Source organism: Anser cygnoides, chromosome 5, assembly GCF_040182565.1.
Source record: "Anser cygnoides isolate HZ-2024a breed goose chromosome 5, Taihu_goose_T2T_genome, whole genome shotgun sequence".
NCBI classification, from domain to species: Eukaryota; Metazoa; Chordata; class Aves; order Anseriformes; family Anatidae; genus Anser; species Anser cygnoides.
The window spans coordinates 30444972-31312317 of NC_089877.1; the positions used below are offsets into that span (position 1 = coordinate 30444972).

Genomic DNA, 867346 nt, shown 5'->3' on the forward strand with positions numbered 1-867346 from the left:
CTGGGAGGGTGTGTTGTACAGTGACCATGATACAGGTGGGTGCAGGCTGTATCCTGGCACGCAGCTGGGACTGCACTTTGTGATGTGAATAATAACCTACCAGCACAGCAGGGAGAGGAGGTCTCCTGGTACGTAACCTTCCTGCTGGTAAATCCTGCCTGATCTGCACCGAAATGCTAGAGAATGTGCGTGCTTCTCCTGGTGTCTCTGAAGGGGCTATGTTCCAGTTGGGAGCTGGAGTAGCGTACAGGACTGATTGCAATGTGATCCCTTTGTAAGGCTGAATCCGGTGTGACTTCTCACAAAAGGTTTTGTTGAACTGGGGAACAGAGCTGCTCGGGAGGGAGTATGGTCTGTGAAAGGATCTGGCTCTTGCTTAAAGTTTAAAAATTGTGAAAATAGCAGATAAGCTGCTATTAGATGTAAACATAATGGCAATGTGCCCCGTGAAGCCTTGCAGTTGGTGAAAACTATTCTACTATAAATAAGAACAAATCTAGAAAAAAAACTCCTGACAGATTTTATAAGAAAACTATCTTACAGTGAAACCAGCTTAACAAATAGTATTGTAGAATGACTTTGTGCTTTCTATCACCCTTGTAAATAAGCCTACTTCTTATTTCTCATATGAGAGGATAAAACACTTTTATTGCCATTTATGATGGTACTCTGGGTTCAGATAAACCCAGTTCTAACCAGGTCGCAATTTCAGGCAAATGGTGGAAATAAAGTCAGGACATAAAATTGTGCAAAGACAGCTAATGACCAAGAAGCAAATAAATATTTTTAACTATTGCTTTTTAAGAAATCAAAAGTTAGATGTCCTTCTCTCCTAGGCTGATGAATTACATGGTGAATTGAGTTTTGTCTTCTTTCATTTTTTTTTTTTTTTTTGTCAGAATTGTAGCTTTGGATACTGTGTCTGATCAACAGAAAGACATACGTGTCGGCAAGATCTGAAAGTCGGGGTTGTAATATTGCTGTCTAGCTATAGATCCTGAGACAAGGAATCAATAGGGAGAAGTAAATAAAAGTTGGTGATGAGCCACAAAGGCCTAGTTTGTCAATCTTCATCTGAAAATAAACACTGTGCCCAACATGGAGACTAGAAGTACCAACTGTCGTAATTGCAAAGTGAGTAAATCAGTGTTTTTCTTATTTTCTGCTGATTGTTTGATTAGCTACTTACAGCTTGGTATCAAACTGTGATGATGACTTCAATGAAAATTACAAGGAAGTGCCAATCATAAGCTTGTTTCTGGACATAAAAAAAACTACACCCAATTTAGGTAAAATTTTAACTTGGTTTCACCTCTTCTCCTAATTATCTAAGCTACCTTGTCATAAAACTTATGAATTGTCTTGATAACTAATTTTAAAGTTATAATTTGGGGTATTCCACATAAGATGTCTGGTGGTGGGAAAGTGTAAAGCTTAACTTCCTTGAATGCAAAGGTAAAAGAGACTAAAGTACTACTAATGGTCCACAGCATGCTGCGATATTATTCTTAGAAATGGTAACACGTCAAAGTATTTCTGTGGCAGGTTTCAGTGTTTTGTTAGTCTTGATTAACTTCCCATTCTAGTAATATCACACATTAAAAGAAAAAAAGTGTATTTATAAGATTGGTCAAGAAATTGTCATCACCTCATCTGAGTATTTGGTATAATCTACGTTCTACTGTGCACCACATATTGCACTGACCTGACATTGCAAATGCCCTTTCAATCCACTGGGGTGTGGCCTGAAGTAAAGAAAAACATTGCTGCAAATGATTAATGATTAATATAATTAATATGATCATTCTTCCTTGGCCAAATCTGAACAGCCACATCTGTATCATGATGGCATATGAAAAGAGAACCAATAATATCCATTTGCTCCAGAAGTCTTTGAAATAGGCTGCATTTGTTAGGAGGGCACTTGACTGTGTACATATACTGAGAATGTGAGGAAACTGGATTATTATCTGGCCAAAATAACAGTTGCAGTTTTGAGTCATCCTCCTCCTGTGTAACGCTGGCTTATGCAGCAAAATGACTTCTTTACCTCAGTCTTGGCATACTAAATTATAAAAGAAATGCTCGAGAAAAAATAGGTTGCTCTCCAGTCATCTGACTTAATGCCCCCTTTTAAATATTTTATCTAAAACTCACGCGCTCTTCACCAACGTTGAGTTCTAATTTTCCTAGAGTACATTCTTTTTCTTGTACAGGGAGTAATATCCATCGTCCTAAAGTATTGTAAGGCTAAAGCAGAGTACAGAAGACAAGCCAGTTATTTACTGGATTGCAGAGATTCAATGCATAGACTGAGTCTACTGCTGTTGCAAGATACAGTTTGTTTGTTTGTTTCTCTTAAAAGCTAGTCATGATTTTTTTCTTACTTTGTTAATGATGCCTACATCTGGCCTCATTATCAGTTTTACCTTCAGGCATGGATGGATTCCAATAATATTATTTCCCATCCTGTGTCTTAATGTTTTCAGCCTGCCCGCATTTAAGTGGCTAAACAATGAAATTTAATTGTCCTCTCAAGCATGTCAGATTCTCTTGCTTATTTTACTGGACTCAGACTAAATATTCCCAGGATCCAGTTCTCTTGAACAGGGCTGTCTGTATTAAACTAGGTTATGCTGCTGTGGATCAGGGTAGAACCAGTAATATTCTAGGAGCGGGGTTAGGGAATTCCATCTTCTCACACAGGAATACTGTTTAACGCGAATCATTACTGTAAGGCTGAGGCTAGTCTCTCCAGATTCAATCAATGGCTCCTAAAGAGAAGCATAAAGGTTTTTACAGCATTTAGCGCAGCCTTCAGACACATTATTAATGAACGTTATCCCTCTTTCCTCCTTTCTGTGGAGAAGGTGAACAGCTTTTATGTAACGTTACTGAAACAGCAGCTGGAAGAACTAACGCCTCGTAATCCTGATGGTTACATTATCGCAGTGTATTTATGGGTAACACATCCTAAGAACTTCATCTTCCAACAGCTGTGTTTGTGATTCTAAAAGGTATTTTGGCAAATGATGTCATTGAAATATAGGCTTCATAGTTCTGTTTTCTTCTGAGTCTACTGTAAATGATGTTTGTCACAATTGGCTTTATTCCCAACAGAGGGAATACCTTCTCCTCACCCATGACAGTCCTCTGTGGGTTTTTCTGGTTCTTGTTTTTTCATCCCCCTTTATATCCTTTTTTCCTTTCAGATTTCCACACCATTTGACAGAGTTTAAAAAAAAAAAAAAGTTCCTTTGCAAAATACCATGAGCAGTCACTTATTCAGAAATACAATGTTTGAATAAAAAAGATCAAAATTGTTTGTTTATAACGGGGAAGAGAACCGATATGGTTGGGGGTTTTGCGTCCACCCCTTCTGCCTACTTTCCTGCTGGGGAGACAAACAAACAAACAAAAAAATAGATCAACTACATCTGTTTTGAGTCAGTCACTTCTATCTTCTGGTTTTCCAAGAATAGCCAGATGCTGCCATTGGTTAGCTAACTGTTGGGGAGGAAAACACGGGCTGTGCCAGTAGCACAGTCTCCTGAAAACACAGGTCCAAATGTGTGCTCACGGTGAGTCATGACTGGGTGTTTGGGTGTTTTCGCACTGCAATTCCTCCTCAGCACAAGCCCAGAAGGTGATGAGCTCCCGGCCTTATACCTGTTGGAGGGGAGAGAGGCTGAGTGGGGTATGGGACAGAACCTGGGTGGGCTCCTTCTGCCACAGCAGTGACGGTATAATGATGTACCCTCAAAGCTAGTTTTCCCAAAATATGACTGGAATCAAGTCGTTTAATGAAGGATCTTCAGCATTATGTATCTGTAGGTTGTAAGGTGCTTGACAGTGCTCTCAAAACCTCTTCCCTTATCTGTCTTTCCACCTGATGCAGGGCTTTGGGGATGTGCTTGTTTAGGGGGAAAGCTTCAGGAGCTGGGACGCAGTGACCATTGAGGGCCCAACTCTGATTTTGTGTGTGTTGGAAACAGTAAAAGGAGCCCTGGGGCTGGGACAAGGCACTCAAGGTGCTTGGTAAGGTCTGGTATTGACAGGAAATGGAAGTGCTCTGAGAAGGGAGAGGTGGTTATCTTCCTGTAATTCTAGAGAACCAACTGTCCGCCGTCGGACACGGCGATCCCGAAGGCCTTTTCCAGCCGGCCTCGTTCCACACCGTCCCCCCGCCTGCTGACAGCGGCCGCGCCGCCTCCCGCCCCGCTCCCCCCCCTCCCCTCCGCGCCGCCGGGGGGCGCTGTGTGAGGCTCCGCGCAGGCGCGGTGCGCCCCCCGCCGCAAGGGCTGCCGGGCTGCCGGCGGCGCGGGGGCGGGCGGGCGGCCCGGGGCCCGGACATAAGATGGCGGCGGCGTTGCTGGGGAGGCGGCGGCGGCGCTTGCGGCCGTGCGGGCTGTCGCGGAGCGCGGGCGGTGCGCGGCTCTGCCCGGGCTCGCAGGGCGGATAGAGCGGGGCCGGCCGGGCGGAGCGGGGCCGCCATGGGCTCGCAGGTGCTGCAGATCCTGCGCCAGGGCGTGTGGGCGGCGCTGAGCGGCGGCTGGTACCAGGACCCGCACCAGGGCGCCGGGGTCAACGCGCTGCACCTCTACCTGTGGCTCTTCCTGCTCGGCTTCCCCTTCACCCTCTACATGGTGAGCGCCGCCTCACGCCCGCACCGACCGGCCCGCGGGGGGCCTCGGGCAGGGCCGCACGGGGGGGTGGCAGCGGGCAGCGGGCTTCTGCCGTGGCACCTCGCCTCCGCCTGCGTCCCGGCCTCTGGGGGTGGCATGGGTGCAGGCAGCCCAAGAAAACACCGCTTCTGTGCGAGCTGGCAGATAGCACCAGCGTTTTGGGCTGGCAGCTACCCCCTGCTCTTTATCCCCCCGGCTTCGATGCCCGGCAGGGATCTGCTTTAGGGGCCGTAACCCGAAAGTTTATTTGGCCGTAACGTAGCGTGCTGGCGCTGGGCCGTGTATTATTGATGAGATGGTACTTTGGCGTTTTGCTTGCCTCTGGGCTTTACTGTGCCCGTTTGGGAGATTTTGCATTGAATGTACCTGGCGCTTGGATCGCAGCAATTAAAAATGCTGACCTTTAAACCTAGGAGTTCTCTTGGTGTTTGGACTTAGCTTCAGGAAGGGTACAGTCAGCTGTGACAGAAGGAGGCTCTTTTCTGCTGCCCATTCTGTGTTGTACGTAATTTACGAAGTACTAATATTTCACTTCAGGTTTCTCAGTAGAACAATGTGATCATTCTAGGTGTGATGTGACCCGTCCTGGGCGTGACACAGAATGCAGTTTGCAAGTCGGCCAGGTCCAGATGCTCTGAGAACATAAAGTAGAAACTGCCTTGTAAAAGGAAAAACTCTGCATGAGTGCAGTTGTGAAGATTTAGAGCTCTTGGGTCTTGTATTTGCTTTGTGAAAAAGCAATATTTAAAACTGGAATATGAAATGCTGAGAATTAGCTCCTGTGGAAGGGGAGGTTACAGCCCTGTGCAGTTCTTAATTCATATTGCTGTGTCTTGGAAAAGGTAGCTCCAAGGCTTTTTGTTTGAAAACTTCAGACTGCTGGCAAGGAAACCACAGGCTGAGACAAACTGCTTTTAAAACCAAAGTTGATGTGACAACAGCTAGATAAAACTTTCCACTAAGCAGATCCACCCGCAATAAAAACTGAGAGTCTATATCTGCTCAGAGTTCCGCTGAAGATGGGAAGAAGAGAGACCTTTTGGTCTCAAATGCAGCTTTTTCAGAAGTAGTGCTCTTCCATTTCGGCAGAATAGTTGGTTTAATTAGCACTACCTTGCTGTGAAGGCTGCTTATAAAGGTGAAGTGAACTATGTGCTGCATGCACGGGAGACTTTTGAAGAGGGTCTGATTTATATAACATGTCAGTCTGCTATCAGCTGATAAATCTGGACCAGTGTTTGGATCTCCTGCTGCTCTTGAAGCAGCAGTTAGGTTTCGCTTGCTCGTACTATGGGGTAAACTTCAGTGTTTGCTTAAACTTGTTTCTTTCCCTGTGTACAGGGAAAAGATGAGCAAAAGCAAGCTGCTTCAGGTTTTGTTGAGGTCAGAGAAATTCTCTTGCTTCATAGCTCTGGACAAGTTAAAGATGCAACAACAAGTGCCAACTTCCCTGAGAAAAAGTAGGGAGATTAGTCACAAGTTGAAGCAGATTGAATCATATTTGGCTGTTTTCCCTCTTTCCACCCTCTGCAGTTTAAGTGTTGTCTAGACATAAACTAAACAGGCAGAACAGTGATGGTCATCTTAGTCCTTCAGCATCTCTTAACTTCTTGTCAGAATAAAATGGGGTAAATGTTGCACTGCTGTAGGACATACGTAAATAAGCAGAACTCGCTAAAAAGTCTTAGGTAATCGTAATCTGAATTCTGAGTGTGGCTCACTGCTGTGTAGGAGGGAGTTTCTAAGCTAGCTTCAAATGACTTGTTGCTGGCAGACAACCCCGTGTGTTTGAAAAATAAAGTGTATATAAAGACTTAAAATGCTGGCAGGTCTTACATTCCGTGTAAAACTACCTCATGTAAGGAATTCCAAGATCATAGTGCTGCTGTGATGCGTGAGGGCAGCGGTAAGTGTAGTTAGTTTGAAGTTGTTTAAGTAGCAACAAAGGCAGTAGAATCCCTTCAGAATTTTGCCCGTAACTGGTTCTCAAGACTGAACGCACCTTACGCGAAGCTAATCACTTCTTCCAGATATTATTTAATGCCAAACAGGAACGGAACGTGATCTTTTTTGACTGTGGTAATTCAGATGCGCTTGTTGCTTAAAGATTTGGTTTATTGTACCAAACGTTGGTAATCTTTCATCTGTGCATTCAATCGGTTGGTCCCCTATCTTCAGGATAGAATTTGGTAGTGGTTGTGGTTACCAAGTTGTCGTGTATCTGTGTGTCTTTTGGCTTGTATATGCCAGTGCTCATAGGGCTGATGGGTTTAATGCGTGGTGCTAACCAGTTGAAGGAATTAGCAGTTAAATTCAGCTAGCCTATTTTCCTTGCTCTGTGATCAGTCTGTCTTCTGAGCTTGGACACATGGAAGTCTGTGGTCTGTGCCCTCAGTGAAGGAGAGCAGACACATAGATGCATATTACAGATCAGGATGCTCTTCTTTTCCATGTGTGTCTATACCTGCTTTGGGAAGACTGTAGATAATGAAGGAATCAGGGTGTAGAGGAGAAGTGTCTGCCCGAGTGAAGCTGCTCAAGTGGGTACTCTTGGATCTGTGGCTTGGCAGCATGCGTACAGTAATATTGCTTTCTAGACTAGTTGAATGTATCCTGCTTTGGTAGTTGCGTTCAGTAACAGGCTCAGCTACACTTGTTCTGCATTTCTGTCATAAAAGCCAATCCCTGGTTTTAGATGAATCCAAAGCTCAGGCTGGGAGGAGAAAATATGCCACAACATGAGGAAACTGCACAACTGGGTTGCAAAATACAGCGGTAGCGCTGGAAAAAGATGCCCTAAATCCAGAGGCTGATGTTGTGCACCGGTGTTGCAAGGGGGAGGAGAGGGGAGGAGGCTGCCAGAGGCTTCCCCGGTTGGAATGCTGTTTCCAGCCCCACCACGTGTGCAGGAGGGGGCGAAGTCTTGGCTCCCGCACCCAGGGAACTTCGCCAGTGGCTGATGATGAGCCAGGAGTGTACCTTGCTTGGGGTGATGGGCTCGTACCTACAGAGCTTGTCTCTCAGTCAGGCACATTTAGACACGAGTTCACTTAATAGACTTCTGATTTCCTGACTTGTGTACATAGCTATAGCAGTAGGTCATGCAAATGTAGCTTCATGTGAAGGTCTTCTCTAGAGGAGTTCCTGAGATAAGTGTTGTTTCTTAAATGAAGAGTTCAAGTACTTGTGTGTATGATGAGAACCCCTGGTATCTCGTGTTGTTCTAAGCTACATCTACTGTCTTGGCTATTACAAGTCTTGTTTGTACATTCCAAGTTTCAGTCAAAAACTGGATAACTTGTAAGTGAATGTGCTTCCAGATACCAGCAGTTCTTAAGGGTTCTGGCCGTTCATAAACAAACGGTGACAGATCCAGATCTGCTCTTTCTGGAATATCTTTCGTCTTCTCCAGTATGATTGTGTCTGTAAAATACTGGCCTTAAAATGCTGGAACTTCAGAGCATTTCACAAGGTAACTATTATTGTTAAATGAATACTTGATTGATGTCATTTATATAAGGACTCCCAATCTGATTTGGACTGAGAGAGATTCCTATGAATGTTCTTAACAGCTAACACTTACACCTCTACTCTGAAAGTAATTGGGAAACTTCATTGTGTCTGTAGTGTCTAGCTAAAGCTAGATGTCTCTTGAGAAGATCCATAAAGTTGTCTGTGATTCTTCATAAGTGTGCAGCACAACCTGCGATAAAGTGGAACTTCCTCTGTGTCCTGGCATTTCTGTGTTTGAAACGGTGACTCAAGATATGGACACCTTTGCGGTTTAAATGGGAGTGTTTTTAAAGTCCTGTGACTGGTGGTCTGAGGCTTCTCTTCTAGTCTAGGTTGATGACTGAAATCTAGGAGTGCTCAGGTGTTTGCCACCCACTCTGCCACAAAGGGTGTGCTGTGGTACAGCTGAGATGGCTTTGCAGCCCGCTGTTTCCAGAAAGGACAGCCCTGCTCCTCATAACTGTGCATTGCTGCATCTTAACTTTGTTCATTGCTGCTTATTTATCTGATCAACTAATTTTACCACCCTTGCATTAAACCTCAGGTGTTTCAGAAAGCTGCAGCAGTAGACCACTGGTTGCCAGTTACAGCCAGCTAGAAAGAAACCTGTAGGAGTGAGTAGCCTGCTGCAGAGAGTGGGACCGTGCTTTTCATTGACAATGAGGTGATAGTACAGCAGGCTTGTAGTTTTAGTTCAAGATCACACCCAAATAATGCCTTGTAATGTGTGCGTTAGAAAAGGACAGTAAAAATGGAGTGCAGTTCTCTGCTTTCTGTATATAGTTTTTTATAGGGGAAAGATGAAGGCAAAGTAACCAGTCTTGAAATAACTGATTATTTTTTTTTGAGATAAGAATCCACATATATTAGTATGCATTTCATAAGTTGTCTTGAAAGGTATAAATTTTGAAAGTGAATGCTGAGGGAAAGGTGTTAGAAAGTTGATGTCTTCCCTGCTGCTTTCTTCCCCACCCCATGTTCTTGACAGAACTTGACTTCACTTTAAGGTACAGGGAAATACTTTTAGCTTAGAGTTTATCTAATTTTTTACTTGACTTGTTCAAACACAGGATGGCTGATGTTTTCAACAGAATGTAATTAAAGCAGGCAGTTTTTGTATGGTCATGTCTAGCTCTCTTTTCTCCTGTAACAGCTTCAGTTGAGACTGGTGCTGTTTGCTGTCTGTTTTTTTCCTGGTGCCAATGAAAGTGTCCTTAGTGATGTGCAGTAAAATGAGAGTTTCTGTGAAATACTGTTGCAGGTACAGACCTAGAGCTTGTTAGCAGGCACTCACTAGTTATAACCTGAGGATTTTAGTGTGTTGGGCCCAGTAAAAATGCTTGTGAAATTTCTCATGAAAACAACTGCAATGAGAGCTAGCTGGAGACTTGTAGGACTTAAGCATTCCTATTATAATCTTGACGATCCTGTTGTATAGGATACTCAGTTACACTGGTCTCATCAAATGTGGTAAAATGTCACACACAGCTTAAATTATACTACAGTTATATTAGGTTGGAAAGGATCTTCAGGATCCTCAGGGCCGACTGTCAACTGACTGTCACTACCAAGTGCCATCACTAAATCACCTCCCGTAGTGCCACATCCACACGTCTCTTAAATACCACCAGGGATGGGGCCTCCACCACTTCCCTGGGCAGCCTGTGCCAGTGCTTGGCCACCCTCTCCATGAAGAAATTCTTCCTAATGTCTGATCTAAACCTCCCCTGGTGCAATAATGTCACTTTAAGTCGCATTGGCTTGTGGAGGAAAGACCCCAAATGGAAGCTGGATGTTTATAAGTTTGGCAAAGAAGAACAGGGAAGGCACCAGTGGTTTAGGCTGAGGTGAGGTAACGCTACCTCTTGAGGCTGGGATGCAGAGAAGTTGCTGGTACCATGGGTACTGCTGCTGTACCACAGTGCGAGACTTAACTAAGCCATGATCAGATAGCATGTCCAGCGTACTTCACTCAAATTTCTTCTATTCCCAGTATATACATTCTATCCAGAGAGGAGTAAGTCCCAATAAATACAAAGAATGAAAAATATTGAGTTGTTATATTGTTTTATTTTTAGCTCTCTGCAGTCCTGTGGAAATGGGATGTGAGGAAAAAAGCACCCTTTAATTCTTTGTTGGGTTTGATGCAAGTTGGGTTCATTTTCCACACTTTGTATATTGTTCTCAAAGCTTTCCTTTGCAGAACAGGATGGGAGATTTGACATTTCACAGGATAAACTGGATATAGTGTGTGACCTTGCCGCTGATGGATAGGAGGAAAGAAATTTAAGAGCTCCCCAGATAGTTAGAAAGTATAGGCTTGTCTCTTACAGACTAACTTTGGTCATCTAGTGTTAAGCTGATTGCAGAAATGGCTTCTGAACAGTGGGCACTTGTAAAGGAGAGGCCAATTGAACTTGTGTTTGTGATTTGGTAGAGGACGGCTTAGCAGGTACAGGAAGATTAAACATTTTGCCAGAGTTAATGGGCTTGCCCGTGCTTGCAGAAAGCTAGCTGCCTCTGAAGCTCTCTGAAGCGTTGCATTTCTGGAGGAAACCCTTGTTGTGTTGCTCCAGGGGTTATGGAAGCCGTTAGCATCGTTGCGGCTCCTGGTTGCTTATTGATGCCTTTTTTATGTGTCTTTGTTTCCTCTTTCTTCTCCTGAGGTGGTGTTTGGTAAGTGAATGTTTCCCTATCCATAGGGTCTTGTCCAGCTCAGCATGAACTATGGCAGGCAAAACCTAAGTTAGCATGCCCCAGCTTAGTTTGCCTGTCCCCTTTCAAATGCTGTATTAGGTGTTGACTTGTTTTAGAGGATGGGATGTGGGTTAAACTTGATCTCCTTAAGAAAAGAAATCGTAATAAGTAACCTCCTTCCTGATAGATTCTAGACTCAATTATTTATACTTGCTTGGTTTGAGAAATGTTGTGTTGATTGATTGGTTTTGCTTCCTGCCAGAAAGTCAGCGGCCAGATTAGGGTTTGGTTTTGTTCTGAAGTCAACAGTAGATGCAGTATTTAGAAATATTTATTCCTTTATCCCTTTTGTTACTACAGTATTTTGTATTTAGAAATCTTTTCAAACAGTGTTTTTGCTAAACTCCCAGCTCAAATTACTTCCAGTTCTTTCAGGACATTCTCCTGAATATGTAGAAATATTAATGTTTTAATCACATCTCTGTTAAAAGTGACGAAAACTGGCTCAAGGTGCAAGATGTAGAGGGCTTTCTGTCTTACATTCTGGTCATGTTCCCTTTCTGCAGGATGTGCATGGACCTTTGATCACCATAAAGGCCCCTCAATTGCTGAGGGTTATATAGGGAGGGTGAAGAGATGTATGAAACAAGCTGGACTTAACCTTAGAATAGGAGTCTAAAAAGGCAGTTTACTCATTCTTCTTGTCTGCTGAGTTCATGTTCATGCTGGGTAACAAATGCCGTTCAATTCCTATTGTCATTTGTCTGTATATAGACTTAATGTTCAGAATGTGATGTGAAACTGTACTAGCAGCAGGGTAAAGGACAGTGATGTAGCAGAATATTTAAGTACCCAGCCTCGTGTTGCCTTTGTGAGGAAAATGGTGTGTTTGTGGATGGTGTCTGAGAATTAATACTTCATTTCTTTTAGTGACTGGGCAAATGAAGTGGCAAAAGTATAAATACAAATAAAAGGTAAATTAGAAAGGTAAAAGCCTTGAAGTAAAAACTGGAGTTTGACTAGTATTCTGAACGCTTTTTGAAAAGCTCTCAGGCTGCGCTTAGTATCTGCTGCTGAAGTGACTGATCTGTAAAAGCCTTGTGGGTCTCAGCAAAAGCTGTATGAGAAGTCTTAATTTTAAGTGGAATTTCCTAAGTTGAATTTAGGACTGAGGTTATTTGTATGGCTTTTGGCCACCTCTGACACAGCTGAAAAGTTCTCTTCAGAAAATCTGCATTGGCTGCCTTTCCTTGGGCATGTAATGGTCTAGTACAAATGTGCCTTGTAGCATGTGGTCTTGCAGGCTGATGTGGGCTTCTGCTTCAAAGCACGAGCCATGAATGTAAACAGACCTCTTTTGTATGCAGGTAGGGGAAAGTTAGCATTTTGTGACTGATCCATATCTCGTCATGCAAGAGTAGCTGTTGGAAGCTGACAAGCTAAGTCAAAACATCTAGTTTGGGTAGTTGAGCAATTTACTCCTATCCACCATGCTGTCACTCACTTCTTTATTTCTCCAAAAAATGGAATTGATGTTATGTGCTAGCCCTAAAACAAAGTCTCGCTCTGAGCTTAGCTTAGTCTTGAAGATGCTTAAAATCTCTCCGTCTTACTTGCTCATAAAAAGTAATTGAAAATATGGTGACATAAAAATCATGCTGGCTGTAGATCGCCTAGTCTTGGTCCCACGCTCCAATAGTCTCCGGAGAAGGAGAATGAGACTTAAATTTGGCTCTCAAACATGAGTGGTTGGTCTACTTAGCAAGCTATTCTGGTGCTTTGGTATCTTGTAGTCCAGTGTTTTTTAAAATCTTGCTGGACTTCTAATAATCTCAATGCAGGGTTTGACTTTATAGTGTGTGTATGGCTTTTTAACTTTAATTTTTAGTAAGTTCAGTATCTTCCGGATGAAGGAAACTGTTAAACTCTAGGTAGCTGTATGTATTCATATGGACATTCGACCTCGTATTCACTAACTCTTCTTCTGCTCTTCTTTTGAAAGGCCCTTCCTTCTTCCATGATGATAGTAGCTGTCTACTGCCCGGTAATAGCAGCACTCTTTATCGTTTTGAAGATGGTGAATTACCGCTTGCACAGGGCGCTGGATGAGGGAGAAATTGTGGAGAGGAATGCCACTGAGCGTATGGACAGAGGTGCAAAAACAGAACAAAGCAGTGTTTCAGCCAAGAGGAAAGACAGCAATGGGCCCAGGTAAGGTGTCTGCCAATGCTTGTGTACTGCTGGAAATGATAAACAGTTACACTTTCATCAGGTGTGTAACTGGAATGGTGATTGAGATAAACAGGCTTTCAGAACCACAGAGGTCTGCATCTGTATTTCTCAGTGCTTAAGTGCAATCTTAAAAACCAGACTTTTTTACGTATTGGGTTTGAAATGATGGCTTCGTGTTAATTTCCTGGTTCTTCCCCCAGAGGAGTTCTAGAACAGCATTGAAACAACAGCATGGAAAATATGTGCTGATTAGGTTGCTAAATACTTAATGAACACAACCAGAACAAGTAATCTTATTTCAGCATTAGACTTGTTTTTAAAAATTGTGCTGTCAAAGACTACATGCTAATCATTTTATCACCAAAATTAATGTCTGATCTGGATTTAGTTTACTTAGTTTTACAAAAGCAAGATCAGATGCAATGCTTGATTCCAGTTGTAGGCTTTCTTCAGGAGAACACTGTCCTCTCTACTTAGAAATTCTGGAATTGCTCAGCTCAGTAATGAAGGTGATGATTCTGAAGTACTGTCAGAAGGAGGTGATTCCTTTCAACAGATCTTTGCTGTTGCCAGCATTAAAAAAGAGGCTTCCCTCTGACCAGTCTATGTGAAGAGCAAAAGATGACTCATCAGGTTGCAAGGGCAACCTAACCAGTCTGATCAGACTCCGGATGTGTTGTGAGCTCTGTTATCCAGGCCTCTGCTTGGCTGAAGTTGTTTGAGGGCATCCTAAGAGTTAGACTATATGAAATAAATCAATCTTGAATTCTCAGCTTCTTAAAGACCTTTCTCCTTTATTCAAGTTTCAGGTACTAGTAGCTATGAATTGTTTTCAGAGTGAGGGATTTGATAGACTGTCCTGGCTCTTAAAATAGTTGTATTTCTTAATTTAAAAAAAACACCAACACACCTCAAAACCATGAAACTTTTAAATAGAGGCACTATGCTGTAAGGAAACGTAATTAAAAGAAGCCTCTTATCCTGTGTATGAGGAGGCTTAACGAAAGGAAGTGTTCGTGTGGTGTTCTTCAAAATCTTCAGCATAGAAAGGAAAGGATTTCACTGTGCATGTGGATAGCTTCTCTGGGGATGGGTCTTAAGTTCTTCTGTATCTGCTCTCAGCTTAGTATTGCTTGCAAAAAACATGTCTTCGATTCCTTTAAAGCTGGTATACGGTAACTTGTATCAATCTTTTATAACCTGACCTTTTTTCCATTGTGTGTTTGGTAACTGAACCTGCTGACTTCAATTGTGACTCCATTGAGGTTACCATACACCCTACTAAAACTGAATTAAGTTGTTTTGGCAGAATGCTTGCCTAAATGTATACTAATGTTGATTCTGCTTAATAAAATTCATGGAAGTAAACTAGCGGTCTGTTCTGTGTGAATGTAACCTTGCTAATGTGTGTTTTAGATGTGATCCTTGGATTTTATTTTTTATAAGCCATGTAGGTTTTGCTTCCAAAACAGTTGCCAGGACTTGGCAAAGGACTTTTTTGTACTAGTATTGTGAATTACGTTTTGGATATTTCAGAAGCTCTGTGTTTTCTGAGGAGCAGTGATTGTGGGCCAAGTTACTACACTAAAGCATTTGTGAGCTCAGACGTAGAGGTTAGTTTTCTGTGTGTCCTGCTTGCCAGCTAAAGTTTCATTAACTTTATATGATCCTTGTTCCCACTTTCAGGTCTCTTAACTAGAACTGGGAACAAGGTCAATGCAGAAATTACGGAGTTACTTTTTGGTAAGTGGGATGTGCAGTATATACTAATCTTTGCCTGGAAGCTCACAAGAACACTGGGGTAACATTCAAACCAGTAGAGGAGATATAGGGTGAGTTTTGAATGTTGAGCTATTAGCTTACTATTAAGTTAAATCAGAACAGTAATGGGAGAAACTTTTTTTGAAGAACTGTGTATAGGGTTTTGTTGTTGTTTTTTTCTTTAATTCTGCTTTCCTAGCATAGGAGGGGTATAAGGGAGACAGGTAATACAGTCAGCAAAGATGTACTAGATTTTTCACCCCACACAGACCCTCGTAGGGACCACTTCAGATATTCCTATTGATATTTTTGGAGAATTAAGTGATAGACTAGTTTCTACGCAAAAAATGCGTTGAGGATTCTGTTTAGCTTCTAAGAACTGCTCTTTTTTCTTTCTGAAGTTTCACTTAGTTTACCTGTGAAATAGTGCTTTCAGGTATCTGACAAAAATGGTGTGCTGTCATTTGTAGGCTTACGTGGGCTGCTTGTTTATCATCTGTTCACGTTGGTGTCTGAATAGGATCAAACTCAGGAGAGTTTCTAATCTTTCAGAAAAAACTTTAGCTTAGTTAAGCAAAGAACAACTTGCTGTGTCTTAAGAGGTGATTCTTTACCCTTTCTCATACTCATACTCCTTACGAATTTGAAATTCTCTAGTTAATATCTCTGAAAGAAGGTTGTTTGTTTCAAAGATAGGACTGAGTTGTTGTCTTGGTTCTGTAACTTCTAGTGCGATTGTTGACTTCATACTTACTTGACAGGGTGGTGTTAATTACACTTCAGCTTGTGTGAGGTTTCATTAAAGCAAATAAATATTGGGAATACAGGCTCCTAATCTTGCGTAGAAGAAACAGTGCAAGTGTAATCCGTTAGATAGTATCAGTGGACCCAAATAGATGTCTTAAAACATTTAACTTGTAGTCTTGCATTTGGGCTTCTTGTGTCAGTGACTACTATGACTTACAGCAGGATAAAGAAAGCATTAACTTGGAGACATTGCTGTCCTTGACATCAGCCAGTGTGGGAGAGCTGAATTTCACATATACTTCCCTATAAGAAAACTGGCAGCTGGAGCGTGTGGTTTCTTAATTCATTGCCTTGACGTTGCATACACTGCTTAAACAAGTAGAGCAAGGAAAAAAAAATAAAAACTGTAATCTCTATAACTCTTGCTTATATCTCTGCTATTTCTATCTCCTTGCAGTTTTCTGTGCCTGGCAGACCTCTTCTTGATCTTGGAGTTGTTTTGCTTTTTTCAAGTTTAAAATTACTACTTCAGGCTTTAAAGAAAAAGTCTCTTGATACTTGAAATTGTTGTGATCTAGCATATTCAGTACATGCTGTGATTCTTCTCACATAATAGCAACTTTACCTTTAGTCTGACCTCATTTTTCTAGTCGAGTCTGGTCCATCTCAGTCTTTAACTGGGCCCATTATGGGGCTATTTAAGTGCCTGCAGAAAACAGTAAGGTGAGGAGGATATTTTTAACAGTGAGGGTTTTTAACTCCCCTCACCCAGCTTTCCAGACGATGACGGAGAATACTTTCTTAAAGGCAGTATCTTCCTAAATCATATGTATTTCAGGTATGATTTCATGGGTCTGCAGGATGGAAGGAAAGGAGCTCTATGGGCACAGGAAAGTGTTCAAAAGAAAAGAATGAAGCCCTTCCTCTGCTTTGTTCTGAGATCAAAATTGTTCGTTCTAAATTCTCTCTGAAAGTTGTAGTATGAGCATCAGATCTCTTTAGCTAATCAGCCTAAGTCAGGTATTAAACTGAATTGATTTAGGCTGGCAGCTTCTTAAGGCTTTCAGTTCGACACACTAATAAAATAGCTGCATATAGTAAACGTGCAGGCTTTGGATGCCTCCTCTGTAGCAGTCTTGATTGCAGGTAGCTGGACATGATTTATTCGCTCTTCTCAGTTTGTGTAGTAACTTCACTTCTGTTTCTTTGCTATTCTTTTCAGTTTGCAAGCAACCATTTGCTCTAAGGTATGAAGTTAGCAAACTGTTAGAAATTGGTTATAGGACTTGATAGCAGGAACAAATAGCAACTATGCTGGCAGTGAAATGACTCTTAAGGATGTGGGCTACAATGGCATTTGGAATCTTCTGGGCGTACAATAGTTAATCCTGGAAATCTGTACTTCCTGCTTGTTCCTGCAGACATTTTTGTTTTGTTTGTTACTAACTTTTGTTAATCCTTTAGTTTCTGTGTGCTGTCACAGAACACAGCAGCTGTGCATAGACTCCTCTTGCGTTGTATTGTTGCTTATGCTGATATCTGGAGGTTCACTCTTAAACAAAATTGCCTCCTTCCCTCACCCCTAACTATCCTCCTTAGTTCTGTGCATGAAAGCTGATTCATGTTGCCTTATTTTGCTATTTCAGAGGATGACCTTTATTCATTTGGAGTGTTTCTGAATAAATTATTCAAACGAGGAAGAAACTTCATCTTTTTGTGAAAGGCATTATATGTTATTTCTGTAGAGGTCATAACATATGCTGAACTTACACATTAAGAAAGAAGGTTTTAGTTAAAACTAAACTTTTTATTATGCCCTTAAATGTTCTTAAAATATTTACTTAAGGCATACTCTGTTTGGCTACAGCTGACGGAAATTGAAGAAGCTGAATTCTGCATCTTGTTTTTTTTACCTGATTCTCCTTTAGCATTATTGATAAGATTAGGTCAGAAAGGGCTTGGTAAACAACCAGCAATAAGAGCATGCTTATGTCATGCTGCTGAGCTGTACCAAAATGGGAATTTTTTTTGATTTGCTGGAGTTGGACCAGGACCATATTGTTCTGCTGACTCATGGCTGGTTGTCTCTTAAGCTGGCTTATTTTTTACTAATGTAATATATTCCTAACTTCAGACATTATTTTTGTTATCCCTTTGATGCAGGAACATTCAGGTTGTAGAGTTAGGTATTGAGTGGCGTCTGTATGATCTGGAATGGTTTCCAGGGTTGTGCCCCAACATTGTGCTCTTTTCTCTGAGATTATAACAGCTTGAAATATCATACTATGGTATAAATAGTGTTTCAGGTCCTTTAGTATCCTGACGTTGTTTGTAATATCCTAGCTTGATGTTCTTGCATTTAAAAAAAGTTATTACATGTCAGATTTATTACACCTGTGAGATGAGCTGTATATTAAGTAAGGCCTGCTGTGCTTCCTGTCTGTTTCCCATTCTCCAGAGGTAACACAGGGTTACATCTTTAGCTTCATTTTTCCAAATTGAGAAGGATTAGACATGGATTATTTCTCCAGCACAATGCTGGAGTAGACTTGTCACAGGCCCAGCTTGCTCTTGTCAAAGGCAGGTATTTACAAAACAAACTGAATTATGGTGAATTATAATTTGGTGATGTTCGTCTAGAAAATACTTCAAAATCAATATTCATTAATCTTGAAATGGTTAAATCACTAGGACAGTATAATATATGTACTGCAACTTAAAATGCTCCTTGGTAGGGCATGCCAACTTTCTGAAGGAGAATTCTTCCTGGTAGGAAGAAGTGGCTTGTGCCCTTAGGCCCTCTATCTTTGTGCCTTTCCAGTAACTTTCACTGATAGTGTGTGGCTACTTGGTTAACCCATCCTTACTTTTGCAGGTCCTGTCTGAGGTAAACTTTTTGATCTGGGTAATGGCAAATCCCTTCAATTTGAGTCTTTCCCCTGCTTTTAAAAAGTGTTATTTAGGACTCTTTCTGACTTCTGGATATTCACTTTTGGATAGATGATCCAAAAGTTATGTGTGTCTGTGTGTAGACAGAGAATTTCATATGCCAGCATTTCCAAATACCTATGAGTTCCTAATTCTTCCCACTTTTGTGCTCGCCAGTGACAGTGAAGCTGCATGAAAGCAAGCAGTTTCTGTACTAGGAAATGAGGTGTTCCAGCTCTCCTGGAGGTTTCTGCATCACATTGGCAGTATTTATCTAAGGAACTGGGATTTATTTGAGCTCCTGACTTTTGAAAAGTAAAAACAACAAAAAAAAAAGTTTTGAATTGCTACTCAGTGTAGACAGACTTTTTCTATGTTTAACTGGTAGGTTAATTATTTTTAATCTTTCTCTCAGTGACCCTGGTGGAGGGATTGAGATGTCAGAGTTCATACGAGAAGCCACTCCTCCTGTTGGCTGTAGCTCACGCAATTCTTATGCTGGAATAGATCCAAACAACCAGGTAAGAATTAATGCTCTTGCAGTTGTTGCTTTAGTACTGCTGGCTTTGCAACCTGTAGTGTAATCTTTGCTGATATTTTTCTAATGTAGTTTTACTTTCTTTTTTGATTGTACTAGGATCAGCAACTCTACCTTTCTGTATTTCTTAACTGCCTTATTGGGATGGCACTCCATTCTCCCAGCTGCATAGTTCTTGCTCATTTCCATTTTGTGTTTGTTCTAGGAACAGCTGGATTTTATGTGGCAACATAGCAGAAAGTATTCTTTTTGCTCTGTTAGCTTTCTTCTGATTTAGTAGATCAAAATGGCTCAGAGCATGGTCAGATATAAATACCAAGACCTGCTGTCATGGGATCCTGTCATCGTTTTGGTATCAGTGAGTCGCTGCATAGCTCAGACTGTAACTTCATCCGTGTGTTCTTTGTTTTCCCTCCCTTACTTCTGTTTGATCTGTCATTTAGATACTTTATTGGCAAACTTCAGTTCCTCTGGTTTCTGAGGAGGCTTCTGTTAAGTCTTAGAATGTTTCCACTATTGATTATCTCTTGTCATGCTAAATTGCTTTTTGAAAGTCATTATTCCTGGCAGTTCAGACTCTGCAATTTAAAAACGCTGATTTGATAGAGGATGAAGCAAGATGTATTGGTGGAAATAAAAAGACTAAAACTGCTAACTTCTTGATAGCCCTAGCAAAATCTTCACTATTTTGATAACTCAGGGTCAGGTAGAAAGCAATAAATAGGGGCTGCTGTATACCAGATGGAGGGGCTGGAACTTGGCCTTTTTAGGTTGCAATGCAGCTTCATTATGCTCTATTTGTCTTCAGTTTCACTGGGGAGGCTGATCTGCTTCCTTATTACGTCTGCTAGATGTATGCGTTTGACTTGTACAGTGCTTCCTGTGCTGTTCCTTTTATTTGGCTTGTGATGTTTAGCCAGTTGTAGCGTCTTTCTTCTACCAACTCCTCAAGAGGATGAGTTGATTTGACTGGCCAGACAGTAACATTATGTTGACAGTGAGCAGTGCAGTGTTGTATTAAAGATATAGAAGCTATTTTTGGATGAAGTGGAAATCCTTGGCTTGGTATTACAACATTGAGTCCATCTAATTAGCTCTGTGCTCAAGCAGCATATAGCGTAGTGTTATGCTGATGTTGGTGTTTTGGCTGCATAAGGCTTTGTTATGCAGCATAGGTAGGCTCTAAGAGATTTTTCTCATTTGAAGTGAGTGTTTTGTAGTGTTCAAAGGAATAGGAGGTGATGATCCATGTGGGCTGAGATGAGTAGGCTGAGGTTCATGTTTCTTTGGCTGGGCTTTGTTTGGAATAGCTTTTTCAACGCTCAACGGTTTTGATGTTAAAGTGTATTGAGAAGATCCATGTTCTTGCTGTGTGCTTTAATGCTGATGCTAGAACACAGTTAAAGCTACTGATAAAAATTAGTGCTTGCTAGTCCCCTGTGACTGAATTTGCAGCATCAAAAGGGTATGTGAACACTAAGCAGCTGAATTCTGTTCAGCCTTCATGTGCTGATGCATTGCATTCATCTGTAGCATCTGAAAGCAAGGCATATTAGTGAAGGGGAAAAAAGTTGAAATATGGCAAAATGACTAACTAAAAATGTGCATGACAGTGTAGTAAAGAAAATGAATTAAGCTTCTGCTTCTCTACTGTATTACACATAGCAAAGCTGTTCTGCTGTAGTATGGCTGAATAAAATCTGCACACGTGCTCAGATTTCTCTAAGTACAGCAAATTTAAGGCAGAACTAGATGTATGCTTTTTTTCCCTGAGTCACTTGAATTAAGGACTTCTGAAAAACAGCATCCTAAAAAGTATACAATCAAGATGAATTGCCATTTATTATTTTGAATTTCTCAGGGGTTCATTGCCTGCCTTTGAATGCCCTTTGCTTATCCGCTTTCTGAGTGATTTAATTATCTGACAGTTATGCTGTTTTTCATGCCAATCAAAGCTCTTTGAGAGAGGTGATACTGGAAATACTATTAAAGGAGAGATGAAGTTCTCTGGAGTGCCCTACAAAATACTTGCTAGAGATTATAGCAGGTATGTAGAAAGGCAGATTGTAATCCTAAATGGCTAGTTAGTGCTTAAATAAGGAGATATATGCCTGCTGATTGGCCTTTGAACATGGCTAAAAATCAGATGATAGTCTTTCACTAAGCAGTTTACTTGCCTTGAAGTGGCTGTAGTCTGTGTACTCAAACGGCTTTCAAAAGAAAAAACTGCAATTTCAGGAACAAGAGGGAGGAACAAGATACCAGAAAAATGATTAGGTTAAAATGATCTAATTTACTAATGTTTAGTATTCTAAATAGATGGTATTTACTAATTTGAACAGAAGTTTTATATTCAGGTGATATTTCCCTTGAGTGTTTTAGGCAACCGTGGATGCTGCATCGAACGTTCAGCTTCACAACAGCAGTTATTAGTTTATCACCACACTAGTAATTTTTTTCCCCATACAGGGTATTTTCAAGGAAAACTCCAGATTACAAATTGTGGTTTTTAAAATCAACATAGTAAAATCCCTAAGCAAGTTCGTCATAAAACAAAGTAATGGTGAGGTAGCTGGATGCATAATTAGATGTCTTGCCATGTCTGTTTGCAGCGGAAACATCCTGAGGCAGAAACAACCCTGCAATACTGTGCTATTGTTGGAAGCTTTTTGTGCCTTCGAAAATCTCCCTTAGGTGTATAGACAAATGCATGCATAATAGGAAACAGTTGGGTAATTCCTGTAAGCTTACAGCTTTCTACGTAATTCCCTGTTTCTAGGTTGGATCTGGGTTCTCTCGTCTGGGAACAGCAGCAACAATCAAAGGTGAGACTTTTGGCTGCTACTTAAAATTGCTTTGTGGTAGCATTTCAAACCAATAATGTTGTTTACTTTGTTTCCAAATACTGACTACCTTGTTTACCCTCAAAACTCTTTCTGGGGAGGTAAGTACAGCATTTAGTAAGTGGAAGAAATCTACCTGGAAGCTAGAAATAATGTGCCTAAAACACTAGGAGAGAATATCCTAGGATATGTGCTGTTTTCCTAGCAAAGTTTTATTTTTCTCGTAAATGCTGAGCCAAGGGGGTGATTTGAGTGGAGTTCTTCCTACAGTTTCGAGTTCTGTTTAACCAGTGATCCTTCTGGTATTGAGGTTTCAATGACTTGATTATTTCTGATTACTTGGCATCAAGCAAAAGTATTGTCCAGGACAGACATTATAAACTCCTCTGAGAGGAAAAGATGAATTGTTTCTGACATGGAAAGTTGCTCTTCTGTAAACTTGCTAAGCTGATAATAAGACAAAAGAAAACAAGATGGTTTTTTTTCCACCTTCCTGATTTTTTTCCTTTACTTTTTTATCTTTACAAATTTCATCACATTCTACCCCTCATTTTTATTGCCGACAAAAAAAGGAGTATTCAAATAGATAAATGTTTAAAGAAAAAGTACTTATTTCCATTGGGTTTTAAGATGCTTTTCCAGTCTTTCCATTGGAGTTCAAGTAGCTGAATGGAAACAATTCTTATACACAAAAAAAAAATATGTATGCAATATTTACTTCTATAAGATGAGAGCTTGTGACTCCTAACTACTGTCATTTACCTTCACGTGAAGATGTAAAGGTAAAAAGCTGACAGGTGAGGAACTTGCAGTGCATGTAGATGTGTGTGTCAATATTTTGAGCACTAGTACTCTTCTTTCTTAAAATTTACAGGAGACACTGACACTGCCAAGACCTCTGATGATATCAGTTTAAGTCTTGGACAAAGTTCTAGCCTATGTAAAGAAGGGAGTGAAGAACAAGGTAAAATTTCTTCTTCCTGCATATTAAACGTGGTGTTTTGTTACAATTGACCCTTAGCTTAACATGCTAAATATATTCATGCAATTTCTTGATAGAATCTAAGAAAGACTATCTTGAAGCTCTCTGTTTCTTCTCTTAATTACTTTTGGTTCCTGGGATACATAGCTTAAATCCTTCAAACTTTATTCTTTGGCTACAAGTTTCTTGTTCTGGCATTTTCTAGGAGATGATAAATATTTTGTCTCGTTTCTGATGAAAGATAGCTATCTTATATGTCACTTGCCTCTCTCTCTTACTGAAAGTGGCCTGGGATTCATGGACTTCACTGTAGACTAATTGCTTTGCTTTCCAGTACAGCCAAAGGATATTTTCCAAATAAGATATGCTTTTTCAGTGAAGCAAATAAGCCTGCACAGAGTTCTGTTGCTGGCGCTCTAGACTGCTTCTAATATGCAAGCTAACAGAGTTTAGTAATTGTGTTCTCCTGATCTGTAAGAAAACTGCTAGCTTGCATTCTTTAGTTGTCCGGTTTTGTTTCAGACCTCATTTTCTATTTAGCTTTATTGCCAGGAAAAAGTCTACCCATACTAAAATAGAACATAAAGCCATAGGGAAATCTTTTGTTTGCTGATTTTCAAGTACCTGTTGATTAGCAGGAAGTTAACTCTGGAAATACTGTAGTTCATTTTTGGCCAGCCTGGTTGGACTGCTAGGTTCCTTAGGCGTATCCAGTGATGTCTGTGTGATCCAGTGCAGAAAGTATGTTTAAGATAGAATATTACAGGTGGCAGTGCTATTGTAATAGGTAGCTTCTTTTAGCTCAGTAATGGAACTGTTCGCGAAGTCTTTCAAGTCACACATGTGGTAGTACACCCTATGAAAAAGTTTAAGAATTATAGTAACTTAACCTGGCCTCCAGATCTTTCTTTGGTACCACTATTAAAAAGGAAAACACAGCCTGACTCGACGTTCCCTCCAGGCGGACATTTAAACAGGAGACATCTTGTGATGGGTAACAGAAACAATGATTCTGAGCAAGAACTGACTGCAAATACTCAGGATTTGCTTTAATAGAGCCAGTGTTAGAAGCAGGATATCAGTTTTGAAAGAGCAGCCAATACTTGTTCTTTTCAAAACTAGAATTTATCACTGTTCAGAGAAATCTCAGTAACTCCCTAGAGTTTTGTTATAGTCCAGATGAACTTTACGAATTGTGAGTTTACTTGGTATCTGTTAAGAAAGGTGGTATTCTTTTGTGGGTTTTTTTGACTCCAGAGTTGATGGGGATTATTTTATTTAATCGTTAATGTTTGTGAAACAAACAGTTCACTGCATGTAGGAGGTGAAACAAAATGCAAGGTTTAGAGCCTCTTGTAACTTAAATGACAAAACAATAAACAACTCCAGGATACATAAAAACAAGGTCTGAGGCACATAAGCAAGAGAAGTAGTAGGGAACTAATCAGAATTTGTTTTTCAGTAGCTGTTGAGATTAAGCAGGTGTTATGGGTTCTTAAATTTAGTCACTTGTCAGGTTTGCCCAGGTGCTGGGGAGTTATTTTTTTTATGGTTATGTAATGTGTAGTACTTGCAAAGGGATTTTTCAATTTACTTTGTCTGATATGAACAAGCAGTTGTAAAATAAATTGTGTAACTTAAATGAACATTCTACATGAATATTTCTAAATGTATACTCCAACAGATTTGGCAACTGATCGGAAGCTTTTTCGTCTGGTGTCGAATGACTCGTTTGTCTCCATCCAGCCTTCACTGTCCTCTGGACAGGATTTGCCAAGAGACAACAGTGATAAAGTGTGCCTCTCGAACAACCAGCTTGTGGACCAGTCTAAAACTAGTGCATGTGATACAGAAGTAGCTTCGCTTATAACTCTGCATTCTCACTCCTATAGAAAGGATCACAGGCCACGAGGCGTACCAAGGACTTCTAGCTCTGCTGTCGCTTTTCCAGATGCTTCATTGAATGACTTCCCTCTCTATCAACAAAGACGAGGACTAGATCCCGTCAGTGAGTTAGAAGCTTCCAAGCCTCCTTCTGGATCCAGAGAGTCCTTGGCTGAGAACTCTTGTATTTCAGGAGTTTTTCAGTTAGATGACATTCTGAAAAGTAGCAGCCCTCAACCACTGGCTAAGAGTGGGAAGGGTAAATCATTGAAAGCAGACAAAAGCGTGGACAGTCTGAGAAGCCTGAGTACTAGAAGCAGTGGTTCAACGGAAAGCTACTGCAGTGGGACTGATCGTGACACTAACAGTACCATCAGTAGCTATAAAAGTGAACATACTAGCTCAACGCACATAGAAAGTGTGCTGTCGGAGCACGAGGAAGAGTCTCCCAGAGAAGAAGAAAAGGATGGTAAGAAAAAGGACTGTGGTGTTGACTCAGAGGATGACAGTAGTTCTACTACTGACAAAAGGACTAGTAGCGAAAGGACTGCTGTGGAACTGAGCTCTAACAGTGGTGTTCAAGAGGTAAAAGGTTCTAATGGATCTGATGAGCTGCACGGTCAGAAAGGTCTTAGTGCCTCTGCTTCAGAAGAGGCCAATAAGAACCCACACGCCAATGAACTGACTACACAAGCTGACAGGACACCTGGGAAGGCTGCCGAACAAAGAGATGAGCAGAGTGAGAAACTAGCTGTGCTAGTAGACTCAAGAGCTTGTAAAGAAACTAGTGGGAAGCAAAAAGAAGGAGATGTTCGACCAAAGTCTTCTAGCTTAATACATCGAACGGCCTCTACCCACAAGTCCAGTCGGAGACGGACAGGAAAAAAACGGGCTAGTAGTTTTGATTCAAGTCGGCACAGGGAATATGTTTCCTTCCGAGGTGTATCTGGTACTAAACCCCACAGTGCTGTGTTTTGTCATGATGAGGACTCCAGTGATCAAAGTGACTTAAGCAGGACATCAAGTATGCAGTCAGCTCACCAGTTCAGCAGTGATAGCTCTTCCAGCACCACATCCCATTCATGCCAGTCTCCTGAGGGAAAGTACAGTGCTCTAAAGACCAAATACGTTGCTAAAGAACGTGGGGGCACAGACGCTGAAAATATTCACAAAGCCCACGTAAGCTCTGAAGGAATTAGCAAAAAACGATCTACACGTCGGACTTCTAGCACAAACAGTGCCAAGAATCGTGCCAGAGTATTGAGCCTGGACAGTGGTACTGTAGCTTGCTTAAATGACCCAAATAGTCTAATGGCACCAGGTAACATAAAACAGTTAACCACTTCAAAATCTGATTTGGAAGCCAAAGAGGGAGAGGTGCTAGATGAGCTATCTCTGCTGGGAAGGGCTTCACACTTAGAGTCAGTCACTCGTTCTAGGAATAGCTTACCAAGCCAGGCTACGTTTCCTGAAGGGGAAGAGCAAGAATCAGCAAGTGGAGGTAAGTAAATGGCCTACCAGGAGTAACCTTGCTGCTCTTTGTTAATGAATTTAAGTTACAACTCTATTTAAATGTCTTTCTGTTTCTCTATTCTTGCTCAGTAAAACTGACAAAGCATTTCCATCATCCCCTCCTGGAAGATCTACAGAAATGTGTTGAATTCAAACAACTGTTATGAAATATATAGAGAGGTGTTACAGATTTGTTACTGGTGGTCTTTGTTAAACCAGAGCTATATTTTACAGTTACTATTTGCCATTACATCAGACCTGCTCCACTGTATTAGTCAAAATTTTCGATTTGTGTACTACTTCAAAAGCTAACAATAAAATTGAGACTATTTTTGTTTAAAAGATTGTTCAGGTTAGAAAACCGAGAACATAGAACTGCTTGTTTGAAGTGACTGTTGCCTCTTAGAGGGACTCTAGCAGGTGAATGAACTCTGTAGAGGTGGTATCAAAAAGCCCTTACAATGCTGTGTCTTGAATTGTGCTTTCTTATGATGGTCTGATTACAAAACTGAATTCTCCTAGGGGTTTGGTTTTCCTTAGCTTTGCTATTGTTCAAGTTGGCTATACAATGCTGTTTACTTTGAGATTATTTTTTTTTGTCCTCATTATGAGAACACACTTGCCTTCCTGCCTCAGAGAGAGGAGTGTAGCTTCCTCCTACTCTCTGTAACTATTGCTTTGCTTGGTGCAACGTGAGGACTGAAGTTACTTGTAGTAACTAGTATTAATATAGATTAATAAGGGCTCTTTAAAAATTTTACTGGAGCTCAGTAGTTTTTGTTTATCACTTGTAATGTTTCAGTCTCCTTTCTTGATTAGTCAGATTGACTGCCTTAACTGGAAAGGTCTTCATGTGTCTGTGTCACGGAAGATAGGAAGATCTAAATAAGTTTAGAGTGATACGGGTTTGCTAACTACCTCAGTCTGTCTTTAGGGATTGTTTGTTGAGGGAAATACCTTTCAGAAAATCTAGATCTTGTTAGCTAAGGATACAAATGCTTCATAAAATGGTTTTGCATGAAGACATAAATATTCCTATGAAATTGTAGCAAAGTTATTGTCCTTGCTGCTTAGGCTGTCTATAAGTATAGCGACTCTTGTGTCTTAAGAGACTTCAAGCCTTCAGCCAAGGAGGTAAGACCGATGGTTCTTTTATTCCCACACTGGCTGAAGAGCAAACTGTAATCAATACAATTACTTTATGGGGGGGGGGGGAACTGTGATGTTGGAGTCCTTCTGTGTGTATTGATTACTGATCAAATTTGACTGGTTTATGGTTACCTCAGACCTATTTGGATGCCTTCACTTCAAACAAAACCCTTCACGTAGGAATACTTTCTGACTTTCTGTTATTGCTAGTAAGAGTTTTGTGGTAGCTTTAAGAAAAAAATCCAGGTTGCTAGTTTAGTGCTAACTCTGAGCTAAACACTTAGCACATGTTTTTATCACACCTTGTTTAAAATTACAGGTCTTTGACTATGTTTACTAGGAGTAGTTTAACTAATAAAAAGTCTGTTTTATGTATTTTACTGTTTTGACTGTATGCTTTCCTCAGCACAAAATTAAATTTCATATTATTAGTTTATTACATCTTAAAACTGTTAAGGTTCTTTCCTGATATGCAGAGGAGGAATAATATACCCTATTTTACAGAACATGGCAACATCATTCAGTCATCTGTAGTCTGAAAGCATCAGTGCTTGGTTGATTGAGGTATATTGCCAAATACTTTGCTTGGTCTTGTAAAGAGTGAAATAACAGGGAAGAACAAACTGAAACCATCTAATGGTAATCTTACAAATATATAATCTGTAGCAGCCTAAGCAGGGAAGCTTTGCTGTCATTCACATCAGTATATTTAGATTGCCCTTTGAATAGATTCCCCTTTGAACTTTGTTTATGTATTGGTTATTGTGAAGTTGCTAGTATTTTTCATTGAAAGCACCCAACTATTACCTGCCCATGGGTTTCAAGGTGTCTTTTGAGAAGCCATCTGGGCTCAGGTTCTCCAGACCTCATGACATCAAATAACTAATAACACTTGCTTATCATAAGCTTCCCATTACCAATAGAATAGGGAACATTTCCTTTATGATTGTAAGCAATTCTGTTTTTTTCTCTGAAAGCAGAAAACCACCATTATTCTTTTTTAGCATTACTTAATATTTATGCGATCACATCTAGCATCAAGACAGTAATTACTTTGAGTTTATCTCTTCCTAGTCTATCTGAACAATTTTTTCCTGTTGTCCTTTGTTTCTACTGGTTTGTTTTGGGACTGTTCTTTTGTTCTAACAAGTTCTTGATTTGGAAGGGAGGAAAAAATGTTCTGTAATGGCTATATCTTAAGTTGCTTTCATCTGTAGTCTTACCTGTGGTTACTATTAATCAAAGAAAATGCTTTAACTTTTTATTCAGTATTTCCCACTACTGAGTTGTCTTCATCTTTTGAGAGTGTTTTTAAAGACATGTGATGTAAATATATATCAGATATGTGTGTTTATATAAAAGCTATTTGAGAAAATTAAGAAATTATTTTATTTACGTGTAGTGGGTGAATTGCAGAATAAACTTGCTTCAGATTTTCATAAGATTAAAGGATATTGGTTGGATCAGATTCTTAGAAGTTCTCTGGTTCCACCTCCTGCTGAATGGTTTATTTAATTATTTTATATAAATTTTTGAATTTCTATGGGTTGCTTATCATAGCTTTCTGAAACAAAGTGGTTACAGATGTACACTGGGTAACCAAAAGACTGATACGGATATTCTTTTCCCTTTTTCAGTCAGTGAATTTGTTCCTGTTTTTCAGATATGACTTAAGTGAAATTATAGTTAGTGATTTTACATTTAAGTCTTCAGGGAAGTAACTAAAGTACATTCTTGCTTATATAACTGCTAAAATGTGTTTAGTAATGGGTATGGCCTTTAATCTTTTACTAAGCAGGGTGCTTTATGAACCTGTACATGTGTTCCTTCAGCAGATAGAACTTAGCAGTTTCATTTTTATCTTATTATTATGCCAGGAAGTGGTGGTTGACTCATTTCTTAAACGATGATAACTTGTGCATTTGAAAAGGAATTACAGTTCATTAAAATGCAGAGAAACAGCATTTGAAAATTTTGTACTTAAATTCATTAAATGTGGCTGATGTATAACAAAAAATGAAACGGAAGATGTTTTAAAACAGGTGCTTATTTTTATTTAGCTACTCCTACAGGTTATTTAGTGAATTGATGGGTAGATAGATGATGTGTAGATGTCTAAAAGTTTGGTTAAATGTCTGTTTTGAAAATATCACCTTGGTGCTCTTCTATGTCTGGCTTCTGTGAGATGTGTGCTACTTCTGGGTTGCTGTCTGTAAACATTTAAAGAACCAATGTAATGCTGTATATGGCACGGTGATGTTTTGTGAAACTTGAGCTGCTCTGAAGTCGTGCTCTCCTCCAGTCCTTTAACTGTAAAAGATGCACCCTTTACGTTGCCGCTTTCTTTTACAGCTTGCTGTAATTTGACAGATTTATTTACTTACTTAAGTACTTGAGTTACATACCTTTTGGAAATAAAATTGCATGTAATAACTTTTCTTTCTGTACATTGCATATTGCCATTGAAGTAACAGCTTGTCCTGTTTCATATTTTGTGGCCTACAATACGTCCCTATAAACAAGTGAAATAGGTTTGTGTGAGCTTGGATTAGAATCTTGAATTTTATATGGCAAATGGAAACCTGTTCAGCTTCTCAGTCTGCATGTATTTGTACATAGATGCTTCACGTATCTGCTTGTAATCACTAGATAATATCTTCTCGAAAGCAAAAAAATGTTATTTGAGATCAGTGCTTTGCAGCCCATGATCATGTCAGCTGTTACCAAAATATCCTTTTTCCTACTACGCTTATGTTGCGTCAAGTTTCAGTGATCTGGAGTCATTACTTGTGTCGTACAGCTTTTCCATGCTTCTGATGGGGTTTGGCTGATGGGTTTTCTGTGTGTGGAATTAATGCAGTTACACAGGCTGCGGCTTCTGGTCTGTCTTCTGGATTATCAGTCCACTACTAAACCAAACAGTTTTCCATGGGAAAAATCAAGCTGAAGAGTTTAGAAATGGTAGTGAATGAAAAATGTGCAGTGTTAATATAATCTAGTGGTGTGTGTGAGCTATTCGTGTGTTCAGCAGGGCCCTCCTGTAACTGGATCAAACTAAGCAGATTAGCCAGCAGATAGGGTTCTTCTGCATGTGAGGTTCTCTGATTTTTTTAAGATGTCAACTAGCAGTGTGCTAGAATGTACCCAGCATTTGGATCAAGAATGAAAAAGAAGAAAATTGTGCATAGGAAGCCAAATATTGGGAGGTACTACCATTAACGTTTCTATCATTGCTTCTGTGTGCAATGAAGTAAATGCTGGGTCTTACAGAAGTAACTCTGAGGTTTTTTTGGATCTTAAGTCCCAGTAGGGCTGAGATGTAACCCTTCAACGTTTAAAGATGAGAACAGCATTAGGAGTGATGCACAAGGCTGAAATGAAACTCTGCAGTCTGCAGGTTTGCCACTTGTCAATGAAATGGCACATAGATGAATCTTGCATCTACTAATTAGTCCATCACTAATGACCAAAGTGAAATGCAATGTTAGTACATTGTGTATGGGATTTTGTACTGCCTGTTTTGTTTCCTCTGTGGTGTTTATACATAGCATGAGGGCTTTCATTAGAAGACTTCTGACCACAATAACTATGATCTTTCCTGATATTTTGTCCTTCCATAGGAGGGCGGGGTAAAAAAACCAAAACAAACAAAAAAAACCAAGGTTTTGTCCAGCTTGTAGCAGTGGCTGCTGAGAGCAGTGTAGCTGCTTGCCAAAAGCCCTGAATACTGCTGGTAAGAGTCTGCCTGTTACTTGATGGAAGTGTGCTCCTTCAGTGTATCATGCACAGAATAGCAGATATTCCACTTAAAGTCTGTGGGGCTGCGTAAGGGAAATTCAAAATACTTGACAAAAATGCATGCTGCAGCATTAGAGCATATACTAAAAAAAAAAAAAAGAAAGGGAAAAATAAACTTTATCTTTTTGTTTGGTTTCTTCGTTTGTTTTCCCTTGGGAATAGCACTCACAAAATTTGACCTTGGTTAAATTCTCTCAGACCTCCCAAAGAAACCATAAGTAGTGGTTCTTTCAAAATGCTTTGCATTGCTGTGGGAGCGAGTTATTTAAACGTCTTAGGTTGGTGGTGTTTGTGCATCTACTTCTCACAATTTTAAACTTCATTTGGAAAGAATAGCTGGATTTTATTGATAAACAGCATCTGTTGTTGATATATTTTCTGAGTATTCGTCTCAAACAAGTTGCATAAGAATTTCTGATAAAGTTAATAAAAAACAAACTGCATCTACATTGAAGTAATCCACTGTTTTTCTGCCCTTTCATAGATGTACCTGGATTTATTGCTAGGCATACAGCCAGGAACAGTTTGGAGAGCTCACTGTACTGGAATGAAGTGCTACACGCTTCTGCCAAACATAGCTCTGAGGTGTAATTTGATGGTGTAGTTAATAGAAGCCCATTCAAAGCAAACATGCTTTTCTGTATATGATACACTAATGAATACCACTTAATCTGGAAAAGCTGTGTGTTCTAAAGATTTAAAGCATCTTTTCCTTAAGATGAATAAATCCAAATGGAAAGAATCAAAAGCTTCATAAAGATTAATGTAGGATAAGAACACTTGTCTGCTGCCTGAATATACTGCTACCTATTGATACCTGGATGTAGGGGTTATATTGGGCAGGGGATCAGACTAGGAGATCACTTTAGGCCTTTGACCCCTACTACATCAACACTAGAGTCAAGAATGCTGTGTGAATAATACCAACTGTGATTAATAATGAAATAATGCAAGTGAGGAGTACGGTGAAATAGAAGAACTGAGACTCCTGGTTCTATCTTTGGTATTGGTATGGAAATTTGTCTATCAAACATTTTTATAGACCAGCTTGGTTCAGTATTCAAACCAGATGGTTTCATTGTTGTGGTTATTCTCTGCTTGACAGTGTGTTGTTGCTTTTTGGATTGTTGTAGTGACTGACTTGACATAATTGAGATAAGGCTGGAAGAATATTTACCAACTTTCTTCATACATTTCAGCCACAACACTGAAGTCTTGGACTTCACTTCCTTTGCTTCTCTTTAACTTTTCCACTTTTCTTTAATTTTGTGACTCTTTCCTTTCTAAATAGTATGCTGTTTTCCTCTGCCCTGTTTTCCAGCAGAACTTTGTATTTGAGGTGTCCCTCTACTCTTTAGTGTTTCTCCTTTGCTGCCCACGTCTACACTTTTGTCTTTCTTCAGAAATTGGTATAAGGTGTATCTTTTGTTAAATGTCCAAAGTAAGTGGTAATACTATAAACCAGTACTCTGCTTTTTATTGGATAGGTTTAAGAAATCCTTTTAAGTTTAATTGTAGATTTAATAATGGTGTATAATCCATCGTGACTATTAACTATACACGGAAGTGTATAGACTGAATTAATTCCTTTTGTCTACTTAGGCTTTTAAAATTGTATTAAGGCATATGAGAATAAATTTGGCAAGAGCATCAACTGTGAGAAAAATGTTAGCTAATAAATGCATGTGTGTAGGAAACCAAGCTGTGTTACTGCTGACAGACACAGAATGTGTTAATCTTACGTACCTCTAACTTTTCTGAAGAGAAGTATGGCTTTTTTTTTTTTAGGTTTCCAACACAAATGAGGTAGAGGTGCTTGATACAGAAGGACAAAATTTCAGCCATTGGGTTTGGCAAAGCGTGTTCAGGGTTAGAGAACAGATTTCATTCCTTATGTGAATGCGTAAGCTGTAAACTGTTGATTTCAGAACTTGTTGCAAGTTCTGTAGGGTTGGTCAATGCAAGTAGTTGAAAAAGGTTAGATCACAACTTCCAATTGGATAGAGAGAAATGAAATGAGCAAATATCACTTGGGTTCCATGCACAAGTCTAACCATGTTTAATTGGAATAATGTTGAAAACAATCTAGATTTCAAGTGATGTATTTTTTCTTTTGAGAAAAGCGAGTAATATTGCTTCCATTATGTTTGTTTTTTGCAAACTTTGGTCTCATTGGAAAACAAACCCAATTGTTATCCATAGAACTCTATGGCTTTCCATACCAGTATTTTACTTCTTTCTTACCTTCACATCATATCTTTCCAGGAATTTTCTTACATGGGAAGAATTTATCTGAGCCACTGGGTTTGGCATTTTTTATTAGCCCAAATGAAATGAGCCTTGTTAGTGCAGTAAAACTTGGAAGTTCTGCTTTTTCATCTCATGCCTCATCAGTTCCTATCTTTAAGTTTAGATTAAGAGTAGTTATATATAAACTCAGGGAGATGTAAATGTCTGTTTCGGATGTATGCATAAATGTTCCTCTGCAAAAGAAAATATTTGCATGTTGGTTTCTTAAAGCTAGTTGTACATCATGGTGTGAAACTGAGTCTTCCCTCTAAAACTGAGGAATTAAAGGTTTACATCAAAAACACGTGTAGTATAGAAGGAAATTTTGGAAAGGTATAGCCCGCAAACAGGGTAGTTCAACCTGTATTCAGATATTCCCAGCTACTTGGCAGAGGGATGCGAATAATTTGTTGTTCTAGAGTTTTCTCCACAATACATTTCTGTCTTTTTGTTGGGAAAGTATCACTCCAAATGTATAATGATGAAGGGATGTCCTCATGTCTTTAAGTGTGGGAAAAAGCCAACCCAGCAGTTACACATACAATCAGAATTGAAGTGAAAGAGCAAGTGTTGATTTTAATAAGTCTTTGTGTACACAGTTGTATTATCACAAAAGTCAAAACAAGATCTTGCTTGATATTTATTGGGAATAAACATGGGAGGGTTAAATTTTGTTACCAAGCTGTCATTAGGCCCCCACCTTTTATCTTACTGATCTCTGGGAAGCAGGTTTGTGTTTCCAATGTGCGTTTTGTGAACTTCACATCTGATTTATTTTTTTTCCTAGTTTGGAGGACAGCTAATGTTTAGGGCTCAAATACAGATGGTGACATGCAGAAGAAATTCATACTTTACACTTCAGTGAAGTCAAGAAATTTTTTTCAACAAAAAAAACAACACTAGAATAAAGCAGAAAAATAAACCTCAGAAACATTCTGTAAGCTGAAAGGCTTAACTTTTTTTTTTTACACTAGAAAAGTAAAACCTATGTTATCTCTCCCTATTAGATCTAAGTGTTCTATGTGATATAGATGCTAGGTCTTATCTTCTCGGAATCTAGAATAAATGGCCGTAAGTGGTAACATCAGAGAAGCATCAGAGAAGCATGAGCTGTAGCCTAGAGATATATTTAAAAAGCTACTGTCCTACTGAGATGCACTATTTAGTTGTTTTAAACATCAAAACATGTTACTTTATTATAGGAAGATTGCTTATGTTAAAACAAAGCAATTTCCCTAATGATTAAACAGCCCTTAGAGCATGTTAGTGGCTATTTTAGGAGACTTGTATTGAATCCGTCGGAGCTCAGGAGCAGCTGTACTGCTTGTTCCTTCTCCTTAAAGACAAGTAGAAACACAAATAATCTGTATTAACATGGGATAAAAAAATTACACATGTAAACTGTGTTCTTTAGAATTAGTTTACCCCCAAAAAAGCTGTTTGCTTAGTTTAGTGGCTTTCCACGCTTTAAACAAACCGTAATCCTTTCTGCTCAGCAAGCTTCTTTTGGTTTTTAAGTCATGGCTTCAACATGGAGCTTCTTGAGGTGTTGCATACTGTTAGGAGACTCAGAGCTCCTGGGCTGAAAAGCTCTCCGGTCTTCTGAAAAGAAAAAATAAACTTGCTTAGTGATCTGGGATGTCACCAGCTACATTCATGAGTTGTGTATGTAGAAGATGTGTATTGAACAGAACCTTTTAAGATAAATCCAAAATTCGTTGGCAGATTATGTAGAAAGCTACACCAAAACCTATTTTTAAAAGCTTAAAGTCAAAAAATAAAAATGCTAGTGAATGCCAGAGTTGTTTGCCTGTGCAGGTTTAAATTTAATCTCCTAGTGGATACAAATTTTGATTTTTTTGTTTGTTTTTTTAAATCTTCTGTTATGCTTAATTTTTTTCCTTCTTCCTCCCACCCCCAAGAGCATTGCCTCAGTTAGGTTAATGTCTACCTCTCTTCAGGAGGAAAATTTTAGTGATGAATTGGAGCTGTGTAGGAAGGACCCCCGGTGCTTCTATAATCTATGCTTGAGTTGTTGCAGAAGCTGATGTGTTTACTGACTAAAGGATATCAAAAGAAAAACAGATGTCAATGTTAAGTATGCTGCCTTGAAGAATTGCAGTTGAATCCTGCTTTTGCTAAGGAGCTGCAAATGGTAATTGAGATGTAATGGAGATGGTTACCATCTTAATGGTAATTGAGATGTTTACAGTTCAGTTAAGATCAGTCACTGTTCTTTATTCTGTGGTGCTTAACCATGGCTGATTTGTGTAAATGCATGGACTTGCTTTTGGATCAGTAGAAACTGTTTTCAGTATATGAGTTTTTATCTCCTGATGTATGCTCTGGAAAAACTGAGCTTTACAAATTGGCATCTGAAATTAGGGGGCAGTTCTGGCCTCTTGTGCATTGCTTTAATCCACCAGGAAGAAAAGTTATGTTTCATCCTGTTTTGTTTAGTGTTTCATTTTTCCAGTACTTCAAATGTAAGAGCCATGAAGCAATTAGGCTGGATATTAAAATAAAGTGTAAAGGTTAATGCTTTGTTTTTATTGAATTCGTGCTGAAATACCCTGAAAAGTAATTACCTATCCATACTTGGAATGGAAGACCAGTTGTGGAGGTGCGAAGAGAAGTTGATCGATCCCATGGTTTTTCTGAAAATCCAGGAAAGGATTGAATTAAGGGTGTTTTGGTAATGAAATGCTTGTAACTTTAATACTGGTCTTAAGGTAATCCTTTCATGTAGCTTCTTTGCTTTTAAAGCAAGTTACAGATTGAAGTTTCATATGCAATATTCACTTGATAACCTGTGGTTTGTGTATAGGAGCAAACTCTTATTTCATGCAGTCTATATTGCTTGAGCTGTGGCAGTAGTACATAGCAGTAATAGGTTGCTATTCCCTGTAGACTAGTGTTAGATTCTTTACTAGTAAATTTTGGAAGTTTAATGACAGGTATATATTGTAACTTGAAGTGTGCTTAAGTGAACATGGAATAGTCTGCCTGTGATTTTTCTGGTCTCCTTCCACAAAAAGTTCTTTGTTCCCTGTGTTTTCTCTTTTTGTTTTGGCCTGACATAATCATTGTTTTTCCTAAGTCTAGTAACAGGCTTTTTGTCTACCAAGTTATGATTTTCCTCTTAAAGACTTTAATTTTCCCTTGGAATTCAGTTCATGTGAGGTTGTTTTCCTCCTCCAGTTGCCTGCCAAAACCTTTGTGACCCGTCCCTCTGAGCTCTCTACTAACCAACTCGAATGCAGAGCATTAGCTTCCTTGGTTCAGGAGGAAGACTTTGAGACTGTAGGCACACTGTGAAGCAGTCCAAATCCAGAACTGGAAAGATGATCCTGTTTAGCCTGAAATTTAACGATCCTAAGCGGGTCGGGAGTGTGTGTGTGAATTTGCCAAAACAAACAAAAAATTACTCCCTTGCATACGTAAAAACTCTTCTTTTTATAGTGTAACTTTACTGCTGGACCAAATCTTCCTTTTTTTTTTTTTGGGCGGAGAGGTGTTGGAAAAACAAACCCACCAGTCCTTAAATGGGTGATACTCTTGCTCATTCTTACACACCTGCTCCTCCAAACTGTAGTGTGACTGCTGTAAAAGGAACACACATCTCTTCATGCTTTTGGGGGGAGGATGGGGGGGGACGACCGCCGTTTTGTCAAATTGTCCCCTGAAGAGATGTGATAAAGTAAACCTCAGCCCTTCCTGTTTGGCAGAAGTGATAAAACTGAGATGAGAATTTTGTAGCGAGGGGTAATAGACATCATTACTAGGTTGTCCTTTAAGTTTCTCCTTTAATTGTGTTAAATGAAGGAAATGGTGAGATCAGTCTCTCTTCCTGCCCTGTGTAAATAGAACAGACTTGGGATATCGGACTTTTTTTTGAAATCTGGTTGTTTGGGTTTGGGAAAAACAAAACAGCTAGCTGTATTTTTACAGAACCCTACATGCATGCACCCACCAAATTTTTACTAACAGTTGTTTGGTGATCCTGTCTTCAGGCACTTTATTTGAACAGTCGGTGCATAAGCTACTTTTCTTATTGTGAGTCAATTCTTTAACTTGGGGAGGGTCAGTGGGGAGAAAGGAGTCTTAAGTTACTTTGTACATAACTAGGATGGGTTCTTCTTTGACCTAAAGTCTGTCTTGATGCAGCAGCACAAGCCAGCGAGGAGACTGTCACATTTCGCCGTGAACGCAGCACATTTAGGCGTCAGGCAGTACGACGCCGGCACAATGCAGGGAGTAACCCTACCCCTCCTACATTGCTCATCGGATCACCCCTCAGGTAGGGTATCTAAATGTTCCACCATATTTAGCATGCATGCAGCAGACCACTTCTCCTCACACCCACCAGTGTTGCCAGAAAAGCACTTCTTACTTCCTTCCCCACCATAATCTCCTTGAGCTGTCACTGCATGTCACTGTGGGCTGTTGAATTGTGCATGTATATGTGGCACTATTTTCAAAATGATCAGGATAGCCAGTCTCTAACATGTCATAGTTGATTTCAGATAAATAACAAAGTGAACTAATGCTAACAAACTCCATGTTTTTATCAGAAGCATTAGAAGCTTTCAAGCAAGAAAAAAAAAAGATTATTCACCACTCTTCATTTTGCTTTTCTTTCGTTTAAGAGAGTAGGCCTTAGGGACTAGCATCACTTTTCATGTATATAGATAGTGAGAGATAAGCACTTCAATGAAGATAAATAATAAACAACAACAAAGAACTAAATTGTATATGCAAAGCCTCCAAATTTAAAGTAAATGCAAACCATTATGTGAACATCCTGCAACTTTTTCCCAAAAAAGAAAAATAATAAATACCAATGCCTTTGTTAGAGAACGCACAGTATTGCTCAGTATTAAATCTAGTTGTGTGGCGCTGCATGCCGCTGCGATGCTTACAACGTAGTGTACACATACATCTCGGGAGTCCATAACCTTCACTGGCCCATCTGGTAACAATACTGAGCCCACTGGTATGTTACCCACAGCAGCTCTTTGTTCAGCCTGTGAGCTTGAGTAGTAGAAACGGCAACCTCAAGCTGTTTTCAAACTTACTTTCTCAGTCTTGCAGTCCTGGGGTTGCCTAGATGCTGGAGAATCTGGCAAGCAGAATGTTGCCTGTAGAGGAAAGAAGCATTTAGCCATACATATAGAGTAATTCTTAGGGTTATTCCTGCATATTTATCATGTATATGCTCTATGTTCTTAATAATGCTACTTTGAATGCTGAACTAACTTTTAACAATAGGAGCAGTCTGCTTTTATGTTTGAGGAATATTTGTGTAATTTTCCTAGCTGAAAGAAGCTATAGAAACTCTTCAGATAGAAGGAAATACTTTAAAATAGAGGATGGGAAGGAATCTTAGTGTCTTCATGATACAACTGTTGTAGTCGAAGACGCGTTTTTAGATTTTCCTCGGGCAAGAGGTTTACAAGAATGGTTCCTAAAATCTGATAAATAAAGGCTTGGCTTCTTCCACATCAAGCGTTGAGCTAAATGTGTTTTTGCTGGCGAGTGCAGAGTGTGGTGGAAGTTAATCGTGTAATTTCAGATAAATTAGTTAAGCTTCTAGTCTTGCTGAACGTAGCTTGTTCAACACTTGTGAATTACTTCATAGTGAGGGATTTTTGGACTTCTTACTAGATCACTTCTGTTCTCTTGCATTCTTTTTCTCTTGATATACTTTTACTTGTTTTGTCTCTCTGTAAGAGGAGGGTGTTACAGCTTTGTATGTTGGTCAAATGAGAGGCTATGCAGACTAATGTGAGCTACAGAACTGTACGTTAGCAAGAAGACAGCAAGTTTTTTTTTCCTCCTAGACAGGTAGAAAGTAAGTAAAGGATTTGGCTTTAAACTGGGCTTTAGAGCTGCCTCCTGTTTGTGTGGTAGCACAGTCATTGAGGCTCCCATCCTTGAGGTGGATGTCGGTGTGAGACCGTGAGAAAAATGACTTTGACAAAAACTTCTTATTCAGACAAGATACTCGCTGAAAAAGCAAAACAAATATTCTAGCCTTGTGTTTCTGCTATGCATATTCCAGTTATCTATGTTGGCTCTTTTTTTCTAAATAAAGAAACTCTGTGCTTTGGCTGTCTGGCAAAAAGATGCACGTTTATCAAAAATACTTAAACATATGTCCAGAATCTACTACTGAGAGAGGTTGCTTTTTGTGCAGAGTGTTGTTTGTGATACCAAATGACTGTCCTGTGGCGTAGACCAGACCAGATTGTCTTAGGCCGACCAGACACTGAAGTGCTTCCAGATTTGACGTGTTCTATTTGAACTGCAAGCTGTGAAATGTATCTGGAAACTTGCATTTTTTTTTTTTACAGTTGTGATTTCTAGATGAGTAATCTGAAAAAAACTTTCCTTTATATGGGTAACTTAGTGGGAATTTTGTGTTGCTGGAAGAAGAAAAATGCGCACAGATTTTTTTACTCTAAATCCTTTCAAAATACTACAACAACTTTACTGGCATATACCCTAGTGGTGAGCTGCCTGTCTAGTTTCTAATATTGCTAACCACATGACTTCCTATATTAAACTTCTAACGATATTAGGTTTACTAACCTATAGTTGCCCTGATTATTTCTTCCTTCATTATCGCCAGCAAAACTTTGATCATCTAATCTCCTAGCTCCTGGCGTCAAACTGGGTGTCATGGAGATGGCCCCTTAGAGACTGATTTGCATCTGATATTTTTTCGTCCCCTGTTACTGCAAATGCTTCCTCTGTGGAAAGAGAGTCTTTTTAGTAAAAGAGACATAGGTATATAATGCCATTGTGATTGGCAATGATGGACACTTAAATAAAACCTGTTCTGGTAAATTCTGCTGGTTCAGTGCTAAATTAGATGTGTACCTTGCCTAGTTACTTAAGCAAACAAAAACGGCAGAAACAAAACAACCAAGTACCCTAAACATCAATAGTGTTGTGGCCACTTCAAATGTGTGTATGGATTGGCCTCCTGTGTAGTTAATGGTGTATGCATGTGTGTCTGCTAAGAGAACTTAAGCAGCTGTATCAAGTACAATTTTATTTTAAAAATAACTTTAATTAGGCAGAGAATGTCTCTCTGCATATTTATGCCATCTTAATGCCAATGTTTTGCCTTGTTTTTATTGTGACAGCTATGGATAACCACTGAAAGGACAACTTACATACCTTTTGGTACTTAGCTACTGTTTAACGGGAGGAAGTATTGGTTAGCATTGTTTTGGTGTTGCTGATAATGCTTAAGGGAGACAATGAAGGCTGGCAAGGCTGTGAGCTTCCTTAAGGCTTCTGTTACCATGTAGTTCACTTGGAGCCTTGTCTGCAGCAGTGAAGCACTGAATTAAGCTTCAGATTCAGATATGTTATGATGATAATAACTTGCAACTTTTTTACCTCATCAGCTGTGTGCATGTCTGCTTTACTTTGCATGAGCTTTTCTTAACACCTATTCTTATAATTATTTTCTTGTTTTGCAGTGATGCTCTAACAAAAGAATTGAAAAGTAGACATACTTGCTTATAATAATTTCTAGAACATCAGATTATAGAATCACAGAATGGTTTGGGTTGGAAGGGACCTTAAAGATCACCCAATTTTACACCCCCCACCCCTGCCATGGGCAGGACACCTCCCCCCAGACCAGGTTGCCCAGAGCCCCACCCAGCCTGGCCTTGAACGCTGCCCGGGATGGGGCATCCACAGCTTCTCTGGGCAACCTGCTCCAGGGCCTCACCACTCTGAGTAAAGAACTTCTTCCTAACATCTGATCTAAATCTTGTTTCTTTTAGTCTAAAACTCTTCCCCCTTGTCATATTGCTATTACATGCTTTTACACTGCCAATGTAAAAAAAAAAAAAAAAAAAAATGTTGCTCTCTTTTTTTTTTTTTACAAGCCCCTCTTTGAGTACTGAAAGGCTGCTGTGAGGTCTGCCTGGCGCATTCTCTTCTCCAGGCAGGTACACCCCCTGAACCGAGCAAAGTCTTGCTTTTTAGGCTTCCTTGCCAACTGTGGCATCACACTGTAATCAGTGACATGTTAAAAGCAATTGGTGGTAAAGACGGTATTTCAAAAGGGAATAGTCTAATACATTCTCTATAGATTGTTAACATTTCTTTATCTTCTTCTTTTATAAAAGGTTTTCTTAATCTGATCAAGTGTCCTCCAGCTAATGACTGATGTAACTTCTTTAAATGTAGAAAATGGAGGATGATAAAAAACACTAATGTTGCAAAGCATATATATATTTGAGATATATATATATAACATTTGCATTCAGGGACTTTCCCCACGTTTAATATTAAGCAGTTTAAAAAAAAAAAAACACACAAAAACTATTTAACTTAGTTAAATGGGTTTATAAAATAGTTTTCCTGTGTGAAGGTTATGTAGAGGATTAACATTTTCAGGCATTGTCTACTTCTGTCTGTAAGCTTACACGTTTCTGTGAAGAACAAGTTGAATTTTAAACCCTGTTTGTTTGGTGTAGGTATGAGTCTGGGTATAGAAGAATTTCTTTGTAGTAGGTGTACTGAGTAATAAAACTGCTGTCAGGCTGGTACTGCCAAAATAACTTTAAAATAGACCTAAAACTCTTGCCAATTAGTAAATTGGTATGCATATTCTAAATACTTAAATATAAATAAATATAAATCTGGATCTCCTGGTTTAGCTGTGGTTATCCATGAGGTCTGTGCCATTGTCTGGTAGCAAGAAAGGTGGTGTTTTGACACAAACAACAAACACAACAGCTGATGCAGTCACACCTCAATGAGCAAAAAGGACCCAGGTATTGAGAGATGACGGGAATAACCACTTGTGTGCAGAGGTGAGATCTCAGGCTGCAGTTAGGCCAATCACTGGCAGCTTGCTTTTGCACCCACAAATTAAGACTTGTAAGAATAACATCTTCCTAGCTCACCCTTAAGTACAGAGATCAATAACACTTCCAAGAAGTAGAAAAGGAACCGCGTCTCTGTAGCTACTGGTGTAACTCGTGTCCAAATGTGTTGTATGGGATTCGTGGGTTATCTTAACCCTAATAAATGGCTACTCAATGCTATACTTTTAACTTTTCCTCTTCAAAATTAAAAAAGACTTGTTTTTCTTCACTTCCAGCTATTTCTCTTTCCTTCCCGGTAATGTCTCCCCCATCCGTGTTCTCTCGTAGCCTTCAAGATGGTCAGCAAGGCCAGCAGCCCTCCTCGCAGGCCAAAGGGCAGTCCCGCCCCCCCTCCCAGGCAGCTGTGCTCAGCGCTAGCACCTCCTTGCTGGTGAGAAATGGGAGTGTCCACTTAGAAGCATCACATGCCACTGCATCTGCTGTAGGCGGTAGCAGTTTGCACGATGGACTTGGTATGCAGGCCTTATGTAACCTTGGTGACATGGAAGTTTTTAATACGGCAGCTATCTCGGTAATAACGCGGGGAAAAAGTTAACCTTAGCTTTGTTTCTGAATCCTGTAGGTGTGCTTCGTAGAAGGCAGCGTTGCTCACAAATTCCTTGCCTATCATAATCACGTTTCCAGGCACTTTAACAAATGCACGACGGGAACCATTCTAAGGATGCACAAGTAGCGATGCTGTGAGATCTCTCATGATTTGAACAGTATAATGTGTAATACATAAGTTTTCCTGCATTATCACTGATAGTTGGGCAGAGTGATACCAACTTCTGGTTACTGAAAGGATGCTCGTTGCGGTAGCTAGGAATCATTATTCTTCCATCTTTTAAATGAGTCTGTCTTAGTTGTTCTTCAGACAAGAAATTGCCATGTCAAGGAGGGATGTGCACCTTAAACTCGGAGATTGAGGTGGGAAGAAAACCTGGACTTTCTTGTATCAAATGCTATTGTTTTATGGAGCCTTATAGTGCCCCTTAATTCTTCATGGTCCACTTTATGTAATATTCTTAACTGTTTATTAGCTTCTCTGCAGTTAATAAAATGGCTAGGGAGAGGGAGGGTCAGGTGGCTATGGTTAGTGACTGATTGGACACACGCTGATGCAGGGGCTGATATGGAAAATTCCTGGCAGGAATCTTTGCATTTACCTGTAAGTAGCCTGAATTGATTATGACTTCAGCATTAATAGGGAATTCCTGCTCAGATTGCCATATTGGCCATCTTTATAGCTGATGATCACTAGTGACAGTACTTTAAACAGCTGTCAGTTGTGATACCATAAAAGGGAAGGTTAGATCACAAAACTGATGAGAAACGATTGTTACAGACCTTACTGTAACCCGATACTAAAAGATAATTGATTTGCCGTCATCTTTAATGGGGAAGATTTCAAGAGTTTCAAGGCTGTTACCCCTTTAAACAAGAGTTTGGTTAGCAAGTTGCCATTCTTCTTTTATATTGTAGCTAGGAGGTATAGAATTTTAATATAAGCAAAAACAACCCTGAAGTCCTCTGAGAGGTTATAAAATTTAGCTGCAGATGTGGCAAATGCACACAACCTACTTATCTGATAATCAGGTTTTCTGTTTGTTTGTTTTGTGGCTGTAGTGCTTCTAGATAGAAAAATCAAGGCTTAGTGTGCATTTTTGAACTATGAAAGCTTACTACATAAAACTCCATGTTTCTTTATTTGATTTGGAGACACTTCTTGTATGAAAGATTCATTGGAATACAACTGAAATTCAGCAATACTGGTTATATCCGTTCAAAGTTAATGTTAAGACTTGCTCTTAAAGCTGCCAATGTTGTATTTGAAGGATATGGTCCATGTTATCCAAAATATAATGAAGTTTTATAGAGTTAAAAATTCAATGTGCAATCTGGTTCTTCAGTCTGAATTATTTAAGTGTTTATCTTACTATGTTTTGGTGAAAATTGAAGTGAATTCTCTAAGAAATTCGCCGTTGTATTTAGGCTCTCAGGAAAGCCCTGTGTACACTTGGAATAGAGTGCAGTGGCATTGTTGGAAACCTGCATAGCTGAATTTTTCTGAAATCTTGTGTGCACTGTATTATAGGGCAGCATATCGTCATTGTGAGGCACAAAACTGGCAGGGTCTGCTCGGTTAAAATCTGATGTGTAATAGGGATTTATTCTTGTTTTGGAGCTCTAAGCATCTCTAGAAACGTTCACTGAGCGAAGGCAGTTTTTGTAGCCAAGATTTGCTTTTGTTTTAGAAAAATCAAATACTTCAGTTTCTACAACAGTATTTAAAAATTCAGTACTATGAACTAATGTCCTCAGACTGTATGTTTTGTGTGAAGGATGCTTTCGTTAGAGCAGAGTAGCTGACAAAATGGGGCAAATTCTCACATGCTGAATTATTCCCTCAGGATTGCCAAGGTGGGAGGATATCTTTCTTTATAGCTGGTACATGGCTTTTATCCTTAATCAGGGGTGAAATAAAACTACTGCTCTATTTCCCTCAAGTCTACAGACTATTGTTTTTTCTCTGTTGTACCAAGTTAGCTCACAATGATGACCCTGTTACTTCTCTTTAAAGAGTTCGTATGTATGGTTGGGTAGCAGGAAGGTGGGGGGTGGAAACTTGTTCTGTTTTTTAAATTATATGTTGATGCTAATCAAAGCAATGCAGACAATAGGACCAATTTCTTTTTCCACTGGAAATCATTGGAACTGTCCAGGGCAGAAAAATATTGAAAATGGAGGCTGGGAAAGGAGATGGAAAACAAACGTGATTTGCAGCAACTGGAAATATAAGTGCCAAATACAGTAAATGCGGAAATACATCTCTCTATTGCATGTACAATAATTTATTTTATTACAGCTCATCTGGAAGACAGGTCACGTAAACACAGCTGCTTTTTTCCACAAATGCAGTATCTGCTTCTATGTTTTTCCATTTATGTGCTGATGTAAAGCTGCATCTCTTAAGACATACATTTCTGTTTTGTTTTAAAGATGAATGTCTTCTAATTTGATTCTCTTGGCTTATTTTAGGGAGGATGAACCTTACTGGGTTATACTCAGTCTGGTAGTGACTGTACATTCTTTAAAAGTTGCTGAGTACTGTGCTGAGTGAGGAAAGATGCTTTGAGTTTTAGTCTTCTAAGTTTGAAGTAGAAAGATTTTTTCCAAATTATGCTGTTGCTTCATGAGTGGAAGGAACTAGAAAGAGTGGAGAAGAAAGCTTGATGTGGAGCAGTGAATATAAAGTGAACTGTAAGAGGAATGCAGGACAGAAAGGAGAGGTGTTAAATGAAATGTGATGATTATAGGCATGATTAATGTAGTATGAGTACAGTACACAAAATGTATAAAATGACTTAAATGACAGTCTTCAGCGCATAGAGTGGCAATACAAATATCCAAGTCTTGAGACATGTGGGTGTTGGGTGGGATTTTGAGTCCTTGCAGTGAAGGCAGAGTTTGTGAAGTACTTTGTAATCCAAGTACTGAACTACTAGAACAGGTGCTCAGTTCTTGAAGCTGGGATGAAATAACAGGTTATTTCTCTTAGGTCTTATATTAGGTATTATTCTTAGGTCTTCTCTTTTTCTTTGCTGGGTATATTGCTTCTGTGATTAGAGATCTAATCATCTGGAACTCTAGAATAGCACTGTGATGTTTGGCTCTTCTGGTTGTATCACATACATGCAGGTGATAGTACCTCAGATTTATTGAAGTATTTGAAGTAATAAAGGCAGTTGGATGGTCTTGTTGAAGATCAAAGCTTCCCATGCTGCCTCTAACAATATATATATGCTGATCAATTATTTGATTGAAGCAGTTTAAAAGTATTGAGAAACTGATTCTGTAATTAAGTAGACTTAATTTATTTGGGATGGATGGGGGAATATTTTCAAAGGTATGAGTAGAAGGCAAACGCTCATTTCCCATTGCTCCTGTTGAAAATATCCCTGTTGTAGTTTGTGGAGTTGTGCATAATAGACAAGTTACCCTTTTAACAAACTTCATATAGAATAAAAAGAACTGCTTTGAAGTGTCCAAACTGAAAACTCCTAAGTTTCAAAGGTCAAAATTTACCTTCAGCTGCAGTACTGAAAATGTTACTTCCTTGCATGCTACAGAGTAATCAGATTCTGATGGCTTTGTTGGTCGTCAGGAATAGGATTTAAAAAACATTTGCATGCTATCTATTACAATATTTTAATGATTCTGATGTAGACTTCAACATGTGCAAATACTGTTAGCAACATTCAGAAGTTGTTTGAGAGGTTTGAAACAGCAGTATTTATTAGCTGGAAAACCAGGAAACGTTGAAAACAAACAGACTACCACGTCAGGCAGACGCTGAGCCACTTAAGTCTTCCACGTTTCATCTTTTGTCCATACGCTCACCAGCCTGTTGCTTTCAGTGAGTCCCGTAAGTGTGGGAACGTCAGTCTGTGCAGTGTGTGAACTGTTATGTGGTTGTCTGTGGACTCGGAGGTGAGACACCTTTGTCCTCTGAAACAAGCAAGCTTGCTTCAAAGGAAGTGCAATCACCTCTTCTTCACCTCGTGTCAAAACGAACGTGTATTTCGGGGTCGTGTGCCTGAGTGTCGGTGACTGGGGTTTGTTAGTTTTGTAAGGTGCTCCAAGCAGAGCATTGTTTGGGTGGCTTAGGCTGGGAAGAATTCACAGCTCTCCTTTCAAGGGGGGTGAAAAGTTACGAGCACTTCTGTTTAGCATACAAACCTTAGCTGTATTTCTTTATTTGTAAAATATGGCTTTGTCTGCCTCTGTTCACAGCTTGATAAAACTACAGTCCTTAGAAAAAGAGAACTTTAAGCTGCATCAGTGTGATGCTATCAAAAATATTTCAGAGAATGCTGTGGGAGAGAAATCACTAGGGTGACTGACAAATGCTGGTATATCCGTGCATGGTGAACTTTGTGAGCATTGGGATCCCGCGGAAGAGTTTGAGATTGCTGTGAGGAAACTGCTGTTACCTCACAACATGATAGCTATTCCACCGATGGGACTTGGAGTTCAGTCACAGTCTGCTGTCACACCTTATGGCTTGGTAGGGCTTGCTTCCTCAGCACCACTGAGTAGTTCTGTGATCTCGTCTGCTTTGGGTCAGTTCAGTTTTTCTGGAGTGTCTTTTGATTTTAAAAAAGGTGGGAGGCATCTTTGTTTTGTTGAGGAGCCGCGCTTTCCGTGACAGTAAGCCAACTTTCATTAGGACGTCTGTTTTAGTAGAGGGGTGAGTTGCAAGTGTGGCCAAACCTGAGTCCGTTTTGTAGTTTGTAATGCAAGCTATCAGAACTGAGTTGTTTGTCTGTCTGGAATCACCTGCTACATCTCTATTAACCAGTTTTGTTTTATCCTACCACAGCCCTGCAGTGTTTGTATCAGCAACATAAATGCAGTAAACTTTGATAGACCCAAATGAATTGGGTCTGAGGGAACTATAGATACTTCCTGATGTGGATTTTTTTATGCTAAACTTTTCAAGTTTTGAAGCCTTTCTCAAGCCTTTGATGTGTATGAGTTCAGTAAACTTCTTTTGAAACAAATATACCTGATGTAGTATCTCAGCTCAAGAGAATGGGAAGTTCTGTCTTGAAACTAATACAGTCTAGTTTCTGTGACCAGCACTTCATTACTGTAGAAATCAATTTCATTTCCAGGCTCTCAATTCAGTAGTGCAGGAACATGAAGAATGTAATGTAACCCAGACAATTGTTTTTTTTAGGGACTTTTCCCTCATAGTTTATGTATAACTTTGTCCTGACTAGAATCTGAAGTGTGTTTCCTAAAGTCTTTGTTTGCTGTTGAATGTTTTTTGTTTGGTTGTTTTTTAAGCTGATACAGTTTCAAAAACCTCCTGTATTTTTGAGGCTTTTAGTTGTGGGGAGGAAGGTTCCTAATGTATTCTACTAGATTAATTGTAGAACTTCAGTATCAACTGTAAAAACCAAAGGATACTTAACTAGTCAAAAATAGAACCCCCCCCAAATACCCTAACAAATGAATTTTCTGCTTTGTGTTTCCTCACAAATATCTGTAGCAGATGTAGCTAAATACTGGGGGAGAGCTGTTGTGTTACTGCGTTCTGTACATGACTGCTGAACTGGGTAGCTCTCTGGTCAGAAGGGTCTTTTCTTTCTTCTTTTCTTTCTTAGCACAGCTGCAGTATGTGTCTAGCTGGTCTACAGTGCCCCCCTCTGAGGGGAAAAAAACTCTGTGCAGGTGTTTTCGATATGCCAGTATTTTTCCTTAGTTTCACCTATATATGGAACTTAATTGTCTGTGGGGATCTGAAGAGAATCTGGAGTAGGAAGCAGTGTTTTTTCTTTTTTATAAAGAAAACAACACTGAACAGAAGCAGGCTGTGTTCTTACAGACAGTGGAAAGATTGGAAGCTCCTAGCTTGTTAGTGTTTCTCCTAGGACTACGTGTTATCCCATATCAGCAAGGGAAAGGGCTGCAGGACATGCAGCTGAGAGATGTACACAGTTTTCGCTTCAGATGCTCCGCAGTGGGATTTCTTTTTTTGTGTTGTGTAAGCAGTTCTTAAAATATTGCACACTCTGCATTGTGAGTTGAGTGAAGAAGGCTTTTGAGCTGGAAGAGATGGAGAAGTTGGCAGGGCACCACGTATGAGGTGATTACAACTTCAGAATCAGCTTCCTGCATTCGGAGCTGGAATGTATTAAACTGACCTTCAGGGGAAATTGCAGTGCTTATCTCTATGATCAGACTGTTGTGGAGAGAAGGGCACTGTAAAAACATCATATTGTGAGTAAGGTTTGAGTTATAATCACAGGGTACTACTTTGTTATTTGTATATTTAGGAATAGACTTGATATGGTTCCTTCAAAAAGCTTTTAATGACTTGAGGAAACTTACAGTTTCTGGAACTCCATTAGCCATGATGGTTTATCTCTGAAGTTAGTTCACAGTCTTCTGATCTCACACTAAAGTGTTTGCTTCTGGTTTTCAGAATAAATCTCTGCCTGTCATTCCTTTTTTTAAAATCTTTTTCTAGAGGTATAACTAATGAAGCATGCCTGGTCACTTTTTTTCCACCCTTTGTGTTTCTTTCCGAATAGACATGTACCTCAAAAGAATTTTAATTTGAACACTTGAGGAATCTCTGCTGCAGTTAAATGCCATGATCCCTAAATGCTGATTCACTGATTGTTCTCCTGGGGTGGGGTGGGGGGGTGGGGTGAAGGCGGCGATCATGGCAAGTTGTTTTTCTGCTTATCCTCTAAGGAGGGGTGGAGAGGAGGAGCTTACATTGCATTTCTGATGCATTAATGGTGACATCTTGTAAATATGAACTCTTAGTTGAATTCAACTATTGCAGTTTACTGTGTATATGTCATGTAAAATTGTGTGAAAAAAGGCTGAGTAGCTAACGTCTGCACTGGTGACACATTCATGTGTTACCACATTTTATATTCTGACATTGACATAAATTTAAATATCTAAATTGATCTCTAGTAAGCTAATGTGTAGAAACATACTGCTAGTGGGATTAAACGCCATGAAATTTTGACCTGTTCTTGACCTTTTCTTTAATAGGTAAGTTCAGTTCTACGCTCTACGAGACAGGGGGCTGCGACATGTCACTTGTGAACTTTGAGCCAGCTGCAAGAAGAGCATCTAACATCTGGTGTGTGTGAAGCCAGTCAAGAGTGGTGATTCTTGTCTTACTGTAACAAAATCTTTTTTTAATTTTAAAAGGTTATTTAGTACGAACTACCAGGAAAAAATAGTTTTCCATGTATTTTTCCTTTTGAAACCTAAGTGATTTTTAGTAGAAGGTGACAGTAATTGCAGAAATAATCTTTTCCACTTAAGCAAATCCTGGAAAATGAAGATTAATATTAGTTTCAGCAGTAAACGTCCAAACCGAGAATTTGACAAATGCAGTTTTGATTGGCTTAATGGGAGTCTTCCTTAAAGAATTTATCCCAGGTTTGTGGAAAGTAGGGAGCTATTAACTTATTTAAAAGTGAACTTCCAATTGTGAAGCAAATGTAAACTGATAAATTTGTTCTTGAGTTCATAGATGGCATGAAACAATACAGGGAAGTCTTAACATGCCTGTGGTTAAAATTTGATTTACAGTTGAAATAGCCAGCTACGTACTGGAAAGTTCATCTGCTCTTGGAAAGATACGCTTCCTTTCTCTGTAGGGACAGGAGGCAGAAGAAGGAAAAAACAAGCCAAAGTGTTCCCTTCAAAATCTGCTTTACTATCTAGAACTACTCTGAAACTATTGCATCATGCTGAATGTTTAAAAACTCTACCATATGTAGGTGGAATAGCTATCAGATTTAAGGAGTAATGGATTTCAAAGCTCCTGTCTTCAAATCTTTCCTGTGAAAGTGTGCAAGCGCTTCCTGTGGAGTGGAACTTTGAGGAAAAAGTTCTGTATTCCTTGCACAAAGCTGCCAATGCCTGCCTCTGCTGCTTGCATGTTCCAGATGCAATGGCTTTGCTGATGGCTGCTGTTATGAAGCTGTACATGCTAATGGAAGGAACAAACTGTTCACATCCAAATAATCAGATTTCTTTTTTAGGGAGTAGTTGAGTTTGAGTAAAATAAAATTATTAACAAAGACTCTTTATCTTATGTTAAGGTAAGGAACTGAAGGAAGCTTGCATAAGTTTGATACCAGTCTTACAGCCATGTAATTTATATGTAAAACATACAGCCAAAAGCTATACAAAACTGGGGAAAAAAGCAGTGGTTGGATATGGACTATTACACAACAAGAAAAATTTCTTCTCATTAACAAATGGAAGTTGTAAAGTAATTTTATTCTTCTTTTGCTTAAAGTTCTTTTTTCTAAAGCTATTTAAGTTTAAGTAACTTGGTATGCTTGTGTTAAATATGTATTATTTTTGGCAGTTTTAGGACTTGGTAAAAAGAGCATAATTAACAAACTGTCTGTGAATATACAGCAGACACCTCACTCCTTTAGAGGTACGTGATGCGTGTTTGCACATGAGTAGCTAACATTATAAAACATATTTGTTTCTTTAAAGTGGAGTAATTTCCATCATGATAATCCGTGTAGACAACTAATGGACTACCTGGTCAAATCACGTGTTCAGTAAGTTATACCAAGCATAAAAGTATTCTGATCTATAGCTACAAACTTTATCCCAGTACACAAGACCGTTGTCAAGGTTTATTTTCTTTCTTGGTTGTGTGTTAGGCCTTTACAAACTGGATACGTGTATTTAAAATACATGTGTTCTAAGGAAAAAGAGGAACACGTTTTGCTAAAATTTGCAAGTGGTCAAAATTAGTTTAGGAGACTTTTGAAATCAAATGTAGTTTTATAATATGAAGTCTTTCCCCCTGTTCTTATAGTGACACGGACTCTCACGTATCGAGTTCTACCTCAGTTCGCTTTTACCCACATGATCTAGTAAGTTTTTCTTATCTATTTTTAAGCATGCCAAAAATCAGAAGACTTTCCAGTTCTATATATCACTGATTAATCATTGTATGTAGTAGCTCTTTGTTCTTAAGAAGGGTTTTTGCCTGGATTTCAATGAGATAAACTGTTACTGTTTTGCTGTCTTCGTATATACATGCAAATTTATCATTCTGGATGGTAGTTTAAAATTTAAACGAAGATTGTTTCTTGTGATCTAAAGCATGGTAATTTGAATCTAAATCACATGGAAACTGGATGTTCTGAGATACTTTATCATGGTTTCCAGAGATTGCTGGACAACGTGGATGGAGTTGTATTTCTGTGCACTGCTAAGATACGCAGGTCGTGGAAAGAATGAACTTTGTGTTTGTGTTCTGAACGAAGGAAATGTTAGCAATTTCCCTGAATGGATTTTTAGACATTTACCACTGGAATCTGTGGTACAAAGCTTAATTCTAATAGAAGGAGTGATCAGGAGAAAAAAGGCAGAGGCTTACACTGTTTCATACCGCAAGTAGCTTTAGAAAGTCATTAGTTTGGTGATGTCAACCTTTTATATTGTTGCTGAGTCCAGATGTATATGTGCTTGAAGTGTGCTATTGCTCTGTCACGAAAACATTGCAAATGGTCATGATTCTTAAGGTTGTGATTCTTAGATTAGGAAGTTAAAGTGAAGTATGTGGAAGTATCTAATAACCTAGTCAAGAGGGAAGATGAAATTTTTTAGTATTTCTCAGAAGAATGAGAAACTTCCATTTGCCTGACCATGCTTTTGATCAAGGATGTCTTCACCTAGTGCCTGCCAGAACTTTGATTTCCAGCCCCCAATGTGTGCCTGTTGTTTTGGCAATGTGGTTCCATTTGGGGAGGGAAGATGGGGGGGGTGATTCTGTATAAGGTAAATTCATGATACTTTAAAAATCTTAGCCCACATGCTTACAGGGGAACTTCCTAAATTTATTACTAGTGTGAGAAATGTCCTGTTACAGTGATTCTACCATTTAAGAAATGAGGCTTTTACAATTAAAAAGTTGTGAAAAAAGCACCTGCTTTTTGACACAGCTCATCTTAAATGGTGTGGCTTGTATTTTTTTAAATGCCTGTAGAAAGTGAGTGTTCCTGCTTGTTTTTTATTTAGTGTTTTTCTAGGGAAGAAATCAGGGTGAGCATAGTTATAGTACATTGCTTTAAGGAGTTATGAAAAAAGCTTCAAAAATGAAAATGTTTATGATGATCATAAAATATGGTATAATTTTGACACTTAAAATATGACATGAGTATTTAAATTTTACTCTGCTTTAAAAATCATGACAATTTTTCATTGTGATGTTTTAATTATAGTACTCTTTAAGAATAAAGGTCAGTGCATTAAGAAGTTTCTTGGCCTGTTAATGAGATCTATAAAATGGTTAGACAGCACATACATGCACACCATACTAATTTTTTTTAACGGAGTACTCTCCTTAAATGTCCTGTATGGTGGTTAGTATTACTGTGAATTTCAGAGAACTCTGGAGTAACAGACTACAGAATACCTGAGAAACTGTAGTCAATCATAAATAGTACTGGACTAGTTAGGGAAAAACTTCTGGGTGTTTCAGTATATTCTAAATCAATGAGTTGAAGTTCGTCTACCAATGCATGCATATTGTGGCTTTGTCATGCAAAACCAACCATTCAGCATGGATGTGCATGCAGATTAGGTGACTATAAGAAATAGGCAATAATTTATTTTAATTCAGATTTTTGTTCTTATGAATTATTCCTGCTTCTGTATCAGTTTACTTGTCTTCAGATTTGGAGTTTTTAGAGTAAATGCGATCATGTGCTTAGTCCTTACTTCACTTGAAATAAGGCATATGCAAATGCCACTGTTGTGTTGTATGCAAACTATTATTGCTGCTATTGCTATTCACTTGCCATAATGAGGACAGGAAAAGTAAGTAGAAACCACAGATTTGATAGTGTTTAACATAACTTCTTAAAACTGAGGCTAAATAATTCTAGAAATTTCTTCAAAGCAATATTTAGTAGAATACAGTTATACAGTAAAAACGAGATTTTGTTAATCCTGACTTTCTTTTAGCTTTCTCTTCCCCAGATCAGGTTGAACAGGCTGCTAACCATAGATACAGATCTGCTGGAGCAGCAAGATATTGACTTGAGCCCTGACCTTCAGGACCACATGCAACCTCAAGAGGAAGCAGCTCAAAAAGTCAAGCAGTACTATCGCTTTTGGATACTGCCTAAACTTTGGATTAGCATAAATTTTGATAGATTAACTCTTCTGGCTTTATTTGATAGGTGAGATCCTTGTATGTTACTAGTCTTGAGAAAGTAAAGATTAAAAAATGGTAACTGAACTGTGAGCTCTCATTAGAGAATCATACTTCGCTGTACTCTGAAAGATGGAAGAACAATACAAAATACATTTTTTCTGAAATAACAAAAGCTATTCTCCCTCTTTCTCCAGCAATGCTAAAAAGAAAGGAAAAAAAAAGCCCCATCACTTTGTGTGAGTTGGACAATGACATTTTTAGTAACATATAATTCATTTTTTGACCGATGTTTAATGCTGGAGGATGTTTCTCCAAAAACTAACTGAAAGGTGCTAGAAACTGGCATTCACTTGTATTGTTTCAGCAAGTAGATGAAAACTTATTTGCTGTTTCAAAGCATTTTTCCAGAGGGTCATATAATACTGTAACCTATTATCCCTGCCCTGTTTACCTAGTGGAATAAAATCAACATGGCCCTCCAGTTATCAGCTTTTGGAGTATATTGAATATTCAAATTTTGGAAACGACCTTCCTTGAGGTGATCAATACAGTAGTAATTCTGTCCCAGCAGAAATAATTAATTTTTTTATTCAGTACTATCAATGCTGTATGGAATTCTTTTTTTCCCCCACTTCATATAGCTTATATATATAGTTTGTTATTCATGACTTCATAATGTAGGAACTAAAAATACTGTAACTTTGCTAAGGTATCATGTATGTATTTTTGCTGTCTATGTATTTGAGGGATGGGCTAGTAGTTATCCTTTGTGGGGCTTGAATGCAGAATTATTACAGACCATGCTTCTTCTGATTGTTTAAATTATTTCTAAAGTAATCTGCTAAAGTTATATTCTGCTTTTTAAAGGTTAATTCTGTAAGGAAGTAATTGCTGTCAGATACCATTGGAAATCCTGGTACCTCCTAGCTTTGCCTAAAAGTGTGCTCATGTAGTCTATGTTCAAACCTACTCTTAACTACTTTGCTGACAGCAGCGTTATCACTTCTTAAATTCTGACCTTAGCTGTTCTCTTGCACCTTTTTCTAAACATAGTTAGGTTTTAATGCTTCTTTTTTTTTTTCTTCCCTCCTTCTAATACAGGAATCGTGAGATCCTTGAAAACGTGTTAGCTGTCATCCTAGCTATTCTAGTTGCGTTTCTGGGCTCTGTACTTCTTATTGAGGGCTTTTTCAAGGATATTTGGGTCTTCCAGTTCTGCCTGGTAATAGCCAGTTGTCAGTACTCACTGTTGAAGGTATTTTAATTTCTATCTTCACTTTCTAAAAACAGTAGAAATAATCTAGGTTGGGTGTTGCAGGCTAGCTGGAGCATTAAGTAAAAACCTATTTGTTTATTGTTTAAAAAACAAATGAGCAAATTTCAGCTACATGGACAGTTTGATGGATGGTCACACAGTCATTTTACTAGAATAGTTCTGCATGTGTTTGTTAAACAGCCTTTTATTTGTTGTTCTCATGCACTTTTTGTTCTGCCAAGGAAGAACAGAGTCTATTGGTTAAAAACAGCCTGCAAGCTGAACTTGAAGCTTCAGTGTGTACATTCTTCTTTTTAGTGGGTACACCTCAATGCATTCACATTAAGCAATTGCATCTAAGCATGTTTTTAATCAGAATTTTAGTTATTTGGCATTTTTATTAAGTACTGTTAAGAGTTGCATAAGTAAGTTAGAAAGAAAGTCCAATCACAGCTTAAGAAAGATCGTTTCTATTAAGGTGGAAAAGAAGTGGTGGGAGAAGGGGGTAAATGCACTCACTATAGAGTGGATAACTTTCCTCTTTCTTGTTTCAGAGTGTTCAGCCAGATTCTTCTTCCCCTCGACATGTAAGTCATAGGCATGTGCTACTTTTACTAATCCTGCAGATATAAAACTTCTGAAGAGAATTTGATCTTTTTGGTTTGTTTTGGCATTTTTGTCTTCTCATAAGACAAGAAGTTTGTTGTCTTTCTCTTGATTCCTTTCTCGCACGCTATATTTTTCACTTATATGCTTTGTTTGTATTTAGCAAATCCTGGCCTTTCTGTTTTATCATGGAATGGTTTGAGTTGAAAGGGACATTAAAGATCACCCAGTTCCAACTCCCCTGTCGTGACACCTCCCTCTAGACCAAGTTGCTCCAAGCCCCATCCAACCTGGCCTTGAACACTTCCAGGAATGGGGCATCCACAATTTATCTGGGCAGCTTGTTCCAGTACCTCACCACCTGCACAATAAATAATTTCTTCTGAATATTTAATCTAAATCTCCCTTCTTCTAGTTTAAAGCCGTTGTCCCTTGTGCTATCACACACTCCCTGACAAAGAGTCCATCTCCAGCTTTAAACTTAGCTTGTGCTGTAGAGCCGTATCATGCTAGGTTTTTGGATGAATCTTTAGTATTCAAGCAATTATTCTGAAAGGTATTCCTAATGTTGTAATTTCCTGTGGTAGCATGAACTGACACAACTTTGCAGATGTTTCATTCTGGTCTTTTGTAAATCACTCAGTTGTACTAGTTTGCACACAGCCTTATTTTTTCAGTTCTATTAGGCTGAGTATGCAATGCTCTAGTGAGCATTAACATTTCAGCATGGAAATGTTAATGTGCCACTGTTGAATAATATGTTTATGTTCTATTGTGTATCTGCTAGATTGCCAAAACAATATCTTTGTAAAGTCTTAAGGTACGAAAAAGTTTTATTTCTCTGAAGCCTGTCATTCAAAATATAGGTATTAAGGATGTATGCTTTAATGGACACATAAATATAGATTGGTTTTCAGCAGGAGCAGTATCTGAGTAATAAACTCAATTGATTTTTTTCAAAATTAATATATTTTCTGTTGCTTATGAAGCCTAGGCAGAGGTTTGATGACATTTGGTATTGTAAGAAGCATTCTTTGAAACTCAGGGGGGAAATAAGGGTAAAAATAACTTAGTTTAACTATTGTGTACTCATCATATATATCAGAGCCACAAAAAAATGTTGCTTTATATCCTGGCAAGGCTTTTGGGATTTTTTGTGCTGTTACCTCACCAACTTCTGTTCAACGTACAAGTACTTCATGAATAGAAGTTAATTTTGATTCTGAAACTACTTGTAACAGAAGGGCAACAATTACTTTTCTGCTAATAATGAAACAAATGTGTGTTTTGTTTTTTTTAACAGGGTCATAATCGTATCATAGCCTATAGTAGGCCTGTATATTTCTGTTTATGTTGTGGTCTTATTTGGCTGTTGGATTATGGCAGCAGAAACATATCTACAACAAGATTCAGGTTGTATGGAATGGCTTTCACCAATCCATTGCTGCTGCTGTCAGCCAGAGACTTAGTTATAGGTGAGTGACTTTCATTGATTTGAATTGTTTGCTTCTCTGCAGTAGAGTATGTTTTTTTACACTTTGCGCTTTGTGACACTGTTGCATCATCATTTTCTAACAGCCCTTCATTTAGTTTTCTTTGGAAAGAGTAACTTTAGTGTTTTTTTAAAAGCTAAAATAGGAGATTGATTTCTTCCTGTATATAAAATATATTCATCCTCAGCCCTGAACCTGGTGTTCCTTGTTCTTAACTTGGACCAGGATATGCTACCCTGTGCCTGGAGCTACCTGCTCAGTAATCAAATATTTTGATTTGGACTCCCCTCTACAAGAGAAGGGGCTATGGGCTTGTCACAAATAAGCGGGAGCTCTCTTAAAAGCAGGTTATTTGCATTTTAACAGTTGGGTAGGACAGTATGGACGCATTTCTTAAATACCTTAGACAGATTAAATCTTAATGGGTAACTTTGAACACACCTGCTTTTCCATTGCAGCTCTTCAACTGTATGAAAATATCAGTGCATGAAAGAATATAGTAGTTAACTGTTTCAACTGCTTGCTTCTAGTTTTGGACAGTCTTCTGTCCAAGTAAAAGAAAATCTTGGTCTTAATTTGGATTTTTATTTTATTTTTAACTCTTAGTTGATGAACAAAACTTATTAATTCTCAGAATGCTAGGGTCAATATATATCATTCTGAATTTCATGCCTCATGCAGTTTTTACTTTGTTAGTAAATCTATATTTAAATGGCCAGAGGGGAAAGGTCTAAGTCTTTTATTTAGGAACAGCACTGTCTAGATATTTCCAAAGGTGCTTTTCTATAGCTTTTGTGGAGCTACTCATGCACTGCCATTCTTCATTTTGTATCTGTTACAGAAAAAGAATTTAAGCTAGCAGACTTTTTTTTTTGGTCATTCAGTATATGAAAACCGTCCTCACTTTTCCTATGTTTATGCTCTGACTTCAGAAGTTGTCTTTCTCATCACCTTGAGTCATTACCATAGTGTAGACCTGCATCTCCATATATATTTTTTTGCATTTATTTGTAGGTGATGTGTTGTATTGTGAAAGCAAGCTATATCTAAAAAGAGCTTAGTCTTTTCCAGTTTTAAGAAGATGTGCTGGCATCGTCACCAGACTGTGTTCATCTTGATTAGTTTTTAATAATACTTGGCTGAAGTGTTGAAATGCTTTTTAATCTTTGTTTTGCTTTTTGCTCTTCTTCGGTACCTTGCACCAGAACAGCTCTCCTTTTTTATTAAAAAAGAAAAAAAAAATAAAAGAAAAAAAAGCTGTTAACCCTGCCCAACAGCCACGTGCAGACTTTTGAAGCAAATCTTTTAAGTTGCTGAAGCAGTGTTTCAGAAATCTTTGTGTGTATTGCAAAGAATTCTGGCTGGTAGCATACACACTTTGTTGGCACAAAGGAAAAATTCAGCTGCTTTTTTCCCAGTTCTCAGGTACAGCAGTTAGAACAACACAAGTGCAGGGCAAGGCAAGCTTTTTGTTTGGATAACGTTGCTGTGTCCTTACCAGTTGACAAGTGAGGACTGGTATCAATTATTTTGACATATTCCACAAATTAGACTTAATGAATTTATCAAAATCTGCTCCACATTTAAAACAACAGGTGTTTTCTGTTCTCTTATGTGGTCCCCTTTAGAGAGCAGTTCTACTAAAAACTTGAAAAGCTATGAGAAATGTTGGATTTTTGCTGGGCTGTTCAAATGTGTATTCCCAGATTAATCTTATTTTCTTCACCATGGATCCAAGACAGTTCAACTTGCAAGCCTTCACAAAACAGCTTTTTAACCAGTCAGATATCACTGTACTGTTTGTCTTCTGTATAGATTTCCTCGAGTCATTATTTGAGATAGGGGTGTGACTTGAGAATTCTGAAAAATATTTTGTTCAGATCTAGGACTGATCATACACTTCTTAATTTGGATCAGTAAAAAAAAAAAGCAGAACTTATTTTTTCTTCCAAGCCTTGAACCTACATGCTTTAAAACAGCTTTTAGTTATTTAACTTTACAAAGTAGGACTAGGAAAAGAAGATCAGTTCCTTGGTACTCATCTCACTGCAGATTTTTCTAATTGGATGGCCTTTATTATACAACCATTCTATGGATATAAAGTTAGAAACATAAAATTGAGACTTGTGATTCTCTATAACATTGCTGTAAGTCAGTTTCTTCCTTTGGTCACTGAAGCTACAAGTCTGATTTTCATGGTATGATCGTTCTATCCTTTTGCTTCAGGACTAAGCTTACTACATGTGGATCTAAACATTAACAGTTGTCAGATGATTATTCATGCATCTTTTATTCCTTAAGGTGGAAAGCAAGGGATATGTACAGGTTGGGACAGATGATTCTGTGTTTTAAAATTGCATCATTTGTTTATCTTTACTGTTTTAAATCCTGTAATTTACAGAGATTTTAATGGTTCATACCAATTTGCTCACCTGCATTTTAAAAGGTGTCATTTAGGATCGGAACAACACGGATTATTTTTCCGCACGAATTCTGAAAAAACAAGTAAAATTGTCAGATGATATTAGTGGCAGAAAACCTAGAGGTGAAATGGTTGGCTTGTCTTAAATCGGTGGCTGTTGGTTGCTTGTGTAATTAAAAACAGGCAGCTATGCTCATGGAAACCTATCATACAATGAATGAAAATTTACTGGTTTTGTAATCTGTAAGCATACTTGTCTGATCTTTGCTAAACTAAAACCAAAAGCTTGAATTGGCCTGTATGAGTTATTGTAGTGGTTAAAGCTGATGTTTAAAACAAAACAAATTCTGAATATTGGTTAATGTAACCTCTGTATTCAGTCACTTTTGTGAGTTGTTGAAGTAGAGATTTACGTAATGGATGTTTTCCTTTAAAATTATGGTAGGAACACTTCAGTGATGTTGAGTTGAATGGTGTGTGGTACCATAGAACTTAAACTGAAGAGTACGTTAACATGCTATGTTTTTCATATTCACGACTTTTTCAACTATCTTTTTCTTCCACAGTGTTTACACTATGTTTCCCCATAGTATTCTTCATTGGTCTCCTGCCTCAGGTGAATACATTTGTAATGTATCTCTGTGAACAGCTGGATATTCATGTCTTTGGTGGCAATGGTGAGTGTGTTTTATCACGTTAGCAGCAAAAGCATTACATTAGGAACTGCCATCAGGTTAAAGAGCTAGTTAAAAAAAGCTTAGTGATTGTACCATCTGTATTCCTGTCCTATATGTACGGAATACTACTGTATTTTTTTTAAAAGGCTAAAGTTCTTCTGATTGATTACTGAGAGAGAATTACTATCCTCGTTAGTCTGTTGAAAATTATACTTCCTTTATTGGCTTCTTTTGCAGCTGTTAACCTTTCCCATGATAACGCTGTTGAATAAATGAGGAGATAAATGAAGCTGTATAAATCATTCTTTTAAAAATATTTTCCCGTGTTGTATGTATATAGATACTTATGAATACATGCTATGATTTGGGTGCTTTATTTCAGAGGAGAGCTAGAACTAGAGGGCTGACCTCTTTTATATTCTAACCTGATTACATTCTTATTGATATTTTTATATTCAGCTACCACAAGCCTGCTTGCAGCACTTTACAGTTTTATCTGTAGTATTGTGGCAGTAGCGTTGTTGTATGGACTGTGCTATGGTGCCCTGAAGGTGAGTGATATTACAAAAACAACATAGGTTAAAGTCTTGGATTTTGTTTTCTGCTTCCTTTTTTCTTATATATGCAGAAAGTGAATTAGAAATATTAGTCTGACTTGGTAGGATTTTATGCTTAGTTCTGGTGTCAGTGAAAAGATGGAAAGTAGGAACAAAGCAGGTTTGCTATGAAAAGACGTGACTTGTTTGTGTGCTAACAGGCTAGGTTTTTGCCGAAAACTCCTCATATTCTGTGTTGATTCTTGAAGAACAGCCACGTAACTGGCTTGTTTCTTGTAGACTCTACATGTATTGATGTGTTAACCTCTCAAGAGGGCTCACTTATATTTTTTTTCCAGTGGTGTAAACCATAAACAGTATTTTCAAATTAATGTTTACTTGAAAGGAAGCCAGGAAATGGTTTGTAGTGTCAAAGAAAAGATGTATGCCTACCTAAAAAACAAAACAAAAAAATAGCCTTTCCTTCCTTAATGACATTGTTTGAAACAGTATGGTGTTGGTTCTATGTTAGTTTCGGGTCTTTCAGTGATCAAATGATCTCAGTTCACAATTAACTGTAGCATGTGCTCCTTCAAATTAGCCATGGCCTCGTTCCTTTCCACTCTGCAGGTAGTAAAAAGTTGTTAGAGGAAATACTCCGGTGATACTATCACCCACAGATCATTAGCTTTCTGTGAATTTGTCCGTTTGTCTCATTAGCCATTTGTAAACACATCTGTTAAAGACAAACTTCAGCAAAGAATTGCTCTCTCCTCTTTGCAGATCCAGTGCAGATTATGAAAATAAAATATGAACACTGGTTTCATTTTCATTCAGCCCATTAGAAAAAAATAACTTTAGAAACAGCACTGGGATTTTTCAGAATAATTGATGAAAATGTAGTTCTAAGGACTTATGCTCTCAAGGAATGCATGAACTTCTTCATGAGGTTTATGAAAACTCAGGACTATTAAATGATTGAGATGGTGTGGGCTTAAGGAGCGTATACTATGTTAGTTTCTGATCTATAGTTAGGCAGAGGTAAATACTGAATATTTTTTGACTGAAATTTCTGTTTCGTATTTGTGGAATTGTAGTTATTTTTTTCCGTTCTCTTTTTGTGATATATATCTCTTGTATGGCAGATAAGTGTTAAATACCTTATCTCATTTTTATTAATATTTCATTTGTCTCCAGGATTCTTGGGATGGGCAGCATATTCCAGTTCTCTTCTCCATATTTTGTGGTTTGTTAGTGGCAATATCATATCATCTCAGCAGACAAAGTAGTGACCCTTCTGTGCTTTTGTAAGTAACTGTTTGTGCCCTTTCCATAAGGAAGAAGCAATTATCAAAGAGATACTAGTTATGATGATAAATACCAATCTGATAATCATCAGCATTATCAAAAGTGGCGTATTGGTTCAGTAACTGAATAAAAATTCTCAGTTTGCACATGGTTCCTCCTTTGAAGTACAGCCTTTCTTTGTCACTTCTGGTGAGTTACTTATATGCCAAAGTCCGATTTTCTTTAATCGCCAGTCAGCTGCCATCTTTCTGCTGCTGCATTGGTGCTGAACAACCTGTAACCATTCTGTAATTAAAGAGGTGCTGAAAGCACTAGCTTAGGCTGAAGCCCACATGTGGACTTTTTGAACTGTGCTTTTCTCACTTAATTCACTGCTGTGTTCTTCCATTGAATGTGTGCTCAAAGCACTAATTCATATTTGATCTCGGATACAAAACAGTAAGAATCTGTTTTGGTGATTAGTGTTCCAATCTAAGGTGGGAAAACGGTCATATTGCTCTTCTGAGTTGGAGTATTGATGAGAGTACTTCTGATTGGATTACTAATTATGTATGTAAAACAAAGTAGTTCTAGTAGGAAAAGCACCTCCCATAGAACAACCAGTAGAGGCTCAGTTGTCACGTATTTGGAACAGGCAGAGCTTGAACTTGGATTTAAATTTAGCCATAATGCTGGATGAAATAGAAAAGTAGCAGTCTGGAGCAGATAGTCAGGGGCTTTTTCTGTGGATGGGGAGATCAGGTTGTTATCTGAATGTTCATACAGAAAGGAGATGGGGGGGATCAAATAAATAATTATTTGCAAAAATAATTGCAAGGGACTCTGAAGCATATAGGTATGGCTAGCAGTGCTGCATATGGTCTTCTGAAAACTTAGGTACAAGTTTTTGGGGTTTTTAGTACCAGCAAGGTCTGCTAAGAATGTAATGGTTTGGTCAGCATGGCTAATTCCTGAATTAATCAGACTAACACAGATAATGCTTTTTTTCCCTGTTGGAGTTAAATCAGGGAATTCTTTGTTCCAATTGGTGTTGACAAATAGGCTCAAACTTTGGAGTATGTTGGTTTTTTTTGTCAGTTGCATGCTGAAGTTTAGTTTCATGAGCAGTGTGATGTCAGCTTATGAATTAAGTATTTGTCCAGTCACCCCTGTTGGTACTGGAGAAACTGCTGTTTGAATAAGATCTGGCTACTCATCTAAGTTCTATCTCTGGGGCCATTGTGCAACCAGAGAACTGATTTCTTTATAAAACTGAGATCTCATCTTTGTGAATTAGCTCAGCCATGTGAAAGCACTAATATGCTAGGATTGCTTTTTATTGCAATAAAGCAAAGTCAGAAGTTCTGTTAAAGGTTTATGTATTTTTAAAAGAGTAACAATGCTTTCTTTTCAATGGGTTCTTTTTTGCTTTTTTAAGCTCTTTAGTGCAATCAAAATTTTTTCCTAATTCTGAAGACAAAAACCCTGAGGATCCTCTGTCTGAAGTGAAAGATCCTTTACCTGAAAAGCTTAGAAACTCTGTGGTAAGTAGACTTTTATTTTGTTGTCTAAGCCTTTACTTATGTTGATCAGTATAGCATTAGTCTGGATCTTACTTGGCTTACATTTGTCAGTTATCATGGTGTTGGTTAGGATTGGATATCAGAGCACAAATAAAATATTCAAGTCTCAGTAGTTTTAAGAGTTTTAAGTGCAGTATATATCTTTCTCACATAACCCACAACCCATTAATAATAATTTCTTGAAAATATTAGTTATTTCTAGATAAAATATTAGATATTTCTGGAAGATATCAGATAATCTGTATCAAGGGAAAGAAACCCATTTTATATTATGGGAGGGGTTCACCCTCCTTGGTAGGGAGGGTGGTGCTCCCACATCAAAGAAGTTGCTATTGCACATAAAAGAAAAACAGAAAAGGGACTCCTAGTCCATGCTGTGCTAGGGGGTCAAGTTCCTTCTGTATTACTTCTACGTGAATTCATGCATGTACAAGCCTGCACTCCTGAGCTGAGATTTTAGAAGGGCAACCCATGAACTTTATGCAAGAAAATGCAGTATACTCTACTGGAGGGAAAATCTTCAAGAATGGAATCAGTTGTAATGTTTTTTTAATAAAAATTTAGCATTTGAGAGAGAAACTGCAACTGTATGCCTGCTTTGACAGGCAGCAGCTCACCCAGCCTAAGGAATTGTACTGGGTCGATTTCATAGTCTAAAAATGCATGCATCTAGTTATTAAACCTTGTTCACTTCAAAGGTAAACCTCCGTAAGCAGAACTTCTTGTGCACTGTTGTGCAATTTTAGTGCTATCTATAAAAGCGACACTTCTTTTAAATCTGCAAATGAACCAATATACTATACTAAGAATATGTTTATAGTGCAATTTAAGTTATTAAGATGGAGACATGGAACAACTGGAATTCCTTAGTATTACATTCAGTGAAGGATCACTGAATTTTCTTCTAGCTCATGTCAATAACAAGAGGTACTCGCTTTTTTTTTGTGGTAGTGCCCTGGGAAAGATTAACGGGAGTAATAGTATAGTACCTCAGTATTTCTAGTAATTGTGAGCAAAAGCTGTGTGTTTGTGTTCCAGAAGGGCAAAAACATAAAATGGTGGAAAGGCTTTTAAAGAGCAGATGTAACCTCTTCCATTTACTTCAGCACATTATTCTTTTTCATGCAATGGGATAGTAAGTAAAAGATATAGGAAATTCAATTATACAAAGAAATGTCAAATGGTTGTTTAACCTTGCATGGATCCTGTCTCTAGGGGAGTAACTGCATAGACAGGCTTCTCCTCATACAGCAGGCAAGCACAACAGGATCTAATGTATAGCAACTGCAAGTAGACATTTAAAGTAGAGAAACTGCAGTCTTTTTACCGTTACTCGGAGAGATAGACCTTAGGAGCTCTAACTCTCAAACTATATCTTAGTTGCTTGGAGAGTGTGAGGGCTGAAGGATGATCATGATGTATTCTTTCTTTCAGTGTTTTTAAAAATCAGGACTTCTTGTCTTTGGAAAAATAAGCTATGTGCCAAGAATTTGGATCTTGAAGCAGTAACTGCTGCATGTAACTTATTTTGCCAGTTTTAGAGCAGTTAATCCCGTAATGCTTTCCTGGTATGAAAATATTAATGCTGTGTTTAGAGGGGGAACAGGTCTAAACTAGGAAGATTCTGACTTCAAGTGACCCTGAGTATGTATCGCCCTCTTGTGACTCAGTCTGGCACTAATCGGTTTGTTGTTTTCTTCCCATTCCCAACAAACAGTTTCCTCTCTTAAGGACAACAGAAAATTCAAACTCATTCCTCAGGGTCATTTTAAAGCTATCCTTCCTCCTTCTGTAGAGGAGAGGTGGGAAAAGAGAGAGAGCATTATCGTTTTTCCACCAGATACTTGGCTTTGTCTAGGCAGCTGTCTTCCAGAGTTCTTAATTGCTCCGTAGCAATTCATAGATCATAAATGGGAAATTTGGTTAGCACTTCCAGCTCTTTCTTTAGTGCTGTAGAGGGGATCCTTACACCCCTTCATGGTCCAGAATGAGAGGGAGAGAAGATACTGTGTATATTAACTTCTCTTGTCCTACTTTGAGTAGGTGTCTTTGTGGTTATTAACTTCCTTGAACTAATGCGCTTGGCCATAAGATTTACCTTGTGAAATTTCTGATAACTTCAGTGGAAGTAATTAACACTGGCACCATTTGAAAATCCGTTAATCGGTTTCACTGCTGTTGCTGGTGAGGATTAAGATTCTGAAGAGAAAAACCAAAGTTGGTGTTCTCTAAAATTTTGTTTTCACTTTCCAGAGTGAAAGATTGCAGTCTGACCTGATTGTGTGTATAGTCATCGGTGTACTCTATTTTGCAATTCATGTCAGTACAGTATTTACAGTTTTACAGGTAAGGTGTTTCATCAAATCTGCCAGTGTTTTCTGCATACAAATGTTCTAATGCTATATAATACTCGTGTGCATCATTCTCCTGACTAGTTTTAGATGGTCTTTAAATATGTAGTGTGACAAGTACCAAGTACATGACAGGAGATCGTCACATTTCACTTTTGTGTGTTTGAAATCTTCCTGCCTTTCTCAGGTGTGTGGGTTTTTTTTCCTTCTGTATTTTTGAGTCTCTAACATACAAAATGCCCTCTTTCTTAATCTGTCTCAGATAAGTTAGTGTCAGAATCATTTTGGAATGAGAAAAAAATGCTCAAAGCTCTTATGTTATTAATGTAAGATTTTTATTTTTTTTATAAAACACAAACCTAAATTTTGTTCAATTCTTCTCTTGTTTAGCCTATATTAAGTTATGTTCTCTATGCATTGGTGGGTACGGTAGGCTTTGTGACCCATTATGTTCTGCCTCAACTCCGAAAGCAACTTCCTTGGCATTGCTTTTCTCACCCACTGCTGAAAACCAAGGAATACTATCAGTTTGAAGTCCGAAGTAAGTATCATTAATGATACTATTCTTGAATTTTCAGTTATAGCTGATTTAACTTGTATTAGCGGTTTATATACTTCATATTTTTGCTTTATTATTTGATATACTCTAGTGGAGTATTTCATGGCATATGATATAGTTATGTCTAAGTTTCTCAGATCGTCATCAGTTCAAAGATATATAAAATATCATGTAATATATTTTCCTCATGCTTTGATGCACTTTGATACAGTGCTTACAGTATTTCAGAGTAGTTCCACACAGTCTTCAAAATCTTAAGTTTCAAAGTTTGTGATAACGATTGCCTTAAATAATTTTTAGCTAAGTTGGAGTGTTTGTTCACTAGGTATTTCTTTAAGATACTGAGTTTTCAAGTGCTTTAGAGGATTAGATATGGCTAATGCTGTTGGAGACTTGAGCTTGACATAGCCCTGATTATTATTGATACTGTTCACAGGTTGAGCAGTAAAGTTGTACTCTATCTAAATGAATAGGTTTTTTCTTCATAGTTTAATCATAAATGACTTGGATCAAGAGTTTTGATTCTGTTACTTGAGTTTGATTTGACAATCTGATTTCTTCTTTTTAATTTCCTGATAGATGCTGCACATGTTATGTGGTTTGAGAAACTTCACATTTGGCTCCTTTTTGTAGAGAAAAATGTTATCTATCCACTGATAGTCCTCAATGAGCTTAGTAGCAGCGCTAAGAATATTGCTAGTCCAAAGAAACTGGATACTGAGTAAGTAGAAAAGGCTGTCAAGTAGTCCGAGTATGTTTACTGTGGTGGGAAATAGTGAGTTGTGGACTCCGTAGCAAGATAGTAATGCTATTGCCTTAAATACAGCAATGAATAAGTACAATTTTTCTTTATATGAGAGCTTATGTAGAACAGAGTCACCTTGCTGGCTTAAACTGAATGGAGTATTATAGTTTTAAATTAGGAATCAATGCAAAGAAATTATTCAAATCATAGTGTGTACAATAAAGATTGCAAATTGCAGAACTATCTAGAGATGCGATATCAGAATTTCCGTGTTGATCTTGAGAGTCTGCAATATAACTACACAGACTGCAAATTCAAGATAGTGACAATACATTTAGGTATTTTGTCCAGTGTAAACACAAGACTTGTCTAACATCCCATCAGTTGGTGTGCCAGCTTGCCGTCCCTGTGCAGCTTTCTACACTCATCATGAAATTCCCAAGACCTTCCAGCCCCTTAATGCAATTTCTAGCCAGATGGAACTGCACACTGCCTCTTAAATTGAGACTTGATTATAATTCCTCAAGCAGTGTATCTGACTGTCTCAGCAAAGTGAGTTCAATAATAGGCCCTGTGGTTTTTGTATCCAAGAACAGTGACCAGGTGGCCTCTTTTGATTTGAAGTTCTGTTGATTTAAAATGGAAGTACTGTAGGGGAAAAAAAACACACCTTAAAACTAAACCAATTTTTTTAGGTATGTGTGGCGGTGGTGGTCTTTATTGCTTTGTTTTTAGTTTAATCCCTGGTCTATTAAGTTCTTGCATTAGGTTAATTACTTTTGTCACTCTACAGGGCTTTGGTAAGAATATTGCCATTTACATAATGTTGTTTTTATAACCATCTGATCTGTCAGTAGCTCTGGGAGGTGGAGGAGGAATCACTGTTGTGTTTCTCCCAGTATAAGTTAAATCAGTATAGTTGTGTTGGAAATAATCCAGTATTCAGTAACATTCTCTTGCTGATTAATCTAGAGCAATTCCAGCATTTTTGCATCTTTATATTGATGACCTAAATTTAAGGCCTTATGTTCAGAGTACAGGGATATTTCACCTTTGATTTTCTTTAGCAGGACTTTTTCAAATGATGTTAATCATCTGAACCTAAATTGGCTTGAGAATGCTGATAAAGAGGCTTGGATAGTAACTTCAAAAAAAGTCTGAAATTGTCTATAAAGAATAAATAAAACAAATACAGGCACCACCATGCAAGACAAATGAACAAAAGCAAATCCAAGTCTAAACCTTGAAAGCCTAAACCTTGAGTTTGAAGAGATTGGCATTGTAAGACAGCAACAATTTAGGTGGTCTATAAACCCCTTCAGACAGCAGATAAATAAATGTTTCTTGTGAATTTCCTTTACAGGTTGGGTGCTTTAATGATCACAATAGCTGGCTTGAAGTTACTGCGTTCATCATTCAGTAGCCCAACGTGCCAGTATGTCACTGTTATTTTCACAGTGCTCTTCTTTACTTTTGATTACAAAAGTTTTACTGAGACTATGCTGCTAGATCTCTTCTTCATGTCCATACTCTTCAGCAAGGTAACTAACTCTGTTTCTGATCATCCTAAAGGGAAAACTGGCTATGCTCTTAACTGATAACTGATCCAATCCAGATCCATAGTCCTGTTGGCACTTTAATCAACATGCTATAAGATCTTTAAGACTTCTCAAAGCATTTATGTTGGCTTGATACAGCATATGCATCTTTCTAAAAATCTCACGAGTTTCTGTTAGTAGAACAATGTAGCGCATATTGTGTCACTTGCTTTCTCATTGCATCCTTTTTGTAAGTAGGATAGACCTGGTAGACCTAGACCAGAAACAACTCTAGGGGAACAAGTAAACTCAGGATATATTGCTGTACTACAAAGCACGTTGATTTTTAGCAAAATTACTTACTTTTCTTCTATTTCTTTTCCACAGCTTTGGGAACTCTTTTATAAGTTGAGATTTGTATATACCTACATTGCTCCCTGGCAGATCACATGGGGATCTGCCTTCCATGCTTTTGCCCAGCCCTTTGCTGTGCCACGTATCCTTTAAAAATGCTGACTTTTTGTGAAGTCATGTCTTACAAATTCTGAATGTTGCATTATAATGGCTATGTATTATGGGCTATATCTACTGAATGAGCAGGCTTATCCGATGAGCATTAATGAGAAACTGTACATGCTTTCTACCTTGCTGCAATGATGAGAGTTTTACACTAGCAGATAAAGCAGGAACAGAATTCTAACATAAAAGAAATGTAAAGCAGGAGTTATTTCATTCTGAAAGTGACAGCTTTTCTTCTGACAGTCATTTCCCTTTTTCAAGAGTCACTAGCTATATGATTTGGGATTTTGAGTATTGCTTGCGTAGACTGGTTTGAATGGAATATTAAGTTAGTATTGTTTGTAGTATTTTCAGAAAATTACCAGCATGTCCAATGCCAAACTGTCATCTATTTCTGTTTGTAAAAGCAAGAATAATGCCATCTATAGCTGGAGATTGTAAAAATGTTGCTGCACAAAAATTTTTGGAGATTGTTTTGCTTTTACTTGGTGTTGCTGTATACTTAATGTACTATTATAGAAGCTTGAAAAAAGTTTTTGCTCCTTTGCCTTCCTTAATCTTTATTCTACAGATTCTGCAATGTTGTTTGTCCAAGCAGCTGTGTCAGCTTTCTTCTCTACTCCACTGAATCCTTTCCTGGGAAGTGCAATATTTATCACTTCTTATGCCAGACCTGTCAAATTCTGGGAGAGAGACTACAAGTAGGTGAAATAAGACCTTTAAAGTTTGTGTCCTTTGTTTTTAAACCTGGAACTGTGTCAAAATAAGTGTTCATCTTCAAGAGCTGCTATTTTCCCCAAAGAAAATTGTTTTAGAGCACTGAATGTTTTGAATGAACTTGTTTCTGAAATAGTGTAGAAGCTGATCAGTATCTACTTTAGCTTCGTAGGTAACTTGTGCTCAGAGAGACGCAATTTTAAGTTTTTTTTAAACATCAAAATTACAGTATTGTAAAGCGCAATTTTCATTTTATTTCAGCACAAAGCGTGTGGATCATTCAAATACAAGGCTGGCTTCACAGCTTGATCGAAATCCAGGTAACCTTCCTAGTCATTTTTTTATTTAATTATTATATATATACACCACACAGTTTCTCTCTCTTGTTCATGAGGAACGAAGATATAGATGACTTTTATAGGAATTAGGTTCGATTTGCCACGTGATTCTTCTCCAAAACCATTCTGTTGTCTCCTGTTACTTTCTCCTCCATCATCTCTCCTTGCTTTATTCTTTACTTTCCTGTACACTTTCCCTGTTTCCCCACTACCTTTGTGTGTCTCTGCTTTACTTCTCCTTCATTTATAATCATGGTGTGCATTAACTTTTTTATTCTTAAGTAACTAAAAAGCCAAACATTATTTGAGAGTGTCTCAATGTCATGGTGATGGATCTCTACAAAAGTCATTATGGAGCAGCTTCTGTGCTCATTTGCTTTTGAACATTATTATATGGAATAGATTGATGGATGGAAAATGCATGAGTGAAACAAATAATAATTTGGAAAATGGAGGAGTAAGAAGGAAAAAATGTTGGTCAAAAATCTTAAGCTTCACTTGATGTTAATTTGAAGTAGTTGTCACGCAAAAATTGGGGCAGGGTGAGGAGGAACAGGAAGTTGATGACTTGTGTTAAGAAAAACGTAGCACGTGAAGTGAATTGATAATTGACCACCAAACTTGAGATTTTTCTGAACATTTAAATGATAACTCCAATGAATCTTTCTGCAGGCTCAGATGATAACAACCTGAATTCAATCTTCTATGAACACTTAACCCGTTCCCTTCAGCACAGCCTATGTGGAGACTTGTTATTGGGTCGGTGGGGAAACTACAGTACTGGGGACTGCTTCATCCTAGCCTCTGACTACCTCAATGCACTAGTACACCTTATAGAGATAGGAAATGGCTTGGTCACCTTCCAGCTCAGAGGGCTTGAATTCAGAGGTGAGTGTGTTACACATACTTAACTGTCTATGCCACAAAGTAGCCTTCTGCTCTGGAAACTTTAGTTATTTTTTGTTCCATCCTGTGAATTAATGGCTTTGAAAATGATCTTCAGGGTCTCTTCATGCCTCCCACCACTTGTGAGGAAAACTAGCTCCCTCTAACAGAGTTGAAGCTACATCTTCAATTTTAGTGCAGTGGCGATGATAATTCATTCATTGTGCGACCTAAATAGAATATGCTATTCCACCTCTTGTTCATTGGCAGGGAGTTGACCTGTTGTTACAGAAACATAATTGGAGACTGTTTTGGTTCTAAACACTTTTAAATAGAAGTCAACATTAAAACAATTGTATAAAGTTTTTAACTTTCTTTCATTTTTTTTCTGGTTTCTCCTAAGGAACTTATTGTCAGCAAAGAGAAGTAGAGGCTATCACTGAAGGTGTAGAAGAAGACGAAGGTTTCTGTTGCTGTGAACCTGGCCACCTTCCTCATATGCTTTCCTTTAATGCTGCCTTTGGGCAACGTTGGCTGGCTTGGGAAGTGCTTGTGACAAAGTATGTTCTGGAGGGTTATAGTATCACTGACAACAGTGCAGCTTCCATGCTTCAAGTCTTTGATCTCCGGAAAATTCTCACCACTTACTACGTGAAGGTATAATTCAGTTTAGTACAAACTTGGGGGGAGGTAGCCAGCATTACAGCTAGGAGCTCTTTAATGCCTTGAACTTCTAATAGTTTTTGTGAGAGGATCATAGAATCTGATACAAGTTATAGTAGTATAAACAGCTTAATCAAAGGACAGAGCGTACTGTTCTGATAATCACTTGATATTTGGGTGTATGAGTAGGAAAATGACCATGTAGTCTTGGACAAAGAAGATGCTATTTCTAGCTGAGGCTCGAGTAGAAACTGAAAGGCTATTACTCAAATGCAATAGCTGTGGTGTAAATGAAAAGATAAGTAACTGGTATGTTTCTCTTAGAGAAAGCCAAGCAACTTCAGTGTTCAAAAGCTGCCCATAGCCATCTTTGTGGGTTTTCTGTTTAAAAAAAGTCCTATTACATCCACAGATTTTTTTCTGTAGACCTCACATAATCTGTTTACCTACTACTTATGATCTGTTGTAAGCTACTCTTTCAGAGCTGAAAAAATTCATGTTGGAATATTTCCAAGGCACATACACACAAGTGCTTTTTTCCTCCACATAGAAATGTATTGACCTGTCTTGTCTTTAATATGAGTTATTTTGAAATTTACTATTTAAGCGTCAATGTTCACTAAATAAAAACACCAGTTTACTTGTTTTTCTCCAAAATTAGTGAGCCCTGTCCAATCCACTTTTCCTTATTGCCTTGTGCATGTTTTTGAACTCTTGATAGTCTCTGAAAAATAAGCATGTATACAAACGTGTATTGTGTTTTCTGTGCCACCAAATTTGTTGTATCCGTGAGCTAAATAAACGCTATTACGTCATTTTTGTTTGTTATCAAGGAAATACATGAATGAGTTGAAAAAATTTGAGATTAATTTTTTTATTGCAACACTTTCTCATGTATTTTTTTTATTACTGTTTCAGGGAATCATCTATTATGTCACAACTTCCCCCAAGTTAGAGGAATGGTTAGCTAATGAGACAATGCAGGAAGGACTGCGGTTGTGCACAGACCGCAATTACGTTGACGTAGACCCAACATTTAACCCCAATATTGATGAGGATTATGACCATCGTCTAGCAGGGATCTCAAGAGAGAGTTTCTGTATGATTTATTTGAACTGGATAGAATACTGCTGCTCTCGAAGAGAAAAGGTAGGTATGAATATGTGAGGAAAGGTGTTTGCTATTTGAAGATTCTCATTTTTTTTCCTTGTTGGTTTGACTTACGGTTTTATATATACGCAAAATTGAAGTAATGAATATATCATTGAAACATCAGTATATGGGTTATTGTTTTTGATCATCTGCTCTTGAGATTTGAATTTAAACTACACCGTATACTGCTTACAGAAGTTATGTCCACTAATGCCATTTATAGTTACTAGGTCAACTGAATCAGTTGAAACTTGCTCAGCCATTTATCTGAATAGAGAAAGGTGTGTTTGTAGAAATGATGTTGGGTGTTTAGATGCCAATGTTTCTAAAATAACCCTAAAATAGAAACCTGTCACCAGATTATAAGATGAACTACTACTTTATTAGCATTCATATTATACCTCTACTTTGACCCACTGGAACTGTTGGCTTGTGAACGATCATCCCATATCCAATTCTTTTCCTCTCTCCAAATCTTCCCACCTTTTAAATAAGGACACTAGTATGTCAGTAGAAGAACTCTTTGACTCTACAAAAAGCTGTATGTAACGTTTTTTAAGTAGCATTGCATTTGAGAATGAGCAAGAATTGCTTGAGATTAAAGGACAGGAATGTAATTTGATTTCACTTGTTGAATGATCTGCCAGAGGTTTCAGAGTTGAGCTTTACTTTTGAAGTGAGCAGATTAAGTAGCCCATTTTAAAGAAAGCCAAAGGAAGTCTTTTCCTTCTATTAAGCGATTATCTTGTGAAGCATTTTGTGTAGGTATTGAAAATCAGGTTTAATCTTTTAGATGCAGGCTACTGTTTTGTAGGTCAGTATATACCTTACAGAGCTACAAATAAATGGCTTTGGGCTGAGGGTGAGTGTCTCCCTGAATAACGTGTAGTCTGGGGAAACTTTCGATTAACTCAGAATCGTATACTCGCAACCACTAAATGAGAATCCACGTTATTCACTAAAAATATTTTGTCTTAATGCCATAATCACACTAATCAACAGGTTTTCATACAACGTACACAGTATCCATGAGAAAAGTTGCTTACATCTGTTCAGCTTACTGTTTCTTTTTTCAGATATAGTATGGGTGTCTGCCTTTGCAAATATGCAGAGTATTTGCAACTTTTTTAAAAAGAATTCCTAATTAAAATCTGAGTAAGAGTGATCGGTGGGGTAGGTACATGTACATAGATAAATTTCTGTGTGGCTTTCTATTCCGTCAGGCAGAACAGTTCTATGGCAATTCTTTCACTCCATTCACCCTCTTTTTTTTTCCCCTCCTTACTGCAAGCCACTGGATTCAAGTAAAGATTCACCCCTTGTTACGCTCTGTTACGGACTGTGTGTTCTGGGGCGGAGAGCACTGGGAACAGCTTCGCATCATATGTCTAGGTAATAAAATCTTTTTCTAAACTTGCCTTTCTCAAAATCACTCTGGATTCCTAGGTTAGATTTGGATAAATACTTCTTCATGAAAGAAAATAAAATATAATTTCATCCTTCCTTAAGCTGGACAGATACGCTACATAGACTGTCTTCATTCTAACAGCCAGCAAAACATAATCGAAGAACTGCAAAAGGGGGAACTTGAATTCAAGCATTTTGTTCTATAGAACTGATGAAAGGTGAGAGTTCTGGTGTGGGCAAGCACCAGTAATATCTGATGGAAAAACTCAAACCAATTGAGTTCTGAAAGTATGCTCCTTTTTGCCACTCCAAGTGTGTACCCTATTTGTAAATAAGGAGAAGAGGATGGCTTGTTAAAATGAAGAACACACACATCTTGATGGAACTTAAAGCAGACTACTGTGATAAGCTTCATGTTTTAGGTGGCTCTGTAGTGAACAATTTTGTACAAATCTCCTTCAGCTCAGCTCTCTAATCTCATCATCTCATGTGGAAACCTCTGTCTTGTAGAATGACAGTTTCAACTTGCTTTAGAAAGCCAATGTAAATATAGCTGTGTGTTTCATGAAACTGCAAGGTGATGGTTTTAAAACAAAATAAATAGGCACAATCAGATGTGGAAGCTACTGGTTAGCTGGATACTGACTTCAAACAAACAAAAATAACCACTATTTTACTTCACTTTCATGGAAATAGTTTACTGTTTCTTTTAAGTACCAGCGAATTGCCTCATGAAGGTCTTGCAGGTACAGTCACAAGGATTTTTGGAGCATTTGATTTTTCACTGTTAGCTTCATAAAAGGAAATGATCTCACTGAGTATGAAGAAGCTACCGAAACTTGTATTCAGTGCTAAAACCATCCACAAGTGAAGCTACATCTCCATGTCCTCTTTGATTGGTTCACTATGGTATACTCCCTGAAAAGTTTTATCTTTTAATGATCTCCAGAATAAAATCAGACATTTTTCAGAGTTTGTTTACTTTAGTTCATATAAATACAGTCTGCATATACGGTTTCATCACGTTTAGTGTACATAGACACCTCATGTCCAGGCTTTGTTTACACATATGTTTATGCATATGTTCCATCTTCCTCCGGTCTTCTCTTTTCTCTATAGAGAAGAATTGTGTGTCTTTCTGTACAGCTTAGAATTTTGTGCTCTTGTCAATGATAATTGTGGAAATGTTAGTATTTGTGCTAATATTTGGGCTGGTTTTTCTCTTTCTCTCAACAGTAATCTGGAATCCTTCTTGTATGGCCTACATGCCCTATTTAAGGGCGACTTTCGTATATCATCAATTAGAGATGAATGGATCTTTGCTGACATGGAATTGCTGAGGAAAGTAGTAGTTCCTGGAATACGAATGTCACTTAAACTACATCAGGTGAGAGATTTGCCAGGAAACTTTCTCCAGCTCTTTTTTATTTCTGTATATTCTCTCTTTTAAAGGTAAAATGTTGAGAGAGATGCTCACGGCACTCAGCTCTTATTGATGGGCTTGGATGACCATTTTCCCCAAAAAATTGTCTAAAGATATGTAGGTGGAGGTAGTGCTGTATATAAAGACAGCCAGCACACTTAGTCTTGTATCATCACACCTTACCACTGAGACATCAGATTAAAGTTTCCAGGGAAAGTAAAGGGAAAAAAATAAAAATCTGAAAAAAAAAAAAAAAAAAAGGAAAATAGAAGTGCATGTTACAGAAGCAGACAATTGAAAATGAGTAAACATCCCATATTGTCCTTTGTTTTATTACAGCTCATCCGGAAAGTGATATAGAGAAAAAGGGAATGCAGTTTATGCTCAGAGCTTGAAAATTACGTCAAATGTAGATCAGAGAATATTTCATACCTTGCTTCATATCTGTCTAGAGATAATTCTGTTATGAACAATCTATCTATTTTCCCTCCCTCTTCCCCTCCCCACAAATATGTATCTGGCTTACAAGGTTATCATGCTATTCAAAGCTGCATAGCCCTCTTTAGCTGTCCAATGAGAGTTGTGCTTTTAATTCTTCTTTTGAAGTGTTATAATAACAGGCTCTTTAGTGTTATTCATTCATTCTGTAAGTGAAGTTTCAGGTGAGAAGAAACAGCTTGCATTTCAATAAGCTGAAATTGGGGTTGGTCTTTTAGTAAGTGAGAGTGAAGTTGAACAGTCCTGAATTCAATCTAGTAAGTCTGTTAACTAAGGTTAACAAGTACAAGAAACTTGAGCAAAAAGTTCTTGGAGGTGTGTGTGTGGGGAAGCGTTGGTACTCTAGAAGAACAATGCTTGAAAGTTATAGCAACCAGGTAAATATTAACTGTGCTTTTTAAATAGTAATTGGAGTTGGAGTTTTTGCCTTAATTGCACATTCTCAAAGTCTCCCAAAGTTAGCAGTGATTGATTCAACTCCTTCACATAACACAAGGAACCCCTTGAATTTAACAGAGCGCATATAAGTGTTGAAACTACATGCAGCAAAATGGAATAATTACAAAATCTTGGTCGAAGGCTGCAGAAGTACACCTGGAACAATTCAGAAATGTTCTCAGTATATTTGGGCTACTGTTCAGAACGGGCTTAGGTCACAAAATAAAATGAGAAATATACAAACATTGAAGAATAAAAACGACTCTTCTGAATATCATTTTATTAATCTATGATGGGATTTTGTTCACTTGCAGTGTAATACCATATTGAGGCTTCGGGCAGGGTTGGGAATTTAGCTATTAGCCCCTCCATTTTTATCTGAGTAACATGACTGAATACTGAATTGAACTTGCAAATTTTGTGGTTTTACTTGACTGTCAGTAATACAAGTTGTGTGATAGTATCTGTTGCTGAAATAGTCTGTCATTAAGAATTAGTATGAACTTTTTAATAGAAAATACAGATAAAACTTCACCGTGTTTCTTCCTGTAGCTATTTTCATATAAGTCTTAATAGTGCTTTACCTTGGTGAGTTTTGCAGTTGAATACTTATGAGTAAGCAAAAAGGCTGCCTGCAAAACCATTTTGGTTTCAATATGAATATATGTAATATAAAATAGAATAGGTTGTCCAGAGAATTTGTGGATGTCCGGTGTCTGGATGTTAAAAGGCCATACTGGGTAGACCTTTGAGCAACCTGGTCTAGTGGGAGGTGTCCCTGCCCATGGCAGGCGGGTTGGAACTGGGTGATCTTTAAGGTCCCTTCTACCCCCAAATCATTCTGTGAGTCTATAAATCCAGTGTAAAACTGAACTTAAAAAAAAAAAAAAAAATTACTTGAGTAAGTAATAGGCAGCTCTTTTCAATCACTGTTTTTAAGTTATAGGAAACAAACCTTTGAGGTGTGAGATGTTTTCTTTTTATACGTAGTTACATCTGAAATGTCAATCATACTTTACCAAACATGTTCTTGGAAACAGGATCACTTCACTTCTCCAGATGAATATGATGATCCTTCTGTCCTCTATGAAGCCATAACAACCCATGAAGAAAATCTAGTTATAGCACATGAAGGGGACCCTGCTTGGCGGAGTGCCGTTCTTTCCAATTCTCCCTCCCTACTTGCCCTGCGTCACGTGATGGATGATGGCACCAACGAATATAAAATCATTATGCTGAATAAGCGCTATCTCAGTTTCAGGGTCATTAAGGTAAGCTCTGTGTACATTCCTCAAAATGGCAGTATGTCGTGGTATATCTTGATTATACTAAACTGTTATGTTAACTCAGATCATTACCTTACTTTTACTGGCTTGTCATTGCTGGGACAGCTTCGTCTCATATAGAAGTATTTCATCAGGAAATCAGTTCCTGACTTGAAATCTGTCTGTCAGTTCAGCCTTTTAGTGAATATGAATGGTTGTAGTTCTGTAGTGTAGTTTTTCTACATGCACACTTGTAGAAGCCTGTAAAAGGCAGAGCAGTCTGCTCATGCTGTCCCTGTTTCACTTTGACACAGCCTTTTCACTTGGCTTCTGTCATTTTTCTTTTGCAGGTGAATAAGGAGTGTGTGCGTGGCCTGTGGGCAGGACAACAGCAGGAACTTGTCTTCCTGCGCAATCGTAATCCAGAAAGAGGAAGTATCCAAAATGCAAAACAAGCTCTGAGGAATATGATCAACTCTTCTTGTGACCAGCCAATTGGATACCCCATCTATGTCTCACCTTTGACTACTTCCTATTCAGATAGTCATGAACAGCTTAAGGAGATTCTTGGGGGAGCAATCAGCTTAGGAAATATAAGAAACTTCATAGTGTCTACATGGCACAGGTGAGTTGAGGAAAAATGGTGAGTTCTCATTACGTATTCACGATGCCATATGTCATTCACTAGTCTCATACATGCCAGCAGGGCACAATTTATAGTATTCAGTTGCATAAAAGCAAGCTTTGACTTTTATTTCGAGTACATCTGTAGAATATGATAAGTGGAGATTAACCTGAAGATTAACCCTGGCAGAAGGAGTTGATCTTCAAGGCATACAAGAATTAAGCTACAAACTGAGTGACAGCTTGGAACAAAACAGAGGACTAAGTCTGGGTGCAAGAATTACAACTACAGTTCTAATGTCAGATCTGATAATGAGACAATGCAACTCACGTTAATTTTGTTTTGGTACTGTTAATTTTACTGTCTAATCAGAAAAGCAGAGTTTCTGCCTGGTAAACATGCAGTGTGCAAGTGTCAATATTAATGGTGTTAGAGTATGCCTATACGTAGTAATTCAAGCCTTAGTTACTGTTCAAAATTGTGTGAATGCTTATAAATATCCTGTGTCAGAGCTAGAACAAGTAACTAGTAATAATGTAATTTACTTCCCATTCACCTCCTGGTAGCCCAATACAAACTCTTGCTGTGATGCGTTTCATAGGCCATAAGAAATTTTACTTGACTTCTGGCCCCCTACGACAGTGGCTGCAAAAGCAACAGTGGCAACAGTCCTGATGCTGTTCTGATGGTCATATTTACACTTAGACATCTACAGCACATCAAAACAGAACATGCTCCTTCACCCTGGAATGTGCCATATTTCTTACAGTCTGAGGTGTATGTCTTCTATCACCATCTGCTTCTCTCTCTGTGGATAGAGCAACAGGTGAAAGAGTAACACAGAACAGTGTTTGGATCCAAGCTTTTCTGGATCGCAGGGGCAAATAAAATTGGAAGTGATTTCTTGGTGTATTTTGAGTGGGACAGAAAGAAAGTAAAAGTAAAAAGTAGCAATTGAAAGGAAGAAGGAATATGCTGTGTTCTGTGTCCATCAGAGGTTTACTAGTGCAAACAACATGGTGAAAAGCCATATACATCGAAGATGTTGGCTAACCTGTCATCTGAATGTTCAAAAGTCACACAAGACTTCATGATTCAAATAATTGCAATATGTGTTTCAGGGACATTCTCACAGTTGTTTGAAAGTAACAAGAAACCAAATAAACTAAAACAAAAATCAGCAACAATAAACGTTGTTTTCCTGCTCATCTAAATAGACAAAAGACTTTTGCAGTGTAAGACTGCATGTATGAGTGGTATGTTAAAGAGCATAAATTTACTAAACTAATATAAAATAACCAAGATGTTCTTCCAGCACTTTATATTTAGAATTTTATCACTTCAGAGTTGGCTTTTTTAAAAAGCTATTTTATCTAAACTCTTGGCTTATCATAACTGTTACTTGAATGGCTGTCATGAAGAAAATGGCAATCTCCTAGAAAGCAACGCTTATACTTACAAAGCCTATTCTGAGAAAATAATATTCCCTAAAATCAGATAAAATTGTCTCTACAGATTGTGCTGAGTAAAGCCTTTTGCTTGTCATCATAAAGCACTTTTTTTTCTTTTAGAATCCTGATGTTCAGGTGGCCTGACTTAATGTCAATTGCATTATGTTTTCAGACTAAGGAAAGGTTGTGGAGCTGGCTGTAACAGCGGTGGAAATATTGAAGATTCAGATGCTGGAGGTGGGGCTTCTTGCACAAGTAACAATGCCACCATCAACGAGTCGCAGAGCAGCATGTCACAAGGAGGAGGGAATGCAACTACGGGGCAGGGACCTGGAGCAGTACAGCACCCTCCTGTTGCACCTCATCCCACAGCTCTTCCTGCAGCTCATCCACCAACTCATCCATCTACTCTGGGTAACGTTAAAATAAAACAAGATAACTTTCTACAAGTACAATTCTATAGCCAGAACTGGCTTTTCTGCTCTTTGAATCAGGCCTAGGCTAAAAGAAAAGACAACCAGCCAAACAAACTAACCTTGATTATGTATTATTAACACCTGCTGGATTCATCTCAAACTACAGTGCTGTTTTGTGCAATGGAAGGTTCCCAAATAGAGACTTAACCAAGAGGAGTTTATTTACACTGCCAAAATAGTTCAAGTAACTTTTTGCAACACATCTCCACAGCTTGATTGAGCTCTTAACTCCTGTCATACTGTCTGCTAAGGTTAAACTTGAGACTTTTTGTGACTCTTTGTAGTTCTCATTTACACAGTAGACTGGATTGTCTATTTCCATAGTCTTTTAGCTAATTTTAGCTGAATCTGTACTGATCTGAAGTTAGTGAGATGATAAGCAATAAAACTGAGAAGAAAGTTTGCAAATGCTGCCTTTGCTTAAAGAATAGAACTGTGTATGGAGCTGAATGTACTGGAATTTTTTGATTTTTACACAACGTAATACAGGTCTGCAGCTGTCAAGAGGTATATACAGTTGCTTAATATAGGAATAACACTAATACTCAAACTATTTTTTTCCATGTAAAGTGCTTTAAAGTTTTCTTCATGTTTAAAAACAGTTTTTTGCATTAAATTCTGATCCAGTTTTTGAATGTCCATTTGAGCATCTTAAAGATGCTCTTCGTATTTTGAAACATGAACCTGCTATACTATCTTCAGTATTGGGAACTTTAATGCTAACACTAAGAAAAAGTTCTTAATGTGGAAAGAGCAAGGCAGAAGCATTTTTTGAGCTATTTGTCTTGCAGGGATTGTGAGTAGAACAGAATATGGGATTCCAAGATGTGATGAATGGAATGTACTCAAATAGTCTGCTCTATAAGTGCAGCAGGTACCCTTTCATGCAGTACCACTGTTTCAGCTATTGATGCAATCCATCAATTTCGTACCTAAGTGCTAAAACTTGTGTGTATCATAAATCTAATGTGTGTGGGAGGCTTTATCAAGCCCTGCTGATTCTGTATCTCTTTATTTTTAGGCACCAGTCACAGTTCTCACTCTGTGCAGTCAAGCCTTGTCAGACATTCCCCTGCCCGTGCCTCAGTAGCTAGCCATTCCTCTTATTGCTACGGCAGTCGTCATTCATCTCTTCGCACGTCCACAACAGGCTTTGTGCCTTGTCGGCGCTCTTCCACCAGCCAGATATCCCTTCGTAACCTCCCGTCGTCCATCCAGTCCCGCCTGTCTATGGTCAACCAAATGGAACCTACTGGCCAGACTGGGGTCAGCACACAGCATGGCCTGCCCTCTTCTAGCAGCTCCAGCCAAAGCATCCCAGCCTGTAAACAGCATGCCCTTGTGGGCTTTCTAGGGACAGAAGGAGGAAGTAATGCTACTGAAACTCAGTCAGGTGGTAATGCAAGCCCTGCAAATCAAATGCAAGCCAAAAAGGATGACGTTATTTACAGAATCCAGGTGAATAGCCCGGAGGAACAAGTTAATCTATGCTTCCTTAGCTGTGTGATTTTGTTAGTGTTATCTTGTATGGTGTTGAAATCAGTGTTTTTAAATACATACAGTCTGGAATGTCTTAATATGCAACTGTTGTGTAGTTACAACTGGAGAACGAATGTAAGGAAAAGCTTTCCTGGACAAGCAGCCTTCCTGCATGCTTAGACATCCCTGTTGACATTACCTTTTTGTTTTCCTGTAGTACAGCTTTAAGAATATTAGCTGAACTCACTTTTGTTCCATGCTTAGTCTGTTTTTATTCATGAGAATATCTAAAGCTAAAGACCTTCATCTTCAGGGCTGAAAGCAACTAGCTTTTTTCTTTCAAACCAAGTAGGTTTTCCACAAAAGTGTAAAAATGCTGTCACTTTCATTTTACATACATGTGTATTCTTTGGTTATTACCACAAGTCTAGATTACTGAGCAGCAAACAGTACTCCAATGACTAAGGTAATTATTGACAGCCTTACTATTTCTTTGAAAATCCAGAAGTGTGTACTTGTCCTTCTAGCTTCTATTAGCCCCACATACATGCCTTTGGCAGTATATTTAGCAGGGAAACACCAAGTAGTAGTATTTAATAAGACAGATTGTGACAAAGTTGACTTCCTTGCTGACATACTTCATTTTAAATTAAGCTGCATCCTTAGGCATAGTTAACTAAGTTAATTACCTTAGACTAAGTTAACTGATTCTACAGGTCTCTGCTTAGTAGTTTTTGTTTGTAGGCAAGGGCCCTTTTATGAAACTGCGTCTTCCTCAAACAGAGGAACTAAACCAAGTTGACATATGCCCTTGTATAGTGGATGTTAAGCAGTTCTTTCTGTTCTTACTTTCTGTCCTTAAACAGGAAGAAGTTTTCAGGAGTTGTCTCCTGCTGCTCCTGTGGAAATGCTCATTTACTTTAAAACAATGTGTGGGTCTCAGCAAACCATGCTAGCAGATAAATAGCTTCTCAGCCTACCAGTGAATTCTCCAAGCCCATGTTTAGGATACCATTCTCTTAGAAGTAATGAGCCAGTCCTAACAGCTTGCTGTCACTAAACTCTTTGCTGCTGCTGGACCACATACTGCTGATGGTTATTTTGTGACAGTTTAGACTCTTTCATGGGCCAGTGTGACTGAAAGAAGGGGTGAGGAGGGGTGCCAGGCAGCAGTGAACCAATATATTGTCACCTCTGTCTGAAACCATAGCCTAACTCCCAAAGTCTCTGTTGCTCGAGTTTATTTTTTCATAGTCTGGAGCTTGAGTTTGCAACGTTGGAATCAGAAATTCATTTTTGTGGGGTTAAATCAGTTGTCTGGAAGTATGCAAAACATTACAGTTAATCCGTTTCTTTTAAATTTTGGCTGAACTAACAGTCAAAACTCAATTCCTACTTATAGTTAATGGATCCCAGTCAAGTACTGGAAGGGATCAACGTGTCAAAAAGGAAAGAGCTGCAGTGGCCAGATGAGGTGATACGGCTAAAAGCTGGAAGAAACAGCTGGAAAGATTGGAGTCCTCAGGAAGGCATGGAAGGCCATGTAAGTTTTTTGTTTAGAAGTTGACAAGCTAATTTTAAAAAAAAAAAAAAGGCAGTGTCTTGGTTATATGGCAGTCTGCCTAGATGTCAAGGCCAATGACGCATGTAGTAGTAAGCTGGATCAGCGGCTGTCTTCTAAGTCAATGTTGCTGGAAGAGCAAGTCTAGAATTCTAATTTGGAGCAGAGGAATATTTCTGCAACCGTATACAAAAGATACAAGATGATTCAAATTTTCAGCCACCTCTCCTTCCTTGCCTTCTTCCAGCTCTTGTCATGAACTGTTACCTCAGGCATTGTGTTTACTCATCCAGCCTTCATTTTGCTTTCCTTAAACTGTTAATCCCTGAGCAAATACTGAGGGTCAATTTACCAACCAGTCCTTAATTGAATGGTTAACAGTATTTGGTTTTGAAATTATTCTGATGAAAATCGAGCCAAGTAGATTAACTTGAAATGTCTTTGTTATATAATGAGTACATAATAGGTGTTTACTTTCCTTCAAGAAGGAAATACTCTATAACTAAAACTTGCAAAAGCATATTACTCGACACCTTTTCCCTAGGGAAGCTACATCTGCACAGAGAAATAAAAATTCACTGTTCAGTCTGTCTTTAAGTTTAAAAAAAAAAAGGCAGCTCTCGGGGGATTTTTTTTTACTGAGGCATACTGCTTTTAGACACCCCCTCCATAAGACTAGGATTTACTTGTATGTAACATCTAGGAGTAGAATGCTATTGTGAACATTCATAGTTAAGTTAGGTTTAGACCAGGCTTCTGGGATTTCCTTTTTAGCTATTGCAGATAAAGAATGTCCTGAAGATGATGAATGTAAAAGGTCATACTGAAACGTGTCCTGGAATCATGAATCATGTTGCCTAGTACTGGACAACTGTTGTATGTTTTTTTAAGAGCTCGGTAGCATGTTTTGCAAACTGCAGCATGTTGACATGTACAGTGATAGTTACTGAAAGATTAAGCTACTGTTCTGGATGTTTCTTACCTATTTTTGGTGCAGTATGCTGGCAGGATTTTAGAAAAACTTCTTTTAACCTAAGAAGAAAGGGGAAAAGCACTGGATTATCCTATGTGTGATTAGGAGGAGCGGATTTAACTTGACACAGTTTCCATTGCCTGCTTCAGCTGCCTGTAGTAAATGTCGTATCAGTAAAGCTATTAGTTGTTAAGATGGTCTTTCCTTTCTGATCCTGCACCTTATGCAAACAGGCAGAACTGATTGCTACCTGTTGGAATGCTGCTTATCAAGCAGTTTACCAGCCAGAGCATTATTATATCAGCATTCTTCATATGAAGCTCGGATGCAGAAAAACACATTTTCTGGTATTACCTATGTAACAATAATGGCCACATTCTGAGTGGCATATAGATTTTCCTGCTGCATAAAAAAGAAAAAGAAGCAGGAGTCGAAAGCAGAAGTAAGCAAAAGAGGAAGGGGAAGAGAATGATAAAAGGAATAAAAGGAAAATGGTTGAGAAGAGACAGCCACATTGTTTTTTTTCATGGGGACATAGGATAGGGATTCAGTAGTTGAATTATGACAAAAGGTTGGGAGTCACAGCAGTGAGTTGTGTGTGTTCTGTATCTGGTTTCTTGAACTGTATTAAGTGTCAAAATGTGTTTTAACTATTGTGAGGAGTAGGCTGTGTTAGTGCTGACGGTGACGGTAAGGCCCTTATTTAATACTCATCTATATCTATGGGTGATAATACAGGGGAAGCTGTAAATTTGTGAACAGTATGTAGTCTTAAGTTATTTAAAACTTCTCTACATAGTAGAGAAAGCACTTCTCTTAACTTCAATTCTTATTTTGCTGAGCATACAATCTAGTATATATATGCTACACAAAGATACAAGGTTTCTTCAAGGAAATTAAATTTAGCAGATGTCTTTGGATTGGAGCTACTTCTTTTTCCAGGATTTTGGGGTATATTCTGATTTATATTTGAGCTAGAGAGCCTTTTTTTTCCTGACACTAGCATGCAACCCTCAGGAGATTCTTGTCCCATCTTCACTATCTGGTGACATCATTTTGCATGTTATCAGTCATAGAAAATATTAAAAATGTAATCTTCTTACTAATGTCAGAGTTGCACCTTTTATCAGCATTAAATAAATGCTAATCATGATAGAACAGATGGTAAAACTGAGTGTGGAGGGGGATGGTTGTAGGGAGTTATAATTTATGTACAACTTGTGCATATATGCACTTAATTTTTAAGGAGTTTTTTTATATTCAAGCTTTTGGAGTCATGCCCTGACTATCTCAAAGGCACCAGTTTTAAGTTGAACAACAAGGATGTAGTACTTGGACTTTACTGGGAAATGATTTATGTGTCTGGGGATGGAATATTACTTTATAGGACAGCATATAAAGCTCATATGAACAGAATTTGATGAAGTCAGACTCAAATAGACTGCTTAAATACCATGCTGTTGCATCAAACAAGGGGCAACTAAAGATGCTGTGCTTCCCTGTCTGAAATGTTCTCCCTGTGGATGCAGTGCAGATCACATGCCAAGGACAAAGCTGTATCTCCTTACTCACTGTCAGAAATCTGCAGCTGTCAGCTGGGTTTAGGGAGGACTGGGAGGGAGAGGGGGGTTCTTTTAGATTTTTATCTTGGAAGATGTAGGTTACTTGTATTTTTGTCTTTTTTCCCCACCTGTATCATTAGAACTTCTGCGAATTGTGTTGTCCTGAATTTTGTTTTATTTAATATATATTTTTTGCTTTTTTTACGTTATCTTGGCTTGAATTTAGGGTTCATCCCCCACAGCTGACAAACTCAGTGTTTCTATAGAGGTGGAAATACTGAAAGTCATGATACTGGAACATACTTCTGGTTTCTTTAGGACATCCAGACTTTAAGGATGTAAAAGAGCTGAGCGGGGAGTTGGTCATACAAGAATCTGTATGGAGAAGAAACCTTCTGATGGTCAGTATCAGGCAGGATCCTTGGAAGGAGCAGATCACAATACCTGAATTCTTTTGGTCCAAGGAATTACATGATAGTAGTTTGAGGCAGTGTTTCTGAAACCTTACCCCTTTGTAATACATAAGCCACTTGAAGATATTTTAAAATTAAAAAAATATATATTTAAAACATCAATCTAAAATTCACAGTAAGGAACAAAATTAGACCAAGGGATTTGACTTAGAGAAGATAGATTTTACACCTAACTACAGATAAACTAGTTCTGTGCCATTATGTTTTGCCAGACACTGAGATGATGATATTAGCTGTGAGATTATTACTTCAAAATATCATGACTCTGTATGTGTGCAGTTTTTCCAGTTGTTATTCACTTTGACCTGTTTCGCTCTGATTTGGGCCAAGTTGTTTGTGTTGAAATTCAAATCCAAGGCTAGCTGTCCTCAGGTAAGCTGCAGATTTCCAGCCAGACTTAGATGAGTAGCTTATCGGTGGGTATGTGGTTATTGAAAAATGAGTGGCTAAGTCAGTACAGGGGTTGTATTATTGCTCCCTGTGCCCTGCAAGGGCCCTGTATTATTAGTCACAACTTTGAAATGGCAGCTTTGCCTATGGAACTCATGTTTTGCTTTATTTGATTTTTTCCAGGTGATTCACCGCTGGGTGCCTTGCAGCAGAGATCCAAGTAGTCGGTCCCACATAGATAAGACCATCCTGCTGGTTCAGATTGAAGATAAATACGTTGCTGTTGTTGAAACTGGAGTCCTTGAACTTGGGGCTGAAGTGTAAATCTCCGAGACTTAAACTTCCCCTTCTCTAGTGGTTCAGAAAAGAGAAGGGTCCAGAAGCAGCAGCTCCCAGGACATAAAACTTCGGTCCAGTTGTAGGAAAGGACTTGAAACACAGATTTGTCTAAGTCCCTTTCCCCAAATAAACAAGTGTAAGAAATTTTTAAGTTGTTAGCTGCTGAAGAAACATTTGCATGAAGGATAGATTTGTTGAGACATATCTTTTTGTTTATAAGTTTTGTTTATGCATTGCGTAATGCTTTAAATCAACAAACTTTTCGGTTCTAAGATCAGAGCACCTCATATTTTTCTAATTGTTTTGCCAAAAATTGCCATGTCTTGTCACAGAGTGCGTGGAATTCATCCACCTTATTTTAAAGAAATTGACTACAAACCTTCAGTTTGGTGAAACACAGTGTAAAGGTTTCAGGAGTGGCAAGAAGAGACTGAACAGATGTATAGATTCTTATTCCTTATGAGCTAAAACATTAATGAGAACTGCACTAATTTTTTTACAGCAATGCACTAAAAACAACCCTGAGATTGCTGAGAACATTTATTTATATATATAAATATAAGTATATAAAATACCATTATTTAAATTGCCTTTGGGATTAATCCCCTCCCTCTCCATATACATGTTGATGGTAAGGGCTGTGCCATGGGTTTGGTTCTATGTTCTGTATTTCGTACAAGTGCATTTGCTGCATTCTCTTCACAATAAATGGTAAAATAACAAATATATAGAAATGTACCTGAGTATCCCTGTACTACATCAGAATCTATTGTGGTGGCAGTGGTACCTCCGATCTATACAACACGTCCAGCTTTAAAGTGGGGCCCAGTACACTATCTTTCATCTGTCCTCCCTTAGCTGGCTTTGGCTACCTTGCTTCTTTACACCCGGAGCTGGCTATGTTCTTTCACCGGCTCTTCTCTGGCAGAGAGTTGTCTGAGTTTTGTAGGGGAGGTGCAGGTCCATGACGACCTTCATGGATACTTGAAAGTTTTTTGATTCTGTTCAATTAAAATAAAATCTTTTAAAAGGCTTTTATAGAAGGCACAGCCCTAAACTTGTATCACTTTTACCACCTTGCCTTTTCTTTCCCTTTAGTCTTCATTCTTTTCTATGACTTGAATTTTATTTTCTGTGATTATATATTCTATGTAAGTGTAATTTGAGTATTTATAACTGTGAAGTTGAATTATTCATGTTACATATCCTAGGTTTTATTGTATTTTTTTAAATGTGTGTATTCAGGGAAACACGTAACTCAGAACTATCATGGGAGTGTGAGAGGGAAACTAGTTTGGTTTTGACTTGCAGTTCCTATGACTCACTTCTCTTAATCCATAAGAAAAAAATGTACCTGTTGTGATTGTTTCCTGTTTCTGATCGGTAATTATGTAGGATTCTGTGCAGAATCTGCACACAGTCCTAACTAGCTTTTGGGAGCAGCCATCTTCTTCCCAGTCACCTTCGCTTCTTTCTGAGTAATGTAACCAGAAGAGACTTCTGATGTACCACAGAGGTTATTGGAATTATTTCTCTGACATCAGAGAAACCACGTCCATTAAGTACCTACTGTAAGAGTGAAATTATATGGCATGAGGAGGGGAAAAAAAAAAAACAGCTACCTAGAAATTACTGGTGTTCTAACTTGAGTCACTGTATGCTTTGTAGCCATGAAAGGGTAATGATGTGTGCCTGGTAGCTGGTCCATTGTTAAACCTTCCCAGTGAATTATACTGGGGCCTTGCTTACATCGTACTCTATGCAAATTTATACTGCAAGTACTGTGCATTTTCCAATTGCATACTACTATTTGGCTTATGTATGTTCAGTCATATTTAACCCTGGTAAAAATGCGCAGTTCTGGGTCTGCCACCACTGAAATAATCTTGCTGTTCCACATAGTTTATCATATGTGCACATGATAGTGTAGTTAAATTCACCTCCTGTGTATCTGAAAGTGTAGTACTGTAAATGAACCTTGGTCAGCAGTCCGGTAATTTTGCTGTCAGGAACAAAGAATATGTGTATGTCTTAAATTGAGGATGTTTTACTTAAGGTTTTATTGTGTGTCCTTTCCCACAGGTAAATTACAGGGTTTCCCGTATCATTAGGAATATTGCTTCATAAAGGTTCTTTAGAAATAAGAGGTTGTTTGGAAATAGGCCCCCACTTGATACTAGTTGCAGAAAAGTTTTTTTCCTGTACTGAAGCCTTGAGGTAAACAAATGACTGGAAAACAAAATAGACACTTGTTTTATCTCTTATAAACTTGACTGAAGCAACTTTCAGTATGTTAACCCTGACACTGAACAACCTGTTTCATGAACAACCTATTTCACAGTCTTCAGTGTGAGATGATGGCAATGTCCACTGTCCTGCTGGTGATAGACGAGAAGGGAATTAATGACTTGGTAACATAACAATTCTAGAGAATATGTAACTGCCTGGAATTAGATTAGCAAACAGCAGATGGGAAAAAGGCTTTTCCTAAGGGACGAAGAGAATTGATAGGTCTTTCTATTTTTTTTAATTCTTTAAGGCTTTTAGTGTGTTGCCTTCAGGAGATGTATTTTAATGTGGCCAGTTACGAGGTTAATAGGTTATTTCAGATATTCAGCAAACACCTGTTGTGAAGCAGTTTACGCAGTGCTCCTACCTGTTCAGGATCTGCTCAACAGAAGTTACCTACTTGCGATTTCACTCTTCTGTAAGGCTTTGGAAAATTAACTTCTTTTTTCCTAAGTTTTTCTGCATTCTGAACTCTCAAGATTGATATGATTGTATGTTGGTTTGTGCAAGGTTTGCATCTTGGTTCCATTGTGAGAGTGACAAAAGCATTTGTTTTCTTCTACCTCCCCCCAGGATAGATCTGTCTGTGGAAAACTGTTCTAGATGGAGATAATATTTTTGTTGTCTTTTTCTGTTCTGTTTTTTGTCTTCACACGGTATTTTTCTCCTGTTGTGGGTGTAGAAAGGACGACTATTTTCAAAGTAGTCCTGTCAGTCCAGATTGAGCTCAGCATAGAATGGGTTTGTTTTTTCATAAGTTTTCATGAAAACCTCTTATGGATGGATGAGTGCTTTAACTCTGTCCACTTTCATTGTGTGATAATCTCGTGCCATAAGAACATTCCAGTTAAGTCCTGTAGTATTAGCTTTCAGATAGATCCCCATCTGTTTTTTCTCATTTTTCCTTAAAGGTGGCATCTATGTATACATACATACTTACTGCTTCCTACAACAAATACTCAATTGCAGGAAAGTGCTTAAAAGCCCCACTAATTGGTTTGTGTCCATCAGTTTTTTTAAAAAAAAAGCTGTTTAAGCCTTTTCATACTTCACTTGTCTGTGAAATCCTTTTTAAAAATGGTGTGAAATTTAGAACAAAACAAAAAAAACTGAAATGTGTATGTGACACTATGGATACCTATAATTGTGCCACTTAAGCTGTATGTGATAATTGTGCTGAATTCTCTTGTGATTCAGCATCTCTGAAGTTATTTCAGAGTAGGCAGGAGAACAAGGAGAAACATATATTTAGTTCCATCTAGATTGAATGGTTCCTATAGCCACTTTGCTGGGACATCTGGCATGTTTCTGAGTGGTGACCTCAGTTTTCCCACCAGCTGTGTAACTTATCCCCAAGGCACTCCTTAGCACTGCATTCACAGCCCTTGTGGGAACTGAAGAACTCTTCTGAGAAGCCTAGATGACTGGTGAGGTGAAAGATGAAAACTGCTGTGGCACAGATCCATGCCCTTGGCTATTTGGCAAGCAGCCATAAAGCTTTGCCTGGAATAGGGTGGGGGGGGTAGAAGAGATGCCTTACAATCGGATCCAACTTCAGATCATTTCTCTGATAATACACAACATCATACAACCTAGGAGTGTAGATAGATCTTTAAAGCAGTGTTTTTCTCAATTACAGGACTCTCCATTAACAAAAATGGAGCAGGATAGATTTCATTTCTTACAATTAATATTACTCAAATATTATTCTACTTGTATTGGATTTGGGGTTATACCACCACAGGTTTTATGTACTTAATTTTATTAAGGAGTTTTATACCTATTATATAGGCATCTATTCTTTTCTTGTCTGGCTTAGTATTTGATAACCTAATGCAGTACATTCAGTGAAGCTGGACTCTTTCGGAAGTTACACTGGTAATTACTGGTGCCTTAGTAAAAAAGTGGGTACATAACACCTTGGTGGAAAGTAAAGCATGTGGCTTGTTTCACCCCAGCATGATGTGCATATTTCCAAAAGGTGAGTAAGATGGCTGCTCCAAAAGAGTTCGGGAGTATACATACATCACTCGCAGTCACAAACACCTGAATATGAGTAGTTTGTATGACTTCTGGTATGTACAGGTTCAAAAGATAATCCCCATACACTTAATCCACAATGCTGAATGATGGCGATCAAATAGCTGGATATGTTAATGACTTACATAAAGATCCCCCCACACCAACCCCCAAAAAAGTGACAACAAGCTGCTGAATAGAAAGGAGTAAGAGGAGAGCAGTGTGTAAATGAGAGGATGGCTTTGGTTTTAATGGACAATGAAAATATATGTATTGCCTCTACCAGCAAATGGATACCTTGCCAGGGATAGGGATATATGTACCTGCGTGTCTGTGAGTGTGTGTATGTGCCTGCGTGTGTTACTGGAAACAGCCTGTAAATATTGTAGCTGTTGAAAACGGTAAAGGCAGAGAGCTTTTTGCAACATGTTGCAGCAAAAGGACAGTATTGACAGTGGAGAAACACTGAGAAATAAAAGACTTTTTTCACGTGTTGTCATTTATTGCATATTACATTTTCCTAAGATGTCATTCTCACAGATGCCCTATAAGATCTACTGAGTTTATTCAAACCACCCTTTAATGAAAGATGCTCTTCTGAAATTCTTTTGTAGCTGAAAGGAAAATCTTGGTTTGTAGGTTTTTTTCAGATGTTCCTTTTCTACTGCACCATCCCTGTTCTTATGCTCTTACATAAGTATTGAGTACCATGTGCACCCGTTCCTACAGTTAAAGTGTTTTTCTTGTCTCTGTTCAAGTGCAGCTTCTGTATTTACCATAATTTCCCTTCTCTTGTTTCTTTTTTTTCAAGTCACAGAACACTTAGTACTGGCTTTATGCTTAGTTTCTATTCTTCATACATCCCAGGAAAATATTTTCCCTAGTGTGTTCTAAGGGGTGACTTCAGACTTTCTGCAGTCCTTGATCTGATAGCCAAGTGCAGCATTGTGTGAAGTCCTGCGAATGCTATGGTTGCATAAAGCACTTGTTGATACAGTGATACTAATTTAAAAATACTCAGCTGCCATCTGTACATTGTATGGTCTCAGACATCTCAAATTGCTTCATGCTAGCGCAGAGAATTACAATATCATCTTCCTGCAAGTTAGAAGTGAATCTTTCAAAGACAACAGTAATTTATTTATTAGACAGGTCCAGGTGTTACAGAAAAATAATAATAATGTTGCTTTTTTTTTCTTTCTCTTTTCCTGAAACAAAACATCTTCAACTGCCTGGAACTTGCTTCTGTTTGCCTGTAGTAGATGAGGTAGTCTGACCAACAACAGCATTAGGCTTCCAGGTTATCGGTAAAAGGGGAGAGTACGAATGTAACAAGTGGTGTCCCACATGCTCTTAAGGAAACATGAGCCCTTTCTAATAAAAGCTAGCAAGTGTAATGAAAACTTCAAAAGATCTGTAACTGATACGCTTGCAAAACAGCACCTGAGGTTTCAGCTGTATTTTTAACAGTGACAATATCAAAAGGAAGAAAAAGATGTGAGAAGCACTTTTTCCTTTCTGAGGTAGGTTCCAGAATGATTTAGGGGTGGCAAACAAGAAGACAGATTTATGCTGTGGCCTGGTGTTTCTTGCTGTCTATGTCAGCCTAAAGAATGCAGCTGTTTAGATAATAATTGGTGGACTGGATCCCAGTTAGAGGTTGGAGCCTATGTCCCAGTTTAGTTTTGCATGAGAAGAGCCTGATTCATGTGCTCCAAGACTGCATCTCTGTGGGAGCCAAGGTACTGGGAAGAGGGGGAACACTGCTTCAAAAACATCCTCCTGGGCAGTGCTAGCGTGACCCCTATCACATGCCTTCCTTGTGGTGCCAAAGGTCATCCTGTAGTTTGTGTGCAATCAGCCTTCCTATGAAGAATAACTCTTGTATAGAAAGGAGTAGGTGACATTTTTTAGCAGAACATTATCACGCATACTTTTAGTATTTATTAAGAGCTTTTGCTTTAGGATGAATTAGCTTAAATGTATTCTGACTTGCCAGCAGTGTTTTGTTTTTATTTTTTGTAATTTTTTTCTCCTAAACAGTGGTACGGAACACCTTGTCAACAGTGTATGGCATTGATGAGGGCAGGTCCCCAACTGCTGTTGGATGGAAACTCAAGTTACTGGCCTGCAGGAAACGAGCTCACACAGCTCAACCCCTCGTGCAACAGATCTCTCTTAACTTCTTCCTGGCGAGTCAGCCTGCTGGGCTTTGCTGCGTAGACGGTGCACCGAGTTACGCTGCGACTGTGAGTACGGGCAAGCCTTGCACGGATGTGTTTTGGTCCCTTTTGTCTGCCTTTGCAGTTCTATCAGGGCAAAGCCAGGTTATTTATCATTACCCAGCCGAGGTGCGCGCTGCGGCTCCTATCGAAACAGCGGTGAGAGCCCATCTGCCCGTCAGAAACATGCCGGGCGCGGTGGGCCGGCCGGCCCTAAGATGGCGCCGGGCCGGGGGGCTCCGGCCGCGTCGCCCGCCCGGGCCCTGGTCCCGTTCTCCCGCGGGGCCGCGCAGCCGCCGCCAGGGGGCGGCCGGGGCCCGGTGCGGCCGGGCTTGGGGGGCCGGGGCCCGGTGCAGCCGCTGCGCCGTCCCCGGCCGTGCCTGTGACCGGGGAGTTCCCACCTGCCTTTGTGCTTGCTTATCCGTCTGATGGTTGTTATATATTTTTAACGGCGCTGTTTTAATCCGCCCCCCCCCCGCGCCACCCAGGCCTCCAGATGTTCCTGCTAAGCCCCGCAGCCAAGCTGCCGGCCGCGTTCGCACGCGAGCGGCTGGTACAGAGCGTCCCTGCTAAGCCGGGGGAGAGGAGCCCGTGGGGCTGAGCCCCTCGTCCCCATAAGCTCTCGAGCTGGCCAGCCTCGCTTGCTGCCGTGTCCTCCCCCAGCAGGCCTGTGGTGGATGAGTGCTTGGCGAGGGCAGGGTGAGGACTCTTCCCTCGCTCCGTCAGGCCATGCCTTGCAGCCTCAGAGGCCCTGAGGTGCTGCAGAGCCCAGCCATGCTGGCAGCCCTGAGGCGTGTGGTCCTGACTGAAGCTCTCCGAGAGGCAGAGTGAAGCTAAGTATCCCCCTGCGTCTGGCATCGCTGTGCCTGTAAGTTCCTGGGCAGGTCCGAAGTCCCGAAAAGGGGCTTCTGCCATGGGCTGCATTCCTGGGCCGTTCTCTGTCCGTTCTCTGTGGCTGGGGCGCATTGGCTCTCTTCTGTGATGGAAGAGATCTGGCTGGGGGGCACCAGGCGTGTGGGGAAGGGTGGCAGGTGGTCCTCTGCCAGTTAGCTCAGTTCTCCTTGGAGCCAGAGCAGGACCAGGTCTCTGACTGGCACTGATCCCGTGGCCAGGGAAGACAATAAAGGAGAGGAACAGCCAGCAAGAATAAGGAAGACAAATCTACTGGGGAAAGGGGACACGAAAGACGAGGGAGAACCGCCTTCATCTTTCTGGCAGCAGCAAGCAATAAAGTGAGGGGCTCCCCTGTTGCTTCTCAGCCTCTTTACAGTAACTCCCCTAAGTTTCAGAGAACTAGAGGTGCATTCTTCAAATGGGCCAATTAATTTTGAATACAATCCTGGTTTAGCAAACACCGGTCTTGGAAACTGCTGAAAAGGTCACAATAAGCCACTTTCTTCACTGTAATGCTTCCTATATTTCAGGGCGCATCATCATTCTCCTCCAACATACTTTGTTAATACTACTCCAACACTTTGGCAGCAGTGCATGTGACACCTACAGGCAGGGATGTTCCCCAGTGACAGGGACAATTCCCGTTCTCCTCTTCTCGCCCTGGGAACATCAGGGCTTTGGAGCAAAGCAGCTCTCCCTCCCCTGCGATGTAACTGCCATGGTACGTTAACTTCTCCTCGCGCACTTCGTATTTGCCAGCGCTCTGAGTGATTAGCCCTTATTGTTCCCTGACACCCACGGAGGGAGGAAGCCGACTCCATCCAAAATGTCTCTCGTTGCCAGCACAGTTGCGAGCACATTAGTACAGACGTGAGGAAAGCAAAATTCTTCGCAGCTTGTCCCTCTGTGCATTGCAAGGCGACAGCTTTCCCTGGAAGAACAAGCGCTCTGAGGTATATTAGGAGCAATTACAGGCTGCAGCTTCCCCTCTTGCTGTCCTCCTTAGCTCAGCGTTGTTCACTGTTAAAGGAGCGTTTTGTTCTGGAAAACACCTTCAAGACCATCAAGATCCAAGCTGACATCCATGCCCCGTGCCTGGCTGCAGGGCAGAGCCTGGCACTTAGTGCTTAGCTGCAGCATCTGCCACGAGCCTCCCCACATGCCGCTGCCTCCCCTGCCAGCCTGGGCTGAGCCTCCAGCACTGGCCTTGCTTTCCCCTCGTTTTGTTTTGACTGAAGACCAATGCTAAGCCACCAGGTGGGATCAAGCCAAATGGTGATCGGGTGAAATCCCTGCAACTTTCTGCCCAGGACTTGGCACTGCCTGTGGCACTTTGTGTTGTGAAACCCCTCTCGAGCATGATAGCAAATGGAAGCAACTCGTGCAATGAATAATTGCCTCCAAACGCAGCATTGGCTGCGATTCTAAGTTCATCTGTATGTTATGCTATGCTGCGTGACTCCGTAACTATCTTTGACACACCTGCTTTTCATTACAGAAAACAGGTCCCCTGGATACGAACTGCAGCCCGTGCCTCATCACAGGCTCTGCACGTGTGGGAGCAGCAGAGGCAGCCCAGGAAAGCCAGGCTGGCGCAGGGGCCATGGCACAAGGACCATGGCATGGGGCTCCCGGCTGGGCACCCACCCAGGGCTGCCTGCTCGCCGGGGCATGCTGAGAAGCTGAGCTTTGTTTTCCTGCCCCAGTGCCGAGCGGCGGCTGTGCCAGCGATCAGCGGTAGGGGAAAAAACACAGCTGACTTTTGCAGTTCAGCGTAGTGTACCAGCACGCCCACACCGATGTTTCTCTCCCGACAGGAGCCAAATTGCACAGCTTTATGTAACCAGCTAAATAAAGCGAGCCTTGGAGGAAGGTGGTAACGCGGCCCGCTTCCCCACGCCCGCTGCCAGCCCCCTGCCCACCCCTGGGCTGCTGCTGTCCCCTTGTCCCCCATGTGGGCAGGCGTCCCCATTGCTGGTGGCCATTCTGCTGGTGGCACTGGCCACTTGCAGCCAACACCTGGGGATGAGCATGGCTTCGCTACCTCTCGTGTTCTCATTCAGAAACATGCACCTGCCCATCTGCTTCTCTCAATGGTTTTCCTTGACAGCCTTGAAGGTGCAGAGGATACAAATGTTGGCAGCGAAGGGAGCCTACCTACAGCTGGGCAGGGGACAGGCAGGTGCAGAGAGCTGCTGGAAGGCCAGCTGTGACTGAGCTGCTGCACCCGGGGCTGCTCTGCCGGGGAGAGCGGCTGTGCAATGGCTGGAGCGAGCAGCCAAGCACCAGGGCCTGGACTGCAGCCGGCGCTCCCCTGCCCTGCTGCCTTTTGGATCATTTTGGCTCTTGGCACCTCCGTTTTCATACCTCCTCATAGGTGAAAACAGCTTTATCCACCTCATGGGAGAGGAGCGCAGTGGGAAGCAATTTCTATGTGTATTTGTCATGCTGTAAGGCTTTTCACAGTAGTGCTGCAAATGGGAGCTTCAGAGCATCTCATCCGGGAGGCAGGAAGGGTTTCTGAGCAACCCCGGCCCCTCAGCACAGAGCGTGTGTGTAAAGGGACACAAGCCTCACCACAGCTGCTTTCTGGGGGTGCTTCTCCCCACCCCTGCCAGGCGTGCCCCTCTGCCTCCCCTCTTAGTGCTTTTGAAGTGTGCCCAGGGTTGCCTTAGTTCTCCTTACAGCGTGCTCTGTTTTCTAACCAACGGCTTGCAAATAAGCTGTGACAAGGCTGAGGGAGAACGATGACAAGAGACACCCGTCAGTCTGCCCCTGGATGCGCGCGCCCTCTGTTAACTAACCTCTGTCAGCTGTGCTGCGAGGTGGGGCACGTGCAGGTACGTGTGCATGTCCGTACTGGCTGCATAAGATGCAGATCTTGCAAGGCAGAGATTGGAAAAAATGTTCTTCTTCTGCGTGAGACCGCTCATACCGTTCTGCTAATGGAAAAGGTGGTTTTGCGTGAGTTCGGACATGCCATTGTATGACGATGTGTAAACAACTTATGCGTGTTTTGTGAACAACTTAGATTAAGTACTGTATATAATGCCTTATAACTGAAGGCAGGAGGATTTCTAAGGTTAACTCACAACGTAAGCATCATGCAAACTGCGCAATGAAATAATACAGACTCTTCTTCCCCCAGATTGCACTGTAAATGGGACTTAGGCAAGCATGCATGTTTTACCTGATGGAAAGATTTAAAGTAATTCAGATGTCTTTGGTCCAGGTAAGAGGGGGAAAAGCTATTTTATCCTTGGTGTGGTGCTTTGTAACACAACAGCACACTGCCGGGCTGCTTTGCCATGTCAGGTGTGGGTATCTGTAGGAGCACCTCTGGGCATCTTTTAGTCCGCGTGTGCAGGCTTCTGCCTTCCCTTGCCCCAAGGCGAGCGGCGGCGAGCAGAGCTCCACGTGGGCGCATGCTGACGGCAGTACCTCACAGCTGCTCCCTCCTGAGGTATGCAGATATTTCCACCTGTGAAACCCCTGGCCGTGGCACCTGAGACCCGGCTTTTTCTCACCAGCTCCTGAAGAAGTTACGTGGGTGAGATGGTGATGAAAACAAAGCAGCAGGAAGGAACAGAAATTGCTCTGTTCTCCCTGCAAAGAGCAATGCTTTGCTCCTTGAGGGGAGGCTCTAATGAGCTTTTATCACGAGCTTTTCATCTCTCCTCCTACCCAGTTGAAGGTTCTCCCACGGGATGACAAATTTGTGAATGGTCGGGGATGCTCACCAGAGTTTTTCCAAAGTAGCAGCTGAAATTTAGAGAGTGTTGCTCCTCTGGCCAGGCTGACGCTATTAAGACGTGTTGACCTTCACGAAAATCGCTGATTAGCTGAAACGGGCAGAAAGCAGGCAGGAACGCAGCTTCCCCAGTGCTGTTGGCCAGTTTTTGTGTCAGATGTACTTCCTTTATTGCTCCCAAGCGATGCAAAGAAATTGATTTTTTTTTTAACGCTTTAGCTATCCCTCACCACCTGCATTTCTCTTGACATCACCGCGCTGCTCCGAGGGCACCTGGCGTCTGTTCGCTCGCGTGCTGAGAGCTCGCCTAGACAAAGTGCTGATGGAGGCACCGGGCAGCTCTGCTCATCAGAGCTGCCTTGTTTCTTCAATCAGCAGCTCGCTGTGCCCTGCGCTGAGGGAGGATGACGTTGCAGTTCAGCCTGAGCCTTCCCTTCAGCATGCGGCTACGCTCACTTTCTGGTCGGCGTTAGGCCAGAGCATCACCTTGCAGCCGAGCTGGCGGCCACCACCAAGGTGACGGCTCCCAGCTGAGGCCATGCAGCGATAGAGGGGCAAGCCGTGGTGGCCACACCAGCGCTCGAAGGAGCAACGTGGGCGCCTCTCCCTGTGCCTCCCAGCGCTGCTCGGGGTAAGCGCCTCTCCCTGGAAGTTTATTTCTGTTGTGCCACAAAGTTGGATGAGTGCTTCCGAGAGATTTGCTGCCCAGCATTGCCTGCTTGTTGTGTTCTTCAGAAGTGGTAGTGGGGGTGATGAGGAAGAGGAGTGTTCAGACAGGAGGAAGAAAGGGACTGCCGGTTACTGTTACTGCCAGCGAGGGTGTGCGTCTCAGCGAGCCTCAGTTCTAACAGGTCTTAAAAGATAAGACAGCGCTTGCTGCTCATTGTAGAAAAATACTTCCATGAGGGATTAAACTGAAGGCTTTATCAAGGTCCAGAAGGGCATTTCAGAGGGAATGATTATTCCATGTAACCATAACAAATACACTTTCCTAGACACAAAACAAATTCATTGTGCTTCATTATCAGTTCTCATACGTGATGTCTGAGTGTTTGTGCCGATGGTTTCGCTCAGGCTTTTTGCTCCTGGTGGAGGCTTGCTGTTATCCTCCTGGCAGGGCAGGGAAACGATGAGACTGACAGAGCGATCCACTGGGTTTTCTGTATTCATGAGGCTCCGTGCCCGTCACGGGGAGATGGAAATCCTTGTCACCAGGGAAGGACGCGGGAGGCTCGGGGCAGATCAGTTTGCGTGCTCTTCCTAATAAGCGCCACTTTTTCTCCTGTGGCCGTGCAGCCTCCCAGAGCTAGAGCTGCCTGAAGGGCCAGGTATGATGAGCAGAGCTGCCAAAACCTTTCTGTGTCAGTGGAAAGCCCCTGGTTATCACAAGAGGCTCTAAACGTAAAGGTGACATTCAAAGGATCATTAAGATAACAGCCAGGATGAATTCCTTTCCAACTTCACTTAGTAGGTGCTTTAGTTTGAAATCATCTTTCCTGGTGACTTCACCAGGAAAGAAGGAAGGAACGGCCAGCACGTGAGACCTGAAATACGCAGCCTACTCTTTAATTAGGTACAGGCAGCTGCTTAAGAAAGCAATAGCTTAGCCAGGAGAGGTAATGAGATTAATGGCAGAAGTAACAAGAATGCTAATATATGTGACAAATAAGTATTTTTTTTTTATCTTTCACCGTGAAAGCCCACCGGAGAACACAGCACCAGCCCCTGCTGGATGGTTTTCCAGGACAGCAGGTACAGACACAACACAGACAGAACCACCTCCACCAGGAGAGCCAGCTCCCCATGCATGTGGCTCTGTGGAATCATGGGGATCTGATTTTTTTTTATTTTTTTTTTTTACTGCTAATTTTTCAGTTGTTGTCTGCTTGTTGGACGGGCTTCCTGCAGCACGCTCTCCAGTGCTCTCAGCAGGTGGGGTTTGAATGAGGTACGAGCACGGACTGTGTCCTTTCTGTCTGGAAACTGTCCCACACCACAGCTTAACAGTCTGCCCTGGTTGGCCAAGCTGTAGTCAAGGAACGTTTTGTTTTTCCTATTTTTTCCTGTTATAACCTTGTGACTTTTCCCAGAAAGATATATAGATGTGTGTGCATGTGTGACAGGTTCCCCGTCCTGAACGTTAACCACATTTTGCTAAGCCCTCTTTGCTGACGTCCCTGTTCCTGTGCATACCACTAATATTTACTGATAGCTGGGAGAGCATCGTTGGCAGTCCAGAGGTGTGCATTCTAGTTGGGATGCTCCATGACTGTCTATTGTACAGTAAGTTAGTTATTTCACAATACATTCATATAAATGCCCTTCCATGTTCTTTTCCACCTACTTCTAAGCCTGCCCTGACACACTATTTTAGAATTTCATTTTGTGTTGGATTTTCCTTGGTTTAGAATTGAGTGGAAATGCGGTCTTGGCATTTTTGGTTCTTCCTCTTCTTCATAAGATCTGTCTGAAAAAAGGCCTTAAAATTGCTGGACTTCGTGGTAGAGGCTGGCAGAAACAGCCCTGCTAACAGTCAGCTGCGAGGAGCAGCCGATGAAAACAACCTGAGCCTGTCTGCCTGCTGAAGCAGAGCTGTTATCTTACACACATTCATATTGCTTTGTCCAACTTAATTCTGAGCGTACCAAGTAGTGGAGCTTCTGCCACTTCACTCTTGAGAGATACTTTTGCATATCTCTTCCTCATACTTCACATTTTCCCCTCCTATCTTTAACCTTGAATGCTAATTCCACCCTGGTCCATTCTGCTAATGGGCTCCTTGCTCTTCATAACATTTAAACCCTCTTAGGTCTTCCCTGTCATCAGCTAACTGTGCTACAAGCAGTAACTCTTTGCACCTTGGTCTTTTCCTGTTTGCAGCAAATTAAGGTTTTGCCACAGCCTTTAGGAAGCAACGCTACAAGTCTTTAAACCCACCTCATACGAAGAGTGACGGAAGTTGTTCAACTCACTCTTTGGAGAGGAAAAAAAAGAAGTGCAACAAAAAAAGTCAAGGAGAAAAATAATTTCAGCATGAATAGAGCAGTTTGCTTCCTTCTGAGGAATAATATTTTTAATTATACATGCATAAAGATCTGATCTAAATGTTGGGTCTAAGCAAAAAATAGAACCGCTTTGTTTATAGCAGTTTGCCTTGATCTTCTTTGCAGTCATTCGTTGCTTACTGTTCACTTTGTTCGTCTCTCTCCACCGACTTGTCACTACACGAGCCGAGGAAAGGCTGCTCGGCCAGGCGGACCTCTAAATGCTGGCGGTGTCCGCAAGTAGCCAGGCTAATGGCCCGGATGATTTTGCATTGGCAGCTGCCTACAGCACGCAGCTTTTTTTCTGCACTGTTTTCTCCCAAGAAGCCACGATAGCTCAATGTAAGTACTGTACGGAGGTGCAAGTGGAAGGAGGACAGGTCCCTCCGTGGGTTTCTGGCAGTGTCCGTGGGGCCGGGAGCTGGCAGCCGCATCGGTCCTGCCGAGCGAGCAGGAGGCGGGCATCTCTGCCAAGCCCCTGACCCATCAGGAGGCAGTGGGACGCCTGCGGCCAGCAGACGGAGATGAAATTTCTCTTAATGAGTGAACCGCTAAGCTCTTCTTGACTCGGGGCTTTCGGCTTCCCGGAGACAGAAGCTGGCCTGAAAGGCCTCAGCGTATGGGCTGAGCACTCTGACAAATGTGCGTTTGCCCCAGCAGAATGGATTTTAAATGAATCTACCAGCTAGAACTGCAAGCTTAGGAGATTCAGCGAGCATGTGATGAGGTGGAATATATTTGGGCCTCGGTAAAATGAGGTATAAAAAGGGTTCTGCAAAAATCATTCAATCTAACAAAGACTTACCATTTTAAAGGCTGCCCAAAGCACTACTAATAAGGGATAGCTGCTGGCAAAATGCTGCTGGAGAGCACAGGAGGTGCTGTGATGTGCGGTGTGAAATAGCCAGTAGCCTGCATTCAGCAACATCCCCATGCAGGAGCTGGGTAAGGGAATGACCCTTAACCGATTGCTGTCCCTGGAGCGCTGAACAGGGAGCAGTGGGCTCCCGTGAGCTCAGAGAAATGAAATAGGGCTGGGAATAACGTGGGGAAATTCGAGCCAAATGCAGCATGATCCCGAAGCATGGCAACTCAGTGGACAGGCCTGGTGGCAGGAGCACTGGCTTAGGCTTGGCAGCAAGCAGCAACTGATGCATAAATCTGCAGAGCGACAGACTCCCCCAAGATATTATTCTTTACTTATTTCCATGGTATCTGAGCACCGCAGAGATTATATAAATAGATGCTTTCTGGAGAAACTCTTCTCTCTGCTAGGGTATGTTAGGAATGTTAGTTACAAGCTTTTTTACTCCACAGTGGATGGGTGGGCTACATTGAGAAGACCAGGGCTTGCTTTTAGGCTGAGTTACAGCAAGATCATCCCATTCCAGGGCAAGGCAAAAAGAAGCTGTGTTTCCCAGGGATAGCAGGAGCCAGCAGGGAGTTGCGATGTGATTCAGTGCCCCAGGCAGCACTGGCTTCGGAGGGTCAGGGTCTACATTTGGGGCAGGAAGAGCTGCACAAGCCCTGTGCCTCGCACAGACCTAACTGGTGCCTGTGAATCGTAAACCCTAAACTGGTCTGCTGAGCCCTGTCCTGAGTGCGTGCCGAGGAGGACTGCCCGGAGCACAGCGTGCCTTCCCTGAGTGTTGGAGGGCAATTAATGCCAAGGGGTGTTGCATCCCCAAAGGGCCTCGAACTTACGAACAGAGGAAAAGAGAAACTGGCCGAATTCACTGCAGCATCAATGATCTGTAGATGATAAACGATGAGCAATGGCAGAGTCGTCAGCTCGATCCATGCCCAGCACTGACTGTTCCTGTGAGTGCCAATAAGTGAAAAAAACCCGACGATTTCATGCTGCCCTGGGATGTTCTGCTTGTGCTGGAAGAACACTGAATTGCATCTGACTGCAAAGGGATGCTTAAACCTCGGGAGCTGCTGTTTGTATGCAGCCTTCACTCTTGGTTTTGTTCCAGTGCTTACATGAAAATATGCTTTTCAGAATTGCCCAGGAAATGGAAATCACAGGAAATTCATACTGCAGATGTAGCTCTTTTTTCTTTTTCTTTTCTTTTTTTTTCTTTTTGATGAAGTATGCTTCACAGCCCTAGGATAGCTACTGCAAGGTGACACAGTCTCATCAGTTAGTGGTGAGGATTCACTGCAGGTATTCAGCTGCAGGGAGCTGTGGAAACAACACGGACCATGCCAGTCCATGTCTCCTAAGGAACACTTTGCCAGAGTGCGCAGAGCCCTGCATTCCCAGCTGGCTGATCTCTTTCATGGACAGGCTGTGGAAGGATGACAAATGGTGGTGGCTTCCCAGGGAGCAAGCAGACTTGCAGGAAAATCCTTGCATTGTACTCATGCAATGCTGCTTGCCAAGAAACTTTGGAAACCTTCCTTCACGTTGTTTGAAAATGCATGGAAAATAAGTGTGTTTTTATTTATTTTTTTTTTCTTCTGGGAAATATTAGCAATATACTATTTTCCTAACTAGGGAATGTTTTCTTGCAAATTTTTTTGCTGTTTCTCCTCATGTTGGTAGGACTTTTATTCAGTTCTGATAGGAGGAAGAGGAACAGAAAACCAGATCCTTGCCAGTGTTAATTCCATGTGGAGCCGAATGAAACACGGAGGTGCCATCTCCACGTGAGCTGAGGCTGAAGCCCTGGGTGGCTGCGGGTGCAGGCCAGGACGAGGCCTCACACACGGCGGTGCTTGCAGATGGAGCTGATGCCAGTTCTAGGGCCGGACAGCAGCACGGAGGCGAGAGTTACCCTTCTGCTTTGCTGCCTGACCTGCTGTCTGACTGAGCACCTGCCTGCAGCCGAGCTTGGCTCTGCTCCGCAGACTTTTGCTCATAAACTCAAGTCTCTGCCAGACTGCTCCCTCCAGAAGGGCTGACGTGACATCACTGCTGAGTAAACAGAAACCAATATCGAGTGGATTTGCTGGAGAGCACATTCAAGACCACAGCTATAATGCCAGATATCTGAGTCAACTGAAATCCCATAGATCTCCCGTGGTTAATAACCATTGGGATATCTAATCCATGCTTTAAAGCAGTTATGGGCAGGCAAGGAAAGCAAGGGTTACTCCCCAACAGTGATACTTACCTATGAGAAAAGAAAGAAAACAAAATGAGGCAGCACACCAGCCTGGAAGGAATGTGGAGCCCTGGTACAACTCATGATACCTGTCTGAAATTAGATGCAGTGCACCCCGAGGCTTGTGGGGCCGGTGGGGATACTTGTATCTGCTTGGGCTGCCTGGTCCAGGGAGTGACCGTGGTGGTGCTGCTGTAAAACCACCGGGGAGAAGACCCAAGGGGCTACACCAGCATCTTAGTGGTACTTACATGAGCAGGACGCAGCCAGTTGTTGTTTTAGTGCTTCTAGGCTTTCCTTAGGCATGGGGGAAAAGTTAATTGCTGTCTGAAAGAGGAAGCTGCATTTTGTGGTTGAAACATTATTTCCCAACCTCGCGGTTAGCAGAGGAGTCCCAAAGGGGCCACACAGGCCAAAGGAGAAGTGCATGGCAAGTGCAGATGAATAGGGGAAGTTGTGTTTGATAAATGCGTTCTGCTGCTGCTGCTGCCTCATGGAGCCAGAGATGCTCCAACATGGTTAAAAGACGGATGGGTGCTCTAGGGCCGGTGTGGATGTCTGGGGACACAGCTGAGGTTTAGGCTCTGGGGCTAGTATGTGCTGGAGCTGTACAAAGAGAGGAGCTTCAATGTACTGTTGCTGTCTGGGCAGCCCCGAGTGAGCCACCGTGCACACCGGGACTGCCGGCAGCTCTGGCAAGGGGCAGCGTGGCTCCGGCCTCACTCATCTCAAGCTTGCCGCAGGTGCCCTCATGGCATTGCCTCCGCCAGCACCAGGAGCTTGTTCCAGCCCAGGAGCACCTGAGCACTGCAAGGCTTTTTGCTCTGGCGAAGCAGAAAAGAGTTAACTCCCCCTCAGTTCTCCTCCAGAAGAGAGAAGATGGAAATGTTTCATACCGTGCTATTTTTAAATCGTTCAAGAAATGTATTGCTAACAGAAGAACAGCATAACTGACGTTTCCCAGAATCAGCTGGTGAAAGTGCACAACACAGCTCCTCTTGGCCAGCCCAGGCAAGGTAAAATGACTCAAAATAGATTGCAAATAGAAAGAAAAAGCAGAAAACCATTACAGAGCTCTGTAGGCAACACCCTGAAGTCCATTTTAGCTGTTAGCCATTGTACTTAAGGCAATAGAGAGCAATTAAACAAGGAGACCACTGGAAGGTTTGTTTCCCCATTGTACCCCCGAAATAGCTCCAGCTCATTGCCCGTGCAAGGTATCACACTGACAGGGGCAGAGATCAAAGGCATCTGCCCAGCTGCCACAAAAAGCTCTGTAATGAGGGTCTTCATTATAGTGAGAGGGCCCCCAGCCACTCCTGTGGGGTGGACTTTTGGGTGATGCTGACCTCTCTCCACCATGAACAGGGCTGAGAGCCACCAACTCGCTTCACGGAGTCCACCAATTGACTCACATAGTTCCCCTAGGGAGGCAGCATGCAGTGTTAATTAATGGACATAAAGCTTGCTCGGAAGCAGGCACAGGTATGACAGCTCCTAATAGCTGTACATGAAGGGCTCTGATATGCCCGTGTAACCAAACAGCGACTGTTACGCTTCGACAGCAGACTTAGAAGATCATTCTGAGGGCTTATTATTTCAGAGGGCTGCTAAGTATAAATTTTGCAGTGGTTCTCCCAGACTAATTTTCATGTAGAATAAATTCAAGCGTGAATGAATGTGGGCTGTTGCGTGGCCTGCATTAGCCAGGAGATCAAGCGAGGAAATTAGCCCGGTCTCTAGTGACCTTGCAACATGGGAAGGAAAGCAGCCCCTTGTCCAGGCACACCAAGAAGTGATGGAGCAGGCTCTGCCAGGGGCATGCTGCAGCAAGTGTCGTGAGGAGCCTGTCACAAAACACCCTTCTTGGTGGAGTGGATGGTGACATTTCTACCCAGACCTTAAATGTGGCTTCCCCGTTTCACCTGCCTCCAGCACTGCTGAGGTGAGGGATGGCTGGAGAAAGGGTCTCCCCTTTCTCTATGGGCTGTCAGAAGAGCAAGCTGATGGGTGTGTGAGCAATACGGGCACATCTAGCGTGTGACTTGTGGGGCCTTCCGCACTTACAAACTGTTGTTTGCAAATATTTGTGGTGACAGCTAGCAGCAGGCAGGCAAAATGCATGGAGGTGGGGACATTTCCAGTCACAAAGAAGCAGTGTCAGCAGGTACCGGTGATAGCATAGATGTGCCCTTGGCCAAAATACAGCTGTTAGGAACTGCCTGGGGACCTGTCATGGGTTATACAGTGAGCAGCTGCCGTGCAGAATGCAGCAGGTATGTTTTGATTCAGCCTTTCCCTGCAGGGCAGCTTTTAGGTATAAGGAGTCTACTGACTACAGGACAAGTACCACAAGTTAGGTAGAAATGGTTGTTAGAAGATCACTAACACGCTTTATTCTCTGGTAGAAACTTTGTGTTCATCCCTTGAAAGGGATCCAGAAGCCCAGTGGTGACGTTTTTGGTATAACGGTGATGTTACTGCGTCTGCAGCACTCTTGCCAGAGGGCGTGAGATTTGATGCTCCCCATTCAGGAGGCTCGTCCGTACAAAACCAAAGTTTTCTCTTGTGATGAGGTTGCCTAAACATCTGATATGATTCTATCTATTCTGTTATATAATTCTGTAGCATACGATTCTATAATCTGGCAGGCTTCTGCAGAACAATCGGGCCTATCTTCCTGTCTGCTTCTGTCCCACACGGATTCCGCAGGTGCAGGCCGCCGTGGCTCCCTGGTCTGGTCACACACCAGTGGTGGCGTGACGCTGGCTGCAGTTCCCCAGAGGCAGGGCTTTTTCTCCTGTGCCCGCAGCCGAGCAATGTCCTCTCCAGGGAGCCAGCCTGGACAAACACTTCGTGTTCTTCTCTTTGGTCTAACACCGCCAGCCAAGGGAGGCCGCAGCTGCTCTGAGGGCACTAGGCCGAGGAGCAGAGCGGTGAGGTGGGAGGACGCTGCTCACCTCCGTGTAAATGCAGAAGCTGTTGCAAAGAAGGGTTAAGAAATTTGTCCAGGGCCCCAAAACACGTGGGTGGCAGAGCCACGAGCTCTTGCTCCCGCTTTGATCTCATCACTGAAGTAATCTCTGTCCTGTGGAAGTAGCAGTGGGAGGGACAGCTGAGAAGGACTGGCGTGGGAAATGCCATGTGTAGGAAAAGAGTGGGTAAGTCCAATTTCAGTCTACATCTTGTGTGTGCAAAGGGGGAAGTGGTGGTGCAATTTGCGTAAAGGGTGGTTTCCACAATTGGAAATATTTAATTAAGTGAATTATTTTCCTAGTAGTACTTTAAAAGGTTATATACCCAATTAACTGTGCATTAGACTTAGGCTGAGCCCCATTTTGATATGCTCAGTGGACTGTGAGGAATGTACTGTCAGCTTAAGAGAGACAAAAAAAGGTAGAAGTCAAATTGGTGGCAAATGAAGTTTCTGGCTCCTTGTCAAAGCACCCGCATGCCTCATTACCTTGGTTTAAAGCCAACAGGCCAGCTTAACGGGGCTGTTTATTACTCCCTCCCCTTCCATCTCTGCTGAAAAGGAAGTTGTAGCTGCAAATCCTCTCTCCTACTTTCACGGGCACGTACCCTTCCTCAGCCCGCCGTGCCCATGTGGCGCTCGCACCCTGCTGACAGAGCCATTTCGCACCATGCCCAGTCTCGGTGCCGGCTGTTTCTGCTGGTAACACCATGACGTGGTGCCACTGGATGTGCAGCCAAATGATCCTGGGGAGAGGGAGGGGGTGTTAACGAGATAATAAAAGTGTATGCCCGCTATTTTCTGCCCCAGAGTAAATGTGGCTTTCCCTTGGCTGTGAAGCCTGTGTATCTGTTGGAAAGTGGCTCTGTCAAAGAGAAGAGTTGCCTTCTTTTTTGCTCCAGCCCTCACCACATGGATTGTCACCCTTTCGTCCCCTGTTTTCTCCATGCCCCATGCAGCACAGCCCCCTGGCAGGGTGTTCAGCTCCCCATTGTGCTCTGGCCCCTAGCAGCGACCAAGGCCATGAAGACACCCCAGGAGATGGAGGCAAATGGGGGGTACATGCCCTGTCTGTTGCAGTACCTCCTGCTGCTTGTGCCTGTGTAGGGGGTGGCAACAGTTGAATGGCAGAAGAGCTTAGATTTAGGAAGGGAATTAATTGCAATGTGTCTTAAAATTGTCTACCCATCTTGTGTACGGCAAATTTTCGGTGGGTAGAAAAAGAGCAGACAACAGTCTGTTATATGGACAGATACAACCTCAACATTTAATTGTGGTCTCTTGCTTATCTTTCCTTACTTCTTATCTCGGCCTTGTGTCAGCTGTTTGCAGCAGAAGCTTACCTTGTACGTGCCAGCCATGGTGGAGCCCAAACCACAAAGTACTGAGAGGTAGTAATAAGGGAAAAGTCACCCTAGAGCAGCACTGTTTACAAAAAGCCAGAACTAGGGGTGAATATGCAGATGATTTTGTACTTGGGGAAGTGAGGCCTGTAGGAATCGGAGGACTGTTCAGACATAAGCTTTGCTGAAGTTCACTGTAGCTGAATACAAAATTGCTTGGGCACCTTGACTCGGCATTGCTGACAGACGGGGCAGGACAAAGGTGGCTTTGCCTTCCTCACCTATTTCCCTTCGGTTTCAACAGGGACTCATCACAGCTGCAGGCACCACTTTGCTTCTCCTGAAGCATTGTGAAAGAATGCGATGATGTAGCTTTATTATTTTTAGCCTGTTTTGCTAAGGGAGTTACGCTTACGCAACTACGTCCCTGCAGCCCTACCCTCCCTGCCCCTCACACACATGCACTGGTACCTTCTACATCTGTCAGATGATTTTAAACAAATTTGAGAGGGAGCAGAGGTCTCAGAGCTCGTGATTCGGGTGTGTGGGTAGACAAGAGACTCACATGCTGGTGGGACCGCAGCAAAATCTTGGCCCCAGCTGCTCTGGGAGGCTGTTCCCGGCTGTATCCTCCGAGCTCCCGTGCTGGGACTTGCCCTCGTAGGCGCGAAGGTGGATGGGTGTGTAAGGGTCAGGAATGGGACAGCGGCGAAGGCTGCAGGGCAGAGGGTGCGAATCCGTGGCAGATCAGACTTGAGCAGTGCTGGCGCTGAAGGAGCTTTGTGCTTTGTCTGAGGGCGATCGGCGCCTTTAGTACAGGTCTAAAGCGGTTTGGCTTGGAACAGTTCTCGATAGGAATCGAGTCTGCTTGACTGGATCAAGGAAACGCTGGTGGAACTTGCTCTGGCATGTTTGCAGTCCCTGTTTCTAGCACAGGCAGGACAAAGGACAACCTGAGCTGAGGGAACAGCGAGTGTGTGTGTCAGCCATTCTTTCTGTGGAAAGTGAGCCTGGAAGCATAAAAGAAAATCTGAAAGCTTAGAGTCCCAGGCTGCATCCTCCCAGGTGAGGTTGGTTCTCTCCTAATGTGCAGAGAATGCTAAAGCTGTGAGACATTTGTTAAAACACGCGCAAAGCCCCAGCGGGGTGAGAAGTAATTTGCACAGTAATTGCAGAAGGGGACGAGCAAGTGTGCGTGTGCCTGCTGCCCTGCTGGGACTTGTGCAACGTGGCATGATAATGTCCTGGAGCTGCCTTCCTGCTTCTGTCGGGAATGACCCTAAAACCCAAGGACAGGACAGGTGGCAGGTGCCAGCAACCGCCGTCAATAAGGAGCCCAAGCTGAAACTCATCTCAGCCACCTCAGCTCTCCCACAAATGAGAACGACTGGTCTCCAGGGTTTGCAGAAGGCTGGTGGTGTCTAGGTTTCACTGCACACAAAAACGTGCATCAAACAGCCAAGCAAATAGGAAAAAAATGAAGAAAAAGCTTTTATAGCAGTGGAACACGGTAGAAACAGCCCCTGGAGAACTGGGATCATGAGAGATTTCACAGAGAAAAGAGAGAACCCCCTTGAGAGCTTATCTCGGACTTGGGTTATTTGAGAGGAAGAGCAGAGACTCGGTAGGTGGAGGTGGGAGCTTCCCTGCCCTTCACACGCCCCAAGCCCTCCCCAGTATTAGGCCAGCCTGGTAAAGCTGAGACATTGCTGCATGTGAGGTGCCTCCCAGGGGCACCCACAACCTATCTCTGGTTTCTGAGGATTCACAAGCAAGGACGAATGAGTGCTGGGGCTTTCTGGATGCAAAAGCAGGGTACATGGGCACCTTTGTTATTGTCCTTCATGGCCTAGGCACTTGATACTTAACATCTGTCAGACGAGTGATGGTCATTAGACATAAGATTCGTTGTGAACAAAGGATGAAGAGAGAACTAGGTTCAGAAGCATGTGGTGAGTTTGTGACTTAAATCATTCAGTATGCCTACACACAGTAAGCAACATTTGTTTATTAACCCAAGTAACAAATAAGTGTCATAATTTTCTCTAGAAATGAACCAAATTAGGTATTTGTCCTGACTGAAATAAGGTATACAACATATTGTGTCTTAGTGAATGTGATCACCACTGTAAGCTGTTATACCGGGCAGCTGATGGCAGAATTACACCTTGTCTTTTCCTCCTGCTATCAGTATGGTATCAGCTGTCTGAGCAGTCCAGGGCAGTCCTTGTTCTTTCAGCGTGGGCTTCTATTTCTCAATCCGTGCAACCACAGCAGTTCAGCTTCTCATTTTTGCCTGAATGCTTGTTTCAGCATTTTTCCCAGCACAGTGGTCCTGCTGGAGAACGGGGCTCTTTGAGGGGGAATATTTCTTTGACAGTGTTGGATACAAGGTGATTTTTTAAAGGCAGAGCCACAGCTAATACTATGTCTGCTTGGATGGTGGCATTAAAGCCAGCCTAAGTGTTTTTGTCAATTTTATAACTCAGCCTCTTTTTTATTTTTTCAAGTTACTATGGCCAATAGCCAGTCTTTCAACAATCACAACATTATTTTGCTCCACCAAGCATAAAGCTCAGAGGAAACTCGATTCCATTTGAAGCACCATAGTGTAAGAGAAAGAGACTCCTACCTTGAAACCGGAGCACTGCTGATTGTCTGGAGACCCGAGCTGCCGTGGGGTCAGTATGCACGTGCCCTTGAGAACAGCACTTGGATCAAGCTCTTTACGAGTAACCTCTCATTTTGGAAGCCTTGGTATTGGCATGCCTCTCTTGAAGGCTCTGATCTCTGTTGTCAAGGTTGCTGACAATTTTCAGCTTCTATTATTCTTGGCTGCTTCCTAAAGTGTGGCGTGTGTATAATCCTCTTTTTCTTTTAATTTTTGGCTGCACCAGCTTTGTGTAATTGTGCTCCCATGAATATATTAGTTGACTTTTATAATCCTGAGAAGCTCATAATCAAAGACTAATGTAAACTTACTCAAATATCAGCTTAACTATTACTTTTAAAGTAAGGCAAGCAACTATGTGAGAAATGTACTTAAAAACATTCAACTCATTCTGACATCGAGATTTCACAGTGGGTCAGATCAAAACTTATTAGAAATCTATTTAAGATGACACCTCAGTAGCATGAAGTGTAAGTGCCATTTCTCAGTAGCTAAGTGGAGTTCAAAGGCAGCCCTTTATGCATTGAAATGCCAAAATCTGATACAAAAATATTTAGACTACTGATCAAAATAAATCAAATCCTCTTTCCTCACTGTGACTGCAAAATATAATGACTCTTTTATAAAATTTAGCCAATTTTGATGGCAAACTGCAGCTACTGGGCAATGCCATTTCAAGGAAGACAAAATAGAAGCCACTTAAAACAATCAGGTAACCAATGACTCAGGCAGATAAAATCAAGGCATTAACTGAAAGCACAATAGCTTCTAAAGCCATAAACCACCACGAAGATCAGTCTCAAACCACTGTAGAAGACATTACAGGCTGATAATTGAGGTACAGAGGTACGTGCCTCTTGCTATCAATGCTTTGCAAGAGGGGCAGTTCCTGAAGCAGCCCAGGAAGGGCTGACCTGTGCAAATGGGATCTGCTGGGATCTCTTCAGGCGAGGGGAACGGTGGGAGGTGAGGGGAGCTGTGGAGGAACAGACCCTTGGCTGGAGCTTCGTCCTGCTGTACTGAACCTCAGAAGCCACCCGTGCCAGCTGAGTGGTGTCCAGGCATGAACAAAAGGCAAGCTGTGACTGCTGGATTGGGAGCATTTCTGGGCTATGCCTCTAAAAATCAATCTTTTAACGTGTAGGGAAAACATGACAGAAAATACATGTTCCTCTTGCCCTCGTCGGTCCAGCTGCTCCCACACGCTGTTGAGGTGGCACGGCCGGATCCACAGACACCGTTCATTTCAATGAAACATCACCTCTGAGAGCCCCCGTGGCAAGTCCTTCGAGACAGAGTTCAGCTTCCTCTTGATGAGGCAAAAGGATGTATTTCTTACTAATGGGGTAACTGCACCGGAGTGATATGTACTCTAACTGTGATTGAATGCAAAATGAGAAATGAGAATGCAAAATGAGAAAATCCCCTTACGGTCCTACCCCCGAGTCCTGTATAACAAGTTTGTCTCCCTTTCCCCTCGCAATTACAATCCCGCTGGTAAAGGAGATAGATGTAGGCTCATTACCTAGCTGCATAATGAAGTGCATTAGCAGGACAGATGGACAGCTGGCAGTAGAGGCTGAAACAGGCTGAAATCCAAAGTGCTCTGAAATATGCCCTTGGGCTTTCTCCAAAGCCTATTTATTTTCATAAGACGATTTGAACATTCGCAGGGCACTTGCCTGCTTCCAGGTGTCATCGCTCACGGCGTAGCAGCCCCAACTGCGAGAGAGCATCACCATCAGTGCCCTTGCCTGGACACTTCAGTTGTGTTCTCTGTGCTACCAGTGGCCCTGCGGACAGGTGGCAGGGAGCCCCGCAGAGCCCAGCCACCCCCTGAAGAGAGCCTCCTCAAAACGTCCTGTGGCCCTCAGACCTCCAAGAAGTAGTTAGTTTTTTCTTTTTCCTTCTTTTCTATGGCAGTTTTGGCAGTCATGTCTGTGTCTTTGTCAGGGGGAGAGGAACGTGAGCACTGACAGGCAGCACAGGGCTGTGTACAGACCAGCCAGGGGAGCTGAGTCCTATCATCCTACAGACAGCCTACGCAGCCTACAGTCTCTTTCTTGCACTGATTTTTTTGTTTTCCCATAGCGCGCAGTGATTTACTTGTAGCCCTCAAGGTGCACGAAGCATCCTTTCCAGTCTCTTTAATCATTAGGTAGCGATGTTTCTCACCACACTGCTGTTACACTGTACAGAAGGTGCCTTGTACAGAGATGTGTGAGGCACCCTTCCGCTGCTGGCAGGGGCAAGATGTGCTGCCTCAGCACGGGCAGCTTTCTGCACTGTGTGTGGCAGGCTGCTGTGTTTTTGCCAGAAAAAAGGTGTAGCTTGCTCCACCAGTGGCAGTTTCTGCTGTCCTGAATACAAACGCCCTGCTGAACCCCGTGAAGTTCAGAGGCTACAGACCATCAGGAAAGTAAAGGGTCTGGCAGGTAGCAAAGACAAGCTGGTAGCAAAATGAGTGCTATCCAGCTGTGGAAGAGAGAAGGTAGGGATGAGCACTGTTGCGGAACCTGAGGTCGTACATACAACTGTAAGGCCCCACCTTCTCCTTCCAGTCTCCCATGCTACAGAAGGTGGTGTCCTGGGGTGCGGTTCCATCTTCTGGACTCACACAGCTCCGTGTCCGAGACAGCGTGAGGGACCGGAGGCAATGGACTGTCTGCCTCTCATGCTGGAGGCTCCCTCACCACGCTGCGGTGCGTGGGCTGGGAGGTGTTTTTGTGCTGCTGGTGGTGCCAGCACCTTGCGCTGAGGAAGTGCAACCAACATTTACCATTGCAGGGGAAGCAGAAAGCACCGTCAATTAAGGCTGCTCATGAGTATGTGCTGGCAATATTGAGAACAAAAGCAAGCACTGCACGTGCGCCATTCCACCCAAAGGCTTCAAAAAGGTTTGCAAATCCTGCATTGCTGAATTATCCTTCCCTAATTCCTTTGCAAGACAGGCAAATGTTACAGCACCGTTCTGCAGACCACTACAGTAAGCACGTCCCATTGGGGGCTGGTGGAGGACAATCCCAAAGCCATCGCCTAGATCTTTTGTCATCACTTGACCATACGGTTTCTCAAATATAAATTTATTTATCTATTACTTGAAAACTATATTTTAATTTTCAATTTTTTAAAAAATTTTTTCAACATTAACTTGAGCTAGAGCACAGGTGTTGCCCTACTTTAGCCACCGTCTGCACACACAACCCTTCTGTAGCTCGAATTGGTTGGCTTATGGGGTCGAGCGGGCACCCTGCACTGCTTTACAGAGCGGCTGCAGGCTGCTGTGAGAGACCACCTGTGGTCCTCCACGGCCATCCCAGTGTTCCCTGCCATGTTTCTAGAACGGAGAAGTTCTCCTGCAGCACTATGAGAAGCCCTTATTGTGCCTTTCAGCCTGCTACACAGCTGAGGTTTGTGCTAGCTGCAGTCCTGGTATTGCACAAAAGGGAGCACGGGGCTGGTACAGGCCATTGTGCTGTCAAGGGTGCTGGGCTTGCTCCAGTGCTGTGACCACCAGAAACTCCAGGGACCTCTGCTGGGAGGACTTCACAAAGATACGACAGCCAAGAACAGGAATATCTGTATCTCCAGGAAAGGTTTGTGTTACATAACTGATTTGAAAAAGAATAAGAAAAAGGGAAAAAAAAAAAAAAAAAAGAAACAGGATTTCTTGAAAACATTGCTCTGTAAAGCACTTTATTTGTTAACCTGAGCCTACAAAAGTATTAAATAAAATGGGGTGCTTGACCTTGGAATTTGAAGGTGTGTCTGGGGCACTTGCCTTCTGCCAAGTGTTTGGATGAAGTCCCTGAAATAACATAACCAGAAATAAATGAGAAACTGGGTTTTAGTTGGGGAGTGAGGGGGGAAATCAGAGCAATTAGCCTGCCAGAGGCAATCCTCTTCGTTACAATGAGTAAGTGTTTGCTGTTCCCGAGTGAGGTATAGGTGACGTGCACTTTGCAGAAGACAAAGATGAATTATCTGGAATAAACAACAGACATTTGAGCTTATTAGGGAGCAGAGGGGCCTAGTAGTTTTATCTGCAGCTGACTGTCTGTGAGTCAGCTGGCTAACAATCCAGTGCCACGCTACCTACTCCAAAAACAGATTAGCTACATTTCCCCCTTACTGAGGCAGCAGTGCATAACATCGGATTCAAACCTTGTCAGGAGGACAAGGGGATGACTCAGGGTGTTTTTCCCCCCCTTTCTTTGTTTTGATTTGTTTATGAAGTAGGTGTCCATGTTCCAGTCTGCTTGTAATGAACATGCTGATAGCAAGCTAAAAATAATTTCGGAGGAGGATTTTACAGAAGTCTCTGTAACAAAAAAAACCATACAGATATGTCACTGTAAACCAGCACTAGCTGAGTAGTGCTTTATTAGCTAGAAAGGGATAGGCAGTAATGAAGTGACTATAGTCCATATATTTTTTAAAACATTATTTGTTTATAAGATAGAGGACGTACTGATTCTTCTTTCTGACTTTGATCCAGAAGTTCACATTTTTCACTTTTTCCATTAAAGCTGCCCCTCAATACCATTCGATAATAATACCTTTCATGACTGCTTTTTTTTTTTTTTCATCCAAGCTCTTCAGTATCACTAAAGGATTGATGTGACTTGCAACATAGATCTTGCTTCAGGAATAAGCTGAAGTTGTCTTGCTTTTCCTTAGGGGACAAAAAAAAAAATCAGTCTTTTGAAATATCGCCAACAAATAATACTTTCAGAAGCTCTCACATAGTTTGGATGCCAAAGTTATACTGAAAGTCAGTGAGGTTCAGGTTTCTAAATCACGCTGTAAATGTGATTTAAAGGCTTTAAGGGTGAAGCCTGTGTCCCTGCAGAGGATCTGGACAAGACTCTTTTACCCTCCAAGATCTGGGCAGGTTTTTAGCACCGAGAGGTAGGAAAGAAGTCACAGAGGGATGAAGAGGAGGCTCCTACCAGCTACAAGTGGGCTGCTCATAAGTTTTGGAGGGGATGGCTGAATCTGTGCTTACAAGGATGGTTTCTCTTGTTAAGATACGTCTGAAGATGCACAGTGCTTGGCGGTGTTCCTTACCAGTACGGCTCTGCGGAGAACTGCTTGGTGAGCCCATTAGCTCGTGTGCTTGTTTCCAAGTTTGTCTGAGTGTGGAGAAGAGTGAAGACGGAGCTCAACGGCTTAGAAAGAAAAGAACACAATGCTTCTCATCTGAAGGTTCTGATAATTAAGCCATTAAAGATTGCTGGGATTAACAATACCATGTCTACAGGGAACTAATTACTCATACAACTGGGAAAATACCATGACAACAACAAAGAAGGACATTTTATAGCCAAGTAGCAATGATAAGCTCCTGCCCCGAAGCATGCAGCTGGAAGGCCCAGCCTCTGCCCTCCCAACTCATTGGGATATCTCCAGTGAATAAGAGCAACATGTAACCCACACTTCTGCTGTCAAGGTGATTAGAAAGGATGCAGTAAACACTAATAAAATGTACAGACTAGAGACGTGTCAGCCGGTGAAGACAGGCCGCAGCCGCACAGCCTGCATGGCTCGATACTGCTCCAGCAGCAGAGCACTGGGCCCAGGGGCTTGCTGATTCACTCCTTCCTGTTTTTCATTTTGCTCCTTCATGGAGATCGTGGTTTTGTCTACAAGTCTCTCCAAGGGCATCTGCTTTGGTGTTCTTTTTTTTTTCTTTCTTCTTACCAATACCCCCAAAGGACTTCCACTTATTTCCCTTTCTGAGCAGCAACAGCAGCAGAGAGGCTCTGATTTGTTTGCTGGAAGCATATTTTCATGGTGAGAATGGCATGTGTTCCTCTGAGACCTTTCAAAAGAGCCCCACCTTGCATAATTGCAGGATTTCAGATAAGCTCTGAATGGTAGAAGATCTCTTTTTACTCAGTAACCTAATATCAATTACATCTTCCCCTAACTATAAAAGCCTTGATTTTTAATTCATGTAATTTTCCCACTGAGGACAGAGACTATTTAAGGCATCTGCTAAAATCTATAAATGTAATTATTTGTTGCAAAAGAATTCAAAATGAATTTCTGTGAGGTGGAAGCTTAAAAGCCTTGAGGAGACCGGCGGTAAGGCATCCAACTTCATTACCTCTGTCCCTTCTGGTGGCAGCGTCAGGGGGCTGGGGAGCAGGGAGAGCCTGTGATACCAGCACGTACCAGCGGTTGCACCTCCAGAGAGATGAAGGACGGGAGAAATGTTCCCCCGGTCAGATGTTTGCTGTCGTATTCAGGGTGCTGGAGGGTGTCTACAGCCACGGGTGCTGCAGTGCCCGTGTATGAACCTGTTGTCCACAAATTTGTCTCGTGCCTTCTTGAACCTGCTGACACTCTCTGGCTCCACACCCCACTGTGGCAGGGAGGTCCAGAAGGTCACCGCCCTGTCTGTAAGGGATGACTTTCTAAAATGTGCTTTAAATGGGCCTCCTGCTGGATTCATTGGATTTTCTGACCCTCGGCTTCTTGTACTGTGAGGTTTTACGAACATCATGTTTTATCTGCTGTCTTGATAGTTTTATAAACCTGGATGAAATTCAGCCTCAGTCTTCTCCTCTCCAAACAGGAGAGTGCAAGCTTTTTAGTCTCATTTCAGAAGGCTCCATCCCCTCAGCTGTTTTATCTGCCCATCCCCAGTTCTGCTCTGTCCTTCAGACCTGAGCTGCATGTGGTGGCTATACTGCTGTGGGGGCACCGGGATGTTATATCACAGCAAAACCTCACCGTCAGCATTGATCTCAGCCCTTTTCCCGGTGAGACAGAAGCATCTTCGTGGTTTATGGAGGGTGTCTGTACCTCTGTGTACGTGCCGGGACTAATAGCATGGATCTGCAGCTATCAAACAGCACAAAACTTCCTGAAAAGCCTACCAGGGGATATGTGGATATGACCACTTATTCTGGTGGCTGTTGTTTTTCAAATGGGCTAAATAATAATAATAATAAAAAGGAGCTTGAAAACCTCCCTGAAGCTCTTTATTTTCATTTTTTTCATCACTGTGGAAAAATTACACTCACCAGGAAAGGGACAAACTCCAAATGGATGCAAGACTGCTAGGCATAATTTGTAATGAGGAATTTTAAGTCTCTGAGAGCTGGACTTCAGCCACTCTCTGCAGCTCTCCCTCCTCTTCTGTGCCCCTCCGGGCAGCATAAGGGATCCAGAGACAGGCAGACTGCGGTGACTGGGGACCCGGCGACGAGCTCCTGTTTGTGGACACCAGCTGGGAATCTGCTTCAAATTAATACCAACTTATTTGTCCTCTTAAAATGCTCCTCCAAAAAGGTAGCAGCCAGAAGCAGAACTCGTGGCAATCCCGCTTGGCTGAAAACCTGCCTTGTAGGCCTCGGGAGAGGGAGAGAGGCTCAGGGCTGCCAGACAGAAAGCTATTGCAGAAGCCACGCGGTTTTCCTGGCCCTCTCCGATGGATTTTTCCACCAGAAAAAAAAAAGGAGGTTTTGGCCTGCGCTCTGCCTGGCAATCTGCTAGGGACTGGTGAGCGTGATACCCCATATGTGAGTAGTCCTTCACAACGAGAATGTGCACTAGTGTTATGAAACCCCTTTGGCTTCGGAGGGTGACATTTATGCTGCGTAAGGACAGCAGGAATTCATTATTATTTGTTTAATTTTGCAGAGTTATCTGTGTCTCAAAGCTTCTCCTATATCACATTCCTGGTAGGTCCCCATAAAGGACTGGATGCAATAATTAAAGCAGGGCTATTTTTTTGTGGAGCTCTTTGTTTTCCTGTTGGCCAGGAAGGATCAGCACTAGCTATTTAACCTCTGTTCAATGACTGTGCTGTGTTTCCATACGCAGACCTGTATCTTGGTGCTTTTCCACCTCTTGGTGGTTGGCTGGCCAAACGCATTCCCATCTTTCTCTTAGACGTTTATAAATATGCAGATACACTTCACACCAAGCCTCTCAAGATGCTCACCAAGCATCACACTCTTCTTCTCTTCTTTCTGTGGTTGCCCAAAGAGACTGATGCAGGACTGCAGTATCATTTCCTGGGACATATGCGAGTCTTCCACCATCCGCGGGGCTGTGAGAACCAGGGTGAGCAGCTTCGGGGCTCACAGGCAGCTGAGGGAAGAGAGCCATATGAAAAAGAAATCATATGGAAGAGCATAAAGGAAAAGGTAACCAGTCGTGCTGGAGCTAAAGACTGGAAATTAACTTTCCAGAAAAAACAGTGGAGAGAATCAAAGAGAAATTGAACTCAAACCTCACTTTTTCATAATTAAAATCAACTCTCCTTTACTTTTTCAACCAGCACTTAATCAAAGGAGGAGCCTTTGTGCATCCCCTCTCTCTTTTTTTTTTTTTTTTTTAATTCAAGTTGCGCACTGCATCTTGACCAAAAACTATTCCCGTCACAGTGATTTACCTTTCTGGCATTAGTTATGGCCTTTGCATCCATTTCCAGCTCGCTGGGCGGTGAGTTTAGCCTTCCGGCATTTAGGGAAGAGTCCAGTGAACACAAGTCTCACGGGTGGCAAACCCAAATGTTTAAAGAAGACAAAACTGGAGAGATTTTGAAAAGGGAGGGAAATTCTCTGCATTTAGTTTCTGGGCATGAGCTTTTAGGAGTCATGTTATCCAGTCTATCCTCTCAACTTTGAGGGCAAAGAGTGCAGGTTTTATGTTCAACCCCAATAAAATTGTGTGGCTCCAGAGCTCACCGTAACGTGACGATGGTTAGCAAATCCCAAACAAAACACCAGCGCCTACCTTCTCTCCAGTCCTCAGCAATTGTCTGCATGGGCAATTTCATTTACTCACAATCCCTTCTGTGCCTGTATGTTATTGAATCCATATTTTTAAAAGCACTTGAAACTTGAGCTCTGTCCTGGTGGCGCGTGGGGGCAGTGCTCCTGCTTCCTCAGTCCTCTGGTGGACTTCGCAGTCCATCTCTCTCTAGCTCCTTCCTTTTCATTACAGACTTCTCTTATTTGTCCCTAGCCTTGCTTTTGTCATCTGCTGTTTTCACCTATTCTACATTTTGAAAAAGCAAATGCCGTCTGCCTTCAAAAGCTTCATCACACGGACAGACTCCTGATGACAGAGAAGCTCCTTGCTCATTCCTGTAATCGTGGCATGAAAATCCACAGAGGAAAACAGGGAGTTTGCCTGCTGAGGGTGTTGTGTGTGCTGCAGCATGTAGGTGTTTTCTGTGACCTTGAAAGACACAATATGCATAATAAGCAAAGAGCAAGCAATAGGAAGGATAATGTAGTTTCTGTAGATTTAGTCAAAAATGTTCTGCAGAATTAACTACTTCAAATGGTTAGAAAAGCTGACACAATTTAACATCTGTGGATTTTTTTTTCCCCCTGCATATTAACAGAGATAGCAGCAATTGGCCAGGCTTAGCCCAGCCATGTGTGTGTCAACTAAATGCAGAATAGTTGTTATCTCTAGATATTTGCTGAGGATAGGTGTTCCTGAACTACAGCAAAAGGATGCTGACACAAATGTAGCATGCATGATAGCAAGATGCGAGTTCAAAGGAGAGGACATTGTGCCCAAGTACGCATATCCAGGGACTTACCATTGACTTGTTTTTTAACTTGGCAATTTGGATTGCTAGTCTTTTGCTCCTTTTGGTAAAGAGCTTTGAGATCTCTGCTTTCCACCCTTAAAGTGCATTATTATGAAACAGTTCCCTTAATTGCCCTTTCCACAGGCAGACGATGGCCTTTTTCCAAAGGTATATTGTATTTGCATTGATCACACTGCTGGCTAATATGACCTTGTCATTAGGAAAACTTGAAACGTAAAATATGAGTTACTTGGACTCTAGCATTATTCATTGTTTTATTTTCTGATCTCTGAAAGATGTTGCAGAGCCAGCAGGAGGTCTGTGTGAGACCTGCTGACACCGTGGAATTCGTGGTACTTTAATTATCCAAATGATCTAAACAAAAGAAGTTGACAGCAGAGTAGCGCATGATTGATCGTTAGCTGCAAACTGCAAAAATGAATTCGGCAGCTGGGGTGTTTACACGAAACTCTCGTGGTGGCTGCTGCAACCTCCAAACACCGCCGTCCTGGACAGGACATCAGATAGGATGTGCTGGATGGAAATAGGGCTGGAAGCATCCACAGAAGATTGTTTCTGTGGTCACAAGCACCTTTTTTTCTCTGTAGCTTTGTTGTAATGAACAACTCAGTCATTATGGTGGGCATCCTCATGGTTTTTTTTAGGCCAGTGTCCATCCAGTAACTGGAATACTTGTGGGACCAGGAGAGGAAGACCAATATAAGATTACAGGGAAATCAGTGCGGAGGGAGACCTGGAGACTGCACAGAGCCATGGGCCACAGACTGGAAACACAGCCACAGAACTAGTAACTCCCAGCAAAATGGTGACAGACCTGGGAATGCCCGTCCGGTGGTAGCAGAACCTCAGTGACTATGCGGGACAGCCAGGTGAGATTGAGATCCCTGCACCCCTCTTCCCCCAGTCCCCCCCGAGTCCTTACAGTTTTGCATTCACACTGAAGGATCAAGCCCAGCCACACTGGAAATGTACAGAGCGCAGTGCTTTCTCCTGTAACACATTAATTCGTGGCTTTGAGTTCTGGTTTGCCTTGGATGCTAGAAGAATACACTTATTAAAACAGACGAAGAAGAAGAAAACAAAAAAACTTCTTGGCTACATTTGCGGTAGAAAGGTCTGTCAGGGGCCAGTAAGTAGATGCAGATACAGCAGAGCTCCAGAAGTCCTTAAGCTGCAGCTTGCTGAAGAGTATTGTGGGGACAGCATAACCCCGTGCCTGCCCTTTCTGAAGCACCCTCAGCATGCCTTAGTGGCCGTGAGAGACTGGATTTTTCTGGCACCCTGCCTGGCCACTCTCACCTCCTTAGGTCTTTGTCCTGAAGGTGGAAAGCAGGCTCGGGTCACAAGGACACTTTTTCCCCTCTCACTCCGCTACCGGGACTGCTCCTGGGAGGCAGGTCAGGAAGAGTTAGTTTATCTTTGTCAGGGAACATAAAAACAAACATGCCTATGCTGTTAACAGTTTTAGCGAAGCACTCTTCTTTTCTTTCTGGAAATCGTGTTTAAGGAAAGCCACACAGAGCTAATGACTTGAGTGCCTGCGGTGATTGTCCTCATACTCAAACTATGCGAAGTGTTCTACCAAAAATCTCAGAAAACTGCCATAATACAGCACTCACAACAACACCCTGTGACAGGGGTTGATCTCAGGACTTATTTGTGTATCTTTAGCACATGAAAAATACAATTGTCCAAGTCTGCAGCGTTGCCAGTACATGTGACCTTTAGCTCATCTTGCAATACCGAGTATTTTCATTAGCCAGAATTGCTACAATTGGCTTCTTGGGAGAAGCTCCATTTCCTGAAAATAGAAACTAATGGGTGGTCATGAAAACTGAACCAGGGGAGGGGATGGGGAAGAGGAGTCTGAAGCTGACTTGGCAAAGATAGTAAGTACTGGGAGCTGGGAAAACAGAGCTTACAAAAGGCCAGGATTCAGAGGCGGAGTTCACTTGTTTAGGAGAGGCAACTAAGAAATTGGCTGGGATGGCTAACAAAATTGTACGCGGTGCCCTAGATAGGAAATGGGGCATTGGCCAGAACATGGTGGGAAGCTGACCGCAGGAACACAGATAAGGTCGGGAGAAGTCTGGTCCAGGAGGTGGAGAGGAGGAAGAGAAAAGCAAGGACAATCTAGAAAGAAGGGGCAGAGAAAAGCAAAACCAGGTAGAAGTAGGGCAGGAGACTTTTCCTGTAAGCCACTACCTTCCCCAGAAGCTGCACGTAAAGCCAGGATGTCTGAACCTTCCCAGTGCTCCACACTTCAAAGATGAAGGATTGTTAGTGCAGTCGGTTGCTCCCTTGGCCCAAGTTGACAGAGGTGTGTGTAGGGGACCTTAGTGACTCGGCTGACGTGTGTCAGTTTGATGCCACGATGCGGAATTTCTGTTTTTCTAACCTGGATAATTACACACTGCACCCTCTCTGTCCTCCTGCAAAAGATCTGAGAGCCAAGCCTTCCAAAGTTGGTGATGCCAGGGTTAAGACCGCCTGCGTGCACGTGCTGAGGGGCCGCTGTTAATTTAATGATCACACACCACTCCACGGGACCCGGGCCTCACCCGGTGCACAAGATGGATGGCGTGCACTTAATGAGCAGCTGCTCAGTATTTTTTGCTCCATTGTTCGGAGCGTGTCTCCACGCTTTATTGACTGCATACTATCCGTGCTGAAGGCAATTACTTTCCTCATGAGTTTTCCTGTGCTGCTTATCACTATAGTAACTGCCTGCTTTACAGATACTACCTAATCTGTTTTCTCACTTCCCCTCCGAGGTGGCAGGACCCCACCTGTATTTCACGAACGCGAAGCTGAGGAGTCGAGAGCAGAAGCTGATGAGAAGTCACCAAGTTCAAGTGCCCAGACTGCAGAGGGACTTCACGTCCCACAGCGCCCAGCGAGTGGACGTGTGGTGGCACCGGCCTGTCCCTGCTCTCGCCCACTGCGTGGCACGTGTCCCAGATGCACTGCCACAGGCTCAAGGAAAGTATCAGCTAATGCAGCAGCACAGTGAACTTAAAGAAAAATAAATTGCCAAATAAATGGTGCAAACCACAGAACAAGCCAGTTCGGTATGTGTTAACAATGTGACTGCTCTGCTTGCCTGCAGATTTGTCTTTTTTCTCTTCCCTGTTACATTTTTTTACTTCTTTCTATATTGCACCCCCTGGGGTCAAGACCGTTGGTTTCTGTATTTGCAAAGCACCCTGCATATGCTCTGAGTGATTCAAACAGCCTGTGAGATAGGTAAATACCTATCTCCCTTTAGGAGAAGGGAAAATTAAATACAAGGCCTAATTTTCCTTTTTTTTTTTTTTTTCAAAAAAAAAAAAAGTTGCACATATCTTTTTGTACAAGAAAACAAGCCATTCAAAAGCAGACAATCCTGCTTCTGTGGCAGGCTGGACACACAGCTGAACATAGGAGTGGGCTTCTTGGGCACTGATGTGCAGAAGTTGTAAGTAACTCAGCACAAGCCTGTTTTGGAGGATATAGGTGTATGTGATTCACTCAAAGTAACATAGGAAGCCAATCAATCTTGTCACTTAATCAGTATAACAAAAGAAAAAATATGTTTCCCTAAAATAGAAACAAATCAGTCATGTGAAAGATAATGCCTTAAATTTTGCTGAGAGTCTGTAAGTTCCAATAAGCACCAATCTTTCTCACTTAATTAGTCTCCTTAGGGAGCTACATTGCAGGTGTTTTTCATTATTTCCAGCAGAAGTTTAGCAATTTCTCTTCACATTGCCTCTTTTTGGGACAGATCTCTGCTTTCCAGCTGGGGATCGTTTTGTTTCTAAATTGTTTCTCTCTTTATCTCTCCCAGATCATTGGAGCGAAGGGCACTTCTTCCTGTCTGATCCTCCTCATGCATCTTCCTGGAGAAGAAAAGGCAAATGTGGGCTGAGGAAACAGTGCCACTGCCTGAAATCTCATCTATTTGGATGCATTCCACAAGAACAAAACAGCGACGGAAGGTTTTTGTTATTTTTTTTTATCATTAGTAAGAGCACAGTCCTGGACAGATGTAAGGAGAAATAAGAGTCCCCCATTACAAGGCTTGATGGAACCCCCGAAAGATTATATTAAGCTGTTTTCAAGGGCTTATGTCTTATTTTAGCAAGTCGCAATGCACGTGCCCAGCTGTCCCCTACTCACGCAACGTAAGGTGGGTCAGATTACTTCATGTGCCAAAATGGGAGTGACCTACTTGCTACAAAAAATATTTGGGGATGTAGTTACCCAGAGCACGGTCACAAGCTTTCTGTGGGGTAGATCTTTAGTTTCTGGACCACTCAGATGCTATAGTTAGCTTTGACTTTTGTTATTATACTCTTGCCTTTAGAGTAGGCCTTGGACACCTGTGTTGTACGTCCATTCCTCTCCTTCCAGGATATTTGGGATTTGAACTTTTACTGCAAGATTTGTTGTAGGAAATGAGTGGTAAGAAAGAGTGGGTTATAAGAAATGAGTGCTTTCCGCTGATGCAGCTGGAAGCTACGTGCCTCTGAGGATGTTACTGCATGCCCTGTGTTTCCAGCTATCCAAGCTCCTTTGATGAAGTGACGTCCAGAAATTGTGGGGCCTGAGGCTGCAAAAAGATTCACAGTGAATTCAAAACGTGAACACGACCGCAGCTCTGCAGCCTGGGAAATTCTCTAAGATCCTTCCCCAGGCAGGTGACATTGCTGTGAGGCTGGAAGTGGATGAGTGTGAAACCGATGCAATAATTGTAGCCTTGCTGCTGGCAGTGTTAGTTTTCCTTCCTGGCAAGGACAAAGGAAGAAGGTCAGCTCGGTTAGCTCCTCCGGGCTCTGTGGCGGGAGGAAGTTTGGAAGGGGGCTTAGCAGCTTTGTCTGTAGCACGCTGACATTCTGGACGGAAGAGGGATGGAAGACATCAACACCTAACTGTGGCCTCCGAGCAAATTTTTGCATTTAAAATCCTTTCCTAGCTGGAAAATTCTCTGAGCCATTGACTAATTAGGTTGTATTAATTTACAGAAACGTTAGGCCTTGTTTTTTGAGCCAGACACTGACATGCTGCCATTGAAATGTTCTCGCCTCCACCGCTGGCTTTGCTTCTGTCAACGTTAAGGGTGGCATAAGTTTGGACTACCTGCAGACTGGAGCATGGGGAAAACCCTAAAGAACGCACGTCTCTGTCAGGAAGGCCTGACAGAACTGGGAATTAAACTCTGGGCTTAATTTTGTAGCTTTTCTGGTCTTGGTCTGACCCTTGGTTTTGTCACTTACATTTTTTGTCCCCACTATTACAGTACATTTCTTGCTAAAGACCATTCTGGATATAAAGATCTCTTAAAAACCATGTAGGCGATGTTCAGGAAATTTCTATATGGTGTTTTCCAGGTTGTCTTATGATATTGTAAACACAGTGGGAAAACACTGGTTCATTCTGTGGCACTCTTCTTGCACATTGCGCAGGCAATTTGAAGACTGAATACGATACAGGGAGTGTATGTATGTTCACGTGTGTATAAATGCTCTTATGTACATGTTAAATAGATTAAATTGATTAGTAACAGAGTGGCAAGATTCTCTTTATTTTTCAAGACCTATTTTATGGGATTTATTTAGGACTGTACCAGCAGCCAGTCTATAGCAGCTAGCTTCCAGTGCAGCCAAATGAGTCATTTCCACCTACACTAACACATGTCAAAATGGTTCCTACTGTGTGTCTACCTGTTAGAAATAAACAGAAAAAAGTTATATTCGTCTCAACTTCTGCAGCTTCTTCTACCTGAGCATCTTAAAGAAGCATACCAAGGTAGATCTCCCAGCCCTGCTATGGTGGTAAGGTGTATTATATGCACTGAGATATCCCACGTATATTTTTAGGTGGGGAAAGCAAGGTACAAAATACTTCATTTGCTTCACGTCACAAAGCAAGCCTGCAGAAAGAGTAAAACCAGACACCCACTGCTCCCATAGCTAAGCTGTCTACCCACTGGACAATACTGCCACGAAATCCCAGCAACTTATTTTTCTTGCTTTATTTCCAGCTGGAAGTAACACAATGGAGGATTTTTCCTTTCTGTTGCTTAGCTACCTCGTGACCTTTGGATAGTCTCTCTTATTGGCTGGGCAAATGCATTTCCCTCCAGCCGCCGCTGTGGAGTGTCTCAGACCTCCCCCTCGGGCAGGATTTCACCAGCTGCCCTGCCTAGACCATGTGTTTCTCTTCCCATCTTGCTGAAAGAAATTTTGTTATTTTGCCTCTAGCGTGTATGGAACGGCGCTAGAAAGAATGCAGGAAAAGCCTTCAAGAATGACATATACTGTATCGATTCATTGTATTACTGAACGGCTCATCGTTAATTAAAGCTAGCCTGCTAATTACTGTGATGCTGCTTCTCTGGACCTCCACAGCCTGCAGATCAGTGGGCTTGCCTGTTCAAAACAGCTAAAACTAGAATGGTTCAAACTCTGAACAGAGGGATCTGAACTTGGCAACGTGAACGTGTGTCTGCTTGATCCATGACCTCATTGCTACTAAAGACGTCCTGCTCACAAAAACTTGCACAAGGAGCCTACTTGATGCAGGGGCTTTCAACCTTTGATTAAGGCATTTGGCAGTGAAACTTTCAGTCCAGTGGTGTCATGGCATTTCACCACTATAAGGATTTGAGTGCTAAATCTCTGCTCGGTTTTGACTCCTGAAACAAAGGCAGCTAGAACAATCAGAGGTGACATTTTTTAACCTATCAGCTTTTACTGGTCATTTTGATTAGAATAAAAGCATCCCTTTGTGTTAATTTTTCCTGTCTTGAATTATTCTGCCAATAATCACTTTTGCTGGAGGTGAAGCAGTCACTGAAATAAAAGACACAAAAGAAAGAGGAGAGACATGCCTTCCCAGGCCATCCTGTAACTTTTATTGAATTATTTAATTACGGAGAATGAGATCAAATGGACTGCATAAAATCTAAAGCCTTGCATTAGGCATCAGGGTTTTACATACAGTGTAAGGGTGGAGTTTACTTTCCTTTGTCGTAGGACCTGACCAAACCTGAGGATGGAGCTCCCTATGCTCAGCCTACAGTGAACCAGCTGGGAAGCACTGTGGGTAGGTAAACCTTAAACCCAGCTCCGTGGGTGTCTTCCAGAAGGCATGTTCATCTGCCTGGGATCCACTGCCTATGGCTTCCTCTGAAACAACTGCAAAGAGGTCACCTTTTTCTTTTCTGAACTACCACAGGGTAGTGGTGGGAGCACCTCCTCTCCCCCTTTAGTGCACACTGCTGAAGGGAGGGCTTCCCCAGAATGGTGGGCACCTGGCTTCAGTTCTCATCCCAAACACAAGTCCTTAAAATTCAGTCTCTGAGCTCTGGGGAAGGTGTTGTTGCTGCCAGGGTATTTGGTGTTTATCACAAATAGTTCACTTGTGAGTGACGGAGCTTAATTCACAGGCATCTGTACAAATAAGAGAGATCTTCAGATGGCAGGTACTACAGAACTGCGAGTTATATTTAATCACAGAGCTCTCGAGACTCTGCCCTTTGCAGCCTAGAGGCATTCATTAACAACATCCTCGTGTAATATTGAGCTCTTAGTAGAGCATAATGAAGATATCCTCAGGATGAGGGGAAAAAAGAAGCACTGTATTTTTTCTCATGGGAGAGCACATAGGAACTAGATGTGCCGTTCTAACAGATGCTTTCCTTCAAGGAGAGGTGGGTTTGTGTATTTTTTTCTGTTGCCAAAATGAATTTACCAGAAATTTTAAGAGAGCCTTGTGTTCCTCCTGTTTGGGCTCTCAGGATGTTTTCCCTTCTGTAAGAACGTGCATCCTGCCCCCCAGCCAGCCAGGCCAAGGTCCCACAGACCAGCATCCCTCAGCTCCAGGGAAGCTCAGGTTACATTTAAATCCAGCTCCTGTGCGAGCATCCAGCCCAGGAATGCAATGTTAGAAAGCCTTCTTCATGAAGATCTTCCCAGCTTTGAATTTGGGGTCTCCTGTGACTCTATGCTTACAAATCTGTCTGGTGGCCAAAAAGGTCTCCATATGGCACCTGAATCTGATACCTGCGTGTGGTGCACCTGGGGACAAAGGGGACGTGCAGCCCCTGGCTGTGCTCTAACCTCCCTGGGCCAGAAGCCAGGCAGAAGGACAGGGAGCTGGAAGCAATCAGCAACAGAGGAGCGAGAACTAGGCTCCCTTCTCTGTGTGCGCAATGAAAAACATGGATTTGAAATCAATTTACAGCAAAGTGATTAAATAAAGGACAGATCTACGCTGCTGCTAGAAGCACAGGCACACCATAGGCAAACACTGCAAGCGCCAGTAGCAGAGCAGCAGTGACAGCAAGGACTTCAGCTGCGAACAAAAACCTGCAAGTTATTTTCTTTTTCCTTAATATTCCTCATCCACCCCCTCATCCAAACAAAAGATAAAGGCCGGAAAAGACTGTCGGTTGTAGCATGTTTGCAAATTCTCTTGCTATCACTCATCTTTTCTTCTGTAAACAATTTCTGTGCATTATTAACATTTAAAATACTGTAAACATGGAAAATCACAACTGAAATGTACTGCTCAGGGAACGGGGCCCAAGGACACGTAAATGCCAGCAACTCCTTTGAAGCTGTAGGATCAGCTGGATCAAAAGTTACTGGAGCGAGCTTTCCCCTGGAAGGGATGCGGCCAGCAGCAGGCAGCGAGGGAGGCTCTGGGAAGTTCTTGACCTTGAGGGGGCTCTGGAAAGCAGTGTTATTTACTTGGGCCTTTTCGAGGGGCTCAGTGAACTGAACAGTCGGGATCTTAGTCATCTCTGCGTGGGACTGGCACGTGCTCGCTCTGCAGCAGCCTCCAAAGGCAAAGTCTGCCTGTCTGTCTGCGGAGCAGCGGGGCTGGGAGAGGGTGCAAGATGGAGGCACCGCTGCTTCTGCTCCAGATTCGTGTTTCATTTCTCTCATCCTTGTTTCTTTTTTGCTAGCCTGCAATAAATCATCCTGTCTGGAAGTACGCGTTTCTCCCTTTGCGTTTGGAAGCTGCTCCTCTAGTCTTACCTTCAGTGCTGAGCCGTGTGAAGTGATGTGCATGCGAGCGTTACGGATTATTAACGTTCAGGAGATTATTCATGGCGTTATGGGATACCTGTAGGCACGTTGTCTAAATAGAGACCTGATCTGGCAGTGGATTTAACTGATCATTCTGGATAGGGATGTGGCGAGCTCGGTGGTGACTGCTTCCCAGGGCGCGGTAAGGCCTGCCAGCCTCCTGCTCGCCTCGATTCCCCTACCACTGCACAGCTTCGGACACCCTGCTTTGAGCCTTGGGGAAATATTTTTTTGGACAACTGCAGGAAAGTTATTTCAATGGCAATACGGTGTGCATGCAAGGCTGTATGTCTGACTTAAGCTCCGGTTTGTCTCATGTTTTCTTTCACACTTCTCTAGAGATTTTTGGTTTTTGTTTTTGAGTTAACAACACAGAATAAATCCCTTTATTTTTTATTCCTTAAGTCAAAATACCTTAGTTATATAGTTAGTAGTATGGAGAGGGAGTGTGCTTCTTAATCCATCACATCCTGCTTATGCACCTCCTGTACCTGCCAGGATACACCTTTCTGGAATGCAAAAAAGAAAGGAGATCTGTGCCTACCTTCAATGGCTGTTTTAACTTCTGTTTTTTATTTTGTAAGTTGGTAAAAGTGAAGTAGTGCCCCCGTGATGCCTGTGACACAGGATGATTTATGATAGCTGTGCGGGGATTAGCTGAATGGGTGGGTTCAGGTGTTATAGATGGGATGTGAACATCTCAAATCCTGGCTGTAAGCTTGGCAGGGTTACCTGGCTCAGCCCTTTGTTCTCGTTAGGCAAACAAAATGAGTTTGCTCCGAGTGGGTGGTAGGAGGGTGTATTTGGGATGAAGGCTCAACCATGAGGTTCTGCATGGCTGTCTCAGTGCTCCCTGGCATGCCGTGAGAGGAGGGCTGGGCTCGGGGGGGAGCTGAGCATGGCGGCTGCAGGGAGCAGACTAGCCCTGCTGCCAGAGACAGCTTTGGAGCCAGCCCACCAGCCACATACTTGACTGCTGAGAAGCCCAGGCCAGCGTGTGATGTCCTTGTGCAGTGAAAACAGAGCCGATTCCTTCCATGGGCTACATCCTGCCTCTCCGTGTGCGTGTAGGGAGGTTAGGGAGAGGACAGCTGGAACTTTCCATGCTCTGCAGCCCACCCGCAGCCAGGCTGGATGAGGCCGGGATGGACCCTCCTGCTGTTTGCTCAGGAGGGGCTGTCCAGCCTCCTGCTCATCCCGCTGGCAGGCAGCAACATGTCTGTGTAGGGCTCCATCCTGGGCCAGGCCCGAGGAGGGCCTCCAAACCACCTGGGGCACCAAGAAAATCTCTAGAAACCTCTGCTCGACCACCACGGCCCTGCTGTCCCCAGTGCTCAGGGCAGTGGCAGTGGCATTAGGGTGATGGAAACAATCATCTGGGAGAAAGAACCAGAGCTTAGACTGGTCACCTTGTGAGATGGCTTCTGGAAAACAAAATTATTTTTAAAATGAGAACAAGGAGAAGTGTGGTAAAAATAATATTAACAATATGCAAATCCTTCTGCAATGCAAGAAAAATGAGGGGGGAGGGGGAGCACACCCACAGAAGGAAGAAAATATGACTTGGAGAACTGAAGAGGATAGACTATAAAAGCAATGCAGGCAATAGCTAATAATGAAGAATAAGGAGAAACAGAGTAAGGATTAACTCCTCAGTGGTATGGGATTTGAGACTGCTGCTTCAAGCGAGGGGAAGGCAGAGCAGAATGCAACTTTCTAGCCTTCATAAGTAGGAACTGGAGCCAGAGCTACAACAGTAATTTCTGATTTTTTTTCCTCTAAAGATTCTTTATTTATTTATTTATTTTTAAAAAGGGGCATTCTGAAATCTTTAAATGTTTTGTAAAGGCTATGGTGCTTTTACAGCCCTCATAAAGCTTCCTCCAGCTCTCTGTTCCCAGGTGTTTATCTGAAGGAATGGGTGACCTCTGCAATCCTGCCAAGGTCATGGACGCCACCACAGCCTGCTTGCGAGGAGCCTTAGCGAAAACCCAGCCCCACAGAATTTAGGCAGGTCCTTATCCTGTTCCCAGAGGGTCTGAATCTTGCCTCAGTGCTCTGCTCTCTCCTCTGAACAAAGGGGCTTGAATCTGCTCATTTTGCTCAAGAGTTAGCGGTTGAGTCAAGCTCAGCAGGATGATCTGTATGAATCACCGCGTCGCCAAGTGAGCTACAGTCACAAGTGTTTTATCCAAATTACAAATGAAAGAGCGAGAACTGCTTCCATTACTCTTCATCCTTAACAGCCTGCTACATTTCATTACAGAGCACATATGGGAAGAAGAGATACACAGGTGAAAAAGCAGCCTAATGATCACAGCAACTAACTGCGGGTCTGATCTTTCAGACCCATTACCAGGCACGGTGCTGAGCTTTGCGCTGTTGAGATGTCCTCTCGCAATGGCAACAAGCACATGGAGAGTCAAGCGTTTCCCATGGCATTTCTAAAAAGTGCATCTGTATCTATTGAATCTTTAGAGTGTTTAAAAAAATCAATGCTAAGCCAACTTCCACAGCCTTTCCCAGCAACAACAAATTAAAGGGAGGCATGGTGCCATAATTTCCCATAGCTGTGAATAATGTGTTACAAATAGAAAGTCTACTTGTTATTCATACCCAACCAAATTATAAAATATCTGAATCTCTCACACTTTTTTTTTTTTTTTTACATGTAGGTTACCTCTTTTGACTTAGTCCTTTTAATAGCTATTTAAAGCAAGGCCATACTGTAAGATGAATGATGATCACTCCTCACTGTACTAGCAATTACTTCACCAATTCCTCTCCAAATGTGTAATATACTAATATGTGAAGATTATATTCAGCCGCAAGATGGACTGAATGCTGCAAGGGAAGTAATTACTTTTGAATATCATTTTGCAGTCATTACGAAGTCTCTGTTAAATGAATTTCTGAATGTTATCAGAGCTGATGTAAGCACATCTGTTACCAACTATGTCTAACTACATGCAAACTGCTTAGTGACACCACTTACACTGACAAATATTTAAAATCTCTGCAATTTTACTAGTTTGGCCATGAAGAGGTATCAGCATAGCAACAAACATTTCCAATAAAAGGCAAAACTTAAGCTACTTTTTTTTTTTTTTTTGGTCCCAATTATTATTGCTCTGTGTGGAAGAGAGCAAAATAAAGGGAGTTAATATGCCTTAATAGAAAATGTCTGGATAGAATAAACATAATTATAATTTGCTTGACTGGAAATCTAATTTTAATCAGGGGCTTGGGTTTGGCTAAATTTCTTAGAAAATATGGTATGCTAAGTTAATTGTTTCCACAAAATTAAAAGCCAGATGAGAGACTGTTGTTCTGTTGGAATAGAAGCTCTTACACAAGAGATTCATGGAAAAAATGTAATAAGGTAAACGATCTTTTGTCTGTGTATAGTTAGGTGCAGTCATACAAAAATGCTGGTATTTACAATTCAATTCTTACACTACAGAAATAACGAAAAATATCTGGCAACAATATGTAGAATTTTCAGCCATGTCAGTCTGGGTTCTCATTGCCCTAAGCTTTAACAAACTAGGAAGGCTGCGGCACGTCTCGGACTCTGCCTAAAGCAGGGACCCTTTGAAGAGTTTGAAATTCATGAATGAGTTGCTCACGTGCGGCACCGAGGGAACCACAGGTGTGACAATTCCTCATCTAATCTCTGCAGGAAGGGAATTGAGTAATGAGGTGCATGTCTCTGAAACCAGAGTGCCAGGCTCTTCCAGCAGCCCCTTCCAGCCTGATGTTCCTGGCTTGTTTTTTGCCAGCAATGCCCTGCTTAACAGGGAAGGAGGCTTATGAAAAGCCTACTCTTTCTTTGCCCTTGTGAAGGAATGAGGCAGTCATAGTCCCAATATTCTCCCAAGTACCTTCTCCTTGGTCTCCTGAGGGCAAATTCTGGCTCACATTGGTACCAGAGGCTGCAAACCAATGCTCCTGGTAAGCTTTTTCTATGCTAGTTTGCAAAGATGAATGTTTATTGCAACTAATAATTACAGCACATTGACCAAAACTGCAGCAACTCATGCTTTTATTTCTGGAGGTGTCTGGATCAGCTGTTCTGTACATCTGTCAAGTGTCCTTATGTGTCTCCACTGTTTTATAAGTAATCAAAACAAGTCTGGCCTGTAAGGTTGTTACCTGAGCACTCCAGATTTCTGCAAAGACTGCATTTGCAGCATTAAGTTTCATTTTTAGATGATGCTAAATCCCTACTTGCTGTGCTTTCTCTGAACAAAAGGATGTTGCTGAAAATAATAGCAGAGTTTTCTGGTGCTCCTGATATTCCTAAAGGCAGAAGAAAGGGACTCTTCTGCCAAGCAGCTGCTTTGGTGGTAGCATTTGTGCTGCAGTCCAAAAGACTTGAACTCGGATTCTGTGAGTCATCTGTAATTTGTTGCATGTTGAGGTATATATATCTCGCTTTTGGGCTTTGGGATGAAATGTGAGCTTTCTAATATAAATAAGCATGCAGGGATCGGCTTTATAACTCACAGGTCTTAGACTGTCACTGACTTTGGATTATGTCCAAGTGTGACATACTGTCGGGAACTGAATGCTTTTGATAGTGGATGCAGTGGTGTACCAGCTCCATAACGCTAACAGCCTTCTAAACGCCCGCAGTAGTGGATTTGCTACCAAAGCTAAGAGGATATTCTGTCAAAATATCCACAGCAATAGTACTAGGTCCTCGCTGGTCTACCTGTAGTGATGCTGCTTGGCTTCATTTCGCTCTTGCCATTACTCCCCTTCTTCACTCTCTTCTATAGCATTTGTGTGTTGTTGTATCCATGGTGTGCTCGCCCCATCAATGGGGAGAGAATGGGGCAGACCGAAGCTGCTGGTGTATCGGGTTAACACAGGTCTGTAGGTCCTTGGGGAGGCAGCTCCCATAGCCCAGGAAGGTCTAGGAGGAAACCCCCATCCTGCTGCAGCCTTCTCCAAGGGATTAAGTTCTCCCAAGCTTCTGATCAGCTGCAAAGTGATAACTAGGGAGAGGTAGGGGGAAATTCCCTACCCACGTGTACCACCTGTGGAAAGCTCACCGTTTCTGCCTGAAAGAGCTAATAGCACTGAGGCAGACAGTGGTATCACGATGCTGGGTTTTGGCGTTGTTACTGGGAAAGAATCAAATGTTACTGCCTGCCATTAATTCTCAGTCCCTGGCAGGCAGCACTCAGCACATGACAGGAAAAAGACCAGAGATTCCAGCATGGAAAATCTCCAGGACCAATCTTTCCCATACAAGAAATAGAAATCTTAGTTTGAATGCCTAAGATTACAGCTCCTGAAAAATATCTCTAGACATTACAAAAGTCAAGAGGCTGACAGAAAACATTCTTCTGTGCGAGACATGCCGTTTTCCATGTGGCAAGGAACAGAATCTTTTCTCACCAATCACTGGGACATCTTGAGGTATACCCATTGATACTGTTCACAGAAAATAAAGTGATGCTAAAGCAGCAGACTCATGCATACATTCAGCAGTGGATTTTTTGGGTTATTGCAGCTGCTATGGTTACCAGTCACGCGGCTGGCCACCTTCTGTAGTGGAGGTACAGAGTGATTATACTGTACATTGTGTGAAGAAGTCAGATAGACCGTGGGGGTGTGTGGTGGGTGTGAGTTCCCTACCCACTGCAGAAGGAGCTGGAATGAAAGTTCTCTGAAAGAAATGTATTTCAGTGCTAATGCTGCCTAAGTGACTTCTCTATTAATTCTTCTAAGGAGGGAAAGAAGTTGCAAACCGGCTATCCACTGCTAACCAATTACTCTTGTAATAAATGAAAATTAATGTTGATGTTTTTGTGTTCATATGGAAATTGTCCCTTGGAGAAAGGATGGAGTGAATTTCTTCACAACTCTGTTGCATTTACAGTAAGATTAGGAAATCCATCTGTACTCCTGGAGGCTCTAGGGTTCCTGCAAAGAGCTCCGGATCTCGGTCCCCAGGCAGCCCCAGCTGTGGCAACACTGCATCTTCATCAAAGAGAGACGCTAGCACAAGTTTCTTTCGACCAGTCATGCAACAACTTCCCTTCTTTCCTTCACTTTTTCTCGGCCTAACAGTCCCAAGGCTGCTGGAATATGCTCTCACTTCTTTGTTGGTTCTCCATGTCATAAATGAACTGCCGACCCTCTGCTCTGCTGACAAAGGTCTCTATAAGATCAACTATCTCTATAAGATCAACTACATGTTCAGCTTCAGGAAGGAACCACGGGCTTTCTGTTCAGACATCATAGTTTAACTGACTGTGTTAATTAAGGAGGTTTTCATTTTGCCTGCCCCTGGATATTTTTTTGACTTTAAGCTGGCAGTTGCTGATAGAAACTTGAATTTCTTCTTCTTGATGACATTGCAGTGATTTACAAGATAGGCTATTTCCAGATAGCTCAACATCCTGCCTTTTGTTGCTATGAACAAAAGGTGCTGACACTTGTGCAGCTTTGATTGAACTTTCACAAAAGCTGTCACTTTGGATGAGGCAGCCTCTGACTTTTCTCTTTGTTTGTCAGTGATGCCTCTGCTTGTGGTTTTGCCTCTGGCCCATAGAATTTCCTTGGGTTTCAGTGGCCTCTACCCAAATCTTACACCTGCCATGACTTAAGTTCAACTGCTGGTGATGGCTCCTGTGAGCCTTGCTGCCAGCAAGCCCTCCAAGCCTTCCCGTGTTCTTTCCAACTCACTCTTGCATTTTCCGTTCCTTTACTGAGACGTCAGCTGGGTTAAAATGGCCATATTTATTAGACTTCATGACATGTAAGGTGTCTAGCATTAATGGCTAGAAGTCTTCTGAAAGGTTCCTTGCTTTCCTACCCTGCACAGGATTTTCTCTCTGCATGCACACACACAAAGGGATGATTATGTTAGCACTTGTATAGCTGCCTGATAATTAAGTTAGTCCATGGAAACTTAAGGTATCCTTGCTAGTAAGCACATTATAGAGGCAGTAGGGGTCCTCTATGCTAAAGAGGATAAAGGCAAAAACATCAAGTTATGTCAATTAGAAAATTGCCAGGCAAATTACATCAAGTATTGAGAGGGAAATGGTAATAAATCCAGAATATATATATATATATATTTCATTTGTAAAATATTCTCTCATATTCATTTTGTCAGTTCTTCCCCTCCATGAGGATGAGGAAAAATCCTTCTTTTAAAAAATTTCATTCTGCAAGTTTATTTTCAAAAAGGCTGCTGGCAGGTTGTCACAGAAGGGGAAGATTATGATTAACTGAAATGTCATCAGCCTGTTATTCTCCACAGAGGCGATATGAATGGGAATTAAGCAATGAACTTCTGCAAACAGATGATAGGAGAAGGAGCTGCAAGTAAAAGGCTGATTTCTCAGTTAATGCAGGGCTTTGCAGAAGGAATGGAAACACCGAGATTTTCTTTTTCTCTTCTTACACCTCATCAACTCTTATTACCCAAAAAAGACAAACCTCTTGCTCGTCAAAAAGAAATCGCCAAGATCATATGGAAAGGGGGGAAAGGTGAATTCATTATTTAACCAGATATCTAGCATTTCTCAGCTTTGGGTTTCCTGTTGATGTTGCTGCGTTTTACATGCTGCTGTTCCTTTTTCAAATGCTGCGTGATTAAATCATTGCAGCGGTACCTGATGCATTTTCCTTCATGGCACGAGCAGAAAGCTGTTTAATTTTATCCCGTGGGAAGCTCGTGCCTGATTCAATCAGGCATTCTTTAATTTTTCTGTTGTTCTATCAGAGGAAAGACAGCACGTTACATGTTAAACTGTTAGGTTACAAGTTACAAGAAGACGTGAGTTCAAGCCATGGAATTTGGGTATGAACTTCAAATGTCCAGTACAGTGAGAAAGGCCATTTCCATTATGCTGATCTGGGCATAAGCCTGGTGTCTGAAGTGCTGGGGTTCAAACCACTTCCACGTGGCATCAGAACCACTGCGTGATCATCACTGCTCTTGTTTTGGCAGCTTGGATAGCCCCAGCCCACTGCTGGGCGGCGTTGGAGCTGCTCCGGAAAGTAGGCAGTGGTGGGGCTTGTGAGGAGTTCCCATCTCCAGCATACTGCTGAAGTGGCAGGGCTGCTCAAATCGCTCATCTCAATACCTTCGGCACAATGCCAAAGGACACGTTGCAGTCCTGTGTTAAGAATGTAATATTTCTTCCCTCTGGTTGCAAGTGCGGATTTTTTTTCGAGATCACAAGTGGCCCTGTAGGTGAGAGGCAGGTCAGTGGTGACACGCCTTGGCACAGCTAAGAGAATTTTTCTCTATTTATTTAATATGAAGTGTTACAAAGATTATTTTATATAATAAACTCTTACAATAACGTTTTTAAACGTTCCCAGATTTAAGTGCCAAGCTTCCATAAAAGGTCATTTTTCCTCTGTTAGTTGCTTTCTTTTCTTCTAAGCTGTGGTAATTAGAATCTAAAGAAACTCCGAGCTGAATAGGGGAATTGAAGTCTTGCAATTTCTCACAATCACATATCTTAGTGCTTTGAATAAGCCAAATCAATTTTTGACAATGTTGTCTTTGTGATCTCTCCAAAATGCCTTCCCATCCCGCCACCAAGCCTGGCGTAACTCTCTTCAAATATTTTTTTTTTTTTTTGTCTGATAAGTAATTTTACATTCATTGGCATTGCTTGCTTGTAATCAGAGAGCTGTTCCAGCAGCCAGCAGATGTTTAGAGACAGCGTCTGCCATCATAATTTAAACTGGGGAGGGTTTGATCCCAGGAGATGTCCTAACAAAATCAATGGGTCTGTCTGCTATAAAAGAAACGCTCAGTGCTAAGATAGGTAGAACCGAGCTGCAGAGCTTGCAGGGGAATGGAGCAGGTATAGAGAAAGAATTGGCACAGACTGATTTCACAACAGTAATTCACTCAGTGGTATTGATGTGGGAAAGCATTTTAGATGTATCTTGGAATAAACTGAGATACTGGCAACATTCATTTCTGCCTCCTTCCTGTATGCTGCAAAGAGAGTAAGATTGCTTTTGGACAAAGAGCTTCAGTTTTCTATTTCTGTTTCAGTTCTTGTAATATGACAAATGAGGGTATATTGTAAAATAGTCTGAAGCAAGGCCAGGTGTAGAGATTGTGGTAAATGGGGCTGCAGTTTTGAAGAAGAGCACGGAGCTTGGACGCTGTACTTTTGTACCCCTACGTGATGGCGCGTTCTGTAATGGGGCTCCCAGCTCGCAGGCAGCCAAATAACTTCATACCTGTGGCTGAAGTCTGTAATGTGCACCACATTGCAAAGCGGTGCTTGTGTACTTCAGCTCTTGTTGAAATGCATGATGCATTGCGAGATTTTAAAGATGGCCTACATAAACATGTAACAAGGGATTTTCATCCATCCTGATCATGCACATTCAACCAGCAGAGGAAATGAAATACTATCTCCTCTAGAGAAACTGCTGAGATATATTTAAAGCTTTAAATATATATAATATGTTACGCAGATGTCTGTTCCAACAGTTAGTAATAGTCTCCCGTGGCTGATGGCACCACCCTTCAGGAATGTGGTGCCCAAGAGGTTTTCTTTAGATGAACAGGATTTCTGTTAATCCAAATTTATATTAAAGAATATCTCCTTTGCTGAGGGCATAATACATTACAAAGACACCAAACGAATAATCACTAAGTAATGTTTGCTGTCACCAGGTTGTAATATAAAGTTGCAGAAACCTGTTCATTCTGTTTTACTACTTCTTTATTTGCTTGTTGACATCTTTTGTTGTGATAACCAGTCACCTGCTGGTCTTGCTTTTCCCTTCTAAGGTATTATTTGTCTGATTAGGTCATATAAAATTTCCATACCCCGCTGCTACCTTTCCTACTTTTGCATATTGTTTTAAGCTTGGGCATCAGATGCATGTTACAGACATGACTTCTGTATACACTGAACTGTTCCTTCCACAGCAGTCTGGTAATGCCATTTATTCCCACCTCAAAGGCTGTCAGGACCACACAGCCATCTTTGTGTAAACAACAGTCAGGCCCTGTAAATTGTAGCATGAGATCCTCCTGGCTATGGCTCTGTTTTTAGGAGTATGGTAACAGAAATATCATTAGACAAAACCAGCAACTCTTGGCTCATCCAGTGTCACATAGCAGCTCCCTGGCTGCCAGGCGGGAAAGCAGGATGCTGGGGAGACTGGGTGTCAGCGCAGTGGGAAGCCAGGCTCATCGGGGAAGAAAAGTGATTCAGCATGGCCCTTCATGGAAAGTGCCTGCAGTTAACTGATCACTAAAGCAGCATAAAGGGTATCCTGTAGGGGAGCTTACGCCATCAACCAGGCTAGCTGGCAAAAGAGTTGCTGTGGTGGCAATAGCTGCAGCAGTTTCCATTGGAAAAGAGTCCAATTCCTGAAAGTAGCACTCTTAGGCCCCTCACCTAGTGTAAGCACTACTTGATTTACCTTGTTTATAAGCTTTTCTGGTTTGTTTTTCTGTCAGTCCAAAGAAAGCAGGTTGTGTGAACAGTTGCTCCTTTGCATATCTCTCCCACCAGTCCTCAAGATAAGCCTTCATATTTCATCTTCATGCAGTGCCTTGAACCCTGAGCACATGAGTTGCAGTACCAAGATTGAAATCTGGGGGACAACTTGTGATTAAAGTGAAGCATGCATTATGTTCACTGGGGAAAGAGATGGGAGAGGATACCCTACAGACAGCCACAGGACTTGATGCTTGATCAGCCAACAGAGGTAGCTGCAGAGCAGCTGTTCTTCAGGTAGCATTCCTAAAATCAAATAACCATAAATGAATTTTGTGGTAGCTGCACAAAATGCTATCAGCAGACCATGAGGCCAATCCATAAACACACAGTTAATGACAATATTTGATTATTTTTTTTTTTCAAATATGATTTTTCAAATCACCAGACATAAAAGATGATAACAGTCTCGAAAATAGCAGACAGAATTTCTTGTTCTTGCCCAGTCCCAAGCTTTGATGTTGGAGGGACTGGCAAGGAGTGCTTCAAGGTTGCATATAATTTTTAAAAATAACCTGACAGAGTCGAGATTGGTTTCTTGGTAAGTTCAACAGCAAGGTTACTTGCATCATAAAGCTCTACCACTTCACCTAGAAATCCTACTACTGCCAAAAAGAAATTACTGTAAATGGTAAAGGTGTGCCAAGAGCCACAAAGCACTTTACAAACCTGATGCCATTCCTGTCAGGGCTCAGATGAGTAGTGACTCCCACTGAATTGAGCTATACTGTGCATTAAGCAGTGACAGTATGTGCATATTGACACAAAAAGGGCCTAGATCAATATAGCCACTTGCAAAATGAAGGGTGTAGGCTGATAAAGAACTAATATTATACAGTGTGAGAGAGGAAATTTGAGCCAAAGATGTTAGTGCAAATACTGAAGACAGTCAGAAGAGTTATGGGAAGTTTAATAACCACACAGAACACAGCACTACAGCTCTAAAGGTCTCACCTGGAAGATAACACCAGGAATATTTCACTATATGTGCTTGCATTAATTGCATGTTTACATTTTTAAAAGGGCAGCAGGGACCCATCTAAAAGCAGACATAAAAGAATCCTCCACTGGCAACCGTATCTTACTTCTAACCAAATGTGTTTCTCTGATGTTAGAACAGGAATCTGATTTCTATTAAACCAGCATAAGTCACAAAACCCCCTGTCAATCACATTTTATGCTGGTGATGGATTTCACTGAATAACTTTTTTCCCCGCATTTCTTCAAAGTAATAAAGATAGATGGAAAAAAAGTACTGGAGGATTTTCAGGAAAAAGTCTGCAAAATTATTGTACCATCATCATGTGCAACCATAAACTATTTGATTACTTGCAAAAATATTTGCAATGTTATTTGTTCCTTACATAATTGTTATATTTGTTTCATCAAGGCTTAGAATTATTAATAGAAGTGAATTTTCAAACAGTGACTGCCACTCCCAGTAGAAAAATCATTTTTTTAGGCTACGTGTCAACAAATTATAATGAAGTTGTCTTAAGGAGATAGAGGGGAAAGCAAACTAGAAAAGGGGACAACAAGTATTTGTACACAAACTGATTTCCTGTCATTTTGAAAGTCCAGCCTAAGTAAAGGCCATCTGAGTATTTAGGCAAGAAATACAAGTTAGGAAAAATGCACTACTGCTCTTACAACTATCCTGTTCCGTTTGGAGGGCATTGCCAGCAACACCACTTACAAGAAACTTTAATCTGCTTAACTATAGATTTTTCTAATGACTACCCCAGGGCAGCTACCAAAGAGAATGGCCAGATATAGGATGTCTAGACTTCTAACACCTACCTCATTTTTACACCATGGTTACATTTCTGTTGAGTCTAGAGATCACAGGAGGCCAAAACATAGAGGTTACTAATCCATTAATGTTCCCTATTTGTTTCGTGCAAGGGTTATGAATTGTTGCAGTGCTGAAATACAGTGACTTCAGGGGTTATCAACAGATGTCTCAGATTAATGAGTCATAGTTATTGTGATTCAACTAAGTTATGTTTTGTTACAGAAACGGAATTAACTCCACCAGGCGATATCGCAGAAAAACAGTCACTTTACTGCAAATTTAACTAAGATATCTGGAAGCTCTATATGTATTCCAAGTACAGAAATGAACCATAAAAAGTAAATTTGTGAAAAAAAAATTATAAAATCTTAAAACTTGTAAGGAAAATGTCAAGACAGGAAGTCCTGCAATCCATGTGCCTCATAATTAGATCAGCAGATCTACCTATGTCATTAGATGACTAGAGGGGACAAAGCAACTGCAAGAACTTATATTATTCTGCTAGATGGCATTTGAAGTCACATTTGTTTGTTTTTTAAACATAAAAGCTTAAAAATTTGAAAAGAACTATATATTTTTTTTTTAAAGACGCAATACTTATGGAGCTGGTGTGGGGAATATCGGGTGTTTCAGGCCATTCAAAGTGGGGGAAAACATAAAACAAGTCTGGAGGAAGGGAGGTGCAGTGATGTCATTAGGATGTCTCATTAAGGCACACAGGCTGAGATTTTAATCCCAGGAGGGGATTTCAGAAAACTGAGAAGGAAACCTAAGGATTTATTCACCAGAAACTGGGACAGGGAATTCCACAGTTACAACAGTCTGAAATACGAGTGTGTTGGTTACTCTAGACCAGAACTGCTAAGAATATCATGAACTCTTCCTTCCAGTTTTAACTGGGGGAAATACATACACACATGTAAAATAGCTCCATTAATTTCTGAATAGGTTTTAGTGTCCAAAGGAGGGCTACAAAGATGGGGAAGGGTCTGGAGGAGAAGACGTATGAGGAGCATCTGAGGTCCCATGCTTTGTTCAGCCCAGAGCAGAGCAGACTGAGGGGAGGCCTCATGGCGGCCTGCAGCTTCCTCATGAGGGGAGCGGAGGGGCAGGCGCTGAGCTCTGCTCTCTGGGGACAATGATAGGACCCAAGGGAATGACTTGAAGCTGCGATGGGGGCAGTTCAGGCTGGATATTAGGAAAAGGTTCTTCACCAAGGGAGTGGTGGGGCACTGGAACAGGCTCCCCAGGGCAGTGGTCATGGAACTGAGCCTGCTGGAGTTCAAGTTGGACTTGATGATCCTTGTAGGTCTCTTCCAACCCTTCCATAGAATCACAGAATATTCATAGAATATCCATTTGTGGGTATTCTATGGCATTATGGGCATTATGTAGGGTTTTTAACTTTTCTTGAATGAAAATTGCAGATAACTTTTTTTTTTTTTTAGTTTAAAAAACTTTTGATGACTCTTAAAATCATTTTCCATTTTTGAAGATGGAAAAGATTGAAATACATTTCTTCCTTGCTTTCACTGAAATGAAATGCACATTTTGGCAGTAGGGCTTTGGCTGGCATTCTGAGATATAGTTCATTAGTCCCTTGGCAATTGAAGAAGATTTTATTCTTAAAACAGTGTCTCCAGGCAATTTTTTTCTGAGCTCCTTCCCCTAGATAATTGCCAGAGGCCCCATTTTACAAGCCCCTGTGTATTCTTTTCTGAGGTCCTAACATCACTAGGATTTGATAGTCTTAAAATGTTGTCAGTACCTCAGGCTTTCAAAGCCCCAGCCTGGTATTCGCGCTTAACAAGCTCTGTAGCCACATCCATCTAAGGTTTACACAAATACACTTTGGCTTCCGCCTGTAAATAATTTCTGGATGATTTTATAAGCTAATTTAAAAACCATTCAGCGTTCAATGAACATTTGTATCAACAAAACAGACTTCTGTACTCTGAAACCACAATATACAACAGACATTTTTATTTTATTGCTTCTGCTTGTGAAACTTCTGTGAACCTTGAATAACAAAGGATAGGCCAGACTGAATATTTGACCTTTGAGAAGAAAAGGTTTATTAAGCAGCAAGAGGATATCCCCAGAGAATATAGTTTTCAGGCCATGGGATACTTTCAAAGCCTCCATGATTCAGCAGACCTGGAGGAGCTACATGCTGGGCCAGACCCTCCTGTTTTCTTCCTTAGCAGCAAAAATAAATCTATATTGGTGCACTTGTATTGCTGAAAAGTAATACATCATACATATGCTTATTGATTTACTTTAAATAACTCCATAGTTTGTGCAGTTACTCTGGCTGCACAATATAATATAGGTGTTATTACGACATAAGGAGTTAATAAAAAGCTTGCAACACTTATTTGTAATCTTACAGCATGTTGAAGAGTCTTATGGTGAAGAAGTTCCACAGCAAAAGACAAAGCTGCAATATCATGTATTTCATATGAAACATAAACTGCAAAGGAAAAAAGTGCTGTGTCTCTACCTGGCACTCTTCCTTTACAGATCCCTGCATTTGTCCTTTAGGGATTCCTTAAAAGATTCCTTACAGCAGTTTCCTGCTTGCTCTTTGGTTGAAATCTAATTGCAGTTCTAGGCTGAATTGAAGTGCTAACCTTCTCCTTTTTTCAGTGAAGGCTTCTTTGATGAAAATAGCTGGAAGATGACTTCAAAGCAACTGAAGCCTGATGTACAGCAAGTGAGAAGAACAGTGGATACTGAGTGAAAAGTGATCTTAAGATATCTTAATTTAGCAATCTCTTCCTGCAATAAGATTTCAAGACCTCGTGGAGGCAGAAAGGCTAACTAATGGACCCTAATGATGCAAGGGTGTTGGCTGGAAGCTAAATCACTCCTGTTACAGAAACCTTGTGGTATGGATATTGAGGGAGAAGAGATCCTGATTTTTTTTCCCCATGTCTTTGTGTTGAAAGAGTTGATGTGAGATAAGAAGCGCTTTTCACAACAGAAAAGGTGGCATTCGAGCCTGAGATGTAATGAAAAATCTGGTGAACCAGACTTTTAATCTAGGTAATCTAGGATGAGCCACGTGCAGCTCCTATAATAACTGAAGCAGTTATACCAAAATAGAAGTGTATAGCTACTCAGCACAACTGACTTTGTTGACTTCATGTACTCTGTGAGTATAAATATACTTTTACAGTACACGTAGTAATGACAGGTGGGTTAACTCTTTCAAAAAATTGTGGAAAGTGTTTTGCATTTTAGCCACACTCCAGAATCCTTTTGTCAGTTTTTGGATTTCAAGAATTGCAAAATGTTTTTCCCTTTTCCTCTTACTATATGAAATACTCAGACAAACAACAGAATGACTAACACCCTTTGCTATGGAAAGAATGAAATTGAGTATTCAGAGAGTTGCCAAATGCAGAATAAACAAACTGATATAACAATTTCCCTCTCTCTATCTATTATGGTGATCTCAGTTTGAGTTTCAACATCAGTAGAGAAATCCTCAGACAGAACAGATTTCCAAACAGATAACATCTCTTTAAATGTCATATTAGAAGAAGAAACTTACTCTGCTGAAAAGTCAAAGCCACCGATACCACAACATTACCCTCCCTCGGAAACAGTACCATCTCCTTCTCTAAGTAATTGTTTCTTCCATAACAGCTTCAGCCACGGAAGCCTGTGACTGCAATTTGTGATTCTAAGTGAGTTCTCGGAATATATCCCAGAACTCAGGGTGATTGGCAGGTCTGTAAAAAGTGAGAGCTAGCCCAACTATCCATCAAACAAATGAGTGGTAAGTCATTTGGAATTTCTCCCAACGTTATTCAGTTTTTTCTGTAGAATTTAATTCTGTTGTGTGTAGGAGAAATTTCCCAAAGGTTAATAACTGTGTCATTTTATATTTTGTTCAGAAAACTGAGAGCTAAAAAAACATATTTCAGACTAATTGCATATAAAATAGCTTAGAAAATAGTCACCTTGAGTTATGGACATACAAAAATGAAATGTATCTGAAGGCTTTTTGTTTGATATTTTCTTCAGAATGAATCATTCAAGTTTGAGAGTTCTGCTTAAACTTACCAGGCATTGCTAAGGGTACTGTTTATTTGTTTTCCTCTCTCTTTAAATGATTTGACTATTAAAATCCAAGATAATATTAGGAGATACTTCTGTTCCTTAGTATTCACAGCCTGCATTTTTTTTTTTGCTGAAGATGTATATTACAAGTAGAAAGGAGAGGTTGCTTTCATTTGGAGGTGTTGCCAGCAGAAAGGGAGCCGCTCCTTTCTGCCATAGAGGACAAAACTTGCCCAGGATACAGGACACTTGGGTCACATTTCTCTTAGGACCAGATGAATCTCCAGTGACACCTCCCACTTACCAGTGCCTTAAGCATACTGTTGTGCGCTGTTCTTGGTGGGAGCATTCTCTACCACTTATGATGAAATTCTGATATTTCCTAGAAAGAAAGAGAGGAATTCTTGTGCCAGTGAAAGAGTATAATATCATCCCCGAGATACTGGCTTTGGACTGTTTCTGTGTATCTTTCAGAATGTGTTCTTCATAATAGACAGAAACAACCCAAAACACACTTTCTCCTTTCAGCTGACTTGTCTTAAACAGTACAGTCATTTACAGAATAAAATGTCATATTCTTTTGCAGATATAAGCTGCTTAGGAAATCCGTGAAGAGGAATGCCAATTTACATGTTATGTTTGAACACAATGTACAAGTCCCAACAGTGAAGAGCAGTCCCACAGAAGCACAGAGAGTTCGGTAGTTTTAAGGTAAGAGGGCAGCTGAGCCAGAACTGTGAGCTCTTCTATCCCCTCTATTCCTGCTGCTGTCTCTCTTTGAGTCTAGCTTTGAGCCAAACAACTTAACTAAAGTGCTTGTGGCCCTCATGCTAAAGTTTGACAAACACTTTTATCCGAAGAAAAGTGGCACCACCACTGAAAAAGGGAATCCTACCTGCCTGCCCTCCTGGCTGTCTGTTCCTGTATCTTGTCTATCTTGTCCCTTCTTGTACCGAGAGAGGCATTTATGAGACCACAATGTTAACTGCATCAGGAAGCTCATCTGGCTCAAAGCTAGTGGTAGTTTTCCTGCTGGGTTAGTTTCTAGCTGGATCAGTCCTCTGAGTCAGTTTGCTGTAGAGTCACATGAACATCTGTGAAGGACAAAGGTTGGGGCAGGAACAAGCAGACAGCAGGGAGAAGCAGCAGGGTGTGGAGTGAACAGATCTGCTTCTTTGGTTAGCAGTACCTGTGTATGCAGTCCTAAAGTGTCTCCTAAGCTACAGCCTTCCTCCAGGGCCTGGGACTTGATTTGCAGAGGCATTCACAGTTAAAAGGGAATTCCTGGGGAGCTGTGCTTCCTTGAAAAGAGCTATCCAGTGCTAAATGTATGGGAAAACCAGGTGCTAGCCACTTAATCTGTGAAATGGGGATAATAATATCACCTTACAGGAAAGGGGTAAAAATGCATTAGTTACTGTTTGTGAAACATTCTGCTCTGATGAACACTCTAGATCAACCTTGTGGGCAACGCATCCTCCTGTCTTCAGAGTCGGTTGACAAGAGCGTGCAGAAAAGAAGGTGTGGAGCTGCACTCCAAATCCCCTGGCTTCAGAGGAGCTGTGGAGAAAGCTGTGTAATCATAGAATTACAATTTATATTACGGAGTGTATGTGCCCAAGAAATCTGAAATAATGGTATAAGCAGATGGCAATTGGCATTTATTACTTCTGAGTGTTTGACTTTTCACCATTAATCTTTTAATGCATGGGAGGGGAGCTTGGTGTTAAATACTCTACAAAAGCACTTTGGAGTTCTTCTGGATTGTGCTTGCTGCTTATGCTACTTTAAAATATTTGTATAGTATGATTTGATGGCTGATGCTGCATCACATCACTTGAAAATTTGAAACAAAAGAACCCCCTCTTTGCCAAAGTCCCTTTTGCATTACCTTCTTCTCAGGCAAAGAAAGTCTCTAACTCTGCTTCTCTTATCTTTCATTTTCTTCTAAGCCTATAGTAAGTACTATGACTATTTGACATATAATGCTGAACTAGTGGGCTTTTGTCTAACTAGGTATGTCTTTGTTCCAGGTGCTGAATTAAAAGCAAATGGCAACACCAAAATAATATTCTTAAGTATTCTACTGTGCATCCAAATAAAATTTATATTCTCTCTCTCCCTATCTCTCTCTCTCTCTCTTTTTTTTAATCAGTCAAGGTTATTAACTGTGTCTTTACCACTGAAAAGCCTTCTTGATTCATAAAGTTAACGTCTGTGTGCACTGGTGCCTCTGTAAATGCAGACTTGTTCTGCCATGTGTATATTTTGCAATTTCTTTTCTGAGGATTATATATGTACCTGCCTATGAACTAAGTGGCTCCCCTTAGTACAGTTTCTGGGTTTCTCTTCTCTATTCCAGTGGCTTGGCAGTTCCCTGAAATGCCAGAGGATGATGCAGATCCTTGCAAATTATGAGAAAGAGCCTACTGATCACAACCCAGGACAGACAGGCTTGGCAGGAGGAAACTGAAATTGCATGTGTGCCTCCGTGATCCCACTGACAGCTGATAGGTCACAATTCTGGCCTGTCAGCCTTGACACTGATCATTTAATTTTGTTCTTCCTACTTACTGATCCCTTTCCACCAGCCTACATGCTCACCCTCACACTTTCTTCCATGCTGCAGTTTTGTTGCAAATGCTGCAGTCTTTTCTTTCTTTTCAAATCCTTTTTCCAATCAATTCTTCAATATTTCTACCAAGTTAAATGCACCAAAGTCAGAAATATTTCGTTGCTTTTATTAACAAATATATGTATTTTTAATTCTAACTAATGTGTATTTCTAATTCTGAGTTTTAATGGCTTCAAATACTTTATGCCCAATTAGTAATTACCCATGCAAATTAAATGGAACAGATGTACTTCAGGGTGAATTTTTGTAAGCTGCAGAGAGGGTTGCTTTTAAATGTCAGTCTCTTTCCCTTGGAGAGTTCAGAGTTGATAGTACAGGTTGCACAGTGAAGTCAGGAACTGGTGAAGTCAGCGAGTGTTTATACCTACTTCTTGTCAGAAAAGGCCAGTTAGTAAGTGAAAAGAGAACAGAGAAGCTACACTTCACAAGATACTGCTGTTTCTGCCAAAGCTGGCCAAAGAAGTTGCCTCTTATTCCTGTCCCCAGTGCCCCCAAAGGAAAATTGTCCTTTGCTATGGCAGCGTATCTGTTTATGTACTGTAAACTGGATCTCCGAAATGATCCGTATTAGAGAGAATCCTCTAAAAGCCCCAAGCCAATACTGCTAGAAAATACTCTAAAACCTTCCCAACATACACTGACTTCCTGAGACTATGAATGAGAATGTGGACCTTTTCCATATCCTGAAACTCACTGGTCTTGAGCTCTTGTGAATGATCTACATTTGAATTACCTCATCTGTTTTTCTGGTGCATTGTATATCCAAATTGTAATGCTTTCCTTCTTGGAAGAGTGCACTGTATACAAATTTTCACATGTTCATTGTTCATCAATGAATAAATAATGCATTTTGTTTCAGGGTGGTTCAGATTCTTAGTCAAATTTTCCCTGTGCTTGCAGGAACTCTGACCAGCCCTAATCAGAAACAGTCCTACTACTTACCCTTTCATAACACTAAACCTTCAGAGAGCAACATAAATGTTAATTAATTTACTCGCACCTCACTCCTCTGAGGTAAATAACTATCATTTTCCCTTTCCGTTTAAATGAGAATATGAAAATAGAAATGGAGTGACTTGCCTAAGGTTACACACACATTAGTGGCAGAAGAAGGATTAGCATTCAGAAACTCTTAAGGCTCTTAGGGCTTGTCTACACAGGGAAACTGAAACGACGACTGTGCCTTATTCATTCTGCAACAGCTATTCAAGCAGAGGCCTATGTGTAAGTGCTCTATCAAAGGGAAGAGAGTCCTTTTATTCTAGAATTAATTGTGCATTATTGAGGCATGGGAATTATTTTGGAATAAACCCCTTCTTATTCCATGATAAGTATCCACACAGTCAGCTGTTCCAGACTTGCCATTCTGACTGTGTCCTTACATGGGGAAGAGCCAAACTCTGAATTCTTCATCCCTCTCCCCGCTAAAAAACAAGTTAGTATTACTTAATTACAAAGGCACAAAAATGTTTTTATTTCCACATAAAGAAAATAAACCAGCTCAGGCTATCCCGAGACCTGTGAGAGCACGTGTTGCTCGCGAGCATTGCCGCTCCCCTAACTGCAGATCTAGGCACCACGCATAGGCAGAACATGGCGAGGAGAGCAGCTTGGCTGAGCCTCGCACCAGCAGCCCCCATGCCAGGATGCCCTGCGTGGCTGGATGTCGACCTTTTAGGCTTGGGACTCAGGGAGAGCCTGCGGGGGCCCCAGAGCTGGACCCAGCCCTAGCCCTGCGCTTCAGCCAAGGGCGTGGGCCTCCACCGGGGACGAGTCTCAGATAGTGTGTGAGCTGGGCTGGTGCCTTCTGTCAGAGCCTCTCCCTCCCTCTGTGGCCCTGGTGAGCATCTCCCACGTCTTATGATCTGACACGTCAGAAGTGTGTGGAGGAAGTTCATCGAAAAGGATCTGTGAATGCAGTAGCCTCATTAAACAGCTTGCACTGTTGTGACGGCTTCGCTATCTGAATTTTTCTGATAAGGACAAATTGAGTAATCATGCACCATGATGCTGTAGTCACATCCAGCTCTGTTGTACTTCTATACCTGAAGACTGAAATCCTGTTTGGAGTTCCCTTTGTAAGAACTGCCTTTAAGAAACTATTTCATTTCTGTAAAATACACTTAGCTTTTCAGCTGGGTGGTACATGATAAATGCGGTTAAATACCTAAAATGTTCCTATTCATGATTCTAGACAGCTAACTCTCCTATTCTTCCATGCCAGAGCTGCACTGGGATCATCTCCTCATCCCTCTAGAACATTCCTTCTACTATGCAAGATGAGATAGGGAGTATTTTTGTGACCCCATAACACCTGCTGGAGTCACAGCCTCAAACTGAAGAACCCGTAAGATAGCGATTGCTCTTTGGAAATCCAGCCAGATACTTTTAGAGCACCTCACCCTGTGGTATTTAGACACCAGTACTGAAGATCCATTAGAAACATCTTCCGAAAGCTCTGAAATCCTTTGGATCCGTGCATAAATCCTGTTGGTCGTGACGGTCCAAACGTTCCTGGAAAGTGACCGTGGGTGAAGCTCCAGCTCGGCGGTGGAGCAGCTGCTTGCCACAGCGTGCTCGCTATCGCTATCGCCGTGTTGCATGCTGCTGGAAGGCAGCCAGCCCCAATCTGAGATGTTTTCTGGAGCGTCCTAATTTCAGAGACAGCTCAGGGAAAGCTTCGGTTACATTAGTTTAGCTGTGATTGTCAATGTTCTGTCCAGCCAAGGACGGTAATGACAACCAGCGGAGTATCCAGAAAGCGTTACCCCCCAGCTGATTTTGTTTAAAATTTTGGCCACTGCGGCAGGAGAAAAAGGGGTGATGTACGAAAAAAGGGGGTGATGGAGATGTAAAAAGGGGGTGATGGAGGTGTATGCTCATTTTTTTTCGTGCCACTAATTTGTTGGATATCTAGAGAGGGAATTCAGTTTAATTAGTCAGTAAAAGAGCTTGATGTAATGCTATCTGCATCGCGCTGGGAGGTTCTTCCTTTGCATCAGTAACCCTCCTTCCTACACGTTTCCAGGAGGCTGGAATTTGATGTAACGACACAAACTGGAACCACGATTCAAACGCAGAAAGTTCCGAGAGGTGCTGCACCAGGGCGTCACACCCTGAGGAGCCTGGTCACCAGGAGTTAAGGAACCTCATGCGCATACAGGTCACTACAAGCAGTGTGTGTGTGGGGCAATAAGCGGGCACGGTGCTTAAGTTTTGTACGTGTTTAGGTTTCCACCTAAGGAAAGGAGGACCCGGGGGGGGGGTCACCCCCACCACACAGGCCCGGCGCTTGGGCCGTTGCCGCAGCAACGCGCGGGGGCCTCTCGCCCCCGCCCCGCCTCTCCGGAGCGCGCAGGGGCGGGCGGCGGGGCAGCCCCTCTCCTCCTCTCCGCTCCTCTCCCTCCTCTCCCTCCCTCTCCGCCTCTCGCGAGAGCTGCGGCGGGCGGGCGGAGCGGGGCGGCGGGCGGCGTGCGGCGGGCTGAGCTCATCCCGGGCGCGGGCGGGGAGCGCCGCGCGGAGCCGAGCCCGAGCCGAGCCGAGCCCGGCCGCGGCAACTTCGGGGTGAGCAGCGGGACGGGACGGGACGGGACGGAACGGGACGGGACGGGACGGGACAAGAGGGCAGAGGGGGGGAGCCGCGGGACCCCCCGCCGCCCCGCTCCCTGGCTGCACGCAGGACTTGGCCAGTAACTTGCCTCGGCGCGGGGAGTTGTACTTTTAATTTTTTTTTTTCACTTTTTTTTTTTTTTAATTATGATTTTTTTTTTAATAGCCGGCGAGGGGGGTGCAGCCGCCTCGGCGTCGCTTGGAGCCGGTGCCGAGCCGCCCGGTCCCGCTGGCAGTTAGGTAATGCGGCGGGGGCGTGCTGGGTGCGCGGCCACGGGGGCTGGAGGTGCTTCGGGGGGGGGGGGGGGGGGCTGGGGGATTTGGGGGTCTCGGGGGAGCTCCAAGAGTCCAACGCGGGGTCCCCCCGGCAGAACTGCTGCAGGAGAGGCGGAGGAGAAGGGGGCAGCCGTCCCCTGCCGAGTTTGTGCGCTCTCCCCCCCCGTTTTATGGCTCGCCGAGCGCCGGTGCTGGCGTGCGGGGGGGCAGCCGCACACCTGCGGTACCGGTGCCGGGTCCGGTAGGTGCGGGGCTGGCTGCGTGGGGAGCGCGCCCGGCCGCGCCTGGCGAGGCAGCGCTGCAAGATGGGAACCGCTCAACTTCAATGAGGATCTCCTTGTGTAACCTTGGCTACAGCAGCAGCGTGCCTCGGAGGGAGGAGGCATGCTTGCACCCAAGGAGAAACGCGGAGGTATTTTGGGGGAGGGGGGGGGGAGACGATGTTTCCTACAAATCTGCTCCTAAAGACGTCGCCGGCGTGTAATATCTTAGCGGTGCAGTTTTAACGAAGCCTCGGGTGCACGCCGAGGAGCGCGTCGCCGAGCGGGGAGCCGGAGTTGGTAGCACAATGCCAATTTGTTTGCGGGGTCGGGGAGTCACATTGCGTTCGGTTCCGGATCCCCGCGGGCGAACCGAGGCTGGCATGTGCTTCAGGGAGCAGACCTTGCCTGCTGGAGTTCTGATCGAGGCTCTCCTTTTGTCAGTAACTGTAGGAATTAAGCATCACTTTCCTTAAATTTAAGGTGTAAGCTGGTTTTGTGGAAGGGAAAACAGCCTTTTTTCTGTTTAAACAACAGGTTTTGTTGTCCCCGTTGTCACTGTAAGTACTAGCTGGTTGATGTGCATCTGTATTTTGGATGATGTGCATCTGTATTTTCTCTGATGTGGACTCTGGTCGTTATTTATTTGGAAGGAATCTCTAAACTAGCCTCTGTACCCCTTCTGCTGGAGAGCTGGGAGAGAAAGGTGAAAGGACTGAGGTAGAAGTTGGTGACAATTGTAATGGTAGGGAGAGATTTATGGGTTGTTTCACTGTCACGGCTTTCGTGCCGTAGGCCGTCAGACGTCATAGCAGTTATTAATTCAGAAACAGTGTGGGAACTTGAGAATTTTTTTCTTGCTTATAAAAACACGTGTGCTCAGTTCAGGTGAAGTTGAAGTTTCGTCATTGAATGTCTTATGTAAATATGATCTCTCCTTTTAATTGATTTTTATTTATTTCTAACTGGGAACAGAAGATCCCCCCCCCCCAGTTTTAACAGGGTTTATTTATGGACAGTTGAATAAAAGCTGTGCGCTTAGTTGCTCAACAGTGTATTATGAAGGTGTTAGTGATGCTAATATAATGCTTAGTTTTAGAATTACTGCTTGGGATAGGCATACTTAGCTCTCAGTTGTGGTTCAGAGAGCCTCTTAGATCATGAAGGCAGAAGCGAAATGGGACGTCAGCTCCAATTGTGTTGTCGGACTGCAAAACGTGGGCTGACTAAAAAGGCCGGCAGGTGTAGTGGTAGGCACTGGCACGCAGCTGGGCAAGGGTGGAGCTGCAATGAGGAATAAAAATTCAGCACGGGAACGTGTAATCCACGATCTGCTTTTTCTGTAATCAAGTGTATGACTGCCACTTCGCTCATGCATACTTGGTTCTATGTTTGAAGAGTTTTTTTTTTTCTCGGAAATGTTATTTTAAGGTTTGGGATTAACTTCTGGATAGCTGTTGTTTTAAAAACCGTGTCCAAATGTGGCTTCTCTTGTGTTTCCTCCCCCCCTTCAGGTTTTCAAGGAGATTTGTTTTATCATGCTCAGAGCATTCTGCTGCTGCCTTTAGAGCTTATCATTCTTACTTAGCTCTTATTGCCCTCTCAGTTTTGTAAATGTATCTCGAAGGTATCCCTTACTTTTTCTGTTTATTTCAGAACTTCAGTTCTGCCATGAACATGTTATCCTCCTAAGAAAGGAGGACAAAACTGAAATTAACCAATGTTAAGAACATAAAATACTCCTATTAGTTATTTTGTTTTTTAGTAAGATCACATTCCTTTTGGTAAGGAAAACAGGTTTGGAAATATGTTGGGAGAATGAGAGGTAGGCTAGTAAGAGAAAGGGCTGAAGCCCATTTGAGTTTCTTTTCTATTCCTCTATTTTGTCCTGTGGCATGTCCATTGTAGAGAAGAAAAAGCAAGACTTTTCTCCATAGCAGTAGTTTAATCCCTTCAGCAAGGGGTAGCTGCAAGCTATGCAGTTCTTACTGCTGCCGGGTGGAAATCCTGGATACCCCATGGGGTAAACCAGCAGAGCTTCTGCCCTCATCCAAGTTTCAGTCGCACACGTTGGTTTCCCTAATGTTGATGTTTTCAGAGTTTTTTAAACTCACTCACATTGACCCTATGTGTTGGCTCGTTGGCAAACCGGTTGGATCTGTTGTTTCCTCGGCTTTCTTAGCTTCGTTTAGATTGCTTTTATTCCTCAGCAGCTCCTTTATTTAGATATTAAGAAGTCAGTAAGGCATGATTTCACTGTCTCTTCATATCCTTTTGTATCTCTGCTTTTAGTTTGTTATTCATCTCTCAGATTTTTGTTTCACTCACTGTTGTAGGAGTGTCTTGTCTCCCAGTCCAAGAGAGATGGCAAGGTTTGTTCTGGTGCGGGCTGAGCTTCTGCTGTTCCCGTGCCTCAGTTGAAGTGAAGTTGCTTTCTGCTGCTCTCGTTGGTATTGGGGTGGGATTAGTTTACATCATCTCTAGAAAATCTTTTCCCTTTTTTTTTTCTTTTTGAGAGAATTCTGTAACCTATTGGTTTAACTTCTTGTTAATCAGTTACAACAGAAATGCAGCACTAGTAAGTGCGGTCACTTATTTATCAGTGTGTACAAGGGAATTCTAAAATGGGCTAGGTCAGGCTTTTAAGCATTCTAGCACATAAAATTAATCATGTGTTAAGTATCTTTCTGTGAGTTAGGGCAAAAATTGTTATATTCTGTGTTTTCTGTTGCCAGGGAGATGCGACTTCAGTGGCATGATTTGAAGCGCATTCCTCTAAATAGCAACTTCTAAATAGTCTGAGCTTTATATTTCACTGAGTTCAGTTTAATGTTTGAATGAGGGCCACCAGGCTGGATGGTTTTTAAAGTGGGATTTTGTGGCTGTGTGAGAGTCGAGAGATTATTTAATGGAAAACAATCGGCATTGTCTGGGATTGGAGCCTTACCAGCAATGGTTAACTGAGGGCACGGTTGTAAAGCTACAGAGTATGGCCACTGGGGAGACAAGTGACAATAATCTTGTGGTTTTGACTAGCTCTGATTCTTGATCCCCGAGCAGCCGGCAGTGCGAGGTGAACACGATCTGCAGCAGTTTGTGTTCGCTCTGGTGGTAGTTCTGCGCTCCGAACTTCGGGAAACCCTCTAGGAGTTGCAGAGGCACTGAAACTGCTCGATTATTTTACTGGTTTTGAACATGAAACCGCAGATAAAGTGGCTTTAGAAGTCCATCTTCTTAGATGTAAACTTAAATTACGGCAGTGCCGCAGTCTATTTATTTTAAATCCCGTGGCACCAGTTTGCTGGGTGGGTTGCTTGATTTAGATTCTACCGCATGCCTTTTATGTGAAGTGCAAAGTGAGACTAAGCATTTACAAGTCTTTGTTTTCTTTATGGAAGCATGCTTTAAAGAGCACTTCATTTGAGCGTGGCAACATAACGCTTTTCCTGAGCTTGATAGCTGCTGAATTGTGTGATCACTGAGTGTTTTCAGACCTCTGAATCCATACGTGGATCCTCTCTTGCAAGCCCATGTTTGATTAGTGGGATCAAAACCAGTCACGGCTTCATCTCTCTACACGACTTAATCATAGCAGCTCGTTCCTTGCGCAGCACGTGGATGTCTATGTTGGAGAGAGATGTCAGGTTTCTGAAAAACGTGTGGCTGCATAGAACAACTTCACTGAACGTGGGTTTTGTGAAAATATAATACAGAAGGAAGAGTTACTGAGAACAGTGGTTGATGCTTAGGCCTGAGAGGTGGTTTGAGTCTTTATGATGTTAACGCTCCCTTGCCTTTGGCTTCGGATCCTGTGGAAAGGGAGGAATGCTTTCTTCAGGTGGACGTTATTAAAAATTTGTCAAGTGTCTTTGAAGACCAATTTTTAGTTCACAAGTTTGTCAAAATTTACATAAACTGTGGGCATATATGATGTAGTTGTTTTTAAAGTTAGCTAGTTGGGGATTCCTTATGGTTTACCTTTACTGCTGAGAAACCTCTTGGTGGTGTTTATTTCAGTTTTGTTGTTGTTTGTTTATCTTTTGAGGTAACAACTCCTGAACTCGAAATACTAATTTTCAGCTGTCTTTTACCGCTGCTGTGAGACAAATGTGCTGATGTTGAACTTACGCCTTTGTCTTAGGGAAATCATTTCGTCTGTCCTTAATTGATGGTGTTCCCAGTGGATTAAAATCTTCAACTAGCCAAAATCAACAGAAAACAATCTTACTCCAGGCTGCTGTACAGCGTGGGTCAGAAGTTGAGCACAATTGAGAGAAAAGCTGCCCTGTCACCTGCTTGATAGACACCAGGTACCTGTAAGGCGCTTGGCTGGTGTCATTTCACCAGCTGTGGTGCTTGCTCTCCTCTCTCAGAGCATCACAGTTTTCCTGGGAGCTTTGAGCCTGAACGACAGGCTTACTGTATGCTGAAGAGATGTGGAATAGCATTAAGGCAGAACTTTTGAAAGCAGTGGCAGATAATATCTGTGAGACTGCTGTGGTAGCAGAACTTTGTGCGTGCCGGTGGCTCTGATAGTTATCTCAGGTGTTCTTGGTGGCAGTGCAAGCAGTTCTCTGTAAGGAGTTAACAGATATTCTCAAACATCTGCATTTGCTGACTTAACCAAAAGTTGCATAGTCTCCAGAACGTTTTTATGTTACTCTTGAGACTTCCTGAAATAATGGAAATTACATTTTCGTATTGCCTTTTTTGGCTTTATTATAGCCAAATATACTAAATATACTGGTCTTACTTTGTGCTGAAAATCATCATTGTACCTCACACAGTCACGCGAAGTATTCCATGCACATCCGTGATGAATGGTGTTTTACAAGAGATTATAGTTTTCAGCTTTAAAACTTTTCCCCCTTTCTTTCTGGTTGAAGGAGTGCTTTTTTCCGTCTGCTGGTTTCAAAAGTGGCATCTTTATTGCTCAGTCTTCTTTAAAGTAGCAAATAATTTGGCATGGTAGAAGCAGCTCTCTGGAGGAAGGTGGTGTTGAGTACTCCAGATCTGTGGTGTTAGTACTTCCTTAATTATGCTTAAGGCACAACTTGGCTGGTCCCCTAAACTGAACGTCTCTGCCACAGATGCAGTTGGTTTGTTGCTTACAACTGCTGAGGGTTAGGCCAAAGCTTTAGTGAACTTTAGGGTGGTGGGATGGGATTGCTAGTTTGGCATCTTCTAGAAGAAACCTAATTTATGCACACCAAAACAACCATTAAAAAAAATAGAAAAGAGAAATTCAGGGAATAGTTAAGCATTGACCAAGCTGTCCCAGAGAGACTTCGGTGAATCTCCATCCTTGGAGACTCAAAAACTTGCCAGGACACATCTGTGAGCGACTCGTGTGGTGTGGGGTCAGCCCCGTCAAGGCACGAGCTGGGCCCCCACCTTGGGCCCTGCCGTGGTTCTGTGCTGCCAAGTGGTGGTGGCCGAGGCCTCCAGCAGCTCTTAGAGGTGCTCATGTAGATGCAGTTTAAACTGTTCTGAAAACTTGACAAAATCCTCACAGCAAATTTTTATTTGACTAATGTGAAGCAGTTTTACTTTGGTATCCAGCACATTTCGTATCTCCTGCTCGGGCCGCAGCACTGCATTGGTGTGGGTTGATCACACTTACTGGTGTTGGCTATCAGGTTGCAAACCTGTGGCAGGAAACCTGACTTCCTTTATCTGTGAGCACTTGAGAAAGGGAGCTCATTTATTTATTTCCCTGCAAGAAGGCAGTGTAAGAGGAAACGTACGCATCTTCAGCGTTTCTCTTCTGGCAGGACCATAGCACAAACTTACTCTTGCAGATGAATTTTTCTGGCAAAATTCTGACTTTCTGATCACATTATTCAAGTGTAACATGGCTTAGTCTACACTTTGTGGGGTGGTGGTACAGAAAAAGAATGGAAGATGAAAAACTGCTGGCTTAAACACATTGCTGTCACTCAAAAGCCGTTGCAGTTCTTATCTCTGAACTCCTTTAAAAATCTTTTCGTCTTTGTAGTCAGCACTTTTGCTTTCTGAATTACCAACATTATTATTCTTAAGAACTAAAATGTTTGACGCTATTTTGGGTGGGGGGAGTACTGTTGCATGTGCCAAATAAAAGACAATGCTAGACCCCACCAGGTGAGCCTTGGAGGGCCTTCCCTGTGTCTGCTGGATGCAGTTGAGATTTCCACCAATCTGTCGATCCTTTGCAAATTGGAAAGGGTGAATTTGCATTTTGTGCCTTCGGTCCATGCTGAAGGAATGTGCGGCTCTGCAGAAGGAAGTTATTCTTGAACATTCCTGTGTCTTTAAAAATAATCTTATCTTTATGAATGATGTGACACTGGCAATGATCTTTTACTTTGCAAATGTATTTAACAGCTTGTTGCATGAATCATAATAAAGCAGTTCAATAAACTCCACTGTATTGATCTGACAGCAGCCTGAATAAAGAGGGAAACCTGATGCTTTCCCTCAACTTTTGCTAACGCAAATATTTAGAAGTGAGAACAGAAAGGCGATACTTATGTAAAAGCTATTTACTTAGTTGGGCTTCCCTTGGATGTGTTTTTCTTCACCCTTTCCCTTCCTTTGCAGTTGTTGAGGAAGGCTGTGTGGACAGGAAGCCGGGCTGTTTTAACATTCGCCCCCCCAGTTGACTTCTGCAGCATCCTATAGGGTAGTCGCTGCCTTGTACTTGACTTAACTCTGGAAATTCCCATCATGTCCTGAATTTTGTACTGTTTGTCGCATTGCCATACAGAAAGATTGTGAGGGGAATCCTCGTTAGGATGCCTTTGGTAAATACAAACAAACGGCAAATGGCAGTATAATCTCAAAACATGCCATTCTTGCTGAATTGGAAGGGCCTTTCTGGGATTTTGAGTTCTGTGGGTTTTTAGAGCATGTGTGTACAGGGAAATGAATGGCTGTTGATCTTCTGGAGAACTTCCCAAGACAGACACTTTCACTCTGCAATTATAACTATGTGAGAAGCTCCATGGAATAATTTGGGAGCTATAAATTAATTCTTGCCTTGCTATACAGTTCCTGCCCTATCTAGGCAAAGCCAGGAGATCTGTAGAGCTATATACAGTATATAAATACGGTAAAAATGTCAGGACTTTTTTATTTCAAATAAACTATTATTGTAGTTTACTTCTACTTTCACCCAGGAAAAAAACCACAAGGTTAATTGATATGCTAAATACATTCAGAAACCGGAGAGTAGGTTATTCTGACTCCAAACAACAGCATTAAAATTGGGTATAAACGTGCAACAGTGTGCTGTATGTTTCAGATTTAATCACTTGTATATGTACTGTTGATGTAGTAAAGACTTTCAAATTTGTTAGTAATTTGAAGAACATCTTGAGTGAGACAAAGGTATGGTAATAAGTAGTAATTAAATGCTGCAGAGGGTACTCATCACTGTTATTTTAACACAAGTTAGTCATTATCTGCTGATGGCTGGCTTCATTAAATCTTAGTTTTTTAGTTTGTAAGTCAGAGCTTACATACATACCTCAGCAGCTGAACTGAGGCTTTCCATTCTTGCATAGTTGAAGTATCTTTTCTTCTTGGATTTTAAGAGTAATGACTTACCTCAAACTGCCAACAACTTTACGCCTGCCATGGGGCAAGATTGCAAATGTTGTGAACGTGCTCTTTAACTAGAGATAATGCATCTCTTCTGAAAATCAGGGGGGAAATATGTCAGTCTTACTGAGAACAACTACTTACCTGTTGTGCAAAACCAGCCACATGAAAAAAATAAATCATAAACAAGGTAAATGCTGCCTCCTGTAAAAGTACAAAATGTGCAGAGAGAGGAAATACCTGAAGTGTTGGGTGAGGGAGACTTTTGCTCTTCCTCATTTTTCTTGAAAACTTGTGCTTTATATATATCAAAAAAAAAAAAAAAAGAAGCTATATATAGTAGTTGCCAAGTATTCCCAGCTATGATGTAGTCTTACTTTAGGTGACAAGTTTCTTCAGGGTCTTGGGGCAAGTGATTAAGTGACATTGGGCTAAAAAAAGACTGGCCTCACAAATGGGTATAGGGAGAGAAATTATGGAGAGGATGAAGAATGAATTTGAAGATGAAATCCTTATTTCGTCTTTCATTTTCTCTTAATAGGAAGAGGTAATAAGAATTAACAAGGGTAAAACTTGAATAAATAGTTGATAGAATGGAGAGCTAACAGATTTAAGGTAAATCGCATTTTGATTATTTACTCGTTTGGAACAGGTTGTAGGGTAGTGATGTGAATGTTAAGGTAGCTGGGGCGGAGGATACTTGTTAGACCAGTGACTATTTAGATGTAAGAAGCTGGTTTCAGAGTTGGAGGAACTGTAAATGTTGTAATGTTGCTTGGCTTAGGATTGTCGGTTGTTCTGATGTGGAGAACGAAAAGACTTTTGGCAGAATGATGAGCTTCCTTTAAGGTGGCATCAAAGCATCCAGAATAAGCATAGTTGGTACGTACTTTTTGGTAGATAGCAATACCGAAAAAGGAAAATTTTGTAATTGTGTTTAAATACTGTAGCTGAAGCTGTGTGAACAGTGAAACATATCTTACGTTTTTCCATCGCTCTTCTTTTTCCTGGGTGTTATAATTTAGAAAAAGAAGGGCTCAAAGGTGTCTGATTCTAGCTTAAAATGAGGTAAGAATTGAAGATCTGTTTGAAAGGAGGGGGGAGAGGAATCTGCATAGCTCAGTATAGAGGAAGCTAACTGCTTAAAATTGTCGAGTTTGTTAAATTTGAATCACGCTTTCCTCCAGAATGACTAGCTTCCTTTACAGCATCATTGGAAAACGTGGCTAGAGCACTGTCTTTGTAGTGCAGCTATTTGCTTGCAGCAGCAAGGTGAGGTTTCCTGTGGAAACTGTTAGTAAACATGCCAGCATATTGACCCGAGCACAGCTTAAGAGTTTTAATTAATTCTTACTTAAAACTTAGCTATGTTAGCTATGAATTCAATCCGATAAGAATGCTAGGATAGCATAGGCAGTGTACCTGGTTGTGTGGTCTTTCATGTTCAGTTTTTTACATGGAGAAAGACGAGGACTTGTGGAACAGTGCTGCAGTATTTCAGTAATGTTTTACAGGTGGCAATAAAAGCTTTTGGCTCTGCTGTAGTACGTGGGTGTTATGTGCTTGCAGCTAAAGTCATTTAATGTTGGCTTTTAATAGTACTTCTGAAAATGAAGTAATTGTGTGCACAGTATAATGCAAAATACCCTTAAATAGTGGTTGGTTTCTGCATTACACTATTTTCTTGTTGCTGATAAAGGAGGTACAAAAACCTTTCAGTGGCTGAAATTCAAAGCAATTTTGCCAGGTAGAAGAACGAGCTTTCTAAAGGTGGTGGGTTTTTTCTTTCTGAATCTTGTGCTAGCGCTGGGTGACTGTTCTATTTGCACCGCCAGCGTTTCTGATTTTCAAAGAGTAATAGCAGTATCCATCTTGTTTGCCATAACCATTCAGTGTTTTCCTCCTAATAGTTAGCCGAGATGCCAAAAGCTCTTGAAATGCACGGAAGCTCCAGGTAGGTTAGTCATTTGTGAACTGGCACCCCGGGACGCAGGCAATGTGTTTTGCTGTCCCTGTGCTCAAAGCTCAGAACCAAAGGCGTAGGATACTGCTGGAGTGCTACTGCTGTTCGGTTTATAACCATGGTAATTAGTGCTGAATGTCATTAAGATGAGTGTATGTAATATTAATAAAACTTCTTGTGAAGTTGAGCTGTCGTCATTATCTTGTTGAATAGCTGTGCTGAAAAGCTGTTTGACTCTTCCCTGGAAGCAGAGCAAGTGAGGAGGGCTTACAGTGGGGCCCGTGAGGTCGCAGTCCCTCTTCTCCGAGACACCAGGTGTGAGGAGAGACTACTTTAATAGCAGCCTACAGCTTAAGTGTGCTCTCCCTCAGGTTTTTTCTTGTCTTGTGAGCAGAAAACAGTTGTCCCAGTCTCAAGAGTGTATGGGAAGAGGGAAAAAATGAGGAGCAGGCTGTTGCTCCCACTGGAGTTAATGTGGTCTGATCCTTTCTGCATCTGAAAGGCTCCTGGGAAGGGTGTGCAGGGTGGGGTGGGGTTATGTAAATTGTTTCTGCCAGTGGCAGAAACTGATTACTTTTGGGGTGGAACTCGATTTCCTTTTCTCCTCCCAGCCCCAGCTGGTGCGGTGCGGTGCAGTTGCATGATAATTAGGCTGCTCTGTGTTGAGTGCACTCAGCGTCACTCATTTATGGGAGCTAATGAGATTGTAGTTTGATGTGACATTACTGTAATATCAGTGCTTCGTATTCATTCATTAGTTTACCTCGGTGACTTTGTGAAATAAGGAAGTGCAGATGCCCTTGAGCAAGTCGTTTTAACACCGCGCATGAAAAATCTGTAATAGTGTTCAGAACATAAATTGTCTTGAGCTTTAGATTTCATCTCACTGTGGAGGGATTTATTCATAACCGGCTGTGGAGATGTGCTGGAGTTCTAGAGCCAGCCCTGGTGGCTGCATCCCCCTTGCCTGCAGCTCACTGCCCTCGCTGTCCCTTGGGAGCGGTCCCCAGCCCCCAGATCTCCTCTACCATGCCCAGCCAGAGCTAAGGGAGCGGCTGAACAAAACCATGCTGGGGCTGTGCTGGCAGTTCCCTAGCAGGGCTTAGTGCTCCAGCCTGTGCCCTGGCCTTGTTTTAGGTGCTGTTACAGTGCTGCGCTGACTTGGTAGCTCACGTGTGGATGGCACGTAGCAGCAGTAGCGCAGCGCTGCGTACCAGCTAACCCGCCTCTCCGCCCAGCAGCACTTACTGAGCTCGGGGACAGCGCTGTGCCGATGTGGCTCTAGTGGTTCTGGTGCTTGTCCAGTGGCTTTAGCTCAAAGGTCAGCATGATAGCTGGCACGCTGCAAAATAAAGTAATACATGAATAAGTTTGATTTTAGTTCCCTGCTAGATATCCCTGTCTCAGCAAGCTCTTATACATCGTGATCTGTAGTAATAAAATGAGAGATCGTCTGTAATATTGCAAAAAGAATAAAACAAGTGACTAAAATAAAATGTGTTGAGAATGTCAAACCTAAGGCTGTTAGAAATGTATTTTAAAGTGTTCCTTTAAATCTGGATTAATATCCAGTGTGGGGTCTGAAGCTGTGTTTGGGAAGGATTGTGTTCAGGAGTTGCAGGGGAAGTGCTGCCTGGCTGTGCCCAAGTGTGCCACTTCTAGGATCTCTCTGCTGATGCTGTGCCCTGCTGCCACCAGCGAAGGTGCCTCACGTTGTTACTCCAGCTTTTTTTCCTGTTTTAGTTTAATCTGGTTCCAGGGAACATGTAGACACCGTTCTTTAGCTTAGAGCTAGCTTGCATATGCCTGCGTTGCATGGCAGCCGCTGCTGGGGCAGCACTGTAGCTGTATCCCAGATATCTAGTGATGGGTTTGAGGAGAGTGTGCCCTCAACGTTTCTGTTTTCCTATGGAAACCAGTTTGTGTGATCATGCTCTCTGTGCCTGCATCTTTGCTCTAACTCTTCTTCTTTCTCCCCATCCTCCTCTATTTTTTTTAATTCAGGGGCTGTTGTTCTAGCCCCTTCCCTCATATTTCTCTGAGATTTATCTGGAGTACAGCAACCCTTGTAAAAACAGGCTGTGGAGGGGGAAGGAAGTCTCAGTGGTGGCAAAGGTGCAGGGGGCACAGCGATGCTGACAGTCACCAGAGCTGTGGGATCCGCACAACTGCATGGCAGAAGCTTTAGCTGGAGCATGTGAGTTCTGACGTACCAGCTCTGGTCAAGCATGAGGAGAGCTTTGAAGGTACTGGGCTCTGGCAGTTCATGCAGCTACTTGTTCTGTACAGCCTTCCTTCATGGAAAAAAAATGCGCAAGACCAAATGCAACAGGAGCGTGTAGCAGTATCGGTATTTAGGTTGCTTAATAGTTTCTGCTCTCAAGTGTCCTGTCAGCTTGCTTTTTTCCCTCCCTCCATAATTGTTCACACAACAGAACAGCAGGTTTTCTTGGCGGAAGAGATCCCTCTGTACTGGGGAGATGTCTTTCGTCCTGAGGTCTAACAATATTACTGTGGAAAGGTGCGATGCTGGTTACCAGTAGCTTTCTCACGCTAGCTTTTCCCACGGAAAGTCTCGTCCCAGTGCCGTAGCAGTGAGATGTGTGCGCATTTCAGGCTGGTCGCGTGGGGTCTGCTGGAGGCGTGCCGGTGGGCTCCTGTGCTTGCTACCAAGTGTGGTGGCATAGGGCTTGGGTGAAGGAGGTGATGCGATGAGGGTGAGAGATGCTCTTGCCTTTGCTTGACTGGCTGGTTAAAACTTCAGCTTTTTTCTGGCACATTCTCTTGCTAATCTACCTGAAAAGCCAAGCAGATGTGGTTCGTTAGTCAAGGGGTGCAGGAGCTAGTTTTTCTGAGTCTCACTGGACAGGCAGTAGGGGACACCGTCAGAAGAAGACATCCTGACGTTGAGAAGAGGTTTGATCTTCTGCACGGCATGTTTTTAAATGTTGGACAACAAGGCAGTTAAGGTAAAGCAGTATTGTAATGATTTAAACTTTGGATTGATTACAAGGTAGGCTAGTAAGATGAGATCCCTCTCTTTTTAGAGAGGCAAAACGAAGTGTTCATATCCATCTGAGAGGGGAAAGTCTTGCATAAGCTGTGTGCTGACCTCGGTCCCTTGCAGCAGAGGCACCGCGTGCAGCGGTAACTGGGGCAGCCTCCTCTTCCTCCCCTTCCATCTCTCCACTGCATCCTCTCAGTCTCAGCAGCTGCCATAGGATGTGCAGCCTGCGCTCCGTAAGCTGTTGCCTCCTGTCCCATGACCTCTCCGAATGGGGATCTACGACCCCTTTTCTGTTGAAGAGTTGAGGAGGGTACAGCTCTCACCATAGTGACCATTTGCAAGGCCTGGTACTGGGCTGTAAGGCTTCGTGAATCCTCCAGGCGAGTAACTGGGGTTGTGGCTGCCATGGCAATGCAGCTTTGCGGTTCGGGTGGCAGTAGTCTGTCATAAAGTCTGAAGCTGCGTTGGCTGCTCTGCATCAGGCAGCACCGCAGTGCTGGGCTGCAGGCCTGCTCTGACACACAGTGCTTTCTTCTGGGTGGAAGAGGGGAGGAAAATTGAAGAGGAAGCTGCGTTAGTGGTGGGAGCAGAATCTCACAACATATCCAAACTTACATGAAGGTTACAAAATGGGAACACTGGTTCGATGATGCTCCAAGCAGGGCTTTAGGATTCCCAGTACTGGGTCAAAAGTACAGTGGTCACATCATGGAAAGTATTGATCTTGTAAATTATTCTGTTTTGTTTTAAATAAATAAATAAATAAAATATATGTATACCAGGTACCATAATGTGTTGTTTGCAGTAGGAATTATTTATTCAGACCACTACAATTTTGTACTCGTTTAAGTATTAGGCACTTTCCTGCCACTGGTGGCAACTTGTATCATGTTCTGGCACACTTGAATTTGATCATGTGCCTAAGTCTCATTTGAATTTAACTTACCTTGGTCCGTGATGTGGTAATGGAGAGACTTGCTATTAGCTGTGAAACCATCATTTTAATGTCTTCTGTGACAAAGTTACAGATGTTTGAAAAAGTTTACTTTTCCGTTTTGCTTGCAACTTGTAAACAATTTAAAATACAATTTGTCTTTTTTCAGCATTTGAGTGATAAAGAAAAGGATGTACACGTTGTACAACCACAGTTGTCTAAAGTTACAGAAGGATGCTTTTAGATATGATAAACACTAGTGTTCATTACCATATCTTAATTTTGGACATCATTCATGCTTAATGTTATGCCAAAACCAAAGTCTATTACTAATTTTGTAAAAATATAAAAACCTCAGCCCTAGCCTAGTGAAAAAAATTATTGAATTCTCTTCAAGCTTCTTGATATAGATAAAAAGGCTTGTGTTTTTTTTTATCTGGAGAATGCTTAAAAGTAATGGGGCCATTAGAGGAAAAGATTTTAATGGGATCATAAATGTTCTATTTGGATCTGTCTTATTAGACATGGTTTAAAAATTGAATCTCCTTCTGAAGCCATTTACATATTCAAAGTTCAGTAATTGACCTGATTCTACCACAAGCTGCTATTTATCTTTCAAGACATGAATTGGTCTTATCTTTAAAAGTCTTTTGACCTTTCTTTAAAATCATTTGGAAAAGGGAGAAACGTACTTGTCTAGGGTTGTGACTAGATGCTGTCTTTTTGTCTGGTTTTGCTCTACTCAAAATTTTCTCTCAGCATCTGAGGATTGTTTCCAGCAGAATAGGAGACGCTGAGCTTCATGATAGTGTCATGGGTGCTAAAGAAAGGCTCCAAGGACAGTGTCAAAAAGTTCTGGGTGAGGAGTTTCAAATGTTTTCACAACACTGGCAAATTTCTCACCAAGTGTTTGTTAAGGACACGGCTTTTAAACTTTCCAATTGCTTTCTTGGGAATTCTGTTTAGATTTTCATGTTTTCTATATGGCATTTATCAGCTAGGTTTGGGAAGAGGGAGAGATTTTTCTAGTGTTTTTTTTTCTTCCATGTGCAATGAAACAGGAGTGTCTTCTGTTGAGTTTCTACAAGCTGAAGAGCCTTACCTTGGTGTGATTGTTGGATGTCAGTAGCTTCACTTACATTTATGCTGTGATCATGTCTAGAGGCATCGTACAAATGAGCGAAACGCTGTGCAGATACAGCTCAGATTCTGCAGGTGGATGTGAGTATACAAACCCTCACGTTCCTCTGGAGGCCTACCTCCCCTGACCCTGCAGGTGCAGTTACCCAGCAGTTCTGTTCTCTTGGTTCTTGGGAACCTCTGGACATCCTCAGTCACAGCTGGCTGCTCCAAGCAGGGTCGGGACGCTGTCTGGTTGGGTTTTGAACATCTCTGAGGATGGAAACTCCGCAGTCGCTCTGGGTGACCCGTTTCAGTGTTCAGTCACCCTTACAGCTTTTTTAACGTTGACAAGATGTTTCTAATATCTAACGTGTTGCGGTTGTACTTCCGAACACTGAGCACAGTGCTTGCCAGAAGCCAAGAGAAAAGAATCTCCAGGATGCTGCTAAGAAATTGTTTCATTGTTCGATTTCTGTTCTGTGTGTGGGCCACATAACGACTGTAAGCTAGAGCTATTCAGTGGATCTCTGTTAGGTATTTAAAGAACAGCAGGACAAATTCACTTTCTGGCCTAGCGGTCTGATATCATGCTTAGCTAGTGTGTTACGTTTTCTGAAAGCTTTCAGAGAACATCGTTCCTATCAGTGGTGTTTTGCTGGCGTGCAGGAAGTGGTGGCATTGTCCTTCTGCAGGCGGGCACAGAAGCATCCCGTCTCTGCAGAAGGTTGACACATGTGCACCTTAGATGTGAAACTTACTTTTGACAAACTAGTTTTCCTGCATATGTGTGAGTCAGAGTCTGCTGGAGGTCTGTTCTTCTCTTTTCTGGAAATGCAGTATGTTTTCCTATGGCAATGAGGGGGAGGAATGCACAGAAGGCAGCGTACTGCTGCATCACCACACCTCCAGAAAAGCTCAGTGCCACAGCCTGAACTGGACTTCAGGGAAACTGATGTTTTGTGGGCCTTGCTGTGTATTCCTCTCTTTACCACACTTCTAATGGTAGCTTAAGCACTCAGAATTACTGCAAAATTTACTATTTATTTTTATGTGATGGTTGCTTTGTATCAAGTATGATAACGTGAATGCAGGTGGTTCTGGAAACCTCACTCATTCCACACACAGCAAGGATTTGGCAGATCTGTGTCTCTTGCACTGTAGTCATGTGGATGGTACAGAATCGCAGAATGGCCTCGGTTGGAAGGCACCTCTGGAGCAAGGACGGGGGTCCAGCTGAGCCTTCTCCAGAGCAACAGCCCCAGGTGCCCCAGCCCGCCCGTGTTCATCGCCTGCTTCAGCCCCCGTCCTCTTTCTGGTGTCTGCTGGATTGCATCAGGGTGTCTTCCTGCTGCTGTCTGGCGAAAACTGGGCGTGCTGGTTCAGCTGAGGTCTCAGGAACGCTGAATAAAGGTGAATGTCACTTCTTAGGCTCAGACGGCACTGATGAGTGCTGCAAGGCTAATGTTGTGACTTAATCTTACCTACAGTTTGAGATGTGCTTTCAGAAATTTCTATTTTTATTCCTCGATGCATGAGGAACCTTTGATTGAATCAGTTTTACCTTATCGCTGTTTCCAGAAAGGATTATTTATGTTGTCTAGCTTGAAGGAGACTTTCTAATTTGTAGCCAGACTTGTTTCACACAGCTGCAGACTTAATCAATATGTTTCACTGCTCTTTGAATTTTTTTCCTTCTAAATTGAACTGGGTAGTTGCACATCATTTTAGTTATTCTACTGATGTATTTTGCTTTATGTGGCATATTATGTTGGTTCGTATTGTTGTTTCTTCAACCCAACCATGAAACAAACCATTGTGGTTGTCTGACTTTCAGTGGAAAACGTGATTTTCTGCCCGCTTTATTCTTAGTATCTTAATATCAGCTTTCAATTTATAAATTACCATTTGTTTGAGCTGCATGCAAGGATCCATATTTTAATGTGTAGCCATTAGAAATCAATAAAACTCGTACAAGAATGAATGCTTGTGGAAGAAATATGAAAGCAGCCATTCTCAGAAATCGTGAATAGGGGCGTGAAGTGGTGGTGGGGGCAGCGGAGAAGAGACAGGGAGTGTATGTTTGTCCTGGGTGGCTCGATATTCCATGTGAGCCAGCGAGAAAAGACGCTTTGTCCTTGCTGCTCGTGTCTCTTGCCACGCTGTGTGTGACGTTTGGCAGGCAACGGGCGCAAGCCTCAGAGCAGGAGCTAGAAGTAATGGAAGCTGTCTTGGTGCGGACACAAGCTGGTGCAGAATGCAGACCCTGGGCTTAGGCTCTGATTCAGACCTCTCCTATGGTAAGGTTTCCAATTATCCAACCTTGCTTTTTTGCTGAAGACTAACTTCTTTTGCAAAAACTTGCTGGGGTCCACACAACATTGCTTGTGCCATGGTTGGACCCATCGGGACCTTCCTTTCTAAGATGATGTGCAGTGTTTCAGGACACGAGGACAAACCAGCGTGTAGCCCATGCTTGTCACAGCAGTTTTGCCTTCCACATCATAGGGAAAGTTTTATCTGGGGGTAATTTTGTCTAATTGAGCCACTCTTGCTATCTTGCTAACGTTACCTTTTTCCGCTAAATACATCAGCAGACACAGAGGAGATAAAAATGTAAACGGCGTGTATTTGAGTGGCTTCATGCTTCTTCGATTATTTAAATTATTCTTTTTGTCTGTCATGAAATTAAGTGGGTTGTCATGTGGAATTTCAACTAACTCCTGTTTTCTACCTTTGGCCGTTTATTTCATTTCCATCACGAAGTTCTTCTTAACAACCTGTACAGAAGAAAATTATTTTCTGTGCACCTGCAGCTTACTCTGTAATTACAGATGTGAACTTTCTAAACTGTGATTTATTCTTTTAGAGCAACTTGTGTAAGTGTGCACTGTTCATGAGACTGTCTGTGTTAAAACTGCACTTAAAGCTTTGTTCAGGTTTTTTTTAAATGTTGTGCATGTCTGCTTTATTCTCCCAGTTCATTTCCATACATGGGCACTGTTTTTCCTTTGCCATTTTCATGTCATCTGAAGAAAAAAAGATCACTCAGTGTATTCGTGATTACAAACTTTTAAAAGAAATTTGAAACTATTAAATGTTTTTTTTTTTATGGAAACTTCTAAAAGAACACTGCTTGTAAACAAAGATTATCAGTTAAGATATTGGTTTGGCAAATGGTGGCGTCTTTTGATTTTTTTTAAATGGGTTACATCTTTGCTCAGATTCCTAACCTTACTGTTGAAATAATATTATCATAGATGTGGATCAACGAAAAAAAAACCTCACTAAACTTGCAGCAGCTTACTTTTTGATTTATGTATGTAATTTGTGAGCATTTCTGGAGAAAGCAATGGAGCATTTTAGAGTGGGAATTCTTTGTTAATTTATGTGAAATGTGAAGCTTTTATATTGGAAGCTGCATTATTTGAGGCATTATTCTTTCTTGGTGAAGATCTGGTGTGCTGGACTTCAGAATGGTCTTTGTGTTTTGAGGGCTGAGGGATTGGAAGATGAAAATCAGAGGATAGGAAATAAAAAGATGTTCTCATTTCAGACTTGAGGAGTTTCCTCTGTGTGAACTCTCCTACATATGGGATGTCTAGTAAGACAGATAAGAAGCTGAAGAAAATTGCAGTGTGGTAAACCTGAATTAATTTTTCTTTCCTCACCACTAAGTGCATTATTAAACTTTTTTTTTGTTAAAACTGGATATTCTTAGTGGCAAAATATTAGAACGGACAGAAATATTTGAGATTTGTATCCTAAGCCAGCCCCTGGGCTGGGAGGCAGGCTTGCATATGTGCAGGAATTACTGTGAAAGAGCTTTCTGCAGCTCTCTTCTAGGACAGTGGCCTGCACTACATAAACATTTGGTATGTGCCTTGACTGGAATATGTGGGTTAGTAAGTTGGCTTGTTTTTGCTTTAGCTGCGAAGGTTGGATCTGGAGATTTCACTGGCTGTACTTGCATTTCAGTATGTACCCAGTTCAGGTTTAATTATGGAAACTAAAGCTGCTGTAAAGCAACTGCAGCCAAGGCGAATATTTCTTTGAATTTGCTAAGGACTAAGAAGAAACAGAGCTATGATCTAGCAAATGTGAACTCTCAGGGCTGCAGGAGCATTGGAAAAGCTCTGCTTTTTCTCCCCCAAAAAGGGATGTCTCAGCCCAGACTGAACTGAATGTCTTCCCTGGACGCCATGTATGAAACTGATTGGTCTGGCTTTTTGTGTTTTTTTAGTACATAACATGGAGGCTGCTGGTAAAAGCTTAATTCTGTGTTGTGAATGTGAGTCCACAGTAAGGCAGTAAATCAAGCAGAATTAACTGAGCCATCGGCTGATGGCCACTGGAAGAAGAGAAACATGAATGGGCAGCGGGGATGTGCTGCTGTTGAAGCCCAGACCTGTACCTGGTTGTCTTTGGGTTGAGACCCATCCTTATTAAGGAAAAAGGCTACCAAAGGCATGCAGTTTTGTAGGGTGGCTGCATTGCTCAGCACATCAACTGAGAGGTAAACCGTAACTCCAACCCGCAAGAGGGCAAAGCAAAAACTGACACTGCAATATCTATTTTATGCAACCCACTGGTTATTTCTGGTAATAATCATACGGATCCATCAAGTTCTTCTACAGCCACCTTAAGATATCTGCTGCTTTAGCAGAACCGAGCGGTGCAGAGCCGTGTTGTTCGGTGCGTGTTGAACGTGCCGCTCCCGTTGCGGATATGAATGGCTGATGTTTTCGGCAGGCAGGTGTTCAGACTGATTGTTCAGCTAACGGATGATCTTGCCAAAAGGGCTGTTTGTGTTTTAAGCAAATTGCACAAATTGATTCCTTTTGTATACCTAAAGGAATATTGAAGCATACGATGCATCCATAATTGAACTTGCCATGTCGGCACATTCAGTTTCACGGTTCACTCTGTGGTACGCGGGGTGAATTGCTTATATCCGTACAGCTGTGACTGAAACATTCTTGATAAGGTTTATTACAAAAGAAGAGAACGTGTTTAGATTATTTTTGTCATGCCGTTGTTGCAACACATCCCCAAAAATCAAATCTCTATCTTTTTGATATATTTTAGGTGAAAAACTTTTCTTTGGACTTGACCAGATGTTGACTGACAGGAATGAAACGGAATATTTCTGTGAGCCTGCATCTGTCTGGAAGAATTGATGAGCGCGATAAGAATTCATGTAACTTGCATAAACCTTTCTTTTGTGAATATTTTGGTACTGTAATAGTGAATGTGTGACCTCCTGGTGCGCAAGTGGAAGGAACAAAGGAAATGATGAAGGGTAAAGCCAGCAGGCAAATCCAGTCTTTCTCCCTTCCAGCATAAGGTGAAGTGTCATTGTTCTGAATGCTTCAGTCTGGGCAGCGCTGGTGGGCACGCTGAAGTGCTTCCCACAGTACAGGTCTATGGTGGCGGAATACAAAGTTAGGTGAGGGAAAATAGAAGTATATTTGAATTTGAAAAGCTTTTTTTTCCTGTCAGGTAATAAAGTTTTGGCTGATAAATTTTGTGGCATCCAGCAATAGCTCACATTGTGAAGAAGCTTGAACAGCAGAAGTGGGTTGCGAAAGAAGCCGTCTGTTGCTTTTGAAGATGGCTTCTGCAGAGTACAGTTAGACCATGTCTGGATATTCTGTGTTATTTCTTGTGATTTCTTTTACTGCAAAGCCGTAGGTGTTTCCTGTTACAGTTTCTGACCTTTTGTTCTTGAGAGCTCTATGTTGTTCATGGACTAAAAGGTAGAGTGACTTGTTAAAAAATCCATCGTAGGTATGTGGAAGGGTCTTGGTGGTCAGGAGGGATCATCCTGTGGCAAAATTGACTCAGTACAGTGACTTTAGACGTTAAAGCTCTTCTGTTTCTACTCAGGGAATAGTAATTCTTTCAGTGGAATTCTGGATTGGCCTTGGCTCAAATCTAATGGATTTGGCTTAATTTCTTTTAAACAGGAAGAATTTCTGTGCTTGACACGATGGAGCAGGGGAAAGGAATTTGCCTGAGTGCAGGTGCATTTTTGTGTGTTTCCTACGAGGACGGCTGAGAAGAGATGGTTATAGATATACTGTGGAGCTGCAGATAAGTTAGCAAGAGTTTGTCCCCTTTACTCTCATTGCTTAGAATCTAGAAGACTGTTTCAGAGTTTTCATAACTTTTTTTCTTAGAGCCTTGTCTGGAGGAGTACTTAGGCTTTTTAGTGCGTTGAATTGTGTCAAAATTGTGTCATTCTTCTCAAATAATTTGCACTTCGTCTTTAATTGCAATTTGAGCTGGTTTTGATAGAAGTTTTGTGCATTTTCAACACTTCTTAGGTAATTGTCACCTATCCTAAACTATACAGAGATAATCTGCATTAATATACTGCATGATAGGTCATCTTTTTTGAATGGCAGCAAGCAAGTTTTGTATGTTCAAAGTAGCAGATGTGTAGTTGGATAGTAAACTTTTTTTTCATTTTTGTGAGCCTTAACCTCATGTAAGTACCTAAGATTATTTGTGGTTTTGATCAGGGGAGACATCTCCCAAATCGATTTGTGAAACAGCCTTGGACAGGGACTCACAACTTACATAGTACTCTCAATAAGGAACAAAGGTGCCTCGTTTGTCAGATCTACACCTAAATTTGCATGATGACCATCATTTTTCACTGATGGTGACTACTGAAGGAGCTCTGGCTTTCCACTCTCTGATAGTTTTTGCTTCTGGGCCGACCTCAGGTACGTCACCGCGGCACAAGTCCTTGAGTCATTTTGCTGGCGCTCTGCCCTCCACCCTCGTACGGGCTTGCTCAATTGAGAAGGCAGCAGAGAGGCAAGAAGCTGCAAGATGGTTGCTCATCAAACCACATCCTAAAAATAGTGTGGCAACTTTAGGTGTTTCTGGGTCTTTGTACATTGTCTTCTCTGAAAGACCAGAGAAGCTGGTAAACATATCTTTGAAGAGCAGTGAATCAAACTGGAAAAGGAAGGCAATTAGTTGAAAGCTGCTCTTTGTGAAACAGAATATAGGTTGTAGCAAGTACAGCACTGCAAGTATAGTGAAGCAGCTGTCACATATTTGGAGAGAATTTGCAGTCACAATAATTCTTCTGTAATTCTTTTATTTTCTTATACCCTCCTCTGTCTTCAGTTGGGGATGTTGACTGAGGCTGCTGTGATCACTTTGGACGCTAGAAACTGGGATGAGGCAAACAGCCTCTTTCTTTACACAGTGTGCAGCTGTTGGATGAGAATGAGCTAGTTATATTTTAAGCTGTATTTGAAATCTCTAGATGACCTCTTCGGTGCTCTTCCTTTTTTTTTTATTTTCCCCCTTTTTGGGATGCATCATACCTTTCGTTTTTTAGTGCAATTCTGAGAAGGAAAAAAAAGCCTCAACATCAATGGTCTGACGTATATATGAATTTTCTGTGTTGTAATGAAACTTAGTGTTCTGCTTTTTTTCCTCTCTCATCTTTCCAAACTATATTACAGTGACATGGCTGTCGCTGCCAGCTCTGTGCAGGGCAGATTGTTTCTGTGAATGCATTCCAACAGGTGTGTTGTTTTTGTTTTCCTGGCATTTATTTTGCAACTTAGTATGAACATAATGCATCACATCTGTATTTCAGTCCAGTTTGAACAAGTTGAGCTCAAGTAGTGGTTAAGTTGTGGTTTTAATGGAATGGTTGTTTGGCAGGCTACGTTCGTAAACACTCCGGTGCTTTCAGCACGTAATATTTTGGGGCAGTCATAGTGCAATTGCATAATCTTAAATTATCTACTTTACAAATAAGAGGTGATTGTAGCGACTGAATGCAAGCATTGAGCAGTTGAAAATCTGATGCATGAAAAAGGATCTAACTTCTTGTCAGTACCTCGAGCTTTATTCTAAAAACAATTTCTTTTTGAGGGCACATTGAGTTCAACCTAATATGAATCTCCTGATGATACAGGAGTGTGAGAGAGTTGTTTCAGATTTTGTAGGGGCTCCTTAATGAAGTGTGTGATTCACCTCTGGTCACTAGTCAGTACCTTCAGGTGACTCATTTGTGACCCTTGTGATGCTCCACGCTTCCCCAGCCCCAAATGATGGCTAGAAAGCTTTGATTTATTATAAGAAAGATGAATAAGAGAGAGGTCTAGTAGCATTCAGTACATGCTGAGTAGCATATAAACCAAAAAATGAGAGAAGAAAGCTCCTTTTGAGAATCTGAGAGTTGTTTAGATTCTTGTTAATGAAAGCTGTTTTCCATGTATCAGTTTTGGGGATTGTTCAGTTTAAGCCTTAAGTGCTGCTAAAACCCTGACTAACAATTCTCCTCCTCCTTTTTTTTTTCTATTTGAGAAGAAAATGTAAGAATGGGTGTATTACAAGCAGTTCTTTTTATAGTGTTTTATTAGCTTCAGAACTGCCAGAGTTGGAGATAACAGATTTGGGGTGTTATATTAAAAACTGCCTGATTTTCCTTGTATTTGTGCTATCACTTCTTGAATCAAACCGTAATTTTGGCCTAGATGTTGTCCAGTGGTCATTATTATTATATATTATATATTGTGGGGAAAAGATACTCTTAAATTTCTTTTTTAACACTGATTATCTTTCTGAGGTTTCTCCAATCCTTTCATTATGTGATACCATGGATAACTTTTTTCCCTTGTGTTCTTCACATTGTTTGTGATTTTAGCTCTCTTTATCCCTCCAAGGCCATGAGTTCCCAGCGTTTTTTCTCCGTATGAAAGCCATACCATACCTTCTGATCGTTAGTCACTTTTTCTCTAGTTCCTCTATGCCTGGGCAATATGAGTAGAGTTACGAGCAGTAATGACTGTGGTACTTTATATGTGGTGGTGATTTCTGATTAATTTTCCTTTCTAAAATATCCCAGTTCCTTTCACTTCCCTTTTGATGGTGTAAAGTTGGTACATTTCAGTGAATACTGACTGCGAGCCTTTTCTTGAAGGTTAACAAACATACCCTTAATATTGTAAAGAGACACTTCAGATAAGTTTTCCCGCTCTGTGGTGTTTCAGTGTGTTTATTGACACTGGATTTCATGTAACATTGTACTTCCCAATCAGTCCATTCCTGTGAAAACCTTCTGTAGCTGCCCACAGTGACTTACAGAAAAGATTCTTTTCTAATACAGAATCTGAATCTCTTTTTTTAAAGCTTTGATAAATTTAAATGTTTATGTATCTGTCAATTCCTTCCATTTTACATTTTACCTCCAGTGATGCATGCATTTACCAGTATGGGTCCAAGCGTAGATCCTTGGTATCAGTGCACCGTCCTCTTCCCTTCTTTTCTTCTCACCTGCTCACTATTTAGGAAATCTTATTGCTTCTGCTTGTTTCCCACTTAATATTATTTTTTTCTATCTCATTCTATGATGATTTGGTTTCTTTTAGACCCTTTGGTGAGGGATCTTGCTGAAAGGGGGTTGGACTGGAAGATCTCCAGAGGTTCCTTCCAGCCTTAACCGTTCTGTGATTCTGTGAAAGTTTCTCTTAAAGCTCCATGTGCATTCTTGAACTTTTGGGGTGTGTGATATTGACCACTTTTGGATGCTCATCATCTTCTTTAGCGAATCCTGAATGGTTGGACATCTCCTCATGAAAATCTGAGTGCTTTGCTGTATACCTCCTTGTGCAGAAGTGATGATGCTCATCTTTGAAGAGGCAAGTAAAACACGATGAATAATAAAGAGTATCTCTAGCAGAGCCAAAAGGCACACCTTGTAGTTATGGCAATAGCATGAGATAACTCTGAATGCGTTTTAACCTGTTGTATTATGCTGCCTTAAACCCAGGCTGTGGCACAGTAGAACTGGAAATATTTGAAAGACACATGTTCCCTGCCAATTGCGAGGCAACCACACCCTGACTTGTGTTTGCTACACCTATGAAGGTGCGTTTCTAATATACTGTAAACAGTTCCTCATGGTTACTGCATAATAAGCTGATTTAACAAAGCTTTGAAACGAATAAATACTGCAAATGCTCAGAATAATTCTAGTCTGTTTGCCTCTAGAAGCATTTCTCTGAGGCTTCTAGGTTACATTAAAAAAACAGACTCCGTTGACTGGGCCCTGGGGTTTTAAAATGCCAAATACAATACTTGTGAAGCAGTACAGGAACAGAGTGGCTTCTGATACTGTCTCGCATTGCTGTCTGTTAATTCTAGAATGGTATTCTGAAAAATCACATGACAATCATAATGTAATTAGTGTTTCATGGATGATAATGTTAGGTGCAAGTTCATTTGGCTTTTGAACAGTAATTGCGAATACAGCATGAAGCTGATGAAGTGATCCTGACTTCTGAGATAAGTCTCTTCTGTATTGCAGAAGAAAAATTGCAGGACTGCGAGATAAACCAAGCATATTTTCTAGAGCTTCACAGTGGAATCCACAGAGAGAAAATCCTCTCTTTCTGACCTGTTCTTGGGCATCAAATCATGGGAGTAACAAGGACACTTATTGCTTTTTAATACCAAAGATTATGGTATTTTTTGTGGTCAATAGCTACAGTGCTTTCTATCAAAGCATCTAGTCTTTATTTCTAGGTGCTTTTATAGAGTTACAAGAGAATGCTTGATGGAGAAAATACACAAGTGTTCTCTCTGGTTGTGCTCCCAAACGTAATTATTGATCGGTAATAGCATAAGGATGTATTTGTGATACAATAATAAACTGCAGGCTGACAATAAGGAACTGCAAATAATCTCTGAATTAACTACCATAACCTGTAAGTTGCTTCGAGGTAAAATGGGTTTTGAGGAAAGCCCTGTTAGTATTTTAGTATGTAACCTACACCTTTAGTAAAAAGCTACACTACTTTCTGCTGTTCATTTCTTGTTAGGTGTTGGAGGAGGAAGTCAAAAGAGTCTGATATGACTAACCTACATTAAAAATAATTAAAACTGTGGTTTTTGTAGTGCCTCTTTCCTGATAAAAGAACAACTTAAATGTATTTCTTTTTGTTGTAATTAGCTTAATGTAAGTAGGTAATTACATTTCCATTAAGCTTCTACAGAGTTTTAAAAACAGAGAAGCAGGATTATCTCAGTACACCATGTTACTGCGTGTAATGAGCTGTAATAAAGCAAAATTCTATTTTTGAAATTATATTCAAAAAGATCTTTTGTAGCATGTGAAATGTTGTGTGCCAATAAATAAATTTAAGCAAGCTTTTTGGAGATGAAGAGATTAATTAGGGGATTTGGCAATAAAAATAATTTGAAATCGATTCTGGTAATCTGAGGCATCCCTGACATGGTCAAGAAATAAATAAGCATAATGTATGCATGTTTTTAACTATGAATGAGATTAATCCTCATTAGGTATATGAACTTGGTGGGTGAGACTATATGGGGTTTCACGCTGGAATTTAGTTTCTTTGGGCTGCCTGGTGTAGAACAGTGTATTTTTTGACCAGTTGTAAGTTAAACGAATCATTCTCTTTCTGAACTTTCTTCTGTAAGTTGTGGTTTGCTAGTGAAGTTGAAAGATCAAAAGATCAAGTATCATACATTTAGAGCTTGTCAGAGGATTTTTATTTTCCAAAACTACATTAAATTTTAGGGATAGCTTGTAAGAATCTGAAATTGGGAATTTGATAAGACAAAAAATACTGGTTCTTCCTAAAATATTTTCAAAATAGCTGTCATATAAAAATCTAAACACTTACATAGAAGTCACAGAAATGTAAGCATGCTAGACATACGTGACTCTTTTCCACTGATAATCAGAAGCAGTTCTGTTTAATATTTCAGTGTTATCTGTATAACACTTAATAATCTGGATACTAAGGGCTCCTGACTTCTTAAGAAAAACAACATAGTATTTTCAGAAAACTTGTAACTTTTGGAAAGATTTCATTATCAGATGGATTTAAAAGCAAAATTTTGCCATGAACAACTAATGTAGAATAGCGATATATAGTACCAAATATTTCTGTTCTTTGTTCTCTCTAAGAAACTTGAAATCAGTACAGGCAATCAGAATTTTGGTCTGAGTTATTTCAGTTTTAAGACTTATCTGGAATTTTATTATTATTATTTGAAACTTTAAAATGGCTATAACAGCTTCACAACAATTTTACAAACATTTTATTCTTGTGTGCAAACAGCTGGATGATGTTAGTGATTTTTATTTTCAATTGTACAATGGCTTTCATTAGTCTTGTATATACATTGCTGATGCTACAAAAAAGAATGCTCTGATAGCACCTGTACATGACAGTAGTCTTGCTGAACTGTTGGGGGAAAAAAAAACACCCAAGGGTTTGACTTCTGTCCCACCTCTTTTACAGTGTACACATACAGGAGACATCAGGTCATTTGTGTGTCTTGCAAAACTCCATTCTTCCTTTCCGGAGGCTAAGAGCCTACCTCTGAGCAACTGCCATTGCACTGACAAATATCTGCTTATGATTCAAAAAAAACCTCTTTTCTGATACTAGCAAAACTAAAACTGAGTTGTGAGGACCTTTTAGGTCCTTGTTGCCGCAGCATAATTGCATGGAGATGGGCATGCTTGCAGAAGGAAGTTTTAAATTCACAAGCACTCTGTGTGGATAATGAGCAGAAGGCAGCATTCTTACTAAAAGGGACATTTTTTGCATGAGTACCAGTGGAAGACCTTGTTTAGCATCTGGGAACAAACATGAGGCGAAAGCAGCTTCCGTGTGGCTGTGGAAGGTCAGAGCTGAGTACCGCGTGCTGCTTTGCCTGCACAGGGCGTGATGCTGAGACACTGCGGCTAGGCAGGAGGCTCTCAGGCTGGATCGGTGGTGACTGTGGTGACTATGAATTAATGCTTGGGGCGTTTATTTATTGCCTTGCTTTCCTCTGCCTGCCTTCTCTTTGTGGGAAACGCACAAGTGGGACACAGCCCTGTATTTTGTGTGGCAAACATATTTTTACTTCGCAGTGCAGAGCAGGGGTAGAAGATCTTTTGGAACCGAATGCTTTGATTCAAATTCGTGTAGCTGATAGGTGTCTAAAAACAGGTGGGAATTTCAAGGGGTGCAGTTCGATTAAGGAAGACTATGCCCTTTGTTTTGGCTGGTTTTGGAAAATGACAACAGGAATGAGAAGTAATGCAAGATAGCACGAGAACTTGGGTAATGTGCTGACCAGCTCCTACTTCATTACTACTGCATAACCATTTATTTTTCGTGTGTGTCTGTGCGTATTTCCAAGTGCTTGTTGTATTGATGCTCCAGAGTGGAGTTGCTGCATGCTGTGCCTATAAAAGTTACGTACTCTGCTTAATGAGTCTACTCAATCAAACAAGTCCATTAGTTCCTGAAAATAATATCTGGTCATGCAAATCTAAGCCCAGGTGCCCGGCTGAACAGCTTGAGCTGTGAGTTTGGCTTGGAGCTGCGTGGAAGGACCAGGTTTCAGGTTGTTGACTTTTATCACTTGCTATGTCTCTGTAAGGGAAATGCATACAAGGTTAAAGCACAGGCCTCCAGTGCTGTTTTTTCCTTTCTTAAGAACCAATCTCTCTTTCAGACCAAGAAACAATTCCTCATCTGTTTCCAATGTCAAAGGATAGACAAAGAGCTCTGAAAGCAGTAATTACATAAAGGCATGTGAGAGAAATATCTGGCGTTGGAATCTTCAGTCTACTTTTACTCTCCACGAGTGGTTTTTGTATTTTCTCCATTCCTTAGTGTTATTTTCCAGTTAAAATTGAAGTGTGAGGCTATACAAACTCTGTACATTTCTTTTTCTTTTGGGTTGCAAGCTCTTTGAAGACTTAAGTTACTCATCAAATAAAATTCATTTTTCGTAGCGTGGGTTCTGATGCTTGCAGACATTTTCTGTCCTGGGCTTCACTTTGGGGTAATATTTTACTGGCATCAGTCACTGTGCAGCACAGAGCTGCCTAGTGAAGAGCACCAATTTCCTTGCAGCCTGCCAAAAAGTATATGTGGGTTGGCGGCATGAATGCACCCATTTGGATGAAATTTTTTGATGCCGGGATTTAGCCACAAAAAGTGGAAGGAAAAAAAACTATACTGAGCCTGTGACTTAAAATGAATAAATAAGTAATTTAGTCTTGCAGTATAGAAATGCTGAAATATTATGAAAAGCAACGGAGATTGCTTAATGTTTTTTCACATTTAAACAATTCAGCCTTTTTCAAAACATTTCAAAATTTGTGGGTAAACTTTTTTCAAAAAAAAAATGAGATTAGGCATTTCAGTAGTGTGTGGAAGAAGCGATAGATTTTTCGAAGTGAATATTGTCTGGTGGGTTTATGTTAAGTTCTTTGGCTACTGTCTTTAAGTGGAATTTTAGAGTTACCAGATACTTTGCAGTTCAGTGTTTGATCTGCTGCCTCAAGAGGGAATAATACTAAAATTCTTTTGTTCCTTCACGCAAAGCTTTGTGGTGGTTGTGCCAGGCACTCATGGCTTGTGAGCGCAAAATGTGGAGAGAAGAGCAAATTGAGTAAGTTCCTGCACTAATGCAGTGGGATTTGTGAGATCTGAGACTATGATATTTTATTAAATACCCTATTTCCTACTACGTAGTTTGTGATGTAAATTCTCATTTTCCTAGTGGAAATACATGGTTCTGAAACAGAGCAAAAAACGTATTTGGCAGAGTGTCCTAAAATGAAGTTCAAAACCAGTATTGAAAATGAGATTTTGATCTCTGTGGTAGGTTGCAGAACTGACACATTCCAGACCTTCTCCAAACATGCACGTGTCCAAGAGACAGCTACGGCAGCATGTGCAATTGGTGTTGTTTCTCTATGGTTTCAACTGAGGGTAAAAAACAGGATCCTCCCATTCATGAGGTGAGGCTTCACGTTGGAGGCAACCTAACATTGCACTTTTTCTACCGGATCATTCCGTGTACCTTTTTTGCGGCAGTATTGTTAAAAGATTTATCTCATAGACAGCTAAATGGATCAGCTTGTGGATCTGCACAGACTTTTTTTTTGACATTTAGGATTTTTTTGGCTTTTCAACCAGAGCAGCAGGCTGATCCAGTTTTGCCAGTCGCCATGTACTAGTGTGGGCCCAGGGGAAGACTGGGATTGTGTGGTTGAGGTACAGCATCGTATGGCACAGATGTGGCGTTGGGCCACGTCCCACTAAACTAGTGAAATTTCATTATTTTACTGCACACGGTGTCAGAGAACGTTGCTTTTGAATATCTTCTTAGTATAATAATCTAACTATACGACAATTAAGCCTAATTAGTTTAATTGTTCTGAAATCTTTATAGAAAAGCTTCTAAACTGTGAATAACTCCCTTCCTTCCTTCCATTTTCTCCTTTAAAAACAAAAACAAAACAAAAAACTTCACTGTTTTCTGCAGTGCTGTTGAATGAATTTCCTTTCAGTACCTGATCGTTATTGGCAGAAACTGGAGAGCTACGATAGGTCAGTGCATTTTTTATTTAAAAACAACAACAAAAATTGTAAGACCTAAAGACCTGTATTGGCTGATAGGGCCTGCATAATTAAAGTAAAAAAGTTAAAAGTTTTTCATCCTGCACTAGTGACAAGTACAGTAGCATATCAGCATGAAGGAGAGCTGTAATTTGGTGCTGATGGCAGTGTATTTGAGTAAGTATGTTCAAGTAGAAGTCATGTAAAGGAATTGTATCCAAGTCATAACACCCTTTGAAAGGCAGACAGCTTTTTCTGTGCATTCAGTTCTTTATTTCCTTCATATTCCTGCGTGGTATTTTGTTTTGCTTGTTACTCCTTCATAAAAGGTGACTGTATTACGCATTCACTAAACGCTAAACGTTGCTTTTTATAAAATGCATTGTGTAACTTGTTTGTTCCTGGGCTTCCTTATGGAAAGGATGTCCTGTGTTTGTTTACATTTGTGGATTGTCTTGTAATTTTTGTGAATGCCGTTGCATTTAATATGCTTATGCACAGACACCGGATAGAAAGATTCGATGATGGTTAGTGAGTTATCAGGCAGCTCCTTATTGCAGTCGGTTTGAAAGAAGAACCGGCCTAAAACTAGAAGCAAGCAAGAGGTGAAGTCAGCAAATATTTCTGAAATCTTGCAAGTATTGCTCAGCGAGGGAGGCTGCTGCCCAGGGGCCCTGGGCGAGGAGGTGCAGCAGTGCTGTGGCAGTGCTGCGTGTGTATCCTTCTCTGTTCCAACCTTTTTTCTTTATTTTAAAGTTGGGTGATCAGGCTGCTTGGTAGGGTTTCTTTTAGGCAGCGAGGGTGCCGATTTGGCAAGTAAGAACGAAAGACTGTCCTGGGTCTTGTGCCAGTTTCTCTATCCCGCGCGTGGAAGTGGGTGGCTAGCAAGAAGTCTCGCAGTCCTGTCTGGGAGGAGAGGAAAGCACGAGTGCTGGGAAACAGCTCGCTGAAGTAACTTACGTGAAAATTTCAGTTTCTGCTTTAGAAGTAATGGCCATATGCTGGAAAATGTCAGCACATGTTCATAGAAATGACTAATTATGAAGTGGAACTTGACTTAATCTCCCTCAATGTTCTTTTTTTTTTTTAAGTTACATTTCTCAAACTGCCGAAGTTGGTTTGTCCAGCCTTTCAGATAACCAAATCCTGTGGCTGATACAGAATAGCACGTTCACAGGCTGTGGAACAGACAAGATAAGGATGACTTCTAGATAAAAATGACAAAAATCATTTTCCAGGGTGTGGACATGAGTGTTACTGCAAAGATCGTGCAGATGTTCATAATCAGTTTATTGAACATGAAGTGTTTTTACTCTGTTTCAAAAAAGCCACCAACGGTGGAACGTGCTCAGCCACCAGTGTGGAATGCGCTGTTGCATTAGGAGTTCACAGTTCGGTGCCCCAGATTAGGCTTTAGCATGGTCACTTGGTCACTGGGCCTGTTCAGCCTGGAGAAGAGGAGGCTGAGGGGGGACCTCATCGCAGTCTACAACTTCCTCGCGAGGGGGAGCGGAGAGGCAGGTGACCTATTCTCCGTTATCACCAGTGACAGGACCCGTGGGAACGGTGTCAAGCTGAGGCACGGGAAGTTTAGGCTAGACATCAGGAAGAGGTTCTTCACCGAAAGGGTGGTCGCACACTGGAACAGGCTCCCCAGTGAAGCAGTCACTGCACCAAGCCTGTCTGAATTTAAGAAGAGATTGGACTGTGCGCTTAGTCACATGGTCTGAACTTTTGGGCAGACCTGTGCGGTGCCAGAGTTGGACTTGATGATCATTGTGGGTCCCTTCCAACTCGGATATTCTATGATTCTATGGCATATAGCTGCAGAGATTAAAGTGTCTTTTGAATGGTGTGGGACAGACAAGGCTCTATCCAGTGTAATCCCGACTCTGTGTTAGTGGGGAGGGGCAGTGGCCGCCTTACTTTATCCCCAGATATTCATAACAGTGTGTTTGGGAACTGGAAGCAAGAGGTTTGCCTCTGTGTAGGAGCCCACTCATAGCTGAGTGTTTGGAACTTGTATGGTAGGGTCACTCTCTACCTGGGAGTAGATAAGGAGCAGTGAGGAATGAAATAGGGATACGATGCTCAGGCTCGTTCTGAGATGCTTGTATGCATAAGCATTTCTTGTTCCCTTGTGTGCTTCTCAGGTTTTAACTGCATTTTGGTTTATTGTAAAATATTTCTAAACTCTCAGTTTGGTGTATTGCATCTTCAGCTGCAGAGCTAACTTTTAATAACTCGGGCTTAACTAACGTATAACAAATGTTGTAAACTTTATTACGTGTTTTTTGAAGTTTTATTAATGCGCTCACCCTCTTTGTCAGGTCACCATAAAGAAAAGGGTGTTGCCTTTTAATTTTAAGTTTAATATCTGGTAAATTAATTCTAGGCATGCGGTTCTTCTTAAAGCATAAAACATTATAAAATGGCAAAAACGAGAGTTTGTACAAAACTTCATTAGAGACTACTTTCTGCCTGTCTTGAGAAGTTTTTTATGAAGCTGGGAAGGACGATGTGAAGTGGTTTACGGTGCTGGATACTTTCATTAGCTCTGTGCTGTAGTTCTTCATCTGAGGTGTTTGTGCAGGTGAGGAAGATGTCCGTACCTGTTGATGCATGCCATCGCAGCGTTCCTCAAACCCTCTGGAGAAAGCACTTGTATGTACAGAGGTGTCATTGGAAATGGCCCCCTGCTTTCCCCACTGCCAGATAGTTTCCCCCTCCTCATTTCCCCAGTTTTAGCAGGAAGGGGAGCACAAGTGCTGTGTGTCTAAGATGCTGGGTTAGCTCGTGCTTGGCCCATCTGGTTGCTTTTGCCCCAGTACGTTAAATAAGATCTCACTTGAGGGATCCTTGGTTGCGAGCAAGTGGTTTGGGATATTAATACCTCCAGCTAAGCTCAGCATGCCCAAAACAAGTCTTGCCTGTGATCTGAATTTGTGCAGTGAGATTTGGTTAGGTTTTTCCTCTCCTCTTCTGCCTTAAGCAGGTTCTCCCATAAATTCCTGCCGTAGCTCTGTAGGGCACAGCAGGACAACCTCGGTCACCTCATCTTACTAATGCAGAGGTGACAAGAGCTTTTCTCAGGAAGACTGCAAAGTGCCTTGTTCTCAAGATACACCATTTGTCTTCTACTGGTTTCACATGCAGGGAGGGGTTTGATACTTCCAATTATTCATTTTATGTAGTGTTAATTGATAAATATTCATCAGAATATTGCTGAGATGAAGCCTGGTTTTATGTTTTTGGAGGCATATTTGCATTGTTGTGTGTTTTCAGGGAAAGAATGGGAATGAAACGTTAACTTCGTTTTCAAGTGAAGTTAATATGCTTTTTAGCGCGTTCAGCTCCTACAAACTTTGTGTTACTGGGCTTAAGAGCTTGTTTTAGCCTGACTGTTTTTTAGTGCTGCTCTTTGCCTGTAGTTAGAGTGCTCTGTGTATTACTGTGCTTTGGTCCTAATACAAAGAAAGCCCTGCAGCTTATTTTAAGAGCAGTTTCTCTCCAGTCAAATTGCTCTGCTAAATAGTTTTCAAGTGGCATAACTGCACCTAGCACTGTGTTTATACAGTAAAGGTTTTGGAGCTGTCTGAGGGAGGCCAGGAGCATCCAGCCCGGTCCCGGCATGTGGCAGAGCAACGAGGTGCAGACATTTGGGTTCTGGTAGAGACAGGAGGGTTGTCTGGGTCAGGTGCCTGTCTGCCAGTCGGCTTTGTCTGCAAGGATGGAAAACGACCACTTCTTTTATAAGGCCTAACGAGATGTTTGTGAAAAGCTTTGAGACGCTTTTGATTAACGACTGTGTGTAATATGTGATTATATCACACAGAATAATAGAGGGTAGGAGGAGAAAAACTGGCAATGTAATTCTCACAGCATTGTGGAAACTTAAGGCTTTGTTCTTTTTTCAAATGCCGTCTTTACATTTAAACATGATTTTTCTTTGCCACTTCCCCCTAATCTTTAGAGCTTCCAAATCAATAACAAAACTAGAAAGAAGCGTATCTGCCTTCTAAAGAAAAAAAAAAAAGAAAAAGAGGGGGGAGATAAAGTATAGGGCATCTCTATGTAGTTTTGGCCAGCTTGGTTTTATGATACTTATTTGTTCCCTTCTGCTGTTCTGTGCCAGATTATTCGTGCCGTTCTGCTTTTACCAGCCTTTCCATTTGGTGGATAACAACTCAGCCCATGAAAACTTGGTGGGTTTTTATTGTTACTTGTATTTTTTTATTTTTTAAATTGGTACCAGTAGCTGGTGAAATTGCTTGCAGACTTTTCAGTCCTGGTTGTTTAACTTCATACAGTCGTAGAGCCACGCTCTACCCCGCTAAGCCTGAGATGGATTGGGTGTTGGTTTCGAGCCTCAGACACCGGCAGGACTAGGCCTGTGGCCTAGAAATTTGCCTTCATTTTGAGAAACACAGTATGAAAAGCGATATTACTGTGCACATTTAGTGGGGGAAGAAAAGCAACGTAAGTATATGAGCCTCTTTTAAAAAAAAAAAACAAACACGAACTGACCCCAAACCAGCACCCCCCCCCCCCCCATCTTTTTCCTGAGCACACGAAGACCTGCTTTGCCAGAAGAGGAGTGCGTTCTGGTTTTGTGTCCAACCGCTCAGCTTCAGCGCAGCGGCACATGTTCACAGACCGATTTGCAGAGGGGTTTGGGTACGAGCCGAAATCCTGTAATCTACGGATGTGCTGTGGTTGAAGTGGAGGCCAGTAGGCAGTTGTAAACTATATTTTGGCCACGTGACTTGCTTCAAAAAAATCTAAATTACAGGATCTATCTTATGGGCCTGTGTGAAAACCCTTTTCTTTTCAGGCCTTTTAGGTTTGCCCATGTTCCTTCTTCAGACGGCGAATAGTGCTTAAAATTGTATAAAAAAATAATTCAGCATGTAAGAGAAATTAAACTGCAGGCAATACCAGTATGCTTTTTTCAGAGGATACAACTCCATTTTACATATCTGGCAATACTTCTGCAGGGCTTTATAGTAAGTAAAAAAAAGACATTTTTCCACTTGTTAGGTATATATAAAGTCCCAAACATAGCAAGTGGAATAAATATTTCACTTAGGGAGAATACGAGCAGCAAATCAAGAATTTTCAAGTAACTGCAGAAAATAAATGTCAAATGTAACAAAGGAGGGGAGGCTGAAAGGAGAGGTAAGCCAGAGCATAAAGGTACGGCTTGAACTGCTCTAAAGCAAGCTTTATGTTCACAATCATCTTCTTTCAGGTTGTGAAACCTGAAATCTGTGAAAGCTTTCATGGCAGCAACAACAGGGATTTTTTTCTTGAATGAACTCCAAGCCTCCCTTAAAACCTGTCCATTTTATTAGTGCTGAGACCTGCTGTTTCTGCTCCTCTATCATTCTTACTGCTTGCATGGTTAACAGACTGAAAAAGGGTTGGTTGTACATTTCTTTGAATGTAGGTGAAAAAAGATTCCAGATGCACATTTGAACTCATTTAAAATTTATCTGTAATTGCAGTAGGACGTTGACTGCTTTTTCTTAACAATCAATACATTCAGCTGTAATGGATTTGGTCTATTCATGGCAGAATAGAAAAGCAGAGAATACTCTGTTGTGAAAATATATAGGGTTTTCTATAGTAAGGAAATTTTGGTTGTGACAGGACAATGTTTATAGTAATTACAGAAAATGAAAGGCATCCATTCTCGATGAAAGATTTGGTGATGGATTGGAATTGTTGTGTACAGAGACCAATGGTAATTACCCCACTCTTATTTCAAGTCATTGTACAGTTTCGGTGATGCCAAAGTTTAGAGGCTGGTGGCCAAGAGGCAATTAGAAGTTTATCACTAACCATTTTAATGGGTTAGCTTTCCACTTACTTCCTGACTCTTGTTATTTCCTAAACTGTACCAGTATTAAGCTCTGTGGAATTAAAATATTTTTTCAAGCTGTTCATTTGCATTGTAATTTTTGGCTTCTTTGCTCCATGCTTATTTGTTTTTCTTAAAAACAAAACCAAGAAAAAGTTTTCAGATGAGCCATTTTTAATTAACTGAGATAATGCTGTGACTTAAGTGTTGAGTTCCATTAATTAACACAGTTGTTCTTGCTCAAGTCTAGCTGATGTTAATGTAATAGGGTGATTATGTACCACACTAAATACAAGTCACAGTTGTTTTCTGAAGGGATAACTGCAGGTTACACAGAAGTAAGACAATAGACAGAAAATACAATATCACATGAAAATCATTCACAGTGGTAGGAACCTTAAGATATAATCAGCTTTTGAACATTTACTCTCTCATCCCTTCCTGGAGTTCAATATAAGCAATGTATGTGATAAAATGGTAGCAGAAACTGAACGCTGTGCGCACCAGCTACTTGATAAACATGCCAAACTTCCGTTTGGCCACTGGTAATGTGGTGGGGCGATGTCATACCAAACAAGTTTTATAAAAATAAAGCACTTCTTACATGTGAGAAAGATTGGCTGCTTTTCCTCACAAGCAACCTGGGTAGTGGTGGTGGTATAGTCTTACATGCCAGTTTTTCTGTTTGCTGCTAGAAAATTTCTTGGGCCCACTTGGAGAATAAATTACTTTTTGATATGTTTTGTAGTTGAAAGGTAATACTAACATTGTCCTATATTGTCATCTTTTTAAAAGTTTATTTATTTTTTACTTAGACTCCTGAATGCTACTCTGTTGAAGCATGTGTCAAAACAAACACCCGTGATGTAATGGAGACTTGGAAACACTGCATTTGTGTACTTCGAAAGTAAGTAACAAGTTTTCCAATTTTAAAGATGACCTATTAAAAAAATTGAAAGCAACAAAGAACCTTGATAGTTAGGCTTTTGCGATTTTAACTTTCTGCTTTGAAACCCTTTGCAGCTTTCTCTTTTATAAAGCTTTTAAAAATTATTTTTAGAATCTTATGCATATCAGCACCATATCTATTGGTTCCCTTTTAATTTACAGGTTATGCACTTTGTGTAGTCTGTCAGGTTTAACCTGTATGTGATACCAGAGAGGCCAATACCTATAAAGTATTTTCTGGGAAAAAGATCTGTGAGTTTCCAGTACTAGAAAGCAATGAATTCTTAGGAAAGAATTTGAAAATCCCTCTATAACTGCTTCTCCAATACTTTATCTTTCCTCATTCCTCCCTTGTCACAGCTTTAGCATATATCTGGCTACACTGCACAGGTCATCAGCTAAACCAGTACAAATGTAACCCAGAAAGAGGGAATGGGGAGGGGAAATAAATTGTCATGTTACCAAATTACAGCTTGTGGCAATAGTGAACTAATAGGTAATGTGGCTTGAATTAATCTAACTTCATCCATTTAGGAGGGTTAATGGATTTACCTAATTAAATTTCATTCAAAGTGGTTTTTGAAAGTCTACTGCAAGAGAAGAGGGTGGTAAAATTGAGTGCTGAAGCCACTGCTAAGGGAGGGAATTGCACTCTGTCATTACAAGTGTTTGAAAACTCAGAAGCGTGGTGTTACCCTTATTTGCATAAGCTGTTACGATTTGATACCACAAACCTCTGAATATTGCTATATCTTGCTAGTTCCATAATTTCAAGGAAACGCCACCTGCCTTTGTGGCACCAGGGCCAGAAGAGTGTTTTGCATAACTCTGAGATTGGGTGTGAAAACTGCATTGCAGCAGTGTAACTATTAAACCATTTCACTATTACTCTGCCTGTTGTTTCATGTGATATCACTTGGCCAAATGACTGCCATCTGTGCATTATTTTGTCTTATTTGCCAGGCAATGAAGCCTTACAGAGGGGTGTGTGTGTGAGATGGCGATGGGGAAGTCTTTGTAGAGGTGAAATACGTATTTAAAAGTTCAAAGAATTACTTTTTGTAAGCGTAGGCTAATCTGTGATTTTCCCAGAGGGTAACCTGGCTTTCCCTAGTTAAATGGAATTAGCCAACAGTGTTTATAGGGATAGGCTTAAAACAATAATGAGTTATATGGTTCTTCTTAAAGGTTGTTTTCTGATGCTTATCTTAAAGTATTGAAGCACAGCCTTTTTTTTTCTTTTTGGGGGGGGGGGGGGGGTAGAGGGAGTGGGGAGAGCTCTTAAAAATATTCTCCTTCTTCTGTCAAAGTTTATATACAAACAGTCACAGTGTGGAGTAAAAAGCCTGAAAGATAAATAGGACAGCTGCTACTTAAAGCAGAGGGAAAAATGTGCTTTATAATTCTTGCATATGTTTAAAAATTGGTTCACTGGGATTTTTCACTAATTAATACTATAAAGTAATTTGGCCCTTGGGATAATTTTAGGGGGTTGTAAATACTCAGTCTTTGAGTCGGAAGAGCATTTTTCATGTGTTTGCAGAGCTAATTCAATAAATGTTCTCCTGACAGTTAATTTTTCTCATCGTGAATGGTGGTCATAATCACTATCTTGCTTTTTAGAGCTACTTTGCTGCACTGGTTTTGGGGAAGAGGAAAAAACAAGTCTGAATAATACAGTTGAACTGAGGAGGCATTGCAGAGAAATTGTACATTAGTTGTTGGGAAATAATCTCATTTCTTTACCTTTCTAGGGAAAAGGTATAGTCCTGTTATTTGGCTGGATGTTGAAAGAACAGCTTCCTTTTTTTCCTGAAAAAGGGCTCAAATTTTGAAAATTAGAACACATCTTAATTAGAATATCTGTTGTAACCCATTAAAGATGAGATATTTGCATAAAAAAAACTTAGTGACATCTGTTTTGCTGGGGAGTTTAGAAGGATTTGTAATACTTGAGTGCGATGCTTCCCAACAAAGCAGAATCTTCTAAGCTTTGTGTTTTTTTCCCCCATTCTTTTTTTTAAACTACGTATGTATATAAACTGTGTGTGTATTGTGTGTGTGTGTGTATATATATATATATATATATATATAGTAGTAATCCAATCCTGTTGTGATTTGAAAATAGCTCTGGCTTGGTTTTTACTGTCATCAGGCAAAGATGGGTGGTGTTAGCTTGACTGACTCAGGCTGGCAGAAAACACTTCTGGTCATTGCTGGAGCAGAGGGTGCTTAAAAGCCCGTGGGTGTGAGTTCAGTTGTTCGGAGCAGATTTCCTTCACTGGTGGGAATGGTCATTTTTAGTCACTTCCAGAAATTCCTGTCATCTGCCTGCGATGCCTTGCCTGAGCCTGAGTCTTTTCTAGCCCAGGTGCATGTTACTAGGGAGACGCTGAATTCTGGTGCTCTCACTGCAGCAGCTGGAACCAGCTGAAGTGCAGGGATTTGCACACTGTGTGCTTAAATGATAACTTTCCAGAGTTCATGCAGATCAGATAGAGACGAGCAATCCAAACAAGGCATTGCACAATAGAAAATGTACTTCCTTAACTATATGAGATCTTTCCCTCAGGCTGAGACAACGCAGTTTCAATATTAATTGCCTAATGCTCACAGTACACCAAGTAGTTCAGGCAATTATCTCAGGAGCTGGCTTTGTTTTGCTGCACCTAATGAACTAGACTCTATCCGCGGTTTAATTTCTTATGCACTATTACTATGGTAATAGAAATATTTAAAAGTGTTTAATTCTTAGAATGTATGCTTTAAAATCACAATCAAGGGTAACTTTTTGCCCCTTAAGGAAAATTTTAGTACTCTTAATTCCTGAAATTTAATAACTGTTTCACAATAAAATCACAAATAACCTTTTACCCTACATCCCATATTTCATGTAGCTGTTGCTACGGAGTATGGTGTTCATGGTTCATAATTGTTCTGTTACTATTCAGATATAACTGATCTTTTTGTAAATCTATATGGCATGCCATGTCAAAGCATTAATTTATCATCTGACTGTCTAACAGACTGCCTTTAGACAGACAGGTGGCAAAAATCTCATCTACATGCGATTTTGTAGCTCACTAGGAGAGGGAACTGCAAGGCACTGTACATTGTCCACATCCTCCTTTTAGTATTTGCCAGTATGATTATATAAAAAAAACCCAAACCTTTAGTTTCAGCTGCACATTGTGGGGGAGTTGGGCACTTCATTGCAACTGGATGGATCTGAATAATAGCATTTGGAGGGACCTGCAATCTAAGCCGCTCAAAGTTGAAAGCAAATCTTTCCTCTTCTTTCTGAACTGACATGTGAAAGAAATAAGATTAGCTGGAACTTCAGCCTCGTTTCATGGATTTTAAAAATAGAATGAATGAAGGAAATCCCTCCTTGAACCACAGCTGCATAAAAAGGTTCTTCTCAAATAACACATTATCCTTGCTCTTTCTGTTCTGTGCATTAATGGTCAATGTGAAGGTAGAAATGCTGAATGAAACAGTCACGTAATGCATTTTTCTGCCATACCTAGGGGAACAAGAATTTATATAGTAAAATTAATTTCACTTTTTTCAAATAAGATATTCATTGGTTTCACTAATTCGTTTGGAGTAGGAAAATACATATATAAATGTTTAAAAAGGGGAACCAGTCATATTAATTCAGTGCTCAAAGGAAGCAATATCACACTTGAAGGCATAGTATAAACTTTTTCCCGTGAGCCTTCACCACAAGTGCCTTTTAAGTAAGTACATGCCCATCTTTCAGACCAGAAATGGTTATGCTGTGGAAAGGGGGAGAGGTAATTAGTAGGCACTGGAAACTGATGATACATGAAATGGAAGGTGAAATCTATTGCAGCTCCTGATGGCTGCATCAATTATGCTATGAATTTTGTGCTTTAGGGTGGCTATGCCATTCTCCGCCGATACAGGAGGACCCCTAGTAGAGTGCTCTTTATTTGTTTTTCTAAAGAACTGGGCTCTCCAGGCTATCTGTTGTGGAGAGACGCTAGAAACAAAAAGGCATGCCACAAGCTAATGTGTTGGGAATCACAGCTGGGGAGCATTGCTTTTCAGAGAGTCTCCAAAATCCCACATGTGCCTTTGCACTTCTGACACCATTGTTATTTCTGAATCTTTATTTTGTCAATCCTGACTCACTTCTGGTCTTTCCTTCCTTCTTAAGAGAAAGAACATCATAGCTGTCCTGTCAGGAGTCTGAGCTGATACTCTTCAAAATCTCACGACTTCTTTGTTGCCCTCTTTTTAGAGGTTTAAGATAATTCTGTCTACTTTAAAAGCCTTGTATAACCATCCCTGGGTGCGTTTGCTGTTCTAGTGTGTATAGCTGTGATTCTGAGGGTAGGAGAGGAAAACGACATAAGTATGCATATATATGTGTGTATATTCATATATATGAATACATATTTCAGGTATATATTTCATATATTCAGATGTGAAAACGCAGAATATATATTTGGTGTGTGTATATATTTAAAAAATCAGAAATAAAAACTTTCCATAAAGCATGCAGCTAGTTAGATAGAAGTGTTACGTTAGTACAGGTTTCATTAATGCCATGATTGTTCAAAAGGCTAGATGCTCCTTGATTTATGAGCATCTATCTGTGCTTGCTTTTAAATATAAAACTTAAGGTAGTGATGTAGCTCTTGTGCAACAACACATGGACCTTCTCTGTAGTACGACAGAATTGAAGTTTTAATTGCTTGGAAGAGACTCAGGCAAGCTGGAATGTGCACGCTGTTTCTTCCTGTTGCTGGAGTAAGGAAATAAACTGGTCAGTTCTCTTCTGCTCTAAGACTGACGTTTGACAGCAGCTAAATTGATCCAATCTAAGAGGAAGAGGAAGTACTTGCAGAACACCTTTTCCTTTAGGAATGGACTGTTCCCATGGATTTGCAATTTGAATGTAACTTCGTATGGCTTAAAGCTGAAGCGTATCTTCACAGTAAATGTGACACTTCAAGTTTTATTCGTAGTTGCATCTTGAAATAGTATTGTGATTTGACACTAAAGGAAAGTACACAAATTTAGCATATAACGTAATTGCATAATTCATATTTCCACAGTTGCTTTGGTCTTTCCTTTTTTGCGTGTTAGAAAATTCATGCTTTATTGATGACAAAAAACAATGCTGTGAACATGAAGAAATTCAATTAGAAATGTTGCTTTTCTGATTAGCCATGATAAAAATCAAGACTTGAGCATGAAAGTGAGAGATCTTGTATCTAGATTTTCTTCTTGTCTGTTCATTTCTTGTCCAACATTTTATATTAAATCAAAACTAAAGTTGCCCTGACCTTTCTGATGTATACTGGTGCTGTCTAATGAAGACAATGTCTGTTTGTAAGGTGTTAAGTGTAAGCTAGGAAAATCCGCTGTGAACACTGAGACTCCTAGCTAATTATTGTAGTGATAAGCTTAGGACTGTTTTGGTCTTAGTGGTCTAATTTGATTCATTTTTAAAGCGTTGAGTGGCAAAATCTAGTAGATGAAGTGCAGGTACATGGGAGCTTACTACTAGTCTGGCTAATACAAAGAAACACGTGGGTGGTTGGAAATGTCTATTGTGCACATTCAACGCAGGGAATGTTAAATGGTTTGAAGGGACCACTAGAGGTCACGTAGTCAGTACCACACGTGAAGCAGGAAGAACTTTTAGGTTAGACGAAGTTGCTCAGGACCCTTTCCAGATGACCACTGACTATTTTTAGGATGGAGCTGGCTCTCTAGGAAGCCTGTCGCAGTGTGTGCCAGGTGTTTCTGTGCTGCCCAGCGAACAAGCTGCTCTGTATTTGTTTTGGCCCTTGTTCTGTGTGAGTAACAGAGGCTTCTGAATTCTTGGGTCTGGATGAGCTGCCTGGCAGGGGTCTCTGTGGTGTTTGTTGTTGGAACCTGGCTTTGGAAGATCTCATAATCTGCTGTAGTTGCAGAGAAAGTAGCTGGGACACAACATCAAAGTTCATTGCTTTATTCAGCGCTGGAAAGAAAGTTGCAGCAAATATTTTATCAGTGAAGCAATGCAAAGATGAAAAGACCTGATGGAGAATTGAGAGAAGTTTAGTTGACTTTTGATTACCTGTGGAATGACTTATCAAGGTTAAGGATTATTTGTGCTTAGCACTTTTCCCACTTCCCCTGAACCACACCTTTCATTCTTATGATCTCATATTGTCCTTACTTTTGATAAAGTGAGATATATGCGATGCTTATGATACGAAAATGTAGGCTACTTGTTTTGTATTATAGTTATCCAGTTTACTATTCTTCTTCCCTTTATTACCTTGACAATTAACACTTGACTGTATCTAGAAACTTCCCTGTGTGCTTGGCTCTCCTCTTATCAAGAGTAAAAATGAAGAGTCGTGTCAAAAATCATGTCTAATTATTCACTAAGTAAAGGTTCCTCAACTTTGATCTAAACCTACTTACTGGGAAAGCAGCAGCTTCCTAATATGCAGCTACTCCCAGCGTTTGGTGATCTAGATACTTCTGGAGGGTAGGAGTGCCTACTATTTAATGTAATAAATGTAAAGAAGAAAATCTATTTCTGTCTTGATTTAGTGGTGGTATGCTTTCATTTACATGAAAAATAAAAGTATCTGGTTAGCAACAGTAAGCTGCTAAGTTTGTGTTCCAGATTGTTGCTCTGACCACGCTTGTAAAAAGCATGAGAACTTGGATGTGGAAAACCATCCACAGTCTGGGTGTGAACGGGCTTTCTTCTTTGTGTCCCAGCAAAGGTGCTCCACTGAGACCAATTTCAGTGATGTGCTCCTTTCTTTGAGGGGTACTTTGTGGTTGAACGGGTCCTCTCCATCTCGGATTGTTTGTTGGTTAGAATAAATTGCGGAATCCTTCCAGTACTTGACATGCACCCAACTGTGTGACTTGTCCAAAACTCAGGTTGAGACTGCCCCACCAAAAAGCTGTTCGTAACCTTACGGTGAGCTTCCCATCTGAATCTGTTCAAGGTGCTACATCCAGTACATACACTGAAGCTCTTGCTCCTGTTTCTACTTGCAGCAGAGGGGAGTAGTGAAGTCTGCCCAGCTTTCAGAGCAGTCTAAATGTGAAGGTGTCAACTGTAACTGCTGAGGTGAGTTCCAAGGGAAAGGAGGCTGCTAAGCTTGAGAACAATATTTAATTTGGTAGTAAATTTCATGTTGGTATTCCTAGGGAGCTATTAGCCAGTATTATGGGGGGGAGGAAATCACAGTCCTGGAAACATGTGGAGCTTTAAGGCTCCAGGTAATAAGGAAGAGCAGATCGCCCCTGTGACCAGAGGTGGGTGTCTAGGCCCAGGTTTAAAGCTTAGTTACAAGATGAAAGGAACTGTCTGCTAGTGACTGAGAAGGTTTAATCATTCCTGTAAATTGCTTCTGGAGCCTGTCTGTAACAGTTGACTGAGCTAAAAGCTCTGAAGGGTTCTGTTTAAAACAAGTATTGCCAAAATGTATCAGTAACCTAGATTTTATAGGTTCGCAGATACATGTTAAACTTGCAATACTGGGCATTGCGTTCCCATCTGTTGGGGTAATTTTGTAAACCTAAGATGTAGACAATTTAAAGAGTTTTGGCTTGTAATTAAATCTTTAAATGTTAATTCATCATGCAGTAGTAAAATGATTGATATGCTTTTTTTCCATAAAAACAGGATGTCTGTTATTTAAAAATAGTCCTCGTGATCCCCCACCCCCGCCACCCCCCAGGTGCTTTCTGTCACTGTCTAAATGTGGCAACTCTTAAATAGCCAATTCTGCCTTCTTTTTAGTGGGGTTCTTGCTGTCAGGCTTCTTGCAGGCTGCCTTGTTAGCGGCAAATATGCCATTGAAACCACAATGTGTAATTTTTTCTCATTATGAAAATATGCCCTAGTTCCAGGGTGGTTTAGTTTTTAGATTAAAATGCACCTTGCAATAAAGACACTGCATTGAATTTCCTACGTTGGCTTTTTTCTGATGGGTGGGTGGGGGAAGTGGCTTGGATGCATTCAGAAATCTTCAGGTTCTGAAATGAAAATGAAAGCAACTGCAAATCAAAAGTTTAGGCCTCATGTGAGGGGCTGCCCCATAGTGCAATGTGTCCCTGTGGGTCATGGAAGCCTATCTTTGTACACTTTTGCATTTCCAAATATTTTGGCTTCTTTTTGTTAAGGAGCAGGTTCTGTATTTGGTCTGCAGATTATTTATTTTGGGCTGAAGTTTGGTAATATTATTTAAACACCCCAAAATTTGGACCTAGGATTGGGCTCTAAGCTGCCCAACTGCCCTGTTGGCTAGCTGACAATTTTGTGAGCCATCTGGTTCGAACGGCTAAAGCTGTGTCATGTTTAAGTTCGTCAAGATCAAGACACCTTTTTTTTAGTATCTTCTAATCCAGTTTGTTTGTATGCCTTAGAAGCTGGTCTTATTGGAGATCCTTTTGTGCATTAGTTCAGTCACTTCTATGCATTTTTTAAAATTCTTATTGGTGAAAGGCATACCTTGTTGCCATTTAGTCTGCAGTCTGTGTTTTTTTTTCCTCCAGGTGTGTGTTCTTATTTAACATTTTTTATAAGGAAGATAACAGTGCAGTAATATAGGTGGGAATAGAGACTGCTTTGGAGGGCTTCTTCAGAGGGATACAGAAATGCACATGGAAGGAAATCTGTAATAGTGCAGTAGAATGACCATAAGAATACAGGTATGAGCAAAGTTAGGTCATGTTTTAGGTTGCTCCTACTGAATAGAGAAGAGCAAGATTTCTTAAAACTTGGGCCGAAATCCAAAGTGATACCAGTGTTAAAAATCATCTGTAGTGTTAATGGAAAGGATCTGAAACTGGTGGAGATTTTAAGCCAGTTTTCTGTACTAACTAGTCTACTGTTTGGGGCACCACAATCCAGATCTGTTGGGTTATTCCCATTACCTGTGTTTTTGTATTTTGTAGTTTGATCATTAGAATTGTTATGTAGATTTACGTATTTTTGATATAAAAGATACTAGAAGGGCCACAGCAGTCATCTTCTGACATGTATTTGCATCTCCATTTTGAAAGGTACCTGTTTTCCTTTTAAAGTGATACTGAAATACTAGTATGCAGGCACTTGATATCCAGCACTTGGGTTCATTTATGGTCAAACACTTGTATTTATTTGTCTGTCTGACCTGTTTGCTTTTTCTCATGAACAGGAAGGGAATTGGAAATGCAAGACAATCTCAAGGAACATGATGATTTCAGTGACTCATTTGTTTAATCTAAAACTTACTGTGAATAGGTTCCACGCTGACTGACAGGGTATGACTTCATTGAAGTTCTGGCTATTTGAAAATCAAGGCCAAAAATGATTAATATGAGCTCTGTTTCTCAGTTTGCCTTGTATGTTCCACCTGTGGAATGCACCAGAGGTAACTACCCCAGTGCTGTTAGGAGCACTCGTGCACCACTTCTGCATCTCCTTCTCACTGCTCCAAGATGTTCTCAGGGTGAGGCTATAAAAAGGGTTATGGCAATGAGGAATATGAGGAAATGTTGCCTCGTTTCTGTCCAACCACAACAATTTTGCTCTTGAATTTCAGATCAGAACTGCAACCGTAGGGAGTGTCAGGCTTGAGTGATTTGATGGACACACCCAGGGCGTATGCTAAGGGAGTATCAGGAGTTTTTAACTCCTACTCAGGAAATTTCATTGGTTTATCTTAGAATAGAGGAATATCTCCTAGCTCATCTGTTTTTACCCTTAGCTGCCTGAAAAGAAAACCGCAAAAAATCTTCTAGAAATGCAAAATCTGGAATTACCAATTAAAAAAATACTAGAAGTATTAACTGCAGTGTGGCACTTAGCTGAATCTTATTTATACAGGGCATCTAGGAGAGAAGATGGGATAAGGGAGAGAGATGCAGTTGTGCTTAGGTGAGACAGGGCAAAGAGTTGTCCTGGTGATCCTGGGGGGTTGCATTAGCCCTTCTTATACCATGCTAGTGGACCTCTGCTTACCTCTGAGTGTACACCTGGGACTGGTAGCAGTATGACGGTATCACTGAAAATGAGCTTTTTGTTGATAGAGGTAATCATATTTAGGAGGCATGCAAGACAATTTTTTTTTCTTAAAGCAAAGAAGTATTTTGCTCATTGGGTCTGGTATAGCTCACAGAGATCCACTAGAAATTTTTCTGAGCTATACCAGAAGAGGTCTGGGTGGGTAAGTGAAGAGATGTTCCTTGCTATGTTTGTCAGTTAATGGTTGTTATAAAAGGACTCAATTGGCAAAATGAGTTAGAAGGTTTCAGCCGCTCGTGAAAAACCTACCTTTCACTAATGTGTTTTTTTACAGGGTGGTATTTTCCATGGGCTTCACTGTAAATTTTTAATTTTCAATTTGTTTACTTATCTTTTTTCCCCGAGCCTCATGTTTATAAATGAAAAGCTAGGCAACATGCCTGAGATGACTTAGAAAAACAAACAACCCCCCCCCATGCACAACCAAAAAGCCTGTCTGTCAGCCTGTTTTATTTGGTTAGGACAGTTGAACAACATGAGCCTGAGAAACTTCAAGGTTCTTTTTTCTGTGTCCTGTCCTATCCTGTCCCCGCCCCTGCACCCAAATCAAAACCTAGTTTGGATTTAGTCTGCCTTTACAGCATCTCTATACATCAGTTGGAACATGCGTAAGGTATCATGCTTGAATGCTTTATAGGAGTTGCAAAGGATTGGCATATACTTTTACATAGCCTTGGACTTGTGACCTGATACCTAGTTTATCTAACCTAGATGCCCAGGTTGGTATAGTAAAGAACAACCCAACATGTTTCAAAATTTTTCTGGTTTGTAGAACAGCATACAGAGCTATCGAGCTGCAAAAATTCAAATCTCTTCCACATGAAAGCGACAGATTTAAGTGAATCTGTAGCTTCTTAACACCAAACATGCCCTTCAAATTCTCCCTTAACTCTTTGAGGTGTAACTATCCACTTCACTGTCCAACAAGTAAGTAACAATCTTCTGCTGATTGTTTGCAAGAGATTGCTATACTCTGAAAATTACACAGTGGGATATTTGGGACAGGGTTCTCCACCAATGCTTTAACCAAAGTAACTGAGAATGGTGTATTGCATTTCTCCTTTAGTATTGCAAATTTGGAGGGAGACTGTGCTGAAGATAAATCTTCAGTCAAAACAGATTTGCATTCCTTGTCTAGGTTTAGTGAAACAAAGCGTATAAAGAACCCTGAAAGGTAGGCTTTATGCTCTTCATCTTGTCTTAAAGATAGTGACTTCTGGTAAATTCCCTGATTTGAATACTACTGAATACAGAGTTGGGACTTCCTGGGAATATTTTTTCTATATTATATATAGTACATTGCTACTGAGGAATGAGTGATTGTGTATTCAATGGTAGTGATAATGCAGAAACACCATTGCAATACAGTTGCTGATAAGTATCCTTTTTTTATTCGTTGCATGCCCCTGTTCAGGTATTGCTGTCTATGTGAAATAGCTAACTTTGTGTGACTTTCCCTCACCTGCCAATAACTGTTGTAAATTGTGTTAATACAATGTAAGCAATATTGGACAAAAGAGAAAAGTACCTTTTGGTCTCACCCTATAAAATGGTATGTAAAATGGCTATAAAGTAACCTAGTTTTTCTTTGAGTACAGGCAAAATTCCATGAGCAGAGTACCTGGATGTTGTTACCTATTACTAGTATTCTATTAGGGTTTTTTTGGTATGTATTATTGCAAATTATCTAGGGCTGACCCAAAACAGAAGTGCTTTCCTTTGATCAAACAGGAAAAATAAATTGTTCTGTTTTAAAATGTTAGTTCCTGAAATTAACAACATTAGGGTGTGTATTCTAGATTTGTAAACAGCGTAGCTAGCTTCAGAAATAATATTCCCACAAGTAAAATTATTTATGAGCATTAAAGACCTGTTTTTCAAATGGATACTTTAGTAGTAGTTTGTCAAAGGTTAAGTAGCGTTATTACTTATCATAGGTAGGAAATAAACTGAATTAGTTTTGTTGCTGGAAGCCAAAGTTTGAGAACTGTTAACGCTTTCTGTGTTCTATTCTGGATTTGAGACAGTAGTAGAACCATGAAGCTCAAGTGGCAAGCCTCTCTGGGCCACTGGCTTCCCTAATTGTGAAGGAGGGAGATATTTGTACCTGAAGTTTTTATTTAATTTTAATCTGACATAAGCTGAGTGAGCAGTTCTTCCAGCCACAAAAGCCAAAATCCTGCAACAGCCTTTAAGGCATATTCACATGTGAAAGCTGTGTAATTCTTGTTTTTGTTTGCCTGTGTCAGAAATTTGGTTCAAAGCTTCCTGCCGTATCCTTTTCTGATGAGATATGCAAATCCAACTCTTTATGAAGGTCAAGTCTTAAAAAACTATGATTGCTTCTTTGGTTGTACCTTTTATGAACGCTTTCTTAAAAGCCAGAGGGCTTATCTGTGATTTAGTCTTCACACAAGTAACAAGTATCTGTCCCTATGTACTGTTTCACAACTTGATCCAATTTAACCTGCTATTTTCTGGCTTGTCCTCTTTTCTCTGAGCTACAAGCATCTTTTAAGAAGCATCTTTTAAGGTGACTGCATGTAGCGTGCTATGACTTGGAGGAAAAGAAAAATTCAACACCTTGTTGAAAAGAAAATATTAGAAATACTGTAGTATACAAATATTTCATCTCTATTCTCCACCATTCACCTTAAGACTATATCAGATTATTTTCTTGAGCTTGGTTTTCAAGTTTTTTTCCTCTTTTTCTCTATTATATGCATAAGTTGAAGTGTTGCCAAAATCTTGCTTAGCTTACTGTGCATTATTCCCATCAGTGGATTGGCTGATAATGGGAAGATCAGTGTGTGTGGTAGGCATGGGTCTTCAGAGGCATTGATGTCTGACTTGTACAACTGTAGGTAATTTTGGTAAACACCTCTGCCTTGCTGCAGGTGTGCATAGCCAGGTAGAGGTGTCATGCTGTGTAGCATAGGATTCTCATTACACTGAGTAAGTATATGTAAAGTTGCGGGTAACTTTATTTTTTAACTACTGCTGCTACAGGAGCTCCCTAATTATCTCTGCATTAATGGAAAACAATACTTTGGTTTGTTTTCTCTGTACAAACAAGCTTTGATATATTCTTACCTTATATTGTCAGTTATTGTAATCTTTCTAGACCTGACATGAACCTACGCTGCTTGCTAAGTCAACCAAATCCAGCATTTGCTGCTCTGACTTTATTTTGTTTTAGGTCTACAATTTTTCTGCTTAGCTTGTGGAGTAAAAGAGATGTGGAAAACCACGATCAGCTACTGTAAAGCCTTTTTGTTTAGAGTTTGGGATTAGTGAAATTATCCATGTGTTGTTCTCTGCACAGCAAAAGGGTGCATTTTGAATAGACATAATCTTTAGATTATCCTGATTAAATGCTAGTGAAACAATTGGCCTGATGCTGAAAGCATCTTGTGTGATTTCACTTTCTGTTGATATCTAGCCTTTTCCCTACTGTGACAGTAATGCCTGTATTAATGAACATATTTGAGTGAAATTGATCAGATTGCATGAGAATTCAGATAATTGCATTCTCCTTCTTTCCCCTCTGCAAAAGAGGAAAGAGTCAATACAAGTGAGCTACTGCAGTGTCCTGTAGTGCCTTCCAAAGCCCAGTCATTTATTATTGAATGTTTTTATTTTATTCTGTAGGTAAAAAAATAAGGCAGCATTGTGTTTCTTATTTATATTTTAAGGAACTTGCTGAAACTAGAAATAAGTGTGGATTAAAGTCAATGTAATGTAGATTTGGTTATAAGAAAAAAAATGAAAAAAGACCCTTTATTTATAAATAATTTATTTGGATATGAGAAACTAGAATAATGCAGAAAAATCTTGCTTTTTTAAGTGGTGAACCGATAGGCAACCAACTCATAGTTTGTATTAAATGAGTGTGACCCAAGTTGGGAGGTGTTTTCACTTCTATAATCAAAGATCTGCAAGCATGGCTGAGCCCCTTCGATACTGCAGTTGTGCCCAGTGCTCTGGAGTAGTCAGACTCGCATTGTGGTGGGAGTTGCAAGGAGAGGAGTCTTTGGAACACCTGCAAAAGTAGTATGAGAATACTGAGGTTTAGCTGCTGATGTCTTCATTTGAGAAAGTAATGTTTCAATTGGCTGCCTTAAGTCTGTAAGTGCCAGCTTTCAACCGCTTTTGAGGGAGGTCTTCTGAGATTCAGAAAGTTTTTGTCAAACAGGCTTTTAGCAGTTAGTCTTTGTATTCCTCATTTGAATTCTCTTCCATCTCTTTCATTAAATATTGATAAATGTAGAGATGTATATAGTAAACAGCAGACTGCAGTTTAAACTACCACATATGAAGAAATCACTTTTCCTAGGAAAATCAATATCTAACGCATAGGAACACACCCCATCGTTTTGGATAATATACTGCTTACTCCAAATGGTGACTCTGCTAAGAAAAGGACCATATAATCGTGTCCTAACTGCTGCTATAGAGACATGAATATCTTCCAGTGGAAGTCCTCATCCCTAAATGCCTTTAGGGAAGGGTTTTGAGAATAGCTTAGATACTGTAGATGACTCAGGCAGCAGTGACCATATGAAGTATAGCCAAGTGCAAATGAGATGTCTAGTGTATCTGAAATGCGAACTAACATCCACCACTTCCGGACTGACAAGCCAGCATCGTGTGCTTGAATATTTTTATATGTGGGTTTAGGAACCTTAGTGCAAGGTATTTGAAAGAAACATCATTGTTCCAGAACCGTAAAATTGGATAATTCACATTCCTAAAAGGTGTATTAAGTGCTTCATCTCCAGCAAGGAATGAGACCACAGCTGAAGCTACAGCTTCCATATCACTGTGAAGGCCAAACTTCCATTTTGCCTAACAGCATGCCAGAGGATCGCACATGCATCTCTTTGGCAAAGTTTGCAGCGAATTTCCAAAGTTTATCTGGTATTTTCTTGTGCTCTGTGCATGTCGTTACTGCTAACTCCCTCAATTTGTTACCATTAAAACAGAGCAAATGCTGTTTCATTCATTGCTGGATATGAAACATTTGGGAACAGGTGTTAAAAGTGTAAACAGTGAGATAGGAAAAGCTTGAAGATATGATGGGCAATATATCTATTTTATATAAACTGTAGTCTTTGCACCTAAAAGAAACCAATTTTTTTCTTTACCACTGGATTTTTTTTTAGACTTATACCACAGTGATGAGGCTTTTAATATCTTTAATGCCCTGTTTCTACGTAGATCACTTCTTTAAAGTAGCTTTTTTCCTCTATATGCCTCAAAGTACTCTTTCTATCCAAATTAATTACAGTCCCTGCCTGTCTCCTGGAATCTAGCCAGATCTGCTGGAAAGAGATGCTCTGCACACCAACATTAGAATAAGGGAATGCAAGAGTCTGAAGGGTTTTTGCTGAGATCTGGTACCTGTAATGAAACTTATTCTTTGGGAAGCTCTTTTCCATGTAAGCTATGTTTCCAGGTCGTACCATTTGACTGCATCTAGTTAAGAAATACGAGGTTTTATTCATTTGCGTAGTGTTTGTGGTGTTCCGGTATGTCTCTTGTCCTTCCAAAGCACCAGTAATTCACTTGACTGAACTTGTCATGTTCTGTTTTGGTACACATGACAGTCAAGTATTTTCAAATGTGTTATTTCTCCATTTAAGTAATGTTTCTTGCTGAGGTAAACCCTCATTTAAGTATACCTGCAGAAATGCTTTCAAATGCTCATTGAACTTTCTTTTATTGCTTTAACTTTGAAATATCAAAACAATGATTTTTTGCCATTTTTTTTTTCAATTTTGCTTTCTGCGTATCTGATTTTCTACATCTTTTCTTTAGGTACGTAGATGAGGACTGAACTGTGTATATGTCTGTATGTATGTTGATATGTGGAATAAATTTGGGAGTTCTGGTTCGCTAATAAAGTGCATCTGCTGCTTAGGTGGCCTTCCATACTTTTGCTATTGCAGCAGCTATGCTCTTAATAGTTTATAATGCAAGGCCTAAAATTAATATTAATTTGCTTCCCTTTGTAAAGTTAATTAACTCTTAAAGATGTAACTTGCTTTTGATAACTTTGAGACCTAGTGATGTCTTGATAGGGTGGCACTGACATCTGACTTAGGTGGAAAATTTCTCTTTTTTCAAGAGCATGTCACATACCTGTTTGATCTATCTGTTGGTGGTGAAATCAGTAACATATTGAATTGTTCAGAAGCGAAGTCATTGACATCATATGTATTCCTTTCCATCACACACCTCCCCCCCCCCCCCCCCCCCCCCCCCCCCAAAAGAAAACAAAACACGGTATCAAGTCACTGCATACCATTATTAATTTATGGCCTCTTCAGGGCATAGTTGTCATTTGATAAGATCTGCTTTGGTCCGCAGGGAAATTAATGGTATTTCAATCAGTAAGAATTATACCCAGTGAGAAGTATGCTAGTTATCCTTGCTAGGTCACAGACAATTAAAAATCCTTAATACTAGTTAGATTTCCCTTGTTTTAAAAACATTAATTTGTTCCCTAGAGCAAAGTATATCAGATACTTACAGTTAGCATGCCTTGTACATGTGACAATTATGCTTATAATCCAAATGAAGTCCCTTTTGGGACAGTGTCTAAAGTAGACTCTTAAAACTGGAAACATAATAAAAAATGGAACTGAAAAATACCTTGAGAGTTGCTGAATGTATCACCTATGTAATTATTTCATGGCTTTCTTTATAAGGTGTTATTTTTCCAAAATTTCTTTTTGGATGTGTACTAATAAAATAATACAACAATGAAGAAAAATATTTTATAATGTTGATTTTTTTTAAGGGGAGTTTAACATCTCTCAAAAGTGAGAGTCTTTGCTAACAAGGCTGTCAAATACTTTGTGAATGATCAGCTCAAAGAATAGGAAGTCTCAGTTCACATATTATAGGACTTGGATTTAGTATTAAAAAGAAAAAAGTAGGAAAAAAAATTATTTTTACTCTCAAATCTGATAAGTGTATACTTAGCCTTTATAACCAGTGCTTCCACCTCCTGAAGTTTTGACTAGCAGTATCTGTGTTAGTTGTTTCATGTAGGTCTTAGTCCTTGTCATTTGTGCTAGATGCACTTTTATTAGACTCTGGTTTAGTGACTGTGTTGGATGTTTTGTATTAGACCGTGGTGTACATGGTGGTATGATGGAAGAAGATCTTGTTTGAAAACCCAAATTTGATTTCCTTGTTTAGGTGTTGTGGACATAATTCTCAGCAGGAACAGAGGCTTGGGAAAATGACTTCTTGAAATGTAGGTGATGAATATTGTAGTTCTCTGTGCAATTTTAATCCAGCATGAATTGACTCAGTTACTGCATAAAATTGTGGCGTTGTACTCCCCTGCACTTTCCCATCTAACTTTCTGCTTGCAGAGGCATTCTAGTAGCTATTCAGTGAACTGGCTGGAAATTGCTTTTCATGGATGCTAACCTGCCAAAGAAATTTCAGCCTCCAGTTGCCTTGGCTCCCTTGATCTGGTTCACCACATCACCAACTGACTCTTGTTGCCAGCACATGAAAGGGTTGAGAGAGTGGGAAAAGACAGGACTGCTTTCCTCTGCAACTCGCTCTTGCTCCAGACTGTAAAGTATGCATGGAATTAAGCTGGAACAGACGGTTGAACCCTGAAGGCCAAAGCTAGGGTTTTGTGTGTCTCTTGGATGTACATTTCCAAGTGCTTTTTCAGACAAAGTGTATCCTTTAAGGCTTTCAGGTCTTTTTCTTTATTTTTTTAAGATGGTCCTATTTCAGTAGTGAGTAATTGGAGAGCTAGATGAAATCTTGTTAAAATACAGTGAAACAAAATAGAGGTGGAATCCCTAACAATGACTTTTAACTTGCATTTATATAAGTGTATAGTGCTGAGCTGTGGGGTGTCTGCCATTGGGGTGCTTGCAGAGGCTGAGCTATACCTGGTGAGCCCTTTGACACTTGACTTGTCAACCTCCTTCTTTCTTTAAAATCCAGTAATTGTTTTTGTTTCACAGAAGTGTGTGAAGAGGAATGCTTGGAGACTCCAATAAGGAAGTTATATGTAGAATATAGATTAGTCCTGGACTTTAATGTTGAGCAATGCCTTCCATAACCCATGCAAAACCAATATGCTATTATGTCTTTCTTTTTCTTCCTGTGGTTAGAGTAGTAAAGCTTATGCGAGTCTGACTGTGACCCAGTTAATGAGTGTACCAAACTTTCACTTTCTGTCTTGAAAGGAAAAAGAATAATTAATCAAAATCACAATATGAAGACAGCCAGTAATCAGTAAATATTTCATTTTTCAAACCTGCAAATCATTGGAGATTGTTTACTCCCAGAGTGTTGTTGAGATTTACTCAGAATTAAAATAAGGTTAAATACATTTTTACTTGATCTCTTGTATTTTGGGAACTTAGACACAGAATTAAGAAGGCAAATTCTCAAATGTGAGCGCAGGGTCAGTAAGTATTTTCTATGTATTTTCTGATAGCATTATCTGAATGCAGTACAAGTTCTGAACTTTTACTGCTAAAAGGCATTGTCTTGTGTTCTTATTAAGGCACCAGCATCTCTAACCTATGAAGATTGGTTGATAAACATCCTTTATTATTGTAAACATCCTCTTGACCATCTGCCAGCTAAGGCCAGAGAGGAAGGTGGAGGAAGGTAGAACCTTTTACTTGAGAGCTTGTTTTAAGGCCTATGTCTCGTCATGTATGTGTTTTATTGAGAAACAGATGGTTTGTGAAATCAGCTTAAAAAATATAACAGAAAAAAAAAATCCTTTTGTGACTTCTGCAGCATGGTATTTGTGCTGTGAATATAAGCATGTTAAAAATGTTAACAACTATAGTTAAAGGTAAACTGCTTGAAAACCTTAATTTTTTTTTCCAATTTAAGATCATACTCATAAACTTTCTGAAGTCCACAGAAAAATCTGAAAAAAGAGTAGGCTTCAGACAGCAATTTCAAGTAAGACGTTTTGCTGTTCTCCTGCTTTTTCCCCTTTCATTCCAGATGATACCAGTCATTCCACACAGCGGTTGGTAAATTAGTGAATATGAATCATAATTTGAATTGGTGGAAAATTAAATGTAAACACAGCATGCACGTTTATATGCAGACAGTTTCTAAGAGTAGTGTTCTTGTAATATTCTCTTAATATCTGTATGTATTTTGTGTTCATTATTACACTGCCAAATTAGCACAGTATTTGTTAGGCTTTGCTGACCTGAGCGCGGTCTGTGGTGTGCTCAGGTGGTGATGGCGCCTAGGCCTCATGGGTGCCTCTGGCGCTGCCTTCTGTCTTCAGCAGAAAGGAAAGGTTTCAAGATGGGCTGTGTTCAGGACTCGTGTTTGGTGTTGGCATCGCTCATCCGAAGGGCTTTGTTGTTGTTAAGTTACCTTTATTTTGGAGGGGTGTTTTGGATTAGTGATACTGACATTCATTGTTTACCTCTGATGTTCTTAGTTACAGCTATGGCTTCGTCCTGAAGTGATCATTTCTTAAAGGCACTAATAGTTTTCCTATAATGACCATACCTGGTCAGTTAAGAATTGATTGGTGAGGCGTTGGGGTTTATTTTCCATAACTCACGCAACCAAGAGCAAAGTGACATGCGTGACCGAGCACACTGGGCCTGTAGGGCTGCGCTCCCCTGGCTGCATCCTGTGGGGCTGTGTTGGGTGCAGGCGAACACTGTCCTTCTGAGGTGTGCGCTGCCAACAGTTGGGTTTCAGGGCAGGCTTCAGGTGATAGGAGGGGTTTTCGTGTGCTTAGTGTAGATATGAGGAAATGAGCCCTTCCTTGTGCCTCTGTGTGCTTTGTGCTGGTTTTTGTGCTGTTTTTTTTTTCGCACTTCTGCTCTGTGTGTGACTGTGGTGGTTGAGATGCTGCTGATGGGGAAACCCTTTTAGGTCAGTATCTTCCAAAGTAAGTGCTACCCTCAGAAATGTAGTAGACGTGTATCTTTAGACTTGGAGCTGTTCTCTTGGCAAGAAAAGACCTTTCAGTTTATTCACCAAATCAAAGCTACAAATAGCAATTATTCCATACCCAAAGGCTGAGGTGATATGTGGGATGATGGATTTTTTTTCTGGGTTTCAAACACCCTTCAATGGAACATGCCAATAATGCTCATTATGTTTGAAACTGGGCAGTAAATTATACTTGTATGTAATTGCTAGATAATTCTTTGTTACTGACCTTTCTAAAAACTAGTTTAATCAGAGCAGTTTTGCATACGAATTATGAGATGATTTGCCACAGGTCAGGGTACGATCCCTTAACAGAGCACGCCAGTCTAGACTTGCTTGTCTCCCATCTCTGGGACACAAGGACTGTGACGGCTTGTCTTCGACTCCCGTTACATCAGTCGTTCTAAAAAGGGAAACTGCAATATGTGGTAACTAGATCTGTGGTGTTTCTTTCAAATGCTTCTGACGAATCTCTTGGAATAAGTAAAACTATACTGGAACCTAACTTCAGAGTGTATTGATGGGTTTCAAGTTTGCTTGTACCTGATAAAATTAGTTTTTTATTTTTTTCACCTCAAAAATGATGAATAGTTGTTTGAGGTAACTAATAAAGCCCCTGGGATGAGATTTTTTTTATTTGGGTGTCTCATAGCTCCAGCCCTCTCTCTTGGCAGTTATCATTTCAGCAATATTAAACTGGATTTGCATTTTCCTAGCAAAATTGAGCATTTTCCCCTGGGAAGCTCAGGGTGTGGTGGTGTGGCCACGCCAGCCTGGCACAAGCCCATAGAGCCCCTGGAAGGGCGCATCTTGCTTCTGTCCTCTCCATTGCTGGCATGCTGCTCCTTCCTACGTCCTCCGCCTCCAGATGATGCCTTGTGCAGAGCTGGGAGTTGATCCTGCTGAAAGCCAGCAATGCAAAGACGTGCAAAGGCAAGAGCTCCCACAGCAGCACGCACATGCTTTATAATGGGCTTGAGTAGTCCTGTGCAACCTTAATAGGATGTTTCCAAAATTAGCTGCCACTTATGGTATGTCTGTTTTTTTATAAACAGAATTTGTTAAAGTTCTGCTTGTACCCCAAGTTCCTGCTCTAAATTGTTTGAATTCCATGTGATTCATTACTAATGTTTTCTTCCCCATGCTTTTCCTAATCCCAGCTGAAGATAACCATTGTGGAGTTGCAGTGGCACTGTCATGTTGTTACAATTGGACAAAATCCTTTAAGACCTGTCTTAGGCTCTTCATGGGCATTATCTGTGGAAATTAAGGATTGCATAATAATCCTATAGTTTTTCAAAATAGGCGTCCAAACATATGGAAAGAAAATCTGCTGTTAGTTAATTCAAATGACCACAATAAAACTGAGAATGTCTTTTCTGTGAAGTATTTTCCTATTTCTGAAACAGGTTGAAGCTCTGTGTGTTCTCAAGACAATGTGTTTTAAAGCTAGTGTTAAAATGGTCTAAGAATTTTAAATAAAACTTGCTGGTTTTCACAGCAGGTACACAGGTAAGCTTTTGTAGATAGGAATAATATGGACAGTATTTAAGAATAATTACTTGTCACCAGGATTGTTTGTGTTCAGTGTAAGAGAATAACCGATTTTTTTTAAAGATGTACCTATGTCTATATCTAGATATTCAAAGATGACATGTCATGTGGAGTCTATAACTTCTATCTAATAGCATTCCTTTCTAGCTCTTGCTATGCAAAATTTTGGCTGCATGATACGAATGGAGAAATATTTCTATGAAAAACTGAACAGCAATGTGTTAATTTTTTCTCAAGATTGATAGTCTTTTTTTTTTTTACATTCAACTGGGGGAATGTAAACCTTTGCTGACATGTTTATTTAAATGAATCACTGGAACAGGTTCTTCTCAAGGCTTTTATTTAGAAGAGAAGTCATGTTCTGCCCCAGAAGGGTATGGGGAAGCAGATGAATTGATTTGTTCCTGTGTATTCTTGACTCTGATAGAAAATAACTCAAATGGATTAGAGACAAAGATGTAATTTGGATTGTTAAACTGCTTAAAAAGAAGTGTTGTTTTTTTAATGGCTACAGTTTTTGTGCATTTGTTACTGATTCTCCTTATACATTTGAACTTTTTAGCCTGGCATGAGATTAGAGAATTTTACCTAAAGGAAATCTCTAGTTTACAGAGTTCACTTGATTCAGAAATGGAGATGCGTAGGGTGCAAAGACAGAGTGATTCTCCTGTTACTGCAGTGGGGATGAGCTGCTGAGAGCACTTTGCTCCCTTCTGGTGGGCCACTGCTGCAGGCAGGGGTGGCCAGCATCTGTCAAGGTAGAATATGGCTTGGAGAGGCCAGATGGTGGTGGATTCTTCTCTGTCAGTATTATACCTTTCTGTGCCCACATCAATTTTAGTATTCTGTGCTGTAACGGCTGCATTTTTTTTAGAACTGCTATTTGGCTACTTTTGCTTGGTGCTGCGTGTTTGCAGTTACTAAACTTTGTGGCCGTTTTCTTGGAAGAGTGTTTTTATAAAGTAAACTAAGTTTCCTTTAAAGAGGCAAATAGTTTATTTTTATTAGTTATGTTATCTTCTTATATGCTGCAGCTTTATATTAAGACATTTTTTTAGCTCTTGTGCTTGTAGGTTGTTTTTTTTCCCTTTAGTTCCCCGGTACTAATGAAGGAGTACTTACTGAAGTGTAGAATCTCAATTGGTGGCAACATGGGAATATTTCACATGCTTCATTAAGATTGGATAACCTTGATGTTTTGTTGGTACTTTATTTTTCTTCGTAATTTATTTTCCCATATTAACTATTTCCTTATCTCAATTTCTTTCCTAGAATTGCAGTTTCCTTAGAAGTGAGGATGTCTATATCTTGGTATCCTTGTTAAAAATCATGAAGTAGTGTATCTTTCCTTCTTTCCTTGTATTCAAGAGTGTTAGCTGTAAAGTGTTTTAAGAGCAGCATTTGTAGATAAATACACTATTTTAGCCCTAGGTTTGGACCAGATTTTCGGCTATACGTGGTCAGTCTGGGCATAAATGGTTCTGTAATAGTGAGACCACCTTAAGAATAGTATTTGAATAATTATGTAGTACATTGAAGGGAACTGGGTAATTTTTCTAGCCTTGTGTTCAACAGTTGAAGCTGGTAATAGACTTTCATGAATCCTTAATAGTTAGCTACATTAATAGTCTCTGGATTCATGAAGTACTTTCTTACATTTCTCTTTTGGTTTGGGTTTATTAAAAGTAATATGTTCAGAGTGTTCTGTAACTCTCTTCCCTGTCTTCCCACGCATAAATGAGCACAGAGTTCTCAAAATGTTACATCTCATTTTATTAGTGAAACTCCTGCAACCTTGGGATGGACAAGAATTGAGACAGATTCAAAAAGTTGTCTGTTCAGATAAAAATCTAGCATGGAAGAGTCTGCTGCTGTTCGCGGCTTGGCATGCAGTTTGAGAGAAATTATATTAGCATTGCATTTTCTTTATTGTGAGTAATTTTGCTAACATTCTTGGGAATGTGAAAGTAGCTGGTTCTGCTGCAACTCAAATATTTTCTCATTTGGGAATGAATATAAAATCTAGATTGGTTTTCCTTCACCCTCTCCTCAGATGTATCAAATTATTGTGTGTTTTAGGTTCAGGCTCTTCATGGAAATTAATCGTTTGACCCCTGTGAAGTAAATATTATCTTCATTAATGGGAAAATTGCAGATCTGACAAGTAAAATTATTTGTTTGAATTATGCAGAGCTCTGAGATGTGGTTGCATTGATAGAATGTCTATTTTCAATAACTTCTTCACAAAACTTAATGTAAGCTATAATAATGTTGTCTAAGCAGGCCTACAAATGCTTTTATGTTTTCTGAACTACATATATGACCAAGAGCATAACTGCGAAATATTGTTTACAGAACAGTTTATCTTGAAATGCAGATAAAAGAGCTATCCGCTGAGAAAAGTATGAAATAGTTTGTAATTTTCCTGAGGAAAACAGGACAGAAAAGAACTTTCTTTGATTTCATCTTAACCTGGCAAAGAGCTTGAAGGCCCTTAACTGGACGGAGAAAACCCCACACTAATTGAAACTGCCAAGTCTGCAGAGCAATTCAAAAGGGTATGAAAACATACAGTACCAATGAGTTAGGAAATAACAGTTGATTAATTTTCATGAAATATGTATGAAAGATGGCTCCCTATTGAAAATGGAAGCCTTGGGTGTGGCAGGAGAGAATATCTTGATTGTTGTTTTTTTTGTCTCTTTCAGTGGGATAGAAATAGTGTATTCTGCTTTATCACAAAGAAGGTGTGGATGAGTTTTCTTTCGTGGAAGGCTTGTAATAGGGTAGAGAAGTTTGGTTTACGTATGCAGGAAACTTTCTAGCTAAAAAAAAATTGACTTTATAGCCTAATTTTGAATGAAGGGTAGAAAAAGATATGGTTTATGGAGTGTGACAATTACAGGTTAAGATTTTCAGTTTGAAATATGTCAGTGCTTTTGAAGACTGAATAAGTTGTGCTCAATTAAATGGACTGCTTCGTATCCTTTTGGATATTTTGAAACAATAGCGAGGTAGTTAATGTTTGTTTCACTGAATTTTACGGGCATTTTACATCTACTCAGCTTTTATTGTGAAGTGTGCTCTTGTAGCAGATACATGGTATGCACTCCTGGAGTGCTATGAAGGGGTCTAGAGCCTTATAGGAATGCTGCTCACAGGACACATACATACAGTTAAAATCTAATGAAATCTGTTCTATGATATTAGAATCACAGAATGGTTTGGGTTGGAAGGGACCTTAAAGATCATCTAATTCCAACCCTCTGCCATTGGCAGGAACATCTCCCACTAGACCAGGTTCCACTATGCTTGGTTTAAACTCCTTTTTGTGGTAAAGGGTACAATAACAGAATTTCTGCAATTTGCCAAGGTATTGTGAAGGACAGGGGAAATCTGATACTGTGTTTTGGTTGTCAAAAGATGTCACTACATCTCAGCGGAAGCAGCACACCAGTTACCAGTACACTGATGCTGTTCAGCAAAGATGCTTCAAAGCTTCTGATTTGTTCACTGTTAGGCAGCTCTCTGCGTTCTTGTTTTGGGTGTTTAATTTGCATAGCTAATGTATTGTTCCTTAAAATATGTATACAGTTAGTTTGTCACAGTGCTGATAAGAGCCTTCATAAAAAGAGAAGCCGTTCTGGTCCTTTGCCATAGGTGTTAAAAGTTGGAAGACTCATATTTCTAATTGCCAATTGGCTGCTGAGTCACTTTGAGGAGATCCTGTTCTTTCTCTTGCCTTGGTTTCCCTTTTTTTTTGTATTTGGTTTAAGGATATTTACCTTGTCTGCAAAGCACTTTGAATCCTTATCAGTAGGAAGCTTCCTAACAGTGGCCTATTTTCTATTGTGCTTCCTCTGTTTTCATTGACCAATAGTTTTAAAACTCCAAAAGTGGAATTACAGAAGTCAGTTGAGATGCCAGCTCAGTTTTTCTTTTCTTTTAATGGCAGTTGGATGGCCTCAAATCACACGTGAAAGAAGAAAACAAACGAACAAAAAGAACCCCAACAAAATAGAAAAGGAGTGAGCTTTCAAATTATGAACTTGCAGATTATTTGCTGAATTTGCCCTTTATCCTTGTTCCGCCAATATTTTCTCCAACAGATGATATTGGTGCTTTGCTTGACAGCAGTAACTCCTGATACAGTGGAAAATCCTGTGCTTTTCTTACAGTTTAGCTGTGACGGGCTGAAAAAACAAACAATAGGACAATATTTTTTTCAGATATAAACTAACTTGTGAAGAGGGAATATTGGACAGCAAAAAAGGAAAGGTGACTACTTCACTCAAAAAATAAATGAGTAAGTGAACTCTGTTTGCATTTACTGTTTGTTTTCTCCATTTCAAACTTAACTACTTGCTTTTCTTACTTTACAGTGCTTCCTGTTGTCATTAATAACACCAGAGGTCACTTTTCCATGATTGTGTTCTGTGAATTCCTTGATGTTCTATTTCAGTTGGTTCAGCCCTGGGCAAAAGTATTAGCTCATAGGTGAGAAGCTCTTCAAGTCAGCAGTATCTTCTTGGGACAGGTATTTTATTTGTAGGATGTGCAGTTTTATTCAAGGTAAATGAAGTGCCATTTATACACTATTACAGTCATGCTGTGTGGCTAGAAAAACTGGCCTCTCAAAATGTGTAAGCCACGGTGATTGTGCATAATCAGGAGAGGTTATGGCTTACAGCACTAAAATGATGTTGTGAACATGAGAAGAAGCCTTTTCAAGTATAATGAAATTAAAGGAAACTTATTCTATGACCCCTTTAGAGGAAAAAATGTTAAGAATTACAGTAACTGACTTATGTTGACAGGGCAGCAAAGTAGGTAATGAATTAAATGCAATGTTACTAATTTTGATTGATAGTGTATAATTATGCTGTCAAACGTATTTGAATTTATATTAGACTGTAAATCTGTATTGGACTTCATTCTTCCCTTGGTAAAAGGAAAAAAACACACAACGAGAACCTAAAACTACCCCCCATATACACCTGAGATGAATCATTTAAAAATTGAAGCATGATTCAGTTTCCAATCTTTTTCTGTACTGCTATTTTACAAAAAGTAAAAGAGATGGTAAAAAGGTTTCACTAGTTCAGCTTTCCTCCTTGTTGGCAGTATCGCACTGAGAAATTCCTTAAGTTCTTAGTGTCTGAGAAGCGAGAGGTAAATATCTTCTCTGAATTTTGATGTTATTGGCAGCAGTGAATCCTCTGACAGCCCTCCATGCTCTTAGGGCTTTTTTCATTCTTAATAGGCTTGGTCTCATTGGAGATTTTAGCACCCGAAGGCAAAAGGCAGCCTTCCACATTACCTTGAGCTGTTCTGAAGAATGCAAAGAGGAACTAAAATATCATTTTACCTAAAAATGACATTTATGGAAGAATACAGGAGATCAGATTATTCTGGCAGTAGCTCTCATAGCAAATGTTATTTAGCTTGACAAGCTAAGCATGAAGGGATACGCTTTATTAGGATGCAAATTCTGTGTATGTGATTGATTTGTTGTGTAATATTTTCATGCATTATTTGGTTTATCAGAATCGTACATGTATTACTATATAAAGAGGCTTTACTAAAGTCTCAGAAATAGTATTTCACTATTCATGAGGATGAAAGTCAAGATGGCTGTAATTTCAAAGTTTAATAGGAGTCTATATATCTCCTTTACAATAGATGACTCCAGTTTTCCTAAAACAAGGGGTTTTGCTTCTTGCTGCTTTGTACATCCCTTTATTTTTGTCTTTGTTCCCTGTGTTGCCTTATTTCTTCTCTGTGCTGCTTCATAGTCACTGTTTCAGATCCTGTTTTCTTGAGGTGGTAATGCTGACAAATTTTACACTGCCCTTTGATACTTCATCCCTGTCTACCTTCCTTTGCCCCAAGAATTTGTGCCTCAGTGACCTCCAGGAGCAACTGTCTTGTGTTTTAAGAGTAATTTAAAGAGTTTAACTATGACTTCTAAGCTTTTGCTTGCCAAGTATGTTTGTGTAAGTCAACTGGCTTTGTACTTTCTAAGATGCTGAATTTACCCGTCTTTCTGATCTGTATGAGTAACAGCCATTAGTGCTTAACAATCACATAGTTGAAAAAGGTGCATAAAAGTGGAATTTACTTTGTAGTAATGTTATTTATCAGTTCTTGACATTCAGCATATTTAGTTGCAACATATGTTTGGCTGGAGATGAAACTTTGAGCACTGTAAAAGCTTTAGTTGGAGGTGGCCTTTCAGGAACACTGCTGTGTGGGCTTTTCTCTCTTGTGGTACTGTGGGTGCAGCAATTCAGTCATCTGCTAGCTACAGGGCTTTCAAAATACCAGCCTGAGCATCCAAGGCAATTGGGTGCTGAACTCCTGTTTCCTTTGACTGGAATCCTCACGCTGGGTTGCAAGCTGGTATCCAAAGCCATGGGAGCAACGTGCAATGCATCATCTTATTTTTATTGACGTCTGTTGGTGAAACTTGTCCCAGCTGTCTTCGTTCCTGTGATAGTAATTACAGTAATAATCAGCTAACACGCTAATGTCAACAGCCTTTTGTTTTTATTATGAAGAGAGAGACAGACCTATTAAAAATATTTTCATAGCTGTATGATGACGCAAGAGCACTATGTGTAGAGTTCTTTGTTTAGAAATTATAATGCATAGATGTTGCTTCCCTAAAGAAAAAGGGGGAGGATATTTTCCACTGATGCTTGTTCCTTGTTTCTTTTGAAAACCTGGATTAGGTAACAGGCCTTTTGGGATCTCCTATTAAATTTTCTTGTGAGATGAATCAACTTGGAGGCTGCTGAGGCTATGGAGGAAAATATTTTTTAAAATGTTTTTGAGAAACATCTGAACTTCTTGCAGCTGTTTTTCAGAAGTTCTGAATACTGTTTGATTCTGCTGAGAAAAATTCTACTTATTCTTAGCGTTTCTAGAAATTAATTTTTTTGTATCAGTTGAAGCATTCTCCCCCCCCCCCCCCTTTTTTGAAAAGGCTTTGGATGTAATTTCAATACATCCTTATGTTATTAATTATGTAAGGCTTCTAGAGCTTTGAACTGTTGTTCTGCAGGTGAATTGCTGCTCTGAGAATAGCTGTTGTGGGATGCAGCAGAAAGGTGGGGGAAGCGAAGCAGTCCTTGTTTGAGATGCAGGATGCTGGAATCAGGGAGATGAGTCTGCAAGGATTCCGCATTGCTTGTAGCGCTGGATATTGACATCTGGAAAGTAGAAAACAATCTTTCGAATGCTCTACAAGTAACACATTTTAGTTCTTTCAAGGGTGATGTAAGAAAATAGCCTTTTTCAGTAGAACCAAGTTCTTTCTTCCCTCCCCCCTTATGTACGCCTACACCAATGTTTTTTCAGCTCTGCAAGTGTGTTTTTTCTCACTCTCTCTGGTGTGTAGGCGGCCTTCCCCATCACAATTGAGCTTTGCAGGCAATCTTTTTTTTTTAGAAAAAAAAATCGTCTTTACACAGCAGGTCTATAATTTAACACCAAAGAAAATGGAGAGCTCTAGTTTAGAATTATGATGCATCTCAGTAATGGGTGAAGAATTTCACCTTAAAGAAAATAAGGAAAATTTTTCTTCACCAGAAGACCACCTGCAGAAATGTATTCACCTGCTGCCCAAATGACTTGCCAAAATATCAGTAGTGCAGTTTCAGGCTGATAGATTTTAAACCTTTTACTCGCTTCATTAGACTGAGTTGAAAATGAGCTTTTCTATCCCCAAATTAGAATGTGATTCTACTTGAGAGACGGGCTGAGTTTGTTGATAATGTCAAAGTTTAAATGTAATTCTTCCTGGAATGTTACTGTTAAAATGTGTTCAGTTTATAATTATGATTTTAGGCTGTAATTACTTCAGCGAGCTCTGATGGTGCTGTCTGGCTCATTTTAAAGAGGTTTGGTTAATACTAATTTTCTCGCCACCAAGTATTCCAACTTCACTTGACCTGTCTGGAAATACTGTCGGGAGAGTAGAAATGGATGGCTTAAATTTATTTGCTTTAGCGATCTATGAAATTTCAGAGATTGTTGTAATAAAGTAACTAACACTTGTGGCATCGTGTTATGTGCAGTTCAAGCTGGCGTTGCAGCTGAAAGCAGCCATCCTTGACTGCTTATTCTGTCCCGTGTTGTCTCTGCCTTACGTCAGCACAAGTGCTTAGGTAGCCTGACAGTGAACTGGACTGGAGAAAGCCAGGTTGGAGACATGATCTAAGCCTTCTCAGTTCTCCTTACTTAGATCTGGATTTGAATCATTCTCTTTGACAAGATTCCCTGCACATCTCCTCTAGCACATGAGCTTGGTGGGAGTAGAGGAGGACAAAAATTGAGCAGCAGTTCGTGCTCCAGCTTGTGCCTCTGTGGAGTTCCTGAGGCTGCATCGTAAGTCTCCACAGTTAGATCTGCTCGCCCAGTCTAATTTTAGAGGGCTCCCATCATCTGTGGGTGCAAGCCTTTTGTAGCAATAGTCAGAGGTCAGACGGTAAGGCTGAAATGATACAGATTTTATTACAGGACCCTTTATATAGGAAGGACCAGCTTTGAAACTTTCCTTCCTACTCTTGGAGGCTTCTTAGAAGGCTGCAATTGATGATAGATAACTTCACTCCTGCTGTTCCCTTGTGCTTGACGTGTGTGATTTAGGTTTATGCTGAATAGTGAGGAAAAAGTGGGCCACAGCACTGAGAAGTATCCTGGTTTTTTTTAGGTATAACCAAATGTTTGTTTGATCCCCCAAATGTCTGGCAGAATGTGTTCCAGGAGAAAACCACTTGATTCAGAGAGAGGGTGATAAAGAAGGTTGTTATTGTTACAGTGAGAAACTTCTCATCTAGGCACTCTGAGATGAGTGCATCTGAGCTGCAGAAACTTAATAGGTTTATGGTTTCATAAATCTTTGTAAGAAGCCAGAAGGAACAACAAGCAGAATTTCCACAATATCCCTTTATGTTTTGAAAAAGATTCCACCCTTTGATTTCCCATTCAAATTTTGTTCCCACCTATGGTCTTTCTGCTTTTAGGATTTGCTGTGCTATGATTCATCTGAACCTCTTAGCAACAGCCACCAGCAGTTTTTGCTAAAGCTTCCCTTGCCAGCCTCCTCAGGAATTTGGGTAGGTAAGAGTGCATGCTCTGCTCTATACTGTCTGGTGGTCGTCCTTTGCAGTAATGCTAGTTGCCCTGAAATTGGTGTTGGCTTTGGGACTACCACTAATGTGTAGTGTTTCAAGCAGTACAGAAGGGGCGTTCTCCAGCAGAACAGTTTAGGCTGGCGTCCTCCGAGTGCCAGCCCATACCTGAGTCTGTGGCTGAACGCATCCTCTCCATGTGAGAGCTTTTTCAGGAAGCAGATGTGAGGGAGCTAGATGGCTATTCCCCCCCGGCTTCATGCTAGGTATTTGTAGAAGCGTTCCTAAAAGCAGGTTGGACTCTGTTCAGACTGTTACAGAATGTATGGTTTTGTCACATTTTCAAAAGCACAGTAGTTCTTGTAGGTGGTTTCTTTTAATCTACTTGTGAAACTAAACTTGTTTTGTAAGGAAGAAAGGGATGATTACTCTGAATGTGCCTGACTGATTCTTGGTAAAGACTGGCTTTTAGTATGTGGTCCATTTTTTTCACTGACCCTATAATGTACTTTCAGGGAGTTTATGAAAAGATAAAGAGGATGTTGCAAGCATGAGATATTGCAGTTCTGTCCATACAGCCTTGCCCTCCGCCTTGTATCAGTGCAAGCCCTTTGCAGGTGTGTAATGCTCTAGCTCAAGAAGGCATAGCAGGAAGACTGGAGAATTGCAGTGCGTGGTTTTGCCAGGGGGATGGGGAGTGGTGGTGTTGCTTTTACAAAGAGGCAGGGGTGGATTAGCTTTCAGAGGGATCAGCATCCTGATCTAACACAACATGTTGCACAAGGTGTAGCGCTGCCTGAAGGGAGAAGACCAGAATATTTGCTAGGGACCACAGGGAGAACAGCACTGAGATCTGGACGTAGATCAGCTAAAGCTGATTTGCAACCAGACACTAGCACTCTTCGTCAGAAGTGCAGGTACAGCCCCTTCCACTGAAATCCTTGTGATGCTCTGTTTATTGACAAATGTTGAAAATTACAGACGTAGGATATGCAAAGGGAGTCCAGATTTAGAAATGACAAGCACTGTAATAAGCATTGCTACTAAAGAAGAAATCCTTCCTTGAAACATGGTTTCATCAGCCTGTGGGATGTTTAAAGAAACAAATAGGTTTCTTATTTGAGAGAATTAGGTGCATGCAACTTTTGTTCACTAGTTGAAACTGTTTCCCAGGGTTATTTTTAAAATAGCTTAATTTCAGCTTTAATTATACAGATTTGCATTTACAACTGAATATATTTTAACTAGTAACTGTTCAGTTGGCTTGTGAGCTCATAAGCTCATATTTCTGTAGACCCAGTCTCATTGAAATCAGGAGGTTTTACGGATGCGAGTTAAGCTTATCTGTAAAGCATAACCACATTAACAGGTGACTCTTCTAAAAATAGCGATGTGCTCAATAAAGCCAATTTTTGCTTGTTTCAGATACCTTTACATATCTACTTAGATTCTGTATTTAGGGGCAAGGCTCTCAGCAGCATTAATTTCAAGTTCTGTTAGATTCTCCACGTCCTTATATTAGTAGCGACAGAATAAAAGTTGAGAGATTCTGCATGCAGAGTAGTCAGAGACTGCCGCCTTCTCCTTGACCTGCACTTAAAATTACAAAAGGACTGGGAGAGGGAAGAGGAAGGGATGGTCAATGTGACTAAGTGGCTAATACTGACCTGAAGTTATATTTGGTAGGCTGTTTTTAAAGCTCCTGGCTTTATCTCTGCTATTCCTGTTGACAGGTCAAAGCCCTGTGGCATTTATCACTGTGGCAGTAAGGCGTGGTTGCATGGGGTGGACTTGAGGTGGGAAAGGATTTGCATCAGTGATTATTGCTCTTCCACAGGGGCATATTTAAGAATATGTAGTGCTGTGTTCCCTGTCATGGGAGACAGCAACTGGATGGGAAGCATTTCTCTGAGAACGGCCAACAGGAGACGGACAGAGCTGCGTAGCATTTTTACGTTTCGCAGGTTTTCTTTTTTTCCCCCCAGAAACTTCCTGAAGGTTTAGTTGGTGTTTGTACAAAGTGAGTTTGTCTTCAAGTCCAAACAAAGATAGGAGTAAGCCCTACAAATACTATTTAGAAGTAGCCTCATTATGAATAAAGGAAGGATGTTGCTTGGGGAGTGAGTGTGTGTTTTCCTGTGTGCATGCAGGTATCTGAGAAAGGGAGTAGGGACATTAGATGCTCTCATTGAGGCGTAAGTGTTCCCGAGTTAGTGATTGCCTTCCACTCTGGTTTTGTACTGCAATACTGCAGTGGTAAGTGCAGCTACTATCTGTAAATGGAGAAGAAATGGTAAGTGCTTAGTGTATTTTTACCTTCTTTTATGTCTAAAAACAGTGCAGTGAATTAATAGAAGTTGGTAGTGCTGTAGTTGGGAGATGAAATAATGTACTCTAGAACTGGAGAACAATTGCAATTGTACCCTGCAGTTGAACAACCTTCAGTTGAACAAAACTGGTTAATGTTCTTAATAGCTAAATATGCCCTTTATAATAGGAAACGGTTGTTCTTGAGAAAAGTCTAACCTTTATTTCACTTTGTATGAGACTGAAAGAATTGCATATTCTTTCATTTAAGGCATAAGAGGGAATGAAAAGAACCTTGGATTGCTTAATGTTATGACTATCTGTAAGGTGGAAAGGTCATTGTGCTTTGATCACTGTTCTCTGTTAGTCTGGAATCACCGAGTGCCTGAGGCTGGTAGGGCCCCCTGGAGCCCGCCTGGTCCAAGCTCAGGCGGAGCCACCCAGAGCAGGGTGCCCAGGCCCACACCCAGGTGGCTTTTAAAGATCTCCAAGGAGGAGACAGACTCCTGGAGCACCCCTCTGGGCAGCCTGTGCCAGTGCTCAGCCACCCTCACAGTAAAGAAGTGCTTCGTGATGTTCAAATGGAGCCTCCTGTGCTCCAGTGTGTGCCCATTGCCTCTTGTCCTGTCATTGAGCACCACTGAAAAGAGCCTGGCTCTGTCCTCTTGGCACCCTCCGTTCAGGTATTTACAGACATCGATACCTAAACTACTGAAGATTTAGTGGGATGGACAGTAATAATTAATTTTCTTTGCTGTTATGGGCACCTGTTGACTAGGCAGGCTAGGAATGACAATGCACATGCAATGTCTGCAAACTTCCCAATTTCAAAATGGTTAGGCACACCCAAGTTAACTTTAATCTAGCTAGCCTGGATTAAAGAAGATTGTGAGGATTTAACAGTGTGGATTTTAGTACAGCCTGATCGAGACTGTCAAGGAGTCTGGGCACTTAATCACTGCAATCCTGTGCCCTGGAAAATGAGTGGGTTTTGTAAAATGCTTATGTTACTGAATTCTGTAGTTTGCATAGATGTGGAGAGCTTCTGGTGGATGAGATGCATGTATCATACTGCATGTGAATTTTTCCTGGTTTTCTCTTTAAAATGTGGAACGCGGTATAACTTCAAATCATTAACTCTGTACTTACTACTGTGTATGATTATAGCTGTACAGTGATTAATAAACAAGGTGTTTTCTGTAATAGATGCCTTGTGGGAATGGCTGGTGAAGCATGAGCAACCCTGGTGTTTTGAGCTTCTGCATGGTTTAGCTTGCATATTGCTAAATTATAATATGCTGTGCTTCTTAAGCTTCAATAGCAACAGATTTCTGCAGTTAAAATATTTTTTCATTTTTGCAGGTTAGTAATGAGAGTCTGCTATTAAATCTGAGACTGAACAGAAGTGGAATCTGTGAAGCAGGGAAAAAAGTAAGCTGGTGGACTGAATTTTATTTTACCTTTTTAAAATCAGAAGGGACCATGGAATAGCATAATTGGAATTGGGAACTGTGAACTTCATGTGCTGCCCTTGACTAGTAGCATTATTTCTCTGCTTCATTTTTTTCTGTAAAAGGAAAATACTTGTTTCCTTTGAAGTGTTTTGAGAACATATGCAACTGCTACTACTTCAGCTGCATTGACCATTAGATTTCCTAAATTCATGCTTCAGAATAGACACCCCAAGTTGAAATACAGCATTTATTTGGAAAGCATCCAGTTTTCATTGAAGCATTTCTGGGAATTTAGAAATAAGCAATCCTTAAAGGATTCCATCTCTCTGAAAACAAAAGAAGCATCATTTCTAGCCTGAATTTGTTTAGGTGTAGTTTCCATTCATTGGTGTTTTTTAATATCTTTGCTAGATGGAAGATCAAATTCCTTCTGTCTCTTACTCCCCATATTCTTTCTGTAGGCATTTTTTTCCTTCAGTTTTTCAGCATCATTCTGAAACTGTAAAAGCAAGAACTAATTGCAGTTTCTTTGTGCCGAACAAAGTAACAACTGCTTTGCTCTCTTACTTGATATTCTTGCTTGTTTAAACATTAGTGGATTGCATAAGATTAGCCACAGCTATGTGTTTTGAGTTTTCTGTAGCATACACAGATTCAAGGAAGCTAACTAGTAAATGGGAGTAATGCACAAAGCTGTCACCTGTGCAGATCAGAGTTCACACTTTCCACTTGAGATCAGAGAAGATGAGCTCGCTTTTCAGTCTAATTGCGTTCACTGCTTATGCATAATGCAGGACCGCAACTTAACTCTGCGCCGTTTGATGAAAGATAAAGATCAGAGTCTGTGAGACAATGTGATGTTAGCTTTACAGATCCCAGCAGCATGAGGCATTAGTCATGTCTTTTTATGTATATAACATAGCATATGTGTACATACATATCGTTATGTGAATGCTGTATAGCTTGAGTGTTAGCAGCAATGCAATTAATAAACAGCATTTCCTGTTACTCTTAATTTGTATAGGCTTTTTAGCACATTAGTATTTTTATTCATGCTTCTATATGTTGTTAGATGACAATTCCTTCAATTATTTCCATATTTGAAGGCTTAGTACTAGGATACAGTTTTGTTACCTCAAAGCCATGCTGTTTATTGTATTGACCTTTATTAGTGCTAATTTTTTCACTGTTTTTTTTAAGTACATGTACATAGCCATTTTTTTTAACAAAGGAAGCTTATAATTTGCAGAAGTTGCAAACAAATTTTTTAACTCATCAGGGTAGTCGAAAACTCAGCTTTGGTTTTATGCGTGGTATTTTTACAGAAGCAAGCTGAATGTCTTAACACTTGGCTGAACTGCAAGCTCTCCCATGCCCCTACATCTCCAGTAGGAATAGAGGGAGAAGGGAGCAAGATGTCTCATTACATCTCAATGAACTTTTACACCCAGGTATATTAGAAAATATAGCTTCTGGTTGGGTAGCTGTGGTACAAGAAATTTCGGAGAAGATGACAGTTTTTGCTTTTTTTAAACTTTTTTTTTTCAACCAGTCTTGTGTGTGAGCATGGGTCTTTTTAAAGACCTTGAGCTCTTAGTATGAGAGTCATACATTGGGGGTAAGAGCCACTGCCGTTCTCGCTTCCTGACACTTCCGTGCAGTCAGAGATGTGTAATTACAGTAATTGTAAAGACCACAGCCCAGAGGCGCAGTAAATGTGCGCACATATAGTAGGATAGATAGGATTTTTAGAGTATGAGGAAGCACTGGATAATCATTGTTTCAACTCAAGTTTAATTTTGATTTTTCTTCTTGCTCTTATTCTTTTCTTTTTCCCCTTTATTTTGTCTAAGGCATGTTATTTCAGCATAACTTCCCCCTTTTTATTTGTCTTTTACTCTCTTCTAGCACCTTTGATAGGGGTCTTTGCAGAGGGAAGAGAAGTCGATGTTGAGAACCAGCACGCCATTCCTTTTTCAGAGAAGGAATAACTCCTGCTGTAGCCTCTCTACTTTGAAAACAATTGGTGTTGGGAGGAGGTTGTTTGGAAAGAGGATGAGCTGCAAAATAACTGGGGGCTGAGTGCCTTTCCAGCTGGGATTAATTTAGTATCAAAAGTTTATAGCATTCTTTAAACATTTACATGCTAGGCCATGAGGGAGTGAAGGGGGACAGACATGCATTCCTTGCAAATCTTTGCTCTTTGCCTCTGTCTTTGACTATAAAAGGGAAGCAGGGATAGATTTGATAAGGTTTCAGAGAAAAGTACAGGTAAAGCCAGTGGCTATTTAATATCTTTGCTGTGAAATGAAATTGTGGGCCAAGCATTCCCTCTTGGATTGTTCTTCCAAGAAGTCATTGTTTCTTCATTACTAAAGGCTAATCCAGGTTTTTCAGCTTTGTTTTTATTAAAATGAATTGGATGTAGAGAGGAACGTTGAGACTTGCGACCACGTCAAAAGAGCAGGTTAAATATTTGGACAAGTTGGATGGGTTTTCTCATACATTAAAATCTTAGCTCTTGTCTTTCATCCAGAAATCATGTTATAGTTAGCTTAGCTGTATTTGGTTAAATCAAATGTCCCTCTAGTCTAGTGGTGCTGCCTCTGACAGAGACAAGCAACAGATGTGGAAACATAGAGGAAAGGTTTGTAGCTGTAGGCTCACTTGGTGACTTCTGGCTCAGGACTTGCTGAATCAGGATGTCCAGAACCTTTTACTCCTTGTTGTCCTCCTTTTTTTTTCTTCTTTCTTTTACTTGAGAAGAGCAGTGTTGCGTTTGGTACTCAATGTAGGAATTCTGTGAAGTAGCATGATAAAGAACTTCTCAGAATAATTTACAGCACTGTGTACAGGTATCTTTGCCATTGGTTGTAGTAGTGGTTTTTTTTTTTAGTTTGTGTTTATCCTATGGTGAGAGTTGGTGCATCAATAAAGGAATACAGGTATCTCCATACTATTCAGTTTCACGAATTCTGCAAGGAATTTAGAAATGCCAGGTAGTATTGGTAATGGGTCTACTTTCCATACTTTATTATCTGTTACCAGTATGGCACCTAATGGTACGTGCCTCAGAGCTGTGAATCATCGCAGCGTGTAATATTTTTCCAGGATTTGGGCTCCCGTATTCATGATTTGGGCCCCTGTATTCATGGTTAGTGCTTAAACTTTTCTGGTTTTACTGCAGGTGAATAATTGCATGTGTGAAGTCATACCTACAGCATTTTTATTACCTGTTTTGAGTGTTACCCAAGTTAACAAAATAATTCGCTTGTGCATTTTTCTGGGATAGCTGTGCAGTTGCATACCTCTAGGCCATAGAAGTCCCCAAACAGTGACCAAAAGTGGTCTGTAAGGTCACTTATTGAATCTATAGAGCTGAATGAATTGTGACTGACCTTCTGAAGTTTTACGTAATTGGGATCTATAAGCTGTTTTCTAATTTTGTCTACTTTTTTCTAATTTTGCCTATTTAATGAAAACAGAGGTTTAGCCTGTCCCCTTAGATGAGTGAATTCTGAAGGAAAAACAGCATAAGAAACCTTTTAGAGACTCTCAGAGCTTGACCATGCATGTGGGAAATTGAGAGGCTGTTAGTAAATACTTTGAAATTCTGGTACTGGAGGTGTCAACAAACATCACCATTAAACAAAATTGTAAAGTCCTGGAAAAACTGATGGTCCTGCAAAAACTGCTTAGTCTTTTATAACCAAAGAACTGGTGTTAATTGTTTTGTTGTTTCATGTCAGACTTGGATTCCATTATATGGCAAAAATACTTGAAGTTTTCTTCCTTTTCTTTTGGTAAGCTGTAGAGAACTGACACCTTTCTTTTCCCTTTTTCAGGTAGAACCAACTCTTGAGGCAGGGATTTGGTTTTGGTGATCCAGTTATGAGTCTTGTAGAGGCTGGTGCTTGTAATGTTGTCTCAACTGTAAATACAATTTGCCAATAAAACAACTTTATTTTAGGACCTATGCGGTGATGATACTCCATTCTAAATTGACTGATGGGGTATTGAAATAGTACCTCTTGCTTGGCATTCACATTGCCAGTATGTCATGCTAATCTTGGCACGTATGAATTTAAAACATCTTTCTTGCCTTCCCCCCTACCGGAGTTAATCTGTTCAGGCATAAAACATAGTTTTCATCTTTTTCTTATTTAATCCATATTTGGTTACTTTCATACGGTTTGGGTTTGTCGCTTATGGTATCAGATTTTTAGTTCATCAGACCTGTAATTTCAGATTTAGCATTTGAAAAATTGTACAGTACGTACTTCTGACAAGGAATTGCAGAACTATAGTTGAAGTTCTTTTGGTAACGAACATTATCAAAAATCAGACACAGCTATTTCAAAATGCTTTTGCACTTTGTGGTAGAGGAGCGTACGTGGTACATAAAGTTCCTTCTCAGTTTCATAGTACCAAACTGTAAAGTCTATTAAAGCATAGAGGGCACAGAGATGTTATCTTGTATAGTGTTATACTTTGTTTCTTTGTATTAGAGAGGAAGGAGGTGTTTGGAGAAATCTTGTTCCTGGATTGAGCAGCTGATAAGCTTACCCCCTAACACTCACTTCCAATTCCCCCCTTCCCCTCTAAACTTTTCTGTAGTAAGAAAGGGGAATCTGCCTTTATGAAATGATGATGAAATTATTGCCGACAATGTGCTCTTAGGTAAGTTTAAGCTTGTTTAGTTAAAAGTATTTATCGCAGATTTTGAGGCTGGAACTTTTATTCCTGTGGTTCATTTTTGTTCTGAATCAACATTTTTTTTTTTAGTAGTGAAGAATTCCTTTTGACAAAGCAGCCTTTCTGAAAGAGGAGAAAAGAGCATCTACTGAAATGGGAAAAGGCAGTCCGAGAGACCTGTTTTATGAGGTGCTGTTTAGAAAGCAGTGTGGCAGGTGTAATGCTTGGTGGTGGTAATGTCTTTTAAGTGTTCAGGAAAACAGCAAACTTGTGTTGCATTTTTCCACGTGGGTCTTTATCGTGAAAGTATTCAGCTTACCATGTTACTAGCTTTTACATATATCTAATTCAACTATTATAGCTGATTAAGAATTTGAGAAAATAATCCTGTAAAATGTATGTTGTAAAAAAAAAAAAAAAAGTACAAAAATGTATCTGAATTTGGTGTATATTCAGGAGGTATATACATGGTGTATGTTCAGTACACGTTATTTGAGAAGTTGGAAGATGCTTTGGAGCACAGGGCACAAATCAGTATGAACTTGAGTTTAGCCAGTTTTTGTTAGTCGTTATATACCTGTCTTTATTATCCTAGTTTTGCTTTTACTCCACGTTCACCAAATAATGTGTCTCTGTAATCTAGTATTGCTCTAGGATAGCTGTGCAGTCATTATTTTTATTAATGGCAAATGTGCATCTGGATGATCTTGTAAATGATTTGGTCGTATAGGATATTGTAACAACAGGGAAATAACGTTCTATAGGAATTCTGGGGACAAGAGTAAGTTGGTATGTTCATTGGAGGGAAAAAAATACAAAAAAAAATGCAAATTGTGATGAAGATGCAGAATCTACAGATTAGCCAAGTAATGGAAATATTTAGAGTGTATTTAGAAAGATTTATTCCTCGACCATCTTGCCATGTTGTGTGGATCCGTGCTCCTGATATCTGATGCTTTTTAAACAAAGGCAACAGTTTTACTTGTACTCTTTTGCTGTAACACGATATGTTGGGAATTCACATGAATCAAAAATGACCCCGAGTGTGAGATAGTGCTGTAAATTCTCTGCTAGTCAGGGAAAGTATTTTGTGTTATCAGTTAGATTTAGTAACTATTTCATTGAGTCCTTTTTGTTAGTCTTGAGAATTTTTATGGTGTGTGTTTTAGTGCATGAATTATATTGCTAAGTGTGTATAATGTAATGATAGAACAGGAGGTACCTCAGCATAGTTTCCCTTTATAATAACAATAGGATCAATATAAAACATAACACATTTCAGACCAGTATGTTGTGGTTTTTATGTAAACCAGATGGTGCTTTCCTGTATTTTGATAGGTACTGACTTATAAATCCAATCAAAAACTGGCTTTTGTCTGTCAGAATGAGGCCGAATGTATAAGCATCTTTATTCTGACAAAAGAAAAAAAAAAAACACACACACACAAAATATGAAAAAGTAATGTAACTATCTGTCTTCCCTACCCCCAAAACCAAAAGCAAACCCTGATCCAAGGGAGTTTTACTGATGATACTGAGACACCTCTGGCTAACCTATTCAAGACTGAAATCCCTCACAGTGATGTAGGATTTCTTTTCTGGACTTCAGTAGATGTTTAGACAGCTGTTAATTCCCTAGTGCAATTTTTTTTATTTTATTTTGGTGCTCAGTGGATAAGAGGGTAGATTCTTAAAGATTTACTTGATATTTAGATAAAACCTTTGTCTAAAAATGGACGTGCTGGACCAGGAGCAATGAGCTTAGAATTATATTGCAGACTGCCACAGATTAATAACACCACTGTCTCTTTTGATCATCAGTCTCTCCATATAAACTGCTTTCTAGCCTTTTAAAGGCATTGAGTCCTCAATGAATTTTTCACACAACACTGTGCAACTTGGAAGCTGGTGGTTGTGAAGTCCTGTTGGTGAATGAGATCGGTGTTGCAGTACTGAAGAGCTCACTGCTGTTTGTGCAGGCTTGTAAGTTTCCAAAATGTAGGAGAGAAATACTTTGAGAAATGTTTTCAGATGGAAAACAGTATGTTAAGAGAGCTCAATCTCCTCTAGGATGATGATAACATTATCGCTATTCCCTGGTTTACATAGCACTTTTTCTCAGGTGTAATGGTGCTGCCCTGTTCAGGTCGATACTGGTAACTTGTTCTCTTTCACTGTGCTGTTTTAAGTTTATCTCCAACTTATTTGCCAGATTCCTGACATTTTTCTTCTGATAATGCAGATGTAAAGAAATAGAGATGTTAAAAAGAAATCCTCTTAAAACTTTACATCTATTCTACTTTCAAAATAGTTAACAGGGGTGTTCTGAATGCTGTTTCTGAAAATGGATGCTAGTAGGTAACTGAAAACACTGCGTACTGTCCACGGCGTCAGAGAAAAGAGTGCTTTTCTGTCCATATGTCAGTGGTTACTTTCTCTCCTCTGGCAGCACTGCAAGTACTTTTCCTGGAAGTGGGCTGCTTTTGCATTCCTTCAGGTGCGTGCCTCTTGGACCCAGAAGTCGTGTTCTAGTTCACAGATAATTTAGTATAGTCCTGGAGATGTAATCAAACTCTTTCTCTGTACTTCAGCAAATATTTTCATGATATATAAAAAGTCTTGGATTTTCAAACTGCTTTGCATGTTATTCCAGCTTTTAGATCTCTGAACTAGTGAAAATGCATGCATATTATTCTTAAAGGAAAGGGGGAATAGTGTCTGATTCTAGTTTTTTTGGCCTTTGCAAGTGTGTGTTAGCCACTGTTTCCATCTACCCGATCACAGAAGCTAACTTGTTTATGTGAATAACTTACTATTATCCACATGCCTTGCTGGTAGAAATTTAATGAACGAATTGGGGGTAAAATCTAAACAAAAGTTCCTGAAAGTCTGAATTCTTTGGAGGACTGAACGATGGTGTCAGACTTCGGTATGTGCTGTTAACACTTCAGCTCTGATACGTGCTCTGGGTGTCTCTGTACTGATGTAAATACATGTCGGATTTGGTGAAGTATGAGTTGTAATATTAATGCTGTTTCCTAGGGAAGTTGAAAAATAAAATGGGAGCTAAAATACTTGTGTGTGCAGAGCTAAAATATGTGTCCATGCACATCTGTACGTAAAGTCTAATCCTGTAATATTAAAGGTATAAACATGGCATATGACAAGTTTAGCCTTCTGGTAGGCTTTGATGGCCTGGGTGAGATCCAGAATTGATGTGAGCTGCCTGAGCCGGCACGCTATAGAAAAGCTACCAATAACACTAACTTTTTGAATTTGAGAACGGCGTTGGTATTTTTCAAAATTAAAAAGGCAATGCTCCTCATTTTTTGTTGTATGTGAATGTGATTTGTAGCCCACCAACAAATTGGAAGATCTCTGCTGCTGCTGTAATTTCACCCAGGAAGACTTGGAGGGAATTCTTGATAATGTATTCCGTGTTGGTATGGCTAACCACCTACGTGCATGTGTGCTGTTTTTGTGCTGTTCCTATCTGGGCAAGACTAGGACTGACTTAAAGGTCTTCTTTCCTGAGTCAGAACAATATAAAAACGCAGAGAAGGAGGTTCTTGGCTTGCAGAGATGTAAAATGCCAGACAAATGGGTGGCCTGTGTGAATATTTTTGTTGTATTACATCTGTCATTTCAGCAGACTTTCTGGTACTTCAGAAGCATACAGTATTGATGGGTACCTTATAACTGTATGATGCAATACCCATCTTGGGACCGCCTGCTTGCCGGGTCTCCCTGTGGTTACTGGAACCACCCACTAAAGGGTGGTCACACAGGTCAAAAATGCAATTCAAGTACTATGGCACAGCAACGTGTGCTGAAAGCTGAAACCATTGCGACTGGAAACTGTCCACAAACCTCTAGTGCCTCTTTTCCTAAATGTTTGCTGCTTGACGAGTTTCTGGTGAAATACTGAACTAGCATTGAACGTCCATTACTGGTCTTCCAATTACATGACTCAAGGCTGAAAACCCCTACTCCGTGAAGATACCATCTCTTTCTTACTTTATTTGGTTCTGTGAAATAGATCTAAATCTACCTAAACAATAAGATCAAAGCATTGAAGAGCAACGCGAGACAAACAGATGCAGATTGTCTGGTTTAGTAGACTTTTCTGTGTATGTTTTCTGCTAACATCTGCTTCAAGAATGGGCTTCTGTTTAATCTGTCAGGTCTGGGAAAGCATTTTAAGTGCAAAACAAGTAGAAAATAATTTCAGATAGCTGAAGGTCTGAAAATGTAGTTGCGTAGCAGAGTTTAATATTAGCTTGCCTTTTGTGACCTGAAGGAAAATTCAGGACTATTTGCTAAAAGTAAAAAATTGCAAGGCCTAAACCAATTGAATTATGTTACTGACAGTAGGAATATGATACACCACTGAGCAAAGATTGGTTTTCTTTTCCATCTCTGCTCTTCTTCCCGTTGTTAGTGTCTTAATCTCAATTGTGAGCAGTTGTTGAAATAACAAACGTTGCTGCTTAAGTGGTAGTTACAGGTATTCTGTTTTCTTGAGAGCCCCAAACATATTTGAAAAGCAAAACCAAAAAGCTCAGCTGGTAAAGCCATCACAGGATAAGGCAGGAAGTCTGCATGACAGAAGTCGTAAATGGAGAAATTCATTAGGTTGGATGCAGCATCCTGGAGTTGGGCGTACACAGGATTTTGCTGAGCCCGTTTAAGCTGGTGCTGCCTTTGAAAGGGGTGGCCAGGTGCCCCCATCTGCTGATTTGAGTTGTTTGAGAGATCTTGTAACCAGGAGTGAGAGAGAATGGGCATGTGTACTCCAGTTTTGTATACTACTTCAAATGATCTTTTTCTGAGCATCTCTCAGAGATGAATGAAGGTAGCGTATTTCCAGGTAGCTGACTGCAGCTGTGCCTTGGCCCCCCTTGCCGAGGGGGAGTCGGTGCTGCTCGTCAGTCAGCCCTTCATCTGCCGAGGTTCACGGCCTTGCGTTGTAAGGCAAGTCCACGCTGGTGGTGATCTGCCTTAAACACACAGTTCTGTGAATGTTAGGGTTATTGTGACTCATCAGTCGGAGCTCTAGGACTTGCAGTGGAGGAAAAAAAAATAGGCTTAATACACAGCTACTTAGGTAAGTAGCTCCAGCAGTAACTTAAAGGGGACTCTTGTACTGTGAGAAAACCTGTCCCAATTTAAGCTGTTTTTGATGAAGACGTTTAGCTTGGGCAGATGTCCCACACGTGGTTTAGGTATACTGTCCTGGCTGCTAAGTTTTCTGAATAATGCTGATTTTGCTTCAATGCCTCGTGGTTTGCAAGCTTGGCCAGACTTGGCACGCGTTCGGGGGGCAGCTGAGCCTGCCCTGGTGTGGGACTGCAGTGTCTAGGTTGGTCTTCTCCTCTGCTTGCTTTTCTTGGAAATAGCGGGCTCCTTTAGTGGCATGTCTCAGAAATGAGCGTGCAGAGACAATCTGTTCTGTACTCGTGGTGCTTTCTCTGTTGGCATCAGTATGGAGTGGAGGGAGGAAATGATTGTGATTCAAATACCGAAGAGCTGAAGAGCAGAAAGAAGGGAAAAGATGCTAGGCTGGGAGACAGAGGGCCAAGAACTGGGAGGGAAGAAAGAAGAGGATGTAAGAGCAGGAAACTGTTGACAAAAAAAAAAGGGGGGGGGGGGGGGGGGGGGGGGGGGAAGGGAGGCGGGAAAAAGAGGGAGTGGAGTGAACAAAAAAAAAAGGGAAGAAAGGAATCATGAGCACCAGGCAGGAACAAGCAGCAAAAGGAGGTTCTGGGGACAAGGGGGAGTGCAGATCACTGTCTTTAAAGTCTTGGATGTTTGTACTGTACTGCTGTTTGATATCACTGCAGATGCAAAAATCTGAAATTTTGTGGCAGGTGCTCTCAGTAGAAGATTCCTTTTTCGAGAATTTAATTCTCCAACTCTTTGGCTACCTAGATTTTAAATTAGTTAAATCTGATCAAGAGTTTTATCTGTATATTTTATTTTTTTCTCTATTTTACCAGCTGGTACATCTTTGAAGAGAGATTTCCTGTGCCCTTCCTCAGATGTCTGTGATATTTCCAAGAGGAACTGTCTTTCTGTAAGTGGAACTCTTCTGTGAATATCAAATTCATGATCTGAATTAGTTGAACACATTCACAGGAATGTGTGTATGCAGAGAAGTCTGAACAGTTTTAAAAATGAAATTTTTAGTACTTAAAATCATTTGCTTGATATTCCTGTTGTCTTAACCACAAATTAAATAAGATTTTTCATGATTCATAGTTGTGAATAATGATGGATGCTCAGGGGAAGCTCCTTTTTTGGCTTTGGACATTTGAAATGAATAGTAGACTTCTATTCTCTAGCTTAGACAGTGATAATAAAAGCAGTACACATCTCTGTCAACATTTGTGAAAAATAAGTCTCTGGGGATTTCTGAATGTTTTATTTAATGATGAGAACAGTAAATCTGTCCTGTGTGGTGTCTGAGTGAGCTGTCTTTTATCAAAACATTATTAATTGATTTTTATACTTTACAGCTGTGTTTTGGGAATATGTGTTGGAATGAAAGCCAAAAGCTCCCCTCTGGATTGCAAGTCATATTGTAGAAGAGTTTTTTTTTAAAGCAATTTTGATCAGGAGGAAGAGGGAGGCCCTTGAGCTGCCTACTTAGCATGGTTTGCCAGCAATCTTAGAACTAGTTGAGTCATGGGAGCACAGCTCATCAGACCTGTGTATGTATGTAGGTGTTTGAAGATGAAGATGGGTACCCTGTCAGATCTTCATTTACACTTAAATGCATTATTACCATCAAATTGTGAAATTAAGGATTTACTGGGATTGCTGAAGAACTGTGTATTTGTTTCTTTAGATATGAGCACCATGGAGATCAGCCTTCAAAGCTGCTGTTCTCTAGAAATACTGTGGTTTTTTTTTTTTGTTAGTAGGTAGTTTTCTACTGGTTTGGAAACTGAATGTGTTTGTCACATGAGGAGGTGAATGTAGCCTGGGGAAGGGAGGAGTGGAGCAGGGGAAGGGAGGATCCGGCCTCCCTGCCCTGGCAGGGGCAGGCCTTCAGCTTGCCTCATGCTGTAACATTAAGTTGAAGCCTCAGGCTCCATGAGGGGTCCCAGTGCAATCCTTGTGGGCCTCCTGGATGGTAATACCTGTTTTGTCCCTAATCTGGACTGAATAGATCAACACGGTGGCACTTAGGAAGCCCTGGACCACAGAGTATGCTCATGCGGTCTGCACTGTTCTGCAGCACAGAAGAATACAAAACCGTAGGAGAAATACAGCTGCATATTTGGCCATGGTAAAATAATTCACAGAAGTATTATGCAGCATCTCATTTTAGGAGATAGTTGAGAATTGAAACATTGAATCCTCTGGGATCATCATAGCTATTTAAAGTTAAGAATGCATATAGTACCACAGTTATTTCCTTTGGTGTGCACGTGTTGTCTCCTCTCTAAAAATTACAGTCATTCTGTAGACTACTCAAAACAGGAAAAAAATGGACTGCCTGTACTAGCTACTCTGGGCTGTGGTTATGAAAGCAAGTGTAGGAATTTAGTAGTCATAGTAGTTGTACCGTAAAAATAACAGTTGTGAAAGTTATTGCTTTTTACATAATGATAATTTTAAAATTATCATCAGCTGTTTTTATACAGAATGAATGTCAAATATAGATGGCTTACCACATAAACCTCTCAATGGCAAAAAACAAAAGACAAAAGCCACAAATAATGAGATCACTGAATCCTACAGCACAAACCATTGACCTTATTGTCTCAAAAAATAAAAAATAAACAACCAACCCACCCCCTCTAATAATTTCTTGTTTATAACTAAATTTCTTATTAGTGTCAAAAAAGTTGAAGCTTCAGTTATTGGCTTAATTGGTCATTTAACACAAAAGGATTTCATAGTATTAGAACATCTAAGTGTTCTGGTTTTAAATGTAAAATTGTAGAGTATATTTTATGTGAAGTAATGTGACCAAGAAGAGGCTTTGGCAAAAGGTTCAATTTCAGTGAATCCAGCAAAAATTGCAGAGCTCGCTTTTTCTTGCACCTGCTTTACGTAAACATACTGCGCTTGTACCGAAACTGTATTTTTTTTTTGTGAGTATGATAGTCTTACCAGCAATTTCATTTAATCATCCACTGCTAGTTTTTTTTAAAAGCACTAAATTTAATTTTTAAAGTTCAGGCTCTTATGAATGGGAAGACATCAAAGGAGAAGGCCAGTAACTGGGGAAAGAGCCATACACAGTGTAAAATATGGAATAACGAGAGAGAGGCTAAGAGCCTGTTCTGTCACATTTCAGTTTAAAATAGCTGGGGACATAAGGAAATAAGCAAATTATTTGATGAGTTAGCAATGAACTTAGCTGCAGCAGTTTGAAGAGAAGCAAGGACAGCCAACAGCTTGTCAATTTGATGGATTGACCCCAAAGTTCACTTAAAAAAGAAATCACTCAAGAAAATTTATTGCTTTCATATGCTTTTACCAATGTGTCTGTTCTCAGCTTCTAGCCTGTGAACCACCAGTGGAATTCAGAGCCTGTCCATCATCTGCAAACAAAAGTATTTTTGATAACCGTGCAATTGAGCAATAGAAGACGAAATAATTCAATGTGTCTTACAAATGTGCCTGTCCATCATGTGTAAACAAAAGTGTTTTTGATAACCGTGCAATTGAGCAATAGAAGATGAATGATTCAATGTGTCTCACAAAAAGCTGAAGAAAATAATTAGAAAGAAAGACAAAAGCATACTTGGCTGTCAATGTAGAAGCACCTTCCTGGTGGTCCCCAGACTTAGGCAGCATGACAATTGATCTCCTCAGCTTTTCATCAGTGGGGCTGCCGCTGTTTAATTTCGGTCACCACCCTTGTCTATGCAGTTGCACCACACTGCATAGAACTAGCGTTGCCTGTGCTCATGGTGGTGTTGCTGGAGGTGAGCGGGGTTGTGCAAGTTCCCCTCCCTCTACAACCACTTAAGTATCTGTGATGCTTTTCACTATTCTGTCCTTAGTTTGTGTATAATTTGATGAAGCTAGGGAAGTTGCATCAGGGCTTCGTGGAGAAGTTGTCTTGAAAGAAGGCAGGTAGTTTTTCATGAGCTGCTGCTAACTACCTGTTTCCTCCCAGAATTTTCCTGGGGAAGAGGCGCATCACCTTCTGAAGTCAGCCCGTAAGAGTTTTTCATAAACTGAGCGGCTGAGTTGGGAATCTTTTAAGTACCCTGAAGAGACCTTTCTTTTTGTTAAGCTCATGTACATGTTAATGGAAGTTGTTTTGCATAGGAAGATACAGGAGAGCTATTTTAAATATTGGTATGAATCCGTAGATATTGGTAATTCTGTTTTCCAGTTACTATTAGCTGAGACATCAAATATATGTTAAGGATACTTCACATTGCTGTGTTTAAGAATCTGCAAAAAATTGTGACAGTCAGGCTTACATTAATTCCAAGTATAAGGAGGTATAACCAAGTACTCTTGTTCTGAGGGTGTTCTCATTCTTTTATCACCGTAAAATATTTTCTTTATAACAATCTCCTGGTTATCAGCACTTTTCAGATGCCTCTCAAGGTATCACCATAGCTCTTTACATATATGCCTGTTAAAAGTTATTGAATTTAATATATTTTTTCCAACAGAGTATTTGCAAATTTCCATTCAGGTGCATACTATCTGAAGCGTTCTTTTTACCAGTAAATCTTGAAAACAAATTCTTGAAGGAGGAGGCGAATTATTCACCTAAAGAAAATAAGGGTACTTCTTGGACAGATTAATGTATTTCAAGCTGTGTTCTCCATCTATAATCAGATTTGGGAATGCAGTTTTCTGCAGTGCGCCTGCACTTTTTTGACTTGCATTTAAAATATACAGGCAAAAGCTATACCTAACAGAAGTGATGCTCTCTTACCTCCCATGTGATGATAAAAATGTGACATGATGTATGCTGTCACTGAGTCAAGAGAGCTGGGTGGTTCACAGAGTAAACAGATCACAAGTCCATTTTTCTGTGTCTGTATGGGAAGGGAGGGAAGAAAAGTGGGAGACTTCTTTCAGGTTTTGCACTTCATTTTGGGTAAAGTCAGTGTTTTACATCTGTTAATGGGGGAAAAAATCGGTTCATGAAATCGTATTAATTTAGTAAAGCCTTTAAATCCTTGATTTTTCTTCCAGTACAGAATGTTGTTGCAAGAATCCTTTCCTTAAACTTTTCAACAAAGGAGAGGTAATTACCAGTAACATGGTCATATTTTTGTATAAAGTATGGCTGTTCATAAATACACAGTGTATTTTCCTATGTGACTTAAATTCTATGGACTTCCATTAAAACACTCTGAATAGAATAATTTCCAAAATACCAGTGAATGTGTCTGAGTTAGCTTTCTATATGGTAGTTGGTTAAGAAGGCCATAATAACAAACATAGTGGGACAGGCCATGCATCCATCTACCTTAGCAATCTTTTTGACATGGTGCTCGCTTAGTATCAGAAGTTTAGAGAAGAATATGAGAGCAGGGCAAGCACACAATGATCTTTACACACTTATTTCCTCTAGCGTTTAGTAGCTTTTGACTCTCGCATCAGGGGAGACATCATGTGCAAAGTGTGCTTTAATAGATATTTATTTCATTGAAGCATGAAATAAGTAAGCTTTGTGGAGTCTAGTAGTATTTTCTGACAGAGATCCGTTGTTTATGTGATTTGTAAGGTATTGTCATTATTCTAAATAGGGTATCTAACTATTTTATTTGCTGCCCAATTTTAATATTTGGAGAGAAATCAAATGATGATTTCCTGTTCCTCTTTTCCGTGTTTTCCATGATTTTATTGACCTTCTGTTTCCTCTCAACTGTCTGTTCCAGAACGAAGGGCTCTTAAACCCAGGCAGCCACTGAAAGAACTTCCTTCTTGCATGTTCCTGCTTCTGTTGCTGGCATAAGTGTTCCTATAGTCACACAAAGACTCAGAGCAAGGGACTGATCTGCCTAAAAATTTACTCTTCACCATCCCTAGATACTTTGAATAGTTAAGCTCAGCCAGCCCATCCCTCTGTGTGGGTGCATGGCCATAGGATGGCAGGAACGGTAATAAGCAGATGGACACCTTCTCGGGTCTGTGGACTTCAACTCTCTGCTCTATGAACACTTCTTACCTGGTGTTAAATGGAAATTTGTTGCTTTATCTCTGGCTGTGCTCTAAATACACGCATACAAAGAAATGGTTTCAAACCAGAGACTTGAGAGCTTTTTGTTCTGGGGCGGTTAATGTCAAAGTGTACAGGTAACTCTTAACACCCAACAATAAATGAGTGATGGTGAACCCACTGCCTAAGCAAGCCTTCCAGGGGAGGAGTGAACGCACAGCCAGCGAGTCTCTGTGTGCAGGCTCCCCAGCCATCCGTGCTGCATGCGTGGGCCTCTGTCGCCTCTGCAGCTGGTCTGATGGGGACGTGTGCGTGGATCTGGGCTAGTGGCCAGCTCTGGCCCAGCTCCCGAGGCGGGTCTCTGTGCCGCAGCTTTTAGAGCAGAGCTGGTAAGACGAGAAGACAGTAGAGACAGTCTTGTGGAGGTGGGGAGGGAGGCATGCTGTAGAGGCAGCGTTTGGAGAATACAGGAGTGAGAGGGAGGAATTTGAGCACTGGTATTTGAGGGGTATGCAAATGTTGCTGCTTTTTGTTCAAGTGGGGTTTGACTTAAAAACCCAAAACACCTACATCCCAGCTGTCAGGTAACGGCCTGACAGACTTCATGCTGACAAACTTGTCTGTGGGAAGTTGATGGGAGTTACCTTTGGGAGGTACACATGGTCTTGTGTGGTCAGTCAGCCATGCACCCCGGCATTGCACTTTCATACTTCTGTCAGTAGAAGAAATACAGCACTGTGTCCAGGAACATGAGTAGCTTACAAGTTGACAATGGGATCATCATCCATTTGAACCTTTTGGTTCCTGCCTGCTCCCTCACCACACCCCTCCACTTACTTTCTTTACCATCTTTAATGGCTCCAGCACAGGGCATGAGTAGCTTCATTTTCCCCAAAGTTGACCTTTTGGCAATGAGTTTGCCATTTTTTTGCAGGCCTGGTTTTCCATCATGGCTGTATCTAGAGTATGAGGATATTTCCCTTTATACTGTAGGTAACAGAACCTGGCTTGTTGAGACTTAATTCTCTACCACCTCCTCGCCATGCAGTGATCTGTCCATGTCCTGTGTAATGCCCGTGATCCACTAGGATCTTCAGTTTTCTTTTGGTTCCCTCTTACCTCCATTCCCTCCTATATTTCTGAGTTATCAGATGGTAAGATGAACCTGCTGTGGCTGCTTCCAAGATGTACGTGCTGACTGGCTACTTTAGTGGCGACACTAGTTTGGTCTCTTACCTATCAAACTGCCTACTTTTGTATTTTAGGCCTACATCGTTTCTGAGACTTCACAGCCTTGTCAGACTTAGTAAAAGCTTATGTATGTATAATTGGGGTAATTTATTAAGAAAGGAAGGATAGCAATGGTGACTGCAGAAGTCTGACTTGTTTAGGAAACCAGGGAAGGGGGGAGAGATGAATTCTTTATTCAAAGTCAGCTAAGTTTTGCAACGTTCTTATGCTTTTTATTTCCTTTCCCCGTCTGTGTTGTTTTAATGTGGTTTACCAGTATGATGACCCCTTCAGGAGTTCTCACTGAGAATGGCCTCTAACTTTCATCTGAACATGCTGATTTCTTCTGCTTCTATAAATTTCACTGTACAGCTGGAATAGCCGTGCTTCACTAGTTTAACACAAAACAGAGATGCATTTATTAGCTGGATAATGTCTGTGCTTCTGGAGTCAAGTCATATTTGCATTTGGTAGAGTTTATAGAAGGCTGTTTTCTCAGTAGAGAGATTGTGGAAAATGCATCATGCAAAATCCTCAGGAATATTATTTTCAGCAAGTGTCATGTACCAGATGGCTTTGCAACCTATTTAGCTATCTGTTTTTGTTAATCTTGCTTTGCTTGCTTGAGACCTCAAAACTTAATTTCCCCACCTGCTGATAAATATAGGGTCATAGGAATCGCCACGTTGGGTCAGACCATCTGTTCTTTAATTAGGACTAGTAGCAGATGCTTGGGATGATGATGCACAAAAATCTACAATAGGCAGTTATGTTAATAATATGCTCCAGGGAATCTCTCTCTGGGATCCTGTTAGTTCAGCTTGCGTTGTAAAGCTATTTATTTTTAAATATTTTCTATTGTGATGCCATTTTATCTTTTGTTCTCCCCTTTAATGTTGCTAAGCTTTTGGCTTGGCAGTCCTGCATCCCTCACAGTGAGTTCCCTGGGTAGATAAATGAAGTCTCTTTGGGTGGGGAACTTGTCAACTTTCAATTTAGTTGAATGCCTTCCCTGTCTCTTGTGTTATTCAGGGAAGGAAATCCTTGGTCTGCCTTTCCTCTGCCATTTTAAAAATCTTTTTCTTGGGGGGAAAAAAATTGTATTCTTCCTGATGCTTCTTCATGCTTTTTGTTATTCTTGATTCCTGTCTCCAAAAGGAGAGAAAAACACAACTGTGGTAACTGGATGATTCAAATTTCCCACCGTGCTTCAGTTGAAAAAACACCAGTGATGCCTATAAAAGAAAATTTTTTCTTACTCTACCGAAGAAGTATAATTTATACAAAGTACCTTCAGTATTTTAGTTTTTATTTGAGGAAGATGAGCTTTGTTGTGATAGTGAAGGTGCCTTTGCAATGGGCATGTTGACTAAACCTGCTACAGTGCTGCAGCAAAGTGATGGTTTTTTTCCAACTGTTTTCAAAGCCGCCTTGAGCAGAGCATGGCACAGAACTAAAAGGTGGGGAGAGTTCCTTCTCAGGGCCATGGGTGTGCCTGTATTTCCCTTGGCAGTCCTAGATCTGAAATGAGAAACAGCACTTCTTTTCGTACTGCAACTGGAGTGGTGCTTAAAGAATTGCTGATCTGGGGGACAAACATCCCTTGCTGATAGTAACAGCAATGCTACTAGCTATACAGCAGCTCCCAAACTAGGGGTTGTGGCAGAACAAATGGGCATGGACACAAGAAACTAGTTACTGTTTGGGGGGGTGGGTTGTTATACTGTGCTGATCTGAAATAAATTTAAGAGCAATTGATAGAGAAATGGTTTGATATAGATTATGACAATAATTTTAAATATCTGTGTAAAAGGGATCTCAGTTGTCTCTGTTCTTGCTTTTTTATTTCTGTGGGGCCTTATTTCTCTGTGGAGTATTACTCATGAATTGCTAGCCTCCCTATATCACTTACATTTTTGTATATAGCTTCTTAGGTAACTCATTAAACTTCGAGGTCAGTGTAAGTTAGTAGTTGAAGGAATCAATAGGATTTGAGTGAACGGAAGTAAGAAAATTATGGGGAGGAGAGATAGGTTTAGGTTAGATACATTAATAGAGAAATGAGATGTTGAACCCTATCCTCCTAGCCAGCAAAGGAATGCAGTTTTTTCTAACCTGCTTCTAAGCATTAGAGCCAGAAGCCTCTGTTGTGTTGTGCTCAGGTTTCCAAGGAGATGTGAGATATTTTTGCAAAACTGAGAAATTGAGAAATCATGGAAAGAGGAATTTTAAATTGCATGTCAAACCACAAAATGCAGTGGCACGGAAGATTTGTAATACAAAGTATTTTAAGGGTAGAACTTAAATGCTGTACAGCTGAAATCCTTTTGCACCGATGGTAATGATTAGCATTTAACTGAGAGCTATTTTAGGATGATAAACAACATTCTTTTCATTTTCAACTGCTTGGAGAGAAAACTAGGTGCCCAGATAAATAGATGCTATTTATCACCAAGTCTGCAAGAATTCTTTACCCAGAATTAAAAATCCTAAAGTGTTACTAAGAAATTAAGATGGTTTAAAAATGCTGGAGATATAGTTCTTGAAATGCTGTTTGGCTTGAGAGTGTTGAATAGGTAGTACAGATTGAGCAGCCCAGGAATGTTCTGTGTCTAGGATGTTAAAAGCTGCTTAAGATTATATGAAGTATTTGTCAACTTCTTGAGGAAACTGGAAATTTTCAGTTGACGACAGCATGTGTGTAGCATCCAACTTTTTTGCATTCAAGAGTAAAGGCAAAATGTAGTAAAACCTGCTTAGATGCCGGCTTATGCTTTGGAGTACTGGGTAGCTGCAGGACACCCCATGAAGCCAGAAGAGTGGACTGATTTTGCTAATCATGGACATGTGTCATGCTTTGTGAGAGAACTTGTAAATTAATAATCAAGAGATGGACTTCTTTGTAGTGGTATGACAATTTTCATGGCCTAGAATGTCTCGGTGTGCAGCATTGCTAGGATCCGTGAGTCTACAGCAGACTGTCCGGCACAAAGAGAGTAGCATCTGAGCTGACGTGGTACAAAGTGTGTACTTTCTGCTGTATGGCATATATAACCTTAAGCTTTCTTCTAGCCATACCTTACTGTACATACTTCATGGTTCTACTTGCCTGTATTTGTTTCATCTGTTAATTTTAATCATGGCTTTGCTTCTGCACCTGTGCTATCACTAACATGCTGGTCAGCATCTTTATCCCTCTGGTTGTGATACTATTTCTGTACCCCAGGCGTGGCTGGCAGGTGGAGCAGATAGGTAGGGTGTGTAGCAGGAAATCACAGGGAGGGGTTCTGTGAATCCCCGTGAAAACTCAGTAGGAGAAGGGTAGGTGGAAACAATACTGTTGTCAGTTTGAGCTGGAAGCCAAGGGGGGATTGCAGGAGGGACTCTAGTTAGTATCGGTGGGAAAAGACCAGGGGTTTTAATGAACATGGATAAAACTTTGGCTCCAATGTAAGCATAACTGAGATGGTAAATCATTCAGCAACGAACTATGTCTGCTGGGAATTGGTCTCCCTCAATACTACTTGTCTGGGGTGAGCCAGCACTGGCATTGCTGGCTCCCTAGCTGTCCATAGTTCTGCTTCCTGTTTATTCCATAAATTAATGAAGGTATTCTTCTCAAGCAGGTAATAATGTGACTTTTAAAGATAGAGATGCATGTTAAAAACATTTTTTGTTTGTATTTTTAGAACGTCACTATGTAAGAAAAAAACAAAATGCAAAGCACAGTGTTAAGCTTTCTGGTAAAAGCAAAATGTTGTATCCTGTACTTTTATATGCTTAAAATCTCTGTTCTATAAAACAATTTTTTGCTGGCGTATATCTTCATGTTGGCTTCATACTGGTTTTGGTTTTAAGACTTGGGATTTGTTTAACTGAATATTCTAGGACGAAGCATTCAGCTGTATTTACTTTGTCATGTGTCAAACCTTAATTTCATTGTATCACCCACTAAGATCTTTGGACATTGATATAAACAAGTGAACAAAGTGAAGTATTTGTTTGTATCAGTGAACGTATTTGTAATGTTGTATTTGAAAACACCGCTGTTTTGGGAAAATAATACAAAGGTCCACAAAATAGTAAAACCTACAAAATAGTAAAATTGCAGAAGTTTTGAAGATTATGAAATAGTTAAAGGATATGTTGCTGATGCAAAAAAGACATCTTGACCAGCTATATATGACTGCATTCCTTGCTTATGCATACTGCTTTTTTGAAGTATTGGGCCTCTGAACTACAAAAATGATGCAAGTTTTACCTTTGCTTGAAAAACAGGATGTGTTTGATACTAAAGTAATAGAAAAATGTGAGAGGAATGATTTAGGAGATGTAGCTTGAATAAGGTGGAAAAAAAGGACTGAAAATGCAAAAACTTTAGGAAATAATAAAATTAAATATTAGGGAAGTTGAAATTGCCTACTCCGTAGGGGCAGTTATTCAGTTGTTCACAACCGCACTTCCTATTTCTGCTCATGAATGAGTTCATGATTTTAGCTTAGTAATATGTATAAGTAGTGAAAGCAGAGGAAACTATATAGGGGCCAACTGGTGAGATGAATATATATATATATAATGTATGTATATGTATATTATATATATATATTTTTTTCCTGCTGGTTTTGGTACCTGGGTTACTTGGGGGCAGAGTGAGCTCTAACGCCGCAGTCAGCGCTTCAGTTGTGTAGGCATGCATTCAGGACTTCCCCGAAGACAGCAAAGTGAAGATTTTTTTGGTGAGGGAGGTTCCAGTGAAACCTCAAAGATGAGAGGAATTTCAAAAGGAAACTAAAATGATCATCTGTCATGAGAGATTCATTGGCTGCTATTCAGAACATAAAACTGTGCAAAATGCTTGTGGCCAGCTAAATGAATATGAATGTGTTACATTTTTCCACCCCCCTTTGCATGCATAACAGAACATGTCTGAATCAAAACGGTTTAGGCAGATCATAGTTGGTTAATGCCCACTTGGTATTTAAAACTTTCCTGGAAGAAAATACGTTTGTTTGGTTTAAATCAATTTTATGCTGAAGGACTTCCAAACTTCTTGTGAAGCTTTTACATCGATGGTGAGTTGTCCATTCAGTTACCTTCCTTACAGAACTGACATCGGGTTTCGTTAGAAATATGGTTTGCTGCTGTTAACATTTAGTTTGTTAAAGTACACAGGAATAAATAATTCCTAAATATAGGTTTTTTTAGTAATTTTATTCTCAAGGACCAATGAGTAGGGTATCCCAAACTGCGCATATCTTGCTCAAGGAAGGGTCTTGATTGTGGTGTGTCTTTGGATGTAAAGTCAGAGCAATTACTGTCTGCATTAGATTTAGCAAAGAAAATAATAAATACAGGTCTGAGAAAGCTTTTATTCACTGTGGAAATCAGCGTGGTGAACTAGGCAGAGGTTTTGTAGGAAGAGGAGGCCATCTAAAGAACTGAGGATTTGTATAGTAATTATGTAGACAAAAGTTGTCTAAATAGCAGTGCATCAGCTTTTCTGGATTTCTTCTGCTTGTGATGTTTAGAAGTTTTACTTTGTCATTTGCTTTAGAGAAAACATGGATTGCAGTTTTAATCCCTAGGTGACAGCACAGTGCCCTGTTCTTTACAGCAGGCAGGTGCCACCAAACCGTGTGATGCCGTTGTTCCCCGTGGGAGAGCCGAGCCACCTCTGCTCTTCCTGCCTCCCCCGGGGCGTGGAAGTGGGTACGGTGAGCAGCGGGTGCTGCTTGTGCCCCAGCGTGCCCGCTGCCCCCCAGCCTGCCAATCCCCGCAGCTTGCGATGTCTCAAAGCTGCACGCCTGTGCGCACGCATGCCCTCTGGTGACAGTGGAGCATCTTTGGAAGTTCAGGGAAACGCAACAAAATACTGAAAGTAAAAAGCTCTCAGCTCAGGAGGGCTCTTCTGTTCTCCCCCCCCCAAAACAGAGTGGGACAGAGATCCGAGTGGTGCGATAATTTGTGTGGCAACTGTAAAAGCTTTCAAACTGTGTAGGCTTAACACTTTTACCATCGCTTCGTCATCAAAGGTACCAAGAACCTCTGTACAAGCTTTCATCTTTGTTTCTAGATGAGAGGTGGGGGCAGGCCATGGCTTTCAACTTAATGCACGCTACAGTTCACACAGCGACATTCTCTTCAGGTCATGTTTCCAGCAGTCCTGCAGAGCTATGCTGCAGCTCTTGCTCTCGTGCATCCATTTGTGCTCACCCCCTTTTCTCTGTTCTCCCCTCAGTTGCTGCCAGTGTTGAGTTAGATCAGAAGTCCCATTCGTCCTAATGAAGCCATCAGTTAAATGCGTGCTTTAAATCCAGATCAGTTCTTCAGTCCTGCTGCCCTCCTGCAGCAGGAGTTTGGCTTGGCCAGGTGGGATCACTGGCACTGAAGTCCAGCCCAGGCACTGGGAAACTTAGAGCTGTTCTGAATTTGTCAATGTTTGGTTAACTTGCAGAGCCTTTGTAGATACAACTTAAAAAAATAAATAAATAAAGGAGGAGAGAGTTCTTTTTTTTGGTAAGGATTTGAGGAAAAAATTGCTTTCCTTTTTGTTTCATCTCAGTTTAATGAAATTGGGCGTTACAGTTCTGCATGTGGATATCATTCTCTGTGTCAATGAAATCCTCCTTTTCCTTCCTAGCTGCTGTAAATTTACTGCTGCAGTGTCCTGCTCTTTCCTTCAGATCAGCGGCTCAGTCTGAATTCTCACCAGCTGTAGAAATACGATTGAATAATGTTCTTTTTATGAAAAACGCTAGCGGTGTTGTGTTGTTGGTTTCTTCCTCCTTTCTGCTAGTTCTTCTCTGCTGCTGAACTTTCCATGTGAACCCACTTATTTATACTTACTTGTGTTATTTGAAGGAGCAACTATAAGAAAAGTGGAAGGACAGACTAAGAACAAAATATCGGTCCTTTTTTGTGATCCCGATGTGTTGTGAACACAGAAAAGTCCCACCAGCAGAGATGTAGCCCTGGTCTGATGGCTCTGAGCCACGTGCATCTCAGGGCCTGGCTGACACGTCTCGGAGCAAATTGGTTTTGCTCTTGGAGAAGTCTGTTTTGAAAGGGCTGTGAAGTGGGATGGTGGATCCCTGTTATCACGCACAAGTCATAGTGGAAGAGAAATAGTTAGGGAACTTCATAAGCTTTCCTGCTTAGAGTAAGATCTTTAAGGCTGGACTTTACTAGATACCAGCTTTAAAAAGCAAATGCCAGTGGATTATGAGGAAAGAGGAGGGAAACATACCTGCCTGTACAAAAACGTGTCGTATGAAGTAATAGGATACCATCATACAAAATAAATGGAATACGCAGTGGTGTGAGTTCAGGTGTATAAAAATAGTGGTAAAGCAGCATTACTTTCTTTGTTAACAGAGCATTGTCCCTCGGAGATCTTAAAGGTGGACCTGACTGTGGTGAGACAGCCCCTCTGCCTACCTTTTCTCCTTGCCGCTCTCCTTGAGGCTCTTCATTAGCCGGCAGTTAAGAAGTCACCTTTATGGTGCTCCGTGTATCGCATTACCTGTAGCGTTTGAATCATTATTCAGTTTGTGAAATGAGTACCTCGTGGAGGTCTTTGGAGCTAATTAGATGTCTTCCTCCCAGGAGCCATCCCTCTGTAAGCAGAAACAGCAGAAGCACGGTACTGTGCCGAGTCCCAGGGAGGCTGAAACGTTTCCCCAGCTGCTGCTTCTGCCTGGGCTGGCAAGTCGTGTCCATTTCATCGCTCACATTTACATGTCGCAGCCCTAAGCAGAAACCTCAGGGCATAGTACCACTTAACGTATAGTAAATACTGTTTGCCTTTCACAAAATGGCTAAATGAAACATGCGTTCTAAGCTTTAACAAGTGTCTTTATAACCATTTTATACAGCTTTAGAACTCATCTAATCTTTAATGGGTTTTTAAGAGGTCTGGTAAATAAAAGGTATTTTCTTACTAATGCTGTCACCCACAGATTTAAGAAAAAAATGGCTGTGGCTGAAAGCCATTTAACAATTTCTTAATGGAGTGGTGTTGAGAATAAAACAAAAGTGTTCTAACAGCACCGGTCTTTGACAGCTGGGGAGGCAAAGGGAAACTCACCAGTGGTGCCAAATCCGGAAGGTGACTGTATGCAGATCAGCACTGAGACGAGAGCCTTGTGCTACTTGCGCGCTTGTTCCAGCAGTCTGTTTCCTGTTAAGTTAAGCTGATGCTTATGACTTTTTACAGCTGTTTGACCTGCAGAAGCTAATTTTAGCTGCATTATGGTATACCAACAAGTATGCTACACATTAATCTCACTCTTTTTTCTTGTCTTTTCAGCAGATTTAGGGAAGCATTTAACTGGGTCTTAACTAATTCCTCAAAACAAATCTTTCAAACAAATACTACAGAACAAAAAGAAAGCATTTTTTTCTGAAAACTTTTCCCTTGGCTATTTGCTTTCACCATCATTGTTTGACATCAGTCCTCCATTTGATATGATGTCTTTTGGTTACTAATATGAATACACTGTGGAAAAGACATCTCCATTTCTCTATATCTATTCCTTTCTCTACCTGAAGTGTTAAAATCTATCTGTGTATTTCATGAAGGTTTGAAAAAGTGACTGAGACTGTTGTTTCTCTGTAGGGAAGTGACATTTTCATTTTCTGCTTTTACCTCTGTGTCCTGCTGCTATAATGACTGCTCACTGTTATTCTGTGGATAGCTCTGGTGAAAGTGTGTTTGTGGAACAGACCCATGAACTTTGTAGTGTGTCTTAAAGAAGTTGCTGAGAGCGTCTTTCAGGTCTATTTCAAAGATACAACATGCTTCATCCACAAACTTTGTTTGAAACCGTAGATGGAAGCAAGCAAAATGCTGTCTATAAAGTGAGTAATGTCCGTAATGGACGGCACGTGTAATGTCACGGTGCTGAGGAGATCGATTCCACCAGATGCTCAGCTGTCTCCTAGCCTCCAGCTGCTGCTTCACACCCAGATTGCTTGGAAAGTATTTGTAGTAATAGGAAAGGTGGACTTTGGTGTATTTTAGGCATCTTGGACTAAAAAAAGATTTTGTTTCTTGTTGGGCTCTATTGCTTTAGAATTGTTTGGTCTGAGTCCATTTTGAAATTCAATTGTAATATTGAAAGAGAGTAGTAATAATCAGAAAGTCCATCTACTTTTTTGATCTACTACGGAGTTTCTTCTGGTATAACTTCTTATAGGTTGTTGTTTGTGTTTTTTTTAAACACAGTTCCTTTGTATCCTACAAACAAATGACAAAAGAACATATTGTCCTGAAGGCTATATATGTGCACAATTTCTGTGTGGATCGTGGAGCTTCAGAAAAGTTTTATGCAAATTAAAATCTCCCTTTTTTCTTTTGCTCAATGAAATTTATGCTTACCATATTCTGTTGCAAAGCTGTCACTGAAATTCTGTTGTGAAGTGGTGTGTTTGTGCTTTCTTTGACCTCAGTTTTTTGATACCTAGTGAGCTATTTGTTTAGTACGAAGGTGTCTTTGAAAAGAGAAAATACACACCTGTGTGCTGATTCTCTGTTGCTGCTGTCTTCATTTGTTGTCATGAGGAGTAGTGGAGTGAATAGTTGAATCCCTGGAGGTATGTAGATTAGTAATAGATGCAGTGATGGCTTTAATGATAATGCTGCATAAGCAGTCTTTTTGCAAGGAAATTTAGTTCAGTAGTGCCAGTACTATGACTTGGTCTTTTGTAGCAGTCTTTCTGCACAGTGCAATTCACAGCACAGTTGAAAAATGAGAAGTGACAGTTCCTTGTTCCACTGTAAATGGCTTAATAAAAAATTATGATCCATGCCAGAACTTTTAATTGATCTTTTTATTCATAAGTGTTAATAATCATCCTGAAATACTGGCAAAATGAAGGGGAATATGAACGCAATTATTTCAATTTTTAGTTAAATGCCTGGATTTTTCTCATAACCTTCTAATTGAAACACTTTCACAGAATGCTGAAATTAAAGCTGCTTACAGATTTTTGGGATTCTCCTTTTCAGTATCTAAACTAGTATTGTAAATACATGCATACAGTGTATGTTTACAAAGCTGTGTATTTTTATATGGTATTTAGAGAGAGGTTCTTAAATTGTTTTGATGCATATGATGATATATTTGGTGAAATCTGCCACCGTTTTTTCTTCCCCATTGGAAATATCTTATTACTTATTTTTCATGGAGTTTTTGCTATAATACTATACTGACATTGCTGTTGAACTGTTGCTGCCCAGTGATGTTTGTCTATGTCCTTCTTGGCCAAGATTTTCTTGTAGGTGTCCAGTGAGCTAAGTAGGATATCTAACAGCATGTGGATAGTTCCACTCTCTTATGTATGTGTGTATGTATAGTATCTATGTGGATATATCTGCAGAAGTATAATTGTACAGATTATGTATTTCAAAGGTATAATATAAATACCTTTAAAAAATGATTCTGAAGCTTCTCAAATTGTCATCTTCAGTTATTAGGTGCTTCTCCACTACCCAGCATTTTCCCAGCAGCTACAGTAAGTGTCAGGAATCTGGTGTGCAGGAAGATGGGGAAATTACAAGAAAAAGATACAGAGAACAATTTTTAACTGCTACCATGTTCCTTTAAGGAACTAGAGTTTACAAATACTTCCGCTCAATTTGAAAGTTGTAATCAACTAAAATGAGATTCTATAATAACAAGTATTTGACAGCATTAATGACAGATGATACTGATATCCCAGCTTTTACTACTGAAATGTGTTCTTAAGAGTGCCTTTCATGCTGAGTTATCCTTAAGTGGATTTATCCTTGATGAAAATATTGATATGCTTGGCAGGCAGTTCATAACGCTGGAGGGGCATTCCAATGTTTCATGCTCTTGGAATTTAAACCTACAGTTCTTCAGAAGGTGGAGTGTGTCAGAAGTTCAGATGAGCCTAAGAGTTTTGGTAACTTCAGACTGTGAGCTTTCGTGATTAAATTCTTAATTTTTTAGGTTCATCTACTGAATGTAACTATACTTTGTTGGATCTACGTAATTTTCTCTTCTATTGCTATGCTAATCCCTTGTGGAACTCCACAGGTAAACTGCAGGAAAGCCTCTATTCCAGGTTCCTCTTGCTACTGTTACTCTAAGACATAAGGATTTTTTTCAGGGTAGCTCTTACTGCATGGAAAAGTCCTGGAAGGCAGCTATGGACAGGGTGAAGTATTTCATATTGGGGTGCAAGTAATGTGGTATCTCCTAAATGAATAGCCACCCAGCTCACTTATTTTCTGCTGTGTTTTAATACTGGCCAGGACAGAGCAAGTATCCTGGGTTAAGTCTGCTGCTTGGTTGCAGTTCTCCCCTGATCAGTGTTGCTGTGTCAGTCTCATGTTCCCTTTACCATTGCTTTCTGGATTTCTCTTTGAAGTGCCCTGCTTGTTTCTCGTCTTTTTGCATGTCATCTCTTGCCACTGCTCAGTACTTTAGCAGGGTGTAGAGTTACTCACCCCGACATGTACTCACTGTTTAAACAAATTCAGCTGCTTGCTTGAACCATCAGCTGTTGGAGCTGGTGTGTGATGAGTTTTCCAAAAGGGCTTCTTCCATACTCTGTTTGTCTGTACATTTTTTTGAAAGTCGGTAAACAAGTATGGTATGGCATGCTCTGTTATATTTCAGGTGAGGGTTGTGTAGTTTTCACTTGTGTTCAGATGTTTTGTTTGAAATGGAGTTAATTTTTCTGTTGATGGAAACTGTTGGTAATTTGGCATCTGTTAAAACAAACATTCGCACTGCTAGATTTAAAAGCAATTCCTATTCCTGCCTTGCTGTGCTAAACTTGAGCATTGTTCTAAAAATATGGATCATCTTTTCTGAACATTAAAGATTATGCAGTTGTCTGTACATAATTGCTTGCCGAAAAAGAAGATGCCATTGATTTTTGGAGTAAGCAAAGTTACTTGCTCAGAGCTGTAATATGATTTTCAAACTGTGATATGTAATTGGCATCCAAAAATGACCTTTTGGGGTCCCATTGGGAACCTGGATCTACCATGAAAGCAGTGGCCTAATACAGGTAAATTGACCTGGGCTTTGTGCTTAACTGTCTAGGGCATGTATGTGTGCACGGCCAGGAAGGAGGAGGGGAGGGAAGATGCCAGCCACCTGCTTCTCAGCTGGAGTGTGCAGTTACCCTCAGCATCGTCACTTTGTGCTGCCATTGTGATTAACAGAACAAGTGGTCTGCCTAAATATACACGTGTACGCACCCCGTTGGTAATGGTGCTCTTCAAACCAGAGCACAGGTAGATCTAGTGAACCACTAAAAGCTTGAAAATGTGTCTCCGGTATACAACGTTTTCTGGGTTTCCTGGTATATCATTTAACAACAGAAAAGAAGAGCAGACTCGAGTAGTGCATAATACTGTAAATGCCTATACCAAATGTCTAAAGTGCTTAGGAGAAGAAAGAACGTGTGAAAGGTCTGATCTAATTTCATTGCTTAGGTCTTTTTTTGGTGGAAATGTCTGTATGTTTTAGGGCTTGCTTAATTCACCTGGGTAGTATCTGTTACTTTCTCTTTCACTGTCAGTGAATTTGCCCATTCCTGTCAAACACTGTATCAGGTAAAAATATTCCCAAAGGAAACATTTTGTTGCAGGAACACGGTGTGATCTGAGTGTTGGATCTTCCAGACGTCCAAAAGGGTGCAGAGCGTAGTATGGATTGTGTCTTCTGGAAGGACTGTTAGTACTCTTAATGTCTCTGAAAGGGATTCATTACGAATATTTTTACATGCCTCAAGTTGACGATTTTTTTGCGTCTGGAGTTTCAGGGTCCTCTGAGTTGAGAGTTCATTTGAAGTTTGTTTCTTGATCTGGTATTCCAGTAATGAGACTTAGGAAATTTCCTGTGATTGCTGTGGAGCCAGCAGTCACAGCTCCACTCTCCCTTTGCCCCTTTTCCCCAGGACTTTATTTCTGCAGGGTAGGAGCTGTTATAACTTCTCTGATACCTCACAGGATGACAGCATAATTCCACAACACTTGCTTAAAACATCCATCTAATTCTGTTTACTTTCTGGTTGGACTGAAGCTTTTGCCTCGGGACTGTTGGATTAAGGAGCCTGTCTGTTCTTAATTTAGAAGGATGACTTCAAGTTTACAGAGGCTCATTGACTCTTCTTTTGTCATTTGAAGAAATTTCCTTTCCCTCAAGTGAGTCAGAGGATATTTCACTTCCTTTCTATCTCCCCAGGATTTCTCTCTCATCTATTTGATATGCTCTAAGCCTCGTTGAATCCTACATTTCTGCTCCAATGTGGCCAAGTCAGTTATGCAACTATGGCTTTATTAATACAGCATGAGAAGATCTGTTTGTTGATCTTCTTAAAGCATGTGACGCGTTAATGTTCTTGGAAATATATCTTTAATTGATCATCATAGGTAGTAAACCTCCCAGTGATTCATGAACAAATTAAATGACATGCCTGGATGAGAGTTGTCTGCCTCAGAAAGTCAGCTTGTTGTGTAATTCAGCAGTGACTTCATTTCCATATCCAAGGTTTGGCTTTTTTTTTTTTTTTTTTGGAGAAGGCCCTCCTTATCTGTTCTGCTAGGGAAGTAAATCACAGCCAGGCTGTTCCATAGGTTTGAATTAAAATAAAACACTGTTCTTTGTGATCGCTGGGAAAACTTCAGAAGTTGATTTAAAGTAAGTAATTTTTAAAGAAGAGGTGATTGAGCTTTATATTTTTGAAAGAAGAAGAAAAAATTCTTGCTGATTTATTTTAGCAAATTCAGTGCTCGTATTTGACAAGCAAGTATGTCTGAACATTGTGATCTTTCCCAGCTTCAATTGCGTTAGGGCGTTAGGCAATGGACAGCACTTTTCAAATTTGTATGAAGGTATTTCAACAAATTACGGAATTTCAGGAGTCACCTGCGAGTTCCGGTTCCAGTGACTCTCCCAGTCTGATACACGAGCCCATTGTGGTTTTATTGTGTATGCTTTTCCTAGATAAATTCTGCCTATTACCTATGAGTGTTCTGTTTCTCATTTCATGATGTTTTTTTTAGAGACATCTTGGTTTATTTCTCACTTAATGGGACAAAATAAGGTTCACTGAGACTAGCAGTGTTTCAGTTTTCAACCCGCTCCGGTTGTGTGGGGAAAGCTATGTGGCGTGGTTCAGTTTAAATGGCTTAATCCTACTTTGCTTATGGTTGTTTGTATCAAGAAGTAGCTAATAGGGTTAAAACTGTTAAAGACCATCTTCCAAAAGATTAGTGATGTACCATAAACGTTTTGCTGAAGAAAAAGATTAAATGGACAGAGTAAAGTTCTTGTGCTTGAAGAGTGCTAGAATAAAAAATCCTATTACTTCCCAAAGGGTAGGGGCAGCAGTGAAATGTCTTAATTGTGATACGGAACTGAACTGATGGAGAGCGGGTGATTAGGATGGAATCTTTCATAATCTGAGCGATAGGCAGAAACCACTTTATTGCTTGGTATTGTGTTTCTGTATATTGACTTTTCCTCTTCAGAGCTTTGAGAACCACTTTAGTTCTTTGGAAAATAATTGTTTTCTAAGATGGTGCCTTTAGGGAGCTTGGATGAGTTAGCTGTAATGTGAGAGAATATTAAAATTACCAAATAACGATTTAATAGATTGAGTTAAATCTTGAATAGTCAGTGGGCTTTGCTTAATTTACTCAGTGTGATTTTGTGTGTATAATTGCCTGGACCACCAAAGAGGTGGGTGTCAAGCTGAACTCCATCTTATACTTAATACACGTTTTGAAATACAGCTGGGCTCAAAAATAAATAAATAAAAAATGAAGTGGCCTATTTAGGAGATCTATAAGGCTTTCCAGAACTCTGCCTAATTTGTGTTTTTTAATACAATTTGAGGCAAATGCGGACAATGAAAAGGTATCTATCAATTGTCAAAAATACCTCTGGCCTTACAGCTGATGCAATGTTTGTAATTTTGTGAGGTCTGGTGATGGAAAATATCTATATGATGTTTTCTGCTCGGTTTTGGGTCCACTAACATAGTATCTTGGGCAAACATTTAACCTCACAGATGAAAATATGTATAAACATGTTGATAAACCATGCTCTCTGCAGCTCTGCTATTATGAGTCGTCTTTTTTTCCTGAGGTATCGCCATGCAAAACAAATTGCAGCAAAAAGAATGCAAAGTGAGAGTGTATTTGTAATCTCAGTGAGTTTTACAAAATGGCTGTTCCCTAAAATTCACAAGTTTTGATTAGGATTTGAGACGGGTGTTGTTTTGTTGTAAAGATGCAAATTCTACATTTTCACTGTAATCTCCGTGAAGAGACAAGAAAGGGCAAACTGTAGCAGTAGCACGAACGGTCAGGAGAAATTTCCTTTTGGTAATGTCAAATCACCAATTAAATGCTTTCAAGGTCCTGAAGAATAAACTCTTCTAGATATAAAATGCTTTAAAAATGCAGAGGTTTTTTTGTGCTTATCATCATCAGCATAGATAAAGCTCTGAAGTACATTGTTGATGTTAGTGAACCCTGACTTTACTGCAATTTTGTGTATTATGTAAAGTGAGATTTTAGATTAGTTTTCTATTAATAGTTGTCTCTTATTCTTGTGTTTCAAGGTTATATTTGACATTAGCATTTTTCTGTCTGAGTTCTAATTGCTAAAATATCTTAAGGGTCACATTTAGGGATGCTATCTTTTTTTTTAATTATTATTATTCCTTCTTAAATATACTTTTTATGGCACACAAAACCTACAGCGTATGATGTTATAGTAAGTATTTTGGAAGAAGCTGTCTGAAGTTGTATTAAAAGTGATGGCTCTGTAGTCGGTTCATTGAATGACAGTAAGAAAAGTGCAAGTTCTAAATATGTCAAAACCTTCCTAAAATCCTGGGCAGGTTGGATGACAATTACTGGGAATATTAAAAATAACTTTTTCCATACTGATGAATTTTTTCACACAGGTGAATTTTTTGCACACAGGTTAAACAGTTCTTACTTGGACTTCTTAGACAGTACGAAGCTTTAACTCTGCATTTTTTGACAGGAGTAGTTAACGTTGCTTCTTGTAATGAAGCTGTACATGCTTCATTGCAGTACCTTAAATGTTTCACCAGACTTCAGGTATGACAGGAAAGTTCTAGTAAAAAACGGATCCGGTCACTTCGATGAATGAACCCCCCCCTTTTTTTCCCTATGTGTTTTCCTACTACCTGATAAACCAACCGCACTGTGAACCTCATCTCCCCTCTGCAGGAAATTGAGCAGCTTTCCTCATGTGTAGCCACATGGGTATATTTACTAATTATTCTGTAATGAAAAACTTTCTGAAACTTAATTTAGAGATACAAACCTTAAAACCTGAGGTGTCTAATAGCCAAAAAGGACACCCCCTCAACCCTGTCAAAGCCTGGCGATGATTCTGGGGTGGCTAAAACAAATATTTGGGTCTGTGGTTGTTGTTTAACTCTGTAAGCTCCTGTCCCCATCCATAATTGTTGACAAATATACACTCAAATAGATCTCCTGGACTCTTAGTCTCAGTTCTTGCAAAACAAACTCCTGCTTTGTTTGGCTTTGCATTTTGTTTACTGGTTTTTCTGCCTGAACCATTAGGATACCTTCCCCAAAACTTTTGGAAGCCAGGACATGCAGGGTGGGAAGAGAGCTCTTGGCTTTGTCTCTCTCTTCCTTCTGAGTAGTACAGAGAATAGTTATGCCCCAGTATAGCTGTGTTGAGCTCTTTTGTCATTTTCCAGCTTTGGGCTCTACAGAAACTGCATGAGGAAGAGGAGATTCCTTGGGAGTCTCTCAGAGGACACTGGTATTTGAAATTCATGGGTCTCATAGAACAGTTGTTTTGAGCAGCCATTGTCCTTGCAGAGGAATCAAATTTTACTTCAGCTTCATGCTTCGGTATCTCCATCAGCATTTTAAAATGCTTATCTTCATCTCTGAGGGGTTGTGATGCTTATTGCGATATTTCCCTACATTCACTTGAATGTACAGTGGAGGAAAATGTTTATTATCTACAGAACTGAGGATTTGTGAGGATTTTGCAGTGTTTTTTCCCCTTTTGTTCTTGCTTCTTCAGAGATATTTAGTTACCATAACAACACAAGGTAATGGTTAAACACATGCTGAGGCATTTTTTTAGTTTCTTTGCGGCTCATGTTTGAAAGTCTATGTATATGTAGACTAAAACTCCTCAGTCATGTAGGAGCAATATGATAACTTTGTTAATGGCTTTTATTCTGGGACTAAAACATTGAATTGATAAACAGGGTGAAATATTTAGGAGTAGCACCTTGTTTCTTCATACTGTGAAGTTAACCTCTGATGTAGTGCTTATCAATATGCTAATGTGTATTGAAGCCAGAAACCATTGGCATACCATGTCTGGTTCTAAAAAGTAAAGCTGTAAGCCAGCTGAGATGTTACTGGATTTATGTAACCGTAGAATTGTGATATGTTGCAGCTTGAATACTTTGCTCCCTGAGTGTGCTTTTCAACAGTGAGAACTACTGGTCTAAAATGCATACCCGAGGAAAGTGATGAAATGGGCTTCCAAATGTATTTTGGCTTCCAGTGCACATTATCTGAAGTTCATAAAGGACTGGCATAGACTCAGAGAGAAGGTGACTCTGTGGTTGTTTAGACACAAACTGTAAATAATTCTTTAACAACAGTAAACATATTGTTGCTGGTGAGCAAACACTTGTGTTTATGTGCTGAACTCTTGTCTTTGGCACTGGCTTGTGAAAGTGAGGGAAGCACAAACGTTTACCAAACTTAACAGTAGTTAAAACAATCCCCTACTTAGTCAAGTGGAGCAGAATATGATGGTAGGAAATGCATCTGTTCTTCTTTGTGTGACTTTGTAGTGGATAGAGTGCTGTATTGGCTTAACTTCAAACTCCAGAAAGGACATAACTATTTAGAATTCAAGCCAAAATGCTAAGTTATTTCTGTATGAAAGAAAGCAAACATTGCACTTCAATTTATGCGGGGTGCTGAGGCTGAGGAGCTGACATTTCAGCAGCAGAGTGATGTCTTCATAGAGATGATGAATATAGGCTGAGTCATGTAATCTTCAGCTTCAAAAATTAAAATTAATCTGCTGTACATAAAGTTTTTCATTGCTGCCAGCCCACTCTGAAAACTTAGTTATGCCATATTTGCCAGTGCAATTGCAACAATTTCAGCTGGGTTTTCTGGTTTTGTTTGGGTTCTGTTTCTCTCCCCCTCTCTCAGAGTGCATGTAGTTTTTTCTAGCAATTTGCCAACAGTTTGTGTCTAAACAACCACAATGTCACCTTCTCTCCACGTTACTGTCTATGCCGGTCTTTTAGGGACATCAGGTTTTTCCTATTAGGAAGCTTGATTGATGTCTGAATCTAGCTCATCCAAGTCCAAATGAACATTATGTCTTTGTGGGTCACTTACAGTAACTTCAAGGTTAAACAGTAATGTGGATTTTTTTTTCTTTCAATTCTGGGACTTTTACTCAGATTTTTAAACAAATAAAGCTTTGTTCAACATGTCATGTCTTGTTACAGGTCAGTAATGTAAAGCGGACTGAAATTCTAGTTTGTTCAATTTTTGCCTGAAATAAGGTCCACCCATGTCTATAAATGACTCACTAATCAATTTAGGAGGGGAAAACATGATTATCAGTCTTATTCTACAAAGCATAATATCTGTTACCTTCACTTGGAGGATTGCGTAGTGTCTGTATATCAGTGTAGTGTACATCAGAGTCTGTTAGAAGAACATTTACAGCATTATGCAGAGCTGTCAGGAATACTCTTAAAATCTGGATGGCAGAGGGAAATAAGGAAAAAATAATTCAGTGGTTTGAGATTTGGAATCTCCAGTTTAGCGAGTTGCTTGTTGAGTTTCCATCATTGGCTTTTAAGGGAGGGGAAAAAAAGTGGGGGAAAAACCAACAATGGAGGAAATACTAGTGATAAAGATCAATATATAAGCTTGCTTCTGAATTCTGTTAAATTAAACTGGCTCGGTCAGCATTTTAGTTTATTTGCTATTCCACTTGCTAATGTGATTCTGTTTTCATATCATGGTGTTTAGATGCCTTAAATGTAGAATTTGCATGTATCACTGCTTCTACGAGTAATCTTAAAACTCTACAGGTCAGGCATATGGGTTACCACCACCATGTGGTACCAGTATTAATTTAAGAAACTTGTGCCAATCTGATGATTTTGCCAGGGAACAAAGAGAGGGTGACTAGCCTGTAGTTGCCTGGGTTGACCTTTTGGCGTTTTTGAAGATGACTGCGACATTTGCTGTTCTTTAGCTGTCCAGGACTTCCCCTCATCTCCACAGCCCTTCAATAATGATAGATAGCAGCGTTGCAAGGGCACTGGCCAGCTCTCTCTGTACTCTTTGATGCTGGCCTTCAGGGCTTGTGGTCAAGGTCAAGTTCTCTGAAGTAATCCCTTGATCCTTACTCACTGCTGTTCATTTTCCTCCTTGATCCCTTTCATTATGTACAGAGGCTAGGGAGACTTTGGTGAAGACTGAAGCAAAGAAAGAGTACGTCAACAGTATCTGTGTCTGCTGCCACTGCGTGCTCACCCCCTTCGGCAGCAGGCCTACGTTGTGCTTGTTCAGCCTCTTACTGCTGGCGCAGGTGGAGAAAGATCTTGTTGCTCTTGACATCTCTTACAGTTCTTGTCTCGTTGGGCTTTGACTTTCCTGGCACTATCACTCTCCCTACTGCCTGGGCAATGTTTCTAAATTCTTCCATGGTTGTGTGTCCGTCTCCTACATACTGTTTTTCTTTCTGCAGTTAAGGACTTTCCTAGTCCTTTTCCTCGACTGACATTTGCTGGTTTGGTTTTAAATTACTTCTTCCTCCCTGCTACAACGTAGTTTGTCCCAATAGCAATCACATGGTTATTCTATAGCGGATCTTTTTAGCCTTGCAGATCATTTAAGTCATGTTTCTCCTGTTCTGGTTTGTTCATTTCCCCCCGTTCTGCTGTCCTTTTAATGGAAAGGATTTGAAGAGGAAAATCATGAAATAAAGAACGTAGCTTTAAAACTTGATTATTTTACCACTTGAGTCCTGTAGTTTACGTAAGAATTGTGTGTAATCTGTGGCATATATTTTGAACAGTAGCTCCCTCAATGATGTGTTAATCAAGGCTGAAGAGATCAATAAACAGTTCTCTGCCAAGAGGCATTAGCATGATACTAACGCAGTTTATTTGGTTGTTCTTGCCTAAGTGTAAATCCTCAGTTATAAATAAATAACCTAATAGTTTCTGTGGGATTGAAACCTACACAGGATAAATATCCCTACTGTGTGATATCTTCACCTTGAGGCTTGCCCATAGTGAAAGAACCTCTCTCCATGATACATTAATGTTAAATAGTAATTATCTCGGGTTTGATCATTTTTGAACAATTTTCTCTTATATTGGAGATACAGTTAAAATGTTTGCTAGCTGTGAGACAAATGCTGAGAGAAAATGCAGCTTGAAAAAGGATGGATTTTTTTCACAGGCAATGATTTTTGAGTCAGGTAGGGATATTGTATCATGAGGAAAGCTCCTTCAGTCTGCTTGATGTGGAGCACCACATCTCAAGGCTGGTAGAAGATCTGTGGGATGCTGTGGTTTATGTCTCGTTTAGCCCACACATCAGGTGTGGGAGGTGCATGTGGGGCAGAAGCGAGCCTGAGCTGCCGAAGGCAACAGCTCTGGGGCTTGCAGCCCTGTGAACTCTGTTGCTGCCCCCTGAGAGCTGAGTGCCAGGGTGCTCTGCCATCCTGCTGAGGAGCAGGATCCCTCTCTGGGCATGGCAGTGAGGAAGGAGCTCTCTGAGGAGAGCTGAAGGTGAGTTTGCAGCGCGCTTCAGTGTATGGTCATCTGCTGCTGCTCAAGCCCAGGAGAGCTTCCTCTGAAGCCTCTAGCAGGCAGGTAGGCCTCTACAGTATTTTAATGTTTCTTTCCACTTACTGGCTAAAAATGTACATGGAGATGTGTGAAAAGCAAAACAATAGTGAATTCTAAAATGCACAGTTAATACTGTATTCAGTATTAATTTCATGCATAGGGTGTGTTTTGTAAAAAGTCCTTAATTTTTACGTGGTTTTGAAATGAGTTATTTCTTTTGCTGAGGAAACTTTTCCTGGTCTATTCTGTTACCAGTGTAATGGAATAGAGCCCTGGCAGCACTGAAATAAGCAGTAAAATTTCTATTTTTAGTTGGGAGGCATTACAAATCTTACTGCTTGTCCTTTGAAACCCCCAAACTTCTGTACCAACACTGGTTAGTACTGAATAAGTACTACATAAGTACGAGCATTATTACTACACGCTAGGATACAGGCTGTAGAGAATAATGAAATGAACAAAAAATAAACCTGCGTGCTACCAATTCATCTGGCCTTCTAAATCTCTAGATGAAAACCTTTGAAATAAAGCCTGGACATCGGCACGCCACAAGGTTGATTAATATCGCTTTCTGTCAGAGTGCATCTCGCAGGCAGCTCGCTGTAGACGCTAATCTCTGTTTTATTTTTAGCAAACCATTAGTCTCTCACAGGGGAGTGTGGGAGTAATTGTCAAAGCTGGTAAAGGACTGCTATTAAACCGAATTGCTGCAGCAGGTGTTGGGTGGGATCTCCTTTGCTCTTATCAGTTAGCAACTGGTGGCCTCACGTTTTAAAGACATGTGAAAAGCTGTCCTGTCATGATAAGATTTCCTAGGCTTCCTTTCAGTGGTGTTAGATTGTCTTTCGACAAGTATTTCTTTCTAGGATTTTGCTCTTGTCAACTTGCGTGAATGTGTACCGTTCAAATCCTTTCCATAGTTTTCCAGTTCATTTCTGAGGGGATATTTTGCTGGGGTTTTAGCCTTTGCTTCCTGAGGAAGCAAGACTTTTGCGACCAGACTTGCCCATCTGTATGTCCCTTCCATTTACCTCTCCTCCTTTGGCTTTGTCAGTTTTGACAGAAGGATAAAGTTTTCTGGACTGAGTAAATATTTTGTGAAATAGGGAACATGAGTCCAAAAGCTTACTAAGAAACATCTAGGCAAAATGTAGACCTTACGTATCGTGAGTGATCACACAAGCTGCTGCCCCTTGCTTGGCCAAGCAGTGTGCACCTACAGACTTGGCAATAGCTGTAGTGTTTCGTGTTACAGAAGGGATATATGGACATCTGACCTGGGGAGAGGAGGGTGCTAGGTCTGTACAAACAAATTGGGCCTTCTTGGCCTTGGCAACTGTTGGTGATGTGAATTGGGTCTGTAGGGATAGTTTATTTCCATCCTACAAGTTCTCCTCTTACCGACATGCCTGCTTCCTTTGCCCATCTTTCTTTTCATCCCACTTCATTCTTCTGAAGCCAGTAGTGTTTGAGGAGTTTGTTATTTTGGAAGCTATTTTGGAAGTTGAAATCTACAGCTCTGTTAAAACAAACCTGTGGTTTTCTAACTCCTAAGTTGTCTATGGTCTCTCATTGTTAGAATTCAATTTTAAAAAAAAAAATACACCTACAAAAAAATAAAAAACAGGAGAGGAAAAGAACACGTGAAGCAGAATGCAGGCTCCTTAATTTGCCTACATCTATGCCTAGCCCATAGTTTACCCAAACTGCTGTTACTTCTGTGGGTGGTAAAATCATGACCAATTATATCTGACAGGAGACTTCTGTAACTTTATCAATTCCTTTATTCCGTGCCTACTTGGAGGAGCTTCACGCACACACGTGGATATTCAGCGAGCTTATAGCAGCACAAGACAACTCAAACCAAGCTCAGTACTGAGCAGGGGAACTCTTAACCAGATGCGAAGCTGAGAAATTTGACTGGAGACCACGGTGTGATGATCCAGCTCTTATTGGCAATGGTATCAGAGGTAATTAGGATTAATGCTCTCCTACAGATCATAGCTGTCTCAACTTCTGTAACTGTAAAGCAGCTGCTACGGCACCATAAACATTTGTTAAATAGTTGTTCTCCAGAGCCAGCTCTGGGACCTTCCAAATTATGGAATTCTGTAAGTTTTTAGTTTGTAAGAGATTGTAGAAACAGAATTCAGTTCATAGAAGTCTGGAATTACAGATAAATAATGCTAGTGCATCTTTTTTCTGTCTGTCAGAACTATGGATATTAGATATAAATGTGGTTGATAAAGTTGTTTGTATATTGTTAATTGGATGACAGCCCCAAGTTCTGTCCATTACTTAAATTTCACATGTGAATTCCCTGAGTGCAGTTTTAGCAGGGCATAGGACTTGTGCTTGAATCTTTTAAAACTCTGTAGCAAATTCTTTCTTGGTTACTAAGCTGTGGCAAATAATATACTACTTCAAAAGGCAGAGGAAAAATCATTTTCATTTTGATCTTCCCCAATTCCATTATCTTTTTTCCCCTCTTACTACAAATTCTTCATCCACAAAGCTGTGAATATTTAAAATACCACTACAGTTTAAAAACTTTCTTCTCTCCTGTCACGTATAGCAGATACACACTGATGAAAACATAGTACAGGGGTACTGGAAAGCAAACCTAAAAATGAGGGTGGCATGATATGTTGGAGTAGTAATGCCCCTATTGCTGTAATAGGATTTTTATATAATTTTGGTTAAGTTTTAATAACACAGTATGGTTGGAAATCTACATTTCATTGGGATATTTGTTTTTGAAACAGGTTCCAGGTTGTTTTTTGAATCTTGTCAGGTTAGTTAAATAACATGAGTAATCATCAAGAGATGTGTGTTTACTGCCATATATCAAAAAGAAACCACGATTTTGCATCGTAAGACAGATAACTGATTCTTGAGATTCTTTAAATGCTTTATTGGAGGTTACTGGACAAGCTGATGTTTTCTGTTTTAATTCCTAGTGCATTCTAACGTATTTAGTAGAATAAAAAAGAAAAACTCATAATTTGGAAGTAATAGAGGAGGTTACATTTGCAATTAATTGCTTCATCTTTCATCAAATACATGTTTGTCATGTTTCTATTTTGATTTTTGACTTGATAAATGAATCAGAGTAGTTCTGCAGTCCATTGCAAAAAGCTCTGCTATATTCCTATGTGCATTCTTGAGAAGGAGCGTGGAAAGAAAGAATAGCAGTCACTGTGCAGATCATCAGAGCCACTGGCTAAAGTTTCCATCGCAACTTCACTAGAAATCTCCAAGGTATTCTTGGTTTATTAATGCTGTGCGTGCACTTGTGTATGCTAATTGCATTTCTAGGGCTTGGTTATCTTGTTTTTTCTACTAAGGAGTCCGACTAGCTCAATAAAATAGTTCATGGATTTAAAGATCAACTTTGGGCTGTGATTTTGGAGAAAAAAGAAATACACTGTGGCTTTGAGGTAATAGGAAGACTATTGAAAATAAACATATGCAATTGAATGCACCTGTATGTTTGTTTCTTAGATGGACAGTGAACTTGTGAATCATTTCACACTAGATTTTCTCAGTTTTGCATTAATGGTTGCCTTACTTTCTTCCTATTTATGAAGTAAAAAGATACTGAAGGGACACCTCTCTGAAAGAGAAATCCATACTGCTGAGAAGTCTATTTTTATTTTGCCTAATGATTTCATCAGAGAAGCAATGCATATGCTGCATACCATGGTAGTGTGTTCTCTGTCCAAAAATGTAGCCTCTTGATAACATGAGCTCCTTAGTTGTGAATATTTTGGGTTTGTTTAAAAAATTTAATGCCTATCACTCTTCTTTTGTGGCACAGCAATATTTACTGTTTGGTTTGCTTGTGTAGGAGTGATTATTTCAGGTAATTACTTGACTTAGAAGTTATCTTGCTCTTAATAATAACTTAGGATGAAGAGGACAGGTCTTCTATTGTTTATCTCCACACTTATATTTTAAGGGTTTAGCAATTTAGAGGCTGAATTATATTCATTCAAATTTTACCAGTGAGGCTTTTTTCATGAAGAAAAATGGGCTTAGTACGGGTTGAAAGCAAATCAATTCACTTCTTTTTTTTTAAGCCAAGTGCTTATGTGCATAAAGCTCACTTTGGACTTCTTAACCCATTAATTCCTAGACACTTTAACGATGATCGGCACTCAGACATTCCTGCTTATTGGCGGTATGTGATAAATAAGGTTGCTGAAAAGGGTCACCAAGTCATAATGCAGTTATGACTACAACCAGAAGGAAATTAAAAAAAAAAAAAATAGTTCTTTGCATCTTTACTTACTCCTACCCAAATTAAGGCTTTCAAAACCATCTCTGCGTTTATGTAGTGCTGGCCAGTTTTGAAGTTATAACCCTTTTACTTGGAAGTATGGGAGCATTTGGGGAAAAATAAGTCTTAAATCATTTCTCAAAGTTTGTAATAGTGCAGTGGAGTTTTTTCAAAAGTTTCCACTCAATGTGAATTGATTTTAACTGCAGAATATTGTAGTAGTATACTGTTAGTTTACATGTGTTCTGGTTTAAATAATGTTATAGATGGCGGTGATAAATTATTTACACCTCCAGTTCATGCAGGAAAACGCTATTTTTTTCTAACATGTTTTTTCTCCTCCACTCTTATTTCATGCCAAGATGTTTCATTATGCACAAGTATTTCAAAATATCTGGAACTTCTCTGTATGCCCCAAAGCCGCCTCTCTGCACATTTTCTCCTCTGCTTATTAACTATTGATCATTAGCTGCAGGAATTATGTGCTAATACTGCCTCTCTGCTGGAAGTTAGCTTGTTGATCTAAAATAATATTTGTTAGGATCGATATCCTAAAAATACAGCACTCCACTGCTGTCACTTCTCATTATCAGTCAGCATCTGTTCAGACTACGAACCAGATTGTTACACCATTGCATATCACTAACAACTCAAAAAGTATTTTATCACCCACTGATTCTGTTTTTCACAAATGTGAATGTAATTTTTTTTGGCCCATCTACATAGGAATTCCTATATAGGAATTACGATAAAGGTATGTTTTTATATTTTAACATACTTTTCAGTTGCTGAGATGATATATAACTCAGTTAAAAGAAAAAATGTAAAATACCAGCCTTTTCTATTTAGGGACTTTTCATGCCAGATTTCAATACAGGTACCTAATCTTTCTGGATGTAATCACAATCCTAGAATTGATCAATAGGTTTTGAAATGTTAGAGGGAAAAGCAAAAAATAAAAAAAATTTCAAATTCTGAAACTGCAGTTAACTTGCTCTTCTGATTTTTTTTTTTTCTTTTACAGTGTTTATACGGTATGATACTCATTTATATGCTAGTATGGTGAATAATTGTCTGTATGCTTTAATAGTCCTGTGCTGAGATAGAGTATATTGCTGCAAGTCCCTCTTATGAAATATTCTTACAGTCCTGAGATTTTTTTTAAATCTTCACCAGGAGCATGAATATTTTTCATAAAAAATTTCAGATGTAACCAAGCTGAGTAAAATCGAATTCTCATTGTAACATTTAGTCTATAAAATCTAGTGAACTGGAAAATTTTAGTGACATGTAAGTTTTTCATTGAAGTTAAGTAAAATAGTGGCATGTGTGTTAACACAAGGACTTCTAAGAGTGGGAGATTATGCCAATTCTAAAACAACCTGGTTTGCAAAGTGGCAGCATCAGTGTCTCCTTATAGCACTGTTCATACAGTTCATTTATAATATGTCAACATCGCTGTGTTTTATAAATTAAACAGCACCATGATATAGTAACATCTAGCTTATGCTGATTTTTGATGTAAGATAGCTACTGTTGATGGTACAGCTTGTTATGCAACATTTTTTAATTAGAAATAAAACTTTGTTTTAAAAAAAAATTGTAGTAATTCACTTGCAGCTGTGATGAGGGAAATGAGTGGCTAAATAATTAAAGTAAAACAGCTGTTATGTTTTTGTCTTCCTCCAGCACATCTGTTTTGTTCTTTTTTTCATTTTCTTAGTATTGAGATCCTCTCAGACTAAGTAATCTTGTACCTTCCCACTCTTCTGTTTGATTTACATCTTACTGTTGTTTTGCATGGCTTTGCCAAAAGGTCGTCATCTGGGGAACCGCAGGCAAAGGATGCCATTTGTAATAGCTGCTATTGCCCTTATGAGTATGGTTTCTGTTGGTTTTGTCTATAATAAATGAGGAGATTCAAAGTCTCCTTTAGCGGGCAATTCAGAGATGATCCAAGATAGATGCTCATTTTTTAAATTAAGTAGGGTAAAGACAGACAAGGTTTTCAGGGAAAGATCTTATTATTAGACACTTGCTCGGATAGGAAGGGTCCTCAAAAGAGCTTTTAAAATACCATTAGATATGCTCCTCTTAGTCTGATTGCATACATTTGCAAATTGCAAAAATATGAAAATCCATGTTTTTGTCATTTGACAGACAGCCTTGCCAATAGTGACATCTAAGCAATAGGTCTTAAATGAGTATTTTGAAATCAGATTAGTTCTGAAAGTAAATTAATTTCCAGAAGCTGCATTAGTCTGTACCTTCCCAAGCCTGCTGTTGGCATACTTTTCTAATACACTCTACCTTGTTTTCTTTCTTGGGTGTTTTTTTTTTTCCCCCCTCTTAAGCCTCTTTAGGAGGGTAGCATGTTGATTAGGGAGATTAATTTATAAGACAGCAGTAATTGCCAAGTTTTTATTTCAATCTTATAGACATTGCAAATGTAACAATCTTTAAGGGCTTTACTACTGCTTTTTATCTGAGATGCTGATATAAATAACGTGCTCCTTTAACGTAATTTCTCATATTAATGAATAGTTTAATACATCATAGGTAAGAACATAACAGCAGTTCTGAATCGGACAACTGGTATCTCTTTATATGGAAGAGAAAGCTGGGAGTGAGCGTATATATACACCTTATACGTCTCATGGTAGGTTTTCCTAGTTTCTAGAAGTCTGTGAGTGAAGAGCTTCAGCTTCACCCTGAACTATTTGCACTTGAAGACCCTGCTGTGTTTTTTCTTGCATTAATTTGTCGGCTGCTTTTTCATTTCTCTAAATTTTGGCATCCAAAAGTCATGGGTATGAGATTCATTGTTGAATTATGCATACTTGTTGATTGCTTTGTAGAAATCTTCTGTTTCTAGGGTAACAACTGCTAATATTTCAGAAAGACGCAGCATGACTTCATAGCACATACCTTCCTTCCATCCTGCCCCTTTCATCTGAAGATCCCTGAGGAGGTTCTTGCTTTTTGGGTGCACTGGAGCATTGAACTAAGGTTTTCAGCAATTTCTCTGCAGCCTTACAGATTTTTTTCTTAAGTTAAATAAAACTTGCCATTCCCCGCGTATAGGTACAGGTTGTCTCTTTCTCCTATGTGCTTTAATTAATATTGAACAAAGTGATTTATGCACTTCATGTGTTATCAAGAGACCTCTCTGAAACTCATTGTGTTCCAGCTGTTGTATAATTTCTTCACTGTTGAATCTTCTGTTACCAGCTCAAATAATCTGGTATCATCAGCAGACTTTGATATCAGTCTATATACAACAGTGTTGATCTGCATGTTCCCCAGTGTTGGTAACCCCTCTCCTCTGTGAAAGTCCTTTCCTTTATATCCTGTGTTTATCCATGTAGTCATTCTGGGTTACTTCTTTCATCTTTTGATAATCCTTTCTTCTTTTACGGTCTCTGGCAAGTTACCTTAGTAGATGATTTAGAAAATCATATTAAATGGATGTCTCATACTGGATGATTCCTTTAAAGAATTGTAATAGTTCTGCAGAGTGGGACTTCTCTCCTTATATTTTGGTCTACTAATTTTTACAAAATGAATTATTGTATTTATTTTTCTGATGTTTACATCAGTGGTCACATAACAGACTTGCAACAATTTTTGACTAGAATAAAAATATCAAGCTTGTTGAGAACATAGTGGACAATATAAACGTCTTGTGAGAAATTCTATACTGTGTATTACGTTCTGAAATTATAATACTTTCGGTTGCTTTCTTGATCAATCTGATCTTCACAGTATATAATAATAAAAAAAATTATTAGCAGTTGAATTGTCTTAGGACTGTAAATTCTTTTTAAACTACTATTCATTCCTATTAGCCAGTAAGAAGAGGTGACTTCCAGTTGTTGGCCTATGAACCATATACAGTAGGGTGAGTTGTCCAGAACAGTTTTTAATCTTTATTAAAGATGCAACATTAATCAGAAACATTTTGTCTGGCTGAAAGAATTCTCAAAGTATTCTTTACAGCAACAGTTTACAAGGAATAGACATACATATGCAAAACAGAACAATTATACACAAATTCTAAAGACTCAAACTAAGAGCAAAACAACAGCAGAATTTCTGCCTTCCAGTAATTGTATTTTTTCTTGTATTAAGGAAAAAATATTAAATTTGACTCTGCTTCCTCTTCTGAGGTAACGAACTTCTCAAGTATCAGCAATGTGCTCAGTCTGAGAGATTCTTTATTCGTCACTCATAGGTAAACTGTTTGTAACTCACAACTAGAGTAAAAGCTCAGCCTCCATTGCACTTCTGGCAAGGCTGTATTAAAGCACAGGTGAGCAAGAATTTCTGTAATAGCTTTGCTTGTAAGAAAACAAATAATTTAGTTGTATTTGTGTTTTGAAGGACTTCTGTGATCCTAGAAATCTGTGCTCACCAGGCAGTTTTAAAACCATTTTTTTTTTTTGAGCCATCTCTCACTACTCAGAAATCAATTTTTTGCCTCACTGAATTTGGTAAAGGATGACTGGATGGTTAGGATGAAAGACAATGTTTAAAAAAAAAGTAGAGCTAGCAATGCTTTTTTTTTTTAAAGACGTTACAGCTTTTTTTGCTGCACATGACCTTCTCCAAATAGATACAACTGCTATCATCTCATTGCTGTGTTCATGGTAGGCTTGAGGATTAGAGGAAGTTGAGTGAGGGTTGCTACCCAAAAGGAACTGACAGGGCCTGATTTCCATCCCTCTCTCCCCAAGGAGAAAAAAAAACAAACACATATGTACGCATAAATCAAAGTAGTTGCACTGGTATCTTTGTATAAAATCCCAGAGACTTAAACTTCTGTAGGTATTGAAGAGGATTTCCTTCACTGACAGGATAAATTATGCTTTAAGAGTTCTGATTTCCCTGTCTGCTTGGGTTCTGTGTCTTGGAAATCTTCCTTTTCACCACGCCTGTGGAAATTCAGAAATTTATTTGGTCTCATGCCATGAGAGGCATTTTCATGTTTCTGATTAGATTCAAAGGCTGTAGCTTGACGCTCTGTGGCTCATTAATGAAATAGCAGTAACAGAAGAGAGTTCTTAAAAGTGTGCAGAAACAGAATTGCGGGAGTCTGCCGGTGTTCTCCTCATCTCTGCTCTTGCAAAGCACTGATTTATGTGGGACTCTCCTGCGTTTGTCTGTGTTCAAAAACCCCCTGTGTTGGGGGTAAGTTTTGCCAAAGGATGCTTGTCAAAACAAGCTCTACCCTGCTGCTGTCTTAACCAAGGGAAAATTTTGCTTTTTGATGGACACTTAACAGTGCTAACATCACATGATGTACTGAGTCAGCTACTAAAATTGTTATGATAGACATGCATTTTTCTTAAAGATTGTCACCAGGAGAAACTGTTCGCAGCCGTGTTCCCCTGCAGACAGATGAGCTGATTTCAACATTGATGCACGAAGCAAAGCGTGCTTGATGTAAGGAGATGTAAAACCATTTTTAAAGGGTGAAATCAAGCAGATTATGGTACAATGGCTTTCCTAGCAGAAATTCTACTAAGAAATTACCTGTGATGCTACACAACTGCTGACATTATCAAGTAATTTTCAGATACTGATTTGCTTAACGGATGATGTGTGGTGTTGATAAAATTTCAGTTTCATAGTGATACAAAAACACATAAATACCTGACATAAGTGTGGATTTTTAAGAAAGCAGGGCCATGTGAATTGAAGAAGACGTACTTGGCTTCAAAGGCCTGGGAATCCTAGCAAGGCCTTTGGATCAAGAACATTTCCAGCTAGTGCAGCGGGACTCAGGTCAGCCAGGTGCTGGTGGAGGAGATGTGTGAGCCTTCAAAGTTGTCTTTCCATGGAGGCTCTGCAAGGAGCTGTGAGCTGCAGTGTAGCACCGTCAGCGTAGGGATGAGCCACAGCCTTTGTGTTGATGCATGGTTCAAGCCGATGCCTGTGGCTTAAAATTGACTGCGGAGCCTTTTGCAAAGTCACGCGTGCTGGTGGAAGTCACCTCCTACGTGTGTACCTCGAGGGTAAAAGCTAGCGCAATACTTCTATTTCCATTTTTCGGAAGGGGTTAAGAAACACTCCTACTAAACTGTTATCAGCGTGATTTTATATAATGAACCATAATCAGAAATAGTACGCGAGGCTGATTAAGGCTGTTGATGCAGTGAAACAGGAATACACCCACACAAGTACTTTCAGTAGGTAATTTGCTTTTGAAGGTTTAGTATTGGAATCTGAATGATTTCAAATCTGTTTTCATTTTATAAAATGTTTTGCATGCATGTAAACTAGCAGCAGATGTAGGTACTTCCTTTTACTGACCATAGCTGGAAAAAATCGCATAACACCAAAGGCTTTTGCGTGGTACTTGCAAGGGTTTTAATGCAAGAAAACTCAAGATGACATGCTGGACTGTGTTCGGGTTTCAGTTAGAAAGTGGTAGGGAGATTTTTCTTGTTTCTGTCAGAGACCGTAGCCCAGTTTAGCGGGGCTACAGAGACAAAGCTCCTAAATAAAAAATGCGCTGGTCTTGAGCTGAAATGGCAGTTTGTAAAAGAAACCTAGTATGAAACCCCAGGTGTATCTGCGTGCACAGGTGGGCTGGTCAAACAGACACAAGCTTGCTTATGCCTCAAGATAACTAGCAGCTGCCAACCATCCACTTCAAATTTGCCTTTTATGTTTAAAGATGTCTGGGTGAAGTGCCAGTACTGTTGGCATATGTGCACTTGTAATAGACTGATTCTTATTTAAATTGCAAAGTGTGTTTTTTAGGTGTCAGTGCCACCTTGCTTGCTCTTTTCAGTTTGTAGCCTGCTTTGCCAGCTTGGCTGTCTGGCTTCGTGACCAGAATTGCTTATGCTGCTTCTCCCTGATATTGCAGTTTGATTTAGGTAGCTTTACACAACGGCTTCTGCACGAACTCTCACACTCGCCCTTTAGCAGTTACTGTGTATGGCCAGCTAGGAATATTTTCCCTTTGTAGTTACGGGTGGTAACTGTAGATGACGTGGTAACTCCAGCAGATGATTCATGTAGGTACTGTAGAAAATCAAGTGCTGCCTACTTGCCAGTTGTCAGTCGTCCTGACAGGCACCTATATAATAAAAGCTGCAGACAGGGTAACGTACCTATGGGAACAAATGGAAGGCTGGCATCTACCTGTTGGTCACTGTGGAGATATCTATGCAGTGGAGTATTTCTAATTAATGGAAAACCCTTTTTCAGTTTGCCTTATGTAAGGAGTTCTTACTCTATTTAAGTCTTCTGAAACCCAACCTGAACGCCCACTCCTAGCGCAGTGCTCACAAGAAATGAATCAACTAAAACATTTTTATCTAGCTTTATTATTTTCTAAACCATAAATGTTGCTGTCATGCAGCATGCAGATTTCTGCTGAGTAACTGTATATTTTGAAACATTTTTTCCTTTTTGCATTTTTTCACCCTTATTAGGACTTGAAATATTTTTGATGTAGAATAATAATTCAATACATATAACCACTCTTATACTTGTCTCGTGTTCCTGTGGATGTTCCCACATGTGAAAAGAGTGCAGTTGGAATATGCATTCATTTAGCAAAGTTCAGGGCTTGTATGGTTGTACTCTGTTCCCTGATAGCTTTTTAGAGCTATTGACTGCTTTATCCATCTGTCTTTTGCAGTTTACATCAAAAGTTTCAATCATCACATTCAGTTTTTAGGTTGATACCATTAATATATGTAGCACATTCAACTTGACTACCAGGTCCCTAGTGCTCAGAAATTCATTCTAGTTGTTTGCAGATCCCATCCATGTTTTGTCAATAGATTTGCATAACCCCCAATTTGGTGTATGTTTGTTTAAAATATTATTTAAATTACAATTTTAAAGGATGTTGGAAACATTCACAAGAAAATTAACAATAAAATCTAGTTAGTCCTGTTTAGAGGTTGAGTTGTTTATTCCTCTCTAGCCAAAAGATGGTATTTTGGAAAATAAATGTGCAGTACATGTGGTTGTCAAAGGACAAAAAGCTCTTTGCTATTTTTGAGAAAATACATAGAAACTGAATTATCCCCAGGGATCTTTGATGTCATGCTTGTTTATCTTATATAAAAGAAGCCTAAATGCTTTTTTTCTGGTGGATTTATGGTACCTCATAAGTTTAGATATGTACAGCATGTATATCAAATTGTAGCCTGAGATTATTTTCCTTTTTGGTCTGTGGGGTGATCCCTGTGGTTTGTTCTGAATGGAACCAAACGTGGCGAATAAATACATGTACTCCTTGAACAAAGATCACAGGCTTGTTGCTTTAGGAGTAGCCGTTGCATTGGAGGACTGAGAGGGTTTGCCACAAGCACCAGTCGAAGATGAAGCAGCGACTTTCTGAATCGGTTGCCATGCCTTCTTCATGAATCTTCATGAACAATGTAGTTGTTGGTAGAAGAATGTTATGCCATCTTCAAAAAACACAAAACATGGTTTCAGAAAGAAGACTGCGTGCAATGTTCACTTTCTCCAGCATACTCCACCCCAAATAAGGAAATCTTACCAAAAAAAAAAAAAGCACGCTGTAATCCAGCAGCAGCAGTAAAATACTGGGTTAGGTATTGCTAGTGGTAGTGATTTAGAGTCCTTTGCAAATTAATACCTAACTAATTTGGCAGCCTGATGCAGTGTTCCAGTGAAAGGACAAGAGAGGATGGCTTGTAAATAGGATTGCACGTCAATGCAGTAAATGATTGCAGGCAAAGTATGAAGCTGAAGGTCTAAGAGAAGAATGGAAAGAACAGAAAACATGAGAAAGCGAAAAGCTGGTGGAAACTATTCTTGCTTTCATGTAAAATCTGTTGCTTAGTAAGGTTTATTTTTCTTCCAAGTTCAGTATCTAAATAAGAATATGATGATCTATGATATGATTTTCTAGTTGTCCAAACAAGAAAAAATCCTTTCCAAAACATCGTAAAGTTCTTGCAGTCTGTATCTTCCTACAGAGTTTTAATTGACTTCCTTTCTCAGTGTTGCACACTTGGCCATATGTGGCAACCTCTTAAAAAAGAAGCTGTTCTTCTTGCAAGGATTATTGAGGATTACATGCTTATGTATCTGCTGGAACATGTGAACTGTAAAAAAAAAAAAAAAAAAAAAAAAAAAGGTCTGTCTACCACTCTGTAACCCTTGTATTACCTTGTAGCTTGGACTATCATTTTTTGGTATTGGTATTTCTGAGCTGTTTTCACTTGACCAAAATTTGAATAATATTAACACCTAATACATTTCCATGTAATGTCCATCCGAGGTTATTAGGTTCTGTAACAGTAGCAATTCAGTGGTGTTTACTTCAAATTTGTGTGCTTTTCTTGTAACGATAGTGATAGTGGATTCATTAAGGAAGTAAACCTTTAGTAGTTGCAGTAATAATTGTTTGTGACATCAGGATTAACTACAGTGGTTGCTTATGTTATATACTTCTGTATATAGTATTCTCAAACTTGCTTTTGAGAGAGAGCATTAACAGCTTGTGTGTAAATATACACACATATATATACACAAACATGTACATAGAATATATACCTACACACAAATGTAAAATGAGTTTTTAAAGCAAAATACTTTGTGTTATTATAAAAGCATACCACTTATATTGATTAAAAACAAAAAAGTCTTTTTTGTCATCTGCTTTCAAAATACTGCATTTTAATAATAGCTTGAGTTTGTTGTTCATTTTGCACATGTGGTGCTTTGTTTTATCTGTGTAACTGCTAATGGCTTTCTATTGTTTTTTCTAATGTGCAGGAACTGTAATAGACTCAAGTAATAGTATACATTGTATTTTCAGACCACTAGTTAAGGAAGCAAATTTATTGAACACGAGTTACTTAGAAGCTTGAAAAAATGATCTTTTGTTCAGTGAGATGCTCAGTTGTCTTTTGAGTAGCTTTTGGTGAGCGAGGTCTGAAGTAAAAGCTGGAGGCATTTGTTTTATGCTGCATGGTGAGAGGTCTGTAGGTGCAGAAGGAAGGACTGCAGGGGGGTGGCTGGAGTGCCAGCAGCTGGCTTTGGAGCACCGAGACAGTGCGTGAAGGGGAGGTGTGGACTCTGGGAGAATCACGTCCACTTGGGGCATGCTAGGGATGAGGAGTGGTGGAACACTTTACGTGGGAACCTAGGGGTGTGCAGGTGGGAGAGCAAAATCTAGGCAGGTGGTTTGAATAGAGTTAAAGAATCACCAGTGATACCAGAGAGAGAGCATGAGGGGTGACGGGAGATGTACATGTGGGATAGGACACTGTTCAAACACACAAGTCCTGATGTGGGAGGATCATTGGGAAAGAATGCTTTGGAATTTGTATTGGCAGAAAAGAGGAAAGTGTGGTGACGAGGTAGTTTTGGGGAAGGAAGAAGTCCCTCTGTTCTTCCCACCTAGGTAGAACAAGCATGGGTCATAGAAGCCTTTTTCCTTTTGAGTAAGTTGCTTTTCCCTCTATCTTTTCCCTCTATTATTCATGGCCTTATTGCTGTGTGGGAAGAGAGTGAAAATCGTATCAACAGTGTTCGATATAGAAAGAATTAGCTAAGAAAAGGGGAGCTTCTTTGAGGTAAGGTGATGTGCTTGTCGTAAGAGATGTCATTTTTCTATCTTATCGTTAAAAAAAACAGCAACAACTAGTGGCTAACAAAATTGCTCTTAAAAATAAGAACATTTACAAACTAGCGTTGAAGCATTTTTGTACAAAAAGAAGTATTATATGTGGGTATAAGGATTTGGAGACATTTCCTTCATATGAGCTATATAAATGATAGGTAAAATTTGGGAATTATTCCGAAGTTGCATATTATGAACTACTCCAGATGTGGAAGTACCTGTTATCGAGCTTGCAGTTGCAGTTTTTAAGGCTTCAAAGTAGGCCAGTTAAATCAGAGCCTTGAAAAAAGCATGGAGGCAGGTGGCAGAAAGAAGAAAGCAGGTTTATTTCTGGTGTGGAAAGGTCTTTAATTTTGAGCTGAGAGGCTGCCAGCCCCATGTGGATGAATGTGTTTGGACACGGCGGCCAGATGCAGGAGCCAACCTGTTGTGTCTTGAGGAAGCTGCAGAGTGCAAGGGCAACAGGTTGTCAGCCAGCGTGGCAGCCTGGATGTGCAGCCAGGAGTCACCTGTCTCTAATGCAGGAGTAAGTAAACCACTGGGAGTTCCTGCTCTTTTGTTACAGTCTCAAAGCCGGTTGTTTTATAGAAATGTAAATAAATAAGATCATTAAACACTACTGTGAATTTAGTATGTGAACAGTGGAATACTTGATAGTAGATTTAACTTCTAGCATAGCTGGAGAAAGTGATTCAGGTTTTGGTTTGTGAGAAACTTACAGTGCTTTTTTTTTTTTGACATTTCTTTGATCAGAAACTGAAGCATGCTTGCTAGGCTCATGTGATCTAGAAGGGTAACTTGCCTGCATTGTAACATGCTTAGAGCAAAAAATGACTCTGCTACACTTATTTCATTGATAAAATTTAAATGTTGCAACTAAATTTATAAGTCAGGGTAAAAACAATTTTTAAGGTACTAAATTTGTGCAATAAAGGGAATTTTCTTTGATTATGGACATAACATCAGGGATTTCTTGTAAATTCTACAAAATCTACAAGAATGGATAAATTATAATAAATGTGTCCAAAAGACACGGCAGTTCATCACTGAAAATACTTAAAAAAAAAAAAAAAAAAAAAAAAAAAGCTTAAAACCAAACTTTAAAAAACTTTAAACCAAAACTTTACTGAAACAAGCTCTGAGCAACTGTGACAAATTTTGAGGTTGGCCCTCCCTTCACACAGGGAATTAGAGCAGAAAGCCTCTGGAGGTCCCTGCCCACGTAACTGCGTTTGGGATCCTCGGCTGGGAATGGAGGACAGCCCCCCCTTCTCCTTCTGCCCCTCTGCCCCCAAACCAAAGCCTTCAGTGGGGTTGAATGTAGCCCTGAATGAGTCAGGAAATGAGATGGTGATATTAAATAGATGGCATCCAATTTTATTTCACTCCCATAACCTTCTCTTGCCCTGATCTCAACACGTCTCACTCCTGCCTTTTACATTCTTGTTTTTGAATTGCTCTGCTTCCTCCTCCTGCTGCACTGGCAGGGGGTAGCAGGGGGCCCAGGATTAAATCCTCTGCTTCTGGGTTCTGCAGCAGCACCTCGAAATCAGGAGCAAAAATCCAGGAAGATGTTCAGGAATGTGTCTGAGTATGAAATGCTCTCGAGATGCTTATTAGGGAGGTTGTTGGAAATAAGGCCTGTTAATTTGAGGTAAAACTTACTTTCACTTCTGAAAACTTTCACTTCTGAAAAGTTGCTTTTGTTTCTCCCTTAAAAACATGACTAAAATCAATCAACCTGAAGAGAAAGAGCAGTCCATGGAGATTTGGGAGCTTGACAACTTCTCATGAAGACAGCAGAACAGTTCCCCGAGGTTCGGTTGCCAAATTGTGGGTTTGGGGAGAAGCAACTGCAGTGATAAAGGAATAAAACAGTGGTGAGGAAAAATAAAAAACTGTAAACACTAGTGAAATTATACATATATATATATATATATTTAAATGCTATACTAAGTTAGTGATAGACTCAGTCTAGCACCTGCCATAGAAAAATACAGCTGTAAGGGTTATGCTCAGAGCTGCTGGGAAGCTTTGAGGCAGTAGGTTAGCAGCATCTTTCCCCTTATTCCCAGCTGAGGTCTTTTACTCAGCTCTGATGCCTGTGGGATGTCTCAGGGTTGTTGTGCAGGGGCGGCTGGCTTCCAGCGCTAGCAAGCCAAGGTTGCCCCGCAGGAATGCAGCCAGTGGTGCAGCTCAGAGACCACAGGCTAAGCTGCAGCTTTATTTTGGTAATGAAGTTATGCCGGAAACAAACTTGCGGCTGGGCTGGAGGAGGAGAGAGTCATTGCTGCTTCTGTAGTGGGTCTGTATGAGCAAGGATGCAAACCTCAGGGAAGTGCATCCGCAGTGCTTACCGTAATGTGGAGCTATTACAGTGAACCGGCCTTACGAAATGCAGCACTGATGCAAGTATCAGCCCCTTTCCTTTTGGGGTTTGGTTCTTGTTCTTTCTGGTTTTGCTGGTTTTGGTCTGTGACTACTCGTAGGTCACACTCTTGCAGTACTGCAAGTTAGTCATTAACCTGAGTACTTTACAGATAAGTAACTTTTACACGAGTCCACACACCAGAGAGTGGGTTTTTTTCTTTGCTTTGTCTTTCCTTTGGAACCACTATCAAAGGATGCAATACATCCAACATCAAGAAGCTGAAAGAGAAACACAGAAGAGAAACATCTATTTAAAAAAGAAAGTGTGGGGGAGGATTGGGGGTGTTAGTGGAACCCTCCTTTATCATCGCTAAAAATTCTCTTTCTTAAGAGGTTGGTATGTGGGAGCTAGAATATTTTGCTATCGTGTTTTGGCTATGGTTTAGAGTTGTTTCCTAGAGAGCAAGCAATGGTGTCAAAAATAAACTGTTGCTGTTAACTATCTCATTCCAGGAATAGAATACAGTAAGACTTGTCAGCATCTATTTTTTCAGCTCTCGTAAATTAGTATCTAGTAAAGAGATTCTGCATTTACTTAACTACGTGAGCGACACTGGTACCGAAATGGAACACGAGTGTTGCAAGAAGAATGACTGCATGCCGTGTGTGTTTTCTCTCTCTTTCGGTCTCAATGAAAAGGATGTTTTGAAGGGCGTGCTTAAGTAACAGTTATTTGTATTCTTGAGTTTTGTGATATCCTCTTGATAAATGATTACAAAATGAAAACAGAGGACACAATTCTGGCTAGAGATATTCTGGTGTTTACATGGAGAATCATGGAAGAATGGGTGGGAGATCGTAACTGAGCAAAATGGGCTGAAATGTGCAGGTATGGGTTTACTATCCTGCATTCCTATGCTTGTCTCAGTTTGATAGCTTTTGTTATGTCTCATTTACCATCCTGTTATGTCATGAGCACTTTACCACTGACTGAAAGTGAGTGTGATTATTGAGAGCAGCTTCCTCGTCTCCTGCAGAGAGGCAAGCTGGCTCTGTGTGCTCTGGGCTGACCAGTGGTTTGTGACCATGGTTTGTATGGCCTGAAATCTGAGCTAGCAAACTCTACTGAGTGTCACAGCATTTTTAGCTCAGCCTCGGCACAGCATGTCCTCCAGCTGTTTCACAGCGTGGCAGAGAAAGCTTGCGTTTGCCTGAAGAAGGCATCCTGTAAGGCTGCAGAAACTGGCAGTAGGGCATGCTCAGTAATTTCAGATGAATTACTGTTACATCTTAAAATCAATGTAACCTTGTGTAAATTCATGTATTTTAGCGTGAACTACTTCAGTGGAGAACGGGGTTAAGAATAAAGCACTGCTGAAGCTCGGCAGATCAGGAAGCTCGGCAGTTCAGTGCAGGTGATCCTTCTTTATATGGCAACAGATGGCACTCAATCTCCTGAGAACAGAGGTGTTCTTCCTAGGGTCACGGAACAATGGGACGTTCAGAGAAAAGGGCAGAAATATAGATTTGTTTGCATGTAGATCAGTGGCAAATTTTATAGATAACATAAATGCAGGGCTGGGGGGAGGTTACCTTGTTTTGGAGGGGAATGAAAAGCTAGAAGGACTTATCATTCTGAGCAAATCTGACAATTGTCACAAATTCAGTTAACACAAAATCAACAGCTTCTCCCAGTGTAACAAAAATAAAACTGGTAAGCTAATAAAGTACCAAATGCTTTTCTTCAAATAGCCTTTCAGTTAGTAAAAACAGCCTCTGAAAGATGAACCTTTTAACTTTGCTTTAGTTATAATGATGAAGGTAATTCTGAGAAGAAAAGGATCAGGTTAATTATAGCCAACCACATAAAGCCAAATGTTTTTAAAGATTAAATTGAGTTTTTCTCCTCTGAGAAATTCATTTTATGAAATTAGATGTTATTTTGTACATATAATAACTTAATTGGCTGATAAATGAATATTTTCCTCCTAGGATTTGATCTGTGTTATAATTCAGGTAAGAATTTGTGACGCAAATAGATAAAGCTTTCGTATATAAAATACTTCTCACTGTTCTCAGTTATTTTTTCTGATTTCAAAGGAGCTGCTACTTTTAATCTTTTATGGCTATGCCAGTTCTTTTCCCAGTAGACGTTAACAAGGGTTACTGCCAGTAACTCATCTGTGTTGCACTGAGTTTCCTAGGCTGGCTAAATTTCAGTAAACCTGGTGGAATAGAGATGATTTCATTTACATTTTCCAAAGCTGGTTGCTGCAAAATGCTATTCTGGGCTCTACATCCTACAGTTTTCAATATTTTAGAATAATCCTGACAGTGCTGCATTTACCATCATCCATTATATTTTACTATTTTGATGGGGTGTGTGTGTGTGTGTGTACGTTGAGAGAGGTGGTGGAGCCTTGGCAAAAGCGAGACTTTTCTAGGGGCTGAAAACTGATGCCCTCATTTCCAAATTTTTAATTATAAAATGACACATCTTAATGAGGGCTGATGGTGAAATATGAAGTCTTTCCTCTGGAACATTACGAATCATAAGTAACTGGGTGCCCGCAAATCAATCTCTGTCAGCGTCAGAGTATTACAGTCATTAGCATCCGTGATCCAATGATCTAAAGTCCCAGCAGGTACCAGAGTTACTATGAGATTGCTTCAAGTAAGGCTTGGTTGTGGGTAAAGTCACTACTTTCTTTGTAAGGAAAAAGACCTTGGTCCCACATAAATTAAATCTAGGAAATACCATGGTAGAAGGTCTCTGAATTGATGCATCAGGCTTGATCTCCGTTTTTCTATTCGTTTTAGCAAGTACGTTTTGGATTATTGTATTTTGTTGCCTGAATCCAAGATACTGATTAGAGTGCTGTATTTATGTATGTTTGTGTTTTTACTATCCTAGGCTAATTTCACTTTCTTCTTAATGAAGTGCTTATATCTGTTTCTTCGTAATTCAGAGGCCTTTGAATGAAATCTTGCCTGGTATGTCATCTTCATTTTCCTGGTCACTAATTTCAGTCATGAAGAAAAGCAAACCAGGATCTCTTGATTACCTGCCTTTTAAAAATGATGTAGGATTGAAAAACTGCCTTGGGATTCATCTCCAAACTCTTAAGTTGATCAGAATGGGCTGCTGTTGTACAGCTAGAACCTCAGTTTTGGAGAAGGGAACAAAATAACAAAAGAGGTGTAAACAGAAAGGGAAAGAATGAAAACATATTTCTTTGCAGCTCATTGGGAGTTGAAAATAGATGTAAAATACTCTATTTTTCCTTAAAAGTGCTGACTATATTTTGTCCTAAGGATTTGAGATCCATTTTGAACAGATCCTTGGCCTGCTTTAATAAATGCAATCTGTTAAGCAGATTATTGGTTTTCCAGGGTTGTTCTCATAAGTGTTTTTCTTAATTTATATAATCAGTAATAAATTTTACTGTACCTCTTTATGTATTTTTTGCATATGGTTTTCATTTGTCTTTTAATATTTAGCTGATCATCTCAGTATTTTGTTGGCTCCCTCACTATAAGTTCAGATGAATTGTAGAGGCACGTATATTTTCATGGTTATGTTAGCTTGCCCTTACCATAGCCTGTGTGAGTAGATATTCATAGCTCTACCTTGAATTATAATTTTTTCATCTTCAATAGTAAGAGAATAGGAATTGTTACTTTTCACAATTATGGCTGTGGTCTGTAGAAGTAGATATCATACTGCCTATCTTGCAGCTGTAACGAATTTTAATAGACCATGTATTTTGTTAGCACTTCTACTGTTTAACTTCCTGCAAGTTTTCTAGTGCATAATATCATCTAGCTACTGGTAACTAGTGGTCATTTAAGTCAAACATGATTCATACGATCTTTGATGCTGTTCTGTTTTGCCAGTAGTGAATATGAGAAAATGGCAAAGTACAGATTGCCATTATTCTTCATTTCCATTTAATCTGTTGTGCGGTGTATCATTCTTCATTTCCATTTAATCTGTTGTGCGGTGTATCTAAGACCTACACTTTTTGAGTCATTGATGTTAAATACAGTTGTCTCACTTTGTTTTGGTTGGGGCTAATCAAACCTTCTAGGTCACACTGTTAGGTCTCAAATTAGACACCAGTAACAAGATGATCTAGGGAGACAACGAGGCAGGTAGTTAGTCTCCAAAAAAACTTGATTTAGATAATTTAATTCGTATCAAAATAGATACAGGTGGAATTCAGTTCTTCAATGTGTGCTATTAACTAACTGACCTTAATCATTTATTATGCACCTGTATTCCAGCTGCTATAGCAGATGAAGTAGGACAGTTAGGACAAGGAGTAATGGCTTTAAACTGGAACGGGGTAGGTTTACATTAGATGTAAGGAAGTAGCTCTTTACTCAGAGGGTGCTGAGGCACTGGAGCAGGTTGTCCAAAGAAGCTGTGGATGCCCCATCCCTGGAAGCATTCAAGACCAGGCTGGATGGGACTTGGAGCAACCTGGTCTGGTGGGAGGTGTCCCTGCCCATGGCAGGGGGTTGGAATTAGTTGATCTTTAAGGTCTCTTCCAACCCAAACCATTCTGTGATTCTATGAAATGAAGTTGCTGCTCCCAGAGAAGGCAGCTTGAATGCTGAGTCCGGAATAGAGGAAGTATTTCCACTGGAAAATGCACTGTGTGGTCGTGTAATTAGTGACTGCAACATATATGCAACAGGTCAAGAATAAGTTTCACAGAACACATGTATTTATATATATATACACACATATATATATATAAATACTTCCTTAATTATTTAGAATAGTTGTCCCTGAAGTTTTTAAAGAAATAAAAATCAGGTTGGGAGGAACACCAAAGCTAGTAGCATTTTTGATGTTTCTTGGTTAACACCAAGCTCGGGAATTTTTAGAGCTATTGCATGAATTTCTGCTCTTGAGTTAATGAGAAACTTGTACCGGTGGTAGGTTATCAGTTTCTGTGAGGACCAGGATTGGAGGGGAGATGTATACCTTGCTTTCACAGCCATCGGTGATTGAAGAGGAATGGTGGGGGCAGAAATCATTTCATCACAGGCAATGGAGAGGAGCGTGTGATGGCTGACAGTTTTTGCCTGTTCTGTGTTCTGCCCTCAGTTTGGTTCTTCCTTCACTTTTTCTCGTAGCCTGTCTTTTTCCTGTCCTATGTTTTCATTCTAGTTTCCTTCTGTTCTCCCTGTACAGGCAAGTCTATGCGGCCCTTTAGGAAGGACTACACAGTGTTCCCTTTTCATAGAGCTTATTGCATAAACATTATTTGCTATAGTGTAGGCAGAGCCCTGGGTTATGTGCAGGTGTGCAGTGTTTGCATTTTTTTGTCCTTGATCTGATTTGTGCATGAAGTTTCATCAGCTTGATTACTTCTGAGGCTGAATAGTGTTTGAAATTTGGAAGAAGTTTAAAATTGCTGTAGTTTAAAATTCAGTAGTGTTGCAATGGCTACATGGATAGGCAGCCTTTCTAAAGTTATTCAAATTATTTGGGTAGAAGAAAAAACTGTTGTTTCATCAGTCATTGCAGGATTACAAGGAGAGTAACTGCATTTATGTAAATGGCTGTACAAACACAATAATACCACAGATCACTTGCACTGTTCTTATGTGTGATGCAGTCAGCTTGCATTTTAAGTATTCCTTATGTGTTCAGCTTTATATAAATAGCAGCTGCTATTTCAAAGCAGTGCAGTTTATGGCAAGTGAAGTTAAAACATGCTGCCTTTGGAGGCAGAAAGTGCCCTGGCTTGATATTTTCATTGCTGTGGAGCACAGTACAGTAGTTTTGAGAAGAGACTGCAGAAAACAGTAGTTTCCGTAGAAACATCAGCAAGCCTTGATTTGTAGACAATACCATACTGTCAATGCGCTGCTGGTTCAGCAGCATCTCTACACGTTTGGCAAATATTGAAAGGCCACATTTTGTGAAATTGGTTTAGCCTTTGAAAATTATTAACTTCCTTGTGTTAAAGGATGTGCACAGCGATGCAAGATTTTATCTTGACAATATCATGCTGTTGTCTTCTACTGGCAAGGGCATATTTGTGGATTTTCTATTTTCTATTTTTAGCTTCTCAAAGGATAGTATAATGCTTTGTAATCACTTTTGTACAGATGAGGTATGGGAAAGCATTTAACTTCAACAGCCTTGTGAAGCTGGATTGATTATATGGGATCTGTGGCAAACACTATTTTGTTAGCTGGGGAAATAAAAGAAGCTTTTCATATCAAGTTATTTAAAAGTATGTGTTTCTATTTAGCTTTAGTCATTATATACATTGTGAAATCTGGGCAGAGAATACATGCTTTCTGGACTATCCAGATAATCTGCAAATAAGGCTGTGCAAAATGCAGAATAAATGTTGACAGCCATTCTTTCTATTGTCACTTTCTAATCTTGGTAATTAGCTTCCTTCCTGTTCTTTGTTAGCATATCATAGTTATTTACATTAATGAAAAAGTTGAATAGGCTTTGTTACTACCTAACTGCAGCCAAGGATGTATGACTTGCAAATGGTAATTTTGTGTATAAACTCAAAGGATTCTGGATTCCTCATCTGGCTCACCTATAGATTCTACAGGAAATGGATGCTGTATGTGTTCTTCAGCTGAGGAAATTAGCTCTCTCCTTGGCTTTGTACAACTCTCTCCTAACCCAACTAAAATATCACTAATCAGTTCATAAGGAAAAGTTTGTATTTGTGTTTTTTTTTTTGTTTGCTTCAGAAGGCAAACCAGGAATATCTAGGTAACTTTTTACCACCGTATAACACAAGTCTGTATTTTTGAGATGACGATCAATGAGAATTAAACATGTCTGTTAGAAGGCTTAATTCTGTTTAATAATTACTCTGATAGCTTCAGTTATGAAAAAAGTTATATATAAAATGATTAATTCTTTTATCTCCCTTTTGCTCTGTTCTAGGCTTAAAAGAAGCATAAACGATTGGGTTACCACTCTGATGTTTTGGAGCACAAGGGATGTTGAAACAATTCGAATGTATTGGAGCATGGCTATTTCTTAAGATGCAAAAGTTAAAGGAAGTCACTGCTTTTCGAAACCTACTGAATATCTGCATTTTCTAGACACTTTGCATTCAACTGTGTCCTTAAATGTCCGTGGTTAAGATCTCATGCAACCATTTTATATTTTGGAGACTATTTTCCAAAAGAGAACTGTGCATTTAAAAAGCAGAAATGACTGTATTTTCTTTTGGAACTTACTAAAGTTGAACATACTACAAGATCATGACCAGCTTGAAGCGGTCCCAGACCGAAAGGGCTGTTGCCACTGGAGTGTCAGTTGGAACAGATGGCACCTCAAAAGTCCACTCGGATGACTTTTACATGAGGCGCTTTAGGTCACAGAATGGCAGCTTAGGATCTGCAGTCATGGCTCCAGTTGGACCTCCTCGCAATGAAAGTTCCCATCATATTACCTCTACTCCTGGAGTCCCTAAAATGGGGGTCAGGGCAAGGATTGCCGATTGGCCCCCAAGGAAGGAGAACATCAAGGAAACAAGCAGATCTAGTCAAGATATTGAAACAGCAAGTTGTCTTGACAGCATGTCTTCTAAAAGCAGTCCTGGGAGTCAGGGAAGCTCTGTTAACCTGAATGCTAGTGATTCTGTCATGTTAAAGAGCATCCAGAACACGCTTAAAAGCAAGACCAGACAATCTGAGAATCTAGACTCCAGGTTTCTTACACCTGATGGCTATCCCAGTTCCCCAAGGAAAGCTCTTCGCAGAATAAGACAGCGCAGCAACAGTGACATTACCATAAGTGAGCTTGATGTAGATAGTTTTGATGAATGTATTTCACCCACTTTTAAATCCGGACCATCTCTGCACAGGGAGTATGGCAGCACATCTTCAATAGATAAGCAGGGAACTTCAGGGGAAAGCTTTTTTGACTTACTAAAGGGCTATAAAGATGAAAAGTCTGATCAGAGAAGCCCAGGCACAACTAAGCTCAGTGAACTCCTGATTGCCAGTGGAAGCAAGGGTTCAGGTTTCTCTCTAGATGTGATAGATGGTCCTATTACTCAAAGGGAGAACCTGAGACTCTTTAAGGAAAGAGAGAAACCACTCAAGAGACGCTCAAAATCAGAGACAGGAGATTCATCCATTTTTCGTAAGCTGCGTAATGCCAAAGGTGAAGGGGAGCTTGGGAAGTCTTCAGATCTTGAAGATAACAGGTCGGAAGATAGTGTCAAGCCTTGGACTTGTCCAAAGTGCTTTGCTCATTATGATGTACAGAGTATTTTATTTGATTTAAATGAAGCAGCAATCAACAGGCATAATGTTATTAAAAGAAGGAACACAACAACAGGAGCATCTGCTGCTGCTGTAGCATCACTCGTCTCTGGACCCTTGTCCCATTCTGCGAGTTTCAATTCTCCAATGGGCAGCACTGAAGACCTGAATTCAAAAGGAAGTCTCAATATGGACCAGGGGGATGATAAAAGCAATGAACTTGTGATGAGTTGTCCTTATTTTCGTAATGAGATTGGTGGGGAAGGGGAAAGGAAGATCAGCCTTTCCAAATCTAATTCAGGTTCCTTCAGTGGATGTGAAAGTGCCTCGTTTGAGTCAACTCTGAGTTCTCATTGCACGAATGCTGGAGTAGCAGTTCTAGAAGTTCCCAAGGAGAATCTGATTTTACATCTAGACAGAGTGAAAAGATACATTGTTGAACACGTAGACCTTGGTGCATATTATTATCGAAAATTCTTCTATCAGAAAGGTGAGTAAATTATGGTTCTCCTTGTGTTGTGTTAATGATGATGTTTAAACTGATGTTAATGACAATGTAGTGTTAACCAACATATTAAGTTCAGCTGATGTATAAGAGTAATACTTGCATAAAGGATATTTTTTAATCATCACTGCTTAAATATGGTGTATTTTATCAATTTGCTCCTTTAATCTGTACACGCTATGTCTAATCAAATTTATGTATCTGAAAATACAGAATACCACTATCTGGTTGCATCATTCTATTGAAACCAGGGAATATCATTTCTGTTGGACATATGCAGGAAAGTTTTTGTTCTATAGAAATGAGCAAAACCCAAACATGATCTAGATACACCCCTCACCAAATGGTTCTGGCACTGTGAGTTGCAGATCTTGCCATCTGTTTGTTTTGCTCCTGAAAAAGATCAAAACCACTTGCAGAGCAAATTCCCATGAATTTGAAAAAGAGTTCTGCTTTGCTGCCTCGTTAATTGTGTCTTCTGATGGACAGAGCTGGTTCAGTGAGTGACGTGACAAATGCCTGTCCCTCAGGTACCAGTGTCCAGGATTGGGTTTCATCTGCTTAGTGAAAGCAGCTCAGCAGAGCTTGTTTCCTGCAGATTAAAGCAACAGGGATGCCTGGTTAAAATAAGTAGATGGTCAGCCCAGAGAAACTTCAGCTCGTTAACTGTGGATTACAGCTAATAATCTCATCTCCCCTTTTTCCCTTGCCTCGGAGTATGATCATCTCCTGTCTCTTCTTTCTGGCGTTGTCCCTTGGCTGAGTAGCTCTTGTCACATGTCCTGTAGTCTCTTCTTTCTGCAGTGTTTTAGGGCTGAGAGAGCCTTTGCTGAATGTTTGCACAGTGCTGGTTCACATCCTTTGGAGAGAAAACATTTAGGAAAAATGTCGCTTCGTTATAAGCCAGGTGCACAACATAGGAGGAGGTATGTTTGGAGGGAAGAGCCCAAGATTAGAGAGATTTGCCTGTGATTACCATCCCATCTGCCCCTGCTTGGAACAATTTGATTCCTTGTCACCCTGGTGAGTTCTGGAGTCGGCAACTAAGGGTGCCCTTGTGTGTTCCAGCTGACTTGACTGAACAGCATTTCAGCACTGAGAGGGGGAAAGACTTTATTTCCTCCCCCATTGTACCAGTTTTCTCCTTTTCTGCCAACCCAATAAGGCAGTTAAGTTTATTAACCAAGCAGAAATCTTGCCAAAAAATTGTGTATTGCTTGATTATTTTTCTCCAGTTCTAGTGAGCCAAATCAGCTTTCCTTGCAATCAGAAGTCAGCACCAGGTAAGCAGCGAGAGCGAGCAGTGTAACAGGAAGGAGGTGCGAGTGGGGTTACAGCCCTTAGGCAGCAGCAGTGTGTTAGTTTGGCTTATCCCACGGGGAAACCACACCCTCACGCTAGTACGATGGCAGTCACCATTATATCTCAATTTCTTTCTAGCAGTAATTAAGATTAATTAGATAAACTCAACATAATCTAGTTCTAAGGCTATTTGTGAGGGGTAACCAGATGCGATACTGTCAGTGTGTGTATGGGGTGGGACTTGGGAAAGAGGAGGAACTGTGATTTTTTTCAAGCCATAAAACTGGCTTTTAAATTGATTTTAAATTCACTGTGCTTGTGTTTGTTCCATAGGGCATGAGCCAGGGGAATTTTTCTTACCAGAGATTTTGTTAAGATGGCTTCTGAAAAAAGGCGTCCTTCAGAAGCCTTATTAGATAGGCCAAATCCCCACAGTTCTAAAAATATCAAAAACATTTTGTTGACCACCCACTATGTGATCTTTCCCCAAACAAACCGTAGAATCATCTCAGAGACAGGTTTGTGGTAAAAATTCAAGCAGCGTATAAGGAAAAACATCGAGGAAATCAGTTGTAACTGACAGTTTTCTATAACATGAAGGAAGTAATGATGCAGAAACTTCTTTATCTGAAGATCAGGTTGTAACTTTATTAAGAATATTGCTGACATGAGAAAAGATGGTTTTGGTAGCGTCTGCTAGTCAGGTCAATAGGCCTGGGTAATTTGATAGAAATGTGTGAAGCAAAAAATTCTTATTCAGCTGTGACAACGTAAAGTTCTCAAACTGGAAGATTACACAGAACTGGAGAACTCTTGAAGTAATCCTAGAGTTTGTTTAAAAATAGAAGTGATGATTCAGAGCATTTTCTTTTAACTTGTTTTCATTCCAGCTTAAAATATTAAAACATGTCATTTGAGACCACATCAACAAAGTAGTACCAGTTGAAAACATTAATGATGCCAGTCAACGTGATTTCATGAAAAGTAGGTCATGGAAGTGCTTTTATGGGTATGGTCCATTTTAATTTCTCCAAGGTAATTTGGTGAGATGTTCATGGTGACTTGACTGGAGTCTTTAATTATTTGGATGTAATAGTTTATTCTTTACAGTATTGTTACGTGGATGATAGATGCATCCTCATATTTTACAGTGTGCAGAGGAGGGAGCAGGAGTTGGGAGGTGGTGTGAGCAGGAGTATTGCTAACATGATCCAAAATATTTAAGGTATTTTAATCTAGTATAAAATATTTGCATGTGACGTTTATGGATAAATTTTGTATAACTTCTTTGATGAATGCTAAAGGCTAAACACTTCATGTAAAGGAAATACTAAAGGAAAATACTCTGACCCTTTACAGAGCAGTGGAAAAGTTATTACTAAAATACTGATGTGGTCTGGTGTCCAGACCACTAAATGTGGTCTAATACTGGTGGAAACAGCTTAGTGGAGGTTAGAAAAATGGTATAGATAATGGGGATAACGACTTTATAATGGTAGTCTGCCAGGTTGGCTTCAGCTCCTCTACTTTATATCTAAGCTAGTTATCCAGACTCCCCGTATACCCAGTGGAGAGAAATGAACATTGCAGAATGATACGAACAGCGGTCTTTTTGCTCTCAATTAGCTGTAGAGGGCTGATACTGCACTAACTCGCATCTAGGTGTTTGTATTTACAGGAGATGAATGGTACTCTGTTGTTGTAAAAGATACATTTGCAAGATGACTATCTAAATAAAAGAAAAAAATGCAAGAACAGATCTGTGAAACTTAAATATAACCTTGAAATAAGACAAAGCATTGAACAACAATGAAAACTGTATGTGGGAGAAACTTGTTAGAAGGAAGCTATTTGTTTGGATTTTACATGGCAGTCATGCTTTTTGTATGACAGACATATTTCTCGTTTTCTCCTTATAGAGCATTCTAACATTTTAGCTTGTCCTATGACTGTGACGAGAATAAAACTTTGCAATTGATTTTCTAAGAAAATGCATGTTAAGACAGCTGATGAACTTCAGTTTTAATTGTGTATTTAATTATGTAGAAGTATATTTTTTGACAAAAAGGAGGAACATCAAATTGCTCAGGCCTTCTTACTGAAATGTAAGAAAAGATGACTTTTTATGTGAGAATTAGCTATTCAGGTAAGAATCATACACTTTCTACACCAGTTTATTTCATACCATTGACTGCAGTGCTTCGGTTTTAAATATAAAAATACTTGAAGTCACTGCTTCTGGACAAAAACCTACAATTCCCAGAAAAAGTAAGAGTCATCCTAGCTCAGCCCAAAATTTCTTATGGTCCTGTGTTCTTGCAAAGGCTGGTAACAGATGCTGAAGGAGGAGTAATAGGATTAAGGCAAAGGCAAGTGATCCCTCCCAGATGTACTTTCCCAGCCCACAGAGATTTGCAGCTAATGGGCATCATCAGCTGGTGCTAATACCACTTGTATCTAGCAATTCTTGGGCTCACCTTCCAGGTAGTTACCAGTTCAGCCTGTTGCCTGTTACCCCCATATAAACTTCCAGTATTCACAGTATTTGTGGGGGTGGGGAACCATGCTTTTTATCGTATCTGTCACTTGAATTCAAAGACTTCTTTTCTCAATAATAAAACCGTAGGGATGGACAAACTTGTTTCCATCAACTCCTCTAAATTCTGCTTGGAAAAGACAGTGTGTAGCTCTGGAGGAGCAATCTCTTCCCTCAAAATCAAGCGTATTTACTTAGATTTCCTCTGCAACTAACATATAAATAACTGCTAAAAAATGCTCATTTTCACCTAAGGTCTTTGACTGGAAGCATCTTTTAAATAACATAATAAATATTTAACTTTTTTTTTTTAAAGTGTGTATAATCTGTTTTAATCTCAAGGTGCAAACAATGAAATATTTCATTTTGGCTTGGAGTTTATAGAATAATTTATGCCTATTGCTAGCTGCCTCCTCAGCATCTTTGAATTAATTTTTCAACAGTAGTTTAAATGACAATGTTGGGCTTGAAGTGTTGCTTTTAGTGAAGTTTGTGTGGGGTGGAAGAAAAAGCTGTCTTCTACGCTATTCATATTTGGCATAAAATTTTTGAATTATATTTAGAAAGAGTCCTATTTTTTAACAATAAAACTCTAGTTTTGTTATCTTTAGTTGGTAAATTTAGCTTTGTGCCCATAAATCTTGCTACTAGCTTTCCTGTTAGAGGGAAGAGAAAATGGTTGGAATTTGAAATGCAGGCTAGGCTAGTTAGAAAAAAAAAAATAATTATCTGTGCAATTGTTGGTGCAGAAAAGTCCAGTATAATTTTTGGACTCCTTCTACTAGGTATTACCAACTTAACCTTTGTTTCCATAACATTTTCTGTAGTGTAAGTAAAGGTACATGTATACAGTGCAATGTTTTTAATTCACCAAGCAAGCAGTTTAGGGTGGAGACAGCCAAGCTGGCTCAAGTTTTGGAAGGTGCATATAGTATGCTGCTAGAAACTTGATCTTAGATAGATCCTTAGTGATTGCACTTCTTATGCATTCATTATGCCATAAACTGTACATTGAGTTATAAATATCTTGGAAAAAAACAGGGTGTACTATACTTAATGGAAGAAGAAGAAAAACTAAGGTGCTAATAAGATGTTTTGGATTTTTAAACATCAGAAGATCTATGTGGCATCTATTGTTGGAGAACTATAAAGATTTCCTTAGGCTTATGTAAATACTTCAATTTATTCATGGTTTCTTCACTTACCACTAATTCAGTCACCCAAAGCTTCTGCCAATATTTACAGGATATTGTACAAGATATAAAAAAATAATTTTTGAATGTTAATTACCTCTGTGCAGAGTATCGACTTTTGAGGACTTCAAGAGGAATTCAGTAGAAATTACAATGCTGCAGCATGTCTCTTTGTTCTGTGTCACACATGCATTGAAACCTTTAAATGGAAAACACTGACTAAAGACAGGGTAATAAAATATCAGGTACTGGGGAGTAGTACAGGGGCCCTAGGGGCTTAGGGATGAACAGCTGTGTGAAGACAAGTTCTAGGGCATACATAGTTTTGCAAGGAGAAGGCACCTACTTGAAAAGCATGGAATACGTTTGAGGAAAGTATAACAGGAATCAGTGAGTATCTTTTTTTTTTAAAGAGAAAAAATGAGGCACTCAAATTTTGAACACTGCAAGTGATTATGCGTTGGAAAAATTACTGCCATTCACTTGGGAAGGGTGTATTTTGATAGCTATTTTTAGTATTTTTGCAGATGCATTTCTTGATAGTGATATTCAAATATTTTGCACTTTATCCCTGCAGAATACCTCATATCAGAATGCTGTTAAAGTACTAATTCATTTTGGTTGTTTTATGAATAGCACGTAATCTGTCTGTGATGGTACAGGTGGTATGGTTATATTTCTATTCTTGTTATCATTCCACTGAATTTCACATTTCTTCTTTCAAGTGCTGAAATTTCAGATAGCTCTAACTTTCCATTTTTGTGCATGTATAAATTCATTCATATATGCAAACCTGCAGCATATGGAAAGGGATGACGTAGGACTTTTTTCTTGTAAGATGCTTTACTTCAGTTTTTTAACACTCTTAAATTTGCAGGTATTGTATGTTTAAATTCAGTCATCACTTTAGATATGTGCAACTTCATTTATATGTTGCTGACTTCATGGTGGTGTACCTCTGTCATCAGACAAGATAGTTTATAATGCTCAGAAAGCTCAATAGTAGAGCCTTTAACGCTAATGTCTTAAATTGTTGAGCTTTAATTTTTGCAAATGCACATTTCTAACATGTTTTGACATAAAGTTTGGCTTTATCCCTGTGGTTAAGCAAATACAAAAATGTACCTCAAATAATAAACTACTTGGTTAGCAAGCAATTTCTCAATTTCTCCAGGCCTGTATTTTCCTCTCTGCACCCCCCACCCCCCCAAGTTTTTCACCTTTTAGCATTGAGTAACTTGTGAGACTGTTTTCATACAAAAATAAATAATTAACATCCTTTGGTACAATTGCCCACTGTTCACGTTTTTAACAGGGGGTGGTGGATTTCTCTCTTTGGTGCATTTGGCTTCCTTGTTTTTATATTTTAAGGAATGTGAATGAAATGGATTTTACTTTAAAAGCCAGTGTAAGAGGTGTATTCTATTTTAGTCCTGCTTAAGTGGAAGTACGATGTTGAATTTCAACTGTCTTGAATACATGGAGCTCTTCAGAGAACTGAAAGATGAGAATGAAATCCTGGTATCACTGAAGTCATGCTCCAATTGACTCTAGTGCAATTGGCAGTTTATTTCCAGTATAACAACTAAGCATGAAAATACAGTTGAAATGTAAGAAGTAAGATGGACTTTTATCTGTTTTGTTTGTCTTTTAATATGCAAGAACACTGGAACTATTTTGGAGCAGATGAGAACCTCGGTCCAGTAGCTGTGAGCATAAGAAGAGAAAAACCAGAGGAAATAAAAGAAAATGGGCCACAGTACAACTACCGGATCATATTCAGAACCAGTGAGGTAAGCAGTTTGTGACTGATAGTAAGAGAAACTGGAAGGGAGCAGGCTAAATAGAGTGTGTGCAGGGGGTTGGGGTGGAGTTTTTAGGCTTTTCAACATGGATAGATTTGTCTCCTCTGTATATACAATCCAAGAATCTCCTAACAAAGGTATACCACGTGTTTACATTACAGAGAATACAAGCGAGTATATCAATGAGTAATTCCAGAACAAGCAATACAAAAGGCAGCTGTGAAGATTGTTTTGGTTAAAGCTTGAGAAATTTACTGGAGCTATATTATCTAGAAGCAAGCAAAGAAGAAGAAAATTACTTCCTCCAATTTTATATGTGGAAGTGGTTAGACTTTGAAATGCTCCACTAGAAATAGTACTCCTAATCTTCCCAAGTATTAGTTTTCTGTGAAATATAAATCTGTAAAGAATTTTGAATCATTGGAAAAATTCGGAGTACTTTTAGCTATCAGGATGAGTGACATTTTGCATGTCAGTGTCTGTTTCACACAACACGAATTAGTTGGTGTCTTCAGACTCCATTGAGAATTGGAGAAAAGTACATTTTGCTCCAACGCTGTTGCTAGTCAACCTTGTCTCTGTACATAATTCAACATATAAGCTATTTTTGTTCTCTATGCTTAGCTTATGACATTAAGAGGCTCTGTGCTGGAAGATGCTATCCCTTCAACTGCAAAGCACTGCACAGCCAGAGGACTTCCGCTTAAAGAAGTGCTTGAGTATGTGGTTCCTGAGCTGAATATCCATTGCCTAAGGCTGGCCTTCAACACTCCGAAAGTCACAGAACAGCTTATGAAGCTGGATGAACAAGGGGTAAGTACAAAGCTGTAGAATGAGACAAATTGTTTTAAACAGTCAGGTTACTCACTGAACTGCAAAAATCCTTTTTAACTTTAATTGACTTCAGTCAGTCTATTAAAATGCCCCATTTAAATTAAAGCTTATCATCTATAGGGAGAGAATTCTGTGTCTTTCCCCCAAGTTTTGCAGTATATTTGCTTTGTATGAAATCAAGCTCACTGCTGTAAGTAGTCTAAAGTTTTAGTTTAGTGTTATGGCAATTGTCCATTTTAATTTACTTTAAAAGAGATTAAGTGATTGTTTTTCAAAGACTGTTGGATAGGGAGTTGCTTTGTTCTGATTTTCATATTATTATAATGACAATTGAAATCTCCAAAGTTACTGAATGTTTTGTTGTAAAATACTAATGTTGTATTTGGCACAATCATTACCAGGGTGCTGCCTATAGTTTGTTTTTTTTTCTGTCTTAAACAACTAACATCAAAATACTCTCACCCTCTTCATGCAGTTGATTTTCAATTAGGTGGTAGTTTCCTGTTCTCTTTAAAGATGGAACCAAGGTTTATTAGCTATATAGCTCAGACTTTACTCATGGACTTTCATTTAGCTAAGTGAATTTTATGATTAAAAACTTTGACAGTGACATTTAACAGCTCTGTTTTGAGTACTGAGATTGTTGGTGTCTTTCTTCTGGTCTTTTTTGTTACTTATGATCAGCCTTTTCTGCACAGAATTGAAGTCTATGTTACTATTTTTTCTTGCTGTCAGTCTGATGTTGAAATATAGCCATTATAAAATGGAAAAAGATTTAATGATTATCTGCACCACAAGGGAGGGAGTATGGCTATTCTAAAAAGGGTCAGATCTAAAAAGATTCAAAGATCAGCACCTTACAAATATACCCTTCAAGAACCTCAAATCTGAATAACGTTGATTAGAAAGTCTTCCCAAGGGGGGAAAAAAAATCTATCAGAAACTTCTATGTAAATACATAAACTCTGAAATGATTTCTATTAGATATCTAATTAGAAAAGTAATTTAGTATAATTTGGTTCAGAAATTGGTTATGTATTTTAAAAAAAATTAAAGATGAAATTATCCTTACTTCAAGTCTTATCTGTCATTAGCAATCTGGAGTGTGATATAGTATGTTTTTTTATTACTATTTAAACTTTTGAAAATCATTAAGGGCAATTGATAGTTAAAAATGTACTTTCTACATCAAAGTATTTTTCTGTTTTTGTGGTAATGAAACAGTTTGACACTTCTAACAGAAAAAGATAAGCACACTCTGTACTAATTAGAAGCTGCATTTTTTATCAATTCCAAGCTAACACACAAATTCGGGTAACAGCTGCTCCACTAATTAGGTACACAGAATGTTTATCACTTCTTCTTGCTGTGTGTGTCACACTTTCACTACAGCTTAAACAGGTGCCTGTTTGATATAGCAACGAGGAAGTTTTGTAAATTTAAGAGTTAAGACTATGTAATGACCTTAGCCTGACTTAGCTGTTAAATTTCACCCAATAACTCCTCCATTGAGACAAATTTGTATCTTTTGATAAAACTTATTCACCAGTTTTGGTTAAGGTAGGCTGGCTTTTTGTTTTAATATTCGGGTGAGGTTTTAAAGCAGTTGGTAGCTTTCATATTTATTAATTTGCACTTAATTAAATTTATCTGCTTTCAGCTTCCAGACTTTTCTTCTGATATCTTTCTCAGCTACATCTTAAGAGTCATTTTGGTGTGATTTTTTTTTCTGCAAAGGTTTTTTGTATGCAGTCATTAAATCATCTGTTGATCTTGTTTATGATAAACTAAACAGATTGCACTTTTCAAGTCTCTCACTGCAACATATTTTCTCTGAATTTCATATTATTTTTGTCTGAGCTCTGTCTCCTAATCTTTCAATTTCTTAAGAATGTAGATATCTGAGCTGCATACAATGTCCAGTATCAGAATGGGAATATGCTGTAAAGACAGGTGGCTCTTCTTGTCCATTTTTTTGACTGGTGTATGTCAAGTTGCATGTTTCTTACTTCCCCTTAGTCAAGGTAACATCTGCTGTTCTGTACATACAGCCCACATTGTTCTTACCTAGCCATTCTTTTTATTGACTTGATTAAAATATGTTTGTTTGAATGGTTCCATGTTAAAAAGCAATCCAATCATTCTGTTTCTTAGTGGCAGCTTCCTGGCTAATTACCATTTACTCATCTTCATCTTGAATGCAGAGTTCATGGTAACTTTAGGTTTACATCCAAATATGACTTTAAAATTTGGATATCAGGGCAGCTTTATTCCAGTAGAAGTTTATGGTGATTCCTTATTCACAAAAACACTGTGAAATGTCTGTTGGTTTTTAATATAATTCTGTATTTATATTAAAAATTGCTGACTGGTTAAATGCAAGATGTGCTTTCCACTGTGTTTCACGGGGTGTTAGACAAATACTGGAAGTGCACTTCTACCTCATATATAAATAAGTAAATGCTTCTAGATTATTAAAATGAAGCTGCTACTTCAAAAGTTTTACCACAGCATAATTCATCCTTCAACCCCTTCTTTCATTTTAAATTTGAGTTATGCACTTAAGGACCCTAGATTTAGCGGAAGGTGGAGACGTAATGGGAACTGTCTCTCTCCCACTGGATCTGTTTGGTTTTTTGGTTTGTTTGGTTTTTTGATTTGGAAATAGCAGCTGGTTGTCTTGTGAAATTTCTTTTTTTTTTCTTTGGAAGTTCAGCAAATTGAAGAAGGTATCATACTCTTTGCTGTGTGGTCCTTACTTAGTTCCTCAGGTTGACATTTTCAAAGGTATAAAGGGCAGTTGTTTCATTGTTCCCGGGAGCTGAGAATCCCATTCATATTTATGCCCTGGAAAATCTTTCCTTCACCCAAAATTGAAGCTTAATTAGTATGTGTGTGCTTGGTGAGATCTGTTCTCTTTGTCCTAACTTGTTTAAATAAAATTAGTAGAACCTGTTGTAATTAGCAGAACAGCTAAGCCATGAAACACTTTGACCCATCATATTCCCTTCAGAGTAGACAGAGGGCGCATCTGAGGAATGAGTATTGCCTGAATAGTCCACATCAGGATTTCCCGCTGATAATATGGAAAGTGCGGTTGCAGTTTTGGAAGTTGGCCTGTAAATGTTGCTTTCATACAAAAGAGATTGACATGCTGTACTCATATTTTCACATAAGAAATTTGGACGTATTTGGGAGATAAAAGTTAGGTAGTCCTTGCGTCAGAAAATTGAAAAAAAAAAAAAGTGTTTCAGAGGGGGAAGAAGAAACATCCTAGAACTGTGACTCATTACATGTGCTTAATTACTTCAGCAGGAATAACTAAGCCAGGTTGGTCTTTACCTGTCTTTTCTCCCTCCTTATTTTCCTGCTGCTAATACTTTCTCTGTCACAATGCCTCTTGAGTAGTAAAAGAAGAATATAATAATAAAATTGCATTTTTCAAAATTCTTAAATTTTATTTCTTTCTTAGAATAGAACAAATTCTGAGGGCTTTTAAAATAACCCACTGTAAATATAATTAGTTAAAATTAATGAATTTTACTTGAATTGTATCTATCCACATCATCCCAGAAGGTTCCAAGACCTTGTTCTGTGACCTGTTAAATAACTTCTGAGAGCAAGTCTTCATATATTTAGATGACTGTTTTCAATGTCTGTTTACAGAAAATCTATCAAGACTTCACAGTAACCTATAATCCAGATTTGTAAATCTCTGCCAGTTTTCATAGACTTTTCTGGATTTCATTCTGATAGATCTGCTTAGTATTTTTTTTAAATGGACCCTTTGCAAAAATTGACAAGTAGGAGGAAAGATTATTTACTGTGCAATAGGTACGCGCTAGAGAAATTAGACACAGTCTCCAAAACACTCCTTAGCACTCTGCTGGTCAGAGTTTCTGCATGTGAAAATGTTTACAGAGTTGTCAGTAAATATTGTTGGTCTGCTTTTTTCCCTTTTATGTCTTCTGTTTCTGTAGTCCAGACATAAAATATGCAGATGTGGCCTTTTTTGTGTGTTTATCAGTGGGAACAGTATGTTTTGAAGAATCACAATTGTGGATGGATTAAAAAATTTACTTTCACATGGTTAGATGCCGCTTTATTATATAGCTGTTTTGTTACTGCGTTTTTTTTTTAAATCAGAGAAGGCCAATGAATGTCATTGAACCATTTAAACGTGGTTAATAGTTAAGCACACTAATAGGTGAATAGTTTTTTTCTTCTCTCTAAATGAAGTACTGTTAATTTTATCACCAATTATAGAAATGAGTGAGTGCCATGCCCTGCTTTTCCATGTGGAAGGTTTAGTATAGTATAGTAACGGCAGTACCAGCCTAAGTCAAGTTCCTGATGCTTTTCAGCCAACACTTGCAATGTAGCTCAATTAAGACATTCACCATTTGCAAGCTGCGATGTCTTCTTCCGGAAAGTAAGGAACATCAATGTTTGTTTCACTTTGGAAAGCAATTCTACATCTTAAGATTAAATATGCCATTGTCGAGGCAATCATGGTGGAAAATAATGAGAACTTCTGGAACTAGACTAACATTTGAAATTAAACTGATGGTTGGGTATTTTTCTTCTTTGTGAATTAAGGGTTTAATTAAAAAATCTGAAGTGAATTCAGTAAATAAGCTGCTATATCACTTGGCATACATACAAGATTTTGTATTTTTCCCTTTGCAGTTAAGTTACCAACTTAAGGTGGGTATCATGTACTGCAAAGCTGGGCAAAGCACAGAAGAGGAGATGTATAACAATGAATCAGCAGGACCAGCCTTTGAAGAGTTTCTTCAGCTCTTGGGAGAACGAGTTCGGCTCAAGGGATTTGAAAAGTATCGTGCTCAGCTGGATACAAAGAGTAAGACATTTTCTTTTTTTCTCTTAAGTGAACAAAATACATAATATGGTTGCAAATTGACTTTTTGCACAGAATTGCTAAAAATAGCCTCTTTGCTATGGGAAGACAGTTGCTCAATGTTGGAAGCGAAAGCAGAGCGAACACTTAATTTGACCCATACCCATATGCTTTTTCAATGCTGATAATTACTGGATTTTTATACTAATTTCATATGAAATTGTCACTGAAGCTGCAACATGAAACCAGTAGACTGTGGAGCTGTTATCAGCATCTCAAACCCATTATCAGTATATTGTAATGAATAATCAAAACAGTTGGTATGCAATGAATTTTTTAATAATGTGCTAATAGACTGACTCAAAAAAAAAAAAGTTTTGAGAACCCATCTATGTAATTCCACCTTGATGAGTTGATCTGTTTTTATGCAATGTCTGTTGCATGTATGTTCTCCTCTAAGCAGTTTTTCCTGCTATCAAATATTCTTCCCTCTGTGATTTTTCTTCTGATTTATGGAAATAAAACTGTATTTGACAGTTTTAATCATAAAACATTGCAACAGAAATGCACTGGAAAGATGATTTTAGGTGACAGAAACTATGGAAAAAATGCTTGGTTTTTGGAATTGAGCTTGTGAAATACCTGTTTATCAGCTAGTGCTAGTTTATTCAATTTGTAAATCCATTTAAAAATACTCCAGGGACAACTTCGCCCTGTCTTCCTTTTCTATGAGTATTGGAACTAACCAATTCCTATGGAGATCTCTTGCTATTTTGCTCACTTGCAGCATAGGAATTGAAATCAGGAGTTGAGTCATGACAGCAGACAACATTCATCAACTTCAGTGCAGCAAAAATTGCTTTTGGCATGGTTCTCCTCTGACAAATTCAGTAACTTGCTCTGCTTTACTGCTCCAATATTCTATCTTGTGTGCTTGGTTCTTGCAGGGATCATGTTGCCATCTCCTCATGTTGTTCTTGATCAGCCTAAGCATTACTACTCTGAGGGTTAGAAAACTTCCCATGGTTTTAAACCTAGATTAATACCCGTGCTTCACACATTTACCATTAAGCCACCTCTTTTTGTTGCAATACTCATATGATACCCTTTGTTACTTTTACTCTCTTGAGTGCATTTACGCATTGCAGCTCCCCTCTGTGCTTTTCTGATGTTAACCTTAATTAGCCAAGTTGCTTTTATTGATTTGGGAGGTGTGGATTTCCCTACTTCCCCCACACGTGCAGTATTACCTGGTAACCTTCTTCTGCACTTGTCCCAGTTTGAATTCATTCTCTTTAGTTTTAGTGGCTATGATTACATATGCTATTCCAGATGAGATTCAGACAGTTTCTTGCCTATACTGGATATGTAATACAATATATTCTAGGGTTGGGTTTTCCTTTTTTGTTCCAGAAGTGTTAGTTTGCCAGTTATAAATATAAGTTAAGTCAAAAATCAAACGTGTATAGAAAACCAAAAGTATTATTTATTATTTCATCACTTCTGCTTTTATATTGTGACCTCCTTCTTACTTTCAGTAGGTGCAGTAAAATATTGCCTTCCCTTTCTGTTAGTTAGTTAGTGTAAGACATCTGAAAACAAAACAAACCTGTGGACTGTTACCAACTTCTTTGGTGACGGTCCACAAGTTGTTTTCTAGTACATGTAAATGCTGTATGATTCAGGGTTCATTCATCTGATCGGATATACCCATGAAAGCTGCAACTGCCTTAGGTACTTGAAATTCTCTCCCAAACAGCAGAATTTCCCAGTAATATTTTAGTTCCTTCTTGTTGCTTCTTACCTGGGGAAGGAGCCTTGTCAAGTTCTGATTTTGTTATGTACTACAGTATACAACCTGTTGGGTGGACATATATATACACTTTGAGTTAACAGAATCTCTCGTAGTTTTAAGACTTACTCTCTTGTGGTAAAACTTTTCTACTCCGTGCTGAGAGCTTATGTTTTTTTCCCACTTCTGAGCAGCTTATGCACCCAATAGACTACCTGTTCTAAAAATGTGATCAGAAAGGAAGGGGGATGATAGGTAAGTGGGAACTGCTGCTTTCATGAAGTGTTTCATAAGTTTTGTTTCAGGCAAGGTTTGCAAGTTCTTGTCCAGGAACTCACCAGCTGTAACTTCATGAACTCCTCAGTTTTCTGAAATCTGTAGGGTTAAGTTGTCCGCAGGATCACTGAGGAAACATGAGGATTACATAGCATGCATGAGTTCTTAACAAACATGTTTCAATACCAGCAAATGCGAATAATAGAAACAGATTTTTGTAATTCATCTTAATGGAGCTATGTTTTCCTTTGTGCCAACATTCAAAGCACAGATTGGAAGTGGTGGAAGAAAAGATAGGTGTTTTGTGGGCACAACGCTAAGCTCTTTGGATAGATACATCCAGGAACTGTTAATGCATTTTTTACACAGACATAGATTATTAAGAAACAACTGCTTGGCTGAAGGTGTCCAGCCTCTACTACATACTTAGTAAAGTGATTTTTGAGGTTTCCATAATTGAATGAGTATTTAACTTGACATAGCATTAAGAAGCAGCAGCATGGGGGGGAAGGAAGCACAAGATTTAGAATAGCTGCCCAATGGTGGAACAAAAGCCAAGCTTTCTTTGGCTGGAATGTTTGTTAAGTGACAGTCTCAGAAACCTGTCTCCTTGAGAGTGGTACAGAAAGCCTTGTGAGACATACCAAACAGCATAAGGACACCTATATGAAATAAGCAGGAATGTAATTAAAATCAGGTTTATACTGGGGTGTTGTTTCACTGGGAGTTTTAATTCCTTGGTGAGGAGCTGAAGTTCACAGTAAAAGTAGAAGTAGCTGTTTTGGGAGCTGTTGGTTCTCTCTAACGTAGGTCAGAGCTTTGCTATCCTGCAGTCCTGAGGCCATGCATCCTGCTGCTCATTGTGAGGTTGCTGGAGCCTTGGAGCAGGCGCTGTATGCTGCTCCTGGGACTCGCAGGTGGCTGAGGAGCTTGAGTTTCCTCCTGTTCAAAAACAGCTGTGTGTTGAGGTGTGGGCAACCCATGTTATTGCAGACCTCTTCTTTTCTCCTGCTGCCTCTCCAAACATCTGCGTTCTCCACTGGGGAAGAGACTGAGGACTGGTTCTCTTGCCTCTGCTTCTTGATCCTGAAAGGTGGCGATAGGCAAAATGCTAATGTCCAGAGATGGCCATAACAGCTGAATCTTACACATGGGGAATAGGCAAACAGCAGACTGCATACAGGCAAGATGTATTTAATAGTTACTGTAATTAAGTAACCTGGCTTTTCTGCCCTGGTCCTGACACAAAGCCTGTGCAGGAAGAGGCTGTGGTTTTGCCATGACTTGGGTTTATGGGGTTTTGTTGTAATTGCTATGGTATATAGAGGCCCGCACCTTCTCCCTTTTCCAGCTCTGTGCTCTTGTGTTGCTGGAGACCACCATCATGAAATAGTTCCTGTGTTCTCATTATTCAGGAAATTTTCCTGAATGAAAATTGTTCCGTGCCAGCACAGCTGGTTGCAAAGATGCTCTTAAAAACAGATGTCTGTTCATCAGCTTGCAAGAAAGGTCAGAGCTATGAAGCTTTGCTAGTTTCTGTACCTTTGGCAATACTTTGCAAAACAGAAAAAGCAGACGCATGATGTGAGACGGGATGGAAGACTTTCTAAGTGTGGAGAGAAGCTGATTTGTATATCTACTGTGGAAATACTCACAAGACTTCTGTATTTTATGCAAATTTGGTAATTTCACTATAGCAAAAGGCAATTTCAGAACAGTTGTTCTTAGAAATTTTTAGAATTAGGGGCCTAATTGGTAAGTATCCGTAACTGAGCCAATTTTTAAAAGAAGGAATCTCATGCATCCTATTAACGGAAAGCCTATTTAAGTATACTGGATCCGTCAAGGGCTTTAGCTTTGGAGCTTCGCCAGTGCAACAGTGGAAAAGAACTGCTACTTTTAAAGTTTTGTTTGTGTTTTGAGCATTACCAGAGGGGAAGCAGTCTATCTCCTGGCAGCCTGCAGACTTCGGATAGGAAATAGAGCTTGAAAAAGTCATCACTCCCACAGTTGCTAGGAAGTTTATAGGCATCACTTTAAAGTAGTAAATACCACAGCAATCTTTGAAATTATAACTTCAGTCATTTGACTTTGTTTTCCAGTTGTCATACATGCGTTATTTCCCTTCCCCCTCACTCAGTCTTATTTCTCAATACTTTAAATTAGTAAATGAAATCAGGTAATGCAGGGCCTGGTAACCCGGCCTGTGTGTTCAGCAGAGCCACAGAGTGGTTGGTGCAGGAAATAGAGATCATAAACTCTCTTACAACTTATATTAATTAAAAATCTATCTGATGAGATGAGCAATTTAGCTACTAATGATAAGTTTCTGGATTAGGTGTTTATATTATATGAATTCTTGGTTAAGACATTACAGTATTAAAACAGCATAGAATATTAAACAGATTAAGAATTTAGGGAATGTATGGATTTCAAGCTGATGTTCAGTTTGGGGGCTGTTAATAAACTGCAGTGTTTCTAATGAAATAATTACCTTGCACTTCTTAACTTATGCTATATTACATCTTTTCAAACACATGTAAGAAAGATTTGTTATTGTGTCTAAGACATCCACTGGGAGACTAATGACGGAGAAAGATCAGAAGCTCTTGGATTGCTTAAGAAGATGACATGGAGGGTGGAGGGAGCGGAGCAGGGCATCTGAATTTGTGTGTTTGTGCTACACAAATGTTTGTATGTTACAAAATAAAGGACTATTCAGAAAAAGTGTCTGAAAGTGACTTGGCTCTTACAGCAGTCAAACATGAATGCTCGGTGTAGTCCTTGTGTGTAATGGAAAGGGAGGCAGGTTTGACAGGTGTTGGCTGAAGATGGGCCAATAACTAGGAGAAACTAGGAACAAGCTAGGGCTTTTAAACAGCAAATGCGAATTGGAAGAACATAAAGCTCTGAAACTTTTGTTCTTGTGCTGCTTAATTGTGAGCACTGCTGCAATTTGTAGTAATGGCTGTTCTTTCTCCTGTCCAGTTGGTATCATTTTTTTTGTTGTTTACCTTCAATTCTTCACAACATATTTTCCTTCTAAACACTGAGATGGATTTTCTACTCTTACTGATTTTTATTCAATTTCCTAGCACACAGTTTTAAAAAGCTGCTTAGGAGCATGCTGGCCAAGTCAAGTGGCTTCAGTGAGGTTCTGCTTAATAATTGGAATAATTGAATATATTACTAGGACTGTAGCCTTCTTACTGAATTTGCAGAACCAATACTGTTGTGGGATTTCTGCTCATCTTGAGGGAGGACGGACAATGAAGAAAGAGCCCTCTTCAGACTCCATTCATGGAAGTTGATAGTTTGGCTTAAACGCGTGGGTGTTGTTCTAGTGTAGCATTTACAATAATGAGTCAAACTATTCGGTGTTGTCTCCTGACATGCTCCTCCCTTAATATTTTTATATGCTCTATTTATCAAGGTTTATGTACAACTGTACAAATTTGCATATGGGATGGGGGGGCAGTAAGGAGTTACATTGATGTTTGGGTGACTTTCAAGTGCATCTGTCTCCTTCAGCATGCACTGTAATGATCAGGGAGATGATGCAAGCTGCTGCAAACTGAGTGCAAGAAGAAATGATTACACTTCAGCTGTCATGCTGTTGTAATTAGCATGAAAAAATATTCAGCAGATAGCTAGGTTTTTTTTGTAGTTGTAATGTTGAGTGTTGGAAAAGAGAGCCTTTGAAACATTTTCTGAGTTTCTTGATAAGAATCTAGAAACAGTTTTTTCTCTTCACTTTTTATTAAATATAGGTGATTTAGAAGTGCAAAATCTCTGTGCAGCTCTAATGTAGAAATTTTTGCATTTAATTTTATGGATAATGTTGCAGTTTTTAACTGATACAAATGCTTCCTTTATTTTTCCGAATTTAACAGGAAAATAGAAATTTTTGTTAAAGCTGATACTCAAAATCTAGATAAACAATCAGTGCACTTTACTGTATTCTAAATACTTCACAAACCTCAGAGCTATCATTTCCTTAGTAACATGATCTGCCAGTAAAATATTCCAAGGTGTAGTGTTTAACAGCTTAACTTTTTTTTTGTTATAAATAGCTGACATTATGTAAAGTAGTCACATGTTTATATAACTTCAGATAACCAGGATGCTTTTTTCTATATGTAAATTAGTTATTTTTAAAATTCTATTTGAAAACTGGCTTTTTGCACTGTAGACAGCAATTATGTTTAATAGAGTGTGTTTACTGTTTTGGCTTTAAACGTATTACTTGTTAAATTAATGGAACATTTTTCAGGGTGTCTTTTTTAAAGATAGAAAAAGTAAAAATTAAAGTTCCCAATTTGTCTGTAACCAAGTGTTGTCTTCAACCAACACTTTGTAAACTTTAATTATCCCCTTCTTTTTTTTCTTCCTAAACTTCATAATCCCAGTTTTTATCATTTTCTCTCCGCATGGAAGTCTCTCCATCCACGTATAATTATTTTTGTGGCCTGTTTCTGGATCCCTTCTATTTCTTCTATAACTTTTAAAATAGGGTGGCCAGAGCCCAAACCAGGTGAGAGTACCTTTGATTAATATACCAGCATTATAGTGTCATTGTCAGCATTTTCCACCATCATCTGTAAGCATGCAAACACCCCATTTTTGACTACTCCTTTTCCATTAAGCACTGCTTTTAGTGAAGGCTTTTTTTTGACTTATTACAGTTCATTCAGAGTCCTGGTATTTATGTTTAAAAGAACCCTCTCTGTTCTTTCACATATTGTGCATTATATGTCCATCAGTATCCAGTTACGCATGAGATCATGGTATGCATTCCCAGTATCTGTCTGCCTTTCTTTTCAAGTCCTTTTTGCATTCCGTGCAGTTCAGTTTCATTCTGATTAGCCTGAGATGCTGGATGGTGTCTGAAAACCATGGCATCTTGCTACTCACATGTTTTTTCCAGAATATCAATAAGCTTATGTCACACAGTTTCCGAAGAATCCCTCCAAGTATCGCAATGCATTGTATTTTTGAACTGAGTTGAAAGTTGGTTGTTGGTTTGTTCTGTTGGCTTACTGCTCTACAAAAGCACTTCTCCATTTCTGGGTGACATTTCTGAACTCTAATGTCTCTGAGGTACTGTCAGAGTTGGGTTTCCACCCTTATGCCTCCCCAACCCCCCCCCCCCCCCCCCCCATTTTTAGAAGCGCAGCAAAGGGTGTAAAAGTAGAGATGAACTAATGGGCGAGTGACTTCCTAACTGTGCAGATCCAGACTGGCCTACCAAACGAACCCAGATTGCCCCATTGCTTTAACACAAAGTAGGAAGCTTTTATTTAACTGCATCGTATGTAAATTAATATATTTACTGTGAGGAATGCTTTTTTATTATATTACATTACTCTGTAACTTAGTACTTTTATACACATGTAAATCATGTGTGTTTGTGGAGGTTAATACCCACCTACATTTTATAAATACGGTTTGTGCTTCTCCATAAGTTAGTCATTTTTCATGCTTAAATGGGCTTTTTTCAGGATATTCTGGTAGAAATTTCCTATTCCTAGCAAGTTCATCACTGACAAAAGTAAACAAAAAATTATACATGCTGCCTCTATGTGTCATTTTGCTTTGGCAGGTGAATAAACTCTGGGTGAGTTTTTATTTGCTTTCATGTAAGCTAGGATTGAGGATGCATAGGAATTCTCATATTGCCTGATGATTTTGTTGATAGCAATGAAACTTGATTTTTAACTTTTTTAAATAATGCTTTTATTTTCTTTTTTTTCTTTAATTGAAGCTGATTCAACAGGTACTCACTCACTGTATACAACCTACAAGGACTATGAAATCATGTTCCATGTATCTACTATGTTGCCATACACTCCAAACAACAAACAACAGGTAAGGTGGACCATGTCTAACAATTTTTCCTCTATCTGGAAAGTGGTTGAACTAATGAATAATTATGACAACTTTTATTTGTTACCAGCAAAGGAAGCACTTAAAGATCGGAAGTAAAATTGGCCATCTCTGTGTCAAAAGATGAGCAAATCAGGTCATTGTAGGTACACCATAGCTATATTTTACTACAGAGGACTGTTTTCTATTTCGCTATGGATTATTTACTAAAACTTTAATATTGTCGGTAGCACATTTGCATTTGGTATATGAGGTCATACCTTAAGTCCAAAGGACCGTAGTGTACACAAAGTAGTTTTCTAACTTCTGCAACAACGTCAATTATACTTCAAGTATTGCATTCAGTGAACTGTAATATGTTTGGAATCAGAGGTTATGAGTGAGTGGTACAGCACTGCATAGCCATTTGAAAGAAGACATGATACAAAATGCTTTAATTTTAATTTTTAATTTTATTTTTAACGTATGAAGAGCTATATAGGCTGACCTGCTTTGTTACTCTGAAGCACTTGTAAAAGGAGAGAGACAAACTAAACCGGTGACTGCTTAAAAACAATAAAAAATGGCATTTCTTCTGTGCTTTACTTGGACTACTGCAGTTAAATAATGTTACCGTCTCAAATTAACGGAGAGAAATAGAGACATTTTCCTTTCAGAGGAAAAAAAAACAAAGGCCAATAAGGATCTCATGATACCTTTTATAAGAATAGAGAGATGTTAATCCAAGTGTCCTGACCAATTTACAAGTTAAATAATTACATTGCACTTACATAAATTCTCCTTCTGATACATTTGAATAAAGTTAATTTTATTTTCCTTTTTAAATATTAGGCCATGTTGTTGCATATGGTGTGTATCCATTTTAATCTAGAAATTGTTAACTTGTGTTTCTACAAGTAAAATTGAGATTTCCTTCAAGAACAATAAATAACACGTTATTCTTTTTACCTTGCTTTTGTATACTAAATATTATACTATTTTATCTATCTTTACTGTAGTCTTGGATTTACTGAAAGAAGCCTATCAGAAAATTTTTATAGACTGTTTTAAGGACAATGACAACTTTTTTCAACTCGATTTAGAACCTAACCTCTGGCTTGTGAAATTGTGTGAAGCAGGGAATGTTTTCCAGCTTCTGTCTATCACTGATTGATGACTGATTACATACTAGCAGGTGTTTGTTGTTTTTCTCATTTTTACTTATATTAAACTTTCCTCTTCCTATATATTAGATGTAGAAATGAAACTGTTATGAAAATAAATGCCCATGCCCATGAAGTTTGTTAGATAAATAACTAACATTCTGTTACTTAGCATGTAAATCCTTATCTGTTTTGGTTTTCAGCTTGAAATGTAAAATTGAACAATAGTAATTGAAAATAATGAGAAATAATTGAAAAAATGTGAGAAGACTTATTTAACCTGTGGTTTCTTTTTAAGCTTCTGAGAAAACGACACATTGGAAACGATATTGTGACAATAGTTTTCCAGGAACCTGGAGCACAGCCATTCAGCCCAAAGAACATTCGATCCCACTTCCAGCATGTCTTTGTCATTGTGAGAGTACACGGTCCCTGTACTGACAGCGTTTGTTACAGGTAGCTGTCACTAGTTTCACTGAAAACATGGAATTGAGTGTAAATGGAGGTGTAGTTTTTTATTTTTATGAATTCACTTTTTGTTCAGGTAACTTAGGCATCTGAGTTTGTGCCTTTTTTTGAAATGAAGACAGTGGGGAAAAAGTATGACTAACCCTTCAATAAGAAGCTAGTTTTTTGGTAACGTTTTGTCTGAAATACCTATTACTTACTTTACTTCTGTCCAAAAAAAAAATAATACTCTTCCATAGAGCATTATGCAGCAAAAAATCTTACTGTAACCTTCAAGTTCTTAAGATTAAAATAGAAAATGCTAATTGGTAGCAACATACAATGAAGTATTGCAAGATAAGATTCCTACTTGGTGTAAATTTTTTAACTAAACTAAGCGTAGAAATAATGCTCTTTTAATGTAATTGGAACTCTTTACCTTTGCTACATCCAGAACTCTTGCTGTATTTTTATTTTAAAATACTGATTAATCTCAGCAAATTCTTAATTATTATTATTTTATTTATAATATGAAGTGTCAGAGTAATGGGTTTAGACCAGTTGTCTTGAAATGAGATAGGTGAACGTCTGTATTTCAGTAAACATAGGTTAATTCTAAGGCTAAGTGTTTAATTCAGTCAAGCGCTTATGTAAAGGAAGAGCAAAAGCAGTTGACTGCAGTGTCTTTGAAGAACATGAACATACCATCTCAGATAGATACAGTGGAGTTTGAAGGCTTTCCCTTCCCAACAGTTTCTGGTAACACCCTCATGCAACAGTACTGGAATCAGTGCTGTACTTTGTACATGTATTTAACTTTCCTGGAGTTAGGCATGTTTATGTTGTTACTCATTTTAAGGCAGGTTGTTGACTGTATATAACTAGATAGATGTTTCTTAATCTTCACGTTGTTTCCTGACCCTTTCTACTAAAAACCCAGAAATGGAGAACCATAGCAGTTGGGGTACTAGAGTTTTAAGTTCACTCAAAACTCTCATTTTGTGTTGTACTTCTGAAGACAAACTGCTATTTAGTTTATGTGGACATAGCCTGTTCTTAAACTTTCAGACATTTCAGAAAAAAAAAAAAAAAGGCAAAATGATTTTGAAGGAAAGGGAAAGTAGGAAATCCCTCCACTACAAATATATTTTCCATCTGAACTTGTGTATTTACAGATTTGTTTTCAGTTACTGTTTTAGATAGTATGACTCACTTTAATTTTTTTCATTATAAAAAGCATGCTAAAGATTTATACTCTTTATACTGTAATAAATCTAAATATATCATGGGTTCTTCTAGTCTTCAGGCTTTTGAATCTCTTGTATTTGTTTTTCAAGTATTCACAACTGTAAGGGCTAGAACGTGATTGATTACTATTAGTGAATAATATATAGTGAATAAAATTATATGAAAACTTCAGCTTTAGTGATGCAGTGACACTACAGATTTAGATTTTAAGGGATGGGAGCTGGAAAAAAAAGCTCTAAGTGTGTCTGTGTTCATTTAAAAATTGGCTAGGTGCTAAGTGCCAATCCTGCAATTTTATGCATGCACATTGGTCTTCAGGCTTGTGTGCAGACCAGATTGATGCTGGAGTCTGCACATTGTGTGTTTTGTGTACTGTCTTTTAAGACTAAAATCCTTTCTCCTCTCCTCCCCACCCCCTCAGTGTGAACACTTGATTTAAATTTATAGAATTCCATCATGAAAAGTTTTTCTAGGAAACTTTTCAAAGCAAGTTTGACCTCTTTTCGGTGGATTATTTGGAACAGTTTCATAGATTCATAATTCTAGACAAAACAGGAAGCCATATAGAATAAAATTGTACTGGAATTTATATTAAAAACTACATAAAAGGAATAAAATCAAGCACTGTCTTGGCCAGTGATTCTCCTTCCCAGCTAAGATAAACAGTATTTCAAAAGTCTGGCTTCTCCGTCAACATCATTCACATTTTAAAACTTCTCTAGCATATGTTAAAGATTAAAGTCTTATCCCTGTGGTTAATGATATTGAAAACCTAATCAAAGAAAATGTCACTGGTAGTTTTTCATTAAATTCAGTTAATTGTGTTTAAAGCTTAGGCTCGTATCTCTTAACGACAGACTCTTTAGGACCATTGAAGATCATCAAGAGCCAGATAGTTGCATCATGGGCACTCCATGTTGCATACTTTATATATGTATATATGGCATATGTTTGAAGGAAATATGGTGGTCTATGGCATCTTTGAGTATCTGTTGCCAGAAAAAAATAATTAAAACCCAATAAATTAAAATCAAAACCAAGATTTGGGTGATCCCCATCCATTCCCCTCCCCTCAAATACTTGGCTAGTGTTTCTGCAATCTCAGTTGTTGATTTTGGGGAAATTTTCTTAATTGTGTTGAAAGACTCAGATTAGAATAAAGTGTAAAACTAACACTAGTCAGCCTTCCAAGTTAACGACCACATACACTTTTAGTATACTTTCATGTTTTTTTCTTTATTAAACTACATTACCGTGATATTTTGGCCAAAATTAGTTATTGCTGCTTTATATTAAGTTCTGGATGTGGTAAATCAGGTCTGAATGGTTGGCGTACTTTTCTACAAAGTTGTTGCAGCACAGTTGGTGATCTCTACTTAGGAGAGACTGCTGAATGAATAAGCCTTTCAGATGAGCCTTTCAGCAATTTAGGTGCCTAAATTATAAGCTAGAATAATAGAGTATGTCAGAAATATGCTGGTTATAACAAAAAGAAACAAAAATCAGAACTACAGTACCTGACTGACTATGTTATGACAAAAGCAGGTTTTTGCATTTCAAGTTCTCTTTAAGCTGTGGTGCTGAGAATGACTCAGAAAGTTCTTAGAGGAAGAAATAATTGGTTCTCTATTCATACAGTGAGGGACATGGTCTCCGCACTGGCAAGATTAAAATGTAAATATAGGCATATTGCTGGGAAAAGGAGAAAAACATCAAGGGGTCAAGGAAAAAAGGGAATCCATTTTATTTATTCAAAAAATGCTGAATTTGCATATACTGAAAACACTCTGCTTCTTCCTTATTCCTGTATTTCTTTTAGTGTTGCTGTGACAAGATCCAGAGATGTACCATCCTTTGGACCACCTATTCCAAAAGGTGTCACGTTTCCTAAATCAAATGTGTTCAGGGACTTCTTACTAGCCAAAGTCATTAATGCAGAGAATGCTGCTCACAAATCAGAAAAGTTTCGTGCGATGGCCACCAGGACCCGTCAAGAATACTTGAAAGACTTGGCAGAGAAGAATGTCACCAATACACCTATTGACCCTTCTGGCAAGTTTCCCTTCATCTCGCTCGCTTCAAAAAAGAAAGAGAAGTCCAAGCCTTATCCAGGAGCAGAGATCTATAGTTCTGGTGCTATTGTTTGGAGTGTCCATGCAAAAGATTACAGCAAGGGTATGGAAATAGACTGTCTCCTAGGCATCTCTAATGAGTTTGTAGTCCTCATTGAACAGGACACAAAAAGCGTGGTGTTTAATTGCTCCTGTCGGGATGTGATAGGGTGGACTTCAACAGACACAAATATCAAAATATTCTATGAGAGAGGTGAATGTGTTTCTTTGGAGAGCTTCATCAGCAACATTGATGACATCAAAGAGATCGTCAAAAGGCTGGAGGTTAGAATTTGTTCTCTTGTTTGATTCCTCTTCTTTGCTTGCTCTTCTGATCCCACCACCGTGTAAGGCTTCAGTTGCATCAATGTTTGGGATGCCTGAAGCTGTTCGGGTTGCCAATCAATAAATCTGTTAGGACTTTTCTGCCTTTACTTCTCAAAATCCAATATTGCCCTGACATTTAATCAGATACCAGCCAACCGCAGCAGGTTGTGTCAAATGCCTCAGTATTTAAAACAAAAAAACCACAGGGCTTTCACATACATAAATTACTCCTGCACAATAGATACTGACATGTTACCTTTTTCTTTTGCTTGTTTTTCCTTCCTTTCTTTGTTTTATAGGCTTCTTGTATCTTCTTTCAAATGAAACTGCAATATCTTTGAGACTGTCTTTCTGTCACCAGCAGGGCGCAGTCCCAATCTCAATTACAACCTTCAGATATTCTCCTAATGCATATGATAAAATAAAAATGTAGTCAATGGTGGTATCTCTATATAAAACATCTGTGTGTTCTCATTTTTTATCGAATTAAATCATGAAAGAATGTGTTATCTTTTATTGTCTTTTCTTTAATTTTACAACTGTAGATGTATAATGACCAGGAAAAAACATGCCCTATTAAATTGTTCTTTACCGTATTAGTGTTCATGGTGGATAGAAGAGGTGGCATGGACTATAGCTTACTATGTATAACAGCTGCATGCCTCTACATTACTATTCTGATTGAAAGTTATCTTGCAGTTTACTGAAGCAGCTAGAAACAGGTAGCTTGGTTGTCTGGTTACTGAAGTGTAAGAGAAAAAATAGAGATGTTTGTGTAACTCCATGTGTGTGTTTGTTGTGTGCTGCCATGTTTCTTCTAAAATTCATGTGGTTTCAGTAAAACTTCCAGGCTAAACTTGGGTGACAAGACTCTACTGAAAATACCAGTTTGAGTGACAAGATTGTTTCAGTTGGTTGAATACCGAGGACTGTGATATATTTTCCCCGATCGTGTCCCATCACTGTCTTGGGAGGTGCTTGGTTGATTGTACGAAAATGTAGTCCTTAGACCTGTATGAGCACTGAAAATATGAGTGCTCACTAAATTTTCTCTTCGTTTTAATTCACAGCTTGTGACTAAGGGCTGTGAAACAGTGGAGATGACTCTGCGTAGGAATGGACTGGGCCAGCTTGGTTTCCATGTAAACTATGAAGGCATTGTGGCAGATGTCGAGCCCTATGGCTATGCATGGCAGGCAGGACTGCGACAGGGGAGCCGGCTGGTGGAAATCTGTAAGGTGGCTGTAGCCACCCTGAGCCACGAGCAAATGATTGATCTTTTGAGAACATCTGTAACAGTGAAGGTCGTCATCGTCCCTCCATATGAGGACTGCACACCACGCAGGTATGCTGCAATAGCTACTTTTGGCCAGAAATTTTTTGAGGGAGGGGAGGAATGCCACCAAATAAGCATTAACTCCAGAAACTATGGCACAGTTTTAATATACAAAAGAAGGGGCAGGGAAAATTGCCAGTACTCACATTCTGGGCCCCACTAAATATTCATTGAATACTGCAGTTTAATAAGATGTCTAAAGAACCTTTAAACTACAAATGGAAATCAAACAACTTTTAATTGAGAATTCTGTGTTTCTGCTGTGTCAAAAATAATTATACGTTGCTCCTTCTGCTTTCCCATTTGTTGATAGTTTGTAGTGTCTGTGGATGTAGTACTTGAAAGATAAGAATGAATGTATACTTTTCTTCTTTCACAAATAAATAAGGCTGTAAATTACTAAGGTCTATCAAATCTATGGATCTGTCCAGAGAAAATGCTGTGAATTGTAATTCTTCTTTACTTAGTAGTAGATCTTGCTGCCTGCCTCTTGCTTCCAATCTTTGTTAAGCCTGAGGAGGCTTGTGTCTACTGTTTTATTGCTCGTACAGATTTTACATGTAGTTTGATCAGAAAAAAACATTAGTTTGTGTATTCTTTTTTCTAAATTGGACACTGAGTCTCTGCATTTTTCCTGAACTCATACCACCCAAAGCTTTCTATAATTCTTACTCTTCCCTTCTGAACTCTGCAGATATCTGCATTGTTCAGCCACATAGCATTATGTACTTGCATAAAAGCTAGAAGAATTCATATTTGTTTTTACTGTGAGTCTTAATAACTCTTGTTGTAACGGGTAGCAGAGAGGAAAGGCGTTTTATTTGTCCCCTAGTTGTCAATGGAAAATTGAATACGTCAGGGATTAAAATGAGCAGTGGCATAAGGTCACCCATGAGGTATTTGGAAAGCTTTTGTACAGTATTTAGCAGCCCAAGCAAATGGAACGTTCAGCTGCAATCATAGCAAAAGGATTAGAGCAGAAAAATCTGTGTGGAAAGCAGAGATCCTATTATTTCTGAACTAAATTAAGTACAGCCAAAAGCAAGCTTACTGTTAGTGTATCCATACTCACAGCAGGAAGGGAAATTACTGCACTTATGGAAATACAGTTCTCAGCAGCAGTGGGTTTTGTTGTCTTGCAGAGGGCAACTATAGTCATAGTAGGTTATTACCCAGTTACAAAATTTTGTAAAGCAACTGTTTATCCTGTTTGCTTTATCCAAAATCATTAAGGTTTAGAAACGGTGTCTTGAATTTGTGGCTATCCTACAAATATTGCTGAAGATTTGACTTAAATCATAGCACAAAGCAGTATCTCCTCTGGCAATCAGTTTTCCAAAACTTGAGTCCTTTCATTGTGTCCTCTGGAGGTCATTTAGTATTTCTACTCCAGTAAATTGTACAGACTTATAACGGAAATGAAGATCTATTCTGCTTGGTATAATACATTCACATGAGAAGCAGTTCCTATCCTAATAAATTGATTGACGTAAAGTTGGAGGAGGAGCATGGGTGCCGTTAGATGGGGTGACTTGCCAACAGTCACGTATGCAAGGTCAGTAGCAGATAAAAAATATATCCAAATACCCTGATTCACAACCTAATGCCCTGCACATAGGCAAGCCTTGTTAAGCTTTTATCTCGGCTAAAACATAGTCATTAAAACATTGCCGCTGAACTCATTTAGAGGACTGGTTGCTGACCTTGAAGTTAAGGACACAGCAACTAGAGGGAATTTTGTATTCTTGCTTCTCCAACTGTAACTATGCCTACAAATAAAGAGAAACCCAAACAGCTGAAGTATATAATCATTAGGTAAACAACAGCAAATACTTAAAATAGGGAGGGGGGGAAGAAGGTGAGGGGAAGTGCCAACATTTCAGTTGTACAGCGAGTGGACTTTGAAAACTAATTTCCTGATCATCCCCATTTCCCTTGCAGTGTTCCACATCACACAGACTGGTTTCTTTTCAGGTGAAGCTGCTACATGTGCTTCAGAAGCACTCCTCATGCCTTCCAACTGCTAAGTTAATTTACAGGTCAAGGCTAGAGTTAGACCAAAGTAAAACTCCAAAATGTGTATCTTGTGAACAGCAAGACCTCAACACCAACTGTTTCACTCCATCTATTCCTATTAGACTGCAGAACTTGCTAATATCATTGTATACAGATAACAGGTTACCACTTTGTTTTATATTTTAACTGGGAGGAGATACTGATAGTTCTCCACATTAATGTCATAATCACTTAAAGGAAGAGCTAAAAAAAAAAAAATTTTGCACTGATTGTTTACAGAGCTTGACATTCTTTTCTTCCCCATGGGAAAATGATGTGTGTAGGTAAACAAAGTAACCACAATAAATATTCATGCAAATAGAGACATATATATTTGTCAAAATTATCCTACCCGGAGCTGAAGGTCACATTTACCTTCCAAATCAATCTACCATATTAAAATCTATGCAAAAGTTTTCCCTGCATCTTAAATGAACTGGGTTAGCTCATGTCCTTAGTCCAGTTTTTGTGCTGCCCTGTTCCTGCATTTGTGGACAGAATGTACTTGTTTTCTTTTTATAGCGATGTTTTTTTTCTCCTTTCCAGGAGTTCTTCAGAAAACTACCGCATGCCAGTGATGGAGTACAAAGTGAATGAAGGAATGTCATATGAATTCAAATTTCCTTTCAGAAATAATAACAAATGGCAGCGAAATGCAAACAAAGGACAGGGACCTCATGTGGCTCAGGTACCATCCCAAATTCAAAGTCCAGTAACATCTAGGATTGGCTCGGGGAAAGGAGAAGGGAAAATGCCACCCCCAGAACGAGCAGCCAACATCCCCCGAAGCATCTCTAGTGATGGGCGCCCACTGGAGAGCCGAAGGTACGTATCTTCACAAATTGCTTTTTATTGCTGCTCAGCATCTTGTCCGGAAAAAAGCACAATAGATTTATCTAGGTGTCTAAAGACTGCTTATTATCTTGTTTTTAATTAATCAAAATGCAATATGAATATGAATGAAACAAGCCAAAAGCAAATATTTCTGCTTGGAATGGCTAACCACAAAATAAGTATTATTAGATTGATAGGATATGTTTCACTGTGTTGGACGGTATCTAAAATTCCTATATTGTTACTTAGTTTTTAAATGAGTTGCAAAGTTTTAGATCTAAATGTTCCTGAACCTCTACGTTTTGACATAGTAAATGAAAATTCATGGTTTTATAGGCTTGGTGAAATAACCTAAAGCTCCTGAGGCAGGAATAGCATTTAACGAGATTGTACAGCAAGGGAATTCTGACCAGCACAGAAAGCAGATTTATCTGATTGGGAAGCTTTTGGACTTCTCAGGCTGGATTCTTAAGTTCACATCTATCTAGCATGTGGGTTTTTTTGTTTCTTTTTAAATAAGAAAGCAATTATTATCAAGAAAGGTATCAGGAACACCTTTCACAGTGTTTTTGTTCTTACATGAAAAAGATTTATAATTCTCAAGTGAACTGTCATTGTTTTGCTTGTCTGTGTATTTACAAAGAGATGTTTTGAGGGAAATAAAGTCATAGCTTCTAGGTCTTGTTTTGGACAATTCCTTAAGAGAAATAATTTTTAAAAGCTGCATACAGATTCTAAGCATGTTTTACATTGCTGAAAAATATAAAGCAGTGGAAATAAGGTGCATAGTGTAGAAAATTTAGAAAGGGAGTTGTAATGAATGAAGCTAAAACATTTTTCAAATCCTTAAGAACTGGGGATGAAAAATATATCAAAAGACAGTACAACCAAGACCAGAAAATTACCAAGGTGAAACTGAAGCTTCTGTGTAAGCCACTGTAACAAATGATGCTAGTTGGTAAGGACTTCAAATTCTTACTTTATTTTTCATTAGATGCTGGCATACGTATGCACTTAAACTGGTTAGAGGGTGTGTCCCATACCCTCCACCTCCTTGTAGCTTTGTGTAAGCTCTACAGATACATGCTTAAAGCTTGCATTAACAGGAAATTGCCAACCTTGAAAGCACTAGTAATACGTATGTATGGATGTATATATACAATTTATCTTTTTTCTTTATTTGATACAGTTGTGAGTGAGGAAGGCTGCAAAAGCCTGTGAGACACTGGACTTAGTTCTGTCTGTAATGATATATTTAGTGGAAGATAAAAATTGCATTGCTTCATGCAATATTTGCTGGTTATAGTTGGAGACCAGTAGATGATGAGTTTGATGGAATAGGAGTAGGTCTGTTTTTTTGTTGTTGTTTTTGTGTTTTTTTCCTCCGTCCTGTGCTGTAGAATCTCACTCTGTAGTTATGGAAGGCACAGAAATACCTGGGCAAAGTTTCAGGGAGTGGCAGGACATTGGATTCAGTTGAGCTGCTCTTCTTTTCATAAGCCTCTGTCTCTTTGTGGTACTAATCAAAGAATTTTGTCTATAATCTTGAGTGGTTGGTTCCATTCCTTGTGCTGAGGAGGATGAGACCTTGGCTGCACTGAGAGATGTGGTATTACTAACTGTGGTTTTCTTGTGCACAAAAATCCACGTGGGCAATACAACACACCTAAAGCATCCAACATTTATCCAGTTGCTTCTAGTGGGGAGTTATGGAGTTTTGCAAAGGAAAATTACATTTCCATATACTCAGTATTTGTTTTCAAAATGTGAAACTTTGACTTTCCATTTCCTTCATTTTCAAAGTATGTAGGAGGGTTTGTTTTTCCTACAGACATTATTTTATGTTTTTATACAGAAAAGGTTCTATTGGATTTTTTCATCCTGAAATGTATATTACCAAAGTAGCTTTTTAGTTTGGTGGGGTCTTTTTTTGGATGCCTGAGAAAAGTCTTCTCTCATATCTGTCTGCTCTTCTAAACATGTTAGTCTTGGCTGGATCAAGTTTAAATATAACTGCAGCTGTGTGAGGTTAATGTATTTCCAGTTAAAGTGAAGAAAAATACAGTTATGTCATTTTAAAGGAATACTGAAGGAAAAAAAAAAAGCAATAAGCTCACTGCAAGACTCTTGTTTGTCTTTTCTCTGCATGACAAAAGCAAGCTTTGCATTTTAGGAAGCTCAGATACTTCCATTCTTACTGTGTAAAATCTTGAAAATGAACCAAGATGAGATTTTCATAGCCCTGTTAACAGCTGTCTCATTTGATTTATTTATTCTCACCACTAATTTTTCTCCTTTTCAAAGAGCAAAGATCACATATCAGCAGATGCTGGCATATGCCTGCATGTTTCTGGTGTGGGCAGCAGTGATGGGGCTGCGTGTTGCTTTGCTCCCTGTGATTTGTTCCTTGTTTAGTTCCCTCTTGGTTGGATAAATTGATGGCAAAGAATAGTCTGGTAAGATGGGTACCAGAATCTATGCTGGTGGTCCATGTTATCTGATCCAGTAACAACCCTTTAATTAATGCAGTTATAAATGTGGCCCCATTGTATATAAAAAGGCTATTTCACCATCCCTCTCTGCAGTATTTATGTTCAATAGAGCATTTTTAAAGAGCTGTAGAAAGAAACAACTGTCACTGAAAAGAACATGAATGAGAGTTTTGCTAGTAGAGAATTTTTTTAGTGTGATCTGTTTTCAGTCTTCTCTGACGATGAAGGTAGGAGGGGAGGAAACAGCATACCCAGAGGGTCTCTAGCTCAGTTGTGAACGAAAACCCTTCATGGCCTGTGTGGGACTGTGAGAACGCAGTGACAGATAACACTAGAGCAGCAAGTGGGAATTCAGATTTACCTGTTCATCTCAAAGTAGGCAAGTTTTTCATGGATCACTGAAATACTCTTCTTAGTGATAGTAATCTAGCTCATTTCTGCATATTTTTTTTTTTGTTTCAGCTTTCAAGGTAGCAATTCACGTTGCATCACTGAACTTTCTAGCTCTCTTCTACGTTATGCTTTCAGAACATTTGGTTGTTCAAACTGATACTTTGTCTTAGCCCAGGGTTTGTGAACCATCAGGACTTGGGGGTCCCTGTCAGCCCCTTCATTAGCACTGCTCCGACCTGTGACATGAAACCCGCTCTGCATCCCTCTCCTACCCCCCTTCTTGTGTTCCCATCTGCAGCTCAAAGACCAGGGCTGGCTCATTTTCCTTCTTAGCCAGGCCACTGGTGCCTTACTAGTGAGAGTCGAAGCTCAAACTCATCAGCCTTACAAGCAGTAATTTTATGTTCATATAAAACACCTTATCATTCTTTTGGTTTTGACTTACTTTTGTCAGCCATCTGTCAAGAGAACCCATGAGAGTCACCGAAGTGTTACAGGTCCTAATTATGGCTCATTAGCAAGGCTGTGCAGATAGTCTGTATTTCCTTACTACCATCAGGGCTTCACTTTCCAAATGAAGGTGCTGCTAATGATCAGTGGGGCTGGATATTTACCTGTGAGAATCAGCACCAGTCAGCAATTTCAGAATTAAATTATAGCTATACCTCCATTTTCATGTTCAGCCGTGGTCTAACTATCGGCAGCTATCATTTGTGTCTCTTCAGCGCTGAGCCCCAGTTAACACATGCTGATGTTTGGCCGATGTTAATATTTAGCTGTTTGAAGGTGACATTTATCGCTCCTCGTTCCCGCTTGCTGTTGGCTGCACGCTCTTTGTTCGCTGAGCAGGGTGCAGTGACGGTGGTGACAGATACCCTCCACCGAGCAGCAGACGGGCAGAGTTTGCGATCCATGTCCTAAGGGACATGGCAGCTGGGAAGCACGTGGTGAATTGATCTGTGTGACTCTTCGAGCTTTGAGTCTCAGATGGTTTTTGGAGAAAGCGCAGAATTGCAGGAGGGGAATCCTGTCATCAGCCATAGCTCAAGCAAGTAGAATTTCTGAGAATAAAATAGAGATGTTACCGTAGTTCTGATATATCAGGCCTTACATGACTGAAGTGTAACTTTTTTGGAGTTACCTGCTAGTGATATTTGGCTGACGATCACTTTATATAGCTATAGTCTCTAAAAATAGTTACTGAGTGAAACAAATTTAGGTTTTTGCACTTGTTATTTTTGCTTTAGCTCGTTTAATTATGTTAATTAAAAGCTGTGTTATCAGTCCTGAGAACTAGTGGATTTCATTTTTGTATCATATATATAAAAACCTCTTAGCCTCCCTAAGGAACTGCTGTTGTAGGTGAGAGGGTTGCTTGCTTGACAGTCCCTGACTGAAAGCAGACAAATGCCTGACCTGCAGAGTACTTAAATCTGCCCGTATTGAATTATCTTCATGCATCCAATTCACTAGCTTATACTTAAAATCTCCCTATTCCTCGTATTTTACCCTGGCTTCTTTAATGTATTCATGATTGATGTGCATGTTTGTAGTAGCAGGAGAAATAATCAAAAACTTTATACATCTTAATATAAATCTCTAATGCTACTGCAATATTAAGACTAAAGGATCTAGTAATACAAATGCAATAAATTCCTTTCACGTTAATTAGTTCACATGAGACACTATGTAATCTATAGCCCAGAATAAATATCAGAGGAAGACATTAGGGAAAACAATGATAAACTACATATATAAGTGAAGCATGCCAGAGCTGATGTTACTGGAGAAGATGTAATTTTGGAGCTTGTCTTATTTATTTTTCCCTCCCGCTATTTTGAGTTTGTTTCATACAGTTGGCTTCCAAACTTTGATTTGCTATGCGATTTTAGTCAGGATCCTTGTGTAAATGTATATTTTGATACTTCCTTTGATTAAACTATGAGAATTTCTTTAAACAGAGGACATCTGCCTCGTTCAGTTCACACAGTGGATGCAGCTCATTAAAGAACAGCTATTTAATATTTTATTTTCCTCTTCATTACTCCATCCCCTATTTACTGGATGGTGTTCAAATCCCACTGTAAAGATGCAATTATTAATTCCCCTCTAAGTTTGCGGTGGCACCCATTACTATAGTTTCTGAATGCTTCATGTGGGTATTAATTAAACTTAATTTTCAAGACTCTTGTGTGAGAAGAGATGTCTTTAGACCTCTTCAGATTAAGAACAAAGGTAGAGAAATTATGTTCTAATCAATTGCTATGTCTTATTTTGGGCATCTCAAATTTGGAAGTGTGCCCAGCATTGTTAATATTTTATATATTCTAATTACAGCTTCAAATTAAAGCTTCAGCTGCTTTGGTAAGTTTTCAGCACAGAAGTAAATCAGGCCTCGGCATCAAGTCAGGCCTTTGAGAAGCTTGCAGTTAGTGACAGTGAATGAAAAATCATCTTTAACAAGTACGCCAATGGTCACACAGGAATGCTGCAGCAAGTGCAAGATGAGAATTCAGTTTGCTAAGACAGCAAGGAAATGCCTTGATTCTAAGGCCATCCCTTCTCTTCTCAGCTGCACCTCCTGCATGTCAGAGCTGTGCAGAAGAGACCAGAGTATGATTGTATAATTAAAGACTGTCTTAGGCCATAGGCTCAAAGCATGCTAGACTGACATTTTTTCCTATGATGTATATTATGTGCATATGCAAGCTGAAGATCTGGGGAAAGTTACAGCAAATGACTTGGAAATGAATTATTAAGAGCAAGATGGATGCTTTTGATGTCTTTGTCATACTAAGCAAATAAACATACACCCATCCCACTCACTGTCTTCACAAAAGATGATTTTCTTCCCATACTTGGCAAGAGTCGACCAGTCCTTTCAGGATGAACTAGGTCTGTTAGAGCTAAATCACGCGTACTATAATCCCAATTCAATTGACTGCAAGGTAATTGTATCTCTTTAATGCAATGGACGCTTGGCCTATTTTTAAATTCAATTATGGAACTCATGCACTTAACCATTTTGGAATTTCTTCTCAAAGCTGTCTTTTGAAATAGATAATAGCCTGTTTTAGTTTATTTTTTTAAATTATAAATAAAAGACAAGCACAGAATAACTTAACTACAGGGACATACTGCTAACAATACTTTTGAATATTCCTTTTGTCTTGGAAAGTGCCTTTCATCAGTAGATTTCAAATCAGCTTAAAAGGTCAATTCAAACTAATTTGAAGTTCTTTCGTCTTATTTGTATGTTTCACATAAAATGAAATGTCTTTCCTTGTTTATGTTCTCTTGTGAACTGTACCAGTAAAATGTGTTGCTGCTTTAAATAATAGGGTGTCCTGCCAAACTCGTTGTTCCTTGCTGCTGTTAAGGCCACATTTGTAATGATTTTTTTTTTTGCCCTCGGGGCCTTTCATCTTTGTAAATGAGTTATAACTCCATGACACAGTTCTGAAAATTTGATGTTCCTTCTGAATAGTGCTGTCACTTTTTGGTAAGGCACAGGAAATAGAGAAAAGGCATAGATGAATCCAAAGTGAATATGTAAGCATTTTCTAACAGTAAATCGTTTACAGAAACTATTGAAGTAAAGGGTTTCCATGCCATTAATAGTAAATGAAAATTTGTGAAAAAAGCTCATTTTCAAAGTGTGTTGCTCTGCCAGCATAACTTAAATGTGTATGATTATATTAGATGTGTGAATGCTGTTGAAAACACACATTTCTGTTGGCCAAACTGTTTTTTCCTTTATAAGAGTGCCAATGGGAAAACGAACTGCTTGGCTCACTGCTCCCCAAGTTTCCAAATTTTGAACTGTTTACTTTGCAATTAAGTATTTCAGAGTTGTTGCTTGATAAATGTGAGAAGATAAATTCAGTTCAGTAGACTAGAAAGGAATTACTGAGTTTGGTGTGATACTTTGATGGTCAGGAGTAGTTGGATCATTCCTTTCTTGTCTGGGGAAAAAGAGTTGCTACTAATGATGTGTACTTTATGAAATTCCAGATGATCAGCATGTTTGGTTCAGCCCTGTTGCTCTTTCCTCTTTTAAGCTTTAGTTTACTGGTTTTTGGTAAAGTACTGAGACCAAATGCACTTTTTTTTTAAATCTACCTGTCTATAAGTATTTGGATATGCATATACTTGAATATACGCATATTAGTCAGTGCTGTGCTTTTTTGTATTTTCAGAAGAGTTTTTGAACTTTCTTACAGTACTATGGTGAGAGCAGATTAAAATCTGCTCGTTTACAGATACAGGTTAAGTATGTAGGTTAAGATAAATCTCTGGACTAAATTTTTGTGCTGAGACAACTATCTTTTTTTAAAGTCAATATTTTTAGTGTGTAATTATGCATTTTAACTCAGAAAAATACCGTAAAAGACTTACATTCACAATATAATTTATTCTTGGATGGTGTAATTCAATTCGAAGTCGTAGATCACTGCAGAAGTACTAAATGGCTTCAGTCACTGTAAGTTGAACAAAAAACTAACCAGCAGCACTGAATTCAGTTGGGGTTTGGAAAATAAAGTGCTCAAAGCAGAAAAGGATCTAGAAAAGACTTCAATTGTAGAACAGGATATACAAGTTCAACAGTGTAAGCATTCTGTCCAGATGCATGTGTTGAAAATTCTAGTCTGTTTATTTGCTGTACGGTTATTCCAACAGGAGAAGGCTTCATATGATTCAGGTCTGTATTTTCAGCGTTCTGATGTTTTATATGCAAGTGTTAAGTTTTTGGGTGGATTTCAAGATATTTATAAATAATGTTACATTTTTAGACCTTATGCTTTAATGTGGGCCAGTTTGGTGGCATAGGGATAAGCTTGACACCCTTGGAAGAGTTTGCATAGACAACTTTGAATTCCAGGCAAGAGTTTGTTTTGAGAGGTAGAAGTAGATCGCTTTGTTTGGTATTTGGGTATGGAATTTCATGCTTCATTATTCCTTACATTCAATCTCGAAAAACAAATCGGGACTTTAGAAACTGTGGTGCTTTCCTAGTTTGTGCTGGGAATTCCTCCCCCATCCCCACCTGCCTTTCTTCGTTTACTCCCATAGACTATCTTTTTAAAGCTGATTTCCCTGGTTCCACAGGGAAAGGATTAATAGAGGGAACATGTCTAATCTTTTGACTGGCACTATTTCTACTGTCTCATTGATGACATGTTCTTTGCTGATGTGACATTTTGCACTGGGTAGTCCGTCATGCTTTGCACTGTGTTACTGCAGTTCGGAATTGCTGATTTGACTGGTTCTCTTGCTCTGAACAGGTTGTCGCCTGGTTCTGATGTCTACGTCACTGTTTCATCCATTGCCTTAGCAAGGTCGCAGCAGTGCCGCAATTCTCCAAGCAACTTATCAACCTCAAGCGAGACTGGCTCTGGTGGGGGCACATACAGACAAAAATCTATGCCAGAAGGGTAGGCACTCTAGACTTTTTTCATATTCTTTTTAGGCAGTTTTTTGTTCTCTGTTCCATTTGTTGTAATGTATGTTAAACACAGGAGTGTTTACACAGCCTCCTGCCAACTGTTCTTTACGCGCATTAAAACATGTTTGTCCTCAAGTATCACTGTCATGCTTTTTGGAAGTCAGATTTTTAAATCCCTTGCTTATACTTTTTCCATTTGCACCCTGACTTTATCTCTCTGATCCCAGTCTACAACAGAGCTGAGGCTGAGAGCTCATAAAGGAACCTTTATGTATTAAAAAAAAATAAATTAACAGTAAATTAATTCTAAATTAACAGTATTGGTTTAATGTTGCAAATTGTTCCATTTCACAGGTTTAGATTCTAAAACTAATAGGTTTAGGGCTTTGCAGTCTATACTAATAGTGGAAGCAAAATAGTGGTGACTGCAGCGAAGACTTCAAATATATGTGCTAAATAATCCACAACTAGTATTTTTTTTTTCCAAGTGTTCATAGTCACTCTGTTTTAAGGCTATGTAATCCAACTTTCCAGAAATCTTCAAACTCTGAAATGATCCAATGTCAACGTAAGGGGCAGCTTGTAGAGGAAGAAATTAAATTTGTATCATTTTCGGAGAACACTGAATGGAGCAATAAGTCAAGCGTCTCTAAGTAGGGAAAAAAATAATTGGCAGTAAGAGCTATCTACCACATCCCAAATTACTTCCTGTAGAGAATAGAGAGCAAAACTGTTCATATTGCAAAGCTTTCCTGTGAAGTCTTGAATACGTTGCTTGTCATTGTGTGTAATTCATTCTATTTTGAGTCTTATATAAAGTAGAATGTCTTTCTCTCTATTATAGAAAAAAATAGATCATTAGTAAGAATAAATATCATTGTCAAGAACTGCTTAGCACAAGCCACTTTTTTAAGCACAAGCCACAGTCTTTTGCCTGTTTAGGTACAAAGAATGCTGTCCTGAGCATGTGTTTAAACAAGTGCTGCTTCTTGCTCCAGGTGACTGAAGATTCGTCTCCCTGTATTCTCCTTGTAGCTCAGTTTGAGGTTTTCAGAGGAAGCCATCTCTTCTCTGTTGCACACCTTCATGAAAGCCTTGATTTGTGAGACTATCACTGTCCAGGCCATTATTTGAGTTTGTACTAAAGTCCTACTGATGCTAGGAGACTTGCTCTAAATCCATTAAACTTCATTGTACAGAAACTAAATGGAAGCATGTCTAGAGCTCTGCAGCTGGAAAGAACACTTTAACTTCTTTATACACTGTATACTTCTGTCTCATTCATGCCAGCAGCTCTTGTGTTGTCTAGAATTCTGAAGAGCAGCTTGTGCTCCCAATATTTGTCTGCTCTTTTCCAACTACGTCATTTGCTCTAAAAAAAAAAAAGTGATGCTGCCATATGTCCATAGACCATTGCAACCATAACTGCTTGAGTAGGAAGGAGTTTTCACACATGGGGTTTTTGTTTTGAATTGGCCTCATAGCACACCACCACCCTTCCCCAGTCCTTTTCCATCTTTCAGGTTGGTTATACACATATTTTCACTGCAGCATTCTTTGAGAATTTGGCAAGTTCAGCAAAGATGTGTCCTAGAAACCTTTCATACACTTCTGTTTGTTTCTGAAATTTATTCAATCCAACAAACAATATTTTAATGGAATAATGAAGGAAGTAATTAATACATGAACTTTGCTTTTACTTATCAGATACCTAAAAAAACAAACAACAACATGAAAAAACCACAGCTAAATCCTTATCGAACTCCAATGATGTGACTGTTAAATTCTATTCTTAAAGGAAAAGCACTTTGTATCTCATACTGTCCTTGCACACATGGGTTATAATTTACCCAGGCCTTCCCAAACATTATCTACCAGGCTAAAGAGAAAGTGCAAAAAATGTCATTAAGTGAGAAACATTCCATTGCCTCAGTAAGCAAAGTAGTGTTCATTACAGTTCCTTGGGCATCTTTTGTTGAGATTCATCTGAGAGGCAAGATTCTGGGCAGCTTTATAGAGGTGTCTGGTACACCATGTAGAGGTGGCAGAGATTAACTCATATGTTGTTAAAGTAGGGGAGAGATAGTAGCATTCGATTGCTGAGAGTGTGGAGTAGGTACCTGTCCGAAGAGGTGCCGTGGCCTGAAGGTAATCTTCCTGAGGTGGGGCTCCGGCATGCTCCGGGTATGCCAGTCCCTGAGACCTCCCAGCGCAGATCTCAACTGCATCACTTACGTGTACGTTTCTTTCTTGCTGCATGGTATGACCAGTTTGAACAGTTTGTGAAACTTAATGACTGGAAACATGGGTGTGAGTCCAACCTTTACCAGATATCAGTAAAAGCAGTAATTGCTGCCTCTTCTAGGTTATTGGTCCATAATCTGACTTGGGTATAGGCCACGCTTCATTGCTTTCAAGAGTATCCAAATTGGTTTTGATGTATGTATGTGTATTTCGTATACTCATCCCGAGATTACCTGAAGGTACATGTATGTAATAAATGGTAGTAAGGTGTGAAGAAAATACTGAAATAATGCGTTTCTTCTTAAGATCATATATTTAAAAATACATATATTTAAGCAATATTCCTGTTCTTTTAATCCTTTGCCTGTTCTTTTAATCCAGATTGACTTCTACTTAGTTTTTGGATTCCTACCTACGTACTCTGATGGGCCATAAATTTAAACAGCATGGAATATAGCACCACCTGCGCCTACTATTCCCATTTTTAAATAGCCCACTTCATGTTAAAAAAAAAAAAAGATATTTCTTCCCATTTCAATCAGTAAAGCAGTGGTTTTAATGAAATAAGATTAGCAACACAGTATTTTTGTTTATCTCTAACCTGAAAAATATGCACACCATAGAATGCGAGAATAAATGAACTGTTTTCATAGATATGAACATACGGGCTTTAGGTAAGAGGACAATATAAATATATAGAAAGTAAAATATGGATGCATCCCAGCTTGGTCGAACTAAGACTTCCTGGATTTTTGGCTTTTTCTTCTGTTTACCAATTTCTCATTATTTTATCATGAAAATATATTCTTCCCAAAATACTTCTCAAATCTAAAAAGTTTGGAAATTATCTCAGATCAGTGTTTAAAGAATGTCAGCTTCTAAAATAGTGTGTTGTCCTTTTGTGCATTTATTGAATCAGTATTGAATTTAGCATGTTTAATTTAGGAATTTGATTAAGTGAACTTCTAGTTACAGTCAGTGGATGGAAAAGGAAAAGCCTTACCCACATAATGCAATCTCAATTTAAGGTGTTTTTATTCAGAGGGCAGGTGTATCCAGATTTTCTTGACCTTTTTATTCATCAGATCATATGTTAGTTATGCCAGGGAGAGATGAAAAAAGGAAGTAGGGTCATGTTTGGAAGACCCAAGTTCAAATTTTGACATTCTGGAGCTGTGCTGGAGGTGTACACAGATTCTGGAGGCTTGTCTTTAAAGGTGGGAGTGTGATTTTGTTGTTCTGAGTCATACTGTCTTTGGTGGGTTCACCTGAATTAGTAAGTAAAAGAACATTCAAATAGGGTCACCACATTAAGCTAGTTTTGATGGTGTGACAGATCTAAGCTGCACATTAGAGGTCGTGAGCAGTCTGTAGCTAGTAGTGTGAGTAGAAAGCATCGTTTGAGCTATTTTATTTTCTCTTGTTATATTAGGCACTGAGAGCTAGAGAAACTCCTTGATATATAGAGAATATATCAGCTGGTTGGAATTCTTTTGAGAAGTTTTGGATTTTTTTTTTTCCTTCAGGGTATGTCTGATTTTAAAAACAAACAAACATTATTCTTGAAGAATTCTTAATGATTGGCCTGGTAATTCTGAACCGATCTGTACTTACGTGTGATTTATGTGTAATACAAAATTATAGTTTTAATTCTTACGGACTTTGGCATATAATGCATGTATATTTTGGTCTCTCCTTTGAATTTAGATTGTTCTGCTTAAGTTTACTTTTACCTTTTATTGAGTTTTCCAAAATCCATCTGACTAATCTAACAGGATTTGCAAAGTCCAGTGAACCCAGATTTCTTTTGCTCCATGTGCTTTCTTCTACAGCAGTAGGTATAATTGATGCCTCCCTGATTTCCTACTACTGTATTTAGTTCTCACTAATCAACTCAAGTTATTTTATGATTGAAACTACATAGTTTACAGAACTCGTACCTCTCAGGTTTTTGGGGTCCTTAAAAAATAGTCAACTTCATAAAATCTTAATTAAAATATTTGGCAGTGTAATATTGCCCCAAATAAATCTGTGTTGTTTGCATGTATGTGTGCGTCACTAAAGTGTGACCTAGTAGTCTTTCACTTAAAACCCGGGAAAGTGGCTGAGATCTGTGGGATTCCAAAATGAACCTTCAGATACTCACTTAGACTAGATCCAAGGTAGCACTTTCCCAGCTAAAAGGATTCATCCTTAAAATCTGCTCCCAATAAACACACCTCATTCTCCTATGTGACTTTTATCCAAACTTTCATGTTCTACTCATTGTGGTTTCTGTAACTATTTAACTGTCTGGTCACCTTTCCTTGTAAATGTCTGTGTAAATGAAAGCCCGTAATGTTATTCCTGGATGGTTTGGGTCTGTGTTTGAATTGTATGTATTGTAACAGATTTTCTTGTTCAAAAATGATTAATAAATTAATGTGTACTGTACATCTTATGCATTAAAGGTCCTAAATGTGTCCTGAGAGCTGCCACAAAAATGAAATGGAACATCAATCATACTGCGCATTACTCTGCCCTATTGCTTTACACTGGCTTCTTAAAAGTGCTCTTTCCCCTTTATTCATATTTAAAATCACTATCTGCTTTGTTTTTTGGGGTGTTACAACAGGTTTGGAATTAGCCGTAGATCCCCTGCTTCCATTGACAGGCAGAACACGCAATCAGATACGGGTGGTAGCGGCAAATCCACACCCAGCTGGCAAAGAAGTGAGGATAGTATCGCTGACCAGATGGGTAGGTAATTAATTCTTTACAACGAGCAAGTGGTGCTAACCACAAGGTGACTTTGGCAATACTTGTCTCTGTGCAGAGGGAGAACCCTCTTAAGCACTGTATTTTTCAGTGTCTTTGAAAGTTAACCTTGTTCATCAGGATGAATAATTAGATCTTGAACATATATTAGCTTCGGCAGTCTGTGTCCTTGAGACCTATGAATATCACCTGAGGAAGGACTCATTTCAGTTTTGCATTTGACAATGGGGCTAAATCTACCTTAATACTTTTACCCTGAAACACTGTCCTTTTAGAATCAGTTGGGTGGACACATTTAATAATTTGCCTTGCTGTTGAGGACTTGTTTGACCTCACCTGCTCTCCCAAGTGACTTAACTTAGTTTATTTTTTGCTTAGTTTGTGTAAAGTACTTGTGATGCTCCCTTTCAAATGGTGCTATATAAATGCAAATTGATTGTTTGATCATTGAAGCTATAAAAATACCATGTACAAAATGGGTAAAAAATGCAATTAAAGTTTAAATAGTGAAGTAAATCTATAGCTTGGTAATCGCCTTCCACCAGTGTATACATTTTCATTGCACTTGGCAATTAAGCTGTCAGCTGAAGGAACATATTAACTACATAAAACAGCTGGGTACTGAGGATTTGCATTGTTAAGCCTTCATTTGGAGTTTCTGCACATAGACCTTTTCCCTACAGCTATGGCTTGATTTGCGTGGATACCACTGAGATTGACACCAATGGAATTGTTGTACTATCTGCAAACAGCGTTGATCCAACATGATGAGCATGGTCAAAATTGATAGATTGTTTTTTTCTTACTTTGTTATCATAGATTAAACAATTCCATACTTTTTCCATCGTTGCATATATACAGATCATTTTGCCGCATCGTAGCTCTTTGCTTGTTCTATATAAATTGACTAGTGTTGAAAACAGAATAAAGTTCAGTGAATTTAGCAGGAGTTTTGTGAGGGAAATGCGGTCGTCAAGTTCTGGAGATGTACTTTGTTCACATACCTTCACAACCTCAGAGAGCTGTGCCTTATTATTGAAACCATCTGTCAGTCCCTCCCTCACAACTCCCCCCCCATACTTCTTGCTAAAAAGCTGTGATTATACTGATCTGCAGTTCTCATTTTGACAGAATGATTTTTAATCACACATGTTTTGATACTGTTGTGATGGTAACGACACATGTAAAACCGATCCTTTCCTCAGCATTACTTTTGCAGACCAACGGTTGTGTGTTGATGCTGGCACTAAGCAGAGCTGCCAGCGAGTTCTGTTCTAAAATGTCAGGAGTCACCATATTAGCAAAATAAATAAAGGCCAAAAAGTACAGGAAAAAATGTGTGGTAGATAATACCTCCGGCATTTGGCAGAGGCTGAAAAATGTGTACTGACATATAATCCCTGTATTTTATCTCTTGTGTATTGTCCTGCATTCATAGAGTGCCAGTTGGAAGCTGCATCTCTGACTGGAGACTTTATTGCCAGTCTGGTGAATCTAGGTGAAAGTTGGGTTCTGTGCCAAATAAGCACATTTCCACTTGGGATAAGCTGTATCAAGGTAAATAAGGCATTAGGTACAGTGTATTCACACTCACACCTTCCTGCCCACTCTTAGCTACAGAAAAGCTTTGTTCTTTGTGCACCAGAACCACTTGTTACCACTTGCCAGGGAGAATCAAGTTATTTAAAAATAAAAAATAAAATAAAATAAGCCAGTTATGCTGCAGATGGAGATGAACAAACCATAGCTGTATTGAGGAAAGCTTTAAAGAACTGCTAATTACAATGGCTGTTGTGAAGTACGTGATGTTCATAAGCACATACTATATTTAAAAGTAGTGTTTCTAGAAATGCAAAATACTGCATAAGCACAGGAGAGAAGATCTATGTAAAAAGTTTCAGCTAAGAAAGATTCCTTTAAAAAACTGGCCTTGGACTCTGAAAAAGCAGTTATGTCCCTGAAGGGTTGCCTGAACATCCTCTAGACGCTCCATAGTTATCTCTTAGGAAAAAAAAAAAAACTGTCCATGTAAGATGAGTAATTAAATCAGTCCACTTTTACCTGGTTCAATTTAAAAAACATTCCTTTCTTTTGTACATCTATGCAGTTTCCCCATTTACAGTCCTTAGTTTTTACAGGAATGTTGTGATTTCGACAGATTATGTTATTTCTGCAATTAGAAAACACTTATTTAGCTCACCTTAACTTTGACAGGAAATACGTGTAGTAGTGGTACTGGAGAAAAATGTGGATTTAAGCCATCACTGTAGACTTTTGTTATTGTCCTGCCTTGCGTAGAATACAATATAAGGAAATGCAGATCTTCAGAGGCTTTTTAATCTCTTGTCCACAGGCAATATACATATAGACGTACAATGTCAACACACTGTGAAAATGAATATTCCTCTGCGTTCATGTTCTGATGCAGTGCTATTGGACAATGGGAGCATGGCACTGCTCAGGTTGTTCTGTTAAAGCCAGGACGGTGGCTGCAAATTTTTCGTGAATTCTTTCTGATTTACGCCAGGCAGGAATGGGCCCTCACTTACTCACCTGTGTTTTGTTTCAATGTATTTTTTTTCATTTGGAATGAATTTCTTGTTAAATATTCAAAGCTTTTGGCTACTGGTAGTAGTGGGAAAAGTTGCAGTGTAAAATGAGTTGCACATTTTTTTAGTTTGTTGTGCTGCATGCTCTCTTCAGTACATCACTGTATGCTGTATTGCAGAACCAACATGTCACCTTCCAGCAGTATCAAAAGTACTGCCATCCTTCAGAGAAAGCCCCAGTGGAAGACTGATGAGACAGGATCCTGTGGTTCACTTGTCTCCAAATAAGCAGGGTCATGTAAGTTATCCTAAAAAAGGAATTATTTAATATATTGCTCTTGCTTCAAAAGCTCTTGATACCAAAAGTGTTGTTCAAAATTGTTTAGTGTGTCAGTTAAAGACAGACAAAAAGGGGAAAAAATAGTCAAGCCTTGTTCCTTATTAAACTAAGGAGGAGGCAGTAGAGCAGATCTATTACTTCCTGAACCTTACAGAAGCTAAGGAAGGTCTGCTAAAATATTTGTTAGTTAATAAAGTTTTACTGAGAGATGATCAGCACTTTCTTGTTTGTTATCTTGTGATAAGGAGAGGATTTGTGGGAGTTTACAAAGCTATTTCTAGGGCTCACGTGAGAGTTGAAGTTGACTAATACATTGTGCAAGGCAAGACTCTGAAGGCTGTTTCTTTGAAACAGAAAAGTGGTCTTGCTTTTGTTTTGTTATTTTCTCCACTTTCCTCGTCTACTGTAGCTGTTAATTCCTTTCCATAACCTAACTTGCACACTATTAGAAGAGTACTTTTGAAAGGTCCACTGGAATACAGCTTAAGTGTCTTTCTTATTTTATTTGTTTTAATTTCTGAATGGTAAATTCTGCCCTTCTGTCTCCACACAGTTAGGTATGTACTCTGTTTTGGAGACTGTCACTTCTTGATTTATATACAGAGAGATTAACTGCAATAACGTTCATAAATTAGAAATGTCTTGAAAATCATTTGTCACTACATCAAAAGAAAAGGAAAATATCCTTTAAACTGTTGTCCAGTATGCTGGACCACTTCTTAAAATTTATCTGTACAATCAGCTAAAATATGGACCTGTGTTGCATGATCATGCTAAAAGAACCAGTTGCATTTATTTAGGTGTGAGAAAGTCTTTCGTTGGTTCCTGTTATTTGCTCTTGCTTACCAGCATTCTTCTTTGAATACAATTTGCAGTGTTTCTTTTAGGTTATTCATTCAGAACAACACACCTTCATTATTTTAAAACAAACAAAACACCTGTCTTCATATTCTTAGGAGCACAAACTAGTTTTTATATTTAGATTGACCTGTTTTCCATGTGATGCATTTGACCATATAATGATGTAATATGCACCTCATTAGCTTGTGTGCACAATGCAACAGTGGAATTACTAATGCCTACATTCTTCTCCTTTAGTCTTTGTTGTTGTAAATCTTTCTTATGTAGACAAATGGATGAGGGACAGTGCTACGGTTCCTAATGAAAAGCAGTAAATTTAACTGGAGATAACTAGGAGTCCATATCAACTTAATATTCCTCCTGCTTTTTTTGTCAGTTCTTATTTTAGTATAATAAGAAACGTGGATGCTGAGATTTCTTGCTCTGAATATCAGTCCATTCTCTATTTTCCCTCTTCTCCAGTGAGAGCAGAAACAGTATTTCATCTTTGACATTTGATCTGCCCATGTCTGTCCAGTAAAACTCTGGGTAGGCAAATAGGGAAGGTGGTTCTAAATGTCCTTTCTGTCCCTTCTCATATTTGTAGGCCATCTCCCTGCCAAACAAGTCCGTTGCATAATGAAAACCCATTTTTTTTCAGTTCCAGTTACATAGATGATCAGAATTTAGATGTATTCTTTAGATGGAAACTAAAATTAAGAAATTGAGAGGAATACAAATACTTCAAAGATGAGTTACTAAGCAGCGATGAGTGTACGGTAAGAAATTCTTTATGTAATGGATGCCCACTGCAGAGTTGAAGGCATTCTGTGTCTTCCAAACAGCTGGCTGTAACCAGGGGCAGAACCCAGAAACCAACCAGTCTCTGCCATGCCCTGATGGGACAATTTCAAAGCATTGCTTGAAAGCTTCTTTTCTTGCAATTCTGCCATTTGGAAAAACAATTTCAGAATAGTTAAATGGCATTTTGGTGACTATTTGCAAAGGACAGTACTATTGAGGAGGAAATATACCAAGGGTTAGGAGGAGCAGCTGTTGTTTTTTCCTACCTTAGCCTTTTGATAGGCAATTGCATTGTTGAAACATGCACTTTCTGTGGATCGGTTATGTATCATTTTCTGAAACACCAGACTCTTAAAATTGGAATATTTCAATTACAGTAGCTATGAAACAGGTCAAAGTCTACACAGCTCAGCCAGTGTCATTCGTCCAGGCTGAGTAAATTGTATCTGAAAGGAAACAATTTAAAGTATTTTGGGACAACATCTCTGTTTTTCCCTGCGTTGTTAAGGCATGGCTTCCACATCCTTGTGAAAGCTGCTTATGTGCACTAAGAACAGAGCGCACACATTGTGTTGGAATGAAATTTGTTGAGTTAGGTTCCTGAACATACCTGTCCAATACTTGAAGGTAGAAGAGTTCCTACTGTGCAGTGGGGACTTCAATAACCCTTTCCTCCTCCTTTTCTATTGCCGTAAAACTGAAATAAACCTGCAAGTATGTTTTTTTTTTGGATTGTTGTTTCTTCTGTAGTCTGACAGCCACTACTCCAGCCATTCCAGCAGCAATACTCTCTCCAGCAATGCCTCCAGTGCTCACAGTGATGAGAAATGGTATGACAGTGGAGAGCGCACTGAATCAGAGCTGAACAGCTACAACTACCTTCAAGGGACTTCTGCTGATAGTGGCATAGATACCACTTCCTACGGACCTAGCCATGGCAGCACTGCCTCTCTGGGAGCAGCAACATCTCCCCGGACAGGGCTAACAAAGGAGAAAGTGACACCACTGTGGCACAGTTCCAGTGAAGTGGTCTCCATTGCAGACAGGACATTAGAAAAAGAGAGCCACATAGACCGAAAGGCCGAGTCTTCGCTGAGTCTGGATATTCACAGCAAGAGTCAACCAGCCTCCAATCCTCTAACAAGGGAGAACAGTGCTTATAGTCTTAGTGATGCCGTCTCGCATACAAGGTAACTTTCACCTCTTATGAGATTGACACCTTCCACACTCATTTTCCCATTCTCACTCTCTAGCCTACGAAAAGTGAGAAGTGGATGTTAAGTTGAGGCTTCTGTTTGACTGGTGAGCGGGCTATTGATCAGTGTTTTGAGAGATTTTACTATGCAGAATGCTTATAAATTCAGACCAACTTTAGTCTTTGCATTTGCTGGTGCGTACAGCGCTAAGGAATGTATTTGACAACATATTCCATACTGTTGCTATTAAACAAGACAGACACATGCCTGATGGGTTTATAAGGAGTATCTTGCAAATTTATATACATATACGTAGATGAATATCTTACATATTTTATATACAAATTAGAAAGGAGATCACTCCCTTTTAGTAATGCACAGTTTAATATGGGTTTATTTTTTAGTCTTGCAAGTACATGTTTCAGATGTCTTTTACTTTTTTTTTTTCCCACAAGTCTTTTTGTTTAAAAGTCTTCTTGTAGTTATGATCAGGACTGAGAGAAAGTTGCTTGGGAGTGCTGGCATATATCTTTTAAACTCATTCTGCTGCAAGCTGTGGGTATGACACATTACAGTCACGTTCCCTCTTTCCCTCAGTTTTGCAGTTTGTAAAACTAGAAATATCAAGTATGCACATAAAGTGCTTGAACACCTCAGATGGAAGATACCCACTTTGCAAGTTCAGTGGAGCTGCTAGAGGCATAAAATATTTTAGAACATTTTCCTAACTCATTATTGAAGAAGTATTCAGTGTGCTTTTAGAAAAATACTCAGTCATACTAACAAAAAGAAAAAACAGCTTTTTCAGGAAGCTGTGTGATCATCAAAATTTGTTGGTCTTGTGGAGCCTGACTATTGCATTTTTATTCTTAAGGCACATCTTTTTGAGTGTACAGCTAAAATACCTGTAGGCTGGAAGCCTGAAGCATCTTTTGCTATTCATTTTGAGCAAAGCTACATTTAGGCAAGGGTAGATGTTTATCAGACACTTTAACAGTTCCTGGTATCGTAGCTGCAAACAGAGGTTGTCATAGAGACTGTAGTGCAATGAACTGTCTCCATGTAATTTGTCATGGTAATGCTGACGAAATCTATTAATGGTGGTCCCAGTCTGATCTTCTGCCTCTTTATGGGTGACCATTTTTGGCACTAAAGCTTGTATTCAGTTCGTGTAAATTCCATCCTAGTCTTCGAGACTGGTGTTTCCAGTGGCTGTATATGTATGAAGGGCTTGAACAAATCTATAGAAAACACTGTGTACAGGGATTTACTTAGAATTTAGGCAACCTTAGCATTTACCCCTTTTTTTGGAGGTAGAAATCTACGTGGTGGTTATCTGCAGTGTTATACCGTTTATTTTAAGACATGCATGTTTATATGCATTTCTGCTTGACGTTTGTTAGAATTTGCCAAGTGCCTTGCGGTATTTCTCTGAACATAACTTGCAGCAGCATTGCATGTGAGATTTTTATACAAAATGCTGATAACAGTAAAGTTATAAGAGGCATTTCCATTTGAAAGTGTTTTTTCAGAAGCAGGTAAAAAAAAAAATAGAAAACATCTATAACTTTGAAGCTTTATTGTAACTGTGTGTCTAATACATACCTCATCTTTGTGCATCTACGTTCTGGTTTCCTCTGGTTTCTGAGCACCAAACAGGGTTGGTTCAGTAAAAAAAGCCAAGAAAATGTAATAGGAATACATCTTCACCCTGACAGCTCTTACCTTTTATCTTCCATGGATATGATATACTTTGCAACTTGATTGCAAGCTTGGACCAAGAGTTTGTCTCATTATTTATTATATGAACGCTGTCTCAAAACGTGGTTATGTTCTCTGGTTGATTTGTTTTAATGCAGTTGATGTTTCTCTAATGATACTGAAATGCTTTTCTACATATTTTTTTTCAGGCTGTTGAGATTTCCAGATAAAAGTTCCCAAGGTTTTATGTTATTTCATTTAAAAGTCAGATTTAAATGCAGCTCTTTGCAAAGGAGAGGGATAGTAGCAATTTGTAGAACACATGGGACAAGATACTTGAGAAACACACTACAATCCTTGCACCCACATAATTTATTCTGGTGGAGAAGAAGGCAGACTGATTTGTACTCCTTCCTTATTTTACATTTTTGAAGACTAGAAAATGTGTTTGATGCCTTGCAATAAAGCTAAGGCACGGTGTGAGCAAAAAGCTGTCATTTTGTTTCTCATGGTGTCCTTGATTGATGGTTACACACTGAACAGCAATGCTGAGCTGAGGAGACCCTTGGTCCAGCCGTTCTCTCCCAACACTCATAGCTCTTCCTATGCAGCCAAAACAGCTTGTTCCAGGAGGTGATCAAGCCAAAACGTAACAAAGCTAAAAAATACTTTATTTTTTCTCCAGTCTGATCTGTTCACCTGTACCATTGACTCCATGGCTTCCCAAATAGTGAGGCTGACCCAATAGGAGGGGCACCAGGGACATGGGAAGGAGTAGATGGGGCTGGAGACAGGGGCTTGTTAGCCTGGCACTTCTAAACGTAACTGCAGCTGCCTGCTTCAAGGAGGGGAGAGTAAAGGATGATTCTGAACAAGCTACTTCTTGTGAGAAACGAACAGCTTAATTGTTGTGTTTCTTTAACTTTCTAAATTGTTATCCTTTGCTGGCTTCTTCCTTTTTTACCTTTTCCTTGTGGATGCCAGAATGCCTTCAACATCTTTGGAGTCGGGTTTCTGAGCAAGAAGAAAAGGAATTTGGCCCTGAAAAGAACTCAGTGACAAAGGAAAAGAAAATAGCCACAAATTAGAGTGTTTGTGTCTGTAGAAGACAGGAGCAACAATTAGTGTTCAGATCATTTGGTTGTGCATAAAAGAACTTGTACCTGAGAACTGGTGGCAAAATGTAAATTATAGTGATTAACTTTTACAGCAGAGCTTCTGGCTGTGTTTTTACTTTTCTTCTCCACCCCCATTCCGAAGTCCTTCCTGATGATTGTGCAGATTTCTCATAGCATCCCAGGAGAATTGCATTATGTAGGCCAGTAATTATACAGAATCATTATAGCTGAATGTCATTAAATGAAGCCATATGCGCTGATGGCATGAATTCCCTAGGAAAAGAATAAATAAATCAGACTTTCATTTCCACTTAACCTATGTGGTTTAGAAAAAGTATGAATATTTCTAATCTATTTTAATTACTTAGAATATTTTTAATATTTAACCGTTGTAGATTATGTCTAACAGTTTACTTTTATGAATGACTCATCTGGACTTCTTGCAGATTGTCATGTAGTATCAGAATTTTTCCTTAATTTAACCCTTCCTGTCACAATACTCCAGCTGGGAAGTGGGGAACCACCAGTAGCAAAAGGTTTTCTCTCAGTCCTGAGACTGAGGACTGAATTCCTTCCAGATATAATCAGGCTGGTCCAGGTGTCTGTTACAGTTTTCCATCTATATACTATTGACTTGCCTGTGTTTACACGTAGGATAAAAAACTTCAGGCCTTTCCAGAGTTCTGCGCATAGTTCCTGAATCAGAATATCCTCCCAAAATATTATATTGTAAAACCACAGCTCAAAACATTCAATACACTTAAAAGAAAAGTATATTAAAAACTGTATGCTAATTTTCTTGCTCATCTGCCAGGCTGCTCTTAGCATGTATTATATATGATATATATTATAATAAATATTAAAATAGTAGTACTTACCGTATACAATATTTATATACTGTATGATATATAATAAAACATAACTACTAAGTTATGCATTATATACATTTTAGATATACATTTAATGTAGAACATATTGAACATCATTTTTTGTCCTCTGTGCATAGTAATGTTAAGGGTCAACACTAGCAACCTAGCTAGGAGCTGTAATTAATTTTAAGGGTTTTTTCTTATATATAGCACTTCCTTGAGAGCTACCTGGTGGGATTAAAGAATTCCGAAGTGTGTTCAGAGCTTCTGTTTTCCTACACTGAAACAAAAGGCTTCTCCAATTCTTGAATGTATTTAGAAGGGCATAAACATTCAAAAAACATTCAAAAAACATTCAAAAACAAAAACAAAACAATAAAACAAAAATCTCATGTTTTCTTTAAAGATGTACATCTTCCACAAATTTTGGTATTTTAATTTTGCTGGGGTGATGCCTTGCAGATGGGCTGGCTTGCTCAGCATGTGTAGGAGTTTTCAGTATTTAAAAAGAACAGAGAAGGAGGAATGAAGAGAAATGTATTGCCTCTACCTCTAGATCTTATTTTTCTCCGCTTTCTTGCTATAAATTGTTTACTTGCATCTATTATAAATAAAGGCTATGATGTGCAGTACCAAATATATGGGCTTCATGGAGAGAAATACCTTCCTATATTTTTCCAATCTGCCATCTTTTGTGCAGGCCTTACAATGTACAGATGGGGAGGATCTGTAATACAAAGTCTGTATTATTGTTGCCTGATTTGTGTACACGTGGGGAGATGCATCTCCCCCCTAACATGGGGGACTGCCCCACCATCCCCTCATACATTCGGAGGAGGCATGGCCTGCAGCAGCTGGCACTGTTTGAGGTGGGAAGACTGCCATCCGCTCCGACTCCTTGCATCCACAGCACTTAGCTGCTGGGACTTCACTTCAGCCATTTGGAAGTGGAACACGTAGTTGAAGGTGACTCTTTAGAAGCCACATGCTGTCAGGAGAGAGAGAGAGGAGAGACTTAAAAGCATGACTCTCCCTGTCTGAGACACCTAATTTAAGATGAGGAGAATCACCTCCAAGGGTATTTCTCTCTGCATTGGCTACCACAGGAGCTAGACAAGTGGCATAGATTAGATAACTGACTTCTGTAAGGCTAAATGTAAGTGAGATTATTTTTCCAGGTGGCAACGTAGATTTAACCTCAAATACTTTCTCTGTTTTGTTGAGAGACATTGAAAATGGACATTGAAAATGCCTTGTTTCATCAAGATATAAAAAGTGTTAAAGAATTTCCTGTTAAGCTAAGAATGAAAAGATTGTTCAGTGACTTTGTTCAGCCTTCCAGCTAATTCTTATTTCTCAGTCAGAAACTGTTCTTTCCCACAGGTCCATCTGTTTCATATTCCTTCCTTGCAGTATTGGAGACAGGGAAGAAAATGTGGCTAAGTTGTGGAGAGAGCTGATGGAAAATTGGTCTCTATATACATAATGCTGTTTCCACACTAAGGCTGTACACAAAGCTTCGCTCTAACCATAGCTAGAAATGCCTGACCTTTTAAGGTTGCTAAAGTAAATATTGTCTTGAGCACTAGCTCTCCTGATATTATGCAAGTTGCATGAGATTTTAATATCATCATAGCTAAAGAGTAGCTCCCATCTGAAGCCTCCCCCACCTTCTTCCAGCAATAAGTTGCAGTTAGTTGACCCAATACTTTCTTCTGGCTAAACAAATTGTGGCATATGTTAGGGACCTGCTCAAACTTAACCATTTTTGTAAGCGTCTTTTTTAGCAGCAAATGGTAACTGCTTTTCAGGCAAAATCCAGGAAGCCCTCTTTTGAAAGATGTATGGGTTTCTTCTGTGGTTTGTTGTGGAGTCTCAAAGGGATGTTCCTTGTTGCTCAACTTCCTTCACAATATGTTTTGTTCTGCTTTCGAGCAAGAAGTTGGACTTGGGTTCTTTTTGCTAATTAGTTACAATCTCATGTATTAGTTTTAAGCTGCTAATCACCGCGAGCCCTATGTTTCCCATTTGTAAAGAAGGATGAGGGGAGGGTGGTATATTGACTGCATCCTTAGAGTTTGCTTACAAAATTTTTCATGACTGGGTGAGATGTTTCTAATAAAACATTCATGGAGAGCCCTTAAAAAGGCTGAGCTGGTTTTGCTACTCTGCCTGCTCTGGTAAGAGTAACATCATGTGCTCCGAAGTTTTGCTTTAAAAATAGTTGAACAAGATGCATAAACACACATTAGAGGCAAATTTTGTCTTTGTTTCTCTCCCAGTACCATGAGTTCACGACACTCTGCCAGCCCGGTTGTTTTCACCAGTGCCAGAAGCTCACCTAAAGAAGAACTTCATTCTGCTACTTCTCCCCAGCTCGCACCTTCTTTCTCCTCCTCCTCTTCCTCCTCATCTGGTCCTAGGACTTTCTACCCTCGCCAGGGTGCTACTAGCAAGTATCTGATCGGATGGAAAAAGCCAGAAGGGACAATAAACTCAGTGGGGTTTATGGATACAAGAAAGTAAGAATGTTTTTTGGTTCTCTTTTTTGGTTATTAGCTTTAATTGTAAAGAAGCATTGACATTTGTGACATTTCTCTGTACAGAAAAGCACAAGACTTATTTAATAGAATGCATATTCTGCAGTACAACTTAATCTCTAATCTAGAGTTCTGCAGTTGGTTTTAAATATTTAATAGTTGGCTAATCTCATTCCCTGTTAACATACTTAGAAAAATAATAATTACAATTTCTAGAGTGCTGTACAGATTTCAGTCCTATTAAAGCTTATCTTTCCTTGGGACCTCTTAAAGGTCACTCAAAATGTTATTTCAGCAAATATTAAGAATCTTCTTAATGTAGAGGCTGAGCTCTTTCTTAAGCCTCTCATCCATGTAGTAGTACTGCGCATGCTGTGTATGAGCTCTGTGGTATTCCGTGTACCTTGCCTAGATTGCTGCCAGTATCCAGTCTAACTGACTGAAGGCAAGGCAAGGGATCTCTGTGTTACAATACAAAGCCATCTCTTCTGGAGTAGAAATAAAGAAACAACTTTCTAGTGAAAATACTCTTCTTTCCAGTCTAGCATGGCTTCGAAAGCAGGTGGTTTGGAATGCCCATTCCAGAACAATTTGTTCATCTCCTCTTGGCTTTTATTAGGTCAACGCAGAATTCCACGGTGATGCCAATCACTGACTGTCAAAAGGAGATCGTGAAACTTTGTAAAATCTGCAGTAGAAAAAGCCAGTTGGAAGATTAAAGGAACTTGGTTGTTTTGTTGCTTTTGGCTCATTTAAGACATATATTATATTTAGTTCAGTGCAGAATATGCATTATTTTAACAGATTCAGTCCCTTATTGAGAAATGGATGACAGCCTTAACATGTATTGCTAATTGTTTGCTTCAACAGGTATTCATTAAGATGAGGCTCTGCTGTATTAGTGAAACTCCCATCCTTTTTCGTGCCCCCTTACCTATTTTTTGTCTTTTAAAATTTTGAGGATGCTATAATTTTTGTTTCATTCATGCCTCCTGCCCCAGGGCTTTGAGACCTGAATGTGTCTGTTCCATTTCATTTAAGACGTCACCAGAGTGATGGCAATGAAATGGCCCACCCTCGGCTGCGTGCATCAGCAAGAGATCTACGAGCATCACCAAAACGAGCATCCAAGTCCACCGTTGAAGAAGACCTGAAGAAATTGATAGATCTTGATAGTCCAACACCTGAATCCCAGAAGAACTTTAAGGTATGTTAGGAAGTCTGTCATCTGTCTATTTCTTGTCACACCTGAGTAAAATCTGAGATACCTTAAGAGCAATGCACAGGTTGTCTTCTGATCCGAGACGTGCTTCTGTTGACACAAAATAGAAGTGTGTGAAGTTACACTTCATAAGTATTTGATGATCGAGTTCATTGCTGCCCAGGCATATCACTAATACAGCACAGGGTGTCACAGTTTGGAAACTGATGAAGGCTGTGAAGCCCTAAGATTTCTGTGTAGAAAATGCTGTGTGCTTTCAAAGTAGCCAAAGCTGAAGTGTTCATTCTTACAGAGCTTACTCTGTACTTTGCATTGTTGGCCTCAGAGTTTCTCAGATAAGATCTCTTCCATTCTCACCTGTAAGAGGAAAATGAAATGCAAGGCATTCTCTGAATGCTTATCATTGGCAGAAAGTCATCTGTTTGTCGCAGACTTATCTACTAGAGGAAAACATTTGGGGAACAGTTTTGTTATTCCAGTCACTGCGATAGTATTACAACTGTGTGCGCAAATCTACAGAGACTAGTATGCCTGATTTCAAAGAACGTTTAGGACCATCGGCTTGTGAGAAATCCTGTAATGTTGTCTTATGCATTTGAATTGTTCTTCTCTGATTGCAGAACTAGACTGTGACTTGCTGGCAGTATCGCAATAATCATGCTTTCATGCCTCTCTAATCCTGTTACTTCACAAGGACCAAGAATGCTCCCTAAACTGAAGCAAATATTTATACAGAATAGTTACAAAACTTCTTGAGGTGTTCCATAATGTGTGTATAATAACTATAAAATGTATATATTAATTTTTAAAGTCCGTCATTTTGAAGAGAATGCCTTGATTTCTGTAGTCTCCATATACAGTCAGTGCCTAACAGCTCAGGCTCATCACCTAAAGCCCAGATGGTTTCCACAGCAACTATGCAGAGGAGAGAGCAACTTCTTTCTTTGCTTGCAAAAGCCCAAAGTGGCTTATTAAAACTTGTAAGAGCTAGGTTCCATGCACAGATTATTTCAGACGTTACCTTTGAGGCTGGATAAAAAAATCTTGCCAATGGCAAGATATCTTTTTCATAGGTTTATGGTAGTTCTACAAGGCGAGCGAGATGTGAGCAAATGAGAACATCTCCTGTTGGTTATTTTTGAGCAAGGGGATTAGTCTCACTCCAAGAAATTCCATTCTGTTTAAAGAGGTCACCTGAAGATCATGAAAAGTGTGTATGTTCCAAAGTTTGTCATTTTTCTGCTTTGGAGTAAGTGAATCCATTCCTACCCTAATCTTAATTTTCTGATGCCTGTAACAAGTATGATAACTCAGGCGATGCTTTTGATAAATTTCAGCAAGTCACCAACACTATCACACCAATAAATTAAATCGTCTACATTTTAAAAGTAACTGTCATTTCTGCCCACTGCATGACTTATATTTCATCTTAGAAAAAAATTATTGCTCTGACTACATAAAAATTGACAGCTTAAAAAAAAAAAAAGATAATGCCTCTCATCAGATCATTGCACAAAGACCAAAAAACCTCCACCCACCTTTCTGATGGCTGCCAAAGGCTTTGTTTTCTAGTAGAATTTGTTCTAGGCTTTGATTTACATATATATATATATATATATATATATATATATATATATATATATATATATATATATATATATATTTATATTATATATATATATTTATATTATATATATATTTATATATATTTCATATATATATATATATATTTACTATCTTCCTAGTCTTCCTCATCTCCTTACCTATTTGTAATGATTTTTACCTTCTCAGACAAGTCACCCTTCTTTTCCTCTTCCCTCTGCTGAATTATCAGAAGACAACTCCTAACTATATTGCCTCTGTTTTCCGACTCCATCACATGTTTATATCTGTGCAATCTTTTAGTCTTACAATCTGGCATTAATTGGTGGTTCCAGCTCCTAATTCTTTGGTAGTTTTTGAATTCTTTAGCACGAGGTGAACTATAGGACCCTCAAAGAAAGAGGGTTTGACATATTGGCTTTCTTTTCCTTTGCCACTTCAAGGCAAATACTGTGAGTTTTTAGCTGATCATAACACGAACCTGCTGATTGAGCTTTTACCTTTCAGAAGGAAAAAATAACAGCTTGATCCTCAGCATTAACATAGTGACAACTGTGTGCCAGAAGTTGTCTCTTTTGTAGTGTTAAGTGTATATGCAAAGTTCCTAGTGTGATGGGCATGGATCCTGTTCTGAGGGAGGCAGTGCAAAAGGGAGAAGGTGACATAACAAAGTTGACATGAGACATTGCTTCTCTTTCCTTCCTTGTCTTTTCATGACAGCAGGTTTTGAAAGTAATCTTAATTATTTCTGATCCATAATCTATAAAAGCAAAACCTGCAGCAAACTTGCAATATTGGATTTGTAATATTTTGGCCAAAAAAAAAAAAAAAAAGAATCTGGCGGATTCTTTCACTGTAGAGTATCAATTGTCATTCTTCCATATTCTTCTGCCACCTTGGAGTGTGGGTTTTTGGTCACAGGAATAGAGTACTATCTGTGTAAACAGTTTTTTCTTTTCCCTTTTTCTGAGATGAGAGAACTGTTTTTTTCTGTGCAAATGAGCAACACACTATAATGCTTAATCACATTTTCCAGAAACCGAATTATTTCCTTTCTTGTTTAAACTTGCTTACGGAGCAAATAAGGGTGATGAGGTCTTCCTCTCTTTACCATTTCTCCATGAAATCCTTGGATCAAATTTCAACCAAACCATAAAAACTGTTGTGTCTGAGGTGGTTATGTTGCCACAGGTTTTAAGAAAATTTGTGGCTCGTAGAGTACAAAATTGGTGTCTCTGCTGGTGGGAATGGTATGTGTAGTTTGAAAGCAGCTCACTGGCACTGGCCAGAGAAGTAGTAGCTCCAGACTAACCACAGCATTGCTTCCTTGTGTGCAGAGCTTGGGGGAAGCTGGGATTATGCTGGGGGTAAGACACAAGTTCTCAAACTCATGAGACAACTAATTTAATTTTCATACAAATCATTCCAAAGAACTGAAGTGGTGGGCATTCCTAGTTGTTTAGAAATATGAGACTATTAATTAGTTGGCATTTGTTGGCGCTCTGCATGCAGGAATGCAGCCTCCCCTGGCACGAGGAGAGCTCTGTTTTATGCAGCATTCAGTTTGTTTTCGTAAACATCATCTCTGCTACATGTGAGCTCTATAATCCATGAGGGATGGCTAACATTTATACCTTGGTAGAAGTTTGAAGAATACTTAAAAGCAGAATGTAAGACTGGCTGAAAAAGATCTGATGTGTTACCTGGTTATAATTTCTTTCAAAGCATGTTCCTTTAGTTTCCTTTCCTTATCCACTCTGGAAAAAAAATACTATGTTAACAATTGCTTTCGTATTTAAAAAGAAAAAAAAAGTTTAAATAAACCACTTCATCATACATTTCAAAAGTTTGTATTGATTTTTTAATTTCTTTTTTATTTCTTTTCTTTTATGAATGTATAGTCACACACTCTGTCCTGTCAGTCTCCCTTTCCCAGCACTCCTACTACAAGGCGTGCCTTGCAAAGGACTTTGTCAGATGAGAGTATTTACAGTGGGCAAAGGGACCACTTCTTCGCCTCGCGGGCCTCACTCTTGGACCAAGCCATGCCAAATGATGTCCTGTTCACCAGCACGTACCCTTCTCTCCCAAAGTCACTGCCACTACGGAGACCATCGTATACTTTGGGAATGAAATCACTACATGGTAAGGGTGTTTCCGTGTTTGCTGCTTTCAAAGGAATCCATCATGATTATGTTAAAGGAAAACAGTTTGTTACGGCAAATTAGTACTTCCGTCTTGATTTTGCTAAAATGAGGGGAGTCAAGTCAACTACCTGAAAACACAGAATGGGATTTTTTTCCTCGCTTCAGTGGGTATGAGATTGCATGACTGGTCATGCAACTGCACCTTGCAGAAGGAGCACAAAAACTTGCCTCATCAGCTGTAAGCTTGTACCATTTCCTCCAGGAGTCATCAGGACCAGTTGGACCAATGGGCAAATAACGTATGCCTGTTTATAATGGTGTATGGTATAATAATGGTATGTCCACCAGCATTTATTCACTTTTATATGACTGGCTATGCTAGAAACAGCTTTTATTACTCCAACTAGTTTTCAATTCACTTACTTGCCTATTCATTTTACAGGACTTGAGTTACTTAATTTTGGTCACACATCAGCAGCTCAACAAGGAAAGGTACTTGGTATACTGTTGTCAAGAAGGCACTCAGTTTCCTCCATTAGTCTACTGAAAAGTGTCAGCAAGATTCTCTGATAGGTTTTGTTACTTTATATGAATTACTGAGTTGGTGAGAAAGGGACGTTAGCCGGTTCCTGCTGTATCTCGTAACTATATGTGTACTAAGTGTGTTTTCCAAAAAGAGCTAGATCTCAGCGTGGGATTCTGCAGTGTTTTCTGAAGAAGTACATATATGTTCTGCTTCATTCATGTTTTAATGTTTCAAGAGGAAAATCCAACACTACCGATAGGTTCAACTCATTAGAGTAGGCGCTATGCACTGTCTGTACTGAGATACACAGGATACGTTTTTACAGTGAAGGCTGCTGAAGAAATCTGTTTTAAATTCTTTTAATCTGTGTGTGACCACCAGGCATCAGTTTTCAGTGTTGAACCTGACATTTAAATGAGGTGTTGTTTCCGTATAACATGTTTCTTGCTCAAGAGTTAGGAAACCAAGCTCTCTTCAGTTCTTTTTATATGGACTAAAATAACTTTGCAGACTTGGTTACATGTATAACTGACTGATGGGTTTGGCTTCTGAGGGTTTGAGGTCAGAAGATGAATGATGCCATTGGAGTAGTAGAGGAAAGCAGCACTTTTCATTCGGATGCCTGTATTTTCCAAAAAAGAAAAACCAAAACCTTCTTTCACTGTCATGTTCTCTTCCACACCAAACCGATTATTCCTTCTAGCACATAAGCTTTATACATTTGTCAACAAAAGAAGACTTTTCATTTTCTGTGAAATGTAGGTCTGCGTGATAAAAGGACCAGCTACTTGAGTGACACGTGAATTGTCTTCCCTTCCCCCATCCTGCTCGCCTTTGCTGGGAGGAGGATTAAGTAGAACTGGATATTTAATACCTCTAGTATTTGTTGGCTTCCTGCTATTCAGAGTTCTTTTAATTCAAAGATCTTAATAACAAAGATCTGTCACTCCAGAGCACCTCAATTTGGTTTGAAGAGGGGAGAACAGTGAGCTAAAAATACTATTTACTTATTTATCTGTCTTAATTAGCAATCCACCTCACACTTTAAAAAAAAAAGTCGTTTATCAAATGGTTAGTTCTTTTTCTCCTAATTCTGCATATCTTTTTACGAATTGTAAATATTTTCATGTTAAGAACTTCCCAAATAGTTGTCCTCTTTGGGGAAGTTAATGCAAGAATCCTCAGTGTTACTGCTCAGCTAACCTTAAGTTTATGAAAAAGTGAACACGCACACACACACACACACTCAATATCCAACATTTCTGAACATGAAGCAAATGAAGCATGGCTTTTCTGGTCATTGTTTCCCAGGCAGTAATACCACTTTTCTAACATTTTTATAAGGTTATTATAGTTCTTGAAGTTATATAGTTATTAGAGTATATATATTTTAAAAAGAGTGAAAATAAGCAATGCAGTTAGTGGCGTTGTCCTCCAGTGGGTCCGTGTCCTGCCCACTGTGCTCTCTTCCTGTTCGTAGTGCCCAAATTTCCTTTGCCTTGGTCCAAACGGGTTCTTCAAGACCATTCCTTTCTGTAGCTTCTTCCCATGTGCCCAGTCAATTTTCTCACCCTCACGTCTCTAGGTCTCCTAACACCACCTACAATTTTTTCACAACTTCCTTTATGGCTTACCAAGCAGAGGGCACAAGGAGGCAGGTTGTTGCTGCTTCTGAGCTTACACACGTGCTGACCAACCAGCTATCCCATGTTTGTCGATTGTCCAGTCAGTAAACTGAAATAAAATAGGTAACTGCTGGTTCACACTTTGCTCTTTCCCTCATTAGTGCCAATAATTTAAATGCTTCATTCTGCTAGGCAACAATTAGCACAAAAATTACAAGAACTTTATTTCTATATATCATTTTTTTTTTAAGCTTGCCAGTGTGTTTCCCGTAGCAGGCCATATCCCAGCTCTGGGTGGGTATGGGTATTTTTCAGTAAAGGTGGTATCACTGACCTGCTGAGAGATGTGCAATGCATTCAAAATCATTCTTAGGGTTTTCTTTTTCTGGTTTATCTTGGTTGGCCTAATCTGCTTCCATTTGTTTACAAGATTGTAAAGAGAGAGGGAAAAAAAAAACCTTTTATTTTTGACAGGAGTAGATAGGGTACCAGGGAGTGTAGGAGCCCCGGCAAGCTGCAGAGCCCTCCAAAGTACCTTGAGCTTGTGCAAAGGCAGGCATCATTGAGTAGAAGAGTGCTGCCCCCACCCCAATACTGGGGAGGAGGCAGAGGTTGGCTTTTGAAGAGGTAACTGCAAAGATTTATGCAGATTAAGAAGGAATTGTATGTCCTGGTGAGAGGCACCGTCTCAGAAAACTGGCACGTAACATGCTGTAACTGGTCAGCTCATTTGGTCAAACGTTCTGCTGTGGTGTTTGGTTCCAGAAATGCTATCCCCCAAAAATTAAAAGGAGGGATACTTTAGTATTAGGAAAGGAACATTTTTTTTCTATGTAACTTCTCGTTTGTTCTGCCTTACTCTAGGAGAGTTTTCTGCCTCAGACAGCTCCCTCACAGATATCCAGGAGCAAAGACGGCAGCCCATGCCAGACCCTGGTCTTATGCCATTGCCTGATTCTGCCTCTGATCTGGACTGGTCAAACCTGGTAGATGCTGCCAAAGCCTTTGAAGGTAAATTTTCAGAATACAATACTTAGAAGACTGATCCTTCTGCATGCTTTATGGAGGACTTTTTTTTTTTAATTAGGCTCTTGCTTTTGTTGTTTTTATTGTTTCTACTTAGTCTGAAGCTTAAACTCTTTTAAAACAGCAACTCAAGACTTAACAGCCCAGAACTTTGCATGTAATAGATGCCATTTCTTCATGCTGTATTCCCTCTGTGCTACAGTTTGGCCAAATATCTTTGAAACCGGCTATTTTTCATTTCATGTAAAGCAGCTGCAGACGTAACAGCTAGGGTGGAAAAACATCTGGCACAAAAGTACAAAGTCAAGTCAAATAGGGAAAAAGTACATGAACACATTAATGATTGTCTGCTTATTGCCTGAGCATGAAGCTTCTGGAGTGCAGTTGAAGTGCACTGCCAAGGTAATTTGGGAAATGCGCCTTGTTGGCGTATAGTCCGTTGCCATTCTTCCCTCTGCGTACTCTGAATACATGGACGTAAGTGTCATTTTATCCTATAGCACTTTCCATCTCCCTGACACTTAGTAACTGAAGAGAACTGTAAGCTGCCTACGTGTGTTTGAATTTAAAATGAAATACTCCTCGGCCCAAAGGGAGTTTATCTTACCGTTGTTATAATCTGCTGGAAAATTCTTCCAAGTGCTTTAAACAGAAGTGTCTTTTGCTAATCTCTGCACAAATGCTGACCTGCCTTTGTGAAGGTGTTGTCAGTGATCTTGAAGCTTTTGAACATCATTCTGCATGGTTAGAGAAGGCTGTGAAGTAACTTGCTTCTTGGTTTTTCTCTGGGGCTAGTCATACACATCATTAAGACGATGCATGCGGATGCTAGCATTGAAGGCATACGTTTGTGCTCTGCTCTATTGCCATAAGAGTTGTTTGCCACCACACAGGGCTGAAACCCAGGTCTTAATGCATTTCACTGTGGTCAGCAGTTTCTGTTCAAAAGATCCCTTCTCTTTTTCTTTCCCACTTAGTTTTCACTGTCCTCAGCCTGAATCCCTTGCTTCCATAGGCCCCAGACTCACTTGTGTTTCCAATTAGCAGTGTGAACAAAGTCATTGTGGTGAAGGTAACAAACTGACAGCTCAGATCAAGAAAAGCTGGGGTAATGTGTTGGCTGGCAACTTTATCTCACCACTGTAAAAATACATTCAGCTTTGACGGAACAAATCTGGAGCAGCTATCTGTTGTCAATATAATCCCAGCCTGTAGTCTCTGCTAGGTGCCAGCAGGGACTGACAAGTACTAAGCAGGCTAAATTCTGATCTCTGATCCTGGACACCTTTCTTCTGCATGGTGTCTTCAGCACAAGCCTCAGGAGTTGTAGGCAGTAATATCTGCAGCCAGCTGAAACAAAAGCTGCTTGGATTCCTGAGGTATGCCAACCTTCAGTATTTTCAAAGGAAAAAAGACAGGAGCAGGAATAATCCCATCAAATACTAAGGCGTGTTAATATTAACCTTGTTGAAAACACAGAATAAAAAATTGCCAAGCAGAAAAAGAAAATACTGTTCTATTTTCAGTGAGAGACCAGCAGCTGCTGAGGGAGAGGTGTTAATAAATTAAGTTAAAAAGTGTTTACGTTGCTGTTTGTGCTAGGAAACTCCAGAGGTAGGGACTGTTGGCAGGTTTGTCAACACCACATGTGATAGTGACTTATAGGTGTGTTAAAACATTGTAAATGAGCAGTTATAGGACAAAAAAAAAGTGTAGATACAAGGCAGGAAAGAGATTTCACATTTCTGTATGAAAAGACTTTATAAGAAGGCATAAGGAAAAAAAATCTGAAAAATGGCACTGGTCTGTTTGTTTTCCACATGTAAGTTTTGCATGCTGAGCTTCCCTTTCTTCAAGATGAAGGGATCCCTTTACAGAAGGACCTAACTAAGGAAGCTAACTCTAGGTGTTGAGCTGTTGGGGAGTGTCATGCAGTTGTACCCAGGAAGTTCTGTGCACTGGTGGCTGTTCCAGCTTAGCTTCTTGCCTGTATTGGAAGTGGCCACGGATGGAGTGCCATGGGGGCATCTCCCTCCCAGGAGCAGTTAGCCTGAGGGTGATGCGTGATCTGCCTGAGCGTGCAGAACTCTGCCAGTGCTAGTGCACACTCGTTGAATCCTGTGCAGTGGAGAAGCTGGTACAAATACTAGCCATGCCAGACTGCTTCTGTCAAATGGGTATTGGTATATTACACCTAATCTTCACACAGGCTTCTTGGATTGCCTTGAGATCTTGCAGTGTAGCTATTGCACTATGCTTAAACAAGTCGTTACTGCTGCCATTGTTTTTCTCTGCATGTCTGTCTTTTCAGTTCAGCGAGCTTCATTCTTTGCTGCTGCTGATGAAAACCACAGGCCTGTGAGTGCTGCCTCCAGTAGTGATCAGGCTGAGGACCAGCTTTCTGCACAGATAAAGCCTTATACAGGGTAAGTAAATACCCCACACGTGCAGGCTTCCTCAGTTACAAACTGGAGAAAAATGTAGAAACAGTCGTATTTGGAAGCTGCCTCTAGTCTTCACAGAACAAAGTTCTCATGATGATGGGAAGTAAAACCAAAAGGATCATAACTACAGCTGAACCTTGGTGCAGGTGCCTTCTTGTCTGAGACTTTTATGAAGTTGTCCAAGGCTATGGTAATTCAAGGCACATATAATGAGCAGAAGGAGAGAGAGACCATGTGACAGGATGACAGCAGTTTATCATGGGTTAAATCTGTTCTTGTAATGTGCTGAATGTGTTCCATGCACTTTTTGTTTGTTTTGAGAATTTGTAGTGTTCCTGAGTGCATACTTACACAAAGCCATTCTGTGCGTTAGATACCCTGTGTGAATACAGTAAAATCTGTCAATGCCTATTCTTGTTTCCTACTTTTAACAGTAAAGAATCTCCTCCAACTCTCGCCTCTAAAGTGGACCAGCTGGAAGGTTTGCTGAAGATGCTGCAAGAGGATTTACGGAAGGTAAACGTTTGATCTACAGAAAATCTGCAATGCGTATGCTTAGTGCTGATAGGTGATTCTAATTACTGTGTAGTTCTGCTTTCCCATGCCTGAGCCCTATGACAGTCTCATCCTTTTGTGTGAAAAAGACATTTCTTTACTACTTTTCTCAGGATGTGCTTCCAATTATTCAAGGCTAGGGTGCAGTGCCTGAACTGTAGGCATGTGACCCCTCTGCTTAAATCAGGAGGGTGACTCAGAGTACCTGCACTCCTAATTCAGGTGACTGTGTGAGAAGCCTGAAGTTAGTCCACGTAAATATATCCTGCTGACGTTGAAAAGGGAGAGTTTGACCTAACCATACAATTTTACTGTGGAAACTTCCAGTATTGTTACTGTCTGCTTGGTCCAAGAAAGATACGCTGTGGTCAGATGAAAAGTCTGTTAGCTAGGGTAGTGTTTGCAGAAATGTTTCCTATCCCTTGTTTAATTAACCATCAGTAGTTGTACGTTTTGCTCATCCAGAACAGCACATGGCCAGTTTTATTTCACCACTTGGGGAGCCAGCCTTCTCTATTAGAATTTAATATAGAGAAACCCTGATAGTTCAAGCAAAAAAAGTAAGGAATGAAACGTCACAAATGTACCTTAGATATAAAACCGTGTGTTATTGCACATAAAATCCTTATAAAGTATGAGAGTCGTGTTCGCTGAGGTTCTTGCCACTTGATGTAGGTAGGAAGCATGATCTAGAATTACGGCTAAGATGTGTACTTTTCCTCATGCCCAAGGAAAAAGAGGACAAAGCCAGTCTTCAGGCTGAAGTGCAGCATTTGCGGGAAGACAACTTGAGGTTACAGGAGGAATCCCAGAATGCAACTGAGAAGCTGAAGAAGTTCACCGAGTGGGTTTTCAACACAATCGATATGAACTGAAAACAGCGTACGGGGAAGGAAACTATCTGTTATGAATATTATTCCTGGGACTTAAGCTTTAATGCCACCTTAATCATGACATGTGAAAGTATAGTCAGAGCACTTCCCTGTCCTTCATCCTCCAATAACCCTTTTTTGCATCTCTGCGCGCACTCAGAATAATTGCAGATCAACAATCAATGTCTGCCTTTTGTAGAAAAACAAAGTAAATAATTTTAAAAAGGTAAAATAAAAGTTTAACTGCTAAAATGTGAATGTCTATTTTTTGCACATTGTTTCTTTATCTGTTATGTACAAAATGATTTGGAGGCTGGATCAGGCTTGCTGCTCCATCTGCCTCTGTTTCCATCAACTCCTTTCTCTCTGTTTCAGGTAATCTGCTTTTCCTTGCAGCTTTGGCAAATATTATGACATCTAGAAAATTAGAAAGAAATGGTTATTTTACTGCTTTTCTTACATTGTTTTCTGAAGTATGCCACAGACACGGGGATGTAATGCAATGTTTTAGGTGTCTCCTTAGCAATTTGCGCTTGATTGCTAGTGCTACCTTCCCATACGTTACAGAGAACGTGTCCCCATAGTGTATGGTACAGTACAACCAGCGTCACAGCATTTGGAGAGAGGCTAGAGGCTTGAGCGAGGCATATTAGCACACATCTCTTGCATTAGCTTTTCTGGTAGCTTTTGTTTCCTGTGGAAGCAATGGCTGCAAGTAACTTGACGAAGGGCAGAACAAGGCATGCTGCAGTTCGTACCGCATCAGGCAGGCTGAGAGATACTGAATGCTGTTGCTGTGCTGCTTCAGTATAGTCCCCTTCCCTTCCAGGGGAACCTGTCACTTGCATATGTGCAGAAGACTTAGGCTGAAGTTGTAAAGAGATTAAGTTGTTGGGTTTCTTTTTCCCCCCTCTAAACTGTTTCCATGAAAGTCCCCATAAGCCATTTCAGTGCACCTGCCCTTCTGTTCTGCTTCTCTGGACTTCTCAAATCGCAACAGATCAGAGAAATGTTGGAGAACATTTTTAAGTGCGTTCTCTTACATGGGAGGTCTTTAAAAATCCTTTGTAACCACAGGCAGAGGAATATGTAAAGGTGAAATTAAAGAAGTGTATTTTTTTCAAAGTACTGGGGTAGGATTGGAGCTCTGAAATCCCCAATTCCCAGTGAAACTATCTAGCATGATATTTCCCAAACTGCCTCATGTCAGGAAAGTTAATTTCATGTTCTCTGAAGGAACAGCTAACTTGCCACAACGTATTACCTCTCCAGAAAATACCTTTTCAGTGTAGGCACTGCAGTCTGCACAAACATTGAGTATGCAGTCACTACCTTAATGAGTACTGCCTCGCGTGAGGTGCGGTATGCTTGGGGTTAGCTCCAGGAACACCCGTCCTTCCCTGCCCTTTACCGCATTCTCAAATAAACAGAATAAGATCATCAGGCATAGGCTTGTCACAAAAACTTCCACGCTCTTTTCAAATCCCTTTTTCATGCTCTTTAATCTTGCTCCACACAAGTACACACTACACTTCAACCTCAAACTTCATTTGTGATGCTAATCCCCATGGAGTTCTTCTCTAATGTTTTGTCATGGAAATGGATCTCTTTGGAACTATTTCTGGAGTGCTTTTGTAAAGGTTTAGAATGTTTTGGGTTTTTTAATGACTTGTATGAAGGAGATTTATATAATGCCTGATATTATTTGTAAATGGGAAATATTGCTAACATCTCTGAGCATCCTGAAGTCTTGCTTTTATTCTCTTTTATTTTTAAGTTTGGTTTTTATTTTATTTCAAAAAATATTTTGGGACTTGGGGCAGACTATTTATTAGAGTTTTGCAACAGAGTTCTTCTTGTATGATGCCTCTGAAGGCTACTTGTAAAATTCTGACAATAAAACTCATTTTAAAGGCTCTTCTAAACCATTTTCTTCTGATTTTGTTGGGTTTGTTGTTTGAAACTTTCCAAAACATCCTTTTCTTCATGCTTTCTTCTTGTACCACTTACCTAAGTGCTTGGGGATAGAATAGTTTCATTCTGATTTCTACTTTTTATCCCTCTGAAGGCCTTTCCTTAGTATGTACACACACGCTTTATCCATCGACTTTTTACATACATTACTGCACAAATCTCTCTTCTTTCCCCCATCTGCAGTATGCCTTTTTCTGTATGGCCAAGTTTTTGTTACCTGTAGCAGTAACTCTCTGAGTGTCACCAGGCTGACCCAGGAAAGGGGGGTGGGCAGCATTTCTTTTAATCATTTACCATTTTTTCAGGATTCTAGAACACATTTGGAAATTAAAGCCAATGTAGGTCAAACCAAACTTGCCTGGCACATCTGCCCAAGGGTGCACACAGCTTTCAGCATCCTGGAACCAAACCTGTAAGCGTTAAATATTAGGTGCTAGGCTTTGGGGGGGGGGGGGGGGGGGGGGGGGTCAGATATTCCATTTGTTTTGTTTTACAGATCCGCTTTGACCCAGGAACTGATCTTGAATATGTTTTGAACAGACCTTTTTTGGCCCAGTGGATCGGCATTCTGCACAAAAAGAAAAAAGACAAACAAAAATGAGCGAGCTCTGCAGGAGAGCATCTTCCCAGTTCCCTGAATGGATCCTTAAAGGCTCGTGAGGAAAGAAAATCCATCTCTTCCTAGCAGTGAGATGCCTGACCAAGAGAGCTGAGAAGCAGCAAGAGCAAATACAAGCATCTGATTGAAAAATAGGGGTTGAGCCTTGGAAAGAAAACAAGATGCCGTCTTACCACGTGTAATTGGATACTGGTAATTGGGCTGAAGCAGAAAGTTTCCTGCAGGTCAAGGAGCAGCCCTGCCCACAACCATAATTAATTCACGCTGGAGGTTCCCACGCTTCCCCGTGCATGCCGGTAGCTCGGTCTTGGCACGGGCAAGATGTGGCTTGCAGGCAGCATCTCTGCAGCTGGAGCAGCTGCTGCTTGGCACGGCTGGCTGGGGGCTGGCTTCATCTGCCACCCCCTGCAGGATGGACAAGGCCGTGGGTGACGGGTCGGGGGGCGAGGGGCTGCAGGAAGGGGAGCTGAGGGGTGCAGGAGGAGATGGGGCTGGAGGGAAGGAGGCAGGGGAGCCTCGGGCTTGGGGGAGATGTGTTGTGGGGATGAGATGCTGCACATCCAGGTTTTACTCCTCTGTGTTACAGCCTGTTGTTTCTGCAGAAAGCTGTGATGTGTTCCAGACCTGATGAATAGGTATTGTGAGAAAGCCTTTTTTTTTTTCCCCAGCCTTTCCCTTTGTGGGAAAGGGCCCAGCAAATATTCCCCATGAACCAGGCACAGTGTGGGGTTGGTTTGTCTGTTTCATGAAACCTTTACGTAATCCTTGTCTCATCTCCTGGTGCCTTCTTTCGGGTAGGTGGTTAACCAATCCTCCTTGAAAGCGTCGCGCTGTCTCCTAGCAGACGCCCAGTACGGCGTCAGCCCTGCATGCGAGCAGCTCGCTTTGCTGCAAGGCAGCAGGGGAACGGGGTGGCTGCTGCTTACCAGCTCCTGTGGCATCCAAAATTGGATTCCACGGAGGAGAGATGACGCTGTCCCTCCTCCACTGCCTCCTTTAAAGCAGGTTGCTAATGGGCAGGAGCAAGATGATGAGGCTTGTGAAGGTCCCCTCACCTCTACATTGTGATGAGGAAATCCTTGCTGTGCTGTTTGCAAGGTAAAGCTGGAGGGGAAAAGAGGTAGAAATAGAAATGCGTGCTTCAGAGCTCTGCAGGAAGAGCCCCCTTCCCTAGCAGGGGTTTCAGCTTTGGCTGGGAACAAGGCCGAGGACTCTGCGAGTTGGCCTTGGTGGCCCCCAGGCCTGGGAGGCCAAGGTCTGGGTTTGGAGCCCCGTCCACTCTGGTAAGCGGAGGCTGACTGCAGATACCTCCACCTGCTCCTGCAGCCGCTCCCCGGGGAAGGCTGGGGCCTCTCCCCTTCCACCACAGCAGCCTGGCTCCTGGGGACAGGGAGCTGTGCTTGGCGCTGGGGAGCCACGGCTGGCACATCCCCCTCCCCAGCTTCTCCTGTGCTTGCGTGGGCCTGTCTCCATCCAGAAAGCAGAGGCTGCATCTGCTCCTTATCTTTGTTTGCTCCAGTCATGAGTTTACTACCGGACTCATCTTTTCTAGAGACTTCTCGGCTCTGTGCTCACTGTCACGTATCCACATTTTAAGCAAGGCCCGGATCGAGCCTCTGACGCTGCTTCGTGCTGCGCCTGTGAGAGGGATGCGCAGCTGCTGGGCAGAAGATGCTCTCGGCAGCCGAAGGAGCCCCGTCAGCGTTTGGCACACAAAGAAGTCAGAGACTGAAACTGGCGTGTGGTGAAGGACCAGGACTGGATGCGGTTTCCTAGCCCCGTGTTGTGACAGCAGCAAACGCCACCAACTAGTGAATAAAGGTTTCATGCTGGAGGGGTAGGAAACCAGGGACTTGTCCTGCTGCTGTTCTGAACGTCTCGCCAGCTCTTCCTTTTGCTTCCTCACACCTGCTCCTGTGCTCCTCCTCCAGCTGAGGTCATTCGTTTTGCTGCTCCTCTCCCGGCAGCAGTGCCGGCTGTGTCTGACGTGCTGCACTGCGCACGGGGCCTTGACTGCTCGCTTGATTTTGTGGAAGCGCTGCTCAGAGGGGTGTCCTCGTCCCAGGGCTCTGCTCTGCCAGCACTGTGACGAGCACAGCACCCGTGACAGTCTGGGGACATTTCAGTGCCTTGTTTCCTCCCTGACCCATCGCACTGGATCAGAATGGTGGGATGATATAAACACACGTGTAGTTGTTTCTAACATTCTTTGCAGCTCCTTTTTTTTTTAGGGTATGTTTTTTCAAGCTTGAGTCCTTTTGGGGAACTACAGAGCCGTGGAAAAAGATTGAGCAATGCGTGCACATGCTTGGTGTTCTTCTTTTCTGGATTATATCAAGGGGTCTAAGGTCCATTTGATGTCACCTTTTAAATGTTTTTCTTCCTGGGACGAAGGATATTTTGCTGTTGACTTGGCTACATTGGGCTGGATGAAAACACCTGCCGTTGATCTCTCAGGGGTGAGAAGGAGAAAGATGAAGTAAAGCGACAGACATGCACCAGAGGGGTAACACCTCGCCCCTTTGGTCGGCAGCAGCCCCCAAAGGTTAACTCCAGGTGCACCCAACCTCCTGGGGCTGTGGGAAGCTGCTGCTCCTTTCAGGGCCCTGCTGAGCTCCTGCCCTTCAGAGGAGCGTGAGCTTGAGGCCAGGTTTCACAGAGGCTGATGGAGCCCAGGTGGGATTTCCAGAAGTGCCTGAGCAGGTGCCATGGTCGCAGCACGCCGGGGCACGGCTGCAAGTAGCACGAGTGAGCAGTGTGCTCCTTCGGATCCCGCGCCGAGGCTGCGCTTGGACAAGGCTGGCTGACCTGCCTCTGGGGCTGCTGCCTCCGAGGGGGGGTTGCCGAGAAGGATCAGGGCGGGTGAGCCAAAGGAAGCTTACTGAAGCAGCTCGATGTTGTCGGACACACAGAAAGCCATTACCGAAGGGGGTTTGCTCTGTCGTGCACGTACACTTTTCGGACGTTTGGCCGAAGAAAGACGTATCGATTGCCAGCCTGTCTCAGAGCGTTGAAGCGTGCTGGTTTGCAACTAAACACGACCCTTTGTATTGTAATTACAGTATATTTTCTTAATCAGGGGACACATTAATTACCGAACCACAGATTGCTATCTGTATTGTAACAAGCCATTTCTAATGTTCACATTCTTCTGTCAGAAAATGATGGATGATGCATTCATGGTTTTTTTTTTAATTGGATCAATTTACATTCCTGATGTCAGTCTGCATGGAAACTGAAACTTACTACAACAAAACAGCAAATTCTAAAATTTTCAGTTAAAAAGACTAACATTTAGTAACATATAATAGAACACCAAAAAAATTCTTAGAATTTATTTTCTGTTGAAACTAAAAGGTTTTACTTTTGGCTGGTTAATTGACGTGATTGATCCAGGTCCACCTGTCCCACAACTTACGGATTGCTAAATATTTTATTTTAACCTAGATCAGAAGAGAGGGGAAGAGCCTTCCCTTTCCAGCTTCCCATTGGTCTCTCAGCTTTGAATGGAGCTGATAACTGCATTACGCTAATGGGAAAATCAAAACGAAGGGGCTGCTGCAAAGGTCCCTCCTGCCACAGTATGTCTGCACAGCCCGGCCTCAGCATGTCGGCTCTCCCCACGTAACTGCTGCTGCGTTTTCACGAGGTCTCAGCCTTGTACGCAGGGCACGTACAAAAATCACTTCCTACAGTGAGTATTTACAAATGAAGGCATTCACAATTAGCAGCAACCTTTGAAGACGTCTTAATCTAAGTGCTGTCTGCTTTCCGAGTTATTTGTGGTCTTGGTCTGATAATACGTATCAGGAGCTACCCCACAGGCGAATTGTGAGATGTGCTACAATGAATTAATTGTTTATAAAAAAGTTTGGTAATTTAACTATTCAGTACTTTTCATGTTACACATCTCTTAAATCTTGCTAACACATTTGCATTTGCTTGCTATGGAAAAATGCATTAACGCTTAAGCCATTTGTTTGCAGAATTTCAGGAAATGATGTAGCATCACAGAACCAGGCTGATTATGAAATTAAAAAAAAATAATCTGAAAATGTAGGGATATGGAATGAGATGTTTCTGGGCTGTATGTGCTGATGCCTGGGTGATGGCAGCTGAAAGTTTCTTCTGCCACCCTTTCTGTGCTGTAAACTAGTTTCGTTGATATAATTTCTGAGACCAGATATATTAATAAATTACTTCTTATGCAACTGAAACGTTTTTCTTATTTTCACCTGGGCAAGAATAAATGTCAATAAAATAATACTTCATTTGACACAGGGCAAGTATTATACCTGATCTGAAGCAAAGTTCCTTACCTGGGGCCCATGCTAGCTCAGTGGATTGGTAGGATTGGGTTAGGGGCTTCCTGATCAGAGGGGTCATGTTTCCATGTAATAGCCTTCATGGATCTTTCTCCACAAACTTGTCTCTGAGAACCCATGTAAACTTCCTGCATCTGTCCAAAGGAGACTCTGTACCTAACCCTCCGTTAGTTTTTTGTTTTGTTTTGAATTTCCACCCACCAGTTCTATCTGACTCTCCTCAGTTTAATCACTCCCTATGTACTCTCTCCAATCCATTCATGATTAAAAAAACCTTTTAATTGCATCATCCTTCAGCTGTCTCTTTTCCAGTCTGTCTGGCCCTAGTCTTACTCCTCCTATGGACACACATTCAGGTCTTTCCTGTTGCTCCTCTCTGAGCCCTTTACGTTCTGCTAAGTCCTTTTGCAGATGGCAGGACCAGAAGTGCACACAATTTGGGATGCAGGTGCATGTTATCTTGACATTCTCCATTCTGTTCTTTGTCCCTTCCCAAAGCATTCCTGACATTTCATTTTCTGCTACTGAGCATAAACTAAGCTGACCTTATTTCTAAGAGCCAGCTCAAGAGCCCATTGTGATGTAACGAGGTCAGCACTGCTTCTCCCATGTCCATTAGTTTGAATTTCTAGGTTGCAGGTTTTCTACCGTTTTCTCACCTTGTCACTCAGTAGCATACGGTTGTTCTGCAGCTCTTCACAAACAACCCTCGTGTTTTTACTCAGCATATCCTTGTGCCATCACGGGGTTTGTCACTTTTGCTACCCATTCATTTTCCAGGTAATTTACCAAGTCCCCAGAGCATCACAGCCTCCAACACTTAACCTTCTGACACTGCCATAGTGAACTTCCTCCACTGTGAAAGCTTGCTGCTTGTTTCCACCTTTTATTTCCTATCCTTTAATCATTCATCTACTCCTTATCACATGAGAGCTTGCATTACTACAGGACCTTTGAGGAAGAAGCTTGCTTCAAGGCCCTTCAGTAGGATAAGTGGATACTTCGAGGCATCGAGTCTTTCTTGTCCATATACTTGATGGCTGCTTCGAAGATCTCTGAGTTTCCAGCTAGAACACAACGTGGGAAGTAGAAAAGGAGCATGCAGGAAAAGGTGCCGATATTATCTTTCCTCTACCAGACAGCCTGGTGGGTATGGAGTTCTTCCCGGATGCTGAAAGCCTCTGCTTCATTGCCTTCTTTGTCTAAGGGGATTTGATGTTTCGTCTCCCAGGAAAGCTTGCTAACTATCAAATTACTAGTTTGACCTGTGCTTTTTCCCAGCTTTTCTTGCTAATCTCTTTCATTTGGTTTACAATGTGCATTGACTCAGGAATGGGAATTTCTAGCCTAGTGACTGCCATTCGGGTTCCTTTTATCCATTCCCATTTCAGTGACTGTTCGGTTCCTCCACTTCGGTTGCTGCAGCCCAGAGCCCCTTTGACGATGGGGACTCTGCATGCCACACGTCTAGCAGGGAAGTTGGAAGGAGAGAGCCAGAAAAGGGGAGGATTACCAAATTCTGCACTGCACTAGAAGGAGAAATCAGCAAACCCAGTGAAGGTAAACAGGGTGGGGAGAAGGCAGGTGTGGGGCACACACAGCTGGCATGGGGGAACAACCAGCAGTTGCTGCTGGGTGCTGCAGTGTTCTGGGAGCCCTCTGTTAACAGCAGTCACAGAATTCACCTTGCTGATGGGGCAAAAAGGGTGTAACTGAAACCAGGCAGGTGTCAGAAGATTATAATTAAACCAAATGAAAGCTGATCAGGAAGGAACTACTTTCCTGCTGGGCTTGCAGTAACAGTGTAAAGCTGGAGAGCAAAGGCTCTTGCTATAACCCAGAGATGATGCTCTGGGCCCCACAGCTGGCAGGCGGCAGCAGCTCTCCTGCGAGCCCTGGGATTTTTGTGCGAGCTGGAGTGTGGTGGGGCGGCACCTCTGCCTGTGCTTGCCCTTCGGTGCTCTTGTCCTTAGAACCTCTCGGATAGGAAATCAATCACAGGTCAGTCCTTAGGTAAAAACAAAGCACTTGCGCACAGCCTAGAGAGGCTAATCCTGCTGTGTTCCCCAAGGGTGAGCTAGGCCTAATAAGATCTTTCCAGCATCTGATGTCTGCGTTAAAGCCAGAAATCCTTAGTAGGGTATTAGCTGACACAGTGATGCTCTAATGTACTTTGTAATTCACTTTTTATTCATGAGACCTGACAGTTATTTCCGAAATGTGCTTCAGGACTGCCTGGTCTCCTTGGAGAGGCTTCTTCTTGCTGCATCAGGTACCTCAGTATTGAGAGACAATGATAAAATGTTTGTGCACGGCAACTTTCCTGTGTGTTTTCAAGAAGACAGAAGGAGCAGAAAGCCATTGCCAAGACAGCCAGGAGCTTGGCTTCAGGTCTCTTTTACTCCCTTCGTCCTCAGACAATAATTTGGTCCTAATCACTTCTCCTGTCAGTGCTGTGATTTCTTCAGATATACTCAGAGCTCTTGGAAATTGCCTGGTCCAAGTAACTTTGGAAGAAGCCTCAAGGCTTCTGTTGCTGAACTCTTTAATCCCCACACTGACCACATGGCTGTCTGTGGGGAGGGCCTTGGGACGGCTGGGAGCTGCTCAGCTGGGGGTGGCAGCCCCGTGAGCTGCAGAGGCCCTTCAGCAGTGGGGAGGGTTTCCGCTCCATGCCTGCTGACAGAAAGATCTGCGCTGAATTCAGGATGTGCCGACTCACGTTGGATAGGATTTTGGCAGCTCGCACGGCTGTCAGATTGTGATGCTATGTGCCTTCGGTGGCAGACAGGAACTGGGAGAAGAGGCGCAGCCCAGCCTGCCAGGCAGCCGGGAGGCAGCGTGATGCAGGAGGCAGCAGGAGACGCAGGCATGGCTGACAACACCGCCTTTCGTAATGGTGGTGGAGGGGGAGGCGGGTGGGAGCCATAAAAATACCAACCTCATCGCTAGCACGTTTTTCTGCCTTGGGAACGTGAAGAGTGGAACACCTGAGAAAAGCCTGACCTTTGCTCTGTGGTTTTTGTGTATCTAGGGTTTAGGAGATGCTGTTAGAAATGCTAGCTTTTCCGTAAGTGCTTGTCCTGGGTTGGAGAGGTGGCAGCAGGCACTCTGGACCAACATGCAGGGTGCCATGCGCTCTCTGTTCCTGTGGCAGCTCAGTTAGGGCTTCTTTTAGCCCAAATCCACCAGACCACACGAAAACACTTCAGGTTTCTCAATGGGTCTCTTATTTAAGTCCCACTGTTTGACCAAAACTACTGGATCTCACAGGTGTTGTTTTTAAGTGGGACTGGTGCTCTAAAACAGGCTACTTCCAGTTGTCAACCCCGAAAGACGGCATGAGCAGCTGGTAGAGCCGCAGGGCTCCCTGCTCTGCTTGTAACCTCACTCAGAGGGGCTGCACCCACAAGGCTGGGTTTAGATGTGCAGCCCCAAGTTTTACAGCCAACACCTAACGTGGCGGTCTCACCCCAGCTCTGCTCAACGTGCATACGAAACATCCTAGAATTTGTGAAATGACAGGAAATACGTACTAATGTACCCGCACGTACCTCTTTACAAGCAGGACAGCTGGCAGGCCCCGCCAGGAGAGGCCGTGGTGTGAGGGGAGCCGAGGACGGACCGCTGCCGGTTCGGCCCCGTCAGGCGCCCGGCCGAGGAGGGCCCCGGTGCTCCAGCGGCAGGCTCGCGGCTCCCTCTGGCGGTGCCTGCGACACGGCGAGCGGGCGCTGCGGGCCCTGGGGCCGGTGCCCTCCCCGTGACAGGCCGGGCACGCTGGGGGTGTTTATCGCGACACCCCGCGGGTCTGTCGTCTCCTGTCGCTGCCTCCTGGCGACAGGACCGTTCCCTGTGCCCTCCGCAAGCGTTGTTCCCCTCTCGGCCCCCTTGGAGTCCGGAGGTGGGGGCTTTCTGCCCAGCAGCGTCGACATTTTGGGGGGGAAAATGGTGCCACCCCATTTCACTTCTCTGCCTCAGGTTGAGGAGAGTGGGAACGGGGACTGTGCTTTCCTCATGCAGCATCTGGAGATCTGCTTAGCAAAATAATGATATAGGAGCTGTGCTCTCTGCTGGTGACCGGTGTTAGGTGGGAGCTACGCTACTGCCAGCCTTGTGGAAAGAGAAGGGCGGCCGTGTGCTTTGGGGCTGCGCTGAAGCTGAAGTTCCTGAGGTAAACTGTTCTCTGCTCAATGCCGTCTGCTGCGGAAAAGATCCCATGGGCCACAAGTACAATTTTTAATCTATACATCCAAGCATAAAAGTTGCAATTTGTTGCCTTGAGAAATCGGGGTTGATTTCTCTGGTTTTGAAATTCTGTGTCTGAGGGGTAACTGGGTGTTTCTCAGCTAGTAAATGCTAATTAATGTTACGGAGTTGTAATGGTAAATAAGAAAGCTTGATGGTAGTTCGGCAGAAGTTTGCTACTACAAGAAAGTATGTAATGCTCTTATTGCAGGATTTCCCTATTCTCCTCTTGCTTCACGTCTCCCAGACACAGGCTGGCACTGAAAAGAAGTGCACGTCCTGGTTTTCTTACAAAAACTGGTCTCTTCTCAAGGATGCTCCTTTAACTTTGTATAAGTGGCAGCTCTGCTCCCTCTGTTTCTCCTCCTACATTTTTACGGTTGTAAAATGTTTTAGATGTGTAGTGTGGTTGTCATAGGCCGTTCTCCTCCTGCTGTGCTGAATCAAGGCTGTAGACAGCAAAGCTTCTCAGCAGGTGGAATCAGCTGTCGAGTGATAAGAAATGTGCGGTTCCTGCTTGTTACATCCACCATTGTGGGCTAATGGTTGTGGTTCCTAATCTTAAAGTAGCAGCTGATGCAGAACATACCCCGACTGTGCCCTATGGTTTCTTGGGATGGAGTTTTCAGCCATTCAGCTGGGCATAAAATGGCAGTGGGGTCAGTTTAACCTGTAAGAATTGTTTGTAAAGTTGCTGCTGCTGGTGTTCAACAGCTAAAAGAAACGTGCTTACTGGTTTTTGACACTTTCAGTAAAGTTATGCGAGCATTAAAACAGCACTGGAATGCTCCTGAAGTGAAATGTGTTGTCTGCATATGAATAGCTGGAAGCTTGGTTTGCTTGTGGGGTTTATAAAATAAAGCTCTTGCCACAGTTAGGAGGCTCTTTCCTAGGGTCAGAAAATGTGCTTACATTGCAATATGCTTTTTAAAATCTCCCTTTAGTTTGTCCCTTTATAGAGAGGGGTAGCCAGGAATCCAGCTCTACCACTAATCAGTGGTCAGTCTGTCATTTGAGGTGACCTCCTCCCAAAGTAGTGCTGTGCTCACAGGACCAGCCTTACAGCATCTCTCTTATCCTCTGGCCTTGTCCCTCCGTTGAGTTACAGTCCTGCCCCCAAGGGATGGGGCAGTCAGCATGTCAGAGCTGAAATTAGTGAGGCTGACCTGGCCAGCCTGCCCAAGTGAGGCAGCGGAGCTGGAGCACTGCAGCCCAGGCCTCCCCTCACCTGCCCGCAGAGCCGCTTGCACCGCCTGGTACAGGAGTCTGTCCAGCTGGTGCCAGTGCTGGCTGTGTGCGAGGGAAGGGCTAGGGCATGGGTCTGAGCAGTTTGTCCCGGCCCCATCTATAGTATATTGTAGTTACGGAGCACTGAAGTAAGGAGTGTTTTATCGGCAGCCAGGTTTTCTGGGGTCAGGCCCCCACCATTCCCTTGCAGGCTCCCATCTGGGGGCAGCTGTCCCACTGGTGTTAGCCTGGGGACCTGGTGTTCCTCGGATGGCCAGGGCAGAGTCTGTGCAACTGGTCAGTTTTTGGAGGCAGGCCCAAAGCCACAAACCAGCGTCCTCCTTCGGTGTTACAAGCAACAAGCTGCACTGCGTACAGCTCTGCTGCGGGCTTCAGACCTGGTTTCCCAGCTGCATCACGCAGTCAGAGCAGCTGGAAGGTGGGATGTGATGGGATGTGATCTTCCCCTGAGGAGAAGGGGTGTTCATCCCTCTCTCAAACTCTTCCACGTTGGGTTTTCTATGCTTTTCTGCTGAGGAAGCCTCTGTGGTGTCTGCTCCTCATCCCCACTGGGTGGAGCAGCTCCCTGCTCATTGCTCAGAGAGCAGAGGCAGGGACGGGGCAAGGCGACATTGAACAAGTTGCTGCTCCGGCTGGCTGGTGACAGAGATGGATTTTGCCAGAAAAAAAGGGCTAGCAAATGTCTCTGTATAAAAGCAAGGTGGGAAAAACAGACTCTGTGAACAGCTGGGAGCGAAATCGCCCCTTCAGGTCCTCAGAGGCCCTTAGGCTCTGTCTCTGTAGTCAGTCAAGCAAACACCCACCTCCAAGCCCCCAAGTCTCCCTAAATGTTAATTTTGTACACCCCATGACAGCGGTCACTCCCCATACTGCAGCAGTAGAGCAGAGATCAGTCAGAGGGGGCTCCATGGCTGTCAAAAGAGGTAGTCGAGATAGTTTAATCCAAATGACTTCCAGTAAAATATAGCTATTAAGGTGAATGTATATTTTTTAATTACTTTGATTTAAGTAACAAATTAAAAAGAATAAGTAAACAAAGAAAACAACAGCATTTTGACAGGAAACACCTGAATCTAGGTGTTTTGCTTCATTTATTTGCTTGACAGCCCTCTGTTTTCTGCACTTATTCTTCCCTTTAGGCAAAGGAATGCAGGAATTTATTTGAAATATAGGCTACCTAAGAGAAATCAACTAGAATATGTTGTTTCACCTTTGTTACGGTTGCTGCAAAAGAATTCAAAACTTATTTCTTCTTCAGAGGGGATGTAGTTCAGAGGCAGGCTTGCTTTCAGGACAGCCAACATCTCCCATGCAGAGAGTGAGCAGAACGCTTTCGCGTGACATTGGATGATCTTCTGACAGTTAAGAAGTGACTTTTTATTGTCGCAGAACGCCTGTGTATCAACACCTTCCTTCATCGCTTGTTCAAGAGATTTGGCTTCTCACTGAGTCCTCCTTGAAATGCCTGGTACAGGTGAGGGAGGACAGCTTGTTAAAATCCTTTTGCTGTTGAATTTCTTTCAGTGGCTCCTTCCCTGAAGAGCTTCTAATGAGACTGACCTTTATTAGCTAATTAGGCTCATTGAAATGGCACAATCACATTTAGTGTTTTATTTTTTTTTTCTTCTGTGTAGTATTCCAGATTCATTCCTCGTCATTAGGCGGGTTGGGATGGGATTTGTAGCTGTGTGTGGAGGTCAGCAGGTCGGAGCCCGTCCCACCTCCCTGCCCAGCTGCTGAGAATGGCAGGGGAGCAGGGCCGCATGCTGCCAGGTAAGCACAGGTTGTGACTATGCCATGATGGTACTGACTTAATTCCGTGTTTAAAACTCTGTTTAACTTAAGGGCATTGCAATCCTCTTGCCTTGCATACTTGGCTGTGTTAACTTTTTTCTGCATGAGGAGGACAACATAACAACCAACTTTAATAGGAAAGTTTTCCAATAAAGCAAAACCATTAAAAAAGGAAATTACAATAATGTAAGAAAAACTTAGTAAATTACTTGTACTTAATAGTAAGTGCCTCTGCTGTAACATACACATTAAGTGAATCTTAAGGGAATTGATGTAATTCTCCAAGGTCCCAGATTTTCTTTGCAAAAGCAAACTCTTTCATTAGCATTTTATATGTGTAGGATTTTCATACCGCCTCAATCTCTGCTGATTATCTTGTGTGCTGCGGGCTAGACGTGGTGTCGCTTCATCAGCCTGCCTTCCCCTGTGCTGATCTTGAGCCGAAGGGCTGGCAGCATCCCCTCCGAAGAGCGGTGCCAGTTTGCAGCTCGTCCATTCTGCCCACGTGCGGTTCCCAAAGCTCTTCCCGACTCGCTCCAGTTCAGGGGCTTTGATGCGTCAATGGCAAACCTGGCGTACAGCATTTGTCCGCTGACAGTAAGTCAGATTTTTATTTACACGCATTACCAGAGAAATGCATAAATGTAGCTCCCAATCTGCTTTTTCGAGGACGTTTGCATTGTTAATATCCTCCCCCTCCCCGCTGTTTCCACTCCTCACCTCCGGAGTGGTGCAGCAAGGACAGGATGGCTGAGCCTCGCAGCAGTCAGTGGCAGAGGAGCGAGCAGGTGGCAGAAACACCGGGGCATTGCGGTGAGGTGACTGAAGGCACGGCAGAGTTACAGTGACCTCAGCGGTGTGCAGTTATTGTGACAAAGCTGCTAGCAAGTTTCTGTTAAATTTCTCTATTAGACTGATTGCTGTGATTTCCCGGGGCACAGAAGCCCTTATGGAAGCCTTCCCAGTAATTTCCTTGCTTAGCAGCTCTACATTTTAGAAAGGCAACAAAGGCTTTGTGTTCAAGGAGAGGGCTGAAAGCATCACAAGGCTGACAATAAATGCAGACCTGTTTGTGACAAGATCCAACAACTGTAGAAACCACACAGACTTCCAAAAAAGCCTTGGCAGGGTTCTGTCCCCTGAGATGGAGAAAAGAACCAGAGCACTTGCCAGAGCCCGCGGCTCAGGCAGGCTCCTGGCAGGGCTGAGCCGTGGTGAGCAGCTTTAGAGCTTTTTACTTGCTGCAGGGAACTGTTCCACCTTTGTGTGTCCCCCCAGGAAAGGGCAGGGCTGGATTTAGGCACAGGCACTGTAACCTGGGGAGCACATCCCCAAGCTGGGCGTGAGATTTGCTTTGAATTTAAACCGTCTCAGAGATATGCACGTGTTATTTACTGGCCTTCTTTGTACTTGCCAGAAAAGGGGCAGACAACCCCTTTTTAATGGGTGACCTGAAAGATTTTTTCCTGTATGACCATGTGAGTTGATGGAAAGGGTGCTTCGTAAAAATGCGGGGACAACCAAATAGACCGTCTGTCAGAATTTATGCTCTATGCTTGTTATAATTCAAACTGACCACAGTAGTAAAAGAAGTCATTGCCCTAGGACTAAATTGGGGCTAAATTAAATCTTTTTTTTTTCATGTTCTCTTGGTAACAAGCATGCTGCTGTGGCTGTAATAGACAAAAGACTATTCTGACCTGCAGTATATATCACTACCCCTTCCACAGCTCGTGTTACTGCTGCTTATTTGTGTGACCAAAACCTTACAGCTCTTTCTTGAATATGGTCACTCAGAGTAACTTGTTAGTAAAGATACCAGAAGGCAGTTAGACATGGTGTGCACCACACTTCACAGGCACAGCCTGTGGGCGCTGAGCTCACCTGAACAATATTGGCACTGCTGATTTATTAAGCTAGGTTTATTAAGCTGATTTATTAAGCTGGTTTGTGTAAGCTAGGTTGTCCACAGTGTCTTCCCATCAACTTTGTTGCTTCAGAGAAGCTCCCTGTAAGAACAGAAGGACGAGCCCCTGTGAACCTGCGCTATCGGTGAGTGTTTCTCCTGAATGGAAAATTCTCTGTGCGGATCCTCTGTGATCCATTCCCACATTATTGCTAAATATTGCCTGATAGGAGGAGGTGGAGAATCAGGTTAAGGGACACTTGTAAGAATTTACATCACTTCTGTTGGGATTTGTGTTGTTACTGCGGTAACTCCCACTTGAATGTATGTGTAGATCACAGTAGATTTAGGAGGTGATAGCCTTTATTCTTGCTCCCTTCCTCGTTGCTCCCTCACAAAGTCTGTTAGCACCGAGCCCCAGAATAGATATAACTGTTGGCTGCATGGAGTCAGCAGAGCTTGTGCTCTGCTTGTAGACAGAGCAAGGCGTGCGTGTGGTGCCATCTGAACACGGACCCTGGGACACAATGCAAACTGTGCTCTGCAGAGATCTTAAACTTCACCCTAGGGTTCCTCTTTCCAATTTCTCTTTTATTCTACTCTGCTTTGTATAATCATTCCTTTGCTTTTTGCTCTAGTTTATTTTGAATGAGTGATATTGATATTGCTGTGATCCTGAATGTCCTTAGGCTTTGGTCTTCAGTTAGCACTTGAGCTTAGTACACTTGCTCTCTTTTAATTTTGTAATCTTTCTGGATCTGTTTTTTAAACTGTATTCCAGGGGTGTTTGTTGAAGTGGTGGTGGAGGGAACAGTATCACAGATCCTACATCAAACAATCGTACATCAGTTTTTGCCCCCAGCATTGACAAAAGCTACAGAAAGCCCCAGGAATTTGTTCTGAGGAGTTGTTTGCAGCCATTTCCAAGACATGTGGTCATATGAGTTTGATCTCCCTGAGTTTTTTTGAAACTCGTTTGAAATATTGGCTGCTTTTGAGGTCAAACTATAAATCAGCCACTCAATTCTTCAGTAAAGTGTTGAAAGACTACTTCAGCAATCTGAGGTAAAATACAGAATTTGGAAATTGCTAATAAAACACATGACAAAAAATTTACATGCCACTGGTTTTGTCACTGTAGTAATCATGTAGGTTGTCTGTGCAAGGTCTGGGCTCTCCTGGGGCTCATGATCTAGCCCTTGAATTTTGGTTTCATCTAAGGGAAAACCCCCAAATTCTCCATCCCGAGATGCCATCAGATACTTAGTTTCCAAAGTCTGATGTTGTTTAATTAGGGGGATTAGGTATTTGCTACCTGCCTGCTGTGACTCCTCTTGCATGGTCCCGTGTATTGGCCGGTGCTTAGCGCTGCCTCGGGTCCTCACCACGGGGCCGCCGCTTCGATCCAGGCCGTCCTGGCAGTCCCTCAGGGAGAGGTGCTGACCCCAAGTGCTGGGAGGGTTTTAGGGAAAGAGAAGAGGGCACTGTCCCTTTCTGAATGCTCCTTGCCTGTCTGTGTGGTTGTTGACTGGTGAGAAGGGGACAGACCCTCACGACTGAAATCTGGCCCTAAAAACAGAGGGACTCTGATGTGCTAGTGGTGGCGATGCAGCTGGAAGATGGACAGCACCCTAGGGACAGGCTGTCTCCTGCCAGAGAGTCTGTCTCCTGCCAGACATATAAAGGGGCATTAAAATCCATCCTCTATCCCGTGTGCCACCACCAGCTGGAATAATGCAGAAACGGAACTGAAGAAAAGGCTGTGAATCAATTTAATTAGGTTACTAATGCTTAATAAAAGAGCAGTGCAGAAAAATGATGTCTAGGTCTCCACCAAGGAGAACTCACAGGTGTTTCCCATAGGGGAAAAGGATGGCTGGAGCTTTTATCCTACCACACACTGCTTAACCCTGTGGTTCCAGGGAGAGTTTGTCTTCTCCCAGCAAACTGGGAGCAAACCCTGCCCCTTCCCAGTGCTGCCGGTAGCAGTGGCAGGTCTGGAACACCAGGAGCAGGTTCAGCAGGGGGTCTGAGGACTGCCAATGTCGGGGGCCTGCTCTGAGGCCCATCTCAGCAGAGGTCCCCACAGACTGCTCAGGATGTGGCTGCAGCACAGGACTTGTGGTATATCTGCCTCTTTGAGCAGGCTGAGGAATTTCAGTTTCAAAACCAAGGTCTTGCTCCTTCTTTCTTCTCCCTTCCCACAGGGCAGGACCCCATCACCATCTGGTTCCCAGGGAAATCTGCCTGTTGACACGGGGCTCCCTGCTAGTTCTTCTTGTGTCACCTCCCTCTCTGATAGTGGCTTCTGCGGCTAACTTACTGCAGAAAGGACTCCAGCAGCTTCATCCTTCTGGCCAGCACTGCCTTCAGCTGTAAGGAGCTCTGCGTTTGCTGATGTGTCAAAGACTTACTTTGTGGTGAGTAATTAGCAATCACTTTCCAGTAAACAGTTTCCAGTTGCACTCTGGATGGACAGACAAGGCTGCCAACATCTGCGCTGCACTATGGTGTTGATTTGTTGCGATGTCCAGCTTTCTAGGACAGGCTTCACTTGCTTTAATTGAATTATGTGGAGAAAGAAGTTTGCACTGAAGAAAAAGGCCATTTCAGCCTAGGGATTTCAGCAACGAATTAAAAGGAATACCTGCATGACCATGGATAATGCTGAAATTTATAGATGCTGACATTGCATCCCATTTATGGTGAGTATACTTGGAGTTTTCATTTTCTGTTTTTTGGATTTTTTTAAACCTGTCTGCTTCTTCAGCAGCTGACGAGTGCTGGTCTGCCTGCTGTGCTGTTGCCTGCCAGTAGCCATCCGTTGCTCCTACAGACAGGTAATAAACTGAGACACCCAGGTTCTTCTGCCAGTGCAAATCTGCTCCCTGAGGTCTGCTGATTTGTGTGGCATGATCTGTAGCAGCAGATTCCCCGTTAAGTGACTGCCACTTGACTTTTTCTTCAGTTGCAACTCCCTTCAGACAGGTCAGGCCCAGCCTGCCATGAGCTTCCAATAGAGAGGGGCTGCATGGTTTAACCTGGGAGTTGCACAAGAAGAATTGCTTCTTTTAAAACTATAATCAAAAGTAAACAACAGTCTCACAGTAAACCTCCATCAGCATGGGGCACTGTGTCAGTCTCAGTAAGAAATTGAAGTAAATGTTAATTCCTACAATGATTACTCCTTGGTCATAGCAATCTGTCGCAGGTTCTGTCTTTTACATGCTTCAGAGCCTGCATTTTCTTTCTTTTATAGCAAATGTCGCAGTTTTTCCTAGCCATTGTGAGAAGATGTCAGCTGTTATATCTTTTATTGTCACTCACAGAAGACTCAATCTGAAGGAAAACACTTTTCTCAGGGTACAAGGAAGACTTCTGCTGCCATTGGCCACTGACCTCTGTCATGCAACACACTCCTGAGTGTTCACAGTGCCGGATTTAAAAACTGGAAGTAAGCATCTCTGTTGCCTACATATTACTAAACATCTCATACAGGTTGGGAAGATTCTCTTATCTTTTTTCATTCCTGGCACTTGCATCTGGACCACTGCTGTATCATACCACCAAAATCTTTTTTCTTCCATACTTCTTTCTCTTTCTACAATCCTTGTTCTTCCTCCTTCCTTCACAGAAAATTCCCCAATGTGTATGCATTTCTTGGGAGCCTTGTCAACAGTTTCTGCCTTTTCCACCTCTGTATACTCAGACCTAATTTCTTCTCCTGCAGTAGTAGTTTATTTACTGACTATAGTGCAAATTCTACAAGTAACCACACTGCTTGTAAAGCACCAACCCCAAGGCAAGGAAACGAGAAATAGCTAAGAAGAAACTGTTAAGAGCAAATAATGTAACACCCACTAGTTTTTCTTCTATGCCATGGTAGTGGTAACAGATCTCACCTGCCTTGGTTTTGTAAGACGACCCTCACACAATGCTGTGGGAGCCTGTGGCATCCTAGAGCATTTTAAGTACATATGAGCTTAAATAAAAATGTTGAGAAATATATTGAATATAGTTGAACTTTCGTGGGCCAGGAAGATATATTACATAACCTACCTGGATCCCTTCCATCTGTATTTTCTATGAATTTACAGACCTCTAAAAAGTTTTATGGTTTTCTTTAATAGAAAGTTCCAGAAAGCAAGTTTGCAGGTAGACTTTCTGATACGCTTGCCTCTGTGCTATCAGTTCATGGAAGGAGAAAACTAAAAACAGAGATCTGAACCCTTGAAAGGAGGCTGTGAGTTTCCTAGTCACCTGGTCCATGTTTGAGATCAAAGGTCATTGTGTTTGAGGTCCTGAGCAGACAATCCGAGGAAGGGCAGTTAATGGCTTACCACTTGAAAAATGACTTGAGTGCCAGTTAGAATGAACCACCAAGCTAATGGGAGTCTCACAAATAAGAATGATGGGAGAAAAAACCACACCTGTCTTTCTCTTTTACCTGCTTTGTTGGGATATCCCTGTCACTTCTCTATCTACAAGAACATCTGAAGAGAACAGTGTGAGAAATGCTGACTCCAGAGATTGCTTGGTGCGCATGTGGTAAATAATGTAAACAATCATTGTATTAACTGAAACTATTTGCATAGATAAAAAAATCACTTAAAATGATTGTAAGAGCGATATTACTTCTTGTTCTGCTCTAGCCTTCCTTCTTACTCCTCTGACTCATCTAGTCCTTGGCAGTCTCTATGCTGCCAACAGCCACTGTGTTGTTTTCTGATGCTACCAGTGACTGCACAATTTAACACAGAAGTGCAGTGAAGGAGAGAAAAGCCAAGACCCCCTGTAGACTCCCATCACGAGTAATTCCCTTCCCTCCTGTTGTTCTCACCTTCAGAATATGCGTAGGCGCCCGATGTCGTGACTACCATGGTCATCAATTTTGTGTGTCAGGGTACACAGTGTTTGTGGTGGTTTTTTTTTGACAAGTGGCCATTCACATGCTCAGTCACCATTTAATTAAAGCTCGCTAGTTCTTCTCTATCCTGTCTTACATATATCTCTGGTGTTTGTTAGCTTACATAGAGATCATGCACTGGAGATACATGGATTAATGCTGAACTGAGTGAGAGAAAGTAAGTTGAATATTCATCATTATTCTGTATCTTAAATCCTAGGTGAAAGGAAGCTGAAATCCTGAAGGATGCTTTCCTGCCCTTGTGACAACAACCCTCTGAAGGCCTTTCTTGAGACAGAAAATGATAAAGATTCTTTCTAGGACCAAAACTACTAGAGTTTCTTGTGGTGCAAAGTCTGCTGAGACAGATAAACGGTGCTAAAGAAGCAGAGTATATCCCACCCATTTTGTTTTTGCTTTTTAGATAATTCTCTGAAGGGTGAGCTATCAATTTTCAAATCCAACTTACTCCCTCTTCTTTTACTCTGTGTATGCATATACACACATATATACATCTGTGTGTCTGTCTGTATATACATATATACCTGTATACACATGCATATATGTATCTTTTCCCTCTTCAAGGGCTCTTGTCAAGGGGAGTAGCAAAAGTTCCCCACTGTTTCAGCTGGAACTTCCCAGAATCTTGGTTGTGCTTGTTCCTTGTGATGTTGAAGAGCCACAGGCTTCACTGGCTATAAACTCTGTTTATATAACACTGATTTGAGCAGAGGTTAAAAAAAATAATAAAAAAAAATCCTAGTTTTCACCAATCAAGATTAATGTGCTCTGGTAAAATGATGCGTCAAGCTGGAACGCTAAAGAACACAAAAGAACACTAAATTCACCAATGAATATTTAAAAGTGAATGCTGAAATACATGTTATTTTTCTCAGAAGAGAAACAAATCTTTGCAGCAAGTGATAGAAGAGGGGAAAAGGAAGGAGGAGGAAAACATGCATTTTTTATTCTGTATAGCCTGGGACCTTCTAAAGAAGGACAGTATTGTGATTGGAGGCAACTCACTCTATACCCAAGTGTTTGTGCTGTAATGGAAGGATTTTTTTTTTTTTTTCCGCAACTGAAAATACAATTCAGTGATGCCTGTGTACAGCTCTGCATGTACAGAAACACAAATTGGCATGTTTTAAGGTATGGGTAACCTGTGTGCTGAACTGTAAAAACACTCATCCTTAACAGTTACCTGCATCCTGCTCTCAGAGGTATAGTTGGGTTTCTGCCTCTCTGAACAGCTCCAGAGGTGCTTTTTGCTATTCTTTTTGGCAAAGGAATCATTGCTTTCTGCAGACATACCTCCTTAACCCTGAATTTTCTTCTTTTCTCACTCCTCAGAGTTATACTCATGTTTGACTTACTTTGGTAGTATGGTGGGTTGGATATAATCCTATACAACTAACAGATTTTCTTCAAGTATGTTTTCTTCTTCAAAGTTAAATTGTAGGTTTCAAAGTCCTTGATTCCGTAGGACTAAGAATAAAAGTTTTATACTACTGGAATGGAAATGAATACCCAGTTTTTCCCTGAGACTTGGCACTAGCATCTAATTTCTGAAGACATCAAGATGCTAGAGTTCAATTTTGTAGCAAGGTAGGTGTCTTAAAAGACATTTTGAAGAAACCTTGAAAAATCTCAGTCAAAATGTATATTATTGGAACAAAGCTGGTGAATGCTGTGCGCTGCACTCTGTGCAAAGGTTTCATCAAGACTTGCCCAGAGTAATCTATGCAACATGATGGCTTTGCCACATCTTTACAGAATACCTTTCCAAACTTTGTAACGATGAGACCCCTGCACCATGTTAACCATTATGTGCTCTAAATACATGGAAATGATCAGGGAACATTTTGTAATATATTATCAATATCCGTGTGTTTTTCATCAATGGAATTCAAGTGTCTTCCTGCAGGTGTTTGCATTATAAATTTGTTTGCCAAATAGCATTATCTAATTCCGTGATTACAACTGTAGGGATGTATTTTAGGTATGTGCAGAACAGATTTTGTACTTTCCTGTCTTGGCCAAAGGTGTTTAAATTAATGATGCAGATAAATCAACCTATGACTGTCCTGGATTTTTGGAATAAATAGAAGGAAAAAATTGTCAGAAGCATGTTTTATCCACTAGCATGCCATTTTACTTTAAATACACAGCACTGAAAGGTTTGCTGCATGTAAACATGTTGTGTTTTTTCATAGTTAACCTGTGTGTGCCAAGTGGCGCTTTGATCTTCTTTGTTCTTGGGTTGGTGTCACTCACTTGACCTCCATATGCAAATGCCTTGAACCTTTTTTGTCATGTAATCTATTTATTTACATAAACGCATGGAAAACAAGTTTTAATCACATACCTACTCAGAATTTTCCACTCACTGAGGATGGAGGTCATGTTATGCACTCGTTTTTAACTCTATTTGCCAAGACGAATGTCAGCATAACATGAAAAATGATTGAGAATCAGATAGTAAAACCTTCTTGCATTAAACAGCTTCTGTCAAGTCATTTTATTACCCTGTCTCCTGTACACAACACACCACGCAGCTGAAGCATGTGATCTGCTTGCTACTCTGAGAATTGATGCAATTTCCTGCACATGCTTTTAGCTCCACAGATCAATCATCCCTCACCATCAGTACTGCACCTGGTGAGACCTAGCTATACTTTGTGACAGACATGCCATTTTTGTGAAAAGGTTGTTCCTTCTTCAAGAAGCTCTCCAAAAACACATCTTCCCATTGCCAGCAAACAGCTAACTTTCATTGTGTGGGCACAGAAGGTTGTAACCTGTCCAAGAACTTCTATTCTGGGTTATCAATATTGCATGAAGTTAAACTCCTAAAATTTTGCTGTTTCATTTATAATTTTAAATAAAACCTGCTGTTGACAGTTGCTTTGTCATTTCAGGAGTGCAGGGTCTACATTTTTTGTTCCCAAGTGCTGTAACACAGACCTCTCTCAATGCAATTTTTATGTCATCAAGAAATGCATTTCTTTGATGATTTGTTATGAATCTTTAAATATGACTGTATCTGATGAAGGCAAATGAGAGGATAACTGTGCCAAATTTCTATTATTTGCTATTTTCTGAATTATTAATTATAAAATCATAGGTAGGAGGAGAGTGAGCTTGAACAACACGGGGTGCATCTGGAGACCTCTGAAGCTACTGCTGGGATCAAGGAATTAAAACTGGCATGGCGTCAAAGAAGATGGAAACACCTGCAGGCCTTCAGAAAGGAGAAAAGTGGGAGGTAAGTGACTTTTTTCTGAAACACTGCAGTTGTGCCAAGTGTTTGGAGACAGACCAGTGACTGATAGCAAAACTGGCAAACTGCATTTGGTAGAGAGTGCTCTGAGCCAGCGAGGCCCCAGGAAGACACCTGAGCACCGGAGGCAGCCAGAGGGCTGCCTTGTGCTGTGCGAAAGGCAGGTGCCATTCTAGCTGTGAGCCACCTGGGTGTTAGATGTTTGAACTTTTTAGCTAAAACCTCTGAGAGACCTGAGCTAGACCCATGACTTCTGGGAAAGCAAGAGTGGTCCAGCAGCAAAGTAAATAACACACTTCTCTACAAATTAAGACTAAAGCAGGTTTCCCTTCGTAGGCCTGCACCAGTCACACACGCAAACCATCTTCAGCACTTCATCATGCTGCATGGTGTCCGTGGGGAGCACTTCTGGTTTGCCTCACATGTTTAGTTCAACTGAAGTAACTTACTGAGTGAGGGGAAGGCCTCCCCTGGAGTGGTGGCCAGGACCCTGTATTGTTTCAGGTAAGTTGTTGCTGAGCTTGGTGCAGGATATGAGCAGTGTTCTGGGACTTCTTGGTGGGTGACGAGGAGCTTTTCCCTGCGCTTCGTTTTCCCTTTCACACAGCAGCCTAGGACTGCCAGTGCAGATGCAAGCCGTGAGTTATTCCAGCTTGACATCATGAGTACCCGGTGTGTGCCTCTATTCCATAGGCAACCCTGGTGAAGAAGCCAGGTAATTTGTTTGAGGCTCTTAGTGAATATACGGTCAGGAGATGAACCTCTTCCTGTGGCTCTCTGACTTTCATACAAGGGGATCTCCTGCAGGGGGTGACAGTCTAATAGTAGCCCTTCATCAGAAGGGAGCGATGGAGAGAGCCCTGCTTGCAGGGGGAGAGTTGTGGCCAGTAATTACCAGAGTAGGTTTGGTGACAACATGGTAGCCTCACTGCATCTGGTGCCATCTTATCTGGTCTGTCTTCCTGTAACTACCAGTGGTATTTCTTCAGCTTGGTTTCAAGTGAGTACACTGCATAATTTGACTGAGATGGTGCAATTACTTCCATTTCTGATGCATATGCATAGTTAAATCCAGAGGGCTAATTTGCTGCTTTGCAAGCTTTTGGGCGTCTGAGTGGAAAAAATAAGATTCTGAAGCAAAACTCACTTGCAAAGTAGAGACTAAGTCATGCAGGGAACTTAATTTTCGTGTTTCTGTGCCGAGTTCTTAGGTGCCCTGCTGCCCAGTGAAATGAGCAGCCCGGGTATGTGGAGGTTTAGGTACCTAGCAAGAGCTACAAAAGCTGCCGTGCAGAGTCAGAGACTCTCTGAGAAGGTTAGCAGCAAATGCTGGGAGAGGAGCAGGAGCCACATGTTTGAACGATGGGGCACCTCCCGTCATTCAAGCTGCTCATCCAAGGCATTGGTTACCTGGCTTGTCCTGCTTGTATCCACAATATTCACCTGGTCAGAGAAATCCTCCCGTGAGATTTAGGTAAAGTGTTTTAACTGCCAGAATATCCAAGAGTGAAGGAAAAACACCACAACCATCTCTTCTGAAATACTTTCCCCATCTTTATCCCTACTTTTCTTTATTAAAGCAATGGCAGCTTATTGCTGCCCCACCATCCTCTGCCTGCAGGTATCGTCTGTGCTAGCTCTCCATTGTAGAAATCCCTACAGGATCCTGGTTAGCAGATACAGCTGCTGGAAGAGGAATGCCTTATCTGTGAATCCCTGTAGGACTGAAATATTGAGTTATTCAGTGTAGTCAGGGCTTGAGTATATTTGGGCAGGCCCAGAGGCAGAAACATAGGCATCCAGAGAGTTTTACTGATGGGATCTTAGATGTCATGGGAATTTAGCCAGCTCCAAAATTAGGCAACAGCTGAAAAAGGGGCTCTGAGGATTTGCATTTTGAATGAAGTAAAAATGTCTCTGTAGATTTAGCCTGTATAACTATGCAGGAAGGGAGGCAACGGGGAGACAGCATTATATGATATTAATTATCTGAGTAAAGTGAGGCCTAAAATTCCCCATAGTGCTCTTCTTCTGTCTGCCAAAGTTCATGCTCAACAGCGGAAGACGGTTTAGTTTAGAAATGCATGTGACAATGGCCTCAAAGTTGTACTGTGGGTAGCATTCCTCTCCCGGACCTCAGAGAACTGACTGAGGGAAATGAACGGGACTTTCCATCAGGACCTTCTATGACTTTGTGTCTGGATACAAGGCAAATGCTACACCTAGTTGGAGTACATAAATCTGCTGCAAATTGATTCCACTTCAGAGAAACTTAGTTGTTTTCCTCTGTTACAGTCTCCTTCAATGCAATTGTGTTATTGAACTGGGAGCATTTCTGGCACCAAAAGACTTTAAGGGCTGATAGAAAGATGAGTACGAAAATCTGGATTTCTGTGGATGACGACTGTGGAATACAGGGCTATACTGGGACCACAGAGCGGGGGGAACAGCAAGCGATAGCCTTTGGAGAATGGTTAAAAGAAATCACTTATGTGCAAGACTCACTTTTATGACACATTTGGAGGACCCCCACTTTGCTAAGGTGCAGCTGCTGTGATCTTTGAGGATCTCCCCTTCATGCTGTGTCTCTTCCCTTCCCCATCAATATGTTGCCCTGGGTGAGGGCCCAACCTGACCTTCAGCTAAGACCAGTCTTTGAGTCCTCTGGCTGCTTGTTGCCCAGCTGGGCTGTTTCACACACCAGATTTTTGGAGAGGTGTTGCTTCTGTTAATCCGTTCCCGGCTAGGTGCTAATGTCGGGAACCTAAAAACAGGAGGGCCCACCTTCATGTTTAAAATAATTTTTTTCTCCTGCACTTTTCCAAGCAGGGATAAGGATGCCAGCAATGATGGAAACCGAGCCAGCAGGTTTCACTGCCCACACTGACAGCGGCACCATAATTGGCTGGTACTAACAGGGACCAGCAACCCTCTGTTATACAAACGCACAGTTTGCATTTTAGGCCTTAAAGGTGAGAGCTCTCTGTGAGTGATGATTTTCACCTCATCACTACGATGTCATCGTTGTATGTCACCATACATATTTGTATTAAGACCGCAGTTGTTCCCTGACGTTTTTGTTTGTAGTTGTGAAGTGTCAGAGGTCACTGTGGTTGTTCATTGAAGAACGTTGTGCTGCTGAGTTGGCCAAGCAGAGAGGCTCTTCTAACTTGGAAACTAGGAACTCTAGGACAATGACCCTCTGGCATGCTGCTAGTAGTGATCTGCATTTGAAAAATGTTGTTTATTTTTTTCTAAAGGAATACTCATAATTCTCATAACAACCTTTTGATTCTGGTGTTTATCCTCATCTGAAATGTTGTTAGTGAAGCACAGAGAGCTTAGTTCATGTATTCAAGATCAGGTTGGTGCTGAAAGGCTGACAGAGGTGATGCTCTGTGCTGTGCCCCCTTGCTATTGAAGACCAAAAGAGGAGCTTCTAATTATCAGAAATGAGAAGTGATGGCTGAGTGTTATCTGAGCAGGTGGAAGCAACATAAAAAACTTAACACAGATCTCTCTTCCCAACAGATTTTGATTTTAAGTTCACCTGGAAGAATTCTGGAGTTTAATGTTTTGTCCATAGAGTAAGCCAAAACTAATGCCTAGATGCAACAAATAATCAAAGCCAAACTTCTGGGGCTCACTTTCCTAGGTAAAAAGAATTATTGTATCCTTCCACCTACGTTAATCAATAGTTGGATGCTTTTTTTTTTTTTTGGAAAAACGATGCTATTACTGTGCATATTCTGGAAATTTAATTAAAAAACCTTAAGCATAAAGAAACAGAAAATACTCTGTGCTGTCCACTTGGCTTCAGCAGGTACAGTATGCTTTAATTAATAATGATGCATCTCTGCAAGTCAAGAAATAAAACACAATCCCCACTATCAACCCTTACATTAAATTTTCAAACCATCCATTCAATATTAACTAAATATAGCTACAGTAAAATAAAGAAAAAACATTTGTTTGTTTATGCTCCCTCAACCATGCAGGACATTATTCTGTGTTTTACCTCAAAGATTTCCTTTCAGATTCACCTGGTTTTCAAAGGCAGAGTTTGTCCTGAATATGCATATCAGCATAGAAAGTGGCTGTATTTTATCAAATTCAGCTGCACTTTTCCTGCTGAAGCATGTTCAAAAGCCAACAGATCTATTTTTGTGATTCATTGCAGTCCATTCTGCTGCTGTTCAGTTGAAGGAAGCTATTTTTGTAATTATTCAGAGGCAAATTTATCAATTTAGTTAGTAGTGAAGAAGTTCCAGATATCTCTGTGATGAAAGTTGATAAATGGATCCAGAAGAAAATTGTTCCTCTATAAAAGGGAATGAGCTGGCATGGGAAAGGCTTGCACAAAACTCTGAAGAAGCATCACAAAAAAAGAAAAGCTGTGCTATGAAGCAAGAGAAAGACAAAGATTGTCTTTTGCATATGTTGAGGCTTTTGCATGTAAGTTATTTGGGATTGTGTTAATCAACCTATCATATTTATTATGAGAGAGGTCTTGAAATAAAACTGGTCTCAAAACATTAGTTGGATCTTTGTAGCCACCTCAAAAAAAAAAAAAATCAGGTCAAGACTGAAAGATGCCTGAGAATATCCCTCCTGGCTGCTTGCAGGAGATTAAACTTTATTTTTCTAAAACGTAGGAAATTTGCCTGTCGTCAAATTTAATTGTAGTGACCATTAGAGGAAAACCCAGCCAGCATCCTCATGTGTGGTCTGCGACTCCATCTGCCTTGTGGGGTGAGCACCAGTGTCCCCCTTCCAGAAAGGAGGACACCAGCAAACCCTACGTTGGTTCTCAAGCCCAAGGGCATGCAACTACTTGTCGCTGTATTTAGCATAGAAGTCTTCCTTCTTGGACTGTTAAAGATCTGGAGAACAGTGGGGGAAATATGTGGATTTTTTGGATGGTCTTGTGGCAAAGGAGTTGATGGTGACAAACCGCCCTTTCTGACTACTCCAGCCAATACAATCAGTGAGTCTAAAATCTCTAGCCTTTTGACGTATTCTAACAGAGCTGTTTTTATATTCTTAATTTTAAAAAAAGCTCCTAAGTTGTTAGAGGAGAGGGAAGGTAGCTCAGTGGCTTTCCAGAAGAGTTCAGTGACGTGACCTACGATGCTCCAGGTGTACCAGTGATGGAGGATGGCTGAGCCCTCCAGACCCCGCTCCTTCCACAGGCTGGAGCCCTGCCAGGGCGTCTGTGGGCAGGGGACCACAGCACGGGACATGGCTCTGAGGATGGTGACAACTGGGTCCTGCTGGGGCGGTGGCCTTGCCCTGGGATGGGGCGGGTCAGGGTGCAGAGGTGCGGCTGCAGCCTGGGGCACACTTGCAGCACTGGATGGCAGTGTTACACAAGTTCAACCAGGTCTTCTTCCTTTCAGGTTTGGCAATAAAGAAAACGTGTCAGGCCTGCGACTGGAGATATGTATTTGTCAGAGGGGACATCTGTAAGTACTATTGTGACATATTCTTTGCTCTTCTGAACAGATTCCCTTCATTTCCTTCTCCCACTCTCTCTCTCTTCTTTTTTTTTTTTTTTTCTTCTGGCTACTTTCCCATGGTTTCTTTCCTCCCAGCTCTTTTCCTCAGAGTGTTTCCCATGCCTCTTCTGAGCTGACTGGGCACTGGAAAGGTCGCAGAGCTAATCAGCAAGCTTTGCCACTTGAAAAGCAATATATAAAAACCCAGCAACCATAAACCCAGCAAAAACAGTCTCTACTCTTCCTTCCAACTCTTTAGCTTTAGGCAGAATGGACCAGGAGGAGGAGAGTGCATTGGCACCAGCCTGATGTACGTGCATTCAACAACAAGCCTGCCAGGACCAAATATACTGCAGGGAAAATATGGAATTTGTACAACTGACAGTTTACTCCTGTTAGGGAGTTTGCCTGTCACTGGTAATGGCACAAAGCAGTGATTCCAGGGTTGATACTAAGCCAGAGCAGTGTGTGTGTGTGCAATACCAGCACAAATCTGTGCGATTGCTCTGTCGCTCCGGAGATGTGTGCGGCGTGTAGCTTTGGCAGGGAGCTGTGAAATCAGTAAAAGTAGCTTTCTATGTACCATTGTGGCTTTGTTCCACCCGCCTGGATCCTGAGCTGGGATTTTTCTCCTGCTTTTCATCTCCTTTCTCATTGTAATACCAGGGTCACACTTTAATACAGCAAATATAATTATAGCACAGCTACGCAGTGTGACTCCGTTTCATGATACCTGTAATTACCATTCGTTCGTGTAGCTAGCAGGTTAGTTAATTCAGTGAACAAATTACTCATTATCAGTCTACTTTCTGAATTAGTATCTCACATTTTAATTGCAATGGTACTTTTTGCACATATATCCAAGGGCTTACTGTGTGACAGCCATTTGCATTATGATGTTATTTGCATTATGAGCTTATGATTGGGTTCAGCCTGTGTACAAACATATGGCATTTATTTGCATGGCAGTAGTATGTCAGGTTAATTCAAAAAGTTAAATCAATATCCACATTAGTAACGTACACCTATCATTCCTATGGGAAATCCCTGCCCTGCTGAAACATGCCAGTACTCCAAGGAGTTTGTTCTGGGGCTGGCTCTTGTTTTTACTAGCCTCCCTGTTCTATGTGCCTGGCTATAGAGGTGATCCAGAGTTGCCTGCAGAGGTGATCCAGTTGCCTGCATTACAGGTGATTGGCAAGGCTTGCAAACCATAACAAAGCCTTGGGATTGGGAAAAAAGTCAAAAAGGGCATAGCTGTTCTGCTTCCCACCCCTTCCCTGGGGTGGGAAGCCATGGGTGTTCTTCTGCTGGACTCAGAAGGGCTTGGCTTCCACTCAGGGATTATGGCTTCACATTCCCAATGCTGACGTTAGTTTGATTTATTTTTTTGTTTGTTTTAAATAAAAGTTTTTTGCCCACTTTAGTGGGCAAAAAGAATCACACTTCAAAGGGTTCTCAGGCTGATGTCCTGCAGCCGTTTGATGTTAGAAGGTGGCAGGAGGCAGCTCCCTGCTTCCTTCCTTCCCCTTCTCTCCTGCCTTTGTTCTTTATCCCCAGATAAAGTTGCCAGCGGGAAGCAGCAGCAGCAGCTCGGCCAGCGCTGGAGGTCTGCTCTACGTCGCTGAGGTGCTTCTTCAGACAGCCTGGAGCTGCTGCTGCATGGCCAGGCCAACAAGTCTCTTCCTCTGTGCATTTCATCTGCTTGATTACCTACTCCCATGCAAGGACCTCCTTCCAAGGCCTGTGCACCTTGTTCTTCCCTTCCCTTGCTATTCCTTCTTCCCTATCCTCCTCTCACTCTTGCTCCCTGCCACCTTCCCGAGCTTGGTGTCAAATCCAGTGCAGCAGGAAGGGTTGACAGTGCACAGTTCCCACACAACTGGCTGGGACCACAGAGCTGGCAGAAGTTGTTCTGCCTCAGACCTCTCCATTCCGTCTCCCTCAAAATAAAAATGTTTCATTGATTTTCAGGGAAAGAAAGCCAAAACAAAACAAAAACAGAGAAAGAAGTATCAAAGCCAAGTAGAAAGCAACAGCAAGACAATGAGAGTCCTTTCCAGCTTGTATGCCTATTGTTTCCTGTACTCTCCCTTGTCTCCCTGTTTTTGTTCTTTACATCCTTTCCTCTCATCATTTTCTCTTCCTACTTCCCAATCTCCCCTTCATCTATCTATGCTCTTCTTTGTAACCTAGTGTTTTGCCCCTGGGGAATTGCCTCTGCACGTTAGAGGAAATTGTCACTTGGTTTATATTTCTTTGTGGGTCTGTGACTGCAGGATTTTCAGAGGATCTTGGAGTAAACAGGCACTCACAACTCTTTAAAAAGCATCGGGAACTCAGCCCCTACATCTCCTGGGATTCCGGGACCCTGTCTGAAACAGAGGGCTGCAGGTGCTGTGACAGCACTGGGGAAACACAAACCTCTTCAGCTTCTTGTGCCAGAGGCCTGGGCTCTAGTCTGGCCTTTTTGTGTGGTGAGGACAGGTCACATGGCATGTGGGGAAGAGGAAGGGGCACTGGTGGGAGAGGTGCCCTAGGCAGTTATTAAACCGTCTTTGTACGTGTACAACAATTAAGATAATTATATCTCTTTGAGTAAGAGGCCGTTTGTGTGCTTTTGCTGTTTATATGTATCTAGAAGGAAATTACAGGCAAGTGCCTGCCAAGTATATCCCTAGAAATATTTTTGAAACTGTCATCCACAGGCATTGAATACCAGAGGCTGTTTAATCTCTCGCCCACTCTCTTTCTCTTTCCAAGCCCCCACTTCCCACTCTCTGGCCTGTTTTTTGTAGGGAAAGGAGTTCAGCTTTTTATTGCAGTGTAAAGAATTAGACAGTTGTGTTTGAGAACACGCAGGACTCCAAAGGCGTAACCGCTGGGTTGCCCTCACTTGTTGATAAAGCAGCACCAGTTTGATGCAGGGGGTGGGGACCAGTGCAGCGCTCAGATGCAGGGACACCCTTGGGGACACTCCCAGTCCCTAGGGAAGGTGGCTGGTCTGTCTGCTGCCCTCAGCCAGCAGCTGGCAGCACCTGAATCTGAGCCCCCACAGGCACTGCCACCCTCTCTCCTGCCATACGTGCGCTGTGAGGTGTGGGATGCAGAGGTGGCTATAAAGAGCCCTGCAAAGCCTCTGGGTGCTCAGTGATGGAAAGCTTCCTCTCCTTGCAGAGACAGTAATGGTGGCGCAGGTATGTGGGAACCTTCCTCTCCTCTGCTCCCGCTCGCGGGGCTGGGAGATGAAGACAAACAACTTGGGTGCAGGGAACTGGAATATTGCAGAGGGAAAAAAATCTGCTACCACAGAAATGTGACATGGCATCTCTGGGGTACGCTGCTCTTGGAATATCATATATCACTTTTATAGTGGCCTTTTAAAAGTGGCCTGTTGCAGTCATGGGTACTCTGGTCCTCTTTTGTCCCATCACTAGTCTAGCTGATTTTTGGATCTCCTGTACTGTGAGGCAGATGGATTTTTGGAATGGGTATGCTTAGTCTATAGTCATCTTCTTTATTCATGATTTGCGTTCAAGTGGCTGTTATGAGTGACCTGTGAAAATGAAATGCAGAAGGAAATCTACAGAGAAACATGTAATGAAACTGAGTCAGGTTCATGGTACAAACTTAGCTAAAAATCTGTTGAAACTGTCCAAACAAGCCCTGTACACCAAACTAATCCGTGTCTTGCAGTGTGTGGAGGAACCTCTGTTCATTGTTACCAAGAACAGAAGACTTGAAATCATCCAGAACTCCTTATGTTCACCACAGTCAAAACAACCAGAAACAGCAGTGCTGAACTGTCAACATATACTGTGGGAAAAAGCAAAGACGACACCTTGGTAAGCAAACAAAACCCTCTCCAACAAGCACTGAACAGTCATATGTACCTCCAAAAAAAAACTTATGTCATATTACTTATATTTTAAGTTAATCAAAACATGAAATGTGATCCCAAACTAGAAGCAGACATAGATCAACTCATTGCAGATCTAGTATCTGGAAACAGTGAATCTGGCCTGTAATGTTATTAACATCATGTTACCAGGAAATCTTAACAGGGAAGCAGATATTAGCAGAGACAGAACATTTTCTAACACAACTTTCTAATTTCAGTTTAAAAAAAAAAAAAAAAAAGCTCCAGGGATGCTCTTCTCTGCACATTTCCATCATTCAGGACTGACACTCCAGGATTTAGTGATTTTTTCCTAGACATTTTCTGTGATCCATTGCTTGAATTGTCACTATTAATAGTTCGGATTCCTGGAGATAACAGGAGCCCCAAACATGAAGCCAGCACTTTAGGCCATCTATAAAGTCTGAAGTGTGCAGTGTACGGTTAAAAGCACAATCCGTCTGCTCCTTGGAGTCACGGGGATCTTCCACGGAATAAAGTGGATGTACCAAGTCAGACTGAGTGGGGTGAAAAGTACTTAAAGAAGAGAGTGACTCTGTCATCTCTTCTTCTTTGAATACTTCTGTGAAGAATTGGATCATTTCTTATTCTACCTGAATTAATTTGTCCATTTTTATTGTTTTTTATGAAATTACAGTTCACCTATTGGCAACTTCAGAGTTTCTAGGTGAATCTTACACCTGCAGATCTTGGGTTCATAATTGGTTACAATGCACAGAGGCAAAAAGGTCAAGTTAATAGTCTTCTAGACAAATTGACTAATTTGCTCTCGTAAGTGGATATATAAACATTAATTACATTCTGAAGGGCTTCAGCTATTAAAACCATTTTAGGAGGAAACAGTGGGCTTTCTTCCTTACCTTCCCACACATATGGGGTAGGTCCCTCATGTTCCAATTCCTGCTTTCTTTTCAGGATATATCTGGCCTGGTGCTGATCTGTTCACCTGAGAACGCGTGCTCTCTGTTTAAAAAAGAGGTTAAGCTAGCATGGGATCATTTGTGCTTCACTCAGATCTTTCCAGAGCTTTATTCCTGGGAGTGCGAGCTGAGACTTCACTGCCACAGCTCTGACCACAAGTGACAGCCAAGGGCAAAGACGCTTCCTCGGAGCACAGATTTTTATGTCTTTGGACAAATCAAAATTAGTAGCTACCAACCATAACAGTTGTCTGCACTTGTGCCTTCCTTGACAGCTGAGTGAAAAATCAAACAAACTGATCCCTGAGTCCCTCCTCTGATGCATTTGTATTGAGTAAATTAAAAAGCTGTGATTATTTCCTGTTGGATTCAATGAGCCTTGTATTTGGGCAGGGTGGTGCAATCAGGACAGTCATCAGCTCTTGCCTCCTCACGCAGCTGTCACACACTCCTCCAGCCAAGTGCCACAGTGGCCTCTCAGCTGATGCCCTCTCTCTTCAGGCTGTGAGGCTGATCTCTGGTGTGGTTGAAGCCATAGCCATTTCTCATTGTTAGTTTACTATGACAACATAATGTTGATGCATCTCCTTTAGCAAGAAAAAAAAAAGCAGTTTTAGTTCCTTTCAGCTCAAAGTTTTGCAAAGTGTCAAAGCAGTACTGAGTACAGAGCAACAACAAGACAGGTGGCAGATGCTGAGCCGTTCTGTTGGGTGGGAGCAAGATGAAGCAGCTTTTGCAAGCTCCTGTAAGAAACCTGAATGTTGGGAAAAGATCATCCAGATTTTTTTTGTCCTACTGCTTTCTCTGGGGCTTTACAATATGTTGTCAAAGGATGAGTAGAACAACACCTGTGTTTTCCAGTGTTCTAGCTCCTCTGGTGGACTGACAAGCATGATGCTCACAGGTTTAACTCATTATAAAATCTAATAGAGGTTATGTGTATTTAATCTACAAATAAAGCCAAAGGAAAGATAACTGAGCCTGTCCCTGTGAGCAATAAGCGTGTTAGAAAATGGATCATTATTTCTGATAGCTTTATATTTACCCTTTTTGGCAGGGGGATTGGAAGGACCTTGAGAGAAAAGTAGGGATGGATTTTTTTTCTTCTCAGCTACTGAAGTATTGCAGAAATATTCCTGGTCATTATGGAAGCAAAATGTGAAAAGTTCTTTTAAAAATTTATTTACCCATAAATCTCTCACAGTGTGGTATGCTAAGGCTTCATCCTACAACACATTTCTGTAACATTACAAACCGGAATGCTTACATAATCATACCAAGGATAGAAGACTTCTTTCCTATTGTGATACAAAGCAAGAAATTAGTCTCAGGAATAGTTAATTTTAGTTTTTCTGTGTGTGGTTTCATTCCCCTATCCCCAAAACAGCTAATGGAGTGACCACCAGTGTATTTCTGTGATTAACAGAAAATCTCCCTTTTAAATGAGAAGACCCTGCTCCAGCAGGGGGATTGGACTAGATGATCTTTCAAGGTCCCTTCCAATCCCTGACATTTTGTGGTTCTGTGACCCACACTCTGCTTTGCAGTACTTGGGCTGCACAGATTCGGTTTCTGTAGCGCGCGCAAGCTCCTAACACCAGCCACAAACATGCAGGTTGCTTTTTGGCAGGCACAGTTGTTGATGTGCCCCATTAGATCAGGAAATGTGTGGGGTTTTCCAGTCTCTGCAAGGTAAGTGCTGTTTTGGACAGTGTCCCAGGGCTGTGGCATCACTGGGGGAGCTGCAGCACAGCGAAGTGGTGATGTGGCACTGCCGTTCCTGGCTCTGAAGTCCCCTTTTTCCTGTGCCCCCATCTTAGCTGCTCCCAGGTTCCCCCCATACCCATCAGGGAAAACTCCTGGTGGGGCTAAGAAGACAGGAGTTAGGAACCAGAGAGAAAAGTCATGTTCTGGAAGAATTTTGGAAAAGGAATAGCAGAAAATATACAGCCACTGCTCCTGGGAGATCAAATACAGCTGCCTCCAGAAACAGACGTCATCTTCCAGGATACAGCCTTCAGTTCCAGCTGCCCCTCAGAAAGAATCCATGCAAACACAGAATAAATAGGCCTTAAAACAGGTTATAACATGCTGTGGAGAATGACAGGATTTCCATATCAGGACAGATGGAAAAGGTGAAGCCTGCATATTTGACTGAGAAGACAAGTTACAGTGTATATGGCTTACACAATACTGAGTAATAATGAGAAAGTACTTCTGGGTCCTGTGCAAGCTTTCCATGTAGCATGGAAGTACTGGAAGAAAATGGAGGAAAATTAATTAAAAAAAAAAAGTGATATTTGTATTCATTTCATAACTAAGCTATGGAAATTCTTGTCATGAGATGTTCTTCAGGAGGTTTATGGCATTCATTCAAGACCAGACCCATTTTTTTTCCTCAAGGTAGTTAAATGACTGCATGAGCACAAACAGTGCTGTGACAAGAGGGGTTGTATTAGGACCCCCACCTCCTTGAAAGTCTTTGAAAGTGGCATTAAACAGCTTTGGTAGGTGATATGACTGCTGAAAGATTTTTCCTTCTTCTGTTATCCTCAGGTTCCCAAGAATTTGGCATGGTGGAGGTCCTGATTCTGTCCCAGCTGTGACAACACAGGAGGTTTGGGGTATTTTTAATGACTAATTTCCTGCTTTAGGGTGTGCCTCTGTGAGCAGCTCTCTGCAGATGGAGAAAGGAGATGAAGAGCAACAAAGCAGATGCTGCTCATGGTCGTACTCCCCTTTACAAAGATGCTAAGGTTGCAGCTTTCCAGGAGAGGATCTTCATCTACAGCCTTTTATCACCTTGAGATGTCCCACTGACTGTCCCGTCAGAGCCCAAGGCCCATACAGCATTCAAAAGCAGCACATCTCAGCAGCTCTTTTCGAGAAATTGGTAAGAGATGCTACATCCTGAGGTTCTCTGTCCTGGCTGTGCAGGTCCCTGCCCAGTCCCTGTTTGGACGAGAAACATCTTTGAGTTGAACAAAAATGGAGGTACCCAAAGTCCATGTTTGTATTCTAGAGAATTTCAGGTACCTATTACTGAGTTGCGGTGTGGTTCAGAGAGAGCCTTCCTGCATCATGGGGGAGCCTCTCCCCATCCCCCTTTCTGGTTTAGCAATGGATAAATACACATTTTGGGTATATGGGAGGGGAGAAGATGAGAAAAGGATCACGTGAGGATTTTTCTATTCCTTTTTTTTTTTCTGTTCTTATTACTGGAAAGTAGTCTTTGGGATTTTCTTTGGCTGAACTCCCTTATAACCCTCATTTGTAACAATGTCATCTCAAATTACAATCCAGATATTTTTCTGTCAAAAGCAAGGGGAGAGGAAGGGTTGGTAGTAAGAGGTGAAATATTGACTTGCTTATACCCTAAAAAAGGGTATAGACTGTGAGGGTTTAGTTTATATTCTGGGAAGACAAGAGTTTTAGATTTATCTGTGTGTATTTTGGAAATGCCCAGAATGCTGGGTCATCTCCCTGTGTGTAGCTATGCAGCCAGACCACCAAAGACTTCAGGGACTGTTACAGATTTGTCCAAGTTGCAGGGTAAAAGCTCAGTGCATTCATCTTCACTGCTTGGGGCAGACCAGGTCACTGTGCCAGCTACACAGGACTTGTTTTCCTGGGAGAGAGAGAGAGCGCATCTCGGGACACAGCCTGTTCAGTGATGCGGAGCGAGAACTGTTCATCTTTTGAGCAGATTGCTGTCATACCAGTCCCTAGCCCTGGTCAGTCTATTTCTGATAACATAAATGCTTAACGAGAGCTTCTCACTCTCTGTTTCTCTCTCCCTTATGCATGCTAGTAGTATTTAATGTTCACTGAGTCCAGTGGAAATGATAGCACTGATGGGAAGAGGAATACCGAGGATTGTTGTGTACAGCTGAACATCGCAGTCAAAAGGTAGGGATTTGGTGGGGGGAATATTACTTCTGTGTTTATGAACTGTTTTCACATAGTCTGTGTTTATGAGCTGTAGCTCCTAGAAAAACTATGTATTCTGAATTAAGAATACCAATTCTGTAAAGCTAGACCCAAATCTGTGTTTCGGAATACTATCGTGACTTCTGGACAGTAGAGAAATTGACAATGAGAGAGTGTCTGGTGCCAGGCTCGAGACACATGCTGTTCTCTTGCTCTAACACTAGCAAAGTTAGTAAACATGATGCCAATCTCCCCGTTATTTTTTTCCAGAGAAATGCACAATTCCACGTTGACACTAGGAAAGAAATAACTTAGCGGATGTGTGCCACGGGCATGGGAAGCATGAGAATATGAGAACTGATTGAAAAACTGGGTACTGCTTATAGACAGAAAACAACACAAGTTCAGGGATCCCCTTTTGTCTGGACTTTTCCATGTTCATTGTCGTCTGTGAGAGCTGTCCCGTGGTGGTGGGGAGTAGTGGAGAGGGGACACACGGACAGAATAACATCTGAGGAAAACAGGCGTTATCATGCTGGTAGAAAATAAATGAATGAATGCTGCCCTGGAGACTTGAGTTTCAACTAAGAAAATTAATCAAGCACAGTACAGAACTACCTGTTTTTCAAAAATAAAAGGTAGAAAAAAAATATTGCAAATGGCATTGCATTTGCTTCCCAAATAAAGGGAAAATGAAAAGTCAGAATCCTGCTGGAGCACAGCTTTAGTCGTGGTCTTTAATTTCCTGAGACTGTTAATTGCAGCAAACAGCAGCCTCCATGCAATGTTCCAGGCCTGTGAAAGCACAGGTTTAAGCAGGGAAATACATTTCTTAAAGTGGGGATGTTGCAATTTTCTTCTTAATAATGAAGTTGGGCAAAAAGCAAGGAGATGATAGCCAGCATATGTATATTCTCTGAATCTGCCGTACCCGCTCAAATTTAAGGCAAAAGCACTGAAGGAAGAACATTGTGAAGAGCCTGAGTAAAACCTGTGATGTGCTGGGGACTTTTTACAAAAGGACAGTATTTACATGCATGGTGAGGACCAGATGGCACAACAGTTCTGAAAAGATTTTGCTCTCCGTTCTTTTTTGCTGGTTCTGGGTATTTTTCAGCAGCTGCTGTGGAAGTGTTCTCTGTGTAAATAAAGTTGTGGCATTGACAGTGGGCAGTTTAAGGCTGCAGAACGTTCCCATGGCCTCTGTAGCTCTAGATGGTATTTTTTCCCTGAGAACCTTAATCTGCCTAAGACCAAAATGCTTATAGTGTGGAGATGTGTCTAGCTGCTATGTTGAAAACAGATAATTTCCAGCTCTTTGAAACCCCATGCAAAGGCAGTCTGTTCAACTTTTGCCAAAGTTTTCTTCTTACACTAAAGCTTGAATACCTCTATAGGAAACTTTGGTAGCACACAGGTGCATATCCAGCCTTGTAGCCGTGTACTGGGCAAAATCAGCTTTAACACAATCAGGGGAAAATTAGGATTATATCCTGACCATGGTAGGATGTCCTAAGGCAGCAAATGAAGGGGACAGGAAGATAAAATGGGGTCTTTGATTGGTGTTACTTCTGTTTTCATCTTTCATTTTTTCTTTGATTTTATCAGTTTCCTTTTCAGGATTTTTCTTGGCAGTCCAGCTGTTGTGGCCAGCAATGCAGTGTACAGGCACTGAAATTGTTGATATGCTGGGTCAGTCACAGAGAAAAATTGTTTGACATTACCGCTGGATTAAGCCTGCTATCCCTACAGCCAAAGTTATGTGTAAAAAGTATCTTTGAAGCTGGTGCTATTTTTTCCTGGAATAGTAGTTTGCATTGTTGTGTATGAAAACTGTTATGCATTGAACTGCTGGTCTCAGGATCTCATTTTAATGGTGGCAGCAAAGCTGGGACCCTTGGATTTTCTGAGACCTCACACATGACATGTGTAAGGACGTTGCAATATTAGGTTATTTTTGCATTTTTCTTTTGTGTTTGCCTTTGTTTTTTGCAACATTCCTGTAAAAATGTGTAACAGGATAGGTCATTAATTGTGAAAAAGAAGCATTAAGCCCCAAGAATTAAATGTGCTGTGGTCCAGACTGGTCTTTTTCTCTTAGCTCCTCCTCAGGTTTAGGAAACAATCCCGAAGGTTAATGGTTTGTGCAGAAACAAATCCCTGCTGATTGAAGTCTCTTAGCTGAGCCTCTTCTCCCAGCATCCACCCTTCAGCAGCTGGTCTGAGCTGGTTGTCCCGGGTCTCCCCAAGAAGAGGAAGAGAAGGTGTCATCTGCAGAGAGCAATACATTCCACCATCAAATCTGTATCTAAAATAGGTGAATTAATGGCACCACAGTGACTACAAAGGAAGTCTGGGATGTTGTCTTAGAGGAGGACCTAACCACTTGCCTGTCAGAGCTCATAAGGTGAAATGGCCATGTAGTGTAGGAGAGCATTCCTGCTACCTGGGTCAGCGTACCATCCCCATCAGACAAAGCTGTCCTTCAAGGAGAACGAGCAGAGTATTTTTAGCTTTGTTGGGAATTAATATCTGATAATCTAAATTACTGTGAAATTGACGGAAAGATTAACATACAAACTGGTGTAGCAAAGACCAAACGAGTGCAGCTGCTTTTAAAAAGATGACTGCTAGGGAAGAGCCAAGGCTGTCATCAAGTGCAGGATTAAAAGCGGTTGGTTAAAAACAAAAACTGCTTTAAATAATTAAAAACAGACTTCTAGAAACATGTGGGCAGGGGCTTATGTGTGGAGGCTAGAAGGTAGGAAGGAGATAAATACGCAGAGAGCAGGCAGAGGTAACGCATTGCATTGCTTCTAAAATGAGCTAAAATCAAGTAGCCTTTGAAACATGCAGTCCTGCTCCCCTCTTCTAACTGCAGAGTAGTCTTCATTTGTTGGCTTTGTTTTCCATCAGACCTGCCAAACTGTCCTCTTTTGTGGCCACATGGCCACTAGATCCAGCTGAGGGACATGCAGGGAGTGTGTGTCCAGGACCCGAGTGAGGAGAGAGTGTTTTGGTAGCAGGTACCTGTTAGATCCATTGGATCCTGAAATGGTGCTTCAGCCCCAGAGGACTGGTGGGCCGGTCTGGTTGTCCTGGAGGCCACGTCCGTGGGGACTGCAGCAGGTGAACATGCAGCTCCTTGCAGATGTGGGCACAGATGGTAACAGTTTCATCTTCCTGGAGAGCTTTGGGAGCTGTGAAGCAAAACAAAAGTATGAAATCTAGTAATGAACAGAAATGTGGCTGTCATTTCAAGGTGACTTATGAGTTCCCATCTAGGCTAGCTCTCCAAAGTTAGTTGCTCTGAAATACATTTAAAGCTACTCAGTTTGGAAAGTCCATGTATCAGACAGGCAGAAGCAAGAAAGACTTAGTGCATTAGAAAGGAAAAGACACCGTAATTACTTTTGTTTTTTCCTGATTATTTGAAAAAGTGAATAGTTAAGCATCTCAGAAAGAGAAAATTTTCTTTGTGTTCTGAAAGGACGAGGAGGACCACCTGATTATAGCAGATCAAAAAGAGCTCTGTTTTTGTAGCATGTGTGGGTAGATTATAGCTCACAGCCACATGAGCTGATCTGTGGGCCTTTTCTAAATATGTTCTAACTGTCATGGAGGGTACTATTGCTTTGCACAATATGGGGTTCAAAGGAAGAAAAAACTCTAGCATAAGTTCTCTAAGCCACCGCAAAAGTAAAAATTTTACTGAGACTGAGGTGGTCCTTTGGGGTGTTAAGGACTTTCTCCGTGTTTCAGTATTTATGCTTTCCTCAGTGCTATTACCATTAGCTGCTGAGCAAAAATCTGAGAAGCCTTTTAAGAAGGAAGGAAAAAGTAAGACAGGCAGTATCATAAGAGTGACTGCCTCTTGGGAATGCTAATAAAAGTGCACCTCAAGACATTTCCCACAATTAAATATTTCTATGAAATATAGAATTTGCATCACTTCTGCTCAGTCTCTTTTGAAGTCTGAGTCCCATCAATATTTTAGTAAAAGAATTTCCTGGCAAACGACAACAACAAGAAAACAGAAAGAAAGAGCTTTAAACAACGAGCTTGCAGAAGCTAGTGAACTTGTACATGTCCATACCAAAATCCTGGTGCTGTGTTGCGTTAACAGACCTTACTCAAACAGATATTTCATTGTCAAAATGTAAGGATGAGTTGCATAAGTTCCACAGAGGATTGCTCTTGGTCTGGCAGTATTCATTAAATTCATTAATGAGCTGGATGATGACACACAGAGAATTGTTATTAAATTTGCAGATAATTTCAAGCAGCAAGAGACTGCAAGTATGTTAGAAGCCAGGATCAAAATTCAGTGATCGTGATAAATTGCAGATATGATCTGGAAAATGTGGGAAGCATTCAATATAAGAAGAGCTACCTTCAGACAGTAATGAGGAACTATAGAAATGCAGGACAGCAAAGAACCATCTTCAAAGCAATCCTGTGGTTAAAGATTTAGCAGGCATTGTAGACCACAAATAGAACAGGAGTCAATAATGCTGGGCTAGTGCAAAAGAAAGGAACACCATCCTGCGCTGCCCGTGCAAGTGCAGATTCTGCAGGATGGGCTAATCAGAATCGGGAGGCATGAAAAAAACATAAACTGTAAGGAAAAAGAACTGATGCTGTCTAACCTGATGCTGAAAAATGGGCAGAAGTCTTTAAAAAAAAAAAAAAGTGGAAGTTTGTTCCAAAGAGAACAGGGATAATCTGCTGTCTATATCCATGATGAAAGAAATAATGGGTTCCAATTGTAACAACAGAGATTCATCTTCAATATCAGGATGAACACAGATAACATTTCCATAAATACAGGAATAAATTTCCTGGAGTGTCTTCGGCATCTCCGGCACTGAATGTCTTCAAGGACTTGTCAGTAGTAACTCAGGCACAGCTGATCCTACCTTAGGCAGTGGGACAGACTAAGGAATTTTCAGTCCCCTTCTGTGCTACAATTTGATAAGAAGCAGAAAGAAAGAAAGAAAAAATCAACAAAAATAACCCACTGAGTAATTTACATGTTTAGTTAAAATTAACTATACTAATCTGAATATGCATCACTGCAGTCAGCTTCTGGGGAATTTAGCCTTCAGTTGCTAAGAACGTAAGCAAGAGCAAGTTGAAAATTTCAGAATTTGTAACTTGTCAAAATTTGAGCAGATTTTCACAGAACGACACATCCTTGTCACCCAGGCCCATCTCCCTGATACATTTTTAATGGTAGCCTCAAAACATGGGAATATTCAGTTACAAGAATATATTTAACATGGGAAAAAGTTTTTGGTTTTTTTTTTTTTCCTCCAGATCTCACTGGAGGGAGTTAAACGATTTTTGCTGAAACTTTAAAAAAAGAAAAGATGAAAAATTAGAAGCCAGCCTTGTGCTGATCCATAAAATGAAACATTTCAGCCCAAGCAGCTGTAGTTTGATAAGAATATCAACAATCTGAATACAGGGTGCAGTACATCAAAACAAAACAGACCTTCAACTAATGGCAGAATTTTAACCATGCCCACTGTAGTTATTTACCTGCAAGTGAGGGCTTACTGTTTCATCAGTGTTTATAATGCCCTTTGAGATCCTGATAATTAAGTGTAATAAAGAGTTGTGTTGATAACAGTGATGCAGATTTGAAGCAGTTTCTTGGATGAGAGAAAAAAATAAAACCCATGTTTTTGTAAAATAGGTCTTATATATTATTTATTAAGCTTTCCACAAGTATGTTATTCTCACGTTGTTTAACAGAGCAGAGAAGTTTGAAATGTTTCTAATTTAAATGGGCTCTATCGGTCTCTTTATTATCATAGGTTAGCAGGCTTATCGAATTAAGGCGTGTGTCATCAAGAGTTCCTGGTGAAGCTCTTCTGGCTGCAGAGGTGGAAGATGAGACCTGAGCCCAGGATCCATCTCATATTTCACACTGCTGCGATTTGTACAACTGCTCGAGACATCTGGATGCCTGGCTTTGAAGGTAAGAGGGATTTGCAAAGCTAAAGGTAAAACATATCTTCTCCCATGTGTGGTACTTTCTCAGCAATAATTGAAAAATCATCCATTAATATTCACTCGAGCTTGAAAGTGATTTTTAGGTACTATTCTGATTCAAATTGTAGAAATCTTTGACTGCTCAGACTTTACTGTTGTTAACAGAAAAACAAGTAAGCAGAAACAAAGTAAGAAAATATACACCAAAAGCAAATATTAAGTGTTAAACTCCACTGCCCAAACCAAAAAACTCACTGTGGTGTTCAGTTACATAAATTAGCCAAAGGGGGAGAAATGGCACCATATTGTTTAGATAAACCATCAACAGCCTGTAAAGTTTTTATAACTACTAGAGGATAGATTTTTTTATGTAGAAATATGTGCGTGTACACAAGGTGAACATATGTAGATAGATACAGACATACACGGACATGCATTTTGATGCTGGGGCTGTGTTAGTGGGTACTATAAATCATCCAAGCACAGAAAAGAAATGTTTTATGGTGGTGTTGGCAATTTCTTCCATATGTTAAATGCTTTTCAAAAGCAGGAGATTATATTGTTTCTGCTGTGACAAATGTACAGTTTAATAAGATGCAGATAAACAGTGGTGAGAGGGTTATAGCATACAAACAGCATGATCAGGGCTATGGAAGGCACATACTGCATCTTGCTAGTTTCAAGGTTTTTATAAACACATTTCATGCCTTCCTCCACACTTCAGGCTCCTCATTCCCACTGCACACTAGCTCCCATCACAGCTTATGTAATTAATCATGATAAAACCTATTTCAAACAGAAAAAGTCCACAGGAATCTTCTGCAGTGTTGCAGAAGAAAATAGCCAAGGATTTTGTAATCTACTCAAGGCGAGTATTCCTTATGCACCTTTTCCAGGCCGGTAGGAACAGACTGACTGGATAGAGCCTGAATTCAATGGGAATTCACTCATTCCTGCCATTTAGTACAGTGAGCTTTCATAATACTTTGACATTGAATGTGGCAAAAGTGGATAATCTACCCAGTCCTGGAAAACTTGGCAAGTTCTGATGAGATTGATGGAGTCTGGGCAGGATCCTGACTGAAGGACAGAAAAGAAGAGGCATTGATAGCCATCAAGGAACCGATCTCCTGGTGATTAGAAAAAAGTGGTGGAGAGATCTTAGCAGAGTCCTTGCTGTTAAAGATAAATAAATAAATCCCCTCTAAAGACATGCTGTTAGCACAGGAAGGCAGGAGACTGCTGATCTCACTCAGCTCTGTGCTCTGATTTGTTCAGATGTGTGATTTTATAGGCAGGAGAGAAAAGCACGTCTCTGTTATGCTTGAGCAAGGACTAGAGTGTTCAGGAAATGGTATCGTTTCCCTTCTGATTAGCTGCATTGCTCTTGGTCCATTTTGGGATTCCAGTCCCCAAACTGTCCCCAGACAGCATGAGACAAAGCTTCTTACACAAACCTCTGTTTAAAACATCCAGCAAATCAGGTCTTCCAAACTGTCCCAGGTGTATTTGCAAAGACTGCATATTTCTTTTCCACAATGTTCTTTATTGATAAAAATGAACAGAGGGGCTACTACTAATGGCGTTCTGATATTTTTAGCTTTATACAAAGAATTTCTTCTCAGGATTTTTGGTTTGGTGATTTCTCCAGACCAAAGGGACAAGTTCTCCCATGCCTGAAATTCACCACTGGTTGGCTTTTCTTGGTTCCTTTTCCTAATGATGACAGGTCAATGCAGTTTAGAAGTTTGTCAAAGATCACCCAAAATTTCATTTGCAAATACAGCTGCAATCCTGTTGCACAAAGATAGAAATTCAGTGGAGCTCAAAAAGGGTGGTGCATGCTGGCACTGCGGGGCTCTGAATGTTTCCTATTATGTTGGGTTTTTTTCTTATAGCTCGCATGATCCTCGTAGATATAGAGGTATACGTTTGGCTCATTCTGTTTAACTCATGGCTCAGAAACTGTCAGTATATGCTACCTGCCTTCTTCAGCCTGACAAGTTCAATTTCTGCAAAACGTGTTAACGTGGATCAAAGCAAACCTCTTGTGGGCAGAGATCCCTGTGGGAGAGTTCTCCCTGGAGAGAAAGCATCTGCACTTGTAGAAGCATAGCAGTTGGGGCAGCATCTCCTACACCGGCTTTCCCTCTAGGGAAGGGTATGCACAGGAAGGACTCAGTGGAGCAAGGCCCAAGTACTTGACTGTCTGCTGATAAAAGTTCCCGAGAGTCCTTCTGATGGAGGTGGAAGGAGGAGCCAGCTTTCTGCAGACCTAAGTTGGTTTGGGGTGGAATGGCTGAAATCAACCATTTTTCTAACTGCTGCTTTTTTCTGCTGAATCCGTACAGAACTTAGTGCACAGAATAAAGCATTAGAAGTTTTTGAAGTCTCACTCTGTAAAGACAAGCTAAGAACTGCAGATGAGTACCATGAAACTGTAGCTGAGAATACCTATTGTAAGTAATGCAAAGCAGAAGAAAAGTGAACATCACTTGACCTGCAGCTTACTGGTTACAATGACAAGATGCAGAATGGTTTTCTCCTTCTGAAACTCCACATAGGGGAAGTAAGGTGGGCAAAATTAACAGTACCCCATAACTTGCTCCTACTGAATGCTAGGATGAGTCTGTACTGCTTGTAAACCTTCCAACTTGCTAGTCAATCTAGCCACCAGTTTGATAAGGTTAATTGAAAGTTTACAAAACAAAGGATTTTTCTGTAAAAAGCTGATGAATTCAAGACTGCTGCTACTGTCTGATACTTGAAACTGTACCATGAAATAAGCAAAGGGCTTTGAACTGACGCTTTAAAAAAATCTACAGTATGTAACATAAAAGATATGCTAAAACCTCCTTAAAACTACAAAGAAATCATGCTATAGCAGCTCTAAGAAACAAAACAGGAGAGAAGAAGAATTAATGCATTAGCTAAGGTCTTATTTAGTTTGCTGTAGGAATGTCTGTAAAACCTATTGCTCTGTTGTTCTAATGATGTAGGCTAAGACACAGGAGATAAGAAAAGCCAAGGCACTGAAAGCTGTTGCAAAACTAGGTCACTGTTAAATTAAACATTTTATGAAAAATAGAACCTACCTGGAGCAACTCTGAAAACCTCTTTGCCTTTTTCATGCACTCGGCTACAGAGGGGCACTTACACCACCTCACTGCGTCCATGGGGAAAAGCCCCAGCTTAGGCAAGTCTCGGCACCTACACCCGAGCCAGCAGCTCCATTTTTTTTCTTGTAATTAATGCTTATTGAATCTTTTTGAAGGACGTGCCACAGGGTAGTTATTGGATCAACAGCCCTGTGAAGGGAAAGCACTGACCCAGCCTCGGAGCACCGCAGGCACGACAGTGAGCAGGACAGCTGGCACCGGTCTTGTGAGCACCAGCGGGTATCGCTCTGGTGTCACAGGCACTGCACGCAGTGCTGGAAACTTGCACCTTCCAAAGCCGGGATAAAACGACCCTTTTACAGCAGTCTGTATGAGAGATCTTTAGGGATACCCAGGTGTGTGGGAACCTTTCTACTGCTGCAGTCATCAGCAGAAGATGGATAACTTTATAAAAGTTGTCGTTTGGACTTTTTTTTTTTTCTTCAGAATTTCTCACTTGAACAATTGCAACTGTTCCAGGTACCAATCATTTCCAGAGAGGCAGTGTCCGAGGCACGCCACAGCCACAACATACTGGGACATCCCTGCTTTTGGTGCCAATCAGCAGGCTCATTGCATGTAAGCCTCGTTTTGATAACACCCAAATGAAGTAACTCTTCAGGATCTTAGGAAAGGGGAGAAACATGAACGCTATGCAGGGGCTTTTAAGACAGAGTAGATACGTTGGTAAAGTTGTGTTTCCTCTGTGGAGCTGACAGCCTTACCATATTATACTGAAAAAATCAGTCCGACTTGTGGAAACTAAACCTTGGAAACTCAGAAGCTCTTGGGGCTGAGGCTGGCACACACTGCTGCTGTGAAGGGCCTGGGAGCAGTGCTTCCCAGCATCTGTCCGTGGGGTTTTCACAGACATTAGTGTCGTTTCGGGGTGAGTTCTTTCTGGAGGAAAAGGGAAGGAATAAAAATCTTATCCTATCTGCTGGAGAAGCTGGTGGAGCATATCCGTGAGAAGCGTGCAAGCTACTTTGCACAGCTAATTAATGTATGGAAACTCATTCTAGCCAACAGCAATGGCTTTTGCCCATGTGACAGATCTGCTTAAAAGAGCTGTGCAAGTCAGAGTGATTTTGTTTAAGGCGCTGTGAGTGATAATGGTGTGCAGGGTCCCTTTGTGGTCCCGGGCTTCTGCAGGGAAATCGTGAGCATTCAAAGACCATGACCCGGCCCGATAAGGCTTTCCTGCTTACACATGGAAGAATTTTACCTAACAGCTTGGTCGTGCAGTAATAAACACATAAATAGAGCACGGGACAAGCACAATGCAGAATCATACTCCGCATGGCCATGAAGTGTACCTGATGAAAACAGCAAGAAAAAAATAAATGAAAAGGAAGACAGAGGCTTGCAATCCGGAGTAAAGACCGTGCTGAAGACCGGAATGCAGGGACCACGTACGAGGCAGTGACTGAATTTCACCGAGGGTTTGGGCATCTGCAAGCGGGACCCCGCACGACCGATGGCGCAGAGTTTCTCCGGGAGGGTCCCGAGGCCCTCAGCCGACCCCAGGTACCGGGACCTGCTGCGGGGCGGAGGGGGGGAACCGGGACCGGGGCTGGGGCCGGATCCGCCCCCGTCCCGCCCCGCCGGGCTCGGGCTGCCGGCGGGAGGCGCGGTGCGCCCGCTGGCTCCCTCCTCCTCGCCCTCCTCCTCCTCGCCGCGGCCTGAGGGGCGCTGAGGAGAGCGGCACGGCGAGGCGAGGCGGGAGAGCCCCGCGCCGGCCCTGAGGGCGCCTCGGTTGCCAGGGTAATGGGGGCCGGGCGCGGGCAGGTGGCGGGCGGGCCGCGGGCGGGGGAGCGCGGCGGGGCGAGCCCCCTCTGCCCCCCGGGGGGCTCGGGCGCTGCTCCCGGGGCCGGGCGGGCCCTTTGCGGGCTGGGGCCCCGCTGGGAAGAGGGGGGAGCCCCGGCAGGGCTGGGGAAGGGGCCGGTGCCCCGCGGGGGAACTTGGAAGCGCGGCGCCCGGCGGTGACGGCTCCCTCCCCCGGCAGGCAGAGCCGCGGGTCCCCCCGGCACCCGGAGCGTCTCCGCGGGCATTAACCGCGGTGGCAGACGCGCAGGAGTAGCTCGCAGGACCGGCGGCGAGCCTCAAGTGTTTCTCCGAGGAAAACGCGGATTTTCCTAAAGATAACGGTGCGCGGCGGCTCCTGCGGCGTGCACCGACCCAAGCGGTGCTCGACGGACCCCGCTGCTCGCCCCACCGCACAGCCTGCTCGCCCCGCCGATCGCCCCGCCGGACACAGCCCTCACCAGGGCCAGGACGGCCTGGTAAGTCGGGGCGAGGGGCTGCCCGCTGCACTGCCCCCGTTACGCTGGCCTGACGCTTCCCAGTGCTCCCCTGAAATGAAAGGTTACGGGGGCTCTCGGCTGGTTTCTGTTTTGCTAAGTGCCAGCGCGTAGGGATGGGAGAAGAGGAAAAATCCGTCTCTGATAAACGAAAGCACACTGCTAAAACTCACCTTCTCGCTGGCATCCCGCCCTGTGTATCGGTGGCTTCCCACCCCGGGGAAAGCTACACTTGGGTTGTGTTTGTGTGCTTCTGTGGGAAGTGCTTGGAGAGCTGCGAGTGTGAAAAGCGCTTGGTAAAGGCATGGTGTTATTTGTAGTTGCTCGCTGAAGAAATAGCAGAAGAGGTTAACTGTAGTTCAGAGCTTTGGGGATGGAAGGCGTTTGATACCATCTTAAATATTCTCTGAGGTTGATTTGGTTTTACATAGATGCAGAAGGCTGTGCATATTTTCCTTCATCCATTTATTTCTTTGCCTTTTTTTTTTCTTTGAATGCCAGGTTTGTCCTAATCTTGCAGCTCAGAAGAGCTAGCAATTGTTTGCTGTGGAGTTATGATTCATAATGCTTTCTCGCCAGCTGATTGTGAACACTTCCACTATACTGCCTTGTAAATCTGCTTAAAGGAGAGGTCAGATGTTGAATTGTAGTTGTGGACTTGGAGGCATGGGGTTATAAGCACAAATAATAGTGCTTATTGCTTGAATGTGTATGTGAGATGCTGAAGAAACTGTTTAGACCCAGCCAGTATCGTCTTTATTTTTAGATGAGCTGTTCTTTTTTCTAGCAACCCGACTAATAAAACAGTCAGGCAAGCATTCCAATTTCTTTCCTAACTGGCTACAAGTGTGGTGGACTTTTTAAATAGCATTTTTTTTTCCTTTTTAAATTGTAGTGGTAATCAGAAATAGTTACTTGCTACGTGTCACACAGGTTTATAAGCAAAAGATGTTTAAAGATTGCTGTTCAACCTGTCTGACTAAGTTTTCTAGTTTCTCTTTACTACCTGTCCCTTCTAAGGAAAGGCATAGTATGAAGCTGCGTGTAGTCACCGTTGCTGCTGCCTGCCTTCGTTTCTTTCTGAAGGTTCCTGTGATGCAGGTAGTGCAGACGTCTGTTTTAACCAAAATGACACCTGAGGGTAAGAGGAAAAAGCATGTCCTCTGCAAGCAGTGATTACCTCCTTGCTAACCCCTGACGAGGTGCTCTGGTGCCTGGCACATAACTGGTGGAGCCCGCAGGTACGCTGCAGGTGAGCAGAGCACTGTTCATTCCTGAGAGTAACTCTGCCTTGGTTAATGCTCGTGGGAGGAGAGCTGAGCACAGGGGCTGGAAACGCCAGGATCTGTCACTGTCCCCTCGAGCAGCCAAGGAGGGGAGAGAAGGAGAGGGCAGCACTGTCCCAGCAGACTGCAGCAAACTAGAGATGGCAGGGGAAGAAAAGAAGCTGCTGTATGTGGAATAGTAGGAGGGCAAAATAGCTGCAGTGTGTCTTCTTAACACTGTATGTTAGTCTGTGGAGAAACTTCTGAATGTGCCATGGCTCATGCTTCCTGATGGAATACAAGGGTGTTGCCGGGTGATTATTTTCTTGTTCTCCTTCATAAAAATGTGAGCCTCCAGCTTTTCAAGAATGAAGGGATAGGTAACCCAGAGGCTCTGGCTTGAAGTACCTTTGATTTCTAAATCAAACCATGCAGCTATAAAGCAGCGGCAGGAGGGTGAGCACTTCTGCCCTTCAGAGCAGCTAGTGCATTCTGTGTGCTGGGTGCCTGGCACTTAAGAAGCATTTCTGCAAACACATCTAGGCTCTGTAGAGGGCAGATTGTATGAGCAAACAGGTCCATGGCACTGAGCAGCTCCAGAGTGTTTCAGAGGATGAGTATTCCATCTAGTTTTCAGAGCTGATGTGCTCCTGGTTCCTCGTGGGACTTTTCTCAGCTTGTTCACGATTGCATTAATGTAAGAATTCATACCATGCTATTGTAATTACAAAGGAAACTCGGGTGCAATAGGATTATTATGCTGGTAATTTGGGGAGGTGTTTATTTGTGTCAGTCATTGAACTGCTGCCACCAGTGTGGCATGAAGCAGTGCTCTGCCATCTAAAGTATCAAATGAGATGTAAGCTGGGCATCGGGGCCCTGTGTTACTGCTGAAGATGTAGTAGTACTTTGAACCCTGAACACTTGCTGCTGTCTGCATGTTAGAGAAAAGCTGACCAGGAGAAGAGCTGTGCTGGCCAAGCATGTTTCAGATGCTCGTTGGTGGTGATGGACACCTTTGGAGGTTTTCAGAAGCATCTGGACAAGTCAGTCGCTTGGTTCCTGTGGAGTTACACGCCTGATTCCTCAGGCTAGAAAATTCCCTCTTTACATCTTTGAGCACGTACATGTAGTTGAACGTCTTTCTTCATATTCTGAACTAAATTGCTATGTTCCTACACCTCTAAGAATTTTTTCTGCAAATTTCTGCCTTTACTCAATCTCTTAACTTCCTGTGTAGTGACCCTGTGTAATGTCAGAGCACCGCTCGAGTTGTGCCCTTGCGGTGGTGTTTTATAGGAGATTTGATGTGGCTAGAAGGCACACAGTCTGAAGTAATTTGAAAAATTTGGCATATCTTTATACACTTGAAAAGATAAAAATAGATGTATTGTGGAGGCTAATGGGGCTGGGTTACCCTTTTCTTTTAATGATATAGTGACTTTTTAAGTTTTTTAAGGATGCTGTTAATATTAGTGAATCTGCAATGTTTTCTTAGTCCATATACATTTTACCAAAAGACTTTCCATAATTTTACGTACTGTTTGTAGCTGGAGTGATAGCATAGTGCGGTGGCTGGGGAATGAGCTGATTTCTGCTGTTGTGCTTTATGAAGAGAGGAGCAAGAAAGAGGAGCTAATTTGTATTTTCCTCGGTGGTTGTCAAGCTCTAGAAAGATTGTAGAGTCAAGAGAGACTGCTGCTACCCACTTGTGTCACATCACATCTCTTACTGTTTTTTTTAACTTTGCTGTAGTTGATGGCAAAGATTGTGGAGGGAGACATAGATTAAAATTTCAGCGAGCAATAGAGTTCTGGCATTTTGGTGTCCCAGGAGCTCTGCATTGTCATGCTGGAATCAGCTCTCTGTTCCTTGACCCAAGAGCAGCAGAAGGTGGCACAGGTACTGCACCCAGCCTGCCTGGAGGTGGTGGGGGCCATGAAATAGCTTGGCAGTGAAGAGGAGTTAGTGCATTTTTTTAAATTTTATTTTATTTTTGCCAGGAATCTTCAATTCAAGAGAGTCACAAATGTCATCCCGGTGAAGAGGAATGCTATGTCATCTTTTTCACTGTACTTATAGAACCTGGCAGCAGTGGTGAAAGATTCACAGGGTAGTTAAAAGCTCCTCGGATTGATTAATACAGACTTACTGTGCTATGGGGATGTGTGCGCTGAGCAAATGAAAACTAATGGCTTGAAAGCCAGGGTTTATATGTTCAATTTATTGCTCTGCCATCCGTTATGTGAATGTGGGGAAGTCACTTAATTTCATTGTGATTTAGTTTATCATTTTGTAAATGAAAATAATATTTGCCTCTGTCACAGATGAGCAACTAGTTCTAGATCATGCCTTCACTAGTGTAACTGCAGTCTGGCATGGACACTTATTAGGTCAGTTAAAGGAGCTGTCTTCATATGAGCATTATAGTGTAACAGCAGTGTAGTAAAGCGTAGCAGTTTTCATAATGCACGTGGCATATATTGCTATTTGCAGTAGTTGAGTTAGGGCATTGTGGAGTTCAGGATAGAGGAACCACTGCAGTGGGATTTTTAGACTGTGCTGAACTGTGTGGGTGCGTGAACTTGAGCTAGCTAAGTCAGGAGTGCCTCAGATGCTTTTTACATTGTAATTACAGAAATGATTTGGACTTCATTTGCATCTGTAAAGGGTATACGTTTCTGAGATAAACAGCTGGGCAGTGAAATCATAGTATATTGCATAATGTCCTTGAAGTACATGGAATGCAACCAGGGCTGTTGCATAGTGCCACATCTTCAAAAGCACCTGTGCCTTTGGGTAGCAAATTTCCCATTTAATTTTATGCAGGGCACTTGCAATTTTCCATCCTCTTGAGAATGAACATCCAGCAAGAACTCTCAGCACTTTGGGATGTTTTAAATGAGATTCCACAGTCACCGATCAATGCAGGAGTGAATTGGTTGTTATATCAACTTGCATTAGACTACCTGAAGGGAGTTTTATTTTACCAAACTGCATTTGGCACAGGGAGCTTATGTGGAGTGATTCTGAAGTGGGAATCTAACAGGTACTGGGGTGTATATTTTCTTATTTTAATATTTTGATTTTCTTGTCAGCCCATGTTTGAGTATCCATTAGCTTGCACTTCTTCTCATTCAGTTTTTCTTTTTAATCAATCTTCTTCAGCTCTTTTCAACTTACTGGATATAGTGGAAACTAGAAAATGCAGTCCATCCCCCAGAAGTAGTTTACTGCATTTGCAATTAATTTTTTCCGTGGTGCATGAAGTACAAGGCACTTCAAGAGACAGTATATTTGATGGACAAACTTCGTGGGCAGGATGCTCTTAGTACACCTTGACTGATCCAAAGATGATGTTTTTTCAAAAAGGGATTTATATCGGAAGAGGGATTAGAAGTCTACCCTCAAGCATTATATTATCAGTGTAGTCAGTCATCTTGTTTTCCACAGTGAACGATTTTGGCCAAAAAGCTGGCATTGTTGCGAAACAACAAAATACAGCTTCAGCTCTTTCCTTTGCAGCTGCTCCTTGCAGGCTGATAGCACTGTATAAATACTGCAGTTGCTTGGGATCACCAATTCAGATGAAGTTCAAAGTTGGGCTATGCCTCTCTCTTTGCATTTCTAAACTCACATACTGCTGATGCTTTATTTCAGTTAAATATTCAGCATATATTTGCTGTTACATTCTCTGCAACTATCCTTGGTAACAGCATGTTGGCTCAGAGCTTTTCCAAGAGCCCTTGTGCTCGCAGCAGTATTTTTTTTATTATTGGAAGGTGGAATGATGATAGGTGGGCACTCCATTTTGTTCTGAATGCTCTGGAAAGAGGATGGGTGTATTGGAGCCAATTTCTTCCTTGGTATAGCATCATCCTGGTCCATTAAATCAAAAATAAATTTGGTACACGAGAGCCAATTTTAACAATTGATTTCATAAAGGGGAACGTTTGCCTTGTTAACAAGCGATTCCTGTGTCGATATTCCCCACCACCCATCCATCCACATCGCACCTTTTCTTTCAGTTGTCTTGCTCTCCTTGCTTATCTCTCTGTCAAATAAAAGAAAGCTCTGAAAGTGGGAAACATCTTCCCTTTAAGTCAGCAACGCTTCCAGCACATCTTCGGTGGACAGACCGGAAAACAGGTAGGGTTTATTTCTCCTTTTTTTTTTAAAAAAAAAAAAAAAAGTTCTAGTCCATCAGGGAATTTGGGACCTAGTCAGTGTCAGATGCTGAGCAAGTTCCTTTGTCTTGGCTTCTGCCCCTGGGTTTACTGGCTGTAATATCCAGTTGTAGACAATGTTTTTCATTTTTCCTAATATCTACAAATACCTGCAGGTATAGAAATATGTAGGCAGAGTATCCAAATGGGGCACGGCTGCCTGGGGAAAAGTGAGGAAAATAATCATCTCCTGCTGTCTGTTGAGAAGCCGTGTGATCTTCTGACAGGTAACTGAGACGGGCCACCTGTGGCTAACGTGGCACCTTGAGCGTGTAGTCATTTTATTAAAGGGCAAAGGTAACTGGGAAAAGCAAGCGAGTGGTGACAAGTACGTACAGAAAACAGCTGCTCGCATTAAATTATGCAGTGGGCTGAGTTTAAAATGGTAGCCTGTCTATATGCAGGAAGCCAAGTGGCTTGGCTTGCCTCGTGTCTGAAGGCTAGTTCTGTCCAAATGAGATGGATGGCTGTGCCCGCAGTACATATCCTTGGCTCAGGAGTCTCTTCTGGCCACCAGATGGTATCTCTTCTGTGTCTTGAAGATGTAATGGTGGGGGGTTTGTGTTTTTGTTGTTTTTACAATGAATGCTTTAAAAAATGTGAGATTGTTTTGCAGCCCACGGGGATAAGGTTATGCATCATAGGACAGGATGTGGTATCAGGGTCTGTGAAGTTGCAAAATTTATTGGGAAACTGGTGGAGGAATGAGTAAGAAGTTGAGAGGCTAACCTTGTGTAGGATCACCCCCACTGACTGTTGTGTGCAAGCGGTGATAGGAGAGACCTGTGTTCCCAGGGCGATGCCTGCACACGTACTGGTTTGGAGCTCTCCAGAAGGGAGCCTGGGAGCAAGCTAGCAGCCAGGCAGTGCGAGTGGTCAGGAGCACAGAGCTTGCTCCCTGCCCTGGTGCTGTATAGAAATGTAGGTATCCCCACAGGATGTTTTGAGGCACGTTTTTCACTGGAAGCAGACATGCTGGTATGTGCGTGCCAGGTGTGAGCTGGTACAAAGGGCAGAGGAATGGGGTCCTTGGGAACCTATGAATTTTCCCTGTATAAATAAAACTGCTTTCTCATAAACAAAGAGGAAGTTGTTTGGCCAAAAAATAATAATATTGAAGTTTAAGTGAGGTTGCTGGAAGTGTTTATACTTTGTTACTTAAAAACAGCAACAGAGTGAATATTGTTGATAGTACTGCAGAGCTCAGCACTTGTAAGGAGGGGCAGAAAGTCTGGGGATGATCTTCCACTGGGAAAGTATTTTCAGAGTAACTTACTTGAGTTACAATTTGATTTCCGAAGCTGTCATTGGAAGGATTTTTATGTGCTTTGGGAACTGGACTTCACTGACCAGAGGCAGACCCCCTTGGCTGCTCCTCCACTCAGGGAGCAGCGCCGTGGTACCTGGAGAGGCACCGGACCCTTTACTCGGGCACTGCTGACTGTGGTGTCGCTCCCTACGCAAGGATCCCCAGTCCACCTTTCACTAGCACATAGCTCCTCCTGAACATCTGTTTTGGGAAGGGAACGTGCTTGCAGAGCCTTGTTTTGCTGAGGTGGTCAGCGGGGCAGTGTGCGGTACCAGGACACTGGTGGGGACGGTGGAGTCCTGACCTCAGCTCCGGTCTTTCAGGCTCTTTTCTGGTTCAGATGGATGTTGTATCAGTTTCTGTTTGGAAAATTATTTCACTAGTCACGCAGATTCATGTTTGAAGGAAGAGCAGAGGTGAGCATTGCAGTGCTCTTGAGCTACATCAGATAAAAGCAGACTGCACAGCCCAGCTGGGGCCTGGGGATCCTCTGGTTGATGTTTTTGTTTTGGTGTGCAGGATGACTTCTGTGATATGCTCTGTGTTGTCCTCTAGTATGCACATCTTGTTAGGCATGCCTGATCCCTACTTTAATGAAGTAATAGTTAACCAGGAGAAAAAAGGGAACCTACAGGTTTCCTTCTTCCCAGTGCAATTATAGAGAGACTTTTGTAATGGATGTGAAATATCAACTCGATCGTAATGGGCACTAATTGAATGCAGGTTAACTGGTTATTTTTCCCTGTCTCTTCACGCTGTCACTTTAATAACAAGATCTATTTGATCTGAATATTGAATCAAACCAGGTAGGGATTTTTCCTACCGAGTTCAGCAGGCGTGTGGCTATATGATTCCTCAGGCGCGTGAAAAGCCATGTAGTCTAGGTGTGTTCAGTAGCTAGAATGAAATTAGCGGGATATTAATGACATGAAATTAATTTTTATTCTACGGTGGTGTGCTAAAGCTTCAAATCTCTTACAATTTGATGTTAGTACTACAAGTCAATGATAAGCTACTCTTGAAATACAGTAATTAACTAGCACAAAGGTCATTTCCACTTACTGTTACCCCAAATTGCATTTCAGCCGAGCAGTGCTGATAGATATTTACATAGGGATTCATGTACTAGATTCTGTTGTCTAGGATTAAATTTGTGCAGATTACTCAAGCAAACTCTATTTTATCTCGGATGTGCAAGAAATGTTTGCAACTGCCAATTTTGCCTATTAAGTTGACAAATTATTTATTAAATGTAGGATCAAAGCCTAAATATGATCCTGTATAGGTTTGTTAAACCCAGGTGATATTTTCAAGAAATAGTTTGTCTTGCAAAATTTCTTCTAACTTGGCATTTCTTCTCTTTCTGTCTCCATTATCTATAAAACCCAGAGTCAATAAGGACTCGTAGATGGGGTAATTTCTGTGAAGCAGATGGGTTTTTGTGCCTATAAGAATTTTCTTACAGCAGTCATTTGCAGTAGTCAAGGTATTTTAGAGCATGAATGGAAAGCTGTTAATTTATTGCTTAGTTTTTATCACCGAATTTACATATATGCTGAGATTACATACTGACGGTATTGCTGCCTGAAAATGTAGAGGTTGTTGACTTTGAAATTTTGTTATTAAACTCCTGTATCAGAAAGTGTAAAGAAAAACAAAAGGTTTTCTTGCTTTTCAGAGGAATATTTTATTGGTTATTCTAGTTTAAATGAGTTCACTGATTCCTTTGTGATATATAGGAGCTATTCTGTTTGCAGCATCTGGCTTTGGGGGGAGTTTGAGAAGCCTGATCAGATAAGAGGGAGATAAAGCTCACCACAGTTCAGTACGTTTTGTCTGGGGCTGCCTATCTAGTCCAGCATGATTATGTTTCTCCAGAAAAAACAGACCCATTATAAAGAATAAAATAATAAGAAAAATTGAAAGGAAAAAAAAAAGGAGCCAAATGCATCCTCTCTTTTTAGTATCTGTGTCTCAGTATTTTTTCTGGAGGTTTTAGTTTAAGGCTTCATAGGCTATCTTTCCCCACACACAAAAAGTTACAGACTACTGGTTTGCTCCCTGTGTGTGACAGAACAGTTAGCACTAATGGTTTTCAAGTGTTATCACAGATACTGTGGAGTCTGGATTACTGCAAGTATGGCTATTGTCAGAAAAATAGCCATGGGAAAATAGTATCTTTTTAACCTTCAGGGGCAGTTAGATTTATTTATTTATTTATTTTGAAAATATGCTTATGGATTTTGGTTGTTGGTGTGTGGATGCGTGTTAGTATGCATTAGCCATTGGAAATGCAGTAAATGGCCTGTAGAAGTGAAGTGCTGACAGTGCTCTTAGGTGATAATTGGTGAGGATCTTTTCTGGAGACTTCATGTGTGATTTTAATTTAAAAAAAAAAAATAATGTCCGTATTCACCCTTCTCCGCCCTGCATAACAGAAACATCTGTACAAGAAGGAGTTGGATTCTCTCCTGGTCAATGCACTGCAAACATTTACTTAGGCTCAGAGGGCAGAGACTTTTTTTTTTTTTAAATAAATCAGTAGGATCCCTTGAAAAATTAGTCATGTGATTCTCTCCTGCAGGGGTAAGTGGGTTGGTTTTGTTTTTTAACAGAATGTTGTTGAGCGGTAGCACTTATCAGTGCAGCTTTTTTGCAGTTTTGCAGTGCAGTGGGCCAAATAACATTTTAAAATTCTGCCTGGAAGGAAGAGAAAGGGGGAAATTCCTGCTCTCACTGGGATCATCATTACGACTCAGTGAATGTTTTGTTCTTCCTGGCTTCTTGACCTCACAGGGATTCCTGAGTGGACTGTCTAGAGGGTTGCAAGACTTGATGTTGTTTGGTTTATGGACATGTGTTCTCTTGGGGTATAATGAAACCACTGACAGGCTGCTCAGAGGCCATCGGTGGCTTGAGATGTTCCCAGTAGAGCCATCACCTGTGTTGGCTGCATGTGGACAGGCAACCTAGAGGTGAATAGCTCAAAGCTATTACCAGTTCCCATGGTCATTCTGTCTTTAGCTCTGCTCTGTTAAAATGTATAGATGGGGATGTGAAAACATATAGACAGGAAAAATAAACAGTCCAACTACCAAAGCTGTGCAATGACTGCCAGGTTTAATTTCTGCCAGGGCTTTGCTTCCTTTCCTGTTGCTGCCTCTCCAGTACTTGGTGTAATCAATTAACATCTACTCTTTATTGATGCTGGACGCCAAATACATAACTGTTTTCTGCTGCCACTTGAGTACTGTGTATTTGAATATCAGGCTTTTTTTTTTTCCTTGTTGCAGAAAAGCCAGGGAAAACAACTGTTTGAAGAACACACTCACTGCAATCATTACAAGTTGAAAATGGTTGCAAATAATATCCAGATTAGTCATTTGATTATTTGGCAGTGTAGTTTGCCAACACATGGAGAGCTATTAAATATGGACTTCATGGTCCAGCTGCTCCTCTCCCCACTTTGATTACCATCAATAGTATCTATTGGGCCTCTATAGCTTATATATAAATAAGGTTGGAGTTCTAAAAAAAAAGTAAGGGTTCTTAGCTTACATTGATTTTCATAGTAAGGTAGTAATCATAAAGGAACGTGCATAACTAAATGTTCTTCTGATTTGTTTGGATTATTCATTAGAACTGAGAAATAAAAATTAGTTGGTGTTTTCCTGCATGCAAAGCTGATATGAAGTCCACCTATCTATATTTCTGCGCAAAGTGAGTTGAGATCTGCACTAATGTCATACTTGCTACTAAACTGAGTGTGACAACCAAGGAAGGACACCCTGTCATTTTTCAGATGTATTCACACAATTTATGCTTGGGTTGTAGGAAGCTGAATTAAGCATCATTTTGTAAAAATATATAAATAAAATTATTTGTTTAAGCCATGTTGGTAGTAAGAGGGGAAGATACTAATTGTCTTGAAGGAAATAATTAACACTATGAACCAAAATGAAAAGTATGAATTTACCTTCAAATGCACCCCTACCCCTTCTGTTGCTTGTCTTGTTGCACTGGAGTAGCTGAGAAGCTTCAAGATTCACCGTGATGGGAAATCATGAAGTATCAGAAAAAATCAAGTGAGCTAACAGCAGAATAACAACAACACAACTTGTAAATGAGAACGTTCAAAGTGAATAATGCAATGAGTGAACACAGCTAAATAGTGCTGCAGAGGGCTTTTTGACTAGAAATTGGAAATTTCTTCTTCAAAGGGCACCGCTCAATTAAAAGTTAATTCCCGTTGTTTTCTTTTAAAATATGGATGATCTCAGATGTAATGTGAGGGGTAAACATGGTCTTTCCATAATGCAGGTGAAGCTGAAACTTGGGTGACCTGATGTATGCTCACAACTCTGCTTTGGCTTGTCATTGCCTTCAGGAAGTTACAGAAAATCTCTACCTCATTAAACTGACTGGGGATACAGAGCCTAATTGTTTAGCGCCTTGAAATCAAGACTAAGAAAGGCTGTGAAAATGGACATTAGTGGAAATCATTCAAAGTGCTGTAACTGAAAATGTTTTACCCTTCACTGTTTGTGCTATTTGATATTTTTTTGTATCTAATCATTATGCTTAAAGAATTTATTCCATTTCCTTTTTGGCTCATGACCTGGGACAACAGTGCAATGTCTGGGCTTCTAGCAAAAAATAGAATGGCAATAGAGTATAATTTAGAAAAACTTTTAATATGAGTTAAAATTAATTGATACACTTTACATTTAAAATAGCGTCTAAACTGGTCTGAACATCTGTTGTATGTGTGTATTATACGCTGAGGCATTTTGTCGCCTGTGGAAATGTGAAAAGTCTCTTCTTTCTGTAAGTAAGGGAGGAGGTTTGATGGTGAATTTTTTTTTAAGAAAGGAGTCTGTAGGTCAAGTATCCATGTATATATTTTGAGCATATTTTGACATTTCTGTCTCAAATTTTAATAAAATATTGGTACTTTCAAAGTTAAAGCACCGCTGCTCATGGAACAGCTGTGGTGCTTGTGTCTACAAGAGGCGGTGTTACCTCTTAGGCCGGTGAGGGCCGTGACGTGACTCCATCTTGTCTCCTTGTCTCCTCTAAGGTGTAGCTTGTCAAACACGCTGGTGGGAGAAAATTTTAAAATGTAGCATTAGATGTAGAATGTAAAGCATCTTCCCTGCACCGTGACTGTATGATTTTTTTAAAACAAATGTTTTTGGCTGGAGCCTGGCATGACCTGGAGGAGATGAGGCAGCACTTTCCTAGTGCTTTTAGAGGACAGTTGAGGCGAGGGAGGGTTAGGCCTGGTGGTTGACCTGGAGCTTGCTGGCTGTGTGATGAGGAGAGGGGAGCAAAGCTGCTTGCTCTGCCCTCGTCCTGGAGAGTGGAGGGCTGAGGGAGGGTGCTGCCACTGCCCTGCCAGTCTCCCTCTGTGGGCTTTCTGCTCGGCCCTCAGGGCTGCAGCTTGTCCTAGCATTTTGGTGGGGTGTCGCTGCAGCTGAAGTCTGGAGCGTGGTTCCCCCATACTGTCCTTGTCCCTCTGTTGCGTGTCCTTCACATGCTCCCTGCAGCCAGGGGTGGCTCTGACTTCTGTTCTTGTCCCCACAGCCCCAGTGACGAGAGGCAAACATGGCCCAAGCACCTGCTGACCCTGGCAGCGCGGAAGCTGCGGACCCTGAGGAGAGCTCCCCGAACATGATCGTCTACAGAAAGGTAAGGAGCGGGAGCTGCTTACAGAAGCCTGCTCCTCGCTGGCTGTTGGCTCATGAAAGGATCCTTGTCCCTTCTGAAGACAAAGCTGTGTTGCCATCTGCTTGGATCCATATCTGAAATATTTTTCAGTAAAGTAGGTGTTTTGAACTATAGCATTTGAGAGCTCGGAAGTGTTCCGTTCAGTGGAAGCATTTATGTTTGTTAGTATAAAATAGTTGATGAAAGACTTATAATGATGTAACTTGAAAACTGTAACTTCTTGTGAAGGGCTGTGATGCAACATTATTCAAGTATTATTCAAGTTTACTGAATGTAGCTAAAATAATTGTACATACTTCTAAGCTTTATCACACTAAGCCTAGAGCAGCTGGCATGTAGTGACCTTCTCATATGTTTTTTCTATTTTTCAAATCGCATTTTTTGTTACATAATTTACAGTTTGATTCTTTGCAGGTAGATGTTATTACTTCCTGTTGCATTGCTTAAATTTAAGAGAAGCCTTTCAAGTGCTAGTGAAATATGTATTAGGCAAAGGTAAAATAACAGCAGTGCACAATGTCAAAAACCATTTTTTCCACAGTGATGAAGTGTCTTATTCTGAAGCACTTCAGAGGTGGTATTAAAGCTGAAGGAGAACGATCTATTTGTTAAGACAGTGTTTTACTCTGGGGTAGGTTAATATATTATCTATGAAACTGGGTCTCTGTAATTTAATGAAATCATGTAAATATTTTTTTTATTCAGTCTGCAGAATGTTCCTTATGCAGCATGTGAAAGTGCGGGATAGTTCTGACAAAAGTAAAATCTCTTGTGTGGCTCAAATAAGCTACTATTCTGTTAACTTGGGAGCTACAATGCCAGCTGAAATCAGGTTTCCTTATGTAGTACAATCCTGGGTAAAAAAATATTTTTAATCATTTCTACACCTTAGCAAATATCTATATAGATAACTAAAATGTGTTGGGTATGCATCATACTGTTTTCTGCTTGCGTGACTGCAATCTTGATGACTTTCATATGCTGAGAAAATAATTTAGGTTTCATACAAGAGCATGAGTTGTTTAAAGTGTTACTTTTTGATAACCGTGATTTTGGTTTAGTAGTTGCATATTTGGTTTGGAATCTGGAATTGTTAACATGGGAAAATTTTCTGGGTAATGTGTAGGCTTGTTTGTTTTGAATGTGTTATGAACACACTTTGGCTGCTAGTTTGGAAGTAGCAGTAGCTGGTTAGTCAGATTGTCTTTCTAGAACCTGTTCGCTGAGAGGTCCTACAGCAGCAGATGGAAGCAGATCTCGGATATGAAAGGAGTTTCTGGTTGCATGGTCTAGAATTAGGGCACTGAATTTCTCCTTGTGCAGAGAACTCACCTATGTTTAGAAACATTACTTACTTTGTTTGACTGTGTCTCACTTTCTGTTCATCTAATGACATTTCTGTTTAAGGATTTCTCCATTTGTTTGGCTGTTACTGTTTCACTACCGTCACTATAGAATAAGGCTTGTGAATTTGATGTTACAAAAGGGGAGTGCACTCATGACATTTGATTCATCTCTCTATACTGGTGTTCCCTAGATGTCAGTATTATCAGGCCTTTGTAATACAGTCATCTGTCAAAATATGTGGCTATCTTTTATGATAGTATGCCCCATGCACTGTTTAATAATATGAAATTCTGTATTAAGCAAATGGGCATCTGTCAATTTTTTGTGTGTGTGTGTGTGTTGAGGGTTGTTTTTTTGCTTTCATGAATAAGGTTAATATAAACTGTTCTTTGAAAAAAAGTTAATTTCTATTGATGATTAACTTTCTAAACCTAATTTACTCTTGGATATTAGTTATATATTTTGCATCAATTATATGTTCCTTAGTGTTGAGAAATCAGATGCGAAATCCAAGAGAAGACTTTATTCTTTTGATTATCTCTACTCTCTCCAAATGAATGTTTAGCTCTTAATCTCTAATTTCTTTTCAAATGGCTTGATTACCAGTAATGAATGAGGAGAAAACACTGCACTGGACTCCCGGAAGTGCAGAACACAATCTGCCCACATACCATACAATTTAGAGTTGGTATCAGTTCGGTCATACGAAAAAGAAAAAAAAGTTTTGCTTCTCATGGTAGGAATCCTGAGATGCAATTCTTGATCTCCCTGAAGAAGAAATAAAGGTGACTTTTAGTAACAGGACGCAGTCATTCCTGCTCTTAGTGTCAGCTGTTCTGTTGTTTGCCATAGTTGTCATGCTTGTGGGGTTTTTTGGGGGGGGGTGTAAGGTGGAGGATGGTGATGGGGGAAGCCCTACATGTACAGCCTCAAATTGTTCATGCTTTCTTTACTGAGACTCACTGAAGTCTATTTGAAGCTCAAAAATGATGAGGGTTGTTTTGGTAGCCTGCCTTTCTTTATAATTGCTGGCAAGAGATGTGTGCATCTAAAGGACAAGTCAGACCTTAGATGATGGTGAGTGTCCCTTTGGAGCAACCTCTGCCTGTTTTGTTTATGGAAAAGAGCCTAGAACCGTCTGTTCTCTTTACTTAGGTACGTAAAGCTAAGTGGAATGAATTTTGGCCATGCAGAACAAAATAAACTAATTTATTTTGACTCCAATTAGTTTGTGATATTCTCTATGGACTCCTGCAAGCAAACTGACTCTTAACTGCTTTGATTGTTACAGCAGATGGTCTCAATGAGACATGTCTTATTTTCTTCTACCTTCAGGGTTAACCTTTTGGGGGCTGATATTTATCAAATTTTGAGGCATGTTATTTTTGAATGCAAAGTGTTCCGTGTTGCCCTGCTGTTCTGGAAGTCATCTGTGTGTGAATTAATAGTGCAGGTGCACTCATTAGTGTGAGTGGTGTTGGGGGGTGTGATTTGCCTCACCCTACACTTGTCAAGATGAATTACACCCCGAACTACATGAGATGTATTGACTAGGTCCCTATTGATTTTACTAGATGCTCTGACATCCAGCTTTCAGGTGGTTATGTCATGTGGTAGACGTCTATAATTAGGTAAGTTGCGTCCTGCTCCTAGTATTCGGGCTACCTTGCATCTCCCTGTGTGTCTCAGTACTTAGTCCTCAGCTCCAAGCTGGTTATCGGGCTGTGGGTAGCATCACCACAGGGGCCTGCTGTCACTTGTCTTTGTGTGGCATATTGATACGCAAGGGAAAATGTAAGGGTGCCCCCAACATTGTATTGCAGTTTAAGTACTGCTCTGTGCGTAAAAAGTCAGAGCCACGTTTTCTTTGGTCTGGCCACATCTGGAGAAGATGCTGATGTGTTTTGGATTACTACTGGAGGAGGGGTGTGCAATACATGAAAAGACTTTGAAATGCACTAACCTCCTCTTCATGGGAGCAGGTCTCCCTGCACAAGGGCTTTGCAGGTGTGAGCAACATCCCAGTTTTTGCTGCAGTCTGTGAGCATTGTGTGGGTGCTACAGCACGGAAGAAAGACATGGTGAGAGGAGAAAAACACACTCCAAGCAAATGGTAACAGAAAATACCAACTCATTGTAAGCGCCTGTCACTATGCTTTGAAATTTAGCCTCCCTTGATTGCTTTTCTGGCTTCCAAGCCCTGTTCACTCTGTCCCAGGGGCCCTTTGTCTTATTATTCCAATAATTCTGGGTCTGAAAGTTCACCTTCTCCAGACTCTAACAAAAAGTGAACTGCTCATGGACACCTTCTGGCACCAGACCTACTAGACAACCTATTACCAAAACAGTTTGGCAAATCAAATCTCCTTAGAGAAAAGACCGGAAAAATTGTCATGTTGTTGGAAGAAAGAAAAAAAAAAAAGCAAAATCCTTTGGGCTTGGCTAAATAGGAACTGAAAAAACCAATAAGGAAGATTTGTTTAGGAGTACCTGGGGACTATAACAAGAAGGATGAAAACACAGATATGAAATGGGTAAGAGTTCATAAACTTCACTTTTGGAGATATTTAGAGCTATTCTGAGCGTGCATGCTCTGAGGGATGTCAAAGGGTGTTGTCAAAGAAATGACCTGGGTTATGCAATGTTACGTTTCCATCTCTGCAGTTAAACTTCTCTGGACACATCTGCTATTTTAATCGGCAGTTAGTGAGTTAACTCTGAGTTTCATGGTTACTCATCATAAATCTTTTAAACAAGCAGGAAAATCTGATTTCCAAAGGCAATTACCGTTCTAAGTAAATATAATACAAACTTGCAGCTGCCACAAGATGCTTTCAGAAAATCTGAGTTGTTTTTTTACCTTCAGTATTTGGCAGCATTATTTTCTTTTTAAACTCTCATGTAAGATTTGATTTATAGTCATCTTAAGAAGAAGCAATGTTATGTTAGCAGCTTTTTTCCAGGCAGCTCCCAATGTTCCGGTCAAGGCAAATATCTGGAGAGCTGCTGTGAGAACGGGTCCAAGGTGGTGATGGGAGGGGGGAGGAAGAGCAGAGGCTTGGGAAGACAGAGTAGAAGAAATGTACGGACCACAAAGCAGAAAGATGGCAGAAAGAGGCTTTTGTTAAAATTAGCTTTTCACATTTAAAAGTATTATGCAGGTATTGGGACCTGATCAGAAAACCAAGAGTACTATTTGTTTGCTCTTAATTTGTGCTCAATAGCACACAAACATTGATCTTAATAGATCAATGTCCAAGCAACCAAAAGCACACAAAACCATAAGGGGATAGTCCAAGGGATGACATTGTGGCAAAGAAAAGAAAAGCTGCTGTGTGTGAAAATGAGATGATATCTATGCATGGAACTTTTATGCGTTATTAAATGAAAGCAGTCTGCATCTTTTTTGAGGTTTCCTGAGTCTTTCAAGGTTTCTTGGTGCTCTACTGAGAGGCAGCAGCTCATCTCTCTTGTACCTTGAAGTGCCACTGGATTTGTTTGTAAGGATTTCTGTTTTTTAATGATTCATATTTGTAAGGATTTCTGGTTTTTTTTTTTTCAGAGCAAAACGTCTGTGCAGTTTACATTAGATATTGGAAAAACAACCTCTCACCTAAGAAATAGCCTAAATTATTAATGCTTAAAAGGCATTTAAATTGCTGGATACTTTTGGCATTTTTTTAATTTGTCCCTTGAGTTATATTTTCAAGATTTTTCTGCGTAGAGGCTTGGAGCCTGATTTTTGTACATGAAATCTGAGATTCTCACATAATTGCTTCTGCTTTGCAACTGGTTCTTTAACTTAAAAATCATGATAAAATGCATGAGTTGATACCACTGCAGACTTATACTCTTCAAGTTTTACCCAAAGATTTGCCTGTGCAGATGGTAGACATCAGTTTAAGACATTTTAAGCAATTTTGCACTTGACATTTCCAGATTTCTACCCTTTTTCCACACTAAAAGCAATAACCCAGGATTAGACTAGGATTGAATTTGAGAGTATTTATCAGTACTTCAGGAGCAGAAACACATCACTTTATAAGTAATCCCCAAACCAGCTTTGTTAATGCTGGAAAATAAATTTAAACCCAGTCTTGTTAACAAGATGGGTTAATATGTGAGTTACGTGTCAGGGCAGCTTTACCTCTGCGCCTCTGTATCGCACATAGAAAAGCAGGTTACTGTCAACTTCTGTATGCAGCCAAGGCACAAGAGTATTTGCCGTTATGAATTAACTGTTACTGAAGAAGCTTGCTAATTTCTTCAACGAAGTGATTTGTTGTGTCAGTAGCTTATGCTGCATAGGGTGGTGCAAAGAGGAAATGCAGCAGTGGTGTCAAGTTTAGCCCTGCAGAGACAGAGAAGCTGTACTGTGGGGGACAAAGAGGGATGGCTGGGTCCAGTTAGGAGCAGCGGAAAAGAGAGACCCATGTGTGCTGTAAGTCATAGGAGAAGCGTAGTCTAGTGTGACATGGTGATGGAAAACACAAATAAAAGCTCAGAGTGTCTTGGAGAAGTGTATCCAGGGGTGTCAATAGCATTGCGTAAAGAGCCAAGGATGGAGCCTCATCTAGGTCATGATGTAGTCTTCTCTCGTCATCTCCTGTCTTAAGAGAACATGATCTGATTATACAGGATGGACTAGAAATGAGCAGCATAGTTAGCTGAGCAAAGCGAAGTAAGGCAGGAGACGTAATTACTCTGCAAGAGTACTCTGGGATGGATGTCAGGCAGGGAGAAGACCTAACTAAGCTGAGGACAGTAGTGGCTCACATGCAGGTTTTTATAAATTTATGATGAATAAAAGCAATCTGGGAATTAGGAGGTTGTTCCTAATTCTAAGAAAAGCGGAGCTCTGCAGCAGCCACTGCATGGAGTAGTATGGCCAAGGAAACTAACAGTTTTACGATAGATGTTAGTACGTTTTTGAATAGGACTGTTTGAATAGGATTGTGTTCCTTGCCAAAGTGGAGAACAACATGGTGAGCCAACAAGTTGTTCTAGCTTTGCATTTGTACCGTCCTCAGTTTACCCTGAATGGGAGCTAGGATACATGTGAACATGTTTTATTCATGCAACAGCAAACAGTTTGTACATGTGCAGGTGCCATTGAACTTCACTAATGCCACTGACCTTGGCTGTAGCTGTTCGGGGAACCTTGAGGTATATGAGGTATCTGCCATGTAAGTGGCAGAAATGTGTTTTTCTTCAGGTGGAGGCAATCCACCTACAGGGAGGGCTTGTGGGCACTTCATGGTTTGTTGTTTTGAGGAAACAGCTGAGCCTTAGCTAAGGTTGAAGATCCCACTGAGTAGGTGGTGTGCAAAGTTAAAAATAAGGAAATGCATGTAATGTGGTAGGTAGACCCTCTAACTATTGGCTTTTTTCTCTTTTTATATACACCCACATCCAGATACACATACTTTTATGCCATTGAGGTAATGAGGATAAGCAAGCAACCTTTATATTTTTCCTGGCTATAATGGTTAGCCTCATATAGGATATATAAGGTTATAAATCTTTCCGTTCAAATTATTCTGCTTGCACAGAATAATTCTTCAGATTCTACCCACTTGGATCTGTCTTTCTGTTCTTGGAAAAGGTGGCCTTAGCTTTAGTGTATTGTGTCTGTCTTTGTAGTTAGAGATTTTGCTGATAATCCTGTAGCCTTTTTTAATTTTCTGTAGTTTTCTCCATATTCAGAGTAAGTTGTTATATTTAAATGTGTTTATTCAGTTTTCTTTCCTCTCTGGCTGTCTTTTCTTTGTTCCTCTTTGTAACTGAAACAAACTGTCTCTTGCACCCATCAGAGTCTAATTACTGTGATCTATTACTTTAGCTGTTCTCAGAGGCAAAAAAAAGACGTGCCAGGACCAAAAGCTATGACAACTTCAGAGTGTATTTTTAGCAAAGCAACCAGTGCAATTTTAGAACATAGATAAAAAGGGAAGGTTCAGCTAGAGGGTAAGATTATCCTGTTCTAGCTGTAGTGTGTATTTGGTGGCTTGCGTTTTTGGAAAAAAAAAGTTCCCTTCTGCCTCCCCCCAGTATCTTTCCCATGTTGTTGTCAGCATTTTATGTTTGATTTACTTTTGTATGTTGTTTTAGGCAAGATGCTCAGTAGAAGTGTTTTCTTTCTGCCCAGAGCTTTATTTTAGTCATGGGATTGTTTCATTTCAGAACAAAAACTTAGAGAAAGTAGTGTTGGAGAAACTGCACAGGTTGACAGTCAGTGTAAAAGATTTTTGCTATAATCTATTTTGCAACAGAAACCTCCAGAAATGAAAATGGGTCTGCGGTACAGTAGACTATCATCTTTTTTGTGACCAGGGCTCAAATGGGGTGGCTCGTAAGTCAAAGAAAAGCGAAATCCGGTGTCTCCGTGTAAATTCAGTGTATTGGAGCTGTGTACTCGCACTTTCATAACCGATTTAGCCAGCCTTCCTTTTCAGTTCAGGTTGTTATGTCAGGTACTATTTTAAAGTACACTGTGTATACGTGGCGGGGCTGCATGCTGTGTAGGGAAAAGCTGTTCGCATTTTCACTGTGCTGGATGCAAACTTGGGTTAGCCCAAGGCGAGGGTGACAGTGGTGCTAATGAAATGCTACAGCATGAACTCACTAGATCATGATAGTTGTAGCTATGCCGGGGGGGGAACATATATTCCTTGTTGTTCCCCCAGCCTTTTAGGCCTCATTATTCTCCTCTGCCCTCAGTTTTTCTTACTCTTTTCTCTCTTTTCTTTCTCTTTCTCTTTTTTTCTGTGTTATTCCGAGTCCTTAATTCCTCCTTGTCGTTCTCATCAGGGAAAAACTGCTCAGTTCACGCAGTTTAAATCAAGTCAGGACTGAAGTGGTTTGTGTGTTTATTAGAGACCTAATTAACTAGCAATCCGTGAATTACATAAGGAGGATCAATATTCAGCAATACAGTGGGTAAAGCACAATACTGGACACCTACCTACACAATGCTGATGCTCAACTACAGATTCCCCAATGCCTGTCTGTAACTGCTCCCCCCCCCCCCCCCCGCCCCCCAAGCAGTGCTCACACACAAAGCTATGTGTCCCCACGTCCCTAGATGTGTGGGTGAGGGACGCCCCATCCCCACGGGGCACAGCTCTGGCCCTGGGTGCCCCCCATGCCCCCACGGTCCCTGTGCTGTTCCCAGCCCCACACGATGGGGGAGCCCCCTCCCTGTGGCGGGGTGCTCGGAGGCGCGGGGGTCCCGGTGTCCCACCCTGAGCGCTCTGCACACCGTAAAATGCGTTCAACTCGGTTGTTGTCAACTACTGTGTTATCTCTAGGGGGGAAAAAAAAAGAAATGTGAAATAATAATCAGGAAGTGCATGATATTACCAGTTTTAGGGCACATGCCAAGGAGGAAAAGAATAGATTAACGTCAGGAGGCTTCCCCAGCTGATTGTAAAATCTGGTATACATCCCTATGTGTGTCTGTAAATGTGAGAGTGTGAGTGTATATACGTATATATTGGTGGTCCATGTCTTTATGTCTACCTGGCGTCCAAATAGTAAGGCCTAAAAGAACTGAGGAAATCCTTCTACTTCCTTTTGCTTCTGCCTTCAGCTCGAATCAGCCTGGCTTTGATGATAAATTCATGAGAACTGTAGTGGGGAAAAAAAAGCAGCCCATCTTTCTCCACCTATCGAATTGCATGGCTGCTTCCTACTTACTATGTTAACATATATATATATATATATGTTGTCCCTTAAGAAACCTTCATAATCACTGGGTTTTACTGTTGCTGACTCTCGTGGTTCTGCCTCTGAGACTCGCAATGCTTGGCGCTTCACCAAGTACTGGGATGAAAATAAAGCACGAGTAGTTTTGGTTATTACAGTTTTGAAGGAACGAATGTTCCCCCAGAGCTCTGGAACCTGGAAGGCACTGCACATTAAAACAAAGCAGGATCCTTTTTAAGTACTCTTTGGCTGTTTGTTCCTTTGTTGCTTTGAATAGCTTGAATTGCCAGCTCTTATCTCTATTAATCATGTCTTTGCTCACTGAGGTAAGAAATCTTTAGAAGAACTGGTTATGGTGACCCACCTGACTTCTTTCAAATGCAATGACAGAATACGGGGGAAGTCAGTCTTCTTCCATCTCCAGCATCTGCTCTGTGTATGTTGCAGCAGATCTGAACTGTAGGTCCACAGCATGTGTAGTTAAAAATTTAAAATTTTGCCAGAAGAAGTAGTAATTAAGGTCTTTTTTTTTTTTTAAAGACAATATGCAAACACTGTCTTTTTATGTTAGGTTCTTTTCATTGCTGCAGGAACAAGGTCGTTCTTTTATACGAGGTGGGAATGGTACTACACTCTTCTCTGTGAGAAACGCTGCACTTTCTATTGCATTAATGTCAAGATCTACTGATGTTTCTGCTGGCCTGAGTTAATCTGCTCAGAACAGGTGTCAGTGCGATGTTTCAATGCCTCTGGAAGACAGAAGAAAAAAAATTGCGTGACCTACTGTACCGGCATACTTATGGAAGGAGTAGGGACTGTAGGTAGTGTTGTATATCTTATGTCCTGATTAATAAAATATCACTTCAGAGGATTACTAACTTCTTTCATAAGGCTCCGAGATAAAGTTTGAGTGGGAAGATTGATTTCAATAAATAGAATTACATGTGCAGGACCATGAAAGTATGCAAATGAAGTTCCATTTAAAAACTCATGTTTTGCATCCGAAGACATTTTGAAGCACTCTTTTCATGAGAAGCTGTCATACCATGTTCCAGGGGAAGCAATTACTTTTATTCTTCTTTTTCTTTATCGTTGTTGTCATATATCTCATTTTTTCTTCTTCTTTCCTTTACTTTCCATTCCCAAAGTTAAATAAACTGAAGGAAATTAAAATTAACTGGTTAACCAGACGCTGAAATGCAGGGGTCTACTTAAAAGAGGTATTCTCATTCTTGAGTATAATGGATATTTTAGCTCAAAGGCTACATGTTTGTGAGGGAGGTGGAACCCATTCTGGTTTTCTATGACATTAAAAGAGCTTGTTAACATTACCTTGCAAGGAAGTGCTTGGACACTGTATTTTGGGGCATAATTAGGTGTCTCTGAAGGTAAAGTGATGCATGTTTGCGGCATATGCAGGAAGAAATGACAAAGCATTATATAATCTTTTCTAATGCCTTAACTGAGAGTAGAATGAATGGAAAAGGTAGGAAGAAGTATTTAGTCAAGGAACACATTAATTATTCAAATCTGTTTCCTGGTTGGTGTTGACTTACTTTCTCTCTAGACTTGGTCATAGCTACATTTTGTAAAAACGCAGTTCTGTGAGATTGAAGTTAAATAGAAATGGTTCTGCAGATATGTTTTTAAAGTCTAGATAGAAATGGTTCTGTTTACCAGCATCTTCTGAGTGTCTAGTGCTGCAGGGGTCACTTTTATTATTCTCTACCAGTTATTTTCAGTTATGTTTTTCCCCTTTTGATGAAAATAGCTTTGGTTTTTATAGCACATCAAGAATTTTCATCTTTGACTCCTACCATTTCACAAGTTTTTCCTCATCTCTCTCATTCATTGTGGGTTTTAGCAAGGAGACCTGGAACTGGAAAGCGATGGAGCACAATTCTCCTCTGCTTGTTGACATGGCCATAACTGCGGGAGACGTTCTAGTGGTGTTCCAGACAAAGAGAATATTTCATTCACTGATGCTGTAATTAGATGCCTTTCCCCATCAGTAAATCCACACAATTTTGTTAAACATGGGCTTGTAACTATGTACAAATTAGCTCATTCAATAACTTGCACAAAATGTCACATAAACCTTGGCAGCAGTGGCTTCTTGTCACTTGCGCTGCTTCCCGCTGGGCTCTTAATAGTAAAATTAACTGAAGCTCTGTTAATTATATTTTTTCCATGCATGGAAAAACAGAACTACAGTAATGGTGCTACTGTTATCTGTTTGTACACTGAATGTAGTTCAACTATTGGGTTGTAACTGGAAAGTTATCTGTGCAAAAACAGGGGCTAAAACCACATTTTTTATGCATGTGTGTATATATATATAAATATAATATATATATATAAATATATATATATGTATAAATATATATATATAACTGTTTTATATATATATATATATAATGTGGTTTTATATATATATATGTTTGTAATGTGAAAGCATCTGTTCTTTGTAAAGAAGGAGCCTAAATAGTTTTCCCTCGGTCCCAATACCAGGAAAGGTGACCTACTTCGGTAGTGATTTCTCTGAAAGCATTTTTGACTGGAAAGCACTTGAAACATGTGGAGCTATAATAAGTTTTACTTTCTGCATGCAAGAAAAAAATCTCTAGTTTATTTTTCAACAATAAAAATGGTGTTTAAGTTGTTGATCCAGTCTTTAGGATCACTAGTTCTCTCTTCCTCCCACTAGAGGGATATTTGAGAGTTTCAGGGCATGTAGGGGAGACCTTGACCCAAGCTTGCACAAAATTATGAGAGCTTGAAAGTTTTGTTGTGGTGGCCTGTGTTAAATTGTTCATTGTGAGAATGTGCGTCTGACATTCATGGCTATTTGCAGGAAGAACAGAGGATCGGAGGAAAATGCACCAAAAGTAGGCAGAAAGACTGTTGCAGACAGCCAGTAAGTGAACTGGAAGGGTGATGTGTTTTGGAGAGACTTAAGACTCGAGATTGCTTTAAGAAAATGGCATTTGCTGACCTAGAATTGCAAGGGAGATTTAGAAGTGCTTAAAGCAATTCTTCAGTAGTCTTAAAAGTATCTGGCTCCACTTACAGGCTGCACGCAAGCTCTAATTGTAGCTTGTTGTCAACAGCGTTCTTAATTGTATAACCTTGATTTATTTGAGAAACATTTAGCCCCAGAATGGGGCATTGAGTCACCTCCAAGATGCAGGCAAAGGCACACTGAAGTTATGTGCTCCTAATCTATTTTGCAGTGTCTTGATTAATTTTTCCCTCAGGTGTTTCTTTTGACGGTCTTACTGTTCTTATGGCGTAACTGGTTGAAGTTGGTGGACATGAACTGAAGGCTGGGTGCCCTTTAGGCCCCGGTGGTCTCAATGGCACTGAGCTCAGCTGCCAGGCTGAGCAAGAGAAACAAAGGGGAGATGTGGCCGTATGCTGGGACGTACAGCTTGTGGTTGGGACTGATTTACTTCACTGGTTTGGATGCATTTGGTTAAAGTACTGAGGAAAAAGACCAGGAAAATTAAAGTACTGAGGGAAGAGACTCAATGACCGTGGAAACCATTTAAATATGTCAAGCTGCAGAGAGGTCCCCAGAGACATTCAAGGACAAGCAGCTGAGATGCTTCTTTCTCAGTGAATTATGAAAACATACAGGAATGGATAAACTGACTCTGTTATTTCAATTAGTTTTTCCCTAGTGTCTGACTTTTTTTTTTATGCTCTTTTGCACTCTTATTATAGCAGGTGACCAGCTTTCTGTGCACCAGCTGTGATGCTCCAAGAGTATTTTGGACAGGAGAAGTAAAGTTCTTCGACTGGGAACCTGGCTAACAGGGCGTGAGATTATAAGAAGACATGAGGTTGCTTTAGCTTCTAGGCTTACATTTCACACCCAGACTTTTGTCCAAAGTGTAAGGAAACGATGATGTTTTGTGACTTGCTTGTGGGTCTGTTAGAAATTATTTCATGATGGTTGTGTTTGTAGTAGGCAGAAACCCCTGGCAAAGCCATGACCCTGGTCAACAGCATTTGGGCTGTTGTAGAGAACTTGTAGAGAACTTCTCTGGAAAACCAAAATGAAACAAAACCAAAAAAAAACCCTCTGATAAAAGCTTGAATTTAAAGTAATATTTTTTTTCTAGCTGGTTCTAGCAGTAAAGTGTTTTGTGGTTTTATTTTAGTACTTTCTTTTCTGGTATAATTTTGAAAAAATAGAGCTGGGGTGCTGCAGTAGTATGAATTGAGATGTCCAGAAAATAGCAGTTGGTCTGTCTTGGCTCTGATGGCTGTGGGTTTCATATCCACAGGACCTGACAGTCTTGTCCTGTGGGAATGACCAGTTTAGAATGGATTTGAGCACAGAGCTACACATGGCTAACCCATTACCACCCCTCATTTCAGGAGCCAGGATTTGTCCTGAAGGGGCTCTTCAGAAATTCGTTCCCTTTGGTGCTCAGCAGTTTGGATAAAAACCACACTCAGACTTTGAGTTATCGTCCAATTTTATTGCAGCAAAATTTGAGAAAAGGTCTTAGAAAGGTCAAAACCCAGCCCTAGATTGAGACTGGAGGGTGCTTGTGAGGTACAGAAGGAACCACTGGTTGTCAGTGTTGTTGCCATAAATGAAGCCAGAGCTTCACTAAGTACTGCCTGCTTCTAATGCCAAAACAAAGAAAATAGAAAAAACACCCCAAGCCCAACCATGGGATCAAAAAGGACGTTCCCAGCACAGGCTTGTAGGCAAGCATGTTGTATCGTTGAAAGGGAAGGCGTTTGCCCTAGCTCTGAAATGAAGGCCATCAACAAACATTTTAGTCCCATGATTGAGGTTTACTGATCAATCTTTTCCTCCTCCTAATACCTTCAGGCCATGAAAGTCACACCCAGTTTCGTTCACTGTTCAGGCAAAACAGTTTAAAAAATGAAAATTATTTTTTATGTAAAGTCACTGTGGTGTTACAGAGGTCTGATGGCATTGTGATATCCCCAGGCTGTCTAAGGAACAGGTCTGAATCATCTTTCATAAATAACGTCTTCAAAATGTATTTGCAACTCGTTGATTATTTGATTAATTGGGACAGAGCCATCTCCCTTGACAGCGCACTGAATACCTTTTTCAAGGATTTGACCATCACAGAGCTGAAGTGGGCTAAACAAAATGAAGCTGCTGGTGGGCATGGTAACAAATGACTCATTAAGGGGATTGGTGATTGCAGAAAAAGGACTTCTCCACTGCCCACAGCAAGCACCTTGCAACTGCTGAGAGCAGCTAGGTGACAGTGGCTGCTCCTACCCAGAGCACTGAAAGTTTCATCTGTTCTGTCTTTGGTAACCCCGTGACCTTAGAGTCCATACATAGTAAGAGTTTTTTTTGCTCTCAGACATCTTTTGAGCCTTCATTACTAGTGCTGGAATCGGATCCAAGAAATGTCTTTACCTCTGTGGAATGCTCAGTGTACAAAACTTGAAGTACTGCTGACAGAAATGTTTACCAAATGGAAATCTGTATTATCATCCTCGGTTCATGAGGATGAGACCTTTGAAAGAAACATCTTAAATATTTAATAAGAGTTGTTGTTCATTGTTAGTTTAGTAAGTTTGCAAACAGCTGAACAAATAGCTGAATCATTATAAAATGACTCTGTAATTCACAGAGGGACTAAATGCTGAGAGGTACATTTGTTTGGGATTATCAGGATGAGAATTTATTATATAAAGAAACTTTTTATGAAGTCTTAAGTTCCAGCTATCAGTAAGGAGTTTTATGGGGTTTCTGGTAAGCGTTTTTGTCAAATCTGGAGACGGAGACCTAGAATAGTTCAAGTATTGCAATGCACCCGCTCTTCACAATGTCTTGATTTGAATTCTTTCACTACCTCATTGAGGACAGGTATTTGAATCCAAACCTGTGACACGTCAGGTGCACGTTATCGCAGCTGGACTCCTGACTTTTATTGGCTCTTCTTCTTCCTACCAATCTTGACTTTTTGATTTAGGAAAATTTTCCAGAAACATCACAAGAAACAGATTCCGTCTTCTGTGGCTTACAGGCTGAAAATGGAAATGTGCAGCAAACCATTTAGGTGCATATCTGAAGCCATCCTCCAGATCTTGGCAGGTGCTGAAGGTCAGCTAATCAGGCAGCTAATCAAGGCTACCACTAATTGTTCACACAGGATGGCAGAGAAGAGCTTGAAGCAGGGCAAGTGGTCCCACCTGTTGGAAAACCAATATATTGAGGAGAAATGGGTTAAAACAGTGCAGGAAGAGCCTCTGGCAGAACTGGTGCTTAGGGTGAAGTGGTAGAGGAGCACTCTTCAACATCGCATCTTGTGTTGAATCTGGCTCACCGTAAGATAATGCTCCCTATAAAACTGGACATTCCTCTGTGGCGTGCGTAATGCTTTTGTGCTCTGTCTTGCTTGCTCCTGAATGGTGGAAGCATTTCTGCTCTGAAGCAGGTAAAGCTCTCAGGATTTTCTTCCCTCCTCTTGTCCTAATTGCATACAGAGTCCTCTTTATCTCTTAGGTTTATACAGAAAAAAAAATCAACACAGCTCTGTAATGGAAACGTAGCTCCCATTTATTGCTGTGGAAATCAGGTTAAGTAAAAGCAGTGGCTCTTGGCCTGTTTTATTTAGGCAGGTTCCTTAATTGTGATTCTTCCGTTCTCGCTATTTTGGGTCAGAGCTTGGGTAGCCAGGCAGTGGGTATGAAATTCAAAATTTATTTTTTACACATTGTTGAAATAAAAGCTTCTCCTTGCTGAAAAATTAATTACTGAGTGTTCCAGCACCTTATAAGATATTTATATGTTCTCCTGAGTCCTGTCTCTTCCTGTTTCAAAGTGCTGTCTTGAGAGCAGTTCAGGCGAGAGAACTGCTCAGCTGCGCTTCGTAGTCTTCCTCTCTGCCAAGGAGTCTCAAGACAGCACTCGAAAACAAAGAGACATACTCCAGGGACAGTATGAATATTAGATCGCTCTGGTTTAATCATTTGGGATACAGTGACCTCAATTTGCACGTCTTACACTTCGAAGGCAGTGACGGTGGTGAGGCTGCTCAAAGTGCGTCTCAGAATTGTTAGATGTAAGGTGCTTAAGGTATCTTAAAGGAAATCTCAAATGGTTACTGCTCTTCTGTTGCTGTCCACAGTGTGCCCTCCATATAAAGAATTTGATGACACAATCGGTTGTCTCTCTTACTTTAATGGCTTTTTGTAGTGTTCTCATTTGTGTTCTTTCCTGTCTTTCAAACAAAGGCAAAAGAGCAATTTGCTGGTTTTGCTTTTTTTGGGAATACCCAGGATAGATGGTGGCCTGATCGATAGCATCCTGGAGTTGCGTGCTCATAACGGGGAAACAGTTGCCAGCATCCAATCTGTTACACAAAGGGGGGGCCCTACAATAGGGGGGTCAGAGTAGTTGTTCTTGCTATCCCTGTTGGAGTGGCAGCAGAGAACGGATGTAGTTCTGGTGCCTCTGTAGAGCTGCTGGGCTGAGTTGTGTTCCTAAATTGTTTTTCAGTATTTGTGTTTTTGTAACCCAGATGTTAGCAGTGGCTGCCTTGTGTTTGTCACTCGACTTTTTGTTGTGGAGCAGCTCTGAGTCAGATACCTTAGTGCCTCCTCTGACTGAAAGAGAAGCTGTCATGAGTTTCCAGCACCTGAACATTGGGTGATATTATTATTATTTATCTTCTTTGAAAGGCCAATGCAGACTTTAACAGGAGGAGAGGAAAAAAAGGGTATTTACATTTTAGTGGAAATGTTTGTCAGATTGCACGGACTGAGCTCTGTGCAGCAGGATGGACAGAAGAAAGACAACAGATCTACAGGCGGCGGTGCTGGTAGTTAAGGGATGATATACAAAATACGGCTTTTGGAAGCAGTGTATGTGCAGAGCTAAAATGAAACCTCCCATGAAGTACCTCATCATGATAATTTGTGGAAACATGAGAATTACATCTTGTTCCATGGAGGAGCAAGGAGACAGAATAATGGCACAGGTTAATATGTCCCTTGGCCAATTTTAAATATGAGGAAAATGCTGCAGGTCATCCTTCTTCATTTATTATTGCTGTCTGGGCAGGCAGTGCAAGGTAAGACAGCTGCTATGTGGTAGCAACTGAGTGTGTGAGAACAGAACCATCCCTTCCCTGTGCATCCTGGTGCTCTGAAGCCCCATGAAATAGCAATGCCCTTTGCAAATCAGCACAAAGGCACTGGGAAAAGGGAAGTGGTTGCAGGTGGACTGCAGGGTAGGGGAGGGCAGCTTGTCAGATGACTCCTTCTCTGGAATGAAGCAGCAAGTGATCTCCCAGGGCAGGCAGCTGAAGGAAGCCAGAGTTTGTGCTGCACCATCACAGCTGACACCTTACGTGAGAGTGGAGGGGAAACTGAGGCTGGACTCCTGTTCTGCTCTGAGATAGCGCAGGGAATGTCACATTAGGATGCGCACATTTTGTCTCTGCCGCCTCCAGCTCACCTGTATGAATGGGTCTTTGTAAGAATGGCTATGGGAGGATCCAGGAGGCTGCTCGGACTACATGGTGGCTGCCAGCCTGAGTGTCTGTCTGTGTCTGCATCTGTTACTGGGTAGTGTGTAGGGAAGCCGAGGATCCATTTTAAAGCCAACAGGTCTTTCAGCCAATACAGAAGTTTGCCACATGCCTGTCCCCTGGTGAAAATGTTTGAAATCCCCAGGAGGAAGTCGCTGACACTATTTGTATGCAAGGCAACCAAGGCATCAATAATCCTAGTAGCATCAAGGGTCCCAGTAATCTGTGTTGCTCTATCAACAGAGCCCGTGAGAGCAGTCTCAGAGAAATAAATGCAGAAGGCTCGTGTTAGTCTCCAAGTAGTGAAGGTTTGGAAGGGCAGCTGAGGTGTTTGACATAGCGGTGAATCTGAGGCCAACGTGTGACTTTGTAATGTTGGGAGTGGGGAAGGGGGGTTGATACCCTTGAGATGTACAGAGTGAACTGTTCTGCTGCCTTCCATATTGTCTGTGCTTTCTGGCCTTGTAGGTCACACTGCTGTCTTTTGTCCATCACCGGGCTTTAAGTCTCTGTGCCTTTATTTGTGGTTTTGGGTTGTTGGTTTGTGTAAAAGCAGCATGTTTGGGTGTCTTGTCCTTGCTGATTGCACTAGCTACTTTGACATCAAACTAGCAATATAAAGCTACAGAGAAAATAGTGTTTGGTGTGCAGCTTATTCTTAGTTTTCTCTACTTTTCTTTTTTAATTTTAATGACTTTTGGGGAATGCTGAACTAATTAAAGTGTCCAGTAGCTTTCAGTATGTAGTTTAGTCTCAGACAAAATTAATATCTTGCTTTAGCCTACTATAATTCTGGAGGAAAGTAATTTCGTGGTAATAACGTTAAAAAATCAAAGCTAAATTTGCTGAATTGGAAGTGCCTCAGTAGAATGGGGCTTCTTTCTAACTAATGGATTCAAATTAAAATGAAATAAATACCCATAATGTTTCTAGAGATTTTACTATACATAATTTCACAGACTACTGAAATGCAGCCCCTCTTAGTTGAATAAGTTTAAAGTTCAAAGCTGAAAGCTGCTTAATAACAATGAGAGAGCTGAAAAAGTGAAGTGTATATGAAGGGGCTAGAGAAAGACTTGGCTGGATCAAAATGTAATATCTCAAGCTGGAATTTGGTCCAGGAGTTGGGGCCAATACCTTTACAGTCATTAACAAAAAGCAAGTATTCGGGGGGTAGCTGATGTTAAATTCTGAAAGTTGCCTGAATGCCGTACTGAGCAAGGCATTTGATCTTGCCCAGCATATTACCAGCACAGCTCCTGAAGGACACCACATCTACTTTAAGTTCTTCCAGCTGCCAATTAGAGTTTTACTTGCAAAAATGCAAATTCAGGCTTGGCTGTCCTGAAGATTCCTAATGGCTTAATCCAAAACCAATTAAAGCATTGCACGTGCTTCCCTTGCCTTCAGTAAGCTTTTGATCAGGACTTGTGTTAACACACATGAAAAGGCTAGCTGGATTATGCTCTAAATAAAGTGTGTGTGTGTATTCCTTTATATCACAGAATTGTCTAGGTTGGAAGAGACCTCCAAGATCACAGAGTCCAACCTCTGACCTAACACTAACAAGTCCTCCACTAAACCATGTCACTAAGCTCAACATCTAAATGTCTCTTAAAGATCTCCAGGGATAGTGACTCAACCACTTCCCTGGTCAGCCCATTCCAATGCCTAACAACCGTTTCAGTAAAGAAGTTCTTCCTAACATCCAACGTAAACCTCCCCTGGTGCAATTTTAGCCTATTCCCCCTCGTCCTGTCACCAGGCACGTGGGAGAACAGACCAACCCCCACCTCTCTACAGCCTCCTTTAAGGTACCTATAGAGAGCGATGAGGTCTCCCCTGAGCCTCCTCTTCTCCAGGCTGAACAATCCCAGCTCCCTCAGCCGCTCCTCGTAAGACTTGTTCTCCAGACCCCTCACCAGCTTCGTTGCCCTGTTCATTTAGCTATGTTTATCCTCGAGTGTCAGCTGCAATTTAAGAGGTTCATGTAAGTGAAAAACCTGAAGTCCATTTGTACTGAGAAGAGAGCTCATGTTTGCTAGAAACCAGGTTGTTGTGTGGTTTTAAAGTTAGGCAATGTAGCTGTTGAAACGTGGTGTCTGCCACCACTTTGGGAGGTAGCAAGGAGTGTAGAGCTTGTTTGGCAGAGAGCTTTAAGTCCAAGTAATGTGGTCTACCGAGGCGATCAGGGACCTAGAGTATGCTTCTTGTGAAGGCGGGCTGAGGGAGCTGGGCTTGTACAGCCTGGCAAAGAGGAAGCTAGTGGGAAACCCAACAGCAGCTTACAGAGGACAGGAGAGCAATTGCAAAGCTGATGGAGCCAAGCACTTCTTGGTAATGCCAGATGATACAACAAATGACTCTGGCCATGAATTGCAGCTTGGGAAGTTCACGTTAGATGCTAGGGGGAGAAAATTTCTCTGAGGGTAGTGCAGCACTGACCACGGTACCCGGAGGGGCTGGACCTGCTACCCGTGCAGTGTTCCTGTCCGTGGCAGCCTCTTCTCATGGGGGCCGTGGCTGAAACGCTCTCCCCAAGCTCCCCCAGCCAACACGTCTCTGGTTTGCTCAGTGTGCTTGTGAAAATGAGCAAGAGGGACTTGTGAAAGTAAAGGCTGCCGTGTCTTCTAGATGTATCTTAAATTACTTTTTGCATATTCTGCTTGAGCTTGTGGGAAGGGACTGACAGCTGCTGGTCTCACTCAATGGAATTGTTCTAATTGGGTTTATGCAATAAGATTATTTTTCGTTTGATTATTGAATCCTTCTGGATGTGTCCAGCAGTAGTATAAATTCTTTCCATGCTTTTGCAGCAGAAAACCAGGCCAGATTTTTTTTTAGTTGTTTCAACCTTAAATCCTCCACGCATAATTTCTGAGCAGTAGTGTACTGGGAAACTAAGTAGGAAGGGGAAATTCGAGAAGAGTAACCAGTGGACTGTTAGATATGGGCAGTACAGAAAATGTCCTCTATTAGCAGAGGGCACATACGTACAATATTCATATTCTCGCATATGCAACGTGCGTGTGCATATATATGCACAGGTATGTCTTTGCACAGATAAAGTATATAAATGTGTGTAGGGTTTACGGTATCTGAAAAGAGAGGGAGAAATAGCCTGTGATGGAGACAGAGGAGTGCAATTCCACAGAGCTGGGGTTCTATTTCTGTCTGTCTTCAATTCAGTTGACTTCAGCCTGCTTTAGTCCGTTCAATGAAAAATGTCAAAGCACTGCTTTTCCTGTATCATTCCCTTCCTCTATCAGTAGCTCTTTCTTGCTGCCAGAAAACAACTCATGTTTTGTTTTTTAGAAGGCTTTGACATTTCTTTCTGTTCTGATGCCAAGTAAAACCAAGACGCTATAAAAATAGCAAAAATGAGATGATGCACCTCTAGAGTTGCTATCCAAGTAGTCATCATCATGTTGCATGAAAGCTTTAAAGCACCTACGTAGTTTAATGTTGTAATTAAGGTAATAGTAAAATTCTTGCAAGTTTTGGAGCACCAGGTAAGTTTGTAGGAGAGTGTCCCATCCTGTCTCAAGCTTGCACAAAGCCCCCAGGCAATATTTCCCCTGCCCTGCAGGCTGGCACCCTGGGGAGCAGTGAGCATTCCCCAAGGAGCTCTGTCCCTCGTGCTGTAATAAACAGTATAAATCTGCATTAATAACCTGAAAGTGTCCCTCACCCTATTTGTGTATTCCTGTTTCTGGGCAGTCTAGCCCTTAACCTATCGATTTGCTGTGTCATTAGTGGATCTGGTCAGCTCCTGCTGTGCATACCTCATGTTTTCTCCTTCCACAGCTTCTCAGCTATGGCCACTTCCCTTCATTCCCCTTCCTCTGATATTTATTTTTGCTCTAGTTTAGGTTAAAAGCCTTAACTACTAAAGCATTTAGAAAACAAAACCAAGAAAACCAGCTCTGCAGAAGTCTGTTAGCATTGCTACAGCCCTTCTAGCAATCTCTGTGTGTATTCTCTGCCTATTCTCTGTGCTACCCAGCACTTAGCCTGATGGCCCAGGACTTGAGCTCAGTCCTGGTTCCAAATTGGGCAGAGAAGGAGCACCATCCTAAGGGAAGAAGCTCAAAATGTTTTAGTTGCAGCTGTCTTGTAAAATCAAAGCAGCGTTTCCATCCTTATGGGTGGCAATGATTTGGATTTCTTGAGATGCATGTATAGGTTATCACATAAATATGACTTTAAAAGCAAAATAAAGTGTTCTTTTATTCCTTTAGAACTAGATATCACATGAAAGAGTAACTGAGATCCATATTACGGAAAAAGGTTATTTGCTGCTACCCAAACTTAAAAAATAGATGACTTGCCAGTCTGTCTAGTATTTAGTGGAGACAGGAATCTGGATAATTAAGTGACTTTGTAGTTTGAATAACTAAGGTTTGTGGAAGTGTTCTTTAACACCAGTGGAGCAAATGGTTACAACTTACTGTATTTCTCAACCAGCCTTTTGGATCGCAGAGCTGACCTCTCCCAGCTATCCCCTCTTTATTGTACTCCCTAGAGCTTAGTGGCAGTAGGTGTAATTACTCCACCAGGTCTTAAATGTTTTCAGCTGCTGAGTCTTTGCTCTTCAGTGGCAGGTAGTATGAAATGATCAACATTTTATATTCCTAAGTGAGCACTCGTGCTCTAGAAGAAATGTTTCTCCTGCAGTTCAGTCTGGGTCTGAAGCATCCTGAGGTACATAAACAGGAGGAGGAGGTGATGCTACGTTCCAACAGCCTCTTACTTTTTTTTCTTAACCTTCCCTTCCCCCAGAGTATTGAAGTATTTGTTGAAGTTCCTACTATGACAGTGTTTAAGTCTCCTGGGCAAACTTTTGCAAGCTTTCCTGTTGTTGACGTTCCCTTCCACATTTACATACAGCTTACAACGGATGGGTTAACATCTGTTTCCTTCCAGTCTGTCCCTCTTCCCACAAGTGCCAGTGATACCAATTCTGATGGTAGGTATGGCATTTATGAATGTCTCTCACTTGCAGGATGGCAACTCCGCCAAATCAGGCTATTCAGATTATCACGTGCTTGCTGAACGTCCAGATTCAATGCAATTATATGGAGGTTGAAGGCTGTATACGTAGACGTGTTGAACCGCTTATTTTTCACAGTGTATTGGGTTGTTTCTGTCCAGATTGGCTGTCTTCACTCCTGCTCCATTTGAGGGAGAAAGAAACAGTGTCAAATAACTAAATCAGACAAGGGGAAAAAAAAGCTGATGAAATGCTATTTTCAGGTTTGTAGGGTGGTGTTTGTAAGTCTGTAGGAGCTGAAGCAATTTGAAAGATAAGACCTTCATTTTTCTGATTTGGAAGACTATCAGGGCTGGTGTGTTTCCAGAGTACTGAGCTGATCTGTAAGTAGCTAAACTGCCCCCCACCAATGTTTTAGCCAATAAATGAAACAACATTAACCTTACTTTGTTATGGACATGTGAGTCAGTGAGCTAGAGCACTTTCCTGTATTTCAGTAATTAATCTTAAAAGGAACTGTTTCCATTATCAAGAAGATCACTATTTCATTTTAATGTTTATGGAATTGCATCAGGAAATCGCTGGAGAACAGAGAATGGAAGGACTTTTTAAAAGGCATCGATAGATCCTTTTTCAAACTTTAACGCAGTTTACTAAAGGCTCCTGCTTCATAGTCCATAGTACATAGATCTGATCATTGTTTTTGAAATAAGATGTTTTTTTTCTGTTGTCCTAGTTTATCTGAAATCATATCCTAGAATATCTATAGGAGATTTATTAACTGATACTTTAAAGAAAAAACATCTACATGAAGTTTATTTATTTATTTTTATTTGCCTCAATCTAATGAGTCTGAGCTTACCTCGGGAGATCCAGTGCAGACAAGTTACCTTCCCAACAATAGTTTCTCTCTCATCTTGCTTCAACTCTCTTTGGAGGTGATCTTGGCATCTGAACTGCAGTGCTTACCTTACACACTTTGGGTAGCAACTCAAACCAGCGGTAGAGTGGAAGAGATGTTCTGGAAGCTTTGTCCTGTGGCCAGAATTTTAAAACACCACTCTGAAAATCCAGGCCCCTAAGTTTTCACTTAGTTATCCTCTACGTATTCTAAAGATTCGATGCCTTAGAGCCCTCAGTTTGTTTAGAAAGGAAACTATTGGCGTTGTTTTTGGAAATCAGAACTCTTGAAGTCCTAAATACTTAGAGCTCCTTAGTCTTCAAATAAATGCTTTCAAACTAGCAAATTCAAATAAAAACAGCATTTGTAACCACCCAATTGGTGTCTCACAAATAAAATATGCTGGATAAATAGGTGTACTACCATGCCAAGTAGCTACAGTGCTAGCAGGAGGCTCTTGTCAGCTCTTTGGACTGTAGAGTTCAAAATGTCAATGCACCACTGCTGAATAGTGCAGGGGAAAGCATTTATTTAGCGTCCCACTCTGAAAGTGTGCTTTGGAGACAAATATCAAGATGCAAGATCGGGTGGTAAGTACCATAATATTTGGCTAAGATGCTCAACATCTAATGATATTTTACAATTCTATTGATTATTTGGATTGCTTCTTCCAAAGATCAGCAGCATTTTGTACGAGTTCTTGCTGAGCAAGCAGACTCAGTTGCAGATATACTTTTTGCCCTTTTAGTTCACCCCTTTGCTTTCATTACAAATTCTCTGGCCTTATGTCCTGTGGGAATTCAGCAAAGAACTGCATAAGGACCTCAGGCCCCCACTAATCAGGGAAAGCAAAGACTGAAATGCCAGCAATTTTTAAAGTCTTTAAAAATGTGAGGAAAGGAGGATTCATTTTTCTCACATTCTCTAAAGTTATACTCCCAGCCTGGTCTTTCACGATGAGGAAAAATGGCAGATCATTATTTTGAAAATGAGATCTATTTTCAGAGAGATTTATTCTGCTTTTTTTTTTTTTGGTGATTCTTCTGTCAGGATTTTGAGGTTGTAGATGGACAAAGCGTAGAGGACTTCATAATTTAAAAACCAAACAAATGAACAGAAACAACCAAACAACTACAGTCCGTGTTGATCTGGCCTGTTTAATCTTATTATGTGGCAGTAACTTGGGAGGAAAAAGTCATAATGTCAAAAATCCATTCCTACAGAAATGTGTTACGCTGTCGGTGAAAATGTCAGGTTTCTTATAACAACAGATCTTCTGTAAAGTTCTCATTGTGAAGCTGCTGATGGTAATCCTTCCTGAATTGAGAAACCTCTGTTCAAATCCAGTCTATCACCTTTGAAAATAGTGCCACAAAGTAGTCTGCGCTGTGCTGGACGTGCCATCAAGTTTAAAAAAATAAAACAGCCCTTTTCTACTGTCTGAAGTAAAGAACAAAGTCTTACACAGCACGTTAAGGGAAAGAATTGAGATTGTGTAAAATAGGTCAGAGACATATTTAATCGTAAAGGGCTTGGTTGGAGAAAGAGAGAGAATAAAATTTTCCGTAACGGCGATCAGGTAACCCTGAAGTGTAGTGGTTATGAAATAATTACACCCCAGAGGGATTAGAGGCGTCTGCCATTGCCTGCTGCCTTGTAAGGCCTTGGGGATGTGATTAACTTATGATAATTAAAGCTCTTTTAGTGGAAATACAGCGTGAAAACAGAGAGTCTGATAAAGTTTCGAAGTTGTGGCTTGGAACAACGTCTAATGCTCGTGTTAACCTGTGCTACTTGCTTGTTTGTAAACACCCTCTTTCTTTATATGTGTTTCCTTATTGTCTGATCTGTGGCAAGCGGCACAAGAAATGAATGTTTCTGGGGACCCAAAGTACTTTTTTCAGTGCCTTGGGTTGCATTAGCATCATGCTGCTGCTTGAGTGATCAAATTTGCAAGTACCCTTGATAAAGAATCTGCTTGCCAGTTTAAACAGCATGGAGAGGGAATCACACTTGTGTTTCTCGGGACAGTAAAACCGTGCGAAGCAACTGTATGGATTAAAAAAGCCAAATTCTGGATGGCTCCAACTTTTGCAACGCTCAGCTGGAAGTAAGTCAGAAACATCCCCGATCTCAGTGAGTTTGGTGTGTGGTATTATGGCAAGTGGAGGTCTGTCACTGCCCATGTGTAGTCCTATAGGATGCTTTGTAGCCCACTGCCTTCACCAGAAATGCTCCCATCGGTTTCTTCTCAACTCTGAGAAAGTAATTCCGAAGAAAATCTTTTCATTCTGCACAATATTAAGACTGCTAAAATTAGGGGACCTTGTCTTCACAATGAAGGTGTAGCGAAGATACTAAGAAATCTGTCCTGAGAACTGAGAAACGCAGGAGCTATTTTATGATTATGCCCAGCCTGGATATCATGTTCCCTTTCTATAGTTTCACATAATCTGCTTGCAAATTGGATAACCTGATCTTAAACAAAAAAGTTATCCTGACACTCTTGTTACACGCTGAAAAGGACAGCCATTTGAAAATCAGTTTTCCGAACATTTTTCCTGGGTAGGTGAGTTCTTAGACTCTTCTAAACTTCTTTCTGCTTCATACAAAGCATAGGCGTGGAATATTAAATACTGAAATACAGTGATGTCAAAGTAGGAATTTTCCATACCTGAGACTCTGTGAGACTCTAAATATTTTTGTCTATTTTTTTCACTTACATTGCACCAAAGCTCAACATTCAGCAAACCAAACATGGAGTTCACCAGCAGTGGCTTTATGCACGTGCTGTCAGTATGCTCTTCTGGAGGGGCATATTGTTTATTTTACTGATAGAAAAGTGATGCATTTCAGATTGTTTTGGTGAAAGAAATGTCTTACCGATGTGTTTTTATTTCAGCAGCTGCGTATTAGTGGTTTTGTTTTTTTTGTGTGTTCTAGCCACCGTGGATCTTGTTTGTACTGTTATGGGTAACGGCAAATTTGCTAGAAGCACGTGATTTTCAGGACAGGTAAGGGCAGGTTGCTCCTGGGAAGGGTATGAGTGGACTGGATGCAGAAATTCGATGGTGTGCATCTGAGGCAGCAGTTGGTCAGGCTCTTCGGCCCCGTGTCAGGCGCTGGGCTCTGCCTGCCACCTGCCAGTCAGACCTTGCGGGTGACTTCTTTGGGGACTGACATCTGTTGTGAAGCTGCCATCTCTTCAGAAGTAACTGATGATTTTCTTGCAGCACTGAAGTTGCACTGCCACTTTTTGTTGACCTCTACATAACCTCAGGAGGTTGGGGTAGTCACGCTTAGTAAATCGAAAGATTTGCTTATTACTTACGCTTCAGATGTAGGCTAATTTCCCTGTGAAATCTGTGTAGGCAATATTCAGGGTTAGATGCTTTTGACTTCTGCAAAGTTAATGCTATTTATTTTTGTCTTGTCTTTGATCTAATTAAGTACTCTAACATATTCCTATCCACAAGTATGACCAGACTGATGCATATGTATGCAACACAATATGTTTCCATGCTAGTTTGTGTTTACTGACCACTGTATAGGATAGGGGGGTGGTTCCTTGAAAAAATGTGTCTATCCGTTATTTGTCATTTATGGCAGCACTTCCTTACCAGTGGGTTGGTGGGATAGATGGTAATCCTCTCATTCCTTGCACTGTGCAGAAGGATGATATATTAAAAATGTGCAGGAGGTTACCCCTCTTACACAGATTTGTACTAAGACTTAAAGGAGTTGGACTTACCAGGTCATTATTTCAGTTTTTTTAGTGGGCTCATTTAGAACCACAGAGCTTTCCTATTTTATTGATAGCATAATTCAGGGGTACTGGATATTGCTTCGTAATTCCTTATAGTCACCTTGTGAATGATGTACTGTTGCTCATGGTTAATACTGGAGATCTGCTGAAGTAGCTATGATACACTTTTATTCCCCTAATTCAAAAGGGAAGTAAATACTGTTCCTGTTTTTTTCCCTCTTCCTTGCAGTGGAGACCACTAAAATACCTGACATATTGTAGTATCTGTGGAGTACTATGTTTATACCACGTTACATGTCTGCTCGCTCTGCTATGCTGTGTGTCTGGTATTGGGTGCCAGTGCTTTGGGCTCCTCTACCCAGGGAGGTTAAAGCCCACTGGTATCTGGGATGCTGGACCTCTTACAAGTCATACCCTAATCATATACTGTGCATCCATTTGGCTGCTGAGGAGGACAGTTTGGTGTTTGAAGGCACTTCTTTTTCTTTGCTATGCTTAATAGTTTTTTATATCATTTATTTCTGTTGAGCAGAGTTGAAGCCTTTATTTTTTTGTCCTATTGCTTGCATGAGACTGAGGTCAAGAAACACTTATTTTCAGACCTGTCTACAAAAAATATGAAACATTTTTGAGAAGGAATGGATTAGTGAAGTGCTCTCTTTATAGAAATAATACTCTTCAAATGTTGTTAATGAAGTTGTTGATGTTAACTTGGTGCTCAAATACTTCTGTGAATCCTAATTTGCCACTGAGTGCAGTTCCTTAAACCCGAGGAACTTTATTTAAAAGAAAAATTCAGCAACTACAAATTAAACCACCTTTGAGCCTTTCAGTGCAACTCATTCTTTGTTCTTGTTAGCTCTGACACTATGGTTAATTGACTCTGGATAAAGAACACATCGACTTCAAGGCAGCCAGTAACGCTTTGCCTGAAAGCTCCCCATACCAGTTCTTTGCTTTCAGTGATTCCAGGTATTTTGAACAGTAGAAAATCTTACAGTTCATAGACTTGGAGCACTTAATATTAATTTGCCTGGATGGCAAACATTTCTGTGTTTTTGCTCTGTCGAGACACCTGAAGGTGGTCGGCCATCCCATGGAGGCTGGAGAATTGGCAAGTATATTTCTCACGAAGAAGAGGTTTGGGGATTTGTTTCCTTTCACACTGATTCTCCAGAAAATTCAGTTCTAATGTGTCAAGATATCTCTTTTTAGCAGTGCCAGAATAGTTCATTTAAAATTTTACCAGTTGGTAGTTTTATGTTTCTGTCAGGCTTAATAGTTGCATGTTTTTTAAACTGCCGTGACAACTGGTGCTATTTGTTGGTACAACAGAAAGGCAGAAATAAATAAAGATAAATTTATATCATAAAGTAGTATTCAGAAATGAAAACCTGTGAGCTACCGTGTATTTTATTTAGCAACGGATCTATGCTGAAAGGTTCAAATGGACTTAGGGTTACCTGCATCTGAAATGCAGTGGTTGGATCATTTCTAGCTGCAACCAGTGCTTTTTATTATGCATCAATCAGGAGCTAGTAGCAACAGCACTCTGGTGGAGCAGATGGGGAAATTGTGTTAAGGACACATTGGAAATCTGTAATAAAATGAGTATCAAAATAGTTATTCAGGGCAAACCCACCTGTGCTGCCAAGTGCAAAACTCTGTAATGTGTTCTTTGCATACTTTTGTTTCTTGTTCAGCTGTAGTCTTACGGTGTTGACAATTTGTCTGCCACAAAGGAAAGATGGATTTCTTTGCTGGATGCTCAAGGTCACTGTTTCTTCTTGCTTGAGGAGTACATCTAAGAGCCAGTTGGTCTGTGAGGATGTCTGGGTGCAAGAGTACACGCTATATGTTCACCAAAGCAGCAGTGAAGTGCTGGGAACCCATAAATTGTCTGCAGGTTTCAGTGCTTTGTCAGGATGGATTGCATCATTCACAGTTATTGCAGGTTTGGCTTGGGATTGTTCCAACGAGTGACACTCCTACGGTGTTTCAAGCATGGTTTCCCAAGTCACCTTGGGAATGCAGAAAAAAATGTTTAAAAAATTTTCAATTGTATGTACAACACAATTGTATTACAAAACCAGGAGGCAGGTCACTGTTTGTGAGCAGTGCTGAACTTATGCCCTTGTCCTTTCCAGCCATATCAAAAATAAAACAATAAAAATAAAAAAGAAAATGGTGAAGGTGATCTTCATTCAACCCATGATACAGCTACATGGAAGTGTCCTCTGAAAATGCCAGTCTAGAGGGCTAAGATTTCATCACAGTGTCAACGCGAAGTTTAAATTCCATCTGTTGCCATTTCTCTACAAGCTAGGACGCAAATTCAAGAGTCGGGTTTTGGTGGAGTGCTTCCCTCAGTGCTCGGAAAATTCCCCACCGAGATGATTGTATTTATGGTGCTATGTAAGAGAGAATAAAAACAATGGTGAGTGGTTCCTGGTGAAGATCTGAAAGGGTGATGTGGTTTAGACCTATCTATATTGATGGAAGAATTGAAAAGACAGGCTACAGTAAGACTGAGCTTTGGCAATTTGCCTGCTTATATATTGTGACTGAGTAAAGAAAGCAGCTTGCACATACCACAAATGGCTGAAAACAATGCATGTAAGCGTTTTGCCACGTTCGCTGTCTAGTTTAATTTTGGAGTTCCAGACTTTAGATAAAATCTTCCTGTTTTTTCTTTTGCTTGCACAGGGACTGATAGTCATGCTTGGTGATGAAATGTTGTTCTTTCAGGTGGAACAAAGTGTCTGTGGCACTGCAAGACCTGCTAACCCATGCCTAATTTCTCTTCTCTCTGCTTTGTCCATTTCTAGCAATGGTGAGCTTCTGTAGGGACTGATCAGCTTCTACTTAGTGTCCTTTAAAATCCTTTTGAGTTGACTGTTCATCACCGGGAGAGCTGAGTCAGAAAGCTGCATCGGGGCATGCTTGTGTGCTGGAAGTGGCCTCGCTGTGATGAGCTGGGATCCTTTGGGCCTCTTATTGTGGTTAGGGTTTGGTGAGAAGGACTTACAGAAGCGATGTGGATACAAGTGGAGGCACTGGCAGATGCAACTGACACCAATCCAAACTTCCAGAAATCTGTTTTTCATGGTTTTGATGTTTTGCCCTGTAAGGCAATGCAGAAAAAAGACATGGGATTATCAGGGCTTCCTCACTTTCAAGGGCTCTTTACAGGAAACAGATCTTCTGGAAAAACAAAACAAAACACAAGGCATTAGCCAAAAAGCTTCAGTTTTCCATTTATTTTCTTCCTTATTTGTGTTCACATCTTTTCCAGAAGTTGTGATGTGCCTTGTTCCTGGAGACATCTTTTATGAGCTGATGCACTTAAGTGCTCTTCTGTATTGGAAAAGAAAGAATGAGTCTGCTGTACAAAGGCACTTTACTCTTGACTTACTGTTATTCTTTAATCCGATCTCTTCAGGTTGGTTTGGTTTACTGATGGCTCTGGAGAAAGGGATAAAGAAGACCGATGGCACTAGTCCTTATTATGCACAGGCATGGTTGTTGGAAATGGGTGCTGGAAGGAGAGTCATCAGGCTTAAATGTTTGTTATTCCTGGCTCTGCTGCTGACCGGCTGAGACATCTTCAGGAAGTGATTTCACCTGTTCTTTTTCTGTCTCTCTAACCCACAGACGAAGTGTAGAACGCAGGGAGGTGTTCACTGTTGAGAACTGTTTTTATGTATTATTCATCTTACCATTTGCTCTTTTACTGAGTCGCCACAATGTTCATCATTGTGAGAGCCAGGTCCTTAAAAGGGAACACTCAGGCATGCTACGGTGTGAATAGAAATAAGGGTGAGCAGTGACTTATCAGTACTTTCCAGAGCTGACCTATTGAATTCAGATACAGATCTGAACACACAAAAAAGATGAAGCAAGTGCAGAAGTGGATTTATATTGCAAGGAACGTAGTTATGTTCTTAGGAAACAATATGAACCTGCATTTTGACAGCACAGATACCTCTACCCCAGATAAAAATGGAATTTGCTGGCATTTAATAATGCATTCAGAAGCATGCTGTACTCAGAATAAATGGCACTCTTATTTGTTGGGCTGCAGCAGTTAGCATCGCTACATCTCGCAGTGCGGCACCTCTCTAATGACGGCATGCAGCACTGGCCGGGCTCGGCCGGTGTTTCTGTGCACTGCCTCATTCCCAAGGGTAAGGGACTGCTGGGAAGAAAACTTCCTTGCCCGAAGCTCTCTGACTATTTGCTAGCAGGGGATCAGCGAGCGGCTCTCGGCTATAACCTGTTCGTTGGTGTGAAGGTGCTGTGCCACGTGGGCTCGCTGCAGGCAGGTAGCAGCCGGCGGTAGGCAGAGGTGAGGCTGAATGCCTGCCTGTGAGGGGCTGCTGCGGCCCCGTGGCATCGCTTGCAGCCTGTGGTGAGTCACAGATGTAGCCCAGCTGTAATTGCAAAGATTTCTGATGTGCGTAGCTCTTATTGTTGCTTTGTTTGAATATAAGTGCCAGCAACCTACACGGGTTGGCTGTTCGGAAGAAGAAAGCTGTTTGTGCAGTGGAAATGAGCGTGTCTCAGCTCCGTGTTGGTGCTGGGTGCTTACAATAGGGCTCTACAGGAGCAGAGCAGAGCGCAGCTGTACTGCAGCATGGAGAGAGTCCACGTTTTGCCAAGCGTCTCGTTTTGCCAATAGTTTGCTTTTCAGAGTTTAAATAATATTTATTAAAAAGTTACGCTAAATGGTCACATGTGCTCCATTACCATAATCTTTACACTGGCTCTCGTGCAGTGTTTTAGGTTTTTGTTTTAATTTTTAATAGAGCCCCCACAGTGCGCAGGGTTTGGGAAATGCAGCTCTCATTATGGAGTTAATGAAGTCTGGCCAAGGTTGCTCCAAGCTCTGGGATCGTGTTGTTGTCTGCTGGGCAGATGTGTTCTGGTGTGACAACTTTACCTTAAATCACAGAAAATAACAGTGCTGGGCTGGGAAGTCCTCAGACCTTGCTGAAGAGCTTCAAGTTAATAAACCCAGGGCTTCTGGGAATCTGCTGCTTGTCAGCCCTATCTTCCTGATTTTTAAAGCAGTGCTTGGGCTTAAAAAGGGGGAGGGGGGCTCCCCAAAGGCATATGTTTGAGAGATAAAAGATACGAAAGAGACTTGAAGAGTTCCTATTGCTTGTGAAATCCATCTCATTTTTCCAGAGGGCTTGTAAAATAAAATTGTGGATGCTTCCTCTCTTCGTGCAATTTAATGTGACGAGTAAGAAGGGTGGAAAAAGAGGATGTCTTTATCTAGAGCTGCTTGGCTTTTCTGCTGGTAGGTGGCAAAAGGGACACAGGCAGATTGACTAAAAAAAGGGTAGATTTAGATGGATGTTAGGAGGAAATTCTTTACTCAGAGGGTGGTGAGGCGATGGCACAGGATGTCCAGAGGAGCTGTGGATGCCCCGTCCCTGGAAGCGTTCGAGGCCAGGCTGGATGGGGCTTGGAGCAACCTGGTCTGGTGGGAGGTGTCCCTGCCCATGGCAGGGGGTTGGAACTGGCTGATCTTTAAGGTTCCTTCCAACCCAAACCATTCAATGATGATTCTTTTTTTGTTTTGTGCACTTGTTTTGCTTTCAACGTAGTGTGACTTTTTTTTTTCCCCCCGTTATCAGATTGTACTGCTATATCATTTCATGCTTTCCATCAACCCATAGAAACCTTCATTTTCTGCTTCAGGTAAATTTTGTCTGGGAAAGGAAAACAGTCCAGAAATCATTTTAGTATCTTGTGCAGAGAACCACACATTCACAGACATGATTGTTTCAGCTTTAGTATAAATGTGGTGCTACAGTGTCACATGGATATATTTGTGAGGAGCAGTAAGCTGGTTTTGGCTTCCTGCTGAAAGCAGCATGGTTGGTGCTGAAATAAGAGATGATACAATTTGGGCCTGAGGAGATGGGCCTTGTCTTTTTGTCCTCTGTTTTTAAGGAAAAGCTGGTGGGGTTGAGTTTTGTTATTGTGTGAAGGTTATTTTCCCCTCCTTCTCCTTCCGTGAAGAGTAACTGTTGAGACTTTGGATGTTAAAACAGTCCTGACGGGGCTGGAAGGTGTTTACAGGGCTTGGATGGCTTGGCCAAAGGAATGAGATAAATGGCAAATTCTATTTCAGAAATAAAAACACCCAGCGGAAAACGATCCTCTGTCATCATGGGCCTGTTGAAGGTGTTTCAAAAAGTCTTTTCAATGACTGTATATTGGGGACGAACTGCTGCTGATGGGGGATGCCATGAAGCACCTTAGAATTACGGGCTCCGAGGGCTTTTATTCCCCCATGAAAATCCGTTTTAAGGTACGGGGCCTTACTGCTTCCATGCAAGTGAAAAATACCGCGGTGTACATGTTGCACGCTCTCCTTGGTACTTCAAAAGCATCAGAGCACTTTTTAAGCACTTTATGAGACATTTGGGAGTAGATAATCCTGTTTCATAGGAAATCTCTTTTCGAACCTGACGTCAGTGTGTAACAGAGACCCTTCAGAGGTTTTTGATTTGTCTTGGGGAGCGATGAAATTCCTGCCTCAGTTCTTCTGATACCCACGTGAATGTGGGAGATGGTGGTCCGCAGCCTTACAGGCTTCCAGTTATGTGCCCATGCATTAGGCTGTGAGAGCCTGTTTTAATCTTTCCTGCAGGAGCTCTTGCATTTAGTATCCATAATTAAACAGTCCTTAAGCAAGAGAAAGGCTTAGGCCCTAGTGCGTGAGTGGGTTAACCCTTGGCAATTTGTGCTGTCCTGCTTTTAGAGAGCTGACTGCAGCAGTTATTTCTCTAGTAGCCTTGTAAAACCGTTAGGCAAATTAGAGTTTTGCTTCATTTTTCAGATAGTCTTTTAATTTCATGTCCCTGTTGATGGAGAAGCTGTGTGACACTGCAGACTGATGCTCCGATGTTCTGCTGTTCGTGCTTGCTCTGTTATAACAGGAATGTGAGACCCACTGCTGTAAGGTTTGTAAACTGCTAAACGGGCAGTTAATTTGGTGCCAGACTACACAGGGAGATGGTGCACTACGCTAACAGCACTAATACGGCTTATGAATTGAGAGGTAATGCTGTTTAAAGGTGTCTGCCGAAACAGAAGGGAATGAAGATGTTGAAAGCAATGTCTGTCTGACTGACGGCTTGGACAGCAGCTGCAGGGACTGCTGTCACCTCTGGCAAAGGAGAGGAGTAGCCTTGTAAACTGGAGACTGCCCTCGGCTGTAGCTTAGTTATAGGAGAAAACAGAGCACATGCATGCACTTGAGAAACTATTTAGATTGTTTGAAAACTTCCCATTAAGGCTGCAGCTATTATTTAATAGAATAATTAAATCTCAGAGTGAACAAATGGTACATTTCAGGTTTTCTTTATTTTATTTAGATTCCTAAATCACCTTGTTTTCATCTGAGGGATCAGCAGCGATGGTCTTTGAGCTCTGTGGGCTGGATTCAGATGTGTAAGGAGAGGCTGTGGTTTCTGTTGTCCTCTGCATGACCTCTTTGCTTACATCAGGAATGAATTTGGCCTTCTGCCTCTCTTCCCATTGCAGGCTGCACTTCTGTTGTGTCCTATCAATGAGTAATTACAGCTAGAGCTCTGCTCTATTGATTTTAAACCCTTCATGAAAGAAGCTTCTTGAAAAGGTTTGATGCAGGTTCACTTAAGAGCCTTTTTTGTTGTTATTGTTTTTGTTTGGTTTTAGCCTGCTGTCACTGGGCCAGAGGGTACGTGCTGCTCGCCTACGGCCAAAACCCCCTGAGCTAGGGCTGGGAGGAGGGATGTTAGAGCTTCCTTGAACCCAGAGAAGGCAAATGCTGGGCAGGGGCTAGAAAGGCCCTGAAACTTCTCAGTTTTGCATGTGCTGGGTCAGTCGTGGTCTCCAGCTGTGTGTGACTGCTGTCACTACCTTGGGTGGCCTTCTGGAGGTAGACCAGGTTCTTCAGGGGGGAGAATGGATGTAGCCAGGTAGCACTTAGGGGCAGGGAATGGCTGTGCAACCTCTGTGGTTACAGAAGATGGATGTCCACTGGGTCTCCAGGAGCTCAGGGCTACGTGTGTGTTGCTGGTTCATGGACTCATTGCACTGTAACCCAGTTCAGAGCTCTGTCAGTGAGAGGACATTTTCCCCACCTTCACTTGTCCCTTGTTCCTGCACCTGGGAACCAGTAGGCAGGTTGCTCTCACTGACACACAACTTCCTGTGCGAGCATCTTTTGTCAAACAATGCCAACCTAAAAGCACTCAGTTTCCCTTACACATCTTAGAACTTCATTATTGATTTTGGGAAACTGAGGCATGTGTAATGCTATGTAAGCTGTGAAATAGGCCAGAAAAAAAAAATCCATCAGTTGGCTGAGGGCCTTTGACATTCAGACTGAATCCATGGGTAGATCCTATCAGTCTCTTCATTTGAGCTATCCTACATGCAGGAAATAATTATGAAGGAGTTCCTATCAACTAACAGTTTGTAGTGGAGTATTTGCCCAGGACTGAACCTCTATAACTACATTTAAACTAACTTGAAATGTAGGTGCTAAATAATAGCTATTGCATAATGACTGTGTGGTTTCAACTTAGCCGTAGAGTAGAAGAGATGTGTGGTAAGTGTGGGCTAATAAATGGCAAGTGTTTATTCTTCTCTGCAGTGTTTGCTAAGTGTGACACAGGTTGGCTCTCTTTCTTTAGTCTGAATTTTCTCACTTTCCTAAAGGTACTTTTTCCATCTGTCCTGACATGGATTAAAATATCTGCTTACCAGAAACACTCTCATTAACTATACAGTTTTACAGTGATTTGGGGGGTTCAAAGTAAGTATTGATTTCTAAGAACATGGATACTAATAATAATTCTATATAACTGATGTTTAATTTTTCATATATAGAAGGCTATACTTAGAATTTATAATGGCTGTGTCTGTTACTGTCCTGAAGGACAATTTCATAGAGGCTTTAATGTGCTGTCAATTTTTTTGTGCTAAAGATAGCAAAGATAGGAAGAAATGATTTTTTGTTGTTTTTGCACTTTTTTTGTTGTTTAAACTAATGATATTTGGCTTTAAAAAAATATATAGGTACAGTGACAATGAGTTGATATTTTTGAATGAAGCTTTGCTGCTAATTATTTAGCCAGTGTTTGGGAGCTGTCATCCACTGCCATCATTAGCAGTAAATCAGGATGTTGAAGGGGGGCTGTCAGTAACTTAGTTCAGGAGGTAGTGGAAGAAGTAATTTCCTTCCCAGTAAAAAATAAAACACAATGAAATGCTATTTCAGGCTCATATTTAAATGTTACTTTTGCTGTGGCCTTCAAAAATAGAAATGAAAGAAGAAAAAGTTCAAGTGAAAAATATTTAACTTCAGTAATCTGTTTTTTTCTGATGTTTATATTTCTTTGGACAGGGTATAGAGTAGTCTACTTCTGAAAACACGGTAGGTTAAAATCAATTTATTCTGCAAGATGTTTGGCTGGGATATACAGGTCCTGTGATAATTTATAGCAAGAAAAAAAAACATTCTATCCAATCCCCTCCTTTTTGGGGAGCTATGGGGCTTGGATGAGTACATGAAATTTGGAGTTGTAAGCAGCATAAGCTATTCGTTTTTTAAATTCCAAAGTGGGAAATCTGACTTAGTGATGACTTATGACTTTTCATGCCTTATGCTGCAGCAGAGCAGAGCATTTGAGGCCAGATCCTTTGGTGGTTTGAGTAGGCAGAGCAGTTCCAGAACTGATCATCTGTTGCACAGAGGTGGTCTTTGATCGCTTGGATTAGATCCCATTCATTGGTTCATGGTATGACGGAGATGAGTAGGCATTTCTCCTAAGAGAAGGAGGAAGAGACTGTAGACTGGTAATATAATTTCTGTGGAACCCGTAGTGGGTTGAACCCCCCCCCCCCCCCCCCCCCCCATCTTTACTTCCTGTGAAGTTAAGATGTTAGTATTTTACGGAAGATGCACCAGGTGGCTTTTTGGAAGATGCACAGTCCTTACTTTGGAGTATCACCTGGCTTTAGATTCTGTTTCAAAAGCCTCCTTTTGTGTTTTCCAAGTCTTACAAAATTAGACCATTCTGGATTAGTCTGAGTTTAAGGAATTAAACTAACCACATTAAGGGAAACTGTACAATAGGTTTGTCTGATGGTCCGAGGCACAACTTCCAAGATCTGTGCTGCTCAGTCTTGTGTTTATATTACACTTTAAATTTTTCCAATTCATTTCAAGTTACTCTAAGCAACAGGGCTCGGCACTGCTCTTCTAGCAGGCTGCTGCACCATCTGAAATAATAGTGTTAGCAAACATTTCAACTTGCACAGCTTTCTTCTGGCTCATCTCCTTAACTTCAGCACACAGTTTCTTTCCCTTTATCGATAAGATTCTAAGAGACTTGTAACTTCTATTTTGGAAATAAATGGATTGCAGTTCTTGCCATGCGTGGAAGCACACTGCTGTTACAAGAAGCTCTAGAGCAAGGACAAGGAACCTCTGACAGAAACCTGTCTGGCTTTGGCCACCTGAATGCTCTTTCCTCCTAAGATGCCGACTAGAATGGAGCCAGGACGTAATTAGGCCACTGTCGGTGTTGTTACCAAGTGCTCAGGTTCGTTTTGGGGCTGTGCCATCCTGTATGACACCCAGTCACATCTTAGGAACAGAATTTCCCAGGGACCTCTCACAACACTTGGTGTGAGGAGGGCTGCAACAAATTTGGCTGCTTCCATCCTCAGACATGTATGTCCAGGTTCTCCCAAAAGAGCTCTCTTTCTTAGAGCAGCAACTCAGGTGGCATTTGAATTTTAGAAATTTGTTTGGAGCCCTTGGACATCATCCACTCAAACGGAGCTGGGCAAATGTGCAGATCAGGCATTCACCTTGGATGCTGCCTGCTGGTCAGTGGGCATGTGCAAACACATTTGGGCTGCAGCAGACTCGTGAAAGGGGCTCCTCAGGGAACCACACAGATCTGTCCTTGTCCCTCGGGGGACAGCAGGAGCCATCACACTAGGACATCTTTCCAAAGGAGAAGAGTGGGTTTTACAAACCCAGCCAAAGATGACGGGGAGGGAGGAAGGCAGGTGTAGGTCCTCATCTCACCAGTGAGGCCTCTCCTGTAAGTGGATTTTAGCAGGGGATTAGGAAGCCCCATGTTGTGAACGAGAGCGTGAGCTGTGTGTTGGTGTGTGCTGCCATGAAAACGCGCGTCCTGTGAGCTGGATGTGACAGCTGTGGATCGGCATCTCCCTGGTCACACCCTGACTGCGCCCACCTGAGGGGCTGGAAAGTCCCTCTGGGACTTTGGGAAGGCCATACCTCACCTAGTGGCACCAAGGTTCCCCGGGAAATTCAGATATTAGGAAGGTTGTGGTGATGTTTGCATGGCCTCAGGCCTTGGGCATGCATTTTCTGACTCGAGGGGGAGCATTTAAATTTCAGCTGTGCTGTGGATTGCCGGCCTTACTGTATTATTGACTTGTGATGAATACGTTTTGGAATGGAAGCTAGATGAAAGGAAAAAACAAAGTAATTTTGACATTGCTTATAAAGCTTATTTACAAGATTCACGTTCTCCATCCTCTTTCTGCCAATGATATTAGCGTTGATGAATTCCTATTTAGAGAAACACAGATCTTATTCTATCAAGGGGTAAATATGCAGCGTGATACACAGGGATTAACTGCGCAAGTCATTATCTTTGACACGCTATCTTTAGTGCTGCTAGTCCTTCTCTGCAAAGGATCTTTTCTATATTTAAATAATTACCGTTGAAGAAAAATTAGGTGATTACCATGACCTCACATGTCTTTTAGCAATTTTTGGCGAAACCCGAATAGTCCTGGTTGTATGACAGAGGTGTTTGTTAATTTCTGTAGCGCATTGTGCATTTGAAAAATGTCTGCTGTGATGGTATTAGTTCATCTCATTTCTCTGGAGTGGTGACAAAGCTAATAAAAGACTGAATTGGGTAATGACTTCTATACAGCAAACATTTGCTGCTAGGCAGCCCACTGACAAAATGACATGGTCTTTCAAAGCCTTTTTGCACATGTAAAACCTTCACCATTTAACTGACTTACAGAAAACTGAATCATTCCAAGAAGTTTTCCCCCATACAACCACATTTTGTTTCCAGAAGGTAATTACACCCTTGGAGAGCAAGCTGACTAGTAAGAGCTTTGTGCTGCAGAAAATCCTGGAGGTAGGATTACCTGTCTAATGATGATAGCTACTCCCCTTAATGAGCTTCTTATTGCCAGTGTTCGTGTGTCTTTGGTAAATTGTATTTGTAGCCTTCCTTGAATCCAATGATGCTCTGGAGGGGACTTGCTAACAAGAAGCTATTCAGTTCTGCCATCAAAACGACAGAAAGACTAGGGTGAATTTCCTCCTCTTGCTGGAGTTCAGCTTTGCTGACTAAAGTTAAATCACCCTGCGAAGGATGAATCATCAGTGGCTCACAAAAATAATTTCTCCAGAGAAAAATGTTTGGCCTCTGAAATAGACCAAGTTGCAGCAGGATTTCCCCGAGGGAAGACTCTCCTTCCCAAACACAGTGTCTTCATCTCCCCCTCCCTTCCAATTATCGACGCTTCGACACTCTTTTAAATTTGCCAGTGTATCTAACAAGTTTCAGAGCTAAAATGTTCCTAGTAAAATGTCAAAAAATTGAAAATATTCTTCATCACTGTCACTGGTTGTTAGCATCTAGCCTGCTTAAGCAGGGAAGCAAGTAAGTGGGTTTCCTGAGCTTTGACTTCTGTTCTCTGCAAGCACTGCCTTGTTTTCTTAGGCGTCTTAAAAACTTCCACGGTATGTGACCCCCTGTATGTTGTATGTTTTTCCTTTCAAAATTGAATAGCTTTCAGCGACGCTCCATGACATTCAGCCCTCTGATTCCTTAGAAGCTAGTGGACTATGATACAAAAGCGGCATACATGCTTAACCTAATGTAGTTTCACCTCTTTTAAAGGTTTATGAAGTGTAATGCTCCTTATTGTCAAGGTATTTGGATTTCACTATATGAAATTTCACTTTATGGCTACTTGTAAATGACATGCTGGGATGAAACTGTGAGAAAAGGAAGGGTGTATGTGAGACATGAAAGACGGTGATATACTCAAGGATGCTCAGGGAATCATTTTTATCCTGCAATTAAACTTCAGAAGCCTGTGACTTCCAGTCCTATGCTAAAAAAATTGCATTTCCTGAATTAAATTTGCAAAGATGGTATTGTTGTCAGCAACAGCAACTCCTGGCTCTGTGCCTAGCTATGCTTGTGCTCAGGAATAAGATGTTGGGCTGCCGAGACAGTGTTTGGATACCTCTTTGAGGTAGATCATGGTACAACTGTGTTACAGTTTGGGAGCCCCTACAGCTATCCTACATCTGTCATGTCTTTTGCATTTGATCAAAGAGTGAAGGGAAAAATAGAGAATATGTTTGTCTCTGACACTCACTAAATATACTGGTCTGGAGAAAAAGTTTTCCAACTGCAATTTTTTCTCTTTAATTTCAATATTTTTCTATTTCAATGGGAGTAAACAAAGTATCCTTCTGTCATGATGCTAGTGATGGTGGTAGCACAAATACACCCAACTCTGAAGCCTTGCTGAGAATTTCTGTTGAAGCTTTATTTCTTCATTGAAAGCATCTTTATTTCCTGTTAGCAGAATGCTTCTTGAGGAGGAGGTAGGAAAATGTACTGATTTCATAGCTTGAATTTGCCAGAAACTGAAATTTGCATTGTACTGAAAAGTGCAGATTCTCTTTTTTCATTCACATCTGTAAAGCTGAAATGTTCGGTTCTCTTTAAAATGCAACAGCACAGTGTTTTATTCATCCTATTATCTGTTTGTGTCCTAACAGAAGCCTATTTTGACTGTCACATCATGAAATGACATAATAATTACATGTGTCACAAGAAAGGTGCCAGTGGTAATGAAACCAGCTGTTTGACTGTCAATATATTTAGTTCTGTGATATCATTTCATGCTTAATTTGGGTATTATGTCATTAAATATTTGCTGAAATGCATGTGGATTCATTACTTTTGCATCTCATCCTATTTTCACTCTCAAAGGGTAGAGCCACCGCTTGGAGACTTGTGGCTGGGTGGACGTACACGGGTGTCTCCCTGGCCATCGGACACCGCCGCAGGATCAGGCAGCTTTCACTGCCTTGGGGCCTGCTGCTGCTCAGGTCCGTGAGGTAGGAAGCTGCTTAACAGACCTGCAGGCTCTGGGGAGGCTTTACCTTTATGGCCTGCATGGGAGTGGGAAGTGGCGCGTAGCACCAGAGCCGCGTTTCTCCTGGAAATGCTCTCGGGGTTCTGAGCTCCCTGCAGCCACATGGACTGAAACTTTTACTGCAGTCCCCGGGGAAGTCCTTTTTGGAAACAAGGATACTTCCACTGTGTACCACGTTACTGGTCTCATGATCTGGTGCTAGGAAGATGATGCAGGTTTTAAGTAGCCATTATTTATTTTTTTTTTATAATCACTGGAAATGCATGGCTCGCTCTGTGTCGTAGCTGGGGCTTCTCGGTGAGTAGGGAACGTGCCTTCGTTGTCAGAGGCAACGGGACCTTGTGAGAAATGGTGGGGACCAATGCTTGGAGCCCCGTTTGCACAGGGCTGCCGAGTCAAGAAGTCAGTTCAGTGGGATCTGAAACTTTGGCACTGTCGTGTGGTGGAAACCCGAGAAGTCACTGCTGCCTTGTCTGTAATTTTTACCACAGCGTTAGAAGATATGATAGCACCAATTCCTAATACGTATCGCGAGGGGTAGCACAGTTTATCAGATGGAAACAAACTCATTTCATGTTCAGTAGACTATGAAATGAGTCACAGCTGTTCCCTCGCTGTCACACAGTGACAAACGGCCTTCATTACAGAGCCTCCGCAGCGTGGCTCTTCAGCCAGTCGGCTCGCTTGCTCCGTGCCCGTCCCTCAGCAGCTCCCTGCGAGCTGCAGGCAGCGGGTCAGCTCCTGAAGAACAGATCAGTGTGGCTTGTCGGATGGGGGGCTTGTTGTTTGTAAAGCTGTAATTGGTATGCTTTTCTGGTCAGAAATTTGACTAACATCTGTAAGGTACAAACTCTCTCGAGTGATCTTCGTTAACGATAACATCTCCTTTTGTAGTGACTTGCAACCAAGTATCGTTCCAGTGCTAGCTAGGAAATTAAAGCTCCTGGACCAGCTCTACCCCAGAGCTTGCATATATCTGGCCTCAGGATACTTGAAGGACCACTCTCCGCCTTTGCTGTGTGTTTGTCCCTACCTTTACTAGGTGTGGTAGTCCACGGTTTTGTATTTTACCTGTGGCAGCTCGGATGTGGGCAGAGACTCTTCTCAGCGTTGCTGCTGGCATGGCTAACTCTTGCACATCACCTGTGAAGATTGTCATTTCAACTGAAAACTGCTTGTCCTTTTGGGGTTTATTAAGCTGCTTACTAATAAGTAGCAGGAGCGATTTTGCTCCATTACTCAGCAGTCCCAGCTCCCCTGGGCCTGAGCAAACAAGCGAAGACATTAGGGTGGAATCCATTATATTGAGCTTGTTTGAACAGCGTCCAGTGCACAGGCACCGACTGTGAAGAACAGTGATACTTCACCAGAAATACTTATGGTCTCTCTCTTCTTTAATTTCTTCTTCCTTTAGCTCAAGTAGTCATCTAGTCCTGTTTGTCTTTTAATGAGATCAGCTTTTGTTCCCTATTGGAAGGTTAAAAATAACCACGGGGAAATAATGTTCTGATTGTGGCACCTGGTGCTACTTGTTTGGTGGTCTTGGATGCAGAAGGATGACAAGAAATGCCTGATTTTATACAGCTACCCTGCTAATGAAGCTTTATTGTCCAAGCCATGGCATTTAACATGGAAAAAAAAGAAGCAGGATCCAAGCCATCCTGTGTTTTCAGACCAACTCTATGATAGGGAGTTCATCCTGTGTCTCAGAACTGTGCTCTGAATTCACAGATCTTTTTTCTCTTGGTTGTTCCTTATGCTTCTGGGGTGAAAAAAGCTGAAGAATGTGCACAATCTAGATAATGCCTTGGAGCACTCAGCCTTCGAGAAGACTAAAGCGAAGTGTGAAGGTGTAAGCTTCCCGATTGGTGGTACAGACTTTGTAGTGTGCTGCACTGATGCTGAACATTTTTCCAAGGTATTGAGGAGTGTGGAAATTTTGCCAGTGCCACCACTGGGTGGTATTTTTTTTTTTTTTTCTCTCTTGTGCTTTCTGTCGCTCTCTCTCCCTTTGTTGCTGAGCCCAGGCTCCTCTCCTGGTTTGTGGGGAGCTGGGCAGAAGGCACACGGCAGAAGCTGGGATTTGGGTGGCAGCTGGGGCTGTGCAGTGAGCTGAGACTGCTGGAGGAGGCAGGAGCCCCAAGGATGCCCACCTGCCCCTTTCTTGCTCAAGTGGGCGAAGAGAAGGAAGTCCTTATCTGAGCTGCTTAAAATCAGAAGAGTATGAGAATATAAGGGCTTCTTACTCTGGTCCCTGCTTTTGCATCTCATATAATTCCTTTCATAAAGTAATCAATCTCAAGTTTAAGCCTGTGTAAAAAAAAACCTTGTCACATTTCCAGGCTAAGCTTCTTAATGGGCAAGTTTACACCCATGTACTCTGCTGCTGTCATTGTCCGTAGAATTACTCATGCTTCTTTCCTCCCCAGTGTAGCCACTGCTGGAAGAGCTATCCTAGCTTTTCTTGGCTTTCAGTCTGCAGGACTAAGCAAGTCAAACTTGTAATCTCTAGGAAAAAAATGTGCTCTTCGCTTCTCTGATTATCCTCAAATCCCTTCTTTGCACCTTTTCCTGTCTGGATATGTCAGTTTTGAACGTAAGTGACCTGATTAAAAACATTTCAGATGGGGCCTCATTGAAGCTTTGTATGATAACGTCTCTGCGGTGTACCAGAAGATCGCGTCAGGTTGGCTGGGTTCTGTGTTACTGCTTGGACCGAAGGTGCAGAAATGACTCCTCAGCCTTCAGAACTGGAGTTATGGCATTGCCTATTAAATCATCTGCCCCCCAAATGCAGAAGATCAATGTGTCTGGTTGTCATAAGATTAGCTAGAGGTCACCTTTATGATCAGCTTGTTGCCTAGTTGTTTCTTATGTTTTTTAGGGGTGCTGTTCTTAACAGATGTCTCAACAACTGTCAGCCAAATGTTGGCATTATTAAATGCACAGAGCTCTGAAGTACGCAGTCCAAGTCACTCTGTTTGAGGTAATGAAACCTCTGATCAAAAATGTATACATGTATTAGATGCTGAGAGCTACTGGCTATGTTTATAACTTTATGCAGTTGCCTTTGAGTACCTTTAAGAAGGTCGCTTACCTCAGTAAACAAGAGGATGCATAATTCTATGAAGTTTTTCACTATTTTCGTGTGTACACTTTTATGTCTGTCTTCATTTTCTTTATGCACTATCATTCCTAATAATAGCATAACATCATTAACAAAAGCACTTCATAAAAGAAATATAGAGGGATTAATAAGTAATGGCATACTCGGAATTCAAAGCGAGCAAAGATTAAGCACTTGCATTTCTGTATCTTTAACCCAAGCAATTACAAGGAGAAGATACTGTGTTGGTTAAGCGTGGAGAGATCCAGAGCTATCCCTATATCAAACATATATAATAGATCATTTATTTATTTTTTAAAAAGCCTGTTATCCAACTGGCAGATGAATACTGCTAGTTTGCCAGTTGTTGGCGTTTTATACTTCAAACACGTTACTCCTCCCCAACAAAAAGAGCTGGGAGGAGGCAGAAAATGGACAGCCTTTTTCCCTGAATACTTCTCTTGGTCGTGCTGCTGCCTTTGAACACGTGTGGTGATGTGCTTTGGATTTCTCTATTGTCTTTTTCTTACTACATTCCACAAAATGAGATTCATGTTCTTATGACATTGTCATCTTGTTTAATTATAGGATAATGTTCACAGTGGAGGAGTTTGTGAGGCAGTGAATGGTGTTTGCAGGTGATTAAATAGTACAGTGAAGCTAAGACACTTGATTACAAAACCTGTTGGTTGTGATTGTGTTCCAGTCAGATAATATTGAGAAGGGGAAGAAAAAAAATCTTATTTCCTTCTCTTTCAAGTGCTTGTGCTGCTATTTCTCTGCATTTGTCTTGGGTATCACTATAAGGACAGGTGGGTTTATTAATCAAATACACATTTAAAAGTACAAAAACTTTCTTGCGGGCTGAATCTTTTAAGATTTAGACCTTGTCTGAATGCAAAACTGATTCTTATTGTGTTTAGTGTTAATTCTCAGTAAGATATGGTACTTACCATTACATTTGTGGTTTTACTAGGAAAATGCTGAACTCTCTGGCCTTAAATTTTCTGCAATGCTTTGTACACAGTTCCATACTTGCTGCAGTAAAATCTGGAATGCTTATCAAGGATAGCTGACAAAATGGAGCAGATGTGTGGTATTATTTCAGATAGCACATGGCTGTGTGGTTAGGTAGAGTGAAAAAGGGGAAAGTTACTAGTGGCACACAGCTGATAACTGGCTTAGCAGAGTAGCCTTAGTACTCTTGTAACAATTGTTATTACTTGAACATCTTTTTCACTTGTAGAAATGGCTTAAAGACATGATACCTTCTGTTTTTACAACTGAAGCTGCATTTCAACTCACTTAAGCAAATGTGACCTCTCTTTGGTGATGCCTATCCCTTTCTGCCATCCGGTCATGTACATCCCTATTTCTAGGTAGGTGAAGCAGGCACCCAGTAGCTGTTGTGCGAACACTAGAGACAAATTGGAGGAGTGCTGGAACAGGGGTGAGAAGTCCTCACTCTCCAGATCTGTACCTATTTGAGAACTCAGTCCTTCAACCTCCACTTTTTGTGGGGAGGAGGAGTAAGAAACATATAATTCCCTATTTAGATGGACCACAGTTTGTTTCAAGTCAGCTACATTTCATTACATTTGAGTCTCTGTTTGCTCCCAATCTCCTCTGGCTGCTGGAAAAATAAGCAAACAAACAAAACCACAAAATACTGTTGTTTTCCTGTGCTGTTTCTAACTTCAAACCTTCTGACACTTTGATTTGGGGAACCTGGGGAAGGTTTCTGTTGTAACCAAGCTCTGACTTCCAGAGTATCTGATGGAACTTGTCTCATGTGATCGCACAATGGTCCAGTACAAATAGAGAGGAGGATGGCTACCCATTGTTAAGGATAATCTGCAATCATTTTGCATCTACTGCAGGTTATTTTTCATTTTGAACATCCTTGGAACTCTTTCATCTTGTATTGACCAGCTTATAATAGCTGGATGCGATTACAGGCATGATTCATGAACCCCAGTGGAGAGCGTCCTTAATACTTTGTTTGCTGAAGTGAGACAGAAAAAGTCAGAATTGCAAACTGACACTGTCTGGCTAACCTAGTTCTTTTTGTCACCCCAGCAGTGATGACAGAGAACATTAAAGCGATCATTATTGTGGAGATTATTTTTAACAGGGACAGTGGTGCCAATAGCAGAATGGGTCTTTAATCTTCAGGCATTGCTCTTCTTTGAGCTCCTCAAGTACTGCGCAAAGCTCTGCTGTCAGAATGTATTCTTCGATCATAACTGCAGAAATCCGTCGTGAAGTAAGGAGCATTAAGGGATAGAACTGGTCACTAGTGGGATCCAATTTACCGAAGGTGCATGGAAACATATTAATCTCATTGTTAAAGTATGCTGACAGTATCCATAAAATTCATTCGTAGTCAAAATGTATTTCTTATGTTCTCTTCCCATCCCAAAAGGGAAAAAAAGAGGGGGAAAATGGGCTGAGGTGGTGGTGGTGTTTGTTTTGGTTTTCTTTCATTTTTAGTGGCCATTCAGATTCCAAATGTTTAGTTTCCTCTGTTGGGAATTTGCACTCCCAGTTTTCATTCATTCCATTTCCCATGTGCTTCATTCTCCATCCTAGATCTTTTTATCAGATTTTCAGCACTTTCAAAAACTGATGCCTGCTGGGGGGCCCTGATGAGCTTTTAGTTGAATTTGGTTTACAGCTCTTTTGGCTCTTTCTTGGGCATTGCGCAACCGTTCAGAAGCTGGTGGCTTTCTTTGTTGAATGATGTTGGTTGCTGCTTCTTTGTGCTGAGGCATAGCACCGGGTAAGAAACATTTGGTCAGTTGCAGAGGCTTTCCTTTCCCTTCTGGCATTTATCCCTCTCCCAATCCCCACACACTCCATGGAGTTTCTTAGCTGCTAATTGTTTTTGTCTTTTTATGTGATTTACTGCAGTGATAATCTACTAGGCCTTCTAGAAAGCTTTTGCCAAGTTTTCTTTCCGTAAAGTAAGAATTTATCACCTGTTTCCACGCCACCAGCTCAATTAGAATTGTGTAATACTGTATCAAGACATAAGCAAATAATCAGTAGTGTAGAGCTGCCTGGAAAGTGAGATGATCTTTTCCTGTGAAAAAGAATATACCTGTACCTTCTGCCTAACCCAGATGGAGACTGACCGCCTCTATTACATTTAAGGTTATTCCTAAAAATATAGCAGTGATGCATGAAGCAGTTAAAGTAGCATACTGAAATTGTACATCCTGCAATGGATTAAGGGCTGTATTTCTGAATATTGGAAAGCTAAGCAATGAAGTCCTCAAAACAGCAACTTGTGTTGAGCAGAGGATAGCTTCTCCCTGAGATTTTATGTTTTTACCACCTACTACCATTTTAAATACAGTGGCAACCAAAGTTATTTACTGACTTGTTCCCAAATTTGGCCATATTATTATGGAAATTTTGGTAAAAAGATAATTTCATATGCTTTAAGACAGGAAGGGGCTGTCAGGTCAGCTGGTTTGACCTCCTGCGTATGACAGGCAAGTGTGTTGTACAAAATTGCTTTGTTACAGTAATCCCGAAATTAGACTAAATCATTCCATCCTCAGGAGATTAAACACAGGAAGAGTACAAGGAGAAGTTACAATGTGTAGAGCTTGTTAAATGAGCCTCTTCAAATAGTGTTTTGGAAGATAACATTCCTCAGGTAATCATTTCTTCCCACCTGTTAATTAGCCTATTTATGAAATCTTGAAAGGGTTTTATTAAGACAGTTAAAATTGTCACTGTGAATTTATCATCTTCAAGTTGTGCATAAAGTCCTTCTGTAGAACAAGAGCAAAGCCACCCTGAAGACGTTTTTTGGAGGAGCTCTTGCACGCCAATGCCTCTGTGGATTGATACAATCAGAGCAGTCTCAGCAGCTCCTCCTGAGTGCCACAGAAATGTCTGCGAATGTAATAACTGCCAGATCTGCAGCGCTTCCCACCATCGGCTGGATCTTCGAGGCGAGACACCTGGGTACAAGTTTTAAGCCTGGAAAGGTGCAGGCTTATTTGAGACCAGTGCAACACTATGGCAACGCATCAGAAAGCAGTGGCACCTCCTGTGCTAGCAGTGTAGAGCAGATGTAGTGCTTTTGGAGCAGTTGTTCTTAATCACTTCCACGCAGGAAAAATAACCCCAGATAACGTTGTGAGCATAGATAAGCCTTGAGTAGGTCTGGACGTGCAAAACCAAGCATATCAGTGTGTAAAATATGGGAAAGATTATATATAATGCTTGTAGGGTTTCTTAAAATCTTAAGGTATGCCTATGTGGACATACTTCTAAACCGCACAAGACTTTTGTGTCTTTAGGGGATTAGTGTTTGTCCTATCTAGCACTTTTTAAAACTCCGTAAGAGGCATTGATCTACATTTTTAGGTGCTTCAAAGATTTAAAAATATGGCCTTTCAAGTCTGAGTATCTAGGAAGTCAAAGTTGTTAGCACAGAAGGATGGGTAGATAGAAACATCCAGTCATCGTTACACTGCAGCGGTGGATCACGGGATCTCCACATGGACTCCTGGAGGGCTCTGCCTGCACGTCTGTCTGTATGAACACCTTTTCCCAACTGCGCCAGAAAATGAACTTCAGGCAGGAAATCATCTGCTGTGGAACAACACGTCTGCTTGGGAACATTTCATTTTTTAGTTGAAAATTCATTTCCTTCCACTGTGGGCATGAACTAACTATTATGGGAAGGTAATGATCTCCCAGCAGCTGCTGCGGCTGTCATGCAGTGGTGAATATCAGGCTTGGGCGAGCAGTTGGTGTGCGTCTATTCATCTTGATCACATCAGTCTGCGAGCTCTGGTACTGATGTTTCCATCATTTCCTGGATTCTCTGTTCTGTGTTTTACTGAGACCTTATGCAGAGATGCCTTGCTTTTGGGGGTTGAGTTGTTGTACTCACCTTTCTCAGGAAGCGTTGTAAAGTCCTTTTATTTTATCTACTTAGGACTTCCTAGTTCTGCATTTTTTTCTTGGTTTTAGGTGGATTTGATGGCATGAGCTCTACTGTGTGGTCTCTATCATCGTCTTTTTTGGGAGTCCTTTTCTAGCATTTTTTGCTTGTTCCCAGCTGCAGAAATGTTCTTGTCTGGTACCAGGTGGTTTTATTCTGCCACTATAATCGGTGCTTGAGTGTTTTTGGTGTTGGTTTTTTTTTTTTCTGCTCTACACAGTGTAACTTTTGAAGCCGTGGAACAGTTTGTAGGGCTATACAAACGCTGCAGTCACATACTGTGCTTTTCTGAGTTGTCAAAGCTGAGAGCAGTGTATGTGTTTGTTCAAAGGCCACAGGGTAGAGGTGTAGGGAAAGCGTAATTTTCTGTAGTAGGAGTTCTGGTAGGAAGGCAAGATTGGGAAAAAAGAGAAGCCCAACATCTCCCTCTCATATATTCAAATCACATCATGCATGTATTTTCTCAAGGATGTGTAAGTACAAGATGAGTAATGTATTGCTAAGAATGAAAAAAAAGCACAAATATTTTTATTTGGTTTTGGGAAGAGAGACACTTTGGCTATGCAAAATTTACATCAACTGTCATTGAGTTGTCTGCAGCTGAGCACAAAAACAAGAATTGCCTTCAAGGGTGCTGTGGTTTGTGGTTTTGGGCACAGACCTTTTCATTTCTCCATTTTCATTAGTTGTGTCAACTTAGTTTTAAAATCATGTTTGTAGTTTTTAATCATGTAACACCAAGATTTTCTGATTTTGAGTTCTGAATTCTGCCCTTCTGTGGGAAGTTCACACTGGAGAAGATGCGAGCAGTTCCACCTCAAAGCTCTGTCCAAGCCAGGATTCGGCTGTGGGAGGCAAAAAGCTCAGGTGGGCGCAGGAGTACTAAACCAAACTTCCAAGGAAGCTTTCAGCTCCAAACTCACAGGCTCAATCCTTGGGGTGCAATCTGTAAGCTTCTTCTCAAAGCTTAAATTCTGCAGGGTTCATTTAGTTCTCTATTTGTGATTCCTCTGTAGGAACAAGGTATATAAATGAAAAACAATACGTCTTTTTTTTTTCTTCGGTTTTTCTGTTTGGCTTAAATCAGTATTACAACTGCTCGTCACATCCAATTCTTTAGTGTTGGTTTGGCCTCTGAAAATTTTTTTTAACCTCTTTATTACTTTACATTGGTATGGTGCTCCTCATATGCAGTGCTTGACTTGGTCTGATGGAATACTCAGCCAAAAGAAACAGCATGTCTGCAGTTAGTTAAAATAGTATTATTTATTTAAAATACTACTTTAGGTATGCATTGTTGTCCATAGCATGGCTATATATAGAGTCCCCACCCCCTGTCCCCTAGCAGCGTAACTAGGGAATCCCTTTAAAACTTTCCCTTCCCTTTCTCCTACAGGCTGTATCTCTGCCCAACTGCAGCAGCAAGCTTAAAACAAACAACTGCAGCAGCAAGCTTAAAACAAAATACATTTATAACCTCTTTATAAAAATAAGTACCTTAGTCTGGACTAGAACAGGATTTTTTATTTTTTTCTGGCAGTGACAAATACGCATGGATGGTAATGTACAACTAATCCTTGTCTTGAAACTTTTGCAGTAGGCAGGTATGGTCTTGGTCTGACAAATCATTAATGAATCTGCTTTTCCAAAACCAAACTATCTGTAGCAGAAGCTCACTCGAAGGCTGCAACTTATCTGTTACTATCACACACAACTCTTCATATCGCTCCCTGGCTCCAGCTTTTTTCTGTTGCCTGATCATATAATATTAAAGAGTCGTCTTGGTCTGCTTTGCTATCTCAGTTTGCACTTGGTTGTGATGTTGAGTATAGTTTGCACTTGAATAAAGGAAAAATTTGAGATACGTATATTGGATATAAGTTATGCAGATTTTAGGTGTCATAGCGAGACTCAGAGCAGACCAAATTCTGATACAGACTACAGAAGGAGATAAATCCGTTGAGATTACAATAGGAAGTTTCAAAATAGCATTCCCAGGAGAACTCACTGAGTGTATTTCCAGAAATTGCAGAGAAACTAGATGACCTTTCAGTTTATTTATCTAAATCCCTGCAGTTACTGTTTCAAGCCAGATACAACAGTAATAAATATTGATCAGTGAAAATTTTAAATTAAAGATTAAATCTGTGTACTCCAGCCAGGCTTTTCACTCTTGTTATGCAGCGTTTTGCTGTTCTGCAGGGTCTGCTTCTGGAAAGAATTCCCCAGATGTTACAGTTCTGGTATTCCTGCTCTGGTCTGGTGTGATTGCAGAACTGCACTCTTTTTCCTTTGGGTATGCTGCAGCCCAAACACAACAGTATTTGCAAATAGATAAACATGGGAGGAAAAAAAAAAAAGTTGCAAAACAAAAGGTTATAGATTATTTCTAAAGAACATGTTTGTTCAGTGTTTTTACTGATGACCTGGGTACAAAATGCTTGTATTTGCTCGCGGTGGAATGTTAATGGTTGTAATCAGTATGAGAGGACTGATGGAAGCTCTGGAAAGAACAGGGTAAGCCTGAGGATCAGAGGGGGGAACAAAAAAAGTGGACTGACTAGTCCAAGGTTCAATCTTATGCATTTTGAATCAAAAGCATGATTTTTTTTCCTTCATCTTTAATAAGTGCATCTTTTAAAAAGGATCAGAGTACATTAGTCATAAAAGAAACTATAAATGACCAATGTAACATAATAAAATGGATGAAAGCAGGATCATACAATGTTCTCATTAAGGACTGAGAATGTAAGAGTAGATTGTTGTCCCTAAATGTAGTTTGCTGTCAAGGCCTTATCTTTAATGCTTCAGATATTCTTGCTTATCCTGTTCAAGAAACGTACGCTGAAGTGGGAAGCAATGCAGGAGAGGGCTTGCAGGAAATGCAAACATCACAGAACTGGAAAGTCTGTGTGACAAGTCACACACGGGTAAACACACGGAGAAAAATCTTGTTAGTCTGGGAGTAGGTACGGCTTTCTGGAAAGAGACGGCTGTAAGAAAATTTGGACTGGGCGTTTGAAGAGGTTTCTACAGTGAGGTCTTTAAGAACTTCCTGGTAGGAGGAATGTGCAATTTGTAATTTCCCATACAAAAGATAGTCTGCAATCATACAAGGTTGAGCGTGTTGACTCACGAGGTCCCTAAAAATACGTTATAGTTCTTGGGCGATCTCTCTGTTTGGCTGAGAACCTGTGTTTAGTTTTTAGTCAGAGGGTTATGTGTTGAAAAACGTGTGAAACTCGTTTTACATTCAGTTAATCACAGCCTCTCCATTCACTGCTTTTCCAACAACAATTTGTATTTTACCAGATTGACATCCTTCAATGAAAAAAAACTGAAGTAACGTAATACCTGCTGTGCTTCAGTGAGAATGAAGTGAGAGAAAACTAGAGGAAGAGGGCCAGGGGTATAAAGCTATAACTTCTGGCCTGAGTGCTTATAATACAGGATTTTTGCACCAGAACTAGAGGGAGAGATCAGCTGCAGCTGAATTTATGAATACTTGAGCAAAATGAGGGAAATTGGCTGCGAAGGCTTTTGTCAGACATTTTGTGTTATTAGGGGAACAAGCAGTCTTAACTTTGGCAATCCCGTGGAATTTACAATCAGTAATTAAAATAAAACTGCATTTAACAGTAGGTAAGGAAAAATTCTTTTGCTGGCAGGCTTATAGTTAATTGTACTAGTGATCATTGAACTGTCTGTGTTCACGTCTTTCTGCTACATACATAAATATGGAGAAATGAAGCAGCCCCGTAGCAAGTCATTAAGAGGAAAACACTGAACTTCTGAATGCTGACTTCCAGGGTGATCTTGGTTTCAATTTAAAATTTTGGGTTGACTTAGGAAGCCAAATATAAATTGTTGGTTCTCCCTCTCTATTAGTGTTCTGGCTTTGTGTGCAAAGATCCTATTTCGTTGTAGTCAGAGAGTGTTTTACATTACTTTTGACATATATATATATATATATGTATATATATATTTAACTCCAGATTGAAGTCCAGAATGAAATATCTTCTTGGGAATGGAACAGAGACAAACCTGTGACCTTCTGTGAAACCATTCTGCACAGGAGGGATGCTTGTTCCGATGTGTTCTCTCCATGTGGGTTATTTCTAGGTGTTGTGGGGAAGTCTGCCCAATATGTTTTATTTTCTTATGCTTTTACCCAGTGGCGGTGCTTAGCAAGTCTGACTCTTCAGATTCATTTTCCGTGTAAATGCTGTACAGCTCTGCATCTACTTTCCTTTATTATCTGAAGCTGTATTTTGTTAGAATGACACCTCTAATTAGACACATCCTCAGGTTTTATTAAAAAGCATGAATAAGCTAGACTAAGAAATTTGGTCCTGTTGTTCATGAACTTATTTCAGAATCTGGAGATAGAAGCATCATCATGAATCTATCTTTAATTTTGTAGTTAATTATTTCATGTTGGACTGTCCTTTGTTTGGTGATAGTATTGATTCAATACAATCAAATAACTTACTTTCTCCTGTAGCTCTTTGTTAAACAAATGCCTTAATTTCTCTGTTCTCATTCTGTATTAGATTTCAGTCTTGCCTTTGATAGCATTCCCACCACAGTCACCTGTTTTCTCTGTGTAGACCTATACTGAATATATGCGGGATTTATGGTGCCATCACACCATACATGTTTAGAACCCTGTTTGCTGCCATTTGCCAGTTTAAACCATATAGCTTGCATTCATACTGTCCTCTTGTGATAACTCATATACCCTTTCCAGTTGATTCAGAGCATTAAACATGCCTTTCTGACTAATTGTCATTTTTATTTCTTTTTTTTTTGGCTTATGGACTTTTTTAAAAATAGCCAAAGTCTTTGGAATATCTGAAAACTCTTCTACTGTCTGTAACCGAATGGTAGGCAGCGCTGGGGAGCCCTCCTGCAACCTGTATGTCAGCATCTTTTTTGGCTCTCAGTTTTAAGATGGCAACAAGGCAGGCTGCCTGCATGCAGCGCTGACTGTCTCTTGCTGGTACAGCAAGGGAAATGCCGAGCCGAAAATCACAGCCATCTTCACAGGGACGTCTTTTCTGGCCAAATTGTTTTGGTGGAGTGTAGTGTTGTCTGCTGTTGGTGTATGTTGTGAACTTGGGCAACATGAAACACTTTAAAGTTTTCTAAATGTGTTTTGTTGTTGTTTGGTTGGTTGGTTTGGTTTGTTTTTTTAAGTAATCATCTCTTTCAAAAGCACTTCAGTGGTTAGGTTATCCTGCCTGAAATGCCAAAAAGCTTTCCCTGTAGCTGGGACTTACAGAGACTGTGTTCCTTGAGCATCCTCAAAAGCAACTGCAGCCAATGGAGGAAAGATAAAGGAGTCCTTGTCATGTCAATGGAGAAGGTTTAAACTCCAAACATTTGCTTGGACTACACATAAAATGTGTGGTGTTTTATTTTTGCCTACTTGCTTGGTGCTTACCAGCATGGCACACCATTATCACAACATGGGACTCTTCGGACATCAGTTGAGCATGTGGGAGCATAAGCCAGGATAGGAACAAGCTTGCTCACAAAATTGAGTTTGGGGCAGACTCAGCATCTTCCTCATAGGACAGGCTCGGAAGGGCAAGCTGCATTCATGGAGCAGTCCTGTGGAAGTTCTGTCCTTGCTTAATTCCAGTAAGCTCTATTGTTGGGTTTTCTTTTTAAGTAAAATAAAATAAAACCAAAACTCTTTCTTCTCCACCCCCGAAGAAATCAATCAAGAGCAAAGCAGTGGTTTGGGTCAGTTTCCTTTTTTTTTTCTAATTAGGAAAATCCATAGATTTTTCCACCACATTTCAATTTTTAGTACACTGAAATTAATCCCATGGAGCAGGAAGAATATCTCAGCTATGAAGGGTAATGGTATTTCCTCACTGTAGAGAGAGAAAATTACTTTGTTCACTTTCTAAGGAGACTTTCCTACAGCAGCTCAAATGTACTTCATGCAAGAAGCCACAATATTTGCCCTTCATGGGTGAGAAATCCTATGCTTCCTGGGATTACTGCCTTTCTCTAATCCAGTTTGTTATCAGCTATTGTGGGAGGAAAAGAGCAGCAGGGTTTTTTGTTTTTGTTTTTGTTTTTTTTTTTTTGCAGCTGGAGAGATGCCAGTCTTTAAAGGAATCTTTCAGGGAAAGTGGAACACAGCAATTATGGTAACGATCCGCTTCTGGTTTGGCGATGGACACGAGTCCTTGCAATCTGCTGCAAAGAACAGATGTTTCCCATGACCCGTTAATTAAGCCTGCACCAACATCATTAACGGCCTTATTTGTGTAGGACAAAGTAGCTGCTCGTGTGTGTGTGTGTGTGTGTGTGTTTCTTTTTGGATCAGAAGAAATTCTTTACCTCTGCAGCAATCGGTTTTCTTGCAGAAATGCTGATGTTGATGGCTGGTGTTGATTTAACTTGGTACGTGTGAATGTTGGCTGGATGCGTGCATGTTGTAGGGATGCTCACCCCTGAAGAAATGTCAGGAGCTCTCTGAGCCCACTCACCAGTGATTCATGTTGCTGCTTGCTGGGAGAACAGAAGGGGCCACCAATCTAAGTGCAGCTGTAGGGACTTGAAGCCCTGTCAGAGCAGCAAGTGAGGATAAAATGTGTTTTCTGAAATACAGGGCTTCAGCTGGTGGTATTTCTTTGCACATGCTGCCTCCTTTTACTGTTTGGGTTTTGGAGGTGGGCTCCCAGAGCAAGGAGCTGGCAGAGGTGCTGCCAGCCCTGCACTGCAGCATGCTTTTCTATGGTCAGGGTCGGATGGCTGGTGGCAGCCTGCTCAGCTCTGCTCGGATTTAGCAGCGAGCTTGAGGTACGTGTGCGAGGGGCTTCTTTTAACCCTTGTGAGGGAAGGGCAGCGAGTTTGAGATGGACATGGAGTCCTTAAGGTAATGATCACTACTCATAGCGGAGCGGAGAGCTGTCTCTCACAGCATGCAGAATAAAAAAAATAAGAAGTGAAAACATCAGAGTATCCTAGTTGGCACCCAAAGTGAATGAGTCACTCCTAATACTACTCAAAAGCTAATTCTGCCCTGACTTCAAAGAAAAACATCAAAGGAGGTTTTACTGCTTATCCAGGTGCTAAAGAAAGAGCTTCTCCATGCTACTGTTATTCTGGCTGCAAGTACGGAGGAGCGTTGGGCTTGCTCACTGCTGTTACCGAAATTGTTACACTCCAAGCTTACTGCATGCAGTGCTGACACAAGCAGGGGAACCACACCAGCAGTTTGACAACCACTCTGTGGTTTTTACGGAAGATAAACCACAGAGGGGAGACAGCAGAAAATTAGGAGGCGTCCCCTGGTTTTCCTAAACAGCAAAGATGATATTCTTTATGGAATCTGTTCCATAACTTGCTGTTATTGCATGTTTCTCATCTACACTCCAAAAGCCCCACAGCCTTCTGCATCACTCGGACTTGGTGCGCTGTCTTGGTTGCACATGGTGGTGCTGAGCACAGAGGCAGTCTCCTTTCTGCAGCTTCTCTGTGTGGCTGTGTGTGGTCCTCAGCACAGGTGAGGCTTTTGATTCACTTTTGAAGGGAATATTAATTAAAGACATAAAGCCTAGTGGGAAGTGGCGTTTGGAAGACTCTTCCAAACTCTTCATTGATTTCTTGGAGAGCAATAAATAATTTTCTATGGAAGAGAAATGTAGTAGCGCTTATCTTGCGGACTTCATAAAAGCATTGGAAATGGAGGTGTAAGAGAGAAGATGAAGATTAGTGTGAGAATTAGAAGGTGGTTAAGAAACGGGTCACCAGAAAGGATAATATTAGACTGTTGTGAAAGGAAGTGCTTGCTGGGCAGAAGATTACTAACAAAACTAATCAAGAACCAGTTCAGAGAGCAAACGTGGTTAATGTTTTCCCTCAGCCTTTGAACAAAACCAAAGAATGTGTTTAATGAAGGCTGAATTATTAATGACAGTCTGGTAATTTCATTTTAAACTTTATGCTAAATAAACCTTTTAGATAGGCTTGTGTAGTTTGCTGAGAGGTAATTTTTGAATATCCCTGATCAAACAGGAAAAAAAAAAGTAGAAGACAGCAGCAGCTTTCTGGTTTCAGTTAGGGCTTTACTCTAAAGTTGGAGCTAGGAGTGTGTGTAAGAGGTTTTCTGGAAGAGATGTAAATTACGAGAATATAGGAAAAGTCTTTTTTACATCAGTGTCCTAACAGAAGTGATGAATTATATTAAATAGTGAATAGTCAGTAAGCCTAAGAAGAAATGAGAAGAATGAAATTTTTCTTCCGTAACTTACAAACACGTCATCTTTGATTAGAGCTGTTGGAATAAAAAATTTTACTTTTGTTGCTGTGCCCTTTTAGATGTATTTTCAAGATTTCATTTCATGGGTTTTCTTTCTCTTTTTCAGACTTGTGTGTTCTGAGAACTTGAGTAAATTTAGCACTGTTGGACTGAGAGCTTTTCCTTTTTGCCTGGTGTATGTAGGCTCTCCACTACCACAATCTCTGCTTCCATCCTTTAGCTTTTCTCCTTGCTGAACTGTAACATAAGCTATCGTTTTAGTCTACTTAAGAGATGACCTGTAGTGCCAAATTGATTTTCTCATCTTAGTGATGTGTAGACTGAGCTCACAACAGTTACTCATGTTTCGTTTCAGTTGTGACCTCCAGCTGAATTTGAATCTGATCCATGTGGTGAATTGCAGCAGTCCTCTATGCTTTCCCTTTTCTCCAGCCATCTCTATTCAAAGTCCTCGGTCCTGTGTTCCAGCTTTTTGCAAGATTTATTGTGTGCTTTATGTCATTAATAACACAGATGTAAAGTATGTTCACAGGACAAGGGAAAAAAGTATATGTCATGGCAGACAAAAGCATTTCCAACCAGTGCTTTAAATCAAGGATGGATAAATATATGTAAAATGTAAATAAAACCAAAGCTGCCTTCATCCCTTGAAGATAACATAAGATGCTGCAAGGGGTTAGATACTGGGCATGCAGCTGGAGAAACCTGAGTTCTTAATGCTACCGATACTAACTTGGGAAAATTTGTTTCTGCCCTCTACTTCAGCTTATCTCCAGATTAAGGGATAGTGTTTCTCAAATACCTGCTGAAACTTAACAGCTTTTTGCAGAATATTTGAAGAAGTCCAACTAAAAGTGTTCTGAAACCTTCCATGTTCGGTGTCACCATTCACTGTTGGAAAGTGAGCTTCTACTGCTCTAAATTTGGCTCTTGGGAAGAAAGATTGCCTATTAATGGCAGGGAAAATAAAGCATACCCATACGAAGGGATTTATGGATACACATCATTAGAGAGGTTCTGAATAACATCAGGGAAGGGAAGAGCAGAACCACCCAGTCTCACTGTTTCACTGTTTCTCACTGATCCCTGCATGTGTCTGTGCAGACAGTGTTTTCTAAGTTTAAGCATCATTCATGGCTTCCTGGAGCTTGCTGAACTCCGCATGCTTTCAAAGTGCTGATACTCTTTCTGGAATTTCTCATATTTCAAAATATAATATTTTTTAATAATTGAACTAGGCTAAAATTTGGAGGAACACAAACACGAAAAAGAACCACAAAACACCCCAAATCCCCAAAAGTAATATTTTATCTTTCTACACACACACGCGCGCACATATAGGAGAAGGAGGATGAGCCCATGGATTAAGTGGAAATAAAAGGAAAGCAGGTGGAAAAAGCAGGAAATAAAATGGTGGAGTGTCCTAGAGATGCAGAGGCTGAGCTGCTGCAATGAAAGAAGGCCTTGGTGTCTTGCACACTTCTTGTGCCCACCCCCAGTCTGGATTATTTTGTAAGTCTCTCAAGTGGAACTGCTTAACTCTGTTCAGTTGCCTGAGGCAGAGTCTTCCTGCATCTAGAATATTGTCTCTGCTGGAAGTTAATTATATGGACTGAATAATTAATGTTCACTTTTGGTAAATCAAATAAAATAAAGCAGATTTCTGTCTCTGGTACAATTTATATAACAGAGAAATATTTTTCATTCACAAACAGGTTAGTACAGCAAAAGAATTGGAATATTATGATGTTTATAATCATAAAATGTTTTTTTTCTTTTTTTAAATCCAGGGCCATCTTAACTTTGTTCTCACCCCAGTAATTGTGTATGGGTATGAGCTATATTACTGTAGGATAGAATTAAATTAAGTACATACGATGATGTTTACGATCACAAATGTGTTTTCATACATACAAGCTACTAATGAAACTACTGAGCGTAAGAAGGCAGAAAGAAATTACTTTTTTCTTTTCTCGTGTAGCTTTTTTTTTCACCATGGCATATTAGTGATACCCAACTTGGTGTTGGGCAAGATCATCACACAGAGATTAGGCATCTTGTGCATGCTTCTGTCACTTCATGTCACCTAATGTTAAGAAATACAGCCAAGATCAATGTTCACGTCTATTGAAAAATAATCCTGGAGATTATTTTTTCTCCAGAGATGCTTTGCTAGAGGAATGCTAATGACAGTGAAATGCATAACAGCTCTTACTGTGTGTTCCCTCCCCTGTATTTTAGCTATATATTGGATGTGACAGACAGTTTACAAGAAAAAAGAAAATGTAAAATGGCTAAGCACTTTTTCAACCTTAAAAGTGATGTTGTTATAAAATGTGTTTATTTATGAATAATTCTTTAGGGGTAGTTAATATCTTATGGTTTACAAATATTCCTCCCCAATAACTCAGCATTGCCCAGTGGGGTTTTTTTTGTCTGTTTCAAAAGTAGCTTTTATTTTACGACAATTTTTACTTCCAGCTCCTGTTCTCTAGGAATTCTCTCATGACTTTTTCTAATCTGCTTCACTACATTCCTCATGCTTTCAGATTTTTATATTGACTCGTGCATCTCTGCATTTCAGCCTTGATCCATAAGGTGCTTAGCACATGCCTACGTCTAGCAGGAGCAGCTCGTGTTCCTAAAGAGGAGCATCCCATGAGTGCTTGGCTCCACCTGCGGTTAGGGCACGAGCTGTGGGTAAGCTCTCCATAAGCACAGTGAGCAAAACAGCACAATCCACTCTTTTAATGCATATGCCATAAATGCCTTTTGTAATCAGTTTTTTTTGGTCTATAGAAACAGTGCTGTAATGTTTCCAAGCCAGACAATTCCTTCTTGGAGGGCTTGCTGCAGAAGGTTGTGCTGGACGGATAGGAGGAGAAAAGATGGAGCTTGCTGGCAGCTGTTTGTGCGTAGTCTGCAATCTGTAGGATGTTTTAAATAGGAAACCTATATCTCCGTTACAAGAGTGTTGTAAGCATTTGGGAGGAGACAGACGTAACGTCTATAATCTCAAAGGAATATTTTGTCCCACCACTCTAATCTTCCTATTCCTTGTTTTCTTCCCTGCATCGCCCCCAAACCAACTGAACAAGCAGAAGCACACCAAGTGTCACTCTGGTTTTCTGTTGCACCGGTGTGAACACGAAGTCACAGTGAAGAAAGGGAGAGAGGACGTTCGCCCTCTCAAGCATTTGTGCCTTGGGTCGACACAGTCACTTTTGCCAAGGCATTCAGCTCCAAAGTGTTGGAGGGGCTTTTCCTATGTAAGATGGGGCACTGGGAATTCCCAGAGTGGGGCCGTGGTGCGGCTGTGCCTGGTACAGCGAAGCAGCCGGGCTGGTGGGACACATCTTGGGCCTTGCAGAAGTAGTCGTGCAGTTGATGTTACAGTAATGCACGAGTCTTTCTGGATTAATTATGCCCTTCTGCGATCTGACGCTAAATTGCACGTTAGTTTTTTTTTGTATTTGATTTTTTAAGTATGGGTTCGCAATGAATAATGTTTAGTATCTATTCTGGTAACTGTATTCTTGTATATCCTGCCTCGAGGGGGTGGTGGAAAAGTGCAGTGCCATTATAAATGGAAATATTTCAGTAATTAAAATTAAGCAGTACTATTTTCATGTGTTTCAGCTGTATGGATATATACAGGTAGTTTAGATCAAACATTTCATCTCCAGCTTTAGAAAGATGTTGCTAGGAACCCTGAGGTGGCTTCTTTTCTACCTAAGTAGAACATGCCTGGGTTTGATGGGTAACCACGACACAGCAATCCATTACAGCCGTGCAAATCCAAGCGTGTAATGAATTCTTTTTGTTTTCTCTTCTCGTCTGTCAGGGGCTTGTGGTTGGGGGTGGGTCATATCCCCCCTCAGCTGCAGTAGGCATCACTCTCTGGAGTGCTTTACTTTTATCTATAGTCGATACAGGATTTAGCTGTAGAAACTCTCAAAAACTGGTGTACTGCCCTGTCCCGGGGCAGTACTTTCAGAAAGGCGTTGTCTCAGTGGTAGGACAGTTGGAGTGAAACACTCTTCAGTAGGTGAGTCTAACACCTATTGGCATTTGCAGGTGGTTATTTATTTTCGAAGAGGGAAGGTCGGGAAATTGTGCCTGTCCAGTGGGTTTTCATACCGTACTTTGTGTAAGGAAGTGCTGCAACGTTTGTCTTCAATCCAGTCCCAGCTGCACAGTTCTCATTGCGTGATCGGGGCTCTTCAATCCCAGTAGTTGAAAGTTTTCACTCCCTCACCTCTTTCTTCCACCTAGCAATATATTATAGTAACATTATGTTTAATGAAAGCTCAGTAAATGTTCAGACACTATTATAACTGACACCAATTCAGTTGTGTTATTTGGGGTCGAATGAGAGTATTCTTTAGCTGTAATATCTTAGTGTTACTATGATTTAATACTCCCACTCTGTTCTATGTATAGGTCCTGTATTAAACCAAAAAGCTCATGTGCTGTTCTCTTGTTTGAGGGTTTTACTCTAGGTGTTTTGTGAACTGTGCTACCTCTTAGTTGTCCTGATTCAGAAAATGTTTTCTAAGAAAATCTTTTTGTTCTTGTGTTTTGTATTTTTATTTTTTTAAATTATTGTAAGGAATATTTTCTATGAATCCTGATCTCATTTCATTTCCACTCCACTCAAACAAAGCAAGGTTAACAACAAATCGGTTGAGAGTGGGAGAACGCTTTGGCCAAATGTCATGGTGTGCTAGCCCTGGCTTTTTCACTTGCTGGAGTGGTTTTGCAGTGTCTGTTTCCCAAGGGGTGTTGTGTCTGTGTCTGACTTCATCTCTTGCACCAGATGGTGTAGCTGTGACTTCAGACCCATGTCACAGAGGTGACAGCTTCTGCGTGACCATGCTGCTTGCGTGAGCTCAGAAGGACAAGCAGGAGCTGGGACGCTGCAGCCTCTCTATTGCTCTCTATTGGGGCAGCATCCATGGGTGCGTGTGGTTTCTGTGCCAGAAATCCCTTCCCAACTCACCTTGCTAGTCTGTCTGGTCCTGCCGCTTTCCCCATGTAAGTTTTTCAGTCATTGAAGCCTATGAAAAGAATAAGTCTAGGGAAATGCTTCTGTTTGTCATTTTATTGTTGCTCTTATTAAGGAAATATAAATCAAATAAAAGCTTTCTAGGCAGGCTTGCTTGTTCTAATATTTGTTCTGTTCCTTTTCTGCATACTCTAAAACACATGCAAGTAGCACAGCTGAAACGATAGCTGGAGGTGAAGCATCCAGAAAGCCTCCCTCCCTCCCCAATCTTCCTCAGTGCATGGGTGCAAGAAAAGCTTGTATGATAAAAATTTCAAGGAAGTAGAGAAGTTATGCTGAGATTGCTAAGCTACAGGATGAAGTGAGTAGCAGCATGTAGTTACGTGGATGTGGTGCTGGTTCTTCCACCTTCAAAGTGAGCTTAATGGTTTCACAGCACTCAGCACTGAGAAGGATTCAAAAGGGTATTGTGTATCTCCATAAGATCAGGCAGTAGATGTTTCTGGAGGTGGGACTGCCAAACCAGCTGAGCAGAATATGAGAGATCTTAAACAGCAGTAGACCTGCTGACCTGTAGGTCTTCTGTCGCTCTGTACCATTGTAATACCGGGGTACAGTAACGCTGGTCTCAATGTCTGTGCTTTAAAAAGTGGAGGAATTTGACACTCGATTTGATATCCACAGTAGTTTCAGGGGCAGCTGCTAAATACAAGGAAATACGCTGAAGGAAATTCCTCTAAAATTCTCTAGTCCATGATTAATATCCAGGATCTTAAAAATATACAAAAAAAAAAAATCAGTATTTCTTTTTTGTTGAACTCCATTGCACTCTGGTACTTGGTAGCGTGAGCGTGCTGTCCTTGCACAGTTTCTCCAAGCGTGTTCAGATCTGCTACAGGTAGGCTCCAGTTCAGCGTCCTGCCTGTAGCTCAGGTTTCTCTTGAGAGGTAGTCACGGTGTATGGTGTTGCTGCTACTGGGATTTCTCTGGGGGAGTTATTTTTGCAGATTTTAAACTTGCTCATTCTAGTTTTATGTGGAGAAGTTGAATGCCGTCTTGCCACCCTCTCTTTTGCTGGTGAATTCTCAGACCAATTTGCAACTACTGAGAAATCCACACACTGTGCTATGGCATAGGAGATGGCTGTCCCTACTGTACAGAGAGGGACACATAAAATAAGAGCAACGTCTACTCTGGATTCCTACTTTGTATATTCTTATTCTATGATGCTGACTGTACAGTAAGAATGCACATTTTGGCACTTACTCATGTAAGCAAATAAAAGCATTCAAGTTTCTGTAACAGAAACACCCTGTGTTTTGCAATACCAGAGCAGAAGAGGACATATGCAATGGTGTTCACATATTTGCTACTGCGCTGGCAGCCCGGGAGGTGACACAGCGTACATACCCAGGTGATGGTGCTGGCAGCATCCCCTGTCCCGTGGAGTCCTTTCCAAATGGCTGCATGCTGTGCTTTTGAATAAAGCCCCTGTGGGTACAAGTTCAAGTTTCATCAATTTAGAAGTTGATTCATTTAAATGGAGTCCACTTCAGAAGCAAATACTAGTCATGTTCATACAAATATTCAAACTATTTTAACTTCTCTAATTTATTTGCCTGAATGATTTCCTCTGGCAATGAATTCCCGTGGTTACCTGTCTGCTCTCCTAACAAGTACTGTGTTCTTACCTGCTATCAAAATTGCTGCCTTTCAGCTTTGTTAGTGCCCCCATTTCAGGATTCTCTCTAGGGCTGGTGTTTGATTTACCACTTCATGAGAAATATTCTTGCCTAAGGAAAGAGACTGGAGTTTGGCAGCAAGAGAGTGGGTGAGTGAGGATAATGTCTGCACAACCACACAAAGCCGTCACTCAGGCTCCTGCTACTCTGTGCAGGAGACAGAATATTTCCTAATGAATTAAATCCAGTGAATCAGGTCACAACAAGAAAATTACATACATTTGACCTGGTCATAAAATGATTCAGGCAACTGGGGAATGGTTGGTTATCTGGAGAGCCGCTCACTGGAAATGGTACAGAAGTACATCTACAATTGCACATCCTATAGCTGAGATACCATGTGATTCCTGGGGAAAGGCTGAGGGCAAACAGCTTTAATATAACTCTAACACGCTATACAGCATGCAGCAGGACAGGTTCATGCCTTAAACAAGCTGTTCTGCGGCATAGCAGCTCATCTGACTTGTCAGATTTCCCTAACGTACAAATAAATGCCCTATTAGGAAGGAACCCAGGCATGCAAGGGTATTCATTTCATCATATTTAATCATCTACATGGCAGGTATTTGAATATTTGCAGTTTTATTTAATTGTTATATTGTGTTCATCTTTCGTTCCTGTACAGTCAATGGGGAAAAATGGGCAGTTTTAAGAGGTGCTCTGCCCAACCCCAGTTTGCTCCCTAAAGGAGGGCAGCTGAGTGAGCCTCTGTCCTTGCTGGTGGGAATGGCCACCTCACAGCAATGCCTGCCATGTTGAGAGGGATGCTTTAGAGGTACAAAACATCAGAAGGTGTTTGGAGGAATGGGGCACTAGTAGTGATCCTGACATGGACTGATGGCCTCCTGCTCATGTGCCCTCCTTCCCTCCCTCTCTACTTCCCTCCAAAGTGACCATATTGCATTGAATTACTTATTTTTGGAGGTGGATGATACAGCTAGGGAAAAACAAAGTAATGGGGATTAAAATAGAGGGTTCTTTGCTATGTACAGGTGATGCATCCCCAAGATGTTCTCTTACGTTCAGCAGTGCCTTTGTTCATTGTTTGCTCTCTTACTAAATATAAACGATCATCTTGTTCCTTCTTGCTGCACTGCTGTTTCATCAGAGACTCAAATGGGATCATCTCCCCTATCTTTGATTTATATTCATTATTTATATTCATCTTTGATCTCTCTCCACACAAATGTATGTGTATGTGTGTGCTCATGCATGCTCGCCGTGTAGTGGTGCCTGACCATCTGCTTTGAATTACTGGAAAGGAAATTGTATGTAAAGGCCATCCAGGGACTATTAAGGAGAGAGGCAGAGGGAAAGAGCACTCTCTAATCAGCAGTTCATTAAATAGCAACAACTTGTGGCAGAATTGTGCTTAGGAGACTGCTGAGCACTTACGTATCCTTAATGGTTTAAATTGAGAATTTGAAAACTTATTAGGGTCTTGGATAACTGCTTCTGAAAGGCAAGGTAAAAAATAAAAACAGCAAAAAAAACAACCACCTTTGTCAACACTCAGAAGGTAACAGGTAGCAAACAGTGGTGAACCCGTGTGAGGGAGAAACAGAAGCATTGAATAAATTGTTTAAATTAGACGAGGTGCAAAAATCACGTGGCAGAAAGCAAACAAAAGATGGTCCTGACACTGTCTGTCTGTGGATGGATGGATTTTCATGTTTGTGGAATAAACCTCTTTGGAGAGTCGCAAAGGTGCTGGGGGATTTATGGGTCAAGGAACACATTAGGAGTCTATAAAATAAAAATAATCATGGGCAATAAACTGGCTTTCCTGAAAGTCACTCTAGTCAAAGATGCAAAGTCTGCTGTAGTTTCAAAAAATGAACTGACATTGTCGAGGATGTGATATTTGCTGTGGATTTGGGGAAGAGGAGGAAGATAAGAGTCCTGTAAAAATACTTCTTTCAAGCTTAGAAGGGAAAAGTAGGTCAGGAGATTTTCATACTTCCTTTACTTTTACCCTAAAGAGGTTAATCGTATTTCAGATCTAGCAATGCATACAGACCCGTAATCTACAGAATATTTTACGTAGGACACTGTAGCACTCGTACAATCATTTAATCTCAGTCGTTGTGGTCAGAGAAATACATGTACGAGATGAACGCCGAGTCATGATGTCAGCATTAATGATGTACAATAGCCACGTTATGGACCTCAGCTTTGCAGATTCTCTCCCAACACCAGGAACACCAACACCATTTCAAATGTAAATGCCTAAAGTCAGGCCCTGACTTTCTTCAAGGTACTGGTCGGAGGCTTGCTACTTCTGTTGGCTTTGAACTGTTGAGAAGCGAGTGCCACTTGTTTTGCCCCTAAAATGAGACTGTTGCAAAGGTTTCCAGAAAGGGGTTTCATTATAGGAGTCTACTCCAGAGTCTGAAAAAGGGAGGACATATGATGCCTCCTCTGAGTGTTGGTTGGTTACTTTGCCTCCCATTACCACGGCTGAGGTGTAACACTGCACCGGCTGGCATGAAGTCGACCAATTTCTTGTGTTTTTTTTTTTTTTAATTCGTTTTATTTTTTATAGTAGGTTTGGGGAGACAGTGCCCTGATCTGTTAGCAGAAGCAGCATCAGCTAAGCAATTTAGAGGAGAAGCAACATCTAGTTTTTGGTACTGTCTGTCCAGAAGGTTGCTCCAAAGCTCAATACGAACATCATGGTGGAAGGATTTCTGGACGTCTGTCAGGTGCTGTGCATAGACCTAGCGGAGCAGGAGGTAGAGATTGTTCAGAAAAGGGCAGAAAGGGTTTGTGGAAAACCAGGCTTGGCTTCCATCCCTCTTCTTAAAATTTTTATGTTTTCTCTTGTGTTTGAGAAGTCCAAAGCCACTTTTCAAACTCTCCTGAAATATTCAGGGAATGGGAATCTTCGTTCCTCTGTGACAGCATTGCTCTGGCTATCTGGCTGCCTGGTTTGAGGAGGAAGGTAGGAACATTGCTGGATGTCTTCCAGCCGCCATTTCATAAGCAGGATCTGCTGTTCTCGCAGTTACATGGTGGATATATGCAAAAGCAACCTTGCAGTAACACCAGCCTGGTCCTGTGGTTGCCTGTGGAATAAGGTAAGCAAATTCAGTCTGACAGGTGGGCACTTCAGCCAGCAGACTGAGGGCTCATGCCTTGCTGCATAACATCCTAGTTCTTGACACAGCCTTTTCCATGTAAAAGAACAGAGGCTAGCCAAAGCATCTCTTCCTCCCCAGAGAAGAGAACGCATTTTTTTATTTCACAAATGAGCTGAAGCAGCATCACTTTTCCCTGTAAAAATCTCCGTACTGAGCAGCGGTGGGAGCTACAGAGCACCGCGCTGGCCATCTCTCTGGTGGGGAAGTGGTTTCAGCGCAAACACTGAAATCAAACCAGCTGAGGTGAAAATAAAGTGCCCTGATGATTTAACTTGCTTTTGCTTTGACAGTGGTGAACAACACAGGTTATGCAGTAAACCATACAGTATAGTGTTTTCTGACAAAAATAATAAACAGAGGTGCCTGTCATCTGCTGTAGGAAATATTGCAAGTTAAATGGTCATCATAAAATGTCAGAGTTATTGATCTTTTCTGTCTGCCCTGGAGGGTCTAGGAGACAAGTAACTTCAGTGCACGTAGTCATGTTTTCTTTAGTGGTTTTTTCTTTTTTTTTCCCTTAAGTCACAAAATTTCACATATGAGATAGCGCTAACTGGCTGGTGCTGTATCCTTGGTAGAGGAGAGGTGAAGGCTTCTGTGAGCCCAGCAGTCCCTCCTTGTGTGAGGAGAGGCTAGAGAGTTTCACTGTCAAGCAGGTGGCTGTGATTTTGGAAATAGCTTCTTAATAAATTTTCTTCCCCCGGGTTTTTGTCTGACATGCTAATTAAGCTCACTGGGAAAGCATGTGGCTTGGATTCCTCCCTTGGTCTCAGGCTCCTGCAAACACGCAACAAATGTAGATGTATTTATGCAATTGTGGCAAGGGGAAAGGCGTCCAAATACTTGACCTGTGAAAGTACTGAAGCGTTTAATCTGAGAGAAGGAAAACAGCGACATGCTGTTCCTGAGGCGCTGCGGGCAGGGCAGGGGTGCTAATGAATTGGAAGAGGAAGACTAGATGCCCCGCACGAGAGCGCCAAGCATGCGAAAAACAGATTGTGTGAGTAATTACTTTTGCATACCTTCCTGGCCATTATCAGCAGGGCAGGATTTCTGATGGAAAAAACTTAATTAAAAAGTTTAATTTTTTTTCTCTTAAGAAAACTGCGCACAGGGGCTCGTTGGCAGGTGGAATTTAGGACACTGATTAATTGCTTTCAAGTGATCAGCTGTGTGAATCCTGCTAAGAAGAGTGAAACAAAAAAAGTCAGAGTTGGTGACCTACTGGGCTAGAGGTCCAAAAGCTTGCACGCCGTTTCTGAAGTAAGCCTTTTCTGGCTGCTTCCCCGTTGTTGCTGCTGCAGGTGGGTACCTGCTGGAAGGAGGGACAGAGGGGGCTCTGGCACGCCACAGCTGCACCAGTTCTGTAATCTTCTGTCCCCTGACATTCCTTGGTCAGGACTGGAGCTCTGGGAACGCATCCCTCGTGCTGGTGTCAAACTGTCTCCGTACCCTTAGGAGCCTTCCCCAGTCCTGCCCCCGTGGAGGTGCTGTGCAGATGCAGAGCTTTGGTCTGTCTTCTGCACTAACATGTCGCCCCGTGAGCTGGGGTATGTGGCTGAGCGTGGTGTGGGGCCTCGGAGCCAGGGGCAGGGAGCCAGCCCGCAGGAGGTGCAGCCAACTGGCTGTGCCTTGTGTCAGATGCATGGGATGTGACAGATCTCCAAACACCAGGCAGAGATCCCTGCTTAGAGACCTTGCTGCATAACAGAGGCTTTGAGAGGCTGTGGGACGCTGATTGCAGTCATTTTCATGTCTGTATTAATTCTGCTGTAGTAATTAAGACAATTAATACAATACAGCAAGGCAGCACACTGTACATTACATGTGCTGTGGCTGCATGGTAGCATCCAGTCTTGAGAATTACATTTTTTTGTTCCTTCCAGGTTTACATGTTGGTTCATTTAAAACACTCTGGTATACTTCACTCCTCTAATGGGTAAAAAAACCACCATGTTACAGCACAGTTGGTCTAGTGCGACTTTTTAAATGTTTTTTTCCCCTAGCACAGACAGAAGCCAAGAACTGAAACTCATGCAATTGTATACAGCTGCTCTGTTCCATCCAGTCATTTCTTCATTTCTTGAAGGCATCTGAAGTAAAGCACAGTTGTCACTGACCTCAAAGCGAGAAACACAAACATTTGTCAGACTTCACACAAAGGAAGTGGCACCTCTGGTCCCCTATGACACCGGTCTCTCGCATTGCCTTTCAGCTTTCCTAACTGGAAGACAGCCGCTCCATAGAGGGGAGGGAATGTGAGTTGGCTCCAACTCTTGCTGCTGCTTTTTCCTCCCGAGCTCTGCTTCTTCATCTCTCGTCTCTTCACGCCCAGCCATTGACTGGCAGTCCTGTCCCTCAGACCCAGCCCTGTCCCTGCCACCTCTTCCATGCCAGGAAGCTGAGCAGATGCCTCCTCTGTTGTACCTCTGAAGGAAGACCCCATCCTATGTCATCCTTTCTCACAGAGCTGCATTTCTAGAGTTTGCCACCTCCCACTATTTGTTTAATGCTTGATGATTTGCTAATTTATGCTGCAGATTTATGATCAATTGCTGTTACTCCAGAACGAGGGACACTTGGCCACAGTCCCACTTTCCTGAGTCTTTCTAAGCAAGCTCTCTGCTGACTGAGAGCAAAAACAGGGCAGCATGGTCCTGCAGCCAACACCCCCTACGCTCCAATGTCAAGTCAGGGGCCGGTTGCTGGCTGGATTAAACTGGCCTGGCTTAGCCTATCTGATGCCACTGGTGGGCAATACTCAGGAGCACGTCTTGCTTGCAGTGCCAGAAGGGCAGGGTCGTGACTGACCGGGCTCGAGTTGGAGCCACGTGTCACACTCCTTGTATTGACATTTACAAGTGAAACCCTTTTAATGTATCAAGGACTTCCCGCTTGGTGCCCTGTATGTATTTTGTGTGTCCCAGATGTTTTCAGATAGCGGGGAGAGAAGATGTGTCTGGGATGAGGCATGGAGAAGATGTGGAATTAAGGTGGAGGAGTGCAGTAGTTGGCGTTTCTGCCTTGTGAATAGAGAAACATCGTGATGTGAGTGCTTTGCATGAATGCTGCGTGCTGCCGTCCTGCACGCTGGACGCTTATGGTCAGTTCAGACACCTTGCAGGTCCCCAGCTTCCCAATGAGAACAGTACACGTTGCATGACGAATATCAAGAAGCAGCAGAAAGGATCACAGGCTGCCTGTCCTGTAACTCATTTCAGCAATGCTTGAATTAGTAATGCAGCAGAGGCAAAGAATCACAGAAAGACAAGCTTTCTTCTGCTGCTAAACTGAGAACTTCATTATGATAAGGCCCAGAGTATTGTTCCTCTGGCAAGAGTCTCTCTGCTTCCCAGTAGAGAGATTAGAGCTGGATTTTTTTTTCCAACTCCTGTGCGTGGCTTCTCTGCAGTTTTGTTTTGAAATGAATGTGATTTCAGGATATTTTTTCTTCTTCTTCCTCTACTCTGGAAAAGCCTTGCTAAATTACACAGAGATGTTGTTTAGCACGTCACTGTCCTTTACCTTCCTTTGGAGTTTGTGTCTGTGTTTTTCCAAGGCATCCTTCTCCCTCCCTTTGTGACTTGTCCTTTGCCTTTCAGTGACTGTGCTTTCCTTCTACAGTTACACATAAAGAGTAATAGTGCTCAGGACCCAGCATGTTCATGGTAAGGCGAACACTGTTGCTTTCATATTCTGTCATGCCTGTCAGTCCCTCATTTCAGGTCCACTTTTTCCATCTGAACTTGTCCTCCGAAGAACATCCTGCTCTTGGCCGGTGCAGCCTTTCTTTTGAAAAGCACTTCCTCACTGTGCCATTTTCCTCTTTGCTCATCATCTGCAAATTTTTTCTTATGGGATGTTCTCTTTTGTCTCCCATCCTCTCACTTGCATTGCTATAATAAAATACTGCTTTGTTTGGAAAAAGTTGATAGTATTGGGAAAGGATGTAGTCCATGGTATTCTAAATAGTAGAATTATTAGTCCTTTTCACTCTTGCCAGTATATGGAAAAGTTAAGAGAATTGCTGTAATGAGGAATAGTTTGAGATCCTAGTATTAGAGTGAGGTGAGCAGCAATGCTGGTTCAAAATGTATCCATCCAGTACGCATCCTCGCCATCGTCCTACTTCTCTGCCTAAGTTCCCCTCATCAACCCATAGAATACCAAGACTTCCACCAGCTCTTAGACTGGACGAGCATTATTGTTGGTTGGAAGAGCATCGCTTCCCTCATTCTGTTATCTAACTGATTTACAGAGAACGTGCAGTATTCTCAGAGGTAAAACTCCTCTGTTTTTAATATATTTAATTTCCTGAAAATAACTTCAAGAATCTAGCTCATTGCAGGTAAACTCTAGGTCTGGCAACATACATGAAAGCTCAGAAAGGCCTTTTTACATGGTGAAAGCATATTTAAATGAACTCCTCCTTCTGTCCTTCTCCGTCCCTCTCCCTTTCATGCTCCTTCTCCTCATGATCCGCTTGTTTATGGCAAGCCCGAGGAGAGAATAATGATTCCCAACGCTTCAAGGGCTTGATCTGAAATTCTAGCTGCATTAGATGCTTGTGTTAATAAAAGCAGCTAGGTTTAAATTCTCTGCAGGACGTCAGATGAAAAGCACATTTCAGTCACGATTAAGGATGCAGTTACATACAGAATAAGTGCACTTTGCCCCCAGATGCACGGGGAACAAAATGACAAATTGGCAAATCTCATTGCAGCTTAAGTGGATTTAGGGAAACAGCACTAAAATAGTAAATCTGGTACCTTCTGGATTTTTTTTTCTTTTGGATAAATTGACTGAAATCCTAGACAGTTGCATTTTTCTCAGTAATTTAGGGCACAGTATTATCATGAAAAGCTTGACCGAGTTGCTGTTATCCATAGATTCTGGCTTGCAAGGTGCTCCTGAAGACGTAAACACAAAGTTTCCTGTCTAAGAACTGCCTGAACGATGAAAAGACAAGTTTGGGGAAATTGATGCCATTAATGAACTCAAGCCTGTCAACATTTTCTGGTGGTTTCCCATGCTGAGAGTATGGAGTCATTGCTTATAATCCTTGAATTTGTGCTCATGTCACTGGGTCTTATGAAAAAACAGACAAAACAGGACGGGTCTCTACCTGAAAACAGACGTGTTTTGAAAACTCTCCTTGCAGAGTCAGGTTAAAAGGGGCCTCTAGAAGACATCTAGTTCACCTTCCTGCTCAAAGCAAGACTAACTTCATAGTTAGATCAAACGTGTCAGGCAAGACTGAAGAAACATCGACATGTAAACATGTGACAGACTGGGCAACATTAATATGCTACCTGTTTGTGCTGCCTGATTACTAACACCCTCTTTTCTGGTGCTTATAATTTTTGTCACACTTCAGCTATTTAGGCTGACTATGGGTCTGAACGGACAGCTGATTTCTCAAGAAGAATTAAAGAATATTTTCTCTCCCCCATGTAAATATTTTCATGACCTTTACTTCAGGAACTCTAGTAGTCCTATGCTTTGGAGCAAGAATATGACTTTTAGCTAATGCTTTGGTCTTTATGTCTCTGTCATCTAGGTAGAAATCCATACAGCATTATGCTATAAATTCCTTGAATTTGATGACTACAATTTCATAAGATTGAGCATCCCTGTCCCTATGTCTGCAGCCCTGGGCTCCTGTGCTGAGCCTAGCGCTAAAACCAGCGCTGGGGATGAAGTTTGCTTCGTTCCTAAGCCCCCTGGGTTGCTAGGAGGCATCTAGGAATAGTCTGTCCAACTTGGTTGCAGGCACCACAAGATTTCAAATGGAATTGGCTATTGATTTTATGCCACATGATGGAATCTTTGGGCGTTTTTAAAAATTGCTGTATTAAAAGGCTACAGAGCTTCCTAGATTGTTTTGTAGGTAATAAGATAGCTCCAAAGAATACTGTTAAAGCTACAAAAGCCAGTCAGTGCTCACAAGACTATGAAATGCCGGAATGAAGGGTGTCTCTATGACCTTGCTTCCCCCTGTCCCCCCCCCCCCCAATGTTTCTGATTTGTGATACTGTCTTTCTAACTCGATGATTGCAGTATGAGTTTTCCACAATACTTCAGTCTTATTGATTGCACAAAGTAGTCCAGTCTGGAGACAAATCAGGGCTGTGTAAGGAGACTGTTGCACCTGCTTTGTTTGCTTCAGCAGCTGAGAAGTGCAAAGAGTGAAGCAAGTGACTGTGGGAAGAAACGGTACGGTTAAGGCAGGTGAGAGCTGCCCCAGAGAACTGCTTTCTGTTCCGATGATTCTGCCTGTTGCACTGTTTTTGTGAAGTTACTTAAACCAAGCTTCTTGCTTGTCAGTCATCATGAGATCCTCCTTTACTGGATGAGACTTGGGTACTGATTTGCTGGGAGTTAGGTACTGCAACCTCAGGTCGCAGCTAAACCAGAGAGAAGATCATGTCATACGCTTCTCAGCTGGGTTCCTGAAATTCTCTGGGTATCTTTTTGATGTTGCTCTCTCTATACATCAGTTACAAATACGTATAACGTGGGTGATAGTGCAAAAACTAATTAATATTTGTGAATCAATAGGGTTCAGTGGTGGTGGTAAAACAGGCAGGGTCAGCAGGAAGTCAGTCCTTCAGGGTGATGAGCGGAACTGGAGTAGTGTGCAGTGAGCAAGACCCGTGGCTAAATGGGGAAGTACGATGAGAAAGCAGTTGTGCTTAATAGATGTCTAGCAGCTGTCGAAACTAGAGTTTCTATGCACTCACTGGGGGAAGGACTCTGTAAAAAAAAAAAATATATATATATATAATCATATGAGCATTTAAATTTTGTATTCCAAAGCAAGCTTCATAGCTGTATTAAGGCCGCTGAAGCAACTGTAACTCTGAGATGCCTTTAAAGCTTTAAAATGCATGCTTTAAACTTGCGTGACCTTATAATATAGGGTTCTTTTAACAATGTTTCCACATATAAGATATATGTGAGCTTTATAAAATAATGCTAATAAATTCTGCCCATTCTAGCTGTCTTGTTCCCATCCTAGCTTTTTTTTCAGTATATAGACAGATTTTAGTGTTGATGGGTTTAGTTGTTTTTTTTCACACATGCATGCCTTGCACCTTTTGAGACATTTACAGCAGTGCAGATGAAATACATCATGTAAGTAAAATGTTCCTACATGGAAGAACAGTTCTTTATACCATTGATATGCCTTGTGCTGATGTAAATGACTGCGGTAGAGACAAGGCCACAGGGAATCAAGCTCCGTACTTTAGCACAAAACATGTAATTCTGCTGAAAATGATTTACAGGCAGAGTTTGTTTATGCTTCCTCTGCCATAGCAAATAAATAGTGGTGTTCTGGATGCTCCGTCAAATGTTGTTGGAGGTTTGTGAAATATCGGGCAGGCTGTTGCAGGAGACAGGTTCTGATTTTTATTTTGGAATAGTCAGCAAACTGGCCTCCTTCACAGATTCATTTCATTGCCTGTCTATACATTTTATTTAAGCGCTTTTTTTAGAAACTTCTTGTTATCTAGAGAGAGAGAAGCAGCCCTTGTTGCGTGTTGTGCATTGTCATCTGCTGCTTAGAAAAGGAGACGGGCTTGAGCAGCGCTGTCTGCCTGTCTTGGCTTCTCTGAGTACATCACTGCTGCTGTTTCCCATTTGGAAAGTAGGAATTATATTACTGATCTCACCCTGTTTTAAAAAGGCTTTGTTTACATAAAGGTTGGTGATGAAAAGCAGTTCCTACTGTTAATCACTGTTAGTTCCTTTGACTGTATTAGACTGGCAGCTTGATGAAAAATCTACAGGCCTAGAAGAAGCATAAAAAGTACAAATCAATCAAATCAGTATAAAATTAAAGGAGCCGATCAGACTCCTTATTTTCTTGTTTGGTCTTTGTAGATAGGTTAGGAGCTTTGGCATCAAGGCCTAGATGTCTTGTTGGTCTAGGTCCTTCTATTCTCCAGACTCTTGCACTGCTTGCTTTTGGGAGCATCACCTTGGGCAGCTTGGGTGTCCTCTGCAGCACGAGGTATCTTCTGGGGAGCTCAGGGCTGTACGGGTGACAGTCCCCAGCTTGTCCTGCTGTGGGTGCCGAATTCCTTCCCTTTTCTTGGAGAAAAAATCAGTATTGGAATAGCATCCTCAACTTGCAGGTACTTGGAGAATGCAGATAGCAGAGGGGATGGCTTCGGAGGGCAGCTGGGGCCAGCTCTGGGCCCTGCTTGGGGTCACCTGCTAAAGCAGAGTCGCTCCCTGAGGACTTAGATGGGGTGGGTGTTTCTGAAAGAAAATCCTGCCTCTTTAACTGCCTGTTTCAAGAGTTGTGTGGGCAGGCCTCAAATATTTCTAGTTGCTAGCAAGTTTCCTTCACAAGAAGGGTGACCCGTGCACTCCTAGGTGCTGGCTTCTCTTCTCGCACATGCAGAACGTAGCGCAAATATGAAATAAAGATGCAAAATGGAGCGTAAACCCCAATGTATAATTACTGTAATGGTTATAGATTGCCTTCTGGTAAACTTGTATTTGAATCTGACATAGAAAATTTCACTGATTCTCAGTAACTATTGAGGTGAATAGAGCACAGCCTTTGGGTCCAGGTACAACAAGTAGTGATGTAACGACAGGGAAACTTTGGGAAGTTTCTGCAGAAGAGAAAAGCACGCTCTTAGTTTAAAAATAGGGCAGATCTGTTGACTTGATTAGAGCCATGGCTGAAAAATCTGTCTGAGAACATCAACACAGATCTGTATCTTAAAGCATAATTAAAAAATGAAAGAGTATTAATTGCAAATGTGCCACTTGCAGCGTAAGAGCTCTTTTTTCATATAAGCATGGCTCACTGTGTGAGTATGGGCTTGAGCTGTCTGGTTGGCTGCTCGTGTAGCAGAGGTGAAAAACGGGAATCTCTGGTGTGTCCTTTTGGTGCCTCACCCCGAGGATCGCTGCATCGTAGTGAGGTGGGCAGGGTTTCTGCTGGGCAGTGCTGCTGTCAGCAGCAGCAGCCCCGACGCAAAGCAAGCCTGCTGAGATCTGGCTGTGCATCGCGCGGTCGGGTTCCTGTCTGCCTCATTTACTTGCTCTTGTAAGAGCATTTCTGCAACTTTAGCTCTGAAGTTGCATCTCTGCAATGTGTGCTTGTTGGCAAGTGAATGCCAGCAAAAGGAGTTGCTGTTGCCTCTGAGCAAATGTTAGTAAGCAATGCTTGCTTGCTTCTTGCTGTTTGCTTTTCTTTGGGTCCGTTCCACAGAATTCACCCAGGTCCCTTGCACAACTGAACTGTAGTTACAGCGGAGCAGAGCAATGGATGGAAAATAACATTACTTATTCACTGTCAGGAAAACTTCTTTTTGCTGAGGCTTTGTGTTGCCAAACCCACTTCTCATGATGAGAGCATGGCTGGGCTGTGATTGACCAGGTGCTCTGGAAGGACAGCAATGATCAGCAGCAGATGAACGCTGATCTGAAGTTCAGCTCCTAAACTCATTCATTCTTGGATCAGAAATGTTTTCCTGATGGCTAACAGTGCTGGTTACAAGAAACAAAGGTCAGCGAACAGTAGAAGGAGGTGTGTGGCAGAATTGCACGTTCTTACATTCTAAGTTTTCTGGATCCAAACCTCTACTGCTCTGTTACCTGATTAGACTTAGGATGGTTAAAACACTGCAAGTCCTTGAAATTTTATTTCAAGGTGATCTAATTGACAATTCTCCTCAGACCAGAGGATGAGAAATATTTGGTAATGGTGTGTGTTCTTATTAGTTTGTTTTTAAATTCTCTGCTGGTGTGGCTGTCTAACAGTGCCCGTCAAGTACCATGATATTTGCTCAGTGCTGAAATTTTCCAACTTCTCCTGTATAATTACAGCAAGAAAGAATAGCTTATAGACATTTTAGTGCAATCAAGTGTACAAAGTCAAGTGTCCAGAAGGCCAAAAGGATGGGCACTGTAGTATCTCTGATCAGTTTTCAGCTGTTGAAGAGAGATCTCCATTATTTTACCCCCACTATTATAATTTATTGTAGCGAGCTACAAATCCCTGGTAGGTCTGGAGGCCAGATGGAGCTATGATTCTAGCAGAAAATCTGCTTCTGTTCCTGACAGGAGCGCTGGGGTGTTTGTTTTTGCAGGCTGGCAGTGAGGACAGGATGACACACACTGGTGTGCCCCATGGCAGTGTTTCTGGGGGAGAAGGTGCTTTGGAGGAGAGGTGGTGGCAGGGGATGCGGGAGGCTGGGAGCCTGGGAAGCCCGGCATGCTTGGACGTCCCCGTTTGGCACGGCTCTTCCGAAGTGTCCGCTGGCAGAGCTTCCACAACAGAAATGAAGGAACTGCCTCCTGTGAAATGCTGAATTTTTCTCTGCTCTCCAAGGGGTCCCTGCAGTAGATCCAGCACTTAATCTTCACATGCCATTGCCACTAGAGTTTCTCCCTGCGTATCTCTACAGGGGCTCCGGGTTTCAAAAAGTATTGCTCATGGAAGAGGGTTTCTGTAGATGTGCTCTGTGATCCACCCTGTTAGCTCAGCCTGCTGCTTTTGAAACCTCCTGAAACTTGATCATATTTATTTTACAGTAATACAAGATGCTTTAATTACTGAGACAGAAAGTTCACTGGTCAGGAAATGCAGTCAATTTTCATTGCATCTCTATTACAAACCTGGCAAATTTAAAAAACTTACTGCCTCCCTTCTTCCAAATGCACGAGGTCTCATTATATTTTAAATACCTTTTGTGAGGCGTGACTCAGAAGAGCATGAACAGCACTGTGCCACTGTGCAGTTTTTGTTCCAGCTTCATCTAAGTCGATTTCATTTGGCATGATTTCATCAATTCTGTTTTCAAAGTTTGATGAGCATCTAGCTAGCCATCCCAGTACGTCATGTTAAAACTTTGACCTAGATATAAAATAAAATATACTTGTCTGATCAACTATATTCAAATAAATCAAGATGAGTAATGCCAGAATCTGCTCGTTTAGCGTGATGCATGCCACGTTCCAGATGTTCCTCTTCTAATAATCATTTTAATTCTTCGCTGATTACCACTAAGAAAAGAATTCATTAGAAGTGAAGAGAATGAAGGAAAAAAGGACGAAGGTAATAAAAGATACTGAAACTAATAAGATTTGGTGCTAATGGCAGATTAAGGTGTTTTTGTAAACTGCCTGGCTGCGCTCTAATTCTCAGGCTGTAGAACAGAAAGAGACATGTCAGCGAAGGTGCCTTATGGAAATAAGTCTAGCAGGAAGAAGGAGGTAGGGTGTCTGTGATCATTCCTTCCCTGTGCTGTCTGCATTTTCGCTTAGGGGTAGAGTAGGAGATAACCTGCCTCCAGCACACACACCAACTTTCTCAGATGCATTAGTCATGTTCCAGCTCCTGGTCTTGCAAGCATAATGCCTCCAATTATGTCTGTAGCTGCTTGCCTTCTTCATTCCTAGCATGCGTCAGTGGAGACTGTTTCTCAGACGGGGCTGCCACACCACCCTTGGTTTCTCCCAGACCTGTTCTGTTTCTCAGCTCTCTAAGTTCTGCCTCAGTGAGTCTTTCCTAGCAGCAGCCTGGCGTGGTCTTCTGGAACTGCCCCTAAAAATGCTGCAGAGAAGGTCGAGGAGAGGATGGGCTTGGCTGGCTGCATGGACCAGCTGGAGGAGGCCAGGGAGGGAGAGAGCTCAGAGGGCTGGAGGCAGGAGGGTGTCTGGATTAGGAAAAATTGGGGATTAAAAGGCTTGAAGGGGATAGTGACACTGGGTAGAGAAGCCTAAATTGGCCCAGGGGAACCAGCAGGGCATGGTGTGTAGTTTGGGTGCCAAAGAGGTGAGGTGTTGGAGGCTTTGGGTAAGGAATTTACTGTGTAGCAAGTGGGCACTGCTGGGGGGTGCTGTACTGGGGCAGGGCCATGTGTGTACAGCCAGCTATGGCCAGGAGGTGAGCAGCTAGCGTCTTGCTGTTAACTAGTACATGACCAAAAGCAAGTAAAACAGTAAGTCATGTAGAAAATTAATAAAGAAGTTTCCTGACTCTTATTCACTGTGGTTGTTTAGGGAATTCAGCACAGCTTCTAAATAAACACATCTTTCTTGGGATTTGTTTTAAAGGTCATAAAGATTGGAAAGATCTAACTCTGCTTTGGAAATGGGTAATGAGTCTTCTTTTTGTGTTCCAGAATGAAATGCATTTCATTTTACAGCACTAGCAAGATGCTTCTTGTTTCTGAGCAAAATGGCAAGTTGTGTGTTGAGATGATGCTATGGATGAAGAACCAACCAGGATGCTAACTGCAGGGCCTTTTTCTATTCCTGGTGGAAAGGGGAGAGTTGGAGAATGATGGCAGGCACGCTGGAGGCTTCAGCAATGACTTAACATCTCACCGTTGCTCAGGAAATTATTCATACTTGAATGTGAAGATGGATGGAGCTTGTTAACTCATTGCAGGTTTTGTTTTGGTGGTCTGTTCTCTTAGATGATTATATCGACAGCTGAGCCATTGTCATTTCAGTTCTGTGTATTGATGTTCTGCTGTACAGTTTATTTCAATCAGTATTTCAGATAGGCTCGACATAATCCAGCAATTCTGTATGTCAGGTAGTGTCAATGTGAATCTACCAAGAAGGGCATAACATATTTACGTATCAAGGGAAAATGACAAACCAAAATAATTTTTCCCCCCAAAATACAACCCAAACCTTTGGGGGTTTCATTTTGGGAAGTATTCAGTAACCTTTCTTGAATATTTGCTCAGAAAATACTTTCCCAAGAAAAATAAGATGATTTTTTGCACAACTGGATCCATCCTTCAGCAAGTAAATAAGGATGGAATGTGTACCAAACAATTCATTCATTGTTTAATGATGGTCATGTCACCAAAATCTTGAGAAAGTAATGGGGGAAAAAAGTTCCAGCCTTCCAAAGCTGGAGATTTTCAGTCGAGGCACTGTGTGGTGATGCCCCTCTGTGTAATCCTTATTTTTGCACATTGATTTTATTCTTTATCTTTAGAATGTGTTGATACTAAATGACGTATCCCACATTTGTTTTCTTTGCTGGCTGATGAGACCCTACTCAGACATTCACATAAATGTTGCACAGATGAATATAAAGGAAAAAAAAGGTGACCTTCCTCATAATGCTGTTATTGTGACTTGATCATTTACAGCTTTTATATAAATTCAGAAGAAAGGTGTGGAAGATTTATACGTTCCATGGATTTCATGGAGGTTAATTGCTTTCCTTCTTCAAGGGGTTCTTACCATGCAAAAATGGAGCAATCCCTCTGAATAGCTAAGTCTTTTAGTCTAGCCTGAACACCAGCGGAATGCACAATGTTTTGGATAAAGAAAAATAGTGTGAGCTTGAACTCTTCGCGAGCTGCAGTCAGGCTTGCTTGGAGTAGGTTGCTAACATTATTGATCCACTGATACAGAGATAAATTAGGCTCTGTGCTCCTGCAGCTGGCATGGGCAGTGAGGACGCTGCCTCCAAGGGGTTTAGCGAGCCCAAAGTCACGCTCCCTGCGAGATGATGGAAGATGTTTGCTTTGTGCAGTTTTCAAGCTCAAATAATTGGGTTTAAAAAAATGGGCTGTTAACATTTTCTGTTCCGGCTGGTACATGTCACAGGCCACGGAGCTGCGTGTAGTGGAACTGAGTAGAGGATTTGGGGTGTTATTCCAAGTATTATGAAATGGGGATGGAGGCAGGAGTAGCTCAGCAGCCCACTTCTGTGCTTCCATACACTCTTGAAAGGCCAACCACAGTGTTGCCTTTCTGGCTTTGGAGATGGGACAAGATGCTCTTAAGTACTCACAGTCACTAATTTGAAAACTACTGCTTTTAAAAAATACAGGGTTTTTTGGTTGTTTTTTTCAACTGCCATTAGAAAAACATTTTTGTACTTTGAAGCCAAATGAAATTCCGTGATTAAATGCATTTGACTACAGACCCCAGTTTCTGCGAGGCATCATTACCTTCAGCTGTCTGCAGGACTGGCTGCTCAATTCTAAACATTACAACTGCTTTTTGTGCAAGAAATTCTAGCAAAAGACCTTTCCTTTAAAGCTGGGAGCCGTCTTCCCAGCCTGTCCCCTCCCTGCCGTGCTGTGGATATCATTAAAAAGTTGGTGTTTTCACCCTCTTGTGAAAAAAACACAGTGGAGGTTTTTTTTCTGTACTTGTATGGATTTTTGATTAACCGTCAACACGGTGTCTTCTGCAGTTCTGGCCATTTTTCTGTTTGCAATTTTATTTTGTTTGAGCTCTAAATGCAAAATGACCCTTGGTCAGTGGAGCACTTCTGCTTGTGTGGACTGAACTCCGTGAGCTACCCGCCCTGCGGGCAGCAGGAGGCAGAGCCACATGAATTTGATTGCACGAGGGAGGTATTTTTAAGCCTGTTGAACCGATGTGAGCCATATCGAGTGCCTTAATGGAGTCAGGCTGCCAGTTGCTGACAGTGTTTTCAGCAACCTGCCATCTCGCTCAGCCAGAATCATTTAAAATTGACATGGTGCTGAAAATGAGGAGGCTAAGGAGTCTGGATCTGCTGACATAGCCATATGTGGGCAAATCTTAAATACAGCAGGACAATCTTGCTTGGAAGTTGGGTACATCTGTGCTGTGTGTCTAGTGCCTTATGGGAGGGGACGTTTGCTGCACTGGGTCACTTGTTTGTAAGAGGCAGCAGAACAACCACGAAGTCTTTTCTAAGCTGTTAAGAAGTGCGTAAGCTACCCTCTGGGATGTACCAAATTGCTTCCCTCTAGTGATTATTGAATTTCTGGTTTCGTTTTGCTAGGAAGAAGCTTCGGGGGCTAGAGAATCAGTGTTCTGCTCCTGATGAACCCATAAAGTCACCAGCTAAAAAACGTCCGACCTGGAATAGATATGAGGTCATGCACACTTCTGCCAAGCATGTGTGACTGTGAACTTCTTATCCTGTCTTGTGCACTCTTTATTCAGGGCTTGTTTATTTTATAACCCTCTGCTTTTTTTCTTGGGTACTGACTTCTAATCTTTATGATGTTCTTACTCCAAAAAACGTGTCCAGTGGCTCTGCAGGTGACTATGGAAATTTCAGCATGAGTGGTTTTCAAAACACAAAGGGTTAAAATAGGCTCTTAATATTTTAAGCTGTCTGAAATAGGGCAAAAAGACTCCTGCGGATTTTACGCAGAAAATCACAAATGCTGGAGTCTTTCTTCAAGAAATATTTACAAGGGAAACCTGGAGCCTTGGGTGAGTGATATTCCTCTGCCCATCAGCAAGGGTTCCTAGAAAGGGCAATTCAGAGAAGGATTAACTTGTGTTCTGAATTTCCCCTTGGAGTAACCTTTCTCTGTTGACAAGAGGGGAAGCTGGCAAATTGTCCTAAGTCATTGTGAATGCATCCCTCTGTGTCCTGAACATGAGAAATAGCACTGATGTCCCTTCGGTGTGACAGCAAGGAAGCTCATTTCAGTTTCTTGGCCATGTTTCGTTTGTTATAGCATCATCATTGACTCATCTCTTGTTTTAGTCTATTGAATGAACTTCCTTTCCAGAAAGGTACCGAATCATGTAACCATCCAGCACAGAAAGAGTTTCTGGGGTCTAAGAAAAGACGTACACGACTCCTCTCTCTCCTGCACTGTCAGATGAATGTAAGGAAAAGAGTCCTTTGATCCTTCTCATTGCTTTTGGGGTCAGCCTCAGCTCTCTGAGGTTGAAATTAGAGGATCAGGTGTACAGTCTGGGATTTGAGACATGGTTTGACTGTCACATACGTGGTTGCACTAAGCAAAGTGTAACCTGTCTGCCCCTCCTCTAGTGCCTGTGTGCTTCTGACTGGATTTCCTTATCCACAGTAATGGATTTTAGTTATTTTCCAGTGGAGGACCCACGTAACTGAGCTACATCCCAGAGGTCCTTCCTTGTTTCCTGTTTTTCACCTTGATGCTTGTCTGCTGTCCTGTGTGAGGAGGTGGGAGACAACAAATACTTTAAAATCCCAGAGCGATATAAATGCTAGGGAGTTGTTTATTCATTATTGCTAGCATTCTCAAGCAGCCCGTGCTGGGAGGTATAAACTTGCCTGGCTTCCCTTTCTTCCTCTCTCCTGGTAGAGCAGCCACAACCCTCGGGCATATCACCGAATGACAAAATCGACTTCTGGCCACGTTTAGACAGCTCTCATCAGAAATGTCTGCATGCAGGAAGAAGGTGGGAGCCAAGATTGCTGAGGGCTGCTGAGCCCTGTATTTTGCTCTTACAGACAATCCTGTCACAGGGTCCTTTGGCCAGTTGGGAAGGTGGCAGCCCAGCAGTGTGGAGGGGGTTTGCTTCCAGCCATTGATGAAAAGGCTCTTTGGAAACTTCCCTGCTAATTGGCAGAGCTTGCCTTTGAATTCACTGTCAAGCTTTTCTCTTGACCTTTGGTCAGGTCCTGTCCATTTTCCTTTAGTCTTAGTTAGCTTGTTGCTGTCTTGTATTTATTTCTGTGATGCTTTTAGAAAGAGCAGTGTTCTTTCCCATTGGATTTTTCAATAGGCTGAACCAGCCAAGTTCTTTGGTCTGCTTTCCTCAGCATGGACTTTCTGTTCTTCCCTACGCCTTTTCTCCTCTGTGTATTCACTGATCCTGGATGTACCAGAATGACCAGAACTGAACTGAGCGCAGCACTGCAGATGTGCTATTGCTGGGCACGCGGATCGTGCTGCTTGAATTCACAACAAGAAAGTTACAAGGAGCTGTGGCTGTAGCAGACCCCGTGTGTTAGGTGACCCTGCTATTTATTTTATATTTATTTGTATATCCCGTAGCTGCAGAGCAATGCTTTACCTTCTCCCATCCCATGTAATGTGTAACGCGCTGTTCCTGCAGGTCTGCCTTCTCACTGCTACTGCCCACAGATGTCCCTGCCTTTAGGTTTTCAAGGTTTGTGCAGCACACAAAGGATGCTCCGTGCTCTTTGAAACAACACATGCCACAGCCTGCTGGGACTTCCGACACATTTCAATAATTAAAAATCATTTTATAGTGATGTTTCTGTCATGTCACAGCTTGCTGGCATCTCTTTCAAGCAAATGAGGCTGAAAGGGAAAATAAGGCATTATAAACAGTTTATTTTGTGGTTTATAGGAAGGAGATTTATCTTTGTATTCTTGGCTAAGCAGTTCTCCAGCCTGGTATTTTTAAGGAAGCATTGTAGCAAAAGGCAGAATCTCCTGCCTGAAACGTAAAGCTGAGGTCTTTGATATCAGCTGTCGTTAACAAAGCTTCACAAATAAGGATGTTTTAAATCTACAGGTGGGCCTGACTTCAGTTTTGGATTGCTTTCCTAAAATCTCCTGGCACTTTAAATGAGCGAGGGTGTTCTCCAAACCTGATACGAAGCTGCTGTGTAACAGCACTCCATGTAGTTTCTTGCTGGAAGTAATTTATTCTTCTTGAGAGGTGACGTGGTACCTGCACAGCCCCCACCTTTCTCAAGTATGCCCTGGTGTAATGGGTTTAGATCATTTGAGATTGCAGAAGGAAACTCATCTAGATGTACAAAGCACAGTTTTTGTTCTCGGGGGATTTCTGGCAATTTCATGCCATAGATACAGCACTCAGTGCAGTACAATGATTTTTGCTTACTGGACTCTGCAGGTCTGATACTGGGCTTACTGAGCGTTACAGCAACATGCAGTTCTTGTAGCATCAGTCCAGACAGTGCTAGACATAGGATGGCACTCAAATGAATACAAACTTGAATTGTTTCTTTGATCTCCCCAGACTTCCCCACAGGCTGTTGCAGGGTTTTGTTTTTCAAGGTCGTCAAATGTTGGGCATTAAGAACATGTTGCCTTTTTTTTTTCTTTTTGTGCCAGCGGTTGGCTGACTAGAAAACACGCTAGTTAATAAGATGATGGAATAAAAAATCCTTTGTTTAGATCAGAATGTCTTTGGGCAGAAGGAAAAATAATTGAGGGCAAACTGCATCTTCTGCATATAAAAATGGGCAATAGCAACCAAACTACTGGAGTCTTAATAACTGCTGAAATGAACTGTGATTTCTGGGAATCATGAAGGAAATGCCCCTTTAGCTTTAAAGCTTAGGTGGCCCTACGAGAACAAACATGTTTGGCAATACAGTCTAATTATTTTACTTGTTTTTACAGCCCTACAGCCTCAGTTGAATTTTACCCCTGAAAGAACAGAATGAAATCCAAGGTATTCACGTATTCCCAAATGTTGCTGTGAGATAACTCTTATTCCCAGTTGTTGTCAGTTTTAGTGAAATAGCCTTTTTATTCAACTCAGCCAACAGCCTTTAAGGCAAATGTGAGACTTGAGCTGGTTTTTTTTATAAAAAGCACAGGGATTGTGACTAAATGCTAATTTGAAGGAAGACAGTAGTTATGTTAAAACCAGAAGGTGACGATGCTGCTGAAGTCCCTCTCACTCAAGGGAAATGTTGTTTCCTGATCTAACCCCTGGGAGAGCTAACCCAGAGGTCTTCCAGAGAGAATGCATTAATATTTGTAAAGTGCTTTGTGATTCCTGGAGGAAGGACGCATTAAAATACATGTATTATTATGAGCAATATTTCTTTATGTGCTTTGAAGAAATCATTTGTCAGGATAAGGTTGCTGCAGGGCTGAGTTCGCTGCTGTGCTCAGAGTCACGAAGGGTCTGGGCACCGTGGTGCTGCGCCTAGCCCAAGTGCCTGGGACACCGCTGCCCATGTCGGCTGCATCACCAAGTGTGCCGTCACTAGTGAACCTGCCAAGAACATGCTGGTGCAGTGGAAGTGCTCTGCAGGAGGTCTGTTATGTCCTACAGTTATGTGGCTGATGAAATAGTTCCTCCTGTCTTTGTACAGAGATACCTGGAAATAAAAAGGCTTAAAAATAGGTATTTATGGCTTTCTTCAGTAGGAGGGGATGCGAAATTTAAATTTTGCTCTGATAGGAGAGGATACAAAATTTAAATCCAGAGTTCCCAGCGATTTCTGGAAATGCAGTATTCTTTCCCAAGAAATTCGTCTCCTTCCCTTCATACAGGGTTTCCAAAATCAGATGTAGAGCCACTGTCAGGAAGCATCTCATACTGCATTATGGTTGGAAGTAAAACACCTGACAGACTTCAGTAAAATTTGTGATTTTTTTCCCACCAAATAGATGAAGGAAGAATGACGTGAAGCATTTTCTTTGGCTGAAATAATGATGGTGATAATAATAATAATAAGTGCTGTCCACAGATGTGTTCCTAACAGGTATTTTTGGTGCAGTTATTGAAATAACCTTTTGTATGCAGCACATGGACAAAAACCAAACATAAGCTGTGTTTGTCTGGTCTTTGGGAAGATCCATAAGCAAAAATACTAGAAAGCCTAGGCAAAGTATATTAAAATACACATTTTAAAGTAATTCTCAAGTCACCAAGGAGCATCTTTTCCTTTAAGTGCATATTACCAGCTAATTTCATCTGTCTTTAATCAAATTCAAAGTGATTTCTTCTTTGTTTTTAGTACAAGAGCCTTTTGTGAATGTCAAGAATCAGGAGGGAGGGAGGAAACCCTTTCCTCTCTTCTTATCAACAGCAGAAATCATGTTTTCTGGCCGCAGGAATTTTCTCTCAGTGCATCCTGAACAGCTTTTTGGCAGCCAAGAATAGCCAATCAGCCATCTTTTGTAATACGTTGTCTCTTTATTTGCATTCAGCCAGTCTGCAGATTGCTGCCGTGAGTGCAGCAAATTCTCACGATGTTAATTCATTTCTCTTGTTCTGTGCAGTTCTAGTGACATGAATTCATTCCTTTGCCCATTTCACATCTAATTATGGACTACTTCTTCCTATGCTGAGATGGAGGTAGAAGAGCTGGGATTTTCTTCCTTGTGAAGAACAGCTGTGTAATGGGTGAGGATAATACTTGCAAGCAAGGGAAAGTCAGGAATACATTTCTGCATCTCAGCTAGTGGCACCATTTTATCTTTAAAAAGCAATGTAAAAGTTACTTTCTTTGCTAAAGCGGGAGAAGGAGATGGAATCAGTTTTTCAGACTAATTGCAAAAAGCATATACAAATGTACCAAATATGCAGAAACAACCCCCAGATCCTTATGGGTGCAGATCAGCTAGTGATGTCAAAGAAATTTAGAATCAAGGTAAAATGTGTGTAATACTGTTTGCACATACGTTGTATGGTGATTTATAGAGAATGCTTAATGTTTGCATTTTGTAGCCTACTACAGGCTGAGATTTCCAAAAGGGATTGCACGAAGAATTACATGCCTAGCTAGAAACTAGGCAACTGCAGCATAGGTATTCACATATCCAACAGGCAATGCTCTAGGTCAGGGGTTAATAAAACTTATTATGTCCTGTCCTGTAATTTACCATGACTCTTCAGCTACTTAGCTGCTTTATATACTGATCTTTCTCTCAGACCTCAGGCTGTGATTAGCTTTAAACTGATGCCATGTTGTGTTTTTGTTTTTTTTCCTTCTGTTTGTTCCATGTGGAATTTTCCATCTTAAAACCCATGTTGCTTTCAGGTTCTTTCTGTAATTGTAAGTTTTAATGATGAATTGCATGCCCTGAAGGGTAGAAGTAGCTGCTGTGTTCCATTGGTGTTCTCCTACGTTAAGTCTCGTACCTTTAGCAGGAAAGAAACTTTGAGTTTGAGTTTATTTTCCTATTGTTCCTGGGCTTGAGACTGGAGGTAGTCATATTCTGCCAGATGGCTCATACATTCTGTGATTTACAGAGAAAGATAAAAACGTGCACAAATAAAGTAGAAAACACATATTTTAATGTGGTTTCTTAGCGATTGTTGTGATTAACTGGTGGGGAAATTAAATTATTATCTTAACTTCATCAAACGACTGCAGCTTTTGAAAGTGCAGAAGATAAAAACAGTTTCAGCCTGCCCAGAAGAACCTGTGCAAAGGTTCCTGTTGTCCTTCTGGATCACATCGCAGCCAGAGCCCCCCACATGGTGTATGAGGAGCTCTCCCTTGAGGAGGTCACCAAGTGAGGCAAGCCAGGATGGAGCAGCTCTACACAGAAAGTTTGACTGCTGCCTGCTGTGCACGCCAGCACTTGGGGGCAGGAGCTGGTAGGATCTCTTTTCTCTCTCTTTTCTCTAATTACAGTTGTTCTTGTCCTTCTGAAGCTACGCAGTGTGATGACTCACATAGGGGCAATGATTTAAAGTCGTACCCCAGATGAAAGTCTCAGGGGATCAATGATGTATGATAAAAGTGTTTTCTCTGGGAGCTGACAGCAGGGTTTAGTACCCTTTGCTTTTCCATCACTTGCTTAAAGCTGCTGTAGTTTTTCTTCGACAACTGGTTATACCTGTATCAAACACGTTTCATGGCTCTCAATTCCTAACTCGTCAGGGCAGTTGATACTCTTTGAAATTAATTCTTCGGCCTATGACTCCAAGTAAAAACCTTTGACCTGATGTACTCAGACTTGACCACTTGAGAATTTTGAGTACAGATCCTCTTCTGCATCTTTTGTTGCCTTGCTAAGGTTACACTGTTATCTGTTTAACACTCAGTGCTAACACTATGTTCTGAATTATTATAATGCCATGTTTACAGAGTGATGTTAAAAAGCGAGGGCTGTTCAGTTAAAATTCTGATAGCACATTGAGTCTTAAAAGAGAGAGCTAGTAATGCACAAAGTGTTGAAATATATGTACATTACTGTCTATTTTTTGATTCTTAAATATGAGAGTAATGCCAGGCTGTATATCAGCAGCAGTTATCAGCTGTCATCATTTGTTTGACAAATTCCTAATTGCTCTATTTCAAGCAAATGTTTTCAGAGTAGATGACACAAATAACTGACTTCTGCTGTTTATTTGGAGGCTGTTTGTTTCATCACAAGTAATTCCAAGCACAGGCAATACTGGCCAGTTAAGACAGTAAGACAGCTGTATTTTGTGTAAAAGCTTTCATGCAGGCTGTATCCCCAGATGCCTCGTGGTTTTGTCATATGGTCTGTTTATAAAAAAAAAAAAAAAAAAAAAAAAAGGCAAACCCAATCTGAAAGAGCTGGGTTTTGCTTTGTGTACCTGTAAGGTTGAAGAGGGAGGGGTTGGTTCATGGCAGCAGTTAGGAGTTTGGGTATGATGAATGACAAACCAGACCTAGGTGCTGTGTTAGGTCATAAAGAAGGAAATTTACTTTCTATCAAGTGGAGACAAGATATCTGGAAGGCTATCTAAAAGCAAGTGATTCGCTGAAACATATGTAGAAGACAGTTCCAGATGGCAGGATTTACAGATAAAAAGGCTACTTTAACAGCAACAAGATTAATTGAACGGGCTACCAAGAAGCAAATGTTAAATCAAAATGGAGAGCACAGAGATACCAGAGGCGCCAAATGCGCAAATTGCCATGAGCTACAGCTTGAAATCAGTGCGTGACTCGTCAGTTAGAGAACTGCGTGACGTGGTTGTGTTTCTGCACAAAAGGAGACTGAAAGCCGTGTCTATTTATGCATTCAGGGAACTGAAGTCTGAAAGGGGAATAGTAATAGGGAGAAGAGAAGAAGGTTGTGTTAAAGGTGAATGCTAAGACCTGAGGAGGTGCTGATGCATGTAGAGTTGCAAGCATGAAAGAGAAGAAAATGGTAGCCTTTTGTGTCATGGGGATCTTTGGGAATTTTATCATTTAGCATCTGTAGGTCTCTAAAAATGTTCATGTAAGAGCCAAGGCAATGGCAGTGCTTTCTGCAGTTGTGCTAGACTAGGTCAGGGGAATGAAGGTGAGTGAATCCCTCCTCCTGTGCGTACACACACACACACACACAAACCAGAAGCACAGAATTACGTTAGATATGAGAAAGGGTTAAACATTTGAAATGGAAAGTTCTTATGTTAATACCATCCAATATGAAATGTGCAGATGAAAATGTTGTGCTATGACAATATTTGCACTATCCTTGAAGTTTCCTTCTGTGCATTTATTTTGGTGTCTGGATCTATCTGATTTGCTTTTGCTCTGAAAAATGTCTCCTCTTACATGTCTGAACTGGGTGTTCATGTCTAGCTTAGATCAAAATGTTAAGTCAAAACTGTGTGCTTTCTTGTATATTTGGCTTATTAGTAGACCAGCGATTTGGCATATAACTGTCAGCACAGGTCTATAAATTACCATTACAGTAATAACAGGAATAATTGCAGGCAGTAAGGCTGGTAATAAACTACATTTATACGTTATTCAGTAACAGCAGTGTTCTATCGCTCATTTATTGAGAAAAAAGGCTAAGTAAGTTTCATGCCAAAGGCACAATATGCAATTCACCATTGATATGCACGGAATATGTCAATTTATAGGGTTGGAGGGGAAAAGGTCGTTACAAGGACATGAGTAATCTAACAAAAGAGGAAAACAATTAAAAACAAACCCAGAGCGTAACAACAGTGGCCTTTGCAAGGATGCAGAGAGCATGCTCCTTTCTTCCTCAGCCTCAGTCTGCCTAGGTGTAAGCTCTGTGTTTCAGCTCTTTGCCTTTGCAAAGTGTGTCATGATTTCTAAAAGACGCAACGAAGAAAACTAAAAGCTCAGGGAGTTTGTAGACATGGCAGCAATTTTCACTACGGGTGCTGTGAAGAATCCTGATGGATTTTAACCCTCCTGCCCTCCCAGGAACACTCCCCACATAATCAGCTCTTGCCAGTCATTATTCTGTAATAAGCTAATAAAAAGGGCTTTTACATGTGTTTTTCTGATATGTGGAACAAAAAAGCTTATAATATTAATGCATTTTGCCAAAACATGGCCATATTTATAAAGAAAATGTTTTAAGTTGTTACCAAGTTAATGGCCTGTCTACAAAAATAGTCTGGAAAGGCATTGTTTGTGGCCAGGCCCTACATCTCTCTGAAAGAGTAGGCTTTGCTACGAGTTTGCTGAATACGTAACTGCAGTGTCAATAGTGAGAACCCAGATAATGAATTAATGAATGCGTTTTATGAAAGAAATTATTAATGAAATGTTTCTCCGTGCTTTTTGTGTGTGTACAACTCTGCAGTAAGGAATCCATTCTTGTTCTCCCAGCCCCCTCTTCAGCTATTAATGCAGCAACTACCTGGTGCCACTTGTGTAGAGAGCAACTCCCACACCAAATTTATGCCTTTCTCTCATGGAAAAGCCTTGGGTTATCCACTCCACATCCTGCCTAAGTCATCAGTGCTGTAGATGACCAAGCATGCTCTCTGTGGGGAATAAAAAGTTGCTGGCTTGACCCAGGGCTTTGTCTTCAATAAATTCCCCAGTATCTATGATACAAGTGCTTACAGACGGACCAGTATAGGGACTCCTTCATTTCCCTTTGTCTTTCCATTGAAACAATTGCTTTCTCCTAACTGTATCTAGAAAGAGAGGCCACAAATGACAGATGCCATTTTGGACACATTTTGCTCCTGAACAAGTACGTGCAGGAAGACCAGAAACCTGATTAACTAATCCCCTGTGTCTTGTGGTTGAGTGCTAGCAATGCCTAACGTGGAAATATGATTTCAGCAGACCATGATTGGTGCCAGTCTGATGTTTGAGAGGATATGTTTGTGCTTACAATAGATGAAGATAATATTCACTGTGGAAAAGGGGCTCTTTGAACTGTTGCATCTTTTGAATGCAGATATACTCAGTGATGCACCCCAGCTTAACTCCAAATAGGTTTTAGATGGGTTTCTATGAAATTACATTAAAACAACAATACTGGGTTACATCACTCTGGCTTACAAGTAGGGTAACTTTTGCATAAACTGCAGAGTATGCACTGGGCAACCGTAACTAATCAAGTATTTGGGGTAAGGTTTTCTTCTACGAGATGTCTGGAACAGGACAGGAATGTTAAGCCCACCGCTGTGGAAACGATAGAATTTGTTGTCCTGAATACAAATGTTCAGCTTTCTAGTAGCTCTGTTGCATGATGCATTCACTCCTCTTGGCACAGGGCCTGTGCTCTAGTATTTCCTGGCTATATGTACAGTCTGGGGGACGAGAGGCTGGAGAGCAGCCCCGCCAAAAGGGATTTCTGGGGTTTCTGGTCAATGGCAAGTTGAGTATGAGTCACCAGTGTGCCCTGGCAGCCAAAAGGGCCAACTGTATCCTGGGGGTGCGTCAGGCACAGCATGGCTAGCTGGTCAAGGGAAGGGACTGTCCTGCTCTGCTGTGCGCTGGTGCGGCCTCACCTCGAGCACTGTGTGCAGGTTTGGGCAACACAGTATAAAAAGGACAAAACTGTTAGAGAGCATCCAAAGGAGGACTATGAAGATGGTAAAGAGTCTAGAGGGCAAGACGTATGAGGAGCAGCTGAAATCACTTGGTTTATTCAGCCCAGAGCAGAGAAGCCTGAGGGGAGGCCTCATGGCGGCCTGCAGCTTTATCATGAAGGGAGCGGAGGGGCAGGCGCTGAGCTCTGCTCTCTGGGGATGGCGACAGGGCCTAAGGGAATGGCATGGAGCTGGGACAGGGGAGGGTCAGGCTGGGAGTTAGGAAAAGGTTCTGCACCCAGAGGGTGGTTGGGCACTGGGACAGGCTCCCCATGGCAGTGGTCGTGGCAGGAACCCTGCCAGAGTTCAAGGAGCATTTGGACAATGCTCTCAGACACATGGTCTGATTTTTGTGTGGTCCTGTGTGGAACCAGGAGTTGGGCTCGATCCTTGTGGGTCACTTCTGACTCCGGATATTCTCTGGTTCCATGATTTGGTGGTGAAAAAAAAGAAAAGCAGCAAAGAAGTACAGTCATTGTAACATGGTAACTTACAACTGCTGTGGGGAGGTAAGCATGTGTTGAGTGACTGAATGTACAGGTGTTCCTGATCCATGAGGTTCCTATCTCTTTCCTTCCAGAAAGAAGTGGGATTTCACAGCCAGCACTGGCCCACCTTTCACTGGGAAAAGCTTAGGTCAAATTCCATGTTAACTGCCTCTTTTCTGCCTGGCTCTGCCAGCTTTCACGACTGTTTTTGCAAAGTACTAAGTAAAATTCAGCCTTTGAGATGCTGAAAAACTCTTTGTTTCACTTTAGCTTGAGCTAAAAATTGGGAAGTGTTCTGAGATGACCTATTTCAGGCTGGAGAGCAGGACTATTTCAGCCATGTGTTCGTCAGCAGAGTTTGACCTCATTTTAACCTGGCAGAGCTGCTTAATAGTGAAACTACACCATGGAGAGCAGCTAACTGGTAAATAAATGAAGAGAAACCCAGCTATCATGAAACAAATTACAGAAATGCCTTCTGATTCAAGTTTCATACAGGAAATGGCATTTCTCAAAGTTTTGTTAAAAACATTTTCCTCATAAGGACAATCAGGCAGTGAACAGGTTTCCCAGAGAGGTTGTGCCTTGTCCTTGGAGGTTTTCAAGACCCCGTGGGACAAAGCTCCAAGGAACCTGCTTTGACCTTGAAGCTGAGCCTGGCTTGAGCAGAAGGTCATACTGGAGACTTCCCAAGATCCCTTCCAACCTGAATTTTTCTGTAATCCTATGAAATTTTCTGAAGTAAATCATGAAGAATCATTAGAATGGCTGTTTAGGAAGAGATGTGTGCGCTTAATGTTCATGAACAGCAAAATTTCTCTGTGATGTAGTGACTTTCAAATCCTTTGATTTCATTTATAATTTTCTCAAATCTGTTATACATGGACACTTGCAGAATTCATCTCCAATTGTATTAACAGCAATTCTCTTTTTATCACCCCTTGCAGATCAGTATGCTGCTCTAAGACACAGCACAATACTCCACATAATAGAAGAGCTGAGGGCTAGTTTTTAACCCTGGAAGTAGTTTAGAAATTCAGAATTTCTCTGGTTTGTACTCTTCAGTTTGCAGGATGTGCTGATTTGGTCTGTGGTGATTTCCAAAAGTCAGGCAAGGGAAGTTGCCGTGAAATGAATTTTAACAGTAGTTGGAGTTGATCCTTTAGTGAGGATTTTCAGGAAAGCATTTGGAGTTGGAGGTGTGTTGCTGACTTCTGTGTTTAAAGCAGAAAAAAGGGAAAAAATGTGTGTGTGTCACCTACGAAGTCCACTTATGAAGCAGCCAGTTGGACCAGATTTTGTAGCTAATGGGCCCTACCACTAGGAAGATTTTCTGAATTGTTCTAATTCTTTCCTTTCTTCAATTCTATTTATATTTTCAAATCAGCATTTGCGAACAATTTACCTTCGTCCTAAGAGAATGGTCTGTTATGTGACCCTTGTTTTCAGGGACGTGTTAGGTCAAACTTTCCTTGTTAATTTTTAATCTGTCCTTGCTGGTTGATCCTTCTTGTGCCTTTAAATCATTTTTGTTCTTCCAGAACTATCTCAAAATCACTCCAAAGCTGAAAGCTCATACACAGAGCAGCCACCCTTAATATAAGCAAGTGATAAAACTGAGCAAGGCAGCTTAGAAATCCACAAAATATATAGGTTGTTGGCAAGAGAAACAGGCTGACGCATTTCTTTACCCAAAATCAAAGTTGCATGGTGTTTTACAGAAAACTTGCATAGGTGCATAAAGTGCCTGTTTCATATTTGTTACACCTGATAAAATCAGTGAGATGATCATGATGGAAATAATACATGATTATGTGCTTTTCCATTAGCAATTTGGTTCAGAAGCAAACTGGTGTTTTGAAAAGCTATTAGTAAACCAAAATGTCCTTTCAGAGATAAAAGAAGAGCCACTGTGGCTTGATTTTGAGATACCAGCAAGATTTCACTGCAAGTTTGCTAACAGTTCATATCGTAGTGAAGAGACACAGAGAGAGAATTTTCCATAACATAGATCTCGAACCAAGGCTGATGTTGCCTACTGTGTTCTGCAGATGCCATTAGATGCTTTGCGTGAATAAGATGTTTATGAAATCATTGCTACCTGTTCTGGCCTGAGCTGAAAATCAAACCTTACCACTTTCTGTAACGTTTCACAAAGCATTTATCCTCTCTCTTATATGCAGACCAGCACAGTTTTCTGTTTCATCATTGTAATCCTTTGGGAGCTGTGTGAGCCCTTACGGGGCTTTCACTTCATACACATCTCGTGTAAGTGTGTATCAGCAAAACGCTTCTCAGAAAGAGTGCTGACAAATCACCATCTGAGAAGCAGATGGTCCTGGGACAGTTTCACGTGCTGCTCAGGATCTCTGATTTAGGTTTTATCTTTTACTAGTTTAAGACGTAAGGCATGACATAAACAAAACTGCATAAATAATTGGGGGAAATCCACTTGCCTGTCAACACAGTGGGATGGTAAACATCCAGAGACCTTTCTGTCATAAAGTATTTTGAAACAATACCCAAGCCGATGTCAGATCAAAGCATGTGTGTATGTCTGTATTTGTATATATATAATATACATATATATATGAATACACATACAAGTGCATACATATTTGGATATGTTTATATTTTCATTTGAAGATCCATAAAGTAAGAATTATTTGAGCATGTAGCAGACAGAGAGGAAGTTTACATCTCCAGTTATAAAATTTTTAATAACAGTCTCAGTGGCGGTTGTGCCATGCAAAGTAGAAGGAATCTGCCCACACAGAGAAAGGTCTGGTTTTCCTTGCCTTGAGTAGGCTCTTAACCAAACACACAGTGAAACTTCCACCCTGATTGCTTTGAGCTTCTTTGGAGTGGAACAACTTTTGGGAGAGCTTAGCGCTTTTTTCCAAAGAATCTGGTGACAATCACAATCAGAAAACGTTAATGAGCAAGAAAAGTGCTGGTGTGCCCCAGTGAATGATTGCTAGGTGCCTTGCCTTGGGATCGGAGCTGTGTTTGGGCTCTGATGATGATGATGGCTGGTGACAATTCTGGTGCATGGGGTGTATTTGCACCAGGGAGTTGGAGACACCTTTGCACCCCTTCCTTTCCATCGGACATAGCACCAGCTGGTATTTGCAGAGATGTTAAACAGAGAGCACTGCTCATTGTCAGGGAGCTTGCGCAGCAGTGTGGTTGGAGTGGGAAGGATGAATTCTGTGGCTGTAGTCACTGGAAAACACGCTCTGTTATTTCCCTTACAAAAGTCTACTAGCTGTTATGATAGAACGCAATTTTCATTTGCGTGTCCATTGAGTATAAAATGAGTCATGTATTTGTTTGGAAAAAAAAAAAGGCAATATTGTATAATGCAGAGCTAAAATTAGATATGTTGGCAGTGCATTGAAACATGCAAAATATTTTGCTTAAATTAAGCCCACATAATGATGCTACGTTAATAGTGGTAGACTAAAACCCATCAAAGCAAAGAAATTCAGAGGTAGTACTACGTACTAGTTGTTACATTAGATCCTTTGTGGGAATTGTGTGCCTGCTTTTTATTTTCTCATTTATTTGATTCACTGTTCTGTACACCAAGGATTCAGCCAGTTTGTCACCTCTAACAAAGATGTCCTGAGCACAACTGCGTGATCTTTGCTAACTACCAGAAGTCCCCAAAGGGCATCCCACTTTTCTGCATGAGATCAGCCTGGTATTTTTTCAACCTGGTTTTCTTCCTTTCTTAAGCTTGGTGGATAGTTGCTTGAGTGTTCTCAGCTTCTTTTATTTTCTGCATCCGTAAAACAGATGTGCTTGCAGATGAGGAAGACCAGATCCAGCAAACTTTTGTGCCTCCAAGTGTCAGTCTGTCTGTCAGCACAGGGGAAAGCAGACAGTCAACTGGATATTGCTTTCTGCAGCACCTTAGGATGCTCTGGTGGACTAGAGGCCACAGATCCAACCCATGCTTATTTATGGCAATTTTTTGAAGGAAAAAAAGAGAGGCAGTCCTGAAAGCACAGGGGAGCAGAGATGATTATAGTAGTTTCCTTTTGTTGAGGACTTCAGCAGTATCATCACTTCAGAAAAGCGCATGTAGAAAGGCTTCAAAACAAATTATTAAGAATGAATGATTTGTACTCTTTTGGCATCTTTAACCTTTAGTGACCTTCATTTTATTGTTGTTCATCCATTTAAGCCCCAAAGTGTTTTGGAGGTGTTGACAAATATTTATTGTCCATATTTTTGTAGATGGGACTCGGACTGAGTTGGGTTTGTTTGTTTGCTTTTTATGTCCTAAAGGAAATATATGGACAAAGTGAGCATAGTTAAGCATTGAAGTAGGTGCCCAGAGAGCTTGTGCAAGTTCTGTCCTTGGAGATTTCAAAAGCTGATCTACCTTTGAGGTTGGCCCTGCTCTGATGGCAGAGTTAGACCAGATGTCTTCCACGGCTGCTCCCCAACATAAATTACTCTGAGCTCTTGTGTAAAAACAGGATCTCTTGGAACTTGTTTAAGCATGCAGCAACCAGGGCAGCTGTCTACAGCCTTGGTCTGGGGGGGATTTCAGTATCCCAGTAGGCCAAAATAAGTCTTATGGTGGTCATCAAGTGTGCAGAGCTGGGAAGGGAGGAGCCCAGGGACAGCCACCACCAGGACCTCCTGTGGGCCACGTTGGCATCTCTTCTGTTTGCCCTGCCTACAGCACAATTTGTCAGTTTTCTTTGAAATGTTTCTTGTACTTCAGGGACAAATCCAGCAGCAATCTTCCAGTAACTGTTGCTACAATTTCATCTCAGGTCACTGTCACAATCCACTCGTTCCTAAAGATGACACCTCACACACACATGCATCTCCTCAGGTAAATTTACATGTTTCTGTCTTCTGAGAAATTCCTGCTCTTAAGTGCACAAGGAAACTTCTGGGGCTCGTTCCTTACAGAACAGTTATGATCTTACGGACTTACATTAAACCAGTGAATACCTTTAGTTAGTGAAATCTTAATATTCTGAAGTAATAACCAAAATAAGTAGACATAGTGCATAATAAAAACTCCTTGAAACATAAATTGTTCGTTCAAATGTATTTCCAGTTTTGATGTACAAATCTAAGCTAAGAGCATGGGACTTTGCAAGCTGCTGTCTCAGAATAAATAACTGTCTTGCAACAAAATGAAGAATTCCAAGTGTAGGAGGGGGGAAAAAAGGGGTACATGCTACTTGCAATGCAAAATGAATGTGCAGTTCGTTAATACAAGATCAATTTGTTAAATCTAGAGCAGATTGAAATGTTTGGTCCACGAAATAATATTAGAATTAGAATAGGGGAATTTATTTATTTATTTATTTCATCTTTGGCTTTCAGATACCTTTTCATTCTGAGCTCAAAATCTTGCATGTTTACCCCATGGAAAATATAATAGTAAAAGCTGAACCAAATATACCTCTTTCCAGTATTTAAAGGGGACCTTTAAATGGGGAGAGATGAGGAGAGACTCTATCAGGGAGTGGAATGATAGGACAAGGGGAAAAGGCTTTAAACTAAAAGAGATAAAATGAACCAGGTGAAGAAATGAACCAAAAATTCGTCATTTTTCTTCTTTGAAAGTGCTCCGACAGCTCAGTGAAATGTAGGTGTGCAGTATCAGAATGCAGGTGAGAACAATGAGGAGCGGTAGCAACTTCGAAAGGAGAAGAGGTTTGGGTGCAGATTCTGTTTTCTCTGAACCAATGTGTGCTAGCTGAGATTATGCTCAGATAAGCAGTTCTATTTTGCAAACACATTTCTGAAATGAGGGATCTGTGCCCTTTGGATTGACACACACGTGACGTATGTGGAGAATTTGGTCCAGTGCATCTCAAGCAACTTTGTCAAAGCTATGTTTAGGCACTGGTAAGAAAAAAATAGTTCTAGTAAGTGAATATTGATTGTGAAGTTTGGTGTTCAAAGGGGTTCAGAAATAAAGGAAACCAGCTTTCAAGAAGTACTGGTTGTGGCACATCCTGCTGATGTCTGTAATGGCTGCACATATCTAACACCTTTGACAGTTAGGCAACATCACTGGTTTAGAATGAAATTTAGGAGCCTAAACTTTGACATCATTGTTTTACAAATCAGGTAACCTGTCCTTGTGAAAGAAAATTTATCTGAGTGATTTAAAATTAACTCTTTTTGAAGGAATAGAACTTTCTGGAAATTAAATTTGAAGAGCCTGAGAGTGATAGCTGCTGAAAGAAATATAAGAAATACAAGAATATGCAAGGTACTGATAAAAAATTGTTGCTTTGAGTTGCAGTCTAGAAAAATCATGGTGCCTGTGGGTACTTTGGATGTTTAAGTCATTAGCAGTCTTAGGCTTATCTCCTAAACTTAACTTTGGCTCCTACATGGTTATCATCATGAGCTGGGAACTTATTACATAAAGTTTGGAGCCTACAGTCCTGTGATTTTTGAGTCTGTGATCTATTAAGTAAACGTAACTGTAATTGCCGTATTAATGAAGATGGTTGTATTTAAATGTTTATTTTGAAATGCATGTGTTTTGGAGGGGAATACTTGCTGAAGCAGTGTTGTGGGAGGATGAAACCACAAAGAAACCAGAACAGCAACTGAAGACGGCTGTTTTTGTTTTGCTCTTTTATTTTGTAACCTTGTTCTGCAAACTCCTGATATCCTGTTTTGCAGAGCTTGGCAGAGGGAATAACGCTGCTGTCAGAAAGTGTTATGTGAAGCTGCCAAGCAGGCAGAGCAATCCCTGCTTCCTGTAATCGCTGCCTGCGGACAGCTACCACGGCTGGTCTCTGCCTGGGTAATATGTCCTGCTGCATGGAGAGCCTCCTGGTACTACTGGTGGTTGTTCAGATTACTCACTCGCCAGTGACAAGCTCATGACTACAAGGTGGTCTTGGGAAGTTAGGACTAGTTTTGGCAGATAACCCTAGATTGTTGTTTCTTTTTCCTTCCACCTTTAGGACAGGGAAGAAAAAAGTAAAGTTTTCTTGTATTGTCTCCAACATTACAAGTTTCTGTTGCTGGAATTTTTTCTTTTTTTCTTTTTTCTTTTTTTTTTTTCCAAGACGCTGGCTTTCAGATATCTTTTGTTGAACACAGAATCTAATTTTATTCTTGTACAGGTTTATGTAATTCCTGTGTCAGTGATGAGATGGAGCTGTTAAGACTGATAATGAGGTGAATACTGTGTGAGGAGTAGGAAAACGTCACCTTACTATGTGGGGAAAAAGGAAAAGAGGCAACAGTTATTCATGAGTAACTGTAATGTAAAATATTCTTGCTTATCAACATTCTTGTAATATGTGGTTAGATTTTGCTGTAGTGTTTGAAGTTATGATCGCTTATTAAAGAGGATTAATAAGAAATAATTACAAGAGACAAAACCCACAGAACCTTTTTGATGGTAACTGTGTAATGATGCTAAGTTTGGCACTCCCCCCGTGCCTTTCCCTCCCTATGGCACTAATGGGGCTTCCCAACTCTTGCACCTGGTCAGCTGTATTTTCCAGACGCATAAACTTGGTATTTTTTAGACTCCTGCAAGTCTGCTTAACTGTGGTGAAATCGGTCAATTTATTTGAGGCCTGGAAGACAGACACAGGCTGATGCATAGACTGCATTTCCACATGAGTATTGCTTCCTCAGGAAAAATTAAGTCTGAAAATTACTCTTTCCAGGAACAATGCAGATTATGTACCTCCACTGCAATGTTAATGCATTTGATAAGATATGAAAACAGCTGATGTCCTGTCCCGACTTGCTAGAAGCACGGCCAGTGCAGGGATATCCTTTTGGAATGGGGACATCCTAACAATAACAGGAGATGAAAAAAATGAAATGAGAACAAAGCTTAGCGTTGGGGAAAAAAGCAACAAACTTGGACTTTAATACGAGGTCTGAGAAGCCTAGTGGGGAAATAAATTCGCTGTTCTGTTGACGATACCACCAGAGTGATTCCAGCTTTCTCCAAGCAGTGTGTCCTTTGTTACTTGACTGTGACCACCTCAAGGGGTGGCAGAGGAGGTCTGAGTGTGCCTGGAGCACTCCATATTTGAGCACCCTACAGAGACCGGCAGTCAGAGTACCAAACATGGAGATAGATTCAGAAATGTATCACTGTTCTTGAACTTTGAAGTGCTCCTAAAAATAACTTGCATCCACAAGAAAAAGTCTGATGTCTTGCATCTGGCACTTGCAACCTCGCCCTTTTTGGGATATGGGCTAGCAGCCGAAACTGGATGCCTGGCACTCAGTGGGAGCTTCTCCCAGACATGCAGGTAGTAAATATGTGGATTTATTCTTTTTTCCTAGGGGCTTCTTATCTTTCAGTTTTATAAATCTGTAGTCACTTCTGTTTTTAAAGGTTGTCAGCAAGGCTTGACAGCACTTTACCATAGAAGAGAAAATGCATCGTTAACATTAGGAAGCCTCATAGCATGATGCAAGGCAGGATATCAGTAGACATAGTTTTGTGGTGTGTGATCACATCCCAAGACTGAAATCAAACTCAGTTACTTACAATCATATCCGCGCAGATATAACTGTAAAGATGGCTGAGGGTGCCCGTTCATTTCATGGGAGGTACTGAACAGGCAGGGTTTGCTTTTCAGGGGGCACATTCTCTTTGTTCATTGCAGCACATTTCCATCATATGTGAGTACTGTATGCACGTGTGCGTGCACCCTTGAGGATCCAATTGGTATGTAAGAAGTAATGCCCTCTCCATCTCTCTAGAGAGTGGGCCTCTAAACCATTTCCGTAATAGCATTTTAACAATCCATTAAGAGCCTCCAATCTTTTTAGCAATGAAATCCATCACTTGCTCAGCATGTGTCCTTTAACGCAGCAGTCTTACTTAAAATCGCTACTTATCCAATTATTATTTTTTTCACTTGGTTTACAGCCAGTGTCAAAAAGTATAATGTCCACTTGCCAAATAAATGGAAAAATCCATCTGCCACAGTTTCCATTTGCCAAGTGTAGGGTATTATCATCCCATTTGAGCTTTTTATTTTCCTGGTAATAGCAATGTTTCAGTTTGCAGTCAGGTTTAAATACAGATGTAAATTCATGCATTTGCCAGTGTTACTCAGTGAATTCTGTAGTAGCGACAGTGTTTATTCAGCCCAGCCAGCTACCTGGCAGTTAGCAAGCAGCAAACCTTTTCCTCGTAATGGTACCAACAGTTGTTGGAAGAGCTGAGCCCCCCTTTTTCCAAGAATCACGTGGCCACGTTTTGCCTTGTATCTGATGCTCTCTAAGCTAAACCGTAACAGCAAGAAATCTCTGATGTTTATCCATGCACTAGGTTTTCATTCTGAGATGGAAATAAAGAGGGAGGTGGTGCATTTTCACATTGCTTTGAGGAATTTTTCTCCTGCATGAAGGGGGAAGAGTGAGTCCCCTTCCAGAGACACAAAGTAGGAGATAAGCCATTGTTACTGATCCGTCCATGCATGTAGCTGTCATTTTACAAGCATCTGGGAAGACAGCATGGCTCAGATTAAGGTTCTGTTCATAACAGGTAAATCCCATGCTTATTACAGCATTTAAACAGAACATCAGATAAATGACAAGGGCTAGGACTTAGGACATAGGACTTAGTAAGATCATGGATTCCTTTGGGCTTCATTAAATACTTAGCTCTTAAATTGGTTACATTTCTCTGCATCTCTTTGTCACATTCTAGTGCTGAAATACTGGTGAGATGTCATCCAACAGTGTAGCCCCCCATCATTGCTCTTACTGGGTGAGAGTTTGTGTCTCTGTCTCTCTGTCCCTTTTACCTGTAATGGACAGGGCCGCCAACAAAGCCCTCACGGCAAAGCCTGGAGTTATTCCTTGCAGCCTTCCATCATTTGTTCACTGCTCTCCCCCATCCCAGCTATACACCTTAACTTGGGCTCAGGGAAATATTGTGGCAACTTTTTCCTTCCAGCCTCATTCAGAAAAACCCCATTTGTCTCAGGTGGTCGCTTACTAGGAGGGGCTGCCGAGATGCATGGAGCAACCCAACTGGCAATTTTAAGTGCTGCAGGAGAGCAGTGAGCAGTTAAAGAAAACAGGTTGTGTGTATAATTTTGTTAAACAGAAGATGAAAACATTTGGCTTGGAATGTATTTTAGCTGAAAGCCAGCACAATTCAGTATTAACTTAAAGGAAAGCCCAGGGAGGCAAGCCCTAGATTATGACAGTTCTCAGTCTGAGGAGTAGGGTAGGTCCAGTAGCCTGCATATTTTTCCTTAATCAACATCTTGCATAAGTTCCTTCAGATCTGTCCCTTCCATATGTTGACTTAAACATTAAAAAATGACATAGCATGATTTTATCTTCTTTCTTTCTCAATATTTTCTTATCAGGTGTGCCTATCCATAAGATAATGTTTTTATCTATCAGCTTCTCATATTCAGGCTGGTATCTGGAAATGAAACTGAGTTGCTTTTTTATGTATAAAACACTTGTGTTTTATTAATTATTATTAGTTAATAAAATTAATTCCATAATATTTTGTGTCTTTGCTACAAAAGATGCAGTTCTCAGGTTTTCATGGTCATTGGTCATCAGCATTGCTCGTATACAGGTCTGGAAGCTCTCACTTATTTCAGATACCACGTGTTTCTTCACATCTCTAAAATGAAGGTGGAGAGAGCTTATTCTGTTCTTCTGCAAAATGTTAAGTGTTGTGGGACTGTGTTCAGGTTTTGGAAGCAGGCTATTCACTTGACCTAGTTGCAGATGATCAGTGTTGTGTGCTATAAGCCAATATCTGAACCTTTGGGTTTCCTCAGGGTGATAAAATATAAACAGTGTCACCGAAGTAATAGCTACTGCCTGAGGAAATACAGTGGGAGAGAAAGGAAGGAGTTCAAAGAATCATTCGACATCCGTTGCGGGTGGTAGTCTTTAAAGCTTTTGCTTTAAATCCTGGGAAGCCATTCCCTGACTGAGCGTGCAGATACCTTATCTGTGCAGAAATACGAGGTGTTCAGTGAAACATGGGGCAACTCAGGCCACTGGAAATGGCGGTGGGAGCAGAGAGCTGCTTATGATGGCATATACTCCTTTTTCTAACTGAAAGGGAATTAGAGATTCCAGTGCTTCACTGTTCATTGCTACTTTCTGCCAGCAGTGTCCATTTATCTGTGTGTGCTGAGCTCTCTCTCATTCTCTCTTTGAAGTTATATTGCTTTTGTTCTCACATTCTCTGTTTGGCTAGAATAAAAACTGCTCAGCAGTACTTCAGACCATTCTAGGTCTTTCCCAGATCACTTCTGTGGTGATAGGTTGATGTGAAAAGAAAGCCTGGTCTGCCTTGGGAACATTTATTAATGCGTGCCGTAAGCCACTCTAATCAGACATGCTATGATTTTTTTACCAGACATAGTGCTGCAGGACATGAAGAGAAAAGCAAGGCTTTGCTCTACAGTCACGCAATGGCTCTGAATCCCAGAAATTAAAAATGAGAAAAATCCACTAATCCAGTTCACCAAGTCCCCTCAGGCCTGTATGTTTTGTTGCACGTGGTCTTTTTCCCCTGCATTTTCTGGAGTCTCATCTTAAATGCATCACGTGGTGGGCTTCTGCTATTTCCCTTGGGAGGCTGGGGCAGAGCCCTGTGGGTCTCGCCACTCGAGCACTTTCCGTGGTGCCTTTTGCAGACCGTACAGCATCTCCCCAGCTGGCATGCTCCTGCTCTGAAGCACTGCCTGCTCGTTTCAACCTGTAACGGCATGGCTTGCTGGTCTACCCACAGATAAGACTCCCTTGTTTAAAATACAGTAGCGAGGAATGAGCTCACAATATAGGTGTTACGCAGTCTGCGTGCTTTGTTTGTTAAAGGTGGAGTTCCAGTGGCACCTTGTTCGTTGCCTGGTACAATTAGTATTCTGTTGCACTTGTCATCATCACTCAAAATGATCAGAATCTTAGTTTCACCTTTACTCTCTATGCATAAAGAAGAGGGGCTTTTGAAGGACCCCTGCCAAAGTATTTGTAGAGATAACTGCTTTGTTGATGCATGTGTTTTGCAGGCAGTTTCTAAAGCCAGATAATTAATTGTTATCTTGTGATGTCAAATGAGTGGAGACTGAGGGAGTACTCTTTTCATATTCCTCTAATCTTTTGTGGAAGGAAGTGCCACTGAATTTCAGACCAACTGTGTTTTCTTCTTTTGAGCTTTTGGTGCAAGAGAAGTACTTTGTAATGATAAGGCAGAGTTATTTTCCTTATATATTTTTCCCAGGCACTCTGGGAGTAGAATAAAAGGGAAAATCAGAATGGTGTCATCTGCTTGAAATTTGGATGTGCGTAACACTGAGGAGAGCAGGAATGGACTAGGAGCCCGTTGTGCTAAGCACAGGACAGGCACAGAGCAAAAGGCAGTCCTTGACCAAGCAGCAGTGCAGGGAAGTTCAGCTGTTGATGCTGTTCTCCATGTTAGTTGCTGCAGGAACGTCTCCCTGCTTAGGACTTCTGGTATCAGTGCCACCGCTTCCCTTCACTTCCTTTTCCTGGAACTGAGCAACCCGAGGAAGGAAAGGACACCAAGACATACCAATTCCAGTATCAAATCAGCTCAACAGATTTTGGCAGACGTTTGTCTAAATTGTCCTTTACAACCTCCAGAACACCTCATCCAAACATTCAGTGCTGTTGTTGCCACCCTTACCCTTCTTTCCATGAGCTAGTCGGTCTTTATGCGACCGGTTTGTAAATAACTCTAAATGGTGCTCATAAGCAGTATACTAGGGGCATAAGAGATGTCTGTGTTCATTACCTTATTTATCAGAAGATTATTAGGTAATTCACACTCCCCTAATGCCCTACTTCAGTTGAATGAAATGAGCTATAAAACAAAGAAACAAAGAGTCTTTTTATGCAGAGGCCAGAAAAGCAAAAACAAGGTGTCCTCATGGAAGTTGTGGCTGTGAGCTATAATTTTACAAATTGCACAGCTCTGTGGAAGTCAGCCTAAAAATACAAGAGCATTTGATCAGATATATGCTACTTTATTCCCAGACCCATAAAGAGCTAGGAATTTTGTAACCTACATTTTTGTGTTTTGATTTCTGCATCAGTAAATTGCTCTGGAAGCAGAAAGTGCTGCTGTATTGCTAATACTACTTAAAGCAGGCAATTCAATATACCTGAAAATACACTGCAAAGCAGAGTAGCTCATACAACTTTGCCTGCTTGTCACAGATATTGAGACCCTCCATGATAATAAGGAAAGCCTGTGGTGCGCAGGAAGTGAGAAGCTGGTGATCAATTAGTCAGTCAGGGATTTCCTCCTCTGTGTTGCTAATTACAGGACATGTCGGTCAGCCGACGTTCAACAAATGCCTCCTACTGAAAGAAATCATCTTTAGCATGCGGGCATAAATAATCCACAGGGCACACAGCCCTGTGGTTTATCTCAGTCCAAGTGCTCCCAGCACCAGAGGTCAAATTTAGTGGTGTCCATTCTCACACTTTGGGTGTACTACAGGCTCCGAGGACTGAACTTACCTTTTCCATATCAATTGCAAGAATGCAAATACTTTTTTGATCGTCTCTCCTGGCTCTCAGAATTGTCATTGGGATGAAAATTCAGCATGAGTGCCTGTTACTTTAGTTTGCTGGACAAACTCTTGTCATTGGGGGCTATAGGAGAGTCCTTCTCAAAACAGGTGACATCCTGAGTTCAGTCTGTTGACCCGAAATAAATTAGCCGCAGGATTTCATTTCATTGCACTTTTTCCTTCAAGAGTTTAGGATGCAGTTCCCAGGTGTAGCACACAGTCTTGTGGATTCAAATGCCCTGGAAAGGTGAATGTCCTTTCACCTGCATGCTCCCAGCAGCTCAGGACGGGGAAGAGGAAGCTTCCTTGGTCCCCCACCCCCCTGCTGCCAGCACCAGTGACGCTTGGTAAGAAGCAGAGCTGAGATTTCTCAGAGGACAACAGGAAGGGCTGATGGGAGGAGAGGCAGAAGGATCCTCTGCTCTCTTCTTGGCAGTGCCAGACTTTGGTCAAGATGAACTCCATACGTCCCATTTCACAGCCACTGATGAAGCAGGTACCATGGAATCCTCCTGCCCCACTCTGTGTAAATGAAGCTAATAAAATATTGGGTCTAATTAGCATTAATCTGAACGTGGACAGTACATTGTCCAGTAGAGCACATTCCTTAGGTTAACCAAACAATATATGGCCATACGTGACCTCCCACCTCCTTCTCTCTTCCCTGTCAAAAGATGTCACCTTGAGAAAACTTGCCATCATGACTTATCTTTTTTTTTTTAAAAAAAAAAAAAATCCGAACTCCTTAATCAATGTTATGGTCTCTGAGAACAGCCTCTTTGCTGTCATGACATTGCTTCTTGAGGCAGAGAGTTACATTTTTGTTCTGGGTAAACACAGCTTCCCCTGTGTGGCAGGTCTCATAGATTAAGAAACCTTTTCAGAAAATCAAAACAACAACGCGGATCAGACTTCTATGCCCTGCAGTCACTATAAGGGCTGATGGAGTTACCAGCTAGGCTTACCTGTGAGTACCCTAACGAGGGCACTGAAAGCAGTGTCTCCATGTATGTCCTGCAGCATAACGCAGTGACAGATGCAGTCATACCTTATCAAGAAAAGTAACAACTGCTTGCTTATTTGTAAGAAGAATCCAGAGGAAAATAAATCTGTTTACAATGTGTGCTGCGATTTGGTTGCAGTCGATAACCGTGTTTGTTTAACTCCGACGTACGGCTCTGGATAAGGCTGATTGTCTCATTAAGGGAAATGAGTCAGGGAGAATATTTATAATCACTTGCTATTGATTTAAGCAGTGTCACTGTTAGAGGGGTAGCTGGTAGTGGTGAAATGAAAGGACTTGTGAAGATTAAAGCACTTTGGAGATGCAGGGAATAAAGCAATGGAAACTCTCTCAGAGTTTACGGGTGCAGGGCTGTATTTACAGTATTTTTTACCTGTGACATGGTAAGAATAAGTATATTCTTACCTGTGACATGGATTCCCTTGGTGAGTCTGGGTCAACCACTCAACTCCTCTGTGCCCCACCTTGATAGTAAAAGGCAGGTGCTACCTAGGTGGTATTTCTCCTTAAGGGGACTACTAAGTTTGGTGCAAAACATCTCTAAGTTGGAGTAAAGAAATTTTCATAAGTCTTTCCAGGCTTTTTCCCCATCTCCTTCAAAAGGAGGTTGTTCAAAATGGTGACAATATATAGGCCATCTCTACGAATATTCAGATTCTGCAGCACTTCGGTGTTGTGGGAAAGGGTAAATAACAAAAGACAGAGCAGGTAGGGGATTTCTAGGAGAAACGAATCTTTCTGTTTCTAGCATAAAACCTTTTTTCTATTATCATTCTGATGAGCTAGGGAAGGTTTTTACAAATGACTGTGCTAATAGCAGAACATGAGCAGGACTGCCAATTTTAGAAATAAACATCTACAGTTTGTCTTTTTCAGTTGGTTAGGTTTTCCATCTCTTTCTTATTTGGAAAGCTGCAGATCACAGTGTAGTAATATGGAGGTTTTGCTGATTTCTGACTAGAAACAGAAGGACTAGCAACAGAAGGGAACGTGGTAGTTCCAACCACTTTTGGTTGTGCTGTAGTCAGGATTTGTGTTAATTGCAGTATTTCTTTTTGATGAATTTAAGGATGTACTTAGGTAGAAAACACCAATATTTGTAAATTTACAGTCCTTCTTCCTCTTTAGAGAGGAGCGCATATTCTGAATCAAATAAGTTAAATGTCCTTGAAGTGTTTAAGTCCTTTCCCATGGCTTGGTATCTATCTGGAGGTTGGAAAAAGAAAATATCTTTGTAATCTTTGTAGGGAAAGTGTACGTGTACTGCTTAATATGAAACTCTAATCCCAATACTGAGTTTACAAAAAAAAAAAGTCTGATTTATTAGGTCTAGTTGTGTGCTATTACTTCTATAGATAAGTTAAAGAAAATGTGATTTGTAGTCAATGTATTTCCACAAGCTGGTGACTGTGTCCTTGGTGCTGGGCCTATGACAGCAGCCATTGCAGAACCACCTAGGCAATGGGATGCTCTTGGGACAACCTGAAATAGGCACCAAATAACAAGCTGGCAAGGGGGGAAGTTATTAAAAGACTGTCTGGTTTCAGGTCATGTCTTTAGCACTCCAACAAGCAGTAGACAGGAATTTATCAGGGGAAGGATACCCCTGAAACAAAACAGTAATGAGAGGTGTTTTCTCCTTAAGTGACTCCTTAGCCCCCTTCTCCCCAGAAGACAAGGCTTCTCAAGAACCAACAGGTCCCCTAGCACCAGAGGTGGTCTCCTGCCACCTCTCCATGCACCTGTACTCACACAGAAGATGGGGTTTTACAGAGGTATGAAACAAAAGCTATAAACTAACTTCTACTAACAGTATAAAGTTGAGACATGTGGTATGGGTAACATTACAGCCATGGCTCAAGAGCACCGGGGATACGGTGCCTCAGAAATTACATACGTTTCTGAGGGCTATACAGTGCCAAAATCCTGCTGTTCCTTGCAAACCAATTCCATCTCGCTTCAGTGTTGGTTTTAACTGAGACAGCAGTCTGTGTATAAAGCCACTGTGGCCTTTCTCACCCAGAAGGTAACGCATATTCTGTTATATTGAGTGGGAATATATGACTTGCTTTTTGAAGAACCTGGCCTGAACCACACACGGCAGCTCCATCCTGCAAAAAGATTGAAGAGTTGTCGAACTGTAAAGGCTACAGCTGGAAGCTGTGCATTCAGGGGGGAGGAGAGGCCGGGCTGGCTGCTTACATCGGTAGCATCCAAAGACTTTTCTGGACTCTTCACACACCAGCAGCAGTCAGGGAACGGAGGAACCCCACTGTGGTGGTTTCGCCTTCTGCCTCAGCTCCTTTGTTTCAGGCTTAATGAAACATTTTAGATAAGTCACTAACAAACGAAGAAACAAATACCAACATGAGGCTTACAGACACACAAATCAGATTGCGCGGAACCCTGACCGCAGGGAAACAATAATTAAAGTCTGCTGTCAGTAAGAGTGGCTTGGTGGCAGGAGACTGCAAGAAATTATAAGCTAGGGAACAGCTCTGAGCTGAGGGTCAGATTCTTAGGGGTTTTCTCCCCTCTTCTCATGCTGTGGGAGGAGATCTAAGGAAAGATCCATCAGTGGGGGCAGTCTGACACCCAGCAGTGCTCAGAATCCCACGCTGATGATAACTTGTAGAGAAATGTGAATAAAAACATCATTGCCATCTACCCCAGTTCCCAGAGACTTCCTGTCCCTGTTCCAGCCTCAGCGCAGCCTGCTTGCCCCACCAGCACAGAGTCGGCTCCCGCAGCAAGAGCGGGGATTGCTGCAGTGTCCCCATGTGCTGGGGGGACAGTAAGGCAGAGCCTGTGAAGGAGAGAGGTGGAGCTAGCAGCTGTCTGGGTGCTTCTACAGGTGCTGGAGACCACCACGGGATCAGCTTTGTGTGGGGGCTTCTCCAGCCAGGGAGGGGCAGGAGAGGACCCAGCCCTGCTGCCTTGGGCTGCGGAAGCTGTTAGCTTTAGCATCGCGTTCCCTCTCTGGAGATGAAAGCTGAGGGGAAAAATGCTTTAACTGCAGCTTTTTGCACAATTATGATTTGTCTAGTAACTCTGTATGTTGTCTGTAACAAGCAAATCTTTTCCTCTTCACTATTAGCTAAATATAAACCTCCATTCCTTTAAACAAAATTTGGGCCTGTGTAAGACTAATACAATGATCTGTGTAATAATGAGTTTATTTAAATTCCTCCCATGAATTATAAAGTTGCTGCTTTGGTTTTATATTTTCATATATCGAGCAAGAAACTGAATGGAAGAAAAAAAATCCTATAACTTGTTATCTGTAAAATGTTTTGGAGGGCAGATGCTTTCTGAAAGCCACATTTAAAGAATAATATTTAAAATAATGCAGTCTTGCTAAACTTGTATTTTATGGGTCAACCTAGAAAAATCTCATGTGAATTGTTATGCCTACATAATGACTGACTTTAGAGACACAGAAAAGCAAAAGTCCTAGATAAGAAATAGGAATAGAAGCAAACTCTCTTGTGCCTCACATTTTGACAGTTTATGTGAGTAACGTGGGTTTTTGGTCCCCTTGCCTCAAGTTATCTTCCAAGCAAAGCTCTGAGCTTTCAGTCAAGATCATAACTGCAACTAAGAAATCATCTTTAGAGACTAATATAGTGGTGTGTAAGCTGAATTATTGCTATAAGTAATAGCTGATGGTTATGAGAAGTAAATTCCGCTGAGCATGTTCTGTGATTTAGGTTCAAGTCCACAGGTAGTTTGTAACATAAAGTTCCCTTTCCTCTGGAGTCTTCCAAACCCAGAAGCTGCACCTGCCCACTGCAAACGTGTAACGTAGGAGAACCAGAACAGGTCAGTCAGTTACTTGCTGGGCGTTCCCTTGTACATTTTTATAATTGTGTATTTTTCCCTAGTTTTGCAAGGGAAATGGATATTGTGAGACATTTTTTTTTTTCATTTTTTTTTTAAGGAGCTGCCAGCTCTGGAAACTGTTGGCACATGGCTATTGGCCAGAAGGTTTGCTTTTTGCTGGAAAAATGTTAAAGTAACTACTGTGTTAGGACTGTGTGGTCAGTGTTGACAGGGTTTCAAGGTGACGCAGGATTTTCTTTTGCTTTTTCTGGTGGCTGCACTGGAAGAGGGGGATACAGCTGGGGCACAGCCCTGTGCTAGAGGAAGCTGGAGCAGTGGTGATGTTTGAAACATACCATTCAGATGTCCTTGTGTTGTCTATCAAACCATAACACTCTCGCATATCGCGGGGATACCCAGCCTGCTGACGGGAATGAAGGGGAAGGCTTGGTGAGGGTGGTGAATTCTTAAAGCATGAAATATTTGCCAAACTCGGTTTAGTTTAAAACTAAGATCAGTAAGAGGGGACTTGCCGAAAACAAACGGTGTTAGCTTCAGAAAGGTGGCATTCCTGTTGTGTATAATGCTCCCTTTGTAATAAATTGTGGTGTAGAATTGACTGGATTGAATTGCCTGAGAGCACTCGCTGAGCGTGGGTGCTTTGGAGCTGGGTCTGACTGCGTCTTTTTGTGGTGTCCAGCCTCAGCCTGGGAAATGAGATGATCCAAGTTATTGCCAGCCAGCTCCTGCTACGCTGGAGACATCGCTCGCTTCCTTGTATTTCTTTACCCTATGCCAAAGGTGGAGATATTTTTAAACAACCCGTCCCATACCGCGGCCAATAGCAGGCAGATATCTGGTGACCTCTTCTTGCTCTAGGATTCGGAGTGTGTGTGAAGTGTCTGAGTGCCAGCAGTCGCTGCAATTTGTTCACTTCATAAGAATATCCTTGACATGCTGCCCATCAAATTTTCCTGAGGAGGACCGGTGCTGGCTATGAGCCTGGGAGAAGGAGTCACGCTCTTGAACAGTTTTACCTGGGTAAATCAGCATGCCTACGGTTACTGCAGAGACCAAGGGACAAGAAGCTCTCACACCTTGAAGATGGGCTGTCAACCACTTTCTTGTATCTGTCCGTCAATCTGTGTGTGGCAGCACTGCCAAGATCAGTGCCCATATATATCTTTAAACAGAGTGTAGGAAGAGCAGAAGCTTCTGTATTTTCCAGATATGTCATTATTTTGACATGCTAAAGAGTAGTCGGACCTGATGACGGCAAGAAGTGAGCAGCTGTGATTATTTCTTAGAGGCATGAACATGAGTGCTGTCTCCTTACAGACATGTGACAAGGAGGAGGATCAGCAGAGCAGCTGAAGTTGGCAGGACTTTTTAACCCAAACTTCCTTTCTCAGTCTCTGTGCCGCCAGCTGGTGGCAGGTACGAGTCTGGCTGGTGGAGGAGCAGCTCAGGCTCTGCTGGATGGCACTGAGGCCAGCTGTTCACAAATGCCCCAGGTGCTGGAGTTGTCCAGATCCGTGAGCCACATCTGACCACCAGCAATAGCTGGTAGTGCTGGTAGAGCAGGAAAGCAAAGGTGGCAGTACCAGCCTCAAAAACCTGGGTGTCCAATCCTCCTGGCCACCGCTGGAGCAGCAGCTGGCAAGTGCCTGACTCACAGCTCCGGCCCCGTTTCTGACTGTCCAAGCTACAGAAATCCCCCAGCAGCATGGAAGGAAGCACATTACTTGAAAATATTTCTTCTGCCTTCCCCTAAGAGATTGCCATAGCAAAAGTAACAGGCTTGAACCCCACAGTGCCCAGCCTGCGTTCAGCTCCTTGACACATTCCCATGCATTTTTCTGAGGCGTAACAAAACATTTTAAAATGGTAGCCACTGCCCCTTATTCCTTTTCTTCTTTCTTAGAAGAACCTTCCAACAACTGCAAGAGGAAGCTGACAAAAAGACAGCCCCTATAGGAGGCGGTGACGTTTGGGGGTGCCGGGCAGGGGGTGCTGTGGCTGCTCAGCGCTCCGACCACCAGCACTCCCACAACGCACCTGAATGGCTCTCAGCGTTTCTGCCTGCGCACACAGGCAAGTTTTTATCAAGATGCCTATACATGCAAATAAATTCTAAGTGCCAGGCAAGGAGAAATAGCTGTGGTGCCTGGCTGGTCATTCACAGCGTATAGGGCTGCCGTTCAGAACGAGCCTCAGATGTATGCACCATTTCCTCACTCAGAGTGCGTCAGGAGGGTGGTTCAGCTAAATCATGTTGTTTGAAAGGCGGGTTTATTCACCATGAAACAGATTTCCTGCTTACTGAAGGGAGGTAAATTCATTGGTATTGCCTCTCTCACTGCTTTTAGAAATATAGGCAGAATCCAGGTCCTGAGGTCTGGAGTTTGATGTGTTGAGTCCTAGTTTGTGCTTATGTAGGGAAGCTGAGCGACAGCTGGGTGGAGTGCATGGATTCAGATGCTTGAACTGAAATCTGAAAGCTACTGGTGTTTATCAGGGGCCTGTGGCTTGCAGGACTCTGTCATGACGACTGCTTATCATCTAGTACCCAGCTGTGGATGCCAGGGCCTTTTCAGCTCAGACCTTCTCTACCCAAAGTGGTCATCTGTAGAGTGATCATCTTGAAAACTATCTATGCTTGTCTTGTTCTGCATCATTCACAAAGCATCAATGTGATCAGCTGATGGCACTGAGAAAAGACTCACATGACCAAGCCCGTGGCAGACTGTTGCATTCAGATGTGGAATTTCTTGAATCCCAAGATTCACAGAAAATGCAGATGGAAGGAGTCAGGGGAACACAGAGCAAAGCTGGGGAGGGAGCTGGGGAATGTTTGCATGGATCTGGTCAAGGCAAACCTGCTGGGGCTGGAGGAACTCTGCTAACAGGACTAGAAATCTGTCCTCCCACTAACTTCATCTTATATATTGGAAACATTAACAAATGGCTGAGATCAACATTTCATTACTTCTGTTTATGTTAGTTGATTTGTTCATATATTTTTTTTTAATTTAAATGGCTTCACGCAAAGTTTTGCATTTTTTGAGGCAAATTGACTTGCTTATTTTGAAGCATTGTTTATTTATGTTTGGTCTCAAAAGAAAGAATCATTTAACAACCTCAAATAGAAACCTGAGGGCTTACCATTTTCTGGCGTTTGCATTCAACTGTCAATATTTTATTTCTCCCTTACCCCCCCCCCCCCTTTAATTCTGCTGGATGTCTGTTCTGGAAATCAGACAAAGTTTAAAGAATTGTTTTGATCAATTATTTGATATCTAGTTTTCTGTTTTGGAGACTTTTTGATTATGTAAAATTAAAATATTATTAATTCTAAAATATTATAGGACAGAAACTATCTGACAATTTTGCTCATCTCCACTACTGGATTCTTACAAAGATGATGCACATTGTTTCTTGCAAGTAGCAGGAAAGCACAGAAATATGCCCAAGTACATTATGTTTAAATAGCAGTATTTCCTCTGTGTTATACGTGCCTAGATACGCTTCAGTCATTCTTGTTTTGGGATTTCTTTGCCCATTCAGGATTTTGCCTCCAGTACCTGAGTGCCCCACAGTCACATTACAAGAGGAACAGAGATCTCACAGCTCACTTCTCCCTTTGAGGATTCGTTTTCAGCCAGGGCAGTAGTGTGTGCTTCCATCAAGCATGCAGAAACGTCGTGATGTGTCAGAAGGTGTCATATTTTAGTAGCTGAGAGTGTATAAGAAATTAAACTGTTGTGAGGTCAGTTATTCTTCAGTCAGATACCCAATCTTTATATAAAAACATCAGAATTTACTTTTTCTAACACTGGGAGTGTAAATTTGTCAAATCCTTGTTCAGTGTTCATAGCAGCTCACTCAGCTCTGTCTAACAGATTAGCATGGGCATTAGATGCTTTTTGTAATGTGTCTGTCCCTGGAGTAACCAAGAGCACTATAAGTAAGGCACCAAATCCCCGTAAATGGAAGACCCAAAAACCCTTTTATCTGAGTTTGCTTCATCTAGACATATAGTCATGGCCTCTGTTCTGTGTCAAGAAGGTAAATAGCCATGTGTTAGCCAAGAACTGGTGTCATGATGATTTAGCGTATCACAGGAAAATAAACTCAAAAGCGGCCCATTTCTGCAGTGCTGCAGAGCAGGTTGGTTACTGTGCACCTCCCTGCCTGTGTGCTAGGTAGCTGGAAGGCACATCTCAGGTGCCTGATTTAAAGAAATAAACAAATTCATAAATAATTCAAAATGTATTTTATTTGTAGAATTAAGTAAACTTTAATTCCATAATTACCAGGTTCCTTTTACTTAAGCAGTCTAGGATTCACAAAATAGGGGGCCGGAAGGTATGCATGACAGAGGAACCTGAGCTCAAGCCCCTGCCTCGCAAGGCAGAAGGAGGCAGGCCTTTGCTCCAGAGACAAAACCATTGGAGCAGCTTGCTGCCGAGCCCTTTACCAGCACATAAATCCCCCCCCTGCAGGATCCCTCCAGAAATCTGGTAACAAACCTTGTCTTCCCAGACTCTTCCCAGGCCAGAAAGGCTGTGCAGTCTCCAACCTTGGAGGTATTCAGAAGCCACTTGGACGTGGTTCTGCAGGGGGCTGCACCAGGCGGGCTCCAGAGGTCCCTGCCTGCCTCAGGCACTCGGTGACTCTGTGACTTGTACCTACTGACCCCATCCGAACTAATCTCTGTCTTTTTCTGCTGTGACGCCCGTTGAGGCCCAGACAGGGTGGTGGAGGCAGTGAAGATGGGAGGTGGAGGTGCAGGGTTTCCGCCTAGCCCAGCTGTCATCTAATGTCCCCAGGTGCGCCACGGTGCCACAGCGGGCTCGGGGTACCAGTGCTGCAGGCAGCCCCGCAAAACATGCAAGCCATAGAGCATGGCATTGTGCTGTTTTCAAGCCTAATTTATGCAAAGAAAGAAAGAAAGAAAAAGGCGTCAGCAGTTCTCTGCTGTGGTAAGTGCTATGTAAAATCAAGCTGCAGCATAAGACGTTGTGCTGGATTCCTATCACTTTAGTACGGAGACGCGTTACTGCCAGAGTATGGCGAGTTACCTGAGAGCAGTAATATCATCGAACGGACTCAAAGAAAAACAGATTTAATCTAGCGAAGTGGTTGCTATCCTTGAAGGCAAAGCTAAGGTCAGTGTTACAAAAGGGCAATCTAAAGCAGCTGAAAGAAGTTCTCAGTAGCGCTGGCACTGCTCTCCCCCTGCTGCTGCAGTGGTTGAGCTGGCTGGGGGCTGGTCGCTCCATTTTCTGCTCCGGGGCTGCTTTCTTCTCCTCACTTCTCTCTGGGCAAATGTCTCCTCCCTACCTTTACCAAAGGCAGAGAGCCTTTCCTCACTGTCTCTTGTGCAGCTTTCTTCTGCACTAATTCTCTGAACCTTTTAAATTGCATAAATGCAGTTTTAGTAGCACTAATTTCTACCATGTTACTCTCTGCTCTTGCAGTTCCTGTTGCATGTCTTTCAGGATAATGGGGAGGTTACGGTATCCTCCAGATTACTGCTGTCCTTCCTGTACTTCTGTGAAGTATTTGCTGTATGTAAGTCATCCCAGCACCTAATCAGTCTTTAATTTACTTTCAGCTCTTTAAAGTAACCACAGAAAAAAATAGTAATAGATGGCATTCTTGGTATTTATGTGCTTTGCAAAAAAATATGCCTTCCTTACCATCCCACTTACTCTTTTTCTGTTATTGCAGAGATCAGTGTAATTCCATGGTAACCCAAATGTCCTGCATTACCTAGATAGCTCTGCCCACACCTCTACCAGGACTGAGGAACTTCTCCTCCCAGTTGATCTTTGGTGCAAAAGAAGATACCTACTCTACTGAATCATACTGAATCATGACATGGTTTAGTGGGTGGCATTGATAGTGGGGTGATGGTTGGACCACATGATCTTTAAGTTCTCTTCCAACCTATTCTATGATTCTATGCATTCTTAAGGTTGTGAAACTTAAAATGAATTTATGTCTTCATAAGTGAGGTCTTCAGTAAGCATTTAAAAAGACCTCTCCCCCCTCCTTCTGCCATGGATTTAAAAGTTGAACTAATCTAGGCAGCATCAAAGCTGCTTAGGAGCAGCGAGCTCTAGGTGGCCCAGGTTGAACAGTGGAGTGGTCGCAGGTGACCTCCAGAGGTCTGTCCAACCTCACACCATCTGGTGACCCTGTAAAAAGGCTCGTTTGGGAGCAACAGGCTTTTAGAGTAACTTTTACTGGAAGAGGATGTGCTGTGGTAGGGAGTGCCTTGGCTACTTGCATGTGCAAGTGACACTTCAGTCAATTAAAATTACACATTTTTCATTGCTGATAATTAAATTTATAGCATAACCGCTAGCAGTTGTCTTTGTTGTTTTTATCATTAATTATGTTGATAAAAATTTCTGTTAGTAACAATTGCCACTGAGAATTTCTAGGTTTAAGCATCAGTAGGAGGAAGAAATGTTTACTCCAATTATTTTACTACCAGTTCAGAGATTTTAATGCTTGGATGGTGGTTTGAGAGTTAGTTATTTCCCTCAGTTTATGACTCTGGTTTACATAGTAATTTTCATAACTCGAGGAAAGTAATCACGCCAATTGCTTCAAAATGAATCTGTATTTATGTCCACTTGCAATGTATTTAGCTGTAGCAGATAAATTAAAATGTTTTAGGCAAATGCTTTAAGATAGAATAGTAGAAAACCCTTTTTGTCCTGCCCTCCTTGCAAAATGTTCTGTAAGGTGTGGCACACCTTCATCCTTATAAACTGTATATATATCCCTTTGAGGGAGGAGGTGTGCGTGTGTAGATGTGCTTGCTTATCACCTGCACTACACTTGTATTACAAGTACAACCAATTCCTTTATATCCCTTTGCTGTCCCTCACAATTTAGCACAGCTCCAAAGAGAGAACACTTAAAAGTGAGCTTCATTTTTCTCTTCTTTTTCTTGACTCAGCAGTCACACAACTAGCAATATTATGTACATGTATGAACATTGTAGTGGACTGAATTTACATTTTTTTCTTTTAGTAACCAGTTTTGGAGACAGGTTACCAGCATAACTGATGAACTGGTAAATCTGGTGCGCTTACCTGGTACTTATTATTTATTGTCTGTATTGAGTGCCAATAATAACCAGTGGCTCAGCAGCCTTTTTAAGGCAAAACATAATTTCTGAGAACAACAAAACTCTTGAAAAACATTTTTACAACTAGAAAACAGATTGTAACATTTTTATGAGGTGCCTACCAACTTCCATGCTGCAGTTCTAATGAGGCAATTTTCCCAAAAAGTCCCTTCGGTGGGACCTGGCCTGGCCTTAACTTGGCAGCTTGCTGCTTCAGGACACCCTTTGGCTAGATAAGTCTCATCTTTGTGAGCATGAGCTCCTCCAGTGCTAGCTAGTGACTGGCCAGACCATTATAGTAGTCATAAAGACCTGAGTCCAAAAATACCAGAGTAGTACAGATTATTAAAATAGCAATTCTCACCTTGTCATGGAAAGATAATTACATTTTTAAATGCCACAATGTCAGGTGGAAAGTACACAGTAAATCCAAGTATGTTCTCCTTGTTGGGAAGATATGTATTTGGTAAGATGCTACATGGTGATTAATACGGATGGGGGATTTAATTCCTAGTTAAAATTAGAAACAAATTAGTAATGAAGCAGTATGTGCTTCCTTATACCACCAATAAACTGTAAAACCATAAGCACAAAGGACTAGGAGTAAGAAATTACTGGGATTGTTGCTTTTAAATGCTGAGTCACCTTTTGTAGCAGAGCAATTGGGTTAAATGTAACCTGCCTTCTTCCAGTTAGGGAAAAACAAAGGATTGTTAATTAGGGCTTTGAATTTTAAGGAGTGAAAACAGTAAGCATCTTCTGATAACGTAATAATTCTGTTGTACCTTTCAATATTTCATTTTAGGTAGAGATGGCTGACTGTCCAGCTTAGAAGTATCTATATTCATGGTTCTTGGTTGGCTGCTTATAGATGCTGTCTCTGGGAAAGTTGATGGAAAGCAACTGCTCAGGTGAAATCAGTGAGGCTGTTCTGATTGTGCACGTGGCTGAGACAGGGTATTTATTTGCCTATTTATTTGCTGCTGCTTCTTGTCTTTTTTTTTAAGATGATCTGTGAACAACCTGTTGCTTTGAGCTGCTTTTCCAGGGACCTGAGCAGTCTGGACAAATATGCAGATGAGGTATGAGGACAGTCTTCTCATTTCAGTAAGCAACGTTCAAGCTCTCAGTGTTTTAATTGCGGTTAATATTTTCATGCTGTAGCTGATAAAACCTATAAAGCGTTTTAGCAAACAGAACAGATGTTTGCACAAAGACTGTCTAAAGTGAGAATGTGAGAAAGGACTGGAAATGTTCCTTTTCGTTTAGGTTGAATTTAATATTCAAGAAAGTCATCGTCTTTGTGAAAAGCTCTTGACTTGCCAGGAAACGTATTTGCAAAGCAGCAAAATAGAATCCATTTCACTCAGTAATGTGTAAGTGATACTATTGCACGTATGTATGGTATTATATGAAGTGTAAAACGTATCTATGTTATATGAAAAAAGTTTTTTATAGTAGTATTATGGAAAGAGGTATGTCAGATGTGACAAAGTGGAGGACAAACTATGGAGAGGAGAAGAGAGAAGAGGAAAAGAAAAAAGGATCAAGTAGGATCAAGTTAGTGTGACTGTCTAATAATTCAGGTAGTAGCACAGCTGTCAGTATCTGAAATCATGTGCTTTTAAGAGTAGGGCCAAACTTCCCTTAGCCAGAAATCCAGCTGTTAGAAATGGGAATTTTCAGAAGTATCCACTGAACACCTGCTGGAGTTTTTGCCTTTCAAACCCGGGGGGATGGTGGCAGTTGAGTATCACTGGCTACCTCAATAGAGCTGGACTTTTGTGACAGTAAAACAGTTGGAATTCTTCTGCATGTGAATATCATTACTGATTTCAGCAGTCCTGAGTTAAAAAACAGTTGTTATACAAATGAATCTTGGTTCCTCTGAGCCCTTGATTTTTGCGGACAGCCTGGATTAGAACATCTCCTTGCAGCGTTATTTATAACAAAGTACACGAGAGATAATTGAAATGCCTGACAAGCAAGAGAATGGGGGACATACCTCACAGCTAAGGCTCATTATAAGTGACAGTGCCTCTCATTTTGGATCTCAATTAAATACAGGCCATATAAATCTGCTTCTATCCAGCTATTACAGTATCCCGTTATAAATCACAGAAACGCAGACCTGCTTTTGCATTTGTCAAATATGTTTCCAAATTAAGCCAGAACTGACTTTTTTTTTCCCTCTACAAACCTATATTAATGCTTGACATAATAAAATATGGTCTCATGTCTAAAAATAAGAGAGGATTGTACTTTCCCCATGTAAACATTAGTAGAATGGACTTTCCATTTTCTGGTTCCCAGCCCCTTACGTTCATCCTTCGTTGCTGGGCAAATCATGGAGTTGTGCAAATAATGTCTGTGACAAATCCAAGTTTGAATTGATGCAAGAACTCTTTTCACCTTTTCCTTTATTTTTCTGGAGGTATGGGAGGATATAACTTAATTGCAACTTCTGAAATCCAGCTGTATGCAGTTTGTCCTTGAGACTGTTTTCATCACCTGTTAACCTCCACTCACTGCTGACACCTGTTGTCAGCAGCAGGTTTTCTTCACAGAGGAAACAGGACTAAAGGGAATTATGGATTCCTGACAGAGGTAACATCAAGGAAACCAGTAATCATTTTTGCCACTCACGTGAAGGCAATGCAAGCTAACGTTCCTGGTGTCTGTACCTCAAGGAGGACACGGTGGTGTTCATGAACATACAAAGAAGGGCAGCTGAAACAAGGGGACAGAGCAGCTGTCTTAGGGGGAGATGCTGAAGTGGGTGGGACCCCTCTGTTTGCACAGAGGTGGCTGAAGGAGGACTTACCATGCTTTAGAGATATGAAGATGGGATAAAGTGAATGCGGAGCTGGTATTCAGATCCACATTGGTCTGACTCGGTGAAGGGTTCCTCTAAGTCCTTGTGCTTTTTTCACATGGCTCTGCTGTTTTCATCGCTCTGTGCAGCACCTTGCGTGTTCTGGTGTCCTTGGAGGAACTGATGCAGATGTGCTTTTGTTGAAAGACTGTGAAATGTTGCTGTGGGCAGTCCAACAGGAAACAAATGGTGTGAATAGAGTGAGTTTAACTTATGCAGAAGTCTATAGCTCTCTCCCATAGAATGTGATAGTAGAAGGAAGAAAAAAAGTAGTAATTTTCAAGCTTCTGAAAGTTTTTCCAATGTGTTTGCTTGTCCACAAAGTTCTCACTGTCCTGCTAAAATAAACTCCACAATCCTCTACAGTTTAGGAGATTCTAAATCAGTTGACATTCTAATTGTTTTAGGGTAATCTCTGTTTTCACATGCAAATTTAGTTCAAGATGCTGAAAAGGGATTTAAGTAGGGTGCCAGAAAACTCATGGGAAACCCACTGTAGCTTTCCCAAAACATTTAAGTAGAAGAAATTCTCAGGCAGTGAAGGAGAAACTCCCACGTGTATGTCTTCTTGTGCCAGAAAAACCCATATCATTCGCCAAAAAGTGTGTGTGTGTGTATGTATGTATATATATATATACACACAGCAAGAAAACAGTACAAATGTCCTACCAAAGAGTTGTATATGTGTTAAAAAAAAAAAAATTATGATAGCAAAGTTGTGGACTAGCACCTTGCATGTTGTCTTGAGTACATACCGTGAGTGTTATACTGGTGTAATGGAAGACAGGCTTAATGTGAATGAAGTAGAAAAGCAGGAAAATACAAATCAGCTAGCTTAGACTATGCAAACATATTAAAGCTAATGTATTTAGTCCAGCAGCGGGCAGGTTGTGGGCTCAGCAGCGGGTGCTGCAGCCGCTGGGCACCGCTAATGCTGCTTCTGCCGGGTGGAAGCTGGAGCCTGCAGCATTTGGGTTCCCTCTGCTGGTTCAGTTTAAGGCCCTGGCTGCTTAGCTTGTGTGATGGGAGGATATTATCCCTGAAAGACTTTGAAGTATTTCCTTTCTGGCTGTGTTTTGGGATCTTGTGTAGTTATTGCATCAGCAAACTATCCTGCTTAGAAGGCGGGGGCAGGAGGGTAAATATACACCTGACTCACTAAAATAAGTGATTCAGAATTTAGGCAGATGCTTGAAGTTAAACATATACCTGTGTGCTGTACCTAATAGGAGTACGTGTGACATGCTTCAAGCACGTGCTTCCATGCTTTTCGGAGCGAAGACGTTTGTAGTGACTTTGGCAATGGACAGTTAAGCAGGCTGTACTTTGAGTGCTAATGAACAATTGTCTGAGTCTTGTCACCATCTGTAATGTCAGTGGCTATACAGCCATGTGGATTGCACTTATAACGTGAAGGAAATAAGAGTCTTTGTTTTTTAGATTTCTTTGAAGGCTTTCTCATCCATGCATTAAGTGTAAGAGTAAGGACAGACTGTGATTATAAAGCATAATCAGACCTGCGAAGCTATGGATGTGCCTATAGCTTTCTTGTTGACTTTCATAGCTCTGGGCAAGTGCTTCATTCTCCTCAGCTGAGTTTTTTCATTTGTCAAAATAGCTTTATGAGCACAGATAAGTGCTGGAAGGCATACCTTACTTTTGAAGTGGCATGAAATTATCAGCTGTAACATTACTTCATTATGCAGGGCAGCTGGAGCAAGGAGGGTATGTGCTCAGTCAAGTGCACACCTGTAATGATGTCCTTCTGTGGTCAGCTGGAGAAGCTGCAGGTTTGTTGGGGTAGGGAAGGGGCAGCAGCTGCCCGGGGCATTTCTCTTCCAGGTCAGTGGGGGAAAAGCAAGAAGGCGCTGGGGGGGGGGAGCTTCTTCCCTTGTCGTGCCCGGCAGGTTTTAAAATCATGCAGTCTACATTCAATTCACAATCTGATTCTTTTTTTCTCAATTCAGTCACTTCCAAGAGAACAGGTGAGAGCTTGCACAGCCTCAGATGGCACAGCACCATTTTCATATATGATGATCCATACGTAGTGGAAAAAGGTCCCAGATCCACCCGCAGCCAGGGAAGTGAGGCAGCAGGACATGGTGCAGGGCTTGTTTCCTCGTCAGTGTGACAGTGCCACAGCTTCATATAGAGGTGACTGAACAAAAATCCCAGAGATCTCAGTGCATAATAAGCCCTTGCATCCCGGCTTCCATGTTGTGCATGTGCCCTAAGTTTTAGCTTGCTTATGCAGGCACAAGTTTGGAGTCAGCGAGGTACTAGTGACAGCGAACACAGCATGAACGGGGTCAGAATCGTTCCTACTATGTTAGTAACTTTCTGAAACATCCTACCAACTAGGGCAAATGAAAACTGTGTGAGGAGCTCACTCCATTAGTTACTTGTTCTAGAGGAGAAAAATGCATTGATTCAAAGCACAGTAACTCAGATGATGGATTTTTTTTAATATAGAAACTATATTTGGGGGGAAAAAAAATGAGTACTCATGCAAGTTTCTCTGCAAAATCCAAACTGAGGAGAAGTTAATAGAAAGCTGTCTTGAAGCATGCCATGAGAAGATGTGATGTTCTGTTAAAAGAAACTGTATTCTGGTAAAGGGTGACAATAGTAAAAAGAATGACCTTATTTCAGAAACTCTGAATAAGAAAGGACCTTAAAAGGCCAACCGTCCCCCAAAAGATCTGACCTGTGAGCTTTGACAGGTAAAGAAGAGCTCTTAAAAATGCCCATCCTCCAGGAGGTTAGTTAAAATTGTGAATGTTTCTCACAGAAATTTCAGAATTGTCAGACTTTAGAAGTGTTCTCTACTGTCTTAAACTCTGCAGAGTGACCTCATCTGCACTTTTTTTGAGGAAAAAGTGCCTATTCACAAAAACGTGGATGTAAATGGAAAAGCTTCCCATATAACCACAGAAGAAAGAATTCTGAACTTTAGCTTCCTATAAACGTGTACTAAGGTTGCAACTGCTGATGCACCTGAAAAATTTCAGGAGTTTTGTGCTATGTTTAGAAAAATGAGGAGGAGGAATGAGGAATGAAAAGACTTACCATTAATCATTGCATTTACCTCTTCCTGAATGAAGGTCACTGGGTTTTTACCTTGGTGTTTCAAATGGAACACATTTGAAACAGGTCTTTAAGGGGAGAAGTTGGCCCTATCTGGTAAATAAAAAAAAAAAAAAAAAAGTGTTAGAGAAAGCATCCTATTCTCCTCTTAGGCTAGAAATAATAGGTTAACAGTAATAATTTTTCTTCTATTGTCTTCTAAGATAGCCTTCTGTTTATGGAAGGAACCAGAAAACAGCTTAATTTTCCTACTGTCTTTCAGTTTCTTTAAACAGTTAAAAAATACATTATTTTGGCAACTCCACCAAAATGCAAAGAACGTAGAATGGTCAGAGATTAGTGTTTGGAACCAGATGTGAACTCTGATTTAGATCAGTTTATGGTAGTGCTTGAAGTTTTCTTTAAGCCTTTTCCTCTGCCAAAAAGGACCGAGGAGCTCTGGTAGACATCAAGTGGAACACGAGTGAGCGATGTGCCCTTGCTGCTAAAAAGGCTGATGGTACTCTTGGCTACATTAGGGAAAGCATTGCCAGTAGGACACGGGTTGTCCTTCCCCTCTCCTCAGCACTGGTGAGGCCACACCTGTGCTGCATCCAGGCCCAGGCCCCACAGCAGGAGACGTGGACAGATTGGAGAGAGTCCGAGGGCCACCAAGATGCTGAAGGGACTGGAGCACCTCTCCTACGAGGAAAGGCTGAAAGCCGGGACTGTTCAGCCTGGAGAAGAGGAGGCGCAGGGGGATCTCATCAATGCCTAATAATACCTGAAGGGAGGGTGCAAAGAGGAGGGAGCCAGGCTCTTTTCAGTGGTGCCCAGTGCCAGGGCAAGAGGCAGTGGGCACAAACTGGAACACAGAAGAAAACACAGTTCTATCTGAATGTCAGGAAACACTTTTTTACTGTGTGGGTGAAGGAGCGCTGGCACAGGTTGTCCAGAGAGGCTGTGGAGTCTCCATCCTTGGGAGGTATTCAGAAGCCACCTGGATGTGGTCCTGGGCAACCTGCTTTAGGAGGCCCTGTCTGAGCAGGGGTTTGGACCAGTTGGGTTCCAGAGCTCCCTGCCAGCCTCAGCCACTCTGTAATTCTGTGGTGGCAGTGCCCAGAATTGAGCCCCAGAAGCTGAACCATGATTCTTGAGCCCATACCCAATGTAACTTGCTTTATGCTTTCTTCTGATTTTTTTCTGCATCCTTCAAATAGCAACCATTGGGCAGGATTCCCCTATACACAAAGGTCCCATATACCTCTTGTTCTGGGTTAAGGCTTTGAAATGGTTGTGAATTGCTTTCACATCTTCTCTCATTCTCTTTGCAACCATAGTGTTACTGTGCATTTTATTTCCTACACGAGAGTCTTGCAAAACAGAGTCCCAAAATATCTACAGTTAAAAAAAAAAAAAAGTTGTGTAAGTATTAATATGATGAATTCCTTGTACCTAGCACAGGATATTTTTTCCAAATTTGGTCAGGATATGAGGAAAAGTCAGGTATTAAGAACTGTTTTTCCCAAACTTCCTCATTTTAATGACTCACGGATCAGATTGATTCTAGCTTGAAGAAAGCCCCTCCCTAAACCTGGAGAGGACTGGAACCTCAGCATCCCACTGTGAAATCCCTCTAAGCTAACTTCAGTCATTACTTTTTCTAGGAAAGTCATCAGAGGTCATCACTTTGATTTTATGCATGCTAACCTTTTGATGATTTGTAGGATGTGGTGCCAGTAAATAGCCTAGAATAGCTTTATACAATATGTATTCTCTACTTTATCTATTTTATCCTGCAAAACTAAAGTAACACTGCAGGTTGACTGGCAGTTTAGGCAATAACTATGAGTAGTTAACGTTGGCATTCAAATTTTGCTCTTAGTTTTACATTATTGTGCAGATAATCAAATATTCCTTCTGTGACTAATAAGAGCTCCTTGCCATCTGTGCAGTGGTACTGCCACAAAGAAAAGACAGGTATATGTTTCTGCCCCACTTTTGTGTCATATTATTCATGCTTGAAAAGTAAAATTCATTCTTTGGGGGATGCTTCCAGTATGGATTTTATTTGTTAACCATTAGGGAAATTGGATAAATCTTAAGGATCCTTGTAAATCTAGATTCTTCCTCTCCTTCATCTACACTTCTTTTTAAAAGAAAAAGTTCCTTGTGGCTTCGCCATTTCCGCCAGCACCCAGGATGGGCACGGCTGGGCCACGCTGGAGCCAGGCTGCCTGTGGTCCGGCTAGGAGGGAGGCTTGGTTCGTGATGGATCAGAGGGAAAAAAAGGATCACTGTTTTGAAGGACAATGCAAAAAGGAAAGGCAACATTTTACTCACATTTGAAAAGCTACTGGAAACCACTTTAAGTGATTTTTTTTAAGCAGAGGCTTATTTCATGCTTGCTCATTTAATAGAGGAGGAGATCTTCTGTAGCTGCGGCATGGTTAAATCTTGCTTCGTAATGTGAGGTGAAACAAACCTGCGTATAAATAGTTCTAATGAACAGGCAGTGAATGAACTCAGGTTAAGTGTATGTTAAAAATAGAAGAGGCAGAGTCTGGAACATTTTTATACCAATTTTCTGTTAATAATTCATAGAACTTCAGTCTCTTCCATCTCATACCTTTTACTAAGGAAGAAGCAAGTAGAATGGCGAAAAGATTCTGGTAATTCTTATGTGCAAATCAGTGTCCTACGTGTGATCTGTCATTTGTATTATTTGTCCTTCTTTGTAACATTTACTTCTTTTCCTGTTTTGGAGAAAGGCAAGAACAACTGTTGTGAAAAACTATGGGCGGAAAAATGCTTTCTTCGTTCTGCAGGCAATTGTATTTTGCCCTGAAGCATGACATTTGATTTAACCTGTCCCATTGTATAGAATTGCATAGCTACAATTTTTATTGAACAGCAGTACTCACTTTCTCTACTGCCTGGAAGCAGTTAGTATCTCCTCCTAGTGATTTGGAGAACTGGTAAGTCCTGTGTTGTGATGCACCACAACACTGTATTGTTGTGACACGTGGCCGCAGTGCTTTGACAATGCGTAGCAGCTCTGGGGTCATCACACAGGAGAGTGCTCCGACTGCTTTGTCACACTGTTCCCCAACCCCTGATCCCTCTTTCCACAAGCTACTGCGTGGTGATTGTCCCTGGTCTCTGCCCCTCCTTTGCTGGCTGCTGAAGGGTCTTCCCCCTTCCCTGCTTCCCTCTTGCTTCTTTGTATTCTTTTTTTCAGGAGGAGTGAGAAGCATCTTTGTAGCTCTTTTCTAATGTGTTTCCTGTGCAGTCTTGAATTTCTCATGGAGTGTTCTTTCAATCAATTCTCTGTGTATTATGTCTGACACTTAAACAGAGGATCACCTGCCAAATGCGTAGGCTTGAAGAGACCCTACTGTGATTGCTCATCACTGCCACTGAAATTATTACATCTCCAGGTGTAACAACCTGCTATATTGAATTTGCCAGTTTCAAGAAACTGAATTGTATATTACAGAACGTAGAGTCCACAGTTGCATGCAAGTAGAATAAAAGATTGTTCTTGGCCCCAAAAGGTTACAGATCAATTTAAAACAAACAATAAAGCAATGCATACACTAAAAAGCAAAAGGCATCAGTTGGATGAGAGGAAGGTGGAGAGAAATACAGTTATAATTTACTTTGATAAGGGTTTTATGTTTCCTGATTTTAAGTTTTGAACTTTCATTTCCACAAGCAGTCCCTTATCTTCACATGAAAGAGGGAGAAGGGTGCAAAAAGGCTTCTGCACCCTCTGTCAAGTCTGAAGAAATGAAGTTCCTCCTAATTGCACCTTTCTTCAAGTTGAACTATCTGTGTCTTCTCAATCTGCCACTAATTCTTGGTGCATCAAAAACCTGACATGGATATTTGTTCATCAAACACTCAATGAGCAACACTCCCTCAGTTGCATTGGGGTGGTATTTGTACCTTCCCCCTGCGAATGGCAAGCATGACCAGAAGCCGTGTACTACCTACACGGTGAAAAAACAGTTATTACTTCATAGTTAATTGTTAGTAACAATTAAGATTGTGTCTGCATACCTATGACTGGTAGGTTTTTAGTTTATTTTCAGTAAATCGTAATGGGAGTGCACTGTAACTGCTTTCCTCTTCTTATCATTTGGGAGTAAAGATTTTTTTTTTTTTTGAGTCTGGTGTAAATGCAGAGCTAGTGCAAGACTGGCACAGGCTTTCTCAGTCTCTTGCTGAGTTTTCATTTATAATATCTGTTCCTTGCCTGACAGTACTTCATTGCTTTGCATTCCTGTCTTTTTTTTTTTTTTTAAGTGTTAGCTAATAAACCGCAGAGAATACTTCAGTCTCAGCTTTGCTCTCTAGCATCATGCACAGTGCAGGGACTGACGTGGCTGATCTGTTGCTATCCCCCTTCCTGGCATCTGGCCCTGTTTCCCTTTCCTCCATTTCTGTCAAGGTAGGAAGCATTAAGCTTTCCTGCAGCGTCACATACCCAGATCAGCTTATCAAATGTGTGTGTGTATGGGAGGCTTTGCACCCTTCTATTCCAGGCCTCCACATGCTGAAGGATACCCTTACCTGATGTTTAGATTCATGTGTCATTTGCCTGCTCATGCGTGAAGAGAGGCTGTACTGCACATGTAACAACATGTGAGCGTGGCTGGATGTGGTCTGTGCTCAAAGGTGGTGTCTGTACCAGCTTGTGAAAGAAATCTAAGGCTAACTGTGATGGCAAATTGTGGGTTTTCAGAGCTCCGGTAGGTTGATAGGGGCATGGAAATACTCTTCTATGAGCAGTGGTGAGAAGTGGATGATGTTCCTCCTACATATGCACAGAGCACAAGAGAAGATCCACGTTTGCATGGTCAGCATTTTTTCCTTCTCCTATCAATTTGTATTTCTTTTTTCAAGGAGTGGTAGGCAGTAGTGAAATAGTAACAGCCTGTTTATGTGATTGTGGGGAGTGCCTGATCTGATACTATGAGCCATCACTTACCAGGCTCATCCAGAAGGTTGTCAGCATTATTAACTATTTCTAATGTGGATCTGAAAGTTGCAGAAAGGGAAGAACCCCTGGGAAATCACAGGAAAATTCAAATAAGCCCCAAACACGTAGTGCTTTGTAGAAAGGTTATACCCGAACGTTTTTCAGTTAAAGTCATCTTGGAGATTGCTGATGATGGATCTTTTATTCTGATGTGTGTTGCTAATTACCACGTTGTGGATAGGGCTTGTTTCAGTCTCAATGTGTCAAGCTCTGGGAGAGCAACCAAATTAGGTTAAATTGACTGCCTGGCTGTAATGGCCACTGAGGTAAAGTTTGATTGCAGTGCTGAGGGTAACGCTACAAATCGCTGTGAGGTCCGCAACCTTTTCTAGGCATGTATATCACTACAAAATGCCAGCTAAAGCGTTAGCTGGGGTTTTCATTACTAGGATCTAAACATTTATTCTGAGATGAATTTTATTGGGAAGACGCAGGATTTATGCTACCAAATATGTATCTTCTTGGAACATGGCTAGCAGGCAAGCACATTCACCGAGAGAAGAATTATCAGATGCCATGGGCACTGGAGATAAACGTTTTGTTGTGAAATCCTTTTTTTTTACTTTAATTACAGCTAGGAAGACAATCTCTACCAAGGCATTAAATTGGGTCAACAGCTAAAAAGGCTTGAGAACAGATATTGATGACAGCAAGTGGTATATATATACAGGAAATAACAGCAGTGTGATGCTGGGCGTGACAGGCCTTTAAATGCTGTAAGGGTCCCATTAACACTTAAGTAATAATACGTTAGAGAAAATATGGTTATCATGAGATGATGAATTATTCTAGGATGTTAAGGCATTAGGCTCGGCAGCCTTCTAATCCCATGGGTTTGATTACTCTGTAGTAGTCATATCCCCTGGAATCCTCTTGTACAGTAGCTGCTATAAAATATCTTTCTTACTACTGCTTCATGAAACTACGTGGATGACTGCTGTCATCGTTAAAAGATTGCAGGTATAAGCTTTTCAGGCACTCGATCGTCCTCCTATCTCTACCTTCTAAAATCTTGCATTACCAAGCCAAATCCTGTTCTGTGGTTAAAAATTAAACAAAAATCCTGTGTCAGTTACTCGTGTTCATACTCAGGGCAGAGTAAAGCTGTCACTTCAGATTCATGGCACACGGTAACTGTGGGACTGGAAGGTTTGACAAGTTATCTGTTTTAAAGGTGAGGAAGAGTCTCGTGCCTTACAGTTACCTTTCAGAGAAATGAAGATAAGATTTTGTCAGAGGTAGAGATTTGGAGGAGCCAACTTAGGTGGGGTTATGTGCTAAATCAGCAGGACTGAGCAGGATCTGCCCGAAGGGTCTGATCCCTTATCCTAAAAACAAAAAAAATCTGTAAATGCAGAGCACCATGAAAAGCTTTCCTCCAAAATGATGCATGGGAACAAAAGAAGTCTCACAGCATGTCCTTTAATGAATTTGAGTAATTATTGAGACCTGTGGTTCAGTGCCTAGTCCCCCTAGCAGCTCCAGCACCCACTGACCCGCACCTGATGGAGAACCGGGCCTCTCCCTGTTCTCACAAGGCCAGGCAGCCCTCGCCTCTTTCACCATCGCCACTGCATGCCATACTCTCAATGTACCCTTTTAATTTGGTTGCTACCCAGTGGGGCCTTTTTTTTTCTGCTTGCTGCTGATGTGTGTCTAGGGCTCATTAGCAAATGTAAATTTTACTGATCAGTAGAAAAAGGTGCTCAGAGCGATCTTGGAGAATAATAGATCAGGGGGAAGCGTGCTGTGCAGAACAGCTTGGGCCAGTGCAGCAGCATTCACTGTAATCCCCTCCGCTGTTTCATTTTTGTTTAGGTGCAACAGTTAAAGGACCATAATCAGGTAATTTCTAATACCTCTGTGGATGCCTCTTGCAATATTTGCAAAACCTGCAATGTGCTTCGATTTCAAACAGTACATTCATCCTGAAATTATCTGGGGAGTGGAGAGTCGCTTACAATGTTTGAATCAGCCCAGTCACACTGATATTGTTCCCCAAACTTGTGATGGATTGTGTTATTCATACAAAAATGACTAAGAACGCTGAGTCAGACACAGTGTAGGCAGCCTATGTGCAAAGCTTCCTTCAAGGCTCTGCCAGTACATCTTAATCCTGATTTTTTAGCTGTTCCTTGTGTTATTTTGGTTGGAGACCTCCTCCCCACCCTGACCATCATCAGGCACCTAAATGCGTCCCTGTGCATGCATGTCTCTGACGGTGTGCCTCGGTCATTGTGCCATGTTTTATTCCAGCCCATGTTGCCAAACTGATCTGCCAGCACGATTCAGATCTGATCTGCAGCACAGCTTATCGCTGGCCATAAATCACTCTGCTGACGTCCGGTTCTGCAGCATCATGGCTAAGGACACAATGGAGATTAATGTGGAAGGGGGGAAAGGGATATAAACTGGTCTTATTAGCCAGTTAGCTGAAATGCACACATACTGTGGTGTTGCAGAATTATAATTGGGAATGACAGGGCACTATATTTGTGATAATAAAGGTGTCCAGGAAAAACTCAATGCTGAAATTTATGCTGATGACACAATGAAGCAACATAGCACTGCTGGAATTGTGCACTCATGTTTGTTCTGTTACTTATGATCAGTGGCTGTTGCACCAAAAATGGATGAGTAATATATTGACCGTTTACAAGGAAAGCAGTGCCAAGGAAGGAGAAGGTGCTGTTGAGTTTTCCAAAGTAATTTTGATGCTTTTTTTGTCCTGTTCTCTGCAACTATGGGGTATCACTGTTATGTATTTGTGGTTCAGTTACTGCAACTGTAGAGCAAAAGGAATCCTGGTAGACCAAGCTGACTTTTACCAGCCAGTGGTGGCTTTCTTTATGCTTCCCAAGTCTCGCTGAAAAACACTGGGTGAAATTCCAGCGGAGGACAAGAGCCTGATTTGCTTTGTTTGGCTGTAGTGAGTGTTGCCAGTAGTAACAGATCCATATCATACCTGCTTAGGTCTTCGTGGTCACAGGAAGGTGGGGATTTTCAATTGACAGGTTTTTTTTATTGAATTATGTATTGCATTTAGAAGAAAAGTGACTCTTAAAAGTCCAATGGAAAATAGTAGAGTTGACTATTGTAAAAATGTACTATGGTCAAATGGGCTATAGTTTGATAGTCTTTGCTTTGTTGCACATCTAAATAGTTTGAAGTCTCATTTAAAACAAACGTACAGTTTTCAAATGCTGTTTCCCATGGGGATATGTCCATTACCTAGGTGTTGAATAAAACAAGTGTTGAGGGTAATACAATACACGTGGAAATTTAATTGCATCCTATGGTCTCACTGTGGTAAATGAATGCTCAAAGTAAAAGTTTGAGTAGGAAGAATCTGACAGATGTGGAGCAATCACAATAAAAATAAAAACAAGGGGAAAATGAAGTGTCATAAGAACAAAATTCAGCATCTTTTTCATCATCTGGGCTGTCAGGGAAGCATTGTGACCAGCACATTGCAGTCTTCCTCTAATCAGTTTGGGCTAGGCCTGAAGTGATCAGGCAGCTGGACTAGCAGACCTGTGAAGGTCCCTTCTAACTGACCTATTCTATTCTAGTTAATCAGTCCCTTCTCCAGATGCTCTCACAGATTCTGCAGTGCTGCCAGACCTTTGCTGGAGGTGGCAAGTACATTCCCATGGACCAAGGAAGATGGGCCGCTGGTGGGCTTCCCCCTGAGGGAGGAGAGAGGTGAAGTGTCCCACACTGCAGGCATGTTTGCTCTGCCTTGATCTACCCAGACTTCTGAGGCTTTCAAGTTACTAAACTGGGGGTTTAAGCCACTTGGCAGCTAAAATTAACGGGCTGACTGTGAGTCACTGCTTACAGGCTGGTGTTTGCAGAGTCTTCCTGTACAAGAAGGGAAATAATAACCACCATACCTCCTCACAGCCTGTGAGGAGACAAGAGCTAAGGCTTTAACCGGTAAATTGGTACCCTGGAGGCCAGATCTAGAGGAGAACAGAAGACTCATACCCCAAAATGGCTGTTTGCCAGTGTGCCTGCAGGCTGTGACAAGGTGAGGGTGCCACAGGCGAGCTTGAGGGAGGGGAACCTTGCTAGAGCAGCTTCAGGCGTGTTTACTCTAGATGTTAGGCCTGTATGAGAGACCCCAGAAAGAAGGTGAGCTGTGAGCCCCTCCGTGGCCCTGTGGGACACTGCTGCAGCTCTGGGTTCCCTCACTGTGTCCTTCCCCTAAGTGAAGGCCTGGCCGCCTGCTTGGCAGCTGCCCCTCACGGCCTCCCAGGTAGGAGCATGGGGAGAAGATATTTAGGTTGCGTTAGCTAGGATAGTTGCTATTAATTGAGCAGCGTAAAAAAGCCTTCATGTAAGGTTAAAATTGAATTTTCCTTTTACACTTTAATGAAAGATACTTTCTAATTAAAGATACTTCGCTTGACTAGGTAGGAGCCATTTCACTTGCTATGTCTGTGCGGGAAGCTGCGTCTGTTTCCATTAGCCATCCCACGTGCATGTGCAAGCCTAACTCGCTTCATCTGCGCTACCTTATGCCGTGGGCTTGAATGGGACCGAGGAGGTGGCACAGCCTGTCCCTGGCTCCCCAGCTTGCCCGCAGTGGGAATAGGGTTTATTTTTGCATAACACTTTGCCCAGGTGTGAAAAAGTCGCTGACTTTTTTCTTTTTTTTTTTTTTTAACCTAGTTGTCAACTCATCTTCAAAGCAGCTCTCTTCTCCAAAAGTACAGTTTTGTGCACGCTTCCCATCTGGTTAATTACAACAAAAATCCAAGGTTCATGGAAATTTCGGTTAAAATGTCACTGGACTAAGTTTTTGGTCTCTCAGGGATAATAGTAATGAGTTGCTTTTGTATTTGTAGTTTACTTATGCTTTAGAGTGCTGATAGGCTTGTTTCATAAATGCAATTTAGTGCAATATATGCAGCAGATGTTTGTACAAAACCACATCCTGTAACTTGTGGTTGTGTAATCACTAGTTATTTTAAAAATTGTGCAGACAGATGTTTTTCTTTCTTTCTTTCTTTTTTTTTTTTTTTTTGTCACATGTATTTACAGTTCCTAGAGATCTTCTACAAAGGCTGCTACTGGTTTAAGAGACCAGATTGTGACCCGACCCTGTGCAGGAAAACAGCAGAAGATTGGTCCCTCCACAGCACCTTTTGATAGAGACAGCATCTGAAGTCTAGATGTTGTCTGGGCAGCTCTGTTTTCCCTGCTTTGGAGGGCAAAGGAGGCCGTGGAGAGAGGGCTGACAGGAGCTGTGGCTCCATCCCCACTTGCCCTCAGCCACCACAGCTGGCTGGCTGAATACACCGCAGGGAACAGAGGGAGTTCTCATTTTGCTCTCTGCAGAAAGAAATTCTGATAAAGAATTAGCAGGCAAAGCAACAACAAGGCTGAGAATGCAGGTATAGAAGACTAAGTGCAGGCTTTTAAAAATACTGGCCCAGATTTCTCTGAAGCACAGTCTCTTTCAGTGTCCCCTGAGGCGACACGCTCATCTCTGTGTACATCTGCAGCTGCTGTGCAGGTGTCTCTGTGACCTCAAATGGGGGGAGAGAAGGATATTTTATGCTAGTTCAGTGTTCTGCTTCTAGAGGAAGAACAGAGGGCTCAATCTGAAGGGATTAGGGTTTTATTCTGGCTTTTTTTTCCTAAATATTTCCACTTAGGCTTTGGACAGAGCTATACAGTAACGAACCCCTGTGTGTACATCACTAACACTCATTTGTTTTGAGCTCAACAACTAGGGCATGCCAAGATTTGCCTTTAGCATCATTCAGATGAGGCAAATGCACCAGGTTATACATAACATTTTTAAATGAGTGAAAAGTCATTCAAGTAGTTTCAAGTAATGCGTAAGATCTGGAGAAAGCTTTAGTAACAAAAAAGTCAAAAAGCACTTCAGAGTGATACTAATTATAGATTATTCCACTTGTGTGTTTTCATGTGCAGAGCATATAACAGTGTTGGTTCAAAGAGTTTCATCAGCCAAATCACAGCTATTAGCAGTGGCAACTGGTTTACTTCACTGATTTTTGCATGAATGTATTTTTACTTCTTACTTGTCACAGACCCTTTAAACTTCTGTATTCAGCTGGGCAATACTCAGCATACTCTAAGTGTCTAATTAATTGTTTGTCAGTGTTTTATCAAGAAATTGATATGAAAGTGTTCTGTATTTTCTGCTACATGTGTAGGATCAAAGTAGGTTGGGGCAGAGCTAAAAGGAGTGAACAAAGTACACGTACAACTTTAGTGGTATGAATTATTACATTTTAATAAAAATGCTCCTGAACAAACTTTAACAAACTCAAATGATCAGAGAACCATTTTCTGTAGCTGTAAATGCAAAATACTGAAAATATGAGGCTGTCATCGAGTTACTTTTTAAAAATAACAAAGGCATCATTTCCTAAAATATTTTATGTGATTTTATAAAGAAAAAGAATTTCTCATTGAAACTCCCATGAACATGAAAACACACAGAATTAGGAAGAGAACTGTTGAAGGACACAGTCTGATACATGGCTCACTTGTTGGCGAGAAGGACATCAGTCTAGGCAAGCTGAACAACAGCAAATAAAAATACCAGGAAAATGAGCATTAAATCCTCAGGATAAATTGTACTTCAGAGACTGCTGATACTGTGATTGTGTGCAACCAAATGCTGTGTGTCAGATATGCTGAAGTGTGCTAGTTCTTAGTCCCAGGAAAATTGAAGAAAAGGCTGCCACTGACCTCAGGGAGCAATGAACCTGGATGCAGGACCGCAACAGAAGTGCCTGGATCAATGCTGAGTGGAAGATGGTGGTGAACCTTTTTTTCTGCATGAGAACTGTAAGTGACAGAAGAGACACCTACCAGTTGTCTGGCTTTTGGAAAGGTGCTGCCTGTTCTGCAAGTCTGATAATAGTCGGTGTTTCTGTAGCCAAATTCTGATAACTATTAACTGTGGGAATGCCATCAGAGCTCCCTGCAGGGTAAAACTAGAGCTGAATTTCTGGTAGAGACTGTCTCTTTGCAAGCGTGTTGGAGAGCTGCTTGAGTCTGTTGGATGCAGCCTAGGAAGACACCAGTAAATATAGGGTGGCCACGCTCACGGAAATGCCCTTGAATGTTATCAAGAGCGCCAGCTTTGAAATCACCATGCAGCATGCACTTCCCTTCTTCATCCCTCTGGCTGATCACACATGTATTATTGATGGCCTTCCACCACCCTCTCTTGCCCCCCTCCCGCTGCGCCCTTGTGCACCGCTGGGCAGAAGCAGGTGCAGAGACCAGCGTGGAGCCCGAGCTGCTGATCTCCAGGCTGCCAGGTCTTGTTTCTTTTCATGCACACTTCCTAGCACTAATGGGGACCACTTGATAGTAGCATAGAAAGTGAGGAGGACTTGTAGATTTTTTTCCCTTCTTTACCTACTTATTCATTAGCTATTATTTTCCGTTGTAATATCTTACTGGTCTCCTAGATAAGAAATGCAGAGCTGGATCTTGCTGAGTTGATGTCAGGTGTAATGGCATTCCACCACCAACCCCAGCCATCCCGTTAAAAGTAACGTATTTATGCAGACTTACATTTCCTGCCTTTGCACTTCAGACAACTGGTGTCATAGGATGCGTTAGGTGGGGCTTAAGCGTCTGATTTCTGTTGGTTTTCACCAATGTTTTTGTTGAAGTTATCAGCATTAAGTACTAAATCCTGCTCACTCACCTCACTTATTTTACAGTAAGTCAAATAAGTAGTACTGAGAGATTTTTCTCTTATTTCAAAGGTTTCTTAAGTTTCTCATTTAGTCAGATTTATATAGGACATAAACGTCACTTTCAGTGGAATGCTTTCAGTATTAAAAATTCCTGAAGAGAAGAAGTAGAAGCTCACGATATGCCTTTTGTATCTAGCCATGATTGTGGAAATCTGAATAGACACAGCATTCAGACATGGATGAGTCTAAAAAATTTAGTTCACCCACACTCATTTGTACTCCAAGCTTTGTACAGTTTGATTTTTTTTACTGTGTGCACGTACGCATGCATATATTTCATTAGAAATAACACACTTCATCTGTGCTCACACAGATGAGAATTATGTGCATCTATGTTTAGAGGACCACTACAAGTAAGTATTCATAGCTTTATGCAAATTACAATATTCATGCATTAATAAATAGATGCACATTTGGTCTTTCCATGTTCTATAGAAAGTGTCATCATGTCAGAGAGCAAAAAAAGTGCCATATTGCAAAGATAACCACTCTTAGATTGTAGACAGCAAGTGGCAGAAAGGATGAATTGCTAAACATACAACTATGCTGCAAAAGTGAGGGTTTTTGTAATTGTCAAGTGTCATACACGAGACAGGGTACTTGGTTGTGGGTCACCTCTAATGTACTGGAGACTGAAAAAGTGCAAGTATCACAAGTGAGCTGTAAGGGCTTATAAATTTTATTTTTCTCAAATAGTATTCTACAAGGAAAAACAGTTCAAAAACCATTGCGGTGCTAGGTAAAATTGTTTGTATAATAAGATTTAATATATGCATGGTGCTGTTGTCTCTGCTAGATGTTCTCCTTCCGTACCATAAAAACTTGGTTAATTGAACATGAAGTCTGTAGGAAAAATTACCTGTGTCACACAAAAGGATTATGTACCATTCAGAGAATATCTGGAGTTGGAAGGGACCCACAAGGATCATCAAGTCCAACTCCTGGCTCCACACAGGACCACCCAGAAATCAGACGATGTGTCTGAGAGCGTTGTCCAAACTCTTCTTGAACTATGGCAGTTTTGGTGCTGTGACCATTGCCCTGGGGAGCCTGTTCCAGTGCCCAACACCCCCCCAGTGAAGAACCTTTTGGAGGTAATACTTTCTGTGTTTAAAAGAGGAAAGACAAACAACTCAACTATCTGTAGATACAAGTGCCAGCTTATGATACAGAAATGGGTAGCTAGCTATTATACACTCTGGAGGTAGCTTGCTCTGGCTTGGTGCGTTCACATGTTGAAGCAGCTGTAGCCACAGGATGCAGAGTCTTTTGTGCTGTTCTTTCTCTGTAAATAAAGCAGCAAGTAAGCATTATAGTGCCCAGAGACAGTCTTTTATGTTGTCTGCTTGTAGGAGAGGTAAACAGAGCACCTCGTGTTCTCACTAGGTAATTCTGCCATGCGAACAGTCTTCAGCTCTCTCTTACACAAGCCCCTATAGAGAAGGTAGCAATAAGCTCCCAAAAGCAAATGATATCTTACTCTGTAGGATTTCTAACTTTCATTCTACAGGTATTTTTTTCCTTCAATGAAGAAAAATACTGATTAGGTGTCAAGAGGTAGAAGTCTTTAAAATTGGTGTCTCTGGCAGGGTTCACAGAAGCTGTGTATTATGATTTGTTACGAAATACAGGGTTAAAAAGAACAGCAGAGCCTGGCCGCATTGGGCATTAGATGCATTAAATGCCAATATTACAAATGATGTTTCGAGCAGACAGCAACACTTCCTAGCTTTTCTCTCCCTCTAAGTCAATAATGTGCTTGTCTCCTGCAAAAGCTGTTTAGATACAATCCATGGTGGAGTACCGGTGCTTGGTTCAAACTTCTTCCCCTAAAAAAGAGAGAAAAGCCAGAGCTGAATCAAACAGCAGTTTGATTCTGAAATGAGGGAAAAGCAGGCATGGCATCACTTACATCAGCTGCTCCAAGTTTAGCTCAGGTTATGTTATTTGATTCACTGTTAAAAAAAGAAGGAAGAAATTCTTGAGGAAAAGGAATGGACATTTCTTTTAATATAAACAATGAAAATTAGTCATTTTCCAAACTGTTTTTGTAAACCGCTTAAGTATTACTTTGAGTACGTTGACAAGATTATTGTTACCAAAGGACAGAGCTAATAGAAGTAGAACCACTGAATAAGTCATAAAATCAATTTTGAATTAAACAACTTCACCAATGGTGAGGATTGAAATTTTGTCCTGGTAGATCCCATAACTGTTGGTGGATTTGGAAATCTTTTTTGCTGAGGGGAACAAACCAATTGCTTTTAGAATAATAAATGATAGTTGCAGAGCATTAAAATTTTAATGAATCCAAAAACGATGATCATGTCATGAGAACCATATGAGCATTTTAAATTCATGTCTTCCAGTTAGTGATCTGTGGGGCTTGGGTATTTTGTTTGTTTGTTTTTGGAGGGGGTGTAAAGGGATGTTCTGTGTTTTGTTGGGTTTTGTGGCGTGCTTTTCTTTTTTCCTTCATTTTTAGCAATAGCTGCTGTTAAAATCCAGGGTCAAAGCAGTTGAGGAGCTCAGTTTGAGAGGCTCTGGATCTTGTAAGTTGTGCAAACTGACCTGTCAGCATATTTTACCGTATCTGAATAAATTCCTAAATTAAGATAACTTTGGTCAGACAGTATCAAATCTGGTCTGACTAATGCTCAGATTTATTTATTTTAAATTTTCTGTAATACTTCTACAGTTCCAGCCTTTCATTTTACTACTGCTCCATAGCATGTTGGAGAAAGAAGTAGGACATTTCTAAATTTTTTTTAATATTTGCCAAATCCCCAGATGTTGTTTCCTCACTATAAAAATGGCACCTATACTTATATAAAAATATATTGAAATACCATACAGAGAAAAGGTATAGTTAGTGGAGGTATGAAAAAAAGAAATCGTATTCTCCATTCTTTTACTATTGAACAAACAGAAATCTTCACCAAGCGTTCTTCCCTCAGTTCTGAAATTCTGAAATTCAAATGAAAATAGCATTTCCTTTCTCAGTGGTTACCTTTAAATCCGGGGTGGCAAACTTATTTTTTCTCTCTCTGCCTATATATATATATATATATATATATATATATATATTTGATATATATATATTTAGATATAAATGCATAAAAATAAGGTGACACTATCATGTAGAAAGGGACTGAAACAGGAAACATGATCTCTTGAGGATGGTAAATAGGTTTGCCTCTCTTTCCTGTAATCTAGTGTCTGTTCTGCTTTGCCTCTGCTTCACAGCATTTGGGGAGGGGGATAATCTGATCTTTACTGTGGTACGGCACTTTGCGGTGCAAAGAGTTAAATGATGCATGAAATGACCTGTCACACTGTATTATGTGCCACAGTATTACATACAGAGGAATACTTTTTTCTTTAACAAAAAAAAGTCAAAAAACAATTCCCTAAGCACTTTTTTGTTGCTTTGAAGAGAAACATTCAGCGTATATATATTTCTGCGTAATTTACTTCAGGTTAGCCATGGGAGCCCATCATCTACCAAAAAAGAAAGGGATGTGCGGGATGGTTTCCTTCAGCAATTCATAGGGGAAGCAAACAGTTGACATTTGGTGCCTGGCTTTTCTGTTAGAAACAACGAAACAGAACTTCCATGCTTCATACTGGAAGTAGTTCTTGAACTATTTTCTGAATGGCTTCAAGTGTCCTCGTTACAGTGGGAAAAGTTAGGTGTGTGTTTGGGAAGCCCTGCAAAACGAGTAGAAGATGATCATACACCACATATCTTAGTTTAGTGTAATAATTTCCAGTTCTTACTCTACAACTTCATCTGGTTTTGTCTGTAGTTGGTAGTGCATTGTTGAATCTCAGGTTGCAACAAGAGTCTGCAACCTACAAGTCCTGTCTTATGACTTGCAGTGTCCTTGTTTTCCCTATGAATATCTTTCAGCCACTCTAGGAGGGTGTAGGCATAAAACTTTCTTCCAGTGTGTGATCTAAAGTTTAATATATATATATATATATATATTTCTGGATTAAAAAGGGAGAACTTGTTTGCCTTTGAGCATTTGAGATGATTCAATGGCATTCCATTTTTTCAGTGCACAGACTTAAGACAACAATAGCAATGCCAAAACCCTGATCAACATCTGCAAACTAACTCTATCCCAACTTTCTTCTGCTTTACATTTATTCTTACTTGTATGTTATGTCAATGAATGATGCATTTAATCAAATAAAATACTTCTAATTTAGATACATTACTGAACAGTTGCTGCATTCTGTAGCTTCCCCAGCTTTGGGGGTACAAATGGAAATCTCTTTGGCTTTGTGGATTTGGGTTGAAGTGTCTCAGGTGCCAGCTCTTCATTTGTATCAGGGTTTGGGGAGTTGCAAGTTCCTTTATAGAAACAGGTCGGTGACCCACCAAAGTGCAGCATTTTTCATCCAGAAGGGCCTTGTATTTGATGTTCTGGAGAAAAGAGAATTTCCTCTACAAGCACTGCATTTGTCAAGCTATAGTTCAACATCGCAGGAGCGAGAGGTCATGCATACACCGCTACAGGTTTAGTTTAAAAAATGAATGTACGCTTGGCAGGCAGCAGTGACAATTGGGTCAAGGACGCAGTGGCAGCAGAAGGCCCGATGAAGTATTGCCCATAGTCTGGAGCACGGGGTGTGAGTGCTATCTGGGTGAGTGCTGGGTGAAAAACGGGCATGTCTGTGCTCATGACAGCCTTATCTCAGGTCCCACAGAGTTCATTTCTGCAGCCTCCTTGCTGGTGCCCCCCAGCCACAGTGGGAAGGCAGTGATGTCCTGGATCCAAAGTGAGCCTTGACAATCAATCCCCAAGTGAGCATCTCCCTGTGGCTTGGCTGTTCAGCTACAGTGTCACCTTGTCCATTGATTACGTCATGGCATCTAGTGTAATACTAAAACTCCTGCTTCTAAGCAGGCTTCAAAAACTGGCCTCAAGTCACGTTACTCAGCCCAGTGTTGTTGGAGGGTTTTTGATTCCTGGAGCTTTCTCAGTTGTTCCGTCACAAAGCCGGGTTTCAGCACAATTTTGTTTTGCATTAGGATGGTTAGTGCATGGCCAGAACTCAAGGGGACATTCAGGCTGTAGGAGCTAAACCTCCAAAAGAATCACTTGCCACATAAAAGCTGTTGAACTAAAACTGCTCTTGCTGTCTTACTTGTGGCACTTGCTAATTTAAGTAATTTGTGTAATGTTATTTTAGATGGCAGCTGAGTCACAGCTTTGCTTTTGGACGGTCCTGAGGTTGGGTTATGGAGCTGCATGTATTTGCCTGGAGGGAGTGGGCACACCAAGGCATCTTTTGTCATGTATGGAGTTTACTTCTGAGTCAGTCCCCATGCGGGCTTGGTAGGCACGTCTCCTTCACACTCTCATTCATCACCGTGCGAGCAATCTGGAGAGCTGCATAGTTTTGTTTTAGGTGCAGTGATGCAACAGAAAAGAAAATCTCTTGTGTTTCCAAGGCAACTTGTGTGTCTGACCCTGTCAGCAGTGAGGCAGCAGACTGCTGCCAGTCGCTGCAGTCAGTGACTTCAGTAAAAGCTCGTCAGAAGAAAGCACGTGCTCTTTCCCTAACCCCCTTGGTTATTGACATGAGGTAAATATATTAACATAAGTGCAGCTGTAGTTTCCTAATCATAACTTTTTCCTTCATATTTCATCCCGTGCCATGGCTTTGGTTTGATTCAGTCTCCCATCTGCAGATAGTCACTGAAAAGCCTTTTGGGGTTATCCAGCCAAGTCTCGTTGGGTATGGCGTGCCCACAAGGAGGTGGTATTAGGTGCCTGTTGGCCTCTGTGAAATGGTGCAGGAGGTTTGGTGCTGGCACGATCTGACAGATACCAACACCACAGGTAAGGTAGCACCTTCAGCTCCCCTAGCAGTGCTGCTTACAGGACAGGCACTGAATTGCTTCCTTTTTTTTTTTTTTTTTTTTTTTTTACCAAAGTGGTTTGTCCAATTCATATTGAGGCACACTGAGAAGCACTTTATAAGTGATCCCCTCAGAGGGAGGATCATTAGTTCTGGAGCCGTTTGCTGAGTTTCTACAGAAAGAAAGAAAGAAAGTAGGGTGGGGAGAGAGATGAAAAGTAGCGTAGACTAGATGCAGTGAACTGGAGAAAGACAATGTCAGTAGTAACAAAATACACGTTCCCATTGGAGTTGGAGCTAGGCTAATAACAGTGCGGTGTTGCATGGTATTTTTCCTGGCTAGAACAGTCTCCACTTTTATGCATGTACCTGTGCATAGGTTTGCTATGTGTGTGCATAGTTAGTAAGTGGCACTAAAGCCACCCATATTCATTACATACTGTCCGGCAGTCATGGTATAACTTTTTCTACAGAACCGTGACTTGCATCACACCTCAGTGATAATTGTACAGCCATTTGGCTTCCAATGTAGTGCTTTAAAATGCATGTCATCTTCCCTGGATGTTTGTGATACTTTCCTGCAGTCATAAAAAGCTTAACACTTCTGATTACACAGCAAAGTAAATATTTGATTTAATTTGTAGCCGACCTGAGAAGGTTTCTGATTAGAGTGGCTCCGCTCTACATGGCTTAAGAAGCTGATGTTATAAATATACGTGATACTTTTACCATAACCATAAGAAGTATGGTGGAAAATGAATCACTTTCTTCACAACAAACTTCTGTTATGCTGTAAACTGCAACAGACTCCCAAGCATTTATTACTACAGTTAAAGTTGCATGGTCAGTAAGCAAGAGTTCACTTTTAGTATTTTTATGCAGCTTTCTAACATACAAAATAGCCTTCTCTTTCATGTGATTATAGCTCACGTAGAAATTGAAATCATGGAGGGGTTGTCTGTCAGAATGTTTTTAATGAAAAACGGAGCTTTGGTAAACATTGTTTGACGTCTTTGGCTTGTAACTGTTAACACTGATGGACTAAAAAGCTTGATTTTTGCAGGGATAGAAAATTACATTAGTTCAAGTCACATGGAGAATTTCTGTTTGCAGAATTAATTTGCTAAGCTTTGTGGGTTTTTTACTGGTTATTAAACTATATTTTCCAACTGTGCATATAGTTCATGAGGGGAATAGCTGCAGTTCCTGTTTTCCATGACTATGTTTTCTTATAATGCAAGCCAGGGGTGCAGTGCACACACAGCTGATAAAGTAGGCTATACCATGGGAGATGTAGACTGATCAAAAAGCTGCTGCCAGGGTATTCCCCAGACCCTGGGGTTGCTCCTCAGCAGTTGAATAAGAAGGGTTTATTCTTAAACATTCTTTTAGATGATTCTGGGGTGAATCCTGTCCTTCCATGTGATGACTTTGCAAGTAGATATTCAGTTTGTGAAGGTGTAGGTCTAGCAGCAGCACTATACAGACAGGCACAACGGGTGCCTTTGTATACGTTCCTTCACTGCTACCCTCTCAATCTATTCAATATAGATATATAAAAATGCTAAAGTGTGCTGGCAGTCGTAGGGTGACATTATCAGCTCTGTTTCACCCTCCAATAACATCTGAAGAAAGTAGTTGCTCTTTTCTGGATTCCCTGCAACAAACTTAAGCGTGAGGAAACTGTGTAATACTCTGCCTATATCTGAAAATTAGCTCTGAAATTTACAAATAAGAGGATATAAAAGCTGCATCAGGAAGAGGACAAGTTGCATCACTGCCCCTGCTCTCAACAGCCGTCAGAAATTACTCATGTGGGAAACAGCCAAATGGTCCTGCCAGCTGATGCATCCGTGCACTGCCACGCTCCGGTTTTGTTTCAGTCGTTGGGGTTTTGAAAGGTTGTCAGAGACGGGGATCATATCTTTCACAGTCATGTAGCATCCGATGTCCCAGCAGCTCTGGCATCGCTGAATTAAGTTTCAGTGTCCTTCTGTGATCTGGTATTATCTCTGCTGTACAGGAGGGGAGGCTTAGACAAAGACAGATGAAGCTGTTTGCTGAAGGTCACAAAGCAATTCTCCAGCGGTGCTGCTCTGCTGATTTCCAGCACTGTCTCAGAGGCAAGGTTGTCCTTTCTCCATCGAGGGTGCTGAAGGGAGGTGTATCATCCCTTTTTTTCAGTGTCCTTTTCCCGTGGTAGAGCAGAGTGAAATTGTCTGGACGGGTGAAGCAAGTGGGCTTCTGAAGGCTTGTCAAATCAGCCTTCCTCATCTGCCTGTGCGTGGGGCTGCACGGCAGGAGCCAGCAGGTGGAAGGGGCACGGGAGCACAAGCACTGCCAGATAGGTGGTCAGAGACACCTTCGGGCCCTGTAGGGGTCGGCGACGTGAGAAACACCATCTATTTTAAACTTGTATTTCTGACAAGAGTAAAAGATCAAAAGTATTTATAATTGTTAGCATCACGCTAGCTCACAACAGATTGATCCATTCCCCTGCGTATCATCCAGCTCCGCCAATATTCATGAGAGCACTCATCTGCCGGGGTGAAGGGGGTATTTGGCAGTGCCCAGAGCTGTCTGCCCAGCCCTATATGTTCGATGGTGGTGCTGATGAGTGATGCTCAGACCGTCCTGCTGGAGGTTAGCTGGTGGTAGGAATTCCCTAGAGCAGAGTACTTGTAATTAGGAACATCGTGGGTACTGAAATACTCAGTAATTAGGAACATCATGGGTACTGAAATACTCAGAGGCAGGCAGCTGTCGATGCCTGCAGGCTCCCAGGGAGTATGGTGGCAAACTCAGAGGCTAGCATATGAAAAGGCCACTGTTTCTCCTAATGGCTCACAAAAATGAGCTGGAAAAAGAGGATTGGGGTGACCTCTGACATCATTAGGAGGTAGCTGCTGAGTAGCAGTGAAATGTGTTCTCAGCCAGGTAGCGTCAGTAAGCTGTTACGGGGGTCTAGGCAGGGGGTCCTGGGGATGGGAGCTGTTACCTTTTCTTTTTCGTGTGATACTTGCCGTTCTGTCAGCACGTCATGGCCAAGGACAGGCTTGATGGTGAGCAGCATGCTTCCAGGGCTCAGTGAGGCTACGCACACCAGTCACTGCCTTCTGGGTTCCTGCATTAATTTGGCGCTGGGAGAAAGAAAAGCCACTGCAAAGTCAAGAGTCATTTTCCCCTTTAGAACAGTAACACTAGGGATGTTGTGTGACACTGACTCAAAATTGCCGGGCTGTGATCAGTGATATGGCTGGCATCACAGAAGCCTTTCTTTCCTTCTGGAAACTCCTGAAAATCTTAATAAATAAATATAGAGATTTGGTGTAATCAGTGATATTTTTAATATCTTTGGATTCCTTTTTCTTCAGTTTGTCTCTTTGTCGGATGGGATTTTTCTTAGCGTAGAAACATATTTCATACATGAGCATGGTGTACAGAAATGGCTTATTGTTCCAGAGTCCATCATGCTATCTTTTCATCTCCAGGCAGCCTTTTCTGAAATGGCTGAAACCACGATATTACATTTGTTGCTGTCTCACTATTTTTATAACACATTAATAAAAGTAATATCTTGTTTTCATCTGCATTAGAAAAGGGACTTTCCATCGTCAGGTGATAGACATCTGAGCTCTGATAAACTCAAGATCTACTTTTCCAGTGGTAAAGAAGGTCTAATATGTACCAGCAAATTCCCACAGCTGTAGGATGTGTTGGGGATTTAGTGCATAACTGATGCATTGGTAAATTTTATAATGTGCGTGCTCTAGGGTCCCATCCCTGCTGATATCTCACTTATTGGGAAGTGAGAAATAGGAGGAACACCTTTTGCTCATTTCTGCCTCTTAGTGTGATTAAATGAACTGTCCAAGGACTTGTGTGCTCTGTCTGCCAAAAAAAGAAAAAAGGAAACATAAGGCTTATTTCATGATATGCAGAAACTGAAGGGAGAATCATTAGCAGTGAAGTATCTAGCTAACTCTTCAAAAGGTTGAGATGAAATGCTTCAATGAAAGTGACCATCACATTTGATGTACCCTCGTTGCTCTTCTCCACACTAGAAGCCCTAAGATGATCACATTTTTCCTTTGTCTCTGTGTTGCTTACTCTGAGAAATATCTCCATAGCTGGCCAGGTGTTCGGACCCAGCATGGCAATATCTGTAATCTTTGGGTGGATGCAAAAAACAAGAGGCTGGTGCAGATCAGTTCTTCTCTTTGTAGTAGATTGAATACAAACTCGTCTTAGGTTGCTATATGTATAATTATATTTCATTTTAAGCTTGATTACAAGAAAGGATTAAATGACCATCAAATGTTTCTTCAAGGAGCCCAGGAATCTGCTGGCAAACACCAGCAAGGACGTTGAGAAAGGAAAGGCTGTGTGCAAGCAGAGGCTGTTACCCTGTGGGCTCTCAAGCAACAGACTCCAAATACAGGTGTGCTGTAGGAAGATGATGCACGTAGTTGTTTCTGGATCGGATGAGAAGACAGGGGAGGAAGGAAGATATGAAATGAATAGAAAGGGAAGCAGAAAAGTAACATCCGACACTTGGACAGAGAGCAGAAGCTGCTAGTAGTCAGGCTGGAAGACAAGAGGAAGCAACAGCTTTCAGAGCCTTTTGGGAAGGAGTTGTCTCTAGGGCAGTTTTGTTTTGATTTAAAATTGCAGTAGGGTCTTATGATTGTGACTGAAACCCAAATTAATGGTCCTCTTTCAGACACCAGTGCCAACTTGATTGTTTTGAATGAGGCTGGTTTAGGGAAATATATATATTTATATATATAAAAAAATGTATTTGTATATATAATATAAATATATATATATCCTTTAAGGTAATTGAAGGTTTATTTTTATTCAAATTGAACTTTTCTTATGATGACATAATGATTATAACTTGTAATCACATAAGTCATGTTTGGTGGTTTATTTGGCTTCCAGTGAGCAAAATAGCAAGAAGTTTATTTTCCTGTACCAAAACTATTATTTAGCTCTTTTTTTTTTTTTTTTAATTGTGAGCTTTCCATTGGAGTAAAAAAGAGACCAACAACTTTAGGACAAACTGTTTGTGTTTTTAAAGTCTGTAAGTGTTCATGGAGACAGGGGACTCATTCCAGAGTATTTTCCTCAGAAAATCTCTCTCTGATTCCAATTCAAGCATATCCAAGGGAAGACAGTAGCCTTGTGTAGGTCAGGGTTTGGGACAAGAGGGTCTGAGAGCCCTGCTCAGGGGTGCTCTGAAGTCAGGCATGAAGTACTTGTGAAATGCTAATTGTTGAGCCTGAGAGGAGCAGCTGCTCCTCCAGTTGTTCCTGGACTGGAAGAAACTAATTAAATCAACAAATAACCTTGCATAAAGTTCAGGTAAAGGGAAAAAATGATGTATTAATTTTCCTAGCATTTGGGTTGGGGCAAAAGTAGCATTATTCTATGACAAACAGGCTGTAGATCACAGAATCATAGATTCACGGGGTGGTTGAGGTTGGAAGGGGACCTCCAGGTCATCTGGTCCAGCCCTCCCCAGTCGGGCAGGGTCGCCCAGATAACCCACCCTTCAGCAGTCTACTGAATTTTTCAGGATATTTTTGTGTTTGTGACCTCATTCCTGCTGAGAATCTGCTCAGGGCATGTGTTAACTTAAAAATAATATGTAAACAAGGTGTGAACAGTTCAGTTATGTGATAGCCTGAGGTTAAAAGCACGGTGATCAAATGCAGCGTCTGCAGTTGGCAGGGAGATTTTCTTACTGCCTCGGGAAGACTTGAAGTTAAACTTGTTTGGAAATGTAGGCGTTGGGTCTGTGAAACAAATTTACTTTCACATCTAAATGAAGAACGCTCCTCGGCGTTTGAAGAGAGCTGGTGGAACTCTCAAGCTGCGTTTAGGAGAGAGGGGCTGTGCTCCCAGCACATATCATCCTCCTAGAGACGGTCCTTCTGGTGAGGTTATGTTTTCACGTCATCTGTGAAGAGAAAATCTTCAGGAAAACAATGGGAGGTGTGATCCCTTGGAAGGGCTTTGCTCTCTGTGTGACCGCTGCCATCCTCTGCCCCGAACGGCTGGGACTGCTGCCACCATCGGGCAGCGGGCTCTGCTTTGGACCACGCGAGCTAACAGGAGAGCCAACAGCTTCCGCTGTATTTTTGTTGGGTTTCTGAGACCTTCGTGACTTGAAAGCAGAGAGATCTCGGAGACACCAGATTTCTGTGTTGTGCTTGAGTTCAGCTTTTTGTACTCCCTGTTGATGCCTCCAAGTAGATTTAGGGGGTATCCTCAAAAGGAGCAAAACCCCCTTCCTGATCTAGAAAAAAGGGAAGGAGATATTAAGCTCCTTTCCCCAGAAAATGAAAACCCTCCAAAGGTCACAGTATTGAGGATTCCAGCAAATGTGGGAGAAAGGGAGAAACTGTCCTGGAAGGGAAGGTCGTAGTTTAAGAAAACCAGGTGTGGAGTGAGCTCTGACGCTAGCTGAAGTGCAGTCACCCTTCTGGTGGCCAGGCTGCTCATGGGTTGGGCCTGGGGCGTTGAGGGCCTTTGGTTGACCAAGCTGGCTGGTCGTAAATATTCTTACAGAGAAGAGAGGGAGGAAAAAAAATCCTTCCTCCTGAGTTATCTGCTGCATGTGGCCTTTTTGCTTCTGACAGGAGGATCTCTGTTTTCCTGCTGTCAGACTTGGTGATAGTTAAAGCTTCTTAAGCTGATCGCAGTATGGAGTCTAACCTAATTCACCTGCAGACCTAACAACGTGTTTCTGTCTATCACTGCTGGTCAGCAAAAAAGAATGACTGCAATAGGATTGTCAGTGCATTCATATCACCATATTTCAATCTGGTCTTGAACCCTGTTGTCTCAGGGTTTATATTTGGGAGATGATGCCTGTTTCTCTAGGTCTGTGTTTGTACAGTAACACGTGCCATATTTAATCCCCATCCTATCAGCCGGGCTCCAAAGCAATCAAGTTATATAGACATAACATTCACCATTTTGCATAAACCACTAAGTCTTTCCTTCCTTTTGACAGATTGAAGACATCATCACAAGAATGCAGGATGACAAAACAGGTGGAGTTCCTATCCGAACTGTCAAGAGCTTTCTGTCTAAAATCCCCAGTGTCGTCACCGGTAAGAACCCTGCTTAGAACAGAAGAGTGTGAGCTGGTGCTAGCTGGCTCTAAGCAAACAGAAACTAAACACACAAAAAAGAAGGAATGAAAGAAAAAATTGCCTATCTCTGCTTATTTTCCACATTGTTGTTAGGCATGAAGTATTGAACCAAGATTGCCTAATTGTTTAAGCAAGCATTGATATTTCTTTACATTGAGTTATATTTAAAGGTATGTTACATACTTTTTTGTCTACCACAGTGTCATCAGGCACAATCATTCCATATGATGGGAATAGGACTATTTTAGAAAAGAATTGGGGAAAGAAAGCTGAAGCAGTGTTTTCTCACTTATACTCTAATACTTCTGAGATTTCTGTTGTGTGTACAAGAATGTGAAATATCTTTTGTGCTTCTATGACATTTTGTTAAAACTATATGTGCAAAAGTGTGGATGGAAGTGGCTGTCAGTACAAAAACATTCCTGTCCATATTTTCAGACAGAATAGTTGCTAGTGCAACAAAGAACTTTACCATTATTATGTGCTAAGTTTATTCAGGGTGATGTAGTGTAAATGGTTTGGAGTATTCGTACTTGTGTTTCTGGTACCTGCTTTTGCCAACTCTATAGTAGTAGTCATGGCAGTGGTACAAAAGTACTTTCTCTCTACCACTAGACTCCTGTCCAATATCCAATACCCAACTACTCCTTTAATTTACTATCTCATTTATGTTGTAAAGCAAACATAACTGTCACAGTTCTGCAGAGTTTCTTTCCAATTCAGCCAGGTACACATGGTGATGCATCGGTTTAGGGAAGTTTCACCTGTTTTCCTGAAAACTAAAGGACTGCATTCTCTGTGGCTGCTACTGTGACATCTTCACTTCGGTAAAATCAAACAATCACTAAAAATGAAAAAATGCATGTGTGCATTATTGCAAAAAGGCAGCACACCAAAAACCGAGAGAAGGCTGGCAGTTCAAATGGATCTTTCTTGCTCTTGGGTACTTTATACTGTTGTAAAATAATGGGATGATATCTGTAGTCAACAGGAATACTGGCAGTACAGCTGGTGTCAAGCAACTGCAAAGATGGTTCCCTGCAGTGGAGGATAGCTGAGCTGAAGCACTTCAGAAATGTCCTTACTGTGAAAAATGTTGGATTGGGCAGCGTTTGATTGGGCAGCGTTTGAAATTGTGTTGATTCATTCAGGAGTGTCATTTGATATCCTTGTATCGGGAAAATAACGTCCAACTTAAGCTACAGGAATGGAATACAAATCTGCTGAGCTCTTGGGAATAGGCAGGGAATATGGAAATTGAAGTTTTTACTTAAATAAGGCTCAGTCCAGTTAATCCCTTTTTATTGAGCAACAGGCTCTTATGTCTGAAATTGGTTTCAGGGTGGTGACTCAATATAACTGACAGTTGCAGGATTAGGGCTTTACTCTGGGAGAGAAACGTGAATTTCGAATGAGATGTGAAAACTGATAAATTGCAGCTAATGGCTAGAGCAGGTTCTTGAGAGCTGGCTGTTCTTGAAGGTTCATGGGGAAAATAACTGTATATCTGGTTTGCAAATTCATTCCATAAGTGATAGTTATATGCAAACTGGATGTCTTGAGGTTTACTCAACTAAAGCAGGTTTCTAATATACCTGTTAATATTCATAACATTGATTGAGTGGTTGATCTAATTATCAAGTTGCCATCCGTTACCCAAGCAAAAAAAAAAAAAAAAAAGGAGATGGGAGACCTCACAGCATCTTTAAAGTGATTATCCCTATCGTTAGGTAGCACCCAGGTTGGCAGTTCCCTGGTGTGGTGGCATCTGCCCCTTTTGACTCAGTTCCCTTGGAGCAGCAGCTGCATCACCTTGAAATGGCTGCTTTTCAGCAGCACAGGGAATAGCAAAAAGATGAAGATAAAAACATAACCTCCCTCCAAAGCTCACAGCAAATTCTTAAATTTGGAGTGAACCGAGCTCAGTAACACTCCCTTCGGGTGATCTGAAGGCAGTTCCCTTGTGATGTGCTGGGCAGTGCGTGAAGCCTCTGAGTTTGAAAAGTATGGGAAAATAATGGCTCAGCTGAAAGCCCAAAGGTTTCTCCATTTCTCATTTCTCCCTTCAGATGCATACACCTGCTTCCTTATTGACCAAAACCAGAAGAAATCTGTATATGATTTCAGTGTTGGCTTTGCATTTGGCCTTGCTTTGAGTAGAGGTGGGACTAGGTGTGACCTCTAAAGAATCCTTGGAATCCTTGCAACCTGAATTATTCTTATGGCCATAGGATACTCAAATTTAGTGTTTTTCTAGTTTCGTTAAATTTCTTGAACAGAAGAGAAGAGTGTGTTTTCCAAAAATGCTTGGGCCTACCTTTACAGCCCTGCTCTTGGGAAGAACTTAATTTCCAGATTTTGGCATTCTTTCACACTTGTTTTTTTACCTGAAAAGTAGAACAGCAATGTCGAGACATGATTTACTTGGCAGGTTCGCAGTGACTGTGATTAACAGAGGTTTATTTTTGCTTGACACTTCTATTGTAATGGATTCTCACAGGAGAAATGTAAAATCTTAAAGAAAAAGAAACATTACAGCAGCGCCTTGGAGTTCTAAACCTGCAGTTCTGTTTATAGTACAGCAAAGTGGGTGTTTGATTTAAAGTTTGAATACTAGGGAAAGAACCACTCATCTCTGTTTTGCTTTCATCTGTCCAGATGCCTAAGTTATGAATGAAGCATTCTGTAACACAAGGAGAAGGAGCCTCAGGGAGTTATCATTAATGGTCCTCTCTAGACAACAGGAGTCTGGGAGAAGGATGAAAAAACCTTTTTTGAATGTATGATGAGTCTGTGTGAGTATGCTGTGCCAAAGGCACGTTTTAATCTGCATTAGAAGTAGATTTGTGTATCCTCTTCCCTGGCTTTCGGCTAAAAGTAGGTCAGTCAAAGGAGGGCACATCACACCATTATCGTGGTTCAGACTTCACTTTTAGAGGCAAACTGCAGAGAGTGGAACTAAGATGTAGCCAGACCGTTTGACATCTGCATGCATGTACCTGAAAGAGATTGTCCAGTACGTGTAGAGAACAGCACTGACATGATGGACAAATGGAAGGAAAAGCTGACTGAGGGCGGGTGTTGAGTAGTGCTGTGATCCATGCACAGACAGGGTCATCGGACAGTGTCCGTGATGGATGGCAGTTGCTGTCATAGACTTTCACATCTCTGTCAATGTGAAAACTATTTTCTGAGTAATAATTTGTTTCTGCAAATGAATAAGCAATTCTCTGTTGTCCTAGTCATCAGAATGTTGTAAGAACATCTCATTACGCTATCCAGCAATAAAGCTGTCTTTCTAATCTTGATTTCCATACTCAAAACTAACTTTCTGTTTGGCTGGAGGACTGAAGGGTTATACTTTCTTCTCCCACTGATTCAGACTTTGCCTTGTGCAACGTTATTGAAACAAGTCAGAAGTCAGTGCTGACCTATAACAGCTGAGCTTTCCTGTGCAAAAAGCCTCCTGTATGATTTCCAGTCTTCCTCCAGCCCCAACCTCATTCCAGATTTCCCCATCTGATCCTGTGTGCCAGTATCTTTGCTGTTGTGACCCAAGGGATATGTGCAGCCTACAAGTCTCTCACCATCCTGCCTCCATCTCAAGAAGTTTTGATACAACTTCATCGTGACCCATAACGCACTGACCTCAAGCAGCTCTTTCCCCACCGCTCCATTTTGAGTGATACCTCTGTCTTCCAGCAGCTCTCCCCTAGCTGTCACCTCACTTGTGCACTACTCCTGATCCTTACCCCAGTGCTTGCTTGCCTCCTTGCTCTGCTCCCAAAGCTGCCTGCATGGCTCTGAACAGATTGATGGGTGACAACCCAGCTGCACTGGCTTGGGTTAAGTGCCGTACAAGCTTCATGTACGCAGCCCTGCCAGTGCATTTCATTTGTGACCTACCATGTCTTTCGTAGTTAAGTCCTGGACCTCTCTGAGCAGAAAGTGCCAGTATTGCTGAAATCTGCCAGATGGCCTGTCATTTCTCGAGACTCATGATATATACCAAGTTTAAACTGCCATGTGTCTCTGTCTGAAGAAGCCAGCATGTATCTTGGCAAATGCTTATAGAGTTGTCCCAGAACACTTCGGAATGTCACGCACTCAAAGAAAATGCATTTGGCTGGAGAATTGAAATCCCACAGTGTTGTGAAAGAGAGGATTTATTATTGATAATGTTCTCTAACTGTGGAGTTCATGGCACCTAAGCTCTGGAACAATTCATGAACCCATTGTGAGATGAGCTCCTCAGAAGCCAGTCTAGGGGATATTTGCAGCGTTTTCCTTTCAGAGGAGCTCAAATGTATCTCTCATCCAGACGTGACAGCCAGAGGTGCCAAGGAGAAGAGCAAATTCCTCTCTACAGTGTTTGAAAGGTCCTGGATCAGAAAAACGGTACCAAGGAAGAGGTTGGTGGTGAAGGGAGCAGGACCAGGACTGGCAGGGCTGAAAAGCAGCAATGCCCATCACCACGCAGGTCCCAGAGAGCCAGCTGCAAGGCTGAGTGCTTTGCCTTAATGTTCATTCACCTTCCTCAGTGCCTCACAGAAACTGCTTTCATTGAGACCACAGAACTTCATAAGTTGGCTGTAGATGGGTTTGGCTTCCCCTGGGCTGTCTGTTGAGCTGCTTTCATCACCTGACCGTAGGATTTTAACTGTAGAACTGACTCTGATGCAGACTGCATCGAACACTTGCATAGTTTCACTCTAGATCTAAAACATACATCCCTGGATTTGGGACAACAACAGTTTCTGAACCTGAGCAGCTAACACTCTTTTCAAAATGAGCGGTGAATCAGATTTTTAGCCCAAGTCAGCCCCTTTTTGCTTTTTCTTTTTTTTTTTTTTTAATTTTTTCTTTCCTATGCAGTTTTGCTTGGAGGAGCAGAGGACTTGAAATGCAGTACTGGCTCTGTTTCAGGCAAAGCTGATAGATACTTCTAAATCTAAACCAAGTGCAATCCTTTGCTAAACAATAATGAGCCCATTTAGTTAAAACACAAACAAAACAAGGAAAAAACCTTTGTCAAAACTTAAATCAGTATCTAAAATAATGTGGGGTTGCTTACTGGTTCATAAATAATAAAAAGGACTTGCTCTTGGGTAAAATTTGATGTATATTTCTATACACGTATACAGTACTATATCATTTCTGATTGTTTTCCACATTTACGTAGAGAAGGTGCTATACAGTAAATTCAACAGTGTCTTGTGGAAGTTGGCTTGGAAACACTGGTCAAGCATATAAATCCATTTGTTTTTCACTAAAAATCAAGTGCTCTGAGCAACTTACATTTAAACTAATTCAATCCAAGACCGGAATTCTTCATCGTAACTTAAATTTTCTTCTCTTATGCATCTGTCTTCAAATTGCATCCGATGGAAATGCAATCCATCCTTCCCTCAATAAGAAGGTCATTATGCCTTTTAATCTAGTATTTCAAAGCTGCTGTGAATCACCCAGTATTAGACATGTCAGCTATTGCATGGGAAGCGCATGCCTTGCAACTTTTTTTTTTTTGTCTGTAGCATTCTCTTAAGCTCTGTATTCTAATGCCAGGAGACAAATTAACCCAGTTAAGGAGCTGAAGAGTTATTCTGTCTTCATCTACAGCTCTCCCCTCCTCCCTTTTTTCTCTTCAAGTGCACCCAGCTTTCTACCTTTCAAACGGGGGGGAGGAATGGAAAAGGGAAAGATTGAAATCAGTTCCCTGAAGTGTCGTAATTCCTTGCCTATTGTTAAGATGTAACTCAGTGCACTGTGAAGCAAAAGTTTAAAGGATTTGATTTTCAGATCAGGGGGATGGTAGATTAATTGAATAGGATATAGTTGTCAAAGAAATAAGAGAAAGCAACCAGAATTAAATTATTTTTAAGTGAACATTCAGTATGTCTGTGCATCTGCACAAACCCACAGTGATGTGTGCATGCTCACATATGCATAAAGAGCATGTGATTATTCATAAGAATAAGCCGAAGAGTGGCAAGTGTTGTATGCTTGAGATAATAAGGATAGGCTTCTGCATTATTTGTTGGTGCTGTGCAGAATGATGAATGCCAGCATTTGTGTGTCACTGCCCTCTGCTGCAGAGAAGCTTCACTTCAGTGTGTGCAGCTTCACCTTGATCACAAGCCACGCTGCAGGTGCTGCTCTCCCAGCCCAAATGTAGCTTGGGTGGTAGGTTTTGTGATCCACTGCAGAGGTCCTCCCTGCCTGTGGAGCATGAACCAGCTCAAATACTGCAGGATGTGCGACTCCACAACTGCTTTGACCTTTTTTGAGGAAGAATTGTTTCCGTTGCTGGCTCTTGATGCCACTTCTGTGCATCTTATTCATAGTTCTCCCTTCTTGTCAGGGTTGTCTCCATGCAGAGCTTGCTCATGCATCATGTGAAGCTTACACATTCTTTAAAAATATGCACATGGATTATCGGATTAATCCTAAATGACTTAATGAAATTAAGCATAGTTTTTAAGTTGCAAGAACTGGACATTATACATAGCTATGTACATATTCATGTGTCAGCACCTCAAGTAGCCAGACCTAAGGTGGAGATCACTAGAAGAAAAGCCCATTACACAGCGGTGGATGCGTTAAAATTTGGTTTGGGTCACTGCAGAAAGCTTATGAAACACATCCTGAGAATTTACTATTTGATTAGTAAAATGGCCTGTAAAGTGCTATCCAAAAGGCCCTGATACTGGATGTTATGCAAAATTAACTTCCTTGCATTAGAATTATGGATGTCCTTTCTGGTCCAATCTGTCCTTGCTGGATTTAGAACTTCGCTTCCATCAAGTTAAGATTTGATAAATCAAAAGCATAAATTATCATGCTACATGGATCTTCCTGTGGACAGTAAAAATACAACAAAAAATCACCAAATGATCCAGCTTCATCTTTTTGCATTGACTTATCTGCTCTTCATAGTTACCAGAGACGATGTCAAAAGGAAAAATAAAAGCAAGAAAGCCTTCCAGCCACCTGGGCAGAAGCTAGAACAACACAAAACTATAATTTCTCTTGGTGAAGAATATGAGCATAAAAATCAGTGGGCTTGAAGGCATCACATGAAAGCTATGAGCCTGGAACAAAGCAGGTCTGTTAAAAATGGTTTCGTGTTTTTCAAGAATTGCTTGTAGGCCTTTTAGTCTTTCAGTGGAGACTAAAAGCAGGAGTAGAGTGAGATAGACTTGATGATAAATTACCTGCTGAACTCCAGCATTTAGATGAATTGGCAATTCAGCCATAGTAACAAAAGTTACATATTAAGAGTGTTCTTGTTGCTGACTGCAGATTTATTCTGAAACACAACATTTAGCTGGTGGAATATTGTGGCTAATGAATAAAGCATTAAAAAGAAAAGTCAACAATATTTTAATGCCTGTAGAAATTCATACAAGTGAATGATTAATGCTTTTTTGCATTCATCTTGCTATCTTCAAAAGCACAGCATTATTACAAAAGTTTGTTTCCAGATCTGAATGACACAGAAAAAGAGCAGGGGCTAATTATGAGAACTGTGGGGCTTTGCTGTTTGCATGTGACTGGGGGGCAGGCTGCACTCAAGCTGCAATGCTGTCACCTGTTTTCAACTTGTGGCAACCTGGGAGTTGTGTGGTGAAGGATCTACCAGCAGAGTTTGTTTTTTCACACCTCTTGCCTTGTTTCTGCCCTGCCTCCAGCACTCCTCTGGGCTGCTGAGCATTCAGTACACAGCAGAGCATCTTTGCTCCTGCTGTGCCTCAGGAGCCGTGTACCCACTAAGGCATATGTGGAGATGGCAACCCTTAGGCAAACCCTTTCTGGATGTCGTAGCTGAAGCAGGTTGGAGTAGTGCTAGAATGGACACAGCATTACCTGACTTAAGTGCATACCCTGAATGGCTGATGAGTAACTTTTGTTCCACCTGTTCCAGCAGAAATACCCAGATCTTTGGTCAGTTGTTTATTTGCATTGCATGCTATGTGAGAATAACATAGATTTGGCTTTAAAACCTTCCAACAGAAATTGCAAATAAAAAAAAAAAAGTTCAGACTTTCCATACATACCCATCATTAAAAATAACCAGCCTCTTTTTTTTATATATACATTTACATATTTTCTTTAACTTTTTTTTTTTCCTGTGTGCATGTGGATAAATCTCTCAAAATTGCATGCTGGTTTCCCATGGATTTGTTTTGAGTGTGGTGTGTGAATTGATGAGCTGGGATATTTTTGATGTATGATTCACTACCACATGCAGGGAAGAAAATTATATTTTGGTCCTGCAGAGAAATAAAACTTAGCAATTAGGTCTTCGTTCGGTTAATTCCTGTTTGATGGCTGCTTGGTTTGCAAGAAGAGAATCTTTTTCAAGAGAGTAGAAGAGATTCTAATTCATTACAAAGTCGCTTGCACAATAAGAATTTTCTCCATGCAGGTACCTCCATAATATGGCCTGAATGGTACTGCATTAACTCTTACCCCGAAATGAGTAATAAAGCATGCAAGAAACTTTGAGAAGTTTGTTCATGTAAAATGCTAATTATAACATGGACTGACAAAAACATAACATTTGTCTATAGTGGTGGAAGAACATGTATTCTATTGTCACTTTTTCTAGTATTTTTGGTCCTATTTTTATTGCAGATAGAATTGCTTCCCCTGTCTACTTTTTTTTTCCCCCTAAGAATATCAGCTGTTTGCCGGACAATACCAAAATCATTTGCAAATTCACCTGAGTGAATAATTTCTGATGGGTTTTTGGTTTTTGATACTTTACCTTTGCTTTAAGTATTCAGTAAATTTCATTACTATTTCCTGAATGGGTTAGCATGACTGAAAGCCATAATTTCTGGCAAAAAAATGTCTGCTATATATTCAGTGTTGTTTTGTTTAATGCTCTGTGCATTTTCCTCCCACCAGAGACACTGAGAGGTGAGAGTGAGAGATCTAATAGCAATATAAGAGAAATAAAGGGGTACTGTAATCTGATAAAATTTCAGTGACTGGTCTATTCAAGATTGTGATTGCTGGAGGTAATGAAACGGACAATGGCATATAAATCAGTGTTATTTCTTTGTTCACATAAAAAAAATATAGTCAAAAGACTGGCTAGTTTTGCATTGTAGCATTGTTTATGTTGTTGCTATATGGATATTATATTAGGGATTTTTTCCTTTAGGTAGGAAGTGTTGAATTTAAACACCCAAAGAGTATCAGGTCCATGATAGCAGTTTGCTTTCTTGGAGAGCTAAAAGATGTACTTGGAAATGACACATGCCTAGAAGATGGAAAAAGTGTAACAACCTGAAACTGTAAAAACAAACTCAAAATGAGCTTTTCAGTTTACTGTTTTTAGAAACTTGCTTTGCTACAACAGCTTGGTGTTGTACATGGGCACTGTGTTGTGGAGCTGACAGCGATCAGTTTAGACACAGCAGTTGTGCCTAGCAATAAATAATACAAGTGTAAATGCTCATAAGTCTTGATGCGTGTCCTGGACCAGTGAGTGCAGTGCAGAGAAGGGATGGAGACCTTTGCTCATCGTGCTGACCTGTGCAGCACACAGATTGAGAGGTTGTGGTGGTCCTTCAGTTCAGTCTGCTTCTCTGCCCGGAATCATCTTCACATCTATGTGTCTTCTTGGAAAGTACCAAATTTTTAAAAATACTTGGGGTAAGAAAATCTACTTTAACCTTTAAAGAAGTGTCACCCTTAAAAAAAAAATTTAATACACCCCAAATATGTTCCTTGTTTCTGATCTGACTTTTTATGGTTGACAATGAAGACATCTGTCCTCTCCATAAGGGTACTTAATCACTGCAATGATAGTGACGTAGCCACCTCACTTTCTCTTTGTGAAGTTTTCAGTAAATTGTGTCCCAAAAAGGATAGCTGACTACAAAGTATGTTTTCCAGCCCTTTAATTCCTCTTGTGCTTCTCCTCTGGACCATTTCCAAGTTTTTAACAACATTTTGAACAGTGAGCCCCAGAGCTGTCTGAAGTGCTCCATTAAGCGCTGCGCTAGTGCCAAGCGCAGGGGTAATGCAACCTCCCTGGTCCTGCTCTGCAGCCACGTCCTCCCTCAGAGGTGGAGCAGCACACTGACACCTCTTGTTACCTGTTTGAAAATTCACAACAGATGCCTATCTAAAAGGGGCCTGGTAAGCTTTCTGTCACCTTTGCTCTTATCTGTGATATACATGCAAATTAATTAATTTTTGCATTTTATGTGGTGTATGTGGTAGGTTATGTAGTTAGCATATCTCAGCACCATCTCTGTCAATGACTTGCTGCTTGTTTGCTCCCCATTGAGATATTGCTTTTGTTAGCAGCTGTGGTCCTTGAGCATCAAGTTTGGAAATGTGGGTAGTCTCAAAGGTTATTTCATGTCTTGGCTCCAGTAAGAGAGCACATTGCCACATTGCAATCTTATCTTGCAGACTGTTCTTTCCCATTAACTTGTATGGGCTGTCCCACAGGGACCATCTCAGTCATTGGCAGATGACTGAAGACGTCTGTGGCTTCACCTGACTTTTGTGCAGGATCAGCTGAGCAGACACGCTCATGAATGTATCTGTCTGTATTTGAATACTTTTATTTAAAAACACAGTAGAACTTATTTTTCTGCCCCTGTGGAGAATAGCATAAGGAAAAATTAAAATAAGCATAGCCAGAGCTTTCCTCTTGCAGAGTGCTGGGTTTTAAGAACATCTATTTTTAATAGAAAATAATATTTTGACTGACTCTAGTTAGCTTTCACAGAGCCATTCTTAATTAACGTGTTACATTCCTCTGTATTGTTAATGCCTTTGGATTGCACCTCAGCGACAGGAGCTTGTTCAGTGCATGAACAAAGACGCCAGACAGAGTAGCATTCCTCCACCTTCCCCTATTTTCTTTCTACAAATGCTCTCTGGAGATGGGATGTCCCGTGGGCTCAGGTGCTTAAGGCAGGAGGGCTCCCATGGCCAGCAGCCCGAGGGAGCTGCCTGCCTCCAGCCCCACAACTCCGCTGACCGTGTCCTTGCTCAGAGAGGGGCAGCCGGGGACAGGCCTGAAGCCAAAGCTCCCACCTCGCCGAGCTGCAGGGGAGCTCTGGCTTCTTCGGTGCTCCCTCGGAGCTCACAGGTGAGGTCCTTCACTTGATTATTCCCTACTGCCGCTCTCCTGGCTAACTCGTTAGCGTTGTCAAATTAAAGCCAGGGGAGTGTGGGGTGATTAGAACAGTACCCGAGACAATCAGGGCAGTAAAGCTCAAGGACGCACCTCTTGCAGTCTTTCTGCTGAATTCAGCCAGCCTGTTTCTTGATCCCTCTGCAAGTTAGATTTGAGTATAACTTCTAATTAGGTATCTAGGTCATGTTTGACACGCTCTCGGTTCAGCACTGACGTTTCTTTGCTCCTACTTAGTTCTAAATTTGCCAGCTGTTTTCCTTAAATAATTCCACCTTCCATTAAAGGATTGTGTGTCTTATGTAATTACACCCACAGTAGTATGAGGGCAGTTGTAGGGACAAGGAGATAGAAATAGCTCCATGTTTTCCACCAGTCATGGCATTCTTTAATTGAGTCATTAAAATTTGGATTCCCACCTCTGCTGTGACAAGCTTCTCTAGCTCTACTGAGCTCTCATTCATAATGTCTAGACTCTGTCAATTTATCTACAGCTCTGGAAACAGCTGTCTTTTGTGCCCCTGGTTCCTCTAGTCTTTGCTTTTCAGCTGCTTAATCCAGAAATGTCAAGATTAAATTCTCTCTCATTACTTCAGCAAAGGGCTTGCTATCACTTTGGATAGATTCAGGGATGAATCGCATGAATTTTCTTCAAAATAGTCTCAGGACAAGAAGCATTTTCTGAAATAGAGATCTGTCTTATGCAAATCAAAGTAGTACCAACACTGTAACAGCAGAAAGCTAGGGCCCTGGAAAAGTCACATCAGGGTGCAGAATAGTAGACCAAGAAAAAAAACTTTCAATGTGCTTTGTCAGGCTGAAGGTTTGTCAGGCTGTGACTGTTGTTAAAGTAGGGTTCACTCTGTTAGGGCCCATGCTGTTGAAAGAGATTATCTAAAAACAGCCTTCTGTTTTTGTCATTTACTCCTCTTCCCTGGGATTACTGGACCAGTCTGTTCATGGAAAGGTCTTAGCACTTTGTAGGGACAGAGAAAGTTTGATACAGATTTGCATCTGTGTGCTGCAAATGATTACAATGTAGATGCCTTTCTAGCACCTTTAAAAAAATTAAATGAAGATATCCAAATGTAGGTGGTCACAATCTCTGTTACTACATCTGCCTGGGCTGGAGGGAAGGAGGAAAAACAGATCTCAGGTCAAGCCAGCAAATGTTCAGTCTGCCTTGGAGCTGCCTTCTCTCCCATCTTGTGTGTCGCCTCTAACCAGTTAATCCAAGTAAACAGGTGGTTAGGACTAACCCTGTGCTTAGAAGGCTTGTTGGTGCAAGCTGTGTTTCTAGGGGGATGTGGGAGGTGTTGCGGGTCGGAACCAGCTGCAGGACATGCGCTTCTACCGAGTTCAGTCCCAGAAGCGTGGAAGGATAGAGACGTGGCAGGCAGGATCCCGGGTGGAAGCACGTTAAAGTAGTACATGTTTCTCAGAGATCGGAGCAGATGTGTGTGGCAACAGAACACGTAGAAACAGGGGCTTGGGAATATTTGAGGAGAGGTTGAAGAGACATCTTGTTTGTTACGGTCACCTGGCATTGCATACTTTCACTTCAGGCTACCACAGAATAACAGTGATCATTAATACGGACCTAGAGGTTTGCACTGTGGAAGGAGGAGACTTCCTTTCCAGGTTATGCTGAGAGATGCACATTAATATGTTTCCCCAGTGAGTGGTAAAACCTGCGGTGGTTTTGCGTCATGTCTGCGTTGGTCTGTTGAGCCACCTCGCTGGCTTTACTAAATTAAAGGAAACCAGCATCTGCTCTTCAGCAGCTCTTCAGCTGCATCGCTTGGCTGGTTGGTAGGGGCTGATCAGCATGACTGTGTCTCTAGGCCTGTTTCTGCCTCTCTTTGCTAATGATGCAGAATTTTGCAGAATTTGATGCAGAATTCAGCATTTGTCCTGTTTTGCCATATTGCATAACAAACTTTATTTCTTGAGAGGTATTACTGGATTCCACCGTCCTCTCTAACGAAAACCTATATAGGCTTATATAGGCTTGCCTGTTAACATGAATGGCAGCTACATTTTGTCTTGTCACATAAACTTATCTTTTTTATTAAGCTTTCAGAGATGAAGACAGAGATGTCATGCTATGTTATGGGGAACGCAGGATAGCATACAAGCTACTGTCTACAAATAATTAAAGCTGCCAGGTAGGGCTGCAGTACTGAGGATAATGTGCAATACTGTATTTTGGGGGGGAACTTGCTGAAGGAGCTTTGGAGTCCTTAGGAGCTGTACTGTGTTTGTTTAGGGAATTCCCTGTAAGGCACTCTGTTCTGAGGTGAGTTTCTGCAGGAGAGTCACAAGAGAGAGGCTGCAGGATCTCTGCTGACATTGGGACACTGGTTTTCTAAAAGGGTAGCCTCAAATGAAGTCAGGCTGCTGTGGACATCCATGCATGTGGCTGCCCTGGGAATCGTTATGTTGAAGGTGATACCTTTGCAAACTCCCTCTAGGTGCTGGGAAGGAGAGAACATAAGGCATGTCCTTGTCAACTGTGTCCCATACTTCCTGTTTCTGCCTTTTTCTTTGTAACCTGCAGATCCTGAGAGGACTGGTTCTCACCTAATGAGAAATAATTGTACAGAAGGTTTTGCTGAGGTAGGGCTCTTAACTAATGTGGAACAAGTTAGCAGGTATGAACTGCAGAAGGTAGGCTCTAAAGGATACAGTAAGAATGCACATCCTAAGTCAAACCAGTGCCCACCAATATTCTTACCAGCCGTGCATCCCGTAATGGATACCTAGGGTTAGGATAAAACCAAAAAAATAAAAAAAAATGCATAGCAGTATTATACCAGTATACTATTCAACCTCCGGCCGTCTGCTATAAGGGACATCTCAGTGGGGGACTCAAACAAATGTTTTGCCATTCTGTTTAGATTTGATTATATTTTCATTTTTTAAATATGCAGAACAGATGTTTTTAGCTTGCAGTAAAGATTAACAAAAAAAGCCTTCTAGAAAATAGTTTGAAATATGATTGTTATTTTGGCAGCATTTTACATTACATAAAACCTTATAAGTGCACACATGTACATTTTCCTTGTGTATGACATATACAAAAGTGTACTCCCATAGAACTGGATTTTAGCATGTGACTGAAAGAACATTCAGGTTAACACGTAGGTATTTGAAGTAGTCATTTGCTACTAACCTAGCTAAAACAGTAGGTGATGGTCAAGTTACTCTCTCAGCTAGTTAACTGAAGATGAAGAGGCAGGCTGAGAACGGGCTTTCATAGCTGGCGGTACTGCTAATGCCATGTAGAACCAACTGCTCTGTGCGGGAGGATCCTGTGCTCATTATGCTCAGCAGTAAAGGCATCTCACCCTCAGCATGGCATACATGAAAGCTTCATCTTTTCCTGTAGTTCAAGGAAGTGATTTTCCCTTTCTTATCCCAACACATCCCACCTAGACACACTTGACTGTTCTGAGGTACTTAGCTTGCTTCCCATTCACCGTTATCTCTATTTTTTCCTCCCATCTCTGGAATGTGCTTAAGACACCAAATTTTGCCCTTTTATGCTTGATTGGGATCGCGCTGCATGGTGCAATTTGATGCAGTACTTGTGTTTTAGATTTAAACATGGAGTTATAGATATGCCTGGAATGTACAAAAAATAAAATAGACCACTAGGGTCTGAAGTGTGTGGCTTACAGTTATTAGTCAAATATGTGAATTACAGAGTGCTTTGTCCCTTTAATGTTGCATTAGTGAGTACATTGATGCAAGAAATTACCCACTTAAACTTAAAAAATAATTTTCATATATCATTGGTCATTTTAGAGCAAAGCTTTGCATTTCTAGAAGACTGATGTGAATTATATTGCTGTTTATTGTCTATGAACTAAAATGTGTACATATTTGGGGTGTATTTTTTTTTAAATGCATAATGACCCATGAAAGTGTAATTGGAGAAAAATGAGCCCAGCCTTTCCCAGAAATGTTCATCTATTCTACAGAGTGCTGACTACTAAATTGTAAAGGGAAAAGAAATAGCCTGATAAATTATGGAACTTAGTCTGGACTATATGCCAACTCAAGAAAAAACTGAACCCTGGTTACCAAGGGTAAGGTCCTCCAGTATCTATGTGGCTAGGTGAAACACTTGAAGTGCCTTTGAAAAAGCAAATCTGATGTTAAAAAATGGCTTTAACTATTATGGCACTATATCTTCTTTTGAAAATCAGCAGGATATAGACTCCTAAGGGCCTTTCAGTTTTGAAAATGGAATAATGGAGTCTGAGTAATTTTGGCATTACTGAAATTTGTGTCCGGCATCATCTTTTAAAAATATGGAAGGGTTGCACATGGGACACCTTTTTGTTGCATTGATGTTGTATCTGAGTTTGACATTATTTACAGTTAAAAGATGTAACACATTTACTTGGGGGAAATTCTCAAAAGCATGCATGGCTGTTAGGCTGCCATGGCCCAGTAATAATGAGAGAGAAAGGTCTATGCCTTTGTGTATTCAGGGAGGCAAAGGGATGGAAACAGCTTGGGAGAAGAAAAGGAGAAGTAGGCAAGGAGGTGCATTGTTTTGCTTTCGGAATTAATACTTTAGAATACTGATTACAGACAGCACACAAATACCCAACAATTCCCTTTCATAAAAGGGAATTTCATAAAATCTAAACCAGCATAATGCGTATCATTACTCCAAAATAGGTTTAAAGCAAAAATGTGCATTTAATAACAAAATGATAAAACTGAAGAGATCTCCATGGAAGAAAAAAAAAAAAAAGAAGTCGAATGTAAGCCAACTGGGGTCCTGTTTATATCCATTCCTAGTAGCCACTGGTTATCCTTCCTGTGGAAAGGATGAAAACTAGATGATTAAAAAATAAACTATTGCTGTTATAGATCAACTTTTCTTACATCATTTTTAATAGTAAGGAAGCAATTAAGCCCCATCAACAGTGTGACTGTTTTCCTTAGCATGTACTTTCGCAGGGGGTGTTGTGGGTTTGCATGGAGCTTTCAGCCTTCTCAGGGAGGAATTAATTAGTGGTCAAATTGGTCTGTATTTATCAGCAATTACATTTTTCCCTAATACCAAAACTTAGCCCAACCAGCTGTTGCCCTCCCAGAACAGCTTGATGTGATGGCAAAGCATTCACTGGGCTAGCTAGGCAACTCTGGTGCTGCAGAGTAGGTAACAGGATCATGCCAACAGACTGAAGACTGATAACTAACTTCCTGACCCCATTTTATAAGCCCCAGACGTGTAAGAACTGTGCAAGTGGCACATGGCATCCCATGGTACCAACCCGTACAAGAGCCAAGGATTGCATGTTCCCCCTCCCATGCATCTTCAAAAAGTTGATTTCTTCTGCGTAAAGAAATTCTGATAGCTAGTTCTGCTGTGCTAAGGACTCCAAAAGATAAGAGGAGTGACTGTTCTCTGTTAGGAGGGTAAGACCCTTCGTTCTCAGGGTTTCAGCTGTTTACTTCTATACCTGCATAATAGGTGAGACAATTTAAAAAAAAAAAAGTCACAATATCAAAAGGATCTCTGGCTAGACCCATATTCTGGGGTTTTGTAGGTGTAATTTAAAGAAAAGTTTTCATCTTTTATGCGACACAGAAGGAAAGCTTAAAATGCAGATTGTGGCTTGCAGTGTTAGAAAATGTTAGGAAAGGTATGTTGAAGGAAGATGAAATGTTACTGGTGTGAGACTTGCTTCTTTACCAAATGGGTCGATATCTTGTCATGCTGTACTGCAGTTTATCATGAGGGTATCACCTCTGCATATGTGAAGTGTCTCTCTGTGTTTTCAAATTTGAATGGCTGGAAGATCTTCATGACTTTCAGAAGCTACTATCAACTCCTGTTTTGATGTCTTCTCTCACTAGACCACCTCCTGACAGTAATTTGCTGGTTTAGCCATAACGTGGGCAGCCTTTGCTTAAAGTCTGCAGCACAACTAACGTGGTCATGGAGCGAAGCTGTGTGAGGCTGCACTCTTGGAGCATTGCATGTTGTGAGAAGAACGGGCCAAATAAGGGATGTGGTCCTTGACCAAATGGGCCTAATATCTGTGTGCCCTACAAAAGGGATCTGCCCAGTACTAGGCAGGACAGAAAACATGCTGAGTAACATCTTGTAGTTGTAAGTTACTTGGTTGGGATCTTGGTTTGAGATTTGCGTGGCCTTTTCTTAGACTGATCTTGTTTGCACAGGATGGTCTGTGAGTAAACTGGCAAGCGAATGTGAATACTGTCCTTTCAGGCTGTTCTTGCAGCCTGGAAACAATATCCTGATTTACCTGCCATGGGATCTGCTGTGGTTTGTTCTAGGCATAGTGCTAGCTAAATTTGCCAAGCACTGGCAGGCTTAGTCTGTGAAAGTAAAACCAGGAACAAGCACTTGCAAGGGAGAGGCTGCACAGGAGAGCAGAACTGGGGAACTCCATTGACAGGAATTAGTATTAATGTTCAACACGCTAAGGAGCTGTCTGGTGTTTTATGTCTTCAGTGTGCCATGTAAACAGCAACTCATTAATCTTTACAACCCGCTGAGACACCTGAATATTTTAATTACTTTTTTTTTCAGTCAGTTAATTGACCTGCACAGACACTATGTACGGTCTTTCCAAAGTTATATGAGTACATACCAGAACTGAAACTTAGACGTGCCTGACGCCAAGCTCCAGCATAGTAGGTGAAGAAGTCCAGATATGATGAGTAGCAGAAAAGGACTTCGTCATCTTTTATATTTCTAACTCACATTTTCAGGGCTTTTCTTTGAGAAAACTTTGAAAACATTAGCCTGAAACAGGAGCGTCAGCAAGTAGCTGGGGGGTAGGGTGTTAGTATATTATTTCTGTTTGGTGCAGCACATAGCTTTAGACATCTTAGGGTTCCTGTGTAAAACAGGGAGGGAAAGACTCCTGCAGGAGCTCATTCAAAGTAGGTGGCTAAGATGCATGTCAAATGAAGGTGTTGCCAACACTGGAGCTTACTGTGGAAAAGTCCTTGTTACACAAGGAAACCATGTGATACATGATTCAGGGGAGTCAGCACTGCTGTTCAGCAGACACATTAGTTGAATTGCTGTCCCTAATGACAAGTGAATAATGAGTGACTGGTGTATTGGTGTAGGTTCATTAGAAGTAGTTTTGCAAACCTTGCTGATGCTGAAACATAGAAAATTAAGTTCACATGTTCTTAAACAGAGGCCACTCTTTTTATTTATGTATTTGCAGGGAGTGGTTTTGTAGACTTATATTCAGAGTAGCACTTGAACCATTTAGGTTTGGCAAAAGTAACTCATTTTTACATACTTACTGTTTTCAACATCTATGTTATTATTCCTTGTGACTGGATTTTACATGCAAATCCTCTCCTTGCACATTTTCTCCCTTCAGTTCTACTCTTTTACTCTTTGACTGCAAGAGGGGAACAAATCTCAGTTGCTGGAGGAGAGTGTGTAACTTAAACTGTGTGCTCACTGAATAAGGGACTGCAGGACTCTGCTTTCCAGTGCGTCCGCACTCGTCTGTGCGTGTGCAGCGTAAGCTACTGCTAATCCCAGTGTCAACAGGATAAAAAGTTTATTTTCGAATAAATCAGTATAGTACACAGAATCTGCTGAGTCTGTGAGATACCACAGCTATAAGTACTGACCAGACATGCTTTAGACTGGCATCAGCAGAGTCGTGACGGTGTTATTTGCAGTACAGTGGTACAGAATCCCAAATGCTGGCCCATACTCTTCCCGAGGGAGGAGTACCTTTCCATAGAAAATATGAGGTTGCTTGGGAAGCCTTTACGATGTCAGAGTTGATGGGACTTACGATTTTTATGTGGCCTTCAGAAACCCTATATTGCATTGAGAAGTACATAGTATTTATAATATGTATATATATAACGTTAATACATGTGTTCTATATAATTACACTCAGATCTCATGATTAACGATCACCACGTTACCATGCACTTGTGCAGCTGGATTTCTGGTCCCACTTCTTCCACACATCACTTTGGTGCTCATTCTTGCAGCAGAGACCATACAATGAGCAGTCCAGCTAATTACTCTCCGGCCTGTGCTTCTGGGGGGAAATAATGAGACAAAGACTTTTGTTGTCTCTTTTTTAAGTTTATCTATATGACAAAACATTTTTTAGACAGAAGTGACTTTTGTCAAACTTTTTGCCTAGGTTTAACATAATCTCTTTTGGAGCTGACTTTCTCTACTGTTTCTGTTGTACTGTTCTTTAGATAAATGTGCTGTAGTGCCTTACTTTGAAACTTTTTTTTTCTTTAGAACTTCTATTTCTCTCAATGCATTTTGTATCTTTTGCTGCTTATATTTCACCCCTCATAAATGATTCAGTTTAATTCATAAGGTCAAACCTTTAACCCATTAAGTTTTGGGTGGTTTCTGCTGGGAGGAAGGAATAAGTTCAGATTACAGAAGTTCAACCACGCGAGTCCTCCTCTTGAGCCCAGGCTTTTACGTGATTGTATTTCCGAGATCTGCAGAAGCAACCGATTTCTTTTACCTCCCCGGTAAACCAGAAGTGAATATATTTATAAAAAGCAAGGTCTGTAGCCCGTAAGACCTCACAAACACTTCTGCACGCTTCTGTACTTCTGGGGGCTGTTCCTACAAGGCACTGGTGACTCAGAGACAAGGGGAGCGTCAAGCATCTGAGCGCATTCCTCCCAACTGCGTGGTCCTGGGGGGATGGTGCGAAGTAAACAGAAAAAAAAAACAAGCCGTGTCCTCAACTCTGCCTTTCCATGCGTCTTTTCACACATTTTTTTTTTTTTGCTTTGATGCTCTAATTCTGCAGGGTGATTTGTTGGGACCTTTCCATCTCTCTTCTCTGTGACCCTGCGATTGGCTTCAGTGCAGACATCGTCCCCTCTCCCCCTCGTGTCTCCCTGGGCAGGGCGAGGATGGTGCCCGCTCCCTCCGCTCCTCTCAGCCTGTTGATGGTCGTGCTGTCAATCTGATTTGCCAGAAGCTGGTCGTGGTGCTGTGTCAGCAGGCTGTGACCCCCCAGGAGGAGCCCCTCAGGGTACCCACCAGCCATCCTCCACCCCACAGCTCCACAGGCTGCCTGCTACCACCCAGGGGCGAGCCGGTGGGAAGGGGCCAGGGCAGAGGCAGCGTGTGCTGGACAGGAGGTGTCAGCTGAAAGGACGCAGGGAATCGTTGTAATCTGGCCTGGTCTGTCCCGTGTCTAAGGCAAGCTTTGCTTTCATTTAAATAAGCATTGATTTGCCATAAAACCTGTGTGGCGGTGTGTCTGTTCTGTAGTCTCTGCCTGTGACTTTGTTAAACAGGTTTCCAGCGGGTGTGCACGTTTGCAAAAGCAGCTCTTGCTTTCTGTCACTGCTCATTGAAGTTGAATTGCTGCCCTGACAATCCGTCAGTCAGCTTACGCCAGGAATGGAATTCAGAGACAGACTAACTCCGTCTGCATTCGCACAGTGCTTGCTGGTGGCACCCTGACGATACTGCAGCCTGAATATGGAAAGCAAATATGGGAGTCTTGTGTGCACTGGTGAAATGTATTTGCTTTTCTTTTCATTTTGATATTTACACTAAGCTTTTTTTTTGGTAAAGTATCTTATGTAGTTCTAGTTTCTCCGATCGCTTGTATAAGTCTCCTCTGAAGACCTTTTAAGACTTCTCACTCTCAACATTGCAAAACTTCTGATGAATTAAAATACTTCCCAAGGCATTACACAACACAGTATTGCTCACTCTATTTTTTTTTTCCTTTGTGTTATGTGGAGAAGATATGGGGTTGTACATATTTGTGAACTAAAAATGCTAGAATGGTTTGCTGCATTGTAAGGCTTGTTTGTGCAAATCTGCACAGGCAGGCCGTGCCTGCTGCTAAGCACCACCGTGTGGCATGGGAAAGACATGAGTGAAACTGCTGGGCCTTGGAGCGAGGCTGTGCTGGATGGAGGTAGGAGAGCGGCAGTGCTGCCTGCTCGGGGCATCACACCTCAAACAAGGCTGGTGGTCACTGCCTGCTGAACGGCATTATAGAAGATGTGCCAGGTGCTCCTGGTCTGCTCCAAGCCTGCCCCACCTTCAGGGGCTGTTGCTTTCTGAAATCATCATGGCCTCGGAGCAGCGCATCAGCTTTGCCAAGTCCAAACCCACGTTTACCCAGAAAGGAGTTAAATAAAATGCTGATCTTCAGCTTCTTAGTGGGGAAGAAAAAGGAAGAAATGTAAGTTATTTTACAAGCTAGAGTTGCTCTTAGAACAGAAACAAAAACACCTTTTATAAATCATATAGACAGATATTTTGTAGTTCTGAGCTATGCGATGCTTTGACACGTTTAAACTGAATAGCAGTCGTTTAATGTAGCTTTTTAAAATGCTTCTTATTTTCAGTTATTTGGTAAAATAAACTCAGAGTACTTAACAGAAAATGTAGTTTTTGTGTGGGGGTATTTAAGAGAAGCAGATTGTTGACTTTACTGCTTCTATTATTACATGCAGCCCTATGAAATCCATCAAACAGGAGAAAGGAAAAAATGATTTACCCATTTTGAACTTGTAATTATGAATACTGACAGATTTGTGCTTGCTGATTTGTTTCAGTGTTATTAAATTGTTCTGCACATTTAAAATCCACACTGATAAATGCCCATATTTGAAATGCGTATTTGAATGGTGTTGCCAGCAGAATCAGCTAGCTGCTGCTTGCCAGTACAAACACCTTTAACGCATGGCTTCGGGAGCCCTGCTTGAATTATGGCCTCTAATGTTGGTGCTAATGTTACCTCTTTGTTTTGTGTGGCACTAAGTAAATTGTCAGCAATTGCTAAATGATCATAATTCATATAGAGTTACCCTTGGCTAGAAGTTGTTATACATGCAACCTTAATCGTGCTGGAGAATTGTCCCTGACCAACCGCTGCACCAGTGCAGAGGTCCAATGAGGCTAACTGCTCTCCGGTGCACCCTGCTTAATGCATGATTGAAAGGCCTAGCAGGCAAACGAGGGGGGAAAGCTGTACAGACCTGATTATTTCATTTTCAGGACGATGAACTCCTGGAGGGAAAAGAGCTTCAGATGTCGGGTTATTTCATTTTCCAGGTAATGCGACTGTTATTGCATCACCACGAGCACTGCGTGTGGTTCCCAACCTCTCCTGAAGAATGGGAAAGAAAAGAGTAGCAACGTGTCAGGACAAAGCAGGTTTCTTAGAAAATTTGATGCTGCTAATTATTCTTGGCAGTAATAGAGAGAAAATGTTGTCATAGTTAACACAGGAGTGTGTGATCTTGTGTAAGAGAGATTTGTCATGGCCTGAGCACTTCTGGAGGCTGAGAATTTGAGTGCTGCTGCAAACAGGATTCCTGTCAAAATTCATGGGAACCTGGCTCATGCAAGGACAACAGGGCCAGATCTCCTAGCAAACAAATATAGTACCAGAATCGTCAAAATGCTGTAGCTTTAGGTGCACTGTACATACTGTCATACACAAGTCAGTGACATTCACACCTATGCAGGGAAACTGTGAGAGCAGTGGCGAGGGCAGGGGGTTTGACAGCATTTGAAACCCACTTTGGGAGTGAGGACACAAAGTGAAGGGACCTGACAATCACATGCTGAAATACACCAGTTGGCTCTGTGCACTATTGATCTTCCCCTTTCCTTTAGAAGAAGATTTGCTATTAAAAATATTAGTATGATAGAAATGGCAGAGAGATTGCCTTTGATTTGAAGACAGTGCGCATGAATTGCATAAGAGTAAAAATGTTTCAGCCCTAACAAGATCTGACACGGGAACCTGCAATAGCCCCGATTCCAGCAGTGCTGGAAGTTGCTTCCCTGGCTGTTCTGTTGCTGAGTTGTTTTGACAGCACGGGGAACGGGGTCTAAGCGCTGCTGCATGGCACGGAGCCAAGCTGTGGAGCTATACGAGCCGCTTCGGTAGCTTGAGTAACGTAAAGGCAGAGCAGCCTGAAATGCAACTGTAAATTTATGATAAATTGCAAGTGTGAAGTTACAACTTAACACATCTACAGTTCTTAACAATTTGTAAAAGGAGGTGACTTCTGGTACTGTTGCATGTGGTAACTATTGCTGCTGGGAGACCGGGAACGCAGTTTTCCTGCCTCTTGTATACATTTATAATGCCTCTAAAGACAGCATGCCTGTCTTCTGTGGGTATTATAGGTACACATTTGAATGACACAAATTGTGGAGTTGTTAGGTCTTCTGATTTGCAATTTCTTCCTGTACTTGTAGTAAAAGCAGTTTGCTCAGCGTTGCATTTGGGGAGGGAACGAGGTTTGGGTGCTGGTCAGGCAGCATGACTTCGCTTCAGAGCAGCCATGTCCTAGCCACGCAAAGCACCACAGGGATGCTTGCACCGGGGCTCTGGCATAATCTGGCTTCTCGAGGGTGTGCGTTTGTGTGTTGAGCTTTAGTTACACCAGGCCCAACTGGAGACACCACAGAGCTGCCGGCAGCACAGGTGTCCCAAGGCAGATGAGGAGCATTGAACATGGATCAGTGTAATTGCTCCTGAGGTACAGCTGCTGCCTGGCCTCTGTGCAAGCAGTCAGAGCTGCTGAACACCGGGTGTGAGCGTTGGGCCCAGGCTGAAGTGATGCTGCACCATCGAAGCACAGGGTAAGAACAAGGCTGATGCCGACTGCCAACTGCTTTGTGTCAGTGCAGGTCAGCTGGAAGAAGACCTTTTGCTGGTTCTGCTTTTTTTCCAGTTGAGGACCCAGGTTAAGCCGTGCTGCCAGACCTCATCCACCGGGATTAACTGTGCATCCATTAAAGGGCTCGCTGACACAGCCCTGCTAATGTGGCCGCCATGTGATCGCTTCAAGGCCGCTGCTCTCGGCTGCTCAGCATGGGCTGAGCCTGCCTTTAGGTGGTGTTGACGGGAGAGTGCTGAAAGCAAGACGCCTGTCTTTGGGTGTGTCTCATGCTGCTTGCATTCAGGGTGCAAAGCTGAACCGCTTCTTGGAGGGCAGCGTCATAACGGGAGCAGTCTAGGGCTGGTACCTCTGAGATCTTATGGTCTGGTATATGCCTGTGCTACCCGGGCGGGTTAGCCCACACGGGTCTGCGTGGCAGCAGTGTGTGTGTTTTGCTAGCCAGACTCCCTCCAAATAGCAGTCCAGAAGAAGGAGGTATTAGCAGGGTGAGCCCTTGGCATTGCTTTCCCTTGGAAAGTTTTCCTCTGTCCCTTGCCCTACAACACAAGTGTGAACCCCTGGCAGTGCAGCTGAGGGCCTGGGTCATTGCTCCCTCTTGTGAAAGAATTTGTTAATAGACTTGCTGTTAATTTTGCTTCAGGGCCTGGTGGCAGGAACAGGAACAAGCAAGAGTCAGATGTCAGGGCCATTAATTTTAATAGGGCCTTGATAAATCTGCAATCAGATTCACAGAGTTTTGTTTACACAGGTATGGGCACTCACGCAAGAGAGGTACAGCGTGCTTCTGAAATTCAAAAGCAACATACAAACACCTATGATTAGTATTTCTCTGGGACTCGTCTCTGAAATATTGACATTTGATATAAGTGGACAAACATGCAGAACAGCTCTCTGTAGATAACAGTAAAGGAGACAGAGAAGGGCTGAATAAGTGGTTGGAATGGCATATCAGCCCAAACCCTGTGATAAGTAACCCACACTTGTCAGGAAAATGTAGAGGACTTGCAGGTTTTGAACCCATTAAATTTACAAATCTTCCATTCTTCTTCTTGTTTTATCATCCTGGAGTGCCCATGCACAATTTAGTGCTACGTGCTGCTTGCCACCCTGCAGCAAGCAGCATCCTTGCTTCACACAAGTATTATATTTTCCAATTTTTTATTATGAGAAAAATGAATTGTGAATTCAGGCACTCAAAAGTTATGATGAATAAAAATAAAGACTCCTTAAAACCTTCAGCTGCTGTGGTCAAAAAGGGGTAATAGTTCTGCTGCTAATGGTTGTTAATAATTCACAAACAAATTTTAAAGTGAGCCTAATGTAAAGGGAAATTTCTATAGGTAGGAGCTCTAAGCTGTTGTAGCTTTGATGATGCTCCTTGCTGACACTGAGTGGTGCAATTACCACATTTTCTGAGTCAGCTGCTGAGTGTTGGGTTTTTTACTCTGTTATTGGTATTTATTTATGTGCGTATCGTAGGCAAGTTCTGTAAAGTGTTTCCCCATTATTTGTAACACAATACTAGGGAGGGAGAGACCCAGATTTTTCTCCCCCCCCCCCCCCCCCTTTTTTTTTTTAATCCAGTACAGTAAAAACTGGAGCTTTGCATTAAATCTTTGTTGTGAGCAGGATTCTGGGCTTCCAACCTAGATGAAATCACTGTGGAAGTCAGTGGGAGATTTGTGTGGGGAAAAATGGTAGCAGGGAGTGCTGAAGGCCTTGAGAAACTCAGTATAAAATCATTTTGGCTTTTAGCATGGGTGTCGTTTATTTATTTTCACAAACCCCAATTAATTAGCCTTTTGTTCCTAGACTTACCAAGGACCCAGTGCTGTTGTGGAGAGGAAAAAAAAAAAAAAAAAAGAAGAAACCATTTTTTCCATTTATTGGTGTGATTGCTGTGGTTGGCAGAGTAGAAAGCAGCTGGAGTGGCTGCTCAGACACACGTGTAGGTATTCTTATAAATCTTTTTGACTGCTTGTGATTTTTTTTCAGGCTTACTTTTCTGATAGAAATATTTTAAGATTGGTCTGAGTTCAGGAGTAAATTGTTTGGAAAATTTGGTGCTAAAATGGGTTCATCTGTTTTCAAAAACGAAGTGACAGGAAGGAGAACACATTTTCACCCCTGCATCAAAATGCTGTCTGAACCTTGATTTTGTAGATGACTGATGAAAGAGGCCGGGCACGCAGCTTGTTTGCTCACATAGCGTGTCATGGAGTGAGTAGATAATGTCTAGGAAAGATCTGAACATTTCACTTTTTTTTCCACATTCCTTTTTAAAAATAATAGTAATAAAACTTTAAAATATGTCAAGAGAGCATCAGGGTTACACTAGCACTGGACAAAAAAAAAAAAAAACTCGGGAAATAACCCTGAAATCTTATGTTTGCTACTGTACATGTATATATGAGACAAATTCGTCTGTAACGTGATCAGACTGTTTGTTTTATTTAAGACTCCACTTTGTTCATTGTTAATGTTTGTCAGTGTGCTGTGAGCCAATCCTGAGGCCCAAAGCACCCCAGTCCTCATGCCACATCTGGGTGACGTGCGACATCCCATCCATGGCAGGTCTCTGTGGAGCTCCTCTCCGCAGAACTTACCAGCTCTGCCACCTTAGGATACTCAGCAAAAAATGCAGTTGTCCTGTTGGGCCTCAAAAGAAATGCAAAGATACACGCTTGCTGAAGCTTTAGAAGCGCTCTGGCATTTTTTTATTTTTTTTTAAACTTATATATACAACATGTGTGTGTGTGTGTACTTTGTTAGGGACGTGCCCAACCTGTTGGAGGACAAGCAGGCCCTGTTGGTCCTGGCCCCTTTGCCCAGAGACTCTCTCCTCTCCAGGCAGCAGATCTTTAGAAAGCGCTGGAGGTGTTCTGCTGTTTCACACAGTGAGTAGAGGAGGGATGGGTCTATGTTTTCCAAGTAAACCCTGGATTTTCTGGAAGAGCTGGAACAACTTAGGTTGAGTACAGAAGGTGGTGGGGACTCACCTCATTAACTGCATCTTGCCAATGGCCTCACACCGTGTGAACTTTTTTCTAATTTGTCTTTCTTTGGCTGGCCAGTCGTTTGTCATGTTGACAGGCAATGGCCTTCTGAGAACACTGGTTACTCTTATGGGATCACTGAGGCTGAACAGAAAATGGAGAAAATAGCAAGCAATATAAAACTGCTACTCTGTCTCTCAACCAGGTAGGTGGAAAAAAATGGTCATTGTGAATCTGTTTGAGCATGAGGATATAACTATTGTGTTGGCATTAAGCAGCCTCATCTACCTCAGCTTTAAAGAAAACCCTAAAGCAACGAGATAAATTTCATAATAGGTGAGGAGGAAATAGATGTTCTCAGGCTGTTGTCTATCCTTGAACTGAGCAAACTGACTCAGAGAAAACAAAGGTATATAGAGAGGAGTATAGAGGACGTGCGAGCCATTCCTCTACCTAGATCCAGCAACACTTGTATTATGAAAACATACCCAACTATTTTTTCCAGATCTCAAATGCCCTGTTAGGGTTTAGTGGAAATGTGTCAGGATCAAGGGTTACCCTTGGGTGTCCTCTGAAAGTGCTTGTGAAATGTGGAATCTGAAAATCAGCCAGAGAAGATCTTTCAGGGAAGGTGAATTAAAAGGGGACTGTCAGTTGGGCCTAATCTATGGAAGAGATTAAGAAGAAATTTTCTGGAAAACTTACAGATAAGGAGTCTGTGTCTTGATCTGATAGAGGAGGGTCTTGTAAAGGATTCACTCACATCTTCACGGTGTCTTAAAAGGCTAGATCTGAATTTTCTAATACGAGAAAGGACATAAACAGAGTTTGTAGATGGGCAAAACCAGATTGTGGTGATAGGAACAGCCACAAGCAGAAGCAAAGCCAATGTAAGGGTAACCCTAAAAGTTGAAAGTATTGTGGGAGATGTCAGCAAAGAGTTTTCATTATGATTGAATATTAATTAGTGACATGGCTATTAATGATGACAGTAATTAACAGAGGAAGGAAAGACTTGTCATTGTCCCGAGGGGGAGTAATCAGTCTTGGCAGGTGATAAATAATGGTTCAGCAAACTCAGCAGAAAGATAATCTGTCTGCCTCAGGACAACAGGAGAACAGCTATAAAATCTTCCAGGCTTTTGGCAACATTCAGGAATGACTTCATATTTTTAACAGAGAGGAATTAAAATCCATGATCTCGAGTGTTGCCTATATGCTGGAGTGACTGATGGCAGTAGTTCTGGCTGAGCTGATGTTTTCAGTTTGCCACTTTAAACCTTTCTTTTTTAAATCTTAACAAGATGGGGAAGAAAGGCTGGCAAATCTGCTTTCAGCATTGTGTTTTAGTTTGATGAAAATTCCTCAAAAGAAAAGCAGAGCTGGAGTCATGATCATACTATGGAGAGTTAATTCTGCATTAAGTATTCCTGTATATTTTGAAAGGAATTGGTTAGAAGGCACTTTGCCTCCCTTGCTCTTAAGCAAGACAATGAACTTCTCTAGGAGATTTTCAGATTTGAGCTGTCACGTCACTTGGGAATAAAATGACTAAGAGAGTACTGCAAGCCTGTGATCTGAGACCAAAATCAGAACAAATTGTGGACTTCTTACTCTGGGAGATGAACAGAAAAATCAAGAAAGATTCTGGTTTACCTTGAACCAAGACAGCAACCTGTGAGTTTTTATTTGGTTCCTGACAACACAGAAGTGCTTCAATTTGAGTCTTCTTGAAATGTTTTTGTAAGCCTGTGTTTGTTATATCTTTAGGCCATTTTTGTTTTATAAAAGGCAAAAGGGAAAATCTTTGTTTGTTAATAACATTTTCTATTTTATAAACATGTCCAACACAACAGTTACTGACTCTGAATATTTTCCCCATATATTTTTCAGCTACCACTGTACACTGGATGAGTTTTCATTTAGCAGGTAGTTTTGGCCCTCTCAGAACTCTTTTCCTGAGTAAATCTATTACTCAGTAAAAGTTTTACTCAACTCTTCTTGAGTCTTTGATGCTTAGCCTGTGTAACAGTATGTCTACGTGATATTTCAGAGGCAGACACTGTGACCTGGATGGGCTGGGCTCAGCCCTAGACAGCACATCTGGGCCAGGGGTGGTTCATCTCCGGCTGGCTCAGCCCCTGCCCAACATGCTCTTGTCTGCCAGCAAAATACCAAGAAAACATCCCATGTATTGAATTCATAGAACATTCTCCATGGACAAGTCAGGGCTGACTAAAAATCTGGTTTATTGCACCAGACATTAAAGCACGATGTTTATGGGTGAGAGCCAACACATTCTGTTATTCAATTGTGTAATGTTACTTTAGTGAAAGGATCGCTGATTTCTTGGCTATCTATTGTTTATGCAGGGTGTGAGAAAATGAGCTAAAGCAGTGGTCAGCTAGGACTCCTGAGGTTTGTGAGGCTGTAAATTAGTTCAAATGGGCTCTCTTGTTGGGGTTCTGCTGTGTGACTGGTTGCGGGTCATCCGAGTTCCTGAGTGCCAGAAGAAGAAGAAGACATCACCAAGAGAGATTTACCACCAGCCCAGCCACGACACAGTGCTCCTAGGTGGCTCCCACCTGTGGAAAGCAGCTCTAAGATCAGTCCGACACTTGTATGTGCTCTGTGTCCACATGACCATATAAATATTTTTTATCCATGCTCAGTGTGCTAAGCACTGACTGTTCATATAACCACTGTTTATAAGATTGTAACAAGTTTTGTTACTAGCTGATGACCCCTGAAAACTCAAAATAAATAAATAAATAAATAAATTGGGGAAAAAAAAAATTACCTGATAGAACTTAAAGACCCTTTCCTCTGCTCCTGGCCACCATACTGTTGGTGGGATCACTAGCAAGTGCCAACTCAGCAGTGGCTTGGTTTCAGGCACGCTTAGTCCCACTTTCTTCTACAAGATGTTGCTTGTCTTTGACAAGTGCTAGACTTTTCACTGTGTGTTTTTTTTTTTTTTTCAACTGATAATTCAGTTCTATGCTTACAGATGATTGCCCCTGACGTTAAAGGTGCAAGGTGCCAGTAACTGCGCCTTTGTCCCCTTGCTAGGTAGTGCTCTCAGAAACAGTTCCCTGTATGCTGAGGTGACAGAGAAGCTACTGGGAGAGAAGAGGTTACATGGAACCATTAAAGTAATATTTGACTTAAGGTATAGCAAGTCTGCTATTGCACAGGGGAGTACTTGGGCTTAGTACCTATCAATAAATATATAATTACAGTGTGGCACTGGAAGGACATTTTGAAATCTCAGTAGAGCTAAAAAGGAAAATGGAAAAAATTCATGTCAGTTCTTTTGTATCTCATCTCAATGTTATCTCTCTCTTGGGCTCAGAAACCTTTTGGTCTTGGTGTTCAGTGCTTTCTTTTCATTTTTCCTTTTTGTTTTGTTTTTGCAGGTGCTGATATTGTACAGTGGCTTATGAAGAACCTCAGCATTGAGGATCCAGGTAAGGTGACTATAGCTGGGGACAAACGGACCCTTAATCTGTATTGTGTGTGCGCCGTAAGACAGTAGGTACTATTTTGCTGCAGAGTGTATATACTAGACCAACAAGATGGATTTAAGCATTTGAAGAAAAGGAGGAGGAAAACAGATAAGAATCAACAACTTAATTAAGTCTAATACCTTGCACTACAACACAGAGAAAGCACTTCATAGGAGTCCTAGCCTGTCTGTGAAACTGCTGCTAGCTAAGAAAGTCTGATCTATTCTAAGGCTGTTCCCAGACCTAGAAAGGAAGTTGGTAGACGTGTGTGGTTAACCAGGTAAACACTGACAGGATTCCGTGGTGTGAAGAAAGGTAGCCATGACTGACGGGGCATGCTGGTCAAGGATGACATGGGCACTAGCACGGGATCAGATGGTGGCTGCTGATTTATTGTGTCAGATAGATAAATGGATAATGAGCCATAAACTGTGATCAGTGCATGGGTGTAGTCCAAATAGTTCACACGTCAGAGAAAACAAAATCACTTTGGCACAGCTGAGAACTATTGGAAAAAGGAAGAAATGATTTCTGCAGGTCCAGAAGTTTCTTTTTCTTTCCTGGAAAGACTAAAAATCAACAATTTATCTTGCAGTCTGTTTCTGTTGTCACCATGTAAAACCTGAAATGGAGGCAGTGTTGTCTCACATGGAGCAACCCTCTCCATACATCCCTTCTCGTGAGTCCAGTCAAATCCCAAACCTGCACTTCAGCTGCCGACAATAGATTTATTATCTGCCTGGGCACACATGATCATCTGATGTGTATTTTGCAACTCTGAGAAAGTAGGTGCAGCTTTTGACAGTTGACGTCAGTTGCAAATCTGTGCAGAGGTAGCTCTGCGGTGGTGAGGGTTGCCTTGGCAGTGCTAGCATATGCTAGCACCTCTTGCCTCAGCACCGTTACTTCTAACAAATGGCAGTGCTGCAGCATTAAGATTTCTCTTTATGAACAAAGATGCTGAATAATGTTCTGGTGCTGCAGATGTTCCTCTAATTTGGTAGAAGCAAGTGGGGTTCACTGATGGAGCAGGCTTCTTGTCAGCTGTCACCTGTGGTGGATAATCTGCTTTGAAGTGAAATTCAGATTCTAGAGCTGAATTGGTGCGTGACATTTTGTAAACACAAGAACAGCAGGTTAAACGTTTGAGTAATGTTTCATCTGTATTGTAAGGCTGCTTTCTGCTCTCCTGCTTTGCGTGATTCCACTGGAAGGTGTGAGGATGCAGCATGGGTACAACGTGGCTTGTGAGCATGAGGTCATATGCAAGTCATCACCAGACCCGCTGCTGAAAGCAGAGGATTTCACATTGTACATCTTCCTGAGGTATACCTGCTCTTTTCTCTCTTTTCCTTCTCATCCGCAGGGGAAGCAATACACTTGGGAAGTCTTATTGCTGCACAGGGTTACGTCTTTCCAATCTCAGACCACGTCCTTACCCTGAAAGATGATGGGACGTTCTATCGTTTTCAGGTTGGTGAGCCCTCAGCCTTCCTTGTGGCCCTTTCTGCTGTCTGCTGGCTACTGCAGAATTGAGTAGCCACCCTTCTGGCCAAAGTGGGCAAGGGCAAACTTTAGAGTTGGACATTTGAGCTCTAGTACAGCAGAAAATTCAGATTTTTATCCTCTCCTGGTTACAGATTGAGGTGGGAGGGGGCAAACTTCAGGCTTTAGCTCTTTTACAGAGGACGTGTGACCTTGTCAGTCACCTTAGCTGAGACACCTCTATCCCCTAGTGTCTGTGCCCCCAGATTGGATGCCTCCAGTTTTTAAAGCATCCTGTGCTTGAGTTCAATGCCCTTTCCAAAATCTGCTGCTGTCAAGTTCCTCGATAACTGAACGCTTGTGCTGCAACAACTTATTTTAGACAAATTGGTTAACTTTAAAAGAAGCTGTAAGTTCAAACCTGCTGTCTAATCTTGCAGGTTGAATGTGTGTTTTTCTGTTGCATGATCTCTGTCAGCTTCCTTATCTTTCTTGTGACATTTCTTCTATTCACTCTACCATTCTTCCTTTTTGTTTCTTTTTTGTTGTTGTTTTTGTTTATTTGTTTGTTGTTTTTTAGCTTTTATTTGAAAATCCTGTTCTCATCTTTTCATCTGCTGCTCAGGCTCTCAGACCTACTACTAACGTGGTTTTGTTATCATATAAGACCAACAGCATGGGGAAAAACAAACAAAAAAAACCCACAGGAAATCACAGACCTCCCCTTATCTCTCCGCACCTTCTGGTTACCTGGTGTCACTCAGGCTAAGATTTTTCATGACAGCCCCTTGCTTTTCACAAAGTCCTACTCCTCCTATCATGCAAGACTTGGCAGAAGCAGGGGCACTGCTGATTGCCTATTTAGTTGTATTTTTGTCCATTTTAAGAGAGATGCCATAGGAAGTTAAATTATCAAGCTGTCCCATGCAGCTCTCAAAAGCCAGATTTCAAAAGCAGAGTATCATTTAATTTCTTTTTCTTATTTTAAGCCCCTCTAAACAACATCATCAAGTAGTCTCGACTGCTTATTGACTTTTCTTTTTTCTTCCCTTATCTTTTCGTGCAATTTTGCTTACTGCTTGCCTGTTGTCGTTTCCCGCAACAGTTCTCCTCAGCAGCTTTCTGCAGAAATAACCTGATAAAATCATTTTTCTTTTCCATCATTCCACTGTTGCTGCTTTCTACATCAACATCAGTCCATCCTTTAACAGTCATCATGTTGTGAAGTTCAGGGAATATATATCAGTGAGGAACATTGAACCGTGTATTGCTGCTGGATCCCTCTGTGTTTTCTCACTGTGCCTTGGTGCAAGGAATTGTCATTATATACATGTAATGTCCTGTGCTCTTTTGTGGAATGGCATCAGTAATGCAAAACACTGTTCTGTAATTTGTGTGGTCACATTATTTTTCATTTGTGTCAAAATTGAAATACAGCTACATGTAGTAATATCTTGTAATTAATTGTAGCAACTGCAATATGGAGACCTGGACAGAAAACAAAACCAGTAAGCTCAGCAGGATTTCTGCTTTCAAAACAACTGTAATCAGAAAAGTTTTGAGTTCTGCCATCTGATTTATTTTAAAAGTGAATTGTTTTGTTGGCTGCCAACCACACCGGTAGCTGTTCCAAAAAAAGCAACTGGTGTGTGGCATGTATAAAAGGCCACAATGTTGTTTTTTTTCTCATGGTCCTAACAAAAAGAAAAGAAAAAGGTTCAGGGTGACTGTGAATTTCTGGGGAAAGAGGAGGTTCTGGGGATAAGAGGGTAAGAGGTCCATATTCAGATGAGATGGCAAGACTGTCTAAAATGTCATCAGGGTGGACATCCTCCATCAGTGTTACAGTGCCTCTACCTTCAGTGAGGAATGTTAGTGATGATACCTTTCTGGAAAAGCATCCTCACTTTTACGCAGACCTGTAGCAGTGTTTCCCCTGAGAGCAGAGACTGGGCCATAGACTTTGTGATTCTTCGGTTTGTACTCAAAATGTTTTTCTGCATCTGATTTGTTTTTCATCTCTTAAATTATGAAAATGCATATGTTGTTTCTTAGGCACCGTACTTTTGGCCTTCAAACTGCTGGGAACCAGAAAACACAGATTATGGTGAGGCTATAATTATTTCATTGCAGAAAGTTGGTACACAAAGTTTGAGACTGGGGAAAAAAAATTGTCCTTTAGCCTATGAGTTCAGTGGGGCCGGGATATTACGTACTGTTGCCTTCATTCTCCCATAGCTCTGTTCGTTTCAGCAAGATTTATGGCAAGCAGAATATTGCTCCTCGGGAATCTTAAATAATATCAGTATTGCTTTTGTGGGTGAACATACTTTGATCTGTAGCTGAATTTGATATGTTGATCAATAAAAAGTTACCTCATTTGGGCACTCATCTGGCTGATCAATAAGCCAGTATATAACTGATGACAACCCATAGTTAAGCTTCCGTGATATATGACATCAGACTTATTCCTCCTATTTTTTTTAAGATTGCCAGCTGATAGCTGGTAAAAAGAGAAGACTGAGCATGGTTTATGAGCTAATAAACTGCAGCATGGGGTATTAAACATGTGAATGCCTGCAGACAGTGATAATACATAAAGAAAATATGTCAGTATTGTTATCTTTAGCTGTCTCCGTGCAATATTGCTGTCTCTTCCAGAACTACACTTCTTTCACAGCTAAATGATAAAATCAATTGGTGCATCCTGGTGTGGCATTGGAAGAGGAAGAGAATCCATGTGCGTGCTCATAAAGCAGGAGCTTCTGGAAATGCCTCTTCTGAAATATCTCATAATCTAAGATCAGTTTATAACTCCTCCCTGAATAATCATTTTTTTCTTTCCCAGGCAATAATTACTCATCATTATGGATTCTGGAAATCATTTGCTGGGGTGGGGAAGTAGCTTGCAATGGTGTCTGTCATATGATAGTTCATTTGCAGTCTTCATCTGCAGGGAAGCTAATACAGACTTATGTGTTTATCCCAGTGAGGCGACTGCTTAGGAGAAAACGTGTTGCCGTTCATTATGTGCAAAATAATTTCCAGAATTTACAAGCAGTCACCATATATGTGTCTGAACTGTACTAAATACGTTTTCTGTAAATATCAGAATAACAATCTTAAGAGGGAAGTTCTGTTTTTTCCCGTAGTGTCTGATAAGAAACTGGGTTTCACAGTCTGGTTATTGTGCTGCAAAGGCATTGAATGGAACAATACTCCTCAAAATCAAGCCCTGTATGAGCTGATCCACAGCTGGACAAGCTGCAACTGCTGTCTGAGCCCTGTAGTGACAGATTTTCATCTATCCCACAAATCTCTCACATATGCTTATAATCAGCCTTTGCATATCAGGGGTCTGTGCAGATGGAGTCTTCCCAGGAAATAATCCCAAACTAGCAGTAGGCCCAAATAAAACTGAAATCCCAGCAGCTCTTCCTACTTTTTTATTTGCATGGATCTGCTTACGGGACAAGAATGAACTTGCTAATGGCAGGTCACTGCCTTGCATGAAGAAGTACTGCGAGTTAACTGGCTCTCAATTTATTTGGTGGTGTAAATGGCTTACAAGTGAAGTTGTTCTTGAGAAGTATGAAAATAAATATACGTGACCTGATCCCTTCTGGTTACCATGCATAATGTAGGCTCATTATATGAATGTTAAAATTATAGGAATAGCATAGAGCAGAATTACACCAAAGCACCATTTTTCTCATATTTTAAATAGAGGAGGTGCTATCCAATGAAAAACATACATGGAAGTGTCAGAAAATTGCTTTTATCAGCAAATCAAAACTCCATGGTTTTCAAAGCTGAAATTTTCTGAAAAAGATTTATTGTTGTTTTCTGTAGAGGATGCTTTGCATTCTGCCCCAGTCCAGTTTGGTACACCTCACAATTTGGTACACTGTATGATTTGTACCTGCCCCAGCAATATGAGAGAGAGGGGCAAAACACAAGGAAGCTGTACAGTTCACATCCAGATCCATCCCGTAATGAGAGCACTGAACCTCTATTATACAGTTCAGATCTGACCGTGTACTCACAGTGTGCTAGGGACCTTGTTTCAGCCCATAACGGAATGGAGCTGAGCTGGCCATCCAGCTGAGGCTGTCCAGGAGGCAGCCTGGGACTGGTTCGGTATCGTGCACCGGGCTCCTCTTGACCCTCGGGATCCCAAACCACATCGGTTTTGGCAGTGTCTGCTTATGGTGAAAAGGGAGAAGGCTTGTCTTAACAGTTTGAAATTTATATGATATGTGGATGGAGCAGATGCAAGAATGTCACATGGTACCTTTAAGATCTAGCCCATATTTCTTTTTTCATTTCAATATCCTGATTTTTTTTTGTTATTATTATTTATTTATTTTTAGGGGAAAAGAAACGCAGAGGTATGCAAGGCTGCTCACTTTGGCAGGCATATTTCTAAAGTGCTGAAAGGAGCAGCTTGCTAATGCTAAATCTTTTACCAGCCCCAGAAGTAATTGTGCCTTTCTCAGATGTCTCATTAGGTCCTGGCATCTACTCTCAGCACTTTTAAATGAGATATCCCAGATGTTTAAGGCCTCTGAGATAGCTAGCATATAATGTCAGCTGCGTATTTAGCCCTCTCACTCCTTGGTTCGTGTTGCCTTCTGATGAGAAGGAACAATAATGGACCAATGTTATTATTATTTTATTTTTTTAAGAACTTGTACTTATAATCTGTCTGTAATTGTTTTCCGTTCTGTTTCTCCCTTTAGCCATCTATCTTTGCAAACGGACCATGCAGAACAAAGCCAGGCTGGAGCTGGCAGATTATGAAGCCGTAGGTACACTGCTGCTAGACTTTGAAGTGTGGGGGTACAGGGGGAGGGCTTTGTTTGCCAACTGAACGGTGCAATTTTATGCTTTGGGGTCAGCCTTTCCTGTGTCTTTTTTTTTTTTTTTTTTGAGTTGTCAGAATTGTGTGAAGGTTGATCTGGAGTCAACATCAGGCGTGTGAATGGGGAATGTCACTGGCTTCGCAGCATCTCCAGTTAAAGCATCTGCTATTGTAGCCAGCCCTCCAAGACTGCAGCAAATAACACAAAAGCTCACATAGGTCTTTTGTTTCCAGTTAACAGGTCCTGTTTTATATAGCAGATACCAACACACGAAATGGTGGATTTTCGGGTGCATTACTAAGTAATTAAGCTGCTAATGACCCGTAGCATACAGCTACAGACCTTAAAGGGAAAGTCTTCAGATAGTAAGCTTGGACTGTGTTTTCAGTACACTATGTAAGAATAACGAACCAGGCTTATTCAGGGAATGTTTTCTGTTATGAAGTTATTATCCAAAAAAATATCCCCAAATTCAGCTTCAGATAGTGCAGGGTTTGGGTCTATAGGAATAGGAAAATGGAGGCAGCAGGGGTAGGGTTGGAATGGGTTTCTTTGCATTCTGGCAGTGTAGCGCTGACCAGCTGAATTTTCTTTCTATCATACAACCTTTTTCTTGCTTTCTATTTCAACAGTGTAACAGGTGAATTTCCAGTGTGGGGTTTTTCAGTGGAGAGTTTGTGTACAAAACTGGTTCTAGTGGACTCGTGTGTTCAGGTTTATTATGATGAACACATTTGTATTGCATATGTTGCAAGTTTTTTTTTCCTAGAATAAACTTTTTATTTCTTTCATGCCTTCTACAATTTTGGGTCTTCTGTACATACAGATATGCATATATACCATTTGGTCCTTCCAGTGAAGAGCATGCAAAAATTGGCACTTGTCTAATGTATCCAGACTTCCCATGAGTTCTTATCTCAAAGCACAGACATAAAGGAAGGAATATAATAGTCCATATGCATTTATACCTCATTTTGCTGAATTTTTCCTTCTGCATATTGTTGATTTCATTATTAAAACCATTAAAATTGCTCACAGCCAACCAATTAACTTGTAAGTACTCTAAAGATCTATCATAAAGCAAAAAAAGGCTGTTCAGCAACACACACTCCCACACACATGCAGTGAGGCTATGACTAAGTACTTTTGCACATCATTGTCTTCTGAGAGTAGCAATGCACCAGTGATGGCAAATAATTAGATCTTGGCAGTCTCTCATTTTTCTTGTGAATATTGCATTGCACGATTAGAGATCACTTCTGCATTCAAAGTTTGCTCTCTTAATTAAAGACGATCAGATAAGTACAGCACCAACTCTTCCTAGTCATTATGGGAGCTGAAGCAGACCCAGCAATGGAGATGTAAGCTGAACACAAGTGAGAGAAACAGGCATACGGGAATGGGAAGGAATTCCGTATGTTTAATATGATTTTTTTTTTTGGTGATTTAGCATAGGATGCTTCTCTGCAGACATCAGCACTGACCTGGCATTTCCAAAAAGAATCACTAAAAAGCATCTCGGGACAGCATCTCGGTTGAGGTTCTGCTTGAACCACTCATAGGCACCTACCCCCAGTTTATAGTGCTAAAGCAGGGTTCTTCATTATATGATTAAGCTTGCATGATTGCATTTAGCTTAGTTTATAATTGGCCAAACATAAGCATGATTCAAATAATGCTTCACTTGGTGACGTTTCATTGGCTTCAGCATGTTTACTCCAGAGGGCACATGTGAACATGATTTAAAATATTAAAAAAATCAAACCCACAAAAATTGTTTTTGCAGATATTACAAGTAGTTCACAGTAAAGGAAATCATCGCAGCTCAGCGCAGCTGTAAAACATCTGCTTAACTGTTTTCCTCCATGTATAAGACTGAAACTCTTGAGCGGACTTGATGGTAACTGAGTCAAGCTATGTGTTATATGACAGTTCAAAGTGAAATTTGGGAGAGTTCTCCTAGCATTGAAATGCTTGTGCTTAAACATTTTCTTGAACTAAAGAGAATAGACGTAGCAAGAACAGCAGCAGAACTAATAGCGTTCATTTTCAAGGAAAATTTGGAACAGTTGAACCAGCTGTAATGGTTAAGAGAGTTGGGTTAATGGTCTCATAGGCCTCTTTCTCCAAGCAGTTGTGGATATGTGATTTTGGGGTGCCATTCGTGCCTGAAGTTCTGGCCATGTCCCGAGTTTGACCTTGAGCTGTGAGAATGTCACATCCATCTCCAAATGTGCAGGTCATGATGCTCTCCGTAATGGATCTAGACCAGAGCTCTTACTTCAGACGCAGAGAAAGGCTGCATCTGGATCTGGTCCCTACAGTTAGCTATTTTCATTGTGGAGACAAACAAGCTATTTCCTTTTGTGAATCATCCTGGCAATTCCCGGACTTGAGTGCTGTGCAGCTGCGCAGCGCTCTCAGCAGTGACCAGGGCTGAGCAGAGCGAGGGATGCTCGGGCTTTGCACCTTAGCAAAAGCCTGAAGAGAAGAGAGCAGAGGGGGGAGGAAGGGAAAGTGGGAAGAGAAGTAAATGTGCAGGTGGCAGCCATCTGCTCTCAGAAATGAAAGTTGTCAGCTTTGCAAATCTTCTCAGTACTATCTTTTGGGAACAGGTCCATCATTATTTTACTAATAGAGCTCAGGCTGTCTTCATCACACTCTATTACTTCTCCTGACAGGGTTCTCTTGGCTGCAGACTGAAAAGATGTGTCAAAACCTTGCTTTACCTATGGGATAATTCACCTGAAACCAGTGCTGACTTCCATGTCTTGAATTTTCCAGCTTAAAAAAAAAAAATAAAAGAACAAAATAAACTCCCAACATGCTAACTATGCTCTCAAGCAATTGCTATAATTACCAGAATTAATTGTTCTCTACTATTTTCATCTTTTGTCAGGAAAACTTAGCAAGACTTCAGAGAGCATTTGCAAGGAAGTGGGAATTCATCTTCATGCAAGCTGAGGCCCAAGTGAAGTGAGTAGTCCTGGAGCAGAACTGCACCAGTATCTGGGGCTGGGTAGCGAGGGGGACTCTGTGAGGATATAACTTCTCTGCCACTGTCTTTACTGCAACTAAGCAGTGTGTAGAAATGTTGGTCAGGAGTTCCTGAGCCTGAGTTGTCTATGTGAGGTTGAGCGATTCACTTGCACATTCTGCTTCTACTTTGGTATAGTATTTTTGTTTCGAATAAATGGAAAAAACAAAACCCTGTCGTCTGTCTGTGTAACTCTGTGCTTAAACATTTTAGAGTTTATAAACCCTATTACTTAAAAGTACTTTTATAAAGGTGGTATTTACAGCAGACTGTACTTGGTTTTCTCATTTATACCATTCCCCAGGCAGCTCAGTTGTACGTCTGTTCTCTGCTCTGCAGCTTGTGCTCCTAACTGTGTGGAGATTTGGGTGCCGCTTACGTGAAGCTTACTCAAATGTAATACTTTTCTTCCCACCTTCCACATATAATTGAAACCCACATTTTTTCACATCTTTCTGAAAACAGTTCAATGTTTTTAGCGTGTTTTAATTAGTGCAGCAAAATGGGTATGGTCCAGGGTTTCTAGACTAGTGTACTTAAAAGCCCCTGCGTCCATTTTGTACGTGTAATTGTCACCAGTAAAATCGAAAGGTTGATGAAGAAGAGAACATCAGAACACCAGTACTGACAGTCTGTATCACTAGAAAGAACTTGCATTTTCAGCATCAGATGCTAAAAAGTTAAGGAATATTATTTCTTGAGGGTGTGGCTGAGGGATCGGTCTCTATCTTTGATTAACTCGTTGGAATTTTGATTAATTCTTTCCTTAATCATCTTGTAATTACACACTATTTAAGCACATGATAATTATCCTCAAAATAACAAAGTAATTAAGGGATTTTTTTTTCTGAACAGAATACCAGCATTCTGTTTAGAAGAGAAAATTAGAAGTTACAATAGTAATTGTACTTTCAGTTACGTAAAGGTTTGTTGTCAAGAGGAAAAAAAATCTAAGTCAAAACAATTCTGTACTCTGTCTACAGCATAAATGATCACCTAAGAAAGAAATTTAAATTCCGATTTTTTTTATGTGGTCACCGTTACTTATTCATTTTTTCATGAAGAAAAGTTGGGTTGGAATTCACGGTGTAATGCATGGCAGCAAATTAATAAAAAGAGAAAACAAAAACACCTGGAAACCTTTCTCTGGTTATCAAGCTCTGCTCTGGCTCCCACATCTTTGTTTGCACACAGGATTTCCACTCATATACCAACCTTCAGGTTGTACACAGTAAATGAGGGACAGCACAAAGTGAGGAGAACATCAATGACAACACAGTGTTTTCAAAGCAAAACACCTTCTGAGGGAAACTTGTTGTAGTGCTCAAAAACTGCAGCCACAGAGCATCTAGGTATGTTGCATCTTTACCATAGTTTGAAATGTGGAACACTGAGTTATCAGTAAGTTTGGGGACAGGAGCCAAGAACCTGCGTCTAGCACAAAGCACCCATGTAGACAATTCTTGAAGCCTCTGAAGAGTCTCTCTGGTTCATGTGTGCTCTGCAGTGTGATGCTGGCAGAAGGCTTCATCTTCCTCTTTGGTTAGGCACGAAGGCTGCTCAGAAGAAGTGGTTTTGGGTTGGGTGCCTGTGCTTGCTACTCAGCTCAGTACAGTGACTGCTGTCTGGTGGCTGTTCTGTCTTTTGTGTGGGGACAGAGCTCATGCAGAGCTGCTTTCTCATCTCATCTTTTTCAGAGAGGGACACACAGCTGTGGAGGACTCAAGGTTTTAGTGGGGAGGGAAGGGGTGCTCAGAAACTTCAGTTTCTGTCCCCCATTTCCTATCCGATACGTTTCTAGCACAGACTCAGCTGTGCTCCTCCACAAGAAAAACAGGAGAGGGGAGAACCTGATGGTCAGAAATTCTAGATTGCGTGGGTTTTTTTGCCCTCGCTGCTTTCATTATGCCCGGTGGCAGCGGTGCAGGAAGGCGGCACGGGAACACTGTCAGCTTCTCAAGTCTGCTCTGGAGGCGAGGGCAGTTCCTCCTCCCGTGTCTCATCTAGTCTCTCTGCAGGCGGGTTTTGCAAGCTGGTGGTGATTTTGCTGTGCTCACGTGTAGAGCAGAGCACCAGATGTGAATTGCTAGATGCCGCTGAGAGGTAGGGGAGCAGCTGCTTTGAACAACCTCCAGTGGCCTTTGATGTGTGCGCTTTGAGTGAGCTGATGTACTGGCTGCATCAGGGCTGAAATTACCGAGTTACGCCCGTGCCAACGCAATCACGTGTCTTCAGATGAGTGCTGGCTTGCACGGCGCCATGCGGCAAGTTCGGCTCCTGTCCCTTGGTGCTGGCACCCTGTCCTCTGCCAGCACCAGGACAGGCAGAGCCAGTCTGTTGGAATCCCCAAGGAGGGTGGCCACAAGCGCTGCCTGTGCTGTCGCTGCTGGTGATGCCTCAGATAGCTGCCCCCTAGGAGTCTGTGGTCATAGCAGTGGTGCCACTGGGTGCAACAGAGACTACCAAGGCGGGCCTACACCTGGAGTAAAGAGGTGCCGAGAGGTGCAGACCAGGTGGTGTTGGCAGAGCCAAAGCCAAATGTGAACTTCCAGGTCTGGGGATAGAGTGTCAGGAAAGGGCATTTTCCTCACAATATGGAGAAAAAAACAGATGTTAAGCTAAATTTTCCATCTTAATAGGAAATTTTTTCTTGATACATATTGGAGTAAGCATCAGTAACATATTTCGTTCATGACACATGTTCTTGCAAGACAGCGTGTGACATTTCTATACCAAAAAATGTGGTTTTCTAAACATTTCTTGTGAGTTAAAAACCCCAGCTAGGAAATATAACAAGGAAGAAAACAGTCGTTGTGTGGTGACTCATGTTTATGCTTTTGTTTTCAGAATCGACAGGAAAAAGGATAAAACAGAAAGGAAAATTTTGGACAGCCAGGAGAGAGCATTCTGGGATGTGCACAGGCCTGTGGTAAAGCTCTTTTTAAATGATGAGGCTTTCCAGGTTTTGACAGGAAAGTTTTAATACTAGTAAACACTGTGCCATGAATTGCACAAAGATACTGCCTTTAAAGTCACCACATGGGTTTTCCTCACAATTCAAAACAAGTTGCTACAAGATTATTACAGACATTTTAGGTTTGTGCATGCATGGAATTATTGACTTGGAAATATACGATAAATGTGAAGTTTTGAAGATGTTTTTTGTACATGTGAAAGAAAAGCAGCTTACCCGGTTTGGCACAGGCTTCCTAGAAAAAGCTCTACTCTTAGCTGAGGTATTTCCTCTTAGTGCCAAAGTTATGAGCAAATGGATTTGATGCTGAGATGCCAACTTTGGGTATATGCACTCTCTTGTTTAGCAAGCATAATTTATGGGATGCAAACTTAAGGAAAGACTTCCAGACAAGATCTAACTGTATATTTTAGAAAGGTAAGGTAGCATGTACGTTGTAAACACAAAAAAGTAATATGATAACCATCTTTTTTTAACCGTCTCTTTTCAGCCAGGTTGTGTAAACACCACAGAAATGGACATTAGAAAGTGTCGTCGTATGAAAAACCCACAGAAGGTTAAAAAGGTCAGTTTGAGTTTCTGGTTTTCTTTATTTTTAATGTAAATCACACTTGACACCTATAGTATATCAGATTTCCATAATAGAAACGAAAAGTGGTTTGCAAGCATCAGTTCATTTTTGATCTAATTGGTGAATTTACTATTGCAATTTTACCAACAGAGAGGTACAGACCGAGTGACTGGCAAAGCTGAGAAGGGTATAAGAAGCTCTGTGCCCCAAATGTCTGCTGGCTTTGCACTCCCATAAAACTAAAGTCAATTGGCAAAAGTGCCTAGGTACCATTTTTCAGAAGTTATTTGGGCACAGGTTTTTCAGAGCTGTTTACCTGTCTTAATCATTTCAAAGGCTTGAACGTTAGCAGCTTGGGTGCCTTTGACTTCCAGCAGGTCTTAGCTCTTGTATGTATATATTGGTTCTGGAGGTGACACCAGATTCCTAACTTGCTTTGGTAGTTAAGTTGCAGAAGAGCTATTCACGTCTCTTTTGAACATTAAATAAAAAGCAGACATACTGAATGACAGGGTAGTTGGTATTACTTTCAGTGCAAGTCTCTGTCCAGAAAACAAATGGCTACAAGTCAGTCTGTAGGTTATCCAGATGTGTAGTAGTTTTGTGACAAGAAATTCAACCAAATGGAAGAAAGTGCCCTCTGATTGTGTTCTAGTGCTTTCTTTCTCCACTTGCTTCACCACGGTGATCATTCCCAGGTTTCATCCAGCAAATATTGGCAGCTGCAGCCCTCAGAGCTCCTAAAAATTATCATCTGCATCTTAATATTTAAGATAAATCTTTCTCTACTTACTGTGAAACAGACCTATAGGTTGCAGTAGCACAGATCAGCCACCTCACACATAATGGGAAGGTCTCAGGTGAGAGAGTTTTGCTGGAAAGCAGGCTGTGCAGGAAGCCCCAAGCATCCTGCTGGCATGCCTGCAGATGTCCCAAGTGCAGGCATCTGCAGCGCAGTCAGATCTGTCAGTTTTGCTCCAGGCTGAATGATTGTTGACCTGCATGAAAATAAACAGTAGGAAATTGTTGGCTTGTTATCTTACTGTTTTGCGTACTGCAATTCTCCTCATTGCATAACAGGGAAAAAGGCCATAATCTCTTCTGTTTACTGGTTCCCTGCAGTCAGTGTATGGGGTTACAGAGGAGTCTCAGCCCCAAAGCCCCGTACACATGCCCTCCCAACCTGTACGCAAAACTACGAAAGAGGATTTCCGGAAACAGGTAAGAATATGGCTATGTGGCAACTCTCTTGAGACTGAGTGCATCTAGAAAAGTCAGACAACTGTTACCGGCGGGATGGAGCATTAATGTTATTGAGAAATCAGTAAAACTGATTGTTTTTTTTTTAACTGTGCTTGATCTTCATGTGCTTTATGTAAAGCAGTAAGTATTTAAAGATGCATATTAATTGTGCAGTGATGTGATGATACATGTTGTGGGCAGTACTGACCTTTGACTCTAGTGTTACTCTGTCTGTGGGCGAGTAGACAGATTAATTTCCAGATCACCGAGGATGTCAGAAAAGTGGACATCGACAAAGGCTAGGGAAGAAAACAGCGTGCCCAAAGCACAGGCTGGGGGTGGGCAAGGTAAAGCATCTTTCAGTGTGTGACTGTTACAGGCTGTACTGTCGAAGCTTTCGGGGAACTGGGAAAAATCACTGTGAAGAATGAAAACTGAGAATCACTCTGAGGAACGGCCAGCCAACTTGTGTGTTCTTGCCCCTTGTCAGGGAGCTCTTCCTCAAAATTGCTTTACTGAAGCAAACAGCACTCACTGAACTATGGACAAGATTCGATGGGTCAGCATTTTGGTAAAGGCAGCGTTAGACGTGTTTCTTAGGCTGCCAGTTTTAGGGTCATCTTCTGAACTAAGTCTGAACACTACATTTCTTGAGCTTTTTCCATTGTAGGCAATGTAGGCTGCAGAGCACTGTGAAGAACTATTTTATAGCACAGTACAGGTGTACTGTAAAATCATGACTTTCTTGGTTAGAGAGATGAAAGTGTCTCGTATAAAATGAGGATCACATTGCACCCTGAGTTATCTAGGAACCTCAGCTCCAGCTATGTGCCTTTCCTACTTTTAAATATTTCTTGGGAAGCTCCCCTTAGGGACTTTGCCACGTGAAATGGAGCCTTCTCATGGAAGCAGCTAATAAGCTGCTTCTACTACCTAGGGAAGAGTCTCATTTCTTTCTGAGTTACTTTCAAGCTCTTTGGAATGAGAAATCAATAGCGTGTTGGGATATGATCAATGCATGCTGTGGAGCTCCTGGATTCTTAATGTCCTTGTCATCTCTCTCCTCAGATAACTTTTCTGAATCTGCAGATAGACAGGCATTGTTTAAAGATGTCCAAAGTAGCAGAAAGGTAAGTGTTGCTATTTTCATTATTTCCCATTACTTCCTCATCTCAAAACTGGCGTTTCCAGAAACAGCAAGTGGGCCGGAACACACAAAGGCTGGTCCCATTCCTGTGCAGCAAATCCTTCTCCCTCATTGCCCAACCATACTGCCTGTCTGCTGACCACTGACACTTGGCATTCACCCTTCTGCCACTGAAGGCAGAAAAAAATAGGTGAAAAATGAGTATGTTGTTGTACTGTAAAAGCAAAAGAAATGACTCACAAAAGAAAGAACCATTGCAGGGCTTTTGTTTCCCACTCCTTCACAAGTCTAGAGCTCATTTGCAGAAAAGTCTTTCCTCTTTTGGTTTAAAAACATCCATTTTTCCTTTGTGGGTTACCTCTGAATGTTCATCTCCTGTTAGACTGGTACTGTGTTTGCATCTTGCTGTGTGTGGTGTTTGTATGCATATTGGAGTTTATTCCTACTGGGGTTGTAGGGCCAGTTTCTGCTCTCACTTACTCACATGAAACCCTATGGAAAGTACTAGGTTTGTATCTGGACTTCCCAAGGTAGTGTTTTATAGAAGTAGATTTCTCACAGAGGCAAATCAAGGCACAATTTGGCTTGCAGAAAATTTAGTCCTGATAGGAAACTATGAACAAGTAAAGAACAAGCTCAAATTTAGCTTCCTGAGAATGACTGCTCCTTTACTCAGATAGATGTAAATTTTGCACATTTGCAGTAAAATCGTTGATACAAATATGGGGATCAGCACGGTTTTCAGTAACTGCTTTTAGAGTAAAACTGTCTTGAACATGATGGGTGTGATAAGGGCTGATTTCTTATGGAGAAATAACAGAAGATTTTTTATTTAAACAAATTAAAATGAGATTACCCTATAAAATTTTGTGCTCTGCCATGCCTGCTCCTGTAATTACGATGTGTACACTACACTAGGCAAATTACATAGCAAGAGCTCAACAGTAAGTTCCTAGTAGCTTATAAAGTTTAACAATTTAAATGAAAATTTATCCAGTTAAAAAGGAAATATTCAGAGGCTTCCTGAAATCCTGCATACGCTATTTTGTTCTATTGAATATAGCACATTCATATTTATGTTTTGGGCTTTCTGGTTGTGTTCTGATAAATTTTTCCTTTACCAAAAAATGTAATTTTTGTATTGAATTTACTTACATTGACCTTAATATACGGAGACTAATAATTTCCAGGCTGGTAATTTGCAAACAAGTGGTTGTGTTTCGCTTGAATTTTTTCTAGGTAGGTATTTTTTCAGTAAGATGGGCTCACTAAAAGTCATTGACTTCTGAACATCAGGTCCTGTCCACATAGCAGGACCGATATAACTTGAACCTGTTGTTCAAGTTATACTGACTTTACAAATGTCGATGACAAAAAAAAAATCTATTAGTTTTCAATAAAACTGGACAAAAAACAATTGTCCTGGTCTGGAAGGGCTTAGGGCTCTTTGTGCAGTGGCTGTGGGTGGCAGCAATGCTGGAGGGTCCCAGGCTGTAGTGTTGCAGGGCTTGGCATGAGAAGCAGCAGGGAGGGCAGCCTGGAGATGCGTGGTCAAGGAGCAGGAGGGAAGGGATGGGAATGGGCTGATGGGTCAAGAGGCTCAGCAGTGGTGGGGATGGGTGGGGGGAAATGAGTTCAGACGGCCTAAGTTGATCTGTTGCCTGAAATGAAACCTGTGTGGCCTGAAAGCTGCATGTAAAGCATTGAATGCACACTCCATGAGCATATCTGTCGAATAAGGAGGTGCTGTTACTAGTTAAGGCACTTTTCAGGCTGGGCTCAGCTTTTGGGCCAGAGGCATCCCTCACCTGCTCCAGGCACCTGGGAAACAGTTCATCTTTCTTCCACATCCTTTCTCCCGACTTGGGAGACCTGGATGCTGTCAGTTGTAGGATTTGGCAATGAGATTTGACAACTCTTGAGCAAAACTGAATAAATTCTACCTACTATTTTCCTTGACTGCATCAGGTAGTGTTGATGCAATCCCAATACACGAGGCGTTATAGAAATGGCTGGGAAAACCTGAGCATCTTCCTACCGGAAGTAATCTCAGCTCCCTGGTTGAAAATCTGTCACAAATCCGTGTTAACTCTCATAGTTTCCCAAAATTATTGTGAGGGCTCAGCAGGGCCCCCTGATTGCGAGGCTGTCAGGTTCCCAGTGCAAGCTCTGCACCCTTCAGCGAACTCTTAACCACCATCTCTTCTGCCAGAATTACATTGCAGCACCTGAAAGGCCAAAAGTCCAGGTTTGCATTTTGGCAGAAATGCTTTCCCGTAGGATTCCCACTGTAGCCTCGTTTAGACAACGAGACAATGATTCAGCTGCTGTCATTATACTGAATCAGCAAAATGTGTTCAGCAAATCCTCCCTTGTTTCATTTAATGTAGCTTTTTTTTCCCCTTTAATTTTTGCTGGTACTTTTCTTAGCACCTCTGATGCTGCCTGATTATTTTATTAGGAGCAATTCAAAATTTCGCAGCAGACACCTCCTGGTTGATCCTTTTTGTTGTTGTTTTTTTTTTTTTTAAACCAACCCTCTCTCTCATTGATGTGTCAGGAATTGCTGCTCTCTGAAATTGGACGCTGCTCTCTCCTCCAACCCTTGACCCACAGCAGTCATGAAATGTAATTAATGAAATGAGATGAGACAGCCCTGAGTGCCCTGAGGGGCAACGGGAACCTGCTGTGGTTACAAAAGTGTATGATTTTAATGCCTCATGATACGAGCTAGGACAAACAAAAAGAAGTAATTACTGCAGAACAGGTCAGGGAAACTTTCTGCCTTTTGTGGCCCTTTGTTTCACAGGGTCTTTTCGTGCTCTTGCCTTTTTGAGATGTGGAAGACCAGAGGTAAAGTGACCATGGACAATCACAGTGAAAGTAGATTAGTTGTTCAGTATGGTGCGACTCAATTAACTTATTTAATTAGTTGTCAGACAGAGACAGAAAAATGAAAAAGTGCCTCGGAGTATTTCACATGTAGACAAGGACAAATTTCTTTTGATTCTTTCATGTATGCCATCTACCTTTTGTAAAATTGCCCCCAGGTCCCAACCCCAGTGGAATGCCCGAGTCGCCTGTGCAAGCACAGCCTTTTTCCCAGGAAGCTCTTAGGATTAGAGCCTGTATTTCTTATCTAACTAGGCACGAAGCAAACCTAGTGTAAATGCTAGGTGGTTTTCCAATATCTATATAATTTACTACATGTTTAAATTAATTATTGTAAACTACCATTGAAGTATATTGCAATAGAGTTTTTATGCTAAATAGTATAACAACATGACAAAACAGCCTATAGGCTGAAGATCTGACACTCAGGACTGTGATCCTTCACAGGTGTATGTGTATTCTTACCTACAGTGCGTGACACTATTTTGATGAGTTATTCACAATGCATAAAGTTAAGTGGGTGCAGAAGTCTTTGCAAAAAAACAAAAGGGCAAGAGGCGTTAGCAGCATGCAACAAGTGAAGAGGAGGACACATTCTTCGTAGTCACGTTGCTCCCTGCACAAAGTCCTAACATATCAATTCAGTTGCTGCCACATCAGGCTTCTTGTCAGCATCTTGATGGAGCCAAGCTTGAGGAAAATGCTGTAGTGAAATGGTGGGTGAAATCCTTGCATGCACCCTCCCTGGGAAAAGGGAATCCTGTGGGTGCTGAGAAACGGAATGATCCAAACAAGGAAAAACAAAACAAAACAAAACAAAAAAAAAAGAAAAAAAATCTATAGCTCTGATGTGTGACTGAGTATTCAGGCACTGATTTTTATTTTTTTTCAATATGTCAGTTTAATAGCCTACACAGAGCAGTATGTGGAATATGACCCCTTTATAACTCCTGCTGAGCCTTCCAATCCCTGGATAAGTGATGATGCAGCCTTGTGGGACATTGAAATGAGGTAAGAATTGGCAGTTTTAAGTAATATTAGAGTTGTCTTGCAATTTTATTTGTATGCTCTTCCCACAGGATAGGAAGTTGGACATCTGTAACTTCACCAGATACTCACATAGCTCAAGTTTAAACAGAAGCTTATACTCTATTACTTCTTCAATGGATTATACAGCCCTTCCGCTTCCATGTGACTTGGTGTGCGTTACTCTGTAAGTCAGGTAATGGGTATTCTCATACCCATCAAGGACGTGCAGGGACTTAACCCTGAGAGCCCACAGATACACAATACTGCTCAGAGATACTTGTTCCAGCACACCTCCTGGGACCCTTGAGAGCCAGCTGTCAGGTCCTCCCCCAGTCCTGGGACCCCATGCAAGACGCCACTGGCAGGACAGGATGCGTTGGAGTAGTGGCCCTACCCACTGCACAGAGGTAGGTTAGGCACAGGAGCCGGATCAGTGCAGCTCACACATAATGTATGAGACTTGGCAGGTCAGAACGGTAATAGATTGACAAAGTGAGTTTGGGCCTCACCTCACCTTAGTGAACAAACTGGCTTGTCTCTGTTGTGGTGTGTAGTGTAGGAGATGAAAAGGAGGAGGAAAGAGTGTAAGACCTCCAATGCATTGCACCTCAGAGAGTTTCTCCGAAAAACAAAACATCCACAGTGCTGTGATTTAGATCTCCTTTTGCTCATGCGATGCTATTGCAAGAGAAATCCAGCCAGCATCTCTGCATCTTGCCATCAGTAGCTATCTGCAGCCCTTGTAGCAGGACTGGAATTGTCCCATCTGCTTCTATGTCTAGCAGCTATATGACAGCAGACTTGGATGAAACTTAAGGTTTGTCAAAGCCTAACTGATCTATTGGGTTAGCATGGGTAAGGTCTACCTGTTTTTGTGTCCAGCAGCATGCAAGAGAACAGCGTACCTGAAAAGCACTACCTGCTTTCCTTTGATTCAGGATAGTGCTTGCTTATGGCTTCTTTGGCCTTTAGCATAAGCCTAAAGCAAGATGAGCTCTGGGTGTGTAGCAAGATGCTGTGATTCACCACGCTCCCTATCACCTTTGCTGCTCACTCACGCATCCTTTGGCTGGCTACTGCAAGTGCTCAGCAGCTTCTCCTGCTGTTGAGCTGCCATTGTTGAACTGAACTGGGAGCTCCCTTTAGCAAATCTTTGAAAATACCAAATCTGATTCTCTCTGTACTTGAATAATAATGTAAATTTTAAGATGCTTATAGCCTAAGGGAGCCAATTCATAGTGAATCGATGTTCCAGGAAAAGGGCAAGTTATTTCTCTGTGTAAAACCCATGTGATCTGGGATGTGAAAGGTGTTGTCACCTGCTTCTTTGAAGGTCACAGAAGTTGGTAATCAATTCCCTAATCTATGCCTCCTTTCACATAAATTCAGTATTTTGGATTTCCTTTTCAGTCAGTTTCTCTCATTTTCTCCATCCTCCCTAGCAGGGTTAGAAACAGATACAACTCGAGCAAAATACTTCTCTGGAGGAACCCTACCTACAAGGTAATCCAGGCATCCATTACTTCCGGGTCTTTTGAGGTAGCCAGAAATCCCAGAAAATATTTTTGTGTCCCTGAGGAATACAATTTACCCGGTGTCATGACCTTTGTGGGAATATAAAGTAGATGCTTGGCTTCTGCTATGATTTCAGAGTTAAGGAAGATGATTCTCCTGCTGATGAAAAGAGAAAATATATTGTTGAGAGACAGGAGAACAAACATCTCTATATTTCTATTTTATTTCCTATTGTAAGAGACCTCCATGCATCTGCATCTAGTTACAACTTGCATGAATAATTAAATGGTCCCCAGGAGCTGTGGTAGCCCTTGTGCTGCCTGCAAGGCTGTTTCCTTAGTGAGGAGGGCAGAGCCCTCGTTCAGGAGCACAAAACCCTTCTCCCTTCTGATGGCAAAGGCAGCTTCTGAGCAGGGAGAGCTCTGTGCCACTGCAGTTTATCCTTCATGGCACTGGGGAAATGCCTTGGAAAGCCTTCGGATTTAGACAGCACTTTGGCCTTTTCAGTTTATGCAGTGGCAAGCAGAGCAGCTGCTGATCCCTGTGTTCAGCAGGAAATTCCCTGGACTCGGCTGGTGCGTAGCTGTGCAGCAGCGCGGCTCTCGTGTCCCCATGTCCAGGCTGGCTCATGCAGGAGAGGAGGAGCCAGCCCCGGCGCTCTGTGCCTCGAGTGAGGACGTGCCCATCAATGTTGCTTAGTCTTTATACCGAGAGGAAATCAAAGTGGGCATTTTATTTACCCCTGTGGCTTATTTGTCTTCAGCACAGATCGCCACCGTCCCTTAAGGCTCCAGGATTAGGAATCACTGTGGACATGACAAGACATGCAGTTTAATAGATACATACTGTTTACAATGGCTCCACTGTCACAAATGTGAGCAGCTGAGCTGTGTTTTAATGGTTGTCTCATAGTATGACGCCATCACACCAGAAGCTTTCAAACACTTTGTGAATCCAGATTGCACTCTGATGCAGACTGTCTTGTAGGATCCTCATTGTGATTCCCAGGCACTGCCTCTCCCCATAGGCATCTCTGCAACATGTCTGGCAATCCAAACAACAGCTTATGTAAGTGGGGTTGTATTAAGAAATAATGTAGCAGAAAGGTTGTGAGTCATTTTGGGTGCCTCTGCATCTCAGTGTCCCAGCTGAGACACAAAATGGTGTCTGATTATCATGGAGGGGAGGACAGGGGTGCTTTTTAGTCTTGGAGACTCAGGCATCCAAAAATCAGAGGCACTGAAAAATAAAAGACCACAAACCAGTAATCATTTTTAGAACTCTTGTCCTCTCTGCTTCTTAGTGAAACTGCTTTTTTAATGCAAATGTGCAACTGAAAATCTGAAGCCAGTTCCAAGTGACCAGCCAGTGCTGTGTGGGGCACAAGGAGATGCTCTGGAGCTCGCCAATGGCCCAGAGAGCACTGCTGGCAAATTTCTGCTTCGACATAGAAGAAATTGTTCTTTATGTGAAACGTACAGGAAATGTCACTGAAAATAATATCATTCACTGTCTCTCTCGTTTTGCCATATAAGCAGCACCCAGATAACACAATTGCATTAACCCATGACCTTTATAGCTTCTTTTTGTATGTTATTTGCTAACTTGTATTTCTACAAAATCTTGAGGAAAAAGCCACTACCATCTCCTTGTCTGATAATCTTCTTCCCTTTGCTGCTTAGCAGAAACAGCAGCAGCTGCTTGGACAGCAGGCAGAAATGCACATTCCATCTGTTTTTCCCTTCTCTCTACAAACAGCAAAGAACCTAGTCAGCAGCGTGTGAAAAGATGGGGTTTCTCCATGGATGAGGTGCTGAAGGACCCAGTAGGACGAGACCAGTTCCTTCGCTTCCTGGAATCAGAATTCAGCTCAGAAAACCTCAGGTGAAACCTTTTCTAACTTAAACTAAATAAATGGGGCTAATCATAATGTCTTGTGTGGGTGAAATGCTAGAAGATGCAGCCCCTCCATCCTTGTCGGTAACACTGTTTTAAACCCAATATCTGGCCCTAGCATATAGCTCTAAAATACAGCCCCACTGAAGAATTAATAACTAAAACTATTGGAAGCACCAACAGCACACTTTGTTCTGGTGTAGCAGAGTATGCATGTCTCTTTAGTCCTTCCAGATGCAAAACTAGGTGCTAAACTCACACCTAACCTGTGTCTTAGGATTCACCAGTGAACCCCATGTAACCCAGAACTAACACAGTAAGGCATTTTCCCTTACTGATGCCAGGTATCTTCTCATGTTGACAGACAAAGAGAGGTCCAGCTAGATACCCCTATAGATCCTTAGATAATCCCACAGCCCTGCCTACGTACAGCCACCTGGCTGGTGGTTGGCACGGGGCAGGCTGCAGCCACTGACCTGTGCTGAAGGCTGAGGGTTTGAGTTGGCGGTATGGTGTCAGTGTGTCTTGTGCTTGTGGGATCCTTACCATTTCCCCTTAACTGAAGTACAGCAGGCCAGAGGCGCTTCATAGATGTCTGCAGTGGTCTTCACCTGCACTTTGTTAGTCTGGGAGACAGGGAAGGGCCCAGTAGCAATGTCATTTGACTGCCCTAGATACTGCAGTGTCCAGTAAAAAACACTATTTTACACAGCCTGAGTTGAATCACTGAGGCCATGTTGTGGTGCTCTGGTGCCATCTGTGCACACGGATGGGCAGAGGGCCCAGTCCCATTCCAGTAGGCCCAGTGCTCGTTGGCAAACACAGCCAGAGCACTCCCAGTTCCACTTAGCGGAATCAGAATCATGCTCAGGCAATGGAGGAAATCTGCTATCAGCTAAACACGCAGTCAGTCGGGTTTTGTGCCTTTGCTGTAATGAGGTTTGATGCTGTTCTCACTTTATACACCAGCTAAGAACTTGAATGAACAGGCTTTCAGTTTATGTTTTGTTTAACTTCTTTCACTTCAACAATCATATGCATTAGTAAAGCATGTGAACAATTGCCATTTTATTGCAGTCTGCTAGCCTGTGAGATCTGAAAGTGAAATTCCCCAGAAAGTGACTTTAAATGACATTGGAACTGACTGTCATATTTATCCTACTTGCTTGCCCAGGGAGAAATACGGAAAGCATGCTAGTCACAAAACAATGAAAAATCAATGCACTTTAATGTTTGTCATTTTTAAAAACCCAAAAGTTACTTTGAAGATAAACAAGGGAGTGTTATGAAATTACATAAATGAACTTGACATTGTGTTGCTGAACAGGTACTGAACTTGCATAAACTTACTGCACTTATGTACAGAGGTGCTCATTTGCAATTAAATCATAGTGATGAAGTGCAAAATTAAGATACTGTATTGAAATTCTCCTCAAATGGTTTTTCTGAAATATATGTGGGGTTGCACTAATGAAATCTATCAGGTTTTACCGCTGGCGGGTGTCCCCCAGGCTCATCCTACTCAAACAAATGGAGAAATTTTCATTATTACAAAGTAAGCATTTGCCTTTTGCGGTCAATCAGAGCTGTTCCTCCTGCAGATGTGCATTCTTTTTGGTTATGAGAAAGCTTGTAGCAATGGGAGGCTGCAAATTAGTGGGCTGTGATAAAGAGGTTAAATCCCACATCCTTTTTGGAAGATTCTGGTATCATTATTAGTTAATATGGTACCATTACAATCATTCTTATGGTATCATTATCGTGGTGTTGGCTAATGTGGTGTCATTATGACCTAATACGGGATCAGTATTAGCAAACCTGCTTAGGGCTGTAAATAATAATTAACAGGACGTAAAGGCACAAGTAGTCATAAAGTAAACTGGAGTCGGATGGATTGTTAACAGTGTTGAGAAGCAAAAGGTGGCTCCCTAAGGCCCAGGTGTGGCAGAGAGAGCTCCTGAATTCCTATTAAGAGTGTGTAGTAGAAAGGAAAATAACTGCTGGATGCTTAAACATGCAAGTAAGGTTTAAGTTATGCCCAACAGCAAGGCTGGGATATATCTCACCTGAGTAGTCAGCTTGGAAGCATATGTCTTCTTCTACACCATCCACTACCAAGTCTCCTTCTTGAGTGAGAGAAGAGAAGCTGAAGAGAAGTCAGTGAATTACCAGGGAAAGATTTGTTAAATCTTAAAGTGGAAACAAAACGATAAGCAACTAAATTACACTGTAAAGCACCCATCTTTTTCCACCATCTATAAGCCTGAGACTAATCGAAATGAAAATGTCTGTATGGCAGGCGTCTATAGTTAAGGGCGATGCATCCCACCCAAACTCTTGGAAGCTGTAAGGAACTTTCTGAGGGCACATTTTCAGAGGGCATATTTTCTTGCTGGAAAATTTACTTTTGGACCTTCCTCCCAGTAACTATCCAGAAATATGGGAATTGGCACAGTGGCGACATACTATTTCTTGGGAATGTCAGGAGGATCTTCATTAATGTTGGCAGCAGTCCTGTAGGCCACTGTGCTATCCTCAAGACAGATCTGTGGAAGTGGTTGCTGGAAAACCTAGAAATTTGTGGTAGTGCTAGAAAAGAGATTTCAGAAAGTATGCAACTGAGAGTGTCTTGAATGAATTCAGTGGTGTAGCAAAGGGACCAAATTTTGCTTTTATTCCCAGTGGTGCGAGCCCAAAATCACAGCCTTGATTGTGGTGGGGTATTTCCATATCTTCCTAGCCAAGAAAAATTGGTCTTGGTAGGGGTCTCGAGAGAGGCACTGCCTGAGATAGCAGCAGACTCAACTCAGTGACCTCCCAGGTCTCCTTCCAGCTGTGTTTCTGTGTTCTAATAAACTTGCAGGATCATGTCCACCAGTCTCCTGGGCTTGGCTGAGCCCTGCAACTTACTTAGTTACTGGCTGTCCATTATTTATGTGAGAGCAGGAAAGTCAGGCAGTTGGATATTTTATGTTCTGTTTTTATTTTAACTCTTTTTCTTGCTCTCTTCTCTGTCTCTATTGCCATCTTTCATCTACAATGTGTTTTGCCTCTGTTGATTTTTGAAGTACCCAAACTATAGCAAAGAAAATGCCAAGCTTCAATTAAAAAAAAAAAAAAAAGCCAACAGAGAGTTCTATACATCTTTTATGACCTGGAAATCTCCTGAGACACCTTGAGATAGCTGAGATGTTCATCTAACTGGTGGATTGATTTTTTCCAGCTTCAAAGAGTGTCAGCTGGAAAGAGAAAGCTAGGTGGGAATATGGGACATGCTAATTTTACCCAAAGGGAAAGGAGACTGCACACCTGTTTATAGGCCCAAACAGAGAACACATGGTCCTTTATAGGATGTACTGCGGAGCCTGCAATATAGCAGTGCAGGCGGTTTGCGTGTTATTGTGAACATATGTTGCACATGGAGTTAGCTGGGAAACAATTTTATCTGCAGAAAGCGTTTATATCTTATATGACACCTAATGGCTGAAACTTGTTGCCAGATTTTTTTTTTCTTTAGTTTTCATCAGGAAATGAAATTTTGAGACACTGAGGAAAGAAGACCTAGGAAGACAAAAAATTAAAAAAAAAAAAAAAAAAAAAAAAAGCCTTCCCAAGCCTTCTCCAAACCCAAACCGGTTATGCAGAGAGTTTGTAACCGCTCCGAAAGCCGTCCCAGGCGCTCGCTGTAGGGTGAGTTCAGGTGGGCTGCGCTCGCTGCCTGCACCCGCTGCCGGTGGTGCCCGGGGAGCGGAGCCTCGGTCCCCGCCGGCCGCCAGGCGGCACGGGCGCTCCACGGCCGAGGGGAAGCGGCCACGGTGCGAGCAGCTTTCCCGCTGCTCTGCCCCGGGAAGTCGCGCGTACTCGGCTGGGAGGCAGGAGCGAGGTGGCCGCATCTCTCCGCGCCGGCTGTCGCTCGCGAGCGTTTGCTTCTTGTGCGCTGCGCGGTTTCATTCGCGTCTTGGCAGGCATCCCGAAGTGTGAGAGCCGTGAGATCCCTGCGTTTGGAGAGCCGGGTCCTCACCCGGAAAACAAAAAGGCAGCAGTACGAGGAGCTTGCTGTTTGGAAGTGGGGTGCACAGCCTCACTAGGAGGCGGGGGAGGCAGCTGGGCAGCAGGCAGCTTGCTCTCCTTCGCCCCGGCTCTGCAGTCTGCTTGGACATGCTGCAGCAGCGAGGGCCCAAGGCTCCGCTGGCTACTAGCACACAGCCCCACTACCTACCCCCAGCGCTGATGAGGACAGGTCTCAGCCACCCTACGCTCACCATGCTGAGGATCTGGCCATCAAGCTATATAAGGGTGTCAGCGCCTCCCCTGTCTGAACCTCCTGCTGATCTGTGCTTATTGCCTACCTACATTCCCCCCCCCCAGCTGTGCAGTTAAAATGATGGTTTTTCTCTTACTGAAGTGAAGTGAGAACAAGGTTGTGAAACGTGAGAGATGTGAGACAGGCTACTGAGGCAAGGAGAGGGGAGTGTGGTCACAGTTCAAACTCTGCCAGTTACTCAGTTACTTTGCTGTAAAACCAGGGGTGTCGCATCCTGCCCCAGGATGGGGTCACAACTCTGTCCTAATGTTGACAGTCTCTTCTCAGTTTCCAGAGTCATCGATATTTTGTGTCTTACCGGGTTTTAAAATTTGTTTTTGTTTTGCACCATACCTCAGGAGCAGCCCTGGTGCTTCCCCAGCAGTCTTTTTGCCAAGGGCCATCTGCAAACTGCCCACAGTGATGGAGCACCCCTGCAGCACCCCACGGAGAGGCAGAGCGGCAGAGCAGGCAGGAGGTTCAGGAGCTCTCTGAGCCTTAAGGAGGCTGCATGGGATAAAGCACCATTACAGGAAATCTCCTGCAAGTGACAGCAGCTTAATTACATGCTGGATGAGGCTAGAATGCTTTGTGCCTCTGACAACGGTTTGGAATGCCGTATTGTCAGCCTTCTCCAGCTCTAATGTGCTGCTGTGTAAAGGGCAGAGAGCCTGGGATCAATGCTGCCTTCCATTCGGCGCACACAGCTCCATGCTGGTCCTGCTCTCCCCAGGACACCTGCAGGGAGGATGAGGGCAGGCATCTCCCTCTTCCCCTGCACGAGGTGACTGCTGCAGATCAGCCCCGGCACCTCCCAGGGGAAAGGGGGAGCCAGTGCAAACTGCACGTGAGCGTGGGGCTGTGCTTGTGCTCCAAAATTTGCAGGACTGACTGAGGGAGTGCGTTTGCACTTTGAACACAAATTCCAGGGCAGCTGTTGGTGTGTCTGCATCCTTCCCGGGCAGAAATACCCACTGCTCCCTTGAAAATGCTCTAGAAATCTCATAGGAGCTCAGCTTATGCCTGGGGTTTGGGGTGGTTTCTCCTGGCAGAGAATTTGCCTGGGAGTTGTGGCTGTGGGGCTGGGTACCCCTCTTTGATGTTCCTTGATTTCCAGATACCAGCTCTAGTGAACAGCTTTGAAATTTTTACCGAGACAAAACTCCCCTTTGGCTTGAAGAGGCCATCCAGCCTTGGGCACGAATTCACAATTGCTTGCAGTAGGAAGAGCTCGTTCTTGTTAGCGTCAGGTTGGTTTGGTTGGGTGGTTTTCAGATTGAGCCAAGTGGTTATTAAAATGGATGGTGCTCCTGTGCTGGCAAGCTGTCACCTCGCGGCGCGCCCACTTCTCCTGCAAGCATGCTTTGCCTGCCCGCCTCCCAGGCTCCCGGGGCAGAAGATACGCCAGCAGAAAATTTTCTGTCTAGCCAAGTGTTTGTCTGAAGTGTCCCAGCTACTCTGGGTTGATTAGCATCTTTCTTCTCCATGCCTTTTCTGCGTTCGCTTGTTACCCTCACATCTGAAATTGAATGGTAAAATATTTGTAATGGAAAGACAGCCGCATACGGTGTCAGATTTTCACTGTGAGTGCCACTCTTTCGGTGAGCATGTGATAGCTGGGGGTGTCATCTTGTTCAAATAATAAGGTATAGCAAGGCAGGACATCACATGCTCCAGGGATGGATTAAGTACCTTGCCTGGGTGACAGAGAGGGACAGCAGTGACGGGGGAGTGCACAGGACAGGGCTGGTCTGACAGCAGCAGGGGTATCGCGAGCATCCTTGCCCCCACCACACAGATGCTTCGCAGGGCAGGAGCAGGGGATGGACAAGGAGGACTCAGCCTGGCCTTGCATGCAGTATTCATGTCATCAGTTGTTGTGTTTTTTTTTCCCCCCAAACAGGCGCTTTCTATGTATAGCAGGTATGGGACGAGGCTAAACACATACCCGTGTTTCTGTGGCAGTTACACAGAGCACCAGGAAACCCTACCGGCAGCTGACCAGGGGACCAAAGCAGCACAGGAGCCACCAGGCTGCTGGTTCCTCTGTCTGTCCTCGTTGCCAGTAAGGTTTTGCTTCAGAAGAGACAGTCTTGTCCTCCTACCAGCACTGGCCTCGGTGATAGCAAGGCTGGCACCATTATATAATTCGGGATGGGAAATTAGGCTTTTATTTCAAAGTTCAGCTGGTTTATTTAGTTGTCTCCCCTAATGACAAGTGGGGGACATGAATTTTCAAGGTTGTACAACTCTTTCCAATGCCCTGAACAAGCAGCAACCTTAGCTCTTCTTACAGAGCACAATGGCATGGGCATAACTGGGTTCTGTTTTCATCTCTTCCCATGGCATCCATCTGAATGCTGGTCAGTTTACAAGTCTCAAACAAAACAAAAGATTTCTCTAAGTGCCAGTGCTACTTCACCCTGGAAATGATATGAATATTAAGTTTGTTCTGCATTTTGCATCCCTGCCAGACAACAGATCCTGCAGGCAGAAATTACCAGCAGATTGCAGCGGGGCGGTAGGAGGCAGAGCCCACTCCAGCTGCATGAGCTCCGGAGGTTTCCTGTTTGTGTGCCTAATGTCACACTTCTGCAGGAATGGTTTGAATAAGAAATGTATCACTTCTTAAAGTCACTTTTCTGATCTTAGCCACACTATAATGGTTTGGTGTAAAGTCTATCACACCTTCCCCTGAAATCATGCTAAAGGGAGAGTCTTCTGTGAATTCAGCTAGATACTGGGTTAGGCTTTGTCATTTGGGGCTCTGCCCAGGCTTATCCACAGTCTTACCTGTATCTCTCTTTTTTTTTTCTCTCCACTTTCAATTTTTGTCCATTACAGGTTTTGGTTGGCTGTCCAAGATCTCAAAAAACAACCTCTACAGGATGTGACCACCAGAGTGGAGGAAATCTGGCAAGAGTTCCTAGCTCCTGGGGCCCAGAGTGCTATCAACCTGGATTCCCACAGCTATGAGAAAACAAGCCAAAATGTCAAAGACCCAGGGAGATACACATATGAAGACGCACAGGTTTGGTTTTGATTGTACAGAACTACTGCTAATAAAACTCTCAGTTTTACCGTGATATTCCACTATCACATTGTCACTGCTCACTTGTAAGAAAAAGGAGAGGCACAGTTGGAAGTGACTTTGAGGATATCTGTTCAAGCTGGGCAAATGATATTTTCTTTGAATCTATCAGTTATAACAGGCTAATGCTCCTCTGGGAACAAATGTTTGAAAATTTACAAGTCTGCAAGGCGCAGTGAGCTGGAGCCATGTCTCAAAGAAAGCAAAGATGAAAGAGTGCTATAAAGTTCAGTTGGGCTTTCTACTCCCTGTCACAACAGTCTGTCATATTTACAGAATGGCTGATATCATATAAAAATGCTGATTAATACTCTTGTTATATCATTTATTCCTTTATAACTAATTGTATCTCCCTAGCCAAACCCCAAATGCAGCATCTCACTCCAACACAACTAGAAACTTGTCTAGCAGACTGCCTTAGAATAATGATAGGACAGTAAGCAATGCAGTGAGCTTAATCCTTCCCTCCTAAGGGCCCTAGATTTATCAGGGAAATTTTACAGATAAACTGTATACAGAAAATGCCTTTAGGAAAATAGATAATCTATGAAAAACTGCTACAAGCCAGGATAAAGCTGCATAACCTTCTGAAAAAGTGAAAATGTCATTTTATAAAGGCTAAAAAAGGAAAAAAGGAAGAAGGGATCATTTGGCAAATATTACTAGGGACAATTATAAGATATTCTCCTTAAAATATTTTTTATCAAAAGCATATAGTAAAACCAACAACAAATGAAAAGAATCCCTGTTGTTATATTTTCTTTAAATTTTCACTCAAAGGCAGTTCTTCAAAATACTCCACTAACAAAATATTTCCATCTCAGGGGAGATGTTGAGGACCATTTATACAAGGTTAGGTAATGAATTTTTCAAACCAGCAACAAATACTGTATTTTCCTGAATGCAATCCTGCTCCTTGGGGCCCATGTAGAAGGAATGTACGCAAAGTCTCAAGGCAATCCCCTGTGAATATCAGGCAACGTAAATGTTCTTTTTAAAGCTGAGAAACACGGGAGTATAAAGACATTCTGGCTAAGATGTTGTGGGGTTTTGATTTTGTTTTTCCTTTTGCTTTGCTGTTGTAGTGAACTAGAACTGCAAATTTACATTATGTGAAAAAAAAATGGTAAAATGCAGACTAAAGAAGATAGGTGAATAATGGGGGAATTGATTAAATAGATAAGTAGAAGTACTGAGAATAAGATGGACGTTTAGACAATGAGTATTTAATCAGAAGAAGGCATTGAGGATTTAGGCTTGAATCTATCTGTTCACAATGTAATTGCCGTTCAAAGGGGAGTTGATGAAATCACACCAGAGCTCTTGCAGTTTGACTGCAATTTTAGCTCCTTGGGTTAATTTTATTTCAGAGGATTTTTATGCTGACTGATGTCTTCAACTCATCTCTTTGGGTTCATGGAAACAAATACAAAGCAAAGATAGACCTTCAGGCCCAGCTGTGATTGTCTCGGAGGCAGTATCTGCCATGATAGGATAGCTGGTGAACGTGGAAGGTGAGCCCGGTTCACCTGCTAGTGCATCACAGTGGACTCTGGTAGCTCCACAAAGGTCAAGCAAGGTGTTTCTGATTGCTTGACTGGATATCTAAGGCTAACAAAAGCAGAGACAAAACAGACTTTTTTTGTTCAGCCTGGAGAAGAGGAGGCTCAGGGGTGACCTTATCGCACTCTACAGGTACCTTAAAGGAGGCTGTAGCAAGGTGGGGGTTGGTCTATTCTCCCATGTGTCTGGTGACAGGACGAGGGGGAATGGGCTAAAGTTGCGCCAGGGGAGGTTTAGGCTGGATATTAGGAAGAACTTCTTTACTGAAACGGTTGTTAGGCATTGGAATGGGCTGCCCAGGAAAGTAGTTCAGTCACCATCCCTGGAGGTCTTTAAAAGACATTTAGATTTAGAGTTTGGTGATATGGTTTAGTGGAGGACTTGTTAGTGTTAGGTCAGAGGTTTGACTCGGTGATCTTGGAGGTCTCTTCCAACCTAGATGATTCTGTGATTCTGTGAAATTTCCTAGTGCACATCTTCTTCATGGCAGCCCACGTAGGTCCTCTTGAGTCTCTCAGGTGTCCTCCTGGGTCACCCCACCGCCTCGAGGACTCTGCTTTCTCACGAGTCTGCAGCTGGTGGTAGCCCAACTGCCTTATCTCGGCACGCTGGCACCAGGAGCCCATGAGAGCTCGCACACATCCCACATTCCTAGGGATTCAACCAGACACAACCAGTCAAAACAACCCTCTGCAGGAGGGAAAATATGAGTGTTGTCCCTGTCCTGTGTAGCTTTAGCAAAAAGAGGAAAACAACACAAATGTCCTTGTGAATAAAGGACAAGAAAAAATTAGTTTACTGAACAGCACATTCCTTAAATGCCTGCAACTCTGAGACGCTAAGACTAAGAGGAAAGAAAAGGGTTGACTTTTCCTGAGAAAGGAAATTGCAGCTCCTGCAGTGGAAAAATAGGACAAAGTGATGTTGCACCATAGCCCTTACGCTGACCTGGGAGACCCACAAAATGCCAGTCGTATATAAAAAGGTTTGAGAATGAACACGCTGGGAAGGGGAATGTGCAGCAGAGCACGGTATTCTTCAGGCTAGTGACTGCCTTATAGCTCTGAGTTGAAAGCAAAGCAAAGCATCATCTGTTATCACGTGTTTAACAGTCTACAAGGATGGGCTGCTTTACATAGCCTTGGCTCCCAGCCCCAGAGAGCTCTCCCAGATGCTGTACATCCATGAAGGCCAACACAGAAGGCAGTAGAGATAAATCTGGTAAGACAACCTGAAGGAAACAGGGAGAAAGGGGGCTCCTGACAAACATGCCTCTCTCTTGAAATCTCTTCATCCTAAGGCTGGGTAAGCTCTGAAGGCAAATGGTCTTCATAGTCAAAAAAAAAAAAAAAAAAAAAAAAAAGTGACACTGAAAATCACAGCAGCACGCATTTTGCCATTTCCCCATCTCAGGGTACGAGATTTGCCCTGTTCTGTGTCCCTTGCTGCTGCTGTGCTCTGCAGCCCTGCACTGCTCTGCTTGCCCAGAGCCACTTTCTCCTGCTGGCCTCGCCACCCCTGTGCCCCCTCGAGCTGTGCCAGCCCCCCCAGCCACCCAGCCCCACACGCACCCCTCATCCTCCAGCAGCACAGCTCCTGCTGCTGGCTCTGCCAGCTACCTTGACCTGCGGCACCTTCTGTTGTTTTGGTGCTGGGCACCTCCAGAAGAGAGCCTAGTAATTGAGCTGATTATTTTCTGCTCTTAAACAACTGTCCACTGAGTAAAATATTATGATTATCAAACCATTTTCACTTGGGAGTGAAGCAGCTTTTAATACGTGGGGCACCATCGGGAAAGGTCAGTTCAATTAAACAGTGAAGTACTTAGCAGGACTGGAGCTCCCCAGGGAGTTATCAGCATCACTGTACAACCCATGTGGGGACCTGCAATATGAAGCAGGCACAGACAGCTTTGGAAAGTAAACAGGCTCTGCTCCATCCAAATGGCCTCTTTTGGCTGATGGAGCTGCTGACAGACCAACTAATTCATCTTTAACATGGGAAACCAGAGCTGTACGATGATTACAGCTTATCTGTACCACATATTAATTTTTTAATGTTTTTTCCTCCCCTCCTCCCCTCTCCTGAAATGTCTTTCTGCTTTTAGAAAGTCTTTAATCCCTGCCTCAGTCCCATCAGTCCCGTAGACCTTGGTACTGTGAGCTAGTATTGTAGGGATGTATCGCGTTGCCCAATATTGATGTTTGCTTGTAGGGGCATCACAGCCAGGCATACTAGAATAAGGTAAGCCATGTAGTCATCTTTGCAATTATTTTTCAACTTGCTTTATTTTTCTTCTTTAATAAATGAAATAATATTTTAGATTGATGTTCCTTTACCTGAAGTAATCAGCTATGTTTTCTGTGAAGGTGATTCAGGGAAATTCAGTTCTAATCCAGGCTCAGTTAGGGATTTTGACTGTACTGTCCAGATCCTTGGCTAATTCCAGAGCAGATTTAGACCATAATGCCAAATTCTGAGCTGCTCAAACCAGAAATTTACCTGGCCCGGATCTGGGCCCAGTTTGTGCTCTCAGCATCCCCAGGTGGTGGTCTGGTTGTCCTGGGCTGTAACAGGTCGATGAGCCCTTGCAGGATTTGTCATCAGTCTGTCCTCAGGTTTCATTCTGGTCTTATCAAGATGCTGAGAGTGTTGACGTGAGGTGACAGGACACTTGAATTTAAAAACGAACTCCAAGTGAGAGCAAGGATCTCTTGGAAGTGGAATGTCTTTTTCTAAGAAGGCAAAATGAGGGGTGACCTTTCTTCCACCGACTTAGTATTTTTTCAAGCACGTACAGGATGTAAAAGCAAGCATATAGAGCAGCACATACATGGTGCCTACTCACTGAGCATACAGAACTCCTTTTGTAGGTCTTGAGCAAACTCAAAGCATGGAAAGAAAACATGAAAATAATCATTTATTGTGTGCGTCTTTATCACCTTTTGTGTAAGAACTTGGGGAAACGTCAGTGGTATTTTCTTGAAGTTTCACCTAGTCATTCCGGTTACCTGCATGTCTGTAAAGGAAGGTGTCTCAGGATGGAAAACTGAGGTAGCACCAAGCAGCTCTGGTTGGCAGTAAGGCAGCCAGGAGGGGATGTGGGGCAGACCCAGGTATCCTGCCTTGAAGGGTGTCTCGAGTCCAGCTGAGCAAGTGCTGCTCAGCGACCTGGTGTTTGTGCTGTGGGGAACTGAAGGGGCTGCAGCGGGGTGTGCACAAAGCTGCAATGCGGTCAGGTGTCCTGGCTGAGGGACAGGGCCTGGCAGCCAAGGTGTGGGGACACACGGGCTGTTCTGTGCCTCCCCATGAGCTGATAGCTTTGCATGATGCTCATTCAAGTGTCCCAGTAGGATGACTTTCGCGTGAGTCTTGCACTGGGTTGTGCTACCATGCACTAGTCCTCTGCTCTGGAGAGCAGACTGCTTTGTGGCTTAATTTGGCTTTTTGCCCCTCCTCTGTGCTATCTTAAGATTGTGAGTCCCAGGGCTTGGTGTGTGCTTGGGGCTGAGGCCTTAGCAGCCAGTGTGTCACTGTTGGTGTTCGTTTGTCACACGTACAAACAAAAATGCAAGTTCTTTTCCTTGTGGATTTCCCAGAACAACCTGCAACAAAACTGAATCTGAAACGAAGAGCCCCACAAGTACACCCATAAGAGCAATTAGGTGCCTGCAACAAAAATAGGAAAACGATCGTGGAGGGTTATGCTGGTGTGCCTGATGCTGCACAAAGCAGGAAATAAAAGACTCGAAGTAGAGGTCAATATAGGAGCAGGTATTCAGTGTTCCTACTTTACTGGGACTTTCCTAAACGTATATACACACCATGCATCAGAAAGTACCTCTTTTATCCTTTCCTTTCATTTTCATTTGTGCTTTAGTGGTCATGTGGTATGCAAAAAAATGTCCTAACATGCAGCCTTTGTCAGACATCTAACACCAAAGATTACCTTTAAATGGATGCCATGGGAAAGCCTCTAGCTCACTTAAAATTGTATTCAGTACTCAGACTCTGGTTCTCTGGGACCCCTGTGCCATTAATGTGCACTGTGCTTCTGGACTGCAAGAAATGACCATTTCTTGCAGAGCAAGGGAATTTCCTGCTCGTGTGAGAGCCAGGAAGTAGCCGACACTATTCTGCTTCTCTCAGGCAGTGAGCAAAGTGCTTGCAAATCATCCCTCTCCACCAGCGAAGCGACAAGTCCCGTTAGTGTGCACAATGGGTGAGAAGTCCTACAGATAGCTCAGTTCCACACCTGCCAAACCCATGTGCTGCAGGAACACCGCGGTCTCTAATTTTTCTAAGGCTTGTTATCTCTTGAAGTATTCGTCCTTCTAATTAAAAAAAAAAAATCCCTGGGGAGATTTATCAGCAGTGCATTTCACATCTCCCCTTCTCAGACCACAGCAGGTATGGATGGAGTTAATTAGCAAACAGATGCAAGGTTTTGATATGTATTTGTAGCATGGACAAAGAGCTTGAGCTCAATCACTTACAGGCTTGTCCAAGGTGATATAACAGTAGCGACCCTACAGTCAAAATGTTTGTGAGACTTGTAAGGCTGGTTTTGTGTCCAGGATGTGTTCCCTGTGTCACCAAGGCTGGTCGTAACTGCCTCATCATCACCACCTTTACGCAGAAGCTGGATGCTGCTTGTTTCTGTAAGGCTGCATCCTGCTGTCACCATCTCCTAGCGGACGTAGATTGCCCCAGTTTAATTTCTGTTGTGGCAGGGATGCTGCATATTCCTGCCCAGGGCGGAAGTCAACTTTTTGGCGGAATTTTCCCCAGAGGAATCAGAAAGGGGAAGCTGCAAACAGCTTTGCAAATGTCTTAGCCAAAAAGTTGAGTAATTTCGTCTCATGGCTGTACTGCAGCATGTATGGGAGTGCAAAAAGCCATCTTTGTTGCTGTATCTCCTCGATCCTGTATTGTTTGGAAAAGAGATGCCAATCTTCCAAATGTTACATGAGCTTGTTCCCTCCTCCCAGGCAAAACCTGTTCACTTGGGCTTTTTGCCAGTAGCCAGGATTTGGCCCACATTGTGAGAATCAGCCTCTTAGCCACGATCATTGTTCTCAAAACCTAAAGCTGCTCATATGGCGTTAGGCTCCCGACAGCCCGCTCTGGTCTCCCAGGATAGCCCTTGCTATATTTAGGACTAAATCCTCCTTCAGTACCATGCTGACCCCTAAACCGTGCAGCGTTCAGCAGGGCTTTGCCTCTGTAGTCTTCTGCAGCACGTCTGCTGCCACCCCCCCAGCAGCTCTGCAGTCCCGTTTGTACTTCCGAAGGTATGAAGCAAACCACTTGTCTCAGCCATTTCCAGAGGAGCCGGGGCTAAATTGATGTGTTACTTTTATCAATGCATTTTCACACGAGAGATTTACATTAGGTTTCCAACTCTGTATCTACAGGGCTAAACAAAGGATTTCTGTGTATTACTCAAAATGAGCTCTCATTGCTTACAGTGATTTCTCCTGCTAAAGCTCTTTCTTACATTCCTGTGCCTTCAGCCTGGTGTAATTTCATTTGTGGTCTGAAAAGAGGTTTTATGCTTTTTAGTTTAGCAGGGAGGTTAGTCTATATTATGGTATAATTATTCATCTTTTTTTTTCTGTAGTAGTAAAAACAACTTGGTTGAGTGTGAAGAAAATGCACCAGCTAAAACTGTGGGTGTAAATAATTTTGTCACTTAAATAACTCAAGAGGGGACAAAAAGATATTGCTCAAATTTTCCAGAGCAATTCACACTTAGGCCAAGACGCTTATGTGTCATTTACCAACCTGAAACATTTATTTCCTTAACTATAAATCAGGCAAGTCCAGCACTCCAGCAGCAGCAAAAGCACTTGTTCCCCACTAGCCATGCTAGGTGGCAGTACTGCTAGGTACCACTGGGTAATGTGAGCAGACAGCTCAAAAAAGGCAGTACAGCATCACTGGGAAGAGTAAAATCCTAAGTGCAGGGACCACAGTAAGCAGATGCAGAGGTGCTTTTAGTGGGGGTTTGGAGACATGAAGGGGAATTGGGGTAAAAAAACAATGTTTCCCCATATCCTCCCCTCACTGGTGTTGTCCCACTGGGTTCAGTGAGGGTAACTATGAACATCTTTGCTCTGCTGGGTGCTGCATGCCTTGTCTCAGCTGTGCCTGCTACCAGCTGCTTTGAATTCCGATGTCAATATGGTAGTTTTTTCCACTTTCTCCAAAGGATGTTTTGGCACCAGCAGTTAGGCTGAATGGCAACTGATCATAATTCCTCCTAAAAGCTGTTTGGAAATGGTACAGGTAACTGCTCCAGGGTAAGACGCTTCTTTGCTTTGCTTTGGCATAGACCTTTTGGAAGATCCTGGTGGTGCTGTGATAGGTTGTCCCAGGGATGGGCTGGGAAAAGTATGGCAGAGCGAATAGGGTACGTCTCATCCAGCCCTTGGCTAGCGGGTTGTGCTGCGTGCAGCACGTGTGCTGGTGCTGGGGCACAGGATTTAACCTGCCACAGATGTGTCCGTGTAGGGCAGAGGTGCTGGCCAAAAGGCATTAGGCTGCTGCCAAGCCTAATTCAAGGTGCAGCAGTCACACTTTGCGTGCTCAGAACAGCGTCTCCCTGCTTTCTCCTTCCTGCATCCTCTGCGTGCAGCGGAGGCATCCCTTTGGCAAACAAACCCCAGGCAGGTCTCAGCTGGCATCTGCTGTCACCCTTCCAGCGAAGGCCACAAGGCATTCACCGAGGCTCTGCTCTCTCATGTGTGAATTTGCAGAAAATTCTCCCCCAGTGCCCAGCACGAAGGTAGAACATTCATTATGGTTTGCTCTTTATTTATTTGTTTAGTCTACTGCTTTACATTGCTTTGGGGCTTTTCTTTGAATGGATTTGTCTGATGTGCTGCAAATCTGCCTCCTAGCTGGCTTGAGGGCCAGCTGCTGTGTTTGCCTGCTTGCACTACAAAGAGGTCTCCAAAAACGCCCTGACTCATTTAATGCCAGGTCTTGGTGGCAGGGTGAAGGGACATGCCAATCCAATCCAGGAGACGTGAGTGGGAGAGAACAGCAAGGCAGTTCCTGACCAATTTGTGAAGGGCAAAGTGGGGCCTTGGGGCTTGAGTGAATCTCAACAGCTATCTAGTTTCAGTGTAATTCCCCTAGAATGGTCTAAAAATGTGCTAAATAAGAAGCCTGGGCTTGAAACAAGCAAAGAATTGGTGATTTCCTCCTCTTCCCCCTCAACATTTAAAGCTTACAGCTGTGTTCAGGCACAAACAGGGAAAACTTTCTATCGGCAAGTTAATATGTAAGGACTTGCTGGAATCCAGCTGGTGCAAAGGGCGTGTTGTGCTTGGCCTTCACAACCCCCAAAATGTTTCAGACCTGTCACAGGGTGACAGTGTGTAAGACAGAGGTGAGATTAGAAATGGAGATGTTTAACCACCAACCCAGCTCTTGTCTCACGCACGTTTCATAGGAACGAACGGAGATATTCGGCTGAAATGTTCATAACAGACAACAGGCGTCCTGAGGTCTGCCAGGTGCTTTGTGCGAGCCGGTTTCTTCTGATATTTTGTTGTTCAGGTTTTTCCCACATACTTCTTGGATGTTCCCAAGGTCCTGCTTGGCTGGGTAGGCTGCCGCCCCATCCTCCTCAGGGTCACTGCGCTTTGACTGCAGAGGGGGAGAGCCCTGGGATCACGTTGCAGCACATTGATTTGAAGCAGGTGCAGCTTTGAGATGGTTTCTGCTATCTCAGCCACCTCCCACATTCCCGTCTGGATTGCAAACTTTCTTCTTCTTCTTTTTTTTTTTTTAATCCCCCCCTCCCATTCCCCTTTTGTCAAGAAAATTTACAGAGCTTGTCCTTCATCTCCTTCCAAATATAGGGCTTGTGAATGGAAACAAACCAAGAGATGCTGGAGCTTATCTGGGTTTATTTCCCTGCACTTCAGCTGGAGCTGAGGTGGGATTTCTTCTTGGTTCTACTTAAAACAGTAGAGAAGAAATTTGCTGTGCTTTACCTTTATGGTTCCTTTGCTTTCTAATTCACAGAAATGACAGCCTTTTCCCCTTTAAAATTTGCTGTTTGTCCTCCTTTATATCCTGCAGTGGTAGTGGCAAGTGGGATGGATGGCTGTGTTCTCCGAAGTGTAGCTCCCGTTGTACAAGCCTAAGGACAGAGAGCAGGTTTGGTGCGGCTGCACAGCCCTCAGCCCCTGTGCTTGCTTCTTCCCCCCGCAGGCGAGACGTGATTCAGGTGCACGAGGCACCAGATGGCTCTGCCTTTTTCTAAAGAGGAGATGTACACAGACCCCATCGCCCCTGGCACCTTGGCTCAGGACCTGGGAAGCACCACTGAAAGCTGGCAGGGCTGCAGGGGAGAGCAATGGGGTGCGTGGGGCCTTGTGGACTCCTGGACAAATCTTGAAAGATTTTTTTTCCACCCTTTATTAGGTTTTAAAAGCAGGGTGCTACCTCGTTTAATGGCTTAATAGATCACTTAGGCAATTTTCATTAGAAGATTTTATGTATTTTTTAATTTCAGCGTGACTCCCATAAGGAGGGCTGTCTGAAGGCTAGAGCAAGGAGCTGGGACTCTGAGCCCTGCCTGGGAAGTGGTACCCAGAAATGGCTGGGAGTTGCTGTGCTTCCGAGGTGAAATGCTTCTCCTTCTGCTGTGCACATGTGGCATAGCAGTTTCCCATGGCACTCACAAAGAAATGTCAGAGCGATAATTCTGGCCAGACTGCTTGCAGTGCAACAGACTGCGATGTCCAGAGCTGCAGCTGCGTTGTTAAAAATTACACAAATAGTCAATTTGCTTTGTGTATTCAGGGAGTCAATAATAATGAGCTCATTCCCCTATAATAAGCAAGTTTATAAAATGCAGAGTTCTCTGAGCATAAGGATAGGAAGGCTGACATTTCTTGCCAGCAGCCTCAGGTATGTCATGGAGCACGCATGCATATCACGTGCAGTCTTTGGAAATGCTGGCTGCAGTCTTTGGTGAAGTGATGCTCCCTCTTCACCATGTGATAAAAAGAAGAAACAAAAGCAGCTGCTCAGTAAATTAGGACGTGAGAGACCAGTGGCTTGCAATGATCCCAAGTGAGTTAAAAATCTGTGATGCATGGGGACAAGCCAATTTGCAAAAGTTGCACAGGGCAGCTAAATCCGTGCACGCACCTCTGCTAATATGCCTGTTGCTCAGGCTGTCTCAAAAGATTATTCTCAGTTGCTAGACCTCTGGTGGCTTTCAGTGCATTTAAGAAATGAGGAGCTGCTCAGTGCTAGCTGTAAATTCTTGGAACACCGGAGTTGGAAGGAGCCCACAAGGATCACCCTAGATCCATCACCTCCTAGAAAGTTCTGGATTCCAGAAGGTATACCAGAAAACAGCTTGGTGATGAAGAATAGAGGAAGGATAAAGATGAAAACCGATGTCCCAGTCAGTTTCCCTGTCCTGCAGCTAGGCTGGCTGTTTGGCAGCTGGACGCATACTGCAGCCTCAATTTCAGCAGGAACCCTCGTGGTGCAGTCTCAGCAGGGAGTTTGGCTGCAGCAGTGTAAGCTGTCCTTTGCTGTTGCTTATTGGTAAGCAGTCTTTGCTGGCCTGAGCAAGTGGCTCAGATTTCCACTAGGTGCTTCAGAAATGCAGTGCTATAAAATAAATGATCGGTGCCTCATTTGTGCCTCCAGTCCAGAGCTTCTGAAAGCCAGCCCTTTGAATTCTTGTGATTAAGCAGGAAAGTTTGCATCTGAAGCTGTATGTGTCCCTCCCTTCCCCCGTGCGTGGCCTTCTTTCTTTCTTAGCATTCAAAGCCTAGGAATAGCTATTCCCCATTTCATTATATCATTAGTGAACAGCTGAAAGGTAGCAGTGCTGCTCAGCAGTTCCAAGATGTAAAAAGCAGAGAAAATCCTTCATAGCAGTTACCTAGGAATGTGGTGTGCAGTACTCCTCTTCTTCATGGAGTGGCCTCACCTGAGAAGTTGGCTTGTGGTTTATTTCATCTGAGGATCAAAGTAATTTTTCCCCCTTCCAACAGTCAGTTATTGAATTTATACTGTTTTAAGGTCAAGTACATGAAGTCATCTTGACATGAGTAAGAATGATGGGTTTTGCTTGCATGCCGGTGGGTTATATGGCCAGTAGTCTCTGCTCCACTGTGTTCCTCTTAACATGAAAGCAGCTAATGTGATCTGCCTGGGCAAAAATGAAAACTGAATGTTATTTTCCAAAAATATTATCTCTGCCTTTCAGAGCAGACCCAGTTGTCTGACCACAGGTAAAGAAACCACTGGGAGTTCAAAGGTAGTCGAAAAATGTAATCACCTGTATATCAAAATATCAGTCAAAATATCCCTGTTACCCAGTGCTGTACCTCAGCCCCACAGCACCTTCCTCCCCACTTCAGTACCCCATCCCACCAGCACCCTGCATGTACAGGGTGCGGTGAGGGAGGATCACCAGGAGGAGGAAGGCTCTGGAGACCCTTCCAGCCCTTACTCCTGATGGGGCTGCAAGGTGGCTGCCCCAGTTACTCATCAGCCACCCATGGTCCTGGATGAGGAAGGAAAAAGCCTTTTAAGTACGCAGTTAGGTGGTGAGGTTTTTTTCCAATTAATTATGAAGAACTTATTAGGAGGAGATGGAGTCTCCTTCCGAGATTTAAGAGGTAACAACACAGCTGAGCTGTTTGCACCGTGGCTGGGTTTAAATCAACTGAATGCTGAGTTTCTACTAGGTGAAGTGCTTGAGAGAGAGCTGGTGCTGAAAATCCTTACTCATACCAGAGAAGTACAAACCTGTTGTTGACCATATCCATGGTTTGCATTATTTTCCCTGTCCTTGTCTCAGCTTCTGCTTTGCTCATTCTGTCCTGATAAATGTGGAGCTGTGCCCTCCCTTCTGTTTGTTTTCTGCAGTGAGAAGGGGTTGTGTTTGCTAAATGACTTTATACAAGCATTTCTTTCACGAAATCTTGTGCTATCCTTCAGATAGTTTCACAGAAATGAGGATTTGACAGGTATGAAAGCAAATGTGGAAATTAACCAGTAAAAACTGTCCCACACCAGGCTGTAGCTCAAAGGATACGTTTTACTCTGAATCTGAGTAACACCAGTGGCAGTTTTGCCCATCTTAAGACTGACTATACACTGAATAGTGCAAGAAAGCTGAATTAAGCAGTTCTTCTGTGTACAGACAGGTCATCGCTAATCGCCCTTGATGGGGACGATAAGGGAATTCTGCTTGGCTTATTAACACTGTGAAATAAGCTTTGTGACTTGAGTCTGGTTTGCCTCTTCCAAAGTTTCATCTGCAATGTCTGTAGGGCAGGGGAGAATATTTCTTGCTGTATAAATCAGTATAGGTAAAACAACTCATTAACTCTATAAAAGTGCTTCCGTGGGCAAAGTCTAAGAGAAATGCCCAAAGTGCCTGTTTTTCGTTTGAGTTCCCTTAGTGTGTTCTCAGTTCTTATTTGGCCAAAGTATTGTGGTTTGATTTTCCTGGTGTTTGGACTAATATCTATTTACAAATCCAGGGAAAATTAGAAGAGCTGACTCTAATATGGGATTTTCATCAGGCAAGTAAAACTAAGCAAGGCAAATGGAAAAGAGTTAGCATGAAGTTCTGCTGCAGTTAAACACCCCCTCATAAGACTGAAGCTGCACACCGTAGGTGCTGTACTCTCAGAGCAAACTGGTGACAGCAGTTTGACTCGGTAGGAGAAAAAAGACCTTGTGGTGATGAGGGACTCATCTGATGTAACTTTATACACACGGTGCAGACGTTCACGTCTGAGCTAGGCCTATAAGCTCCACGTATGGTCAGCTAGAGATAGAGGCTTTTTCAGGACATGAACAGTTTGGCTTATTTTGAGTGTCTGTCTTAAGTGGAGGTGAAATGTGTCCAAGTATCAGTTCCCCTCTATGAACTATAAAGGGAATGCTGGGTGATAGTGCAAGTATCTATGAGTGGTAAAATGCAACCCAATCTATGGGACAGATTCTGACATTTATTTCTTCCATCTTGAGCCATCCCAGTAGTTTCAGTCTGGCTGGACACCTGTTTATAATCTGGGGAATGGTGAGAGCTGCAGTCTTTACAAAATAACACTGATTACTGAATAATGTGTGCCAGCCTTTTGGGGCGAGGGCCATCTTTGTGCTTTGTGTTTATGCAGCCCCAAGCACAGCAGGGTCCTGCCCCAGGATGGACCTCCTGTATACCACCACAACGCGCATAATCGATAATAGCAGACTTAATTAGAACTTTGATCAGTCTCTCTTCCTTCTAATTCATTGTGTTTTAAATCCCTGTGATGTCTAAATGAGGTTTGATAACAATTCTCTGTCTCTCATTTCCTCCCGTCCCACAGGAGCACATTTACAAGCTGATGAAGAGTGACAGCTACGCGCGCTTCCTCCGTTCAAATGCTTACCAGGACTTATTGCTGGCAAAGAAGAAGGTATCTGTTGGAAAGGACATGCTTGCATCTCTTTGCACGTCTTGATTCTCGTCTGCTGCTTGCTGCTAGTGTGAAAATGAAAATATTGTCTCTTCTTTTAAATTTTATTTATGAAAGCAGTAAGAACTTTTGTTTTCCTCACCAGGGGCACAGGGTATGGCATCCGTATGCACAGCCTCAACATATGTTTTCGAGAAAATATGATGACCCACTATTAAAAAAAAAAATGTGTTTGTCTTGCACAGCTGTTTCCCAAATGCAGTGCAGGCAATTAAAACTGCATTGCCTCTGCCTCATGACAAAGATGGTGTCTGGTACGAGAAGCAGAACCCATCAATCTATTAATTGCAAATTTCACCCCTTCTGGTTTTCACCTCCTCAGCCTCACCATGTGATCCTCCCTTTGGATGCCTTACCTCTAAACTGCCCTGCAGTGATTTCCATTCTTCTCTTCTCCCTTTCACTTGCTCTTGGCACCCAAGAGATGTTTCTTTTTCCTTGGAGACAAGAAATAATTGCAACCCATGCAGTAATCAAGACTTTCAGCCACATTTTTTCACTGGAGAACTGGGTTTGAGCTCTTTAGCTTTTCTGGTGCCCGCATGTGCTCTGCCAGCACTGCCTTTCTGCCAGGACCCCCAGTTCAGAGTAGCAGAGGAGCGGTCACCTAGGTTTGTGGCAGCTCCTACCCACGTGTCCGTCCTTTCTGAAGGCTGGGAGGTAAGCTGCTGCTCTCTGCATTGGTGGCTGTGTTCAAATGCTTCCTGCACCTCCTGACTTCCATAAATCTGTGTGTCCGTGTGTGCATGTGCATGCATGTACACGTGTATATGTCTCTCTTATGTTTGATTTCCAGGACCACTCATAAGCTGGCACCTGCAGCCTGAGTGTGGGGTTTTCCATCACCATCTTCCCTGCTGTTATTCTGCTGCATTCTCTGTGTGCTGCCAAATTACATTTCATTGGCACAATACGATGAAATCCCAATGATATTTTTGTCCTGATTGTCACTGTGTGTCCTAAAACCATGCGTATTGTGACAAAAGGAGACAAACCCCTCTGTTTGCTATGCCTGGGACTGCAGGCAGGTGGATTAGGGAAGGTAACGGAGGGCAGCAGTCAGCCCTGTGTTTCAAAACGTCTGATTTGAGACAGCATAGAGCAGTGCTGCTTACATTTGAAAAGGTTAGACCTGAATTAGAGTTCAGAGGCTGTGGGGAAAGAAGGAAGTGCAAGGCAAAGTCTTCTGATGGTATAAAGCATAAAAACCTTTGCCTTCCTCTGTGCCTATAAGCTTACATTGTGCCATCCCCATCCTCCCCCCAAATCTCTGTTGAACACGTGAGGGTTCACACGCTTCAAAGCAGGAGAGTTTTCTCCTCACAGCTGAGCCCGTTCATACCAGAGGCTTTTTTTGCAGTCCTTGTCTACTGTCAGATCAAGCCCTGGATGTGTCAGTATGACATCCTCATCCCCCTGCAAAATGCCGGAGGAGCAGGACTTGGTGTCATGTTAACACAGCCATGAAAGTAAGAATCAAGTTTCATTTAGAAAGATCTGTGTGTGCACAAGTAAACATAGCAAAGCACAATAAACGCAGTAGTAGATCGGTGTGGATGTGTTGTGCACCAACTTCACACGATGCAGGAGGGGGACTGATGTTACTACAGAATCTGTCCAGCTCTTCACAATCGTGCTGCATTGTGTTGAGCAAGTGAACATTTCTGAAGCAGCATAGGTACAGAGAAGCTAACAGAAAGAACATGAAGTTTCTATACATTGAAGTACATGGTAAGATCTTTAGTGCTTTTGGTGTTTGTTTGAGAGGCATCTCTTTAAAGTTCTTGTAAATATCTGGAAAGGAGAAGGAAGGAAAGAGGAAACACAGCAGGCTGTCAGAGCCTGCAGGGGTGAAGGATTTTGTTTAGGGCCTACACACAAAGTCCTGGATTCACTGATGCAAGTAGTTATTCAGCGTAGTTGTTTAAGACTTGATGAGTACATCCCCCTGGGGCGTGAGTATGTCTTGCCCCACAAATATTATCCTAATACTGCCTGTATGCAACACCAATATGGCATAGCCTTAATTTTATTATTAAAAGTAAGTTTGTTGAAAGAACAGCATTGTGGACTTGGGCTAGAAGAGCTGCTTGCACAAAGCAAATTAATGTCTCTGTAGCTTGACATTCATGCACGAATATTTCATAGTTATGTTGGCATCAGCTTTTTCATAGGTTTCAGTTGGCATCTATAGTCCTTTAGCTCCAGATCTGGGTTGTGGCAAGCTGCGAGGGCAGGCCAACGGAAAAGGTTGGCCGTGTGGCTAAAGCACAGGACCAGAAGCCACAGAGTCCATGCACATCCCCTGGTTCGCCCACGTACTTTCTTGTGTGGTCTTGGGGAAAAGAAAGTTCAGCTTTGCTCTGCCTCGTATTCTTTTCTCTGTCAAATGGGAAGAATAAGAGTGACCTGCTCAGTGGATACATTGCAAGCCACTAATGAATTAATGCCTCAAAAGATTCTTGACATTGTTGAGATCTGGAGTTTGGAAGGCACTATAAGTTCTGCATCATACAATAACTGCACATGTGGGAGCTTCCACTCCCTGCTCTGGGAGTGCAGTAATGAAGGGAAGAGAAAGAGGAAAAGTTGTGGGTCAGGACTGAGATACAATGACAGAATTATGAGAAGGACCAGGGAGGATAAAAGGAACACATTGTTGACACCGCTGATGCAAGACAGTGGAGGACATAGGCTGTGTACAGACCAGGCATACATACTTTGTTATTCCATTTTATTTTATTTTTTCCCCTTCGTTCTTCACAGTGTCGTTATTACAAACAACCACAATACCATTGGCCTCAGTCCTGCAGATTCATGGTGCTCAGCAGGGAGCATGAGATTGGCCTCCAGCACGGGCGTGATTGGAAGCAGCGTGCTGGAGAGGAGAAGAGCTGGGTGTAACTCCCTGCCTCACACAGAAGCCTTCCTCCCCTGCCAGGAGGGAGCTGAGGGGGATGAGGGAGGAAGGGCCGATAGCCTGGCCTGACCTGCACTCGCTGCCTCCATGCCAGCTTCCCCCTGCAGCAAGGCAGAAGGCACGGGGCTGCTGGAAGCAGCCAGCTCCACGGCCAAGGGCTGGACGGTGCCGAGATCCCCAGCCAACTCCTTGCCTTTTATTTGTGTATCTGAACATCACGTCCCACTTGCGCTGGCAAGCATCGAGCATCACCCTGCTCCTGTTTCTGCTGATAGCACGCAATGCAGACAGCTTCGAAGCAGGTAATAACCTCCGCCCCGCCCCTGCCCTCCTCCCTGCTAGCCAGAGTGGCGGCTGAACGTCCTGAGATGGCAGCAGGCCTCATGCAGGAACACGTGCCGTGACAAACCTCCTCACTCAGGCTGAGGAGGACTCAGGCTGGGCGGATTGGCTGCAGAGCAGGGATTTATTCCCTGGGCAAAGAGCAGTGTAGGTTCATTAGTGCGTCTTGGAAGGGGTGGAGGTGCACAGGGGCTTTGTTAATGGTGAAGGGCCAGCCGGATACGTGCTCTGCAGGGTGCTTCAGGAGAAGGGAGACAGGGCACTAAGGGACACGGCTTAGTGATGGGACTCAGTAGATCAGGCTGATGGTTGGCCTTCATGATTTTGAAGGTCTTTTCCAACTTAGATGATTCTCTGATTCTGTGAAAGGAGCAGAAAAGACCTCGAGCTGCTTTCTATTACTGTGCATGAAAGCAAGGTGAAGTGATGATGCTGGTGGGCATCTCCACGTTAGCTACCAGTGTGAGTGGTGTAGCTGAGCTGTCACGGCTCCGGTGTTCCTATCAGCCTGGCACGGGGCAGCCTCCCGCAGGCAGGAGAGCATCCCAGAAGGGCTACAAAGTCATGGGAGTGAGCCCCGTCGCACCAGGGGAAGCACAGGTTCGTATTTGCTTGGCTTGGTGTGTTACTTTCCTCACCAGCTGGCTCGGGTCCTGTGTTCATGAACACAGAGCAGATGCAAGCTGCTGTTCCAGCCATTTGGTAGCATTGTCCGTGCCCTTCACTTCCTCACGTTGGACAAGCATAAATGGCTGCCTGAGAAGCTGGGGACCCGCTTCTGGCTTTCTTCTGAGCTGATGTCAGGGAAGTGATTATCCTTCATTTTCGTGCAGCACCACCCCTCTGCAATGCACGTTTTTCTCCTTCAATAGCCAACAAAGTGAATCCTGGGAGGGAAGGAGGGATTTCTGCAGACCTGCAGTTCAGAAGACCAAGCTCTTAGATGCATTTTCTTACCCCTTTTCAAATCCCTGGGAAAAAAAAAAAAGTGTCAGCTAGGCAATGGCTAGGAGCTTTGTGCAGTGAGGAGAAGGCTGCATTTTCAGCACACGCTTTTCAAAGCACTGTTTTTATCCAGACTCTCTGTCCTGAGTGGTCTGTATTGTCCATTTAGCTTCCTACTGCAGATTCTGTCCCTTCCTCAGTCCCATCAGGGCACACATGGCCAGTTTGATTCAGCGACAGGACTTGGCTTGAATGTTATAAAGATGCTGAGCAATTTTCTCCTAATTACTTTTAGTAATCAGTGTCAGCTGGTTTTCATAAGATTTTCTACTTACGCTGCCCTGTGCCAGCAGAATCTGCACAAAGGAACTTAAAATCGGGATGGTTGGATAAATAATTAATCGTGGAAAAAGGAAAACTCAGAGGAGATGGTCAATAATTAGCGAATGGCTAATTAGCAAGATCTGTTTTTCTGCACCTTCCTGGGCTGAGATGTTTTCATCTACAGTGGGGGTGGGGGTTTCGTATTTTGCCTAAATACTCATGTCCTTTGTCATTAGCTGATAGAGCTCGTTGGTGTGTTTGCTGGAGAGGATGTCTCCTTTCCTTTCCGCACCCACGAGGACTGCCTGACCTTGGCCATGCATGTGTTTCTCTGCATGGGCACTTTGCAGTCACGGTGTGCGCTTGTGCTAACGCTGCCATTGTGCTGCAGCTCCGGGGTCCGCAGCCTCATCAGCCACTTCCTGCACTGGACCCAAGATGTGTTCACAGTGCTGAAAAACATCTGACTTGGTCTCTTTTCCTCTTTTTTTTTTTTTCTCTTCTTTTCAGTTTATTTTTAAATTTCCTTCCCTGTGCTGGAGGGATGCAGGCAGGTAAAGCTGGGGAGCCTGCACCAGCACCCACACCCGGTGCCAGGAAATCTGCTCATGCCAGCTCATCACTCTGCAGCCAGCCAGCCTCAGCTGCTTTTTATTTTATTAGAAAATGTCACGCTTTGACTCAGAGCTGGATGCTATGGCGATGGGTTTTCCACACGTTCAGCTGGTCCCAGCCTGCCGTCCCCATGCCAAAGGTTTGGGGTTGGTGCAGCTTGTGCTTGCAGGCACTTCTGTGGAACACCTCAGTGCTCTGGGGCAATCCATGCCTGCTTCCCCACCCACGTCCTCAGTTGTGGTAGGAAAACAGCCTCGGGTGTGGCCACCTATGCTGGACAAGGTCTTGGCAGCCAGCAAGGTGCTCATAATCCTTGAAGACCACTGTCCTGCGTTACTGCTGGGTGGGAAACTGCATCACCTTGCTGGCAGCAAAAGCAAAACCACTGAATTTCAGCAGCAGGTGCAGGGATACAGCAAGAACTGGCTTCGTCGGCTTGCTCCCCTTTGTGCCCAGAGCACTCCGAAGCTCCACTTTAAAATGCTGTTGGGCTAGATGCCTGTTTTCCGGCCTGCAGCAATGTGATGCTGCAGTATGCAAGTGCCTTGGTCTGCCTGAGAGCCTAGCAGAGGCTCTTCTGTCTAGGTGTTTCTTTTCCTGGGTAAAATTGTGCTCTGGTGGCAGCAAGGGTATGTTACTGCCTTCCCACCAGCCACAGAGCCTGCTTTGTCCCTTGACACGTGCCTTGGCTCTGTCCTCAGCGTTGGCTGAAGTGATGTCTGCCACACAGAGCTGATGTCAGGTCCCCGTGGCCCCAGGGCCAAGACAGAGAGCAGCCTGAAGTGCTGCATCCACAGGGAAAGCCGAGCCTGATCACAATAAGAGCATTGCTAAAAGTGGTTGCCCTCAGTGTTTCCTCTAGCTCCCTGGCAGAGGTCTCTGCGTGGGGCTCTTCCCAGGGGACCTCATTGCCCTCTTCTGCTGTCATGTGGTGAATTTTTAATGACTGCTGGCAGTAGACGTGAGCCAACAGGACAGCACATCCCGTGCCTGTGGTGGGGACCAGGCATCATTCCCCTTGTCGCTCCTTTCTCACACATCTCTACTTGCTTTGGTAGTCAGAGGCAAGGTGCAAGGAGCTGCCCCACTCCTTTGGACCTACAGCTGCCATTTTAGTATGTCATCTTTGTTATAAAGCCCTCATCTGACATGTTTTAAATAGGTTTCTGGAAGTGGTGCTACAAGCCACATGCGTGAACTTTGGTCTCGAGTAAGCTCAGATTACTTCTGTCCCTACAGAAATGTTGTCCTAACTGTTAAATGTTTCAGTATGCTTTAAAACAGTCTAATCAAGTCACTCAGCAGCTCTAAAAATCTGTCCATGTAGCACCTCAAGCTTTCACTTTCAGTAACATTTCTGGGACACCAGAGCTGAAGTTGTGGCTTTCTCAAATGGCTCTAAGTAGGGAGACTGCTTGACTGTTTCTTCTGGTCTTGAAATGGCCTTCTGTTCTTGTCTTGTCTCTGGTGACCCACCAGGCAGAATCAGGCCCACCTCTGCCTGGGCCTTCAGACCCATCTTGTGGACACCAGAGAGATGCTGTTAATTGCAGCTCTAATGAAGAAGAATCAAAAGGCTTTGCCTAGACTCACCAGCACAAGTTTTCATCCAATTTATCTGATATATTTCTGGCTTCCTTATATCTTCTCTACCTGTTTGTGCTCGAGTGCTTTCTCCTGGGGGTTGTTGCTGAACATCTGAAGCCATGGCAGATGTTGTGGTGGGTGGGCCCCTCTGAGGAGGAGCTCGAGTGCAGCACTTATTTCCAGTGCAGTGTCATGCACCATCAGTACTGTGGCTTTCCTTTAAAAGTAGTTCCTTATCCCCTTCACTGCAGTTTTACTTCCATCTTATCATCTCCGTTTCACTGACTCACCATATTCAAATAATTTTCTCTCTTGTAAATTGCCAATGCTCACAGTTTTCTGACTGCAATGAGCTTTTCTTCATGTTATTGAGTTTCTTCTCTTCTCCATAACATTTTTTTTCTATTAGATATGCCAACAAACATGCCAATAAATTATTTAGTTCTTCCTTGTTAGTGACAATTAGATCTCCCTTGTGCCAAATGAATGAAGCACAGCAGTGAGCAACCTTCTTAGGGATACGTTAATAAAGCCATGATACATACGCTTGTCTTCCCACAGTGAAGTTGAATATCTTCTTGCATATCAATAGTCCTGTTCTCTAGATACAAAAAGAGCAGTGCCCCAGATCTGTGTGTATCTTTCCACGGCCTTGCACAGACATACTTATGCTGCCTTATGTTTTGAAGTAGCCAAATGTATTGGAAATCTGCTTCTATCCTCTGGATTAATAGAGGAACGTATAGGTTCCCCGGCAATGAGTTCAGCAGGATTTTCCTTCCAGCACTGTATTCACTCACACATTGCTTTTTAATGTTGTAAAAGTGACTGTGTGTTTTTTCATCTCTCTAAACAAGTAGATGGGAGCCTCCAATCAGCTGTTTGGCAGATGTTAACCAGAATCAGAGATCCCAGCTCAAACAGCTACAGAAGGAAAATTCAATGAACAAGAAATCAATACCAATAGCTGTGAGACACGGCAATGCACAGACGCTGTTTGAAGCGTTCAAAAAAACTCACAGGAGAAAAGGTGACATTCTCCAAGAGTAGAAGTAGTGATGTCTCATTCTGTAAGGAGTTTTGGTTTCTTATGTTTGCTGCTGCAAACATTGATTACTGGTTTTTACATTTTTTTACATTTTCCCCTTGCTGCTTCCTCGTATTTTGCTGCTGTTTTGAAAAACTGCATTTAAGCTGAAGGGTTTGTTTTCTGTATTTTTTTCTCCCCACTTTTTTCCCCGTTAAGCCAGAGAATGAGCAAGGTCGTAGAACTTCTCTAGAAAAGTTCACTCGCAGCGTGGTAAGTTCGTTTTCTTTTCCCTCCTCTCTTTCCTCAGAACTTCATTTTTCATTGGGGGGAATGTGGACGCTTAACTTACTTCATCTTTTATTTTTGCAGATAGCATCTTTGCAGCTTCTCTTTTAGTACTGTAGCTCATCTAAATAGCAGCTCTGAAAAGCGGGGGTGGGAGCAGAATTCCATCATGATGCTCATTCTAGCTAATCATCATTGCAATAGCAAATTGATTTTTGTCCTGAGTTAAATGGAAGGATGTCTTTTTGCTGCGTTCCCACTACAGTATTTGTCGTGGCTTTTCCTTGCACAGTGAAGTAGACGAGCATGGTTCTAGTAGCGCCATTGCAAAAGATCCATATAGACCTCCGTGCATGGTTCATGCTCCCTGTGTATGTACACATACATAGCCACCCACAGCACTGCAGATGCTTCCTCCGCTGCCCACTCTGTCAGTGCTTGCGTAAATAGTGATGGGCGATACCCTTTGACTACCATGGTAGTGACACCCAAAAAGGAGCGCAGTGACAGTGAGAAACGTGGCACTGTTAAACCTCTTAGATAAGGGGACGGTAGGACCTCAAAGGCAGCAGACAGGTGTCCTCTACTCTCGTCCTTCACCAGACTCCAACCTCCAGCCACTTGGGCAGTGGGGGAGCTGGTCCTGCTCTAGAAGGGTGCTACAGCATGGGGCATGTTGGGCACCACCAGGGCTCTGTGTTAGCCCTCAGAGCAGGACCCCAGGGATGGCCAAGATGCACTCCTCCCACTTGCTTTCAGGAATTCGTCTCAGGGAGCAGATGAAAAAGGGGACAATGTTTGGTGCCTACTTCTGGTCCCAGCATGGTGTGTATGTTCTGGGGTGTGCCTGTCCTCCCTGGGGTATCCAGCTGTGCAGTAGTGCAGCTGGCTTGTTGGGGAGGGAAGACAGAGGTAGGGGGAGGGTGCAGGATGCAACATGGGGTGGCAGAGAGCTAGCACTGAAGATATAGCAACTGGGTCAGTGGGAAGTCATTCTAGCATTGCTCAGTATCAAGTACATTTTGACTTGATACAGCACATGGTTTTGTCATACTGCTTTGATGTTTGTGTATCGCCCATCATTAGTTGTAAGGTGGTACCAGGACAGCAGAGTCATCATGGGGTTGATTCCTGTATACGCTACTGTACAGAACAATATTTTGTAGAAAGTTCATAAACCTTGTCATGACATTATAACAACTTTATAATGAAGGTATTGGACTATGTGTATATACAGTACATATGCTTGTATTTGTGTGTGTATTTATATATGTTTATATATATATACACACTATATATGCACAGTGTATAAATCTAAAACATTTGTACATCCTGATAGAAAAGGGGAAACTGCACAGGTAAGTGTGAGCTATCATATAGCAGATAAGCCTGGAGGGGTTCTTTCTGATGCTGCCATGCTAACTGCACAAGCAAAACAAATGCAGAGCTTTGTAGTATATCCACTGGCAGGCTTCCTGAGGAATGTATTTATATAGCTAATGTATATGCACACATTTAAAATATGTTGATACAAAATATATCACTATGCCCATCTGCATATTTACTACTTTCTAAGAGTTTGCCAGGAGAGGAGCAGACAAGATTTTTTTTTCTAAACAAACTATGCAGAAATATTTACACTGAGTGGTAAATTCTGCTCCCAGATTCACCAAATAGAAGAGTAACTCTCACTTTACTAGGCTGGCTGAGTTTATAGCAACACTGCCAAGACCAGATTTTTCCCTTAAATTTGATTTGAAGGGCAACACGAAAGCCACAGTTTGGGAGGGCAGAATTATAATGTAAGTACCTGTAAAGGTAATTGTTGTAGATTGGTCTGCCCTTTAGTTAATTTTTGTCGTATTGGCTAGCATACAGTAAACATTTTCTTTCACTTTTCTTAATACAGATGTAAAATATCATCCTGTGATGACACGGTAGCCACAAGAACTAGGAACGATCTGGAATTTTTATACTTTGCATAATGGCGGTTTGTCACTACCATTAGATGAGAAAAAAGTTGCCCTGTTGGCATGTCATGATCTCCTCAGAGGCCACCATTACCAAAGCAGTAACTTTATCGCCTACTCAGGAGACCCAAATTAAGACAAAGTTAATTCTACATGCTCTAGTTCTCTGAAATGCACTGCAGTCCCTGGCTGCGCAGAAGTGAAGCAATTCGGTTCACGTCAGGCAGGCTGAAGTTAAGCATGTGCTTGAGGCTGGGCTGGGAGCCCTAAGCCTGTTTCACAAATAGAATAGGTCAGATTTCCTGTGGTGACTGTCAGCAGAACACCCAAAACAGCTAGGGCTTGAATTCATTTGTCTTAAGCAGCCATCAGTGGGATGTGGTGGCTGCCAGGTTGGCTGCACTGTTAACTGCCCGTGCAACCGGGTCGCCTCCAGGCTGTGCGCAGTTTGGTACAGGGAGACCGTAGTAGGCCCCTGAGAAATTTCCAGGTTTGACTGTAGTGTGTGACCCAGCACTTGGGGAAATGACTGAGCTGGGGTCACCAAAGACCTGGTCGTGCATGAGAGGTCCTGCACCTGGTGATGCTCGGTGCCTGTGCAAACGTGCGGCCTCCTGGGGCAGCTGCCGGCTGCCAGGCCCAGGCCTGAGGGGCTGCGCAGGACTGGCAGTCAAAATGTTACACAAAATTTGGGTTGGGATTTCAGAGTTCCAGGAACTTTGGTTCTGGATAAAAATGTAAACTTTCAGGTAGATTGAATTTGAACGTCAGGATTTAAATGCGGATTTTGAGAATAAAATTTGATGACAAATGCCATTTAGGAAAAGCATCAGGAAATGATTAGTTAAGGAATAGCTCCCAGACACTTACAGTGGAAAGTAAAGTGGCCATGCTGTGTTTGTTCTTTCTGTACCACCTTGACAATTAGTAAGATTATAAGAATATTCAAAATAGGTCTTAAAATATGGAGCAAATTCTCTTCCAGCATCAATAAGTTGTTGTTTCCTGTGGCACTCTGGCAGCTCAGGCCTATTGAAATCTCCCCCAAATAATCTTTACCTCATTGTTCCTTCAAATAAAGCAGTTACTATTTTTTTCAACGTGCTATAACTTTTTGCCTGTGAAAAGCAACACAGGGAAAACGAATCTTATGATCTTACAGTTTCCTTTTGCATCATTTTACTCAAATTTGGGGAACCCAGTTACACTAACTGTGGAGGCAGAGTAGGACCAGAGCAGCCCTGTGGAGGTGGAGGTGGGGTTGGATTGCTTTGGGCCCCTTGCTGATGATGCTGTGTGTGCAGGGAGCTTTCAGTATCAGCTGAGGCCTGTTTATAGGCAGAACATGCCAGGCTCCTTAGAAAGTCTATCTTCTCTTCTGAAGTGAAAAAATCAGACTTCGGTTTGCCTGCTTCTGGTTGCTTGAATCTCAGCATCTCTTATGTGATAAACAGTGAAAGAAATTGCAACACTTCAGGAAAAAGAAAAGCTGTAAAGCTTTGTGGTCAAACTGCAAACAGTGTTGCAGGCTTTTTGTCTCTTTATTTTGGTAAAACCCATCCCAAGAAAAATCTTTCAGTGCTTCCAGATTGCCCTCCTGCACTGGGTGGAAGGCCTTACAGCTTGGCTTTGAGCACGCAGACTTGGTGCAAATGGAAGTCATCTTGTCCACAGGACTCTAGCCTGCTAGCCTAGAGCCCTGCTAGCCAGCCAGAGGCTTGACACCTTCAGGCAGTGGGGAATAAGACAGAACAGGTATTTTTCATGCCAGGCCTCAATTCCTACAAGACTCGCTGTCTCATCTTCCTTGGCATAGTACTCTGACCAGGAGAAGGCAGCTCACAACTGATGAACTCACCAAGTTTTTGCACCAAATCTTTCTGGATGCCAGGTGTTATCTGGTTTGCATTGAGCAGAACAGACAGCTTTTGCCAGGGAGGCCCAGGGTGGCAGCTGTGCAGCCTCAGGACCAAATGTCACAGGTGGCAGTCATCTGTTGAGCACTGAAGAGCACTTCCGTGTGATGGAGCACAACCCTACAGGGCACACGTTCCTCAGCAATGCAGGAGCAGAGGGGTAGCAAATACCTTCTTTCCCCTGTTCAGGCTTTGAGGAGTCCTCAAAAACAGGTGGGCAGTGCAGTGGTAGGGTAAATATAGCAGTCCCTGACTCCTTCAGCCCTGTGCCTGGCTCCCGTGTGTGAAGTCTCAGGTGCAGAGCTGGATCGGCTCTTCTGCATGCTTCAGGAGAGATGGGGCAGGGTTGATCTCAGGCAGCTCTGCTTGCTCTGGGCAGCACATTTGAGATCTGACAGTCTGTTGCACCAGAGCACTTACTAATCCACCTCATTTAAAAAATGATGGCACTGCACATGGTGGCAGGTTTATCTTATTACAATTTTCCTTTTGAATATAGCAAGGATTGACATTATGAAAGCAGAGTTAGTCTGTCTTCTCTTCCAAGTGAAGATAAATGGCATCATAAAAATCAGACATCATGTATCATATATGATATAAATAATACCTGGTATTGAGGTAATAACTTAATTTTAAAGACACACATACACACAAATCCATATATCTACATCTCCCTCTTCTGTCATATTTGATCATCTTGCTAATTAAAAGGAGCCTGCTACCCTATTTTTAGCCATGCAGTCTCAGCCTAGCTGTTTAAACCACTGTAGTTTCCCATCTGCTTTAGAAATGATTTAATAATCAGATAGACAGAAGCTTAGTTCTCATAAGCTGAGATGATCCTTCAGGGCCAAGAGTAGAAGGAAAATATATTTTAACGAGTACGTTTAGGGAAACCACTGATGTTCTTGTCTTGCAGAAGAAGCCACCAAGTCTCTGCCTAACTTGTGCTGGTGGTCATTCACATTTAATGAGTGGGAAAACAGGAGGGTTTATTATTATTTTCCTTTGTTGCACCTTGCAGCATCTTGAGTTTTCACTCTAAAGCAGCAGTTGTTACTCCAGCAATAACAGGGATTAAACCAATTGATACCAGCCTCAGTAGGTACCTTCAAAAGATAAACCTGGGCCATGATATTCAGACTTGATTTCAAACTTTCCTAAAACTGCAATATTGCAAGGAAGGAGTTTCCTCCGTAAGTAAACTGGTGTTGAAGTTTCCAGCGCAGTGTCAAAGCACTGACCCAGTACTGAGCAGATTTCTGCATTTTATTCTCAGTTTACATTTGATTATGAACAAAAGGCACCCACACAGCTTCTGAGAGCACCAGAGTTCTCAATCTGTGTGCTTTAATGGAAGAGAGAGTTAACAGATTAGGCATACAGTGTTTATTTGGAATTTTTATAACGTCTGATATAAAAGCTCCTGTGTGTCTCTTCCACTGATGGAGTATAAAAGAAGAGTGGTTCGGCCTGGCAGAGGGGAGGTGTTTGCTGGCAGAGCCCCCCATGAACCTCAGCCCGAGCAATAGCAGGACCTGGCAGCGCCCAGGCGAAAGCAGCAGCTGCCATGGGGCACCAAAAAGGCAAACAGCAAACTTTTGGCTACAGAATGGAGTCTGTAGGGCACCCTTACCTGTTTTCTTTGCCCTGCCTCCTTCCACAAGCAATAGTAGGCCAGTGCAGCGTATGCTGTGGTGTGATTTGTAGAGGTGTGTCATAGCTGCTTGCAGCCTATGCTTACATAGCTGCCTGTATTTTATCTTTCGTTGTTACAGTTCATAAGTGCAATAGTTAATAGGAAAAGGAGACCTTCTGGTACATCCTAGAGGAAATGTGTGTATGTAGTGAGACTAAGAGAGTTGGGAAATTTATTTTAAAGTCAGCACAATAGAAGACACCAGATAGAGAAAAGTGATGTGCTGTGAAATGTACCAAGGAATCAGGTATGAAGAAGCAGGGAGCTTTTCCAGGTGGTAAATTCAGCTCACTGCAGCAAGAGAATAAGGTGAAGGAAGAGGTGCTGTGTTTGGGCTGTGCGGGGAGTAGACTATAGGTTAAGAATACAAGAATAGAAGTTCTCTAATGAGCTTTCATTTAAAGAATCTTGGACATTATGGATGGAGCATTTTGTGCAGGACAGCAAGTCAATGAAGACCGAAGATTGTCTCTGTTCCCAGGCATAGGTGAATAACTGAATCGACAGAGAGGCTCAGCTTCATTAACCATATGAGACAGAACTGCAGTCGGCAGCAGGCAGCGGCTGGTCAGCAGGAGCTGCTGTAAGTCCTTGTGCCTGCAGCAGCTGGGCAGTTTTGTATTCTCCTCCAGGAGCCTTGTGGGCAGAGTCCCACACATACATCCCCGATGACCGTGAAGCCAGTATCCCACCATGGTTTCTCATGCAGGGAGGAGTTTTCCAGGTACAAGAATATGACTGGAGATTCCTGTATTTGATCTGTGTTTGGTATATTTGATATTTCTGCCTGGTGTCTGAAGTGCCCTCCTCTTAGCAGTGATGCAAACTGGCATTTTCACAGTAGCATTTCCTCTGCTTTAGTTTTCTGGTATCTTTTGGCTATTTCATGCTGAACTATCCTTGGTTCAGGCCTGCAAGTGTATCATGATTCAGCGTAGTGAACCCACAGTACTCTGCAAACCTGAAGTCCCATGCTTAGCTTCAGGTCCATGTTTATCTGTACCCTTGTGTTACGCAGCTATGATAGCCTCAGTGTCTATCCTGCCTGCATGGCTGTCCCTTCCTCGATGCTCTCAGCAGAATTTTCCAGCTCCGTCTTGTTACCTTTGTTTCTCTCTGATGCCAATTTCCCACATTCCCAATTTTTGTCTTCATCCCTTGGCTACTGCTACTGCCTTCTGCTGTCTTGGTTTTTACGTCCTCTCCTTTTGTCTGCTGTTGGATCAGAGTCCAAGTCACACTCTGGCTGTCCTGGTCCCTATTCTTAATTCATGAGCATGGTGTCATACATGTAAAATGTCTTGATAGGATCTTACCTTTCTCATGTGAACTGTGTGATATTTTGCACAGCTGTATGTCACTGTGATGTATTACAAAAACTAACCATGAACATAGTGGAGAAGGCATAAGGCTGGAGGAGGAGCTGCTGCCTGATATCATCAGGACTCTCTTTTTAACTGGGTCCTTGATAATCTCATAGAACTGTGACATACTTACCAGCTTTTCCACTTTCTCACTTCTGCAGCTCTACCTAATTGCATAAAGAGAGAACAGCATTTGAGGGCACGGAACATATTTATGACCTGCAATGTAATAAAGCCAAAAGTTTAAGTAGAGAAAAGTCAGATAAACTGTGCATAGTAGAAGAAGCTGATACCCTGAGATGCTGATGAAATGGGTGTCAGGAACAGACAGCTAGAAGGGAAGGATGTAGGAATGGATGCCAAAGTTTCTTAGATTTGGCACCAAGAAAAGCCATCTGGAAAACGGTTATTTTTATTTTTGGATGATACTTTGCTCTAAAAGAAAATTTGCTTGCTCCAGTACTCCAGTCATTAACTAATACTGCCTTTTACTGGGAAAAGGTAGTTGTGTTACATAGCAGTGGAGAGCACCAGCATGTACCTGAGGCACGAGGGGATCCAGTCTGCATTCACAACCTGCTGTCTGTTGTGTGCAGCGACTAGCCAGTACCCGAGCCTGCGGAGGGCCATGGGCTTGGGTGTACAGAGCACGCAAGGACTCGTCGCTGCATGCCGGAAGCATCACGTCTCTTCCTGGTGTCGGCACAGTGCCCTGCCTGTACGATGCATGTGCTGTATGGGGTTATGCTGCACGCTCTTGGATCGGGAAACGGTGGGTTGCATGTACTGCATGCGTGCCGCGCGTCTGTTCTGTGTGCAGGTCTCCTTGAAAAGATAAGTGTTCATCATTTCCCATGGATAAGTTACTCCTCACTTCCCATTCTTAAAACACTGCTGTGCGGTGCTGCTGGTGCAGAACGGCAGCTGCCTTAGCCCCAGAGGTCACTGTGCTCCTGCTGTGGGTGAGTGATCCCTGTGTGTATGGTCTTTGGGATCCTTCTGGACCAAAGGCACTATGTGGAGTTCAGGATATGCTTACTATGCATTTACCGCCTTTTATTCCAGCTGCATGCAAATTCTAAAGGATAAAACTGTACCTTCCCCATGCCGGACAGTTCTAGCTGCCGGCTGCAGATACTGAATCACGGCCTTAGCAAGGGTTTTGGGGGGAGAAAAGGCTTAGACCCCGCTGTGATTTCAGCCAAGCTTGTTCTGATATCCCAGAGGGGTTTGATACTTCAGCGGTATTTCTATTTTCCTCTGACCATGCAAGTTATGTAGACATCTGGTTCCCAGTCCAACTGAAGGGAGTTACATAAACTGAGTCCCTTGCACACAAGGAGAAAAACAGAATCGCACCCTGCCCGAGAGCTGGACCAGCAACGTGCAGGGAGGGTATTTTTTGAGGTGGCTTGAAAAAAAACACCCTACTACATCATCGTATCCCAGCTGCAGTGACTTAGCAGCTGAATACTAGGAACAGGTAAAAGGAATTTCTGCTTGGTAGAAAATTTTGCCATTTTGCAGGGCTTTTTTGAAGAACAGATTTTCAAAAAAATTTAGAAACACCAACACGTGGTGTGCGAGACCAAGTGTGCTGCTGGGGGTTGGTGGCTGTGGGGGGGAAGGGCTGTAATGCAGCCAGCTCCACAGCCACCCGTTACTGCATAGCAGTAAGGAGTTTGCCCCAGCAAAGCCTGGGCAGCTGACTCCAAAGTTTGGGTACTCAGATGTCCCCAGCACGGGGTCTGTTCTGGGCTGGTAACAGGAAAAGAAGGAGGCCACAGAAGGGATGTGCTGACATCTAGAAGGGCCCTGCAGGATAACTAGGGATGGCGCACATCACAGCGCTGGTTCTCAAGCACCACTGAGCTGCCCTTGCTAGGGCAGCTCTCTGCTGAGACATGGCCTGGGCTATCTGCCCGATGGAGCACCGTGGTGAGGACTCGGCCCTCGTGGTCTCTTAGGGCCGTCCCACCATGGGATAAGTTGAAGCAGTCCAAAGGCTGCTTGAACTAATGCCAAAATGGGCTCTAACACATTCTTGGATGCAAGGGGCCCAAACTGCCCCTCGGCAGAAGAGGATCTTCCTCCCGGTGCTGTGGGAAGGTGGAGGAGCGCTCCAGCACTCATGACGCTGCTCTAGGAGGGGTGAGTACTGGGCTCGCGTACATCCCTGCTTTGTTTCCTGTGCAGTGGTGCACCAGTGTTTCTGAAAGCAAAGTGTGATGCCTTGCGCAGGAAGCATGGGAAATTCCCAATAAAACGGGTGTGGATAATACCAGTTTTAATCAGACTAGAAAAGCACTGATCTGCTCCCATCGTGATATAAGGTGAAAAAGCAAGAAGGGGTCTCAGATATAGAAACCTAACCCAGGGTTGTTCAGCAGCAGTGGAGGGCAGCTCAAGCACCTTGCTAGCCAAGGCTCGCAAGAGCAGCAGGGCTCACTTTGCAGAATTTTGGGGGTAACTGGTGAGACCGTGCTGATGGGAACGGGGCAGCATCCTGCACGCAGGGAGCAGTTGCTGTTGTGCTTGCCCTCCACAGCCACTTTGCAGCTCCTTGTTCTCAGTCTGTGCCGGCATGGCATTGGTGGTGGTGTGCACCAGGTTTTGTTGTGTGCTAATTTACGTGATATGCGTTCATAGCTTGTGTGTCTTTGTTTGTTTTGTGTTGAACTAAGTTATTTTCCTTTATTGTTTATGTTTTTAACTCTCATATTTAAATTTGTTAATTTATGTTACTTATTTTATGTTTGCCATGTATCTTTTCATGAAAAAAAAATCTAATAAATTTTTTTTTTAAATGACACAAAAATAAAATTTCCTCAAGATCTGCAGCGTACTCTAACATTGAAAAAACAAAAAGTGCTGGCAGGGCTAGGGCCCTGGAAATCTTTCTTCAGGAGAGAAGTTTGGTGGCAAGACATTGCCTGCCCACTACCATATTTCTTGCAGTACATTAGCTAAAAGGTACAATATCTGAGCAGTAAAAGGTACAATATCTGAGCAGTCTGTCCCTATGCAAAGAAAAGAAACAAAACAAAAAAAAAATGAAGCTGATGGAAGTAAGATTTGCTCACCTCCAGTGGAGACACAGACCAGCCCCTGGTCTGTGAGTCCTCTGCTGGGCTGTTACAGAGGGACGGGGATAGAGCAGATGCTTCTGGCTGGGCAGTGGGCTGGGAAAGGGACAGCAGCAAGGGCAAAAGTGGGTGGCAAGCAAGCAGTGGAGTCCTAGCAAGCCCTAAGTTGGTGGGTGGGGAGCATGGGGGGAAAAGCACGACAGCGCTTTGGTCTGTGTTGATGTGGCCAAGAGGGGAGCCTGTGCTGGAGCACCAGAAGCGTCCCACGTGCTTCCTCTCCCTGCAGCTGCAGCCACAGCTCCCTGCGGGACAAGCACTGCTGGGGGCTCAGGTAAGTGCACGGTGTGCATGGGAGTGCTGACCAGTGCATGCTGGTGGTGCTGAATGGCTGCATGTTGGACACGTGAGTTGCACTCCGGGCCCTTGTGTGAAACCACAGGTACAGGACAAAACTAAACTTTCTATTTAAAATTATTTAAAAAAAATAAATAAAAAGATATATCACAGTCTTTGCCTTCTCTCCCAGCTGTGCAAAGTGCTGGCATTGGCAGAGGAAAGCAAAGAACAAGATAGAAACTGGCGGCTCTTACAGGAGGTTTGAAAGGAGTACTGCCTCCTTTTTGTGTCAAATCCCAGACTTTTGTTTCCTCTTATTTGGCTTCTTGCTCATATTAAATCGCTGAATTCTGTTTCGTTCAAATAATTGTTAATTGCATTTTACATTTTAGTTTAGTAGCTGCTCATCAAAGGCTCAGCAATCGAAGGTGCTATGCACAACCTGCAACCTGCAGGTTACCCTTCACAACCCTGCAGGTCCCCAGGTGCAGGGACCTGGTCCCCAGCCTGACACGTAGCTGAGCAGCAGGATGGGCTACATAACTTGGAGGCCACATTCTAGGGGGAAATTTCAGGTTTATTAAAAATTCCTTGACATTTTCCTTAGGCTACTCCAAATTCAGGTTTTACACTGCCTCTAAAACTGAGGCTCCTGTGCTTCCAGTGGTCAGGGGTGAAAAATTCATTGAGCTGCATAGAGAGAACCAAAGGTTCTCCAAGACGCGGTGAACCTGTGTGTGTGACCCCTGCCAGAAAGCTGTGTGACAGTGGAAAAGATGAGAAAAGAAAGTGTTCCTGAATCCAACAGGACACACAGCATATGCCCTACAACGTATACCCTTCTGTGTGTGCTATGCTGTTCGAGTGACAACAGCCTGGATTTTTAATTGTCGTAACCCTAATTACTAGTGACAAGTATTTTGCAACTGGAGGACTGGGGATTTCCTCATAAGCTTAGACCCTCTGTGAAAAGTTTTCTTTTTACATCCACTCTAATTCTGCCTTAGGTTACTCAGTGTATGCTTATGGCAGAGTACAAGAAGTGCTGTAGTGTGCCGAGCTTAAAATCCTGTGCTTTCCAAATCCCCTGCCAGCACAGCTTATACACAATTTCTTGTGGAAATAAGGCAGGAGTTGTTGACATTTTCATTCAGTGGGGAAAGGAGAGGTAGAAATGTGGGGGCGGCAGCTGGCTTCCTGCTAAACAAAGACATGTGGAAGGAAAAAATCATTTATCCTGGTCGAACCTTTTTAAAGAAAAGGTGAGGTCTTTGGGCCAAACTTTCACATCATAATAATCCAAAACTTCCTCTCTCCGTCAATGATCTCACCAAAGGAATCCCGACCGAATGTCGGATCAGACCCAAAATGACTTCTGAAATATTTTGGCACATATTGTACCCAGCTATGAACTGATGTGACCGTATCCAGCTTCCCAGAGCAGCCTTCTGCCTGCCTGACCTGGGCATTTGAGCTGCACAAGCCTCGGGCAGGACCGGAGCTGCAGGTACACCCTCCGGCCACAAAATGCAGGCGTGTCTCACCGTTGTCATCCGAGGGGACACAGGCCAGCTTCGCCTGTGCAGGTGCACTTCTTTCCAGACAGGTAAAAGCTTGCCACAGGAGAGGGGTTTGTTTTTACATCTGTAATACTGTGGGCCAGCCCCTCAGCTGGTGTAAATCAGCAGCAGTTCTACGAAGACTACCAAGTTACCTCAGCAAGTGGATCCCATCAGTATCTTCACCTGAGACACATTTTACTCCCTTGCTGTTCATTTTAATAACAGGAAACAGATACAAGCTCTCCTAATGAAGGGCAGTTTTTTCCTGTTCCTCTTTATTTTTTATGTTTTTTTTTTAATGTTTTTGTTTGTTTCTTTCTTTCTTTTTAATACTGAGGATGTCTTTGAGGAGAGACTCCCAAACCAAATGCCTGCATCCCAGCAACCTCCAGCCTGCAGGTGCTCACAACCCCGCCCATGAACGTGCCTGTGGCTGGGGGCCTCTGTGGTACCGAAGCTGAACCTCACACCTACTTATATCCCTTATATACTTACGGCTCCTACTCGTAGCCACAAATTTCACAACATCAGCCCGCATGTGCCGATCCCCTCGCCACCTGTCCTACCGGTGAGGTGGTGCTGCAGGACGTGCTGCAGAGCTGGGCCTTGGATCTGCAGTGTGGCTGCAGGTGGAGCCCGTGGAGGGAAACATTTGCCACAGAAAGCCCATGAGCAGGAGCTGGCGTGTCCCCAGACCACCCACCTCGGGGAAGATAACAGGAGAAACCTGCCTGCCATTCTCTGCAGCCGTGGCCGCAGCTCCCAAGCCCCACAGAAGGCTTGGCCACCTCCTGGGGTTGCACCAGGCCGAGCTTCCCAGGGGCACATTCAAAAATAAGAATAACCAGGAATTTGATTTATAGTGAAAGAAAGCAGGCTTGCCTTAAATGGCGGCGGTGCTGTGTGGGCAGCTGGGCCTGGGAGGGAGCCGGCCCTCGGCCTAGCGGCCCTGGGCAGGCAGGAGGGCGGTGGCAGTGGCCCTCCTGCCCCGGGTGGGATGGCCGTGTGACAGCAGTGTTTTTCACAGCAGAAAGCCGTCTGATCAGGCTGCGTGTGCTTGTGCAGCCAAGCAAATTGCTTGGTAAAGGGCACACATCTGAGCAGCAACTTCAGGCTTCTGCAGGGAGCAGCCGCATCCTCCCGCTGTAGCCCTGAATCAAAGGGGCAGGAGCAGGAGGGGTCCTTTTTTCTTAGAGTGCTAACGTCTTAAATAAGGATTATTTCAGATTACTTGCTAAATTTTACATTTCAAATTTTCCTACATTTTGCACGTGTTCCTTTTCACTGCATAATGTCTTGCTCTTTACATGGATCTTTCTTTCAAACAGCAATTAGCAAGACTCTCCGAAAGGAAATCTTGGCTACACAGAGTAACATGCAGGTTGTTTTAGATCTGCGAGGTATTCCACAACTCTCTGGTACTCCCTGGATGTCTGTTTCAACCAGGAATTTTTATTTTCTGAGAAAAACAACATTTTTCAAGAGGAAAGCTGTGTAGCACTTGGTGCAGTACATGGAACATCTTTACATTGCCAGAGCTGCCATTGCAGAGCCATCAGTGTCCCCTGCACTCCCTTGCTACTGCGTGTGAATGGAGGAGACCTGCTGTGGGGCCTCCTTGTAGGGGCTGCGTGGCCTCAGCCGGTGCAGGAATTGAGGCACGCAGGTGACCTTCTCCCTGCGTGGCCCTTGGTCTCTCACCCCAACCAGCCAGGGGAAAGCTCCTACAGATGCCATGTGCCTGCGTGGTGGCCTGGAGGAGAGCGTGGGGAAGGCAGGGAGGGTGGACAGGGTGGACCAGCAGTGACTGAGGACAGCTAGCACATCACTAGCCGCACCCCACCTTGCCAAGTCAAAGGGCAAAAATGCAGTACCCAAAATGCCCCCACTTGCAGCCAGACCATCTCACAGCCCCCATCCTGTGGTGGCAGCTTCACTTACGCTCCAGGCCTCTTCTGACTGTCTGTCTGTCCCTTCCTGCAGGGAAAGTCTCTGGCGAGCAAGCGCCTGACGGGCCTGATGCAGTCCTCCTGACAGCCGCCGACGGCCGCCCTGCCGGAGCCGCAGCGTTTCGGGGAGAGCAGGGTGCTGCAGGGGAGAGCGCGAGCAGGAGCAGGGAGCAACTCGCCGGGGGAGAGCCCGCTCGTCACCGTGTACATCGGCACTTTCTTACCTGTACAGCCTTGCAAGGACACTGAGCTCGGCACGGGTACTTGGGGGCCTTCTTGGTTCTGGGGGAGCACACGCCGCTGCACACAGGAGGCAACAAGACAAGCGCACGGTGTCTTATTGTATAAGGAAACAGACCCAACTGCAGCTTGGAGGAAGAAGAGCTGAGAGAGATCACTGTTTTTCCTTCACCTCTTCTCTCCCTGGCACAGACATGGCTGTAATACATGCCACCGCAATCCCATTTGCTCCCTTTCTTGTGGCCATCTGGATCCAGTAAAATATCTGCTGGAAGCTCCTTCTCCTTTCCACGAAGTATCAGATGCATTTCTCCTGCAGATTCATTGACTTTAGCTTTGTTTTTTCTTTCCTATGTCTCTCCTCCTTTAAAATAACAAGAAAGAAAGGCACTACTCAAGTTCGTCACTTGCTGTCCTTCCAATGGCATGTAGCATGTCCAAAGACGATGGCCAGATCCTCAGCTGAAGGCAGGAGAGCATGAGTGGCTTTCACCACCTGAGGATCTGCCCTACTGAGTCAGACTCTGATTTTGGTGCAAATCCTCTGACATCGGCGGGATAGCTCTGCATGTACATTTAGCGCAAGTGTGATCAGACTCTGCCTGATGCTCAGAGTCATGTTTTAGATGTATAATGCACTTATGCACAAACACACAAACACACACATATGGTATTTAAAAGTGAGTTGTTTTATATTGTATTTGGTTTTCTATTTATTTAAGGTTTTGCATACTTATTCAATGATGGATGTTCAAGTTTTACTGCAAGTACATAGAGTTGAACCACTTAGAGGAAAATCCAGCTCTAATTAGAGCCAAAATCTGTTCATGCGTATACAGGGAAAGGTAACTCTGCTGTGGGCAGGTGTAATCGAGAGCGAAATTCAGTCCACAGCAAGGAGAGAACTGATGGAGACGGGCTTGGCAGAAGCAGCTTGGGACTGGGCAGGCGCAGGGTGCCAGCTAACCCTCCTGAGCAGCAGCACCCCCAGCCGCGCTGCCACCCTCAGGTAACTGACCCAGCTGAGGAGCACCGCTGTAAGAGCGAACTCACACCGCTCCAGGAAATGAGCTCCCATCTGAGGTAGAGCCCATGAATACAACTGCAAGAGGTGACCCAATAGCTTGTGTCAAAACATTGGGATTTTGGAGGTCAGGATAAGCACAGAACTGAAGTGACTTGTTTAATGCTAAAATCCACATTATGCTAGCTGCAGATATGGAAAATGGACTGCATTCATATACAGTATATTGCCTATATACAAAATTTTCAAGACTCAGTTGACTTAGTGCCACAAAACCTCCTATATTTTACAAGCCGTTCAGATCTGAAGTGTATGTGAAAATAGACACTTGGTCTTCTTCACTCATGCCAAGCCAAACTGGCTTTTTGTGCAGGTGGTAGAAATTGCTATATGGCTACAAGTCTGCATTCCTATCTAGGCAAAATTATCTATCTCGCTAAGTAGACAGCTGGCTACCAACAATATCTACTTCTGAGGCAAGTATTATCCTAACATTCAAGGCCTATGTATGCACAAAATCAGGCCAGCATAGTTTCTGTCAGGAAAAGGACTTTCCCTCTTTACCCATGAAATTTCTCATTTTGATACCTCGATTATTTTTCCCAGACAGCTCCTGTTAACAATTTTACCTAAGGTCCATAGGACTCTCTACACCTGCATGACTATAAAGTAGAGTACTGAGTATGATATTTGTTCTTTACACTCCCTAATTCCCATAATCAGCCTGTTTTCTGATGTCTTCAGGCCTAATTCATCGGCAAACAAGCGAGCTTCAGGACTGCAGAACCATCATGGATGTGCCTGTACATTCAGGTGGTGTCCTGCCTCTGAAGGGGACATTTGGTCCCCTCCAAATGGTCGCTCAGCTGTCCTGGCAGAACCTGTTTGTTCTCTGTTGACCACCCAGCCACAGGTTCCCCTCTGGCAATAGCGGGGCTTTGTGCAACAGGCCCTGTTGTCAATCTAAGCACATTGATGCATGTCCCCTTTTGTCATCCCGAAGAACAGCCAAAGGCTGGCTCTTCTCAGAGCCCGCTGATCATAGCGCTATCAGTGCTAAGCCCACCGTTGCCACAGATTGCTGGAGGTCTGTAGGCCAACGACTGCTCACACCCCAAGCAACTCTGGGCCAAGTCACTCCCCTAGTTCCTCTCATGCGAGGTCTGTCTTGTGAACCCCCAACCAGTCCGCAGAGCAATCCTAAGTAGGATGTACACATAAAGCACGAAACTGGTGCACAGCGAGGAGCAGCGCTGGGGAGCAGAGGGTCACCTGCACGCCGCCAGGGCTGAGGGCTGCCGGCCCCACTGTGCTGTGCAAGCTGCATATGGCAGCGGGACAGATGGGAGCAGGGTCCCAGCCCGTGCAGGGAGCAGCAGCACCAGGCTTTGACCCAGAGACGTGCTGCTGCCCTGCAAGCAAAGTACCCAGCCCCTTTCCCCTCTCCGCTCCTGCAGGACAGTTGTGTCAGCTGCCGCAGTGTTTTGCCCGCTGGGAACAGGCTGTGTTTGAACAGTTGAGAGCATGGAGGGAGCTTCTAGGACACAGAGAGCATGCATATGGGCGTACGTCAGGGGGCCTGGCTGCTGAACAGCTTGACATCTAAATGCACACTCGTGCAAGCTAATCTGCTCTGCAATGGCGAGCCGAGCGGACAGAGCTCAATATGCTCTGGAGACAGGAAAGCTTCCCTCCTTGTTTCCTGACCAAATTTCTCTAAAACAAACATCACAAGAGTAGACAAGGCCTCCTCATGGGAGCACATATGAACTGCTCTTCACCTGTCTTACTTCACATATGACGATACTAACATATAATGACTTCCACATGAACTGCATCCTTGAATTACTGCTTTTTAATGACATTGCTTATTGCAAGTGATGCTTTTCTTGCACACTCACTAGTACCCCACTGAGTGCTGCAAGCAGTAACCTGCTGCTTTATAAGCATCCCATGTCTTCCAACTACCTCATCACCCAGAAGATGAGTTAGGAAATCAGCTTTCCACCTCTATTTGTGTTCTAAATGGCATTGTTTCAAGGAAAGGCAGAACTGGAAAGCTTTTACAGTCTTCACGCTGTGAAAGCTAGCCACCAGGAGTCCCACGCTTGCAGGGCTATGGCTGTGAAATACGGCTGTGCACTGCTATTTGGATAATAGAGTATCCAGAGCATTCATAGCTACTGTGGTGGACCAGCACCGGGACGAGCACAAGGAGGGTTCGACAAGTCAGTGCAGCACGAGGCTAAGGCAAATGGATTAATATACTCTCAGTATAACTCAGTGCTAAGATCCCATAGAGTACTGTAATAAAATGGTAGCAGGGCAGCCATAAAAAGTCACAGTAAGCTGACATAATACCAGGATAAATGTAGCAATAAGGTAACACAGGCCACTGCAGTGAAGTAGCATTTTGATAATGCAGCAATAAGACAACAGGGCGCTGCAGTAAATTAGTTTGGGGAATAAGGCTGTAGTATCAGCGTGTGTGGACAAACTGTGGTACATCTGTACCAGGTACTGCAGCAATAAAGATAACACGAGGTGTTCTAGTAATAAGTTACTACAGTAACAGCAACATGATGCACTGTACAGCTCTATCAGGATGCTTCCATGCTGCAGTCAAATCCTACAAGACATGGTAGAAAGACAATGAAGGCAAAATGTGCCCCATTTTGGACCACAAACAATGGGTCTGTTTTCTGCAGAGTAACCAAAATCCTGGAACGATCTTGGCAATACTGATCCTATCAGTCCCTGCTTTCAAGGAAGCTGAGGCAAGAAAGTCCCCCCATCCAGTCTATCATTTTGGTCTGAAAATACAAAACCAACTCATCGTCTCTTTAGCCAAATTGTCACAGACGGTGGCAAAGTTCTTCGGTTGGTCCTTACTCAGGTGACACCCCAGCAATTTCACTGGGTCCTTTGCCTTGGGAAGGATTTGGCTCTGTCATCTTCTGGCATGGGTGGTGCTTTCAGCCTACAACTCTTTCTGTTTTGGGGCAGGGGAAGGGGAACCCAGGTACAGGACATCCAACTGTACTGGCCTGTTTCCTGAAATGCACAAATAAATTGAGCATCCTGGAAAAGTCAAAGCAATGAAGCCCAAATCTGTTCTGTCTGTCATGCACACACACGCACGTGAATAATCCTGCTGGAATCAGTGTGAGTCCTGTATGCACCCGTGGGACCTGTTCTCAGTGTGTCTCCAGCTGGGTGACTGAGGCAGGTTTTATTTCTTATCACCTTTCCTGCTTTTCCTTTTTTTTTTTTTTTTTTAAGCATCATCTCTCTGTGAAATGTAATTAGAAAAAATCAGTCTGCCATAAGACAACATGTAGCACAGTGGGCAAAGAGCAGGTGTGTCCATGTGCTGTCTTTGTACCCTTCAGAAAAGGGTAAAGCGTGCTGGAAAAAAAGCAGCAACCACTGCTATGCTCAGTAATAATCAGGCATACGGTTTGAGCCAAAGCATCTATGTCAAACAGTGAAGCCTGACTGGAGTGTGTGTGCTAGATAACAAGCTGGTCTCCTGGGGAGGGGATGTAAATAGGGCACCACTGCAAATTATGAATAGTGGGAGCAGCTCACAGCTGGCTCTGGCTCCTTCAGCCGGTCCCAACAGATACGGATTTTGTGGCACATCTTTCCAACCCCTCACACAACAGCTTTGCTGTCCCTTGATATGGCTTCCTCTGTCTAGAGCTGACGGAGCTCGGTTCAGATTTTGAGCGGTGCTCTGATATGCCTTGCCTTGGCTTTTTCCTCCAACTCCTTGGCTTGCTCTTATTGTGGTTTAATGATTAAGTAGGATTATTAAAGTAGAGCTCACAGTAGGGTAAGATAGGCTGGGTTATCATGATTTCATAGCTTAAGCTGTGAGCAATTTTGCAGCTTCTCAGCACTGTTTATAACCTGAGATGGAGAACAAGTGAGGCAGCTGCACAGCAGAACAGTGAGCTGTCGAACAATACACTATCTTCATGCCCATATGTACTTTGAACTTACTGGTGAGGAGAAATGCTTTGTAGTGAGAAAAGTAATCTCACGGCAGGAGAGAGTCAGACCTGATCAACTTTTTCATGTGATACAGATTTTGCTTTGCCAGCCCCTAACATCTGCAAAGCTCACCACTAAGAGCCAGCAACCTTCTAATCCTGCTGCTGAGCATTTGAAAACAAGCTTTTGAAAAGGCTGCCTTAGACAGCAGTGCTATTACTCACAGCCTTTTAACGTGAATTTATGGCTATTGCCACAAATGTCAGCGTGGCTGCCCTGTCTCATTTGCAGTAGGAAGCCGCGGATTCACCCTGCATGGAGGGAGGAAGTCGGTGGGCAGAATTTAGGGAACAACTTGCAGGCTCGGGACTCAAATGTGTTGCAGGCAAAGGAGTCTAATGCTGTTGGAGATGGTCAGATGTGCCCAAGCCATGCACACAAGGTTGACAGCGATGTCACTGGATTTACCAGTGCATCCTGTCTGGAGGCCCAGAGAGATACCCTGGAACTACTCATGTGACAGAAAATAACTCTCTGCGGGCAATAGCATTGACCCCTGACCGTTGCTACCTATCAGAGACATAACACGGAATTTCCATCTCTTGTCTTTGGGGACTTAAACCATGCTGTCCTTTCCCTAAACAGTGGGAGGCAGAGACCTGGCCTGCTCCTTCCATGGCTGCACTAGGAAATCCTTGGCTGGGCTGGGCCATCAGGAGTGATCGGTCCCTTTTGGATCCTTGTCAAGATGTCTCACATCCATCTGCATGCGGGCTGTTCCTGCGTGCCGCATAGCTTCACAGCCCCGTGCTGCTGGGGTCTGATTCTTGTCATACTCAGTGTCAGCCTTATGCCACGTGGGTTAAGGCACACCAGATAAAAAAAATCAGACGATGCTTTACACGGCACATCATTTCCCCTAAAAGCATTTGGGATTCTGAAATGCCCGACTGTGAGGTCATTTGGGGCCAAACACGAAGAAACGAGGTACTGTGGGACATTTCTCTACAAGGAAAGATCTCTGAAGGGCCCCTGACCCACGTGCTGTGTGTGACTGAAGGCATCTGGGCCTGGACACTGGGTTCAGGCCACGGGGACTTGCCCAGCACAGCAGGCTCGCTGGCGCCAGGCCCCCGGGGGGTGTCCCATGGGGTGGTGGGGACGAGGCCTGCTGCAGGACGAGCACGAGGGTGCAGGAAGGTGAGCTCCCAGAGGGCAGACGGGCTTTGTGGGTCCCTGCTATGGGCGAAACAGCCCAGGCTGGGGAGGTGGGAAAATGGATCCCCTTGCATGACCTCCCGGCACAGCGGGGACGTGTCACTGCCACCGAGTATTTTTGGCCTTACGCAGGCATGGCAGCCGCTCAGGATTTAGACTTTGGACACTTCTGGGCAGGGCGGGCAGCCAGCTGGCCGGTGCCAGGCCGCAGCTGTGCCCGTGGCGGGGAGCGAGCGGGAGCCTGCGGTGCTGCTGCCGCCATGCTGCTTAGGGCACTGTCAGGCTGTTTAACCCTTCCTGAGGCACCCCCCAGCACCTGTGTTGGTTGCTTCAGCTCCTGTGGCTCCCAGCTGCCTTTTTGCCTCGCCACTCCTGTTTTCTCTGGCCCTCTCTTAGGCTCGTCTGTGCGGCTCCTAAAGGCGCTGCCAGATTGAGCTTTCCCCACTGGAGCCGGCTGAGCTCTGTACCTGCTCTGCAATTAAAAAAACAGGCGGAGGGTGATGCATACGTGGGCTTGGACTCACCCCTTCTTCGTCCCAGTCTCAAAGCCACAGGGCAGCCTGGCCGGTCAGCAGGACGGGCATGTCCTGAGCATGGGCAGTGCGAGCACCTTGGCAAAGCCTGCTGCCTGTCTCCAGGACTGCCCTTGTGCCACCTCTGGGACATTTCTGCAGCTGCACATTTGTGCAGCCAGCAGCAGTTGATGGCTGATACCAGATGTTAGATCCTCCATGCTGGAGCACAGACAGGTTTTGGGCATGCGCTGGCTAATTCAAGCTAACTAGAGCTTTCTGCAGCCTAGAGAAAGCTTGCCTTGCCCATACAAAAATGCCCCTCAGCCAGCCCTGCTCATACACAGGCACAGATAAAACATGGAGAAGAAAAAAAAAAAACCAACAACAACAAAAAAACTCTTTGTTCAGCATGACAGATCATCTGCTGTGGGCCACCTGCAAACTGCAGGCCCTTTCCTGTGGCCAAACTCCTGAGCTTCTGCAGGGCTCTTCCCCTGAGCTACCCGGCCTCAAACGCCTGTCCTCTGTGACGACCCACCGCTGGACACTGAGCCACTCTGCTGTGATGCTGAAGTTCCCCGCTGTGCCTTGCCTCCCACCCTGCAACACAGCACTCACAGCCAACACTGTGCAGGGCTTAGCAGCCCTCTGCAGTCCTTTACTTGAGAGAACAGCCCAGGGGGAGCTTCGTGGAGAGCAGCCCAGCAAACCACAGGCTTCTGAGCGTGGACGTGACAGGACAAGCAGCACCAGAGCTACCTGCACCAAATTGAAAATGACATTGGTTATGTGGGCTTTCTCTCTCTCACCCTCGGTGTTATGAATGCAGCAGTAATTTCGCTTCGCTGTAGTAGTGGTGTGGAAGTGACCTTTTGATTCATCTGCCAGCAATTTGAGGTCTCATATGGGTCACAGAAATGATGTGCCCTGGCTGCAGGTGAAGGGAGCCGGACCAGCATCCTCCTGCTGGCTCCCTGCTGCCCGGCTTACCCTTCCCTCCCCGACTTTCTCTTCTAACTAAGCCATCGGTTCCCAGAAAACAGCCGTGTTACTATATTAAGTTGATCCTGCCCTTCGTGTTTCTTTGTTTCTGGGGAGTCTTAAGTAAATCGAGTGGCAGAGCATATGCAGAGCACCACAGGCTCCATGTCAGATGACAGGACAGTCCAAAAGGGAAGAGAGGGCAAGAGAGAAAGCTCTGTGTTTGCATTCATTTCTGACATGATGGATTTCCCCTTCCTGGAAGCAGCCCTGGCATAAATAAAACCAGTAAAGGCTTTTGTGTAAGAACTCCCTTCACTACCAATAGTCATGGAGTCATAGATAATAAAAGACCTGGCAGCTAATCTTGCATTGCTCTGTGTAATCAGCAGGATTTTCTCTACTGAATATTCACCGAGGTTGCTTTATGTACCGTGCCTCTGAAATCTCCAGGGATGGGACCTCAAAAGATGCCCTCAAGAACACATTTTTCCATACTTGAAAAATTCTTACTACAAGGATAAAACCCAAACCTCTGATCTAAAACATAAAAAGCCATCTCTGAGTGAGTTTAAAAACAGTGAGAGCCATCTGTAGGCCACAAATAGCAAAGGTGTTCAGCACTGTAGATTTTTTTCCCCGAGTAGTTCCCGTAATGTATTTTTTGCACTGTCTTGAGCCTATTGTTCCTCCACCACGGTCCACTCCCACCCTGCATCACGACACAGTGCAGATATTTGTGGACTGTCAGGGTAGGTACTTGTGGGCTATTGTCTTTTCGGTCTTTTCCCCACCTCAGACTATAAATCTGAGTAAAGCTCTTTTCATATGCCAGTTTCTCAAAGATTGCTATCAACTTTGCTGCCCTTCTCTTTGTTGAAAAGTTCGGTCAAGAAAAACATAACAATGTGGGACAGAAGGGCTGTGCTAATCCATACGGCACATTTACCCCATCATTTCTGCAAGCGAGGTAGCACCCTACCATTGTGCTTGTTCCCCATGGCAAACTGCATCCATGTGTCACACATGTTGTGGTGTAACACATTTTGCTAAATCTATGGATTGCCATCTTTGACCACTTTGCCTACCTCCATCCTCCTATACTGCCATCTGTTCTGTGGCTTACCTCCCCCAGTCCGCACTCCTCAGTACCTATGGAGGGCTGCCAGGAAAATGGTTCCTCCTTTTCTTGCCAAATTTGGAATTTCAGTTGCAAATGTACCCTAGCAAGAGTGCCAAGGGAAGGCAGAGTCAATGCCAAACCCATTCCAGCTTTCCTGTTGGGCACGTTTTCAATGCTGTCGCATGAGATGAAAAGGAGAGCAGAGTCCTGTCTGAAAGGGGCCGTGTCCAGTACTGCAAGAGGAATCAGCAGTTGTGCCCGGACCAGGAAGAGCAGATTGTCAAAGACCTCCAAACTGTAATATCTGTAGGCTCAGAAAAATAATTCTATGTGACATGCACGATACCCTCAATACACTGTACACTTGTCCTCATGGAAACTAATGTACCTGGCTGCAGTGAGTGAAGGTCTTTCTGAAATAGTCCCAAACAAATATGCTAAAGCCACGTAAATTACTCCTGGAATTGTTTTTCCACAGGACTGGCTTGCATAATGTACTCAGGGCTTCTTTGTTTGCATGTGATACAGCCATCCTGCAGTCATGTTAGAGAAAGCTTTATACAACACCGTACTGCCATGCTTGGTCAACACATGCATATGCACAAGCAGATATTTCCAAAGTTACTTCTATGGGCAAGTTTCTTGTAAAATAAGGCAAATATGTCAGGCATTTTTTCCTGTAGTACACCCTGCAGGTGCTCTTATCCAGGTGCTCCACTCAGTGCTATGCTAGCACAACTGCCAGGCATGAGGCATTGCTGTCACCTGCTCCTGGTGACCCACCCCAGCTGAGCATTTGGGTGGGAAAGCACTGGAAATGATCCACCTGTTCCCACTGAAGACCCCGGGAGCACCTGGGCAGCAGGGTCTCCACTGACAAGGTGTACTGCAGAGGGAGCAGAACAGCATCACCTCCTTACAGTACCATCGTCCATACCAGGCTTTTTACCACCACAAAATGCCAAAGGCTTGGCAATGCAAGCTGAGCATGGGGTGGTGAGGTTACCACCACTGAAGGCAGCTTCCCCTGCCCCAGCCATGTCTGGAGGTCATGCACAGGGTGTCTCACCTCGCACCTGGGCTGCTGTGAGGTTTTACAGGAGGCTTCAAAGCCTTGTGCAGGCCTGGCAGAGTGGCAAAGTCACTCCAACAGGAAGCATTTCTAGCCTTCCCCCCCCCCCCCCCCGCCCCTTCCCCAGGGTAACCTGTGAATGTAGAAGTGAATTAGTTGTGACTGGCCATTTTCAACATCACACGCCAAAAAAGTGTCAAGGCCTGTGATACCAGGCAGAAGTAGTGCCCAGTGTTAGAGATGGAAAATTAATTTCTATTAGCCCATAAGCCTGTTGCTCCTGGGCAAAGATGTCTTTGACAAATTCCATCTCTTCTTGTGTTAACAAGTTGCCTGCAAGTAGATTGCAGTATCTCCAAGATTTATTCACTATTTGAGGATACTTGCCAAATATTTACTTGCCAGAGAGTTTATTCCTGGAGGAATTCTTGATCTGCAGCTCATTTGCAAAGCAGTTACTACTGGCATCGGATAGTTGAAATTCAAGGAGCTTTGTTTAGCTTTGCTTGGACATGCAGGTCACCTGGTATGGTGTCTGCCACCCAAAAACATGGATACAAGTGTTACAGTGGGGTATGTTCAGCCTTTCTCTAAGATTTGTTTTAATTTGACCGTTTCTATAAACATTTCTCTAAGTCAAATTCTAACTAACTCAGAATATTCCTGGAAAGAAAAGAGGTGTGAACACAGCCAAAGCTAAATCATTGGGTTTTTGTTTGCTGAAAAAACCTGTGGTGTCATTCACCATGCCTTAGACACAGGGTAGGTGCTTGCGGTATTTATGGAGCTAAAACTTCCATGGCCGTTGCTGTCGTTTCCTTGTTTGGGCAAAACCAGCAGGCCTGTATTCTAGCTTTGCCACCCAGGTGGTTTTTCATTCAGACAGATAATAATTGTATCTTAAGGCTACTAGAAATAAGCAATCTGTAATTAAAAAGCTGCTGTTTTTAATGTATATAGGAAAAAAAATACTACTCACTTTAAAGGTGTACAATAAATCAGCCACATTTTCTTGCCACTAGCTAGTATTTTATTTCTTCAGTTTTTAGGAGGCAAAGAGCTGTGGTCCCTGAACTTCATGGGAAATGTCATTGATTATTTCTGAAAAAAGACAGCTCCTTTGGTTAAAAAAAAAAAAAAAGAAAAGGCAACCTTCCAGTGACTTCAGTCATTTCTTTTGTCATATTCCTTCCATCCATCCATCCATCCATCCATCCATCCATCCATTCTCTACTTTTCAATTCAGGACAAGCACTCTGGGAGAAAAAGGATCTATTCTCAAATGTCTTGATCAAAAGCCTTTTTCCTTTTTTCTTAAGTTTCTTTGGAGTTATTACCTCAGTGTTTATGTCTTAAACCATGTGTATGTCAGGCTAAGAGTCAGTCTGAAGCTATGTGCAAGTACCGTTCATGTTTTACCAGAGCGGACAGAACAAAACGACTTTTGGTGTGCAGTAAATGTCTAGTCCCATTTGTTACACCATTCATTAAAGGGCTGTAAGCTACAGTTTTAATTAAGGTTGTGCTGAAGCAGCACTCGAGGTCTTGATGTTGCAACAAAGTTAAGCTTCAAGTACGAGGCTGAGACTCAGGGCCCCTCCGTGCCAGATCTGCAGGCTGACCTAGACCTGCCTGGCTGCAGAAGGACATGGCAAAACTTTTGGTCAGTACAGACCTACAGTCCCACTCCATTTAGCTGTGCCGCTCCTGCCTTTTAGTGTGTTTGTAATTAGGTAGAACCAAAATGGCAAATTCTCCTCTTAATACTAGCACAGGTGGCACCCATACTCCATGTGACTAGCCCCTACCTGGAGATGCTGCTGCTCTCCATGGCTCCCGGCTCTCTGTCAGCTTCATTAGTGAGGCAGTAGCCAGGCATCCTTGTCCTTGAGGGTTGTTGCTCACAGGCATCTAGAAACATGGGAAAAATCTTTCCCTTCTGAGCTTCCCTCTTAGAAGTTGTATATCTAATATTATTTAATATTTAATATTATTAAAACTTCCGTATTTCAAGAGTTTCATTATTAAACCTAGTACGGTCTTCCCCGTCTGTGTTTTACCAGTGTATGTAAAGAACTTCACTCCCTGCAGCCTGATTTTACCTGGGCAGAGTCTGGTGGTTAGCGAGAGCTGATCCCGAGGATGCTGGCTGGGTCCCACACCACCTGAACTACCAGTCACCTGGCATGGACTGCCCTGCCACACTCTCTCCCCTGCAGAAGCACTGCAAACAAAATGCTGCTTAATATTTTTAAGGTTGTCTCCTTAGGCTAGGCAATGTGTTTGTTCCCGTAGCAGGACCACAGCGCTCTACATCTTCCTGACTGGAGCCTGAGGAACACAGATTTAGGGAGCTCCTTTCAATAAGAAACATAGGTTTCCAAAAAGGTGCAGAGATCAATTAAATCCTAAAGAAAAGTCCTGTCAGTGGCACTGCTTATGCAAAAAATGAATGAATGAATGAATGAATGAATAATAATAATAATAATAATAATAATAATAATAATAATAAATAATTTGTGGCAAATCTCACCACTTTTTCAGGCCCTCTCCAAATCACAAATGCAAGCTGGCAAACCATGTGAGAGGCTGTGAGGCTGTGCAGGGGAAAAAAAAAAAAAAAGAAAAAAAAAAAAAACATTCAGGTGGTGGGCCAGATGGTGCCAATTTGGAGGGAGACATGCAAGTGCATAATGGAGCCTGGCGCACCCCGAGGCATGAAGGGCACCCTGCTGCCTCCATCACTGCGTGCCCAGCTCTCTGTCTCCTACAGAGGCATTTTCTTTATCAGCATCTTAGTCCAGCTGCAGGTGCAAGAGAGCTGGTAGGTGAAGGTCAGCGTTCACATTTCTGTCTCCTCACGGGAGTCAGACCAGGCATCAGCTTGATCCCGAATGCTGCATCCTTCTGTTCCCTCCTCTCTTGAAACACACTCCTTCTGTGTCCCACCCAAACTATGGTGTGGGTCCTCTTCTGAACGGACCAGTGAGGAGCAAAGCACAGAAGGCGTCTTTGGAGATCACATCAGGGTGGTTCGTAGCCTTCTCCTTCCAAGCAGAAACCCAGTTAAGTGAGAAGTCAGCATGGTACCAAAACAAGAACCACCATTTCTGCAGAACACCTTGTACTTCATTTTGGGGCAAATTTCCAGCAAAATCACCCGGGAAAACTGGAGGACCCTCTTCAGTGTACGTGCCCACCTCACCAGGTTTCTGCTTATCTACTCTTGCAAATGTACCATGTGTATATCAGACTGACAAAATGCAGATGCTAACATTTCATTTTTGTAAGAAAAAAGGTAAGAATCTGCTCACTATTTTTTTTTTAGTTTTATGCATGCTACTAATTTGAACATATCTGAGTAACTTTTTTATTGTGTAAAATAATAAATATGAACTCTTTCTATGCTCCATGTTCTTTCAGCACCAAGCCTTGCAGTCCTCAGCAGATTTCCTGTACCTTTTACTGCAGCATCACAAATCTAGCAAATGCCAATGGGACACCTCCAGGGACACAGCAAAGACCTCATACTTTCACAGGGAGTCTTTTAGGTGCTGTCATTGCTCCCAAGAACTACATACCAAATGATATTTTTCACTTGAGGGTAGGAGTTTCATGGTTCAAATATTCTTTTGTTGCAAAATTCAATGAAAACAAACAAACAAAAAAAAAAAAAAAAAAAAGCCTAGTAATTCTATGTTAAGTTAGTAAAAAAAAGTCTTTCATTTTGATCCAATGGTTGGACTTAAAATTATTTCATTTTACTTTTTTTATTATATAATACAATTTTATACTAAATTAGCATAATTAAGAGAAAACCATTTAAAATATGACATTTAAGATTATCAAAAGTGATTGTTCCAAGTTGAAATATTTTTAAATCAGTTTTTCATTTGTTTTGTAAGAGTTTGTTTTTAATTGTATTGCCATCTCTCTGTGGAAAATTTCAGGTTTTGAATTAACATCTTCCAATGGGAAAAAAAAAAATCCACTTCCCCAGGAAAATGTCCAATTATCTTCCTTGTTCACTGAAAATTATATCTTTATTTATTCTATTGGCAAAGACCTGTACTGCTTTGCAACTTATGATCAGGCATTTCTATAAAAGCTGTTACTTCTTTGCATGTGTATAGATTATCTGTAGTAACAGTTTCTTGGAATGAGGGAAAAAAGCAGAAATATTACTCCCCAAAATGCAATAGGTTATCGATAAACTAAATAAAAGCCTCAGCTAGTTTCACTATAATATTGGTGCTGTCCTTCCTGAGAGAAAAAAAAAATAACAATGTTGTGAAGCTGGTGTTGACTGCAGTTCCAGAATGTATTATTAATTAAGCCCCATTTTATGGGGTCAGGCAAAAGGGAGTGTTGGTAAGTAAGATACGTAAAGGTTGATTTCTACCTTTGCGTCTCAGCTGCAGCCTTAGCATAGCCCAGCCGACTGCCACGTATGGGACACTGAATGCTGGTAAACCACAGCGAGTGCACTGCGGGGACGCCAATGCTCAGGGACTCGGCCTCCCAACAGCTCTGATTGCAACCAAATAACTTTCCTCCATGGGTAGAAGGTCATTTCTGGTCTGAAGCACTCTTCTTGTGCTTCCTTCCATGGTCCATCGTGTCTGAGCTGCTAACTCAGGGTCTAGGAGGAAAAGGCATTCGGGAACATTTGTTTTTCTTTAAAGGCATTCAAGAACATTTGGCTTTTTTTTAAGTGCCATTCCTCCTTCACCCACCCACCTCTGTTGGATCAGGAGAGATCTTCCACTAGGTTGGACAAAGCACTACTCTCCACCGCAGCTCAGCCAGGGAAGAAATGGCTCATCATCAGGTTAGGAAGCATTCATTTAACTGAGGTGTTGGTGAGTCTCAGCAAGTTCCTGACAAGAAAAATCACTTGTTCCTCTTCCACCACGGCTCACTCAATCCCTCCTCTCTGCTGAGCCCGGCTAACTCACTTCACAGTCACTCATGACTGAGCAATGATATGGAAAAATGTTGTATGTAATGGAAACCGTGACCTGTCAGCTCATGTGGGCTGGTGCCAAGGAGGCTTCTAATTATAGCCCGACATGTAAATACTCCTGGAAGATGATTGTACTTATTTGGACTACTGCAATATTAATTAAATACTTTGATTATTTTTGAAACATACTTTGGGAAGGAGGGGGAGATGTTGTCAAGGGAATTAACCTTTTCACTGCTGAGAATAAGGTTTTTTTTCCTGGAAACTGTAGCAGAGGTTTAAATATGAAATTTCCCCCCTCGTTTTGTTTCTCCTCCTTTCTTTGGCATACTCATGTGAAGCTTCCCATCATCATCTGCTTGCCCTTGGTGTCCCCTGGCTCTGTGCTGGTGCCAAGTGCCCAGGATCCCCTCACCTGCCTCCTCGAGCAGGCAGAAGCCCGAAGGGGAGGGATGAGGGTTTCTGGCAGGGCACCAGGTGGATCTTGTCTGAGGCCAGAGTCCGCGGCTGCCTGACCTTCTGTGCTTGCGGTACTCCCAGTGGTGCCCATTTCTGGAAAGCCCAGAAACAAGATCCAGCTTCCAGCTCTTACCCTGGGTTTCCCAGCAGCTTCCAAGTACCGACACGGCGTTGTGACATTGCGTGTGAGAGGCACAGACCAAGAACAGGACTTGCAGAGAAACCAAGGGAAATGCTTTTGGCTTTTCTGTTCATGCAAGACACAAAGATGAGCTCCGCTGCAGGCTCTCTAGGCCTGATGAATGTTTCACAGAGGTGCTGGGCTTGCCGGGAGCTTGGGGCTGCCCTACAAGTGAGGCAGCTCAGGCGCAGGCAGGCTGCAAAAGGCACTGGGCCAAGGTGCTGCTGGGCAAAGCAGGCTTCCCAGCCTGGAGCTCGCTTCCAAGCAAGCCTCAGGCCACATTTCAGATGAGCTTCTTGTTACCTTTTGAACAAATATACGGGAGCTGCTGAGCTGTGGAGTCCAGCAACATCTCTGAGTGACTTTGGGGAGTTTCTCAGCAAGGTCGGTCCTTCATTTCAATAGAGCCAAAGCTTTGTGTAGAAGGAATCCTCCGTGACAGTGTATGGCCTTGGGACAATCACATGTGTACGTCATTTCAGCACGAACAACCTGCTGTTCTTGTGCCATGCCTTGTAGCCATCGTGTGCCTCAGTTTCTCTCTCCACAGGGTGCCTGGGAACCTCCTCACTCCATGGAGTGCCTTGCACACAAGCAGCACCAGAATAGCAGGCGGCATGGGAGGCCAACTCCTGCACTTCCAGGGATTTTGTGCCCTGTGGAGGCCCTGCACATTTACACATGGTCCAAACAGGCAACCGGCACCAGTCTGTCCTGGTTGTCAACATAACTGAGTGGAGCACTAAGGGTGCCTCTGTACGGCACATGACAGCTCTGCTTTACCCAGAAAACAAGAGAATACAACCCTGGTCTCCCCTTCATCTTTTCATTATGGTCTGCAGGGCTGGGGAGTCCTGTCTGCTGTCTGGGGTGGATGAGTAAGAGATGGCTGTGGGTCAGAACTGCCACTAATGCACTCTCAAGGACTCTCTGCAGCTGGGCAGTGCTGTTTTGAAGATGCAGGGGAAGGACAAGAGCTATTTCTGCCCAAGGAAGGCAGAAGATGTTAAATCAACATAATGAGAGCTGATGAGAAACAATAGAGGCATCGGGACAGCACAGAGAAAGGGAGAGTTATGAGACCTGGATGCTGGGGCCTGAGGCACGGGGACATGCATGCTAATTTATCCTTGTCCCTGCAGCCCTGCAGGGGACCATGACTCCATAAAAGCAGTGCTGCTTGGAAAGGTGGTGCTGTGTCAATGCCAAACACCCCCCTGCAAGGGCTCTGGTGCCAGGGACCTCCAGCTGGGCCATGTGGGGACATTCCCCCCGCTCTGTGCCCTCGCAGGAGGCACAAGGCCTGGAGGCAGGCACCAGGAGACACTCCCTGAGAGGCAGCAGAAGCTCCCCCTGCAGATGGCAGCTCTGCAGATACCCCAGGCAACGAGCACAGAAGCACCCCCCAGCAATATCTTGAAGGTCTTGCTCCAGCCGCTTTCCCCGGGGTGTATTCCCTGCCGGTTGTGTGCTTGCCAGCCCCTCAAGGCACAGCAGACGTGTGGGTTCTTCATGCTCTGCGTATGAGTGAAAACGGGACAAAGCGCAGGAAAGCAACACAGGCCAAAGACAAAAGCCTGAGCTCAGAAGGAGGTGAAGAAACAGTGAGATCACCAGCCATAAGCTCGGAGATGCTGTGCTAATCCTAAATGCCTGAAACGGGGAGGTGGAGGGGAGGAGAGGTTTCTCTGTGCCGCTCCTTTTCAAGGAACAGCGGCTTCAGTTCAACGGCCGGACTTGAAGTTAAAGGGTTACAGCTTCGCATGGAGGCAAATGAACACACAAATTGATCAAAGCTGCCATTTTTTACCAATAACTTGTTTGTTCAGGGGCACTCGCTGCTCTTCATTCTGATCATCTCGCTACATAATCACTGTCACCTCACCCTCACCAAGATCCTCTGCATGGATTTTTCCTTTCCGATCGCATTTCCGGGGACGATAAGAAAGTTGCAGCATAAATTAAACAAGGCGCCTGGAGACTCCAATTCAGAAACAGTGTAGATGAATTCATGAGTGAAGGGGGGAAGAAAGAGCAGAGCTAAATGCACTGCCTGCCTGATGGCTTCTCCCTGGCCGTGTTCACACCAATTAGCTGTAGCTGCACTGATAGGGTGGCCAGGAAGGCACCTTTGTGCACACATGCTAATTTGCTCGCGGGCTGCAGCGCACAATTAATAAAAGCGCCGCTCCACACATTCCTGAAAACAAAGAGCTAACGCCACAAGCATCCAGAGGCACAAAACCCCAAAGGAGCACGCACACGGCTGGATCAAACGCAAGCTGCGTTTTGGGGAGCTCTGCACTGCTCAGCCAGCCCTGGCAGCCAGGCTCAGTGTGCACCACAAGTGCAGGAACCTCTGCTGCCGTCCCAAACTTTACGTTGCCGGTACCAAGCAAGCAGAGAGGAGAATAAACTTTTGAAGGCAGGAGAGAGTACAGGGGCCTTGAGTTTAAACCCAGGAGAAACAGGCCTTACACCAAGTCCTAATGTCAGTGCAAGGTAGAGAGAGGGCAAGGAGAAATCCATCCTCATAATAAAATGCTGGATTTAGCTGTGGTGGATAGATGGAGAATCAGGTTGCTATTCCTCTACTCCCTCCCTGATCTTTCGCTGTTATTAGCTTAAATGTTGGGTTTTTTAAAGGACAGGAGCAAGCAGAAATTAAATGCTCACTCTCAAAATGAAGCTGACATGAGCCTCTGGCTTTGAGGATGGATTAGTTTTGAAGGCATAGTATGCACAAAATGAGGCTGGTGAAGGCTGGCAGTGAAATTCCCAGTAGGGACAGGTTCCTTTAAAACACAGATTAAACAGGGAGGAAATGCACAGCATATGAATATGAATTGGTACTGGGCCTTGCGTGGTCTCGCTTCATTTGATAAAGCACATTTCCTCATTGCATGTCAATTATTTACAGTGTTTAAATATGTATCATCAGACGAACATGCCAGCCCTGAAACAGATACACAGATGCACACACAAACTCACACGTGCACGTCGGCACCAAGGAAGGAGGCGCACACAAGTCCGTCGGGCAGATAACAGGAGGACACTGCTGCGCTCAGCGAGCGGCAAGCATCAGGCACCCCTCCGCTGGGTCCCTGCCGCGTGTGTCCATGGCACTGCCCTGCAGAAGAGCTGCTTCTCCCCGGGATAATTGGGATGCAGGCTCTGCTCGGCGCCGCGGGAATGTCGGCACCCAGCAGGAGTTGCGCGCCTCGCCAGTGCTGCTGCTAATCTCCGGTACGTGGAAATGCTTCTCTGTGAGGGAGTTATTATTCTGCCTTTCGTCTGCACGAGTTCACAGCAAAGGAAACGCAGGAGAGCTACATTTAAATGGGATAAAATCCCTGTGCCCAGCAACTCTCCGAAGTTAGTGTTATTAGTAAAGATGTTAGTTGTCAATATCGCACTGTTCCAGCCTCCACCATCGTATAAAACCCGGCTCTGATTTCTCCCGAAACAAAATAGTTTTCCTTATGTGATTACTATTCTTACGTCTGTCCTTGGTTTCTGCTGCTGGTATATAGATGCCTTTCTGTGGCATGGGCTACCTCTGGAAACACTGAACTGTGGATATTTGGACAGGCCCAAGAGAAAAGTGTATCCACCTGAGCTTTACACTGTGTCTGTCCTCTGCCCCAGACTCCTCCCAGCTCGGGGAAGGTCCAGGACAACAGAGATGTTCACTGGTTTTAACTCTGGTTAAATGTTCCCAAAAGCACAGGTAGGCCTGGAGTAACAGGTAATGCTACCAAAGCATTACACTTTCAATAGCAACACTTCAGTAGGGAAACAGTTCTCTGGTCAGCTTCCTGTTCTCCTTGGGGACTGGAAGAGTGAAAGAAGAATTAAACATTTGTCCCAGCATAAAACCTGATGGGTCAGATTTTTGGCAGGTGTAAAACAGCAGATTTAATGGAGGTAATCCAATATGGACCAGCTGAGCACTTACCAGAGGAGCTGACCAAGGCAATTACATTTACCCTCCTGTATTCTTGGCCTCATGTTGTCCTCTGTGAAATTTCCAAAAGACATTTTTATGTTTCAACTATAATATAAGAGATGATGCTCCATGAGCAGCAGACGAAATGAAGCATTTTTTGTATAGCTTTGTATTGCTTATTGGGATTCTCCAATGCCTTTAAGATGCAGGCTCTGATTGCAAATTTCCATTTAGCTGGGGCAATCATAATCTTTCTCCCTCATTCCCTAGTGTTTAATATGGTGTAATGTCATGCTGTGTCCTTTCATTTCAGAAGAGACTAACGAGAAGTTTCTCACTCTCTCTCCCTCCTCTGCTCATCTACGTGTTTTCATAAAAATTATAAGAGCCTAAGAACCATACGGTTTTATCATACTTAGCCCAAAATGACCAAGGAGTTTAGAAAGTATTCTTTGGAAGTCATTGATTTCATAACTGCAATTGGTCTTCTTTCCTAAATAATGGCTAAAAACATGCAAGAAATGCAAAAGAAGTTATTAAATAACACTGGTAATATAGACTATCCCCACATTTGCTCCCAGAGAGATAGGGACATTCCATTTTACTCTGCCCTGCTACCACAACCTGAAGATGATGTGTTAGAGGGTGAGTCTCCGGATAGTTCGGGAAAGATTTTGAACTACAGCTCACCAGACAAAGCATACTTTCCCCGTCCCCTTAGTTTTGTTTTTAACTTCACAGACATCAAGATGGCTCAATTCATTTGCATCTGAATTTTGGTGCTGACAGCCAATACTGTCAGTACAACTCTAGGAAAGACGTTATTTCCTTCAACAGTGGCAGTAGCAGCTGCATGGGGAGCAGCCAACCCCCCTACCAGCTCAGCAAAACCAAGAAAATGTTGCACAGTGGGTACATGTAATTTGTGTAACTGAAGCAAAGCAGCATCCCACTATACAAATTACCCTGCAGTCAGGTAATCTTCCTTCCCCATCCCCATCCTGCAGTCTCTTCTGTCCCACTTTGCAGCCTGTTTGGCTTCCTCCTACTTACCCATTACCATCCCTCATTCCCACCCAGGCCCTCAGCTTCTCTTCACACCAGGAACCCCGTATCTCCATGGTGTCTATCCATCTCTCTCCTCTTCCAGCCACCTACCTATCACTCCCACTGGCAGAAAGATCTGTGGGAAGGGAGGACATTTAACTAGCTAAAATGGAAAGGGAGGAAGACATTTCAGCGATGGCCGTCAGCTATCTGAGCAGCCTGCCAAAACACCCAAACAAAATAGTGGAAAAAAAACAGTTGATGGAGAAACTTACCTAGAAGCTGAAGCCATTGGTTTCATACAGCAGCAAGATGACAGCTGCATGTAGCATCTCAGAACAGGAGGCCTTGGCTGTGGCTGAGCACTCAAGCTATCCACACAGGTGGCCCTAATTCCAACCACAGTCCTAATGCAGTATTACTGGGTGAAAATTATCTAAGAAATAGCAACAGCGGCAGCATTTACGCTTAAAATTCTGTGCAGTTACTGGCACATTAGGTGTGGAGCCAACATGCATCTCTGTCTACGTCTGTCTCTGTTAACATACATCTCTGTCTGTGCTCAGAGCCTGCAAACAGCTGGGACGTGCCCATGTGTTGCACTGACATCTGTCCACAGCTACCACCTTCAGCTGAAGAAGCCCAGCTCTCGTTCACAAATAATTGCCTGACCAGCTGCTGGCAGGCTTTGTGAAAAGGACTCAGAAAGGTCACAAACAGAGCGAATGCAGAGCCCGCATTTGTAGTGCCCAGCACCTGAGCTATACAGACTCCTCCAGGCCTCTTACTAGGGGCATAACTCCCCTGCCCAGGGCGGTAACATGGCCGCCATGTGCTCGCCTCTCCCATTCCTTGTGTAATGTATGGAGGCAGGGTGGGACGATGAGCTTTACTGGCAGAGGTGCCACAGGAGGGTGGCCCTGGGGCTCCCAGCACCACCCTGGGCCATGCCGTCCCCTCCCCATGGAGCAGGGGCTGGAGGAGCCCCAGGAAGACACAGAAGGGAGGCATGGAGCTTCTTGACACGATGTGTGGCTCGTGTGGTGACCCACACCAAGGGAGGTTAGTCCATGGTGGGAAGAGCTGCTACCTTCTCATTTCTCCCCAGTGGAGCCTCCCTAGCAAAAAGAACGGGAAACATCCACCAGAGTGAAATGCGACCTCTGCTTTTCTTCTCACCAGTCTGAACTTTGCTTGGTTCAGACTAGCTTGATCTCCTTGGTGGCCTTTTTTTCTTTCTACTTTCTTTTAAGATCACTCATTAGTCTCCCGCTGCTCAGGGGAGATGCCGTGGCTGCCCAGGCAGCGGGCAGGATCTCACGGTGTTTTCTGACGGGGTCAGGCTGCCCGGCAGGTCCCTGCCCGCTGCCTGCGTTTTGGGGAGGAGCCCACAGGCCCGAGGCTTTTCTGGGCAGAGCAGATGGAGACCCTTGCTGCCGAATCCCTCCCTCGGGCCTGGTACCTCCTGGACATGGTGCTGCCAGGGGCCGGCCATCTGAGCCGCACCAGGTGCTGCCCAGCAGCTCAGCCCACCTCGCAGGCTGTCGGAAGCGTGAGGGATTAAATACGCCGATGTGTGTGAGTCTTGTGTTTAAACAAACAATTCTCTCTGAATAACCGGCAGGCTTTTCTACATGAAGCAAGGCTGACACCTGACTCTTCGCCTGGCTTCTCCCGGGAGAACATTTTAATGAGGCCCACAGCTGTAATATCACACAGAGAACATTAACAATGCTAATTACCTAAAGTTTAGCCCATGAATACTCAACCAACCGTACCTTGGAGACGAATTGTTGTTTTGGCCCAAACGAAGCAATGATGGCTTGCAAAGCAAGTCAAGGCTTGTGAGAGCACCAGGCACAAGACACTGGGCACAAAGACCTGGCAAGGGAGCCTCTGCGGCAGAGCTGTTAAATAGAAGAGGTGCCTGGACAGAAGGCAAATCTGAGACTGCAGAGAGAAACTGCCTTGAGGTGGCCAAATCCTTCCTGAGGAAACGCAAAAGGTGTTGATAGGTCTCTCAGCATCGTCTCATACAGGATCTGTGCAGAGCGCAAGGTTGGGGGCGGGAGGGCGAGGAAAGGGGGGGTTTTGGAGGAATTCTTCTGCCAGGCAGCCGCAGCTGGCGCTGGCTGAGCCGTGCACGGTGCTGTGAGAAGCCAGCAGTCCACACAGACATGCAATGCGCGAGTGAGCGCTTGCCTGGAAGAGGTCCAGGGCCTCTGCTTCACGCCATATGCACAGTCATTCTGCAGCTCAAGGTCACTGCGGCGGTGCCCGGGCACGCTGGGATGACTGCTCTGAGCTGAACAGCTTTGCTCTCTCAGGCTGCCCATGCCAGAGCTCGGTCTGCAACGCAGTAAACAGAGTGATGTGTACTTTGCTGCACGAAGCTTAGCTGTCACCTCTTCCTTTGGCTCCTTATCGCCAGCGCTGCAGGGTGATGATGTATGAGAAGGGCCGTCGTGCAGAGGAAGGGGAGGCTCAGTCCACCCAGGTGTCTCTCGGAGGGGGAACGTGAATTTTTAGCAGCCTGTGTTGCTCAGCTCTAATTGAGCACAAAAACATCACATGGCAGGCAATAGCCCATTAGCAACACTGTGTGCTGAGGGGCCTTTTAATTATTTTTGCGTTCCCAGAGGACTACAGAATGCTCTTCACAAGCATGGCGCGGGAATGCCAATTAGGTGGCCTCCAGCCCTACTAGACAAGGTCCGGTCACATCACCTTGCGTCACAGGCTGAACCCTGCCCTCCATTTTCTCCCCAAGTCTGCGGCTCTCTGCCGTGAAATATTTATTAAAGGGAGCTGCCGCCTGTCGCGAACGTCGAGTCCCCTGTCTCCTTGCCAAGGTCAGGCTGCCGGGGAGGTACTTTTGCTCTCCGTAGCTTCTCGGTGAGACTGACAGGTCTTTCTGCCGCTCAGCACCAGGCAGGCAGCCTCGGGGAGGAGGCTGGTTCCCTTTCTACAGATTCCTGCTTCCCGGGAATATGGTGGGCACGTAAAAAAAATTACTGAAGCAGAGATTGCAAAGCAGCGAGCTATTGCAGTATCAAAACACATATTTGCACTAGGGCCTTTTGGGAGTGCAAAATAAAAAGCCATTAAATCAATTTCTACTGTTGTGAAAGGCCTCCTTCAGTCTTTGCAGTCAGCCTCACAACTTCCTAGGAAGCTCCCACACTTAGAGATAAAATCCCGTCCCACACAAAGGGATGGGAGTTTCACCCTCGGCTTATGTGGTGCTAGCTTTCCACCCCCTGAATTTAGCTGTGGATTGCCGAGTTTAGACTTATTGTTTCATACATATTTTGTGCCAGGAAAATGCTGAAAGCTTCAACCACAAGCTGTTTGATAACCTTTTATCAGCTGTGCTAAATTAAATAAGCAGGCACAGCATCACTTGATCAAGAAGGAGTACAGTTAAGGTGTCGAAAAGATCTTCCTCCCCCAGTATGGGCACAAACTAAAGTGACAGGAAAACATGTCCAGGAATAGATATAAACTCTGCGGATACAACGTGAGAACCAAAGTAAAGCCGTATGGTGCTGGGTCACAGGGCCTGCTAGGGGATTCACTTTCCCTTACCGTGACCTCTGAAGGAAGCTTGGAGGCTAAAAGCACGTGAGAAGAAAGATGAGTGTAGGGCATGTACCCACAGTTGGGTTGTGTGCTGCAGGAATCCGGGTGCTTCTGGGGCTGAAGGTGAAGCTAGTTCGTGGTGGTGGCTGGTTCCTGGCAAACCTGCAGACCTGTCTCTTGTGCTTTGCCATCTCTTCTGCCAGCCCACAAGTCCCACTGCATTTATTCCTTGCATGGAAACTGCCCCATAGCTCCAACGCTTCCTGCCTGTCCCCTGTGCCTCTCCTTGCTCCCCTAAAGGCTACCATAGAATTATGCAAAGACATAAAAATGTCTTCACAATGTCTTCTGTTTCCTCTTCTTTTTCCCCCGTGCTAGTAATTCCTAACATTTTACTTGCTATTGTTGTGGGTTTTTTTGACACCTGCTCAGCCTTGACCTGTCATTTTCTCAGATTAGCGACGCCGCCAAGATCATTTTCCTGTGCAGTGATGGCTGATCTAGAGCCCCTCATTATGCATGTATAATTAGTTGTTGTTTTTTTTTTTCCCAGAAGCATTACTGTGCATTTATTGACAGTAGATTTCATCTGTCATTTTAAAACCCATTCACTGATTATCATGAAAAACTTCTGCAACTCTTCACAATCAACTCTTGTTTTGAACCATTTTTCATTCTCAGTAAACTTTCCACCTCACTTTTCAACCTGTTTTTCCAAATCACTTGCAAATAGATATTAAAAAGTAAAAATAAAAAAGAAACTGTCCAGCTTAGATCTCTGGGAAATTTTCCTCCTCTGTGAAAACATATTGTTTGTTTTCACCTTTATACTTCACTGCTGCAACTACTCTATGTCTTTTATTGGAACTACCAAAGTGGCAATTAATTACACTGTTATTCAAAATAGTTGCATTGTAAAAAGTTCTAAGTGTAGAGAGACATTACAGAAATACAAATAACAGTAGACTCATTTTTAGGACTCAGCAGGCAAGATATATTTGTTTTGACCTGTGTTTCTGTACTATCCTTTGCATTCCCATCACTAAATTTAGTCTTTCACTGTATGTCATGAGCAATTTATCTTTTTTTTTTTCTAAACGTATCACCACTTCAGAGTTTATTAAGCCATTCCAGAGCCGATTGCTGATAAAATCCTCATCTGGATTCAAGATATTAACAGAAAGACTAACTCCTCAAGTCTCTGGCACCAAGGCAACGTATTGTCATAAATCCATAGGAAGCCAGATTTCATTAGTACCCTTGGTCATGGAACTAATCGTTTGCTCCTGCACTGGGCACCTGATCATGGCTGTGGGCAGCACAAAAGCCATCGGCATTTTAATGTTGTTCCTTTGCTGTGCTTTACTTGATTTTTGTCTCAGGATTACGAGATGCTGGGGAGGTAAAACAGCTACTCAGAAGAAAACAGCTGCCAGAAGCACAGGCTTCTGTTTTTTTACTTTGAGACGTGCGTACCATGTAGAGTTAAAAAATAGTGCTTAGAATAATTTAAAGCAGAAATCTGTTACGTTCCTTCAAAATTACCCGTGCTTGGTTTAATAGATGCTGGATTAATTGCGTGCTGTCTGAGAGCTTTTGTTCCTCTCTGGAGTGGCTGTGGTCTGTGCCACAGAGGTGAATGCTACTCTACTGTATGGCAAATTTGACATTGAAGGGCTCTTTGTAGAAATAAGACTGCCATTCTCTCCCATTGTCCCTTTGATTAAACAGTGCCAGCAAAAGAGACAGTTTTGATGGTTGTTTTCGTATTATGGGCATCTGGGTACTAAGAATTGGGCTGAGATCACCAGATCACAAGCCGCTTTAGAGATGTCTGTTTGTGCACTCTGACCCCACAGTGATGTGATCCAGAAAAGTATTTGGACCAGCACATTTCATATAGGGGAAAAGAAAAACAATTTCTGGGACATGTGGTAAGGACCATTTGTTGCCTGCATGTGCAGCTGTTCTCCTCTACCTCTTTTCCTCTACCCAAACCCACAACTTCCTAGTACTTCTGAAATAATTCTGGGCTGAGGACACTTTTCCTCTTCTTTAACATCAACAGACTGCCAGTGACTTCCAAGGTACTTTGTGATAAAAATACAAGAAACCTAACATACTTCGCAGTGGACATGTTCATTAAAACTGCCCCCACTTACCAGGGCTTTTGTAGCTCCTCACGTCCATGAATCGCTGCTAAGTGTTGGCCCGGCATTCCCTTGGACACCTGGGACTTGTACAGCTTAGGCTTCGGTCTCAGGGACTGCATGAGTTTATAACAGATAGTGGACTAGGCTACTGACGTCTTCTGATTGCTGAAGAAACTTTAACATACGGAGACCTTCTCCAGAGTTTGACTATCTCATTTTGTGAAGTACCAGAGCAAGCAGGAAAGATCTCAGAAAGCGAGCTCTCTCCCTGTCTTTCCACACATCTGTTTGGACATGCAACAAAGGATACAGGAGCATTTTTGCTTGTACTTTTAATTGTAGTGCTTTAATATAAAAAAAAAAGTACATACAAGTTCTAAACTCCTGTTTTCTGCAATCGTTTACACTTTTTCTAAGTTGCAACAGAATATTAGCTACGTAGGTAGTCAACACTGCTAACAAACTACAGTACAAGTTACTAATAACAGTACAAGATGCTTGGAATACATTCTTGCAGATGTGTATGAATACCAAAGAAATCCTGCAAAGTTGAGAGGTTCCAACACACGTTGCTCTCTTCTCTCAAACCTCCATAGGATTTCACTCACGGTTTTCCTAACCATGAAAACACAGAAGGGCTGATCCTTGGCTGGTGCAAACTGGGGTAGCTCCTTTAGCACCCACAGAGCAATGTCAGTTGTCATGAGCGAAGGGTGTGATTCACTCTGTGCTCAGACAGGCTGGGGGGGAACATCACGCATGTCTCCACGTGTGACAAACCAATGGGCCTTCTTGATCAGTGCTGGCTTATAGCATTGAGCAACATGGTTTTTTTTGAGGGTTTCAAAACTGATCTGTTTCTGCTGGCAGAAGCCAGATCAGGACTACTTAAGAACAGTTGGGAGCACTCTGGATTCTCATACCGCTCTGTGCAAAGCTGTGCAAATCTCCCTCGAAAAGCGTCAAGTTTGAAGCGTAGGAACCCACCCCATCACCTCTCCTCCCCCACAAAAGGCTGGCAAAGCTATCAAGCACTTAAGAAAACTGAGTGTGAGATAAGAGGAGCAGAGGTCCTCCACACAAGCCATATCAAAACAAATCTCTACATACACACATTGTAACAATACAGTCACTTCAGAGTTCAAAAGGAAGGTTCACATTTACAAAGGAGGGAAAGAGAAAAATAACACAAGAAGCTGTCCTTATGATTATGTTCTGGTTCCTAAACCTGTAACCTTGGTCTGTGGCCACCAAAAGTAAATGAATACCAAGCAGCATAGTGTAAACTCCAATTAGGCCTCACATGGGGAAGCAACAGGCAACCTGGAGGTAGTGTACATAGCTGAAAAGGAATTTGAAAAAAATGACAGGCATTTTTATACTACTCTTGTACATTTACACGATTGAAGACACTGTGACAAATGTGCTGCAGTGACATAGCTCTCTAGCCTTGTGAGCCCACCTCCTCGCCACCCCAGCTTCAGTCACAGAAGGGTGTTTTCTCTGAAGCAAGAGGGACGTCTGGGGTATTCATCAGGCAGCAAGTCTTATTTTCTCACTCAGTTGTTCTGGCTTGCATCTGTGCTTACCCTGTGACTAACAGGACAATCAGTTTCATCTGAGACTGACAGGTTTTTCTCACGAGCATTGATACAAAACCTCCTTATCACTATTGCCCTGAGCACCAATATTTCAATGGCACTCATCAGTCAGTAGCACCCCAGAACCCCTCCAGTCTATTCACTGACTGGTATTAGATTATTCTGCTGGGAAGCTGCGGGAGTTGGCAAACCCATGTCAAGGCCAGCTTTTTGATTCATCTGGACATTACGAAAAGACTGAATGCCAGTGGCTCCAGCTTGGAGCAAAGACACAAAAGTCAAGTTCTCTTCTGCTGCAAAGAGGACAAAAGGCTATTTAGGGGATACAGTAGTTGGCAGATTGTAGAAGACATGATGGTGGCTCAAGGTAAGAAAACTTTTTCAGCTGTACTGCCTTTTCACTGACTGATTTTCTATTCACATTAAGTTTTAACTATCCCTAATTTTCTCCAGCCATGTTGTCTTGGCACCACAGTCAACACATTACAAAAGTCACTACAATGCAGCCATGTATATGTAGGGGTACGTACAGCCAGGAGGTGGAGCAGGCTCCAGCCCACATTTTGTTGTTTCTGTAAGGGTAGATCCCAGCTAGGTGAAACAGAGATAACCTAGAGCATCGTCCATGTTGAAAAGAAGGCTGTGAGTATATAAACAGATAAAAACCTCAAAAACTAAACAGCAGGAATGGGCATTAATAGAACAGCCCCTGCTTTGCAGCTAACTAACCCAGGTGCTCTAAAATATCTCTCAGCTCAAATCATTTTACCTTGCAGAACATGCAGAAGAAAGAGGTGTTGTGAATGCAGGGAATGGCTGTGCTTTCTCAATATTGCCTAGAAACACCCGGTCTGCCTGCTCTTCTCTTGCCCCCTCCCTTTATAACAACAGCTCTTTTGCTTCAATGGCTAGCTGGTAAGACAAGACTATTTAATTACGAACAAACTCCAAGGTCAAGGTATTAGAAGACTGGAAACAGATACCCTGCTATTTTTCTAACAAACAATATATTGTACACCTAATTCTTCTCTGAATCGTCTCTCCAAGGAGCATAGCATCACAAGGGCAAGATTTCCATCTATCATGAGCTGGCACAACCAGTTCTAAGAATTAAAATGTAGATCAGGGCTCCCTCCAGTCTTTGTCTCCCGTGCCAAAAATGCTCCCTGCCCCCAGAGACACCAGTTCTCTCTGAACATTTGTGTGAGATAGACACTTCTGCACTTGGAGCCCCAGGGTGGATCATCAATTGCTCTTACGCTGGTCACACACCAACCAGCAGGAACATTGTTTGTCTACTTCATGTATTTCTTAAACTATACACAAACTAAAATGTAAAGAAACTGTACCCCATACCCAAACTTAGCTATTAGACTAGGAAGGACTACAGGAATGTACTTACTTCTTCAGAAATTCCCCAAAGATCAAATTGGGATCTTCTCATGTTGTCGGATGTTTTTTCATCTTTAGGCTGTGTTAAGTTTTAGACCACAACTGTTGTATGTGTCACTGACCTTTCATTGAAAGGGATTTGCACGAGAAATAAACCCTGATGATTTCATCACTGCAGTATTGAGCATCATCGTGGGTAAGAGAGTCTCTGATGACTGAAAGAGCCTCTCAGGATCATTTGTCTGACACCTGGACTTCAGGACACTCTGGACCTTCCATGACCCTCATAAAACACCTTCATTTTTTTGCAGAGGGCTTCCAGGGACACACTCTGACAGCAACAGCCAAGTCACAGAAATGGGTCATACAGTATCTTGATGGCTCTACTCATTCTGATGATGAGAAGCGGGGTAGGAAGAACCCAGCTGGACCCCAGAGCTCAAAGCTAGACATTGCATAAATACCTTTTCACTTCCAAACTGAGGAGACTTGATAGCAAAATCAATAAGGTACTGCAAATAAAAGTCCTCCGGTTACTTCTTGAAGCCATTTTTAAGGATAAAACAGTGCCAGATAAAGGAGCAAGCCTCTTAAGTCAGAACACAGTTCTTAGATGTTTAGCTCCCAAATTGAATTATACTTAAAAGAGGAAGGGAAGTAACCTAAAAGCCTTTATAGTCTATTTTTAAATGAGAGGATGTTTTTCATTTAATTCTCAATAACACAATAACTTGAAAATAACTGAGGAAACCATGTACTCCCAGATGGTCTGTGTTCCGTGTGCTCTGGTGAAGCTGCTATGACTCCACCACATTAAAAAAAGACATACATTATTCTGTAGCAATTGTCCATGACACTGAGGCTTACAACATAAATATTGCAATACCTCATCCAGTTTCTGTATGACACACCATGTTTTATTGCAGTAATGTCTCATAATAGATGAAGGTGCTGCAGGGTCCTGTTTGGCCAATTGCTATAGGACCCTGGAGTGCACTATCATAAGGAGGGAATATCTCCCACAGGAAGGGAGTTAAGATGAGGTCTAGATGTCAGGAGAAATGGCTAAAGGCTTCGCAGACAATGCTGAGCAAATCTTTGCTGTGCCTCTTCCCCCACCGCCAGCCCCTCCATGCAGGGGGGGGGTTTGTTTCCTCGCTGGCAGATAGCGCTGGATGCAAGGTAATGGAGCAAAGCCCTACTACGCGCAGCAGAATGCCTCTAAATCAAGAAGCCAGTGTTTTTCGCCAACGTGACAGATTGAAAAATGCTTCTGGTACTTCCATGAGTGGGTTACTAAGCAACACTTTGGCTTCCAGGGAGCAGCCGTGCTGGATGTGATCTCCTGCCATCAGCCTGACCACGTCCCCAGCTGCGCACCGGGGGAAGGAGGGCACGTGTGCCGGCAGCAGTGCCGCGTGGCTTCCCCCATGCAGAACGGATTCCCTCAGGATGAGCTGGCACCACGGAGGGAAATATCCCAGGGGTGACCTCGGGACCACTCATGGCGTGGCTAAAAAGCAAAGATATTGTCAGGAGGTACCACTGGGAGGGAAGGCTTGCTTAGGAGGTTTGCATACCACTCGCTAAACCTACGGCGTATCCCTCGTGCAAACTTCCACTTCAGGCTGTTGTGGAATGAACGGAGCTGAAGAGGACTGACTCCAGGGACAGGTGCTAACAACAGGGGCTGGAGAAGATTTCCACATGAGGAGAGAGGGAGAGAGATCAAGAAGACTGGAACAGATTAGAAATGGAGAAGGGAGGTAAGCTCAGAGCCAAGTGAAGTGAGGCCTGATAAAACAGAGGAAAATCACGTGCTGTAGTTCACTGTTTGCTAATACAGCAATAAAGGGGTTACAGAAAATCAAAAGGGAGTATACTGGAAACTGAACAATCAAATCCAAACTCTATGGAGTTAGGGCGAAATTTACCCTGGTTGCTGACTGCTCCATAATCATCTGCTGCGGTGTCTCACTTTGCTTTGAAGCCTGTGACATGGCACCACCAGAACCAGGCTGAACCCAAACCCAAAGTAAACAGACCAGACTCGGCTGGGGCAGAAATGCCTATTTTCTCGTATGTGCTGGGTGTTCTCAACTAGCAAGATATACACATTTTTAAATAAAGACCAAAGACTAGGGCTACTTAGATTGGGCCTTTTTAAGACATGAGACCAGCCTCTTGGCTTAAAGTCAATCGAGGAATGGTGATTGAGAGAGCTGAGAAGCTGACCTAACATTTAGTGAATCTGTACCCTTTCATTTGTTAATAAAATCATGTTCCAAATATGACTGCAATTATATTGTAAGGGGTAATGCTTTTTCTTATTTTGTTAGAACGCTGACACGTCTTTAGCAAAACAAATAAGATATTCTCCCTCCTTCTTCTCTTTCAAGGTCAGTAACACTTGTTATAGGACTTCAGATCTACTTCTGGTAGGTGAGCCATATTTACAGCAATAACATTAACATGAAACACAAATATATATATATTTATATATACAACTAAAAGTCTTTCTAATTAAAATTAAATACTACAGCATCACACGGTAAGGCTCTACCAATGTATTAATGGGGATGTCACTATTTTGGGATCATTACTTGAGAATTTCAAAAGTGCATTAAAAAGCTGATGACATCACGGTTTTATCTGAGAAGCACTGTGATGTCACAGATTTAGCCTCCTTCTTTCCCCCCTTATGAATAATTGTGACAATGTTGAACAACCGTCAAATAAAGGTTCAATAGCAAAGATCCTAACTCAGCCTCCTCCACCCCCAGTTTTAGTTGATACTTTTCTTTGCAGCCACTTCTAGTGGAAAAAAAAAAAAAAAAAAAAAAAAAAAAAAACAACCACGTCTGAAATGGCAGATGAGGAACAGGTGAAGCAATAGCTTAAAAAGTACACAAACTTCTGGTTCTTAGGAGATCTGACCGTCTAGCATAGATGACAATTTACTTGAATGCTCTCAAGCCTCTCTTACATCTGCAATTCAATGAAACAGATTATTCCTGGACCTGTCCCCGTTACTGCTGACCCAGGCTACGGTGCTGGAAGAAAGTCAGAGTAAACTAGAGGACTGTTGATCTCCGCTGCAGCGCAAAAAAGGAATGCCATCAAGGTAAAGAGGGAACATTTCTCCCTGCATTTTTAAAGAACATTTTATGACTACAGAAGAGTCTAAAAGAACAATTGTGTGACCTTAATGCTGAATTGGAATTCAGTCAGCATGTGAGTTTGATTCCCTGCAATGATGAAGGGTTTGTTAAACACTTCTAAAGGGGAGAGGTGAAAGTTGATGGTTCAGCTTGGACCTCCCTCTATCTCTGAATTGATCTAGACCCTTCGTATCAGCTTTGGTACTGACTTTCTCAATTCCAGAAATATATTTCAGAGAAGAAAAAAAATAGGATGAACAATGAAGGATATTCCATAACAAAGCTCAAATGAGAGAACACTTGGAAATTCCTCATACACTTGCGATAGCCTTCAAAAAAGTATGTGGGGGCACATCTCTTGTGCTACACTTCTAAAAGATGTGAAGGAAAGAGTACATTGGGCATAATGTTCCTATCTTTTCCTTTGATTTTGAGCAGATACTTCCCAATGTACCCCGATGACCATGAAAGAGACTTGTTCTTTATCACACAGAATACGAAGACTGAGAACTGCCCTTCTCTCACCTTGCCTTCTGAAACGCGGGGAGAGAGGGAACATTTCCTGACTCACTGTGGAGGTGAAACCTTGGGTTTGCTGCAATGCGCTGGACCAGATTGGTGACTAGACTGACGGGAGTCTGAAAGAAAACGTCAGGACCTGAAAAATCAGCAATTTTCCAGCATGAAGGGCTTTGTTGTTAACTTTATGCACACGCAGGGCAGTAAGCTGATCTGGAAATAGTAGCTTCTTCATTTCAAAATAACAGTACCAATGCATACCCTAAATGTGCAAGTGAATACTGTAGTATACTTCGCATTTTCACCCAGGGTGGCAGGAAGACATTGCAAACATTAATAAGCTATTGGCTTGATTCCCCAGCAGCAAAACACCTGGTGTTCTCACTGACATTTGTGAAATAAAGGGGTAAACACTAAAAAGTCTGTCCCTCCCCTGTTCCCCGGAGGAGCTGTTGTTTGCCATTCCTGCAGACACTCAGCTGAGTGCCTCGATGGGCAGCGGTGGTGGCACCTGGCAAAGGCTCCCGTGGTGCAGCTGGAGAGGCAGGACTGCAACACACCACTCCTTGGTCCAGAGTGGTGCCATGATCCCTGCTGGACGTGCTGATGGTCAGAAGCTATGGATGGGTACAATGAGATGAAAAGAGCAGCTCACTAAGTGGGGCACCTCTCCTGTCCGCCTGCTCCTCTCTTATTTTCACAAAAACGTGCAACTGCTTTACTGTTAACATTTCAGATGATTTCCTTTTGCCAACATGCAGTCTCCCACAACAAAAGTGACAACTCAATCCATCTTTAATTGCCTCCTCCATGACATTTGCATTTTTCTGTCCTCCTAGACTGGTGCCAAAGTGTTCCCAATGTATTCACTGTTGCTTTGTCCATTTTTTTATATCAGGAAAACATAAAACATTTTTCCCTTCTGCTCTAAAGACAGTTTTATAGACTAACAGTTGGCATTGCTAACTGATTGGGTAGACAGACAGACAAGATCAACCGATTAAAGATGTCTCACTAAGGAAATGTCTCTACTACTCGAGATTACCATTTGTTCTGTTTTATTTATCTTCTTTTAGATGTACCCAGTTGCATCATCTTAGAGGATTCTTATTCCATAGATGCTCCATAGATGCTAACTTTCTGTTAAGTAGATACTGTGGTTTTTTTTCTAATGCAAGGTCTTGATGTGTTGAAACACACAGTTTCAACTTTTCTGATATTTCCCCCATATTTTTTACATGAAATAATTTGCCAGATTGCACTTGGATATGTGAATAATTGTGGTCCCCTCAGAAGCACCTTTTTTTTTTTTTTTTCGAAATAGTTATTCCACACAGAAAAATCATGCCCAGCTCTACCTGGAATTTCCTTGCACACGATGTACACCACTCCTCCAAGTGGCAAGCTTAATTAATATTCCTTTCTACTCCCATCCTGTCCTCACCTCCCAAATGACCCCTGTCAAAAGAGATGCTGTAGGTGTGAGGAACATGCACTAGCCCCACAGCACAGCACAGGGCAGGAGGCTCTTGCTTTGGGGCAGAATTTACTGAGCCCTTTTTAAAGAAAGGTGAGGAATAACAATTTCAAAGTTATTTTGAGTAATATTTGTTTCAGAACACACTTAACGGTGACTTTCCTAGCTCAAGGAGTGTCCTAAGGTATGTTTTCTCAAATGCTTCAGATGCAATCTGAAGACTGAGACCATTTCTCTGCCCCTTCTGGCTTCCAGAAAACTGGACAGCCCAGCATTCGTGTGCTATGGAGGGAAAGCCAGAACCAAGCCATTGTTTCACACAATGCAGTCTGAATTGTTCATTCTCTGGAAAAGCCTGAGGTACCTAGCACCAACAGCTGCCATTGAGGGCATGAAGGACATAATGGAAGGAGGTAATGCACTATTTACTGCATTCATAAAGACAATTTTCTGTAGCTGACCTTTTTTAGGTTTACCCAAAATGGATTAAAAATGAGAAGGGTTTTGTGAATATGTTTAACATATTTTAAGGCCATTACCCAGACACAGCTTTATTTAAATACATCCCCTCGACTGGTAAACATCTGTTTTTATAATAAGGACAGGAAGAACAATTACATCATCTAGTCTAGCTTCCTCTACAACACAAGCCTTTTCCAGTCAGACATTCTTGTGATTAACTAAAATTGCATTTAATTAAAATATGTCTTCTGGGAAACTGCCCAGTCTTGATTTGAAGACTTTGAGGGATGCAGAATCTACCACCTCCTATGGTAGTTTGGCCTGACTTGTGCTAAAAAATAGCTTGCCTTGCCTACTCAGAAGAGTTTTGAAATACGTCAGAGTTTGATCACCCTGAGGACTGCCAACGAGCTCACACATGGAGTGTGAACTTCACCACAGAGGGGAGCAGGTACAGAGATGATTTACTGGGTACATCACTTTAAAAAAAAAAAAAAAAAGGCAAAAAAGAGAAATCCCAGCTATCCCCAGAGCAGATAAGGAGCACACCTTGAATTTTGCCTCAGTTCGGTCTGCCAGGCTAAAGGGAAGACCAAGCTGCCTTCACCAGCAGCTTTCCCTGCTCACATGTCTTTGTCAGTGCTCAGGAAAAACATCCCCTTGCTGCCCTGCCCACTGCACGACAAACATATACTGTCCAACAAATCCATTCCATTTTTAAAAGCTGATGGGATCTTGCACTGATCTCCAACAATATTTTGCCACTGAAGATCTAGCCATCTATCCTTCTGTCATACCTCATTAGCAGTGAAACTTCAGCAGTGCCACTAACGAATACTTACAACCATGAACGATGCTGTTCACTATAGTGTGGGAGGAGAAAATAGTCAGTGGTATGGATCACAAGGGCAAAACAGGAAAGCAGGTGTGCATGCAGAGCAGAGATCATTCAGCAATGTCTCCATCACAGGGACAGAGAGCACTGACCTGCACCAGCTGGTCCCACCAACAGCCCACAGAGGGCTACCAGAGATTTAGGTGATGCATCCAGGAGGATCACACCACCTCCTGATCATGTCCCTAGGACCACCCATCAAACCGGGTGACAGCAGACAGGGCGGTGGGAATGGCACAGAAATCTGAATGGGACCACAGGGATGGGCAGTTCCTCAAACTGTGAGTGAGGAAGATTCTTTGTTTGACATTTTTTTTAGAGCTTTGTCCAGCCATGTACCAGACACCTGTGGTGTCATGCAGGCCTGTGGACTCCCGCTTTGCACTCTCTGCATGTGATACTCAAATATCTTTGTACGCTCGGCTCACCCAGGGGGCAGTCACACAGAAACTAAGGTATTGAATGAATCCCAGGTAGCTAGCGCAGCTGCTCCAGAAGAAATTTGGTCCAATACAACTAGGATAAATACTTTCTAAACTCCTTTTCTAACAGATTAAAATACTCCCACTGAAGCCTGAAATTACTTCATGACAGCACATGGGAAAATCCAACAGCTGACATGGCTACTGTGCAAGCTACAAAATGTAAAAGGTGAAGAAACTATCTAAATAATGAGGAAAAGTGCATTAGGTCAGTAAAGTTCATTCTAACTAAGAGTAATTACCAGGAGAAGGAAGAAAAATTAGCTCACTGATATTCTTTCACAATGTCCTTTCAAGTGTTCAGGGACATTTAATTTTGCAGAAAAGTTTCAACCAATATAAATATCCCAAATATAATCTTCAGTGTCCTTACCTACTAGTACAGGCAACCTGAACCACATGCTGCTTGGGACTCTCATAACTTTATATTTTAATCCCACTTAAATCTATGCATAGAAAGTAATATACATCATATCCAGGAAAATGATCTTTCTGGGCTACTTGGCAGTCTGGGGACTTGCGTGTTTTTAACCTTAAAGATGCATCTGGTAAAAAATGGTTAATGTACTCACTTGTCCTCCTAGCAATGTTGTAAGTTATTCAAAGGGACTCAACTCTAAAAATATTTTTCCAATGATGCTCTTGCTTAATGTTTCTCCATTTCACATGTAGAGGTTTGTTTAAACAAAGTACAACTATTTCTATTTAAATTTTAAAATAACTATGAAAATCTTTCCTTCCACATTAGGTTCAGTAAATTACTCCTTTATCTAGAGCTTGGGAAGGTTTTTGCCAAATTATCATGTTTGTCAAAAAATGCAGTTGTATAGAATTGTGGGGCAAAATGATTAGAACATTCAGATAGATCCTGGTAACTATTTTGATTTTTAAAAAAAAAAAGTACATCTTTTCCTGATTAGACAATTCCTAAAATAAAATTTCCATTTTCAATTGCAGAATATTTTAGTTTAGAAATTTAAAAAAATAATCAAAAGTGCTTCATATCACCCTAAGCCAATGTTGCTCCTTTTTTTTCCAGCTTACTTTAGATGGCTCAGAAAACTGACACCTTCATTTTCTATGATCTACTTAAAATCACATTTTGCTTTCATTCAGTTTTCTGAGCTAAATGGCAAGACAGTTAGATACATAACCATTCACTTTTTTTTTTGAGCAAAAAAAAAATAAAATGATGAGTCTGAACTGTGTGATGGCACTGCAGTGGGACAGTGTGCATGAATATCCAAAAATACCAAACACGGTAGACTTTTCTAAGCATCTGTGTGTGTTCATAATGGTCCTGCTCTTCTGTCAGAAATACTAAAACCAGATGTCTAAAGATCTGCCAAAGCAAAGCATTTGATCCAAGGGAGAAAGTGTCACCCTCAAAAAATTTTGATCAGTGCTTCTCTCAGTGACAATGTGTTGTTCACAACCTGGCAAGTACTGAACTTACGCAACGCAAGGCCCCGTATGAATACAGAGTGGTTGCACTAAAGAGATTTCCAGGCAAGCCCTTGAGGAGTAACTGGTGCTGCTCCCCAACAACGTACTCACCAATAAATCCTTGGGAGATATCTTACTATTTCTCCTTCAAGAAGACTAAACAGAAAGCACAAGGCCACACAAAACTGACTTCTCCATGTCAATATAACAACCCTCCCCCTTCTATAATGCATGTGAGCCCGTGACGGTAAGCAGCAACCATGCATAGCAGTGAAGAGATTTCATCGGGAGCATCAGGAAAGTACACGATCCTTCTAGTAGAGCCCAGGAGGTTCTGCATCAGTGACAGTGAATACGACAGATACCTCTTCCTGTACTTGAATGTCCATTCATTTTGATGTGGGTTGTGTCTTTGTGTTCTCGATGGGAAGTGTGTGCTGGTATGACAACATGAGGAGCAAAGTGTTTCTTGATTGCTGGAGCTCCTCAGGCCTGGAAACCAAAAGCTGATGCTCTTTCTCTGAGCAGCTCCCGGCACAAATGACAACTCCAACTCCCTGCAAATGAAGAAATCCTTCTTATGACACTAAATCCAGATACTCAGAGTTTATGTCAAGATTGGCTTGAATAGAATATCAAACATTCCTGACATTGGAATTGCCTGTATGTGTCTGAAGCAGGCTCTGGTGCCCTTGATGTCATGCATGTAGACCCTCTACACAGCTTAAAACACAGCTGGGATGTGCATTCCTGCTTATAGGTGTTTTATGTCTTAGTACATTCAATACACCACTTCCCAGCCAAACAGAAACCTTTACCTAATTATTAGCTCCATTTCGAATTTTTCCCTCCTGATTTTAGTTTCCCATTTATCAAAGTTACAAACATTTAGCTCCTGCATGCGTGATTAATTTGTAATTATTCTTGTCTCACCCCTCATGTAAACTGCAGTCATTTGCACCCAGACATCTCCTTCTCCATTCCTACTGCTCTCTGCAGACTTCAGTCAGAGAATCAATAACAGTAAGGGACTAGTTCCTCTCCTAAACCAGGAGGCGAACTGCAACCACTAGCAGTATAGTCAGATTGAATCCCCTTCAGAGGTTTTAACTGCATACTCAATGTAATACAGACCATAAAACCCTCACCCTTCCAAGGCAACGACAGGCCAGAGAAAAATGAAGGATTTTTCTCACAATCCTCTTTCTCAACAACAGACTCAGCTATTCCAGAGAATAGCTTCCTGTCTGGGGCTTTCTCTCTGGGACCTTGACTTCTTAGGAAGTCCAAAGCCACAGTTCACAGGAGCTCACTTCAGCTGCCTAAATTGAGGCGTCCAATGCCATATGGGACATCCAAAGGTATCCATGATCTGCAGAAGAGCCATGTGCTGGAAGAGAAAGTAGAAACCAGGCAAGATTGCACAGGACATCTCAGATCACACAGGCCCTCTAAGCCTACTCATTTGCTTTCTTTCCAGTGCTACCTGCCTGTTCTTTCCTACTGCTTCCTTAACCCTGCATGGCCCAGGCCACCTTTCTGAAACTCTTCTCCACAAGGACTTCATTGTGATTTTCAAAGCAGACTTCTAACACGTTACCTTCTGGGGGCTCAAAGACTGGTGGATTCAAGCAATACATGTGATAGCCACGGTCACAGTCATCACAGAAGAGCAGCTGGTCCTGAGGCAGGGTTGTTGGAGAGACAGAGGGGAAAAGGGAGAGAAGGAGAGGAGAAGAGAGAGATAAAATGATGCACATTAGTCTCATGCCAAGATGAAAACATAAGCATGGTAATCAGCATTGCTCAACTAGGAGCAAAGAGCTGCAACATAGAGACTAAGGGGTTACTGGGATTGTAAAAGGATGTAAAAGACATCACATTTGTGGGTCCAGGATCAACCACCATATTTCTGAGAGGCCACTGAGAGCCCTTCTCATCACAAAGGCAGTTTGGAAATCTCTCTGAGATTTCTAACTGAAATCCTCTGAGACTTCTAACTTCTCTTAGAAGATTAGACTCTCTTAAGAATCTCTACAATTCTCTTAGAATCTAACTGGGAAATCTCGCTGAGAACCAGAGGACTTTCTCTCCAAAGTGGCTTCATGTTGCAGGACCAAAAGCTGTTAGGTCAGTAGTGAGAGAAGAGGACTGGCTTCCCCACTTTGCTGGGCTCCTGTGTGACCAATGCTGGATCTCATTTTTTTTCAGAAGAATCCTTTCTCATCAAAAGCCTGGACTTTGCCAGTAATCCAAAACTCAACCGAGTAGCATATGCTCTGTGAAGGAGATGTGAATAATGTGATCCTACCTCGTGGTCTGCAGCTCTTTCACACACTTCTGGGGATAAATCCTTCTCCAAAGTACCCCTGGCTCCTAACACAGAGCAGCTCCCTATTCTCAGATTTCCTCATTTACCACTAAAATTTCAGGCTTCAAATTCATTCTGCTATTGGGAATGCAGCATTAACTACTGCCTCCAAAGTTCTTCAGCCATGGCCAGTTATCCAGGTTTCTTACAGACTATCAAGGGCCCTTATCATTAGATTTTAACTGGGGGGGACGGGGGGGGAAGAAGAAAAAAAAAGTTCAGCTGCAGACTCTGGGTCATGGTTTGGAAATCACTGGAAAAGGTGATTAGGTGACTCATGAGAGGCTCAGCCATCCCAATCCAAATGCTTCCATGTTTCCTGAATATTATATTTAAGATTAAAAAATCATGACAACAGAGTAAGTAAAATCTTGGACAGAAGGAACATACCTGTCATCTCTGGGATTATCAACCATTCAGATTTATTCCTGATTACAATGTTAAAAACACTACTCTTCTTCAGCTCCCTGTAACGTGAGTGCATGGGCCCCAGCTAGTTTCTACTGAATGAGCACACCACCATCTTAAGTGGCCCTATTTGATACCCGTGGTAATTTCAGTAGAGACCAGAGGCTGAGCAGATCGCTGAGAGGAGCCCATCCCTGCTCTCAGGAGTAGCTCCTCCCAGGAGATGTAGGAAAGCAGCAGAAAGGCAACGGCCCACAGCATTGCCACCTGCTTCTCAAGGGCAGGCACGGCAGCAGCTGGCTGTGATGCTTATTGGCACGAAAAGGTAAAAAAACTCACATCGTTCTCAGAGGTCCCACAAAGGCTGCAGGATTTGCACTCAATGCACTGCCACTGATAGGTTTTAACAGCCTCAGTCATGTTTGTGGTGAACTGCAGGCAGGTCGGGTGTCCTGAGGAAGATGGGAAACAACCGTCATTGTTAAGGCTCACTTACCCATCGTCAGCAAACCGGCATTATGTTTGGGAACAAAACGCACATGGACATGGACTGATCACAACATGGGCTGCAACTAACAGATACCAAAGAGGAAAGCAGGCATTAACCCTTTCGCTGCCGGGCACAAGAGAAAATCAGAGTCATCCCCACCCTTTCCCCATTGGCAAAGCAGTTTTACTCAGAGCTCTTAAAAATGGTTTGGCTTTTTGGCTTTGGCTTTGGTTTTTGGGTTTGGGTTTAGGCTTTTTTGTTCGTTTGTTTGTGCTTTTTGGTTTTGCTTGCTTGTTTGATATTTTGAAAGAAAACAAGAGAAAGGATGAAGTCGGAAACAAACCCAATTTTAGAGAGAGCCCATCCATCTCAATAGCAATTGGACTACAGCTTCAATGAGCGTTGTTTCGACCGGACCGAAGGACCTGGTGGAAATGAGGTTATTCTCTGTTTCAGAACTTCCCTTCCTGGTATCCAGATGGGCGAAGCAATTCTGTAAACTTTGCTTACGTGGAAGCAGCAGCATACAGAGAAGAGGCAAGACAGGATGGAGGGATGTAGCTGTCATTTTTTTTAAGAGCTCTGCCGCTAAAGTTGGTTGGCACAGAAGAAACCAAATTGCACAGCTAACCTTCCGGGATCAAAACAAGAAACCAAAAGGAAAACACCCCAAGCCAACTCCACAATGAACTAAGTGAAAGGAATAAAGAAGGGAAAGCTAGCAGAACAGTCACATCTAATCGGGAAGGACAAACTGCCAGTTACAACCCCCACCCCTACATGCGTTTCGACTCCAGCTTTGCAAAACAGCAGTATCACAGTAGCAGGGTCAGCAATGGGCTTTCTGGAGGGGAAAATACAAACAAACAAACAAACCAAAGGTAGGATCAGTGTTCCTTCTGCAAAACAAAACAAGAAAAATATACCGCTGAAATAAAGCGCTGTAGTCCCAAACCACCCCTATCTGGCTGAAGCAGCCTCCTGCAATAAGCTATTGCTTGCCTGCTTGGAAAGCCCTGCATTTAGCATCCCTCTCTGGCACATACAAGCATTTGTACTGTGCAGAGTTGGGGCAGGCGAAATGGGACAGGGCTATTCAATTGCTCATCTACAGGCAGAGAATATCTAGAAATACAGGTATGCACATCCAGCACTACTGCATGCTACTTCCAGAAACTTACGCCATTGAGTGTGTGGGCTTTTTTCACCTCTAGCAGATCTGTTCTTAGAAAACAGCCAGTGGGTGGAAAGCAATCTTTTCCACCTCCACCTCCACCAGCCTAGGTGTCTTTTTAAGAATGGAGAATAAAAAAAAGAAAAAAAAAAGCTGTTTCTCTGATAAGAAGAAAAGGCATGGCTACAGGAGACATGGGCATAGATGTACTGTCTTCATTACCAGACCTATCAGTGGTACTTTGCTGTGTTATCACATTACCCATCACCACCCTATAAGAAGCATCTATATTTTCTAGTTAGTGAAGCAAACAGTCGCTGAGAATTGCCAGATATAATGCAATAATGCTGTGGGCAATATATTTCCTTTATGTGCCCATGTTGTTACCAAACGGTGGAACAAGGATTTTGGTTCTCCAGTTACATTTGCATGGTAGTGGTACGACAACTAAGCCCAGCAAAGAAATGTGTGCATTAAAGTTATTAAGAGAAATGAACAGAAAACAAAGGAGATATTTAAGGAAGGAGGGACCAATGACATTGTTCATGTCGCTTTTTTAAGCCTTTGAGCAAAGTGTTTTGACAGTACCAATGAGCTCAGACCTGCTAAGAAGATCACTAACTCTTAGAGCCCTTGAAATGTCAGCACAGAACAGAAGTCAGATTTTACTGAGATTTACTGAGAACCAAGTCCAAACTGAAGTTCTGGGGGCCCTGAAGTCACAACTGCCCAGAAGGCAATTCTGTGACATGAGACCTTTTCTGGCTGGGAGGACCTCTTGTAATTTCTAATGCTACCAAACTAGAAAACCTGACATGACACTGAAATGATCCTCCAGATCTGATTTACAGCAAATGCAGAACCTCATTTCAACACCAGTAAATAGAACAAATGGGCCACACTACACAGCAGGGAGGGATTCATCCCTACAGCTGCAAGTCGGCATCCAGAAAGGTTGTGAAGCGCTGGAATATATCAAAGAAAATAACTCATAGAGGGGTGCGAGTTAATCAGTTAAATAGCTTCAGTCACATTTGAAAAGAAACAGAAAGAATGGAATCAAACTTACATAAATAAATCAAAGTTAAATGCATACATGCATTCACGTGCTCACTTGCCTGCATACTCCCATTGCTCATTGCAGACTCCAGCTAGAGCATACCTCCTCAAACGACATGAAGGTCAGGTTCTGTTCACTGCTTTATCTCTGTCCCTTCGAAGTCATTCCTGCTCCCTTCCAGCTATCAGTCTTGACTATCTAGTTCCTCACTCGCCTCAAAAATACCTTTGCATGTTTTCTGTGCTGCATCTCATATCAGTGGTGCCCCATCCTGGAAGTGATACATCCTATTTTGTAGAGCCTTTCTTAAGAACCGCACCCACCCTGAGCCTAAAAGGAGTGGGCTTTTGCGGGCTGAGGATTCCTTAGAAAATATTATTAGTGGAGTGAGGGCTGCTGTGGCTGCTTTTTAGAAGCAAAGAGAGAATATTTTGCAAAACATACTAACTTACTTCTTTGGTCTCTCTCTCCAAATGCTGTGACTACAAAGGAGTCTCAAAAAAATGGCCACAGACATGTCTGCATAGCCACAGACCACTCTCTGTTAGCCCAGGGCCCATTACTTGTCCAAGGCAAAAGGAACGCTTCATGGACATCTCCTTCTTTAGCCTCCAAGTCAGATCCTCTTTCACATTAAATAACATGCCATGCGGTACCATGGCCCCAACCTAATGAAGTTGGAAAGACTATTTTTATTTATGCCAGCAGCTTGATAAGGTACTGCAGTGTATGGCAAGCATGCCAGTAGATACTCAAGACATGAAAATCCTTTTTTCCTACCCTGCCTGCTCTCCTTCATCACCATCCCTCTGTTTTCCTGTTACTTTGGTTGAAAAAGCAGTGTTTTCCATAACCTATGAGAAAATTCACATCCAAGACTTCCTGGAGTTGTATTAGTGAGCACCATCCCTGCTCCATATCACGGCATTCCCTCTGTGGTGGAATACCTGAGGAAAAAGCCCTGTAGCTTCACATAACAAGCTTCTGTTGCTAGATCTGAACTCTTTTAAAAAATATAAAGGTTAGTTCAGCTTGTGAACAATTTTACTTCACACAAAGAGCAGTCAAAAATGTGGTTCCAGTTACAGATACTATGGTAGCGCACAAGCCAGAGAGCTGGAAAGGCTTTTTTGCTTACTTTCATCAGTTATTTGGTCAGGATGAAAAAAAAATACTACTGTTTTGCTAATCTTGTGATAAATTGCATTCAATATGGTTAAGGTGTGCAGCAGAGAGTCTGCAGCAGGATCGTGGTTAATAATTTAGGTGGTGCCTCAGCCCTGGCAAACTCCCGATCACTCTCACATGTCTGTATCAGCTCCATGGATCTAACAGGAGGCAGAAGTAACACATATTTATGGTGTCACTGAAGTCAATAGACAGACCTCTAAAATACATCCAGGGAGTAGTTCTGCTGAAGGAAAAGGTGATATGTTAACATCGACAGTTTCTAATCTACCATAACTATTCTCTACCTAAACTTTTGCTATGCTGCAATAGCTATAAACAACAGAGACAATAAAACTTGCAGCTAGCAGGTTTCCAACAGCTCATCCCTTTGTCTTAAAGCAATATTTTAAAGTATAGATCAGCCCTGAATGCTCCCCCATCTCTGTCAAAACTCTCATCTGGATCTGAACCCTGCGACTGAGACAATATTTTACGGTGACATCCGCGTTTCACATGCCGCTGGCTTTAATTGTACACTGTGTCCACTGGACATCTGATCTGAGGAGTGGGGGGCGAAAGCATTTCAGCCACCATTTTGTGACTCCTGCACGCGGCGCAATTGCAGGCTAATGGTACAGAGAATTTAAACAGAAATACCCTAAAAAAAATCTAAAAATCTCTTCTGCTTACGCTGGCTGTGTAACACTAAAGACCAAAACTGACATTAAAGGGCAGGAGCAATCTGCTGCTCCCAGGCGCTCTGTGACCAGCGAAGGCCTGCGAATGGCTCATTAGTGCTTCTTCAATAATGGATTCTGCATCACAAGATTAATTGCAGCCATGTGCTCTGTCACACCCGCCACAGACTATTTAAGTTAACAATCCAATCAATAACCTTTTTCAAACAAAGGCAGAGATTATCTTGAGGAAAAAAAAATAAGCAAAGACTCCTTTTTTGAAAAAAACAAATGTGAAATTATTTATACAGAGCAAAAGGAATCTTCACCCAGTTCCCAATTCCTTCCTTTATCTTCACTGTGTAGTCCTAGGCTTTTTAATCAATAGCATAATGAAAACCCACAGGGCTCCTAGCTATATCATGTCAGAATTTATTCCATAAACTATTCAGGTCTTTAAACAACCATAAATACATATTACAGATATAACGACACAGGAACCCCATCCAAACATGCATGCACAGAAACTGCAAAATTTCCTCTTCCTAAGACTGAGTAAGCATTGCTATGACCACTGCCATCATTAGACAGAATTATTACTGTTATTCATAAAAAAAGGAGGGAAAAATAACTTGTAATTCTAATAAGGGATATGTCTTTATAGCTGTGATATAAAACTGTAGCCCTACATTGTCCATCTGAAAATGCAGTTCAGCATGCTTACAGATATCTGGTGTCAACAACCCCACACATACAAAAACTCTGAGCCAAGTTTGCCAATCAGTAGATTATTAAAAGTACGTTTTATTTGCATTTTAATTCTTGAGCCTTTTAGGGTTCCTCTTTGAAAGGTTCCCAAGCAAATAGAAGGATTAGAGAAGGTCCTTAAAAAAGCAAACCATCTAACCAAACCAAAAGGCTGCCAGAATCCCAGGGCTCCAGGAGCTGCAGCTCTGACAAAAAGACCAAGCATTTCTAAGGGATGAGGACACGGAGCCCTTGGCATTTTCCTGGCCCTTCCCGTCTGGCAACACCGAGGCACTATGATGCAGGGACATATGCCTGCCTGCTCGAGTGCAAGTGCTCGTAAACAGAAGTCTTTGGAAGCATGTGTAAGGTGAGGATCCACAGCACCAACTGCCTCGCTACCTCTGTGATTTGGGGAAGCCGGAGTACTTCATGCAGAAAAATGTAACAGGTTTCCCTGAGGCCACGGCAGGGGTGGGCACCAGAGGCTGCAGATGAGGAGCTCTGGCCTCCCCCTCTTCAGAGCAGAGCCCTGCTGAACTCAGCCTTTTAAGAAAAACAAGCAAACAAGAAACAAAGGAAGTCTTGCTCGCAGGCACCATTGGGTTTCATTACTAAAGCATAAAAGGAGGAGAGGAAGTATTGCCAATGTGAATTTCTACATGGAAATGAGTGAACCTGGCTGATTCCCCCAGTGTCCAAGGTTTTGTGGCCCATTGCTGCTGGTGCTACCACGGAGGTGAGTCCGAAAGGACCTGTGGGCCTTGGTTCATATATTGGTCAGTCTGATTTGGTCCAAGACCAACTTTCCTCTACTCTAATATGCCGCAATATGCCAGTAATTGTGGAAGAATTAAGTCCTTTAATAATTGACGGAGCTCTGAAACCTTTCAGCTGTGGCAGAGCTTCTAGCTCCTATCACTTCACTTCCTGGCCCTGGAGCCTTCCTGCCCGGTGCGGACAGGGCTGGAAAGGCGCAGGCCCAAGCACGGGGCACGCCGCTGCATCCACACACAGGAGGCATTGCTTCGCTCCTCAGTGCTGCCCATTCCAGCAAAAACAGGCACATAAATTACAGATAGCTCAAATATTCAGCACTGGTAGGAGAGAACCTGCTTTAATTGCCAGCCCAAGAGACAAATAAAACCCCTGTGCAAAAGATACTGGGTCGGTCCCAGCCTCAGTTAGGCAGGTATAATTGGAGTCAACGGGAACAGAAAGCAGACAAGCCTGGCGTTTGAAAGCGATTACACCAGAGATCTTGATGAAGTTGAAAAACGTTTGTGTGCGCTGAAGGCAGCACTTCCCGCTGCAGTCCCCTGCTGTTGCTTTGGCCACGCAAACACCAAAGGGCACAGCAGGAGCGAGCTCCTACCACAACACCCCGCAACTCGGGGCAATGGCTGGATAATTTCTCAGCCTTGGCTGAGAGTTGGGCACCAGCTTCCCCGTGCAACTCGCTCCTAGCTCTGACTACACAACACCACCACATAAAATGCTGGTAAGCATCGAGAACATTCACTGGGACAAAGAAACTTGACTACGAGGGTGTGTCAGGAGGAAAGCCGGGTGCAATGCCGGCATATATGCCTAAACAAAGTGAAGGCACCATGCACATCCAGGCACAGCTGGGCCCACAGAGATTAGCTGAGGCCAGGATGGAGCAATTCTGCCTGGCACAGGGCAGTGGGAGGCACTGGGTGGGAGCTGGGGATGACCTCCATAGGGCACACACATTGAGAAGCAGGAGTGAGGTATGCAAGCCATCCCGAAGGCGTGGTAGTCCAGCTAAGTTATCGCACAGCATCCCATCAGTAGTATATGCCACAAATCTTACAGGAAAACTATTTGAAAAGAGCCTCCCCACGCTGCAAAGCCACTGGTGGGGCAGAGCCGTGGGCACCCAGGCTCCCACCTGAGGGGCTCTGCTCTGCTCAGTGCGGAGAGGCTGCAATAAGGCAGAAGCCATGCAGCAAACTCTGCACCTTTGCAACCCAGGGGGTCAGAAACGGACCCCATGCCTAACCCCAAAGGAAATTCCTTGTGCCTGCTGTGCCCCACCAGACAGCTCCGCTCCCTCCTTCTCCACGCTGGCCCCTGTCAGACACCGTTGGCTGCCAGACAAAATGGCTATTTCTTCCCAAAGAAGCATAATGTGGAAGCACTCAAATAACCTCGCAGCGAAGCATCAGCTCGTTAATGCACTGGTAAGTCATGCCAGCGCTGTACGATTCCTGGGGGTGAATTAGGTCAGAGTGACCTCCAGAAAACCCACCAGGCTGCATCACCGCGCAGCTTCATGGGTAACGATCTGCTAATTGCCAGGGGGCACTTGGGCTGCTTACCAACACCAACAGGAAGGAAACCTGCCTGCAGGCGCTGCACGGACTCCATATGCCAGGGACGCAGCTTCTAATAACGAGAATAAACCCATTTATAAAGCACAAACTGGCCGGGAACCCTGGCAACAAATGCGAGTGCTGCCCAGCAGGTAGGCCTAGCAGGGGCAGCCGCCGGAGGCCTTCCTAGCTGGGCAGCCCGTGCCACGCGGGGCAGGTTTGCGCTCGGCTGTGAAGAGAAGCAGGGGTGATGTAGATGAGATGAAAATGTGGGAGCGGGAGGGAGGAAGGCTGCTCATCCAGACAAGATGAATCACCACAACCTGGAAAGCCAACATCCCCTTTTTGCCTGGGGGACGTTTTCGTTACCCTTCAACAAACTGCAGTGGAAAAAAACTCCGAGGCAGCTCCGACCTCATCGCCATGCGCTGCGGGCTCCCCGGCCCGGCCAGCTCACACACCACAGAGCTTTCAATCAACTGGCAGACTCACTAAACCCTTTCAAAATGAGCAACCAAGCAAAAATACTTGGTCATAAACACTAAAAATAGGAGTGGAGGATTGGGTTTTGTTTTGCTTTTTAACTTGGTGAAGCCAGTTCTTCCTAGTGCATTAAATCCACCTCCCTGGCAGCCCATTTAGAACATCTCCTCCCCCCTGGGAGAGCCAAAATCTCCCGCTATAATGAGAGGAGTAGGGTGCTATTTAAAATGCTAGGGAAACAGCAGCCTGAATAGCCTTCTACTAGAGCATTGCATGAAAAACTCCATTAAGCCCCCCCCCCCCCCCCATAAAGCAAGATATAAGCTCTGCCCCTCCTCCCCTTCCTTTAAGGCGAACAAGGACTCTGCTACCTGCTTGAAATCTTCAGCCCCAACTGCTGACAAGACACCTGGTCCTTCCTCAGTATTCCTGGTGTTAAATGGCTCTCTTGGCACAGCCAGAGAGCAGCACATCTGCAGGGGTGGCCGGTGCTGCCCAGCACACCATATTCTTGAGGCAGTACTCGCAGAGACCAGTTGCAGTCCTTCCCAAGCACCAAGGGCTTCGTGGAGAACTGCAGAGGTGGCTTCAGCCATAGGCTGCTAAGAGTCACTGCCCACTGGAAATAGGCCAGGCTGGGTTAACGCAGGTGAGTTAGAGGAGGGGACGGGAGAGCTGAAAAGGAGAGTGGTACTGATCTCCGGACGAACTTTCTAGAATGATTGAAGAACAAGTCTAGGTTAATTCACTACCAGAATGGTTCCGGGAATTTCAAATCAAATGGCAAACTCCAGACAAAATATTTAATTGTCACTGTTTTAATATTAAATAAACTTAACTATGCAGAAGACACCATGCCATTGCATAGACAATGACCTCATGGCTATTGCATGAGGTAACTATGTACCCTCTAGGTAAAGAAATTCAGCACATGATGAGTAGATGGTTGACAACCCCCACAAACACACCATAAATGCAAGAGGTCTGAGTTTCCCACACAAGCATAATTTACTCTATTGCTAATGCAGTTGTATGATTGTATATTCAGACATAACTAGGACTGCCTCACTCAACTAAACACAAACAATTCAAAGCAAGCTACTTCAGTCCCCCATTGATTTAAAGCTTTCAGCTACAGAATAGGCAGCAGAGTTTCTTAACAAACTCTCCATTGTTGGCAATGCAGTGTTAGAAGCTGGAAAAATCCCATCGAATACTGATTTTTCCCTTCTCCATTTGCTAAACCCTCTGTTTGGTTAGGAATTTTTAAGCTCCAATGGAGATTTCATCAATATGGCAGCCAGTTTTCACTTCCCCACCAAAATCCCAGCAACATCAATACCAAGGGAAGCAGCAGCTCACTACATGCTGCAGAGTATTGGTACATGCCCACTATGTGAAAAAGGCAGTGAAAAGTATGAGTTTAGTTTCTAAAAAATGCAATTCCAGGGTGATCTGAATAAGTACCTGAATTTGAACAAAGTGCTTTTTGTCAAAAGAAAATCTGAGGCGAGAAAGGGTTAAGAAACAGCAGAGGCAGAAACAGATTTTTCAGAAAGGGTGAGACATTTTGTGCCAGTATTTTACAAACAAAAAGCTTTACTTTCATTTTGGAAGAGTACCTTGCTTTAAAAGTGAGCTCCATTTAATTGTTTTTAAGAGAGGAAAAAATACTCACAAATGAAATGTTTCATTCAAGTCAGAGCCCACTTGGCAGTGGGAAAGGAAGGAAAAGGGTCATTCCATTCAGAAAAATAGAACACATTTAGTTTTGAATCAAACCAAAATCATTTCTCCTCACCATGGTACTTTTCAATTCAGTAATTTCAACAGCCCTTTTGAGTCACTTTGTAACAAAATAATGCCAGAGACACCAAAACAGTAGCATTTTTTGTTTTGTTTTTCAGTGGAAAAAGACCAGATAAAAATCCATTATTTGTTTTTGTAGACATTAGATTAAAAAAGCCCAAGTGCGGGGCACTCTTTAACCTGTAAGAAGTGAGCAGCATTGCTTTTACCTACGCAACCCATATTTCATAGCAGCTAAATATCACTTCCGATGAAACAAGAAATTAGCTAGTTCCACTGCAGTGGACACAAGTGTCCCTCATTAAACAGTTCACTCATCCCGTTCCTTTTCAGCACCAGAGGAATTGCTTAATAGAGGCTATATGAAAGTAGAACATTATTCTATTTAATGCCAGAAAATGATCTTCCACAGTACTACTGGGATCCGTTAAGTCCTCTGCCCCTGCTCTGAGCTGGCTGCTGTGCTGGCTAGCAGGACTGCTGCTTGGTGGTTCTGGCAAGAGCAAGGCGGCTGGGAAGTCCTCTCCTACATTGCTGGTCTCACCTGGGCACCTTTCACAGCTACTGAGGGCGTTCATCACCTGCAACATTCGCGATGAGGTGGCATCCAATTACCCAAGAGCTCTCTGGCAATTCTCAGTGATAGCTGCACTGAGCCTAATGAGGACTAGCTCTTTTCAACATAAATCCAGGTGCAAGCACCTAAACAATCACAGAGGAATCTAATGGGTGTATACATCATTAGGGGATTCCCCTACATTTTCTTCTATCACATCTCTAAATACCTGTAAAAATCTCATCCTTAACAGAAGTGAGAATGTGGTCTTGGTGAGCTGAAAAAGAAAGAGGCTGACCTGGCCTTGCAACGGAACTGAAGCTCCCTAGCCTGGGGAAGATCCTCTTCTCCAGGTGAAGGAATACTATGGCTCTGAACCATCTGGATGGCTGAAGAGTACAACAGCAATCTGAATTCAAACCAGAGAGAGCTTGTGGATAGTTAATAACTCTCCTAAGCCTCCAGGCTGAGGGGCATATTCAGAGATGCAAACACAGTCCAGTCCCTGTGTGCCTTCCTGAGAAGGGCTGGGACCTTCTTTAAGAAGCCCAAACCCAGGTATCCTGGCAATGGACGAGACTTCTGAGCCAAGACCCAGTTGCAGAATCCACTGTATGCTAAAACGAGTTGTTGAGCCTGAGAAAAAGGCTAGAAAAACTTTAGTGCAGTTTAACAGATTTAAGCCACTCCCAGCAGAGCAAGGATGTGAAGCAAACATGATTTGCACCAACAGTGGAAAGTGAATTTCTCAAACATAGGCTCAAAAACACCCTATGTAAACTCCACCATACAACGTGCTACATGAACTGGAAAGCTAAGGCTATCTTATGCTAAAATAAAAGTACCCCTTCAGTGACAGCACAGCTTCTAGCTGCTTCCCGTCTAGTGATTACCTCTCAACTTGAGAGTTGGCCTCGGTACTGGCCCCTGAATTCATCATATGAAGGAGTTAATGGCTATTGGTACACGAAAGAAATCTAAATTAGTAAGCTAAGTCTTCAGCAATGCTTGACAAAACTCACTCCAGCATTATTTAAAATCTCTGCTCTGTTTAAAAAAAGATGGCTGTATCTGAAAGATTTGGTCATGTTCTTTCTCCTCCTGCAACCTACAATGAAGATCCCCAACACCAGGCCACTAACAGCAAAGACTGAAGAAGCATAATAAGAAGGGGCTTCAGCCCAAGTGAAGAATGACTTTTAATAATTATGCAATTCTGGAGATAAACTAGAAGGTCTTACTGAGAATTTGTGATGGAAGATGAACAGCACTGAGAAAAAAATGCCACTCTCTGAAGAAAAACACTCAGCACAAGACACTAAAGGGAAGCTACGTCTGTTCCTGTTCAAGATGGACCGTCCATCAGCTGGGCTCCCAAAGAGGACGTACCCTTCTGCAAGCTCTCCAGAGCAGCTGCCTCTCTCCAGCAGGTAGCAGTGGTTCTGAGACCTTCAGCCCACCACCCAGCTTTCAATGTTCAAAGTATATTGCCTTTTCCATAGCAGTGCAATATTTGGTTTGTAGGCCATGCAAAACTACTACAGCTATCTTAGACAACATCGAACAAAACTGTTTCTAGTTATATCCTGGGTGACAACGTCAGCAACAACAAACACTTCAGAAATCTGTACTTTTTATAGGTAAATGCCGTGCTTCTCCCATCATGGTGCACACATCATGGAATCACGAAGAATTACTGAATACGGGAAGAAAAGTTCATCAAATAACAGATATAATATTTTTTTTCTAGATACACAGCAAGAGCATACGCTGAAACAGCAAAAAAAATGCAGTCAGGTTTTAAAAAATATACTGGTGAAATTAAGATGCCACAGATGGATGGCTCTCAGCTTTACTCATTAAAATCAAACATAGAACTAAACTGTTACAACTGCCCAGCTTTGGTGGAACAAAGGAAATACAATTTTACAACAATTTCCAAGGGACAACAAAGATTATAACACGTCAGGCCACAATTTTGAGAGGCTCAGCCAAAGCAGAGGGCTGAGTAGTCAATGCTTGTATGCCCTCTTACTTATGCATTAGGTAGTGGGTGTCCTACTGATCCATCTTCAACACTAGGGATGGGATGGGGAACTGAAAAGGCTATGTCACTTAAACCAGTGCAGTGTACTAGCTCAGGTCAAAGCAAAGAAGCCAATTCCATTGTCAGTTTACTCAGAAAACTCAGAACTGCAGCTCTCGGCTGTCAGCCTTCAGCTAAACCTCATTCCAGGGAACCGTGGCTGTGGGTACACCCAGCAGTTGCAGCAGGGTTGGTGAGCACTTTTACTTCCCCCTTCTACCACACCTGATTCTCACCAGCAAGAACCCTTCTCTATACAGGAAAATATGACAACTTCCGAGGCAGCATGACAAAGAAATCTACTCTGGGAATGACGGAACAGTGGTATTTTTTTCTGTCCAGATAATTTCTGCAGAATTAAAACTTTCCTTCATAACATTTGTATTTCCTGGCCTATGGAGAGAGAGAGAGAGAGAGAGGGGAAGGGAGGGCAGGAGGAAATAAACAAAAAGCACAAAAACATTTGAAGTAAGACCTATGCAGAGTTGTTCTCTGGAGTCTGACAGCCTGTAGCAATAGCTCTGCTGTGGTAGGAAGGATCCCATTCATCCAAACAAGGTGTTGACAGCCATCCATAAAGGCCAGTTTCAATGTACCCTTTCACTCCTGGTTACCTTAGCAGAAATGTTTAGCTCTGCTCTGTGTATCCATCATGCCGAGAACAATGAATGTGACAACTGAGTTAAGAGTGGGAGATGACCTATTGAACAAGAAAAGTGCTCTGATGCCATGAGCAGCTTCCTTCCTTCCTTTTTTTCAACTTTCCTTTCTTTGATTTGTCACCATCCAGCTCTGCCCTCAGTCCAACCTCCATCTGTGTCTCTCTGTCCTGTGCAGCACAGCAGAAAGCTCAAGAGGAGGTAGAAGAAGAACAAAAGCAGCAATGGCCAGGGGCTCAGAATCTGTCACCACACATCCTCCCTTCCAACACTGCCTTAGGGCAGGAAGATTGCTTGCCCCCTCATCAAGTCCCTTTGGAAAAGTAGTTTTGTAGGCATACAGTTTAGATTATTGTAAGAATATCTGAGAGCAAATCGCAGAAAGGAAACTGGAAGTTACTAGAAGCTTTAAAACTAGCAACATCAGTATGCACTCTTCAGGAAGCATCACAGCTACCTTCTCAGCACGGCTCAGAAATACAGCTAGCACCTTATCCCACCTCCTCAGCTGTCTCTGGCCCCCAATGCCCAAACCATGCAAAGGAAAGAAAGACCTTTTTAGCTGCAGAACGGCTCAGGACAAGCCAGCGAGCAGCCCACAAGCTGCTCTATCAGATCCTAAAGAGGTTTCCAAGAGCCACAGTGACAGGACAGCAAGGGTAGCAGAAACTGCCTTTTGGATTCCTCCTTCCTTCAGTAAATCTGCAAAGGGCTCGCACAGGTAAAGATAACGTCTGAAGGTAGGCAGTGAAGTTTTCAAGTCATGTTCTGGCCAGCTGAGTGAAGAAACAAAACACTAATGGAAAGTAAGATTACACGTGTGAAAAATAAAACTTCATAGGAAATAGCTAACTCTCTTCTGTAAAGACACACTCTGAGACAGAAATGTCAAAAATCATGAAGGTAGGAGTTCATGTTATACAATTCTTAGGGGTTTACAATAATTTCTTTATTGCCTTATTGGATTCATTTCTGCAGTGTTCTTTAGGACTTATTTGTTGTTTGTTCTGCTGTGTTTTTATTCCCCACTACTCTAAAGGCTCTGTACCCACATCAGAAGATCTCTTAAAAACTACATACCTGCTGCTATTTTTGCAAGCAGCTGCCAAAATGAAAAGGCCCATCTATAGCCACTACTGGCAGCAGAGCAATCGATGGTAAGGCAGAGGAAGGACAACAGAACTTAAAAAAATGACAGCAGGTCTATTAGGGAAGAGGAAACATGGCTTTTCTTAAAAAGAGGGCATCTAATCTGAAACAGTATTTCCTCTTTCCCTTCCCATCCTATACGACCACACTACTAATCTTACATGTGTAAAGGGAAAGGGAGGTTTCTGCCTGCACTGTGAAATGCAGCAAAGGGAACCACAGCTTTGGCTCTGGCAGCCAGTTACTCCAGTGGCTGGATTAGGAGTGTCATAGGTAGGGTCGCGTCTCCATAAGGCGATGTCACTAAAATCCATACAAAGAGCATAATATACTTTAGACTCTACCTTTGAGTCTAAATTACCTCACTGCAACTCTATTAATCTCATAAAGAAGGTTATTAAAACACAAACACATTGAGGAAGATCTACTACTACCACCAAGTCACAGGAAATACTACCAAAATGAGTCCTACACAAAAGCAGTATTTTATTTCCTGCCTGCCTTCACTATAGCACGTAACAGAACCAATTTCTGTAGTCCACTGATTAGGGTTAAAAGGAAGTATACGAGAAAAAGGAAGAGAAGTTTTGGTTAACTTCAAGCTTCATTAAGAAATACAAAACAAAATCCAGGGACAAAAGTCATAATTTACAAAATGGTAAAGAAAAACAAAATCAATAGAGGAGGAAGTTTTATTTTAAGCTTCAAAGAAAGTATTATAAACAATGGAGAGCTTAGAAAAGTATATGTACAAGTACGTTATTCAACAATATCTCTTTAAAAGAAGATTATTTGCACTAAAAAAGACCCTGTGGAATTGGTTTGATAATGTAATATTTACAGAGGAATATACAGTAGGGGCATTGGAAGCAGAACTTTTATTTGAAAGGAATATTACACAAACTGAATACAGACCCTACAGTTTGCAAATCTTCATTACAGTTGTGCGTTTTGTTATATTTTGATTAAATAAAATTTTATTTCTTTTTTCCTCTAGAGGCAGCTCACCACTGCAAGCTTAGAAATCAGCAAAATGAACAAAGCAAACCCATTCTGCTAAAAAGCCTGATTATGACATGGATTTTGCCATTCGACTTAGTGGGAGCAGGACTCAGGTTTACCAAAGATTTAACATGGTTATTTTTGGCCCTGTCTTTATACAGGAGGGAGCAGGAGAAAGGGAAGGGAGCATGGGACAAAATCCACTGCTACTGACACATAAAAATCTCTCAACGAGGTGAGTTTGAGATTTAGGTGCGCAAGAAACATGATGCAGGATCAGGCTCTCTGTCAGCTTCACCTACTCAGGATGATTTTTTGGTGACATCGCTTTTTCACTCAAAAAGCCAACATAATCCACATTAACAAAAACACTTTTTCTAACTATACACTGGGTCTATCCCAATAGGTACACCTGGCCACAGAGGATAGGTAATCTCAGAGCCAAGTCCAATACCTTTCTCCTAAGACACAAGGCTATCCTGCATCCTTCCTACCCTGCACCACACATGACAGAGAACAGTCCTGCACTATCTGCTGTGAGCAGATCTGGCTGCCAACAAAATCCCCCAGTGCTCGCGTGAAGCAGAACTCGTTTCACTGAGAAGATGGCTAACAACCCAGAATGAGGGTTGTGAATATTCCTCCCCGGCTAATTTAGGACTGCAGCTGTGGGAACTCACGTTCTTCTAATGCTGAGCAACCCCTGTTGCTCACTGCTGAAATGCAGGTGCACCTCTATACTTTTCAAAGACCACTACTTCTTAATAACAGGATGAAATACACAAGGTTTCTACACAAAGCATCATCCTCGACTTCAACAGGAAGCTCCATGCAAGAGCATTTGAACACTTACTTTCCTTACGACCAACTCACAATCAGCTGAGGAATTACAAGGGGGGGGAATTAACAGAGTTGTTTTCATTTTTGCAAAGCCCTCTTTCAGCAGAAGTATTTCACAGAGTTGCTCAAGTGAAAACCTGCTTTACTGTGCAGAAGAGACACATCAATCCTACTGGGAAAAGACAGTCCTTTGAATTGGACAAAACATGGTAACAAAAAAATCCAGCCACTGAGCCTGATCTTCGCTCTTTCAACGGTTTTTGTTCAGATTTGTGCCTAACACAAGTACAGCAAAGTAAGTTTTAAGCATCTAACAGGATATTATTAAGGAGAAAGTAAACCAGAACAATCTTCACTTACCACATCCAATTTGCAAAAAACAAAGATACCCAGCACATGTATGAATGGCTTCTTTAAAGTAAGAGAGAGAGCAGAGTTGATCTTTATTTTCGTTATTTAAAAAAAGTTTTTTCCTTAAAGTAAATATTCAGTCTTTATTTTACATTAAGTGCTTTTTAAAATTTCATGTCTTCACAAAATTGCATTTAAAATTTGAAGTAAAATGTATTTCAAACAAAAATACTGTGCAACTTCAGCACTTCTTTTCTCTCTTAAATATTGAAATAAATAAAATAGTTAAGTCTTTTTTCAGTTTGTTTGTTTTTCAGTCAGTTCTACTGTAGATCAATTCCAGTTTGACCTGGGTTTATACACATGCTTAAAAGAAAGTGAAATCAAGACTTTAAAAAAATTCTTTGTATTGCACCAGCTTAGGGCATCCGCAGAACTTCTCTGAACAGTTGGCAGCCAGCTTCCCGCAGTCCAGGCTCCTGTGCCAGATGAAACAGGTACGGAAGGGTCAGGGCAAGGAGAAGTATCAAAGCATCCTGGCTTCTCTCGGCCTTCTTCTGAAATGTCTTGCTTGAAGGATGCTGGAGTCCATGAGGGCAGGGCTGACTGCAGAGGGAAAGGCAACAGAAAGTAGAACTAAACAAACTCAAACAGACAACAAAAGCAACTGCTCAGAATAAAACAGAAAAAGCACAAACCAACCTTCCAACACTGTTTGCTTTCTAGTGCTTTGAAAACATAGCTCGACAGACTCAGTTTCAACTGACTGGGGGAGCTATAAGTAAATATGAAGCAAACAAATGGGATATGAAGGAGCACATCCAAAAGAAAGGCACCAAATGTTGTCAGTCTTTCTTACTGTGAACGTCATTAAATAACCTTCATCAACCAGCTTATATAGCTGTCTCTTCACTAGAGGTTAAGACTTTTGCTTATGAAATCCTGCTCTGATTACACTGGTATATTGCTAATTAGTTGTACAGAGCCACAAGTGTATGCAGCACTGCACAGAAGACATTTTTAGGATTCTGAACCATACACACAGGGGCAGCAGCAACGTGATAACTTCTGGAAATACATGAAAATTTGCATTTTGCATTTAATTTAATCCATGAATGGACTAAGTTGTATACCACTAAGCTCCTGAGCTTAAAAAAAAACATGTTTATTTCCACAAAATGGGAGGGCCTCCCCCCAAACCTTCCCCACACCTCTCATATCAGTTCTGGATGATGTGAAGGTCCAAAATCTTAGGAGCTACCAGTGACTGGAAGAATAATTCTATGATATGAACTGGATGCATCCCCTTAACAACGTATCAGATCTTGAAATTGCAACATCTGTCATGGTTTGTTTTTGTGTTTGTTTTTTTTTTCTAAATGTTACTGTAACTTGCATCCTCTGAAGCTGGCAACTCAACACTCATGGAAATCAGACAGGAACATGAAAAAAGTTCCAACCCAGTTTCAGTACTCTATGGTATTTATACAGGTTGGGCTTTTTCAACCCTTGTAAATATCTGGCAAACAGAACAAAGGTTGGTAGGGTTTATTGTAATGGCTCAGTCAGCAAAAATTCAGCCTGGCTACATTCCTGCACTGTGAGGGTTTGTCAAAACAACCCCATGCCAGCATGAACACATGCATATGCCTCATACTTTACATATACTCATAGCGACACATTTTATACAAATAAGAGAAAAATAGAAGAAAATAAGAAATGGGCGTTTATTGGAAACATCTACATATGCTGCAGCACAAAACACACTAGGCAGATTTTGCAGTTTTTATAATGAGACAACTCCCAGTGGGGTCAATACAATGTTTGCTTGAGGAGTAGATTCAGTAAAACTGCTTGCCATGTGAAAGAAGCAAATTGTCTGAGGATCCAGGTTTTGAAAGCTCCACAGACTGATGGTATTTGAATCACGATTTCAGGATCCATCTCAAAACATCATTAAAAGAATTAACCAAAGAAAGGCAAGGCAGCCAGGAGAACGCAGTGGTGCCCCAGCACAGCCTGGACTCAGCGGCTCTCTGGGTGCAGCTCTGGTTTGCTCCACGCATCAGCAGGCAGCAAGCTGAGTCTCTGTCTTCAATCAAGAGCCTAAGCTGAGGACTGTAAAATGGCACACTGGAACTCAAAATGAATAACTAATGCAAAAGCTCAAAGGCAAAACAATGCGGGGAGGGGATTCTAATAACACATTCTGTTGAAAGAAATGGCCGTCTCAGAGCTTGTCTACACTATACTAGGAAGCGTATTAACAGGGAGGTTTCATTCAATAAAAGCAATAGCTAAGAAAGCTCAGTGCTAATCCTTCTGAAGCCAGTGGCAAAGTTCTCTCTGGACCATGCTTCAGCAGCCCAGCCTCCTCATTCATGACCTTACCACGTATGTGTAATGTTATCCCAAGTATATTACATATACAAGAAATAAATATCCAACCCACAAACCTGGGGTCACCCGGGCGGAGGGAAGAGATGCAAAGTGAAGTAAAACAGCTCCAACCCCATTCTGCCATATGCCTCATGATCTCCCTTTATTGTCTGTAATGTCAGAATCCCTTTTCTTAAAACTTTCTCAATACATATCATCATGCTTAAAATTTTACACTGTTTTTATGCAAGAGATAAGATCTGCCCCTGCTAACATGTCCTCTAAGTACCACAGAAGGGAATGCGCTAAGGATCTATGCACACTCTACACAGCCTTTCTTCCCACAAATCAGCTGCTCAAGCAGCACGTCACTTCCTTATTTCCACCTGCTCCCATCTGTGAATCAATTTGCAGAGGATGGCTCAGGATATTCTGTGCCTTTTCTAAGATCCTTTAGTATGAAGCAGTAGAAAGGGGCCAGAGAACATAGCTCACATGATTAAACAAACACGGGTAAGCCTGAATTTGGGGCCTGAGATGAAACTTTCCTTTATTCACATTCCACGTTGGAGTAGTTTTATTTTGGGATGTGGTTTGTGTGGAAGCATATAAGTTTCAGGAGAATCTACTGATAGACTTGTGCTAACCTTCCTCTAATAAGAAGGACGTCTTTGGATGTGGACTGCAAGAGCCAGGCTTGTGATTAGTTGAAGGACTGTACCTTCAAAGATCTCCTTCTTATAAAGCTCAGAACAGCAGGTCTCATTGAACTGCTGAAATCGCTGGGGAATACAGAGCATCATAGTTCTTTCTCATTTCAAAGATGACTTTATTTTTCAGGTATGACATAGAATTCACTTTCTTTATGCCTTCCTAGTTTGGTTTGGGACTTATGTGTCTTTGAGGATACAATTGACACTGTGCAGTTTCCTCATTTCTGACCCGGCTATGCTGGTGTCAGGCGCCTCCTTTTTTTTTTTTCCTCCCCACTGCATTTATGAAACCTCCTCCTATGTATGTTCTGCCTCATTAGTAGTGCCATTTTCTTGTAATCTGAGAGGGTCTCATGCAAGAAGCCCCTTGGCTTTGCTTTATCTTTGACTTACGAGCTGACCAACTTTCTTTCCCTGTTCCCAGTCTTCACTCCAGCAGTGCCTACCCTGACAATATTTCATTTCCATATCAACTCTCTGTTCAATATTCACAGTTAACACTGCTTTACAACCTTCCTATGGCCAGTACCACTGCTCAGCCTAATTAATTAAACCGTGAGAAGCAGGTTTCTCCTCAGGTTGGTTATCTCAGTCTAATATGATATCTTGAGGAATTCAAAGACCGCTCTGGTCTCCATAACAATGAATTTATTTTTCCTTCCTTCCTTTCTTTCTCCCTTCCTCAGGTCTAGCTTGAACTGTCCATATACACATTACTACACATTACAGGACTAGCTTGACTGTCCATACGCACATTAATGGCATAAATAACAGTAATGGGTACTTTTGTACGCCATCTGTAATAAATGTCTGCTGGCAGCCTTATGCACTGTGCGAGCTGTGGCTTCTTTCTGAGGGCACTGTGCTACCCAGTTGTCACAAAGATGGGTGGTTAGGTTGCGAAAGGATTGAGACTGTATGCATTGTTATACTAACTGCATTTGTGAAACTAAATCAAGTTTTAATGAATTATGGGCATCTGATTATTGTTTGTATTCCAGAAGAGCCCAGAATGTGTTAGGCATGGTTCACAAAAGACAATGGTAAGGACTCCACTTGGAAAAAATTATATTTAGAGTATGTCTAAAATTATATTTAGGGTATGTCTATTCTGCAGTTATTGTGGTGACTGAAGTTCTTCAGAAAGATATATCTGGATAAGTTTCAGCTAGCTAGCTCAGGTGCTGCTAGGACAACAGTCAGTGCAGCAGCACAGAGCTGAGAATGGGCTGCAAGAGTGTGCAGGAAGCTGAGTAAACACAGTAGTCAGCAAACGCTGAGCCCTGTGCTGCCATCACGGCACCAGTAGCCATGTGCAGTTGGCTGGTGCCAGCTGTGGTAAGCATCCACCTCTCAGACAGCAAAAAGTAGATAAAATTAACAGAACTTGGTGTTCCTCAGCTCATGAAAACTGAGCTCTCTTCAGTTCCTGAATAATTCAAGTGTCTATTTCACCTGTGCGTCTTTCCAGGCCAAAGTATACTTTGGTCATATAAAATGAAAACTCTTTTCGTTAACTTCTCATCTGTGTGATATGACTGCTACATGAACACAAGAAACAGATGCAAGACGGATGCTAGAAATCATGTTCCTTGTTTGCTGTGCATTTGGCACATTTCTATGTACTGCTCCCTTTCTATTTTTCCTATTGTTCACATGGCCATGTCACAGACTAACAGCAGAAGGAAAAAGAAATTAAGCGAGAGAATGTAATGCTAGTAACATAAATGTAAGTGCAGGGATTGAAGGGCAGAGAAACAGAAGCAATCAGTTTGAACTTTTTTTTTCCTTTCTTTTCTTTTTTTTTTTTTTTTTCCTTAATCTAACAGATTTCAGGTTTATGGTATTCCTTTGAAGACTGTGAACAACTGCATCTCTGGATCAGATTCTGCTCTGAGTTACATTAATGTAAATTTAAAGGAAATCCACTGGACTTTAAGGATATGACTCTGCTTACAGTAAGGTCAGTATGAAACGAGTGAGCCAACGTAAGATTCATGCAAGTGCTGGTTCCATCTACTCTTGGTTAGGAAGTGTCTTCTATCTTGACTGCTGTGCTCTTCAGTTTAATGTCTGTATTGTCTATAGGTGTGTATGTATCTGTGCACATGTATATGTGATATATGTTTAACTACACACACACACACAAGATGATACAAATGAGCAAACTACATACTCTCACTTTCAGGGATTTTGGCAGATACCAATATGCCTGTGCCTCCCCTCTGGAAACCACCTGAAGTTTGAGTTTTTGGTAAATACAGAAGAGTGGCAAAATATTATAAATGTATCTGCTCTGTTCTTTCAGAGAAAAAAGGACTGGTTGTGGAATGAATGAATGTTTTCATCAGTTAAAGTACACTTCTCATTGACAGCGTTAAGTCAAAATATCATTGATTTGACACTTGATGGATTATAAAACACCAGCAGGAACAGAACAGCAACAGAAAAAGATTGTCAATATGGAAAAAGCTCGAACAAGGCTTTCTCCTCACAGGTGAACATAACTCTTGCATTCCCTATTCTACACTATAAACACACAGAGGTATTTTGTAACATTTTGTAGCACACTTAATTCTGAGGGCAGATTATTAATGTAATCTAAACATCAGTAGCATCATTCTGGATTTACATCCATGTACCTAAGAGCAGAATCTGGCCACTGATTATTCTAGGCCTAAAGTCAATAAAGAATTTGAGGCAAGCTCCACGACTGGATCCTCTCTTATTTTTTATTTTAAGGTTTATGGAAAGAAAAAAAAGTTGAAAGAACTCTCACAGACAGTACTGTGCTACCCCAGAAAAAAGAAGAGGAATCCATTTGGGCAGGCTTCATTTACATATTAGAACAATATGTATCCAAACTCTTCATTAAAAGGCTGAGATTTTTATTCTGGTATCAAAAATCTCCAATTTAAGGACTACGCACTGCCCATATAAATGTCTATTTTCCCTTTGATTTAAATGGGGTCATGATTTCATGCTATTTGATGGCATTATACACATCAGTAAAAACACAACCTTAGAACCTAATCTTGCCTCTGCTCCAGGAGTATTTTCACCAGCATTATGACAGGAAAACATAACCTATATACTAAATCTGTTTATAGACTTCACTTCTGACTGTAAACAATGCTGGATCCTGCTCCCACATAACTTCAGTAAGTTTTGTGAGAGGCACATACTCATATTTTGAATGTGGCACATACTCATAAGACAATTTAATCCACAGGATTTACTCCTACAACAAAGTTCACTCAAGGGTCTCTTGAAAATCCAGGAAACAGAGATTTCACAATCAGTGAAGGACTTTTCAGCTAGGACATACCTTTTGAATTCTGCTGCATGCTTCCTCCTTTCTGGGAAAGTCGCTGGGAAGGGAGTCACTCTTCTCCATTGCCCATGGAACTTTAATCAGTATTGCTTTGGTTTATTTCAAGAGAAGCTATTGAAAAGCACACAAAGTGTCTCACAAGACACTACAGAGAGAAAAATCTGGGCGACACAGAAAAAAATGCTGTGAATTAAAATTTAAAAATGGAAAGAAAAGTATAGGTGAGGTATTTTTCCATATCATTTCTTCCATGATTCTGCTCCTCCATCTGTTTTGTCTTTGATGTCTATGACTTGCCATTCATATGCCATCCCTATGCTTGGAAATTGCTATCCATTAAGTGAAAGGTGAAGGAAAAGTAATTTAATAATAAAAAAAAAAGGTAGAGTGGAGTGAGGAAAAGATGAAGGGGTGCAGGAAGGAAGAGATCTATTGAGTGTAAAGGTATCCAAAGGACGGATGATGGAAACGTGTTCCCCAAGGTCATGGTCTTCAATGGATCTGCTTGTGTCTTCAAGCTGTTAAAGACAAGTGTAGCAGATGTACAAGAAGATCCAAACTCCACATGGTACAGTAAGTGCAAAATGCAGAAGCCATCACACCAAGGGTTTCCTTGTCTTCAGATAGAGTCCGCCCACAGTGGTTCTCTAGAAACAGTTCTATGATCAAGTAGACATCCATTGCTTTTTTGTGTTTTTTTTTTGTATTTTTATTTAAAAAGTATCTTTTTTTTCTAATAATATATAGAATATATAAATAATAATAATTAAAAAAAACCTATTTGGGTTTTCTTTCATGCTCTCCAACCCATCTGTATTTTTTGTGGTTTGCTGATATATATATTAAAAGACAACAAAATCAACTCTGCTCACTATTAAAAAAAATATTAAATCCACCTTTTATGTTTCCAGAGAGAAAGAGAAGGGAGGGGAGGTGGGAGAAAAACAAATTAAAATTAAAAAAAAAAAAAAAAAAAACAGGAAAATCAAAACCTTCTGTCTCTTCGAAGTAGTTGTCAAGAGCTTTAAGCGCTTGTGCTTTCAGTGTACACCCCACAGGAAAAACAACAACAAAAACAACAACAAAAAAACACAAAAACCCAAGGACCTAAAATTAAAAAAAAAAAAAAAGAAGAAAAAGAAAAAGGTAATAATAATCCTAGTAGTAAAATGGACAGCAAATTGCTCAGAGTTTGTGCGTCTTTTTAATTATTTTAGCAGCCGCCCTTTTTGTCTGCAGAGGGAGAGCTGCCACCACAGCCACCTCCTCGGCTTGAGAGAGGCTCTTCTGCATCGTCCTCGTCAAAGCCATGAAAGGTCGAGGTGTCGCTTTCTGACGTGGAACCGAACAAGTCCTCCGTAGTGCGTGCTGGCGCTGCTTCGTCCCTCCTGCCTTCTCTTCCCAAATGAGCTGACATGTATGATGAATATATCAGCACATGGGTTAAGCAACAGGCATCATCATCATCATTTTTTTAAGCATCATTATTATTAAACAATACAGACTATCGAGCTCATAGGTGTGTGCTTGTATGTGCCCGCGCACCTCAACATCATAACTTGGTAGAACTGCAGTAAGAAAAATAAAAAAGGATCAGTTTCTGTTTCAAAGGAAAAAAATCTACAAATAACACAGGTGCCCATATCTATGGCAGCGAAAGGGTTAATCATATTTTCCTCTCTTCAAAAGACATTAAAATATTTTCTCATGATTACTTAGATCAATTTTAAAAGATTTTTAGACCGTATAAGTAATTAGACACCATCAGAGCTTCTAAGCACAATGACCGTCCTTCAGACTGGCATCAACTGTCACAAATGTACTGCTATAGAAATGTAACCCATTAGACATCTCATCAGCCCCAGGACTTTTATTCCTGTCCTTCACCTGATCCTAAACAGCCTCTTCTATGGACAAAATGAAATACATTTTGAAAACTAAGTGAAAGTAAACTAAATAAATGCTTTTATTCCAATTTCATGTCATCTCCTTTAAAAATACGCCCCAAACAAACAAACAAACAGACACAATTCAACAACTAAAACAACTAAGATGAGAAGTGACCTATCTTGGGGAACACTGAAAAGTTCAAAAGTGTGCATTAATCCAGCTTTCAGTATGGAACAGGAAATTCTCCACATGGAACATCAACATCAACAACAACAAAAAGAAGACTCTTGAAAAGAAAAGTCAAATACTGGTATCTGTGAAATTGAGGTTTATTTTCTCCCTCAATCAAACACATTATGTGATTAATAGCATAACCTTCAGAATCCCTCTCCAAGAAAGGTAGAGAAAAAGATGTTTCTTGTGCCCCAGCAAAATGAAAGGGTCAGTTTGTATGGGACAGCTGTTTTATTACTCGGAAACACTAACATGACATTAAGTAACCAACTGTTTTGTCCCCACTCCAGCTACACCAATCAGCCATATAACTGCGTGGTTAAGTACACTGCATTGCTTGAGAAACGAAGAATTAAACCCTGCTCACAAAAATAAAATGGATATAACAAAATAATTGGTAGATGAACCACCTTACAGAGATGTGGTTTTACTCGTTTTGTGAAGGGAAGAAATAACATAATTTCCATGACCTCTCTTTCAGTATAATGAAAATGTTGCCCATTATCAAGAAAGAGAAAGATGGCAGCCACCAAAGAGTTTTCATTGTTTTAGTTTACAGATTAGTGTGTGGTTGTACCTTAATTGCTTCCATCACACATCAGTCACACCATTGCAGACCCTTACGAATGACCCAGGTGGGTCAGAATTTGTACAAGGATAGCATTTAATGGAACTGATTTTGCACAATTTAGGTTACATGCGGATCTACTTGTTCTATCACACTAAGCCATCAAGGGATTTAATGTATTTGTGTTACATTCTGATATAATCACCATAGCAATGTTTAAATAGCAAAATTTGTCTCACTGCGCCGTATCAGGACAATGCTGAAATGAGTTATATTGAACTACAGCAATCAAAGGGAAGAGGAATGATCTTCCAAGATGGCACCACAGACCACATGAGCTTCCCCCTTTAGTTATTAAGAAGCAAATGCATATACACTAAAAGGTCCATGCCACTGACTATGCAGGATTCATAAGGATGCCCCTGGAGAAAACCAAAGGGGTTACCATTGGTCCTCTGGTGACCAGTCAGTATCACTTCAGAATATCTTCAGAGGTCACAACAACTGCAGAAGGCAATTTGTCAGTGAGAGCTGTCTGCTCCCACTGAATCTGGTAAGAGGTTCACTATGAATTTCAGCAGGAGTATGAGAAGGCCATTCCTTCAGCACAAGAACACTTCACATAGCATTTCAGCCATCACGCAACAAACATCTTCCAGTGACCACAGAACAGAAGCTGCAGCAGCAATACTGAATTTCAAGGTCTCTTTGGTTTTCAGATTTACATTTTATGGTCTTATCACCACTAGTATCACCACTGTACAGAAATATCACAACCGGAAGCTTGGACCAAAGCTGGAATATGCAGTTGTTAGAGGTCTCCCATTCCCTCTACCATCACCACCACCTCCCACACAAACTCTAAATAACTGCTCAGCTGGGATAAAATTTCAAAAAAAAAAAGAGAGAGAGAAAAAGAGAACAAAAAGGGTTGGGGAGAGAGAGAGAGAGAGAGAGAAAGAAAGAAAGAAAGAAAGAAAGAGAAAAAGAAAGAAAGAAAAAGGAAAAAAAGAAAGAAAGAAAGAAAGAAAGAAAGAAGAAAGAAAGAAAGAAAGAAAGAAAGAAAGAAAGAAAGAAAGAAAGAAAGAAAGAAAGAAAGAAAGAAAGAAAGAAAGAAGAAAAGGAGGGAGGGAGGGAGGGAGGGAGGGAGGGAGGGAGGGAGGGAGGGAGGGAGGGAAAGAGAGAAAGAAGGAAAGTGACGGGGAGGGGAGGGGAGGGGAGGGGAGGGGAGGGGAGGGGAGGGGAGGGGAGAGGGGAGGGGAGGGGAGGGGAGGGGAGGGGAGGGGGAAGGGGAGGGGGAAGGGGAGGGGGAAAGGGGGGGGGAAGGGGAGGGGGAAGGGGAGGGGGAAGGGGGAAGGGAAGGGGGAAGGGAGGGGGGAAGGGAGGGGGGAAGGGAGGGGGGAAGGGAGGGGGGAAGGGAAGGGGGGAAGGGAAGGGAAGGGAAGGAAGGGAGGGAAGGGAAGGGAAGGGAAGGGAAGGAGGGAAGGGAAGGGAAGGGAAGGGAAGGGAAGGGAAGGGAAGGGAAGGGAAGGAAGGGAAGGGAAGGGAAGGAAGGGAAGGGAAGGGAAGGGAAGGAAGGGAAGGGAAGGAAGGGAAGGGAAGGGAAGGGAAGGGAAGGGAAGGGAAGGGAAGGGAAGGGAAGGGAAGGGAAGGAAGGGAAGGGAAGGGAAGGGAAGGGAAGGGAAGGGAAGGGAAGGGAAGAGGGAAGGGAAGGGAAGGGAAGGGAAGGGAAGGGAAGGGAAGGGAAGGGAAGGGAAGGGAAGGGAAGGGAAGGGAAGGGAAGGGACGGGAAGGGAAGGGAAGGGAAGGAAGGGAAGGGAAGGGAAGGGAAGGGAAGGGAAGAGAAAGAAGAGAAGAGAAGAGAAGAGAAGAGAAGAGAAGAGAAGAGAAGAGAAGAGAAGAGAAGAGAAGAGAAGAGAAGAGAAGAGAAGAGAAGAGAAGAGAAGAGATAACAACTGTCCAGAAATAAAGACAACTCGAAATGGGAAAAACACAACTGCCTACATTTTAAAAGAGAGAAGAGGAGAAAATGGAGAAATAAAAACCTCTTTAAACAAAATTAATGATAGTCATCTTGTAAGAGGATAATTCTTGACAGCTACCCCCATCCCTACCCTGTAATTTCCTCCCTCTTTCTTTTTTGGATGAAGAAATGCATGAAATGTGTAATCAATGGAAATGCTTGTCATGCAACTTTCATAAATCTTGTAAGTAATTTATAGTTGTAATTGCAGCATTTGAAGACAGAGCCCATTCTTTGACATTGTCATAGGATTTTCTCCTTCCATTTAAAGAACAACTAGTACATGTACCAATGTTCACAGAAGCCAATAAATACATTAAAACTTTATATTTCGTAAGACCCCATTAGCTTAAAATTGTGAATCCAACAATGGGTTTTACAATAGAAAATTTCCCAATCATCCCTTCCCACAAACACAGGCAAGAGGTAAGACCTCATGTCCTATTCCCTCCCAAATGTGCTGCCTTTCTTCAAAATTTTCAGGAGGAGAAAAAATGAAAACACACAAATGCTTTTGTACAAGAAAGTTGCAAGAAGGAGTCACCTACCAGAGCGCCCACAGTCTGAGCATGATACAAGTTCCTCAGGCCGGCCACTTTTTTTGTTCATATTGGAGCCTCCGAGGCAGAAGTCACAGTAGTTATTGGGAATGATGACCCCGTCTGGTCCTTTCTGGGCTGCAGTCGGGTTAGAAATCAGATTTACTTAAAGAGCATTCACTTTGGATATTTCCCACTTCTCTTTGATATAATGCTGACTTGGTGAGTTTGCAGGCCACACAAAATGTTATCAATTAAAACAAAAATTGGACTGCATAAATCACCTCCATCTTAAGTACACTGTATGCTGTAGCTCTTTTGCCTGAAATGCACTTCACCATTTCCCTTACAATGCAGCTGGGCTGGTCCCTCACCAGGACATGCTGCCAGAGATCCCTGTGCAGTTCAGGGAATTCATAATACACACAAGCATATAAACATACCCTAATGCAGAACCAGGCCTAAGCTGTCGGTAAGCCAAGCCTGTTTTTTCAGACAGCAGCCATAAATGTAAACACACAAAGTACAACTTCAGAAAGGAAAAGCATGTTCCCCAAAACTCAGAAACCTACAGCAGGGAGATGGAGGGAGAGGCACCCCAACTGGTTTTATTTCACGTTTTCTTTTTGAAGAGATTACATCTCATAGTGGCAGGGTCTCCTTAGTCAGAAAGTTAGTTCAAATGCCTAAGAATATGCACAGTCAAAGTCATCTCTGGATGACGCACCCCAGGGTTATGCTACCTGCAGCAGGGTTTACGTGCCCTAGAGGATGCTGGCAGGGCAGCAGATCCAGCCCAGGTGAGCACCCAGCAAAGGTGCACAGGGTCAGCCAAGGGCAGAAGTGAGCACACTTTCAGCCAAGAAAAAAGGAGGGAGGTTAGGTTCTTATTTTCCAGCTGGGAATATTGGAAAGGAGCAGGCACACAGTGGGGCTCAAGTAGAAGGGGAAGCTGTTCCTCTAGAAAGGAGAAATGGACAGAAATCTTTAGCATCTCTGGTTGAGCAGAATATCAGTCTTTTTTTTCCCTCACAACTGCCATTTTCCTCCTTTGCTTTCCAGGGAGAGAAAACTTCTTGTTCCTCCATAGTATGACCAGGAACCATGAAAGGGTGAGGGAAATGGCAGAAATGGCTGGTCTTGGTTTTTCCTTTTTTAACTTAAAAATAAAAATTCCAGTGGTATACCTGGCCTAAGCCTACCCCATGTGGATTGCTACAAACTAGAAAATGAAGACCTTGAAACTGCGTCATCTATATTTAATTATCTTTTTAATGCATATTTTGTAACTTGCAGATTTTTAACAGATGTTTTGACAGCCTTTATTAATGATCTTTTTGTTCACATCCAAATTTCCCCCAAAGAACAATGACATTCTAAAGGGCTTCTGGTAGCAGTCCAAGACATACAGTTAAAATTAAAATTTCCTCAGAGTTCAATCATTTTTTTCTGGTTTGGGTGCATCTAGTTACTCATTCACTTCCAGCTGTTGATTGTTTGAGCTTTTTGGAGATTGGTAGCTGAAAGATTGCAAGTAAGGTGAAATTAAGAAGAAAAAAAATTAAAACCATAGCACTGCAAATACAGCATTATCTTCCTACATGATCGTGAAGTCCCTGATGTATTTACTAAACAATGGGTTTTGCTCTGAAATGGTGCTGGTTAGCAGATCCTCATTCTCCCAAAACCAGCCATAAGCTCCCACAGTTAGGTTAGCATCCTGCCAGTTAGCAGAGAGGCATTTAATACACGAGTGCAAGATAAGCAGAAAAGAACTGCAACCAGGTGGAAGCCTAGCACACAGACTCATTTTAAGAGCTGTAACAAAATGGTCATAAAGTTGCTACTTGTACTTTTTTTATTTTATTTTTTTATAAAAAGCAGATCTCCCTAACATTTATTTTTCCCACTGCAGCCCCACTCTGAAAAAGTTAAGTCATTATTTCTTTATATTTTGCTGCATCTACAAACAGTTCATATGCAATACAAGCTCAGCAAGTCCAGCATCCAGTGATTTTTTTGTTCCTTACTACTTCACTTCTCATGCGAGTTTCTTAAAGCGCCTTACAGCTACTAAGAACCTAATATTAACCCTCAGTGAAGTCCAAAGTGCCTTTTGCCATCTAGCCAAAGTATTACTGGGCCCTAATTAAATTTCATGGTGAAGAGGCACCATTGCATTTTACAGCTGGAAAGACTTGGTAGTAGGGTGATTAACTGGCTTCCTCAAAACACAAGAATTCTGTGGTGAGGCCACAAATAAAAACAACCATTCAAGGTGCCTGCCAGTGTACTAAGCAAGGAGCTCTACTTCTATATGGTGTAGAATCACGTAACTGGCTTAATGTGCAACATACACTGACTTAAATTTTTCCAACACAGCTCACGAACCTAAGACCCACCAACAGTCAAACTGGAAATGGGACAGGGGAACTCATGAAAACACGTACACTGACCAATTCATCTACAGTGTGTGGCACACGTGGAGGGTTTTCATTGGCTGTGATGAAGCTGAAGGGATTGTCCTAGACTACTGGCAAGGGAAAAAGCACACTTTTTAATCATTTCCTTTTACTTTTTTTTTGGGTCTTCTGCTTTCATTTAATTTTTAATATCAGCGTCTATGTGCTCATCTATTGCTCATCACTCATAATATGGACCTCGCTCAGCTGACTCTGATAAGAGATGCCAGTCCTGAAAAGTTGTACACAGGTTAGAATTCCTGAAGTTACACCAATATTGTCTTTAATGATGCATATTCACAGCCAAATACACCAGTACAGGCAACGTCTTCAACGCTTTTTCATTCTAATGGGTACAAAAACTGGAATGAAGCCTAACTCAAGCTTATTTTCTTGATCAGTACTGTACAGCGAATTAAGCCTCAGGCTAAATCACAGAAAGCTTAAGAATAAAAAGATTTGCAGATGACAGTAAGCAGAGTTCTTACTTTCAAAGAATTTTTTGTGTATGTCCTCAGAGTTTTTACTTCTATTTTACTGTAGTTCACAAATGAGGAGGAAATTAAGAAACAAAGCAAAGATAGATATAATGTACAATATTCATGAGAAGCATATCATACACCAAAAGCCCAACCCTAATCCCTCCCCTTTATCAATAAAAGTATTTACAATAGTAAGTATGGGAATGGATGCACAAGTGAAAGCAAGTAAATTACTAGGGACTAATGTGTTGCTGCTTTTCATCTGAGACGGAGTAATTAACTAGGTATACACTTTTTGCACACATTAATCACAAAGTAGAAGGTGCTTGCTTAAGCCACATGATAGCTCAGCTAATGAGAAGTAACTCACCAAGGTGTGCTAGCTCAATCATTTTGATCAGGTGACTACAACCAAGGATTTTGTCTGAAAAACGTTCGCCCAGAATCAGAAACAGTTTTAAAGCAAAGCCTTGAAAAACAACTATGGTCTTGTCCTAGCTTACACAAAACTCCTCTAATTTTCTTTTACATTACAAACTGGTACAATAGATCAAAAGCTTTGAGGAGTACTGCCTGAGCTAAGGTGCTCTCATGGGGGGGTACTTAAATCACTGCCTCTTGCAGTTTCAACTTGGTCTCACTTTCTTGTTTCTTCAAAGGCCCTGTCTTCATCTACATCTGCCCCCAAATAAGCAGTGTATACTGGCTTTAAAAATCCTTTTTAAAATGCATTGAGTAAGATCTGCACTGGTCAGATGATGGTTTAACCGTACCTGAAAGCTGATTCATGTGAAGATAGGATGCAGACTGAAAATGAAGTCAGTATTTCCAAATAACTTTGGCATGCTCTTATTCTGAAATACATTTTTTCTTCTAAGCCTAATCAAGTGAATTTCAAACTATATAATGCTAAGCTGAATAAATTCCTTATTAAAATATAGTAACATCATTCACAGGAGTCTTCCTACAAAATATGTACTGTAAATTAAATTAATGTTGGAGTATATTACATAGTAACTTTGCTCTGTAGACAAAACCTAAAATGCTAAACAAATTGACTGAGTTTAAGTATTTAAAATAAGTTCTATGCCTTCTTGATTTTTAAGGTAGGTGTTCTAACCAGAATTCTAGCTTCCTTTCTTCCCTCTCAAAGTAATCAAAGAATCTGGAAATTATTTTCCTGTTTTAATGACAAACAAAAGCTGCTTCTAGTGAAATAACATCAAGAAATTAGGATTTTTATTTTCTCCTGGAGCCACGTGACACAATAAGAACCTCAGTTTCTAGCTCTCATGGCTGCAGAGAATAAATAACCTGAATGGAAGGCAAGTTCAAAAGACGCAATTCTTGTCCCTTTTTTTAACCCACAAGTTCAGAACACAAATATTTTCAATAGGTTTCCTTCTAAATGAGACTCTTAAAAACATACAAACAAAAGCTAAATAAGTAGAACACTGTATTTTCTCAGTTTTCTGATTTCCAACTGAACTTATTTTAATGATTTGGATAATGATCTTTAAACACTTGTAGGTGGAAACAGCACTGAAAAGAAAAACTGGTTTCTCTGCTCCTTAGTACCAAATCACAGCCACATGTATTTCTTCAGCCTGTGGGTACAGCAGCTTGATACTTAGCTATGGTTTAAGTGGTGCATCCAGGTTTGCTAGCACTTTATCTCTATTTTGTATCTTGTCTACAAGATACAAGATTTCCTTGACTGGGAAGGCAGTGGAGGAGGAGGACTAGAGCGTGTGCCTCAGGGTCAGGGTGGGGGCTTGTGCCTTGTTTATTTAAACGATTACAGTGAATTGGCTACAATCAGACATAAATGTGCTCCCAAAGGGATTTTTCCTAACACATTTTGTCCAGCTCTTACCTTTTTCTTCTGGGCTTGATCCAAAACCAATAAAGTCCATTGGAGGTTTTCAATTCAATTTGAAAGGCTCTGAATGAGGTCATTTACTCTGTTTGCAACAGAAATTTCCAGAGCACAATAGAGACCACGGGAACCTGCGTGCAGGCCTGAATCAAGTCAATGTGCTTTGCAACAGAGAAAAAGGGGTGGATTTGCTTTTTTTTTTCTTTTTAAATCTACAAGACCCTTTGTCTGCAGCTGGGGCCCAGTTTTCCTTTCCGACACCTCCCTTCTTGCTGCTGAAGCGCAAGCCCAACGCTCGGCCGCACACGGCCTGCCTTGGCGGAGCGCCTCAGAGGACCCGCTGCCATCTCATCCCAAGGCGCTGCCATCTCGTCCCAACCCGCCGCCCAAGTGCCCCCATGTGCCTGGGGCTGCCTTCCCCCCCCTGCCGCTGACAGAGCTCATCCCTCGCAGGTCTGGCCCGTTTCCATGGCGACCGGCGTGCCAGGCCGGGCTGCCTCTGGTCTTGCCACCTGTTATTACTTCATCTCTCGAGTGCAAGGAATTGCGGCGCGGCCCCTCGGCCTGCCGCTCAAAGCGCGTCTGGGGAGGACAGGCAGGCTCGAGCGAGAAATTGCGATGAAATAATAACAACGAAAAAAATGGTATTTAGGAGAGGGGAAGGACAGGCGACACGTGGACCCTGGCTTTTCTTCAAGTATAGCTTCAGAAGGAAAATGGAGGTCGATGCCTGGCCAGAGATGCACCCATGTCTGCCTCATCATTGCTGGGGGTTAACGAACAATGGTGGAAGTCAGGGAGGTGGGCCCCAGAGGTGCTTCTGTGCTCAACGCCCAGGCCCAGACCCTGCCCCGGAACCGCACTATAAAACAAAAAATTTATAACCCCCGGTGTGGTGAGGAAGAGGCCAAGCAAAGCTCAGATGCATTCAAGGCTCTTGCTCTGTCACTTGTGCGGCCAGGCAGAGATGTGCACAGCCATTTCTGCGCTGTCCTCACAGATGAATTAAACACGGGGTTTTTTCACTGCGGTTTTCCAGGAAAAAAAAAAAAACATAAATCAAACTGAATGAGAGGAAATGGTGAGTCTCTTTGGGCACGTTTCCTCTGTCATTAACAGCATAGATAAGCATGTGGGCTAACCCCGAACTGGGAAGTGTTGGGGCACTTGATACAGAGACCCTTCAGCAGGCTGCAAGCACAACTGAGGCTGACAATGACACAGCTGTGCTGATGTGGCACAGCATTCAACCAAATAACCTCTGCTCAGAGTGTGTGTGAACCGGGTGTAGCACTGCTACAACTGCTGCTGTTGTGTTCCTGGTACCAAGCTAATCATTCTGCACAGCCCCATGGGCCCCACCACACATTGCGGGCATGCCCTTTGCTGGCAGCCAGAGAAGTCAGCTGTGCAACTGCGAGAGGTGCTGCAAGCTGCCCACCGCAAGTATTGCCAGTTCTCCCTAGCAACTGGATTTTGTCTCCTCTTTGGGTTAGTTGGTGCTGTGAGGAAAGAGGAAGCTCTCGCCTTCGCAGCTTTGAGCAGCTCTGACAGGCTGCCTTTCCTACATACCCCCTGCTCACGGAGAGTCACAGCCAAGGAGCGCTGCAAGCTGCAAGAAGTGAGTGCTACCAGCAGCAGGTACTTCTGTAGGAGTCAGAGGAAGCCTCTGATTGTGGGGGAAGGAAGAGCGTTTGATCACATCTTTTACAGGAATTGGTATGGCCCTTAAGTTGAACAGCTAAGGAATGAGTTGGGAAGCAGACAATGGAAGGTAAGCCAACAAACTACAGCATCAGCTATTGAGATCTAGCAGATTTGGGGTGTTAGTGTTCCTGCACTATAAGGCACACTTCATACAAATGTCTGTGTACTGATCTCAGAGGGTCTTCTGCAGGAGCACATAAGACACTAGCCAAAATCCCACTGCTCACAGTAAATCAATGAGAATAGACCATGCTGTAATTGTCCAGCACCCCATGAGAATTAACAGTAGGAGGTAAAGAATAGGCAAGCAGACAAAAAGTCCAACATGTTAAAATACAGATTTCATGATTTTGAGGGGCTCACAACAAGTCCAACATGTTAAAATACAGATTTCCTGATTTTGAGGGGCTCCTCTCCTGAGGCTTGGCTTCTGGCCATCGAAGTGCAGCATTCCTGTCAGCTCAGGGAACTCAAGGAGGGGTCATGCTGTCCAATATACAGGGCAGACCGACAGCATCCCTCAGCATTCATATAAGGATGGCCAATGTCTTCAAGTTGGTCCCAGTCACATGTTGTAGACTTTGGCTCTAGAAATTGTTCACTGGAGGAATGTGAGAAGGCAGAGCACCTAAGTTCAAATTGAGTCAAATCTTTGAGTTTTACTTAGTTTAAAATCTACATGAGGACAAAAAGCATGGAGATAGCACCTCCACAATAACAACAACAAAAAACACAACTTCAAACAAACCAGCCAAGAGACCCCTATGGGTTTCTGTACATAGGAGATAATTTTGAGATTTTCCAGTATTCTGCCACTCTAAACAACTGGTCTATTATTTCCTTAACATCTCAAAACACAGGCACAGAAGTCTGAGAAATTTACAACTGCAAGCAGAGTTTGAGTGGAAATCGTTATGCATCTCCAAAGTCTGCAATCATTACAGCTTCTTTTAGTATTCTGACTTTTTCTTCTTCATTAAAACTAGCCCTGGGAAAAAAAAATAGATTAAACTAATGAGAAGTCAAATCAAGGCAATGTACATATTTTCACTGAAAAGGCACCTGCTGCAGGGTGTCTTGTCACAAGGTGGGCATTGACGCACCCTTGCACTCAGACGTGGCTCCTATCATGGCCCCAGCGAGGATCAGCACTGAGGCAGGGAAAAAGTAGGCCTGATGTAGCTTTTCAAATTGATGCTGCTTGTGGAGAGGAACAAACAGCTCGTCTCCAACTGAGGGGCTGACTCTCGTCATTTATTCATGGCCAGCCCCCTGCCTGGATGGAAATAAAAATGTTTCAAAGCTGACTGTGTGGGGGAGCTGGAGGACAGCTTGGAGGCACACTGAGGTTAGCACATTAATTTTTTATCTCTGGAGACTGGGTATCCAATTATGCTTAGAGTACACAAACAACTTTGGCTGGTCTCTCCAGTAGAGATTTATCCACATCATAAAATCGGCGATGCAACTGGGCACAACAGCCTGATGCCACGAAACAACATAAACAGGTGGTTTTATAGGTCAGATGTGCAAGCTCTCAGAGTGACAGGAGCTCACAGACCTGCATGCTCATTAACTAAGCCTATTGCAGGTACGGCCCAACTTGCACACCACAGCTAGGCCAGCAACAGCCAGCACAATGTGCTTTATTTAGGATAGTCATTGGCCAAAGTGCTTGCGGGCATAAGTTCAGTTGCTGTTTACGACACAGCTGCCTTTAACCAACGTTTCACACAGCAAAATACCACTGAAAATTCTCTTCCTTTAATGGGGAGGAAGTTTTTCTCCATGTAGACAGACTATCTTATTCTCCTGGGAATTAAGGAAGCGCATTTATACTCATGCACTCATTCACACACACATTTCAATAGATAGAAGTCTAATGTAATTCCTATATCAGAAGTGTCTCCAAATTTGAGCACCAGCTGCCCCCAGAGCTGGCCTGTACCCATAGAGTGAGATGGAATAAAACAGCAGGTGTTTTGTGGCAGTCTTGGATGCACCCTGGGCTCACAAATCTCACGCTGTCAGTGCCAACATGTGGAGGAAAAGGCAGCAGAAAAAAAGGCTGAGAATGGTGTGGGATCCTTCATTTTTATTGGCGGACTTGAGGAAAGGGGAGTTGCCTTTTTTAAAGGTTTTCTATAATCTCCTTTTCACAAGTCCATAGTCATGCCAAAAATCAGAACGTATGTTAGCAATAAATGGGTGTGTAGGCAGAGGCAAGACTAGGCACTGAGGAAGGGCTGTTTATCTGTGTCAAGGAGCAAGATAAGACATCCAAACAAAGCAACTGGAGCTCAAACAAAGCCCAGGCTAAGGTGTTTTAGGAAAGGCAAAGGGCAGAGAAGACTGTCAAACTATCTTCCCTGATGCAAAAGATAATCTATAGGAAGAAGGACAGAAGGAGAGCTGTAAATAAACAAACCATCTACACCTGCCAAGGACAGTGAGATGTGCCAGGGAGGTGAGACCTGGGGCTTGGGCCAATCCCCTTCTTTGATACACATCTATTCAGCGGCTCTCAGTTTCAGATAGATTCCTCCTATCTAAATCTCTTTTCTGGGATAAAAAATTCCTGGATAATTTACTGAACTTCCCGAACTAGTCTGTGCATGAGGATAAGAGTAAAGGTAAAGGGGTCTGGGTGTGCAGAAAGACACGGAGCCATCAGCTCCTCAGCTGGCACCAGCCAGGGCATGTGTAGCAGTACCCAGTAGGAGCCATTCTCCAGAAAGCTCGCTCCTGCATCAGCAAGGCTGCCATTACTGCGGGCACCACAAGGAGCAGAGACTGCAGAACAGACGTAGGTACAAAGGAAGGAAGTTCACGCTGCAACTGCCCGCCTGAACTTCACTGACCCAGTGCTCACCTCCCACAGCATGAAAAATTCCAAATGGCTCGTTTGAATTTGCCTTGCTTTTGCTAAATCAGGCTGCTCATATCTCTCTGACACACTGCTAAGCAAATAACCAGACCCTGCTCTATACCATATCTCTGGTCCTCCTGTGCAGTAGGTTGCGGATTAGCTGTTTGGATTAACATCCCCCCTCCTCCCTCCCTTTCCCCCCAAGCCCATGCAGAGAGGATTCTTGAAGCCCGAGCCCTGCGACACTGCAGACCTGTCAAATCTAATTCATTGCACATGCCTAGCAGTTCTTAGGGGAGAGGAAAGATCTGATGCTCTGGCTCCCCACTATCCCCCTGTACAAAGGGACCATTTAATGACTGCACATTAGCAATGTGGACAATTAGCATTCACATGGAAGATAAATGGCAGCATAAATTAAATATCACCAAGTGAAAGAGCAAAGATGCAAGATCTGAGCTCAAGGCTGTAAACAAATAAACAGGCAAAAAGGAACAAACAGCCACTGCGACAGCTAAGCCATTTGGGAGAGTTACCTTCCGGCGTCTGGGACTTTCCCCAGGGGTGATCTTCACATTCGCATGGCTGTTGCCTGTACCTCACTGGCTCCTGGCTGGTTGTTAAGCAGATTCCTTCTGCTCAGGAGGCTGGATGTCAGAGGGTTTTACCCCACTGCTTTTATACTTCTGCCTATTTTGGGATCTGTGCATCAGCAGCTTCCCTCTGCCACACTCATTACATGGGAGCTCTGGGGAAACACAAGCCAGAGCAGCTCCCATTCTACCCCTTCCCATAGTACATAACAAATCTTTCTTTCCATGGGCCAAGTCCTGCTGCTGCTAATCTCTCCACAGCTTTTCTAGTTCCTCTTCTCACTAACTTCTATCAATTCCTAAGCACCAGAAACATGAGGGCTGAGACTGCCCTTGGCCTCTGTGAGAAGCTGAAGGGTAATGGATGCTACCTTTCTTTGTCTGGGCCCCTGTGCAAGGCCGTTATGAATAGTGACTCAATACAGACTTGCAACACACCTCTCAGATATGCAACTATTACTAAATACTGCAGGCACCAAAATAATGACAATGATAAACAAGAACAGCAAAAATCAGAAGTAATGTAAATGCTAAGTAAACAAGAGCTACTGGCTGAACACTGACAGTCTCCAGTCTGCCCAAGCAGTCACTCTTAGTGCATTGACAGCTCAAGTTTATCAACAGCTGGAGGAGTCAAAATTACCTTTACTGTGAACCTACCAAACACATGAATAACTGAAAGGTAGAGCATATAAGTGACAGAAACACAGAGACTGCCAAATGGGATCACACTAAGTGGCCCTTCAAGCTCAGACAGTGGCTAGCAGCAGATGCTTTGGAGGAAGGAAGCCCTCCCCCCCTCCATCTCTGGGGACAATTATCAATTATCCTCCTTAAAAACAAAATGTTTTCCTACTTCCATATTTCTTCCAGCTCTTCCTAATACATTATAAAATGTTTGCCTGGATATTTTTCCCCATAAACATTTTATTGCTTTGTCTGCATTGTTCCTTACTTTGAACTAAAATGACAGTTCACACAGTGATCTGAAAGGACTTTTCATAAGTGAACAAAGGTATCAATGCAAATCCCATGGTAAAAGCAACTATCACATAGGATTGCACACTGGAAAACTGAGAAACAGGGGCTTAGAGACTTGTCAGTCTCACAAAAATCAGTAATAAAGCACAGTCTCCTTGACCCCCCGTTCTGTGCCTAAGAAGCAGAGGAAGGACAGTCAAACATAGCCATCTGGACTATACCTTTTCTTTCAGCCCTGCATTGGTGTGGAGAATCTAGGCATGTAACTGATGTCATGCTCCAGCATTCCTCCTTGCAGATGAGAACTGATACCTTTTCATAGATTTTTTCAAAACTGTAACTAAGAAGCGCATTTTGGTAAAGATGAGTGTAAGCCTTCTGAGGAGGAGATGCAGAGATAAGGGGGACAGACACTGTAAATTTCATAGCTAAAAATCTGAGGCATGGATAAGGGTGTCTTATTCAAAGGCAAAACAAAGACAGTCCCCTGAAACAGAATGTGTATTTCCTTGACATCCCTGCTAACAGCCACTGGGAGGCTGCTTGATGATGGGTGGGTTGGGCATCTCTTCTTTTCCCTCCCTTTCCCTGCCACCTCCTCCCCACAGGAGCTGTAATGGAAAAGTGACTTGCTGCAGAGATAATGCTGGGTTTGAAATGAATTCCTGACTAGCTGAGCCAGCACTGGTGTGAGCAGTGGCTGATTAGCTCCAAGCATCCAGGTACCAATCACTCACAATGGAGCCAGGCAATCACGCCAGCCTCCGCAAGGCAAAGAGCAGGTGGAGGCAACATCCCTGAAAAGGATCTCAAAGGCAAAGAGAAAATACTACTCACGTTTGTGGTTTTCATTTCTGTGGACAGGGGAAGAGCGGGTCTCCTGCTCTCGGGCTTCATCACCCTCTTCGCTGGCAAGGTGAGTGTGGGCATAGTGGTAGCTCAGCCCAGGCCTGTTCTTGTAACGCTTGCCACAGACTGGGAGGAAAGGAAATACGAGGGAGGGGAAGAGAGAATGGAAACATCAGAACAACCTGCAACGATGACAGCATCCTTTAAAATAGCACTCCCTTCTCCCCTGGCAGTAGCACCACAAACTCCATATTCCTGCTTGAAACGCTACTGGTGGGTGTCAGTGAAAGGTGACAGATGCCAGCCCTGCAGCCCCACGGCCCCAGACAAGCGCTCTTCCCACCATGCTGCCAGCAGTCCTTCCTACTGACCTAGACAAATGCACATTCAGCCTCCGCAGCTCATACCACCCTAATTCTTTCTGCCGAGATTACTAACAAGATTGCCCATAAAATTAAATGAAATGCCAGTTCTGATGTTGATGCTGCACAATGCACAGCAAGGGGAGCTGGACCAAGAAGAAAGGATATTATTTTCTTGATTACCGATCTCTCAGAAAAGGAAACAAAATTACTTCTTTTTTCTTTTTTTTTTTTTTTTGAAAAAGAAAAGTCTTTCTTTAAAAGGGCAATAAATTGCTTTATTCACAGATTGCCAGTCAAGACAAGGAGATGGAAATCATCCACAGTTTCTTCCTAGATGAACATTTAGAAAACTTCACATTCAGCAATCACAATAAATAATACAAAGTGTGACATGGAATCCTCCTTCTGAACATTTGTTTGTTTTAGGACTAAGCCAACAGGCTCAAACAATTCAGGCTGATAAAAGGTCTACAAAACACAGAAGCTCAACACAAGGGCAAACTTCATCATAATATTCATTACATACAAATTCAGCTTCTATAAAGATTTTAATTCATGGTATTGTTTCTAAAAGTTCTCTCTTTTCAACTTCAAGGCAGTCTCTGAATCAATTATTGCCATTCTAAAAGATTAGGAAACAAAGGCAGAGAAGCTTAGTGCCCTTCCTGCAGATTTTTTCTCCCAGCTACACTTTCAGTTGCTGTACTGGCTTCATTGACCTCCAGGATATCACACAGAAATAAGTGGTACTCTGTCCCACGTGGTTTGCTTAGGAAGGTGTGTCAGAAGATAGAGCAGAACCCAGCAGCTTCTAGTTCTGTCTTGATGTTAGATTTCTTGAAAAGATCCCCAGGGGGGAAGTCACCATCCAGTCCTAAAAACTTCACTCAACTGTAATACCTAAAACGTATCTTGCAATGTATATAGATTCCGTTCCCCAGACACTTGAGTCTGGGAATGTCATTAAGCTCTATAAACAATCTCAAAAAGACCCACTGCAATTATTCATTTCCAGCTAAGTAAAACTTCCATTATTTTACTTTTCTGCTATTGCTCACAAAAAGCCAACTGGTGGTCCACATTGTGGAACAGAAGAGAGAAAATTGTAAATCAAAGCCTAGTATGGTAACAGATTTCATTCTCTGTCTCTTCTAACTGATTTGTAAACTCCCTCAAGGAAAATACTTTGCCTTATTATAAACATGTAAAACAACCTCATGATATGAATAAAATGACTGATCTGGAAGATTAGATACTTTTATCCCAGTTTTCTCCATTCTGCAAGATGATGATCATATAGTTACTGTAACAGAATAAATTTTTTGTTTCCAATGTAATGTGTCCTTAGCACAGAGTCTTAAGTCTTTAAATTCCCTTGATTTAGAAGTGAAAATTCCTGCAGGAGACGGGAGAAGTAGGAAGGATTAAAATGCCCAGATGTATATGCTCATCCATTCTTTGAAGCATCTCCCTTTTTTTCCTATGTAAACCTAACTGTACTGCCTGATATTTTGAAGGACTGTTCTTAGATGCACACTCTCCTTAGAAGTTCAGTTTGGTCTCCCTTCTTCTGGTACCAACCACGTATTCTTCACTGCATTCTGGACTGGGAAACTACCTACTGCTCATCTGTGGTCTTACAAAGCACAGGACAAGCCATGGAACAGATACTAACCAGGACCAAAAAAAAAAATAAAAGATATTCACAGTTAAGTATGACTTGGCCTCCGCTTTTTGAATACTGGAAAAAGTGTAACTCAGAAGTAATCATCAAACCAGAGACAACTACACAGTGTTCACTGCTAAAATGATTTTGTAAGGATAAGTCCCTCTAATTAAGCAACTGTAATGTCATTTTTTTAGAATGGTGAGAGAGATTAACATTCCTAGCAGATTACTGGAGCATCATTACTAGTGTCCTAGTCTATCCACCTTATTGTGTTTTTGAAAATGGAAGTTCAAAAAATTTACTTTTGCTAAGAATTACTGATACTGCTCCAAAACTTCTGTCTGCTTAATTTATTTTCAGAGCACTATCGGATGATTAGAGCTGTATTGACACAGGAGGAGGCACCTGGAGTTAACAGCTACACAATATATACTATCTGACTCTATCTTGCTCTTATACAGCTTGATCCTGCATTACTGCTGATGTAGGTGCAAAATCAGATAAGCTCTAAATCCCAGTCCCATTTGCCTCTTGTTTTGTTTGTTTTAAATTTCAAAACAAAATTACGTCTAAAAATTCTAACAAACTACATTTCATTTAGGTCTACCTGAAAACAAATACACAATTCTAGCTCTATAGGTGTTACCTTGTAAAAGCACAGCATCCTTGAATAAAGGTCTCATACAGCTTTCTCCCTCAATGTACAAAAGGAAACTTGCATTCCCTGCAGAAACACCCAAGGTTGTGGCCTTGTCTCCACTCCCTACAGGATCCTGCAGGGATTTTAGCTGCAGAGTTTGGGATGGCATACGAAATCAGGTGGGTTTGCAGACTTTTCCTTCTCCAGCAAAAAAAAACCCAACAGGAAAAAAAAAACAGCAAGTATCAATATAAGTTAAGGCAGTAGTAATTCTGCAGTTGGGCCCTTTCTAGTGGCAAAGCTCTTTGAGATAGCCCTCAAGGGTGGCAGCAAGCTGAGACATTCCTAGCTACAAACGAATTTGGAGGACTTCATAGCCAGAGCTGAGGCAAAGGAGTTATGTTTACACAGTTCTAGCAGATCCTTTGTAGGACCAAAGATTTGTAGCTTCCAGCAGCCTTTTTTCTGGGTGTCCAGACATTTCCTCCTTTCAGTGTTCTGACATGGAAAAAAGTCTGAAGCAAACCAATGAGTTGAAACTGCTGGGATTTCCTATTCCCCAAGCAGATCAGACCTTTATAGGGGAAAAAGGGTATCATGATATTACTCAGGCAAAAGAACCACTGGCTTCAATAACAGTTTCCTAGGATAAAAGCTAAGTCAGAACTTCATGGTTTCTCCCACAGACTGGAATCTTCCCAAATTCACCCTAACTTCTTATTTTCCAGATAGAGCACATTTTATTAATCTACCATATCACTGTGCTAAGAAGTAGTTTCTATAAAAAGTTGATCATTAATAAATGCTTAGCTCTTATATAACTCTTCCCACTGCAAGACTGGCTTTTCAAACATTAATTAATCTTCCTTCACATTCCTGAGTGGGAAATACTACCTTCATTTCACTTCTGAAAAAAGAGAACCACAAAGGGGTTAAGTGGCTTGCCCACACAGTGATCTTTCATCATTACCAGGATTAGAATTCATGAGTTCCAGTACCCAGACCAGTGCTCACACCACATCTTTCTCATTCTCGGAGCTGACAAAAGCATAATGGGAACTGGTTCCCCCAGTCAGAAATGTATGCTGGTGGTTATGTTCTAACACTACACAGCTCATACATATCAAGTGAGAGTGTGCCTTCCATAAACTTTGCTGGGTGGCCTTGCCTTTCTTTCAGTGGCTTTGGCTGTTCTATCTTTAATTTTCCATGCTGGGTAGGCTCATCGTCCTTGCATGTGTTAGATTTCATCCTGAATCTCAACACTGGAAAGTTGACAATCTTTAATTAGGTAGCCAAACCCAATGAAAACAGCAGGAGTTTGTAGAACATAACCCCCCTCCATTTCTGCATTCAAAGGACATATTTTGCTATAACCTGACGTGAATGCCATCTTAGAAACAAGCTGGGTAAGTAAGCAATAACATGGCAGTGAAGATCAAACAGAACAGATGAGGAAGAGAGGGAGATTTTATTAGGCCACCAGACGCTCTCTTATGATGAACCTACATTTCTTCCAGTTTGAAGACTGAAGTGAAGAAGTTACACAACTATGTTATGGGGAAAAACCATAACTTGCAGACAGCTTAATCACAAGCATTGAGCACTTCATAAAAGAGAGCTCTGTTCTAAGTTACGGCCTGTAACAGCCTGTAACCCTTTGGATAAGCAAATTTTCTCTCTGTTTACGTTTCTCTCTGAGTAAAATTAATATAAAATACTTCCCCTGCTTTCAAAGGAGGTTTGAAATCTATGACTTAAAAGACTTCCTCATCAAATATTTAATAGCTGTGTTGCTGTCATTTTCAAATTGTTACACATTTGGTCCTTGGCAGGCTGTGAGGTATGTTCCAGCCAGCTCTCCACATACATTTTACACAATCTGTCACCAGTATGACACAGAAGGAAACAATCCATGTTTTCAGTGGCAACCGGAAATTGGGGGAGGATATACGCTTTTTTCTTTTTTCCCTTGCTGAATCTTTCCCCCTCATTGTTGTTGCTTTTCTCCTTTGCCTCCTGTTCTTTCTCCTCAACAGGGCTGCATCAAAAATTAAAGCTTAAGTTAACTGCTGGTGGGCAATCATTCCTCAAAGTTATCTTCCTGTCCCCCCATTCACTCCAATCCAAAAAAAAAAAAAAAAAAAAAACCACATTCCTTATTTTGCATTGGTTTGGTAATATAACCTCCACTGTTACAATTATGTCCACTCTCTGGTACAGAGAGATCTCAAACATTAACACAGTGTATCTTGACCTCCACAGATGGAAAGGCATTACACTTGTCCCTCTTTGATCAGTACTGTCATGTTATACACCTCTTTTATCAGAGCAGTTATTTATTAACCCATTTCTTATGGGATTTTCTGTAGGTAGTAAATAGTCTTTGTTTCATTGCCCCCAGAGGGACAAATCCCAGAATCTATCTTCGGTATTAAGATCACAGGAAGGTTGAACTCCAAAGCAAAACACACACAGGTCAACAATGCACATATATCCAACAATATGTACATCCAAATTTCAATAAATAAATTGCTAGCAGGAGCAAAGCAGAAAACAGATACCCTGTAGGATTAGAATCACAATTCTATTCCCCTCTTAACCATATGACCCACTCCACAGCTGTGTTATCCAATATTAAAAAAAAAAAAAAAAAAGAGTGTTCTTGCCCCTCTTATGTTGGCTTTTCTAGCTTTTCTACCAATAATATAGTCAGTGAATGGCAAGTACAGCAGCTATGGTGGGAGAGTTGTTTGTTGGGTTCATCTGAACAATCATCTTATTCTAGATCTTACTGCTTATTAACTACTTAGAGATTCACTAGAAAGGATAATACCAGGAGATGATTTAGGGCTTATGCTGCTAATAGTTTAAAGGGAAGCTGAAGACATGATGGAGATTTATAAGAAGCAAGTAAAAACATAATGCTATAATCAAAGTATTTTTAAATAAGCTTGCCAGTGTGGTATTTAACCAAAGGTCTAAGAAGCAGCAGTAACAGCGTTAGATTCATTCGTATCTGTGAGAATTACGATAACAGACTAAGTCTCAGAGAACTGGTAAAAATCAGCCTACATCATGACTTATCTTGCAAGCCTTTGATACTCCAGCAAACCTTACAGAGAACAAATGAGTTGTTTCTTAAAATGAGTATGGCAGGATCAGGTCCATTTCAAGGAGAGGAGAAAGAAGGCAGGTGAAGTCATTAAGGTAATTACTTGACCAGTCACTTTGTGAACATATACAGGAATATAGTTCCTAAAGAATAGGCCTCACGGAGTTATAGTTGGCAAGTCATGCTAGAACAATATAAATTAACTGTTTTGTTTTTTTTTAAGGAACTTAAAAGAGAGAGATCCTCAATTCCCATTGAAGCTCAGTGGAATCTGTTCATCTTAAATCACTTAAACTATCCGAAGATTCTAGCCTTTTGTTGGCAGAACCTGTGATACATTTACTGCAGAAAGGGAAAGGAGAAGAAAAAATTAACCTTAAAATAGGGAAATTTCAATACCCTGCTGGATGATGAACTCACAGAAAAATCCAATTGTTTCAAGCTCTAATGATTTGAATGTAGGATGTTCTGATTAATTATTATTAGTTCAAAGTCAAATTCAAAGTGTTCAATAAGGCACCAAGCCTTATACGATCTGGAAGGCACAAGCAGATAGGCACTTAGTGGGATATTTACAGAAAACAGTTTAAGAGACTACCTCCAGCTGAAATCAGTGAGAATTGGGAGCCTAATCTTTTGAAAACTTCACATGACACTTTTCTGCATCTTCAAGCACCTGAAAGAGTCCATGTTGGGTCCAACACTTGCCTCTGCTTTTATCAGTAACTTGGAGGGTGGAATAGAGAATAAAAGAATCAAACATGCAGAGCACTGATTCTTGGAGAAAATATTGGAATAGTAATAAAAAATATACCATACAAGTTTCATCAATTAAAGATTTTTTTTCAAACAGCAGTATAATTAGAAAATATTAAGATGACATCTTGTGTGGATCAATAAAACATGGTATAAACAGGGGAAGACAGTATAACGAGGAAACTAAGGATGACAGATATTCAGACTGGATCAAGCAGGTTGAACAGGGAAGGAACAAGAAGTTACAGCAAAGGGTCTATTAAATATGAACTCACATGGCAGACACAGGTGAAAACACTGTTGCCACTGGAGAGGAGTGTCTTGTGTTGAAAAAGGGTTTATTAGGCAACCTAATAGGTCAGCCACCTCTCACAGATATATAACAGAGCAAGTTGCATAAATCCAATTTATATAGGTAAGTATAAATTACATATAAATGTAACAGCCATTTGTCTTCCTTATGAATTGTTTCTATCTTCAGAACAGCATCTTCTACTTAGTGCTGGCCACTGTTATTTAAACAAGAACCTCTGAGGATTTTTCAGAGAAAAGAAACAAACTTATTAAAAAATCTGAAGAAAACACAGCTGAAAGAAGCCACGGTAACTGTTTTCAGACATAGAAAGAAGACATTGTTATCCACTAAGAACAGAGCAAGGACTTCTGGTCTTAGACTGCAGCAGAGGAAATTCACTATAAGTATCTGGAGAAACCTGAAAATAAAGTTTTTGACAAAAGAACCGGCTTCTACAAAAGACTGTAGGATCAGTGTCTCTGGGTACATTTAAGGTTGCATTAGTCACTGATCCAGCAGAGATCATAAGAACGTTTCGGTCGATTCTCATTTTTGGACAAGGAATGGATCTAAATACATATCTCAGTCTCAGAGGGACCATGAATAAAGGATACAATACAAACATAAGTTGTTATGCTAACATTGCAGTTTATACAGGAATAAAACTAAAAGGAGATAAGGATATATTGGTTCAAGGAAAAGAGAAAAAGAAGCAACTCCTTTTAGAGATGGGCAAGGGAAATCTCCCACAGATAGAGGAACAGAAAACAAAGGTAGAAGTAGGTAAGTGTGTAGGGAACTATCAGTGGAAACATGAGAAGAATAAAAGTAGACAAATGAGGATGGACAGGAGTGACGTTAATAACTTCTGGAGATTTAGCACGAACTAACGAGTCTGGCTGAAGGAAGTAGACATCCAGAGTCATGAAGCTCTGCCGCGACAACTGATTGCAACTTTTAAACCAGAATATATTTCTAGATAAAACTTTACATACGACCCTGCTCCCCCAGAATGAATGAATGAATGAATGAATGAATGAATAAATAAATAAATAAATAATAAAGTAAATATAAAAATAGCAAAATTATTTTCTAAGACTGCAGGCTGGTAGCATAATTGTTCCTCAGCTTATCATTTTATAACCACATGACATCACCACACAACATCGATTTTTGTTACATACGTAGGCATTCATACATTCATTCACTCTGTTCCTCCATTACAAACCACATGCCAAGTACATCTTGAACAGTATATTCAACTTCTCTGGACTGACATCAGAGGCCGTGCTAGCCAGGTACTCAGGCTACATTTGGGTCTGCTCTGATACAGCAGCTGACCATCCCACTGTGGTACCATTTCCTGCCTATACCCACCTTACACCAGGTTACTCTGCCACTTTTCTTATCAAGGCTTTTTTCCCAAGGGAGCTCAAGGCACAACACTGTCCAATACAACTGGGTAAAAATCTGGCTAACCCATTTCCATTTGCAATTTAATGAAATAAAGCATTTCATGATTTTATTAGCAATTTTATTAATGCTTTGAATGGCCAAATATTTCATCCTGAGCTTCTGATACAGTATATACTCAATAAAACCAACTGAAGTATTTTAGAATATTTAATTCTACAAAACAGGCAAACAACCAAACAGAGGTTTCATGTTTTCCTAACAACACCGGATGACATAAAATTTGAAAGCTTTGAAAACATCCCTGAGTATAGAGATTCCATATTTCCAGTCAGCTTTAATATTGGGATGAACTTAAATGTTGGTGCATAGCTGAATGCTTCTTCTACCAAAGGCAGGTCATTTCAGAAATAACATTGCTATTTTACAACACAAGAGGCACTGTCAGCTGGTCATAGCTCTTGCATCATCTTACTCACACACAGGCTAGGTATTTCACATAACCTTCTTATTCCTGATGAAGCCTGGTGATATACTCATTTCCTACAAATATGAACGCACAACTGTGAAAAAAGAGCATAGTGGTTCTTCACCACAAATCATTTTTGTGGTCATACACTTAAATACCAAAATTAATTTGTTTTAGATATGCTTGTGCATTCTTCTTTGTGGTCACATTCCAAACTCAAATATCAGAACACATACAGAAAAGGCAACCTGGAAGTAAATTAAAGAATATACAGAAAAAGTAGTGTCCACCTACTAAAGTAATTATTCATATCAATAACATGATTGTAGGAATCATGTTCTTCAAACCATGCAACAGATTCACTATTTTTGACCTGCACATTTCCATGTAAAACCAAACTATCTGACCAAAACACCTCTACATGGAGTACTGCAAACCAATATCTAACCTACCATGATCAGATTGATATTTATCTACAAAATTATTTAGCAAATCTTTTCAAAGAAAAAAATCATTAAAGAAATCCTTTATTGGTGTACTGATCACCCAAGCAGGAAAAAGGTCTCAGAATGGACAAGCCAATTATTGACTATGAATTTGTATACAATATTTCTACAGAAAGTTAACATTGGCAGGATATTATTTCAGGAGGATTGCACTGCAACTGGGACAGTTCTTCTGCTCCACAGTCAGGTAAGAGTTCTGCTACCACATAACCCTCTTCTCAGCTATCTACAATGGAAAAGGAGGAGTTACTGTGTAAAGTTTGGATTCCAAAACTCCTTATGACTCACCCTCTGACTATATGTTTCTTAAAAATGAAGGGTATCAGCCAAATGAAATAGGAAAGTTTATACTTCCAAAACCAAAGAGGAAATTTATGCTCCAAAACGTAAGCCAAGGCAAAATTCCATCAGTACAACAATGTACCAGAGCATAGACTTCAACTCAGATTTCTGCTGCCTGCTTTGGTATCTTAGATGTTTTATCTACTCTATTCAAATCACTACTATGCATGTTGTGAGTTCTCCATAAGATCCAAAAGCAGAGCAAGCTCACACGATAAAGAGTCATTATGTTCAAAATGCATACAACATTGACAAGTGTCCTTGGATTTAGAATGATGTTCCAAAAAAGTGATTAAGGTAATTATGCATGTACTAGCAGAGGAAAGCTGTGTCTTTCTACAAGATATACAGTGAGCTCCTAGATAAGTCTTAGAAGACATATTTTAGTTCTTCCAACATAGAATGACAACTATATAACTGCAGTAGAAGTCTCTCAGCTCTTCAAATCCTAAAGAGCTCTTCATCCTTGATTATATGTTCAGACACTCCCATTCATCTGCAAGTCTCTCTATATCTACTCATTCCCAGCAGCCCTTATAATATTCACCTTGCTGAAGTAATATACCAAACATGTTCGTATTGTACTATGCACAGTCACCTGGTCTCGCTATAAAAGAATATGATTTAACCATATGGAATATAGTTTTCATTTACCAGCCATGCACCATATTTCTTCATGTTTTTAAAAATTAGCAGAAAATACCCAGAGATTGACATAGTAATGGTTGGTCTTTCAAGGTCATAGAATCATTAAGGTTGGAAAAGACCTCCAAGGTCATCTGGTCCAACCGTCTTCCCCTTACCACCAATATTAGCCACTAAATACTTACAGTGTCAGTAACACTGTAAGATAGTTAAACAGTGGAAAAAAGGGAGTTCTAACTTTCCTCAAAACCACCAAACATTTTTGGGTCACAGAAGTGAAAACTTCCTGTTATTCTCCTACTTCTATTATTTTTTGTTAGGTTATTGTCTTGTACTATAGAAGGCACTCTAATAATACTCTTCACTGCACAAACACTCTGCAGTAGGTCTTCAGATAAGAAATCTCAAAAGCATGTAGGTAAAGACGAGTGTCCCTCATGGAAATGACATAGTGAAGCAAAAAAATGAATATAAAAAGAAGAAAAGCACCAAGTACTAGACCTTAAAAAATACAGTGTGTAACAAATATTTGACTCCTTCTTCATACTAGGACTCTGATATCTTTTTTCAGTTTGGGCAATGCCTTACTTCACCTGCAGTCCCACTGAAAGATGTCAAACAGTATTGTCATACTCAAGGGAAATATGTATCAAAACAGAGCATTCCAGTTGTGTTTGTTTCTTAGGAAGGCTCATCTCCTGATGATGCCACAAGAGTCCTTTCTGAATAAGGGATGAAAATAAGACCTTCAAAATTTAGCCCAGTGAGATTTTAAAAGGACTGAAGGAAAGAGAATCACCAAATATATGAAGAGAGACAACAAGGGTGAAGTACCTTTGTCGGAGATTTTTGAGTTATGCTTTTGTTTGTAACTATCTGAAACAGAGAAAGAAATAGAGGGTGAATCTTACATGGGGGAAAGGATGACAAAAGGCCAAGAAGCCAGAAAAAGAGAAGGAGAAAGAGAAAGAAAATATAAGAGATGACTTATTATAGCACAAAGGGAGGTGGAGTCTTGCTGAGGACTTAATTATATTTCCTTCATGCAAAAACACCAAGAGCAGCAGCAGCAGGTTGCAAACATGCAAGTCAGAGAGCAGCAGAATACTTTGCTGGAAAAGAAAAGATGAACCCTGAGTGCACCGAGCTGGTAGGACCAGGCTGGAAGCAAAGTCATTTGTCTGGTTGCTACTTACTGTCACAGACATAGGGTTTGTCATGATCATCCTGGGAGGCAGCATCATTCCGTCTCCTGCCACCTCCAGATCCCCGAGCCTGCAAGGACAAGAAGAATGTTAACATTATTCCATTGCCCCTCGGGTCTCCTTGTGCCCCTCACCCTCCTATGAAAAATGTGCAACATAAACTAAATAAATCCTCAGCTTCCACACAGGTTTATCAAGGGTAGGCTTGACCCTTCAACTCCTAAGATATGCACTATGCAAATGGATCTCGTAATGCAGCAGAGATCCCCTCCACAGATAACCCAAACTGTTCATCCATAGCAGTATGCTACTGCCAGCACATATTCAGTCAAGTATCATCAAACATTCATTTCTGAAGATGTTCAAATACCTGTCTTACTGAATATGAATGAAAAAAAATAGATGAACAGGTGGTAAGGGATAAATATAACCTTTAAACCATCCAGAAAACAGGCAACAAACAAAGCAGAGGTGAAATAACTACCATATTTTCAGAGGTGATGGTGGGCTGTTTTGTTTTGTTTTCTAGCTGGAAAGCAACGTTTCAAAAGGGCCTTCTAACTGGGACAAAGATACCATGGTTCACTACAACATGGAGCTTAGGTCAGTCAGTGGAAAAGAGGTAGTATGGCTACCTGCACTAGTGGAGAACTGGAATTACCCAGAAAGGTCTCTTTGCAGTTTTGTGTTCCTAAAACACAGCAAGTTGGCAGCCCTGGAAAACCTCTGTTTGTCCATAGCACACACTGCTCTGTCTTGAGCTTGAGAGGTAAGAGTGGAGTTCAGCATCAAAGACACTTGGTCCTGACCCTTCTCAGGCCAGACAACAACAAGGGGACAGCTCATATCTATCCAACGGCAGCGGTTTTGATGTGGAACTGGAAACTGAGCCTAGGCCTTCAATTCTTTAATGATAGTTAATGTACAGTCTGCAGATGACAATAATTTTAGACTTGATCTTCATATGAGGAAAGTGATCTGCAGGTGGATGGCTACATAGCCCTTTAGTAATTCTGCCAGCTAATCTATTCCTGGCTAAAAGCAACAAAATTGTTTCTGCCGCACCTCTTATTAAACTGTTGATGTCTCTCGCCCTAGGCAAGGCCACCTGACTCAAATCTTTCAAGCGTTTGCATGTGAAAATAAGAAAGGAACAGAGCTTTAGCAAGTAAAGCTGGAGAAGATGTAGAAATTCTGAGAATATTAGTGCCCCAGATACTAAGCAGTCATATAATCTCTGTCCCTCATCTGTGGATTTTGGACTGAACTAGCAATATTTGAGCTGCATTCCACTGGACATCTAAAGAGAAGGAAAAAGGAACTGTTTTACGCTCGCCTACCACAGTCTGTCAAAACAGGGATTTACAAAAATGTCATGTATTATTTCCTCGGGATTGCTCAGGTCTAACTCTTAACACAGTCCTGAAGGAGAGACATGGATTTGCAGCTCTCTGGATGGTGTAAATACTATTAGGTATGACAAGTACAGCTTTGCCTTCTGCCAAGACCTCTGTGCAGATCAGTACGCACACGCAGTGAGATTTTTAAGGGTGAACTGAAAAGCAGTTTCACCCTGGAAAAGGACCCATCAACAATTGTTTGTTGGAAGCTACTTCACTGACCATATCGCATAAAAATCAGCTTATTAGTCTACAATATTTTTATTTCTGACTGCCAGCTCTGTAAACCCCCTCTGAGCTATGAAATCAATCCCAGGCTAGTTCCTTTCTTCCATCACCATTACAAAATGTGCTGTAAGCTGAATTTAGGTCTGTCTCAGCTGCTGTACAACCCTCAGCTCATCACAGTCTTCACAGAGAAAAGTGATTGGCCCTTAATAAATATTTCTGCTGGTACCTGGATTAGAATCCCATTTCCCTATCCTACCAGGCTGCATTGGCTTTTCAGGGCTGTGAAAAAGCTGTAAAGTTTGGGTTTTTTTGTCACTAGTCAGTAGGTTTGTCTGTTTATACACTGAGAACAGGTCTGTTGAGTAAGAAGATACTATTTTTACATTGACACCTCTCAGAAGAGGATGGCAATTTAAGGTCTGCTGCTCAGAGTTTCACCAGTCTTGCAGCCAGCTGTTTCCCTTCAAACAGTTCTCTGCAGAAAGGCAAAGGTACAGTGTTCATGTCATGACCACATGTCAGATGTACTTTTTCATGCACTGAACACACAGGGAAATTTTACAAGTCAATGACTTTCACTGGGAGTTGGGCTCCTAAACACCTTCAGAGCCTTTGAAAATGTGCTATGGGATATTCAGCTGAGGAACACACAGTTCTACAGATGCAGCTGCATTCCTCTCATACCACCTAACAAACTCTCTCTCCTAGCTCCTACCACATTTTCCCTGTCCAGCAAAGATACCAAAAACCTTCTGTAAATCCATCTCTTCAGCTTTCAGTGTCCTTCCTAATGCTCCCATGGTTTCAGGGCTAGCTTTGAGGGGGTAGCTAACTTAGCAGCTGCACCAAAGGCTCTTAACCGAGTGCCACGTGCTTGCTGTCGGCACTCCAGTCTGTTGCACTCGGTCATCCACAACTGTCTTCATTTTCCTGACAGGACGTAGCAAAGACTAAGAGACTTGACATGTGAGGCCTGGAAGCTATGGCACAGCAGCCTTGAAGCAGTCCTGAAGCAGCCAGAGAGAGTAGCCAGAGGGACGGATGGAGAAGTTGAGGATTAAAAATAAAATCATGCTGCAGGAAAAGGAAGAGGCATGTGCAACTTGGAATGTCCAGAGCAGTAGTTCTGCTGCATTCATTCTACATCAATGCCTCCAGCCCTTATTCCTTCTCTGAATCCCCAAAGGCCACGCTCTGCAGAATCTAGTTTCCTATGGACATCCTTTCCCCGCTTCTGTCCTCTAAAAACACCCTGACAACCTCCTTCCCAGAAATGGAGTGCTGCTTAGGTTTCATATCCCCTAATTTGAAATCCTCAGTCCCGATTCCCTACACTGAGTCAGGCTAACATTATAAAAGGGTTGCTTGAAAAGCTACAAAACACTCATAACAAGACGCAATTCAGGCTTCAGCTCAGGCTTACAAGTTTTCAACAGCTAGGGTATCTGGCCCTAATTTTGAAATCCTAATTTATACCACATTTTACTTTGGTTATTGATGCCATTAAATAAAAATGAAAATTGCTCAAAGTATTTGGCACTCTTCAAACTTCTCTTTTTTTTTTTTTTTTTTTTTTTGTACTGAATGAAGCCAGGGCACTAGCAGAGTGGGAGTTAGTTAGCAACAAAAAAGGCTGTTCCTGTTCTTAACAGGGGGCCAGTTCTAGGGCAGAAAATAAGTAATAAATTTACACTTTAAAATGACATCTACTACCCTCCAACTCCTCTCCCTACAGTAGCAGAGAAAAAATACTACAGTTATCCTGAAACAGTTTCCTGAGCAGGGGAGAACAACATTGCACATAACAGTAACTTCAGAACTTTGTGTAGGCCTGGGATATCTGCATACTGCTAACTCCCTTCTCCCAGGTAGTATATTTCTTCTAGCTGTTCACTCTCCTTCACTTACCCTAACTAGCATGCACAACTTATGTGAGGGCAGCTTATAAGAAAAGAGTTGTTAGCCTGGAATATTAGCTGATAGCTACATTCAAGCTTGTGTGCACATATCGACTCTAACTCCTGGTTTTGGTTACTGGTTCATACAAATTTTCTGAAACTTACATTTTTCTGGAAAATTTTTTTCCAGGTGGGGGTCTTTGGCTAAGAAAGAAAGAAAGAAAGAAACTGGTTCAGGTGATTTTGAGAATAAGGAAGGTGAAATATATACTTATCCAGTTATTAAAGTGCTTTGATCTTATATTAAAGGACTTAAGCTCCAAAATAAAGAGGAGCAGAAAACTGAAACAATACAACAACAGAAGAAACCAAAAGAGAGGGTTTGATGCATGAGTACATTGTAGGTATTCAATGTGGTTTCATGTCCCTCTCTTATTCAAAAGCTATTATATCCTGCTCATTTGGCCTAAAATGTGGCCCTTCTTGCTTGACTCCTATAAACACATCAAAAGGTACTTCTAGAGCTCCTGTGCCCCTGCAGCATCCACTGGAACCAAGGAGAGATGAAAATGCTTGAAACTTCTGAGAATTGTGTTCCCTTTTATTTAGATGCCTAGCTTAAGGGGCCACAATTGAAAATATTGATTCCAAGTATTAAAATGTTGACTTCATTACTTAACTGGCACCCTACTGAAATTGTGAAAAGACATCTTAGGTAAGAGAAGGGACACGGATTCCCCTAAAGATAAAATATTGCCCATTTTAAGCAAATGGATTATTTGCCAATGGGTTCAAGAAGGCCAAAATATCAGCCACAAAGTGCTACCTTAGAGAAAGCTGCAAAACATAATAACACAGTTCAAGTTACTCTTACTAACACTTTTTTTATTATTATTTTGGCTGTTGTGACTGAATATATTGCTTTTTTTGTAATTAGTAAATGCTGTTTTAAATAAGAGCATTGTAATAGCAGGATGTCACCATAATTGTTACAGTTCACATTAAAATTATAAATACAGCACAATAATAACTGCACCCCAACTTTTTACTCTCAAAGAAGTCTCTTTACTTGATAATTTACAAAAATAAAGTAAAATATACTTAAAAATCTTTGATGGTATGACTGAAAAGTATCTACAAGGTTATCATTCTCATATATCCATGGATATACACTTTGCATATATAATACATGTGAAAAATACACACTAGAAAGAAGAGGTTTGCTTCCTTCCTTTCTATTCCAGTACATTCTCAACATACCCGTCCTCTAGGCCTGTTCTTTCGTTTTGGAATATCTTCTTCCAAATCCTCTTCCTCATTTACTTCATCTGCATTTTCATCATTTTCTAAAACCCTCTGTGGTTGAACAATAAACAGGAATGGTTAGAAGAAAAGAAGATGACACATACGAACAACTGCTGCTTTTTTCCACAGAGACTGCACGTTATTAAATTACAGTTGATTAATGATATAATGCCAAATCAGATCCCAGAACCCCTATTTCTTTCTGCTAAAGCAAAATCTGCTTTCCCTTCCACCCTCAGTTCCTCAAGGAGTTCTTATTAAAAAATACCACTGATATCAGTCAACCAAGGAAAAAAGTTTCCTAGGAAATAATAGTGGCATTGCTGAGCGCTGATGCCCCAAGACAGCACAAGTAGTATCCTCATGCAGGCCCTTCCTGGGGAATGGTTTGCATGACTTTTTGATTTTTGTTTCTTGCAACTTAAATTGTTTTGTTTTCTTCTAATGTTGAGCATGCACTTTAAGAAGATAGAAGTCAGTACTTGTTTTCTCCTTGGCAGCTTAGAATTTTATCTGTTTTGCAAAAATAGAGAAAATTCCTCTATATATTCCAGCATCTTTAGTGAAACTAGAAAGTAACATCTTTCAGGGCTTACACCATAGGCACAACTCTGTAACCTGGAAGCAAGGGTCTTGCTGCATGAGAAGGCTGAGGAAGTATAGGTCTCGTTGAAGTTAATAGGAACAATAGCTTCTTCAGTTAAATATTTAATAGGAATAATAATGAAAATAATAACAATAATTCGTCATCTCACATAACTGTGTCAGGGAATTTCAACCCTTTTCTCTTGATCTGAAATGTAACCTCTAGATGACAAAACCCAGGCCAGACACCCTGAAAACATGCACAAATCGGACATAGCACAGACAAATGCAAGACAGACCATCACAACACTAATGTGGAAAGATGTCTTGCTGAAATCCTCTCAACCTTTGGCATCCCTGTAGCAAACAAAGCAAAAAAAGGGCCCCAGCCACTCCTGCCATTCATGATATGGATGCCATTTCATAAGGGGCTACTCTGGAACCACTGACTTACCTTTGCCACGACACCATCCAGTTAAACCACAACAACATTTAGCCAGGATGCAGATTCAAAAGTGTGACTTTAAACTGATGGGGAGGTATTGTTTGGATTTTTTTTAATCTTTTACTGTGTTTGTCACTTCCCAATAATTTCTAGTTAACAGCTATTGGAGAGCCAGCAGAGGGAGAACAGGAGCAAATCATAGAGGCTTTGTCTCCTTCCTACATACCTCAAGCACTGAATTCTGCATTTGTGGAAACAAGAGAGACTATACTTAAAGAAAAAGCCTGCACTTGGAAGACCAGCCATAAAAGTTTATTCTTATTTTATCGGCCATGTTTTTACAATTAATATTGGACAGTGTCCTATTCTTTTTAAAAAGAATAAGTAGTTCTTTGAACCTGGTAGAAAATCTTCAATTGATAAGAAACAAAAGGAACAAAAGCCAGTTGAAGAATTCTTCATTCTTCAAATGAAAAGTTATTCATCTGGCTTTTGCTCCTTTTATTTTTAAATCTCAGGAGGCTATTAATGAGATTAGACCATCATGAAATCTAATTTCACATAATACTGGACTTCTAAATACTAGAGTGTGGAAGAGTTAAGCAAGTTCCAGTTCTACATACAAAAAAATGTTTTTTCAAAATTCAGGCATTCACATACATCGATCAACTAGGTCTTAGAAAACTGGAGCACTCTGGAAATGTTGTACATGAGGAGACAAGTGCTATGTAAGAGAATATGCAAGCTTACTGATATGAATTTAAATTTTCATGTGCTTCATGTCATAAATCTTCTCCAAAAAAAAAGAGAAGGCCGCCACCATATTGCATGTGGAATAGGAAGGAGCTAGTTTATACTGATAATGTTACACATGTGCAGTTAAGAAAAATATTACAAACCACTTTCTTCATTTTAAATTCCAGCATTAATTTGAGACATGGAGAATAAGTAACCATGTGTGAATTTGATGACACTGCCAGTATAACGGCTTTAATTCTCAGTAGAAAGGGCATAGCCTTTCTGATGCATGGTCAAAAGGCTATTCTAAGTCTTCTCCAGCAAATGATGGAGACACACATTCAATACTAATTTATAGCAGGGCAAAATCCTCAACTCTGTTAAATACCAGCTGTACAGCAGACCCCAGTGACTGCATCTATTTAGCAGGGGCAACCCTTACCCTTTTAGCAAAGTAACTGTTATTTTCCTATTCTATCTTTCTAAAAGAGTTTCCCAGCCCAATGTACTTCAGCACAGCTAAGCACCAAGTCTTCTACTAACAGATACTGTGAGTTTGAGATTGGTATGTGACTGGGACTGAGGTGGGAATTAGACCTGTGTCTATCCCACCTGCTCATCTTACCACTGAACCTGGGTCCTTTCAAGTTATGGCATAGAAGAGCATGCAAAGTAACAAAAGAGATATCTGTATTTTCTATTTGTGATATGGATGAAGGACCCTGATCATGATTTTGATCTGTTACAGTCTAGCTGTCAAGTGATGAAGTACACACTGAAAGCTGGCCACTAGTAAAGGCTCCAGTAATCATCGTACAGACTGAATCCAGCTAAACTGTGCTTGCATAAGAAACAACAGCAAGACAAGCCTTTTGTGTCTCTTCTGATGAAACTACTTTACAGATGACAGGTCACAGCTTAGGCAGTTTAGCTAAAAACTCATAGTATGTTGTGGTATCCCCTCTCTGCTCTTTAATGACCAGACGTGTGCTAGTTCTACCATCTCTGAAGTCTCTTTCCTTGGACTGATGTTGGGGATAATTTGGGAGCTCACTTCGCAAAGTAACATTCAAAGGCACCTGTTGATCTCATAATGGTGCTGCACCATGACTTCTTGTGACTTTGAAAGTAGGTATGAACAGGGCTTTACGGCTCTCACCTTATTAGAGCCAGATACACCACTGAGAAAGGAAACACATGTGGCACCTTGTACAGAACTCTTCCCCACTCAGTGAACATGGGACACTTCCTCTCTGACAGTGCTCTTTTACCTGTGTTACTGGGAACAGGAGACCTAATTTGCTGCCCTTACAATATGTGAAATTTCAGTGGAGCAGGGCTGATCTCCACGTAATATAGATTTGAAGCCCCATGCTCTTCTGTTTCATTTGGCATGGGGTTGGCCACTCAAAATTTTACTAGTTTCAGGTATAAATGCCACATCTTAAACTAAATGGTCTTAAACTAAAGATGGTCTTAAACTACAAGAGGATAGATTTAGACTAGACATTAGAAGAAAATTCTTCACTGTATGGCTAGTGAAGCACTGGAACAGGTTGCCAGGAGAAGCTGTGAATTCTCCATCCCTGGAGGTGTTCAAGGCCAGCCTGAATGGGGCCTCGGCCAACCTGATCTAGTGGATGGCATCCCTATCTATGGCAGGGGGGTTGGAGTTAGATGATCTCTAAGGTCCCTTCCAACCTGAGCCATTCTATGATTCTATGATCTTGTATCTCAGCCAAAACAACCAAGTTTGACATGTTGCTAATGGTTCTCCCTAAAAATCACTAACAGAGAATCAAATAGCACAATGGTGTTGTACCATCACCAAAGATTTGCTGCTGCTCCTATGGGAGAGGCCTGTTTTCCCAGCAATTTAAGATGTCTTTATAAAGTGAGATGCCCTTATATAAGAAACATTTATATTAGCTGAATTCATTCTGTGACAGACCCACAAATGTGTTTCTATTTTTAATATTTTTAAAGAATGAAGTGGAATTTTGGCAACTGTAACTTTCAAACCATAATGCATGCAAAGAGGCAATAGTTCTCATACCTGCATCACTAATGATAACTGAGATAATTAACATTAGCATATTTTTAATTATTTATTTTGCTTGCATACTTCCTGAAGACTTGTCAGTATAAGCAAAACCAGACAAAGCAACTACATGTTTTTGTTTATAGTCAGCAGTTATGAATACAACTTCAAACCCATGTCCAAACTCATTCTAAATCTGAGGCAATAAAACTTGGATTATGGTTGTGACCCATCTCTGTTTGGCTGTTCCATGTGTTACTGTCTCATACTGCTGAAAATCCCAACACACGAGCAATGCAGAACACAGCCAAGTGACCGAGATTCTTATGACAGGAGAAGTGTGCGAGATCCCAAGTTCATTTTGAGCATCACAGTATAGCACAATGGTTTGATAACATTTTGACAGCAGAATGACACAACTATCAAGAGATGAAGTATTCTGTCACACGACAAAAACTGCTAGGCTTAGAGACAAATTGTAAAATTCAGCACTGCTGTCAAGGCACAAGGATCTCCTTTACCTGGATTTCTTGTATAGTGTCTTCCTCTTTAGTGTCCGTTTTTTTCTCTATTCCCTCTCCACGTAGCAAGGCTTCCAGAGTTGTACTTTCTGATGTGAACCCATCTTTTTTCAGAGGCAGATCCACTTCTGAAAAACAAAACACACTGACTGCATGTATCTCCCCCAGGCAGCTAACATGCAGAAAGACAGAGCTGGCAAGCAGAAGACTGACAGTCCTTCAAGCTTGTTTCTATCTTGAAGGAGAATTCTTCAAGTTCTTCTTTTAATCTCTATGGATCCCCTTATAGGATTAATTTCTATTTTGCTGAAAATTTGCTATCTTTTCAATTACTGTTTGCTTACAGGAAAAGAAGGCTGGACATACTGTATCAAGAGGAAATAAAAGAGGGAAAAATATTTCTCCTTTATGTAAACTCCTTATGCTTCAAATAAAGAACAAAACCAAGGCTTTCCTAGACACTGAAATAACAAATATGAAGATCTGATCTTTTGAAGTTGCAAAGTAGTTTAGTATAATTTAGCATCTGGCACAGTTTATATAGAACAGCTACAAGCAGCACTTCCCTACAGCAGGGCATGTTCCACATGTGGCAAAGTGGAAACCTAGTATGTGGGGTCAATGCTGAGAATCAAAATTTTTTTTAAAATAGCCAAAAAAAAAAAGGATGTGCCTTGAATTTTCATTGAATATTGACTCCCATTTTGGACTAGATATAACACCCAGTTTGATTTAAATGGGACTACACAAATGAAGAACCATCAGCCAACACAGTTACAAGTGCAGAATGTAGCCCATATAACAGCATGAACCTCAGCCACTGCAGTAAGAACCAAAGTGTGGCTCAGGGGGAGGCTTGGGGCATGGGACTTTAACTGGCAAAGAAGGTTTATGAGGAAGCCTGACGCAACTTGCCATGCAAGTGAAGGAACAGAGCATACCTCCCCTTTGGAATTCTGTCACTGGATTATGAGATGGTGCAGTAGGCATGCAAATACAACATGTTAATTTTAGCAAGTTATGTTAAAATACACTCAGGAAAGAATTACATTTTCCTTGTAGATCTTGGCTTCTATCCTACTTGTGTAGGTGTTCATTCAGAGCAATTCTATGGTAGGGAGACATCCTGAATGTCTCTTTACTGACAATGCCAAGATGTGGATTTCTCAAGTACTCCCTCCCTTCTAAAATGAATTCCTTCCTCTTGGCCAATAGATTTATAAAGTAATAATGCACAGGATCAATGCTTACAAATCAGCGTCTGCTGTGCTGATTTCACAGCTCTGTCCACTTTTCATCTTTTAGAACTGTCTTGTGTTCCCCAGTCTGCTTGAAGCTCCCTGCTTTTCTATCACCTTGAGTTGTAAGCTCTGCAGGGCAGAAATTCTTGTGTTTATAAAGCCTCAAATCACTCCTGCAATCCAAATAATGAATGAACACTTCCACCTGGGACAGTAAATTGTAATCTGTTTCCTGGGGGCAATTGTGTCCCAGGATTATGTTTGCTCTATATGTGAAAACCTCTAAGCCAGCAAATGATTCAGGGTCCCTGATCAGTGCTTCCACAACATGCTTGCTCAAGTCTTCTGTGTGAGAGAACACTGCTCAGCCAATAACCACATAAAATCCAGCAAAACTCCAGCAAAAGCTATTCTATTCATGGAGGGAGAGGCCGAGTAAACCCAAACCACTGGGATTTTCAAAGGAAACTCCCAGGACAGCCAACACAATGGGAAGGGGTCAACAGTGAATTGACCCCTTCTCATTGCAAGGAGGTCTGTTCAACCAGGTCTCTGTTTTTAGCATCAAGCTCTGCACACCTTCCCCCATTATACCACCCTCCCCACCTTCTCCTTTTTTTGAGCTATAAAAAAATGACAGAGAAGTCAACAGAGAATCACACGGATTGAAATTCCCTGTATGAACACCTAGTACCTCCCTCTGGATGCTAAATCCAGACATTTCAATAGAAAGAAGGGGTTTTAGACTCGATTTATGTGCAAGTCACAACACTTGAATCTAAAGTCACTAAGGAACCTCCAAAATCATCTCTAGCTGTGTGTTCAGCTTTGTTTCAAAGTCCTGTGCTTAGGTGTAAAAGGGCATTTGTTTTGTATTGTGAACCTTGCAGGACTGCAAAATCCAACAGGTCATCATACATTCAGCAAGAGAAGAAGCTTCAAGCAAGCTCAAGGGCATCAGTAACAAACATTGCTTCACTGTGACAAGCTACGCCTGCCTCTGATATACTCAGCAAACAAATGCATTAGAAAAGGGAATGAGCAAGGAAGGGGATAAGTAAAACATATATGAAAGGAAAAGTAGCTCCTGTTTGTTCCAGCGATACTGAACATCAAGTCAGGGGAAAAGGTAGGCTTAAAGATAGCTGCCCTTTTTTGACCTTAAAAAAGCACGGTTGTTCTGTGTGGTGCTGCCACCTCCCACCAGCAGCACTCCAGGAGGCTTTTCATGCAAAGCTCTCAGAGCATTTTTTAATTATTAAATTTAACATCCCACTGACAAGGCAGTATAAGGTAATACTTTTATTCCCAGTTTACTGTTGAGGAGATTGAATAACCAAGAATTAAATTAGAAAGGAGGATATCTGGGGAACAGAAAGTCAGGGCAGTTGCCTTCCATCTGCCCACTAAGCTAACAACTATTCAGCTCCTTTATTTCCTTCTCTGCTGGTAGATTCTTGAGGCCATTTTCATTCCTAAGCAGCTCTACAAAGTGGGAAATGGTTCTCTCTCCTCACTATCTTATCTGAAATGTAAACTTTACAGCATATAAACCTACAAAGGTCCATAGACAACACCTTTGTAATGAATTCAGTCCCTGTAATGAATTCAATCTTTCCTGAAAGATGGCTGGTCTGTAAAAGCATACAGTAATGAAGTCAGGAAATTTTATTTCCAAAACACTTTTTGAATCCTCAGAGACAAAAACCTCCAAAAATCTAAAAGATGTTTCAGTTTACCTAGAGAAATGTTTAAATGCTATCTAATAGGTCAGTCCTGAGGGATAAATGCAGTATCACTTCCAGTTATCCTAAATCTGGGTCCTTTGGAAATACGCAGAATAGCCCATCCCTTTCTGAATTTTGATACACTTTTTTTCTCAATGTCCTCCTACCAGACTGAGTTCAACAGTTGAACTATGGCTTGAAATAAGGAGTGTTTCACTTTATTTATTGCTTGCTTAGCAGATTTATTTATCTTCTTGCTGTAAGATAGGGAAAATAGAAGTTCCTGACCAAACTTCTTTTTACATTTCTTTTTATTCCTCTCCTTTTGAAGATAAACAGTCACAATCTTTTCCATCTCTCTGCTGTGAGAGCTTTTCCATATGGCTTTGTCATGTTAGACCTCTCTGAACTTCCTCTCATTCTTCAATAATCTCCCCAGGATGGACCAATACTGCACCTGATATGTTCAGATGAATCCACAGCCCCCATTTAAACAAATACATTACAATATTCTTCATATTACCCACAGTATTATCCCTCAGGCAGCATCCAGGGTCTTAGCAGTCTCCACAGCTGCATGCTAGGCGGGATTATGAACCTTGTAACAGGAACAAGAACTTCCAGCAGGCAATACTTTCAACATACAGGTAACAAATTAAAATGTCCATCCCACTGCCCATTCCCCGAGGACATTCAGATGCCCCCCCAAAGAGGCCAGCACAGACCTCCCTGGCCACGACAGCTCCAGATAACTTTGTACTATGTGCAAACCTTTGTACTTTACAACGTACTCCCTCTCTCTCCAGTTTTTTCATTACTATATTGCACAACACTGGACTGAACACCAAACCTTGATGCACCAGCTCTTAGCCTTTCTCTATAAAATTCTTTGTTTCATTTTTTCTTTGCTTCATATTTTATTCTAGAAGTCTTGATCTGCAACAATGCTTTGTTCCTCTTTGGAGAAGACCAAAGGTCTTCAGAAAGTCTAAGTAAATTGTCAACCTCCTTATCTATTAATTCTTTATATGTCATGTAAAGAATTGTAAGAGAGTGGTGAGACATGATTTTCCTTTTGGAGGGTGGGGGAAGTCAGTCAGAACCTCCTATATCATCATTTCTGAGGTGCTTTACTGCTTATACCTAATTACTGTTTCAATCAATTTCTTAAATGTTCACGTAGAATTTATGGCTCTTTAAATTCTTGAATCACATCCAAATCCTTTTTAAATATAAGTAATAACATTTGCTACCCACAAATTGTTCTAAATTCTTTCTATTGTAACTCCTAGTTTGTACCACAAGCTCTTCTTCAGACATTGCAATTTAAGAGAACATAATCTTTATTACAAGTAATAACTACTAGTAACAGCAATATAACTAAAAGCTTATTCTTTTATACATAACAATTTTAAGACAGCTTGTAGGTAAATCTCCTTTTGATTAGTATTGCAAATGCAATAGCACCTGTTTAGCGTAGGAGATGCAGGAAATAGTACAGACCAAAAGTCAGAACCATACAAAATAGAAGAGTGAAATCACCAAAAATCATCAGTGAAAAAGATGTTATTTCAGAGTCCTTCCTGTTTTAATAAACCAAGCTATTATTGGTGTCACAGCTAAATGTTGTGCATATAGTATAATTCGAATGTGTGTGTACATATAATTAAAATTTATGTTTCTTAACTTGGCAGAGTCCTTTCCATAGTGATTAAATTAACGTGGTTATTTCTGTTTACCAGCTCAGTGCAACAACCTCTGTATTTATCAAGGTCCTTAAACTGCAGTGGTAGCATCTGAACAAGCACCCAGGCTGGTACCACTCCCGTATCTGTTTTCTGTCGACATGCTGCCTCCAACAGAATCACATTTTCGCAAATCCTACAAAATGGTGGGCTTTTGCAAGTTTTGATTCACCAAAATAGCAGCACATGCCTGTCTTTAAATATGCCACATTTGGTTTACAACGCATTAGGAGCTAAGCAACTTTTCAGTGTCTCTTTGAAACATAAATTAAAAACAACCATCCCTTTTTCTATACAGTGAAACGTATTTGTTTTACAATGGATCATTTCCATCTCCACAGTAGCAGCTGCCACCCAAGCCATCATCTCTGTGCACTCGTAAGCAGCTCCATTTCCAGTTCTAATTGGGAACAGAGATACTTATTGGGTGAGTTCCAGCATGATCTATCATGCCAGAGACAGCTACTATGCAAACCAAAGCAATCCGGCTTCCAAAAACCCTCTTAGACAAACACTGACTTTGCACATAGATTCTTGTGTTTTTGTTTCTTGGTACTGTTTTTTTGGAACATAAAAAGTGCCAAAGGAAACTATATATTAGGAGTCCACGAACTGCTCTTTAAAATGGATAAATCCAAGGATATTACCTTAAGAACCGCTGGCTCTTTAAAATCATATAGGTGGTCTGAAAAAGCCACCTAATTCACAGCAAACAGAACTACTGCTGAGCGAATGCAGCCACTAAGCTCATTAAGACGATGTGGCAGGATGTGTCTGAAAGTGCAGCGCAGTGGCTCAGCAAGCAATTAAATCCCATGACAGTTTAAAATGAGAATCTATCAGTGTCACAAGAGTGTGAAGCCTCAGCATCTCTGCTGTTCCCACCCCCAGCGTTTTATTTATGATGGTGTATTGGGAACATGGGAAGTCAAAAAGATTATAATGAAATATGCCATATAAAAACCAGATTAAGCCTGCTCTTCTTTTGGGAAATATGCAGAGAGAGAAGCTGTCTGTTAGCTGTCGAGTTTGCAAAAGATACCATCTTTTGGGATGGTGCTCTCTGCCAGCAGACAGAGTGCCCCGGGGGAAATGGTGGTGAAAAACCTAGACAAGCAGCATCCATCCATCCATCATATGCTCATCTCCACATCTCCAAGGCACAAATATAGCGTTAAGAGTGCAAAGGGTGGGGGCAGGGGGGATGGAATCCCTTAAGAAAAAAAGAGGAGACAATGCTTTACATTGAATAGCTGGATGTTGTAGCTTTTCTGTAAGTGAACAACCAGATTCTCCTCAGCATGTTTGCTTCCTTGCTTATAGTGATTTGTTACTGCCCTTGGAAGGGATGCTTTCACAGCAACAACCACAACCAGGTACACTACAGGCAGGGCTCTGCAAGCTTTTCTCTTTAAGCATGCATCTGCCAGCACAGCGCAGTAGCGATCTTCATTCCTCCTGCAGACCTGGATCTTCAAAACTCTTCTTTTCCTGCACTGTCACCTGCTATCCCAGGAGCAGTTGCTACACGCTACCGCCATTATGATCTAACCTTCACCTTCCACGGTCCCTGCTATCCCAGCCCGTAATCCCAACATCACTGCAATTCAGCACCCATCTGCAGTAAACTTGCCAGTGTCAGTTCTACACTTAGAGTCCTCTCCAACCCCGATCCACAGGACCTTCAGCCATCCCAGCCCTGGGTGTTCCCCAACACTAGACTGCTGGTAACACGGATTCTCACAATGGGTCTGTAAAGCCAAACAAACGACACTAGAGGCTAGTAAACATCAAATTTGCTTAATTTTTAATCCAAGTCAGATGCAATAAAGCCACGGCTGGACTGGAGATTGGAAGGCTTCTCTGGTAACCCTTTGTCGCCCCCTCCAATTCCACCCTCGAACCTCATGCCTACTATTGCACTCTCAAGGTAAACAGTGCCACAGTGAGAATGAGAATTAGGTTAAATAGAAAGATAAACATGTTTTAGAAGCAAGATAACTTGAAAACGAGGGGTTATTTGTTTCTCTGTAAATAGACCATTTTGCACAGAAAGAATAGTTTGGAGGACTATCCTCCATTAAGTGAAAACTCCTCTTTAGGGGCAGAGCACAGCTCTGCTTTGCACCCACACGGTGCAACAGACTGAAGCCATGGGATCCTCTAATACTCCAAAATGAATCTTATTAAACACTTGTTGCAAATTTAGAGCTTACTGAGGTTTGGCCTAGGGAGCACTGGGAGACTGAAAAGTCCCAGTGCCTCCTTAGCACCTCTTACTGCAAAGCTGCCACTCTTGTAAGATTGGGGGAATGGGGCAATGGCAGGGAAAGAAAGTGAAGAGATGAAAGACAGGAAGCTGTGATATGGGGGGACTATAACTTTCTTCAGTCTCAGCATAAACTGCAGAAAAAGCAGAGGACAACTTTGAATTTTAAAATCAGGATCCAATGGAAAGATTCTATCAGCTCCTGGCTAAAACATGTCTCAGGGTGCTACAACACGAGGGAGAAATAAAATTGAAAAAAAAAAAAAAAAAAGAGCAGAGACCCTCAAGCATAAGGTTAGGTATTGTTTAGCTTAACCCATCATCAAAACATGGACTTTACAAGCAGATGTATTTCTTTGGCAGAATAGAATGCCTCTATAAAATCTCACAGTAAAAATAAAATAAAATAAAATAAAATAAAATAAAATAAAATAAAATAAAATAAAATAAAATAAAATAAAATAAAATAAAATAAAATAAAATAAAATAAAATAAAATAAAATAAAATAAAATAAAATAAAATAAAATAAAATAAAATAAAATAAAAAACAGCCCTCTTGTTGTTTGTCTTTTAGAAGTTTTTTACAGATTTATTTCTCAGCAAACATAAATCATTGTCACATACAGTATACTGTACCTGCTTTTCAAAAACTGCCGAATTACAATATCAGGCTAAATGCTGGATCAAATAACTACCCTCAGTGTTCAAATCATAAAGGAATATCTCCTGTCAGTAACATTATTCTAGCACTCACTTGCATTCATGGTCGCTCTTGCATTTGCGTTCTAGATCGGCTCAAACCACAACCAGGACTTAGCAGAACCAGAACAAGCAAACACAGTAGATAGCATCAGGGGACAGAGGCTGGGTAACGACTACGATTTAGAGAAAGTTCCTGCTTATCTTTCTAGGCCTTGCATCACCCTGACATGGCTTCTGGCCTGTATGGCATAAGAGAATAACTTGGTCAACCTATCTGTAAGCGGTCATGTAGATACACTCACACAGATGGATGGGCCTTTGGCCTCTTGACTCGTCAAAAGAAGCAGAACCTGCTCATTATCCAGTACCAAGAAAGCTATCAGAAAACATGAGCCACTTTGACACAGCACAGTCTGCAAACTCTAGCAGGGAGTGGACCTCCATCGCAATCAACTGTACCATTTCCATACGTGACAGCACCGAATCTAGCCTCATACATAAACCATACATAAAACCATCCATACCTTAACCTTGCTACAAATTCCGTGATGTTTTGCATAGCTTCTCCTCTCCCTTATCGAGGACAGTGGAGGGGATACCTTTAGCAAGAGATAAATCTCTGTAATGCAGTTATCTCTCAACCACAGTGCGCAGGCATCCCAATTAATTCAGACTGGGCCTAGCAGAGCCGGCACCAAGCCAGAGCTGATAAACCTGCCAAAGCCAATCTGAGTCCTGCAGCGGTTCCTGGGAGCCTGCACCGCGCTTTCTCCTGTGCCGGAATGAGGAGGGGGATTTGCTTGAGCGCAGTGCTGAGCTCTAGCTGCCTCCGCATGCTTGTGTGATGCTGCAGCTCAGTTAACAATGCCCTTCCAACACCCAAAGCACCGGGGAGCAGGCAGAGACACCCTGGCAGCTCTAAAGGCAATAGCACAGATGCGGCAGGGCTTATTAGTGCTGCGCAGCCAGATTACAGGTGTCCTGGCCCTCATCCTGCATTCGTGTCTGTGAAGCTCCCAGTTGCAGGAGCAAAGTGCTCTGCAACCCAGGCAGTGCTGGGAAGCAGGACAGCCACATTTGCATGGCACACTGTCTGAAGAAGTCAGCCACGCCAAGCAGAACTGGTTCATCACACAGGGCTCAAACACGTATAAACCACTGAAGAACAGAAAGGCCACAGCAAAGTGACCAATGATTTTAGCAAGGGATAGGGAACAATCATCCTAGACGCTGCCCTTGGCATTGCTGCTGCCTCCCTATGTGATCTTGGGCCAAACTCTAACAAAGGTACCCTCTGTGTTTCCATCATCTGTCAAAAGGAGATAGCCTTCATCTATCCTCTAGGGTTTGGTAGGACTTGTTTAATATTCATAGGCATTCAGACATTCAAATAAAATGCACCAAAAAGGCAAGGTGTTCTCACAGGTTCTCACAAAAAACAGGTTTAAACACTTTTTTTTTTTCTACTCAAGAAAAACACTGAACTATTTTCACAGATACCAGGCTTCATCGGCCAATTCACAAACCCCAAAGAATAAGGATAATATTTACTCATATGGTAAGATGCATCTGACAGATGAAGCTATTTAATTGAAAAATGTTATTATGGGAAGGAAGGCTTGTAATAGAAAATGGCATGAGATGCTGGTAGGTATCCTTTCAGAAACGGGAAAGAACAAAGCAAATCATGTACTGAGATGCTCAGATCTGTTGCCACAAAAAAGGCAAGAAATTCCAAGAGGCCTATAAAGCGTTTAAACAAAAAGGTGAACTCCAGAATTAATAACAGAATGGTAAACAGGAAGATTAATGGCACCAGAGAAAATGCAGATGGTGAAGCCCAGCCTGCAGGCTCAGCAAGACTCTGAATAGGGAGGGGGAAAAGGCAAGGTGTAAACAAGGTGACCTTCAGAGCCACTGGAATGCCTGCCAATAGGCCAGCCAGAGGGCATCTCGAGACACAAATGTGCCATCTGGGGTAGGCTGCCTCATGACAACGTGAACAAGATTTGTCTTTCTCTAAAATTGCAAGGAGGCAAAATGGGTAGCCGCAGAAAATCTGAGCATTCGTTTAAAAGGGGGACAATTAAATACACACATTGGGAAATGATGCTATATCTATATAAGGAAAACAGGAAAGAAGGACTGTGAGATTTCTCTGAATAGCCCCACTCAGAAAGGTCTTGTGTCCGCTTGTAAAGCCTACACAAGCACGGTGTGGGGGAGGAGAAACTGCTTTTCACCAAATATATGTTTTTCTTTAGGGTCTATGCTTCAGGTTTAGGATAAAAAGAAGGAAAAAAAAAAAGAAACAGCACAAACTGCAAAGCAGCCCTTTAAACCCATGATGGTATAAATTTTCCCCATCTTGGCATAAGCCTGTTCACTCCAGATGGCACATTTGGGTTGAAAGCAGGTAAAGACTCCTCAGATAGATCTCTGTGTCCAATATCTGCTTTTACGGAGTTCCCTTGCTCTGTCTTAGTGCTTAGTTGGGTCTTGAATCTCCTAATAAGCTTTGTGCACGCCTGGGAGATCTCAGTTCTTTGCCTCCAGTAAAAAGTGGGAGAGAGAAATCTCCTACCACAGTTCTGCAGGGGAGCCTGGCTCTTTCAGGCCTGGTGCTTAGATCATTGGTGTTAGCCAGGAAAATTGAAAAGTAAATGTAATCACACATTTATTAAATACGTCAATCACACACCACACTGGGCAGTGCTAACAGGAGCAATGCTATCTCTAAATAAGGCTTCTACAAAGTAAGCCAAACATGTTCTGCTATGATATCCAGAGGCAAGATTTTTAGGGGAAAACAGAGAAAGCAACCGCATTGCAACCCACCACGGAAAAAATCAGACCATAGCTCTGGGATTCCAGCACAGGCAGTGAACTCATATCCCTCTTTTCCTCCCAGCCTGGCTCAAAGTACAACAAATCTGACGATTTCAGGCAAAACTGGCCCATCTGAGTTCAGTGCTGAATTCAGTTAATTCAGTGCTAGGTTTACAAGCAGACATATCCAAATGTTTTTGATTCTGACGGGCTGCATACCAACAGCAATGAAGACATTGTCATGACCTCCAGTTTCACAGCATGAATCACAGGTGCTGGATGAGCTCAGGCAGCTTGTGCAAAGCTTATGCAGCCCCGGCGCTGTGATATCAAGCAGGCTAGACTCAAGTGAGCTTGCATTTGCTGACATAAGCTGCCATCATGGCTCTTGGATGTCAGTACGTACCTTTTCTCAGACAGCCCCATCACATGCCTCTGTTGATTGCTTTTTGAATAGAACAGCAGTGAAGAGATGAAGTACATACCTGAAAACACTAAAGTGGCGTTGAAGAAGGAATCAGGACGAACAAGGGAGAAAAATAGCAAGATGGAGGAAAGATATTATATTCCTTCCCCTTGCCTATTGCAGCTAAACTATGGCAGGCTTGTTCTGAAAACTGCCACAGTAAACTGAAAAACGGAGGCTCTGGACCTTGAATATATATGAATATATATTGAATATATATATGAATATGAATATATATTGAATATATATATATGAATATATATATATATATGAATATATCTGGACCTTTTCAATATCTCTCTCCTTTCTCCTCTCTGCTAACAGAGAAATGCTGTAAACTCCTCGATCCTAAAAATGTAAGTTCTGGGCCTTCTCCACACCTTACAAAATACAGCAAAAATAGATGATAATGGGGGAGGTGGAGAGAGAGCCATACAAGGGGAAAATAAAGTGAAATAGAGAATAGTTGCTCTTCTCTCCTTTCCCCCTGCTCAGCTTTCATTTCCCTTTGTTCATCTAATGTTGAGCCAAACTAAGCCAAAGGAGCTGCCGTGCTGGGCTACAAGATTGATGGCTGCAGGCAGACTCCACAGTGAAGAGACGGATGACTGGTCATTTCCCCTGATGCACCGAGAAACATCCATCCTTGCAGCCATGCTGAGCCCATTCGTGCTCCTTTTGAAAAGAAAGATAAACAAAGGCAGCCGGAGGCACCTGAGTGTCCTTCTCTCTCAGAAGGACACGGTTACACTCCTCTGGGTTCCTTGAGAAGGTCGCTCTGTCCATCCCTGAACATCTGGCTGTGGGATTTGCTAACTCTCTCCCTCCCCCAGCAATCATCCATCTATTAGAGCACAGTGCAGGTCGGAAGAAAACGGTGAGGAGAATGGTGTGACAACCTCATCAATCTACAGCTACACGCTTGGCTATTTAGTTTTCTTTACGCTGTTCCTAAAATGGGGAGGGGAGGTTGCTACTGGTATGAAAGAGTGAATTGTGGAAATGGCAAAGTGGATTGGAGTGAGTCCTTATGACTATTAAAATGTTGTACATGTACTAAAGCAGTAGGGAACTAATTAAGATTCAGGATTGAAAGCCAAAACAAGAAAGTTGGATGCACTCTGGTTCCATCTGTAGCACTTGCTGAGAGTTCAGATGTACTTGGGCATCATCTTTAGCAGACAGAGGCTATTTTTTTATTATTATGATGATTTTTCCCATTTAGATATAAAAAGAAAGCTCCCTGGAAGAATATACTATAAGTATATTTATAGTGCCATCCCTGGTATAGCAGCTTCAGAGACATAAAGCACTTAATCCTGACTCCTTCCTATTTAGTTACTAGTTTCTTTGTTTGCTGATACTGTCCTGGTCTATAGCATTGCTCACAGATACAGCCTCCGCATCGCCAGTTCTCCTGCCGTGCCACTATCTCACTTAGGCAATGAGCATTGCATGGCAGACGTACCCATCGTTTACAAAGGTAACATCACTCTGAGAAGTCCTAGAGCTACGAACTTCACTTTGTCAGAGTAGCACCTATCTGCAACTGTCATTCACAGGCACTGCACCAAGGATATCGTGAGAAGATAAAAGTATTCAGCATATCTTAAAAATACAAAGAAATGAGCCACTTGTTTAGTGTTTAAATGTAGTTTTAGTGCACTAACTGAATGTCCCATCTTTGAAAATTTGTCTTTTATTCCCATCATGCAATGCTGTTTATTTTAGGCCATGAACAAAAGAATTTTCTCCTCAGCGTTGGAGGACATGCATAGGATATTAATCACGACCATGTGTGTTTCTAAGACATCCACTCCATACTTCCCGAGGGCAATTACATGCATTCAGAAGTGCATCATGAGTGAAGTTTTCATCCCTTCTCCTACATCAAGAACTACAGCTTCAGCTGATGGAAATTGCTGCTCACTGTAGTCTTTAGGGAACTGCATCCACCTACAACAGCTAAGGTACTGGCCCTAAGTCACCTTGTTAGTTTAAGGGGAATCACGCTCCAAGTGCATCCTAAGTGAGATCTCTGGTCTGGAAGAGGTTGCATAGAAAAGCCATATAAATCTGTTCTGTACTTTATTCCCCACCAAACACATATTGCATTGACTCTCCTTCCCCCAAGGAGTTTATTATTGGGAATGGACTCCATGGCAAACACCAGTGGTGTCCGAATTCTAAAGCATAAAATATCTGTGGTTTATTAGACAATCAAACACAAAATGCAATGAATACTGAAATGAATTGAAATTCAGTAAAAACATACTTAATACCTCTCAGATATACAATGGTGATTTACAAGGGGGTAAAATGTTTACATAAGAATGGGAATGACGGACAAAACACCAACCAGGAAAGATGGTGGAAGGTACGAGGACGGGAGAGAGGAAGCCATCACACTCTTCATTCTACTCTCAGCAAATCTGTAAAGCTTGGCTTGTAAGATTTCATATCGGACTTTATATTAACATTTACTGCTCTTTCCTTTATATATGCACCAGAAAAATATCACCTGCTATAAATTTTATATTTCAGACTACAAAACAATTTAATTTTCTATGTGTCAGAAGAACAATAAAATTGAATAAAAGATTTTTACCAATATTATTTTGAATGCAATGACATTCCATAACCTCTTTGTTCTTTTTTATTACTATTTTCTTGTATAAAATGGTGCAAAAGTTCTCCTAAATGGTTAATCTAGTAGCTTGGTGATTTTATGGGGCTCTATCTTGCAAGATGCTCAGTACCAAACCTGCAAGTCTGGTCCAACCAAGTCCTTTACACGTGGATTTAATTTTAAGCATGTGACATGTCCCATTAATTACAAAAAGATCACTCGTTCTTAAAGCCCAAGCTCAGGTGCTTTCCTTGTCCGGGGATAGACAGCTTGGCATCTTAGAAGACTAAGCCCTGGGGACTTGATCCTATAAACCCTTATTCATGTGATTACCAAAGAACTCCAAGGATTACTCACACGAACATACAAAACAGAAGCATTGCATTAGAGAAAAGATAGCTATTTTCTAGGATCCTGTGTCCAGCACTTGCACCTAAACTATTCTTGTGCTTTACAAAAACACTTTTGCCAATACAGCTTACTCTTTTTAAGGAATTGGTACTGCTTACACCAAGAAAAGCGCCAGGAGGTTTGCTGCCAAAGCTGCTCAGGCTCAGTTTTAGTTGCAAAACTTCTACAGGGCTGCTTCTCAGCTGCCCCTCCCCTTTGCTGGAGAGCAGACAATTTGTGCCTTGGGGAAAACAAAACCGCCAGGTTCCAGTTGTTCCCCCATACACCGTCCCTTGGCACTTTCCCAAGAGTTCCCTTACTCCTTCCTCCTAACAAGCCCGGGGGGACTGCTTTGACAACCCACTCCTTGGTCCCCCAAGGCCCGCTCGGGGAGCACTGACGCAATCTCTCAAAGCCACCTTTTCTCGAAGAGGAGAATCCCATCCTCAGCCCACCTTTCAATGTTAAAAGCTGTTGATTTCAGCAATAAATAGTTCTAATGGTTACGTACAGGCATCAATGTTAACTTCATAGAAAGGGGATATATTCCACAGCACTTTACCTCTCCAGTAGGAATAATGTCTCCTAGAGACATTGCATTCACAGTCAGGCCTTGGCAGCTTAGGAGGCACATGTTGAAAAACCTCTTCTCAAAGATGCTTCCTAGCAGCCAGACGTAGGTCAAAGACAGAGCAATGAAGAACAGGGAAAGAACAAAACAATGGACTGGATAACACAGAAATGGTGGTAAGAACACCAGCAAGCAACCACCCAAGCAGCCTCAGGTATTTCAAGCCAATACTGTCTCAGCTGCCTGAGCCCTCCAAGCTTTCCTCATATCTTGCAGATCAAGTCTCAGGAGACGACCTACAGACACATTGCAGAGGCTCTGACGAGTTCATCAGCACAACTCATTCCTTTGATTTAATGGCCTACTACAGTGATACAGTTGCCCTAGATCATTCTCAAAATGGCCTGGCTTCAAAGTCACCATAACTCCACTTTCACATGTACATTAAATACAGCTGAGACTACATGCCAGTGGAAAAGTCACCTCCAGGTGGCTGCATGGCTTCTGAAATTACAACAGTCTGGTGTGTGTTGGGGGGGGGGGGGGTTGCTGTACATGCAGTCTACATCCTCTTTCTCAGGGACAAGACCTGGAGAGCTCAGAAAGAGAAAAAATTAACAGTTTCCAAAACTGCTTTATCTTGTTTAGTTGCTACTTCTGCTTTAGTTTGACCACGAGAGCCAGCGGGGTTTGGCTTCAATAGGCTTTTGATCAAAATCCAGAGAGATTCCAAAGCACAGTGGCTTTTGCAAGCAGCTTTCTCCCAGTTATGCAGACTGGCTCAGCCACACAAGAACCAAGAGTAAACCCAGGTGATTCATATGAGCAATCTTAGCTAACCAACACAGTTCTCATGGTAAAATTGTGCGTATAAAATACTTGTAGTGACCTGTTCCAGATCCCACAAATGGAAGAGAAACTATTTACACAAAGTTAATCCTGTAAATTCTACTAGCATGACGGGAGTGGAGCAGCAGAAGCAATGTTTTTGTTTTCTTGACTAGACTATTTATAGAAAATTATTTGCTTTTCTAGAAAGGAGTGTGTTTTATTTCCATACCTGTGAAATCATGTAATCCCATCTGGGAGAAAATACATGTTTCCTTTTATCCTTGAGCCGACTGAACTGAATTAGTCTAAGAATTTGCACCTTAGCACACGTAACAATACCCAGCAAGGACGCTATACGAACTAAAGGAGGAGTTAGAAGTTGCCACAGCCCTGTCGGCCATGGCAGTTACACAGGGAATACAGAAGGCCAGCGTGTCAGGGGCCAAAATGAAGCAAGAAGAGTTAGTTACACTGTGCAAAACTTCAGATATCTTTCTAAAGTTTACACTGCTCTGCTAGCCTTATGAAATCCGACCCAACGACTCACCTATGTTGAGTCTCTCTATTTGTATAAATGGGTGTGTAATAAATTACTTGTTGTCTTGGCCACCATGGGGCAGATAAGTCCAGGTTTTGCATCAGAGTTGATATACTTTCATGTCACTTTTGCAAGGCTACATGATGATGGCCAAAATGTTTAAACCAGCACTTTAAAGTCTTGGCAAGTGTCAGACTTTATTCAGACATTCCTTTTTATTTAAAGATACTCCCCTACTCCTCCCAAGCTCTCTAAAAAGATTTATTAACTAACAGTTAGGCACTTCTCTGAGATAGACAAATTGAGTAAGTGTTTTAGCACCTCCATTTTACAGACTGAGAAGCAGAGAGAAAAAGAAATATTCCATTGGCCTTGTGCTGTGTAGTCTTGTATGGCACACAGGCAATATAATTATGTGATAGTGTGGCAGATCATTAAATGCAGAGGTTGGCATCTCTACTGTAGCCTGGTAATGGGACAAAGATATTTCACTGCAGGACTTCTACATTGTGATTCAGTGTCAGTGAGTACATGCAGAAAGGGACAGGTTCTCTGGTTTTCTTAGTGCCACATGAGAAAAGGAAAGCAAACTTTATCTGACCAGAGATTCAGACTGCAAAAAGTCCCCATTGTAGGAAGAATTTAAGGGTGGTGGATGAATAGCGTCTGGTTAGGATGGAATAGAGTCTGGTTATATATGTGTGTGTAAAAGGAAGAAACAGATTCAGAAGAAGATCCCACACTTATGTTTTTTTTTTCTTGGTGAGAGAAAGTTACTTTTTCTAACCTGAGTCATAGCTCAATGTGTAAAGGCCACTCTTTCCTGTGCTGCCATGTCCTGCTGTGAACAATCTGAAGGCAAGATTAGTGGAGAATTGGAGCCTACTGTTTTGATGGTAGCATTGATGGACTCATCTGTAAGCTGCAGGCTTATCTGATGAATAAACACCTACTTAAATTTAGGACAATACTTAGGTACTTTGCTGGATAAGAAGCCAAAAAAAAAAAAAAAAAGCCCAGCAGAAAGCAGTATTTACTTTAGTATAAATAAAAGCTAGAGGTGGTTAAAAATGAATTTTCTCGCCATTTTCATGACAAGTTCCCAATTTGCTAAAGAAATGATAGGGGAAAAAAAAAAAAAAAAAGAGTGTTTAGGGATTCCTAAAGCCATGATAAATGTTCCCTTTCTCTTACATATTGAAATTTCTTATCTAACCCTAATTTAAAAACAACATCAATAAACCACCTTCCAGAATCCCCACTCCAAGATTTGGATTCACAACATAAAGCTTTGGTTTGTTCCAAAGTGATACAGATGTGTGACATATATAGGTACATGTTACACCAACCCCAGGATTCAGCACTGCCATTGTGCAGATGTGCGCTGTTACACATCGATTGAGAAATGAACTTTATCCACTGTCCCTGCTACAAAAAGTTAAGTATTTTTTGTTTTCTTCTACATGAGGTGCCAAAAATAAAGACTGATGGGAGCGGATGAAAATGAGATCTGCTCTATTTGTACCAAAATACATGTGGGAATTGCTCTGTAAAATTCTTTGACATGGGTTATGCGGCTTCTTCAAATATGAAGATCATCATTGTCCACACTTTGTAAGGTTAAGTTATTTGATATTTCACCTAATGTTTGCCTAACACGTGACCTAAATACAGCACACAACTGTTGCTTTGGCACCACCTACAAAAAATCAAATCCCATTTCTAAAAAATGAGTTAAAAATAGCCTATTCCTGCCACAGAAGAAAATTTCTTAAAGGTTGACTCATGCAGTAGGCTCAGTCCCCCTCCTCCCCTAATTTTACACCCACAGAGCTCCATTCATTTCTGCAGAGGTAACTTCTGACTTACTTCAGTTACGCGAACCAGAGTCAGGCCCTGCCCTTGCAAAAAAAACACACTATTCAATGCTCCCTCTGCTGGCCTTGAAGCACTATCTGCATGTGCAGATGCCTGAATACAGAAGCAGTCATAGGCAGAGCCCATTTCCAGTCCTACCACAACTAAACATCTAGCAGGTGGAATCAGGAATAACTATGTGAGAAGGGAAAAGAAAATCCTAAATTCAGCAATATTTTAAAGTACTAAAGAATATATTATAAAAGATGGGCAGGGTTATTTTAAAAGCCAAAGTACTTAAGAAAGCAGAAGTACTTGAATAAAAAACAGATTTTCAAAAACATTTTAATTCCAAGAGTTTGACGGGAAGACAGCAAAGGACACAGAAGCTGGTATCAGGCAATGAAACTGTCTTACACGAGGAATCTAGACCAAGTCATCAGGCAATAGAAGTTGCTCCTATCTGCTGTCTGTTCATGTCACATCTGCCCCAAATTTAGGTTTCATCATAGCAAATGTTTATATAAGCCATGGAAAATAATAATAATAAAAAATAATAATAATAAAGTAATAAAAAATAATAAAATCAGTTCCCCATGGAAATATATTTGGTAAAGTCAGATATGCAGAAGCCTGTCCAAAGCCTGAACAGTTGATATACTGCTATTATAGACCCTTCAGGAATATCTTATCCAATTCATCTAAACTTTACAGAAGTACTCGTTTGGCACCAGAATTATCCTGCCAGTTTTGAACCTAAGACAGTCTTCATAGATATCAAAGAGGGACCATAGGCACAGCTTCCTATTACAACAGAAAGCAATTTTTCTCTTAATCACAGAGAAGTTTCCATATATGTTAAACAGTAGAGCAAAACTTTTTGTTAAGAAAAAAAAATGTGTATTTCCATACGGAGTCCATAGAGAAACAACACTGCTGTCTTGTAGTACTGAACAAGAAACATGATTGTGTACAAAATGGCTGAAATCAAAAGTGAAACTAGACAATATGAATTGGCCTGTTTTACAAAAATGCTAAAAAGAAATTCTCGTGAAATTAGTGTTTTGAATAATTTTTAGGGTCTAATATCTTTGAGTAACACTAGACATACCAACCAGGGAAAGAAAAAAGAATATGGAACTCGGGAGAACTGAGTTCTTTGTGATCTTGGGTTCAATTTCCAGCTCTACCACAAGTCTCTGATCAGACCTTCATACAGATAATTTACTGTCTTTGTCACTTGTTTCTCCGTTTTGGAATAGAAGGAATTCCATTATATATTTTACATATTTGGGCTGTGATATGTGCTACAACACGAGACTATAGCAGATAGTATAAGGAGACTTCACAATGATCCCCAGGATAGTGGTCTAACAAGTTGCTTGAGTCTCTAGATGCTATCATATAAGTGATACTAATGCTAATTCTGTCCTTTGCTTTTTAATTTCATCTTAAGTTTATCTTGGTGAAGTGCCCCATCCTAAAGAACACTGATTTCCGTGGATATGCTGAACATCATCCCCAAGAGCTGGGGGCACTCAGCACTTCCCAGGATAAATACCGTACTTTGTGCAATCAGACACAGTCTCTACAAGGTAAGTCAAGATGCTTTGGAGAGATAATAGCTTATCTGTAAGGACTCCATTCATTTGTTCACAATCACAATCACAGTGGTCTGTTCCATATGTCAGATTACAGACAGATCAGGCATTGTTTAAGGGCCATCTAAAAATCTGATATTGGCACTTGCCTTGAACAATTCTACCATGGTCCATCATAGCAAATGAAAAATAATACTTTTGTTTATTTTTACCGCTTCAAAGCTGGTAACAAAACAAAACAAAAGCCATTTCTGTAGTCAGCTGAACACTAGACTGCCCAGAGATAAGTAACAGAACAAACTCTAGCACAGCCCATTCTTACCAGAGTGGCAGCACACACAAACTGTACTCCATACCCACCAAATGGGTGGGAAGGCTGCCAAATCTGAGGCCTCGCTGTCGCCTTTCAGTTCAAAACCAAAGGACAGCAGTGAACTGAGACAAGAACTTTCCAGTCATATTCTTTACACTTACATAGCACGTGAAATACTTGAAAGCTCTGTGTGTATTTTATGTACGTATCTATATTTAGCCATCTTGTAAATTTGAAGTGGGACACTACCAATTTAAATTCCACCAGAGTTTTTGGCCATAGACATCCTATCTGTTCTCATCCACATAGCTGCAAAGCTTCTGTAATACCTGATTGTCAGCGGGGTTTACTGTAGGTAATACTGCTTTCACAATATTGATGCCTGACCCAACGCAGAAACATGCTATCACGCAGTACCACCACAAAACCACCAAGCAGACTGCACAGGGAGCAATTAAGATTTCAAGGGTACTTGGGTGTAATCAGGGTGTAATCTCTCTTCCATTTCTAACCCTCATCTTTCCAGCTGCTCTGATATTACTGAAGGCCAAAACCCTACTGCTTGCCTTTGTGACACCTGCAATTCAATGTGCTGGTAGGAGAGTTGGGGGAAATTCTCCTTCTCCCTTTCCTGTAGAATAAAAAGCTCTGCAGTCCAGCCCAACTCTCTCTCACACCCATTCCCAGACTCACAGACCTCCCATGCACAGGAGCTCTGCTCTGCTCTTCCTCTTTTACTGGTTAGAAGGAAAACAGCCAGATAAGGAGTGAGTGTGGAAACATGACCAGCTTCCAGTCCTTCCATTGCTCCACAGGGAAACCCCATGCAAATACCACTGCCCAGCTTTGTAGGGAGGCAGGCTTGCCCATAATTAGTTGAACAGAACAAGGCAGAAGTCCAGTTTCATGAACATCATGGAAGTATCAACACCTAATAACTTTAACATTCTACCTAGAAAATCATAGTATGACCATGATATCAATATATTGCCCATGACTGGGAATTTGCTTCAAATCTATACCACTGTTCATAGGAGTCTTGGCTGCTACACTACAATGATTCATGTAACAGATCATATCCTACGCAATGATGAAAACTTGGCTGCTCTTGAGGCATAATGCTTGGTTGTGATGATATGAATGTACCACTGAAAGATGAAGACCAGTCTATGTGAAATTAAATGTCAGGAATACTTAGTGTAATTCATAAAGGTCTGGTAATAATATTGACTGAATTGTCTCTGAGGCAGTTATCATAAGTAAGCTTTGGTGATCCTTTATTTCTACCACATATCTATTGGAATGGGATAGAGGATGCTTAGAAATAGTACTAACATGAAAACTGCTAGACCCTTGAACAAAAAACTTTACTAGGGCAATCCATGCACTTAACTCAGAGTACAGTGGCAGAGAAAAATGGACATCTAAAGGCTGCATCAGCAACCTCCATTCCACTGTTCTGATCTTTACAACTTTACCTGTAACTATTCTTAAAATGGAACACTTCACAAATAAGAGCAACAGACCAAGACAGTAAAAGCAGCATGTTCTATTAAGAAGCAAGCAGCAACTGACCCCAAGAAAAATATTATAGTGGACTTGCATCTTACAAAAAACATGATACTATGTTGGAACACAATCTCTTGGAAACAGAAAATGTTGAGACATTTTCTTCATTAATTTTTGGTATTACCAAATATGAAACTCTCACGCACTGAGCTGGACCATGTACTACCTACAGCTGCAAGGTACCAACACTGCAAAAGTGGGTTACAGCTATATATGCTGTATTATTGCTAAATGATTTATAACACCCTTAAGTTGCTAGCAAGACAATAGTTTGACTCTACTTACTGACCAGCTGCTGACTAGCTGTAACTTACATAGCCCTAGGATTTTTGTTTTGGTATCCCCAAAATGATGTAGAAGTCTTGAACTTCTGGACACAATTTATCTGTATAATAAGCCACTCCAAAAGCCCAAGCAAGCATTGAAACCCTCTTGTATTGATCCCACTAACTGCTGGATTGGAAACTTTTGGAGCTAAGATCCCCTTCTGTGCTGTTGCAGTGGCAGTTTTATTAAAGTATTTCTAAGAAATTAGCAAAAGTAAAACATAATAAAAATAAGATTTAACCCTAATTTGATGTTGTAGAATTGTACTGCTTGCATATATTGTATAACATATAACCAACTCAATAGACTCTTATATAAAAATCAGCTACTTGCATATTAAGCCAGCACAAGCATGGCAGACAGTAGCTAGCTGCTGAGAACAGCTTGAAGCCCTGAGTAGGATCTCCAAGAGCTAGGTGTAGTGAAACTATGATATATTTAAATTAGAACTTTTCCAAGTTTATTTTATATGTTCTATGGTTGTCGTCTCAGTACTTCTCAAGGGATCTTAAATTGCCATATCTGTGCCCCACACAGACACCTAATGTTTAACTGCAGAACAAAGAAGACAGCATGAGGTGGATTCCTAGGTTCAGCACTAGGCTTTACCGTAGCATTTTTCACCAAAAACGAACAGTATTTCTACTGTCCATGTTGCAAATAACCTAAACTATCTTTTTCTAAAATCATCAAAAGCTACCTTTAAATGAAATTCCAACGTTTTCCATGGCTTTTATACTTTTAAATCCAAGAAGGGAAAAATCCCATTTTTTGCTAGTGAGTCTATTCCAGATACGCACAGATGGAGTGAAATTATTTCGTGGTGTAACTGATAAGGAAAGTTAATCACTAGATAGAAATTGGTTGGAAAATAGATTTAAATGGCAGAGCAATATAACTTGCCTTATTTGGCTGCCACTGGCAATGCAACAAAAGTAGCACTCCTGAGATGCAGAAGAGATGTTTATAGCAGGGAAAACAACACAGAGACAGACATGCTGAGGTCTCTTTATCTGATAACTTTGTGGTAATTGCCTTTCATGCCCTGTGGCATGTAGGATGCACTAATTTGGCATTCAGTGAGTACAGCAAAGAAGCATAATGCAAACAAAGAAGCATCAAACTCTACATTACTGCTTTACCTTACTAAACAACCAAGGCACAACAGTTTTTGGAACATCAGAAGGTCTGTGGCAGAGATTTCTATGGACTAACACCATCCTCTTCCTCAAGTCCAGACTCCTGATGTCAGAGTAAACTGACTGATTTCAACAGTTCTTTCTGACTGACTCTGCCACGAGGTCTGGTTCTATCTGCTGCCTGAAACTTTGTCCTTGGTCTGCACCCCAGCTGAGTGGTTACAGGCATCTCTTCCTCTTGTACAATAGCCTGTTGATGTCTGCTGTCTTGAAGATAGGGAGCCTTCAAAAACCTGTTTCTACCAAAATCAATGAGAATTTTGCCTCTGAGTTTACATCAGTATTGCTGAGTATAGCTCAGTTCCCAGACATCTCATTCCGTCAAACAGGTTTACTTTTGTTTTTTAAAATATTCTTAATTTACATTTTGGGGTTTTCTTCTGTACTTTTTATACTAGCAGTGTCTCGCCTCTTAAAAATCACATACAGCTGTGTGTGCTCCCTCTTTCTCATAATAGCTGACCACAAAGACAGCAAACCTTTATTACTAACTGCAGGGAAGAATGCACGGCACTACACTCTACCTGACAGCTGCAGCTCCTCCACATCTGCTTTGCAATCACTCGCTCAGCATCCAGACTCATCACTTCACATAGCTTAATTGTGGGGGAAGAGTATCAAGGACAACAATGAAAGAAAAGGGTACATATAGGTACACATATAGGCATACACACATATACAAATGTGGCATATCCTCACCAATTTTTAGTATTTGGTGTTCATAATCTGGTCACACCTCTGGCCCCTTTACAAAAAATCGTACCAGTGTACTATTCTCTACACACAGCAGTCTTCACAAAGATTAGGCAGCAGATGCCAGGGTGAGATTATGTATCAATAACAGACTGAGGCAGTAGTTAGTAATAAATCCTTTACATCCTTATAAATTTGCTTGTAGATGCCGGGATTCACCCCTGCAGAAGGTAAATTCAGCTCCCACTCCATCCAATACAAGCTGTGCACATTTCTGCAAGGGGTGAGTTAAGTACAGAAAGCTTGGTCGTTACTGTTACAGCAAACTGCGATAAGATGCAACAGATGCATGGAGAAATGGATAGAGAGGGGCAACGATGGAGTCCAAGGTCTAAACGCCAGGTCTGTATGTATGCCAGCTGCTCTGCAGCACAGGAGAGAGAGAGGCAAACAAATACGTACCAGGTTTAATTTCCAGCAGCTTCAGCCTGGAATCCTCAGGGGGATGCAAACGCCTCTTTTTGCGCCAGCAACGTGCCGGGTACGTGTACAGCTGACCTGGGGCCAGGCCTGAAGATTAGAGGCAAAAAATAAAATATAATCACATTTCAGTTTGTAAACCACAAGCACTGTCCCTAGCGTCTTTGCTCTTGTCCTTTCAGCATCTCATTGTCAGAAGGTTCAATCCTGCAAATTGTGAGGCAGAACTATGCACTCCAGGCATCCAGTGCTCTGGAGGATCCCAAGCACCTCTTGGGATCAGGCCTACAGAGAATCTAGGTCTCACTCATACACTTCACTCAGCTCACTGAAACCAGAGCTGCACATAAATAATTTGTGATTTCTTCAGGGTAAATAGAATTTCAGACTCTCCTGGGTCACAGGGGCGATGCCTCCTCCACAGGCAGTGAAAGCCCCCTGGGAGAGAAGAGATGAAGTTCCGACACACAAATCATAAGGCCCTGATATGCAGACCAGCTCACAAAATTTGTCTTCTGGGTGGAAGCAAACAAAGATCCATAAGGTCTGGCTATTGGGACTCTGCATTTTTGCCTAAATTCTGGACTTTTGCTTAAAGACAGATTCTTCATTCCGGTTATTGCCTTCCTCTTGCCCACATCCTGAATGAGGGAGGAGATATGGCAGTAATGTTTATATTGCTGCATGCTCCATTGATTCACATTTGGTATTGCTGGCTTCTGAGCTGCCCTGGCTCTCCTGGCAGCCCCCCTTAGCCAATGCTCAAGCTATGCTTTGTTCTCTAGTACTGCAAACACAGCAGGGTGTCATGAATGCATTACTACTAGGGTCACAGAAGCACACTGCCAAGTGCTTCTAAGTATCCTCAACTGCCCCAGCTACTCTTGATACCCAAAAAGACCCAGAAACGTTGGAAGAATGTCATTCTCTTCCCCTGCTTCCCTGCCCTCTCTGTCCACCATTTCTGCTTTGACTCTTCTGTCCTTCTGCTGTTGCTATTAGTCTTGAAGGGGGTACAGAACATCACTAAAGCTCCAGACTCAATACCCTTAGAAAACAGGTAAGACCACATAAGAGAGAGGACAGGAGTAGCATTACCGTATCTGAAATAGCACCAACAGTGAACAGCTGGACATCATTAAGGCAGTGTTAGTAAAGCAGAACAGCTCGAGGACAGCAGGATGGCCCAAGTGCTCTCTGGCGTCCCTTCTGAAACAGCCAGGAGAGCATAGCAGCTCGGGTACAAAACTGGTTCACTGAACCAGATGAGAATAATAACAATAATAATAATAAAAAATATCCAGTTACTAGGCAAAAAAAAAAAAAAGACACAACAAAATTATTCACCTCAAGGGAATGGGCTAATCAAATTCTGTATGCTCTTGGTTTGAAATAGTTCTGCTGTTGGGAATGCCAGTGCAGACCCCAGCACTTTCCACCTGCTTCCCAGTCTTGGTGCATAAACAGAGGATCTACAACGTACTAGCTAGGTATGGCTGAGTGATGGAGTATTCACAGAGGTCCTGGCTGTTCCGGGGCACAAAGCACTACTGGTCTGGGGCTTTTCACACCCTTCTTTCATTGCTGCACAGCTTGCTGGGCATTATGCCCACCACAAGAAGGATATATTTTTGAAAGGGGCACGTGACTGGTTTATGAATAAAATATGAATAACCAGTACTTCTACAGTTCTTAACACACTTCTTCATGACACTTTGCAAACATTAACCACTGCAAACAATTGCTATTATAATGGGGTAGATTTTGCCTGGCTCTGATGTGAGTCATTAAAGAGGTGGAGCCAAGAAGCCTCACCCTTCAACAGTAGGTCCTGTGCAAGACCTTGCTCATAACATTCAAATGGGGGGTTGCTAGATGAAAGAAATAGGACAGAGGATCAGACTTCCATTGAACAGGTCTCCATAGAGGAGTCATTTGAATAAAATGGGCACCACAGCTTTGAACGTTTGTCCCAGCCAAAGAGAAGCAAAGATCCATTGTGGTTTTGGCGGAGTATCTGTTAATGTGGGTTCAATTATTGAGAATTCACATAAGAATTAGCAATTCTGGATTCTGCCAGGACAGTGAAAGCCAACCACAACTGCTGAGAGGCCAACAAGAAACAGAGCAGGTATCCTTGAAGAAACAGAGGTGGGAAAGCCCCTTCCCTAGAGGGAATATAGCCCATGCAGGTGGCAGATAGGCTCGTAAGTTCCTCCAACACGCACCTCTACACCGCTTGAGGCAAGCTCTCTATTCCTATTCACGATACCCTTGCTCATTAATATGAAGCTATCCAGTGAACTTGAGAGAGATATTGAACCGCCACTTGATACAAACCCATCAAATACTATCTTCAGTTCTCTATCTTGACCCCCATCTGTCACTGTGCTGGCTCACACAAATTGTGCATCTTTGATCGTTTACACAGAGGAGAAGCAATGAGAAAAGGGTCTGTTCTGAACGCTTTCAATCTAGCCCCCACACAGTTGGTGCATATGGAAATAACACATATACAGGTCTTACTGTCTTCAGCCCTGACTGAGCTGTCTCTCCCTCTGGTGCCTTATAGGGCAACCAGAGAAGGTTCCAACCATTTGCTTACAGAGGAAATAGCAGAACCTGCAGTGAGTTATGTTGTTTATCTCATTAGTGTAGGAGAGTCATAACTCAAAGCTCCTGTGAAAGGCTGGGGGAGGAGGGGAAAAGAGGGAGGGAGTTCTGTGCAGTATTGTGTGAAATTAACCCTGAACTGTTTATCAGGAGATGCAGTTTTCTGACTCCTTTAACAAAGAGGACAGTGAGAAACCAGGTTAACACACTGAGATCGTGACTCTCCTCTGTTTTCCAAACCCTCTGTAAGTGAAAAGAGGTCCTGGAGCTTTGCCATTTGTCTTTAAACATTTTTTCAGGTTAGAGATAGTAAATGGCAGTGAACACAGCACACAAGACAGATACCAACGTGGTTGGCAGAGAATTTTTGGAGATATTCAGTATGGACATAAGCACATTGTGTACAGCCTGAAAACAGGCATGCTAAAACTACAGAGGGATGGTCTGACCCACCATAATGATACTACAAGAAATAGATGATGCAGAGAGACCCAAGGGAGCACTAAATGGGCTAATAAAAATCAAGAAAGAGCAGAGCAAATATGGGGGAGGAGGGCTGCTTCATTTCGCACTGATTATTCTAATTCAAAATAACAAAGGCGTCAGATTTGGAGGCTGAAGCAGATGCAGGAGGCCTGATTCACTTAAGACTTTCTATGGAGAATGTTCCACCATTAGTCCCCACTGCAGCCCTGCAGGAGGAATGCCACTGATTCTCTTTTGCAGGGGAAGCTGCAGAACAGGTCAGTATTAGCAGTGAGGAAAGAAAGATTTGCACAGTGAGTTTGCTGAAGGTAGTCCAGAGAACTAGTGACTGAGAAAAGCAAAGTGTTAAGACCTCTCATTTCCTAGTGTGATGCTGTAACTCCTCTATGATGATTTCCTCTGCAAGTGCAGAGACACCAATGAGACCCATTCAAGACTATCTGTGCCCACCTTTGTAGCAGATGCTCTTGCCAAAACATTACTTGTGCATATAGTGGATGTATTCTTGCTTATGACTGAGTTCAAAAGGATAAAAATAGCAGTATCTCACTCATAACCAGATGCTACAAGAACAGAAATTACATAGGTAAACTGATTAGCAAAAAAAAAAAAAAAAAAAAAAAAAAAAAAGCTAGCTAGCTTTGCCAAAGCATAATCTCTTAGGAATGCAGAGTTTTTAAATGAAAAAAAAAAAAAAAGAAGAAGAAGAAAAACAACAACAACAAAAAGCAACTGTGGTCATGAAGGAACCTTCAAAAGAAGGGTTAGCCCAGAACCTCATAAACCACATTTAGCAGTCCCAGATTACCCAAATAGTTGCGGCAGCTGAAACCTTCTTAGGGTATTTTTAATGCTGGTAAAACACCTGTTGTCTCCTGCACCAGAACTGGCTGCATTTTACTATCGAAAGAGTTTTCTGGCCGTATTGCAAGACAAGATACTACATCTATTTTGGACACTTTAGGATTAGGAGCAGTGCAAGGATCTGCCCCACAGTAAATCCTAGGAAAGGGAGAGGGAATGTTTCAGCTAAGCACTCTTCAGAGGCACCAATTGCTTTCTTAGTCTGCCCACAGGAGGGGAGGGAAATATCCTTTGTGTTCCTCCCACTACAGCTGTTGCAAACTGGCTGATGGAGGAGGTAACAGCAGCCTGCACCTTCCCACAGTTACCAGATCTGGATTTTTTGTTTGGTTGCTTTTTTTTTTTCCATTTTTTTCAGTATAGTTTACAGGAACCGCTACATATATATGCACATGTGTACACTGTGCTTCCAGTGTACATGCACACTAGCCCCTCCCTGCCTGGATTCTCTGGTATGCACTGGAAAAAAACAAACAAACAAACAACAGAAATCCATTTTGGTGTTGTCAGAAAATCTGTGCAAACTGTGGATCAGATACTGAGCCATACTCTAACAAAATTTCCACTGGGTTTTAGGAGGAGTTCTATCTAAGTAACATCTCCAGCCTTTAAACTGGTGATTGTCCTTCACCTTCCAAATAAGCACTTCAGACGGATTTACTCTAACAAAGGAAAGACTGACCAAAGTGTACAAAAATGATGGTGGTCTTTTCCCTTCAGCTTTGCTGAGCTCTGGAAGAGACCTTAGCCAAAGCTCTTTAAGGACATATATCAATTTATTTTTTGCAACTTAAGAAACTAAGGCTCCAGAGCTGGTATCCAAGTAACTTGTCCAAATCAAAACTAGAAGATATACGTACATCTCTCATCATCAGAACAACATTCATTCCTGTAACTGGACCCTCATGAATTTCAGCTCCAGTGTATATACTTCCCAATATAACCCCTGATTTTCAGCATTCACCTGAGTCTTCCACTTCTAGCTCTCCACCCTGAAGATAATTCCAGTCCTGCTTAGAGCAGGGCATTGTGCCTTCTGCTACAGAGTAGGATCAATAGCATTAAGAGAGCTACAATGACACAGTCTTAGAAACTACCATGTCAGGCACTTCTTTGGGTAGAGAGAGAATAATTAGGATCAGCTCTCTGCAGTTACCAAAGGAAATCCCCTGCAGGCACAGAGGTTTAGGCAGCTTCTCTTTCTGTGTGGCCTGTAGCAGGTTTGAGTTCCTATTAATTAAACCCCATGAGGGTTCAGTGGCCAGCCCTCCATACATGCACATGCATTCACAGACATAATGCTACCAACCTGGTCCTCTATGCCGCTTCTCCATCCAGATGTAGCAGTTGTTCTGAGCTACACCGGTCTGCGAATCCAGGAAAGGAAGGCGGACGCTCCGTTCAGCACACAGCCGAGAGTTGTAGCTGCGACAGTGCTCAATCGCTTCTTTGTAGAACTGGTCCCCAAGTCTGCCAAAAGAGATAGGGCGGAGATTAAAGAAGACTGCATCTTCCCTCAAACAAGACTAGGAAAAAAGGGGACATGAGGATGGTTTAAAAAAAAATGAAGAACCAACCAGAAAAAACTTTCTCTGAACACATGAAAAAAGCTGGCTGACACATGACACTGCTGAAGCGGATCATGCAGAAAGTGTCATCAAAGGATAAGACTCAGAAAGCAGACACAGATCTTTTCAGTAGGCATAGATACTGAATGAGCAAAGGGTGCAACCACACTGGCCATGACCCAGGGTCAGCCAACATGTACACCATGGTGACCTCATTCTATTGTTTCTCTTTCCCTGTAGTTTGTTCAGCCAAGTTAGCAAACCAGTCATTTCAATTCTACGCTATAGGAACTCCTGCAGGATATTTTGAGCAACCAGAAAGCCAGCCAAATTTAGAAGAACTTCACTCCAGCATTTCTGATGACAAAGAACCCACACGAGCAAAGGACACAATCTTCATATTGCATGCTTCTGAGGCACAAAAACACACACATTAACAGCTAGGGCCATGTCTGCAGTGGTCAGACCAGATGTTTTGTCTTTACCCTTCCAGAGTTTTCCACAGTCAGGCTTTAGGCACCAACAGCAGCTGGTAAGATCCAGCATGGCAAACTATTTGTTCTGGAGCACAGTGGGAAGAACGGTCCTAAAGACAATGCCACTTGTTTCATAAATATTTGTTCAAAAATTCTGTAGAATCTTCATACTCCCTTGAGAAAAGGTTTAAAAACTCTGCCTGCTGGAGATTACCAGAATCCTCCCTCCAAATTTTTCTAAACAGGGAAAAGCATCAAAGTAGAGCTACCCTGAAGACACAAAGCAGCTGTCATGCTGGAATACTGCAAAGTAGGTGGGCCATGCTGCTCAACCTCATTCTTGATCTATTGTCAAGGTGAAATTCAGTCGTGACATGAATTGCTAGGAAAGCTACCCATCAGGGGTAAGTTCATTAGAAAATAGGAGTAGAATGATATATAGCATAACTTGCTCTGACTCTGATATTCATTAGTGTGCAAAAAGAGTATAACATGCACAGCAAGGGAGCTGAAGGGATGCATGCACAGAGATAAAAGAGGCTCCCTTCCCTGTTCTGTTAGTTGTTTCCCTGCTACCCTCTTGCATAGACACAATTGGCATTTTAAAATTATACTCCTTTTGCAAACCTCTGAATGTCAAATTGGTGCAAATTGCTGCTTTACTGTGTCTTTTTTCTGACTCACATCTTTTAAGTCACTCCTCAGTTTCACCTCATGACTTCCGTGGGAGCCATACTCTTTCCCCATGGGCTGCACTGGCCCAATATCCTCTTGTTGGCAGGGGCCCAATACTACAGAGGCAGGCATCTCTAGTTCCTCCTTCTAACTTCTGATAATCAGAACTTAATTATCCTAAGTCTCAGGCTACCCAATGGTGGTTACATTGTGTTTTAAGAGATCTTGATGAATCTTTCTTCTGTGAATTTATCCAGCTGACTTCAACCCACCTTTATTTTTCACACCTAAAGAATTGTAAAGCAATGAGCTCCATGGCTAAAAAATAATTCAAGTAAATAAAAGCATTTCCTTATGCTTGTTTTAAGCCATATCTCAATTATTTACAATTTTAAGTGCTCCACTAAGCTTCCACCAGGTCATTTCTCTAATGAACAAAGGTGGTCCAGCGCACCCAGGCTCTGGATGCAGAATAAGCATCACGGGTGGATGCTGAGCCCACCAGCTTCCTGCTGTTCTCAGCCACTGACTTCAGCTGCTGCATTTCAGAGCGTCCCCAATGGGGAGAATTGGGCAGTCCTCAACAGGAAGGAGTTACACCCAAGAGCCAGTACATCCTTTGGCTTCACAGATTCTCTAAAGGTCACTCAGCTGTTTCGTGCAGCAGCAGGCGTCAGTGTGAATCTGGCATCTCACAGACCTGTCCCACACCACTGACCACCAGGCCCTGGGCAGCAGCTGGTGCAGGGGGGCTCTTTGCGGGGCAGCTGGAGGAGGGAGCGCTCTGGCTGTACAAGAGAGCAGAGGGCAGAGCTGCAGGCAGGGACATTGCAGAGGGGTGTCTCTGGACACAGAGCCCCCCACAATGACCTCAAACCACTTTTTCCATCAAAGGCAGGGGGGAAGGGAAGGGGAACAGAGGAGAAAGGAAAAGATAAGCCGCACTACTATACAAAGAATGTGGCTAGGAAAAAATGAAAGCTTATTAAAAGCTGTAATTAAAGTTGTACACTTGTGTAATCAAAGTCAGTAACAAGGAGACTCCAGTTGATCAAAGATTAACAGCTCTTTCCACAAACACTTGAGCTTCCGCAGAGCTAAGTCAGATTCCCCCTACATTAATCCAGGGATGCTCAATAACTCCAAGGAGTTTATTGACAAAAACAATACATCTCAGCAACCCGGATATAACATCTGGCTGGAGATGGCCACAGCTTCCGTCTTCTTCTAAGACTAAAAATAAGTACAAATCTTTGCGTGTTAAATATTTGGCTTTAACATTATCAAGTAGGATGACTCCATCAAGTGGCATGTACAGTTAAAATTCAGATTTTTCTAAGTGGGAGAAAAGGGTTTTGGGGATCCCAATGTGTTTAACAACCACAGAACCTGCCAAGTTAATGGTCAAATTCGTTCTTCACTCAATTTTGTACTCTGTTTTGTTATATTTATTTTAAAGACTATAAACATGCACCTTTTGCCTTAAAGAAATACTATAATTTAGGAGAAGCATTTAGTCACCGCCATACTTTAGGAAAGCTTGCTTCGGATCCACTACAGCAAGCACAATCAAAAACCCACCCCTAAGTATTCACTGGGAAGGCCAGTATTGAAGTACTGGGTCCTTAAGGGCTTGCCCTTACTTTAATTTTGAATGGATTTTTTTTAAGTAACAAATAATCAAATATTGGAAGATAAAGAAACTATATTTCCTTATGATAGTCATATCCCAGTGGAAAACAGCTACTTCCCTGCGACTACTTTTGGAAGCTTCGTTGTTTTGTTTTATCATTAGTCTTCACTGGAGTGAATCTCCATCATTCAAAATTTCAGTTAATATTTTAAGGGACGTTAGATACTTTTTTTTTCTTTGTTTTCAATGTGGTGCTACATATCCAAACACAGCATATTTTATCTTATGCAGGAAAAGCAGAAGGTATTAAAAGAATCCAGGCAAAAAAGGAAAGCATGGTACTAATGCACTGGTCACTGTAAAGTCACAGAGGTGGGATAAGACCCAGCCCTCTCCCAGGGGATTTACAATGGAAGTGGAGAACACACGAGGCAGGAATAAGACTGGAGAGGACAGGAGTTCAAAAGAAACTCAAACAGATCAGCTGAGTTTGACTGAATGAAGCACACGAAGGGAAAAAAAAAATAAACAGACTACGTTGATAGTAAAAAGTGTATCACATGTCAGAAAGATTAATTATCTGGTGCTATATGCTTCATAGTTTTCCCAAGCTGTGTTGCCATGGAAGACTTACACTTCACCTCCTGAAAAAATATCTGTAAAAACTATGGGGAATTTCTGCATTATTTCTATGAAAAGTATGTATGACTCAGTGCTGTGCAGCAACCGACTGCAAGGGTCGATTCTTCCCTTTGGACATGGGAGCGAAAGGTCACACTGACTTGTCTGGATTTATATTAACGATACAAAATCACCAGCATATGCATAGATTTCAACAATACTGGGGGAAAATCAAGGGGCTGACATTAATAACTGCTGGTCAAGGGAGGCAAACCATACCGAAAACAGCCCGAGTGGAAATACAGAATAAAGTTATCAGCACAGTGCAGAAAGAGTGCAGGCCGCCAGTGCAGGTCCTCAGGTGATATCCTGGATGCTTGGGACCGGCGGGACAGGTGACACTGCTGGGAGACGTGCAGGCTCCGCATCTATATTCCAGCCTGAGGACACTAAAATAACCCAGTTCTGCCTGACTAATAAAAGCTCTCTGGCTTGGAAAAGAACAGCCTACACTATTAAAATCTCCTGCAAGACTGCACATAAGCAGCCCCTTTTCAAGAGGGGTATAGCTCCAGAAGGAGCTAGGGGCTGTTTTGGTGGAGAAGGGTGGGACTGAAACTGAACCGCAGGCTTGGAGCAGCTGAAGTGCAGCAGGAGTGGGGCGAGCACGCTGAAGGATGCCTGAAGCATCAGCACTCCTCTGGGTCCTGGGACAGTGACGTGAGGCTGGTAGAGTCCTATGCAACTTTGTAGGTAGTCACTGGCGAAAAAGCATATACTGGGCTGGAAAAGCAGACTGTGTGAATTTCATTAGGTCACTGTCCTGTTATACGTTAAGAAACTGAGGTTTTCTGACAAAGAATCAGGTCAGCTTACAACAAAGTCAGTGAAAAACCCTTCACTTTCTCTCAACATTTGTCTGCCTGCTCTGCCTAGACTGTAGGATTTCCGAGCAGACTCTGACTTACTGCTTTTCTGTACCATACCTAGTGCCATCCCACTGCCTAGGCATGCCTTAAACCAAAGCCAACAAGAATTGGCCTGGTTTATGAGCAGCTTACGAGTCAGCAGCAAGGACCTAGAGCTTCGCTTCACTTTGAGCTGATTGTTTCTCTGGGAGTTCCTTCTGCCTACGAGGTAGCCTCATGGACCCTGAAAGCAGCGGAGTGGCTCTCCACCACCTCTTTCCAACCCAGTCTGCAAAGTCCAGGCTATTTGAGTGCACTACACCTTTTAAAAAAGCTACAAAATGGGCAGAACCTAGTGCACCCTTCCTCTGCTGCCTGTCACTTTTCAGATTAGGATCCAGAGAAGAACACTCAGTTAAGACATATAACCAGTCAAGCTCAACCATGGTTACAGGCCCACACCACCCCTGGAAAATTCATACAACGAAGGACCAGTCCTCCTTAAGTGCAGCTCTTACATTTTCAGCCAATACTATGAGTGTGAATCTGGATTGTCTCCGGTTCCAGAGGCCAGGACCCTTTCATTTTCCTCCCAAACCCGGCTCATTACATGACTAGGCAAGTAAAAAGCTGATAGCACAGAAAGAAATGATTAATCATGTAACGGAAAGCAGCAGACTTCCTTTGGAAGTCTACAGTGGTCCCCAGCTGATCAAAAACGTGGAACTTGTTCTCCCCAAGACTAGCAAGTTTTCATTTACTATACTTTTAGCCTCTAGTCTTATATTTCAGATCATTTGATACTGGGAGAAACACTGAGGAAAACTGAAAGACATTTTAAATCAGAAATTGTTCTTCAGCAACACAACCATCCAGTTTCAAACTGAGCAAGATCTGGGAAGCGTGGTAGGAAAAAGCAATGTGACGCTGCTTCAGAAGACATTCTGGCCTCTCCTGCTGGAGATATTCATGAATAAGCCTGGAAATAAAACACACGTGGAGTCTTGGGCCTTCTCACAATGATGGACAGAGACTAAGTCATGCAGATGCTACCTGAGCTATCAGCTGCCGGTGACACTGCAGATGATGAGGTACTGCTGACCAACTGCATGTCTTGGCAAGAGCTGAGAGAACTGCACCAAGCGGGCTATACTCGATCCCTCCAGCAGATCCCACAAGGCTCCTGACAGGCAACTGCTCCTCCTCTCCCTGAGCCTTGACATGAAGAATGCCACAGGGCTCAATTCTTCCAACGCTCCTATTTAATATCTATGCAAAACCTCCAGGGAATATGATGAAGTGGTACGGGCAGCAATGCCAGACAGTATGTTGACAACACACAGATTTGTGTGCCTTTTTCCCCTCACACAGACAGCACTCTCCCAAACCTCTCAGTGTTGAAAGCAAGGGTGGCATAGCTGGCAGAGGCAGAAGTCAGAAGAGATAGCAAGGAGGCTGGCTGGAAGTGGGAAACGTTACAAACTGTGAGCTAATATCATTTATGATTCAAAGACAGACCAACGTGGACAATCTAATAGAGGCAATCATCACAAGGGCCTTCCTCTCTCTCTGTCTCTCCAGTCAGCATAATTCTGCTTTCAAGTGGTAGCCTGGCCATGCTCATGTGTGTTTTTCACAACTGGGCTGTGCTACTATGACTCTACCTTAGACTAGATAAGCAACAGAGACGGAGCTAGTTGCAAAAATGTGGTATCGACCCTATCACAAAGCAAGCCAAAGAGATCAGTACTCCCCAGCCTGCGCTCATCCCTTTTCCTCATGCACTCTAACATCACTGTTTTTTTGCAAAGGGTGCAGTGAGCTAAATTCAAGCCACTTGACAAGCTGCTTCTCCTGGAGCTGAAACAGCAAATGCAACTGGAACCCTGTGCGTAACAGAGCCCAGCATCCACCAGACTCCAGCAGCACCTTTGGACAGCAGACCCACAGCTCTGGAGCATCTTCCCAGAAGAGATAAAGAATTCTGCTCTGCTCATCCTCACATTACATTGCAAGATGGTCACACAACATCCATCAACAGACTGAAGCAAAAGAAAATATGACTCTGGATTTTCTAGCCCATAGGGAGCACCTAATGCTACAATCATATACCCTTTGTGATTGCAGAGAGGTAAGGTAACGAGATGCAAAAGCAATACAGAATGGCTTTACTGACCTTAGGTGAAGCAGAACAGAGTGTTCCAAACCCTACCACAAACTCTGAGGGCAAGCCAGAGAGTGCAGGAACGTGCAGATTCAGTTCTCTCACAACGGTCAGTTGAATCTGTCCCTGCACAACATCTTCTAATGATGTAAGGGGTGTGAACATGAGCAAAGGAAAAACAGGATTTCCAGATGGGCTACAGAGTGACTCAATTTTTTTGGGCCTTCATTTTTTAACATTAACTCAGCAGCTTTGTGAAGACCTACATACACATACCCCTGCCTCTCCTAAACTCTCCAAGGCTCTCAGAGTTGCTCATACATCCATTTTGTTTCTATACGTACCAAATCATTTCATCTGATGCACAAAATGAGGCCTGAACAACTTTCCGAAGCATGGGAGTTGGAGAAAAAAAATTGCTAGCAGAATCGTTTCAGCAGTAGATAAAATACACAAATCGGATCACAAAACAGTTTACAGATGCAAGCAGAGCCAGTGTTGCTGAAGTAGCAATGATCTGAGGGTAAATGCACGGAAAGGCTTGTAAGGATAGGTAATGCCTTTCATTGGAAGAACTGACACCGTCAGGTCAAAACAGACGAGCTTTCAAGCATTTTTTCAAAAGTACTGTGCCAGGTGCATAGACTGTATGTGGCACAAGTGATTAGGAGCCACCAGAGAGCTGATGACAAGTTCCTGAGTCAGCACTGGCACAGCCCAGACATTACAGCAGTCAAGGAGATGCCCTGAGCTATGAGTCTAGGTTTAATCATAGATCAGCGAAAGACTAACATGAGATCTTCCAGCATTCTCCTCTGCGCACCCAGCACCAGCCTGTCCCCTGTATGTAGAAGGCAAAGGAATCCCCTTTTGCCAGGTATTTATCAGCAGACTTCCCCTTGTTGGGGGTGGAAATCCCTAGTGGTGATTTGTGGCCAGAATCTACTGACTTCTCAATGCTTGAATCATGGTGTGATGCTGAATCATAACAGAGAGCCTGGCCTCACTGAGTGAGCTAAATTCACTACTCTGAAAACAGGTTTAGACTGTAATTTAATCCAGTGTGAACCTACAGGCATCTCATGAAAAAAATCTGACTGAATAAAAATGACAGAAAGTAGGCAGAGCTTACAAATTGGGCAAAATTGATCTGATTAGCCCCATCCTCACAAGTATTGTGGAAGTACAAGAGCTCTGCCAGCATTTCCATTTAAATAAAAGAAACATCAGCAGAACTACCACTGCCAAGAAGAGTGTGGTACATCAGGGTGCTTCAATAACAGCAGCCTGCAGGGCAAACCTGGCTTTCAGGGTCAGGAGCCGCTGCCATCTTTGTGCAGGAAGAAGGACCAGAGCTGGAGGTGTTCCTTTTCCTGCAGCTGCACATGGCCCTCCACACAAGGCCCACAGCAATATTCCTGCTCTCAGAGGGAAAAAGGTGGGATCTCTACACCCAACACTTAACGTGCAGAGTTATTGGCTAGATACAACAGGAATCTGTGCATGGTACAAGATGAAATGCGTGAACTTATCTCAGAAGATGAATTACTTGGCCCTGTTCATATATATGGGGCTGTGAACAATCATATTATGGTGCTGGTAGTAATTTGTCGACTTTTCCTCTTACTTTTCCTCCATTTCCAAGGAGACATAACAGCAGTAGTTTCTGTGTCACACACCTGACCATCCAAGATGTTTCCAGAGTCAGACGTTGCATGCAATCTCTATTAGACTCAGCACAGTGACCAATTAGGTTAATCTCAGAGGCAGACTCCTTGGGGATATCACAGAGCATCTATTCTTTCTCAGGCCAGGGTTTCTGTTTTAAAGAGATGCAGCATCATCCAATTAAATGAACAACAGGTGCGAAAGGTAATAACCTAGACCTCTTTTTGTATCTGAAGACAGCAGTCAGAATTCAGCTTGGTCCTAACCTCCCCCAAAAGGTCAAAAATTCTCTCCAATTACTAAAAGAAAGAACTAATGAAAATTTCAGCAGTAATACTAGATTAGACATGACAACATCCAAGAGATTTTTTTATATTTTTTAAAGAAGTATCTCAAGCTGCTGGCACTTGGAGTCACCAGAAGTCTGTTTGGCTTAGTGCATTCATGGCTTTAGGGCCAGATGTAGTCAAAGACAAACACTATCCATTCAGCTCTCAGTCCCAGTTTCCCACAGTGGGACTATCTTTTGCATTCCTACACGTTAGGAGAAAGGCAGATTAGTAAAATCCATGATCTATTGCCTGACCTGGCACCAGGAAGCCGGCAAATGAGAGTTCTCCAGATGACTCTGCCTTGACTCCCTTCTTAGCTTTAACAGCTCACCTACACAACAGGGGCAACACCCAAGACTTACCTCAGTAATAAATTGTGCAGATTACTTTAGGCACTGTCTGTACTAAAAGATCCTCAGATCATGAAGAGGCATCCTCTTCTAGCTCTAGCTGTGCTGGCTAAAAATATCGTCCTTTCCCTCCTACCCTGCTGCTTTTCGCTGCTTGTCTCCTACAGCTTACTGCTGCTGCACCTCCTGCCAGTAGCAATAATTGTGTGAGTGCTCCCTGATCCACTTCGGCAAGGCCATTCGATGTGTTTGAGCAAACCCAGCTGACATTGCCTGGGGGAGCTGAGAACAAGCTCACACAACCCCTTCTGCCACCAGAGGTAGTCACCAGCAGCACAACCAGTTTGGGTAAGACTTCAAGTAGGACGCTTGTTTGTAATGGGAACAAGCCTGTCCACATCACGAGCGGTAGGGCTATGTCACTCCTTCAGCACAGCCCTCTAGGGAGACACAACGTATACAAATGGAAGGACCCTACCACCATAATTACATCATCTGCTCAAACGACACCACCTAAGCTGACAAGAGCATTCATCTTCATGAGTCTCCATGCATCTCATCCTTCACGAAGCCATGCATCTCCATCAGATCTCTACAGGCAGAGAGATATCAGGAAAGAGCATAAGGGTTGTGCATGTTTCTAGCCATGTCAGAACTGTACCTGTGAAAGCTTTACAGTGTGGTCCTAGTCTGAAAGACCTTTGTTAGCCCTCCTGGAACTTCCCAGGCTGGGATTTCCCCTGTGCAGTTATTTAGTAGATAAATATAGAGTGCCATTCAATCCAGATGGCACAATTTACAAGAGACTGAAATTAACATGCAAGTAGAAAAGTAGTAGAAATGATCCTAAATGACAGGGAAGGCTTCCCCATCACACAAAACTGAAATTACATTAACATTTTAGTTATTTCCTGTCCTTTGACTACAAAGAGTTAATGAGCTAACTGACTTGCCTTTTTTGTGGGAACCTTGTATCGCCTTTTGCAAAGGAAATCCTTACACAGGAAACAATCCATTTTGCTCAGGTGAAAATGATCACAGAAATAGCAGAGCAGAGAGAAATTTATATAGATCTAGAATAAAACCACATAATTAGTAGAGTTTACTTTGCCTCTGAGGTCAACCTTGAAAAAAAAATCTCAGCAATAGCCAATATTTAAAAGATAACACTACTAATCCTGAATGGGTAGCACTTTCAGTTCCTCAGTCACAGTATGTATGACAAATAGACCACACACAACAAAATATAAAAATCTACTCGACCCACTTAATAATCATTAATCACACAAAAAACACAACAGAAAATCCTATTTTCTGCTCTCTACAAAGCCATCCTGAGCCTAGATAATTAAGGTTATGCTTCTTTGAGTTGTTATTGCTATTGAACACATAGGAACAATCATTCTCTTACTTGTGTAAACCTACTGACTTCAGCAAACATTCAGCAGGGATACACTTGACTCATGCTATGTAGGGGAATTCAAAAGAGGACTGTGAATTTTATTTCCTTTTTTCACCTCCTTCCCCCAGTTCTACCCGCAAATGGAAGCAGGGCAGATTACGGGCATTCCTCTGCTAAAGTATCATTATTACTGCTCAAAAGTTAGAAGCAAGAGATGAAACATGCATTGTGTCCTCCAACACATCATCTTACAGTTCCCTTAGTATAAAAAATGCCCTCTATTGAGAGTGCACTTATAACTAAGTGAAAAGTCTAGGCACAGGATCTTCTGCACGTGGAGCACATCCCACAGAAGTAGAGAAAACCATCATTACAAATAGACACACTGCTTTAACTCTGGGATGACATGTTTCACACACCTGTGTCCTTGCTTGTGTAGATACTTACATAGTATCTAAGAGGAACTGTCTGATAAAGTCAAAAAATAGCACACACCACATGCTTTTAGAAATTCAAGTATATGATGGTTGTTCCCCTATGCGCTGACTTTCCTTGTAAATGTTTTTCTTCTGGCTTCCCTTCCGTTCTCAGTACCACCTTAACTCAGTTATCAGATTGGGGTGGTTATTACTGCGGAACAGCTAAAGGAAAAAGAAGTGTCTTGTAATTCACTTAGCAGTTAGCAAAGATTGCAGAAATGTTTGCTGCGATTATCGCTGCGCCATAAAGATTCCCTGTTCTGTTCAAACGACTTACTCTTTTGGCAATAGTTTCACCATGCTTAAGACACCAGTTGTTTAATGCACATCCCAATCATGCTGAGGCAAAAGATCTCAGATCCATCTTTAGCTCCATGTGTTCACTGAGGTCTTCAAAGGCTCTTGATGAAAGCCTGCCTGGGACCAACCATTAGATCCCAATTCAGCAAAGCACCTCATCAAATGTGTAGGTCCCCTTCAGTTCAAAGCCCTGAAGGTACTTGAATGCCTTCCTGAACAGAGATGACAGCTGAGCAGACAGCACATGCTTCATCGCACTGCTAGGATGAGGTCTTAGAAGCACATGGGCAAGCCTGTTTAGGTCAGTCTGTCGTGTTTTCCTAGCTGGAACTAGCCAGAGCCAACACTTCCATTTTCTTTCTGGGATGCAATGCACTGCAATAGTTAAAGCTGTAGGTCACAAAAGTGTAATCAAGGGATCATGAGGCAGTCATTAATCAATCAACCAGTGGAAATAGGAACTGGGTAGATATCATTATCTCTACATTACAGATGAGACACAGACAGTTTGCATAACAAAGACAGAGAGAAACAGAAGGCCCTTTTCTTATTTCCCAGTTTTGCTCCATCTTTTCTTCTGAAATTTGTTATCTCACACTTCAAGATTTCCTTCTCCAACTGCAATCCAGCAATTTTCTTCATTCAGAGGCAAATCTGATTCCATGTCATCCCTGAATGCTAGCTGAAACTCTTCTATACCCAAATCAATTAAAGAAAGCTCACAAGAGCAACCTTTCTTTTTTCCAGACACGCTGTAAAAGCTACCTGAACACCACAGTGACAATGGCAAGCAAAGACAATGACTAAACAAGAATTTGGACATGGAACTAAACTGCATACCGAGTCTCCACTTCTGTTCCCCCAGTTAGTACCAAATGGGGACTAGCACCACAGTGGTCTATAAACAGGACCAGGATAAGAATGGCAAGCAGCTGAAGGAAAAGAACCGAGGGAGTCAACTGTCAGAGCAAGGAGAGGTTACAGAAAAAACGAGACAGAGAGGTTAGCCCATTGCCCTGGAGTAATGGCTAGCCTTTAACACATGGCCTCTGCTCCTGTCAGTATTTCTTCTTGGACAGGTTATCTCAGGAATTTATGCTTTCCAATAATTACCTTTCAGAGGGCTCTCACTTATCTTGCAAGAGGAATACACCAGTAACCTGACCTGCATTGCTCATGCAATCGCCATCCACCCCCTCTAGCCTTTCCTCCCATCTCTCAAAGCAGGAGTGAGCTGTTCTTCCCATACTTCCAATGCTGCATCAGCAAGGGCTGGTGAAGTTGATAAAAATAAGAGTTTTAATGCTTAATGCTACACAAATATTGATGAGCTTGCAAGCAAAAGCAGTAAAACATTACAGCAAGTTAAAATACCTCAGGTACTCCTGCGATATTATCCAGAGCTAAAGGACAACGCTAGTTTTGCACCATCATGAGAAGCATTTTTGTCTGAGAGCAAGTTTTACTATTTTATTGCAGCAGACATCAGAGCCAGTCAGTATTTGTTTTAATAAACTTCTGGGATTTGCAAGACCATCTAAGTTCTTTTCCTGTTACTCTTCCAAACTACCTTTCTTCCACTATGTGAATTGCTTTTCTTCTTGAAGCATCAGTGCCAAAGAGAAGCTTTTACTTCTTGCACTCACTCCAGAGCCATTTCAGATGAACCTGTCCATCTCTGCTAAAGCATGGGTTATTACACTCAGTAGGTTATCACACTCCCACTCATGCTCTGATCAAGGCTGTCGTAGGTTGGCTTTTTGTGTAAGGGGCTCCATTACATCCAGTACAAGCGGACTGGCACTTATTTATTCCCAGCACCATAGCTGGGACAGGGTGAAGGATTCTTATTTTGTGCTCTGGATGTAACAAGGCTTCTCTTCAGCCAGTCGCTAATCATAACAAAATACTTCATCAGGAAGTTCTGAGAAAACATCAGGCCTGACATGAGGAGTAAAAAGTCATGTATCATCCTACATGGGACCCTGTCAATCCAGAAATGGATGGTCAGGGCACATGGACATGCCTCAAATGGGCTTGCAGCCACTTCTGACAGGTACCCAGAGGAATATTTCTTTTTCCTGCACTAGCAACACAACTAACTTTGCCCTGGGAGAACATCTGTGCCTCACTCTAGCTGTACTAGTTTAAAGGAGTCTCATACTGCTTCAGTCCCGTGAGAACTCCGGGCCAGCACGCACACTCTGCCTGGAGTTCCCATACTCCCATCCGAAACAGGACCGTACCACAAGAAAGAGCTTGATGTGGGGAGAGCAGAAGAGGGGAGGGCACGAGAAAGCTGTTCTTCCCTCATTAAACTTCAATAGGTGCCTAGGCCCAGCAGTGCTGCACTACGGTTTGGATTTATGTTCCCCAATTAACACATTTCACAGCATAAAGTTCTCTCTTTCTGTTTTGAAGGGGGAAGAAGAGGAGAAAAACCACATTCCAAGCCTTTGGCACAGCAAACTTCCCCAGCTATCCTCTGGGAACAAAAAGGGAGGAAAAAAAGGCTTGTCACCACACAATTTAAAATAACCCATCTCTGCTGGCTCCGCTCTGTCTCAGGGGTAGATCTGAGCCATAGCCCCCACCCTTCAGGGCTGCTGGCCCAAAGCACTTGACATTCATCAGGAGAAGGAAAATAGCTCCAAGGCAATGGAAGGGGACGGGAAGAGTCCCTCCACTGGCAGGCATTGAGATGGGAAGAAAGAGGAAGGATCTGCAAAAAGGTCGCAGCATATGGAGGGTATGGAAGCCTCCTGCTTCTGAGGACTGACCACAGATGAAACATCTTGGCGCAGTTGCTGCTGAGCATAAAGCAGGCAGGTAAATGTCTCCTCTGCCCTCATCTGGGGGTTCTCCACTGTGGTTAGCTTAAGACGTGCTTTGACAACCATGTTGTTGGCTCTGTCCCATGCACAACAGAATGACTGTCTCCTTTCTCTCCAAATGTGCACTCTCTCCTCTTCTCCCCAAAGAGAACCACAAGTCATATGCATTGAATGCTAAAATATCTTGTCATCTTTGAGGAGAGTTATGAGAGGAAAGCCCTTCAGAGATTCTTTGTTCGGAGTTTTTGTGTAACATACACAAAACAGTCATAAGCTGAATCGTTCTCTGCATAAAGAAAATTGCTAGAAGAAAGCACTGTGTGAGCCAGTGAAACACAGGATGTTTTCCCAGAAGTCAGAAAAAAATCTAATGTATTACATAGCTCAGCAATGCTCAACTTGAGTTCCTTAAAACACCACATGTGGATTCTGGAGGAATCTGTAGGCTTGATCAGAGCCCCATTGCTCAACAAACAAGAAGACTTAGCCAATATTTCAAAGCACTTGGGATTGTTTTTTATTCTCTGATGTAGTCGAAGAGAGGCAGAAAGGCGGAAAGATGGGAAGCAACTCATTTTACCAGTGGTCGGAGTGGGTTAGGAAGAAAACACAATTGCAGAGTTCCACACGCTAATCATGGTGTGATGATCTGACACTACACTAAGGCATCTGCTCATAGCTTACCATCGATATGCGACAATGATGACAAAGCAACAAAGCACATCACAGCATAGCATCAGGTTTCCACACCCTGGTGATTATGTTGCTTCCCTCTGAGTCCATTCCAGAACCAAATTTCTCAGGTTTGATTGTCACTGATCTATAGTGATGTCTATACATAGACAGATTGAATATACTTAGAACTGAGTCACCGCCACATGGAGATTCTTGGTTATAAAACTACAATGCATGATTTGGAATAGAATACTTTATAGCTATAGGAACTCATGTTTGGGTTTTGAATGCAGAGAACGCATTTATTTGTTTATCTGACATTTTGTATGTTTAGATACGATCACTTACAGGGCATTCTTGTTGTGGGGGCAATGAACAGCTCGAAGATCCCTTCTCTTGCTTCCCATGTGACATCTCTCCAAGAAGAAGTTCAATTAAAAAAGAATGCTACACTTATATGAACTTTAAGTGCATGGCTCTCTTTCTTATACTCTCTCTTTTGGTCTAACAAGACAAAAGACTTAGGGAAGGAGGGGAAATACAAGTATGGAGAAGGAAAATGAACCTTCAATCTGAAGCCATCTGATAAATTGCTGGCACCTAGGTCTTCAGTCAGTATCATCTTGGATGAAATTCTATTTGTTGCCACTTCAGCTAAGCAGCTTCTACTTAGGTCTACAATTTTACCCTTCATGGATTTATCCATCAGCTGATTAACTCTCTCAGTTTTGCCTGGTGCATCCAAAAGTGGAAAAACAGCTAGACACTGCTGCAGCATCTGCTAAGCATCTGTGGCAAGAATTCCTAGTGGCTTTGAGGTGATAGCAGGTATGGTTATGATTTACTATAGGTTAATGTCCAAAATCTCACACTTTTCAGAATATTTGTGCTGCATTTTTTTGCTTAGGTTTGTTTGCTTGCCTGTTTTCTTTAATTCTACCTACATAAAAGAGAAAATCTTGATGAAATACTGAAGAATAATCCTAGGGCTCATGGTTCTGCAGAAAGAAGATGACCCAATTCTAACGACACCCACTTTTTAGAGTTAAGTGTTAAGAAAATGACAGTAAAACTATAGCACTTTGATTCTGTAATTACACGCTTCCTTCAGGGTTGTATGTTCTATACTCCCTTGAGAAACACATTTATGTTATGTCCTGAAGGACCAAATTGGCTACTGTAGTAATATCTTTCCATGTGTTTGCAACTGTCAATACATTTGAGTACAGCAACATCACAGAAAAAAAGTGGAAGCAGAAAAAGTACAACTTGGCATTCTAAAACACTGCAGTGTTTTTCATACTGCAGTTCAATAGTGCTCTGACAGGTAAATTAAGACAAATTATTTTTTAACTGCAATCTGGATTTAAGGCCTGAATCTAAACTTCAGAAACATCATTTCCCCATGTGATCACACACTCGGTTGCCATTAAAGTTTGCATGTGATGAGCGCTCCATTCTCATTTCTACTAGTGTTTTACATTCCCGTTGCTCAAGGAAAAAGACTGCTTGAGGTGGAAGAAGAATGAGGCCATAGCTTCAGTGTTAGTATTTGCCTGCATATTGAGGGATTTGTTCAAAAACTGACAGGTTGAAAAGACAGGTGTCAATCTGTCCCTCTAATGGGGAAAATTATTAACAGCAGCTCCCACTGAACAAAACAGTAATACCACTGGGAATGGGAAATTTGAATATGGGAGGAAAGATGGCAAGCAAAGAGTGAAAAGGGAGTGGTAAATGGAACAGCACACAGCAGGGACTGTGAGTCTTTGAACAAGATAGGACTGGAAATGACAAACTGAAATACTGAGCTCAGACTCCAGCAGCCCCAGGAAACAATGTACGTGAGATTTAGCTAAAAGAGATCCACAAAAACCTGGGTGCAAATTTTTAGTATTCCTTAAAAACAAACAAACAAACAAAAACAAAAAAAACCTTGAGATTCCTGCTCTTTTTCAGTATAGATCTTAAGTACCTCACCAGTGCCCTAGGGCATGCAGAATTCCAAGGGATTCATGGGACGAATGTCCCAGGAGGTGACCCATATCCCAAGCTACAGAGAAAGACAAAAGAAGAGACCAAGAAGGTAGCTGACAAGAATTTCTAGGGCTGTGGATTCCTCCTATCTATCCTCCTTTTCAAATCACAATGTACACATGTGATGATCAGACCTCAATACTGTATAAAAAGGCCCAAGTAAACACTAGAGGTGAAACATCATCATAGAAGGAAAAGGGAAAACCCAGGTCAGGTATGACTACACATTTCCCCAGTTTCTGGAGCTTCACAATATAGCATTTGATTGAATTCTTTACCAGTAGGTCTCAACTTAAACTTTAGATTCAGAAACATCTCCTATCTTAACAAAAAAAATAATAATAGAAAGGGGATGAAGTCCAAGTTCAAGAAGCTTAACGCTGAATTTATGATGGAGAAGTCTTATCCTGATGTTCCTATCTGTCTTCCTGTATTCCAGCCACTACCTGCACCTGGAACTGCAGGCTCACAAACACCTACATTTCCAAATCAAAGCACTCAAAAAAATCATGACTTAGGTCCTGTTACTGAACTGATAGATGACATTCAATTCCTATTTCTACAGCCAGCAGACTCAACAAAAGCTATAGCTATCAAAATGAAATTTTCATGTAGTTCCTGGCTTCTAGGAGCTGGACTTGCAAATAAAGCAACACATTTTGAAAGCATTAACAAAATCACTATCAAATGCCTACAGAATAAATTTGGAATGATACCAGTGTGCTAGTCCCTAACACAGATCTTCTCAAAAGTTGGCAATTTGAGTTCAGTGAAGCTTCTTTCCGTACAAGCCAGGGCTCCCTTAATTAGGCAAACTCTAAACACAGCCCGTTTGTCTCTTGTAAAGAAAGTGCTTTTCTGGAAGAGGGCTGACTGTTCCTGCCTACTTCAGAGTACTTTTGAGTTGCATCAGTACAAAAGGAGAATCAGGACACTTTGTGCTGTTCTTCCTATAGTTTTGTAACAACAGAAGATATTTCAGAGGGGCTGACAAGACTTTAAGAGGAATGTATTGAAGAAGACAGTTTAGGCTACTAAACTTAATAATTAAGTAATTAATCAATGGAAAGGTAATTCTCATCATTTAGCCTGTTTGTTAAGTGTTTTGCCTTCCTGGGTTTGGCTATGAAACTTAACAATTTGCAATCTACAGCAGTCCCTGGAGTTTGATTCTGTCTTCAATAAATCAAAAAAACTACGGGCAGAGACTAAAGCAGCACTGGGAACCCTGCCTGTCCCCACTTTTATTCAGCCAGCACGCTCCAGAACTGGCTGATGAAATGGAAGTGTCAGGACACAGCAGAAGTCACCTCTCAGCACACCCACCAATTACTTCTCCGAAGCTATAGAGTCAAGACTGAAAATAAAAATGGCTGCCCTATTGAACAAAAATGGGTCCTAAATTTAGAACACAAACATATCTTTGATTTGCTTTCTCCCTTTCTTGACATATCTCTAAGGGAGAGGGTCTGAAAATATGAGTCACTCCTCATCGCAAATCTAGATTTTCCCAATTTTACCCCACCAAAAATTCACTGAATACCACAGGGCTAAAGCAAGGGTGGACCTTGTCCTACCTTTCTGCTACAGATAGCATTTTACTGTCACTAAGGGAATAAAATAATCATAACAGCATAATGATAGCATGTGTTTTGTTAGCCACTGTTCTTCACGTGGGGCAATCACTGGCAATTCTCGGATTTAATCTCTCTCCTTCCCCAACCATGCAGTTGATTACCGCTCTCGTTCCCAGTTAAAAATCCTTGATCAGAGTAAGGCACATAAAGGAGTCTCTGACCCTGGCTAAGGGAACAACAAGAGATGACATTTGGTTCTTTGAGAAAGCAGTAGATAAAAAGCAAAAATGACAGCTGGAGTCAGGAGGAGCTAGTTAGTGGATTGCAGGCCCAGGAGGGTGTGGGGTGGGGGCCCATAAAAGAGGAACAACAAGAGACTGCAGCCAGGCTGTTCCCTCTCCTTCTCTAGGTGTCCTTTGCATCAGTAAGAAGGGTTGCAGGAGATGTCAGGGTCCATGGGGATCACTCCTTTGGCTTTTGTATTTTTTTTAAAAAAGGTTACCTAGAAAATAGAAAAAATAGGAGAAAAAGAGAAAAATGAACCAACATTCATACTTAACATGTGGGAATGAATACAAAGGTAAGCGCCAACTTGTAATGACCTGTGGTATGTAAATACGCTTAAGCCAGAGGGAGGAATTTTTTTGGGTCCAGTCCAACAGCGCCAATCATTTACAGGATTTGACTGGGATTAACCTGTGATTTCCACTTCAGGATACAAAGGAGAAATACAATAGGCAAGTAGAAGGCAAGCAGCAGTTGCGAGGAGCATCCCTGCTCTTCTCCAATACACACACCACAGTCAGACCTGGCTTGCGAATACACCTGGCACGGCTGTCTCAGCTCTGGGAACATCCCCAGACAGCGACCAGTGCATGTGCACATACGCACACGTGCGTGTGCTCACACATGTGCATGTGCCTCAGCATGCTGCACAAACACACAAGATGTCATCCATTTCTAAAGCATCAAACCTCATTCAGCATTACTAGGACACTGGATACTGAACATTTTAGTCAAAGGCATTTTAGGTGCAATTCACTGCCACTGGTGTAATTCCCTTGAAGTCCATGGGATTACACCAGGGAGAAAGAGGTTGGCTGATCAGTGTTTGCAGCTTGCCAATTTGTGCATCTGTGTTGGTTCTTTTGTTTTGGAGACACAGTTCTACAAATTATCATTATGAAAGATTAATTTTTGTTTTAAAAAGATCACATTCTAGGGGTAGAGTGAGAAGCCCACTTTCATCCACAAAGTCCTTTTTCTCAGTTCCACACAGACGGACGGACATTACACTTGCTCAGATTTGCAAATCCACAAAGGCATACAAAAGTGGGCAAAGACATTGCAGGCGTTAACAGCTTCATGCTAGAAGTCGCTTTCTGTGGCAGAACAATCTAGTAATGATAGTGTTGGATAAACCTTTCAGGTTGTCTCCTTTCCAGGATTTGTACAAGGTATTTCAGAAGAGACATTCAAATGAAGACTGCGTGTTTTGGCTTGGTGCATCAGGATCAAGAGGAAGCCCAAATGCTGCAGAAGAGAAGAGAGAGCTCTGACCTCAGAGAACACTTTTGTCCGATTTTCTAGGAGGGAAGTTGCATGTACTTGAGACACACTCATTGCTAGCTGAGGTTTTTTAATCCTGATTTTTGCAAAATATGTAATTCCCTCCTTAACAACAAAAGGTTTTAAAAGTGCTATAGTTTGGAGATTTCCCATTTCATTATTCTGGTAAACCCACATTCAAAGAGGAGGAAGTTGTGTGAAGTCCTGAAAAGAAAAAACACCTCGCTATGGTTCTCCTTTGATGGGCTAGTCAGGAACCATCTCCCCAGACCACTTGTTTGACTCAAAGGCAAAAAGTAGTTTTCAGCAAAATAAACAGCAACTAATCAAGATGAACCTATTTGCTTATACAGTCTCATTGGCTAAAATACAACACCAGCCCCGAGTATTATTTATCTTGGAGGTGGCAACAATAGAAACTGAGCAACTGATTACACAGCTTCTCAACCAATTATGCACCAACATTTATCTCCTGCGTGCAACAATGGAGATTTAACCAGCTCTTCAGCCTTACCTTAAGATTTTACAGGCACCCAACGATATACTTAGCACCTTGTCTAGCAAAATAATAAAAAAAGCAGCAAAGCCCCAGCACCAAAAACACTCAACGGCAGTCTCCCACACCTGCACCTGGAGGGCAAAGACGAATGCTGTTATAGACAAACGTGTGAGCATTCAGACTCAGGGACTATGTTGGTACATGTTTATGAAGTGCCTTGTGCAGCAGGGCCCAGAGTGGAGACTGGGCTCAGCATAGGTTTTTTCCTTCTTTCTGAATCTAGGAAAAACCGTGCAAGATAATATAAGAGCCTCAACTGATAAGGTTTGGGGAAGAATGATTTATCTGTTTTCTCTGTAAATACCAATTGCTTGTTTCTTGGCATTCGTGTTATTTTCATCCAAAAGGCAAACCTGCTGTAATATAAACTCAGCCAAAACCCAAAAACAGAGTACTGGTGTAACTGGAAAAAGAGACCGACAGTATGGGAAGTGCTTGGCATTCACTATAGGATGGAAAAAATAAAAATAAAAAAGGAAAGAGAAGGAAGAACACAAATTAAAGACACAGTGTGGATGCAGGAGAACACACAAAGATTCCCCCTGCTCACCCCTGCATCCGTATGACAGTGCAGCTTTGTGGAACAGAACAATAGGTACATTATGCTAACCTATAATTATCCCGAGAAGAATGATAGCAAAGTCAAGGCATTACATGAACATTGGAATATTGGATACAATCCCATAAGAAGCAAGGGGGTGGAGAAGGAGCTTTAAAATGAGATTGAAACCTTCCTAGCACAGAACATCAAAGGAAATTTCATGTTCTCTTCACGTTTATTGGGTGTTCCTTATACTTGATTTGATGATTTAAACACGATTCCCTTTTTCATGCACTTCTTGGCTTTACGCTGCAATTGGTTCCAGCACTGTAACACCCTCCTTTGACAGCATGGTGGATTTGGTGCAAACAGGAGCTCAGCCCAGTGCATGCCCCATATGCATAAGCCGCGTGAGACACGAAAGGAGGATGGAGATGTACTCCAGTGCTGGACAAAGAAAAGCGAAGGGCTGGCGATTCAGTGAGTGCATAATCAAGCGTTCCCAAGTGCACACAGGCACTCGATACCTGCAGTCTCATTCCAATCAGATAGCAGGCACTGAAACACAGGAAGCAGTGAGGCACAACTCTACACCTGTTTAAAACATGCTGCTTGCATTTGTAGTATTATGCAATGTTGGGGAAATGCTGGAAGGAAAACTCAGAGGTGGAGGATTTGCTTGTTCTGTTTAAGACACGTTATGTTGCTTCAGACACTTCGCTCTCATCCCAAAGTAACAAAAAGGACTGGGGTAGCCTACCAATTCTACAAAATCTGAATGGTCCTCCTTGATTTTTTTGATTTTTTTTTTTGTAAGAGTGGGTAACTATGACAACCTGGTGTAAGCAACTGTATCTCTTCATCCACCGACTGCCCAGTAGGAGGCAGGGAGAAAAAAGACTAAGTGCCTTTTCATTTGTTCATTCTAGGTGGACTCGCTCCTTAATGTAGGCAAGAACCAGCCCCATGCCCTCCAGAAAGCATGGCCAACCGCCCCAGCACACCGTGACTCCAAATGATGAGCAAAGATTAAAATAAATCCTAGCAAAACAAAGATCTGCCTCTGTGGGATCTTGCCATGTCACTTCTGGCTCCAGCCCGAGTGTTCCCAGCAAAGCACCCGCACCTGTATCACAGGCAGCCACACTTCCTCCCAGCTACAACCGGTTTGTGCTGCATAGATAGGAGATGCCAATTTGAACAGTTATTAAAGTTATTTACGGCCCAGTAGTGTCAGACTATTGCCGGCCAGCACTCGGAGCGCTGCTCCCTAATGGGATTTGGACCTCATCTAGCGTTCAAAGGCAGAGAAGGAGCCCAGGAGCCCCCGCTTTACACAAAGCAGGATACCTCTGATCATCCAGTTGGTAGCTTTTAACCTCTGTGAGGGAGCTCAAAGCAGTTGCCAAGTTCATGTGGGCCCAGAAACCTCTGTTACAGACTGGAGCGAGATCTGAGCTTAGCAGGAAATACGTGGCACTGCTGCATGCAGGAAACGGTCAGCAATATCTTGCCTTTGTGAGAGAGAGGAGGAATCCAGGCAACGGGAACTGGAAGGAATTGCTTCGCGTGGAGGCAAAAATCCAATTTGCCCTGTTCAAGGGAGGAAATCACAGGCTGGAAACAGCTTGGGACTGGGCCACTGGCTCGGAAGGAGCAGAATACTGCCCATCACCTGCGTGCCCACCAGCTCTCTCTGCCTTTGCAATGGTGCAGCAGCTGCTGAGCCAGCCTGCTGCGAGGTCGTGCAAGGGAAGGTAAGAGAGGGACTGCCTCAATCCAGACACTGCTCTGAAAGCAGTCTTTGCACACCGAAAGCTGTCAAAGTGGTAATTTAGGGAAAAGGAAGCAGAGGCACGCATTCTCTCTGCATATATCCCCACTCTCAACCCTGCCTGCAGCCCCAGCCAAAAAGTCAGATCCCGTGCTCAAGAAAAAAAGGCAATTATTACACATTCCCCCGCTCACTTTGCTAATGAGTCCCTAGTCCCCTCTCATTTTTGGCTGCCCCAAACCAGCAGGGAGGGGAATGGAAAGGATATGGCACATTCCTGTGCTCCATCGTGCCTCCTCACGCTGAGGAGACAAAAAGAGAGGAACATCTGCAGGAGAGATAAGCGGCTGTCTGGCTCCATTCAGCAGCATGTGGGGCTCCCTGTTCTTGCTAACAGGTGTTAATACAGCCAGTGACCAAATCCTGCTTATAGTTGCTCCAGGTTAAAAAAATCAGCAGAACACCATTGACTTGGGAGAAATTATTCCTGGTGTCACAGTCCTGAAGCTGAGAGCAGAATCTGGCACAGAGGCAATTACAGAAGTAAATTAGAGGAGGCAGGAATTATCCATGACAGCCAAAACAACTGGGCATAAATACTGCTTATTTACACAGAGTGCTGGATAAGGCAGTGCTGACCCTTTTTGTGCTCTAGAAGAGATAACCTCAATAATAACAACCATTTTTATTTGAACGCTGTGTAATGGAAAACTTACCCTTGCCATTTCACACTTCCCTCACTACAGACACCCAGCTGATCTCATAACCCTCCTCCCTCTGCCACATCCACACATATCCAACTGTCCTCCCCATGCAGCACAGCAACTCGTATTTCATCTGTACCACGGGCTTCGTGAGCTTGTAACCCTGCCCACAGAGCGTTGTCAAAAAGCCACCAGCTGGAAAAGAGACTGGAATGAAATCTATGCGGCTCTGCGGCCTTCGGAGTGATTACAACTATGACACTTAAACCCGCTAATGTGCTAAGCATTTTCTGGCAAAGCTGGTGGGTTACTATGGTATTTTGGGAGGGGGCAGGAGCTTGAAAAGATGTCTTCCCCGGGGAGGAGCAGAAGGAAGGAGACGGAACGTAACAAAGCAAATTCCTCGGCAGTCTGCTCCTCAAACTCCTCAAACTTGCCATAACAGGGGTTATATTTCAAAGATCCAAAAACAGCTTCCCAGGACAAAAATAAACTTGTGTGTTCCTGCCAGGTGGATGCACAGGACTGCCTTTTGATGAATGTCTTCTGATTTCCTAGAAGAAGTAGTAGCTTCCCTTCCTCTTGCCCCTGTTCTGGCTTTGGTCAAAGCACTGCCTGGTAGCTTTATTCTCAGGCTTTCCACTCTTCCAGCAGAAATTACTCTGTCCCTATCTCCTTTTTTTGACTTAATCAGATGAGAACCAGAGAGGAAGCTGACGCAGGAGCGCCACAGGCTTTGTTGTATGGAAAACCTCGGGGCCAAAGTGCTGACCAAATTCTCAGCATTCCTATTAAGGTGGGGGCCCAGGCAGGTTTGGCAGAGAAGCAGGGAAAGGCATGGGGATCCCAGCAGCACCCCAGGCAGACGCCTCATGCGGGACGTCCCACTTTTCTGCTCCCAGCTCCTCTTTCAAGAACTTCTGTATGCTTGCTTCTCATCTATTGTTCCTGCACCCATGTAAATCGCGCTCCAAAAATGCCATTAGAGTAAATGCTGTCAAGTACTGTCATGTTAACAACCTGAGGGTGAAAATATTAAAATAAGTTTTTCTCAACTAAGGCCATCTCAGGAACTACTTCAAAATAGTGGTAACAGGTTCTTCTGAGACAGAACTATGACCTAAGTTGCTATTCTGACAGGGTATAGGGGTATATTCCAAAAGGAAGTAGCAAGCAGCACTGATGTAAGCAGCAAGTTTCACTATTAAAGACCTTTCACATAACATCCTGCTCTTGTCCTCCCAGCTGAGAGGCTGCTAGCTCAATTCCTCTGCACCCTGTCCCCTACTATGCACGTGCAAACGCTACCTGATACAATCTCCTTATGGCTAGGGTCTCACTGAAAGTGGACACTCCGCAACTTACACAGGGACACCTGTGCAAACAGCAAATGTCACTAAGGACAAAGTGCCACTTTCCCCGTGTGCACTGTTACTCTGAACACATACACGCTTCTCCCTATTTCCCATCACCAAAGGCTGCCGGGCAGGACGTGCAGCACAAACCCAACGTGACAAAGCCAGGATCCCCATTTCTGAAGGAAGGCTGCACCGAGCCAGAGAAACATGCACAGCCCCAGACAAGGGCAAATGCTGCAAGCTTTGTAGGTCAGCGCAGCCACCTGGCTACTATCTACCAACACCGCCTATCTCTGTGAACCTCCTGTCCTGAGGACTTCACTGAACTAAAACCCCCAGGAGCCCCTTGAGGAAGTTATCTGCACTTTTGCTGATAGAGGAGAGCTAAAGGCACATGGGGGACACAAACCCTCTCCAAGCACAGGACCTGCTACATTAGCTGTAACACCTGCACTATTTTAATCAACCAGACATGCTTTATCTCCTTCCCTGCCCACTACATGGCCACTCCATGCCATAGTCCCACAATCACTTTAGGTCAGCAGTAGCTAGCACTCACCTTAAAATAAATGTCCTCTATCCTTCTCTTGCTACTGGTCCTAGCCTCACACTGTTCCCCTCTCATGACAGCAAAGCTCTTGCACAGTCACTAAATGTAAAACAATAATGCTAAAGAAATGTTTTAAATCTGACTGTTTCTCTGGCCTGAATATGGCTGGTACAAGGAAAGGCAGCATCAGGGTTGGGACACACAGCCAGGGACAGCCAGAGGACAAGACTGCAGCACTGGCTAAACCCATTATGAAACTATGCCACCATTCAGCCAGTCTTACACATTCTTCACTGAAATTATTATTTTTTTTTTCGTATTTTGAAAGAGGCAGAAACCAGGAGGTTATAAGAGTTGTGTCTGTGGTTTCAACATATCTGATGAATGTTCATCCTTACCCGCAGAAGTCACGAACGTTATTTCAGTCTCATTTTACTCTGTTAGCACCTTCTAAGTCACTGCCATCCACACTGGAAATTAATGTGATCATATGAACACTGAGGAGGAGCAGACACTTTTACCAGGAACAGACTACTCCATATTGCTGTGCCTCCTACATTGGGCTTTCCATGTGGCCACAAAGTGAAACTTTCCTGCCATTTCTTCTTGCAGCACTGTTATTCTATCACCGTCTTCTCTCATCCTGCATTACCAACCATGCATCTTTCTATTCACCCTGTCCAGTTTCTGTGCTTAGAATGCCATCAGATCGTTAATGTCCTTTCTTAGAGGTCTTTTCCAACCTGAATGAGTCTATGATTCTATTTACATTTACCATAAAGGAGGTTGTAGCAAGGCGGGGATTGGGCTCTTCCCAAGCATCAGGTGATAAGACGAGGAGAAATGGCCTCAAGTTGTACCAGGGGAGGTTTAGGTTGGATGTTAGGAGAAATTTCTTTACTGAAAAGGGTCTGCATTACTGCAATAGGCTGTTCAGGGCAGTGGTTGAGTCACCATCCTTGGAGGTCTTCAAGATTTGGAACTTAATAGTGTGGTTCACTGGTGGACTTTAGTACTAGGTTAAAGGTTGGACTGGATGATCTTGGAGGTCTTTTCCAACCTAACTGATTCTATGATTCTACTTGCACACACAAAGATAACAAAAAGCATGGATAGGTCTCTCATTAAGAGATTATCCTTGATACAAGTCCAAATGTAATTCCCTGTTCACATAAATGATATTATGAAGATGTCCCAATAGAAAAGCCTCCAAACAGGAAAAACGGCAGTGTTTAGTGAGAGAGCACCACCTGAGAGACAGCACAGAAATTCTTTCCCAATGGATAGTCTATGTGTAACTCATAAGCCATCCCGTCAACAGGGAGCACAGTTACTCCCGTGCATTTGCCAACAAAACATACCAGCAAAAAAGGGCCCATCTTTGAAAAAGAACATAAGCAGCGAGCATAACTCTCGTGCTGTTATTCACACCAAACACATCATTGCAGAACACGACGTAGCTTCGCTCTGCTTAGAAGCAGAAATGCATCACCTTTGACTTTTTAGCCCCTCTCTCCTTTGCCTACTGCAGAAACCCATTACGCTAATTCATAACGGTGATTCAGAAAAAACACATTATGAACAGTGCATTCCGATTCAATTAATGTTACTGCCAGTGGAGACTACTTAGGCAAAACAGGACTTAAACAAAGAACTATGAAGGGGAATGCCTTTGTCACATGTCCCGAGTGCCGCCATGGCACATGGAGGGTCTGCTACTTCCCGCCTAATCCCCAGCCTCCCTGCCAGAAGCCACTTTGCCGCTAGTCAAGAGGCTTGTGCAAGCATTCCCTCACCCTTTACCAGTTGAAATAAACTCTAGCAAAGGGACCTGCTGTTTAAATTCTTTGTTTATGCTAATCTCGATTATTTTTAAAGGGAGATCTAAAAAGAGAAGCATAGCTGGCACACCAAGGGGACATTAACTTTCAACAGAGAGGCAAAGACAAGCTGAAAGAGACAACTGCTTCAGCTGTACAAGTGCAGCTCAGAGTACATACATATATTGCCTTGGCCTGCAGCCATCCAGCGTGAGGCAGATAACTACAGAGTCACATGTTCAGTCCAAGTGTAATGAGTTCAGCCTTTCATCAAGCTATGATATGTAAACAGCATGTCTATAAATAAATAAATATTCCTCTCCAATGCTCTTGGTAGCCTCAACAATCTACTGTGATACATTAAAACAAACACACAAGACCTTTGCTCCTTCTGGATCAGCTCACACTGCATCAGATACAACCACCAAGTACCATTGGTGCTATCTCAAGCATGACACTGGCAGGAGGAGAGTCTCAGAACATGACCCTAACTGCCAAAGCCATGTTGGCTCCAGAAATACATCAGAATCTCTTGGGATGCACCACAGTTATAAAAGATTTTTCATCAGTGCGGTTACAGGTCTTCAATATTTGTCATCTTTACACCGCTGTATTGTGCGCTACTTGAACACATATTTCAAAGGAGGGCTGTGTTCCTATGACTTAGTTTGAAACCCCAGGCAGTACAGAGCGCATAGCTGGTAGTTCATGAAGCAATGCTCTGCCCTCAATGAGTCACTGTTGAATTAAAGCCCAAACTTGATGTTAATGGAACAGTGCGCGGGTGCCCAAATCAGCTCTGTTGTGGAGATCCTGATGCAGGACGATTGCTGGAGATCCTATAGAATCTATCATGTGGGTAAAATACACGCTAGGGGCAGTCCTCACACTCCACTAAAATTCAGCAGTGTATTTGACCTCATGAAAACAACAGAGAAAATTATTCCTGAGGGGAGAAGGAATAGGAGTTGAGTGATGATTTTTTAATACTTGTGCTAGGCTGCGAGCTCTCCTGGGAAAAGCACTCACCTTCTGTTCCATCCACAAGAAAAACCTTACAGCACTACCAGGTCTTTTTACCGTGGAATGGGAAGGCTGGGGGTCTCTTGTAGCAAAGCTTTCAGTAAAAGGAACACGACTGACTTCAAAGTCACATTCTTATCAGAAGGTTTAACATCCTGTTAACACACGTCATACTGAAGGTCACTTTAAGGAAGACACCAGGAAGAAAAAATCTAATGCTTCTCAGTTTGCTTACACTGCAGATTTGATTATTCCTTGCTTATCTTTGGACCTCCCCATTTTTCACACCTTTCATAAAGAACAGATGAGAAAAAAATGTGTATGAAAAATAGAAATAAATAAATAAATTTAAGTATAAGGCAAGTGTAATGTCAGTCTTCTACTGAATTCAAGTTTCATGCTGGTAGTCCCTTTAATTCCTCCTATTCAGAGTACTTTTCCATCTTCTTCCTCCAACAGTTGTGTAGCCAGAAACAGACAACATGTTTCCGTGTTGTAACCCTCCTTATAAATACTTCATAATGTACACATACTCATGCTTTAATAAGCCCTATATAGGAAACACATAACTAGATTTTAGTCTATAGACAGCTCTGTAAGCTAACATGAACAGCTTCCCCTCAAACATCTGCATTTGAGGCAGGCACACAAAGCAGGCTAATCATTTCTGAACTCAGGCACTGCTTTGGGAAGTGTCCTACAATTCTCTAGCCAGCCACCTTGGAATCTCCCTAGCAAATCTGTTCAGTTTAGGTTCAGATACAAACTGCTTAGTCTGGCACAACTGAGCTAAGATTCCACTTGCGCACAGCTCTCCTCCAGGACAACAGAAACGCCTGCCTTCCCAGCAGGCTCACTATTCCACAAGAGCACTTTCACTCTATTTTGGCTTTTCTATTCCTTTTTGCAAGCTGGAATGCGGAAGTGACAGAGAAGGAAATCTTTACTTTTCAGAAATTTGTCATCCAAGTTGCTTCAATCCTAGGAAAGGCTCAAGTTGCTTCTTATGAAATCTGAACTTGTTTATACTATTCTTACTACGACTTCTTCTGATGCAGAGTGCGTTAACCAGAATTTGTACAATTGCCTCTGAATGTAACTTTCGTTCTTTATTCCAGTGGGATAAGTGAGGAGGGAACGTGGAGTTAAACTTCATCAGTTAAATGCTAGATTACCACCAACTGCTGCAAGTCAGCCTACAGCTTGACCCGTTACATGTTCTCTATGAGGTTCACAGATAACTATGAAAATCCTTCAACAAAGAGTTACTGGTAAGTAATACCGCTCATGTGGAGTACGAAAAGCCTCAGTTCTGTAGTATGCAGATCTGTAGCAAAGACTAACAAAATTTCTGTTTTTCTGCCACATTTTGAAATAAAGGGGTATAGGGAGAAGAACCAGAAATACTTTGAGAGAATTTCATTAAACTTGCATTTTAACATAGTGGCATAGGAGTCCAGTCAACAGTGGTCAGATGTCAATCTCATGAGCACCTACACCACAGTGAGCATAATTTTTCTGAATCATACATGCCAAGAACTCTCCTGAAGAGCAAATCACCTAAGGAAATTGTATGAATTTCTGCTACGCACATAAGTTCTCATCTAGCTTCACCTGGAGTGGTTGCAGCACCACCATATCTGAGGTTACTTCCCAAGTTTTACTGAAGAAGGTTCCTAATCTGCATCAAGCAAAACAAGCTGGGTTAGCTTAAGTAGTTCAAATGGGTGGTCAGAACTAAACTAGCTAATTTTGCCTGAAATGAAAGCAGTTGCACACAAACTGCTCTGCTTGGAGGTTGGAGCAACAGCAATTTCTGGAAGTGGGGAAGTCACAAGTGGCTTACAGTAGCCACGTCACTCATCAAAAGATGTCCATTTCCAAACTAACTAAACTGATTAAAACATGTATGTGTTTAACTCAGTGTCTTTCTATATGGCTTGATTTTGGTTTAGATGAGTAATATACTGATTTACCTTAAATTAAATTCCTTAACAACTTACTTCCTAACTGAAAGAATAAGAAGGATCAAGCTGTCTCACATAGTCAAGGACTAGAATTGGTGTAGATGGGCAGGAGAGCCTGTGGGACAGTTGCATTGCTGCTGGCAATGTTAGACAGGCATCAGGAAGGAGATTTAAGTCAACATATCTGGAAATCCAGCAACAAGAATTAAATTCAGAAAGAAAAAAGCCTCCATGGCTACTATAAGCCTACAGTAAAGTGTGTTATCTCATTTATCCTAATGAAGACCTTGCCTCTGATGTGGAAAACATTTACAGGACCACAGGGTATGAGAGATTCTAATTATAAATCTTTGATCCATTATTTGGTTTCCAGAGACAAATTTGTTTCTGGTGTAACTCCAGTGAATCCAGAGACACGCCAAAGATTAATTCTGTAGTTAAAAATTGTTTGGAGAAAATCTCACATTGCAGAAACGAAACAAAGAGTTCACACAATGTAACTGGTAGGTATCTTTTCTTGCAGGAAAAACAAGATTGTAGAGAAATTAAAGTGCCAGATGACCTCGGGAAGAAAATCAAGCTACATATTACAACTTCAGCACTTATATTGCAGACTACAGAAGTTGTTGTATTTGTTGTATTGACCCAAAATATTAGGTGAAAACACTGTAACAGACCCATGTACTCTTGAGAACATGAATTCTTGGCAGTTGGAAAAAAAGACACCTGTTCATAGCAGTTAATTGAATGGACTACTGACGGCTCAAAAGTGACAGGAATGAAACCAAGCCTGCATTTTGCATTTGCTGTAATTCCCACAGTGGTTATTCCCTCATCCTGGGCACAGACCTGTCCTGGATATTGTGACTGGCTCCCACTAGAACTCCCACACAGCAGTCCATCCCAGCCTAGTTTAACATTTTACTTACTCCTGTGATACCTTCTGTTCCAGTGGAGGTCCTAAGGGCAGACAGCAAGTGAAGCTGTTTCTCAGGCTCACACAAGCCCACCATGTGGAGAGGCCTGACTTCCCAATCAGCCATCCAACATCTTCACTACTATCCTTATAAGACATCTTCCTGCCATAGGTCCCTGCCTGCAGTCTCCCTTTGACACGATTCTGTTGGGCTTCTCTGTGCTTCTGAGAGATGTTCTGAGATTGCTGCCTAGAACTGCTTTCCACCATCACTTCTTAGAATACAGGATACTAAGAACGGTCTAAGAATTGAAGAACAGAGGGTTTCTTCTCCAAGAGACTTGTTTGGGAATGGGATAGAAGAGGATTTCTAGCACAGAAAAGATAGGATAGAAATAATAATTGTAGAATAGAGGATTGATTGGACTGTCCCTTCATTGGCCTTAGCAAAAGGTGGGAAATTGGACAGTTGCAAAGTAGATTCCTTAAGGAATGCAAGACATTTACTCAAAGGTTAATGTGTAAATGTGAAGCATTTTATAAAAAAATATATTTCTTTGGCCAATGTTGTGCTGTGCCCTGTCATCTAGGAAAGCCAGATCAGATTCCTGTCCTTTTCTTTTTTCAGTTGGTTGGTTGGTTTTGGGGTGTGTTTTTTTGCTCCCTGGAGTGGCAGGCTAATTAAGGAGTGGCAGAGACTGGCTCAGAAGAGTCCTGTTCAAATATCAAAGAAACAGATGCAGCAAGACAGACAGACCTTCACTGCTAGCTGATCCTCAGAGCAGCTCTCTCCCACTGCACCGTGCCACCATTGCCTCATCACACGACATGAAAGAGACTGGTTTGCTTTTATCACCTCTCTAAACTACGAGGACCATGCAAGTTGTAAGAATTAAGCCAGTGAAATCCAGGAGCAAGAGGAGATTCACGTTTTCAGCGTTTTAGAGTGAACCATAAGCAAAGAAGGAAAAAAGTAGTCTCGCACATATAAGACAGGAATGTTGGCTTTGTTTAGCCAGTGACTTCAGTAAGAATTACATTAGCTTGTGATATCTGCAAGATACAATTGAATCCATTTTACCATTGTAATCAGGCAATATCAGAGCTTGATGCAACTTGGAACGCAGTGCTCTGTATCTTCCAAAGGCCATAGGCCACTTACTAGCAGGGGGGTAAAAATGGAGTCACGCAGCTTGCCACGAAACCCAGCCTGCTGTGTTCCCCCCCCGCCAGTTCCAGCCCCAGCTGTACACGGCGCTTCTTGCCTGTTTAATTTCGGACATAACCACCACTCAGCACATCATTAGGGCTGCCTGGACCAAACCCAATGCTCTCCACAAAACAGCAGCTACTCTGAAACATTATGTCACTGGGACAGCCTAGGCCTTTAAGGGTTCACCTGAGAGGCTGACAGGATATAGGAGACTGGAAGAAAAAACACGTGCAATGACTGCTTCTCCTCTCTCACAACAGGGAGCCAAGGCGAGTACTTGCTGAAGACCCTACAGAGGTCATCTCTGTGTGCGTATTTTCACAAGAAGACTACATATGACCATTCAAGGGATTTTAAGGATTTATACCCCTCAGCCTGGCAAAGATACAAAGCTGATGAATAAAATGTTCCTCCACAGGCTTCTGTCCTGCCCCTTACTGTGGTCATTGCACACCCCGTCACACAGTGAAGCTGGACTTTCCACTGCCGTTCTGACCACGGCTCAGGGGTTTCCTGTTCAGTACTACGAAAAGATATTTGGTTGGGTTTTTTTTGTTTGTTAATATTTTGTTTTTATTATTAAAACTGGGTAAAATTGTCAGAAGACTATATCTGCTCCTTGAGTTACTACATATGCACAATGCCATAGGTGGGCATACCACACTAAGGAGAAATGAAACAGGAGGAGTCTGATGTGAGGAATTTACAATCTACATTAGGCAAAGCACAGCGAGGGTGACAAAAACAGTGGCACAGGAGGACACATACCACAATAGTGAGAGCTCACAGGATGTGTTCAGAGGGTGTAATGAGCTTAATGACTCCTCTTCTTGTGTCCCTTCATTCCCCACTTCCCCCTCATTCATAGCATTTAAATCTGTAGACAGTGAACGCAGTCTTCATCTCAGTGAGGCAAATGGCAACATTTCAAATGACTTCAGTAGCGTCAGGATTTGGCTTCATATCTGGCATAAAAGACAAGGGTGGAGAACAGCAAAGGAAGGCCAGCCTAAAAGGAGTGGATTTTGTGAGTGGTTTGGAAGAAAGTTGAGTACAATGCACAGGGTCAGGGGAAACATCATTATATGATACGGGAAAATGCACAGAGACATTTATGGCAGGAGAATGCTGGAGCAACATAGCAAGCTGAATTAGGAGAGAAGCTGGCACAATTAATAAAGCAAAGGTAATCACATACACAAGGTGAAATTCTATTCCGTATTTCACCAATATAAAACCACCGAATTATAAAGAGCATACAATATGGTAAGACAGAATCAGAAGGGTCTGGAGAAAGAAACTGAGTGCACTATAGACAGGGACGTGGTGCTTGAATCAGATAAGGAGACTGAATGCCAGCACAGGGAAAGGTGTGGGCAGCACACATCAGGAGCCTGTTGGAGAGGAAGATGATTTTTAGCAAACATCCTGTTGTATATGAATAATACAAGAGAGTGGGAGGCCTGAAGGCTAAGAAAAGGGGCACTAAAGAGGGGGCTGATTAGAAATGGCAAATAGTGATGCTTCAGCCTCTAAGTTAAAACAGAAAACAATAGTGACCCTTGTTATACGTGAAGGGTCAGCATTTCTGCTAAAAAAAAATTAAAAATAAATAAAATAAAATCAAACTTGTTTAAAAAGGTAAATATGTGGTGGGTAGGTTTCTGTAGGAATGCAAAATAATGTAACCAACAGTAATGAAAAATAACTTTCCCCAAGTGAAATGGGATTTCAGAACAAAGATCTTCGGGACAGGTTGGAAGGTGGAAGAGAACAGCAAAAAGAAATATAATCCTAATAGGATCTTAAAAGTCATAAACAAAAGATAATAATCAGCTGTGTGTTCTCTTTTCCAAAAAGACCACAGGGAGTTTCCATGACACAGTAGAGGCATCAGGGAAGAGACCTCAGCTGCATCAAGAGTCTCTATGGGAATTAGCACCATCTGCTCCGCATGGCGGCAAAGGAGGGGGAAGGGGAAGGGATGGGCAGCGCACACCAAGACGTGATAACACACCGCATCTCTGCCGTGCAGAGCTGCTCACGGCAGGTCAGCAGCGCCACTGAGAAGAAAAACAGGCTTTCCTCTAAGAAGGAACATCAGGTGCACATAAATACTACAAGAAAATATACATAGTGGTGATCAGGAATAAAGGAGAATGATTCCACTCGTTTCCTGGTGTACGCTGGCACACTTCCAGCAAAGTCCATAAGGTGACCAAGATTTACAACAGTGTGAGGATCTGATCCAATGAGCTAATTTTCTCGTATTGCTGCGTTGTGAATTTGGCAGGGTAAGTTCCCACTAAAGGTCCTGTCACCGTGACTTTATTTGGAATCAGCAGCACTGGTACAGAGGTTCCCCAGTCGGTGTAGACGTGGTGTTTACACCAGAAAAGGAGAACCTGTAGAGGTCACATTTTGTTTAATGGAAAGAACACAACTCTCTACACACAGAGCCAAATGTTATTAGCCTTGCTTACTTGAGTAGTTCCAGGATTGCCAATGAGAGCAAGGCACCCCAAAAATCCCAGTCTTGCTCACCTGAAGAGTCTCACTGATGTTAATGGGATTAGTCACATGAGTAAAATATGCAAGATTTGTCCCTTAATACTGAGCAAGCTAGATGAACACTGAGTGCTCATCCATAAATTAGTTACTCTGGATGCTACTTAAATACAAATAGCAAGTAAGTGATGATAATAGTTATGTATCTGGTGCTAGGCCCCAGCTGCCACATGGGAGTTTCAGCATTCTTCACTATTAGACATCTGACAGCCAAACACTTTTGTTTGCAATTTTAAATGGCTGTACTGTATTAGGACTGTTAGCATCTCCAGATAGTCCAAGGAAAAGAAACTTGAAGAAGTTATAAACCTGCAGAAAGATCTGCTCATTACTTCTGTCCCCTGAATGTCTTTCTGTAAGTATCCAGTTAAAATATAGATCTTTTTCATCTGTTTCAGGATGCGTACCAGCCTGCACAGACCAAAGTCTGATTCAGCTTAATATAAGTCATGTGAAAGGAACAGAAAAAGTAAAATGTCACAAAGAACTTTATTTTCAAAAAGCTTGATGGCACTGCACAAAATACCAGCCTGGTCATTCTTTGAATTTGAGTTACCAAATACTAATTTTAACTAGATCTCAGTTTCGAGAAAAGGCATATGTCAAATAAATAAAAGTATATGCACAATGGACCTTGATGCATCTTGTTGATATGTCCCTTCTTCATTATGAATTCGAAAAATGTAACGTTAAACAAAACTATCCAAATCTACAAGCCATTTCTTAGCTTTTTGAATTCCAAATTCAACTACCACTAGAGTCTGTAGAAGTGCCGAAGGAGACAACTTGTCCCTTCAAACGTGGCCACAGGTTGAAAGAGCACTTTGAAACACCATGGGTTGCTGCAGGGAGAGCAGCAGTACTCAAGGGGAGCAGCACGAAGACTAATGGAAGTGGAGTAGCTGCCATGCCAGTCAGCGTGTCTACGTGGGAATTGCTTCCCTAACCACTGACAGCAATCTTAAGATCAAGTTTTCTCTCTGGTGTTAAAACACCTATGCTCTGAGGGAAATAAAACAGGATGTAAACACAAGATGTGCCGAAATCAGCCAAGGGATCTAGAGAATGGTTCACATGCCAAAAAAACCCTAGTGCTAGAAACCAAGTGAACGAGGGAAAGCCCTCAGGCAGAGTCCGGAAATTGAAGCATACCAACTGCTTTTCTCCCTGCTACTTCATATCTTACAGAAAACAAAGTCTCTCGGCTTAAAAGACAAATACAAAGACAGATGATACTGGTAATTTGACTAGCCAGAGAACTAAACTGTTCTACTTGCCATGTTTGGGTTGCTCTGACACACTTCAGAAGCAGTTATGAAATCATGCTAAACTTCAAGGAATGCCAGAAATGAAACTTAATGTTGGCCCCAGTTTTCCAGGCTGGCCCCAATCTCTGCAGGGAGAGAACCCAAGCACTACTAAAGGAGCGAGATACTAGTACTACGATTCAAGGTTATCTTTAGCTCCAGCAAACTGACAACTATTTTCTGGTTATCAAAATGGTGCATGCATAAATGAGAGAAACAGGATGTGGCAAAACGACCAGAATCATTTAGATTTTATTCTGAATCAGGACTCTGCCAGCCTCCACACCGTATATGGAACATTTCCCCTGCAGGTGCAACAAGTTTCTGTAGGATTTGCTCTTGCATGTAGCATCCCACAGACTAATATTTTAATAGATGCAACGGCTGATTAGTTGAATTGTATTTTCCGGTGTGGGGGGCAGGGAGGAGAGAAGGAAGAAGAGGTGGAGAAAAGATACGTAAGCTGCAGGTTTAGGGGGGGGTTCTTCCCTTCTCGGAGGCCCAGCTGTGCAAACCATATGTGGTAATATAACAAACCACCTGGTCAAATCATAAGCAAGTTAGAGTAAGAGTTTGAGGGAGAAAGGCATGAGGCATTTCACAAGGGAATAGACTATTCTCAAAGAGGGATGGGAGAATTGATTTTCGTGACAGGAGATAAAGCACAGCAGATAAAAGCGGATACTGTTTGATCTGCCCAACAGAAAACACAAACTGGAAAAGTGACCTAGCTGAAGGAGCCAGAGAGCAGGCCACGAGAGCGACAGCCAGGCAGGTGCCACTCCAGCAGCAGAAAGTGAGGCGATCCAAATGGCCTCTCTGAAGGGCAGAGAGGTGTCACTCGCTCTGTATAAACAGTAGGTCCCCACCTCAGTCTCCACAGAGGACCTAATCTTTAGCAGCCACTCTAAGTTGCATGCAGTGGAGTATGTATGTTCATAAGAGAGCCTTGTCAGCAGGAAAAAGGACATTAATCATTTGTGTTCACCAGATACAACTGTAAAAAATGGAAAGCGCTGTCTTTGAAACCATCCACAGGTACTTCCTCTGTCCTGCCAGGCATATCTGAAGGCTTTACTTCCATGACTACTGAAAAGCTTCTATAAGCCCAGGCCATGTGATGAAGATTTAACTGATTTGTTGATCCATAAATGATTTAGCTGAAGGCAGTTATTCTCTGCCCACTAGACTCCCTGTGACCCCCTGTCCTCAATGTAGTTTGGGTTCATTTGGGTTTGGAAGTAGGCTTGTCACAACTGTTATGAAACACCCTGTGAATAAATGCCCCCATTCTGATGGCTTTCAGACCAAACATCAGAATACAAGCAAGAGATTCCTGACTATAGAGAGGACTGATTTGTATGTGCTGAATGGGGAAAAGGAAGAAAAGGATACATGCTGCTGGTCCTTATTTGCCTGACCATGAGTCGGACTGGTCTATAGTACTAAACTCAGCTAAGCAGATAATTCAGTGGATGACCTTGTGTTAGCCACTCATCTTCCTTGCATTTTTATTTACTCATCATAAAGTGGGGCAAAGCAGGCACCTTTCCTGAAAAAACAAACAAGCTAGCTTCCAAACCAGGTGAATAAGTTATGGAAAGATAAATATATTCTGACAGACAAGAAAAAGCCTCACTTTGTTCCAGTTTGAGGCTATCATCACAGTGGGAAAAAAAAAAAAGCCAAGCTAATAAAATCTGCACAAATCACGTCCTCTTTGCAACTTCAGGGAACTCTGTAACCAAGAGTTCACTTTCACATGATGGCTGTGTAGACGGCCAGCTGTATTTCATCTGTTCCACAAGCAGGGATCTGGAGCAGTCAAGCTCACACCAAGATTCTTAGAAGCCGCCACTGGTTCTCAATTCATTTTCAGTATCACAAAGAATTTAAATCAGCTCTTACCAGTTCTCATGGTTCAATTGCACATTTATTGCAATGTGGTGTTCTTCCTCAAAGTTCAGCTCCAGAAACATGATTTACACAATTGGAGCATTCATAGGCATTAAGTGTTTTTAACTCTTGGATTTCCAGAGAATACCTTGGGTTGGTACCCTACAGGCTCTAAACCTAAAAAGCAAAGACAAGCATTCAAAAAGGCACCATCAAAAAACAATCAAATTGTAATTTTTAACCTTTAAGAGGAAAAAGCATCTGCCTATATTGCAGTTTTCAAGATTAGCAGCAGTAGTCATAGCTATACAGTGCAGGCTTCTAATTTGTTCAATACAGCACAGATAACTATGATTAGAACTTCTTGGGCTGAAAACTCTCATTTGCTAAATCTTATTGGGAAATGATTTCCTCACCTTTGATCATCTGGAGGAGATCTGTTGTCCTCTCCCATAACAACACAAGAATTCAAAGTCTTAAAAATATGCATAAACTGACAATATATCAAAAACAGTCTTTAAGTCAATAACAATGCTTCACTTTGATTTTAACCTTTGGGGTCTTTTGAATTATTAAGTCATTTCCACATAAAAGAAAATAAATTAGAAAATACTAAATGTTCCTACATGCTCCAATGCTTTTCTAGAAAACAACAACAATTCACTGATTTAGGAAATTAATCAAAAATCTGCTGAGTTCTGTGAACTGGATTGATTTTGATGAACTGACATACTTCACCCCAAAACAATTAGTCAAAAAATTCCCCCATCTTCTCTAGTTTCTGTATCGTTACCCTGGAAACTTCCTTCTCCCTCTACCTACCTCACAAGTTGAGCCTACAGCATTCTGCTTTTGAGCAACAACTTAAACAGAGTTCAGATAACTTTCTTCAATTAGAAGAGCCAGTCCTGCACTTATATGGATCTTAGATGTTCTGATTATAGACACATGGCTAGCTAAAAATTCCAGGTAAAAAAAATGTTTCATTGAGAGCTTCATTATCCTTTCAAAGTGTCAGAAGCAAGAAAATTAAGAATACGTGGGAAATATAGAGAAGGAAGAAGCTGCCCTACTGAAAGGCTTCACCTTCATCTACACTTCTTATTTCTTTTTATTTCTCATCCTCCCATTCAGTACAACTACTGGACAGAAGGAAAGTCTGCGTATCTCTGTTAAACGTCTATTGTAAAACTAGTCATCAAAATTCACCTTTACCTTTTTCCACACAGCTCTTCTTGACAGTGACCTACTCTTAGATGTACAACGTGGATGGCATTTATGAAGGGGATGTGGGAGGTGTTTCAGTTCAGTCTCCTGTGGACAAGCTGCCATATAACTTGACACACACCATAGAATTACCACCCTTGGATAGAAGCCATAGGCTTTAAAGTGTTGTAGAGCATAAAATATCTTCTCATTCCTTTGAATGAATGATCCCTTGATCTTTTTAGGCAAGATGAGGGAGTCTTGTAAGATCTTGCCTGTAAACATGCTGAGATAAAGGAAAGACGCTGTAACCACCAAAATACAAGGAAGAGTACTTATTTTCCTTCTTCACCACCATCCCCTTCCCTAAATTTAGTACCTCTGTAAACGGCAACTCCCACTGAAGCAAGTCATTTAATACTAGCAGAAGACTTCTCCTTCACCTTCCAAATCTAAGAACTCTTTTTTGAATCCACTGTTGGTGAGGTGCCCTCAGCAGACTGTGTACCCAAGTCAGTTGCGTGCACATATGTATACACAGAGAAGCAATCTCTAGTAATCACGATGCATATGTCATAATTACAGCTTGTCCCTCAATAAGCCCTTTTAAGGCTTTTTATGAGTATTCATCAGCTAACCCTTAAAACACTCCTCTAGTGCACGTAAGATTTATTGTTCTCCTTATACAGGAAATGAAAGAGTTTCTGAGCAGTTAAACAACCTGTCCAAGGACACTCAGGATGCAACAAATAAATGTTGGGTGTTCTGACTCATTATGCCTGAAAACTAACTGCGAGGCATGCTTCTCATGTTTGTTTCTCCAGGCAGCTTGCAGAGTTCATTAACATTTTCAGGAACCATATAATCTGAATTGTCAAAAAGACCTCCCTGCCCAACTTGACTAGACAGAGAAGAGGAAGGAGACTTTTTTTATATGCTTATATCTCAGCCTCAATCTTCCTGTCCTAATGGCATTCTCAGAGTTGAAGGAGAAAGAGAGACAGGTTACTAAGCTTTCTGGAGCCTCAACCTAGCAAAGGAGAGGTATCCTCTTACAGCTTCAGGTGTTCCATGATAAGTGGAAAGTCTCGTGTTATCTACCTTTACCAGGTGTCAGGTGAGAGGGTCAGAGGTTCTGTTTCAGTTAAAAAGCCTTGTCTTCACAGAAAATGAGAACAGTTAAGCAACATGTTCAACAGGTGACACTAAGTGGGGTAAAGAACTGTGAAGGGAGGTGTGGTAAGGGCTTCGTAAAGTTCTTTTCAAATTAGAAGTTCCTGACAGAAACCATTGTCATTGCATCATTACCTACAGTCTATCTAGCTCAACCATTATTGCTCTATAAATGCCAGGAAAAAAAAAGTACAGCATGTTTTTCTTAGATTATTACTATTTATTTCTCCATACAGTTCAGTTTTTCCTAGAAAAGCTGTTTCAGACTGAAGTCTTGGCACTTCAGAATAAACGATCAAAAATGAGAAATACAGTATTCTATCCCACACAAAACCTACTGCTTCCAGCACTCACTTTAAGTAGCTCTATTGACACAGTATAGTGCCAATAAATCAGCAAAAGTGGAGTCTACAGTTCTGAGCAAAGAAAATCTAACAAAGTTAAACATGCTGCATGTGTTCCTTACTCTCAGGAAAGGGTGTTAAGTGATTAATATTAGTCTGTTCTGAAAATGTAAGACTTGCAAGCACTCCATTATTTTCTACTTAGTGTTCCCATTAAATATCTCTCCAGAGCATATTATAAATTCCCCAAACCAAGCACGTGTGGCCTAGACAGCCTTCACTTACCTTAGTCAAAAATACAGCTTAGGAAAGAAATTGCTTCTTGAGAATGCATATTTCATACACCACAAACGATGGTCACTGGAGGTAACATGGGTTGTAAGCAAAAAAACTGTGTGCTCTACCCGGAGAAAGGAACTGTGAGGACTTTCCTCCACCTGTTGCCACATCCATGAACTGTAATATAGTCACTCCAAGGGCAATGCTTCCAAAAGAAAAGAGAAAGAAGGGGCAAAGACTAAGCTAACTCCCATTGACACTAGTAGGAGTTATGCGTGCTGTCTGAAAGAGATTCTTTCTTCTTTACAGTTGTGGAGAGCTGAAGGAAGCTGTTCGCATTGCTTGTTCCAGGATACAAGTCTGTCACCAAGCCTTTACCACCAAGCTATTGTGTTATTTAAATACGTACTCCCATTACAAAGAATGAGACAGAATTCTTTCAGAAATGGAGAACTTTTTACTCTAGCATCCCTGCTGTCATGTGTATTCCATTCAGATTCCTTTCCATACCATGGAGAGCCTTCTGCAAACTCAATATGAACACTAATTTGCAGCACGCCGCAAAATATTGCGTAATAATGCAAGGATAATTCAGGTTGGAAAGAACCTTGGAAGGTTTCCAGTCTGACATCCTTCTCAATCCAGGGTCTGCTGTGAGGTCAGACCAGGTTTCTCAGAGCTTTGTCTAGCTCAATCTTGGAAAAATTCCAAGGATGGAGGCTGTACAACCTTCCTGAGCAGCCTCTATCCTAATGACCTCACCCAATGACATTAGATTGTGATGTCTCAGAACGTTAAAAAAATTTGTTTCTCTTGTTCAGTGTTATGTAAAAGAAATTGAAGAGACGGAACATCAATAATGCCACCTTTCAAATGATGGTAAACTCTAGCATATCCTAGGTTACCAGTGAGGGAGAAGCAGCTACCTGTAACAAAGGTCACAGAGAGGGCCACGATGAAATGATGCACGTAGGTGATTCTGTATCAGGAACACCTGAATGTGACTCTTACAGAGCTGTGTCTCCAAGACTAACAGTCATGAGGAATCGTAATATACACACACATATACGTATAGTATTATAGAAACAATATGCAGACAGGTATGTTTTGTCATGCTTAACACAAGCATAGGGGCCAGCAATGCCTACATGTTATTTAAATCTTTCTGAAGTCCCAAGCCTGTGACTTCACTCCTCTCTCTCAGTTCCCTAATTTTAAAAATGGGAATAACATCACTTGGACCCATCACAGGAATTTCCAGTATTAGAACTGATGCAATGCTTTGAAGATGTGAACTGCTATTCTGTGCACCTTAATTCAAAGCATGGAGACTGGACAGTGAGGTGTATCCTAATTACATACTTTTTTGACTATTTCTGCACTACACAGTCACATAGCAGTGATTAAACATGCAAAATCCTGTCCAGTATGCACTGGATTCAGTATAAAGCCTGGCAAGTCTCTTCATTGGCTGCACAAAATTCCTCGGCACTGTTCTTTAAAATAGAGCTCCATTCAGGAAACTTCTCTCCCACCCACAGCACCAATGCAAGTAGTGAAACTCCTGGTAGGATTTGAGCTGTGACTGTAAGACAGTATGCCTCCTTACCACCAAGTCTGTATTGACCAGAAACAAATATAAGGCAGATTGTGGCTCCTTTCTTCAGGAGGTATGTTAGGCCAGTGGCAGCAGAGAAAGGAGTCTCTGCAGCGCATTATGCAGGATGCGAGAGGCCCCCTGCTGCAGAACCACCCTGGCCCTCAGCAAAACATCCAGTGCCAGTTTTGAAGCCTTCTCCTGAGCAGAGGACAGAACAAAGCAGGGTAGTAAAGTCAGCCACCAGATTCCTACAAGGAATGACATAGCATTTCCTTGTACGTTTTTTGTGCACAATAGACAAGCACCACTCCAATTCATAATTGGAAGGGGATGTCCTTATGACATTGCAACACCAACTGTAAATGCTGGCCTTCTAGAAAACTTTTCCTGCCACTGAACTGCTTTTATTCTCCACCCCCTCAAGATGAACAGTGTGATGTCTATGCTCTACCTCTATGCACTTGTGAGTCATGGGCTGGGCTTTTACATCGTTTTGTCTCATATCTGTGATGTGAAAGAAAAGAGGATGTTTGCCTTGTATTTGCTACTCACTGTTGGAAAAGTGAGAAAACAAGGGTGAAACAGTCATTTAGGACGACACGAAAGATTCTTAAGCCGATATTGTATATGCCAATAAGGCCTGAGGCCAGTCTAACCCCTTCTGGCACACTTTGTGCTGTTGTTAACACCTGGTCAAAACATTACACATTTTAAACTGAAAGATTTTACGTGCTCTCTTGGTGAGCAAATCACCATATAGGGAAAACAACAGAGGCTGAGCTCACTTACTGATTCCTCATTTATACTGATCAATTCAGGAAAAAAAGCATAAAATAGGAAACTACTCAAATTACTATAGTACAGCTAGATTGACGGTAAAGGTGGGAAAGTGCCCTTGTTTTATTTGGGGATGCTGTACGTTGAGAGCTGTTGAGCGGTTATGACTAAGTACTTTCAGGTCATACAAAGGCTGCAAGAACTTTAAGAGTATTTCTGTCAGAAAAGAGCAGGGAGGGAGAAGAGGGGGTCAGATCAGTTTAGCCACTTACATATAGGAAGGCACAGAGAGAGTTACCCTTGCAGGCTTCCCCTCAGTGCTTCTTTGCCAAATTCAGTGGGCACAGAATCCATTCTGTACCCACAAGCAAAATAAATAATGGGATTACATTTCTCAGTCCCTACAGATTCCCAAGAGAATTTTGGGATTCTGGGAGCGGGAATAGCCCTGGAAAGGGGATGTGTGGGAAGCAAACAGCACTTCTGAGGACAGCACACAGTCTCTTCAGCCTGTGCAGTTGGACTGTTGTGATAAAGCTTCCACTGAAGACTCCTAGAAGACACTGAAAATCCAGCTTTGAAAGATGTTGCCAGAACAGGATTCTGAATGAGGTAGATAAGAGGTCTGATCTGGCATGACAAATCCTGAGTAGCAAGCCAAGGGTTAAGTCTATGAGCCAGAGCAAAAGGATCCTTGCTGCTGCTTCCTCCCGGAACAGTAACCCACAAACTTCAAAGTGACAGTTGTGCCATTTTTTTTCACATTGCAATGCACTGGTGCAGAGGCATCCCTGACACTGTCTCTTGCCCTTTCCAGCAAGGCTGCTACCACCTCATTTTCTGCCTTCACTCTTCATTGGTGGGAGGAGGAGGAGGAGAAGGGATTTCCTTCTATTAACAGTGGGAGGAAAAGTCACTAGATCCCCTATGCAGTGTAGCCTCTAAAAACCCAAACACACAGAGGGGTCTCCATCTCACACTTCTCCCATCAGGAACAGGAATGCAGTTCTCACCAGCTTTGGCATCTACAGACAAAGCTGTATTTCATTCCCCCTTGCCATGAAGGCCCTCCCGCCGTTCCCACCACTATCCTTCCCAAACTCTCCCTTACCACGGCTTTGCCTTGGGCATGGAAAGCAGGCCTTGCTCTTGTTCTGCCAGGTCTGAGCCCTCCAGCAACCTCCCAACACGACCCCCAAGGATATCACACCAGGCCCACAAGCTAACCTCTCCTCCAAGGAAGTCTGTGGATAGCCAACTGCTCTCATGCTCCTCACTCGCTATCAGTGCCCATCCTGCTACTTAGCAGTGACCAGGACCAGCAGTAACTGCCTTCACAGCTGCAGTCCTTTCCTCTGACTTGCTCTGAAAGGGAAGCAGCACACACATCACACATGTACACACAGCGTATTTTCTTTACAGTGCTTCTCTCAATCCTAACCTCTTAGCCTGCTTCATCAGCAGTAACACATCGCCTCAATTTGTTGGGGGTTTGCTTTGCTTCCCCCATCTCACTTTGGTCTTTCTAGGAGTTAAAGAAATAGAATATCCTAACAACTAGAAATATTTCTCTTTTTTTTTTTCCCTCCCCACTAAAATAATATCAGTGCAGCAAAAATTGACACTGATCTACAAAGACTGGCAAGTCACTCTGGTAGAATGTCCCTGGCCCCCTTAAAAAGAAGGATTAAACTGCATTTAACACCTTCAAATCCTATCAACTACCTTAAAACTGCCAGAAGACAGTTTTCAGATACCCAAAGGGTACAGAAAATCTTTAACTAAGACCAGGACTGGGACTACACACAGAGAAAGGTACAAAGTGGAGCTAAAGTACAATATTCCCATAAGCTGAAATACTGATATTGAATTAGAGTTTGGTTTTTTTTTAGTATATTTTGCTGCATTTCCACAGACACTTCAAGCATTCAGTACACCCCTCAGTATTTGGCTCAAAAAGGTGGCATATCTTAAACTGGATTGGATGTTTTCTTTCATGTGTGGTGAGTTTTTGTTGTTTTTTTCATTTGTTTGTTCATTCATTTTCTAAAATCAGTTATTCTGCTTCTTAACTGGATACCTTTGGTTACCAGGCAGACAAAGAAGCAGTGCAACATACACAGACAATCAGAAGCAAAGCTAGGCTAACAAGGGAAGTCTGAGACAGGACCACCCTCTGAGCATCATCACTGGCAGCACAGGCTGGGGTAAATGCCCTTTGGCCAGAGTTACTGTTTGCATTGCATAGGATAACTGTTTGCTAAGTCGTGTTTAGGTACCTCTCCACACTTATGCAAAGAACAAAAGGACACAGTGGCCTTCACACAGAATTTACAGAGAAACTATATAAAAATCAAGACAGAGTTAGTTGGCTGTTGTTCAAATAACTGTTTTTATCTAAATCAAAAATACCTGTAACCAGCACATGAGAGGCTTAGAGTGTAAGTGGAAACAAATTCCGAGATGAATTGCATGAATGAAATAGAACCTGTGCAGGGGGTTGTATTAGATCTGGACCGCTTACTAATGTGATCTTAGATGCAGAGCACTGGCAGAATTCACTCGAGCATTATCTTGAGACGGACAGGGTTTACTGGGGGTGGAGAATGGCTTTTAGGGAATGCCAATTAGCACCACCCTGTGTGCATCTGCTCCATGCGACATAACTCAGTGTGGCTCTGCAGATCATGCTTGCAGACAGCCCTATCTGCTGGATGCCGTTTCTTCTTTTACTACGAGCCTCTCCCTGCAATCCACACACTTCTTGGTGGCCATCAGTGGTGGTCCTGAGAACCTATCAGGGAGTGTTGGAAAAAAAGTAAAATATAAAGAAGCAATGACACAGCTCTTGCCTTCACATTTGGGATGGAGACTTGCATTGATATTGTGACTACCCTGATACCCAACAGGACAATTCCACGTACAAACACTGACCAGATACATTAACAGGAGATCCTACTTTCTTTCACTGCAGTAAGGTTCTCCGTAGGAACCACGCAGTGCTAGCTATTTCATGGGAAATGTGTCTGGAAATTTATTACTGAAACTCAGAGAAGGTTTGCACAAGCACCTGGGTCTTCTCCCCCACTTCCTGACCCGTAACAGCTTTGAGGCAGAGGATTGATGCAATCCCAGCACTTAAATTCCCATAGTAAAGGAAATCATGTAGGTCTTCTTGGTTGTACTGCCAAAGTTGGTGTTTCATCTCCAAAGAGCTCCCAGAAACGTGATGTCTTCCTCCTGAACGATGAGGTGTGTTAATACCCAGCTAGCACACTAAGGGTGGACCTTTTCACATCTTCTAGCTGATGCGTAGAGTGTCCTTGAAACATCTACAGGTGCCTGACCAAGGGCCCAATATGTGATTATTAATCATTCTGTAAACATGCAGCAGCAGCAACTCCTGCATAAAGACCAGTCTTCTGCGGAGGAGCCCCACTGTGGGAGCACAGCAGATGAGAAGGCCTCCTTCCCTAGGAGCAGGAATGACACAGGACTTGCAAGTGGGGAAGAGAAGGCCGAGCTGAAATATCCACACACCCCAACTATACTGGAGCAGCATGAGGACGACAGCAATCAGATGTAATAGCAAACAGAGCCAGGAATCAAACCACTTCCCAGAAATTCAGAAACCAAGCAGATTCAAGTCACCTTCTTGCCAGATTTTAGTCAGTCCAAAGGAGGAAAAAGCCTTACATAATCCATTGCAGTTTTACAACATGTGCAGAGCAGTCAGAGATCACAGTGTGAATTCACAGTGTTCACAGCTGCACACCTCTCTGCTGAAACTCAATTTAAGCAAGTAGCACTTTCCTGGGACACAATAGCTGGACACCAAGACTTTTTTCCATGTCTCCTTGAAATCTGGTACCATCTAGCTCAGCAGCAATTGCCAAGGCAGGTTCTAGGGCCTTTGATATGTTTAATTTTGAACAAGAGCATCTCTTCACATTCTCATCAGGATTCAGGTATGCTACTGCACAGCAAAGGAGAGGACAACCACCTTATGTGAAAGTGCCATCAGCTGCCTTTCATTATAAACAACTTATACAACACATCTGCAAAAGGTCACAGCAGCAGAAAGAGAGCAACATGGAAGTGCAAAGGTCGATGGTGACTGTGAATCTGAGACATGACTTGAAAATTCATCCCATAAACAGCAACCTAGTGAGAGCACAAAAACAAGAAGAAACTGCAACAGGACAGACAGGACAAAAAATGATGCTTCTTCTAGATGAATCAGGTCACTGCAGACTTCCCAGGTGTTAACCCTGACAGTATTGACATACTATTTATTCATTAGCTTGGGGGTATGTAAGTATGGAAAAACAAACATATTTTTTCCTCGAGAATGAATATAGGTTTTACTTCTTACCCAGTCTGAATTAGAGGCCTATAAACAGACACAGAAGAGAACAAGTTTCTTAACTGCAATGTCCATTAAACAAAGCAGCATCAAACAAAGTTTGCATTCACTCACAACTTTTAGCACTTACTTAGCACTTTGCAACCATTAATCTCAAGCTGCTCTTCAAGGGAGATATGAAGGGTTTTATTCTTTGGCATAGGGAAACGGAGGGACAATAAGGACTTGGCTAGAAACACACTGAAAGTCAATGGTGTAGGCAGAAACTAAATGCAAGTCTCTGCATTACCAGCCTGGATCATGCCATTTCCTCTGTATAGAAGCCAAAGCATATGTTTAATAAACAGGTTGTCTCAGGTTGTTGCAAGACCTGGGTGAACTGGCACACAGATTTACCCCTAGGGTTGACATGAAGGAGCAAACGTTGCAAAGAGCAAAATAAAGCTCTGGTTACTTAGCCAGTAATCATAATTCCATCTTGCATTTCTGGATCTCTTATTTTGAAAGTTCTCAAGGCCTTTCTTGCAACACCAAGTACTATGTAACTGCCAGAGCCCTTGAAATATAAAATCGGCCATACCAGGTCCGACCAAAGGTCCGTCTAATCCAGGACCCTGTCTCAGACTTCCGCCAAGAAGGAATCCCTAAGGAGGTGCACCAAATACGGACAGGATGGAGTAATATTCTGCAGGAAATACACCAATACATTCTCTCAACCTCCAGCAAATTGTAATCCAGACATCTGGTATTCAATAGCCATTGAAGGATTTTTCTTCCGTGAAGCTGACACTTTTTGGATCTAGGTTCACTTTAACACCCCGTATATCCCATTCCACAGCTTTATTTGATATTTTGTGGAAAAATGTCCTTTTGTTCATTTCGAACCAGACCATTGATAATCTCATTTGATGTCCTAACTTCCAGCTTCAAGGGAAAGAGTGAACATTCATCCCATTTGCCTCTGCCATGATGCTCCTGATCTTATAAATCTCTCTTAAGTAGCCCTCAGAAATCTTTTTACAGACTGAAAAACCCAAATCAATTTAGCACCTCCTCATACAGAAGTTGTTTCTTTTGATCATCCTTGTTTCCTTCTAAGCACATCTTTGAGCTTTTTGTATCCTTTTCAAGATAAGGAGATCAAACTGCTCACGCTACTTAACATGCAGCAAAACTTGGGTCTATATAGTGTCATAGCAATGATGTTAGGAGTTATTATGTAAAGGAAAGAAACCAAACATTCAACCTGCCTCTCCTCCTTTCTTTCTTATTACCTTATTATCAACTTTCCCAGCTATTGAATGCAAAGTTCATATATTGGTGAAACTATCCATTATAACTCCCAAACCCTTCTTTTCAGTGCCAGTAACTAGTTCTGTCCCTACTGCTGTGTATGTTAATTTGAGATTGTTTTTCCCCACATGCACTAATTTACATTTATCTAACCTGAACATAATCAACCAGTTTCATTAGCCCAATTATTCAGGTTTATGAGGTCCTTCTTCAATACTTCGCAGCAACCTTATGTTTTCCCAACCTGGAATATACTTAGTATTACCAGCTAAGATTGCCACCTCCCTCTCCACTTTCTTTTCCAGACTGTATGCCGATATCAAGCAGCACAGCCCCATTTACTGAGCCAGCTGGGCATCCACAGGTAACCTGAGGGAAACGACCAGTTGTTCCTAGCCTGCGTTTCCAGGCTTTTAACCAACTACTGTGCCTCTAGAGGACTTCCTAAGGCTGTTTAATTTCTTTAGAAGTTTCCACATTATCAAAGCCATTTGGAAACCAGGCTGAGTGTTGTGGTGGCTGCTGAGTGAGAGTGGCAGCCACTGGAAGAAAGCTCTGGCCCCCAGCTGCTGGCACCATTCCCATCCCTCCTGTCCTCCCAGCAGGAACAGGAGAAGCAGGCCTCATTCTCACCTGGTTCTCCATTCCAGCTTTTCCTACTTCCTCCTTCCCCGTTACCAGAATAGCACTGGCCTTGGCCCCTCACCCTCAGAAAGGCAAAACGCAGCATTTACCTGTAGCAGCACCAAGTCTCAGAGTGCAGGCATCTGTGGTCCCAGCACTGGTGCAACCAGAGTAGGCAATACCTGTACTGCTATATAAATGTGCCGCCAACTTAAACCAGAAGAAGAAATGTCTCACACAAGCACCGTCCCCCATTGCTTAGCTACAGTTTATTATGAAGTACTGTCCATCACCCTTCAAACAATCTCCAGCTAAGCAAAGGTCTACCAACCCCAGGACTCTGTTTAGCAGTATCTTGGAACAAATAAGGACCGTCATGCAATTTTATAAGCATGGGTCTGGTATCAGTCATGACAATCAAGTTCACTGTAGTATTGTTTATAAATATGTAAAAGGAAACGCTGAGTGAAACTCCAAACAGGCCTGTCAGAAAACAAAACCTCTCCATGTAGCTTATAGGTAAAAGGCAATTCTCAGGGACCAGCTGCACTTTTGGCTCCTCTCTGGTGTCTCAAGGTGCATCCCCTTTGATGTCCTCCCCAGGGTGAAATCCCATCGATTCCCCACTCTGGGTTCAGGTTCTGGTCTGAACACAAACTCTTACATATTGATTCACTCCTACCTACTGCATGTTTCTCCCCCACCCTTGAGAAACCATTACAGAAGTAAATACAGAAAACAATAACAACTTTCCTAAAATAAAGTGTGGTTTTATTGTAACAGTAGGTACGAGGCAGAATTCAAAAGGCTTTGAAATAAGGTCTATTTGTGCCTATTCCAGCTGAATTCCAACCTTGTGGGATGATGCAGCAGCAGGTATATCTGTACATCAGCTTGTTCCCTGCTTGTAACTACCCAAGGGAGCACCATTTGACCTGGGGAGAGTTCTTCCCTCCTCCCATACTTGGCATCCTTGGTTTTGTTAAACCAAAACTAGTTTAGCATGAGCCAGTGGAGACTTCCCTGCCAGCTGCCCACCTGTTACTACGTAGCACCACTTGCAGTGTTCGTTTATGGATGGATGCCCTCAGTCTTGTTTTTGCCCTCATGATTTTGTTCCTTTTTGAAAATCAAAAGCCTGCTATAAAATTGAACTGAGAATTATATAATAAGCATCCATCACCAGCAGCAAATAACCAGGGAGAATATACAGCATCCAAAACATTGCAGAGTAGTTCCAAATCTCCCACTAGGAAGATGAAAATTTCTGAATAGCACCATCCTGAAATGGCTCAGTGAAGCTAAGTGGCTATAACAAACTTCTGCATAGGAATGTGCTGGAAAATTTACAGCAGCTGAAGAAAGATTCCCGCTGCCTATCTCAAGACTGCTCTTTACCAGCTCAAAGTACAGAACCAGCCAGAGTGAGCACTGCTTGTCTGGCAGCAATGGCTTTGCAGGTATCCCAAAGTGGGAAGTAACTACCGTGCATGGTTGTAGGGCACCGGAGGATCAGCTGAAAGCAGAGACTTCATGGTACAGTTGGTATTAACATATGGATGAAACATTGCTTTAAAAAGTTCAAACAGCAACTGTCAGCTGAACAAAGTTGGCACAAGGGTGACAAATGAGTTTTGCAATTGTGCTATTTTTACTATGTAATACCGATACTGTATAAAAGAACAAATGTTGTGTATATGTTCAATGCCAAACCTAAACCGTTGCTAACAGTGTTGTTATGATATGATTAAAATGTCACCGTCACTACTTGCTGAAAAGGATTTTATCCCCCCCCAGCAAGTGTTTTCATTACTGGAGTTTTACCAGACATGTTTGTGAGAAAGAAAGGTGAAGGAATAACCCAACTCAAATATTTAAAAGCATTTAACCGTTCTGGCTCATTGACAACTGTACTCTCTTCCCTGCGATTTTTAAGAGCTGCTGACGCCTCATGGAAAAAACTTTGAAAAACATAGTATTGAAAAACAATTTTGCCAATGTGTCATATTTTCTGTCTTATCCCTTCCCTTGCTTCTCACTAGTAGACGAATCTACATGAAAACAGAACCTTGATTCTTTAGGTAGACAAAATTTGTATCTGAGCTCTGCCAAAGCATGTGGGTGTTTGGATCCTGTCCATTAAGACATTTAACTTCAGATCCAGGCTCAGTCTTCGAAGCTCGCAAGAAGTGCTGAGATCCAGGATTTTGTTCAGACCCATCCTTGTTACTAAGAAGTCATCTTGCTGCCTGTCCTGTATGGTAAGCTATAGACTTCTGCTAAAGATCTCTTAGGTGGCAGCTAATGGCAACAGCTGCTCCCAAATTATAAGCATAGGGCACTGCTGAATATCCTACAGGGACGGAGATTCTAAAAATTTAAGGGGAAAAAAAAATTTTTTTTAAAGATTTTTTTCCTGTTAGTTCTGGTAGCAAGGCTGTCTTGAAATAACACGTACTTGATTCGTCTCTCATACTGGCACAACTTTCTGGACTTCAGTGAAATCACATTGGCTGAGTACAAACAAAAACCATAGTCTGTATGAAGCCAACGTGTTTTTTTTTCACATTCAGTGTCTTGAAACAACACATTCCAGTCCTCCAGTCCAGCCACAGAAGCTCCTGCTCCCTTGTAAGCACAGCAAACCGAGGTTCATCCCAAATCTCCTGCTCTGCAAATTACTATGAGTGGAGAAGGAGAACAAACCAACCTTCCTCAGTTAAAAAAAGATGCCAAACTTGACATAATCCCAAGAAGAAAAAAGAATCTCCTTTCAGCATAGCCTTGGCTCTCGTACCTCCTGATTTAGCTGCACTGGGCAGAGTACTGGAAATGCTGGATAGATACCTTCCTTGGGAACGTGCAGGAGGACATGCTTCTTACGTGACCTTGCCTCTCCTTTAATCAAAAGGCTTCTCTCACTTTCACCAACATTTACCCCATGGACATTGAAACAAAGCAAGACAGAAAGGCTAGAGCACAGACTGCCCATCTGTTCAAGTAAAGCTTTTCATCAATGGATTTGCCAATGACTGGGCTATTTGAGGAAGACTGACAGATTTGCGTTTCACTGCAGGTAAGTCACAAGACAAAACCACAACTCTAACAGAGGACTAAAAAACGACAAGTTCGTGACGGGTGAGCTGACACCAGCTGTCACCTATCTGGTCCTCTCGCACTGCACAGCATCACAGGATGGGACACCCTGGCACACAGACTTCAAAGAGGCTTCTTAGTCTGAGCTGAGAGAGCAGAACTCGCTCTCAGAACACCACAGTCCCCTCTGCCGAAGAATCAGAGACAAGCAGCAATTGCTAGATGGAAAGGAAAAAAATAACCAACAGCAATTCCAGGCCCAGATCTCCACTGTCTTGCACTTCATGTGGTCATTTACATCTGGGCAAAGTGAACGTGAAGCACTTCCAAACCACAGAAGCAGTAACTTATGCTCACTTCCATTGCATAAAGCATGAGATTGGTGAATCAGGCCCTCTCCTACAAGCAAAATGTCCCTGACAATGAACAATGAGTAAAATATAGGATGTGTAATTCCACTTGTTCTGGAAAACAGTCAGTCAATTAAAAAAGGTTACCAAAAGACAAGCAGCCAAAATCTGCTTCTGAACTCCCAGCATTCTCAAGGCATAGCTTTGTCAATAGCATACAGGGCGCACAAGATTATGACCAGCTCAGGCCGTTAGTTTCCTTTCTGGGCAGGAATCCCAGCATAACAGATACTTATGCATATTCTGTCCTCATTTTATCTAATTACAAATATCTCTCTAGGGATGGGGAGGGGAGAAGAGGTTTGATCACACAATTTTAGGTCATTTGTGCAAGGGATTGCTGGGATACGCATTGATCCAAAGAGTGCTGTAATACTGTAAAAGTTCCCAGAGCCTTCTCTCATTAAAAAACAAACAAACAAAAAACAATTTATATGAGGTTTTTGAAACCGACCAATAGGAAAGAGCTGAATCACATGCTGCTATAAATCAGTAGGAAGTGTATGGAAATGTCTAAAATGGCAAGGCACTGACTAACAAACAATATCATGTTTTCCTAAGCACCACCTTTAGGTACACTCTTTCTTTCCTATATTATACATACACAAATATATATATATATATATTCTGCATACACACAATTTTCTCTGAATAAGATCAATAACATCAGGGGAAAAAAATTGAACAAAGTCCTTTAAGAAAAAATTACTTTATGGTGCTCATTTGGGGTTTTTACTTAATGGTAAAAGAAAGAAACAACATAGTTTTATATTGCTGAACTTTTAAAAGCCACATCTAGGCATGAACTAATTAAGTGAAATACCTTAATATTAAACAGAATTGCTTCTGCTTGCCCTAGATCAGCATGGCCTCAGTCTTCTGCAGTCCAAGAATAGGTACAAAATTGTACACTTCCCCTCACCAAAGTACTCTGAACCTGGTTTTGAGTGCTTCAAACCTGCTCTTTAAGCATGGGAGGAGTGGAATACAGCAGAACTTGCGGAATTTCTTTAAGACAAAAATGCAAAAATTGTTTGAAACTCGTATGGAAAGACTGGAGAAGTTATTGGCTGAATATTTGGAAAAGGACATTAGAATAAAACATACACCCTTCAGGAACAGAAAGACGTAGTTATAGAAAAAAATAAAAAAAATCTTAAAGGTCAGGAAGTAGAGTGATAAAGGGAGAATTGCCAAAGTCAAGAGCTGGAACTTGAGAAAGCTATTAAGAAACAGTAATATTCTTCAGACATCAAAACAAAAGTGATCAAAGAAAGATCAGCTGTTTTGCAGTGAGAACGGTACTTAGATTAAACATAACATAGGTACAGGCCAAGAGCTAAAGGAATGTTGTGCTCATGCTTTAGTGGGGTGACTGAGATAGAAGCCACAGACACTTGTGCAGCTAAAACACAAACTCTGAAAAATCTTTGAGCAAGAACTACAACATGAAATCATACATCTACTGGCAAGTTCTTTAGGCAGATACTGAAAATTAAGGTTAGTACTACACTACTGTAGCATAGCAAGCAAAATAAAATTCTTATTTCTTTGTTAAGTGTTCTAAAACCTTGCAAATTATTGCAGCAAAGCTAAATGAGCCTGAATTTAGAGACATCAAGTTCTTCAATCACAAAATGAGAAAAAAGAAACATGAGAAGTTACCAAAAACAGAGAAGATGAGGATGAGTACAAAATGGTGATATGACTGAAAAACTACTGACAGAGGACTGGACACAGTTAACATCCTGAGAGAGAAAGTAATTGGCCAAAGGGAGGTTACTTACAGAGTTCCAGAAAGGATTGGTCTGGGGACTGATCTTGTTCAATATTTCTGCTAATGACCTTGGCACAAGAAGTACGTGTGCTGATAAACGTTAGCCACTTACACAAGCTGAAGGGTCATCCAGGAAGTTAAGAATAACGGGCAAGAATTAGAAGGAGTGAATTTAGTACAAATTTCAGTTGACACCCTGCAGATATCTCCTCGACAACAACAGTTGAAAAAGGACAGAAAAAACATAACAGTATCAGTCTATCACAGGATGACTTTGAATGACCAGCACAGTACAACGGCAAACAAATGCAAAATGCTCCCAGAAGGGGTAAAATTAAAGTTTTGGAGAGGGCACTGACAAAAATTCACCTGGAACATTGACACTGTCTACCCACATTCAATCAAGTTAAATGGGAGTAATCCAAGCTGAAGTAGAGAAGGTAAAAACAATAAATACTTTGGTGATCAAAGGAAAGGAAGAGATAGCACAGATAGTTTCGCTTATCAAAACAAAGGCCGAGAGGGCTTGTAACACTACCATACAAACGCATGACAGTGGAGAGGAAGACTTGGAGGGAGCAATACTATTTAAACGAACAACTCCATGCTGGCACCAGAACAAATGGGTATAAACTGGTCACAAGTAGGGCTAGGCTAGGGATTAAAATGCTATTTCCAGCCATCAGAGCAGTGGGTTCTGGAACCCTCCCAAGAGGAGTAATGGGAACAAACAGTCCAAGTGGGGATTTAAGACAAGGACTTTTCAGTTTATGAAAGAGATTATCTGACATGGTACCAGGGGACTGGACATAAGACCCAGGAACCTTCTTTTAAACCTACACTTCTCTTAATTGAGCCTCTGTGGCCAATTTGGTCTTTGTCTTCTCATCTGAAAGCACCCACATAGGAACCAATTAGTGCCAACTGGGATGGCAGCTTTTATGATATAGATACCTATCCACTAACCAGGATCACCCACACACACAGGGCAAGATATTAAGCAGTCTCTTGCTTTAAGAAGCACTCTAGCTCAACCTGAGCTTTGAAGACAGCACAGCATGCAAGAAAATCACCTTCAAGCTACTGTTTTTGTCCCCTAAGCACTTTGCCAAGAGATCACCAGTGACAGTGTCTGAACCATTCTTCCAGCCACAGAGGTGCGTGCGGGAGCCTTTTGGAGGAAGTCTACCTCAGAGCCCGTAGGTGAGCACCTCCCAGCCACTTCACCCTCCAGGAACACGCTGCTCTCCTATTCTGTCTGGCCACCCACTCAGAAGAGATCTCTGAACTGTGGGTGCTGCCTGCAACACCCCATGAGAACTACTGGTCAGCCTAATGGGGCCTTTTTGACATGCAAAACCGAAACCCAAGGGAAGCACAATGACAGAAACCAAAAGAAATATCCACGTTCATCAGAATCCCCTCAGATTAAGACTGAAATTTTCACGTAGCTTTTGTATCAGCCTAAAGATGTAACACTCAGCATTTGAGCTGGCCCCTCTTGGAAAAAACAGTATTTATAAAGACAGAAGCAAAAGGTCAGAGTCCTGCAGCCCTGAAAACAGATGCATCGGCGGGAAAAACCTGACAGGTCCTAATTGATAACCATGCTTGAGGGAAGCTGCTGGAGGAAAACTGCTGCAGCAAAGGCTGCAGGGAGTTACTGTTCCAAAACCCTGCTGCGGCAGAAAAGGCACGTGTGGCTGCTAGAGCAGGAGATGGACATGGTTAATTGACTGGGAAAGTTTAGCAGAGGTGGAATTAATGCAAAGAGCTCAGAGCCCAGGCGTGCAATTCTGTTACCAAGGGAAGGAACCATTCGGCTGGAATTGCAATCCATTTTCAGGTCAGAGCCTTTCCCAAAGGCAGAGTGCTCACCCCTCATCTGTTCCTCCTCTTCCCCTCCGAGGGGTGCACGGAGAAGGTAGCTGCTAACAACAGCCTGGGAAACAGACTGCCTTGTGAGGGCCAGACGGGTTTTGACTTCGCATGCTGTGTGTTCAGCAGTCAGGAATTCAGAAGACATTATCAGGAGAGCCAGCTTCTCCTAGCCCTTGGATTTTGTGGATAAGTTAGTTATGGAAACAAAACTAGAAAGCTAATAAGAGGGGAGGAGGGAATTTACTTTCAGATCAACTCAGCAGAATGAATACCTGAAGCAGATACATCTGCAATCTGGTCAGATGAGAATGCCAGGAGTTAGTTACTGAGGAATCGCAGCAACAACATGGGAAAAAAATACACCCAAATAATTACTTTTTAAAATTAAAGTGTACTGCAGAGGAAGACAGAACAGACACAAACCGCAGACCAGATGACATACACGATCTTATGCAGTGATGCACTGCCAGCATTTCCCTAAGTAGCACCAACGATCATGATCCTCTCAGCTAGCACCTCGGAGTTACTTCCCTCAGTAAGGGAGGACTAGATCTGGGAACCTCTTAATTTCTTTTGCCATTTTAACAAATGGGCTTTAAATACACTCACACATACTTATAAGTAGCCTTGTAAAATAAATGGAGTCAAACCGTTCTCACACCAATGACTTTGAATTCGATGCATGAATTATACCGAACAGGCTATCTGGTGTGCAGCATGTGTATTTTGAATTGCAAGGGCAATATATTTTTAACTACTTAGCACTTGGTTGTAATCTGGTTTGTTTCAGTGGTACAATCTTTGCACCCCAAAAGATGCTTTTGCTCTAGGCATAAACCACTGTTATAAAGGATGGTTTGGCAACATTTATCTGTTGACTCTTTCCATCAGAACCAGACAGACAGTCTTAACTCACTTTCCTTCATGCCCCTAATTTCAGCTGGATCAAACTGCTACCCAGGAAGAATTCCCATGCACTTTCAACACACATTCATACACTGCCCAACACTCAACACCAAAAGCAGAGAAATGCAGCTACTAAACATCCAGTTCTGTCAGTGGTTGACAGTGCAACCCTAACAAAGTCACTCAGTGCAAGTCATTCCTCCCATGAGAGGAACAGAGAAAATAATCCCACAAACCGGATTGTGATGCTACTTTGAGCATGATTATAAAGTGGTTTCCTCCTCTGGCATGAAAATGCCATGTTTAATATTATAACTAACATATTTTCCCTAATTCTTTTATCCTGGACCTCCTGAAATCCTCACTGTAGGATATGTAAACAGAAAATTCCAGGTGGGAGAAGTTTTGTATAGATGCTTTCTGATCAGGCTGAAGAAATCTCACTTGGTAGAGCTACTCACAGTAGGCAGAGTGGTTTTGCTGGTAAACAGGGACTTCCATTTTGACCTGTACTCACAGAAGCCAACTACATTTTAGCAACAGTTCATTACATTAGTGCCTCCTTTACTCAAGCTGACTAGCACGAGAGTCATACCTGGCTGTGAAAATTAGCTTGTGACTCTGACCATGACAACAAGTCAGGGGTCAGATTTAATTTGGTAGGCTCTGATCTGCCATGCTGCAACCACGAAACAAAGCTGCCGCTCCCTGCACACTGAGGCAGAACACTGCAGTGAGTCCTGCTCCGAGACAGCACCAAAATGCATCACCTCAAACTCCCCATCCTCCTCCAAAATGCCGTGGTAGATCACAGAGAGTCCAATTCTCCCAGTCCAGATGCCATTAAAAACACTCCTCCTCATCCCGCATGATGGACCTGAAGCAAACACTTCATTTTGGGAAATGACTCAAGAAGAACATGTGAGGAAGCAGAGCAACAAACAACACATAAGGTGGATATAAATCCAGATAAAATATTAAAATCATTAAAGGGTTGCTGCTCCCTGAAGGTTGGAAAAAACGAAGAGAGTTAATTAAAAGCAATCTCCACACAGTGCTGAGCTAGCCTGCCCTGATAAATCAACAGCTAGGGCTGTGCTCGTAGAGGTCAATGGGGGAAAGAGGTTGAGAGGCGGGGGAGAGGAAAGCTAAGAAAAGATAAAACATTTAGCTGAGCTTATCAACAACAATGAATCAGAGCTGGTGACATGAAATTGGGAAGGGTTTTCCACATATTTCCCCATCAATATTTTTTGGTTGGATTTTGACCTCAGGAATGCCTGTTTGCCATCAACGTAACACCAGCTAACCTGCTGAAGTTCCTATTCAACTCTATCAGTGTAAGAGAAGAGAGAGAAGGGAGAGGTCTTTGAGGCCCCATTCTACCTGGGGAGGCATTACCATCACATTCATCCACGTGCCATTTGATCCCTGGGGACTAACGTCGCCAAAATGAACAGAGGGACACGTGCCTTTTTGGAAAAGCCCTTCTAAAAGCTGAAGTCTGGGAGTCAGTCAGTTATGAGGAAGCAGTAAAAGAAGTATCTCAGTGCTGCAATCAAACCACACCTGCGGAGAAACTCCTCACTGTGGAGTCTTCCCAGCACGTCTCACATGCCTGTTAGCCAGCACTAGCCCCAGCCCAGCTATAAAAGGTGCTGAGCTACGAATTGGAGCTGCGCTCCTGATCTGTTCCCTATTTCGCATCATCAGGTATATGCTAACAAAGAGAAAACTGCAAGGATAAGGAGTCCATAGAAAACACAGAAACCTACAGTATTCAAAATCCCTTAAAAAAAAAAAGGCAGTAGCAGTCAGGGCAACTTGTAGATATAAGTGGGCCCATGTTAAAATTTCTGATACTGGATTCTGGTGTGTGATTTATCACAACACTCAACAGGACAGCAGCTTCAGGCATGATGCAGTTTTTATTCATGGTCAAGACCAAAGGAGATGAGCAGTAAAACATCCTTCTGACCCACTGTTTCCATTATTCCTTATTCAGATTGCATCGGTTTTAAAGTAAAGTAATCATAAACAAAAAAAACTTATTTGTCCCCATCACTGGCAATCTCTCAGGAAACTGTACGGAGGCCAAAATACTTGAAAAGTCACAAATCCATGGATTACTTTCTTCAGCACTGTTCTTGAAGGAAATGGAAATATGAATATTAATTTTCCCTTGAAGAAATAATATTAACTCTGTTGTCTCCATTATAAGTTTCCCAACAACACAGTTCACTGGACAGCAAGCTACCTGAGATCTAACTCCAGCCATTTCAATTTTTCTCCCGACTCTGACTAATCACTTTAGGCTGTGGATCCACAAGACACCAAACACGAGGAACTGCAGAATTGCTAGAACCAGACCAAAAACTCCAGAGCTATGTGACACAAAGCACTGAACTGGCAGTCACTCACTCTTCCAAAACATGGAAAACACTCAGAATGTTTCGAAGAGGTAATTTTGTTCCAACAGGCATAATCTATCTTCCTGTGGCTAGCATGAAGCCAACCCAAAGCATAAAAGCAGCATAAGCACTGTACTTTGTGTTTTGGCAGGAGTAGCATGCCCGCATCTGATCAGATCAAATCAGCACTGCCAGCTGATGCGGTAGGGCAGACTGGAATTAACCAGCTCGGGACATGGCCTTATTTCACTGCTCTGCACCTGATTTTCTTCGCACTGTCCAACCTATTTAGATATTTGAGCCCTACGAGGCAGGAACCATTAAGCCATGTGTTTGTAAAGAATTTAGTGCAATGTCTTAACCGAGACCTTCAGGAGCCTAAACAACAACTTACCATTGCCCCAGCCAGAGCGCCCTTTTACAACATGTACAGGAGCCAAAATGATGGGGCATCTGGCAAGAAGCAAGGGGGAGAAACTAAATTATCTGGAGTTTCTTTCTTTTGCATACTTAGATTTAATATGCACCCTACAGTTGACATTTTATTGTGATTTATAAAAATTATCAGAAAGCAAGGGCAGCGTTATCAGATGCCAAAGATCGATACAACTCACAGTGTTGCGTGAATGGCGAGATGAGCCTCAGTCAGGCTGGATCAGCTCTGTCACAAGAGACTGCAATATTAAATGTCACTTCCAGCCTTTCTCCCCAGAAGAACAACACTGATGTAGTCAGTGTCCCCACCAGCACCTGAGCAGGGGACTCTCCCGGCTATAGCTCAGCAGAACGAAAAATGAATGAGTCAGGGTTTGGCAAGCACACGCTGCTGATCACAGCCACCCAGCGCACACTCATCAGTACCCGTCCCTGCCCTGCTCTCGCTCCTCCGGTGACTCCCTGCAAAGCCTCCCCCCAGACAGCGCCGGGGTGCCAGAAAAGCCTTCCATGTGGCTGGAATTACAGCTCTCCTGCTGCACCTGGCTCAAGCAGGTAACCTGAAAACCGAGACACGTGCTGACATACCCCTGCTATTCCCATGCCGGAGGAGATGGGGGTGTGAGAAGGATATTTGCCAGCAGCTATTGAGACACTGCATTATTCTTCTCCGAGACATCTGCTGGGAATCTGTGGTTAAAATATGCTCTTCTGGGAAATAAACCATATATAACAATAGGAAAAAAAGTACGGTATTTCTAATAATTTAGGCCATTAAAAATAAATAAGAATTTTGAACATTCAGTATTCAAGCAGTCACTTATGCTATTTGTTGCATGTCACTCAGTTTGGACAGTAAAAATACAGTGGACAGTTTTCTTCTTTCTTTGGAAAGTAAAAATCACTTTCTGCTTTTCACGCAGTGCTCCAGCATATTTGGGATTGTTCCTCAAACTGCTGAGAAGTTTATGAAGAGAAGAAAGGAGCACTTCCACCTGACAAAAGTTGCTAAAGATGGATTTTAAGGGTATGTTCTCTCCTAGATTATGTTGATGATATCACTTTTCTTAAAAGAAACAAGCCAATGGTAAAACTGGGACCGGCACTAAAGAAGCAATTAACACACCTCAGTCTGTGCACCCTGGGCAAAACTCCCAGGCAAAGCCAGAAGAGCAGCACAGTCCTAATGAAGCCCTCAGAACAGACCTTGAGCAACGCTGCCTCAATGCTGCTTCCCTGCATGAGGGAGCATGCCACCCAGGCCAGGGAATCCTCAGATCAGAGGTCTGTTTGTCCAACGGGAAAAATATCTTCAGCTCCCAAGCCAGATTCGTTCTACTCCTACAAGTCCTCAGGGATAAACAATACAGGAATTGTTCTTGCTCAAGGCAACATCACATACAGAGACAACACAGTGATGAGCCCAGAATAAATACCAAGATTGTAAAATTGATCTACCAAGCAAAGAAATTCAGCTCTGACATGAAAGGCAAACCAGAGTGAGAAAACACCAGTCTCAGCAAATGATAATTCTAAAAGATGCATTATTCCAGACAAACACACTTGAATGTCTCATTTCTGGACAGCAGTGGCACAGCCAACAAGATGGACAAGGTCTATTCTTGAGAGCAACCCCAGAAAACCACACTTGCAGTTTCAGGAAAGCAGAGGAGGAAATTAATTTTCATTAGGCTGCACAACAGATGAGCCACATTACCTTCACTAGAGTCCACCACGACTCCCTCTGAAGACAAAACCCCATTTCGCTTCATGTGCCGTGCTCGTGCGTGCTCTGGTGAACTGTTCCCATTAGTACACTGTGAATCCAATCTAATGGGTGTCACGAACACAGACCATTGGACACATGCTTACCTTTAAATGATTACACCCTCCAAAAAAAAAAATAAAATCATATTTTTGGCTCTTTGTAGCCCACCCCAGATAGTTCAACATTGCTTTCACACACCACAAATAGCATGTTTTAAAAATCTTTTTTTTTTTTTCAGTGACAATTTTATGGCACAAGCTCCATCCATCCACACCAACAAAACAAAATTACAAAAGACCTACAACAACTAATCATGCACAAGTTACTCATGCAACCAGACAAAACACTGTAACTAGTAACATATTTATCAGACTCTCCCATATTCAAACCAGCATATCCTCAGGTCTTCATAACTTGGCTTCTCTCCTCCCCCTCTCACCCCAACTTTGTTCTTATGCTCATGTTTCCCTGCATAAATACAAAAACATTCATCCATCATTTTCTCTGAAGACTGGTGCTGGGATACAGAAAAGAGAGCGTTCATGTGGGCAACAGTTTTGGCTTGAAATGTGTCACAGTAGGGCTCATTTATGTTTTTAAGTGACTTCAGAGCCATACTGGAAACATTGTAGAGATTTTGGTGCATGATTTAATGCGTCCAACAACCCTGTTCTGTCAAGCAGAAGAAAACTCCCTTCTACAAAGCCACATTAAAATCACCTTCACATCACTTGTAAACACTGAACTGGCAACCTAACTGTCCACCTATTTCACTGCTTCCACCTGCTGAAAAAAGCACAGCACGTTATACTTTCACTTTAATACTAAAAATTAGCAACCAGATGTTTATGCAACAACGTTCAGGGGAAAAAAATATGTGTATATATCTATATATATAAGTCTTCACAAGCACTTAATCACAACATAGCGTTGTTTCAGGGGTGGGTAACAGGATGTGGAAACAGTTCTGAGTCCCCAGCTTGAATTCCAGCCCAAGTTAACACTTACGAAATACTCTTGCCATACAAGACCCAAAGACCTACTCTGGTCTGATGCTGACATTAAGCAAGGATGTGAGCACCGACCTTTTTTCCACAGGTGCCTCATGCCACAGAATTCATCACAAGGATGGCCAACTGGCAGCCCAGGGGCCAGAGCGGGCTGTCAAGGCAGTTTTATCTGAGAAGGCACAGCGACTGGAAAACCACCCGCTGCTGCCTGTTTGCAGCGGGAGCACAGACACAGAACAGGCCTGGTAGGGCTTATAAGGTCAGCTCCAGCGCTGTACACACCAGACCGCACCGATACGCTCCCCAAACACCTGGCTGGGAATAAACCTCTCCCCGTACATCAAAGCTGTCCAGCAGCACAGCCAGCAGGTAGGTGACCCAGCCTCACAACGGGGGTGCAGCTCGCCTCTTCTGCCCCACGGGCTGTCTGGAGCGAAAGCACAGGAGAGCACCGGCACTGCTACTTACTCTGAGGCCAGGCTACACAGCGGCAGCAGCTCCTCTCGTGCGCGCTCAGGCAGAGCGCTACAGCATGAGGGAATCTCGCACGCAGAAAAGGCAATAGCCTAACATATGTTGCAGTGAGTATGTTTAATTGACAACCTGAAATAAAAGTCAGCTGTGGGAGTAAAGACAGAGAAAGGGTGGGGGGAAAATCAGCTCCGCTTCTAGATAAGACTCTGTAAATTACAAGATCTTAATTACATTAAATGCATTATGGTACCATATGCACATCACTAATAAGGCAGAGATGGGGAAAACGTGACGAGGTGCTAGGGCTGGAAGCCGAACTGCTGCGTTCTAGGCTCAATCTTTGAATTAGAAAGTTTCTTAACCACTCTGTCCTAGTTTAGTCGTCCATAAAACAAAGGCAATAATCTTTTCTTCGCAGGGGTGTTGAGAAGTTTAATTAATTAATGTTTACAAAGTCCACTGAGATTTCTGACTGACATTTTAAGTCACTCAGAATACTATTTAACAGCATTTGTTTCTTCTATTGCCCTGCTCAAACATCTCCACATTAAGATATTCAAAGGAGTAGAAGATGGAAAGAGAAAACATGGAGATAAGTACTCAGGCTACTGGAAAAGACAGCCCAACAAATCCAGCATTTCAAATCCACTGCTGCCCCACCAAAGCTGTCTGAGTACTGCCTTTTCCACAGATGAAGAAGAATGCGTTTGTCCAGACACTTACTGCCTTTCCCTTGTTTCCCAGGTCGGTTAAACTTAGATCTCCAATATTTTTGCCTGTAGCGCTGTGTTGGTAAACCAGGTATTAAACGGCAGAAACAACAGGCAGTTGTGTCAGGTTGATTGGATCACTGGAAGAAGCGAAGAGAACAGCAGAGGGACGAAAGCCCCGAAAGAGAAGCGGCAAGTGAGAAGAGGTAGAGAAGGAGGCGAGCTGAATGTAAGGAAGTGCCCCTCATCGATAAGGGACTGAGCTATTCTACCTAATGTATTCCCCCAGATGTTCAGGTGCACTGGAATACATTACCCCGAGGGACTAGCCTAGCATGAATAAGGCCACATATGGGTCCAAGTGCCGGGGAGAGACTGCATATTGGACACACTTAAATGCACATGCACACACGGGGAGCTGCTCGATACCTGAGCTAGGATTTCTCAGTCTCGACATTGTCCCCCATCTGAGAGCAAAACCTTTGTGTGGCCAGTTTCTGTAGGGGGCGTTTGTGGGTTTTGCGATACAATCAAAACGCAGACAGAGGAAATGCAAATGTCATTCAGCTCCCTTTCATTGTCAGGAAGGACACATGAGGATAAAATACTGTACGCTGCATCCTTCACCCTATTACGTGTCCTACCGCTTTTGTCCTAATTTAGCCCATGCATAATTTATTTACATGTGTATTGTTTCCCGATAAGCAACTTTCAAGAATAAGTGAAAATGATAAGATGTTTTATTAAACAACTTGTTAATAAAAAATGCAGATGGTGTCGGCCAGCCAGCACCAACTCCCCCACACGCACCCCGCGCAGCGCCAGTACTTTGGGAGGCGCGGGGAGAAAACCGACCCCGGCACCGGGTGCCTATTGTTCCTCCTCTGCCCCCCGGGGAGGAAGGGGGAACGGATCGGACCCGGCCTGATGCTGCCCTCCCCGACCGCAGCGGGGGCAGGCGGGGGTCCCCGCGGCCCTCCGGGGGGTAAGCCCCACAGCGGGGCCGCCCGCACGGCGGCGCCCGCTCCCCCGGGGGCTCCGCGCCCCCCGTCGGTCCCCTCCCGCTCCCGGGGGCCGGCCGGGCACTTCCGAGGGCCCGGGGCGAGCGGGCTGGAGCCTCCCGGGGCGGAGCGGCCGGGGCGAGAAGTTGCCGGCGGCTGCCGAAGTGCGCGGCGGGCCGGGACCGGGGCCGGCGGGGCGGGGGCTGGGGCCGGCGGGGCCCGCTCGGCCCCCTCGGGACCTGCGCTCCCGCTCCCCGCTGGCCGCGGTGCGGTGCCACCGAAGGGCCGGGCGGCAAGCGGGAGGGCAGCTCGCTGCCCGCCGGGGACCGTGCGGGTCCCTTCCCAGCTCCAGCCCTCCCTTCCCTCCGCGCTGAGGCAGCGGCAGGAATCCCTGGAAAAACCTCCGAGGGGTTTTCCAACTCCAGCCGGAGAGACTTGAGTCAAAGAAAAAAAAAAAAAAAAGAGACTCTCAGCCTCAATTTCATCTCTGAAAACTCAAAGGCATAAAAACACCCACTCGGTGCAGCCGGGAAGTGCAAACGAAGCGGCCCCGGCAGGTACTCCGCGTCGTTAGCGAGAGCGCTGCCCCCGTGCGCGGAGAAGTCGCTCGGGCAAGGCTCCGGCAGCTCCTGTCCCCACGGCCGGGGCCAAATCCCCCTCGCCCTAATGCCTCCGGGGATTAGCGGTGCGCGCCGCGGACCACAAGGAAAATAAAGGACGCGAGCCAGAAGACGGCGGCCGCTCCCGTTCCGGGCTCGGGAGGCCGGGTACGGCCGGGCACCGGCACCTGCCCCCGTCCCTGCCGGTGTCCCCGTCCCCGCTGGCTGCCCCGGGGCGCTCCCCGCCCGCGCTCGCTGCGACCCCGAGCCGCGGACGCGCTCAAGTCCCCGCCGCTCGGGAAAGCGAAAGCCTGGCATATGCAAAGCAGCCCTCCGGACTTCCTGCCCCAAACCCGCCAGCGGCGGGCCCGAGTCATTCATTTAAGGCGAGCCCGCCGCCCTCCCTCCCTCCCTCCCTCCCTCCCTCCCCGCTCCCCGCCCGCACAGCCCCGCGCACACCGAGCTGCGCCGGCCGTGCCCCCGCCGCCGGAGCGAGCCCCCCGCGAGCCCCAACTCCTCCGGGGGGCTGCGGCGGAGCCGAGCCCCGACCCCCCTCCGCCTCGGGCCGCCCCCCGCCAGCCCAGCCCGGCCCCCAGGACGCTGTCAAGTGCGCGCACCCCCGGGGGCCGGCGGGACGCGCCGAGAGCCGCGCAGCGGGGCCCCCCGCCGCCCCCTGCCGCCGTGCCCCCGAGCCCCGGAGCGCACGGGGAACGAACTCGGGGGCTCCGGCGGGTGCCGCGGGGCGCACGCCGCGAGCGGCAGGGGGAGGCGGGGGGGGGCGGGCGGGCGGGCGGAGCGGCGGGGCCCGGCGGGGCGCGGCGCGGCTCGGCGGGGCGGCGGGGGGCGCACCCCGCGGCGCGGCGGCGGCGGCGGGCGCCGGGCGGTACTCACGCTTTGAGGGGGTTGTGAATGACAGTCGCCATTTTGCTACAATGTAACCGAATATTGGGGCTCGGAGTTCTAAAGCTTCGCTCAGGGCAAGCGGCCGCCCAATCGGCGCGCGGCGTGCCGGCCCGCCGGCCAATGGCGCGCCGGGGGCGGGGCCGGCGGCGCGGGGAGTCCTGCGGGGAGCTGTCAAAGCCCAGAGGTCGCTCCCTGCCCGTGCGGCGGGCGCCCGGCGGCCCTTAAAGGGGCAGCGCGCCCCGGCACCGGCCCGCCGCCCCCCGCCGCCCCCCCGGGGGAGCCCCCGCGCCGCCCCGCCGCCCGCCGCGCCCCCCGCAGCCTGCCCCGCAGCCTGCCCCGCCGCGCTTATGTAACGGGAGCAAACTCGAGCGAAGTCGCCGCCGGGAGGACGGCGACGGGAGGCGGCCGAACCGCGCGGACCGGGCGCGCCGGCGGGAGCCAGGTGGGGCGGGAGCGCCGAGGGCGCCGGGCTCCCGGGCTCGGCTCCGCGGGGGCCGCAAGGACCGAGAGCTCGCCCGCAGGTGTCCGGCGCAACGCAGCCTGCCGGCACCGGGGCAGAGGAGAGCAGAGACACGGGAACTGTTACACGCAGGCACGGAGGGAGGAGGGAGCACCGCATCGCTTCCATTTGTTAAAATTCACCACAAGTTGGCAACAAGTTAAACCTCCTCGGATTTGGTTTTGGCCCCTCTTCCCAAAGCGCTGCTAGCTCCCAAGTGAACCCGGCTCCTGCGCCAAGCAGAGGGAGCCGGCTCTTCCCTCTGAAGCAGCCGGTCACAAGCCCGGCTTAGGAGAAGCAGGCGTCCTGGCAGCTGGGGGGTTGCCAACGTGCCGAGATCTGTCCCAAAACACGGTTCTGGGGAGCAATCCTTAAGAACGTTTCCATTATCGTATTAACTGATATTACCGCGTATAGCAGCGGCCCAGGTGACACTGAAGGTAACGTCAGACCCTCCTGTTAGCACTCTCTCGCTGTTCACAGGAAAAGCTAACCACAAACTGCCGAGTCTTCACAAACACGCAGTCGGTGCACGCGCTGCAAAGAAATGAGCGGTCTGCGTGCACCTGAACTGGTGACCAACCCCTCAGCTAGTGACCTGCATCCCATCCCACTAGTGTGAGGGTTTCTGGTTTGACTTATTGCCATGCTGTTCACGCTGCAGAACTGGAGGCAGAACTGTGCTGCTGAGAGAAGGCACCAAAGTTCAGTCGTGCTCTGGAAAGCCCTGAGACACTCTGATGCAAAATGGTGACATTTTTAGAGAATAAAAAAAAAAAAAAAAAAAAGTTTGAGGTCAGTTTTAGAAGTTTAACAAGCCTCTGATCCTGTTTGGCTGGATGTATAGTCCCATTCCTGCTCAGCAGGCAAGGGGATCTTGCAGCTTTGTGGGGAGAGAGGCTTGATCCCATTTTGGCAATACACACGTACTTCCCTTGCTGCCCCTGTTATCTGCACATTGGGCCTTTTTCCGCTACCAGCAACCCCAACAAACAGCGGTATCTGCCACAGGTGAGCCTGGGGGGTTGATGGGCTTTTCTCCCAGCCCGATCCCGTGTTACTGGCCAGGGGAACTTGTCAGAACTGCCTCGCTCAGAGAAATCTCCCAAAAGGCCAAGGCCAGAGCTGCCTTATCAGCACAGTGAGAAGTCTCACCCGTGAGAACGAAGACATGCGGCGCTGCTCATACCTGGTTTTCCTACAGCGTGCTTCCCGGAGAATTCCACAGCGTTTGGATTACTGTTAGAGCTGTAAAAGAGGCACGGAGCACGAGTGGCATTTCCTTGGTAATGACCTACATAACTTATTCATGGATTCACCATCTGAAAGTAAGGGGAGCATCACAAACTCATGTTAATAAACATTTAAATCATACCACAGAGAGCTCCATATCCACACACACACACCACTCCATCATCAACCGATCGTTTATGATTTTTATTCTGTTTTTGGGTTACCATAAATCACTAATAAATACTGTTAATGTGGATTTACACTAGCCATAAGCAGCAATTCAAGCCCCACACATCTGAAGCACACTCAGTTACACTAAGTTCCAACTTCAGGAACTTACATTCTCACTTAGCTTCTGATAGTTGTACTCATACCTACCCAGAACATTAGGAGGAAGCTGCAAGAATATATATCTATCCTAACAACATTCACCATAGAAACATTAGGTGGGCGTATTTTTAATAAATGGTTGCCAACTGTTTGGACAGCCAACGTTCATATTTTAAAAAAAAGGAAGGCAGGTTTTGACATAAAACTATAGCAGTAAAATCTGAGGCATCAACACCAAGCCTAAGCATTCTGCCCCTACGGGGCTGGAGTGAACAGGGCTTTGGAAGGTAGAATCCACATCCTCACCCCAGGCCCCGTAAACACAACTGCAGCTGATCTCCACCCAAGTAGAAGAAAAACAGTGTCCTTTCTTTCCACTGTATTGGAAGTGTCATGTCTCATACATCATATTGCTACCATCCTGATCCGCACTTCTGTTATTTACATAATGCAACTACATTGATACTTTATGTGAGGGGTCAAAACATTCCTGCTCACCCTGCAAAGCCCTATTTTGGCTAAGGACCACTCACTGTGAAAGAGTTTTACCTTCTATTTATTGTCTCCTGTTTTCCTTTTTATCTTGTTAAGTTTTAACGCAGAGTTGTTCTTTTCTGGAGCTAGGGAAGGTTAGGTTCTTGCTTACACATTCCTCAACTCTTGTGAATTGGAAAGTGAAACAAACTAGACAGTAACACTGAAAGCCACTGATCTAATTTTGCTGTGGAGGGAAACATAAAAGAAACAGTTGGTAGTCTACCAGAAGCCACATGCTTTTTTCAGCTTTAATATTTCCAGATATGTCCAGCAATATACAACTGTGTTTTGTCCAAATACATTAATACTCAAAGGACCAGATTCATACAGATAAAAGTACTCAGCATGCTCTGTGAAAGAAGACTTAATTTGTTACAG

At 41.8% G+C, this 867346-nt stretch overlaps 4 protein-coding genes and 3 long non-coding RNA genes across 50 annotated transcripts; 3 read left to right on the top strand and 4 right to left on the bottom strand.

Moving 5' to 3' along the window:
• Nucleotides 1–1083: 1083 nt before the first annotated feature.
• PCNX1 (pecanex 1) lies at nt 1084–92678 on the top strand. Of its 10 annotated transcripts, none has more exons than XM_013191223.3 (36): nt 1084–1134; nt 12898–13106; nt 18979–19084; nt 21881–21926; nt 22819–22908; nt 24611–26311; nt 37726–37858; nt 42747–42931; nt 50043–50133; nt 51847–51904; nt 54003–54220; nt 55297–55450; nt 56005–56037; nt 57360–57531; nt 60538–60648; nt 61108–61199; nt 62382–62491; nt 63910–64015; nt 66308–66400; nt 66796–66946; nt 67544–67685; nt 69073–69250; nt 69635–69743; nt 70338–70467; nt 70745–70803; nt 71494–71709; nt 72110–72363; nt 73288–73518; nt 74813–74913; nt 76165–76315; nt 78328–78558; nt 78903–79177; nt 80801–81042; nt 82126–82562; nt 83986–84126; nt 87726–92678. In XM_013191223.3, exons 1-36 carry the CDS (start codon nt 1099–1101, stop codon nt 87864–87866), a joined length of 6933 nt encoding a protein of 2310 aa, XP_013046677.1. In that variant the 5' UTR covers nt 1084–1098; the 3' UTR covers nt 87867–92678. The 10 variants fall into 10 exon arrangements, with proteins under 10 accessions (XP_013046677.1, XP_047921038.1, XP_013046665.1 ...); XM_013191211.3 differs by lacking the exon at nt 1084–1134 and adding an exon at nt 4320–4646; XM_013191216.3 differs by lacking the exon at nt 1084–1134 and adding an exon at nt 4320–4646 and having other exon boundaries at nt 54018–54220.
• A 48444-nt stretch (nt 92679–141122) lies between these two features.
• LOC125182914 (uncharacterized) lies at nt 141123–148462 on the bottom strand. The gene is made up of 3 exons (XR_007163735.2): nt 148140–148462; nt 147549–147626; nt 141123–141624 (listed from the first exon to the last, which is right to left on the bottom strand). It is a non-coding gene; the product is annotated as an uncharacterized lncRNA (long non-coding RNA).
• Nucleotides 147830–358614, top strand: SIPA1L1 (signal induced proliferation associated 1 like 1). 20 transcript variants are annotated; one of them, XM_066998663.1, is made up of 28 exons: nt 153285–153443; nt 153655–153728; nt 188186–188255; nt 190729–190820; nt 216677–216753; nt 221477–221569; nt 225254–225322; nt 236040–236116; nt 287561–289381; nt 296090–296220; nt 296857–297045; nt 301756–301930; nt 309760–309863; nt 311322–311479; nt 314538–315114; nt 316227–316501; nt 319094–319372; nt 327552–327701; nt 332571–332695; nt 335442–335560; nt 337997–338436; nt 344413–344652; nt 345712–345877; nt 349396–349639; nt 352657–352803; nt 355130–355244; nt 355697–355778; nt 356549–358614. In XM_066998663.1, the coding sequence occupies exons 9-28, from the start codon at nt 287884–287886 to the stop codon at nt 356690–356692; spliced, it is 5358 nt and encodes a 1785-aa protein (XP_066854764.1). In that variant the 5' UTR covers nt 153285–153443; nt 153655–153728; nt 188186–188255; nt 190729–190820; nt 216677–216753; nt 221477–221569; nt 225254–225322; nt 236040–236116; nt 287561–287883; the 3' UTR covers nt 356693–358614. The 20 variants fall into 20 exon arrangements, with proteins under 20 accessions (XP_066854762.1, XP_066854757.1, XP_066854773.1 ...); XM_066998661.1 differs by lacking the exons at nt 153285–153443; nt 216677–216753; nt 221477–221569 and adding exons at nt 147830–147955; nt 152908–153042; XM_066998662.1 differs by lacking the exon at nt 216677–216753.
• On the bottom strand, nt 279789–290372 carry LOC106042459 (uncharacterized). Of its 2 annotated transcripts, XR_010832074.1 has the most exons (4): nt 290107–290372; nt 289737–289988; nt 280820–280899; nt 279789–280103 (listed from the first exon to the last, which is right to left on the bottom strand). It is a non-coding gene; the product is annotated as an uncharacterized lncRNA (long non-coding RNA). The 2 variants fall into 2 exon arrangements; XR_007163734.2 differs by having other exon boundaries at nt 289737–290372.
• Nucleotides 358615–406035: 47421 nt separating the features above from the next.
• On the top strand, nt 406036–671057 carry RGS6 (regulator of G protein signaling 6). Of its 11 annotated transcripts, XM_066998673.1 has the most exons (21): nt 419101–419205; nt 539109–539214; nt 539311–539385; nt 539573–539679; nt 569953–570052; nt 595764–595899; nt 600367–600417; nt 601823–601929; nt 603997–604048; nt 606684–606748; nt 609706–609782; nt 612691–612772; nt 613308–613382; nt 614511–614609; nt 615699–615760; nt 619570–619680; nt 622972–623097; nt 630257–630443; nt 644441–644530; nt 652570–652623; nt 666555–671057. In XM_066998673.1, the coding sequence occupies exons 3-21, from the start codon at nt 539311–539313 to the stop codon at nt 666603–666605; spliced, it is 1707 nt and encodes a 568-aa protein (XP_066854774.1). In that variant the 5' UTR covers nt 419101–419205; nt 539109–539214; the 3' UTR covers nt 666606–671057. The 11 variants fall into 11 exon arrangements, with proteins under 11 accessions (XP_047920830.1, XP_066854774.1, XP_066854776.1 ...); XM_066998675.1 differs by lacking the exon at nt 652570–652623; XM_048064856.2 differs by lacking the exon at nt 666555–671057 and having other exon boundaries at nt 652570–661014.
• On the bottom strand, nt 417957–418834 carry LOC106042510 (uncharacterized). Its single transcript, XR_001211161.3, has 3 exons — nt 418730–418834; nt 418537–418613; nt 417957–418339 (listed from the first exon to the last, which is right to left on the bottom strand). It is a non-coding gene; the product is annotated as an uncharacterized lncRNA (long non-coding RNA).
• Nucleotides 671058–701694: 30637 nt separating the features above from the next.
• On the bottom strand, nt 701695–864426 carry DPF3 (double PHD fingers 3). Of its 5 annotated transcripts, none has more exons than XM_066998678.1 (13): nt 864358–864426; nt 797172–797332; nt 791882–791989; nt 767922–768049; nt 763547–763642; nt 762452–762490; nt 758749–758827; nt 758387–758428; nt 747326–747463; nt 735525–735653; nt 707583–707695; nt 706065–706146; nt 701695–705021 (listed from the first exon to the last, which is right to left on the bottom strand). In XM_066998678.1, exons 1-13 carry the CDS (start codon nt 864387–864389, stop codon nt 704951–704953), a joined length of 1218 nt encoding a protein of 405 aa, XP_066854779.1. In that variant the 5' UTR covers nt 864390–864426; the 3' UTR covers nt 701695–704950. The 5 variants fall into 5 exon arrangements, with proteins under 5 accessions (XP_066854779.1, XP_047921202.1, XP_047921203.1 ...); XM_048065245.2 differs by lacking the exon at nt 864358–864426 and adding an exon at nt 841933–842070; XM_048065246.2 differs by lacking the exons at nt 762452–762490; nt 864358–864426 and adding an exon at nt 841933–842070.
• Nucleotides 864427–867346: the final 2920 nt, after the last annotated feature.

Coding starts and splice junctions, on each gene's coding strand:
- SIPA1L1 (XM_066998661.1), top strand. CDS start 287,884: ATGACCAGCTTGAAGCGGTCCCAGACCGAAAGGGCTGTTGCCACTGGA. Junction 332,696..335,441: donor TAGTATCGCTGACCAGATGG/GTAGGTAATTAA, acceptor GCTGTATTGCAG/AACCAACATGTCACCTTCCA. Junction 335,561..337,996: donor CTCCAAATAAGCAGGGTCAT/GTAAGTTATCCT, acceptor TTTCTTCTGTAG/TCTGACAGCCACTACTCCAG.
- RGS6 (XM_048064856.2), top strand. CDS start 539,311: ATGATCTGTGAACAACCTGTTGCTTTGAGCTGCTTTTCCAGGGACCTG. Junction 601,930..603,996: donor GGACGTTCTATCGTTTTCAG/GTTGGTGAGCCC, acceptor GTTGTTTCTTAG/GCACCGTACTTTTGGCCTTC. Junction 623,098..630,256: donor TTCAGCTCAGAAAACCTCAG/GTGAAACCTTTT, acceptor TGTCCATTACAG/GTTTTGGTTGGCTGTCCAAG.
- PCNX1 (XM_013191211.3), top strand. CDS start 4,494: ATGGGCTCGCAGGTGCTGCAGATCCTGCGCCAGGGCGTGTGGGCGGCG. Junction 60,649..61,107: donor TCATGTCTTTGGTGGCAATG/GTGAGTGTGTTT, acceptor TTTTATATTCAG/CTACCACAAGCCTGCTTGCA. Junction 62,492..63,909: donor AGTGACCCTTCTGTGCTTTT/GTAAGTAACTGT, acceptor TGCTTTTTTAAG/CTCTTTAGTGCAATCAAAAT.
- DPF3 (XM_048065245.2), bottom strand. CDS start 841,973: ATGAGAGCAGTTGGCTATCCACAGACTTCCTTGGAGGAGAG. Junction 797,333..841,932: donor CAGACTTCCTTGGAGGAGAG/GTTAGCTTGTGG, acceptor CTCTTTTGGCAG/ACTTGGGGACCAGTTCTACA. Junction 735,654..747,325: donor CAGAAATGAAAACCACAAAC/GTGAGTAGTATT, acceptor ACCCGACTGCAG/CCCAGAAAGGACCAGACGGG.